At 41.5% G+C, this 1,153,433-nt stretch overlaps 2 protein-coding genes and 1 long non-coding RNA gene across 10 annotated transcripts; 1 reads left to right on the top strand and 2 right to left on the bottom strand.

The window, feature by feature from the left end:
• Window positions 1–311,945: 311,945 nt before the first annotated feature.
• sgcg (sarcoglycan, gamma) lies at window positions 311,946–908,053 on the top strand. 6 transcript variants are annotated; one of them, XM_073043720.1, is made up of 9 exons: window positions 311,946–312,091; window positions 416,319–416,417; window positions 622,044–622,238; window positions 720,837–720,938; window positions 746,315–746,402; window positions 778,941–779,060; window positions 855,758–855,830; window positions 902,968–903,091; window positions 907,083–908,053. In XM_073043720.1, exons 3-9 carry the CDS (start codon window positions 622,047–622,049, stop codon window positions 907,254–907,256), a joined length of 873 nt encoding a protein of 290 aa, XP_072899821.1. In that variant the 5' UTR covers window positions 311,946–312,091; window positions 416,319–416,417; window positions 622,044–622,046; the 3' UTR covers window positions 907,257–908,053. The 6 variants fall into 6 exon arrangements, with proteins under 6 accessions (XP_072899821.1, XP_072899817.1, XP_072899816.1 ...); XM_073043716.1 differs by having other exon boundaries at window positions 311,947–312,091; window positions 622,047–622,238; XM_073043715.1 differs by lacking the exons at window positions 311,946–312,091; window positions 416,319–416,417 and adding an exon at window positions 467,903–468,037 and having other exon boundaries at window positions 622,047–622,238.
• LOC140726838 (uncharacterized) lies at window positions 752,801–786,649 on the bottom strand. Its single transcript, XR_012098737.1, has 3 exons — window positions 786,606–786,649; window positions 781,517–781,641; window positions 752,801–752,893 (listed from the first exon to the last, which is right to left on the bottom strand). It is a non-coding gene; the product is annotated as an uncharacterized lncRNA (long non-coding RNA).
• A 51,255-nt stretch (window positions 908,054–959,308) lies between the features above and the next one.
• On the bottom strand, window positions 959,309–1,081,174 carry sacs (sacsin molecular chaperone). Of its 3 annotated transcripts, none has more exons than XM_073043722.1 (11): window positions 1,080,956–1,081,174; window positions 1,052,103–1,052,461; window positions 1,028,652–1,028,802; window positions 1,023,879–1,023,969; window positions 1,022,822–1,022,907; window positions 1,022,434–1,022,545; window positions 1,018,267–1,018,413; window positions 1,013,329–1,014,811; window positions 1,010,493–1,010,584; window positions 992,169–992,195; window positions 959,309–974,619 (listed from the first exon to the last, which is right to left on the bottom strand). In XM_073043722.1, exons 2-11 carry the CDS (start codon window positions 1,052,123–1,052,125, stop codon window positions 963,056–963,058), a joined length of 13,776 nt encoding a protein of 4,591 aa, XP_072899823.1. In that variant the 5' UTR covers window positions 1,052,126–1,052,461; window positions 1,080,956–1,081,174; the 3' UTR covers window positions 959,309–963,055. The 3 variants fall into 3 exon arrangements, with proteins under 3 accessions (XP_072899823.1, XP_072899824.1, XP_072899825.1); XM_073043723.1 differs by lacking the exon at window positions 1,080,956–1,081,174 and adding an exon at window positions 1,080,568–1,080,609; XM_073043724.1 differs by lacking the exon at window positions 992,169–992,195.
• Between the last annotated feature and the right edge of the window lie 72,259 nt (window positions 1,081,175–1,153,433).

Here is a 1,153,433-nt window from a genome sequence, read left to right on the forward strand (position 1 = left end):
ATAGATCTAAATCTACTTCGTAACACCCCCTTAAGATGGATTCTATATGTTTCACCTCTTATTTCTCTAAAGTCCAAAGAATGTAGATCTACTTCTGCAACACACAAAATTCTGGAGGAACTGTGTTGCTCAAGATTTCCAATATCTGCTGAACCTTTAGCATTTCAAATCTATCTTTAGCCTCTCATAAAGGATAATGCTTTTATCCCAGGATTCAGCCTAGTAAATCTGCTCTGGACTGCCTCCAATGGTGGTATGTCCTTGCTTAAGTAACAGGACCAAAACTGCATAGTGTACTCCTGTTGTAGCCATTTGAACTCTCTATACATTTGTAAAAATAATTGTTAAAAATGGTCCATTTTTTTCCTCTTGTATAATCTCATACCTTCCCACATTAAATTACATTTGACAAATGTTCACCTGCTCAATCTGTTCTCTGTTGCAAATATCTTTATCACATGCTCTCCCACCTATGCTCATGTCATCGGCAAATCTTGAAGTCTGCCCCTTGTCCTGAGTCATTAACATAACGAGCAAGTAATTGAGGGCCAAGAATGATCCTTGAATATCTGTATTAGTTATATACTTTAAGTTTATGTATTCTTATTCTCAGTCTTCTAATCAGTCTTCAATCCATTCTTACATACTTTCCTCAAAACCACAAGCTCTTACCTTGTGCCCTAGTCTATTATGTGACACCTTGCCACAAGCTTACTGAAAATCCAAATACATACATTTTCAGGTGTCTATCAATTTTGCTTGTTACTGTATACTCTCAAACAAATCATTGATTCAAAAACATAAGTTAGAGTCCCACTGGTAGGTTGAGAACTTAAATCCAATGTTACAATGACCTCCTGGATCTACTGTTTCCTCACTTTAGTCTTCTGAAGCTCTCTACCCATTGACATTTTGCTATTTGGTCCTCACAATCTTCACTTTGCTTTTCTAACATTCTCTTTGGGCCATGTTTTCCTTCATTGAGCTTTTCCAAGTCCCTCTTCTAATCTTCTTCTCATCTCAATCACCTCCTCGTGACAACTACCATCTCCCAGAAACCAAACCACCTTCTTTCCAGACTGCTCCTGCCATGCCACTCTACCCAATCATCTTTCATGCTCACTCTGATCTTTTCTCCAGCAGCGATCTTCTCCCATCTCCCACAACTTCTTGCAATCATTTGATTGTCTTCCTGCAGGTAACTCCTTCCCAATTGCTTATAACACATTCTGTCTTCTCTTCCAAACCTTGATGCTTTACTTCATGTCACATCTGCCTGTTACAAATTTCTCTTTCTTACACTGGTTTTCTGCTCACTTCTGACCTTTTCACCAGTTCTCTGCCACCACTCACTCCCTCTTCACCACAGCTGAAGTTGCAATAGCACAGCCTACTGTGTAGTTCATGTAGGAATATGCTGTAAATCCTGCATTAAGCTGAGTGTTTCAACCTGAAATGTTGACAATTCCTTGCCTCCATCCCTCATAGATACTGCTGTGTCTACTGAGTTTCAACAGAAGATTATTTGTTGCTCCAGATTCCAGCATCTGAAGACTCTTGTGTCTAAAAGTTCAAAGTAAATTTATTATCAAAGTACATATATGTGACCATATACAACCCTGAGATTCATTTTCTAGCAGGCATACTCAATAAATCTATAGAATAATAACCATAATAGAATCAATGAAAGACTGCTCAACTTGGGCATTCAACCAGAGTGCATAAGAACTGTGCAAATACAAAAAGAAAGAAGTAGTAATAATAATAATAAATAAATAAGCAATAAATATCAAGAACTTGAGATGAAGAGTCCTTGAATGAGAGTCCATAGTTGTGGGAATATTTCAATGATGGGGCAAGTGAAGTTATCCAAGAGCCTGATGGTTGCAGTGTAGAAACTGTTCCTGAACCCACAAGTGTGAGACATAAGGTTCTGGTACCTTCTTCCTGATGGCAACAGCAAGAAGAGAGCATGACCTGGGTGGTGAGATCCCTGATGATGGATGCTGCTTTTTTGCCGCAGAGTTTCATGTAGATGTGCCCAATGGTGGGAAGGGCTTCACCTGTGATGAACTGGGCTGAACCCATTTTTTTCTTGTTCTAGGACATTGGTGTTTCCATACCAGGCTGTGATGCAGCCAGCCATTATACCCTACACTACATATCTATAGAGTCAAAGTTTTAGATGTCATGCCGAATCTTCGCAAACTCCTAAGTAGTTGAGGTGCTGCCGTGTTTTATTTGTAATTGGACTTATGTGCTGGGCCCAGGAGAAGTCCTCCAAAATAATAACACCTTTCCACCTCTGATCATCTAATGAGTACTGGCTCATGGACCTCTGGTTTCCTTCTCCTGAGAGCCAATAATCAGGTCCTTGGTCTTGCTGATATTGAGTAAGAGGTTGTTATCGTGGCACCACTCAGCCAGATTTTCAGTCTCCCTCCTGTATGTGGATTCATCAGCACCTTTGATTCAGCCTATGACAGTGGTGTTGTCAGCAAACTTGAACATGAAATTGGAGCTATGCTTAGCCACACAGTCGTAAGTGTCAATTAGGAGTTAATGGAAATAATACAGAATTAATATGTTCAACTCCATAAGACCAAACTAAATTTCTTTACTTTGAATAAGGATGACATTTGGACAAAATTAAAATGAAAATTTGCCTCTTGGCTATTAGCCAGATTTAATCTCCTTTGGAAACCATTGCTGCCCAGAAATATACATTCAATTACGTCTTAAGCAGTGACCTTTTCCAGCTTGCCAAAATTGTAGCAATATTTGGCCAGTGAATGGGAAATCTTTAGCATAAATTAGGATCAAAGCAATCTTAAATCATCGGTTCCAGGATCACTGCAACTTAATTAATCTTCCGAATATGACTTCCTTTAAAATGGATGAAAAGATCCTTTAAATGACTCCCTCAAAAAAGATTTCACTGTGGTAAGAGAAAATTGAGAAACTGGGTATTCTGGACCTGAATATTAAAATACAGTAAAGAGTAGGATTTTAGAATTAAGAAACCATTGTTTAGAAATGTGTCCACAGTTAGCAAATAAGCAATGAATTTCAGGCACAGGGTATATTGCATCAACAAAACCACATCATGTACTTTCACTACCCAGGGAAAATCATGTTAATCAAATTTCTCTGTGTTCAATACTGATCCTCAGCAATGCTCCCCTGTGCACTCCCTCTCTATCTGAAGATATATCATTTGCCATTTGTTCATTTTAACTTCTTTAGCTTTAGTTAATGAGGAGTTTTCAAAATACCATAAGATACATAGGAACAGAATTAGGCCTTTGTTGGAACCTTAATTTACTTCACAGTCCTTTTCCAATGAATGAAAAACTCTTGTTAATCCCTCTGTTCCCTTAAGAGTGGCAAATTAAGAAGAAACAGACACTGTGGTATCTAGAACTTCCAGGAATTCAAAGCACATTTTGTCGCTTAATCTATTTAGACCCAAATGCAGATTTCTCAACATAAAAGACATGGTTGTGGGGCTATATCCCACAATCCTCCAGCTGGGGAAACTGATTATTTGAAGATATATCATTTACCATTTGTTCATTTTAACTTCTTTAGCTTTAGTTAATGAGGAGTTTTCAAAAGACCATAAGATATATAGGAGCAGAATTAGGCTATTTAGCCCATCGAATCTGGTCCGCCATTTCATCATGGCTGATCCAATTTGCCTCTCAGCTCCAATCTAACTGCATTACTTCATGCCCTGACCAATCAAAAATCTATCAGCCTAGGCCTTTAATATACATAAAGAATTGGCCTCCACGCTGCCTGTGGCAAAGAATTCCACAGATTCACCACTCTCTGGCTAAAGAAATTCCTCCTCATCTCAATTCTAAATAGACTTTCTTCTATAGTCGGCCCTTCTTATCTGCGAGAGATTGGCTCCGGGACCTCTCGCAGATACCAAAAAATGTGGATGCTCAAGTCCCTTATTTAACCTGTTTCAGTGTGGTGGACTTTAGGACCCAACAGAACCCCGGACCTTATTTAACCTAGCCTAGAGCGGTGGTCTTTAGGACCCGGTGGAGCTCTGAATCCACAGTGTTTCTGTTCACAAAAATAATCACGATCACGATTAAAAACAAAGTGGAAATAATAAAGCGATTGGAAAGAGGTGAAATGCCATCGATCATTGGAAAAGCGTTAGGCTACAGTCGGTCAACGATCGGAACAATTTTAAAGGATAAAGTGAGAAAGGCTCTGCCCCGATGAAAGCTACAATTATTACTAAGAAACGCAGTGGTTTAATTATTGAAATACATACGTTTCTTAAGTGCTTTATATGCATAGAAAGGTAAAATATACAGTATTGTTTGACTAACTGACGCTAAATAATACTGGATGTACCTGTTCCATCTTACTGAGAAAGAGAACTTCCACTTTTTTCTGATCCTGATCCATGGTGACCTATGCACATCCTCCCGTATGCTTTAAATCATCTCTATGTTACTTATAATACCTAATACAATGTAAATGCTATGTAAATAGTTGTCATACTGCGTTGTTTAGGGAATAGTGACAAGAAAAAAGTCTGGACATGCTTGAACAGCAAGTGCTGGAGGAGGACTTCCAGGTTTTCTCGATTCGCGGTTGGTTGAATTCGCGCATGCGGAACTCGCAGATGAGGATGGCCGACTGTATTCTGAGACTGTGCCCTCTGACCTTAGACTCTCCCACCATAGGAAACATCCTCTTCACATCCACTCTATCAAAGCCTTTCACCATTCGATAGGTTTCAATCAGGTTCCCTCTCATTTTTCTGAATTTTAGTGAATATAGGCCAAGAGCCATCAAACTCTCTTCATACGACAAGCCACTCAATCCTGGAATCATTTTAGTGAACTTCATTTGAACCCTCTCCAGTTTCAGCACATCCTTTCTAAGATAAGGGGCCAAAAACTGCTCATAATATTCCACATGAGCATTACATCCTTGTTTTTATATTCTACTCCTCTTGAAATGAATGCTAACATCACATTTTCCTTCTTCACCACAGGCTTAACCGGCAAATTAACCTTCAGGGAATCCTGCACAAGGACTCCAACTTACTTTGCACCTCAGTTTTTTGTATTTTCTCTCCATGTGGAACAGTCAACCCTTTTATTTCTTCCACCAAAGTACATGACAAGACACTTTCTGACACTGTATTCCATTTGCCGTTTCCTATTCTGTCTAGCCTCTCTACAAAGCCATCAATTCTATCATCCAAATCATTGCCATATAAAGTAAGAAGAACCTGTCCCAACTCAGACCGCTGTAAAACACCACTAGTCATCAGCAGCCTACCAGAAAAGGCTCCATTTATTCCCACTCTTTCTCTCCTGCCAATTGGCCACTGCTTTATCCATGCTAGAATCTTTCCTGTAATACCATGGGCTCATTGCTTTTAAGCAGCCTCATGTGTGACATCTTGTCAAAAGCCTTCTGAAAATCCAAGTGCACAACATCAACTGATTCTCCTTTGTTTATCCTGCTTGTTATTTCTTCAAAGAATTCCAACAGATTTGCCAGGCAAGATTTCCCCTTGAGGAACTAATGCTGACTATGGCCTATTTTATCATGTGTCTCTAAGTACCCTGAGACCTCATCCTTAATAATCGACTGGAACATCTTCCCAGCCACTGAGGTCAGACTAAATGGCCTATAGTTTTCTTTCTTCTGCCTCTCTCCTTTCTTGAAGAATGGAGTGACATTTGAAATTTTCCAGTCTTATGGAACCATTCCAGAATCTAGTGATATGTGAAAGATCATTACTAATGTCTTCACAATCGTTACAGCCATCTCTTTCAGAATCCTGGGGTGTACACCATCTATATGACCACATGTCTACCTTCAGACCTTCCAGTTTCCCAAAAGCCTTCTCTTTAAAAATGGTAACTTCACGTACTTCATGACCCCTGACACCTGGAACTTCCACCATACTACTAGTGCCTTCCACAGAGAAGACTGATGCAAACTACTTATTCAGTTTGTCCGCCATTTCATTGTTCCCCATTACAACCTCTCCAGCATTGTTTTCCAGTGATCCAATACCTACTTTCGCAATTTTACACTTTATGTATCTGATAAAACTTTTGGCATCCTCTTTAATATTATTGGCTAGCTTACTTTTGTATTCCTTCTTTACCATCTTAATGAGTGTTTTAGTAGCCTTTTGGTGGTTTTTAAAAGCTTCCCAGTTGTCTAACTTCCCACTATTTTTTGCTCTATTATATGCCATATCCTTGGCTTTTATGTTGCCTTTGACTTCTCTTGTTAGCCATGATTGTGTCATCTTTTCTTTAGAATACTCTTTCCTCTTTGGGATGTATATATCCTGTGCCTTCTGAATCAGTTCCAGAAATTCCAGCCTTTGCTGCCTGCCATCATCCCTACCAGTGTTCTTTTCCAATCAATTCTGGCTAACTCCTCTCTTAGGCCTCTGTAATTCCCTTAACTCCACTGTAATACTGATACATACATCTGACTTTAGCCTCTCCTTCTTAAATTTCTGGGTGAATTTAATCATATTATGATCATTTGCCCTCAGGGTTCGTTTACCTTAAACTCTCTAATCAATTCCGATTCATTGCACAATGCCCAGTCATGAATAGCTGATCTCCTAGTAGGCGCAACCATGAGCTGCTGTAAAAAGCCATCTTGTAGGCACTCTAGAAACTCCCCCTCCAACCTGATTTTCCCAATCTATTGAAATCTCCAATGACTATTATAATATTGTAGCATTGCACTTTTGGCATGCATTATCTAGCTACCGTTGTAATTTGTTGGGCACATACTTACTGCTGTTTGGGGGTCTATACAGGGTCTTTTTACCCTTGAAGTTCTGTAGCTCTATCTACAATGATTCAACATGTTCCGAGCCTATGCCACTTCTTTCTAATGATTTGATTTCATTTTTTTACCAATAGAGCAACATCACCTCCTCTGTCTCCCTGCATGTCCTTTCAATACAATGTCTCCTTGGATATAAAGCTCCTAGCTATAATCTTCTTTCAGCCATAATTCCATACCTACAACATCACGCCTGCCAATCTGTAACTGTGCTGCAACTTCATCTACCTCATTCCATATACTGTGTGCATTCAAATACAACATCTTCAGTCCTGTATTTACCCTTTTGATTTTGTTCACCTTTTACATTGCAACTCATCCTGTTGACTGCAATTTTGTCCTACCAACAGTTCTCCTCACTACACATTGCCTGTTTGTAAACTAGCTACCTCATCTTCAACACTATTATCAGTCTTTCCTATGGTACTTCTTGCATTGAAATATATGCACACCATGCTCAACCTATTGATTCCTAACTTTATTGGAGGTCTTTCCAACATCTGCCTCTACAACCTCTCCACTAACTGTTCTGGCACTCTGGTTCTCAACCCCCTGCAAAACCCACTGTGAAGCATTAACAAACCTACCCGCTAGGATATTAGTACACCTCCAGTTCAAGTGCAAACTGTCCCTTCTCTGCAGGTTCCACCTTTCCTGGAGGGAGCCCAATGATCCAAAAATCTTATGCCTTCCCTCCTACACAAACTCCTTAGCTACGTGTTAAACTGTATACTCTTCCTAGTTCTGGCCTCACTAACCTGTGACATAGTATGGGTAGCAATCCTGAGATCACAACCCTGGAGATCCTGCCTTTTAGCTTAGTACCTAACTCCCTGAACTACCTATGCAGAAACTCATCTCTCATCATCCTACCCATGTCATTGGCTCCTATATGGACCACGACTTCTGGCTGTTCACCCTCCCACTTAAGAATGTTGGGAACTTACTCCAAGAAATCTTGAACCCTGGCACCTGGGAGGCAATGTACCATCCAAGAATCTCTTTCTCATCCACAGAACCTCCTGAATTCTCCCCATTCCCTTCTGAATCCCAGAGGAAGACTCAGTGCCAGAGACCCGAACACTGTTACTTCCCTCTGTTAGGTCATTGCCCCCGCCAGTATCCAAAGTGATATATCTGTTGTTGAGGGGAACAGCCACAAGGATACTTTGCACTGGCTCTTTAACCCTTTTCCCTTCCTGACTGTCACCGATTTTCCTGTATCCTGCACCTTGGGTGTAACTAACTCTCTATATGTCCTATCAATCAACCCTTCAGCCTCTCGAGTTCATCCAGTTCTAACTCCAACTCCGTAATATGGATTGTTGAAAGCTTCAGCTAGATGCACTTCCCACAGTTGTAGTCGTCAGGATCACTGGAGGTCTCTCTTCTTTCCCACATCCCGCAAGAGGAGCATTCCTGGCATCTCTACTATCCTAGCTGAGCAGATATAAATAAGGGAAGGAACAAGAATGAGTTTTTCTTTTCTTTTGCTTTCTCTGACTGAAGCCTCTCTTCCTTGAAGTCTTGAAGAGCTAAAGCATCAAGATCACCACTCTGACTCTCTCTGCTCAGATGAAAGACACTGCAATGATGGTCGCTGTGGTTGCCCTGCCTTTCTTTAATTTCCTCTTGCTAATTAATCCCAAGTGCTGATTGGCTGCTTGACAAAGTTCTCTTTCGCTGCAGTGACTCACTGTTGCGTTTTGTACTCGGGCAGTGGACCTGATTGAAGTGCCCTCCTCTCAAAACTTCCAATGCCCAGATTGGCCACCGGTCAAAGTTCTGCTTTCATATTTCTTATTTATTCTCTTTTCTTCATGGAGAGCTCTCAATGACTCCAATTGCTCATTTATTCTTTTACCAGTCAATCTGCATATCTAATCCAGCTGAGTTGGGACCCCTTCCAACTCCCTGAATCTAGTCTCCTTCCAGTTGAATAAACGTAACTTCATGTTCTCTTGTCCTTTCTACAAATCTCTAAATCCAATGAAACTGTGACCACTCCCACTCTCGAGAGTAAACCATTACTCTCCCACTGAAAAATTCTCCACAGTTTATTCCTGAATCCTGGATTGGATCCAGCACAGCTGATTTCCTCATTCAGCTGCACACATACTGAATGGAAACATTCTTTTTCATTTATTTTTATTTATTTAGAGATCCAGCAGGGGTTAATTGGTCATGACCATGTGAGCTACTAACACATACATCTTTGGAAAGTGGGAAGAAATGTAGGGAAAGTGGGAAAAGTGGGAAGATCATGCGGGGGACATAAAGACTCCTTACTAACAGTGGCAGAATTGAGCCTGGGTCCCTGTCATTGTAATAGCTGCTTTACCATGAAGCCCCTGTCTTCTATACATGTTTCATGAACTCCTCTCCCTCCTAACACTTACATTGTTCCTATCCATATCCTTATCAATGTAACTAAAATTTTCCACTATCATTATTTCATGTTTGAGATGGTTTGACTCTTTGTCTCCTTCCCACCATATGGAGGCCAACAGTAAGTACGCAGGCAGCTGCCAACGCCATTGACAATAGTTACTAGAACTTTATAAAACTAACTATGGAAATGCTTCTGTTGAATTTGCTGGACTCCACACTTCCTGACAAGCTCTGAGGAATCCAGGAACATCTGTCGAATAAGAATGAAAAATGAAATCATTTAAATAAGATGGAGCTGATGTAATCTTCCTCTTATTTTCTAATTTATCTAAATGATTAGGTAGTTCTTAGAGTGGGAGGATAAGCGCAGGTGTAACAAATCACAGAACCAATTTTCTAACCTATTCTGCTAGACTGAAGAATCTAGAACTTTGTGAGTATAGCCCAGAAAAATACGTTCCTCTGAATCAACAAATTCTACATTCCTCTTTAAAATGAAATGCATTGTTAAAGGTCAGCTTTCAGTGCACAACAGACTGACATTGATTTGTCAAGATCCTGCCACTGCAAAACTCAAAAGGATAAGATGCCCAGGGTGTTGTGAGCAACTGAACAAGTCTTACATAAAAGGGTAAGATGCCCAGGGTGTGGTGAGCTACTGGACAGGTCTAATACAAATGGATAAGATGCCCAGAGTGTTGTTAGTTATTGGACAGGTCTTAGACAAATGCTGGTAACACACACAGAATGCTGGAGGAGCTCAGCAGGCCAGGCAGCATCTATGGAAAAAACTATAGTTGACGTGTCAGGCCAAGAATGTTTGGCCTCTTGTTGAATCCATAATGCACCTCAAAAGAAATCAGATAAATCAAAGTCTGGATTGTTTGAGGTAAAATGGTAGAGTTGAAAGGCCAAAGAATGCGAGTAGATTGAAAATGAATTATGTTATGCATAAAAAGTGATACACAAAGTGATTGCTAGGTAGTGTTAAAAAATGATCGTGACTCTAAAGGGCAGTGAGTGAGAGGAACTGTGATTACTTGTAGATTTTCAAAACACAATATTTCACTGTTCATCTTCCATGTCAGAAGAAAATGCCAAAGTCAATGAAGAGTTGAAACCAAAGCTGAACTAAGACAAGAGGAAATAGTATTGTTTGTATTGATGTCATGCAGGGTGCAAGATAAATCTTCACATTGGTTCTAACAGCTGCGTGATTATTTAGTTATGTACAGAAACAATTTTGCTGGAGAACTATTTCGAATTTGAAAACTAGAGGAGTCACTGCATTCCAGAGCAGTAAAACTCACTTAACAAGGCCCTAAGACATAGGAGCAGAATTAGGCCATTTGACCCATCGAGTCTGCTCTGCCATTCAGTCATGGCTGATCTATTATGCCTCTCAAAACCATTGTCCTGTTTCCCTCCGACGGAGAATTAAATATAATGTATTGTAGGGTTAGTGTGAATGGGTAGTTCATGGTCAGTGTGGGCTGTTGGTCTGTTTCTCTGCTGTTTTGCTCTATGATCCAATAACTCGATCTTCCAGAGGAGATTAATGCCAGAAGTCAGTAGTTGTCTCTAAATCCTTGCCCCTGACCAATGCCCATGTTGCATCACCAGCCCTAGGCTTCAACCACTCCTATTAGTTAGTGGAGATAGTAACTGATCTCCAAGCTGCCAATGATCCAGCTTGAAAGATGCCTGCTGTCTCTGCCAGTTAAAGCCAGCAGTCAGTTGCTTCCCTGCTGCAGCTGCTGGAATAGGACCAGTACAGACAGATGCCCACAGAAACCTGCCATAGGACAATGAGTTCAGAGCAAAAGCTTTCTCAGCAGACAGCAGTGATAGGAAGCCACCTTCTGATTCCATTTATAACTTTTATGTTTATTTTGTGGCTGCTTTAATTTTGCCCTAATGACCTAGCAACGGAGGCAACAGAAGGAAGATGCGATCCTATGTGTGGTTACTTGGTCACCGGAATCACACTCACATGTCAGCAGGCTGGGAAGAAATATGGTCACCAGGTTCTTCCTTCTGCATTTTGCTGCTCTTACAGTCTTAAAGTCAGACAGCAAGGAAACAAGAACTGTGAGGCATGACTTCCTACAGACAGAGCCACTCTGACTATCCCGAATCAGACCGTCTCTTCAAATGTCGGTAGTCCTGTCCTTCAGCATCCCCTCTAGCCGTTGATCCAACACTGATGTCAGACTCACCGGCCTATAGCTCCTGGCATGTTTTTAACACCCTTTTTAAATAATGGTACTACATTAGCCACTCTCCAGTCTTCCAGAAGCTTCTTTCAGTCTTCATTCTATTCCAGCTCTTCTGTAGCCTTCCGCATAGCAAGTTTATAGGGCATTCAGCACTGTGAATCATGAAATACTCTCTGCCCTGTCCAGGATACACTTTTAGAATGGTCCAGGTAACTTTAAGTGTTGATTTAGCATGTCTCTGGACTGTTGGCTTATGCCTTATGTGGCAGCGTGGGTTCTATCATGTGCACACAGGTCCCAGAGTCATCAGTCATGTTGTGAGTGGATTACTCCTGTGTGCCTATAGCTACTCTTCAGTTTGCTGAGGTAGTTGAAACAGAGTTTCTCCAGAGGATGGTGAAGATACTGAGCAGCACCCATCTAAAAGGTCACAAGGGGTATCCTTAATAAATTCTCAGTTGTACCTGTACAAGGAAAGATTTTACAGCAACTTGGCGACTGTAGGGATGACTTGCAGTGGACTGAAATGCTTGAGCATGTAGATATTAAGAAAGAGGATGTGCTGGAGCTTTCGGAAAGCGTCAAGTTGGACAAGTCACCGAGACCAGACGAGATGTACCCCAGGCAAACGTGGGAGGCGAGGGAAGAGATGGATGAGCCTCTGGCAATTATCTTTGCAGGATCAATGAGGACAGGCAAGGTTCCAAAGGATTGGAGTGTTGCGGATGTTGTTCCATTATTCAAGAAAGGGAGTAGAGATAGCTCAGGAAATCATAGACCAGTGAGTCTTTCTTCAGTGGTTGGTAAGATGATGGAGAAGATCTTGAGAGGCAGGATTTATGAACGTTTGGTGAGATATAATATGATTAGGAATAGTCAGCATGACTTTGTGAAAGGGAGGTCATGCCTTACGAGCCTGATTGAATTTTTTGAGGATGTGACTAAACACATTGATGAAGGTAGAGCAGTAGATGTAGTGTATAAGGATTTCAGCAAGGCATTTGACAGAGTACCCCATGCAAGGTTTATTGAGAAAGGAAGGAGGCATGGGATCCAAAGGGACATTGCTTTGTGGATCCAGAACTGGCTTGTCCACAGAAGGCAAAGAGTGGTTGTAGACACGTCATATTTTGCATGGAGGTCGGTCACCAGTGGTGTGCCTCAGGGATCTGTTCTGGGACCCCCTCTCTTCGTGATTTTTATAAATGACCTGGATGAGGAAGTGGAGGGATGGGTTAGTAAATTTGCTAATGACACAAAGGTTGGGGGTGTTGTGGATAGTGTAGATGGCTGTCAGAGGTTATAGCTAGACATTGATAGGATGCAAAACTGGGCTGAGAAGTGGCAGATGGAGTTCAACCAGATAAGTGTGAGGTGGTTCATTTTGGTAGGTCAAATATGATGGCAGAATATAGTATTAATGGTAAGACTCTTGGCAGAGTGGAAGATCAGAGGGATCTTGGGGTCCGAGTCCATAGGACACTCAAAGCTGCTGCACAGGTTGACTCTGTGATTAAGAAAGCATATGGTGCATTGGCCTTCATCAATCATGGGATTGAGTTTAGGAGCTGAGAGGTAACGTTGCAGCTATATACGACCCTGGTCAGACCCCACTTGGAGTATTGTGCTCACTACAGGAAGGATGCGGAAACCATAGAAAGGGTGCAGATGAGATTTACAAGGATATTGTTTGGATTGGGAAACATGTCTTATGAGAATAGGTTGAGTGAACTCGGCCTTTTCTCCTTGGAGCAACAGAGGATGAGAGGTGACCTGATAGAGGTGTAGAAGATGATGAGAGGCATTGATCGTGTGGATTGACAAAGACTTTTTCCCAGGGCTGAAATGGTTAGCACGAGAGGGCACAATTTTAAGGTGCTTGGAAGGGGCTGCTGGCGACAGTGGTGGAGGAGAATTCGATAGGGTCTTTTATGAGACTCTTGGACAGGTACATGGAGCTCACAAAAATAGAGAACTATGGGTAACCCTAGGTAATTTCTAAGGTAGGGACATGTTCGACACAGCTTTGTGGGCTGAAGAACCTGTATTGTGCTGTAGGTTTTCTATGTTTCTATGTTAACTCCAAAACTGCTGTTAAATCAGTGTTGCTTGCTGACTGACATCATAATATATACACCCAGTTGCCACTCTATTAAATACTTCCTGTACCTAATAGAGTGGCCACTGAGTGTATATTCATGGTCTTCTGCTGCTGTAGTCCAGCCACTTCAATGTTTGACATGTCCATTCAGAGAAGCTCTTCTGCACACTATTTTGTAATGTATATTTCTTTGAATTACCGTCACCTTCCTGTCAGCTTGAACCATGTTCCTCTGACCTCCCTCATAACAAAGCATTTTCACTCACTTAACTGCCGCTCGCTGGATTTTTTATTTTGTTTATTTTTTCACTATTCTTTGTAAACTCTAGAGACTGTTGTGTATGAAAATCCTAGGAGATCAGTAGAATTTGAAACACTCAGTCTGGCACCAACAATCATTCCATGGACAAAGTCACCTGGATCACATTTTCCCCCAGTCTAATGTTTGGCCTGAGTTGTTGCCACATGATTAGCTGAACAAGCGAGGTATACAGGTGTATCTAATAATGCACTCTTAGTCTTTTTTTGTGGGCCAGTGTCCTCACTAATATTTCTGTTCTTCATGATTTTTGGGTCTTTTTCTTTTAAGATCTATAATAACATCCAAAACCTAGGCACTAGCTTCCCAACTTTGGCCCCATAATTTAAATAGAATACTGCAATGTTAGAGCAAGCTCAGGATATGACAGATCCTAGTTTTGGCCTCCATCACCAAGCATCTGAATTACACTACATTTCAGTGAAGCAAATAGGTGTTAATTTGACTCAGGCCCCTCAGGGGAATTGGGTTTAATCAGAGAAGCGTTAGCTGGAGTGTGTGTGCTACAAGCTTCAGATTTGTTCTTACAAATATTGTCATTAATTGTACAGGTTACACATTTTCTGGATATATCATGTAGAAAATAAGCTTCAAGCACATTTTAAATGAATATTTTTTAAATTAACAAGTGATATTGTCTACCAAAAACAATGATGCATAAACAATAATTTCAACTCTTCTGCTGTAATAGTTACCAATAGATCATGCCATACACAAAGATTAGATTTGAATAATACTAGCAAAGAGTGGAAGCAGAAATTGACTTTTAATCAATTTCCCTAAAACATATGCCAAATACAGTTACAGTACTTTGTTAAAATTCAATTAATGGACCACTTGGTGAAAGGTACATTCAATCTCTGCTATTTCGTCTTGTCCATTGCTAATGTTGTGATACTCTTGAACTTGGAATAGATCACAAAGAACAACAAAGTTCAGAAGTTCAAAGTAGATATATTATCAAAGTATGTATACGTCAACAAATATTACCTTGAGATTCATTTTCTTGCAGGTGTTTACAGTAAAATAAGCAAATGCAATAAAATGTAAGCAAAACTATACATAACAAAGACTGACAAGCATCCATTGTGGTAGAAAGAGGCACCATGAAATGCAGTCAGCGGCACCTCATGAACACCCAGCTAGATGAGAACTGGGTGATCAGAGGGGAGTTACAAGTCCAGACAGGATGGATGGATGGATGGATGGATGGAGGGAGAGGGAGAGGGAGAGGGAGAGGGAGAGGGAGAGGGAGAGGGAGAGGGAGAGGGAGAGAGAGAGAGAGAGAGAGAGAGGGAGAGAGAGAGAGGGAGAGGGAGAGGGAGAGAGAGAGAGAGAGGGAGAGGGAGAGGGAGAGAGAGAGAGAGAGAGAGAGAGGGAGAGAGAGAGAGGGAGAGGGAGAGGGAGAGGGAGAGAGAGAGAGAGGGAGAGAGAGAGGGAGAGGGAGAGAGAGAGAGAGAGAGAGAGAGAGAGAGAGAGAGAGAGGAATCGCTTCCTCAACATATCTGAACACAGGTTCTGCAAGAAAGTCAGTATATTAGAATTTTATTTATGATGAGGACAGTCTGCATGCATGTGGAAATCAAATTGTCCTTAGGAAACCCAGAAATATTCAGTTGAATCTAGTACTTCCACACTATTCACCTGCTGTCGATCCACAATGATGGCAGATGATTTTGCACATTACATCCAAGAGCTCTGTTCTCAGTATATACTCCCCATTTTCTCTCACCTCTTCACACAAACTGATTAACTGTTCAACACAAGTAGTACTCATAAGTATATTGTTGTGAGGAGCCCGAACTTGAGGCCCAAAAGTAGTTAAAAGGAAACATGACAACTAAATGTATGCTGTAGTTTCCGTCCCAACAGCTGGACTGATCTTGAGGTCCCCTTTTAATGTGCAACACCAGGATCTCCAGAATGGTGGCAGCACTGTACAGCAGAAAGGGTTGGAATTTCAGGATAAGTTAGATATCAAGATCAAGGACACTGCTGGCCAGCATACAAATAACATCCTTGGTATTTGTGAGGTTCATTCGTTCTTCAATTTTGTTCACCTCTCTGTTGGTTAGGTTCCAAACTATAAAAATGGCAAGTCCAGGAAAAAGTGCTGATAAATGATAGTTAGATAATTCTATCAAGAGTTAAACCACACGTACACTTATGCAATTACAAATCCAGCCAGTCTTCTTCCTAGGATTCATTTGATTCAATCTCTGTGGTTTCAAGTCAGGGCCAGAGGTTCCCATCTGTACTCTAACTGCTGGGCAGGCTTCTAATGGATACGTCCTGGCTTTTAGAATTCACGAAAACCCCAGCATAAACTGTATCACCTATATCTCTGCATTCAAGCATTGGAACATAATAACGTCTAAATAATTTGATCCAAACACTTTCCAAAGATTTGTTTCACCACAACCTCTCTCACAATTCTCCCGTACTTCTGTGATGCTGGCAGATGTGCAAAGTTCAGAGGGTACTGAGCCCTGCGATGCAGACACCGATTACCTGCGGTAAGCTGTGATTTGTGAACCAGAAAGTGAATACCAATATTCGAAAAGAATGAGCTTCTCATGGTAGGCACAAGTCCAAAGATAATGTATCCTAAGAATAAGTAACCTCCTTCAGAGAGGAGACACGATGTTGGCACACGTTCCAGGTGATGGATTAAGGCCCAATGACAAACAGTATTAAACGCATTACTCAGAATTAGCAAGGTGAACCTGTCTGAGATTATCAGGAAGAACATAATTACTGTTCACATGAGTGAGTGTCTCATGCAATTTGGTTGGATGACTTTGAATTTTGTCACCAAGTGAGGCCAATGTTTACCATTCTGATGTCAGGCACTGCAGACAGCCAGTTCATCCATCTCCACTGTGGATGTTAACCGCTTGTTGCCTAGAAGGGCCAAATCTGGCTCCCCATCTCTCTGGTGCTTATTGCTTCCTCAAGAGAAAGAGACAAATGAATGTGAGTAATAGGAAAAGGGAGGAGGAAATGGCATTTTTTACTATTGACTATACGTATGAGGTTGCACAATAACGAGGGTGAGTCTAGGCAGTGGGGCTGTTTTGGTAAGTGCACTAGCAAAAGTGAATTAGTCCAGCTTTAGGCAGACCTGGAGTGAGGATTGATAACATGTAGTTAATTAAGAGTGTGAATATCCCACAGACGTACTGTATGCAAATATGGAGATGGTATCGCAGCCATGTGGCAGTTAGAAGGAGACGTCCATATTAACAGCTAGGTTTTCCATAGGTTGCCGAGTCTTCACCTGTTTTCTGGGGAAGACCTTACTATGGCTTCACCAGGAACCAAAATGAATGCTGGCAACAAGGACAGGATCTTGCAGGGTGCAGACTCCATGAAGTACAACAGCCTGATAGAAACTTTATGGACATATACAGTATATTGGGTGAACTGGAATCCTCACGAAAGGAAACCTCCCAAGGTGGACCATAGTTCAGGAGATTAGAACCCTGAGCGTGTGAAGTAGAGAACAAAGAAAATGACATGGCTGGCCCAAACGAGGCAAGTTGGCAATTGTGGAAGTCTGATAAAAGATAAGAAGCATTCAGCTGCTGTTTGGAGTGAATATCAATGATTTCCATATTAACAATGTTCTAGAACATACTGCTGGAAGCTGACACTTTCTAGAGATACAACATTTAATTATACCGTGCACTTCAGAACATTCTAGTCTTCCTTCTATGGCTATGCTTAATGGCATAGAAAGAGAGACAGCACTTGAGATCGGATACTGGCTCCATCCTGGAGGCAACACGCAGTCCTAGGATGGCTGTTAACTTTATTGAACTGAGGGACCCTTCACTACTTCATCAAACATGCAAGGCAGATCTTCTCCAAGTTCAAGTTCAAGTTAAGTTTAATTATCATTAAACCAAACATGATTACAGCTGAATGAAACAGCATTTCTCTGGGGGTAAGGTGCAAAACATACGCAGCACAATACAGCACGAGGCATGCACGGCACATTCAAGATAGCAAGCAAACATGCAGTCACACACAAAAAATTTATATATCTCCCAAGTCCCTGAGTAACATGTCCCGCAAATTGATGGTGCGTGGGTGCCATCGGCAAAAAAAAAGTTTTGTGCTGTCCACAGACAAAAGCACGCATGCAATTCAACTTGTCCTTCTTCCAATCAAACACTAGAGGGCAGCAAGGATGCGGGGGAGGCCAGCCCCCAACCAAGCATGGCTGTTCACATTTGAAGGGAGTTGTTGACCTTTAATAAAAGGTTTGCATTTCTTGTTTTGGTTTAATTAATATTAATGCTCACTTAAGTGGAATGTTTTATATTGAAATTAATATTAGTTTTTTCATTTTAAAAACGCATTTGAATGAATTTCCACTGTTTGTAAATGTCTGAGAGGAAGAGAGCCACCAGAATGAACTGTCAGAAAGCCATCAGGAGGAGCCTCCATCTGTGCTACCTGAAGCCTAAATTTTGGCCCACACTGCTTCATGGAATGGTCTTGTAAGCAAGCCCTTAAGATTGTTTGGTACAGTCAGTGCAACAACAAGGGCCTCTCCAGAAGTAAATGCAAAGCCCGGGCTAGTTCCAGGACAATCCAGCCCAACATTACAAAAAACAACAAGTGAAAGCACCAGTGTGCAAAATATTGCTATTTGGGAACTTTTGTAGGCTTCTCCTCTTCTGGGAAACACTTGAATATCAACTCAAGTTGTTAACTTGCCAGTATCTTGCAGTGCAATAGATGTCCTGTTGAGCGTGGTTATTAAAACACTGTGGAATAATTTTAATTTAGCACCATCAGAAACTCTTGAGAGTGATAAATCTGGCACAGTCAGACGAAGGACAAAAATGATCTGCGATTATTCCATTCAACTAAACAATCTGGCATGGCACTATAATTTTGGGGTACTCCTTGACTAAGTGCAGAGGAACTGATTTGTGTGCTGACTGGGCAGACAAAGCGAAACAGACAGGACCTCAGCTTTACAGGGCATATAAAATTGTTGTTTTCATGGAAAATGGCATTAAGAGGCAAGAAACAATTAAGTATGCAAATAGTTTGTAAGCCTGAAGTAACAGTGACACCTTCTTCATCAGTCCAAAGTCACCACAACCATTTAACTTATCTGTCTCAATTTAGGGCACCTCATGATAAATATATGATGGTGTTGGATTCCAATGTGTCTGATCCAAAGTTCTATTGGAAGACAAGAAAGAAGCATAAAACTTGTTGCTTCATTATAATTTTATTAAGCACTATTAGAACAAACAGAATTGGAAACAGACAGTAGCAGGAGCCTATGAACAAAGAAGAAAGGAAAGGAAAAGAATAAAGTTCAAAGTAAATTTAGTATCAAAGTACATATACGACACCATATACAACCCTGACATTTGTTTCCTCATTGATATTCACAGTAAATGCAAGAAACACGATATCCATAATGCGTTGGACCTTATCCACCACTTTTTCTAGGATTTTCCATTCAAGGGCATTTGTGTTTCCATACAAGGCTGTAATGCAACCAGTCAATATACTCTCCATCACACATCTATAGATATCTGTCAAAATTTCAGATGACATGCCAAATCTTTGCAAACTATATGCCCAGTGAGTAGAAGCTCAGAGTCAACGAACACTATTCATATGACAAGCCTTTCAATCCTGGAATCATTTTTGTGAACCTCCTTTGAACCATCTCCAATGTCAGCACATGCTTTCTTAGATAAGGGACCAAAAACCATTACAATATTCCAAGTAAGGCCTCATCAGTGCCTCACAAATCCTCAAGTTACACCCTTGCTTTTATAAACAAGAGAAAATCTGCAATACACACAAAATGCTGGATAAACTCAGTAGACTAGGCAGAATCTATGGAAAAAAGTACAGTCAATATTTTGGGCCGAGTTTTTGAGTGTACTTGTTGACATGCCAAGTCTCTTCAAACTCCTAGTAAAGTATAGCCGCTGTCTTGCTTTCTTTATAACTACATTGATATGTTGGGACCAGGTTAGATCCTTAGAGATCTTGACACCCAGGAACTTGAAACTGCTCAATCTCTCCACTTCTGATCCCTCTATGAGGATTGGAATGTGCTCCTTTGTCTTACCCTTCCTGAAATCCACAATCAGATCTTTCATCTTACTGACATTGAGTGCCAGGTTGTTGCTGCAGCACCACTCCACTAGTTGGCATATCTCACTCCTGTCTCCATCTGAGATTCTACCAACAATGGTTGTATCATCAGCAAATATATAGATGGTATTTGAGCTTTGCCTAGCCACACAGTCATGTGTATATAGAGAGTAGAGCAATGGGCTAAGCACACACCCCTGTGGCGCCGACTCTCTGGGTGTGGAGCACAGAAAAAGCGATGCAACAGGCTTTTAACATTGTAAATCAGTGAATTGTTTGTTATGTCTCCCCTCTCTCTGTGAAATGGTAACATCTCTTTTTCTCTTGTTAGGGAGAGAGAGCCTGTGGTATGTTGAATTAACAGGTGAACGAGCAGCTTTTGGGGTACTGCGAGTCTGTGTCTTTATTGACACTTTGCTGCACGCTTGAGTGCTCGGTGGAGGGTGTTGATGTTTTTTGTTGATGGGGGGAGGGGGCCAGCAGCTTTGCTGATGCTTGTGTGTAGGAGGGGGAGTTGGGGGGCTTTGGGGTTTAAACTGTTATTCATTCTTTGGGGCACTCTGTTTTTGTGTGCAGGAGGGGGAGTTGGGGGGCTTCTGGGTTTAAACTGTTATTCATTCTTTGGGGCACTCTGTTTTTGTGTGCAGGAGGGGGAGTTGGGGGGCTTCTGGGTTTAAACTGTTATTCATTCTTTGGGGCACTCTGTTTTTGTGTGCAGGAGGGGGAGTTGGGGGGCTTTGGGGTTTAAACTGTTATTCATTCTTTGGGGCACTCTGTTTTTGTGTGCAGGAGGGGGAGTTGGGGGGCTTTGGGGTTTAAACTGTTATTCATTCTTTGGGGCACTCTGTTTTTGTGTGTAGGAGGGGGAGTTGGGGGGCTTCGGGGTTTTAACTGTAATTCATTCTTTGGGGCACTCTGTTTTTGTGTGCAGGAGGGGGAGTTGGGGGGGCTTCGGGGTTTTAACTGTAATTCATTCTTTGGGGCACTCTGTTTTTGTGTGCAGGAGGGGGAGTTGGGGGGCTTCTGGGTTTAAACTGTTATTCATTCTTTGGGGCACTCTGTTTTTGTGTGCAGGAGGGGGAGTTGGGGGGCTTTGGGGTTTAAACTGTTATTCATTCTTTGGGGCACTCTGTTTTTGTGTGCAGGAGGGGGAGTTGGGGGGGCTTCGGGGTTTTAACTGTAATTCATTCTTTGGGGCACTCTGTTTTTGTGTGCAGGAGGGGGAGTTGGGGGGCCTTGGGGTTTAAACTGTTATTCATTCTTTGGGGCACTCTGTTTTTGTGTGTAGGAGGGGAGTTGGGGGGGCTTCGGGGTTTTAACTGTAATTCATTCTTTGGGGCACTCTGTTTTTGTGTGCAGGAGGGGGAGTTGGGGGGCTTCTGGGTTTAAACTGTTATTCATTCTTTGGGGCACTCTGTTTTTGTGTGCAGGAGGGGGAGTTGGGGGGCTTCTGGGTTTAAACTGTTATTCATTCTTTGGGGCACTCTGTTTTTGTGTGCAGGAGGGGGAGTTGGGGGGCTTTGGGGTTTAAACTGTTATTCATTCTTTGGGGCACTCTGTTTTTGTGTGCAGGAGGGGGAGTTGGGGGGCCTTGGGGTTTTAACTGTAATTCATTCTTTGGGGCACTCTGTTTTTGTGTGTAGGAGGGGAGTTGGGGGGCTTTGGGGTTTAAACTGTTATTCATTCTTTGGGGCACTCTGTTTTTGTGTGTAGGAGGGGGAGTTGGGGGGGCTTTGGGGTTTAAACTGTTATTCATTCTTTGGGGCACTCTGTTTTTGTGTGTAGGAGGGGGAGTTGGGGGGGCTTTGGGGTTTAAACTGTTATTCATTCTTTGGGGCACTCTGTTTTTGTGTGTAGGAGGGGAGTTGGGGGGCTTTGGGGTTTAAACTGTTATTCATTCTTTGGGGCACTCTGTTTTTGTGTGTAGGAGGGGGAGTTGGGGGGGCTTTGGGGTTTAAACTGTTATTCATTCTTTGGGGCACTCTGTTTTTGTGTGTAGGAGGGGAGTTGGGGGGCTTTGGGGTTTAAACTGTTATTCATTCTTTGGGGCACTCTGTTTTTGTGTGTAGGAGGGGGAGTTGGGGGGGCTTTGGGGTTTAAACTGTTATTCATTCTTTGGGGCACTCTGTTTTTGTGTGTAGGAGGGGGAGTTGGGGCCACTTCTGGGTTTTAACTGTAATTCATTCTTTGGGGCACTCTGTTTTTGTGTGTAGGAGGGGGAGTTGGGGGGCTTTGGGGTTTAAACTGTTATTCATTCTTTGGGGCACTCTGTTTTTGTGTGTAGGAGGGGGAGTTGGGGGGGCTTTGGGGTTTAAACTGTTATTCATTCTTTGGGGCACTCTGTTTTTGTGTGTAGGAGGGGGAGTTGGGGGGGCTTTGGGGTTTAAACTGTTATTCATTCTTTGGGGCACTCTGTTTTTGTGTGTAGGAGGGGGAGTTGGGGGGGCTTTGGGGTTTAAACTGTTATTCATTCTTTGGGGCACTCTGTTTTTGTGTGTAGGAGGGGGAGTTGGGGCCACTTCTGGGTTTTAACTGTAATTCATTCTTTGGGGCACTCTGTTTTTGTGGATGTCTGTGAAGAAAAAAAAATCAAGATGTATATTGCATCCATTTCTCTGACATTAAATGCACCTATTGAAGCCTAATTTTCCTAATTTCCATACTTATTGAAATCCCCCATGACTATTGTATTATTGCCCTTTTGACATGCATTTTCTATTTCCCATTGTAATTTATAGACCACATCTTTACTACTGTTGGGCATCTGTACATAACTCCCATAAGGGTCTTCCTACCCTTGAAGTTCCTTAGCTCTATCCACAGCAATTCAACATCTTCTGATCCTATGTCATTTCTTTCTAATGATTTGATTTCATTTTTTACCGACAGAGCAATGCCACCCCCTCTGCCTGTCTGCCTGTCCTTTGGATACAATGTGTATCCTTAAGCTCCCAGCTATAATCTTTTTTCAGCTACGATTTAGTGGTGCCCACGCCACACATGCCAAATATGTAACTGTGCTACAAGTTCATTTAACTTTATTCCGTATACTGTGCCCATTCAGAAATAACACATTCAGTGCTGTATTCACCCTTTTTGATTTTGTCTGCCTTTTACATTGCAACTCATCCTGTTGACTGTAATTTTGCCCTGTTATCAGTCTCACTACACAATGCCTCTGTTTGTAAACCAACTACCTTATCCTCAGCTCTATCATTCCTGTTCCCAACCCCACCTCCCCCCCCCCTGCCAAATTAGTTTATACCCTCCCAAAAAGCTCTAGCAAACATGCCCACAAGAATATTGGTCCCCCATGGGTTCAGGTGTGAACCTATGCCTTTTGTACAGATCGTGCCTTCCAAAGATCAAAGTTCAACGTAAAATTTATTATCAGAGTACATACACAACACCACATATAACCCTGAGATTCTTTTTCTGTAGGCACAGTTAGCAAATCTATAGATTGGTAACTGTAAACAGATCAATGGACAACAAACTGCAAATGCAAATATAAATAAATAGCAATAAATAATGAGCGTAAAATGACAAGAATGAGTTCTTAAAGTGAGACCATCAGTTGTGGGACCATCAGAATTAGAATGAATGTAGTTATCCCCTTTTGTTCAAAAGCCTGATGGTTGAGGGTAGTAACTGTCCTTGAATCTGGTGGTGTGAGTCCTAAGGTACTTGTATCTTCTATCTGATGGCAACAGTGAGAAAAGAGCATGGTCTGGGTGGTGAGGATCTTTGATAATGGATGCTGTTCTTCTACAGCAACATTACATATCAATGTGCTCCATGGTGGGACAGTTTTACCCGTGATGTACTGGGTCGAATCCACTATCTTTTGTTGCATTTTTTGCTCACAGGTATTGGCGCTCCCATACCAGGCCATAATGCAGCCAGTCAGCACACTTTCCACTACAGATCTATAGAGGTTTGCCAAGAAGAGATGCCAATGAACCATAAATCCAAACCCCTGTCCCTTGCATCAGTTCCTCAGCCACACATTCATCTTCCAAATCATCCTATTCTTACCCTCATTGGCACATGGCACAGGCAGCAATCCAGAGAGTTCCTGTTTTTCATTTTCTAACCAGCTCCCTAAAATCTCTCTTCAGGACCTCCTTACCTTCCTACCTATATTATTGGTGCCAATATGTTCCACAATTTCTGGCTGCTCACCCTCCCCCTTTAGAATCCCATGGACACATCTGAGACATCCCTGAACCTGGCACCTGGCAGGCAACATCCCATATGTGTCTCCATCGTGCCCACAGAGTCCCATCTCTGTTCCTCTGACTATGGAATCTCCTATCAACACTGTAGTCCTCTTCACCTCTCTTCTGAGCCACAGCACCAGACTCAGTGCCAATGTGTCTCCTCCTGGTAGGTCATTCCCCTCAACAGTATCCAAAGTGGTACACTTATTATTGAAGGGAACAGCCATGGGGTACTTTGCACTGGCTGCCCATTTCCTTTCCTTCTCCTGACAGTCACCGTGTGAGCCAAAGGTCATCGAGCTGCAGCTCCAGTTGCTTAACACGGTCTCCGAGGAGCTGCAGCTCGGTGCACCTGCTGGCACATGTGGTTACCTGGGAGCTTGGAGGATTCCTAGAATTCCCACATCTCGCACACAGAACACAGCAATGCCCCTGGAGCCGTTCTCACTGCACTAACCGTGCCCTAACAGACCAGGAATGAATAAGGAAGAGCAAAAGAAGAAAAAATGAAACTTACCAGATTTTTACTTCGCCTAAGCCCGACGAGCCAAAACCACTTCAACACCGGCCCACTTACAACATTGGCCACTCCATCAATAGCCGCTCTGCTTGTGTCTGCCTTATTTTTATTTGCCCTCTCTAATGAATCCCGCTCAGTGATTAGTCACTGATTAACACTGAAAAACTGCCGCAAGGCACGGCCTGTTTAATCTTCAGTATGAACGTAATTGAAAAGGTAACTCTCTTCCAAGTGATGCACGTAGGCTGAAAGATCGATGACAGTGGACTGAAGCTGCTCGAGGAGATAGTGATGACCATACTCAATGCCTATAGGGCCAGAGAATGTTACAGAATTCATATCCTTTCTGGGTATCCTGCCATAATCATTCCACGTTTCTAACTTCATGAAACTCCTGTTCCTTTTCCGAAGGATTCACTATTGTAAACTCATTTGAACTGTTAATTGCTTCATCATTATTAGCTAGATCATTTTTATTTGCAATATATTCTGGTCATGTTTTCCATCTCATTGCTCAATTCACCACTAAGTTCATACTTCTCCACTGGTTCTGAAGGAACAATCAGAAGAGTGAGTGGCAATTGCACAAGGAGCCTCAACAGTGATTCTGGTTTGCTATGGTAATAAAAGTTAACACTTACATGTGTTATCCAGATCAGTAGTGTTGGGACAGCCAACACTTAGTTTATGACACAGGTCACAAACAGCCATTTATTACTTTGCCATTTCTTGCATGCTGACAAAGTTTGTAATAGATTACAAGTAAATTTAAAATGAGGCATGACAATTATCCTTGGGGTCTTGCAATTTTAACAACAACACTTACAATAGATCACAGATTATAAGAAATGTAGAAAACCTACAGCACAATATAGGCCCTTCGGCCCACAAGGCGATGTTGAACATGTCCTTGCCTTAGAAATTACCTAGGGTCTATTTTTCTGAGCTCCATGTACCTATCCAGGAGTTTTTTAAAAGAACCTATCGTATTCGCCTCCACCACCGTCACCGGCAGACCACTCACCACTCTCCATAAAAAATTTACCCCTGACATCTCCTCTGTACCTACTTCCAAGCCCCTTCAAACTGTGCCCTCTTGTGTTAGCCATTTCAACCTTGAGAAAAAGCCTCTGACTATCCACACAATCAATGCCTCTCATCATATTATACACCTCTATCAGGTCGTCTCTCATCCTCGGTCGCTCCAAGGAGAAAAGGCCAAGTTCACTCAACCTATTCTCATAAGGCATGCTCCTCAACCCAGGAAAGATCCTTGTAAATCTCCTCTGCACACTTTCTATGGTTTCCACGTCCTTCCTGTAGTGAGGCGACCAGAACTGAGCACAGTACTCCAAGTGGGGTCTGACCAGGGTCCTATATAGCTACAGCATTACCTTTTGGCTCTTGAACTCAATTCCGCGATTGATGAAGGCCAATGTGCCGTATGCCTTCTTAACTACAGAGTCAACCTGCACAGTAGCTTTAAGTGTCCTATGGACTCAGACCCCAAGATCCCTCTAATCCTCCATACTGCCAAGAGTTGTACCATTAATTCTGTCATCATATTTGACCTACCAAAATGAACTACCTCACACTATTGCTGGCTATCCGCCAACGAAAGTCAACCAACCCGACTAAGGTGCATTCAGGATGCAAAGCTAGACCATTCAGAACATTTATTAACTGAAGGCACATCTGTCAAAGCAAAAAGCCACAACAGATACCTTCTCAAGGTTCCACCACAAAGGCAAAAGAAGTTTTGAAGACTAGGATATTATACCAAAGGGGATCAATGAAACTTTCTGATCACAGCTGTGGCAACTGAAGGGCCACTTAAGCAGATAACATTTTAAGTCACTGGCAAAATATACCCTGACAAGCTGAAATGTCCTGTGCAGGTTTGAATGACGATATTAAAATGTTTTATTGAATAAAACATGAATTTCTCTCTGAACGAGGAATGTAACCTGTGGGAACACCACAGAGTCATCTCCAAGATACCAGAGCTGCATACCCAATAACATATGAAAATAATGGTCAGTGGCTTTGTTTGCTGGCCTGAGGTGGGCAGAGCCATTGGAGATGCAGTAAAAATGTCAGGATCTAAATATACAGGTTCATACATAGAAGTGGCCTGCCAGGCAGTTTCAAATATTTATTTGGTTTTTGTGAGAAGGCAACAGATATCTTTCTAGTGCTAGTGAGCAGGCACTCAGAAGTAACTGGAAGTGTAACACACTGCATTTGGCACCAACACCTCCAGAACCAGTCATGAATGATGGATAATGGACCATAGGTTCAGAATAAGGTAGGTAAATTTAATACTTCTCATTCACTTTGTCCACTCAGTTGATGGAAATATTTGTGCTTAGACGAGAAGGAAAATGTACTTTGAGTAGGCAACAGTGATAGAGTATTTAGTCCTTCTGGCCTGGTGTTTAACTTAGATGATATATGGGAGAAGTTAAAAACTGTTTGGATTAATAAACTGCTTTGAAGAAGATATTTGGATTGAACTTTTTAGCAAGAAGAGATGAATTGTTCAGAAAGATCCAGTGATCACGAGATTGACTCCTAGGACATAACTTAGTGGTGAATAGAGCAATGAGAAGGAAAATGTGACCAGACAATTGCAAATAAAAATGATCTAGCTAACAATGATGAGGCAAATAACAGCTCAATGGAGCTTATAACAGTGAATCCTTTGGAAAGCCAGAGCTTCACAAAGCCACACCTCCTAACAGCAGTCAGGAGATCCCATGATGCAGTTGGACATGTACATCTGATAAATGCACATATGCAAAGAGGAGAGAAGAGAGTATATAAAAATGGTAATAGTGATACTGTCAATTGGGCTTCACTGATTGCAGTTAAGGAGACATTGAATAGGCTGTCAAATTTAAACTACCTAGATCTTTTTCATTTTCTAGAGTGCACCTTCTTGTAGTTTTACCAGAACTAGACATAGTTGAATGTGTCACTGCATGTTGTCTACTGAAGTTATTTTAATTGAGCAATGGTACAATCAAATACCTCATTAACTGTAAGATTAAAATGTCCAGCATTGTGTTATCAAAACTGTGGATGACAATTTGTTTCTAATTTAATTTGGGAGCTCACACTTTCATACCACAACATAGAGAGCAAGCTTAGTAACAAGCCCACAGCTGATACAAGTTATGAGCTGGTGATACCATTCCATTTTGCAATGCTGATTTTGATGCCAGTGAACTGAGTTGCAATGATCCACATACTAATGTGTGAAGCATGCACTGGGAACCCTCAATCCAGATGCAGGAACAACCTACCTCCACTACTACTTGTGCTATTTAAAGGTTTTTAGTGACTTGCAGTTTAGTTGAAGAGCACTGTGCTGATATTTTGTATGAGTAAGGTGACAATACAAATTCTATTCATTGAGGGCTAGGATTAAGGTTACCTCTCAAATTCAGCCATACCAGTTTTCCAGCAGGCTGCTTTATTTATAGCCATTCCCTTTAAGCATGGAGCAAGAGGATAAGGAATTCGGGGAAGGGTAGTCTGCCAGCAAGAGGAGGGGAACGAGGGCCCCGATAAGGAGGGTGTAATAGGAGGGTGCTTTTATGGAGCAGTTGTGCTTTGTGAACCTGAGCGAGGAACAATGGTTGTGAAGGCTCCACGTCACTGATGAGTGATCTGGAGCTGCAGTCACATATCCATGGATGGGGCACTGCCTGCACTGTGAATATCAGATGTGACACTTGCTTTATTCATTTCAGGGACTCTCCAGGCAGAGTTAGGGGCATCAGTAACATAGCACAGACTGGTGTTCGCCTCATTAATGAATGCCTGCATTTTGGAAGTAGGAATGGATTCATCTGGTTATAATCATACACAGAATTGGTTTCCATGGTGAGGCACTGAGATAATACATAAAGTATCTGGTTCTGGATGGATGCTGAAATCAGTACAAGGAGTGGGAGCATGAAGAAAGCTGCTTCCAGTACAAGGTCAGACGTTAATGATGCATCAGCTGAGACAAGAATCTGGAGAGGATTGTGTCTGCCTCTGACTCAAGTTTTAAACAAATAGGACAGTATCCACCTTAAAGTATAGGAAAGACAGCCGAGGGGAAAAAGGGCAGGAAAAGAGAGAAATAAAAGTGTAAATACAGCTAAAATAAGGAAACAAAGGAACAGAATGACAGTCAGGTAATAAAATAGGGACAGCAAAAGCTTCAACAATATCCAGTGATGACATATTCTCCAAATTTATTATGAATATTTTTCAAAGTGCAAAATTATATTTTACTAAATATTAACAAACTTGAGACCATAAAACTTTGTTTGCCTGTTAATTTTATATGCATTGTACATCACAGCACCTTTTAACAATTTATTTTTTCCCAGTAAAAGGTAATGAGGCACTAATGGAATAATTTTAGGTTTTTCATTTTCCTTGCATAACATTAGACAAACAGCCCAAACTCTCTTTTGGGAAGGGAAAGGTTGATCTTTTCATGAAAAGCCTGACAGAATGATTGATAATATTCCTTTCTTCATCTCCAGTCCCTTCACACAGTTTTACAACAACTTTCGTAATTGCATTTTACCTAATACCTCATTAAAATAATTACTTTGTCTGGCTGCATATTAATGACTTTAATCTGTGCACTATTCTTTAAATCATAAACTTTGCAGATTGTCATTTTGTTGTAGCTGACCATAGTAATTCTGCTTGTGGCCATGTGTTCCATGTCTTTGTGTTGACAGATATTGCTCAGAACTCATAGGCCGGTCTTATTAAGATTCCATATCAAGCACGGACCGCTGTTGAGCAGCGAGCAGACTAAAAGGTCTCCCAGGTTACCACTTCAGCTTGTAAGATGCTATTTTGGGTATAGATGAAGATTTCAGAATCAGGTTTATTATTACTGGTGTGTCATGAAATTTGTTAACTTAGCAGCAGCGGTTCAATGCAATACATGATACGGAAAAAGAAGGCAAAAAATATATAATAAAATAATAATAATTAATTAAGTGAATCAATTACAGTATACGTATATTGAAGGGTGTATGGGGTGTCAGGGAGGGAGGCGTAGTACCTCTGGTGGGGGAACATGTCGCGTCCTTTTCGGGTGGTTTGTCCACCTTTGGTCCCCACCTGGCACTCAGCTCTCACCTGTGGCTCCCCGTGGCTGTTTGCACGCGACAGCAGCCACACCCCAGGCAACGGCTTCGACAAGCCGGCTAAGCCAGGTGAGGATAGCCAATGGGTCTCAAACCCTCGGTGAGATAGGGAGTTGTCTATCCCGGCATGTGAAGACAGACTCTGGCGGATTGAGCTGATGAGACCAATGGAAGGTCCAACGGTCAAGAAGGCGGTCTCTGCAAGTGTCGTGGAATGCATAGAGGACGACTAGACACAGAAGACATCCTGGTCATCCACTGCGTCTAGTCCCATCTCCAGCCGTCTTGACTCTTGTCTTGCCACTGGATTCAGGTGGGAATTGGGAAGAGAGAGTGAGGCTGACGCTGCGTAAATCTCCCTCACTTAAATCCAAATCAAGCGCTTGTCTTGACACCATCATCATCTAATGGTGTCGAGGTCTTCATCAACGACGATGCATACACCGTATACGTATATTGAATAGATTAAAAATTGTGCAAAATACAGAATATATATTAAAAAAGTGAGGTAGTGTTCATGGGTTCAATGTCCATTTAGGAATCAGATGGCAGAGGGGAAGAAGCTGTTCTTGAATTGCTGAGTGTGTACCTTTCGGCTTCTCTACCTTCTATCTGATGGTAACAGTGAGAAAAGGGCATGCCCTGAGTGCTGGAGGTCCTTAATGATGGCCACTGCCTTTCTGAAACAACGCTCCCTGAAGATTCCCTGGGTACTTTGTAGGCTAGTACCCAAGATGGAGCCGACTAAATTTACAACCCTCTGCAGCTTCTTTCGGTCCTGTGGAGTAGCCCTTCCTACCAGACTGTGATGCAGCCTGTCAGAATGCTCTCCATGGTACATCTATAGAAGCGTTCAAGTGTATTTGTTGATGTACCAAATCTCTTCAAGTTCCTAATGAGGTAACTTAAATTGAACAAATATCAGAAAAAATGTATAAAAATTGCATTGGCAGTAGCCAAAAAGGCTATTGCAGTTACTTGGAAATCAGATTCATACTTAACTATGGACTGTTGGAATAATGAAATTTTTAGCTGCATTCCACTTGAAAAAAAATACTTATAATTTAAGAAATGAATATGACATATTTCTGAAAATTTGGCATCCTTATTTACAAAAGATAGGATTAAATATATAGGCCCTTTGAAGATAAAGTTATTAGCCATTTGGGGAAAGAAATAAATATATATATTAAAGTAATTTTGAATTCCATGGAGCATGTGGGGATCTCCTGATATCCAGGCAATCTTTCTTTCTTTCTTCTTTCTTTTTCTCTTTTTTTCCCTTTTTTTTCAGATGGGGATGTTAAGGGGGGAAGGGTTAAGGGGAGGGGGGAGGGCTGATATTATATTCTATTATTCTATGTAATTATCTTAAACATTGAATAAAAAATATATTAAAAAAAAAGTTCCTAATGAGGTATAGTCACTGGCTTGCCTTCTTTATAACTGCATTGATATGTTGGGACCAGGTTAGGTCCTCAGAGATCTTGACACACTGGAACTTGAAACTGCTCACTCTCTCCACTTCAGATCCCTCTATGAGGATTGGTATGTGTTCCTTCGTCTTACCCTTCCTGAAGTCCACAATCAGCTCTTTCATCTTAGTTGTTGCTGCGGCACCACTCCATTAGTTGGCATATCTTGCTCCTGTACACCTTCTCGTCTCCATTTGAGATTCTACCAACAATGGTTGTATTATGAGCAAATTCATAGATGGTATTTGAGCTATGCCTAGCCACATAGTCATGGGTATAGAGAGAGTAGAGCAGTGGGCTAAGCACACACCCCTGAGGCCTTCCAAAAGATCCATTTCTTAAAATTCTAATTAAATTTAATATCAAAGTACAAATATATCAACATATACAACTCTAAAATTCATTTCCTTGTGGGTAGTCACAATAAATCCAGGAAACACAACAGAATCAATGAAAGACCGCACCCAACAGGACAGACAAACAATCAATGAGTAAAAACAACAAACTGTACAAATAAAAATAATTTTAAAAAAGCAATAAATATTGAGAACATTAGATTAAGGGTCCTTGAAAGTGAGTTTATAGGTTGAGGGAACAGTTCAGTGATTAGGAAACTAAAGGTGAGTGGAGTTGTCCCCTCTGATTCACATTCCTGATATTTGAGGGGTAATAAGTGTTGCTGAACCTGGTGGTGAGGGACCCAAGACTCCTGAACCTCCTTCCCAATGGCAGCAATGAGAAGGGAGCATGGTCTGGGTGGTGGGACACCTTGATGACAGGCGCTTCTTTCTGATTGCAGCACTCCTTCTACATGTTCTCAGTGGTGGGGGGGGGGGGAGCTTTGCCTGTGATGGACTGGACTGTATCCATCTGCTTTTTGTAGGTTTTTCTGTTCCTGAGCATTGGTGTTTCCATACCAGGCCGTGATGCAACCAGTCAGGATACTCTCCACAGTGCATCTAGAGAAGCTTGTCGACATTTTAGATGACTCGCCAAAACTGCGCAAACTTCTGAGAAAGCAGAAGTGCTGTCCTACCTTCGTTCCGATGGCACTTATGCACTGGTTTCAGCACAGATTCTCTGAAATGATAACGCCAAGGAGTTTAAAGTTAATGAGCCACTCCACCTCTGATTCCCTCATGAGGACTGGCTCATGGACCTCTGGTTTCCTCCTCCTGCTGCCAATAAACATCTCTTTGTTTTTCCTGACACTGAGTGCGAGGTTGTTGATGTGGCATCATTTAGCCAGATTTTCCATTTCCCCGCAACATATTCTGATTCATCATCACCTTTGACCTGACCAATAACAGTGCTGTTGTCAGCAAATTTAAACATGGCATTGCTGAGTAGATCAGGGTGCTGAGCCCATAGCCTGTGGTGCACCTGTGATGATGGTGCTTGTGGAGGAGATGTTAAGCAGCTACTGTAAATAGCTTATAATATAGGTGGATCTCAGGAGAATCAGGATGGCGTTCTTAGACATTGAGGGAATAGGTTACAAGAAAATAAGTGAAGGCAATGGAATTGAGAGGAATGCTCTGAGAGGTACATATAGGAAGTTTGGAAAGGGTAAGTTAGATTGAGGATGCAATGGTAGTAACGATCTAATTAACTAGCAGAACAGGCTGGAGACACTGGATTTGGTTTTCCTCAGAAGATAATGCTACAAATGAGTGCAAGTTATGCTACAGCTATACTTCGCCATGCTTAGACCACAGATGAGGTACTGTAGAGAAAGCTTTACATATTATGATTTGATAGGTTTTAAAGGTACGTTTAATGTCAGAGAAATATATACAATGTTCATCCTGAAATTCTTTTTTCTTTGCAACCATCCACAAGAACAGATGAGTGCCCCAAAGAATGAATGAGAGTTAAATATTAAAATCCCAAAGCTCCCCACCATGTGTAAGCAGAAGCAAAGCAACGGTTCTCCCTCCCCACCAGCAGAAAACAATATTGCCCCCCCCACCAAGCACTCAAGCTTGCAGCAAAGCATCAATAAAGACGCAGACTTGCAGTACCCCAAAGGCTACTCATTCTCATTCACCCGGAAATTCGACATAACACAGGCTCTCTCTCCCTAATAAGGGAAAAAGAGGTGTCTCCGTTTCACAGCAAGAGGGGAGACATAACAAACAACGCGCTGATTTATGATGTTAAAAGTCCATTGCATTGCTTTTTCCGAGCTCTGTGCCCAAAGAACTTGGGTTTCTGGGCATACAGCCAGCAGCCAGCTCACTGCTTTTGAACTTCGGTTTCCCACAGATTCCCTACAGAGGCACCGACCTCGAGTCCACCATAGAAGTTTCCATATAACATATTGCAACAGAGAAAAGCTACTTCCTCTGATTGGATTGTTGGGGAAAAGAGAACCAGACTTTGCAGAAATGAAGTTAGGAAGCATTTTTACACAGGAGGAGAAGCAGAAATTTTAAACTTGCTCTGTAACTGCAAGGCTACCCTTCAAGATTAACCCTGGTAGCAGCAGAAACAGAGGATTAGATGAAAGATGCACAGGAATTCACAGCATCACATTCTAGGCTGGGAAAACAAAAGAGACTTCACTTAACCCAAAAATAGTTGAACCTTTGGCCCTATGAATTTGCTTTGGCATTTACAAGTCTCTATTTACTAAGGTCGTTCTAAGATCCAGGTTAAATGCAGAAATGTGACCTTGAGGTAAAAGATCATATATGGTTTTGTTGAATGAAAGAGTGGGCACAAGAGCCTAAATAGCCTAATTTCTGTTCATTTTCTTATGTTATTTATGTTTTTACCATGTCTAATCTGCACCTTAATTTATCCTTCACTCACACCCCTGATTTCACTGGTTTCCAAAATCCATCTTTAAATGAAGATTCAATCATTAAACTCACATGTCATGAATCAATATAGGGAGCATTTCGTACACTTCTTCTAATGTAGGAACATTTGCTAGAAATTGAGAAGCCACCTTCTTTTGGTGCACTATGTTCTGATTATTGTGCTAACTCAAACTTTGCTTAAAAATAGTGAAATTGAACAAAAAGTATATTAAAATCAGCACTTTATTGATTGTGCACAAAGAGTAATGTGCCAGAACAGGACAGTATACTCCTGTCAGAAAGTACAGTGGAGCTCAAAGGAGCTATATCTTTGCTGTGGTGACCATTGGGAAGTGGGCCAGAGCTTAAAGAGCTCTCACTAGTGATGCACTATCAATAACTCCAAAAGACTGGAAGTAGAGTAAATACTGAAAGGCTTTTATTAGCAGTAAAACAGAGCACATCCATGCTGGATGATGGTGGGAGGAACAGAGACACAATCACCTTTATCCAGGGGTCTGTGGGAGGAGCCACAGGAGCAGTTAACAGAGGGGCATGTCCAGACAGATATACATGGTTTATCACACCTATGTCAGGCAGAAACTGCTGATGTGGAGATAAGATATGGACTTGGCTCTCTCTTGTGTTTATTGGCACCCCTGGGTGATAGTCTGACCTGGTAAACTGCATGCAGTGCCCCATGATACTGTGATATCTACAGGCAGATCAGATTCGATTTGATTAAGAGTCTGCAGTCAGTGGCAGAAGCTCCACTGAATCATTTTCCATAACTATCACTGCAGGATAATGAGGCTGGGTGATGCTATGTACAAGATATCAAGAAAATATTAATATTTATCTTATAATTAGCATCTTATTTTCAAAGCTGGCACCACAAGCTCCCAAATTTTTCTTCAAGTGATTGAAAGCTCCAAAAACTCCACTATCTGGGAACAATTGGAAGAAATGAGAGGGTTGCAACTTGTGACCTAGTTGGGTACATGACTAATGCTGGGTCCACAACAGCAATGCTGAGCTGAAAGACAAGACCCCATTTCTTTATGGGTGTGGTTTCCACCTGGAAGTGATCACTTGCTGGGTACAAGGTGCTGCACATCAGACCTATGATATTCTGATCTCCCAGTGTACCAATTAAACAGGCCCTTTATTGAGAGCTTGGATTTTCCTGATATTTGAGTTCTCAAATGGCCTCTGCCCCAGTGATTCGTCCAAGAGGACATAGCAAGAAACCTCCGAGAAATTCCAGGAAAAAATGGGACAGCTGGTTTAGTCTGAGGCTGAGGACAGTAGTGGAGACTTATTGATGGATTGCAATTACTGCAACAGAAAAACTGGAGAGATGAGGGAAGTGAAAATATAATCTGGCCTTCAATTTTTTTCCTATAATCTCCTATTCCTACTAAGCAATAAACAGGACTGAGCATTGGTTATAATCATTGCAAATTAAATGTACAGGTATTATTCTAACAAGTCACACACTCAAATATTTTTGCTGTGTTTTCCATTATGGAGGAATATTTGTATTTTAGTACTCAATTCCAAACTAGGAAACATACAAAATGACTGATAATTTATATCAATTTAGCAGAGGATGGGAAAATGTTATGCATGATATATTGATAATAAAATTATCTACAATGACTTCTGAAGCATTCACAATTAATAGAACTGTAAGCAACAGTATGAAGTTACACTGAGGTAGCAAACACATGAAAGGAGTGTATTAGAACCTTCAATATCATTTTTAGTGTTCTGCTTTTGACACATGTGCATTGCTGGCAAGAGTAGCATTTATTTCCCATCCTTAAAAGGTCTCATGGTAATATTCCATTCTATCACTTCTCACCAATGTACTGTCATTAAAAAATGAGAGCCTCTTTCTATAATCAGAAATATGGGCTCTGTAAAAGATAGTCCTAAGGCTAAAATAGAAAACAATATTCATTGCCTGCTCCAATAGGGCAAAGCTAAAGTGCTCTTAGTTTCAAAACTGGTAAAATTTGATTAAGATGCTCTGAATGATAAAACATGATGTCACCTCTGTTTGTTGATGATACAAATTTGAGAGCAAAAGCAAATTGTGCAAAGGAAGTGGAGAGTCTGTACAGAGGTATAGATAGGTTAAATGAATGGGCAGGTTTTGAACTGATGTAGTACAACAATGCTAACTGCAAAGTCATCCTCTTTGGAAAGAAAAATAGATTAGATTATTAGTTAAATTGTGAAAGAATGCAGCATGCTGTTGTGCAGAGGGGCTTGGGAGTGCCAGAGGTTGGCATATAGGTGCCACCAGGTTTTCAAGAAGGTAAATCAAATGTTGGCCTTCATTGGTAGAAGGACTGGATTTAAGAACAGGAGGGTTATGCTGTAACTGCACGGGGTACTGGTGAGGCTGCACCTGAAGTACTGTGTGCACTGCTGGTCTTCTTACTTGAGGAAAGACAAACCGGCTTTGGAGGTGGTGCAGAGCAGGCTTACCAGACTAATGCCAGAGGTGAAGGGGTTAGCCTATCAGGAGAGATTGAGTTGCTTGGGAACATGCTAGCTGGAATTCAGAAGAATGAAGGCGATCTTATAGAAACACAAAATTATGAAAGGGATACATAGGAGATCCAGAAAAAGGCAGAATGGTTCAGTGGAAAAATTTGCTAAGAACGGTTATGGTCATGGAAAGACAGTGATTGCCTTTGTCACATGGCATGGCACATAATGAACAGATGAAAGAACATAAGAGATAGATAAAACAGAGGTAGGAAATCTGTTTTCACTGATAAGTAAGGTAGAACTAGGGAACATAACCTCATGATTCAGGGTAATAGATTTAAGATGGAGATGAGGAGAAGCTGCTTTTCCCATAGGGTAGTCAGTCTGTGGAATTACCTGTCAGGGAATCATTAGAGGCTACCTCATTAAATATATTTAAGATGCAATTAGATTTCTGCAAAGCAGAATCATTAAGGGGAAAAGGAAGGTAGATGGAGGTCAGTGCACAGTCAGATAAGACATGATCTCATTGAATGGCAGAGCAGATTTGACATATTCCTGCTCGTGTTTCTTATGTTTTTTGTTCTCTGTTATCAGAACTAGTCACTTCACATATAAATTAATGTAATGTGAACTGCAGCCCCCTAAAACATTTGAACCAACCACAAATAAAACAAACATTCTAACTGCATGGATTCTTGAAGTCCTTTTGGCTTTTAGCTTTTGCTGAAACAGCCATGGTACTAGGAGACCCTTCAGTATTATAATTGTTCTTTGATCCAAACAACTAAGAGCCTTCCCAAATGTCCAATGTTACTGCTTCAAATATCGTAGCACTTTAAAATGCTCCACTTTGATTTTTCAGCTTTATCACTAATTGTTCTCACTGAAATCGAGGGTAGATCAAGCTCTCTCTTGATAGCAGCCATTCAGACTCTAGCATCAAGACTTTATGAATTCTAAATTAATTTCTCAAGGAACTGCTTTCCTTGTTTTCTTCTGCTCTCTAGATTCATTACCATCACATCTTGACCATTATTGACTTAAACTGAAGGATTAAATGGCTAAATTACAATAGGAAGCTATTCATCACTTGTTACACATGACATCAAAATGGCATAACATGATTTGCTTGTGTTAGAGTCATAGAGAAGTACAGCACAGGAACAGGACCTTCAGCCCATCTAGTCCATAATGAAACCATTCAAACTGCTTACTCCCAATGATCTGCACCGGGACCATAGCCCTCCATATCCCTACCATCCACGTACTGTATCCCTCCAAACTTCTCTTAAATGTTGAAATCAGGCTCACATTAACCACTTGTGCTGGCAGCTCATTCCACACTCTCACCACCCTCTGAGTGAAGATGCTTCCCCTCATGTTCCCCTTACACTTCTCACCTTTCACCCTTACCCCATGATCTCTATTTCTAGTCTCACCAAACCTCAGTGGGAAAAGTCTGCTTGTATTTACCTATCTATACCCCTCATAATTTTGTATACCTCTATCAAAGGAGCTGGTTGTGGACTACAGGAGGAATGGAGATGGGCTAACCCCTATTGACATCAATGGATCTGGGGTTGAGAGGGTGAACAGCTTTAAGTTCCTTGGCATACACATCACCGAGGATCTCATGTGGTCTGTACACACCAGCTGTGTGGTGAAAAAAAACACAGCAGCACCTCTTTCACTTCCCCCAAATCCTAAGAACTTTCTACAGGGTGCAATTGAGAGCATCCTGACTGGCTGCATCACTGCCTGGTATGGGAACTGTGCTTCCCTCAATCGCAGGACTCTGCAGAGGGTGGTGCAGACAGCCCAGCGCATCTGTAGATGTGAACTTTCCACTATTTAAGACATTTATAAAGACAAGTGTGTAAAAAGGGCCCGAAGGATCATTGGGGACCTGAGTCACCCCAACCACAAACTGTTCCAGCTGCTACCATCCGGGAAATGGTACCACAGCATAAAAGCCAGGACCAACAGTCTCCGGAGCAACTTCTTCCACTGGGCCATCAGACTGATTGATTCATGCTGATACAATAGTATTTCCATTTTATATTGACTGTCCTGTTGTGCATACTATTTATTTGCACATTGCACATTTAGACAGAGACATAACGTAAAGATGTTTACTCCTCGTGTATATGAAGGATATACGGTAAGTAATAAAGTCAATTTAATTCAATTCAAATCTCCTCTCAATTGTCTATGTTCTAAAGAATACAGTCTTAATTTATTCAGTCTTTCCTTATAACTCAGGTCCTCCAGACCAGACAACATCTTTGTAAATTTTCTCTGCACTCTTTCAACCTTGTTTATATCTTTCATATAGGTAGCTGGCCAAAACTGCACACAATACCCCAAAATAGGCGTCACCAACATCTTATACAATTTCAACATAACCTCCCATCTCTTATATTTAATACTTTGATTTATGAAGGCCAATATGACAAAAGCTTTCTTTACAACCCTACCTACCTGTGATGCCACTTTCAATGAGTTATAGGCCTGTATTCCCAGATCCCTTTGTCCTGCCACACTCCTCAGTGCCCTACAGTTCACTGTGTGAGACTTACCCTGCTTGGTCCTACTGAGGTGCAAAACCTTGCACTTGTCGATCTTAAATTCCATCTGCCATATTTCAGCCTATTTTCCAGCTGATGCCAATCCCTCTGCAAGTCATGATAGCCTTTCTCACTGTACACTACACCCCCAGTCTTGGTGTCACCCACAATTTGCTGATCTGGATAACCACATTATCATCCAGATCGTTGATATAGATGACAAACAACAAAGGACCCAGCATCAATCCAGTCAGAGAGGCAACCATTCTCTTGCTTTTCCCACAAAGCTAGTGTCTAATCCAAAGCTAATGGCTAATCCTGAATGCTGAGTAACTGAACCCTCTTGATCAGCCTCCTATGTGGGACCTTGTCAAATGCCTTACAAATGCCTATGTAGACAACATCCACTGCCTTGCTTTCATTCACTTTCCTCAAAAAACTCTATAAGATTGATTAGACATGACCTATCACGCATGAAGCCACGCCAACTATCCTTAATCAATCTATGCCTATCCAAATATTTACATATCCAGTCCCTTAGAATACCATCCAATAATCTTCCTACAACTGGTATCAGACTCACAGGCCTATAATTTCATGGTTTATATTTAAAGACTTTCTTAAACAGCAGAACAACATTGGCTATCTTCCAATCCTCTGGAATCTCTCCTGTCAATAAGGATGTTTTAATTATCTCTGCGAGGGCCCCGACAATTTCTGCACTTGCTGCCCAAAGGGTCCGAGGGAACACCTTGTCAGGCCCTGGGGATTTATCCATCCTGATTTGCCTCCAGATACCTCCTCTGTAAATTGTAAAGGGTTCATGAAGCTGATGCTGTTTTGCCTCACTTCTATAGACTCTGTATCCATTTCCTGAGTAAATACAGACACAAACAATGCTTTTAAGATCTGTTCCATCTGTTTTGGCTCCACACATAGATTACCTTTCTGATCTTCCAGAGAACCAATTTTGTCCCTTGCAATTCTTTTGCTATTAACATACTCTATCTGTAGAACCCTTTCGGATTCTCTTTCACCTTGATTGCTAAGACAGATTTATGCCTTATTTTAGCTTTCCTGCATTCTTTTTAAGTGTTTTTGTGCATTTCTTGTACTCCATAAGCACCCCATTTGCTCCTACTGTACTTACCAACACCTACTATGAACCTCCATTTTTCTCCTTAACCAGGGTTTCAATATCTCTTAAAAATCAAGGTTCCCTACACTTATTATCTTTACCTTTTATTCTGACAGGCACATACAAGCTTTATACTCTTCGAAATGTACTTTTAAAGGCCTCCCACTTTCAAAGGGCACCTTTGCCAGAAAATAGCCAATCCACACTAGTGAGATCATTTCTGATACCATCAAAGTTGGTCTTTCTCCAATTTAGAATTCCTGCAGACCAAACCTATCTTTTTGCATATTTGCTTTGAAACTAATGGCACTGTAGTCATTAGATGCAAAATGTTCTCTTACACAAACTTCTGTCACCTGCCCTGTCTCATTCCCCAATATCAGATCCAGTATTGCACATTCTCTCATTGGGACTGATGAAGGAAACTTTCATTTGACAAACTCGATCCCATCTAGTTTGAAACACTTGAGCATATAGATATTATGAAAGAGGTTGTGCTGGAGCTTTTGAAAAGCATTAAGTTAGATAAGTCACTGGGACCAGATGAGATATATACCAGGCTACTGTGGGAAGTGAGGGAGAAGATTGCTGAGCCTGTTGTGATGATCTTTGCATTATCAATAGGGACAGGAGAAGTATCGGAGGATCGGAGGGTTGCAAATTTTGTTCCCTTGTTCAAGAAAGAACATAGAGATATCCCAGGAGATTATAGACCAGTGAGTCTGACTTCAGTGCAGGGCAAGTTGTTGGAGAAGATCCTGAGAGGCAGGATTTCTGAGCATTTGGACAGACATAGTCTGATTAGGGATAGTCAGCATGGCTTTGTCAAGGGCAGGTTGTGCCTTACGAGCCTGATTGAATTCTTCGAGGATGTAACAAAACACATTGATGATGTGTCACTGCTCATGTAGAGCAGTGGATGTAGTGTATATGGATTTCAGTAAGGCATTTGATAAGGTTCCCATGCAAGGCTCCTTTGAAAGTAAGGAGGCATGGGATCCAAGGAGACCTTGCTTTGTGGATCCAGAATTGGCTTCTCCACAGAAGGCAAAGGATGGTTGTAGATGGTTCGTATTCTGCATGGAGGACGGTGACCAGTGGTGTTCTGCAGGGATCTGTTCTGGGACTTCTCCTCATGTGATTTTTATAAATGACCTGGATGAGGAAGTAGAAGGGTGGGTTAGTAAGTTTGCTGATGACACAAAGGTTGGGGGTGTTGTAGATAGTCTGGAGGGTTGTCAAAGGTTACAGTGGGACATCAATAGCATGCAAAACTGGGCTGAGAGGTGGCTGATGGACATCAACCCAGATAAGAGTGAAGTGGTTCATTTTGGTAGGTTTAATTTGAAGATAGAATATAATATAAATGGTAAGACTCTTGGCATTGTGAAGGATCTGAGAGATCTTGGGGTCCGTGTCAGTAGGACACTCAAAGCTGCTACACAAGTTGACAGTGTTGTTAAGAAGGAGTATAGTATGTTGGCATTCATCAACCAGGGGATTGAGTTCAAGAGCCATGAGGTAATGTTACAGCTATACAAGACCTTGGTCAGACTCCACTTGGAGTACTGTGTTCAGTTCTGGTCACCTCACAACAAGAAGGATGTGGATATTATAGAGAGAGTGCAGAGGAGATTTACAAGGATGTTGCCTGGATTGGAGGGTGTACCTTTTGAGAATAGGTTGAGTGTATTTGACCATTTCTCCTTGGAGCGAAGGAATGAAGGAGGATGAGAGGTGTCCTGGTAGAGGTGTATAAGATGATGAGAGGCATTGATCATGTGGATAGTCAGAGGATTTTTCCCAGGGCTGAAATTGCTAACACGAGGGGAATTAGTTTTAAGGTGCTTGGAAATAGGTATTGAGGGGATACCAGGGTTAAGTTTTTCACACGGCGAGTGGTGAGTGCATGGAATGCACTGCTGGTGGTGGCGGTGGAAGCGGATACAAAAGGGTCTTTTAAGAGCCCCGTTGATACGTACATTGAGCTTAGGAAAATAGAGGGCTATGTGTTGGAGAAATTCTAGGCAGTTTCTAGAGTAGGTTATATTGTAGGCAAAACATTGTAGGCCAAAGGGCCTGTAATGTGCTGTAAATTTCTATGTTCTATGTAGTCCTTTTACAGTATAGGATTCCCAGTCAATATGTGGAAAATTAAAATCACTTACTATAATAACTTTATGTTTCTTGCAATAGTCTACAATCTCTTTACATATTTGTCTCTCTAAATCCCTGGGACTGTCAGGTGGTCTGTAATATGGCGCCATTAATGTGGTCATGCCTTTATTATTTCTCCGCTCCACTCATAATGCCTCTCTTGTTGAGTTCTTCAATCTGTCGTGACTGAGCACCACCATGACATTTTCCCTGACTAGTAATGCTACCCCTCCTCCTTTAATCACTCCCACTCTGTCACGTCTAAAACAACAGAAACCTGGAATAGTAAGCTGCCATTCCTACCCTTCCTGCAACCCAAGTCTCACTAATGGCTACAATTTCATAATTCCACGTGTTGATCCATGCTCTGAGCTCATCTAATGATTCTTCATGATATCTATGCCCATCTCGACACCTGTGTGACACAAAATGCACGTGAATTTCTCTGTGGCCTGTTGACAAATGACATAATAGTAAATATTGTGGCATTCAAGTAAATAAATGTGTTAACTGACTCTTTCCTGGCAAAGTGAATATATACTCCAGGCATGTGTGCAAGTCATAAGCTTTCTGACAGTTACGCAGCTTTTCCAAGGAAAATTCTGGGTCTTTCAATTCCTTATTCTCACTTGATCACTCCCTACCTTTTCCTGAAGATCTTTTAAACTGAAGACATTTGAAATGAATCTTTAGTCACCTGCACTAATTGTGCAATATAGCAGATTCTCTGCACTGTGGAGACTGGCTACCTGACCCACTACCCAAGTACAAAAGGACCAGGCCATATACAAAAAGACCATATACTGGGCCAAGTACCAAAAGTCCATGCCTGAAGAAGGTTCTCAGCCCGAAACATTGACTGTTCACTCTTTTCCATAGATGCTGCCTGACTTGCTGAGTCCCTCCAGCAATTTTTGTATGTTGCCCCGGGCCAGATATGATAGGCTTCAATCAAGTCAGCGTACTTGCTGATAAAATTTTTGGTTCAGAGGTGGGTACTGTGCCAGCCTGGATGATTTGCTTAAAGTGATTGCATGTGCTCTGCTTTTGATTGACAGCAGCATACGTATGTATGTGCAGCCTCGCAAGTTTTTATTTCAGTAGTTTTGTGTATGCATCAACGTGGGCTGAATCCAGAAGACATACCCAGGCTGGACAAAGTTTGAATTGGTATCATTGGGTTTAATGTAACATTTGTGTTGACTTCCAATGCACCTTATATAGCTTGTGAACTTCAGCCCCATTGCTACCATTGGAAATTGCTTTTTTAAATAAATTACAACATGCTTTATTGTGCATTTAATACAAATGATAAATATTTGATAACTATTTGTTTAATATATCTAGATCTTTATTCTTAATTACACATCTCTGCAAAGGATGCAATTTTGCTGATCTCTTTTACACACACAGAATCTTTTACAATCTGGCTTAATGTCTTATATTAGTTAGTCTCAGTGAAGGTGTATACATCAGGATGCTCTTCATTGACCATAGCTCAACATCCCTCGGAATTAATCAATGAGCTCCAAGACCTAGGATACGACACCTCCTTGTGCAATTGGATTCTTGACTTCCTTACTTGCAGACTCCAGTCAGTTCAGATTGACAACAAGATCTCCATCAGCACAAGTGCACCACAAGGCTGTGTGCTTAGGCCCCCCCCCCTTCTCACTGTAAGGCTAAGTACAGCTCCGTGGCATATTTAAAATTGCCAATGATATTACTGTTGTTGGTTGAACCAAAGGTGGTGACAAATCAACTTAAAGCGGGGGGGGGGGGGTGGAAATTGAAAATCTGGAAATAACAACTTCTAACACAATGTCAGCAAAACCAAAGAGCAGATCATTGACTATCGGAGGTCCATGAGCCAGCCGTCATTAGGCAGTCAGGGGTGGAGAAGGTCAGAAACTTTAGATTCCTTGGCAATATAATTTCAGAGGATCTTCTTTGTATTTGCCATTACAAAGAAGGCACAGCAGCACCCCTACTTGCTTAGAAGTTTGCACAGATTTAGCATGTCATCTAAAACTTTGACAAACTTTTATGGATGCACATTGGAGAGTATAGTCAGTTGTTGCATCATGGTCTGGAATGGAAGCACGATTACCCAGGAATGGAAAAGCCTACCAAAAGTAATGGATAGAGCTCAGCCCATCACAGGAAAAGCCCTCCCCTCCACTGAGCACATCTACAAGGAGCAGTGCCACAAGAAAACAGCATCCATCATCAAGGATCCCTCACCATCCCGGCCGTGCTTTCTGCTCACTTCAGGAAGGAGGTACAGGAGCTTTAGGTCCCACATCACCAGGTTCAGGAACAGCTGGAACAATTAATACTCTTCAGCCTTCAGGCTCCTGATATAATGTGGATAAATACACTCACCTCAACACTGATCTGATTCCACAACCCATGGACCCACTTTCAAGGACTCTACAACATGTTCTTGGTATTGTGCATTTATTTTTATATATTATTATTGCTTTTTATGTATTTGCACAATTACCTTTTTTGCAATTTGGTTGTTTGTCAGTCTTTGCGAGTAGGTTTTCATTAATCCTATTGTATTTCTTTGTTCTGCTATGAATGCCTGCAAGAAAATGAATCCCAGGGTAGTATGTGGCGACATCTACATATGCGCCACTGCTAATATGCGTTACAGTGAACAAGCGTTCACTGCTAATGTAATGGTTTTTTGTAATGTTCACTGCTGAAGTAATGGTTTCTCTGCAGCAGCAATGTTTGGGTTATGACTGGAGATAACAGGACTGTGGATGCATGTTAGCCAATCAGGATTTTGTTGCCGTCTTGTGAATCTGGAAGCAGTTGATTTCGCGGGCTTTTGCCAGAGGGAAAGAAAGAGAGAGAGATGTAGAGAGAAGACGTGAATGGAGAGATTTGGTAGACTGCCGGACAGAGCGGACTCAGAGGGTTCGAAGGGCAGCGACAATTGGAGGAGGTTGATGGGGACTGACCAGCCTATGAGTGAGCCCCAACTTTGTGCACAGACTGTTTCATAAGATTTGGACCTTTTTTTATTTTGTTTCTCTACTAACCATATAATCAAAGTAAGAGTTATAAAACTTAATCGTTTAATCACATATTGTGTATTGTTTGTTATTTCGGGGTACTGATTTGTAACAGGGGACACATCGTGCAGCATCCACCCAAACAAAATTTCTTAAGTTTGGCCAGGCAGGGGGTTTTCACCCCCTCACTTAAGCCACTAGGTGAAGTCGGTGTTGCACATAATTCGATAATAAATTTACTTCGAACTTTGAACTTTGACAAAGAGATTCACTGTTTTTAAAATCAATGCTGAAAATCAGAAATAAAGATAAATTTCTAGAATATTCCAAATCTGCATGATATAAAGCAGCTTTATAAAATAGGATCAGCACATTCAGTTCAGTTCAGAGTGCAACAATGTGTTTAACAAAGTGTAACAATGTGATTTTGTGTGTAACAATGCTGTAAAGTTCAATTTCAGAAGGTAACAATCCTCACAGAGGGAGCAACATTGGAAATCATGATACACAGATTATGATTTCCACCTATTAAAATTGTAACAGGCCGATTCAATACCAAATGGTACTGCAGTTTCTTGAGATGTTAGTTTCAGGCAAGTATGTAGAGACGCACAAAAAAGCTGGATGAACTTAGCAGGTCGGGCAGCATCTGTTGAAAGAAGCAGTCAACGTTTCGGGTCGAGACCCTTTGTCAGGACTAAAGAAGGAGGGGGCAGGGGCCCTATAAAGAAGGTGGGGGGAGGGTGGAAAACCAATCAGAAGAAAGATCAAGGGGTGGGGGAGGGGAAGCAGGGAGGGGATAGGCAGGAGAGGTGAAGAAGGAATCTAAGGGGAAAGCACTATGGGTAGTAGAAGAAGGCAGAGTCATGAGAGGTGATAGGCAGCTAGAAGAGGAGGCAGAGTGAAGGTGGGATGGGGGAAGGGAGAGGGAGGGAATTACCGGAAGTTGAAGAATTCGATGTTCATACCAAGGGGCTGGAGACTACCCATATGGTATATGAGATGTTGTTCCTCCATCCGAAGTTTGGCCTCATCATGGCAGTAGAGGAGGCCATGTATGGACATCGGGAATGTGAAGCAGAGTTGAAGTGGGTGGCAACGGGGAGATCCTGTCTGTTGTTGCGGACAGAGCGGAGGTGCTCGACGAAGCGGTCCCCCAATCTGTGTCGGGTCTTGCTGATGTAGAGGAGGCCGCACCAGGAGCACTGGATGAAATAGATTACCCCAACAGACTCACAAATGGAGTTTTACCTGCTGAGTTCATCCAGCTTTTTTGTACATCTTGATTTGACCACAGCATCTGCAGTGTACTTTGTGTTTAAGTATGTAGAGATGTAGTTACTTTGAAGTAAAGTGGAATACAAAGATTTGGAAGTGCATATTTTGTTTTAGTAGATTGTGCTCATGGTATGCACAGATGAAAGGTACCTCAAATCATAACATCCCTAAACTGGTCCAATAGTTTCACTTCTTTCCTGTCATTGAATGCCTAGTCACCTCCTTCCATGCAGAGAGACTGATGCATATAGCATACAGAAATAGTGTAATTAGTTGTCCTCATATAGTTTAAAGATATGACTAATATGTTATTGTAATAGCCCTGGGAACTAATAATGTTCAAAAGAATTATTGACATCAGGTACAAGAGCTTGGTTAATTCTCATTTTATCAAAAACTCATTAAATACGAAAAAAGTAGGAAGATTATATAACCAACAAACATTCCACACATGCCTTCTGAATGTGAATTACTAGATAATTTATGTAATAATATATGAATAGAAGATTCTCAGCAGATTTTTTTATAATTCAGCCTGTATTACTTTAACTTTTGTTCGTGTTACATTACCTGTGAGATTACTTTAATATGACAAAATACAATTCTACACACCCTCCTTTGCAAATTAAATCTCCAGTCAGCAATGTTTATTACAAAGATAACAATGTCAGAATAGGTCACACCTTGAGTATGTAAGATTATCTTGTGATTATATGTTAAATTAAATAGAATGAGGCAACAAGAGAGTTCATCAGTGATAATGTCATGAGTGATGGATGAGTGGAGGAATGCATTTCACACCACAACCTTTTCCCATGATTTCCTGCTACAAAGTGGAACCCTTGCACATGCAAATGTGGCACAGCCAACAGAGCTCACAAGGCATGTCTCCAGTAACCAGGGTTCAGAGCTATATGTGTGGAGTTTGCACACTCTCCCCATGACAATGTAGACTTCCCTCAACTGCTCAGGGTTCTATCAAATACTAAAAAGGCTATAGGTTGGTAGGTTGTGTATGTGACTGGCAAGAGTGGGGTGGAGTCAATAAGAACGTGCTGAGGCTAGATGACCAGGATTGCTTTGTGAGCCAGCATAGCTTTGAAGGACCTAGCATCTTCACCATAAGAAAATATGGAAGAACTTATTCAAGCATGCAACTACATATCTGTTTGCATACAAGACTGAAACCTTTCCCAACCACAGCCAATTCAAATTCAATCTGCCAACTTATGATTTTACTTTCGTATCTTACCTGATCTTGGCCACAAGCAGAAGTCTCAAATATGCTATTCATGATCTATAAAAATCTGACTTAGATAAAGTCCTTAGCTGGACCAATATGGCACTGCACAACCAAACACACATCCAAATATTTTATTAGAATATTCATCCATGCCATCCCAGCGCCAACACATACCCAAATTCAAAATTCAAAGTTCAAAGTGCATTTATTATCAAAGTAAGTATACGATATACAACCCTGAGATTCACCTTCTCCAGACAGCCATGAAATGAAGAAACACCTTGGAACCTGTTCATAGAAAAACATCAACCCTCCCCCACCACATGCAAAATAAAAACTGTGCCAACAGCACCAAGAATATCAAGACCCCACACGCAAAAATCAAATCACGCAAACAGCAACAAGAACATCACCCCCCCTCCACACACAAAAAAACAAACAGATCGTGCATATAGCAACAAGAAAGAACAAGCGTAAATATAGAATATAAAAACACAAAATTAAATGAGTCCAATTGAACTACAGTCCAATCCACAAACCACAGGCCCAGAACTTTGTTACCATCCTCCCACCGCATTGAGGGAGAGAGAGACCTTTCCCACGCACGGCCCTTCCGTTGGGAGCAGCGAGCAAGGAGGAGAAAGAGAGACCAACACGCATAGTCATCTTCCTCCAGCAGCAGCGAGCAAAAGGCTGGTAGGCAACGCTGGATGCTACTGTTAGATTCCATCGAGCTCAGATCGGCCAGCAGGTTCTGGCGGGAACAAGATTTCAGACAGGCAGTGTTACTCTTGCAAAGGGTGGAACAACAGGGGGCTCTCTACATTAGAAACTCAAGTTGGTGGTGTTAGCAGGGTGAAAAACTGTCCAAGTTAAATTATGAAAGCCACTTTCTCTCAGTATCTACACAGATACATTATTCAGATGCAGGAAGCTGTGAGATTGCTTGGGAGTTGCAGACTAGTGAAGAAACATGTTTTGTACTTTATTATACAGGATTTTTCTCACTAACAAGGGCCAGATTTAGAATCATGGGACTCAGAAACAAGTCCTGTGCTGACGTCAAACATTCCTTTATCTTCATTCCACTTAATTACTCCAGAATTCCCATCAATTCCCTCCAGATGCTTCTGCTAACTCTCATTTGCAGTGGCCAATTAACCTACTGACCCATATGTCCTTGGGACATGGAAGAAAACTGGAGTATTCTGAGGAAATCCACACATGCACGGGGAGAACGTGCAAACTCCACCAACATCATTTGAAGTCAGGATTGGATTGGGGTGGCTGGAGGTGAGGCAGCAGCTTTACTGATTGTACCATCATGTGCCCCAGTGGCTTGTTGTTCAAACTGACAGTATGAGATTGCAGGGAAACTGCTGAAACACTCCAAGAAGAATCTGACAAGATCCTGGCAGCAGGCAGTGGCTTTTCCCTCTAAGAAAGGGCAGGGCTTCTGCATTTGTATGAGGTCCTGCACCTCCCTGCAGTTATGTGGAGGTATCCATTCAGAACTGCTGGAAGTTCCCAAGAAAACTTGGGACTTTAAATTTCTTGTTCTCGGTTTACTACTGATCCTCTCACATTTCTTGTGACAGGTTGCGGTGAACTATCATGGATTAGAAAGTGGGGGGAGAAATTGGTCTAATGCTGACTGGTTGCATGTTTGGGAAGGTGCAGTACTGAGTTACAGCAGGTGTGTAGATAAAGTAAGGGGTCCTGCTCTGGGGTAAGACTGTCCCATCCCACATCCTTCCAATCATGACTGTGGGACTGTACTTAATATTTCAGTAATATTCATTATGGGTAATATGTAAAAGTATGTGAATGGTATACGTCATTCATACATCATATTTGAGCACCTCACTAAAGAAAAATTAAGTGAACAAACATCCCCCGGCTCCTGTGTTTTTTCTTTCAATTAGTTTCTGGAGCTACAAAACAAAACAGTGATGACAAAATAGTTTTAAAACTGAGATGACTACCTACCTGATGAAGTGCAGGCACGTTCTTTTTCCTTCAGAAGAGAGAGAGAGAGAGACGGTCAAGTTAATAATAAGACAGAAAATGGATGAAATTCATGGGTTCATAAACAGTGACACTGGTTGATAATAATAATCAATAATAAATATTTAAAAATGCAACTAAGTGGGACACATATAAAGAGCACACTGAGTAAATGTACTGCAAAAAAAGGGAAAAAGATATAAGGTCAAGTTGCAGTTTCAAAAGGAGCATTAATATGCACATTGTTGATGAAAAATTTGATAATGATGAGAGTGACACCGGACTGAATAGTCTTGAGATTTATAATGTGAAAACTAAAAAGACAAAAGCACCAAAGCTTAAACTGGAAGCAAACATCAAATTAATTAAAGTAAAATTGGACACTGACTTGGCTTTTCCGTCATTTCACAAAGTGAGTTTCAATGGCATTTCAAAGATGTTGAACTGAAGCCTGCAGATATCCAACGAAGAACTTCTACTGGAGAAAAGATAACTCCTGTGGGAATAACATTCATAACAGTGAAATATATCAACCAACAAGCCATATTGGGCTTGTATGTGGAAAACCGGAGGGCCAGCATTGTGGAACCGTGATTGGCTGAGAGAACTACAATTTGATTGGAGTTCCATCCATCATTTGCATGCCACATCCCCTGCAACAGAGACAACTGAAAGTGAATTAAGAAAAGCACTGGATGTTGCCACAGAGGAAGTACCAGAGGATTGGAGGATAGCTAGTGATGATCAACTGTTTAAACATAAACCAGGAAATTACAGGTCTGTGAGTCTGACATCAGCTGTGGGAATGTTATTGGATGATTTTCTAAGGGACCGAATATTTAAGTACTTTGATAAACATGAACTGATTAAGGATAATCAGCATTGCTCCATGTGTGGTAGGTCATGTATAATCATTCTTCCAGAGTTTTTCAAAGAAGTTACCAGGAAAAGGGATAAAGACAAGACAGTGGATGGTGTCTACACGGACATTGGTAAGGCACGTGACAAGGTCCTGCATGGGAGGTTGGTCAAGAAGGTTCAGCCACTTAGCATTCACAATGAGCTGATAAATTGGATTGGACATTGGCTTTGTGAAAAGCCAGAGAGTGGTAGTAGAAGGTTGCCTCTCTGACTGGAGGCCCATGACTAGTGGAGTGCCCCAGGGGCTGTTGTTGGGGTCTGTGTTCTTTGTTGTTTGTCAGCTATATCAATGAACTGAATGATTGGACGATGACTGAACACTGGACAACAAATTTTTTCAGAAGTGTTGCTTCCTCAGAATTTTTTTGTTTATGATAGACTGCTTGAAGATGAACACAAATATAATTTCAGACTACTTGTATCATGTAGGAATTTGGAGAAACAACAAATTAACTTTTATTGATTATAATGTGTTTAATTGCATAATGGTGCTGGTGCTTTGCAATAGTTCAAATAAGTTAAAAATATTTTGTTAATGATTTTCATTTGTACTCAGTGTCTGAGGCTTCTTGCTTAAGTGTCCAACAATAATTCGTCAGCATTGATGGATTCCAGTTGCCCTGGTATCTTTTCTCCATGACTGCAATGTCCTGGTGAAACCTTTCACCATGCTCATCACTAACAGCACCAAGATTTGCAAAGAATAAGTCTAAATGGGAATGCAGAAAATGAATCTTTATTGACATGTTGCATTTCATGATTTTATATGCTTGAAGCATGCTTTCAACTAGCTGCATGTAGTTTGCTGCTCTGTAGATGCCGAGAAAAATTTCAACAACTTCCTTGAATGCCTTCCATGTGATTTTCTCCAGTCACACTAGAAATTCTTCAAATTGCCTGTCATTGATGACCTGTTTGATTTGTGGAGCAACAAAAATGCTTTCCTTAATCTTGGCATCAGTTATTCTGGGAAACATCTGTCTCAAATATCAAAATCCTTCATAGAATTTTTTGTGCCTGGTGATAGCAAATTCCATCCTTACAGTCCTGAAGCCAATAATTATTACTAAAACTTGTCCTGCCATGCAGCAGCCGTGCTGCCTAAGCATGCACAAGCATGCCTGGACAAGATAGGAAACTTTACAGCTTACATTGTAGGCAACATTTTAATTGACTTGAATTATGAATTGAAATAATAAACATAAGTTTATTAAAAATGGTGCATGATAGGAATATTTTATGGGTGATTTTCATGATCAGTAGCCCAAAATTCATAAGATACACCTAAAGGTATTCAGGAAGCAAAATCTTTGTTGTCCAGTGTAATGTGGTTAACTGGATCATTAAACTTGCAGATGAGACAAAAACTAGGGTGTAGTGGACAGTGAGGATGGCTTTAATGGTTTGCAGAGGGACCTGCCTCAGCTGGAAAAATGCGCTGAAAATAATGGCAGATAGGGACAAGTATGAAGTTTTGTAATTTGGTCGGACCAGTCAGAGTAGGTCTTATACAATGAGCAGTAGAACAGTGAGGTGTGCAGTAGAACAAAGGGATCTGGAAATACAGGTCCATAATTAATAGGAAGTGGCATCACAGATAGATAGGATCGTAAAGATAGCTTTTGGCACATTGTCCTTCATAAATCGGTGTATTGAGTATAGGAGTACAGCACTACCAAACAGGGATAATGAGAATTACGGGGTTACGGGGTGGGGGTGGAGTATAAATTACTTGTGGCAGACCTGCTCTGTCACAACTAATTATGGAAATGCTTGTGGATGGTCCTGTTTACACTTGGAAAAGAATGTACATGAAAAACTTACAAAAGAGGACATTCCTCTTGACGTATTTTTCCTAATGCGAATCAAAAGTCTCTCTGTTACAGCAGAGTTGATCCAAAGGAAACCAGAAAAGACCCCACCCCACCTCAGGTCCACATGGCAACCCAAAATGTTTGGAATGTTCAGCAGAAATTCCAGTTCCCTCATTTTTACCAGTGACAGTTTGACTTGACAAGTTTTGCCTTGCGTGGGGATTGAGAGTTGTTGTAGCTTCTGTGCTGAGAGCTAAAGTGTTGGGAAACCTACATGCAGGCATGGGCAGAATGAAAGCATTGGCTTGATGCTTTGATGGCCTGGGATAGATGTGCAGTTCGAGCAGCTTGCCACGTACTGCTCGGGACACCAACGTGCCCGGAAGAAAGGTGTTCAGAGGTGTCAGAACAACTTCCTGCAGTCCCAGAGTCAATTCCTACAACCACCACAGAGAAAACCCCAGAACACAAGATTGTTTCACAGCCATAAGTCGCACCTGCCAAGCAGAGTGACCTGCCCCAGAGAGAGAAATCCTCCACAGAGAGAGAAAGAGTGATAAAATATAACAATCAATATGGAATGTCACACACACACACACACACACACACACACACACACACACATTTCAAATTGATTTGTCGTTTATAGCTAAGCAGGGAGGAGTGTTGTGTATTTTATATTTCATTAATATTTGAGTAATATTGTAAATATACTGCTTGATTAAGCATTCTTTGCCTATTTACATAATCCATTATGGGTTATATGGAAGAAGTTTGTGAATGGCATATGTCATGTCGCTGCCACATCGTAATGTGAGCTCCTCACTAAAGAAAAACTAGGTGGACGAAACATCTCCTATTCTTGTGCTTTTCCTTCAATTAGCTTCTGGAGCTCAAAACATAACAATTATCCCTCCCATACCCAGGTCCTCTCCCCTGCAATTAACCAGGTCAGCTATCACCCTGTTCTGCAAAATGCTGCTGAGTTGAAAAGTTTCTCTTTTCACAGATATAACCTGACTTGCTGAGTTTTTCCAGCATTTTCTGTTTTTTTTTGTTTTAGATATCCAGTATTTACAGTTTTATTTTGATTTTCACCGGCCTCAGATTGAATCGTTTCCCTTTGCACTGGCCAACTTAGTAGCACCGAAAGCAATAGGCCACAACCATCACTGAATTTTCAAATGACAAGCCCTTAATCGAAATAGTAGTTGTCAGATCATGTACTGACAGCTAATACACTTCTGGTTACTCAGGCATTTGCCTACTCAGAGATCCTCTTAAATTGTACTTCTTCAAAGTAACCAATAGTGTAAATTCCTGATTGAGCTGAAAATGCTAACAGTATTTCTAACCCATGGCAACTAATACCTTCAGGCATTTCTCTAAGGTGGTATGAGTCATGATAGAAAGTTCCTTGTAAAATTTCCAAAGTGACAGAATTTAACCAGGAAACCTTCACAAATATGCTCTATTTAAGGAAAAATTAATTTTCTTATTGGATTTCCTGGATTTCAGCGGTTACTCTGAGAATGACAGCTGGAATTGGTGGGCACATCAGATATGATACTTAATCCAGAGAGATGTGGAATAAGTTAAAATATTTAAGGGGAATTTGTAAAGAAACTTCTACACCCAAAGGGTGGTGAAAGGGCAGTGTGCCAGTGGAATGATGAAGATTCAACTGTAACATTTGAATAGGTACGTGGATGACAGGGGTATGGAGGACAAAAACCAGTTGCAGGGTGATGGGACTAGGCAGATAACAAGTCAGCACAGACTGGATGGAGTTGAGTGGTAGCGCTCTATGCCTCTTAAGTATATTAAATTTTAGGCTTTACAAATAATGAAATAGTGTTAAGGCAAAAGAATTATGCTGATTCTTTAGAGGTCAGCTCAGATATTGTAGAGGTTGCTTGACACCCTACTTTAAAACTTATCTCATCTTTGAGGGGAACAGCAGAACAACAGGAAGTAACTTATTAAGTAACTTATAGGCCCGTTCCGCTATTAAGTAAGGCCTGAGTGATTATTATTTCCATTCACTGTCATTGCCCCTGATCCTACGTATCTTTGGTTAACAATACTCTTTCTATATCCAATGCAACATTTGAAATTGTCTAGTGTTAGTTACCATTTCCAGAACAGAAGTATTTTCTAATTTCACTTCTAATTGTCTGGGCTCTATCTTTTGAGCTATTACACAAACCCTGGTCCAGTAGTTTCCACCTGCCCATGAATTGCACTTAGATTCTTCAAAAAGTTAAGTCACCCTTAATCTCCAAGTTTCTGATAAACAATGTTAGAGAAATCTTTAATTATCTTTAGTGTACATCTGTCATTGTAAAATCCTGGTAGCAGATAACATTCCAAGGCAAATTCTCACTGTTGGGATCTGTAAATTTCAGGAAGCAGAGGAGTTTAAATACAGTATCTGTTGCCATTTGAAAATGCTGAAGAGATGGGAGTGGTGGACAAAAGAGCAAAGGGAAGGAAATCATAAACACAAGAGATTCTAGAGGGATCATCTGTAACCCTATCTGTCAAACCCATCACATAGACTCTTTTGGCCTCCTTATTTCCTCCTTAAGACTATTCTTACACTTTTTTAGATGCTTGTTTAGGGATTCATTTGTAACAATCTGCCAGAAGCGATGTACACTTTCTTCTGCTGGAGTTCAGTATCTCTCACCAGACAAGATTCCTTGAACTTGGTAAGTCTACTCTTCACTTAACAGAATGTGCTGCCCTGGATTCTTGATATGACCATTTTAAAAGCCTCCCACTTGCTGACTCTTGCTTTGTTTTAAATGGAGTTACCCAATTGACACAGCTAGATCCTGTCTAATGCCCACAGGATTGCCCTGCTCCAGTTCCAGACTTCAACCTGTGGATTTGCTCTATATTTTCCCCATAATTACTTAAAAATTCTGAACACTGGACCCAAGTACTCCCCCAAATGCCACTTTTGTTTGCTCTACCTCACTCCCTAAGAGGAAGTCCAGTATTGCTCTTTTCCAATTAGGTTCTTCTATCTATTGCACAAAGAAACTACCGTGGACATAGCACACAAATTCTGCTCCATCCTGTTTTTTTGAACTCTGGGTGGATCAGTCAGTACCAATAAAATTAAAATCTCCCACTAGCTCTGTTTCCCTATTCTCACAACTACATGCAATTTCTCAACACATCTGCTCCTGAAAATCACAATGACTATTTGTGGGAGTTGGGGAAGTCAACCTCCAAGTACCCCTTCTTGATTCTAAGTTGCTGTCTATCTTCTCACTATCATCTCCTTTTACTATTGCCCTTTCTGACTGCTCTCTTCCCTTTTGAGCCTCAGAGCCAGTCATAGTGCCAAAGAGCTAAATACTGCTGCCAGCCCCTGAAAGAGCATCTCCCTCATCAGTATCCAAAGAGGTATCGGGAGTAGCCTTTGGGGGAGTACTGCATTGACAGCCTACTCTGGGTGGTCACCCATCTATCCGAAGCCTATATCTTTGGTACTATCATCTCTTTGAAATTCTCAACTATGAAGTCCTCAAATTCCTAGATGGTCTAGAGTAGCTCCAGATCTAGTTCCAGTTCTGTGAGGACATGTACCTGGGTTAACTTCCCAAAAAGGTAGGTTGAAGGGTGACTTCCTCCTTCCTGGAAATTAACAGTTGTTATCCCGAAATTGAAACTTGGTAAGGATCAATCAAATCATTTCAGTTGTAGACCTATCTGGATAACTTCACATATATGTATGATAATGGAAGAAATGGTTATAGTCAGGCTTTCTTATTTTGTGGAAAGTAATGGAAAATTGGCTGTATACCAATCTGGATTTCATAAAGGGAGAATTAAAGTTCAAGCTCAAGCGTTGATATTATGTTGTGGTACTATTAAATCATCCACATTTTCACCATTATTGGTAGAAATGGTGAATTACCTTTATATTGACGCAAGTTACAGTTAGCAATGGTTTATTGTTAACAAAAGCCTTCAATCAAAGTTTGATTGTATATTAGTGCTTAAGCAATACATGCAAGCCAGATATTATGGCTTCGTCATATCTATACAGACAGTTCAAAAGCTCCAGTAACAGGTCATTCAGTTATTTCTGTTTGTGTTCCAAACTTTCAAGTGATGTTCTGGATAACATCTCAGGATGTTGGATCTAGGATTGTGCCCTTTTCTTGTGGGTCCCTGCCCATGTAGGGGTTGAAGGAAACAAGGTGTCAGACCTTCTAGCCAAGCAATCACTACAAATTAAAGACGTACAGTTAATGTTCGGGTGCCTTTGCACAAAGGGAGGTGAAAGCCATAATTAAAATGTTTATTTGATCACTGTGGCAACAAAGTTGTGATAAGAAAAAGAAAGGACTGCATTTATATAAAATTCAGGGGATGGTAGGAGCTCATTTGGGAGATGGGTATAACAGGAGGGAAGAAGTTATACTTACACATTGGACATACTAGATTAAATAATTCCTTGTTCAGAACTAATATTGATGATAAGGAGATTTGTAGGAAGTGCACTTGTCATGAAATGGCGCAGCATGTATGTTTGAATGCAGATCCTATAAGGTGCAAAGGAAACTTCTATTTGCTAAATTGAGATCTTTAGGACAGACAATTTAACATGGAAAGTTTATTAGGATATTACTACCATTGTAATGTATATAAGTGCATATTTGACTTTCTGAAAACCATGAGACCTCTCGATATTACTTGAATTCTGTTGGAGGGGAGTTAAAGAGTCTGTACTTCCTATCTCCTTGCTCTGCACTCCAGCTTAGCAGGTGGTGCTAATGCACATTACCTTGATCTGCCACCCACCATTAAAGAAGAACAAGAAGCTCCAAGTCTTGGACCCCTGTAAGTGAAACTTAGTCTTCTGGCATTTATCCACAGGATTACTTACATTATTGTAACCTCTTCAGGAATGGAGTTAGATTTAAGGAATGCTGCTCTGTCAGATAGCCTGTCTTTGGCAAGAAGGCTCCAGTTGCCCCTTCAGCTGGATACAATTCCATAATTCTATTTAACATATTATTGCTTTGTTGTTTCATTGCCCAATATTCCTAGTCAGTACTTTTCCCTTAACTAAGAGAATTCTGACATTTTTTCTCATTTTCTTTTTTTTTTAGGATCTTGCTGTGTATAGATTGGGCTATATTTTTATTGTTTGCAAATCATTAATGACTGAGCTTAAAAAATAATGTTATGGGAAATGATAAAGTGCTGCTGCACTCAATATTACTCTTGTCTTACTTACTGTATGTAATGGAACATCAATAAACCTCATTCAAGTAGATTTCCTCCATTATAAACTTAATGGTGAATGAATAAGACTATTTGCTATTAAAAATCCATCTTGGAAATTCTCAACATCATAGGTTTCTATCTTTGGCATGTGGTAACCGCATGTGAAAATATTGGCTGAGGTATTCCCCTGGAATTAACAAAATGAAACCAGTGTAATTCCAACACATTGCACTGAAGATCCACATTACTAAAACTCTTCTTGCCCATGTTAACTCTAAGAGCAATGCTGGAAGTAACAAAGGGTGGTTGGGTGGTAGGGAGAAGTTGCTGTGAAGAATACCATGGTAAAAGGAGTAAAGGGAGGATAGAGGGATCTGTCTGTTGCACAGTATATCTGAAAATATGAAAACAAAACTCAAATGCTAATTAAGCGCAAGGTGACAAACCCATATAGTTCACTATATAATCAATTGAACCTGAGTTGGAGTAAGAAACTGGAAATCAAACTAAAACGGAATAATACTGGAGGTGCCCGGCAGTTTCAGGGAGAAGATAACAAGGTTAGCTTGATTTGGTCGAGGACCCTTCAATAAAAATGGGAACATGAGGAGACAAGCATATTTTAAGTTGCAGAGGAGATGTGTGGAGAGATAACAGTTACTTTAAAACCCGCAACTGGAAGAGAGAAATAAATGGTGGAGGTATAGTCACATCCATAACTGAAAAAACTGTTTCATTGAAATTGTTCAACTAGGTATTATGCTCTGAGAGTTATTAAATACCTAGTGGGAAGATAAGATGTTGTTCTTCAATTTTTATGCTGTGCATCACTGGACCAACAGAATAGGCCAAAGACAGAGGTCACACTGAGAATAGGATAGATAATTAAAGTTACAGGTGACTGGAAACTTCATGAACTGACGTGTTCTGAACAACAGTCATCCAAGCTGCATTTTCTTTCTCCAGTGTAGACAAAGCTGTAGTATGTGTACTACATGCGGTCCACAAAATTAAAAGAAATGCAAATGAATTGCAGTTTTATCTTTATTGATTTGCTTTCTGAACAGTGGAAAGGAAAAATTATCAAGGCAGATGTAACAGTTGTCACAGTTGCCTGAGAACTTACCATTAGAGGCAGAGGCTGGTAGACTTAAAAAGTGGACCAGAGAGTCACAGAGGAAATTAATCCTCTTTTTAGTGGAAAAACACTATTGGAGAAAGCAGAAAATATGAAGGACAATCAATGAATGTGGAGGCTGGTGAAGTGGAAAGTAAGGACACGTGGAGGCCTATCATTGTCCTGACCTGGAAAGAGTGAAGGTGGGAACAGCTTATTCTGGTGGTAGTAACACAACAAGAATCATTATGGAGTTTAACAATTTTAGGGAAAAAAAATTGTTCCCAGGATGTGGTAACACATTTGTATGAATTTGTTATGTGTCAATTTGATTCTGTATCATTTTGTTCTTCAAGGAATGCCTACTCTGAAGAAATTTAAATCTTCTCTTTGACATGAGTTCAGTGAGACCCTCCGTCACTGCTTCCCCCTCTGTGATCTCTGCTGCCCTCAAACTCTTTGAAATGTACTCATCCAGACTCACTACCACAGCCACATATCCTCTCTGGGAACTTGTTGTTGCCACCATTCCTCTCCAGCCCTCTACCTTCCCATCTACCTGGTTTCACCTATCACCTTCTAGCTAGCCTTCTTCCCCTCCCCCACTTTTTTATTCTGTCATCTTCGTCCTTCCTTTCCAGTCCAAGGTCTCAGCCCAAAATGTCAATTGCTTGTTAATAGCAACACACACAAAATGCTGGAGGAACTCAGTGGGCCAGGCAGCTTCTACAGAAAAGAGTTAACGGTCAACCTTTCAGGCCAAGACCTTTCATTAGGCCTGGGCTGTAGGTTCTGAGCTATTTGTTCATTTCCATAGATGCTGCCAGACCTGCTGAGTTCCTCCAGCATTGTGTGTGTGTTATTTTGTTCTGATTTCTACTTTTTGAGTAAATGTTATCTTGGCAACTTTACCCTTCACCCCATCACAGACATTCATCTGTTCTCTTCCCTTTTGCATCTGCTACTTGTCTTCTCATGTTTCCAGTTCTGATGAAGGGTCTTTGACCTGAGGATGATTCTGTTTCTCTCTTCATTGATGCTCTCTGACCTGTTGAGCACTCTCAGCATTCTCTATTTTAGACTAACCTCGTTACTTGCTAAAGTTATGAAACAATCATCAGTGTTAGATTTATCAGGCATTTGGAGAATTGTAGACTAATTGAGGAAAACTAACACAAACTTATTAAAGGCAAGTTCCCAAACTGGGGTCCACAGACCCCTTGCTTAATGGTATTGGTCCGTAGCATAAAAACGATTGGGGAACTCTGATCTAAATGAAAGTCTTCTTTCTTTATTGAATTAACATATAACAGTTAGGGCAATGCCACTTGATTGGTAAAATCTACCAAATAATAATATTCTTTTGATCAAATCATTCACTACTAGAGTTGTCTGTACTTATATTTAACAAAATATTTGTGTTTTTTGCAAGTGGAAAATGGTGATGAGAAATTACAAACTATCTTTCTTTGCTTATTTAATAGAAATGTTGTCTACAAAGGTACAGGTGGTATATACAAGGCAAGATTCTGATCATCGTGTAGAACTATACAATGTTTCTGAATCAGCTCCATTTTGTCTAATGCTATAACAGATCACTATAATACTGACCACAGTAAATAATGCACAGGACCACCAATGCAGATGCAGATGGCCATATCAAATGCAAGATTTTGCTGCTCTGAACTTGGCTATTCTGTACAGTAATTCTTAAAAGCTATGCGTAGCTAGAGTACATAATGGAATCCAACAGCCAGTTTGTACTATATTTTATTTATCTACCTCTAGCAGGTAATTTACATGTATCACAGTAAAAGAGACAGCAGAAGCCAGAACCTTGAGCAACAAACAATCAGCTCAATGAACTCATAAGCTCAAGAAGAATACTGTGGAATGGGAGTGGGGGTAAAGGAATTGTTAATGCTTTAGGCTTGAAAGCTGCTTCGGGACGGAGAGTGGAGAGGAGAGTTGGCCAGTATTAAGAGGAAATGGTGCGGGGTGTAGCAAGAAAGGAGCCTGTGCTGATTGGTAGACTGCAGAGGAGTGAAAGGTGATGGACAGGTTGCATCAAGTAGAAGGAAGGGGAGGATTGTAGGTGAAGCTGGTATTGGTGGTAGGTGAATGATAGGTAGAGAGAGACAAAAACTCCTAATTGTACTGCATGTACAGTAATCCAGTCTGCAAGTGTTATCATAGATTCGAGACCTTTCTGACAAGTTACAAACTAGGCTACTGGAGAAGCCACCTGTGTTGATAATTGTTCTGCCGTTTGATTTATCAAAATAAAGGACAGGAAGCACATTACATACTGGAAAAGTGTTCTCACTTTTGAGTTGAGAGGAAATTTTATACATGTGCTCACAATTATTATCAGTCACATGGGGTAAATAAAGGGAATCTGTTCTCACTCATGAAAGGGTTGAGAACCACTGAATAATGACTTATGTCTAGTCATGAGGTGAAAGGCTCCTTTTGCTGGTATATACAAGACAAGATTTTGATCATCGTGTAGAACTAATCTTCCCCAAAATAGACTTTCCTTAATTCATGACATGAAAGAGAACTGGCCAAGAGATGGCTGCTAGTTGGTATCATGGCTTTCCACCCGACATCGAGTTGTGGACTCTCCTAAAGTAGCTCATACCAAAAGGTAGCATCTCACCAACATGATAAGTGACAGGGTGGGGAGAGAAAGGATAAGTGACAGGGTGGGGAGAGATAAAGGTCAAGTGACAGGGTGGGGAGAGATAAAGGACAAGTGACAGGATGGGGAGACAAACTGTATAACTAATGTTAACATTTTGAGGAATTTACTCAAGAGATATCAGGAATAAACAGTTGCTGAATCATTTCTTGGGAATTTCTGTAAATCAAGTAGAATATCTGGGTCAGAAAACTTTGGTTGGCAATCCTCTTTGGAATAACTGACCTACTTAAATTGTGCTGATGCTAACATTGTAATATTTGCAATTATATTTTGCATAATTCAGCAACAAGAATAATTACTTCATAAAGAATGGAAAGATTTCCAGTGCACAATTGATTTAGACACACCAGGGTATAGGACAGAGTTAATGGCCTTTCACAGAACTGGAAAGAAGTTACAGATTACACAGGTGGTCACCAATAATCCCCCCTCTCCAACCTTTCGCCTTCAGTACTTCCTATTTTGTTTCTCTGAATGTCAAGATTTGCAGTATTTAATTTAATTGCTCTGTGTGATAGTGAATATTAACCAGACAAACATAGCAATCATTTATCACCAGCAGGTTCCACAAACAGCTTTGAAAAAAATGATTGTCTGTTTCACACAACACACACAAAATGCTGGTGGAACGCAGCAGCCCAGGCAGCATCTATAGGAAGAAGTACAGTTGATATTTCGAGCCGAGACCCTTCTTAGTCCTAACTTAGTCTTGACGAAGGGTCTCGGCCCGAAACATCGACTGTACTTCTTCCTATAGATGCTGCCTGGCCTGCTGCGTTCCACCAGCATTTTGTGTGTGTTGTGTGAATTTCCAGCACCTGCAGATTTCCTCGTGCTTGCGTCTGTTTCACACAATAATTTTTATTGTTTGGGACACTGGGACAAAGTATTACTCTTTAAATTACAGCCTGGAATTTTTAGCACAGACCTATTAGCCTTCATTGTAACATTTCACCTACACTCCAGTGGAACACTCTTTCAGTGCTGAGCTTGAGAGAGAGAGACTAAACTCAGAGCCACCTTTAAAACAACAAGTTGATGACTTAGATATGATACTGTTACCAGCAGAGCTAAACTAATAATCCATCAATCTAATAAGATGCTAGGTTTTATTTCAAAATTTCTTTGTCATTATAGATTGAAATGAGATTCCTCACACTGCTGTTTTATTGATGAAGTTATCTTGTAGTTCAGCATTTTGTGGGAATACATGATGCACGGAAGTCAAAAATCTGCAGATACTGGAAATCTGAAATAAAAACAGGAAACAGGTCAGGTAATGCCTGTGAAATGAAACTAAGTTAATGCTTCTGATTTAATATTACTAACATCTCAGGATCTAAATGAATCTATTTAAGTGTTTCTCTGTTGCAACCTTGTTGATAATGCCTAAGCCCATATTTGGTTTTCATACACTCACTTAATAAATTGTATTTACATATCAATTCACACCCCTGAGTGGACGGTTTAGAAGCCATGTGTATGTGAGGTATGTTTTCCAGATCAAATCAGTGCAGGGTAATAACCATATAACCATATAACAATTACAGCACGGAAACAGGCCATCTCGGCCCTTCTAGTCCGTGCCGAACGCTTACTCTCACCTAGTCCCACTTACCTGCACTCAGCCCATAACCCTCCATTAATAATAATAATGGAGTAATACTTCTCTAAAATGATTGATAAAGCTTATATATACACACGTTGACTATTTAAAGACATATTAAAAATCTAAACAGGCCTAAAAAGTACAACAGATCCTAACCAAGTATCCAGGTATAGTACATCCAGTTCTTGAAAAAGAATTCAGTAGTTGTTAGAAAACATTATGGACATTATCCTTTTAATATTTTACCTATCTGTTCATAGAAAGTAGAACTGTGTTTTTTAAATAGTGGGTTTCCAACACCATATTTTAAATGAAGCTGGATCTGTAATGGTAAATTTGCCAACTGTTGACATTCTTCAGTTAAGTGCATTGAATTCAGTCAAAAGGTTTTATTTTAAATAAATTATGACTCATCACAGAATTTGCTACACAAACAATACTGTATACATTTTTGTCTATATTATTATCGTAGTTATTTTTCATGTATACTGTATGAATAAATTGGACAAAAAGATGATGACTGATTAGTGAGTTTGCATACAGTACAAAAATCAGAAGAGTTGTGGATAGTGAGGGAAGCTGTCAAAGGATTCAGCGGGATATGGACCACTTGGAAATATGGGCAGAGAATACAGGATGGCATGGTAGCATAGTGGTTAACACAATGCTTTACTGTACAGATGTCCCAGGTTCAATACCCACCCCTGCCTGTTCTCCTCATGACAGTATGGGTTTCTTCCAAAGGACTCTGGTTTCCTTCCGCAGTCCAAAGCATACTGCATGGTAGGTTAACTGGTCGTTGTAAATTGTCCTGTGAAGAGGCTAGGATTGCTGGGTGGTGCAGCCCGAAGGGCCTGTTCCACGTTGTATATCAATAAATAAATTCGTAAAATGACAGATGAGGTTGAATCTGGACAAGTGTAAGGTCAAATGAAAGAGGAAAGTACCCAGTAAACAAAAGGATCCCTCACTATATTGATGTACAGAGGGTTCTTGGAGGGCTGGGGGAGTTGCTGAAGTCCATAGCTCAAACACACTTGCCTTACCTACCACCATTGTTTGTGGTGTATGAAAGTCAGGAAGTCATATTGCAGCTGTATAAAACTTTGGTTAAGAGTATTATGTGCAGGAGATTTATGAGGCTATCTCTTTCACACAGAGAGTGTTAGGTGCCTCTCTCGTTTACCTGTGTACAGTCTATTCTCTGTCTGTCCATGTATCCGGAGAGAGTAGAAAAATTACAAAAGGATATTGCTGGGACTGGTGAGCTACAGAGACAAGGAGAGTTTGGATAGGCTGGGACTGTCTTCCAGACAACAAGAGCCTGAGTGGTGACCTTACAGATGTTTGTAAAATCATGAGGAGTTAGATAGGGTAGTTACAATCTTTCTGCTCGGTTGGGAGAGTCTAAAACTACTGGGCATAGGTTTAAAGTGAGAGGGGAGGGGGATCTGAGTGGAAGAGTTTTCACACAGTGGTTGGTGGGTACATGGAACAAGCAACCGGAGGTGGTGACAGAGGCTGGTACATTTACATCTATTTGAGTAGACAAGTTTCAGAGGGATATGGCCAAACACAGGCAAATAGGATGAGTTTAGACACACATCCTTCTTGTCATAGACAAGTTGAAGGACCTATTCCTGCACTGTGTAACTCTACGATGCTATGAATTTCCAGGCCACAGAATCATGGAATTCAGGGAATAGAAGAGGCTGTTTGATTCATCTTTCTAATCCCTCCTCAGAAATAAATATCTTGAGTACTAGCAATATTGTCAAAAAGTGTCTCTGACACACTAACGGAGTTAGGTGGCTAGGCTATGAAGATATTGGGTCTTCACATATTTAAAAAAAGTCCAAGCTTACTATGGCGGCAGACTGTGCAGAGATAATAGGAACTAAGAGAGAGCTTGACTTTAACTGCAAGCTTACTTCTCTAAACCACAGTGATCTAGTTATCAACAAAATTTATAGGTCACTGCAGAAGTAGCGAGCATGATTCCACCAAACCCGGATTTGTTTCCAGCATCTTTGAAAGTGTTAAACATCAGAACCCATACACCAACTTTTCATAAAACTGGTAAGTCCAGATTTCTCCCAATCAAAACTGTTTTGATGTGACAAAACATGAAATGGAATGGCATTTCCTCATGGACTAAAAGGATGAAAATTGTTGAGTCAAAGCAGGTCACTTATTGTAGATCAGTGATTTGCTTTATATAGTGCTAGCATGACCTCCCAGTTCTTCTTTTCTATCCCAATCCTCGGTCAATAATGATAAGTATCACATACGCCTTCATATTCATCTTATCTATCTGATGTAAATTCCAAGATCCCAGTGTTACCAGAAATGTCTCAGTAGCTTGCCATTAATGAGTAGAGCCTAGCCTCTTTGACAACCCCAAATGTATTAGTTCACAACACTCAGCAACGAGTGAGGCTGATAATATCATCATTCAGCCTGAAACTTTCTTTATCAAACACCAAGTTTAGGCTGCATGGCAAGTTAATCTTTTCATCTTTTTTAAAACAATGGTTTTACATTAACATTTCTACATTGTCTGAAGTTCCAGGAAAACCATATAAATAAAGAAGGAGTTAAAATATATTTGTCTTAGTGCACCACTTTAAATACCAGTTTCATGATTAACAAGTGCCTAACAATTAAGTTAAGCGATACTGAGTGAAGTCCTTAATCCTTCTAAAGAGATGTTGTCTTGATGGAAATAATGATCAAAATCATTGTATAGATCTCTGGAGTTTTCTGGAGCCATAGCTAATTATAGGTAGATGTAGTCTCTGAGAACATTAGATATACAGGTGTTTAGATATGAGACAAAATATTCTTACACATTGTTTTGTTACCTGGAAATCACTGTAAAACTATCTGAAGCCAAGGCAACAATATTTTTAGCAAGGTGCCTTACATATTTTCATGAAGCTTGTTCAATCCAGACCCATTGAAGATGGCTATGAATAAACTACAGAGACTAAGTAACAAAACAAATTAGCTTTTAAAGGCTAATCTGTGTTAAAGGGTGTGGAATAGTTGCAGAAATCAACAGACTGGCTCCATCCTTGCATGGTCAGTGAATTCATCTTTGGATTGCTAAAAGGGAGACTGTCTCTTTAAACAACTTTTATAAATCGCCTGGCAGGAGATGACTTTCGGTACGTAAAATTATACAGTATTTAAGGATTTGATTCAGCACAGTTTTCCTACATCATCTCCCCTCTTCCTTTCACATTGGAACAAACAATTCAGTTAGATCTCAGCTGATTTTCATCTAACTATCCATTCACATTTAGCTGTAATCCAATTCAATTCAAATGTTTCTTTCTGACTTGTTTCAGCTGCCTTTACAGGCTGTGATTTCTAGATCATAACACATGCTAAGTAAAAATATCTCTCCACAAACCTCCCCTTCTGGTTCTTTTGCTAATTAGCCTTAAAATGCAGTATCTAGTTGACCCAGAGACAGATAAAGAAAAGTTAATTAGCCTTTAAAAATCTGCCACAGTAAATCTGTTCAACAACACAGTAATAGAAGCAGATCAGCAAATTTTGCAGCCCATTAACAATTACCCACAATCCTGTTGGGCCTGAATGACAAAGTGCTCCCTCATAGATTAAGATGCATTTCCCAACTGTCATTTCAAACCACAGCAGGTGTACTTTGGGAAAATAGCATCACTCAGACAATAAATCAGACTATTTTGCCACCTGATGTACATTCCTTTATGTAGACACAGAGTAAAGAACTGCAATCTTAATCATTTAGAGCCTTTTTGATTTTGTTCTTTTTTTTGAAGACTAGATAAAGTGCAAGTTATTGTTATTAAGAGGAGGTGTGTCAGCATGGAAAAGAGGCAACTTTTCCAAGCTGATACACCTGTGTTTTTTCCACATTATTAACTAAGGATTTAGTTATTGTTTTGTCTAGTGGAGAACAAAGCATTTTCCAAAGGCTTAAAACTGCTGCAGTTGTGACTTGAAGTGAGCGTTCATTGTGGAGGAGGAAGGGTGAGGACAGGAGTTGTAGAGAGGCCTTTCTTGCTCCCAGATCCTCCAGAGTCCGGTGTGAGAATTATAAGCAGGAGTAGGAAATGGTGTAAGAACAAGCTACTGTAAACAACTGAAAATAAGTGTACCGACCTGGCGATGCTATGGTAGGGGGCAGATAGTTTGGTGTATTATGAAAGGGCCAATAAGATTTCCCTAATGGAACTACATACCCAGCTCCTTTCAGATTCTGAGGTGCAAGTGAATCGTGAAATTTTGGATCAAAATATTGGTGTAAGTATCACATCGTCAGATCCTTACATTTTGAATCTCAGTGAGCCCCCTGTATCAGGTGAAAATATTTCTGTGGCTATTGTCTGCATTTTAAAGTTGATGAGTGCTTTTAGTATTCTTGTTCTCTCTGTTCTTGTCAAACAGAGCCATTCTCAGTGAAGTCCAAAGTCAAACAAGGCTGACAACAACTTAGTCCAGTCTTATTTTTGTGTCATTCAACAAACATCGTCTTCAGCAAAATCCCCCCAAGGACAGGAGGTAACCTTTACAACTAATGGGAAGCTGTTCAACTTCTGATGACTACATGTCAAAACTAAGTTACTCAAATCTCTGTAGTCAAGCTAGAGAGTGCAGAGACAGTTGGTGCTTGTGCTCCAAATCATCACTGACACTTTCAATGAAGCACACAAGGAGATGGTTGTTATAGTCAATATCCACAAGACAAAGCTCTTTTAACAATCTTCCCCTGTTGCATCACACTGCCCTCTGGTAAACATCGACAGTTTCCCATATCCCAAACACCACCTCTTTGTAAAAGCAGCTATAAATAATGAAATCCACTTCAGTTTTTAAAGTGGAGAAGTGCTTGGTCAGTTGAGAAATGAGGAGATCGAGATGCTGGTGAAAGATGGTGGCATTTTCCAGGAAGCCTGAAAACTTTTAAATATACTGCTTCTGAATTATTCTCACTGTAATCTGCTACCTGTAATATCTCTTTAAATAACATTTCTGAGCTGTCTTAATGAGCTAGTGATTTCACAATTTTCTAAAAGACTAAAAGAACAGAGTTAAGGAGGAATTTTTCTTTTAGCCAGTGAGTAGAAAATCTACGGAATGCTCTGCCAGAGATTGTGTTGGAGGCTAAGTCCATGTGTATACTTAAGGCAGAAGCTGATCGTTTCCTGCTCTGTCAGGACATCAAAGGATATGGCGAGAAGGCAAGTGTATGGGGTTGAGTGGGATCTGGGATCGGCCGTGATGGAATGACAGAGCTGAATCGATGGGCTGAATGGCCTAATTCTGCTCCTATGTCATATGATCTTACGGTCCAGCACATATGTGCCATTCTAAAGAAAGCATGGCAGTGCTTCTACTTTTTGTAGTTTGTGAAGATTTGACATGTCATCTAAAACTTTGACAAACTTCAATACATGTGTGGTGGAGACTATACTTCCTGCGTATTTAATAATTCAATAATATTTGAATAATATTGTAAATATATTGTTTGATTAAGCATTCTTTGTTGCCTACAAAGGTCATTATGGATTATATGTAAAAGTAAGTGAACGACATACATCATAATGTCACCACGTCATATGTGCATGCCTCACTAAAACATAAAACAAAACTAAAGTAGGCAAGCATTATTTCTCAGCTCGTGTTTTTTGTTCAATGAGTTTTATGTTTTGGGGTAACAAAACATAACAATGGCAAAGGGGATGGGAGTTAAAATGAACTCGAGACAACTACCTACCAGTTGCAGTGCAATGAGACGTACAAACTTTTTTAAAAAGTTCAGTAAGACGTTCATTTTTTTAAAAAACAAAATCACAGCATGTGCTTCTTCAGGAAGGGACCGGGACGTTCAAGTTAACAATGGTCACACCTGTAATGCTCAAGGATTCTACAATTGTGCTGAGAAAATCAAGCAGTGTTGAATGTCCCAAGGCCAAAGGCCATGTCACGGTTGTAGCCCCTTTTAAGATTTGTCAATTACATAAACAGGTTACTACCAAACCTGACTATTGTGCTGCACCCCTGGAACTCATTACTACAGATCGGGAAGAAATGGCAATGGACAAAGCGATGCCTTTCCAAAAGGGAAATGAAATGGTGACGTCAGACACTGTGATTATGATCCAGTGAAGCCCACCTGTGATGCCTTGCCATATGATGTATGTGCAGTCATGTCACATGTTCTGAGAGATGGAAATGAAAGCCCCATAGCATTTGCATCATGTTTTGTTACTGCTGCAAGTTAACACCCAATGGATTGACAGAGGTGCCTTGAATCTTGTTTGGGGTGTAAAGCATTTCACCCAATATTTGTACTTGGGAGAAAGTTTATCCTCATTACTGATCATTAGCCACTAATGCCAAAGATTTCAAAATTCAAAGTACATTTATTATCAAAGCATGTATGCAGTTTACAACCCTGAGATTCATTTTCCCTCAGGCAGCCATGAAACAAGGAAAACAATGGAATTAATTCCAAGAAAAAAATCAAGCCCCCAGTGGTCAAAAAAGAGTGAAAAACACAGAATATAAAACACCAACCCAGAAAGTAATCGAAAGAGTCCAGCCATATTCAGTTCGGCTCAGATCAGTTCAGTTTAGCCCTGTGCCATTCATTATCTGCAGGTTGCTACAAAATAGCAACAGAAAAAGGAGCGCCCTGAAAATACATCATAACGTGAACTACAGAGTCAAATCCACAAGCCGCATTGATTAAACCTCGCCCAAGATCCAGGGCTCTGGCACTGTCCTCCAACAGCATCATGTGAGAGGGAGAGAGAGCCTGTTTGTACGCTGGTACCTTCCTCTGGGAGCAGTAAGCAAAAGGGAGAGAGAGACCAGACAAATGAAGGTGGATGGGGCTCCACAATGCACAGAAGTGTTTTCCATCAACAGCAGCAGCACAAAGGCAGGGATGGGCTCTGTTGCTTGGAGACAATTACAAGACTGAATTCAAGAGGATGAGTAATCACGGAAATGCTAATGGTTGTCTTGTTTACCCTTGGAAAATGAGATACCTGAAAAATATACAGAAGAGGACAGTCCGCCTGATGTATTCTCACTTATGGAAATTGAAAGAGTTCCTAGAATGGCAGAGATGATTCAAAGGGAAACCTGAAAAGACCCCACACTATCTTGGTCTACATGGTAACCTAAAATGGCTGGAATGTGCAGCAGAAATGCCAGTTCCCCCATTTTACCAGCACTGGAATGGACATCCTTGAAAGGGGTTGCTTTACGTGGAGATTGAGAGTTATTGTACCATCCAAGCTAAGCGCTAAGGTGTTGGAAGAGCTCCATGCTGATCTTCTAGGCATGGTCAAAATGAAAGCTTTGGCTCAAAGCTTTGTTTGGTGGCCTGGGATAGATCAGCAGATCAAGCAGCTTGATATGTATTGATTTGGATGCTGACACGTCGTACAGAAGATGCCAAGAGCACCGCCTCTCCATCCCTGAGAATGGCCTGCATTGCCCGGGCAGAGGATTCATGTGGATTTTGCTGGACCATTCAAAGTGGCCAGACAGGTTCCCAATAGCCTCCACTGTATTCTGAAGCAATATTCAGAATGATATTGAAAGACTTAAGGTCATGGATTGGAAGCTCATGGAAGCCCTACATAGGTAGCAGAAGGAATGAACACCTCATAAAATATTCACCCACCACCCCACTGGCCACCGCAGCCTCACACACTGTTGATGTGTTGAGAAGCCCTCATCTCAAGGACTGGTGTTCCAGAACATTTAGTGACAATGGACCACAGTTTGTTGTGGAACAGATTCACATTCCTGAAAATGAATGGAATAAGACATATTAAATCTGCACCATACCAGCCAGCTACATATGGCTTGGAGGAAAGGTCTGTGCAGAGTTTAAAGAACACACCGTGAGCAACGACAGCAGAACACACTACGCTGACATTCTCAGAATCTCACTGATTTCCTCCTTGCGTATCTCGATGCAATGCGCTCCATAACCAGCAACTCACCAGCTATGCTGTCCCCGGGTTGTCCCTTGGCCTCACACTTGGATCTCCTCAAACCCAATCTCAGAAGGTGTATGCAAGACAAATAGATAGGACAAACTGATGGTTCCTCAAGCGGGGAGGTTAGATGTTTCACTCCTGGACAAAGAGTCCTGGCGAGGATCTACGGGGTGATCAAAAGTGGGTACTTGGAAAGATTAAGGACAGAATTGGACCACTCTCCTACACAGTGGAGACTGCACCTGATGGCATCTGGAGACAACACATCGCTCAGTTAAGGAGAGCAGAGTCAATTGAAAGTCAAAAAAGGTGGCTACTGCTGTTAGAGCAGAGCCACTTCCTTCAGTACCAGAGTCAACTCCTACACCCTCCACAGAGGGGGCCCCAGAATCTGAGACTGTTTCACAGCTACAAGTCTCACCTGCCAGGCAGAGTGACTCCCCCTTGACAGGAGAGACATTATCCACGAGAGTAAGAAATCCTTCACAGCAATTAAATCTTTAGGCCAGAATGGGACAATTTGAAATTTACTATGCTTGCATCTCACTAGTAGATGTATTATATAGTATATTGTGTGTGTACAGTATATGTGTGTATGTAACAACAATATTGATTAGTTGCATCATGGCCTGGTATGGAAACACCAATGTGCTTGAATGGAAAAGCCTACAAAAAGTTATGGATATGGCCCAGTCCATTACAGGTAGAGCCCTCCTCACTACTGAGCACATTTAGTACATGGAGCATAGTTGCGGGAAAGCAGCATCCATCATCAAGGACCCCCACCATCCAGGCCATGCTCTCTTCTCACTGCCACCATTAGGAAGGAGGTACAGGAACCTTGGGCCCCATACCACCAGGTACCAGAAAAGTTATTACCCCTCAACATCAAGCTCTTGAACCAAAGGAGGTAACTTCACTCCACTTGCCCCATCACTGAACAGTTCCCACAACTATGGACTCACTTCCATGGACTCTTCAGTTCTGATTTTGATATTTATTTCTTTATTTTTATTTCTTTTATTGTGAATATCCACAAGAATATGCCTCTCAGCATTGTATATGTATGTATTGTACATATGCACACACACATATGTTCATGTATGTACTTTGACAATAAATTCAACATGAACTTTGAAAACGGTACTTGAAAATTAAGGCAGCATCCTCTCCCAAGCCAACATCATCCAGTTCAAAGGCCCCAGTCAGTTATATTGAATGGCCACACATTAATATGTCGGACACCAGATTCCCTCGTGTTGTGAAATGAGATTACCAGGCAGTCAGAGAAAAGAATTAAGGACATGCTCAGAACCTTCAGGAAAAAAAGCAAAATCCTTACTGATTCTTCGGAAACTCTGGCCCATGACAATTTAAAATGGGGAAGCAATATTCAGAATGGTTTTGAAAAACTTAAGGTCATGAATTGGGATCGAGTGACTTTGATGTGTGCAATTTGACGAATGCTGGTGTGTGCATGTGAAAAGTAATCTACAGTCTGAGAAGCTTATTGAGATGTTTCATCTTAATTTTTAAGGTGGATTATTGAATGCATTGAAGATGCTATCAGACTGGAAATTAGTTCACATAACCTGACTAAATTAGCAATAACATAATTGGAAGGAATATCACCAGGTGGAAAAATCAATTATCTCACTAAATGCATCCCTGGTCACATTACCATTAAAATTATAAGAAGCTATTAACTTCCTGTATCATCTTTATGCTGGTTATTGATGAAATTGTTGCACTCTTTATCATTCACAATGTTTATCATGTTTCCTATGAAGGAAAATGCAGTTAACATGGACCCCCTGAGGAACAACAGCTTACAGCTGAGATGTGTAAGGTATCAATCTCTTTTTTTTTGGAAATGTATTTTTTTTATTGAAGTTCATCATCAAATAAACATTTCCATAAGATGTATTTCAGACATTGTACATAGATATCATATAATCATATAAATCTCCACAAAGTATTTATCTGAGGTATACACTTATAGAAAAGAGTGGAGAGAAAAAACAAGCAAAAAGAAAAAACTATGTATAAGTAGGGAGTGAACTTTTTTACAACATATTCATTGATTTGTGAGAATAAAATCAAGCCTATGAGGCATTATCTAGTTAAACCATTTTCCCAGTATGAATCAAATTGTTCCAGCTTATGATTAACAGATGCTGTTATCTTCTCCATTTTGTAAATGTCCATTGTAATTTCCATCCATGTATTTAAAGTTGGGCTCTCCTGTGATAACCATTTCCTAGTAAGAGTCTTTTTACCAGCCACCAACAGTATATTCATTCAATATTTATCTCTTTTCAACCATTCTTGAGGTATATATCCAAAATATATGGTCTTACTCTCTAAGGGTATTTCTCATTTAAAGATGTCTTGTAGGGCATTGTGTATCCCCCTCCAATAGTCTTTGATAACAGGGCAGTCCCAAAAAATATGATAGTGATTTGCATTTTGATTTCCACAATTTCTCCAGCCAGCAGGGAGTTTACTATCATAATGGGATTTCTGAGAAGGTGTAATAAAATATCTTATCAGGTTTTTACATCCAAACTCCCTCCATTTCTGTGAACTGGTACATTTCCATTGATATCTCCATATTATTGTCCATTCTTCCTCAGATATAATTATCCCTCCTTCCTTCTCCCATTTTGTTTTAATGTATGAAGTCGAATGTGTTTTAAGATTTGACAACCCCTTATACATGCTTGAAATGATTCTACAACCGTTATGTGAATTATATGCTTTTCTAAATAGCTCTATCAAGCATGTACTTGCCTTGGTTACATTTTTAAGTGTCTTATTAACATATTGTCACATCTGTAAATACAGTTAAACATCTTGTTTTTCTAGTAAGTGTTTCTCTTTAAGCATTTCAAAACTGAACAGTGTTCCTTCTTTCATTATGTTGCAAAGAACTGTTATTCCTTTAGCTGTCCAGTCCTTAAATCTAGCATCCAATTTATTTGGTGTAAAATCCGAGTCATATGCACACCATTTAAGAATTGCAATATCTCCCTCTAGCTTATATTCTTTTATAGTAGTTTTCCATATTTTAAGAGTCAATTTCACCCATGGGTTATCAATAGCATTTATATACCTTTGCAGGTTGTTGTCAGCCAAAATTGCTTGTATGGGGACAGGAAGTACCCGCTCCTCAATGGTTTTCCATTGAGTGTCATATGATGGGTTGCACCAAAATATCACAGCTCTCAACTGTACTGCAAAATAATAATCTCTAAGAGAAGGTAGGCCCCATCCCCACTTTTCCTTTGCTAATTGCAAAGTTTTGAGAGGAAACTCTAGGCCTTTTACCCTACCAAATATACCTTGATAACATCTTGTTCCATTCATTGAATTGATTTTGATTAATCTCTATTGGTAGGGTCTGAAAGAGATATAACAGTCTGGGCAGTATATTCATTTTAATAGACTCAATCCTTGAACTGAGACTGAAAAAATGAATCAGGCTCCATCTTGCCACATTTCCTTAATTTTGTTATATAAAGGCTAATAATTACATTCTGATAATTTTGCCAACTCGTTTGGCATAATGATGCCCAAATATTTGAAAGACTCTGTTTGCCAAGGATATCTACTTTCAGTTTCTCTTGGTGGGCTATAGTAATATGAAAGTGATTGGGTTTTATCTATGTTGATCTTGTATCCTGATAATTGACCATATTGTTCAAAGGATTGCATCAGTTTAGGTAAAGAATATGTTGGTTGCCCTAGACAGATCAAAATGTCATCTGCGTAACAAGCCAATTTATGCTCTGTCCCTTTAATAGTAATTCCCCTGATATCTTCATTTTGTCTGATGTATTGAGCTAATGGTTTCAAGTATAATGTGAAGAGTAGCGGTGACCATGCACAACCCTGTCTCGTGCCCCTTTCTAGGGTAAGACTATTTGATAAATATCCATTGATTTTAATCCTAACAGTGGGGTTGTCATATAGTGCCTGTATAGTTTTAATAATTGTGTCTTGGAAACCAAATCTATATAAAACTCTGTAAAGAAAATTCCAATTAACTGAATCAAATGCCTTTTTGGCGTCCACGCTTATCACTATTGCTTCGATTTTATTTTTTTGTATATGATCCATAATGTAAAGTGTCCTTTGTATATTGTCTTGTGTTTGGCATTGTCGTATAAAACCTGTCTGATCGTTATGTATCAGTATGGGTAGAAACTCCTTTAATTGTTTGGCCATGATGGAGGTAAATAATCTATAATCTACATTAAGAATGGATATTGGTCTAAATGACCCGCATTCCATTTTATCCTTGCCTTCTTTCGGTTATAGCTGAGATTATCGCTTCCTTCCAGCTGGGTGGTATTTGTGCCTTTTTTAGAGCCCAGTTCAATGTAGGGAATAAAACAGGAATTAACTCATTTTTAAATTCTTTGTACCTCTCTGCCGTATACCCATCTGATCCTGGTGACTTGCTTAATTTAAGCCTACTAATTGCAGCTTTTAATTCAACTTCAGTTATGTCAGCAGGCATCATTCTATTTTGTTCTTCACTTAAAGTGGGTAACTCTAGAGAATTCAAGAAGGTGTCAATTTGGGTTATGCTTCCCCCTGGAACTTTGGAATATAGAGTTTTGTAAAACACTTCAAAAGCTTCTTGAATTTCACTTGGCTTATTTTTTATCATTTTCGTTCTTGGGTCCTTAATTCTATGAATTGTATTTTCTGCTATCTTTTTATTCAGATTCCATGCCAGTATTTTCATAGACTTTGATCCACTTTCATAATGACGCTGTTTCAGAAACGTTAAATTTTTCTTGATTTCTTGTGTAGCCAAACTTTCATTCCTAATTAAAAACATTTCCCCAATGTATCCTGTGCCAAATTCAATTTGTGTTTTTTCTCTAGTTCCTTCAGCTTATTTTGTAATTCCTCTAATGTTTTATTCCTTTTTTTTCTTATATGAAGATATCGTTATAATTTTCCCTCTTAAGACAGCCTTCAGAGTATCCCATAAAATGGGAGGTGAAACCTCTCCATTATCATTAAATTCTAAGTTGAGACCAATTTCTGTTTTAATTTGTTCCTTAAAGTACGGGTCATTGAGTAGACTTGAATTTAGTTTCCAAATAGTATTCTTTGGTTGTAGGTCAAAATCAATGGATAAATATATAGGTGCATGGTCACTTACATCTATTGTGCCAATTCCACAGATGTTTATTTTGTCTTTGTCTTTTCTAAATGTTATGAAATAGTCTATTCTTGAATATACAGAATGGGGCACAGAATAATGAGTGTAATCCCTTCTGTCAGGGAAAAGGTCCCTCCATATATCAATTAAACCAACGTCCTCAAAAAGTGTATTATCTTTCTTATGTAAGGATTTTGTTTCATGGGTTTTTCTATTTGAAGAGTATAAGTTTGGTTGTAATTGTAAATTTAAGTCTCCCCCCACATATCAGGAGACCTTCTGTTTCTGCTACCATAATATCAGTAATTTTCTGAAAGAAACCAATATCATTTCCCAGGGGTGCATATATATTCAATAGAGTAACTGGATTTTCATCTATATTCCCCCTTACCAGAATGTATCTGCCCTCTTTATCTCCCATTTCGAATACTTTTTCAAAATTTAGCTTACTTGAGATAAGAATAGCAACTCCTCTCCTATGTCCTGATTTATATGACGAGAAAAACAAATTAATGACGCCCATTCTCTTTAGTTTTCTATGCTCATTATCACTTAAATGAGTTTCCTGTAAATATACTACATGGGCTTGTTCTTTTTTTCATTTTGGATAAAATTCTATTACGTTTGATTGGATTTAATAGCCCATTGACATTAAAAGAAATGAATTTTACTTTGTCCTTAACCATCTGTATTTATCTGTCAATGTATCATTGAAATTAGCAGAATAAAATTTAATCGATCTACTTCCTGAACAAATAAGAACCAAGAAACACAAATAATAATAAAAATGGCAACAAATGTGTGATTCCAAGGCTGAGGTCTCTGGTAGATGACTGCATTGAGCTGGAGGAAATGTCTAGCTGTGGGGGATAACCCCTCCTACTTGCGAGTTGAGGGCCCCCATTGCAGTATTCATAAAAGTCAGTGAACAAATCCATTACACAGAAAAGATATCCCTGTGTCCTCCTCCTATCTATCTATATATATATATATATATACACACACACACATATATGCACGCACACCCACACACACACACACACACATATATGCACACATATATATATTCTCATTTTGGTGGGGAAAAAGGAATAAGTGAGCAAATAAAGAATAACAACTAGGTAATATAAAATCCACATTATAATAAGTATTTCTCGAGATAGGTATATCACCATCTACTTTTGCTTCCGTTTAGCTTCTCAACATTTTTAAAGTTAGCCAAACCTTATGGCTCTTCTGGAGGGGGTGAGGGCTGTCTTTGGAAAACTCCCGGTCTCTTCTTGATATACTTCTCTCGGCCTCCCATCTCCTGCCTTCTCGATTCTCGCACTATTTCCCAAGCGGAGCAGGATAATTCCTCTGCTGGGCTTTCCCTCGGTTTGATCATGCTGACAGGCAACCCTCTGGCCTTCATGTCTGTAGTCGCCTCTTCCACTGTCTGATACAGTTGGATCCCATCTTGATAAAACACTCGAAGTTTAGCAGGGTACAGAGTTTGAAATCTAATCATTTCTTGCTTTAGTATTTGCTTGACTTCAGAGTATTCTTTACATTTCTGCAGGACTGCGGGGGGTAATCTTGGTCGAAATATATTAATTTATCACCTAAAAACACCCTCTTCTTACCCCAGGCCCTTTGTAGAATCTCCGCCTTGGTACTGTATCGAAGGAATTTAATTATTATTGAGCGTGGCTTATCTGCTCTATCTCGGGTAGCCTTTGGGACGAGCGTATGATGCGCTCTCTCAATTTCCAGCTCCATAGTCGAGGGAAGCTCCAGCACATCCCACAGAAACGTTCCGACAAACTCTGTCATAGACAAGCCCTCCACTCCTTTGGGAACGTTGTATATTCTGATATTTTTCCGCCGTGATCTTCCCTCCAGGTCAAGCAGTTTACCTTCTTGTTGATTTAATATTTTTATCGTCTTATTTTGTACCCGTTCCATGTTTTGAACGTGATCTTCCACCTTCTCAATTTGAGTCTCTGCCACCGCTGTTTTTTGATTGACGTTGGCGAGCTCTGACTTAATATCATGTAGCTGCTGTTTTATATCTTCCTGGAACTCTCGTATCTCTTTCAAAATTGTGATCATATTTGCCGCTTTGCCTGAATGAGGCCCAGCGTCTGCCTCGCTTGCACGCGGTCGGGTAGGAGAGACGCTCGCTGCATTCCTCACGGCCGCAGGCTCCGCAGTGTCGCTTTTTTTATTTCCATTCTTTTTTCCCATTCTTGCCCCTCTTTTCAGTTCAAACATTTTCGAAAAATACTATATTTGATGGGTTAACGGGGCTTAATATGCATTTTTCCGGAGAAGCTAGTGACTTTAGCTGCCATTCTCGACAATGACGTCACTGGAACCTCATAAGGTATCAATCTCAATGTTCCTTCTCAGCTGAAGAGCCATTATTCTTACAGCTAGTGGTAATAGCAAAACAAATGCATTTTTAGCAGTAACACAAACATTAACTTATATCAATAGTCTCTGCAGGATCTGGTGTAGCTGTATAGTGATTGAAAGTCATTGACATTTTTTCACTTGGGCATTTACTTGATTAAGGGGTTGTTTCTTCTTTCTTGGCTAAATATTCTTTCAGGGAATAGGAAAAAAAATGGCCACCACCAGCAAAACTACCATCATAATCCTCTGAACTAGGATTCCTCCAGAACAAGTTGATGGATTTTCAGATAACATTGAGGAAATGTTCAACAATGAAAATGCATTGAAGTTATTATTTAATGGGTGATGGTGATGAAATAGACATTTGATTTATGGGAAGGAAGGTGAACCAATGTTTGAAGTTATAAGAATCAGACCTAAAGGCAGCCCCCTGGAATTGATGATGACCTGCTTTCACCATCATCTTGAGGGTTTTGAACTGGCTACTGAGGCCTTTATTGGATTCATCAGCTCTTGCACAAGCAAAGTTAGACTTTTTTAAAATAATGGTTAGGTGTCAGCAATGGTGCTATGGGCAATGCTGAACACTACAATTCAAGATGGATATAAGGACCTGAGAAATGATTGGGAAGAGATTCACCATGATGTTTTCAGAAATAAGTGACTTGACAAGTGATTGGCAAAGTCAGGGATGCTCTTCTTGGAGCTGAGATCAGAAGACAGTCAAGCGAAACCATGAGAGGTTTCAATCGAGTACAGAGACAAAAATCTACAACATTTGGCAAGTGAATCAAGAACAGACACTAATGACTGACCCATACCTAATAAAGTGGCCACTGAGTGTTTGTTCATCGTCTTCTGCTGCTGTAGCCCATCCACCTCAAGGTTCAATGTATTGTGCATTCAGAGATGCTCTTCCACACACCGCAAGTTACAACAGCTTGGCCCAGTCAGCCTATTCTCCTCTGAGCTCTCTCATTATCAAGGTGCTTTTGCTCAGAGAACTGCCGCTCACAGGAAGTTTTTTGGTTTTTGCAAAATTCTCTGTAAACTCTAGAGACTGTTGTGTGTGAAAATCCCAGGAGATCAGTGGTTTCTGAGATACTCAAGCCACCCGGTGTGGCACCAACAATCATTCCAGTCAAAGTCACTTAGATCAGATTTCTTCCCCCGTTCTATTACTTGGTCTGAACAACAGCTGAACCTCTTGTCCACGTCTGATACTCTTATGTGTTGAGTTGCTGCTGCCTTATGATTGGCTGGTTAGATAGTTGCATTAAAGAGCAGGTATACCTAATAAAGTGGCCACAGAGTGTGACTAAGGAAAGGTGAGGGGACATACCTTTCTTCTGGAAAAGGTGCTGGAAGTTGATCCCATAAATAGCTTGAGTTGCAAGCTGCACAGGAGCATGAGGAACAAACAAATTTAAGAAAGCATTAGGGATTGTGGTGCACATTCAGAAATGTGGTGCAGGTCCAGTCAGCCAAGTGACATCATTAGATACTGAAGATATTACCAAATGCGTTTCTGGTGTGGAGTAACTAGATTGTTAGAGAATCTTGACAATTTATTTCTGCACCACAAAGTCAGAAATGATTTAATTGGTTACTTTAAGTGTTGATTATGAAACAACGGTAGCTGAGTACAAAACAATATGAGCCAAGCAATGTACCTGTGAATACGTTTGAGGAAATTTTAAATGAAGTTACCATCATTTAGAATTTTGTGCATGTCTTGCTAGTTTCAATGAAACCATAAAATAAAGAGCTGGATTGTTAACTACATAGTTAAGAAATGACAGATGGATTTTAGCTTGAAGTGTATGGTTAAAAAGGAAATATGATACTATTTAACCGTTTCATAAAATTATGATGCTTGTATTAAAATTTTTTGAAGAAACTTGGGTACATTACGTAGCATTATGCAGACTTTCCTGAGGAGCCCCAAACTTCCGAGAGATCATCATCAATGACTTGTCGACCAGAGATCAATGGCAGAGCACCCATTCTCAGCAGTTTCCACTTTGCAAGCTGAACCTGCCCCAAGGAGCACCAGGTGTTCAACATTTTTAAATAGCTGAGTAAATTAAAGTGTAATTGTTTTATTTTAAAATGTTTTATTATTATTAAGTACATATCTTAAATATTTTTAACAATTAAAAGTGGATTCATCAGTGAGCAGTGTTGCAGTTCTGGGATGTTTTTCAGGTTTCGATTAGTTAATTCCTTTCCAAAATTATAAAAGTATATCATTATTATTGCATTATCCTGGGAAAATCTAAGGATTAATTTCATTACAGCAGACATTCAGCAAGAGCATGACTATTTAAAATAATGGCAAAATACCAGTTGTCCTTACAACAATTTAACAAGAATAATTGATCATTGGCCAATACATCATTAATTCACCACAAATATCCCAAAGAAACAAAATGAGCGGGTTCCTATCATTAAAGAGATGCTGGTATAATGTGATAAAATTAAAAAAAAATACAGCAAGCAAAACTGATTGTGAAATCCATCATTCCTTCAGCTTTCACCCTTGTGCTTATACCCACGGGGGTTTTGTTATTGATTTTACAGAATTTATTTCCCAGTTTTGCAATCATTTGAAATTAATCAGCCAATCACTCGAACTGCCCTATTCATACTGGTCTAAGGAACACTGAAAAGATCTAAAAATATCAAACATCTGTCAAATTAAAATAAATAGGCTTTACAATATATGAAATAGATCCTGCTAGCATATAATGGGAGGCTGAAAATTGGGTACACGTTGCTGGTACGTTTCTGCTTGTTTTGTATCCGATAAGATCTTACAGCCCATCTTTTAGGCTACTTTAAAGTGCTGTCACACATTTTGAGTCAGTGTTAATGAATTTAAATGACTTTTCATACAGTTTGCCATCTGTTCAGGAAAATATCACATTGTGGACCCATTTGCAACAGGTGAAACATTTCTAAAGGGCCAAAGTCTATTTGATTTTTTTTAAAAAAGATCTATTAATTCAGAGGATGATTTTTAGAGATTTTGTTTTTGTTTTCTTTAGTTCCCCCTGTGCTCTTTTTGTAATAATAGATGGAACAAAAATAATTCTACACAAAATATTAAACTACAGAAGCACTGGGAGGGAGGGCTGATATAATTGCATCAGTTTTAAGGGTTTAACAGGAAAGTCTCTTTTGGTTCTTCAATACCTGAAAAGGGATGAAATTGCTATTTATATAGAACTGTACAGCACAGAAACAAGTTCTTTAGCCCAACTCTCTCCTTTGAGCATGGTAACTACTTATTATTAATCCCACTTGCCTGCATTAAGTCCACGTCCCTTTACTTCCTATCAGATTATTCACCCAAATACCTTTAAAATATTGTAAATGCGTCTATCTCTACCACTTCCCTCTGGTTAATCATTACTGATAACTACTACACTCTTTTGCAAAAAAAAAACATTGCTCCTGAGATCTGCTTTGAATTTCTCCTCTCTCCTCTTAAAGCTATGTCCTTTAGTTTTAGACTCATCTGTCCTGGGGAAAACACTCAGACTATCTATATCTTTCATTAACCTCTAAAGTCACCCATCTGTCTCCGAAACTCCAGTGAGAACAAACCAGCCTCTCCAAATCTCTCCTTGTAATTAAAGCAGTCCACACCAGGCAGCTTCCTGAGAGATCGCTTTTGCATTTTCTAATGCTGGCACATCCTTCCAGCAGTAGGGCAGCCAGCGCTGTACATAATAAAAAGTGCTTTGTACAGCTGCAACATTTTGTCTTAACTCACATTTTTTAGTACTTCAGCATATGAATACCAAATGCAAAATACCTTCCTCACTACCCTATCCATTTATCTCACCACATTTCATGAACAAATAATTCAGAACTCGAATCAGGTTTATTATCATTGACATATGTCATTAATTTGATGTTTTGCAGGACTAGTACAATGTGAGAGATGAAAAATACTGTAAGTCACAAAAATAATTGGTGCAAAAGAGGTAGTGTTTCTAAGTTCTTGCACCATTCAGAAATCCTATTGTACATGTACTGTCAGTATTTGACATCTTAAAATGCATCAAATTACAGCTGGATTAATTTCCATCTGCCACCATGTGGTGAACTACATATACCTGTCTGGACATGCCTCCGATTTCGCGCTTGCTGCTACCCTCAATCAGGCAGGCAGGCCAGTAGCATTCTTTTCTCATACCCTTCAAGGCTTCTTTTCCTATTACGCCCAATGGGTCCCCCATTACGCAGACAAGGCCCGCCCCCTGGTCAAGTCTACCACTTTTCCCTTCTCTGCCGAGGCCTGTGCGGCCTTCAGCTGCATAAAAGGGGACATTGCCAAAGCAATGATGCATGCGGTGGATGAGACCATTCCCTTCCAAGTAGAGAGTGACACCTCCAGTTAGGCCGGAACCCGCACAACCACCGTCTCCGGTGCAATCACCACCGGCACCTGTGCAATCACAGCCGGTGCTACGTAGATCGCAGCGACAGATTCGACCACCTGATAGACTTAACCTGTAAGTATACTTGTAAGAAACTTCGCCCCATGGGGACTCTCTTTTAAAACAAAGGGGGGGGGGGTGAATGTGGTGAACTACATATACCTGTCTGGACACGCCCCCTGCTGACTGCTCCTGTGGCCCCTCCCACTGACTGTGGCTCCTCCCACAGACCCCGGTATAAAGGCGATTGAGGCCTGAGCCCGGCCCTCAGTCTCCAGGATGTAGTATGGTGGTCAACTACTGCTTGTTCTTTCTTCCAGTCAATAAAAGCTGATATCTCGCCTTCACATCTCAGAGAGAGTTATTGATGGTGCATCACACCACTCAACCCAACTTTCCAGTTGATCTCAAAACTTATCAGTAAATGTCCTGGGCCTCAATACCCCCTTATGCAACTGGATCCTGGATTTCCTCACTTGCAGTCAGTTTGGATTGGCAAAAACATCTCCTCCACAATCTCCATCAGTTCCAGAGCATTGCAGGTATGTGTGCTTAGCCCCCTGTTCTACCCACTTCACACCTATGACTGTGTGGCTAAGTACAGTTCCAATACAGGAGGGAGTTTGAAAACTTGGCTGAGTGGTGTAATGACAACAACCTTTCACTCAATGTCAATAAGACCAAGGAACTGATTGTAGACTTCAGGAGAAAGAAACTAGGGGTCCATGAGCCAGTAATCATCAGAGGATCAGAGGGGGAGAGGGTCAGTAACTTTAAATTCCCGGGTGTGACCATCTCAGCGGACCTGGACCCATCATATAAATATAATTGCAAAGAAACCACGACAGCACCTCTACTTCTTCAGGAGTCTGCGGAGATTTGGCATGTCATCGAAAACCTTGGCAAACTTCCACAGATGTGTGGTGGGAAGTGTGCTGACTGGCTGCATTACAGTCATTATGCAAACATGCCTTTGAGTGGAAAATCTACCAAAGGTAGTGGATTCAGCCCAGTACATCACAGGTAAAACCCTCCTGGCCATTGAGCACATGTACCTGAAACACTGCCGTAGAAAAGCAGCATCCATCATCAAAGATCCTCATCACCCAGGCCATGCTCTTTTCTCGCTGCTGCTATCAGGTGGAAGATAGAAGTACCTCAGAACTCGCACCAGCAAGTTCAAGAACAGTTACTATCCCTCAACCATCAGGCTCTTGAACAAAAGGGGATAGCTAAACTTATTGTAGTTCAGATGGTCTCACTTTAAGGACTCTTTATCTTCTTATTTCATGCTCGATATTTATTGCTATTTATTTATATCTTTGTGATTGTGCAGTTTGTTGATCCTGTTTACAGCTACTGTTCTGTAGGTTTTCTAAGTATGTCTGCAGGGAAAAGAATCTCAGGGTTGTATGTGATGACACACGTGTACTCTGATAATAAATTTTATTTTGAACTTTGATCTACATCATTCTGTATCCTTAGGCAACCTTCTTCACTATCTATAACTCCACCAATTTTAATTTCATTAGCAAACTTACTTAATAGGCTACCTACATTCTTATTCGAGTTATTTGTGTATGCCAAACAACAAAGGTCCTAGCAGTGAATCCTATGATTACAAACCTCCAATACCACTAACCTTTGCTTCCTATCACCAAAACAATTTTGGATCTAGTTTGCCAATACATCTTGGATCTTATTTTCTTTAATTTTCTGGATTAAAGTTTAAAAGTCTACATATACTATGTCTATCATCATGCCTTCATCAATTCTCCTAGTTTTGATCTCTGTGTGAGCTGGTTGTTTGCAAATTGTTTGCTGTGTTTCCTACATGATATCAGTGACAACAAATGAAATGTACTTTGACAGTTGGAAGACATAACTTTGGTCACCTGAGAACAACATCAATATAAATGAAAACTAGATCCTTTTGAAAAAACAGTAAAGACTTTAGCAGCCAGATTTTTTTCTGGATATCGTTGAAGTCTTCTCAACTGCTTCATCCAATTAACCATATGGTACACTGTTGTACTCTAGTTATGTATTTCAAGAGAATAGTCAAGTGTTAATTCATGTTTCAACACTCAGTAGATCTACAATTACTTTAGCAAAACCTCTTATTAAATAGTTTCAAATGAGTGGATTTATTGTCTGTAGAAATATTACATCATGTTGACACTGCCCGAATTTATCCCAGCTTCTTTCATTGGAATGGAAGCCAGCTATTTTTCATCCATATGTGACATACTTTAAAGATAACAGATTCCCTATGTTATGAGTTGAGTGAAACACTCTCATCCATCTGTCCAGTTATTGCCATCTGCAGTCACTGAAGGATCTATCTTCAGCCTCCAGGTTCTCAACTGCACACTGCCTGTCGATGACATCATCAGAAAGCATGTCTGATGCTACAGGCACCCAATCTATCAACATCATCTCCCTCAACCCTTCACCATCTATGGTTCTACTGCCAGCAAGCATATTTCCAATATTTAGACTTTAAATATGTATGAACTTGAATGTCAGTGGATCATTGCAGTAAATTTGACCTTCTAATTAAAACAAATAAGACAGCATTTATAGTATTATTAATTTCCAGTTGTTTCTGTAATTGATCAATCAGACAAATTGTAATTACCCTTCTGCTTACTTATGAAATAAGGGATAATATTGCTCAATCCAAAATGTCATGTTTGTCTGTAGTGACTTGTTAACTAAAATTAAAATTTATAAGCTAAAGATCTTGGACGAATGTATAAGAAGATGAAACATTTATCACAGACAAGACACAGGCAACTTAAATAGTGTATTGTTGTTAGGATGCATCTCTACACACCAAGTGATTTCAATGTTGGGAACAGTCTTCATTCGTGACGCAATGGAAACAAAAGCTTTGGAAGCCTTTGAAGATCAGTGGGACAATGGGAATCGCATTGAAATGGATTGAATATTGAAAGACCAAGATAGAGTGGACATGGGGAGGATGTTTCCTAACGTGGGGGAGTCCAACACCAGAAGGCACAGCCTCAGAATACATCAGCATCCCTTTAGAACAGAGATGGAGGAATTTCTTCAGCCAGAGAGCAGGTGAGTCTGTGGAATTCATTGCCACAGATGGCTGTGGAGGCCAAGTGCTGCATTTATATATATTTAAGGCACAGGTTGATAGGTTTTTGATTGGTAAGTGTGTCAAAGATTACAGGGAGAAGCAGGAGAATGTAGTTGAGAGGGATAATAAACCAGCATGCTAGAATGGTGGAGCAGACTTGATGGGCTGAATGGCCTAATTCTGCTCCTGTGTCTTGTGGTTTTATGGACATTACGATGGAGAAACATTAGGAGATGCTTGATAGTCTGAATGACTATTCTCGTCAACTGCACTTCATCCTTCTAATTATATGGGTCCAATTATGTTTTGTGCTACAGATTTAGTTTTAAATTCACTGCATGTTTCTGCACAAGCAATAGAACACTCATATTACTCATTTACTTGTGATTTTGTTTCAGATCATCCTTATTATTGACTATATTTGTTCACTTAGCATGATAAAATGCTGATGTTCAACAGATTATTTATTACTTGCTGTATTTTTTCATTCAGAAGTGATAATTTGCTGTACAATCATTTTCTTGTTTATGTGCTGCAGCATGGAAATCCCATTTATCTCCATTCAGTCAACTTCTGCATGTATAGTAATGACACTGAGCACCACGGCATCTTGCAAGTTTCATAAGGGCTTTCATTGAGATCCATCAGGGAAATGCTCTCTAAAGCTCCTGAAATGTATTTAAAATGGATGGAATTCAATTTAAGTGGTGTCAATGAAAGAGAACTGAATGATAAAATGTGATAGAAACCATCACCCTAGGCTCTCAGCCAACAAAGACAATGTTCTCCAATAAGGGACATGAGGTAATTAAGCCATTATGGACCTAAAATAACCCTGGAAAGGACTGTGTCTTTAAACAAGACATCTTACTGCAATAGAAATGTTGGTATAGAATGCTTAGTTAGCATAATGGGTATTGCAAAAACTGAGAAGATATCAGACTGTAATGGATTAAAATGTAGTGGCATAGGAAGTTTGTGGTTCCCTATACTTCACAAGTGCAAGGTTCTCTGAAAGTAGCATCTTTGGCAGCCAGAAGGGAGCAGAAGGGTGTTGGACTTCATCAGTAAGGGGCACTGGGTATAAAAATTGAAAATTTCTGTTGCAGTCGTACAAGATGTTGGTGAGATTGCACTTGGAATATTGTGTCCAGTTTCGGTCACCCTGCGATAGAGAAGATGCCATTAAGCTGAAAAGAGTGGAAAGGAGATTTACAAAGATGTTGCTGGGTACTAAGTTGTGGTGGGAGTAGCAATTGAGTACTAAGCTGTGGTGGGAGTAGCAGTAGAGTACTAAGCTGTGGTGGGAGTAGCAATAGAGTACTAAGCTGTGGTGGTAGTAGCAATAAAGTACTAAGCTGTGGTGGTAGTAGCAATTGAGTACTAAGCTGTGGTGGGAGTAGCAATAGAGTACTGAGCTGTGATGGTAGTAGCAACAGAGTACTAAGCTGTGGTGGGAGTATCAATAGAGTACTAAGTTGTGGTGGGAGTAGCAATCAAGTACTACGCTGTGGTGGGAGTAGCCGTAGAGTACTAAGCTGTGGTGGGAGTAGCAATCGAGTACTAAGCTGCAGTGTGGGATAGGAGAGGCACCAGAATGCTGGGTAGTGTAGTTAGAAATATGAATCAGAGAACTGAGCTGTGTGCAGATGTGGGGGGTGGGGGTATGTATGTAGCAGTGGAACACTAATCAGTGCCATGGTTGGAAGGTGGACGATGTAATAGAGCGCAGTATGGTGTTAGTGGGGATAGGTATTGGAGTATTGCGCTCTGCAAGGGAGGAGATGGATCAAAGTACTACTGTAGTGGAGAGGGATCAGGGCCACTGTGCTAGACCAAAGATCAGGCTGATAATTTGACAGGTGGGGTTTGGACTGAAATGCAGATAAAGGACTCTGGTTGGGGTTTTGCCGTATGGCAGAATGTGGAGTGGTGTAATCAGAACAGTGGCTAGAGAGATGATGGATCAAAACTGATGATGACTGGTCAGTGCAGGATTGCCCCAAAGCAATATGACAATTAATCGGTACAGGTTCCCGTCTAACAGCAGCATGGGAGGACAAGTTGTCATAATGATATTCATTGTTGGTCGGTGAGCTCAAATCAAAATGGCCCAAGCCTCTGTGATGGACCAAACTGTGTGCTACACAGGGAATCTTGATAAAGAATGGTGTGCTGACTATCCAGAATGATCCAAAATGACCAAGAATTGGTTGTTACCTAGTTTTATTCAGGATAAATCATTTTCAATCATGTATCATTGGGGAAATAAAGAATTATCCAATTAAATGCCTATTCATTTGTTGTTCTGCACTTAAAACAATGCATAGAGAATAGCAGTGTTGCACCCCTTTCATATGGGATGCAAATCTCAAAGTCAGTCTCAAGCATTGCGGGCATCTTAACGAGCATTCAGGGAATGGAGAATGCTGTCCTACCAATGTAATTGTTACTTCTAATGGATCAGTAATGTCTCCAAGAACTCTACATATTTTAGGAATGATAAATAGAAAAAAATTGAGATGTTTTATACATAAGCCACAGTGATTACAGAATTAGGAGTTCCTCTCTTAAATTAAGATAGACTGTTCTGCATCCAACAGAGGCTGGTGAATGTTGAGATATCTTAATAGTTGTCCATCAATTTGCAAAGCTACATTATCTTTGAGAAGCCATCAGTTGCAGGAAACTGAAAGTTGTGTCTCTTAATTATAAAAGCGTCTGGGATCAGCTAATTTGGAACAAAGTCAAGAAAAATTGCTAAAGGGGGCATAGGGCCTTGGATTTAGTAGCACTTGTGAAGCGATTGGTCAATATACCATTAAATTGACATCAATGATGGGGCTTCACATCACCACTCTGAAACTGTCAGCAATTTTGGGGTTTTATTCACGATCATTATGCTGTAAAATTGAATTGCAATTTGGAGATGTTTTTTTTTGTAACCACCATTACTATGTGGAATTGGCAGCAGTTTAAGGATTTCTGTCCTTCCAATGTTTAATATTGAACCGTCTGAATTTTCCGCTGTTAGCCCAGGCACTTTCACCAGCTGCATTGTGCATGGACTCCTCCATTGCAATGAAGCAAAATGCTCAGAAATAGCAAGAATTTAAACTTGTTTCCATATAATCCCACCACAAGATCTTCCTTGAAATTCTGACACTTTAATACATAAGGTGTAAGAGAGATTTTAATAATACACTTGTCCACAATTACCTCTTGGCAAATTATAGGTTTTGGAAGGACTTATTTTATGTATGTGTACTGTAATTCTTTTACAAGAATGTTGTAAAATATAAAAAAAATATAAAAATTGTATTGTTTTCTGGTGCAGCGTGGTAGAGTAGTGGTTAGCATAATGTTATTACAGTGCCAGTGAACTGGGTTCAATTCCTGTAACTCTCTGTATGGAGATTATGCGTCACAGGGAGAACCTACATGCTTTCTCTGGGTGTTCCAGTTTCCTCCCACGTTCCAAAGACACACGGGTTACCAGGTTAATTGGTCACATGGTTGTAATTGGGTTAGGGTCAGGGGTTAAAATGCAGGGGCTCAGAATCAGAATCAGGTTTAATATCACTGGCGTATGTTGTGAAATTTGTTGCTATGTAGTAGCGGTACATTGCAATACATGATTATAAAAACTGTAAATTACTGAAAGGAGTATATATATATATTAAAAAGTTAAATTATAGAAGTACTGTAGTACAAAAAGAGGAAAAAAACTAGTGAAGTAGTGTTCATGGGTTCAATGTCCATTCAGAAATCGGATGGCAAAGGGGAAGAAGCTGTTCCTGAATCACTGATCAACCAGATGATCTACCTTGCTCCTATATGCCTTCTTGACACCATCTGAAATTCTGCCAACAATAGTTGTGTTGTCAGCAAATTTATCGATGGCATTTGGGCTCTGCCTAGCCACATTGTCATGGGAGTGGAGAGAGTGCAGTCAGCTAAGCACACTTCCTGAGGTGTGCCAGTGAGGAGGAGATGTTATTTCAGAGTCGCACGAACTGTGGTCTTCCAGTGAGGATCTAGTTGCAGTGGGAGGTATAGAGGCCCAAGTTTTGGAGCTTTTTGATCGGAGCTGTAGGAATGATTGTGTTAAATGCTGAGCTGTAGTCAATAAACAGCAGTCTGTCACAAGTGTCAGTATTGTCCAGATGATCCAAGGCCTCGTTGAGAGCCAATGAGACCGCATCTGCTGTAGACCTATTGTGGCGATGGGCAAATAGCAGTGGGTCCAGGTCCGTGCTGAGGCAGGAATTGATTCTAACCATGACCAACTTCTCAAAGTGTTTCATCACCATAGTCTTTAAGGCAGTTTACCCTGCTCTTCTTGGGCACTGGTACAATTGCTGCCCTTTTGAAGCAGGTGGTAAGTTCCAACAATAGCACTGAGACATTGAAAATGTTTTGAACACATTTGCCAGTTGGTTGGCACAGGTCTTCTGAGCCCTACCAGGTACATTATCGGGGCCTGTTGCCTTGCAAGGTGCATCTTCTTGAACGGCACTCTGAGACAGAGACCACAGGGTTACCATATGCTGCAGGAATCCTCATAGCTGTGGTTTTATTCTCCCTTTCAAAGCACGCTTGAAGGCATTGATTGCACCTGGGAGTGAAACTTCACTGCCATTCATGGTGTTGGGTTTCACTTTGTAGGAATTGATGGCCCGCAAACCTTGCAGAGCTGACCTGCATCCAATCCTGCCTCTAACCTCAATTGAAATTGTTCTTTTGCTCTTTAGATAGCCCTCTGTAAGTTGTACCTGGCCTTCTTGTATAGCCTTGAATCACGAGACTTGAATGCCACAAATATTGCCCTCAGTAGTCTATGAATCCTGGTCCATCCATGGCTTTTGGTTTGGGTATGTACAGTAAGCTCTCACAGGCATACACTCATTCACACAGATATAATTAAGTCAGTGAAAGATGTGGCATATTCATTCAGACTCAAAGATGAATGGCAGAGTACAGTTAAGTCCACCAACTCAAAGCAGTCCTGTAGGTGCTCCTCCACCCCTCTTGAGCATACCTTCTTGGTCCTTACTAATGGTGCTGCAGTCTTCAGTCTTTGACTATACTTAGGGAGTGGAAGTACAGTGGATGATCTGACTTTCCAAGGTGTAAGCATAGGATGTCACAGTAAGTGTTCTTGATGGTGGTATAACAGTGGCCCAGTGTGTTGGCTCCTCTGGTTTCACAAGTGATATGTTGGTGATAATTGCATTGAGACTTTTTCAAACTGGCCTGGTTAAAACTCTCCAAAATGATGGGGAAGGCATCAGGATGTGCTGTTTCACCCTGTTGACTACGTCGATTGGTTAGTCTAGAGTTTGTTTCACATGGGCCTGAAGTGGAATGTACACCGCTACCAAGATGATGGCTGAAAACTCCTGCCGCAGATAAAATGGCAACACTTGATTACAAGATGTTCCACATCAGGTGAGCAGGACTGGGACAGAAGCTCCACATTTGTGCACCACAAGGAGTTAATCACAAAGCATACTCCACCTCCTCTACCCTTGAAAGACTCAGCAGTCCTATCTCGGTGGTGAATCATGAAGCCAGTGTGTTGTATCATTGCGTGCAGAATGGCAGGGGGTAGCCAAGTCTCTATGAAACAAAGAACACAACAATCCCTGTAGTCTCTCTAGTACAGCAATCTTGCTCTGAGATTTTATTTTCCAGAGTCTGTACACTTGCCAGCAGAATAGTCAGTAGTGGAATTCAGAACCCTCTTCTCTTTAAGCAAACTTTTAGTTCAGCATGTCCCTTCTGCTGTCTTAAGGGGGAACCACACTTGCAACCAGAGACTGGGCCATTCAAGATTTGTTCACCTTGAGTAGTGACAGATTTTTTTTAAACATCTTAAAACAATGTTGTTTACTGTATTGTCCATGGCTGTAGCTGTGGATTTTAGCTGTAGCAGTTTAAATTGGGAATATTTGAAGCTGCTTGCTCAAGTCGTCTTCTTAATAGTGCCACTGGAAGAATCCTACATACGTAAATATTTCTAAATATATAAATAAATAACTTTTTCAGTTTCTGTTTTATGTCTGTGTTTTAATCTTCATTTAGTATATCTGTAAAAGAGAAATTAAACTGAATCCTTTTACAGCGTTGGTGAAAATGCTTTGATGTGATTGGCTGCTCAGTTAGCTTGAAGACACTGCAGCTTTTAGGAACCAGTGATCTCTTAGAACTGAAGCCTGACAGTAGCCAGGTAGATATCACAAAAAGGACAGTTCTCTCCGCAGGGACTGCCAGTGCTTAAAGAAATTGCTTCAACGTAATCTGAAATCAATGTTCTTTTTCACAAACTGCAAATACTGAGTGACGATCCAAAGAGGTAATGACGGTGACCCAGTGAAGGAAATTGATTGATTGAAGCATGCCATTCATAAGGAACTGGATGTATCTCTGCCACATGTTGAAACTGTAAGCTATATAATAAAGGTTCTAATTCTGCTAATTTGCCTTTACTTTGCAATTGTAGTCATCTTGACTTCTGATCTCATATACAGTATAATTACCACTTATCATTCATTATGTTGATTTACACAGATATAACCAAGTAACCTCACCTACTCAATAACTTTTTCCTTTAACAATTTATGATACAAATTTCTCATAAACCTTGACATACAATTTGTGATTTTTTTCAGGAATAAGTTTTTGTTAGTACATGAACTGATCTCTATGTTTTGATAATTTGGCAAAAAAAAGTTAATTCACTTTCTTCATAGCTTGTATCGCCTAATTGAAGGTTATTAAAATGATTTAGTTTCAAGACAAACTGGTAAGTGTAAAGACAGTTTACCGATTATTGCCACTCTTAAAAGCAGGTTGTAAAATTCTGGTTTTCTTCTTTAAGGATTAACCCTTACATGATGTTCGGGTCAATTTTGACCTTTTTTGACCTTTGACCGTGGTGAAAACTCCCTAAACGCCGTTTTTTTTCCAGTCAAAAGTTTATGACTTTTCCTAAAGTGACCCAAAAAGTGCAAAAATGAAAAGACTTTTAAAAATTAAACTTTTGTACAGGTGCTACAATTTTTGCAACACTGAAGCTGTTCTGGGTCAGATTTTACCCGTAACTGATTGCAAGCCAGAGAAATATGGGATAAAGGAATGGGCAGCCTGTGACGCGCATTCCAGTTATGCTTGGAATGTGCAAGTGTATACTGGGAAGCCAGCTGTGGGAAAGCAAGGCATGCGCGTCATGTTGGACATGACAGAAGGGCTGAAAGGACACAACGTGACCTGTGACAGTCTCAGGAGCTTGGTCAGGAGCTCCTGAAGAAGAAAATCACAATGATGGGCACTGTGAGGCGGAACAAGTTGGCGCTTTCACCTACTCTGACTCTGAAAGAAGGGGAGAAACGTCTTGTCTTCTAAGTTTGCTTTCACCCATGACACCACAGTTGTGTCGTATACGGCAAAGAGGAACAAGGAGGAACGTATATGGCAAAGGATGTGATCCTCATGAGCACTTTACACAAGGCTGCAGAGGTCAGCGATCAAGGGGACAGAAAACCAGCCATCATCCTGGACTACAATGCCAACGGGGGGGCTGACAACCTTGACAAAGTCACAGGCACATACAGCTGCAAGAGGAGAACAGCCTCTCACTATATTTCATAACATCATTGACATTTCCACATACAATGCCTTTGTCATCTGGAGTGACCTGAGCCCTACCTGGAGGGCAAGCAAGAGGAACTGGAGGAGGTTCTTTTTACTGGAGCTTGGAAAGGCCCTTGTAACTCCTTTTATGCAAAGGCGAGAAAATCTCCCCCGCGCAGCATTCTCAGCAGCAGTGGTATGGGCAGTGCAGCAATCTGAACCTGGCCCTGCTCAACAAGTCCCACAAGAGGCCAAAACAGGGGGACAAAAGAGAAGGAGATGCATCTTCTGCCCTGCAAAAAAGGACTGCAAAACATCGACTACTTGCAGCAAAAGTGATAGACTCATATGCAAGGGCCACACACGCAAGGTTTCCCACCACTGTTTTGAATGCAAAGACTAGTTTGTTTAGTTTGTTGGTTAAATGTTATTTAATGGTGAATTAATAGTTAATAGTTATAATTAGATAGTAGTTAGTAGGATTTTTTTTATGATGTAGCAGTGAAGACAGTGTTTGCTGGTTGTAATGGTTACAAATGGTTATATAATAATACAGTAGTAGTCTCTCGAAGTCCGAGGAAGACGAATGTGTTGCGCAGTCAACGTCTGTGGGCATGCATATGACTTCTGAGGCCGAAGTCCGAAGCGCAGATACGGTTGCAGATGGACCAAGGAGCACTGCCTGTTGGGGCAGGAGCGGACTTCTTCCTGTGCCTTTCTTGACTCGCCTTGAGGCGTTGCATGCACCAGTTGGCTTGGAAGTTGTTTGCTGCCTTGGAGCATAGATTGCGCCACTTGGACCGATCAGCAGCAGTGTGTTCGAGATCGCTGGGCTGGAGTTTGGCCCACTTAAGGTTTGACTTGAGGTTGTCCTTGTATCTCTTCCTTGGGCGACCTTGGGCACGGTTGCCCTGCTCCAGTTCTCCGTAGAACAACTGACGCGGCATTCTGGACTCATCCATGCGGATCACACGGCCGGTCCATCTGTGCTGAGCCTTCAAAACCTTGGCTTCAATGCTTGTGGAATTGGCTCTGTCCAGGACTGTCGGGTTGGAGATACAGTCTTGCCAGCGGATTTGCATGATTGATCATGCATGATGATCGACTGCCCACTATATAATAATAGTTATATAATAAACCCCACAGTTCCAGAATGTTCTTACCATTTTCAGTTTCAATAAAATATATTTAATTTCTTTATGGCTATTTTGACGTGGTAAATAGATCAGAGGCTCAAAATTTAGTATAGACACTTGTTATAGGGGGACTCTTGGGCCAGGGTCAAAATTGACCCTGACCATACTGGGAAGGTATAAAATCTGAATAGTATGTAACAGTTAATAGTATAGATTTAAGGAACTGTCTACTTCCTTCACAGATAACACTGGACAACAAAGATTTTTCTTCCTGAATACCTTTAGATGTATCTTATGAATTTTGGGCTACTGATCATGAAAATCACCATGAAATTTCCCTATCACACACCAGTTTTTGAAATCACTTATGTTTATTATTTCAATTCATAATTCAAGTCAATTAAAATGTTGTCTACAATGTAAGCTGGAAAGTTTCCTATCTTGTCCAGGCATGCTTGGGCATGCTTAGTCGGTGTGGCTGCTGCATGGCAGGACAGGTTTTAGTAATAATTATTGGCTTCAGGACTGTGAGGATGGAATTTGCTATCACCAGGTACAAAAATTCTATGAAGGATTTTGATATTTGAGACAGATGCTTCCAAGAATAACTGATGCCAAGATTAAGGAAAGCATTTTTGTTGGTCCGCAAATCAAACAGGTCATCAATGCCAGGCAATTTGAAGAATTTCTAGTGTGGCCAGAGAAAATCACATGGAAGGTATTCAAGGAAGTTGTTGAAATTTTTCTCAGCATCTACAGAGCAGCAAACTACATACAGCTGGTTGAAAGCATGCTTCAAGCATATAAAACCATGAAATGCAAAAGTAAAGATTCATTTTCTGCATTCACATTTAGACTTCTTCCTTGCAAATCTTGGTGCTGTTAGTGACGAGCACGATGAAAGGTTTCACCAGGACATTGCGGTCATGGAGAAAAGATTCCAGGGCAACTGGAATCCATCAATGCTGGCGAATTATTGTTGGACATTTAAGTGAGAAGCCTCAGACACTGAGTACAAAAGAAAATCATTAACGAAATATTTTTAACTTAGTTGAACTATTGCAAAGCATCAGCACAATTATGCAATTAAACACATAATATTCGATAAAAGTTAATGTTTTGTTTCTCCAAAATCCAACATGATACAAGTAGTCTGAAATTATATTTCTGTTCAACTACAAGCAGTCTATCATAAACAAAAAAAAACTTCTGAGGAAGCAACATTTTTGAAAAAAATTGTTGTCCAGTGAAATTGGCTTGATATTCTAGAGGTAACTACGAGTAATTGGTTTGTTATTAACATGCACTCAGATACACTGAAAAAATGAATTTTGCATGTCATCCTTAAAGTCATATCAAAACAGTTACTTTGAGGAAGTACAAAGAGAAAAGCAATAATAGAATGCAAAATATACTGTTACTGTTCCAGAGAGAGTACAAAGTGGCATGTAATCAAACATACAGTTCCCATCACAGAGAAAGTGCAGTGCATTGATCAAATATACAGTTCACATCACAGAGAAAGTACAGTGCATTAATCAAATATACAGTTCCCATCACAGAGAAAGTGCAGTGTATGTAATCAAATATACAGTTCCCATCACAGAGAAAGTGCAGTGCATTAATCAAATGCACAGTTCCCGTTACAGAGAAACTGTGGTGCCTTAAACAAATATATTGTTTCTGTCAAAGAGAAAGTACGATGATTTAATCAAATATACAGCTCCCGTTACAGAGAATGAGTGTCTGTAATCAAATATACAGTTCCCATCACAGAGAAAGTACGGTGCATTAATAAAATATACAGTTCCTGTCACAGAGAAAGTGCAGTGCATTAATCTAAATACAGTTCCCATCACAGAGAAAGAACTGTGCATTAATCAAATATAAATTTTCCTTCACAGAGAAAGCACAGTTCATTAATCAAATATACAGTTCCTGTCACAGAGAAAGTGCAGTGCATGTAATCAAATATACAGTTCCCATTACACAGAAAGTGCGGTGCTTTAATCATATATAGAGTTCCCGTCTCAGAGAAAGTACAGTGCATTAATCAAATATACAGTTCGTGTCACAGAGAAACTGCAGTGCATTATTCAAATATACAGTTCACATCACATAGAGAGTATGGTGCGTTAATCAAATGTACAGTTCCCATCACATAGAAAGTATGGTGAATTAATCAAATGTACAGTTCTCATCACATAGAAAGTATGGTGGATTAATCAAATATACAGTTCCCGTTACAGAGAGTGAGTGTCTGTAATCAAATATACAGTTCCCATCTCATAGAAAGTGCAGTGTATGTAATCAAATATACAGTTCCCTTCACAGAGAAAGGGTGGTGAAATAATCAAATATACAGCTCCAGTCACAGAGTAAGTGCAGTGCATTAATCAAATATACAGTTCCTGTCACAGAGAAAGTATGGTGATTTAATCAAATACCGGTATACAGTTCCTGTCACAGAGAAAGTGCAGTGCATGTAATCAAATATACAGTTCCCATCACAGAGAAAGTACAGTGCATTAATCAAATATACAGTTCCCATCACATAGAAAGTATGGTGCGTTAGTCAAATATACAGTTCCCATTACAGAGAAAGTGAGTGTATGTAATCAAATATACAGTTCACATAACACAGAAAGTGCAGTGCTTTAATCAAATATACAGTTCCCGTCTCAGAGAAAGTACAGTGCATTAATCAAATATACAGTTCCCATCACAGCGAAAGTACAGTGCATTAATCAAATATACAGTTCCTGTCACAGAGAAACTGCAGTGCATTATTCAAATGTACAGTTCCCATCACATAGAAAGTATGGTGGATTAATCAAATATACAGTTCCCGTTACAGAGAGTAGGTGTCTGTAATCAAATATACAGTTCCTGTCACGGAGAAAGTGTAGTGCATTAATCTAAATACAGTTCCCAGCACATAGAAAGTGCAGTGTATGTAATCAAATATACAGTTCCCAACACAGAGAAGGTACAGTGTATTAATCCAATATACAGTTCCTGTCACAGAGAAAGTAAAGTGCATGTAATCAAATATACAGTTCCCATCACAGAAAAAGAGCAGTGTATCTAATCCAATATACAGTTTCTGTCACAGAGAAAGTAAAGTGCATTAATTAAATATACAGTTCCCATCACATTGAAAGTGCAGTGTATGTGATCAAATATACAGTTCCTGTCACAGAGAAAGTGCAGTACATGTAATCAAATATACAGTTCCCATCACAGGAAAAGTACAGTGCATTAATTAAATATACCGTTCCCATCACAGACGAAGTATGGTGAATTAATCAAATATACTGTTCCCATCTCGGAGGAAGTAATGTGCATTAATCAAATATACAATTCCAGTCACACAGAAAGTAGAGTGCATTAATCAAGTATGTAGTTCCCGTCATAGAGAAAGTACAGTGATTTAATCAAATATAAAGTTCCTATCACAGAGCAAGTGCAGTGCATTAATGAAATATACAGTTCCCATCACAGAGAAGGTATAGTGAATTCATCAAATATACAGTTCCCATCACAGTGAGAGTATAGTGCATTAAGCAAATGTACAGTTCCCATCACAGAGAAAGTACAGTGATTTAATCAAATATACAGTTCCGATCACTGAGTAAGTGAGTGTATGTATTCAAATATACAGTTCCCGTCACAGAGAAAGTGCAGTGAATGTAATCAAAAATACAGATCCTGTCACACAGCAAGTACAGTGCATTAATCAAATAGACAGCTACCTTCACAGACAAAGAACAGTCCATTATTCAAATAAACTGTTCCCATCACACAGAAAGTACTGTGCATTAATCAAATATACAATTCCCATCACACAGAAAGTACAGTGCAATAAAGAAGTATGCAGTTCCCGTCAGAGAGAAAGTATAGGGATTTAATCAAATACACAGTTCCTATGACAGAGTGAGTGTCTGTATGCAAATTACAGTTGCCGTCACAGAGAAAATGCAGTGTATGTAATCAAATATACAGATCCTGTCCAGAGCAAGTACAGAGTATTAATCAAAATTACAGTTACCTTCACAGAAAAAGTACAGTGCATTAATCAAACATACAGTTCCGTTCACAGAGAAAGTACAGTGCATTAACCAGATGTACAGTTCCCATCACAGAGAACGGACAGTGTATTAATCAAATATACAGTTTCCGTCAGAGAGAAAGTGCAGTGCATGTAATCAAATATACAGTTCCCATCACAGAGAAAGTGCAGTGCATTAAGCAAATATACAGTTCCCATCACAGAAAAAGAGCAGTGTATCTAATCCAATATACAGTTTCTGTCACAGAGAAAGTAAAGTGCATTAATTAAATATACAGTTCCCATCACATTGAATGTGCAGTGCATTAATTAAATATATAGTTCCCATCACAAGAAAGTGCCGTGCACTTAATCAAATATACAGTTCCTGTCAGAAAGTGCGGTGAATTATTCAAATATACAGTTCCCATCACAGATAAAGTACAGTGCATTAACCAAATGTACAGTTCCCATCACAGAGAAAGGACAGTGCATTAATCAAATATACAGTTCCCATCACAGTGAAAGTACAGGGCATGTAATCAAATATACAGTTCCCATCACAGAAAACATAAAGTGCGTTAATCAAATATACAGTTCCCGTTACAGAGAGTGAGTGTCTGTAATCAAATATACAGTTCCCATTACTGAGAAAGTACAGAGAATTAATAAAATATACAGTTCCTGTCGCAGAGAAAGTGCAGTGCATTAATCTAAATACAGTTTTCAACACATAGAAAGTGCAGTGTATGTAATCAAATATACAGTTCCCTTCACAGAGAAAGGGTGGTGAAATAATCAAATATACAGTTCCAGTCACAGAGAAAGTGCAGTGCATTAATCAAATATACAGTTCCCATCACAGAAAAAGTGTAGTGTATGTAATCAAATATAGAGTTCCTGTCACAGAGAAAGAAAAGTGCATTAATTAAATATACAGTTCCCATCACATTGTAAGTGCGGTGCATTAATTAAATATACCTTTCCCATCACAGATGAAGTACTGTGCATTAATCAAATATACAATTCCCATCACACAGAAAGTACAGTGCATTAATCAAGTATGCAGTTCCCGTCACAGAGAAAGTATAGTGATTTAATCAAATATACAGTTCCTATGACAGAGTGAGTGTCTGTATTCAAATATACAGTTGCTGTCACAGAGAAAATGCAGTGTATGTAATCAAATATACAGATCCTGTCACAGGGCAAGTACACAGCATTAATCAAAATTACAGTTACCTTCACAGATAAAGTACATTGCATTAATCAAATATACAGTTCCGTTCACAGAGAAAGGACAGTGCATTAATCAAATACACAGTTCCAGTCACAGAGAAAGTACAGTGCATGTAGCCAACTATACAGTTCCCATCACAGAGAAAGTACAGTGCGTTAATGACATATACAGTTCCTGTTGCAGAGAAAGTGATTGTATGTAATCAAATATACAGCACCCATCACAGAGAAAGTGCAGTGTATTAATCAAATATACAGTTCCCTTTACAGAGAAAGTAAAGTGCATTAATCAAATATACTGTTCCCATCACCTAGAAAGTACTGTGCATTAATCAAATATACAATTCCCGTCACAAAGAAAGTAGAGTGCATTGATCAAATATACAGTCCCCATCACAGAGAAAATACAAAGTGCATATTTTCTACTATACATTTCCCATCACAGAGGAAGTACCATGCATTAACCAAATGTACAGTTCCTATCACAGAGATCGGACTGTGCATTAAACAAATATTCAGTTCCAATCTCAGACAAAGTACAGTGCATGTAATGTAATATACAGTTCCTATCACACAGAAAGCACAGTGCGTTAATGAAATGTACAGTTCCCGTCACAGAGAAAGCACAGTGCATTAATCAGATATACTGTTCCCATCACAGAGAAAGTACAGTGCATTGATCAAGTATGCAGTTCCCGTCACAGAGAAAGTATAGTGATTTAATCAAATATACAGTTCCTATGACAGAGTGAGTGTCTGTATTCAAATATACAGTTGCCGTCACAGAGAAAATGCAGTGTATGTAATCAAATATACAGATCCTGTCACAGGGCAAGTACAGAGCATTAATCAAAATTACAGTTACCTTCACAGATAAAGTACAGTGCATTAATCAAATATACAGTTCCGTTCACTGAGAAAGGACAGTGCATTAATCAAATACACAGTTCCCGTCACAGAGAAAGTACAGTGCATGTAATCAAATATACAGTTCCCATCACAGTGAAAGTATAGTGCATTAACCAAATGTATAGTTCCCATCACAGGCAAAAAACAGTCCATTAATCACATATACTGTTCCCATCACGGAGAACGTACTGTGCATTAACGAATATACAATTCCCATCACACAGAAAGTACAGTGCATTAATCAAGTATGCAGTTCCCGTCACAGAGAATGTATAGTGATTTAATCAAATATACAGTTCCTATGACAGAGTAAGTGAGTGTCTGTATTCAAATATACAATTCCTGTCACAGAGAAAGTACAGTGCATTAATCAAATAAACAGTTCCCATCACAGAGTAAGTACAGTGTGTTAATCAAATATACAGTTCCCGTTGCAGAAAAAGTGATTGTATGTAATCAAATATACAGTTCATGTCACAGAGAAAGTACAGTACATTAATCAAATATACAGTTCCGATCACAGAGAAAGTATAGTGCATTAACCAAATTTACAGTTCCCATCACAGAGAACGGACAGTGCATTAATCAAATATACAGTTCCCGTCACAGAGAAAGTACAGTACATTAATCAAATGTACAGTTCCCATCACAGTGAAAGTATAGTGCATTAACCAAATGTATAGTTCCCATCACAGACAAAGAACAGTCCATTAATCACATATACTGTTCCCATCACGGAGAAAGTACTGTGCATTAATCGAATATACAATTCCCATCATACAGAAAGTACAGTGCAATAATGAAGTATGCAGTTCCCGTCAGAGTGAAAGTACAGTGATTTAATCAAATATACAGTTCCTATGACAAAGTAAGTGTCTGTATGCAAATTACAGTTGCCGTCACAGAGAAAATGCAGTGTATGTAATCAAATATACAGATCCTGTCACAGAGAAAGTACAGTGCATTAACCAAATGTACAGTTCCCATCACAGAGAACGGACAGTGCGTTAATCAAATATACAGTTCCCGTTGCAGAGAAAGTGATTGTATGTAATCAAATATACAGTTCATGTCACAGAGAAAGTACAGAGCATTAATCAAAATTACAGTTACCTTCACAGAAAAAGTACAGTGCATTAATCAAATATACAGTTCCGTTCACAGAGAAAGTACAGTGCATTAACCAGATGTACAGTTGCCATCACATAGAACGGACAGTGCATTAATCAAATATACAGTTCCCGTCAGAGAGAAAATACAGTGCATGTAATCAACTATACAGTTCCCATCACAGAGAAAGTACAGTGCGTTAATCAAATATATAGTTCCCATTACATAGAAAGTATAGTGCATTAACCAAATGTATAGTTCCCATCACAGACAAAGAACAGTCCATTAATCACATATACTGTTCCCATCACGGAGAAAGTACTGTGCATTAATCAAATATACAACTCCCATCACACAGAAAGTACTGTTCATTAATCATGTATGCCGGTCCCATCACAGAGAAAGTATAGTGATTTAATCAAATATACAGTTCCCATCACAGAGAATGTATAGTGCATTAACCAAATGTACAGTTCCCATCACGGAGAAAGTACAGTGCATTAATCAAGTATGCAGGTCCCATTACAGAGAAAGTACAGTGATTTATTCAAATATACAGTTCCTATGACAGAGTAAGTGAGTTTATGTAGTCAAATATACAGTTCCTGTCACAGAGAAAGTGCAGTACATTAATCAAAAACACATTTCCCGTCACAGCGAAAGTGAGTGTATGTAATCAAATATACAGTTCATGTCACAGAGAAAGTACATTGCATTAATCAAATATACAGTTCCCATCACAGAGAAAGTACAGTGATTTAATCAAATATACAGTTCCTATCACTGATTAAGTGAGTGTATGTATTCAAATATACAGTTCCCGTCACAGTGAAAGTGCAGTGTATATAATCAAAAATACAGATCCTGTCACACAGCAAGTACAGTGCATTAATCAAATATACAGCTGCCTTCTCAGACAAAGAACAGTGCATTAATCAAATATACTGTTCCCATCACACCGTAAGTGTGGTGTGTTAGTCAAATATGGAGTTCCCATCACAGAGAAAGTACGGTGCTTTTATTGTTACGTACCCTGTAGCTGGGTGTCAGACCAGCTGACATAGAAGTATCCGTTGGAGTCTGGTGGTGCTATATTTAAAGGTGTTGATTAGTAAAAATAAGCAAAATCATATCAATAATGCAAAAGTACATATAACACAAGTTTGCAGTAATAAACCTAAAAGTGTAGGAATAATAATAATAATCAATAATAAACAAGCTCTATCGATGTCTCGGGTTAAATTAATTGTCATAGAATATAAAGTTCAGTTCAGTTCATGATTGCTGATGTAGTTATGCTTGCTGAGTTGTAATCGTTGGAGAGAGAGAGGGAGGGACAGAGAGAAAGAGAGAGAGAGAGAGAGAGAGAGAGAGAGAGAGAGAGAGAGAGAGAGAGAGAGAGAGAGAGGAGAGAGAGAGAGAGGAGAGAGAGAGAGAGAGAGAGGAGAGAGAGAGAGAGAGGAGAGAGAGAGAGAGAGAGAGAGAGAGAGAGAGAGAGAGAGAGATGTAACAGAGACAGCAGCCAAACCTTCCTTTGCTTTCTTAATCCGTCATATTATTTTGGTCATTCAGTTATGACCCCTCTGGTCTTCAGCTAGACTGTTCTTCTGTGGTGGACTCGTCACTCTGGCATGAGTGGACACACACACAAGTCCCCACCGGCCCTGCTGTAACACTGTGAGCTTTACTGACCGATCACCTGGTTCAGTGTCCAAAGCCCCCTCCTTTCTTGTGGGTTCCAACACTCAATCAGTGTCCACTGGCGTGTCTGAAGTGTGTCTCTCCAGACCTGTCTTTTTATCCCTACTAATGGGATTTCGGCTATCCATCAATTCTGAATGACTTTATCCATCAAATCAGGCCACTCCTGCAGTCCACTGAGGAATGTTTATGAGCAATCTATTGTCCTTGCAGCGAAACAGTAAATAATTCAAAAAGGAGTCACAATACAGTTAATCAGCAATTTCCCCCCTCTCTCTTATCTGTCGCAGATGTTCTTGCCTGTCTTTCATCTCTCTTTCTCATGGTCAGCATAGCAACAGTAATAGTTCGTGTTTCTCGGGGGGAGGATGGTTAACTCTTCACCCCATTGTCCATCAGGTTCATTCATCACTCATAACACCCCCATCCTTCTGGGAATTTTCACCAGGGGGAAAATTAACTAATAAAGCACATGACTGAATTACAGTGTTTAACAAAATACAGAAGTTGTCTTAACTACAAGAATAGTACAGATACACGTTCAAATTAACATCTAGATAAGCACTCAGCAATTACGTTGTCTCTTCCCTTTACATGTTGTATTTTAATATCAAATTCCTGTAACAACAGCCTCCAATTTAATAACCGCCTACTTTTATTTTTCATGCTACTAAAGGGGTTGTGTTCTTAACTTAGGTGTCTATTACAAAGTGTGGACCAATACATGTGTGATTATAATATAGTACATTACAAAAATTTGTGCAAATACTAATTTCTATTTTACTTTTAAACTTAACATTCAATCTTCCATGATGTTGTCTTTCACATGCTTTGTCAAATTCCCTCAAAACCAGATCCTGTTATTCAAAGTGGCATTTGGTCAACCTTTGTCCCTTTTCCACTTAACTCTCACGTGGTTAGCATGCTCACCAGTGTGGAATAGGCCTTCACAGACTTCTTTCACAGGAGCTATCTTATCACCAATGTTTTCCAAACTAAGCCCATTTGCTGAACTTCCACACAATTCGTTAATTTTAAGGAAGTCATTAATTTTATCTTCAGGATCTTTCATTCTATTTGTTTTCAGTTTAACAGCGGCAGATGATCCCTCTTGGTCAAAACAACATTTCAAGTTCTGCCTCTCCAAATCACATACTTGAATAACATCAGCAAGTTGTTTATCTTTAAATTTCCAAACAAACTGTAATTGATTCACAGGCAACTTGTTCACAAGCCATTGTTCAGTTAACGGTCCCTTCCCTTTTGCCAATCCTTCTAAAATCAATTCAGACTTTAAATTTTCTTTATTCATTTTAGGAACAACACCTTTCCCTTCTCCTTCAATAATATTCACATCACCAGCTTTCATCTTATCATTAACTTTTAACACACCTTCTAACACAAACAACTGAGAATTCACACTTTCCACTGATACCAAGGTTAACTCTTTCTTCACTGAACCAAGTCCATCTGACCCAAAAGAACAGCATTCCTTTTCAACTAAATCAGATACCTCAGACTTTTCCTGAGTTTCAATACTAGGTTCAGTACCCTGTGCATCCACACCCTTCACACCCTGAACACACTCAAACAAGACATCTACCTCTTCCAGGCTTTCAAAACCAGTCCCCTTTTCAAATTCTAAGTTCCCCTGATCCTCCCAGTTACTCTCTGGGCAACTCCCATCCGGAGTAAACTCAACCCTGCGGGTTAAAACAACCTCGTCTGCTAACCCAGCAGACTCCCTCAAGGTAGCGGCATCCTTTTCATCTAGGACAGCCCTTACATCATTATTGGGAACACATTTAAATTCTTCAACTGCAAACTGCTCTGTCAAGCCAGACAGATCATCCGTGTCCAACCCTGGACTTTCTAACTGCCATATCTGTTTCTCATCTTTACTCTGTGCCTCTATAAATTCCCTCCTGGCTAAGGGTGGATCTACCTCCTCTCCTTTACTCTCCTTAGATCCACTATCCTTTTCCTTCTCACCTGGTAACCCCTTTTCATACAAGGTCGGCAAAAATGTCTCCGCTAAATTAACACTGGACATTTAAACTGGCTCCTGTCGCAGCCGCCTTTCCAGACAAGCTGCGAGTTAATGCGCATGCGGAATAAATCATGGAATCTATGGGCGGGTCTTCAGCACTTACAGACTTACTTGTCAGTTTCACTGCTGAACACACGTCACCACCTGCCAGATCATTACCAAGTAGGACGTCCACGCCGTCCATCGGTAGTTTCGACCGCACCCCTACTTCGACTGGTCCAGATACCAGGTCACATTTCAGAAATATCCTGTGCAAAGGTACAGCCTCTGTCCCTTTTCCGATACCTCTTAACACAACCTCCCCAGTCTCAGTCTCAGGACCAAAGTCTATACACCTTCCTTAAAATCAATGACAGACCAGCCCCAGTATCTCTCCAGATCCGCACTGGAACTGGGGTTTCTCCATTCTTCACAGACACCGTCCCTTCCGAGGTAAACTTCTCACGCCCCTCTTGTGCTCTATCTACCTTTGCCTTCCTCATCGATCTGCTGACCGACTCAATGCAACCAGTCGGGATTGCTGTTTTCCCTTTTCCTGTCTCCTTCTTCGGAGCAAAGCACTTAGATGCTATATGGCCAGCTTTCCCACAATTATAACAGGTGAAGCTAGGAACCTTCCTGCCAGCCTGTTTTTCCTCCTCCTTACCTTTTCCACTAGCTCCCAGCTTATTCTCTGCCTTAGCCGGTGAGCTTTCTCTGCCGTCCCTACTGCCTCTCTGGTAGCTCTTGTTTGAGGAAAACTTTGACTTGTGGGTTAAAGCATACTCGTCTGCTAACTTGGCAGTCGCAGACAGAGTTTCTGTCTCCTTCTCATCCAAGTACGTCTTCATACTCTCAGGGATACAACTTTTAAATTGCTCCATCAGTATTAACTGTAACAGGTTCTCATAATCTTCATCAACCCCTTTTGAGGCGCACCAACGCTCACAATATATTTACATCTCATGGGCAAACTCTAAATACGTGTGGTTCCACGGCTTTCTCAAGTTCCGGAACTTCTGCCGGTATGCCTCTGGCACCAACTTGTAACTCCTCAGTACAGAACTTTTTACTTCCTCATAATCCTTAGACTCATCCATAGACAATGCCGAATACGCTTGTTGAGCCTTCCCCCTAAGTACGCTCTGTAACAGAACAGCCTATTTTCTCTCAGGCCAGTTCTGATTCACAGCCACTTTCTCAAAATGGAGGAAGAACTTATCGACATCAATCTCCTCGAATGGAGGTACCAACTGGATCTCCTGACCAATCTTGAACCCCTCAGTTGGGTCAGCCGCCCGGTCTCTTCCCTGCTGTACCTTTAACTTCTCTATTTCCAGCGCATGCTGCCTCTCTTTCTCCCTTTCCTCCATCTGCCTTTCAGCCTCCTCTTTCCTCCTTTCAGCCTCCCTTTCAGCCTTCCTCTCTTCCTCCTCTCTCCTCCTTTCAGCTTCCTCCCTTCGCCTCTCAGCATACTCTCTTCGCCCTGCAGCTTCTCTCTCTGCTTCCAGTTGCCTTATCTGAAGTTCATGCTGCCTCTTCTTCTCCTTCTCAAACAACCTTAATTTTTCTATCTCTAACTGAACCTCCCCTCGGCTGTTTTCCTCTCAGGGAACAGGTCCAATACGTCTGGTGTGAACACACCATTGGATACATAATGCATAGCTATTTCTCTCTGTATGTCCACCTTTCTCGTCGACGATTTCACCTCTGGGAGATCTAATCGTTTCGCAACATTCACCAATTCAGCCTTCCTGGCAACCTCTAGTGCTCCCGCAGTCGGGACTTTTAAAAATTTGACAATGTCCATCTCTGCTGGTTTCCCGTCTGGTTAATCTCACAACCAGATCAGATAAGGGACTTTTATCCCGATTCACTGGCCCCCTAATTTGGTAATCAAATCTCGAGACGAGACCCCAATTTGTTACATACCCCGTAACTGGGTGTCAGACCAGCAGAGATAGAAGTATCCGTTGGAGTCTGGTGGTACTATATTTAAAGGTGTTTGTTACTAAAAATAAGCAAAACCATATCAATAATGCAAATATACATATAACACAAGTTAGCAGTAATAAACCTAAAAGTGTAGGAATAATAATAATGATCAATAATAAACAAGTTCTATCGATGTCTAGGGGTAAATAAATTGTCATAGCATATAAAGTTCAGTTCAGTTCATGAGTGTTGAGGTAGTTATGCTTGTTGAGTTGTAATCGTTGGAGAGAGAGAGAGAGAGTGAGCGAGATGTAACAGCTACAGCAGCCTTTGCTTTCTTAATCCATCGTATTGTTGTGGTCATTCAGTTATGACCCCTCTGGTCTTCAGCCAGACCGTTCTTCTGTATTGGATTCGTCACTCTGGCATGAGTGGACACGCACACAAGTCCCCACCGGCCCTGCTGTAACACTGTGAGCTTTACTGACCGATCACCAGGTTTTATATCCAAAGCCCCCACCTTTCTTGTGGGTTCCAACACTCAAATCAGTGTCCACTGGCGTGTCTGAAGGGTGTCTCTCCAGACCTGTATTTTTATCCCTACTAACGGGGTTTCGGCTATCCATCAATTCTGAATGGCTGTGTCCATCAGATCAGGTCACTGCTGCAGTCCACTGAGGAATATTTATGAGCAAACTATTGTCCTTGCAGCGAAACAGTAAATAATTCAACAAGGAGTCACAATAAAGTTAATCAGCAATTTCCCTCTCTCTCTTATCTGTCGCAGATGTTCTTGCCTGTTTTTCGTCTCTCTTTCTCATGGTCAACATAGCAACAGTAATAGTACGTGTTTCTCGGGGGGGGGGGATGGTTAACTCTTTACCCCACTGTCCATCAGGTCTGTTCATCATTCATAACATAATTAAATATACAGTTTCTGTCACAGAAAAAGTGAGTGTATGTAATCAAATAAACAGTTCCCGTCACAGTGAAAGTGAGTGAAAGTAATCAAATATGCAATTCCCATCACAGAGAAAGCAAAGTGCATGAATCAAATATACAGTTCCCATCTTAGAGAAAGTACTGTGCATTAATCAAATATACAGATCCCATCACAGAGATAGTACAGTGCATTAATCAAATATACTGTTCCTGTCACAGAGAAATTACAGTGCATTAATCAAATATACAGTTCATGTCACAGAGAAAGGACAGTGCATTAATCAAATATACAGTTCATGTCACAGAGAAAGGACAGTGCATTAATCAAATATCAAGTTCCAATCACAGAGGAAGTGCAATGTATGTAATCAAATATACACTTGCTGTCACAGAGAAATTAAAGTGCATTTATCAAAATCACGGTTCCCATCACAGAGAAAGTGAAGTGCATTAATCAAATATACAGTTCCCATCACAGGGAAAGTACAGAGCGTTAATCAAATATACAGTTCCAGTCACAGACAAAGTCTGATGCATTAATCTAATATATAGTTCCGATCACATAGAAAGTGTGGCGCATTAATCAAATACGCATTTCATATCACCGAGAAAGTACAGTGCATTAATCAAATATGCAATTCCCATCACAGAGAAAGTCCAGTGTATGTAATCAAATATACAGTTACCTTCACAGAGAAAGTACAGTGCATTAATCAAATATACAGTTCATGTCACAGAGAAAGTATAGTGAATTCATCAAATATACAGTTCCGTCACAGTGAAAGTACGGTGCTTTACGCAAATGTACCATTCCTATCACAGAGAAAGTGAACGTATGTAATCAGATATACAGTTCCCATCACAGAGAAAGTGCAGTGCATTAATCAAAGACACAGTTCCCGTCACAGCGAAAGTGAGTGTATGTAATCAAATATACAGTTCATGTCACAGAGAAAGTACAGTGCATTCATGAAATATATAGTTCATGTCACAGAGAAAGTATAGTGAATTCATCAAATATACAGTTCCCATCACAGTGAGAGTATAGTGCATTAACCAAATGTACAGTTCCAATCACAAAGAAAGTACAGTGATTTAATCAAATATACAGTTCCTATCACTGAGTAAGTGAGTGTGTGTATTCAAGTATACAGTTCCCGTCACAGAGAAAGGGCAGTGAATGTAATCAAAAATACAGATCCTGTCACACAGCAAGTACAGTGCATTAATCAAACATACAGTTCCCATTACAGAGAAAGTAAAGTGTATTAATCAAATATACTGTTCCCATCACCTAGAAAGTACTATGCATTAAACAAATATACAATTCCCGTCAAACAGAAAGTATAGTGATTTAATCAAATATACAGTTCCTATGACAGAGTAAGTGAGTGTCTGTATTCAATTGTACAGTTGCCGTCAGAGAGAAAATGCAGTGTATGTAATCAAATATACAGATCCCGTCACAGAGCAAGTACAGAGCATTAATAAAAATTACAGTTACCTTCACAGAGAAAGTAGAGTGCATTAGTCAAATATACAGTTCCCATCACAGAGAAAGTACAGTGCATTAACCAAATGTACAGTTCCCATCACAGAGAATGGACAGTGCATTAATCAAATATACAGTTCCCGTCACAGAGAAAGTACAGTGCATGTAATCAAATTTACAGTTCCCATAACAGAGAAAGTACGGCGCATTAATCAAATATACTGTTCCCATCACCTAGAAAGTACTGTGCATTAATCAAATATACAGTTCCTGTCACAGAGAAATTGCACTGCATTAATCAAAAGTACAGTTGCCATCACATAGAAAATACAAAATGCATATATTCTAATACACAGTTCCCATCATATAGAAAGTACAGAGCATTAATCAAGTATACCATTCACATTACATAGAAAGTACAGTGCGTTAATCAAATATACAGTTCCCATCACAGAGAAAGTATAGTGCATTAACCAAATGTACAGTTCCCATTACGGAGAAAGTACAGTGCATTAATCAAGTATGCAGATCCCGTTACAGAGAAAGTACAGTGATTTAATCAAATATACAGTTCCTATGACAGAGTAAGTGAGTTTATGTAGTCAAATATACAGTTCCCATCACAGAGAAAGTGCAGGGTATGTCATCAAATATACAGTTCCCACACAGAGGAAATACAAAGTGCATATATTCTAATATACAGTTCCCATCACATAGAAAGTACAGTGCATTAATCAAATATACCGTTCCCATCACAGTGAGAGTATAGTGCATTAACCAAATGTACAGTTCCCATCACAGAGAAGGTACAGTGATTTAATCAAATATACAGTTCCTATCACTGAGTAAGTGAGTGTATGTATTTAAATATACAGTTCCCGTCACAGAGAAAGTGCAGTGCATGTAATCAAAAATACAGATCCTGTCACACAGCAAGTACAGTGCATTAATCAAATAGACAGCTACGTTCACAGACAAAGAACAGTCCATTATTCAAATATACTGTTCCCATCACGCAGAAAGTACTGTGCATTAATCAAATATACAATTCCCATCACACAGAATGTACAGTGCAATAAAGAAGTATGCAGTTCCCGTCAGAGAGAAAGTACAGTGATTTAATCAAATATACAGTTCCTATGACAGAGTGAGTGTCTGTATGCAAATTGCAGTTGCCGTCACAGAGAAAATGTTGTGTATGTAATCAAATATACAGATCCTGTCACAGAGCAAGTACAGAGCATTAATCAAAATTACAGTTACCTTCACAGAGAAAATACAGTGCATTAATCAAATATACAGTTCCGTTCACAGAGAAAGTATAGTGCATTAACCAGATGTACAGTTCTCATCACAGAGAACGGACAGCGCATTAATCAAATATACAGTTCCCGTCACAGAGAAAGTACAGTGCATGAAATCAACTATACAGTTCCCATCACAGAGAAAGTACAGTGCGTTAATAAAATATACAGTTCCCGTTGCAGAGAAAGTGATTGTATGTAATCAAATATACAGTTCATGTCACAGAGAAAGTACAGTGCATTAATCAAATATACAGTTCCTGTCACAGAGAAAGTATAGTGAATTCATCAAATATACAGTTCCCATCACAAAGAAAATACAAAGTGCATAGATTCTAATATACAGTTCCCATCACAGAGAAAGTACAGTGCATTAATCAAATATACAGTTCCTATCACAGAGAGAGTATAGTGCATTAACCAAATGTACAGTTCCCATCACGGAGAAAGTACTGTGCATTAATCAAATATACAATTCCCGTCACACAGAAAGTACAGTGCATTAATCAAGTATGCAGGTCCCATTACAGATAAAGTACAGTGATTTAATCAAATATACAGTTCCTATGACAGAGTAAGTAAGTTTATATAGTCAAATATACAGGTCCCGTCACAGAAAAAGTGCAGGGTATGTAATCAAATATACAGTTCCCATCACAAAGAAAATACAAAGTGCATATATTCTAATATACAGTTCCCATCACAGAGAAAGTACAGTGCATTAATCAAATATACAGTTCCTGTCACGGAGAAAGTATAGTGAATTCATCAAATATACAGTTCCCATCACAGTGAGAGTATAGTGCATTAACCAAACATACAGTTCCCATCACAGAGAAAGTACAGTGCATGTAATCAAATTTACAGTTCCCATAACAGAGAAAGTACGGCGCATTAATCAAATATACTGTTCCCATCACCTAGAAAGTACTGTGCATTAATCAAATATACAGTTCCTGTCACAGAGAAATTGCACTGCATTAATCAAAAGTACAGTTGCCATCACATAGAAAATACAAAATGCATATATTCTAATACACAGTTCCCATCATATAGAAAGTACAGAGCATTAATCAAGTATACCATTCACATCACATAGAAAGTACAGTGCGTTAATCAAATATACAGTTCCCATCACAGAGAAAGTATAGTGCATTAACCAAATGTACAGTTCCCATTACGGAGAAAGTACAGTGCATTAATCAAGTATGCAGATCCCGTTACAGAGAAAGTACAGTGATTTAATCAAATATACAGTTCCTATGACAGAGTAAGTGAGTTTATGTAGTCAAATATACAGTTCCCATCACAGAGAAAGTGCAGGGTATGTCATCAAATATACAGTTCCCACACAGAGGAAATACAAAGTACATATATTCTAATATACAGTTCCCATCACATAGAAAGTACAGTGCATTAATCAAATATACCGTTCCCATCACAGTGAGAGTATAGTGCATTAACCAAATGTACAGTTCCCATCACAGAGAAGGTACAGTGATTTAATCAAATATACAGTTCCTATCACTGAGTAAGTGAGTGTATGTATTTAAATATACAGTTCCCGTCACAGAGAAAGTGCAGTGCATGTAATCAAAAATACAGATCCTGTCACACAGCAAGTACAGTGCATTAATCAAATAGACAGCTACGTTCACAGACAAAGAACAGTCCATTATTCAAATATAATGTTCCCATCACGCAGAAAGTACTGTGCATTAATCAAATATACAATTCCCATCACACAGAATGTACAGTGAAATAATGAAGTATGCAGTTCCCGTCAGAGAGAAAGTACAGTGATTTAATCAAATATACAGTTCCTATGACAGAGTGAGTGTCTGTATGCAAATTGCAGTTGCCGTCACAGAGAAAATGTTGTGTATGTAATCAAATATACAGATCCTGTCACAGAGCAAGTACAGAGCATTAATCAAAATTACAGTTACCTTCACAGAGAAAATACAGTGCATTAATCAAATATACAGTTCCGTTCACAGAGAAAGTACAATGCATTAACCAGATGTACAGTTCTCATCACAGAGAACGGACAGCGCATTAATCAAATATACAGTTCCCATCACAGAGAAAGTACAGTGCATGAAATCAACTATACAGTTCCCATCACAGAGAAAGTACAGTGCGTTAATAAAATATACAGTTCCCGTTGCAGAGAAAGTGATTGTATGTAATCAAATATACAGTTCATGTCACAGAGAAAGTACAGTGCATTAATCAAATATACAGTTCCTGTCACAGAGAAAGTATAGTGAATTCATCAAATATACAGTTCCCATCACAAAGAAAATACAAAGTGCATAGATTCTAATATACAGTTCCCATCACAGAGAAAGTACAGTGCATTAATCAAATATACAGTTCCTATCACAGAGAGAGTATAGTGCATTAACCAAATGTACAGTTCCCATCACGGAGAAAGTACTGTGCATTAATCAAATATACAATTCCCGTCACACAGAAAGTACAGTGCATTAATCAAGTATGCAGGTCCCATTACAGATAAAGTACAGTGATTTAATCAAATATACAGTTCCTATGACAGAGTAAGTAAGTTTATATAGTCAAATATACAGGTCCCGTCACAGAAAAAGTGCAGGGTATGTAATCAAATATACAGTTCCCATCACAAAGAAAATACAAAGTGCATATATTCTAATATACAGTTCCCATCACAGAGAAAGTACAGTGCATTAATCAAATATACAGTTCCTGTCACGGAGAAAGTATAGTGAATTCATCAAATATACAGTTCCCATCACAGTGAGAGTATAGTGCATTAACCAAACATACAGTTCCCATCACAGAGAAAGTACAGTGATTCAATCAAATATACAGTTTCCATCACATAGAAAGTACGGTGCATTCATCAAATATACCATTCCCATCACAGTGAAAGTGCAGTGCATTAATCAAATATACAGTTCCCAACTTGGAGAAAGTACTGTGCATTAATCAAATATACAGTTCCCATCAAAGTGAGAGTACAGTGCATTAACCAAATGTACAGTTCCCATCACAGAGAAAGTACAGTGATTTAATCAAATATACAGATCCGATCACTGAGTAAGTGAGTGTATGTATTCAAATATACAGTTCGGGCCACAGAGAAAGTGCAGTGAATGTAATCAAAAATACAGATCCTGTCACACAGCAAGGACAGTGCATTAATCAAATAGACAGTTACGTTCACAGACAAAGAACAGTCCATTAATCAAATATACTGTTCCCATCACGCAGAAAGTTCTGTGCATTAATCAAATATACAATTCCCATCATACAGAATGTACAGTGAAATAATGAAGTATGCAGTTCCCGTCAGAGAGAAAGTACAGTGATTTAATCAAATATACAGTTCCTATGACAGAGTGAGTGTCTGTATTCAAATATACAGTTGCCGTCACAGAGAAAATGCAGCGTATGTAATCAAATATACAGATCCTGTCACAGAGCAAGTACAGAGCATTAATCAAAATTACATTTAACTTCACAGAGAAAGTACAGTGCATTAACCAAATGTACAGTTCACGTCACATAGAAAGTGCAGTGCATTAATCAAATATACAGTTCCCATCACAGAGAAAATTCAAAGTGCATATTATCTAATATACAGTTCCCATCACATGAAAGTACAGTGCATTAATCAAATATACAGTTCTCATCACAGTGAAAGTGCAGTGCATTAATCAAATATATAGTTCCCATCCCAGAGAAATTGCAGTGCATTATCCAAATGTACAGTTCCTATCACAGAGAATGGACAGTGCATTTATTAAATATATAGTTCCCATCTCAGTGAAAGTACTGTGCATGTAATCAAATATACAGCTACCATCACATAGAAAGTACAGTGCATTAATCTAATATACATTTCCCATCACAGTGAAAGTGCAATGCATTAATCAAATATACAGTTCCCATCACATAGAAAGTGCAGTGCATTAATCAAATATACAGTTTCCATCACATAGAAAATACAAAGCGCATATATTCTAATATACAGTTCCCAACACATAGAAAGTGCGGTGCATTAATAAAATATAGCATTCCCATCACAGAGAACGGACAGTGCATTAATCAAATATACAGTTCCCGTTACAGAGAACGTAGAGTGTATGTAATCAGATATACAGATCCCATCACAGAGAAAGTACTGTGTGTTAATCAAATATACAGTTCCCGTCACAGAGAAAATAGAGTGCATTAGTCAAATATACAGTTCCCATCACAGACAAAGTACAGTGCATTAACCAAATGTACAGTTCCTATCACAGAGAACAGACAGTGCATTAAACAAATATACAGTTCCCATCTCAGAGAAAGTACAGCTGCATATAATCAAATATACAGTTCCCATCACAAAGAAAGTACAGTGCATTAATCAGATATCCTGTTCCCATCTCAGAGAAAGTACTGTGCATTCATCAAATATACAATTCCCATCACACAGAAAGTACAGTGCATTAATCAAATATACAGTTCCCATCACATGGAAAGTGCAGTGCATTAATCAAGTATACCGTTCCCATCACATTGAAAGTGCGGTACATTAATCAAATATAGCGTTCCCATCACAGAGAACGGACAGTGCATTAATCAAATATACAGTTCCCGTTACAGAGAAAGTAGAGTGCATGTAATCAAGTATACAGTTCCCATCACAGAGAAAGTGTGGTGCATTAATCAAATACACAGTTCCCATCACAGAGAAAGTGCAGTGCATGTAATCAAATATACAGTTCCCATCTTAGAGAGAATACAAAGTGCATATTTTCTAATAAACAGTTCCCATCACAGAGAAACTGTGGTGCATTATTCAAATATACAGTTCCCATCACAAAGAGAGTACAGTGCACTAATCAGATATACTGTTCCCATCACGGAGAAAAGTTCTGTGCATTAATCAAATATACAATTCCCGTCACACAGAAAGTAGAATGCATTAATCAAATATACAGTTCCCATCACAGAGAAAGCACAGTGCATTAATCAGATATACTGTTCCCATCACGGACAGAGTACTGTGCATTAGTCAAATATACATTTCCCGTCACACAGAAAATGGAGTGCATTAATCAAATATACAGTTACTGTCACTGAGAAAGTGCAGTACATTCATCAAATATACAGTTCCCATCAAATAGCAAGTGCAGTGCATTAACCAAATGTACAGTTCACGTCACATAGAAAGTGCAGTGCATTAATCAAATATACAGTTCCCATCACAGAGAAAATTCAAAGTGCATATTATCTAATATACAGTTCCCATCACATGAAAGTACAGTGCATTAATCAAATATACCTTTCCCATCACAGTGAAAGTGCAGTGCATTAATCAAATATACAGTTCATGTCACAGAGAAAGTACAGTGTGTTAATCAAATATACAGTTCCTATCACAGAGAGAGTATAGTGCATTAACCAAATGTACAGTTCCCATCACGGAGAAAGTGCTGTGCATTAATCAAATATACAATTCCCGTCACACAGAAAGTACAGTGCATTAATCAAGTATGCAGGTCCCGTTACAGAGAAAGTACAGTGATTTAATCAAATATACAGTTTCTATGACAGAGTAAGTAAGTTTATGTGGTCAAATATACAGGTCCCGTCACAAAGAAAATACAAAGTGCATAGATTCTAATATACAGTTCCCATCACAGAGAAAGTACAGTGCATTAATCAAATATACAGTTCCTGTCACAGAGAAAGTATAGTGAATTCATCAAATATACAGTTCCCATCACAAAGAAAATACAAAGTGCATATATTCAAATATACAGTTCCCATCACAGAGAAAGTGCAGTGCATTAATCAAATATACAGTTCCTGTCACAGAGAAAGTATAGTGAATTCATCAAATATACAGTTGCCATCACAGTGAGAGTACAGTGCATTAACCAAACATACAGTTCCCATCACAGAGAAAGTACAGTGCGTTAATCAAATATACAGTTCCTATCACAGAGAGAGTATAGTGCATTAACCAAATGTACAGTTCCCATCACAGAGAAAGTACTGTGCATTAATCAAATATACAATTCCCGTCACACAGAAAGTACAGTGCATTAATCAAGTATGCAGGTCCCGTTACAGATAAAGTACAGTGATTTAATCAAATATACAGTTCCTATGACAGAGTAAGTAAGTTTATATAGTCAAATATACAGGTCCCGTCACAGAAAAAGTGCAGGGTATGTAATCAAATATACAGTTCCCATCACAAAGAAAATACAAAGTGCATATATTCTAATATACAGTTCCCATCACAGAGAAAGTACAGTGCATTAATCAAATATACAGTTCCTGTCACAGAGAAAGTATACTGAATTCATCAAATATACGGTTCCCATCACAGTGAGAGTATAGTGCATTAACCAAACATACAGTTCCCATCACAGAGAAAGTACAGTGATTCAATCAAATATACAGTTTCCATCACATAGAAAGTACGGTGCATTCATCAAATATACCATTCCCATCACAGTGAAAGTGCAGTGCATTAATCAAATATACAGTTCCCAACTTGGAGAAAGTACTGTGCATTAATCAAATATACAGTTCCCATCAAAGTGAGAGTATAGTGCATTAACCAAATGTACAGTTCCCATCACAGAGAAAGTACAGTGATTTAATCAAATATACAGTTCCCATCAAAGTGAGAGTATAGTGCATTAACCAAATGTACAGTTCCCATCACAGAGAAAGTACAGTGATTTAATCAAATATACAGATCCGATCACTGAGTAAGTGAGTGTATGTATTCAAATATACAGTTCGGGCCACAGAGAAAGTGCAGTGAATGTAATCAAAAATACAGATCCTGTCACACAGCAAGGACAGTGCATTAATCAAATAGACAGTTACGTTCACAGACAAAGAACAGTCCATTAATCAAATATACTGTTCCCATCACGCAGAAAGTTCTGTGCATTAATCAAATATACAATTCCCATCATACAGAATGTACAGTGAAATAATGAAGTATGCAGTTCCCGTCAGAGAGAAAGTACAGTGATTTAATCAAATATACAGTTCCTATGACAGAGTGAGTGTCTGTATTCAAATATACAGTTGCCGTCACAGAGAAAATGCAGCGTATGTAATCAAATATACAGATCCTGTCACAGAGCAAGTACAGAGCATTAATCAAAATTACAGTTACCTTCACAGAGAAAGTACAGTGCATTAACCAAATGTACAGTTCACGTCACATAGAAAGTGCAGTGCATTAATCAAATATACAGTTCCCATCACAGAGAAAATTCAAAGTGCATATTATCTAATATACAGTTCCCATCACATGAAAGTACAGTGCATTAATCAAATATACAGTTCTCATCACAGTGAAAGTGCAGTGCATTAATCAAATATATAGTTCCCATCCCAGAGAAATTGCAGTGCATTATCCAAATGTACAGTTCCTATCACAGAGAATGGACAATGCATTTATTAAATATATAGTTCCCATCTCAGTGAAAGTACTGTGCATGTAATCAAATATACAGCTACCATCACATAGAAAGTACAGTGCATTAATCTAATATACATTTCCCATCACAGTGAAAGTGCAATGCATTAATCAAATATACAGTTCCCATCACATAGAAAGTGCAGTGCATTAATCAAATATACAGTTTCCATCACATAGAAAATACAAAGCGCATATATTCTAATATACAGTTCCCATCACATAGAAAGTGTGGTGCATTAATAAAATATAGCATTCCCATCACAGAGAACGGACAGTGCATTAATCAAATATACAGTTCCCGTTACAGAGAAAGTAGAGTGCATGTAATCAGATATACAGATCCCATCACAGAGAAAGTACTGTGTGTTAATCAAATATACAGTTCCCGTCACAGAGAAAGTAGAGTGCATTAGTCAAATATACAGTTCCTATCACAGAGAAAGTACAGTGCATTAACCAAATGTACAGTTCCTATCACAGAGAACGGACAGTGCATTAAACAAATATACAGTTCCCATCTCAGAGAAAGTACAGCAGCATATAATCAAATATACAGTTCCCATCACAAAGAAAGTACAGTGCATTAATCAGATATCCTGTTCCCATCTCAGAGAAAGTACTGTGCATTCATCAAATATACAATTCCCGTCACACAGAAAGTACAGTGCATTAATCAAATATACAGTTCCCATCACATGGAAAGTGCAGTGCATTAATCAAGTATACCGTTCCCATCACATAGAAAGTGCGGTACATTAATCAAATATAGCGTTCCCATCACAGAGAACGGACAGTGCATTAATCAAATATACAGTTCCCGTTACAGAGAAAGTAGAGTGCATGTAATCAAGTATACAGTTCCCATCACAGAGAAAGTGTGGTGCATTAATCAAATACACAGTTCCCATCACAGAGAAAGTGCAGTGCATGTAATCAAATATACAGTTCCCATCTTAGAGAGAATACAAAGTGCATATATTCTAATAAACAGTTCCCATCACAGAGAAACTGTGGTGCATTATTCAAATATACAGTTCCCATCACAGAGAGAGTACAGTGCACTAATCAGATATACTGTTCCCATCACGGAGAAAGTTCTGTGCATTAATCAAATATACAATTCCCGTCACACAGAAAGTAGAATGCATTAATCAAATATACAGTTCCCATCACAGAGAAAGCACAGTGCATTAATCAGATATACTGTTCCCATCACGGAGAAAGTACTGTGCATTAGTCAAATATACATTTCCCATCAAATAGCAAGTGCAGTGCATTAACCAAATGTACAGTTCACGTCACATAGAAAGTGCAGTGCATTAATCAAATATACAGTTCCCATCACAGAGAAAATTCAAAGTGCATATTATCTAATATACAGTTCCCATCACATGAAAGTACAGTGCATTAATCAAATATACCTTTCCCATCACAGTGAAAGTGCAGTGCATTAATCAAATATACAGTTCATGTCACAGAGAAAGTACAGTGTGTTAATCAAATATACAGTTCCTATCACAGAGAGAGTATAGTGCATTAACCAAATGTACAGTTCCCATCACGGAGAAAGTGCTGTGCATTAATCAAATATACAATTCCCGTCACACAGAAAGTACAGTGCATTAATCAAGTATGCAGGTCCCGTTACAGAGAAAGTACAGTGATTTAATCAAATATACAGTTTCTATGACAGAGTAAGTAAGTTTATGTGGTCAAATATACAGGTCCCGTCACAAAGAAAATACAAAGTGCATAGATTCTAATATACAGTTCCCATCACAGAGAAAGTACAGTGCATTAATCAAATATACAGTTCCTGTCACAGAGAAAGTATAGTGAATTCATCAAATATACAGTTCCCATCACAAAGAAAATACAAAGTGCATATATTCAAATATACAGTTCCCATCACAGAGAAAGTACAGTGCATTAATCAAATATACAGTTCCTGTCACAGAGAAAGTATAGTGAATTCATCAAATATACAGTTGCCATCACAGTGAGAGTACAGTGCATTAACCAAACATACAGTTCCCATCACAGAGAAAGTACAGTGCGTTAATCAAATATACAGTTCCTATCACAGAGAGAGTATAGTGCATTAACCAAATGTACAGTTCCCATCACAGAGAAAGTACTGTGCATTAATCAAATATACAATTCCCGTCACACAGAAAGTACAGTGCATTAATCAAGTATGCAGGTCCCGTTACAGATAAAGTACAGTGATTTAATCAAATATACAGTTCCTATGACAGAGTAAGTAAGTTTATATAGTCAAATATACAGGTCCCGTCACAGAAAAAGTGCAGGGTATGTAATCAAATATACAGTTCCCATCACAAAGAAAATACAAAGTGCATATATTCTAATATACAGTTCCCATCACAGAGAAAGTACAGTGCATTAATCAAATATACAGTTCCTGTCACAGAGAAAGTATACTGAATTCATCAAATATACGGTTCCCATCACAGTGAGAGTATAGTGCATTAACCAAACATACAGTTCCCATCACAGAGAAAGTACAGTGATTCAATCAAATATACAGTTTCCATCACATAGAAAGTACGGTGCATTCATCAAATATACCATTCCCATCACAGTGAAAGTGCAGTGCATTAATCAAATATACAGTTCCCAACTTGGAGAAAGTACTGTGCATTAATCAAATATACAGTTCCCATCAAAGTGAGAGTATAGTGCATTAACCAAATGTACAGTTCCCATCACAGAGAAAGTACAGTGATTTAATCAAATATACAGATCCGATCACTGAGTAAGTGAGTGTATGTATTCAAATTTACAGTTCGGGCCACAGAGAAAGTGCAGTGAATGTAATCAAAAATACAGATCCTGTCACACAGCAAGGACAGTGCATTAATCAAATAGACAGTTACGTTCACAGACAAAGAACAGTCCATTAATCAAATATACTGTTCCCATCACGCAGAAAGTTCTGTGCATTAATCAAATATACAATTCCCATCATACAGAATGTACAGTGAAATAATGAAGTATGCAGTTCCCGTCAGAGAGAAAGTACAGTGATTTAATCAAATATACAGTTCCTATGACAGAGTGAGTGTCTGTATTCAAATATACAGTTGCCGTCACAGAGAAAATGCAGCGTATGTAATCAAATATACAGATCCTGTCACAGAGCAAGTACAGAGCATTAATCAAAATTACAGTTACCTTCACAGAGAAAGTACAGTGCATTAACCAAATGTACAGTTCACGTCACATAGAAAGTGCAGTGCATTAATCAAATATACAGTTCCCATCACAGAGAAAATTCAAAGTGCATATTATCTAATATACAGTTCCCATCACATGAAAGTACAGTGCATTAATCAAATATACAGTTCTCATCACAGTGAAAGTGCAGTGCATTAATCAAATATATAGTTCCCATCCCAGAGAAATTGCAGTGCATTATCCAAATGTACAGTTCCTATCACAGAGAATGGACAATGCATTTATTAAATATATAGTTCCCATCTCAGTGAAAGTACTGTGCATGTAATCAAATATACAGCTACCATCACATAGAAAGTACAGTGCATTAATCTAATATACATTTCCCATCACAGTGAAAGTGCAATGCATTAATCAAATATACAGTTCCCATCACATAGAAAGTGCAGTGCATTAATCAAATATACAGTTTCCATCACATAGAAAATACAAAGCGCATATATTCTAATATACAGTTCCCATCACATAGAAAGTGTGGTGCATTAATAAAATATAGCATTCCCATCACAGAGAACGGACAGTGCATTAATCAAATATACAGTTCCCGTTACAGAGAAAGTAGAGTGCATGTAATCAGATATACAGATCCCATCACAGAGAAAGTACTGTGTGTTAATCAAATATACAGTTCCCGTCACAGAGAAAGTAGAGTGCATTAGTCAAATATACAGTTCCTATCACAGAGAAAGTACAGTGCATTAACCAAATGTACAGTTCCTATCACAGAGAACGGACAGTGCATTAAACAAATATACAGTTCCCATCTCAGAGAAAGTACAGCAGCATATAATCAAATATACAGTTCCCATCACAAAGAAAGTACAGTGCATTAATCAGATATCCTGTTCCCATCTCAGAGAAAGTACTGTGCATTCATCAAATATACAATTCCCGTCACACAGAAAGTACAGTGCATTAATCAAATATACAGTTCCCATCACATGGAAAGTGCAGTGCATTAATCAAGTATACCGTTCCCATCACATAGAAAGTGCGGTACATTAATCAAATATAGCGTTCCCATCACAGAGAACGGACAGTGCATTAATCAAATATACAGTTCCCGTTACAGAGAAAGTAGAGTGCATGTAATCAAGTATACAGTTCCCATCACAGAGAAAGTGTGGTGCATTAATCAAATACACAGTTCCCATCACAGAGAAAGTGCAGTGCATGTAATCAAATATACAGTTCCCATCTTAGAGAGAATACAAAGTGCATATATTCTAATAAACAGTTCCCATCACAGAGAAACTGTGGTGCATTATTCAAATATACAGTTCCCATCACAGAGAGAGTACAGTGCACTAATCAGATATACTGTTCCCATCACGGAGAAAGTTCTGTGCATTAATCAAATATACAATTCCCGTCACACAGAAAGTAGAATGCATTAATCAAATATACAGTTCCCATCACAGAGAAAGCACAGTGCATTAATCAGATATACTGTTCCCATCACGGAGAAAGTACTGTGCATTAGTCAAATATACATTTCCCGTCACACAGAAAATGGAGTGCATTAATCAAATATACAGTTACTGTCACTGAGAAAGTGCAGTACATTCATCAAATATACAGTTCCCATCAAATAGCAAGTGCAGTGCATTAACCAAATGTACAGTTCACGTCACATAGAAAGTGCAGTGCATTAATCAAATATACAGTTCCCATCACAGAGAAAATTCAAAGTGCATATTATCTAATATACAGTTCCCATCACATGAAAGTACAGTGCATTAATCAAATATACCTTTCCCATCACAGTGAAAGTGCAGTGCATTAATCAAATATACAGTTCATGTCACAGAGAAAGTACAGTGTGTTAATCAAATATACAGTTCCTATCACAGAGAGAGTATAGTGCATTAACCAAATGTACAGTTCCCATCACGGAGAAAGTGCTGTGCATTAATCAAATATACAATTCCCGTCACACAGAAAGTACAGTGCATTAATCAAGTATGCAGGTCCCGTTACAGAGAAAGTACAGTGATTTAATCAAATATACAGTTTCTATGACAGAGTAAGTAAGTTTATGTGGTCAAATATACAGGTCCCGTCACAAAGAAAATACAAAGTGCATAGATTCTAATATACAGTTCCCATCACAGAGAAAGTACAGTGCATTAATCAAATATACAGTTCCTGTCACAGAGAAAGTATAGTGAATTCATCAAATATACAGTTCCCATCACAAAGAAAATACAAAGTGCATATATTCAAATATACAGTTCCCATCACAGAGAAACTACAGTGCATTAATCAAATATACAGTTCCTGTCACAGAGAAAGTATAGTGAATTCATCAAATATACAGTTGCCATCACAGTGAGAGTACAGTGCATTAACCAAATGTACAGTTCCCATCACGGAGAAAGTACAGTGCGTTAATCAAATATACAGTTCCTATCACAGAGAGAGTATAGTGCATTAACCAAATGTACAGTTCCCATCACAGAGAAAGTACTGTGCATTAATCAAATATACAATTCCCGTCACACAGAAAGTACAGTGCATTAATCAAATATACAGTTCCCGTTACAGAGAAAGTAGAGTGCATGTAATCAAGTATACAGTTCCCATCACAGAGAAAGTGTGGTGCATTAATCAAATACACAGTTCCCATCACAGAGAAAGTGCAGTGCATGTAATCAAATATACAGTTCCCATCTTAGAGAGAATACAAAGTGCATATATTCTAATAAACAGTTCCCATCACAGAGAAACTGTGGTGCATTATTCAAATATACAGTTCCCATCACACAGAGAGTACAGTGCACTAATCAGATATACAGTTCCCATCACGGAGAAAGTACTGTGCATTAATCAAATATCTTGTTCCCATCACAGAGAAAGTACTGTGCATTAATCAAATATACAGTTCCCATCACATGGAAAGTGCAGTGCATTAATCAAGTATACCGTTCCCATCACATAGAAAGTGCGATACATTAATCAAATATAGCGTTCCCATCACAGAGAACGGACAGTGCATTAATCAAATATACAGTTCCCGTTACAGAGAAAGTAGCGTGCATGTAATCAAGTATACAGTTCCCATCACAGAGAAAGTACTGTGTGTTGAACAAATATACAGTTCCCGTTGCAGAGAAAGTGAGCGTATGTAATGAAATATACAGTTCCCATCACAGAGAAAGTGCGGTGCATTAATCAAATAAACAGTTCCCATCACAGAGAAAGTGCAGTGCATGTAATCAAATATACAGTTCCCATCTTAGAGAGAATACAAAGTGCATATATTCTAATAAACAGTTCCCATCACAGAGAAACTGTGGTGCATTATTCAAATATACAGTTCCCATCACAGACAGAGTACAGTGCACTAATCAGATATACTGTTCCCATCACGGAGAAAGTTCTGTGCATTAATCAAATATACAATTCCCGTCACACAGAAAGTAGAATGCATTAATCAAATATACAGTTCCCATCACAGAGAAAGCACAGTGCATTAATCAGATATACTGTTCCCATCACGGACAAAGTACTGTGCATTAGTCAAATATACATTTCCCGTCACACAGAAAATGGAGTGCATTAATCAAATATACAGTTACTGTCACTGAGAAAGTGCAGTACATTCATCAAATATACAGTTCCCATCAAATAGCAAGTGCAGTGCATTAACCAAATGTACAGTTCACGTCACATAGAAAGTGCAGTGCATTAATCAAATATACAGTTCCCATCACAGAGAAAATTCAAAGTGCATATTATCTAATATACAGTTCCCATCACATGAAAGTACAGTGCATTAATCAAATATACAGTTCTCATCACAGTCAAATTGCAGTGCATTATCCAAATGTACAGTTCCTATCACAGAGAATGGACAGTGCATTTATTAAATATATAGTTCCCATCTCAGTGAAAGTACAGTGCATGTAATCAAATATACAGCTACCATCACATAGAAAGTACAGTGCATTAATCTACATTTCCCATCACAGTGAAAGTGCAATGCATTAATCAAATATACAGTTCCCATCACATAGAAAGTGCAGTGCATTAATCAAATATACAGTTTCCATCACATAGAAAATACAAAGCGCATATATTCTAATATACAGATCCCATCACATAGAAAGTGCGGTGCATTAATAAAATATAGCATTCCCATCACAGAGAACGGACAGTGCATTAATCAAATATACAGTTCCCGTTACAGAGAAAGTAGAGTGCATGTAATCAGATATACAGATCCCATCACAGAGGAAGTACTGTGTGTTAATCAAATATACAGTTCCCGTGCAGAGAAAGTGAGCGTATTTAATGAAATATACAGTTCCCATCACAGAGAAACTGCGGTGCATCAATCAAATATACAGCTCCCATCACAGAGAAAGTGCAGTGCATTAATCAAATATAGAGTTCCTATCTCTGAGAAAGTAAGGTGCATTAATCAAATATACTGTTCCCATCACCTAGAAAGTACTGTGCATTAATCAAATATACAATTCCCGTCACACAGAAAGTAGAGTGCATTGATCAAATATACAGTCCCCATCACAGAGAAAATACAAAGTGCATATTTTCTACTATACAGTTCCCATCACAGAGGAAGTACAGTGCATTAACCAAATGTACAGTTCCCATCACAGAGAAAATACAAAGTGCATATTTTCTACTATACAGTTCCCATCACAGAGGAAGTACAGTGCATTAACCAAATGTTCAGTTCCCATACAGAGAAAGTACAGTGCGTTAATCAAAGATTCAGTTCCCGTTACAGAGAAATTGAGTGTATGTAATGAAATATACAGTTCCTGTCACAGAGAAAATACAGTGCATTAATCAAATGTACAGTTCCCATCACAGAGAAAGTACAGTGCGTTAATCAAATATACAGTTCCTGTCACAGAGAAAGTATAGTGAATTCATCAAATATACAGTTCCTATCACAGAGAGAGTATAGTGCATTAACCAAATGTACAGTTCCCATCACGGAGAAAGTGCTGTGCATTAATCAAATATACAATTCCCGTCACACAGAAAGTACAGTGCATTAATCAAGTATGCAGGTCCCGTTACAGAGAAAGTACAGTGATTTAATCAAATATACAGTTTCTATGACAGAGTAAGTAAGTTTATGTGGTCAAATATACAGGTCCCGTCACAAAGAAAGTAGAGTGCATGTAATCAAGTATACAGTTCCCATCACAGAGAAAGTGTGGTGCATTAATCAAATACACAGTTCCCATCACAGAGAAAGTGCAGTGCATGTAATCAAATATACAGTTCCCATCTTAGAGAGAATACAAAGTGCATATATTCTAATAAACAGTTCCCATCACAGAGAAACTGTGGTGCATTATTCAAATATACAGTTCCCATCACACAGAGAGTACAGTGCACTAATCAGATATACAGTTCCCATCACGGAGAAAGTACTGTGCATTCATCAAATATACAATTCCCATCACACAGAAAGTACAGTGCATTAATCAAATATACAGTTCCCATCACATGGAAAGTGCAGTGCATTAATCAAGTATACCGTTCCCATCACATAGAAAGTGCGATACATTAATCAAATATAGCGTTCCCATCACAGAGAACGGACAGTGCATTAATCAAATATACAGTTCCCGTTACAGAGAAAGTAGAGTGCATGTAATCAAGTATACAGTTCCCATCACAGAGAAAGTACTGTGTGTTGAACAAATATACAGTTCCCGTTGCAGAGAAAGTGAGCGTATGTAATGAAATATACAGTTCCCATCACAGAGAAAGTGCGGTGCATTAATCAAATAAACAGTTCCCATCACAGAGAAAGTGCAGTGCATGTAATCAAATATACAGTTCCCATCTTAGAGAGAATACAAAGTGCATATATTCTAAAAAACAGTTCCCATCACAGAGAAACTGTGGTGCATTATTCAAATATACAGTTCCCATCACAGACAGAGTACAGTGCACTAATCAGATATACTGTTCCCATCACGGAGAAAGTTCTGTGCATTAATCAAATATACAATTCCCGTCACACAGAAAGTAGAATGCATTAATCAAATATACAGTTCCCATCACAGAGAAAGCACAGTGCATTAATCAGATATACTGTTCCCATCACGGACAAAGTACTGTGCATTAGTCAAATATACATTTCCCGTCACACAGAAAATGGAGTGCATTAATCAAATATACAGTTACTGTCACTGAGAAAGTGCAGTACATTCATCAAATATACAGTTCCCATCAAATAGCAAGTGCAGTGCATTAACCAAATGTACAGTTCACGTCACAAAGAAAGTGCAGTGCATTAATCAAATATACAGTTCCCATCACAGAGAAAATTCAAAGTGCATATTATCTAATATACAGTTCCCATCACATGAAAGTACAGTGCATTAATCAAATATACAGTTCTCATCACAGTCAAATTGCAGTGCATTATCCAAATGTACAGTTCCTATCACAGAGAATGGACAGTGCATTTATTAAATATATAGTTCCCATCTCAGTGAAAGTACAGTGCATGTAATCAAATATACAGCTACCATCACATAGAAAGTACAGTGCATTAATCTACATTTCCCATCACAGTGAAAGTGCAATGCATTAATCAAATATACAGTTCCCATCACATAGAAAGTGCAGTGCATTAATCAAATATACAGTTTCCATCACATAGAAAATACAAAGCGCATATATTCTAATATACAGATCCCATCACATAGAAAGTGCGGTGCATTAATAAAATATAGCATTCCCATCACAGAGAACGGACAGTGCATTAATCAAATATACAGTTCCCGTTACAGAGAAAGTAGAGTGCATGTAATCAGATATACAGATCCCATCACAGAGGAAGTACTGTGTGTTAATCAAATATACAGTTCCCGTGCAGAGAAAGTGAGCGTATTTAATGAAATATACAGTTCCCATCACAGAGAAACTGCGGTGCATCAATCAAATATACAGCTCCCATCACAGAGAAAGTGCAGTGCATTAATCAAATATAGAGTTCCTATCTCTGAGAAAGTAAGGTGCATTAATCAAATATACTGTTCCCATCACCTAGAAAGTACTGTGCATTAATCAAATATACAATTCCCGTCACACAGAAAGTAGAGTGCATTGATCAAATATACAGTCCCCATCACAGAGAAAGCACAGTGCATTAATCAGATATACTGTTCCCATCACGGACAGAGTACTGTGCATTAGTCAAATATACATTTCCCGTCACACAGAAAATGGAGTGCATTAATCAAATATACAGTTACTGTCACTGAGAAAGTGCAGTACATTCATCAAATATACAGTTCCCATCAAATAGCAAGTGCAGTGCATTAACCAAATGTACAGTTCACGTCACATAGAAAGTGCAGTGCATTAATCAAATATACAGTTCCCATCACAGAGAAAATTCAAAGTGCATATTATCTAATATACAGTTCCCATCACATGAAAGTACAGTGCATTAATCAAATATACCTTTCCCATCACAGTGAAAGTGCAGTGCATTAATCAAATATACAGTTCATGTCACAGAGAAAGTACAGTGTGTTAATCAAATATACAGTTCCTATCACAGAGAGAGTATAGTGCATTAACCAAATGTACAGTTCCCATCACGGAGAAAGTGCTGTGCATTAATCAAATATACAATTCCCGTCACACAGAAAGTACAGTGCATTAATCAAGTATGCAGGTCCCGTTACAGAGAAAGTACAGTGATTTAATCAAATATACAGTTTCTATGACAGAGTAAGTAAGTTTATGTGGTCAAATATACAGGTCCCGTCACAAAGAAAATACAAAGTGCATAGATTCTAATATACAGTTCCCATCACAGAGAAAGTACAGTGCATTAATCAAATATACAGTTCCTGTCACAGAGAAAGTATAGTGAATTCATCAAATATACAGTTCCCATCACAAAGAAAATACAAAGTGCATATATTCAAATATACAGTTCCCATCACAGAGAAACTACAGTGCATTAATCAAATATACAGTTCCTGTCACAGAGAAAGTATAGTGAATTCATCAAATATACAGTTGCCATCACAGTGAGAGTACAGTGCATTAACCAAATGTACAGTTCCCATCACGGAGAAAGTACAGTGCGTTAATCAAATATACAGTTCCTATCACAGAGAGAGTATAGTGCATTAACCAAATGTACAGTTCCCATCACAGAGAAAGTACTGTGCATTAATCAAATATACAATTCCCGTCACACAGAAAGTACAGTGCATTAATCAAATATACAGTTCCCGTTACAGAGAAAGTAGAGTGCATGTAATCAAGTATACAGTTCCCATCACAGAGAAAGTGTGGTGCATTAATCAAATACACAGTTCCCATCACAGAGAAAGTGCAGTGCATGTAATCAAATATACAGTTCCCATCTTAGAGAGAATACAAAGTGCATATATTCTAATAAACAGTTCCCATCACAGAGAAACTGTGGTGCATTATTCAAATATACAGTTCCCATCACACAGAGAGTACAGTGCACTAATCAGATATACAGTTCCCATCACGGAGAAAGTACTGTGCATTAATCAAATATCTTGTTCCCATCACAGAGAAAGTACTGTGCATTAATCAAATATACAGTTCCCATCACATGGAAAGTGCAGTGCATTAATCAAGTATACCGTTCCCATCACATAGAAAGTGCGATACATTAATCAAATATAGCGTTCCCATCACAGAGAACGGACAGTGCATTAATCAAATATACAGTTCCCGTTACAGAGAAAGTAGCGTGCATGTAATCAAGTATACAGTTCCCATCACAGAGAAAGTACTGTGTGTTGAACAAATATACAGTTCCCGTTGCAGAGAAAGTGAGCGTATGTAATGAAATATACAGTTCCCATCACAGAGAAAGTGCGGTGCATTAATCAAATAAACAGTTCCCATCACAGAGAAAGTGCAGTGCATGTAATCAAATATACAGTTCCCATCTTAGAGAGAATACAAAGTGCATATATTCTAATAAACAGTTCCCATCACAGAGAAACTGTGGTGCATTATTCAAATATACAGTTCCCATCACAGACAGAGTACAGTGCACTAATCAGATATACTGTTCCCATCACGGAGAAAGTTCTGTGCATTAATCAAATATACAATTCCCGTCACACAGAAAGTAGAATGCATTAATCAAATATACAGTTCCCATCACAGAGAAAGCACAGTGCATTAATCAGATATACTGTTCCCATCACGGACAAAGTACTGTGCATTAGTCAAATATACATTTCCCGTCACACAGAAAATGGAGTGCATTAATCAAATATACAGTTACTGTCACTGAGAAAGTGCAGTACATTCATCAAATATACAGTTCCCATCAAATAGCAAGTGCAGTGCATTAACCAAATGTACAGTTCACGTCACATAGAAAGTGCAGTGCATTAATCAAATATACAGTTCCCATCACAGAGAAAATTCAAAGTGCATATTATCTAATATACAGTTCCCATCACATGAAAGTACAGTGCATTAATCAAATATACAGTTCTCATCACAGTCAAATTGCAGTGCATTATCCAAATGTACAGTTCCTATCACAGAGAATGGACAGTGCATTTATTAAATATATAGTTCCCATCTCAGTGAAAGTACAGTGCATGTAATCAAATATACAGCTACCATCACATAGAAAGTACAGTGCATTAATCTACATTTCCCATCACAGTGAAAGTGCAATGCATTAATCAAATATACAGTTCCCATCACATAGAAAGTGCAGTGCATTAATCAAATATACAGTTTCCATCACATAGAAAATACAAAGCGCATATATTCTAATATACAGATCCCATCACATAGAAAGTGCGGTGCATTAATAAAATATAGCATTCCCATCACAGAGAACGGACAGTGCATTAATCAAATATACAGTTCCCGTTACAGAGAAAGTAGAGTGCATGTAATCAGATATACAGATCCCATCACAGAGGAAGTACTGTGTGTTAATCAAATATACAGTTCCCGTGCAGAGAAAGTGAGCGTATTTAATGAAATATACAGTTCCCATCACAGAGAAACTGCGGTGCATCAATCAAATATACAGCTCCCATCACAGAGAAAGTGCAGTGCATTAATCAAATATAGAGTTCCTATCTCTGAGAAAGTAAGGTGCATTAATCAAATATACTGTTCCCATCACCTAGAAAGTACTGTGCATTAATCAAATATACAATTCCCGTCACACAGAAAGTAGAGTGCATTGATCAAATATACAGTCCCCATCACAGAGAAAATACAAAGTGCATATTTTCTACTATACAGTTCCCATCACAGAGGAAGTACAGTGCATTAACCAAATGTACAGTTCCCATCACAGAGAAAATACAAAGTGCATATTTTCTACTATACAGTTCCCATCACAGAGGAAGTACAGTGCATTAACCAAATGTTCAGTTCCCATACAGAGAAAGTACAGTGCGTTAATCAAAGATTCAGTTCCCGTTACAGAGAAATTGAGTGTATGTAATGAAATATACAGTTCCTGTCACAGAGAAAATACAGTGCATTAATCAAATGTACAGTTCCCATCACAGAGAAAGTACAGTGCGTTAATCAAATATACAGTTCCTGTCACAGAGAAAGTATAGTGAATTCATCAAATATACAGTTCCTATCACAGAGAGAGTATAGTGCATTAACCAAATGTACAGTTCCCATCACGGAGAAAGTGCTGTGCATTAATCAAATATACAATTCCCGTCACACAGAAAGTACAGTGCATTAATCAAGTATGCAGGTCCCGTTACAGAGAAAGTACAGTGATTTAATCAAATATACAGTTTCTATGACAGAGTAAGTAAGTTTATGTGGTCAAATATACAGGTCCCGTCACAAAGAAAGTAGAGTGCATGTAATCAAGTATACAGTTCCCATCACAGAGAAAGTGTGGTGCATTAATCAAATACACAGTTCCCATCACAGAGAAAGTGCAGTGCATGTAATCAAATATACAGTTCCCATCTTAGAGAGAATACAAAGTGCATATATTCTAATAAACAGTTCCCATCACAGAGAAACTGTGGTGCATTATTCAAATATACAGTTCCCATCACACAGAGAGTACAGTGCACTAATCAGATATACAGTTCCCATCACGGAGAAAGTACTGTGCATTCATCAAATATACAATTCCCATCACACAGAAAGTACAGTGCATTAATCAAATATACAGTTCCCATCACATGGAAAGTGCAGTGCATTAATCAAGTATACCGTTCCCATCACATAGAAAGTGCGATACATTAATCAAATATAGCGTTCCCATCACAGAGAACGGACAGTGCATTAATCAAATATACAGTTCCCGTTACAGAGAAAGTAGAGTGCATGTAATCAAGTATACAGTTCCCATCACAGAGAAAGTACTGTGTGTTGAACAAATATACAGTTCCCGTTGCAGAGAAAGTGAGCGTATGTAATGAAATATACAGTTCCCATCACAGAGAAAGTGCGGTGCATTAATCAAATAAACAGTTCCCATCACAGAGAAAGTGCAGTGCATGTAATCAAATATACAGTTCCCATCTTAGAGAGAATACAAAGTGCATATATTCTAAAAAACAGTTCCCATCACAGAGAAACTGTGGTGCATTATTCAAATATACAGTTCCCATCACAGACAGAGTACAGTGCACTAATCAGATATACTGTTCCCATCACGGAGAAAGTTCTGTGCATTAATCAAATATACAATTCCCGTCACACAGAAAGTAGAATGCATTAATCAAATATACAGTTCCCATCACAGAGAAAGCACAGTGCATTAATCAGATATACTGTTCCCATCACGGACAAAGTACTGTGCATTAGTCAAATATACATTTCCCGTCACACAGAAAATGGAGTGCATTAATCAAATATACAGTTACTGTCACTGAGAAAGTGCAGTACATTCATCAAATATACAGTTCCCATCAAATAGCAAGTGCAGTGCATTAACCAAATGTACAGTTCACGTCACAAAGAAAGTGCAGTGCATTAATCAAATATACAGTTCCCATCACAGAGAAAATTCAAAGTGCATATTATCTAATATACAGTTCCCATCACATGAAAGTACAGTGCATTAATCAAATATACAGTTCTCATCACAGTCAAATTGCAGTGCATTATCCAAATGTACAGTTCCTATCACAGAGAATGGACAGTGCATTTATTAAATATATAGTTCCCATCTCAGTGAAAGTACAGTGCATGTAATCAAATATACAGCTACCATCACATAGAAAGTACAGTGCATTAATCTACATTTCCCATCACAGTGAAAGTGCAATGCATTAATCAAATATACAGTTCCCATCACATAGAAAGTGCAGTGCATTAATCAAATATACAGTTTCCATCACATAGAAAATACAAAGCGCATATATTCTAATATACAGATCCCATCACATAGAAAGTGCGGTGCATTAATAAAATATAGCATTCCCATCACAGAGAACGGACAGTGCATTAATCAAATATACAGTTCCCGTTACAGAGAAAGTAGAGTGCATGTAATCAGATATACAGATCCCATCACAGAGGAAGTACTGTGTGTTAATCAAATATACAGTTCCCGTGCAGAGAAAGTGAGCGTATTTAATGAAATATACAGTTCCCATCACAGAGAAACTGCGGTGCATCAATCAAATATACAGCTCCCATCACAGAGAAAGTGCAGTGCATTAATCAAATATAGAGTTCCTATCTCTGAGAAAGTAAGGTGCATTAATCAAATATACTGTTCCCATCACCTAGAAAGTACTGTGCATTAATCAAATATACAATTCCCGTCACACAGAAAGTAGAGTGCATTGATCAAATATACAGTCCCCATCACAGAGAAAGCACAGTGCATTAATCAGATATACTGTTCCCATCACGGACAGAGTACTGTGCATTAGTCAAATATACATTTCCCGTCACACAGAAAATGGAGTGCATTAATCAAATATACAGTTACTGTCACTGAGAAAGTGCAGTACATTCATCAAATATACAGTTCCCATCAAATAGCAAGTGCAGTGCATTAACCAAATGTACAGTTCACGTCACATAGAAAGTGCAGTGCATTAATCAAATATACAGTTCCCATCACAGAGAAAATTCAAAGTGCATATTATCTAATATACAGTTCCCATCACATGAAAGTACAGTGCATTAATCAAATATACCTTTCCCATCACAGTGAAAGTGCAGTGCATTAATCAAATATACAGTTCCCATCTCAGAGAAAGGACAGTGCATGTAATAAAATATACAGTTCTCATCACACAGAAAGCACAGTGCATTAATGAAATATACAGTTCCCGTTACAGAGAAAGTACAGTGCATTAATCAAATATACAGTTCCCGTCACAGAGAAGGTACAGTACGTTAATCAAATATACACTTCCCATCCCAGGGAAATTGCAGTGCCTTAACCAAATGTACAGTTCCTTTAACAGAGAACGGACAGTGCATTAATCAAATATACAGCCCACGTCACCGACAAAGTGTGTGTATGTAATCAAATATACAGTTCATGTCACAGAAAAACAACAGTGCATTAATCAAATATACAGTTCCCATCACAGGGAAAGTACAGTGCATTAATCAAATATACAGTTCCTATCACAGAGATTGGACAGTGCATTAAACAAATATATAGTTTCCATCTCAGAGTAAGGACAGTGCATGTAATAAAATATACAGTTCCCATCACACAGAAAGCACAGTGCGTTAATGAAATATACAGTTCCCGTTACAGAGAAAGTGAATGTATGTAATGAAATATACAGTTCCCGTCACAGCTAAAGTACACTGCATTAATCAGATATACTGTTCCTACCATGGAGAAAGTACTGTGGATTAATCAAATATACAATTCCCGTCACACAGAAAGTAGAGTGCATTAATCAAATATACAGTTACTGTCACTGATAAAGTACAGTGCATTAATCAAATATACATTTCCCATCACAGGGTAAGTGAGTGTATGTAATCAAATATACATTTCATGTCAGTGAGAGAGTAAAGTGCATGTATCAAATATTCAGTTCCAGTCAGAGAGAAGGTACAGTACATTAATCAAATATACAGTTCCCATCCCAGAGAAATTGCAGTGCCTTAACAAAATGTACAGTTCCTTTAACAGAGAACGGACAGTGCATTAATCAAATATACAGTCCACTTCACCGAGAAAGTGAGTGTATGTAATCAAATATACAGTTCATGTCACAGAGAAAGTACAGTGCATTAATCAAATATACAGTTCCCGTCACAGAGAAAGTACAGTGCATTAATCAAATATACAGTTCCTATCACAGAGATTGGACAGTGCATTAAACAAATATACAGTTCCCATCTCAGAGAAAGGACAGTGCATGTAATAAAATATAGAGTTCCCATCACACAGAAAGCACAGTGCGTTAATGAAATATACAGTTCCCGTTACAGAGAAAGTGAGTGTATGTAATGAAATATACAGTTCATGTCACAGAGAAAGTACAGTGCATTAATCAAATATACAGTTCCCGTCACAGAGAAAGTACAGTGCATTAATCAAATATACAGTTCCCGTCACAGAGAAACTACAGTGCATTAATCAAATATACAGTTCCTATCACAGAGACTGGACAGTGCATTAAACAAATATACAATTCCCGTCACACAGAAAGTAGAGTGCATTAATCAAATATACATTTCCCGTCACAGGGTAAGTGAGTGTATGTAATCAAATATACATTTCATGTCAGTGAGAGAGTACAGTGCATTTATCAGATATTCATTTCCCGTCAGAGAGAAGGTACAGTACATTAATCAAATATACACTTCCCATCACAGAGAAATTGCAGTGCCTTAACAAAATGTACAGTTCCTTTAACAGAGAACGGACAGTGCATTAATCAAATATACAGTCCACTTCACCGAGAAAGTGAGTGTATGTAATCAAATATACAGTTCATGTCACAGAGAAAGTACAGTGCATTAATCAAATATACAGTTCCCGTCACAGAGAAAGTACAGTGCATTAATCAAATATACAGTTCCTATCACAGAGATTGGACAATGCATTAAACAAATATACAGTTCCCATCTCAGAGAAAGGACAGTGCATGTAATAAAATATAGAGTTCCCATCACACAGAAAGCACAGTGCGTTAATGAAATATACAGTTCCCGTTACAGAGAAAGTGAGTGTATGTAATGAAATATACAGTTCATGTCACAGAGAAAGTACAGTGCATTAATCAAATATACAGTTCCCGTCACAGAGAAAGTACAGTGCATTAATCAAATATACAGTTCCCGTCACAGAGAAACTACAGTGCATTAATCAAATATACAGTTCCTATCACAGAGACTGGACAGTGCATTAAACAAATATACAATTCCCGTCACACAGAAAGTAGAGTGCATTAATCAAATATACATTTCCCGTCACAGGGTAAGTGAGTGTATGTAATCAAATATACATTTCATGTCAGTGAGAGAGTACAGTGCATTTATCAGATATTCATTTCCCGTCAGAGAGAAGGTACAGTACATTAATCAAATATACACTTCCCATCACAGAGAAATTGCAGTGCCTTAACAAAATGTACAGTTCCTTTAACAGAGAACGGACAGTGCATTAATCAAATATACAGTCCACTTCACCGAGAAAGTGAGTGTATGTAATCAAATATACAGTTCATGTCACAGAGAAAGTACAGTGCATTAATCAAATATACAGTTCCCGTCACAGAGAAAGTACAGTGCATTAATCAAATATACAGTTCCCATCCCAGAGAAATTGCAGTGCCTTAACAAAATGTACAGTTCCTTTAACAGAGAACGGACAGTGCATTAATCAAATATACAGTCCACTTCACCGAGAAAGTGAGTGTATGTAATCAAATATACAGTTCATGTCACAGAGAAAGTACAGTGCATTAATCAAATATACAGTCCACTTCACCGAGAAAGTGAGTGTATGTAATCAAATATACAGTTCATGTCACAGAGAAAGTACAGTGCATTAATCAAATATACAGTTCCCGTCACAGAGAAAGTACAGTGCATTAATCAAATATACAGTTCCTATCACAGAGATTGGACAGTGCATTAAACAAATATACAGTTCCCATCTCAGAGAAAGGACAGTGCATGTAATAAAATATAGAGTTCCCATCACACAGAAAGCACAGTGCGTTAATGAAATATACAGTTCCCGTTACAGAGAAAGTGAGTGTATGTAATGAAATATACAGTTCATGTCACAGAGAAAGTACAGTGCATTAATCAAATATACAGTTCCCGTCACAGAGAAAGTACAGTGCATTAATCAAATATACAGTTCCCGTCACAGAGAAACTACAGTGCATTAATCAAATATACAGTTCCTATCACAGAGACTGGACAGTGCATTAAACAAATATACAATTCCCGTCACACAGAAAGTAGAGTGCATTAATCAAATATACATTTCCCGTCACAGGGTAAGTGAGTGTATGTAATCAAATATACATTTCATGTCAGTGAGAGAGTACAGTGCATTTATCAGATATTCATTTCCCGTCAGAGAGAAGGTACAGTACATTAATCAAATATACACTTCCCATCACAGAGAAATTGCAGTGCCTTAACAAAATGTACAGTTCCTTTAACAGAGAACGGACAGTGCATTAATCAAATATACAGTCCACTTCACCGAGAAAGTGAGTGTATGTAATCAAATATACAGTTCATGTCACAGAGAAAGTACAGTGCATTAATCAAATATACAGTTCCCGTCACAGAGAAAGTACAGTGCATTAATCAAATATACAGTTCCTATCACAGAGATTGGACAATGCATTAAACAAATATACAGTTCCCATCTCAGAGAAAGGACAGTGCATGTAATAAAATATAGAGTTCCCATCACACAGAAAGCACAGTGCGTTAATGAAATATACAGTTCCCGTTACAGAGAAAGTGAGTGTATGTAATGAAATATACAGTTCATGTCACAGAGAAAGTACAGTGCATTAATCAAATATACAGTTCCCGTCACAGAGAAAGTACAGTGCATTAATCAAATATACAGTTCCCGTCACAGAGAAACTACAGTGCATTAATCAAATATACAGTTCCTATCACAGAGACTGGACAGTGCATTAAACAAATATACAATTCCCGTCACACAGAAAGTAGAGTGCATTAATCAAATATACATTTCCCGTCACAGGGTAAGTGAGTGTATGTAATCAAATATACATTTCATGTCAGTGAGAGAGTACAGTGCATTTATCAGATATTCATTTCCCGTCAGAGAGAAGGTACAGTACATTAATCAAATATACACTTCCCATCACAGAGAAATTGCAGTGCCTTAACAAAATGTACAGTTCCTTTAACAGAGAACGGACAGTGCATTAATCAAATATACAGTCCACTTCACCGAGAAAGTGAGTGTATGTAATCAAATATACAGTTCATGTCACAGAGAAAGTACAGTGCATTAATCAAATATACAGTTCCCGTCACAGAGAAAGTACAGTGCATTAATCAAATATACAGTTCCTATCACAGAGATTGGACAGTGCATTAAACAAATATACAGTTCCCATCTCAGAGAAAGGACAGTGCATGTAATAAAATATAGAGTTCCCATCACACAGAAAGCACAGTGCGTTAATGAAATATACAGTTCCCGTTACAGAGAAAGTGAGTGTATGTAATGAAATATACAGTTCCTGTCACAGAGAAAGTACACTGCATTAATCAGATATACTGTTCCTACCACGGAGAAAGTACTGTGCATTAAACAAATATACATTTCCTGTCACAGGGTAAGTGAGTGTATGTAATCAAATATACAGTTCATGTCAGAGAGAGAGTACAGTGCATTAATCAAATATTCAGTTCCCGTGTAAGAGAAAGTACAGTACATTAATCAAATATACACTTCCTATCCGATAGAAATTGCAGTGCATTAACCAAATGTACAGTTCCTTTAACAGAGAATGGACAGTGCATTAATCAAATATACAGTTCCCGTCACAGAGAAAGTGCAGTGCTTTAATCAAATATACAGTTCCAATCACAGATAAGTACAGCGCATTCAACAAATATACAGTTCCTGTCACAGAGGAAGTACAGTGCCTTTATCAAATATACAGTTCCCATCTCAGTGAAAGTGCGGTGCAATAATCAAATATACAGTTCTCATCACAGGGAAAGTACAGTCCATTTACCAAATATACAGTTCCCGTCACAGTGAAAGTACAGTGTGTTAATCAAATATACTGTTCCTGTCACAGAGAAAGTAGAGTGCATTAATCAAATATACAGTTCTGTTCACAGAGAAAGTTTAGTGCATTAATGATGTATACAGTTCCCATCACAGAGAAAGTGCAGTGAATTAAACAAATATACAGTTCCAGTCAAAGTGAGAGTGAGTGTATTTAATCAAATATGCGGTTCCCATCACAGAGAAAGTACAGTAGTTTAATCAAATATACAGGTTCTGTCACAGAGCAAGTGAGTGCTTGTAATGAAATATACACTTACCATCCCAGAGAAATTGCAGTACATTAACCAAATGTACAGTTCCTTTAACAGAGAACGGACAGTGCATAAATCAAATATACAGTCTTCGTCACCGAGAAAGTGAGTGTATGTAATCAAATATACAGTTCATGTCACAGAGAAACTACAGTGCATTAATCAAATATACAGTTCCTATCACAGAGATTGGACAGTGCATTAAACAAATATACAGTTCCCATCTCAGAGAAAGGACAGTGCATGTAATAAAATATACAGTTCCCATCACACAGAAACCACAGTGCGTTAATGAAATATACAGTTCCCGTTACAGAGAAAGTGAGTGTATATAATGAAATATACAGTTCCCGTCACAACTAAAGTACACTGCATTAATCAGATATACTGTTCCTACCACGGAGAAAGTACTGTGCATTAATCAAATATACAATTCCTGTCACACAGAAAGTAGAGAGCATTAATCAAATATACAGTTACTGTCACTGATAAAGTACAGTGCATTAATCAAATATACATTTCCCGTCACAGGGTAAGTGAGTGTATGTAATCAAATATACAGTTCATATCAGAGAGAGAGTACAGTGCATTAATCAAATATTCAGTTCCCGTGTAAGAGAAAGTACAGTACATTAATCAAATATACACTTCCTATCCGATAGAAATTGCAGTGCATTAACCAAATGTACAGTTCCTTTAACAGAGAATGGACAGTGCATTAATCAAATATACAGTTCCCGTCACAGAGAAAGTGCAGTGCTTTAATCAAATATACAGTTCCCATCACAGATAAGTACAGCGCATTCAACAAATATACAGTTCCTGTCACAGAGGAAGTACAGTGCCTTTATCAAATATACAGTTCCCATCACAGAAAAAGTGTGGTGCATTAATTAAATATACAGTTCCCGTCTCAGTGAAAGTGCGGTGCAATAATCAAATATACAGTTCCCATCACAGGGAAAGTACAGTCCATTTATCAAATATACAGTTCCCGTCTCAGTGAAAGTACAGTGTGTTAATCAAATATACTGTTCCTGTCACAGAGAAAGTAGAGTGCATTAATCAAATATACAGTTCTGTTCACAGAGAAAGTTTAGTGCATTAATGATGTATACAGTTCCCATCACAGAGAAAGTGCAGTGAATTAAACAAATATACAGTTCCAGTCAAAGTGAGAGTGAGTGTATTTAATCAAATATGCAGTTCCCATCACAGAGAAAGTACAGTAGTTTAATCAAATATACAGGTTCTGTCACAGAGCAAGTGAGTGCTTGTAATGAAATATACACTTACCATCCCAGAGAAATTGCAGTACATTAACCAAATGTACAGTTCCTTTAACAGAGAACGGACAGTGCATAAATCAAATATACAGTCTTCGTCACCAAGAAAGTGAGTGTATGTAATCAAATATACAGTTCATGTCACAGAGAAACTACAGTGCATTAATCAAATATACAGTTCCTATCACAGAGATTGGACAGTGCATTAAACAAATATACAGTTCCCATCTCAGAGAAAGGACAGTGCATGTAATAAAATATACAGTTCCCATCACACAGAAACCACAGTGCGTTAATGAAATATACAGTTCCCGTTACAGAGAAAGTGAGTATATATAATGAAATATACAGTTCCCGTCACAGCTAAAGTACACTGCATTAATCAGATATACTGTTCCTACCACGGAGAAAGTACTGTGCATTAATCAAATATACAATTCCTGTCACACAGAAAGTAGAGAGCATTAATCAAATATACAGTTACTGTCACTGATAAAGTACAGTGCATTAATCAAATATACATTTCCCGTCACAGGGTAAGTGAGTGTATGTAATCAAATATACAGTTCATATCAGAGAGAGAGTACAGTGCATTAATCAAATATTCAGTTCCCGTGTAAGAGAAAGTACAGTACATTAATCAAATATACACTTCCTATCCGATAGAAATTGCAGTGCATTAACCAAATGTACAGTTCCTTTAACAGAGAATGGACAGTGCATTAATCAAATATACAGTTCCCGTCACAGAGAAAGTGCAGTGCTTTAATCAAATATACAGTTCCCATCACAGATAAGTACAGCGCATTCAACAAATATACAGTTCCTGTCACAGAGGAAGTACAGTGCCTTTATCAAATATACAGTTCCCATCACAGAAAAAGTGTGGTGCATTAATTAAATATACAGTTCCCATCTCAGTGAAAGTGCGGTGCAATAATCAAATATACAGTTCTCATCACAGGGAAAGTACAGTCCATTTACCAAATATACAGTTCCCGTCACAGTGAAAGTACAGTGTGTTAATCAAATATACTGTTCCTGTCACAGAGAAAGTAGAGTGCATTAATCAAATATACAGTTCTGTTCACAGAGAAGGTTTAGTGCATTAATGATGTATACAGTTCCCATCACAGAGAAAGTGCGGTGAATTAAACAAATATACAGTTCCAGTCAAAGTGAGAGTGAGTGTATTTAATCAAATATGCAGTTCCCATCACAGAGAAAGTACAGTGGTTTAATCAAATATACAGGTTCTGTCACAGAGCAAGTGAGTGCTTGTAATGAAATATACACTTACCATCCCAGAGAAATTGCAGTACATTAACCAAATGTACAGTTCCTTTAACAGAGAACGGACAGTGCATAAATCAAATATACAGTCTTCGTCACCAAGAAAGTGAGTGTATGTAATCAAATATACAGTTCATGTCACAGAGAAACTACAGTGCATTAATCAAATATACAGTTCCTATCACAGAGATTGGACAGTGCATTAAACAAATATACAGTTCCCATCTCAGAGAAAGGACAGTGCATGTAATAAAATATACAGTTCCCATCACACAGAAACCACAGTGCGTTAATGAAATATACAGTTCCCGTTACAGAGAAAGTGAGTGTATATAATGAAATATACAGTTCCCGTCACAGCTAAAGTACACTGCATTAATCAGATATACTGTTCCTACCACGGAGAAAGTACTGTGCATTAATCAAATATACAATTCCTGTCACACAGAAAGTAGAGAGCATTAATCAAATATACAGTTACTGTCACTGATAAAGTACAGTGCATTAATCAAATATACATTTCCCGTCACAGGGTAAGTGAGTGTATGTAATCAAATATACAGTTCATATCAGAGAGAGAGTACAGTGCATTAATCAAATATTCAGTTCCCGTGTAAGAGAAAGTACAGTACATTAATCAAATATACACTTCCTATCCGATAGAAATTGCAGTGCATTAACCAAATGTACAGTTCCTTTAACAGAGAATGGACAGTGCATTAATCAAATATACAGTTCCCGTCACAGAGAAAGTGCAGTGCTTTAATCAAATATACAGTTCCCATCACAGATAAGTACAGCGCATTCAACAAATATACAGTTCCTGTCACAGAGGAAGTACAGTGCCTTTATCAAATATACAGTTCCCATCACAGAAAAAGTGTGGTGCATTAATTAAATATACAGTTCCCGTCTCAGTGAAAGTGCGGTGCAATAATCAAATATACAGTTCTCATCACAGGGAAAGTACGGTCCATTTATCAAATATACAGTTCCCGTCACAGTGAAAGTACAGTGTGTTAATCAAATATACAGTTCTGTTCACAGAGAAGGTTTAGTGCATTAATGATGTGTACAGTTCCCATCACAGAGAAAGTGCGGTGAATTAAACAAATATACAGTTCCAGTCAAAGTGAGAGTGAGTGTATTTAATCAAATATGCAGTTCCCATCACAGAGAAAGTACAGTGGTTTAATCAAATATACAGTTCCCATCACAGAAAAAGTGTGGTGCATTAATTAAATATACAGTTCCCGTCTCAGTGAAAGTGCGGTGCAATAATCAAATATACAGTTCCCATCACAGGGAAAGTACAGTCCATTTATCAAATATACAGTTCCCGTCACAGTGAAAGTACAGTGTGTTAATCAAATATACTGTTCCTGTCACAGAGAAAGTAGAGTGCATTAATCAAATATACAGTTCTGTTCACAGAGAAAGTTTAGTGCATTAATGATGTATACAGTTCCCATCACAGAGAAAGTGCAGTGAATTAAACAAATATACAGTTCCAGTCAAAGTGAGAGTGAGTGTATTTAATCAAACATGCAGTTCCCATCACAGAGAAAGTACAGTGGTTTAATCAAATATACAGGTTCTGTCACAGAGCAAGTGAGTGCTTGTAATGAAATATACACTTACCATCCCAGAGAAATTGCAGTACATTAACCAAATGTACAGTTCCTTTAACAGAGAACGGACAGTGCATAAATCAAATATACAGTCTTCATCACCGAGAAAGTGAGTGTATGTAATCAAATATACAGTTCATGTCACAGAGAATCTACAGTGCATTAATCAAATATACAGTTCCTATCACAGAGATTGGACAGTGCATTAAACAAATATACAGTTTCCATCTCAGAGTAAGGACAGTGCATGTAATAAAATATACAGTTCCCATCACACAGAAACCACAGTGCGTTAATGAAATATACAGTTCCCGTTACAGAGAAAGTGAGTGTATATAATGAAATATACAGTTCCCGTCACAGCTAAAGTACACTGCATTAATCAGATATACCGTTCCTACCACGGAGAAAGTACTGTGCATTAATCAAATATACAATTCCCATCACACAGAAAGTAGAGTGCATTAATCAAATATACATTTCCCGTCACAGGGTAAGTGAGTGTATGTAATCAAATATACATTTCATGTCAGTGAGAGAGTACAGTGCATTTATCAGATATTCAGTTCCCGTCAGAGAGAAGGTACAGCACATTAATCAAATATACACTTCCCATCCCAGAGAAATTGCAGTGCCTTAACAAAATGTACAGTTCCTTTAACAGAGAACGGACAGTGCATTAATCAAATATACAGTCCACTTCACCGAGAAAGTGAGTGTATGTAATCAAATATACAGTTCATGTCACAGAGAAAGTACAGTGCATTAATCAAATATACAGTTCCCGTCACAGAGAAAGTGCAGTGCTTTAATCAAATATACAGTTCCCATCACAGAAAAGTACAGCGCATTAAACAAATATACAGTTCCTGTCACAGATTAAGTACAGTGCCTTTATCAAATATACAGTTCCCATCACAGAAAAAGAGTGGTGCATTAATCAAATATACAGTTCCCATCAGAGAGAAAGTGCGGTGCATTAATTAAATATACAGTTCCCGTCACAGGGTAAGTGAGTGTATGTAATCAAATATACATTTCATGTCAGTGAGAGAGTAAAGTGCATGTATCAAATATTCAGTTCCAGTCAGAGAGAAGGTACAGTACATTAATCAAATATACAGTTCCCATCCCAGAGAAATTGCAGTGCCTTAATCAAATGTACAGTTCCTTTAACAGAGAACGGACAGTGCATTAATCAAATATACAGTCCACATCACCGGGAAAGTGAGTGTATGTAATCAAATATACAATTCATGTCACAGTGAAAGTACAGTGCGTTACACAAATATACTGTTCCTGTCACAGAGAAAGTAGAGTGCATTAATCAAATATACAGTTCCCATCACAGAGAAAGTGTCGTGAATTAAACAAATATACAGTTCCAGTCAAAGTGAGTGAGTGTATTTAATCAAATATGCAGTTCCCATCACAGATAAAGTACAGTGGTTTAGTCAAATATACAGGTTCTGTCTCAGAGCAAGTGAGTGCTTGTAATGAAATATACAGTTCCCATCACAGAGAAATTGCAGTGCATTAATCAAATGTACAGTTCCCATCCCAGAGAAAGTACAGTGCATTAATCAAATATACAGTTGCCATCACAGAGACTGGACAGTGCATTAAACAAATATACAATTCCCGTCACACAGAAAGTAGAGTGCATTAATCAAATATACATTTCCCGTCACAGGGTAAGTGAGTGTATGTAATCAAATATACATTTTATGTCAGTGAGAGAGTACAGTGCATTTATCAGATATTCAGTTCCCGTCAGAGAGAAGGTACAGTACATTAATCAAATATACACTTCCCATCCCAGATAAATTGCAGTGCCTTAACAAAATGTACAGTTCCTTTAACAGAGAACGGACAGTGCATTAATCAAATATACAGTCCACTTCACCGAGAAAGTGAGTGTATGTAATCAAATATTCAGTTCATGTCACAGAGAAAGGGCAGTGCTTTAATGAAATATACAATTCCCGTCACAGAGAAAGTACAGTGCATTAATCAAATATACAGTTCCTATCACAGAGATTGGACAGTGCATTAAACAAATATACAGTTCCCATCACACAGAAAGCACAGTGCATTAATGAAATATACAGTTTCCGTTACAGAGAAAGTGAGTGTATGTAATGAAATATACAGTTCCCGTCACAGAGAAAGTACACTGCATTAATCAGATATACAGTTCCCATCACAGGGTAAGTGAGTGTATATAATCAAATATACATTTCATGTCAGTGAGAGAGTACAGTGCATTTATCAGATATTCAGTTCCCGTCAGAGAGAAGGTACAGTACATTAATCAAATATACACTTCCCATCCCAGATAAATTGCAGTGCCTTAACAAAATGTACAGTTCCTTTAACAGAGAACGGACAGTGCATTAATCAAATATACAGTCCACTTCACCGAGAAAGTGAGTGTATGTAATCAAATATTCAGTTCATGTCACAGAGAAAGGGCAGTGCTTTAATGAAATATACAATTCCCGTCACAGAGAAAGTACAGTGCATTAATCAAATATACAGTTCCTATCACAGAGATTGGACAGTGCATTAAACAAATATACAGTTCCCATCACACAGAAAGCACAGTGCATTAATGAAATATACAGTTTCCGTTACAGAGAAAGTGAGTGTATGTAATGAAATATACAGTTCCCGTCACAGAGAAAGTACACTGCATTAATCAGATATACAGTTCCCATCACAGGGTAAGTGAGTGTATATAATCAAATATACATTTCATGTCAGTGAGAGAGTACAGTGCATTTATCAGATATTCAGTTCCCGTCAGAGAGAAGGTACAGTACATTAATCAAATATACACTTCCCATCCCAGATAAATTGCAGTGCCTTAACAAAATGTACAGTTCCTTTAACAGAGAACGGACAGTGCATTAATCAAATATACAGTCCACTTCACCGAGAAAGTGAGTGTATGTAATCAAATATTCAGTTCATGTCACAGAGAAAGGGCAGTGCTTTAATGAAATATACAATTCCCGTCACAGAGAAAGTACAGTGCATTAATCAAATATACAGTTCCTATCACAGAGATTGGACAGTGCATTAAACAAATATACAGTTCCCATCACACAGAAAGCACAGTGCATTAATGAAATATACAGTTTCCGTTACAGAGAAAGTGAGTGTATGTAATGAAATATACAGTTCCCGTCACAGAGAAAGTACACTGCATTAATCAGATATACAGTTCCCATCACAGGGTAAGTGAGTGTATATAATCAAATATACATTTCATGTCAGTGAGAGAGTAAAGTGCATTTGTCAAATATTCAGTTCCCGTCAGAGAGAAAGTACAGTACATTAATCAAATATACAGTTCCCATCCCAGAGAAATTGCAGTGCCTTAACCAAATGTACAGTTCCTTTAACAGAGAACGGACAGTGCATTAATCAAATATACAGTCCACGTCACCGGGAAAGTGAGTGTATGTAATCAAATATATAGTTCATGTCACAGAGAAAGTGCAGTGCTTTAATCAAATATACATTTCCCCTTCACAGGGAAAGTGAGTGTATGTGATCAAATATACAGTTCATGTCAGAGAGAGAGTACAGTGCATTAATCAAATATTCAGTTCCCGTGTAAGAGAAAGTACAGTACATTAATCAAATATACACTTCCCATCCCAGAAAAATTGCAGTGCATTAAACAAATGTACAGTTCCTTTAACAGAGAACAGACAGTGCATTAATCAAATATACAGTCATTGTCACCGAGAAAGTGAGTGTATGTAATCAAATATACAGTTCATGTCACAGAAAAACTACAGTGCATTAATCAAATATACAGTTCCCATCACAGGGAAAGTACAGTGCATTAATCAAATATACAGTTCCTATCACAGAGATTGGACAGTGCATTAAACAAATATACAGTTCCCATCTCAGAGAAAGGACAGTGCATCTAATAAAATATACAGTTCCCATCAGACAGAAAGCACAGTGCGTTAATGAAATATAAAGTTCCCGTCACAGAGAAAGTACCCTGCATTAATCAGATATACTGTTCCTAACACGGAGAAAGTACTGTGCATTAGTCAAATATACATTTCCCGTCACAGGGTAAGTGAGTGTATGTAATCAAATATACATTTCATGTCAGTGAGAGAGTAAAGTGCATTTATCAAATATTCAGTTCCCATCAGAGAGAAAGTACAGTACATTAATCAAATATACAGTTCCCATCCCAGAGAAATTGCAGTGCCTTAACCAAATGTACAGTTCCTTTAACAGAGAACGGACAGTGCATTAATCAAATATACAGGTCACATCACAGAGAAAGTGTGGTGCATTAATCAAATATACAGTTCCCATCAGAGAAAGTGTGGTGCATTAATTAAATATACAGTTCCCGTCTCAGTGAAAGTGCGGTGCAATAATCAAATATACAGTTCCCATCACTGGGAAAGTACAGTCCATTTACGGAATATACATTTCCCGTCACAGTGAAAGTACAGTGAATTAATCAAATATACAGTTCTGGTCACAGAGAAAGTTTAGTGCATTAATGATTTATACAGTTCCCATCACAGTGAAAGTGCGGTGAATTAAACAAATATACAGTTCCAGTCAAAGTGAGAGTGAGTGTATTTAATCAAATATGCAGTTCCCAGCACAGAGAAATTACTGTGGTTTAATCAAATATACAGATTCTGTCACAGAGCAAGTGAGTGCTTGTAATGAAATATACAGTTCCCATCACAGAGGAAGTAAACTGCATTAATCAAATATACATTTCCCGTCACAGGGAAAGTGAGTGTATATAATCAAATATACAGTTCATGTCAGAGAGAGAGTCCAGTACATTAATCAAATATTCAGTTCCCGTGTAAGAGAAAGTACAGTACATTAATCAAATATACACTTCCCATCCCAGAGAAATTGCAGTACATTAACCAAATGTACAGTTCCTTTAACAGAGAACGGACAGTGCATTAATCAAATATACAGTCCACGTCACCGAGAAAGTGAGTGTATGTAATCAAATATACAGTTCATGTTGCAGAGAATCTACAGTGCATTAATCAAATATACAGTTCCCGTCACAGAGAAAGTACAGTGCATTAATCAAATATACAGTACCCTTCACAGAGAAAGTACAGTGCATTAATCAAATATACAGTTCCTATCACAGAGATTGGACAGTGCATTAAACAAATATACAGTTCCCATCTCAGAGAAAGGACAGTGCATGTAATAAAATATAGAGTTCCCATGACACAGAAAGCACAGTGCGTTAATGAATTATACAGTTCCCATTACAGAGAAAGTGAGTGTATGTAATGAAATATACAGTTCCCATCACAGAGAAAGTACACTGCATTAATCAGATATAGTGTTCCTACCACGGAGAAAGTACTGTGAATTAATCAAATATACAATTCCCATCACACAGAAAGTAGAGTGCATTAATCAAATATACAGTTACTGTCACTGATAAAGTACAGTGCATTAATCAAATATACATTTCCCGTCACAGGGTAAGTGAGTGTATGTAATCAAATATACATTTCGTGTCAGTGAGAAAGTACAGTGCATTTATCAGATATTCAGTTCCCATCAGAGAGAAAGTACAGTACATTAATAAAATATACACTTCCCATCCCAGAGAAATTGCAGTGCCTTAACCAAATGTACAGTTCCTTTAACAGAGAACGGACAGTGCATTAATCAAATATACAGTCCACGTCACCGAGAAAGTGAGTGTATGTAATCAAATATAAAGTTCATGTCACAGAGAAAGTACAGTGCATTAATCAAATATACAGTTCCCGTCACAGAGAAAGTGCAGTGCTTTAATGAAATATACAATTCCCGTCACTGAGAAAGTACATTGCATTAATCAAATATACAGTTCCTATTACAGAGATTGGAGAGTGCATTAAACAAATATACAGTTCCCATCTCAGAGCAAAGACAGTGCATGTAATAAAATATACAGTTCCCATCACACAGAAAGCACAGTGCATTAATGAAATATACAGTTCCCGTCACAGAGAAAGTACACTGCATTAATCAGATATATTGTTCCTACCACAGAGAAAGTACTGTGCATTAATCAAATATACAATTCCCGTCACACAGAAAGTAGAGTGCATGAATCAAATATACAGTTACTGTCACTGATAAAGTATAGTGCATTAATCAAATATACATTTCCCGTCACAGGGTAAGTGAGTGTGTGTAATCAAATATACATTTCATGTCAGTGAGAGAGTAAAGTGCATTTATCAAATATTCAGTTCCCGTCAGAGAGAAAGTACAGTACATTAATCAAATATACATTTCCTATCCCGGAGAAATTGCAGTGCCTTAACCAAATGTACAGTCCCTTTAACAGAGAACGGACAGTGCATTAATCAAATATACAGTCCATGTCACCGGGAAAGTGAGTGTATGTAATCAAATATACAGTTCATGTCACAGAGAAAGTGCAGTGCTTTAATCAAATATACATTTCCCCTTCACAGGGAAAGTGAGTGTATGTGATCAAATATACAGTTCATGTCAGAGAGAGAGTACAGTGCATTAATCAAATATTCAGTTCCCGTGTAAGAGAAAGTACAGTACATTAATCAAATATACACTTCCTATCCCGGAGAAATTGCAGTGCCTTTACCAAATGTACAGTTCCTTTAACAGAGAACGGACAGTGCATTAATCAGATATACCGTCCACGTCACCGGGAAAGTGAGTGTATGTAATCAAATATACAGTTCATGTCACAGAGTAAGTACACTGCATTAATCAAATATACAGTTCCTGTCACAGAGAAAGTGCAGTGCTTTAATCAAATATACATTTCCCGTCACAGGGAAAGTGAGTGTATGTAATCAAATATACAGTTCATGTCAGAGAGAGAGAGTACAGTGCATTAATCAAATATTCAGTTCCCGTGTAAGAGAAAGTATAGTACATTAATCAAATATACACTTCCTATCCGATAGAAATTGCAGTGCATTAACCAAATGTACAGTTCCTTTAACAGAGAACGGACAGTGCATTAATCAAATATACAGTCTTCGTTACCGAGAAAGTGAGTGTATGTAATCAAATACACAGTTCATGTCACAGAGAAACTACTGTGCATTAATCAAATATACAGTTTCCGTCACAGAGAAACTACAGTGCATTAATCAAATATACAGTTCCCATCTCAGAGAAAGGACAATGCATGTAATAAAATATACAGTTCCCATCACTCAGAAAGCACAGTGCGTTAATGAAATATACAGTTCCCATCACAGAGGAAGTACACTGCATTAATCAAATATACATTTCCCGTCACAGGGAAAGTGAGTGTATGTAATCAAATATACAGTTCATGTCAGAGAGACAGTACAGTGCATTAACCAAATATTCAGTTCCCATGTAAGAGAAAGTACAGTACATCAATCAAATATACACTTCCCATCCCAGAGAAATTGCAGTGCATTAACCAAATGTACAGTTCCTTTAACAGAGAACGGACAGTGCATTGATCAAATATACAGTCTTCGTCACCGAGAAAGTGAGTGTATGTAATCAAATATACAGTTCTTGTCACAGAGAAAGTGTGGTGCATTAATCAAATATACAGTTCCCGTCACAGAGTAAGTACAGTGCATTAATCAAATATACAGTTCCCGTCACAGAGAAAGTACAGTGTATTAATCAAATATGCAGTTCCTATCACAGAGATTGGACAGTGCATTAAACAAATATACAGTTCCCATCACAGAGAAAGCACAGTGCGTTAATGAAATATACAGTTCCCGTTACAGAGAAAGTGAGTGTATGTAATGAAATATACAGTTCCCATCACAGAGAAAGTACACTGCATTAATCAGATATACTGTTCCGACCATGGAGAAAGTACTGTGCATTAATCAAATATACAATTCCTGTCACACAGAAAGTAGAGTGCATTAATCAAATATACATTTCCCGTCACAGGGTAAGTGAGTGTATGTAATCAAGTATACATTTCATGTCAGTGAGAGAGTACCGTGCATTTATCAGATATTCAGTTCCAGTCAGAGAGAAGGTACAGTAGATTAATCAAATATACAGTTCCCATCCCAGAGAAATTGCAGTGCCTTAACCAAATGTACAGTTCCTTTAACAGAGAACGGACAGTGCATTAATCAAATATACAGTCCACGTCACCGAGAAAGTGAGTGTATGTAATCAAATATAAAGTTCATGTCACAGAGAAAGTACAGTGCATTAATCAAATGTACAGTTCCCGTCACAGAGAAAGTGCAGTGCTTTAATGAAATATACAATTCCCGTCACTGAGAAAGTACATTGCATTAATCAAATATACAGTTCCTATTACAGAGATTGGAGAGTGCATTAAACAAATATACAGTTCCCATCTCAGAGCAAAGACAGTGCATGTAATAAAATATACAGTTCCCATCACACAGAAAGCACAGTGCATTAATGAAATATACAGTTCCCGTCACAGAGAAAGTACACTGCATTAATCAGATATATTGTTCCTACCACAGAGAAAGTACTGTGCATTAATCAAATATACAATTCCCGTCACACAGAAAGTAGAGTGCATGAATCAAATATACAGTTACTGTCACTGATAAAGTATAGTGCATTAATCAAATATACATTTCCCGTCACAGGGTAAGTGAGTGTGTGTAATCAAATATACATTTCATGTCAGTGAGAGAGTAAAGTGCATTTATCAAATATTCAGTTCCCGTCAGAGAGAAAGTACAGTACATTAATCAAATATACAGTTCCTATCCCGGAGAAATTGCAGTGCCTTAACCAAATGTACAGTCCCTTTAACAGAGAACGGACAGTGCATTAATCAAATATACAGTCCATGTCACCGGGAAAGTGAGTGTATGTAATCAAATATACAGTTCTTGTCACAGAGAAAGTGTGGTGCATTAATCAAATATACAGTTCCCGTCACAGAGTAAGTACAGTGCATTAATCAAATATACAGTTCCCGTCACAGAGAAAGTACAGTGTATTAATCAAATATGCAGTTCCTATCACAGAGATTGGACAGTGCATTAAACAAATATACAGTTCCCATCACAGAGAAAGCACAGTGCGTTAATGAAATATACAGTTCCCGTTACAGAGAAAGTGAGTGTATGTAATGAAATATACAGTTCCCATCACAGAGAAAGTACACTGCATTAATCAGATATACTGTTCCGACCATGGAGAAAGTACTGTGCATTAATCAAATATACAATTCCTGTCACACAGAAAGTAGAGTGCATTAATCAAATATACATTTCCCGTCACAGGGTAAGTGAGTGTATGTAATCAAGTATACATTTCATGTCAGTGAGAGAGTACCGTGCATTTATCAGATATTCAGTTCCAGTCAGAGAGAAGGTACAGTAGATTAATCAAATATACAGTTCCCATCCCAGAGAAATTGCAGTGCCTTAACCAAATGTACAGTTCCTTTAACAGAGAACGGACAGTGCATTAATCAAATATACAGTCCACGTCACCGAGAAAGTGAGTGTATGTAATCAAATATAAAGTTCATGTCACAGAGAAAGTACAGTGCATTAATCAAATATACAGTTCCCGTCACAGAGAAAGTGCAGTGCTTTAATGAAATATACAATTCCCGTCACTGAGAAAGTACATTGCATTAATCAAATATACAGTTCCTATTACAGAGATTGGAGAGTGCATTAAACAATTATACAGTTCCCATCTCAGAGCAAAGACAGTGCATGTAATAAAATATACAGTTCCCATCACACAGAAAGCACAGTGCATTAATGAAATATACAGTTCCCGTCACAGAGAAAGTACACTGCATTAATCAGATATATTGTTCCTACCACAGAGAAAGTACTGTGCATTAATCAAATATACAATTCCCGTCACACAGAAAGTAGAGTGCATGAATCAAATATACAGTTACTGTCACTGATAAAGTATAGTGCATTAATCAAATATACATTTCCCGTCACAGGGTAAGTGAGTGTGTGTAATCAAATATACATTTCATGTCAGTGAGAGAGTAAAGTGCATTTATCAAATATTCAGTTCCCGTCAGAGAGAAAGTACAGTACATTAATCAAATATACAGTTCCTATCCCGGAGAAATTGCAGTGCCTTAACCAAATGTACAGTCCCTTTAACAGAGAACGGACAGTGCATTAATCAAATATACAGTCCATGTCACCGGGAAAGTGAGTGTATGTAATCAAATATACAGTTCATGTCACAGAGAAAGTGCAGTGCTTTAATCAAATATACATTTCCCCTTCACAGGGAAAGTGAGTGTATGTGATCAAATATACAGTTCATGTCAGAGAGAGAGTACAGTGCATTAATCAAATATTCAGTTCCCGTGTAAGAGAAAGTACAGTACATTAATCAAATATACACTTCCTATCCCGGAGAAATTGCAGTGCCTTTACCAAATGTACAGTTCCTTTAACAGAGAACGGACAGTGCATTAATCAGATATACCGTCCACGTCACCGGGAAAGTGAGTGTATGTAATCAAATATACAGTTCATGTCACAGAGTAAGTACACTGCATTAATCAAATATACAGTTCCTGTCACAGAGAAAGTGCAGTGCTTTAATCAAATATACATTTCCCGTCACAGGGAAAGTGAGTGTATGTAATCAAATATACAGTTCATGTCAGAGAGAGAGAGTACAGTGCATTAATCAAATATTCAGTTCCCGTGTAAGAGAAAGTATAGTACATTAATCAAATATACACTTCCTATCCGATAGAAATTGCAGTGCATTAACCAAATGTACAGTTCCTTTAACAGAGAACGGACAGTGCATTAATCAAATATACAGTCTTCGTTACCGAGAAAGTGAGTGTATGTAATCAAATACACAGTTCATGTCACAGAGAAACTACTGTGCATTAATCAAATATACAGTTTCCGTCACAGAGAAACTACAGTGCATTAATCAAATATACAGTTCCCATCTCAGAGAAAGGACAATGCATGTAATAAAATATACAGTTCCCATCACTCAGAAAGCACAGTGCGTTAATGAAATATACAGTTCCCATCACAGAGGAAGTACACTGCATTAATCAAATATACATTTCCCGTCACAGGGAAAGTGAGTGTATGTAATCAAATATACAGTTCATGTCAGAGAGACAGTACAGTGCATTAACCAAATATTCAGTTCCCATGTAAGAGAAAGTACAGTACATCAATCAAATATACACTTCCCATCCCAGAGAAATTGCAGTGCATTAACCAAATGTACAGTTCCTTTAACAGAGAACGGACAGTGCATTGATCAAATATACAGTCTTCGTCACCGAGAAAGTGAGTGTATGTAATCAAATATACAGTTCTTGTCACAGAGAAAGTGTGGTGCATTAATCAAATATACAGTTCCCGTCACAGAGTAAGTACAGTGCATTAATCAAATATACAGTTCCCGTCACAGAGAAAGTACAGTGTATTAATCAAATATGCAGTTCCTATCACAGAGATTGGACAGTGCATTAAACAAATATACAGTTCCCATCACAGAGAAAGCACAGTGCGTTAATGAAATATACAGTTCCCGTTACAGAGAAAGTGAGTGTATGTAATGAAATATACAGTTCCCATCACAGAGAAAGTACACTGCATTAATCAGATATACTGTTCCGACCATGGAGAAAGTACTGTGCATTAATCAAATATACAATTCCTGTCACACAGAAAGTAGAGTGCATTAATCAAATATACATTTCCCGTCACAGGGTAAGTGAGTGTATGTAATCAAGTATACATTTCATGTCAGTGAGAGAGTACCGTGCATTTATCAGATATTCAGTTCCAGTCAGAGAGAAGGTACAGTAGATTAATCAAATATACAGTTCCCATCCCAGAGAAATTGCAGTGCCTTAACCAAATGTACAGTTCCTTTAACAGAGAACGGACAGTGCATTAATCAAATATACAGTCCACGTCACTGGGAAAGTGAGTGTATGTAATCAAATATACAGTTCATGTCACAGAGAAAGTGCAGTGCTTTAATCAAATATACAGTTCCTATCACAGAGAAAGTACAGCGCATTAATCAAATATACAGTTCCGTCATAGAGAAAGTACAGTGCATGCAATCAAATATACAGTTCCCATCACACAGAAGGCACAGTGCGTTAATGAAATATACAGTTCCCGTTACAGAGCAAGTGAGTGTATGTAGTGAAATATACAGTTCCCATCACAGAGAAAGTGTGGTGCATTTATCAAATATTCAGTTCCCTCCACGGAGAAAGTACTGTGCATTAACCAAATATACAGTTCCCGTCACACAGAAAGTACAGTGCATTAATCAAATATACAGTTACTGTCACATGGAAAGTGCAGTGCATTAATCAAATATAGCATTCCCATCACAGAGAACGGACAGTGCATTAATCAAATATACAGTTCCCGTTACAGAGAAAGTAGAGTGCATGTAATCAAGTATACAGTTCCTATCACAGAGAAAGTGAGCATATGTAATGAAATATACAGTTCCCATCACAGAGAAAGTGCGGTGCCTTAACCAAATGTACAGTTCCTTTAACAGAGAACGGACAGTGCATTCATCAAATATACTGTCCCCGTCACCAGGATAGTGAGTGTATGTAATCAAATATACAGTTGATGTCACAGAGAAACTACAGTGCATTAATCAAATATACAGTTCCCATCACAGAGAAATTTCAGTGCATTAAGCAAATGTACAGTTCCTTTAACAGAGTACGGACTGTGCATTAATCAAATATACAGTCCCCGTCACAGAGAAAGTGAGTGTATGTAATCAAATATACAGTTCATGTCACAGAGAAAATACAGTGATTTAATCAAATATACAGTTCCTATGACAGTAAGTGAGTGTACGTATTCAAATATACAGTTCCTGTCACAGAGGAAGTACAGTGCCTTTATCAAATATACAGTTCCCATCACAGAGTAAGTGTGGTGCATTAATCAAATATACTGTTCCCATCACAGGGAAAGTACAGTCCATTTACCAAATATACAGTTCCCGTCACAGTGAAAGTACAGTGCGTTAATCAAATATACTGTTCCTGTCACAGAGAAAGTAGAGTGCATTAATCAAATATACAGTTCTGGTCACAGAGAAAGTTTAGTGCATTAATGATGTATACAGTTCCCATCACAGAGAAAGTGCGGTGAATTAATCAAATATACAGTTCCAGTCAAAGTGAGAGTGAGTGTATTTAATCAAATATGCATTTCCCATCACAGAGAAAGTACAGTGGTTTAATCAAATATACAGGTTCTGTCACAGAACAAGTGAGTGCTTGTAATGAAATATACAGTTCCCATCACAGAGGAAGTAAACTGCATTAATCAAATATACATTTCCCGTCACAGGGAAAGTGAGTGTATGTAATCAAATATACAGTTCATGTCAGAGAGATAGTACAGTGCATTAATCAAATATTCAGTTCCCGTGTAAGAGAAAGTACAGTACATTAATCAAATATACACTTCCCATGCCAGAGAAATTGCAGTGCATTAACCAAATGTACAGTTCCTTTAACAGAGAACTGACAGTGCATTAATCAAATATACAGTCTTCGTCACCGAGAAAGTGAGTGTATGTAATCAAATATACGGTTCATGTCACAGAGAAACTACAGTGCATTAATCAAATGTACAGTTCCCATCACAGAGAACGGACAGTGCATTAATCAAATATACAGTTCCCGTCACAGAGAAACTACAGTGCATTAATCAAATATACAGTTCCCGTCACAGAGAAAGTACAGTGCATTAACCAAATGTACAGTTCCCATCACAGAGAGCGGACAGTTCATTAATCAAATGTACAGTTCCCATCACAGAGAACTGACAGTGCATTAATCAAATATACAGTTCCCATCACAGAGAACGGACAGTGCATTAATCAAATATACAGTTCCCATCACAGAGAAAGTACAGTGCATTAATCAGATATACTGTTCCCATCACAGAGAAAGTACAGTGCATGTAATCAAATATACAGTTCCCATCACAGAGAAAGTACAGTGCATGTAATCAAATATACAGTTCCCATCACAGAGAAAGTACAGTGCATTAATCAGATATACAGTTCCCATCACAGAGAAAGTACAGTGCATGTAATCAAATATACAGTTCCCATCACAGAGAAAGTACAGTGCATTAATCAAATATACAGTTCCCATCACAGAGAAAGTACAGTGCATGTAATCAAATATACAGTTCCCATCACAGAGAAAGTACTGTGCATTAATCAAATATACAGTTCCCATCTCAGCGAAAGGACAGTGCATGTAATCAAATATACAGTTCCCATCTCAGAGAAAGGACAGTGCATGTAATCAAATATATAGAGTTCCCATCACATGGAAAGCACAGTGCGTTAATGAAATATACAGTTCCCATTACAGAGAAAGCGAGTGTATGTAATGAAATATACAGTTCCCATCACAGAGAAAGTGTGGTGCATTAATCAAATATACAGTTTCCATCACAGAGAATGTACAGTGCATTAATCATATATACTTTTCCTGTCACAGGGAAAGTGCAGTGCATTTAATCAAATATACAGTTCCTGTCACATAGAAAGTGCAGTGCTTGTAATCAAATATACCTTTCCCTTCACAGAGGAACTGCAGTGCATTAATCAAATATACAGTTCCCATCACAGAGAAAGGACAGTGCATTAATCAAATATACAGTTCTCGTCATGGAGAAAATTCAGTGCATTAATCATATATACAGTTCCCATCACAGAGAAAGTACAGTGCATTAATCAATTATACTGTTCCCATCACAGAGAAAGTGCGGTGCATTAATCAAATATATAGTTTCCATCGCAGAGAAAGTGCAGTGTGCATAGTCAGTGAGGAGCAAGGTCTGTGACAGGATAAACTGAATGATCAAGAGTTCTTCTTTATCTCAGGAGAGATTTGTTTAAGTCATTTACATTGCTGGGATTGAAGCTGTCCGTGAGCCTTTGCTTTGTGTTTTCAAGCTTTTTGAAGCCAGTGGTGAAGAGGGATGGACCGTTTAGGGGTGATATTTGATTATGTTAGTTTTCTGGTGCACCAGGAAGTGTTGGCAGTCACAGAAGTGGAGGCTGTTTTCTGTGATTCGCTATGCTGCATCCACAATTTTCTTTAATTTCTTGTATTGTTGGGCTGAGCAGTTGCCATACCATGAAGTGATACATCCAGATAGGATGCTTCATATGGTGCATCTAGAAAAATGAGTGAAGATCAATGGGTCCATGCTGAATTTGCTTAGCCTTCTGAGTAAGTAGCGGTGCCATGGAGTTTTCTTCATCATAGTGTCTATGTGGCTGTACCAGGACAAGCTCGTAGTGATACTTACACCTAAGACCGTGAAGCACTCAACCAGTTTCATCTCAGCATTGTATCAATGATACAGGGCTGTATACATCACACTGCTTCCAGAATGTGATGACCTGCTTATTTGTTTTGCTGACATTTGTTGACTTGATACTGTACCACTTGGCTATGTCCTTCCTGTACTTAGCCCCATCATTGTTTGAAAATCTGGCCTACTATGCAATTATGGTGCCCAGAGTCCGGCATGGTTGAAAACTATCCAGAGATGCTCTCTCCCCAAGGACCGAGATGGCTTTGCTGCAGCCCCTCGATGCGCACAAGCTGGGGGACTGCCTTGACAAAAAACTAGAAGTGTGAAGAGAAAAGCACCTGCCATCCAAAACGACAACAGCATCTAAAACTGATAGATGGAACTAGAGCACAGTAAAGCAGGGGAGGGTGCAGCCTTGTGGGGCACCAGTGTTGTGTATCATAAAGGAGCTGTTGCTGCTTATACTTACTGCAGTCCATTGGTCAGAAAGTCAGCGTCCAGTTGCAGAGGGAGGTACTGAGCCCCGGATCTCAGAGTTTGGAGCTAGCTTGTTTGGAAGTATGGTACTGGGACAAAGCTATGGTCAATAAATCAGAGTCTTACGTTATCCAGGTGCTCCTCAATGAGTGTAGGACCACAGAGACAGTGTTTGTAGACAAATTTCAGCAGAAGATAAATTACAGTATACTGACATTGTTTGGGTTACTGAAATCAATGTGTGTCATAACCAAACCCTCGAAGCACTTTGTGACGGTAAATATCAGAGCCACAGGGCAGCAACCCTTTGAGACATATTAACATACTTCCCTTTGGCAACAGAATAAAGCAATTTCTCTTGTGCATAAGGCCAAATATCACTACAGATAGCAAAGCTTGAAAAGTAAAATTATTATGAGCAATATCATAAAATTTCCACTTTGATCCTAACATAGATGTGGGTTAGCTGCACATCATAGTCTCCAAATCTGCTCTTAGTAAGTATCCAAATACCTTTTAAAGATAGGAATTGCATTGATATGTTTATTGCCATCTGTTCAATCGGCAATAGAACTATGTAATTTAATAGTTAAATGTAATGGAGTAGGTGGCCTCTTAATTCAGTGATGTTTTGAGAAAAAATATTTAGTCAGCAAAATTTTTCAAACATGAGCCTCTTTCATCTGCAAAGCACTATATTTTATCTTCAGTCTACAACCTAAATATAGTGTTGTGCCAGTGTGAGCATAAACATGAAATGGGAATTTACAACTTAAGTACATGCTTGAGACTGTCCATTCATGTAATAAAGTTAAAAGTGGATGCATTGAGTAGTAAATAACTCCTTTTATGAGCTCATTAAAATAGGATCTTTAAAACTTCATCCAATCAAAACTGGTAATATAATTTGCATTATATGAAGGAGAAAAATGAAATTTCCTCCAGCATAAATGTACAGTATATAGGATTCAGATAATGATGGACATTTCCAGAAATAAATGTATATTAAAAGGTCACTTATAAGAAGAGGGGAGCATTTGTGACCAATATGATTTCTTAAGGTCACATGCCTTACATTAACTATCTCTGAATTGGTGAATGGTCAGGCAAAAGACACTATGACATTAGAACAGGGATCCAGATGATAGTTCTGAAAATGCCTCGGCATGTGTGTGTGAAGCTGGGGACTGCTAGGAGGATATGGAAACAGTCTATAGCACAGGAAGCCATTCCAATGGGGGCAACAACAAAAAAGTTATTAGTCAGCAGTTGGCAATGCAGTCATTAGTCAGCAGTTGGCAATACAGTCATTAGTCAGCAGTTGGCAGTACAGTCATTAGTCAGCAGTTGACAGTACAGTCATTAGTCAGCAGTTGGCGGTACAGTCATTAGTCAGCAGTTGGCAATGCAGTCATTAGTCAGCAGTTGACAGTACAGTCATTAGTCAGCAGTTGGCAGTACAGTCATTAGTCTGCAATTGGCAATGCAGTTGTTAGTCAGCAGTTGACAGTACAGTCGTTACTCAGCAGTTGGTAGTATAGTCATTAGTCAGCAGTTGGCAGTACAGTCGTTAGTCAGCAGATGACAGTACAGTCGTTAGTCAGCAGTTGGCAATACAGTCATTAGTCAGCAGTTGGCAATGCAGTCATTAGTCAGCAGTTGACAATGCAGTCATTAGTCAGCAGTTGGCAATGCAGTCATTAGTCAGCAGTTGACAATGCAGTCATTAGTCAGCAGTTGAAAATGCAGTCATTAGTCAGCAATTGGCAATGAGGTCATTAGTCAGCAGTTGGCAGTACAGTCATTAGTCAGCAGTTGGCGATACAGTCATTAGTCAGCAGTTGGCAATGCAGTCATTAGTCAGCAGTTGGCAATGCAGTTGTTAGTCAGCAGTTGACAATACAGTCATTAGTCAGCAGTTGAGAGAACAGTCATTAGTCAGCAGTTGGCAATACAGTCATTAGTCAGCAGTTGGCAATGCAGTCATTAGTCAGCAGTTGACAGTACAGTCATTAGTCAGCAGTTGGCAGTACAGTCATTAGTCAGCAGTTGACAGTACAGTTGCTAGTCAGCAGTTGGCGATACAGTCATTAGTCTGCTATTGGCAATGCAGTTGTTAGTCAGCAGTTGACAGTACAGTCGTTAGTCAGCAGTTGGTAGTATAGTCATTAGTCAGCAATTGGCAATGAGGTCAATAGTCAGCAGTTGGCAGCACAGTCATTAGACAGCAGATGGCGATACAGTCATTAGTCAGCAGATGGCAATGCAGTCATTAGTCAGCAGTTGACAATGCCGTCATTAGTCAGCAGTTGACAGTACAGTCATTAGTCAGCAGTTGGCGGTACAGTCATTAGTCAGAAGTTGGCAATACAGTCATTAGTCAGCAGTTGGCAATGCAGTCATTAGTCAGCAGTTGAAAATGCAGTCATTAGTCAGCAATTGGCAATGAGGTCAATAGTCAGCAGTTGGCAGCACAGTCATTAGTCAGCAGTTGGCGATACAGTCATTAGTCAGCAGATGGCAATGCAGTCATTAGTCAGCAGTTGACAATGCAGTCATTAGTCAGCAGTTGACAGTACAGTCATTAGTCAGCAGTTGGCGGTACAGTCATTAGTCAGAAGTTGGCAATACAGTCATTAGTCAGCAGTTGGCAATGCAGTCATTAGTCAGCAGTTGACAGTACAGTCATTAGTCAGCAGTTGGCAGTACAGTCATTAGTCTGCAATTGGCAATGCAGTTGTTAGTCAGCAGTTGACAGTACAGTCGTTACTCAGCAGTTGGTAGTATAGTCATTAGTCAGCAGTTGGCAGTACAGTCGTTAGTCAGCAGATGACAGTACAGTCGTTAGTCAGCAGTTGGCAATGCAGTTCTTAGTCAGCAGTTGGCAGTGCCATCATTAGTCAGCAGTTGGCAGTACAGTCATTAGTCAGCAGTTGGCAATACAGTCATTAGTCAGCAGTTGGCAATGCAGTCATTAGTCAGCAGTTGACAATGCAGTCATTAGTCAGCAGTTGGCAATGCAGTCATTAGTCAGCAGTTGACAATGCAGTCATTAGTCAGCAGTTGAAAATGCAGTCATTAGTCAGCAATTGGCAATGAGGTCATTAGTCAGCAGTTGGCAGTACAGTCATTAGTCAGCAGTTGGCGATACAGTCATTAGTCAGCAGTTGGCAATGCAGTCATTAGTCAGCAGTTGGCAATGCAGTTGTTAGTCAGCAGTTGACAATACAGTCATTAGTCAGCAGTTGAGAGAACAGTCATTAGTCAGCAGTTGGCAATACAGTCATTAGTCAGCAGTTGGCAATGCAGTCATTAGTCAGCAGTTGACAGTACAGTCATTAGTCAGCAGTTGGCAGTACAGTCATTAGTCAGCAGTTGACAGTACAGTTGCTAGTCAGCAGTTGGCGATACAGTCATTAGTCTGCTATTGGCAATGCAGTTGTTAGTCAGCAGTTGACAGTACAGTCGTTAGTCAGCAGTTGGTAGTATAGTCATTAGTCAGCAATTGGCAATGAGGTCAATAGTCAGCAGTTGGCAGCACAGTCATTAGACAGCAGTTGGCGATACAGTCATTAGTCAGCAGATGGCAATGCAGTCATTAGTCAGCAGTTGACAATGCCGTCATTAGTCAGCAGTTGACAGTACAGTCATTAGTCAGCAGTTGGCGGTACAGTCATTAGTCAGAAGTTGGCAATACAGTCATTAGTCAGCAGTTGGCAATGCAGTCATTAGTCAGCAGTTGAAAATGCAGTCATTAGTCAGCAATTGGCAATGAGGTCAATAGTCAGCAGTTGGCAGCACAGTCATTAGTCAGCAGTTGGCGATACAGTCATTAGTCAGCAGATGGCAATGCAGTCATTAGTCAGCAGTTGACAATGCAGTCATTAGTCAGCAGTTGACAGTACAGTCATTAGTCAGCAGTTGGCGGTACAGTCATTAGTCAGAAGTTGGCAATACAGTCATTAGTCAGCAGTTGGCAATGCAGTCATTACTCAGCAGTTGACAGTACAGTCATTAGTCAGCAGTTGGCAGTACAGTCATTAGTCAGCAGTTGACAGTACAGTTGCTAGTCAGCAGTTGGCAATGCAGTCATTAGTCAGCAGTTGGCAATACAGTCATTAGTCAGCAGTTGGCAGTACAGTCATTAGTCAGCAGTTGGCAATGCAGTCATTAGTCAGCAGTTGACAATGCAGTCATTAGTCAGCAATTGGCAATGCAGTCATTAGTCAGCAGTTGGCAATACAGTAATTAGTCAGCAGTTGGCAATACAGTCATTAGCCAGCAGCTGGCAATACAGTCATTAGTCAGCAGTTGACAGTACAGTCATTAGTCAGCAGTTGGCAATGCAGTCATTAGTCAGCAGCTAACAATACAGTCATTAGTCAGCAGTTGGCAATGCAGTCATTAGTCAGCAGTTGGCAATACAGTCATTAGCCAGCAGCTGGCAATACAGTCATTAGTCAGCAGTTGGCAGTACAGTCATTAGTCAACAGTTGGCAATGCAGTCATTAGTCAGCAGCTAACAATACAGTCATTAGTCAGCAGTTGGCAATGCAGTCATTAGTCAGCAGTTGACTGTACAGTCATTAGTCAGCAGATGGCAATACAGTCATTAGTCAGCAGTTGACAGTACAGTCATTAGTCAGCAGTTGGCAATGCAGTCATTATTCAGCAGTTGGCAGTACAGTCATTAGTCAGCAGTTGGCAATGCAGTCATTAGTCAGCAGTTGGCAGTACAGTCATTAGTCAGCAGTTGGCGATACAATCATTAGTCAGCAGTTGGCAATGCAGTCATTAGTCAGCAGTTGGCGATACAGTCATTAGTCAGCAGTTGGCAATGCAGTCATTAGTCAGCAGTTGAAAATGCTGTCATTAGTCAGGAGTTGGCAATGCAGTCATTAGTCAGCAGTTGAAAATGCAGTCATTAGTCAGCAATTGGCAATGAGGTCATTAGTCAGCAGTTGGCAGTACAGTCATTAGTCAGCAGTTGACAATACAGTCATTAGTCAGGAGTTGGTAATGCAGTCATTAGTCAGCAGTTGAAAATGCAGTCATTAGTCAGCAATTGGCAATGAGGTCATTAGTCAGCAGTTGGCAGTACAGTCATTAGTCAGCAGTTGGCGATACAGTCATTAGTCAGCAGTTGACTGTACAGTCATTAGTCAGCAGATGGCAATACAGTCATTAGTCAGCAGTTGACAGTACAGTCATTAGTCAGCAGTTGGTGGTTCAGTCATTAGTCAGCAGTTGACAGTACAGTCATTAGTCAGCAGTTGGCAGGACAGTCATTAGTCTGCAATTGGCAATGCAGTTGTTAGTCAGCAGTTGACAGTACAGTCGTTACTCAGCAGTTGGTAGTATAGTCATTAGTCAGCAGTTGACAGTACAGTCGTTAGTCAGCAGATGACAGTAGAGTCGTTAGTCAGCAGTTGGCAGGACAGTCATTAGTCTGCAATTGGCAATGCAGTTGTTAGTCAGCAGTTGACAGTACAGTCGTTACTCAGCAGGTGGTAGTATAGTCATTAGTCAGCAGTTGGCAGTACAGTCGTTAGTCAGCAGATGACAGTACAGTCGTTAGTCAGCAGTTGGCAATGCAGTTCTTAGTCAGCAGTTGGCAGTGCCATCATTAGTCAGCAGTTGGCAGTACAGTCATTAGTCAGCAGTTGACAGTACAGTCATTAGTCAGCAGTTGGCGGTACAGTCATTAGTCAGCAGTTGGCAATACAGTCATTAGTCAGCAGTTGGCGATACAGTCATTAGTCAGCAGTTGACTGTACAGTCATTAGTCAGCAGATGGCAATACAGTCATTAGTCAGCAGTTGACAGTACAGTCATTAGTCAGCAGTTGGTGGTACAGTCATTAGTCAGCAGTTGACAGTACAGTCATTAGTCAGCAGTTGGCAGGACAGTCATTAGTCTGCAATTGGCAATGCAGTTGTTAGTCAGCAGTTGACAGTACAGTCGTTACTCAGCAGTTGGTAGTATAGTCATTAGTCAGCAGTTGACAGTACAGTCGTTAGTCAGCAGATGACAGTAGAGTCGTTAGTCAGCAGTTGGCAGGACAGTCATTAGTCTGCAATTGGCAATGCAGTTGTTAGTCAGCAGTTGACAGTACAGTCGTTACTCAGCAGGTGGTAGTATAGTCATTAGTCAGCAGTTGGCAGTACAGTCGTTAGTCAGCAGATGACAGTACAGTCGTTAGTCAGCAGTTGGCAATGCAGTTCTTAGTCAGCAGTTGGCAGTGCCATCATTAGTCAGCAGTTGGCAGTACAGTCATTAGTCAGCAGTTGACAGTACAGTCATTAGTCAGCAGTTGGCGGTACAGTCATTAGTCAGCAGTTGGCAATACAGTCATTAGTCAGCAGTTGGCAATGCAGTCATTAGTCAGCAGTTGACAATGCAGTCATTAGTCAGCAGTTGGCAATGCAGTCATTAGTCAGCAGTTGACAATGCAGTCATTAGTCAGGAGTTGGCAATGCAGTCATTAGTCAGCAGTTGAAAATGCAGTCATTAGTCAGCAATTGGCAATGAGGTCATTAGTCAGCAGTTGGCGATACAGTCATTAGTCAGCAGTTGGCAATGCAGTCATTAGTCAGCAGTTGGCAATGCAGTCGTTACTCAGCAGTTGGTAGTATAGTCATTAGTCAGCAGTTGGCAGTACAGTCGTTAGTCAGCAGATGACAGTACAGTCGTTAGTCAGCAGTTGGCGATACAGTCATTAGTCAGCAGTTGAAAATGCAGTCATTAGTCAGCAATTGGCAATGAGGTCATTAGTCAGCAGTTGGCAGTACAGTCATTAGTCAGCAGTTGGCGATACAGTCATTAGTCAGCAGTTGGCAATGCAGTCATTAGTCAGCAGTTGGCAATGCAGTTGTTAGTCAGCAGTTGACAATACAGTCATTAGTCAGCAGTTGAGAGAACAGTCATTAGTCAGCAGTTGGCGGTACAGTCATTAGTCAGCAGTTGGCAATACAGTCATTAGTCAGCAGTTGGCAATGCAGTCATTAGTCAGCAGTTGACAGTACAGTCATTAGTCAGCAGTTGGCAGTACAGTCATTAGTCAGCAGTTGACAGTACAGTTGCTAGTCAGCAGTTGGCGATACAGTCATTAGTCTGCTATTGGCAATGCAGTTGTTAGTCAGCAGTTGACAGTACAGTCGTTAGTCAGCAGTTGGTAGTATAGTCATTAGTCAGCAATTGGCAATGAGGTCAATAGTCAGCAGTTGGCAGCACAGTCATTAGACAGCAGTTGGCGATACAGTCATTAGTCAGCAGATGGCAATGCAGTCATTAGTCAGCAGTTGACAATGCCGTCATTAGTCAGCAGTTGACAGTACAGTCATTAGTCAGCAGTTGGCGGTACAGTCATTAGTCAGAAGTTGGCAATACAGTCATTAGTCAGCAGTTGGCAATGCAGTCATTAGTCAGCAGTTGAAAATGCAGTCATTAGTCAGCAATTGGCAATGAGGTCAATAGTCAGCAGTTGGCAGCACAGTCATTAGACAGCAGTTGGCGATACAGTCATTAGTCAGCAGATGGCAATGCAGTCATTAGTCAGCAGTTGACAATGCAGTCATTAGTCAGCAGTTGACAGTACAGTCATTAGTCAGCAGTTGGCGGTACAGTCATTAGTCAGAAGTTGGCAATACAGTCATTAGTCAGCAGTTGGCAATGCAGTCATTACACAGCAGTTGACAGTACAGTCATTAGTCAGCAGTTGGCAGTACAGTCATTAGTCAGCAGTTGACAGTACAGTCATTAGTCAGCAGTTGGCAATGCAGTCATTAGTCAGCAGCTAACAATACAGTCATTAGTCAGCAGTTGGCAATGCAGTCATTAGTCAGCAGTTGGCAATACAGTCATTAGCCAGCAGCTGGCAATACAGTCATTAGTCAGCAGTTGGCAGTACAGTCATTAGTCAACAGTTGGCAATGCAGTCATTAGTCAGCAGCTAACAATACAGTCATTAGTCAGCAGTTGGCAATGCAGTCATTAGTCAGCAGTTGGCAATACAGTCATTAGTCAGCAGTTGACTGTACAGTCATTAGTCAGCAGATGGCAATACAGTCATTAGTCAGCAGTTGACAGTACAGTGATTAGTCAGCAGTTGGCAATGCAGTAATTATTCAGCAGTTGGCAGTACAGTCATTAGTCAGCAGTTGGCAATGCAGTCATTAGTCAGCAGTTGGCAGTACAGTCATTAGTCAGCAGTTGGCGATACAGTCATTAGTCAGCAGTTGGCAATGCAGTCATTAGTCAGCAGTTGGCGATACAGTAATTAGTCAGCAGTTGGCAATGCAGTCATTAGTCAGCAGTTGAAAATGCTGTCATTAGTCAGGAGTTGGCAATGCAGTCATTAGTCAGCAGTTGAAAATGCAGTCATTAGTCAGCAATTGGCAATGAGGTCATTAGTCAGCAGTTGGCAGTACAGTCATTAGTCAGCAGTTGACAATACAGTCATTAGTCAGGAGTTGTTAATGCAGTCATTAGTCAGCAGTTGAAAATGCAGTCATTAGTCAGCAATTGGCAATGAGGTCATTAGTCAGCAGTTGGCAGTACAGTCATTAGTCAGCAGTTGGCGATACAGTCATTAGTCAGCAGTTGACTGTACAGTCATTAGTCAGCAGATGGCAATACAGTCATTAGTCAGCAGTTGACAGTACAGTCATTAGTCAGCAGTTGGTGGTACAGTCATTAGTCAGCAGTTGACAGTACAGTCATTAGTCAGCAGTTGGCAGGACAGTCATTAGTCTGCAATTGGCAATGCAGTTGTTAGTCAGCAGTTGACAGTACAGTCGTTACTCAGCAGTTGGTAGTATAGTCATTAGTCTGCAGTTGACAGTACAGTCGTTAGTCAGCAGATGACAGTAGAGTCGTTAGTCAGCAGTTGGCAGGACAGTCATTAGTCTGCAATTGGCAATGCAGTTGTTAGTCAGCAGTTGACAGTACAGTCGTTACTCAGCAGTTGGTAGTATAGTCATTAGTCAGCAGTTGGCAGTACAGTCGTTAGTCAGCAGTTGGCAATGCAGTTCTTAGTCAGCAGTTGGCAGTGCCATCATTAGTCAGCAGTTGGCAGTACAGTCATTAGTCAGCAGTTGACAGTACAGTCATTAGTCAGCAGTTGGCGGTACAGTCATTAGTCAGCAGTTGGCAATACAGTCATTAGTCAGCAGTTGGCAATGCAGTCATTAGTCAGCAGTTGACAATGCAGTCATTAGTCAGCAGTTGGCAATGCAGTCATTAGTCAGCAGTTGACAATGCAGTCATTAGTCAGGAGTTGGCAATGCAGTCATTAGTCAGCAGTTGAAAATGCAGTCATTAGTCAGCAATTGGCAATGAGGTCATTAGTCAGCAGTTGGCGATACAGTCATTAGTCAGCAGTTGGCAATGCAGTCATTAGTCAGCAGTTGGCAATGCAGTCGTTACTCAGCAGTTGGTAGTATAGTCATTAGTCAGCAGTTGGCAGTACAGTCGTTAGTCAGCAGATGACAGTACAGTCGTTAGTCAGCAGTTGGCAATGCAGTTCTTAGTCAGCAGTTGGCAGTGCCATCATTAGTCAGCAGTTGGCAGTACAGTCATTAGTCAGCAGTTGGCGGTACAGTCATTAGTCAGCAGTTGGCAATACAGTCATTAGTCAGCAGTTGGCAATGCAGTCATTAGTCAGCAGTTGACAATGCAGTCATTATTCAGCAGTTGGCAATGCAGTCATTAGTCAGCAATTGGCAATGAGGTCATTAGTCAGCAGTTGGCAGTACAGTCATTAGTCAGCAGTTGGCGATACAGTCGTTAGTCAGCAGATGACAGTAGAGTCGTTAGTCAGCAGTTGGCAGGACAGTCATTAGTCTGCAATTGGCAATGCAGTTGTTAGTCAGCAGTTGACAGTACAGTCGTTACTCAGCAGTTGGTAGTATAGTCATTAGTCAGCAGTTGGCAGTACAGTCGTTAGTCAGCAGATGACAGTACAGTCGTTAGTCAGCAGTTGGCAATGCAGTTCTTAGTCAGCAGTTGGCAGTGCCATCATTAGTCAGCAGTTGGCAGTACAGTCATTAGTCAGCAGTTGACAGTACAGTCATTAGTCAGCAGTTGGCGGTACAGTCATTAGTCAGCAGTTGGCAATACAGTCATTAGTCAGCAGTTGGCAATGCAGTCATTAGTCAGCAGTTGACAATGCAGTCATTAGTCAGCAGTTGGCAATGCAGTCATTAGTCAGCAGTTGACAATGCAGTCATTAGTCAGGAGTTGGCAATGCAGTCATTAGTCAGCAGTTGAAAATGCAGTCATTAGTCAGCAATTGGCAATGAGGTCATTAGTCAGCAGTTGGCGATACAGTCATTAGTCAGCAGTTGGCAATGCAGTCATTAGTCAGCAGTTGGCAATGCAGTCGTTACTCAGCAGTTGGTAGTATAGTCATTAGTCAGCAGTTGGCAGTACAGTCGTTAGTCAGCAGATGACAGTACAGTCGTTAGTCAGCAGTTGGCAATGCAGTTCTTAGTCAGCAGTTGGCAGTGCCATCATTAGTCAGCAGTTGGCAGTACAGTCATTAGTCAGCAGTTGGCGGTACAGTCATTAGTCAGCAGTTGGCAATACAGTCATTAGTCAGCAGTTGGCAATGCAGTCATTAGTCAGCAGTTGACAATGCAGTCATTAGTCAGCAGTTGGCAATGCAGTCATTAGTCAGCAGTTGACAATGCAGTCATTAGTCAGCAGTTGAAAATGCAGTCATTAGTCAGCAATTGGCAATGAGGTCATTAGTCAGCAGTTGGCTGTACAGTCATTAGTCAGCAGTTGGCGATACAGTCATTAGTCAGCAGTTGGCAATGCAGTCATTAGTCAGCAGTTGGCAATGCAGTTGTTAGTCAGCAGTTGACAATACAGTCATTAGTCAGCAGTTGAGAGAACAGTCATTAGTCAGCAGTTGGCGGTACAGTCATTAGTCAGCAGTTGGCAATACAGTCATTAGTCAGCAGTTGGCAATGCAGTCATTAGTCAGCAGTTGACAGTACAGTCATTAGTCAGCAGTTGGCAGTACAGTCATTAGTCAGCAGTTGACAGTACAGTTGCTAGTCAGCAGTTGGCGATACAGTCGTTAGTCTGCTATTGGCAATGCAGTTGTTAGTCAGCAGTTGACAGTACAGTCGTTAGTCAGCAGTTGGTAGTATAGTCATTAGTCAGCAATTGGCAATGAGGTCAATAGTCAGCAGTTGGCAGCACAGTCATTAGACAGCAGTTGGCGATACAGTCATTAGTCAGCAGATGGCAATGCAGTCATTAGTCAGCAGTTGACAATGCCGTCATTAGTCAGCAGTTGACAGTACAGTCATTAGTCAGCAGTTGGTGGTACAGTCATTAGTCAGAAGTTGGCAATACAGTCATTAGTCAGCAGTTGGCAATGCAGTCATTAGTCAGCAATTGGCAATGAGGTCAATAGTCAGCAGTTGGCAGCACAGTCATTAGACAGCAGTTGGCGATACAGTCATTAGTCAGCAGATGGCAATGCAGTCATTAGTCAGCAGTTGACAATGCAGTCATTAGTCAGCAGTTGACAGTACAGTCATTAGTCAGCAGTTGGCGGTACAGTCATTAGTCAGAAGTTGGCAATACAGTCATTAGTCAGCAGTTGGCAATGCAGTCATTACTCAGCAGTTGACAGTACAGTCATTAGTCAGCAGTTGGCAGTACAGTCATTAGTCAGCAGTTGACAGTACAGTTGCTAGTCAGCAGTTGGCAATGCAGTCATTAGTCAGCAGTTGGCAATACAGTCATTAGTCAGCAGTTGGCAGTACAGTCATTAGTCAGCAGTTGGCAATGCAGTCATTAGTCAGCAGTTGACAATGCAGTCATTAGTCAGCAATTGGCAATGCAGTCATTAGTCAGCAGTTGGCAATACAGTAATTAGTCAGCAGTTGGCAATACAGTCATTAGCCAGCAGCTGGCAATACAGTCATTAGTCAGCAGTTGACAGTACAGTCATTAGTCAGCAGTTGGCAATGCAGTCATTAGTCAGCAGCTAACAATACAGTCATTAGTCAGCAGTTGGCAATGCAGTCATTAGTCAGCAGTTGGCAATACAGTCATTAGCCAGCAGCTGGCAATACAGTCATTAGTCAGCAGTTGGCAGTACAGTCATTAGTCAACAGTTGGCAATGCAGTCATTAGTCAGCAGCTAACAATACAGTCATTAGTCAGCAGTTGGCAATGCTGTCATTAGTCAGCAGTTGGCAATACAGTCATTAGTCAGCAGTTGACTCTACAGTCATTAGTCAGCAGATGGCAATACAGTCATTAGTCAGCAGTTGACAGTACAGTCATTAGTCAGCAGTTGGCAATGCAGTCATTATTCAGCAGTTGGCAGTACAGTCATTAGTCAGCAGTTGGCAATGCAGTCATTAGTCAGCAGTTGGCAGTACAGTCATTAGTCAGCAGTTGGCGATACAGTCATTAGTCAGCAGTTGGCAATGCAGTCATTAGTCAGCAGTTGGCGATACAGTCATTAGTCAGCAGTTGGCAATGCAGTCATTAGTCAGCAGTTGAAAATGCTGTCATTAGTCAGGAGTTGGCAATGCAGTCATTAGTCAGCAGTTGAAAATGCAGTCATTAGTCAGCAATTGGCAATGAGGTCATTAGTCAGCAGTTGGCAGTACAGTCATTAGTCAGCAGTTGACAATACAGTCATTAGTCAGGAGTTGGTAATGCAGTCATTAGACAGCAGTTGAAAATGCAGTCATTAGTCAGCAATTGGCAATGAGGTCATTAGTCAGCAGTTGGCAGTACAGTCATTAGTCAGCAGTTGGCGATACAGTCATTAGTCAGCAGTTGACTGTACAGTCATTAGTCAGCAGTTGGTGGTACAGTCATTAGTCAGCAGTTGACAGTACAGTCATTAGTCAGCAGTTGGCAGGACAGTCATTAGTCTGCAATTGGCAATGCAGTTGTTAGTCAGCAGTTGACAGTACAGTCGTTACTCAGCAGTTGGTAGTATAGTCATTAGTCAGCAGTTGACAGTACAGTCGTTAGTCAGCAGATGACAGTAGAGTCGTTAGTCAGCAGTTGGCAGGACAGTCATTAGTCTGCAATTGGCAATGCAGTTGTTAGTCAGCAGTTGAAAATGCAGTCATTAGTCAGCAATTGGCAATGAGGTCATTAGTCAGCAGTTGGCAGTACAGTCATTAGTCAGCAGTTGGCGATACAGTCATTAGTCAGCAGTTGGCAATGCAGTCATTAGTCAGCAGTTGGCAATGCAGTTGTTAGTCAGCAGTTGACAATACAGTCATTAGTCAGCAGTTGAGAGAACAGTCATTAGTCAGCAGTTGGCGGTACAGTCATTAGTCAGCAGTTGGCAATACAGTCATTAGTCAGCAGTTGGCAATGCAGTCATTAGTCAGCAGTTGACAGTACAGTCATTAGTCAGCAGTTGGCAGTACAGTCATTAGTCAGCAGTTGACAGTACAGTTGCTAGTCAGCAGTTGGCGATACAGTCATTAGTCTGCTATTGGCAATGCAGTTGTTAGTCAGCAGTTGACAGTACAGTCGTTAGTCAGCAGTTGGTAGTATAGTCATTAGTCAGCAATTGGCAATGAGGTCAATAGTCAGCAGTTGGCAGCACAGTCATTAGACAGCAGTTGGCGATAGAGTCATTAGTCAGCAGATGGCAATGCAGTCATTAGTCAGCAGTTGACAATGCCGTCATTAGTCAGCAGTTGACAGTACAGTCATTAGTCAGCAGTTGGTGGTACAGTCATTAGTCAGAAGTTGGCAATACAGTCATTAGTCAGCAGTTGGCAATGCAGTCATTATTCAGCAATTGGCAATGAGGTCAATAGTCAGCAGTTGGCAGCACAGTCATTAGACAGCAGTTGGCGATACAGTCATTAGTCAGCAGATGGCAATGCAGTCATTAGTCAGCAGTTGACAATGCAGTCATTAGTCAGCAGTTGACAGTACAGTCATTAGTCAGCAGTTGGCGGTACAGTCATTAGTCAGAAGTTGGCAATACAGTCATTAGTCAGCAGTTGGCAATGCAGTCATTACTCAGCAGTTGACAGTACAGTCATTAGTCAGCAGTTGGCAGTACAGTCATTAGTCAGCAGTTGACAGTACAGTTGCTAGTCAGCAGTTGGCAATGCAGTCATTAGTCAGCAGTTGGCAGTACAGTCATTAGTCAGCAGTTGGCAATGCAGTCATTAGTCAGCAGTTGACAATGCAGTCATTAGTCAGCAATTGGCAATGCAGTCATTAGTCAGCAGTTGGCAATACAGTAATTAGTCAGCAGTTGGCAATACAGTCATTAGCCAGCAGCTGGCAATACAGTCATTAGTCAGCAGTTGACAGTACAGTCATTAGTCAGCAGTTGGCAATGCAGTCATTAGTCAGCAGCTAACAATACAGTCATTAGTCAGCAGTTGGCAATGCAGTCATTAGTCAGCAGTTGGCAATACAGTCATTAGCCAGCAGCTGGCAATACAGTCATTAGTCAGCAGTTGGCAGTACAGTCATTAGTCAGCAGTTGGCAATGCAGTCATTAGTCAGCAGCTAACAATACAGTCATTAGTCAGCAGTTGGCAATGCAGTCATTAGTCAGCAGTTGGCAATACAGTCATTAGTCAGCAGTTGACTGTACAGTCATTAGTCAGCAGATGGCAATACAGTCATTAGTCAGCAGTTGACAGTACAGTCATTAGTCAGCAGTTGGCAATGCAGTCATTATTCAGCAGTTGGCAGTACAGTCATTAGTCAGCAGTTGGCAATGCAGTCATTAGTCAGCAGTTGGCAGTACAGTCATTAGTCAGCAGTTGGCGATACAGTCATTAGTCAGCAGTTGGCAATGCAGTCATTAGTCAGCAGTTGGCGATACAGTCATTAGTCAGCAGTTGGCAATGCAGTCATTAGTCAGCAGTTGAAAATGCTGTCATTAGTCAGGAGTTGGCAATGCAGTCATTAGTCAGCAGTTGAAAATGCAGTCATTAGTCAGCAATTGGCAATGAGGTCATTAGTCAGCAGTTGGCAGTACAGTCATTAGTCAGCAGTTGACAATACAGTCATTAGTCAGGAGTTGGAAATGCAGTCATTAGACAGCAGTTGAAAATGCAGTCATTAGTCAGCAATTGGCAATGAGGTCATTAGTCAGCAGTTGGCAGTACAGTCATTAGTCAGCAGTTGGCGATACAGTCATTAGTCAGCAGTTGACTGTACAGTCATTAGTCAGCAGATGGCAATACAGTCATTAGTCAGCAGTTGACAGTACAGTCATTAGTCAGCAGTTGGTGGTACAGTCATTAGTCAGCAGTTGACAGTACAGTCATTAGTCAGCAGTTGGCAGGACAGTCATTAGTCTGCAATTGGCAATGCAGTTGTTAGTCAGCAGTTGACAGTACAGTCGTTACTCAGCAGTTGGTAGTATAGTCATTAGTCAGCAGTTGACAGTACAGTCGTTAGTCAGCAGATGACAGTAGAGTCGTTAGTCAGCAGTTGGCAGGACAGTCATTAGTCTGCAATTGGCAATGCAGTTGTTAGTCAGCAGTTGACAGTACAGTCGTTACTCAGCAGTTGGTAGTATAGTCATTAGTCAGCAGTTGGCAGTACAGTCGTTAGTCAGCAGATGACAGTACAGTCGTTAGTCAGCAGTTGGCAATGCAGTTCTTAGTCAGCAGTTGGCAGTGCCATCATTAGTCAGCAGTTGGCAGTACAGTCATTAGTCAGCAGTTGACAGTACAGTCATTAGTCAGCAGTTGGTGGTACAGTCATTAGTCAGCAGTTGGCAATACAGTCATTAGTCAGCAGTTGGCAATGCAGTCATTAGTCAGCAGTTGACAATGCAGTCATTAGTCAGCAGTTGGCAATGCAGTCATTAGTCAGCAGTTGACAATGCAGTCATTAGTCAGGAGTTGGCAATGCAGTCATTAGTCAGCAGTTGAAAATGCAGTCATTAGTCAGCAATTGGCAATGAGGTCATTAGTCAGCAGTTGGCGATACAGTCATTAGTCAGCAGTTGGCAATGCAGTCATTAGTCAGCAGTTGGCAATGCAGTTGTTAGTCAGCAGTTGACAATACAGTCATTAGTCAGCAGTTGACAGTACAGTCATTAGTCAGCAGTTGGCGGTACAGTCATTAGTCAGCAGTTGGCAATACAGTCATTAGTCAGCAGTTGGCAATGCCGTCATTAGTCAGCAGTTGACAGTACAGTCATTAGTCAGCAGTTGGCAGTACAGTCATTAGTCAGCAGTTGACAGTACAGTTGCTAGTCAGCAGTTGGCGATACAGTCGTTAGTCAGCAGTTGGCAATGCAGTCATTAGTCAGCAGTTGAAAATGCAGTCATTAGTCAGCAATTGGCAATGAGGTCAATAGTCAGCAGTTGGCAGCACAGTCATTAGACAGCAGTTGGCGATACAGTCATTAGTCAGCAGATGGCAATGCAGTCTTTAGTCAGCAGTTGACAATGCAGTCATTAGTCAGCAGTTGACAGTACATTCATTAGTCAGCAGTTGGCGGTACAGTCATTAGTCAGAAGTTGGCAATACAGTCATTAGTCAGCAGTTGGCAATGCAGTCATTAGTCAGCAGTTGACAGTACAGTCATTAGTCAGCAGTTGGCAGTACAGTCGTTAGTCAGCAGTTGACAGTACAGTCGTTAGTCAGCAGTTGGCAATGCAGTTCTGAGTCAGCAGTTGGCAGTACCATCATTAGTCAGCAGTTGGCAGTACAGTCATTAGTCAGCAGTTGACAGTACAGTCATTAGTCAGCAGTTGGCGGTACAGTCATTAGTCAGCAGTTGGCAATACAGCCATTAATCAGCAGTTGGCAATGCAGTCATTAGTCAGCAGTTGAAAATGCAGTCATTAGTCAGCAATTGGCAATGAGGTCAATAGTCAGCAGTTGGCAGTACAGTCATTAGTCAGCAGTTGACAATACAGTCATTAGTCAGCAGTTGACAGTACAGTCATTAGTCAGCAGTTGACAGTACAGTTGTTAGTCAGCAGTTGGCAGCACAGTCATTAGTCAGCAGTTGGCAGTACAGTCGTTAGTCAGCAGTTGGCAATGCAGTTGTTAGTCAGCAGTTGGCAGTACAGTCGTTAGTCTGCAGTTGTCAATGCAGTCATTAGTCAGCCGTTGACAGTACAGTCATTAGTCAGCAGTTGGCAGCACAGTCATTAGTCAGCAGTTGACAGTACAGTTGTTAGTCAGCAGTTGGCGATACAGTCATTAGTCTGCAATTGGCAATGCAGTCGTTAGTCAGCAGTTGACAGTACAGTCGTTAGACTGCAGTTGGCAGTACAGTCATTTATCTGCAGTTGACAATACAGTCGTTAGTCAGCAGTTGACAGTACATTTGTTAGTCAGCAGTTGGTAGTACAGTCGTTAGTCAGCAGTTGGCAATGCAGTTGTTAGTCAGCAGTTGGCAGTACAGTTGTTAGTCAGCAGTTGGCAATGCAGTTGTTAGTCTGCAGTTGGCAATACAGTCATTAGTCAGCAGTTGGCAATACAGTCATTAGTCAGCAGTTGGCAGTACAGTCATTAGTCAGCAGTTGACAGTACAGTCGTAAGTCAGCAGTTGGCAGTACAGTCATTAGTCAGCAGTTGGCAATGCAGTCATTAGTCAGCAGTTGACAGTACAGTCATTAGTCAGCAGTTGGCAGTACAGTCGTTAGTCAGCAGTTGACAGTACAGTCGTTAGTCAGCAGTTGGCAATGCAGTTCTGAGTCAGCAGTTGGCAGTACCATCATTAGTCAGCAGTTGGCAGTACAGTCATTAGTCAGCAGTTGACAGTACAGTCATTAGTCAGCAGTTGGCAATGCAGTCATTAGTCAGCAGTTGAAAATGCAGTCATTAGTCAGCAATTGGCAATGAGGTCAATAGTCAGCAGTTGGCAGTACAGTCATTAGTCAGCAGTTGACAATACAGTCATTAGTCAGCAGTTGACAGTACAGTCATTAGTCAGCAGTTGACAGTACAGTTGTTAGTCAGCAGTTGGCAGCACAGTCATTAGTCAGCAGTTGGCAGTACAGTCGTTAGTCAGCAGTTGGCAATGCAGTTGTTAGTCAGCAGTTGGCAGTACAGTCGTTAGTCTGCAGTTGTCAATGCAGTCATTAGTCAGCCGTTGACAGTACAGTCATTAGTCAGCAGTTGGCAGCACAGTCATTAGTCAGCAGTTGACAGTACAGTTGTTAGTCAGCAGTTGGCGATACAGTCATTAGTCTGCAATTGGCAATGCAGTCGTTAGTCAGCAGTTGACAGTACAGTCGTTAGACTGCAGTTGGCAGTACAGTCATTTATCTGCAGTTGACAATACAGTCGTTAGTCAGCAGTTGACAGTAGATTTGTTAGTCAGCAGTTGGTAGTACAGTCGTTAGTCAGCAGTTGGCAATGCAGTTGTTAGTCAGCAGTTGGCAGTACAGTTGTTAGTCAGCAGTTGGCAATGCAGTTGTTAGTCTGCAGTTGGCAATACAGTCATTAGTCAGCAGTTGGCAATACAGTCATTAGTCAGCAGTTGGCAGTACAGTCATTAGTCAGCAGTTGACAGTACAGTCGTAAGTCAGCAGTTGGCAGTACAGTCGTTAGTCCGCAGTTGGCAATGCAGTTGTTAGTCAGCAGCTGGCAGTACCATCATTAGTCAGCAGTTGGCAGTACAGTCGTTAGTCAGCAGTTGGCAGTACAGTCGTTACTCAGCAGTTGACAATACAGTCGTTAGTCAGCAGTTGACAGTAGAGTCGTTAGTCAGCATTTGGCAGTACAGTCGTTAGTCAGCAGTTGGCAATGCAGTTGTTAGTCAGCAGTTGGCAGTACAGTCGTTAGTCAGCAGTTGGCAGTACAGTCATTAGTCAGCTGTTGGCAATGCAGTCATTAGTCAGCAGTTGACAATACAGTCATTAGTCAGCAGTTGAAAATGCAGTCATTAGTCAGCAGTTGACAATGCAGTCATTAGTCAGGAGTTGGCAATGCAGTCATTAGTCAGCAGTTGAAAATGCAGTCATTAGTCAGCAATTGGCAATGAGGTCATTAGTCAGCAGTTGGCGATACAGTCATTAGTCAGCAGTTGGCAATGCAGTCATTAGTCAGCAGTTGGCAATGCAGTTGTTAGTCAGCAGTTGACAATACAGTCATTAGTCAGCAGTTGACAGTACAGTCATTAGTCAGCAGTTGGCGGTACAGTCATTAGTCAGCAGTTGGCAATACAGTCATTAGTCAGCAGTTGGCAATGCCGTCATTAGTCAGCAGTTGACAGTACAGTCATTAGTCAGCAGTTGGCAGTACAGTCATTAGTCAGCAGTTGACAGTACAGTTGCTAGTCAGCAGTTGGCGATACAGTCGTTAGTCAGCAGTTGGCAATGCAGTCATTAGTCAGCAGTTGAAAATGCAGTCATTAGTCAGCAATTGGCAATGAGGTCAATAGTCAGCAGTTGGCAGCACAGTCATTAGACAGCAGTTGGCGATACAGTCATTAGTCAGCAGATGGCAATGCAGTCTTTAGTCAGCAGTTGACAATGCAGTCATTAGTCAGCAGTTGACAGTACATTCATTAGTCAGCAGTTGGCGGTACAGTCATTAGTCAGAAGTTGGCAATACAGTCATTAGTCAGCAGTTGGCAATGCAGTCATTAGTCAGCAGTTGACAGTACAGTCATTAGTCAGCAGTTGGCAGTACAGTCGTTAGTCAGCAGTTGACAGTACAGTCGTTAGTCAGCAGTTGGCAATGCAGTTCTGAGTCAGCAGTTGGCAGTACCATCATTAGTCAGCAGTTGGCAGTACAGTCATTAGTCAGCAGTTGACAGTACAGTCATTAGTCAGCAGTTGGCGGTACAGTCATTAGTCAGCAGTTGGCAATACAGCCATTAATCAGCAGTTGGCAATGCAGTCATTAGTCAGCAGTTGAAAATGCAGTCATTAGTCAGCAATTGGCAATGAGGTCAATAGTCAGCAGTTGGCAGTACAGTCATTAGTCAGCAGTTGACAATACAGTCATTAGTCAGCAGTTGACAGTACAGTCATTAGTCAGCAGTTGACAGTACAGTTGTTAGTCAGCAGTTGGCAGCACAGTCATTAGTCAGCAGTTGGCAGTACAGTCGTTAGTCAGCAGTTGGCAATGCAGTCATTAGTCTGCAATTGGCAATGCAGTCGTTAGTCAGCAGTTGACAGTACAGTCGTTAGACTGCAGTTGGCAGTACAGTCATTTATCTGCAGTTGACAATACAGTTGTTAGTCAGCAGTTGGCAGCACAGTCATTAGTCAGCAGTTGGCAGTACAGTCGTTAGTCAGCAGTTGGCAATGCAGTTGTTAGTCAGCAGTTGGCAGTACAGTCGTTAGTCTGCAGTTGTCAATGCAGTCATTAGTCAGCCGTTGACAGTACAGTCATTAGTCAGCAGTTGGCAGCACAGTCATTAGTCAGCAGTTGACAGTACAGTTGTTAGTCAGCAGTTGGCGATACAGTCATTAGTCTGCAATTGGCAATGCAGTCGTTAGTCAGCAGTTGACAGTACAGTCGTTAGACTGCAGTTGGCAGTACAGTCATTTATCTGCAGTTGACAATACAGTCGTTAGTCAGCAGTTGACAGTAGATTTGTTAGTCAGCAGTTGGTAGTACAGTTGTTAGTCTGCAGTTGGCAATACAGTCATTAGTCAGCAGTTGGCAATACAGTCATTAGTCAGCAGTTGGCAGTACAGTCATTAGTCAGCAGTTGACAGTACAGTCGTAAGTCAGCAGTTGGCAGTACAGTCATTAGTCAGCAGTTGGCAATGCAGTCATTAGTCAGCAGTTGACAGTACAGTCATTAGTCAGCAGTTGGCAGTACAGTCGTTAGTCAGCAGTTGACAGTACAGTCGTTAGTCAGCAGTTGGCAATGCAGTTCTGAGTCAGCAGTTGGCAGTACCATCATTAGTCAGCAGTTGGCAGTACAGTCATTAGTCAGCAGTTGACAGTACAGTCATTAGTCAGCAGTTGGCAATGCAGTCATTAGTCAGCAGTTGAAAATGCAGTCATTAGTCAGCAATTGGCAATGAGGTCAATAGTCAGCAGTTGGCAGTACAGTCATTAGTCAGCAGTTGACAATACAGTCATTAGTCAGCAGTTGACAGTACAGTCATTAGTCAGCAGTTGACAGTACAGTTGTTAGTCAGCAGTTGGCAGCACAGTCATTAGTCAGCAGTTGGCAGTACAGTCGTTAGTCAGCAGTTGGCAATGCAGTTGTTAGTCAGCAGTTGGCAGTACAGTCGTTAGTCTGCAGTTGTCAATGCAGTCATTAGTCAGCCGTTGACAGTACAGTCATTAGTCAGCAGTTGGCAGCACAGTCATTAGTCAGCAGTTGACAGTACAGTTGTTAGTCAGCAGTTGGCGATACAGTCATTAGTCTGCAATTGGCAATGCAGTCGTTAGTCAGCAGTTGACAGTACAGTCGTTAGACTGCAGTTGGCAGTACAGTCATTTATCTGCAGTTGACAATACAGTCGTTAGTCAGCAGTTGACAGTAGATTTGTTAGTCAGCAGTTGGTAGTACAGTCGTTAGTCAGCAGTTGGCAATGCAGTTGTTAGTCAGCAGTTGGCAGTACAGTTGTTAGTCAGCAGTTGGCAATGCAGTTGTTAGTCTGCAGTTGGCAATACAGTCATTAGTCAGCAGTTGGCAATACAGTCATTAGTCAGCAGTTGGCAGTACAGTCATTAGTCAGCAGTTGACAGTACAGTCGTAAGTCAGCAGTTGGCAGTACAGTCGTTAGTCCGCAGTTGGCAATGCAGTTGTTAGTCAGCAGCTGGCAGTACCATCATTAGTCAGCAGTTGGCAGTACAGTCGTTAGTCAGCAGTTGGCAGTACAGTCGTTACTCAGCAGTTGACAATACAGTCGTTAGTCAGCAGTTGACAGTAGAGTCGTTAGTCAGCATTTGGCAGTACAGTCGTTAGTCAGCAGTTGGCAATGCAGTTGTTAGTCAGCAGTTGGCAGTACAGTCGTTAGTCAGCAGTTGGCAGTACAGTCATTAGTCAGCTGTTGGCAATGCAGTCATTAGTCAGCAGTTGACAATACAGTCATTAGTCAGCAGTTGAAAATGCAGTCATTAGTCAGCAATTGGCTATGCAGTCATTAGTCAGCAGTTGGCAGTACAGTCATTAGTCAGCAGTTGGCAATGCAGTCATTAGTCAGCAGTTGACAATACAGTCATTAGTCAGCAGTTGGCAGTACAGTCATTAGTCAGCAGTTGGCAATGCAGTCATTACTCAGCTGTTGAAGGTACAGTCATTAGTCAGCAGTTGGCAGTACAGTCATTAGTCAGCAGTTGACAGTACAGTTGTTAGTCAGCAGTTGGTGATACAGTCATTAGTCTGCAATTGGCAATGCAGTCATTCGTCAGCAGTTGACAGTACAGTCGTTAGTCAGCAGTTTGTAGTATAGTCATTAGTCAGCAGTTGGCAGTACAGTCGTTAGTCAGCAGTTGGCAATGCAGTTGTTAGTCAGCAGTTGGCAGTACCATCATTAGTCAGCAGTTGGCAGTACAGTCGTTAGTCAGCAGTTGACAGTACAGTCATTAGTCAGTAGTTGGCGGTACAGTTATTAGTCAGCAGTTGGCAATACAGTCATTAGTCAGCAGTTGGCAATGCAGTCATTAGTCAGCAGTTGACAGTACAGTCATTAGTCAGCAGTTGGCGGTACAGTCATTAGTCAGCAGTTGACAGTACAGTTGTTAGTCAGCGGTTGGTGATACAGTCATTAGTCTGCAATTGGCAATGCAGTCGTTAGACAGCAGTTGACAATGCAGTCATTAGTCAGCAGTTGGCAGTACAGTCATTAGTCAGCAGTTGGCAATGCAGTCATTATTCAGCAGTTGACAATGTCGTCATTAGTCAGCAGTTGACTGTACAGTCTTTAGTCAGCAGTTGGCAATGCAGTCATTAGTCAGCAGTTGGCAATACAGTCATTAGTCAGCAGTTGACAATGCCGTCATTAGTCAGCAGTTGAGAATACTGTCGTTAGTCAGAAGTTGGCTGTACAGTCATTAGTCATCAGTTGGCAATGCCGTCATTAGTCAGCAGTTGACAATACAGTCATTAGTCAGCAGTTGACAGTACAGTCATTAGTCAGCAGTTGGCAGTACAGTCATTAGTCAGCAGTTGACAGTACAGTTGCTAGTCAGCAGTTGGCGATACAGTCATTAGTCTGCTATTGGCAATGCAGTTGTTAGTCAGCAGTTGACAGTACAGTCGTTAGTCAGCAGTTGAAAATGCAGTCATTAGTCAGCAATTGGCAATGAGGTCAATAGTCAGCAGTTGGCAGCACAGTCATTAGACAGCAGTTGGCGATACAGTCATTAGTCAGCAGATGGCAATGCAGTCATTAGTCAGCAGTTGACAATGCAGTCATTAGTCAGCAGTTGACAGTACAGTCATTAGTCAGCAGTTGGCGGTACAGTCATTAGTCAGAAGTTGGCAATACAGTCATTAGTCAGCAGTTGGCAATGCAGTCATTAGTCAGCAGTTGACAGTACAGTCATTAGTCAGCAGTTGGCAGTACAGTCGTTAGTCAGCAGTTGACAGTACAGTCGTTAGTCAGCAGGTGGCAATGCAGTTCTGAGTCAGCAGTTGGCAGTACCATCATTAGTCAGCCGTTGGCAGTACAGTCATTAGTCAGCAGTTGACAGTACAGTCATTAGTCAGCAGTTGGCGGTACAGTCATTAGTCAGCAGTTGACAGTACAGTCGTAAGTCAGCAGTTGGCAGTACAGTCGTTAGTCCGCAGTTGGCAATGCAGTTGTTAGTCAGCAGCTGGCAGTACCATCATTAGTCAGCAGTTGGCAGTACAGTCGTTAGTCAGCAGTTGGCAGTACAGTCGTTACTCAGCAGTTGACAATACAGTCGTTAGTCAGCAGTTGACAGTAGAGTCGTTAGTCAGCATTTGGCAGTACAGTCGTTAGTCAGCAGTTGGCAATGCATTTGTTAGTCAGCAGTTGGCAGTACAGTCGTTAGTCAGCAGTTGGCAGTACAGTCATTAGTCAGCTGTTGGCAATGCAGTCATTAGTCAGCAGTTGACAATACAGTCATTAGTCAGCAGTTGAAAATGCAGTCATTAGTCAGCAATTGGCTATGCAGTCATTAGTCAGCAGTTGGCAGTACAGTCATTAGTCAGCAGTTGGCAATGCAGTCATTAGTCAGCAGTTGACAATACAGTCATTAGTCAGCAGTTGGCAGTACAGTCATTAGTCAGCAGTTGGCAATGCAGTCATTACTCAGCTGTTGAAGGTACAGTCATTAGTCAGCAGTTGGCAGTACAGTCATTAGTCAGCAGTTGACAGTACAGTTGTTAGTCAGCAGTTGGTGATACAGTCATTAGTCTGCAATTGGCAATGCAGTCATTCGTCAGCAGTTGACAGTACAGTCGTTAGTCAGCAGTTTGTAGTATAGTCATTAGTCAGCAGTTGGCAGTACAGTCGTTAGTCAGCAGTTGGCAATGCAGTTGTTAGTCAGCAGTTGGCAGTACCATCATTAGTCAGCAGTTGGCAGTACAGTCGTTAGTCAGCAGTTGACAGTACAGTCATTAGTCAGTAGTTGGCGGTACAGTTATTAGTCAGCAGTTGGCAATACAGTCATTAGTCAGCAGTTGGCAATGCAGTCATTAGTCAGCAGTTGACAGTACAGTCATTAGTCAGCAGTTGGCGGTACAGTCATTAGTCAGCAGTTGACAGTACAGTTGTTAGTCAGCGGTTGGTGATACAGTCATTAGTCTGCAATTGGCAATGCAGTCGTTAGACAGCAGTTGACAATGCAGTCATTAGTCAGCAGTTGGCAGTACAGTCATTAGTCAGCAGTTGGCAATGCAGTCATTATTCAGCAGTTGACAATGTCGTCATTAGTCAGCAGTTGACTGTACAGACTTTAGTCAGCAGTTGGCAATGCAGTCATTAGTCAGCAGTTGGCAATACAGTCATTAGTCAGCAGTTGACAATGCCGTCATTAGTCAGCAGTTGAGAATACTGTCGTTAGTCAGAAGTTGGCTGTACAGTCATTAGTCATCAGTTGGCAATGCCGTCATTAGTCAGCAGTTGACAATACAGTCATTAGTCAGCAGTTGACAGTACAGTCATTAGTCAGCAGTTGGCAGTACAGTCATTAGTCAGCAGTTGACAGTACAGTTGCTAGTCAGCAGTTGGCGATACAGTCATTAGTCTGCTATTGGCAATGCAGTTGTTAGTCAGCAGTTGACAGTACAGTCGTTAGTCAGCAGTTGAAAATGCAGTCATTAGTCAGCAATTGGCAATGAGGTCAATAGTCAGCAGTTGGCAGCACAGTCATTAGACAGCAGTTGGCGATACAGTCATTAGTCAGCAGATGGCAATGCAGTCATTAGTCAGCAGTTGACAATGCAGTCATTAGTCAGCAGTTGACAGTACAGTCATTAGTCAGCAGTTGGCGGTACAGTCATTAGTCAGAAGTTGGCAATACAGTCATTAGTCAGCAGTTGGCAATGCAGTCATTAGTCAGCAGTTGACAGTACAGTCATTAGTCAGCAGTTGGCAGTACAGTCGTTAGTCAGCAGTTGACAGTACAGTCGTTAGTCAGCAGGTGGCAATGCAGTTCTGAGTCAGCAGTTGGCAGTACCATCATTAGTCAGCCGTTGGCAGTACAGTCATTAGTCAGCAGTTGACAGTACAGTCATTAGTCAGCAGTTGGCGGTACAGTCATTAGTCAGCAGTTGGCAATACAGCCATTAGTCAGCAGTTGGCAATGCAGTCATTAGTCAGCAGTTGAAAATGCAGTCATTAGTCAGCAATTGGCAATGAGGTCATTAGTCAGCAGTTGGCAGTACAGTCATTAGTCAGCAGTTGGCGATACAGTCAGTAGTCAGCAGTTGGCAATGCAGTCATTAGTCAGCAGTTGACAATACAGTCATTAGTCAGCAGTTGACAGTACAGTCATTAGTCCGCAGTTGGCAGCACAGTCATTAGTCAGCAGTTGACAGTACAGTTGTTAGTCAGCAGTTGGCGATACAGTCATTAGTCTGCAATTGGCAATGCAGTCGTTAGTCAGCAATTGACAGTACAGTCGTTAGACTGCAGTTGGCAGTACAGTCATTAATCTGCAGTTGACAATACAGTCGTTAGTCAGCTTTTGACAGTAGATTTGTTAGGCAGCAGTTGGTAGTACAGTCATTAGTCAGCAGTTGGCAATGCAGTTGTTAGTCAGCAGTTGGCAGTACAGTCGTTAGTCAGCAGTTGGCAATGCAGTTGTTAGTCAGCAGTTGGCAATACAGTCATTAGTCAGCAGTTGGCAATGCAGTCATTAGTCAGCAGTTGACAGTACAGTCATTAGTAAGCAGTTGGCAGCACAGTCATTAGTCAGCAGTTGACAGTACAGTTGTAAGTCAGCAGATGGCGATACAGTCATTAGTCTGCAATTGGCAATGCAGTCGTTAGTCAGCAGTTGACAGTACAGTTGTTAGTCAGCAGTTGGCAGTACAGTCATTAGTCAGCAGTTGACAGTACAGTCGTAAGTCAGCAGTTGGCAGTACAGTCGTTAGTCCGCAGTTGGCAATGCAGTTGTTAGTCAGCAGCTGGCCGTACCATCATTAGTCAGCAGTTGGCAGTACAGTCGTTAGTCAGCAGTTGGCAGTACAGTCGTTACTCAGCAGTTGACAATACAGTCGTTAGTCAGCAGTTGACAGTAGAGTCGTTAGTCAGCAGTTGGCAGTACAGTCGTTAGTCAGCAGTTGGCAATGCAGTTGTTATTCAGCAGTTGGCAGTACAGTTGTTAGTCAGCAGTTGGCAGTACAGTCATTAGTCAGCTGTTGGCAATGCAGTCATTAGTCAGCAGTTGACAATACAGTCATTAGTCAGCAGTTGAAAATGCAGTCATTAGTCAGCAATTGGCTATGCAGTCATTAGTCAGCAGTTGGCAGTACAGTCATTAGTCAGCATTTGGCAATGCAGTCATTAGTCAGCAGTTGACAATGCAGTCATTAGTCAGCAGTTGGCAGTACAGTCATTAGTCAGCAGTTGGCAATGCTGTCATTACTCAGCTGTTGAAGGTACAGTCATTAGTCAGCAGTTGGCAGTACAGTCATTAGTCAGCAGTTGACAGTACAGTTGTTAGTCAGCAGTTGTCGATACAGTCATTAGTCTGCAATTGGCAATGCAGTCATTCGTCAGCAGTTGACAGTACAGTCATTAGTCAGCAGTTTGTAGTATAGTCATTAGTCAGCAGTTGGCAGTACAGTCATTAGTCAGCAGTTGGCAGTACAGTCATTAGTCAGCAGTTGACAGTACAGTCGTAAGTCAGCAGTTGGCAGTACAGTCGTTAGTCCGCAGTTGGCAATGCAGTTGTTAGTCAGCAGCTGGCAGTACCATCATTAGTCAGCAGTTGGCAGTACAGTCGTTAGTCAGCAGTTGGCAGTACAGTCGTTACTCAGCAGTTGACAATACAGTCGTTAGTCAGCAGTTGACAGTAGAGTCGTTAGTCAGCAGTTGGCAGTACAGTCGTTAGTCAGCAGTTGGCAATGCAGTTGTTAGTCAGCAGTTGGCAGTACAGTCGTTAGTCAGCAGTTGGCAGTACAGTCATTAGTCAGCTGTTGGCAATGCAGTCATTAGTCAGCAGTTGACAATACAGTCATTAGTCAGCAGTTGAAAATGCAGTCATTAGTCAGCAATTGGCTATGCAGTCATTAGTCAGCAGTTGGCAGTACAGTCATTAGTCAGCAGTTGGCAATGCAGTCATTAGTCAGCAGTTGACAATACAGTCATTAGTCAGCAGTTGGCAGTACAGTCATTAGTCAGCAGTTGGCAATGCAGTCATTACTCAGCTGTTGAAGGTACAGTCATTAGTCAGCAGTTGGCAGTACAGTCATTAGTCAGCAGTTGACAGTACAGTTGTTAGTCAGCAGTTGGTGATACAGTCATTAGTCTGCAATTGGCAATGCAGTCATTCGTCAGCAGTTGACAGTACAGTCGTTAGTCAGCAGTTTGTAGTATAGTCATTAGTCAGCAGTTGGCAGTACAGTCGTTAGTCAGCAGTTGGCAATGCAGTTGTTAGTCAGCAGTTGGCAGTACCATCATTAGTCAGCAGTTGGCAGTACAGTCGTTAGTCAGCAGTTGACAGTACAGTCATTAGTCAGTAGTTGGCGGTACAGTTATTAGTCAGCAGTTGGCAATACAGTCATTAGTCAGCAGTTGGCAATGCAGTCATTAGTCAGCAGTTGACAGTACAGTCATTAGTCAGCAGTTGGCGGTACAGTCATTAGTCAGCAGTTGACAGTACAGTTGTTAGTCAGCGGTTGGTGATACAGTCATTAGTCTGCAATTGGCAATGCAGTCGTTAGACAGCAGTTGACAATGCAGTCATTAGTCAGCAGTTGGCAGTACAGTCATTAGTCAGCAGTTGGCAATGCAGTCATTATTCAGCAGTTGACAATGTCGTCATTAGTCAGCAGTTGACTGTACAGTCTTTAGTCAGCAGTTGGCAATGCAGTCATTAGTCAGCAGTTGGCAATACAGTCATTAGTCAGCAGTTGACAATGCCGTCATTAGTCAGCAGTTGAGAATACTGTCGTTAGTCAGAAGTTGGCTGTACAGTCATTAGTCATCAGTTGGCAATGCCGTCATTAGTCAGCAGTTGACAATACAGTCATTAGTCAGCAATTGGCAATGAGGTCAATAGTCAGCAGTTGGCAGCACAGTCATTAGACAGCAGTTGGCGATACAGTCATTAGTCAGCAGATGGCAATGCAGTCATTAGTCAGCAGTTGACAATGCAGTCATTAGTCAGCAGTTGACAGTACAGTCATTAGTCAGCAGTTGGCGGTACAGTCATTAGTCAGAAGTTGGCAATACAGTCATTAGTCAGCAGTTGGCAATGCAGTCATTAGTCAGCAGTTGACAGTACAGTCATTAGTCAGCAGTTGGCAGTACAGTCGTTAGTCAGCAGTTGACAGTACAGTCGTTAGTCAGCAGGTGGCAATGCAGTTCTGAGTCAGCAGTTGGCAGTACCATCATTAGTCAGCAGTTGGCAGTACAGTCATTAGTCAGCAGTTGACAGTACAGTCATTAGTCAGCAGTTGGCGGTACAGTCATTAGTCAGCAGTTGGCAATACAGCCATTAGTCAGCAGTTGGCAATGCAGTCATTAGTCAGCAGTTGAAAATGCAGTCATTAGTCAGCAATTGGCAATGAGGTCATTAGTCAGCAGTTGGCAGTACAGTCATTAGTCAGCAGTTGGCGATACAGTCAGTAGTCAGCAGTTGGCAATGCAGTCATTAGTCAGCAGTTGACAATACAGTCATTAGTCAGCAGTTGACAGTACAGTCATTAGTCCGCAGTTGACAGTACAGTTGTTAGTCAGCAGTTGGCAGCACAGTCATTAGTCAGCAGTTGGCAGTACAGTCGTTAGTCAGCAGTTGGCAATGCAGTTGTTAGTCAGCAGTTGGCAGTACAGTCGTTAGTCAGCAGTTGGCAATGCAGTTGTTAGTCAGCAGTTGGCAATACAGTCATTAGTCTGCAGTTGGCAATGCAGTCATTAGTCAGCCATTGACAGTACAGTCATTAGTCAGCAGTTGGCAGCACAGTCATTAGTCAGCAGTTGACAGTACAGTTGTTAGTCAGCAGTTGGCGATACAGTCATTAGTCTGCAATTGGCAATGCAGTCGTTAGTCAGCAATTGACAGTACAGTCGTTAGACTGCAGTTGGCAGTACAGTCATTAATCTGCAGTTGACAATACAGTCGTTAGTCAGCAGTTGACAGTAGATTTGTTAGTCAGCAGTTGGTAGTACAGTCATTAGTCAGCAGTTGGCAATGCAGTTGTTAGTCAGCAGTTGGCAGTACAGTCGTTAGTCAGCAGTTGGCAATGCAGTTGTTAGTCAGCAGTTGGCAATACAGTCATTAGTCAGCAGTTGGCAATGCAGTCATTAGTCAGCAGTTGACAGTACAGTCATTAGTAAGCAGTTGGCAGCACAGTCATTAGTCAGCAGTTGACAGTACAGTTGTAAGTCAGCAGATGGCGATACAGTCATTAGTCTGCAATTGGCAATGCAGTCGTTAGTCAGCAGTTGACAGTACAGTTGTTAGTCAGCAGTTGGCAGTACAGTCATTAGTCAGCAGTTGACAGTACAGTCGTAAGTCAGCAGTTGGCAGTACAGTCGTTAGTCCGCAGTTGGCAATGCAGTTGTTAGTCAGCAGCTGGCCGTACCATCATTAGTCAGCAGTTGGCAGTACAGTCGTTAGTCAGCAGTTGGCAGTACAGTCGTTACTCAGCAGTTGACAATACAGTCGTTAGTCAGCAGTTGACAGTAGAGTCGTTAGTCAGCAGTTGGCAGTACAGTCGTTAGTCAGCAGTTGGCAATGCAGTTGTTATTCAGCAGTTGGCAGTACAGTTGTTAGTCAGCAGTTGGCAGTACAGTCATTAGTCAGCTGTTGGCAATGCAGTCATTAGTCAGCAGTTGACAATACAGTCATTAGTCAGCAGTTGAAAATGCAGTCATTAGTCAGCAATTGGCTATGCAGTCATTAGTCAGCAGTTGGCAGTACAGTCATTAGTCAGCATTTGGCAATGCAGTCATTAGTCAGCAGTTGACAATGCAGTCATTAGTCAGCAGTTGGCAGTACAGTCATTAGTCAGCAGTTGGCAATGCAGTCATTACTCAGCTGTTGAAGGTACAGTCATTAGTCAGCAGTTGGCAGTACAGTCATTAGTCAGCAGTTGACAGTACAGTTGTTAGTCAGCAGTTTGTAGTATAGTCATTAGTCAGCAGTTGGCAGTACAGTCGTTAGTCAGCAGTTGGCAATGCAGTTGTTAGTCAGCAGTTGGCAGTACCATCATTAGTCAGCAGTTGGCAGTACAGTCGTTAGTCAGCAGTTGACAGTACAGTCATTAGTCAGTAGTTGGCGGTACAGTCATTAGTCAGCAGTTGGCAATACAGTCATTAGTCAGCAGTTGGCAATGCAGTCATTAGTCAGCAGTTGACAGTACAGTCATTAGTCAGCAGTTGGCGGTACAGTCATTAGTCAGCAGTTGACAGTACAGTTGTTAGTCAGCGGTTGGTGATACAGTCATTAGTCTGCAATTGGCAATGCAGTCGTTAGTCAGCAGTTGACAGTAGATTTGTTAGTCAGCAGTTGGTAGTACAGTCATTAGTCAGCAGTTGGCAATGCAGTTGTTAGTCAGCAGTTGGCAGTACAGTCGTTAGTCAGCAGTTGGCAATGCAGTTGTTAGTCAGCAGTTGGCAATACAGTCATTAGTCAGCAGTTGGCAATGCAGTCATTAGTCAGCAGTTGACAGTACAGTCATTAGTAAGCAGTTGGCAGCACAGTCATTAGTCAGCAGTTGACAGTACAGTTGTAAGTCAGCAGATGGCGATACAGTCATTAGTCTGCAATTGGCAATGCAGTCGTTAGTCAGCAGTTGACAGTACAGTTGTTAGTCAGCAGTTGGCAGTACAGTCATTAGTCAGCAGTTGACAGTACAGTCGTAAGTCAGCAGTTGGCAGTACAGTCGTTAGTCCGCAGTTGGCAATGCAGTTGTTAGTCAGCAGCTGGCCGTACCATCATTAGTCAGCAGTTGGCAGTACAGTCGTTAGTCAGCAGTTGGCAGTACAGTCGTTACTCAGCAGTTGACAATACAGTCGTTAGTCAGCAGTTGACAGTAGAGTCGTTAGTCAGCAGTTGGCAGTACAGTCGTTAGTCAGCAGTTGGCAATGCAGTTGTTATTCAGCAGTTGGCAGTACAGTTGTTAGTCAGCAGTTGGCAGTACAGTCATTAGTCAGCTGTTGGCAATGCAGTCATTAGTCAGCAGTTGACAATACAGTCATTAGTCAGCAGTTGAAAATGCAGTCATTAGTCAGCAATTGGCTATGCAGTCATTAGTCAGCAGTTGGCAGTACAGTCATTAGTCAGCATTTGGCAATGCAGTCATTAGTCAGCATTTGGCAATGCAGTCATTAGTCAGCAGTTGACAATGCAGTCATTAGTCAGCAGTTGGCAGTACAGTCATTAGTCAGCAGTTGGCAATGCAGTCATTACTCAGCTGTTGAAGGTACAGTCATTAGTCAGCAGTTGGCAGTACAGTCATTAGTCAGCAGTTGACAGTACAGTTGTTAGTCAGCAGTTGTCGATACAGTCATTAGTCTGCAATTGGCAATGCAGTCATTCGTCAGCAGTTGACAGTACAGTCATTAGTCAGCAGTTTGTAGTATAGTCATTAGTCAGCAGTTGGCAGTACAGTCATTAGTCAGCAGTTGGCAGTACAGTCATTAGTCAGCAGTTGACAGTACAGTCGTAAGTCAGCAGTTGGCAGTACAGTCGTTAGTCCGCAGTTGGCAATGCAGTTGTTAGTCAGCAGCTGGCAGTACCATCATTAGTCAGCAGTTGGCAGTACAGTCGTTAGTCAGCAGTTGGCAGTACAGTCGTTACTCAGCAGTTGACAATACAGTCGTTAGTCAGCAGTTGACAGTAGAGTCGTTAGTCAGCAGTTGGCAGTACAGTCGTTAGTCAGCAGTTGGCAATGCAGTTGTTAGTCAGCAGTTGGCAGTACAGTCGTTAGTCAGCAGTTGGCAGTACAGTCATTAGTCAGCTGTTGGCAATGCAGTCATTAGTCAGCAGTTGACAATACAGTCATTAGTCAGCAGTTGAAAATGCAGTCATTAGTCAGCAATTGGCTATGCAGTCATTAGTCAGCAGTTGGCAGTACAGTCATTAGTCAGCAGTTGGCAATGCAGTCATTAGTCAGCAGTTGACAATACAGTCATTAGTCAGCAGTTGGCAGTACAGTCATTAGTCAGCAGTTGGCAATGCAGTCATTACTCAGCTGTTGAAGGTACAGTCATTAGTCAGCAGTTGGCAGTACAGTCATTAGTCAGCAGTTGACAGTACAGTTGTTAGTCAGCAGTTGGTGATACAGTCATTAGTCTGCAATTGGCAATGCAGTCATTCGTCAGCAGTTGACAGTACAGTCGTTAGTCAGCAGTTTGTAGTATAGTCATTAGTCAGCAGTTGGCAGTACAGTCGTTAGTCAGCAGTTGGCAATGCAGTTGTTAGTCAGCAGTTGGCAGTACCATCATTAGTCAGCAGTTGGCAGTACAGTCGTTAGTCAGCAGTTGACAGTACAGTCATTAGTCAGTAGTTGGCGGTACAGTTATTAGTCAGCAGTTGGCAATACAGTCATTAGTCAGCAGTTGGCAATGCAGTCATTAGTCAGCAGTTGACAGTACAGTCATTAGTCAGCAGTTGGCGGTACAGTCATTAGTCAGCAGTTGACAGTACAGTTGTTAGTCAGCGGTTGGTGATACAGTCATTAGTCTGCAATTGGCAATGCAGTCGTTAGACAGCAGTTGACAATGCAGTCATTAGTCAGCAGTTGGCAGTACAGTCATTAGTCAGCAGTTGGCAATGCAGTCATTATTCAGCAGTTGACAATGTCGTCATTAGTCAGCAGTTGACTGTACAGTCTTTAGTCAGCAGTTGGCAATGCAGTCATTAGTCAGCAGTTGGCAATACAGTCATTAGTCAGCAGTTGACAATGCCGTCATTAGTCAGCAGTTGAGAATACTGTCGTTAGTCAGAAGTTGGCTGTACAGTCATTAGTCATCAGTTGGCAATGCCGTCATTAGTCAGCAGTTGACAATACAGTCATTAGTCAGCAATTGGCAATGAGGTCAATAGTCAGCAGTTGGCAGCACAGTCATTAGACAGCAGTTGGCGATACAGTCATTAGTCAGCAGATGGCAATGCAGTCATTAGTCAGCAGTTGACAATGCAGTCATTAGTCAGCAGTTGACAGTACAGTCATTAGTCAGCAGTTGGCGGTACAGTCATTAGTCAGAAGTTGGCAATACAGTCATTAGTCAGCAGTTGGCAATGCAGTCATTAGTCAGCAGTTGACAGTACAGTCATTAGTCAGCAGTTGGCAGTACAGTCGTTAGTCAGCAGTTGACAGTACAGTCGTTAGTCAGCAGGTGGCAATGCAGTTCTGAGTCAGCAGTTGGCAGTACCATCATTAGTCAGCAGTTGGCAGTACAGTCATTTGTCAGCAGTTGACAGTACAGTCATTAGTCAGCAGTTGGCGGTACAGTCATTAGTCAGCAGTTGGCAATACAGCCATTAGTCAGCAGTTGGCAATGCAGTCATTAGTCAGCAGTTGAAAATGCAGTCATTAGTCAGCAATTGGCAATGAGGTCATTAGTCAGCAGTTGGCAGTACAGTCATTAGTCAGCAGTTGGCGATACAGTCAGTAGTCAGCAGTTGGCAATGCAGTCATTAGTCAGCAGTTGACAATACAGTCATTAGTCAGCAGTTGACAGTACAGTCATTAGTCCGCAGTTGACAGTACAGTTGTTAGTCAGCAGTTGGCAGCACAGTCATTAGTCAGCAGTTGGCAGTACAGTCGTTAGTCAGCAGTTGGCAATGCAGTTGTTAGTCAGCAGTTGGCAGTACAGTCGTTAGTCAGCAGTTGGCAATGCAGTTGTTAGTCAGCAGTTGGCAATACAGTCATTAGTCTGCAGTTGGCAATGCAGTCATTAGTCAGCCATTGACAGTACAGTCATTAGTCAGCAGTTGGCAGCACAGTCATTAGTCAGCAGTTGACAGTACAGTTGTTAGTCAGCAGTTGGCGATACAGTCATTAGTCTGCAATTGGCAATGCAGTCGTTAGTCAGCAATTGACAGTACAGTCGTTAGACTGCAGTTGGCAGTACAGTCATTAATCTGCAGTTGACAATACAGTCGTTAGTCAGCAGTTGACAGTAGATTTGTTAGTCAGCAGTTGGTAGTACAGTCATTAGTCAGCAGTTGGCAATGCAGTTGTTAGTCAGCAGTTGGCAGTACAGTCGTTAGTCAGCAGTTGGCAATGCAGTTGTTAGTCAGCAGTTGGCAATACAGTCATTAGTCAGCAGTTGGCAATGCAGTCATTAGTCAGCAGTTGACAGTACAGTCATTAGTAAGCAGTTGGCAGCACAGTCATTAGTCAGCAGTTGACAGTACAGTTGTAAGTCAGCAGATGGCGATACAGTCATTAGTCTGCAATTGGCAATGCAGTCGTTAGTCAGCAGTTGACAGTACAGTTGTTAGTCAGCAGTTGGCAGTACAGTCATTAGTCAGCAGTTGACAGTACAGTCGTAAGTCAGCAGTTGGCAGTACAGTCGTTAGTCCGCAGTTGGCAATGCAGTTGTTAGTCAGCAGCTGGCCGTACCATCATTAGTCAGCAGTTGGCAGTACAGTCGTTAGTCAGCAGTTGGCAGTACAGTCGTTACTCAGCAGTTGACAATACAGTCGTTAGTCAGCAGTTGACAGTAGAGTCGTTAGTCAGCAGTTGGCAGTACAGTCGTTAGTCAGCAGTTGGCAATGCAGTTGTTATTCAGCAGTTGGCAGTACAGTTGTTAGTCAGCAGTTGGCAGTACAGTCATTAGTCAGCTGTTGGCAATGCAGTCATTAGTCAGCAGTTGACAATACAGTCATTAGTCAGCAGTTGAAAATGCAGTCATTAGTCAGCAATTGGCTATGCAGTCATTAGTCAGCAGTTGGCAGTACAGTCATTAGTCAGCATTTGGCAATGCAGTCATTAGTCAGCAGTTGACAATACAGTCATTAGTCAGCAGTTGGCAGTACAGTCATTAGTCAGCAGTTGGCAATGCAGTCATTACTCAGCTGTTGAAGGTACAGTCATTAGTCAGCAGTTGGCAGTACAGTCATTAGTCAGCAGTTGACAGTACAGTTGTTAGTCAGCAGTTGTCGATACAGTCATTAGTCTGCAATTGGCAATGCAGTCATTCGTCAGCAGTTGACAGTACAGTCATTAGTCAGCAGTTTGTAGTATAGTCATTAGTCAGCAGTTGGCAGTACAGTCGTTAGTCCGCAGTTGGCAATGCAGTTGTTAGTCAGCAGCTGGCAGTACCATCATTAGTCAGCAGTTGGCAGTACAGTCGTTAGTCAGCAGTTGGCAGTACAGTCGTTACTCAGCAGTTGACAATACAGTCGTTAGTCAGCAGTTGACAGTAGAGTCGTTAGTCAGCAGTTGGCAGTACAGTCGTTAGTCAGCAGTTGGCAATGCAGTTGTTAGTCAGCAGTTGGCAGTACAGTCGTTAGTCAGCAGTTGGCAGTACAGTCATTAGTCAGCTGTTGGCAATGCAGTCATTAGTCAGCAGTTGACAATACAGTCATTAGTCAGCAGTTGAAAATGCAGTCATTAGTCAGCAATTGGCTATGCAGTCATTAGTCAGCAGTTGGCAGTACAGTCATTAGTCAGCAGTTGGCAATGCAGTCATTAGTCAGCAGTTGACAATACAGTCATTAGTCAGCAGTTGGCAGTACAGTCATTAGTCAGCAGTTGGCAATGCAGTCATTACTCAGCTGTTGAAGGTACAGTCATTAGTCAGCAGTTGGCAGTACAGTCATTAGTCAGCAGTTGACAGTACAGTTGTTAGTCAGCAGTTGGTGATACAGTCATTAGTCTGCAATTGGCAATGCAGTCATTCGTCAGCAGTTGACAGTACAGTCGTTAGTCAGCAGTTTGTAGTATAGTCATTAGTCAGCAGTTGGCAGTACAGTCGTTAGTCAGCAGTTGGCAATGCAGTTGTTAGTCAGCAGTTGGCAGTACCATCATTAGTCAGCAGTTGGCAGTACAGTCGTTAGTCAGCAGTTGACAGTACAGTCATTAGTCAGTAGTTGGCGGTACAGTTATTAGTCAGCAGTTGGCAATACAGTCATTAGTCAGCAGTTGGCAATGCAGTCATTAGTCAGCAGTTGACAGTACAGTCATTAGTCAGCAGTTGGCGGTACAGTCATTAGTCAGCAGTTGACAGTACAGTTGTTAGTCAGCGGTTGGTGATACAGTCATTAGTCTGCAATTGGCAATGCAGTCGTTAGACAGCAGTTGACAATGCAGTCATTAGTCAGCAGTTGGCAGTACAGTCATTAGTCAGCAGTTGGCAATGCAGTCATTATTCAGCAGTTGACAATGTCGTCATTAGTCAGCAGTTGACTGTACAGTCTTTAGTCAGCAGTTGGCAATGCAGTCATTAGTCAGCAGTTGGCAATACAGTCATTAGTCAGCAGTTGACAATGCCGTCATTAGTCAGCAGTTGAGAATACTGTCGTTAGTCAGAAGTTGGCTGTACAGTCATTAGTCATCAGTTGGCAATGCCGTCATTAGTCAGCAGTTGACAATACAGTCATTAGTCAGCAATTGGCAATGAGGTCAATAGTCAGCAGTTGGCAGCACAGTCATTAGACAGCAGTTGGCGATACAGTCATTAGTCAGCAGATGGCAATGCAGTCATTAGTCAGCAGTTGACAATGCAGTCATTAGTCAGCAGTTGACAGTACAGTCATTAGTCAGCAGTTGGCGGTACAGTCATTAGTCAGAAGTTGGCAATACAGTCATTAGTCAGCAGTTGGCAATGCAGTCATTAGTCAGCAGTTGACAGTACAGTCATTAGTCAGCAGTTGGCAGTACAGTCGTTAGTCAGCAGTTGACAGTACAGTCGTTAGTCAGCAGGTGGCAATGCAGTTCTGAGTCAGCAGTTGGCAGTACCATCATTAGTCAGCAGTTGGCAGTACAGTCATTTGTCAGCAGTTGACAGTACAGTCATTAGTCAGCAGTTGGCGGTACAGTCATTAGTCAGCAGTTGGCAATACAGCCATTAGTCAGCAGTTGGCAATGCAGTCATTAGTCAGCAGTTGAAAATGCAGTCATTAGTCAGCAATTGGCAATGAGGTCATTAGTCAGCAGTTGGCAGTACAGTCATTAGTCAGCAGTTGGCGATACAGTCAGTAGTCAGCAGTTGGCAATGCAGTCATTAGTCAGCAGTTGACAATACAGTCATTAGTCAGCAGTTGACAGTACAGTCATTAGTCCGCAGTTGACAGTACAGTTGTTAGTCAGCAGTTGGCAGCACAGTCATTAGTCAGCAGTTGGCAGTACAGTCGTTAGTCAGCAGTTGGCAATGCAGTTGTTAGTCAGCAGTTGGCAGTACAGTCGTTAGTCAGCAGTTGGCAATGCAGTTGTTAGTCAGCAGTTGGCAATACAGTCATTAGTCTGCAGTTGGCAATGCAGTCATTAGTCAGCCATTGACAGTACAGTCATTAGTCAGCAGTTGGCAGCACAGTCATTAGTCAGCAGTTGACAGTACAGTTGTTAGTCAGCAGTTGGCGATACAGTCATTAGTCTGCAATTGGCAATGCAGTCGTTAGTCAGCAATTGACAGTACAGTCGTTAGACTGCAGTTGGCAGTACAGTCATTAATCTGCAGTTGACAATACAGTCGTTAGTCAGCAGTTGACAGTAGATTTGTTAGTCAGCAGTTGGTAGTACAGTCATTAGTCAGCAGTTGGCAATGCAGTTGTTAGTCAGCAGTTGGCAGTACAGTCGTTAGTCAGCAGTTGGCAATGCAGTTGTTAGTCAGCAGTTGGCAATACAGTCATTAGTCAGCAGTTGGCAATGCAGTCATTAGTCAGCAGTTGACAGTACAGTCATTAGTAAGCAGTTGGCAGCACAGTCATTAGTCAGCAGTTGACAGTACAGTTGTAAGTCAGCAGATGGCGATACAGTCATTAGTCTGCAATTGGCAATGCAGTCGTTAGTCAGCAGTTGACAGTACAGTTGTTAGTCAGCAGTTGGCAGTACAGTCATTAGTCAGCAGTTGACAGTACAGTCGTAAGTCAGCAGTTGGCAGTACAGTCGTTAGTCCGCAGTTGGCAATGCAGTTGTTAGTCAGCAGCTGGCCGTACCATCATTAGTCAGCAGTTGGCAGTACAGTCGTTAGTCAGCAGTTGGCAGTACAGTCGTTACTCAGCAGTTGACAATACAGTCGTTAGTCAGCAGTTGACAGTAGAGTCGTTAGTCAGCAGTTGGCAGTACAGTCGTTAGTCAGCAGTTGGCAATGCAGTTGTTATTCAGCAGTTGGCAGTACAGTTGTTAGTCAGCAGTTGGCAGTACAGTCATTAGTCAGCTGTTGGCAATGCAGTCATTAGTCAGCAGTTGACAATACAGTCATTAGTCAGCAGTTGAAAATGCAGTCATTAGTCAGCAATTGGCTATGCAGTCATTAGTCAGCAGTTGGCAGTACAGTCATTAGTCAGCATTTGGCAATGCAGTCATTAGTCAGCAGTTGACAATACAGTCATTAGTCAGCAGTTGGCAGTACAGTCATTAGTCAGCAGTTGGCAATGCAGTCATTACTCAGCTGTTGAAGGTACAGTCATTAGTCAGCAGTTGGCAGTACAGTCATTAGTCAGCAGTTGACAGTACAGTTGTTAGTCAGCAGTTGTCGATACAGTCATTAGTCTGCAATTGGCAATGCAGTCATTCGTCAGCAGTTGACAGTACAGTCATTAGTCAGCAGTTTGTAGTATAGTCATTAGTCAGCAGTTGGCAGTACAGTCGTTAGTCAGCAGTTGGCAATGCAGTTGTTAGTCAGCAGTTGGCAGTACCATCATTAGTCAGCAGTTGGCAGTACAGTCGTTAGTCAGCAGTTGACAGTACAGTCATTAGTCAGTAGTTGGCGGTACAGTCATTAGTCAGCAGTTGGCAATACAGTCATTAGTCAGCAGTTGGCAATGCAGTCATTAGTCAACAGTTGACAGTACAGTCATTAGTCAGCAGTTGGCGGTACAGTCATTAGTCAGCAGTTGACAGTACAGTTGTTAGTCAGCGGTTGGTGATACAGTCATTAGTCTGCAATTGGCAATGCAGTCGTTAGTCAGCAGTTGACAATGCAGTCATTAGTCAGCAGTTGGCAGTACAGTCATTAGTCAGCAGTTGACAATGTCGTCATTAGTCAGCAGTTGACTGTACAGTCTTTAGTCAGCAGTTGGCAATGCAGTCATTAGTCAGCAGTTGGCAATACAGTCATTAGTCAGCAGTTGACAATGCCGTCATTAGGCAGCAGTTGAGAATACTGTCGTTAGTCAGCAGTTGGCTGTACAGTCATTAGTCATCAGTTGGCAATGCCGTCATTAGTCAGCAGTTGACAATATAGTCATTAGTCAGCAGTTGACAGTACAGTCATTAGTCAGCAGTTGACAGTACAGTTGTTAGTCAGCAGTTGGCAGCACAGTCATTAGTCAGCAGTTGGCAGTACAGTCGTTAGTCAGCAGTTGGCAATGCAGTTGTTAGTCAGCAGTTGGCAGTACAGTCGTTAGTCAGCAGTTGGCAATGCAGTTGTTAGTCAGCAGTTGGCAATACAGTCATTAGTCTGCAGTTGGCAATGCAGTCATTAGTCAGCAGTTGACAGTACAGTCGTTAGACTGCAGTTGGCAGTACAGTCATTAATCTGCAGTTGACAATACAGTCGTTAGTCAGCAGTTGACAGTAGATTTGTTAGTCAGCAGTTGGTAGTACAGTCGTTAGTCAGCAGTTGGCAATGCAGTTGTTAGTCAGCAGTTGGCAGTACAGTCATTAGTCAGCAGTTGAAAATGCAGTCATTAGTCAGCAATTGGCTATGCAGTCATTAGTCAGCAGTTGGCAGTACAGTCATTAGTCAGCAGTTGGCAATGCAGTCATTAGTCAGCAGTTGACAATACAGTCATTAGTCAGCAGTTGGCAGTACAGTCATTAGTCAGCAGTTGGCAATGCAGTCATTACTCAGCTGTTGAAGGTACAGTCATTAGTCAGCAGTTGGCAGTACAGTCATTAGTCAGCAGTTGACAGTACAGTTGTTAGTCAGCAGTTGGCGATACAGTCATTAGTCTGCAATTGGCAATGCAGTCATTCGTCAGCAGTTGACAGTACAGTCGTTAGTCAGCAGTTGGCAATGCAGTTGTTAGTCAGCAGTTGGCAGTACAGTCGTTAGTCAGCAGTTGGCAGTACAGTCATTAGTCAGCTGTTGGCAATGCAGTCATTAGTCAGCAGTTGACAATACAGTCATTAGTCAGCAGTTGAAAATGCAGTCATTAGTCAGCAATTGGCTATGCAGTCATTAGTCAGCAGTTGGCAGTACAGTCATTAGTCAGCAGTTGGCAATGCAGTCATTAGTTAGCAGTTGACAATACAGTCATTAGTTAGCAGTTGGCAGTACAGTCATTAGTCAGCAGTTGGCAATGCAGTCATTACTCAGCTGTTGAAGGTACAGTCATTAGTCAGCAGTTGGCAGTACAGTCATTAGTCAGCAGTTGACAGTACAGTTGTTAGTCAGCAGTTGGCGATACAGTCATTAGTCTGCAATTGGCAATGCAGTCATTCGTCAGCAGTTGACAGTACAGTTGTTAGTCAGCAGTTGGCAGCACAGTCATTAGTCAGCAGTTGGCAGTACAGTCGTTAGTCAGCAGTTGGCAATGCAGTTGTTAGTCAGCAGTTGGCAGTACAGTCGTTAGTCAGCAGTTGGCAATGCAGTTGTTAGTCAGCAGTTGGCAATACAGTCATTAGTCTGCAGTTGGCAATGCAGTCATTAGTCAGCCATTGACAGTACAGTCATTAGTCAGCAGTTGGCAGCACAGTCATTAGTCAGCAGTTGACAGTACAGTTGTTAGTCAGCAGTTGGCGATGCAGTCATTAGTCTGCAATTGGCAATGCAGTCGTTAGTCAGCAACTGACAGTACAGTCGTTAGACTGCAGTTGGCAGTACAGTCATTAATCTGCAGTTGACAATACAGTCGTTACTCAGCAGTTGACAGTAGATTTGTTAGTCAGCAGTTGGCAGTACAGTCGTTAGTCAGCAGTTGGCAATGCAGTTGTTAGTCAGCTGTTGGCAATACAGTCATTAGTCAGCATTTGGCAATGCAGTCATTCGTCAGCAGTTGACAGTACAGTCATTAGTAAGCAGTTGGCAGCACAGTCATTAGTCAGCAGTTGACAGTACAGTTGTAAGTCAGCAGATGGCGATACAGTCATTAGTCTGCAATTGGCAATGCAGTCGTTAGTCAGCAGTTGACAGTACAGTTGTTAGTCAGCAGTTGGCAGTACAGTCATTAGTCAGCAGTTGACAGTACAGTCGTAAGTCAGCAGTTGGCAGTACAGTCGTTAGTCCGCAGTTGGCAATGCAGTTGTTAGTCAGCAGCTGGCAGTACCATCATTAGTCAGCAGTTGGCAGTACAGTCGTTAGTCAGCAGCTGGCAGTACCATCATTAGTCAGCAGTTGGCAGTACAGTCGTTAGTCAGCAGTTGACAGTAGAGTCGTTAGTCAGCAGTTGGCAGTACAGTCGTTAGTCAGCAGTTGGCAATGCAGTTGTTATTCAGCAGTTGGCAGTACAGTCGTTAGTCAGCAGTTGGCAGTACAGTCATTAGTCAGCTGTTGGCAATGCAGTCATTAGTCAGCAGTTGACAATACAGTCATTAGTCAGCAGTTGAAAATGCAGTCATTAGTCAGCAATTGGCTATGCAGTCATTAGTCAGCAGTTGGCAGTACAGTCATTAGTCAGCATTTGGCAATGCAGTCATTAGTCAGCAGTTGACAATACAGTCATTAGTCAGCAGTTGGCAGTACAGTCATTAGTCAGCAGTTGGCAATGCAGTCATTACTCAGCTGTTGAAGGTACAGTCATTACTCAGCAGTTGGCAGTACAGTCATTAGTCAGCAGTTGACAGTACAGTTGTTAGTCAGCAGTTGTCGATACAGTCATTAGTCTGCAATTGGCAATGCAGTCATTCGTCAGTAGTTGACAGTACAGTCATTAGTCAGCAGTTTGTAGTATAGTCATTAGTCAGCAGTTGGGAGTACAGTCGTTAGTCAGCAGTTGGCAGTACAGTCATTAGTCAGCAGTTGGCAATGCAGTCATTAGTCAGCAGTTGACAATACAGTCATTAGTCAGCAGTTGGCAGTACAGTCATTAGTCAGCAGTTGGCAATGCAGTCATTACTCAGCTGTTGAAGGTACAGTCATTAGTCAGCAGTTGGCAGTACAGTCATTAGTCAGCAGTTGACAGTACAGTTGTTAGTCAGCAGTTGGCGATACAGTCATTAGTCTGCAATTGGCAATGCAGTCATTCGTCAGCAGTTGACAGTACAGTCGTTAGTCAGCAGTTGGCAATGCAGTTGTTAGTCAGCAGTTGGCAGTACAGTCGTTAGTCAGCAGTTGGCAGTACAGTCATTAGTCAGCTGTTGGCAATGCAGTCATTAGTCAGCAGTTGACAATACAGTCATTAGTCAGCAGTTGAAAATGCAGTCATTAGTCAGCAATTGGCTATGCAGTCATTAGTCAGCAGTTGGCAGTACAGTCATTAGTCAGCAGTTGGCAATGCAGTCATTAGTCAGCAGTTGACAATACAGTCATTAGTCAGCAGTACAGTCGTTAGTCAGCAGTTGGCAATGCAGTTGTTAGTCAGCAGTTGGCAGTACCATCATTAGTCAGCAGTTGGCAGTACAGTCGTTAGTCAGCAGTTGACAGTACAGTCATTAGTCAGTAGTTGGCGGTACAGTCATTAGTCAGCAGTTGGCAATACAGTCATTAGTCAGCAGTTGGCAATGCAGTCATTAGTCAGCAGTTGACAGTACAGTCATTAGTCAGCAGTTGGCGGTACAGTCATTAGTCAGCAGTTGACAGTACAGTTGTTAGTCAGCGGTTGGTGATACAGTCATTAGTCTGCAATTGGCAATGCAGTCGTTAGTCAGCAGTTGACAATGCAGTCATTAGTCAGCAGTTGGCAGTACAGTCATTAGTCAGCAGTTGACAATGTCGTCATTAGTCAGCAGTTGACTGTACAGTCTTTAGTCAGCAGTTGGCAATGCAGTCATTAGTCAGCAGTTGGCAATACAGTCATTAGTCAGCAGTTGACAATGCCGTCATTAGTCAGCAGTTGAGAATACTGTCGTTAGTCAGCAGTTGGCTGTACAGTCATTAGTCATCAGTTGGCAATGCCGTCATTAGTCAGCAGTTGACAATACAGTCATTAGTCAGCAGTTGACAGTACAGTCATTAGTCAGCAGTTGACAGTACAGTTGTTAGTCAGCAGTTGGCAGCACAGTCATTAGTCAGCAGTTGGCAGTACAGTCGTTAGTCAGCAGTTGGCAATGCAGTTGTTAGTCAGCAGTTGGCAGTACAGTCGTTAGTCAGCAGTTGGCAATGCAGTTGTTAGTCAGCAGTTGGCAATACAGTCATTAGTCTGCAGTTGGCAATGCAGTCATTAGTCAGCAGTTGACAGTACAGTCGTTAGACTGCAGTTGGCAGTACAGTCATTAATCTGCAGTTGACAATACAGTCGTTAGTCAGCAGTTGACAGTAGATTTGTTAGTCAGCAGTTGGTAGTACAGTCGTTAGTCCGCAGTTGGCAATGCAGTTGTTAGTCAGCAGTTGGCAGTACAGTCGTTAGTCAGCAGTTGGCAATGCAGTTGTTAGTCAGCAGTTGGCAATACAGTCATTAGTCAGCAGTTGGCAATGCAGTCATTAGTCAGCAGTTGACAGTACAGTCATTAGTAAGCAGTTGGCAGCACAGTCATTAGTCAGCAGTTGACAGTACAGTTGTAAGTCAGCAGATGGCGATACAGTCATTAGTCTGCAATTGGCAATGCAGTCGTTAGTCAGCAGTTGACAGTACAGTCGTTAGTCAGCAGTTGGCAGTACAGTCATTAGTCAGCAGTTGACAGTACAGTCGTAAGTCAGCAGTTGGCAGTACAGTCATTAGTCCGCAGTTGGCAATGCAGTTGTTAGTCAGCAGCTGGCAGTACCATCATTAGTTAGCAGTTGGCAGTACAGTCGTTAGTCAGCAGTTGGCAGTACAGTCATTACTCAGCAGTTGACAATACAGTCGTTAGTCAGCAGTTGACAGTAGAGTCGTTAGTCAGCAGTTGGCAGTACAGTCGTTAGTCAGCAGTTGGCAATGCAGTTGTTAGTCAGCAGTTGGCAGTACAGTCGTTAGTCAGCAGTTGGCAGTACAGTCATTAGTCAGCTGTTGGCAATGCAGTCATTAGTCAGCAGTTGACAATACAGTCATTAGTCAGCAGTTGAAAATGCAGTCATTAGTCAGCAATTGGCTATGCAGTCATTAGTCAGCAGTTGGCAGTACAGTCATTAGTCAGCAGTTGGCAATGCAGTCATTAGTCCGCAGTTGACAATACAGTCATTAGTCAGCAGTTGGCAGTACAGTCATTAGTCAGCAGTTGGCAATGCAGTCATTACTCAGCTGTTGAAGGTACAGTCATTAGTCAGCAGTTGGCAGTACAGTCATTAGTCAGCAGTTGACAGTACAGTTGTTAGTCAGCAGTTGGCGATACAGTCATTAGTCTGCAATTGGCAATGCAGTCATTCGTCAGCAGTTGACAGTACAGTCGTTAGTCAGCAGTTGGCAATGCAGTTGTTAGTCAGCAGTTGGCAGTACAGTCGTTAGTCAGCAGTTGGCAGTACAGTCATTAGTCAGCTGTTGGCAATGCAGTCATTAGTCAGCAGTTGACAATACAGTCATTAGTCAGCAGTTGAAAATGCAGTCATTAGTCAGCAATTGGCTATGCATTCATTAGTCAGCAGTTGGCAGTACAGTCATTAATCAGCAGTTGGCAATGCAGTCATTAGTCAGCAGTTGACAATACAGTCATTAGTCAGCAGTTGGCAGTACAGTCATTAGTCAGCAGTTGGCAATGCAGTCATTACTCAGCTGTTGAAGGTACAGTCATTAGTCAGCAGTTGGCAGTACAGTCATTAGTCAGCAGTTGACAGTACAGTTGTTAGTCAGCAGTTGGCGATACAGTCATTAGTCTGCAATTGGCAATGCAGTCATTCGTCAGCAGTTGACAGTACAGTCGTTAGTCAGCAGTTTGTAGTATAGTCATTAGTCAGCAGTTGGCAGTACAGTCGTTAGTCAGCAGTTGGCAATGCAGTTGTTAGTCAGCAGTTGGCAGTACCATCATTAGTCAGCAGTTGGCAGTACAGTCGTTAGTCAGCAGTTGACAGTACAGTCATTAGTCAGTAGTTGGCGGTACAGTCATTAGTCAGCAGTTGGCAATACAGTCATTTGTCAGCAGTTGGCAATGCAGTCATTAGTCAGCAGTTGACAGTACAGTCATTAGTCAGCAGTTGGCGGTACAGTCATTAGTCAGCAGTTGACAGTACAGTTGTTAGTCAGCGGTTGGTGATACAGTCATTAGTCTGCAATTGGCAATGCAGTCGTTAGTCAGCAGTTGACAATGCAGTCGTTAGTCAGCAGTTGGCAATGCAGTCATTAGTCAGCAGTTGACAATGTCGTCATTAGTCAGCAGTTGACTGTACAGTCTTTAGTCAGCAGTTGGCAATGCAGTCATTAGTCAGCAGTTGGCAATACAGTCATTAGTCAGCAGTTGACAATGCCGTCATTAGGCAGCAGTTGAGAATACTGTCGTTAGTCAGCAGTTGGCTGTACAGTCATTAGTCATCAGTTGGCAATGCCGTCATTAGTCAGCAGTTGACAATATAGTCATTAGTCAGCAGTTGACAGTACAGTCATTAGTCAGCAGTTGACAGTACAGTTGTTAGTCAGCAGTTGGCAGCACAGTCATTAGTCAGCAGTTGGCAGTACAGTCGTTAGTCAGCAGTTGGCAATGCAGTTGTTAGTCAGCAGTTGGCAGTACAGTCGTTAGTCAGCAGTTGGCAATGCAGTTGTTAGTCAGCAGTTGGCAATACAGTCATTAGTCTGCAGTTGGCAATGCAGTCATTAGTCAGCAGTTGACAGTACAGTCGTTAGACTGCAGTTGGCAGTACAGTCATTAATCTGCAGTTGACAATACAGTCGTTAGTCAGCAGTTGACAGTAGATTTGTTAGTCAGCAGTTGGTAGTACAGTCGTTAGTCAGCAGTTGGCAATGCAGTTGTTAGTCAGCAGTTGGCAGTACAGTCATTAGTCAGCAGTTGAAAATGCAGTCATTAGTCAGCAATTGGCTATGCAGTCATTAGTCAGCAGTTGGCAGTACAGTCATTAGTCAGCAGTTGGCAATGCAGTCATTAGTCAGCAGTTGACAATACAGTCATTAGTCAGCAGTTGGCAGTACAGTCATTAGTCAGCAGTTGGCAATGCAGTCATTACTCAGCTGTTGAAGGTACAGTCATTAGTCAGCAGTTGGCAGTACAGTCATTAGTCAGCAGTTGACAGTACAGTTGTTAGTCAGCAGTTGGCGATACAGTCATTAGTCTGCAATTGGCAATGCAGTCATTCGTCAGCAGTTGACAGTACAGTCGTTAGTCAGCAGTTGGCAATGCAGTTGTTAGTCAGCAGTTGGCAGTACAGTCGTTAGTCAGCAGTTGGCAGTACAGTCATTAGTCAGCTGTTGGCAATGCAGTCATTAGTCAGCAGTTGACAATACAGTCATTAGTCAGCAGTTGAAAATGCAGTCATTAGTCAGCAATTGGCTATGCAGTCATTAGTCAGCAGTTGGCAGTACAGTCATTAGTCAGCAGTTGGCAATGCAGTCATTAGTTAGCAGTTGACAATACAGTCATTAGTTAGCAGTTGGCAGTACAGTCATTAGTCAGCAGTTGGCAATGCAGTCATTACTCAGCTGTTGAAGGTACAGTCATTAGTCAGCAGTTGGCAGTACAGTCATTAGTCAGCAGTTGACAGTACAGTTGTTAGTCAGCAGTTGGCGATACAGTCATTAGTCTGCAATTGGCAATGCAGTCATTCGTCAGCAGTTGACAGTACAGTTGTTAGTCAGCAGTTGGCAGCACAGTCATTAGTCAGCAGTTGGCAGTACAGTCGTTAGTCAGCAGTTGGCAATGCAGTTGTTAGTCAGCAGTTGGCAGTACAGTCGTTAGTCAGCAGTTGGCAATGCAGTTGTTAGTCAGCAGTTGGCAATACAGTCATTAGTCTGCAGTTGGCAATGCAGTCATTAGTCAGCCATTGACAGTACAGTCATTAGTCAGCAGTTGGCAGCACAGTCATTAGTCAGCAGTTGACAGTACAGTTGTTAGTCAGCAGTTGGCGATGCAGTCATTAGTCTGCAATTGGCAATGCAGTCGTTAGTCAGCAACTGACAGTACAGTCGTTAGACTGCAGTTGGCAGTACAGTCATTAATCTGCAGTTGACAATACAGTCGTTACTCAGCAGTTGACAGTAGATTTGTTAGTCAGCAGTTGGCAGTACAGTCGTTAGTCAGCAGTTGGCAATGCAGTTGTTAGTCAGCTGTTGGCAATACAGTCATTCGTCAGCAGTTGACAGTACAGTTGTTAGTCAGCAGTTGGCGATACAGTCATTAGTCTGCAATTGGCAATGCAGTCATTCGTCAGCAGTTGACAGTACAGTTGTTAGTCAGCAGTTGGCAGCACAGTCATTAGTCAGCAGTTGGCAGTACAGTCGTTAGTCAGCAGTTGGCAATGCAGTTGTTAGTCAGCAGTTGGCAGTACAGTCGTTAGTCAGCAGTTGGCAATGCAGTTGTTAGTCAGCAGTTGGCAATACAGTCATTAGTCTGCAGTTGGCAATGCAGTCATTAGTCAGCCATTGACAGTACAGTCATTAGTCAGCAGTTGGCAGCACAGTCATTAGTCAGCAGTTGACAGTACAGTTGTTAGTCAGCAGTTGGCGATGCAGTCATTAGTCTGCAATTGGCAATGCAGTCGTTAGTCAGCAACTGACAGTACAGTCGTTAGACTGCAGTTGGCAGTACAGTCATTAATCTGCAGTTGACAATACAGTCGTTACTCAGCAGTTGACAGTAGATTTGTTAGTCAGCAGTTGGCAGTACAGTCGTTAGTCAGCAGTTGGCAATGCAGTTGTTAGTCAGCTGTTGGCAATACAGTCATTAGTCAGCATTTGGCAATGCAGTCATTCGTCAGCAGTTGACAGTACAGTCATTAGTAAGCAGTTGGCAGCACAGTCATTAGTCAGCAGTTGACAGTACAGTTGTAAGTCAGCAGATGGCGATACAGTCATTAGTCTGCAATTGGCAATGCAGTCGTTAGTCAGCAGTTGACAGTACAGTTGTTAGTCAGCAGTTGGCAGTACAGTCATTAGTCAGCAGTTGACAGTACAGTCGTAAGTCAGCAGTTGGCAGTACAGTCGTTAGTCCGCAGTTGGCAATGCAGTTGTTAGTCAGCAGCTGGCAGTACCATCATTAGTCAGCAGTTGGCAGTACAGTCGTTAGTCAGCAGCTGGCAGTACCATCATTAGTCAGCAGTTGGCAGTACAGTCGTTAGTCAGCAGTTGACAGTAGAGTCGTTAGTCAGCAGTTGGCAGTACAGTCGTTAGTCAGCAGTTGGCAATGCAGTTGTTATTCAGCAGTTGGCAGTACAGTCGTTAGTCAGCTGTTGGCAGTACAGTCATTAGTCAGCTGTTGGCAATGCAGTCATTAGTCAGCAGTTGACAACACAGTCATTAGTCAGCAGTTGAAAATGCAGTCATTAGTCAGCAATTGGCTATGCAGTCATTAGTCAGCAGTTGGCAGTACAGTCATTAGTCAGCATTTGGCAATGCAGTCATTAGTCAGCAGTTGACAATACAGTCATTAGTCAGCAGTTGGCAGTACAGTCATTAGTCAGCAGTTGGCAATGCAGTCATTACTCAGCTGTTGAAGGTATAGTCATTACTCAGCAGTTGGCAGTACAGTCATTAGTCAGCAGTTGACAGTACAGTTGTTAGTCAGCAGTTGTCGATACAGTCATTAGTCTGCAATTGGCAATGCAGTCATTCGTCAGTAGTTGACAGTACAGTCATTAGTCAGCAGTTTGTAGTATAGTCATTAGTCAGCAGTTGGGAGTACAGTCGTTAGTCAGCAGTTGGCAGTACAGTCATTAGTCAGCAGTTGGCAATGCAGTCATTAGTCAGCAGTTGACAATACAGTCATTAGTCAGCAGTTGGCAGTACAGTCATTAGTCAGCAGTTGGCAATGCAGTCATTACTCAGCTGTTGAAGGTACAGTCATTAGTCAGCAGTTGGCAGTACAGTCATTAGTCAGCAGTTGACAGTACAGTTGTTAGTCAGCAGTTGGCGATACAGTCATTAGTCTGCAATTGGCAATGCAGTCATTCGTCAGCAGTTGACAGTACAGTCGTTAGTCAGCAGTTGACAGTACAGTCATTAGTCAGCTGTTGGCAATGCAGTCATTAGTCAGCAGTTGACAATACAGTCATTAGTCAGCAGTTGAAAATGCAGTCATTAGTCAGCAATTGGCTATGCAGTCATTAGTCAGCAGTTGGCAGTACAGTCATTAGTCAGCAGTTGGCAATGCAGTCATTAGTCAGCAGTTGACAATACAGTCATTAGTCAGCAGTACAGTCGTTAGTCAGCAGTTGGCAATGCAGTTGTTAGTCAGCAGTTGGCAGTACCATCATTAGTCAGCAGTTGGCAGTACAGTCGTTAGTCAGCAGTTGACAGTACAGTCATTAGTCAGTAGTTGGCGGTACAGTCATTAGTCAGCAGTTGGCAATACAGTCATTAGTCAGCAGTTGGCAATGCAGTCATTAGTCAGCAGTTGACAGTACAGTCATTAGTCAGCAGTTGGCGGTACAGTCATTAGTCAGCAGTTGACAGTACAGTTGTTAGTCAGCGGTTGGTGATACAGTCATTAGTCTGCAATTGGCAATGCAGTCGTTAGTCAGCAGTTGACAATGCAGTCATTAGTCAGCAGTTGGCAGTACAGTCATTAGTCAGCAGTTGACAATGTCGTCATTAGTCAGCAGTTGACTGTACAGTCTTTAGTCAGCAGTTGGCAATGCAGTCATTAGTCAGCAGTTGGCAATACAGTCATTAGTCAGCAGTTGACAATGCCGTCATTAGTCAGCAGTTGAGAATACTGTCGTTAGTCAGCAGTTGGCTGTACAGTCATTAGTCATCAGTTGGCAATGCCGTCATTAGTCAGCAGTTGACAATACAGTCATTAGTCAGCAGTTGACAGTACAGTCATTAGTCAGCAGTTGACAGTACAGTTGTTAGTCAGCAGTTGGCAGCACAGTCATTAGTCAGCAGTTGGCAGTACAGTCGTTAGTCAGCAGTTGGCAATGCAGTTGTTAGTCAGCAGTTGGCAGTACAGTCGTTAGTCAGCAGTTGGCAATGCAGTTGTTAGTCAGCAGTTGGCAATACAGTCATTAGTCTGCAGTTGGCAATGCAGTCATTAGTCAGCAGTTGACAGTACAGTCGTTAGACTGCAGTTGGCAGTACAGTCATTAATCTGCAGTTGACAATACAGTCGTTAGTCAGCAGTTGACAGTAGATTTGTTAGTCAGCAGTTGGTAGTACAGTCGTTAGTCCGCAGTTGGCAATGCAGTTGTTAGTCAGCAGTTGGCAGTACAGTCGTTAGTCAGCAGTTGGCAATGCAGTTGTTAGTCAGCAGTTGGCAATACAGTCATTAGTCAGCAGTTGGCAATGCAGTCATTAGTCAGCAGTTGACAGTACAGTCATTAGTAAGCAGTTGGCAGCACAGTCATTAGTCAGCAGTTGACAGTACAGTTGTAAGTCAGCAGATGGCGATACAGTCATTAGTCTGCAATTGGCAATGCAGTCGTTAGTCAGCAGTTGACAGTACAGTCGTTAGTCAGCAGTTGGCAGTACAGTCATTAGTCAGCAGTTGACAGTACAGTCGTAAGTCAGCAGTTGGCAGTACAGTCATTAGTCCGCAGTTGGCAATGCAGTTGTTAGTCAGCAGCTGGCAGTACCATCATTAGTTAGCAGTTGGCAGTACAGTCGTTAGTCAGCAGTTGGCAGTACAGTCATTACTCAGCAGTTGACAATACAGTCGTTAGTCAGCAGTTGACAGTAGAGTCGTTAGTCAGCAGTTGGCAGTACAGTCGTTAGTCAGCAGTTGGCAATGCAGTTGTTAGTCAGCAGTTGGCAGTACAGTCGTTAGTCAGCAGTTGGCAGTACAGTCATTAGTCAGCTGTTGGCAATGCAGTCATTAGTCAGCAGTTGACAATACAGTCATTAGTCAGCAGTTGAAAATGCAGTCATTAGTCAGCAATTGGCTATGCAGTCATTAGTCAGCAGTTGGCAGTACAGTCATTAGTCAGCAGTTGGCAATGCAGTCATTAGTCCGCAGTTGACAATACAGTCATTAGTCAGCAGTTGGCAGTACAGTCATTAGTCAGCAGTTGGCAATGCAGTCATTACTCAGCTGTTGAAGGTACAGTCATTAGTCAGCAGTTGGCAGTACAGTCATTAGTCAGCAGTTGACAGTACAGTTGTTAGTCAGCAGTTGGCGATACAGTCATTAGTCTGCAATTGGCAATGCAGTCATTCGTCAGCAGTTGACAGTACAGTCGTTAGTCAGCAGTTGGCAATGCAGTTGTTAGTCAGCAGTTGGCAGTACAGTCGTTAGTCAGCAGTTGGCAGTACAGTCATTAGTCAGCTGTTGGCAATGCAGTCATTAGTCAGCAGTTGACAATACAGTCATTAGTCAGCAGTTGAAAATGCAGTCATTAGTCAGCAATTGGCTATGCATTCATTAGTCAGCAGTTGGCAGTACAGTCATTAGTAAGCAGTTGGCAGCACAGTCATTAGTCAGCAGTTGACAGTACAGTTGTAAGTCAGCAGATGGCGATACAGTCATTAGTCTGCAATTGGCAATGCAGTCGTTAGTCAGCAGTTGACAGTACAGTTGTTAGTCAGCAGTTGGCAGTACAGTCATTAGTCAGCAGTTGACAGTACAGTCGTAAGTCAGCAGTTGGCAGTACAGTCGTTAGTCCGCAGTTGGCAATGCAGTTGTTAGTCAGCAGCTGGCAGTACCATCATTAGTCAGCAGTTGGCAGTACAGTCGTTAGTCAGCAGCTGGCAGTACCATCATTAGTCAGCAGTTGGCAGTACAGTCGTTAGTCAGCAGTTGACAGTAGAGTCGTTAGTCAGCAGTTGGCAGTACAGTCGTTAGTCAGCAGTTGGCAATGCAGTTGTTATTCAGCAGTTGGCAGTACAGTCGTTAGTCAGCTGTTGGCAGTACAGTCATTAGTCAGCTGTTGGCAATGCAGTCATTAGTCAGCAGTTGACAACACAGTCATTAGTCAGCAGTTGAAAATGCAGTCATTAGTCAGCAATTGGCTATGCAGTCATTAGTCAGCAGTTGGCAGTACAGTCATTAGTCAGCATTTGGCAATGCAGTCATTAGTCAGCAGTTGACAATACAGTCATTAGTCAGCAGTTGGCAGTACAGTCATTAGTCAGCAGTTGGCAATGCAGTCATTACTCAGCTGTTGAAGGTATAGTCATTACTCAGCAGTTGGCAGTACAGTCATTAGTCAGCAGTTGACAGTACAGTTGTTAGTCAGCAGTTGTCGATACAGTCATTAGTCTGCAATTGGCAATGCAGTCATTCGTCAGTAGTTGACAGTACAGTCATTAGTCAGCAGTTTGTAGTATAGTCATTAGTCAGCAGTTGGGAGTACAGTCGTTAGTCAGCAGTTGGCAGTACAGTCATTAGTCAGCAGTTGGCAATGCAGTCATTAGTCAGCAGTTGACAATACAGTCATTAGTCAGCAGTTGGCAGTACAGTCATTAGTCAGCAGTTGGCAATGCAGTCATTACTCAGCTGTTGAAGGTACAGTCATTAGTCAGCAGTTGGCAGTACAGTCATTAGTCAGCAGTTGACAGTACAGTTGTTAGTCAGCAGTTGGCGATACAGTCATTAGTCTGCAATTGGCAATGCAGTCATTCGTCAGCAGTTGACAGTACAGTCGTTAGTCAGCAGTTGACAGTACAGTCATTAGTCAGCTGTTGGCAATGCAGTCATTAGTCAGCAGTTGACAATACAGTCATTAGTCAGCAGTTGAAAATGCAGTCATTAGTCAGCAATTGGCTATGCAGTCATTAGTCAGCAGTTGGCAGTACAGTCATTAGTCAGCAGTTGGCAATGCAGTCATTAGTCAGCAGTTGACAATACAGTCATTAGTCAGCAGTACAGTCGTTAGTCAGCAGTTGGCAATGCAGTTGTTAGTCAGCAGTTGGCAGTACCATCATTAGTCAGCAGTTGGCAGTACAGTCGTTAGTCAGCAGTTGACAGTACAGTCATTAGTCAGTAGTTGGCGGTACAGTCATTAGTCAGCAGTTGGCAATACAGTCATTAGTCAGCAGTTGGCAATGCAGTCATTAGTCAGCAGTTGACAGTACAGTCATTAGTCAGCAGTTGGCGGTACAGTCATTAGTCAGCAGTTGACAGTACAGTTGTTAGTCAGCGGTTGGTGATACAGTCATTAGTCTGCAATTGGCAATGCAGTCGTTAGTCAGCAGTTGACAATGCAGTCATTAGTCAGCAGTTGGCAGTACAGTCATTAGTCAGCAGTTGACAATGTCGTCATTAGTCAGCAGTTGACTGTACAGTCTTTAGTCAGCAGTTGGCAATGCAGTCATTAGTCAGCAGTTGGCAATACAGTCATTAGTCAGCAGTTGACAATGCCGTCATTAGTCAGCAGTTGAGAATACTGTCGTTAGTCAGCAGTTGGCTGTACAGTCATTAGTCATCAGTTGGCAATGCCGTCATTAGTCAGCAGTTGACAATACAGTCATTAGTCAGCAGTTGACAGTACAGTCATTAGTCAGCAGTTGACAGTACAGTTGTTAGTCAGCAGTTGGCAGCACAGTCATTAGTCAGCAGTTGGCAGTACAGTCGTTAGTCAGCAGTTGGCAATGCAGTTGTTAGTCAGCAGTTGGCAGTACAGTCGTTAGTCAGCAGTTGGCAATGCAGTTGTTAGTCAGCAGTTGGCAATACAGTCATTAGTCTGCAGTTGGCAATGCAGTCATTAGTCAGCAGTTGACAGTACAGTCGTTAGACTGCAGTTGGCAGTACAGTCATTAATCTGCAGTTGACAATACAGTCGTTAGTCAGCAGTTGACAGTAGATTTGTTAGTCAGCAGTTGGTAGTACAGTCGTTAGTCCGCAGTTGGCAATGCAGTTGTTAGTCAGCAGTTGGCAGTACAGTCGTTAGTCAGCAGTTGGCAATGCAGTTGTTAGTCAGCAGTTGGCAATACAGTCATTAGTCAGCAGTTGGCAATGCAGTCATTAGTCAGCAGTTGACAGTACAGTCATTAGTAAGCAGTTGGCAGCACAGTCATTAGTCAGCAGTTGACAGTACAGTTGTAAGTCAGCAGATGGCGATACAGTCATTAGTCTGCAATTGGCAATGCAGTCGTTAGTCAGCAGTTGACAGTACAGTCGTTAGTCAGCAGTTGGCAGTACAGTCATTAGTCAGCAGTTGACAGTACAGTCGTAAGTCAGCAGTTGGCAGTACAGTCATTAGTCCGCAGTTGGCAATGCAGTTGTTAGTCAGCAGCTGGCAGTACCATCATTAGTTAGCAGTTGGCAGTACAGTCGTTAGTCAGCAGTTGGCAGTACAGTCATTACTCAGCAGTTGACAATACAGTCGTTAGTCAGCAGTTGACAGTAGAGTCGTTAGTCAGCAGTTGGCAGTACAGTCGTTAGTCAGCAGTTGGCAATGCAGTTGTTAGTCAGCAGTTGGCAGTACAGTCGTTAGTCAGCAGTTGGCAGTACAGTCATTAGTCAGCTGTTGGCAATGCAGTCATTAGTCAGCAGTTGACAATACAGTCATTAGTCAGCAGTTGAAAATGCAGTCATTAGTCAGCAATTGGCTATGCAGTCATTAGTCAGCAGTTGGCAGTACAGTCATTAGTCAGCAGTTGGCAATGCAGTCATTAGTCCGCAGTTGACAATACAGTCATTAGTCAGCAGTTGGCAGTACAGTCATTAGTCAGCAGTTGGCAATGCAGTCATTACTCAGCTGTTGAAGGTACAGTCATTAGTCAGCAGTTGGCAGTACAGTCATTAGTCAGCAGTTGACAGTACAGTTGTTAGTCAGCAGTTGGCGATACAGTCATTAGTCTGCAATTGGCAATGCAGTCATTCGTCAGCAGTTGACAGTACAGTCGTTAGTCAGCAGTTGGCAATGCAGTTGTTAGTCAGCAGTTGGCAGTACAGTCGTTAGTCAGCAGTTGGCAGTACAGTCATTAGTCAGCTGTTGGCAATGCAGTCATTAGTCAGCAGTTGACAATACAGTCATTAGTCAGCAGTTGAAAATGCAGTCATTAGTCAGCAATTGGCTATGCATTCATTAGTCAGCAGTTGGCAGTACAGTCATTAATCAGCAGTTGGCAATGCAGTCATTAGTCAGCAGTTGACAATACAGTCATTAGTCAGCAGTTGGCAGTACAGTCATTAGTCAGCAGTTGGCAATGCAGTCATTACTCAGCTGTTGAAGGTACAGTCATTAGTCAGCAGTTGGCAGTACAGTCATTAGTCAGCAGTTGACAGTACAGTTGTTAGTCAGCAGTTGGCGATACAGTCATTAGTCTGCAATTGGCAATGCAGTCATTCGTCAGCAGTTGACAGTACAGTCGTTAGTCAGCAGTTTGTAGTATAGTCATTAGTCAGCAGTTGGCAGTACAGTCGTTAGTCAGCAGTTGGCAATGCAGTTGTTAGTCAGCAGTTGGCAGTACCATCATTAGTCAGCAGTTGGCAGTACAGTCGTTAGTCAGCAGTTGACAGTACAGTCATTAGTCAGTAGTTGGCGGTACAGTCATTAGTCAGCAGTTGGCAATACAGTCATTTGTCAGCAGTTGGCAATGCAGTCATTAGTCAGCAGTTGACAGTACAGTCATTAGTCAGCAGTTGGCGGTACAGTCATTAGTCAGCAGTTGACAGTACAGTTGTTAGTCAGCGGTTGGTGATACAGTCATTAGTCTGCAATTGGCAATGCAGTCGTTAGTCAGCAGTTGACAATGCAGTCGTTAGTCAGCAGTTGGCAATGCAGTCATTAGTCAGCAGTTGACAATGTCGTCATTAGTCAGCAGTTGACAATGTCGTCATTAGTCAGCAGTTGACTGTACAGTCATTAGTCAGCAGTTGGCAGTACAGTCGTTAGTCAGCAGTTGACAGTACAGTCATTAGTCAGTAGTTGGCGGTACAGTCATTAGTCAGCAGTTGGCAATACAGTCATTAGTCAGCAGTTGGCAATGTAGTCATTAGTCAGCAGTTGACAGTACAGTCATTAGTCAGCAGTTGGCGGTACAGTCATTAGTCAGCAGTTGACAGTACAGTTGTTAGTCAGCGGTTGGTGATACAGTCATTAGTCTGCAATTGGCAATGCAGTCGTTAGTCAGCAGTTGACAATGCAGTCATTAGTCAGCAGTTGGCAGTACAGTCATTAGTCAGCAGTTGACAATGTCGTCATTAGTCAGCAGTTGACTGTACAGTCTTTAGTCAGCAGTTGGCAATGCAGTCATTAGTCAGCAGTTGGCAATACAGTCATTAGTCAGCAGTTGACAATGCTGTCATTAGTCAGCAGTTGAGAATACTGTCGTTAGTCAGCAGTTGGCTGTACAGTCATTAGTCATCAGTTGGCAATGCCGTCATTAGTCAGCAGTTGAAAATATAGTCATTAGTCAGCAGTTGACAGTACAGTCATTAGTCAGCAGTTGACAGTACAGTTGTTAGTCAGCAGTTGGCAGCACAGTCATTAGTCAGCAGTTGGCAGTACAGTCGTTAGTCAGCAGTTGGCAATGCAGTTGTTAGTCAGCAGTTGGCACTACAGTCGTTAGTCAGCAGTTGGCAATGCAGTTGTTAGTCAGCAGTTGGCAATACAGTCATTAGTCTGCAGTTGGCAATATAGTCATTAGTCAGCAGTTGACAGTACAGTCGTTAGACTGCAGTTGGCAGTACAGTCATTAATCTGCAGTTGACAATACAGTCGTTAGTCAGCAGTTGACAGTAGATTTGTTAGTCAGCAGTTGGTAGTACAGTCGTTAGTCAGCAGTTGGCAATGCAGTTGTTAGTCAGCAGTTGGCAGTACAGTCGTTAGTCAGCAGTTGGCAATGCAGTTGTTACTCAGCAGTTGGCAATACAGTCATTAGTCAGCAGTTGGCAATGCAGTCATTAGTCAGCAGTTGACAGTACAGTCATTAGTAAGCAGTTGGCAGCACAGTCATTAGTCAGCAGTTGACAGTACAGTTGTAAGTCAGCAGATGGCGATACAGTCATTAGTCTGCAATTGGCAATGCAGTCGTTAGTCAGCAGTTGACAGTACAGTCGTTAGTCAGCAGTTGGCAGTACAGTCATTAGTCAGCAGTTGACAGTACAGTCGTAAGTCAGCAGTTGGCAGTACAGTCATTAGTCCGCAGTTGGCAATGCAGTTGTTAGTCAGCAGCTGGCAGTACCATCATTAGTCAGCAGTTGGCAGTACAGTCGTTAGTCAGCAGTTGGCAGTACAGTCGTTACTCAGCAGTTGACAATACAGTCGTTAGTCAGCAGTTGACAGTAGAGTCGTTAGTCAGCAGTTGGCAGTACAGTCGTTAGTCAGCAGTTGGCAATGCAGTTGTTAGTCAGCAGTTGGCAGTACAGTCGTTAGTCAGCAGTTGGCAGTACAGTCATTAGTCAGCTGTTGGCAATGCAGTCATTAGTCAGCAGTTGACAATACAGTCATTAGTCAGCAGTTGAAAATGCAGTCATTAGTCAGCAATTGGCTATGCAGTCATTAGTCAGCAGTTGGCAGTACAGTCATTAGTCAGCAGTTGGCAATGCAGTCATTAGTCAGCAGTTGAGAGTACAGTTGTTAGTCAGCAGTTGTCGATACAGTCATTAGTCTGCAATTGGCAATGCAGTCATTCGTCAGCAGTTGACAGTACAGTCATTAGTCAGCAGTTTGTAGTATAGTCATTAGTCAGCAGTTGGCAGTACAGTCGTTAGTCAGCAGTTGGCAATGCAGTTGTTAGTCAGCAGTTGGCAGTACCATCATTAGTCAGCAGTTGGCAGTACAGTCGTTAGTCAGCAGTTGACAGTACAGTCATTAGTCAGTAGTTGGCGGTACAGTCATTAGTCAGCAGTTGGCAATACAGTCATTAGTCAGCAGTTGGCAATGCAGTCATTAGTCAGCAGTTGGCAATACAGTCATTAGTCAGCAGTTGACAGTACAGTTGTTAGTCAGCGGTTGGTGATACAGTCATTAGTCTGCAATTGGCAATGCAGTCGTTAGTCAGCAGTTGACAATGCAGTCATTAGTCAGCAGTTGGCAGTACAGTCATTAGTCAGCAGTTGACAATGTCGTCATTAGTCAGCAGTTGACTGTACAGTCTTTAGTCAGCAGTTGGCAATGCAGTCATTAGTCAGCAGTTGGCAATACAGTCATTAGTCAGCAGTTGACAATGCCGTCATTAGGCAGCAGTTGAGAATACTGTCGTTAGTCAGCAGTTGGCTGTACAGTCATTAGCAATCAGTTGGCAATGCCGTCATTAGTCAGCAGTTGACAATATAGTCATTAGTCAGCAGTTGACAGTACAGTCATTAGTCAGCAGTTGACAGTACAGTTGTTAGTCAGCAGTTGGCAGCACAGTCATTAGTCAGCAGTTGGCAGTACAGTCGTTAGTCAGCAGTTGGCAATGCAGTTGTTAGTCAGCAGTTGGCAGTACAGTCGTTAGTCAGCAGTTGGCAATGCAGTTGTTAGTCAGCAGTTGGCAATACAGTCATTAGTCTGCAGTTGGCAATGCAGTCATTAGTCAACAGTTGACAGTACAGTCGTTAGACTGCAGTTGGCAGTACAGTCATTAATCTGCAGTTGACAATACAGTCGTTAGTCAGCAGTTGACAGTAGATTTGTTAGTCAGCAGTTGGTAGTACAGTCGTTAGTCAGCAGTTGGCAATGCAGTTGTTAGTCAGCAGTTGGCAGTACAGTCATTAGTCAGCAGTTGAAAATGCAGTCATTAGTCAGCAATTGGCTATGCAGTCATTAGTCAGCAGTTGGCAGTACAGTCATTAGTCAGCAGTTGGCAATGCAGTCATTAGTCAGCAGTTGACAATACAGTCATTAGTCAGCAGTTGGCAGTACAGTCATTAGTCAGCAGTTGGCAACGCAGTCATTACTCAGCTGTTGAAGGTACAGTCATTAGTCAGCAGTTGGCAGTACAGTCATTAGTCAGCAGTTGACAGTACAGTTGTTAGTCAGCAGTTGGCGATACAGTCATTAGTCTGCAATTGGCAATGCAGTCATTCGTCAGCAGTTGACAGTACAGTCGTTAGTCAGCAGTTGGCAATGCAGTTGTTAGTCAGCAGTTGGCAGTACAGTCGTTAGTCAGCAGTTGGCAGTACAGTCATTAGTCAGCTGTTGGCAATGCAGTCATTAGTCAGCAGTTGACAATACAGTCATTAGTCAGCAGTTGAAAATGCAGTCATTAGTCAGCAATTGGCTATGCAGTCATTAGTCAGCAGTTGGCAGTACAGTCATTAGTCAGCAGTTGGCAGTACAGTCATTAGTCAGCAGTTGGCAATGCAGTCATTACTCAGCTGTTGAAGGTACAGTCATTAGTCAGCAGTTGGCAGTACAGTCATTAGCCAGCAGTTGACAGTACAGTTGTTAGTCAGCAGTTGGCGATACAGTCATTAGTCTGCAATTGGCAATGCAGTCATTCGTCAGCAGTTGACAGTACAGTTGTTAGTCAGCAGTTGGCAGCACAGTCATTAGTCAGCAGTTGGCAGTACAGTCGTTAGTCAGCAGTTGGCAATGCAGTTGTTAGTCAGCAGTTGGCAGTACAGTCGTTAGTCAGCAGTTGGCAATGCAGTTGTTAGTCAGCAGTTGGCAATACAGTCATTAGTCTGCAGTTGGCAATGCAGTCATTAGTCAGCCATTGACAGTACAGTCATTAGTCAGCAGTTGGCAGCACAGTCATTAGTCAGCAGTTGACACTACAGTTGTTAGTCAGCAGTTGGCGATGCAGTCATTAGTCTGCAATTGGCAATGCAGTCGTTAGTCAGCAACTGACAGTACAGTCGTTAGACTGCAGTTGGCAGTACAGTCATTAATCTGCAGTTGACAATACAGTCGTTACTCAGCAGTTGACAGTAGATTTGTTAGTCAGCAGTTGGCAGTACAGTCGTTAGTCAGCAGTTGGCAATGCAGTTGTTAGTCAGCTGTTGGCAATACAGTCATTAGTCAGCATTTGGCAATGCAGTCATTAGTCAGCAGTTGACAGTACAGTCATTAGTAAGCAGTTGGCAGCACAGTCATTAGTCAGCAGTTGACAGTACAGTTGTAAGTCAGCAGATGGCGATACAGTCATTAGTCAGCAGTTGACAGTACAGTTGTTAGTCAGCAGTTGGCAGTACAGTCATTAGTCAGCAGTTGACAGTACAGTCGTAAGTCAGCAGTTGGCAGTACAGTCGTTAGTCCGCAGTTGGCAATGCAGTTGTTAGTCAGCAGCTGGCAGTACCATCATTAGTCAGCAGTTGGCAGTACAGTCGTTAGTCAGCAGCTGGCAGTACCATCATTAGTCAGCAGTTGGCAGTACAGTCGTTAGTCAGCAGTTGACAGTAGAGTCGTTAGTCAGCAGTTGGCAGTACAGTCGTTAGTCAGCAGTTGGCAATGCAGTTGTTATTCAGCAGTTGGCAGTACAGTCGTTAGTCAGCAGTTGGCAGTACAGTCATTAGTCAGCTGTTGGCAATGCAGTCATTAGTCAGCAGTTGACAATACAGTCATTAGTCAGCAGTTGAAAATGCAGTCATTAGTCAGCAATTGGCTATGCAGTCATTAGTCAGCAGTTGGCAGTACAGTCATTAGTCAGCATTTGGCAATGCAGTCATTAGTCAGCAGTTGACAATACAGTCATTAGTCAGCAGTTGGCAGTACAGTCATTAGTCAGCAGTTGGCAATGCAGTCATTACTCAGCTGTTGAAGGTACAGTCATTACTCAGCAGTTGGCAGTACAGTCATTAGTCAGCAGTTGACAGTACAGTTGTTAGTCAGCAGTTGTCGATACAGTCATTAGTCTGCAATTGGCAATGCAGTCATTCGTCAGTAGTTGACAGTACAGTCATTAGTCAGCAGTTTGTAGTATAGTCATTAGTCAGCAGTTGGGAGTACAGTCGTTAGTCAGCAGTTGGCAGTACAGTCATTAGTCAGCAGTTGGCAATGCAGTCATTAGTCAGCAGTTGACAATACTGTCATTAGTCAGCAGTTGGCAGTACAGTCATTAGTCAGCAGTTGGCAATGCAGTCATTACTCAGCTGTTGAAGGTACAGTCATTAGTCAGCAGTTGGCAGTACAGTCATTAGTCAGCAGTTGACAGTACAGTTGTTAGTCAGCAGTTGGCGATACAGTCATTAGTCTGCAATTGGCAATGCAGTCATTCGTCAGCAGTTGACAGTACAGTCGTTAGTCAGCAGTTGGCAATGCAGTTGTTAGTCAGCAGTTGGCAGTACAGTCGTTAGTCAGCAGTTGGCAGTACAGTCATTAGTCAGCTGTTGGCAATGCAGTCATTAGTCAGCAGTTGACAATACAGTCATTAGTCAGCAGTTGAAAATGCAGTCATTAGTCAGCAATTGGCTATGCAGTCATTAGTCAGCAGTTGGCAGTACAGTCATTAGTCAGCAGTTGGCAATGCAGTCATTAGTCAGCAGTTGACAATACAGTCATTAGTCAGCAGTTGGCAGTACAGTCGTTAGTCAGCAGTTGGCAATGCAGTTGTTAGTCAGCAGTTGGCAGTACCATCATTAGTCAGCAGTTGGCAGTACAGTCGTTAGTCAGCAGTTGACAGTACAGTCATTAGTCAGTAGTTGGCGGTACAGTCATTAGTCAGCAGTTGGCAATACAGTCATTAGTCAGCAGTTGGCAATGCAGTCATTAGTCAGCAGTTGACAGTACAGTCATTAGTCAGCAGTTGGCGGTACAGTCATTAGTCAGCAGTTGACAGTACAGTTGTTAGTCAGCGGTTGGTGATACAGTCATTAGTCTGCAATTGGCAATGCAGTCGTTAGTCAGCAGTTGACAATGCAGTCATTAGTCAGCAGTTGGCAGTACAGTCATTAGTCAGCAGTTGACTGTACAGTCTTTAGTCAGCAGTTGGCAATGCAGTCATTAGTCAGCAGTTGGCAATACAGTCATTAGTCAGCAGTTGACAATGCCGTCATTAGTCAGCAGTTGAGAATACTGTCGTTAGTCAGCAGTTGGCTGTACAGTCATTAGTCATCAGTTGGCAATGCCGTCATTAGTCAGCAGTTGACAATACAGTCATTAGTCAGCAGTTGACAGTACAGTCATTAGTCAGCAGTTGACAGTACAGTTGTTAGTCAGCAGTTGGCAGCACAGTCATTAGTCAGCAGTTGGCAGTACAGTCGTTAGTCAGCAGTTGGCAATGCAGTTGTTAGTCAGCAGTTGGCAGTACAGTCGTTAGTCAGCAGTTGGCAATGCAGTTGTTAGTCAGCAGTTGGCAATACAGTCATTAGTCTGCAGTTGGCAATGCAGTCATTAGTCAGCAGTTGACAGTACAGTCGTTAGACTGCAGTTGGCAGTACAGTCATTAATCTGCAGTTGACAATACAGTCGTTAGTCAGCAGTTGACAGTAGATTTGTTAGTCAGCAGTTGGTAGTACAGTCGTTAGTCCGCAGTTGGCAATGCAGTTGTTAGTCAGCAGTTGGCAGTACAGTCGTTAGTCAGCAGTTGGCAATGCAGTTGTTAGTCAGCAGTTGGCAATACAGTCATTAGTCAGCAGTTGGCAATGCAGTCATTAGTCAGCAGTTGACAGTACAGTCATTAGTAAGCAGTTGGCAGCACAGTCATTTGTCAGCAGTTGACAGTACAGTTGTAAGTCAGCAGATGGCGATACAGTCATTAGTCTGCAATTGGCAATGCAGTCGTTAGTCAGCAGTTGACAGTACAGTCGTTAGTCAGCAGTTGGCAGTACAGTCATTAGTCAGCAGTAGACAGTACAGTCGTAAGTCAGCAGTTGGCAGTACAGTCATTAGTCCGCAGTTGGCAATGCAGTTGTTAGTCAGCAGCTGGCAGTACCATCATTTGTCAGCAGTTGGCAGTACAGTCGTTAGTCAGCAGTTGGCAGTACAGTCATTACTCAGCAGTTGACAATACAGTCGTTAGTCAGCAGTTGACAGTAGAGTCGTTAGTCAGCAGTTGGCAGTACAGTCGTTAGTCAGCAGTTGGCAATGCAGTTGTTAGTCAGCAGTTGGCAGTACAGTCGTTAGTCAGCAGTTGGCAGTACAGTCATTAGTCAGCTGTTGGCAATGCAGTCATTAGTCAGCAGTTGACAATACAGTCATTAGTCAGCAGTTGAAAATGCAGTCATTAGTCAGCAATTGGCTATGCAGTCATTAGTCAGCAGTTGGCAGTACAGTCATTAGTCAGCAGTTGGCAATGCAGTCATTAGTCAGCAGTTGACAATACAGTCATTAGTCAGCAGTTGGCAGTACAGTCATTAGTCAGCAGTTGGCAATGCAGTCATTACTCAGCTGTTGAAGGTACAGTCATTAGTCAGCAGTTGGCAGTACAGTCATTAGTCAGCAGTTGACAGTACAGTTGTTAGTCAGCAGTTGGCGATACAGTCATTAGTCTGCAATTGGCAATGCAGTCATTCGTCAGCAGTTGACAGTACAGTCGTTAGTCAGCAGTTGGCAATGCAGTTGTTAGTCAGCAGTTGGCAGTACAGTCGTTAGTCAGCAGTTGGCAGTACAGTCATTAGTCAGCTGTTGGCAATGCAGTCATTAGTCAGCAGTTGACAATACAGTCATTAGTCAGCAGTTGAAAATGCAGTCATTAGTCAGCAATTGGCTATGCATTCATTAGTCAGCAGTTGGCAGTACAGTCATTAATCAGCAGTTGGCAATGCAGTCATTAGTCAGCAGTTGACAATACAGTCATTAGTCAGCAGTTGGCAGTACAGTCATTAGTCAGCAGTTGGCAATGCAGTCATTACTCAGCTGTTGAAGGTACAGTCATTAGTCAGCAGTTGGCAGTACAGTCATTAGTCAGCAGTTGACAGTACAGTTGTTAGTCAGCAGTTGGCGATACAGTCATTAGTCTGCAATTGGCAATGCAGTCATTCGTCAGCAGTTGACAGTACAGTCGTTAGTCAGCAGTTTGTAGTATAGTCATTAGTCAGCAGTTGGCAGTACAGTCGTTAGTCAGCAGTTGGCAATGCAGTTGTTAGTCAGCAGTTGGCAGTACCATCATTAGTCAGCAGTTGGCAGTACAGTCGTTAGTCAGCAGTTGACAGTACAGTCATTAGTCAGTAGTTGGCGGTACAGTCATTAGTCAGCAGTTGGCAATACAGTCATTAGTCAGCAGTTGGCAATGCAGTCATTAGTCAGCAGTTGACAGTACAGTCATTAGTCAGCAGTTGGCGGTACAGTCATTAGTCAGCAGTTGACAGTACAGTTGTTAGTCAGCGGTTGGTGATACAGTCATTAGTCTGCAATTGGCAATGCAGTCGTTAGTCAGCAGTTGACAATGCAGTCGTTAGTCAGCAGTTGGCAATGCAGTCATTAGTCAGCAGTTGACAATGTCGTCATTAGTCAGCAGTTGACAATGTCGTCATTAGTCAGCAGTTGACTGTACAGTCATTAGTCAGCAGTTGGCAGTACAGTCGTTAGTCAGCAGTTGACAGTACAGTCATTTGTCAGTAGTTGGCGGTACAGTCATTAGTCAGCAGTTGGCAATACAGTCATTAGTCAGCAGTTGGCAATGCAGTCATTAGTCAGCAGTTGACAGTACAGTCATTAGTCAGCAGTTGGCGGTACAGTCATTAGTCAGCAGTTGACAGTACAGTTGTTAGTCAGCGGTTGGTGATACAGTCATTAGTCTGCAATTGGCAATGCAGTCGTTAGTCAGCAGTTGACAATGCAGTCATTAGTCAGCAGTTGGCAGTACAGTCATTAGTCAGCAGTTGACAATGTCGTCATTAGTCAGCAGTTGACTGTACAGTCTTTAGTCAGCAGTTGGCAATGCAGTCATTAGTCAGCAGTTGGCAATACAGTCATTAGTCAGCAGTTGACAATGCTGTCATTAGTCAGCAGTTGAGAATACTGTCGTTAGTCAGCAGTTGGCTGTACAGTCATTAGTCATCAGTTGGCAATGCCGTCATTAGTCAGCAGTTGACAATATAGTCATTAGTCAGCAGTTGACAGTACAGTCATTAGTCAGCAGTTGACAGTACAGTTGTTAGTCAGCAGTTGGCAGCACAGTCATTAGTCAGCAGTTGGCAGTACAGTCGTTAGTCAGCAGTTGGCAATGCAGTTGTTAGTCAGCAGTTGGCAGTACAGTCTTTAGTCAGCAGTTGGCAATGCAGTTGTTAGTCAGCAGTTGGCAATACAGTCATTAGTCTGCAGTTGGCAATGGAGTCATTAGTCAGCAGTTGACAGTACAGTCGTTAGACTGCAGTTGGCAGTACAGTCATTAATCTGCAGTTGACAATACAGTCGTTAGTCAGCAGTTGACAGTAGATTTGTTAGTCAGCAGTTGGTAGTACAGTCGTTAGTCAGCAGTTGGCAATGCAGTTGTTAGTCAGCAGTTGGCAGTACAGTCGTTAGTCAGCAGTTGGCAATGCAGTTGTTACTCAGCAGTTGGCAATACAGTCATTAGTCAGCAGTTGGCAATGCAGTCATTAGTCAGCAGTTGACAGTACAGTCATTAGTAAGCAGTTGGCAGCACAGTCATTAGTCAGCAGTTGACAGTACAGTTGTAAGTCAGCAGATGGCGATACAGTCATTAGTCTGCAATTGGCAATGCAGTCGTTAGTCAGCAGTTGACAGTACAGTCGTTAGTCAGCAGTTGGCAGTACAGTCATTAGTCAGCAGTTGACAGTACAGTCGTAAGTCAGCAGTTGGCAGTACAGTCATTAGTCCGCAGTTGGCAATGCAGTTGTTAGTCAGCAGCTGGCAGTACCATCATTAGTCAGCAGTTGGCAGTACAGTCGTTAGTCAGCAGTTGGCAGTACAGTCGTTACTCAGCAGTTGACAATACAGTCGTTAGTCAGCAGTTGACAGTAGAGTCGTTAGTCAGCAGTTGGCAGTACAGTCGTTAGTCAGCAGTTGGCAATGCAGTTGTTAGTCAGCAGTTGCCAGTACAGTCGTTAGTCAGCAGTTGGCAGTACAGTCATTAGTCAGCTGTTGGCAATGCAGTCATTAGTCAGCAGTTGACAATACAGTCATTAGTCAGCAGTTGAAAATGCAGTCATTAGTCAGCAATTGGCTATGCAGTCATTAGTCAGCAGTTGGCAGTACAGTCATTAGTCAGCAGTTGGCAATGCAGTCATTAGTCAGCAGTTGACAATACAGTCATTAGTCAGCAGTTGGCAGTACAGTCATTAGTCAGCAGTTGGCAATGCAGTCATTACTCAGCTGTTGAAGGTACAGTCATTAGTCAGCAGTTGGCAGTACAGTCATTAGTCAGCAGTTGACAGTACAGTTGTTAGTCAGCAGTTGGCGATACAGTCATTAGTCTGCAATTGGCAATGCAGTCATTCGTCAGCAGTTGACAGTACAGTCGTTAGTCAGCAGTTGGCAATGCAGTTGTTAGTCAGCAGTTGGCAGTACAGTCGTTAGTCAGCAGTTGGCAGTACAGTCATTAGTCAGCTGTTGGCAATGCAGTCATTAGTCAGCAGTTGACAATACAGTCATTAGTCAGCAGTTGAAAATGCAGTCATTAGTCAGCAATTGGCTATGCAGTCATTAGTCAGCAGTTGGCAGTACAGTCATTAGTCAGCAGTTGGCAATGCAGTCATTAGTCAGCAGTTGACAATACAGTCATTAGTCAGCAGTTGGCAGTACAGTCATTAGTCAGCAGTTGGCAATGCAGTCATTACTCAGCTGTTGAAGGTACAGTCATTAGTCAGCAGTTGGCAGTACAGTCATTAGTCAGCAGTTGACAGTACAGTTGTTAGTCAGCAGTTGGCGATACAGTCATTAGTCTGCAATTGGCAATGCAGTCATTCGTCAGCAGTTGACAGTACAGTCGTTAGTCAGCAGTTTGTAGTATAGTCATTAGTCAGCAGTTGGCAGTACAGTCGTTAGTCAGCAGTTGGCAATGCAGTTGTTAGTCAGCAGTTGGCAGTACCTTCATTAGCCAGCAGTTGGCAGTACAGTCGTTAGTCAGCAGTTGACAGTACAGTCATTAGTCAGTAGTTGGCTGTACAGTCATTAGTCATCAGTTGGCAATGCCGTCATTAGTCAGCAGTTGACAATATAGTCATTAGTCAGCAGTTGACAGTACAGTCATTAGTCAGCAGTTGACAGTATAGTTGTTAGTCAGCAGTTGGCAGCACAGTCATTAGTCAGCAGTTGGCAGTACAGTCGTTAGTCAGCAGTTGGCAATGCAGTTGTTAGTCAGCAGTTGGCAGTACAGTCGTTAGTCAGCAGTTGGCAATGCAGTTGTTAGTCAGCAGTTGGCAATACAGTCATTAGTCTGCAGTTGGCAATGCAGTCATTAGTCAGCAGTTGACAGTACAGTCGTTAGACTGCAGTTGGCAGTACAGTCATTAATCTGCAGTTGACAATACAGTCGTTAGTCAGCAGTTGACAGTATATTTGTTAGTCAGCAGTTGGTAGTACAGTCGTTAGTCAGCAGTTGGCAATGCAGTTGTTAGTCAGCAGTTGGCAGTACAGTCGTTAGTCAGCAGTTGGCAATGCAGTTGTTAGTCAGCAGTTGGCAATACAGTCATTAGTCAGCAGTTGGCAATGCAGTCATTAGTCAGCAGTTGACAGTACAGTCATTAGTAAGCAGTTGGCAGCACAGTCATTAGTCAGCAGTTGACAGTACAGTTGTAAGTCAGCAGATGGCGATACAGTCATTAGTCTGCAATTGGCAATGCAGTCGTTAGTCAGCAGTTGACAGTACAGTCGTTAGTCAGCAGTTGGCAGTACAGTCATTAGTCAGCAGTTGACAGTACAGTCGTAAGTCAGCAGTTGGCAGTACAGTCATTAGTCCGCAGTTGGCAATGCAGTTGTTAGTCAGCAGCTGGCAGTACCATCATTAGTCAGCAGTTGGCAGTACAGTCGTTAGTCAGCAGTTGGCAGTACAGTCGTTACTCAGCAGTTGACAATACAGTCGTTAGTCAGCAGTTGACAGTAGAGTCGTTAGTCAGCAGTTGGCAGTACAGTCGTTAGTCAGCAGTTGGCAGTACAGTCGTTAGTCAGCAGTTGGCAATGCAGTTGTTAGTCAGCAGTTGGCAGTACAGTCGTTAGTCAGCAGTTGGCAGTACAGTCATTAGTCAGCTGTTGGCAATGCAGTCATTAGTCAGCAGTTGACAATACAGTCATTAGTCAGCAGTTGAAAATGCAGTCATTAGTCAACAATTGGCTATGCAGTCATTAGTCAGCAGTTGGCAGTACAGTCATTAGTCAGCAGTTGGCAATGCAGTCATTAGTCAGCAGTTGACAATACAGTCATTAGTCAGCAGTTGGCAGTACAGTCATTAGTCAGCAGTTGGCAATGCAGTCATTTCTCAGCTGTTGAAGGTACAGTCATTAGTCAGCAGTTGGCAGTACAGTCATTAGTCAGCAGTTGACAGTACAGTTGTTAGTCAGCAGTTGGCGATACAGTCATTAGTCTGCAATTGGCAATGCAGTCATTCGTCAGCAGTTGACAGTACAGTCGTTAGTCAGCAGTTGGCAATGCAGTTGTTAGTCAGCAGTTGACAATACAGTCATTAGTCAGCAGTTGAAAATGCAGTCATTAGTCAGCAATTGGCTATGCAGTCATTAGTCAGCAGTTGGCAGTACAGTCATTAGTCAGCAGTTGGCAATGCAGTCATTAGTCAGCAGTTGACAATACAGTCATTAGTCAGCAGTTGGCAGTACAGTCATTAGTCAGCAGTTGGCAATGCAGTCATTACTCAGCTGTTGAAGGTACAGTCATTAGTCAGCAGTTGGCAGTACAGTCATTAGTCAGCAGTTGACAGTACAGTTGTTAGTCAGCAGTTGGCGATACAGTCATTAGTCTGCAATTGGCAATGCAGTCATTCGTCAGCAGTTGACAGTACAGCCGTTAGTCAGCAGTTTGTAGTATAGTCATTAGTCAGCAGTTGGCAGTACAGTCGTTAGTCAGCAGTTGGCAATGCAGTTGTTAGTCAGCAGTTGGCAGTACCATCATTAGTCAGCAGTTGGCAGTACAGTCGTTAGTCAGCAGTTGACAGTACAGTCATTAGTCAGTAGTTGGCGGTACAGTTATTAGTCAGCAGTTGGCAATACAGTCATTAGTCAGCAGTTGGCAATGCAGTCATTAGTCAGCAGTTGACAGTACAGTCATTAGTCAGCAGTTGGCGGTACAGTCATTAGTCAGCAGTTGACAGTACAGTTGTTAGTCAGCGGTTGGTGATACAGTCATTAGTCTGCAATTGGCAATGCAGTCGTTAGTCAGCAGTTGACAATGCAGTCATTAGTCAGCAGTTGGCAGTACAGTCATTAGTCAGCAGTTGGCAATGCAGTCATTAGTCAGCAGTTGACAATGTCGTCATTAGTCAGCAGTTGACTGTACAGTCTTTAGTCAGCAGTTGGCAATGCAGTCATTAGTCAGCAGTTGGCAATACAGTCATTAGTCAGCAGTGGACAATGCCGTCATTAGTCAGCAGTTGAGAATACTGTCGTTAGTCAGCAGTTGGCTGTACAGTCATTAGTCATCAGTTGGCAATGCCGTCATTAGTCAGCAGTTGACAATACAGTCATTAGTCAGCAGTTGACAGTACAGTCATTAGTCAGCAGTTGACAGTACAGTTGTTAGTCAGCAGTTGGCAGCACAGTCATTAGTCAGCAGTTGGCAGTAGATTCGTTAGTCAGCAGTTGGCAATGCAGTTGTTAGTCAGCAGTTGGCAGTACAGTCGTTAGTCAGCAGTTGGCAATGCAGTTGTTAGTCAGCAGTTGGCAATAGAGTCATTAGTCTGCAGTTGGCAATGCAGTCATTAGTCAGCAGTTGACAGTACAGTCGTTAGACTGCAGTTGGCAGTACAGTCATTAATCTGCAGTTGACAATGTCGTCATTAGTCAGCAGTTGACTGTACAGTCATTAGTCAGCAGTTGGCAGTACAGTCGTTAGTCAGCAGTTGACAGTACAGTCATTAGTCAGTAGTTGGCGGTACAGTCATTAGTCAGCAGTTGGCAATACAGTCATTAGTCAGCAGTTGGCAATGCAGTCATTAGTCAGCAGTTGACAGTACAGTCATTAGTCAGCAGTTGGCGGTACAGTCATTAGTCAGCAGTTGACAGTACAGTTGTTAGTCAGCGGTTGGTGATACAGTCATTAGTCTGCAATTGGCAATACAGTCGTTAGTCAGCAGTTGACAATGCAGTCATTAGTCAGCAGTTGGCAGTACAGTCATTAGTCAGCAGTTGACAATGTCGTCATTAGTCAGCAGTTGACTGTACAGTCTTTAGTCAGCAGTTGGCAATGCAGTCATTAGTCAGCAGTTGGCAATACAGTCATTAGTCAGCAGTTGACAATGCTGTCATTAGTCAGCAGTTGAGAATACTGTCGTTAGTCAGCAGTTGGCTGTACAGTCATTAGTCATCAGTTGGCAATGCCGTCATTAGTCAGCAGTTGACAATATAGTCATTAGTCAGCAGTTGACAGTACAGTCATTAGTCAGCAGTTGACAGTACAGTTGTTAGTCAGCAGTTGGCAGCACAGTCATTAGTCAGCAGTTGGCAGTACAGTCGTTAGTCAGCAGTTGGCAATGCAGTTGTTAGTCAGCAGTTGGCAATACAGTCATTAGTCTGCAGTTGGCAATGGAGTCATTAGTCAGCAGTTGACAGTACAGTCGTTAGACTGCAGTTGGCAGTACAGTCATTAATCTGCAGTTGACAATACAGTCGTTAGTCAGCAGTTGACAGTAGATTTGTTAGTCAGCAGTTGGTAGTACAGTCGTTAGTCAGCAGTTGGCAATGCAGTTGTTAGTCAGCAGTTGGCAGTACAGTCGTTAGTCAGCAGTTGGCAATGCAGTTGTTACTCAGCAGTTGGCAATACAGTCATTAGTCAGCAGTTGGCAATGCAGTCATTAGTCAGCAGTTGACAGTACAGTCATTAGTAAGCAGTTGGCAGCACAGTCATTAGTCAGCAGTTGACAGTACAGTTGTAAGTCAGCAGATGGCGATACAGTCATTAGTCTGCAATTGGCAATGCAGTCGTTAGTCAGCAGTTGACAGTACAGTCTTTAGTCAGCAGTTGGCAGTACAGTCATTAGTCAGCAGTTGACAGTACAGTCGTAAGTCAGCAGTTGGCAGTACAGTCATTAGTCCGCAGTTGGCAATGCAGTTGTTAGTCAGCAGCTGGCAGTACCATCATTAGTCAGCAGTTGGCAGTACAGTCGTTAGTCAGCAGTTGGCAGTACAGTCGTTACTCAGCAGTTGACAATACAGTCGTTAGTCAGCAGTTGACAGTAGAGTCGTTAGTCAGCAGTTGGCAGTACAGTCGTTAGTCAGCAGTTGGCAATGCAGTTGTTAGTCAGCAGTTGGCAGTACAGTCGTTAGTCAGCAGTTGGCAGTACAGTCATTAGTCAGCTGTTGGCAATGCAGTCATTAGTCAGCAGTTGACAATACAGTCATTAGTCAGCAGTTGAAAATGCAGTCATTAGTCAGCAATTGGCTATGCAGTCATTAGTCCGCAGTTGGCAGTACAGTCATTAGTCAGCAGTTGGCAATGCAGTCATTAGTCAGCAGTTGACAATACAGTCATTAGTCAGCAGTTGGCAGTACAGTCATTAGTCAGCAGTTGGCAATGCAGTCATTACTCAGCTGTTGAAGGTACAGTCATTAGTCAGCAGTTGGCAGTACAGTCATTAGTCAGCAGTTGACAGTACAGTTGTTAGTCAGCAGTTGGCGATACAGTCATTAGTCTGCAATTGGCAATGCAGTCATTCGTCAGCAGTTGACAGTACAGTCGTTAGTCAGCAGTTGGCAATGCAGTTGTTAGTCAGCAGTTGGCAGTACAGTCGTTAGTCAGCAGTTGGCAGTACAGTCATTAGTCAGCTGTTGGCAATGCAGTCATTAGTCAGCAGTTGACAATACAGTCATTAGTCAGCAGTTGAAAATGCAGTCATTAGTCAGCAATTGGCTATGCAGTCATTAGTCAGCAGTTGGCAGTACAGTCATTAGTCAGCAGTTGGCAATGCAGTCATTAGTCAGCAGTTGACAATACAGTCATTAGTCAGCAGTTGGCAGTACAGTCATTAGTCAGCAGTTGGCAATGCAGTCATTACTCAGCTGTTGAAGGTACAGTCATTAGTCAGCAGTTGGCAGTACAGTCATTAGTCAGCAGTTGACAGTACAGTTGTTAGTCAGCAGTTGGCGATACAGTCATTAGTCTGCAATTGGCAATGCAGTCGTTCGTCAGCAGTTGACAGTACAGTCGTTAGTCAGCAGTTTGTAGTATAGTCATTAGTCAGCAGTTTGCAGTACAGTCGTTAGTCAGCAGTTGGCAATGCAGTTGTTAGTCAGCAGTTGGCAGTACCATCATTAGCCAGCAGTTGGCAGTACAGTCGTTAGTCAGCAGTTGACAGTACAGTCATTAGTCAGTAGTTGGCTGTACAGTCATTAGTCATCAGTTGGCAATGCCGTCATTAGTCAGCAGTTGACAATATAGTCATTAGTCAGCAGTTGACAGTACAGTCATTAGTCAGCAGTTGACAGTACAGTTGTTAGTCAGCAGTTGGCAGCACAGTCATTAGTCAGCAGTTGGCAGTACAGTCGTTAGTCAGCAGTTGGCAATGCAGTTGTTAGTCAGCAGTTGGCAGTACAGTCGTTAGTCAGCAGTTGGCAATGCAGTTGTTAGTCAGCAGTTGGCAATACAGTCATTAGTCTGCAGTTGGCAATGCAGTCATTAGTCAGCAGTTGACAGTACAGTCGTTAGACTGCAGTTGGCAGTACAGTCATTAATCTGCAGTTGACAATACAGTCGTTAGTCAGCAGTTGACAGTAGATTTGTTAGTCAGCAGTTGGTAGTACAGTCGTTAGTCAGCAGTTGGCAATGCAGTTGTTAGTCAGCAGTTGGCAGTACAGTCGTTAGTCAGCAGTTGGCAATGCAGTTGTTAGTCAGCAGTTGGCAATACAGTCATTAGTCAGCAGTTGGCAATGCAGTCATTAGTCAGCAGTTGACAGTACAGTCATTAGTAAGCAGTTGGCAGCACAGTCATTAGTCAGCAGTTGACAGTACAGTTGTAAGTCAGCAGATGGCGATACAGTCATTAGTCTGCAATTGGCAATGCAGTCGTTAGTCAGCAGTTGACAGTACAGTCGTTAGTCAGCAGTTGGCAGTACAGTCAATAGTCAGCAGTTGACAGTACAGTCGTAAGTCAGCAGTTGGCAGTACAGTCATTAGTCCGCAGTTGGCAATGCAGTTGTTAGTCAGCAGCTGGCAGTACCATCATTAGTCAGCAGTTGGCAGTACAGTCGTTAGTCAGCAGTTGGCAGTACAGTCGTTACTCAGCAGTTGACAATACAGTCGTTAGTCAGCAGTTGACAGTAGAGTCGTTAGTCAGCAGTTGGCAGTACAGTCGTTAGTCAGCAGTTGGCAATGCAGTTGTTAGTCAGCAGTTGGCAGTACAGTCGTTAGTCAGCAGTTGGCAGTACAGTCATTAGTCAGCTGTTGGCAATGCAGTCATTAGTCAGCAGTTGACAATACAGTCATTAGTCAGCAGTTGAAAATGCAGTCATTAGTCAGCAATTGGCTATGCAGTCATTAGTCAGCAGTTGGCAGTACAGTCATTAGTCAGCAGTTGGCAATGCAGTCATTAGTCAGCAGTTGACAATACAGTCATTAGTCAGCAGTTGGCAGTACAGTCATTAGTCAGCAGTTGGCAATGCAGTCATTTCTCAGCTGTTGAAGGTACAGTCATTAGTCAGCAGTTGGCAGTACAGTCATTAGTCAGCAGTTGACAGTACAGTTGTTAGTCAGCAGTTGGCGATACAGTCATTAGTCTGCAATTGGCAATGCAGTCATTCGTCAGCAGTTGACAGTACAGTCGTTAGTCAGCAGTTGGCAATGCAGTTGTTAGTCAGCAGTTGACAATACAGTCATTAGTCAGCAGTTGAAAATGCAGTCATTAGTCAGCAATTGGCTATGCAGTCATTAGTCAGCAGTTGGCAGTACAGTCATTAGTCAGCAGTTGGCAATGCAGTCATTAGTCAGCAGTTGACAATACAGTCATTAGTCAGCAGTTGGCAGTACAGTCATTAGTCAGCAGTTGGCAATGCAGTCATTACTCAGCTGTTGAAGGTACAGTCATTAGTCAGCAGTTGGCAGTACAGTCATTAGTCAGCAGTTGACAGTACAGTTGTTAGTCAGCAGTTGGCGATACAGTCATTAGTCTGCAATTGGCAATGCAGTCATTCGTCAGCAGTTGACAGTACAGCCGTTAGTCAGCAGTTTGTAGTATAGTCATTAGTCAGCAGTTGGCAGTACAGTCGTTAGTCAGCAGTTGGCAATGCAGTTGTTAGTCAGCAGTTGGCAGTACCATCATTAGTCAGCAGTTGGCAGTACAGTCGTTAGTCAGCAGTTGACAGTACAGTCATTAGTCAGTAGTTGGCGGTACAGTTATTAGTCAGCAGTTGGCAATACAGTCATTAGTCAGCAGTTGGCAATGCAGTCATTAGTCAGCAGTTGACAGTACAGTCATTAGTCAGCAGTTGGCGGTACAGTCATTAGTCAGCAGTTGACAGTACAGTTGTTAGTCAGCGGTTGGTGATACAGTCATTAGTCTGCAATTGGCAATGCAGTCGTTAGTCAGCAGTTGACAATGCAGTCATTAGTCAGCAGTTGGCAGTACAGTCATTAGTCAGCAGTTGGCAATGCAGTCATTAGTCAGCAGTTGACAATGTCGTCATTAGTCAGCAGTTGACTGTACAGTCTTTAGTCAGCAGTTGGCAATGCAGTCATTAGTCAGCAGTTGGCAATACAGTCATTAGTCAGCAGTTGACAATGCCGTCATTAGTCAGCAGTTGAGAATACTGTCGTTAGTCAGCAGTTGGCTGTACAGTCATTAGTCATCAGTTGGCAATGCCGTCATTAGTCAGCAGTTGACAATACAGTCATTAGTCAGCAGTTGACAGTACAGTCATTAGTCAGCAGTTGACAGTACAGTTTTTAGTCAGCAGTTGGCAGCACAGTCATTAGTCAGCAGTTGGCAGTACAGTCGTTAGTCAGCAGTTGGCAATGCAGTTGTTAGTCAGCAGTTGGCAGTACAGTCGTTAGTCAGCAGTTGGCAATGCAGTTGTTAGTCAGCAGTTGGCAATACAGTCATTAGTCTGCAGTTGGCAATGCAGTCATTAGTCAGCAGTTGACAGTACAGTCGTTAGACTGCGGTTGGCAGTACAGTCATTAATCTGCAGTTGACAATACAGTCGTTAGTCAGCAGTTGACAGTAGATTTGTTAGTCAGCAGTTGGTAGTACAGTCGTTAGTCAGCAGTTGGCAATGCAGTTGTTAGTCAGCAGTTGGCAGTACAGTCGTTAGTCAGCAGTTGGCAATGCAGTTGTTAGTCAGCAGTTGGCAATACAGTCATTAGTCAGCAGTTGGCAATGCAGTCATTAGTCAGCAGTTGACAGTACAGTCATTAGTAAGCAGTTGGCAGCACAGTCATTAGTCAGCAGTTGACAGTACAGTTGTAAGTCAGCAGATGGCGATACAGTCATTAGTCTGCAATTGGCAATGCAGTCGTTAGTCAGCAGTTGACAGTACAGTCGTTAGTCAGCAGTTGGCAGTACAGTCATTAGTCAGCAGTTGACAGTACAGTCGTAAGTCAGCAGTTGGCAGTACAGTCATTAGTCCGCAGTTGGCAATGCAGTTGTTAGTCAGCAGCTGGCAGTACCATCATTAGTCAGCAGTTGGCAGTACAGTCGTTAGTCAGCAGTTGGCAGTACAGTCGTTACTCAGCAGTTGACAATACAGTCGTTAGTCAGCAGTTGACAGTAGAGTCGTTAGTCAGCAGTTGGCAGTACAGTCGTTAGTCAGCAGTTGGCAATGCAGTTGTTAGTCAGCAGTTGGCAGTACCATCATTAGTCAGCAGTTGGCAGTACAGTCGTTAGTCAGCAGTTGACAGTACAGTCATTAGTCAGTAGTTGGCGGTACAGTTATTAGTCAGCAGTTGGCAATACAGTCATTAGTCAGCAGTTGGCAATGCAGTCATTATTCAGCAGTTGACAGTACAGTCATTAGTCAGCAGTTGGCGGTACAGTCATTAGTCAGCAGTTGACAGTACAGTTGTTAGTCAGCGGTTGGTGATACAGTCATTAGTCTGCAATTGGCAATGCAGTCGTTAGTCAGCAGTTGACAATGCAGTCATTAGTCAGCAGTTGGCAGTACAGTCATTAGTCAGCAGTTGGCAATGCAGTCATTAGTCCGCAGTTGACAATGTCGTCATTAGTCAGCAGTTGACTGTACAGTCTTTAGTCAGCAGTTGGCAATGCAGTCATTAGTCAGCAGTTGGCAATACAGTCATTAGTCAGCAGTTGACAATGCCGTCATTAGTCAGCAGTTGAGAATACTGTCGTTAGTCAGCAGTTGGCTGTACAGTCATTAGTCATCAGTTGGCAATGCCGTCATTAGTCAGCAGTTGACAATACAGTCATTAGTCAGCAGTTGACAGTACAGTCATTAGTCAGCAGTTGACAGTACAGTTGTTAGTCAGCAGTTGGCAGCACAGTCATTAGTCAGCAGTTGGCAGTACAGTCGTTAGTCAGCAGTTGGCAATGCAGTTGTTAGTCAGCAGTTGTCAGTACAGTCGTTAGTCAGCAGTTGGCAATGCAGTTGTTAGTCAGCAGTTGGCAATACAGTCATTAGTCTGCAGTTGGCAATGCAGTCATTAGTCAGCAGTTGACAGTACAGTCGTTAGACTGCAGTTGGCAGTACAGTCATTAATCTGCAGTTGACAATACAGTCGTTAGTCAGCAGTTGACAGTAGATTTGTTAGTCAGCAGTTGGTAGTACAGTCGTTAGTCAGCAGTTGGCAATGCAGTTGTTAGTCAGCAGTTGGCAGTACAGTCGTTAGTCAGCAGTTGGCAATGCAGTTGTTAGTCAGCAGTTGGCAATACAGTCATTAGTCAGCAGTTGGCAATGCAGTCATTAGTCAGCAGTTGACAGTACAGTCATTAGTAAGCAGTTGGCAGCACAGTCATTAGTCAGCAGTTGACAGTACAGTTGTAAGTCAGCAGATGGCGATACAGTCATTAGTCTGCAATTGGCAATGCAGTCGTTAGTCAGCAGTTGACAGTACAGTCGTTAGTCAGCAGTTGGCAGTACAGTCATTAGTCAGCAGTTGACAGTACAGTCGTAAGTCAGCAGTTGGCAGTACAGTCATTAGTCCGCAGTTGGCAATGCAGTTGTTAGTCAGCAGCTGGCAGTACCATCATTAGTCAGCAGTTGGCAGTACAGTCGTTAGTCAGCAGTTGGCAGTACAGTCGATACTCAGCAGTTGACAATACAGTCGTTAGTCAGCAGTTGACAGTAGAGTCGTTAGTCAGCAGTTGGCAGTACAGTCGTTAGTCAGCAGTTGGCAATGCAGTTGTTAGTCAGCAGTTGGCAGTACCATCATTAGTCAGCAGTTGGCAGTACAGTCGTTAGTCAGCAGTTGACAGTACAGTCATTAGTCAGTAGTTGGCGGTACAGTTATTAGTCAGCAGTTGGCAATACAGTCATTAGTCAGCAGTTGGCAATGCAGTCATTAGTCAGCAGTTGACAGTACAGTCATTAGTCAGCAGTTGGCGGTACAGTCATTAGTCAGCAGTTGACAGTACAGTTGTTAGTCAGCGGTTGGTGATACAGTCATTAGTCTGCATTTGGCAATGCAGTCGTTAGTCAGCAGTTGACAATGCAGTCATTAGTCAGCAGTTGGCAGTACAGTCATTAGTCAGCAGTTGGCAATGCAGTCATTAGTCAGCAGTTGACAATGTCGTCATTAGTCAGCAGTTGACTGTACAGTCTTTAGTCAGCAGTTGGCAATGCAGTCATTAGTCAGCAGTTGGCAATACAGTCATTAGTCAGCAGTTGACAATGCCGTCATTAGTCAGCAGTTGAGAATACTGTCGTTAGTCAGCAGTTGGCTGTACAGTCATTAGTCATCAGTTGGCAATGCCGTCGTTAGTCAGCAGTTGACAATACAGTCATTAGTCAGCAGTTGACAGTACAGTCATTAGTCAGCAGTTGACAGTACAGTTGTTAGTCAGCAGTTGGCAGCACAGTCATTAGTCAGCAGTTGGCAGTACAGTCGTTAGTCAGCAGTTGGCAATGCAGTTGTTAGTCAGCAGTTGGCAGTACAGTCGTTAGTCAGCAGTTGGCAATGCAGTTGTTAGTCAGCAGTTGGCAATACAGTCATTAGTCTGCAGTTGGCAATGCAGTCATTAGTCAGCAGTTGACAGTACAGTCGTTAGACTGCAGTTGGCAGTACAGTCATTAATCTGCAGTTGACAATACAGTCGTTAGTCAGCAGTTGACAGTAGATTTGTTAGTCAGCAGTTGGTAGTACAGTCGTTAGTCAGCAGTTGGCAATGCAGTTGTTAGTCAGCAGTTGGCAGTACAGTCGTTAGTCAGCAGTTGGCAATGCAGTTGTTAGTCAGCAGTTGGCAATACAGTCATTAGTCAGCAGTTGGCAGTACAGTCATTAGTCAGTAGTTGGCGGTACAGTTATTAGTCAGCAGTTGGCAATACAGTCATTAGTCAGCAGTTGGCAATGCAGTCATTAGTCAGCAGTTGACAGTACAGTCATTAGTCATCAGTTGGCGGTACAGTCATTAGTCAGCAGTTGACAGTACAGTTGTTAGTCAGCGGTTGGTGATACAGTCATTAGTCTGCAATTGGCAATGCAGTCGTTAGTCAGCAGTTGACAATGCAGTCATTAGTCAGCAGTTGGCAGTACAGTCATTAGTCAGCAGTTGGCAATGCAGTCATTAGTCAGCAGTTGACAATATCGTCATTAGTCAGCAGTTGGCAGTACAGTCGTTAGTCAGCAGTTGACAGTACAGTCATTAGTCAGTAGTTGGCGGTACAGTCATTAGTCAGCATTTGGCAATACAGTCATTAGTCAGCAGTTGGCAATGCAGTCATTAGTCAGCAGTTGACAGTACAGTCATTAGTCAGCAGTTGGCGGTACAGTCATTAGTCAGCAGTTGACAGTACAGTTGTTAGTCAGCGGTTGGTGATACAGTCATTAGTCTGCAATTGGCAATGCAGTCGTTAGTCAGCAGTTGACAATGCAGTCATTAGTCAGCAGTTGGCAGTACAGTCATTAGTCAGCAGTTGGCAATGCAGTCATTAGTCAGCAGTTGACAATGTCGTCATTAGTCAGCAGTTGACTGTACAGTCTTTAGTCAGCAATTGGCAATGCAGTCATTAGTCAGCAGTTGGCAATACAGTCATTAGTCAGCAGTTGACAATGCCGTCATTAGTCAGCAGTTGAGAATACTGTCGTTAGTCAGCAGTTGGCTGTACAGTCATTAGTCATCAGTTGGCAATGCCGTCATTAGTCAGCAGTTGACAGTGCAGTCATTAGTCAGCAGTTGACAGTACAGTCTTTAGTCAGCAGTTGGCAATGCAGTCATTAGTCAGCAGTTGGCAATGCAGTCATTAGTCAGCAGTTATCAGTACAGTCGTTACTCAGCAGTTGGCAATGCAGTTGTTAGTCAGCAGTTGGCAGTACCATCATTAGTCAGCAGTTGGCAGTACAGTCGTTAGTCAGCAGTTGGCAGTACAGTCGTTAGTCAGCAGTTGACAATACAGTCATTAGTCAGCAGTTGGCAGTATAGTCGTTAGTCAGCAGTTGGCAATGCAGTCGGTAGTCAGCAGTTGGCAATGCCGTCTTTAGTCAGCAGTTGACAGTACAGTCATTAGTCAGCAGTTGGCTGTACAGTCATTAGTCAGCAGTTGACAATGCAGTCATTATTCAGCAGTTGGCAGTACAGTCATTGGTCAGCAGTTGGCAATGCAGTCATTAGTCAGCAGTTGACAATGTCGTCATTAGTCAGCAGTTGACAGTACAGTCTTTAGTCAGCAGTTGGCAATGCAGTCATTAGTCAGCAGTTGGCAATACAGTCATTAGTCAGCAGTTGACAGTGCAGTCATTAGTCAGCAGTTGACAGTACAGTCTTTAGTCAGCAGTTGGCAATGCAGTCATTAGTCAGCAGTTGGCAATACAGTCATTAGTCAGCAGTTGACAATGCCGTCATTAGTCAGCAGTTGACAATACAGTTGTTAGTCAGCAGTTGTCTGTACACTCATTAGTCAGCAGTTGGCAGTACAGTCATTAATCAGCAGCTGGCAATGAAGTCATTAGTCAGCAGTTGACAGTACAGTCATTAGTTAGCAGTTGACAGTACAGTCGTTAGTCAGCAGTTGACAATACAGTCGTTACTCAGCAGTTGGTAATGTAGTCGTTAGTCAGCAGTTGACAGAGCACACAGCCTGGGATTGGGAGAGGGTACTAGTGCTGATCATGAGAGAGCTTGAGAAGTTACTCCCAACTCAGTCTCTTTCCATCAAGAGGTCCAAGATCCGGTTACAGAGAGGGGTGTTGAGTCCTAACTAGGGCTGTTTTCACACCAGTTTCTGAGGGATGATCATGTTAAACACCAAGCAGATGTCAACTAACTACATTCTGGCGTATACAGCATTGTTTCCTAGGTGAGACAGGACAGAGTGGAGGGCCAAGTCTACAGCATTATCAGTGGAATAGTTTGAGTGGTTGGCAAACTGGAAAGGGGCCATTGTAGCTGGAAGGGAGGATTTCATGTGATCCAATGTCAGCCACCTAATGCACTTCATGACTGTTGAGGTCAGTGCCACTGTGCGGATACTGTTAAAGCCAGTTACCATCGCTCTTTCAAGCACTGGAATGATAATGGTTACCTTGAAGCCTGCAGGGACAATGTTTTGTTTCGGAGAGATATTAAAGATGTCTGTTAAGACCCCTGTTAGCTGGGCCACACCCGACCAGTTATGCAGTCCAGCCTCGCAGCTTTACATGGGCTTATCCTGACCAGGATCCTCCTGACATCGGCTGCAACCAGAGAGTGCCTGTTCCTCAATGTCACATCGTTCAGTTAGTCAAATTGTGCATAGAAGGCATTCAGCCTATAAGGACGTGAGGCATTGCTGTTGTTGATGTGCAGGGTGAACTTGTAATCTGTTATGATTTGTATACCTTGCCACATCTACCACGTGTCTCCGGTATCACAAAGGTGTCCATGAATTTTCTGTAAGTACTCTCCTCTTGCCTTCCTGATGGCATGTGTAGAATTTAGCTCTTGCTGCCTTAGAGTCATTTGATCCCTTGATCTGGAAGCAGCTTCCCAATCCTCGAGCAGTGCAGGAACCTCTGCAGTCAACCATGGTATCTGCTTTGTCATAGCTAAGGTTGAAGATGGGGCTTTAAACTAACTAGGATGGGAGGACAGCTCCAAGACAGAAGGGAGGAAATAAAATTGGATCCTGAACTTCTTGGCAGCATTTCCATGCAGCATTTGTACAAAAAAGTAGTCAACGTTTCGGGCCGAAATATTGACTGTACTTTTTTCCATCGATGCTGCCTGGCCTGCTGAGTTCCTGCAGCATTTTGTGTGTTGTTCAGATTTCCAGCATCTCCAGATTTTATCTTGTGTGACAGTCAGTTTATGTTGGCAGCAACATCTGTAGCTCCATCATGCTTAGCACTGGTGCCTGGGGTATGATTGTACCACTAGATCCAGTTCAAAGTGAATCATCAAGTTCACTGATGACACAACAGAGGTTGGCCTCATCGATGGGGATGAGATGGTGTACAAAGAGAAAGTTCAGCAACTGGTAGAATGGTGTAACAACAACAACTTGAGACTCAAAGTGGACAAGATGGAAGAGATAATTGTGAATTTTAGGAAGGGACAGGGTGCACACTTTAGTTAAATATTTGCAGCTGTGTACTATATATATTTATTGTCTGTTTTGTCCTGCCACTTTGGGCACTCAGTGTGATTAAGTGTCTATAACTGAGTTTTGCTTGAAGAGTATTTGAATGTTTAGTGTCATAATCTTGTAATTTAGGGTGTTTAAGTAAGTACTTGTTTGACTTAGATGCTCGATTGAGTGTTTCATTGTTTACCTTGTAAATTAATAGTTAATGTGTTTATTACAATCAGTATCTTCGGTCTATTTAATAAATTGGCGAATTTGCTTTCCTGTAACAGTTGGGTCTCTGTACCTCCCTCTGCAACTGGATCCTTGACATCCTCACCAATAAACCACAGTCACTTTGGATCAGAAATAATATCTCCTTTCTGACAATCAATACTGGCCGTCCTCAAGGGTGCTCTACTCTCTCTACACCCATGATTGTGTGGCTAGGCACAGCTCAAAGGCCTTTTATAAATTTGTCACTGACAGAAGTTCAGATGGTGATGAGGGGGCATACAGGAGCTTGTTGAGTTGTGTCACAACAAAAACCATGCATTCAATGTCAATGAGACCAGGGAATTGATTGTGGACTTCAGGAAGGGGAGGTCGACGGAACACACACCAGTCATCGTCGAGGGATCAGTAGTAGAAAGGTTAAGCAGTGTCAAATTTCTGTGTGTCAACATCTCTGAAGATCTATCCTGGACCAAAGTATTGATACAATTACAAAGAAGGCATGACAGCAGGCATATTTCATTAGGAGTTTGAGGAGACTTGATATGTCACCAAAGACATCTGCAAATTTCTTCATTCTAATTACCTTTAGGTATGGAGAGGTCAGGGAAAGCTGCAGAAAATTCTAAACTCATCATAGGTCCTGAAGAAGAATCTCAGCCTGAAAGCTCGACTGTTTGTCCATTTCCATGGATATTGCGTGACCTGCTGAGTTCCTTCAGCATTTTGTGTGTTTTACTTTGGATTTCCAGCATTTGCAGAATTTCCTGTGTTTATAGGGACTAGCCTCCCCAGCGTCAAGAACACTTTAAAAAAGGTGATGCTTCAAAAAGGCAGCATCCATCATTAAGGTCCTTCATCACCCAGGACTTGCCCTCTTCTACATTAAGGAGGAGGTACAGGAGACTGAAGACACACATTAATGTTTCAGGAACAATTTCTTCCCCTCTGCCATCAGATTTCTGAATGGACAATGAACCCATGTACACTACCTCACTATTTTTTGCATTTTATCTCTTTTGTGGTACTATTTATTTTATTTTTATATATATTTCCTTTAGAAATTATAGTATTTAGTATTATTGTGTATTGCAATGTATTGCCACAAACAAAACAATTTCACAATGAGTGCCAGTGATATTAAATCTGATTCTGAGGTAAGGGATAACATCAAGTTGAAAAGTAGAACATACAAAGTGACAAGGGCTAATAGCGGATCAGAGGACTAGGAAGGCTTTAGGATCCAGCAGCAGTGAGAAAAGGGGGCATTTTGAGAGAAAACTTACAGATAGTATAAAAATAAACAGTAAAAGTTTCTATAAGTATATAAGGAGGAAGAGAGTGGCCAAGGTAAATGTGGGGGCTCTAGAGAACAAGGCTGGTGAAATAATAACAAAGGTTGTTATTGCTGATGTTACATTACCAATATCCCTGACACAGCAGACAGGCTAATTTTAACTAATAGGATAGAAAGTACAAAGGAATGCAGAGTCGGAGAAACTCATGGGCTGAAAGCAGATAAGTAACCAGAACTGAATTTACTGGATATTAGGTCTTTAAAAGGGAATGATTGTGGATCCATTGGTTATAAGAACATAAGAAATAGGAGCAGGAGTAGGCCATCTGGCCCGTTGAGCCTGCTCCACCATTCAATAAGACCGTGGCTGTTCTGGCCATGGACTCATCTCCACCTACCTGCCTTTTCCCCGTAACCCTTAATTTCCCTGCTATGCAAAATTCTATCCAACCTTGTCTTGAATATATTTACAGAGGTAGCCTCTGCTGCTTCATTGAGCAGAGAATTCTACAGATTCACCATTCTTTGGGAAAAGCTGTTCTTCCTTATCTTTGTCCTAAATTTACTCCCCAAAATCTTGAGCTATGTCCCCTAGTTCAAGTCTCACCTACTAGTGGAAACAACTTTCCTGCCTCTATCTTATCTATCCCTTTCATAATTTGATATGTTTCTATAAGGTTTCCTTTCATCTTTCTGAATTCCAGTGAGTACAGTCCCAGGTGAATCTGTCTCTTCTCATAGTCTAACCCCCTCATCTCTGGAATCAACCTGGTGAACCTCCTCTGCATTGCCTCCAAAGCCAGTATATCCTTCAAGTAAGGAGACTAAAACTGCACGCAGTACTCCAGATAAGGCCTCACCAGTACCCTGGTACAGTTGCAGCACAATCTCCCTTCTCTTAAAATCAATCTCTCAAGCAATGAAGACCAAAATTCCATTTGCCTTCTTGATAGCCTGCTGCACCTGCAATTCAACCGTTTGCAATTCATGCACAAGCACTCCCAAGTCCTTCTGCACAGCAGCATGCTGCAGTCTTTTACCATTTAAGTAATAATCTGCTCTTTCACTTTTCCTTCCAAAGTGGATGACCTTACATTTACCAACATTGTACTTCATCTGCCAAACCCTTACCCACTCACTTAACCTATCTATATCCCTCTGCAGACTCTCTGTATCCCCTGTACAATTTGCTTTTCCACCCATTGGTTTTAATAACGTGCCATACTCCAGTACGGAACCAGAAGATTAGAAGTCAAAGTGATGCATACAAAATGCTGGAAAACCTCAGTAGGTCAGGCAGCATCTATGGAAAGGAATAAAGAATTGATATTTTGGGCCAAGACTCTTCATCATGACTGGAAAGGAAGAGGGAAGAAGCCAAAATAAGAAGCTGGGGGAAGAGGAAGGATTACAAGTTAGAAGGTTATAGAATAGGGGAGGGGGGGGTTTGAAAGGAGAAGCAGAGAGGTAATCGGTGGAACAGATAAAGGGCTGAAGAATAAGGGATCTGATTAGAGAGGGGAGTGGACCATGGGAGAAGGGACACCAGGGAGAGGTGAGGAGAAGAGAAAAGGTAAGAGGGGAGCCAGAGTGGAAAATGGAAGAAGGGGGAGGGGAAAAATGACCAGATGTTAGAAAAATCGATGTTTAAGGAAAGGAGGCCATAGACTGACATGTCAGAACAGCGATTGGAATTAAAATGGTTAGCCACTGGCAATCCTGCTTTTTTTTTCAGATAGAGGGAAGGTGCCCAACAAGGTGGTCTCCCAATCTACGTCAGGTCTCACCAATGTCGAGGAGGCTTCACTGGGAGCACCAGATACAGTGGACCATTTCTGCTAGACAGAGGAGGGTGGTCGTGGAGCGGCACCCATTGGGTCTGTTGTTCAGAAAGAAGCGGACAGCTTTAAGGGGGATGATGGGGTATCCACTTTCCTTTTCTCCCATGGAGGATAGAAGTGAAGTTCAGTTAATGACTCCCTTATTTTAAAAAAAGAAGAAAAGCAAATGGCAGGGAACTTAAGGTCAGTTGTTTAGCAGCTTTTATCAACAAGATGCTGGAGTCAGTAATCAAAGAGGAAGTGCTTAATCACTCGAGAAAGCTGAATATAGTTGGGCATTTTATGAAAGGCAAATCATGTTTGACAATTTGCTCAAATTCTTTGAGGATGTAATAGGGAGAGTTGATGAAGGGAAACCTATGGATACTTTGGATTAACAAAATGCAGGTTGGAAAGAAGGAATAATTTAACAGACCAAAGAGATTATGATGCAGAGTTCAAAAAAAGGTGAAAATAGAATTAAGCAAGTAATACATCTATAAGAGCTTTAATTAACAATGGAGGAGTCACCAATTGATATCAATGAAGCAATTGTTATGGTTCTGAAGTAGACTCAGTGCTCAATTCGGAGGTCTGCAGCTTTCCCACAGGGGCATAAGGCTGAGAGCCTTCAATCATCCCCAGGGGCATCAGCAGATTCTATTTTACATGGTGACCCGATACATGTACCTCCATCCTCCTCAGAGTCAGCCACAACTCCTTCACGTCTTGTCATGATCAAATGCCCAAGCTATCCCCATCCACTAAATTACTCTCTGTTGCTCATCACCTGTTTCTGGTTCCACACTTGATCCCCTGGATTCCATGGCCCATTGTTCTTTCAGATTCCTCCTTCTTCAACCCTTTACCTCTTTCACCCATCACCTTCCAGCGTCTCACTTCAAATCCTCCCACCTACTCACCATGCCAGCTGTACTCCTCCACTTCTTTCTCTGCCTTCTGCTTCTGCTCCCTTCTTTTCCGGTCATAATGAAGGGTGCTAGACTGCAACATCAACTGATTAATTCCCTCCATTGGTGGTGGTGTTGTAGGTAATGTTAAAACTTACAACAGGACATTGATAGGATATGGAGCTGGGCAGAGAAATGGCAAATGGAGTTCAATGCGGACAAGAGTGAAGTAATCCCCTTTGGAAGGTCAAGCTTGAAGGAAGAGCACAGGTTAATGGCAGGATTCTTAGATGTGTGTAGGAACAGAGGGATCTTCGGGTCCACGTATGTTGATAGGGTGGTTAAGGAGGTGTATGGTGTTTTGGCCTTCAATAGCTGGGGGATTGTGTTCAAGAGACCTGAAGTAATGTCGCAGCTCTATAAGATACTGTAGTATTGTGTTCTGGACACCTCATTATAGGAAGGCTTTGACCTACCAAAATAAACCACCTCACACTGCATCTGCCACTTCTCAGCCCAGTTTTGCATCCTATCAATGTCCCGCTGTAACCTCTGACAGCCCTCCACACTATCCACATCGTCAACCTTTGTGTCATCAGCAAATTTACTAACCCATCCCTCCACTTCCTCATCCAGGTCATTTATAAAAATCATGAAGAGTAGGGGTCCCAGAACAGATCCCTGAGGCACAATATTGGTCACCGACCTCCATGCAGAATATGACCCATCTACAGCCACTCTTTGCCTTCGTCGGGCAATCCAGTTCTGGGTCCACAATACAATGTCCCCTTGGATCCCATGCCTCCTTACTTTCTCAATATGTCTTGCATGGGGTTCCTTGTCAATGGATGCCTTGGTGAAATCCATATACACTACATCTACTACTCTAACTTCATCAATGTGTTTAGACACATCCTCAAAAAATTCAATCAGGCTCGTAAGGCACGACCTGCCTTTGATAAAGCCATGCTGACTATTCCTAATCATATTTTGCCTCTCCAAATGTTCATTAGTCCTGCTGCTCTGGACCTTCTCCATCAACTTACCAACCACTGAAGTAAGACTCACTGGTCTATAATTTCCTGGGCTATCTCTACTCCCTTTCTGGAATAAGGGAACAACATCCGCATCCCTCCAATCCTCCAGAACCTCTCCCATCCCCATTGATAATGTAAAGATCATCACCGGGGGTCAGCAATCTCCTTCCTCGCTTCCCACAGTAGCCTGGGGTACATCTTGTCCGGTCCCAGACACTTATCCAAAAGCTCCAGCACATCCTCCTTCTTAATATCTATATGTTCAAGCTTTTCAGTCTGCTGCAAGTCATCACTACAATCACCAAGATCCTTTTCCGTAGTGAATACTGAAGCAAAGTATTCATTAAGTACCTCTGCCATCTCCTCCAGTTCCATACACACTTTTCCACTGTCATACTTGATTGGTCCTATTCTCTCACATCTTATCCTCTTGCTTTTCACATACTTGTAGAATGCCTTGGGGTTTCCCCTAATCCTGTCTGCAAAGGCCTTCTCATGGCCCCTGCTGGCTCTCCTAATTTCTTTCTTAAGCTCCTTCCTGCTAGCCTTATAATCTTCTAGATCTCTATCACTTAGCTAGTTTTTTGAACCTTTCGTAAGCTCTTCTTTTCTTCTTGACTAGATTTACAGCAGCCTTTGTACATCACAGTACATGGATGGGAGGAGTATGGAGGGTCAAGGTCTGGGTGGAGACCAATGGGAATAGACAGTTTAAATGCTTTGATACAGGCTAGAGGGGCCGAATGGCCTGTCTCTGTTCTGTGTTTTTCTAAGATTCTTTGACTCTATAATCAAATCCAGAAGCTAGTTCTTAACAAAACTTATGACATTGAGGAATTTGACCATTAGCATCAACATATGAATGTGAAGTTTGGTTAACAACATTGAAGTTGCCCCATGGGATGAGTTATATTTCCATTTTATATGAAGATTTTATATTTATGTAATGGCAGCAGCTGTTGATGCAGAAGGTAACTGTCAATCTTCTTCATGGCATTAATGACTGAGAGTAATCACACTAGAAATAAAAGATTTGTTAATGCATTACAACAGAACTAAATTGTAATTCATTATTGCAAAAAACACTTTGATACAAATTCCAAAAGAAATTCATTGGTACTGAATCAGTAAGGCAGCATAGTAGAGTAGTGGTTAGTGTAACACTATTACAGCACTAGTGACCCAGCTTCAAATCCGCCTCTGTCTTCAAGGGGTTTGTATGTTCTGTCTGTGATTGTGTAGATTTCCTCCTATGTTCCATAGGTGTACGGGTTGGCAGGTTATTTCATCACATAGGTGTAATTGCATGGACTGTTTGGGCTAGAGGGCATGTTACTGTGCTGTATCACAAAATAAAACTTGAAAAAATAACAACTCTTGAAAATTGAAATAAGGTTGAAGCATACCTGGTTAGAATTTGGATAGCATAGCACCACATTTTTATACACAATACAAAGCAATTCTATGAAAAATAAAGTTACTGATAATCATAAACTCATCACAGTGATCACAATATCATTGATTTCCATTCCTGGGTTCTGTTTGTGTTTGGCGTGCTCGTGCGCAGGTGATCCCAGAAATGCACAATTGGATTCAATGGTTTGTAATGGATATGATATCTAGATGGCACTTCAGTAATTTTCATACATTTCTCCTCACACAGAAGGTCTTAACAAAATTTATGAATCTTGCTTTAATGCATCTTACACCATTTACCTCGGTACCGTCTTTCCCCAGCAAGCTGCAGCCCTGTCACTGCGCACCTTACTCGAACAGTTCACTTAAGCAATTGACTTTGGCTTTCCATTGAGTACCTGCGTACCTGTCCATGCTCAGTTTCTGAAGGTGCCACCTTCAGTTCCTCCATGCTAATAAATCAATATAATAGGTGCAGATCTTCTTCACCCTCTCCCTCAGACTTTCTCCTTGGGTGCTCCAGCCCCAGACTTAGCTGATTCCCTACATGTATTCTGCAATGGTGGATGGAAGAAAGGAAATTCTTTTCTTGAATAAGGCCAATTCAGTGGCATTACGTGCATAGAGAAAGTGCTTCCAGCCCACAGCAACATTCACAGTGCATTTGCAGGTGAAGTCTAAAATCTAGGCCTTTGGAAATGATGTGCACTGTATCATGGAAAGGGACAAGATTACATCTATCATTCCTGTAAGAATTTATGGGAAGGGAAAAATATAAGGATGATCTTGTAGCACCATTTTCAATGCCTCAAAATCCTTGGTGTCAAAGAAAATTTTGATGTGTGTCAATGTTGCAGATTCATTGTGTACAATAAGATCCCATGATCAGTATTTCATTAATGATCTGTTATCTGCTTTCAGTGAAGTGGTTTGGGAGATTATTGTTAAGCAGGACACCAAGTTTACATCAAGTCATTTATATCTGCCTGAAAGGTCAGAGAATGAGCTAAGTATCTCCCCTCGATAATATCTCCTCCAATAGAGCAGTACTCCATCAGTTCTGCACTGGAGTATGTGCATAGACTTGTGTACTCTGTTATTTCGGTTGGGACTTGAACCCGTAATATCATGACACAAGAAGTGTGTGTGTGTGTGTGTGTGTGTGTGTGTGTGTGTGTGTGTGTGTGTGTGTGTGTGTGTGTGTGTGTGTGTGTGTGTGTGTGTGTGTGTGTGTGTGTGTGTGTGTGTGTGTGTGTGTGTGTGTGTACTAAACAGCTAAGAATCATGTTTGTGATTTAATTGATCATAAAATATAACTCCTTAACTACATAGCAACCATTTCCTCCTCAGTCCTGTGAATCATTTATTTATGTTATCTTTGAGCTGGCATACGAGCTGGAATTCAAAGATACAGAAAAATTTAGGTAAAAGAATACCAAATGAATAGATTCTGAATTTGATTTATGAGTTTGACAGAATGTGATAATTTATAAGGATAACTAGCTATAATACAAACAACTTTCTATATTTGATTAAACAATACAAGCTTTTAAAATCTGATTGTATTCAATACAGTTCTATCAACAAACACTCAGTACTTTGAGAAATTTTTAGTTATCTCATTAATAAATTAGATTTAATTTGTACAATGTATTAAAATTACGTATCTATAAGACCTCAGCTTATTGGTGGAATTTTCCTATGTACTATGTGCTACAAAATTGCAAAAATGCTTAAGACAAAGTACACTGCAGATGCTGTGGTCAAAGCAACACGTACAAACAAGTTGGAGGAACTCAGCAGGTCGGGCAGCATCCATGGAAAACAGCAGTCAACGTTTCGGGCTGAGACCCTTCGTCAGGACAAATGCTTTATAGATTGCAAAAATGCTTTATAGATGTTTTACACATAGCATCTAAAAAGGGATATTTTCCTGGTACTTTCAAACCATGATTTATTTTTTAATGTCCATTTAGTTGGAGCAAAGGTTAATCTTTCCATGTTGTTTTAATATTAAAACATCTCCCTGTTGAATGATATTTGGAGCTGCACTAGTCTAATGCTGAATGAGAAACTTGATGAAAATGATAGGTGTGTATGTCAACAGGGATTTATTGGGAGCACACTTTTTCCCAGTCTTCCAGCAGAGGTGAAAATTAAAGTGAACCCATTTTGTATATGAAGTGTTAACTGCAGTATAACTGTTCCGCACATGCCACAGGGTTTCCAGCAACTTAGCAACTTGTCTCAGCGTGTGCACACTGAAGGAATGTTGAAAACCGAAATATCTAAGGAATATTCTGACCCCTGCTAGAAAATGATAACTAGGAAAGTCTCTAATTTGTCCTGCATGCATGATTGTCTAAGAAATAAATGCACTGCAGTTTCAGAGGTTTGTAGAAAGCAGGAGGTAGGAAGGAATTCCACTGTCTGAAATCCCATGGGTGCCCTGCAATGCATACACCTCACTGGACTTCATAACCTTAAACAGGAGGGACAACTGATTATCACATGGCAGGTGAGCGGATGCCACTGCAGAAATTCCAATTCAACCGTAAGAGTCAGAAACTACAGTAGTGAGAGGAGAAGTGTTAGCATGGCCTTAACCATCCCCAAACCCCCACTCCAGTTCTCCCACAAACCCCTGTCCCTAGAGACCATCCCATTGCAAATGAAAGGATGACCTCGCTAGATTTTCAATTCCTGCACTGCTGTTAAAATTCCAACTGTTGCCTTTATTTACCATTAAGAAATGAGCCCATGATGTCAAATGTGAAAATGTTATTGGTTTATTATATGAAATCAATACATTCATTTCTTAACTACCCCAGGAGCATATCAAAGCATCAGTCATGGGACAGTTTTACGACTTGCTGTAATCTATATTACTGTGATTTGATTGTAAATACTGTTTTAGTGGAACTGGTTATTTATATTTTTTAAGTTAATATTAATTGGATAAGACCAAAGTGTTTTGCATTCTAAACTATAAATTTAGCCTGCACTACCATAAATAATTCATCAACAAATGCTGCAAAAAATATCAACATGATCAAGAGCAAATTCTAACAACAGTCTGCATATGTTGCATCAAAGGAATTTCACATCATTGACTAAACTGTCATCTCTCCATAAGGCTTAGTCTTGGATATCTTTCATTAACACATAGAAATCATTGGTTTAATAACATTTCTTTTTGGAATGATTTTCCTTTCTTTATTTTGTCTGTGTTTGAGTTCAAATAAATATCTTAAATAGCCATTTTCTGGAAGCGTTGGTATTTTATTGTCACATGTACCAAAATACAGTGAAAGGCTTGTCGTGCAGACTGTGTATACTGATCCAATCATTACACAGAGCATTCAGCTAGAATAAGGTAAAACACTAACAATATAGGATAAAATTTAAGAACTACTGAAAAGGTGTAGTAGAAGTAAATGAGTGCAAGTGCAAGATCATAAGGAGGTTGATTATGTGGCCAGAAGTCCATCTTATCATAAAAGAGGTCCATTCAAGAGTCTGATGACTGTGGGATAGAAGATGACCTTGAGCTTGGTGTGAATGCTTTCAGGCTTTTGTAAACTTTTGCCTGATCGGAGAGGGGAGAATAGAGAATGCCTGGGGTAGGTGGAGCCTTTGGATATGCTGACTGTTTTACTAAGGCTGGTTCCTGTGACATGCTGAGTTCTGTCCACAGTTTACTGCACTCACTTGCAGAGCATTTGCCAAACCAACCAGACAAAATGGTGCATCAATTAAAAACTGGAAAGTGTTGTTTTGCAATTTCAAAACATTAATCTATTTCAAAGGAATGCAGATCTAATTTTGTGTTACTTTAAATGAGGTGCAAGCATTACACGTGGTAGACTGATATTGTGAGCAATTCACGTATTTTTTACATATAAAGAGCATGTGCTGGAGCTTTTGGAAAGCATCAAGTTGGATAAGTCATCGGGACCAGATGAGATATACTCCAAGCTACTGTGGGAGGTGAGGGAGGAGATTGTTGAGCCTCTGGCGATGATCTTTGCACCATCAATAGAGACAGGAGAGGTTCCAGAGGATTGGAGGGTTGCGGATGTTGTTCCCTTATTCAAGAAAGGGAGTAGAGATAGCCTAGGAAATTACAGACCAGTGAGTTTTGCTTCAATGGTTGGTAAGTTGATGGAGAAGATCCTGAGAGGCAGGATTTATAAACATTTGGAGAGGCATAATATGATTAGGAGTAGTCAGCATGGGTTTGTCAAAAGCAGGTCGTGCCTTACGAGCCTGATTGAATTTTTTGAGGATGGGACTAAACACATTGATGAAGGTAGAACAATAAATGTAGTGCATATGGATTTCATCAAGGTATTTGATAAGGTACCCCATGCAAGGCTTATTGAGAAAGTAAGGAGGCATTGGATCCAAGGGGACCCTGCTTTGTGGATCAAGAAATGGCTTGCTCACAGAAGGCAAAGAGTGGTTATAGATGGGTCATATTCTGCATAGAGGTCGGTGACCAGTGGTTTGCCTCAGGGATCTGTTCATGGACCTCCCCCCCTCTTCGTAATTTTTATAAATGACCTGGGTGAGGAAGTGAAAAGATGAGTAAATTTGTTGATGACATAAAGTTTGGGGATGTTGTAGATAGTGTGGAGGGCTGTCACAGTGGGACATCAATAGGATGCAAAACTCAGCTGAAAAACGGCAGATGGAGTTCAACCCAGATAAGTGTGAAGTGGTTCATTTTGGTAGGTCAAATATGATGGCAGAATATAGTATTAATGGTAAGACTCTTGGCAGTGTAGAGGATCAGAGGGATCTTGGGATCTGAGTCCATAGGACACTCAAAGCTGCTGCACAGGTTGACTCTGTGATTAAGAAGGCATATGGTGCATTGGCCTTCATCATTTGTGGGATTGAGTTTAAGAGCCAAGAGGTAATGTTGCAGCTATATACGACTCTGATCAGACCCTACTTGGAATACTGTGCTTAGTTCTGGTCACCTCACTACAAGAAGGATGTGGAAACTATAGAAAGGGTGCAGAGGAGATTTACAAGGACGTTGCCTGGATTGGGGAGCATGCCTTATGAGAATAGGTTGAGTGAACTTGGCCTTTTCTCCTTGGAGTGATGGAGGATGAGTGGCAACGTGATAGAAGTGTATAAGATGATGAGAGGCATTGATCGTGTGGATAGTCAGAAGCTTTTTCTCAGGACTTAAATGGCTAACCTGAGAGGGCACCGTTTTAAGGTACATGGAAGTAGGTACAGATCAGATTTCAGGGGTAAGTTTTTTATTCAGAGAGAGTTGAGTGCGTGGAACGGGCTGCCAGCAACAGTGGTGGTGGAGATGGATACAACAGGGAATTTTAAGAGACTCCTGGATAGGTACATGGAGCTTAGAAGGCTATGGGTAACCCTAGGTAATTTCTAAAGTAAGTACATATTCAGCACAGCATTATGGGTTGAAGGGCCTGTATTGTGCTGTAGGTTTTCCATGTTTTTATGTTTTAACCTGTAATAAATTATTTAAATGAAAAAAATGCTTAAACATTTTACACACACACACGCATACACACGATTACTCAGATTTTACTGAAATTTTAAATACAGAACAGGAAGTGTCAATTGGAACATGCTGAATTCTTTAGCCTCCTAAGTTGCTGGATGAAGTTGACAATGAGGCAAGATTTAAAGGCATTATACCTTTTCTGTATCTAGGGCATAGGCTTCATCGTATTCTGTAGTTATAGGCAGTTTTTCAAGCAACTGAACCCCAGACAAAGCAGGTGTTGTTTCACTTAACTGCAAAGCAATGCTTAGTGCCTATCTCAGGCACCGATTCCCAGTTAGGTGGAGCATTCTGATCCTACATCTTATGGTCTTATGGTTTTAAGGCAGCGGCAAACCATTTCTGTATAAAAATTTGACAAGATCAATCATGGTCATGGAAAGAGATAAGAGTTCTCTTCATTTCCCCTCTTATCTCAGGTTCAGGTTTATCACTTAGTTCAGGTGAAGTGTCTCAACCCAGAACATCAACTGTCCGCTTTCCTCCACAGACCCACAGAGTTCCTCCAGCATCTTGTTGTTAGTTACCTGAGGCTTTGTAGGTTTTCTCCAGATGCTTGGGTTTTCTCCTGCAAGCAAACAATACGTGTAGTGTGATACAGAAATGACTTAGAATAGTATAATATTACACATTTTACTTGGTTTATTAATCCTTTGTGATATGTGCAATAATGTTAAATCACTGATGTGGTGATGGTTAATATGTTAACACACCTAATTAAAGCCAGTGTGCTATAGTAATTGATGATATGCCTGGAAGTTGTTTTGATTATGTCTACAAGGAAATTTTCCACCTTGGACTGGGATGGTGAGTGGTGACATTCTTACCAGGCAAGTTCTTTTTATGCTTGCTGTTGCTAGGAGTCCAAAACAGCAGGAGAAATACAAGAATGATGTTTCTGGGGCGGTGGGTTTGTTTCAATTAATTGGGTTTTCCTTTTGAACTGTGGTCATGTCATCAGTGGCATTAAGGGCAATTTATGACCCTACATTTGTTGTCACTCGGGATTTCTACTGTGATTGTGGTTTATTTAATTTGTTACTAATTGCTTAATAAAACAATTTTGTCAAGCGTATTGATTAGATCAGAATCTTACTGTGGTAAGCCAGCATTTTGTAACTATGCGCTGGTTGTTAGAAGCAATTTACAAAAGTTAATTAACCTAATTTAAGTGGGTGATGTTAACACACATGAAGGCTGCCTGACCTGCTGAGTTCCTCCAGCACTTTGTGTGTGTTCTTTAAGATATCCAGCTTCTGCAGAATCTCTTGTGTTTAGTGCTGTTAATGGGCTAATGTGAAAGAAAATAAGTAGTTCCTTAAGATTGTTATAGCTGGGGTGTAAGCTCCCACCACCTATTAACAGTTTATAACCTCAGACAATCAAGTATATCTCCTGGCCTTCACATGTGGCTTAGATTCTAAGGCTGTCAGAACAGTTTCTACCAACAGAAGAAGGGAAAAGGGCAGGTTATTGGTGTCTTAAAACTAGTCACTTTGGGCAGATAGAGCTTGTCAGCCATGGATGGCAGTTCATCTAGGAGAAGGCAAAGTCTGATCTCAAATCTCCACTGCCATGTACTATACCCACTCATGGGGAAGGCTTGGGAGGAAATGCTGAGGAAAATTCTGGAGGTGGAGCCCCTAAGGCAGTGGTTCCCAACCTCTGGGCCATGAAGTATGCGGGGTGCAGCGGTAGCCAGAACGTACCCAGCACATCTTTAAGAAAAAAGCCGAAATAAACAAGCTAATTAATTAGGTGCCGCCCGGCACCTAAATGTCAGCTCAGATCAGAGGCGATTACCAATTTCACTTGCTCTACGCAATCGGCAATCGCCTCTGATCTGGGCCAGCTTGTTTATTTTGGCTTTTTTCATAAAGATGTGCTGGGTGCGTTCCGCCTACCGCTGCACCCCTGCATGTTTCGCGGCCCAGAGGTTGGGGACCACTGCCCTAAGGCAGTCCTACATTGAGTACAATGCTGACAGCAACTCCTGTGATGCTGCTGGTGCCAAACCATATTTTTCCATTAAAATTGACTAGCTAGAAAAATGTTAAACATAAACTGCTGAAAAAAATGAATGTTGCAGATCTGAATTAAAATCAAAATTTGCTTTATCAGACAACATCCAAGGGGAAAGAAATTAACTTCTCTGATTAATGAAGTTTATCTGTACTGCAAGAAGTTTGACATATTGACTTGAAAGTTGAAAAGTTGGGTGAATTAGTGGCTGCGTAGCTCAGACCCACAAATGTTAAATTCAGGCACCAAGTTTAAGGCATCATGTCTTACCAAACAGGCCTTGCACTTCCAGCCTGTGCAAACTCATGAGGAAATTGGGGTCATGTACGGGTGAAAACTGTGTGGCAAGGGTGAACAGAATGGATGGGGCCTCCACTGGTGGATCAGGACTCAGGAAATCAGGTAGGTTCGTCAGAAAGAGTGGGAGACACAGCCAGCCACTGAGGATTGCTGGGTAGTAGGAGACTGAGGATTGCTGGGAGACAGAGGTGAATAGGTGGGGATTAGAACAGGTGGGATGAGGGTTTGGGTGCCAGGAATCAGTAGGAGGATGTCGCTGGCTTGACATCTATGAGATCGGGCTGAGTATTGTCAATAGGTGACAATATATGGATGTACAGATGATTTATGGCAGTAAGTAGGAAAAATTACACAATAACCTTGAGAAGGATAAGGTGGGTGGTGAACTGTGGTTGGGTAGCAGATCACTGCAGGAAAAGATGACCAAAATTCCTAAATTGGGGAGAGAGTGGGCGCCTAGGAAGAACAAAATGTCTACTGTTGTGTATTTAATAACTCAGCAATATTTGAGTAATATTATAAATAAATTGTTTGATTAAGCATTCTTTGCTGTTTGCATAATACTTAACAGTTTATATGTACAAGTATGTAAATTGCCAATGTTATGATGCTAGCTCATGATACGTACACGCCTCACTTAAAGTAAAAAGGAAGTACACGACTTATCTCCCCAATCTCTTGTTTTCCTTTCAATTAGTTTAATACTTTGGAGATAAAAAACATAGCAATGGCAATGAGGTATTTTTAAAATGTACCCAAGACCATTGCTTTCTTGTGGAAGTGCCGCATGACGTTCGAGTAAAATAAAAAGAAGTTAAAGTTTCAAAGTGCATTTATTATTAAAGAATGTATAAATTATATAACCTTGAAATGTATTTGCTTACAGGCAGTCACAAAGCCAGGAACCCGAGAGAGTCCAATTTAAAAAATAAGACCAACCCCCACCTCCTCACCGTGCCCACAGAGAAAGAGAAAATAAAAACACAAATCAAATCATGTAAACAGTAGAAGTGAGCAACAAGAACAGCAAACGGAACCAAATTGAGTCCTTAGATCCAAATCCCCGGAGCAGCTCAGAGTAGGCCCAAAGCCATGGTGTTCTGTTCATTGGATTAGCAGGGAAAATCACAGCAAATTTCACAGACACGAAGTACAGCAATTGGAGGGCAGTCTCACAGCCTTAGCTTCACAGAGAGAGAATTCCCCCAGACTATCTGGGCTGGCATTTAAATAGTCCAGACCTCGCACTAGGACCCAGGCCCTGCTGCTGGCGAATTGCTAGAGGCATAGATTTCATTGCTGAGAAAGCCATTCCTAACCTCCCCAAATTGGCTCTGTGCCCAGAGCAATCCAACCTCATCCAACTTTCGACACCCTACCTTTCCAGTCTATATGAGTAGCGTTTAGATTGTCCAAACAGCAGATTGTACCTCACATTAGGACCCGGCCTTGCCGGGGTAGGTCACTTTGGGCCTTGAAAATTATGCCCATCGATTCGCTTCGGACCTGGATTTCACTGCCGAAGAAGCTGTTCTTGACCTCTCCAGTATGGCTCGGCACTTAGAGCAATCCACCCTCGTACCCAGGTTAATCAGATGGGCATTGGAACTCCATAGACCCATGGAATACTACAACACAGACAACAGGCCATTTGACCCTTCTAGCCTGTACCAAAACTTTATTCCGCTAGTCCCATTGACCTGCACCCAGTCCATAACCCTCCAGACCTCTCCCATCCATGTATCTATCCAATTTATTCCTAAAACCTATGAGTGAGCTTGCATTTACCACATCAGATGGCAGGTCATTCCACACTCCCACCACTCTCTGAGTTCCCCCTAATGTTCCCCCAAACTTTTCCCCTTTCACCCTCAAGCCATGTCCTCTCGTATTTATCTCTCCTAATCTAAGTGGAAAGAGCCTGCTGGCATTTACTCTGTCTATATCCCTCATAATTTTATAAACCTCTATCAAATCCCCCCTCATTCTTCTACGCTCCAAGAAATAAAGGTCTAACCTGTCCTTTCCCTGTAACTCAACTTCTGAAGGCCCGGCAACATCCTAGTAAATCTTCTCTGCACTCTTTCAATCTTACTGATATCCTTCCTATAGTAAGGTGACCAGAACTGCACACAATTCTCCAAATTTGGCCTCACCAATGTCTAATGCAACCTCACCATAACATCCCAACTCCTATACTGAATACTTTGATTTATGAATGCCAGGATGCCAAAGCCTTTTCACAACCCTGTCTACCTGTGATGCCACTTTCAGAGAATTATGTATCTGAAGACCCAGATCCCTTTGTTCCTCCGCACTCCGCAGTGCCCTACCATTTATTGTGTATGTCCTACCTTGATTTGTCCTTCCAAAATGCAACACTTCACACTTGACTGCATTAAATTTCATCTGCCATTTCCTGGCCCATTTTTCCAGTTGGTCCATATCCCTCTGCAAGCTTGAACGTCTTCCTCGCTGTCCACAACGCCTCCAATCTTAGTGTCATCAGCAAACTTGCTGATCCAATTTACCACATTATCATCTAGATCATTGATATAGACAGCAAACAACAATGGTCCCAGCACAGATCCCTGAGCAACACCACTAGTTACAGGCCTCCAGTCTGAGAAGCAATCATTCACTATGTTACGTATTCAGGCAACAATAAATATATGTGAGTTAGGCAAGGGTTTTTATAACAAATAACACGTTTATTAAACACTGAAAACAAACCCCCCAAAAGTAAACAAACACTAACATAACCGGAAAACAGCTGCTGTGCGGCAGCTTAACAGTTCTTAAAGCGATGTTGCAATAACAGTTGTTTAAAGCGATATTGCCAAAAGTTCAAAATGCTCAGTCCATTTAAAAGGAGAGACTTTTTAAGACGATTTAAATTCTCTTCCACGTCGTTTTCCTTCGATCCTCGACGTCGAACTCTTCCCACGAAGAATTTTATGAAATGTAACAGCTTAAAGGCACTGACCTTTCCTTCCACACTGTCATCAATCTCCTGCTATCCCAGCAGAGATTAACACGAGAACAGTCAACGAAATCCTTCCGAATGAGTATCACACAAGGTCGAACCCAATCCACCATCGAAATTCGATTCTCCTCGATCTTTAACTTCCGAACTCTTATCTTCACTCTCCACTAATTCTTAACTAGCAGTATTGTAAAGAAACTGCTGGCAATGACCTCTTAAACTTTAAGCATTAGATAACTTCAGCTTTCAACTAAACTGCGTCATCACATTAAATCACGTAGTGGCATGAAGTCAGCTTGGCAAATCCAGCCACGAACTGCCCCTCCCGACAGTGAGGGGTCCTCCTCTTATACCCTGTAAAAAAAACCTGTCACATGACCTCTACTGGTGGGAAAATGACGTCACTCCACCATCACAAGACCATTACCTCAAGTCCAGTATAGCTTCAACCCCAGTCACGTGACAAGGGTACCACTGTCACGTGTCACGGGTACGTAACAACTACTACTCTCTGTCTACTCCCACACAGCCAATTTCAAATCCAGTTTACATCTTCTCCATGGATACCTAGTCTGAACCTTCTGAACTAACCTCCCATGTGGGACCTTGTCAAATGCCTTACTAAAGTCCATGTATACAACATCCACAGCCTTTCCTTCATCTACTTTCTTGGTAACCTCCTCGAAAAACTCTACAAGATTCGTTAAACACAATCTACCATGCACAAAGCCAAGCTGATTATCTTTAATCAGCCTTTGGCCGTTCAAACACTTGTATATCCGATCTTTCAGAACAGCTTCCAATAACTTATCTACTACTGATGTCAGGCTCATCGGCCTGTAATTACCTGGTTTACTTTTGGAGCCTTTTTTAAACAACAGAACAACATGAGCTACCCTCCAATCCTCCGGCACCGCACCTGTGGCTGAGGACACTTTAACTATTTCTGCCAAGGCCCCTGAAATTTCTACACTCGTCTCTCTCAAGGTCTGAGGAAATATCATGTCAGACCTGGGGGATTTATCTACCTTTATTCACTGTAAGGCAGCAAGCACCTCCTCCTCTTTAATCTCTATATGCTCCATGACACTACTGCTTGTTTCCCTTCCTTCCGTATATGCTATGCCAGTTTCCTGAGTAAATACCGATGCAAAAACACTGTTTAAGATCTCTCACATCTCATGAGGCTCCACACATAGACGACCACTCTGATCTTCTAGGGGACCAATTTTGTCCCTTACTATCATTTTACTCTCAATATACTTGTAGAAACTCTTTGGGTTTACCTTCAGATTATCTGCCAAAGCAACCTCATGTCTTCGTTTTGCCTTCCTGATTCCCTTCTTTAATATTTCCTTACATTTTCTATACTCTTCAAGTACCTCATTTGTTCCTTGTTGCCGATACCTGCTATACACCTCTCTCTTTTTCCTAACCAGATTGCCAATATCCCTTGAAAACCAAGGTTCCCTATGCCTGTTAACTTTGCCTTTAATCATGGCAGGAACATGCAAACACTGCACTCTCAAAATTTTGCCTTTGAAAGCCTTCCACTTACTGAACACATCCTTGTCAGAAATCCACTCTTCCTAGATCCTTTCTCATTTCCGCAAAATTGGCTCTTCTCCAATTTAGATTGTCTAATCGTGTCACCTACGATTGCTATTATTATTTCTACCATTGTTATCTGAGTCTTCAATGCTGGTTAGAACTCCTCTGTTCTGTCTTCTCTCCAAATTGTTCACTTCAACCAGCAAGGCTTCAACTCCAAGTGCATCCATTTTGCAGCACACCAGCAGGGCATATCTCACAAATTTTTTTTGCCTTCACTCACCTCTTTATTGTTTGCAGTGATAGTTTACCACAATTTACTTTAACAAAAGTGTTATTAACAATACTTTTAATTGAATTCCTTTGCTTTTGAACTACCAGTTAGCTGTTGCACATCTTTGGTAACGCCGTCTTAAACTGAAAGTGCAGCACGAGCTCTTCTAATGGGAAGACACAATCAATTTTTTTTTAAAGGCAAAACATAGAAGAATTCTTGTGTTCATAAACAGTGAGTACCAGAAGATAATAATCATAAAAGATGAGCAGAAATGGCTGGCTACATCATTTGATTACACTACAGATAACTGGATTTTTTATAGTAAACAGATTGAGCAATATTTTGAAGCAAATGGAAGTTAATTTTGCTGAGCTCTTTGGATTTAAAGGTATTCAGTTTGGTTAGAACTGCTTCAGTCAAACTAGCTGAAATTAGCTTTGCTGATATGATAAAACCATTAGAATCAAAACCATTGTTGAGTGCAGAATGCTGTAAATTTCATAAGCAGATCCAAAAGGTAGGGGAGTCCATTTCAGCGTATGTGGCTGAATTGAAGAAATTATCTGAGCATTGACAATTCAATGATAGGTATAATAAAGTACTGAGAGATTGTTTTGTTTGTGGAATCTTAGAAGAAAATATTCAAAAATGACTCCTAACTGAATCACAACTTACATTTAAAAGAGCAGTTGAAATCGCTGTATCAATGGAAACAGCAAACAGAGACGCAATTGAGATGCAGTCAGGAATGAAAGTGAGTGTGAACAAAATTGAAGAGTCTAAACAGAAACTGGCTTGGCTGACCAAATTGTGTTGTTGTTGTGGATGGGCCTAACACACACCAGACCAATGCAGGTTTAAAGGTAAAGTTTGCAGAAATGCAACAAATTAGGACACATATGAAGAGCACGCTGGGCAGACAAAAATAGATGGACTGCACAGAAGAGATAAAAATAAAAAAATCTAATTGCAGAGTCAATTTCACCCATGGGTTATCAATAGTATTTATGTACCTTTGCAGGTTGTTATCAGTCAAAATTGCTTGTATGGGGACAGGAAGTACCCGTTCCTCAATGTTTTTCCATTGAGTGTCATATGATGGGTTGCACCAACATATCACAGCTCTCAACTGTGCTGCAAAATAATAATCTCTAAGAGAAGGTAGGCCCCATCCCCCCCTTTTCCTTTGCTAATTGCAAAGTTTTGAGACAAACTCTAGGCCTTTTACCCTGCCAAATATACCTTGATAACATCTTGTTCCATTCATTGAATTGATTTTGATTAATCTCTATTGGTAGGGTCTGAAAGAGATATAACAGTCTGGGCAGTATATTCATTTTAATAGACTCAATCCTTGAACTGAGACTGAAAAAAGGTATCAGGTTCCATATTGCCATAATACTACTATAAAAGAATATAATCTAGAGGGAGATATTACAATTCTTAAATGGTGTGCATATGACTCGGATTTTACACCAAATAAATTGGATGCTAGATTTAAGGACCGGAAACAGTTCTTTGCAACATAATGAAAGAAGGAACACTGTTCAGTTTTGAAATGCATAAAGAGAAGCACTTATTAGAAAAACAAGATTTTTATCGGTATTTACAGATGCGACAATATGTTAATAAAACACTTTAAAATGTAACCAAGGCAAGTAAATGCTTGATAGAGCTATTTAGAAAAGCATATAATTCAGATAATGGTAGTAGAATCATTTCAAGCATGTATAAGGGGTTGTCAAATCTTAAAACACATTCGACTTCATACATTAAAACAAAATGGGAGAAGGAAGGAGGGATAATTATATCTGAGGAAGTATGGACAATAATATGGAGGTATCAATGGAAGTGTACCAGTTCACAGAAATGGAGGGAGTTTGGATGGAAAAACTTGCTAAGATATTTTATTATACCCTCTCAGAAATCCCATTATGATAGTAACCTCCCTGTTTGCTGGAGAAATTGTGGAAATCAAAATGCAAATCATTATCATATGTTTTGGGACTGCCCTGTTACCAAAAACTATTGGAGGGGAATACACAATGCCCTACAAGACATCTTTAAATGTGAAATACCCTTAGAGAGTAAGACCATATATTTTGGGTATATACCTCAAGAATGGTTGAAAAGAGATAAATATTTAATGAATATGCTTTTGGTGGCTGGTAAAAAGACTCTTACTAGGAAAAGATTATCACAGGAGAGCCCAATTTTAAATACATGGATGGAAATTATTATGGACATTTACAAAATGGAGAAGATAACAGCATCTGTTAATCATAAGCTGGAACAATTTGATTCATACTGGGGAAAAATGGTTTAACTACATAATGCCTCATAGGCCTGATTTTATACTCACAGATCAATGAATATGTTGTAAAAAAAAAAGATCACTCCCTACTTGTACATAGTTTTTTCCTTCTGCTTGTTTTTTCTTTCCGCTCTTTTCTATAAGTGTATACCTCAGGTAAATACTTTGTGGAGATTTGTGATATATATGATTATGATATATATGTACAATGTCTGAAATACATCTTATGGAAATGTTTGTTTGATGATGAACTTCAATAAAAAATAAGTTACAAAAAAGTATGATAAAAATCTAATTGCAGTTTCAAAAAGAGCATTAATCTGCATGTTGTTAATGAAAAATCTGATAATGAGAGTGACACAGGATTGTGTAGCCTTGAGATTTACAATTTGAAAACTAACAGGAGACAAGCAATATGGCTTACACCAGAAGTGGACTGCAAATTAATTAAAATGAATTGGACCCTGGCTCAGCTGTTGTGTATTTAATATTTCAGTAATATTTGAGTAATATTGTAAATATATTGTTTAATTAAGCATTCTTTGTGGTTTACATGATACATTGCAGGTTATATGTAAAAGAATGCAAATTATATACATCATGATGCTACCATATGACTTGTGCGCAAGACCACTTAAAGCAAAAATAAAATACACAACTTATCTTCCAATTCTCTGCTTTTTCTTTCAATTAGTTTAATGTTTTGGAGTTACAAAACGTAACATCTAGAACTTGTCTGAATGACTGAACAGAGAATTTCACAGGCTTTATACAACTTTAATCACCAGAAATCGGGACCAAGTTTGCATTGTATGCTACAGGTCATGCCTACAAGTTCCATAGACCCAGCAAGAAAATTACACACATTGTGGAGATTAGAGTATACCTGTGATTTTTCATTGAAGTTAAATTGAGCATGCATCGTGCACAAGTTGATGGCAATCCAGGTAAAAGACCATGGTGTGAAGATACATCGACAGAACGAGTAGAGTTATTTTTTAAGTTATAGCTGGAATCACCAACACAAGTGACAGCATTTCACTTTCAAACTGTTTGATGAAAGCTCTCTCAGTATCACCTACAATTGCTGTTATTATTTCCACCATTGTTATCTGAGCCTTCAATGCTGTTTAAAAACCTACTATCTCATTATTCACATCGTTTAAAATAATGATCATGTCATTCTCCCCCAGATACAGAGGCTGTTTACCAGGTTCTCCTGTGCAGTTTTTAAATTGCTTTCTAACTATAATTTCTGATCTGAATTTTCATATTTTTAACATCAGATATGTTCTCCTTTTGCTTTCACAGTGTCTGCTTTTAATGTGAACCCAGCTGTGTAATGATGATAAATAGCTGAATGTTTGAATTCACTGCCAGGCCTGATTCTAATAAGCAAAATCCTTATTGCTGCAGGACCACGAGGAGAACGTATAAACTTCTTACAGATGGCTCTGGGTACTCCGTCTCCCCCACAGTCCAAAGACATACTGGTTAGTAGGTTGATTGGTCATTGTAAATAACCTTGATATTCGGCTAGCGTTAAATAGATGGGTTGCTGGGTGGTGTAGCTTGTTAGGCCAGGAGGGTCTGTACCACACTGTATCCCTAAAATAAATATAAATAATAAAAATAAACAAGCCCTTCATCCACTATGTCTGTGCCAATCTAAACTAATGTCCTGTGTGCACAAGATCCCTATCCCTCTATTACCTAGCTGTTCATGTGGCTATCTAAATGCCTCTTAAATTCTTCTATGACATCTGGCTGTATACTCAGGCATTTAAATGTAACTTGACACGTAAATTTCCTTTAAACTTTCCTACTCTCACCTTACATCTGTGCCCTCTACTATATGACATTTCCTTCCTGGAGGAAAAAGACTCTATCTATATCAATCATGATTTTATACACTTCTATCTGGTCATACCTCTGATACTCCTGTGAAAACAACCTAAATCTGCCCAAGCTCTCCTTGTAGTTATTGCTCTCTAATCCAGGTGGCATCCAGGTGAACCGCTTTTGCACCCTGCAAAACCTCAACATTTGCAATTCAAAATGAACACTGAATGATCCATTGAATGTGGAAGCTGATGGGGTTCTGTCCCTTTGAAAAGGGAGTGAGAGTGGAGGTTGTGGGAAAGGATGAAATGTTATCAAAGGTAGAAGTAAACTATGGCTCAGGAAGAAGGAGCTACCTGTACAGAAAGTCTTGGTGCAAATACAAATGAGATGGAGGAACTATGAGAACGGTGTAGAAACCTTGTAAGAGATAGGATGAGATGCAAAACAGTTGAGATGGCTGGGGGAGCTTGATAGGCCAATGATGGATCTTAGTACCCAATCTATATCCCGAATTCTGCTACTTCAGACAAATAGATTTGTCTGTATCAAATGTCCATCTATAATGTTGGCTCAGTGCGTTCCAACCAGAACCCCCCTCCCAAACTTTTTACTTTTCTCTTATTTCCTTTCTGTGAGCGGAGGACATACCTGGGCATGTTCTCCTGCCCTTTCTTAGTTTATTCTGACTTTCTTTAGTCCATGTCTTCTCTCTCTTACTGCTCCCATCCACTCAATGACCAGATAACATTTTTATACTTTACAAACCCCACTGCTACCCTATTGAAAACATTCCTTCCCACACCCTCCCTACAGCTTTACAAACTTTTGTTTCCTTCCTAATTCTGATCAGGGGTCCTTGACCTTAAACTGAACTGTTTACTTTCCCACATATTTGGCCTAACTTGCTGAAAATTTCCAGCATTTTCTGATTTTTATTTTTTTATTTCCAGGGTCTGTGATGTTTTTTTTTCACCTACTTGAGGGGCTTTGTGTGGATAGTACTAAACTATTCAACTAGTTCAGTCTTCAAACACTAAGCAACTTATGAGATTGCATCAGCAAAGCTCTGTACATTCAGCTGAAAATACAATGGCCTCTTCAAGGCTTTTCACAATGTCTTTAAGTATATCATAATTGCAGTTTATCAAATGGAATGTGTCAGTGTTACAAAATTAGAGATGCTTCTGCTTGTGGATTTACGGTTAAGTGAAGTATGGAAGTTGTGCAGTAAGAACAGAACATAATAATTACTAAAATATATTGTTTTGGTGTACTTGTTCTGTAAGTGGCAATTTAACAGAAAGAAGCTGCCAAAAGTACAATGAAAAAAGAATAAAAATAGAAAATGCAGTCACTCTCAAATTAAGTAACCTTTTTTTCAATTCCGGATCATAGATCTATGACCTTTCTCCAGAGTCAAGGTGTAGATATGGGAACTTGCATGGACCCAAGATATATACGTCTTTTTGTGGGATACATGGATTTTTTTTTTTGCAGCAATACATAGAGGTACCGACTAGAGAAGGGGCAGTGTTGGATCTTCTGTTGGGGAAGGAACTAGGTCAGGTGACGGGCATATGTGTTGGGGAGCACTTCGGGTCCAATGATCTCAATACCATTAGTTTCAATATAATTATGGAGAAGGATAGGACTGGACCCAGGGTTGAGATTTTTGATTGGAGAAAGGCTAACTTTAAGGAGAAGAGAAGTGACTTAGAAGGAGTGGATTGGGACAATTTGTTTTATGGGAAGGATGTAATAGAGAAATGGAGGTCATTTAAAGGTGAAATTTTGAGGGTACAGAATCTTTATGTTCCTGTTAGGTTGAAAGGAAAGGTTAAAAGTTTGAGAGCGCCATGGACTTTCCAGAGATATTGGAAACTTGGTTCAGAAAAAGAGGGAGATCTATAATAAATATAGGCAGCATGGAGTAAATGAGGGGCTTGAGGAATATAAACAATGTAAAAAGAATCTTAAGAAAGAAATTAGAAAAGCTAAAAGAAGATACGAGGTTGCTTTGGCAAGTAAGGTGAAAATAAATCCGAAGGGTTTCTACAGTTATATTAAAAGCAAAAGGATAGTGAGGGATAAAATTGGTCCCTTAGAGAATCAGAGTGGGCATCTATGTGTGGAGCCGAAAGAGATGGGGGAGATTTTGAATAATTTCTTTTCACTAAGGAGAAGGATATAGAATTGTATAAGGTAAGGGAAACAAGTAGGGTGGTTATGGAAACTATGACAATTAAAGAGGAGGATGTACTGGCGCTTTTAAGGAATATAAAAGTGGATAAATCTCCAGGTCCTGACAGGATATTCCCTAGGACCTTGAGGGAAGTTGGTGTAGAAATAGCAGGGACTCTGACAGAAATATTTCAACTGTCATTAGAAACGGGGATGGTGCCGGAGGATTGGCGTATTGCTCATGTGGTTCCATTGTTTAAAAAGGGTTCTAACAGTAAACCTAGCAATTATAGGCCTGTCAGTTTGACGTCAGTGGTGGGTAAATTAATGGAAAGTATTCTTAGAGATGCTATATATAATTATCTGGATAGACAGGATCTGATTAGGAACAGTCAACATGGATTTGTGCATGCAAGGTCATGTTTGACAAATCTTATTGAATTTTTTGAAGAGGTTACGAGGAAAGTTGACGAGGGTAAAGTAGTGGATGTTGTCCATATGGAATTCAGTAAGGCCTTTGACAAGGTTCCGCACGGAAGGTTAGTTAGGAAGGTTCAATCGTTAGGTATTAATATTGAAGTAGTAAAATGGATTCAACAGTGGCTAGATGGAAGATGTCAGAGAGTAGTGGTGGATAACTGTTTGTCAGGTTGGAGGCCGGTGACTAGTGGTGTGCCTCAGGGATCTGTACTGGGTCCAATGTTGTTTGTCATATACATTAATAATCTAGATGATGGGGTGGTAAATTGGATTAGTAAGCATGCAGATGATACTAAGGTAGGTGGCGTTGTGGATAATGAAGTAGGTTTTCAAAGCTTGCAGAGAGATTTAGGCTAGAAGAGTGGGCTGAACGATGGCAGATGGAGTTTAATACTGATAAGTGTGAGGTGCTACATTTTGGTAGGAATAATCCAAATAGGACTTACATGGTAAATGGTAGGGCATTGAAGAATGCAGTAGAACAGAGTGATCTAGGAATAATGGTGCATAGTTCCCTGAAGGTGGAATCTCATGTGGATAGGGTGGTGAAGAAAGCTTTTGGTATTCTGGCCTTTATAAATCAGAGCATTGAGTATAGGAGTTGGGATGTAATGTTAAAATTGTACAAGGCATTGGTAAGGCCAAATTTAGAGTATTGTGTACAGTTCTGGTCACCGAATTCTCGGAAAGATGTCAACAAAATAGAGAGAGTACAGAGAAGATTTACTAGAATGTTACCTGGGTTTCAGCACCTAAGTTACAGGGAAAGGTTGAACAAGTTAGGTCTTTATTCTTTGGAGCGTAGAAGGTTGAGGGGGGACTTGATAGAGGTATTTAAAATAATGATAGATCGAGTTGACATGGATAGGCTTTTTCCAGTGAGAGTAGGGGAGATTCAAACAAGAGGACATGATTTGAGAGTTAGGGGGCAAAAGTTTAAGGGTAACACAAGAGGGAATTTCTTTACTCAGAGAGTGGTAGCTGTGTGGAACGAGCTTCCAGTAGAAGTGGTAGAGGCAGGTTTGATATTATCATTTAAAGTAAATTTGGATAGGTATATGGACAGGAAAGGAATGGAGGGTTATGGGCTGAGTGCAGGTCAGTGGGACTAGGTGAGAGTAAGCGTTCGGCACGGAGTAGAAGGGCTGAGATGGCCTGTTTCCATGCTGTAATTATTATATGGTTATATGGTTATAGATTTTGCTTTGCTGGGGGTGGGGGGTGCTTCTTATCTTTTTGTCTGGTACACAAACAACTTCATTTGTGCTGCTTCATTACTTTTGCAATCACTTTCACCCTTTTCTCACTTTCATATAGTTCATCTCCAACTCTTTATTAAGCTCTCCATTTGACTGATGACCCAACCCAAAGGCACACTCAGCCAACATGACTGACCACACCAGTCCTGCCCTTCGTAGGGACTCTACTCTAAATCCCAGTTCTTCCATCTTTCTCATATTTGATCCTTTGATGACATTCTGTAGAAACTTGCCCCTGAAATGCCTTGCTCCTGCCTGAAACCCTGCTTTCCCTCCTTCAAAATGAACAGATACTGACTGCTCTGCACTTACTTCCCAGGCATCATCTCTACCTCTCCTCTGGTTTAGACTATGGATAGAATTTCCGGGTTCTCACCTTCAACCACACCAGCATCTATGCTCAATGGATCACCCTCTGCAAGTTCAGCCAGCTCCAACAAGGCTGTACCACAGATGTATCCCTTTTAGAAACAACCCTTTCCAATGCCTTCATTTGCGCCAATTCTCTTTGGTGATTCATATCAAACAAATTTAAAATAAGTTAGCATGATACAAACCAGAGATTTAATTATATTTATCAATGCAAAAACCAATGGAAAAATTTCTCTTGACTTATATAAATTACTGAATAAGAAAATATTTGTCCAGAGAGTGTGGAATGAGTTATTAATGCACCTCTAACCCAACTTCTTAGTATTCCTCTAATTCACCTGCCCCCCCCCCCCCACAATAGAAAACATAATAGGCCGGTTGTTCTAGACTCTCTTTTTCTGCCAGACCAACTCTTTTAGCAAGACTTTCTGATCGGATGCCCAAAATAGTGTTCTACCCCCCCATCCAATGCCCATCAAATCTGTTGTCTGCTTCTATACTCCTTTGGGTCTCCGTTTTGCTGGGATCTGTCTCAAACTGGCTCTAACCAGTCCGGCTTGCATAAGGGACAGAACAATTAGATGGTGGGGTGATGCTGCCGTTGAAACACCCAGGCCCGTCACGCTCCTTCTGCCGAGATAACTGATCCAGATCTCCCCTCTGCTCCACTGTTGCCACAGCAATAAGCCTCTGGATTTGGGGAAGCAACCATGCAGACAGCACTGATGGATTGACCGCACCATAACCGGTCAGTCAGGAACAGAAGGCCACTCAGCCCCTTGACTATGCTCCTCCAATCCACATCATGGGAGCTCCGTCACCCCAATAGTGAATTACTGTCCATCTCCAGTAAACTCTTACCACATTGCCCTGACAAGAATCTAATTGCTTCAAAATCTCCACTGTCTTTTGAAGAGGAGTTTTGTCTTAGGCCTCGTATGCATGATCTGAGGCATATCTAGACATTGCAAATCAGAGAGGTGGTCCCTGCAAGTCTCTCACAGGTGAGTGTGGGTAGGCAGAAACACAAACAGTAATTGTAGGCCAAGTCGCTGGACCACGAAGAACATAAAGTAGGAGCAGGGCAGACTTTTCGGTCTCTCTGCCATCAATATGACCTTCACTGATTTACCCCAGGCCTCATCTCTTCTGCACTAGTTCTCCAGAACCCTCAACTCTCTAACCTTTGAAAAGGTTATGTGCTTCTCCTTTAAAACACCAATGATTGATAAGAGGTGACTTGACAGAGGTGTACAAGATGATAAGAGGAATAGGTCAACTATACAGCTAGATACTTTTCCCCTGGGCAAAAATGGTTAATACAAGGGGGCATAATTTTAAGGTGATTGCAGGAAAGTATAACCAAAGTGTCAGAGGTAGGTTTTTATACAGAATGGTGGGTGCATGCAACACACTGCTAGGGGAGGCAGATACATTAGGGGCATTTAAGAGACTCTTCCATAAACACATGAATGAAAGAAAATAGAGGACTATGGAGGAAGGAATGATGAAACTTAAGAGTGGATTAAAAGGTCGGCATAACTTAATGAGCCAATGGCCTGTACTATACTGTAATGTCCTATGCTCTAATTTAGCCTCTGGAACTGCTGGAGTGAAGAATTCCAGAGAGTCAATCTTTAACCTTCTTCCAGAAGAAGCTGATTTGTATCTGTTTTGAATGAACATTTCTTATCTTGTAACTACAGTATGTTCCCTTGTTTCATATTTTCCCATTACTGAAAACATCTCAACACTTAAACTCTTCTCAGGATCGTGATAGTTTCAATAAGATGACCCCTCATTGTTTTACACTGCCAAGAATATTGATCTAATTTCTTTCACCACTTGTGATATGTCCACCCTCTTCTATCAGAAATTCATTGAATTATTCTCTTTTGGGTTGCTTTTCTTAAGTAAGATAGCAAAACTCTGCACAGTACTCCAGGTATAGACTCACCAATAGCCCATACATCTGTGGTAATCTTTCATTATTTTTATTTTCCAAGATTTGCCCCTTTATTTCCATTGGGCAGGGGGTTGGGAGAGATGTAAACCATATTTATTAAGTAGGTAAGGTATCTCAACACAGATTCACATTTGCCAAAGAATGTCTTTCTGTTCTAACTGTAAGCTTTCTCCAAGAAGTCTTAATGAAACTGTCCTGGTGGCACAGAGGTACAGTATTTTAAATTTGCAATATTTCCTAGCAGGATATTAACCATGCCATTGAAGAATAGCCCAAGGTTATGTTAGGATTACAATCTGTCTTTGCAAAGATAAGTATCATGATAGCAAATGCAATATGCTTGTTGAATCACATATTCATCTGTTAGGAAGTATTCTGAAGTTATGTGAAAATAGCAGATATTAATTCACAAAACAAACAGTTATCAGTTCTCAATGTAAATTGCCAGCAGTAATGATTCAGAAGTTAAAAAGACAGGTTGCAAACAAGCAGCATTGTTTACTACAGAGCTCTGGCAACTGACTGCTCAAGAGATATGAAGCGACATGAGATATTATCATCTGCAATGGCCAAATGTAAGACAACGGGGTTATGTTAATTGGCCTGCATCAAGCCAAGCAACATTCTGTAAGTTATTTGCACCATTGTGACTGAATTCAAGCTGGCAGATCAGACTGATGTTGTCACTTATCATATCAAATATGGCCACAGGTATAGCTGATCAATCAATAGTTGGGACATTTGAGTACTCAGTCACCCCGTTAACATTAATTTTGGGTGTCTGAGATCTCTGACCCCAGAAGCTTTTAGACCATCAGTGTGAATTAATTTGCCTCATCAAAGGTGTTTGAAGATTCAGAGGTGTCTGCCAATGTAGATATATAATTCAAAGGAAGTATTGTCAACCCAAAATATTGAAGTAAACAATGTCATTGTAACTATTGAAATTGTATTGAATCACCTATTTTTGGTATTATTTTTGATCTTTAGGGTATAAAAATGTGATGTACTTATCACAGGTTGTTTAAAACCAACAAACACCAACAGCCTATATGTCCTGGCGGGTATCGCTCCCCCGATATAAGAAGAACGGTAGCCAGCAAGAAAGAATGACTCCGTCAAACATCAGACGAGAGGCATCCTCTACATGGTCATACACCTACACCCAGCCGCCTAAAGTGAAGGAAGAGCTTCATGAACAGTGTTGTTCCATTACAATCAACCCCATCTGAAGCCCGTATCGCCTTGTGGAAAGACCGGCTCGCCAGTCTCAAACAACCCCCAACGAGGGAAATTCTACCGGATGAAAGCCTTCCCCCAGGAGCTAATTGCAACTGGGCAACCTGGAAGTGCTTAACAGACTGAGGACTGGTATAGGTCATTCAAAGGTGTCACTAAGCAAATGGGGATATACAGCCGGCCCGTCAACTTGTGAATGTGGAAATGAGCCACAGACTTTGCAACATCTTCTGCAATGCCCATCGCTAGAGGAACCCTGTGTTGTTGCAGATCTTGCTGAATTCTAAAACAAGCCATAAAAATGTGTCCAGTTCTGGCCGGGCCATGTATAGACTGTCTGTGGACATGATAAGAAGACTTTGAGTTTGGGAGACTCGACTGAGAGAGCCTCCAGGAGAATGCCTGCTCGGCGCGATGAATAAAGACCTTTATATCACTGGCTTCAGTGTCTCCCTGGTGATTTGGATCACAGTCACAATATGACCCCCGCATGATGGCCATTTTGTATTCATCACTAAGTTTAAATTACACTTATAAGAGTATGAACCTTTAAGAGAACTCTTGTATTTTCCAGTGCCTTGCAAAAGATATTTCATGCAAATTTTATGGCATATTACATTGTAGAAGCAGCTGGATAAACTACCGATATCATTGTCAATGCATGGTGCTTCAACAGCAGATACAAGGTTTGTGGTAAAAGAACAATTCCAGTCTGAAGGGGATAACACCATGGAGTCCAATGTCTGAACAGACTGGAGTATACTGTAGGTGGTATGGTGAACTGGCCCAGGATGAGTAAATCATGCCTAACATCAGGATTCAGTCAGGCCTGCGAGATGCAATGCTACTCTTTCCCCAGCCTCTCCTGATCTTGGATCAACTTACCTCCTCCTCCTCCTCTTCCAGCCCTGTCAATAGTTCTACCTATTCGTGATTGCAGCAAACCCATTTTCAAGTCAGCCAACGATACCCCCACACAAGCAATAACTTTTCACCAGAATAAATAAGACAAAAGACAGCAAATTCTTAATCAGGGAATCTTAGAACTAACATGATCCCATTAAATGGTCCTGATGGAGAAACTTTGCTGAATGGTAACATCGATTGTTGATTCGATTCAATACAAAGCTGTCATCCCCATCCAATCTCATAGCATTTTTGAAAATCCCAATTTGTTCTAGTTCACATCCTGGTTGCTTATAGTAAAAAACACAATGTAGTGGGAAAGAGAATATCCAGGATGTACAACTTGGGCATGTTGCTGTCCATCTGGATGATCGGACAACTACTTTATGCCTATAAAACAGATAAGATGAAAATCATCCTGTCTGGTTCCATCACAGCTTAGTATGGTGACTACTCTGCACCTAGCCACAAGAAGCTGCGGAAAATTGTAGACACAGCTCAGCACATCATGGAAACCAGCCTCCCCTCCATGGACTCTGTCTATAATTCTTGCTGCCTCAGTAAAGCAGGCAGCCTAAAAAAGACCCCACCCTTCCCAGACGTTCTCTTTTCTCCCCTCTTCCGTCGGGTAGGAGATAAAGAGTTCCGGAAGTATGTACAGCCAGGCTCAAGAACAGCTTCTACCCGACTATAAAAAGAATTTAAATGGTTCCCTACAATGATAATGTAGCATCCGTGCCCCCAATTTACCCCCATTTGCCAAGGGTGGACTGCAGTTGCCCTGCCAATAGTGCAATACTTCAGTGTAAGTATGGTGTAATGCCCCCCCCCCGTACACGCTCGCAACACAAATTCAGACAATGCACCAAAGGCGAGTAAATAATTGCAACTTTATAGTTATTTCTTAGTGATGGGTTAGTAGAAGCAGATAACCTAAAAGCACCAAATCAGTAAGTTTATCAGCTTGTGCACATAATATTTTAATACGTTGGAGCCTCCGGTTCTATCCGCAACGACCTTCCGAGCCTTTGGCCACCGTCTGCACCGCTGACTTCCAGTATCCACTGCCCTGGAACCGCTGTCCACTCCTCACATGTCCGTCCTCCTTGCTCGCCTCCCGAAAAAGACTGCAAACTCCCGCTTAGCACACGGATACGAGATAGCTTAACAATTCTCCATTGGTTAGTTCGCCCCTTATCTGTAGTTATAACCCAAACATTCCAGATACAGAAACCCATTACCGCATTAAGTAACATTAGAGAGAAGCCATTTCATTATAACAATACAGAGAAGACATTTTGTTAGCCTGAACAGTTAGCACCACAGTTAATGGTACTGAAAGCCCTACAATAAAATGGGATTATGATCTCACAATCTACCTTGATACTGATTTTTCTCTGTAATATAACACTTTATTCTGTCAACATACACAAAATGCTTGTGGAAATCAGCAGGTCAAAGAGCATCTATGGGAAAGAGTGCAGTTGTCATTTTGGGCTGAGACCCTTCAGGAGGACTTTACTCTGTTACTGTTTCACCCTGTACTTCCTCAGTGCACTATGATTGGTATGAACAATATGCAAGACAGGCTTTTCACTGTACCTTGATACGTGTGAAAATAATAAACCATCACCACTACAGACACCCAGTTCCTCCAGCTTCTCCAGTACCATCACTTAGTGCTGGTCAAGGACTCTCTGCATTATAAATACCCTAGGTGGATTTGTTGGAGCTGGAACTTTGCAAGATTATTCTGCAGTATACTATGGAGTGAGGTACATTTTTGCAAGCCATTGTTCTAGTCTTCTTCCTCCTATATACCGTAATGAACGAGAAGGGTAACAAGTACTACAAAGTGATTTGATGCAAAATATTTAGTAATCTTCTGCAGCAGAATTAATTACCTTAAGTTTCTCTTCAGTAAATACGCCTTGGTGTTCATGAATGAATTACCATATAGGATGTATAAGCAGGCAGGTAATATTTAAAGTAAATCCTGTTCTTGACTTTAGTGTAAACCTGGTGGTTAAATAACAGCTTGTGTAGCAACCTACAGAGGATGGATTTAAATTTCACCACTCTAGGCTTTGTAATTAAACTGCAAATGTTCATTAATATGTAGATTGGCACCAGAGCTTAGTTGTAGGAGCTACTTAATGGCTGTAACAATCCAGGCGAACTTCAGTCTGATACTGTATGTTGGCTTTCCAGTGGTGTTAGAACAGAAAATGCTGCCCTGTCATCTCAATCAAATGACAGCAAGATATTTTGATAACATCAGAAGGACGTAGACACTCTCAGTATTGTGTCCCTTTTGGCAACATTCTAAGGGGTGGATTCAAGACCTACTCCTCAGATTGGGTACAAAATTTGCTGTTTCTGTATCAAATCAAACTTTAATCATAAAATATATAAGAAACACAAAAAAGTGCATGGATTTCTTTACATTCGTAGTCTCATTCACTTTAAATATTGATAGGGTAATTGGTTCTATATATTCGTAGTGCATACTCTGTACACAGAGTACCATTGACACCTATCTTGGCCCCCTTCGGGAAATCCAAACTTCAGATATTTGAAAGGTGTTTACACAAGGCTTAGCTTCTGAATGTCCAGTGGACTGCAATGGAGGGTTGATAGGCCTCTGCAGTATTTTTCTCTCTCTTTTGGTTGGAACATTAACCTTAGGACCTGTATATTTTTTGAGGTGGATACAAATAATAAGCAGTCAACATTTCGGGACGAGACCCTTCATCAGGCCCGAAACGTTGACTGCTCATTTCAACGGATGCTGCCCAACCTGCTGAGTTCATCCAGCTTTTGTACATGTTGATTTGACCACAGCATCGCAGTGTACTTTGTCTTAAGCATTTTTGCAATTTTGTTGCATGTAGTACATAGGAAAATTCCACCAAAAAGCTGAGGTCTTATAGATATGTAATTTTAATACATTGTACAAATTAAATCTAGTTTACAGTTAGGATGAGTAAGTTATGAGCATATTATGTTGGCAATGAAAGTGTAGCGACTCTTGCAGGCTGACCTGCAAAATGCTCACTGATTTTATTTTACACAAACAACATTTCACTGTCTGTTCTGATGAATATGTGACAAATAAAGCTAATCATCAATTATCATAGGCACGTCACTGTTTATAAAATGATTCAGAATATTATATGACAAGAAAAGGCACAATATAAAATTATATTTTTCTAGAAGGCCAGAAACCATTATATTGATATGACTTTTCAAACTTCGGCACAATTGGTTTGATAAGAGCTCTGATTTTGTATTTCAATAATTAAATAAAAAACGTCTCATTTTTACTCTCTACTGTACCAGCAGTTATGGTCGAAATGACAATAAAAGTGACTTGACTTGACTTGATTTGACTAAAATCTCTGAAAGAGCCAGTGCTACCATAAATACGGAACTGACCACCAGACTAACAGAACTGACTAACTGCAGGGGTTAGGTGTAATGATTTGCTTAAAATAAGAGAGCTGTTGAGAGAGGGGATTGAATCTCTTGTTTGATTAACAATGGCAAGGAAAACAAAACAAAGGCTTACCAGCGTCTTTACATTGCTCATGTTTCAGCTAAGTTATTGTCTTCAGCCCCAAGCACCAAGATTTAAGAAGTAAAGGAGGCAGAAAAATACTAGAATTATAGCAATGTGACATATTACAGATATATGCAGAAGCTGGACAAGCTAAGGATAATTTGGAAAAGAAGTTCAAAATCAGAATGGTTCTGATAAAAATAGAGAAATTGTTTCCATTGTTGAAAGGTCAGTACCCAGATGAATAAATTTCAAGTGATTGGCAAAAAGGACCAGAGTTGTTATGAGAATTCATTCGTTTCCCCAGAGTTCTGGGGTGAACATGTGAAAGGGTGGTAGAAACTGATTCATTTGTAACTTTCAGAAGAGATCTGCATTAGCCCTTGGAAAAAGAATGAGATAAGTTGCAGTGCCTATAAAAACTGTTCAATCCCCCTCTAGGAAGATTTCATATTTTATTGTTTCACAACATTGAATCACATTGGATTTAATTTGCCTTTTTTGAAACTGATCAACAGAAAAAGACTCTTTCATGTCAAGTAAAAACAGATCTCTACAAAGTGAACTAAATTAATTACAAATATAAAACACAAAATAATTGATTGCATAAGTATTCACTCCCTCCCCTTTAATATGACACACCAAATCATCACTGGTACAGCCAATTGGTTTTAGAAGTCACATAATTAGTTAAATGGAGATCTGTTTTTGAAGACGTGTGTGTGCAGTCAAGCTGTTTCAATTGATTGTAGTAAAAATACACCCATATCTGGAAGGTCCAACTGCTAGTGAGTCAGTAACCTGGCAAAAACCACACCATGAAGACAAAACAACACTCCAAGTAACTCCACGAAAAGGTTATTGAAAAGCACAAGTCAGGAGATGGATACAAGTAAATTTCCAAGACACTGAATATCACTTGGAGTACAGTTTATTTAATCATGAAGAAATGGAAACAATACGACACAGATGTAAATCTGCCTAGAGCAGGCCATCCTCAAAAACTGTGCAAGAAGGGGACTAGTGTGGGAGGCCACCAAGAGAACTATGACAAATCTGAAGTAGTTACAAGCTTCTGTGGCTGAGATGAGAGAGTCTGCACAGACAACTGTTGCCTTGGTGCTTCCCCAGTTGCAACTTTATGGGAGAGTGGCAAAGAGAAAGCCACTGTTGAAAAGAACTCACATGAAATCTCGGGTAGAGATTGTCAGAAGGCATATGGGAGACTCTGAAGTCAGCTGGAAGAAGGTACTGTGCTCTCATGAAACCAGAGTTGAGCTTTTTGGTGATCTGACTAAATGCTGTGTTCATAAGCCAAACACTGCACATCATCAAAAACACACCATCCCTATCGTGAAGCATGGTGGTGACTGCATTGTGAGCCTTTTGGCCATCAGACTAAACGCTATGTTTATAAGCCAAACACTGCACATCTTCAAAAACACACCATCCCTATCGTGAAGCATGGTGGTGACTGCATTGTGAGCCTTTTGGCCATCAGACTAAACGCTATGTTTATAAGCCAAACACTGCACATCTTCAAAAACACACCATCCCTATCCTGAAGCATGGTGGTGACTGCATCGTGCTGTGGGGATGCTTCGCCGCAGCAAGCCCTGGAAAGCTTGTGAAGGTAGAGGGTAAAATGAATGCAGCAAAATACAGGGAAATCCTGGAGGAAAACCTGATGCAGTCTGCAAGAGATCTGTGACTTGGTAAGAGATTTGTTTTCCAGCAAGATAATAACCCCAAGCATAAAGTCAAAGCTACACAGGAATGGCTTAAAAACAAGAGAGTTAATGTCCTGGAGTGGCCAAGTCAGAGTCCAGACCTCAATCCAATTGAGAATTTGTGGCTGGATTGAAAAGGGCTGTTCACTCATCATCCCCATGCAATCTGACAGAGCATGAGAAGTTTTGTAAAGAAGAATGGGGAAAAGTTGCAGTGTCTAGATGTGCAAAGCTGATAGAGACTTATCCACACAGATTCAAGGCTGTAATTGCTGCCAAAGGTGCATCTTCTAAATACTAACTTTAAAGGGGTGAATACTTATGCAATCAATTATCTTGTGTTTTATATTTGTAATTAATTTAGATCTGTTTTTTGACATGAAAGACATGTTTTTTGACATGTTCTTTGACATGAAAGAGTCTGTTGATCTGTGTCAAATAAGCCAAATTAAGTCCACCCTGATTCAATGTTATAAAATAATAAAATATGAAAACTTAAAGGAGGGGGTGGGTGAATACTATTTATAGGCACTGTATATAGCTTCACTAATGGCTAAGCTAGGTCCAATGACTACCTCCTATGATATAGATTATCATGAAGTAGTAGAGGCTAGTGTATAATATAAATTTCTACTTTATATAATATTTTTGTATTAAGTCATTACAGCTAAGCATTAGTGGTCCCAAGGTAACTGGGTAACATAGAACAAAACAGTACAGGCCCTTTGGCTTATGATATTTTGCTGATCTTTTAACCTACTCTAAGATCTCTATAACTTTCTAGGTCTTTAGGTCTCCACGATATACTTCTGATAACTTCCTTTGAAGTAGAATTTTCTTGATACATTTTCCATTACTTGACACATATCAAACATGTACAGCTAATTAAATCCATCAGAACAACTGATGATGCATTGTGATTAAACGATGCAGTTTGATCTTTATGAACAAGACCAGCAATTCAGTGTTTGATGTTTAAATTAGAAAAATGCAAATCAAAAATTATGTTTTAAACTGTGTTTATGTCAAGGATTTGCAAAGCAGCTCCTGTTATATGAGATTGTTGACTAGAGACAACACGAGATAAAATGGAAGTGGTTGAGTACTGAGCGTGGTTTTTAAACAGGGTTCTGTGCACCTCAGGGGCACTACTCAATCTCTTTACTCTCTTTCGTTTATCAGTGCTGAAATGCAGCTGTTGAAAATGACCAGAGGATGGAGGGACTCTGCACATCCTATTTTCCCTATCTAATCTCCACATTTTGTGGCAGCATGGTAGTGTAGCAGTTAGTGTAACACTTCACAGCAACAGTAACCAGGGTTCAATTCTGCCACGCTTTGTAAGGAGTTTGTAATCTCCTCCAGGTGCTCTGGCTTCTTCCCATGTTCCAAAGATGCAAGTGTTAGCGTTAATTGGTCAGATGCATGTAATTAGGTAGCATGAGCTCGTAGGGTTGAAGCTCGTAGCCTGTTGCCGTGCCCAAATAAATTTCAGGAAGAATAGACCAACATTGAAGCAATACACCAATTTAATTCCTTGAATGATAGTATTGATTGTATGATTGACAGAAATGGAAATCTGGAGCAAAAAAAAACTGAGAGAAAGCAGTGGGTCAAGCAGTCTCTGTGGAAGCAAAGTGCGGGCTTGATGTTTCAGGTTGAGACCCTGCATGAGTTAAGCTGGGTGACCCTATATGCTAGAGTTTAGAAGAGGTGAGAACATCAAAATATTCAAGATTCTGAGGATGGATGCTCACGTCATGTAGGCAGTGCAGTAAAGGATCACAAACTAATTCCTGGGAGGACAGAGTCATGGAAATTGTCAGGCTCAGATGGAGTCCCTGGCCTTGTCTTTAGGTTCTGTGCAGGTTAGTATTTGCAAATACTTTTAACCTCTCCCTACTCCATTCTATAACCCCCACCTGTTTTTAAAAGATCCCTTGTTAAAGTATCTTAATGATTACCATCCAGTGGCACTGACATCCATAATCATAAAGTGCACACATCCACTCCAGCCTGCCAGACCACCTCAAGCTATTGCAATTCGCCTATCCCCGAAACAAGTCCATGACAGATGACAGCTCCCTGGCCCTGCACTGATCTCCGGGGCATCTGGTTAACAATGTCAGTTTTCCATTTATTAATTCCAACTCTGCCATCAATACCATGATTCCAAACAAACTCATCTCCAACTAGACCCAGCACTTCCCTTTTCAACTGGACCTTTGTCTTCCTGACTAACAGACCACAATTAGTAAAGACAGACAACAACACCTCCTCAATAATGGTGTCATAAAAGACTGTATCTTCAGCCTCCTTCTTTATTCCCTATTTACTCATAACTCACTGCAGGGTGAGATACTGCTCTAACTCCATCTATAAGTTCACAGATCAGATTCAGATTCAGATTCAAATTCAGTTTATTGTCATTTAGAAACCACAAATGCAATGCAGTTAAAAAATGAGACAACGTTCCTCCAGAATGATATCACAAAAGCATATGACAGAACAGACTACACCAGAAAATCCACATAACATTTGGCAATCCCCAATCCAGAGTCCGGAGAGGCTGCTGTGTATTAATATCATGCTACCGTCTTAGCGCGTTCCCCAGAAAGGAGCTCCAAATCCACCAGACCAAACAAGACCAAAAACTAAAGCTACAAGACCTGCACAAAACCACATTGTTACAACATAGAGTTACAACAGTGCAAACAATAGCATAATTAATAAAAAAACAGACCATGGGCACAGTAAAAATAGTCCAAAGATGTTAAAGGACTATAAGTTCAAAAGAAATCACCACACAGTTTCCACAAGTCCCCAGGGTCCCGACAGACTTGCCATCCCACGCCGGTGACAGAAGGGAATACTCCCGCTATGGACTTCCATGGCATCGTCCGACTCAGCCTCGCAGACGCAGCACACAATGAAAGCTCCACCAAAACCAGCCTCGCAGACACAGCACACACCGAAAGCGACCTGACCGCAGCGGACTCCGAGTCCGTCGAACCTCCGAGCCGACGACCATCCCCTCCGGCACAGCTTCTCCGAGCACCATCCTCCCCATTGGGACCAGATCTCAAATAATGATGAGGCATAGTACAGCAAGGACACAGAGGGCCTAGTGGCATGGTGTCATGACAATATTCTTTCCGTTAATGTCATCAAAATAAAAGATCTGGTCATTATGTTCAGGAAGAAGGGAGAAGCACCTACTCCTCTCTATGTGTCAATCGTGCTGAGCTGAAGATAGTTGAGAACTTTAAGCTACTAGGTGTGAACATCCTGGTCCAAACATTTGAATGCCGTGGCTACAGAAGAGCATCACTGCCACTACTTCCTGAGTAGGCTAAGGAAATTCAGCAGGTTCTCATTGACCCTCACCCATTTTAATAGATCAAAAACAACCTATCTGGGTGCCTCATAGCTTGGTGTGGCAATTGTTTGAGCATTGAGTTGCACGGTGAAACACAAAACATAATGCTGAGGGACTGATCGCTTCTGGGTCAATAATGAATGTAAATACTGTGTGTATTAAAAACACTATAGTGAAGCCACAGAATATCTGTTCCCTCCACTTCTTTGTCCCTGACAGGAGAGTAAGAGATATTGATGGTTCTTCTTAGAGAGCATCAGTGTCAAAATGTTGCAAGCATTTACAGATCTACCAAATATAGAGTCAATTGTATAAAAATTTATTGCTGAGATTACTCATACTGACAAAGTGGTCTGTACCCTGCGCAAAAATAGTAGGAATGGCTGCAACAAGTGGCAGATTTCAGCATGGACTTCCTTAAAGAAGCTCCTCGGCACATAAGATCATATAAGAGCTCTTTTCCTGCATCTCCTCTTCCCTCTTTCAGGTCGTTCCTGTATTTGGTTGTGTATTTTAAAGATGGAACATTAGCTGAACTATTGAGTTCTCTAAAGGCTGTGCAGATGTTGAATCATTAGGTATCAATTTATGGCTAGTGTTTGATGCCAACACTACATTACAGACCCAAAGTAATTCCAATGCAGGGTAGTTTCGGCCACCACGAAACGCTGCAATAAAACTGCTACCACACTGAGAAGCCCACTTCATTGACCCCGCAATAATGAAAGAAGAGTGATATGTGTGCAGGTTCAACCATGACTTCCAGTGAATTTTTTCCATTCTCAATATAGGTGACAGAAACCAGTTTTGAAATATGCATGGACCATTATGAGTGACAAAATGGGGCAGTATTAAAAATGGCAGGAATGGCCGCAAAAAGGAGCAGATTTCAGCAAGGACTTCCTAAAGGAAGCAGCTTGCCACTGTCATGGTCCGGTTCATGAAATCCGCCTTCCGGTTCACGGTCCGGTCCGTGGACTCTGGACTCCGGGTCTTCTGGCTGTCCATTGTTTCAGTTGGGCTTAATCACAGACACCTGATTCTCATATTGGGCTGGAATATAAGTGGCCCTGGGGTTTGAGTGTGGTTGCTGGTTTGCCTTGTTGGTATCCTGTCCTTGCCTCTGTGGAGTAAGTCAGGCTGGCCTTGCTGTTATCCTATGGTGGGATCTGTCCCTTCCTGTCCTTGCCTATGTTGGGTAAGTCAGGCTGTCTTTTCTTTTACTCTAAGGCTGGACTTTTCCCTTCCTTCCCTCTGAAGCCTGGCCTGAAGCCCTGCTGGCAACCTTGCCTGTATTGATGTCTAGTTCAGCTGCTGGAGTGAGACTGGAGCCTTGCCTTGCCATGCCATGCCAACAGAAGGAACTATCTATAGTTGAGCTTGGAACTGTCTCTTTGTGTCCCTGTGTTTAGTGTCTGTGTATGAGTCCTGGCCTTGTGTCCTGTCCCCAAGGAGGGGTCCAGACTCTGTGTAAAGCCCTGGCCCTATGTCCTGCTCCCAAGGAGGGATCCCTGTTCTGTGTCCTGTGTTCCAGTCCAGGGCTCTGAGGAGGTTCCAGTCTGTGTCCAAGTCCAAGTTGTAGCCTAAGCCCTGAGTCCTGGTCTCATCCAGGGCTAGTGCCTGTGTCCAGCTATGCCTCTCCCTGCTTCTGTTTTGCTCTCCTTTGACCTAGGCTCTGTGTTCCTGCTCTCCCTTGATCAAGGCCAAGTCTGAGCTTCATATCCTTGTCCAGCCCTGGAGTCCCACATCGTGCCCCCACGTCCAGTCCTGTAGCCTTGCCACGTCCAGTTGTCACCTGGATCCGGAGACTGAGCCTGAGTCAAGACCTAGGTTCCGAGTCTCTGGCTCGGAGTCCTTGTCCAGGTTCCTAGATCCTCATCCAGGTCCCACTTTCCTACTCTAGTCCTAGCCCATGCCCTGTCTCCTGTCTTGTCCAGGGCCTGTGTCTTGAACAGTGTTGTTTCTTCCCCATTTCCCTTGCTTTCTTGATACACCTAGTCCTCCCCCTAGTACTTCAGTGTCTGTGTCTTGCATTTGGGTCTGTTCCCAATGCCCACCTTATGACAGCCACATAAAATCAGGTAAGTGCACAAATGGTTACATTTAATTTGTCTGTATGCTCCTTATATACAGTGCAGGTTAATCTAGAAAGTACAGTAAAAAAGAAATGTATTCAATTTAATTGTTTTTGAAGTACAGCACTGAAGGATGAAGAATAACGGGCATTTGTGTATTGTTCTAAAGTCAATGCAAGAGAATCAAGGTAAGTGCCAACAGCAACAGTATCACTTAATATTCATTGGTTTACTCATTTCCAATCTGATTTTCACCTTTTACTGGAGTCAGCATGAGCTTAACTATCTGTTGTTATAGAAAACTCATTAATCTCACTCTTCAGACATTTAAAATGAATAACAATGTTTACACTATCTGCTGAGGATGTCTTCCATGTATGCTTTAGATGGATTAAGCCTGTTTTTATGAACATATTCAATGAAAGTCATTTGTTGAATATTTTTCTGTCCACCAAAAATGAACAACTGATAAAACATTTTGAAGTATCTGCCATTGGGTTTACTTGTATTTTGAATTCTAGGGTTTTAAATATAATAAACTATTATTGTTAATCAAGCTATAGAGAGAACTTCATTGCTCTGCACTGTTTCCATTAAACGATACCAACTGTGACATTCATCATTCAGAATTGTCCCATAACACAGTTCACTATTCCAAGATGTTACTTTGTATAACGGTAGCTAAAATGGCTAAGCCCAGAAAATGGGCTCAAAGATTACAATATGAGATTAGCCCCGGTTAATAATGTTGGCAGTATGCCAACATTATTCTGTCCGACTCACAAAGAATATAGAACAGTATAGTACAATACAGGCCCTTCAGCCCACAAAGTTGTGCCAACCTTAGAATTAGATTTAATCTACTTCAAGTTCAATCTTCCTACATAGCCATCCAACTTGCTTTCATCCATATGTCTATCTGGCATCTCTTAAATGTTGCTAATGTATCTGCCTCAACTACCACTCCAGCAGTGTGTTTCATGTACTTACCACACTCTGTATATAAAAAATCTGCCCCTGACATTCCCCCATACTTCCCTCCAATCACCTTAAAATTCTTTCTCTTATTAGCTATTGCTTTCTAGGGAGAAAAGCCTGCCTGGCCACACTTTAATCATATTATACACCTCTCATCCTCCTTCGCTCCAAAGAGGAAGAAACTAGCGAGCTCAACCTTTCCTCATTATACCCTTCTTCAGGCATCATCCTAGTAAATCTGCCCTTCTTCCACGTCCTCTCACGAGGCAACCAGAACTGAACAGTGGTCTAACCAGAGTTTTATGGAGCTGCACATTGCCTCAGTTCTTGTTCCCTGACTAATGAAAGCCACCATACCTTTTGTCTTAAGCACCAATCAACCTGCACAGAAACTTCAAGGGATCAGTGGGCATGCACCCCAAGATTCCTCTGTCCCTCCACACTGTTAAGAATCCTTTGTACTGTCTTCAAGTTTGATTGTTCAAAGAGTATCATTTCACACTACTCTGGATTGAATTCCATCTACCATTCCACAGACCAGCACTGCACCTATCAATGTCCCATTGTAACCTATGACAATTTTCTACATTATCCACAAAACTACCAACCTCTGTCATACGCAAACCACCTAGCCCACCCTTCTAATTCATCCAAATCATTTATAAAAATCACAAAGAGCAGGGGTCTCAGAACTGACTCCTGCTGAACACCACCAGTCACCGACCTCCCAGCAGAACACACTGTTTACTACCACCCTCCACCTTCTCTGGGCAAGCCAATTCTGAATCCATACCGCCAAGTTTCCCTGGATCCTGTGCCTCCTGACTTCTTGAAGGAGCCTACCATGGTTTGAACCCTGTCAAACACTTTACTAAAATCCATACATACCACATCCACCATGCAACCCTCATTAATTGGTTTTGTCACTTCCTGGAAAAAGTCAATCAGGCTCATGACACGTGGCCTGCCATCACAAAGCCATGCTTACCATCCATATTCAGACCATGCTTCTTCAAATGCTCATAAATTCTGTCTCTAAGATTCCTCTCCAATAGTTTTCCCACCACTAATATAAGTCTCACTGATCTATAATTCCCAGGATTATCCCTTTCTTGATCAAAGGAATAACTTGTGTCATCTCCAAACATCAGGTACTATTCCATAGGACAGTGAGAATGCAAAGATCATCACAGCAGTCTCTTCCCTTGCTTCCCTTAAAAACCTGGGGAATATCCCATTCGGCACCAGGACTTATCTGAATGTTTTTCAAAAGTTCCAGCAGGTTTTCTTTCTCAGTATTGTCATGTTCCAGCAACTTCACCTGTTCTATGCTTGCTTCACATTCATCACTGGTGAATACTGAAATAAAGCATTCATTAAGGGCATCCCCTAGTTCCGTCAGCTCCAGCCACATTTCCTCTTTTTCCCCTAATCAGTCCGACCCTCACTCTAGTCATCCTTTGTTCTTCACATTATGTGTAGAATGCTTTGGGATTTTCCTTAATCTGACTTGGCAAGGTCTTCTCATGACCCCTTCTAGTTTTCCTAACAGACTGTTTCTAACTTCTATCCTCACGGAGTCAGTAAACAAATCTTCCTTTCTGCAGCTGTGATGCCACACCTGATTAGCAATGCCGCTCCCCTACTCCATCCCTGGCCACCTCGGAACATACAGCAGCCATTTGTACCCTATGAGAGCCAAGCCTCTCTAATTGCCACAGCATTGCAGTTCCATGTTCTAATCCACATTCGAAGTTCATCACTCTTGTTCCTGATACTTGCATTAAAGTAACTGATTACAATTATTCCCTATCCATCCCCAGTCTCTTTGCACATTACATCTACCTTCACACCAACTGCTCCATCCTGTAACCTATCCCCCAGCCAAACCAGTTTAAACCCTCCCAACAGCACCAGCAAATCTACCCACTGGTCCCTGTCGCGTTCTGGTATAACCTATCCCTTTTGGATAGGATCGTACCTTCCCCAGAACAGATCCCAAAGATCCATAAATCTGAAACCATGCCCCCTGCACCAATTCTTCAGCCATATCAACCTATTCTTGCCCTCAGTGACGCAGAGCACAGGCACCAATCCCAAGATTACTATTTATTGGTTTAGTGATAGTGTGGAGTAGGCCTTTCTGGCCCTTTGAGCCATTCCACCCCCAGTAACCCCACAATCCCAATTAACCCTAACCTAATCATGGGACCATTTATAATGACCAATTAACTTATCCAGTACATCTTTGGATTGTGGGCTGAAACTGGAACACCCGGGTAAAATCCATGCATTCCATGGGAAGAACATGCAGAGACTCCTTACAGGACAGCGCTGGAATTGAACTCCAAGTTCCAGAATGTAACAGAATCCCGCTGACCAATAAGCTACTGTGGACACCCTTGAGGTCTTGCTTTTTTAAGCTTCATTCTTATCCCCTTTATTTGCTCTTCAGAACATTTATCCACTGTCCTAGCTATGCCAATTGTACTAATATGCACCGTGAGTACCGGCTGCTCATCCTCTCCACTAACAATGTCTACTGCTCTTGTCTTCACCCCTCACCCCTTCCTTCCGAGCCACAGAGACAGACTCAAAGCCAGCAACCTGGCCACTGTGCCTTTCCCACATACATGAGTCCTGCATCTAGCTGGCACTAACGAATTGCTGGGTAAATCAACCTGTGGCCAATGTGTAGTAATCTGTACAGATTGGCTGTTCTGTTCTATCTGAAGATAATTGCACTTCTTAAATAGTGGGTGCAATGTGATGGCAGTATCATTCAGTCAGGAATTCAGCAAGTTGAGTTTAAGGAGTTGGGTTGTTTTAAAACAACGGAGAATTCTGTAATCATTGAGTCAGGCATTTAATGGGGTTGGAGTCATTTGGCAGTGGTTGTATGGGTTCATCTTGTGGGGTTTGCTGTGGCGGCAGTCTGAAGACTCGGAGATAAGCAATTTGACAATGGTTAGGTAGGTAATAGCCCGCGAGATGCTCCTCCTGGGTTAGCACACTATAGTGGCTACTGGCTCTGCCAGTGTCTTTAACACCAGGTCCAGAGGAAAAGGACACAAGTCTTGAACTGAAGGGCTGAATCCACATTATACCTGCCCATTAAGGTTCAGTCCATTTGTGTAATGTTATTGTTTTCATAGGAATAGTCACAAACCTGGAAAATAGTATAAATTAAGGTAATTGCAATTACTGATTCTTTTTTAAATTAATTTACAAGGAAAACTTGTATTGATTATTTACTTTAATTTTTAATATACAGCTTTCTCACAGTTCCGATGACCTAGGTTTAATCCTGACCTCACCCGCTGCCTCTGTAATATTTGCAAATACTTCCCGTGATTGTCTGCATTCCCCCAATTACTCTAGTTTCCACCTCCGTCACAACACAGGCCAAGTCAAACAAAATCCGGCTAAGACTAACCTTAATGTTATCACAGTCAGGAGTTGGGACTAGTTTGGTTATAAATGTTGGATTTTTCCTGGTGACAGTTGTTTTATCACATTTGCCCTGCCAACACTTTTGGATGGGCAATGATATCACTTAATGTGTGTTTTACATGAAAATTGTATTATATGTGTGGAAGTGTTCAGTTGGATGTCTAAAATGAAGCCAAACAATCTGAAAGAGTCATTACTGTTTTTCATCCTGGGAAAACCTCCACATGAAATCGGACCAAGTAATCAGATTTCTCAGCTCTTGCACTACGCTGAAGTTTAAGTCGGTAGCATCTCCCTGAACCTCTGGTGGATGTAGCATTCTAATGAAAGCCCTTTTCCTTCCTCCGGCTGTTACTTTGCTCCCTACGTCTGCTGTTTATCTTTCTCGTCAAATCCCTTCACCTTCAAAGTGCACTGCAGTACCACAAGCCAGCATTGCAGGGAAATTTATTCAAGCGACTCCACTTCCAGCCTTCTGTACTCCATTATCATGCTCCGCATCTAATTTCATTTCTAATCTGACCTACTACTAATATAATCTTGCTGCTAAGTCTGGCAGGACCTCCATGTGTTCAGCATTTGCAAGATGATCCCATTGCTGACTCCTGAAGGCAGGATCCACCTGCTCCCTCTCTATAAATAACAGTCATGCATTCAAATGACAGCTTCCCTCATACCCGTCACTAAGAATTTACAAAATTATACATAGTATTTGGCAGCAAGGCTGCTTTACTGTAATCTTTTCCTTTGCTGCAATTAGAAAACAGGATCCTTAGAATTTGTCAAATGAGGCAAATAACAGCAATCCCACAGACGAATTCTGCACCAGCTCTTTGTTGTAGCAGTCTTGGTAGTTCAGCTCTTCGGACCAAAACTTTCTAAGTTTCTAAAAAAAAGTACACAACAATTCATTTGCTGAGTGAATGGGACAAACACAAAGCCTAGGAAAATAAATGGTACTGTGATGCTTCATTGGAGTGCGGTCCTATCAAACAAAACTTAATATATTAATGTTAATCTTAACACAGCAAACATTGCAAATTATTTTCTGCTTAAGGAAAAATATGAGACATTACACCAAAAATGGGGAGTTTCTACTACCAACCTAGGCCTTTCAATATAGAAACCTTTCAAATACTCAAAGGCCTAGATAAAGTGGACTTGAAAATAATGTTTCCTATAGTGAGGGAGTTTGGGACCTGAGGGCACAGCCTCAGGATACAAGGATATCCCTTTAGAACAGAAAGGAGGAGGAATTTCTTTAGCTAGTGGATAGAGAATCTGTGAAATTCTTTGCCGTGGATGGCTGTGGAGGCTGAATCATTGGGTGTATTTAAATTGGAGGTTGATGGGTTTTTAATTAGTAAAGGCATCAAAAGTTACAAGGAGAAGGCAGAAGAATTGGCTTGAGGGATAGTAAATCAGTCATGATGGAATGGTGGAGCAGCCTCGATGGGCCAAATGGCCTAATTCTGCTTCTATGTTTTATGGTCACATTTCTGCTCAAGAATAAACCATTTATGGGCAAATCCTTGCACATCTTGGAAGAGATACAGCTGCATTATTTAGCAGTATTTGAGTAAAATATATCTTGTACATTATTTTTAAATTTAAGGTCCTATTAATTGAATAATGCCTTGCTGTGCTACAGTTCTGGACTTCCAGCCATGGTGGGAGATTATGTCATCTGCATAATACTGTTGTCAGCAGCCAAATTCAGCTAACAAGGGATTAAGATAAAAGTTTGTATTTGTGGTACTGAGGGGAGAAGGGTATGTTTTAAAATTAATAAGTTTGTGGAATAAAATTTCTTGCTGCTCCAGCTTTTTAGAAACGTGTTCAATACCTCACATGAGCTTGTGTTCACTACATTGAAATTGCTCCCTGCAGTTTGAAAGTTCTTAATCAGAACTATATTTTTGGTTAAATTGGTCTATTAGTTATCCTCCAGAGTAGAGAAGTCAGAGATCAGGTTGTGCTTTCTATCTCATTGAAGCAATGGAGGAAAACATGCAGCTTGAAGGTGAGTTGAGAATACCTGTTCAAGGAATACTGAGAGTTCTCAGTGATTCTGAGGTAAAGCAGATCTGTCTCAAATAAATGCATAATAAAGGCACGTAGCATATTAACAAAAGTAATATAATATGCTTTGTTACTTTCTATAATGCAGGTAAACTTGCCAATACAATTTAGAATTAATTGAGATTTACATGAACACACTTAATTTTGTTGATGAAAATTATTAATTCCTAATTTTCAATAAAAATTGGGATATATAGATACACACAAAATTGTTAAAGATCTTCATTGTTATGTCTACCATCACTGGCCTAGACATTGATAGTAAGACTTCTTAGATTCAAATGTTCAGAGACAGTAGATTAAGGGCAAAACCCTTAACAGTGTTGATAAGTTGAGTGATCTTGGGGTCCAGGTTCGTAGCTCTCTGAAGTAGCTACAAAGGTTAAGAAGGCATGAAGCATGCCTGCCTTTATTAGTGGAGGCATTGAGTTCAGAAGTCAGGAAGTTATGTGGCAGTTTTATAAAACTCTAGTTAGGCTGTATCTGCAGTATTGCATACAGTTCTGGTTGCCCTAAAAGAATATTGAAGGTTTGGAGAGGGTGCAGAGAGGTTTACTAAGGTGCAGCCTGGATTAGAGGGCATGTGCTACAATGAGAAGCTGGGCAACCTAAGGTTGCTTTCTCTAGAGCAGCAGAAGCTGAGGCAAGATCTGATCAAGGTTTAAGATTGTGAAAGGCATGGATAGAGTAGACAGCCACCATCTTTTTCCCAGAGTTGAAATGTCTAATACCAGAGGGCATGCACTTAAAGTAAGAGGGGTAAGTTCAAAGGAGATGTGAGAAACAAGTTATTTTATACAGTGAGCGATGGGTACCTGGAATGTGCTGCCCAGGGTGGTGGTAGAGCAGATATAGTAGGGATTTTTAAGAGGTGTTTAGATAAGCACATGAATGTGAAGAAAATGGAAGGATATAGACATTGTGTAGGCAGAAGAGATTACTAATTGGTTTGACACAACATAGTGGGCTGAATGGCCTGTTCCTCTGCTATGCTGTTCTATCCCTCAGAGTTGAGGACCATTTGCTTTATCTCCATTTCATGGATTCTGAAGCAGATGAAGAGCCCTATATGTTATGTGCAGCCTCTCCCACAGGCAGGGGAGGTGATGGTTGATGGGTGGTGTTAAATTGTTTCTGCATTTTACACATGACCTCCATGTTCTCTTGTTCCGGACACTGAGGTGATCTACACCTTTCTAAATGTTCCCCTCTAGTTTAACCAGTCAACACCAGGGACTTCCATCAGTCAGTAAAGATGTTATACTATTTAAGGAGACTTTAAGAATATCCTTGAAATACTTTTTCTGGCCTGCCATTAATATTTTGATGTAACTGTGTTTGTAATAGATTTCATGCTTTGAGAATTTTTTCTGCACTTGTGGAAAATAAGGTGAATTGACATAGAATGTTACAGGACACACTGTTAATTCTGAACTCAAAACAGGATCAGATCTAGAATTTCTAACTGACATGCTTTTACATAATATTTCAAATAACTTAACTACATATGGTATCTCCATGATATGTATTCAAATTTTGTATGGTTTTATTATAATAGATATCTTTAATGGCATTCATAAGCTTCCAGCTGCAGAATTTCTTAAGAGGAGTAATATTTAAAATTACTTCCTTAAGAATGCATTATAGAGAACGTAACAGCAATTAACTGTCATTATTATTGAAGAAATATAATAAGCCATAAATCTGCTCAGTCATGAAGTGTGAAATTTGTTATTGTCAATTCTGCAAGCATTTCAAAAGCTTTTTGCTTAAAAGGTTTGTTTTACAAATATGAATTTGAGAAATTGCAATTTAAAGTGCTCAATGATGCATTATCCTATGACACTAGTAATTATTCTTTTAACAATAAACGTCAAGTGTATATATGAATTTAGTCTCCAGAGTACTTTTAAATCAAGAATTAAGTCAATAAGCCACCCATCTGAATAAAGTCATAGATGTACTCGCCTCAAATATTCTGTTAAACATGACTTTCTGTTTACCCCTTGCATTTCTTACAGAGAATTATCACTTTATTGAGAATGTCTTAAGTTAACTCTTATTTGCTTTGAATCTTTGGCATTCATTCTGAGATATGGGGTCTAAAATTCTGTACTGTTCTATGAGTAATGGTTGGGTGCTTCCTGTAGAGAAATACAAAATTTAGGGAATAACCCATGTCCCAATTATGCATTTCTCAAACAAATGCCAAATTAAGAGGATGGTGTTAAGGAAGAGGCACACGATGGCTCTGATTCCTCTATCCCAAGTAACAAATGCAGTGAATTTAAAAGAGAATGAGGGTAAGTATGAATATTTCAACCAGAATTGCACCTATCTCAAGTAAAGGTTACAGATACATTATCTGTCTGGTACATTGATTTGGAAAGGAACCTCACTGGCTTTATAATTCCACAAACTCTACCTGAAACAATCACTTTGACTGGAACAATTGATAACATTTTGACTTAGATTTTCCATTAGGAAGGGATTTTTCAGCTGCCTTTTATTTAGTTTTGGAGAAAAAAATCTATATATTAGTCACAAGGGCTTTCTGTGGAGCTTAGTCGAGGATTACATGGAAGTAGGACAAGGAAGAAAAAATGGCTATAGAGGAAGCTGAAGAATCAAATTAAAGATTAGTCTTTTACAAGAGCCACAGCTACTACTATTGCCTCAGGGTAACATCCAAACAAATCTTCAGCAGAGGATATAAAAGCAATTTCTGGAACCTGATTTTATATACTCCCTCAAAACATTGTATAGAAGAGACTTAATTTGGAAAAATGAACTTGCTATCATTAATGGTTTTTACATTGTGGACAACTGATTTTTAAAACTACATTTGGCACCCTTCTTGCTTTGATCTTGATGGCATTCAAAAACCAGTGATTTCACGGATGCTTAGCGTCACTGGTCTCTTTGGAACAGTATGTTGAGTCACGGAGGTCTCTACAGCAGATTGTGATAGTCGCAGCGGCCATTCCAGCTCCATTCAACAGTGAAATTTCTTGTCCTGTTCATCTTTTCTATGAGCAGAAAGCACCGCTGAACATAGAGGACACTAAAATCTGAGTCTACCTCACTAGTGTACAGAATAACAAAGGTTACTAACTAACATGAAGAGTGGGCCCTTGCTCTACTCTGCAGTCTACTACAGCTACTCCGGTAAGCTGTGCCATTGATTGTGGAAATGTGGTAAGTGCATCACTATTCAATCAAAACCTAAAGTGGATCCCTACAGGCCCACACTTTCAAATCTTCTACTCATTAATGTTTGATTGCCAGAGAATAAGCTGGATTACCTGCGCCTGCATCTGAATCAACGAGAAGTGAGGGACTGGTGGACACTTGCTCTGACGGAAACATGGCTCTAGGACACCATTCCAGACTCAGCCATCCAGCTAGATGGTCTAATTTCCTTTCAGGCAAAATAAAATGCTGCACCTTCTGGCAAGGCCTGCAGAGGAGCTCTGAGCGTCTACATCAATATGAACTGGTGTGTGAATGCCTCGGCAATAAAGGCCTGCGGCTCACTGCAGATAGTAGTTTGAATAGTGAAATGTAAGCCATTCTACTTGCTGAAGGAATTTACTGGCATTGTGATCATTGCTGTTTACACTTACACCCCGCCACCTGTGCTAGCAGGATCTCTACAGCACCATCTGCAAACTCAAAGCCATTCACCCAATGGCACCTTCATTGTTATTGATGACTTCAATCAGGCCAACTTAAAAACCATTCTACCAGCATGAAAACTTTGCAACTAGAGGAGAGAATACGCTGGACCTGGTTTATACCAACATTCATGGAGCCTACAAGGCTGCCCCCTTCCCCACTTTGGATACTCAAACCAGCTCAGAGATCAGGACCTGGCCAGAAGATGCCAGCTCAGCATGCCGGATTGCAACTAAAGCACGGACTGGAGCATATTCAGGGAGGCAGCTGCTTATGATCATCACGTCAACACTGAGGAATATGTGAGATCGGTGACAGGCTACATAGGAAAAGTGCATTGAGGACGTTATTGTGATTAAACACAACACTGTCAGTACAAAGCAGAAACCGTGGCTGACTGCACAGGTTTGTATACTGCTTAGGGATCGGGACGTGGCCTTCATATCGGGGGACAGACTGACTCTAAAGTCAGCACGAGCAGCGCTCTCCCGTGCCGCGCAGAAGGGAAAGCAAAAGTACGCACAGAACATTGTCAGACACCTTTGTGGCACCAGAGAGACGCAGCGCATCTGGCAAGCTATACCAACTATTATCTGATTACAAGTCCGCCCTGTGTGTCAATGACAGGGATGTCTCCCTTCCTGATAGGCTGAATGCCTTCCATACATGATTTGACACATTGAATGATGTGATGTCGAGGAAAGCACCCTCTCCCTCTGAGGAACAGGCACCCTGTCTGGCCACAGCCAAGGTGAGCAAGATCCTAGCCAGGGTAAACCCATGCAAAGCTGTGGAGTCGAATGATATACCTGGTCAAGTGTTGAGGGACTGTGGCCTAGGTAACAGATCTTAATGGACATCTTTATTATCTATCTGAAATACAGTAGTCCATTGTCTCTGCAGGCTTTAAGGCAGCCACTATCATCCTGGTGCCCAAGAGAGCAATGGTAACTACACTAAACGATTACCAGCCAGTGGCACTGACTTCAACAATTATTAAGTGCTTTGAGCGGCTTGTAATAAAATATAAAATCCCATCTTCTGGCTACAGTAGATCCTTTGCAGTTTGCCTTCCGCTCAAACTGGTCCACTGATGGTGCCACAGCCTTGGACGTCCGCTCAGTCCTGTCCCTTCTAGAAAATGATGCCTCATGCCAAGATGTTGTTCATCAACTTCTGCTTGGTGTTGAACACAATCTTCCCTCAGAGACTGGTGGGTAAACTGTCCTCACTGGGACTCAGCACACTCCTCTGTAACTGGGACTTGGACTTCTTGATGGAAAGTCCCCAGTCAGTCTGAGTTGGCAGCAACATCGCAAGCTCCATCATGCTGAGCACCAGTGCCTCCACACCCCCTTCGCCCCAGAGCTGTGTGCCCAGCCCACTGCTGTTCTCACTGCTAACTCTCAACTGCACTGGCAGGTTCAGCTCAAATTCAGCTGATGTATGAGTTCATCAAATTGGCTGATGATCGTTGTTGGCCTCATCGGCAACAATGACAGTCAGTACACTGAGAGGAGGTAGTGAGACTTGTCAAACGCTGTGAGGATGACAACCCGAGTCTCAGCGTCTCACGACAAAAGAGATGATTGTGGATTTTGGGGAGGTGCAGGTCAATCACTCCTTTGCACATCAATGGATCTGCCATGCTGCTGTGGAGAGAGTGAAGAGCACAAAGTTCCTTGGTGCGCACATAACAAGCAATCTAACCTGGTCCCACAACATCTAACTAGTCAAGAAAGCAGTGGTGTCTAAACTTCCTGAGGAGATTGAGGCATGCAAGGCTCCCCTCCCTGATTCTAGCACCTCTCTACAGGACACTCATCAAGAGTGTCCTGCCTGGTGGCGCCATTGTGTGGTACAGAATCTGCAAGACATCAGACCACAAATCTTAGAGGACAGTAATGACACCTGAAAGGATTGTCGGGGTCTTCCTCTCCTCCTCCCCTACCCCCACCCCCATTTGTGACATTGCAGAAAAGGGCCCAAAGTATTGATGAAGATCTCTACTACAAATCACACAATCTCTTTGGCCCACTACCATAAGGAAGGAACTACAGGAGAATCAGGACTAGGGCTGCCAGACGGGGTAACTGCTTCTGCCCTCAGACTGTAAGACTAATGAATACCCTGCCATCACCGAGGTCTCATCACTACAACAGCGAGCTGTTTAATGTTTATTGTATTGTTTACCTATGCTGCACACTACATGCATTTTGAATTTATCAACTTGTTTATGGTAATATTTTGGTTTCTGTGCTGTTATATTTTTGTGGATGCACTGTCAGATTACAATGAACTTGAAGTTGAACTAGTTCTGGTTACAACAGCAAGCTAGTCTGTTTCTCTATTGTGACAGCTAAAGTAGCTTGAATCGGAAAGTTGGTTGAAACTTTTACATGAGCTGCTATCATTAGAGGATATAGTTATAAAACTGAGTACAGCTACGTCACTCCATTTGGGCCACTAATTAGAAAGGACAGATGTGATGGAATTAATCGTGTAGTCAGAGCTGGCACTTAAGTCTTGAAGGTAGTTGCTTTATTTTTGCCATTGAAAAGGAGTTGCGTATTCACATGGGATATACTGGCTCAGCACTAGGCTGCACTATCTTTGCCAGGTGTTCTCTAATATTTGTATAATACCCTTTGGGGCAACACTGCTGATGTAGCTCACTCCATTTCACTGACTGAGTAGATAAGGCATCAATTTGTGGCAGTTAGGTGTTTTGAGTAGTGGCCAATCGGTGATCAGGATTGATTAGCAGAAACAAATTAAGATGGGGCAGAGGCAAGTGGAGCACCCTTTATTGGGGCAGTCATTGTTGAAGTGAACAGTGTTAAAGTGCAGATTTTGAGGCTTTAGTTCTTTGAGGTTTGACTGAGAGAAAGCGAAAAGCTGCAGGTAGATTCCCCCCAAGTTTATTCGTTATTTTCCTTCCTTTGTATTTGCACAGGTAGAACAGCAAGGATGTTAGTCGAGCGCTCCTCTTGTGGGATGTGGAAAGGCAGGGAGACCTCTGGTGTCTCACGCAGCTACAAGTGCAAGTAGTGCATTCAGCTGCAGCTTCTAACAATCCACGTTAAGGAGTTGGAGCTGGAACTGGATGAACTCTGGATTATTCAGGAGGCTGAGACAGTGACAGATAGGACACAGAGGTAGTTACACCCAAGGAGCAGGACACAGGAGACTGGGTGACAGTCAGGAGGCTGAAAGGTGTTAAATAGCTAGTGCAGAGTAACCCTGTGGGCACCCTCCTCAACAGGTATACCACTTTGGATACAGCTTGGGGGGAGAGGGGTAATGACCTAGCAGAAGAAAGTCAGTGGTCAGGTCTCTGAGTCAGAGGAAAGGTGAGCGAAGAGGTGAGCTGTGGTGATAGGGGATTCACTAGGAGAACAGAACAGAGGCTCTGTGGATGTGAACGAGATTCCTAATGGCACATTGCCTCTTGGGCGCCAGGGTCTGGGACATCTCTGATCGACCGCTTGGTACCCTTAAGTGACAGGGTGATCGGCCACAGGTTGTGGCCCCAGAAGGTAGGAGGAGTGATGAGGTACGAAGTCAGTTCAGGGAGTTTGGTGCCAAGTTAAAGGGTAGGTCCTCAAAGGTTGTGATCTTAGGATTGCTATCTGTGCTACATGCTAGTCAGGTCAAAAATGGGAAAGATCATACAGTTTAGTGCGTGGCTCAAGTGTTGGTGTAAGTTTTTGGATGGTGTCAGATTTTTGGATCATTGGTCTCTTCTAGGGAAGATGGGACATGTACAAAAGAGTCAGTTTCCACCTGAACTGGAGGGGCACTAATATCCAATAGGAAGGTTTGCTAGTGCTGCACCAAAGGGTTTTGAGTAGAGTTGCAAGGGGATGGGAACCATAGTGCCAGATCAGATGGTAGAGAGGTAGTGGAGAGAGATGTTGGTAAGACCACGGTAGAGAGGTAGTGGAGAGAGATGTTGGTAAGACCACAGAAAAGATGGGAATCAAAACGCTGAGCATGGTGCATCTAATATTCCTGAACTGTGTGTATTTCATTGTAAGAAGTATTTTTGGAAAGGCAGATGAGCTCAGGGCACAGATCAACACATGGAATTATGGTACTGTAGCCATTAGTGAGACTCAGCTGCAGAGGACCAGGACTGACAGCTCAGAATTCTGGGGTTCCATTGTTTTAGATATGACAGAGCGTGAGAGATTAAAGATGGAGTTACTAGGTTGGGAAAATGTCGTGCTTAGACAGGACAGACTGGAAAACTCATTTAGTGAGGCTTTATGGGTGGAACTGAGGAATAAGGAAGGTATGGCCATGTTAATAGGGCTAGATTATAGGCCACTCAACTGTCCGCAGGATTTAGAGGAACAAATTTGTAGAGCGATCACAGATTGTTGCAAGAAATATAATGTTATGATAAACAAGAGAAAATCTGCAGATGCTGGAAATCCAAGCAACACACAAAATGCTGGAGGAACTCAGCAGGCCAGGCAGCATCTATGGAAAAGAGTACAGTTGATGTTTCAAGCCAAGACCCTTCAGCAAGTCTTTAACATAGATGCTGCCTGGCCTGCTGAGTTCCTCCAGCATTTTCTGAGGTTGTTATAATAGAAGATTTTAATTGGGACTCCCATATGGTAAAAAGACTAGATGGGATAGTGTTTCTCAAGTATGTTCAGGAAAGTTCCAGCACATAGAAGTCCCAGTGAGAGAGGGTGCAATACTTGATCTGCTCTTGGGGAATGAGACAGGGCAGGTGACAAAGGTTTGTGCTGCAGGACGCTTTGCATCCAGTGATCAGAATGCCATTAGTTTCAAAGCAAATATGGAGAAGTCTAGGTCTGGTCCGCTGGTTGAGATTTGAAATTGGAGAAAGGCCAGTTTTGATGGTATAAGAAATAATCTGGCAAGTGTCAATTGGGACAGGGTGTTTTCTGGCAAAGGTGTACTTGGTAAGTGGGAGGCCTTCAAAAGTGAAATTTTGAGGGTACAAAGCTTGAATGTGCCTGTCAGTATAAACAGGAAAGATAACAGGCTTAGGGAATCTGGTTAAGGAAATAAAGGAGGTGCATAGCAGCTAGAGGCAGGTAGAAGCAAGTGAGGTGCTTATGGAGTACAAGAAATCTAACAACACTTAAGAAATAAATCAGGAGGAATAAAAGAAGGTATGAGGTTGCACTGGCAGACAAGGTGAAGGAGAATCCTAAGGGATTGTACAGATATGTTAAGAGCAAAAGGATTGTAAGGGACAAATTTGGTCCTCTGGAAGATCAGAATGGTAATTTATGCATGAAGTCAAGAGATGGGGGAGATCTTAAACAGATTTTTTGTATTGGCATTTACTCAGGAGATGGACACAGTCTACAGAAGTAAGGCACAGCAGCAGTGAGGTTATAGATTCTCTAAAGATTAGAGTTTGCTGTCTTGAGGCAAATCAGGGTGGATAAATCCCCAGGGCCTGAACAAGGTGTTCCCTGGGACCCTCTGGGAGGTAAGTACATAAATTACAGGGACCCTAGCAGAGATACTTAAATCATGCTAAAATGACAGATGAAGTACAGAGGATTGGAGGATGGCTAATGTTGTTCTGCTGTTTAAGAAAAGCTCTAAAAATAAACCAAGAAATTGCAGGCCGATAAGCCTTTCATCAGTAGTGGAAAAGTTAATGGAATGTCTTCTAAGGGACCAGATATGAATATTTGGATAGGCATGGACTGATTAGGGATAGTCAGCATGGCTTCATGCGTGGTTGGTCATGTCTAACCAACTTTGCATTGATGAAGGCAAGGCAGTAGATGTTGTCTACATGAACATGGATTTTAGCAAGGCATTTAATAAGGTCTTGCATGGGAGGTTGGTCAAAAAATCATTTGGTGTTCAAGATTGGATTAGACATTGGCTTTGGGGGAGAAGCCAGAGAGTGACAGTGAATGGTTGCCTCTCTGACAGGAGGCCTGTGACTAGTAGAGTACCGTGGGGATTGCTGTTAAATCTGTTGTTTGTCATTGATAACAATGATCTGAATAATTTGGTCAACTGGATCAGCAAATTCGTAGATGACATTAAGATTAGGAGTATAGTTGACAGCAAGGAAGACTATCAGAACTTGCAGCAGAACCTGGACCAGTTGGTAAAATGAGCTGAATAACGGCAGATGGAATTTAATGCAGACAAATGCAAGACATTGTACTTCTGTTGGACCAACCAGAGTAAATCTTACATGGTGAATGGTAGGGCACTTACTGTATGAGTGCAGTAGAGCTGAAGGATCTGGGAACAGAGGTCCATAATTTATTGAAAGTTATGGCACAGGTAGATAGGTGTCTAAAGAAAGCTTTTGGCACATTGGCATTCATAAATCAAAGTGCTGAGTACAGGAGATGGAATGTTGTGTTGAAGTTGTATAAGATGTTAGTAAGGTCAAACTTAGAGTATTGTGGGTAGTTTTTGGAGACCTACCTACAAAAAAGATGTAAACAAGGTTGAAAGAGTACAGAAAATTTACAAGGATGTTGCTGGGTCTGGAGAACCTGATATACAAGGAAAGACTGAATAACTCAGGAGTTTATTCCTAGGAACATAGAAGATGAGAGCAGATTGGATAGAGGTATAGAACATTGAGGGGTATTAATAGGGTAAATGCAATTAGGCTTTCTCCACTGAAGTCTGGGAAGATTAAAAGTTAGAGGTCTTGGGTTAAGGGTGAAAGGTGAGAAGTTTACAGGGAACATATGGAGAAACTTCACTCAGAGGATCATGGGAATGTGGAACGAGCTGTCAGTGCAAGTGATACATGTGAGTTCAATTTCAGCTTTTAAGAAAAGTTTGAATTTGTACACGGATGGTAGGGGGATGGAGGGTAATGGCTCGGGTGCAGATCGATGGGAGTAGATGGTTTAAATGATTCTGCATGAACTAGATTGGCTGAAGGCCCTGTTTCTGTGCTGTACTTTTGTATGACTGATTGAGAGGCTTCTGCTGAGCCATACTCCTGTGGTATTAGATTTTACTTTTATCTGCCTTTTGTGCTGCATACTATTTGCGGTTCACCTGGTGACACATCTCTAATGCTACACTTTATTCTCAAATATGAGAATTTGCAGATGATGGAAGGGTCTCGACTGGAAACATCGACTGTTTATTCTTTTCCATTGATGCTGCCTGGCCTGCTGAGTTCCTTCAGCACTTAGTGTCGTTACAGTTTATTCTTCTCATTCCTTTCCAGCTCAGCGTCATGGTGCTTTCAATTAAATGACCTAGAGGAAACAAGTTGAAGAAATGGTACAATATTAATTGGCTATTATGAACATCTCACGTCCACTTGTATCATTTGCTGTTCATGTGCTTTTAAACCATTACACAGACAAGCTGCAAATGATGCAAATCAACCATCTGCTGCTGCCCCTCCGGTCTGAACGTCCCACACAGTTAGTTGCATAGCTTTCCTACATTTCATCTTGGTTGAGGTTCTGTTGATAGAACATTACAGAAAGGGTGGAAGCCACCAATCATGATTCAAACAGATTAGACAAGTGTTTTGAGGGATGGCTCCACCGTGACTTCTTTCAACAATCTGATACATATTTTTTCCTTAAGGAACAGGACGCTATTAAAGGAAAATAAGGAAAGTTTGGGAGACTTGCATGCACAGTGCATTGCCAGGAAATGTGTATTTTAGTTATCAAGTTGTACAGGATAGGAAGGGGACAATCTGCATGTTCCTCATGCATAAAGAAAATGTAAGGTAATGAAAATGATCATTAACCAAAACTGAAAATTTAGCAAAAGGAATGAAGCATTGCACAAACAATAGCTTTTAAAGTTTGTAAGAATAGTATATGTGAAGATAGAACATTTAATTTGTAGTTAAGTTCAAAAATCATATAATTTCTGTTATTAAAGTTGAAAAGTATATTCAGATACAGTCAGTTCCATTCAGCCTCTTGTATTGAATGCAATACATTATTGAATGAAGACTCGTGCATTATCATAAAATGTACTAATCCAGTTGATATTTTACTGATAACACATTGATTATTTGAATAAAGGCCATAGAAATTGATTTGATGTCCCAATATGTTTTTTATTTCAGCTCCTCTCTATATTAGCTTGTATATCTGCTTTATCACATTTTCAATACAGAAAAGAGACAAAAGCTACTAATTTATTATATAATTTGAAACACTGCTGAAATGTCAATATTGTTGTAAAATATAAAATAGTAAATAAACATTTACAGCTATCAGTCCATTTGCTCAGTCCCTATGCACCTTCATCCCCCACCAGAGTAGCCTCAAAGTTCTCCGTTTCTTTCTGGACGCCAGACCCAACCAGTTCTCCTCCAACACCACTCTTCTCCATGTGGTGGAACTGATCCTCCCTCTCAATAATTTCTCTTTTGGCTCCTCCCACTTCATTCCAACAAAAGCTGTAGCCATGGGCACTTGCATGGGTACCAGTTGTGCCTGCCCTTTTGTTGGCTACATGGAACAGTCTATGTTCCGAGCCTACCTAGGATCACTCCCCAACTTTTCCTATGCCACATTGATGACTGCATTGGTGCTTCTTCCTGCACCCATGTGGAGCTTGTCGACTTCATCTACTTTGCTTCCAACTTCCACCCCGCCCTCAAATTTACCTGGTCCATTTCTGACACCTCCCTCTCCCTTCTCAATCTTTCTGTTTCTATCTCTGGAGACAGCTTACCTATACATATCTTTTATAAACCCACTGATTCTCACAGCGACCTGGACTATATCTGTTTCTGCCCTGCTACTTGTAAAAACACCATCCCCTACTCTCAATTCTGTCTCTGCCGCACCTGCTCTCAGGATGAGGCTTTTCATTCTGGAACAAAGGAGATATCCTCCTAAAAGAAAACGGCTTCTCTTCCACTATCAATGGCACTCTAGCCCACATTTCTTCAATTTCCTGCACGTCTGCCCGCACCCTATCCTCCCGCCACCCCACCAGGGATAGGGTTCCTCTTGCCCTCGCCTACCACCACCAGCCTCCGTGTCCGGCACACAATTCTCTAATTTCTGCCATCTCCAACAGGATCCCACCATCAAGCACATCTTTCCCTCTCCCCCCCCCCCCCCCACGTTTCACTTTCCACAGGGATCATTTGCTGTGCGAATCCCTTGTCCATTCGTCCCTCCCCACTGATCTCCCTCCTGGCGCTTATTCTTGCAAGTGGAACAAGTGCTATACCTGCCCTACACCACTCAGGGCCCCAAACAGTCCTTCCAGGTGAGGTGACACTTCACCTGTGAGTCTGTTGGGGTCATCTACTCTATCCGGTGCTACTGGTGTGGCTCCCTGGATATCGGTGAGACCCAACATAGATTGGGAGACTGCTTCACTGAGCACGTAAGCTCCGTCTGCCAGAAAAGGCGGGATATCCCGGTGGACACCCACTTCAATTCTACTATCCATTCCCATTCCGACATGCCAGTCCATGGCTTCCTCCACTGCTGCAATGAGCCACTCTCAGGTTTTGCCCCTCCAACCTTGCATTCCATCTGGGTAGCTTCCAACCTGATGGCATAAACATTGATTTCTTGAAATTCCAGTAATTGCCCCCCCCCCCCATTCCCTATTTCCATTTCCCTCTCACTTTATCTCTTTACCTGTCCATCACCTCCCTCTGGTGCTCTTCCCCCTTCTCTTTCTTCAATGGCCTTCTGTTCTCACCTGTCAGATTCCCCCTTCTCCAGCCCTGTATCTCTTTCACCAATCAACTTCCCAGCTCTTTACTTCATCACTCCGCCTCTCCCGGTTTCACCGATCACCTTGTGGTTCTCCCACCCCTCCCCCACATTCTCACTTTGACTTCTCATCTTCTCTGTCCAGTCCTGAGGAAAAGGAGTATAAGTTAGCAGCTGCAGCTCAGTGAGGGGGAGGGTGTGTTGGTGGGGAAGTGGGGGGGGGGGGAGGGTTGGGCAATAAAGTGAGGAGCTGGGAGGCGATAGGTGGAAAAAGTAAAGGGTTACATAATATGGAATCTTCAAGGAGAGTGGACCACAGGAGAAAGGGAAGGAGGAGGGACACAAGAAGGTGGTGGCAGATAGGTGAAGAGAAGGGGTAAGAAAGGAGCCAGAATGGGTAGAGAGGGGAAAATTATCTGAAGTTAGAAAAATTGATGGGCATAGTGTCAGGTGAGACTCCCCAGATGTAAGATGAGGTGTTTCTCCTCAGACCTGCGAGTGGCCTCATGTTTGGGGTCCTGAATGGTGATGAGGGAGGTGCTGAAGGGGTAAGGTGTAGCACTTGTTCTGCTTGCAGAAATGAATGCTAGGAGGGAAATGAGTGGGGAGGGACAAATTGATAAGAAAGTCATGGACACAGCAATCCTTGTGGAAGATGAAGAGTTTATTTATGTAGGGATACAGCACAGAACAGGCCCTTCAAGCCCAATGAGCTGCACCACCCAGCAGCCTACCTATTTTACCATAGCCTAATCACAGGACAATTTACAACGACCAATTAATCAGCTAACTGCTATGTCTTTGGACTGTGAGAGGAAACCAGAGCACACAGAGGAGACCCACATGGATCACGGGGAGAATGTAAAACTCCTTACAGAAGCTGCTGGTTTTGAACTCAATTCCAAAATGCCCTGAGCTGTAATAGCATCATGCTAAGGACTACGCTATGCTATCGTGCAGGCAGGGAAACGTGTTTTGAGGTAGGATCCCATTGAAGATGGTGGAAGTTACAGAGAATGATGTGCTGGATACGGAGGCTTGTGGGGTGGTAGGCAAGGACGAGCAAGGAGCTCAATGCCTGTTATGGCGGTGGGAAGATGGGGTGAGGGCTGATGTCTGGGAAATGGCGGAGATGCAGATTTTCCACCTATCACCTTTCAGTTTTTCAATTCCTATCCACCACCACCCACCATCTTTCCCCTCATCTGGCTTCACCTATCACATGCTAGCTTATATTCCTCCTCCATCCCCCCACTTCTTCTGGATTTTTCCCTCTTCCTTTCCAGTACTGATGAAAGGTCGTAGCCCAAAACATTGGCTATTTATTCCTTTCCATAAATGCTGCCTGAACAGCCAAGTTCCTCCAGCAATGTGCGTGTGGTCTACTCACTGCTCTCTTGCTGTCCCACCACCATTTTGACACCATTGTTTTCCTACTGATACTGCCTGTTAATTCAGTTGGTAAGTGTCACAAGGAAAAGAAAATCAATGCCCTCTGGCATCACTAAGACATCTAGAGGGCCTCCTACTGGAGGCATTCTTTTCCAATCTGATTAGAACACTTCTCTTGAATCTTTGGGTCACTGTTCCTTGGTTTATTTCAAACTTCATTCAAGTGAAACCCTCCCAAAACCCATTATGGTGACTCATCTGACAGATGTCAGGCAACATCCAGATGCATTATCTTTGCAGGCCACTAACTTCCAAGTTGTCTGTGTAGGCAGGCAGCTGGACAGCAAATTTGATAACAGGCAAAAGCTTTGCCAGGGATAAAGACTTCCTCTCCAGTCCTGCAAAAAATTCTTGCAAAATTTCCATGTGTCAGGTCAAATCCCTCCGACAGAGGCACAAGGTGAGTTTTTGACAAAATGTATGACTGCATAAAACAAAAAGCATGAAACGTTAGCTTTGTAATCAAAGTTGAGTGATGTCTGTAAATTGTAGTGATTAATGTAATAATTATCAGAGGGATCAATTGATTATAGTAATGAATTATTAGCTGTTACTATTTAGTAAACAAGTTACCCCCCCCCCCCCCCCCCCGGAGACAGCTAAATGATGTGGTCAGTGACAGTTACTCATAAACCAGTTAGACAGTTAGGATAAGACTATCTATCTGTGAAATCTACTTCTGAAGATATACAAGAGGAATTCCCAAAAGTATCCTTACTAAAGAGAGAAGAACCAATTGTTGCCTTTATACTGTATAGTTTAAGAATTTGTAATGTATCAATGAGGTCTGCCTGTACACTCGAATGTCCTGTGTTCACCTGAAATGAGGAAGGAAGAATGATACACAATCATGTGGCTGGAAAGGACCATTCTAATGAGCATCAGTCAACCACTGTACAGAGACACATGAATCAAGCCACGGATTGACTGAGGTTAGCCCATCAGCTTCCCCATACACAGCCAATGGCAGCAGAGCAGGATAAAGCAATTTTACAGAGTGGCAGAATTACCAAGGCCTTAGAGATCATTGCTTATACCTGTACACTTCTTACTTAATCAACAGAAAAGGATTCCACTTTATCAAGTCCATCAAGTTTGTCACTGGCAACACTGCATCATGCAAGGCTAAGCTTACCTTCAGTTCATTGCCTCCATTTTAATGCAGTCTATGATACGAACAATCTTTCACAATTTTACAGATGCTGATATGGCACAGGAAGCATTTTATTCCTTGAAGAATCAGAAACAAACTATTCAAGAACTTATTGAGTGAATTCCAAAATCTTTAAAAGATTTTCAGATTAATCACTACAGTTATAGAGAAATCACTTAACTTCAAAGCCAACATTTCACGCAGAGACAGATTATAGATTAAGAAAATGGGTTAAATTATAGCCAACAACTTTCAATGAATTTTAAATCTAACGTAGATGAAAATATTTCCTAAATAGAAAAAAAACTGGAAGCACTGAGCTGAAATATGAGGATCTACATGTGTAAATCTTTAAAAATGTTTGAAACAAGCAGAAAAATAACAAAAAAAAGTCTCCTAGATTGTGGTTCGTATAACTAGAAGAATAGAGTGCAAGCTAGTTTTTCCTCAGCTGTATGAAGGTTTGCTTAGACTGGAGCTGGGCTCTGTGAATAGTCAGATTGGTTTATTTATCATCTGTACATCAAAACATACAGAGAAATGTGTCACTTGCATTAACAACCAATGCAACCTAACAATGTGCTGGGGGACAGATTTAAGTGCCAACATAACATGCCTCTGCCATGCTCGGCAGAACAACAGCAGCAAAACAAGCCCCTATCCTCCCTCCCACCTTTCACACACACAGACAGTCCTCAAACCCCAGGAGAGGCCTCTGGGCCTCCAGCAGACTCGCAGACAATGAGCCTCCGACCCCAGACCCAGGGCTTCGGCCCTTCGGCTTTAACTTCCGGGCTTCCAATCGACCTTCGATATCAACCCTGATAACGGGACCCTGAACTCCAAGCCTCAAACTCCAGACTCGCCAATGATGGAACCCCAACTCCAACTCTGAATTTTGTCTCAAATTTAGAGAGCTACACGGAGTGACTGGATATCATTGTGCATCAAATTAAGTTGAACAAATTGGGTAAATAAAGAAAAAAGAAACTGCAGTATTGTAGACCAGCTCAGCACATCACTGAAACCAGCCTCCCCCCAGGACCCTGTCTATACTTCTCGCTGCCTCAGTAATACTGCCAGCATAATCAAAGTCCCCATCTACCTCATTCTCTCTTCTTCCCTCTGCCAAAAAGCAGAAGATACTTAAGGCACAAACCTCCAAGCTCAAGGACAGCTCTATCCCACTGTTACCATGCTCATGAACAAACCTCTTGTGGGGTAAGGCAAACTCTTGACCTCACAATCTACCTCATTCAGATCTTGCACTTTAATTTTTACCTGACTGCAGTTTCTCTGTATTGCAAGCCCAGCTTTTCACTGTGACAATAATAAACTCATACCTATACCAATAAACCAGTAACATTACCGCTGCCCAGTGAACCTAGTATTGGGAGGTATTATCTAACCTATTAGACAAAGGCTTTTCAGAAGAGAAATTGGGAAGCATTCAGAGTGATAGAAGCCGCTACTCACAGAGACATTAGAACTGGCAGAGGCTAGATCCGGGATCAGAGAGTTGTTGAGGCAAAGTGACTGCCGACGTTCCAGGTTGAAACCCTGCATTAGGATTGAAAATGAGGCATAGAGGACGAGGTAGATTGTACAAAGTGGAGATAAACTATTGGGAGAAGTGGTGAATAAGTTGTACATACTTGAGATCCAAACAGGGAGGCCTGAATCGGGAGACTACCTCACTCCCCACCACCACCCGGGTCCTTCTGCCCCTCCTCTCCACACTCACTTGGCAGCTATCAAACCCTGCCTCAGTCCGCCTCTCACCTCTCCTTGGTGTACTGGCTATCTTGTGGCTGTGCTTTCCACTCGCGTGGGTTGCTTCCACAGACTTCCCGACTTACTGCAGTAGTTCGTTTCGTTTTTGCTGGCGGCACCTTTCTTCACTCCTGTGGATTGATGTAAGGACATTTGATGCAACATTGATAGACTTTGTATAACCAAAGTTATTACAGGAAAGTCGCGGTAGATGAAGATAAGTTACAGATCAATCAAGATCCAAATAAATGAGCTGCTACATTGCCGATTCCTGTTCCCGTGTTGTGACATGTGAATTGCATAACTGTGAACAGAAAATTATTAATACTGATCTGACCAACGTTGTAAAACATATTGTGAAAATATGTTAGCAATATGCTTATATATGTTCAAAATAACGTGTTTCAAAAGTAGAATTTAAAAGCAAATTAGGCGCAATGATTTTAACGCCTTTCACTTTGGAGGGCGTTCCTTTGGTTGCATGCATATATCTCACGTCCTTCACCGGCTTTCGTTCAGATGCAACTGCAAAAACCGGGGGAAAAAACACATCAAGCCCGGCTCTCGGGCAACAGCATCCACTCGACCAGCGCCGGTAAGTCCAGAGAACCCGAGATTAACTGTCCATGTGATTACGGTGGAGACGGAGATGAACTACAAAGCCCAGGCTGCAGAGCGAGCGCAGGCGCGGAAAAGCCAGGAGCGGGGATCCTTTCCCCAATGAGGTATTGTACCGGCTAGATCATATGGTGTTCTACCAAGAATATGATTCAATGCTTCGCCCTAGAGAAAACGAATGAGAGCTTGTTGCCGCTGTATGACATACACTGGATTTTCAAGGCTTTATTCCCACTAAAAAAAACTATTGAAATTTTCTGGTGCCACGTGTAGAAGAATTCTATTGTAAAAAATTGAGAGCTGATTGGCAGATGCAATTTGACAAGGATGTATGAATATTGCGGAGTATAAATCTTGGCACGGATCGACAGAAATGAGCATATTTGCCGCTAGGTAGGCCGGGTGTTACCATGTAAAAAGGCGTGGTGTGAAAATGGAAATGAACTTGTCAAAATTTGTTACTGTCTAACACTGTTGCGGAGCGCCCCGTTCTCTCTAGTTTATTCCGAAATAACTAAGGGTTTCCATTCACGCAGGTAACTAGTGGCTTCAGGTAAGGTTATACATTGTCTAGTATGCTGCGTTGTCATTAACTACAATTGTTATTTATGAGCATTTATTAACTAATAGACAGCCACATCTGTTATCCGCCGTGTTTTAAACTCTCAGAAAACCTCAGAAGTATTCTATTAGCCTCTCTGTCCAATGCAGTTAGATTAACGTAAGATCGAAGAAGTGAATGTGGCGTGTAGTAACGCTGAATTAGAATCAGGACCGTCCATTGATAATTTTCCAATAGTATTTTAAAAACTTAAAATAGACTGGTCAAAATGACTTTCCAAAGCTATTCCCGAGTTTGCTTACATCAACCTAATCGCGCCCGAACCGCAGAGAAGCAGGCGCCGTCATTTACCATGATTTATAGCTATCAATGACTTTTAAAAGGAAAGGTTTTCTTTGATGATGGTACAGTGCTGCGCTTTTTTTTGCCAGTTTTCAAGCAGAGAAAGATTAAGTGGCTGAGTGATAATTGGCGGTGCTGAAGGGAGCGCCGTATGGAGGCTGTAATGTGGTTTTGTTATCTCTGTGCATTTCTAATGCCTAACAGTATTTGGCGATCGGTACATTCACTGTGAAACGTATCGCAAAACTGTTAGGAAAAGAAACCAGGAAACTCCAAACAGAATGGCCGCACCCGCGGAAGTATTGTATACTGTCAAAACCTGACGTTGCCCATGGATTGTTCTATGTGTTAAGCAGCTCCTGTCCTGATATTTCTTATGCTCAGACATTACAATTCTCACAGACAAAAAGTTAAGAAACGATCTGTTTTATGGTACAGTTGGTGACACGATCAATGTAGGGTCAATGTGTTTTAGTCTGGGAATTTGAAACCGTGCGCATAAATGTTATGTACATAGTTTATGTCCCAATTCTAGTTCGCATCAAAATGTATTTAACACGCGTAATTTTGTTAAAATAGCAAAACGTGTTTTAGTGGAAATCAACCACTTGCCGTCCAGTTACTCATCGTAAATATGCCTGCTTCAAGTTTTTGCGTGGCTGGGTTAGTTAACATAACTTCGAGTTAGTGTTGCTTGTTGGTTGTTGCGGGAGCAATCCTGGCACCCAGGAGTACAAAAGCCCGCAATGAAGCTCTAGATTTCTTGGTAACCTTGTCTAAGGCGAAAAGTATAATAAAATCAGTCTGCCTCTCGATTAGACGTCATTCCATTGATGTATTTGAACATTTCGTGTGCTTTTAGAGAAAATTCGATTACAACGAAACCGAGGGGTGGTTTTTAAAAATCTGTATCAGCCATGAAACGATCGGCTTTCCTGTTCCACAGTAAAGCTGTAACTTGCATTCCGTAGTAGCGCCGCTCTGAGTTTAAACCGTATGCCAGACTCCCTCACATTCAGCTTCGACCATTAAATGAAATTATCGCCTTTAGGAGTAATGCTTTCCCGGGCGACAGTGACAATCTAGTGAGGCTTTCTTAGTGCTGAAAAAATCAATGTGAAACGGCTTGTTGCAACTGGAGAGCCGGAGGATTTCCGATGAATGTTTTCGGCAGCTTGGCAGAGACGTGTGGTGGCCCCGGCGTGCCCGCGGCTGGCCCCCTCCCCCGTCGATATTGTACATCGATTATGTGGTATTTTACTCTGAGCGGCCGAAGACTTCTCTTTCTCACACTTGTTCACGTAACCCGCCTGCAACCATGTATAATGGAACGCTCCTTCCTGTGTGCTCTGTGGTGTCAGAGTACTTGCTTCAAAAATTTCATCTTGTGGGTTTGCAGTGGGAAGGGAATACCCAAACAAAAAGATATTCACTGGAGTGTTTTTTTTTCTGGACATGAGAACGTGTGTCGGGACTGATTACTTTCTGTTCTACGGGGTTATAACCAACCTTTATAGCGGTGGGTCACTCTGGTACCTCCAAGTCCGCTCGCTGTTTTATGGACAAAACACATTGTTTCGAAAAAAGACTTAGTTTAGGCTTAATGTAACTTTAGGTCACCAGGAATCTGCAGCATTCTTCAATTAATACCACCGGTGCTTCAACAATGTATTTTTCAATACTGAATGTAAACCTACATATCATACCTACCTTCTGAGGTGAGCGCTAAAGAATCGTTGAAATAAATAACGATGCTGTATTTGGCCGAAGTTCTGAGATGAGCCCAAAGTGGAAGCGGCAGACTGGGTTATAGGTACCAGGGAAGATGTTTTCCTTCCGCTATTTACTCAGGGCTGTGTGCTCTGAATGCACGGGCTGGAAGTTTTCACAGTGTTGAATGCTCCTTCTACCCTGTGAGCGTCTTGGGCCCGGAGACGATGCATCTTTTAAAGGAAGTTTTGAGCATTACCTGGAATAGTTTCCGAGTGGTGATCACTTTCTCTAACAGAGTTCACTGTAGAATATCTGCTTCAGGAGTCCAGTGTTGGATGTATGCGTGAAATTACAGTATTTTTCTCATTAAAAAAAATAAAGATTAGTTTTATTTGTCGCATGTACCTAGAAACATACAGTGAAATGCGTCGTTTGAGGCAACCACCAACACAGTCTGCGGATGTGCTGGGGACTTCCTGCGAGCGGCGCCATACTTCAGGCGCCGACATAGCATGCCTACAAATTACTAACCCTAACTCGTATGTCGGTGGAATGTGGGAGGAAACCAGAGGAGGAGAATGTACAAAGTCCTTACAGGAACTGACCGCTGGCTTTGCACTAACCGCTACACTATAGTGTGCAGTAGGAATTGTGACCTGGACTGCTGGGAGGCGACTGAGAATACCACCCCAGAACAGCAGCTGGAAAACATGTACACGAAGTCTTCCTGTTGCCAGGATAAGCCTTCTCTCTCTAACTCTGTTGTGACTGTGAACAAAGTCATCGGAGAGACACTGAAGCTGGCGGATATAGAAATCTTTATTCAGCAGAACAAGCAGCAGACACTCTTTCAAGAAGATGCCTGCCTGTCCCAATATCCCATGGCATTTTTATATGCTAAAGATCAAAAGTAACAGTAGGACAATTCTATAGTTACTGTTACAAGAGAGAAGGTGCTCAAAAAGCTGAAATACCTAAAGGTCCATAAGTCACCAGGACCAGAAGAACTGCAACCTAGAGTTCTGAAAGAGCTGGTGTTAGAGATGGTGGTGGCATTAGAAATGATCTTTCAAATATCATTGGACTCTTCCATGATGCCAGAGGACTGGGAAATTGCTAATGTTACACTACTCTTTAAGAAAGGAGGAAGGCAGTGAAAAGGAATTTATAGACCAGTTAGCCTGACCTCAGTGTTTGGGAAGATGTTAGAGTCAATTGTTAAGGATGAGGTGATGGAGCACTTGGTGACACAGGACAAGATAGTACAAAGTCAGCATGGTTTCCTTCAGGGAAAATCCTGCCTGACGAACCTGTTAGAATTCTGCGAGGAGATTACAAGTAGGATAGATAAAGGTGATGCAGTGAATGTTGTATATTTGGACTTTCAAAAGGGCCTTTGACAATGTGCCACATGTAAGCTGCTTACCAGGTTAAGAGCCCATGGTATTACAGGGAAGTTACTAACACGGTTAGAGCATCGGATGATTGTTAGGAGACAGTGAGTGAGAATAAAAGGATCCTTTTCTGGTTGGTTGCAAGTGGCTAGTGGTGTTCCACAGGGGTCGGTGTTAGGACCACTTTTTATGCTGTATATAAATGATTTAGATGATGGAATAGATGGCTTTGTTGCCAAGTTTACAGATGATACAAAGATTGATGGAGGGGCAGGTAGTGTTGAGGGAACGGGTAAGATGCAGAAAGACTTAGACAGATTGGGAGAATGGACAAGAAAGTAGCAAATGAAATACAATGCTGGAAAATGCATGGTCATACACTTTGATAGTAGAAATAAATGTGCAGACTATTTTCTAAATGGGGAGAAAATCCCAGAATCTGAGATGCAGAGGGACTTGGGAGTCCTTGTGCAGAACACCCTGAAGGTTAACTTGCAGGTTGAGTCAGTGGTGAGGAAGACAAATGTCATGTTAGAATTCATTTCAAGAGGTCTAGATTACATGAGCAAGGAAGTGATGCTGAGGCTTTATAAGGCACTGGTGAGGCTTCACATTGAGTATTATGAACAGTTTTGGGCTGCTCATCTTAGAAAAGACAGGCTGGAATTGGAGAAGGTCCAGAGGAGGTTCACAAGGATGATCCAGGAATGAAAGGGTTATCTTTTGAGGAACACTTGATGGCTCTGGGTCTGTACTTGCTGGAATTCAGGAGGATGAGGGGGGATCTCATTGAAACCTTTCGAATGTTGAAAGGCCTAGACAGAGTAGATGTGGAAAGAATGTTTCCCATAGTGGGAGAGTCTATGATAAGAGGGCACAGTATCAGGATGGAGGGACACCCTTTCAAAACAGGGATTAAAGAATTTTTTTTAGCCAAAGAATGGTGAATTTGTGGAATTTGTTGCCACATGCAGCTGTGGTGGCCCGGTCATTGGGTGTACTTTAGGCAGAGATTAATAGGTTCTTGATTGTTCATGGCATCAAAGGTTACAGGGAGAAGGCTGGAAACTGGGGCTGAGGAGGATGAAAAAAGGATCAGCCACGATTGAATGGTAGAGCAGACTCAATGGGCCAGGTGGCCTAATTCTGCTCTTATCTCTTATAGTCTTATGCTTCTTCTAAATTGCATATAATTTTGAAACACCTCTAACGCTCCAGACTCACAAAATAAATGTTAATCCCCATCATCTCCCTAGCTGCATTCATGCACATGCAAACATCTCAGGTGATCAACCCCAGCCTGCAGTTCCAGGAAGACCATTGTTCAGAGCTGCACTTTAAATTCAATCTACAATCCACATTCCAGCCGGAAGACTGGCTGCCGCTGAAATTTAATATTTGCTACAAACCCTAACTCCAGAATATGCCCTCACAACCCAGCCATTCCTTATTCAATCACAACAAGAAGCCATTTCATTTCTTCTAGTTTTAATCACTTGTTGCTGCTTGTGGAGCAAAATAAACCTGGTAATAACTGGAAACTAGTTTGTTTTCTCGCTAACTTCCATAATGCGTCACACCAGAGGTACTTTCTTGCTCATTGCTATTTATTTCTTGTTTAGGAAACGTTGGCTCTCCCGTTGAGCACTAACACTATACAAAGCACCCTCATGTATCAGTGCAGGCCTCAGACCAAGTCAGTACTTCATTCACACCTGTTCTTGCTGTAGATCAAGCTGGTTCGCAATACAATGGGAAAGACCGGAGTCAGGAGGAGGCCAACCTCCACCACTCAATGAGGAGGCCGTAGTGATAATTGGATTAAGAGAAATGTCAAAGATGGCAATGCTCAATATTTTCACATTTCCCTTCTTTATCCAGCCATGAGATAGCCTGTTGCTTAGTGTTCGTATTCATTAGGTGCTGTGTGACCTTCATGTTATGTTCTGTGCCTTTTCTTCTCTTTGGCCAGGTTAATCCAGTGACCTGGGTCCCATTGAACAAGAGGTGCAGGGGAACCACTGTTAAGGAGATGCACCATCATTTATTCCGTTAGTCCTAAAACCAGCAGAGGGATCGATATCCGCTGTAGTGACAGGGTTGAGTGTGAGGCTGGGACTGTTGGTGGTGTCAATGGTAAGTGAGAGGAGTCTGCATGGGGTCAGGCATTCAGTAGGAGCTGACAATAGTGGAAAGAAAAGGCTAGTAAGTGAATACCAAATGACAAGGCCAGATATTATATTGTGCTAAACAAGACAGAGATGCTGCAATCTTAAAATAAAGATCCTTCAAGTATTCAGCAATTACCTGAGGCATTAGATTGTTAGACCATGAGCTTTTTATTATCTCAGAGAGTATGGAGAAGTCTACTTTCATACTGTAAGGGTTTATGGTACACGACATCAAAACTGTAATCAGTCATAAAATTGTGTGGTTTATTTTATGAATACTGATTTATCCTGGAGCCTGCAGCTTCCAGACAAATATCTTTGATCGAATCTGAAAAGTGATGTGATTGAGTCTCAAAGCTGCATGATCTCTATCATCTCTAAAAGGCTGGCGTTCACAATAATAGGAACTTCAGTCACAGCATTGATCTCCACTAGTCTGCTCTTCAAAAGATCAGTGGTGGTGACCATAACATGACAGTGTTGCAATGAGAGGCTCTATTTCGCAGTTATCATCCTTTTGTTTTCCTGGGTTGGTCTGTGTATAGAGAAAAGGATGTGAAGAAGTTCAAGTGATATTGTCAAATTGAGTGAATGGGCAAGAACTTGGCTAATATTGAAAAGCGCAATTATCCAATGTAGTCACAGATCAAAACAGTATTTTTAAAATAAGAATTGAGGTAATTTTGTTCAAAGAGATCTAGCTATCCTTGTACACAATTCACCATGCAGGTGTAGAAAGCAATTAAGTTGGTTTTCATTACAAGAGGATTTGAAGACAGGGATATAGATGTTCTCTGTAATTATAAAGGGCCTTAACAAAACCACAACTGGAACATTACTTTAGTCTCCTTACTTAAATAAAAGGATATTTTTACCATAAGGGAGTTACAGTGAAATTTCACCTGATCAGTTCCAGAAATGATGGGTTTGCAATACGTGGAAAGATTATGAAAGCTGGGCATGTATTATCAAGAATTTAGAAGAAGGAAGGCGATCTTATTGAAACAAATATTTTTTTTTGCAGATCTCAACAGGCAGAATGCAGGGAGTATGTTTCTCAAGGCTGGGGAGCTAGAAAGAGATATCTCAAAATAAGGGGTAAGGCATCTTGGACTGAGATGAGGTGAAAATTCTTTATCAAGAGGGTGCAAATCTTTGAAATTCTCTACCCCAATGAGGTGTGGAGCTTCAGTCGTCAAACACATTCAACCAGGGATCAATAGATAGGGAATCAAACAGTATGGGGATACTGTCGGAAAATGGACCAGCCCTGATTCCCAGCTAATTTTCCCTCTAACATGTTCTCGCAGCTCTCTATCAATCCCAATACCTTTCCACATATTTGTACAGCAGCCAACTAACCTACCAACCTATGTGACTTTGAAAGGTGGGGAGAGATGTGAGAATCCAGTGGAAACTTGTGCAGTGGCAGGAAGAGCATGCAAACTCACACAGTCGACACTAGAGGACAGATTGAAGCCAGTCATTTGTCCCCTTACTCCATTAGTCTCTGTCTCCTTGAGGTCTCTGTACATATTACTCTTGTACACATTCCCTCCAAGGGAAGCAAAAGTGCTCTAATTGTGAGATGGAACCTCTTTCATTGCTTTACTAGCAGCATCAATATGATGCCCTTGTGTTCTTATCCAATATCTGATGCAATCTCAGAAAGCTTGCTGGCCAGTGTGGTTTGGTGGCAGTCAGAGGAGTGTTGTGTGTAACTAGGCTTCAAGTTTTCAGCTACAAGCAACTCAAGAATGTTCATCTGGTATTCCATTTTCAATAATAAGGCTTGATAATGAGCATTTTTGTAGTAGATTTTGTCAAAAGGACAGGCAGGAAGGCAAAGGAGTAGTGTTGGTTTATAGGGAAAAAATGAAATCAAATCATTTGAAAGAAGTGACATAGAGTTGGAAGGGATTGAATCATTGTGGATAGAGCTAAGGGACTGCAAGGGTAAAAGGGCCCTGACGGGAGTTATTATACAGACCCTCAAACAGTGGTAAGGATGACAGAAAATGCACGCTAAAAGAACAATGTTACAATAGTCATTGGGGATTTCAATATGCAGAAATGCAGGTAGATTGGGAATATCAGGTTGGTGCAGGATTCCAAGAGGGGGATGTTCTAGAGTGCCTTTGAGATAGCTTTTTAGAGTAGCTCATAGTTGAGCCCTCTAGATGATCAGCTATGCCAGATTAGGGGTTAAGCAATGAACCAGAATTGATTAGGGTTCTTTAAGGTAAAATAACCCTTAGGGGTAAGTGACCATAAGATGATCAAATTCACCCTGAAATTTCAGAGGGAGAAGCTAAAGGCAGATGTTTCAGTATTACAGTGGAGTAAAGGGAATTACATTGGCTGGAGAGGAGAGTTCTCCAGAAGTATTCTAAAGGCAAGAGGAAACAACCATGGCAAACAAGAGAAATCAAAGCCAACATAAAAGCTAGAGAAGGCATATAATAGAGCTAAAATTAGTGGGAAGTTAGAGGATCAAATACCAACAGAAGGCAACTAAAAAGTCATTAAGAAGGTAAAGATGGAAAATGAAAGTAAACTAGCCAAAAATATTAAAGAGGATAAAAAGTTTCTTCAGATACTGAATCTTCAGATTCAGAAAGGTTGAACAAGTTAGGTCTTTATTCTTTGGAGCGTAGAAGGTTGATGGGGGGACTTGACAGAGGTATTTAAAATTATGAGGGGGATAGATAGAGTTGACATGGATAGGCTTTTTCCATTGAGAGTAGGGGAGATTCAAACAAGAGAACATGAGTTGAGAGTTAGGGGGCAAAAGTTTAGGGGTAACACGAGGGGGAACTTCTTTACTCAGAGAGTGGTAGCTGTGTGGAATGAGGCAGGTTCGATATTGTCATTTAAAGTAAAATTGGATAGGTATATGTACAGGAAAGGAATGGAGGGTTATGGGCTGAGTGCAGGTCAGTGGGATTAGGTGAGAGTAAGCGTTCGGCACGGACTAGAAGGGCCAAGACGGCCTGTTTCCATGTTGTAATTGTTATATGGTTATACATAAAGTGTAAAAGAGAGGCAAGAGTGGATATTTGCTGGAAAACGATGCTGGAGAGGTAGTACTGGGGGATAAGGAAATGGCAGATGAACAGAATAAGTATTTTGCATCAGTTTTCACCATGGAAGACACCAGCAGAATGGTGGAAGTTCCAGGTGTCAGGGGTCATAAACTGTGTGAAGTTACCATTACTAGGGAGAAGCTTCTTGGGAAACTGAAAGGTCTGAAGAGAGTTAAGTCACCTGGATCAGATGGTGCACACCCCAGGGTTCTGAAGGAGGTGGCTGAAGAAATTGTAGAGGCATTAGTAATGATCTTTCAAGAATCACTACTTTCTGGAATGGTTCCAGAATACTGGAAAATTGTAAATGTCACTGCACTCCTCAAGAAGGGGGAGAAAGGCAGAAGAAAGGAAATTATCAACCAGTTTGTCTGACTTCAGTGGTTCGGAAGATTTTGGAGTTGATTAACAATGAGGTCTCAGGGTACTTGGAAGCACATGATAAAATGGGCCGTAGTCAGCATAGTTTCCTCAACGGAAAATCTTGCCTGACAAGTCTGTTTGAATTCATTGAAGAAATAACAAGCAGAATAGACAGAGGAGAATTGATTGATGTTGTGTACTTCAATTTTCAGAAGGCCTTTGACAAAGTGCTACACATGAGGCTACTTGACAAACTACAAGCCCATGGAAGTACAGGAAAGATTCTAGCATGGATAAGGCAGTGGCTAATTGGCAGGAAGCAAAGAGTGGGAATAAAGGGAGCCTTTTCTAGTTGGCTGCCGGTGACTAGTGGTGTTCCACAGTGGTCTCTGTTGGGACCAATTCTTTTTACGTTATATGTTGCAAAGTTTGTAGATGAAACAAAGATAGGTGGAGGGACAGGTGGTTTTGAGGAGGCTACAGAAGGACTTAGACAGATTAGGAGAATGGACAAATAAGTGGCAGATGGAATACAGTGTCAGGAAGTGTGTGGTCATGCACTTTGGGAGAAGAAATGAAAGGGTTCACCATTTTCTATGTGGAGAGAAAATACAAAAGTCTGAGGAAAATACAAAGGGATTTGGGAGTCCTCGTGCAAGATTCCCTAAAGGTTCATTTGCAAGTTGAGCCTGCAGTGAGGAAGGCAAATTCGATATTAGCATTCATTTCAAGGGGACTAAAATATAAAAGCAAGAATGTAATGTTGAGAGTTTATTAAGCACTTGTGAGGCCTCACTTGGAGTATTATGAGAACTTTTGGGCCCCTTATCTTAGAAAGTATGTGCTAAAACTGGAGAGGGTTCAAAGGAGGTTGACGAAAATGATTCCAGGATTGAATGGCTTGTCATATGAAAAGCTTTTGATGGCTCTGGGCCAGTTTTCACTAGAAATCAGAAGAACGATTGGTGCCTAACTGAAACCTATTGAATGATGAACGGCCTTTATAGAGTGGATGGGGAGGGGATGTTTCCTATGGTGGGAGAGTCCAAGTCCAGAGGACAGAGCCTCTGGAGGAAGGGAGTCCTTTTAGAACAGAGATGAAGAAGAATTTCTTTAGTGAATTTCTGTGGAACTCTTTGCCACAGGCAGCTGTGGAGGTCAAGTCTTTATGTGTACTCAAGGCAGAGGTTGATAGATTCTTGATTGTTCAGGGCATGAAGAGATACAGTGAGAAAGCAGGAGATTGGGGCTGAGAGGGAAAATGGATCAGCTGTGATGAAATGACTTGGTGGGCCAAATGGCCTAAATCTGCTCCTATACCTTATAGTTTTATGGCCTTATAAATTGAGAACTAATATAGAGAAGGCATTGGGGATTGGCACTGAAAGATTACTGTTATTTTGTCTTTTGTTCGCACAGTCTCTACCTGGGAAGTTCAAACATGTCCTCCTTTCCTATCCTCCATCTTTTTATTCTGGCATCGGCTCCCTTCCTTTTCAGACCTGCTTCATGTACAAGTATGATTTGGAGTTTCTGATTGCCCGTCACTCTAATTTTACACCTCATTTCAGTTCCCACTCCCATCTGTGTTTGGGTAACTGGACACTCCCAACCCAGCTCAATGGATGCCTGAGGAATTGCACCTCTTCCTTTCAAGAGGTTTTACAGCATCTTTGACTCACAGGGTACAACAATCTCAGAATCCCATTTAGATCTTCTGAAGACACATCACTTGTTCTTTGTTGTCCCTGTGAACACCCTCTTTGTCTTGGTCTACAGTTCTCTTTTATAATTTAATCTCTCCTGCTATCCCATATCCTAACATTTTCTTTTATTCTTTCCTTTGCTTTTCTGCATCTATTTTGTTAAAATCTGTTCATTTTCTTCGGATCTCCCTTGTGGCTGAAGCGAACGTGTTTCCACTGCAGGTTTGTTTAGTTCTGAGCCGAGCCGTGGTACAGTGGAGCTTGATGGGTCAAATGGCTGGGTTAATTGGCTTGTCATTGTGCTCCTTCTGCTGATTGTGTTTGGCTCCCAACTACACAGCAGGTCTCAAAGTGCTTCTCTTATAATCACTCCAACCTCAGTCATCAAGTTACACTTAAAACCTCTTACATAGTGACTATTTCTCAGTTCTTAAAAAGATTATTGCTCTGAAACATTTGATTCTCTCAACAGCAGCCTAACTTGTCAAGTGTATTCAGATTTCTGTTTTATTTTAGATTTTCAGTATCTGCAGTACGTTTTTTGCTTTTCTTTTATTTCATAAAGGTTTTCCAGCTGTTTTATATTTTTGATTTCCTAGGTTATTAAATAAGGCCATTTCACAGTAATACTGGCAACTTTCTGTGCTAAAAGTATGGTGAAATAGAAAAAAATGCACCATAAAGCACAAGTTAAATTAACAAATTAACAAAAAATCTTTCTAGGTAGATGTTTACTATTTGACTGTTGTAATTGTATGTAAATATTGTTGGAATAGTGCTTTCCAAGTAATCATGACTACTTGTGGCAGGTAAGTGTAGAACTGAGCATTTGATAAAATGCATTATATGATATTTTGGTCACAGTGCCAAACTGACATACATTCGAGACTCTGATTTACATTTCATGTGGTCATTTAGCTGCCTCTGGCTATATTCTGATCGAAAGGTCAGCAAAAGGAATGAGTGGTAGTTTTACATTCTGAATTCACAGTACTACCTTTTACACAAAGCCATGCCTGAAAATATTGACAGTAATGTAGATAAATCAGATATTGTAATATGGAGAACTGGGATTAGAGAAACCCTTGTTGCAAAAGCCATTACTAGTCCAAATACAATGTGCAAAGTAGATTACTTCATTGTAGAAATTTATGTTACTTCCTCAAACAAAATTTCAGTGGTGACATTTCAAATGTTTTGATTGGTGACCTTAAGATTGGCTTAGAGCAATAGTAACATTGGTATGTCTCCATGACAAAATGGAAAGTGTGTATATCAAAATGAAAATAGTTCTCGTACTATAAGGATAGTTTAATTCCAGCTTTAATAGACTGAGTCTTCTGTCCATCTGAGTTTCTGGGGAGGGTTATTGTAATAAGTTCCACACAACGCTACTGGAGAATCTGGAACATGGAAGTTAGAACTACCAGGAAAAAAGAAATCATAAAAAATATTAGGATATTTAAAAATTATAACCCAATGCACACTATGGATTACACAGCCAACTCTTTGTGGCTGTTAATAAACTCAATGAAAATAGGTTTGAAATTTCAAGCCATCTCCCAGTTGACCTGCAGCAAAAAGTAGTTTCAAACTTCACACTAATTGGTACTGATTCAGCAGTCTTCTTCAAAGAAAACACACAGATGGAAAGTAGGAGAAATGTTACCTTTGTGTCAGGCTTCAATTATTTTTGGACCTTGCTATATTTGGCCTCTAATTGCCCATTAAGATCATCACAGAAAGTTAAATCCTGCCATTGAAATGAATATAACCTTTTTAATGACTGCAAAACAAAATAGCAAGACAACTTACATTTCTTTATTGTTGTGCTAGTGCAGTTTAGTGCAATTAATGAAATGATATGCATCAAAAGTGCAGAGTTCAAATTACATTTATAATCAGTATGTATACTATATACAACCTTGAGATTTGTCTCCTAACAGGCAGCCACAAAGCAAAGAAACCCAATGGGAACGATTGAAAAATCAAACACCCACTGTGCAGAAAAAAATCAAATTGTGCAAGCAGTAAGAGTAAGCAAATAACTTTCAGAAATGAAGTTCACAAAAGTGAGTCCACAGACACGAAGCTAGCAGCCGATGCGGTAGCCTGTTAGTAGAGATGAGTAAACCTCACAGAGTGAATTGAACTGGCTCGTTCGATGCCTTTGGTCCTGAGACTCTGTCTTTTCCAATTCAGCCCAGCACTTAAATCGATCAAACCTCAGACCTTTCCTCGCTCTTGGGCCTGGGCTTCACCATGACTCTATATTGCCTCCATTCATCTCATCTTGGTTCTGGTATATTGCATGGCCTCCAAGGCCACTCTAGTGATGGCCAAACATTGGCTCCTTCTCAGTTCTGCTGCCTAGACCTGGCCTGTACCCAGCACGCCACAGCTACCCTGCACATTGCAAAAATGCCAGGTCGTACAGGAGTTCTGAAAGATCAATTCTGAAAGGGCAGATACAGGCAATTGATTGCAGCGATCATTTCCAGAAAAAGCGTAATCATTAAAATGTTTAGTTTTTTTAAGCTTTGTATGTCACAAGCAAATAGTTGCTGAGCTTTACCAGTGGTATCTAAAATTGGAAGTTTAACTGGAAAATTGGAGGGAGAGAGAGAGAGAGAGATTGATTGATTGATTGAATGATTGGAGAGAGACTAGTCAACTGATGAGGAAACCAGAAGTAGTGTTCTGAATTGAGGAATCCACAGTACTCCCGTTTGCATAAATACTGATGCCTCAGAGTTATACAGGGGACTTGGAATCTTTTGTTTTCATTTCAAATTTATAGTGGAATTTCATTTATGCTTGATTCATTGGTCCAGATCTCTAGCTGCAGGGCTAGCAACGTAACCATGATATTATTGTACGATATTTTTTATTTAAAGTAATGAATTGCAATCTAATCCAGAGAGGGGGGACCCCACTGTAGGTTATAATCTGCTCATTGTTGATGTGAGTCAATAAGAAGGCCCTAACTCACTTTCCTGGTAGCTCAAAATCCACTGACTAGAATACTTATTTGATTGTTAGCTGATGTAATCTTATCATTTCTTCACATCTCTTTGTTTTGTCAACACACAAGGTTATTAGGGACCATGACAAACAGCTTCAGGGGCCTGTCTGTGCAAGTCACTATTATATAGATAAAGATGGTATAATGCTGACAGTTCTCTAATTTTCTTCATAGCATCAAGTTTCAGATGCAAAATTGCTTTCTGCAACAATCCTTATCCATATAAGCTGTCAACCAACATATTTAAATGAAATTCTATTAGAAACACAGGAATGAAGGGTAAAAAAAAAGTCTATTGCAGTATTCCTCTTGTCTTTTTGCAACTAAAGGAAATCTAGTAGCTAAGAGATTTTGATATATTCACAGTTAATTCTAGCCACAGGGTTAAATATACCAGCCAAATTGGATTAATGTGATTGAGGCCGTTCTGATCTGAAATTCTGAATGTACATATAAACAGTATAAACTGATTGAAAATTATCTATACATTTTTGTCAGTATTGGATGTAGGAATGGAATATAAGGTATGATGATAGAACAGCAATTAAGATACTGAGAAATGGAAGACAGGACTAAAGGTCCAGTGATCTGAGTTCAAATTGCACCATGGTAGGTGTAGGAGGCAAGACTGATCATGGGGAAGGTTTATTCCCGTTGGTACATTTGTAGTTTGTACTGTGCTCTCTGTTCTGCGCTGTACCAAAGTCTTTCGTTGGCTGTGGAAGGTACACACCACCTCACATTCTGTCCACTCAGCTATTTTAACAGCATCTCCTTTCCCTGTCTTGGAAGGGTCTACAATTGTGATTTTGACTTCATCAGCTACTTTGGAATCCACAAAACCAGTGACATAAATCAGTTTTGACCCCTGAGCAACTGACTAAAAAGCAAAGTCCAAAAACCTAGACTGATTTGTTCAAACCTCACTTGAGCTCACTTGAGCAATTAAAATTACTAATTAATTATTGCTACCAGTAATGATAAATATGATTCTCCTGGGTGATAAAACTACATCTGGATCATCAGTGTCCTTTAGTAAAGGAACCTTATAATGTTGATTCCAGACCCACAGTGTCATGGTTGATGTTTAAGTCGTTTAGCAGGACACAGATTTGTAAAACAAAAATAGGGGGCACAAAAGTTAGTGCCTTGTAAGAATGGAAGAAATTTTGTTTTAATTTGGGTCCCAGCTCCCATAGAGAGTATCCTGGGCATTTCAGATGTTTGCCTGATGGCAATTTACTATACAAAGCACAAAATAAAGTCTTTGGACAAATGTAAATCAAACAAACACCTGGCATTTTGTGATCAGCTCTGACAAAAAATAACTCCATCTAAATAATTGCAATGAAGATTGATATTAATGCTTCCAATTAGCCTTCACTCTAGATACATGCTGGATGCCCAGTAATAAATATTAAATCAATTTCCTGGTAATTGTATCTGATCTACATTTGGGGAAAGTGTGTGGCAAATGAGGCTGAGAAGCTAGTAGAAAACTGAGAGTCCTATAAATTATGTCCGCAATTAACATCAGTGTCAACTGCACGAGGGTGATTCTTCAATTAGGAGCACTTTTGACTACTTAAAATTCTGAAAAAATGAAATTTCTTAAACCTCTTTTGTTTATGTTATAACCTTTATTTTAAGCTCTGGAATGAAGTCCAGATCTTGGTGTTAATCAACCTTTAAGAGAACTTTTATATTTTAAGGCACTTTTGCAGAGTTTTCACAGATGTGTCATTACGATCACACCATCAAAATACTGAATTTAATTTAAAATGAAATGGCAAATATTTCAAAGTCAATCCTGCAAATGAAAACCATGCCCTTTAATAAATTTACTTTAATATACATTAACGCTGTTTGCTCTCACCTTTTCCCCACCTCTTCATGGTGTGTGGTAGACCTGTCAGAATGCTTAGGTGAAGCCTCAGGAAGAGAGTATATTTTGTTCTTGTCGCTGGCCTACTGGAAAATCTGGTGGGGTACTACTGTCTGCTGTAAAACTTTGTACTGCTTGTCTTTCTTATCAGCAGCCCTTCTGTTTCTTTGATTAACTCTCCACTGTTGTCCCTTCAGTCTCTGTTCGCACTTTGGTAATTGTGAGATGATCTTGTTTTCCTGTCTCCCTTTTTTTGTGTCTCACTTTCTCCTTCAAGTGCTGACTTTCAGGTGGTGCTGATATTTCACTGGGTCTTTAAACGTGTCTCTGTATTTTTTTGCTTGGTTTGCTGACAACTTTACCACCAGGTGTGAGATGGCAATGACACTTCGCACTTAAAGAAAATGTCGGCGAAGTCTCACACTTACTAACTCGACTGGATAGCTAGCTTGTAAAAGTAATTTAAATATACAGAAATAAAGTGAAGTTATATACTTCTCAGTTAAAACACTCAAATAGTAACTCATTTGGTAATGACACATAATAAACATACTGTCAGATCAAGAGGTTTAAATCTTTAAATTACTCACTTTTCAGGACCTCAAGATGTCAGTCTTTTGCCATGACATCCAAATGCTCTCCTGTCACATCTCATTTCCAAGCCAACTACATAAGCAGTTGTTTGAAAAATAAACTTGATTGGTCTCTAAAACATGTTCTGTGTTGTTAATAACAGAAGAGTTGGGGACGGTGGTTCTTTGTCATAAAATATGTACAAATTGTATAAAAAATAACTTACATGAATTTGACATGTGTTTTAAAGGTTCTTGTGAGAAAATACAAACTAAAAGTTTGATGAATTTAATACTTATTATTAAGTTATTTTGAAGACAAATTTATAGAATCTGGGTAGGGGACAAGCCCAAAATAGTGAAATTCAGGCACATTCGAGTGTTTAACTCATTTGAAAATTAAGAATTAATATTTATGAAGCATACTGAAAGAAGTTTAGAGTTACTATTACCTAATTTTTAAAACTAGAGTACTTGTTTTTGTAAAAACTATTTTTTTCTTGAAAATCTATCCCAGGGACAGAAAAGTTACCTTAATTAAAGAATCAGCCACCAATTTACTGAGTGTGGGTCTACCCAGTGATACCAGAAAATTCTCTTGTTTATTAACTGAATCTCTCTCATCTACTGAGGAAGTTCATCTGCCTCATTCCACAGCCAGTTCTGCAGTGTTAGAAAGAACAGCATCAAAGAAATCTGGTCTCTGTTGAATAATTACTGATATTTAGTTTTTGGGCAATTAATCTTAAATATCAAATTCAGATGATTCAGTGGTCAGCTATTTATTGTCAAAGCACATCAATTATCTTGGGGAGTATCTAATGGGCAATGCACAAGATACTTTAAATACTAACATAGATAAGATTTCAAAATCCCCAAAAAACCAGTGTAATTTATTCAGACCAACTAACGTGTCTCATGAGGTTCCTCTGACAACGCCCTTGTTGACTGGGCTGTAGTTGCTGCTAATTTCAAGTCTCTCAGTCACATAGCTCTGAGGAAAGGTTTGTGTGTTTCATGTGAGTTCTGACATTTTTTATTCAGCAACCTTGTATTTATATTTTGATTATAGTCCCCATGTGTATGTGTAGTGCTTGGTCCAGTCAGATCAGTCATGATCTTACTGAGTGGTGGAATAGGCTCCCACAGCCAAGTGGCATTCATTGGCACTTGTATGTTCATATATTGGTATGCTCATTTGCTGTACGTTTTAGTTTTGTTCTTCAGCTGCAGATGTGTTCATCTTACTCATTTCCCCAGTAAAGTGTGAGACGGAGATATGTCATAAGATTTTGCTGCACCAGTGAGATTGAGTAGCCCATTGTCACAACATAGAAGGAGGAATATCTTCATTCTGTTAAACATTTCCAGTGACAATCATGTGCAAGACTGATACCTAGAGTTCCAGGTATACTGAATTCCAAAGCATTGGCAAATGTATCTTTGTGTTCAACTAGTGCCTGTCCAGGAGGTGAAAATGGAGGCTAAGATGTTGATGTAGCATTCCCTTTTAGTGACTTGACCTCAGAAGTTTAATGGTTTTCTGGCTTCAGTAAGTTTGGTCTTTTATCTTGATGAGATATGGCGTGATGGTGGAGCTCATCTTGCACTGTTAGAAAACATACAGTTGCACAAAGTGGTTATGGCTCCAATCGTTAGTTGAAAGCAGGCAACATTTTAAGGATTCCAAGCTTTCTCAGTAGGGTTTCATTTGAGAGTTAGAAGCGTGACACTAGATACTTATACCAACATGCAAGATATCCCTAATATACAGTATTTGATGGTACTCTGTTACAACGTTTTAGTGTTCTTCTGTTTTATTATCAATTTAGAAATTCACATCTGTCATCAGGTAAGTTATTAGTGGCTGATTGGTGTTTTTCAGTACCAGTTTTATAAAAGAAAAAGGAACGACTCAATATTTTAGCACCGGGTTCCCCACGAACATTCGATGTGGGAAACAGGTTCAGAGGCGGCGCCCATCTGACCGCGCTCCAGGCCAGTAGCAACGGCACTTCTTGCCGGCCGCACAAAGCTGCCAGTTACCCGAGGCCAAACAGTGATCGCTGACATACTTGGATAATGACCTCGCGTGTATTCAAGTTCAACAGTGGGTGTGACAGGAGATGAGGAAAGGAGCAGCTGACTCGTATCGTTTCCTCGCGGCCCGATGGTTGGGGACCACTGAAGTACACTGTAGTGCATGGCGGGGGAGCTACACGCATGCGCACTGGGCAGAAAGAACGGAACTAAAACCCCACAACCCGGAAACAATCTCTCAACAGTATTTGTGTATTTGTTTTTCTTTTTTTTTTCGGGATCTACTGGGAAAGTCTCGAAGATCGACCAGTCGATCGCGATCGACGGGCTGGCGACCACTAACATAAAATATCAGTCAGCACACAATGTACGATTTACAGATTACACTTTATAAGTCTTACTGGAACTATGTAATTAATATAAAAGGAAATATAATTGCACAGTATAAAATACATATATACATGTATACATAAAATACAATATAAAAGGAAAGAAGAAGGCGCCAAACTTACCAGAGTTCAACAAATTCGTGCACAACCATTGGAGTTCAATGAACAGAGTCTTCTTTCCACCTTTCAATCTCCTCCGACGTCCTCGACCCGCCGCCTGGGACCAACCACAATGGTCGACCAGAGCGCGATCAGCACGTCCTTCCTCTTCGGTTCTCATCCCGAAAAGCCCGCGCACTGACTCAGGTTCCCACACATACAGATAGAATAACATAGCTTCCATTGGTTAGCTCCTCCTTTATGTATAATTATAACCCAAACATTTCGGCTAAACAGAGCATTACTTCTTCAGTTAACATACAGACAAGCCATTTCATTATAACACTACAGAGAAGCCATTTTATATATGCAGTTAACTTTACAGTTAATAATCTGAGAACCCTACACAGGCAGGATAGACAAAGGAGAGTAGGTGGATGTTGCTTACTTGGATTTTCAGAAAGCATTTGACAAGGTGCCACACATGAAGCTCCTTAACAAGATAAGAGCCCATGGTATTACAGGAAAGATACTAACACGGATAGAAGATTCGCTGACAGGCAGGAGGCAAAGAGTGAGAATAAAGGGGCCCTTTTCTGGTTGGCTACTGGTGACTAGTAGTGTTCCACAGGGTAGTGTTGAGGCCCCTTTTCATGTTATATATCAATGATTTGGATGATGGAATTGATGGCATTGTGGCCAAATTTACAGACGATACAAAGATAGGAGGTGGGGCAGGTAGTGTTGAGGGAGCAGGGAGTCTGCAGGAGGACTTAGACTCATTGGAAAAATGGGCAAAGAAGTGGCAGATGAAATATAGTGTAAGGAGGTGTATGGTGGAAGGAATAAAGGCATAACATTCTAACTGCTGAGAAAATTCAAAAATCTGAAGTGCAAAGGTACTTGGGAGGCCTTATGCAGGATTCCCTAAAGGACAGCTTGCAGGTTGAGTCAGTGGTAAGGAAGGTAAATGCAATGTTAACATTCATTTCAAGAAGACTGGAAAATAAAATCAATGATGTAATGTTGAGCAAACACGAGGAAATCTGTAGATGCTGGAAATTCAAACAACACACACAAAATGCTGGTGGAGCACAGCAGGCCAGGCAGCATCTATAGGGAGAAGCAATGTCGACGTTTCAGGCCAAGACCCTTCATCAGGACTAACTGAAAGGAAAGATAGTAAGAGATTTGAAAGTAGTGGGGGGAAGGGAAAATGCGAAATGATAGGAGAAGACCAGAGGGGGTGGGATGAAGCTAAGAGCTGGAAAGGTGATTGGCGAAAGTGATACAGAGCTGGAGAAGGGAAAGGATCATGGTACGGGAGGCCTCGGGAGCAAGAAAGGGGGAGAGGGGGAGCACCAGAGGGAGATGGAGAACAGGCAGAGTGATGGGCAGAGAGTGAGAAAAAAAACAAACAACTAAATACGTCAGGGATGGGGTAAGAAGGGGAGGAGGGGCATTAACGGAAGTTAGAGAAGTCAATGTTTCTATCATTTTGCATTTCCCCCTTCCCCCACTACTTTCAAATCTCTTACTATCTTTCCTTTCAGTTAGTCCTGACGAAGGGTCTTGGCCTGAAACGTCGACATTGCTTCTCCTTATAGGTGCTGTCTGGCCTGCTGTGTTTCACCAGCATTTTGTGTGTGTTGATGTAATGTTGAGGCTTTATAAGGCATTGGTTAGACCGTGCTTGGTGTATTCTGAACAGTTTTAGGGCCCTCGTCTGAGAAAAGATGTGCTTGCATTCGAGAGAGTTCAGAGAAAGGTCATGAGAATGATTCTGGCAATGAAAGGGTTAACATATGGGAAGCATTTTATGCTTCTGGGCTTGTACTCCCTGGAGATAAGAAGAATGAGGGGGGGAAATCACATTGAAACCTATCAAATATTGAAAGGCCCAGATAGAGTGGATGTGGAGAGGATGTTTCCTGTGTTGGGGGAGTCAAGGACTAGAGGTCACAGCCTCAGAATAGATGGATATCCATTTAGAACAGAGAAGAGGAGAAATTTCTTTAGCCAGAGTATAGCGAAACTTTAAAATTTATTGGCATGGGTGGCTGTGGAAGCCAAGTCATTGAGTATATTTAAAGCAGAGGTTGATAGGTTCTTGATCAGTCTGGGCGTCAAAGGTTACAGGGAGAAGACATAAGCATGGGATTGAGAGGGATAATAAATTAACCATGATGGAATGGTGGAACTGACTCAATAGCCAAATAGCCTAAATCTGCTCCCAGTCTTATGGTCTTATGGACTAGGTTTAGAGTCAGGATTGACATAATTGTTATTAGTTGTTGGTCAATTTACAATGATACAATATGCAAGTCTACATTGCATCCACAAGCATAGAGAAATGAAGGAATAGGGGATGATTGGCCTGGAGCTTATTTGAAAACATTTCTATTACAAATCCTAATGTCAACATTTATAATGGAATCTGGCTATGTAAATGTCTGCACTGGGAAAAGAGTGTAATTACAGCATGTCAAGTTTACATTGGCAGATTCCATTATTGAAGTAGACATTGGAATTTTTAATGCAAAACTGTGACAGGAATTGTACACAGAAATGTAAGATTTTAATATATTATGTATTTGCATTTTTATGTATAAAATCTTATTGAAGGATACAAGTCAGTAGTTATTGTGGTATCAACAGGAAATATCCACAAAGAATAAAGTATATTTAATCACATTTAAGTAGTTCCAGACGTCAAACTTCACCTCCTCAGTTTTAATAAACTGTGGAAAGTGATAAATGGCAGCGGTTATTTAAAAAGGGAGCTTCAAGAGCATTTGACCATTGTATGTGGCCTATCAGTGGCTATAACCGGAGCACCAATTGTCAATTAGATAGCAGGAAAGGCTCAGGCATAAAAAGGAGACACTGCCTAGCAAAGCAGTCATCAACAGAGTGATCTGAGGCAGAGTGTTAGGGCTTTGGCTCATTCGGGCTTCGGCAATAACGGGTCGAGGCCAGGTAGGTCATCTGTGAAGAATAGAAACAGGAAGTATGTCTGTGAGGCTGGTGTTCTGTACTGGGTGTCAGATATAGGATGTCTGGGAGACTCCCAGCCTCCCGGGCGGCCACATCTACACCAGGTGCATCAAGCTGCAGCTCCTTAGGAACTGGGGATACAGCTCGATGACCTTCGTCTGGTAAGAGAAAGTGAGGAGCTAAAAGCAAGTAGTCACACTGGGGCCTTGGGAGATGGGTAGCAGTCAGGAGAGAGAAGGGCAAGAGTCAGATACTAGAGAGTACCCCTTTGGCTATACCCCTTAACAGGCCACAGTGGTTTTGCCTTTGGCTCGGAGTCTGGCCCTATAGTTCAGAAGGGCAGGGAAAGGAAGAAGGCAGCAGTGATAGGGGACTCTGTGGTTAGGGGGTTAGAAAGGCGATTCTGTGGATGCAGGAAAGAAACATGGATGGTAGTTAGCCTCCCAGGTGCCAGGGTCCAGGAAGTTTCTAATCACGTCCACGATATCCTGAAGTGGGAAGGTGATCAGTCACAGGTCATGGTACATATTGGTACCAACAACATAGGTAGGAAAAGGGAGGAGATCCTGAAAGCAGATGACAGGGAGTTAGGAAGGAAGTTGAGAAGCAGGACCTCAAAGGTAGTAATCTTGGGATTACTGCCTGTGCCACAGTGAGTGAGGTGGAGAATAAATGCATGGCTGAAGGATTGGAGCGGGGGCAGGGATTCAGATTTCTGGATCATTGAAACCTCTTTTGGGGCAGGTGTGACCTGTACAAAAAGGACGGGTTGTGCTTGAATCAGAGGGTGACCAATATCCTGGCAGGGGGGTTTGCTAAGGCTATAGGAGAGAGTTTAAACTAGAGTTGCTGAGGGGTATGAACCGAACGGAAGAGATGGAGGAAGGAGTGGTTGGCTCACAAATAGAGAAAGTTTGGAGACAGTGTGAGAGGGAGGATAGGCAGGTGATAGAGAAGGGATATGCTCAGATTGATGGTTAGAGATGTGTCTATTTTAATGCAAGAAGCATCATGAATAAAACAGATGAGTTTAGAGCATGGATCAGTACTTGGAACTATGACGTTGCGGCCATTAGAAAGATTTGGATGGCTCAGGGGCATGAATGGTTACTTAGAGTGCCAGGCTTTAGAAGAGGTGGTGGCGTGGCACTGTTGATCAGAGATAGTGTCATGGCTGCAGAAGAGGAGAAGGTAATGGAGGGATTGTCTACGGAGTCTCTGTGGATGGAGGTTAGAAATAGGAAGGGGTCAATAACTCTACTGGGTGTTTTTTTATAGACCACCCAATAGTAACAGATAGAGAGGAGCAGATAGGGAGACAGATTCTAGAAAGGTGTAATAATAACAGGGTTGTTGTGGTAGGAGATTTTAATTTCCCAAATATTGATTGGCATCTCCCTAGAGTGAGGGGTTTAGATGGGGTAGAGTTTGTTAGGTGTGTTCAGGAAGGTTTCCTGACATGATATGTAGATAAATCTACAAGAGGAGAGGCTATACTTGCTCTGATATTGGGAAATAAACCTGGTCAGGTGTCAGGTCTCTCAGTGGGAGAGTATTTTGGAGATAGTGATCACAATTCTATCTCCTTTACCATAGCTTTGGAGAGAGATAGGAACAGACAAGTTAGGAAAGCATTTATTTGGAATAAGGGGAAATATTAAAGCTATCAGTTAGGAACTTGGAAGCATAAATTGGGAACAGATGTTCTCAGGGAAATGTATGGCAGAAATGTGGCAAATGTTCAAGGGATATTTGCGTGGTGTTCTGCATAGGTACATTCCAAAGGATGGTAGGGTACAGGAACCATGGTGTACAAAGGCTGTTAAAAATCTAGTCAAGAAGAAAAGAAAAGCTTACGAAAGGTTCATAAAACTAGGTAATGATAGAGATCTAGAAGATTATAAGGCTAGCAGGAAGGAGCTTAAGAATGAAATTAGGAGAGCCAGAAGGGGCCATGAGAAAGCCTTGGTGAGCAGGATTAAAGAAAACCCCAAGGCATTCTACAAATATGTGAAGAGCAAAAGGATAAGACGTGAGATAATAGGACCAATCAAGTGTGACAGTGTTTATGGAACCAGAGGAGATAGCAGAGCTACTTAATGAACATTTTGCTTCAGTATTCACAATGGAAAAGGATCTTGGTGATTGTCAGGATGACTTACAGCGGATTGAAAACTTTGAGCATATAGACATTAAGAAAGAGGATGTGCTGGAGCTTGTGGAAAGCATCAAGTTGGATAAGTCTTCAGGACCGGATGAGATGTACCCCAGTCTACTGTGGGAGGCGAGGGAGGAGATTGTTGAGACTCTGGTGATGATCTTTGCATCATCATTGGGGATGGGAGAGGTTCCGGAGGACTGGAAATGTTGTTGTTTTTTTAAGAAAGGGAGTAGAGATAACCCAGGAAATTATAGACCAGTGAGTCTTAATTCAGTGGTTGGTAAGTTGATGGAGAAGGTCCGGAGCAGCAGGACTAATGAACATTTGGAGAGGCAAAATATGATTAGGAATAGTCAGCATGGCTTTGTCAAAGGCAGGTTGTGCCTTACGAGCCTGATTGAATTTTTTGAGAATGTGACAAAACACATTGAAGGTAGAGCAGTAGATGTAGTGTATGTGAATTTCAGCAAGGCACTTGATAAGGTACCCCATGCAAGACTTATTGAGAAAGGAGACATGGGATCCGTGGTGACCTTGCTTTCTGGATCCAAAAATGGCCTGCCCACAGAAGGCAAAGAAAGAGTGGTTGTAGATGGGTCATATTCTGCATGGATGTTGGTGACCTGTGGAATTCCTCAGGGATCTGTTCTGGGACTCCTTCGTGATTTTTATAAATGACCTGGATGAGAAAGTGGAGGGATGGGTTAGTAAATTTGCTGATGACACAAAGGTTGGGGGTGTTGTGGATAGTGTGGAGGGCTGTCAGAGGTTACAGTGGGACATCGATAGGATGCAAAACTGGGCTGAGAAGTGGCAAATGGGGTTCAACCCAGATAAGTGTGAGGTGGTTCATTTATGAGGTAGGTCAATGATGATGGCAGAATATAGTATTAATGGTAAGACTCTTGGCCGTGTGGAGGATCAGAGGGCTCTTGGGATCCAAGTCCGTAGGACACTCAAAGCTGCTGCGCAGGTTGACTCTGTGGTTAAGAAAGCATACAGTACATTGGCCTTCATCAATCGTGGGATTGAGTTCAAGAGCCGAGAGGTAATGTTACAGTTATATAGAACCCTGGTCAGACCCCACTTGGAGTACTGTGCTCAGTTCTGGTCACCTCACTACAGGTAAGACGTGGAAACTATAGAAAGGGTGCAGAGGAGATTTACAAGGATGTTGCCTGGATTGGGGAGCATGTCTTATGAGAATAGGTTGAGTGAACTCCGCCTTTTCTCCTTGGAGTGACGGAGGATTAGGGGTGACCTGATAGAGGTGTATAAGATGATGAGAGGCATTGATTGTGTTGATAGTCACAGGCTTTTTCCCAGGGCTGAAATGGCAAACACGAGAGGGCACAGTTTTAAGGTGCTTGGAAGTAGGTACAGAGGAGATGTCAGGGGTCAGTGTTTTACGCAGAGAGTGGTGAGTGCCGGCAACGGTGGTGGAGGCAGATGTGATAGGGTCTTTTAAGAGACTCCTGGATAGGTACATGGAGCTTAGAAGGCAATGGGTAACCCTAGGTAATTTCTAAAGAAAGTACATGTTCCGCACAGCATTGTGGGCTGAAGGGCCTGTATTGTGCTGTAGGCTTTCTATGTTTCTAAATCGTTCACAGATAATATGAAAAGAGGTGATTTCAACATTGACCCCTGTGGAACACGTCTACTCACCAGCAGTCAACCAGAAAAGGCCCCCTTTATTTCTCCTGTTTGCCTTCTGCCTGTCAGCCAATCTTTAATCCATGCTAATATCTTTCCCATAATGCCATGAGTTCTTATCTTGTCAACCAGCTGCATGTACACCACCTTGTTGAAGACATTCTAAAAATGCAAGTGAACAACATCCACTGACTCTCCTTTGTCTATCCTGCCTGTTATTTTCCAAAAGAATTCCAACAGATTAAAAGCAAGAGGGTAGTGAGGGATAAAATTGGTCCCTTAGAGAATCAGGGTGGTCAGCTATGTGTGGAGCCGAGGGAGATGGGAGAGATTTTGAACGATTTCTTCTCTTCGGTATTCACTAAGGAGAAGGATATTGAATGGTGTAAGGTGTGGGAAACAAGTAAGGAAGTTATGGAACCTATGACAATTAAAGAGGTGGAAGTACTGGCGCTTTTAAGAAATTTAAAAGTGGATAAATCTCCGGGTCCTGACCGGATATTCCCCAGGACCTTGAGGGAAGTTTGTGTAGAGATAGCAGGAGCTCTGACGGAGATCTTTCAGATGTCATTAGAAACAGGGATTGTGCCGGAGGATTGGCGTATTGCTCATGTGGTTCCATTGTTTAAAAAGGGTTCTAGAAGTAAGCCTGGCAATTATAGACCTGTCAGTTTGACATCAGTGGTGGGTAAATTAATGGAAAGTATTCTTAGAGATAGTATTTATAATTATCTGGATAGACAGGATCTGATTAGGAGTAGCCAGCATGGATTTGTGCGTGGAAGGTCATGTTTGACAAACCTTATTGAATTTTTTGAAGTAGTTACGAGGAATGTTGACGAGGGTAAGGCAGTGGATGTAGTCTATATGGACTTCAGCAAGGCCTTTGACAAAGTTCCACATGGAAGGTTAGTTAAGAAGGTTCAGTCGTTAGGTATTAATGCTGGAGTAATAAAATGGATTCAACAGTGGCTAGATGGGAGATGCCAGAGAGTAGTGGTGGATAATTGTTTATCGGGATGGAGGCCGGTGACTAGCGGGGTGCCTCAGGGATCTGTTTTGGGCCCAATGTTGTTTGTAATATATATAAATGATCTGGATGATGGGGTGGTAAATTGGATTAGTAAGTATGCTGATGATACTAAGGTAGGAGGTGTTGTGGATAATGAGGTGGGTTTTCAAAGCTTGCAGGGAGATTTATGCCGGTTAGAAGAATGGGCTGAACGTTGGCAGATGGAGTTTAATGCTGAGAAGTGTGAGGTTCTACATTTTGGCAGGAATAATCCAAATAGAACATACAGGGTAAATGGTAGGGCATTGAGGAATGCAGTGGAACAGAGAGATCTAGGAATAACAGTGCATAGTTCCCTGAAGGTGGAGTCTCATGTAGATAGGGTGGTGAAGAAGGCTTTTGGAACGCTGGCCTTTATAAATCAGAGCATTGAGTACAGAAGTTGGGATGTAATGTTAAAATTGTACAAGGCATTGGTAAGGCCAAATTTGGAATATTGTGTACAGTTCTGGTCACCGAATTATAGGAAAGATATCAATAAATTAGAGAGAGTGCAGAGACGATTTACTAGGATGTTACCAGGGTTTCAGCACTTAAGTTACAGAGAAAGGTTGAACAAGTTAGGTCTCTATTCATTGGAGCGTAGAAGGTTGAGGGGGGATTTGATCGAGGTATTTAAAATGTTGAGAGGGATAGATAGAGTTGACGTGAATAGGCTGTTTCCATTGAGAGTAGGGGAGATTCAAACGAGAGGACATGATTTGAGAGTTAGGGGGCAAAAGTTTAAGGGAAACACGAGGGGGTATTTCTTTACTCAGAGAGTGATAGCTGTGTGGAATGAGCTTCCTGTAGAAGTAGTAGAGGCCAGTTCAGTTGTGTCATTTAAGGTAAAATTGGATAGGTATATGGATAGGAAAGGAGTGGAGGGTTATGGGCTGAGTGCGGGTAGGTGGGACTAGGTGAGATTAAGAGTTCGGCACGGACTAGGAGGGCCGGAATGGCCTGTTTCCGTGCTGTGATTGTTATATGGTTTGTTATATGGTTATTTGTCAGGCAAGGTTTCCCCTTGAGAAAACCATGCTGACTTTGGCCTATTTTATCACGTGCCTCCAAGTATCCTGAAAGCTCATTCTCAATAATGGTGTCCAACATCTTGCAAACCACTGGCCTATAATTTCCTGTCTTTCGCTTCTTTTCCTTCTTAAAGAATGGAGTGACATTTGCAATTTTCTGCTCCTTAGAAACCATTTCGGAATCACGTGAATCTTGAACAATCATTACTAATAACTCCATAATTTTTCTTGCTTCTTCTTTCAGAACTCTGAGGTGTAGTCCATTTGGTCCAGGTGATTTATCTACCTTCAAAACTTTCAGCTTCCCAAGCACCTTAGTAATAGAAACTACACTCATTTCTGCCCCCTCACCAGCACAATGCCAGAATTTTGACACACTCCAATTTCTGGCTTTCTGCTGGTGTCTTCCACCGTGAAGACTGATGGAACATACTTATTGAGTTTGCATGCTATTCCTTTGTGCCCCATTACTACCATGCAGCAATCTGTTTTCTTTCTGGGACAGATAATAATTCACCTTTGATACAATTAATAGTATCAAAAGGATTCAGCTTTGTTAACTTAAAATTATTTGATGAATTCCATTTTATTGAGGGTATCCATAGCGATCTCTGACTTTTTCTATAATCTGCATTGATATGTTGCAGTTTAGATAGCCTTATTCTAGACAAATGCTGAATCATACATTTTTCAATAAATCATTTGTCGTATGGCTTGATTCCAATACAATGTCAGATAATTGAATTTATTCAGGATAGATAACAGGATGAGGCCAACTTACTCACTTTAAATATTCTGCAAAGACCAATGTACTGAGAGTTTACTAGGACAGTTGTTTTAATTGTTGTTCATTTATAAGTTTGGATCTGACTTATACCATAAGACCATAAGATATAGGAACAGAAGTAGGCCATTCGACCCATAGAGTCTGCTCTGTCATTCAATCATGGGCTGAACCAATTCCCATCCCCGCTCCGCCACCTTCTCCCCATATGTATCCTTTGATGCCCTGGCTAATCAAGAACCTTATATGCACCCAATGACTTGGCTTCCACAGCCGCTCATGGCAACAAATTCCACAGATTTACCACCCTCTGACTAAAGTAATTTCTCCACATCTCAGTTCTAAAAGAGCGTCCTTCAATCCTGAAGTTGAGCCCTCTTGTCCTAGAATCTCCTACCATGGGAAATAAATTTGCCATATCTAATCTGTTCAGGCCTTTTAACATTCTGAATGTTTCTATGAGATTCCCCCCCCCCCCCCACCCCATTCTCCTGAACCCCAGGGAATACAGCCCAAGAGCTGCCAGACGTTCCTCATATGGTAACCCTTTCATTCCTGGAATCCTCTCCAATATCAGTATATCCTTTCTAAAATAAGGAGCCCAAAACTGCACACAGTACTCCAAGTGTGGTCTCACAAGTGCCTTATACAGCTGCAACATCACATCCCTGCTCTTATATTCTATACCTCTAGAAATGAATGCCAACATTGCATTTGCCTTCTTCAACTCAACCTGGAGGTTAACCTTTAGGGTATCCTGCACCATGAAGGGTCTCGGCCCGAAACGTTGGCTACTCTTTTCTCACGGATGCTGCCCGACTTGCTGAGTTCTTCCAGCTTTGTGTACCATACGTATTCTCTAAATAATATTCTGCCCGCTTATTTCTTCCACCAAAGTGCATGACCATACACCTTCCAACATTGTATTTCATTTACCACTTCTTTGCCTATTCCCCTAGACCATCTAAGTTTCTCTGCAGACTGCTTGTTTCCTCAACACTATTCGCTCCTCCACCTATCTTTTTATCATCAGCAAATTTAGCCACAAATCCATTAATCCCATAGTCCAAATCATTGACATATATTGTAAAAAGCAGCGGTCCCAACACCGACCCCAGAGGAACTCCACTGGTAACTGATAGCCAGCCAGAATAGGATCCCTTTATTCCCACACTCTGTTTTCTGCCAATCAGTCAAAGCTCCACCTATGCTAGTAACTCCCCTGTAATTCCATGGGTTCTTATCTTGCTAAGCAGCCTCATGTACAGCACTTTGTCAAAGGCCTTCTGAAAATCCAGGTACACCACATCAACTGCATCTCCTTCGTCTATCCTGCTTGTAATTTCCTCAAAGAATTGCAGTAGGTTTGTCAGACAGGATTTTCCTTTCAGGAAACCTTGCTGGCTTTGGCCTATCTTGTCACGTGCCTCCAGGTACTCCTTGATCTCATCTCTAACAATCGATTCCAACAACTTCCCAACCGCTGATGTCAGGCTAACAGGTCTATAGTTTCCTTTCTGCTGCTTCCCACCCTTCTTAAATAGCAGAGTAACATTTGCAATTTTCCAGTCATCCAGTACAATGCCAGAATCTATCAGTTCTTGAAAGATCATCGTTAATGCCTCCGCAATCTCTCCAGCTACTTCCTTCAGAACCCGAGTATGCATTCCATCAGGTCCAGGAGATTTATCCACCCTCAGACCATTAAGCTTTCTGAGCACCTTCTCAGTTGTAATTTTCACTGCACAAACTTCACTTCCCTGACTCTCTTGAATGTCCGGTATGCTGCAGACATCTTCCACTGTGAAGACTAATGCAAAATACGCATTCAGTTCCTCTGCCATCTCTGCATCTCTCATTACAATATCTCCAGTATCATTTTGTATTGGTCCTATCCTTGACTGTCTTTTTCCTTTATATACTTCAAAATGCTTTTAGTATCTTCTTTGATATTAGTCGCCAGCTTCCTCTCATAATTCATCTTTTCCTTCCTAATGACCTTCTGAGTTTAATTCTGTACGTTTTTAAAAGATCCCCAATCCTCCCACTAGCTCTGGCTTCCTTGTATGCCCTCTCTTTTGCTTTTACGTTGGCTCTAACTTCACTTGTCAGCCACGGTAGTGTCCTTCTTCCCTTTGAAAATTTTGTCTTATTTGGAATATATCTGTCTTGTAGTTCTCTCATTTTTTGCAGAAATTCCAGCCATTGCTGCTCTGCTGTCCTTCCTGCAAATGTTCCTTTCCAGTCAACTTTGCCCAGTTCCCATCTCATACCATAGTAGTTTCTTTTATTCCACTGAAATACCGACACATTGGATTTTATTTTTTCCATCTCAAATCTCACTGTGATCTCGATCATATTGTGATCACTGTTCCCTAAGGCTTCCTTAACCTTAAGCTCTCTTATCACCTCCAGATCATTGCACAACTCCCAGTCCAGCACAGCCGATCCCCTCAAGGGTTCAATAACAAGCTGTCCTAAAAAGCCATCACTTAGACATTCTACAAATTCTCTCTCTTGAGGTCAAGTACTGACCTGGTTTTTCAATCCACTTTCATGTCAAAGTCCCCAATGATTATCATGAAATTTCCTTTCTGTCATGCCTTTTCTATCTCCTGCTGTAATTTGTAATCCATATCCCGGCTGCTGTTTGGAGGGCTGTTTACAATTGCCATTAGGGTCCTTTTACCCTTGCCATTTCATAACTCAACCCATAGGGACTCTACACCTTCCAATTCTGTGTCATCTCTTTCCAATGATTTAATATTATTTCTTATACACAGGGTCACACCACCCCCTCTGCCTACTAACCTATCTTTCCGATACACCGTATATCCTTTGACGTTCAGCTCCCTATGGCAGCCATCCTTGAGCCAAGTTTCAGTGATGGCCACAACATCGTATTTGACAATCTATAGCTGAATTTCAAGATCATCCATTTGATTCCTTATGCTGCGTGCATTCAAATACACTTTCAGTCCAGTATTTGTTGCTTTCTGTTTCAACTGCACCATGCCTCTATTGCCCTGTAGCTCATGCCACTGGCTGTGATTAAGCCTCATCTCCTGCTGTTTTTTCTATAATCCCTGTTGCACTCTATCTTTGATTTATTTCTGCTTTCCCCTTCCTCAGCCCTATCACTCCGGTTCCCACTCCCTTGCCAAATTAGTTTAAACCCTCCCTAACAGCTCTATTAAATGTGCCCGCTAGGATATTGGACTCCTTTGGGTTACACCTAATAAGAGCATTGACAAAGGTTTTTGAGGTATCTTGGTGAAATCTTCCATAGCTGAGAGCCGTCAGATAGGGGTATTTGACTAACAACATTAATTTCACTTAGAAGTCTAAAACCAGCATAGTAATTCCCACGCTCCAATAACAGGATAATGCAAATGCTCACTGGCAGCATTTTGCTGCGTATAAAGCATGCAATTATCTTTTAAAGTTTACGTTGCTTTGAGAACCATTTTTACTGGGAGTGCATTCAGATGAGAGATGTAAATCTTGCAATTGGTCTAAAATGCTCTTATTACTTATTGTGTCCAGAGTGTGGTGACCCAGTGCAAACTGGTCTCTGCAGATCTGCTCATCACTGCGCATATAGTCATCGGTACTGAATACTTTTCATGTAACTTAATGCTAATTAACTTATCTTCTGGTCTTGTGGCTCGAAAGTGGTATTTATTCTCTGTTTATTCCTCAAGACTTGCTCTTCATAAACCATCAGATGAGAGGCAGGAGGAAAACCATCAGATGAAAGGGAGGGAAAACCATCAGACGAAAGGCAGGAAGAAAACCATCAGATGAAAGGGAGGAGGAAAACCATCAGATGAAAGGGAGGGAAAACCATCAGATGAAAGGCAGGAAGAAAACCATCAGATGAAAGGGAGGAGGAAAACCATCAGATGAAAGGGAAGGAAAACCGTCAGATGAAAGGGAGGGAAAACCGTCAGATGAAAGGGAGGGAAACCATCAGAAGAAAGGGAGGAAGAAAACCATCAGATGAAAGGGAGGGAAAACCATCAGACGAAAGGGAGGAGGAAACCATCAGACAAAAGGGAAGGAAAACCATCAGATGAAAGGGAGGGAAAACCATCAGATGAAAGGGAGGAGGAAAACCATCAGATGAAAGGGAGGGAAAACTATCAGATGAAAGGGAGGAGGAGAACCATCAGACGAAAGGGAGGGACAACCATCAGACAAAAGGGAAGGAAAACCGTCAGATGAAAAGGAAGGAAAACCGTCAAATGAAAGGGAGGGAAACCATCAGAAGAAAGGGAGGAAGAAAACCATCAGATGAAAGGGGGGAAAACCATCAGACGAAAGGGAGGAGGAAAACCATCAGACAAAAGGGAAGGAAAACCATCAGATGAAAGGGAGGGAAAACCATCAGATGAAAGGGAGGAGGAAAACCATCAGACGAAAGGGAGGGACAACCATCAGACAAAAGGTAAGGAAAACCATCAGATGAAAGGGAGGGAAAACCATCAGATGAAAGGGAGGAGGAAAACCATCAGATGAAAGGGAGGGAAAACCATCAGACGAAAGGGAGGGACAACCATCAGACAAAAGGGAGGGAAAACCATCAGATGAAAGGGAGTGGAAATAATCTTTTGCAATTGAAGGATGTAAGTGCCATCAGACTATGGATACAGCTGAATGCCAACAGTGAAAATGTTTCCATATCAGAATGTGTTCATTTAGGACATTCAAAAACAAGCTCTACTTACTAAAGAGAGGGAAAATAAGTTTTGGCAGTTGGCTGAGCATCATCTTCTTACTTCACTGGAAATGGCAAAGATTTTAAAAGACTTAAAACTATCTGAATGATTCTGGTACATTGAAAAACAAAGAGATTTGTGTGGACTGTGTGGACTCTTCATTAGGTTCAGTAAGTACTTACTACAGTGCCCACTGAGTGTATGCTCATGATCTTCTGCTGCTGTGGCCCATCCACGTCAAGGTTAGATGTGTTAGACTGCTGTAATGCATGGTTATTGAGTTAAGTCACATTCCTGTCATTTTGAACTAGTTTGGTGATCCTCCTTCGGCCTCTCTCATTAATAAGACACTTTTGCTCTCAGAACCGCCACTCACTGCATGTTTTTTGTTTTTCACACCATTCTTTGTAAACTCTGGAGACTGTTGTGCATGAAAATCTCAGGAGATCAGTAGTTTCTAAAATACTCTAACCACCCAGTCTGGCACCAACAATCATCACATGGTCAAAGTCAGATTCTGTGACCACTTACCTGTTATGCTAATTCATGCACACCAGCTGCTGATTAAATGAATTAAACTAGTTCAAAGGGAGATAAAGACATAGCCAGAAGGAGCAACCTCAGTATTGCAGGACTGTTTTGAAAACATGGACTGAAAGATGTTCGTAGAGGTGGCTGCTTACGACCATCAAATTACCATTGATGAATGTCGGTGGTTGGGATTTGGTTTTGATACCGCTGCTTTTTACAATGTACAAACTGTATGTCAATGATTTGGACTATGGGATTAATAGATTTGTGGCTAAATTTTACAATTATACAAAGATAGGTGCAGGGGCGGATGGTGTTGAGGAAACAGGGAGCCTGTAGAAAGACTTAGGTAGTTTAGGGGAATGGGCAAAGAAGTGGCAAATGAAATATAATGTTGGAAAGTGTATGGTCATGCACTTTGGTGGAAGAAATAAATGGGCAAACAATTATTTAGATGGAGAGGGAATTCAAAATTCAGAGATGTAAAAGGACTTGGGAGTCCTTGTGCAGGATACCCTAAAGGTTGAGTTGGTGGTAAAGAAGGCAAATGTGATGTTGGCATTCATTTCTAGAGGTATAGAATATAAGAGAAGGGATGTGATGTTGAGGGTCTATAAGGCATTTGTGAGACTACACTTGGAGTATTGTGTGCAGTTTGGGCTCCTTATTTTAGAAAGGATATACTGACTTTGGAGAGGGTTCAGAGAAGATTCATGACAATGATTCCAGGAATGAAAAGGTTACCATATGAGGAACATCTGGCAGCTCTTGGGCTGTATTCCTTGGAGTTCAGGAGAATTGAGGGTGGGGGGAATCTCATAAAAACTTTCCAAATGTCAGAAGTCCTGAACAGATTAGTTATGGCAAAGTTATTTCCCATGGTAGGGGAGTCTAGGACAAGAGGGCATGACGGACGTCCAGTTAGACCAGAGATGCAGAGAAATTACTTTAGTCAGAGGGTGGTAAGTCTGTGGAATTTGTTGCCACGAGCAGCTGTGGAGGCCATGTCATTGGGTGTATTTATGGGAGAGATACGTAACCCTCGGGCTCGCCCAGCTCGCATTTGTCTAGGGGAATCAGCCTTCGGCCCCACCAAACTGAGTAATCACAGTGGTGTGGATGCTGTGTAATGTACCCCCAGTTACAAACCCACAACGCAAAATATCAGACAGTACACCATATGCAATTAAATGATAGACTTTATGAATCTTAATCTGAATATAGGGTTAGTGATGAAAATAAGCAAAACAAAAAAAAGAGTCAAAGTCAAAGTCCCCGTTGGAGCTCACTCAGTAGTCATTATTCCACCATTGATCTCCTCCGAACGTCGTCGACCTTCGGACCTTCAGATCCCAGGCCACTCTGTCCGGGGGTCTACCAGCTCTCTCCACACGCATCCTCCTTCTTCATCTCAACTGGATGAAAAGACTGCGAAAAACCCAGCTCTCAGACACACAAAAAAGAGCAACATCTCTCCCATTGGACAGCCACTGAATTCCAAAGTCCTGTTATCTCTAGTCATAATCCAAACATTGCCTCTACAGAAGCCATTACCTTAACAGTGGAACATTATATAGAAGCTATTACATTAGCCTTAGCAGTGAAACCTTACAGTGTGTTACAGGTAGATAGGTTCTTGATTAGCCAGGACATCAAAGGGCATGGGGTGAAGGCAGGGGAGTGGGGATGACTGGAATAATTGGATCAGCCCATGACTGAATGCCGAAGCAGACTTGATGGGCCGAATGGCCTACTACTACTCCTATATCTTATGGTCTTATGAATATGCAAGATCTGTGACTGGCTACTCGGAGAAGTGCACTGAGGATGTCACCATTGTTAAGCACATACCTGTGAGGGCGGAACAGAAGCCATGGTTGACAGCAGAGGTCTGGACATGGCAGAGGGGTGAGGATACTGCCTTTAGAACAGGGGATAAGACTGGTTAGCAAGGGCTGCACTTTCCTTCACCTTCAGGAAGGCAAAATGGGATTATTCACAGAGAAAATACTGTATGGTCTTTTCTGTGATACCAGAGATACAGGGCACATGTGGCAGGACTCTCAGACTGCAGCAGACAACAAGTCCACCCTGTGGGTCAATTACAGAGCCGCTTCTCTTCCTGATAGGCTGAAGGTCTTTTACATTCAGTTTGATGCATGGAATAAAGTGCTGGTGATGAAGGCCCACTTTCCCATAGGGAGCAGGCACTCTGTCTAGCTGATTGGCCTCATCGACAACAATGAGACAGTGCATAGAGAACTGGTAGAATGGTGTGAGCACAACAACTTGCATCTCCATATGGACAAGATCAAAGAGAAGATTTGACCACTCCTCCCTGCACGTACATGGCTCCTCCATGGAGAGAGTTAGGAGCATCATGTTTCTGGGAGAGCACATAACAGATGATCTCACCTGGTCCCTGAACACCTTCTCTTTGGTGAGGAAAGCATAGCAGTGCCTTCACTTCCTGAAGCGAATGAGGCTCCCTACCCCTATTCTCACCAATTTTTAGAGGAGCATCTTCAGGAGTGACCTGACCAGCTGTATCACAGTCTGGAACAGGAATTGCCAGGCACCGGACCACAAGACCCAACAAAGATTACGAGGACTGCTGAGAGAATCATCAAGATCTTTCTTCCACCCATCGGAGACATTAATCAGGAGAGCTGTGTGTGCAGGGCCCATAGCATTGCCAGTGACCCCTCCCATCCATCCAGCGATCTCTGTGACCCCTTCCCCCCCCCCCAACAGGCAGGAGGCACCCAAGCATTAGGACAAGACCTGTTAGATTGAGAAACGGCTTCTTCCCCAAGGTCGTAAGACTACTGAACTTCCTGCCACCACCCAGGTCTCAACACACATGAATACATCAGAAATTAGCACATACTGGTATTTTTTAACTTGTGTCATAAATGGCATCAATTTACTGGTGGTAGTATTACTTTGTGTTATATGGGTGAGTTGCAGTATACGTACTGTGTTGTACACCTTGGTCCAGAGGAACAGCATTCTGTTTGGTGGTGTACATGTGTACAGTTGAATGACCACAGATTGAACTTGAACTTGAAATTAGATTACATTTCTACCCCAGTCTGATGTTTGCTCTGAACATCAACTGAACCTCTTGACCATGCTGTTATGCATTGAGTTGCTGCCACGTGATTGGCTGATAAGATATTTACATTGACAGATAGTGGTACTTATATACCTAATAAAGGGGCCACTGAGTGTAAATGCAGTATACAAGGAACTCAGTAAAAACTAAAACATTTGCACACTTTAAAATGTACTGCTTAAATATTGTAAGCATGTTTAAACATTTTAAGTAAACACTATAAATGTTCCATTAGCGGTCTTAAAGCATACTTAGAAAAATAAAGAGAAACTATATTTCTAATTTAAGAACATTTCTAAATGTCAAGCAATCTACCCAATTCATTCCGCAGGGAAAAATCCTGATGGGTCTGCTCTTAACTTGTGCACAATTCTTCAGTGCGTATGAGGTGTATTTACGGGGTAATTCCAAAAAAGATGAGTCTCGCTGATTTTTCAACACAAGATAGGGCCAACATTGCTCAATAAGAATTCTCTCACCTTTGAAAATCCACACTGCGAATATAATTGCAGACGATACCATGGTAGTGGGTTGTATCTCAAATTGCAATGAATCGGCAAAAGTGAGGGAGATAGAGAGCATAGTAAGATGATGTCATGACAGCAACATTCCTCTCAATGTCAGCAAAACCAAAGAGCCTGTCACTGACCTCAGGAAGAAAGGGTGAGGGCAGAGCAATTGCTCCTGTCTACATCAATGGGTGCTGAGGCTGAGAGAGCTGAGAGCTTCAAGTTCCTATGAGTGAACATCACTGATAGTTTGTTTTGGTCCAACTACATAGACATCATGGCCAAGTAATTTTAGCAATGCCTCTACTTCCTCAGGAGGCTAAAACAAAATTGGCATGTCTCCTCGACCCTTACCAATTTTTATTGAAACGCCATGAAATGCATACCGTCTGGATGCATAGCAGTTTGGAAGGGCAACTGTTCTACCTGTGACCATAAGAAACTGCAAAGTTGTGAATACAGCTCACCCTCCCCTTCATGGACTCTGTCTATACTTCTCACTGCACCAGTAAAGCAGCTAGCATAATCAAATGCTCCTCCAACCCTGGACGTGCTCCCTTTCTCCCTCTTCCATTGGGCAGAAGATACAAAAGCCTGAAAGCATGTACCACCAGGCTCAAGGACAGTTTCCACCCCATTGATACAAGAGTACTGAATACTTTCCTACTATGATAAGTTGGACTCTTGACCTCACAATCTACCTCATTATGATTTTGCATCTTGTTGCTTACCTGTGCTGCACTTTCTCTGTAGCTGTTACACTTTATTCTGCACTATTATTCTATTAACTTTGTATTGTGTTGTGTTGGCGTGTGGCCAAGTGGTTAAGGTGTTGGTCTAGTGATCTGAAGCTGAGGCAGCGTGTTGTATCCTTGAGCAAGGCAATTAACCACACATTGCTCTGCGACGACACTGGTGCCAAGCTGTATCGGCCCTTGCCCTTCCCTTGGAAAACATTGGTGGTGTGGAGAGGGGAGTCTTGCAGCATGGGCAACTGCCAGTTTCCCATACAACCCTGCCCAGGCTTGCGCCCTGGAAAACATTCCAAGGCGCAAATCCATGGTCTCTCGAGATTAACGGATGCCTATATTGTATTACCTTGTTCTATCTCAGTGCAGTATGTGATGATCTAATCTGTATGAACAGTACGAAAGACAAGTGTTTCACTATATCTTGGTACATGTGACAATAATAAACCAATTCCAGTTCCAATTCCAAAATTAGAAGACATCAAAGGAGTGATGTTTACCAATTATGTGCCAGGAAAACTTTCTGAATCAGTCTACCTTGTTTTACACCATACCCCACTACTACTCTAATAATGTAAAACCTGTTGGGTGTAAAAAACTGACAAATTCATTCTCCCCTTTCCTGCCAGGTATATTAATTTAAAATAGCATTTATATGCTATTGTTATTTCTGAACAGGAAACCAGCAGAGTTTTATATTGACTGGTAGAAAGCCAGCAGCTTTTTGCAGAGCATACAGCAAGATGCTCTGGATTTCCATGACCATGGGGTGCAGCACTGAGTCAGGAATGCTCTGGATATCAGATGAATAAACTTTTGCTCTGCCACTAGACTCACCATTCAGTCCAGGGGAAACCATAGGCACCTTAACTTTATACCAGCCGTAAATGGCGTTTAGCATGACCCATTCAGTCGACTGGGGTCATCAACCTTCATTGAGAAGGTGATTAGATATGTATTTTGTTTATTTTGCATTATCTCTGTTAACATTGATACTTTAATTCATGAAAAACATCAAATATTGTTCTTCTAACAAATCTTTCATAAATTTGATCTTTTCAGTTACCTATTTTTTTCAATAGGTTTGAATTACCTCTGATCATAAACCATATTTGGAAACAGTGGGAGAAGCTTCCTGACACAGTATGTCAGAAAACTTCACAATCAATGACATTTGTCATGAATATTTTTCATTTATGGCAGCAATAGAGTGCCGGATAGCTGGTGATCTGTGGGTGAGGCTTTGGTTCCTGTCAACTGTGACCTGCACACTGTGTTTTGTGGAAAAGCGGTGGTAGTGGTACTGAGAGTGATTTGGGACCATTCTGCATGCATAAAATGAGTGCAGTTATGAGGAAAGCGCATACAGCAGAAGAGAGACATGCATTGGATGTAGTAGTAGCCTGCCCATTGTCACCTCCACATTCGTTATATGAACTCTGTAACGAGAGAGTGTGACTACACGAAACAAAAATGTTGCACTCAGCATTATGATTGTTACGTACCATAAAAACAATTATATAGGTCACATTTTCCTGGGAGATTTTGGCTTACAGTTCTGACAATATGATTTATTTCTTCATTTTGTGAACTGCTTTGTGTACGTATCAATATGCTGCGAGTTGTCAGTTGCATGGTGGATTTAGTATGCATTAAAAACTTTAATAACTTTTAAGGTAACAGTTTATAAATTCACATCCTTTACATGAAATTTCATACCTAGACAACAAGAACCAGCACATTGAGCAGGTCATACAGGTCATACACTTTCTGAGCATCTACATTTTAGTGGTCAAACTCTCAGGATGTGTTTCTTTGTGGCTAACTCACAAATATATACATTCAGAATCAGGTTTATTATCACTGTCTTATATGATGTCAGATTTGTTGTTTGATGGCAGAAGTACAGTGCAAAGGCATAAATTAAAATAAATTACAAAATAATTAGTGTAAAGAGAAAGGACAAATGAAGTAGTGTTCATGGGGTCACAGACCATTCAGAAATTTGATGATGGAGGGGAAGAAGCCACACCCGTATCATTGTGTGTGGATCGTCAGGCTCCTGGAGCTCTTCCCAGATGGTTGTAATGAGCTGGACATATCCCAGAGAACGAGGGTCCTTAAAGATACATGCCAGCACCTCTAAAAAATTTCCTCAATGGTGGGAATGCTTATGCCCATGATGGAACTGCCTTGTTTACAACCCTTTGGTGCCTCTTGCGAACCTGCACTTTGGAGGCTCCATATCGGGTTGTGATGTAACCACCATACATCTATAGAATTCTCTCCACCATACATCTATGGAAATTTGCAAGAATCTTTAGTGACCTACCAAATCTCCTCAAACTCCTAATGAAGTAGAGAAACTGTTGTGTCTTCTTCATGATTGAATCAATGTGTCAGGCCAAGGACAAATCTTCAGAGATGTTCGAATTGAGGAACTTCAAGCTGCTTACACTTTCTACTGCTGGCCCCACAATGAGGATTGGCGTATGTTCTTCTGACTTCCACGATCTGTTCCTTGGCTTTCTGATGTGAATGTGAGGTTGTTGCTGTGACACCACTCAACCAGCCAATCTGTCTGACTCCTATGAACCACTTTGTTGCCACCTGAAATTTTACAAACAAAGTAGTATCATCTGCAAATTAATTGATGGTGTTTGAGCTGTAACTCTGCCATTGACGGTCCCAAGCCTGGCTGTGAAAGGAGGAGAGTTGGGCATGGTGCTAGCAACCCCATCCAATTAAAAACCCAGTGCTACAGAAACACCATCAGAAGCTCCAAAGACATCATCCTTGAGAGAGGAAGGTTACATCCTTCATCGCCTTTTCCTTTTGCAATGGCCTTCTGTAGGTTATACCTGGACTTCTTGTAAGGCTCTGGATTGCCAGCCTTGAACACTGAAGATCTAACATTCAACAGACTTGTGGACCTACTAGTTCATCCAGAGCTTCTGGTTTGCGAAGACTTGGTATGTTCTCAAGGGCACATACTCATCCATGCAGATCTTGATTAAGTCAGTGTCAGCAATGGTCTGTTCATTCAGATCTAACGATTAACCAATTCAAAGCAATCCTAAAAGCACTCTTCTACTTCCTTTGACCATACCTTCATAGTTTCATCACTGGTACTGTGGTCCTCAGTCTCTGCCTATACGTTGGAATTTGAGGTCCAGCCAGGTGATCAGATTTGCCAAATTGCTTGCAAAGGATGGCATGATCAGCGCTCCTTACGGTGGATTAAAGTGATCAAGATTTGTGGCTCCTCTGGTTCCACTGGTAACACATTAGGGGTAGTTGGTCAGAGCCCTCTTCAAGCTGGCCTGGTTGAAGACCCCCATGATGATCGGGAAGGCATCAAGGTATGCTGTTTGGTGACTGTAGGTCATAGTGCTCAGCTGCTTCAGTGCCAGCTTGATGTTTGCCAGAGATGGAATGTACACCGTTACCAGAGTGATGATGAACTCCCTCAGCAGATAAAATGGATGACATGTGACTACTAGATGCTTCAAGTCAGGGGAACAGGATTGAGATAGAATTGCCACTTCTGTGTACCATCCCCTGAGAGTATCACAAAGCAAATGCCACCACCCAATGCCAACGTCCAGCCCATACTGTGAATGGTGAAGTCTGCAGGCTGGAGTGCTCTGTCTAGAGTGCTGGGGGTGAAACATGTCTCTCTGAGGCAGAGTACACAATAGTTCCTGATGTTCCTCTGCCACTGCAAACTAGCTGTGAGGTCTTCAGTTTTATTTTCTACATTTCTCTGAATGAATTGAGAACTAATAATCATTTTTCAATACTTGAGACCTGTGACCTTGTGATGCTATGACATCACGATTGCCCATGACGGGAATGAGAAATATGGAACCTGCTGAATGGGTTAATGATTTATTTCACCTTGCGCTCATGGTCACATTTTAACCCAATTTCCTTTCCCTGTTTTCTAATACAATTGGGTATCAAGTTAGAGTTCTGATTCCATGCTTATACTCCAAATTTAGATTTGCAGCAGAACCAAAGCTGCATTACTGCAGTGCTGAAAATGGACATGTAAGTATACACAAAGTCTATCAATTTTGCCACATTACAAACATTATTCCTGGTTATCCAAAGATAATCCAGTTTCATTCCAAATCTAATTTGTGCTTCTCAATACCTTGGATTTCATTATTGTTTTTTTCTGCCAAAATTACTTAGTTAATGGAAAATGATGATTGTACTCAGTTTGTATAGATGAGACACACATTGATTTTAGTTTTGTGGTGTACAGATTATGAGGAACCTCTTAGTATTACTGAAACTCAGTTCATATTCTGATAAAATCAGAGATTATACAATTAATAGATAATATTCAACAATTTGAAGTGTTACGAACCCCGTAACTGGGTCACTTACCAGCAAAGAGAGAGAGGTCCGCTGAAGTCTGATGGCACTATTTTTAAACGTTTTTATTTATGAAGGGGCACAAAAGTAAGGTTAATACAAACATTCAGATAATATACGTCGTCAATACTCAATCTAAAGCGCGGGTATAGTAATAATCAACATTAAGAAGTAGCTCTATCGTTTGTCTAGGGGTAAAACTATTGTCCGATGGAAATATCAAAGTCTCTGAAGTTCATGCAGGCTTTTAGCCTTTCGGGGACCGCTGGGGTCTCACGTGTTGGAGAGAGAAAAATAAACTTGCCAGCCTTTCGGACTCAACTCGTTGAATCGGGAACGTGGGTTCCCCGTTGTCAGTTCGAAGTCCTTTTCAGGGTTATCAGCCACTCGTTCCCCAAGCTGGGGGAACCAAATCACACGTGGCTCCCGAACAGCTTCCCGTCCTCACGGGAGCGATGAGCGATGGTCTCCTTCTGGTGCGTCGCTGGGGAACTGCCTCCTGCTGTCCCCTTTTATCGTGACTGGCAGATTTGTAGATGTCAATCAAGGTAGGGTGATACAATCCCCACCCCACATTGCCCGAGGGTGTCCATGTCCCTGAGAGCTGGCACGTAGTAACGAGTCGCAATTCACACAGGTGTCTCTAAGAACAATGGTCAAATCCGTTGCATTGTCTCTCATTTCCTGGGTCCAAGACCCGTATTAATAGCGATCTTGCGATTCTCAGGAAGGAGGGGGCTGGTCCCGCACCCTTCGGCCCCTCAGAGCTGTGGTACATTCATAACAGAAGAAACCCAAGCCCTAATACAGGCGACTCTTTCTGATTCCCCATGCACATTTATGATATTTGCATTTCAATGTCATTTGAAAATGATATCCAGCAAGGAATGGTTTTGACCATTTTTGCTACATTTAGGCTGGGGTAACAATGAATCTCAGAGACTGAGCAGTGCATTCTGAAAAGTTGTTGTATCAGAACTTCATTGGTTCTTGAAACTGACCATGTTATAAATTAGAAAACAATTCAGACTCCTGTACACCCTAACCTCATTATGTGCGGGGGATATGTTCTTCATAGTCAACGCATAAAGTGAAATTGCATAATGTGAATAATTATTTAAATGGAGAAAATAGGGATGCGTTCCAGAGGGCTTCCTAAATATGTTTTATCTGTAATTTATTCACATTTTCATACCAATATGACACAAAAACAGTACCACAATGCAACATTCGTATTATATTTCATCAATTTAAGGTAATAATTGAATAGAAAGTTAACATACTAGGGTGTACAGTATTCACCAACAGTAGCAGGTGTGTTCGCTCCGGGAGATGAGTGGTTGTGGTGTCAGGCAGCTTTACATGGATAAGGTGGATGGTTGTGGTTGTCAGGATCATATCAAGCATAGCAATGGGTGAAGGAAGACTCACAGAACTCTTAGAACTGCCGGCACCGGGTTGAAGAAAGTGGTGAGGGTTGTTTGCTTGGCAGTATTTTGTTTTCCAGCATAAATTTGCTTGTAGGGAAGAAGGGTTGATGGCAGGGATCAACTGAAATGCTGATTCAGTTCTAAGCTTGGGTCATCGCCATTTGTGCCAAGTGTTCCGGCTTCCACCATTCCCTCACCGTTGGCAACCTCCTGGGATTTTCAAAATCGTCTGTTGCTTGTAGCATCTGAGAGATAGCTCACCGTAGAAAAAAATATGCCTTGAATGTGGATCACACCTTGGTTGAGTGGTTGAATCAGCGATGCTGTGTTAGGCGGCAGGAAATGCACTGTTATGTTAGGATGGGCTGGCGCATTGTCAAGCAACAAAAGAACTTTAAAGGCACGATTCTGTTCCCGGCAGTAGCGTCCCAGAGCTATGTTACCTTCACCTGCTGCCACCCTGTTTATAATTTCTGACTTTTTTTCAAGTGTCAAAGTGGTTCTCTGCCACTCGGCTGATGGCCCAGGACACGACATCGGATACTTAGAAGGCATAGTTAAATATTTCAAGCACAAAATCACTGCACCGTAGGTAAAACCAACAAAAGTTTAAGAGTGCAAGATTGCGCATCCACACCTTGCCAAAACCAATGTGAGACTGGCGGAAGTGAGGCGTGCACACGTGACTTGTATTGGCGGGAAAGCTGTGCTCCTTGTATAACTGTGAGTTTTGGACACATATAAGGGTACCTTGGTAGAAATAGGTTCCTCGCATAACCGTGAATCCGCAGTCTGAAGACGCATATAACGAGGATAGTGTGTACCTCCTTCTTAATGGCAACAATGAGAAGAGGGCATGGCCTGGGTCATGGGGTCCTTAATGGTGCATGTTGCCCTTTTGATGTATCGCCTTTTGAAGGAGAATGACTACATATTATAAGTGGTTCTACAAAGCCTTCGAGGTCACTTCTGTACTGCTCACAGACTGACTGGCTTGACCCTTTGTGCCGTTAATTGGTTTGTAACAACCATTGTATTACTATGTCTGAATTCTAACGGGCTAGCGTTACTGATAGACTGTTGTTAAACACTATCTTATTTCAAACTGAGCAATTAGGTTTTAAGTATTATTATTAATGCGAATAAAAGGATGACATAAGGCAATAGTGCACACTAATCTTGGCCAAGAAGGAGAGAAAGAAAAATCTTTTTCGATAAGAATTAGAGATGGAAAAGAACAAAAAACACTGGACTGAAGGGGTTTGTAGGTCCCCTCATGACAACACAACAGTTGTGATGAGAATTAACCAAGAAGTGAGAAGTGTTTATGATGCAGTGTCCTTGAGGGGCTTTATGGATACTGCATCCTCATCTTCATTCAGAGAGGATAAATCAGTTTGGAAAAGTAGCTTGAAGGATGAGTTCATGAAGAGTATTTGACAATATCCATGAATGATACATCATGAAACCAACCAGAGAACAGTCTACACTAGATCTTATCTTGCATAATGATACACGGTTAATTAGTAAACCATCATAAAGAATGACATGGAAAGAAGAATGGAATAGTGCATAGATCCCACAAAGACAGTGACAGGCGAAATGATGAGAATAAAGAAATGCCTGAAATATTGAACAAATTTTTTATATCTATCTTCACTGCAGAAGGAATGATAAATGCAGCCAAAATAGGGAGATCTCCTTTTTAATGCGAAGGAGGCACTTAAAACCATCAATATCTCTGAAGACAAAGCACTAATAAAATAAAGAGGACTATAAACTCCCTTGTACAATCTGATTTTGAAAGAGATGGCTGCAGAGATAGTTGATTCATTAGAGATGAGCTTCCAAAGTTCCCCAGATTCTGGAAAAGATTATCCTCTTGTCAGGTTAGAAGACAGCAAAATCCAACCCTGCCATTCAAGTCAGAAGAGAAAGAAAAAAAAATTGGAATTGTAATCTGTCAGACTGACATTTAACATCAGCAAAATGCTGGAACTCATTATTAAGAACATGGTAACAGAACTTTTCATCAATCATTACATAATTAGACAGACTCAAAAAACATTTTTAAGGGAAAATTGAGGATGCAAACAGCAATATAGATAAAGGAAACTTATGGAAGTTTCATATTAAATTTCCTTGAAATTGTTTCTGACCGGATTATATTTGTACCAAGGTTATGTTGGAAATTTTATGTTTATTCTCCAGTAATACAGGAAACCACTTAAAAATCAGTGGAGACACTCTTCAGACTAACGTGGACATTTACTGTAAGTGTTTTTGAATTTCAGAATTCTATTTGTATTTATATATTCAGCAGCATAATATCAGTATAATCTTCAGTAAAATTAAGCAGCCTAGATCCAGATCAGAATACAGGTTTGTATCATGTCTATTGTTGTATCATCAGACAGGGTCTGATAAGTCTGCTATGTCCGGGCTGCACAATGCAGGGCTCACTCAGAGCTGCTTGAGGCAAATATTTTTAAGAACTTTGTGAGGATTGTGCTGGTCAGCTCTCAAGTGTCTCCACACTTCCAGCGCCAACATAGCGTGCCGGAAAATTACTAACCATACATCCTGGGAATGTTGGAGCAAATCAGAGCACCCGGAGAAAACCCATGTGGTCACAGGGGGAATGTATAACTTTCTTACACACAATGGCAGGAATTGAGCCCCAAACAGTGATTACTAGTGCTGTAAAGCAATGAGCTAACTACTATGTTAGCAAGCCACTCTACATACCTGACGTGAATTACATATTCAGACGTAATGTGTTAGAACCACAGATTTTGGGAATACAGTATATAACCACACCAAAACTTCACGTTAGGTGCAAAGTTAGTCAAGCTAAACAAACTGTGCTCTTCATCTTCATCATGACCAGACTTCCTAAATCAGTAGTTGTCAATAGGATCTATGGCACCACATCGAGGGGCTACTTAGGGGCAAATTTGGGGGCAGTTTATACAGATGGGCATCACCTTGCCTTAGACTTGGCTGCACTTGGCCCTGGATTGGCACCATTAGGACCAGGGTGGGAGGCCATGTTTTACAGAAGGAACGAGTCAGTGCGACTACTTTCCTTGTATGCAGACGAAAAGACGTTTCCCTTAATCTGAGGTTTATGTGATTATTGGACTGTACTTTATACAGGTTTCTTTTAGATTCAGTGTTTTCTTTCTTGTGGATGATTTCTTTCTTGTGGTGGGTGATCTGTTAATCTTTTGTGTGTAGTGGGGGGGGTTAGAGGCTTTGGTGCTACTGTTGCTGTTCCTTTGGTGCTTGAGAGTGCTGGGGATTGTTATGTCTAGAGGGTCGTTGATTGTTATTGTAGCTGTGTTTAGCCGTGTGTGAGGGGTGGGGTGAATCTTGGGGTCTGCAAGTTTTGTTTCTTTTTTGTGCCAGTTGAGGGGAGGGAGTTGATGTCTTTTCTTTCATCAACACTGATGGTCTTTCTGTATTTAATGGCTATCTGGAGTAGACATGCATACTTTGACAATAAAATGAACCTTTGAGCCCATATGTGAAAATAACCATGTAGTCATGGATATTACGCTGCTGAATGTACAGGGGTAAAGGACTGGGAGATGCATATATGCCTGGGTTGAGAAAAAATGAATATATTAAAGTGGTAAAGATGGAGAAATTTATAACAATGTTGGCGGAGGGGGGATGTTGGATGGATCTAAACATAAATAACTTTAAAAACAGTGAGTTAGTGGGTTGGAATTTGATTTAGGTTCACCTATGTATATAAGAATCAGGTTTATTATTACTGGCATATGCTGTGAAATGCTTTGCCTTATGGTGCAATAAACTGTAAGTTATAACAAGAAGTATATTAAAATAATTAATTGTGCAAAAAGAAAGCAAAATAGTGAGGTAGTGTTCATGTCCTGTTCAGAAATCTGATAGCAAAGGAGAAGAAGTGGTTCCTAAAACATTGCGTGTGCATCTTCAGGCTCCTGTACCTCCACCATGATGGTAATAATGCGAAGAGGGCATGTCCTGAATTGTGAGGGATTCTAATGATGGATGCTGCCTACTAGAAGCATTGCCTCCGATGATGACCTCAATAGTGGGGAGGCTAGTGCCCATGATGAAGCTGGCTGAGTCTACAGCCTTTTTAGATCCTGTGCATTGGAGCCTCCATATCAGGTGGTGATACTACTGCTCAGTACTTCCATGGTACATCTGTATAAATCTGCTAGGGTCATTGGTGATGCAGCAAACCACTTCAACCTCCTAATGAAGTATAACTGCTTGCCTGTCATCTTTGTGGGTCCTGAGTAGATCCTCTGAGATACTGGCTCCGTGGAACTTGAAGCTGATCACCATCTCCACTGCTGTCTCCTTAATGACGACTGATGTGTGTTCTCCTGACTTCCTATGGACAGTGATGACTTTGAGTGTTTGAGCTGTATCAAATATGATACAGCTTTGGAATTTCAAAACTGTAGATAAAGAATTGATGAGGGTTTCAACAGAAGCCACGCTGAGAGTGCCATGGATAAGTGCAGTGCCACTGAGGCGGAAGTATGATGGTAGTTGTCCATTGTGTCCAAAGATGGCAGGAAACCTGTATGCAAGAGTTTCTAAAGTGGAAAAGTCAATGCACTGGGGCAGTTCCCTCCTGACCTCGGAAGCCTGGGTCCAGTGATATAAACAAGCATCACAACTGAGGTCTTCCTTGATTGCAGTCAATGACCATGACTTCTTCTGTGCTTTGTCAAGCCCTTTGCTCTCCATGGAGCATTGAAGAACAGCCTTCAAGGCTGTTGGATCTCACTGTAGATCTCATCCACCTCGAGGTGAAGTATACAGCCTTTGTAATTCAGAGTAAATGGGGTCAAGTGTTCTGCTTGATGTGATAAAACTTCTAAGTGCTTGTAATAGAATTTTAAAACCTGTGATAAAATCAGTCTCATTTTTCAAGCTTTCCTAGTTCAATAAATAAACCAGCAATTTTTGCTTCAATCCCTAAGGACCCAAGCATCATAAATTATATTGAAAAAAGTGCAATGCTGATACACAAAGAAAAAATCTATGAGAATTTACAACATTTTGGTGAGGATTTGTTCAAAATAGTAATCATCAAAATTGATTTTTTGAATTTTCCTGTAACAGTTTAGAAGGAAAGGCATTTTATATTCAGTGTTGTAATACAGATCTTCTCAGGAATTTATACACTTCTCTAAGTGTTTATGTAGATTAAAATATTTAATGACAATGTTTGAATATTGAGATACATCTTACTGAAGTATCCCCTCAGCTTTGACTCAATAGTTAAGCTCAGTAATGTATGGACTGATAACATGTTAAATGCTATTTTGTAGTTTAAATTAGTTTATTATAAGCAGTAAAGGAAGAACAATGTCAATGATCCATAGAATTGAATTGTTTATATTTTCATATGAACACTAGATCAAAGCACATATAACAAAATTGTTGAACTGTACCAAAGAAGCTTTCTTGATGCTATGAGTAGCAGCAGGGGGTGTACATTGAAGGACAGTTCTTGACAATTTTGTACAAGAATAATGGCATGTGGCCACTTGTATTATCCCCTTCTTGATATTCACTGGGCTCAATTTCAAGTGTGATATTTCGCAGGTAGGCTAATCAGATTTCTCCCCTTTATTTAAACAAACAAATTCAATAGGCTAAATAAAAATATAAATGACTTTCTGTAAATCTATTTATCTTAAGTTTCATTTGTCAGTCTTAACACATGCCCTACATTCCTTAATCAGTACACTAATTTCTAAATTGAACATCTTTTAAATCTAGAGCTTTTACAAGTGAAAGCAAGCATTGAAGGAACTATAGATCTGGATTTATTCTATTTTGGGAGTAAATTATTTGTCATTTTGATAAAGCCACCTGCGTAGTCACCTAGGATGCAAATCTGACAGAGGCATTAGGTTCCTAATATTTGGTAGTGAAAATCTTTTTTCTTCATTTTCTCCTACTTTTCTATCCTCATCCTTCCAACCAATACTTCTCCTTTGCCCACTTGCCACCCTCCTCCTTAACACCCAATACTCTCAAGCAGCCACACCATTATCTCACCACATATACACCTATCTTTCTCCCTCTCAACAACACCTCTTCACACATTGCATTTCCATTTGCCCCTCTTGCTCACTGTTTGCCATTCATCACAATCCAGCATCCCTCTTTCTAAACTCTCTTCTATTACCTCCCTCTGACCCACCAATTATCCCCTCCTCTACAATCTAGCCCTCTCCTCATCACCTCTCCCCTTTCCTGCTATCTCTCACTTCATAGAGATTCATTTAGGATAATTTTGCATCCACTAATCAGGAGTTGCCTTGAGCTGCAAAGTCTGGCGTTGTACCAATATTTTCACAAGATTAAGTAGAAATGATAGTTGTGATTGAAGTGAAATAAGAATGATAAATTGTTTTAAAAATTGTAAATTTTGATATCTGATTTTTTGTGGAAGTATATGTTGGGCAGATGTTTATTTACATCCAAGGAGTGTATATTCATGAAACTAAATTATTCACTGAGTGTGTCCATCTGGACATTTTCTTGAAGACATGGCTTGTTCAATTACCTGTGTTTTGTAATGAACCAAAATAACGGAGGAAAATTATGACACACTATCATGTTGATGGTGTTAAATTGCTTCTGGTAAAAGATTATTGTAGTTCACACAATCTTGATCATTTGCTGTCATTTCCGACTGGCCAGAAGAAATCAAGGTGATGTGGACTTGTGGGGTTCATATTAATTTCAAAGTTTGACTGACTGCAATGGCATCTTTTTGGAATGTTCAGCTGTTATTTACTGCAATAAATTTCTCTAGCTATCTATCTGCTTAACTCAGTAAATGATTATAACCAAAATCAGTGCGTATATTATCTGTTTTTTTGGAAGAAATGATCAAAGTGAATTTTGAATCAACTGTCGCATAAAAGCATCCAGAAAAATTCCAAGAGAGACTTCGTAGTTTTACATGCCAGTGTGAGTGATGGTGTTCTGAGTTAGGCAGGAGGTCCGACGTCCTCCAGTTTCTCAATAGCATTTTGGAGGTGTGTTGTTGGAGAGAGTGTCATGTTGACCAGCTCGTGCTCCAGGAGCAGCTGGTCACTCAGCTGCATTGGAAGCCAGTACTGTGACAATGCTAACAAACAACAAATGAGAATTTCTCAGTCTCACCAAAATAATGCGGCTCCCCATTGATCCTGGGAGATCGTTGGTGACCTGCTTATACCTCCTACAGTAATTTCTATTAGATTGTTTGTGCTCACCCAAATAATTTAAAATACAAAGAAAGTGTAAGGTTCCTGTTACCTTACGACTTCTTGCATTATATTTCATTAATACTGAGTTATGCCAAAATGAGCAAATTTAATTTCTCCTTACCCACTTACATATGGTTAGCTGGAGATCTGCCATAAATATCCAGTTCTAAATTAAACTATTATAGTAATTTAATTTTGATATTATTTTCTACAATGTAATAATAAAAATATTTTAACATTTATAATGATTATAGGTTTTTAGAATTTGACCATAATAATTACACAATATAGTTGATTTAAAGGGACACTGACAAATGATATAAATAAAAATTATGCTTTTCACTGCCAGGTTAACTGTTATGATACATAATTAAAATGAGTTGATCATTATTATTCAGTTCCAGCAGCTGTGAATCAATCACTTCGTCTGAAAATGGTTTTGCCATTCCATTTTCAGCTACATATTTAGATATATAGTCATAATTGAGCAATCTATACAAATCTGCAAAGAGCTACACAGTAGTAGTGTAGTAGGGCAGCGTATCACTTTACAGCATCAATTTTCTTCAGTTGGGTTCAGTCCCCACTGCAGCCTGCAAGGAGCTTCTAAGTTCTCCTCGTGACTGCGTGAGTTTCCTCCATGTTTGCTGGTTTACTCCCACATTGGAAAGACTTACAAAGTGTGTCATGGACCTACTAAGTTGGCACCGGAAGTGTGGCAACACTTCCCAATATTTGCTGATTTGATTTGATGTAAATAGTGCATTTTACTACGTGTTTTGATATTTGGATGTACACACGACAAGTAAAGCTTTATACTTATAAAGCCACTAATGTGCAAAATCTAAGGTAGTGCCGAAGTGCTGGTGATCTCTCACGTGTTTCCAAGCTAGATGATCTCACCAGCAGGGATCAACGGCAGCAGCAATTCTGGTGTAATAGGTGAAAACGAGTCTCTAAGGATATTTCAACTCACTTCATTAAACAACTTCCAAAGAAACCCAACCTTCCACCAAAGCATCCCTAATAATTCCCAGCTCTCTCTATCCCTGAGATAGAAACTGGCAGGTAAATGTTAAAGCCCTTGACATAATGCTGGCCAGACATCATGGTGTTTGGTTCTTGGTGCTTTTCATGATATCCTGCTGTAGTTACAATGGGAATATGCGAGGGATCTAACCTGGTCCCTACATATTGATGCTGTAATAATGAAGGCAAGACAGCGGCTATACTTCATTAGGAGTTTGAAGCGAATTGGTATGTCAACAAATATACTCAAAAACTTCTATAGATGTACTGTGGAGAGCATTCTGACAGGCTGCATCACTGTCTGGTATGGGGAGGGGGGGGGGTACTGCACAGGGCTGAAAGAAGCTGCAGGGAGTTGTAAATTTAGTCAGCTCCATCATAGGTACTAGCCTGCAAAGTACCCAGGACATCTTCAAGAAGCGATGTCTCAGAAAGGCAGCGTCCATTATTAAGGACTTCCAGCACCCAGGGCATGCCCTTTTCTCACTGTTACCCTCAGGTAGGAGGTACAGAAGCCTGAAGGTACACACTCAGCGATTCAGGAACAGCTTCTTCCCCTCTGCCATCTGATTCCTAAATTGGTATTGAATCCTTGGACACTACCTCACTTTTTTAATATATGTTATTTCTGTTTTTTGCATGATTTTTAATCGATTCAATATACATATACTGTAATTTACTTATTATTACTATTTTATTTTGTGTTTATTATTTTATTCTTCCATCTATATTATGTATTTCACTGAACTGCTGCTGCTAAGCTAACAAATTTCATGTCACTTGCCAGTGATAATAAACCGGATTCTGTTTCTGGGTGGGGAGGTCACAAATAATCAAGTCCCATAGTTGGTCGGCTATGATGAACAATAATAAAATATTTTGACCAGACAGGTATCTGAATAGCAATATCCAGATTCAGATTTCTTTTGTTTAATAACCTTTACAGTAGTTCGAATCTTTCTAACTAAAATTGTTATGTGACAGCAAACATGGGGGAATGTTTGTCTTACCTCTGTTCTTTCTGACTGAGCTGATTAAAAAGAACATCAACATTCTCTCTCTCGGTTCATATCAGAGTGGTGTGAGTAAGCTAACAGACACCCAGACAAATTGATCATCATGATGAATTCTCTTTCTTTGCTGAGAATTTGCAGAGGATTGTCTGTTTTTCTGCTGTACTCCAAGCGGAAGACAGATGGAACAACATCACCACCTTTCACTCCCACCCACTGCCCCACCACACTACACTCAGAAAAATTCTCTTCCATTTCGAGTTTTCCACCACCTTTACAGGGAGAGAGAGGATAAATTTGATGTAACAGTTTACTTTGCTAGGAGTTCTCACCAGTCTGTGTTTTATTGTGATCTGGAATATTTCTGAAATTGATTTGCTAAGAAAAGCAAAGCCTACTAATTATAGCTTGAAGGGAAATGGGCCAGACCAGAGGAGTCCAAACCAATAAAATAACCTGAACTAGGCTGAGTGAAGGAATAATCAGAGGATCAACTGTTATAAATGAGCATGACAGGAGGAGTTTTCTGTGAGAAAACTCCCTTTTCTCACAACATCAGGCATTATCAGGCAATTTCAGTTGATGGTTCATGAAAAAGGGCTTTGACCAGAGGCCAACTGAACATCGGAAATTTTGAGAGGGGACTTCAATCAGGTCCACTGCCTGAGGATAAAAAGCAGCAGTGGGTTGCAGCAGCGAATCTGAACATCGGAAGCTCAGAGAGGAGGGGTCTTCAATCAGGCCCACTACTCAAGAATAAGAGGCAGTAGCGGGTCGGTACAGTAAAAAGGAGCTTTCACTAGTGACCATTTGGCTGTTGGGATAGATTAGTAAGAGAAAATTAAAGGAAGACGGGCAAGCACAGATTCTGTCATCTGAGTGGACATAGTCAGAGTGGTGATCTCAAAGCTTTAACTATTCAAGGCTTCATCGAAGAGAGGCTTCAGTCAGAGAAAGCAAAGGAAAGAAAAGCTCAAGGTTTTTTCCTTCTCTTCTTTATATCAGCTCAGCTAGGACAGTAGAAATGTCAGGTAGGATAGTAAAATGCTCCTCTTGTGGGATGTGGGAAGGCAGAGAGACCTGCAGTGTCCCTGACAACTAAAACTATGAGAAGTGCATCCAGCTGCAGCTTCTAACAGACCACATTAAGGAGTTGGAATTGGAAATGGATGAATTGTGGATCATTTGGAAGACTGAAAGGGTGAAGGTAGTTCGTATACAGAGGTAATTACACCCAAGGTGTAGGACACAGGAAACGGTGAGAGTCAGGAAAGGGAAGGGTTAAGGAGCCAATGCAGAGTTCCCCTGGGCCATCCCCCTCAACAACAGGTATATCACTTTGGGTACTGTTGGAAAGGATATTCTAACAGAGGAAAGTCATAGTAGTCGGGTTTGTGGCACTGTCTGCATCTGTGACTCAGAAGGGAAGGCAGGAGAAGAGGCACATTGTGGTGACGGGGGATTTCTTAGATAGGGAAATGAACAGGAGGTTCTGTGGGTGAGAACGAGATTCCTGGATGGTATGTTGCCTCCCGGGTGCCAAGGTCTAGAATATCTCGGACTGAGTCCTTAGCGTTCTTAAATGAGAGGGTGAACAGGCAGAGGCTGTGGTTCATGTAGGTACCAATGACATGGGTTGGATGAGTGACAAGGTTCTGCATAGAGAGTTCAGGGAGTTAGGTGCTAAGTTAAAGGGCAGGATCTCCAGGGCTGTGATCTCAGGTTTGTCTCCAATGCCACATGCTAGTGAAGGTAGAACTAGGAAGATTATACAGTTTAATATGTGGCTAAGGAGTTGAAATAGGAGGGAGGGCATAAGATTTTTGGGCTCTCTTCCAGGGAAGTGGAGCCTGTACAGAAGGATCGGTTTGCGCCTGAACAGGAGGGGGTCTAATATCCTAGCGGGAAGGTTTGTTAATGCTGCGCAGTGGGGTTTAAACTAGAGTTGCAGAGGGATGGGAACCAGAGTGCCAAAACAGTTAGTGGTGAGGTTGTGGAGACAGATGTTGGTAAGACCTCAGACAAAGCTAGGAATCAAAAGGTTGAGCATGGTGCAATTTGTGTCCTGAGTTACATATATTTCAATGCAAGAAGTATCGTAGGAAAGACGGATAATAGTGCTGAAGATGAGATAGCTGGCTTACAAACAGAGGTAATGTGTAGTGAGGAGAGGCTGTTGATAGGGGAAAATTGCAGTCGATGGGGTGAGTGGCAACATAAAAGGCAGACAAGATCAAAAATTGAAAAGGGTAGATACAGGACTGAAGGTGTTAGATTTGAATGCGGGCAGTATACGGAATAAGGTATAACAACTTGCAGCACAGTTGAAGATTTTCAGGTATGATGTAGGCACATTGGAGTCACGGGTGAAAGATTATAGCTGGGAGGTTATTGTATCAAAATGATAGGCAGGAAGGCAGAGGGGGTGATGTTGCTCTGTTGGTAGCAAAAAAAAATAGAACACTAGAAAGAGGTGACATAGGGTCAGAAGATGTTGAATGATTGTGGATAGAACTAAGCAACTGCAAGGGTAAAAATACCCTAATGGGAGTTATATACAGACCCCAAAACAGTAGTAAGGATATGGCCTACAAATTAAAACAAGAGATAGAAAATGCATACCAAAAGGGCAATGTAATAATGTCATGTGGGACTTCAATATTCAGGTAGATTGGGAAAATCAGGTTGCAACTGGATACCAGAAGGTTAAAGTTCTAGAATGCCTATGAGATGGCTTTTTAGAGCAGCTCATGGTTAAAGGTTCTTTAGATACATAAAATGTAAAAGAGAGGCAAGAGTGGATATCGGACCCTGGAAAATGATGCTGGAGAAGTAATAATGGATATTGAAATGGTGGAGTATTTTGCATCAGTCTTCGCTGTGGAAGACACTAGCAGTATGGTGGAAGTTCCAGGTGTCATGGGTCATGAAATGTGTGAGGTTACCATTACCAGAGAGAAGGATCTTGGGAAACTGAAAGGCCTGAAAGTAGATAAGTCATCTGGACCAGAGTTCAATCCAGAGTTCTGAAAGGGGTGGCTGAAGAGATTGTAGGGGCATTAGTAATGAACTTTCAAGAATAGCTAGATTCCTGAATGGTTCCAGAAGATTGGAAAATTGCAAATGTCACTCCACTCTTCAAGAAGGGAGAGGCAGAAGAAAGTAAACAATAGGCCAGTTAGTCTGACCTCAGTGGTTGGGAGGAAGTTGGAGTAGATTACTAAGGATGAGGTTTCAGGGTACTTGGAGGCACATGATAAATTAGGTCATAGTCAGCATGGTTTCCTCAAGGGGAAATCTTGACTGACAAATCTGTTGGAATTATTTAAAGAAATAACAAGCAGGATAGACAAAGGAGAATCGGTTGATGTTGTGTACTTGGATTTTCAGAAGGCCTTTGACAAGGTGCCACACATGAGGCTACTTAACAAGCTATGAGCCCATGGTATTACAGGAAAGATTCTAGCTGGGATAAAGCAGTGGCTGATTGGCAGGGGACAAAGAGAGGGAATAAAGGGAATCTTTTCTGGCTGGCTGCCGGTGTCTAGTGGTGGTCCTTAGCGGTCTGTGTTTTGGATCAATTCTTTTTACATTATATATCAATGATTTGGATGATGGATTTGATGGCTTTGTTGCAAAGTTTGCAGACGATATAAAAGTAGGTGGAGGGGCAGGTACTTTAGAGGAAGTTGAGAGGCTACAGAAGGACTTAAACAGATTTGGAGAATGAGCAAAGGAATGGCAGATCGAATATAGCGTCAGAAAGTCTATGGTAATGCACTGTGGTAGAAGAAAGGAAAGGGTTGACTATTTTCTAAATGAAGAGAAATTATGAAAATCTGAGGTGCAAGGGAACTTGGGAGTGCTTGTGCAGGATTCCCTGAAGGTTAATTTGCAGGTCGAGTCTGTGGTGAGGACGGCAAATGCGATGTTAGCATTAGAATATAAAAGCAATGATGTAATGTTAAAATTCTATAAAGTACTGGTGAGGCCTCACTTGAAATTATGTGAGTAGGTTTGGGCCCCGTATCTTAGAAAGGATGTGCTGAAACTGGAGAAGGTTCAAAGGAGGCTTACGGAAATGATTCCAGGATTGAGTGGCTTATTATATGAAGAGTGTTTGATGGTTCTGTAATATGTAAAGTAAAGCTAATGGGACTTGATGTTTCAATTGCTATGATAAAGTCGGCACTCTCGATGTTGGCAGTGGGCTTGGACAGGTGACAAGGAGGGTAGGTACCTCATCGGGGTCATCAGGTGGGCACCCTCCTTCTTTGACATTTCGTTGATAAGCCCATGACGTCTCCAGAGGGCTCAACGATGCTACCTGGCGTCCCAGATACTCCCCCCCCCCCCCCAGTTCCATACCTTCTTGTCTTCATCTTGCAGCCCAGTTGTTGTCTTTCCTTTTAATCCAAATCCAATTACTGCTTTCTTCTGCTGCATTTGACAAGGACTCGATTGCTTGTTGGAGTGAATAACCCCTCACCCCCATCTTCAATAGACTGGTCATAGATGTAGCCATGAATCCCCTGCATCCCACTTCTCCAGGGAAAATCTTGGTCTTCCAGCTGTTCTGAGCAGCTTCAGTTGCCAGTTCAGAGTACCTGGTCTTTTTCCTCTCATAAGCTTCTTCAACACCATCTTCTCATGGTGCTGTCAATTCCACAACATATGCCACAGGACCATGTCTGGCTGGAGTGTTGTAGCCACAATGTCTGGGGGAAACACAAGCTTTTTTTCCAAGTCCACGTCCATTTTCAAATCCCGAGCAACCTGCAGAATGCTTACTTCTTTTGATGTAATATGGTGCTCTGGAGATTGGCCTGCTGGTACAAATCATGTGATGTGAACATCTCTTGCCGATGTTTGTGGGAGAACATTTGTGGTGATTCACCTCTAATTGATGCCAGCTGTCTGAGAACTTGGTTATGCCGCCAAGTATGCCGCCCCTGGCTGAGGCTCATGGTGCGTCCTGTTAAAATGTGCCTAAGTGATCCAGGTGTTTGACAAAGAGAGCAAGTGGGGTCTTCTCCCCACCTCTGGTTCAGGTTCTGGGGTGTGGGTAGGACGTCATAAGTGGCTCTGATGATAAAACTTAGCCGAGATCCCTCTATCTCCCAGATGTCACCCCAGCTGAGTTTGCTCTTTTCCAGGCTCTCCCAATTAGTCCATGGGCCTTGCTTGACCATTGAGACAGCCCGTGTGTCACTCTGCCTCCTCCTGTCTTCTCACCTCCTCCACTATGAGCCGTCTCTTCTGCACTGATGTTGCCTTATGCCATGGAGGAGCCTTTGGGATGAGCCCAAGCCCAGCTCTCCTAAGTTGGACTTGGCCAACCACATCCCTGAAGCGAAGAGCAGATTTAGCACTCTGAACGGCTTCAGATGGGGTCCACTTCCTCCCCGTTACCACACGGGGGGGCCGCTGTTCGAATAACAGTATCTTCAGATTCAGTGAGGGTAATGACCAACCTTGCTTTTGTGCATTTGAATTCTTCCACAAGACTTGCAATTGGTAATTGTAATTTGCCGTTCCCATACAGTCCAACAGGACTTAAGCATCGTGGAAGTCCAAGCCACTGTTTCACATGTGTACTGATCACTCTTTCGAGCTTTTCCACCTTGTTGATGAGGATTTCATACACTGTTAAAGGCCACATGAGTCTTGGGAGTATGCCGAACTGGAACAGCTTGAGTTTTCCTGGCAGCAAGGTCTTGTTGATGTGAGCTATGTATGTGATGGTTTCCTTTTAGAGTTGTTTAAACTGCTCGGTGTCCTTGAGCTTAGCATCATACCATTGACCCAAGCTCTTCACTGGCATTTCTGACACAGTTGGGACAGGTGTTCCATTAAAATGAAATCTTTGATCCGTGACTTGCCCTTTGACAATGGAGATGCTCCTGCACTTGCTGGGCTTGATCTTCATCCTCGTCCATGTAATGTTTCAATGAAGTTTTTCCAGAAGTCTCTTGGTGCAGGGGACAGTTGTCGTCAGTATTGTTATATCGTTCATATAGGCTCGTATCGGTAGTAACTGTTGACCAAACTGTAGCCGTTTTCCTCCTGCAACCCATTTTGAGGCTCTGATAATGAGCTCCATTGCTATAGTGAAGGCCAATGGGGAGATGGTGCACCCCATCATGATGCCTACTTCCAGTGGTTGCCAAGCTGTGGTGAAGTCTGATGTTGTGAGACAAACTCGCAGATCCTGGAAGTAGTGTTTTACCAGATTTGTTATTGTTTCAGGCACCTGAAAGAATTCAAAAGCAGTCCACAGCAGGGAATGAGGAACTGATCCATAGGCGTTGGCCAGGTCGAGGAACAAGACATGCAGATCCTTTCCTTTCCTTTCTGGATTTGATGCCATATGACGCTGGTATGTTCAAGGCATCCCGAGAAGCCTGCTACACCAGCCTTTTGGATTGACGTATCAATGAAATGGTTTTGTTTCAGATACTTTGTAAGTCTTTGTGCCAACACGCTGAAAAAGATTTTGCCTTCTGTGCTCAGGTTTATTTGGTAAAATGGTTTGATGGTGGACAAATTATTTTCTTTTGGGATCAGAACTCCCCCCACTCTTCTCTAGGCTTTGGGGATCACTTGCTTTTCCCACGTAACACTCATGTTTCTCCAGAGAAATTTCAGATCATCCGGGGCGTTCTTGTAGACACAATACGGAACACTGTTAGGGCCTGGCGCTAATGCCGGTCTTGCCTTCTTCACTGCCTCTTCCACGTCACTCATCTTTGGAGGGCTGATGTTAAATTGATGTTGTGAGGTGAGATTGGTGGAATGTGTGCTGGGATAAGTATCGGTTCATCTTTTAGCTCTTCAGTGTGGCTGGTTCTGAGATGTCTTTCAACTTCTTCTTCTGATATTTTCAAGGATCCACTTTTCTCTTCTGTGAAAATGCCTTTCACATATTTAAAGGGGTCTTTGTAGAAGTCTGTTCTTGCTTTTTCCTTCTTTTTGCGTCATTTCCTTAAATTCTCTGCTGTGCGCAGCTTCAAGATCCTCTGTTTTAGGTCCTCTTGAAGGTGGTTGATGCCCTCCTTTCCTTCTGCTGTTGCTTTTTTCCACGACTTCCTCAGGACTCTTCTTTCTTTAACAAGTCGTTGGATTTCCTGGAGACGATGGGATTTGGGGGGAGGAGGCATATCTTTCCTGCTGACTTGTTCCTTCACTCCAAACTCCTCTTTTCCATAGCTGTAAATCAGATCGCCCATCTTCTCCCACTTCCTTTCTGCTGATCCCTTGATGCCACTTAAGATCAGGCTCACGTCTGCATTGATGATTTCCCACTCCTTGCTGTTAGACTTTGGCCATTTCACCAGCGGCTTACGTCCTTGCATGTTCTCCACTTCACCATGTGCCTGGACATGTGCTGGACTGCTGCTTGTGCCTGAAACTGCTTCCACATCCCGTAGGGTGCTGATACTCTGCCGTCTGTGGGTTTCTTCCTGGGCTGAGTTTCATCCGACTGATTTGACCTTCCTCTTAACAGCATCTGGTCAATGCGGGGCCCTAGGTTGGAGATTTTCAAGCATTTCTTCCATCCTTGATAAATTTTAAGACCACGAGTTGATGTTACTTTAGTCCAGCCACACCTACAGGTCTGAAGAACATGTCTAGCTGTTGGTTTCTCAGGAGTATTGCCACTTACTTGATTCATTGTCGTGTCCATGCCAAAATTCGTTACCAGGAGGTCAGTCAGAGAGTCTTCTTGCACCCCCGCTCTCACAGACTCTGGGGGTATACTTCCCTTTAAACTTTCCGTAGCCAAGTGAGGGTGGCTCTTGTGCCCTGACAAGGTGACGGAGCCTGCTGTTATGCGTAGCTAGCCCATAACAGCCCCGTTGGGGTCTATTTCTTCCTGTCAGTTGTCTCTCCAGCTGTCACATGGTCTTTCCCTTGTCGTCAGCTGCACTTTCACAGCAGTTACTGGTTTTCTCCCAGAAGATCAGTAAAGCTAATAGGACTTGATGTTTCAATCTCTGTGATAAGTCGGCACTCTCAGTGTTGGCAGTGGGCTTGGAGAGGTGACAAGGAGGGTAGGTACCTCATCGGGGTCATCAGGTGGGCACCCTCCTTCTTTGACATTTCGTTGATAAGCCCACGACGTCTCCAGAGGGCTCAAAGATGCTACCTGGTGTCCCAGATACACCCACCTCTGGGCCTGTATTCACTAGTTTTCAGAAGAATGAGTGGTGATCTCATTGAAACACATTAATTTGGTGAAAGGCCTTGATAGAGTGGATGCGGAGAGGATGTTTCCTTTGGTGGAAGATTCTCAGACCAGAGGACACAGCCTCAGAATAGAGAGGGGTCCTCTTAGAATGGAAATGAGGAGGAATTTCTTTAGCCAGAGAGTGGTGAATCTGTGGAATTCTTTGCCACAGGCAGATGTGGAGACCAAGTCTTATGTATATTTAAGGCAGAGGTTGATAGGTTTTTGATGGGTCAGGGTATGAAGAGATTTGGGGAGAAGGCAGGAGATTGGGGCTGAGAGGAAAATTAGATCAGCCATGATGAAATGGTGGAACAAACTTGATGGGCCAGCTGGCCTGTTTCTGCTCCTACACCTTATGGTCTTATGATGGTTACGCGGTTGTGATGCCCACCTCATGATCCCTGTATGCATGCTCAGTGCCAGAGGGTGGCACTCTCTGAAGCTGGTGTTCAGCTGAATTTGCAGGCGTCTGTTCACTTTATTGGCCAGGTTTCAGGTCTCCATACAAGCAAATATTCTAGCATATTTCTCACAAGTGCTGTTTAAGTGAGCTCTCTTCAAAATCATTTCAGTGAGTAGAATATCACTGGCATCATTAGGCTATTTGATTGTGGCCCTGTGTGAAGTTTGTTTCTAAGTATTGCTGATGAGTTTTTAACAAAAATATTAAATACAGACAGATTTTCTTATAGCAACTAAAAAACATGCCCTTGATTATGAATATGACTCGTATTACATTATTAGGTTTCAGGTGAAGGAAATACAGCTGAGATTTGTTGCATTAGTGATAGAATAGCAGTAATTAACCTTCATCCTATTTATCATTTCTTGAATGCTTGCTGTGTAGACTACCCTATTCTTAAAATTAATAATTTACTTTTCTGTTCAATATGAGAAGAGCTTTGTGACTCTCATAGCGTGCAGTACTGAGAAGGGCAGTGACCTCAGTTCCCATTTTAATCCTAATGAGACTTTGAGCCATTGATCGGGGCATGCATTGCTGTCGTGTAATCCACAATCTTCGCTTTTCCCTCTAGAATAAACACTTAACGGTATTTTTGACTTCAAATGAAATTGTGTTGAGAATCACATTGCCCACTCATTTTCTTAGTTAACCAATGGACTAGTAAGGCATTGAGATATCCGAAGGTGGTCACTCAGTGAATCCCCACTTGGTCAGCAGAAGGTCTCATGGAAATAAAGTCAGTAGGACCAATTTGTCTCCTCGCTGACACTCAACACAGGTGCACCTCAGGGGTGTGTGCTTAGCCCACAGATCTACTCTCTCTACACCCACGATGGTATGGCTAGGCACAGCTCAAATGCATTCTATAAATTTGCTGATGGGCACTATTGTCGACAGAATTTCAGATGGTGATGAGAAGGCGTACAGGAGTGAGTTAGATCAACGGGTTTAGTTGTGTCAGAGGAACACTATCCAGTCCTCATTGAGGGGTCAACGGTGGAAAGGGTGAACAGTTTCACATTCCTGGGTGTCAACATCTCTGAAGATCAACAGTATCCTGGACACAGCATGTCGATGTAATTACAAAGGAGGCATGACAGTAGCTATATTACCTTAGGAATTTGAGGAGATTTGGTATGTCACCAAAGAGCTTTGTGACTCTCATAGCGTGCAGTACCATGGAGATGTACCATGGAGAGCATTCTAACTGGTTACATCACTGTCCGGTGTGGAGGGGCCACTGCACAGGATCAGAAAAAGCTGTAGAAGGTTGCAAACTTAGCAAACTCCATCATGGGCACTAACACTGGCCTTCCCAGCACAGAGGACATCTTCAAAATGTGATACCTCAAATAGAAAGCATCCATCATTAAGGACCCCTGTCACCCATAACATGCCCTCTTCTCATTGCTGCCATCGAGGAGGAGATACAGGAAGCTGAAGCCATATACTCAACTTTTTTGGAACAGCTTCTTCCCCTCCACCATCAGATTTCTGAATGGATAATGAACCTATGTACTCTATGTCTCTACTTTATTGCTTTCTTTTTGCACTATTAATTTAATTTAATATATATGGATATAATTTTAATATTATAGTATGTACATACATAATATACAGTATGTATATCCTATTGTATTTTATAGATTTTTATTATTACATATCGCACTGTACTGCTGCCACACAACAACAAATGTCACAACATATGCCAGTGATATTAAAGCTGATTCCGATTCTGACTCAGTTATTTATTAAATACATTGCTTAGCAGTTTATCAATGAAAATGAAGCATGGGAAGTTACCCACAGCTCAGAGTGTCACACTTTAAAAACGGGAGAAGAAATGTCATTAATAGGTAGGGATCTGAATAAGTGGGGTTTGTAGTTAAAATGTAACTAAAAACAAACATTTTCAGGAAAAAACCATTGTCAACTTACAAACATTACTTCACAGTGAGTTATTTATTGATCTTCACATATGCAAAGCAATTAGATGACTATTGATGATTAGAGCATATACATTTCAATTTTGTTAAATTCACTATTAATGATTTTGTTATTCATACGTGAATTCAGTAATGATTTGAGAGTATTAGAACAGTCTGACTTTGGCTCAGCAGGCTTGGGCAAGCATCGGTGGAGGTTCTAAGTAAGTTTCTAGTAAGTTTTTTTTTCTCTGTTAGTACATAGCTGGTGCGCTGAGAAAGGGTGCCGAGTTGGTGGTTATGATCCTTGTATGAGATGTGGTAACCTCCAGATTCCCTGATTAATACATCTGCACAAAATGCATCAAGCTGCAGCTCCTGAGAGACTGTATTATGGAACTGGAGCACTGGAGCTGCAGCTTAATGATCTTCTGCTGATACGGAATTCTGAGGAGGTGATAGATAGGAGCTGCAGGAAGCAGATTCCTGGGTGACTGTCAGGAGAGGAAATGCGAATAGGCATCCTGTACTGAATACATCAGTGGTCGTTCCCCTCAGTAATAAGTATATCACTTTCAGTACTGTTGGCGGGGGGTGGGGGGCCACAACCTACCATGGAGAAGCCACAGCGAGCAGGTCTCTCATACTGAGTCTGTCTCTGTGGCTCAGAAGGGAAGTGGGGAGAAGAGGAGTGCAGTAGTAATAGAGGATTCCATAGTTAGGGGATTAGATATGGGAATCTGGGGATGTAATAAAGACACCCAGATGATTTTTGCCTCCCAAGTGCCAGGGTCAGAGACATTTTAGATTGAGTCCACAGTATTCCAAAGGGGGAGGGTGAACAGCCAGAAGTTGTGGTACATATTGATATTATTGACATAGGTAGGAAAAGGAAGGAAGTCCTGAAGAAAGAATATTGGGAGTTAGGCAGAAAGCTGAAAAGCAGGAACTCCAGGGTAGTAATCTATACACTGCTGCCTGTGCTACATGCCAATGAAGGTAAGAATAGGATGATCTGGCAGTTTATGTGGCTGAGGAATTGGCACAAGAAGAAGAGTTTCAGATCTCTGGATCATTGGGATCTCTTCTGGGGAAGGAACGACCTATACAAAAAAGAAAGGGCTACACCTGAACCTGGGTGGGACCAATATCCTTCTGGGCAGATTTTTTAGAGCTGTTGGGGAGGGTTTAAACTAATTTGGCAGGGGGATGGGAATGGGAGAGATAGGGGAGAGGATGGTGCAGTTGGAGTACAAATAGATGCAGTGTGTAGATGATAGGACAAAATTGCAGTCAGCAAGATGAGTTGAAGTGTAGCGTGAGAGCAAAATCAAAAGGTTGTGATGAATACAAGTCTGAAGGTGCTATATTTGAATGCACACAGTATATGGAAAAAGGAAGGTAGTCTTGTAGCACAGTTAGTGATTGGCAGGTATGAGGCTGTGGGCATCACTGAGTTGTGGCTGAAATAGCATAGTTGGGAGCTTAACATCCAAGGAATTGTGCATAGCGTAGAAGACTGGCAAAGAATGCAGTGCAATATCGATCAGTTGCAGAAATAGCAGATAGATTTTCATTTTCATTTTCATTTTTAGAATCTTTTTACTAATACATAATCTTCTACAACTATAGAATAATAAAAAAATCAACAAATTAATATGTATACAATTAATAGCTGAAGAAGAAAAAAACTAATCATAATATATATCAAAATTAGGAAAAAAAATTATACATAGAAAAAAGAAGAAAAAAAAAGAACCCCATCTAACTGAGAAAAAAAAACCCCATTAACTGCAAAACAACCCCATTAGGAATCAACCCCTGGAAGCAATACATTTAACCATCATCTAAATATATAGAAAATAAAATTCATCAACCGCCAATTCACTTTTTTTTTTAAAAAGATAATAAAATTGGAAGGAAACCATATAGAATAATTCAAATTAAATGGTAATATTTGGCAAAAGAACCCCATCTTCTCTCAAAATCAAATCGAGGTTCAAAAGTTCTACTTCTAATTTTTTTCCAAACTGAGACATAACATTACTTGATAAAACCATTCAATCAATGTAGGGGAAGAAATATCTTTCCATTTTAATAAAATAGCCCTTCTTGCCAACAATGTAACAAATGCAATTACATGTTGATCTGAAGATGAAATACCCTGAATATGATGTGGAACTATTCCAAATAGAACAGTTAATCTATTAGGTTGTTTTCAAAGCTTTAGAGATTGTAGAAAATAAAGATTTCCAGAACAGTTTTAATGAAGAACAAGACCAGAACATAAGTGATAAAGCAGATAGATTTTAACCCGGATAAATGTGAGGTGTTGCGCCTTGGTAGGGCAAATGCAAGGAGACTGAAAAACTGTTATGGAAATCTTAACAGTTATGACAGGAAATCTTATGGAAATCTTAAATCTTAACAGACCCTTAACAGTGTTGCTGAGCAGAGAGATCTTGGGGTCCAAGTTCATTGCTCTGTGAAAATGGCTACATGGGTCAATAGGGTGGTTAAGAGGGCTTATGGAATGCTTGCTTTTATTAGTTGAAGCACTGAGTTCAAAAGTCAAGAGGTTATGTTGCAACTTTATAGAATTCTGGTTAGGGACATTTGGAGTATTGCATACAGTTCTGTTTATCCCGATATAAGAAGGGTGTTGAGGTTTTGGAGACGGTGCAGAGAAGGTTTACCAGGATGCTGGAGTGTACATATTCTTTGATCCACAGCATCTGCAGTTTTATTTTTGTGTACCAGGATGCTGCCTGATTAAAAGGGTATGTGCTATTATGAAAGACTAGACAAACTTGGGTTGTTTTCTTTGGCGTGGTGGAGGCTGAATAAGATCTAATAGAGGTTTATAAGATTATGAGAGGCATAGATAGAGTAGACAGGAAGTATCTGTTTCCCGGAGTAGAAATATCTAATACCAAACAGCATGCATTGAAGGGGAAAGGATGAAGGTTCAAAGGGGATTATTTCACTCAGAGACTGGTGGATGCCTGGAATGTGTTGCCTGGTATGATTGTAGATACAAATGCATTAAGGGCTTTTAAAAAACATTTAGAAAGGCACATGAATATGTGGAAGATGGAGGGATAGGGATGTTGTAAAAGTAGGAGGTATTAGTTTTTAGGTTTTTTTACATTTACTTTTGTAGCTGTTTTAGCACAGTGTTAGGGGCTGAAGGGCCTGTTCCTGTATTGAATTAAATTGACTCTATTAATTACATCCTCGTATACATGACAGGTAAAAATCTTTCTGTTACATCTCTGTTCAAATGAGCAATGTGCAATTTATAATAAATATTATGTACAACAGGATAGTCAATATAACATAGAAATACAGTTGCGTCAGCATGAATTAAACATTTGGTGGAAGAAGCTGTTCCGGAGCCTGTTGGTCCTGGCTTTTATGCTGTGGTGCCGCTTCCCAACTGGTAGCAGCTGGAACAGTTTGTGGTTGGGGTGACTCGGGTCCTCAGTGATCCTTTGGACCCTTTTTGTATACCTGTCTTTGTAAATGTCTTGAATAGTGGGAAGTTCACATCGACAGATGCACTGGGCATCCGCATCACTCTCTGCAGAGTCCTGCGATTGAGGGAAGTACAGTTCCCATACCAGGTAGTGATGCAGCCATTCAGGATGCTCTCAATTGCACCCTGTAGAAAGTTCTGAGAATCTGGGGGGCCGTACCAAACTTCTTCAACCATCTGAGGTGAAAGAGGCACCGTTGTGCCTTTTTCACCACACAGCCAGCATGTACAGACCACGTGAGATCCTCAGTGATGTTTATGCCGAGGAACTTAAAGCTGTTCATCCTCTCAACCCCAGATGCACTGAGGTCTTAGCCTGTCTCCATTCCTTCTGTAGTCCACAACCAGCTCCTTTGTTTTTGGACATTGAGGGAGAGATTGTTTTCTTGACACCACTGTGTCAGGGTGATGACTTCTTCTCTGTATGCTGCCTCATTATTATTTGTGATTAGGCCAATCAGTGTAGTATCATCAGCAAATTTAATTATAAGATTGGAGTTGTTGGTGGCAGCACAATCACGGGAATACAGAGAGTAAAGGAGGGGCTTAGTACACAGCCTTGTGTTGAGGGTCAGAGGGGCGGAGGTAAGGAAGCCCACTCTTACCACCTGCCAGGATCTGACAGGAAGTCCAGGATCCAGCTGAACACGGCAGGGTGAAGGCTGAGGTCTCTGAGCTTCTGGTTGAGCCTGGATGGAATTATGGTGTTGAATGCTGAACTGTAGTCCAAGAACAACATTCTGACATGAGCATCCTTCTTCTCCAGATGTGTAAGGACGGTGTATAGAGCTGTGGCTACTGCATCATCTGTCGACCAGTTGTGTCGGTAGATGAATTATAGGGGGTCCAGTGTAGCTGGCAGCGTACTGCAGATGACCAGCCTCTGAAAGCATTTGCTTATTATTGAGGTGAGTGCGACAGGATGCCAGTTGTTCAGTCACATTACCTTGGTCATTTTGGGTACAGGGACACCGGTAGATGTTTTGAAGCAGGAGGGCATTCTCCACTGGGAGAGGGAGAGATTGAAAATGTCTGTAAACACACCTGCCAGTTGTGCCGTGCACATCCTGAGTACCTGCCCTGGGATGCCATCCGGTCCCACGGCCTTGCGACTGTCCACCCATTGGAAACACCTGCGCACTTTGGCCTCATGATGACCAAGCTGCCGGTCACATCATCTGCAGGTCTCCTCAGGGATTCAGTATTGGTGACATTGAATCGAGCATAAAAAAGATGTAGTTTGTCTGGGAGAGAGGCATCGATTTTGGAAACTCCACTGCGTTTAGCTTTGAAGTCTGCGATGGTGTGCAGATCTTGCCATAAGCTGTGTGTGTTGTTGGTGGAAAGCTGAGTCTGAATCTTCTCTCTGTATTGTTGTTTCGCTGCCTCGGTGACTTTGCACAGATTGTGGCTGCATTTCTTGAACTCTTGTTGATTACCGGCAATGTAAGCTCTGTCTCGTGCGGTAAGTGCTGCTCGCAGGGAACTGTTGATCTGAGGTTTCTGGTTTGGAAAGACACCGACTGATTTCTGGGGGACAACATCCTCGATGCACTTCCGAATGAAATTTGTGACCCCTCCCGTGAACTCGGAGACATCCTCGTCATTCCAGTCGATGCCATGAAAGCAGTCCTGCAGATTGGTCGGACCAACAGTGGACGGTTTAAACTATAGCCACCACTTGTTTCAGCTTCTGCCTGTACTTCGGCACCAGAAGAATGGAGGAGTGATCTGATTTACCAAATGGAAGGTGGAGGAAAGCTTTGTAAGTATTGCTGAAGGGAGCATAGCGGTGGTCGAGTATGCTATCTCCCCATGTGCTCACCTGGATGTGTTGGCAAAACATCAGAGAGACTTTAATCAGCGACACTCTATTAAAGTCACCGGCAATGATGAAGGCAGCCTCTGGGTGTGCAGTCTCCAGGAAGCTGATGGTCTTGTACAGTTCCTTGAGAGCCTGCGGTGGAATATACACAGCTGTGATAATAACAACTGTAAACTCCATCAGCAGCCAGAAGGGCCGACACAGCAGCACCAGAGAGAACCCAACGGGTTTGATGGCATGATCCGGTATCAGCCAGGTCTCCACGAAGCACAAAACATTGCATTCCTTTGTTTCTCGCAGGTAGAACATTCTGGCTCTCACTTCACACAGCTTATTGTCCAGGGACTGAACATTAGCCAGTATGCAAGGGAGCGGCAGCTGATTAACACGCCGTCTCAACCGCACTAGGATGCCACTTCTGAGGTAGCGGTGGTGTAATAGGTGAATCTCCCATTGATCGCGCAAGCAGGGGATCCTAGTGTAGAAAAGGCGATACTGTACTGTTTTATGTTCTATAATATACCTTGTTTTGAAAGTACGAGCAGGTAGGCAGAAGGGGTCGGGTGGCTCTGTTGATAAAGGATGAAATCAAATCCTTAGAAAGAGGTGACATAGGATCAGAAGATATGGAATCCTTGTGGGTAGAGTTAAGAAACTGCAATAATAAAAAGATCCTGATGGGAGTTTTATACAGCAGCCACAATATGTACTACAAATTACAATGGGATATAGAAAAAGCATGTAAAATTGTCAGTGTTATGATAGTTATGGGGGATTTCAATATGCAGGTAGTTTGGGAAAATCAGGTTGGTACTGGATTCCAAGGGAGGGAACTAGTTAAATGCATATGCGATGGCTTTTTACAGCAGCTTGTGGTTGAACCCACTGGGGAAAGGAAATTCTGGACTGGGTGCTGACTAAGGAGCTCAAGGTAATGAAACCCTGAGGAAGCAGTGATCATACTATGATAGAATTCACCCTGAGGGGAATGAATCCATATTCCAGTGAAGTAAAACGAACTACAGAGGCCTGGGAGAGGAGCTGGCCGAAGCTGATTGGAAAGGTGCACCAGCAGGGATGACAGCAGAGCGACCATCACTGGAGTTTCTGGGGACAATTCTGAAGGCATAGGATAAATACATCTCAAAGATGAAGAAGTATTCTAAAGTGGTTCACAAAGGAAGTCAAAGACAGCATGAAAGGAAAGGAGAAGGCAGACAATATAGCAAAAATTGGTGGTAGATTAGAAGAGGGGAAGCATAAAAACCAACAGAAGGCAACTAAAAAACCTACAAGGAGAGAGAAGATGAAATATGAAGATAAGCTAGCCAACAATATAATGGAGGGTCCAAAAAGTTTTTAAAAAATATATAAAGAGTAAAAAAGAGGCAAGAGTTGTTGTTGTTCGTCCTTCGGAGTCGAAGACGACCACGACTTCTGTCAGGTGGAGAGTTTGTGACTGTGGGTCCGGAGGTGACTGGTGAGGCCAATCCGGGGCCCTGAAAGCTCGCCCACATGTGGGACACATGAGGGTAGGTGCTGCAGTGGAAGTGGAGATAGCTCGAGCCTTGCACGCGGCGCGTTTCCTCTGAGCCTCTGCGGTGCATCTGATTTCTGCTGCATACGCTCCATTAGTGGTCCTGCTCCACTAGGTTGGGCGGTCCAGAGCAAGCGATTCCCAGCTACTGGGATTGATGTTGAGGTCTTTGAGTGACACTTTGAGACAGTCTTTGAAATGTTTCTTCTGCCCTCCAACTGAGCGCTTGCCCTGGCTCAGCTCTCCATACAGCAGCTGTTTTGGTAGTCGACTGTCAGACATCCTGACGACATGGCCAGCCCATCTGGCTTGGGCTTTCTGTAGGAGGGTGTAGACGCTGTGGGTGCTAGCCCGCTCCAGGACCTCCGTGTCTGGGACTTTGTCCTGCCATTGTACGTGGAGAAGGCTGCGGAGGCAGCTCAAGTGGAAGTGGTTGAGCTGTTTAGCGTGTCTGCTGTAGACAGTCCAGGTCTCACTGGCATAGAGGAGGGTGGTGAGAACCACTGCTCGGTAGACCTTCAGCTTGGTGGTAAAGCTGAGTCCTCTCCGCTCCCATACATTCTCATGGAGTCTCCCAAAGGCAGCACTGTCTTTGGCAATTCTGTTGCTGATCTCTGCATCTATGTTCACCGCTAGTGATAGAATACTGCCCAGATAAGTAAAGCTATCGACTGCCAGTAGCTTCTGCCCCTTTACTGTGATGTGTGGTTCCTGGTAGGGCTTTCCGGGTGCGGGCTGGTACATAACTTCGGTCTTTTTGGTGCTGATTGTTAGTCCAAAATTGTCACAGGCTCGTGAGAAGCAGTCCATTTCTTGCTGCATCTTCTGCTCTGTGCTGGCGTTGAGGGCGCAATCATCAGTGAATAAGAGGTCTCTGATGACGGTCTCTTTTACCTTTGTAACAGTCTGTAGTCGCCAGAGGTTGAATAGCCCACCACCAGTCCTGTATCTGACGTGTATACCATCCTGACAATCGCAGAAGGCATCATTCAGCATAGCAGAGAAGACCATGCTAAAGAGTGTAGGGGCGAGAACGCATCCTTGCTTCACACCGTTCGTCACTGGGAAGGTTTCTGACTCGTCACTATCATCCAAAACTTTCACCATCATGCCATCGTGGAACTGCCGAACAATCGTGATGAACCTGCTAGGGCAGCCAAACTTCTCCATTATCTTCCATAAGCCATCTCTGCTGACCGTATCAAATGCCTTGGTCAGATCGATGAAGGTCAGAAAGAGGTCGCTGTGCTGCTCTTGACATTTTTCCTGGAGTTGGCGTGCAGCAAATATCATGTCGACAGTTCCACGCTCTGCACGGAAGCCACACTGGCTTTCTGGGAGGAGACCTTGCTCAAGGTGTTGGAGAAGGCGATTAAGCAGGACACGAGCCAAGATCTTCCCAGCTATGGACAGGAGGGAAATGCCTCAGTGATTGTTACAAGACTGGCAGTTGCCTTTCCTCTTGTAGATGTGGACTATGCTGGCATCTTTCAACTGTTGCGGGACCTTTCCTTCATTCCACATAGACTGGAAGAGCTCAGTCAGCTTCTGCATCATGAATGGGCCTCCTGCTTTGTAGACTTCAGCAGGGATTGCATCTGATCCTGGTGCTTTGCTACAAGAGAGTTGCCTGATGGCTTTTCTGACTTCTTCTTCTGTGGGGAGGTTGTCAAGGTCCAGGTTGATCTCCACCTGAGGTAGGCGAGCAGTGGCCTCATTATTGATTTCGGCAGGGCGGTTGAGGACCTGGTTGAAGTGTTCAGCCCATCTCTCCAAAATCTGCTTTTCCTCTGTCAGCAGCCGAGTCCCATCTGCACTGAGGAGGGGGGAGGAGCCAGAGGACTGAGGTCCATACATAGCCTTCAAAGCGTCATAGAAACGCTTGGTGTCGTGACTGTCTGCGTAGCCCTGGATCTCATCGGCCTTATTGCTGAACCAGACATCCTGCATCTCTCGGAGTTTCTTCTGCACTTTCTGTCTTGCACTGGCGAAAGCATCTATCTTTGCTTGTGATGTGGGATCGTTCTGATGCGCTCTGAACAGTTGGTGTTTCTCTGACAACAGTGCCTATATCTCCTCGTCGTTCTCATCAAACCAGTCTTGATGTCTACGTATTGCTGGTCTGAGGTGTTCGAGAGCGGTAGAGTAGACCGCATCTCTGAAAGCCGTCCACTGCTCTTCAATGCTGGTGTGGTCATCCTGGGGTGTGTCAAGCAGCCTGCTATCTAGGTCTTCACAAAATTCTTCTGCAACTACGCTGCTCTTCAGCTTGGAGACATTGAGCCTCTTTGCAGTCTTCTGACCTTGGGGTCTTCTCACAGGCAGGATGCGAAGTTTAAACTTGGACACTATGAGCCGATGATCCGTCCAGCAGTCGGCACCACACATGGCCTTTGTCACTCTCATGTCTTGCCAGTCCCTCTTTCTGGTGATGACATAGTCGATCAGATGCCAGTGCCTGGAGCGTGGATGCATCCAAGATGTCTTGTTACGGGCAGGGAGGCAGAATAGGGTATTGGTGATGACAAGGTCATGCGTAGCGCATGTCTTAAGGAGCAGCAGGCCATTGCTGTTACACTTGCCAATACCATGTCTTCCAAGAATCCCTTCCCAGGTGTGGTAATCTGTCCCCACTCTAGCGTTAAAGTCCCCGAGGACAATAAGCTTCTCTGACTGTGGAACTGCTGCTATGAGGGTGTCAAGTTCTTCATAGAACTTATCTTTGATGTCATCTGGGTTGGTCATTGTTGGGGCATATGCACTGAATAGCATTGCACTCCTCTTATTGCCAAGTGGGAGCTGAAGCATCATCAGGCAATTGTTGATGCCCTCTGGAAGCTTGGCAAGTTCACGAGCGAGGTGGGATCGGATGGCAAATCCAACGCCAGCCTCTCGTCGTTCAGTGCTGCTGCGACCGCTCCAGAAGAAGGTGTGCCCACCACCACATTCTGTAAGCTGGCCCTTGTGTGCTAGGCGTGTTTCGCTGAGTGCTGCAATGTCCACATTATAGCGGGTTAGTTCTTTGGCGACTGGTGCTGTTCTTCTTTCTGGTCTGACAGCCTTGGTGATGTCAAGCAGAGTTCGCACGTTCCACGTGCTAAGGTTGAGCACCTTCACTTTCATCTTCTTTGTAGTTCGACCACTGAGTGGGATCCCCGCCAGCCGCGGTGTGCTGGCCAGGGTAAGATGAAGCAGGCTAGGTTTGAGGCACCTTTTCTAGTCCCTTCCTCCATGGAGGTGAGCAGAGCGATTCCTAAAGAGGACTGCTCAGACACCCAGGGGCTGCCGAGCTCCACTGCTGCTTCATTCCAGCGGAGAACGACCCAATGCTCTGGGCCGCCTGTGTGCAGGTTTGTGACTACAGCTTCCAGTGTATCCACACCTGCTGCTTCGCCACTCGCCCATCGCCACAGGACTTGAAGTTTTTTAGCGGAATGGGTTTGGAGTCGTGACTTGCGCTTGACTTGGATTAAAGTGAGGGAGAGTTGCACAAATCGTCAGCCTCACTCTCTTGTCCCGACCTATCTGTATCCAGTTGCAAGACGGAGTCGAGACGGCTGGAGATAAGTCGGGATGCAGTGGATGGCCAACAGTGTCCTACGTGTCTCACTGTGCCCTGATTGCACTCCACAACGCTTTGCTGGGTCTGCCTTTCTACTCGTTGGACCGCCAAGTGGTGGTCTCCTCCGCGTAGTCCGCCGAATTCAGTCTTCGCATGTGTAGATAGACAAGCCCTAACTCACCGAGGGTTTGAGGCCCATCGGCTACCCTCACCAGGTTTTGCCGGCCAGTCGAAGCCGTTGCCCGGGGTGTGGCCGCTGTTGCATGCAAACAGCTACGAGGAACCACTGGTGAGAACTGAGTGTCAGGTGAGGACCAATGCGGACGATCAACTCAGAAGAGTACGACGTGTTCCCCATCAGAGGTACTACCTCTCCCTGACACTCCATACAGGCAAGAGTGGATATTGGGTAACTGACGTTAGGGAGTTAGTAAAGAGGGACAAAGAAATGGAGAAGGAAATTAATAAATTTTTTACATCAGTCTTCCCTAAGAAGAGATAAGCAGTATGCCAGAAATTCGGAAGTGTCAGGGGGCATAAGTGAGTGCTGTTGCTGTTACTAAGGAGAAGGTGCTTGGGAGGGTGAAAGCTCTGAAGGTTGATAAGTCACCTGGACTCGAGAGACTACACCCCAGGGTTCTGAAAGAGGTAGTTGAAGAGCTTGTGGAGGTATTAGTAATGATCTTTAAATAATCACTAGATTCTGGCATGGTTACGGAGAACTGGAAAATTGAAAATGTCTTTCCACTCTTTACGAAGGGAGGGAGGCAAAAAAATGGAAATTATCAGCCAGTTAGTGGTTAGGAAGATATTGGAGACCATTATTAAGGATGAAGTTTTGGGATACTTGGAGGCATATGATAAAATAGGCCAGAATCTTCATGGTTTCCTTAAAGGGAAATCTCGCCTGGCAAATCTGCTGGAATTCTTTGAAAAAATAATAGACAAGATAGGCTGGAAAGATACTAGCATGGATAGAAGATTCATTGACTGGCAGGAGGTAAAGAATGGGAATAGAGGTGACTTTTTCTGGTTGACTGCCAATGACTAGTGATTTTCTGCAGGGGTCAAGTGTTGGGACTACTTCTTTTCAGGTTACATGTGAAAGATTTGGATGACGGAATGTTGGCTTTGTGGCCAAGTTTGCAGATGATATGAAGGTAGGTGGAGGGACAAGAAGTGTTAAGGAAGCAGGAAGGCTGCAGAAGGACTTAGACATTTTGGGAGAATGGGCAAAGAAGTGGCAGATGGAATAGTGTAAGTGTATGGTCATGCACTTTGATAGAAGGAATAAAGATGTAAACCTAAATTCTATAAGTGCAAAGGGACTCGTGAGTCTCTGTGCAAGATTCCCTAAAGGCTAACTATGAGGCTGAGTCAGTGATAAGGAAGACAATTGCAATGTTGGCATTCATTTCAAGAGGACTAGAATATAAGATCAAGGATGTGATGCTGAGGCTTTATAAGGCATTGGTCAGACCCCACGTGGAGTATTGTGAGCAGTTTTGGCCCCTTCTCTAAGAACAGATATGCTGGCTCTGGAGAGGGTCCAGAAGATGTTCATGAGAATTATTAAGGGAATGAAAGGATTAGCATATGAGGAGTGTTTAATGGCTATGTGCCTGTACTCTCTGGAGTTTAAAAGAATGAGGAGCATTCTTTTGAAACCTATCGAATATTGAAAGGTCTGATGGAGTGGATGTAACATGGATGTTTCCTATAGTGGATGAGTCTAGGACCAGAAGTCACAGCCTCAGATTAGAGGGACATCCATTTATAACAGTGATGAGGAGGAATTTCTTTAGCTAGAGCATAATGAATCTATGGAATTCATTGTCACAGGCAGCTGTAGAAGCCAAGTCATTGGGAATATTTAAAGTGGAGGTTGATAGGTTCTTGATTAGACAAGGCATTAAAGGTTACAGGGAGAGGGCAGGAGAATGGGGTTCAAAGGGATAATAAATCAGCCATGATGGAATGACAGAGCAGAATTGTGGAGCCGAATTCTGCTCCTATGTCTTATGGTGTTATGACTGATGAAGACAATGACTACATTATGTCAGGCTCGAAGATGGAAACATTTTGATTGGAAGTTTTAAGAAGACAAAGCCACAGCTGAGTAACATATCCATAAGGTTTTCAGTCCCCTGTGGCAACTTCTCAAATCTCCTGCCAACTTCTGGGTAAAATCATTAGAGGTGATAAAAGTTTATTAAAGAAAGAAATGACAGCCTTTCTAAAAATAAAACTGGGTAAAATTAATATTGCCTGTTGAACCATTTAATGTATGCAGGAGCTTATTGAACCTTTGATTCACTAGTCCTGATCGTTGTATCGAGGAATTATTAATTTTCAAAGCTCTGTTGTCAGAATCTGCAGAGTGTCACACATAAGGCTGCTATAGCAGTGAAAAGTTGTATACAACAGTGCCTTGTGTTCATCTAACTACAGGAGAAACTGATGAATTTAGCCACATTTTAAGTCCCCCAACTGAGCTCTTATGACATTGCTCAATTTACTAGGAATATTTGTTGTCTTACAAAAGCAGCATCTTACTCTGTAATTTAGTATGTATTATACAATTATAAAAGATCTCCGATTGCATTATAGCAAAAATATGAAAGAAAGGCCCCTATCCTGTAATTGCTTTTCTCCCACTCCATTTTTGCCTGCACTGCTTTTCATTATTCCACTCCATCTCTGAACACTCACAGTACTCTTTTATTGTATGACCTCAAAGTTCTGTGATAACAGTAGGAAGCAGGACTTGCAGGAAACCTGTCTCCCAGATTTAATAATCTGAGGAAATCAAGCAGGAATATGTCATTCAACCCATGAGTCTGCTCTATTCAGTAAGAATGCAGCTGTTTCCCCATTATTTAATGATTTCCGATGGCAGCATGATGCTTTATGATTTTCAGAGTGACAATCACTTTATGTATATTCCTAAAAGATTTTTATGCATCATATTTGCATATCTGCTTTCTTTTTTTCTCTCTTCCTGTTCCTCTCGTTTTACACTCTGTAATACATATTTTGCACTAAAACAGGGCTTCTTTATAAACGTACAATTTTTAATATTACCTTTAGTAAAGAACAGGGCATGTGATAAAATACCAGTGCAGATCTTGGGGGCTCTCAGACAGACCCTGCCAAATTCAATGGGATTTGGTACCTGCTTTGGGATGCTGGCTTATATTAAAATCAGCATGTAAAAATCTCTTTATGTCTGAGGTGTCGGCAATTTGAATACTTAAATCTGACTTCCTCAGAAACACAAATTACACATAAAGCATTATAGGCTTCTTACTATTATTGTAAGTTTAGGAATTCTAAGTAGAAGTAGAAAATGCAGGAAAGATTCATTAATCAAACAAGTGAAGATTGGAAAAGAGTTAATATTTTAGATTGTGGCTCCCTATTTGAGTCAGTAGTTAATACAGATGACACTTCTGAGGAGAATTGAATATAACTATAAAGCAAATGCAGACATTTATCTAGGTCTTAAGTAAAAAATAAATTTCTGAAACTATTCAATAGTTGAAACAGCATTTGTGAATAGACACACTGAATTAACCAGCCTGTTTTCTTTCACATTTATCAAAGTTTAGGCAGAAGACAGGACACCTATCCACACCTGGGAGGTAGAATAAACATTTAAAAACAACAAGATTAGTTCTTTCCTTATCCTCTAGTTTAACCTGGTCTGCCCATATTTCCTGGGCTGGCAAAGCCCAGGTAATAAAAGGTGACAAGAAATGTTCTGCAAAAAAAGTTCAGTCATTTTATTGCATTATTTGTGGACAGATATCAGATTTGATTTCCATCAGAATCTACCATCGTCTTGTACCATCAATACACAACCCTTCAATTGCAGATACCTTACCTGCTTTTGGAGACTGACTCCACTGAGATTAGGGGTGGAACTACCATCAGAATCTAACCAACTTTACTCCCTAATACATGTAATCAGAGCCGGTCTCACCACTCAGTCTTTCCGTTAGATCGCACTCTTATCTAACTCTCTAAAAAGGGCCCACACACCCATATCATCACTTTCTATTACGTACTCCCACAGGTTAGACAGCATTCCACCCACACCACAACACACGCCCTGATTCCAAAGATATGATGCTGAGGCTTTCTAAGGCACTCGTGAGGCCTCATCTTGAGTATTGTGAGCAGTTTTGGGCCCCTCATCTTAGAAAAGATGTACTGGGATTGGAGAGGGCCCAGAGGAGGTTCACAAAGATGATTCCAGGAATGAAAGGGTTATCACATGAGGAATGTTCCTTACTTTGTTCCCCATAACCCTTAATTCTCCTACTGTGCAAAAAGCTGTCCAACCTTATCTTGAATATACTTACTGAGGTAGCTTCCACTGCTTCATTGGGCAGAGAATTCCACAGATCCACCACACTTTGGGAAAAGAAGTTCTTCCTCATCTCTGTCTTAAATTTACTCTCCAGGAGCTTGAGGATATGTCTCCTAGTTCTAGTCTCACCTACAAGTGGATACAACTATTCTGCCTCTATCTCACCTATCCCTTTCATAATTTTATATGTTTCCATAAGATCCCTTCTATCACCACGTCTAACAGAGTACTCCATTTACCACCATCCTCTGTGTAAAAGAAATACCTCTGGCATCCCTCTATATTTCCCTTCAACCACTTTAAAATGATACCCAGTGGGGGACAACTTTGAGAAGGATGCTTCGCATTCAGTTAATTAAGTTGAAGGTTTTAAAAAACCAACAGAGAATCCTGTACAGGGGTTAATGCTGCTCTCTGTATTTTCCATTCCTATTTCTTTGGTCATGCTTACTCTGCAGAAGTGATGGGCAGAATTTGTATTGTGGCTCTGAGAAGAACTCATCAATAAATAATGCCTGCTATAAAGAAAGAGATCTTTATATTGTACTTGCTCTGTATGTTCAGCTCACTTCAAATTTCTACATCAGCAAAGCAGCTTGCAATGTACTGAATCAATCCTCTCACCTTTTGTTACCACATCTCGTAATCCCCTGATTTCTAATAACAATGAAGCTACAGCTCCAACTTGGCACCAGATAAAAGCAAAGAATTGCCTTCACTTGCATAGTTGTTGCACACTTTCTAATCTATTCAATGTAGTTCTTCCACTTCTCATGAGCACGTTACTTTTCTTATACTTCTGGTTCATGTGGGCTGGGCTAAGGGCCTTGACAGAGTAGATGTTTGAGATCTTCAAACACTGCAAGTCTGCCGCAGTATTCAAACTGAGTCAGTGGCATAAATATTGTAAGCAATCGTTTGAATGATTAGCACAGTAATTAAACCACCCTACTGTTATAATCTAGTTAGTACTCCGCTTGCTGCCTCTTTCTGTATGACTTGAAACATCCTGTAGCAATGTTTAATCTCAGTCCCTGGGACTTGTTCTCCTCAAGCTTTGAATACTAAAATAAAAAATTCACAGATGAAGCTGGGAGCCCTTCCTGCTTTAGATTCCCCTGAGACTCCTGCTCTTTCTGACTGTCTTCCAATTATAGATTTTTCACCTAAAACTCTATGTTTAACTCTGATTAGCTGCAACATGTTAGGCGTTGAGCCAACACCACAGCAGACTTCCCAACTTCCCAGGTGCAGTGAACTTGTGAAGAGGGGTTGACTTCTTCTAAGGGTTGTGACAGGTACAGATAGATCTTCTGAAAGAAAATCTTGAGGTTAATTGTAGATTTCAGTGAATTAGAGGTTGTTTCGCCCTGTCACCAATCTTCCAGCTAGAGGAATATATAGCCCGGCTATTTTTAAACTACTGACCTTTCGTTCTTATTGATGGATTAGCAGCTCAACCTATTCTCTCTATCCTCATTCCCAGATGTAGTTCAATGGCATGGCTGATGATGAACTCTGAAGGTGAGGAGAGTGACATCTGCTGAACTTGCCCGAGGAGATAGCATGTGGACAATGACAGCAATATGTTTGAAATTGTTTACATGGATTTTAGCAAGGCCTTTGCTGAGCTCTCACAAAGGAAGCCGGTGAAAAAAGTAAAAGCCCACGGAATCAAAGGGAGAGTTTGCAAGTTAGACACAAAATTAGGTCAGTGGCAATCAGCAGCGATAATGTTTGGCAGATGATTTTGCAATTCAGCGGCTCCACCTAATGACATTCCACAGGGCCCAGGACACGGTCTCTTGCTTTTTTTCAGTAAATCTCATACTTCCCCGTTTCCTTATAAATTAGCAAGAGACTGTTTGGCATGTCAAGTTCATTCCAGCTCTCAGAGCAATCCTGTTACCCCACTATTTGTCCCTTTAAACAAATCTCTCCGTGTCCCTATCAGTTCCACAAGAGGGCCATTTCAGCTATTAGCCTGCTTTCTTTGAGATGTGGAAGGAAACTGGAGCACTGGCAGGAACGCCATTGGGGTCACAGAGAGAATGTGCCAACTTTACACACACAGCACAAGTGAGCAACAGATACATTAGTTACAACACAGTAAATGCAGGGTGTAAACCAGTGACGTTCTAAATGACAGCTGAAGGTAAAAGGAATTCCATCTGGAGAAATGTACATTAATGCGTTCCTGGAGGGGAAACAAGACAAGTGAATATACCATGAATAGAAGACTGAAGGGTAATTAGTTGGTGGAATTCATAACAACTGACATTGAGTTGAGGTTCACTTTAAGAGGCTGATCTACATGATGACGTATTATGTAAAGTTCTGTTACCACGCTCTTTGTGTTCAGTGTTTGGAGTACAATAAGTGAGTTGTTACAATTTTTCCTAAACATACAATGCTTCTGTCATTTTATTTGCGAAAACGTACTTTGGTGACCCCGATGCTCTTGCACAATTCCAGAGTTATTACACAATAACAGAGTTATTAAATGCTGGCCAATGCAGTTGATTTAAAACTGCCAGAGTTTTGGGAGCAAAATGCCGTCACTTGGTTTGTACAAGCCGAGACCCAATACACGCTGCAAGAAATCACCGCTGACAACACCAAGTTTTTCTATGTGGTAGGGTTGCTCAGCAACTCCATGGCTGTGGAAGTGGTGTGTCTGATAGAACACCTGACTAGACATGATGAATACTGATCGACGAAAACTCACCTTTTACCGACTTTTGGACGATTAAAGTCTGAGTGCGCCAAACAGTCGTTCTCCTTGCTTGCCTTGCTTTATTCTTAAAGAACTCTTCATGCAGCAAGTGCCTAATCAAGTTTGCATAGTTCTCGCTAATGCACCCATAAAGGATTATAGCTAATGGTCTATACTCAGCCAGACAGAGGTGCATCAATTCCTCCTCCTTTTCCTGTCTCAATAAGCCTCGTCAGCAAGGTCCCAAAACATAAGGATGCCCACGAATGTGAAATAGATGATACCTGGCCTGTGTTTTTAACCATGCTCACTTTGGTACAAATGCTAGGAACTGCCAACTGCCTTGCAATTTTGATGCTTCCTGTGTGACACGACGGGTGCCACTCTGCTTCAGTAGGAGATATTACACTTGGGACTTTATCCTGGCTAAAGTAGCCAGACCTCTCCTCCATACAGATTTCCTGTGTGCCCCAGGATTGTTAATCGATCTTAAGAACCACCGGCTTGTGAATGTCAAAGATTTGAGATTGTTACCTTCCTCCCCCAGTAAGCTCCCCACAATGACTCTGTTAAGAACATTCACCACCGCATGTGAGTTTACTTAACTGCTGGGTGAATTCCCAACCCTCACCAATCCCACATTCTCCACTACAGTGGCAAAACATGGGGTTGAGCACTACATTTCATCAACAGTCCTGCCAGTCCATGCCTATGTGCGTAGACTGGACTCAGAGAAGCTGGCAACTGCAAAGGCTGAGTTTGTCAACATGGAAAGACCTGACATTGTACGCCAGTTAAATAACCCCTGGGTTTCACCCCTCCATATGGTCCCTAAGTCCGATGGTGGTTTCTGTCCATGCGGTGATTACCAACTGACTTAACAAATTCATTACTCAGTCCCACACATCCAAGACTTTACTACACATTTAGCCAGAAAGTTGTTTTTTCCCCAAAGTTGATCTAATTAAGGACTACCATCAAGTGTCTGTGTGCTTGGAGAACCTTCGCAAAACAGCTGTGATAACCCTGTTTGGCATCTTTGAGTTTCTGCACATGGCGTTTGGGCTGAAAAACGCAGCGCAGCCTTTCCCATGGCTGATGGACTCTGTATTAAAAGACAAACTTGCTTTTTGTTTACCTGGATGACATACTTGTTACCAGCGCATCCAAATCTGAACACGTAACTGCACACTTTTCAAGTGCTTAAGCCAGCATGGGTTGATTATTAACCCTGCCAGTTTGCGTTGTCAACCATTGATTTTCTCAGCCATTGCATCTCCACTGAAGGTTGAAATCCCCTCCCATCAAAGGTAGCCACTATTATGGATTTCTCACCACCCCACACTATTAAAAAACTACAGGAGCTTTTAGATGTGGTGAATTTCTATCACAGCTCCATTCACCAAGTTTCTGAACTTATACTTCCCTTGGAAAGTACGCTTAAAGCAATACCCTTAACCACATGCCTGACTGGTCAGTGAACACAATCAGAAAATTTTATGATACCAAATAAGCTTTTTCCAATGTAACCCTACTGGCGCACTTGCTCCCCAACACACCTATAGCCATTACTACTGACATCTCAGACTGTGCTCTGGTTGGAGGCTTGTGGTAGCCCCTCGCCTTCTTCAGCTGCCCATTCCATCCTCCCAAAAGGAAGTACAGCACATTTGACTGTGTGCTTATCAGTTTCTATCTGGCTCTTCACCATTTTTGTTTCCTCCCAGAAATTTCACTGCATTTGTTGACCATGTGATGGCCAAAGTATCAGACCCTTAGTCCGCACTGGCCTACACATCAGATAAACATTACAACATTTCAAGGGGAAAAGTAATGGCATGGCTGATTGCCTCTCATGGCCAGCTGTTGAGGTCATACACATAAGGGTTAACTGCCGGCATGGCAGCCAACCAAGCTACTGACCCAGAGGTCTAAGCTGACTGAACAGCAGTCACAGGCCTGCAGTTGGCTGACATTAAGTTCGGGAAAGCTGGGGTTTCTCTCCTGCACAATGTCTCAACCAGTTGCCCTTGCCCATTTTTGCACGTAAACTGGAAGTGGACTGTTTTTGACTCCGTGCATGACCTCTTGCATCTGGGCCAGAAGGCCTCACAAAAACTGGTTGTACTACAGTTTGTGTGGCACAGCCTTAGCAAGGAAGGACGTGTTTGAACTGCAGCCTGTGCGGAGTGCCAGTGAGCAAAATTTAATCGTCATGCTCAGGCACCATTGGCACCTTTTGAGGTCACTAACCGACGGTCTGACCATGTCAATATGGACCTTGTTAATCCTCTTCCCACCTCCTACAGTTTCACGAACCTCCAAACCATGGTATACCATATGAATGGGTGGCCAGAGGTCATTCCTCCACCATTAACAATGGCTGCAGACATGATTTGTGTGTTCATCAGCAGCTGGGCTGCTGAGTTTTAGCATGGTCATCTTCGGTGGGTCCTGCTCAGACTTAGAACAGCTCCGAAAGAGAACAGGCATCTGTCCATGGTTGAGTTGGCATATGGGCACGCGACAGTGAGAATAGGAACAGAATGAGGTGGAGGATAAATGCGTGGCTGAGAGATTGGAGCAGCGGGCAGGGATTCAGATTTCTAGATCATTGGGACCGCTTTTGGGGCAGGTGTGACCTGTACAAAAAGGACAGGTTGCACTTGAATCGCAGGGGGACCAATATCCTGGCGGGGAGGTTTGCTGAGGCTACTGGGGAGATTTTAAACTAGAATTGTTGGGTGGTGGGAACCAAACTGAAGAGACTGGGGAAGAGGAGGTTGGCTCTCAAATAGAGAAAGCTTGTAGACAGTGCGAGAGGGAGGATAGGCAGGTGATAGATAAGGGATGCACTCAGACCGAAGGTTTGAGACGTGTCTATTTTAACACAAGGAGTATTGTGAACAAAGCGGATGAGCTTAGAGCATGGATCAGTACTTGGAAATACGATGTGGTGCCCATTCCAGAGACTTGGGTGGCTCAGGGACACAAATGATTATTTCAAATGCTGGGTTTTATATGTTTCAGATAAGACAGGGAGGGAGGCAAAAGAGGTGGGGGCGTGGCATTGTTGATCAAAGATAGTGTCTTGGCTGCAGAAAAAGTGGACGCCATGGAGGGATTGTCTACGGAGTCTCTGTGGGTGGAGGTTTGGAACAGGAAGGGGTCAATAACTTTACTGGGTGTTTTTTATAGGCCGCCCAATGGTAACAGGGATATCGAGGAGCAGATAGGGAAACATATCCTGGAGAGGTGTAATAATAGGAATTGTCGTGATGGGACATTTTACTTTCCCAAATATCAATTGGCATCTCCTAGAGCGAAGGGTTTAGATGGGGTGGAGTTTGTTAGGTGTGTTCAGGAAGGTCTCTTGACACAATATGTAGATAAGCCTACAAGACGAGTGGCTGTACTTGATCTGGTATTGCGAAATGAACCTGGTCAGGTGACAGATCTATCAGTGGGAGAGCATTTTGGAGATAGTGATCATAATTCTGTCTCCTTTACAATAGCGTTGGAGAGAGAAGGAACAGACAAGTTAGAAAAGTGTTTAATTGGAGTAAGGGGAGTTATGTGGCTATCAGGCAGGAAATTGGAAGCTTAAATTAGAAACTGATGTTCTCAGGGAAAAGTACAGAAGAAATGTGGCAAATGTTCAGGGAATATTTGTGTGGAGTTTTGCATAGGTACGTTCCAATGAGACAGGGAAGTTATGATAGGGTACAGGAACCGTGGTGTACAAAGGCTGTAATAAATCTAGTCAAGAAGAAAAGAAAAGCTTACAAAAGTTCCAGAGAGCTAGGCAATGTTAGAGATCTAGAAGATTATAAGTCTAATAGGAAGGAGCTTAAGAAGGAAATTAGGAGAGCCAGAAGGGGCCATGAGAAGGCCTTGGTGGGCAGGATTAAGGAAAACCCCAAGGGATTCTACAAGTATGTGAAGAGCAAGAGGATAAGACGTGAAAGAATAGGACCTATCAGTATGACAGTGGGAAAATGTGTATGGAACCCGAGCAACTAACAGAGGTACTTAATGAATAGTTTACTTCGGTATTCACTATGGAAAAAGATCTTGGTGATTGTGGTGATGACTTGCAACAGACTGAAAAGCTTGAGCATGTAGATATTAAGAAAGAGGATGTGCTGGAGCTTTTGGAAAGCATCAAGTTGGATAAGTCACCGAGACCTGATGAGATGTACCCCAGGCTACTGTGGGAAGTGAGGGAAGAAATTTCTGAGCCTCTGGCCATGATCTTTGCATCATCAATGGGGACGAGAGAGGTTCCGGAAGATTGGAGGGTTGCAGATGTTGTTCCTTTATTCAAGAAAGGGAGAAGAGATAACCATTGAAATTATAGACCCGTGAGTCTTACCTCAGTGGTTGGTAAGTTGATGGAGAAGATCCTGAGAAGCAGGATTTATGAACATTTGGAGAGGCATAATATGATTAGGAATAGTCAGTGTGGCTTTGTCAAGAGCAGGTCATGCCTTATGAGCCTAATTGAATTTTTTGAGGATGTGACTAAACACATTGATGAAGGAAGAGCAGTAGATGTAGTGTACATGGATTTCAGCAAGGCATTTGATAAGGTACCCATTGCCAGGCTTATTGAGAAAGTAAGGAGGCATGTGATCCAAGGGGACAATGTTTGTGGATCCAGAACTGGCTTGCCCACAGAGTCAAAGAGTGGTTGTAGATGGGTCATATTCTGCATGGAAGTCAGTCAGCAGTGGAGTGCCTCAGGGATCTGTTCTGGGACCTTTAATCTTCGTGATTTTAATAAATGATGAGGATGTGGAGGGATGGATTAGTAAGTTTGCTGCTGACACAAAGGTTGGAGGTGTTGTGGATAGTGTGGAGGGCTGTCAGAGGTTACAGAGGAACATTGGTAGGATGCAAAACTGGGCTGAGGAGTGGCAGATGGAGTTCAACCCAGATAAGTGTGAAGTGGTTCATTTTGGTAGGTCAAATATGATGGCAGAATATAGTATTAATGGTAAGACTCTTGGCAGTGTGGAAGATCAGAGGGATCTTGGGGTCGAGTCCATAGGACACTCAAAGCAGCTTCACAGGTTGACTCTGTGGTTAAGAAGGCGTACAGTGTATTGGCTATCATCAATCGTGGAATTGAATTTAGGAGCAGAGAGGTAATGTTGCAGCTATATAGGACCCTGGTCAGACCCCACTTGGAGTACTGTACTCATTTCTGGTCTCCTCACTATAGGAAGGATGTGGAAGTCATAGAAAGGGTGCAGAGGAGATTTACAAGGATGTTACCTGGATTGGGGAGCATGCCTTATGAGAATAGGTTGAGTGAACTCAGCCTTTTCTCCTTGGAGTGACAGAGGATGAGAGGTGACCTGATAGAAGTGTATAAGATGATGAGAGGCATTGATCATGTGGATAGTCAGAGGCTTTTCCCCAGGGCTGAAATGGTTGCCTCAAGAGGACACAGGTTTAAGGTGCTGGGGAGTAGGTACAGAGGAGACATCAGGGTTAAGTTTTTAACTCAGAGAGTGGTGAGTGTGTGGAATGGGCTGCTGGCAACGGTGGTGGAGGTGGATACAGTAGGGTATTTTAAGAGACTTTTAGATAGGTACATGGAGCTTAGAAAAATAGAGGGCTATGGGTTAGCCCAGTAATTTCTAAGGTAGGGACATGTTTGGCATAACTGTGGGCTGAAAGGCCTGTATTGTGCTGTATGTTTTATGTGTTTCTATTACGAGAGCCAGGTAATTTTATTCCTATTGCCATAACTGTCTGGTCGGCCTCTCAACAGTGTTCCATCCTCCTCAGTCAATTCAATTCCTTTGCATTTGTTCCTACCTCCCATTGTGGAGTACAGCACTCTTGGGTTTCTGTTGACTTTCATTGTGCCATGTTTATTTTTGTCCACGATGATACACACCAACATCCCCTTAATCCCCCTTATGATGGCCCGTTCCATGTTTTGGAATAGAGAGAAATAACTTTGATCATAGATAAAAGAGGTAAACCTCAATGTATTCCGTTAAACCACCTTAAACTGGCCCACCAAGATTTGAAGGATTCTGCTACCATGCCCCTGCCATCATGACATAACCGTAACAGTGTCAACATACCTCTGGACGAGCCAGAAGCAGCTGCTGTTCCTCAACCAATGGAACATAGAACTCAAGCCAGGCAACGCTCTTCCAAGCTCTGGACAGGCTCCCAAGGCCAGTTTTAGTGAATTCTAGTAGCGACCCTGTGCGGGGTAATGTAATTGGTGGAAACATACATAATTCACAAGCACCAACATTGAGTTGAGGTTCACTTTAAGAGGCTGGTCTGATGTGATGTTGCAATTACATGAAGTTCTGTTACTGCGCCTGTTGTGTTCAGTGTTTGGAGTGCAATAAATGAGTTGTTACAGTTTTTCTTGAACATAAAACACTTCTGCTGTTTTATTAGCGTAAACCTACAAGGCTACTGAGTGATGTGAAGGAACAAAGAGACATTCAAACAAATATCCACAGAATCCTAAAGGTAGCAGGATTTGCCAACAAAGTAGTTTAAAAAAAGCTTTGTGAATGATTTACTTTATTGGGGAAGGCAGGGAATGTAAGAGCAGGGAACTTTAGTACGCCACCATCAGTTAGACCACCGGTTAATCCAGGCAACATCCTGCTGAATCTCTGCTGCATCTTCTCCAAACTCTCTACATCCTTCCTGTAATGTGATGACCAGAACTGTGCATAATGCTGCAAACGTGGCCTAAATGAAGCTGCAACATGATGTCTTGATTATACTCAACGCCCTGACAGGCAAAAGCAAGTGTGCCGTAAAGATTCTGTCCTACTCAGAGAGCAAGAACCCTCTCTACATGTGGCCCTAGGGATCCTGCCAGTTACTGTATTGTTTTGTCTTACATGTAATTCCAAAATGTAGGGCCTCACACTTAACTTTTGCCATTTCTCTGCTCATATTTTCAATAGATCTAGATCCTGCTCAATCTTTAGAAAAACTTTCCACCTACCTACAAAGAGATCCCAGCACCAGTCCTTGGTGGAACACAACAGACCACAGACTTTCAGTCAGAATAACAGCCCTCCACCACTACCCTCTGTCTTCTATTGCCAATTAAATTTTGAGTCAATTTTGAACTTCTCAATGCATGCCTTAATCTCCTGGATCAGCCTCCCATGTGAGAAGATCCAAACTTTGTGAATCTTCTCCAGTAACTAACATACCACTGATGTAAGCCTCACTGACCTAGAATTTCCTGTTTTATTTCTGCTGTCAGTTCCTAAAAAGAAGAACAGCATTGGCTATTGTCTCATCTTCTAGAACCTCACGTGGCTAAAAAGGACACAAAGATCTCTGTCTAGGCTGCCACAAATGCCCTCTCTTCCTCTCTCAGTAACCTGGGATGGATTCTCTCAGGCCCTGGGGAACTTGTCATCTTTATGTTCTTCAAGAGCCCAATAACTCCTTCTTCATGATATCGACAATATTTTTGAAGATCACTACATTTCTCTCCTGAATGGTCAAATCAATATTTTAAGACGTTGGCACTGGTTCTGGATGAAACTTCATCCTTGTGTCTTCTCTGTCAAGAAACATTAAAACTTTTAGCTTTTTCAGTAGTATTCTTCTAAAGTCTAGAGTATATGAGTGCAATTTATTTAACTTCTCCTGGATCAATCTCCCCATGACATGTTAATATATTGCAAACCAATTTCAAGTGTATCCTTCCTTGGCATTTATGTTGCTTCTCCGGTGGTTTGAAAACACGGAACATAGAACATAGAGATTTGCAGCACATCACAGGCCCTTCGGCCCACAATGTTGTGCCGACTATGTAACCTACTCTAGAAACTGCCTAGAATTTCTATAGCATATAGCCCTCTATTTTTCTAAGCTCCATGTACCTATCTAAGAGGTTCTTAAAAGACCCTATTGTATCCACATCCACCGCCGCCGGCAGTGCATTCCGCGCATCCACCACTCTCTGTGTGAAAAACTTACTCCTGACATCTCATGACTATGACCCTCATGTTAGCCATTTCAGTCCTGGGAAAGAGCTTCTGGCTATCCACATGATCAATGCCCCTTATCATCTTAGTCAAGTCAAGTCAAGTCAACTTTTATTGTCATTTCGACCATAACTGCTGGTACAGTGCATAGTAAAAATGAGACGACGTTTTTCAGGACCGTGGTTTACATGACACAGTACAAAAAACTAGATTGAACTACGTAATAAAAAAACACAGAGAAAGCTATACTAGACTACAGACCTACACTGGACTGCATAAAGTGCACAAAAACAGCGCAAGCGTTACAATAAATAATAAACAGGACAGTAGGGCAAGGTGTCAGTCCAGGCTTCGGGTATTGAGGAGTCTGATAGCTTGGGGGAAGAAACTGTTACATAGTCTGGTCGTGAGAGCCCGAATGCTTCGGAGCCTTTTCCCAGATGGCAGGAGGGAGAAGAGATTGTATGAGGGGTGCATGGGGTCCTTCATAATGCTGTTTCCTTTGCAGATGCAGCGTGTGGTGTAAATGTCCGTGATGGCGGGAAGAGAGACCCCGATGATTTTCTCAGCTGACCTCACTATCCGCTGCAGGGTCTTGCGATCCGAGATGGTGCAATTTCCGAACTAGGCAGTGATGCAGCTGCTCAGGATGCTCTCAATATAACCCCTGTAGAATGTGATGAGGATGGGGGGTGGAAGATGGACTTTCCTCAGCCTTCGCAAAAAGTAGAGACGCTGCTGGGCTTTCTTTGTTATGGAGCTGGTGTTGAGGGACCAGGTGAGATTCTCCGTCAGGTGAACACCAAAAAATTTGGTGCTCTTTACAATCTCTACCGAGGAGCCGTCGATGTTCAGCGGGGAGTGGTCGCTCCATGCTCTCCTGAAGTCAACAACCATCTCTTTTGTTTTGTTCACATTAAGAGACAGGTTGTTGGCTCTGCACCAGTCCGTTAGCCGCTACACCTCCTCTCTGTATGCTGATTCATCGTTCTTGCTGCTGAGACCCACCACGGTCGTGTCATCGGCGAACTTGATGATATGGTTCGAGCTGTGTGTTGCAGCACAGTCGTGGGTCAGCAGAGTGAACAGCAGTGGACTGAGCACGCAACCCTGGGGAGCCCCCGTGCTCAGTGTGATGGTGTTGGAGATGCTGCTCCTGATCCAGACTGACTGAGATCTCCCAGTCAGGAAGTCTAGGATCCAGATGCAGAGGGAGGTGTTCAGGCCCAGGAGGCTCAGCTTTCCAATCAGTTTCTGAGGGATGATTGTGTTGAATGCTGAACTAAAGTCTATGAACAGCATCTGAACGTATGTGTCTTTTTTGTCCAGGTGGGTTAGAGCCAGGTGGAGGGTGATGGCAATGGCGTCGTCTGTTGAGTGGTTGGGACAGTACGCAAACTGCAGGGGATCCAGTGAGGGGGGCAGGGTCTTGATATGCCTCATGACGAGCCTCTGGAAACACTTCATGATGATGGATGTAAGTGCAACCATTTAGTAGTCATTTAGTCATTTAGGCAGGACACTGAAGACTTCTTCGGCACAGGGACGATGGTCTTGAAGCACGTTGGAATGGTGGCACTGCTCAGGGAGGTGTTGAAGATGTCAGTGAGAACATCTGCTAGCTGGTCTGCACATCCTCGGAGCACTCTACCAGGAATGTTGTCTGGTCCAGCAGCCTTCCGTGGGTTGACCCTGCACAGGGTTCTTCTCACGTCGGCCACGGAGAGACACAGCACCTGGTCATTCGTAGGAGGGGTGGACTTCCTCGCCGCCACGTCATTTTCCACCTCAAACCGGGCGTAGAAGTTATTCAGCGTATTTGGGAGGGAGGCATCACCTGCACAGTCAGGTGATGTCCTGTAGTTGGTGATGTCCTGAATGCCCTTCCACATGTGCCGCATGTCGCCGCTGTCCTGGAAGTAACTGTGGATTCACTGGACGTGTGCATGCTTTGCCCCTCTGATGGCTCGGGACAGTTTGGCCCTTGCTGTTGTTAAAGCTGCCTTGTTGCCTGCTCTGAAGGCAGAGTCGCGGGACCTCTGCGGTCATCCATGGCTTCTGGTTGGCACGTATAGTGATGGCCTTGGACAGAGTAACATCATCAATGCACTTGCTGATGTAGCTGGTCACTGATGCCGTGTACTCCTCTAAGTTGGTAGAGTCGCCATCGGTTGCAGCCTCCCTGAACATGTGCCAGTCAGTGTGCTCAAAGCAGTCTTGAAGAGCAGAGATGGCTCCTGCTGGCCAGGTTTTCACCTGCTTCTGAACTGGTCTGGAGCACCTGACCGAGCGGTCTGTATGCTGGGATTAGCGTAACAGAGATGTGGTCTGAGTATCCGAGGTGGGGGCAGGGCTCTGCCCGGTACGCGTCAGGAATGTTTGTGTGAACCAGGTCCAATGCGTTCTCCCCCCTCGTTGCAAAGTCCACATACTGATGGAATTTGGGGAGCACTGACTTAAGGTTTGCGTGGTTAAAATCACCGGCGACAATAAACAGACCATCAGGGTGTGTGTTCTGCAGTTTGCTAATAGCCCCGTACAGTTCACAGAGTGCCTCCTTAGCGTTAGCGCTGGGAGGAATGTAGACACCGAATATAAGGACAGAGGTGAATTCCCGTGGCAAATAAAATGGTCTGCATCGAACTGCCACAAACTCCACTAACGATGACCAGTGTCTGGAAACCAGCACAGAGTTCTTACACCATTCCGTGTCGATATAAACACAGACACCGCCACAGCGGACCTTACTGGAGACGGCTGCATCTCTGTCCGAACGAAACAAAGACAGCCCGTCTAGCTGAACAGCAGCGTCCGAAATCCCATCAGTGAGCCATGTCTCTGTGAAGACAAACGCGGAGCAATCTCTGTACTCCCACCGAGTATTACGTTGGAGTTGGATGTAGTCCATTTTATTGTCCAGGGAGTGGACATTGGAGAGCAGAATGGATGGAGAGCCGGCCGGCTAGGGTTTGCTTTTAGCCTGGCACGGACCCCTGCCCGTTTACCTCGCTTCTGCTTCCTCGCACATCGCTTTCAACATCTCCATCTACGGCTCCCAGCATCGGGCGAGTCCGAGGAATGTAGGCCCATTCCCCTCAGCAAGCCAACGTCGCGTAATTCAGCCAGCAGATCTTTGTGAAGGTTTGTTTTTGGGCGATCTCTGTATTGTAGTAGTACCTGGCGATGGTAGATAGCCGCTCTGTTTCCATGTGCCCTAATCGAAAATAGTGTGCAAACTTAAAATAGAAAAATTAAATTGAAGTAACACCAGGTCTGAAAGGCCGCTGCTGACATGCCGTGCTGCCTCATGAGCCCCTTATACACCTCTATCAGGTCACCTCTCATCCTCCGTCTCTCCAAGGAGAAAAGGCCAAGTTCACTCAACCTATTCTCATAAGGTAGGTATGTCCTCCAATCCAGGCAACATCCTCATAAATCTCCTCTGCACTCTATCTATGGTATCCACCAAAGGGTAGGAATGTGAAAATAACTCCTTGGAAATTTGAAGCTTACTGAGTGGACAATGCTGGTAAAAGAGTGTGAGATCACATTATTTGAATGACCCATACCCACAGTGCAGGCTGCAGACAGGCTCGTCCACTCATTTTCACCATTTGAATTGAAAACAGAAAATACTGGAAACATTCTGCAGGAGATGAAGGGGCTTCAACCTAAAACATTGCACTGTCTCTTTCCATAGATGCTCAGTAACCTTGCTGAGTGTTTCCTGCATATTTCTGTTTTCCTTTCATATTTCTAGAATCTGTATATTTTTTGCAAATGTTCAATTCACGGTGTGAATGTCCACCCAGCACTAACATGGCTATCTCAGTACATCATTCTATAGGATCTAATTGTATTATTTTATTTTAAAAAGTGCAGAATAATTGGTGTATTTTTTCCCTGAGATCTTCGTAACACTTAAAAATAACTCAATGGTTTTGTAGTTACTGTTAAAAAATCAGGTTACTTTTTATTACAATTGGAACTCTTGACTGAAGTTGCCACTGGCTCTTTCCAGGCTGGGTCAAGGACTGGGGATTCTCAATGACATTTTACCAGTTTCTTTATACTCACACAATAAATAACTCATTGGTAGAACAAGAGGTTAATATTCATCTTACTCAATCTTAGCAAAGAGCAACAGCCTGAGCAAGTACATGGATTCACAAGAACAGCACGTTGCAATCACAATGTCCCATTTGAATTCAGAGATGTATTCCATCAGCAAAGACCTGACCTGCCTGAATATCTAGGTCTACTTTTCTGTGGCATCATATTGCCTGATTTCCAAGGAGCCACATAGATCTTGTGTAGCACCAGTACCACTCTGCTGTGCTGAATTTAAGCCAGGAAGCCAAACCAAAGGCCTCTGGGAGCCAAAAGTTATCCACGGATATCTGGCTGTTGATTTCGGAGTACATCTGTGCCAAAGAAGCCAACATGTATACAGTGAAACTCGTGCTGGCTGTGATAGTCTCAAAGGTCAGAGTACTGACATCCTCAGACAACGCCTCCATTGCCTGGACTGCTCTGTTGGAGCCTCTCAACAATGAGAATAATGTAGGTTTATTCCTTGCCAGCAGTGGGGCAGAAGGGAGAGGAAAGGAAGAGAGGTGAGAGCAGACAGAGCCTGACTATTGCTGGGCAATCTGATAACAACCTGTCATACCATGCTGTCAAAAGGCACAATTCCAATTTCCTACTCCACAGCAATTTCTATCGTATCTTCCTTCTCTTGATAAGCTTCATGAGACTGTTGGACCACAATATCAAGCTAAAAGCAAACTTCCAGGAAGCATTCCCAATCAGAGCAGCAACAGTCTGACCTTGCATGCTAACAGTTTGAGCTTTTAGTGCATGTTTCCATTGGCTTGGTGTTGCTGGCTTCTGTTATACATCACATAGTTCAAGAAGAGAAGGTTAGTGAATGCAATGTAGTGTTGTGGTTGAATACATGGCAGTGTGTGAAAGCTGCAAAAGATGATTTTGTGGCTCGGAGACCTGAGGTGGTGGATGTACGTTGATTAGATCCCAGAAGAACACACACAAAATGCTGAAGGAGGAGATGAATCTTCACCTATCACCTGTCAGCTTGTTCTCCTTACCCTCCCCATACCTTCTTATTCTGGCTTCTTTGCCCTTCCTTTCCAGCCCTGATAAAGAGTCTTGGCCCGAAACATTGACTGTTTACCCCCTTCCACACTTGCTGCCTGGCCTGATGAGGTCCTCCAGCCTTTTGTGTGTGTTAGTCTAGATTTCCAGCATCTGCAGAAGCTCTTGTGTTTTGATTAGATCTCAGTCCTGATTATTAGAGACTGTCAGTAAGCAACTGACAGATTTGTGTGAGGCAGTAGATGGAGCAGATGAAATATGGCATATGAGTATACCTACATAGACCTTGACCATGCAGGTTACCACATTGAACTGTTGTTGCACTCGGGCAGGTCAATGGGGTTGCCCTCCTAACACTGAATTCTGCACGGTCTCCTTTCATTGCCACTTTATTGTTCTTCTAGAGAGTTACCTAGGACTCCACAAGTTGACCATGTTCTTCATCTACTTCTTGCACTGTTTTCAGTTTTGTCCTGTTAAAATTACGGTGTCCTTCCAGTTCGTGGCTGTCTTTCATGGAAGAAAATCTGCCATCTTTAACTAGCCTAGCCTCTATGCAACTTCACACCTACCTATGTGGATGGCTTCTCTGAATTCAGAACCTGTACTCTGAATCAGCCAATGATAACACAGTTCAAGAGGAAATTAAGTATGCACAATAAATATGCTGGTTTTAACAGTGATGTCTATTTCAAAGATCTATTCATGTCTTGTGCTTCAAATGTTCAGTAAATTATAGCCTGAGTTTGTCTTTAGTCATTTATTGTATATTAAACAGTTTGCCATTTTTAATGGGAAAGAGCCTCAATGCAGTAAAAGTTGTTCGAACAGAATTTGTTACAGTGCTGAAAGCATAATTTGAGCCTGGGACTCAACACAATTTATGAGTGCCATCCATGATGGATATCTTTTGTGTCCAAGGGCAGACGTTCTCCAGTCTTTGTCACACTGGTTAATTTTCCTGCAGTAAAATCAAGAACATTTTGTCTCACATCCATCCAGCGAATTATGTGCCATCCCAAGCAGAATGTTAGCTTATGGCATAAAGCAGCTGAAGAATATGTTCATGTTATGATGATGTAAAGGCCTTTTCCCTTCAGTTATTTGTTGTGTCAGTTGTGACAATTAGTTTAAAAAGTTACCTCATGATTAAAACAAAATCAGGTTCCCTTATGAGCTTGGGTACAGATTGAGTGAAGGGGTGAATTTATGAGCAAAATTATATGGAGTAGACTAGAGTGTAGAATATTAAGAGGTGAGTGAAATGAAATGGTTAAAATTGCCCAAGGGTTTGTTGAGTAACTATTTCCTCCATTGGGAAGTGCAGGACGAGGAAGTATGAATTATCAAGATGCATTTCTTTGCATCTGCAGCAGTGTATATCTGGAATACCCTTCAAAAGTCATTGGTGCTGGGCCTTTGACTTCCAGCTGCTACATCACTGCATCTTTACATCAGTTTTGAGTAATTAGCTGGCTGGTGGGACTAAGGGAAGTCTTGAAGTTAAAAACAGCCTTTGAGTCGATGGTAAAACATGATTTCAGTCCTTGCCCTATCCTCTTGCCTGCAAGCTGCAGCGTAGGAACATTGTAAAACACAAAGAACGTCGGCCACAGTAACAGCACATGTTTAGTTTCAGAGCACTGCCCAATGCATTAAACATTTTAATAACAAGAAATAGAATCCACCTAAAAAGAATAATTTAAAAGAGTGATATTGAAATTGCTCTCAAGAAGATTAATTTACAGAACACGTTCTTATGGAATTCCTTTTTCTTCTATTTTAAGGGAAGCATTAAATTATTTAAATTAAAAGATTAATGCTTCAATTAATATAGATTGGAAATGTAGCTACATGTGTCTGTACACAGGACTCTGTCATCAGCAGTAAATTCCAATTTTACAAAAGATCTTAAAGTCTGCTAAGGATTCAGTGCACTCCTGCCCCTCCATTTATTATTCTCCGTGTGTCTTGGCAAAAATAATCCAAAATCAAAACAAAACAATTGCTTCTTGCCTGCGGTCGTACAGACTATCAAACTTGCTTGACTTGCCCACTGCTTCAGTGATTGCTCCAAAAGTTGAACCCTTTATTTGATCCTTTATCAGCAATTAGCAAACATACAATTACGCATTATTGAGTGTTATCTCAGCAGTCGGCAAAAGATATGACCTTCGCTGGGCCCAAGCTAAAAAGTGCAACAAAATTTTAAAAATACCTCAAGACCATAAGATATAGAGGAGAATTAGGCCACTTGGTCCATTGAGTTTGCTCCACCATTTCATCATGGCTGATCCAATTTTCCTCTCTGCCCCAATCTCCTGCCTTCTCCCTGTATCCCTTCTGATCAAGAATCTATCAACCTCTGCTTTAAATATACATAAAAACTTGACCTCCAGAGTTGGCTGTGGCATAGAACTCCACAGATTCCCACTCTCTGGTGAAAGAAATTCCTCTTCAACTCCATTCTAAAAGGGCACCCTTCTATTCTGAGAAATAGAATAGGGAATACATAACTTATTCCCTTTGCTTTCACCACGTCCCCACTCATGTGACTAGTTATAATAGACATAGAAAACGGTGTATTGCGTGGCCAGGTGGTTAAGGCGTTGGACTAGTGATCTGAAGGTCGAGCCCCAGCCAAGGCAATATGTTGTGTCCACAATGTGTTGAGTCCACTTTACAACATATTGCTCCAGTCCACTCAGCTGAAAATGGGTACTGGTAAAATGCTGGGGGTTGACCTCATGATAGACTGGCATCTGGGGGGGGTGGGAGTCTCGTACTCTCACGGAAACCGGCATAAGCACTGGCCTGATAAGCCTATAAGGCTTTAACTTTAACAGACTTTAACTTTAACTTAGAAAATGCACAACACAGAATTCAAAGCAGATAAAGAATGGCCCCTATGTTCGAGCCTCCTAATTATATTTTTACCAGTTAAACCTATATGTTACTAAGACACAGGAGACATGAGATCTCAACCTTTACATAAATGTCCTCTTTTAAGCTACGTCGACACTAGACCGGATAAATCTGTAACTCAAGCCTTTTCTCTTCGTTTTGACCCTCTGTCCACACTGAAACGGTGTTTTCCTCCCCCGAAAACGGAGCTTTTCTAAAACACTCTCCAGAGTGTGTAAATTTGAAAACGCCGCTTGGGCAAGAGTAGTGTGGATGGTGTAACCAGAGATTTCTAGAAATGCTGTCATGATGTGCTGGAACAGATGGTGGCATTTCATTGTTTTCTTGAATGCAACCCTCCCCCCAACAACCGAACAATTTCAGAACAGATGGCAATGAGACTGAAGCCAGAGGAGTTAGAAATGTACTCACCAAATACTTTGACCCATAACTTACTGAATAAATAAGTATACTCACTTTGCCCTGTTTTCTGTCCTTGCTTGTTTGAAGGTGGTTTACCTATTTATGCAAGTATTTCTCTGACAATAGATGTGTAACAGCCTAATGTAACATTGTATGGAAATACAAGATAACACTGATGCAGACATGTTTTATACATTTAACAAGATGCTTTATTAATGCAACGGAGTTAGTTAGTTTTTCAATGTTCGTCATCAGCTGGGTCATACTATCCGTGAACTCCCTGTCAATTGCCTCCATATGCTCCAGTATTTGTTTTTTTTAGTTTTAGTCCTCCTGCATGAGAGCCAACAGCTGTCCATCATTTGGCAATTTCCTTTTAAGTTTTTCTAGTCTGCAACTGCACAAACGCACGCCAAGCCTTTCACAGTGACATTCGACCCCAAACATGTCGCTTGTTTTCTGTAGTGTGTCCCGCGTATGCCCAGTAGGAGGAGATTCACCCAAATACCCACTTTAATGTGGACAGAGGTATTTTCAAAAATGCCTGGTGTGTGGACGCCTATTGTTTTTACGTGAAACCGGCGTTTTCAAAATTATCTGGTCTAGTGTGGACGCTATCTATCCTGGATTGTGATCTTTTCCTGCCAAACCAGGTGGTCCCTCTTGATTGAGTTCAGAAAAATCTGTTTTGAATCTCTGCTGCCAAGCGCAAATCTGAAGTCCCATTAACTGTCAGCTCTGGCCAAGGCTACATCCACACTAGACCGGATAATATTGAAAACGCCAGTTTTGCGTAAAAACGATAGGCGTCCACGCTATGCATTTTTGAAAATACCTCTATCCACACTGAAACGGAGATTTTGGCGTATCTTGTCCTCCTGCGCATGCGCAGGACACATCTACTGAAAACAAGCGACATGTTTGGTGTCAAATCTCACCGTAAAAGTGCACATTTGTATAGTTACAGACTAGAAAAACTTAAAATGACGGACAGCTGTTGGCTCTCACTCAGGAGAACTTAAAACTAAAAAAAAACAAATACTGGAGCATACGGAGGCAACCGACAGGGAGATCATGGACAGATTAACCCGGCTGAAGACGAATATTGAAAAACTGACTAACTCTGTTGCATTAATAAAGCACCTTGTTAAATGTATAAAACATGTCTGCATCAGTGTTATCTTGTATTTCCATACAATGTTACATTAGGCTGTTACACATCTACTATCAGAACGATATTTGCATAAATAGGAAAACCACCTTCATAGGAGCAAGGACAGAAAACAGGGCAAAGTGAGTACAGTATACTTATTTATTCAGTAAGTTATGGGTCAAAGCATTTGGTGAGTACATTTCTAACTCTTCTGGCTTCAGTCTCTTTGCCATCTGTTCTGAAATTGTTAGGTTGAGTTCAAGAAAACAATGAAATAGCGTGCTGCCGTCTGACAGCATTTTAAAAAGTCTTTGGTTATCCCATCCACACTGATCTGCCCAAGCAGCGTTTTCAAAAATACCCACCCTGGAAAGCGTTTCTGAAAAGCGCCAGTTTTGAGGTATGAAAACACTGTTTTAGTGTGGACGGAGGGTAAAAACGAAGAGAAAAAGCTTTGGTTACAGATTTATCCGGCGTAGTGTGGATGTAGCCCAAGTGTAGTCTCTTCCATCAGCATGGTCTCCTTTCAATGGTCCATTAGCAGTCCATCCTAGCATTGCTCTGATTAAATAAAGACCATCATCTGTGTATCACTTGCAATGGTTTCAATGCCTCAGGCACCTTCATCCCTATCAACAGCTCAATTTCTGGTGAATGAATGTTTTTTCAGGTGAGACCATTCCTGAAGATCCCTCTGATGAGGAGTGTTTCCTTTGTGAGCAGCCAAATGTTCCTGTGTATAAATGTTTGGCAGTTCACAATAGTTTTCACTATTCAGGTTGGCTACTCCAATCCTGAAACAGCATAGCTCTGTACAACCTTCTTTTTCCTGTCAGGTTGAGCACATTCATGAGGCTCACTGGAAGAACACTGCTGTACTTCCTTGAAATACACACAACGTGCTGGAGGAACTCAACAGGCCAGGCAGCATCTATCGAAATGTGTAGTCGATGTTCCAGGCTGAGACCCACCTGATGAAGGGTCTTGGCCAGAAACGTTGGCTGTGCTCTTTTCCACTGATGCTGCCTGGCCTGCTGAGTTCCTCCAGCACTTTGTGTGAGTTGCTTGGATCTCCAGCATCTGCAGATTTTCTCTTGTTTGTGATTGTACTTCCTTGATGTAGGAAAGCATCAGTAACCACTGTCTTGTTACTCTTCTTAGATTTCACCTGAACTGGAATTATAGGAAGTTTACAATCATGTTCACCAGTTCCCATAAGACCATTAGATGCCAGAGCTGCTGATCTTGGTTCATTCATGGCTTGTCTCGAATCTGCACCCTATTCATAAATTCTGGGCTCAGTTTCCGCTTCACTTTGCACAGTAGCCACAGTAATGGCAAATTTACTTCCTTTAGCTTGAGAACAAATTTGTGATTCAGTCAAGTTCACATCTTTACTTCCTGTCGGTGATGTATGCTTTCCAAAACATTGGGTGTATAGCAATCTCTACTTGTTTTTTAATAAAATCAACAATATCATTGAAAGTAATTTTATGGTTACGCCCTTTCCTGCAGTTCATACACCACTGATCTCCATTCTTTTCTAAGTTCATCAGGCAATTTATTTATGACAATCTTTATTTTAGCAGGCATGTCCAACTCACACATGTCCTGCAAGTCTTCTATCGCATTGCAACAACTTCTAAGAAAAAGACTATAGTCTGAAGAGCTTTCAAGTCTTCCAACTTAATATACCACCAAGAAAGAGCCTTTTCTATGTAGGCTGCAGCAATTCTGTGCTCATCACCAAAATGGTCCAGTGTTAAAGCTTGGGCCATAGATTTCCTTGCTCCAGGCTGGCCTGCTGGCAACTAAACAAGCTTTTTAGAGTAACCTCCAGTGAACTGTTTAAGGAAATAGAGATGGTCATCAGAACTATCAGTCTTGCCTTCAATGCTAGTCTTGAAAGCCCTCATTAATGAATAATACTGCTATGGATCACTATCAAAGATTTGAATCTTTCTTTTAGACAGAGATGCAATGCATTGTTGTTGCATCACTAAGCTTGTTATTTCCTTTCATATCCTTATAGCCTCCAGCGCAGTATTTAGACCTTTATCACCTGAACCATACCATAAATCAATGTCCTCAGAAGCTCCTTATGCTCTCGGCATGTGTTCAGAGTGCCTCCTTAATACAGGCTGAGAGTTGACACCCTGAATTACCCCTTGGGGTTCAAAGTTGTGGATCATAGACTGCTTCATCTTGAGCCCGTAGCTCCTGGTGGAGTTGTCAGAACGCCGTGATGACAAGCTTTGCACCAGTCTGTTCCATCTGTCGCGGTTGTGTGCCAGAGCCTGGGTCACTGCAAATGTTTTCCCTGTCCATTCATTAATGTTGTCCGTCCATCTTTTCCTCTGTCCGCCTCTCCTTTTCCCCTCCACAGTTCCTTGTAGAATGGTCTTTGCAAGGCCACTGGATCTTGTTACGTGGCCATACCATCTCAGCTTTCTTTTCTTCACCGTTGTGAGGAGGTCTTCATAGGGGCCAATGTGGAGCTGGATGGTCCTGCAGATCTGCTCGTTTGTGATGTGGTCCAAGTATGAGATGCCAGAGGTGTTGCGATAGCATCTCATTTCCAATGCCTGTATCTTCCTCTGTAGAGATCTGATTCTCAAATGTATCCACATTGACATTGAGTATGCTGGATTTTCTCAGTTCCATGTCAACACTGGAACTCTCACCAGAGCACCACCCTGATTTAGCATGCTTAGCATCCACAGCACTTGCAGCCCTTAGCACTGTAACTCTGGCCATCTTGGCTGCAATTTCTTCCTGCAATTTAACCTGTTCCATTTTTCTTCAAAGTTGCTCTTCAACCTGGCTTCTACGAAAATGTTCCACCTGTTTTTCCAGTATGTGTTTATCCCTCAATATCTGTTGTCTTACATAAGACTCAGCTAAATTAGCCTCCATTCTAATACATATGGATGTGGTATCAGATGCATGGGATGTTTGCTAGTGACTACAGAACGTGCTGCATGTCTGTTAGACACACTGTTCTCTGCACACACATCATTCTGTGACTCATCACCTTTATACGTAGTCCCAGACTGTTTTTTGACTTTGTGAATATTTTCATTTACCTCAGGGAACTGATCTTCAACATCTCATGTTTATGTTAATCTCTTAGATTAGGGTTCAAGGTCACTGCTTCCAGCTGAACTCATTTTGTCTTCCAAATGCATAAATCAGATGAAACAGTGGCAGTTTCAATTCAGCTTTTCAACAATGGAAGCAAATCAATTCTTCAGACTTTCAACAGAATCAAGAGTCTAACACTTTAGCAAACACCACAAGACAGCTTTTCAGTCCAACCCAGTTGGACATGGCAACAATGACCATTCAAAACTGTGTTTCAAACCCAAACACACTGCGTGAATCAACAAAAGGTCATTACTTGACACAACCTGCTCCAGGCTGCGGTGCTTCTAATTTCTCAGACGCATCTGAATGCTGATACTCGTTTAGTATAACTGTCAAAAAACTTGCTAACAAAATGTAGCAGCAAAGCTAATCTAAAATCAAAACAAAATAATTGCCACTTGCCTGCGACCACGCAGACAGTTATACTTTGCTTGACATACCCACAACTTCGATGATTGCTCCAAAAGTCAAACCCTTTATTGAAATCCTTTATTAGCAATTAGCAAGCATACAATTAAGTATTATTGATACGACCTCCGCTGGTCCCAAGCTACAAATTGCAATGAAGTAACCAAGAATAAGTAACTTACTCCCTTTGCTTTGCCACAACCCAATTCATGTGACTAGTTATCATAATAAACATAGTAAAAGGTTCAAAGGTTCATTTTATTATCGAAGTATGTATGCAGAATAAACTCCAAGATTTGTCTCCTCTAGATAGTCATAACATACAGAAAACTATAGAGTAGTTGAAAGATATCAATTCCCCCATGCACGAAAAGAAAATGAAACAAAAACTTGCAAACCCAACCCCCCCAACCCCTCCCTCACACAAAAGCTAACAGACCATCCAAACCCCCAGTCTGCTCATCAGCAACAAGAAAGAATGGGCGAGAACATGACAAAAGCAGAACTGAAAGAGGCCAATACTACAGTAAACATGAAACACAGAATGCAAAGCAAATAGAGATCAGCTACATGACTTCTACTCCGTGTATATAACTTTCATTGTGCTGCTTATTTCAGAGCAAAATCCACACTGCTTGCTTGCTTCAGATTTTATTGAGATTAAATGTACATTATTAACATTAGTTTTGAAAGGGACACCACATTCTACCTTAGTAATTGTATTTTATCATCCTGAGAAAATTTTGTCATTTAAAAAAAACGTAATTAATTAGAGTCTTGCATTTTCTTCCTAAGCCAACATATGTTAATTGAGCTTTCATTGGCAATTGTGATTAGTTTTTACAAAGTCCAAGGAATATGATTTTGGAAAATGTTGCATCGGATTATTATGTATTAATTATTTATGCTGACCTTAACAGACAACTAATGACTATTTACTCTAGTAACAGAGACACCTAGCTAAGCTACTCTTTACTTTACAATTAGGTTTTCAGCAATATCCATAATCATAATTGGGAAATATTTATTTGTGTTATAATTTATGATGATTCTTTTGTCTATATTGTGCCTTGTCATCATCCATATTAAAGTAAATTGATCACATTGTTGTCTTTAGGAGTACAATAAATATTTACACAATTTCTATAAATGTTTGTAGAAAAAGCCAGAAAAAGGATTATTCTACATTTTTTTAAAAAAGAAAATGATGCAGAATGTTAGTTATTGGCAAATTTACTATGACTGCCATAGGATAAATATCATTTAGATTCATTCCCTGGGCTTAATTTGCCTTTAAGTTGATCAGAGAAACTTTAACAGTGTTGAAATATTGGAGCATTCAACTCTGACAAGGATCTCTCAAACATTTCTTCTGAGGGAAAAAAAGGAAGACATCAGAAACATTCATCAGATCAGTTTGTATTAGAGGTTACCTATCCTTGGACCCTATCCTTTCTTTCAAATCTTGGCAGGCTGACATTATAGCAAAATAATATAATGAATTTTATAATTTAAAAATGATCTGAAACATAGCCATTATGCAAGATGTTATGATCTTACTGAATGGAAATGCTTCTCCTGTACTATGCCTTGTGCACTGTTTATTCACTGCTAAAACTTTGCTTGTTTTAACAACATTCTTCACTCTTTATTACAGATCCTGAATTCCAAGGAGCAATTACACATCTGTTTATTAAAGAAAAGCAAGAAAATGCTCACCACGTTGAAGGATTCATTCTGAAGAAGAAAAAAGAATGTGAGTTGTGCCATCTTCTCATCACTTTAAAGCTTTTCAAGCTCTGCTGTGTGACCTGCAGTGTCGATAATTTATTTAAATTTATTAGAGTTCTAGTTTCTACTCTAAAAGGTAAAGGAAATATCAAATTAAGGAAGATAGTTGTTTTATGTCTCTTACATGTGGCCTCTACTCAACCAGAGCTGGAATATGGTTTCCTGATGGTGGAGAGTCTACTTTTGTTTATCTTTGAGCACTGACCCATCCAGTCACCATGGGATATTCATTTGTAGAGTGAATGTGGTAAATGCTGGGAGCATTCAGCAGTGCAAACAGCATCCTTCGAGTTAATGTTTCAGGTTTGACTTAATCAGAATAGGGAATAATTGGACATAAAACTAGTTCAATGCTGGAACAAATTGGGGAGAGGGGTTGGTGGAAGAAAATAATGGCCTTACAACAAAATTACTCAAGGTAAAAAAACCATTGATAGCAATTTTTGCACTGATGTAAATGCAGAATACTTAAAATCATTGAAGGTGTGATTATTGGAAGTTTGAAATAACATTGCTGAAGAAGCCTGTCTGAAATGTTTAATTAGGAAGACTGTGATGCACTCGTCAGAAAGTGAGGTCTGTTTCTTAAGTTTAAGTTGGATCAATGCAGATGAAAAACCAAGGTCAGGGAGATCAGAGTGAATGGGATAGAGATTTAAAGAGAGAGGCAACAAAAATGTTGGATCACTCATGCCGACTAAACAACAGTGTATTGCAAAGCTGTCATCCAATATGTGTTCCTCAACATAGAAAAAACATTTATAAACATTAAACCCAGTGTACTAAATTTACCAGAGTGCAAGTAAATCATTTCACTTTCTGGATTTTGATTTGCGGAACTAAAGTTAAATACTTTATGGAAGAACATATGTCAAACAGTCACAAGGTGCTATTCAATAAAAGGCCACACTAGACAAAGAAATCAAATTTAATTTGCTTGATTCCTGAACTGATAAATAAAAATTTGCAGTTCTTATGCAAGTTAAAGCTTGCATTATTGTATAGATAGCAATTGCTAACAGTAATCTCAAATTCCACTACTGTTTCTCACAGCATTATGGAGCACTGAACCATCATTTTAATGGTGGAAAGAAATCCTCTTTGTAAGCAGCTCATGCAACTACATTTTATTCTCAACTGTCAGAAGGGGAGGCCAACTTTGGGCTGTACTGACATTTACTTGCAACTAATGCATCCAATTATTGGTCCCTTTTCTTTTATCTTGTCACTCCACCACTTAAATCCTTGTCTCCTCATCCCGGCAAAGACAGCTGATGGGTTGAAATGCCTTTCAGTGATGTCCAGAAACATCCTCCTGATGACATTCCCTTTGAACAGTTTTAAATTTCACTGATGCGCTTTTCTTTTCCTGTCATGGGTATAATTCTGTGATCCACCTATGTTTTGATATGTGGAATAATATGGAAATTAGATGAGTGCAGAAAACTGAAATAGGTTTACCTTTGAGATCTGGATAGACCTTCAAGCGTTCCAACCAAATCCTCATCATTTTGCAGCCAAAAATGATATTTGCTCCTCCTAAGTTTAATGTTAATGGGGAAACTACATTTCAGTGATGTTGGACTTCTTGTCCTATAGTTTAAAATAGGAACATAGAAAACCTACAGCACAATACAGGCCCTTCGTATCCGCCTCCACCACCATTGCTGGCAGCCCATTCCACGCACTCACCACTCTCTGAGTGAAAAAACGTACCCCTGACGTCTCCTCTGTACCTACTCCCCAACACCTTAAACCTGTGTCCTCTTGTGGCAACCATTTCAGCCCTGGGAAAAAGCCTCTGACTATCCACACGATCAATGCATCTCATCATCTTCTACACCTCTATCAGGTCACCTCTCATGCTCCGTTGCTCCAAGGAGAAAAGGCCAAGTTCACTCAACCTATTCTCATAAGGCATGCTCCCCAATCAAAGCCACGTCCTTGTAAATCTCCTCTGCACCCTTTCTATGGCTTCCACATCCTTCCTGTAGTGAGGTGACCAGAACTGAGCACAGTACTCCAAGTGGGGTCTGACCATGGTCCTATATAGCTGCAACATTACCTCTCTGCTCCTAAATTCAATTCCACAATTGATGAAGGCCAATACACCATATGCCTTCTTAACCAGAAAATTAACCTGTGCAGCTGCTTTGAGCGTCCTATGGACTTGGACCTGAAGATCCCTCTGATCCTCCACACTGCGAAGAGCCTTACCATTAATACTGTATTCTGCCATCATATTTGACCTACCAAAATGCACCACATCAGTGGCAGTTTGAACTCCATCTGCCACTTAGCCCTATTTTGCATCCTATCAATGTCCGTCTGTAACCTCTGACAGCCCACCATGCTAACCACAACACCTCCAACCTTTGTGTCATCTGCAAACTTACTAACCCATCCCTCCACTTCCTCATCCAGGTCATTTATAAAAATCATGAAGAGTAAGGGTCCCAGAGCAGATCCCTGAGGCACTCCACCGGTGAGCGACTTCCATGGAGAAACATGCAAAAATGCTGGATAGTTTTTAAATCAGAAATATTAAAACCTCACATGTTCTTGAAATTCAATAAATGTGTTTTTTGTTGAAAATACAAAAGATGAACAGTTTCATATAATTTCTACAAGCAATAATTGATGTTCAAAAGTGACATGGCAATAGAGTGAACAATACTATTAAAACAGATTACTTATCACTCTTGGATTAGGTATTACAAAGTTGATGTCTCGAGTTGTCTTTATGAATTCTAGAAAAGCAGGATTGCATGATAAATCTAATGCTCTGAGTGTTATATCCTAGAAATCCCTTCAGATTTATTAATAATTACATTTACAGTGCAATCAAAAGGTAAGCACATGTCATGTTTTTCTTTAACATGGCTTTGTTTGTATCTTGATGAAATAATAAGGTAAGATATAGATGAAGAGTACTGTTGACCCACTGACGCATCCATCCACTTTTCTTTTAATGGTCCCCTATGTGCTCCCTTAAGCAACAAAACCTTGGCTGACATTTCAGTTTCACATTGACAAAGTCCCATTCTCAGATCTGCCGTCTTTCAGGTTTTTATTAAACAGGGACCACAACTTACCTCTCAGGTAGGTTTAAAAGATCCATGTCTGTTTCTTAATGAAAAAAAAAAACAGCATGAAATTTATCCCAGTGTCCTAGCCAATATTTATCGTTTCATCAACATCACGAAGAACAGATTATCTGGTCATTAGCACATTACTGCTTGTGGGAGTTTACAGTGGGTGAAGTGGCTGCCTCGATTCTTACACCACCACTGTAATTGCAACCCATACGGTATTTTTCACTATTGGAACATTGCATCTGATATGCTAATATAGAATTCAACAAATTACTACATTTAACAATTAGGTAATAATGGTTTTCAGAACTGCAACATTAGATCTAACCATTCTTCTTTAGCATATTAATAACATTGTTTCATCTGTGTAATTACACAGCTATATTTTAGTTACTGTGTAGTTAAATTCTCGTTACACATGTTTATGGCTTCTGAAAGGCTTATAAAAGCTCATTTGATGAAGCTTTGTCAAAATAAAACATGGTTAATTTATTACACGATTGGCTGACTTTCTGATATTTTGAATCTTTAATAATAATGTTAAATGTTTCAGTTTTACCTGATAACAGTCTAGCTAAATGAAAACATTAATGGGCTTTAAAGCTGTTGAAATTTCCAACAAGTGCAAGCTGCATAATGCACACTGAAGATCCAAATCATACTCCTGAGCTAGATGAAGCTAGAAAAATTAATCAGCGGATTGGTCTTGTCATTAAAAAAAAAAGCAACATGAACTCTTGTTTCAATCGTCACTACCACTTTTAAAATCAATTTTGAGTCTTCCATGCTCAGTCAAAGGGCGGACCATTTCCTGACCAGTAAAATAGGAAAGCCACTGAATGCCACATTTTTGATGAGGCTGCTTCATACATGCAAGAAAAAAACGTACTAAGTTTTTAAAAAATGTCATTTAAAGTTACTGTATTGTAAGGGATGCCTGGCAAATTGGCTGTTGCACTCAACATCAATGGGGAAATGTTTCTTTCTATATTTGAACAAATTCTCTCTAATGCAACAGCTTTTCTGATTGTCTTCTATCAGCTGTCTTGGCAAAGGCAGAGTCAATGATAAATGACTGAAAATTAGAATTAAGGAGTAGAACTGATTTGCTGTTGGTCTTGGTTTATTATTGTCACATGTACCAAGACACAGTGAAATGCTTGTATTACGGACTGTTAATACAGATTAAATTTTTATACAGTGCATTCAGATAGAACAAGGTAAACAATAATAATGTTAAAGAGTAAAAAGCTACCAAACAAGTGCAGTACAGATAAATGAGAAAGTAAAGAATCATAATGAGGTAGACTGTGAGGCCAATAGTCCATCTTGTTGTACATGAAGTCCTTTCAAGAGGCTGATAGCAGGAGGGATAAATGCTCTCTGTGTACCTGGTGGTCCGTGCTTTCAGGCTTTTGTATCTTCTGCCTGATAGGAGAGGGGAGAACAAAGAATGTCAGAGATGGGTGGGGTCTCTGATTAATGGGCAATTCAAACACCCTTAAGACAGTTAACTGAAGACAAGAACCTAAAAGATCACTGATGACAGTGAGCTCTGTTTATTCCTAAATATTATGAAAATATGGTATATTTAATTTGGGGTAGCCTAATTTTCATTGCAATAAGAGATTCATCACACACATGACCACTTAATAATATCTCCTCCTGGATGTCCATCAGCACAGATGCATGGGAGTCTGTAAAGGGAATCAAGGTTATGTATTTAGATTCTGTTTGACTCTCTATACACTCGTGACTGTGTGGCTAAGCACAGCTCCAATCACAATTACAAATTTACCAACATTATCACTATGGTTGGATGACTCATAGGCGGTCACAAGACAGTGTACAGAGCAAGATTAGACACCGGGTAGAGTGATGCTGCAACATCAGTAAAACTAAAGAACTGATTATTGACTTCACAAAGAGGAGGGATGGTCTTTCCACTACTTTTTTTCTGTAATTTGCACTACTTATTTTAACTCAGCTATTTATTAGACATATATATGCTCACTGTAATTCAGTTTCTTTTCTCTATATTTATTTATCACGTATTCCATTATACTGCTGCTTTAATGTTAACAAATTTCATGACAAATGCTGGTGATATTAAATCTGATTCTGATTCTGAATTAAAAGTCGTACCCAGTTTTCAGCCAAAGTAGCATTTGAGAAGATGAGGGATGGAGTGTGCACCAGATACATTCAATATTATCAGCATGCAAATGGACAGCATTAATTTCTAAGCATATTTAGCAGACTGACTACCCAATAGCATTCAGAAGCTAACACCCCTGAGATTCCCAGATATTGGATTTGTTGTTAAACTGCAGCGTGGAGGTGTATTTTAACACTGAGTGGCATGGCAGTCTCTGAGGTTTTCTGTTATCTCTCTGATGGACAATGACATGGAAAGAATTACAATAGTTTCTCAGCGTGCAGGGAAAAATTCCCACCAGGCTTTGGAGCCTGTTGACTGATAACACTCTCTGAGACGTGAAGGCGAGATATCGGCTGTTATTGACTGGAAGAAAGAACAAGCAGTAGTTGACCACCATACTACATCCTGGAGACTGAGGGCCGGGCTCAGGCCTCAATCGCCTTTATACTGGGGTCTGTGGGAGAAGCCATGGTCAGTGGGAGGGGCCACAAGAGCAGTCAGCAGGGGGCGTGTCCAGACAGGTATATGTAGTTCACCACACTGAGTGAGTCTGTGTCTGAAGCACCATTCTCAAGGACCTGAGATCAATGTTTTTCAGTGATCTCGCAAGACCTGTAAAGGTGAGTACAGATCTTATATTTAGATCTCTTATTAATACCTAACTATAATGTTTTCAGCCTTCCCCTTAAATCCTTCTCCCTCACACCGCAATCTTCTAAGTATATCTTTTTTCATTCTTTAGATTACAAATTGACAATGTTATCTTCTCGTATTCTAATGCTTGTAACACCAGAACTCTTCTCTGAACTTTCCATTGCATCCTGGTTCCTTCATTCCTCTCCAGCTGTCAAGAGTTTAACTGCATGCAGAACACTACAAACCTGCATTTCCCTTTCAACAGCCAGTTACTAACTCTTTATCTTCATTTCTGCAAAATTAAACAGTCATTGGGGGGGGGGGGGAAGGGGAGAGAAATATGGTGGAGTTTTGGGGGTGAAGACTGAGAAGCCAATGTTTTCCAGAGGGCAGTGCATCATATATTCTATAAGGACCAGCAGAGATAATGGTACCCTATGTGTGTTAGAGTGTGCTGAAAAATGCATTCAGTGAAACAGCCAATACAAGTGAGTACAAACACTGCTGGCTGCTTCACTATACAGTATACACAAAGTGAGTTCATCTGTAGCTCCAGTTTGAGAGATGATATAACCATTGAAAAGAACCTCATTCTGAATCGGTTCCACAACCTATGGACTCACTTTCAAGGACTCTACAACTCATGTTCTCAATGTTTATTGCTTATTTAGCTATTATTATTATTTTGTTTTCTTTTAAAAAAAAAACAAAGAGATTTTGATAATAAATGTACTAACTGCAAATGAATTGCTCTCTAGGAAAGATTTAACGCAACATAGAAATCATTGAGAGTTGTGAGATCTTGACATGATCTGTAATTTTACTTGTGAAGTTGAACTATTTAAATTTAAGTATTATACTCTTAAAGATACATTAAATCATTACTTTAAAAAAGAGTAAATTCTGACTTGAAAATCCCTCTCATTGACTCTGAATTTTAACCACACAAACCTAGCTTTAATTAAATTTGGGAACATAGAGTAACCACTATTGAGACTTTGTATGACTGATATTAATAAGAACCGTGAACTTGACATAGTTTCTGTTCAGACCTTCAGACTTCCGAGACTGGTGGAAAGTAAATTGGTTTATTTTAACAGATGAGGGAGCAAGCTAATACATTCTTCAGTTTCAAATGTTTAAAGAACAGCTGAATATTTTGTGATTTCTGAGTTGGAATGAGGAGATGTAGCAAAGGGGGTGAATAGGGGAGAAATACCCAGAATACTAAAGAGGAGGTACTTGCTTGTCTTGAAGTACATTAGGGTGGATAAGTCCTCAGGACCAGATAAGGTGATCATTGTGGGAGGCTAGTGATAAAATCACATGGGCCCTGGCAGAGGTATTTAAAACATCCTTAGTTACGGGAGAGGAGCCAGAGGACTGGAGGATAGCTAATGTTGTTCTGTTGGTCAAGAAAGGCACTAGGAATAAGCCCGAAGATTATAAACTGTTGAACCTGATGTCTGTAGTGGGTAAATTATTGGAAGGTATTCCAAAGGACAGGATGTATAAGCATTTAGATAGATATGGTCTGATTAGGAATAGCTGACAAGGCTTTTGTGTGTGGTAGGCTGTGTCAAACCAATCTAGTTGAGTTTATCGAGGAGTTTACCAGCAATGTTGATGAAGGAAAAACCAGAGGTCCTTAAGCCAGTCTCCATCCAAGGATTAGCGATGGAGAGGGTCAGTAATTATAAATTCCTCATTGTTATTATTTCAGAGGATCTGTCCTGGGTCCAGCACGTAGGTTCCGTTACAAAGAAGACACGTGTCTCTACTTTCTTAGAAACTTGCGAGGAGTTGGCATGTCATCTAAAACTTTCACAAACATCTATTGATGCACATTGGAGAGTGTAGTCACTGGTTGCATCATGGCCTGGGATAAACATACCGATACCCTTGAAATGAAAAGCCTACAAAAAGTAATGGATGCAACCCAGTCCACCACAGGGAAAGCCCTCCTCAGCACTGAGCATATCTACAAAGAGTAAGTGAGGGAGGGAGTGAGGCCTTCACTGGTCACAGTTGACCATGGATATTGCATCACAGATACGCAAGCCTAAGTAGTATGATATGGAGAGCAAGCTGTTGCCCACGTGCCAAGCTCACCCTCTCCACACATCTGTTGAGCCCAAAGGAACGGCAGAGACCGATACAGTTTGATTCCAGGAGTTGCTGGTCAGCATTGGTTTCAACATAGGATTGCCTTAGGAACCCCAGCACTGGATTTTACCCTTGGGGTTGACTCCCGAAGTCTTCCCCATGAGTGAGTATAAACACACGGCAATGGGGGTTTGAGATCAGAGTTTTCCCTCTCCTGGATGAGCGGCTAGCCATTGCTGATGAGCCCCATCTGCCCGAAGCTACTGGTTTTAAGGTGCCAGTAACCCGCCTTTGCCCCATCTCCTGTCAGTACAAATTGTTCCACCAGGCTTATCAGCTACACCACACATGAAGGCCAGGTTGTCAGAGGCTATTTGAGATGCACACCATTGGAAGCATTTAATAGGTAGTGGGAGCTTGTCCCCATTACCACCCCTGGCTATAACAACTTTAAGGAAAGAGGCCTGTTGTAGGAAAGCCACATCCATCATCAAGGAACTCCACCATCCAGACCAGGCTCTCTTCTCACTGCTGTCATCAAGGAGATATAGAAGCTTTAGGTCCAACATTACCAGGTTCAGGAACAATTGTTACCACTCAACCATCAGGCTCCTGAACTAGAGTGGATAGCTTCACTCACACCAGCATTGAGTTGGTTTCACAACCTTTTGACTCACTTTCAAGGATGCTACAACTTACGTTCTCAATATTTATTGCTTATTTATTTATTATTACAATTTTGTTTTCTTTTCTATTTTTGTATTTCCACAGTTTGTTGTCTTTTGCACATTGGTCGTTTGTCTTTGTTATGTCCAGCTTTTCATTGATTCTATTGTGTTTCGTAGTAGTGAATGCCACAAGAAAAGGAATCTAAAGGTTGTATCTGATGACAAATATGTACTTTGATAATAAATTTACTTTGAACTTTGTACTTTAGCCTCCTGTTCAGACACACAAGCTATGGAACCACTTGCTTCCAGCTTATGCATCATAATGTTGGTGGCGTTTCTTCTAACTACTGACTTACTCACTGGAATTAAATGATAGAATAAACAATCTGTTGTCATTAGAGCTTTATGAATTATAAATACTGAACCAATGGTCTTTTATATTTGTGGGCTGTGGTGTTATGGGCAAAGTTTGCATTTATTACCACCCAATGCTGCCTTGAGAAGACAGTAATGGGTATTGTAATGATGTAATGAACATGCCTCTCCAGTGCCGCTAGGGAAGGAGCTCATGCTTTTATCAATGACAGTTTAAAACTTCTTAGGTTTATTGTAAGAACTGTTTAAGCTCATGCTTGATTCTTTACAATAATTCTACATCTGTACTAATTTATGATGTTTACTGTATATGGTTGCATTGCTAATTAAAAACTTATTAATAATGTTTCCCATATTCCACAATTAGCAGGGATTAGCTAAACAATTCCAGCCTATGGAAGTGTCAAGCCATTTTCAACATAGTGGGGAGTAATTATTTGAAACAATTTTACTTACGGCAGTTATTCACTTCATAATTTCTAAAAAGCTTTGCACTTTTTATGGAGAGCAGACATTTCTTTTTTTCAGTGTTCCTCATACATGTGATACAGCTTGTTCATGGCATACCTGAGTAATCAGATGTGCCCAGAATACTTTCCTCTTTGTTAGCAGTAAGTAGGTGTAGCTGCAAACCCAGTATATATTGACTATCCAAATTGTCCTTGGGATGTGATGAGCTTCTTTCTGAAAGCACCAGAGACCTTCTGATGAAAGCATTGTTGGATAGGGATTTAGACCAGCAGTAATGAAGGAAATTTAGTATATTTCCAGCTCATGATATTGTGCAACTTCGAGAGGAACCTACAGGTGATGGTGCTTTCATGTGCTTGCTGCCCTTTTGCCCTTTTTGGCACCTGACGTTACAGATTTGGAAGGTACTGTTTAAGTAGATCTGATGAATAATTGATTCACATGACAGCCAAGATACTGTTAGTGTAGAGAATAAATGTGTAGATGATGAGTGAGATATCATTGAATCAGTGTCCTTTGTCCTGGATGGTGTCAGTTTTCTTGAATGTCATAGGAATTGCATTCTTTCTAGCATGTAGAATTTTTAAAAAATCTACACTAATCATCCATTATAGTTGGTAGAAAATCTCTGGGGTGAGGTTGAAACATTCAAGCTATTTTTATAATCACAATATACAACCAATTAAATATCTGATCTGTGGGAAGTTGATGGTGGAGGATTTGGTTATGGTAATGCCATCGGCTATTAAGAACAGATGACTGGACAAATGAGTTGGTTATTTCCTGGTACCTATGTGGGACATGAATCACAAGCCATTTTTCACCATAGGCCGCAATAATAATTCATCAATAGACACCCTAAATCCATCCTGTTATTGGAGGAAGGTCATTGATATTCTCCTGAGCTGCTTGTAGCTGTGTTTGGTGATGGTACTAGAATGGATCACTCACCTTGCTGGTTGAAGAAGGTTACAAAGGCAGCTTTGGAACTCACACACAAGGGTGTTCAATTGTTGAGGGCAGGATTGATCTCAGAGTTTCCTCCTGTCGTTATTTTTTAAATTGTCTATCATTATTCATGGCTCGATGTGGATGAGATTTACAAGATTACTTTGTAGAGTTCATTGTTAATAACAAATTGAAGTTACTTCAATGAAAATTGTGTTTTTGACAATAAAACATGAGAAGGTCAAATCGGCTTTGCATTTGATGGTGTGAGTACTTTAAATAGAAACATCCGTGGAGGAATCAGCAGCTAACTGGAAGACTTTTCTGAAGTTGTTTTGCTTCTTAGAAAAACAATTTGCAAAACAATAATCTTTTGGAACTTTAAGACGGACCAATGAACTGATGCCTTCAGGGATTCAAAAAGCACTTGCATCAATATGTCTTAATTAGATAGCTACACTGTGGTTATTGGTTTCTACTCACTTACTGGCAATTGTTGATTAGTTTGTTCTTGCTGATTGCCCATGCATAGTTTCTAAGGTTTTGTCTGCTATAAATTCTAATGCTTTACAACAGCCCTATTAAACTTGTCAAGGTCCATTGCTGAACCCTATTAAACTTCAATCTGGGTCTTGGCTTTTCACCAGATTTGCTGCATCTGTATTCCATCTGCAATTTCAGAATTTAAGATGCAGTTTTACTTTTCTTCGCCTCCCTCTAAAACTCAGTGACTCTCTGTGTGCCTGACTGCGAATTCCATTCCCTTTGCTAATAGCTCAGAGTCCCTCCTTGGAAATTATGAGTAATTGAGCTGGTCGGTTCATAAGCTTGATTCATATCATGTTCTAAGTTGAGTTTCAGACCTCAATGCTGGGTCATCACTAAAGATAGCTATTTCTACCTCTGGAACATCTCCCTATCTTGGCTTATTTAACCCTGAATTCCTTAGGCATGAGTTTTTCACTCTGAATTTGACTTTCTGAAATCAATTTCTATTCATACTTTCATTCTAGTCCCTGTAATCTAGAGATCATCCACAATTCCACTGCCCATGATCTAAGTCCCATTTATCATCATCAAATGACTACTGATCCATACTGGCATGAGCAATATTTAAATGTTACAATTATCATGCCTATTTTTGAATATCCATGATTTCCCTGCTGTCTTGTTCTGTAATCCCATTGAATGCTACTCCTCATTAAGATAGCTGTGTTCCTCAGTCACGGCCTCTCGATCACTATGAATACTGAGCACCCTAAACATTGCTTTACTGCAGGAAATAGCTCCAGGACACTTTCCTTTCTGTTTTTCTTTCCTCCTCTATGTTGCTAAAGAGCTACTCCTTTGATCAAATTTTTAGTTTCTGCATTTATGTATAAATGAACTTGATAGCATTTATTTTGTTGGATCTTGCACCTCTCGGGTACTTTGGGGTGCTGTGCCATGTTAAAGGTTTCTCATAAATGGCAGTCGCGATTGCTGATGATTCTTTCAGCTTCAGTAACTGTCAACCTCACCAGAGTGGTCATTCTTTATGAGGCATGCTTTAGGACATGCTGTTAAACCATAAAGGCTACCAGCAACAAATAAAAATCAATGTCAACTTTAAATGTTCAAGTGTGGGGAAGTAGTGATTTTGGAATTCAAAGATTTGTTGATAGTGTTTGACAAAAGGTTATATTTAAAACGGTAGCTAGGAAATAGTTTATGCGTTGTTCTTATCTATGTGATGAGATTGCTCAGTCAGCGGTGAAAGTGTGCTACCTGATTAGAGACCACGCAATTGTCAATGACAATTGAATTACTGGCATACGTATCTGCTGTGTGCAAAATAGGCACTCAGGCTTGGACCTTCAACTGGATGCATTGCATAAAAACGTGATCTTTGGATTACCTTGTTTTTACAAATGCCATCGTTTTGAAATTGCTACTTGAGTAGGAAGGTGGGAAAAGGATGTGTAGAAGACAGGATTCGTGCCATCTCTTCTGCATGACATTTTTTCTCACGTTTCGGAAGGCCATCAACCTGCAGCATAGGAGAATCCAGTGCAATTAAAGGTAAATTTACCCTTCAGCCTCTGGACGCTGAGGTTCAGTAATAAGTGGGGTGACCCAGCTGTAGGTGACATGCAAGAGTTTACAGAGCAAGTTCTCTGTAAGGTATAGAATAGTGAATTAAACCAGCAGAAGAACGATGAATTTGGAACAAGCTCCATGATGGAATGGTGGAAGATGAGGGAACACATTACAATAACATTTTCTGTTCATCAGGCACTTCTCTGTTCTTGCAAGAGGACATCTGGATGACTTGCAGTTTCCATTTATCCCAACACACATGAAATGTAAACTGTAGTTTACACACCACCAGCGGACAATTATAAGCAAGACTCACGAAATTGCACGATGCTGTCTAAAACTAAAACACGGCCCATCCCGAGGCATTTCAAATGACTTTAACCAGACCTGTTTGAAGAAAACCTTGCCCAATTAGCACCTACACGTAACCTGTTGTACCAGACACTCCAACAGACTAGACTATTGCTACTCTACGATAAGGAATGCCTAGCATTCCTTCCCGAGACTACATTTTGGCAACTTGGATCATTTGACTGACAACCAGAAGGTGGTAGCAGAAGTCTAAGGAACATTAACAGGATTGCCTTCAGTCAGTAGATTGGACTTTGTTCAAGAACTTGTCTGAGGACTTATATAGAACATCGAATAGTCCAGCACAGTACAGGCCCTTCGGCCTACAATGTTATGCCAGCCCTTAAACCCTGCCTCCCATATATCCCCCCACCTTATATTCCTCCATATACCTGTCTAGTCATCTCTTAAATTTGAATGACTACAGCAGGGTCATTGCAGATATTATTAAAACAGAGGTGGATCAGTGTGTCCCTACAAAATCATTCAGGTTTTTCTCCAATCAGAAGCCCTGGATGAATGGGGCAGACAGGCGATTCTGTGGGGCAGACAGACGGTTCTGTGGACGCAGGAAAGAAACACAGATGGTAGTTTGCCTCCTAGGTGCCAGGGTCTGGGATGTTTCTGATCACATCCATGATATCCTGAAGTGGGAAGGTGAACAGCCAGAGGTCGTGGTACATATCGGTACCAATGACATAGGTAGGAAAAGGGAGGAGGTCCTGAAAACAGACGACAGGGAGTTAGGAAAGAAGCTGAGAAGCAGGACCTCAAAGGTAGTAATCTCAGGATTTCTGCCTGTGCCACGTGACAGTGAGTATAGGAATAGAATGAGGTGGAGGATAAATAGGTGGCTGAGGGATTGGAGCAGGGGGCAGAGATTCAGATTTCTGGATCATTGGGATCTCTTTTGGGGCAGTTGGGACCTGTACAAAAAGGACGGATTGCACTTGAATCTGAGGGGGACCCAATATCCTGGCAGGATATCGGGGAGAGTTTAAACTAGAATTGCTGGGGGTGTGGGAACTGAACTGAAGAGACAGAGGAAGGGGCGGTTGGCTCACAAATACAGAAATCTTGTAAGTGGTGAGAGGGAGGATAGGCAGGTGAAAAAGAAGGAATGTACTCAGATTGATGGTTTGAGATGTGTCTATTTTAATACAAGGAGTGTTTTGAACAAAGTAGAATGGCTTAGAGCGTGGATCAGTGAGCTATGACGTTGGGGCTATTACAGAGATTTGGATGGCTCAGGGGCAGGAATGGCTACTTCAAGTGCCAAGTTTTAGATGTTTCGGAAAGGTCAGGGAGTGAGGTAAAAGAGGTGGGGGCGTGGCACTGCTGATCAGAGATAGTGTCACGGCTGCAGAAAAGGAGGAAGTCATGGAGGGATTGTCTACTGAGTCTCTGAGGGTGGAAGTTAGAAACAGGAATGGGTCAATAACTCTACTGGGTGTTTTTTATAGACCTCCCAATAGTAACAGGGACATCGAGGAGCAGATATCGACAGTTCCTTGGTAGAGATCATTAAGAGAACCAAATTTCTTGGTGTTCACCTGACGAAGGATTTCACCTGGTCCCTCAACACCAGCTCCATAGCAAAGAAAGCCCAGCAGCATCTCTACTTTCTGCGAAAGCTGAGGAAAGTCCATCTCCCACCCCCCATCCTCATCACATTCTACAGGAGTTGTGTTGAGAGCATCCTGAGCAGCTGCATCACTGCCTGGTTTGGAAAATGCACCATCTCGGATCGCAAGACCCTGCAGTGGATAGTGAGGTCAGCTGAGAAGATCACTGGGGTCTCTCTTCCCGCCATTACAGACATTTACACTACACACTGAGTCAGCAAAGCAAACAGCATTATGAAGGACCCCACGCACCCCTCATACAAACTCTTCTCCCTCCTGCCATCTGGGAAAAGGCACCGAAGCATTCGGGCTCTCACGACCAGACTATGTAACAGTTTTTTCTCCAAGCCATCATATAACCATATAACAATTACATCACGGAAACAGGCCACCTCGGCCCTTCTAGTCCATGCCGAACGCTTACTCTCACCTAGTCCCACCGACCCGCACTCAACCCATAACCCTCCATTCCTTTCCTGTCCATATACCTATCCAATTTTTTTTTTTAATGACAATATCAAACCTGCCTCTACCACTTCTACTGGAAGTTCATTCCACACAGCTACCACTCTCTGAGTAAACAAGTTCCCCCTTGTGTTACCCCTAAATTTTTGCCCTCTAACTCTCAACTCATGTCCTCTTGTTTGAATCTCCCCTACTCTCAATGGAAAAAGCCTATCCACATCAACTTTATCTATCCCCCAAGGATTCAGTTGCACAAGGAGGTATTCTGCCCTAGGACGTGGAGTTTAATAATTAGTTTGAGGAGGTGATAGTATTCAATGCTGAACTGTAGTCAATGAAAAGCATCCCAATGTATGCATCTTCGCTGTCCACATCTTCCAGGGTTGGGTGAAGAGCCAATAGAATGGCATCTGTTGTTGAACTGTTGTGATTGTAGGCAAATTGGAGTTGATCTAAGTTACTTCTCAAGCAGGAGTTGACATGTTTCATCACCAACCTCTCAAAGCACTTCATCACAGTTGATACAAGTGCTACTAGACATTGAGGCAGGTTACTGTGTGTTCTAAAGGGAGGATGAGGCAATTTGGTTGACAAAGGAAGTCAAAGACAGCATAAAAGCCAAAGTGCGGGCATTTAGCCTAGGCAAACTGTTCATAGTATGGTCCTTCACAGTATGGTCCAGGTCAATTTTGACCCAGCCCAAGAATCTCCTCATAACAAGTGCTTATACCAAATTTTGAACCACATATCTATTTAGAATATATAAATAGCCTATCTGACATTAATAGATGGGTGATTACTCCTTAATTAATGTTTCAGAGATCTAAAATCCATTTCAATAGCTACTGGTCAAATTTGACCCGAACAGTATGTAAGGGTTAAAGTAGCAAAAATTAATGGGAAGTCAGAGGATTGGGAAGCAGTTAAAAACCAACAGAAGACAACTAAAAAGCAAAGAGAGAAAAGATGAAATATGGAGGTAAGCAAGCCGATAATATAGAAGATACCAACATCTTTTTCCAGATGTATGGAGTAAAAGTGAGGTGAGGTTGGATATCGGACCTCTGGAAAGTGATACTGGAGAGGCAGTAAGGGGACAAAGAAATGGTGGACAAACTGAATAAGTGTTTTGCATCAGTTTTTACTGTTGAAGACAGCAGCATGCTGGAAGTTCAAGAGTGTCAGGGGGCAGGAGTGAGTGCTTTGCTATTACTAAGGAAAAGATGCTTGGGAATCTGAAAGGTCCGAAGGTAGATGAGTCACCTGGACCGGACGGAGTGCACCCCAGGGTTTTGACAGAGGTATCTGTGGTGAACTATGTATACCTGCCTGGACACGCCCCCCCTGCTGACTGCTCCTGTGGCTCCTCCCACAGACCCCGGTATAAAGGCGATTGGAGGCACTGCTCCTCCCTCAGTCTCCAAGATGTTGTGGTCTCTTTTGCTGCTAATAAAAGCCTATCGTTCGCCACCCGTCTCCGAGAGTTATTGATGGTGCATCAGTATCTTTCAAGAATTAATAGATTCTGGCGTGGTTGTGAAGGGCTGGAACATTGCAAATGTCACTCCATTCTTTAAGACAGGGAGGCAGAAGAAAGGACGGTATAGGTCAGTAAGCTCGATGCTTTGGACTTGGGTGATAGCTTGAATTGGGCATTTTCTAAGGCAGCTTCTTGACCTTAAGGCTTGTTCAGATATCCTGACTTGTTGCATCACAGCCTGCTATGGAGAGACTAATTCCCAGGGATGGAAAAAACTACAAAAAAGTGCTGGATTCACCTCAGTTCATCACAGTCAAATCCTTCCCCACCATGGAGCACAACAAGAAGAAAGCAGCATCCATCATCAAAGACCTCATCAGCCAAGTCTTGCTCTCGTCCCACTACTACCATCGGGCAGGAGGTATGGAAGCCTTAGGTTCCGCACCACAGCTTTTACCATACAATCCTGAACTGGTATGGAAACATCACTCACAACTCTGAACTAATTCTATGACCCTCAGACTCACTTTCAAGGACTTTTTACAACCCATCTCCTCAGTATGTTTTTTTTCATCAGATTTACACAATTTGCTGTCTTTTGTACATTGCCTGTCTGTTTTTTGTAAATTCTTTTGTATTTCTTTATTTTCTTTTAAATGCCTGCAAGAAAATGAATATCAGGGTAGTGTATGGTAACATATATATACTTTGATAATAAATTTACCTCGAATGTTGAACTAGTCTTATTATGCATTCACTTTTCAATTCATGTATTTTCCAGCCCCCTGCTCCACTGTGCTATTGTTTATTTATGGTATGTTATTTATACCAGCTCTGCTTGAAGATGTGCCTTGGAGCCAATATTCTGATGTACATTTCTGTGGGAGAAGTCCAAGTACCAGAGGTGCTCATGAACGCAGAGTCTCAGCAACCCCTGCAGCATTAATTTCTTTTATGGAAAATCCCAGTGGCATCCCAACAGAAGTCCACTGATCAAAGTATTGAGAGGGTGTCTCAGCTGAAACATGAAGCATGGGGCGGACAGATGAGGAAATGGAAAAACCTGATGTGTCGATCACCAGCAAGAGAAAATCTGCAGATGCTGGAAATCCAAGCTACACACACAAAATCCTGGAGGAACTCAGCAGGCCAGGCATCTATGGAGAAGTGTATAGTCAATGCTTCGGGCTGAAACGTCAACTGTACTCTTTTCCATAGATGCTGCCTGGCCTGCTGAGTTCCTCCAGCATTTTGTGTGTGTTGAGTTGAACATCAGTTTACCTCTTTCCTCATCTACAGCACCAATAGAATTAGACCTCAGTGGGACTACATTTAAAACAGGATGCTATGTTAAAAGCATTATTTTCTTGCTGTTCCTTAAGAGTAGTTTTGACACATTGCAAATTATAATGAGAACTATGGAAAAGTCAAACATCTATCAGAGGCATCTGCAAAGTGTGTGCCTCTCCTACATTGTGAACAAATGTTATACCTTGTGATAGGCTTCCAGAGGGTGGATTGCACAAGTGAGGAATGTTACATTGAATTGTTTGATGTGTCTGAGCAATGTGAGTTGACAGATATTGTATTTCTTCCCCATGGTATATTGAAAAGAGCCTGAATATAAAAGCTCCTGTGTGCTCAGCCTCAGATATATTAAATTATTCCACTTCTACAGGTCTCTTAAACAGAGACATCTAATTCTGAAGTTATGTCCTCCCTGCCCCATTCTGCTTTCCGCGGGGATGGCTCCCTCTGTGATTCTCCTGTCAATTCGTCCTTCCCCAATAATCTCCCTCCCAATCTTATCCCTGCAAGCGGCTCAAATGCTACAACTCCCCATACACCTCCTCCCTCCTCTTGTACCAAGATGATGCCACCCTCAGGGTGGAGGAGCAAAACTTCATATTCCATTTGGGTAGCCTCCAATCTGATTACATGAATATTGATTTCTCCTTCTGGTAACTTTTTTTCCAGCTCCCCTTCTTCTATTCTGCACTCTAACCTTTTACCTCTTCTCACCCGCTTATCACTACCCTTTGGGTCCTTTCCTCCTTCCCTTTTTCCTGTGGTCAACTCTCTCTCCTATCAGATTCATTCTTCTTCAGCCCTTGACTTTTCCCACCCACCTGGCTTCAACTCTCACCTTCCAACTAGCCTCCTTCCCTTCTCCCACCTTTGTATCCTGATGTCTTCCTCCTTCCTTCTCAGTCCTGATGAAGGGTCTCGGCCCAAAACGTCGACTGCTTAATCATTTCCTTACATGCTGTCTGGCCTGCTGAGTTCCTCCAGCATTTTGTGTGGGTTGCTTTGGATTTCCAGCATCTCCAGACACTCTTGTGTTTATATCCTCTGTTTCTAGGTTTTTCCTCAAAGGGAAACATCCTGTCATCATCTACTTTTGCAATCCCTGTCAGAGTGTTATATATCAATAAGATTGTCTCTTGTTCTTCTGCTATCATGCACACAGTCCTAATTCGTTCAACATTTTCTCAGGAGTGAATCCTTTAACCCCAGAAATCAAACTAGTGAGCCATTCTTGAACTACCTCTTAAGTATAATATTGCTCATTGCCTAGTAAGACAAAACTGCACACAGAAGATACCTGAAGCTCACTTGGAAATGCAGTTGAGGCCTGTTGGGTGAGCCCCAGTCAGAGAATCTCTACAAGTCCACTGGGGAAGTGGGGGCTCAGGCTCTGCAATCCAGGATCGGCAAATCCACGAGTTCTCTGGAGGCTGGAGGTGTCTTGTCCTGGGGTTAGAGACTGCGCGTGTGTGTGGATGGGTGGATGGGCTAGTTCCGCTATTATTGCTTTGTTCTCAAATTTCAAAGTTCAAAATTAATTTTATTATCAAAGTACATATACAGGCCATCAAATAATTCCCTGAGATGTATTTTCTTGAAGTCATTCAGAGTAGCACAAAGAAGACCAATAGAATCAATGAAAAACTACACACAAAGACAGACAGATTGTGCAAGTACGAAAAGAAACAAACTGAGAACATGAATTGAAAGTGAGTCCAAAGGGTGAGCTCAGTAACGAACTTAGTATTGTGGTGAGTGAAGGTGATCGCACTGGTGCAGGGGCAGTTATTACCCTTCAACAGTTGAAGGGTAATAACTGTTCCTGAACCTGGTGGTGTTGGAACTAAGGCTTCACATGGTAGCAGAGAGAAGAAAGCATGGCTTGGATGGTGATGGATGCTGCTTTCTTGTGGCAGCGCTGGAGCATAGTAGATTAGTGAGAATGGCTCCAGGGCAATGCTCTTTGTAGATGTGCTCACTGGTGGGGGAATGGTTTTTCCTGCGATAAGCACCAGTTTTCTCTGAGTTGGACAATCCATGTCAGGGCTGTGTGAAAAGAGTTATCTTTTATTCAGGAGGGTGACCAAGGTTTCAAAGGCAGAGTTTTGCTGCAGTGTCTCTCTCTCTCCCTCTCCCTCTCCCTCTCCCTCTCCCTCTCCCTCTCCCTCCCTCCCTCCTCCTCCTCCTCCTTCCCCCCCCTCCTTATTTGTTCATTCCTCCTCTGTTAGGGCATAGTGGTTTAGTGGGAATGGCTCCAGGGGTAGTGTTTTGTACTCTGTGTGAACATGAGGAGTCTGGGAGAGCTTCAGACCTCCTGATAAACATTTGCACCAGCTGCACCGAGTTGCAGTACCTGAGAGAATGTATTAAGGAACTGGAGCTGCAGCTCGATGGCATTCGATTCTTCCAGGAGAATGAGGAGGTGATAGATAGAAGCTACAGGGAGGTGGTCATCCCTAAGTTGCAGGAGACGGGTAACCAGGTGACTGTCAAGAGAAGGAGGGGAAATGCACAGCCAGTGCAGAGTCCACCTGTGGCTGTTCCCTTCAATCATAAGTATACAACTTTAGATACTACTGAGGGGGATGACTTAACAAGGAGGGAGCCACCGTCACCGGGTCTCTGACACTGAGTCTGGTGCTGTGGCTCAGAAGAGCAGAGAGGTGAAGAGGACTGATGTGCTGAAAGGAGATTCGTTAGAGGAACAGAGACGAGGTTGTATGGGTGCGATAGAGACATCTGGATGGTATTTTGCCTCCCTGGTGCCAGGATCAGGGATGTCCTTGGCATTCTCAAGGACGAGGGTGAGCAGCTGGAAGCTTTGGTGCATATTGGCACCAATGACGTAGGTAGACCATGTGAGGGGGTCTTGAGAAATAGCCTGATAGCCTGGTGGAAGAAGCTGTTCCGGAGCCTGTTGGTCCTGGCTTTTATGCTACGGTACCATTTCCCGGATGGTAGCAGTGAGACTCCTAGCAAGGAGATGCTGATGTTAGGGCAAAATTACAGTCAACAGGATGAGTTGTAACATGAAAGGTAGACCAAATTGAAAAGGGTGAATACAGGACTGAAGGTGCTATATTTGATTGTGCGCAGTATACAGAATAAGGTAGATGAACTTCTAGCACAGTTACAGATCGGCATGTATGATGTTGTATGCATCATTGAATTATGGCTGAAAAAGATTATAGCTGGGTGCTTAATGTCCAAGGATACATTGTGTATCAAAAGGACAGGCAGGAAGGCAGAGGGGTTGGCATTGCTCTGTTGGTAAAACATTAAATCAAATCATTAGAAAGAAGTGACATAGGGTCGGAAGGTGTTGAATCATTCTAGATAGAGCTAAGGAACTGTAAGGTTAAAAAGACCCCGACGGGATTTATATGCAGATCTCATTACAGTAGTAAGGATGGGGTCTGCCAAATTACAATGAGAGAGAGAAAATGCATGCCAAAAGGGCAATGTTACAATAGTCATGGGGGATTTCAATATGTAAATAGATTGGGAAAATCAGGTTGGTGCAGGATTCCAAGAGGGGGAATTTCTAGAGTGCCTATGAAATGGCTTATTAGAGAAGCTCATGGTTGAACCCACAAGAGGATCAGCTATTCTGGATTGTGTGTTGTGCGATGAAGTGGAATTGATTGGAGAACATAAGGTATAAGAATCCTTAGGGGAAAGTGATCATAATATGATCGAATTAGCCCTGAATTTTGAGAAGGAGAAGCTAAAGTCAGATATATTAATATTACAGTGGAGTAAAGGGAATTACAGAGGCTTGAGAGAGGAGTTTGCCAGAACTGATTGGAAAAGAACACTGGCAGGGATGATGGCAAAGCAGCAATGGCTGGAATCTCTGGAAGCAATACAGAAGGCACAGGATGTATACATCCCAAAGAGGAAGAAGTATTCACAACCAAGAGAAGTTAAAGCCAACAAAAAAGCTAAAGATAAGGCATATAATGGAGCAAAAATTAGTGGGAAGTTAGAGGATTGTGAAGGTTTCAAATACCAACAGAAGGCAACTAAAAAGTCATTAAGAAGGTAAAGATGGAATAAGAAAGTAAGCTAGCCAATCAATAATATTAAAGAGGATACCAATGTTTCTGCAGATACATTAAGTGTAAAATAGAGGCGAGAGTGGATATTGGACCACTGAAAATGATGCTGGAGAGATAGTAATGCGGACAAAAAAATGGCAAATGAATTGAAGAGTATTTTGCATCAGTCTTCACTGTGGAAGACAGTAACAGAATGGTGGAAGTTCCAGGTATCAGGGGTCATGAAATGTGTGAAGTTGCCATTACTAGGGAGTAGGTTCTTGAGAAACTGAAAGGTTTGAAGGTAGATAAGTCACCTGGACCAGATGGTGTACACCTCAGAGTTCTGAAAGAGGTGGCTGAAGAGATTGTGGAGACATTAGTAATGATCTTTAAAGAGTCACTAGATTCTGGAATGGTTCTGGAAGATGTGAAAATTGCAAATTTCACTTCACTCTTCAAGAAGGGAGAGAGGCAGAAGAAAGAAAAATTATGTGTCAGATAACCTGACCGCATTGGTTGGGAAGATGTTGGAGTCAATTGTTAAGGATGTGGTTTCAGGGTACTTGGAGGCACATGATAAAATAGGCCAAGTCAGCATGATCCTTCAAGAGAAAACCTTGCTTGACAAACCCATTGGAATTCTTTGAAGAAATAACAAGCAGGATAGACAAAGGAGAATCGGTTGATGTTGTGTACTTGGATTTTCAGAAGGCCTTTGACAAGGTGCCACACATGTGGCTGTTTAACAAGCAACAAGCCCACGGTATTACAGGAAAGATACTAGCATGGATAAAGCAGTAGCTGACTGGCAGGAGGCAAAGACTGGGATAAAGAGAGCCTTTTTTGGTTGGCTGCCAGTGACTAGTGGTGTTCCACAGGAGTCTATGTTGGGGCCTATCTTTTCACGTTATATGTTAATGATTTGGATGATGGAATTGATAGCTTTGTTGTAAAGTTTGCAGACGATACGAAGATAGGTGGAGGGCCAGGTAGTTTGAGGAAGTAGAGAGGCTACAGAAAGATATAGCCAGATTAGGAGAACAGGCAAAGAAGTGGCAAATGGAATATAGTGTCGAGAATTATGTGGTCATGCACTTTGGTGGAAGAAATGAAAGGGTTGACTATTTTCTAAATGGAAAGAAAATACCAAAATCTAAGGCACAAGGGGACTTGGGAGTGCTTGTGCAGGATTCCCTAAAGGTTAATTTGCAGGTTGAGTCTGTGGTGAGGAAGGCAAATGTGATGTTAGCATTCACTTCAAGAGGACTAGAATATAAAAGCAAAGGTGTAATGCTGAGACTTAATAAAGCACTGGTGAGGTCTTTCTTGGAGTATTGTGAGCAGTTTTGGGCCCTTTATCTTAGAAAGGTTGAGCTGAAACTTGAGAGGGTTCAAAGGAGGTTCACGAAAATGATTCCAGGTTTGAACAGCTTGTCATATGATGAGCGTGTGATGGTTCTGGGCCTTTATTCACTGGAATTATGAAGAATGAGGGGTGATGTAATTGAAACCTATTGAATGGTGAAAGGCCTTAATGGAGTGGATGTGGAGACGATGTTTCCTATGGTAGGAGAGCCTAAGGCCAGAGGACGCAGCCTCAGAATAGAAGGGTGACCTTTTAGAACAGCAATGAAGAAGAATTTCTTTAGCCAGACAGTGGTGAATTTGTGGAATCCTTTGACTCAAGCAGCTGTGGAGGCCAAGTTTTTATGTATATTTGAAGCAGAGGTTGATAGATCCTTGATTGATCAGGGCATGAAGGGATATGGGTAGAAGGCAGGAGATTGGGGCTGAGAGGAAAATTGGATCAGCCATGATGAAATGGCAGAGATAATTCAGTGGCCTAATTCTGCTCCTATGTCTTATGGTCTTATATAAACTGGGCTGTATCCACCACTTTTTGGAGGTGACACTGTTGTTTCTATGTCAGATCATGATGCATCTATAGATGTTTGTCAGAGTTTTAGTTGTGACTTTTAAGAAAGTAGAGACCCTGCCTTGCTTTCTTTGAAGTGGAATTTACATGCTGATTCCAGAACAGAACCTCTGATATGATAACACCCACCAGCTCACAGACCCCCAGCTTCTTCCTCCTGTAGTTCATGATTAGCGTTTTGGTTTTGCTAATGTTGGGTGAGAAGTTGTTGTTGTAGCACCACTCAGCCAGATTTTCAATCTCCCTCCTGTATGCGACCCGTCAACACATTTGATTTGGCCAACAACAGTGGCGTCGTCGGCAAACTCGAATACGGGGTTGGAGCTGTACTTAGCCTCGCAGTCGTAAGCGTAAAGCAAGTAGAGCCAGTTCTGTTTTGTTGTTGCCTGTGTTGCCCTGCCAAGCATTGCGGGCATTGCGGGCATTGCTGCCAGAATGTGTGTTGGCACTTGCGGGCTGCCCACAGCACAGCCTTGGGTCTGTTGATTGTTAACACAAATGACACATTTCACTGTGTATCTTGATGTACATCTGATAAATGATTCTGAATCTGAAGCAGTACTACAGGTGTGGTCTCACCAATGTTGAGTTTCGATGTAGCAAGATTCCTTTAGTTTCATACTGCATCCATTTGCCTTCCTTAAATATTTGTTATGCTGCTTCTGTGTGAGAGAAACAGATCTCTTTGAAAACAGCTTTCAGTCCTCTCCCTTGAAACAATATTGTTTTTTTTCTATTCTATTCTTTTTACAAATATGGATAACCACCCATATACCCTCAACATTGGGAAAGCACAGAGATTCTGTATCAGAATCTCAAAGCTCATCAACCTGTATAAGGTAGTGAAAGTGGAAGATTGTGTAATTTTATTGACAAAAAATATTATCATTTTTTATCATTTAATATATTTTCCGTTAAATATGCTTGTGAGTATACTGGGGTTGTTGAAACGGGTTTGCGGTTATGGAAAAAGAAACTACCCTTCATGGTGCAGAGGTACTTGGTACTAAGGTGATAATTCCAGGATTTGCTGCAAGGCTTCATCTGAAATGGTTGTGATGCTGCTTGCTTTGCCATTGAGTTACCTGTTGATGAGTGCGTCAGCAGCCAATTACTGGAACAAGCACTCGCTGTTCGCTTTGGTGCACGCTGTGAACTCCATAAGGTGTCGGAGCAGTTTCCAGTGGGTCTGAAGTTGCTGAGTCAAATCCTTTGATACTTCCAGAAGGCACTAATACAGCAAGGTAGTTCAGTGTAGTCCTAGTTGTACTGTGATCAAGCAAAGGTCATGGGCTGCACTCAGGTGCTTCAGTTTTAGCCAGCACGAGAGGAAAAATGTGCTGCACACTGTGTGATGCCATTTGATGCCCAATGCACACTGTGCTTTATTAAATTGCACTTGAAAGCATCTGAGCTTTGCATCAGATAATCTAGCAGCAGAAGCAGGTCACTTGGCCCCAGGGGTCTACTCCACCGTGCAGTAAGATCATGGCAAATCTGACTGTAACCTTAGCTCCACATTCCTGTTGACCTCCAGTAACCTTTCAGCCCCTCTACAAAAAATATTTAACCCTGCTTTAGAAATGCCTGATCATTTAGGAAGAAAGATCCAAAGACTCCTGAAGGCCTGAGAGAGAGAGAGAAATTAAAAATTGGCACATCTCTATCTGAAAGGGTACTTACTTCCTTACTCTGGAAGGGTGAGTGCTGGCTTGAGATTCTCCCACAGAGGTAAACATTTTCACCACATCTACTTCATCTAGGTGATTAATAGTCTTAACTGTTTTAAAGAACTCGTCTTATTCTTCTCAATCCTGGCAAACGTAAGTCTTACCTCGCCTCCTCTCCACCCTCTACAGGACACAATGGGGGCAGTCAGGTCCTTGGCACTCTAACGCTCAGCAGGAAAGAGCACGGAGTGCAGAGGAGCAGCAAATCATTACACACGCGCAGTGGAGAGTATGTGAGGCTTAGGAAGCTAAAAATCAAACAGTGCCCTTTAAGGTTATAGAGAAGCCAGAAAAATACTCAAGAAGGGGAGTTAAGAAAGCCAGGAGGAGCCAGAAAAAGTTCTTGGGAAATAAAATTAAAAAATAATATCTATACAAACATCAAGAGCAAGAGGATAACTAGGAGCAGTAGGACCACTCAAGGATAAAGAAGGGAACATGTGCTTGGAGGGGAAGGATGTATGTGAGATCCTAAATTAGTACTCTGCGTCAGTATTTACCAAGGAGAAGGATGTGAGGGATAGAGATATCAGTGTGGAATGTGCAAATTTAGAAGGGCATTTCAAGATAAAGGAAGTAGTGTGGGGTCACTTAAAGAACATTAAGGGGGTTATATTCGCAGGTCCTGATGGGATATGTCCCAGGTTATTGAGAGAGGCAGGAGGTGAGATTGCTGGAGCCTTGGCTAATATCTTTATGTCCTCCGTACCCGTAGGTAAGGTTCCAGAGGACTGGAGAGTAGCTAACATTGTTCTATTCTTCAAGAAGGGGAATAGGAATAATCCTGGAAACTGTAGACCAGTGAGAATGATTAGAACATTGGCGGATTGGTAGGAGGAAGCAAGTGGGAATAAAAGGATCCTTTTCTAGTTGGCTGCCAGTGACTAGTGGTGTTCCGCAGGGGTTGATGTTGGGACCACTTCTTTTTATGCTGTATATAAATGATTTAGATGATGGTATAGATGGCTTTGTTGTCAAGTTTGCAGATGATATGAAGATTGGTGGAGGGGCAGGTAGTGTTGAGGAAACGGGTAGGATGCAGAAGGACTTAGACAGATTAGGAGAATGGGCAAGAAAGTGACAAATGAAATACAATGTTGGAAAATGCATGGTCATGCACTTTGATAGTATAAGTAACTGTGCAGACTATTTTCCAAACTGGGAGAAAATCCAGGAATCTGAGATGCAGAGGGATTTGGGAGTCCTTATGCAGAACACCCTGAAGGTTAACTTGTAGGTTGAGTTGGTGGTGAGGAAGGCAAATACCATGTTAGCATTCATTTCAAGAGGTCTAGAATACAAGAGCAAGGTTGTGATGCTGAGGCTTTATAAGGCACTAGTGAGGCCTCACCTTGAGTATTGTGAATAGTTTTGGGCCCCTCATCTGAGAAAAGATGTGCTGGCATTGGAGAGGGTCCAGAGGAGGTTCACAAGGATGATGCCAGGAATGAAAAGGTTATCATATGAGGAACGTTTGATGGCTCTGGGTCTGTACTCGCTGGAATTCAGAAGGATGAGGGGAGATCTCATTGAAACCTTTTGAATGTTGAAAGGCCTAGACAGAGTAGATATGGAAAGGATGTTTCCCATGGTTGGAGAGTCTAGGACAAGAAGGCACAGCTTCAGGACATAGGGGTGACCTTTCAAAACAGATGCAGAGAAATTACTTTAGCGAAAGGGTGATGAATTTGTGGAAATTGTTGCCACATGTAGCTGTGGAGGCCAGGTTGTTGGGTGTATTTAAGGCAGAGATTGATAAGTTTTTGATTGGACCTGACATCAAAGGTTATCGGGTGAAGGCCGGGATCTGGGGTTGGGAGGAGATAGAAAAAAAGGATCAGCCATGATTGAATGGTGCAGCAGACACAATAGGCCAGATGGCCTAATTCTGCTCCTATCTCTTATGGTCTTATGGTCTTTTGGAGACTCATGCCAGTGCTAGTAAGGACATTCCTGGGGAGGACTCATGGGGTAATTTTAATGAGCCATCAGAAAACCATGCCCATAATAGGGACAGTCATCATGACTTCATGTAGTGAAAGTCTGACTAACTTGATTGAGTTGTTCTGAGGACGCAATGAAGGTGACTGATGAACATGGAACTGTAGAAGTCGTCTACATCGATTCTAGTCAGGTGCTTGACAAGGTATGTCATAGGAGGCTCATCCAGAAGATCCGGAAGGCCTGTCAGTAAAATGACAGTGTGCTCAGACACAGTGGCCTCTCAGGGGTCAACCAGATATCATTTATCTTTTTTAAACATCTTTTATACGATTGCAAAACAATACTGGACTTCAAGAGCTTCGTGTACTGCAGGTCTACCCCTTCAGTGAGCAGCTCATTGGTGGAGAAGCTGGACTTGGTGTGAACCGTGTTGCTGCCTGCTGCAGGAAGACATCAAAGGCGTCAGAGTTGGAGCGCGAAGACGGCATGCTGCGTAATGGCAGTTGATGGTCTCGGACATTTCCCTTGAGATCGCACGACCCTGTTGGACATTGATAATATAAAATGCTGAAGGCCCGTTTCCCTTGTTTGGTGGTGCACAGATGGCAGGGGAGCTGTGTGACCTCATTTGTATCGAGAACTAGGCCTCAAGTCTGCTGCTGCAGTCCAGGAGAGGAGATGGCAGAGGTGGTATAATCGTGGTGTCCATGCTCAGTAGGGCTTGGCCTCTTCCATTGCTGCTGCCCTCTAGTGTTCAATTGGTGGCATGACAGACTGGATTGCGTGCCTGTGTTTGTTTGTGATCTGCCAGAAACTGCACCGTGATTTTGCGGGACATGTCTCTCAGGGACATAGGCTATTTTTTTTTTTTTGCATGACTGTATGTGTGCTCACTATCTTGATTGTGCTGTGTGCCTTGTGCTGTGTATGTTTTCCACCCTGGCACCAGAGGAATGCTGTTTCGTTCGGCTGTATTTGTGTATGGTTGAATGACAATTAAATTTGAATTTGAAGATTAAGAAGCATAGGCTCCATGGTGAGTTGGCTGTTTGGATTCAGAATTAGCATGCCCACAGGAGGAACGGAGTAGTGGTTGATGGAACTTACCTGGCTGGAGGTCAGTGACTAGTGGTGGTCTGCTGGCATCCATGCTGGGACCTCTGAAGCTCGTGATAAATAAATAAACTACCTGGATGAAAATGTAGATAGGTGCTGTTTAGTAATTTTGCAGAAGATACAAAGATTGTTGGTGTTTAGATAGTTTTGTAGAGTGGCGAAGGATACAATGGGATCCAGTAGATCAAATTGCAAATACAATGGGTTCCGGTTAATAGGGCCATCGGTTAATTGGGGCAGCCATTTATTTAGGGCAACTTTTAAAGAACAAGAACTAATCAAGAAAATAACCAGGCTCCCTTTATTGATTTGGGACACCATGCCACTTAATTGGGACAGGAGAGTTGCTGAACAGTTTCTAACAGTCGCGTGCACTTGTGTGGCTGTTATACACTTCACTGTGATTAGAGTGAGCAGTTTTTAGATAGCAAGTTGCGTGTGTTTATGTTCAAAAGTCAGTGATTTTTGTCACAGATAGTTGGTGAGAAATAAGCAGAAAGACTTCAGATCTGCTGTGCTCACCATGGTTTCAAGCATTCAGGTGGGGAGATGTCAGAAAAGGCTGGGAATGAAAATGAAATGATTTTGCTACGTCAGAAAGGTAGGAATTACAAAGAATTTGAAGTTATTGATAATCATCTTGAATGTTACAATGAAATTGAAGGTTTGGAGGATGCAATCACTGAAAGCATTGTATGAATGCAGTCTGCTATCTGCACGAGATGTCTGCGCTGATTTTGTTCATTTACAGTCAATAAAAAGAATATGGCAGTGTGCACTGAATAAATTCCTCCGTGGCTAAATATTAGAAACTAATACACAGTTTTATAGTACTGTAGTAGTATTGGTAGTGTTCTAATTTGCTCTGTATTTCATTTAAATACATAATTAGTTACTCAGTTTGCCTTTTTTATACCTTTCTAACTGTTTCCATGAATCATCAACTAATTGGCGCAGCCACTTATTTGGGTACAAAATGTACTGGTCAGAATGTGTCCCAATTAAACAGAATCCACTGAATGGACGGAGAAATGGCAAACGAAATTTAACCCAGCCAAATGTGAAGTGTTGCAGCTTTGAAGATGAAATGTAAGGAGGCAGTCTATTGTTAATAGCAGGGCCCTTATCAGTGTTAAAATACACAGGGAACATGAAGTCCAAAGTCCACAGCTCACTGAAAGTGGCGACACAGGTTGATAGGGTGGTAAAGAAGGCATATGGTATTCTTGCTTTTATTAGTCAAGGAAATGAGTTCAAGAGACAGGAAGCTATGTCACAGCTTTGTCAAATTCTAATTAGGTCAGATATGCGGTATTGCATTCAGTTCTGCTCACCCCATGACAGGAAGAATCTCAAGACGTTGGAGAGAGGGTGCCGAAGAGGTTTACTGGGATGCTGTGTGGATTAGAGGGCACGGGCTATAAGGAGAGCCCGGGCAAACTTGGGTTCTTTTCTCTGGAGCAGCAGAGTTGAGGAGATACAGTATATTATTGACGTTTATAAGATTGAGGGGCGTAGATAGCGTAGACCGCCAGCATCTTCTTTGGGGTTGAAATGTTCAATACCAGATGGCATGCATTTAAGGTGAGAAGAGATAAGTTGAAAGGAGATGTGCAGGGCAAATTTTTATTTTATGCAGTCACATGGGTGGTGGTGCAGACAAATGCATTAGGGTTGTTCAAGGGGCTCCTGCATAGGGACATGAATGTGCAGGAAATTGATATTGTGTAGGCAGAAGGGAGTAGCTTGGCTGGACATTGGATTAGTTCAGTAATTATGGGCTGAAGGGCCTATTCCTGCACTGTACTGTTCTCTGTTCTACGCTGTTTGTTGAGTTCACCTTTACCTCGCATTAAGTTCAATTTGCCAGATCATTACCCATACAGTTAATATCTGTATCGTTGTTAAGCTTCTCTAGCCCTTGATGAAAGTTGATTATTTACTGTACACTGTGCATTGCACCAATTTTCTCAAGGGCCTGATTTTACCTGGAAATGATGTGTAGCATGATCTACTCTGGGTAAAAACTCATTAATGAACAACTTGCCTTTGAACAGCAGACACTAATGCATCAAATTTCTAGACTAAACTTACTGTATTACGCATACTTTTATAATGGAAAATGGCCACAAATTCTAGCAGTCAGTTTCTAGAGGTGACAAAAAAGATGGAACTTTGTTTTATATAGTTTCTATGTCACAAGTAAAAGATTTATCAAAGGCATCATTCAAAATGCAATCAAAATTCTAGGAGCTTTTCTAGAGTGATGTTCTGCAGAGATAGCCATGAAGATTCAGTGAAGGGGATAAATTTCAATGGCGATGCTTTCAACACATATAGCAGGTAATATGCAAGGCACGGTGAATAATGATTGAGTAATTCATTTTACCAGTTTACACACAGGCTTCTAGCATTGATATTGTTATCTTGGACAACTGCATGCACAATTAGATCTTTTTTACACTTGTTGCAAACTTTCGACTGGTAGCTTGACCTGCAAAGTGGCTGCAACACTTGATCCTTTATGTAACTCAGCATAACAAGCCCCAGAGTAAATTCCAATTAGGACACATCTGTCCTAAAGATGTCAAAGTGCATCTTTCAGTTCAACTACATCAATAATTAAAACACAAGTGATATTTTACTGGGATATAATTCGTAACAGCAAATGTAAAGCTGGCCCTTTTATAATTAGAGGCTATTGAACAATTTTTACCCATTTTGAAGCAAACTTGTTAATAGGGCTGCAATACACTAGAAAGGCTAATTAGATATTCAAAAGACACAATGACTATAGGTTGATATTTGCACACCTAATTTCAAATTAGAGTGCAGAAGTGGTGGCATTGTTGTGTCGCATTTAATGCATCGCCTTATCGCGGTTCAATTCTTGCCATTGCCTGTGAGGTCTTTGGACATTGTTCCTCTGACCTCACGAGTTTCCTCTGGGAGCTCCAGTTTCTTCCCATATTATAAAGACACATGATTCGATTTAGTGATTTGTGGCCAAATCTAGGATCAGAGGGCACAGCTCTCTCTCACTTAGTGAGAGAAGCGTGGTGATGTTTGCAGGCTGCCCAGCACAATCCTTACTGATTTGATTTGATGCAAGTCATGCATTTCACTGTGCAATTGTTTCATGAATCTGAATGTCATTAGCTGACTTCCATTCCCTACTTTTGTTTGAATTTCTACTGTTAAACTGAAAGGTAATTTTGTAGCATTGTACTGCTTCACCCGCGTTTTTCCCATTAGTGTTAATGTTTTATGTTGAGGTGTCAAGAGCAACATGCTGCATCTAATTATGGTCTATGATATTCTAACAACAAGCACCTTCTCCGACTTTCTCATTCTTCTTAATTCTTGCACTCAATTCACATATTTATAAATCCTAAAACTGAAGGTCACTCATCAGGTATTCTGCATCATGTGAAACAAAAAAATGTATGCACCACAGAGACGTAGATAGTGTGAAGGTACATAGTCTTTATACCAGTGTTGGGGAATCACAGAACATGTGACATGGTGGAGGCAGGTGCATTAACACCATGAAAAGACATTTGGACAAGACATGGGTTGTAAAGGTTTGGAGAGATATGGGCCAAACATGCCAGAAATGGGACTAGCTTAGACAGACATTTTGGTGGGCACGGACCAGTTGGGCAGCAGATACTGAGGACAAAGACCAGTGATACGCGTGGTCAAGGCCCAAGGTTGATGGGCTCTAAGACAAAGACTAGTGAGTCCCTGGGTTGGAGATCTGTGGTGGTCGAGGCCTGGAGTTCGAAATCCAATATTCAGTGATTTCTGGAGTCAGAACCAGAAATTGAAGCCCTAAGGTCGAAGACGGAACTTGACAGTTCGGAGGTCAAGGCCATAATACCATAAAACAGAGGTTCAGAATTACGCCACTCAGCCCATCAAGTTTGCTCTGCCATTCCAGCATGGCTGATTTATTATCCCTCTCAACACTATTCTCCTGCCTTCTCCCCATGACTTTTGATGCCCTGACTATTCAAGAACCGCTTAATCTCCATTTTAAATCTACTCAATAACTTGGCCTCCACAGCCATTCATGGCAATGAGTTCCACAGATTCACCACCCTTTTGTGAAAGAAATTCCTCTTCATCTCTGTTCTAAGTGGATCCCCCTCTATTTTGAGGCTGTGCCCTCTGATCCTAGACTCCCCAACTATAGGAAACATCCTCTCCACATCCACTCTAACCAGGCCTTTAAATATTCAACAGGTTTCAATGAAATCTTCCCTCATTCTTTTAAACACCAGTGAGTATTGTCTCAGACCATCAAAAACTCCTCATATATTAACCCTTTAATTCCTGGAATCATTCTCGTCCTCTTCTGGACCATTTCCAATGCCAACACGTTTTCTTAGATAGTGGGCCCAAAACTGATCACAGTGCTAAGATGTTTCATCAGATCACTGACTTCTGGAGATTATGCTGGTGATAGCTCAGATGGTGCACCTCATCAAATCACTCCCAGCATCTTCTACATTTCTAACTTTAACTGCTCATATGATTCGTTCAGAATTTGTTACTACTTTTATAGTGGAATGACCCCAAAAGCTAACACATGCACCATAATTATACCTCATTTGATACTAAAATCATAGGTTCAAAGAACCATACCACACAAAAACAATTCCTTTGGTCCTTGTCCCTGCTGCCCATTGTACGTACCTACACTAATCCCATTTAGCTGGATTAGGATCATGGCCTTCTAAGCCTTGGTGATTCAGTTAGTTGTTTAGATATTTCTTAAATGTTTTGAGCATATCTGGCTCCACTGCCTCTTCAGATAGTGTATCCAAGACTCCAGCCACTGTGTGAAAAAGACTTCCCCTTCTAAACCTCCCACCTCTCACCCTATACCCTATCTATCCCCCTTATATACCTCAACATATTCTACTAACGCCCCCCCCCCCTACTGTTTCCTCAATTCCAGGGAAAACAACCACAAACTGTAAGAATTATAATGCTCCAATACAGGCAATGTCCCAGTGAATCTCCTCTTTACCCTCTCAAGAAGAATCACTTCTTTCAAATAGAACAGTAACTAGAACTGTGCACGATAGTTCAAATGTAACGTAACAAATGTTTTATGTGTTAACATTGCATCTCCATTCTTGTATTCTTGTATGAAGGCAAGTATCCTAAATACCTTCTTCATCACCTCATGCACTTCTGTTTCCAGATTTAGCAATCTATGATCTTACAGTGTAGTCCAAGGTCCTTCTGGTTATCTACACTTCCTAGGGCTCTATCATTGTCTGCCTTCCCACAATGTATCATGTCATATTTGACAGGATTAACTTTTATTTGCAATTGTTCTGCTCAACATTTCAGCTCTTCTACACTCAGTGGCCACCTGCTTGTTAATGCAAACATCCAATTAGCCAATCATGTGGCAGCAACTCAATGCATAAAAGCTTGTAGACATAGACAAGAGGTTCAATTGCTTTTCAGACCAAACATCAGGATGGTGAAGAAATACGATCTAAGTGATTTTGACCATGGAATGATTACTGGTGCTAGATGGGGTGGTTTGAGTATATCAGAAACCGCTGATCTGGGATTTTCATGCACGATAGTCTCCGGGAGTGGCAGTTCTGTGGGCGAAAATGCTTTGTTAATGAGAAAGGTCAGAGGAGAATGGCCAGACTGGTTTAAGCTAACAGGAAGGTGACAGTAACACAAATAATCACACATTATACCAGTGGCGTGCAGAAGAGCATCTCTGAATGCACAGTACGAGGGTGATTGATAAGTTAATGGCCCAAGGTAGAAGGAGTCAATTTTAGAAAACCTACCACATTTATTTTTCAACACAGTCCCCTCCTACATGTACACACTTAGTCCAGCGGTCGTGGAGCATATGGATCCCTTCTTTGTAGAAGTGGTCCACAGCAGGGGTGATTGATAAATTCGTGGCCTAAGGTAGAAGGTGATGAGTTAGTAACTTCAAACTTTCTGCATTATCACTCAAAGAGTTGAACTGCACGTGCATGTAATGAGAGCATCTTGTTCCTCCAGGTGGTCAACAGCAGGGGTGATTGTTAAGTTTGTGGCCTAAGGTGGAAGGAGATGAGTTATATAGCTCTCGTTAAATGCACGTGTAGTTCAACTCTTTGAGTGAAAATGCAGAAAGTTTGAAGTTAGTAACTCATCTCCTTCTACCTTAGGACATGAATTTATCAATCACCCCTGCTCTGGACCACTTCTGGAGGTCTAAGACGCTGACTTCTACAAAGAAGGGATCTGTATGTTCCACGACCGCTGGACTAAGTGTGTAAATGTGCTAGGTTTTCTAAAATCGATTCCTTCTACCTTAGGCCACGAACTTATCAATCACTGCTCGTACTTTGCACCTTGAAGTGGATGGGCTACAGTAGTAGAAAAGCACAAACATACATTCAGTGAATACTTTATTAGATACCTCCTGTACATTACACTGTAGTCTTAAACAACATTCCTTACTATCTACAACACAACCTTCTGCCTTTGAATTGTTGATTTCAACATCCCCTATTAAATTCATTAGAGAGATTGAATTACTGAATACCTATTGGAATATTTAATTTCCAACTCAATAGGTTTCAATAGGTACATTTAATGTCAGAAAAATACATTCTGAAATTCTTTTTTTCCCAAAATTCAAGGAATTTGCAACCAAAAAGTCTTGTTAACATTTTATAGGCAAGGGGATTTAACTAATTGTTGTTTATTGCCCCGCCATAGCATGTTTTGGCCATTATCTGAATGGAAAATCTCAGAAACATTTTTCGAGAGATTCAAGTCTTTCACTGTTGTGATTAATAGGAAATACAGGGAATTATGGGGTAATATGTAAAGGATATATTGAAAAAAACAAAAAAAGACAGCCATAATTGTGAACATTTCAGATTGGAAGCCAACCTACTGAGACGGGCAATGATTAATGAAAATAGTCCATCTAGCATCAGTAATGCAGACTTTGAGGTAGCTGAGGCCAATAGCAATTACTGATGTTTAATGCAGAGATGATACTGATGACTTATTGGGAAGTAATTGATGAAAAATGGACACATGTGTGGAAGAGAGAATGTGTGAGGGTTGTTGTTCAGAAAATAAATGCTTGGATCAAAAATTATTTCATTTAAAGGAAACCTGACAAAAATTGAGGGAAACAATCTGTGAAGCATGTGGTTTTGCTGTACCAGATTCAGCGGCAGGAGAAGAGATGATGGGTCAGACATTGGTTAGGCCTCTTTGTACATTAATGTGTAAGTTAGCTGCATTATTGTTATTGAGGGCTCTGCTTTGAGAAGTGAGACTGATTACAAATATTCACGCTTTACATTATGAGTAGAGGTTACAGAACTTGGCTTACACACACAAAATGCTGGAGGAGCTCAGCAAGCCAGCCAGAATCAATGGAAGGCGAGACTGAGTGAGCACATGGTTGAAGATCTGGAGAGTAATGGAGATCACCAAGGGGGAGCAGAGACAGGGGGCCTCACTATCGAAGAGAGAAGACATACCTCAAATACACTTCGCAGTGAAGCAGCAAATCAGCGACACAAAAGATTCTGCAGATTCTGGAATTGTTGAGAAACATACAAAAAATGATTTAGGAACTCAGCAGGCCAGACAGCATCTATAGCGGGTGAGCCTGGGTGAGCACTTGGTCAAAAAGGCAGAGAGCTTGGAAATTAGAAGAGGTTCAAGTTTATGTCAATCAAATATCCAGATTATAAGGGAAAATTAACAACATTGACTTAAGGAAATAGTTCACCCTAGTTAAAAATACAGAATTATGAAACAAAAACTAAAAGTAAGAAGTAAGAAGATGAAGTTTCCAGCAACAATGCAACTAAAAGATAACATAAATTTAGAAATGTTACCAGTGAAAATCAGTGAGGCATTCAATATAAATGAGTTCAGGAGACAAATCACAATTTTAGATGAAGAATACATCCAAGGATATTTGAAGAAAATAGAATGGTGGAGTGAAGCTGATTTGTGACAACTGCTTCCCACTGCAGCCTTGCAGATCGTTAGTCAAAAATATGGTGCTCACTTTCTTCACTCAATGGGTCTATGTCAATATTTATTCTCCACACAGACTCCTGCTCACTCCCATGCTGTTCTGTATCTCCCTACTCTCCTTGTTTACCGCGGTAGAACATTCTGCTTCAGTGTGATTCCATTCATTCACACAGAAAGACTTAGATGGATCTAGTAGTTTATTGAAGAAGTGGAATTTTGTTGTCTTCATTTAGCTTCCATGAAGGAGTGAATATACTTTGGGAAGGGTTATTTTTGAACAGAGTACAGGAAATAAACAAAAGCTTTGAAAATGGCCATAGGTTTAAAGAATTGTGATATTTCAAGGCCTCAAAGACTTTCTGTTCACCTAACAGCTAACTTTCCCACCTAGTTTTGTAAGGTTGAATATAATACACTTCATGCCTTCTCTAAATTGTTCCTATAAACTGTAAATAGATAAAAACTCTTCACAGATTCTTGCAACATCCCATTGCATAAAGCATATAAATAAGTTTATTCTTAGTCATGTCATATAGTCAGACTTCTGTATGATCCAATATGTTACTCCCAACTTTTGAGCACTTTCTTTTCTATGACTCTTTCTCAAATGCCTTTGAGTATGAGTCTCACTATCAATCTTGCATTACATCCTCTGAAAAAAAATTGTGAAGCATAGTTCCCAAGATCTGTTGACATTGCATTGTCAAATAATCTTTTTCTAAATTTCACACTACCACGGCCTGAGCAATACTACAAATTTCACACCTGTTTATTTCAGGCTGGCTGTCATATATTTCCCTTTTTACTTTATAGTTCCTTCCTACTTCCCTTGCCACCTTCCTATCCACTAGGAATTTTCCAAAATCTGGAGTATGACAGGATCTCTAGTAATGTGTCCACAAACTCCGAATGCATAACAGTAGGATGTATGTCATCTGCAGTGTGCTAGGTGATTCATTGGGTTTTTTTCCCCATTGCCAAGACAACCCTGAGTGGGATCCACTGTTGGCATTCATCAGCTGCCTTTCCCATTGCTGAACTTAGCATCCTCCATAACTGGAAGGGCAATCCCACGAGCTCAGCTAGTCCCAAAGATGAGCAGCAAGGCCCTGAAGAGCCATTAGTTATCCATCTAAGTCAAAGGGTGGCCCAGTAGCATAGCAGTGCCCAGTTGCAATCCTGCCACAGTCCATAAAGCACTTGTACTTCCTCCCCATGACTCCAGGTACTCCGGTTTCCTCTCTCATTCCAAACAATGTATGTTTGGGGTTAGTGAGTTGTGGCGTAACCATGGAGATACTTGCGGCCTGCTTCCAGCATATATTCAGATTGTGTTGGCCATTGCCAATAAAAGGTGACACATTTCACTGTATCTTTCAATGTTTTGATGTATTTGTGACAAATAAAACTAACCTTTAATCTTCTCAACTCTGTTCCTCTCTCTGGTGGAATTTGCTTGACCTGTTGAGTATTTCCCGCATTGCCTTTTCCCTTCTGAATCTCCTACTCCACTCTCTATGCACATTTCCATCAACACTATTAGAAAGAGCCAGCCACTTGTGCTACCATAGCAACGATTGGACTATATCAATCAGTAACTATCCTCTAACTAATGAACAAGCTCTTTAAGTAACGTGGCTGCTGAGATTTTTTCAGTTGTGCAAGGTTAAGAAAGGGCATTAGCTGGGGTGTGGAGTTCCATAATGGCAGTATTGCCATCAATCAGTAATCTCTGCTAATTGGTCAAAGCTTGGCCTGTTCTGCTTACATCTGGTTGTCATTGGCTGCTGTAGTACTTCAGCCTCGTCAATAGGGCACCTTTCGTAATTCATCCCTCAAATCTGTACCTGCACCATGGATGCCATTTCTGAAGTTTAATAAAACTAACAGTTCTGATTTTTGATTGTACGAGCATTTCAAAAGAACCACAGAAAGGTGAATGTTTCATGTAGCTGGAAATGTGCTGTATTAACCCAACGATTGGGACATAGGGAATCTTATTACCAAAGGACCTGTAAATCACTCCTGCACTTCAGAATATGACAAGAAAGGCTCCAACGCCTAAATAATGACTTCAGTTTGCTGCTGCAAAGTATAACTGTAATTATGCTTTTTAATTGGTATGTCAAAAGAATAATTTGTTCTTTAGCTACCAGTTAATCAAAGTAAAAGCTGACTTCTTATTTGATACAGTATCTAATGACAGCGAGAGAGAAAAAATCCTGGTCTGTGATAAAAGCCTGAAGTAACATAGAAAATATAATTTACTATACATGACATGGGGCAACGGTTTGTCAGGCAAGATGTTAAATTTTATTAAATTGTTAGGCTAGGAACTGGGTTTTTAGCTCATATGCACAAAACTGATCTCTCAGATATCCATTGATGTGATATAAATGTACTGAAGTATGATATGGAAAAATATCAACCTTTGGCGAGCAGAACCCCACTGTCCAGATGCAGAACAGTCAAGTTAATCAATACAAACCCAGCAATAGATAAACAAATTGACACCCAGAGACCAATTGTGTACCAGCTGTAAAGTGTGCAGACAAACAGCAGGATACATGCTAAATTATGATGAACAGCAGCAATAACAACTTGCAATTATATAGTGTTAGGCAAAAAACAATCACAGCAGATAAACAAATATCAAGCTGTTAAGAGGGGAATTGGGAGGAACAACCAAACTCAATGAATGGATGGACTTTAGAGAGAAGGAAAATAGAGAGGAGCCAAGAAAGAAACAAAAATCTCAATAGAAAGAGACCAAGGCACTTGAATATTTGAGCAGGGAAGCAGGCTTAAAGGTGAAGAGCTTTAACAAACAAGTAGAGCCTGTTGGTAGCATTGAAGCTGGATGGATCTAGTAGAATGAGGGCCTTTGCAGAAACTCAAAGGTCATGCTTACATTTGGAACTTTGTTGGACAAGAAATCTGTGTTTGCTTGAAAATGGGAGTGGCAACTACATGGGAGATCATAAGTAGTTATACTATGGGAAGCTGGAGCTCTTAGAAGATGAGCTCTAGAAAGCTCGTATGCACACAGAGCAACAACAAATGGATCTTCATTGATCTCTGTTTGATTGTGTCTTGGAATCTATCAATAGCATTGCAAAGTAATAAATATTCAGTAAGCATTTATTTATGACATATTCATGTTCAAAAATTGTTAATATGTCATTTGATCTTTGCATCTCAATGCCTGTAGGATTAACTTTTTCCTTTAGACTGAGTGGGCCCTTCCTTGTAAAGACAATCCAATGTATCTCAGTCCTTGTTCTTCCCTCAAATCGTGGCAAAAAATTCCCTTTCAAGAGTTTTCCAATTTTTTTTTTAATTCTGTTGCTGTCACCTGTTTAGATCGTGCCTTCCACAGGATAACAACTTTTTAGATAAGAAAATGTCAAGATTCTTTTTCTATTGGAAATGTTTTCTCCTTATTAACTCTAATAAAATCCTTAATGATTTTTGATATTTAGTTTTATCCTTATTTATTCCAAAGAAAACAAGACCAGTTTCCACATAACCGATGAGGCCCATTCCTGGTACTATTTAAGGATTTTATGTTGGCTTTCTAAGGCCTTGTTGAAACCTAGTGCTCAGAGCAGAGTTTACAGACCCAGGTTTTTCTGAGTGAAGCCCATAGCCCACACTTGCTGCTTTGTCCTCCACTGTCCAAAACGCACCAGGTCAGATCTGAGGGCCCATTTTGTTGTCCAGCTTTGCCATCTGCTAATGTCAAATGTATTTTTAAAAAATCAAAATTATGAGAATTAACTAAACAATTGAAATATTTTAAGACTTAATGAAAAAATTAAAAATACAAAAAACAAATACTTAGAAAAATTTATTTACAGTACTTCCTTTTTCCAAAGCCCTACAAAATAGTTAAATCTGGAGAGGGCTGACAACAGATATCTCAACATAAGTGCTAGATCCTGCTTCACTGTTAGACTCCACATGTTGTCTATGTGTGGTGCACACCAGCAGCACTCATCCAGCACCTTCATGACCTTTTGCAGTCAAGAGTGGGTACTGAACTTGGTGGTACCTACAAGGATGATCTGTCTGTGTGGAACCACTGGCACTTACCAGCAAAATATAGACCATTGTTTTACTTGGCTCCTAAGCAGTGAAATTTCAATGCTCAGTGTGATTTCTGGTGGTCAAATTTATGAAGCCAAAGATCTTGCATGTCTTTTCAACCACTCTAACTATTTTTGACATGTGTGCCCATCCTCCACATCCCCTTTAACCTAGTACAGTACCATTTAGTCCAAAGGTGTTAAAGTGCATCTGCCCATTAAACAAGTATGTCTATCTTCCTGAAGTCTTCATCACTGTTCACTACATTATTGTGTTTTGTGTCATCCAAAAGTAAAGAAATTATTATTGTAAACACAAATCCAGGCTGATAGTTTCTATTAAAAAGAGCAGGGTTCAAAATATCAAGGGGATAACACTATAACACTAATACAGGGTCTTGTCCCACAACGTTGACCACTTCATCCAACACAGATACTGCTCAGCCCACACTGTTCTTACAGCAGCTTATTTTTCTTTTGCTCCAGATTCAAGCATCTGCAGTCTCTTGCGTTTCCAACGGCACTGTACAACTTGATTCAATCTCGATAAACAGTTTTTTATCCTGTTCTCTGCACCAGTGTTCTATCCACTCAGCAGCTCCTACTTTATCCCATGAGGTTCAGTTTTGTTAACACATCTGTTACTTTGTACTTCGTCTGGCGCCTTCTTCAAGAGAATACACACAACGATAACGTCATCACCCTCTCTGTTACATTATCAAATAATGCAATCAAGTTAATTAACAACATTTAAATTTAATAAATCTACTACTTCTTAGTAATAATTAATTTTTGTTTCTAAATGCTATCTCCTTTTGACATTTGAATTATTGGTCTGTGACTAGTGGTTAAACCTTCTCTACACATTTAAACACAGATACAATATTTTAAATTCTCCAAGTCTCTGCTGTTCTGTCGAAGGATTTCGGGAAAATTATGCCGAGCCACTGTTGCATCAGGTCGCATCTCATCGGACTGGGTAACTTCTACTTTTATGTATCAGGAACATCTTCAAAGGGCAATGCCTCAAAAAGCCAACACCCATCCTCTAGGACGTGCTCTCTTCTTCTTATTACTGTTGTTATTATCAGAGAGGAGGTACAGGAGCCTGAAGACACACACTCTATGTTTCAGGAACAGCTTCTTCCCTTGCACCATCAGATTTCTCAATGGGCAACGAGCCAGTGAATACTACATCACTATTTTTGCTCTATTTTTATTTAACTTAATTTAAGTTTTTTTTTCCATATCTATTTTCTTATGGTATTTTATAGTATTTTTAATGCATTGCACTGCACAGCTGCCACAAGACAAGAAATTTCATGACATTTGTCAGTGATATTAAATCTGATTCTGATTCTGAAGTGCTGCCAGCTTATTTTCATCCTGGTCAAGACTGCTGCATCCCCAGCATTTCCTGCCACTGCTTTACCCTTTCTTCACGCACCAAAAGAATGTGTTTTGTCAGTGTGATCAGGACCACTGAAAGTTCATGAGCATCTTTGACATTCACGAATATTCAGTAACATTTGGGAAAGTTTAAAAACCAAAAAAAAGTTAATGAATTTTAAGTTTAAGAACAAAAAGTTTATATTTACATAATATAAGGCAATGCTAAATACCAATTAAAATCTGAAATTCTCACAAATAATAATTTTACAAATTTCGGCCTGAAATGTCGACTGTACTCGAATATAGATGTTACCTGGCCTCGTTCAGAATTTTGTGTGTGTTGCTCGGATTTCCAGCATCTGTAGATTTTCTCCTCATTATACTAAGGCTTTGTTTTCTCTAGAGATGTCAAAAAGCCCAGGGTGCATTTCAGAGAGGAGATGCACTGCATTACAGGGCAATAGAATGCAAATCAATCTAATTGGCCTGCAAATACTTCAGCACCTGTGCCCCATTCTATCTCTGGCCCCAACTGCAGGAAATTTCCTATTATCAATGTAGCGAACCCCCTTCTCCTTGAATATTGCATACAATATGCCCAACCATGTAGCAAGAAACCTGTCCTACCCGTACAGCAAAGTAATTACTATAGCAAGCACTGTCCGCTCAGCATCGAAAGGGAAGAGGCTTGCTGCACCTACAAGATTTGATACTCTGGTGAGAGGAGACTTGATACTAGAAGCCTAAAATGAAAACAAAAAGTGCTGGAGATGCTCAGCAGATCAGGCATCATCCATAGAGAGAGAAAGAGAATTAAGGATGTAGGTCTGACAGAGAAGTCTTTAACCTGAAAACGTAAATGTATTTCTCTTCCCACAGATGCTTTGGTGCTTGGTGAGGTGGATAATTTGCTACAATGGACAGCTTGAGAGCAAGAGGTCTGCTATAATGGTGGGACAGATGCTTTGCTGTCTTGGTTGGTAGCATTTTGCTCAGCTTGTGGACCAGAGGTTTGTTACATAGACAGGCTGCTTGTTCACTTCATTGGTGGCAAGACATTTGCTACGCTGGTCAAGAGATCTTTGGATCCATTGATTGGGTAGAAGGTGTGTTATTTGGCAGGCTGGATATTTGTACTTTGGAAGGTAGGAGGGTTGCTAAGTTCGTGAGATGAGAGTTGATGGTGTGTACAATTTGTGAACTGGAGAGCAGGAATTTTGCTAGCTAAATTTAGCTAGCAAAACATCTAGCTAAACATCAATGTAAGTAGACACAGTAAAGAAGATGTACAGCATGTTTGCCTTCATCACTTGGGCTGTCAGGTATAAAAGTCAGGAAATTCTATGAGACTTCAGTCAGTCCACATTTGAAGTAATGTGGGTAGTGCTGTTTGCCATTTCACAGGAAGGGTGCTGTTCTTTTAAAGATGTTCACCAGGATGATCCCAGGGTGAAGGTGTATTAGCTGTAAGAATGGGGTATGTGTGTGTGATGTCCTGCCAGGAGTGGTGGTGGAGGCAGATGCATTAGGGGCACTTAAGAAACTCTTAGGAAGCCAAGGTTTTGAAGGCTCAGCTCAGATGGACCGGCCATGTGATCCACATGGATGAGTCCTGAATGCCACGCCAGTTGTTCTACGGAGAACTGGAGCAGGGCAACCGTGCCCAAGGTCGCCCAAGGAAGAGATACAAGGACAACCTCAAGTCAAACCTTAAGTGGGCCAAACTCCAGCCCAGCGATCTCGAACACACTGCTGCTGATCGGTCCAAGTGGCGCAATCTATGCTCCAAGGCAGCAAACAACTTCCAAGCCAACAGGTGCATGCAACGCCTCAAGGCGAGTCAAGAAAGACACAGGGAGGCGACTGCTCCTGCCCCAACAGGCAGTGCTCCTTGCCCCATCTGCAACCGTATCTGCGCTTCGGACTTCGGCCTCAGAAGTCATATGCGTGCCCACAGACGTTGACTGCGCAACACATTCGTCTTCCTCGGACTTCGAGAGACTACTACCAGGTAGGCACATGGAAGAGAGAAAAATGTGGGGTCATGTAGGAGGGAAGGGTTAGATTGATCTTAGAGTAGGTTAAAATGTTGGCACAACATCGTGGGGCCCAAAGTCCTGTACTGTGCTGTAATGTTTTATATTATAAGATGGACAGACTTGGCTTGTTTTCACTGGAATGTTGGAGGCTGAGGTGTGACCTTACAGAAGTCTACATAATTATGAGAGGCATGAGCTGGGCAGGTAAGTCAGCATGTTGTTCTCAAGGTGGAAATATCAAATAGCAGAGGGCATTAGCTTTAAGATAAAAAAGTAAACGTTTAAAGGAGATAAAGTAGGCAAGTATTTTTACACAAAGTCTGGTAGTTGCACATAATGCACTTCAGGAGAAGTGATGGAAGCAGATACAATAACAACTTTTAAGAGGCATTTAGACAGGCATAAGAACAGATGTGGAATTACGGGATATATTGGCATCATGGCCAACACGGACAGCATGGTAAAAGGGCATGTTCCTGTACAGTATTGCTCTATGGACTCTGGATGTCTGCTGTGTTGATGGACCACTGGTTTGCTGCAATAGGGAGTTTGGTACAAAAAATGATGCTATTGTATTGGCATGGCAGGTAGCCAGTTGCAATGTTGGGTGTTGTTTGCTGCTACAGCAGTAAGAACGTTTGCTGCCGTGGTGAGCCAGAAGATTTAGAGCAAGGGTTCCCAATGTGGGGTCCATGGACCCCTTGCTTAACAGTATTGCTCCATGTCATAAAAAAAGGTTGGGAACCCCCGATCTAAATTTTAGAGCATTGCTGGGGCATGTGTCCTGCTACTTTACCTGAGCAGAAACTTTGTTCCTTTGTCAGACAGGAGGTCTGCTTCATTGGTGCAAGAAGATTGCTATCTTGGTGGTCAGGATCTTTGCTACATTGCCAACAAGTGCCTTCCCACAACGGGAGGGAGAAGATTTGGAGCATTGGCAGCATATTAAGGTATTTTCCTTCCTTTGGGGTTGGAAGTTCACTACAACATGGCAGCCCTAGTCTCACTCTATCAAAGATATTCCCTTTGTCTTATCACTCTCTTCCCACCCTCTTTGCAAATTAAAGTTAACTTGCATTTTGAAGAAGGGTCTTCAAACTACATGTCTCTCTCACCACCGATGCCAGCTGACCTGCTGAGCATTTCTAGTATTTTTACAAATGAAAGGCTGCTTGATACATTGAGGGATGGAGGTGGAGGAGTGAGTTGGGATAGGAAAGTTGTTTGGACAGCAGGAATTTTGGAAACACTGGTGGCCCGAGCTTTGCTACAGTGAAGTGTTTTTTGCTCCCTTGGCAACAAAAACTTTGCTACATTAATGGGCAGATGTTTTGCTGGGTTGTCAGGACAGGGGTTTTGCTATATTGGTAGGTAGAATGCTTTCTACACTAGTGGGGCACAACATTATTTTGTCTGCTAATGAAGGACACTGAACATCTGGATGCTGCCTGACCTGCTGAACTTCAGGTCAAGACCCTTCATCTGGGATGAAGGCAGGAGGTTAGTTTTCTCCAGATGAAGACAGGAAGTTCACTGCAATGTCCAGGTTTTCGGCAGGAATTTTGTTACGCAGGAGAGTGGAGGGATTTTACCTCAGTAAGATCTTAACTTTGCTACGTTGGTGGGCAGGAGAATTGTTACATTGGAACTACATGGATTTTGCTGCATTGGGGACAGGAATGTTGCTGCATTAACTGGAGGAGATTTACTGCACTGGTGGCAGGAGTGATGCACCATCAATAACTCACTCTGAGACGTAAGAAGCGAGATATCGGCTTTTATTGACTGGAAGAATGAACAACACTACATCCTGGAGAATGAGGCCGGGCTCAGGCCTCAATCGCCTTTATATAGGGGTCTGTGGGAGGAGCCACAGGAGCAGTCAGCAGGGGTCTGTGGGAGGAGCCACAGGAGCAGTCAGCAGGGGGTCTGTGGGAGGAGCCACAGGAGCAGTCAGCAGGGGTATGTGGGAGGAGCCACAGTCACCTTTATACAGGGGTCTGTGGGAGGAGCCACAGGAGCAATCAGCAGGGGTCTGTGGGAGGAGCCACAGGAGCAGTCAGCAGGGGTCTGTGGGAGGAGCCACAGGAGCAGTCAGCAGGGGTCTGTGGGAGGAGCCACAGGAGCAGTCAGCAGGGGTCTGTGGGAGGAGCCACAGGAGCAGTCAGCAGGGGTCTGTGGGAGGAGCCACAGGAGCAGTCAGCAGGGGTCTGTGGGAGGAGCCACAGGAGCAGTCAGCAGGGTCTGTGGGAGGAGCCACAGGAGCAGTCAGCAGGGGTCTGTGGGAGGAGCCACAGGAGCAGTCAGCAGGGGTCTGTGGGAGGAGCCACAGGAGCAGTCAGCGGGGGTCTGTGGGAGGAGTCAGCAGGGGTCTGTGGGAGGAGCCACAGGAGCAGTCAGCAGGGGTCTGTGGGAGGAGCCACAGGAGCAGTCAGCAGGGGTCTGTGGGAGGAGCCACAGGAGCAGTCAGCAGGGGTCTGTGGGAGGAGCCACAGGAGCAGTCAGCAGGGGTCTGTGGGAGGGGCCACAGGAGCAGTCAGCAGGGGTCTGTGGGAGGAGCCACAGGAGCAGTCAGCAGGGGTCTGTGGGAGGAGCCACAGGAGCAGTCAGCAGGGGTCTGTGGGAGGAGCCACAGGAGCAGTCAGCAGGGGTCTGTGGGAGGAGCCACAGGAGCAGTCAGCAGGGGTCTGTGGGAGGGGCCACAGGAGCAGTCAGCAGGGGTCTGTGGGAGGAGCCACAGGAGCAGTCAGCAGGGGTCTGTGGGAGGAGCCACAGGAGCAGTCAGCAGGGGTCTGTGGGAGGAGCCACAGGAGCAGTCAGCAGGGGTCTGTGGGAGGAGCCACAGGAGCAGTCAGCAGGGGTCTGTGGGAGGGGCCACAGGAGCAGTCAGCAGGGGTCTGTGGGAGGAGCCACAGGAGCAGTCAGCAGGGGGTCTGTGGGAGGAGCCACAGGAGCAGTCAGCAGGGGTCTGTGGGAGGAGCCACAGGAGCAGTCAGTGGGGGGTCTGTGGGAGGGGCCACAGGAGCAGTCAGCAGGGGTCTGTGGGAGGAGCCACAGGAGCAGTCAGCAGGGTCTGTGGGAGGAGCCACAGGAGCAGTCAGCAGGGGTCTGTGGGCGGAGCCACAGGAGCAGTCAGTGGGGACAGTGGGAGGAGCCACAGGAGCAGTCAGCAGGGGGTCTGTGGGAGGAGCCACAGGAGCAGTCAGCAGGGTCTGTGGGAGGAGCCACAGGAGCAATCAGCAGGGGTCTGTGGGAGGAGCCACAGGAGCAGTCAGCAGGGGGTCTGTGGGAGGAGCCACAGGAGCTGTCAGACAGGGGGTCTGTGGGAGGAGCCACAGGAACAGTCAGCAGGGGGTCTGTGGGAGGAGCCACAGGAGCAGTCTGCAGGGGGTCTGTGGGAGGAGCCACAGGAACAGTCAGCAGGGGTCTGTGGGAGGAGCCACAGGAACAGTCTGCAGGGGGTCTGTGGGAGGAGCCACAGGAACAGTCAGCAGGGGGTCTGTGGGAGGAGCCACAGGAGCAGTCAGCGGGGGTCTGTGGGAGGAGCCACAGGAGCAGTCAGCAGGGGTCTGTGGGAGGAGCCACAGGAGCAGTCAGCAGGGGTCTGTGGGAGGAGCCACAGGAACAGTCAGCAGGGGTCTGTGGGAGGAGCCACAGTCACCTTTATACAGGGGTCTGTGGGAGGAGCCACAGGAGCAGTCAGCAGGGGTCTGTGGGAGGAGCCACAGGAACAGTCAGCGGGGGTCTGTGGGAGGAGCCACAGGAGCAGTCAGCAGGGGTCTGTGGGAGGAGCCACAGGAGCAGTCAGCAGGGGTCTGTGGGAGGAGTCAGCAGGGGTCTGTGGGAGGAGCCACAGGAGCAGTCAGCAGGGGTCTGTGGGAGGAGCCACAGGAGCAGTCAGCAGGGGTATGTGGGAGGAGCCACAGGAGCAGTCAGCAGGGGTCTGTGGGAGGAGCCACAGGAGCAGTCAGCAGGGGTCTGTGGGAGGAGCCACAGGAGCAGTCAGCAGGGGTCTGTGGGAGGAGCCACAGGAGCAGTCCAGACAGGTATATGTAGTTCACCACAAGGAGGTTTGTTACCTTAGTGGAGCAAAAAACGGACTTTATTGATGGGGCATATATTTGCTGCGTGGATAGTCAGAAGGTTTGCTGCCTGGGGGTAGGGGATTTACTGCCTCTCTTGTCCAGGCTTACTGCTCTGCTGGTGAAGTAGGTTTTCCTGCATTGGCAATAGGAGATTTAGTAGATTGGTGGGCAGGAGTTTTCCTACATGACTGAAGCAGGAGGTTTGTAACTGATAGGATGTAGTTTGCTACATTGCTTAGTCATGTGGTTTGTTGCATTGGCATGAGTTCTCATCACCTCATTATAGGAAGGATGTAGAAGCTTTAGAGAGGTTGCAGAGGGGATTTGCCAGCATACTGTCCAGATTGGAGAGCACATTTTATGAGGATAGGATGAGTGAGCTAGAACTTTTCTCAGAGGAAAGGAGAATGAGAGGTGACTTGATAAAAGTGTATAAGATGATAAGAGACTTATATGAAGTAAATAACCAGAGACTTTCTACTTGGGCAGAAATGGCTAATACAAAGGGGCATAATTTTAAGTTGATTGGTGGAAGGTATAGCAGGGAAGTCAGAGGTAAGTATTTTATACAGGGGTTGGTGGGTTAATGGAATGTGCTGCCAGGGGTGATGGTAGAGGCAGATACTTTAGGGGCATTTAAGAAACTCTTAGGTAGGCACATTGGTGATAGGTTCTATGTTAGTGTGTTGTTGAGTAGGATGTTTACTACATTATGGATGATTGATTTGCTTCATTGATGTTTGTTGGATTGGGGTTCAACAGGTTTATGCACTGAAAGGCGGGGTTGCCATATCAGAGGCACAAGAACTTTGCCACCTGCTTTGATGGAGCAGAAGGTGTACAGATTTGGTATGTTGAGAGAGGACTGTGTCGGCCAGGTGAGGTGATGGTAGTGAAGGTGAATTCATTGATGAGGAATTGAAGCTCTGGATCAGAAGAATCAGAATCAAATTCAATATCACCGGCATATGTTGTGAAATTTGTTGTTTTGCAACAGTAATACTTTGCAGTACATAATTTAAAAATCTATAAATGACAATAATTGTCTCTCTCTGTCTCTCTCACACACACACACAGAGTCTATACAGTGTAATTAAATAAGTCGTGCAGAAAGAGAGGGAAATGGGTTTATCATCCATTCAGAAATCTGATGGTGGAGGGGAAGAAACTTGTGCATTTTCTATACCTCCTCCTTGATAGTAATAATGAGAAGAGGGCATGTCCTGGGTGATGTGTGTCCTTAATGATGGATGCTGCCTTTTGAGGCATCGGCCGCTCAAGGAGGCTCTTGCCCATGATGGAGTCGGCTGAGTTTACACTTTTTCTGGTCCTGTGCAGTTGTTCTCCATACCTGATGGTCGTGCAACCAGTTGGAATGCTCTCCGCGGTTCATCTGTAAAAATCTGTGAGTGTCTTTGGTGACTTACTGATCCTCCTCAAGCTCCTAATGAAATAGAACTGCGATGTTACTGCATCAATATGTTGGTTCCAGGATAGATCCTCAAAGATGTTGACACCCAGGAACTTGAAACTGCTCACCCTTTCCACTTCTGATCTCTCAACGAGAACTGGTGTGTACTTCCTCAACTTCCCCTTCCTGAAGTCCACAATCAATTCCACGGTTTTACTGTTGTTGAGTGCAAGGTTGCTGCTGTGACACCACTCAACCAGCTGATCCATCTCACTCCTGTACGCCTTCTTGTCACCATCTGAAATTCTGCCAACAATAGTTGTACTGGATGGGATACATGATGCAGTTACTTTTTAAGTTCCCAGCCGCAATAGTTGGGTTTGGCACTCATTCCAATGGAGCTGAAAGAGTTTTCAGTGAGAAGGACCATCCAAAGGCACCAGTGAAGCCAAACTCACACTCTGGAAAACGTTTAAATCCCAGGAATTGCTGATTTACAAACCTGAAGCTATGGCTTATCATGAGGAAGGGGGTTTCATTTCTGACTCATTTACTGTTCTCTGGTCCTGGACATAGGGTGTGATGGCTGTGTGATTATAAGGCCAAGGACAGAAACCTCTCACCTAGTGGAGAGGAGAGTCCGATTCTAGTATTAAACCAATCCATGACTGCTGGGGGCTTTGTAAGTGGTATCTGGGGGAGGGATTATTGTTACTGTAGGGGTTGAGGGTTGTAGGAGCTCGGCCTATAGATGGTTTGGTAAAATTATTGTGCTTGCTTCCATGCAGCTGACAGGTTTCTGAAGATACAAAAACCTGACATGGCCACTATTAAATCTACAAAGTAGACTAATGATGTTACAAGCCTCATTAACATATCCAAATCTACAGTATGACCCCTTGTCCTTCTCTGATAAAGCTAATACTGGAGGCAAGTGGATAACACAAAATGCTGCAGAAACTCAGCAAGTCAGGCAGCATCTATGGAGGGGAATAAACAGTTAACATTTCAGGCCAAGCCCTTTTATCAGGATCCCCCATCTGCAGAACCTCTTGTGTTTGGGCAACTTGGTAGCAGCCTTCAAAATTTTTAAAGTTATACCTGCTGATCTGATATCAGCTTTCTTTTTTATTGGATGCTAATTTTCTCCCTGAAGCTTCGTGGAATGTTCTGTGAAATAATTGTCTCCTTCTCAAATTATTACATTTCCTAAAATTCTAAGATTTTCATTTTTAACTTTTATTCAAAAGACCCCTTTCAATCCACGTCTTCTTCATCATAAGAACATCTGATTGCAAGGTTGGAATTTGGGGCAGAAAAATGAATGTGTTGAAAGTTGATATTCAAAAAGATATGCTTAAGAATTCTCCTGCTTGAATTTAACAATAAAGTATTTGTTCCCTCTATCAGTCTCTGTGTGACCTTGCTGTAAGGTAAATGGAAAACCGTTATTATCAATTCTCACCGTTTAATAGCTCTCTGATTTCATCCAGGATATCCTTGTGACAGGCTGCAGCTCAAGAAAAGGGGAGACTTAGTACAAGCTCAAAACTTCCTCTTATGCTTGTTAAGCTATTTTTTCAAATGATGTTTGTACCATTGTGCTATGGACTAGCCCAGTCCACAGAAGTTCTATTGTGTATTTTTTCCCCAAAGAACTTGGATATAAATTGAAAACCATTTGCCAAGTATTTATTATAATCAACTCTGGGGGAATTGAAAACGACCAGTTCATCATTTTTCAAATAGTAGTAAATATTTTGAATGCAGACAGAGCAGTAGAAAGGAATCCCAAGCAGCGAATTTATAAAAGGCAACGAGTGCCTAGTACCACATGATTAGTTTGAACCATGACAGACCTAAATTTATGACCTGCAGCTGTTGGATGTCTGATTTGAGTCTCAGTGTTGAGCAGTAGTGTGAAGCACAGCAGTCCAGGGAGACCTCAACAGAAAGGCAAGCAACGGCACGAGATACTAGGGTAGGAAACAGCGCAACTTGGTGGTTTGTATTTATTGTATCTGAAACTGTACTTTTAATGGAATGTTATTCTTTATTAGCAAGAGGAACACTTCCTGTTCCCAAACGAAACAGTGATTGGTACTTCTTGCTATTTTTTGACCAGTTTCTGATTTGATAAGTAGGGTTGATTGTTACTCTTGATTTGATACAGACAAGCTTTGTACAGTTATTTCACTAAATAGATAAAACCATGCAAGGTGTCGGGGCCAGCTGAGGACTGGAAATGTTGGCATGAAAATCCTTTGACTTAGTAGACCTGCGTCCTAGTTTATGTACTGAGCTACTGGATACTAAAGTCACAGGTGACATCTTTCAGCCTGCATCTGTAGTGGATAATTTGCAATGAGTGGAATGTTAGAAAAGCTGGTCAAATATAATGCAGGGTTAATGCTGGCAGATGACAGTGGTGAAATCCTCTAGTTTTGACTGGCAGCTTTGCAGAAATACAACCCACCCTCCCCCCCCCCCCCAAACTTTTTGCCACCACAAATATTTTTCTGCCTTTGACTTTCTATCTGAATAACAAGAGAAAAGAGCAATTTAACAACTTCAAGCATGTGGATGTAGAAGTTTTGGAACGTCTGCACGTATTTGTTTAAGCGATGTGTGAATCACATGGTGCAGCAAACCATGTGAGGTTGGGTGCGGCCCCAGCAGCAGCTTGCTTCCACAGTTACAAACTGACTCATGTTGGAATCAGACAGCAAAGGGGAAGGCAAGTTTGCAAATTAACTGACCCTTACAAACTGAGTAAACATAAACATTCAAAGACTTCAGGATATCTTAATCCTATTCTTTAGAGAAATATCCAACAATCTTTCAATCTGACCTATTCCTGAAGTATTTTTCCCATGTTTCTGAGGGCAGCCTCTTCATTGTTTAATTGTTCTCAAGTTGTTCTGGCCTGCCTCTTATTAATTCATATGGTTGAAATTAGTGGCTTGAATATTGGAACAGCTTGGACAGAACTAGAATATATCTGCAGAAAAGTAAAAATTGGTCTGTCTTTTGAAATTTTGCACAGTATGAGTGTGCCATTTGCTCAAAAATTAGGAAATGTAAGTTCTGAGGGCAGAATGTCCTCATTTGATGAAACAAACTTTGTTGCAATTTTATAGCATCAGTTCTGCCAGGTCAGAATATGAAGCCTGGCTCACCATCAGAGAGCATTTTTATTCTAATTCTTTGCCAGATCTGCAATATGCTTTGACCATTTAAGTACTATGTGTGAATTCCAATGTTGGTTAATAATCAGCTGGAGCCAATCCAAGCAGCAGTGCACACTGTCTTATTTAGATAAAACCTACTGTAAGGTGCTGCATTGAAAATCATCTTCCTAGACTCTGTATCCTAACTTTACAGTTGCATTTAATATTAACTTGGAGTTCAGTACAAAGGGTATTTTCAGAATAGATGTAAATGAATTCTTATCTTTTAATGGATGCATAGTTTGAAACTTCAAGTAAAAATCTTGGGTTTACTAAACAGTTTGAAATATGGGAAGCACTGCTGGGTTGGGGTGATAAATCTGGCACAAGGATTTCCACAATTCCCCTATGCATTCTGCCCATTATTCCTCCCAAACTTCATCATATTCATTTTCTCCAAGAGACCCATCAGTCTGTTTATCATTATCATTTTACTAAGGGTGAGCAGTTTCAAGTTTCTGGGTGTCAACATTTCAGAAAGTCTATCTTGGGCCCAAGATATTGATGCAATTACAAAGGAGGCACGACAGTGTCTATATTTCATTAGGAGTTTGAGGAGACGGTATGTACCGTGGAGAACACACTAACTGGTTGCATCTCCGTCTGGTACAGAGAGTCCACAGCACAGAGCCAATAAAGCTGCAGAAAGCTGTAAGCTCAGCCTCCCAGCCATGAAGGTATTTTCAAAATTTGATACCTGAAAAAAGCGGCATACATTTTTAAGGACTCCCATCACCCAGGATATATCCTCTTCTCATTGTTACAATCAAGGAGGAGGTGCAGAAGCCTGAAGACACACCCTCAACATTTTAGGAATAGATTCATCCCCTCCGCCATCAGAGTGTTCCGAATGGACAATAAACCCACATACACTACCACATTATATACTTTTATTTTTGCTTTCTTTTTCCCACTACTTATTATTATATATTTTTATTGTAATTTATAGCTTTTTGTTATGTACTGCTGCCACAAAACAACAGATTTCACAACATATGCCAGTGATATTAAACCTGATTCTGTTGCCCACAGCTCACTCACCCTAACAGTATGTCTTTGGAATGTGGGAGGTAACTCCTTGCAGACAGCGGTGGGAATTGATACCCTATCTTATAGCTGACACTGTAATTCAAAGGTTCAAAGTACATTTATTATCGAAGTATGCAATATACAACCCTGGGATTCATCCTCCCACAGACAGCCACAAAGCAAAGAAAACCATGGAACGCATTCTAAAGGGAACACCAGGACCCCAAAGCGGAAAAAAGAACAAATCACACAAACACAAACAAAATGAGTGTAAAACACAGAATATTAAATATCAAACCACAAAGTCAATGAAGCAGTCCAGCAATGTGTAGTTTCAGCTCTGTTCAGTTCAATCTAGCACTGCGTTATTCGTTGACTGCCCCGATCAAAATTACACAATGTAGCAACAAAAAAAGGAATGACCAGAAACCAGAAACACATCATAACATGAACTAGAGTCCGATCCACTAAGCACATCAATTAAACCTTGTCCAAGACCCTCGACTCTGGCACCATCCTCCGACAACAGTGAGTGAGAGGGAGAGAGAGGCTGATCAAACGCAGGCTCATTCCACTTAGAACAGCAAGCAAAGGCGAGAGAGACACTAGTCACTCGCAGGAAAATGGTAGTGACAGCCGCTCGCCGTCCTCTCTCGTTCTCGTTGATTTCAATCTTCCTCGACGCTTTAATTGGTAATTATCAGCAAGATGTGGAGTCGATCATGGACTCGTGCCCAATTTCCAGGCTTCTTGGCCTCCAGGCCATGCACTTCGCTCGAAACCTCACCGAAATCCCTCAGAGACTCCAAAGCACCAACTCACTCGATTGGCCTGAAAACACACTATCAAACTGTAGATCACAAGCTCCAATAGTAGGTGAATTATGTTTGAAAAAGGAGGTAAAAGAGTTTATTTCGTGATATGTCTGAAGAATAAAGGGTCTAGTGCTTTCCTGACATATATGACAAATAGACTGTTCTTGGGCTTCCAACCAGGTACAGGTATCAATTATAACTGACATTTCAATAACTATCTCTGCCATCTTTTGTCATTGAAATGTCAGTTATTGATACCTGTACCTGGCTGGAAGCCCAAGAAGACTTTATTTGTCTGAAGGATGTTGCCGTTGGTTACATTGTTCACTGATGCCATCTCCTTTCATATATGCTAATGTTACACTAACTGACCTTATATAACTTAACAATTTAAAAGATTTTGTTTCAATATCATTAAATAATCTGATTTATTCCATTTCCTTTCCCATTTACCACTCCGTTTAATTGTACCCTTGCCCTAAAATTGAGTTTATCTCACTACCATTCCCATGACATTCATTGATGTATTTTTCACAACAGACTATCAAAATTAACCATGTCAAACATACTAAAAGTAACTTTAATAATTGTAGCTGAGAATCATTCCTTCCCATCTGCCCCATACTGTGGGTATGCCTTTCTGTGAGATTCATGAGATTGCAATGTCTTGCTCCTTTCTTACCTGCCCTAATGAAGCCTTGCAGTGGCAATCGATCCTGCATTGCATATCAATTTCTCATATACATTTATGTTTCAGCTATATTTCGTTGCATTTGGAAGCTGCCATCTTAACTGATCTCATCATGGTGAGAAAGAAATATAGAGGCAGTGTTTGCACGTGTCACACGATTGTAACTAAAGTAAATATTTTACATGTAATTGTACAAAAGGTCTGAGATCTCTAAGTTAAACTTGCATAATGCATTGCTTTCCTAAATGTTAGAAAATCACTCTTATATCTTGTGACAAAACCAGAGTGGGACGAAGCACCATTTTGACTCAGTCTTTTTTAGTTAATGCATTTCTCGGCTTGTATCATTTACAGTGCCACTTTATATCTTGAGAATTATTCTCAAGCCCCATCCAAAGTGCTAACCAAACCATCAGTCTTATTCTTCTGTTTAGTTCTTCGCACACTTGCTGTCGGTATTCATGATACATTATTGATCTTTCTGAATCAGAGGCTTTTTCATGTGGAGGTGAATAATGTACTCCATGTTTGTATTTTTCCCCAATGATATTGTTCAAGATTTTATAAATACTGGATTTTTACTTCATGAATAAAACATGTAACTTAGAGCATTTCAAACTCATGTCTGACATATTGTTCTGTGAAGAGGAGGATGGGATAATTCATCCTATATAGTAAGAGTTATGTTTAAGTAGCACTTTATCACATCAAAGCATTTCAAAGTGTTTCACACACTGAATCGCTTCATATATGTATTTATTTATTTAGAGATCTTGAGCAGAACTGGCCCTTCAAGCCCAATGAGCCACACCAACCAGCAACCATCTATTTAACTCTAGCCTAATCATAGAACAATTTACAATGACCAATTAACCTACTAACTGGTATGTGTTTGGACTGTGGGAGGAAACTGGAGCACTGTCATAGTGCTATAACTTACATTGACAAAAATGGCAACAAGTCTCTGCGAGCAAAGCTCAACAACCCGCTCGTGACTTTTGTTATTTCTTGAGGAAGGCATTGGAGATTCAGATGGATTGATTGATTGATTTACTACGTGTATATTCAAACACATGGTGAAATGTGTTGTTCACTTTAAAAACTACACAATCTGCTAGGGGTAACCCGTAAGTGTTGACACATTCAGGCACGCACATGTTACGTTTGTTTTTGATTAAAAAAAACAGATTTTGCATGTGATTAAATGCTACCACATTTATGAACAGGAGATTCTGAATAAGATGGCTTCCAGCTCCACAATTTAGCGGGCTTTCCGCCAGTTCACCAATGTCACTTCCAATTCCAGATGAACCACTTGCATTGCAGACTGGGAACTGAAGTTCTTCATTATGTACACACATAATAACACATATTCATCTTTAAAGCAAGCAAACACAATATTAAGTCCTCATAAACCTGCAAGAAACAATAATCTTTTCCAACACAGATATTTACATTAATGTCAAAAGTAATGAGCAAATATAGTCCCTTATTCATTCAGCTACTCTCAGTCCATCTATTAATGATACCTTTTTGGATTGCTGTTTGTTTTCACAAATGCTTTGCTCTCACTTATTCTGTTAATACCAAAGTCCTTTTGAGAACTTTGATCTACATGTTCAATTTTTTTCACATCCTTCTGGCAAAATCCTTTCTGTTCATCTCTGTTCTTGTTCTTGCTGTGTGACCATAATTCAGTCCATGAGCCTCATAATGGAGCCCTGGACATCCTCCATGTGATCAGTGAGTCTTTGCACAAGTTACAACTGATTCTATCTCAATTCACAGAACTCCTTCTGTTGGCTGCGTATTACAGATAGCAACTCCTCCTGTTGTTTGTGTTGAACTATTTCTATTCTTCTGATCTTGGATCTTGCATGATCTTCCTATCTTTCTTTGTATTTTTCCTCTTCAACTTCGGTGAGGATTGTGGAGATATTTTTGATTTCCAGTCTTTAACTGGAAGTTGATGAAGGACATATTTTGAACCAAAGTTGCATGATGCAGAAGCAAAACTGGCGACTTCATCATGATCACTCTATTCCACACTGGCATCCTGACTGCCATGCTGGTGTAGCTGGTATGGATGTCTATGGAAGGTAGAGTTCTTGTGCTTCTCTTGCATTACCTCTCATGGATGCTGTTGTGGGTTTCTTGAATTACATTGGGAAAGCATCCAAGCCCCTCAAAGAAACCTGTGTACTCTTTACTGAGTGTTTCTGGTCCCCTTTTGTCTGTGAAGCCACTACAAAGCCTCTTTTCAGCAGGTTGAGCCTTTGCATGCAGTTGGACCTAACATTGGTTGTACTCAGTTTTCTCCAATCAGTAGCTCTGCCTTTAGGTGCTGCCCTTTGCTTGAAGGTCATTACATAGTCTCCATTAACTGGAACATTCTCTCCAGTGTAGCCAGTCACTTTTAACTTCACCTGATGAACCTTGCTCTTTACTTTGAGAGTCGTGCAGTCATTCATAGACAACAGATTTACCTGGGCTCTGTTGTCAAGCTTAAATGGAATTTCTGTCTCACCCACAATCACTGGAACGACCCATTCTCTTTTACCAGCACCAACAGTCTGTAGAGAATCTACAAAAATATCCTCCATTACCACAGCAACCATGTGGACATTTCTCTTGGTAGCCCCAGCTTTGCAGCACTTTGCGAAATGATTCTTCTTCTCACAATTATTGCAGGTCTTTCCATAAGCAGGGTACATCTTTGGAATTGCCTGCCTTCACACCTACTACATTTGCAGTTGAGCCTCTGCTGTTGCTTTGGGAAACACCTTGTGCACTGCCCCTCTGTTTTCACAGAACACTGTTGTTTCTGCTCTGTGCAGCTCCCTAGCTTGTGCTTGTATGGTCTGCACTGTCCTGCGCCTATTCAGAGCATTTTCTAGCGTCAGATCTTTTTCACAAAGCAATCTTTCTCTGAACCCATGATCTGGGATTCCACAAACTATTTTGTCTCTGACTAGTGAGTCTCTCAAATCTCCAAGCTCACAGGACTTCCCCAGTGTGTGAAACTCAGCTAAGTATTGATCGAAGCTGGCACCTTGTTTCTGGTCACAGGAGAAGAAATTATATCTCCCAAACGTGACATCTTTACTTGCGACAAAATACTCCTCAAATTTTGTCATCAAAGTGTCCAATGGCAAAGCTGTCTCATCAATTTGCAAGCTATTGTAGATGTCCGAAGCATGTAGAAAGATAGGCACTTCCAATTTTACCTCCACCCTACTGGCTCTGCTCTCCACTAAGTACATATTGAATCGCTGTTTGAAGTGTTTCCAATTATCGGATAGATTGCTAATAAACTGTATAGCTGCAGGAGGATTTAGGTTATCCTTTGAGGGAATTTTTAGGATCTCACCTCAGTTTCTTGGTGAACTTCGAAACAACGTGCTCATCAGCAACAGCTTCTTTCCACCAGCACCTAGTGTGCCTTTCTTAGTCATTCGTGGTATTCAGTTATGCTGTGGCGAGCATTCAGATGACAGATGAGGAAGCTCATTGAACTCAACAACCGTTTTATTGTGCTAAACACAAAACAGACCAGGCACCATGACCCGGAGAGTGAACCCAACCAGTCTCATACAGACTGACCACCAAACACCCTGTTTACAGTTAGGGTAACCCACAAATACACAAACAAATAAGTGTATAACCCAAGCTAAAATGTAGCAGTAAATAAACTGGAACTTCCCACTATAATCCCACAAAAGCATTTTAACACAGGAACAATAAACAGTACTGGTCATTAAAAATGCAGAGGCGGGCTGTCGACCATGCCCCCCAGAGCGTCATAATACTTCAAATTTAGACCTCATGCCAACTTCTGACACCATGTTATGTTTGTTCTTGATAAAAGACAAACTTTGCGTGAGTTTATACTTTAACACATTTATTAACAGGAGATTCTAGATATGATTGCTTCTAGCTCCAGACTTTAGCCCACACTCTACCAGTTCACCAACATCACTTCCAGTTCCAGGTGAATTGCCCGCATTGCACACTGGGAACTGAGCTCTTTATTATGTACACACATAATAACACACCACATAGCATGCCCACAATGTTCCACAGAACACAAATTGGGCAAAAATAGTAACTTTTTGCAATATTTCAAATTATGCCTCAACATCTTTAGATTTCCTGAAGCGATGCTGTTATCCTGTCTTTAACTCCTTTGAAATGTCATGAGGTAAAACCCAACTCCTTAGTGTCCAACAATGCCGACAGTTTGCATTGTGTACGATCGGTCTACCAGTTTCTACAGTGGGACTTTATCACCTTGCTGCCAGGTTAGTGTCTCTGCTGCTGTTTGGGAGGACAAGATGGGGTGATGTACTCAGTAGAAGGGAACCATTCAGAAGTCCTCTTTATTCAGGATGTTAGGAGTATGATTATTACCTGAACATCCCAGTGGGGAGTATGGTTAAAATATTTACTCGAGTAAAGTCATTAAAAGAGGATTCTGCTGTATGCTACAGTGGCTGCCGAGCAGACCCAGGACCACTCTTCTAATAGCAGTAAGGTTCTTGTGGCCTTCCAGTGAAGGTGACCACAGGTATTATGACAGGACAATGAAGAACCACTGATACAGACGTTAGCCTCATGTCTCTGACTGTCATTTGGGAGAATTTTGATTCTTAAAGCCAAGTAATGTCAGATTTAATTCTTAGAGGTTTAATGTCCGGAATTACCCACACATCAGGACCGTATGAAGGTGCTTTCCTGCGCAGGAAATGAAATAAAAAAGCAGCTTAGGTGCAGAAAGTGATGTTCATACGAAACAAACTGCGCCTCTAGAGGACACAACGGTAAGTAATCAATAAAATAGAACATGTAGGCCAGTCAAAGGAAGTGGGCTGAAATTTAGTGTAACGTTTGAATCTAATAGGGAAAATCTCTGTGTGGTTTGCCTTTCCTCTTCATGGATGTCAATTCTTTAGTTGTACATATCCACATTTGCTCAAATGACATCAAACTGGCTTTTACTGAGTGCCCACTTTGTTTTCTCAAACGTGTTACTCGCACATGCCAGAACGGTGCCGGCCTGACGCTATAGCTGTTGTGGACTGACTCCTTATTAGCGATCCACAATTTCACTTTGGAAGGTATTGGGTGATCTTGGCTGGTTGCAGGGTTTATGATGCTGAGATGACAGTGACATCAGACCACCCCATGGTATATATTCTGACCCCATATAAGCACCAGCCCTCGCTTGATTCATAGAACTCAACAAAGCTCGCAATCCTTGTGTGTTTGTGACACACTTGAGTCACTGTATGACCAGATGTGGGGAACTGAGCCTTACATATCCAGATAATATGAGAAATAAGTCAACAGTATTTCTTTCATCCCAAAGAGGAACCTTAAAGTTCTCTGAGGCTGCACATAAAGCTGGCTATCAGGCAGGAACCACACCTTACTTTTAAATATCCATCCTAAATTGCTGGTATTAATAAAGGAGTTATGCAGCACTTGCAAGTTGTTAATTGAGATTTTATGAAGCTTAACTTCCTTGCAGGAGGCTTTAATTCAGACATTCAAATATTTACTATGTAAATCCAGTCCAAATTCTGATCTAGAGCTGAAATATACAGCAATACTGCTCTGAAGTTTAATTACTGGCCATAAAACTTGACTGCTTACTGCCTACAATGTGATTTGCTACCTATTTGGAATGCAGAGTACACTGCAAATCTGTACAGTGTTCTGATGGTTGCACTGTTGGGGAGAGTATGACTCACTCTGAATGAAAGCCAATGGTGAAACCAGATCATAACACTAACCACCGTGTAACACTGATTTGATGCCAGTACTGGCAAATTGGATATCATGAAATCCCACTAATGGAACTTAGCAATAGGGAAAACTTTCCCTCCTACTGCATAATTTAGAAGGATCATCGATACTTAGCCATTCCTGTGCTGCAGGGCTCTCTGAATATATGACTTACCCTTATCTGTGTAATGATTCACGGTGTGTGGGTGGGGTATACTACTGCGTTGCATTAAAGTTTGTGAAGAGAGTGAAAGGAAAGAACTCACTGCAAACTATGGTGAAGTTCTCAAATGCCAGATATGGGGCATCTGGTTATCTCTCTGCCACAGTCAAGGCATTACTGAGCGAAAGTGGAAAGGTCAGTGGAGTAAACAGAGAGCAGGAGTTTCAGTCCAACTGGTGTATTGTGGTGCAATTATTCCATCAGCATCACACGGAGAAGCAATAAGCAAGGAAACTTTTCTTAAATTTCAAAAATATGCTTTATTCACAGTAAAAAAAAGTACATAAGAAAGGAAGCAACAGTGCAAAAGCCTTTACATTCCTGGTCAGTACGTCTAAAGATGGAAGAAAACACTAACTTAGCACCATTGCCCCAAATCACCCCTTTCACTCTATCAGAAAAGAAACATACTGCACGTACAGAACAGTCACTGTGAGCCTATGGTTGCCATCAACTGTTGTGGTTCTAGCTCACCCCAGGGTATCTAAGGTATATCTTTTGCTATTTATCTGCATATATGTATCTGTATATCTGCAAGATTTTTCAGAATCCAGTGTCTCAAAAGGTCCCCAAACCTTCCACTCCTAGAAGGTGACCTTCTCTGCATCCCCATGTGTCGAAAGGCAGGCAGCACGAGCGTGGCGTTTCCTGATCGCAGGCCTCGCAGTGGCACAGGGAGACATTGCTTGAACATTCTGAGAGCTGTAAGGATCACCAGAGCCAGATCTAAAACAGACAGTTGTGAGGAAAATCAGATCAAATATTAGCTTCCTGTGTCAGATGTACAATGAAATGCAGTAAATCAGATCAGTGAGAATTCTGCCTAGCTTCAGGCGCCAACATAGCATGTCCACGAGTCACTAACCTTAACTGTTTGTCTTTGGAATGTGGGAGGAAACTCACACGGTCACAGGGAAAAAATACAGACTCCTACAGACAGCAGTGGGTATCGAACCCCGATCCTACAATTGGTGCATAGTGTAGTGGTTAGTGCAAACACTTAACTGCTACGCACAGTGCTGCCCAGATTGTAAATATGCTCCACAATAAGAGCATCACATTTAAATTCCAAAGCATACCAGAGCCAGAAGAGCTGGTAATTGAACAATGATGTTTCTGCCTCGCATCCAGAAAGTAGCTGGAGGCGAATGGGCAGGCTAGGAGATAAGATGGGAGAGGGAAAAGGGGATGGGTAATGGTGAAGGTTAGGGGGTGTGGGGCCATTATCTAAAATTCAAAAAATCAATGTTCATGCCATCAGGTTGGAGGTTACCCAGACGGAATACAAGGTGTTATTCTTCCAACCTGACCGTAGCCTCATCTCGACAGTAGAGGAGGCCATTGACAGACATATGGGAATGGGAAGTGAAATTAAAATGGGTGACCATTGGGAGATGCCGCTTTTTCTGGCGGACTGAGCGTAAGTGCTTGGCGAAGCCGTCTCCCAATTTACGTAACTTCCCATTCTGGTATGTCAATCCATGTCAGCCTCTACTGTTGTGATGAGGGCACACTCAGGTTGGAGGAATGGCACCTTATACTCTGTTTGGGTAGCCTCCAACGTGATGGCATGAACATCGATTTCTCAAACTTCTGGTAATGGCTCCATCCCCCACCTCCTTCACCATTCCCCATCCCCTTTTCCCTCTCTCACCTTATCTCCCTGTCTCCACATCGTCACCCTCTGATGCTCCTCTCCCCTTTTCTTACTCCATGGCCTTCTGTCCTCTGCTATCAGACTCGCCCTTCTCCGGCCCTGTATCTCGTTCACCAATCAACTTCCCAGCTTTTTACTTCATCCGTCCCCCTCCCGGTTTCACCTATCACCTTGGCTTTCTCCCTCCCCTCCTGCACCCTTTAACTGTACCCCTCATCTTTTTTTCTCCAGTCCTGCTGAAGGGTCTTGGCCCAAAACATCAACTGTATCCTTTTCTACAGATGCTGCCTGGCCTGTTGAGTTCCTCCAGCATTTTGTGTGCATTGTTTGGATTTCCAGCATCTGCAGATTTTCTCTTGTTTGTTCTGCCTGTTGCATTTGCCTTATCTGGGCCACCACACCAAAGCAGAAGAGTGGAGTATAGTCTCTGGAGTGCAGGAGGTAACCCATGTACAGGAGTTCAACAGGCATTGATCAAAGTAATGCTTCCTCAGCAACCTGATCCAAATGCCTTGGTGCTGTGCAGCCCAAACATCGTACAGTTATGGTGATAGAACAGGAGTAAAAAAGAGGAAGGCAATGTTGGGAACCCCTCCCAACAGATCTGTACAACCAGTAACTACAATTCCCAGTTCCCAATCCAGAACGGACTTCACCTTGCTGGCCACAAAATTGGGACTTCAGTTGAAGTGGGGATTGTGAGACATGGGATGAAGGGGTTGCATTAAGGAAGACTGAATATGAAGACTTTCCGATCTCTGTCCTGAATTAGAGATCTATGCATATCAATACATTCTCCACTTCTAGGCTGGTAAAATGTTTCAGCCATAGGAGTCCCTCACCCACTTTTTTTAACCTTGTCCTGGAGGAAACAAAATATGTTAATGTTGTGCTTGAGTAAGGCAGTCAGCATGGTTGGTTAAGGATAGCTTTACTTGTCACATGTATATCTAAGCATGTGGTGAAATGTATTATTTTTATCCAATCAAATCAGCAAGGATTGTGCTGAGCCACGCTTCCGGTGCCAACCGCACATGCCCACAACTTCCTCAACCGTATAGAAACTTAGAGAACCTACAGCACAATACAGGCCCTTCAGCCCACAAAGCTGTGCTGAACATGTCCCTACCTTAGAACTACCTAGGCTTATCCATAGCCCTCTATTTTTCTAAGCTCCATGTACCTATCCAGGAGTCTCTTAAAAGACTCTATTGTTTCTGCCTCCACCACTGCTGCCGGCAGCCCATTCCACGCACTCACCACTCTCTGAGTAAAAAACTTACCCCTGATATCTCCTCTGTACCTTCTTCCAAGCACCTTAAAACTGTGTCCTCTCATGTTAGCCATTTCAGCCCTGGGAAAAAGCCTCTGACTATCCACACAATCAATGCCTCTCATCACCTCATACACCTCTGTCAGGTCACCTCTCATCCTCCGTCACTCCAAGGAGAAAAGGCCAAGTTCACTCAACCTATTCCCATAAGGCATGCTCCCCAATCCAGGCAACCTCCTTGTAAATCTCCTCTGCACCCTTTCTATGGTTTCCATGTCCTTCCTGTAGTGAGGCGACCAGAACTGAGCACAGTATGTTTTTGGAATATGGGAGGAAACCGGAGCACTTGGAGGAAACCCACACAGTCACAGGGAGGACGTACAAATTCCTTAGAGGAAGCAGCAGGAATCAAACCCTAATCCTTCAAGTGGTGCTGTAATAGCCTTATGCTGCCTGTTCTGCTACCATGCTGCACATTGTAGTGTTGTGGTTATAGGTGGCAAAACCTGCAATACAAGCCTGTGAGTATTTATAACTGTGTAAGGACATAGTAGGAAATCCAGCAACAGAAACAAGCTGCAACAGTAGCATAGTGGTTAGTGTGACAATATTACCTCTCAAGGCATCAGAGGTCAGAGTTCAATTCCGGTGCCATCTGTAAGGAGTTTGTATGTTCTCCTTGTGACCACATGGGTTTCCTCTAGGTGCTCCGGCAAAAAAGGCTTAGGTGTTACTACGTTAATCGGTCATTGTAAGTTGTCCTGTGATTAGGCAAGTGTAAAACAGGTGGGTTGCTGGGTTGTGTGGCTCATTAGGCCGGCAGAACCTGTTCTGCACTGTATCTCCAAATAAATAAGCAAATGATGGCCAGTGTCAAGCAAGGCTCCATCATTGCCAGCGTCACTGCACTTTTCTCTGTCTTTCTTGCCACTCTGTTGCATCTCACCTCATGGGACTGGAGCTAACCTTCAGAACGAATGGGAAACTATTTGATCTACGGTGACTTCACTCTTGAAGAAAGGTCACCTAAGCGTCAGCAGTATGCAGACGGCATTTAACTGTGCTTAGTGGAATGAGCTCCTTGACATTGTTAACTCATTCACTGAAGAGTACTAAAAAATGTCCCGTCCATTCTATATCCACAATACCGACTAACTCCAGCTGCGTCACATTGCCCTTCAACAACAGGGGTTCAAACTGGTCAAAGGTAAAGTAAATTTATTATCAAAGTACTCTCAGTGGCTACTTTATTAGGTACACTGTACACCTGCTCGGTAAAGTAAATATCATCAGTCAATCATGTGGCAGCAACTCATTACATAAAAGCATGCCAACATGGTCAGGATGTTCAGACCAAGCATCAGAATGGGAAGAAATGTGCTTTGAGTGGATTTGACTGTGGGATGATTGTTGGTGCCAGACAAGGTGGTTTGAGTACTGAAGAAAGTGCAGACTTTCATGCACTACAGTCCAGAAGTTTACAGAGAGCGGTTTTAAAAAAAATGAAATAACATTCAGAGAGCAGAAGTTCTGTGGGCAGAAACATCTTGAGAGTGGTCAGAGGAAAATGGCCAGACTGGTTCGAGCTGACAAGAATCAATAGTACCTCAAATAACCATGTTACAACAGTAGTGTGCAGCAGAGCATCTTTCAACTTGGAGGTGGATGGGCTACAGCAGCAACCACCAGGAACATACACTCAGTAGCCACTTTATTAGGTACAGAAGATATCAAAGAAAGTGGCCACTGAACTTACTACCTTGAGATTCTTTTTCTTTAAGGCATTTACAGGAAAATAAAGAAGTACAAAACAATGTTTGAAAAACTATACAAACCATAAACAAAGTCTAACAAGCAACCACGTGCAAAGGAAAACAAATAGTGTAAATAAATAATACTGAGAACACGAGTTGTATAGTACTTGAAAGTGAGTCTGTAGGTTGTGAAATAAATTTAGAGTTGAGGTGAGTGAAGTATTCATGCTGGTTCAGGAGCCTGATGGTTGAGGTTTCACAGTGAGAATACTGGAAAATATGGACAACTTCCCATTAATTCCAGCTCCAATTCTTGGCAAAAGCAGGTATCAATGTTGAACAACACACACAAAATGCTGGTGGAACGCAGCAAGCCAGGCAGCATCTATAAGGAGAAGCACTGTCGATGTTTCGGGCCGAGACCCTTCGTCAATGTTGGAATTGGCCACAGCCTTCAATGGGACAGTAAAGCTTTCAGTTGACTGAGGGGAAAGATATTTAAGATCAAGACCTCAGGTCCAGAGCAAAATATCCTCTACCAAGCAACAGTGATCCCTGAAGATGGAAGAGACTGCAATTGTCGGGATCTAGAGCAAAACAAAATGCTTCAAGAACTTAGCAGGTAAAGCAGGAGGTGCAATTCAACATTTTAGTTTGAGACTGGAGCAGGCCTGACTGAGAGGGAACATGGAAGACTGTGAATATACAGTAGTGTATGGGGGAGGGTTAGATAGAAGCTGTTGGGTAATCGGTGGAACGAGGTAAGGAGGAATGATGAACAGATTGAAGATGGGATGGGAGAGGGGAACAGAGGGAGAAGAGAATGAGGTGGACAGACAGATATGTGAGTGTGGGTGAGACCACCAGGAGATGTGACCTAACTGAAACTGCAAAAAATCGGTATTGGTACTGTTGGATTGCACTACATAAGCAGAAAATGAAATATTGTTCCAATTTGCTTTTGGCCGTTCCATAGCATGGTGAAAGCCAAGGGCAGTTAGTTTGTTGTGTGATTGGGAATAAAAAGTTAAAATGGCAGGCAACTGAAAAATTGAGAAGGATGTTGTGGACAGAATACACACACTCCTCAAAATTATTGCCTAGCCTGCATTTAGTTTCACTAATGTGGAAGACAATCCATCCCGAGTACCAAATGCAGTAGAACAGGTTGGAAGAAAGGCACGTGAACCTCTGCCTCACCTAAAGGGGCTGTCTAGTTCTTGGATGGTGGTAAAAGGGGGACATGAAGGTAAGGTAGTACATATCCTTTAGCTCCAATACTGTGGTAGCACAGAAGTGTAGTGGTTAATGTTGCCACACCAGATGTAAGATCACACTTCAGTTCCCACCACTGTCTATGAGGAGTTTATGCTTCTCCCTGTGACCACATGGGTTTCTGATGAGTGTTCTGCTTTCCTCCCAGATTCCAAAGCAGTAAGGGTTAGAGTTAGCGAGTTGTGGACATGCTTTGTTGGCACTGGAAGCGTGGATGCCCAGCACACTGCTCACTGATTTGAATTGATGCAGAACTGTGCACTTAACTAATTTAACTATATGTTTCAATGTCCATGTGAAAAATAAAGCTAATATTTATCTTTTTTCTATTATCCCCTTTGGTTGCAGGAGAAAATGCCAGGTGATGGGAGGGGCTGGGTGGAGAACGATAAGTGGACTAAGAGGTACCGAACAGAACAGAATCTGTGGGAAAGCTGGAAGGGCTGGAGAGGGTAAGGTGTAACTGGTAGTGGGATCCTGCTGGAGCCAATGGAAAATGCAGAGTTTGGTGTGTTGGATGTGGAGGCTGGTAGGGTGAAAGGTGAAGACCAAGGGAATTCCAGCTCTGTTCTCTTTGGGGAGGGGAGTGTGTAGTCAGGGCAGACGTACAGGTAATGAAGGAAATTAGGACTCTGTCAACTATGGCAGAGGGGAAGCTGCACATTCACAAGGAGGAGGATATTTCAGAAGCATTGCAGATTGGATGTGGCAGAAATGGGGAAATTGCAGTGAGGGATATCATCCCTACAGGAGGCAAGGTGGGAAGAGGCTGGGTAAGGTGTCCGTGTGAATCAATGAGTTTATACAGGATGTCACTGGTAAGCTGGTGGCAAAGATGATGAAGTTGACGAATTCTGCACAAGTATAGGAGGCAGCAATGATGTAATCATCAATATAGTGGAGAAAGAGCTGGCACGGTGCCAGAATCTTAGAGATCCCAGTTATCCTATATGCTTTTGAGAGCCAGACTACCTACAGCTTGTATCTAAAGCACTGGAAGAGTACCAACAACACTGTCTGAAAGTGCAGAAGGAACATTTGCAACGGTATTGAGATCTTCAAGGCAATGTATTGGCGTGAAATTTGTTAACTTGGCAGCAGCAGTTCAATGCAATACATAATCTAGCAAAGGGAAAAATAAATAAAATAATAATAATGAACAAACAAGTAAATCCATTACAGTATACGTATATTGAATAGATTTTTTAAAAATGTGCAAAAACAGAAATACTGTATATTAAATAAAAGAGAGGTAGTGTCCAAAGATTCAATGTCCATCCAGGAATCGGATGGCAGAGGGGAAGAAGCTGTTCCTGAAACACTGAGTGTGTGCCTTCAGGCTTCTGTACTTACTACCTGATGGTAACAGTGAGAAAAGGACATGCCCTGGGTGCTAGAGGTCCTTAATAATGGATGCTGCCTTTCTGAGACACCGCTCCCTGAAGGTGTCCTGGATACTTTGTAGGCTAGTGCCCAAGATGGAGCTGACTAGATTTACAACCTTCTGCAGCTTCTTTCTGTCCTGTACAGTAGCCCCTCCACACCAGACAGTGATGCAACTTGTCAGAATGCTCTCCACTGTACAACTAAAGAAGTTTTGAGTATATTTGTTGACATGTCAAATCTCTTCAAACTCTTAACGAAGTATAGCCACTGTCTTGCCTTCTTTATGACTACATCAATGTGCTGGGACCAGGTTAGATCCTCAGAGGTCTTGACACAGGAACTTGAAACTGCTCACTCTCTCCACTTCTGATCCCTCTATGAGGATTGGTATGTGTTCCTTCATCTTACCCTTCCTGAAATCCACAACCAGCTCTTTCGTCTTACTGACGTTGAGTGTCAGGTTGTTGCTGTGGCACCACTTTACTAGTTGGCATATCTCACTCTTGTATGCTCTCTCATCACCACCTGAGATTCTACCAACAATGGTTGTATCATCAGCAAATTTGTAGATGGTACTTGAGCTATGCCCAGCCACACAGTCATGTGTATATAGAGAGTAGAGCAATGGGCTAAGCACACACCCCTGAGGTGCACCAGTGTTGATCATCGGCAAGGAGGAGATGTTATCACCGATCCTCACAGATTGTGGTCTTCCGGTTAGGAAGTCGAGGATCCAATTGCAGAGGGAGATACAGAGGCCCAGGTTCTGCAACTTCTCAATCAGGATTGTGGGAATGATGGTATTAAATGCTGAGCTATAGTTGAGAACAGCATCCTGACATAGGTGTTTGTGTTGACCAGGTGGTCTAAAGCCATGTGGAGAGCCATTGAGATTTCAACTGCCAATGACCTATTGTGGAAATAGGCAAATTGCAGTGGGTCCAGGTCCTTGCTGAGGCAGGAGTTCAGTCTAGTCATGACCAACCTCTCAAAGCATTTCATCACTGTGGATGTGAGTGCTATTGGGTGATAGTCATTAAGGCAGCCCACATTATTCTTCTTGGGCACTGGTAAAATCGTTGCCTTTTTGAAGCAAATGAGAATTTCCGCCCATAGCAGTGTGAGGTTGAAAACCTCCTTGAATACTCCACTAGTTGGTTAGCACAGGTTTTCAGAGCCTTACCAGATAGTCCACCTGGACCTCCCTCCTTGTGAAGGTTCACTCTCTTTAAAGACAGCCTAACATCGGCCTCTGAGACAGAGATCACAGGGTCATCAGGTGCAGCAGGGATCTTCACAGCTGTAGTTATGTTCTCCCTTTCAAAGCGGGCATAGAAGGCGTTGAGTTCATCTGGTAGTGAAGCACTGCTGCCATTCATAATATTGGGTTTCACTTTGTAGGAATCCATACCAATCCCAACTTCCACTGCACAGTTTCTGGATTCTCTGTGACCCTGTCCACCTGTGTGAGGCTACTGAACTTGTTACAGCATGGCATTCCTTCTTGCACTCGCCTTCACACAAGCAGCTCTCATCAGTGGTAGTTGGTATGTTCCTTCATGTGTTCTCAGGATGCTGGTATCATTGGTTGCCAAACACTAATTGCTCCGGGACTGAAAGGTTTGTTCATTAAGGACCAATGCCATTGCTGTGATTGTGATGTCACACATAGACCAAGTGAGAATAAGAATCTGGTGGTACGTGTACACAGTCGCCTTTATTCCAAATTCAATTAATTGAATTGGTGGCAACTGAACTGATTTGGCTCCTAAGAGTATTTTCACATCTCTGGATTCTTGTCCAGTAATTAAAGCTCTGTGCTACTCCAATCTTATTGAATGAGTGCTAGCCCTGCAGAGTGAACCGATTATTCGGGTGGTTAATGCCACAGGGTGCCAAAATCTTAACAAGCAAGGGCAACAAATTTGATGACTGCATGTGCCAGCTCATACAGGCATGGATTAATCACGTGTTGTGAACCCAGCAGACATTTTATCCAGTTTAGCTCCCTTGCACCACCCAACCCCACTCCATCACCTTCCAGTGTTCACTTTTCTGAAGGATATTCTGATTTCTGATTTGAGATATATAACACCACCAGTTAATGGAGATTTACTTCAATGCTGGGGAGAAAGCGGCAATTTGGATGCTGAAGCAACATGAGCCTGTGCTGAGTCATTTCTACCTTCTCCTGCTGTGCTGACACTCTGAAAATTCCAGCAACAAAAACATTCTGAAATTAATAAAAAGAAATTAGTTTTTAAAAGACATTTCATTTCCCTATCTTGAATAAAAATGAGTATCAAATGAGTATTTAAAGAAACTATATTCTCAGCTGTGGACCTGGACTATGCCATGAATATTTATCACCTGGAGAATTTGAAAATTAATTTGACATACTGACTCTGACCATTCCAGTCCAGAGGAGTAGACACAGGATGTCACATGTATGTGCTCTACATTGTCACAAGTTAAGGAGAAGTCAATCTGGTTGAACTAGATGGAATCCATGAGCAGCATGACAAAAGGAGCGGTGAATACATTTTTCTTCATCAAGAGCCGTCCTCAGACACGGAGCAAAAATCACATCCTGTTTTCTGCTTTTCTCACTTCTCACACAAATAGTAATTTTCCAATTCCATTTTCATGAATTAATACCATATTGTCCATTAATGGATAATGAAAACAGATGCAAGCTAGACTTCCATCATAACTAACCAACACAGAAAGACCGTAGGTGGAAGGGTATTGATCCAGGCACAATAGACTGTAATTTTAAACACTAAAGCATTTGCAGATGCTGAAAACACAGAGAAGCATACATAACATTTTGGAGGCACGCAGTAGGTCAGACAGCATCCACAGTGGGTAAACAATCAATGTTTCGAGCTGAGACCCTTCATCAGGACTCAAGTCTGCAATTTTATATGTTCTAGACCAGTCTAATACAGAAATCATTACCCAGTAGTTGGTCAGCATTTTGATGTATCTGCCATTGTCAATGGAACAAGATTGCTCTTAATTCCATGAACCATCTTTGGTTGTGAATGAAACATTAAAATACTTACATTAATCATTAACATTTTCGTACAAAGCAGTACAGCTCAAGGGTTTAATTCTCACGCTAGCTTTAAATTTGGACCCTGCTACCAGTATTGTCTTAACGTATTGATTCCTAATTTACTCTGACATTGGAAGTATGGCTGTTCTGAAGCAAATAACAAAGTTTTAACTCATAAAATTTGAGAAAAAACGTTCACTGTGACAAGCCAAAGGAGTGTGCTATGTGAAAAACTTACAATGCACTGCAGAAAGAAACATAAATTTATTTATAGAACTCAAGCAAAGCACTTGGACAGTACCCATGGATGAAAATGAAAATGTTACTGTATTCAGAGAATACTGGAGTGAAGTAAGATATCTCTATCATGAATCCAGTATCCATAAAAAGTTTGTTATAGGCACTACATAGTGTAAATTTATCCATCCCAATAATAAGTTTAGACAATTTTTATTCTCCAGTTTTATAAAAAAATTTTACTTGTAAATCATTAAAAGGCTCTTCAGAATAAAATCCTGGACATGAAAATAACTATACACACTGAGGCCGAAACCTCACGTGCTGCTGAAGCATGCATGAAAACTGAGATCTGCTCAGTGCTATCTCTGATGATGACCTCATCAAGAACTGTAGGATCAGGAGATCCAAAGCAAATATCCCAAAGTCAGAAATCTTGACAAGATACTAATCTGGGAATAGAGATGGCCAAGTTTTTTTCCAAAATGTAGACATGTGTTTTGTTTGTGGTGGAGTGATCTTTAATTTGACACATTATTTTCCAGCTGAATTTGCCCCACATTTGTATTAACCATGAGCCTTCCTACACTAAAATGGTATAAAGGTTGTATTATGAATTTGGGGATTGACTGTTTAAGTTTTCATCTGGGCAAAAATCCTGCATTTGCTGCCCTTTATAGATCTGTCATGTGTTTCTTTTGGCAACGGATTACCTGTTTTGCAAGAGGCTTCTGGGAATTCCTATTGCATTACAAAGACTTGGACATTGGCCCTTCTTTAGAAAAATACTTATGATATTCTCAGGCCAGGGGAGGTGAAGATTTTTATTCCTACCATTATTTTGTACATGGGATGCATCTTCAAATCTAATTCAGAGAGTTCAAAGTTAAAAATAAATTTATTATTGAAGTACATATATGTCAACATATGCAACCCTGAGATTCGTTTTCTTGTAGACATCCACAGTAAATACGAAGTAACATGACAAAATCAATAAAAGAAACTGCACACAGCAAGGATGGACAAACAACCAATGTTCAAAAGACAACAAATAATGCAAATACAAAAATGAAAAATAGATAAATAATGAATATTGAGAAAATGAATTATAGAGTCCTTGAAAGTGAGTCCATAGGTTGTGGAATCAGTTCAGTGTTGGAGTGAGTGAAGTTATCAACTCTGGATCAAGAGCCTAATGTTTCAAGGATGCTAACTATTCCTATGTGACCTAAGGCTCCTCTACCTCCTTCTTGTTGGCAGCAATAAAACAGTATGGCCTATTTGGTGGGGGTCCTTGATGATGGATGCTGCTTTCCTGCGAAAAAGTGGAGATGTTCTCAGTAGCAGGGTGGGCTTTACCTGTAATATAAGACCATAAGACATGGGAGCAGAATTAGGCCATCTGACCTATTGAGTCTGCTCCACCATTCAATAATGGCTGATCCTTTTTTTCTATCTCCTCCTCAACCCCAGTTCCCGGCCTTCTCCCCGTAACCTTTGATGTCAGGTCCAATCAAAAACTTATCAATCTCTACCTTAAATACACCCAACGACCTGGCCTCCACAGCTGCATGTGGCAACAAATTCCACAAATTCACCACCCTTTGGCTAAAGAGATTTCTCTGCATCTCTGTTTTGAAAGGGCACCCCTCTATCCTGGGGCTATGCCCCCTCGTCCTAGACTCTCCCACCATGGGAAATATCCTTTCCACATCTAATCTACTCTGTCTAGGCCTATCAACATTGGAAAGGTTTCGATGAGATCCCCCCTCATCCTTCTGAATTCCAGAGAGTACAGACCCAGAGCCATCAAACATTCCTCGTATGATAACACTTTCATTCCTAGAATCATCCTTGTGAACCTCCTCTCAGCCCTCTCCAATGCCAGCACATCTTTTCTAAGATGAGAGACACAAAACTGTTCACAATACTCAAGGTGAGGCCTCACCAGTGCCTTATAAAGCCTCAGCATCACATCCTTGCTCTTGTGTTCTAGACCACTTGAAATGAATGGTAACATGGCATTTGCCTTCCTCACCAATGACTCAACCTGCAAGTTAACCTTCAGGGTGTTCTGCACAAGGACTCCCAAGTCCCTCTGCATCTCAGATTCCTGGACTTTCTCCCTGTTTAGAAAATAGTCCACACATTTATTTCTACCACCGAAGTGCATGACCATGCATTTTCCAACATTGTATTTCATTTGCCATTTTCTTGCCCATTCTCCTAATCTGTCCATCCTTCTGCATCCTATCTGTTTCCTCAACACTACCTGTCCTTCCACCAATCTTCGTATCATCTGCAAACTCGGCAACAAAGCCATCTATTCCATCATCTAATTCATTTATATACAGCATAAAAAGAAGTGATCCCAACACTGACCCTTGCAGAACACCACTAGTCACTGGCAGCCAACCAGAAAAGGATCCTTTTATCTCCACTCACTGTGCCCTACCAATCAGCCAATGCTATAACCTTGTAATGGACTGGCTGTATCCACTACTTTTTGTCCAGTTTTCCATTCAATGGTATTGGTGTTTCTGCACCAAGGCATGATACAACCAGTCAGTGTACTCCCCATTGCACATTTACAGAAGTTTTTCAAAGTTGTAGATGACATGATGAATCTTTGCAGACTTCCAAGAAGGTAGAGGAGCTGCTATGCCTTTTTGTAATGGCACGTGCTGGGTACAGTACATATCCTCTGAAGTGATAATGCCGAGGAATTTAAAGTTGCTGACCCTCTCCATGTTTGATACCCTGAAGAAGACTGGCTCATTCCCCATCCTGTTTTGCTGACATTGAGTGAGAGGTTGTTGTTGTGGCACCGTTCAGTCAGATTTTCAATCTCGCTCCTATATCCTGCTTCATCACCACACCACCATTGATCAAGCTAACAAGAGTGGTGTCGTCAGAAAACTTTAATATGGCATCGGAGCTGTACTTAGCTTCAGAGTGATAATGAAAAAGTGAGTAGAGCAGGGGGCTTTGTGGTGCACTTGTGAGGGTGGTGATTGTGGAGGAGATATTGCTATTCTGAACTGACTAGGGTCGGCAAGTGAGAAAATCGAAGAACCCTTCATCGGGCCTCGGCCTGAAACATCGACTGTACTTCTTCCTATAGATGCTGCCTGGCCTGTTGCGTTCCACCAGCATTTTGTGTGTGTTGCTTGAATTTTCAGCATCTGTAGATTTCCTCATGGCTGCTACATTAATGTTTACTTTGACTTAATGAAGGGGTATATTTTTAAAAAATAGTGCGGTCCTCTTTTTAACCAGCTTCAGTTTTGCTTTCAAGTGACGGTGCAAACCCCTGTTTTGGCATGATTCTCAAGGTAACGGTGCTTTCATAATTAAATTTCACATAGAATTGCCACTTTGTCATCAATTTTATAATAATCAATTCCATAATAAGACTTTATGTTTTCAGTTTGCCATGACTGAATGAGGAACAGGGACAGGCAGAACACAATGTCTGCATTGCTTTGGATAATACCCAAGCACATTCATCAATATGGAAAACAACTAGCTTTCAACAATTTGTTTTTCTTAGATAAATGTACCATTATAGAGAGAAAGGGAAGACAAAATGGATGGTGAACTGACAAAGGAGATATCAGGTAGGGTGACTAAATGCTTATTCAAGTGCAAATAAGTGATCAGCGTTAGCACAGCTTTCTTGTTACACATATTTTCAATAATTTTAGTGCAAAAATATGCATTGCAGTCAAATTTCCCAAAACATTTCCTCATTACACATGAATCTGGAGTTTGCCTATGCCAGATGGTAAGTGTAGCTCTGAATTCAAAATGAGGTTAATATTTTCACTTCTATGGTATGATCTGCAACATACTGTTATATAACCATACAACCATATAACAATTACAGCACGGAAACAGGCCATCTCGGCCCTTCTAGTCCATCCCGCACGCTTACTCTCGCCCAGTCTCACTGACCCGCACTCAGCCCATAACCCTCCATTCCTTTCCTGTCCATATACCTATCCAATTTTACATTAAATGACAATACCGAACCTGCCTCTACCAATTCTACTGGAAGCTCGTTCCACACAGCTACCATTCTCTGAGTACAGAAATACCCCCTCGTGTTACCCTTAAACTTTTGCCCCCTAACTCTCAAATCATGTCCTCTTGCTTGAATCTCCCCTACTCTCAATGGAAAAAGCCTATCCACGTCAACTCTATCTATCCCACTCATAAGTTTCCAATATCTCTTGAAAACCATGGCTCTCTCAAACTTTTAACCTTTCCTTTCAACCTAACAGAAACATAAGGATTCTATACCCTCAAAATTTCACCTTTAGTTGACCACCATTTCTCTGTTACATACTTCCATTAAACAAGTTGTCCCAGTCCACTCCTTCTAAATCCTTTTGCATCTCCTCAAAGTTAGCCTAGCTCAATCAAAAATCTCAACCCTGGGTCCAGTCCTATCCTTCTCCATAATTATATTGAAACTAATGGCATTGTGATCACTGGACCCAAAGTGCTCCCCAATATGAACCTCCGTCACCTGACCTATCTCATTCTCTAACAGGAGATCCAACACTGCCCCTTCTCCAGTTGATACCTCTATGTATTTGCAAAAAACTATCCTGCACACATTTTACAAACTCCAAACCATCCATCCCTTTTACAGTATAGAAACATAGAAACATAGAAAATAGGTGCAGGAGTAGGCATTCGGCCCTTCGAGCCTGCACCACCATTCAGTATGATCATGGCTGATCATCCAACTCAGAACCCTGTACCTGCTTTCTCTCCATACCCCCTGATCCCTTCAGCCACAAGGGCCATATCTAACTTCCTCTTAAATATAGCCAATGAACCGGCCTCAACTGTTTCCTGTGGCAGAGAATTCCACAGATTCACCACTCTCTGTGTGAAGAAGTTTTTCCTCATCTCAGTCCTAAAAGGCTTCCCCTTTATCCTTAAACTGTGACCCCTCATTCTGGACTTCCCCAACATCGGAAACAATCTTCCTGCATCTAGCCTGTCCAATCCCTTTAGAATTTTATACGTTTCAATAAGATCCCCCCTCAATCTTCTAAATTCCAGTGAGTATAAGCCTAGACGATCCAGTCTTTCTTCATATGAAAGTCCTGCCATCCCAGGAATCAATCTGGTGAACCTTCTCTGTACTCCCTCTATGACAAGAATGTCTTTCCTCAGATTAGGGGACCAAAACTGCGCACAATATTCTAGGTGCGGTCTCACCAAGGCCTTGTACAACTGCAGTAGAACCTCCCTGCTCCTATACTCAAATCCTTTTGCTATGAATGCCAACATACCATTTGCCTTTTTCACTGCCTGCTGTATCTGCATGCCCACCTTCAATGACTGGTGTACAATGACACCCAGGTCTCGTTGCATCTCCCCTTTTCCTAATCGCCCACCATTCAGATAATAATCTGTTTTCCTGTTCTTGCAACCAAAGTGGATAACCTCACATTTATCCACATTAAATTGCATCTGCCATGAATTTGCCCACTCACCTAACCTATCTAAGTCACCCTGCATCCTCTTAGCATCCTCCTCACAGCTAACACTGCCGTCCAGCTTCGTGTCATCCGCAAACTTGGAGATGCTGCATTTAATTCCCTCGTCTAAATCATTAATATATATTGTAAACAACTGGGGTCCCAGCACTGAGCCTTGCGGTACCCCACTAGTCACTGCCTGCCATTCTGAAAAGGTCCCGTTTGCTCCCACTCTTTGCTTCCTGTCTGCCAACCAATTCTCTATCCACATCAATACCATACCCCCAATACCGTGTGCTTTAAGTTTGCACACTAATCTCCTGTGTGGGACCTTGTCAAAAGCCTTTGAAAATCTAAATATACCACATCCACTGGCTCTCCCCTATCCACTCTACTAGTTACATCTTCAAAAAATTCTATAAGGTTCGTCAGACATGATTTTCCTTTCACAAATCCATGCTGACTTTGTCCGATGATTTCACCTCTTTCCAAATGTGCTGTTATCACATCTTTGATAACCGACTCTAGCATTTTCCCCACCACCGATGTCAGACTAACCGGTCTATAATTCCCCGGTTTCTCTCTCCCTCCTTTTTTTAAAAAGTGGGGTTACATTAGCCACCCTCCAATCCTCAGGAACTAATCCAGAATCTAAGGAGTTTTGAAAAATTATCACTAATGCATCCACTATTTCTTGGGCTATTTCCTTAAGCACTCTGGGACCATCTGGCCCTGGGGATTTATCTGCCTTTAATCCCTTCAATTTACCTAACACCACTTCCCTACTAACATGTATTTCCCTCAGTTCCTCCATCTCACTAGACCCTTGGTCCCTTACTATTTCCGGAAGATTATTTATGTCCTTCTTAGTGAAGACAGAACCAAAGTAGTTATTCAATTGGTCTGCCATGTCTTTGTTCCCTATGATCGATTCATCTGTTTCTGACTGTAAAGGACCTACATTTGTCTTGACCAATCTTTTTCTTTTCACGTATCTATAAAAACTTTTACAGTCAGTTTTTATGTTCCCTGCCAGCTTTCTCTCATAATCTTTTTTCCCTTTCCTAATTAAGCCCTTTGTCCTCCTCTGCTGGTCTCTGAATTTCTCCCAGTCCTCAGGTGTGCCGCTTTTTTTTGCTAATTTATATGTTTCTTCTTTGGACTTGATACTATCTCTAATTTCCCTTGTCAGCCACGGGTGCACTACCTTCCCTGGTTTATTCTTTTGGGCTTCCAAAAGGGCTTCCCAGTCTATACGTGGAAAATTAAAATCTCCCACCATCATAACCCTGTGCTTACTACAAATATCTGCTATCTCCTTGCAAATTTGCTCCTTCAATTCTCGCTCCCCATTAGGTGGTCTATAATACACCCCTATAAGTGTTACTACACCTTTCCCATTTCTCAATTCCACACAAATAGTCTCACTAGATGAGCCCTCTAATCCATCCTGCCAGAGCACTGCTGTAATATTTTCTCTGACAAGCAACGCAACACCTCCGCCTCTTGTCCCTCCGATTCTATCACACCTGAAGCAACGAAATCCAGGAATATTTAGTTGCCAATCACACCCCTCCTGCAACCATGTTTCACTAATAGCTACAACATCAGATTTTCAGGTATCAATCCATGCTCTAAGCTCATCCACCTTTCTTACAATGCTCCTAGCATTAAAATAAATTCATTTAAGAAATTCTCCACCTCTTCCTCTCTGTTTGTCTCTAACAGTACAAAGAACTTTACTGTCTTCTTTTTCTTCCTTCTCCCATACATCTGTTCCTACACTCTGGTTCCCCTCCACCCTCATATCTAGTTTAAATCCACTGGAGCCTCTCTAGCAAACCTACCTGCAAGAATACTTGTCCCCCTCCAGTTCAGATGTAAACCGTCCCACCTGAACAGGTCCCATCTTCCCTGGAAATCTGCCCAATTATCTATAAATCTGAAGCCCTCCCTCCTGCACCATGTCTTCAGCCACATGTTGATCTGCTCTATCTTACTATTTCTAAACCCACCTGCACGTGGCACTGGTAGCAATCCTGAGATTGCTATCCTGGAGGTCCTGTCCTTTAACTTGGCACCTAGCTCCCTAAACTCATCTTTCAGGACCTCCTCACTCTTCCTACCCACATCATTGGTCCCTACATGGACCACGACATCCGGCTGCTCACCCTCCCTCTTGAAAATACTGAGAACTCGATCCGAAATACCGCGGACCCTGGCACTAGGGAGGCAACAGATCATCCGGGATTCTCGATCTCTTCCACAGAACCTCCTATCTGCCCCCCAACAATCAAATCCCCTATCACTACTGCTCTCCTCTTTTCCCTCCTTCCCTTCTGAGGCCAGAGACTCAACCACTGCAACTTGTCCCTGCTAGGTCACCCCCATCAACAGTATCCAAAACGATATACTTATTGTTGATTGGAATGGCCACGGGGAGCTCTGCTCTTCCTGTCTATTCCCCTTCCCTCTCCTGACAGTCACCCAACTACTTGTCTCCTGACTCCTAGGGGTGACTATCTCCCTGAAAACTCCTGTCTATTTCTGCCTCTGCCTCCTGAATGATCCGAAGTTCATCCAGCTCCAGCTCCAGTTCCCTCAACACGGTTTGTCAGGAGCTGTAGCTGGATGCACCTTTTGCGGATGTAGTCATCAGGGACAATAGTGCTCGCCCTGACTTCCCACATCCTGCATACGGAGCACTCAACTGCCCTAAATGCTGCCTCCATTACCTACTCCTAATCTAATTAGATTAATTAAAGGAGTTTACCCGGCCTTACCTCACCTGGAGTGAAGCTCGTACTCAGCCTCTGCTCGCTATTTAAATTCTCCCACTGCCTCACAGGCCGACTTTCACGCGCTTGCGCAGTTGTGCCCCGTTCAAACCTCGCCTCTGCCTGTTCCCTCTGAAGCCTGATTGAGCCAAAGCCGACCCACACTGCCTCAGTCCACTCTGATGATGGCCACTGTATATGGCGGTCTTCCTTTTTAGCCTTTTGGCGCGCTACGTCATGCGCTTGTGCAGTCTAGCCTCTTTGCCGCGATCAGTTGAAAAAAACAGCTTCTCTCCGAGCTTCTTTTACCTCTTCCCTCTCCGCCTCTTGCTGCGATTTAATATGTTGTTATATGTTGTAGGCCATACTATACAGTTGAAAAGCATATATTTGTACTGAAATATGACATGATTCTTTAGTTCTGAAGCATGCTTAGTTGTGAAAAGTGCAAGTAATAGCTAATTTATATGCATTGAACCATTGAAATTCCTCAACAATTACAATTCAGTCATAATATAATGATGGATAGCAACCAATATATGTGTAATTCCTGGGTTAAGATTTCTACTGCTATGCTGTAGGTATTTCATTTTAGCAGTTTTTTTACAAAAGCAGTGTGTCCTGCTGGTAGAATATTTTGGTTTTGGCGAAAGATAAGATGCCATGTTGTTCTTCTTAGGAATGCTGTGTCTGCCAATCAGGATGGAGGGATTGGGAGAAAGTTCAAGAGGGTGCGGGCCGAAGAGAGTTTTGTGATGGACAGTAGTCCAGTTTAAGGTCTTTTTGGTGGGACAAAAGGGAAGAAGCTGCAGGATGCCATTGAGAGGAGAGTCCCAATGCATTGTGCAGATGAATAGTTCTAAGGAGGAAGGGCCAATACTCTTGAGTTTGTTCAAGGTAGACTTTGAGGAATGTTCAAAATGTGGCAGGTGGTTTCACACAGACTGTGGGTCCAGCATGTGAGTAAAAGGTGACTCCAGTATGAGCTCCAATGTTCTGTTCACATGGGACTGGGTTAACTTGTTGATGACATGATGAATCTTTGCAAAGGGGCGCGCCCTTTTCTTTAATTTTCTTTTTCCTATTAACTGTTTGATAAAGCAGAACTTGGTAAATATACTTTCTTTGTAATTTTACACAGTGTATGATCTGTTATTTCTTGCTGACCGACAATTGTGTATGAGCAGTATCTTTACAGCATTCTCTCAAATTGAGTTTTCTTGAATCGGAACATCAGAGGTTCCTGTTTGGTGCAACCCCACATTGTACCCATTGTAGATACATACTGTTTTTGAAAGGGGGCCTCCTCACTGCTGAGCACGTGGCTGTTACCAGAGTTAGTTGATGAACCAAGCTTGCCTACGAGTCTGGTGAGAGGGTTACATATGTTCAAGAAGTTTAGTTGTTCAGACCAAACATCAGAATGGGTAAGAACTGTGATCAAAGTGATTTTGATGGATGAATGTTTGTTGATGGCAGATTGGGTGGTTTGAGTATCTCAGAAACTGCTGACCTGTGATTTTCATACACAACAGTCACTAGAGTTTTCAGAAAATAGTGCAAAAACAAAAAATAATGTCTGCAGTCTTGAGAGAGGTTACTGAAGAGATAGCAGATGCATTGGTCTTGATTCTGGCATGGTCCTAAAAGACTGGAAGGTTGCAAATGTAACTCCACTCTTTAAGAAGGGAAGAAGGCTCCAGAAAGGAAATTATAGGCAAATTAGTCCAACCTCAGTGGTTGGGAAAGTGTCAGAGTCTATTATTAAAGATGAGGTTTTGGGGTACTTGGAGACTAATGATAAAATAATTCAAAGTCAGCATGGTTTCTGTAAAAGGAAACCTTGCCTGACAAATCGTTAGAGTTCTTTGAGGAAGTAACAAGCAGGGTGGACAAAGGAGAGGCAGTGGATGTCACTTACTTGGATTTTCAGAAGGCATTTGACAAGGTGGCATACATGGCATACAAGATAAAATCCTATGGCATTACAGAAAAGATTCTAGCATGGATAGAGGAATGGCTGACAGGCAGGAGGCAGTGATTTGGAATAAAACTCTAAGGTAAGATCATGTTCGGCATAGTTTTGTGGGCCGAAGGGCCTGTATTGCGCTGTATGTTTTCTATGTTTCTAAAACGGGCCTTTTCTTGTTGGCTACCAGTGACTAGTGGTGTTCCTCAGGTATCAGTATCGGGACTGCGACTTTTCAAATTGTTTGTCAATGATTTAAACAGTGGAATTGATGGCTTTGTAGCAAAGTTTGTGGATGATACGAAGATAGGTGGAGGGGTAGGTAGTGCTGAGGAAGCAATGCAATTGCAGCAGGACTTAGACAAATTGGAGGAATGGGCAAAAAAGTGGCAGATGGACTTCAGGGTTGAGAAATGTATGATAATGCATTTTGGTAAAAGGAACAATAGTGCGGACTATTATTTAAATGGGGAGAAGGTTCAAACATCAGAGGTGTAGGGAGACTTAGAATTCCTCATGCAAGACTCCCAGAAGGTTAATTTACAGGTTGAGTCTGTGGTAAAGAAGGCAAATGCAATGTTGGCATTTATTTCAAGGGGAATAGAATATAAAAGAAAGGAGATAATGCTGAGCCTTTGTAAGACACTAGGCAGGCTGCACTTGGAGTATTGTCAATAGCTTTGGGCCCCATATCTCAGAAAGGATGTTTTGTCATTGGAGAGAGTCCAGAGGAGGTTCACAGAGATGATTCCAGGAATGAAGGGGTTAACATATGAGGAGTGTTTGGCAGTTTTAGGCCTGTACTTAAACTGGAATTTAGAAGAATGTGGGAGAATCTCATTGAAACCTACCAAATGTTGAAAGGAATAAACAGGGTGGAAAGAGGAGAGGATGTTTCCTGTGTTGGGGGTATCCAGAACTAGGGGGCACAGCCTCAAATTTGAGGGGTGACCTTTTAGAACAGAGGTAAGGAGGATTTTTTTTTTTAGCCAGAGAGTGGTGAATCTGTGGAATGCTGTGCCACAGACTGGGTGGAGGCCAAGTCCATGGGTATATTTAAGGTGGAAGTTGATCGTTTTCTGATCAGGCAGGGCATCAAAGGATACGGTGAGAAGGCAGGTGTATGAGTTTGAATGGGATCTGAGATCAGCCATGATGGAGTGGTGGAGCAGACTCAATAGGCTGAATGGCCTACTTCTGCTCCTATCTCTTATGGTCTTGATCAGATTAGTGTTTAATCCCCCACATTCTTATTGGTTCTGTGACAAAAAGCTCAATTCTTCCTAATACCCTTTTAAAATAAATCGTTTGTTGTAATTACGTTAAGTGTCCACTTTATTATGTACTTTCTGGAACAAATAAAGTTGTCACTGAGTGTATATCCGTGGTCTTCTGCTGCTGTAGCCCATCCACTACAAAGTTCAATGTGTTGTACATTCTGAGATGCTCTTCTGCACACCACTGTTGTAACGTGTAGTTATTTGAGTTACTGTCACTTTCCTGTCAGCATGAAACAGCCTGGCCACTCTCCTCCAATCTCCCTCATTAACAAGGTGTTTTCACCCACAGAGCTGCCACTTACTGAATTTGGGATATTATGTTGAAGTTGTATAAGACGTTGGCAAGGCCATATTTGGAGTATCACGTGCAGTTCTGGATGCCTACCTACAGGAAAGATATCAAAGAGTACAGCGGAAATTTACAAGGATATTGTCAGGACATGAGCACCTGAGTGATAGGGAATGGTTGGATAGGTTAGGACTTTAATTCCCCTGAGTGTAGGGGAATGAGGGGAAATTTGATAAAGGTATACAGAATAATGAGAGGTATAGATAGGATAATGCAAGCAGGCTTTTTCCACTGCGGTTAGGTTAAGGGTGAAAGGTGAAATATTTAAGGGCAACCTGAGAGTGAACTTCTTCACTCAGAGGGTGGTGCGTGTGTGGAACAAGTTGCCAGAGGAAGTGATGGACATGGGTTCGATTGCAACATTTAGGAGAATTTTGGATAGGTACATGGTACGTAGGGCTGTGTCCATGTGCGTATCAATGGCACTGGGCAGGATAACAGTTTGGCATGGGGTGAAGTGGCTCTTCCTTGGCTGTACCACTCTAAGTGTCGATGACTCAATGCCTTTAATCATCTAGATCTGAGTATTTCAGCTGTCTCTTGGCTTGTCTCCCATCTTCCATTCGGCCTAAAGAAGCTCACCAAAGTTTATTCTAACTTGCACAAGTGCCATACACACTGCCCCCATGCTTACTCCTGTAAATGTGTTTCTACTTTAATATTTTAAGTTGATTTTCTAATATGTTTGTGTTCTGATAATCTCCTCATCCAGCGTAAAACCAACCAACTTCCCTACCATCCACCGCTACGGCCTCCTAGTCTTCCCCAGTTTCCTTCATTCCACTATCTTAACCATGTTTTCGGCTGTCTAGGTGTCATTGCCTGCAATTCCTTCCATTGATGTCTCTGTACTCTTCCCTCTCTTCTCTAGACAATCATTAATGTCATTTTTAACAAGAGTTTGATCTGATAAAACATATCATATGACATTATTTCAAGTTTTATTCACAATATTCATATAGAAAACTTCAAGATGTTATAATGCATTGTACTCAGTTTGTATCACACTGAATTACTTTCTCCCCCTAATCATTACACGAGTCCAAGCATAATCATGAAAAGATTTGCTGGAATCACCTTAACTAACAACTTTTAATCCTTAAGGTGGAAGAAATTTACCATTGCAGTCAGTAATTGCCAAACCATAAACACTCTGCACAGTAGGTTAATTCCAAGATAACCACAGAGGCTTTATGACCTATTTTAGTACATCCTTTAATTGCCCTCAAATTGCACAGCACAGCCACATTAAATCTGCAATGCCCTTGACCTCAGGTGCAAAATCACAACAGCATCAGCTTGGGCTCAGTCCTCATGTTGGCCCCCGTCTTAGTGATAGAATGGAGGGATGGGGAAGTCCCCTGTTTTTGTGCTGACATAGTAAAAATGCACAGGGATTTCATCTGGAAGGTGTTACCTTCTCCATGGAAACAGCTCTAAAACCGATTATACATTGATATCAACAAAAGGACTTTGTGAAATTTAGGTACTCTTAAATATACGGGCATTTTTTTTTCCTTAGCAAATGCTGCGAAGTGGCTGATCAAATACATAATTATTCTCATCTCAAGAGGAATGCAGATTTGAATCCACTATGCACGGAGGCTGATTACCTTCATTCTGTATATTGCTTATCCCTTTTAATGCTTGAAAGATGTGCTGAGCAACGGTGGACGTAATGTTGTGTCGGGCAAATGTAAATAACTCCCTACAGATGCCTCACCGAAGAAGAGTTGTTAAGCTCTTTCCATATTGATGGAATGCAGTTCAACCTAATGAAACTGAATGTGAAGGTACACCTCAAGTGAAAGTAAAAAGGAATCAGTGTAGCATTATAGGGAAAAAGACTGAAGCCAATTGGTCACCTTCAGAAAATCACTGAAATCACAACATTTCAATTGCTCAGCATTGATCTTTCTTTTAACTTAAGTTTGTTTTTAAAATGGTTGCAAACAAAGCAAAAAATATGTTAGGATCACCGTGTTAAGATACAGAGGTGTATGTTAATATTTCTTCCATCTAAAGCTAGAACACAACCCACTTCTCATATTTTCCCATGACACAGGAGAAAAACATTGACAGGGTTTGTATCTATGAATGCACTCAAAGCATTCCTATATCTACACTAATCCTAATTTACAATAGCCAATTAATTAATTGCAACATCTTGCACTGAAGAAATATTAGCATAGCTCCCTGCATTTTAGCACTGAGGTTTGTCCCTAAAGATATTTATTTTTCTTTATTTGAAAGCTCATCGAAGTTCTATTCTGCCACTATCTGTAAGGAATTTGTACGTTCCCTCCATGACTGTGTGGGTTTCTGGTTTCTCCCAAGTTCCAAAGATATCCAGGTTAGTTGGTTGGTGGGTCATACTGGTGTAATTGAGTAGCATGGTTTGTTAGACTGGAAGGGCTTTTACTATGCTCTATCTCTAAATAAATAAGGATAAGTGTATAACAATAAAAATGCTGTGATTTCAGTGATTTTGTTCTGAAGGAGACCTGTGTAATATGATACTGACTCCTTCTGATTTCAGTTAAAGTGTGCATTTCCGGTCTGTCATAATAGATTAAACCTAAATGGAATTCTTCTAGGTGTGGTGTTTTAGATTGCTAGGATGCCACATGTGTCTATGGCAACTTGCCTATAAAGAGATGCCAGACAGTTTGGATCTGTATTTTTTGGGGTTTAGAATTTGAAGAACCTGTTAGGATCCATCCAAAATTTGAAGGGGGCTTGACACTGAGATTTTTTACTCATGGGAGTGTCAGAAACAAAGGAATATAGCAACAAAATAAGGAGCTGGTCACTAAAAACTGGAGAGCATGGAAATTTTTCCTCTCAGAGGAAAGCGAATATCAGGAATTCTCTGTCCTCCAGGCTGGAGGAAACTAACTCAATGGATATACAGTACTTAGGCTGCAGGCAGAAACATGTGGAAGTGTGAACAGGCACAAAAGGGAGGCTGAGGACAACAGAGACCGGCCGGGATCATAGTGATTGACAGGATAGGTTAAAGGTGCCTGGTGGCCACTCCTGCTGCTGTTTCTTTGTGTTCTTGTAATACCTCACACGCTCAAAATAACCCTCAAAGCCTCTAATTTCCATATTTCCATAGGGTTTTTTCCCCAAATTCTCAAGTCTGCTATTGGAATTTGATGCTTCAACATAAACTCCACTTATCTATCTAGGCGGGTTGTTCTCCAGATCACATAGCTCACTTGAGCAGCTCAGTGCTTACTGTTAGTGACAGAACAGCACTTTCTTCCTGTGCGGCAGCTCTGTTTCCCAGCTATAATTGATATTGTTTAAAATTGCATTTTGGTAGGAACACAAATCAAGTGGTAGCAGATTAACTTGTTACTATGTATTCCATCAGCTTTTCAGCTCACGATATATATATCTACAAGAGGTTTGGAGTAGATTTATTATCAAAGTACGGTACTGTATATATATGTCACCATTTACAACTCTGAGATTCATTTTCTTGTGGGCAATCACAGTAAATACAAGAAACATAATCGAATCAATGAAAGACGGCACCCAACAGGATGGATTGCAACCAATATACACAAGTAAATAAATAAATAAACAATAAAAATCAAGAACATAAGATGAAGTGTCCTTGAATATGAGTCCATAAGCTGTGGGAACAGTTCAGTGATGAGGCGAATGAAGTTGAGTGAAGTTATCCCCTCTGGTTGAAGAGCCAGCTGGTTGAGAGGTTCCCGAACCTGGTGGTGTGGGTCCTGAGGCTCCTGTACCATCTTCCCGACGGTAGCAGTGAGAACAGAACATGGCCTCGGTGGTGGAGTTCTTGATAATGAATGCTGCTTTCCTGCGATAGCACTCAGTATAAATGCGCTCAGTGCTGGGGAGGGCTTTACCCGTGACAGACTGGGCCATATCCGCTATGTTTTGCTGGCTTTTCCATACAAAGGCATTGGTGTTTCCATCCCAGTCTGTGATGAAACCAGTCAATATAATCATGAATAATATCATAGGGATGATATTGTGGTGCTGTGGGGAAGGGGGTGTGGTCGACAGCCCACCCCAGCATCCCATGACCAGCACTATTATTGTGCTTGTGTAAAAATGCTTTTGTGGGATTCCTGGGGGATGTTCAAATTCATTTATTATTACATTTCAGCTTGGACTATACAGTTGTTCGCATGTGTGTATGTGGGTCACCCTGACTGTAACTGGGGTGTGTAATAATATCCTCCCCCATCTGCATGTGACTGAGGGGCTTCTCTCTCTGGATCATAGCACCCGGTCTGTTTTTGTGTTTATCGCAATAAAAACAGCTGTTGAGTCAACCGAGCTTTTCTTGTCTGTCATCATGGACCAAATGCTCAGCACAATATTATTCATGAGGGACAATAAGAGAATCCTGTTCATAGAAAAAGAAATCTAATGTAAAATCACCCTGAAATAACCACTGTCTGATCAAATTTAGCAGTATGCCTCTTTAGCACTTGCCTGATACTGAAGCTCACTATATTCCTGTATGAAATTTAGAACTATGCTGTAACTGAGCCCTCCAGTAAATGCCATGTTGACAAACTTGGGCAATCTGTGATTGTGGATTATTAATGGACTGTTTCTCTAAGCAAACGTACCTACCATTTCCTAGTAAGGACTCTCTGGAATCAAAGCTCCCTAGTAGGATACAATTTTCTAAAATTAGTCCAAGTTCTATGTATAAACCACCATGAGAGGCGTTAAATCTGTCCATTCAAGAGAAGTGAATAGTGCCCTTGGGAGTTTTTTTACATCAAAAAGGGGAGATTTCCCTGGAGGTCTGGCCTGTACCAGTCCTGCAAACAACCTCAAAAAAAGAATTCCCTCTTGTGTGTGGCACATAACTATGTATGTCTGTATTTGCATTTACTACAAACAACTTTAAAAGTTATGCCATTAGCTATAAAATTCTTACAGATAGATTGTCAGGAAACACACAGTATAAATGTGAATCTTTCTTTTCTTTTTAATTATTTTGGAGTTAAGTGCACTGGCAATGCCAAGGTAATTGTTGTGGGGAGGGTGGTGTGGTAAAGCAGGGTTCGTATTCCTCCTAACCATGACATAACTTAAGAAATTAGATTCCATGTTCAAAGGTATAATCCATTGCACTGTTTAAGATCATTTGTGGATTAAGCAGAAAGTCAGACTGAGCAGAACGTAAAACTGGAGCACAAGGCTGAAGAAAGTGTGATAATGAACAGCACTCTTAATTTATCTGACCTGCCTTAAATAGAAACATGTTCAATGTACTTATCCATTATAACTGCCAAGTGTGAGTTCCTGTTGAGAATGGTCGTCCTTCGTCTTCAACCTAACAATACCATCCGAGGAACATTAGATCAATCCTGCAGAAAAGAAATGTTGATTTCAAATAGATTAATAACAATTTTAGGTATTTAAAATTGATGCAGGCTATTGCCAACAGAATTAAGCTGCAGGCATCATTAGCCGACCTTAAATTGTGAGCAGATATTTTGTTTTTCCCCCCAAATTACCAGCACTGGCGATAAGATACTTTGTCCTGCAGTGACAGATCCTTATCTGTGTTTTCAATGTATCAAATAATGACCTTTTGTTGCAAAAGATTCACAGTTGTAAATGTATGAACTACCATTACTCCATATGCTGACTAATCAGTTTGAAAGCCAGGTAATATTTCCAATCTGGCTATTGCTCTAATATTGAAATTTAGTTCCAGAAGTAGGAGTTTAACAAAGAGAGCCAATGAAATACAGAAAGTAGAAGTAACAAAAATAGATGAAAGAGTATAAAAAGTTCAAGAATAGGCAGATAGGAAAGCAGGACGAGCAGGTGGGCAGCACATTTGTTTTGCATGGAGTTCATATCAAAATTACACCACTATTTCTATTTCTGAGTATCATTAATGTGAACTAATTCATGGCAATATTCATGTCAATGCAGCCACGATAATGCAGATCCTTGGATCATTACAGTCAGAAGGGCTAACATGGCTCACAACAAGAAGCCAGCAGAGCAATTTCCATTCTTTACAAGGAGATGCTTTAATAACTTACACACATAGAACACTACAGCACCAAAAACAGGCCATTCAGCCCTTCTAGTCTGTGCCAAAACTTTATTCCGCTAGTCCCATTGACCTGCACGTAATCCATAACCCTCCAGACCTCTCCCAATCATGTATCTATCCAAACTTAAGAGTGAGCCCGCATTTACCACGTCAGATGGCAGCTCATTCCATACTCCCACCACTCTCTGAGTGAAGAAGCTCCCCCTAATGTTCCCCCTAGTCTAAACCTTTCCCCTTTCACCCTAAAGCCATGTCTTCTCGTAATTATCTCTCCTAATCTAAGTGGAAAGAGCCTACTCAGATTTACTTTGTTTATACCCCTCATAATTTTGTAAACCTCTAGCAAATCCCCCCTCATTCTTCTACGCTTCAGGGAATAAAGTCCTAACCTGTTCAATCTTTCCCTGTAACTCAACTCCTGAAGACCTGGCAACATCCTAGTAAATCTTCTCTGCACTCTTTCAATCTTACTGATATCCTTCCTATAGTTAGGTGGCCAGAAATGCACACAATATTCCAAATTTGACCTCACCAATGTCTTATACAACCTCACCGTAACATTCCAACTCCTATACTCCGTACTTTGATTTACGAATGCCAGGGTGCCAAAAGCCTTCTTTACGACCCTGTCTACCTGTTACGCCACTTTCAGGGAATTATGTATCTGAACTCCCAGATCCCTTTGTTCCTCCACACTCCTCAGTGCCCTACCATTTACTGTGTATGTCCTACCTTAATTTGTCCTTCCAAAATGCAACACCTCACACTTGTCTGCATTAAATTCCATTTGGCATTTTCTAGCCAATTTTTCCATTTGGTCCCGATCCCTCTGCAAGCTTTGAAAGCCTTCCTCGCTGTCCACAATGCTTCCTAGTGTCATCAGCAAACTTGCTGATCCAATTTTCCACATTATCATCTAGATCATTGATATAGACAACAAACAACAATGGTCCCAGCACAGCTCATAATGATAATGACATCATAATGAAAAGTGGCATTCTTTTCCTTATCACTCTTGCTTCAATAGACTGATTAAGAAGTTAACTTTCAGAAACACCTGTGGAGTATTAAGATAGTATCTACTTTATAATGATCAAAACCAATGAACAGAAAGCCCCTTTTGCTTGTTAGGCTTAAGCAGGGTCCAGCCAAACCTGCAATGTCAAATCCCTCAAGGTCGCTGCACAGGTTGATAGGATAATTAAGAAGACCTATGAGATGCTAGGCTTCATTAATAGGGGGATTGAGTTCAAGAGTAGAGAGGTCATGTTGCAATTCTACAAATCTCTGGTGAGACCACACTAAGAGTATTGTGTTCAGTTCTGGTCACCTCGTTTGTAGGAAGGATGTGGAAGCTATGGAGTGGGTGCAGAGATTTACCAGGATGTTGCCTGGCTTGGAAAACAATTCTTATGAGGCAAGGTTAGTAGAGCTGGGACTTTTCTCTTTGGAGTGTAGGAGGATGAGAGGGGACTTGATAGAGGTCTACAAGATTATGAGAGGCACAGATAGGGTGGATAACCAGTACCTGTTTCCCAGGGCATGAATAGCAAACATCAGAGGACATATGTACAAAGTTAAGGGAGGGAAGTTTAGGGGAGACATCAGGGGTAAGTTTTTTATGCAGGGTTGTGGGTGCCTGGAATGACTTGCCAGGGATGGTGGTGGATGTTAAAACCTTAGGGGTTTTTAAGAGCCTCTTGGACAGGCACATAGATGAAAGAAAAATAGAGGGTTATGTGGTAGTGTGGGTTTAGTACTTTGTAAGGAATATATGGGTTGGCACAACATTGAGGGCTGAAGGGCCTGTACTGTGCTGTAGCTGTCCAGTGTCTAGTGATTGATACTCTTTTACAAAGGTGCAACATTCTGGTTTTATTGTCTGTCGTATAAACATATTTGTTTAGCTTCAATGTCACATGAAATGGTTGACAGAAAAATAAATTGTTCTGATTTTTTGGAAGGAGGAATTGGAATTAAGACTTTCAAAATCAACTACAATTGATATTGTGGTTAATTTCTCATTATGTTAGTTACAGTTTCTTTAATATTGTTAGTACCTTCCATTGCAACAGAAACGCAGCAGGTTTTGATCATTTATCCAAAGATGATCATATATTTTCCCAGAGACTGCTTGTGAAAATTGCATCATGCTCTCTTCTACAGAAATACTATAGGACACTATAATAATGTCAAAGCTAATTTTAATATTTTATAATTTTCATCAATATGTAAAATAATAGTGCAGCTAATAAAGGCAAGCTAGTAGCGTGATGAGTTAAAACTTGTTCAAAAATTCTTAACATTATCTAGTTTAACACTATATTTAGTGAAAGATGGCGGGGACCATACACCTTTTAGTCATCGAACCTGCTCTGCCATTCAATATGATCATGGTTGATCATCCTAGTTCAATTCCCCATACCTTCTTCATCCCCATACTCCTGGATCTATTTAGCTCCAATGATGTTGTCTAACTCCTTCCTGAATATATTTAATGATTAGCTTCAATGCATTTCTGTAGCAGAGAATTTGGCAGGTTCACCACTCTCAGGGTGAAGAAATTTCTCTTTCTACATACATTTCTCCTTATCTGCAACTGCCAGTCTTGGATTTTCTCACTATCAGAAATGTTCTTCCTGTACCTAATATATACATTTCAAATGAATCCCGTCTCATTCTTCCAAACTTCTGTGAATATAACTCTAATGGATCCAATCTCACCTCTTGTATCACCCATTTTGTCGTTGTTAAAATACACAAAGATGTGTATTTTGTCAAATACACATGTATTTGAGCATGTGCCAACAAACTCATCTTTGACTTTAGCTAACATCCCAAGAATCAGTCTGATGAGCCTTTTCACAGACCGATTCCTCCAAATCCTCCTGTAATTTCTCCACTATCTATCCTTCCTCAGATAAGGAGAGCAACATTTCTCATAATACTCAATTTATGCTCGAAGGCCTTGGACAATAGCAATACAACATCTATACGCCATTATGTGAATCCTCTTAACATGAAATTCAACTATTATAAATTCAACATTTATAATGCGCTGGAACACATGAGCACCAAGACCTTGTTGCATTCCCCTTTTCCCTTTTTATAACCATTCAAGTAATAATGGTTTTCCTCAATCTTTTTTCCTACCACTTTCCACATTAATACTGCATCTGTCTTGTATTTGCACGTCCTCCTCGACCTGTGGAAAGCTCCCCTGCATCCTCCCCATAGCTTGCATTCTATCATAGCTTTGTTTCATTGGCAGTCTTGGATACATTATATTTAATTCCCTCATCTTAATATTTGCTATTTTAAGAATCCTTAGTAACAGCAAAAACAAACAAAAATAAACAATATGTAATTTCCAGATTAAATTATATATGCTCTATTTGCAGTTGTTGTTAAGCCTATTATGAAAGTTACTTTCATGTGTAGGAAAGAAACGTAATTGAGGTAAAGCTATTGCATGTTGAATTTTGTTCATTAATTATCAATCTTTTTTTGTCAATCATTTCCTAATTCATTGTTATAGATGTTGGTTTAAACTACCTGCATTAATCCGTGAAAATTATCACATTCAGACAAGCCAGTGTATAAAACATGGCCTGATTGTATGGGTCAGAAAATTATAATCCATTGTGAGGCCACTGGAAGTTAGTGAGTATAGTACATTGGAAGGGGAGATCTGATGAAGTGAGGCATCTATCATTTGTGGTAGATGTTGGGCCAAGGTGATGGGTGGGAGGATACAGCACATTCTTTAAGTGAATAGAGCCCACTGACGTTCTTCCATGAAGATTTCCAATGATTTGAACATTCCAGCCTGAAGAAAATATAACAACTTCCTGCATGGAGTGCAATAAAAGGACAATGAACTAGCATTTGAAAAATTCATCTCAAAATATATAGATTTGTTTTATGTTTGTATGTTCCATAGGGATCTTCATGGTAGTGAATTTCATTGGCTATACAAGGTAAGAAGTCATATTTCCAAATGTCCTGTGCATATCGTGATGTTGTGTTTGGATGTAAATCCCAGGTACCCACACAAGCAAAAAGTATGAATATAGCAGAGGAGATTTTTTTTTTCATCCTTATCAACAAGGAGGGAAATAGGATCAAGGCTGGAGTCTCCATTGGTTGAGTTGGTTTCCTGAACTGTTGTTGAGAGATTGTCAGGACAGATGATCAGACTCTCCACTCCAGCCATTGTTGAGACCACTTGAGATTAAGCAAGACTTTTTGCTCTAAATTGTGGGCCAAATCTTAGACAATGGTGAGTCAGAGTACAAGGAGATAAAGAGCCCGAATGGCATGATGTCAAGCCAAAACCTTTCCCTCAATATCAACAAACCAAAAGAGCTGATCATTGCCTTCAGGTTGGGGGTGATATACACTGCTGTTTATGTCAACAGTGTTGAATCCAAGGGGGTTGAGACCCTCGGCCTGAAATGTCGACTGTACTCTTTTCTATATATGCTGCCTGGCCTGCTGAGTTCCTCCAGCATTTTGTGTGTGTTGCTCGGATTTCCAGCATCTGCAGATTTTCTCTTCTTTCTTCTATTAAATCCTGATTTGCAATGGCTACATTTTAAGGTCTTTTACACTGGTTTTCATTTCCAGTTTTCTGAATTATAAAATGTAAGTTAACTTAGGAAATGGCGGTAAGAAAATTACCATTTACCAGAAGCATTGAATAAAAATTGCATGAATGTTTGTTAAATAATATACTCCTGCGGAAAAATGTTAAGGGTTCTGTTAATTTTAAAGTGAAAAGCATTGTCATGTACTTAACACTTAGTAATTAACACTCAACAATGCTTGGTTAATTTCAGGTTATTTAAAAAATCTTTTTGTTACATCAGTCAGTCAAGCAGTATTTGTGATCGTACAGTCAAGTGTGAAAGCACAATAAGGTCACAGCCTGTATTTACTGTGCTAATTTGAGTGCTTACTGCAGATCACAGGAATTGTTCTATCTATGGAGCTTCTTAAATTACCTATGGGTTAATACTAGGTCATGTGTGTGTTCATCTTCATAACTCAAATCTAGTTTAGTGTAATCAAGCACAGAGCTCCAAAACAGAAGTGATAAGGAAAAGAATAAAGGTATATGTGAGTGTTGGAGTGTGAAAGTTTTATTAATGGACTGTCGTAACATGGACAGAATTGCATTTGTGTCCTGCTTGATAAGCCCAGTAATTGTATTTACATCAGGAGATTAATCTCACTCTCCTTTATGAGCAATGTCCATGCAGTTCCAAAATTACAACCAGCCCTGCTAATGAAGGGCATAAATCTTTCCATCATTCAGCATCTTTTTAAAAAATTCTGTCAAACTATATTTTGAAGGGAGTGGACATATTCATATATTGAACAGTCTGAAAATCATTTCTGGGCAAACAAATTATGTTTATCTTGATTGTTCACTTAATTTTCTGCTGGACTAACATTCACAGTAATAATATCCAATCATGGTACAGGACCATGGGATATCTGAAAGGCATTCCACCTCCTGATTATTCCTTCTGGTGTTTCAAATGATTTGAAGCACAGGAAAGAACTTCATTGCAAAATAAAAGGAACAAATACTTTATTCTAAGAATACTGTAAGTACAAAAATAGTTATAAGATCTGTACAAGTTATATTTTGATTCTTATAATATTTGTTGTATCAGTACAGAAAATAAATTTAACTGATGTCACAAGGTTGAAAAGTCTGAAAGGAAAGCCAGTATTTTTACTGTAAGGTACTGTTTCAGAGACTGCCTGATTCAAGGGTGCTTGGGTTATATTTCATCAGTAACTTTGGTCTCTTAAATGAAGTAACTCTTAAGGATGTGATTTTGATAAGCTCAGAATCAGGTTTAATATCTCTGGAATATGTCATGAAATTTGATGTTTTGCACCAGTAGCATATTGCAATACATAATAATAAAAATATATAAATTATAATAAGTATATATAAAAAGAAAATCATATTAAATAAGTAGTGCAAAAAGAGAAGAAGTTGAAAAATACTGAGGTAGTGTTCATGGGTTCCATTCAGAAATCTGTTGGTGGTGGGGCAGGGGGGAATGAAGCTCCTCCTGAAACATAGAGAATGCCTTCAGGCAGGACCACCTCCTTGATAGTAGCAATGAGAAGAGGGCATTCCTGGGTGATGGTGATTCTAAATGATGAATGATGACTTTTTGAGGCATCGTGTTTTGAACGTGTCCTGGATACTGCGGAAGCTAGTACCTATCGTGGAGCTGGCAGAGTTTACAACTTTCTGCGGCTTTTTCCAATCCTGTGCATTGGCCCCTCCTTACCAGATGGTGATGCATCCATTTGGAATGCTCTCCGTGGTACATCTGTAGAAATTTGAGAGTGTCGATGGTTACATACAAAGTTTCCTCAGACTCTTAAAGAAATATAACCACTGTTGTGCCTTTTTGCAATTGCATCAATGTGTTGGGCCAGGATAGATCCTCACAGATATTGACACCTAGGAACTTGCAACTGCTTACCCTTTCCGTTTCTGATCCCTCATTGAGGACCGGTGTGTGTTCCCTCAACTTTCCCTTCCTGAAGTCAACAGTCAATTGCTTGGCCTTACTTGTGTTGAGTACAAGGCTGCTGCTGTGAGACCACTCAACCAGCTGATCTATCTCACTCCTGTAAGCCTCCTTGTCACCATCTGAAGTTCTGCCAACAATAGTTGTCATCAGCAAATATAGATAGCATTTGAGCTGCACCTAGCCACACAATCGTGGGTGTAGAGAGAGTAGAGCAGTTGGATGAGCACGTATCCTTGAGCTGCGCCTGTGTTGATTGTCAGCAAGGAGGAGATGTTATTTACAATCTGCATTGACTGTGGTCTCCCGGTGAGGAAGTCAGGGATCAGTTGCAGAGGGAGGTACAGAGGCCCAGGTTTTGAAGCTTATTGATTAGAACTGAGGGTATGAGCCGAGCTGTAGTCAATAAACAGCAGCCTGATATAGGTATTACTCTTGTCCAGATAATCCAAGGCCGAGTGGAGAGCCAGTGAGATTGCATTGCTGTAGACCTATTATAGTCATAGGCAATTGCAGTGGGCATAGATCCTTGTTTTCAGCCATGACCAACCTCTCAGAGCACTTCATCACAGCAGATGTCTATTCTGTTCTACAACTCTCTCTAGAGCCCTACCATTTACTGTATCATTTCCTACTTTGTTGAACTGACCAAAATTTAAAATTGCACACTTGTCAGAGTAAAATTCCATCTGCTATTCCTTGGCCTATTTCCCCATTTCATCTAGATCCTGCTGTGATCATAGATGACCTCTTCCATGTCCATTGCATGACCAACTTTGGTGTCATCTGCAAATCTAATGATCGTGTTAACGATGTAGTCATTGAAATTGTTAATATAGATGGCAGACAAAAGGGGACCATGTATTAATTCCAGTGGCACACCACTGTACACAGGCCTCCAATTTGGAAAGGAGTTCTTCACTAGTACCCTCTGCTTCCTTCTACCAAGACAATTTTGCAACCATTTAGATCCCAGGTGATCTAATCTTTCAGACTAACCTTCCATATGGGACCTTGTCAAAGACCTTCATCAGTCTTCTTTGTTTCCTCTTCAAAATAACTCAGTCAAATTTGTGAGTCATTTTCCCATCACTGATTGTAGACTCACTTTAATTCATATGTGATTATCATAACTGCTGGTAGACAAAGTAATAGAATTTGTGAACCATTTACTGTTGAAAATGTTAAGACGCTGGATAATATGTAGGCTTGGTTGCATTAAGATCACATCACTGTTGCCTGCACCATACAATTGATAGCAGAAGGGGAGTACTTGATGAAGTATCATATTGCTGGGATGGCAAGGTGTATGTAAGGGAGCACATAGAACATACTACAGTCTAGTAACAGGCCCTGTATCCCACCTTGTCTATGCCAACCATCATGCCAATCTAAACTAACCCTCTTCTGCCTACACATGGTCCATGCCCTCTATTCCCTGCTTGTTTAATTCACATGCAAAATGCTGGAGGAGCTCATCAGGTCAAATAGCATCTATGGAGAGGAATACTGTTTCTGGCTTCTTTCCCCTTCCTTTCCAGTCCCAATGAAGGATATTGGCCTGAAACATCCACTGATCTTTCCTTTCATAGATGCTGCCTGACCTGCTGAGTTCTCCCAGCATCTGCAGAATCTGTTGTGTTTTTGTTCAAATCATTGTTGATTCTGCTTTTACCACCTTCCCTGGCACATAGAGTAACAGAGTCACAAAACACAGCAGCCCAGAAATAGGCCTCTCAGCCGATAAATCCATGTTGAACTGCCAATCTGCCTAGTCCCATTGATCTGCACCTGGCCCATTGTCCTCCATAACCCTCCCATCCATGTACCTATCCAAATTTTTCTTAAATGTTGAAGTTGAACTCTCATCCACCACTTGAGCTAGCAACTCCTTCACACTCTCACCACCCTCTGAGTGAAGAAGTTCCCCTTCATGTTCTCCTTAAACTTTCACCTTTCACCCTTAACCCATGACCTCTAGTTTTAGACTCACTCAACCTCAGTGGAAAAAGCCTGCTTACATTTGTCCTATCCATACACTCATAATTCGTATACCTCCATCAAATCTCCCCTCATTCCCACCCTCCAGGGAATAAAGTCCTAACCTATTCAAACATTTCCATGTAATTCAGGTCCTCAAGTCATAGCAACACCCTTGTAAATTTTCCCTGCACTCTTATGACATCTTTCCTATAGTTAGGGGATCAAAACTGCACACTACTCCAAATTAGGCCTCACCAACTTAGATCTTTTGGAACTTCAATATAATATCCCAACTAACACACACAAAATGCTGGTGGAACACAGCAGGCCAGGCAGTATCTATAGGGAGAAGCACTGTCGACGTTTCGGGCCGAGACCCTTCGTCAGGACATCCCAACTACTGTCATCAATACCACCACTCTAGCTTCTCCTGCAAAGCCAATATCTAATTTATTTACTATCTTATCTTGAATGCCAAGCGACGGAACCTTCTTCACCAAACTCCCCTCCAGAGCCTTGTCAAAGGCCTTGCAAAAAAACATGTACTGCCTTGCCTTTATCAACTTTCCTGCAAATTTCCTCAAAAAGCTCAATAGGTTTGGTTAGACGAGACCTACTATGCACAAATCTATATTGACTATCCCTAATAAATCCCCATCTATCCAAATATTTATATATCTTGTCCATTAGAATATTTTCCAATAATTTACCCATTACTGATGTTAGGCCTGTTGGCCAATAATTTCCTGGCTTTTTTTCAGAGCCTTTCTTAAATAGTAGATCAACATTAGTTATCCGCCTGTCCTCCGGTACCTTACCTGTCAGTAAGGATGATTTAAGTATCTCTGCTAGGACCCATGCCATTGCTGCACTAGCCTCTCACAAGATCCAAGGGAACACCTTGTCAGGTTCTGGGGATTTATCTACCCTAAATTGCATAATGCAGAAAGCACCTCCTCACAGCTACTTTGCCTCACTTCTATAGATTCTGTGTCCATCTCCCAAGTAAATACAGATGGAAAAACACCCACTTCAGATCTCCCTCAACTTTTTCAGTTCCATGTACAGATGGCACTTGGAACTTCCAGAAGACCAATTTTGTCCCTTGCAATCATTTTTCTCTCTATAAATCTGTCAAAGCTCTTGGGATTCTCCTTAACCTTGTCTGCTAGAGCAACCTCATGACTTCTGTTAGCCCTTCTGATTTCCTTCTTCATTGTTCTGTTGTATTTCTTATACTCCTCAAGTATGCCTTGCCTACTCTTGCTAAAAACTTTTAAAACTGTTAGATTTTATAGGAAGAAGAGATTATAGAAGTAAAGGGTGATGGGTTGTCTAAATTCAGATTCATTGTAGATTACATATGATCTTCAATCCATGGGTAGTCAAGTCCCTGTAAGCCAGCACCCTCCACTCAACCCTGTCTTGTCAGTCTGAAGCTATGGTTCCTCTGAGGTGAATCTGTGAGCACTAGAGTAGTGTTAGATCAGTCTTCTGGCCAATTGGATATTCGGTATGAGTGTTGATTGTTAGAGGTTACTGTTAATTGATGGACATGTGATAGGTAGCGAAGTGTGCAAGTAAAGTTTGGATGTGCTTCCTTATCTTGACTACACGTGTCTTTCCAAATGCTGCCAATTAGCATGATGCATACTCCTCAACTCTATATCTCCCTGAAGTTCAGGTATGGCATTTCCAAAGTAAAAGACAATCAAGTGAAATATGATGGGGCTAAAGTATTAGAGTAAAAGGAGGAGACCACTGAGGCCTGAATTCAGTCAGTCTTTGCACCTTGCAATATTGACATTGAAGTCTTGAAAGGTTATGGAAAATATAGAACTGTGAGTGTATGCTGCTCCACTTTTAAAGAACAGAAAATGGCATCAAAACATTTTTATATACATTGTGTGCATATCAGTAAGAAATATTTACTGAAAAAATTTTAAATTATTTGATTTAAGAACAAGTCAGTAAGTGTGCAAAGCATCATGTTTTGCTTATAAGCACTTCTGCACTGCAATGTAAAAGAGGTTCTTCCATAATTGGCACGTGTATTGACAGTAGTAATTCAGAAGGTGATCACCAGATATTGGTGTTCACCAAAGTGTCTGCTTCAAATCCCTTTTATTTTGATGGAGTGAAAAATAGTTCCACTTTCCCACCTTTCGGCAGCCCTTCACTACTACATTCCATTCATAAATCAAAATAAGCTATTGTTTTCCTCACCTGATAGTTTGTGACTTCTTGGAGGCTGAATATCAGAGATAAAGAAATAATTGAAAAAAGAAACGTTAAATATTTTAAGGAGCAAAGCATCATTTAGAAACAAAAATAAAATCATGGACCTGGAGTTGTAATTGGTTTATTATTATCATGTGACCTGAAATGAAGTAAGAAACTTAGTTTTGCAAGCCAGCCATACAGAACATAAGTATATAATGGATTGCAGAAATATACTGTTATAGTTATGGTTGTAGAGTTCCAGAGGTCTGAAGATCAAACCTGTGATCAACGATTCATAGGGTTGATACCTAGCTGCCAACAAAGTCCAGAGGGCAAACCAGAAGGTCGAAGTTCAAAGCACACTGCGACTGGAGGTAGAAGCCTGAAAGTCAAAAACCTGAAGCAGAGGTCTGAATGAGTCATGAAGTCATGGGTTACTGGGGTCCAAGGTCCATGTGAATCCAGAAGTCAAGGCCCAAAAGTCAAAGCTATGATTGGCAAGCCCTAGGGTAAAGTCTGAAGTTGGAAGCCCATCATCTGAGGGTCTGGAGACGAATTGGAGGCCTGGAGGCAGCCTATCCTGGCTCTGGAGACCTGTTTGTATCACTGTGTGTATGTGAGAGGTTGGGTGCATGAGAAAGGGGGCTTGTTTCACTGTTGTTGACTTGTTTTGTTCTGCTGAACATTGTGGGCATACTACGTTGGTGTCAGAATGTGTGGCAACACTTGCAGGCTGCCTCGGTCACATTCTTGGGTTGTGTAGGTTGTTAATGCAAACAATGTATTTCACTGTATGTTTCGGTGTACATGTGATCAACAGTTCTGAATCTGAGAGAGCAGGTAGACAAAATCTGAAAGTGCAGGTAGACAATACCGTTCAAGGACCGTGGCAAATTAGATTTTGAGGTCAAGAGTTCATCTTTAACGTACTAAAAGTCCGATTAAGAGTTTTACAGCAATGCAATAGAAACCATCCTTGAGCCTGTCGTGCAGATTTTTAAGCTTGGATATTTTCAAGATCTGCTTTCTTGGCCATAGTGTCTATGCAGTTGGACAAGGACAAACGATTGTTCATGCTTACACCTAGGAACTGTAGAAATCTGCGAGATTCTTTGGTGACATACCAAGTCTCCTCAAACTCTTCATGAAATGTAGCTGCTGTTGTGCCTTCTTTGCAATTGCATCAATATGTTGGAATTTGAAACTGCTCACCCTTTCCATTGCTGATTCCTTGATTCTCACTTCCTGAAGACAATCAATTATTTTCTCTTTCTGACGTTGAGCTCACGGTTGTTGTTGTGACACCACTCAACCAGCAGATATGTCTTGCTCCTATCCACCTCCTTGCCACCATCTGAAACTCTGCCAACAATAGTTGTGTCATTGGCAAATTTACACATAGCATTTGTGCTGTGCCCGGCCACACAGTTGTGGATACAGAAAGAATAGAGCAGTGGCCCAAGCACGCATTCTTGAGGTGTGCCAGTGCTAAATGTCAGCACTTCCGATCCACACTGACTATGGTCTCCTGGTGAGAAGTCAGGGATCCAGTCGCAGAGAGAAGTTGAGAGGCCCAGGTTTGGAGTTTGTAGATTATTACACCCTCTCAGAAATCCCATTATGATAGTAACCTCCCTGTTTGCTGGAGAAATTGTGGAAATCAAAATGCAAATCATTATCATATTTTTTTGGGACTGCCCTGTTATCAAAAACTATTGGAGGGGGATACACAATGCCCTACAAGACATCTTTGAATGTGAAATATCCTTAGAAAGTAAGACCATATAGTTTGGATATATACCTCAAGAATGGTTGAAAAGAGATAAATATTGAATGAATATACTGTTGGTGGCTGGTAAAAAGACTCTTACTAGGAAATGGTTATCACAGAAGAGCCCAACTTTAAATACATGGATAGAAATTACAATGGACATTTACAAAATGGAGAAGATAACAGCATCTGTTAATCATAAGCTGGAACAATTTGATTTGTACTGGGAAAAATGGTTTAACTACATAGTGCCTCATAGGCCTGATTTTATTCTCACAAATCAATGAATATGTTGTAAAAAAAAGATTACTCCCTACTTGTACATAGTTCTTTCCTTTTGCTTGTTTTTTTTCTTTCCACTCTTTTCTACAAGTGTATACCTCAGATAAATACTTTGTGGAGATTTGTGATATATATGATTATATGATATATATGTACAATATCTGAAATACATCTTATGGAAAGGTTTCTTTGATGATGAACTTCAATTAAAAAAATTACAAAAAAAAAACAACTGAGGGTCTCATTGTGTTGAATACTGAGCTGTAGTCAATTAATAGCAGCCTAACACAGGTATTGCTATTGTCCAGGCGATCGAAGGACTCGTTGAGAGCCAGTGAGATTGAATCTGTGGTAGACCTATTGCGGCACTGGGTAAATTGCAGCGGGTCCAGGTACTTGCTCAGGCAGGAATTGATTCTGGCAATGACCTGGCAAAGATTAAGTTCGGTGTTGCTGGTGCAGCGTGTAAGGTCGGAAAGGCCTACTCCACACTGTAATTCAGTAAAATAAAATTAAACAAATGTTGTTAGGTTTCACGTTGTAGGAAGTCATGGCCTACAAACCCAGCCAGATTGGACATGGATCCAATTCTGTCTCTAACCTCAATTGGAATTGATTTTTCACTCAAAATAGCCTTCTGTAAGTTGTAGCTAGATTTCTTGTATAGTTCTGGATCATCTGTTTTGAATAACAGAGATCCAGCCCTCAACAGGCTACAAAACACTTGGTTCATCCTTGGCTTTTGGTTTGGGTTTATTTGATATGTTCTTGCAGGCACACACTCATTCATACGAGTCTTGATGAAGTCAGTGACAATTGTGGTATATTCATTCAGATTCAAAGATGAATACCTGAATATTGTCTGGTCCACTGACTCAAAGCAGTCCTGTAAGCACTTCTCGGCCTTCCTTGAACACATATTCTATTAAAAAGCGGTAAGATTGACATCAGGATAGTGGACGGAATAGAAAACCACATCACTTCAGATAATTACAGATCAGCAATCCCAAAGTGATGGTTCAGTGCACCATGAAGTGTAAGAGACAATGTCGAGGATGGGGAAGCCCAGGAGCTTCATATTGAACTATAGATATTTTGTTCATGTTCTTTGGTAATAAGATCTTGTGAACTAGGAGAAGCTAAAATGTTTTTTAGTTTCTCCTAGCTCATAAGATCTTATCACTAAAGAATATGGACAAAGCATATCCTGGCATCAGTTGACCTTCAGGGTCTTGCTCCGTGAAGTCCTACTCCTGTTCGATGTGAAATCATCAGATCATTAGGTAGTTTACTGTGCATTGCTAGATCGCATGGAATCCAGCGAGAACTGGCTAGTTAGACACACAATTGGCTTGAAAGTAGTCATCAGAAAGCGATGGTGTAAGGTTGTTTCTCAAGCTGCAGGCCTGTGCCTTGGGGTTGAGAGCTGTGCCCATTGCTGTGTGTCATATATCAATGATTTGGATAAAAATGTACAAGGCAAAGTTCGTAATTTTGTAGTTGATATAGTGGACAATGAAGAAGTTTATCAAAAAATTACAGGGGGGTCTTGGTCAGCTGACTAAGGAGTACCAAATGGAATTTAATTTGGATGTGTGAAAGTGTTGCATTTTGTGGACATAGGCTACTGTATTACCTACAATGCACACTGTCTACTGTTCAGTGTTTTACATTGGCTGTGAAATGTTCTGTGGTATCTTCAGGACAGGAAATATGTCATTTATTCTGCTGCCTTTCTTGTATTCATTCTGATGTGGACATGCAGATATGTGATGAGGCAGCCTAGCTGGCTGCTTATGTTGATGGCTTTGCTAAAGTTAAGAACAGTGGTACTAATCCTTTGAACAAACAGACAAAATACACAATGTGAGAACTTCATACTTTGAATAGATATTTCTTGCATCAAGAGCTGACATGGGTTGAACTCCAATATTCATGTTTTCACAATAAGTTATAAATTGCAGAGATTGCCTGCAATAAACAGTCCTCGTGTTTCATTGGTATTTGCTTTAGTTTCAACTGAGTTGTTTTGGCAAGAGGGAGGTAGGCAAGATAGAACAATGTTAGTTGTATGTTTCCATCTTCTGAACGGTTCCCTGAGATTAACAGCCTAACTTGCCAAATGATATCTACAGCTCACATTAACTCATGCAGAAATGTATGCAGATTTTGTTAAGGTGATGTTAACACAATTTCATCAATGCAATTCTCGTTTTTCTTTAGAAATGTTTGCAACAGAAAACTGTGTGGCTTCTATGGTCCTCTGCTTGATATGCCCAACAAAATGCTTCTAAATTTGGGATTGTCTGCCTGGTTGGCAAAGGCCATTCGACTGCTAGATTGGAATGGGTTGTGCCTATTTTACAGATAAAACTACTCAGTGCTCTACATATGAAGAGAGCTATAAGGCAGGGATTGTTGCCTTTGTTGATATACTTCCTAAACAGTTTGGAGCTGAGAAGGTCTTACCTGATAGATTCCTTCTGCTGTTGCATTTTAAGTATAAGATAAGCAGATGAATCCGTATTAACAAATCCAGATAAAGTATGTGAGAGGTGGATTCAGTATATAGAGCAGCTTTTTGAGATAATAGAGGGGAACCCCCAAATATTAAACACCCTAATTCTGGCCCACCTATTACCAAAGAAGAAATAACTAAAGCAATGAAAAGCATGAAACATGGTAAAGCCACTGGACCTGATGGAATTTCAGTGGAAATGATACAAGCCCTGGAAGATCTGGGCATAGATATTCGTTTTGAACTGGCATATATGACTCTGGTGTATTACCTGATGATCTCTTGAAATCAGTATTTATAACTCTGCCAAAAATTCCTGAAACTATTGACTGTGAAAGTTATAGAACAATCAGTCTTATGAGTCACATAATAAAGATTTTGTTGAGAATTGTTCTGAGTGAAATTAAAACCAAGTTAAGGACAGAAACTTCTAAACTGCAATATGGGTTTATTGAGGATAGAGGAACTAGGAATGCAATTTTCTTACTACGAATGTTTTGAGAAAGGGCAATTGAATATCAAGATAATGTCTTTTTATGTTTTATTGATTTCACTAAAGCATTCGACAAAGTGCAACATGAAAAGTTATTTCAACTTCTCGCTAAACTGAAATTGACAGAAGGGACCAACAACTCCTTCAAAATTTATATTAGAACTGAAAGGCAGCTGTAAAAATTGATGATAATATAAACAGTTGGACTAAAATTCAAAGAGGAGTTAGACAGGGATGCGTTGCCTCACCAGAATTATTTAATATCTATAGTGAAATGATTCTCAGAGAAATAGAAGACCTAGATGGGATAAAAATTGGAGGTGGTAACATCAACAATATAAGATATGCAGACGATACCACCCTAATAGCAAGTACTGCAGAAGACCTACAAATCCTCCTAGACAAAGTAGTACAAGCAAGTGCAGATTTCAGTCTAACCATCAGCTATAAAAACCAAATGTATGGTAATATCAAAATAGCAGGATACTCCCAACTACCAATTGTACATCAGTAACCAAGAGACTGAACAAAAGACCAGCTTTAATTACCTTGGTAGCTTTATATCACAAGATGCTAGAAGTAAAGTAGAAATAAAAAGAATTGCCATTGCCAAAACTAACTTCCAAAAAATGAAACCCATTTTTACCAACAGACACATTTCTATGACAACAAGGCTTGGGCTACTAAAATGCTACATCTGGTCAATTTTGCTGTATGCTTCTGAAACATGGACTATAACACCAGAACTCCAAAGAAACTTAGAAGCAACAGAAATGTGGTTTCTTAGAAGAATGCTGAAAATATCATGTAGAGATTGGGTAACTAATGAGACTGTACTCCAATGTGCCCATACAAAAAGATCTTTAATGAAAACATGAAATGAGAGTAAACTTAAAATTCTGGGCCACGTCATCAGAAAGGGAGAAATAGAATGCCTTACATTGCAAGGCCGTATACCTGGGAAACACAGAAGAGGAAGGCAAAGAAGAAAAAATATGGACACTATGAAAGAACTAACAGATCTACGTGTGCGAGATATCATTGACCCTGCATCGGATCGTTCAATGTGGAAAGCCATGATCGCCCAAGCATGTAACGTGCAAGGCAGATGAAAAAGAAGAGCCTGGTGCAAGCAGAGGCAACAGAACTGACTTCACTGCTTCAGAGACAGGGTGAGCCACACTGAATCACTTCATTTCTCCTTCAGGTTGCTGTCATAGTGGGGTGTGTCAGGAATGGACAGGAGGAGGAGTATAGGAAACTGATACAGGACTTTGTGATATGGTGCAACTCAAACTACTTGCGTCTCAATATCACCAAGACCAAGGAGATGGTGGTGGACTTTAGGAGATCTAGGCCCCATATGGAGCCAGTGATCATTAATGGAGAACGTGTGGAGCAGGTTAAGACCTACAAGTATCTGGGAGTACAGTTAGACGAGAAGCTTGACTGGACTGCCAACACAGATGCCTTGTGCAGGAAGGCACAGAGTCGAATGTACTTCCTAAGAAGGTTGGCGTCATTCAATGTCTGTAGTGAGGTGCTGAAGATGTTCTATAGGTCAATTGTGGAGAGCGCCCTCTTCTTTGTGGTGGCGTGTTGGGGAGGAAGCATTAAGAAGAGGGACGCCTCACGTCTTAATAAGCTGGTAAGGAAGGCGGGCTCTGTCGTGGGCAAAGTACTGGAGAGTTTGACATCGGTAGCTGAGCGAAGGGCGCTGAGTAGGCTACGGTCAATTATGGATAACTCTGAACATCCTCTACATAGCACCATCCAGAGACAGAGAAGCAGTTTCAGTGACAGGTTACTATCGATGCAATGCTCCTCAGACAGGATGAAGAGGTCAATACTCCCCAATGCCATTAGGCTTTACAATTCTACCGCCAGGACTTAAGAACTTTTTAAAAGCTATTATTAATGCTTTTTGAGATGGTGATTTAGATGCATATCATATTTTTTTACTGAGTTAAGTATTGTATGTAATTAGTTTTGCTACAACAAGTGTATGGGACATTGGAAAAAAAGTTGAATTTCCCCATGGGGATGAATAAAGTATCTATCTATCTATCTATCAAGAGCTCCAAATCAGAATCAGATTTATTATCAGAGATATATGGTATGAAATTTGTTGCTTTAAGACAGCAAAGACATGCAAATCTATAAATTGTAAAAATCAATAAATAATACAAAAAATGAGTAACGAGGTAGAATTCATAGGTTTATTGTCCATTCAGAAATCTGATGGCAGAGGGGAAAAAGCTGTTCTGCGGAATGCTTTTGGAATGACTTTAAATAAATGGATTCAACTATGAGGTCTTCTGGAGCTCCAGGATCCTGGCAATGCCCATGATGCAGACTCTTGAGTGGAGAATCTCCATGTCTCACGTGTATGTGTGTGAAAGAGAGCTTTTTCTATTTGGATTATTTGGATGAAATTATGGCGACATTTCATGCTGCTTCAGCTTCATTGATTTTTCTGTCAAAACTATAGACAGCTCCTAACTCTTATTTGGAAAAAAATGTTACAGTAGTCCCAGTGTACTTGGGAAACATTGCCTTACTTTTGGCAAGACAGTTATATGATCCCATAACAAGGTGGAATAAATCTACCCTATCTTTCAAAGAGGCATTCATTCCAAATTACCCATATTGTACTACATATTATTTTCCCTTAGCACAGATCAGTACATTTGACAATGCTCTTGTAGAAAGATGTAATTTCAATGTAATGTACTATTAAGAAATACCGTTTTAATGTCTATTAAACCAGGTTAATGGATCACACCTCAATTTAGACATCATATCTCATACCCCATTCTTAAAAATAACTTGGCAGAAACGGTTTTTATTAATAGAGAAACTGTCAATGTTTAGGCATCTGGGCTTTGAATTTAAATAAAGATGTGAAACAGTATTCCTATAAAGAATTCTCTCATTCCCATGTCCATTCTGTCTGAAGTAGGTTGAAGTCAAATTTTCTGTTAATCTTATTTGCATATTCCTCTACATAAAATTTGTAAAAAATCAGGAGGAAAATTGGAGCCCACATTTGTTCTTAATTTATCATTCAACCGCTATCTGCCAAAATATTCTGTGATGTTTTGAAGTTAAGTTTGATTATGACACATATGAAGCTTTATTAAAAGCTATCCACAGGATCTGAAAATTATAACAAAGTGTCATTTTGATACCCTGTAACAAGGCCAGTACTGGACCTCAAAAAAGAGAATTTGTAGAATGTCTAAAGGAAGGCTTTTTAGAACAGCTTGTTGTTGAGCCCATTAGGGGATCGGCTGTGCTGGATTGGGTGTTGTGCAATGATCCAGAGGTGATAAGAGAGCTTAAGGTTAAGGAACCCTTAGGGAACAGTAATCACAATATGATTGAGTTCACATTGATATTTGAGAGGGGAAAAAATAAAATCCAGTGTGGAATAGAGGAAGTTACAATGGCATGAAAGGGGAACAGGCTGAAGTTGACTGGAAAGGAACATTTGCAGGAAAGACAGCAGAACAGCAATGGCTGAAGTTTCTGTGAAAAATGAGGGAAGTGCAAGACATATATATTCTAAATAAGAAGACATGTTCAAAGGGAAGAAGGACACTACCGTGGCTGACAAGTGAAGTCAGAGCCAAAGTAAAAGCAAAAGAGAGGGCATACAAGGAAGCCAGAGCTAGTGGGAAAATAGAGGATTGGGAAGCTTTTCAAAAACTTGCAGAAGGAAACTAAGAAGGTCATTAAGAAGGTAAAGATGAATTATGAAAAGAAGCTGGTGACTAATATCAAAGAAGATATCAAAAGCTTTTTGAAGTAAATAATGGGTAAAAGAGAGTCGAGGGTAGATATAGGACCAATACAAAATGATACTGGAGATATTGTAATGAGAGATGAAGAGATGGCAGAGGAACTGAATGCATATATTGCATCAGTCTTCACAGTGGAAGATGTCTGCAGTATACTGGACATTCAAGAGTGTCAGGGAAGTGAAGTTTGTGCAGTGAAAATTACGACTGAGAAGGTGCTCACGGGGCTTAATGGTCTGAGGGTGGATAAATCTCCTGGACCCAATGGAATGCACACTCGGATGCTGAAGGAAGTAGATGGAAAGATTGTGGAGGCATTAACGATGATCCTTCAAGAATCGATAGATTCTAGCATTGTGCCAGATGAATGGAAAATTGCAAATGTTACTCCGCTATTTAAGAAGGGTGTGAGGCAGCAGAAAGGAAACTATAGACCTGTTAGCCTGACATCAGTGGTTGGAAAGTTGTTGGAATCGATTGTTAGGGATGAGATCACAGAGTACCTGGAGGCACATGACAAGATAAGCCAAAGCCAGCATGGTTTCCTGAAAGGAAAATCCTGTCTGACAAACCTGCAATTCTTTGAGGAAATTACAAACATGGTAGACAAAGGAGATGCAGTAGATGTGGTGTACTTGGATTTTCAGAGGCCTTTGACAAGGTGCGGTACATGAGGCTGCTTAGCAAGATAAGAGCCCATGTAATTACAGGGAAGTTACTAGCATGGGTGGAGCATTGGCTGGTCAGCAGAAAACAGAGTGGGAATAAACGGATCCTATTCTGTTACCATTGGAGCTGTACAGGGTCGGTGTTGGGACCACTGCTTTTTACGATGTATGTCAATGATTTGGACTATGGTATTAATGAATTTGTGGCTAAATTTTCCAATGATATAAAGATAGGTGGAGGAAACAGAGGGCCTGCAGAAAGACTTAGATAGTTTAGGGGAATGGGCAAAGAAGTGGCAAATGAAATACAATGTTGGAAACTGTATGGTCATGCACTTTGGTGGGAGAAATAAACTGGCAGTCTATTATTTAGATGGGGAGAGAATTCAAAATGCACAGATGCAAAGTGACTTGGAAGTCCTTGTGTAAGATACCCTAAAGGTTAACCTTCAGGTTGAGTTGGTTGTGAAGAAGGCGAATGCAATGTTGGCATTTATTTCTAGAGGTATAGAATATAAGAGCAGGGATATGATGTTGAGGCTCTATAAGGCATTTATGAGACCACACTTGGAGTATTGTGTGCAGTTTTGGGCTCCTTAGTTTAGAAATGGTATACTGACATTGGAGAGGATTCAGAGAAGATACACAAGAATGATTCCAGGAATGAAAGGTTTACCATATGAGGAGCGTCTGGCGGCTCTTGGGCTGTATTCTTGGAGATCAGGAAAATGAGGGGGAATCTCATAAACATTCTGAAGTTAAAAAGCCTGAGCAGATTAGATATATCAAAGTTATTTCCCGTGGTAGGGAATTCTAGGTCAAGAGGGCATGACTTCAGGATTGAAGGACGTCCATTTAGAACTGAGATGTGGAGAAATTAATTTAGTCAGAGGGTGGTAAATCTGTGGAATTTGTTGCCATAAGTGGCTGTGGAGGCCAAGTCATTGGACAGAGATAAATAGGTTCTTGATTAGCCAGGGCATTAAAGGGTATGGGGTGAAGGCAGGGGAGTGGGGATAACTGGAAGAATTTTGGATCAGCCCATGATTGAATGGTGGAGCAGACCCAATGGGCCAAATGGCCTACTTCTGTTCCTATGTCTTATGGTATCTGTAAAGATTCTATTTTGAAACACAAAGTTGTAACAAATTTAAATGAAACATTAGAAAAAAATTATTTTATTTCCTACTTGCTTAAAATTCTGATTAAGTTTGCATTTGTTAAAAACCTGAGTAATTGCAGGACATTTTAGGCATACTACTTTAGCTTGGGGCAGGACGGTTATAACAAGCTGAGATATAGTTGAGAATTGACAAAAGACTGGGAAAATTGAGATGTATTGTCTTAGTGTGAATGTGTCTATGTGTGCATCTGAAAATGTCATGCAGCAAACCTCTGCAGGCTTTTTGTGCATGCACTGGCTATAAGGTGGCACAGTTGGAATTAGAAGAAAGCATATTTAATCCAGATTTGTTTTGTTTTGCTTGTCTATCTGAAATGTGGATATGAAGAAACTAATCATTCTTATGATTCTCTGAATGAAATTAATGAACTTAACATGCAGATGAGAAAATCTCATAAAAGCTGATATTTGCATAGGATGATAGCTGGAATTTAACTATCTTAAAGCAAACTAATTTAACAGATTACTATCTAATGCGTGTTGTTCATTTGGACCATTACATTGTAAGCCATCTAACTTTTGATGCCATATTTAGCTCAAAAGCTTTGCCTTTATTTACTGTAAGTCGAAGTCTAATATATTTAACTCATTGATGTCATAGTGAGATGAACAATACCACTCTGCTGTACTTTCCTGGGTAGAGATTAATCTTTTTTGTATTTTTCTATACTTGAATCAATCAATTCTCTTAATAAATGTTGACTTTTTGACTTCCATCAGGAAAATTAATGAAGGTATTCAATATGTTATGTGAATAGTAAAGTGACAGATTACAGACCCTAATCCCTTCCCTTACTTCACAGTGGCAATAGATAGATAGATACTTTATTCATCCCCATGGGGAAATTCAACTTTTTTTCCAATGTCCCATACACTAGCACTCCCAAGGCCACAGTTGCTGTACCTTAACGTTGCTGAAGGACTTCTGTCCCTTGTGACCATTTGGTTCGGGTCTCAGTCCTGAATTCACCTGTTATTCTGATTCACATTCCAAATTGGCGTAGCACAGGAAGTATCCTTAAAGGATTCTGCATTCTTAAGGGCGAGTTTACTAGCCTGCAAATTAACATGCGTCATTTAACATTAACATGGGCCTCTAGGAAGATTCCATCTCTGGTATCTGATACTGTTCCATACAGCTTTAACCATAGGACTAGAAGACATAGGGGCAGAACTAGGGCATTCGGTCTTTTGTGTCTGCTCTGCTATTCCATCATGGCTGATTTATTATTGCTCTAAACCCCATTCTCCTCCCTTCTCTCTATAACCTTTGACACCCTGGCGAATCGACAGCCTATCAACATCTGCTTTAAATACACCCAATGTCTTGGACTCCATAGCCATCTGTGGCAATGAATTTCACAGACTCACCACCCTTCTCAGAGGAAGGGAAGGAAATTCCTCCCCTTCTCTGTTCTAAATAGATGTCTCTCTCTTGTGAGGCTGTGCCCTCTGTCTTCCCTTGTCAGCCACCTTATGACATCTTCTCTTTAGAATATTTCTTCATCTTTGCACTGTATACTTCTTCCTATCCCACTGACTGCAATTCTGCCCTATTATCTGCCTGTCTTTCCTCACAGTCTCACTATACACTGCATCTTGTATCCCATTTGCCCCATTCTCAGCCTTATTACTTCAGTTCCCATCCCCCTGCTAAATTAGTTTAAACCTTCCCCAGTAACTCTAAACTGCCTGCAAGAATATTAATCCCCCAGGAGTTCAGGTGTAACCCGTCCTTTTTGTACAGGTCATACCTTCCCAAGGAGAGATCCCAATGATCCAGAAATCTGAAACTCTTCCCTCTGCACCAATTCCTCAGCCATAGATTCATCTGCCAAATCATCCTATTCTTACCCTCACGGGTGAATAGCACAAACAGCAATCCAGAGATTACCACCCTGGAGGTCCTGCTTTTCAGCTTCTACCTAACTCTCTCTAATCTCTCTTCAGGACTGCCCCTCTTTTCCTACCTATATCATTGGTACCAAGATGTACAACTTATGGCTATTCACCCTTCCCCTTAGACAGAGTCTCTCAGGAGCTGCAACCAGATACATGTGGTTATTAAGGAGATGGACGTCTCCTAGAGTTCCCACATCTCACAATAAAACTTACCACTAACCCTGGATCTCTACTCACTGGATTAGTTATGTACCAATTGACGAAGAAAGAAGAAAAGAACTTACTAGAAACTTACTTGAGCCAAAGCCTGACCACTCTAACACTGGCCCATTTATTTAATGGCTGCTCCGTTTATACTTCACTTCTTTTTATTGGCCATTGAGGAGCACCTCGCAGATTGTTATGGTTGCAGCTCACAAAACATTCCCAATGGTAATGAGTTCTTTGCACTGCCTCAGCCAAGCAAGTGACTGTTGATAGTGATTGCTGCCCGACAAAAAGTCCTGGAAGGACCTGAGCTCTTTTTAAACCTTGTGTCAGCTCAGCCAAATAAGCAAGTGCTCTCAAATGATTGCAGCCTGTGGTGAACTACATATACCCTCTGCTGACTGCTCCTGTGGCTCCTCCCACAGACCCCTGTATAAAGGCGGTTGGAGGCACTGCTCCTCCCTCAGTCTCCAGGATGTTGTGTGGTGGTCTCTTGCAGCTAATAAAAGCCTATCATTCACCTCTCGTCTACGAGAGTTATTGATGGTGCATCGCAGCCCACTTGCTTGTATTGAAGAGTTATGTGAAACCTATTGGAAAGACTCACACCTCCAATGAAATTTCTCCCTTCATAAATGTTCTTAATAATGTGGGCATTGTTCCCCAGAGTACCAGGGCATTGTTTGTTCAGATATTCAATTACCACAGAGTCTGTCGAGGAGGACTAACTTGCTTTTCTGAAGCAACAGTTAAAACAAAAACTGGCACTTAGATATTTCTGCAAATAATGCTGTAAGCTATGGACACAATTTTGGAATAAAGCAGAGTGTCAGCCAATGAAGAATGGAGTTTGAGAGGAGATTTTATACAGAATGTTTTAAAAAAAAAGATGTGGAGCAAAGACTCAGTGGTTTAGGGAGGTTATTCCAGAGACTCTGATCTGGAAAACAGATATCAGGATAGAAAGAAGGGCACTGTGGTGGGGATTGTATCCTAAACTGTTTTTCATGAACCATTATTTGCAATGGCATTAGCATGATCAGATTTACATTCAAGTGCTTCCTGTCAGTAGCAAATTTAAGGAGTATGTTGCTGCGTCCCCATTAACCTGTCCTTGACTGGGAACCTCACAGGTCATTCTTCACTGATTCCTTCTAAAACAAATTAATTTTATTAATATTTCCTTAAGTGAAGCAATTTCAAATACCATATTTCATTCAAAATCTGATTAATTACATCTTAGACTTCACTAAATCATTCCTGATATACTGAACATAAGTCATTCAAGAACACAGGTTCATTGTGATAAATTACTCGAAAATCTGGTAGTTTGCAAATGGTTTGCCATTTATGTAAGTGAAAAAATGTATATTTTATCAATCCTTTTTACTAATAATTTTTGAGTCCTATTTTGCAAAGCTTAGATATTTTACATATTTATATATTTCTCCAGCTCTTATTAATTTGTCCCTTCAGATGTTCAGATTCTTTTCTGTTAAGCGTGTGTTTTTTGTCTGCTTTCTCTTAGTGTATCAATGCTTTAGATTTTCTACTTTACTTCCTTTACCCCTGGTCATTTGAAAGTTTAACCAAACGACTAGAATCTTCAGTTCAGCTTGTCTTCTTATTTCTCTCATCCTCTTGCTTGCTCTGTCTCCATGTCTTGTGGAATCTTCAGATAAACTGGTCTAAGTATCCCCTTGTCTTCACTTGCTTGGGCATTCAATCTAAAAGTGAGGTGCCTGAAGGTGGATTGGTTTTAGTAGAATTGAAAACAACATATGCAAAATGCTGGAGGAACTCAGCAGCCAGGCAGCATCTTTGGAAAAGAGTGAACAGTCTACATTTTGGGCCAAGACCCTTAATCAGGACTGCAAAGAAAGAGCAGAAGTCAGAGTAAGAAGGTGGGGAAAGGGGAGGAAGAAGTACAAGGTTGTAGGTGATAGGTGAAGCTGTGAGAGGGGGAGGGGTTGAAGTAAGGAGCTGGGAAGTTGATTGGAAAGAGATAAAGGGCTGGAGAAGGGGGAATCTGATAGGAGGGGATAGAAGACCAGGGAAGAAAGGGAAGGAGGAGGAGCACCAGAGGGAGGTGATGGGCAAGAAAGGAGATAAAGTGAAAGAGGTAAATAGGAATGGGGAAAATCCCCATTCCACTAGGAAGGAGAGTGTGGAGCAGCCATTACCAGAAGTTCCAGAAATTGATGTTCATGCTATCAGGTTGGAAGCAACTCAGACAGAATAAAAGGTGTTGCTCTTTCAGCCCGAGTATGGTCTCATCACAGCAGTAGAGGAGACCATGGGCTGACGTGTCAGAATAAGAATGGGAAGTAGAATTGAAACAGGGGGGCTACCTGGAGATCCCACATTTTCTGGTAGACAGACCGTAGGTGCTCAATGAAGTGGTACCTCAATCTACATCAGGGCTCACCAGTATACAGGAGGCCACACTTGGAGCACCAGATATAGTAGATGATTCCAACAGACTCATGGTTAAGTGTTGCCTCACCTGGAAGAACTGTTTGGGGCCCTGATTGGTGGGGAGGAAGAAAGTGTAGGGGCAGATGTGGTACTTGTTCCACTTGGAAGAAGGGAGATCAATGGGGATGGATGAGTGGACAAGGGAGTCGTGTGAGAAGTGATCTCTGTAAAAAGCAGAAAGTGGGGCTAGGGAAAGATGTGCTTGGTGGTGGGATCCCATTGCAGATGGCGGAAGTTTTGGAGAATTATGTGTTGGACATGGAGGCTGGTGGGGTGGTAGGTGAGGACAAGTGGAACCCTATCCTGGTGTGGCAGCAAGAGAATGGGATGAGGCCAGATGTGCGCAAAATGGAAGAGATGTGGGTGAGGGCAACATTGATGGTGAAGGAAGGACATTTTAGTAGTCCCGGAATGAAAAGCCTGATCCTGAGAGCAGATGCAGGAACTGAGAGAAAGATGGCAATTTTACAAGTGATGGGGTGGGAAGAGGTATAATCTAGGTAGCTGTGAGAATCAGTGAGTTTATAAAAGATATCAGCAGATAGACTATCTCTAGAAATATTCCACTGTGAAAATGAGACAATTGGGTTCCATAGTAAAAATGAATTGGGACTTGGGGAAGCAGAAGGGAAAAATTAGAGTAAGGTGCTGTCTGTAAGTTCAGTGCTCATTAATGAGAATATATTCAGATAATTAAATTGTATTCAGACAATTTAAGTCTTGTGTACTGTTAGCACGTGAGATTCTTTATTTTTCTTGCAATTTAAAAATTATAGCTCTGGGATTACTATTAAATGGTGTTGTGTAAATATGAGCTATTTGGCAGTTGTATGTAATATCACGTGTCCATGATATTACCTTGCCTGGGTGTGGGTCACAAATGGCAGCTACAGCTCAGGCAGATGAGTCCCTTATGAATATGAGTCCCTTGAGGACTATGAAAGCACAATCTAAAAGAGGCCCAACTCTTGGAGTCAGATTTCTCTCCAGAAGAAGATGGCGCTGGCAAACAAGGCAACCACCAGACAGTTCATGAATCTACTTCCTTTACTTCATGTTTTCCTTTCAAATGTGGTTCTGCTACTGTTGCAGCCTGTGATCTGCATTTTGGCAGTGTGTTTTTGGGCTGATTATAAGCAGTCTGGTGCTTTGCTGTCTCCGAGCAGCTTTGGTGAGGTTTTGAGCGAAGTGCATGGCCTGGAGGCCAAGAAGCCTGGAAATGGGGCACGAGCCCATGATCAACTCCATTTCTCGCCCATTAAAGCATCGAGAAAGATTGCACCATCTACCTGAGTGTGGCCTGTCTCTCTTGCTCCTCCTTGCCTACTGCTCCCGGAGAAAGGTGCTAGCGTATAAACGATTTCTCTCTCCTCCTTGCTCGGTGCTGCTAGAGGATGGTGCCAGAGTCTTGGGTCTTGGACAAGGTTAAATAGATGCAATTTGTGGATTGGACTCTATAGTTCATGTTATGATGTCTCTCTGGTTTCTGGTTGTTCCTTTTTTTGTTGCTCTTTTGTGCGATTTTGATCGGGGTGGACTGGCTCTGCAGCCTGAAGATTGCGAACAACACAGCACTGAGTTGGGTGGACCTGATCTGGACAGAAGATGCCTGGAATCTTTTGATGACTTTGGTGGTTGGGTGTTTATATTCTGTGTTTTTCACTTTTTTTCCCCCATTTGAGTGACTTGTTTTTTTGAACATGAGGCGTTTAATGTTTTTCTTTGAATGGATTCCATGGTGTTTCTTTGTTTCATGATTCACTGTAGAAAGATGAATCTCAGGGTTGTATACTATGTACATACTTTGATATTAAATATACTTTAACTTTGATTTTTGACTCATTTGGTTGCAGCCCAAACCCCTCCCAACAGTCAGTCACAATCCCTGCCAACCCTCAATATTATCCTACCCCCCCCCCCCACAGAATGATGCCACAAATTGCATCTCACCCCTGTCACTTCTGCATTCCTTGACCCAGACCCTTGCATCCTTAGCACACCTAGCACAATAGGTGGAGGAAAATTCTTTGTGCACTTTAAGCTGATAACGGCTGCTTAATTTTGTGTAACATGTTTCAGGAGGAAGCAGTTCCTGATGGCCTGCAGCGTTCCATGCATTTAATGTTGCTTTTCAGGTACCAAAGGTATTGGATAAAAAATATATTCCATTTGGAACAACTGAAGATCTTGCGGATCATCAGTCATGGTTACATTTTTAAGTATTTGACAAGATGTTCAATAATATTTAAAGAACGAGCATTGACTAACAAACTATGCTTTGTGTATATTGTACTGATTCATATTGAGACAATTGTTTCTAATAACATTAGTAATAAGATTCAGTTTTGCCTATGTTTAAAATGACAGGAGGAATAAGGCAGCGTTGAATAAGTGTGCTGCATGGGGTGGAACCTCTATGAAAGAGTGGATGGTGTAATAGGGTAGTATATCAGAACCTCTTAAAGTGCCTCATTCTGTTGATACTCGCTGAGCCAAAGACCATTTTGGACTTATAGCTTCAGTAGTACAGAATGCGTCAGGCATCACCTTGCATTCCTTCACAACATATGCCTGTGCAGAGTAGCAAAAGAAAAATGGGTTAAGAATCAGAGGTTGAGGTTGATGAATTTTGATGCAAAGGGGTGCTGGAATGAGAATTAGTTGCTGTCATTGGCGGTGGTTAAGAGGGCCAGTGTGTTGTAGAGACACTGAGTTGAGGGCCATTACTGGTCATTGAAGAGGGAGGGTTGGTCACTGAGTCAGGGAACAATAACACTGGACAACAAAAAATATGCTTCCTGAATACTTCTGTGTGTATCTTAGGGACTTTGGGTTGCTGATCATGAAAATCACCATGGAATTTACCTATTACACATCATTTTTTTAAAATCGCCTATATTTGTTATTTACATTCATAACTTAAGTCAGTATAACTGATGCCAAGATTAAGGAAGGCATTTTTGTTGGTCCACAAATCAAACAGGTCATCAATCTTAGGCAATTCGATGACCTTATAGTGAGACTGGAGAAAATCACATGGAAGGCATTCGAGGATATTGTTGAGTATTTTCTTGGCAACTACAGAGCATAAAACTATGTGCAGCTGGTTGACAACATGCTTCAAGAATATAAAACCATGAAATGCAACATGTCACTAAAGATTCGTTTTCTGCATTCTCATTTAAACTCTTCCCCGCAAGTCTTGGTGCTTTCAGTGACGAGTATAATGAAAGGTTTCACCAGGACATTGAGGTCATGAAGAAACAATATTGGCAACTGGAATCCATTAATGCTGGCTGATTATTGTTGGCACTTAAGGGAGAAGCTTCAGACAAGGAGTACAAATGAAAATCATCAACAAAGCATTTTTAGCTTTGTTAAACTATTGCAAAGCATCAGCACCATTATGCAATTAAACACATTATATTCAATAAAAGTTAATTTCTTCTCTCTCCAAGTTCCTACGTAATAGATAGGTAGAAATAAACAGATAGAGGGTGACATGTTGGGTGTAACACAGGCAAATGAAAACTTAAACTTCATGAAGGATCAGTTAGAGACCAGCATTCCAGGTAAATTATAAAAGCTAAAAGGTAGAGCTTTTCATGGCAAGCATGGGACTATATCTTAAAAGCAGTCATGACAAAACCGTATCTAAACAGTTCCAGAGGGAAGGGGTAGATGTGGAGATGAAATTATAACACATGAAAATCAAAGTCTTTGGAGAACTAAACTGCAGATCCACCCAAGTAGAAAAAAAAATGAGTGGGTTAAAATGGAAGTGAGCTAATTTTATACATTTGGCAAGCATCCTCGTCCACTTGTGACACTCATCCAAAATGGTCCATCATGTGCCAAGATGAAACAAAAATATAAGCCTGGGCAATTTTTGAGCTAAAGAAATTGACCTTTACAGGAGCTTTTGAAAGTACTTTGCACCATTCTTTTTTTGTCAACATGAGATAGCTACAAATCTGTCAAACACAAATTTGACTTTCAATGCACTGCAGTACTTTTGGTTCAGTGATATGAGTTTAAAGCAGCAGAGGCTGCACTCAAACTGAATTTTAATTCCAATATACTGTAAATTGTTTTGGAATATATATATGCTCAGCAGACCAATTTCACTGACAAAAAGCAACTCTTTTATGAACTAATTTAGAGAATCTTTTTACTCCTTTATAATTTGTGAAATGTTTAAACATTTTGTGTCTTTTAATGTAAAGGCTGTTGGATAAATATTAGTGAATGACTAATTCTTACCCACAGCTGATAGCAAATAATACCAATCTATACCACATATTTCCTGGAAATCTAGTAGTGAATATGTCAATGTTCACCACATTGTATATACTTGTAAAAAGAAAGACCTTGGGCTAAATCTTCCAGGTAAGTTAATGCCACGTATACCACGTACACCAATGGTACTGTGCAAATTGACCAGCAAGTTCAATTCATGAGAGAATATGCTATTATTTGTGAGTTGTAAAAATCCATTAGTTAATTTATATTCACACAAATGTTTCTTGGCCTCAGCTATCCCATTGTTCATTAAACGTATTGCAGAATGTTAGAGCTCCTAATTAACAACAGAGATATCCACTTAATGTCTCAATTGTTAATGCAATGCCAATCAATCTCTCCGGCACAGAAAAGGGATAAGAAACCCCTGGGTCTCATTTTCTCTCTTGCAATCTAACCTTTCTTTTCCTCTACTCTTTTATTCTCTTCATTTGACTGAAGTTTCCATCAGTCCTTTATTTTTGTTCTTAATCTTTAAATCTCATTGGTTAAAGAGACATATCATTCAAGCAGTTGTTCTCGAAGGTGTCACAATAACTGTTAGCTCTTACTGTACCAGTAACAACCCACACTTCCAATAATTTATGATGCCAGTCATATCTGAGTTAAAGGATGCAGGAAAGTCTGTCTAATCACAGATTCTGTTTAATTGTTGATTAATACAGAATTAGATCCTTTGAAAGATCATTTAAATCATCTCACTCTCATGCTCTTCTGCCTTGGCAAAATTTTTCCCTTTAAGCAGTTATCCAGTTGAAAGTTTTTATTGAATTTCCTTTTAGAAAATGCATTTCAGAGGCTAACAAATATGTTAAATGGAAACATTTTCCTTCTCATCATTTTTTGCCAATTAAATCTGCTCCATTTTATTGATCATTCCATTAAAGGATGGAAACACTTTCTCCTTATTTACTCTCTGAAGCTCTTTATTTTTTTGAATACCAGTATAAAATCTCCCTGCAGTGTTCTTTACTCTGAGGACAACAATATGATTTTCTTCACCTTTACTAGAAAGTGCTTAAGGCTTCATGATCTTTGGAACCCTGACTTAGCCACAATAGGTCACAATTCTTCACATGGTGACCAATATTTATATTGTGGAAGACTTAATATTATTGCTTCAGTTTTATTATTTCCAGTTTCTCTTTTTATAAAATCAAGAATTCCAAATTTTCTTAAAGCATATTCTCAGTTTGTCCATTCATCTCCAAAGATATATGCACATATAGTGCATCCTCGTTAATCACTATTCCTGTTATCCACTTCAAATCTATACAGTTTGGTTTATCATCCTTCTACACATCTTCTTGCAAAAGGAATTCATTTATACCTAATGTTTAAACAGAGGGTATAAGCAACACAAATATTTTTGCCCATAGGCAAAATAGTAACAATACTGGGATTCTAGAAAAGAAGAAATAGCATAGATATTCCACTGCTCAGGCAGCACGTGTGTAGAAACAGCTAATGCTTCAAGTCCATGACTTTGTGCCCACCTTCACTTGGCTTAGTGGTGGTGACAGGCTTTCTTTATCTACTGCATTCCTCAAGATGAATACACTTTTATAATCATTTTGCTGTGGAATTTCCAGGACTTAAGCCCATTACAAACTGGGAACAATCCTGTTTCCTCATCAGAATGGTGAGTGACACACATTCTCTACATTAGATTAGATTTCCCTATGTCTCCATTTTTTAAGTAGTGTCTGTATTCTACTGTGGCCTTTTCTATGTTTTCTGAACCCTTCAGACTCTGACATTATGCCAGAGTCCAGTTATTAATATTTGTCAAGAAGAGTGATGATGCCTGCTCTGACTTTCTGGAGGATTTCAATGCACAATTATCTCCAGTCTGAAAAGCCATTGTTTATGGATGTGGAGAAGATGTTTCCTGTGTTGGGGGAGTCTAGGACCAGAGAGCACAGTCTCAGAATAGTGGGATGTCAATTTAGAACAGAGATGAGGAGGAATTTCTTACAGAGGGTGGTGAAGCTGTGGAAATCATTGCTGTGGAGGCCAGGTCATTGGGTGTACTTAAGGTAGAGATTGAAAGGTTCTTGATTAGTCAGGGTGTTAAAGGTTATGGGGAAAAGGCAGGACAATGAGGTTGAGAGGGAATGGATCAGCCATGATGAAATGGCGGAGTTGACTCGATGGACCAAATGGCCTAATCCTGCTCCTCTTGTCTTTTTGTTGCTCCAGCCTTGACCAACTGAGAATCATGTGTCCAGCATGGTATCTTTCTCTTTGTCTTCTGTTTCTCTAAATTCTATCGGTTCAGCATCAACCACACAACCTCCCTCCACAAAAGTTGACCCATTATGCTTTGATTCTCTGTATTTTATTAATTGCCCTGTAAATCCTACAATGTTGTTGAGTTATATTTATTTCATCTTTAAAGAAGAAAAGTGCTCAGAATTCATGGAAGTTAGCTGGAGTTAGTTGACAAACATCATCATTATGACTAATTTTTCTGACTGAACAGAATTTCACAGAACTGAAGTAATTTCATTATAAATTTCCCTCTAGCTATGGGTACGTACAGGTAAGCATTTCTCAATATCACTTGACAGGTAGTGATAACCCTGATATTAATCACACATTTGGGGAGCTGGAAGATAAACGCCAAGATAAACTTGTTCTACAATAATTGATGCTATGATAATATTGAATTAATAATACATAAAGTAGCAGCATAAATAATACTTGCATTTGCTGAGCATGTGGCGTCTCACATTCTGACAGGCGGTACTGATGCTATGGCCATAAAGTATAGTAGTCTAAATAACTTTGTATAGGCTGCTGTATAACTGCAATATATGTGAAACTACTTACTGGTTTTTAAAAAAAGCTGACCATCCAATTGATCATTCAATTGGCCTTTTGTTATGGTAATTTCAAAGCGAAAAGGCCAGTGAATGCATTCAGCAGTTGGGCCAGAAGGCATAGAAGAGCCAGCATTGTAACTCAGCATGTTTTAGCCACAGAGACTGGAACAGTTACCAGTCTGTAGGGTGGCACAGTGGTAACAGTTAGTGTAACACAATTGCAGCACCAGCTGTGAGATCATGCAGCTCCGTAAGGAATTTATGTGTTCTCCCCATGACCGCGTGCGTTTCCTCCAGGTTCTCTGGTTTCCTCCCACGTTCCATAGATGTACAATCAGGGTTATGGAGTTGTAGGCATGCTATGTTCATGCTGGAATTGTGACAACACTTATGGGCTGCCCAGCGTAATTCTTGCTGATTTGACTTGACACAAGTGATGTATTTCTCTGTATATTTTGATGCTAATCATAAATTTTATTTTATAATATAAACCAAAATTCCCTAAATGGCAGTAATCATGCTATGACACCACTTTGGAGTATGATTTTAATACAAAGTATGGTTTCACAAATGCCCTGTGCAGCTGGAGCAAGGTATCCATATTTTTATACTCTTATCTCCCATATATTAAAGGGTGTTTTTAAAATACTTGCTCTAACGTACTGTATCTCATGTGCAGGGAGACAGAGATCTTTGTGTAGCTTTGCATTCCATGGTCTCTCACCATTTCTACAATATTCTCCTTCTCCATTTTCCCTACCAGTGTATATAACCTCACACTTCTCCATAATGTAATTAATCTGCCAGACTTCTACCCACTCAATTTTCTTATCAGAATTGTAATGATACACTTCACAATTTGCTTTCCCACCTATATTTACATTAGCAGCAAATAGGACTCAAATTCACTGATCCTCCTGCTTCCTGTCTACTTTCTTATTAAACAAGAAAGTATGTTTGCGCTTTTCCCAATCCACTGCAGCAACAGGCCATGACCATGAGAGAGTCTAACTACCTGCTCTTGAAGTTGTCAAGTCTCCCACTTTCAACATCCTGAGAGTCACTTTGACCAGAATCAAAAATACTGTGACTACAAAAGCAGGTTAGAGGCTGCGACCTCAACAGTGTGTGACTCACATTCGAATATCCATTACAGGTCAAAGTATGATGATATGGCTCCAACTACATTTCAGATGAACAGGGCCATCCTAGAACATATCAACCCACTTAAAAACAGACCATCAACCATCAGAAGCATTTCCAATATATACTGACTGCAGTTGTTTTCCATCTATTAATGTGTCTACTAGGAATAATAAGGGCAAAAAGTAACTAGGGGAAAAGTAGGGCTAGAAGAGGAAATCAGTGTCTGGACACAAAACTACAGAGGAGGTCATGAATGAAAATTTTTCATTGGCATTCATGAAGGGAAGACACTGTAGCTGGAGATCTCGGTGAAGTGGTTGGTGAAAGTCTAGTTTCCTTAAATAAAGAGGCAGTGCATGGCTTAAAAGTGGTTAAATCCTTAAGTAAGGATAGGATTTATTCCAGGGAAGAGTGGTGTTATAAGAGCAACCTTGCACTCAACATCAGTAAGACCAAGGAAGTGATCGTGGACTTCAGGAAAGGAACATCAAAGCAATCAAAAAGCTTCATAACCTGAGCCTTCGTTCTTCCCTCTGCAACTGGATCCTCGACTTCCTCACCAGAAGACTATGGTCTGTGCAGATTGGAAATGGCATCTTCACCTCGTTGGCAATCAACATTGTTGCACCTGAAGGATGTGTGCTTAACCCACTGTTCTACTCTTTCTATACCATGACTGTGTGGATAGGCACAGCTCAAATGCCATCTATAAGTTGCTGATGACACAACTATTGATGGCAGAATTTCAGATGGTGACGAGAAGGTGTACAGGAGTGAGATATATCAGATAGTTGAGTGGTGTTGCAGCAACAACCTGGCACTCAGCATTGGTAAGAGCAAAGAACTACCTGTGGGCTTCAGAAAGGGCAAGACAAGGGAATACATGCCAATCCTCATATAGGAATCAGAAGTGGAAAGAGTAAGCAATTTCAAGTTTCCAGGTGTCAACATCTCTGAGGATCTAAACTGGGCCCAACATCTCGATGCAGTTGCAAAGAAGGCATGACAGTGGCTATATTTCATTGGAGTTTGAGAAGATTTGATATGTCACCAAAGATACTTGTAAATTTCTACCAATATACCATGGAGAGCATTTATTTATTTATTTATTAAATTTTAGAAAATTACAAAGAATAAATGTGATGATAAAATAGTGAGAAAAATAATATTAACCCTCCCCCCTCTCCTTAACCCTCCCCCCCCCCCCTAACCCTTATCTAAAGAAAGAAAAAAAAGGAGAGAAAGATTGCCTGGATATCGGAGGATCCCCACATGCTCCATGGAGTTAAAAATAATTTTAATATTTATTTTTACTTTCCCCAATTACTTTATAATTTTATCTTCAAAGGACCTATGTATTTAATCCTATCTTTTGTAAGTATGGGAGCCAAATTTTCAAAAATATATCATATTCATTTCTTAAATTGTATGTAATTTTTTCAAGTGGAATACAACTATGTATTTCATTATTCCAACAATCCATAGTTAAATATAAATCAGATTTCCGAGTAACTGCGATAACTTTTTTGGCTACTGCCAATGCAATTTTTATAAATTTTTTCTGATACTTATTCAATTTAAGTTTTGGTATTGTCCCTTCAATGTCTCCTAATAAAAATAATACTGGACTATGTGGGAGTTGTACTCCAGTAATTTGTTCCAATAAAAGTCTTAACCAAAACTGGATCTAAACAAAAATTAAAATCTCCACCTATTAATATTTTATCATGTGCATCAGCCAAATTCAAAAAAACTTCTTGTATGAATTTTGCATCATTTTCATTTGGTGCATAAATATTCATAAAAGTCCATAATTCTGAAAAAATTTGACAATGTTTAATCACATATCTCCCCACAGAATCAATTATTACATTTTGTATTTTAATTGGTAAAGATTTATTAACCAAAATTGCAACTCCTCTCGATTTTGAATTAAATGAAGCCGCAATGACATTTCCAACCCAATCCCTCTTTAATTTCTTATGTTCTGTTTCTGTTAAATGTGTTTCTTGTAAAAAAAGCTATATCTCCTTTCATTTTCTTAATATATGTTAAAACTCTTTTTCTTTTCACAGGTCCATTAATTCCATTAACATTAAAACTTAAAAAATTAAGTAAATTAATCATTCATAATACCTTGGGAACTCTTTAAAATTCTCCATGTTGCTATGAGTTTCTCCCCAACCATCCAGGCAAAAAAGAAGAAAAATAGAAGAAAGATAACTAATATATAAGAAAAAAAAACAAAGTACCCCCCCACTAATGTTGCGAATAAAAAGAACACAACATTACCCCCCCCCCCATTTTACGGGTCATGGCAATCGCCATGATTGTACACGTGAAACTGGCAGCCATCGATCAGGAGCTCCTCCAGCTCCCCCGCAAAAAAAAAGAAAATATATTAGTGAAGAAAAAGAAAGAAAATAATTAATGTCTCTACTCCCAATTAATACTCCTCAACTTTTTTTTAATATAAATGTCCGTCAAGTCCAACCTTGTTTCAGTCTTCATCATTAGTCCATTTCATTTCTATAATTCTTTACTTCTCTTCGTGGACATCAGGTAATTCTTGTACAAATTTCTCCGCTTCTTTCTTCGTTATCCAGGAAAATTATCAATTTTGCTGGGTAGCTCAATAACAATTTATAGCCCTTTTCCCATAAAGATTTTTTCACTGGATTAAATTCCTTCTGCCTCTTCAGAAGATCATAACTTATGTCTGGATGAAAAAAAACTCTTTTCCCTTCTATTATCAATGGCCCATTTCTCTTTTTAGCACCTTGAGTAGCTGCCTTCAAGATCATTTCTTTATCTTGGTACCTTAAGCATTTTATCAAAATTGATCTTGGATTTTGATCTTGTTGAGGTTTTGGTCTTAAAGCTCTGTGTGCTCTTTCAATTTCAATTACTTGGCTTCCTTCTTTCATTTCCAAAATTTTCGGAAACCATTCTTAAAAAAATTTTATTGGATTTTCTCCCTCTGTACCTTCCATAAGACCAACAATTTTGATATTATTTCGTCTACTAGATTTTTCAAGCGCATCTATTTTTTCCAACATCCGTTTTCTTTCTATTGTCCAGGCAAGATTATTGTCTTCTATCTTATCTATTCTTTCAGTGTTTTCTTCCACTTTTACTTCCATCTCTTTAACTTTATTATCCATCTTCTTTTGTTTTTCCACCACATCATCAAGTGCATTCTGTAACAACCCACACAGATAGGCCTCCAGTCCTAAGACAGCCGACCTCCAGGCCTTCAGTCCTTGACCCCAGACTCTCAGATTCACAGACATCAGGTCTCCAGCCTCCAGTCCTTGTCCCAGACTCACAGACTCGACTTTCATGCCTCTACCTTCTGACTCACCAAATTCAGTCTTTGACTGTGACCTTTCTACCTCTGGACTGACCGAGCTCAGGACACGGACCTTCAGCTTTGCCTTCCAGATTTCACCCACCTCTGGGATTGACTCCAGAACTCGACAGTCATGGGTTTGACCTTTTGGTTCTTGACCTCAGTGCTCACTGATCATGGATTGGACATTCAGGCCTTCTCGACTCCCGTAGACCCCCATCCACAGTAAGCTAGGGGGATCACAGGTCCTTGTGACTCTTGCTGTACGGACTTCTGACTTGATCACTGGTCTCCGTAACTCCTGCCGACTCGACCTTCAGAGGTCTCTGAGCTTCAACTGCAGAGTACTTTGAGTCTGGACTTATGAACTCACATGGATCGCATCCAGTCCTTAAATATTAACCTGACTCCTAACATCCCATGTTGTCTGCAAATCCATCCCTATGACCTAAAACGATTCTTACAACTCAATCTAAGTCACACCATCAACAGACGTCACAGGTCTTGACCTGAACTCTGGCTCCTTTTCCTGACTTCATACACTGCCCTGACCTCTAGCTCACCCTCATTCCTGATATCTAACTCCCCGTATTGTCCCCATCACTATGAACCTAAAAACAATAGCTAAGTCTGAACCACATCGGTAGACATCATAGCATGGTGCCATCTTGTCTAGAACTTACAAAACGGATTTTCTTTAAGAGGATATGATTTGGATTCTTACCACTAGTCACAGGCCTCCAGTGCATAAAACAACCTTCCACCGTCACTCCCTGCTTCCTACCCTCAAGTCAATCATCTGTATCCACTTAGCCAGCTCTCTCTGGATACCATTGTCAAAGACCTTGCTGAAAATAGACAAGGTCCAACATCCTGAATTCATCAATCCCCTTGGATACCGTCTCAAAAAATTCTAACAGGGGCTTGTCTACCTGCACATCTCAGGGATGAAATTTATGTAGCACAGTGTGAACTATAGAATCACATCTTTACCTTCAGCTTGTTGGCCTATGTCCCAAGCCTTAATCTTATTTTGCATTATATGCCAACTCTTCACCTGCTGACATATTTTCAGTAAAGTATTCTCTGCTTCAATGATTTTTCAAGTCATTTTAACATCCAAGTCAAATCAAGGTATAGATATGGTACAAAGTGCTAATCAAAATCTACCTGGAATAAAATAACTGCATTCTTGAGTTTTCAAAAAGATTGTGCCTGAAAGCAGTGAGAAGATTGCAGCAAAGATGGCTTGGGTTATCAAGGCTGTGAAATTATTAGGATACCTTAAGAAAAAATTGACTTGTTATGCTTGAAAATGGAAAATACACTCTCTAATACTGGAAGTGTCCCTACACATCCCAGTGAAATGCCTGTATCAGGCTAGTGACACATATCATTTGATATCACCACAAGAACCAATTGTAAACATGGTGCTTTAACACACCAGCTATTTTGGGCAGCTTGCAATGCTTGGAAGTGATCATTTTGCTTTTTCAGGCATCCCCACTGATTTCAACCACACCCGCCTCCATGGTCTGTGGAGACAGAAATAAAAGATCTGCCCACTTCAGCTCAGATTGTACAGTCCTTCAACTGATTAATTGCTTGCTCATTGCAGACTATGTGGTCTCCAGCATCCTCATGTAAGCCAAGCAGAAGCCAATTTACAGTGACACAAACTCCCATAAAGAATGGCTAGAGTGAACTCTCTTTCAGTTCAACATTAAATATAGAATCTGCCAGAACCACTTGTGTCTGTCTAACAGCTAAACTCAAACCTATTTAGAGACTGCAACTGTTTGACATGAACTCATTTTTAAGAAGTGTGAGAGCAGAGGAAACACAGGCGATTTCTTGCTTGTTGGAGAGATTTCATCCATGTATTCTATGTAGTAATGTGAGCATAAGTTAAAAGATTTTTTATTCAAGTAACATGTACTCCCTTTGAAATGTAGTATTTCCACATGTCTTGCCACAGGGGCAAAAAGTCAAGAAAAACAAAATTAAATTAACTGTGGATGGCACAGGAACATATTCAACAGTAGCTGTACAGTGTCAGAGGGAGGTATTATCACAATAAATTGTTAGAATCTTCATTTATGCTGCCTATGTGTATCATGAGCAAATTGCGCTGGTGCCTTCAAACTGCATGGGAACTGTACAAAATTAATTAACTTGAAGTTATCAAAATTATGATAAATCTATAAATCTGAACCACGTTAAGGTTGGCTGATTTTAGGCCCTAATGAATTTAGGACTATGGACTTCATTTTAATAAGAAACAGAGCCAGGTATTTTACAGGATAACAGACACAAAATGCTAGTTAGAAGAGTGGGCCGAACGATGGCAGATGGAGTTCAATGCTGATAAGTGTGAGGTGCTATATTTTGGTAGGAATAATCCAAATAGGACATACATGGTAAATGGTAGGGCATTGAAGAATGCAGTAGAACAGAGTGATCTAGGAATAATGGTGCATAGTTCCCTGAAGGTGGAATCTCATGTGGATAGGGTGGTGAAGAAAGCTTTTGATATGTTGGCCTTTATAAATCAGAGCATTGAGTATAGGAGTTGGGATGTAATGTTAAAATTGTACAAGGCATTGGTAAGGCCGAATTTGAAGTATTGTGTACAGTTCTGGTCACCGAAATTTAGGAAAAATGTCAACAAAATAGAGAGAGTACAGAGAAGATTTACTAGAATGTTACCTGGGTTTCAGCACCTAAGTTACAGGGAAAGGTTAAACAAGTTAGGTCTTTATTCTTTGGAGCATAGAAGTTTGAGGGGGGACTTGAGAGAGGTATTTAAAATAATGAGGGGGATAGATAGAGTTGACGTGAATAGGCTTTTTCCATTGAGAGTAGGGGAGATTCAAACAAGAGGACATGAGTTGAGAGTTAGGGGGGAAAAGTTTAAGGGTAACATGAGGGGGAATTTCTTTACTCAGAGAGTGGTAGCTGTGTGGAACGAGCTTCCAGTAGAAGTGGTAGAGGCAGGTTCGGTATTGTCATTTAAAGTAAAATTGGATAGGTATATGGACAGGAAAGGAATGGAGGGTTATGGGCTGAGTGCAGGTCAGTGGGACTAGGTGAGAGTAAGCGTTCAGCACGGACTAGAAGGGCCGAGATGGCCTGTTTCCGTGCTGTAATTGCTATATAGTTATATGGTTAATGCTGAAGGAACTCAGCAGGTCAGGAAGCACCTATGGAAAGGAATAAACAGCCGACATTTCGGACCGAGACCCTTCTTCAGGACACATGCTGATGAACTGTCTCAGCATTTTCTGTCTGTCACTCTGGATTTCCAGCATCAGCAGAATCCCTTGTGTCCAGGCTCTGCTGTAATGTTGGGTGCTGGGTTCAGATCTTCAAAGTGGGGTAGGCATTTGGGAGGTAGAACAAAGAATAAATTACTGGCTGAACACAACTCCTTCCTCCAATCCCCTCCAAACCTCTTACCCTCTACCTTAAACCTATGCCTCCTCATTACAGACAACTCTGCTAAATGTAAGAGTTCCCTATTATCTACCTTATCTACCTCTCAGATAGTGTTGTATACCTCTATCAACCTCTTACCCCTCAAAGCAAACACGGCCTTCCTATCTGGCCTCTCATTGAAGGAAAAATCCATCCTAGACGTTCTGAATCCTTCTTGGATTTGGCTGTGAAAAGAGTTAATTAGCAAGTATGGCTAGGCTCGAAGGGTGAAAATAATCTCCCTTTCTACATATCCATCAGTGGCATTCTTTTCCTAGTGCAAAAACAAGCATTTTATCATTTTATCAGGTATTTTGTGAATGAACTCAGTGATACTTTGTACCTGAAGATTACAAATGGAACACCTGGAGCAGGACCCCAGTTTGATGGCAGCTGCTGCTCCTTTTACATAGCTATGCTCCGGCCATCAGCCAGGCAGCAGAGGCTTTCCTATGCCCCATCGATGTACAGCTGCTGCCTGCATAAATGCTCAAGTGAGGGAAGACGGGCAAAAGTTGACAATCTCCTTGGTTATCTTGATAAAATTATGCAAGTTTTATACCGAGAATAATGTTATTTATATACCTGTTGACATTTTCTGTCATCCTGTATGTTTTAAAACATTTAGAACATTTTTTGCTTAATATCAAAGCATCTGAAGTTTCTGCAAAGTTCACAGTAAATTTATTATCAAAATGCGTAGTATATACCACCATGTACAACCCAGAGATTCATTTTCTTGCAAGTATTTTTAGTAAAAACAAAGAAACAAAACAGAATCAATGAAAAACTGCACACAAGATGGACAAACGATTGGTGTGCAAAAGACAATAGACTATGCAAATACAAGGAAAGGCAAATATATAGTAAAAAGAATAAATAAATCAGCAAAAATTATCAAGAATATGAGACGAAGAGTCCTTAAAATTGCCTCCATAGGTTGTGGGAACAGTTCGATGCTGGCAGTGAGTGAAATTATCCCCTCGTGTTCAAGAGCCTGATGTTTGAGGTGCAATAACTGTTCCTGAACCTGGTGGTGTGGGCCTTGAGGCTCCTGTACCTCCTCCCTAAAGGCATCAGCAAGAAGAGAGCACGGCCTACATAGTTGGAATCCTTGATGATGGATGCTGTTTTCCTGTGACAGCGCTCTTTGTGGATGTACCCAGTGGGGAGGAGGCTTTTACCCATGATGGACTGGACTGTATCCATTACTTTTTGTAGACTTTTTTGTTCAAGGGCACTGGTGTTTCCATACTAGGCTGTGTTGTAACCTGACAGTATACTCTCCACTGCACATCTATACCCAGAACAAATCCCCTGAAATGAAAACACTGGGGAATTTCAAGTTGGTGACCCTCTCCACCTCTTGATCCCCCAAAGTGGACAGGCTCATGGATCTCCGGTTTTCTCCTCCTGAAGTCGATAATCAGCTCCTTGTTTTTGCTTCATTCAGTGAAAGGTTGTTTCTGTCGTACCACTTAGCTAAATTTTCAGTCTCCTTCCTCTATGCTGATAATCACCACCTTCGATTCGGCCAACAACGGTGATGTAACCAGCAAACTTAAATATGGCATGGGAGCTGTGCTTAGTCTCAGTCATAGGAATAAAGTGAGTAGAGCTGAGGACTAAGCACACGGCTTTGTGGTGCACCTGTGCTGATGGTGATTGTGGAGGAGATGTTGCTAATCCAAATTGACTGGAAGTGAGGAAATTAAGGATCTAATTGCACAAGGAGGTATTGAGGCTTAGGTCCTGGAGCTTTTTAATTAGTTTTGTGTGGATGATAGTATTGAATCCAGAGCTGTAGTCAATGAAGAGCATCCTGATGTATGCATCCTTGCTGTCTAGATGTTCCAGGGTTGAGTGAAGAGCCAATAAAATGGCATCTGCTATTGACCTGTTGTGATGGTAGGCAAACTGGAATGGATCCAAGTCTCTTGTCAGACAGGAGTTGATATGTTTCATCACCAGCCTCTCAAGGCACTTCATCACAGTGGATGTAACGGCTACTGGAATATAGTCATTGAGGCAGGTTACCCAGTTCTTCTTAAGCAACCATCTAACTGAAGCCAGCTTGAAGCAGTGTATACCTCAGACTGGCCATGCGAGAGGTTAAAGATCTCAGTGAACACTTCAGCCGGTTGATCAGCACAGGTGTTTAGTACTCGGCCAGGTACCCCATCTGGGCAAGGTGCTTTCCATAGATTCACTCGCTCAAAGGATGCTCTCCCGTCAGCCTCAGAGACTGAAATCATAGGAGCTGTGGGAGTTCATGAAGATGTCTCCATGTTCAGTTGGTCAAAGTGAGCATAAAAGGCAGTGAGCTCAACTGGGAGTGAAACCTTGTTCTCACCTAATTTGCTTGGTTTTATGTTGCAAGAGGTGATAGCATTCAAACCCTGCCACAGCTGCTGAGCATCCTTCTGTAATCCAGTTTGGACTGGAATTGCCGCTTTGCATAGGACACATTTTTCCGAAGGTCGTATCTGGATCTTATGTAATTTACTTGGTCACCGGGCCTGAATGCCACAGCAGGTTGTGGACCTCTTCCAACTCACAGACCTCCATTGATACCCCTGCCCCCCCTTACCCCCATCCCTATCTATTATTTCAGTCTGGTTCTCTTTCTCTCTCTTTTTTTCCCCCCTCACTATAATCTCCCCCCAGCCCTACCTTTCTTTCTCTTTTATTTCCCATAATTCTCCACCTTCCCCCTAGCCCATTTCCCTCCAACCTATCACTTCCTAGCTCTCTACTTTGTCCCTCCCCCAACTTCTTATTCCCCCCTTGACCATCCCATGTTACTTCACTCCTGATAAAGGGTTTCGGCCCAAAACGTCGTCACTATCTCCTCCCATAGATGCTGTCTGGCCTGCTGAGTTCTGCCAGCATTTTGTGTTTTTATTTATTTCCAGCATCTGCAGATTCACTTGTGTTGCCTAGGCATTCCTAATTGTAGTATAACAGATGCTGAGTGTGTTGATTTCGCTTGTGCTGCAGGTGATATCTTGTTGATAATTGGGCAAAGATTTCTTCAAACAATCCTGACTGAGTCCCCAGCAATGATTTGAAAGGTGTTGCGTAAGCTGTTTCTTGTTCTATTATTGCTGCACTCAATATCTTAAAAGCCTGCTTAACATTGGCCTTGGGTATGTAAACTGTGGTCAGGATCACACAGGAGAAGTCTCTTGGTACATAGAATGGGGAACTCTTAATCATTTGATGCTCCGCTTTGGGGAACCAAGAGTGGAACAAAACTGCTATGTCTCAGTACAATGAAGAGTTTATCATGAAACACTTTTGCCACCTTTGAAACAGCAGTCTGGTCCATCCGCTGTAATAAGAAGAAAAAGAATTTCAGGATGTATATTGTATACATTTCTCTGACATTAAATGTACCTTTGAAACCTACTGAAAAAAGACCTTGGGTGTTACAGACATATCTGGCTTGCCCAGAGTGAGCCATGTCTCCGTGAAGCAGAGAGCATAGCAATCCCTCATTTCCATCTGATACAGCAATCTTGCTGTTAGGTCTCAATCTTGTTCTCCAGTGTCTGTACATTTGATAACAAAGTTCAAAGTAAATTTTACATTCGAAGTTAATATGTCAACAACCCTGACTTCATTTTCTTGTAAGCATACTCAACAAATGTATAGAATAATAATTATAATAGAATCAATGAAAGACTGGCCAGCTAGGACATTCAACCAGAGTGCAGAGGACAACAAACTGTACAAATACAAAAAGAAGAAACAATATTAATAAATAAATATCAAGAACACAAGATGAAGAGTCCTTGAAAGTGAGTCCGTTGGTTGTGGGAACATTTCAACTTTGAGGCAAGTGAAGTTGAGTGAAGTTATCCCCTTTGGTTCAAGGGCCTGTTGGTTGAGGGGCAGTAACTGTTCCTAAGCCTGATGATGTGAGTCCTGAGGCTTTTGTACCTTCACTCTGGTGGCAGCAGTGAAAAGAGTGCATGTCTTGTGTGGTGGAGATCCCTAATGATGGATGCTCCTTTCCTGCAAAAGTGTTGCATGTAGGTGTGCTCAGTGGCTGAGAGGGTTTACCCATGATGGACTTGGCCATATCCACTACTTTTTTTGTAGGATTTTCCATTGCCACACCAGGCTGTGATGCAGCCAGTCTATATACTCTCTACTACACATCTATAGATGTTCATCACACTTTTAGATGTCATGAGTATCTCTGCAAGCGGCTAAGGAAGTAGAGGTGTTGCCATAATGCATGGTCAGATGCTGAGTGGAGGAAGTTTGATTTCCAAAGTTAATATCCAACAGGATTGAAGCAAAATATGGTCATATTTTGCCATATTCAACAAATTAAAATCTGAGATGATTTACACTAGTATTTTCTCTATACAACCCACTCATGTTCTGACTCAGGTATTTATGGCAGGGGTCCCCAACCTTTTTTGCACCGCGGACCGGTTTAATATTGATAATATTCTTGCTTTGTGGCCCGGTACCGGTCCAATCTTGGCAAGTTGCTGCAGTGCATTTTGTAGATGGTGCACACTATACTCGTAATATGCGGATGGTGGAGGGAATAAAGATTTTGGTTAATGGACTAAGTAGTAGTCAAGCCAACTAATTTACTGTGGATGCTATTGAACTTCTTGAATATTGTTGGCACTGCCTTCATCCCGGTGTCATCGCTCTTCTGTCTTGTGCCTTACTGGTTGCATTTGGTTGAAATTTGCCAGCTTTGGAAACACTGAAAGCATTCAATTGCTTCAGCCATTGATTGTATACTAGAATAGCATACACAAAATGCTGGAAGAACCCAAAAGGTCAGGCAGCATCTATGAAAAGGAATAAAGAGTCAATGTTCCAGCCCACGCCCTTTATCAGGCTTCATTGAGTCTTTTTGTTCACTTTCAGATTGATGATGAGCTTCTGTGACACGTCAGGTTGTGACCATGTTGAGTGAAGTTGACATCACACCACACTTATCTGGTGCAGTTATCCCATGACAATTTAATCTCATCCATCTGTTATGAACTTCAGTCAGTTTTGAATCAAAACTTATCAACTGATAGGTTGTTTAAAGGGAACTTATGTGAATTTCAGGACAGTTTAAAGTTGTTGACTGTAAGTGAATACTAGGGATGATAAACTGGTCCAAGAGAATATGCTATGTGCTAAGAGATGCTTCCAGCTTTATTAAGGGTTGAGAAGAGGTGTAATTGGAAAGCTATAAACTGTATGAAGAATGACTTCATCTCCTTCACTATTAATGGAATGTTTAATAAATGCATGCCTTGACACTGCTTAAGAGCAATCTTAAAAGCAGCTGCTTTCAGATAATTTGAATAGGTTATATTTGGTTCCCAATGAAAGCCAGCATGAAAGAGTGGATTCAAGTGCTGGAGAAGAGGAGGCAGGTCAAAATCCAATGGGAAATGATGCCCAGGATTCCTGGTTATTTTTACTAGCTTCTTTGGTACCATATCGGATTGGTTATCTGTAAGCCCAAGATGAATATGAGTATCAAATGCAGCTAAACATGATTAAGATGAAATTGGGATGTGAATAAGGCAATGAACTGTTGAATTTCAGTCTGGCCTTCAGCTGTCAGAACGAAGCTGAACTAGTATACAGCAGGACAGGGTAGAAGGAGATACATTCAGGACACTTAAGAGAATCTTAGGTACATGGATGAGAGAAAATGGAGGCTATGTGGGAGGAAAAGGTTAGGTTGATCTTAAAGCACGTTAAAAGGTTGGCACAACATTGTGCGCTGAAGGGCCTGTACTACGTTGTAATGTTTAGGAAGAAGGAACAATTGCAGGGAGGGATCAGATCAGAGACAGTGCTCTCCACGTACCACTTGTGAAAGGTTAAGTTACATGGGATTGACAGTGAGGTCAGGGCGTCGGGGCCCCTGCGAGGGACAGGCTGGTTCAGCTCACTGCTCTGCGACATTTACTCGGCTGTGCACTGAACTGAGACTCTGTGACTTCGTGCCTGTGAACGGATTAGGGGACTTCCATTCAGAATGCTACTTGCTTGTTTTTCTCATTTGCATGATACTTTTTTCTGCATATTGGGAGTATGGTGGTCTTTCTTAAAGTGGGTTCTATTGGATTTCTCTGCTTTGTGGCTGCAATGTAAGGAGACAAATCTGAAGACTGTATCATGTATACATAACTGATAATAAATGCAATTTGAACTTTGAGTTTTGAGTTGGCCAGTTGATTGCTTCTGTCACAGTATAGGGACGATAATAATGGAGGTGTGCTTTTCTGATTGAAGGTCTGTGACCAGTGGTGTTCTGCAAGGATCAGTCCTAGGACCTCTGTTTATAATAACTACAAATGATTTTTATAAAGTCGTCGGTGGTCTGATGAGTAAATTGGCAGAGAACACAAAAATCGAACAGAGGTACGTGGTCCATGTACAGCCATATGGGATTACTTCAAGGGATCATGATTAGCACAGAGCTGTGAGCTGACTGATCTGTTCCTGTGCTGTACTGTTATGTATTTTATGTGGTAGAAACAGCGCTCATTGGTTTGAAATTGTGGTGTTGAACATAAGCAGAACAAATACCTGACGGTAAGACCAAAAAAAACTCTGGAAATACTCAGCAAGTTAGGTTGCATCTGTGGGCAGGGAAACAGAGTTAATGCCTCAGGTTGAAGGCCCTTCATCTGAACTCAGAGAGACCAAATTTGCGTTGTAAGTTGCAGGATAGGTGGGGAGGCTGACGTCGCTGAATCTTGACTCTGGAAAATTGTTGTTTCAAGGAACTGCAACTCCGGCATCTTCACAAAGATGCCTGGGTTCTGCTTAGGTTGTTCTCATGAATTTGCTTAGACGAAGGTTGTAAATCAGTGAGTGCAGCCAAATTTATTGATCGACATGCATAGCTGCAAGAACTAACACTGATCATTCTTCCCTAAACTGGAAGTGAGCATCTTTGTACTGATGTGTACTTTGATGTCACTGGCCCAGCGTTGTAGGTGGCTGTGTAATGAGCCATAAAACAACCATTCCGATTCCTGTAATATGCTTGTATTATCATTTCAGATGTTTTACACCTGACAATTTGAAGAAAACTGCAATGCCTTGAAAATTATCAACTGAATTTTAAGAAGGATTTTAAAAACACTTTCGTGCCCTGATCAGACAATGGTGCATATTTGTGGAATCTGAAATGAAAAGGAAACAAGTGCCTGGCTGCATTAAGAAGGTGTTGTGGAGTGAGATTAAGTAAGAATTTCATACTGACTCCATTGAGAGTCAGAAGCAGGCTGAATAAATCATAAGAAATTGCCACAAAACCCAATTTCTCACCTTGTGTTTCTTCGACATCAGTTGTAATTTTGTATGTACTGTAATATATGACCTTGGTAGAAGTTTTTAAAGTGTCCACAGTTTTTACCTGCCAGATAAGACCATTACAGTCTGATCTCTCATTATGGAGAAGCTTAGCTTGAATTATACACCTACATTTTCAAATAGTGAATGAAAGTAGGACTTGTTTAACACTTCCATTTCATTAAGTAACCTTATCTGTGCGGTGCTTGATATGTGTAATGTTACCAGTCAGATTACTGCACCATATTTAGTGCAGTATATTACAATTAATTTCAAACAGCTATAATCAGTTTACATTATTTTACAATGGTGAAAGTAATTCCTGTGTATATGTATCAAATAAAACCCAATCTACAACTGACCTTAATGAATTTTGAACACAATAAGTAATTGACTTGGTGCTTTTCCAAACCAAGCGTTTGTTTTATTGTGCACTTAGTAAGGACGTGTACCTAAATGCAAAAAAACAGCCTATAAATTACTTTTGAACGAAGGCCCAATGCTGCAAAAGTCATTTGTTCCATAAATTACGATGAATAATGCTATAAGTGAATTTTGTGACAAGCCTTTGAAGCCACCTTGAGGGAAAGAGAAACAGAGCTGAAGTGTTTAACAAAGTTGCTTTCACTTACTCATTTGTAAGTCAACACCTGCCTGAATGGTGCACGCATCTCAGAGTTGCCATTGATCGGATGGTGGTGGAAAGCTCCCGATTAATGATTTTTGACATGCATTATCCTTTCAATTTTAGTGTATCTGGACTGTAAAACTGTAGTGTATAACTGATTAATATTTTGTTATCCTATAGAACACAGAACACTATAGCATAGTAAAAGGTCCTTCAGCCCAACACGTTGTGCTAACCTATATAAACCCTTCCCTCCTACACAGCCCACAGCCTTCTATTTTGCCTAAATCCATGTACCTATCTTAGATCCATTTAAATGTCCCAGTTGTATCGATCTCTACCACCACCAACAGCAGTGCATTCCAGGCATCTGCCATGCTCTGTGTTAATTAAAAAAAAATGCCTCCAGCCTGTCCCCTACATTTTTAAACTTTCCTCAACTCACCTTAAATTCATGCCCTGTGATATTGGCCACTGCTGCCCTGCTGGCTGTCCACTCTATCTCTACCTCTCATAAACCCATACACCTCTATCAAGTCGCTCTCATCCTCCATCATTCCAAAGAGAAAATCTCCAGCTTTTCTCATAAGACTTCTGATCCAAGCAACATCCTGGTAAATCTCCAGTGAACCCTCTCCAAAGCTGCACATCATTCCTATAATTAAGTGAGCAGAAATGAACATTGTTCTGCAAGTATTGCCTCACGAGAGTTTTATGGAATTGCAACATGAGCTCACAGCTCTTGAAATCAATTCCCCTACTAATGAAGGCCAGCACACCATACACCTTCTTAACCTCCCTATCGACGTGTGCAACTTTGAGGGATCTTGATTCCAAAACCCCCTGTTCCTACATATTGGCAAGAATCCTGCCATTGACCTTGTATTCCACCTCCAAGTTCGATCTTTCAGAGTATCATTTCATACTTTTCCAGACTGAACTCCATCTGCCATTGTTGTGCCCAACTCTGCATCCTATCTGTTGGCTACAACATCCATCATTACTATCTACAATACCAGCAACATTTGCGTCACTTGAAAGCTTACTAAATCACCCCTTCACTTCCTCATCCAAGTCATCTATGAAAGCCGCAAAGAGCAGAGGCCTGTAAACAGATCCCTGTGGAACACCACTCGTCACTGACCTCCAGGCAAAATGCTCTCCATCTGCTACCCCCCTCTGCCTTCCGTAGGCAAGCCAATTCGGAATCCATACAGCCAATCTGATCAGGCAGAAAGCAGGACAAAAAAAGTCAAAGATTTTACTCTCAATGGAACTTCAAGTTCTTAATGATGTGTTTGTGATCAGAGGTTTTATGAAAATGCTTGTAGTATATGCTGTTTATGTCCAATGAGTTCTTTGTTCATTCACAGACAGCTTGGAGATCAGTACAATAAATGTACATAGGTGCTTACAAATATTGGAAACTTGGAGGGGAAGTTATCTCTAAAATAAATGCTGGTGATTCTGTGCTCTTAAGGTTAAATTCTCGGTCACTGATGTTTTCTAGCTGAATTTAGCAAAGCTCGATCAAAATGTCCTTGCTTGATTCACTAGTCAGGTCATGGTATCTATTGCTCCAGAAGTTTTGTGATAGTAAGAGCATAAGACCTAGAAGCAGAGTTAGGCCATTTAACCCATCAAGCCTGCTCTGCCATTCCAACATGTCTGATTTATTATCCCTCTCAACCCCATACCCCTGTTTTACCCATAACCTTTGACACCTTTACTAAACAGGAACCTATCAAACTAGTCTAAGTATACCCAATGGCTTGGCCTGTGGCAGAGAATTCCACAGATTCAGCACCCTCTGGCTAAAGAAATTTTTCCTCATCTCTGTTCTAAATGGACATCCTTCAATTCAACTACACTCCCCCAATACAGGAAACATTCTCTCCACATCCACTGTATTCTGAGCTTTAAATGATCATTAGGTTTCAATGAAATTCCCCCTCCCCCTCAATTCAATTCAATTCTTCTACACTCCCATGAGTACAGACCCAGAGCTCCTCATATGTCAGCACTTTCATTCCTGGGATCATTCTCGTGAACCTCCTCTGGACCCTCTCCAGTGCTAACACATCCCTTCTTAAATAACGGGCCCAAAACTGCTGACAATACTCTAAGTGTGGTCTGATTAAAGCCTTATAAAGTCTCAACTTTACAATTTTGCTTTTGTATTCTAGTTCTCTCAAAATGAATGGCTTGCTTACCATCAACTCAACCTACAAGATAGCCTTTAGAGAATTCAGAACGAGGACTCCCAAGTCTGACAGTCCTGTCAGTCTCATTGCACAATGCACCAACTGGTTTTTTTTTCTCAGACCTGTCACTCCAGTTCCCATTCCGCTGAAAAATTAGTTTAAACCCTCCCCAACATCTCTAGCAAACCTGCACATAAGAATATTGATTCCCCTCCCCCCACCCTCAGGTTCACGTTTAATTTGTCCTATTTGTACAGGTCATACCTTCAGCACAAGAGATCCCAATGATCCAGAAATCTGAAACCCTGCCACAGCCACCAATTCCTCATCGACACATTCATCTGCCAAATCATCCTATTCTTACCCTCACTGGCACATGGCACAGGCAGCAATCCAGAGATTGCTACCCTGCAAGTCCTGCTTCTCAGCTCTCTGCCTGACTCCTGACAGTAACCGGCAAAAAAAAAGAAATTCAGGATGTATATTGTATACATTTCTCTGACATTAACTGTACCTTTGAAACCTTTGAAACTCTATCTAATCCCTCTTCAGAACCCCCTTCTTTTTCCTACCTATGTCATTGGTACCAATAAGCACCGTGACCTCTGGCTGTTCACCTCCTCCTTTAGAATGCTGTGGACACAATCCAAGACATCCCCCACCCTGACACATGTTGCCTTCCATACCATTTGGGTGTCCCTTTCACATGCATAGAATCAGCATTGTGCTCTTCTAATAATGGAGTTCCCTATCATTATGGCATTCCTCTTCTCCCCAGTTCCCTCCTGAACCACAGGGACAGACTCAGACATGGTTGCTGCTGCTTCTCCATGGTAGGTCATCCTCCCTACAGTATCCAAAACAGTATACTTATTTTTTGAAGGAAATGGCCACAGGCTCAAACAGAGATTTGGACACAAACATGAGCATTTAAAATTCCGTTATTAGTCAAATTAAGCCAAAATATTTTCCGTCAGATTTTGATCAAAATAATGTCATTAGACCATTAAGAATGGTGAAGTTCTTTATTGTTTTAAAGTGGGAGTTAAAACTATTTTTTAATCTTGAGATTTAATTAAAATTTAATTGTATTTTTATTGCAATTAATTATTTAGCAATCTTACTAAAACCATATTGACTTGGTACTATTCTTCCTGCCAGGAATATATCAGATTTTCTTCCTGTTATCCAAACTGTGGCACAAAGTCACCAAGTTCTTGCTTTCAGTAGACTTTCCTGATCTTTGATCTTGCAGCATCAGGCATCTAATATCCATTTATTTATTCCTCTGGTGATGGTTGGAATTACGTAAATCATTAGTGCATGCCTCAATGTTGATTTATTTGATTAGGAGTTGATTCCACATTGTATAAATATTGAGAAAGAGAGCTCTCCAAGTACCAATTACTCTCCAATCAGGCACCAGTACACAGTACTACTTGGAAATATGTATAACTACCATTATGATCCTGTTTTATGGATGTTGTAATAGGTAATATTGATGTAAGTAAGTTCATGATGATTATTTAGAAAGAACTTGTCATCAAATTGCAAATTTTATCTTGTTGATCAAGAAGCAAAGTTGGATCAAGGCTTCTGAATTTCGATTCTATATTCTATATCTTTTATTATTATCACACTAAATGTTGTATGTTCCAGTTTAAAATGTTTAAAATATAGTACTTAATTACTTGAAATAAATACCGCCATTTTGCAATACAGTATTGCAATTTTGAGAAGAATTTTACAATTTTTTACCATGGCGTTAGTTTCAAGCAAAGGGGGAGGGGGAATTTCATTGAAACCTAATGATCATTTAAAGCTCAGAATACAGTGGATGTGGAGAGAATGTTTCCTGTATTGGGGGAGTGTAGGTTGAATTTTCAAGCATATTAAAAATTCAGGTACAGAGGTAGGCAACTAAACATTGTGGAACAGTGGTGCTACCTCATGATGCTAGTGACCCTGGTTCCATCCCTACTTCCAATGCTGTCTGCATGGAATTTGCACGTTCTCACTGTGACCTTATGTTTCCACCTGGCACTCTAGCTTTCTCTGAAATTCTAAATACGTGCAGGTCAGTGGGTTAATTATAGTTAGCCGGTAAAATATTCTGAAGATGTGGTGTACTAGTACCATAAACCCCACTCACTTCAGCATCTGCCAGTGGGGCTGCAAAGAGCTTTCACGCCCAGGCTCGAACTGCCCACCCCAGTGCTCCTCATATCGAGGTCAGCTGGGGAAAATAAGTTAGAAAATAGTGGGGAATTGGTTTGCTGTATGGACCAGTGTGGACTTAATAGACCAAACTGCCTTTCTACTCTTATGAGAATATGAATCTAATATAGCAAACTCCTCTGGCCTGATACCCCCTAAAGGAAAACCAGGTAAGCATATGGAGGCAAAGCAAATAAAAGGATATATTCGGTGATAAGGCAAGAGTTAACATTCAAGAGGAACATTAACATGGCATGGATTAGTTTGGCTGAATGGCTTTTTATGTGTTATACACCACGATATACATGTGTATTGCTTTCAATGGGCCATGACCAAATAGAAAAGAAAATACTGCAGAGCTACAATAGGATGCTCAAAGCAGCTGAGGAGAATATTTAAGCTAACCAATCTGTTTATTTTGCTCTGGAGCTTATTCTCCCATTCTGCATGTATTTAACTGCTATTCCATATTTGTAAAGTGACGAGATTCTGTTGTCACCATTTATACACTAACAGTCTGCTGGATCAGGTTAAGTGCTCAGAGTGATTCCTTTGCTTTGAATTTAGTGATCTGCTTTCAATGTAAATGTTGTATATGAACGCACATAATCAGAAACAATAGTAGACCAGTGAGATTTGCATCAGTGGTGGGAAAACTGATAGAGGTGATTCTTGGAGACAGGATTTTCAGGCATTTGGAGAAGTATTGTCTGATCAGCAGGTCTTTGTGAGTGGCAGGTCGTAAACACAAACCTGATTGAATTCTTTGAGTAAATGACAAAATTAAAACAAGTTAATGCTGTTAGAATGGTAGATGTGGTCTATATGGATTTTGACAAGGTTCCCCATCGTAGGCTTATTCAGAAAGTCTGGAGGCATGTGATCCTGGGAAACTTCAAAAGGTTCAAATGTTCAAAACATATTTATTATCAAAGCATGTATAAATTACACAACCTTGAGATTCATCTGCTTACTGGCAGCCACAAAACAAGAAACCAAAAAGACCCAGTTAAGACCATAAGATAGAGGAGCAGAAATAGGCCATTTGGCCCATCTAGTCTGCTCCGCCATTTCATCATGGTTGATCCAATTTTCCACGCAGCCCCAATTTCCTGCATTCTCCCCGTATCCCTTCATACCCTGACCAATCAAGAATCTATCAACCTCTGCCTTAAATATACTGTACATAAAGGCTTAGCCTCCAAAGCTGGCAAAGAATTCCACAGATTCATCACTCTCTGGCTAAAGAAATTCTTCCTCATTTCCATTCTAAAAGAACACCCCTCTATTCCGAGGCTGCGTCCTCTGGTCTTGGACTCTCCCAATATAGGAAATATCCTATCCAAATCCACTCTATCAAGACCTTTCACCATTCATTAAGTTTCAATGAGGTCACCCCTCATTCTTCTGAATTCCAGTGAATGCAAGCCCAGAGCATCAAGTGCTCTTCATATGACAAGTCATTCAATCCTGGAATCATTTTCATGAACCTCCTTTGAACCCCAGTCAGTTTCAGCAAATCCTTTTTAAGATAAGGGGTCCAGACCTGCTCTCATAATACTCCAAGTAAGTCCTCACCAATGCTTCATAAAGTTTTAACATTACATTCTTGCTTTTATATTCTAGTCCTCTTGAAATGAATGCTAACATTGCATTTGCCTTCTTCACCACAGACTCAACCTGTAAATTAATCTTTCGGGAATCCTTCATAAGGACTCTCAAGTCCCTTTGCACCTTAGTTATTTGTATTTTCTCAGCACTTTCATTTCTTCCACAAAAGTGCATGACCATACACTTCCCAACAATGTATTCCATCTGCCATTTCTTTGTCCATTTCTCCTCATCTGTCTGTCCTTCTGTAGCTTCTCTACTTCCTCAAAACTACCTACCCCTTCACCTATCTTCATATCGTCCGCAAAATTTGCAACAAAGCCATCAATTCCATCATTCAAATCATTGACATATAATGTAAAAAGAAATGGTCCCAACACAGACCCTTGTGGAACGTCACTAATCGTCATCAGCCAACCACAGAAGGCTCCCTTTATTCCCACTCTGCTTCATGCCAATCAGCCATAGTTTCATCCATGCTAGAACCTTCCCTGTAATACCATAGCTAGAGCAGCCTCATGTGTGGCACCTTGTCAAGGGCCATCTGAAGAGTCAAGTACACAACATCAACCGATTCTCCTTTGTCTATCCTGTGCAATCTCCTGGTTTCCATGGCTTCTTAAGTCTAGGGAAGACTACCTCTGGCCCTGCCAAACTCTTGAGATTGGGGTGTGCTCAATCCCACCCTATCCCCCGGATGTTGGGTAGTTTGCTACCCTGTTACAAATTAGTGCCACAAAATAACAGACAACACACTGCATGCAGTTAAAGAAATTATATTTATGAATTTTAACTTAACTAATGGGTTAGCAAAGAATAACAAAAAGAAAAGGGCCCATTGTAATTAAACAGTCAAATGTCCACAAGTTGGAGCTCATCTGGAACTTTTCTGTCACTCACGCGCTGGACCCTCGGTCAAAGTGAAAACACACACCACATTCTGAACATCGCTCATAATCCATCTCGAACAAACTGGTCTCCCACCGATCGTATGCTATGACCGGTTCTCCGCAGTGTCTTCTCTCTCCATCTCCTGCCAAACACAAGCCCAAGACCAACTTTATTGTTCCTCACCAAGAAAAATCTCCGGTAATTGGATGGCACACGTTCCACATCAGAGCTGCTAAATGAAATACCTACAGCATAACAGTAAAGATATGAACAAGGCATTACACCCACTTGTTATTTCTTCAAAGAATTCCCTTGAGGAAACCATGCTGACTATTGCCTATTTTGTCATGTGCCTTCAAGTACCCAGAGACCACCGTCCAATAAGCATAGAGAGAGGAAAAAATAGCAACTCATACAAACAATAGCATTCAGAACCAAAATGAGTCCATAAACCCGAAGCCCTGAGCAGCCCGACTAGGCCCAAAGCCATCACACAGCGGGGCAAATTGCCACAAAGTTCGCAGTTACTAAGCCAGAGCACGACATAGCCTCAGCCTCAGCACAGAGTAAACGTCCCGACACCCTGCCTTTTCAGTCCATCTGGACAAGTGCTTCAATTATCCAAACTCTGGGTCATCCCCGCTCTCAGTCCTGGGCACCGCCATTGTGATATGCTATGGGCTGCTTCCAGCCCACACTCAACGTTTCCAAATTGGCCCGACACTTTGATGGATCCAACTTTGTTCCTGGTTTAAGTAGATAGGCTCCAAAACAACACTATATCAACTATTCTTCACTCATCTTGCTCCAACTCCATCTCCAACTTAAACGCTGACTCCACCTCTGACTCCAACTTCTCCTCAAACACACCCTGACTTCACTCTGACTCCGCCTCACACCCTCAGATCAGCCTCGTCTCTGCTCACCTCCTTATTGTTTACAGTGCTCGTTTACCACAATTTTTCACATAAAAAGTGTTATTATTAGAGCATTTAGTTGTATTTCTTGCTTTGAGAACTGCCAGTAAGCTGTCGTCCACCTTCAGTATAGCCATGTTAAAACAGAAGGCTGTGTTGATTCAGAATTGGTTTGACCACAGAAGGCCGAGGATGCTAGTAGATGGAATGTATTCTGCATGGAGATCAGTGACCAGTGGAATCAGATCTGGAACCCCTGCTCTTTGTGATTTTTATAAATTACTTGGATGAGGAAGTGGAAGGGTGGTCTAATAATTTGCAGATGAGATGAAAGTACGTGTCATCAATGTCCTGTTATAAACAATGACAATCTCCTACACTATGCTTAGTTATGCATGGAATTTGCACGTTCTCACTGTGACCACATTTTCACTTTGTACTCTGACTTTCTCTGAATTCATAAGTATGTGTAGGATGGTAGGGTAATTAGATCCTCAAGTACTATTTCACAGCTAATAAACTTAGTGTTCAGCACATCTCTTTTTAGTGACTGGATGGCACTTTTCACTTCTGTTTGACTGCCATGGAGATAAGCTCTACCGTGCACAGAAAGAGCACTTGCACACCTTCCTATAGCACCTGAAGTCTCATCCAGCGTGTTAGGAGCGGGAGCTGACAGGAACTAGACTTCCACAAGTGTTTCCTTTTTTTGATCCTTCGCCCATTATGCCTGAGGCTAGTGTAGAAGATTGTCGTAGGTTACAATGGGAGGTTGACAGGATGCAGAGCTGGGCTGAGAAGTGACAGGTGGAGTTCAATCTGGAAAAGTGTACAGTGATACACATTGGAAGGTCGAACTCAAAGACCGAGTACAGGGTTAATGGTAGAATTCTTGGCAGTGTGGAAGAACAAAGGGATCTTGGAGTCCACATCCATACATCCCTCAAAGTCCCTACATAATAAGGCTATGTTATGGTATGTTGGCCTTCATTAGTTGGAGGAATTGAGTCCAACAGCCAGAGGTAATGTTGCACCTCTATAAAACTCTGGTGAAACCACACTCGTGGTGTTATGTTTAGTTCTGGCCCTCTCCTTATAGGAAGCTTTAAAGAGAATGCAGATGAGATTTACCACAATGCTTCCTGGATAAGAGAGCACGTCGTGAGGAAAGTTTTGAGTGAGCTAGGGCTTTTTTTCTTCTTTTTGGGACAAAGAAGGAGGAGAAGTGACTTGATAGAAGTATATGAGATGATAGAAGGCATAGAGTGGACAGCAAGAGATTTTCTCCCAGGACAGAGGTAGCTGGTACAAGGGCATAATTTTAAGGTGACTGAAAGAAAGTATAGGGGGAATTTTAGCAGTACATCTTTAACAGAAAAACAATCCGATCTGTCAAACACAAGATACTGGAAATACGTATTGAGCTGATCAATATTTTAAGATGAGCTTATTACAAATTTGAAAGGAAGATTACATCTAAACCATTGATTTTCCAAATTTTAATTGATGAAGTGTACAGTTAAGCCATGATTGTTTCAGGTTTTCAGTTCTCTTGAATTTTCTTTCTTTAAAAATGATAATTTTGAATGTGCTGCTACCTGGAGGTGAATGCAATTGACACATTTGAAAGGGCACTATCTAAAGATCATTAGAGAGTAAGGATATGATTATAGACAAAGATAAGGAGGCTTGTGTGGAACATGAACACTAACATAGGCCATTTGGACCAATTGATCCTGTTGTCAATTATTCTCACAGATAGTGAGTGAATTCAAATTCAATAATAATTATCACTATTGAGGAAAAAACTACTAGTAAGGAGAATTTACAGTATGTTTGATAAAAACATACTTTTCCATTTTACCGATTAGTCTGTTTAGTTTTGTATAGAACCACAGAACATTACAGCACAGAAACAGGCTTTTTGGTCCTTCTTGGCTGTGCCGAACCATTTTTCTGCCTAGTCCCACTGACCTGCACCTGGGCCATATCCCTCCATACACCTCTCATCCATTACATTTATATAGTATTACATTTATTTATATATATATATATAGATATATCATAGTTATACTATATAATATACTATATTATTATATAGTATTACATTTGAACTATTAATGTTAAAAACATAGGCACATTCATAAAATAGGATTGTAAAGACAACTATTGGCATTTTAGCCTTCATAAATCAAAGTACTGAACAAGGGAGTTGGGATGTTATGTTGAAGTTGTAAAAGATTTTGGTGAGGCCTAATTTGGAGTATTGTGTGCAGTTCTGGTCACCTACCTACAGGAAAGATATTAATAAGATTAAAAGACGACAGAGAAAATTTATAAGGATGTGGCTGGGACTTGAGGACCTGAGTTGTAGGGAAACGTTTGAACAGGGTAGGACTTTATTCCCTAGAGCACAGGAGAATGAGGGGAGATTTGATAGAGGTATACAGAATTATGAGGGGTATAGATAAGGTAAATGTAAGCAGGCTTTTTTCCACTGACGTTGGGTGAAACTAGAACTAGAAGTCATGGGTTAGAGATGAAAGCTGAAATGTTTGAAAGGAACATGAGGGGGAACGTCTTCACTCGGAGGGTGATGAGACTGTGAAATAATCCGCCAGTGGATGCGGGTTTAATTACAACATTTAAGAGAAATTTGGATGGGTACATGGATGGGAGGAGTATGGAGGGCTGTTATCTGGGTGCAGGTTTATTGGACTAGGCAGGTTAATAGTTTGCACAGACTAGATGGGTCAAAGGGCCTGGCCCTGTGCTGTAATGTTCTATGGCTTTAAGAAAAGATATAACTTGTTTTGATGTGCAGTACCCTTCATGCTGCGGTTATGGTACAAGATTAGCAATTGTGGTTCTGAACCATTGATCCAGAGACACAAATTGAAATCTTACCCAAAGAATTTAAACTGGAGTAATGCAACATATCTGGATTTTGTTTGAAAAAAAACTTACCTCAATAACTTTACTATAAAACTACCAGATTGTTGTAAAAAAAAAATTCATCTGGTTCATTGATCTCCTTCATGAAAAGAATTATGCTATCCTTAAACCATCTGGACTAAATGTAACTCTAGTTTCACTAATGCATTGACTCTCAATAGTCTCATCAGCTCATATGCACTTAGGGATGTAACATAAATGCTGACATTCAATAAATTTAAGATAGGTCATACATCATAAAAGAAATTTTTTATTTCAAAAAAAGTCAACCCCCTACCAACTACCAAAGAAAAAAGCTGATGAATGATAATGGATAAATTAGAAAAGAAAACATATTCGCTTAAGAAGAGAAGATAAAAATATACATAAAAGTCTGTGCACTGTTAAACTTTATAAATTGGAAAAGTAATTTAGGAAAGGTCCCCAGATATCATAAAAAGATTGTTTCGAATTTAAGACTGAGCAGCGAATCTTTTCTAAATTTAAATAAGACATGATATCACGTAGCCATTGAAGATGTGTAGGAGGAGTAGACTCCTTCCATTTAAGCAAGATTGCTGTCCTTGCTAAAAGAGAGGTAAAAACTAAAACCTGTAGGTTAGAAGTATTTAAAGTTATATCTTCATCTGCAATAATACCAAACAAGGCAGTAAGGGGATTTGGGTCAAATTGGACCCTAAAAAGTTGTGAGAAGGTATAGAATATTTCCTGCCAAAACCTTTCAATTTTAGGGCAAAACCGAAACATATGAATTAAAGAGGCATCAGCAGAGTTGCATTTATTACAAAGTGGAGAAACGTTCAGATAAAAACTGGACAACTTCTATTTAGAAATGTAAGCTCTATGAACCACTTTAAATTGTAGAAGAGAATGACGAGCACAGAAAGATGATTTATTAACCCGTTTAAGAATTTTATTCCATCCATCATCAGAAATCTGACAATTTAGGTCATCCTCCCAAGCTTTTTTTATTTTATCTAAAAAGTCTTGTCTAGAATCAATCAACAAGTTAAAGATACCAGTAATAGAACCATTAACAAAAGGTTTTAAATTTAAAAGATCGTCCAGTAAATTTTTATCAGGACCTATAGGAAAAGTAGTTAATTGGAAACGTGAGAAATCTCTAATTTGAAGGTATCTGTAAAAATCTGTTTTTGGGAGTGCAAATTTAGTTGACAATTGGTCAAATGAAGCAAGAGATCCTGAGATAAACAGGTCCCAAAAACACTTAATAGCTAGTTCATCCCAATCCTTAAAGACTTTATCAGTCATGGAAGGGATAAAAAAAATAATTAAGGAGAATGGGAGATGATAATGAAAAATTCGCTAAACCAAAACATTTCCTAAATTGAGACCAAATCCTTAAAGTTTGTTTAACAATTATGTTATCTGTTATTTTATTTGCTGAAAAAGAAGAATATGATCCAAGAAGATAGACAACAGAGGAATTTTTTACAGAATTAACTTCTAAGGAGACCCAAGATGGGCAATCTTTACGATAAATATAATAAGTCCAGAAGGTAATATTCCTTACATTGGCAGCCCAATAGTAAAACCTAAAATTGGGTAGGGCTAATCCACCCATCTCTTTATTTCTTTGTAGTTAAACTTTACTTAAATGAGCTTGCTTATTATTCCAAATATAAGATGTTAAAATTGAATCTAAAGAATCAAAGTAGGTCTTAGGAATAAAAATAGGTAATGCCTGAAAAAGATATAAAAATTTAGGGGGAATCTTCATTTTAATTGAATTAATTTGGCCAATTAGGGATAAAGAAAGAGGAGACCATTTAGAAAGTGTCTTTTTCCACATAATTCAATAAGGGGTTTAAGTTTTCTTTAAATAAATTTTTGAAGTTTTTAGTAATTGTTACACCTAGATATGTAAATTGACTTGTAACAACTTTGAACGGAAATTTGGCATTTGATGACATTTGGTCATTTAAAGGAAATAGCTCACTTTTATGTACGTTCAGCTTGTATCCTGAAAAAGAACTAAACTGGGAAATTAAAGAAAGAACCGAAGGTAAAAAAGTTTCAGTGTTAGAGATAAAAAGTAAAGTATCATCAGCGTATAATGAAATTTTATGAGTCATACCTTCCCTTAGTATACCAGAAATGTCCTTAGATTCTCGAAATGCTATTGCTAACGGTTCTATAGCTAAAGCAAAAAGTAAAGGACTAAGAGGGCAACCTTGTCTAGTTCCCTGCTGTAATTTAAAGGGCTTTGAAATTTGAGAGTTAGTAATAACCTGAGCAGTAGGAGACAAGTAAATTAATTTAACCCAATGAATAAAATTAGGCCCAAAATTAAACTTTTCTAAGGTCTTAAAAAGATAATTCCACTCAATCCTATCGAAGGCTTTTTCTGCATCTAAGGATGATATGCACTCTGATATTTTTTTGGATGGTGAACATATCACATTCAATAACCAACGTATATTAAAATGTGAGTAACGATTTTTAATAAATCCTGTCTGGTCATGTGATATAATAGATGGTAAAATATTTTCAAGTCTTCGAGCTAAGATTTTGGATAAGATTTTTGCATCAACATTTAATAAAGAGATCGGTCTGTATGAAGAACATTCAGCTGGATTTTAATTTTTTTTAAGAATAAGTGAAATAAAAGCTTCATAGAAAGATTAAGGGAGTTTACCTGATTTAAAGGACTCTGATAAAACAGAGGATAAATAAGGTGTAAGTAACGTAGTGTAAGTTTTATAAAACTCCCCAGGAAAGCCATCAGGTCCTGGGGTCTTACCAGAATGTAAAGCACGTATAGCCTCAGCAACTTCTTCATTGGAAATAGGCTGATCTAACTGTGTTAGGCTATCAGCAGACAATGTAGGAATGTTGATATTACTGAAAAAAGCATTCATATAGGTATCGTCTAAAGAAGAGTCAGACTGATACAACTTAAGGTAAAAGTCTTTAAATACGTTGTTAATTTCAGAATGGTCGGATATCTTAGTACCACTATCTTTTTAAATTTCTGTGATTTGACAATTAACTGTAAAAGATTTTAAGCGATTGGCTAATAAACTACCTGTTCTATCCCCTTGAATGTAAAATTGAGTTTTATCTCTCAACAGCTGTCGTTCAATTGGGTAAGTCAGCAGAAGATTATACTTGGATTGGATTTCAATACGCTTATTATATATACTTGGATCTGGAGATAGGGCATACTTTCGATCAAGATCTTTTAATATTGCTGCTAGGTCAGACCTTTCTTTATCAGCTTTTTTCTTTATATAGGTAGAGTAAGAGATAATTTTTCCACGAATATATGCTTTAAAAGTATCCCAAACTATAGTACCAGCAGCATCTCCTTTAAAATTTTCTTTAAAGAAAAAAGTAATATGATTTTCCAAAAACTTTAGAAAATTTTTATCAGATAACAATGATAAGTTAAAACGCCAACTTCTATTTGGTACAGAGTAAACTGGTAATCTTAAAGCCAGAAGCACAGGTGCATGATCAGACAGAGCAATCTCCTTATAATCACAGGATCGAACCAGTGGAAGCAAGTTTCTATCTATAAAAAAGTAGTCAATCCGAGAGTACATATGATGAACCTGAGAGAAATATGAATATTCCTTTTCTTGGGGGTGTAAAAAACGCCACATGTCGAGAATACCACATTGAAATAGAAAAGATTTAAGAAGTAGGACTGATTTATTAGTGGCAGGGGTTTTACTTGAAGAGCGATCTAATATAGGGTCAAGCCAAAAATTAAAATCTCCACCCATCACTAAGGAATACCGATTCAAATCAGGCAGAAAAGAGAAAAGACGTTCAAAGAACAAGGAGTCATCTGTATTTGGAGCGTATACATTCACAAATACGATTAGTTTATTCTCAAGACTACCCGAAACAATAACAAAGCACCCATTTGTATCAGAAATTACATTATGTTGAATAAAGGATACAATCTGATCAAACAGGATAGAGACGCCTCTCGATCTAGATTGAGAGGGTGAGTGAAAATGTATACCCTTCCATCCTTTGGAAAAGCATGAAATATCATCTTTACGAATATAGGTTTCTTGGAGAAAGATTATACGAGTTTTAAATTTCCTGATATAAGAGAAAATCTTATTTCGTTTAACAGGGTTATTTAGACCTTTCACATTAAAACTGAGTATATTAATAAAAGAATCCATCAAGTATCCTTTAGTAATGTATAAATGGTAATCACAGACATGTAGATAGCGAATAAATAAAACAGTAAAAACCTCCAATCAGCTTTCTGGAAGAATCCATTTCCGCCCTCCCCCCCCCCCCCCCAAGAGAGAAATCAGCCAAGGGAGGCTGAAGACTAATTCTAACATTCCCAACCCAAAACTCAGGTGGCTCCAAAAAAATATATATGTATAGCTGAGCTGAATAAACAATTGTAAATATATGTATACAAAAACAAAATATCAAAGTAAATAAGTTCGCTATTTATGAGAAAAAACCATGGGAAAATATAAGTATTAATCTCGGTAAAAAGGAAAGACAAATAAGGAAAATCAGTAAGTAAAACAACATATACTTATGGGTACAAAGAAAAGTAGTAAAGAAACAAATAGAAAATAATTAGAAAGGGAAGCTGTTTAGATAACTTCCTACATGACTAATTTAAGGCATTCAAGGGAGAGAAAAAAACAAAATGACAAAATGTAAAATAATGAAAAAACCAAAAACCAGCAATAGAATATTGTATACTATTGAAAAACAGTAAAAGACCAAAAAGTGTATAAATAATCAAAAGATAGGAAAAATCTGAATGAATTTAAAGTAAAGCAAAACACCCTATAATTTCATTCCTCAGTTATTACTACATGTATACCCTACATAATTACTTTCAGTCAAATTACTAAAAGGAAGGTAAAAATAAAAATAACACTGAGAGAATATAACATTTTGTTTAAAAAGAGCTGTGAAAAAGTAACATTAGAGGACACATATAAGGCGGAAAACAACAAAGGAGAAAATGGATGCAGTCTGCCTGCATATTTTGCATAGTTTGAAAGATAACAAGGCACCAGCTACTTAATCAAACAAATGGTTAAAACTTTGTAAAACCAAGAAACCTTGTTATCAACAAAGCGCCAATTACTTGATTGAACACCTGAAATTAAAACATTTAGCATAAAGCAACTCAAGGTTAAATTTAAGCATGGAGACAATGTAAAAATTTCTTAGCTTCTTCGGGCTTCGTAAACCAGGAAACCTTATTATCAGAAGTAGTAACCTTGAGTTTACACGGATCTCTGAGAGAAAGGCAACAGCTAAGCTTAAAAAGATCAGACATGATCTCCTTAAAAGCCTGTCTAGTTCTTAAAACTTCCGGTGGATAGTCTTGAACAATCCGAAACTGTTGATCACAAAATTCTAATATGTGTTTCTTCCTTGATTCATGAAGGATCTGTTCTTTAATCTGATAGTCATAAAAGCGAATGATAATAGAGCGAGGTTTGGCAGGATCCCAATTAGGCGGTGTAACTTGGTGAACACGCTCAAATTTTGGTAGTTCCGATAATATATCAGGGAATAAATCTTTCAACATTTGAGCACAAAACTCGATAGGTTGGTTACCCTCCAGTTTTTCAGGAAGCCCAAGAATTCTGATATTGCACCTTTGGTTCCTGGTCTCCAAATCTGACAGTTTCTTCAGTAATGCATCGTATTTTTTAAGTTGTTCCTTAGAAATTTTCTTGAAACCTTCGATATCCTTCTGCAACACCGGCAGAGATTCTTCGTGTAGCTTAATACGAATTTCAAGGTCATTCACAGTCTGCTGTATACTTCCAAGTTTCCGATTAAGCGTTTTCAGTTCAGATTTAACCAGGTCAAAGGAATTCTGTAACAAGTCAAACTTAGATTCCAAGTCATCCAGTTTATCTAGTTTTTCGAGTCTCTCTGACATTTGTTAAGACATTTCAGCCAAAGTCTCTAAAGTAACATCTTTTCTAGAGTGTTTTCTACTCATGGTGCTCTCACCGAGATAGGTTTAAACAGCAAAGTAAGCGAATAATTTCAGAGCACATAGCTACTGCAACCTACACCATTACAGCCACTGGAAGAACATTCAATAAATAAATAACCAGAAAAAGCATTTCTCCATCTTCTCAAATCAAATTACATTAAGATGGTAGCGTGATATTAATACGCAGCAGCCTCTCCAGACTCTGGATTGGGGATTGCCAAACGTTATGTGGATTTTCTGGTGTAGTCTGTTTTGTCATGTGCTTTTGTGATATCATTCTGGAGGAACGTTGTCTCATTTTTTAACTGCATTGCATTTGTGGTTTCTAAATGACAATAAACTGAATCTGAATCTGAAAATACTAGTACCATTCCTTGGTAGATGTGGTTAAGATTCAGGAACATGTGGATCAGAGGTACGTAATCATTCACTAGTTTTTGACAGACCAACATTGCTCTTAGTATTCAACTGGTATTGAACTGAAGGCATTTTGACTCAATGAGTCATAGAACACTACAGCAGCGGAACAGGCCCTGCAGCCCATCAAGTCTAGGCCAAACCATTAATCTGCCTGGTCCCATCAATCTACACCCAGATCATAGCCCTCCGTACCCCTCCCATCCATGTACTTATCCAAATTTATTTTAAGTATTGAAATTGAACCTGCATCCACCACTTGTGCTGGCTGCTCGTTCCACACTTGTCACCACCCACTGAGTGAAGAAATTCCCTTTCATAATCCCCTTAAATATTTCACCTTTCACCTTAAACCCATGACTACTAGTTGTAGTTTCACCCAACCTGAGTGGAAAAAGTCTGCTTGCTTGTACACTATCTAAAACCCCTATAATTTTGGATACCTCTATCAAATCTCTCCTCAGTCTTCTATGTTCTATGGAATAAATTCAAAACTTATTCACCCTTTCCCTATAATGCAGGTTGTGAAGCTCTGGCAACACCCTTGTAAATTTTGCATAATTTAAATACTGGTTATTGCAACTGATGAGGAGATTGGAATTCTGTGTAACCAGCCTCTTGCACCTTCTGCTTACACAGAATTTTTGAAAATGTGCCATTTGGGACTTCTTGGGTCTCATTCATAAACTTCCGCACCCTTTTTCAACCTACTGATTCTTTTGCTCTTCCTCAGGTAACCTTGCAACAGGTCAAGCAATGTTGGCTTCTCATCCTAGGGAGTTGATGACGGTTACGTTCCTTATTCTGATAAATGCCTACTACTGTACTGTGACCTTCCCTCCGACAGCCCCTTCAGAGTTAGGATGGAGAGCTCCTCTCTCACTCAGCCTCTGCAAGACCACCCCACCCCACTTATTTCATTACAATTCACACACTGAGCAGAGGGATTCTAAAACTAGAAAGTATGCATTTAAGGTGGGGCTAAGAGTTTTAGAGGGGATCAGAGAAAAAACTTTCACTATTTGGGTGCTTGAGGTCTTGACTTCACTGCTCCTGTGCATGGTGGAAGCTGATACACTCACAACATGAATTGAATCAAAATTACTTTATCACAGTACTTACATCCTTCATATACATGAGGAGTAAAAATCTTTGTTACGTCTCCATCTAAATGTACAATGTGCAATTTATAGTAAGTTGTAATAAATAGTATGTACAACAGGACAGACAATATAACATAGAAATACAATTGTATCAGCATGAATTAATCAGTCTGATGGCCTGGTGCAAGAAGCTGTTCCAAAGTCTGTTGGTCCTGGCTTCTATGCCGCGGTACCCTTTCCTGGATGTTGCTGACTGTAAGCATGAGGCCTGAGGGCCGGTTGCCAGAATTAAGGTTATCTCTTCTAGTCTAGTGAGGTGCTCGAAGTGTTTAATGGGGGGATCAAGAATCAAAATGGGACAACAAGGAAGGTTCTGGTCAAGCTAGTAATCTGCTTTCCTGTTCTTGCCACCAAAGTGGATAACGACACATTTATCCACATTAACCTGCATCTGCCATGCATCTGCCCACTCACCTAACCTGTCCAAGTCACCCTGCATTCTCCGAACATCTTCCTCATATTTCGCACTGCCACCCAGCTTTGTGTCATCTGCAAATTTGCTAATGTTACTTTTAATCCCTTCATCTAAATCATTAATGTATATTGTAAATAGCTGCAGTCCCAGCACAGAGCCTTGTGGTACCCCACTAGTCACTGCCTGCCATTCTGAAAAGGACCCGTTAATCCCTACTCTTTGTTTCCTGCCTGCCAACCAATTTTCTATCCAAGTTAGTACCCTACTCCCAATACCATGTGCTCTAATTTTGCCCACTAATCTCCTATGTAGGACCTTATCAAAGGCTTTCTGGAAGTCCAGGTACACTGCATCCACTAGCTCTCCCTTGTCCATTTTCATAGTTACATCCTCAAAAAATTTCAGAAGATTAGTCAAGCATGATTTCCCCTTCAGAAATCCATGCTGACTCGGACCGATCCTGTTACTGATATCTAAATGTGCCGCTATTTCATCTTTTATAATTGACTCCAGCATCTTCCCCAGCATCTCCTCTGCACCCTTTCTAAAGCTTCTACATTCTTCCTATAATGAGGGAGCCGGAACTATGTGCACCATTCCTAATGCAGTCTAAGCAGGGTAGTATAACCTCACAGCTCTTAAACACAATCCCCTGACTGATGAAACCCAACAGGCCATTCACCTTAACAATCCCATCAACTTGTGCAGCAACCTTGAGGGAACTATGGACCCCAGATCCCTTTGTGCTAAGAATCCTGCCATTAACCCTGTATTCTGTCTTCAAGTTCAACCTCCCAAAGGGAATTACTTCACACTTCCCAGTGTTGAGCTCTATCTGCTACTTCTCAGCTCAGCTCTGCATCCTGTCAATGTCCTGTTGTAACCTATGACAACCACCTACGCTATCCACAACTGCACCAACCTTCGAGTCATTTGCAAACTTATTAAAACACCCTTCCACTTCTTCATCCAAGCCATTTTTAAAAAATCACAAAGAGCAGGGGTCCTAGAACAGACCCTAGTATAACACCACTGGTCGCGGACCTCCAGTCAGATTAAAGTCTGTCTGCTACCACCCTCTGCCTTCTGTGGGCAAATCAATTCTGAGTCCACACGACCAGGTTTCCCTAAATCCCATGCCTTTACAACAAATATATATCCTTTTACTCCTTTAAGGCAGTGACCCAGCCATGCCTAATAAAAGGGAAGTTTAAAAGAATATTAGATCAAAAGAAAGATTTATACTATTGCTGAAAAGAGCAGTAAGCCTGGGGATTGGGATATCTTCAGAATTCAGCAAAGGAGTTGCAAGTCATCAATTAGAAAAGAGAAGGTGGAATTTGACGGTAACCTGGCAGGAAACATGAAAACAGTCTGCAAAATGGAAAAAGATTAGCAAAAAATAATGAGCGCCCCTTACAAACAGAGACAGGAGAAATATGTTTGGATAGAAGTATATGGCATAAAAATTAAATGCATATTTTTTCTCTGACTTCTGATGCAGAAACCTTCTCAGAAAAGATGTAGAAGAAGACAAGACCAGGCAGGGTTCTGAAAGAAATCAGCACTTTAAAAAAAAAAATTGGTGTAGTTAATGGGATTGATTTCATGAATTGCAGCCAACAGCTTTTCACCCTAATATTTAAAGAAGGTGGGCAAGAGAAAACAGAAGACTGTTGGGCTGGTATCACTAGTTAGGAAGCTGTCCATGTGGTAATATTTGAATTTTCATGAGAACTGTGATAAATGTCACACAAGACTTCATTAAACAAAACTAGAGTGATGTTCTGGCATGGATGAAAGATTCATTAATGGAGCAGGAAAACAACAGCTCAGTTTTGAAGTTGGAAAGACTTGTGTGGTTCTGCATAGATCTTCCATAGTTTATGCAAATGATATGGTCGAGGGAACCAAGCGTAATTAATCCAAGTTTGCTGCTGAGGTAAGGCACAAAGGGCCGTAGATGCTGGAATGTGTGGCAAAGAAATTGCTGGAGGTTCAGGCAGCTTCTGTGGAGGCAAAAGGCTAGTCAAAAATTTGGGTCAAGGCCCTCTAATGCAACCAAGATGCAGAAGAGTGATAACTAGTATAAAGATGTGAGAGGGAAGGCTGAGATCGGGACTGCCAGGCAAAAGGTGGAACCAGATGAGGAGGGAGCTGATGGGCAGATAGAACCAAGAGGAAGAGGAGACACTGACTGATTGTGGGGTGAGACAGAAGGATAAGAGAAGAAGGGATAAATGAGGGATATGAGCCAGGTGATTTGTTAGGAAGGTGGAGGTAGAGACGGGCAGGAAATTGGTAGGAAGCGACAGGTTTGGAATCTGATAAGTAAGGAAGGCAGAACAGATAAGGGAGGGATGAGGGCAGATGAAACCAGTGGGGGAGGGGATAGAGAAGCAGAAGATGTGTGTGGGTGACAGGCAGATGGAACAAGGTTAATGGATAATAATGTGACAGATGGAATACAATATTGGAAAAATATAAGGTAATCTATTTTGGTGGAAGTATATAGTGAGACTTTGAAAAATGTTGTTACTCAGGGAGAACTGGTGGTCCTCCATACTGGAATCACTGAATGCTAACGTGCAGGCACAACATGTCGATTTCTAGCAAGGTGGCTTGGTTGTAGTGCCCTCTCTGCAAATACTCTGCAGGTATTTGTTTAAATATATTTTTGTGGTTATAAGATCCTGGCAGACATTGCTAATACAAAACACCACAAGTCCAGTTTATTGGCGAGACCGATGGCAGGGGAACTATGTGGCCTCAATTGTTGAGTGGACCGTGCCCTCGTGCGGCAGTGTCACCCAGGGGAGGAGACACCAGAGGCAGTGTGGAAGGGAACACATATATGGGAGGTGCACTGGAAGTGGTGCTGGGTTGGAGGCCAGCCCCTGCAGCCCATTCTTCTGTTGATGCTGCCCTCCAGTGTTTGCTCCCTGGAAGACAAGCTGGATTGTCTCCATCTGCAGCCGCCCCAGCTCGAAATGAAGGACTGCTGCGTGCTTCTTCTTGCAGAAACATGGCTCCAGGACCACATCCCACACAAGGATTTGTGCTATTGTTAGTGATTGTATGTGCTGTGTGACTGAGATTTGCAACTTGGCCACAAAGAGACGCTGTTTCATTTAGATGTATACATGTGTATGGTTGAAAGACGATTAACTTGAACTTGAACTTGAACGTGAACTTTAACAGGCAATTAGGAAGGCAAAAGATATTATGGTCTTTTTTTGTAAGAGGATTTGAATACATGAATAAGGATGTTCATGCAATTACGTAGAGCGCTGGTGATACCACACCTGGAATAGTGTGTATAGGTCGGCTCTCCCTATTCAAGATATAGCGAAATAGGCATTAAAAGTTCACCAGATTGATTCCTGGAATAAGGAAGCATTTTTGTTGTATGACAAGAGATTAAGCAAACTGGGTCTTTAGAAGTAAGAAAGCTTAATCTTATGGAAACATACAAAATTTATACAAAGCTTGACAGGATAAAAACCCAGGATCAGGAATCATATTCTCTAAAAAAAAAAGGATCATTAGGTGATTGAATATCGGAGAATCAAAAGGTACAGAATTAGTACCAGAAAATGATACTGAGTTGACCAAACATCACCTTATTCAATGCCAGAACAAGAATGAAGGACTGAATGACCTACACCTTATTTAATGTTCTTGCACTTGGGAACAGAAACCTGCCTTCCTTTCCCAGACTGATCTTCAGTCAGGCCTCATTGTGTGCCAGTGTGGCTGATTTTTAAAGTGACCTTGGAAACCATTAAGTTGTATCAAACCACAGGTAGAGACTCTATTTAAAGGCCCACCCACCTGCTTCTTAAAAGAACTAAGGATGACAATGAATATCAGCTTCATCACATTGCCATAATTTATTACCTCTGGGGTGGCACAGCAGCATAGAGATAGGCACGCTCCTTTACAGTACCAGCGACCCAGGTTCAATTCCCACCGCTGTCTGTACGTTCTCGCCATGACCATGTGGGTTTCCTCCAGTTGCTCCAGTTTCCTCCCACTCTCCAAAGACACACCGGTTGGTAAGTTAATTGGTCATTGTAAATTGCCCCATGAGTAGGCTATGGGTTAAATCCGGCCGGCACAGCTCAAAGGGCTGGAGGGGCCTACTCCACACTACCTCAATAAATAAATAAATATATACATAAAAATGAAATTACTTGAAAATGTCTTCGGATAAAAATTTTGTTATTTCAGATTTCTGTTTTATTTAACTCATTTTCTCATCTATTTATATTGAGTTGCCAAAAGCTGTTGGAGATGCAATTAAATCCCTTGATGTAGAACAGACCCAAAAGGAAGCCAAGTTTCCATAAGTATCCTGCTTATCAATGTCTGCGTGACCATATTGCAAAAGTTTAAGTCGGATTCTGATGTCTGGTAACCTAGAATTCCTAATGTCTGTCTGTGCCAAAAGCTAAATTTTGTGCTATTTATATAAGACACTGATATCCACATCAAACATCATTTCATCTCGGATTACATGGAGCAGCAAGTTACAGTGCTGCATAACTTTATTCCTCATTGTAAGTTCCTGTGTCCTACTGCAGCCTGACATTTGACATGAACCTAATGCAGAACTCTAATAGGCTAGACAGTTGTATCTCAGACAAATGTGAAAGGTTACCTATGAATCGTGAGTGACAATGTGGCCAAGTTCAACTTTTTCCTGGCAATGTGAAGTCTGTGGGATCATGCATGAGAAATACAGTATCAATCTGAAGTGAAGATTTACAGAACAAGGTTGACATGTGAAAAACTGCTGACAAAACTGTCTACTTAATCGACCAATAAGCTCAGATAGGAGAGAAGGAGTAAACAGACAGTGGGACATGTACAATCAGAATCAGTTTATAACCACTGACATATGTTGTGAAAATTGTTCTTAAGTTGCATCAGTACAGCGCAAGACTAAGTTGCTATAAATTACAAAATAAATTGTGCAAAGGATGAATAAAAAGGTGGGGTTCATTGGTTCATGATCTTTTTGGAAATCTGAGGGCCAGAGAAGATTGTTAAGATGGCTCAAAGCTGCAATGTTAATTAAGGTTGTGCCTCAGACTTAGTTGCTTTTTAGGTTCTTGGGGTGGTTTTAGAGACAGCAAACGTTAGGGATTATGTTCGGGTTTAGGGAGAGAGATGTTGTTGAGTGCTGTTGAGTTATGAGTTGATCCTATGGATAGTGTAGTTGTCCCTGTGGATTTTGTAGCAAAATACGGAAGTAGATTGCCAGGTCTTTTTTCCGTGCAAAAGCCGTTACTGCCCAAGTTGGGACCTGGCTGGATTCAAACTCAGGACTATCAGGTCACAACACGACCTGCCAGCCCAGGGACAAAGTTAAGTGGCAGTAAATGAAGGGTTGGGGGCAGGAGCTGGTGGTCAGAGTCTAGGTTAGAGTGTACTGTGGTCAAAGGCTAGCGATTGCTTAGAGTTGGATCAGCAGGCACTGAGGATGAAGAGCAGAGAACCCTGTGGTGAAAGACCGTGGTTGGCGTGGGCCAAAGATAAGGTCTAGTGATGCCCAGGTTGACAATCCCTCAGGTAGGCAAGTCCCAGGGTTAGAGGCCCATGAGAGCAGGTTGGCAAATCCTGGGGTTGGAGGTCCTTGCAAGTAAAGAGGTTGACACCTGGAGTTTAATGTCCCATGATTGGAGAGACCTGGGATCAATACCGGACATCGAAGCCCAAAGTTTGAAGCCTCTGGGTTGGCATGTCGGAGGCTCAATGTCTGCAGGTTTGGGCTGGGGTCTGGGGTCAGAGGCCCCCAGATGTCCTAGCCTGAGGATGGGTGTGAGTGTGGGAAAGGGATTTGCCTAGCTGATGTTACCTTGTTTGTTGCTGTTCTTATTGTTGCTTGTGTTGCTCTGCTGAACACTGGGGGCATGCTGCATTGGTACAGAATGTGTGGCAACAGTCTCAGGCTGCCCACCACCCAAACACATCCTTGGGTTGTGATTGCATTTACCCATATGTATTTCAATGTATGTGCGAGAAAGAAATGAACCTGGATCTGAAGCTGTTCATAAGATGTTGTGTGTTGTTTACAGGCTTCTGTGATTTCCCCCTAATGATAGTAACATGAAAAGGGCAATTCCTGGATAGTGAGGTCTTTACTGCTGGATGCCCATTCCTGAGGCAGGGTGGACTGTGCTGTGATGGAGCTGGCTGAGTCTATAGCCTTCTGCTGCTGGTTGTGATCCTGTGCTTTCATACCAGGCAGCAATGCAACCAGTCAAAATGCTCTCCAACATACATCTGTAGAAATTTACAAAAGTCTTTGGTGGCATACCAAATGCCTCAAATTTCTAATGAAGTATAGCATTCTTCATGATTGCACTAGTGTGTTGGTTCTGAGTTGCTGACTTCGAGGAACCTGAAGCTACTCGCCCTTTCCACTGCAGTCTCATTGGAATGGTGAAAAGAAGGCGAAAAGCAAAAATGTACCGTGGTGGAGTCCACTTGAAGGTGGCTAAAATGACCAAGGATGATCCATGCAATGCGGAGGCTGATGGAGTGGAAAATGATGAACAGAGAACTCTTTTCTCAATCTATCTGGAAGGAGAGGTGCTGAGAGCAGAGATACCGAAAGTAGAAGTGATGCTTCCAAGAACATCTGTGGTAGTGGGGAAGCCATGTTAAGGAAGATCATTCAAAGGTATTTGTGTGGGAAATGTTGTCATCAGAGCATATACAGTAGGGACAGGGGAGCTAGGGCAATGGAATGGAGGCAAAGTGAGAAGAAATAGTGTTGAGGTAGCTGTAGAAGTCTGTGAGCTGTGGGATATTTGTTATTAACCTTTCCCCCATTTACAGTAACAGAAACATCCTGAAAGGGAAGGATGTAAAGGTAGAATGGATGGAAATTGGTAGCAAAACTTTTGATACTTTCCATTTCTGTGTACTTGATTCTGCAGCTGCTCCTGCACCATGATACAGGCTGCAACCAGAAGCATCTGAGGAAGAGAATGATAAACAGTAATGTTCCTGGCAATGATACAGCATTTCTCTTCCTTGCCTGACCTCACTGGCTGATTTCACATTCATAGATAATCAAGCATTGCATTTCTGATGAGGTATGAACCCTGTCTTCCTATTTTGAAGATTGCAACAAAGAAGCAAAAATAAGTTTTTTTTAAAAAAAAAGTAAGTTCATATTTTACAAATAACTCGCCAATGACTGGCTTCTTTAAACAGAACTTGCAGTCCTTTAGTGTCTGCTCTGAGGCTACTGAGATCTGCAGATAGAGTTACCAACTGGAAGACTTAACTCATATCAACCAACCTGCATCACGTTGCCATTCTTTGTCATCATCATCTGAGCTATTTAACTGTTGCTGGATAGAGAATCTGAATTTTCTATATTGAGGCTTGGGCAATGGTATGCTCTTCCTTCATGCCATGCGAGGTCAAGGGGAATTCCAGTGCCCTGATGACTATGCCCACAGAAGGAATGTCAAGCTGCAATTCTTGGTAGATCATCTAGGTTAGTCAGAGTTGCAAATAGACTCTCTCTAGAGCACTCAGGATATAGTGAATATAGTAGACAGTGCCTTTAGAGAACTGATCATCCCATGGGTACAGAAAGAAAAGAGATGTTTGACCATCAGGAAAGACAGTCAGATAGCATTGGAGTCATTCACCTCACTAGCACATATACCAGATGGGGTACTATTGGGAATCAAGGTTTGTGGCACCATGGACAAAGGGAGTGGGGATAAGACGAGGAGTGTGCCCATGATGGGGAAATACTGTCACAAGGGCGTCAGTTAGACATTTCTGTGCCCACAAAATAGACTCCAGATTTGCATGTTATCTCTCTGGCATTGCCTTCTATAGTTGGCAGGAAAGATTCACCTCACTTTTTTGAAGAAGAATGAAGGAGCTTTTCAAATATCTTTATTTTTAATTTTTGGAGATACAGCATGGTAAAAAAGGCCCTTCTGGCTCATGAGCCCAAGCCACTCAATTACACCCAATTAACCAACTCATACATCTGTTTTTGGAAGTGGGAGGGAAGTGAAGTACCAGGAGGATATCCACGCAGTCACGGAGGGAATGTACAGTGCAAAAGTCTTGGCCACATATATATATATATATATATATATATAGCTTGGGTGCCTAAGACTTTTGCACAGCACTGCATGTGTCAGCGTGAGGCGGAGAGCGATTCTGTACATCTGGCAGGAGCAAAAGATGTTGGGAATGGTGAGGGTGGAATGTTGTAGGAATGGGGGAGTAGGAAGGAGTACAAAGGGCGGGGTGGGGGGTTCAGGTTTATGGATCATTACGGGATGTGTTCCTGGCGCTTCCCACTCACTACCCTCTCCCTACCCCTTTTCCCAAGCATAATTCCGCTCTGTCTGTCCCCTTCCCACTCTCAGTCCACAGAAGAGACCCATATCAGAACCAGGTTTATCATCACTCAGATTGTATATCGTAATTTTTTTTTTTGCAGCAGTAGTACAGTGCCAGACGTAAAATTAGTACAGTACTGTGCAAAAGACCTCAGCGCACTAGCTAGATATATGTACCTGTGTATTGTATATTCCCTCTACAGACAGCGGCGAGAATTGAACCTAGGTCACTGGTGCTGTAACAGCGCTTATGCTAACCACCACGCTGCTGTGCCACCAAATATTTATTGCCAATCTGATTCATGTTGCTGCTTGTGGGAGTGTGTTGTGTGCAAATTATCTGATGCACTCCCCATAATTTCACAGTGATTACACTTCACATTAGTTTATTGACTTTAAAGCACTGGAAATATAGAAAAAGACATGAATGATGATCTTTAAATGCAAGTCTTTCACATTTTTTTGAGAAATCTGAATTAAATGCTGGCTATATAATATTTATAACTTAACAATTAGAGATAACAAGGTCCACAATGTGATTTATTAACTTGCATAATTCAGCAGAAGTTTGGCTCATGAATTTGCTTGCAAAGGTAGTTTTTTATGGAATATAAGTGGTGTGCTGCAAATTTGAAATATAACAAGAAACCTGCTCCATCCAGGCCATTCTCTGTTCTCAATGTTACCACCGAGGGACAGGACTAAAGAAGGTACAGAACGCTAAGGTCCCACACCAACAGGCTCAGGACCCTTGGGTCCCACACCAACAGGCTCAGGTCCCTTGGGTCCCACACCAGCAGGGTCACGACCCTTGGTCCCACACCAGCAGGGTCACGTCCCATGGGTCCCACACCAACAGGCTCAGGTCCCTTGGGTCCCACACCAGCAGGGTCAGGACCCTTGGGTCCCACACCAGCAGGGTCATGTCCCATGGGTCCCACACCACCAGGTTCAGGAACAGTTATTATTCTTCAACTATCAGGCTCTTGAACCAGCGTGTCTAAGTTCACTCCCCTTAACACTGAACTGATCATTATAGAACCTATGCACTCACTTTAAAGGATTCAACAACTCATGGTCTCAGTATTTATTTTCTTACTTACCCTTTCTTTGTATTTGCACAATCTTCTTTTGCACCTTGTTGTTTGTCAGTCTTTGTGTGTAGCTGTTAATTGATTCTATTGTATTCCTTTGTTCTACTGTGAATACCTGCAATAAAATAAATCTCAGGGTGGTAGATGGTGACATACGCAGACTTTGATAATAAATTTACTTTGAAATTTGAACTTTTAAATTATAACTATGCCTTTCTTGTGCTCTGCGTGGGGGGCTTTGTTGAAATATGAAATCCAAATAACACAATTTTCTCAAGTAACAGGATAAAGCCACAACTGGCAGAACAATGGTGAAATTTATGTTTTGTTTGAGCAATCGGAATCACTGAAGCAAATTCATATTTATAGCTCTCTACACAATGGACTCCTTCAACACATCTGGTGTCCCCATGGGACAAGGCAAACCTTTCTCCAAATCAATGTGCAAATACAGACAACAATTTGAGCTGTGGGCCGGTGTTCTCTATTTGCAGTGAAGTTGTTAGCGTGGACAGAAAGAATACATTACTGGTTTTGCTACAGTGACTGAACAGAAAACCTTTCTCTTCCCATGGTGCACCCACTCATCACTTAGCAACCAGCTATGGAACAATACAATCAGAAGATATGACCTGTCTGTGCTGTCAGTTATCAGCATATTGCATAAGGAACAGGGGAAAAAAACATTCTCAAACTAATGGAGGATTAATAGCAGAAGTTTTTTTTAAATATTTTGTTGCAAATTGTAAAAGGAAATATTTCTAACTATAACCCATCCTGTCATTTTCTGAAGTGCGTGTGTGTGTGTGCACCACAATGTGAGCCTAGACTCAATCTGTGCCATATATGATAAGACCCTTTAGCATCTTTTAAAAGCTTATCTAACCCCCAAGAACATTTTGGGTGCTGGGGGTCTCAGTAAATTGGAGACACATTGTAATTTTCATAATTAAAATATGCATCAATAATGTAAGCAAAAGTTACAGAATCATAGAGCGATACAACATGGATACTGGCCGTTCAGCCCAAAGGGTCAATGCCAGCCATGTTGTCCATCTAGCTAGTCCCCACGACTGATGTCAGGCTAACCTGGCTTGTCCCTCCTACCCTTTTTAAACAATGGAACAACATTAGCTATCTTATCATCTTCGGGAGCAAATATCTCTGCAAGAGCCTCTTTAATTTCTTCTCCAACCTCCCACTAAGTGTGAGAATCTATTCAGTCAGGCCCTGGGGATCTACCCACCTTAATGTGCTGTAAGTCTGCAACTGTATCCTTGCTGGTAATACGAATGTCCTCCAAAACAACTCCACTTGCTTCCTTTAGCTCTTGAGCAACAGCAATTTCCTCCTCAGTAAACACCAAGGAGATTTTGGCAATTTCAGTGACTTTATTCATTTCAATAGAGGGAAAGAGTTATTGGTGCTAATTAGCAATATTTTGAATTATTGAGCAAATTCTCACTTGCTATTCTTGTTGGTTCTTTGTACTTAGATGCATGTGCACTAATTGCCTGTTGTTTAACCCAACATTATTGGAAGTAACCATTCTAATAAAGATTGGATGGAAGTATTAAGATAATGGGATATCCAACAAAAAGAAAAGTACATTAAAAAGAAAAAGAAAATGTCATTCAAAAATTATTTGCATGTGCTGCGCACATCCAAAGATGTATCTGTCCATCCACCCAAAATAATAAAATGAAAGATGAATCATTCTTAGACTTCAAGTAATTATCTCCAACACTTTGTTTTTATTTCATAGTTACATTTGTTTAATGCTTTAGAATAATGCAGTGACACCAGGAGAAGTTATGAGATGTTTCATACTGAATGATTCAACAAGATAGAAATGTGAGTACTGTATTTTGTTAACTAGAGAAGGCAAGAATTGACCAGTGGTTATGCCAGCAGTCTGATCAATTCCTCATCCGTCCTCCTTTCCAGAACAGAAATGTAGAAAGCTTGATTTGAAGTTTCAGGAAAGACAGGGTGGTGTAGTGTTACTCTATTTATTCTGACTTGAACTCTCCTGGGAGAGGAAAAACAGCCCAGAATTGGTAAATGATATTCTGTGTACCAACCAGATTAGGCCCAGCTACAATTCACTCCCATTATATTGCTGAGCCTGAACCACACCCTAATGAATTGGTGACATCTTCAGGGAGAAAATGAGAGCAGAAACATAACAATGGAAAAGCTTAAAAAACACCATTTTTAAACAATTGTCCATTTTTCCAATTCTTCCTGCTAGTCCAATTGACCACATTCACCTTCATTCATATAAGAGGAATGTGATTGTGCAGGAGGATTGGCTGAAATATGGAATGCACTATCCGAGGCATTGTATAGGCAGAGACAACAGTATTTTTAATAGGTAGAGTGGATTGTGGTTAATTGGGCTATCAGTTAATAGGGGCTGCTGCTATTTAGGACAAATCTCAAAGAATAAAAACTGATCGAGAAAATCACCAGAATTTGCTTTATTTTTGTAGGTACTCTGCCACTTGCTTGGGACAGGAGACTGTTTCCAAACAGTTTATAACTAGCATCAGTCATGTGCACGTGTGTGGTTGTTAGACACTAGATGGTCTTTAGGACAAACAGTTTTTAAATTGCTTGTGCTTGTTTTCAAAAAAACTGTGATTTTTTTTGCCACTGATAGTTGGCAAGAAATAAGCAGTAAGACAATTCAGAACTTGTTTGCTCACTGTGGTTTCAAGCACTCAGGCTTGGAGATGCCAGAAATGGCTGCAAGTGAAAATGAAACTATTCCATTACTTCAACAAGTTAGGAACTATGAAGAATTTGCAGGTATTATCAATAATCTTAAATATTACAATGAAAATGCCGATTTAGGGAATGCAACCATAAATAGCATTGTATGAGGACCGTCCATTATCTTCACTAGGTGTCTGTGCTGATTTTGTTCATTTATAGTCAATCAAAAGAACATGGGTGAATTCCTATTAGGAACAGTTTTATAGTATTATAGTAGTATTGATAGTGTTCTAATTTTTTCTCTATTTCAAATAAACACATAATTTATTACACAGTTAAGTAGTAATCTGTTTTTTATACCTTATTAACTATTCACATGAAACTAATTGGGGCAGCTGCTTAATTGGGCCAATATGTATAGGCCCCAGTTAGCCGAAATCCACAGTATTTAAAATAAATACCCAGGTTATGGATGAAGTGTTGGAAAGTAGGATTAATATTATAGATCATTTCTGACCTGAGTGGACACGCTGGACTGAAGAGCCTATTTCCATAATTATAACTGTAACAATCAATGACTCCTGCTTCTTGAATCTATTTCCTGGATTTGACCAGACTGCAGTTTTTGCTCATCTGAAAGGACTGAACTCTGATGTTTCGCTGGGCTGAAAGTTCAGAAGCAACTGTGAAAGTAAAATGAATGACATACAGTTTCAACTTCTTCACCTTTTCCTGCCTCTGCCAAATACTCTTCCACTCCTTTCTTAGCTTGCCGTCATCATTTTGGGCATTTTACTTTTTTTTAAACTTTTGTTGATCCTGAAGGGGTCCATGTTTTCTTTTCTTATGTGGGTAATGCTAGCTTGTGCTTGTACTAACCGTTCCATGGGGTTGATGTTTACTATGCTCACAAACTGTTTTTCCAAAATTGCAACCTCAGATCTTGTCCTAGATTTTAGGCGCAATTTAGTTTAATGTTGGGGCCTTGCCAGATGCAGAAGGATGAAAACCCATCTGGTTCACCTTTTGCTCTCCTGCTATTCATGTGATAGGCATGTGGTTGACTGATTGCCAGCAATCTGTCTTTGTCAATTAATTTACAAAAGAGTGTGGGATGTAGATGTTGTGCTTTCGTGTCATTCATTAATGGTTGCCAGGGATACTGTTCTGTAGAGGTAGAGTAATCTGATTTGTTGCAGGTATCTACAGAACTTTATTGGACAACAACACAAAGGAAAATAGCAGTTCTTGAGCAGCTCAAATTGAAATAGTTTTTACCTGGTCCATTAATCAATCCCAGCTGAGCTAATGCCAGAAATGTACAACAGAACTCTTAATTGGAGAAAGAAGCATTAACCATGAGATCTCAAGTGCTAGGAGTTGTCCTTCGATTGTTGGAATTTGGCTGTGAACAAGGTAGGACAGCAGAAACCTGATTGGATGAGGACTAACCAATCAGGAGGAATGGATGATGTGGGGTATATATGCCACCAGACTAGACGTGCCCAGACATCATCCCTGATGAAGCTGGCAGAGTCTGTCATTGAAACATCAGTTCAAATCAATACCTATACCCATCTGGAAGCCCGAGATGTGTTTATTCATCATCTATGCCAGGAAAGAACTACCGGTAGATACTTTTTTTTGTTCTCCTGAGTTATAGCTAGCTTAAACAATGGCTTTGATAAAGATTGAGAGCACTTTTCATGCCATCACGTGAGCTGGTATAAAATGCTGCAGGGTCATGAGGAGATAGTGGTAAAAGAGAGAAAAAGCAAACAAACGAGATTGCTTGATAATATTGTTGAATTTTTGAAAGTTAAACTTCTGATATTTCTGGATATTATTCTTCAGTGGTTAAATAACAGATATATAATGAGGAGCCTTAGAGTTTAATCTCTGAATTCAGTGTGTTGGCCCATTATTTATGTCTGATTACCCAGTTCCTAGTGTATGCTGTGTCTATGATGTGTGCACATCTGGATATTGTTGTGTATCCAATGTTCTTTGATACAGCACTGCACATTTGCCAATAATTTTGTATCAGCTCTTCCCATTAGATAACTAACTCAAAAAAATTACAATAGTTTTGGTTACACATTATAATTAGTATACATTATTTCTAATTTGTGTAATGTGCATTGCAGATATTGCTTTTACATCTATTTCATGCAAATAGGATCAAAATAATACAAAGCATTGCGTAACTCGTAGTAATTGTGACTGTGTTTGTTGGAAGGGGAGAGAGCAAACCCTTTGACTGTATTGGCAAAGGAGACAGACAACACACAAAATGCTGAAGGAACTCAGCAGGTCAGGCAGCATCTATGGAAATGAATAAACAGTTGACATTTTGGACCAAGACCCTTCATCACGACTGGAAGGGAAGCCTGAGAAGGTGGGGGGAGCGGAAGTAGTACAAGCTAGAAAGTGATAGGTGAAGTCAGGTGGATGGGGGAGGAAGAAAGAAGCTGGAAGATTAGTGAGAAGGGACAAATGGACAAGGGAATCATGGAGGGAATCTGTTGGGATCATCGACTGCATCTGATGCTGCTGATGCTTCCTCTGGGATTCCCTTGTCCATTCGTACCTCCCCACTAAAGACACTCCTGACATTTATCCCTGCAATCAAAAGAAGTACTACACTTGCCCGTTCATCTCCTCCCTCACCTCCATTCAAGGCCTCAAGCAGTCCTTCCAGGTGAGGCAACATTTCACCTCTGAATCTGTTGGGGTCATCATTGTATCTGGGGCTCCTGATGCAGCCTCCGCTGCATTGGTGAGACCCAACATAACAAAGATCGGGAGACCACTTTTTTCAGCACCTTCACTCCATCCGCAAAAGGCAGAATTTCCCAGTGGCCAATTATTTTAATTCCAATCTCCATTCCCATTCTGCCAAGTTAGTCCATGGCCTCCTCTACTTCCATGATGAGGCCACTCTCAGGTTGGAGGAGCAATGCCTCATATTTCGTCTGGGTAGACACTAACCTGTAGCATAAACATCGATTTTTTTTTTCTAACTTCTGGTAACTTTTCCCTCTCCTCCTTCATTCTTCTTCCTTTCTCCACTGTGGCTCTCCTCTAAACTCTCCTCTTCTCCTCACCTCTTATTACCTCCCTCTGGTGCCCTTCCTCCTTCCCTTTCTCTCATGGTCTTTTCTTGTCTCCTACAGATTCCTTCTTCTCCAGCCCTTTACCTTTTCCACTTATCACCTCCCTGCTTCTTTCTTCCTCCTCCACCCACATGGCTTCACCTATCACCTTCTAGCTTGTACTCCTTCTCCTCCTCCCACCATCTCATTCTGGCATCTTTCCTCTTCCTTTCCAATCTTCATGAAGGGTCTCAGCCGGAAACAGTGACTGTTTCCATAGATGCTGCCTTACCTGCTAAGTTCCTCCAGCATTTTGCATGTGTTGCTCTGGTGTTCCAGCATCTCCAGAACCTCTCGTGTTAAGAAAACAGGCACAGGGTTTGCCAATTGATGATTACTGCAAAAGAGATCAACTGCTCTGACAGCTTCGAGGTCTGTGCATACCCTTTTCCAAGGTATAATCATCACAATTGTTCTGGGTTTTGATGCAATAGTATCCTGCCAGGTTTGCTTGGAGGACGTCTGCTGGAATAGGCAGGTTTGTATTTTCGTCAGTACTCAGGCTAGAATGATGTGGCAAAGGGAATAATGAAAACAGATGTGATAATAACAATCCAATGGAAATTGGATATATGCTTGAAAGAAAATCGAACCCATGGATTGAATAATCTGCACAAATAACCCTAACATCTGTTGAGATGTTTGTTTAAATGTTTTGAACTTAATTTTTTGATTTCATTATTGCAAATCTAGGTCCACATTACCTTTCTAGACAGTGAGAAATGGTTGTACATAGCCACGGGGAATGTAGCCAGCATTCTGATGGTCAACTAACACACAAGTTGAGAGATTCTTCAATGAATTCAGCTATGAACTATGCCACAGATAACAAAAGTTAAAGGATATATATTTGGTCTTAAATGTGGGCAATGCAAGAAAGGCACCTATAAACTAACCTTTGTGATGGCAATCATAAAACATAGAATCTGAGTCATATAGATTGGACTGAGCAGCAAACACAAATTCTCTGAGGGCTATTACTGAACTTGTATGATGACTTTTGCTATTTTTATAGCCTTCATAGTTTTTTTTCTTTCTGGTACAACCTCACAAGGTAACAGATCAAATTAATTTAATTTTACAACTCTCAATAGCTATTTATTTTGTCCTGTATCGGAAGGCTGTGTACAGACCTTAAGTTTGGCTATCAGGCAACTTTGGTTGATCACTGCATCTGCAGTGCAGATCAAAGGGAACATAAATTTTTCAACATGGGCATTTTTTTTTTACAGACAGAAATACACATTCCTTCCCTGCAGCCTGCCAAGTTACTTTGAACATATGTTCCAGTCTTAGATAAGAGAATACAATTCAGCCAGCTCTTTAAAATGAGGGAAAAAGAGACCCGTCAACACATCCTAACACAGTCTGGACCAAGTCACAACCTGCAAGCATTTATATTCCTTTTTAGTAAGCTGTGAAGCAATACTTAAGATTGATAATTTATGCTGTTTCCATTTGATTGTTATGTTAAAGTTTGTGGGTCTGAAGTTTGTTTGATATGGATGTTATTAACCAGCTACTGTTTTGCAAAGTGACAAGAGTATTGGGTCAGAGAGCTGATCAAGGAGGCAAGATTGAGTTGGGGAAGCAGATAATCAAAGAGCAGTTACAGATTTGTTTGACATATTTTAAGTGAGATTTAATCTCTGTTGGCTACATTCATCCAAAATGTCACTTGTCAGCAGAGATTGGCAGTATTTCCATCAAGCATGTCCTCTCTCGGGATGGCAAGCTTCATGTGCCACCCCACCAGCACACTTGCTCTTGCCTGTTAGGCAGCTAGCCCAAGCTGTTGCCATTCAGTGAGGTGGTGAAGACTCCACTTCCAATGGGCAAGTGGTGAGTTGCAGATTGAGAGTTGTACTACATGGTTTAAGTATTGGTCTGGGAAAATACACAGAAATTCAGCATGGCATTTCCTCTTGGCTGTCACTGTGTCAAGGGCCTGGTCCTTCCAGTTAACAAGTGTAGCTGCAGCCCAGGGCAGTCCCATGCAACTCCCTGGAACAGAGGAGTGCTATCAACAGTGGTCCTCCAAAACGCTCTTATGATTAGGGTTGTAAGGGACCCCTTAATGCCCTCCAGGATGTTGCCTTATTCGGTCAGCCTTCTACCCTTCCTCCCTTCTATGCTGAACTCCTGGAGGCAAGATTCCATTTATGTAATACCTCACTTGACCTACTGTAAGCTAAGGGAACATAAATTTAATTTGTAATTTACTTTTATAACTCTTGAAACTCTACTAAATATTGTACGAGAAAACCAAATTAATACTTTCAGCCAACTATTCTTACAAACCATGCCAACTAACCTACATCAGTCAGGATGCTATTAAAGAGCATGTGGAGTGTGGGTGGGGGCTTTCCTCATACTGCTATGTATGTTAATGCATGCACGGGAGCTTTGCAGTCCAATTTGGCGGTGCTGGCATCAATTACCAATGTCACTAACTGCCCAGACCTCATGCTTCTAGGATCTAAAAGTAATATATTAGCTGTTGGACTGACTCATTCCCCGAACAGCATGATTTAGCGCTAAAAATGCACTCTTCTCATGGTGTATGAAGTTGGAAGTAAATCAGAGCCTGTCACATCAAAAGAGCAACAAGCACTTACTCAACATTACAGCCTATGTTTGTACTAGTAGAAAGGAGAAATAAAGGACACCCTCATGCATTGTAATCGTTTATACATTACATTGGTATCCTCTGGTCCCAATGCAATAACAACTGAAAATAATGAAAAACCACTGAAGGAGGTTTAAAAAGAAAATAATTGAAGTAGCATAAAATAGTTGGGAAGAAGAAAAGTGTAAATCATCAAGATGCCATTTTAGAGTCTGTCCTGGTTATACTGAGTTAGGAAACTTCTCAGCTAGCATTTGTGAGATGAATTCATAACATGCCATGTTGGACAAGCATTCATCAATCTCTGTGGTGTGGTACATTCTAACACTAATGGCATCAATCAGTGGTTGAAAGCTTTGTCTTAATATCAGTATTGTACTGCAGTCACGCAAAAGATCATTGCCTTCTGAGGAAGTCGCTGATGTTCAGAACAAGGCCACCCAAAGGTGTGAAATGTGTTAGTGAAGCATATAAGTGTTAATGAATGTTCACCCTTTCTCACCAACACTTACAACTCATCTCTGCCCTCAAATTAGAAAGTAATTACATTGCAGTTCTTATTATAACCTATTCTTACAGCACATCTTTCTGAAGTAGCAGCTTATAAAATTAACACTGTTGTTCCATTGTTAATCCCTTGAACTGTGGTATGAATGTTTTCAAAATTTTCTTTGAAGATTGTAAATATTACAAATGAATAAATCTCACTTTCAGAATTTCTTTTGCATCTCTCTGGGAGAAAAAGTTCCAGAAGACTTAGAACTATTTTAAGATGTGTTTTGAGCAAAAAAAAATGTGTAAGTGGCTTTTGAAAGGCAAAATTGGAAATAAAGTTTTAAAAAATTTCAGAAATGGATGCAAAGTAGGAACTTTAGCATCAAGTGTTGGAAGGGACAGGAGTTTATACAATGCACTATTTATTTATTTCACCAATGAGGAATTTCATTTATTCTCAATCTGCAATTTATTAGATTTCATGGATGAATTATCAAATATCAATCACTTGACAACTTTTAACCTGATGGAAAATGAAGAAAAAACATAATATACGATCCACACAGAGAATTAAGGAATCATTTTCTCCCTTGGAATTAACTGTGTCGACAATCAGAACTATGTTTACTTGATGTTTAATATATTTTTTAAAAGCTGCATTTTGTTAAAGTGTGTGGTCCTTTCCCTGAGGTTAAGCCACTTGGTTTAATTTTGGTTTTACTCTGAAACTGCTGGTCATCATTGCAATGAACAAGTCTGCTCCTAGGTTCATGTTCTTCCTAATCACTCATGTCATAATTTTTGTTTGTTTATTCTTGGGGCATGATGTATCCAAAGCCAACATTTCTTAGTCATTCACAAAATTCTGGTGGCCCGAAACGTTGACAGTTCTTCTCCCTATAGATGCTGCCTGGCCTGTTGCGTTCCACCAGCATTTTGAGTGTGTTGCTTGAATTTCCAGCATCTGCAGATTTCCTCGTGTTTGCATTTCTTAGTCATTGCTATTTGCTCTGAAAACGTTTGATACAAATCAAGAAGGTTAAGAATTAACCATCTTGGTAGGCAATTGCATATGGATATTAGCCAAAGTGGGGTAAGTTAGCTTCCTTCATTAAAGGACATCAGTGGGCCATTGTTTTTGGGATAGCTTGATGACTTCATGGTCACCTTGAAGTATGATAACTTTATTTATTTCCCGACGTTTAAATTGAATCCCGATATTGCCTCTTAACACAATGAACATGGTATTGAAGAGCAACTGCCTATGTGGGAGTTATTAGGAATGGTTTCCAGTGGGACAAGACCAGCATCTGGCCTGAATGCTTCATTATTTTCAAATGAGAGAAGAGTCAAATAAATATCAGAGAATGCCTCCCAAATTGGGGCTCCCTAATGTTCACTGCAGACACCAAAGGCACATTGATAAACAGCCCATGAAAAAAGCAATTGAAAATCCATGTGGTCCCTTGAGCATGCTTTACTCCTCAGCAAGATGCTGGTCGTTCTGATCTTGGCTCTAGTCGACTTTCATCCTCATTCCCCATAGCCATTGACTCCACAATAAACCAAAAATCTGATACTTTCTGATATTAAGCATAATTCAACCTTTAACATGCCCTGGGGAAGAATGAGGTCAAAGGTTTTAAAACAGGCAGCAGAAAGAGTAGAAGGAAGAAAGAGCTGGGACCTGGAACTTGCGACTTGAAAGGCTGGTAGAGACTGAAGCTTTCTTCACATTTAAACAGTACTTGGACTGCACTTGAAGAGCCATGTCCTTATGGGCTTCTCATCTAATGCTGGAAGGCAGAAGTGGATAAAGTAGCTCTTTTTTGATTAGCACATATATTTGAATGACCTTTTGTGTCATAAATTTTCAATGATTTAATGATTTTTAAAAATTCCAAGAATTCTCAACCTTCTGAGAAAAGAAGTTTCTCCTCCACTTTGTCTTAATTTCCATCCTTGATTGTGTAACTATAGATTCCCCTAGTTCATTAAGGTTGTTATAACCAGGGTGGTAGTGAAGATATTCCATCTCTTGCTGTTAAATGTTCCCAAAGACGTATGTCTCATAGTCTCTGACAAACAAGTCAGCCTGAACGTATAACACTAGCTACTAACTCTGTGGAACCATTTCTACTAACAGGGCAAGGGCCAAAAGTGCATTACTAGTGCCTTAAAACCAGTTGCTTTGGGCAGATCAGGTTCGTCAATCATGGTTGGCATGGAAGGAAAACTCTGATCTGAAACCTCCCCTGCCTTTTGGCTATACTCAGTCATAAAGAAGGCTTCAGGAGTGAACACCAAGGAAGAATCTGGAGCTGGAATCCCTAAGGCAGTCCAACAGAGCTAACTGGGAACTCCTGCGCTGCTGTTGGTGTCAAACTGTATTGGTCTCTGCTGTTCCTCTGGATTCATCAGCTGCGTGTTGAGGGGGGCCTGTAGCTTGCTCTCCATATCATACTGCCCTGGTTTGTGTATCATGTAGACAGCTGGGTCAAAATATCCAATGGAGGGCCTCATAGATTTCCCCGGAAGATGTGAACCATCGTCTCAGCTTCACTCCTATCAATTCCTCATGTTTATTTCTGAACTCCAATAGGTACAGGAGAGGGGGGGGGGGGGGGGCGGTAGAAGCTGCAGGTTGATGGAACAACTAAAGGGCTGAAGAAGAAAGAACCTAGTAGGAGAGGATACCGGACCATGGAATAAAAAGATAAGGGGAACCAGAAAGAGGGGATTGGTAGGTAAGGAGAAGAGAAAGGGTGAGAGGATAACCAGAATAAGGAATGAAAAAAGGGGCAGGAGGGAATAATTACCAGAATTTAGATCATGCTCTCAGGTTGAAAGCTACCCAAATGGAATATGAAGTGTTCCTCCTCCAACCTGAGTTTGCCTTCATTGTGGTAGTAGAGGGAGCCATGGACAGATGTGTTCGTATAAGAATGGAAAGGTGAATTATAATGGGTAGCCATCAAGAGATCTTGCATTGTGAAGGTGCCTGACAAAGTGAATCCCCAATCTGCATCGGGTCTCATCAACGCAGAGGAGGTCACACTAGGAGCACTGCATACAGTGGACTACCCCGACTGACACGCAGGTGAAATGTCGCATCTCCTGGAAGGACTGTTTGAGGCCCTGAATAGTGGTGAAGGAGGAGTGCAGGGGCAGGTGTAGCACTCATCTTGGCCGTAGAGATGAGTGTCAGGAGGGAGATCAGTGGAGATGGACGAATAGACAATGGAAATGGAGAAGTGTGGTTGGGAGGGGAGTGAAAGATGTGCCTGTGGCAGGATCCTATTAGAGATGGTGGAAATTACAAAGAATGTGCTGGATACTGTGGGTTGTGGTGTGGTGGGTAAGGACAAGGAGAACCCTATCCCTCTTCTGATGGCAAGAGGATAGGGTGAGGCCAGATATGCATGAAATGAAGGAGAAACGGGTGAGGGCAGCATTGATGTTGTTGGAAGAGAAACCTTATTTTTTGAAAAAAGGAGATATTTCAGATTCTCTAGAATCCTGAGAACAGATGGGGTGAGGATAGCGAAATTGAGAGAGAAAAACAGCATTTTTACAGGTGACCAGTTAGGAAGAGTTATAATCAGGATAACTGAGAGTCAGAAGGCTTGTAAAATGTGACAGTGGATAGTCTGTCTCCAGAGATGGAGAATGAGAGATTAAGAAAGGGGAGAGAGCTATCAGAGATAAACCAAGTAAATTTAGGGACAGGGCGGAGGTTGGAGGCAAATTTGATGGAATTGATGAGCTCAGTATGGGTGCAGGAAACAGCCCCAATGCAGATATCAATGTAGCGGAGAAAGAGTTGGGAGGTGTTATCAAAGTAGGCTTGGAACATGGACTGTTCCATGTAGCGGATGAAAAGGCAGGCCTTGCAGGAGCCCATGCAACTGCCTGTGGCTACACCTTTGATTCAGAAAAAATGGGAGGAACCAAAAGAGAAATTGTTGAGGGTGAGAACCAGCTCTGCCAGATGGAGAAGGGTGATGGTGGAGGGGAATAAGTTACAGTAGGTCTGTTGTCCAGAAAGAAGTAAAGAGATTTAAGGGGATCTATGTATCAATGCCATCTTTGTACCTGTCTAAGCTTCACTTAAACATTGATATTGAGCTTGCATGCACCACTTGGACTGGCAGTTCATTTCACACTCTCATGACCCTCTGAGCAAAGAAGCTTCCCCTCTTATTCCTCATAAGCATTTCACCTTTCACCCTTTACCCATGAACTCTAGTTGTAGCCCACCCAACCTCAGTGGAAAAAGCTTGCTTGCATTTACTTCATCTATATTCCTCATAATCTTGTATATCTCTATCAAATCTTCCTTCATTCTTCTAAATTCCAAGGAATAAAGTTCTAATCTATTCAATCTTTCCTTTTAACTCAGGTTCACCAGTCCCAGCAACATCCTTGTAAATTTTCTTTGCATTCTTTCAATCTTCATTACATTTTTCCTGTACTAGGTGATCAAAACTACATATAATACTCAAACACAAAGTGCACTCCAGATGCTGTGGTCAAATCAAGACGTACAAAAAAGCTGGATGAACTCAGCAGGTCGGGCAGCATCCATTGAAAGAGGCAGTCAATGTTTCGGGTCGAAACTCTTCGATCAATACTCAAAACTAGGCCTCAGCAACATCTTATACAACTTCAACATAACATCCCATCTCCTGTTCTCAGTACAGTACTTTGATTTATGAAGGCCAGTGTGTCCAAAGCCTTCTTTATGACCCTGCCTACCTGTGCCACCACGTTCTATAAATTATGGACCTGTATTCTCAAATCCCTTTGTCCTACCACACTCCCCAGTGCCCTACCGTTCACTGTGTAAGACCTACCCTGGTTGGTCCTATCAAAGTACAACATTATGCATTTGTCTGCATTAAATTCCATCTACTGTTTTTCAGCTGATGCAAATCCCACTGCAAGCCACAATAGCCTTCCTCTCTGTCCGACTACACCCCCAACCTTGGTATCATTCACAAACTTGCTGAACCAGTTAACCTCAGTATCATCCAGATCGTTAATATAAATGTCAAATAACAATGGACCCAACACCAATCCCTGAGTCATTCCACTAGTCACAGGCCTCCAGTGAGAGAGGCAACCATATACTACCACTAACAAGAGAAAATCTGCAGATGTGTATTGTATCTATTATCACTCTCTGGCTTCTCCCACAAAGCCAATGCCTAATCCAATTTACTTCCTCATCTTGAATGTCAAGTAACTGAACCCTTTCTGACCAGCCTCCCATGCAGGACCTTGTCTGATGCACCATCAATAACTCACTCTGAGACGTAAAAGTGAGGTATCGGCTTTTATTGACTGGAAGAAGGAACAAGCAGTGAGTGACCACCATACTACATCCTGGAGACTGAGAGGCCGGGCTCAGACCTCCATCACCTTTATACAGGGGTCTGTAGGAGGAGCCACAGGAGCAGTCATCAGGGGGCGTGTCCAGACAGGTATATGTAGTTCACCACATTGTCAAACGCCTGGATTTCAGCAAAGCTGTCAAAGTTAACACTGGAGATTTAGGGAGCTAGCTCTCTGTCTTTTCCTGCACAAGCATATGCTATAGCAACAATGAATCTCCATTTCCAGAGATGAAGGCTCCCTTTTAGCTAACTTTTTGGTGTTAATTCCTTTCAGAATCATCCCTCTGGTGATAACCTAAGAAGGTGAATAGTGAAATTAACACTGGCATTTTGCTGAAGAGATGGCCCGGATTGAAATGGGGTGTGAGTGGATCAGGCTTGTCACAGTGCATCACACATAATAATTTGAACAAACTTCCAACAGGAATCAAGTTTAACCCATCTGTTTGTGCACTGTAAACAAACTAAGAGATAGACTCAGTAAAAAAAAATCTGATGATGAAAATTCTGGCTCAGTTGTATTTCAGCCTGCCATAAAATGGCTGAAAGGGAATTTTGAAATTTGAAGCTTTTGCTTTGGGATTAATAACTTTGAACTGAACTGTTCAAATTGAATTGAACTGAATTGAACTGTTGCTGCCATAACCTGTGCTAAAATTTATTTTTATTGTATTTGTCTCAACAATTTTGACTTAATGAGTGAGCTGAATTTTTGAGTAATTAAACTATTGTTATGATACGCTGTGAAGCTGACATCCATGTAGCAGCTTAGTGGAGGAAGAATTTTCTTTCCCTTGTGATTACCTTTTAACATTATGCCGGTCTTAAGGCTTTGTGCAGAGAGTCATCATATTAATAATGTCTGTGATGGCACAACGTTCTGACTGATCTGAAGAATTGCAGCTGAATAATCTTGTCCCTGTGCATCCATCTATGGACAGCATTCTGTGGGTCAGCATTCTGGCAACAGGAGGTAAAAGTCATGGTGTGACAAATTGTCACTTTCAAAATAGCAGAAAAACATATTGACAGAAAAAGCCATTTAATACATCAGTGCAGAAATTGCTTTAAATGGATAGCTTTCAAGGTGTATGTAGTTGCATCCAAACTTGTCAATGATGGATAAGTAAGAAACAATAGAGCCTGAGATTAACGGGAAACAGAAAAAGTATGAGAATTTATTCTGGTTCAGTCCTTTCAGACTAGCGATAAGTCAACACTTTGGTCAGTAGTGATTGTAATTAAAACATCTGAAGAAGTTAATCTGCCCTATTTTTAAACCAATTTCACTCATTATTTAATGCTAATGGGTTTTTTTTCTCTCAGGACTACAAGGTTATATAAAGTAGTATTAGTTGGGGCTGAACTTGATCTTTTGGATAGGACTATTTCTAGAAAAAAAAATCATCAGTTTACATTGGGAGAGAAACAGTCACAATTATCTTCGGTTAATATATTTGGGGTTTCTCAGTTCTGAACTTCCAAGCTGAGGTCCCCAGGGCCGTAACAATTGGTTTCACTGTATAATGCTGCACTGTTTTCAGACTGGAACTCTTGATTTGTTGTGATTGCCAGGACAACAGACATTGTAACATCTCAGTGACTCCTCAAGTTCATAATAGTCAGAGTCAGATATCCCTAGCAGGAAGTTGTGACTAAGGCCTCTAAGGTGTAAGCTGTGGAAGCTTGCAATGTAGGCAAATATCTGACCCTGCTTTCCCTACTAAAGGGAAATAAGATTATGTGCCTTCTTGAGTGTGAAGTAAGTGAGACCTCCCAAATGTAATAGTGAGCAGCGAACATGAGATATGGCAGAGATTAACAGCAGCTGGGAACAACTCTGAAATGGCTTGATTTCCATAGGCAAAGCCATCCAGGTAGATTTCAGTGAAAACAATGAATTCAATTTGAGTGTTGGCTCATTAAATAGTATGGCTTCAGGAGAAACAGAGTCATTAAAAGTTGGCTGTTCTTTGGGTAAATAAAATCTCTAATTTTGCAGTCCAGTGAAGTTGTGAATCTCACTACAGATTAATTGTGTGCTTTAGTTTATTGTTGGTGTCATTTAGGTGTTGCAATATGCCAAAGTTGATGGAATTTACTTATAACAGCTCATTACACTTGCTGGTGATTAAGGCAGCTATGAAGGTCCTCTATCTCTGTCTGCCCAAAACCAGTTATGGGCTGGCTCTTACCAGTGTTCAGGGCTTTCTTCTTCATGCCAATAGCTTACTCTTGAGTTTCACTACTGTCAGCCATGCAAATTCTTGGTGGAGATTCAGGAATACTGTCACACGCAGATGGAGAAGGATTCTTCATTGCTGTTTCCGTTTGACCATTCAGGGTTGTTAGCCCTAAACTGAACCACCAAACTTGCAGGACTGGTGGACCACTCTTAGCTTGGCCTCTGCTCCTTGACCTGTTTGCCCTGAACTGGATAGCCCTATCAAGAGCTAAAACATAAAGCCCTGACTTCAGCCAGCACACTTTCTGGGTCATTGAGACACACAAGCCTCCAAACCCCATAGCAAGGTTGTGGTCCTCTTTGAGGAAAATGAATGTAAGAGAATGTGAAAAGCACATCCATAAATGAGGAAGCAAATTTCCTAATGGATGCAAAAGCATCCAGAAATGTGTGAAAAAAAATCATTCCATTTTATGTTGAATATTCTGGTTCAAATGGTTTTGTTTCTGTTTATTATCAGAGAAATTATACAGTATACGACCTGAAATACTTAGTCTTCACAGACATCCACGAAAAACAGAAGAACCCCAAAAGAATGAACAACAGAAAAATGTTGAACCCCAAAGCCCCCTCTCCCCCCTCCCCTGCGTAACTGTGTGAATGAATTTCAAGCCACTGCCTTAGATGAATTTCAAAACCTGATCCCCCTCAATTCTTTAGGTCAGCTAACTTGAACAGCTTCAAAAAACCGGTCCCTTCTCTCAAAAGATTTTTCTATTAAAATATCAACATACAAAGTGGCAATGGTGTTGTTCTTAATTGGGCAGAAGATATCATTTCCAACATGTCAACATATGACACTTCTCTCTTGTGATGGCCTGGGAGAGTGAATTGCATTGTCTGAAATGATTTCTGTTATACTGTATATCTTTAGCTTTGCAATGACTTTTGACAAGGACTGGAGGTTGTTCAGATCCAGTTCAATTCAAAGATGTTTCTATTACTTTCTTAGTTATAGATTACAGCATGGCAATGAACCTTTCCACCCCAATGGGCCTGCACTGCCAGATTACATTCATGTGACAGATTAATCAACTGACCCATACATCTTCGGAATGTGGGAGGAAATCAAAGCTCCCAGAGGAAACTCACACAGTTACATAAGAAATAGGAGCAGGAGTCGGCCATCTGGCCTGTCGCGCCTGCTCCACCATTCAATAAGTTCATGGCTGATCTGGCTATGGACTCATCTCCACCTACCTGCCTTTTCCACATAACCCTTAATTCCCCTACTGTGCAAAACTCTGTCCTACCTTGTCTTAAATATATTTATTGAGGTAGCCTCCACTGCTTCATTGGGCAGAGAATTCCACAGATTCACCAGTCTCTGGGAAAAGCAGTTCCTCCTCATCTCTGTCCTAAATCTACTCCCCCGAATCTTGAGGCTATTTTTCTTAATTCTAATCTCACTTACCAGTGGAAACAACTTTCCTGCTTCTATCTTATCTGTTCCTTTCATAATTTTATATGTTTCTATAAGATCTCCTCTCATTCTTCTGAATTCTAGCGAGTCCAGTCTGAGGCAACTTAATCTCTCCTCATAGTCTAACCCCTTCATCTCTGGAATCAACCTGGTGAACCTCCTCTGCATTGCCTCCAAAGCCAGTATATCCTTCCTCAAATAGGGAGACCAGAACTACAAACTCCTTACAGACAGTGTGGGAATTGAACTGGAGTCTCTGGCACTGGAATAGGGTTGTGCTAATCACTACACTTACCGGCTGGTGTGTAGTGGCATCCTCACTGGACTTCGAGGCGAGTGTTCCCAGGTTTGGATCCAGCCAGCTCATTGCATGCTTCCCATCTGTGCTGGGTTTAGCATCGAGCTAGAAACTTGGCCTCATAAAAAACAGAAAATGTTAAAGAAACTACAAGGTCACTGCCCAATGCTCCTCGAATGCGTGGAGTATAACAGTCCCGTGCTGCCCCAGTTATCTGCAATGCATGTTAAAATTAGTTGTAAAGCACTACCCAAGTCAGCAAAGGACTTGGCTCAGCTCTTTTTTTGATTTTTCAAACTTTTAAACATACTCGAATACAGTACATAAAAGCTGGAACTTTTTGCCTTTTAGAAGTAAAGTCCTTGGACTTTGGAGCATTGTTATTAGAATGTGACAGCAAATAATAATGAGTTCTTGATGAAAAAATTCCATATGTTTGCTCAGTATAAGAATAGAGGGTCCCTAATCCAATCATTCTATGGAGCAACGATATTACCAATGTAGAAGCCTTCTGTCCTGTCCTCCTACCAATAAGATTTAATTTCTGAAATTGAAAGCATAAATTTCCCACAAATTATTTATGTAACTGTATGTTAAGAATAATAAAAATCTTTTCTGATTGAATTCCTGTAATAAAAGGTGAAGGGAAGTATTTCACTCAACCCCACACAAAAACTTTAATATCTTTGTGAGATACATTTTGCTCATGATCACCTATGAATTACCATGATTTATAGGACACCCAGATTAAATATTTTGATGAATGTTATTGCCTGTGTCATCCTTGCTCTTTAGCTATGCGGTTCTTGAAAAAACAAAGCTATATGCATTCAGTGGCTACTTTTTAGGTACCTCCTGTGCTTAATAAAGTGGCCACCGAGTATATGTAGTGGTCTTCTGCAACTGTTGCCCATGCACTGCAAGGTTCAATGTTTTGTGCAGTCAGTGATGCTCTTTTGCACACCACTATTGTAAAGCATGTTTATTTGAGTTACTTTCACCTTCCTGTCAGCTTGAACCATTCTCCTCTGACCTCTCTCATTAACGAGGTTCTTTTGCCCACTGGATGTTTTGGTTTTTCACACCATTCTCTGTAAGACTATTCTGCATGAAAATTCCAATGAAATCAACAGCTTCTGAGATAGTCAGACCACTCTGTCTGGCATCAACAATCATTCCATGGTTAAAATAACATAGATCATATTTCTTCCCTATTCTGATATTGGGTCTACACAGGAATTAGATATATTGACCATGTCTGCAAGCGTTTATGCATTGAGTTGCTTCCACGTGATTGGCTGATTAGATATTTGCATTAGTGAGGAGGTGTACCTAATAAAGTGGCCACTAAGTGTATTTTGTTTCATTAAATTTGAAGCTTATCCTGCTTTCTGAGATTTGAAAGCTGGCATATCTAAGTCAGTTGATGCTGCTTGTTAAGAGAAGAGCCCAATTCTCCGTGTCTGTTCACCAGATTGAGGGTGAAGCAATCTCTGTTCAGTGGCTCATCTGGTCTCCATGGTGACTATACTCACCTTGACTTGTTGCCCAGATGGAAAGGTCAGTAGCACATTTCTGCCATTGGTCAGCGGGCATGCTGGACTTACCTGAGATCTTGCTTTGTCATGTTGTGGTCTCAGAACTTTGTACTGTCATTTGTGATCCAATTGTAGAGTCATTCTCCGGCAGGTGATATTTTATTGTGTAGGTTTTATATCTCAGCCAGCAAGGCCTATGCATGTCCAGTAGAGATTACAATCTGGTTCTCTCAAAGATCCCTTGGTGAGCCATTTGTCATATATGACTGCAAGGACTTTTCTAATGCACCAAAATCGGAAGCTGGACAAATTCTGCTTTCACATCTTTAATGAAGGGATTTGAGTACACAGCACTGATGGTCAGACAACTTGGTGCCTAAGGTTAGCAATGTTGTTTCAGATGCATGAACTAAGATAGTGAAAAATGACAGAGGCTTTGCCTTTCTTCTATAGTCCAGTCGCCTCCTATGAGATTCCTTCATCTTCAGCCCTTTACCTCTTCCACCTATCTCCCCCAGCTCTTACTTCATCCACCCACCCACCTTTCCCCTCACCTAATCATACTTCTTACCTGCCAGCTTGTACTACTTCTCCTTCTTCATCCTTCGTATTCTAATTTCTGCCCCTTCTGTTCAGTCCTGATGAGAGATCTCAGCCCAAAACATCGACTATTTGTTCCCTCCATAGATGCTGCCTATCTTGCTGAGCTGCTCCAGCAATTTTTGTGTGTTTCCTTTCTCTTTCAGGTTGCCTGCATCTTGACTAAGTGAGTCAAGAACAGAATTGAGCTTGTTCAGTGTTCTTTATTGGGTAGAATATCTGCTACCTGTGACATGACAATTGCTTTCTTGGTGTTGACAATCATGGTACTTGATGCGGGCATAAGAGACGATATTCATTATCACCTGCAATTCTACTGACAAGTTCGAGCTGAATGCAACATCATCTGTGGAGTGCAGATCACAAACTGTCAGCATGATGGCTTTTTCTTTTGCTCTGAAGTCGTCTGACGTTGGGTCTCTGTGTTCATACTTGATTAAATCCAGATAAATATATTATGGCTAAATGAAACTCAGGTTCAAAAATCACGAGATCCACTGGGGTAAAATTAATGTGTAAGAAATATAATGTAATTTCATGGATAGTGTTAGATGTTAATAATACATCTCTCCTCACTATCTCATCATGTCCATCACCTTCTTCTACAGGAACAACAGATTTACCTCTTCATCCCAAAAACATTATTTGCTTCAATGCCTGACTCATAGGTCATCATTGTAATCATTATTATTTTCCAACTCATTATTCAAATATATCAATTAAAGTGAAAGTAGTTCAAAGATAAACTATTTAATTGGCCCATACAAATTAAGCACATTTTTTCTATCTTGTAACAGTGATGAGGTTGATTCAGACAAACAGCCATCCCAATTGAACGCCAATTGTTTTATTAAATGAGCAATTATGATGTTATTAACACCTGACTGATACTCAATTAGTTCAATAGGTTACTTCCAATTATTCCTAGTTTTTTTCAGAATATTTTAAAACAGTAAAACTCATTTGAAGATAAGGTTTACGAATGCAGCCTCTTAAAGAAAATCCCTAGTTGTGATTCCTTTGCACTCCTAAGTGATCAGCCTTTTTGTATGAGCCTCTTTATATCTGGCGTGTTTATCTGGTTTGATTTGCTGCATGTAATCATGCTGCACCACAATGATAACAAGATTTGTAAAGTCTCACTGAATACATTCATTGCGAACCAAGTACAGATGGCTTTTAAAAATAAAATCATGAAGTCTGTAAATGAATAAAATTATTCTGGAAAGAGGATTAAGGGAACTATGAATGTGGAGATCCCTAGTGGCAGGGGAATATGCTTCCATGCTGTATTAAAAAGCAGTAAGAAATGATAAGCTTAGATTATATCAAGAATTACTTAAAATGTTATATAAATACGTAAAGAGCAGACATTCTTCCATTCCTTTGGCAATCAATACCACCAGAGAGGGGAGACGAGAGGTGTGGTAGTGACTAAGGCTTCCATAGTTAAAGGAATAGACAGGAGATTCTGTGGATGTGAAAGAGACTCCTGGATGGTACATTGCCTCCCAGGTGTCAGAGTCAGGGATGTGTCAGAATGCGTCCACAGTATTCTAAAAGGAAGAGTGAGCAGCTGGAAGCTGTGGAACGTATTGGTACCAAAGATGTACTGTAGGTAGGAAGGTGGAGCAGATGTAGAAGAGAGAATATAGGGAGTTAGATAGAAAGCTGAAAAGCAGGATTTCCAAGGTAATAACCTCTGGTTTTCTTCCTGTGCCATGCACCAGTGAAGGTAAGAATTGGATGAATTAGCAGATTAATGCATGGCTTAAGTATTGTTCAGCTGGCAAGGTTTCAGATTTCTGGATCTTTGGGATCTCTTCTGCAGAAGGTCTGATCTGTATAAAACGTATAGATTACACCTGAACCTGATGGAGTCGAATATTCTTGTAGAAAGGTTTGTTAGAGCTGTTGGGAGGATTTAAACTAATTTGGTAGTCAGATGAGAACCAGTGATAAGGTTGATGGTGGGACAGTTGGTATACAACTAGTTGCAGCGTGTAGTGATGCTGTGAGGAAGGACAGGCAGATGATAGGACAAAATTGCAGTCAGTGTGGGATTAGTTAAAGTGCAACATGGGAAGAAAATCAAAAAGGGTGATGATTACAGGTTGAAGGTGTTATATTTGAATGCACACTGTATATGGAGTAAGGGAAATGATCTTGTGCAGTCAGAGAATGGCAGGAATAGCATTGTGGGCATCACTGAGTTGTGGCTGGAAGAAGATGATAATTGGGAGCTTAATATCCAAGGATACACATCATATTGAAAGAACAGGCAGATAGGCTGAGGGGGTGAGGTGGCTCACTTAGTAAAAAATGAATTCAAATCCTTAGAAAGAAGTGGCATAGAATCAGAAGATATAGAATCTTTGTGGGTAGAGTTAAGAAACTGCAGGGGTAAAAAGATCCTGGTGGAGGCCCCTGAACAGTATCCAGGATGTGGGATATAAATTACAACAGGAGATAGAAAAAGCATGTACACAGTGCAATATTTCAATAGTCATTAGGGATTTCAATATGCAGGTAGATTGGAAAAATCCCACAAAATGGAATTAGTAGAATGCCTACGAGATGGCTTTTTAGAGCAGCTTGTGGTTGAGCCCACTAGGGGAAAGGCTATTATTTATTGGGTGTTGTGTATTGAGTCATATTTGATTGGGAGGCAATGATCATAATATGATAGAATTCACCCTGCAATTTGAGATGAAAAGCTAAAGTCCAATGTATCAGTATTACTGTTGAGTAAAAGGAATTATTGAGGAATGACACCAAAGCCTACATCAGTTCAACTGTCACAAAATAAAATGAAATATGAAGGTAAGCTAGACAATAATATCAAAGATCAAAGTTTTCAGATTTATAAAGAATTAAAAAGAGGTGAGAGTAGATATTGGACCATGGGGAAATGATGCTGGAGTGGAAGTAATGGAGGACAAAGAAATGGTGGACAAACTTAATAAGTAGTTTGCATCAGTCTTCCCTGTGGAAAATCGAGAGTGGCAGGCAGCAGAAGAGATTGTAGAATCTATTACTAAGGAGAATGTGCTTGGGAAGCTGAAGGTCTGAAGGTAGATAGATCAACTGGACCAGAAGGACTACACCCCAGGATTTTGAAAGAGGGAGCTGAAGAAATTGAGGAGGCATTTAGTAATGGTCCTTGAATCACTAGTTCTGGAACAGTACAGGAGGACTGGCATATTACAAATGTCACTCCACTCTTTAAGAAGGTGGTTCACTCAGACATTATTCATTGAAACTTTAAGGGCCGTTGACAATCTCTCCCGGGATTTGGTGTGTGTGTAATCTATTTTTATTCTTGTATAACTTTACCTACAGAGTTCTGCAACTAATTCTAACTTGTTTTGGAGGTTCGAAGTCTTTAGTGAAGGCCTCCCTGTTTGTCGGTTCACAGTTCAACTGCTGATTTATTTTTCCTTTGTTTTAAATATTTATTTATTTTATCTTTTTCTTTTCTTCACCCCTTTTTTCTAATCTCTGAATTTTTTTCTCCCTTCTCTGTAAATGGTTGATAAACACTCGTCTTGAATTTATAACTTTCCCCTTCCTCTTTTTTTTCTTTTTCCTTCTTACCTTTTTTTTCCCTTTCTCTTACTTTATTCTTCTATAATATTTCGCGGGTAGGTTAGTTTAGGTTTTCTTCTGATTTTCTCTGTATTAAGTTGTATATTTCTGCAGACGGTGTTCTAATCTGTAGTTATGTTTTCTAGTGCATAAACTAGTTATTATTTGCTATAATGTTTATACGGAAATGTTGTTAATGACACAGATCTGGAAGTTGTATTTGGGTTAATTTTTTTGGTAGAGCTAGCTACTTGTTTTGGTAGCCGTCTAGTTTTGGGTTGTGCGGATGGGGTGGATTTTCCAGTTCCAACATCTCTTTATTGCTTAGGACATCTTTTTATATTTTGACCTTACAAATCTATGTTTACATCTCTGCTCCCAGACTGCTATTGTACTGCTTGGCTTTTTATATGCCTGCTGCCTTTTATGCATTAGTAATTGATAATGGCTAGTGCATTTAAATTTGTGAGCTGGAATGTAAAGGGACTGAACCACCCTGTTAAAAGGAGGAAGGTATTCTCACATATCAAACAACTCAAAGCTGACATTGCTTTCCTTCAAGAAACTCATATTCGTTGTTTTGATAACTCCCGGCTTCTGTCAAAGTGGGCGGGTCAGCATTTTCATTCATCCTTTGCCGCTAAAGCTAGGGGAGTTTCCATTCTTATTAATTCAAATATTCCTTTTGAACTCCATAATAAAATATCTGATACAAATGGCTGTTTTATTATTGTTTCTGGTAAACTATATAACACTAAAGTTGCACTAGCAAACCTGTATGCCCCCAACTTTGATGATGTTAACTTTTTTGAACGGTTTTTTTCCTCACTACCAGACTTAAACTCATACTCTCTTATATTGGGTGGTGATTTCAACTGTTGGTTGGATCCTAAACTGGACCGATCGTCCTCTGTTACCAGATCACCTACTAAATCTGCCTTAGCTATTCAATCGGTTCTTAATTCGGATCTAAAGATCCATAAGGTCTGGGGACCTTTTATCGAGTACTTTCATAACCTTCCTCTTGACTAGGGTTTTTTTTTCTTCTTTTTTCTTTTCGGTCCCTTGCTTTCAGCTCCCTTTTTTTTTCTGGTAGTAGGCATTATTATCCTCTGTTGCTAAGTGTATTCACAGTCTGGGAGTTTGACTGTCCGGACTTATACTCTTTATACTGTGTGGTGGTTGGTCTGGAGTTGTTGTTGTTTTTTTCTTGTGTTGTGGGGCTTGGGGAGGACGCTAAGCTCACTTGTCTTTAATTTAGGTGCTTTTTTTGTTAAATTCTCTTCCTTTGTAGCATATTGTTATTGTATGCTTAATCTCGCACTGTATTAATGCTCCTCATTGGGATTTGGGGTTTTTAATTTTGTAAAATGTTTTGAAAAACTAATAAAAAAAATAAAAAAAAAGAAGGTGGGAAGGTAGAAGGGAAATTATAGACCCAATAGACTGAGTTCAGTGGTTGGGAAGTTGTTAGAATCCATTAGCAAGGACGTGGTTTCAGGGTATTTGGAGGCACATGATAAAATAGAACACAGTCTGCATGGCCTCCTTGAAGGACAACCTTGCCTGACAAATCTATTGGAATTCTTTGAGGAATTAACAAGCAGGATAAAAAAGGAGAGTCAGTGGATGCAGTATACTGTACATGGATTTTCAGAAGGTTTTTGTCAAGGTGCTTCACATGAGGTTGCTTAACAAGTAACAGGAAAGATACTAGCATGGATAGAAGATTGGCTGACTGGCAGAAGGCAAAGGGTGGGAATGCAGAGGGCCGTTTCTGGTTGGCTTCCAGTGACTAGTGGTGTTCTACAGTCGTCAGTGTTGGGACTGCTTCTTTTCAATGATTTGGATGCTGGAATTGATGGCCTGTTACCAAGTTTTATGAATGATATGAAGATAAACGGAGTGTAGATAGTGTTGAGGAAGCAGGGAATTTGCAGAAGTACTTAGACAGATTGGGAGACTAGACAAAAAAGTGGCAGATACACAATAGTATAGGAAATGTATGGTCATGCACTTTGGCAGAGGGAATAAAGTCATAGACTATTTTCTAAGTGAGGAGAAAATTCAAAAATGAGAGGACCTGGGAGTCCTTGTGCTAGATTCCCTAAAGGTTAACTTGCAGATTGAGTTTTTGCTAAGGAAGACAAATGCAATGTTAGCATTCGTTTCAAGAGGACTAGAATATAAGTGCAAGGATGCAATGCTGAGGGTGTATAATGCATTGGTCAGATTGCACTTGGAGTACTGTGAGCAGTTTTGGGCTCCTTATCTAAGAAAAGATGTGCTGGCCTTGGAGGGGGCTCAGAGGAGGCTCACAGGAGTTATTTCAGGAATGGAGGGGTTTATGTATGAGGAACATTTGATGGCTCTGGGCCTGTAATTGCTGGAGTTTAGAAGAATGAGGGGGGAATATCCTTGAAACCTATCAATTGTTGAAAGGCCTAGATAGAGTGGATGTACAGAAGTTGAGAAAATATTTCTTATAGGGATGAACCTCAAAATAGAGGCACATCCTTTTAGAACAGAGATGAGGAACACTTCCTCTAGCCAGAAGGTAGTAAATCTGTGGAAGTCATTGTCACGGATGGCTGTGGAGGCCAAATCACTGGGTACATTTAAAATGGAGGTTGATAGGTTCTTCATTGGACAGGGCGTCAAAGGTTATGGGGAGAAGACAGGCGAATGAGGTTGAGAGGGATAATGAATCAGCCATGTGGAGCAGACCCGATGGGTTGAATGGCTGCATTTTGCTCCAATGCCTTATGCTCTTATGGTCTCCTGGAAAACCTTATAGAATTTCTCATCGATAGCTAAGGTAGGTATCCTTGAAAAAAGTTTGGAAATTCCAGCATTGTAATTAGAATATCAATGGCACTATATTGTCTTAAAGTTGCAGGAGATCATTATGGTCCAGCAGGAGAGTTAGATATGGCAAATGAAGAATGGAGCCAATGTAATCTAATTTGCTTACATATTACTGAATAGTCGGTTGTGTATCTGTATAAGGATGTCAATAATAAAAGTGGAAACAAGGCTGCAATCAATTGTCTTTTTTCCCGACTTTTCATGAGTAAGCTAGAAAATCAGACTTTAGAAACACAAAGTGCTCTTTTGAGTGACCTTTCCATATAAGATCATAATCTGAGACTTTTTGTAGTTCTTAGCGTGTCAAAGGGTAGCACAGTAGCGTAGTGGTTAGTAAATTACTTCACAGTGCCAGTGATCACCAATTGGGTTTCAATTCCCACCGTTCACTGTAAGGAGTTTGTACTTTCTTCCCAAAACAGCATAGATTTCCTCCAGGTGCTTCGGAGTCTTCCACGTTCCAAAGATGTACAGTTAGGGTTAGTGAATTGTAACTTTTACAATTGCAAGGACATTAGGAATTTAAACTATTGCAGGTCTACTCCATCAGTGAGTTGCTCGTTTGCGGAGAAATTGAAAGGGCTGGACTTGGTGTGGTTCGTGCTCCTGTCAACGTCAAAGAGGCATCTGAGGAGTTGGTGCGCGAATGCGACATGCAGTCTAACAGCAAGTGATTGTCTTAGTTACTTTGCTTGTGATCGAAGATCCTGTTGGACATTGTTAACGTGGAATGCTGGAAGTCCGATTCACTGGTTTATTGGTGAACAACAGGGGTGGGTGGACAGCAGGAGAGCCGTGTGGTTGTATGAGGACTAGGCCGCAAGCCACAGTGTTGCCTGTTTCCAGCGGCCCAGCAGAGAGCCACTGGAGCCAGTGCACTCTACCAGAGGTGGGATGGTGAAGTGTTCAAGCTAGCGTCAGTGCCGCCCCCAGTGTTGGCCCAGTGGAAGACGAGCTGTATTGTGTTTGACTGCTCACTGTTGCATCATTCATGGTCTCAGGGTCTTGGACTATATATTTTTTCTGTGACTGTATTTTGCTGATATCTTATATGTGCTAGATGTGTGAAGCGTGGGACTGTTGGTACTCGGTTTCACACCTTGGCCCCAGAGTTACGCTGTCTCATTTGGCTGTATTCATAGGTATTCACATAAGGTTGAATGACAATTAAACCTGACAATTAAATCTGTTTTTCCAGAATATGCATCAATATCACAATCTTAAACAATAAAGGATAGCCAGTTAGCCAAACCGCACCACCAAGAATAGTGTAGAAATGTAGCAATATAAAACCATAAATAATTAAATAATAATAAGTTAATCATGCCAAGTGGAAATTAGTCCAGGACCAGCCTATTGGCTCAGGGTGTCTGACACTCCGAGGGAGAAGTTGTAAAGTTTGATGGCCGCAGGCAGGAATGACTTCCTATGATGCTCAGAGTTACATCTCAGTGGAATGAGTCACTGGCTGAATGTACTCCTGTGCCTAACCAGTACGTTGTGGAGTGGATGGGAGACATTGTCCAAGATGGCATGCAACTTGGACAGCATCCTCTTTTCAGACACCACCATCAGAGAGTCCAGTTCCACCCCCACAACATCACTGGCCTTACGAATGAGTTTGTTGGTTCTGATGGTGTCTGCTACCCTCAGCCTGCTGCCCCAGCACACAACAGCAAACATGATAGCACTGGCCACCACAGACTCTTAGAACATCCTCAGCATCGTCCGGCAGATGTTCAAGGACCTCAGTCTCCTCAGGAAATAGAGACGGCTCTGATTCTTCTTGTAGACAGCCTCAGTGTTCTTTGAACAGTCCAGTTTATTGTCAATTCGTATCCCCAGGTATTTGTAATCCTCCACCATGTCCACACTGACCCCTTGGATGGAAACAGGGGTCACCGGTGCCTTAGCCCTCCTCAGGTCCACCACCAGCTCCTTAGTCTTTTTCACATTAAGCTGCAGATGATTCTGCTCACACCATGTGATGAAGTTTCCCACAGTAGCCCTGTACTCAGCCTCATCTCCCTTGCTGATGCATCCAACTATGGCAGAGTCATCAGAAAACTTCTGAAGATGACAAGACTCTGTGCAGTAGTTGAAGTCCGAGGTGTAGATGGTGAAGAGAAAGGGAGACAGGACAGTCCCCTGTGGAGCCCCAGTGCTGCTGACCATTCTGTCTGACACACAGTGTTGCAAGCGCACGTACTGTGGTCTGCCAGTCAGGTAATCAATAATCCATGACAACAGGGAAGCATCCACCTGCATCACTGTCAGCTTCTCACCCAGCAGAGCAGGGCGGATGATGTTGAACGAACTGGAGAAGTCAAAAAACATGACCCTCACAGTGCTCGCCGGCTTGTCCAGGTGGGCGTAGACACGGTTCAGTAGGTAGATGATGGCATCCTCAACTCCTAGTCGGGGCTGATAGGCGAACTGGAGGGGGTCTAAGTGTGGCCTAACCATAGGCCGGAGCTGCTCTATAACAAGTCTGTCCAGGGACTTCATGATGTGGGAGGTCAATGCCACCAGTCTGTAGTCATTGGAGCCACTGGGGCGCGGTGTCTTCGGTACAGGGACGAGGCAGGACGTCTTCCACAGCATAAGAACCCTCTGGAGACTCAGGGTCAGGTTGAAGATATGGTGAAGTACTCCATATAGCTGGGGAGCACAGGCTTTGAGCACCCTGGGGCTGACACCATCCGGGCCTGCAGCCTTGCTTGGGTGGAGACATTTCAGCCGTCTTCTCGCCTGTTCAGCTGTGAAGCCCACCATGGTGGTTTCAGGTGAGGGTTAATAAAAATGCTTCATTAAATGAGAGAGAAAAGAGGGAAAAGAGGGCAGAGGGGAGAGAGGGGGGAGGGGAGGGGAGAGAGAATGAATCCCAATGGAATTGTTACAATCAAAAGCTCAGAGTTTTTCATAGCTGAGTATTTATTATTTACATTTGTCTGAAAGATAAAGATAAGCTGAAGTTTCTTCATAACTAGGACAACCATTTTGGGCTGCATACACAGCAGAGGGCAATACAAGTGGAGAGAATTGTCATGGACATCAGATGTTCCTGATTTTGTTTTACTTCCAGAAAAGAAAACACACTGACCTTCAAGCTCAGTGTTCCAGTCAATGCTCTCATCAAGAAAAACTTTATGACGAAAGCAGGGACATTGTGTTACAACTTTATCAAACAACGCTTAGGCCACAGCTGGAGCATTATGTTAGTACTCGTCACCACGTATTGTATAGGGAGGATGTGTTTGTACTGGAGGGCGTAGGACAAATTTACCAGGATGCTACCTGGATTGGAGACATCAGATGTCAGGAGAGACTGGGTATTCTGATTTGTTTTCCCTGGAACGGAGAGAGTGAGAAGTGATCTAATAAAGGCACACAAAAGATAGATAAGATTGGTAGTAAAAGTCTTTATCTCAAGGCAGGATTGTTTGAAACAAAAGGATATTGGTATAAGGTGAGAAGTAGGAAGAATAGAGAGCAATTGAGAGGGAATAATTTCACAAAGAGTGGTGGCAATTTGGAAAGTTCTGTCTGAGGAGGTGGTAGGGGCAGAAACTAGACAAATATTTAAAGTTGCCAAGGTATAGAAGATGACAACCAAGGGCAGGCAGACAGGATTAACTCAGATAAATTCAGTGGTTAGTGAGGTCATGGTAGGCAAAGGGATCATTTTCTGTGCAATGAAATTATGCAAATTATTGTGCAGACTGACAGTCACCAAGTCTTAGAGAAATACAGCATGGAGGAAGGCCCTATCTGTGATGAGAGGCCTAGGCAAGGATGGTAAGGACGCAAGTATTTAAAACTAGAATCGAGACACGATTTCAAGACTGAGATGAGAACAGGGTTCTTGACTAAATGCTAGACAGGATCCTGGTGAGACCAGACGAGAATCCAAATGAGACAGAAACCCGAAGCGCAATCACAGACTGAACCAAAGTTGAGCTGGCGACTGAGTTCAGGCTCTCTTTAAAAATCCAAACCTTGGCACTAAAATGTGGCCATCAATTAGCAGAGTGGGCCAGAATCTTTAAAGGGACTGTGCCAGCTATCCATACTTAGGAGAATCAGGGCATCTAAACCCTAGAGGCTAGCGGGGTGGAGTGCATACCGTAACACAATGATCCACACAGACCTAAGTGCCTTCAGTCCCATTTGCTCATATTTGACCCAGAAACCTTTAAATTTCATTCTTTTACCCAACTTTACTATTTCCTCCACATACCCATCACAGCCTGTGTGAAAAACTTCCCTCTCAGGTCCCCTTTGAATCTTTCCCCTCTCACCTTAAACCTATCCCATCTACTTTCAGAATTCATTAACCCTGGAAAATAATGAAGATTATCCATAATATCACATTGTGATCATTCAAACTATGCCCCTCATAATTTTATAAACCTCTGTAATGTCACATATTAGTCTCCTTCACTCCAGGGAAAACAATCCCGGCCAAACCCATCTCATCTTATTGCTCAAGCCCTCCAGTCCTGGCACAATCCTGGCGAATCCTTTCACCACTCTCTCTAGCTTATTGACATCTTTCCTATAGTATGGCCACCATCTGCATACAATATTCCAGGTACACTCTCACCAATGCCAGCCCTAATAAGAAGTCCCAACTCAATGCCCCATCCAATGATTGCAAGCGCGGCTGTCTTATCTATCTGTGTTTTCCAATCCCAGGTAGCTATTATTAACCCAGGGCATTGGTTTTGTTACAGCCCAGATATAAATCAATTGTGATGAGGCATCCCACTACCACACGCTCTTTTAGAAAGTGGACTCCTGAAGCTGAACAGGCCCTGAGAGACTGCTTCGGTACTACTAACTGGGATGTACTGCAAGGGGGGCTCTGTGGGGGCGTTGGGGAGGTCACTGAAAGCAGAACGGACTATATTAACTTTTGTGTGGATGCCGTTGTTCCTGTTAGAACTGTTCGCTGCTATCCCAATAATAAGCCCTGGATCACTAGTCACATCAAAGGCCTCCTAAACCAGAAGAAGAGGGCCTTTAAAGATGGTGATCGATTGGAGCTTAAAAGAGTTCAGAAGGAACTCAGAGTACAGATAAGGGGGGCAAAGGAGCAGTATAGGAGGAAGCTAGAACAAAAGCTGCAGAAAAAAAGCATGAAGGAGGTGTGGGATGGGATGAAGATCATCACCAGATGCGGTGCAAAGCGGGGGGCAAACATAAGTGGAGATGTGGAGAAAGCGAACCAGCTGAATAACTTCTTCAATAGGTTCGATAGCACAATCTCATCCTCACCGCAGAACTCCACACCAGGCTTGTCTTTCTACTCGTCCTCCCTCTTACTTCCCTCACAGGAAAATAGCCACTCACAGGAGACCTTGCCCACGCCCGGGATTACGGCTGCACAGGTGAAAGGTCAACTGAGGAAGATCTGTACCAGCAAGGCGGCTGGACCGGATGGAGTATCCCCACGATTATTGAGGGCCTGTGCGACTGAGCTGGGAGAACCCCTACAGCGCATCTTCAACATGAGCCTGGAGCAGAGAAGAGTACCCAGACAGTGGAAAACGTCCTGTATTGTCCCGGTACCGAAGAAACCACAACCAAAGGAGTTGAATGACTTCAGACCTGTTGCCTTGACGTCGCACGTGATGAAGACCATGGAGCGGCTGATAATACAGAATCTGAGGACACAAACCAGGCACGCCCGGGATCCTCTTCAGTTTGCGTATCAGGAGAAGGTGGGAGTGGAGGATGCTATCACGTATTTGCTGCACAAATCCCTCTCTCACCTGGATGGGGTCAGTGGTGCTGTGAGGATTACATTCCTGGACTTCTCTAGTGCCTTTAACACCATCCAGCCCAGGATCTTAAGGCACAAACTAACAGAGATGTGAGTAGACTCTCACATGGTGGCTTGGATAGTGGACTACTTGACAGATAGACCTCAGTATGTGCAGTTGGGAGACTGTAGGTCTGACACGGTGGTCAGCAGCACAGGAGCGCCGCAGGGGACCGTGCTCTCTCCGGTCCTGTTCACCCTGTACACATCAGACTTCCAATATAACTCGGAGTCCTGCCATGTGCAGAAGTTCGCTGATGACACGGCCATAATGGGGTGTGTCAGGAATGGACAGGAGGAAGAGTATAGGAAACTGATACAGGACTTTGTGATATGGTGCAACTCAAACTACCTGCGTCTCAATATCACCAAGACCAAGGAGATGGTGGTGAACTTTAGGAGATCTAGGCCTCATATGGAGCCAGTGATCATTAATGGAGAATGTGTGGAGCAGGTTAAGAGCTACAAGTATCTGGGAGTACAGTTAGACGAGAAGCTAGACTGGACTGCCAACACAGATGCCTTGTGCAGGAAGGCACAGAGTCGACTGTACTTCCTTAGAAGGTTGGCGTCATTCAATGTTTGTAGTGAGATGCTGAAGATGTTCTATAGGTCAGTTGTGGAGAGCGCCCTCTTCTTTGTGGTGGCGTGTTGGGGAGGCAGCATTAAGAAGAGGGATGCATCACGTCTTAATAAGCTGGTAAGGAAGGCGGGCTCTATCGTGGGCACAGAACTGGAGAGTATGACATCGGTAGCAGAGCGAAGGGCGCTGAGTAGGCTACGGTCAATCATGGAAAACCCTGAACATCCTCTGCATAGCACCATCCAGAGACAGAGAAGCAGCTTCAGCGGCAGGTTGCTATCGATGCAATGCTCCTCAGACAGGATGAAGAGATCATTACTCCCCAATGCCATTCGGCTTTACAATTCAACTGCCAGGGGTAAGATATGTTAAAGTGCCGGGGTTAGGACTGAGCTTAAGTTACCATTCAATGTATTTTAGTAAACTATTTAAGAACTTTTTAAAAGCTATTTATTAATGCTTTTTGAGAGGGTGATTTTAGATGCATATCATATTATACTGATTTAAGTATTGTATGTAATTAGTTTTGCTGCAATAAGTGTATGGGACATTGGAAAAAATGTTGAATTTCCCCATGGGGATGAATAAAGTATCTATCTATCTATCTATTTGTATGCTTAAGTCTCTTTTTTCCTAAAGCACCCCCTTTCATTCACTGAGTATGTCTCACCCTGGTTTAACTTCTAAAAGCACGTCACTTTCCTCTTCTCTGAGTTAAATTCCATCTGTCATTCACTGGCCCACTTTCACAGATGAGTTAGATCCTGTTGTAACATCAGACAACCGTCTTCATTGTCCTCTACACCACCAAGTTTACTGTCATCTGACAACTTCCTAATCATAAAATATATGACAAACAATAGTAGAGCCAGCTGTGGCACACCACTGGTCACAAGTCTCTAATCTAAAAAAGTATTCCTCCAATATAACCCTGTTTTCTTCCTCCTTGCCAGTTCTGAATTCAGTTAGCTTGCTCATCCTGGATCCCATTTGATCTAACTTTCCAGACACTGTCCAGCATGCTGGACTTTGTCAAAGGTCTTGCTAAAATCTATGTAGGCAATGTCAATTGTCCTGCCCTCATTAATCCCCTTGATTACATCTTCAAAAAACTCAGTCAAACTTGTGAAACACTATTCCCTATGTACCATGCCATGCTGGCTATCTATAATCAAGTCTTTGCCTTTCCAAATGTATATAGATCCTGTCTCTCAGGATCTCCTTCAGAAACTCGCTTACCACTGATGTTAGGCTCATTGATCTGTAGTTCCCTGGCTTGTCCTTGGAGACCTTCTTCAATAAAGGCATAACGTTAGCCACTGTCCAGCCTTTTGACAACTCACTCTTGGCTAAGATGATACAAATATCTCTGCTGGTATCTGTGCAACTTCTTTCCTTGCATCCAACAAAATCCCCAGTCCTGGGGATTAATCCACATTTATGAACTTTATGAGCACTGGAACCTCGTCTTTTGTAAGGCCAATACATCTCAGGAGATTACTGTTTTATTTCCTGGATTCCCTAGCTTCCATGACCTCCTTCACAGTAAACACAGATGACAATATTCATTTAACACCTCACTCATTTCCTGTGGCTCCACACATTGATGTCCACACTGATCCTTAAGAGATCCATTCTCTTTCTCGTTACCTCTTAACCCTTAAAATGCTTGTAGAACCTCTTAGGATTCTCCTTTCTGCTCTGAATGGTCAACACCTGCTCCTAATTCATAGGTTCTTTTTTTTTTGTTTTGTAGTTGTGATTTTGCTTTTACTGCAGATATGCAACCAATATCTGAATTCAATTAGGTATGAAGAAAATACTTCCGACAGGTCCAGTCTCAGTTTTATTTTAGAAAAGGACAAAAAGAAAACTAAAGTTGAGCCAAATTTTCACCTCACAATGAAATGGATAAGGGATTTGGCTGAGGTTCAAACAGGTCTATTTGCTTACCTTTACTCACAGTGCAGAGGAAAAGAATGCATCAACCAATTTGTACCAGATCCTTCTGTGGATTTGACTCTTTTGTTATTTAATTACTGAACATCTAATTAACATGAGCAAATGGGAAACAGAACAATTAAATCAGTAGGTTGTTGCTTTGTTGGAACCTTATCATCTGCTCCACAAACAAGCAATGAAACCGGAAAATACACATAAAAATTGTAATCTGATTCATACTTTTCATTTTATTTAGGGACACACCACAGTTTCAGGCACTTCTGACACCTTGAATGTGCACTGCCCGATTACACCTACGTGACTAATTAACCTATTAACAGGTACATCTTTACAATGAGGAAGGAAACTGGAGCACCAGATGGAAACCCATGTCGTCACAGGCAGAACATACAATCTCCTTACAGACAGCGGTGGGAATTGAATGCAGGTTGTGGGTGCTGTAATAGTGTTAATTTGGAGGAGATGCATTTGGGTTTGGACTGAGAATCTCGAGTCCATGTGTCAGAAAAACAAAGAGGACAAGCACAGAAGTCAGGTGCAAGGCACCACCTCTCGAAGTACACATCGGCCCAGTGACCTCCTGTGGCTACCTCCTGCTACTCCTGTGGCGACCTCCTGCTACTCCTGTGGCGACCTCCTGCTACTCCTGTGGCTACCTCCTGCTACACCGGCCCAGCGACCTCCTGCTACTCCTGTGGCTACCTCCTGCTACACCGGCCCAGCGACCTCCTGCTACTCCTGTGGCTACCTCCTGCTACTCCTGTGCCGACCTCCTGCTACTCCTGTGGCTACCTCCTGCTACTCCTGTGGCGACCTCCTGCTACTCCTGTGGCTACCTCCTGCTACTCCTGTGGCTACCTCCTGCTACTCCTGTGGCTACCTCCTGCTACACCGGCCCAGCGACCTCCTGCTACTCCTGTGGCTACCTCCTGCTACACCGGCCCAGCGACCTCCTGCTACTCCTGTGGCGACCTCCTGCTACTCCTGTGGCTACCTCCTGCTACACCGGCCCAGCGACCTCCTGCTACTCCTGTGGCGACCTCCTGCTACTCCTGTGGCTACCTCCTGCTACTCCTGTGGCGACCTCCTGCTACTCCTGTGGCTACCTCCTGCTACTCCTGTGGCGACCTCCTGCTACTCCTGTGGCTACCTCCTGCTACTCCTGTGGCTACCTCCTGCTACACCGGCCCAGCGACCTCCTGCTACTCCTGTGGCTACCTCCTGCTACTCCTGTGGCTACCTCCTGCTACACCGGCCCAGCGACCTCCTGCTACTCCTGTGGCGACCTCCTGCTACTCCTGTGGTGACCTCCTGCTACTCCTGTGGCTACCTCCTGCTACACCGGCCCAGCTACCTCCTGCTACTCCTGTGGCGACCTCCTGCTACTCCTGTGGCTACCTCCTGCTACACCGGCCCAGCGACCTCCTGCTACTCCTGTGGCTACCTCCTGCTACTCCTGTGGCTACCTCCTGCTACTCCTGTGGCTACCTCCTGCTACTCCTGTGGCAGAGTGTGAAAGTCACACAATGGCCTCATCAGCCACTGTGGAACACACAGCAGTAGAGTGGAGCTGACTCTTCCTCAGCCGCAAGGGGCTGCTTCGAAGAGATAAGATAATTCTGCTCTGTACTATAAATGATGGGAATCACAATTTCCCTGCAGGCTTCGTATTGTTCCCACTTAGAGATGTATAATGGAAGATGTAGAATGAACCACTTGTTACTCATTTTCCTCAATTTCCTTTGATTCTTCCCTTGAAGAAGATTAGCAAACGTGAAATCTTGTTTATGTGTTCTAATTGTGGTCTTTCTTGTTAAAAATGTACATAATTTCTGTTTAATTTGTTTATCTTGTGAATGCTGCTTATCTGATGCCAGTGTTGCTGCTGTAAGAAAGTTTCTCATTGCCCCTGTGCTTGCACGTACATGTTGAAAACGACAATACATTTGATTTTGACTTTTATCTGGAGTCTCATTAACATCAATTCTACTTATTTGAAACTGAAGTCTTTGGAGAAAAAGGGAAAAATTTGCAATGAGACTGCAATTATGGAGAAGTGTGAGAAAGAGCAAATCTTGATGGTGTAGAATCAGTTGCTTTACTAGCTAAGAGTTCTGCCATAACAAACGTTGGAGCTGCAAAGAGGGAAACAGAGGAATTAACTGAGGAGAGACAACACATGCTTGATAGACAAAATATGACAATTAAGTTATTTAACAAATTGGAATAATTCAGTTGCAAGGATGATGAAATATAATCAGGCTTGTCAAATCAGATGGCTGAGCATAGTAAACCATTATTTCCCTGTGGAGAGCCAGAGCTATAAAGAGAGCTCACTCAGAACTCTGCTTTCATTCAATTAAGTTCTCGGGCAGCAAATCTTGTGAAAGTAGCAGAGTGGGGAATAAAAATTGCTGCTTTGTGGATGGGAGATCCACTGACATTCATCTGGCCTGTGTGCCATTCCAGAATCTCCCAGCTTCATGACACTTGATTAGTTTCTGCATCGGAAAGCTTTAAAACAGATGTTGCTTGTCGTTGGTGTTCATAAACAGACTGTGTCAATAAAATTGTAATTTTCATTCCTAGCTCGAAGTATTTATTAATGGTGTGCCCTGAGAATACTTTGATGAATTATGCTCTTTTCTTTTTGATGGTCACCTGTGATTGATTTCTCCTCTGGAAGAATTTAGTTTAAAATCTCTTAAAGCTGATGGATCTGTCTGCTTTAACCTTTTTTAACAGATCAGAACTTGGATATACAACATTTTGAATCTTGCAGATAACCCCATGTAGATATTTAGCAGGGTTTGTTGAGAATTAACTCCTTTTGTTTGATTATGGCACGTCGCTAATTTACCTTTTCTCCCCCTCCCAGCAGATGGTACGGGAACAATACCTGACAACACAAGGCAATAGCCTACAAAGGCCAGAGAACCAATATGTCTACAAGATTGGGATCTATGGCTGGAGGAAGCGCTGCCTTTATTTATTTGTGCTGCTGCTTCTCGTTATCCTGGTGGTGAATTTTGCATTAACGATCTGGATTCTCAAAGTGATGTGGTTTTCCACAGTAAGTGCCATCAGTTGATTTTTTTAACATGCATTTTGAAATGTACTTTGTGGTGTAGATATTTGGAGAGGTTTAATCTTCTTCTGTTTACATTGTATTTCACTCCACCTTTCTCATACATCTAAATCTTCTTGTCTTTTATTTATTGCCTTGTACTTTATAATTTTTCTGCCTTCTGTTCAGCTTGATTGTAGCTGATGGCTTCCCATTTTCACAACTGATTAGATGAATAAATTGTCTGCTTGATGTACAAGGATGACTGCAAATGTCAGATGTTCAGAATTGTAAGCACCTTCTCCATGACTACTGCTACTTACTGCTGCTTTAAACTCATCAGCTTTGTATTTATCCATCCCCCTAGTGCATTTCTTCAAAAACATATGCAGTGTGTATGATATATAGAACACAGGCTATAATAATAAAAATGATCAGGGGTTAAGGAGATTAATATTGAATGCTAGGGTTAGATCTGCATTGTAATAATTGGTGTCATGTTAAAAAAAACATTCACAAGATTTTCAGGATAGTTTCTATATGTGGAATAATAAATAATAAATTACTTACAGTCTTGTTATTCCAACTGTCCTGTGCTTTAACATTGCCAAGATTTTTGGCCCAAACAGATGCTGATTAAAGATTAGCTTTGTGTGTCACTTGTACAATGAAACATACAGTGAGATGCATCATTTCCATCAATGACCAGCACACTCCGAGGATATGCTGGGGTCAGCCTCCTCGTGTCATCTTGCTCCTGGCGCCAACATCGCATGCCCACAATTTACCGTACGTCTTTGGAATGTGGGAGGCAACTGGAGCATCAGAGGAAATCTACGCAGCCATGGGGGGAACTTACATACTCCTTAGAGACAACGATGGGAATTGAACCCCAATCGCGGATCGCTGGCACTGTAAACCGTTGTGCTAACCTCCTATGCTTGTGATGACAAGACTCAACTATTGACTCCTTTCGATAAGCGTTTCTGTTTGAAATATTAGATTCAAAGGAATGTAATTCTTTGAGGACAGTGTCTCAACCATGTGGAGTTGTGATAATTGTCCTCAGTGCTGCAGCAGTCCTCTAGAAAATGATACCTACTTGATCATCGTTGTTTTCTATGCAGAACTAAAATAAACAAGTTTAGTAACTAGAGAGAAAACAATAAACCAACTAAAATAGCTTCATATAAGTTTGGAAGGAAATCAGAGGTGTGGCTTGAATCCCTGTCATCCAACACTTTAGAATGAATATTTCTACAACTCAATTCACTGCAGTTTTTATGTTCTCTCTTTTGACCTGATATAAACATGTTCATTATGTCATGCAATTACAAGTGTATGGATTTGTAACATGGTCTTTTGTAGCCTTGTGCTGTTTATATTTTTCCATTTATGACCTCTATTGGTACCAATGTTGTGCCCAGTTAAATAAATTGAGTCTGAAAGGGATGTGTTTTTTCTTTGAATACTATTACGTACCATTCCCCTCATCTCTGTCAGCCCCTCAGTACTAAACAAGAATCAAAACCGGGGCTTCTGTGCCTCCTTCTGCAACTGGATCCTTGACTTCCCCATTGGGAGACCACTGTCAGTGTATGTCAGCAATACATAATATCTCCTCCTCACTGATAATCAACACAGGCACACCTCAAGTATACAAACCTAGTTCACTGCTCTACTCTCTCTGTACAGCTCCATTTATAAATCCATCAATGACAACACTGTTGTTGGCAGAATCTCAGGAGGCAACATGGAGTAAATAGATCAGCTGGTTGAGTGGTGTCACTACAGCGACCTTGCATTCAATGTCAGTGAGACCAAGGAATAGATCATGGACTTCAGGAAGGAGAAGAAGGAATAACATGCACCAATCATCGTTGAGGGGTCAGCAGTAGAAAGGGTGAGCAGCTTCATGTTTCTGGGCATCAACATCTCAGGGGATCTATCTTGGGCCCAACTTATTGATGCAATCATGAAAAGGCATGGCGCTGGTTATGCGTCATTCGGAGTGTGAGGAGATCTGGTACGTCACCAACGATTCCAGCAAATTTCTACCAATGTGCCATTCTGATTGGTTGCATCAACATGTGGTACAGAGGCACAATGTGCAGGATGAAAAGAGACTGCAGAGGGTTATAAACTCCACCGGCTCCATCATGGGCACAAGGTTCTCCACCATCGAGGATGTCTTCAAAAGGTGGTGCCACAAGAAGACAGCACCCATCATTAGGGACCCTCACCATTGAGGACATGTCCACTTCTCATTACTAGCATCAGAGAAGAGGTACAGGATCCTGAAGATGCACGTAAACGTTTAAGGAACAGCGTCTTCCCCTCCCCCCACATTCAGATTTCTGAACCGATTTTAAAAACTATCTCGCTATTGTTCTTTTGCACAATTTATTTATTTGAATATTTTATTGTAATGTAGTAATTTTCTTTATTTATTGCACTGTACTGTTGCCAGAAAACAGCAAATTTCACAACATATGCCAGTGATAATAAACCTGATTCCAATTCTGATATGATCTTAGTGCAGTCTAGCCAAAGTTTTATACAAACTTTTATATGATTTTCTGACTCTTCTACTCTGTGCCCATAGCAATGAAGGCAGTTATATCGTGAAACTAAAAGACCATAATACATGGGAGCAGAATTAGGCCATCTGGCCAATTGAGTCTTCTCTGCCATTCCATCTTGGCCGATTTATTATCCCTCTCAAACCCATCCTCCTGTCCTTTGCCCGTAACCATTGATGACCTGATTAATTAAGAACCTATCAATCTCCACCTCAAATATACCCAATAACTAGGCCTGCACAGCTGTCTGTCACAATGGAATCCACAGATTCACCACCTACTGCTCAGAAATTTTTCCCCATCTCTGTCCCTCTATTCTGAGGTTGTGCCTCTGGCACTAGACTCCCCAACTATAGAAAATATCCTCTCCACATCCACTATATCTAGACCTTTCAATATTTGATAGGTTTCAGTGAAATGGCTCCATCATTCTTCTAAACTCCAGTGGGTACAGGCCAAAGCTAGCAAATGCTCCTCATATGTTAACCATTTTGTTCCTGAAATCATTCTCGTTAACCTCCTCTGGACTGACTCCAATGCCAGCACATGTTTCCTTAGATAAGATGCCCAAAACTACTCTGAATACTCCAAGTGTGGTCTGACCAATGCCTTATAAATCCTCATTATTACATCCTTGCTTTAGCATTCTAGTCCTCTCAAAATGAATGCAAACATTACATTTGTCTTCCTTACCACCAACTCAACTTGCAAGTTAACCCTTAGGGAATCCTGCATGAGGGATCCCAAGACCCTTTTCACCTCTGATTTTTGAATTTTTTCCCCATTTAGAAAACCAACTACACCTCCTTCTACCAAAGTGTATGACCATGCAATTCTCTACATTATATTCCATCTGCCACTTCTTTGCCTATTCTCCCAATCTGTCTAAGTCCTTGTGAAAATACCTTGCACAACTACCTGCCTCTTTACTAAACTTTGTATCGTCCGCAAACTTGACTGCAAAACCGTTAGTTCCTGCATCCAAATCATTGATATATAATGTGAAAAGATGCGGTCACCAACACCAACCCCTGCTACACATCTCTGGTCATCAGCAGCCAACCATAAAAGGCCCCTTTCCTCTGCCTCTTTGCCTCCTCCCAGTCAGCCAATGTTCTACCCATGCTCATATCTTTGCTGTAATACCATTGCCTTTTATCATGTTAAGTAGTCTCACGGGTAGCCTTCTGAAAATCCAAATAAGCAACATCCATTGAGTCTCCTTTGTCCTTTGTCTATCCTGCCTGTTATTTCGTGAAAGAATTCCAACAAATTTGGCAGGCAAGATTTTCCTGTAAGGAAACCATGCTGACTTTGGTCTAGCTTGTCATGTGTTCTGAGTGCATCGAAACCTCAACCTTAGTAATAGACTCCAGCATCTTTTCAACCACTGATGGCAAGCTAACTGGTCTATAATTTCCTTTCTTCTACCTCCCTTCCTTCTTAAAGAGTGGAGTGATATTTGTAATTTTCCAGTCCACTGGAACCATTCCAGAACCTTGTGATCCTTGAAAGATCATTACGAATGCCTCCATAATCCCTTCAGCCACCTCCTTTAGAACCCTGGGGTGAGGTCCATCTGATCCAGATGATTGACCTAACTTCAGACCTTACAGCTTCCAAAGCATCCGTATTCAAATTTACTGATGACACCACTGTCGCTGGCTGAATCAAAAACAGTGACGAATCAACATATGCATGGGAGATTGAAAACCTGGTGAGTGGAGCCACAACAACAACCTTTTACTTAAAGTCAACAAGACCAAGCAACTGATTATTGACCAGGATTAGGAAATTGGAGATCCATGGGCCAGTCCTTATCGGGGGGTCATAACTGGAGAGAGCCATCAACCTTTATTTCCTTGGTGGTTATCATTTCAGAGGTTGTGTCCTGGGCCCAGCACGTGGTACAATTATGAAGAAAGCACAGCAGCACCTTTACTTCCTTAGAAGTTTGCAAAGATTCAGCATGACATCTAAAACTTTAACAAACTTCTATAGATATGTGGTGGAGAATATATTGACTGGCTGCACCACAGCCTGGTGTGGAAACACCAATACACTTGAACAGAAATAATTACAAAAAGTATTGTACTGTATATGGCCCAGTCCATCACGGTAAAGCCCTCCTCAAAACTAAGCACATCCACACGGAGCGTTGTCGCAGGAAAGCTGCATCTATAATTAGGGACCCCCACCCCCCAGGTCATGCTCTCTTCTCACTGTTGCTACCAGGAGGAAGGTACAGTAGCCTCAGGTCTCACACCACCCAGTTCAGGAACAGTTATTATGCTGTTCAACCAGAGGGCATAACTTCACTCAGCTTTACTTGTCCCATCACTGAACTGCTCCACAGCCAATGGACTCACTTTCAAGGACTCATCATTTCACTTTTTCAATATTTATTGCTAGTTTACTATTATTATTGTTTTTACTTTCTTTTGTATTTGCACAATTTGTTGTCTTTTGAACACTGGTTGTCCACCCTGTCAGTGCAGTCTTTCATCGACTCTGTTATGGTTATTAGTTTTATTAAGTACGCTTGCAGAAAATGAATCTCAGGGCTGTACTGTATATGGTGTTATTTCTGTACTTTGATAATAAATTTAGTTTGAACTTTGACCTTCTGCTTAGAAATAGTAATTATTCTCATTCTGACCCCTGACTCTCTCCATTTCTGGCATTCTGCTCATACCTTCTACAGTAAAGACTGACACAAAATACTTATTAAGTTTGTCCACCATTTCTTTGTCCCCATTACAACCCCTCTAGCATTGTTTTCCAGCGATCCAATATCCAGTCTTGTCTATCTTTTATACTATATATCTGAAAATATTTTTTGTATCTCTATTATATTATTGGTTAAGTTACTTTCATATTTCATCTTTTCTCTCTTTATGGCTTTTTAGTTACTTTTTTTGGGCTTTAAAAGCTTCCCATGAATTTTTACTATATTATTTGCCCTCTTCTTCTGCTTTTCTGCTGTCTTTGACTTCCTTTGTCAGCCATGATTGCCTCACCCTCCCTTTAGAATGCTTCTTCATCTTTGGGATATATCTTCCCTGTGCCTTCTGAATTGCTTCCAGGAACTCCAGACATTTCTGTTCTGCTGTCATCCTTGTTTGTGTCCCCTTTCAATCAATTTTGCCAGCTCCTCTCATGCCTTTATGCCACTGTAATCCTGATACATCCAGTGTGAGCTCCTTTTTCTCAAGCTGCAGACTGTATTCTATCATATTATCATCAATATATCCCAAGGGTTTCTTTACTTTAAGCTCCCTAATCAAATCTGGGTCATTACATAACATCCAAGCCAGAATTGCCATTCTCCAAGTGGGCTAAACCACAAGCTGCCCTAAAAAGCCATCTTGTAGGGATCCTACAAATTCCTTCTCTTGGGATCCAGCACCAACCTGATTTTCTCCATCTACCTCCATATTGAAATCCCCTATAGCTATCACAAAATTGTCCTTTTTACATGCTTTTTCTAGATCTCATTGTAATTTGAAGGCCACATCCTGGCCACTGTTTGGAGGTTTGTATATATCTCCCATCAGGCTCTTTTTACCCTTACAGTTTCTTAACTCTACCCTTAAGGGGAAACTTTTTTTTTTACCATTTTATCTACTTATGTTTCCACTTTCAAGGAGGTATGGACTTGAAGATCCTTCTAGACATCAATGAAGTTAAGGGTCCTGCCATTAACTGTATACTTACATTTGTTCTCCCAAGTGCAACACCTCAAACTTGCTCCATCTGTTATTTTTCCTCCCGGTTCTACTGTATCCTTTGATGACCTTCTTCACTCTCTGCAACTTCACCAAATTTTTGTATCATCTACAAACTTACTGACCAACCTATCCACATTTTTGGATAGTCATATATCATAAACAATGGAAGTTCCAACACTGATTTGTGTGTGAAATTTCTCTGTCAGTAATCCAACACCACTTCAACACGTAATGCCTTAATTGTCAGCAAGCGTATTGAATATAGATTATATTTTGTTCCTTGTTAGTGGGAGTAGTGATGCCTGGAAAGCAGTTGGGAGTCTGAAAGTTCAGTTGCTTGCAGTTGCTTAATTAGGCCTTGAGCCATGAAAGTGTGTGAAATATTTGCCAAGATACTAGATTGCTTTAATTGAAGCAAGATTTGTGTTAAGATGCATCTTCCAGAAAACACATAGGAGTCCAGGCAGAGTACCAAGAATAGAAGCCACTGCATACAATCCCAGCATGCCACCTTTAACTGATTAATACTCACTTGAATTCCCAGAAATCTAAGGCTTGTTTTACATTATCTCTTCATGTGGAACTGGGGAACAAATAAACCATATTATTGCAGAATACCAAAGTTCTCATAATCATCCACTATAATGTGAATAGATGAGCTTTGGAAACCAGTGGGGAGCATCCCACAGAAATGGTTTATGTAACTTTGTGGTGAAAATTGGGGGAATGCATAAAAATTAATGGCAAGTATCTAGTGAGTAGTAAATCCAAGTACTTTTAACAAGTATTTTGGGAATTACTGCTTCATTGTGCTGAATATAGTTTGAAAGCTGACTTTAAGTTGAATCCATACAATTACCGCTCTTATGTGCCAACTCTTCCCTTGACCTGATGTGAAATTTCAGTATAGTTATTTATTTAACAAGTCTGTGTGTGTTAATATATTTATATATATGTATGTGTAATATGTATTTTAAATATAATGTTTTATATATATATAAAACAAATCATGAAGGCTTGCTAAGCTATTTCACAGTTGGTAGCAATGATCTTGCCCACTTGATTTCTCTTTAGCCTGTGGTGAGATTTACTCAGTCTTCTGATACCCCAATGCATTTATTAATATTCATTTTCTGGGTCTGTCAACTGGTAAATATAAATATAAACCACCTTTTTTGATCATTTTGAAAGAAATGTCAGTTGCTAGAGGAGAAAAAAATCCATTCCCATCAAGCAAATAGGGAATATTTACTAGTTGAAACCTACAGTAGATCTGACCATAGCTGAGTAAAGCATTGGTTCACAGTCTCAGAGTTTCCCTCCACATGAGCTACCTACTGTACTCTATTAACTCTCCTGATTACTCCCAAGTATTTTATTACTGCCACATATATATTACCCATGTTCCCATTTTAAGCTTGTTTCTCCTTTTCCTTCAAGGTTTGTAAAGAGGGACACTTTGATTATCTGACTCAGATGATTTCTTTATACTTATTTCTGTCATGGCAACACTGTCTGATGTCACCTGTGACTCCCCTGTGGCTTTGAACGCTGGAGATTGGTTCAGTAAAACCAGTGGGTGGAGGGCATCTCTACTTCAGAAGAGTAAGTCAGTTTGTAGAAGGGCATTGTGGAGCTGGGTGAGGAGAAATTATTCAAGGGTTTGAATGAGTTTGAGGGGAAAGTGGAAGAGAATATAGAGGGGACAGTGGTGTGGATGGCAAGAATGTTAGGCAAGAACAAGCAGGGCAAACAATTCTCCTTATGTTGAAGACAGGAGTGTACTGTGAAGAATGGCTTCTCACTAATAAATTATTTTGGAATGCTGTTTTTTCAACATCTGTTATCACGGTGATGTTACATGGTTTTCTACAATTCTCTGAAGTACATTCTGGATCTCAGCTATCACAGATCTCAGTAGGCTTGGCTACAGGCAGGATCTTGGTAATTAGTCAATTCTTGAAATCTTAATAGATTTTTTTTACCCTTAAAATCCAGTAATATTAAAATTGGAACAATTTTGTAATGTAATTTTGCAGAATATTGTAGATATCTGGCAAGTTGCTCATTAATTTTCAGATTAGCAATAAAGAAACAACTCCATTGCCAGTGAGTCCGGTACTATCCCAGTAAATCTGAACTGCACCTGTTTCTCAGGGCCGGTCACATTGTCTTTTCCAGGTGGAGAGGGCATCATATAACCGTATAACCATATAACAATTACAGCACAGAAACAGGCCATTTTGGCCCTTCTAGCCTGTGCCGAACACTTACTTTCACCTAGTCCCATGGACCTGCACTCAGCCCATAACCCTCCATTCCTTTCCTGTCCATATACCTATCCAATTTTATTTTAAATGACAATATCGAACCTGCCTCTACCACTTCTACTGGAAGCTCGTTCCACACAGCTACCACTCTCTGAGTAAAGAAGTTTCCCCTCGTGTCACTCCTAAACTTTTGCCCCCTAACTCTCAACTCATGTCCTCTTGTTTGAATCTCCCCTACTCTCAATGCAAAAAGCCTATCCATGTCAACTCTATCTATCCCCCTCATAATTTTAAATACCTCTATCAAGTCCCCCCTCAACCTTCTATGCTCCAAAGAATAAAGACCTAACTTGTTCAACCTTTCTCTGTAACTTAGGTGCTGAAACCCAGGTAAAATTCTAGTAAATCTTCTCTGTACTCTCTCTATTTTGTTGACATCTTTCCTATAATTCGGTGATCAGAACTGTACACAATACTTCAAATTTGGCCTTACCAATGCCTTGTTCAATTTTAACATTACATCCCAACTCCTATACTCAATGCACTGATTTATAAAGGCCAGCATACCAAAGGCTTTCTTCACCACCCTATCCACATGAGATTCCACCTTCAGGGAACTATACACCATTATTCCTAGATCACTCTGTTCTACTGCATTCTTCAATGCCCTACCATTTACCATGTATGTCCTATTTTGATTAGTCCTACCAAAATGTAGCACCTCACACTTATCAACATTAAACTCCATCTGCCATCTTTCAGCCCACTCTTCTAACTGGCCTAAATCTCTCTGCAAGCTTTGAAAACCTACTTCATTATCCACAATGCCACCTATCTTAGTATTATCTGCATACTTACTAATCCAATTTACCACCCCATCATCCAGATCATTAATGTATATGACAAACAACATTGGACCCAGTACAGATCCCTGAGGCACACCACTAGTCACCAGTCTCCAACCTGACAAACAGTTATCTACCACTACTCTCTGGCATCTCCCATCCAGCCACTGTTGAATCCATTTTACTACTTCAATATTAATACCTAACAATTGAACCTTCCTAACTAACCTTCCATGTGGAACCTTGTCAAAGGCCTTACTGAAGTCCATATAGACAACATCCACTGCTTTACCCTAGTCAACTTTCCTCATAACCTCTTCAAAAAATTCAATAAGATTTGTCAACCATGACCTTCCACACACAAATCCATGTTGACTGTTCCTAATCAGAACCTGTCTATCGAGATAATTACATATACCATCTCTAAGAATACTTTCCATTAATTTACCCACCACTGACGGCAAACTGACAGGACTATAATTGCTAGGTTTACTCTTAGAACCCTTTTTAAACAATAGAACAACATGAGTAATACACCAATCCTCCAGCACCATCCCCGTTTCTAATGACATTTGAAATATTTCTGTCAGAGCCCCTGCTATTTCTACACTAACTTCCTTCAAGGTCCTAGGGAATATCCTGTTATGACCCAGAGACTTATCCACTTTTATATTCTTTAAAAGTGCCAGGATTTCCTCTTCTTTAATCATCATATTTTTCATAACTTCCCTACTTGTTTCCCTTACCTTACACAATTCAATATCCTTCTCCGTAGTGAAAAAAAGAAAATGTTCAAAATCTCCTCCATCTCTTTCGGCTCCACACATAGCTGTCCACTCTGATTCTCTAAGGGACCAGTTTTATCCCTCACTATCCTTTTGCTATTAATATAACTGTAGAAACCCTTTGGACTTATTTTCACCTTACTTGCCAAAGGAACCATGTATCTTCTTTCAGCTTTTCTAATTTCTTTCTTAAGATTCTTCTTACATTCTTTATATTCCTCGAGCACCTCATTTACTCCATGCGGCCTATATTTCTTGTAGATATATCTCTTTTTCCAAACCAAGTTTCCAATATCCCTTGAAAACCATGGCTCTCTCAAACTTTTAACCTTTCCTTTCAACCTAAATATAAAGATTCTGTACTCTCAAAATTTCACCTTTAAATGACCTCCATTTCTCTATTACATCCTTCCCATAAAACAAATTGTCCCAATCCACTCCTTCTAAATCCTTTCACATCTCCTCAAAGTTAGCCTTTCTCCAATCAAAAATCTCATCCCTGGGTCCAGTCCTATCCTTCTCCATAATTATATTGAAACTAATGGCATTGTGATCACTGGACCCGAAGTGCTCCCCAACACATACCTCCATCATCTGACCTATCTCATTCCCTAACAGGAGATCCAACACTTCCCCTTCTCGAGTTGATACCTCTATGTATTGCTGCAAAAAACTATCCTGCATACATTTTACAAACTCCAAACCATCCAGCTCTTTTACAGAATGGTCTTCCCAGACAATGTGTGGAAAATTAAAATCTCCCACAATCACAACCCTGTGCTTACTACAAATATCTGCTATCTCCTTACAAATTTGCTCCTCCAATTCTCGCTCCCCATTAGGTGGTCTATAATACACCCCTATAAGTGTTACTACACCTTTCCCATTACTCAATTCCACCCAAATTGCCTCCCTAGATGAGCCCTCTAATCTATCCTGCCAGAGCACCGCTATAATATTTTCTCTGACAAGCAACGCAACACCTCCGCCTCTTGTCCCTCCGATTCTATCACACCTGAAGCAAAGAAATCCAGGAATATTTAGTTGCCAATCACACCCCTCCTGCAACCATGTTTCACTAATAGCTACAACATCATATTTCCAGGTATCAATCCATGCTCTAAGCTTATCCACCTTCCTTACAATGCTCTGAGCATTAAAATAAATTAATTCAAGAAATTCTCCACCTCTTACTCTCTGTTTATCACTAACGGTGCAAATAACTTTACTATCTTCTTTTTCTTCCTTCTCCCATACATCTGTTCCTACACTCTAGTTCCCCTCCTCCCTTGTATCTAGTTTAAATCCACTGGAGCCTCTCAATAAACCTACTTGCAAGAATATTTGTCCCCCTCTAGTTCAGATGTAAGCCATCCTACCGGAACAGGTCCCACCTTCCCTGGATCACTGCCCAATTATCTATAAATCTAAATCCCTCCCTCCTGCACCATGTCTTCAGCCACGTGTTGATCTGCGCTATCTTACTATTTCTAAACCCGCCTGCACGACATCCGGCTGCTCACCCTCCCTCTTGAGAATACTGAGAACTCAATCCGAAGTATCGTGGACCCTGGCACCAGGGAGGCAACAGACCATCCAGGATTCTCGATCCCTTCCACAGAACCTCCTATCTGTCCCCCTAACTATCGAATCCTCTATCACTACTGCTCTCCTCTTTTCCCTCCTTCCTTTCTGAGCTGAGGGTCCAGTCTCGGTGCCAGAGACGCAACCACTACAAATTGTCCTTGGTAGGTCATCCCCATCAACATTATCCAAAATTATATACTTATTATTGATGGGAATGGCCACAGGGGTGCTCTGCTCATTCTGTCTATTCCTCTTCCCTTTCCTGACAGTCATCCAGCTACCTGTCTCCTGACTCCTAGGGGTGACTATCTCCCTGTAACTCCTGTCTATTTCTGCCTCTGCCTCCCGAATGATCCAAAGTTCATCCAGCTCCAGCTCCAGTTCCCTAACTCGGTTTGTCAGGAGCTGCAGCTGGATGCACCTTTGCAATTGTGCTTGCCCTGACTTCCCACATACTGTAAACGGAGCACTCGACTGCCCTAACTGCTGCCTCCATTACCTATTTCTAATCTAATTCGATCAATTAAAGGAGCTTACCCAGCCTTACCTGAATGGGGGCAAGCTCGTCCTCAGCCTCTGCTCGCCGAAGCCTCTCGAGCCAAAGCCTTCCTACTCTGTCTCCCTCTACTACGTCGCCCACTCCGTTAATCTACTCGCTTTTTAAATTCTCCCACCTGCCTCACGGGCCGACTTTCACACGCTTGCGCAGTCGTGCCCCATTCAAACTGCCGAAGAAATGAATTACACTCGAAAGAGCAGTGAGTTATGACTGGTCTTAGACTTGTCTCTGTCAAGGAGTCTGGAATAATTCGTAAATGTTTCTATGTTCAAACTTACCTCAATCATTTAAATAAATAAAACAGTAAGGTATTTATAATTTTAAAAAAGTTAAACATTAAAATATTTAGACATTAATGATGGGTGGGCATGAAGTGATGGCCCAAGTGCTAAGTGCTTCATGCTTCACTTTCCTTTGCTGAGTTCAGTGGGGGGAGTGGAGCTGGCAACTGAAATAGCCCAATGTTGGACACATTGCTGTTTCTGCCTCCATGCAAAACTAAGATTAATTTCATTACCATTTTTGTAGCAAAGAACAATAGGTATTATACTGATTAATGTCCTATGTATCTGCCCGTTCAGCCATTCAACTCATCTACAGGTCCATTCAAGATCTGGAATTGCACAGAATGGGAACAAGCCCTTTGTTCCACTGTCTACACCAAGCATCAGGGCACCTGACCACATCAATACTACACTAATCCCTTTTTATTCTCTCCACATTCACTTAACTCCTTTAAGATTCAGCCACTTACTGACAAAGAAAAGGTGATTTAGAATGACCATCATGCCTGTGGGATAACCAGAGGACCCTGGGGAATCTCACCTGGTCCCTCAACACCAGCTCCATAGCAAAGAAAACCCAGCAGCGTCTCTACTTTCTGTGAAGGCTGAGGAAAGTCCATCTGCCACCCCCATCCTCACCACATTCTACAGGGGTTGTATTGAGAGCATCCTGAGCAGCTGCATCACTGCCTGGTTCGGAAATTGCACCATCTCGGATTGCAAGACCCTGCAGTGGTTGGTGAAGTCAGCTAAGAAGATCATCGGGGTCTCTCTTCCCACCATTACAGACATTTGCGCTACATGCTGCATCCGTAAAGCAAACAGCATTATGAAGGACCCCATGCACCGCTCTTACAACCAAACTTTGTAACAGTTTCTTCCCCCAAGCCATCAGACTCCTCAATACCCAGAGTCTGGACTAACACCAATTTACTGCCCTCTACTGTGCCTATTGTCTTGTTTATTATTTATTGTAATGTCTGCACTGTTTTGTGCACTTTATGCAGTCCTGGGTGGGTCTGTAGTCCAGTGTAGTTTTTGTGTTGTTTTACATAGTTCAGTGTAGTTTTAGTATTGTTTTATGTAGCACCATGGTCCTGGAAAACATTGTCTCGTTTTTACTGCATACTGTACCAGCAGTTATGGTCGAGATGACAATAAAAAGTGACTTGAACTTGACTTGAAGCAGTCTCAGAAGGAACATGCAAACAGCGTAGAGAGCACTGAAGGTCAGAATCGACGCTGGTTTGCTGGGACTGTGTGACAGCAGCTCTTTTCACTGTACCACCCCTAGAACTGGTCTTTAAAATATGTTCACACTCAGTGAGAGGTGTGCAAAAACTTGACTGCTTTGTAGTTGTGTTTGAATTATAAGTAGTGTCAAGGCTGAGCAACGTTCCGTGAAATGTTGGTCGCCTGTCTTCTCCATTCTTGATGAAGTTGCTCACTGGCTTTGTGGCCTCTTCTCATTTCCCTGGGGCAAAACACACCTGCAGTACCCCTTCCCCCAGTCCAAACTACTGACGTGTGCCTGGTTCTCACATCACAGAACCTCTGCACCATATGAAGAAACAATATTTCCATGGTGTTTGGAGTGTTAAATTGAAAGGTGCTGTCTCTTCCCCTTTACTCTTTTAACATTCACCCTGGAAAAGCCAGCTCTTAATCTCAACCTTATACCCACTTGTACTGTACCAATCCGCAGAAGAAATGGTTTCTCTCTTCAGTTATCATTGTCTTTAATCAATCAAATTTCCATTATTTAGCTGGAAGCAAGAAAAAAAACATTGAAGTTTAGGTCATGGACAACTTTGCACGTGATCCAGTAGTGAGTGGTAATGGACCAAATTGTTTAGGTCATCAGCAATATGGAAGGGGAACACATCGAAGTGAATGCCATGCGTAACCCTTGAAATTCAACTGTATTGTATTGCCTTTTTTTGCATTATGTACTTCAAAACCATTTTTTTCCCCAGAGCGAGAGATTTTGGTGACAATTTTTGAGTCCCTTTGCATCAAGTTACTAACTCAATAGACAATACTCTTATTTCCCAATTCATTTTGATACTTCAGTGATTAATCCTACCCTTAATGGTCTTTTGGCAGAAGAGAGAAACAACTTCTTCATTCAGATCAGTCAGGTCTCAATACCCCTTGAACATGAAATGATGAGAAATTTTTGTTGAGATATATTCTTCAAATCAGGAGGTCAATTAGCACTGGAGAGTGGTTGATGATTGGCACAGGCTTGAAGGACTGCGGAGTCTGTTTTCATATTGTATCTCCCCATATGTTGCTGCCACATTCCAGATAATGAAAAATAATGGAATAATGACACCACAATTCAATAAAAATGAGAAAAATGAAACCAGAAATTTAGTAATTCAAAATCTTCATCCTTTATCGGGTGTTCTGCATAACAACTGAAATATAAATGATTGCAGCCTCAGAATAAGAACGTGAAGTCTAAGGGGCTGATTATTAGTAACTTGTCATTACTGACTGAGTATAAAAGATGGGAAGTCATGCTGCAGCTGCATAACATTTAGTTAGGTCTTGTTGCAAATATTGTCTGCATTTCTGATCATCACATTATAGGAAGGTTGTGGAGGCTTTGGAATGGGTGTAGATGAGGTACACTGCGATGTCATGTAGATTAGAGAATATTAGCTATAGAAAGAGGTGGGACAAACCTGGTTTGTTTTCTCTCAGGCCTCAAAAACTGAGGACCAACCTGCTAGAAGTATGTAAAAATAATGAGAAACAAAGATAGTGTAGATAGAGCAAACACGAGGAAATCTGCAGATGCTGGAAATTCAAACAACAACACACACAAAATGCTGCTGGAACACAGCAGGCCAGGCAGCATCTATAAGGAGAAGCACTGTCAACGATTTGGGCCGAGACCCTTTGTCAGGACGAAGGTCGACAGTGCTTCTCCTTATGGATGCTGCCTGGCCTGCTGTGTTCCACCAGCATTTTGTGTGTGTTAGTGTAGATAGAGACTCTTTCCTGGAGTAGAAATATCAAATACTAGAGGGCATAACTTTTATTTATTTATTAATTGAGATATAGCACAGAATAAGACCAGAAGACCATAAGATATCGGAGAAGAATTAGGTCATTTGGCCCATCGAGTCTGCTGCGCCATTTTATCATAGCTGATCCTACTTTCCACTCAGCCCCAATCTCCTGCCTTCTCCCTGCATCCTTTCCTGCCCTGACCAATCAAGAATCTATCAACCTCTGCCTTATACATGCAAAAAGATTTGGCCTCCACAGCTGCCTGTGGCAAAGAATTCCACAGGTTCACCATCTTCTAGCTCAAGAAATTCCTCCTCATCTCAGTTCTAAAAGGACACCCCTCTATTCCAAGGCTGCGTCCTTTGGTGTTAGACTCTCCCACCATAGGAAACATTTTCTCCACATCCACTCTATCAAGGCCTTTCACTACTCAATAGGTTTCAATGAGGCCACTTCTTATTCTTCTGAATTCTAGTGAATACAGGTCCAAAGCCAACAGACATTCTTCATATGACAAGCTATTCAAACCTGGAATCATTTTTGTGAAAATCCTTTGAACCTTCTCCAGTTTCAGCACATCCTTGCCAAGATAAGGGGCCCCAAAGTGCTCATAATACATCAAACGAGGGCTCACCAGTGCTGTATAAAGTCTCGACATTACATCCTTGCTTTTATATTCTAGTCTTCTTGAAATGAATGCTAATATTGCATTTGCCTTCCTTACCACAGACCTAACCTGCAAATAAACCTTTAGCGAATCCTGCACAGAGACTCCCCAGTGCCTTTGAATCTCAGATTTTTGTATTTTCTCTCCATTTAGAAAATAGTCAGCCCTTTCATTTTTTCTACCAAAGTCTTCTAATTGTGTCCACGGACAGTTTATACATGGCCCAGCCAGAAATGGACATATTTTTGTGCCTTGTTGTTGAATTCAGCAAGATCTGCAACAGTACAGGGTTCCTCCAGCGATGGGCATTGCAGGAGATGTAGCATGGTTTGTGGCTCAGTTCCACATTCACAAGTTGTTGGGCTGGTTGTATATTCCCATTTGCATAGTGACACCTTTGAACGACCTACACCAGCCCAGTTGCAATTAGCTCCTGGGGGAAGGCTTTCATCCGGCGGAATTACCATCGTTGGAGGTTGTTTGAGACTGGCAAAGTGCATGACCGTACACTTCCTGAGTCTGTATTCTATCTGCCATTTCTTTGCCTATTCTCCTAATCTGTCAAAGTCCTCCTCTAGCCTCTCTACTTCCTCAAAACTACCTGTCCCTCCACCTATCTTCATATTGTCGGCAAACCTTCTGACAAAGCCATCAATTCCATCATCCAAATCATTGAAATTTGATGTAAAAAGAATTGGTCCCAACACATACCTCTGTGGAACGCCACTATTCACTACTAGCCAACCGGAAAAGGATCCCTTTGTTCCCATTCTTTGACTCCTGCCAATCAACCATTGCTTTTCCAAGCTAGAATCTTTTCTGTAATACCTTGGCTCATAGTTTGTTAAGCATCCTCACATCTGGTACCTTGTCAAAGGCTTTCTGAAAATCCAAGTACACAACATCAACCGATTCTGCTTTGTCGATCCTGCTTGTTATTTCTTCAAAGAATTTTCCCTGATATATCTGTTGACTATTTTATCATCTGCCCCCAAGTACAATGAGACCTCATCCATAATAATCGACTCCAAGATCTTCCCAACTACTGAGATCAGACTAACTTGCCTTAGTTGCCTTTCTCCTGCCTCTCTCTTCTTGAAGAGTGGAGTGACATTTGCAATTTTCCAGTCTCCTGAAACCATCTCAGAATCTAGTCATTCTTGGAAGATCATTGCTAATGCCTCCACCACCTCTTCAGCCACCTCTTTCAGAACCTTAGGGTGTACACCATCTGGTTCAGGTGACTTATCTATCTTCAGACCTTTCAGTTTCCCAAGAACCTTCTCTCTAGTAATGGTAACTTCACACATTTCATGACACGTGGAACTTCCACCATACTGTTAGTGTCTTTCACAGTGAAGACTGATGCAAGATACTTATTCAGTTCCTCCACCATTTCGTTGACCATTACTACCTCTCCAGCATTATTTTCCAGAGGTCCGATAACCACTCTTGCCTCTCTTTTACATTTTATGTATCTAAAGAAACTTTTGCATTTCCAGCATCTGCAGATTTTCTCTTGTTTGTGATTGGAAACTTTTATATTCCATCTTTACCTTCTTAATAACTTTTTAGTTGCCTACTGTTGGTTTTTAAAAGCTTCCCAGTCCTCTGACTTGGCACTAATTTTTGCTCTATTATATGCCCTCTCTTTGGCTTTTATGTTGTCTTTGACTTCTCTTGTTAACCATGATTGTGTCATCTTTTATTTAGAATACTTCTTCCTCTTCGGGATGTATATATCCTGTGCCTTCTGAATCAGTTCCAGAAATTCCAGCCTTTGCTGCCTGCCAGTGTTCTTTTCCCATCAATTCTGGCCAACTCCTCTCTCATTCCTCTGTAATTCCCTTTACTCCACTGTAATACTGATACACCTGACTTTAATCGTGGTTTCCCTTCTGCCGTCATCAATGATGACCTCACCCACATATCCTCCATTTCCCGCACTTCAGCCCTCACCCCATCCTCCTGTCACCACAACAGGGACCGTGTCCCCCTTGTCCTCACCTATCACCCCACCAGCCTCCGGATCCAGCATATTATCCTCCGCAACTTCTGCCACCTTCAACAGGACCCCACCACTAAGGACATCTTTCCCTCTCTACCCCCTCTGCTTTTCGCAGGGATCGTTCCCTCCGCGACTGCCTGGTCCAGACGTCCCTTCCCACAGATCTCCCACCTGGGACTTATCCCTGCAAGCGTAAGTGCTACACCTGTCCCTACACCTCCTCTCTTACCACCATTCAGGGCCCCAAACAGTCCTTCCAGGTGAGGCAACACTTCACTTGTGAGTCTGTTGGGGTAATCTATTGCATCTGGTGCTCCCGGTGCGGCCTCCTCTACATCGGCGAGATCCGACGCAGATTGGTGGACCGCTTCGTTGAGCACCTCTGCTCCGTCCGCCACAACAGACAGGATCTCCTGGTTGCAACTCACTTCAACTCTCCCTCACATTCCCATTCGGATATGTCCATGCATGGCCTCCTCTACTGCCATGATGAGGCCAAGCTTCGGTTGGAGGAACAACATCTCATATACCGTTTGGGTAGTCTCCAGCCCCTTGGTATGAACATCGAATTCTCCAACTTCTGGTAATTCCCTCCCTCTCCCTTCCCCATCCCACCTCTACTCTGTCTCTTCTTTTAGCTGCCTATCACCTCTCGACTCTGCCTTCTTCTACTACCCATAATGCTTTCCCCTTAGATTCCTTCTTCACCTCTCCTGCCTATCCCCTCCTACCTTTCCTCCCCCACCCCTTGATCTTTCCTCTGATTGGTTTTCCACCCTCTCCCCACCTTCGTTATAGAGCCACTGCCTCCTCCTTCTTTAGTCCTGACGAAGGATTTCAACCCGAAACGTTGACTGCTTCTTTGAACGGATGCTGCCTGACCTGCTGAGTTCATCCAGCTTTTTTGTACGTCTTGACCCAATTCAGAATAGCTGATCCCCTGGTGGTCTCAAACACAAGCTGCTCTAGATGGCAGTCTAGAAATTCCCCTCCTGTAATCATGCTCCAATCTGATTTTCCCAATCTACCTGCATATTGAAGTCCCCCATGACTATTGAGACATTACCATTTTGGCATGCATTTTCTAAATATATCCTGTTGTAATTTTTTTAAGCAACATCCTTACTACTGTTTGGGAGTCTGTATATAACTCCCATCAGGGCCTTTCTACCGTTGCAGTTGCTTAGCATGATCCACAACGATTCAACACCGCTTTCCAATGGTTTGATTTCGTTTTTTACCAACAGTGCTATGCTGCCACCTCTGCCTCCCTACCTGTCCTTTCAGTACAATGTGTATGCTTGGACATAAAGCTCCCAGCTATAATCTCTCCCACTGTACAGCATTAACGAACCTTTCTGCTAGGATATTAGTCCCCCTCCAGTTCAGGAGCAAACCATCCCTTCTTTACAGGTCTCCCCTTTCCTGGAAGAGAGCCCAATGATCCTAAAATCTTGTGTCCTCCCTCCTACGCCAACTCCTTAGCAACGTATTAAACTGTATAATCTTCCTAGTTCTGGCCTCACTAGCAAGTGGCATGGGCAGCAGTCCTGAGATCATAACCCTGGAGGTCCTACTTAGCTCCTAACTCCCTGGGCTCCCTATACAGAACCTCGTCACTCATCCTACCAATATCATTGATACCTACATGGACCACAACTTCTGGCTGTTCACCCTCCCACTTAAGAATGCTGAGGACTCAATCGGAGATATCCCAGACCTTGTCACCCGTGAGGCAACGTACCATCTGGGAGTCTCATTCTTGCCCACAGAACCTCCTGTACGTTCATCTAACTAATAAATTCACTATCACCCTCCCCCTCCTCCATCTGAGTCACAGAGATGGACTCAGTGCCACTATGACTTTCCTCTGTTAGGTCATTCCCCCCCCCCCCCCCCCCCGACCCCGAGAGTATCCAAAGTAATATAAGTGATATACCTGTTGTTGAGGGGGAATTGCCACAGGACGTACTCTGCAGTGGCTCCTTAACCCTTTAATCACTTTCCCTTTCCTGCACCTACCTCTCTATACGTATTATCTATCACCCCTTCAGCCTCCTGAATGATCCACAGTTCATCCAGTTCCAGCTCCAACTCTTTTAACGCAGTTTGTTAGAAGCTGCAGCCGCATGCACTTCTCATAGTTGTAGTGGTCAGAGACACTGGAGGTCTCCCTGTCTTCCACATCCCGCAAGAGGAGCGTTTCACTATCCTGCCTTTCATCTCGACCTAATTGAGTGGATATAAAGAAGAGAAGGGGAAAACGAGCTTTTCTTCTAACAAAGGAGCCTTCTTTGTTGAGCTAAAGCCTTAAGATCACCACCCTTCTGACCCTTTGAGCAATGTTGCCCCCAATTTAACCCTCTCTCACTCATCGGACAATTGATCAATTAACCATCCGGTACGTCTTCAGATTGTGGGAGGAAACCCATGGGGAGAGCATACAAACTCCTTACAGGCAGCAGTGGGAATTGAATCTGTGTCCCTGGTACTGTAAACCTCTGTGCTAACCACTACACTACCATGATTTATGAGGCAGGTTTGTTCCATGGAGAATAGTAAATGCCTGGAATGTGCTGCCAGAGGAAGTGGTGGAAGCAGGTATAATAGGAACATTCAGGAGCATTTTTGACAGGCAGATGAAAAGGCTGGGGATGAAGTGTTATAGACCAGATGGGATTAGTTTAGATTGGCATCATGGTTGGGCATAGCTCTGGGCTGAAAGGCCTGTTCCTGTGCTATACTGCTCTACGATCTTAATTCAATATATACCGAAGAATTTGAAGCAGCTTCTGCTCATTGTCACTTCCCTCATTATTCCCTGGTGGTACAGTGATGTTACTTGGCAGGAAATGACAAAAGCTAATGAAAGCAGCAGTCATAGCCAAGTACAATAATTACCATTGCTGGCTGCTAGGTACGTGAGTCATGACTAAAGAAAGAATGGCTGGAGTCGCTTAGCACTTTAGTGCAAGGGTGTTTATTCGAATCGTCAAAAACCAAACTTATAAAAATTAGTGAAAATAGTGAAAAGAAAAATGTCAATATTTTTCAAAATGATATCTACCAGAAAACACAAGAATAGTTCCACAATTTGACTTGTCCAGTGTGAACACCTGGCAGCCCCTATCTCTCTCATGCTGAGGACGAAAAGTTCCTTTTTCCAAAGGTACTGGGACATACCATCTTTAATTACCAACAAAGGTAACTTAAGACTACACATGAATTAGATTATGATGCACTCCACAACGTAGTTACAATCGTATTACAAAATAAACAGAAGTATCTATCGTAAATACAACATGCAAACAACATATAGTCTTTTCCAATACTGAGAAAATGGAATATTCCACTGTGTATGGTGGGACAGGCACCATAAAGCCAACTCGAGTACATCAGCTCGAGTACTATGGATGTCTTATGTCCTGCCGAAGGGTTTAGGCCCAAATCGTCAACTGTACTTTTTTCCATAGATGCTGCCTGGCCTGCTGAGTTCCTCTAGAATTTTGTGGGTCTTGCTCGGATTTCCAGCATCTGCAGATTTTCTCTTGTTTGTGACGCCTCATGTCTGCTGGGAAACAGCAGGACACTCAACTCAATCGCACACTTGCATTCAAGTACAAATAAAGAATGAAATCAAACTAACCCTTGGTGTCTGATTACAAATACAAACAGCAATGCAGAGGAAAGACCAATGGGTCAACTATGAGAGTATACAAGGGAAGACATTACAGTGTGTACACGCACTGCAACAACAGCAGAATGACAAAGCAATGTTTGTGTGTGAGCGTGTGTAAGGAGTGCATTTACCGAGTGTCCTCCACTAAAAGATATTGGAGAGTGGAAGTGTTAGTGAGCACTAAACTTTAGAATTCAGTCCAGAAACCAGTGAGACATAAATTGGCATGTGGTTAGAGTGGGTAGGGCTCTGACAATTACTGTACTGAATTTATTGAAGAATATTGTCTGAGGTATTCCAGCCTCCAGAGACCTGTTCTTTGATTACCACTAGTTCATTTGTTGTGATGCACAGCCCCAGAATTGTGAGATTCTTCTCAGAAATATTGATCAGTTTTTAGTACGCGAAGATCAAAGAGATCATATTCCACAGCTACCACCAATTAAAATTCCAAAATGTGTAGGTGTTACGGAATAACACAGGTTAGGCGCTGTCCTCGTTTCTTGCAGTTTCAGATCTTGTGCATCAGCTTTTGGCAACAGCGGTGAGTTACTTAATAGAAGTTCTTTCGAGTGTTTAGACACAATCAAATGTTCCCTTTTTAGAAATTTTTAATTCTTGGTGCTATGCCTTAGAAAAGTTGTGGTGGTCTTTGGAGAGGGTGCATTTCAGGTTAACCACAGAATACTAGACTTTAAGAGTTAAATTATGAGGACAGATGAGGTAAATATGGATGTATTTCCTGAAACTTAGGGATAAATTAATCCAGGTTTTTGATAGATGGAAATGATTTCTCCTGGTTGTAGAATCTATACGATAACAACATGGCCTAGGAAAGACTGCTGAATCTTTTACAAGTGAAGGTAGGAACAATTAGAGTGTAGAGTAGTGGTCACCAACCTTTTAAGTCCAAGATCCCCTACCTCGGCCTTAGTGAAAGGCAAGATCGACCCCAGATCGATTAGTTACACGCAGGCGCACCGGGGCAGAAAAGACCAGAAGTAAAATCCCGCAACCCGGAAGTAGAAATAATGTGTAAACACCAGGGGTACCCACCTTTTTATGCACCACGGACCGGTTTAATATTGACAATATTCTTGCAGATCGGCTGACGGGGGAGGGGGGGTGTTAAACACAACGGGAATACAGTGATACTCGAAGCAGGTTCCTTACGTCCGGTCTATTCCGCAATTTAGTTTTCGCGGCTCTTGGCACTTAGCTTTTGTCCTGCTTGCTCACGTTCTTTCCACTGAAAAACTCAGTGGGTTTGTCTTTAAGTGCAGGGTGCTTGACTCGGGGTATCGAAGCAGCTTTGAGGGCTTCACTGCCTCATTAGACAGCCTCCGGACCCGAACTCCAGCCTCCCGCCGCCAGCCGCCAGCCACCTTGGCCAGGTGCGGCTGGTCGTGGGTGGGGTGAGAGGACAAGGCCAGGGCCGGAGGGCCCCGTGCCGGGTCTGCGGCGGTCGCAGTCCGGAGAGAGCAAGTGACCAAGCGAGGAGTGCCACAGGGTACACCCCCGCTCCCCCTTTGTACGATCTATCGGCCGACAAAAGTTTGTTTCAGTAGATCGCAGCGCAGTAGCTGCTCTGATACTTAATGAACCTTGATCCTGAATTAGGTCATCTGCAAATATTTTAGCACCAGATTCCCCACAAACATTCGGTGTGGTAAACAGGTTCAGAGGCGGTGGCCATCTGTCTGTGCTCCAGGCCAGTAACATCGGCACTTCCCGCCGGCCACACGAGGCCAACCAGTGATCCCTGGCGCGAGGGTATCACCGCGTTTAGGCGACTGATGACCTCACGTGGGTTCAAGTTCAACAGTAGGCGTGTCAGGGAATGAGTGAAGGTGCAGCTGACTCGTATTGTTTCCTCACGGCCCAGTGGTTGGGGACCACTGAATTACACTGTGTAATGCCAGGGAGCTACACACATGCACACTGGGCAGAAAGAACGGAATTAAAACCCTGCAACCCGGAAACAATCTCTCAACAGTATTTGTGTTTTTTTTTTAATTTTTCGGGATCTACTAGGAAAGTCTCAAAGATCGACCAGTCGATCGCGATTGATGGATTGATTGGCGACCACTAGTGTAGAGACATAGAGTCATAGACGCTGTAGTACAGAAATAGATCCTTTAGTCCTTGCTGAACCATTATCCTGCCTAGTCCTATCAACCCACACGTGAACCATAGCTTTCCATACTCCTCCCATGAATGCACTTATCCAAACTTAGATGCTGCAATCAAACTTCTCTTATGTATTCAATGCAAACAATGCTTGAGATGTGACAATTGATGCTAGTTTTAAATCTGAGACTGATAATCTATGTTCAGCAAAAATATTGGGGAAATGGTGAGAAGACTGGTTTGTGGAGTTGGGTCAAAGATCAAATGTATCTTATGGAAAGGCAGAGTAGAAATGAGGCACTTCAATGGCTTGCTTACATTATTAGGTTGCCATTTTCCATTGTTCTGCCTGAAATAAATAGTCAACACACTCAGACTTTTCCTTTAATTCAATTCCAGTAGGTGAGTGCTGCTGGTATGCATGGCATTTATTGCCCATTGCTCTTTACCCTGTTTAAAAAGGTCTGCTTCCTAATCCAGAGAGATTCGAGTGATGAAGATGTGTCCATTGTGTGGTTAGATGGATAGTTGCTGGAATTCAATCAGGTAATAGCGGAGCAAGAATTATGCTCTATTTAGGGAGTTCCGCGATTAGCAGAGAACTTTGGGGGTGGTGACACTCATACTGCCCTTGACCTTCTATGTGAGGGAAATCATAGGTTTAGCAGATACAACCAACAAAGACTCAGCTATTTGCTAAGTCTTTACAGTTAACCGTAATGCCGAGTGTTGATGGATGGATGGATGTTTAGGCCAAGCCAGCAGCTTTGTCCTCGATATCCCTGAGCTCTTTAGCATGTTACTGCAGCTGCGTTCACCTTGGCATGTTGTAAGTTTACCACCGAGCATCAGGGTCACCTCACTGTATTTCAAAATAGATGCATGACAGCTACTGGCAAATATGCACAGAGTGAGATTCACTTGAGATTTTTGAATAGGATAAAACCAAACAGGCAACATACAAAGTATTTTATCAAATATCCGTGCTGAAAAAAGACAATAAGGTGTATACAGAGATAGCACTTTCAATGGAAACACATGACGAAGAGCTGCAGGGTTTGAGAAAGACTGACCAGTCGAAGTTGAAAGGCTATTGTTCCGATCTGCAGAAAGCATGCAGCGACACTCCCAGAGGAATGGTGTTGGTACCCGATATTTTTGATGCACATAAATGATTCAGACATGACTATACTGGACATCACTGTAAAGCTTTGTAGATAATATTCAACTCAGAAATGTAGTGGCAGAAAGAACAACATTAGAATTCAGGAGTAAGCTGAGTGACAGACTTATGACAGATACAATTTAATATAGTGAATAGAGATGAAGTGTTGTCTGGTGGGAAGAATAAAAGGCAGTAGAAATAAATTGCCCAATCTGAAAAAGGGTGTATAAACATAGGGATCTATGTGCATGAATCATTGTAAGTACAAGACAAATTGAGAAGGCTGATTCAATGGAATGAGTTTCAGAGGCAGAGTTTAATACATGCTACTGTATAATTAGTCCATGAGCCAGGACCCCAAACTTGAACCACTGGTACCATCTGGGGGAATAATTCTTCTAGTGATTTTTGGCAAGCCTCAGTGCTGGAGCTATCAAGTGTTACTACATAACAGCTGAGCACCACAGTGCATTCCTGGGACAGTTAAGGGAGATGGTGCAAGGCAACAAATCAGAGCTTCGTCACGCGGAGCTACAGCGGCCAAGATCCCAGAAAGATGAGGAAGCAGCTTCAGCAGTGGTTAGCCATTTGCAGAGAAGCGGGACCTCATTAGCATCTCTACGACAAAGGCAGCCCTCAAGGACATTGCCTCCGACCTGATGAAGGCAAATGAGATTGGTGAGCAATGCTTTGCAACCTTCAAGGATGAGAGACTAGAGGAAGACCCACCAGCAAAGAAATTCCATGACCCAATGAAAAACAACAAGCTGAAAACATTCAGTGATATGTGTAAGAAGAGAGAAGTGAAATCAAATGGGAGGGCGATCATCTTGAAAGCAGACAGGTATTTGTTTGGACGCATCATAGTGATGGCACAAGAGCGCAGTCTATATATGGAGGATATCCTTTCTCATCCCCTTGGACCATTGCCCTGGGCCCTGTCCACACCAGAAGGATTGCTGAGAAAGCCAAATAAAGCTACTTTAGCCACAACCTTGCAGAAAAATGTAGCAGTAGAAGAGCAACTCCCAGGAAACTCTGCTACAGTGGTTGATGGAATGAACTTGGCCCAAAGAGTGAAAGGTGATGAAGTTACTTTCAGAGATGTTGCCACAACAATTCTGGGTACAGCTCTGAGGGAAGGCAGTCAGAGTAGCAGAATAGATGTTGTGTTCGACACATACAAGGAGAACTCTATCAAGAATAGTGAAAGATCTCTACGGGGTGAAGAGACTGGTCATGAGTTGCAAGGTATCACAGGCACACAGATGGTGAGGTAGTGGAGGAGCTTCCTGACCAAAGTCAGTAACAAAAATGGTCTCATTAGCTCCATAGTCCATGAATGGAGGAAGGCTGAGTACAGAGCAAAGCTACAGGAGAAGATTCTGTATGCACTTGTGAATGGCAAATGTTACAGAATCACATCTCAAGACAGTGAGGAGGTGTCAGCTCTTCAGTGTCAACAAGAAGCAGATGGCCGCCTACTTCTCCATGCTGCCCATGCCACAAGAGAGGGATACCAGTCTCTAGCGATCTGCTCAGAAGACACAGATGTCTTTATCATGTCTTTAGCATTTTGTGACAAGATTGAGGCCCCATTGTTCCAGAAGTGTGGCACTAGAACCCGTACAAGGCCTGTAGACATCAGGAAGGTTGCTGCCACTGTTGGCATAGAGGTTTGTAGGGCTCTCATCCGGTTGCATGCATATACAGGATGCGACACTAAGTGCTTTTGCAGGTAAAGGGAAGACAAGTGCCCTAAAACTTCTGACCAGCAACAGGGAAACTCAAGACACATTCTTAGAGTTGGGTCAGGAATGGGACCTCTCCCTAGAACTGATGGACAAGCTGGAGGCATTTTACATGTCTCCTGTATGCCCCAAAAGCATCGACCACCAAGGTCAATGAGCTCAGGTATCACATTTCTGTGCCAAAAAAGGTGAAATCGAAAGTCAACAACTCCCACCATGCAAGGACTGCTTAACAAGACATACACAGCAAGCCAGCTACCAGGCTGCTATATGGGGAAGATGTTTGGAGAAGGACCCACAAGTGCCAAGCCCTGTTGGCAGAGGATGGAAGATGGAGAGAGAAGAGGAAGCTGAACAGTTGGTGGTGCACCGGATGGAAGGCCAGCCAGCACCCGATGCCGTCCTGGATCTACTGGCCAGTAATTGTCCAAAAAAATGTTCACTCCCAAGATGTATGTGTGTTGCAAATGGCCTCAGGTGTACTGACATGTGTAGACTGGCACACTGTGAGAACCAGGCATCCACCTCAGAGAGTGTGGAAAGTTCAGATGAAGATGTGGAAGACTTGGAAAATTATTATGATTATTAATAGGTTATGAAAGTATGGAAAACAAAGTATGAAAAGCAGCCTTTGATTAAATATATTCATTTTACAACCAAATGGGGCCTAGGTTATGGCTGTGCGGAACTCCACATTTGAATTATTGTACTGTAATTCTATATGCTATGACAAAAGCTTAAGATGGTTTTGATTTGATACAACAATAAGGAAAATATCATGACATTGATAAAACTCCAGAAATCTCTCCAAATTAGGTTTTTTACCTTTTGGAGGGTGGGGTAACATTTTCTGCTGTACTGATGTTAATATGGAATATATACAAAAAGTGATCACTTATTTGAATTCCTGAATAAATTCTCTACAAATCCATGTGATTATATGTGTCCTAGGGTTTTTATTGACCTTTCCAAAATAAACAACAGACAAATATTTTTCTAAAAATGAAATGATTCACTCTACTGAAATTGGGCTCTGTACTGCGAGTGCCTCCAATGACATAGTTTTCAATGTAAAATTTTATACCAACATTTGATGAAATGTGCTTGAACTCAGCTATCACTGTGACAAATTTCAATGTTGAAGGATCACTGATGACAAAATACCACTATGCTGAATATATATGTTGTACCTTTTATTGGCCACTTTTCAGAAATGCTTATTTTAGGGTAGTGTTATAAAATGCATGATAGCACACATACAGCTACCACTGGTGCAATGCTAGCACATATTTTCTAACTCTAGAGATGTATACCTTTTCAAAAATCACTATGAGCATTATTCCCCTCAGATGGTACCGACCAACCCTACTGGCTCACGGATTAAGTGACTTCAGCATTGCTAACTGGAGTTGAAGTTTTAGGCTTCAGAGCACAAAAGTAAGGATGTTATGCTAACTATTATAAAACAATGTTTCGGCCAGTCCATGACAGCACTCTTCAGGATGATCTTGAGGCAAGAGAGAAAGAGCACACAGATTTACCAGAATAGTATCAGGGATGGAAACCTTCAGATACATTGGCTGAAAATACCTGAGGTGGTTTTCTTTAGAGCAGAAAAGGCCAAGTTTGATGAAGGCAATGTTCAAAATCTTGGATGGCCTAAATAAAATAAAACTTTGATACCTGAAGTCCCAATAACTTGCCCTTGCACAAGTTCGCACCTTTGACCAATGTTACATTCTGCAAACAGCTAAAGAAGCAACTTTTACTTCTCTTCTTCTCGTTAATACATTTCTTCCCCTGAACTGCAATTGATTACAGCCTGTATTTTCCATTTGGTTGATGATTTTTCAACCAACTGAGCAATCTGGCAAATACATTGAGGTGGAGAGCATTGTGTGCAGCCATTGTTTCTTAATGGCGGAACACGGTCACATGGTCAGTTCCATTAATCCTCACTATTTAAAGCGTTGAGCAAGGTTGAAATTTATGACCAGAGCGGAAGACAAGCCGATATTCAAAAGCGTCTGCCTGCGTTTGACTGGCCTGCCACTTGTGCTGCCAGAGGAAGATGCAGGTTCGATCGCCTTGGCAGCGGAAGACGAGGAGATGTTGTGGTGAACTACATATACCTGTCTGGACACGCCCCCTGATGACTGCTCCTGTGGCTCCTCCCACAGACCCCTGTATAAAGGTGATGGAGGTCTGAGCCCGGCCTCTCAGTCTCCAGGATGTAGTATGGTGGTCACTCACTGCTCGTTCCTTCTTCCAGTCAATAAAAGCCGATACCTCGCTTTTACGTCTCAGAGTGAGTTATTGATGGTGCATCAGATGTCCCGCAGCATCAGCCTGCATTTGACTGGTGTACATTTCGCTGTTGCCAGAGCAAGGTGCAGGTTTGATCGCCTCGGCAGCGTGGCTCATGGCTGTGGGACTCTTTATTGGAGGACTTTGCAGTTTGATCTTTAATGTCCTCGTCGCTGAGTGTGCTTCGTGGTTGTGGGCTCATTTTTGGAGGACACTGCAGTTCACATTCCATGTGTTTCTGGTTACTTTTTTGTGCTATTTGCATGATTTGACTGAGGCACTCAGCGCGGAACTGATTCTGCAGCTGAAGCCAACAGTCACTGTCACAGTGCTAAACTGAACTGACTCAGTGGCTGTGGCTCCTGGAACGTTTTGGGGATTCTGCAGTTTGATGCTTAATATTCTGTATGTTATTTGCTTGTTTTTTCACTGTTTGTGTAATCTGTTCTTTTGAGTATTTGATTTTTTTTTCTTTAAATGGTGTTTTTGACTGCCTGAAGGATGATAAATCTCAGGGTTGTATACTGTACACTTTGGTAATAAATGCACTTTGAAACTCTAACCACCGCTATCACCTCACCAATCTATTTCCACATTTCCTGCAATTAAAGATTCCATGTGAAGGCCTTGGCCTTCTTGGCTTGCTTCGTATTTCATATTCTCTCTGGTGATGTCCAGTCTTTCAGGCATTGCTACAATGCTCTGAAATACCTCCAAAGGCCCAAAACTAACATCTTTATCACTGTCTTCAAACCCTTTGTAAATACCATTCACTTTCATAAGAGTTTTTAAATCCCAGTCATTATGATTACTAGTTTATTTTATTGTTCTGGAGCAGCTACGGTGGGTTCTTCCTCCAGATATGTATTTTGAAACGGAAAATTCCATATTATAGTTCCTTTGTCATCTTCAAGTAGTTGCAGAGTTCATTCCAGGAAATAAATTACATTTAGTATAGTCACTTTTATCCTGAAGATAAGCATAGAACGAATTAATACAAACGAAAGTCCAACAATAGGCAAGTCGTTTTATTAATGTGTTTCCTGACACTAAGCAAGCTGGCATCTTTTACGTAGATTTTAGCGTGTGGAGAGAGTCTCATTGCAAAGGTTGTTTTTCTGAAAGAGCAACAACTCCCTTGGACTGCACGGTCACGTCATCCGGAGTTGTTAATCAGAGAGAAGAGTGCTATTCTTGAAAGAAATTAATATTTTAGTGCTGTTATAATCAAAGACCCAATTAAGATCATTAGCTCGACACATACCTGAGATTTTTCTGTTGAGCCTGGTTGAGCTATTCATATAACTAATTTGGCAAGGAAGTATTGGAGTTACTAGTCCTTATTTTTCTGGGATATCCTGGGCTCCTCATAAAGATTAATCCAATGCTGTTTCAAGGCTGAAAGTGGAGAGGACCAACATGACATTGCATGCATATTTTGCAGCCACAAGAGACTGGAGATGCTGGGTCTGATGCAGGGTCTCGACCTGAAACCCTTCTCCACAGATGTAGCCTGATCTGCTGAGTTCCCTCAGTAGTTTACCTTTTTTTGTGCACTGTATGTTTTGCATTTTGCTTTAATTGTGACATCGTCAGGATGGAAAGGGTGGATCAACCAAGGTTTTACGTTTACATGCAGAAATATGGTGATGTCATGATGCGGCAGTATTGAAACCATTCCACCGTGCATGCAAGGCCTTGCAGCAGGAAGAAATTAAAAAAAGGTGAAAACTGGAAAGCAAGTCAGAATTCTGTTCTTTTGATAGATAAGCTGTGAGAAGTCATTGGGATCAGTACATTCTATAAATTTCTGACTCCTGAATCAAGCAAACATGGCAACCAGCAATATGAACATTGCTAATAGTCTAACAGAAAGGTGCAACAATGACAGGGTTTACCACTTGACTGAAATTCCAGACTCAACATTAGTCAAGTCAATTTGAAACTCTCCTCATGGTGAGCTGCTCATCTCATCCAGTAGAAGACGCATACGGTATGTTGGATGCTTTCTCTGTCGTACCATTGATGTGCACCTCTCCAAACATATCAAGACAGCTAAAAGATAACTTCAACAAGTTTACTATCATCCCGTATTCACATTCCCTCTCAAGACAGTGGTGATATATCTTCAGATGACATTTAACATTCCAAACTCAGACCTGAGTGTTTGTTCTGTAGCATTCCAAGTATCGACAGGATGTGAGTCTTGTTTCTAAGATCCATCTTCATCTTACATCTCTCAATTCAATCAGCCTGATCCCAGACATTTTCCTAACGTTATAACCCAGTATTCTAGATGAATAGTGACTCGGCCTCTATTATCTCACAGCATACACCTCTTTTTTTTTAAGCCTTAGCACAGTTAATCAGAATTGCTGTGCCCCTATTATCTCATTGCAACTTTGGTGTTTGGTCATCTGAGGATCTAATCAATGATTATTGGGAACCGAATAGGTACCTTCTGTTAAGAAAATATTCAGCTAGCTTGGTTATTAAATTGCTAATTATCCAATTGATTAAATGTGAATCATTCAAAATGCTGTTAACCACTGATAAATGAGAAATCTACCAAAACATAAGTTTTGATGAAGCAGTTGATTTTATGAGAATAACGAGCACATCACTTGCATAAGTCTTCACGTTGTGCACTGCCAGAATTTATTACTTCTCCCATCTTTTACAGCTGGAGGAAGGACTCCTATCTTTGCTATCACAACTATATAGCAGTTTCAATTAAAGACTTTCAACATATTTTTATTTTTTATTTTTATTCATTGTATTTAGAGATATAGTATGGAATAGGCCCTTCTGGCCCTTTGAGTCATGCCACCCAGAAACCCCTGATTTAACCCCAGCCTAATCACAGGACAATTCACAATAACCAATTAACTTACTAACCAGTATACCATTAGGCTGTGGGAGGAAACTGGAGCACCCGGTGAAAACCCACACATTCCACAGGGAGGACATACAAACCCCTTCCAGATGATGTCAGAATTGAACTCTGAACTCCGACACCTGAGCACCGTGCTAACTACTGCACTACTCTTTGGCGTGTTGCTTTGGAGAAATAAAAAGAGTGGTGATGGGACCTCAAGCTTGCCTTGTAGTTTGACAAACAAGTAATTAGTCTCCTCTGACAGCCAGCATTCATGGTGCTGAAACACTCACGTTCGATGTCATTCAGCCAGGCTCCATGAATGGCAGCCTGTCTAATTATTAGTCACCAGAGGACTAGCAGCAGTAAGAACAGCTCTCTGTTTAATGCTACAACAGTGATAGCCTTAGCCAGAAGTACAAGGTGATTGAGAACAGAAGATCATAAGAGCAGGAATAGGCCATCTGGCCCCACCGACCTGTCCTTTTATTCAAAATGATCGGGACTGATCTACCCCACTCTTTAAAGAAAACACATTTTGAAAAGCGAATGATGATAGTTAATTGAAATAACTGGCATGGGAAAGTGGAAAAAAACACAAATTAACTGAGTAGAAGCAAGCTTGCAGAGTGAATTGCAAAGATGTTTCTTAACCATATTTTCCAAAGCAGTAGGTAAAAGTATTTGCCTGAAAGTTGGACACATCAGCACTGGGGTTTTTACATGACAATCCAAGGCAAAAAAGAGATGTTTAGTGCATCTTTTAACACAATAATGGAGTTCCCATCAGACATGGCACTTCAGCACAGCCACTTATTATCCATTGTCACTGGCACTCAGAACATCATCGTTATGTGCGATGCTCTTCTCTGTCTCACAAAAAGAACTGGAACAATAACATGTAACCTTCGTACTTAACTTACAATGTAGCTGCAACCCCACAGCAAGTCCCCAGCAATACCCAGGTGGTTTTTCTATCAGAATTTTCACTGGTTCCTTGATCTTTTCGATCAACCAGTTAGGCGCAGCACTATGTGCAATACGCATTTAAGTGTGCCAGAAAGTGCTCATCTCCAATTACAAGATCAGTATATCAATGACACCTTTATTGTTCAATCTTTGTAAGTTATATATCACTTCTGGCATGTTTTATTTAAATCATATTTTGGTTCAATAATTTTGTCTTTTGGAACAACAAGCCAATTAAGTCATATGATGCTTTGGCCTTTTGGGAACTATTAAAAACTTCTTTTCATGTCCCATTCTTCCTGCGAGTAATAGGCAAAGTCCTACAGATTATTAGTATCTTAGAATAAAGTTTTGAATAATTTTCAGCATATAAAAATCATGCTTCAAATTGCCATAAAAGCATGTGTGTTAACAGAAAACGAAGAAATCCATGCTTCATTTCCACCTTCTATGATCTGTAATTTTATTTTTGTATATTTAAATTCAACATCTTGCATACATTTTCATTTACATATAAGAGATTGCTGAATTTTCATTGACATATCACATCTCCTACTGGCCTGTCAAAACAGAGCATGATTTCAATATGCGAAGGGGGCACTAGATCATTTACAGAATCAGGCAATGCAATCTGAAACTATTCCTTTTAAACTGAGATTTTTACTGAGGGAATAAGAGATTTAGTAATATGCATTGTTGTCAAAGGAATCGAGGGGAAAAAAAAGGTTGCTGAAAAGTGTTGGTCATAATTCTTAAAAATCAAGTAAACATACATTCAATATCAGTTACATGCTACCCTACGATGGTAATAAATTGAACTGTACAATGGACAAGAGAAGAAGATGTGATTGTATTATTAAGTTTTAGATCTGTGGGGGTGGGGAGTTCTATGCAGCACAGTCACTCTGTGGACTGAGAGATGAGGGGCTGGTGAGGCAAGTTTTATTGCTTTACCTACATCCCATGCATATTTTATTAAAACAAAAGGAAAATTCCAAGCATTACAGCTTTGACAGAAAGTTGGAATATCTAAACTAGAAATTCCTTTCACATTTTAGTAAAAATGCCAAATTATTCTTTTCAAATCTTTTTATTATTATTATTATTATTATTATTATTATTATTATTATTCAAAATACACAGGTACATCAAAGTAACAACACTTACAATGCCTCAAAAAAATTATCTTAAAGATTGAAAATTTTTGTGAATTAAAAAAAACCCTACTAAGCAAGAAAAGTGAGAGAAAAAAAGAACCCATTGAGGGCACAACCCCGGAGCCATGCGTCATATATAAAATAAACATAAACATAAAAATAAACATCAAACCACCAACAAGAAGAAAAAATATATCAAAACAGAATTTACACTTAGATCGTGGAGGATATCTATCAGTTAACTGAAATGGTAGTAACTAGCAAATGAGCCCCATCTCTTCTCAAACTCAAATAAAGGTTCAAAGGTTCGACTTCTAATTTTCTCCAAACTGAGACACAGCATCACTTGAGAGAACCATTGTGACAAAGTAGGAGCTGATATATCCTTCCATTTCAACAAGATGGCCCTCCTAGCTATCAATGTAACAAATGCAATAACATGTTGGTCAGACAGAGAAATACCATGAATATTTTGAGGAATTATTCCAAAAAGCACAGTCAATTTATTAGGTTGTAAATTGATTCTAAGTGCTTTAGAAATTGTCGAAAAGACTGACTTCCAGAACGGTTTTAATATAGGACATGACCAGAGCATATGTGTCAGTGTAGCTATCTCAGTTTTACATCTATCACAATACTTGTCAGCATTGGGAAATATTTTAGAAAGTCTCTCTTTTGTCCAATGGTAACAATGTACAATTTTAAATTGAATCAGTGAATGACTAGCACAGACCGAGGAAGAGTTAACCAACTTCAGAATCCACGTCCAATCCTCCCATATAAAAGTCAAATTGAGTTCTTTCTCCCAATCATGTTTAATCTTAAGTAAAGGATGCTTATCCCATTGTAATAATAAATTATAAATTCTTCCAATAGAACCTTTCATCAAAGGGTTCATATTCATAATAGTATCCAACAAGTCAGCCTCCAATATATAAGGAAAATTACTTAAATATTTTTGTAAAAAATGTCTAACTTGAAGATATTGTAAAAAATGTGAATATGAAAGAGAATATTTATCAACTAATTGTTCAAAAGACATCAATCTGCCTTCTTTAAATAAGTCCAAAAAAGACTTAATACCTTTATTTTTCCAAAGTAAAAAAATTGAATCACTCCAGGAAGGTTTAAAAAAGTAATTATGATAAATTGTAATACAAAGTTAAAATTTTTTAAGATTAAAAAATTGCAGAACTGGAGCCAAATTTGTAAAGGGTGCTTAACCACAGGATATAAATTTAAATTAGCAACTTTAGCTAATTGTATAGGTGGTGCAACTCGTAATAACAAAGTTAAATAAAACTGTTTCACAGCTCTCAGTTCCAAGGCTACCCAGATTGGCCGGTCATTCCTATCACCCCAATATAACCAAAAGGACATATATCGCAAATTAACAGCCCAATAATACATTCTTAGATTAGGCAAAGTGAGACCTCCGTCCTTTTTCAACTTTTGTAAATAATTTTTACTGATCCTTGGTCTTTTATTACCCCAAATAAAAGGTAGAATAATAGAGTCAATCCAATCAAAAAACTTCTTAGTCAAAAAAAATAGGAATATTCTGAAATAAATATAAAAATTTCGGTAAAATTATCATTTTAACTATATTAACATGACCAACAAGTGAAAATGTAAGGGGGCTCCATCTACTAAATGAGTACTTCATAGAGTCCACTAAAGGAGGAAAATTAGCTTTATAAAGATCCTTATATTTTTTTGTAATTCCGACATCTAAATATCTAAAAGAATCCGTAACTTTGAAAGGAATATTATAATATCTAAACTAGAAATTCCTTTCACATTTTAGTAAAAATGCCAAATTATTCTTTTCAAATCTTTTTATTATTATTATTATTATTATTATTATTATTATTATTATTATTCAAAATACACAGGTACATCAAAGTAACAACACTTACAATGCCTCAAAAAAATTATCTTAAAGATTGAAAATTTTTGTGAATTAAAAAAAACCCTACTAAGCAAGAAAAGTGAGAGAAAAAAAGAACCCATTGAGGGCACAACCCCGGAGCCATGCGTCATATATAAAATAAACATAAACATAAAAATAAACATCAAACCACCAACAAGAAGAAAAAATATATCAAAACAGAATTTACACTTAGATCGTGGAGGATATCTATCAGTTAACTGAAATGGTAGTAACTAGCAAATGAGCCCCATCTCTTCTCAAACTCAAATAAAGGTTCAAAGGTTCGACTTCTAATTTTCTCCAAACTGAGACACAGCATCACTTGAGAGAACCATTGTGACAAAGTAGGAGCTGATATATCCTTCCATTTCAACAAGATGGCCCTCCTAGCTATCAATGTAACAAATGCAATAACATGTTGGTCAGACAGAGAAATACCATGAATATTTTGAGGAATTATTCCAAAAAGCACAGTCAATTTATTAGGTTGTAAATTGATTCTAAGTGCTTTAGAAATTGTCGAAAAGACTGACTTCCAGAACGGTTTTAATATAGGACATGACCAGAGCATATGTGTCAGTGTAGCTATCTCAGTTTTACATCTATCACAATACTTGTCAGCATTGGGAAATATTTTAGAAAGTCTCTCTTTTGTCCAATGGTAACAATGTACAATTTTAAATTGAATCAGTGAATGACTAGCACAGACCGAGGAAGAGTTAACCAACTTCAGAATCCACGTCCAATCCTCCCATATAAAAGTCAAATTGAGTTCTTTCTCCCAATCATGTTTAATCTTAAGTAAAGGATGCTTATCCCATTGTAATAATAAATTATAAATTCTTCCAATAGAACCTTTCATCAAAGGGTTCATATTCATAATAGTATCCAACAAGTCAGCCTCCAATATATAAGGAAAATTACTTAAATATTTTTGTAAAAAATGTCTAACTTGAAGATATTGTAAAAAATGTGAATATGAAAGAGAATATTTATCAACTAATTGTTCAAAAGACATCAATCTGCCTTCTTTAAATAAGTCCAAAAAAGACTTAATACCTTTATTTTTCCAAAGTAAAAAAATTGAATCACTCCAGGAAGGTTTAAAAAAGTAATTATGATAAATTGTAATACAAAGTTAAAATTTTTTAAGATTAAAAAATTGCAGAACTGGAGCCAAATTTGTAAAGGGTGCTTAACCACAGGATATAAATTTAAATTAGCAACTTTAGCTAATTGTATAGGTGGTGCAACTCGTAATAACAAAGTTAAATAAAACTGTTTCACAGCTCTCAGTTCCAAGGCTACCCAGATTGGCCGGTCATTCCTATCACCCCAATATAACCAAAAGGACATATATCGCAAATTAACAGCCCAATAATACATTCTTAGATTAGGCAAAGTGAGACCTCCGTCCTTTTTCAACTTTTGTAAATAATTTTTACTGATCCTTGGTCTTTTATTACCCCAAATAAAAGGTAGAATAATAGAGTCAATCCAATCAAAAAACTTCTTAGTCAAAAAAAATAGGAATATTCTGAAATAAATATAAAAATTTCGGTAAAATTATCATTTTAACTATATTAACATGACCAACAAGTGAAAATGTAAGGGGGCTCCATCTACTAAATGAGTACTTCATAGAGTCCACTAAAGGAGGAAAATTAGCTTTATAAAGATCCTTATATTTTTTTGTAATTCCGACATCTAAATATCTAAAAGAATCCGTAACTTTGAAAGGAATATTATCATATATAGAGACAAATTCATTTAAAGGAAGTAATTCACTTCTACTAAAATTTATTTTATATCCTGAAAAATCTCCAAATTTGTCAAATAATTTTAGCAAAGCAGGAATAGATTCTTCAGGCTTAGATATATATACCAATAAATCATCAGCATAAAGAGAAATCTTATGCATGGTCCCATTCATTAAAATCCCATGAATATTTCTAACTTCACGATGAGCAAGAGGTTCTAATATTAAGTTAAATAACAAAAGGACTTAATGGACAACCTTGTCTTGCCCCCCATGATAGCTGAAAAAGGGGAGACCTACAGTTATTGGTGACAACCGTAGCAACAGGAGCTTTATATATCATTTTAATCCAAATCTTAAAAATCAAGTAAACATACATTCAATATCAGTTACATGCTTCCCTACGATGGTAATAAATTGAACTGTACAATGGACAAGAGAAGAAGATGTGATTGTATTATTAAGTTGTAGATCTGTGGGGGTGGGGGGGTTCTATACAGCACAGTCACTCTGTGGACTGAGAGATGAGGGGCTGGCGAGGCAAGTTTTATTGCTTTACCTACATCCCATGCATATTTTATTAAAGCAAAAGGAAAATACCAAGCATTACAGCTTTGACAGAAAGTTGGAATATCTAAACTAGAAATTCCTTTCACATTTTAGTAAAAATACCAAATTATTGGCAGGATGATCTGAGTCATCTCTCTGTTCCAATGAGTAATCCTTTGTATTCCAGTTCAGTCCCATAAACCTGAACTATGACTTAAACTAGTCTTGGTGCAATTTCAGAATTAGCTTTCAATGGAAGTGAAAGTCAGAAGCTTTCTATAACGGGCAGCTGATTCACAACACTGTATATGCACACAGACAACAGTTTCAGAATCTAGGCAGATTAATAGTTCAGCTCAGACTAGATAGGCCAAAGGACCGGTTTCTGTGCTCTAGTGTTCTACGACCCTGTTTATAAATGGAATAAGTTTACGCAAAATTGGAAAATGCCAATGATGATCAACGATAACCCAGATTTTAAACACAATGAAGCTAAGCAGTATTCTTTTCTAGTTTTCTGAAAAGATTAAATTTTTATTTGTTGTTCAGCATTTCCTCACCTGACCTTGTTGGAAACAATTGTACGGCTGAATAAAAGGATTTTTTTTCTCCATACAGAAACCCCTGTCTTATTGAAAGGCTTTGCTTTGTGGAGGAACTAAACAGAAAGCCAGACATCTATTTTAGTAGCACTAAGCACTTGTGCCTAAGAATCCCATCATGAACAGTTTCTAAATCAGTTGAAATGTAAATGCTAAAAATAAATGGTTCTGGTGAGCGCAGTTGGTGTTGTGGGGAGTGGGAGGGGGAAACAACCATTTTGCTCAATAACTCAGAGTTGGAAAATTCGGAAACACACAAACCGAGGCAGCATTCCTGCATAGATATATGCTGCTAATTACTTTGACTTTACTTGTATCACCATAGTGCAGTATTTGAGAGAAGTCTGGGGGCAGGTTTTGGAGTGATTGTAGTTGCTGAAGGGGAAAGTTGAATAGGGGATAGGGCAGAGGGCTGTGGGAGACAGAGGCTAACAATGAGAGCAGCGCTGGGAGTGGGAGCAGTGGTCTGCTGCGTTCATGTCAGTGAGTGCTGGTAGGGTTTTCAGCAGGCTGTCTTCAGTAGGACTATCTGGGCCCGTGAGGCAAGTAGAAGAGCTGGATCAAAGAGGATGGTGGGTGGGTAAGTCTAGGAGTCCAGTGGAGAGGTCAGGTGGGATCTACGAGACTGGTGGGAGGATCGAATCAGGAGGATTCTCAGCAGGTTGGTTGATACTGGTGACGGGGTCGAATCATGGAGGTAACCAGAAGAGAGTTTGAGTCGGGTCAAGATGATTGGCAGAGGAGATGAGTCCAGTTGGGTGACAGGCAACTTTTTTTATGATATACTTATTGTAATTTTTTTATTTTTATGTACTGCAATGTACTGCTGCCGCAAAACAACAAATTTGATGACAGAGGCTGGTTGTTTCTGATTCTGGTGGAGGATTCAGGTTGGGTCGAGTTTAGGTAACTGGCAGAGGGGTTGAGTTGGAGAGACAGGTGAAGGGATCTAGTCGAGAGGATTCAGGTCAAGTTGGGATGAGTGGTGTAAAAATGTAGGCATCCTTCCTCTCAGTCTTTTCAAGTACATTACCACAATGTATTCGAGGCTTTAACAAAACCCCGTCCTATAATGAGTACAAGACAATACTGAGGCATGTGGACACCTCCAGTACTAATACTGGAAATGAAAATGCACACAAGTTCTGCCTCATGTTATATGCAGATGTAGCCCTATTTATATAACCCAGAATCAAAAGAGTGAAACCATTAATAGCAGGTAATCACTACTGTCCCAATCTAGTAACATGCAAGATAACTCCTCAAAGGAAATGCATTGCAAAATTTAACCATTACAATTCAGTTGTCAATTCTGTATCATTTGAGTAATGAATACTTGAAGAATGAATTGGGTGAAATTGTTATGGGAAACAGAGAAATGGCAGAAGAATTTAATAAGTACTTTAGATCTGTCTTCACTAAGGAAGACACAAGCAATCTCCCAGATGTATGGATGGGCCAAGGACATAGGGTAACAGAGGAAATGAAACAGATTGACATTAGGAAGGAAACAGTGATGAGTAGACTGATGGGACTGAAGGCTGACAAATCCCCAGGTCCAGATGGTCTGCATCCTAGGGTACTAAAGGAGGTGGCCCTGGAAATTGCGGATGCATTGGTAATCATTTTCCAATGTTCCTTAGATTCAGGATCAGTTCCTGAGCATTGGAGAATGGCTAATGTTATCCCAATTTTTAAGAAAGGAGGGAGGTAGAAAACAGAGAACTATCGACCTGTCAGCCTGATATCAGTGGTGGGGAAGATGCTAGAGTCCATTATTAAAGATGAAATAGTGGCATATCTAGATAGCAGTGATAGGATTGGGCCGAGCCAGCATGGATTTACCAAGGGTAAATCATGCTTGACTAATCTATTGGAGTTTTTCGAGGATGTAACCAGGAAGTTAGACAAGGGAGATCCAGTGGATGTAGTGTACCTCGATTTTCAGAAAGCATTTGATAAGGTCCCACATAGGAGATTGGTGGGTAAAATCAAAGCTCATGGCATTGGGGGGAAGACATTGACATGGATAGAAAACTGGTTGGCAGATAGAAAGCAAAGGGTAGCAGTGAATGGGTGTTTGTCGAAATGGCAGGTGGTGACTAGTGGGGTGCCACAGGGCTCGGTATTGGGACCACAGCTGTTTACAATTTACATCAACGATTTAGATGAAGGCATTGAGAATAACATCAGCAAATTTGCTGATGATACTAAGCTGGGTGGCAGTGTGACATGTGATGAGGATGTTAGGAGAATTCAGGGTGACTTGGATAGGCTGGGTGAGTGGGCAGATACTTGGCAGATGACGTTTAATGTGGATAAGTGTGAGGTTATCCACTTTGGGAGTAAGAACAGGAAGGCAGATTATTATCTGAACGGTGTAAAGTTAGGTAAGGGAGAAATACAAAGAGATCTAGGAGTCCTTGTTCATCAGTCACTCAAGGTGAATGAGCAAGTGCAGCAGGCAGTGAAGAAGGCTAATAAAATGTTGGCCCTTATTACAAAGGGAATTGAGTACAAGAGCAAGGAAATCCTCTTGCATTTGTACAGAGCCCTGGTGAGACCACACCTGGAGTATTGTGTACAGTTTTGGTCTCCAGGGTTAAGGAAGGACATCCTGGCTGTAGAGGAAGTGCAGCGTAGATTCACAAGGTTAATTCCTGAGATGTCCAGACTGTCTTACGCAGAGAGGTTAGAGAGACTGGGCTTGTACACGCTGGAATTAAGGAGATTGAGAGGGGATCTGATTGAAACATATAAGATTATTAAGGGATTGGACAAGATAGAGGCAGGAAATATGTTCCAGATGCTGGGAGAGTCCAGTACCAGAGGGCATGGTTTGAGAATAAGGGGTAGGTCATTTAGGACAGAGTTAAGGAAAAACTTCTTCTCCCAGAGAGTTGTGGGGGTGTGGAATGCACTGCCTCAGAAGGCAGTGGAGGCCAATTCTCTGGATGCTTTCAAGAAGGAGCTAGATAGGTATCTTATGGATAGGGGAATCAAGGGATAAGGGGACAAGGCAGGAACTGGGTATTGATAGTAGATGATCAGCCATGATCTCAAAATGGCGGTGCAGGCTCAAAGGGCCGAATGGTCTACTTCTGCACCTATTGTCTATTGTCTATTGAGTATTGATAATTTCACACTAAATTAATGTTATTGCTCCTGGCATAATAATATATAAAAAAATACACAAAACGTTTTGTGATACTTGTAATATAAATATACATAAGCAATAGATTATTTTACCACAGTCAAAACATTCACTGTTTAAGTAAAATTCTCACAGTTGTTTATGATCAGGCTGTCATTAACTTTCACACTTGTTCCTTTGCCAGGACTGTGAAAATAACTGATTCATTACTAACAAAAAAATTCAGAAACTTTGATTGAGCCATCTCTGCCAAGCAGAAGGCAAGTACACTTAGCCATGGAGAGGAATTATTGTCAGTGTTCTGATTATTACCTGTGATGAAGTAGTGGCAACAGGAATGTGTTGCCTCATTCAGTGGATTCGATGATCTGGCTTTTTAATACATATAGGACAATAGAAAGTAATGGCTGATTGTAACTATTCTAAATGGAGCCCTTTCACAATGCTCATTGTTCAAGTTCAACTGGGTTTCTTCTGGTTGAAATGGCACTAGCGAACAATGATTCCTCAGGCAATATCTTCCAGATAGTCAATTATTTCCCCTTTTTTAGGGCTTTTACTTGTCTTTTTATCTTAGTTATGTTTTGGAAATGATTGGAGCCTGTGACTTACAGTGTAGCGTTCAATCAAGTGCTCTAGCGCTCTGCTGATCAAAGAAAATTCCAGAAGACGACCGCAAGCACGAGTTGTCTTCAGCAGGAGAGTAGAGATGAGGTGCAGGGCCACGCTCGACTCCATTTCTCACCAATCAAAATGTCGAGAAGCATTGAAACATGGAGGTAAATGTGGAGGAGGCCGGGTTGGTGGTTGTACTTCACAGGTTGAGCTGGAGGTCAAGAGGCCACGTCAGGCTGCAGGTCAGGAGGTTGCGTCAGGCCAGAGTTTGGGAATGCTGCGGGATGGCGGATGAAGGCCACAGGCCGGTGGTCACTTCCCCTGGAAAGACTGAGTTCGAGCTGTCACTCTCCTCAATACTGACAGAGAATGTTTTTGAAATTCCAAGACATATGTGATTATTGGTGTGGACTGTAGTTAATATTACCACTTCAGGTTTTTTGTGTTTTCTTACTTGTTGCCACTTGGCAAGTGGGTGATATATTACTTTTTTTGGGCAAGGGAGGGGTTGAGATTTGGGGTCTGATTTTCTTGTTGGTGTGAGCGATCTGTAGATTTTTGAGTGGAAGATTTAGTGGTTTGATATTACTGTTGCTGGTCTTTTTTGTATGGGATGGGCTTAGGGGTTCGAGGTTTGATGTGTTAGTGTTAGCTGCCATGTCTGGGTGGGTGATCTGTTAGTTTTCGTGTGAGGGAGGGGTTGGGGGGGCTTGGGGTTTGCGAGTTTTGTTTCTTTTTCGTGCGGTGGGAGGGGTTGATGTCTTTTCTTTCAATAACATCCATGTATTTCGTGGCTATCTGGAGAAGATGTATCTCCGAGTTGTATTGTGCATACATACTTTGATAATAAAATGAACTTCGACTGTTTGAAAAGGAGGTTAAGAATATGGAGGATAAAGAAAGGGAAGGAGTCTGAACCATCACAGATGCCATCAATATATTGCCATTATCCTCAATTTCCAAAGAGAGTTTCACTCTTTGTCTGTTTATGATTATTCATATTGACTAAAATAACTGATTTGGATCAATAGGATTTTAGCCAATTCCCCACAATATCGATCTCCCTTTGCAGCTGCCTTTTTCCTTCTGCCTTTCTGCCTCCTAGAAAGGAAACTCTAAGCTGCTGAGCAGGCCATCCCTCTTCCCTCGCTCTACCTGTTGCAGCATCACGACTTCACACAGCATTAAGCAGGGTACGTTGGTAGCTTAATCATAGCCACATACTTGATGCTTCAAATAAGCATCTCATGTTTCCACTCTACAACTCACAGTTTTGAGCAAACTCTTTATTTTTCATGGGCAAATTTGCCATATAGTATCTAAAAGACCCCCCCCCCCCACCCCCAGGTACAATGAAGATGATTTTCCACATCTGTTTCAGCAGTTTCCTTGATGGGGCAGTAAGGGAAAGTGTTTAACAACAATTGAATCGAACCAATTTCTACTGTATCTGGGATTTTAAAATCCGTTTTGTTGGTTTCCCTGTGGCCTTTGAAGCCTTACCTAGTTAGGTTGCTCTACTTGTACGGACTCTGGGATATTCTGGAAATGAAGGGGTTAACATATGAGGAGTGTTTGACAGCTTTGGGCCTGTACTCAATGGAACTTAGAAGAATGTGGGGGGAGTGGATCTCATTGAATTCTATCGAATGTTGAAAGGACTTGATAGAGTGGATGTGGAGAGGGTGTTTTCTGTGGTGGGGTATCTACAATTAGAGGGCACAGCCTCAAAATTGAGGGGCGACCTTTTAGAACAGAGGTAAGGAAGATTTTTTTTTGGACATAGAGTAGTAAATCTGTGGAATGCTCTGCCGCAGGCTATGGTGGAGGCCCAGTCCGTGCATATATTTAAGGCAGAAGTTGATCATTTCCTGTTTGGTCAGGGCATCCAAGAATATGGTGAGAAGGCAGGTTGAGCCATGATGAAATGGTGGAGCAGATTCAAAGGACTGAATGGCCTAATTCTGCTCCTATGTTTTAAGGTCTTATGGTTTTATGGATTCTTGCAGCTCAGAGTTTTTTAAATTCCCTTTGTGACTGCATTTTGTATAATAGTATGAGGCTTATTCACAACGGGGTGAGATTGAGATAAGAGAGGATTTGCCTGGGCCAGAATGATTGGTGTTATAATTTATGCACTCTGAAGCAGCTCTTGAACTCGAGCTGTTTATATTATTTTAAACCAGAACATGCTTTTAATTCCGTCTCCGTAGTATTGGCAGGAAAATCTGAGTTGATTCTCAATGTTCTTATTGCTCTCCATGTTTATGTCGGCCACCTGATGCCTCTGGTGTGCTGGTGGCAATCATTTTGGAGCAAAACAATGAAGCTTTCATTAAAGCAGCAAAGAGAAAGCCAATGGTTCAAAGACGTGCACTATTTATTAAATGCACCCAAAATGCAACCAGTTACATATAAATCCCTCAATGTGTGTGGTTCAGTGGTTAGTGCCTAGAAAAATAGATTGATTAGCCATCCACATAAATCTTTCTGTGATATTTCACACAAAATATTGTCATCTTTTATTTGCCAACAAAATATCAGAGGCAGTATATCAAATTCTTTGTCTGAAAATCACCTGGGCTTATTCTGATGGTGTAAGAGATACCATACAGTCCTTTATTTTCCAAGCACCCCTTATGCCCCAGGGTGTTAAAATGATTCACTGATTAAAGGTCCTTCTGGTCGTTAATTTTTAGGCCCCAATATTATGGCCCCCAGTGTCTTCTTGGGCAGTAATTCACAATTTGGCTTGGGTAAAGCATTATAAATTCATCTTAAATTATGTTTTCTTCCAACATTTAAACCTATGAGATAATCAGTTGAGATTTCAGCTTTTTTTCCTTCTCTGAACATTATTGTCCTTCTGGACAAGATGGCACCGAGCTGCAATGTCCATTGATGTCATAACTCAGACATAGTGGTTTTATACATTTTTAGGGATAGTTTTGGGGACAGTGCAGGAAGTTAGGAGTCAACTTAAGGTTTAGGGACAGGGATTAGACAGAGTTTAGGGTCAGGGGCCAGAGCTGTCGGATGGTACTGTGGTCAAAGACCAGCGTTCCCCATAGTAGGATGTTGGGTCGAGTTGACTCCACCCACCAGGTCAGTGTATCTGTCAGGGCAGTGAGTCCCAAGATCCGAGGTCTGTGAGGGCCTGTGACCAACCCCTACCAACCCCCCTCCCCCCGCCCCCCACCAGTTTGCTAAGGCCCAGAAGTTCGAGGCTGGGTGTTCAAAGTCCTGGGGTTGATATCACAGGTTGAAGCCCGAAGGTTGACAAATGAAGTTGGTGAGTCAAGAAGTCGAGGTCCAATGATCAAAGACCTTGGGTCAGTGTGTCTGGAAGTCAGACGTTCCAATTTTGAGCTAGGGGTTGACAGATGTTGGAGCCCAGAGGAGGCCTGTCTGTTGTTTTAGTGCTGCTGCTGTTATTGTTATGGTTGCTTGGGTTGCTCTGCAGAACATTCTAAGCATGCTATGTTTGTGCTGTAATGTGTGGTGATGCCTACGGGCTGCCCCCAGCACATCCTTAGGTTGAGTTGATTGTTAACACAAACAACACATTTCACGGTATGTTTTCATGTATGTGTGATAAATAAATGAATCTGAATTTGAATATTGCTGTATTTTCAAATGCAGAAGTGGCTGTATCACAGACTTGCTGAATCCCTCCAGCACTTTGTCTGTGCTGAAACCGTGTCATTTACACTTTAGGAAGTCAAATGACAATTTGGCTGGAATATGTGCAGCACAGCTCTAACAGACATTCTGATTTTAGATTGCTTTGGTCTTTACTGGAGTTTCCTCACATCACAAGGAGGAATGATACCTGCCCTGGAGATGTAATTCTAATCAATTCTGTACATAATATTGCCTGCCAACTTGATTAGAGTTTGAGAATTGTTCATTTGCAGAAGTTACTATTTTAAAAGATGTCAAATCACAGCTTATTTATAGGGAATCAACAAAGATAAACTAACCTGAGGCTTGCAGATTTGCTTCTTTATCTTCAGTAGATTTAGTTTAGAACTTTTTATGGCATTAAATCACAGGTTTTGACATTGATTTAACCATGTGACCAACGAGAATGTACCTCATTATTCACCTATTGCCATTTTATATCATACAATCAATCAGCTGCCTTACAAATGGTTATGGGATATTTTTAATGAAAATCAGAGGTTCAATTACTTGTATATTTCTAATTGAACATAGCAATGTATCAACCTTCATGAATTGTGACAATAGCAAAGTTGGCAGTTATTTTGTGTTTTATATTTTTGATCAGTTGTGCCTAGGATTCACATCAAAAGTATGATCACCATGTACCAACAATGTGTTCTAAATCAATCCACTTTATTACCATTTATTACCATAACACATGAATAATAGTGAAACCTGCTGACTCCCTTGTTTAGAAATATAGATACCAACCAGAACACTGCCTTGAAATCAGGAATTGGAAGTTGAGGGAACACACACCAGTCCTCATTGACAGATCAGCAGTGGAAAGTTGAGCAGTTTCAGGTTCCTGAGTGTCAGCATCTCTGAAGATCTACCCTGGGACCACAATCACAAAGAAGCCACAGCTGCAGCTTTATTCCATTGGGAGTTTGAGGAGTCTTGGTATTTTTCCAAAGACTCTCGCAAATTTCTACAGATGGAGAGCATTCTAATTGGTTCCATCATCATCTGTTACGAAGGGGCCACTGCACAGGATCAGAAAAAGCTGAAGAAAATTGAGAACTCAGCCAGCTCCATTATGGGCAGTAGCCTCCGCATCATCAAGGATATCCTCAAAGGGCAAAGCCTCAAAAAGGTGGCATCCATCAATAAGGACCCCCATCACTTAAGAGAAGCCCTTTTCTCATTGCTACCATCAAGGAGGAGATACAGGAGCCTAAAGACGTACACTCAACATTTTATTAACATCTTCCCCCCAGCCATTAAATTTCTGACTGGACAGTGAACCCATGAACACTACCTCACTATTTTTTCCTCTCTTTTTGTACTACTTATTTAATTTAATTGACAATCATCTTAAATGTTACAATGAAAATGAAGATTTGGAGGATGCATTCGCTAAAGCATTGTATGAAATCAGGACATTATCTGCACAAAGTGTCTGCGCTGATTTTCTTCACTTACAATCAAAAGAACACAGTAGATAAATTCTTATGCTAACAAGTATTAGAAACTAATACCTACTATAGAGGTATTGGTAGTGTTCTAATTTGTTCTGTATTCCTTTTAAATGCATGAATTTTAATGCAGTTAAATAGTAGTTAGACTTTCTTATTCCTTTTAACTATTTCCATGAAGCTTTGGCTAGGTGGTACAGCTGCTTAATTGGACCGAAACGTAATGGTCCCAATGTGTTCAAGTCAACTGGAGACCTCTGTACATACTTACTGTTACTTATATGTAACACGCTGTAATGTTCCACTGCTGAGGTAATAGTTTCTCCATAGCAGCAATGTTTGGGTTATGACCACAGATAACGGGACTTTGGAATGCAGAGGCTATCCAATGGAAAAATGTTGTTCTTTCTTGTGTGTCTGAGAGCCATGTTTTTCACAGTCTTTCGCCGGGGAGCGATGGAGAGAGTCGGATGACCACTGGATGGAGTGGACTGAAGAGCAAGGGTCCGAGGACCGGCTACACTTGGAGGTCAATGGGAACAAATGAACGAACAGCGAGCTCCAACGATGCGCAATAGACTGTTTCATGAGAATAGGCCATTTTCTTTTTTTGTTTCTTTACTAACCATATAGTAAAATTAAGAATGATAAAAGATCAATCTTTTAATTGCAAATGTACTGTCAGATATTCTGCGGTGTGGATTTGTAACTGGGCAAGACATCACGCAGCATCCACGCGAATGAGATTTCCCAGTTTGGCAGAGCCAGAAGTTGTTTTCCCCTAGACAAACACATGCTGGCCGAGCCTGAGGGTTACATCTAGTTTTTTTTTAATCATTATTATGCATTCTAATGTATTGCTGCCAGTGATATTAAACCTGTTTCTGAAGTCACCTGGACTAGATGGACTACACCCCAGAGTTCTGAATGAGGTAGCTGAAGAGATTGTGGAGGAATTGGTAATAAGCTTTCAAAAATCACTACATGTTAGAATGGTTCCGGAGGACTGGAAAATTGCACATGTCGCTCCATTCTTTAAGAAAGAAGGGAGGCAGAAAGAAAAAAAAATTATTGACCAGTTAGCCTGACTGGTTGGGAAGATGTTGGAGTCCATTGTTAAGGATGAGGTTTTGGGGTACTTAGAGGCAAAGTCAGCATGGGAAATTTTGCTGACAAACCTGTTGGAATTCTTTGAGAAAATAATAGGCAAGATAGACAAAGGAGAGTCAGTGGATGTTGCTTACTTGGATTTTCAAGTGCCGCACATGGGGCTACTTAACAAGATAAGAGCCCATGGTATTACAGGAAAGATACTAGTATGGATAGAAGACTGGCCAACTGGCAGAGGGCAAAGAGTGGGAATAAAGGGTTGGTTGCGGACGACTAGTGGTGTTCCTCAAGGGTCAGTGTTGGGACTGCTTCTCTTCATGTTATATGTCAATGACTTGGATGATGGAGTTGATGGCTTGTGCCAAGCTTGCAGATAATACAAAGATAGGTGGAGGGGCAGGTAGTGTTGAGGAAGCAGGGAGTCTGCAGATGGGCTTGGACAGATTGGGAGAATGGACAAAGAAGTGACAGATGGTACTGTGCGCTTTGGTAGAAGGAATAAAGGCATGGACTAATTTGCAAATGGGGAGAAAATTCAAAAGTTAAAGTTTCAAAGGGATTTGGGAGTCCGTGTGTAGGATTCCCTAAAGGTTAACTTGCAGGCTGAGTTGGTGGTAAGGAAGGCAATATTAGCATTCATTTTGAAAGGACTGGAATATAAAAGCAAGGATGTGATGCCGAAGCTATATAAGGCATTAGTCAGACTGCACTTGGAGTAAAGTGCCAGCTTTTAGGCCCTTATTTAAGAAAAGATCAGCTGGCATTGAAGGGGGTCCGGAAGAGGTTAATGAGGATTATTCCTTAAAATGAAAGGGTTAATGTATGAGGTGCATTTGATGGCTCTGGTCTTGTACTTTCTGGAGTTTAAAGGAATGGGGGAGGGGGGAATCTCACTGAAATCTATCAAACATTGAAAGGCCTGGGTAGAGTGGATTTGGAGAGGATGTTTCCCATAGTGGGGGAGTCTAAGACCAGAGGGCACATCCTTAGAATACAGGGATGTCACTTAGAACACAGATAAGGAAGAATTTCTTTAGCTAGAGGGTGATGAATCTTTGGAAGTCATTGTCACAGGTAGCTGTGGAGGCCAAGTCATAGTGTGTATTTAAGGCGGAGTTTGAAAGGTTTTTGATTAATCAGGGCACTAAAAGTTACAGGGAGCAGACAGGGGAATGTGGTTGAGAGGGATAATGAATAGCCATGATGGAATAATGGATCAGACTCGAACGACCAAGTAGCCTCATTGTGATCCTGTGTCTTGTGGTGTTGTGCTCTCATTGCTAATAGGAAGCCTAATATGTCAGCTTTGGCTCAGTGTAGTACTTCTACACCTTAAGTAAGTTGACTATGAGTTCAGACCTCACCCTGCAGCTGTTTTATCCCATACTTGCAGCAGGTTTAGTCAGCATTGCCCTCTGCCACCGTGCAGAACTCCATGAGGATTACACTAGACAAAACAGGTGGCAAAGTGAAAGATCTGCTTACACTAAATCTGTAGCGGGATATTGGGCATTCTTAGAGGAACCTGGGTAAATCCTGCCATTTAAATTTGCCAATGGCGCCATAGTTCGCAGAATATCAGATGGTGACAAGAAATCATACAAGAGTGAGTGAGATAGATAAGCTCGTTTAAGTGGTGTTGTACTAACAACCTCTCACTTAACATCAGCAGGACCAAGCAATTGATGTGGACTTTGGGAGGGAAAGTTGTGGGAACACCAGTCCTTGTGGGTGGGGAAGGGGGAAGGAAGTGAGTCAAAGGTGGAAAGGGTGAGCAGTTTCAAGTTCAATATCTCCAAGTATCTACAGGTATCTTGGGCCCAACATGTTTAAACCATCATGACAAAAAAAAAGGATCAGCCATGACTGAATAGTGGAGCAGACTCATGTGGGCCTAATTCTGCTCCTATGTCTTATGACAGTGACTCTAGTTTATTAGGAGTTTGAGAAGATTTGGTATGTCACCAAAGATTTCTGAGAAGTTCTTCAGATGTACTATGGAGAACGTTCTGACTAGTTGCATCACAGCCGTGTATGGAGACTCCGATGCACAGGATCACAAGAGGCTGCTGAGACTCATCCAGGTCTATTTCAGGAGTCCCCAACATCAAGGATATCTTCAAGAGGTAGTGACTCAAGAAGACAGCATCCATTATTAACTTCTCTCACTACAGGACAAGTTCTTTTCTCATTACCACTGTCATGAAGGAGATATGAAAGCCTGAAGACTCACACTCAGTGTTTTAGGAACAGCTTCTTCCTTTCTCTATCCGATTTCTGAATTGTCCATGAACATCACCTCATTATTCATCATTTGCACTATCTTTTTTTGTAACATTATCATTTTTATTACAATTTTTATGTTTTACTGGGTGCTGGTGCCACAACACAATGAATTTCACGACATATGTCAGTGATAATAAATTTGATTCTGATAAACCTAATCTGATTCAATGGTGATGGGGTTGGGTCAGATGATTCAACCTAATTTATCTACTAGGAAAATATTGAGCACTCATTATTGTCCAAAGTCTGCATTGCTACCAAAAGTGGTCCAAGGAACCAAGAATATACTTCAAAATAAACTTGTACTTGCAAAACTAACTCATGTTTACAATAAATATTGTCTTTTTAAATAAAGAGAATAGTGTACTTCTCATTTCACTCATAGGTGAGTTAATAGAATATTTCATATGGCCATTAGGCATTTTTTAGGTAAAATAGATAAAGAAAATTGGGTAAGGTGAACTGTTACAACAGGCTGTCTTCCCATAAACTTACTGGAGTCAAAGTTTGCGATCACTGTGTGATTCTGCTCTCCCTTGCGTTCTGTGTTCTTTTCAGGTGAATCTTAATGTCTCGGCATTAAAAAATGAGACTTTGTGCTAACTTTACCTTCAAGCTATTGCTGGTTAGCTAAGGCACATTTAAATATGGGGTAAAGCTCCTTTTGCACTCTGGTGGCAATGTACCACCGTAGTCGAGGCAAAGGAACTTGAGAATTCCAAAGAAACATTACAGGAACACACTTAAAACTTCTCTGATGAAATATAACCATACCAAACATCACCAAAGTAGGGACTCTTTGTACAGTAGCTCTATACTTGTTATGATTGGCTATTTATTTATTTATTTAGAGACAGTGAGTAGAACAGGTCCTTCAGACCCACCAAGCCAAACTGCCCAGCAGCTCATCTCACCAATTTAACTCTGATCTATCACAGGACAATTTACAATGACCAGTTGACCTGCTAATAGGTACGCCTTTGGATTGTGAGAGCAAACCCAAGAGCACAGGGGAAGATGCCGGGCTTGAACTCCAAACTCTGACACCCTCAGCTGTAATCATGTCACACTAACCACTATGCTACCCTAGTGCCCAATGCTGCTTGTAATTTTTTCTTTTTCCACGTCATTCACTTACAGCCAACAAAGCAAAATGCTTAATCGCATTAATCAGGATTGGCCTTTAACCCAGATCTCAGGAATGTCATTATCTGAAGCAAGAAAACTTCCAATTTCTCTATTTAGATACTCTCATAGGATTATTATTGCAAGTACATTGCCACAACAGGATATTAGGAAATGCTGTACTGGAATTCAGATATATATATCTATATATATATAGTCAGTGTCTTTAGTAAGATTCTATAACCTTTTAGAAAACCTCTTCTTGCTCCTCTGTGCATTTCTATCCCTCTTTAAGATGATTCTTAAAATCAACACTTTTGACCAGGAATTTGGATATCTGTCTTAATTTCTCCTTATGTGACTCAGCATTAATCTTTGCTGTGTTACTGCATGGTGTCATATCTGCCCTGTACATTAAGTATGACAAGAAAGTTGCTGTATGGAATGGAGAGGCAAGTGGTGGAAAACAACAATATATTCTTGATCAGTTTCTTTGATTCAATGTAAGTTTAGTTGAATTTAGAGTAAACTGATTGGAAATCGTACAATGAGGAGTTGAGCTAAAAGCAAATTCTTGCATAGCAACAGTAAAGTTACTGAAACTTCAACAAAAAAATGTACATGGTTATCACAACTTAGAAGGAAAAGAAATTTAAAAAGTTAATTAACTCAGTTTGGTAGCAACCATTTTATATAATAATATATTGCCAAAGCATAAATGCAGAGAAGTTCATCCCTGATAGTTAGTATTAACCCACTAATTGATAATGACATACAGAATGCCACTCCCAGCTGACAATATATTGTATGCCACCTCTCAATGGGATGCTAACTTCTAATTGGTGATGCATTGTGTGACACCTCATAATTATGACCAGAGAGGTGTTGAAAAATGTTTACACCGTTGTTGCCCAAACTTTTCTTCTTAGGTTATTTTCAAGTTAGATCACAGACGGAAATTATAAGAACATAACATAAGAACATAAAACATTGCCGATATCATTCTGTGATTGATACCCACGTTCAGATTTCCTAGCAGTGTTATCCTCAGTGTTCTTAAATATGGCAGATTTACCTAATCTATCTTTCACAAGCATTAATCTCAGGAAATAACAATTGAAGGGAACAAAATATGACCAATGTTTCAATGATCTACTGTATACTTGCTTTGTTTTCTTTCCATATTTGTATTATGACACCCACTTGTCGCTAATGTATAAAGCGGGACAATTGCAATATGTGGAAATCCAAGAGATTATTTGCAACTTTATCTGCCACAATGAATGATAGTGATGTAAAACATTCTAACAAAATTTATATAATGGAGCGTACCCTGTTTCACACCTTACCAAAGTAAGCTATTGGGCCAAATCATGTTTCATTGTAGGTGGTCATTTTGTTGGGACCTGGTGCCCTTCTGATCACCATTGATTAGCTAATTTTGCTGTCTTGCTCCAACCTGGATTCAACTAAGAAGCCAGTGGTAGCCCCAAAACACTCTGAGCTGAGGGACTGTCTGCAACCACTCCAGCCTTGGCTGGTACAAACTCCATTTGTTTCATTGTAAAGATAAGTTTAGTTCAATTGTTTTTAATTTTTCTGTATTCATTGGATAAATATATTTGAATTAATTAGTAGCAGTGCAAAGCATTTTAACCAAGTGTGTGTGTTTTAATCTATAATTTAATTATTTGTTTACTATTTTAATTCCTTTTGACCAAGGGGTCCAACATTTAGGGGCACAATGAGGACAGACCTTGGATTAGTACAAAGGCTGGGTGCTGATAACGAGCCAATCTGGCTTGGTGTAGTTATCGGAAATCTGACTAAAACCTATATATTGCTGGAAATGCTCAGCACTTAAAAGCATAATTTCTGGAGTGAAAATAAGAGTGCCAGAAACATTAAAGAACTTTTCATTTTTAATCCAATTCAGAATCAGAAAAAGAGTGAAGGGTGGGAAGAACAAAGGATGGTCTGTGGCCAATTGGACGGCAGGAGAGATTACTTGACCAAATGTATGCTGCACAGCACTCCCCCCCCCCCCCCACAATCCCTACAGACTCCACCACCCCCTACAGTCCCTGCAGTCACCCCAACCGCCTCCCCCCACAATCCCTACTGTCACCCCCAGCCCCCACAATCCCTACAGTTACATTGTGGACTGTAGGTAGATCAATCCCCTATCTGCATTTAGTCTCCTCCAAGTAGCGCAAACTACATCATGGTCAGCAAAAGCAGCACATTACTGTACAAATAAACTTCAATTGCCCCTGAAAGGATTGCTTGATTCTCTGGAGATATGAAGGGAGAGGGCAAGAATTGCTCCTCTTCTGCCTGCATGGAGCAATTCCGTAGGTTCTATCATTGCTGCCTACTCAGACTATGATGGTGATAGACCTACAGACAAAAATTCCATTCTAGTACTTCTTAATTAATTGTGGTACAGCAAAGTATCAAAAGTCATACCACACACTGCACCATAATCCTTAAATGAAAGCAGAAACTGTTAATAATACTCAACAGCTCCGGCAACAGAGTTAGCATTTCAGATTGAAGTCTCCTTTTCCTCAGAAAATGTCTAACCTACTGAGTGTTTCCAGTATTTCAGATATACAGCATTTGTATTGTTTTGATTTTCCCAGAGTACTGAAAGATACACCGTGCACAGGAAGGTGCCATATTAAGGCAATAGAGTCAGTCTGTTGGGATTTGAAGAGAATGGACCAAGATATCACAGATAGAACAATCCCCTTGGAAGTTAGACAGATGAGAAGAAAAGAAATGCTGGGTGGGTCGCATCAAGCACAAGATCAGAGACCAAATGAACGTGGATGGTGTGATGATGGGGAAGCACCAAGAGACTAAAGAAATGGAGACAGTTGAGAAGCTGGTGATGAGTGAATTCAATACAAAACTGCTGGTGTGAAAGGTAGAATTGTCAGAACTGTGGAAGTAAGGTGCAACGAGAAAGTAATGAACCTCAAAAAGCTGACAGTGGATTTTGGTGAAACGCCCATCCCCAGAAGGACCTTAGTAAGTAAGGGAGAAGGGAGGCTAAGTAAGTTCAGAAGAATTAAAAACTATTCATATGGAGGTGATCTTGAAGCAAATTTGATGAATTTTCCAGTTCTTGGTGAAAGCATTATCAGTGTTCAGGACTAAGAGCTGAGTGTGGACCCCAAAAGAACTGTCTTACCCTGAACATTGCAAACATATGTGTGGCCACTACTTGCTTGGCACAAGTGAACTTTTACTAATCAAAAATCTGATGTGTCAACTAACCACATATAGCTTGTCCCTAATATATGGGACATGCACATCTTTCATCTACGGACAGTATAGATAACCTGAAACTTTTCCATTTAAAAATTGAAAGAACAAAGTTGTTATGGAAGCAAGGATTTTATTTTGTATGTGTTACTATAGATCGGTACATTATTATTGTCCTTTGTAGGAAGCTTCTCTCCTTGTATTCCCGGAAGTCAGTCAAGATAACATGTGGATTTGATCAAGGATAATGCCTTTGGCTGCACCTTTCCCATCAAAACAGCACAGCTTAGTATTTGTTCTTTGAGTGTTCTGTTTATTTGGTTGCTCACTGAACCATCCAATATCACAGTGGAGTGAATTCTATGACATCTGGTCGACACAGAATGAATCATGGAACATCAATTGATTTCTAATATTTTTATTTTATTGAAACATCAGTGCAAATTATGATTGAAATAAAAATACGATCAATATTGAAGTGCGAGACGCAATAAACAAGAAAGTAAGGCAGCAATGATGGAGGGGAATAAGCAGTCAATGTTTGGACCGAGACCCTCGAACCTCTTTTTAGCCTTTTGTCAGTTTCTGTTATGAGTGAACTTCTATCAATGTTTGACCTGAGATTCCACTGTCGTCTATAATAGTTAGTGTTGCACTTATGTAAGCTATAGATAATAAAACAGGTAGCTTTATCAACTAAGGCTGCACAGGAAATTGTGTAGAGGATCTGATTTCTTGTTGATCGAGTTATATCAATTTGTTACGAACTATAATGTTTTAGAAATGAACCAGCAGCAATAGACTACATATGGAGTCTGATTTTGATGTTGAAACCACTATCTTTATTAGTAAAAACACAAAATGCTGGCAGAACTCAGCAGGCCAGACAGCATCTATGGGAGGAGGTAGTGACGATGTTTTGGGTCGAAACCCTTTATCAGGAGTGAATACTACCTCCTCCCATAGATGCTGTCTGGCCTGCTGAGTTCTGCCAGCATTTTGTGTTTTTATTAATTTCCAGCATCTGCAGATTCACTTGTGTTATCTTTATTAGCAACTACTTATAATATAGTAACTTAAACCAAGATGAACCAAAATTAACAGTGTTAGGTGTATATATATATGTATAAATAAAACTCCGAAGTTATACTGAGCTTGGGGGGGTGGGGGGAACAAGGCTTAAAGTCTTGAGATGGTAAAGTTGGAAAGATCAGTAATCTACGAAATAAATGATGGAAGAGAGGTATTTGTAATCCAGGTTGTAACGAAGAGAAAAGGTAAGTACGAGATATTCCACAGGTTCCACGCTAGAAATGAGATAACAATCGTCATAGATCTTGTCTGCCATATTATTCCAAATCCACATACGAATTATCACCAAAAGTGGCCTGTCACAGGGATATCATCTTCAAGTGGTTACCACAGAACATACCCAGGCAAGGGGTAACACATAAGTGGTCTCCACAGGATATCCCAAAAAATCCACTCCTATGGATTATACGAGGTGACAGCCATACATTCGATGTGCACTGGATCGATAATCAACCCACCCTTGCGGGCATAGGAGAGTTCAAGACCCCATCAGCGACAAGCTGAAGCTACTGGCTTTCCCAGTCTCTTTCAGTCTCTGAGAGAGAGAGAGAGAGACAGAGAAGCAGTTTCAGTGACAGGTTACTATCGATGCAATGCTCCTCAGACAGGATGAAGAGGTCAATACTCCCCAATGCCATTAGGCTTTACAATTCTACCTCCAGGACTTAAGAACTTTTTAAAAGCTATTAATGCTTTTTGAGACGGTGATTTAGATGCATATCATATTTTTTTACTGAGTTAAGTATTGTATGTAATTAGTTTTGCTACAGCAAGTGTATGGGACATTGGAAAAAAAGTTGAATTTCCCCATGGGGATGAATAAAGTATCTATCTATCTATCTATCTATCTTTAAGTTCACAGCAGCCTGTGACTGACGTCATAGTCCCGGCTCACTTAGGCACTCTTAAAGCAACCTTCCACAGTAAATGCAAACTGTGGGTTCGTAACAAATACCTTACAAGGGAAATAAATGCTGCAAACACTGATATGAATCAGGCAAAGACAACTGTTGCATGACTACAGAGATACCTTCTGCAATTTGAGCAACACACACAAAATGCTGGAGGAATTCAGCAGGCTAGGCAGCATCTATGCAAAAAAGTATAGTCACTGTTTCGGGTCAAAACCCTTCAGTAGGACTGAAGAAAAATTTGAAAGGTGGGGGAAGGGGAGAGAGAAATGCCAGGCAGTAGGTGAAACTTGGAGGGGGAGGGATGAAGCAAAGAGATGGGAAGTTGACTGGTGAAAGAGACAGAAGGCCATGGAAGAAAGAAGAAAGGAGGGGGAGGGGGAGGAGTACCAGAGGGAGGCGATGGGTGGGCAAGGAGATAACATGAGAGAGGGAAAAGGGGATGGGAAATGGTGAAGGGGGAGGTGGAGGCATTACTGGAAGTTTGAGAAATCGATGTTCATGTTATCAAGTTGGAGGCTACCCAAATGGAGTTGTTGTTCTTCCAACCTAGTGTGACCTTATCCCAACAGTGGAGGAGGTCATGTTCTTCTGCTTGCTCTGGACACCTCGCCCCGATCTTCTGCCTGCTCTGGACCTTTTCATTGCCAGCTGCTGACGGGACATTAACCGTCTAGACTTTAACACTCCCCTCTCCTACTCCAACCTTACTCCTTCTGAATGCTCAACTCTCCACTCCCTCCGCACTAATCCTAATCTCACCATCAAACCCGCAGGTAAGGCAGGTGCTGTAGTAGTCTGGGAAATTGACCTCTACCTTGCTGAGGCCTAGCGCCAACTCTCAGACACCTCCTTTTACTTACCCTCAAACAGGGTCCCACTAAGAAACACCAGACCATTGTGTCCCACACCATCACCAACCTTATTGATTCTGGGGATCTCCCATCCATTGCCACCAATTTCATAGTTCCTGCACCCCACACCTCCTGGTTCTACCTCCTACCCAAAATCCACAATCCCACTTGTCCAGGTAGACCCATTGTTTCAGCTTATTCCTGCCCCACTGAACGCATATCTGCAAACCTCGACTCTGTTTCATCCCCCGGTTCATTCCTTTCCCACCTACGTCCGTGACATCTCACACACTCCTGATCTTTTCAAGGATTTCAGATTCCCTGGCCCCCATCATCTTATTTTCACTATGGATGTCCGGTCCCTATACACCTCCATCCCCCACCAGGAAGACCTCAAAGCTCTCCGTTTCTTTCTGGACACCAGACCCAACCAGTTCCCCTCCACCACCACTCTCCTCTGTCTAGCAGAACTTGCCCTGTAGACATCAATGGATCTGGGGTTGAGAGAGAGTTTTAAGTTCCTCAGCATGAACATCACCAATGATCTCACGTGGTCTGAACATACTGGCTCTTTCTCCTCAGACAGTTGTTTGTTATAGCCCACCCCCCCCCCCCCCCCAGATTCTAAGAACTTTCTATAGGGGCATGATTGAGAGACTGGATGCATCTCTGCCTGGTATGGGAACTGTACTTCCCTCAATCGCAGGAGTCTGCAGAGAGTGGTGCAGACAGCCCAGCACATCTGTAGATGTGAACTTCCCATGATTCAGGACATTTACAAATTCAGGTGTGTAAAAAGGGCCCGAGGGATCATTGGGGACTCGAATCAACACAATCACAAACTGTTTCAGCTGCTATCATCTGGGAAACGGTACCACAGCATAAAAGCCAACAGGATCCGGGACAGCTTCTTCCACCAGGCCATCAGACTGATTAATTCATGCTGACGCAACTGTATTTCTATGTTATATTGACTATCCTGTTGAACATAACATTTATTATAAATTACTATAGTTGAACAGAGATAACGCAAAGATTTTTACTCTTCATGTATTTGAGGGCTGTGAGTAACAAAGTCAATTCAATTCAATTCCTCACTCTAATTTCTCCTTTGGGTCCTCCCACTTCCTTCAACCAAAAGGGGTAGCCATGGGCACTTGCATGGGTCCCAGCCATGCCTGCCTATTTGTGGGCTATATGGAACAGTCTATGTTACAAACCTACACTGGTGACCGTCCCACACTTCTCCTTCGCTACATCGATGACTGCATTGGTGCTGCTTCCTGCTCTCGTGCTGAACTCATCGATTTCATCCACTTTGCCTCCAGCTTCCACTCAGCCCTCAAATTCACCTGGTCTATTTCCGACACTACCCTTCCCTTTCTTGATCTCACTGTTTCTATCTCCAGAGAAAGCTTATCTACCAATGTCTATTACAAACCCATGGACTCTCACAGCTATCTGGACTTAAACTCATCCCACCTTTCTCTCAGTTCCTCCGTCTCCAACGTATTTGCTGTCAGGATGAGGCTTTTTATTCTAGAATGAAGAAGATGTCCTCCTTTTTCAAAGAAAGAGGTTTCCCTTCCCCCACCATCAACACTGCCCTCAACTGCATCTCTTCCATTTCATGCACATCTGCTCTCACCCCATCCTCCCACCATGCTACCATCCCACCAGCCTGTGTCCAGCACATAAATCTCTAAAACTGCCGTCACCTCCAACTGGATCCCACTACCAAACACATCTTTCCCTCCCCCGCCCCCCAACTTTCTGCTTCCCTACGCAACTCCCTTGTCCATCCGTCCCTCCGTCCCTCCCCACTAATCACCCTCCTGGCACTTATCCTTGCAAACAGAACAAGTGTTTCACTTGCCCCTACACCTCCTCCCTCACTGCCAGTTAAGGCGCCAAACAGTCCTTCCAGGTGAGGCGCCACTTCACCTGTGAGTCTGTTGGGGTTATATACAGTGTTCAGTGCTCCCGGTGTGGCCTCTTGTAAGTCGGTGAGACCTGACGTAGATTGGGGGATGGCTTCACCGAGCATCTACACTACATCCATCAGAATAATCTGGATCTCCCAATGGCCCCCCATTTTAATTCCACATACCATTCCCATTCCGATATGTCCGTCCATGACCTCCTCCACTGCCGGGATAAGGCCACACTTAGGTTGGAGGAACAACACCTTGTATTCTGTTTGGGTAGCCTCCTACCTGATGGCATAAATATCTATTTCTCAAGCTTCCAGTAATGCCTCCACCTCTCCCCTTCACCATTTCCCATCCCCCTGTCCCTTTCTCATGTTATCTCCTTGCCCGCCCATCGCCTCCCTCTGGTACTCCTCCCCCTCCCCCTCCCCTTTCTTCTTTCTTCAATGGCCTTCTGTCTCTTTCACCAATCAACTTCCTAGCTCTTTGCTTCATCCCTCCCCCTCCAAGTTTCACCTATCATCTGACCGTTCTCTCTCCTCTCCCCCTCACCTTTCAGATCTACTCCTCAGCTCTTTTTCTCCAGTCCTACCAAAGGGTTTCGGCCTGAAACACCATCTCTACTTTTTTTCTGTAGATGCTACCTGGCCTGTTGAGTTCCTCCAGCATTTTGTGTGTGTTGCTCAGATTTCCAGCATCTACAGACTTCCTCTTCTCTGCAATTTGAAACTGTTTTAAGCTGCAATATCAGTTCTATAGCACTACATGATGATGCTACCTGGTAATATTAAACCATCTGTTCAATTCCAACTCTGCTGGCCTTCACAATGAATGGAATTTGTGACAATAAACACTCGGTAGTAAAGTTCAATGTGGAATCTGATAAACCGTAATATTGAACAATCATAACTTGAAAAGACCAAAGTGCTGAATCAAATAAAATAGTACTTCAAAAATCAGCAGTACAGTACCTATGCTAAGCCATACAGAGAAGACGAAAGTCTCTTCTGTAGCAAATCAGCTGGACTTCAGCAAGCTCACGTGGCATTGTCTGAAAAGGAGAAGGCAGACCTCTTTGGTGCTGAATCAACTGAGCCCAAGTCAATGCAGTAATAGAAATGCTGCAGCCACCTTGCTGAGGAGCAGTTTGGGAGCGTTCTGAACGTCACTGAAGATTTCTCACCGCGATATGCCACATCTTCCAGCCATAAATGCAAATACAAAATAAGAGGCAGACCATATTATGAGTGGTCATTAAGATTATTGTAGCCATCAACTTCTATTTCTTAAGCCTGTCCAAGATTGGAATGGAAATATTACCATTATGTCACAGTTAGGTAGATATCAGTCTCTCTTTATAGAGAGCAACTAGTAAAGCAAACATACTGTACTGGGAAGCTTACAAGACTCCACATGGTGCTGGTGCCATTGATTAAACCCACATCTCAGCTGTATGCCTGCAATATTGCATATCTCTCACTTTGCCTTTGTTCCTGATTCAATGAAAAGTGTGAGACTTTGATAAGAGGCACAACTAAGACTGAAGCACAGACTAGGTCTGCTTGATGTTGCTTTTGTTAAAACCTCATAACTGGACTGATTTGTGCTCAAATGTTGGCTACGGCAGTAATGCTACAAAATTTGCAACAACTTGAGCATGGTGGACATATAAATGTAATCAAGCCAAGTTCTATCCATCACTCAATCATCAGTGCAATGGATGGCACTATTTGATGTGAAGAATTCTCGCCATAACCCACACCCCAAGAACTGTCTCAGTTCTGCCATGATTGAAATATGACAAAGGAGTTGAATTCCTGAGGTAAGGAGGGAGGGACAGAAAGGCACAATTTAAATGATTCTGGGGTAAAATATTGACATGGAATGAGAACTGGTTGTCTGCCAAAAAGCAAAGGGAGGGAAAGAACAGTTTATTATCAGATTGGCATTGAGTGTTTCTGCAGGGAGAAGTTTTTGGCCCCTCAAGTTTTCACAGTCCAAACCAATGATGTAGCCGAGGGAGGCCAGATTTCAAGTTTCCAAAAGTTCGCTGATGACATAAAACCGTGGAACTTTAAATACAGAAGATGTAGTGAGGGCCAAAGGAGATATAGATAAGGGGAGTGGGTGGGTGCGAACAAAACAAATGGATTATAACTTTGAAAAATGTGAGGTCATTTCATAATAACAGAAAAGTGAATTACTTGTCAAATTATGAGAGATTTGGTAGTGTTGATGCTCAGTGCAATTAAGGTGTGTTTGTTTATGAGTTTGTAAAGGTCAACATACAGGTTCAACAAAAGAGAGCAAGTGGCAAGTTCGACTTTATTACACAATTTCTGTACGAGAGAAGAACATCTTATGCTATTGTATTAAGACCAAGCTTAGCACATTGTATACATAAGAAAGGATATGCTTACTTTGAAAGTGAGAGCAGCAAAAAAATCATTAGAGTGTTTCCAGACATTGGTGGGGTGGGGAGTGGCAATGGTTTGTCATATGAGAAGACTTAAATAGATTGTATTGCTTATTTCCTAAATTTTAGAAGAATGAAATAAGACCACATAAAATATGTAAAGTACTTTAAGGGTTTACAAAGCAGGACACCTAGATGCAGGGAGAGTTATCCAGAACCAGTAATTACAGAACAAAGTTAAGGTCATTTAAAACTTCAGCCTACCCACCCCACCGCTACCATTCCCAATATTATAGCACTTCACCATGGTGAAGTGTGCAACACAGTACAAGAGGTACAACACCTCTCCTTTCGATTCTTCATTTACCTCCATCCAGGGATCCACCTATCCTTCCAGCTGAAGCAGCAGTTCAGTCTACTGCATTTGGTGTTCACAATGCAACCTCGTGCCCCTTTCCAAACCCACGAAGGCAGGCTGGGGTTAGGATTCTGTGTGTCAGACCACCCTATCCTACACCCATCCCCACTCCACTCTCTCCTGTTAGAGCCACATCAGTGGGTTTGTGGGCATGAAACTTGTTAAACCACAGAGCATGACCTATAATCTAACTAGCTGAAACAAGAATATTTAATTCAGTTCAAAAATACACCCAAACATATCAATTCGATATCAATAAATTAGAGAGAGTGCAGAGACGATTTACTAGGATGTTACCTGGGTTTCAGCACTTAAGTTACAGAGAAAGGTTGAACAAGTTAGGTCTCTATTCATTGGAGCGTAGAAGGTTGAGGGGGGATTTGATCGAGGTATTTAAAATTTTGAGAGGGATAGATAGAGTTGACGTGAATAGGCTGTTTCCATTGAGAGTAGGGGAGATTCAAACGAGAGGACATGATTTGAGAGTTAGGGGGCAAAAGTTTAAGGGAAACACGAGGGGGTATTTCTTTACTCAGAGAGTGATAGCTGTGTGGAATGAGCTTCCTGTAGAAGTAGTAGAGGCCAGTTCAGTTGTGTCATTTAAGGTAAAATTGGATAGGTAAATGGACAGGAAAGGAGTGGAGGGTTATGGGCTGAGTGCGGGTAGGTGGGACTAGGTGAGATTAAGAGTTCGGCATGGACTAGGAGGGCCGGAATGGCCTGTTTCCGTGCTGTGATTGTTATATGGTTATATGGTTATATCTGTATTACCAGCAAATCTTGGTAGGTCTGGCAACTGAAAGGGTTGCTGTACTCACTGTGAGTACTTTGTTACGCCAGCATCTGCAAAGTAAATAACAAAATGACTTTACTTTCTTCCTCTATTGTTATTCCAAAGTCTTTTCTTCATCCTACTGAGATGAACAAATTATTTTTTGATTACCTCTGTTCTGCCTGATATTGTGTTGTTTATGCCAATTATTCATTCCGTCTTGTCCTTCCTTCCATAATTTTGACCTTCTCTGGAAGTACTTTTTCCCTCATTGTGCAGAAATAATGTAATTTCAGCTTTGATTTAGCCAGGCTTCTGTTTACCCAACAGTGCAGTCCAGCGTCTGCAGTGCCCGGTAATTGTGGAATGATTAGATTTCTGTTTGCATTTCGGGCTTCTCTGCTAAATTAGCATTGTTCCATTTGGCTGCATTGCTTCATTCGCAAATATTTCTGTTATTCCATCTCCTTCTCCTCGAATCTATTCCAATATTAAAGGCATTCAGATTTAAGAAGTTATAAAGAAGCTGTTTAGAATTCAATTGCATTTTCCAAATATTCAGATATTCTATTTTAGCTACGTTTCATATTTTGAAAGTCATATTGGTAAAATATTCCCACTTTTCATCTGCTGCTTTGCACTGATCAAGGGAATCTTTTTAGCAAAAACTGAATAATGTTGAACAAATGGATGTTTTGACTCTTAATTCTTATCACAATTAAGAACAGTCTTTCATAAAGGATATTGAGGTTTTAGATGTTTCAGAAAGGACAGGGAGGGAGGCAAAAGAGATGGGGGTGGGACTGCTGATCAGAGATAGTGTCACGGCTGCAGAAAAGGAGGAAGTCATGGAGGGATTGTCTACTGAGTCTCTGTGGGTGGAAGTTAGAAACAGGAAGGGGTCAATAACTCTACTGGGTGCTTTTTATAGACCACCCATTAGTAACAGGGATATCGAGGAGCAGATAGGGAGACAGATTCTGGAACGGTGTAATAATAACAGGGATGTTGTGGTGGGTGATTTTAATTTCCCAAATATTGATTGGCATCTCCCCAGAGCAAGGGGTTTTGATGGGGTGGAGTTTGTTAGGTGTGTTCAGGAAGGTTTCCTGTCACAATATGTAGATAAGCCTACAAGACGAGAGGCTGTACTTGATCTGGTATTGGGAAATGAACCTGGTCAGGTGTTAGATCTCTCAGTGGGAGAGCATTTTGGAGATAGTGATTACAATTCTATCTCCTTTATCATAGCATTGGAGAGAGATAGGAACAGACAAGTTAGGAAAGCATTTAATTGGAGTAAGGGGAAATATGAAGCTGTCAGGCAAGAACTTGGAAGCATAAATTGGGAACAGATGTTCTCAGGGAAATGTACAGCAAAAATGTGGCAAATGTTCAGGGGATATTTGCGTGGAGCTCTGCATAGGTATGTTCCAATGAGACAGGGAAAGGATGGTAGGATACAGGAACTGTGGTGTACAAAGTCTGTTGAAAATCCAGTCCAGAAGAAAAGCAAAGTTTACAAAAGGTTCAAAAAACAAGGTAATGATAGAGATCTAGAAGATTATAAGGCTAGCAGGAAGGAGCTTAAGAATGAAATTAGGAGAGCCAGAAGGGGCCATGAGAAGGCCTTGGTGAGCAGGATTAAAGAAAACCCCAAGGCATTCTACAAGTATATGTAGAGCAAGAGGATAAGAAATGAGAGAATAGGACCAATCAAGTATGACAGTGGAAAAGTTGTGTATGGAACCAGAGGAGATAGCAGAGATACTTAATTAATACTTTGCTTCAGTATTCACTATGGAAAAGAATCTTGGTGATAGCAGGGATGACTTACAAGAGGATTGAAAAGCATGAGCATATAGACATCAAGAAAGAGAATGTGCTGGAACTTTTGGAAAGCATCAAGTTGGATAAGTCTCCAGGACCGGATGAGGTGTACCCCAGGTTACTCTGGGAGGCGAGGGAGGAGATTGCTGAGCCTTTAACAATGATCTTTGCTCATCAGTGGGGGCTGGAGAGCATCCGGAGGATTGGAGGGTTGCAGATGTTGTTCCCTTATTCATGAAAGGGAGTAGAGATAGCCCAGGAAATTATAGACCAGTGAGTCTTATTTCAGTGATTGGTAAGTTGATGGAAAAGATCCTGAGAGGCAGGATTTATGAACATTTGGAGAGGCATAATATGATTAGGAATAGTCAGCATGGCTTTGTCAAAGGCAGATCGTGCCTTACAGCCTGATTGAATTTTTTGAGGAGGTGACTAAACACATTGATGAAGGTAGAGCAGTAGATGTAGCGTATATGGATTTCAGCAAGGCATTTGATATGGTACCCCATGCAAGGCTTATTGAAAAGGTAAGGAGGCATAGGATCCAAGGAGACCTTGCTTTGGGATCCAGAATGGCTTGCTCATAGAAAGCAAAAAGTGATTGTAGACGGGTCATATTCTACATGGAGGTCGGTGACCAGTGGTGCGCCTCATGGATCTGTTCTGGGACCCCTTCTCTTTGTGATTTTTATAAATGACCTGGATGAGGAAATGGAAGGATGGGTTATTAAATTTGCTGATGACACAAAGGTTGGGGGTGTTGTGGATAGTGGGGAGGGCTGTCAGAGGTTACAGCAGGACATTGATAGGATGCAAAACTGGGCTGAGAAGTGGCAGATGGAGTTCAACCCAGATAAGTGTGAGGTGGTTCACTTTGGTAGGTCAAATATGATGGTAGAATATAGTATTAAAGGTAAGACTCTTGGCAGCGTGGAGGATCAGAGGGATCTTGGGGTCTGAGTCCATAGGGCACTCAAAGCTGCTAAGCAGGTTGACTCTGTGGTTAAGAAGGCGTACGGTGCATTGGCCTTCATCAACTGTGGGATTGAGTTTAGGAGTCGAAGGTAACGTTGCAGCTATACAGGACCCTGGTCAGGCTCCACTTGGAGTACTGTGCTCAGTTCTGGTCACCTCACTACAGGAAGGATGTGGAAACCATAGAAAGGGTGCAGAGGAGATTTACAAGGATGATGCCTGGTTTGGGGAGCATGTCTTTTGAGAATAGGCTGAGTGAACTTGGCCTTTTCTCCTTGGAGTGGCAGAGGATAAGAAGTGACCCAATAGAGGTGTATAAGATGATAAGAGGCATTGATCGTGTGGATCGTCAGAGGCTTTTTACCAGGGTTGAAATGGCAAACATGAGAGGGCACAGTTTTAAGGTGCTTGGAAGTAGGGGACGTTAGGGGTAATTTTTTTTACATAGAGAATGGTGAATGCGTGGAATGGGCTGCCAGCAACTGTGGTGGAGGCGGATACAACAGGATCTTTAAGAGACTCTTGGATAGGTACATGGAGCTCAGAAAAATAGAGGGCTATGGGTAACTCTAGGTAATTTCTAAAGTAAGTACATGTTCAGCACAGCATTGTGGGCCAAAGGGCCTGTATTGTGCTCTAGGTTTTCTATGTTTCTATGAGAATTTTTCACATAAAACATCAAAAAAAGCACCTTTTGTTTGCAGCATCTTTAATCCACAATACATCCAGATGATACTGGGCTAGAAAATTCAAGATCATAAAGGGATTTAAATATAAGGATAATATAAACCAGATGTCAATGAGCAAGTCCTCATTGGAGAAACAGAGGTGGAGAGGGTCAGCAACTTTAATTCCTCAATATAATCATTTCAGAGGATCGGTTCTGGGCCCAGTACGTACATACAGTATGTGCAATTACAAAGAAAACATGACAGCACCTGTAGTTCCTTAGAAGTTTGTGAAAAATCGGCATGGCATCTAAAACTTTGAGAAACTTCTATAGATGTGTGGTGGAGAGATTATTGATTGGTCGCATCAAGGCCTGGTATGCTCTTGAACAGAAAATCCTACAATAAGTAATGGATGTAGCCCAGTCCGTCGTGAGTAATGCGCTTGCCACCAGTGAGCACATCTACATGGAGCACTGCTCTAGGAAAGCAGCATTCATCATCAAGGGCCTCCTCAACCAGGCCACTGCTGCCATCAGGAAGAAGTTAGAGGAGCTGCAAGACCCACACCAGCAGGATAAGGAACAGGAACATTTATTATCCCTCAACTATCAGGCAACCAAAGAGGATAACTTCACTCAACTTCACTTGCCATATCACTGAACTGTTCCCATAACCAATAGTCTCACTTTCAAGGGCACTTCTTCTCATGTTCTAGATATCATTGCTTGTTTATTTATTGTTATTATTTTTCTCATTTGTTTGTTGTCTTTGGTAGATTGTTCGCCCTGTTGGGTGGAGTCTTTCATTGATTCTCAAAAGATTTCGAAGGTAAATTTAATGGCAGAGAAATGTATATAATATACATCCTAAAATCCTTTTTCTTCACAACCATCCACGAAAACAGAGGAGTGCCGCCAAAGAATGAATCACAGTTAAATGTTAGAACCCCAATGCCCCCCCCACACACATAAGTAGCAGCAATGCAATGATCCCCACCCCACCAGCAAAATAAAGTATCGGCACCCCCCACCGAGCACTCAAGCATGCAGCAAAACATCAATAAAGACACAGACTTGCAGTACCTCAAAGACTACTCGTTCACCCGGTAATTCAACATACCACAGGCTCTCTCTCTCCCTAATAAGGGAGAAAGAGGTGTCTCCGTTTCACAGCGAGAGGGGAGACATAACAAACAACTCACTGACTTACGATGATAAAAGTCCGTTGCATCTCTTTTTCCAGGCTCTGTGCCCAAAGATTCTATTGTATTTCTTGGATTAACTGCAAATGCTCACAAGAAAGTAAATCTCAAAGTTGTATATGGTGACATACATGTACTTTGAGAATGAGTTTAATTTGAACATTTAACTTTGGTTTAATATTTCTTTCAGTGAGGTAAGCAGAGGACACAGTAGGACTTCAGTGGAACAGGAATGAAATTAAAGCAAGGGTATATTTATACAAGGTTTTTCATCTCCCTTTCAGAAAGTGCCAACAAAATACTTTTGAAGTGGAATCTCTGGTGTAATGTAGAGGTGGAAATTAGCAGCATTTGAACAATGACCAGATAATGGGTTTCAGAGCTGTTTGATGAGGGATAAATATAGGCCAGAACATGGGATAACTCACCTTTTCTGCTTCAGCTGCCTTTGGCAATTTCACATGCCCACTGTAATGCAGCCATCAGCGATCAAACCTTCTTAAGGTCAAAGTCACCAATTTTACAATTATTTTAGGACTCCTTCAACTGGATGTTATGACTAATCACAGGACCCTTTTAGCACACCTTGTCAAGTTACAGCCTCGGTAAGAGATGAGATTCATGGCTTTGCTCAGTAACCTTGGCACTTTGCTTGGGATTGAAGGCCAGAAATGTTGATGATGTGAAAGCTATAACACATTGAAACAAGTGAGCAGTCACAAAGGCTTCAGGTCTTGGCAGAGGACCAGCATAAATATACGGGTATAAAGTTGGGAGAATGGCTGGCTGAATCTATTTGGTATGTAAAAGTTAAAATTGAAATGAAATGATTTGCTTTTAATATCTTGCTGACTTTTTTGTTTGCTACTCTAGTTGGCCTTGAGTTTATTTACCTATTTATTGAGATATAGCATGGAATAGGCCATTCCGCCCCTTTGAGCTGCAATTCATCTGATTTAACCCTTGCCTAATCGTGGGACAATTTACAATGACTAATTTACATAGCAACCAGTATGTCTTGGATTGTGGGAGGAAACCAGAGAACCTGGAGGAAATCCACGCGGTCACAGGGAAAACGTAAAAACTCTGTACGGACAGTGGTGGGAATTGTGTTACAATGTTAAAATGTGACATTTTCAATTATTTTTAAAATTATACTAAAAGTATTTTTTTTATTAAATTACCAGTTTCAAGTCACACTGCAAACATTTTTAGAAAGTTAATTTCTCATTTTTAAATGAAAATGAATGATTTGATGTTATTAAGATTATATGAACTTTTACCTTTAAGTCAGAAGATGAAACTTTTTACATTGCAAACAAAAATAATCAAAAGCTCCAATGAACATGATAGTCCCTGAGCTGCTGTGACTTTGGATATGTTATGTCAAGAATGGCATGATACCGGGCGTAAAATTAGAGATTAAATAAGTCTTCAGAGTTGTGCTTGATTCATCATGGCTGGAACCAGGAGAAAGTTTGCAAAGCCTTTGTTGTTATAATGAATTCATTGAAAAGACCATATTTTAGGCGGATGATGGAATAATGGTTCTGATGGGATGAATAATCTTTCTCTCATTCAAAGCTTGCTTATCTTCTTAAGATGTTCACACTAGAACTGATGCTCCGAGAAAGAAACACCAAAAAGGAGCAGGCTCTTGGCTTGTATGCATGCTTAACTTTGACACATTTTGAATTAGAGTAAATCTGATGGTTAGAGATATTGCCTGAGCAAAATCAGTAAGCTTTCAAAGATATTTAATGGCTTTCGTGGCTCTGCTGAATATAAATAAAGAAATAATGACGGTCTGTGCAATCTCAGAGAGGCTGTGAGAGGAAGTGACACTTGGGAAGTTCTCTAATGGACTGAGTTGTTTCACATTAGTTTTCTGTGTAAAATAATGTGATTTTTTTTGAAAATAAGGGCTGACAGAAAATGGCAGTAGTATATTACACCTTTAACTTACTGAGCTTCTTTAACTAATGGTATTATCATGTAGTGAAGTGTGAATGGGGAAAAAAATCTAAATGGAAAAGAGCAGAGCATGTAAAATAAATGAGAACTCTGCTGGCACTGTGTAATGCTCAGCCTTTGGATAAATTTTAACAGAAATATAGATTCACTCAGTTTGGATATGTTACACATGTACTGCGTAAAGCCCTAATGCCTCCTCCAATCTGTGAAATTGGGCAAAGTTACATGAAAGGCAGTCCTGTGGGTTTGTTTACAGACCTGTAGGCTGTAACAGGAACCGATCGGCTCCTTCTGGGAGGTGAACACAACGCTCAGTGCCACACTGAGCACTGGGAAGTAGGTCAGCACTCTTCCCACTGGCAGCCACAATGGAGTGACTCAAGCAGCTGCCCTAAGGGAGGACCAGCACAAGGGGAGGGTAGCATCGTGCTCTCCTTTGTACCATGGATGGTGGTCGCTCATTGTTTTTTTTATGCGTAGTGGGGGTGGGTTGCTGTTCTTTGTTGTTGTAGTTGTTTAATTTTCTCTGTGTGGGGATTAGGGGTTTAATGTTCTTGCTGTTTGCACAATTTGTCTATGTGGGGGAGGGGTTTTGTCATTTGTGTGATTTTTTTTGTGCGGGGGTTTGATGTTTTTCTCTGAATGACTTCTGTGGTTTTCTTTGTTCCGTAGCTATCTGGAAAGATGAAACTCAGAGTTGTATACAATAAATGAAACTTTGAACCTTTGAATCATGAGGCATGACTATGGAGTTTTTTTTCTAGTCTTATAGTTTTTTACATTTTGTGTTTTTTGCCCTGTCCTTCTCAGTCTTTGTGTGGGGAACGGGATTTGGTCCTGTTCGGTTTCTGTTGGTGTCAGGGAACCAGTGATGATGGCATGCAGCTTAGAACTGGCTTAGCCACAGAAGCTGTAATCAGTGAAAGGAGCTCCACTGAATGATTTTCCTTTCTACCGAACATTGAATACTGATACTGATGTTGGCAAGACTCCACCATTACAGTACACAGCCTTAATTGCCATCTCATTTCTGATCCGTGTGCAATGTGTTCCCATTTTTAAAAGAATGAATAATGAAGGTGGTAGATAGGTTTCAGAAGCCACAGTTTCCAGTAGCAATGGGCAAACATCACTGAACTGCTAACACCAAAGGTTCATTTTTTATCAGAGTATCACTCTGGAATTCTTCTCCACATAGCCACAAAACCAAGAAAGAAAAGAATGGCAACGTGACCATCAGCCCCCAAATCCCCCTCCCCCACACAAAAAAACGAGAAAAATCTGGTGAAAAACACGGAATATAAAACACTAAGACTGGGAAAAAGTCCATAGTCGTCCATATCCAGGCCCAAAATGCAGAAAACCTGGGTAACATTCTCCGGGCAGAGCGGCAGGCTCTCCCTTCTCTGGCAGCACAGCAATCCCACCATCGAACCAAAGGTTGGTGCTCACCTTCTGCATTCGCCTCTCGATTTCTATTGTATTTCTATTTCTCGATTTCTATTGTGGAATGTCTCCCAGACACCTTACTCACAGAAAGGAGACCATCGAGCTTTCATTAAACACACAGGCACGGAGAAAGTGGGCATAGGAATTTTCAGCCTTCTCCAAATCATGGCTACCCACAGTCTGCATGTTGCTCAAGAATTCTAGCATCTGCAGAACCTCTTGGGTTTATGATTGCACTTGCATCCTTACGGAATCCTCCTTGTCAATTTACTGCCAGGAGACTTTGGCTGTGATCCTGGCTGGTTTCTGAGGCCAAAGAAGTTGCCTCCTGAACACAATGTTCTTCATCAATCTGTTCTGGTTCTTCTGAAACCCAAAATCACTTATCAGCCATCTCTCGCAGGGCCCTTTCATTCATTAGCTGTAAGAGCATTGCTTGTATCACAGGATGTTCCTTTAAGAACTTTCTGGAAGTATTGCAATGGCTGCATTATATTGTAGCATCTGGAGGATTGCAACAACATACCAGAGAAGCATCCTGGCTGAGTTTCACAAGGTCAGCCTGACAATAGAGTGCAACTGAGTCTTTCGATCTTTGTGACTTTCACAAATTATGTTAGGATGATCACAATGCACTTTTAACATGAAAAACTAAATTCAGTTTCTAGGCCTGCAAGTCTCAACCCCTCCTGGCTCTGAGTATTGAAGATAAACATAGAATATGGAACATTATAATCACAGTACAGGCTCTTTGGCCCAAAACGTTGTGCTGTCCTTTTAACCTAACCTACGATCAACTTATCCCTTCCTTCCTACATAGCCCTCTATTTTCCTTTCATCCATGCGCCTATCCAAGAGTTTCTTAAATGCCACTAATGTATCTGCCTCGAACACAACCTCTTCAATTTGAATTATGCAAATTCAATCTTAAAAACTAATAACAATTGATACATTTTTAATGTGAATCATTTTGCAGACATTGCTGCTGCCATCAGAAACCAATTGTGTAAACTTTAAAGTGTCTATTTGTCCATTTATTCATTTGCAGTAATCATATTTGGGGAAAAATCTATAGTTCTATCTATAGAAATAAAGATCTGGATTAAAATTAGGGGACTATCATTTCAAACTGATAAAGTAGGCTATATGACATTTAATAAAGGGGAAGGTGGAATAGCCAATTTTATAGGAAGGACTTCATTTGGTTGCACCTACACAATAGTCTTACGATGTGGGAAGCTCTATCGCATTTGACAGTTCTGGGCCTGTACTCACTGGAGTTTAAAAAGGATGAGGGGGCATCACATTGAAACCTACCAATTATTGAAATGTCAGGATAGAGTGGAAGTGGAGAGGTTGTTTCCAATAGTGGAAGAGTCAAAGTCCAGAGAGCACAGACTCAGAGTAGAAGAACATCCTTTACAACAGAGATGAGAAGGAATTCTTTTAGCCAGAAGGTGGTGAATCTGTGGAATTCATTGCCTCAGATGGCTGTGGATGTCGATAGGCTTTTGGTTAGTAAGGGTGGCAAAGGCTATGGGGAGAAGGCAGGCCTGAGAGGGAAAATAAGTTTGCCGTGATGAAATGGAGGAGCAGATTCAAAGTGACAAATGACGTAATTCTGCCCCATGTTCCAACAGAGGAGATAGATCCATCTTTAGGCTGATATAGGATCATACAGCACAGAAACAGACACTTCAGCCCAACTTATCTGTGCTGACCAAGATGTTCATTTACACTAGTACTACTTAACCATGCTTGACCCATATCCCTGTAAACCTTTCCTATCCATGTACTTGTCCAAATGTCTTTTGTGTTCTAGTAAGCACTATTTACCGTTTGCAAATAAATTAAAGTTTTGATTTTCTCAAGCACGACCAGCAATAATTGAAGCTGCTGAAATAAGAAGCAATACCCATATTGATCCATGGCCTGTCCCCTGGTGCTACTTGTGAGTGAACTTAGCCAACAGGAAGATTTTAGCCTGCACTAATCAGCATATTATCAGAAAACAGAGTGTCCACTGATAGTGAGAAGTGAATTTTGTGTAAACTGTGATCCATGCTGAATAACCAGGATTTTGTTCTGCAATCATTCAGCATGTGAACCAAGATTGCATTATTGTCGGTTGCAATTTTCCTGACCAGATCATGGAGGGGTGAGGGGAGCACAATGCTTCCACTAATAGATGCGGTCTCACCTCACAATGCCAATGACCTGCTTTCTAACCTGACCTCTAATGCTGTCAGTGTATAGTCTGCACATTCTCCATTTCATCACATGGGTCTCTTCTGGGCGCTCTTGTTTCTTACCGTACCCTAAAGGCATCTGGGTCAGTAGATTAATGAGCCACTGTAAGCCTTATGTCAGTGAGTGGCAGGATATGGTGGTGGGGTTGGGGAGTGGAGGTTCATTTACGATAGTTGACAAAGCTAGAGCTTTTCTCTCTGGATTGGCAGAGGATGGGAGGTGACTTGACAGAGTTGTATAAGATCATGAGAGGAATAGATAGAGTGGACAACCAGAACCTTTTCCCAGGGTGGCAGTGGCCAATACCAGAGGACATTCAACTAAGTTGAGTGGAGTAAAGTTTAGGGGAGATATCATACTCGAGGCAGTTTTTTTTCTCATAGAGAGTGGTGGGTTCCTGGAACAGACTGCCAGGGTGGTGGTAGAGGCTGATACAATAGGGACATCTAAGATAATCCTAGGCACATAGATGTGTAAAAAAAATTGAGCATTATGGCTGTGTAGGAGGAAGGGTTAGATTGATTGTATAGGTCGGCACAACATAATGGACATATACTGTGCCGTACTATTCCATGTTCTGGACCAATATTTGATGATTGTCTCATTTAAGCATTGTGTGACTCTATAACTACCTGCTTCTCTCTTTCAAATTGTTCCCACGTGTAGCCTATCTTTGAGGATCCTTCCTCTCCCATGAATGAGATCTTTGGAGCTTCTGTTGCTGTTTCTGTAGCTCTGGCTTTTTACAAGATGGGGTTGCTAGCCCCCTGCCCAACCTTCCTCCTTTCACAACTGGGCTTGGTGGAAGTCCTGCCCTCCTCACTTTTTGCTTATGACTGTGAGGCTATGTACAGCTCCAATGCTGTGTTTACTGTAAGTTCGCTGATGACACTAAGGTTGCTGGTCAAACCAAGGGTAATGACAAGTCAGCATAAAGGAGGGAGATTGAAAATTTGGTTGAATGGTTCTATGACAACAATTTCTCACTCAACAGCAGCAAAACCAAAGCGCTGATTATTGTCTACAACAGGAGGAAGAAACCAGGGGTTCATGCGCTAGTCCTCATTAGGGGATCGAAGGTGGAGAATGTCAGTAACTTAAAATTCTTTGACGTTTTCACATCAGAGGACCTGTCCTGGGATCAGCGTGTAAGTGCCATTTCAAAGAAGGCACAGTGGCACCTCTACTTTCTTAGAAGTTTCTGCAGATTTTGGCATGTCTTCTAAAACTTTGACAAACTTCTATAGATGCTTAGGACCATAAGACACAGGAGCATTATTTGGTCACTTGGTCCATCGAGTCTGCTCTGTCATCCATAAAGGAGAGTATCTCTACTTGTTGCATCTCAGCCTGGTATGGAAACACCATTGCCCAAGAATGGAAAAGCTATGACAAAGTGATGGACACAAGCTAGTTCTTCACAGGAAAACCCATCCCCACCATTGACTACATCTGCAAGGAACTGCATCCATCATCAGGAAATTCCACCATCCAGGCAATGCTCTCTTCTCGCTCCTGCCATCAGGAAGGAGGTGCAGAAATCTCAAGTCCCACACCACCAGTTTCAGAAACAGTTATTACCTTCCAACCATCAGGCTCCTGAACCAGTGTAGATACCTTAACTCACCTCAACACTGAAATAATTCAACAACCTATGGACTCACTTACAAAGTCAACACATCAACATAACCTACCGGTCGACCGCGACGCTTTGCAATTCGCCTACCGGAACAACAGGTCAACGGCAGATCCCATCTCTCTGGCACTATATTCCCCCTTAGAACACCTGGAGAATAAAGACACATATGTAAGGCTCCTTTTCATTGACTACAGCTCTGCCTTTAATACCATCATTCCAAATAAACTGATTCCTAAGCTCCAGAACCTGGGTCTTAGCACTCAGATCTGCAGCTGGATCTTCAACTTCCTCACAGACAGGACCCAGGCTGTAAAAATAGGGGACAAGCTCACCTCTACAGTCACTCTGAGCACCGGTGCCCCACAAGGCTGTGTACTCAGCCCCCTGCTGTACTTACTGTACACCCATGATTGTGTAGCCAAGTTTCCATCAAACTCAATGTATAAGTTTGCTGATGACACGACAATTGTAGGCCGTATCTTGGGTAACGATGAGTCTGAGTACAGAGAGGAAATTAAGGACCTGGTGGCATGGTGCGAAGACAATTACCTATCCTTCAACGTCAGCAAGACGAAGGAATTGGTTGTTGACTTCAGAAGGAGTAGCGGACCGCACAACCCCATCTACATCGGTGGTGCGCAGGTGGAACAGGTCAAAAGCTTTAAGTTCCTCAGGGTGAATAGCACAAATGACCTGACTTGGTCTAACCAAGCAGAGTCCACTGCCAAGAAGGCCCACCAGTGCCTTTCCTTCCTGAGAAAGCTGAAGAAATTTGGCCTGTCCCCTAAAACCCTCACTAATTTTTATAGGTGCACCATAGAAAGCATTCTTCTAGGGTGCATCACAACCTGGTATGGAAGTTGTCCTGTCCAAGACTGGAAGAAACTGCAGAAGATCGTGAACATAGCCCATCGCACAAACCAATCTTCCATCCTTAGACTCACTTTACACCGCATGCCAGGATAATCAAGGACACAACCCACCCAGCCAACACACTTTTTATCCCTCTTCCCTCCGGGAGAAGTTTCAGGAGCTTGAAGATTCGTACGGCCAGATTTGGGAACAGCTTCTTTCCAACTGTGATAGGACTGCTTTTTTGTTTTTCTTTTTACAATATTTTTATTCAGAAGAAAAAACAAGATTTACAGAGTGCAACACATAGATACATCTCAACATAAATTGTGTACATTCATATATTGTAATAAATCTGATCAAAATGTTATAGCATATCACATAAAGGTATACCACTCTGTAATCAAAAATTTAAAGATAGGTCATACATCATAAAAGAAATTTTTTATATAAAAAAAGTCAACCCCCTACCAACTACCAAAGAAAAAAGCTGATGGATGATAATGGATAATTAGAAAAAAAGACATATTCGCTTAAGAAGAGAAGATAAAAATATACATAAAAGTCTGTGCACTGTTAAACTTTATAAATTGGAAAAGTAATTTAGGAAAGGTCCCCAAATATCATAAAAAGATTGTTTCGAATTTAAGACTGAGCAGCGGATCTACTCTAAATTTAAATAAGACATAATATCACATAGCCATTGAAGATGTGTAGGAGGGGTAGACTCCTTCCATTTAAGCAAGATTGCTCTCCTTGCTAAAAGAGAGGTCAAAACTAAAACCTGTAGGTTAGGAGTATTTAAAGTTATATCTTCATTTGCAATAATACCAAACAAGGCAGTAAGGGGATCTGGGTCAAATTGGACCCTAAAAAGTTGTGAGAAGGTATGGAATACTTCCCGCCAAAACTTTTCAATTTTAGGGCAAAACCGAAACATATGAATTAAAGAGGCATCAGCAGAGTTGCATTTATTACAAAGTGGAGAAACATCGGATAAAAACTGGACAGCTTCTGTTTAGAAATGTAAGCTCTATGAACCACTTTAAATTGTAGAAGAGAATGACGAGCACAGAAAGATGATTTATTAACCCGTTTAAGAATTTTATTCCATCTTTCATCAGAAATCTGACAATTTAGGTCATCCTCCCAAGCTTTTTTTATTTTATCTAAAAAATCTTGTCTAGAATCAATCAACAAGTTATAGATACCGGTAATAGAACCATTAACAAAAGGTTTTAAATTTAAAAGATCATCCAGTAAATTTTTATCAGGACCTATAGGAAAAGCAGTTAATTGGGAACATAAGAAATCTCTAATTTGAAGGTATCTATAAAAATGTGTTTTTGGCAGTGCAAATTTAGTTGACAATTGGTCAAATGAAGCAAAAGATCCTGAGATAAACAGGTCCCAAAAACACTTAATACCTAGTTCATCCCAATCCTTAAAGGCTTTGTCAGTCATGGAAGGGATAAAAATATAATTAAGGAGAATGGGAGATGATAATGAAAAATTCGCTAAACCAAAAAATTTTCTAAATTGAGACCAGATCCTTAAACTTTGCTTAACAAACTGCTTAACAGACTGCTGAATGGATCCTGACCCAGATCTAGGCCGTACCTTCCAAATATCCGGACCTGACTTGCACTACCTTACTTCCCCTTTTCTATTTTCTAATTATGATTTATAATTTAAATTTTTACTATATATACTTCAATTTGTACTTCAGGGAGCGCAAAGCGCAGAATCAAATATCGCTGTGATGATACGCCCTAGTATCATTTGTTTGGTAACAATAAAAGTAAAGTCTCCACAACTCATGTTGTCAGTATTATCTGTCTATTGATCTGTCCATCTACCTATCGATTTATTTATTTTTTCTCAGTTCAAGTTTGTAAACCTGAGATATGGGTATAGCCAAGCACAGTCATTTCTCCATTGCTAGGAACTTTCAGACCATTCTAGGTATATTTAGCATAGTAGATTTCTGGATATTTACATAAATATTGCTGTGTAAGCCTAATTGTTTCATTCTATTGTGTAGTGGCTTTAGGATGATACCAGTTGTAGATATTACTCTTGGGACAATAGTCATGTTCCATAGTCCTTCAATTTCCTCTTTTAATTCTGCATATTTCTGGTGTTTTTCACTTACTGATCTCTATATGTTGTGTGTGTTTGGAGTGGCTATACTGTATCTATAAAGTTGTTCTTGCTTATTTATCCCGTAATATTATATCTGGATGGTTATTAAAGATCTGTAATAATGGATCAGTAGAATCAGTATAAAACTGGACCCAGCACTGATCTCTGTGACAGACTGCTGGTTATAGTACTCCATTCTGAAGGCAGTGCTCCATCACCATGCTCTGGCTCCTATCACCAAGCCAATTTTGCGTCGGATTTCCTAACTCACCTGAATCCCATGCATTCTAACTTTCCAGACCACCCTACCATGTAGGACTTCGTCGATGTCCGCATAAGTAAAGTCCATCACCCTCCCCTCATCAATTCTCTTGGTTACTTCTTAAAAAAAATCAATCATATCCATGAAACACCATTTCCCTGGTCTTGAGTTTGGTCTTCCAGAGGGAGATTGCATTCTGTCCTGCTGTACAATATCATTACTGACCTGTGACTTGATTTCCTCTATCACCTTTTGCCTTAATCTATTCCTTAGAACCTTTGGTTAACAAAAATCTATCAATCTCTAATTTTAATTAACAATTGATCCAGTGTTAGTTGTAATGTGTGTAAGGGACTTCTGTGTAGAAGTGCTTCCTAACTACCTAACTAAACTTCATAGAACTAAAGCATAACTTATGACACTGCGTGCTGCAGCCTGTTTTATATAAAGGCCAGCATTTCATTCACCATTTTGATCTCTTTCTGTAGTTCCCTGTGGCAATTTAATTCCTAGCACTCTTATCTGCCCTAGAACAGAATGTACACACACACCCATCTTTGTGAATTTGTGGAGCTATGAAAACTTTTTGTGGGTATCCCCTTGACATGAAGTATGTTCATGTTCTACTCATTTTGTCTTGGTTAACCAATGGCTGATAAACCAGATGTTTAAGGGTGCCTTCTATGTTCCTCACACAATATCACTTAACTTTCTCCATCACTTCACTTTTTTTTGTGTTCGATAGCTGCATTTGCCTCACTAAGAACATATCTAAGATAGCCACAGGCTACATCATTTTAGTGTGTGGCAGGACAGCCAAGGCCCTACACTTTGAGGCTGACAGTTGAGTCGTCAGGGAATCTATAGATGGTGTTTGAGCTGTGCCCACCCACACAGTCGTGAATGTAGAGGGAGTGATGCACCTGCGTTAATAATCAGTGAGCAAGAGGTATTATTTCCCATCCGCACTGACTGCGATTTCCCAATGAAGAAGTCGTGAATCCAATTGCAGAGGGGGGTACAGAGAGCCAGGTTTTGAAATTTGTTAATTAGTACTGGGGAGGTGGTTGCATTGAATGCTGTGCTGTAATCAATAAACACCAGACTGACATGCTGGGTGGTCCAAGGCTGAGTGGAGAGCCAGTGAAAGTGCATTCACTCTAGACCTATTGTGGTGGTAGGCGAATTGCAGTGGGTTCAGGCCCTTGCTTAGGCAGAAGTTAATTCTAGCCATGATCAACCTCTCAACATACTTCAACGCAATAGTTATGAGGGCAACTGAGCGTGTCATTGATACAGCTCACCCTGTGTTCCACTATTGCCAAAAGACAAATTTGCCCTCAGCATATATAATAGAAATCATCAAGACGGTTTAGTTAACTGTTCTCGTTCTACACCTTCACAGAATAGTAAACCAACAGAAGGTTGCTGCTAAGCAGAATGGAAGCTATGGTGTAAGACATATATAGTGGCCTTCCTGTGGTATGTTGTTCCTTCTGGATATTCTGTGATCCACGGAAACATACTGCATTTTATATTGGGTATCAAAGTTAGAAATGGAGGCCCGTACTCTGGCATCTATCGTTTTACGCTGGAGGAGTTTATCTGAGTGGAAGCCCAGTGACACTATGGTCTGGATTATCATCACCATTGCTACAGACCAGCTGTTGTAACTTTTCCAGAACTTGAGCAGAAATCCCTTTTCTTTCTATCGTGCTTCCAGTGAACTTTTACCCAAAGTGTGGCAGGGACCACAACTGTTAGTTCTGGGTCAACTACTGGGAAAGCTATAAAATGGACTGAGTCTCCAAAGGTAAAGCAAAAGGATGAAGGATCAACTTTATTCCATATGTATTAGGAATTTGCTGTGCTGTGTTGGCACGACAAGCAATTAAAAAAAAACAAAATATATAAAGAATTAAGTGAAAATGAATGTTAAGAGTGCGATATGCAATAAATTGTACATAAATGCACATGTAACAGCATGTATTTACAACGTAAACAGCATTATAAAAAGTGGTTTAAAGTATATGAAGAGAAAGATGACAGCTTATGATGTAGACGGAACATGTAGGAGGTACTCAGCAGGTCATGCAGAATCTGTGGAGAGTGAAAGAGGTTTAGCACATCAGGTCAATGCTGTTCAATCTATGCTGCCTGACCTGCTACGTACCACCAGATTTTTCTATTTTTATTCTATATTTCCAGTGACCGTAATTTTCGGGTTCTGACATTTGCCAGAATGTGGTCAGCTGAAAAAATGAAAACTTAAGTCTCTTCAGATAAAATTAATTTTACTTCTTACAATGGAATATTGTAAAAATATATTGATTAACTATTAATAATGTAATGATTATTGATAATATATTGATGATCAATATATTGACACATTAAAGCATATTGATATATGCTCTGCCATATACTGTATACTTGTATGAAGAAATTTTGATGAACACATTATTTAACTAACCTAAACTACACTTTGTAAATGACAAAGAAAACAAAGGTCTTGCTGCGTCTCACTCATTCTCACTGGAACATTTTATTTATTTTTTGGCATGAGGAAAGAGCAAGAAATCAATCATCTCCTGTTCAGTGAAATGTTTTGAAGAGGAACAATGAATCACTGATACTTGCATGAATGATTTCATATTGGTGTGCTGTTAATATATGTGATTGTGACAATTGCCTTTGCCAATGTACCAGTATTCCCAAGTAGTAAATTACAATATAAATATAAATGATGGTTGTTTTTGGAGCTGCATTTGGCTTTAGAAATTATTATACCTGTCTGAATATAGCATTAATAAACAATTCAGTTAACGTTTAATTGAAAAGCAAGTAGTCAAGTAAACATTAGTTCAGTGTAAATCAATATGGATGCTATAATTGACTATCAGAGTGCTGTAAAATGTTTGGCATACTCAATTTTAATTGTAAATCCCATATACATTTATATAGTGCCTCTGTCTCACTGGTGCCATGAACATTTCAGACTCATTGAGTTCCATGGTGAGCTTTGAGTTGTTTCTTTTAAACTGTGAAGGCATATTGATTTGTTCTTCCATAAGAACAGTAGAGTATAAAATCTACATACAGCAAGAAATACTCCAGATGTCAGTTGGCAATAGAAACAGAGACAGGCTAAAAGCTCAGTTGATGTGGAGCTTGGCAGCTGTGTTGGATTTTAAGATTTACTTACTTCTGTTACGCTGTACTAATAAGTCCAGGCATTAGATGAGGAAAATAAACATTAGTGCCCACTTTGAACACACGTTTATAAAGAAATCTTTGCATGATTTAAAGTGTTGAATCAAACTAGCATGAAATTAAATTAGCCACATTTTGGTTCTCCCTGAACCTGGGTTTCACTTCTCCATTGCATCTTGTTACAAGGGTTACACATTAGGAATAACGATCGGTTAGGCACAGAGAAAATCTGTATATGCTGAGTACTTCTACTTGCTCAGTCCACAAGGATGCTAATTTACCCAACTGAATACCTGTGTACACACCTACTGTTCCCTAACCCTCCATGACCACTCAAAGAATAGAAAAGTAATGCCTAGGAAAAAGTCTATTCTTCCAGGTGTTCCGCATGGTCCTGATGTGATCTCTGTATGTCCAACATGGGGTTCTTCACATCCATAATGGTCCATCTCCAGACAGTTGTTGCTGCTTGAGCTCCCAAAATCCTCTGTTTTTATACTCTTTCTCAACAGGTCAATCTATGATGCTTCAATTTCATTGGCTCAAGGTCATGTGACTGACCTGTGTCAGATTCCCATTGGGTGTAGACCAGGGCTACAAGCTGTATTGTGTTATGGCCTTCGCTATCAACCATGTGCCTTCGGTGATTTCTTTTGTTCTATTCAACTCTGAGTGGTTCAAGCCAGTTAAACCTGGTCATCACGACCCTAGACTGAGATAACAAGATTACTTTTGCAAACCTGCCATTTTGCACACTAGCCATTGTTAACCTACCAATTTCCATAGCTACCTTTACTATCCCTCTTCCCACCATGTCTCCTGTAAAAGTACTATTCCTTTTCCTCAGTTCCTTCATCTCCACTGCATCTGTTCCCAGGATGAGGCTTTCCATTTGAGGGCAAGCCCTCATCTTCAAAGAACAGGGTTTCCCTTCCTCCACCATTGATGCTGCCTTCACCCGCATCTCCTTCATTTTCTGAATACCCATGCTCACTCCTTTTTCCCACTGCCTTAACAGTAACAGAGTTCCTCTTGTCCTTACCAACCACTCCAAGAGAACACATCATTCTCTGAGACTGCCATAATGTGAATCTGTTGGGGTTGCCTATTGTATGCGGTGCTACTGATGCAGCCTTTTCTATGTTGCTGAGACCTGTCATAAATTATGGGACTAATTTGTCGAGCATGTCTGCTCTGTCCACCAAAAGTGGAACTTCCCAGTGGCCAAACATTTTAATTCAAATTCCCATTCCCATTCCAACATGTTGGTCCATGGTCTCCTCTTGATCCACAATGTCCACCCTCAGGGTGGAGGAACAACATCTTATATTCCATCTGGGTAGCCTCCATCCTAATGGCATGAGTATCGATTTCTCCTCCAGGTAAAAAAAAAACATTCCTCACCACCCCCTTCTCCTCTATTCCCCACTCTGGACTCTTATCTCTTCTCACCTGCCTGTCACCTTCCCCTGGGTCCCTTCCTCCTTTGGTCCACTCTCCTCACCTATGAGATTCATTCCTCTCCACCCTTTTATCTATCCTACCCATCTGGCTTCACCTATCACCTTCTTGCTATCCTCCTTCCCCTCCCCCAGCTTTTTATTCTGCCATCTTTCCCCGGTCCTGAAGAAGAGCGCCAGCCTGGAACATCAGCTATTTATTCATCTCCATCAACGCTGTCTGACCTGCAGAGTTCCTCCAGCATTTTGTGTGCGTCATTTAACACAATAAATAGCTTCTTATCTGAGAATGGTCTCATGCTTAACAGATCATGGCAGAAACACCTTGTGTCACGTTCAATAGCTCTAATTAAGTTATCCCAGAGCAATGATCAGTTCATCAAACAGTTCACAAAATGGTGACTGCAAGGGCAGTCTCACAAAATGGCCACCTTCATTCTTGTCCATTGATTGTAACTCTTTCTGGCCAACAATCTCCTGCATGCAATAGCATCAACATATGCTGTGCTCATTAATTACTTACCAACACGTTGAATCAGAAATCCCAACTATCCTCAATAAAGCAAGCAGCAATTTGTATTGGAAATAATGAATTTTGTGTGATTTGGGGCATTGTTATTCTGCTTTATAAATTTGCCCCCAGCACACCTGAGTCAATTTAACATTTAACAGTCTCATCACTGACAACACTGAGCACAGATCAAAGTATCTGTGCACTCATGCCTGCAACTCACAGATACCTCGAAGCATAGACCTACTGCTGCCAATGCACTGAACAGGATGATTAGCCACTTCACCTATGATGTTCCCTGGACTCATTTACTCTTGTCTCCTAATACCCTTGTTTTGTTCTCTGATGTTCTTCACTACCCCCGATTCTACCATAATGTTCCGTCATCTTCATGGAAGTCCTTTAATAGAGTTGTCTCACTTCCCATGAGTCTGCACACGAGTGATTGAACTGTAAAATAGGTTGAGTCATGATGTTTCTTAAAGAGAAGAAACCATGAATACAAGTTCTTAATGCAAAGATATCCCTATTTCACCATATTATTTGGTGACCCTGATTTGGGATTGGGTGCATGCCGAAAATTTGTTCTGAGCACTTTATGAAGGAGAGATACATTTTACTACCATCAACGTTTGTTTCAGCACGCACTATGGTTCTACCAACTGATCATTTATGAGGCAATGTTGCCTTTCCTTGCTATGCATGTTTATTGAATTTTTGCATCTTCTTATGAGAGTTCAGATATACCGGCAAAACTTATGTCAAAGTATTTCTAATGATTTTTTAATCTAATGTGTTTCAACAACTATTTAAATATTAATTGGATTTTGTACAGTATAATTGAATATTTTTATTCAAAGCAAGTGTATAAGTATTTTTGTTGAAAGCATGAGATCATTAGTTAATAAAGCCCCATGCGTTAACTGAATAACAAACAATATTATAAAAAGTTCATCTATTTGAAACCCTGAACCAACAGCTGCTGAATAAAAGTTGACCATTTCCAGATCACTATTCAGGTTTAAGCAGTGAACACAAAGCAAGGTACATGGCCAATCTATTGTCCGCTGTGGTCTATAACTAGTTGGCAGGGTATTCAAGATCAGCTACAAATCAATTGTTGATTTCTTTAATACCTTGTCAATGACCAATTTTCAGTTGTCAGCTTTAGTTGCCATATACATTTACATGTACTGTATTTGGAATTTGATGTGTTGTGTTGGTCTGGGCATGACATGCAATAAGAAGGCAGCGTTCAACAATTATAAACACAAGAGATTATGCAGATGCTGAAAATCCAAGAGCAACACACACAAAATGCTGGAGGAACAAGATGATGTCAGGCAGCATCTATGGAGAGGATAAACAGTCAACGTTTTGGGCCGAGACTCTGCATCAGGACTGGAAAGGAAAAGGGAAGATGCCAGAATAAAAAAGTGTGGGGAGGGGAAGGAGTACAATCTAGAGGGTGATAGGTGAAGCCAGGTGGGTGGGGAGGAGTGATGTTGTAAGAAGCTCAGGTGGAAAAGGTAAAGGGCTGGAGAAGAAGGAAGCTGATATGAGAGGAGAGGGAGGAAACAGGCAAATGAAAAGAGGTAAGAAGCAGACCAGAGAAGGGAAATGAAGAAGAGGAATGGAGGAAGGGGATAAAATTGCCAATTGTTGAACTTATTGCTCATGCCATCAGGTTGGAACTTTCAGCAATTATAAAGAATAAAGAATTATATAAAAATTAAAGTTGGAAGTTGGATGGCTATGGAATAATATGTGCATAAATACATAAATACCAGCATGTATTTACAATATAAATAGCATTGGAATAACATTGCAATAACAGCATTATTGTGTAATGCATTATATGGCATACTGTGTCTTTAATCTAAGAGTCAGCACTGTCCAGCCAGACAATCTGCAGGCCACAAAAAATAATTTTGGCTGAATCTGCCTTGCATGATTTTGCGCAATTGAGATATATGTTATTTTTATTTCAATATCATTTGCCAGCTTCAGTAATTTAAGCAAGTTAAGGGTCCGGAGCAAATAAAAACACACTTGTTTTACACATTGTCAACTTACCAACATCCACAGTGACTAATATATGGATTTGTATGGTTGATGAATGCATGTACAGCATCTAACGCCAGTGCAAATTATGCAAGTTCATTTGTTGTACAGAAATGACATAAAGGATGTTAGCGGAATCGCAAACATGAGAAAATCTGCAGAAGCTGGAAATCCAAAGCAACACACAAAATGCTGGAGGTACTCAACAGGCATCTATGGAAAAGAGAAAATAGGCGGCATTTTGGGCTGAGACCCTTCATCAGGACTCCAACTATTCATTCTTTTCCATAGATGTTGCCCGGCCTGCTGAGTTCCTTCAGCATTTTGTGTGTGCTGTAAAGGATATTAATATTTCCAATTTGCTATGTGTGGCTGATGATTATTGGAGAACACTATAATAAATATATACCGTAATAATAATTTGCAACAAATAAGGAAAGACATTATTTAGTACTAAAATTCACTGGAGTATGAATGTATCAGCTGCTATTTGACTTTTGGAGGTTTTTCAGCTGGACGGAACAGTTTCAGGTAAATGCTTTTGTGGTCTTGCTGACAACATGCGAAGTTTTGATGATTGTCATCACTCACACTACATAGATAACAACTGCAACGTTACATGAAGAATTTTTATTGCCATTAGTCTGAATATCCGGCAGAAGTTGGGGCTGTGGGGATGACGGGAACTAAGTTGACAGGAGGGTGGGAACTGGAGAGACGGGACTCAAGAAAGGACGGATGGTAAAAGAGTAAAGATAGCGTGCAGTCAGACTGTCAGGAAGGGCAGGCAGGTGAGGGGACAGTTGCAGCCAACAGGCTGAGTATCAAATCATTAGGGATGCAGAATCAGAAAGGATAGTAAATATGGTACTCAAGGTGTTGTATCTAAATGCACATAGTATAAGAAATAAGGCGGATGATCTTGTTGCAATATAACAGATTGTCAGGTATGAAGTGGCTATCACTGAATCGTGGCTGAAGGATGGTTGTAGTTGGGAACCTAATGTCTAAGGTTACACGTTATATTGGAGGGATAGGAAGGTAGGTAGAGGGGGTGGTGTGGCTCTACTGGTTAAGAATGACATCAAATCAGAAGAAAGATGTGGCATAGGATCGGAAGATTTGAATCCTTGTGGGTTGAGTTAAGAAACTGCAAGGGTAAAAGGACATTAGTGGCAGTTATAGACAGGCCTCCCAACAGTGGCTGGGAGGTGTACCACAGGTTACAGGAAATAGAAAAGGCAGTTTGAGTGTGACCACCAAGGGATTGATGATGCTCTGAATTTTGAACGGTCCCAGGTAGCGAGGGGTGAGTTTCTTGGGTTCATTCTTGAGGGAGATGTCTTTTGAAGAGGGCCAAACCTTCTGCCCAGGCCAATAATTGGGTGTAGGAATTTGATGGCGTTCGGCAGTCTTCCGGTTGCAGTCGGCTGAGCGGAGCAGGGCCACGCGTGCACCCTTCCAGATCGTGTGACACCGGCGGAGATGGGCCTGAACTGAAGGCACAGCAATGTTGTCTTCATGTGCAGGAAACAGAAGGGGTTGGTAACTGAGGGAGCATTCGGGGGGAGGGATTCCGGTGGCGGTGCTGACCAGGGAGTTGTGGGTATACTCTACCCAAGCGAGATGGGTGCTCCAGGATGAGGGGTTGTTGGCGGTTATGCAGCGCAGTGCTGCTTCCAAATCCTGGTTTTCTCATTCTGTTTGGCCATTAGTCTGCGGATGGAAGCCGGAAGGCAGGGTCACTGAGACTCCAAAGGCTTGACAAAAGGATCTCCAGACTTGAGAGATGAATTGGGGAACCCGGTCGGAAATAATGTCAGAGGGAACTCCATGAAGGCGGAAGATGTGATGGACAAGGAGGTCGGCTGTTTCACGGGCTGTAGGGAGTTTGGGAAGGGCTACGAAGTGCATGGCTTTGGAGAAGCGGTCCACCACGGTGAGTACAGCAGTGTTCCCATGTGAAGGGAGTAGTCCAGTAATGAAATCCAGTGCAATGTGAGACCAAGGGTGACTAGAAACAGGTAGGGGACGAAGCAGTCCAGCAGGTGGTTGATGGGAAGCTTTTCCGCGGGCACAAACAGAACAGGCAGAGACAAAGGAACAAGTGTCAGCATCCATGGAGGGCCATCAGAAATGTCTCTTCAGAAGGATAGAGTTCGATCGATTCTGGGATGGCAGGCAAAGCGAGAAGTGTGCCCCCACTGGAGAACCTGAGACCGAACAGAATCAGGCATGCAGAGGCGATTGGCGGGGGGTCCATTGCCTGGGTCAGGTTGAGTCCGTTGGGCCTCTTTGACTATGGATTCAATCTCCCAGGTGAGAACAGCCACCACACAGGCTGGTGGAAGGACAGTCTCGGGGTTGGGAAGGCCCTCCTCAGCAACGTATTGACAGGAGAGAGCATCGGGCTTCCTGTTCTTGGACCCCAAGCAATAGGTGAGTGTGAATCTAAAACGGCCAAAAAATAATGCCCAAGGGGCTTGGCGGGAATTCAGGCGTTTTGGCGGTTTGGATGTATGTGAGGTTCCTGTGGTCCTTCCAGACAATGAATGGATGTTCCACTCCCTCCAGCCAGTGCCTCCACTCCTCCAAAGCGAGTTTGATGGCCAGTAACTCCCGGTTCCCTACGTCGTAGTTCCGCTCGGCGGGGGATGGCCGGCGAGAAAAGAAGCGCAGAGATGGAGCTTTTGGTCTGGGCCGGAGTGTTGGGAGAGGACCGCTCCCACCCCAGAGTCGGAGGCGTCGACTTCCACAATGAATTGGTGAGAGGGGTCAGGCTGGACCAGGATGGGAGCGGAGGTGAAACACCTCTTCAGCTCCGAGAAGGCGGAGTCCGCTCCGGGGGTCCAGTGGAAGGGGTCGCAGGAGAGGTGAGTCAAGTAAGAGGCGCTGCCACCCCGCTGTAATCCCTGATGAAGCAACAGTAGAAGTTTGCGAAACCCAGAAATCGCTGGAGTTGCTTGAGTGTCGTGGGTTTTGGCCACTCTGCCACCGCCCGGATCTTTTCGGGATCCGCCCTCACTTGCCCGCTCTCAATGATGTACCCCAGGAAAATGACAGAACGGGCATGGAACTCGCAGTTCTCTGCCTTAACGATTAGCTTGTTCGCTAAAAGCCTCTGATGAACCTGACAGACATGGTGGGTGTGTTCCTGAAGACTGCGGGAGAAGAATAAGATGTCGTCCAAATAAACGAAAATGAAATGGTTAATAAAGTCCCTAAGGACTGGGTTTCACAGGTAAATCTCGGAACTCTAGTAGAACTTAGAAAACTGATCTTGACACAAAGAGACTGAGTTTCACAGATAAATCTCGGTGCCGTCATCAAAGGGAATTAGGAGAAAATGGGGAATTAATGGTCAGGACCATGACAGAATATGTTCAATGGTGTTCCTTTGTTTCGCTGATATCTGTGGGAAGAAGAATTGTTGGGATGTATACTGTATAGATACTTTTATAAAAAATGTACTTTGAAACTTTGATTACTCTTAGCATGAAAGTATATAGCAGAGATCTAAGGCTACGTCCACACTACACTGGATAAATCCGTAACCGAAGCTTTTTCTCTTCGTTTTTACCCTCCGTCCACACTAAAATAGCATTTTCATCCACCAAAACCGGAGCTTTTCAGAAGCGCTCTCCAAAGTGGGTATTTTTGAAAACGCCGGATTGGCCGGATCAGCCAGATCAGTGTGGACGGGGTAACCGGAGACTTCTGAAAATGCTATCAAGATGGCAGCACGCCATTTCATTGTTTTCTTGAACGCAACCTAACAATTTCAGAAACTGACGCCAGAAGAGTTAGAAATGTACTCACCACATACTTTGATCCATAACTTACTGAATAAATAAATATACTCACTTTGCTGTTTTCTGTCCTTGCTCGTATGAAGGTGGTTTACCTATTTATGCAAGTACTTCTCTGACAATAGATGTGTAACAGCCTAATGTAACATTGTATGGAAATACAAGATAACACTGATGCAGATGTGTTTATACATTTAACAAGGTGCTTTATTAATGTGACAGAGTTAGTCAGTTTTTCAATGTTCGTCATCAGCCGGGTCATACTCTCCGTGAACTCCCTGTCGATTGCCTCTGTACACTCCTGTATTTGTTTTTTTTTTAGTTTTAAGTTCTCCTGCACGAGAGCCAACAGCTGTTCGTCATTTTTAATTTTTCTAGTCTGTAACTACACAAACGCGCACTTTTACGGTGAGATTCGACACCAGACATGTCGTTTGTTTTTGGTAGATGTGTCCTGCGCATGCGCAGTAGGAGGAGATTCGCTGAAATCTCTGTTTCAATGTGGATAGAGATATTTTTAAAAGCATAGTGTGGACACCTATCATTTTCACGCGAAACCAGCGTTTTCAAAATTATCCGGTCTAGTGTGGGTGTAGCCTAAGAGATGTGACTCCAGCTCAGGATGGGTCAGAACAGGGAGCTAATGATTTCGACTGGAAGGGTAGAGGGAAAACAAAGAGAAGTGTTTAGAGAGTTTGCATGTACATAAAGGATTGAAAATCAGAATAAGATTTATTATCACTGACATGTGGTGATAATTGTTGTTTAGCAACAGCAGAACAATGCAAAAGAAAAAAATACTCTAAGTTACAAGAAGTAAATAAATAGTTCAAAATAGGGATAGCAAAGTAGTATTCATGGATCATTCAGAAATCTGATGGTGAAGGGGAAGAAGCTGTTCCTAAAATATTGAGTGAGGGACTTCAGGCTCTTGTACAACGTCCTCGACAGCAGTAATGTACAACCTCCTCGAAAGCAGCAATGTACATCCTCCTCAACAGCAGTAATGTACATCCTCCTCGACAGCAGCAATGTACATCCTCCTCGACAGCAGTAATGTACGTCCTCCTCGACAGCAACAATGTACATCCTCCTCGACAGCAACAATGTACGTCCTCCTCGACAGCAACAATGTACGTCCTCCTCGACAGCAGCAATGTACGTCCTCCTCGACAGCAACAATGTACATCCTCCTCAACAGCAGCAATGAGAAGAGGGAATATCCGGGTTTGTGAGGTCATTAATGATGGATGCCACCTCTTAAGGCATCAAGATGCCCTCAATGGCAGGGAGGGTTGTGTCTGTGATGGAGCTGGCTGAGTCCACAATCTTCTGAAGCCTTTTCCGATCCTGTGGACCGGAGGCTCCACACATGAGTTGTGCCGTGCTGCGTTGATTGAGGAGTGTGCAGTTTACTCAGGTTTGGGTTGAGATGGTTACACTTGTAGCTGTGGTCAGGTTTTATTTTTATTCTAAAGGTAATCATCACAGTGTAGGAGGGAGAGCATCGAGAAAGCAAACCAGGAATAAGATGGCTTTTTAAAACATCAGGTGACTAGAAGCACAGAATCATACTGTAGATTAAAAGGAGGTCTGAAAGGTCTGGCTGCTCTTGGGCTGAATCCCCTGGAGTTCAGGAGACTGAGGGGGGATCTCATAGAAACATTCCGAATGTTAAAAGGCCTGAACAGATTAGATATGGCAAAGTTATTTCCCATGGTAGGGAATTCTAGGACAAGAGGGCACGACTTCAGGATTGAAGGATGTCCATTTAGAACTGAGATGCGGAGAAATTACTTTAGTCAGAGGCTGGAAACTCTGTGGAATTTGTTGCCACAAGCAGCTGTGGAGGCCAAGTCATTGGGTGTATTTAAGGCAGAAATAGATAGGTTCTTGATTAACCTGGGCATCAAAGGGTATGGGGTGAATGCAGGGGAGTGGGAATGACTGGAAGAATTGGATTAGCCCATGATTGAATGATGGGGCAGCCTCGATGGACCAAATGGCCTACTTCTGCTCCTATATCTGATGGTCTTATGGGTGCTGGTCAATAGGCTTGTACTGGATACTGGTCACTAACCCATCCTATGAAATGGAGACTTAAAAAAATGAAACACAGAAGAGATGGAGGCAGATGATGTGAAAGACTTGAAACTAGAAGTAAAGTTGATAATGTTTTCAGTTTTGAAGCGAAAGTAAACTGAGTGGAATAAAGAGGATTTATATATCCCACTAAAAGTTAGACATGGCTATCATCTATTTGGGTTGCTACAGCCAAACCTTTTATTTCAGAGGAGTGAACAGATTCTGAGAAATGTTGCTCACTGTTAAGGCATGTTCAGTGGTGAAGGTCCATAGGGAGTGGATGGGGCTGTTCTTGACTCTATTCATTAAGGTAGAAGATGGCCTTAAGGCAGATCTAGTGTTGGACAGTGTGGAGAGATTGGATATATTCATAACAGAAATGGATTGGTTAAGATACATAGTAAATAGTAGTGCATTGAGGAATGCAGTAGAATAGAGTGATCTAGGAATATTGGTGCATAGTTCCCTGAAGGTGGAATTTCATGTGGATAGGGCGGTGAAGAAAGCCTTTGGTATGCTGGCCTTTATAAATCAGAGCATTGAATATAGGAGTTGGGATGTAATGTTAAAATTGTACAAGGCATTGGTAAGGCCGAATTTGGAGTATTGTGTACAGTTCTGGTCACCGAATTATAGTAAAGATGTCAACAAAATAGAGAGAGTACAGAGAAGATTTACTAGAATGTTACCTGCGTTTCAACACCTAAGTTACAGGGAATGGCTGAACAAGTTAGGTCTTTATTCTTTGGAGCATAGAAGGTTGAGGGGGGACTTGATAGAGGTATTTAAAATAATGGGGGATAGATCGAGTTGACGTGGATAGGCTTTTTCCATTGAGAGTAGGGGAGATTCAAACAAGAGGACATGAGTTGAGAGTTAGGGGGCAAAATTTTAAGGGTAACTCGAGGGGGTATTTCTTTACTCAGAGAGTGGTAGCTGTGTGGAATGAGCTTCCAGTAGAAGTGGTAGAGGCAGGTTCAATATTGTCATTTAAAGTAAAATTGGTTAGGTATATGGACAGGAAAGGAATGGAGGGTTATGGACTGAGTGCGAGCCAGTGGGACTAGGTGAGAATAAGCATCGGCACAGACTAGAAGGGCCGAGATGGGCTGCTTCCATGCTGTAATTGTTATATGGTTATATAAGATCAGGAAATTGTAAACTGTTAAAATGCTAGAGGCCATCAAAAGAGTTGCAGACAGAGGTGAGAAGAAAATGAAATAGTTGACAAAAGATCAGGATCAATCCACGGGGAAAGAAACATCCAAAATGCTGGTTCCACCAACTTCATCCCGCTTGTGTATCTTTGAGATGAGATGAAAGGGGGCTACCATGGTTTGTAGACTATCAAAGCAAATTTATCAGGGGAGATAAGGTCAGTAAAATTCTAGGAAATGAATCTGGATTATTTATAGCCTTGGGTCAATTGTTAGGTTTGTTTGTTAACAAATAACAAGTTATAAGATCAGAGGAAGAGTAGTTGGAGTATCTATGTGAAGAAAAATTGAGATGACATGAACCATTGACCATGAAAAAAATTTAGAAGGTGAACAATTGGAAATGCCTACATGAAAGGCTGGGTGTGCTACACTGAAGCAAGACAAAAAGGATTCACATTTGCAGTGTTCTCTCTTATAAAACAGTGCAGGTCCTTCAGCCAATGATGTGCTGACACTTTAACCTACTCCAAGATCAATCTAACCCTTCCACACAGCCCTCCATTTTTCTCTTATCCGTGTGCCTCTTAGCTAATTGTCAGCTGTCTGTTAATAGTTAAAATAAATCATGGTCGGAGCTATTTTGTGAACAACATAGAATGCAAACTATAGTTAACGAAGGGAGAACAATTTACCATGATCTTTTAATGTATTCTGCTTTGGGCCATGTCAAGTTTAATGATATAATTTGCATACTTACTAATCTCAACCAAATCCATTCCATGTTGCTCTCAATTAGTTGAGTTCATGGTTCACACTTCTCACATTTAGTGCAAAAACGTGTTCAAATAGTTAAAATATCCTAGAAACCACAAAGAAATCCACATAGATATCCAATCCTGTGCACCATATTTCTGATTTTTTGTGTTTAGTATCTTTGGAGAGCATCTCCTTGCAGACTTCAGTGTAGTCTTGTTCAGAATAGATGAATTGATCTAACCCTTCCATAAATAGAAGGCTCCACTGTTTTGAGATTGATGGCATGTTTTGGGAGGACAAAGACTCGTGTTCCAGAAAGAAGTTGAAATGTCATTGTATTCTCTTGCACCAACATATTGGCTAAGATAGATCTAGTGGGTTTTCCTTTCCATAATGTAGCTTGTTTGCCAACAGATACTTTTCATTCAGCTGCTGATGAACCAGATCCTCCCTCTGTTCAGTCCATTGTCATGAAATGTCTTCTTCACTGTGTATTGATCATGGAATTTTTTTTTCAATCTACATCACTCATACTTTTTCCCCTGTACAGGTATTTCTTCTTCACCATTGTTATTGTCCACAGAATTTGCAACATATATCAAAGTTGATTTGTGTTGCTGTTGTATTTTTGAGCTGCACCACATCAGATTCCTATATTTGGGCAGGTTTTGGATCGCTCTGAGGCCTTGGATGTTTGCATGCATATTCTGTCTCATGTTGTAGATGGTCCAGATGTCAGGACTTCAGAACTATAATTATCTGCTTACAACCTTGGCTCTGTTAAGAAAGTAGCAAAGGGTTCTCCCTGCTGCTAGGTGCATGGAAAAAAATCAGTGACTGTCAGCGTTTCATTTCTGGGTCAATTGCAATATATTTCTAATGCAACTCTAGGATCTCATTTGACAGCTTAATAGAGTGGTAGAATTCTCTTTCCTGGTGATCCAGTAAGATACTGTCATTTTTTAACTCCAGTGTGCTCTGGTATATCTGCAACAGCCAGCTTAACATGAAATGTAAACTTGCTCTTCCACTGCCTCCATTCTCTATAAATGTGATACCTTCCTGGAACTCCAGCAGCCCACGTATCTTTATTTTGTTCCTCCATGCATGATCTCAGCTGAATTACACAGCTCGCTGTCTCTCTATATGTCGACATGTTATCTCAATCATGCCCCTTGCTCAATACAGAAATTTCAGAGTTTTGTTGTCCAGCACTTCTGATAGTATGACTCTTTATCTCTCTGAAATTAATCTGTAATTCAAATTTATACGGGTACTTTCTTAGTGTCACGGCAACATTTTTGCCTGCGGCTTTCTCCTCAGTCACAGACTCTGAACAAGTTTGTGAACTAAACACTGTTGCCACAACATGGAGAGCAAATATTCACACAATACGATGCATAAAAAGGTACTGCCTTAAAACAGAATTGTTTCCAACCGACATTGGTTATGAGAGAGTTGTGTAATGAAGAATAAAATTCTAAGTGTCTACAATCACTGGGTTTTAGATTTCAGAGGTAAACTCACTGAAACATATAAATTCTGAAAGAGCATCAAAGGTTAAATCCTTTGAGGGCATAGTTGTTCTTTAACTAAAACTAATTAAAAGAAAAACAGGGAAGCCAGCACTGTGAACCCAAGCGAGACACGCAGATATGACATGGTGGCGTAATGACGTATGCCATTTATGTACTTGACATATAACCCACAATGCATTATGTAAACAACAAAGAATGCTTAACCAAACAATATATTTACAATACTACTCAAATATTACTGAAATATTAAATACACAACACTCCTCCCTGCTTAGCTATAAACTTATATTCTCTCTCTCTCTCCCCCTCTCTCCCTCTCTCTCCCTCTCTCTTTCTCTCTCCTTCTTCCCCCCCCCCCCTACCCTATATATATATGAAATACTCTAGAGGATATCTGATGCAATCTCCACCTCCACTGTGTAGAAGAGTGGCCCAGTTCTGTCCTTAATCTTTCCGAGGACCCACATTTGATCATCTCTGTAGTCCCTCACCAGGACCACTTGTCCAGGAGTGGAACATCAAACATCCTTGTTTGAGGGGCCTTCAATTTGTCTCAGCTGTTTGTCCTGCAGACTCCTTCTGAGATTGGGCTTGAGGATATCCAAGCACGAATACAAGGGACTACCCAGGAACAGCAGAACTGGGGTGTTTCTGATGGTGAAGTGTGCTTCATTGTGATATGCAAGAAGAAAGTTAGCAAGCTTCTGATTTGGTGTCAGTGTAGTGTGCTCTGCTGACATTGCTTGCATTGCGTTCTTTAGACTCTGGACAAAACTTTTTTCCAATCCATTTTTAGCTGGTTGGGTGTGGTGTAAGTGTAATATGTCTTATTCCATTCATCTTCAGGAATGACTGAAACTGCACCACAACAAACTGCATTCCATTGTCACTGACTAAGTGTTCTGGAACATCAATCCTTGAGAAGAGGCTGCACAACATATCACCAATGTGCAAGGCAGTATTGGGAACACTTCCAGCCACTTTGTAGTTGTATCCACTACTAACAACAAATTTGTGTTCATGAATGGTCCTGCAAACTCTACATGAATCATCTTCTAGGGTAATGCAGGCCATTCTCAGGGATGGAGAGGTGGTTCTCTTGGCATCTTCTGTAAGACGTGTTAGCATCCAAGACAATGCATGGCAAGCTGCTCGATCCGCTGATCTATCCCAGGCCACCAGACAAAGCTTTGAGCCAACACCTTTCATCTTGACCACGCTCAGATTATCAGAATGTACCTCCTCTAACACTTCAGCTCTCAGCTTGAATGGCACAGCAGCTCACAATCCCCACATGTTAACTTCCTTCAAGGGCAAGTACATCCCAGTCCTGGTGAAAATAGGGTAACTGGAGTTTCTGCTGCACTTTCCAGCCACTTTGGGTGGCTACGTAGACCTGAGACAGTGTGGGGTCTTTTCTGGTTTCCCTTTGGATTATCTGTGCCATAATAGGGGGATTTTTGATTTGCATTAGGGAGAAAAAGTCAAGAGGAGTATCCTCTTTTGTAAATATTTTAGGTGTTTCCTTTTCTAAGAATAAACAAGACAATCCATCAGCAATTCCATGATTAGTTTTCCTCTTGAATTGGTCCTGTTGTTGTGTCCTCCAAGAAACAGCATTTCCATCTCTGTATCCATGCTGCTGCTGTTAGTGGAACACCCTTCTGTGGACTGAAAATGGACACTAGTGGTTGATGATCAGTAACAAGGGCAAACTCTTACCCATACAAGTACTGATTGAAATTTTTAACACCCCAAACCAGCTTCAAGGCCATGTTTCAATCTGCGAGTAACTTTCCTCGCAATGGCCATTCACTTCCATCATTCATAACACGGGACATGACTACACTTATCCCATCCTCATCACCACTCTTATGTTTTGTGACTCCAAAACATAAAACCCAATTGCAAGGAAAACAAGGAAGCCAGGAATGTGAGTCCAACTTCATTCTTACTTTAAGCAAAGCGCACACGTATGACGTGGAAGCGTAATGATGTTTACCATTTACGTACTTTTACATATAACTCACAATGCATTATGTAAACAACAGAGTATGCTTAATCAAACAATATATTTACAATATTACTGAAATATTAAATACACAACAGGCTGGAGAGTCTAAAACGAAGATGCATGATCTGGGGATTAAAGGGAAACCATTTCTAAAGACCCACAGCTATTTCATCCATTTTAAGATGTGCAACTGAAATGATTGGCAAGTTTTGCTCGTTGATTCCTCTGAAATTCCATTGAGGATTGTTAATATTCTGATATAACTTGCCAAAGAAATGACTGCACAATTCAGTGTACAGACAGTCATGACACTACCTGACGTTAACTGTTTAGAATTTATGATGCTTGCTCCTGCTACATCCCAGATACAGTGTTGAAATTCGCAGCATGCTCTAGTTATTTGATTTCTATTTTCTTTTTTTTTTAGGATGGAATGGGACACCTGAGAGTTACTGAAAATGGGATTCGATTGGAGGGAGAGTCAGAGTTTCTTTTCCCATTGTACGCCAAAGAAATTCGCTCCAGAACGGTATGTAATGAGTACCGAACCCATTCAGAATTTCATTGAAGGCAGAATATTTAACTTTATGAGTTATTATTAAGGGAGGTGAATGTAAACTGTCAAGCATTTTAATAACTAATAAATAACATGAGTTGTTTATTTCAGAACTCAACAACAAAAACTTACTTTGCTGTTGGAATTAACTTAAAGAAATAATACTTTCCTTTTAAAGGTGCCTAAGCATAGAGTCCACCTAGGGAATTTCTGCTATGCAGTTAGCATAGCCAATATTCTAAATGGGGTTTTAATGGAGAATGCACTGAGACTGGGGTGAGCTGTAAGGTGCTCCATGAAGTACAATAATATTTTTATAATCTTCCAAATTACAGTTGATAATCTTAACATGCAAATAGTCAACCATCTCATGGTAAATTCTCCTTTCTGTTCATTTACTTGGTGTGTTAAATGTTTTACTCCATGCTGAAAATTGTGGAGTGAGGAACAGATGTTGGCCATTCTGACCTTTGAGCTAGTTCTGCCATTCAAGAGAATGGCTGATTTGCAGTTTCCTTTATTTCTATAACCCGACTTGCACTTAACTGAGAAAAATTTATTAATCTCACATTACAAATGTCCAATTACCCTTACCTCAACAGAGTTTGCAAGGGAGTCACAACTGCATAATATAAGTATTTATTCAGCAATACGGGAAACAATAATTTCTCTTCTGGACTGGTAAACTTCAAAGAGACTACAGAATACAGTCATGACCCAAAGCTAAAAAACACAATAACTTGTTTACATATGACTTCAGACTAAAAGTGTAGTTGACTGCTAACTCTCCACCAGAATGACCCTTGTGTCAATGAGGCTGGGGCGTTCAGTACAACAGTAAATGCTGACCCAGCCAGCATGTCCATTTCTGTGAGCAAATAAATAGAAACAGTATTCAGGGAGACGATTAAATAACTTTTGCACATGGAACACTGAGGTAGATTCATACCCATTGATCATGCTTAGTCACAATGTTGGTGGTTAAGGGTTAACACACATCCTCCTCTTCTCATCAGAGTCCAAAGTTCAAAGTAAATTTTATTATTAAAGTACATGTATGCCACCATATACAACCCTGAGATTCATGTTCTTGTGGGCATACTCAGTAACCACAAGAGGATTCGTGAAAGACCCTACCAACTTGGGCTTTCAACCAGTGTGCAAAAGACAACAAACTTCACAAGTACAAAAAGAAGAAATAATAATAATGAATAAATAAAGCAATAAATATTGAGAACATGAGATGAAGAGTCCTTGAAGGTGAGTCCTTTGGTTGTGGAAACATTTCAGTGATGGCATAGTGAAGTTAAATGAAGTTATCCCCTTTGGTTCAAGAGTCTGATGGTTGAGGGGTAGTAACTGTTCCTGAACCTGGTAGGGTGGGTCCAGAGGCTCTTGAACCTTCTTTCTGGTGGTAACAGTGAGAACAGAGCATGTCCTGGGTGGTGGGGGACCCTGATGATTGATGCTACTTTGCTACAACAGTGTTTCACGTAGATGTGCTCAATGGTGGGGGGGGGGGGGGTGGCTGGGGGGGCTTTACCAGTGATGGACTTGGCCATAGCCATTATTTTTTGTAGGATTTTTCATTCAAGGGCATTGTGTTATCCTACCAGGCTGTGTTGTAGCCAGTCAAAGTACTCTCTGACAGGCCCAGAGTTCAGCTTTTACGACATTTTTGCTTCAATCTTTCCATTGATGGATTGAGATCAATTTCACAACTCATTAATACAGGATCTGAACTCATTGGGCTGAATTTTAATATGTAAGTGTTTTTGTCCTTCCCTTCTTTATATCTGTTCAGCTAGGACAGTACAGATACCAGGAAGGATAGTGAAATGCTCCTCTTGCGGGATGTGGGAAGGCAGGGAGACCTCCAGTGTCCCTGACAATGACAACTGTAAGAAGTGCATCCAGCTACAGCTTCTAATAATCTGTGTTAAGGAGTGAGAGCTGGAACTAGATGAACTGCGGATCATTCAAGAAGCTGAAGGGGTGATAGATAGGATATATGGAGAGGTAGTTACACCCAAGGTGCAGGACACAGGAAACTAGGTGACAGTCAGGAAGGGGAAAGGGGTTACAGAGCCAGTGCAGAGTACCCCTATGACCATCCCCCTCAACAACAGATATATCACTTTGGATACATTTGGGTGAGTGGCGGAGGGGTTAACCTAGCAGAGGAAAGTCACAGTGGCCTTGTCTCTGCCATTGAGTCTGGCTCTACGACTCAGAAGGGAAGGGGAAAGAAGAGGCACATAGTGGGGATAGGAGATTCGTTAGTTTGAGGAATGGACAGGAGGTTCTGTGAGTGAGAATAAGAATCACAGATGGTATGTTGCCTCCCAGGGTCTGGGACATCTCCAATCGAGTCTTCAGCATTCTTAAGAGGGAGCATAAACAGTTAGTGGTCATGATCCATGTAGGTACCAATGACATGGGTACGATGAGTGAGGAGGTTCTTCATTGGGAGTTCAGGAAGGCAGGTACTAAGCTAAAGGCTAGAATCTCCAGGGTTGTGATCTCAGGATTGCTACCTGTGCCACCTGCTAGTAAGGCTAGAACATTGATGTTTATACAGTTTAACATGTGGCTAAGGAGTTGGTATAGGAGGGAGGGCATAAGATTTTTAGATCATTGGCCTCTCTTCCAGGGAAGGTAGGACCTGTACAGAAGGGATAGTTTGCCCCTGAACTGGAGAGGCACTAATATCCTAGCAGGGAGGTTTGTTAATGCTACACAGTGGGGTTTAAACTAGAGTTGCAAGGGGATGGGAACCAGAGTGCCAGAACAGTTAGTGGAGAGGTTGCGGAGCCAGATGTTGGTAAGACCTCAAACAAAGTCAGGAATCAATAGGTTGAGCATGGTGTGACTAATGTCCTGAGCTGCATATATTTCAATGCAAAACGTATCATAAGAAAGGCAAATGAGCTCAGGGCATGGATCAGCACATGGAATTATGATATTTTACAGTAGTGAGACTTAATGTAGAAGGGACAGGACTGGTAGTTCAATATTCTGGAGTTCCATTGTTTGGAGATGACAGAGTGGGAGGAATTAAAGGAGAGGGTTGGTGTTACTAGTCGGGGAAGTGTCGCGGCAGTGCTCAGTCAGGACAGAATGGAGAATCCGACTAGAGAGGCATTATGGGTGGAACTGAGAAATAAGAAAGGTATGACCACATTAATGGGGCTATATTACAGACCGCGCAAAAGTCCCAGGGTATTTGAGGAACTAATCTGTAAAGAGATCATAGACTGTTGCAAGAAACATAAGGCTGTTATAGTAGTTGGTTTTGACTTTCCACATATTGGTTGGGATTCCCATACTGTAAAAAGACTAGATGGGATAGAGTTTGTCAAATGTGCTCAGGAAAGTGCCCTTCATCAGCATGTAGCAGTCCCAACAACAAAGCATGCTATGTTGGAACTGCCATTAGGGAATGAGGCAGGGCAGGTGACAGAAGTCTGTGTAGGGAAACACTTCGCTTTCAGTGATAACAATGCCATTAGTTTCAAAGTAAATATGCAAAAAAATATGTCTGGTCTGGGGGTTTTGTTTCTAAGTTGTAGAAAGGCCAATTTTAATGGAATCAGAAATAATCTGGAAAGAGTGGATTGGAACAGGCTGTTTTCTGGCAAAGGTATACTTGGAAAGTGGGAGGCCTTCAAAAATAAAATTTTCATAGTACAAAGCTTATATGTGCTTGTCAGAATAAAAAGTAAGATAACAAGTGTAGGAAACCTTGGTTTTCCAGAGATATTGAGGCACTAAGAGAAATAAAAGGAGATGTATAGCAGGTACAGGCAGGTAGGAACAATTAAGGTGCTTATGGAGTACAAGAAATGCAATAGGACACTTAAGAAAGAAATCAAGAGGGGTAAAAGAAGGCATAAAGTTGCCCTAACAGACGAGGTGAAGGAAAATCCTAAGAGATTCTACAAATATGTTAATAGCAAAAGGATTGCAGGGGACAAAATTGGTTCTCTGGAAGACTAGAATGGCAATCCATGTGTGGAGCCAAAACAGACAGAGGGTGATCTAAATGCATTCTTTGTATCTTGTGAGTAATGGACACAGAGTCTATAGAAGTGAGGCAAAGTGGCATCAGCATGGACCCTGTACAAATGACAGAGGAGGAGGTATTTGCTACCCTGAGGCAAATCAGGGTGGATAATTCCCAGGGCCTGGCAGGGTGTTCCCTCAGACCCTGTGGGAAATTACTGGGGCCCTGGCAGAGATATTTAAAACATCCTTAGCGACAGGGGAGGTACCAGAGGATTAGAGGGTAGCCAATGTTGTTCCACTGTTTTAAAAAAAGACTCTAAACAAAACCCAGAAAATTCCAGCCTAATGAGCCTGGCATCAGTAGTGGGAAAGGTATTGGATGGTATTCTAAGGGACCAGATATCTAAGTATTTGGATAGACATGGACAGATTAAGGATAGTCAGCATGGTTTTGTAGGTGGTAGGTTGTGTCTAATCAATCTTATAGAGTGTTTTGAGGAAGTTATCTGGAAAATGGATGAAGGCAAGGTGGTAGATGTTATTTGCATGAACTTTAGTAAGGCATTTGACAAGGCATTGGAGGCTCGTCAAGAAGGTTCAGTCACTTAGCACTCAGGATAAGGTAGTAAATTGGATTGGACATTGGCTTTGTGGGCAAAGCCGAAGAGTGGTGGTAGAGGGTTGCCTCTCTGACTGGAGGCCTATGACTAATGGTGTGCTGCAGTGATCGGTGCTGGGTCCTTTGTTGTTTGACATCTACTGCATATCAATAATCTGGATGATAATGTGGTTAACTGGATCAGAAAATTTGTGGATGACGCCAGGATTGGGAGTGTAGTGAACAGTGAGGAAGGCTATCATGGCTTGCAGAGGGATCTGCATCAGCTGGAAACATAGGGTGAAAAATGGCAGATAGAATTTAATGCAGGCAAGTGCAGGCTTTTGTACTTCGATAGAACCAACCAGGGTAGGTCTTACACAGTAAATGGAAAAGCACTGAGGAGTGTGGTAGAACAAAGGGTTTTGAGAACAGGTACATAATTCATTGAAAGTGGTATCACAGGTAGATGGGGATGTAAAGAAAGCTTTTGGCACATTGGCCTTCATAAATTGATGTACTGAGTACAGGAGATGAGATGTTATGTTGAAGTTGTATAAGATGTTGGTGAGGCCTAATCTGATGTGTTGTATACAATTTTCATCACCTACCTATAGGAAAGATATAAGCAAGGTCAAAAGAGTACAGAGAAAATTTACAAGGATGTTGCCAGGTCTGGAGGACCTGAGTTATAAGGAAAGATTGAATAGGTTAGGACTGTATTCTTTATAACATGGAAGATTGAGAGGAGATTTAATAGAGGCATACAAAATTATGAGGGATATTGATAAGGGTAAATGCAAGTACGCTTTTCTACTGAGGTTGGATGGGACTACAATGAGAGGTCATGGGTAAAGGGTGAAAGGTGGGAAGCTTAAGGGGAATATATTCATTCAGAGGGTCATGAAATTGTGGAATGAACTGCCAACACAGGTGGTGTATGCGAGCTCGATTCAATGTTTAAGAGAAGTTTGGATAGGTACATGGATAGTAGGGATATGGAGGGCTATGTTCCCGGTGCAGGTCCATAGGAGTAGGCATTTTAAATGTTTTCGACATGGACTAAATAGGCTGAAGGACGTGTTCTGTGGTGTACTTCCTGATGACTCTAAGAGCTAATGCATATCCTTCTCTTCCCTTTAGAGTTGAGCTTTTACAACATATTTGGTTTACTTTTGCTTCAGTGTTGCCATTGAGTATTATGAGTTAAATTTCATAACTCCTTAATACAGCCTCTGAACTCATGGGGCTGAATTTTAGTATGTAAGTTGAACAAAAGTCTGAAAGTCTTTGCCATGCATTTGCCTGAGATTTCTTACCCATCTATTGTACTAGTGTATTCTTTCCAGATTTCCTAGCGAGTTAGTTTGAGCTGGGGGCAATGCTGCATCTATGATTCAGTTCCATTTCTGCCGTTTAAAGGGGCAATACAAATGTGATGTTTGTTGGACTCTGGGGACAACTGCACTACCAGGGTAGTAGAGAAGAATCAAAAGTGAGAAGGCTACCCTACGCACCTTAAGCACTCTCTGCTTAATTTCATTTTTAAGCTGTCAGACTCTGAAGGGACTCAAAACAAAAACTCTCTACTGGTGAGAGAAACAAGACTAAGAATGGAGTCCCTACAGAGAAAGAAGACATGCTATCCTTATATCAAATATAGCACTGCAAATAGTTCAACAGATTAGAAAAGGTAGGCGCAATGACACATCCACATCCACATTCCTCTGAAGTGCATGATACTTCACCATCCCTAGCTCTCAACCTGACCGGTTGTGATCCTGCGCACCACTCTCTCACCAGCTCCTTTTGCAAGTACCCCCAACTTTCTCCGTACATATTGGTTACCTTCACAGCACCATTGAACTTCAATCTCTTCATGCCATACTTTCCTTGATGGTCAGCATTAACAAATGATCTCTCTCCATCATAGCTGACCTTCAGTGTCAGTGCACCATTACACTCAATTCCTTAATTTTTCAAGTTTTTATCTATATCCACCTTAAACGTATCTAGTGTCTAACTAAACAGATCTGGCATCCACAATTTTCAGGTGAGTAAGTCCTACCCTGCCAGGTAACCCTTAGGAGCTTGAGCAATACACAAGATGCTGGAGGATCTCTGTTGTTCAGGCAGCAGCTGTAGAGGGAGATCGAGGGTCGATGGTTCAGCTCTGCATCCCAAGAAGTAGAATCAGAATCAGATTTATTTTCACTGACATATGATGTGAAATATGTTACAGTGCAAATACACAAAAATCTATAAATTCCAAAAATAAATAATTAATGTAAAGTGAAAGGATTTATGAGGTGATGTCCATATGTTCATGGACTGTAGCCTCAGGAATCTTCTTTGGACGGCCTCCAGTGCCACCTGATACAATATTTCATTCGGTGAGTTGACAAACTAGACGGTAGTCCAAGTGTGTCCTAACCAGTACCCTGTATAACTGCAACAAACACTCTCTATTTTCCAATCCCTTCGTTATAACGGCTAACATGTTGTTTGCCTTCTTCACTGATTGTTGGGCCTGCCAGCTAAATTTTTGTGATTCATGCACTAAAACACCTAGATCCGTCTGAGCTTCACTCATTTGCAGTTTCTCTCTATTATAATAACCTCCAATTGAATAAGAATTAAAATGAGCCAAGTCCACCTTCAACGACCTGAAACACTATACTTCTGTACCATTAAATTAGCAATAACTTGCCGAAATCTGTGAGGCTTTAAAGGAAGAATCATGGACAGATACTGTTGTTTTAGTTTCAACAAGGAAACTGGATTGGCATTTCAATTATTAGCTGTGCCACGGTGGGCTGCTGACCTGTCAGGCTCAAGGCTAGACTTTGCCGCAGATACAATTGGCTTAGAATATTTCTCTGCAGCAATTGGAACTGCCTTTATTTTACATAGAAATCCATCATAAGTTTGATTGAGAAATGTTTTCACTGGGATTACATTTACCATGAATAAAAAGCCACAGATACAAAAGAGATATTTTGGTTCTCAATACTTCTGAATCAGAATAAGAGAATCAGATTTAATATCACCGACATATGTGGTGAAATTTGTTAACCTTACAGCAGCAGTACAATGCAATACATGATAAATAAACATAGAGAAAACAACTGAGTTACATTAAGCACATTCAGAACATTTGATGGCTCTGGGTTTGTACTCGCTGGAATTTCAAAGGATGAGGGGGGATTTCATTGAAACCTTTTGAATGTTGAAAGACCTAAACATGGTAGATGTGGAAAGAATGTTTCCCATGGTGGGGGAGTCTAGGATAAGAGGGCACACCCACAGGATAGAGGGGCATCCCTTTAAAGCAGAGAATTGGAGAAATTTCTTCAGCCGGAGGGTGGTGAATTTATGGAATTTGTTGCCACAGGCAGCTGTAGAGGCTAGGTCATTGGGTGTATTTAAGGCAGAGATTGATAGGTTCTTGATTGGACAAGGCCTCAAAGGTTACGGGGAGAAGGCCGGGAGTGGGGCTGAGGGGAGGAAAAAAGATCAGCCATAATTGAATGACAGTGCAGACTCGATGGGCCAAATGGCCGAATTCCGCTCCTATGTCTTATGGTCCTATAGTCTATATATATATGTCTTGTGAATAACATGAGGTAGTGTTAATGGCTTCAAGGTCCATGATGGCAGAGGGAAAGAAGCTGTTCCTGAATGGCTGTGTGTGTGCCTTTGGGTTTCTGACCCTCATTCCGATGGTAACAGTGAGAAGAAGCCATGTCCTGGGTAGTGCGGATCCTTAATGATGGACTTTGCCTTCCTAAGGTACCACTCCTTAAAGACGTCTTGGATACTAAGGATGCTGGTAACCATGATAGAGCTGACTAATTTTACAAGTTTCTGCAACTTATTTTGATCTTGTGCAGTAGTGCCTCCCCCCCTCCGTACCAGACAGTGATGCAACCAGTCAGAATACTCTCACAGTACATCTGTAGAAGTTTTCATGTGTTTTAGTTGACAAAACAAATCTCCTCAAACTCCTGATGAAATACAGCCACCGTCTTGCCTCCTTTATAGCTACATTGATATGTTGGGTTCAGGTTAGGTCCTCAGAGATACTGACACCCAGGAACTTAAAATTGCTTTTTTTCTTTCTTTCTTTCTCTCTCTCTCTCTCTCCCCCTCTCTCTCTCTCTCTCTCTTCCCCCCCCCTCTCTCTCTCTCTCTCTCTCCCCTCTCCCCCCCCTCTCCCTCTCTCCTTTTGATCCCTCTGTGAGGATTGACCTGTGTTCCCTCGTCTTACCCTTCCTGAAGTCCACAATCAGCTCTTTGATCTTACTGACTTTGAGTGCCAGGTTGTTGCTGCAACGTCACTCAACTAACTTGGTATATCTCGCTGCTATATGCCCTCTCATCACCCATCTGAAATTTTGCCAACATTGGTTGTATCATCAGCAAATTTATAGATACCCTTTGAGCTATACCTAGCCACACAGTCATGGGTGTAGAGAGAGTAGATTAGTGGGCTTAGGACACACCTCAGTGGAGCACCAGTGTTAATTGACAGCAAGGTGGAGATGTTATCTCCAGTCCACACATTTTGTGGTCTTCCGGTTAGGAAGATGAGAATCCAGTTGCAGAGGGAGGTTCAGAGGCCCAGGTTCTGCAGCTTTTCGATCAGGACTGTAGGAGTGATGGTGTTTAATGCTGAGCTATAGTCAATAAACAGCATCCTGACATAGGGATTTGCATTGTGTAGGTGATCCAAGGCTCCATGGAGAGCCACTGAGATCACTTGTCCTGTAGACCTATTGCAGTGGTTCCAGGTTCTTCCTGAGACAGGAGTTGATTCTAGTCATGGCCAACCTCTCAAAATGTTTATTGATGTGAGTGCTACTGGACAATAGTCATTGGGGCAACTCACCCTACTCTTCTTGGGCACTGGTATAATTGTTGCTTTTTTGAAGTAGGTGGGAACTTCTGACTGTATCAGTAAGAGATTAAAAATGTCTTTGAATACTCCTGGCAGTTTGTTGGCGTAGCTTTGCAGGGCCTTACCATGTACTCCATCGGGCCCTGTCACTTGGCAAGGGTTCACCTTCTTGAAAGACAGCATGATATCAGCCTCTGAGACAGAAATCACAGGGTCATCAGATGCTGCAGGGATCCTCACAGCTGTGGTTTTATTCTCCCTGTGAGGATAAAAGTCATTGAGCTCGTCTGGAGATGAAGCATCACTACCATTCATGATGTTGGGCTTTGCTCTGTAGGAAGTAATGGCCTGCAAACCCTGCCAGAGTTGGCGTGCATCCAATGTCGCCTCCAACCTTGCTTGGAAGTGTTTCTTTGCTCTTGAAGTAAGCCATACTTGATTTTCTTATACAGACTTTGATTTTCCAGACTTAAATGCCACAAACCTAGCCCTCAACAGACTACAAACCTCCTAGTTCATCCATGGCTTTTGACTTCTGCTTTTTCTCCTTTATTCCAAACACAATAGATTTTAAATGGAGTGCACGTTTTAGTGGCCCATTCCCAATGGTCATTAATTTAAGGACTCACTGCAGCTACTTAGCAGAAATACGTATTTCAAAACAGAGGGAACCTCATGAATATATACATCTCGGGAAGCACTGAATGAGAAGGATCATGACCAGACTAATGAAATTACTTTGACTTTTCTGTCAGATCAAATCATTCCAAAAGCTTTTGGGAGAGGGAGAGTTCAGCAAGATAAGTAGAAATCTCAGAAACCAAGCCTTGAAATGTTTCTCTGTCTGCCTGAAACTTACCTGGAAGATGATGTAGACAAACAAATTACCTTCTAAATCCAGGCAACTTAATGTCTAAAAGTGATTTTCCAGTTACAAGTCCAATCAAAATGCATATTAAACCTGGAAAGCCAATCCCAAATCTGATAGGACCCAACTACATTTGGTAAACTAGTTTATTATCTGAGGTACAATGAAAAGCTTAGTTCTGTATATGGTCCATACGGATCATTTCATCACATGCAGTAGTACAACCGAGTTCAGAATTAGTTAGATATATACTCTGACAATAATCAAATCAAATTCAAGTTTAATTATCATTCAACCATACATGAATACAGCCAGTGTTCCGTTGGGGCCAAGGTGCAAAACATACAGAGCACATTCAAAATAGCAAGCAAAAAACATAGTTATGCCAAAAAATATATATACAGCATGTCCCTGAGCAACATGTCCTGCAATTAGATGGTGCAGTTCCCAGCAGAGCGCAACGAACATACACACACAATCCAGCCTGTCATTCCACGATCAAACACTGGAGGGCAGCACTGATGGGAGTGGCCAGCCCCCAACCAAGCATGGACACCACAATACACTACCTCCTGCGTCTCCTCTCCTGGACAGTAGCAGTAGGCAAGCTCACGGCTTGAGGCCTAGTCATCGCTACAAATGAGGCCATGCAGCTGCCCTGTCGTCTGTCATGTCACCAATCAAGGGAAACAGGCCTGCAGCATCTTACATTATCAATGTCCAACAGGTCTTGCAATCACCAGAGAAACGTGCAAGGCAATCAGCCACACTGGCTTCGTGCAACCATTCTGCTGCCTACGATGCCCTCCTGTAGCAGGCAGCAACATGGTCTACACCCAGTCCAGCTCCTCCAACATCCAATCCAGCTACTCCGGTCAATGAGCCTCTCACTGATGAGGTAGACATGCAGTACCCGGTGCGCCTGGAGTCCAGCATTGTTTTGCGATCGTAAGAAAGACATTTAACAAAGAAAGAAACTCCTCTGGTTGGATCCCAAGAGGCCGCTGCATTGGTAGATTTAGTCTTGTTAGGTTGGGTGAAGCTTTGTTTTGCTGCATGTGTCCTCTGTTGCATCAGAATTAGGTTTCATATCATCAGCATGTGCCATGGAATTTGTTAACTTTGCGGCAGCAGTACGATGCAGTACATCATAATAGAGAAATAACTGAATTACAGTAAATGTATATATTAAATAGTCAAATTTATTAAGTAGTGCAAAAATGGAAATTAAAAAGTAGTAAGGTAGTGTTCATGGGTTCAGTGTTCATTCAGAAATCAGGTGACAGAGGGGAAGAAGCTGATCCTCAATCACTGAGTGTGTGGCTTCACACTTCTGTACCTCCTTCCTGATGATAGCAATGAGAACAAGGTAATGTTACAACTATATAGGACCCTGGTCAGACCCCACTGGGATTACTGTGCTCAGTTTTATTACTGTGCTTTCTCCCAGGGCTGAAATGGTTGCCACAAGAGGACACAGGTTTAAGATGCTGGGGAGTAGGTACAGAGGAGATATCAGGGGTAAGTTTTTTACTCAGAGAGTGGTGAGTACGTGGAATGGGCTGCTGGCAAAGGTGGTGGAGGCAGATACGATAGGGTCTTTTAAGGGACTTTTAGATAGGTACATGGAGCTTAGTAAAATAGAGGGCTATGGGTAAGCCTAATAATTTCTAAGGTAGGGACATGTTCGGCACCACTTTGTGGGCCGAAGGGCCTGTATTGTGCTGTAGGTTTTCTATGTTTCTATGTAAGGAATGACCAGGGTGATTGGGGTCCTTAATGGTGAGGCCTTCTTGAAGATGTCCTGGATACTCTAGAGGCTAGTACCCATGATGGAGCTAACTGATTGTACATCTCTCTGCAGTTTACCTTGATGCCATGCAACAGCACCCCGTGTCCCCCCCCCCCCCCCACCAGACGGTGTTGCAGCCAGTTAGAATGCTCTTCATGGTACATCTGCAGAAGTTTGCGAGTTGTTTTGGTGACATAATAAATCTCTTCAAAAGTTGTTGATCCTTATTGATCTGTTTCATTCTCAAACACACCAATATCATTTCTATATATGCAGTGAATATTTGCTAAAGTATGGATAAAGTTACAATTAAACAATTTGGCCCTGGTCAGGTTGGCTTTTAACTCTAAACCAAAGTAACCCTCTACTCCAATCTTCCCAATGCAGATCAGCAATAAAAATCCAAGTTGTCCATTTCCAAATCAAGGTGGTTGAGACCCCTATCCCCACCCTTTACCATTCCAATCAAATGCCAGCCCTCACTTCCAGATCTACAGCTGACTAGTGGCTTTCCTTCACTTCCCACTCTGCAGTGCACTAACATGCACACACTAGCCAGGGTGGGACTTCTTTCCCTTTTCAACCTCATTTATGGGAGTTCTTCCACTGTCTACATACAGTTCAACTGTCAAAGGCTTGTTCTATGCTTTCATATTTTCCTCTTTATGGAGTTCTTTTCCCATTGTCGTAACGGTAAGTCTGTGAATGTTATGAGAAAAGGCTTACCGAGCTCACTGTCAGCAGCTCTCTGGCAGTTTTCCACCAATGCATCATTCCTGAGCATTGCTGAAATATGCCAGAACATTATGATTAGCTCAGAGCCTAGAATCCAGATAACTGTGTGTTCGCTGTCGATGGCTGGGTGGAGCTGTGAGTTCCCTGAGCCTTTTCTACTTGAAAGTAAGAACAGTTGAATAGATGGGGTGTGGGTTACAGAAAGCTGGAACGGTGAAACCTTACTCTGGCACGGGCAGACGCCCCGAAATAAACCTGTGAATGCCAGCATGCAAATGCTCTCTCTCCAACAATCAGCAGATTGATTCACTGCTTTGAAATAAATCAACAAGATAAGGGTGGCAGACTTTCAAACAAACTAATGCAATTGTAAGCTTGCGCTCACAGCTCCTGTTCGTATTTTGGAGTTATATCAATTCAGGTGAAATCCAGTCTTCGGTTCTTAATGGACATTGAAAATTGCAAGCAGTAAATTGAAGTTAAAAGCACACCCTTGCACAATGGTGGCCATGAATCACGATTGTATATGCAACAGCCAAACATTAAGACAATGAGGTTGTGTTAATTGGCCTGCATCAAACCAGGCTCTGTCATTCATGGCTAAGCTATTTGCATCGTTGTGACTGATTTCAAGCTGGCAGACCACACTGTCATGCAGCATATCAAACATGGTCACAAGTATAGTTGAAATCAATAGCTAATCTATTGCGTACTCTGGCTTCTGGCTTCTGGATCTCTATTAGCAGGCGTTTTTAGAATATCTGTGTCAATGGGGGTGTTTGAGCATTCAGAAGCGTCTCCCACTGTAAAAATGTAATTCAAAGGAAGCTTGTCAACTCATAATATTGAAGTACTGTAAATTAGGTAATTGTAACTATTGAGATTGTATTGAATCGCCTGCTGTTACCTCTGATCTTAAAGGTATAAAAATGTGGCGTGCAATGCTTTTGGGTTTGTGATCCTCTACCATGAGTGTCTCTACAAGAACATCTGTTTGTCATGATAAATAAGACTTTAATGCCTACAACTTCTCCAGTTTCTCCAGTGACTTGCTTTCTGTTATAAAAGCTGAAATCGTTACCCTTCACAGACATCCATGAAATAGAGAGAAAGATGCCAAATCTCCCTCACCATCCCACACACGTCCCAGCAAAGCATCAACCCTCCCCCCACTTGTGCCAGCAGAAAGCATCAGCCCCCCTATCATCCACCAAGCAACAGCAAGCTCCAGTGACCATGATTTATAGACCATCAAAAACTACTATCCATCCTAACACCTCTATATCTCAAAAGTCCCTCTCTCGCTAACAAGGGAGAGAGAGATATCACTCTTGCCACAGCGAGAGGGCAGATCAACAGGTCACTGTTTCAATGTTTCAGAGTGTAATGTCACTTATTTCGAGTTCCCCTGACTCGAGAATCAGCAAATTCTCTCTCACCATCGAGTGAGAGAGACTGCGATCGCTCGAGTGCAGAATTCTCCAACAGCTGCGCCCTTTGTCTCAATGTTCCGATCTCCCACGATGCTTCAGTTGGTGATATCAGCGAGGAATCGGGTCGTCCACTGGTCTGCAGAAAAATCAGTCAAGAGAACAGGAGATTTAAGCAGATTCACAGATGAATTCGAAGAAATTCGCCCAGGTTCACAAAAACCTCTGGTTCCCTGGGTTAATGGTAGAATCTGGGAGTGAGCTGATGGGAATATACAGAGAATCAAAAAGGACTTAGTTCAGGTTTAGAGTAAATGTGTATTTGATGGTCAGCACAGGTTTGATGGGCTGAATGGCCTGTTTCAGTTTAGTATGACTCTAGGGGGATTTTGCTCATCATTACTGCCCATGGTGCCAGAATGAGGATTAGCTTGTTTCTGCAATTCACCCAATGAACAGATTTGCTCAGTAAGTGAAACCCAAAAATCAGTTCTGAGGCCCTGCCATTACAATCCTTAGGTCGAAGTGTTAAAAGGCATCACATAATTAAATATATTCCTTCACAACCTAGGGCAACCCTGGAAGAAGGTTATGGTCTAGAAAAAAGTTTTGTAATTATTTTAAAAAGCTGCATATCTTAGAGCTTAAGTATCCATTGGGAAATTTCTTTGTTTCTCTCCACATTTTGCAGTGGGTTTTTCATTTACCCTGGCAATTTTCTTCCAACATAAACACTCCTGGAAAGTCATCAGATGTGATGTATCATTCACGTTGTCTGCAAAGAAGATTTTTCGACCTTCCCAGTTAGAAAAATTATATTTATTTATGGAACAATCAGCCTTTACTAACCTGTTTCCCTTGAAACGGTGTTTGTAAAAGGTCAAACTGCATTCTTTGTCTACTGACATCTGTGACCTTCTATAACCTCAGTAGAACCTATTATATATGTGTTAATTGCTTTGCCCATGGAAGTCGGGGTCACAGTCAATCTTAATTTCCTGGTTTCAGGGTCATTCTGGGTTGCTTCTGTTGGCTTTTGCAACATCCTTGTACAAGGCCTTGGTGAGACCGCACCTAGAATATTGTGTGCAGTTTTGGTCCCCTAATCTGAGGAAAGACATTCTTGCCATAGAGGGGGTACAGAGAAGGTTCACCAGATTGATTCCTGGGACTTTCATATGAAGAAAGACTGGATCAACTAGGCTTATACTCACTGGAATTTAGAAGATTGAGGGGGGATCTTATTGAAACGTATAAAATTCTAAAGGGATTGGACAGGCTAGATGCAGGAAGATTGTTTCCGAAGTTGGGGAAGTCCAGAACGAGGGGTCACAGTTTAAGGATAAAGGAGAAGCCTTTTAGGACCGACATGAGGAAAAACTTCTTCACACAGAGAGTAGTGAATCTGTGGAATTCTCTGCCACAGGAAACAGTTGAGGCCGGTTCATTGGCTATATTTAAGAGGAAGTTAGATATGGCCCTTGGGGCTAAAGGGATCAGGGGGTATGGAGAGAAAGCAGGTACAGGGTTCTGAGTTGGATGATCAGCCATGATCATACTGAATGGCGGTGCAGGCTCGAAGGGCCAAATGGCCTACTCCTGCACCTATTTTCTATGTTTCTATGTCCTACAATATGCTGCTCACTGTTGCATTCAGGAGTCCACCCAAACTTCGTACTGAAGGAGAACAAACTGATTTTCCTTCAGCCCACTAAAGAAGGCAGACCAGGCTCCCCCAGAATAAAATCTTCAGACACTGCACTCAAGTATTTAACAAAACCTCCCTGGAAACTTGCTGCCAGCAGTGCTTGCTGTAGCTGTGTTAGCACTCCCCAAGCAGGACAGACATAATTTCTGCAGGCACTGTTCTTTACCACCCTGTCTAGATACTCTCTGACCTTCTTGGAAAGCTTTCATCTCTCTGTGTCCCTTCATTGAAGCACCTATTCTTTCAATGCCTGTAGATAAGGAGTGTAGCTTGCGCGGTTGTATGTTCCTTTAGGTGGTCATGGCCCCTTTGCTATGTGCTAAGACTCTGCAGTGCATCTACTAGGATTCCTGTGCTGAAATTAAAATGTCCATTTCTGATCAGCATTACATGGAAAAAACTAGCAACAGACCTAAACCTCACAACTAAAGTTTTCTGTGACTTAAAACAGAATGTTTGAGAGTGACTCACCATGCTGCCTCAGTTTTATAAGTATGTAGTTGAGCAACTTCTGAGATGATTCCTGCACAGAAGAAGCTTTGCTGTTTTTCTCACTCATGTCAGGTTATGAGAAAAAGTATTGAAAGTAATCATTTTTAGCATTAAAACATCAACAAAGGTGAACCATTTTCATTTCAATTTTTCGTGTGTTTTCTCCACCACCATGTCTAAATTTACAATTTTTTTGCTGGTACCATGAGCCTGCTATTTTTGTACAGTAAAGTACAAAGCACAATGACCTACAATTGTGTGCATTTTCTGTCCTATATGTTATTTCTCCTAGCATTTTTGGAACAGTCACTGATTTTGAGGTACCAGGTAGGGGTTTTCCAGTAGGTTTTGAAACTCATTTTGAAAATAGAGTTCAACTTATTTGTAAAAAGGGGAAGGATCTGCAACATGTGAATATGGGCTTCCTTACATTAATGTTAATATCAGAGTAAAGGGATATGTTAAGAAGGCATGTTAGGTACACATGCAACTGCTACAGGAGAATGTGCTTGGCCACAATTTTAACCCTCAAATTGTTTACAAGTTCAAAGTTCAAAGTAAATTTACCAAAGAAAGTACACATATAACACCAGGACTATCCTGAGATTTATTTTCTTGCAGGCATTCACAGTAGAACGAAGAAATAAAATAGAATCAATAAAAGTCTACGCACAAAGACTGACAAGCAAACGATATGCAAAAGTCAAGCTGTGTAAATAGACATAAATAAAAATAAATGAATGGATAGATAAATAAATAAATAATGCTGAGAATGAATTGTAGAGTCCTTCACAGTGAGTTCATGGTTTGTGGGAACAGTTCGGGAGTCTGATCATGGTGAGGATCAAGTACACAAACATAGAATATAGGAGGTTTAACCTTGGAATTCCGAATGCCAGAAAATGTTCCCCATGTGTCCTGTCCCTGATTCCCTATGTTGTCGTCTGGACAGACTGTCCATTGATGTTTTGGCCAAGTGGATACAGCCCAGTAGATTTGGGAAGCTTGGTTAGAAACAGAATTCAAAGTAAATTTCTTTGTGCAATTCTGTTTCTGCTCCAAGGTGTCAATAGGTGAGGATCAGTGAAGAGCCAACATTATACCTGAACAATGCCAAATCCACTGAGCAGAGCACAAAATCTGAGCATCCTGAAATCCAGTTTGAGCCTAGGAATGAAAAGTTAAGTTGTAGCTCCATCTGTTCCTTAGCTGCTTTTACCCTGTGTGATGGGATACGATGTTGTAAGCAACGACCACGCCAACAGAGACGCCACCAGTACTTGGTATATGTTTCCAGGCCATGGCATTATAACTTCAGTAACTCCAATACATTCAGTAGCAAGTACACAGTCAGCAGAACTGTAATAAATAATATTGCTGAAACATATTCTTTGTGTGAAGTTAATGATAATTTTTAAACTCACTGGAATTGAATAATATACCTGGAGTTCCATTGTTACAATCATAAATAATCACTTATTTCAAGATACAGCATGGTAACCCTTCCAGCCCCACAAGCTTTTGCCTCCCAAGTACACCCATGTGACCAATTAACCTACTAATTCATATATCTTTGAAATGTAGGAAGAAACCGGAGTATCCGGGGGAAATCTGGGGAGAATGAACAAACTCCTTACAGGCAGTGGTGAGGATCGAACCACAATCCTCCATCTGCCACTGTCATAGTGTTACGCTAATTGCTACACTACCATGCGCCCCAAATATGATATGTAGTTGTTAGAAAATGAAGGTGTGTATTCAAGTTGCTCAACAGCATGGCCCTCAATTGGGTGTTCCTGTACATTGAATGTACTTTGGATGTGTCTTTTTTTAAATCTTGCCCTTGCATACTCTTAACTTCAATATAGATGCTTTCCTGTACAGTGATACCAAAAAAAAGAGAAAATAGATGTGTGCGTCTGGTCTTCACACCAAAGTCAACTGGCCATGAAATGCTTTTAATATATTCATGAAACAATTAAAATCCATTTTGTATTCAGAGATTTGCAATTATAATTAGAGAATAATGGACCTCTTGGGTGATTTACATTGATAGATTAACTGTCAGTTTGGAAAGGTTGCTACTTAATTGTAGACCACTTCCCTAGTAAATCAGTTCCAATTTAAACTCTAATTTTCAAACATGGCATTTAATCCATTAATGCGCACTGCATAGGTCATTCATTCCAAACATCTGTTAATACTAGTAGATCATGCCTTCTTTGTAATTGCATCAATGTGTTGGGCCCAGGATAGATCTTCAGAAATGTTGACACACAGGAAATTGAAACTCCTCACCCCTACCACTGCTGACCCATCAATAAGGCTGTGGTGATAGGTAAATTGCAGTGGGTCCAAGTTCTTGCTCAGGCAGGAGTTGATTCTGGCATGACCATCCTCTCAAAGCACTTCATCACCGTAGATGTGAGTACAAATGGGTGTTACTCATGGAGGGAGCTCACCCTTCTCGGGTACTGCTATGATTGTCACCCTTTTGAAACCTCTGACTACAGCAGTGAGAGATTGAGGATGTCCTTGAGCACTCTCGCCAGTTGGTTGGCGCATGGTTATGGTGGCCTACCAGGTACGCCATCAGGGCCTAACTCCTTGCAATGAAATACGTTCTGACGTTGGACTTCAAGATAGAGATTACAGAGTCACCAGATGTGGCTGGGATTTACACAGGTGTAGTTCTATTCTCCCTTTAAAAGCGTGCATAAAATACATTGATCTCATCCGGGAGTGAAGCATCACAGCCATTTATGATGTTATGTTTTGTCTTAGCAAAGAGTTTTGATGGGATTTGAGGAATAATGTATTCACCCAGATGATGGTTCCGATCTGGAACACATACACTGAGAAGGTGGGAGAGGCCACCACAGGCAAAACCTCCCCAGCACTGAGCACATCTACAAAGAACTCTGACAAAAAAAGCAGCATTCATCATCAAGGACCCCTAGCATCAGGCCATGTTCTCTTCTCGCTGCTGCCGTCAGGAAAGAGGTACAGAGACTTAGGACCTTCACCACCAGGTTCAGGAACAGTTATCACCCTTAAACCATCATCAGTCTCCTGAACCAGTGTAGAATACTTCATGCACCTCAACTCTGAGCTGGTTCCACAACCAATAGACTCACTTTCAAGGTCTCATCAACTCATGTTCTCAGTATTATTTAAATATTTATTTGCAGCTTGCCTTCTTTTGCACATAGGTTGTTTATCTGTCTTTGTGTATAGATTTTCATTGATTCTGTTGTATTTCTCTGTTCAATTGTGAATGCCTACAAGAAAATGAATTTTAATTTACTTTGAACTTTGAATCATCAAGGCATAAGAAGATACAGACTGACTGTTGGTAAGTAGGATTAGTATAGATACGCCGGGTGGAGATACGTCTCTACCAAAGGAAATGTAAGGCATTCCCTTCCTCCGCTAGCCCGCAGGTAACCCCTGGGCAAGATGTAGCACCTGCTTAGCCCCACAATCAGGGTCACGTGAAGCCATGGAGCAGATGGAGGATAGTCATATGAGCAGATAGTGCATATCACAAGTCCTGGTTTTGCGACCACTGGTGCCAGGTAGACAATCTCTGAAGTGTATTGATAATAGCGGGGTCACCCGTCTTATAAAGACACAACCCAGAAAAAGGCAAGGATTACCACTTCTGTAGAAAAATTTGCCAAGAACAATCATGGTCATGAGACCACGATCACCTATATCATTCAACATGGCACATAATGATGATGATGGTGATGATGACAGATAAAGCACTTAGCAATTAACATAAACATGGTGGGCCAAAGGGCCTGTTTCAGTGCTGTTTGACTGACTCTGTCACAGAAGAAATTAGCAGGCAAAGAGAGGAAAAAAGTTCAGGAATGGGTTCAAAACTTCCTTGAAGAAATGCAACATTCTGCTGACTCCAAGAAATACAGATTTGGGCAAGGAAAAGGCAGATTAAATTTAATCGGCACACGTATTGAACTTTGGAAGGTCAAATGAAAAAGGAAAGTATATAGTTATTGGCAGGATCTGTAACAGTACTGATGTATGGCGGGATCTTGGGGTCCGAGTCCACAGTTTCCTGAAAGCAGGGAGGGTGGGAAAGAAGGTGTTTGGCACATTTACTTTCTCTGCTCTGGGCATTGAGTACAAGGTTAGAAAAGTCACTTAGCAGCTTTATAAAACGTTGGCAATACTTAGAGTATTGTGTCACTCCATCGCAGGAAAAAGGTGAAAGGTTTGGAAGGGCTACAGAAATGTTTACTAGGATGCTGCCTGGATTAGAGGGATAAGCTGTAAAGAGAGTTTGGGGGAAAAAACTTGGGTTGTTTTCTGTGGTTTGTGGGAGGGTCAGGGGAGACCTGTTACTTCCTGTACCCATTGAGTGCATGTTCATGTTATTCTGCTTCTGTGGTCTATCCACTTCAACCTTTGACATGTTGTGCATTCAGAGATGATATTTTGCACACCACTGCTGTAACAAGTCATTATTTGAGTATTGTCATCTCCCTGTCAGCTTGAACCAATCTTTCTGTTCTCTTCTGACCTCTCTCATTAACAAGACATTTTTGCCCACAGAACTGCCATTCATGTTTTTTTTTGCACCATTCTCTGTAAACTCTTTGAGACTCTTGTTCATGAAATTTGCAGAAAATCAGCAGTTTCTGAGATACTCAAACAACTTCATCTGGCACCAACAACCATTCCACAGTCAAAGTCACATAGATCACATTTCTTCCCTGTTCGGATGTTTGATCTGAGCAATAACTGAACCTCTTGACCATGTCTGCCTGCTTTTATGCATTGTTGTTGCAACATGATTGGCTAATTAGATATTTGCATTAATAGGCAGGTGTACAGTTGTACCTAATAAAGTGGTCACTGAGTGTATTAACTTTGTGAGAGGCATAAATAGGGTAGAAAATCAGGATCTTTTTCTCAGGGCAGAAAAGTCAAACACTGGAGAACATATATTTAAGGTGCAGCGGAGAACATTTAAAGGAGATGTGTGGGGCAAGTTTTTTTTTACACAGCAAGTAGTAGGCACCTGGAATGGGCTACCGGGGGTAGTGGTGGAATAGTGTGTTTAGGAAGCTTTTAGATCGACTCATGAATGGAGGGGTATGGAACATGTGGAAGTAGAAAGGATTTTACTTAAATTTGTCACACACATCGCAGACTGGCATTGTTTTATGTCCTACTTTCTGTGTTCTGTGCTCTATGAATTCAGTCAATGACTATTCAAATGAAGAAAGAGCATTTTTAATTCTTTCAAGGGACACAGGCTTCACAGGCTGAGCCAGAATTTAATTGCCCATCCCGAATTGCCCTTGGGAAGGTGTTAGTGAGATTCCTTCTTGATCAGCTGCAGGCCTTGAGCGGTGGTTCTGTTAGGGAACATAACCATAATTGTGATCTAGTGGCAGTGTAGGAACAGCGATTTATTCAAGACGGCACTGAAAACCTTACAGCCGTGCATCATAAACACACAAGATCTCTATGTAAGCAGGAGGAGTGTATTACCTCACAAATTACCTCCAGTCCTTTCCTGTCAGCTACCTTTTGGGTCTATCAGTGGAAGAGTTTGTGTTGCCACATAGGCCTCGTTAGCCATCTTAGAAACCAAAAAGAACAGAGAGATAGCAAGATGTTCTTGATTCCTAGGAACTGCTTAAGAAGCAAACTTCCTCAAAGTGGGATTTCACAGTGAGAATACTCAAGCTTCTACCAGAAGATTGATTCCTCTACATTCAGAATATGATTAGCTTGTACCAAATCATAGTTGAGCATTCAATATCTGACAGTGGATGGTTCACCATGACGGACTGATCTAATCCTTTTGTTATGCTGCAATTTGTCATCAAATTCAATCTGCTGAGGATGTTGAATGGGGAGAGGACACTGATGTCCGTTCACTTCCAGTGAATTTGAAAGGTAAAGTGAACCAATATAAATGTTTAACTAAACATTCAGCATGAAGATCAGAGTTTAATGTACCGGTAATAATATCTCTATCCAGGTCTATTGTAACACCAAAAGCCACCTAAGTATCTTGGGATGTAGAGATATGGATGACAGATGTCTGACGTGCAGCATCTGCTATTTGGGCATTTTGGGATCTTGCCATTCATGTTCACAGATATAGCAGGAAGCATGCCTTTTGGATACACTCCAAACTGCTGAAAGTACACAGGGTAACACACACAAAGTGCTGGAGAAACTCAGCGAGTCACGCTCTGTGGTGAGGAATAGACAGTAAAAGTTTTAGGCCTGAAATGTTGATTGTTTGTTCCTCTCCATAGATGCTGCCTGACTTGCTGAGTCCTCCAGAACCTAGTGTGTGTTACTCTGGGTTTTCAGCATAAAATCACTTATGTTTAAGTACATGGGTAGGTAGATTTGGATGCCAACAAGAGTACATCACCAACTTTAAACAGAACACTGCCAAATAAAACTTTAATTTTGTATCTTACTTCACATGTGCAACATTTTTGCAGGATTCAGTGTTTATTAGCAGAAAGGACTGAACTGTATGCGTTAGTTAAAGGACTCATCAGTATCTGCAGGTTGACTGCTGATTTATTCACCATGTTGGCTGCAGTTTGGAGTTTACAAACCATGTTCCAGTCTGTGAATGGGTTATGTTTACCTCAAGACTTCAGAAGAGCTCTGTTGCTTCCAGAGCTTTGTGGTTTATTTAGCATCTCCCTAAAAGAGTATCATAATGAGGGAATAGAGAGCAAGTAGGGAAAGATGAGAGAGAGGAGACGAGTGGTTCAAGGAGCATAAACAACAAAATTCTGCAGGCAATATTTCTTCTATGGGCATCTCAACAAAAGAGATGCTTCTGGAGTCAGCTATTCCTTAAGGAAGTTTCAACCAAGCCATGCCAAATGATGCAGCTACAGCAGTCACTTGGGTATAGGATGGTGCCTGTCTGTCAGAAAGATGGTGGGGGATGAAGAAACATACTGTAAGTGGCTCCATTGCATTGTAATAAGAGATATTGATTTGACAGTACAATGAGTATAGAGAAGAATGTGAAATGATTGCATTGTATTTCTTGATTTTTTTAAAAATAAAGTATGTTTTTGAAATAAAAAAGGATGTTATAGATGATACTAAACTCCAGAGAACTCTAGTAGATGATCCTCACCTCTTGTCTGATTCAGAGAATGCTTGTATTCAACCTGAACATTTACATGAGCGTTTAAAGAGTCCATGTCTGTCAAAGCCTATTGTTTGTCTTCTCTGAATCATATCCAATAGCTGGGGATCATCCTTTAGTGGCCAAGTGTTCTCTGTTGCTGTTAAAGAGGTACTAGGGAATCTTTGGCTGTTCTTTAATAAAAGATCAGTCTGCCTTCCAAAGACCTCATCTGTCAACTTCAGGCAAGGTACTTTAAATTCTGTTGCTATGGATGTTGGTTTACAGATGCCTGAGATTGAATCTGAGTACAGATAACAATGGTTTGAGATACTGAGGATTATTAAAAAAACATACTCATTTTACAAGTCTTTTAATTCAGAGTGCAGACAGTTATATAGATTCCAGATGTCTTAGATCTGCGGCTGTGGTGCAATTATTCTGTTTTTCATCACTCCACAGAGGAGGAGTAGTAGGATTAAAAATTCTCAGCACTAACTCTGTCCACATTGTTTTCGCTTAATCCCTCTAATTACCACTCCTACCCACAAACTCCCAGCACTGTGAGGTTTGTATCCCTGCCAGCTTAGGTTTTCTGAATTCGGATTTCCTTATAGTCTCTTCAAGTTGACTACTAATGGCTTCAAGTTGACTACTAATGGCTTCAAGTTTCTTCCTCCGGTGTTGATATTGGTCTTTTAAACAGCAGCAGGCTTTACCTCTCCCTGCTGCTCCAAACCAATGGTTCATTCACAGATTTCTCTCACACTTCTTCCACTTGCTGGCACCAACAAAACCAAACTGTGGAATTTATGGACTCAAATATCTTGCGTGCAAAGTTGATGCTTTACTCTGGATATGAAAATGGTTCCAAGTAAAATTACCTCAAGTTCCTTGAGTATTCTGATTAGTCAGGCTCAAAATGTCATGCATTATGAAGCTTGTTACTTGGGAACTCACTAAATTTCTACCTTAGGGGATGTAAAAGATGACATATACTATTTTATTTTATTATGAAGTATTGCCTATGATTTCTATGAATAGTTAGTTCTGGTCTCTCTCATTGTCTGTTTCACTGTTCTTATTGATATTCTTTAAATAAATATTAGCAACTTACAAAAAAAAATAAAACCATTAAAACTAGGAATGGGACTGACAACTTCACTGCAATAGCACAGCTTGGTTCCACTGCATGCACCTTAGAGAATAATGTCCACATCTGTGGACTATGCAAACTCCTCCTTTTTAAAATATTTTCTTCCTGGGGGATGGATGCCTAAAACAGCTGCTTGAAACGTTCATGCATGAAAAGCCAGGACACAACTGTGGTGAACTCATGGGACTTGGATCCTCTTTCTCAAATCAGTGGGGTGATGAAAAGATAAGGAAAAGAAATGGAACAATTGAATTCAAACTTTAAAGAATTGAGAAAGTTGTGAATGAATAGAAGTGTATTGAGAATTTTCCCCAGTTCCAGTAAAATATTATTGATCTGAAAATTTAACAATGCTTCTTGCTCTATGAAGGTTGAGTATTTCCGCATTTTCTGTTTTTGGTTTTCATTATTACTTGGGGTTTTCTTCAAAAAAAAGTGTTTTATACGTGGCAATTCTTATTTATGGTCCAGATTTTCCAAATGTAAATATACTTTGCTTCAACTCCCTGCAGGATTCCCCCTTGCTTGTGGATTCTTCTCAGAATGTGACTGTTAATGCTCGAAACTCCAATGGGCATGTGACTGGCAGATTAACAGTGGGTGAGTGCTGCTGTAATGATTTTCTTCTCAATCTGCTATAGAGAATGCTTATTGAAATTGTACAGGACACAATAGGCTTGTCACTTAATGTCATAATATTTGATGTGTCATACAATAAGCAAATATTTATCTAGGATAAGCATTGATAATGCTACCCTGCTAGAATAGAGATTTACTCATCAAAGGCAGAATTAAACTGTATTTTAGGGTTTGATTAAGGATGGTTTTTTGCTGCTTTTATACTGGATCAGGAGCAATTCACACTCCCGGGTAGCTTACAATATAAAAAAATTTGGTTTGAATGTCACCTGAGTTATCAGTGACATTGGCCCAGATTTTACAGAGTGGGGTCTTCTCTCCATACTCAGTCTGAGTATTTCCATTAGTATCATTGTCCTTGCCTTTCTTTACCTCAGTCCACCTACCACTGAATTTCTCCTTTATACATCTATTGCCCTTGGATCTGACTAGTTTTAATGCTGCTAGATTTTCTCCCAGCCTCTGGTGGGTCAACTCATCGAACACTGTGCACTCATTTCCTTTGCTATTACAAATCCCATTACTCCACAAATTCCATTCATAACAATTTATGCTGGATCCCCATTGACTAGTGCCTCAAGTTTAACATAATTGACTTTGTCCTTCAAGATTTTCACGCCTTTGCCTCACATTGCTCCAGGCAGACATCTCATAGAAACATAGAAAACATACAGCACAATACAGGCCCTTCGGCCCACAAAGTTGTGCCGAACATGTCTCTACCTTAGAAATTACAAGGCTTACCCATAGCCCTCTATTTTTCATTCTAAACCCTGCATTTCTCTGGCCTAAATTTTATCTTAATGTTCCCCATCATTGGATACCCACACCTTGCTTGCTGAAACTCCCCTTTTCAAAGTCTTATATCCCCATCTTCAAACCTTTGGTAAAGCCAAATTACTTCTATCCCAAATTTGTAAATGTGCTTGTAATGTTCTTCCTCTTACGATTTCATCCTCTGCCTGTGAAGCAGTTTGGGATATTTTCCTTCATTAAAAGCATTGTATAAAGGTAGAGCATGATGACTTTGGGAAACTTTTTTTAAAACTGAAATATAGATATACCACTTCTTGAAGAATTTTAATATTTTGATGGTATCGGAGAAGGATGGCACAAAACATAATGGAGGATTTTAGAAAGTGTCTTCAAAAGGCAGTGATATCTCCATGTTGGGAAAAGAATGGTGAGGGCTCTCAGCAAGTAAGCAAACAGTGAGAATTGGACAAATTCTTTATCCAGAGGTTCTTAAAGCAATTAATGATGTCACATAGTATAAAGATGCAGTCATCAGTTCTGATATTATGCTGGCACACAGATCATTGACAAAGCAGCAGGTGATGGTTAGATGCTGCCCTGACTAACTTCTGTAGCATTGTTCTGGGCGACATTGATTGTGTGAGCAATGGCTCCAACTTGTGGAGTATATTCTTCTTATTGACCAAAGCTCCTTGATGGTATGGTATATCACTTGTTGCCTTGTTGTTGAGGATATTTACTATACCCCAAATCGGTATTTCAGATCTTTGGTATGTTAGGATTTAGGCTGTAATTGGACCTGGAGCTGAGTGATCATGGGGAAAGCTAAACAAGATGTCAAAGGGCAAGTTATTCATGTTCTTGACATTGGATTTCCAAAGTTGACAGAAGTGAAAAGTTGCAGAGGTAATTAGCAGTGTGGATATTTCTTTTCTCGTGGACAGAAAAATTTCCACATTGTCTGTCAGTACTATAACTTTATGGGAACAGTTTGCCTACAAGCTTGCCTATTCTGAAACAGGTTTTAAGTTTCACTTTTTGGTCCAGTAGTCTTTGTTATATCCAGTGTCCTCAGGGTTTCTTGGTATCACACAGCACAAGCTGAATTGGGTACAGACTAATTATCAGCCAGAAAGCAAGGTGAATCATCCATGTGGCACTTCTTACTGAACGTAATTGCAAATGGTTTCTCACAACAGTTGAGGATTTTAACTTTTTTGGAGTCTCATCCCATTTGTTATTTATTTGAGTGTTGTTACGTATCCCATAACTGGATCACTTACCAGCAAAGATAGAGAGGTCTGTTGAAGTCTGATGGCACTATTTTGTAGAAGTTTTTATTTATAAAGGGGCACAAAAATAAGGTTAATACAAACATTCAGATAACATACGTCGTCAATACTCAATCTAAAGCGCAGGTATAGTAATAATCAATAAGAAATAAGCTCTATCGTTGTCCAGGGGTAATATATATTGTCCGATGTATATATAAAAGTCTCTCGAGGTCACTGCAGTTCCACCAGCTGCCGTCTTTTGGGTGTCGCGGTGGTGCACTTTGTTGGAGAGAAAGAGAGATAGGTATAGAATGGAACAGTTACCCGGCGGGTTTTCCAACCTTTATGAGTTCAATCCATCGGAGTCTCGTTGGGGGGTGGCCGTTCACTTGTGGCCTCTCCTGTAGTTAAAGCCGTTCTTCCGTGGTGAGGTCACCAATCCCAGGCAAGGAAAAGACGCACACGAACCCCACCACCGGCTGTCGCTATTAAACGCTGTCACAGGATTTCTGGCGTGTCTTCTGGTGCGTCTGAGGGGCCGTCTTTACAACCCCTCTTTTATCTGAACTCACGGGGTCTCAGATGTCAATCAGGTTGGGATGATGCAATCTCTCTCCGTCTCTCCACCCACGTTGCCCTGAGGATATACACGTAGTACAGTTCCCAATTCACAAAGGTGTCTCCAAGAGACAATGACCACAGTCGCCAGCTTTTGCCTCACCGTGAAACGAGGGACACCGCACGTATCTTTCTCTTCTCTTGGGTCCTTGACCCCCCCTTCACTAGGGCTCTTGCGATTCTCACAAAGGAGGGGGCTGGGATCATAACAGTGTTAATATACATAACTAATTGTGTCAGCACTCCAGAGGTCTGATCTGATCCATTAATTGTGGAACCATTTGCTTCTGCCCATTCCATGCTGCTGTTTTGTCAGGTTGGCATCTCATTTGTAGGGAAGTCTGAGGCTGATCCTGGCATGCCCTTCTCACCCATTGAATCAAAGCACTGGCTCCTGTCTTGATGGAGTGGTGATACGTTGGAAGCTGAAATGAAAGATTGTGATGTTAACATTGTTGCTGCTGCCGAGGGCCCACAGTACCAGTCTCAAGATGCCAGATCTGTTCAATCTCCTGCGATTATTTTCCCATATAGGGCGTATTTGAAATGAAGATAATATTTTATTTCCACAGGATAGGCTGGTAAAGATGAAAGTCAAGTAGGTCATGTTCTTGTGCTGATTTGTTTGTCGACTGCCACAGGCCTAGTCTTCCTGCAATCTCTCTCAGGATACAACCAGCGTGACCAATGATGATGCTACCAAGTTGTTTGCTGCAAATCCCCCCAACTCTGAGTATATTCTGTGCTCTTACCACTTCCATTGCGTCTTCAATGAGAAGTATTGATTCATCACTGAAGGATGATATTAGGTGGAAATCAGGAGAATGTCCTCTTTCTCAGGCTTGACCTGATGCCATGAAACTCCATAGAGTTAGTTTTATGGACCCCTAATGCCTTGTGTCTGTTTACCATTGTACCATCACCCGTCCTGTGTCAATCCTGCTAATGGATCAGGATGGCTTTGGAGTTGTGATAGAGAAGTTTGCAATTTTGTCATCAAGGGGTGATTCTCTTGCTGTGACTCGCAGGCTGTAGCTCGACTGGTCAATGAAATAATTCTCCCTTTTTAAAAACCAGTCTATTCATGACAATAGCAGTACTTGTAAAATCTTTTCACTTTTGTCATGACTATTGTGTTAATTTGGGTATGTGCAACAGAGAAAATTATAGTTATATTTCAAATAATAAAAAGATATATTTATCTTGTCTCCGAGACGGTTTTCACTTTAAATGTATATTGTAAATGCTGGTCACTTGTCTTGGCTGCAGGAATACGTGTTAGTTTCTGAAATGATGAAGGACATTGCACTGGAGTTGCTGACATCCTAGTTGACTAGGTTAAGAGATGCCCTTGAACTCTCCAAATGACCACTGTGCTTGTGCTTGTTTCTGAAGCCTGTTTATCATAAAAATCAACTAAAAGGTTGTGCCTCTTCTTCAAGGAGTGGAAGAAGGAGGCGGGGAGGGGACCAGGGATGTTGTGGTTGGATTCCATGTCATCAACAACCCTGGGGCAGGGGCTTCGGATTTCTATCCAGCTCAGGAGTTATCTTCAAGTCATTTTAGATAAAAACAGTCACCATATCAGTGATTGTACTTAAAGGTCTCACTTAATGTTGCTTGTTCATTCAGAGGAGCATTGGAGTTATTTTCTATATTCTGAGTAGCTACAGTTAAGTAAATAAAAGTGTAAACAAATTGGTCATTCCCATTTGTCATTCATTTATCTCTTCATTGTTCAATGAAGTTATAAACTGTCAAGTAGTTTATAAGCCAGGCCAGCTTTGACATAATGTTATTGCTTTTGCTTTTCCAAAGGCAAGGTGAAGTAGCTAGGCAACCTCGTTCTCGGGATAAATGATTTCTGTTTAACCCGTAGTTGTGCTTCCACCTATATACTAGGCAAGGAAAGACCCATTTAGTGGTCTCACTTACGAGAAGTAATCGATTAGAAAAATGGCAAAAATACCCACCTGGAGCCATATGGCTCAAGAGACATCTAGGTACATTTTTGAAAAAAAAGAAATTTAAAAATTTGTTGAGAATGCATCTGGTGAATGATATAATGTGTATTTCCCAAAATGGCTATTTCTCATTGGCAGAGATATAAATCTGAAGCTGAATTGCGAACATAAGGACGAACCAGAGTTAAATGTAACTGCAGCCTATCAGGGTTAATGCAATGTTGCTTACTCAGTATGCCATGTTATTTCAATAGATTTATTTATAGTGAGGGTACAGTTTGTCTTTTGGTTGATTACTAGGTGTTAATGTATTTAATGCCCCTTGTCCTTGAAGAGGAAGCATTTTAGTTATTTTTGATATTAATTTTATTTATTTATTTAATGAGATACAGTGTGAAGTAGGTCCTTCTGACTCTTCGAGCCACACTACCCTCTGTACAAACCTAGCCTAATCACAGACAATTTACAATGACATTTAACCTGCCAACCGGTACATCCTTAGACTGTTGGAGGAAACGAGGACCCGGAGGAAATCCTCACGGTCATGGGGAGAACGTACAAACTCCTTACAAACAACGGCAGGAAGTGAACCCAGGTTACTGCCAGTAAAGCATTGTGCTAACTGCCAAGCCTCCATGCTGCATGAGCTGTTACGGTCAAGAACATAAAGATGTACACAAATTAATTGTTGCTGCTCATCACTTATTTCTTCACCCGTCAAAGAAATTGTAAAACTGTTTAGCACAGGTTGAGCGTTCCTTATCCGAAATTCCAAAATCCCAAAACCTCTGAAATCCAATATTTTTAAGGTGTTGACAGGACGTCACAAATGGAAAATTCCACAAGGTGCTGGGAAGGTTCCCAGGCGATGTGCAGTTCTCTGCACACCATAAGCAGCTTGAGAAGTGACCTCACGTATGTAATGAATAGAAGTTAATGCAAAAATATTTTAAAAGTACTGCATAATGCGAAAAATTAGGATCTCAATCATGTATTGAAAGAGTGGATTCATCAGCGACAGGGTGAGTAGTTGGTGCTTAACGGTATGCTGATCATGAAACAAGCCAAGATCTATCGTGACAAACTGAAAATTGAAGGCAATCGTGAATATTCAGCAGGCAGGTTACAGAAACTTTAGAAAAGATTTGTAGTGATAAAGCAATCTGCTGATCATGAAATGGCAGAGAAATGCATTCATGAGCTTGCCAAGGTCACTGCTGTTGAAAATCTAACACACTGAAAGACTGGATCAGTACATATGTGTGATGAGCCAACGACTGCTTACCGGTAGCACATAAATTCAGAGCCAGGAACAATGGTGATGCCTAACAGCCACTGACTGTCCACTTGGGCAGCCATGGTATGGTTAGCTTACCTTTCTGATGGTTCAATGTGCACACTGTTTCATGCACAAAATGATTCAAAATATTATGTAAAACTACCTTTAAGGAATATGTATAAACTGTATATGTAATGTAAATGGTTTTCTTGTGTAGACTTGGGTCCCATCACCAAGATATGTGTCTTATTAATGCAAGTATTCCAAAATTCAAAAAATTCTAAAATCCAAAACACCTCCCAAGCAAAACTCAAGCATTTCAGATAAGGGGTGTGATGCACCATCAATAACTCACTCTGAGACGTAAAAGCGAGGTATCGGCTTTTATTGACTGGAAGAAGGAACAAACAGTGAATGACCACCATACTACATCCTGGAGACAGAGAGCCCGGGCTCAGACCTCCATCACCTTTATACAGGGGTCTGTGGGAGGAGCCACAGGAGCAGTCATCAGGGGGCGTGTCCAGACAGGTATATGTAGTTCACCACAGGGTGCTCAACCTGTAATGGAAATGGAGATGTAGAAGTTTATTAGCAAGAACCCAGAGTGTTTTAACAAAGTTCATAAAAACACAATTTCATTTCCCTATACACAAAACATTCTTCACTGTCCTTTTACAGGCTGGAAAACACATATCTCACAAGCTCTCAATTAGCAATTTAAAATGGACCTGGCACCTGATTCAGGATATATTTCCTCAACCACACAGAAAAAGATGAATTGTAATCAGAGGCTCACCATTTTTGAAGCAGTACAGCCCCATCTATCCAGACAGCATTAACATAGTTCCCTAAGCCACCACTGACAACCTTTTGCCCAATCTACATTGATTCCATTGTTTTGGTTGAAAACTGAGACTTTTGATGAAATTAAATCATTTTAAACCTAATGTCAAATCCTATCATCATTCTTTCCCACAACTTCGTTAAATGCCTCTTCATTGAACAAAACGTTATCTAAAATTGTCATTGTCAATGGAAAATTCTGTTGTCAGTTTCTCAACAAACTGATAAGCAGTCTATCCTCTACATTGTTGGTGCGTGTTTGATTTGCCAAATCCCTATATAGATTAAGGTCTAGCATGATTACTTCTTTCAGATGTGTTTCTGATTTCCTCATGTCTTACATCAAAACTATTACTTGGAGACTTATTAACATCTCCAATGTTTTCTAGTCCTTTCTGCTTCCTACTCCATCTAGACAGATTCTAATGCAATGCCATGATCTGTCAATCAATATCCTTTCTAATGTTACACTAATGTCACCCCTTATTAATAACCCAGCTCCTTTTTTATTTTATCTGTTCTTCCTAAATGTTGAACCCTATGCAATATTTAATTTTCAGCTTTGGTCACTCCACTCCACTTTTCTGTGATGCAATTAGATCAGTTTCATTCACCACTATTTCTGTGCTTTGCTTACTAATCTTGTTCTAGATACCATTGAATTTGACCCTTGAGCGTTTTTCCCCATTTTGATCCTATTTGTTTAAATACTTATAACATTTTGAACTCCTCTTTCACTCTGTTTTTGTTCAAAGTTCTAGGTAAATTTATTATCAATGTACACACAGTATATGCCACCATATACAACCCTGAGATTCGGTTTCTTGCGGGCTTACTCAGTAAATCCAAGAAACACGATAGAATCAATGAAAGACCGCACCAGTAGGATGAACAAACAGCCAACGTGCAAAAGACAACAAACTGAGTTAATACAAAAGAGGAAAGTAATAATAATAAATAAATAAGCAATAAAGATGGAGAACGAGATGAAGAATTCCTAAAAGTGAGCCCATAGGTTGTAGGAAGAGTTCAGTGACAGGGCAAGTGACTTTGAGTGAAGTTCTGCTCTTTGGTTCAAGGGCCTAATGGTGGAGGGATAGTAACTACTCTTGAACCTGGTGGTGTGGGTCCTGAGGCTCCTGTACCTTCTTCCTGATGACAACAATGAGAAGAGAGTATGGCCCGGGTGGTGGGGATCCTTAATGATGGATGCTGCTCTATGTAGGTGCGCTCAATGGTGGGGAGGGCTTTACCCATGATAGACTGGGGTGACTCCATGACTCTTTGTAGGATTCAAGGACATTGGTCTTGCCATATCAGGCCGTGATGCAACCGATACTACTCTCCACCACGTTATCTATAGAAGTTTGTCAAACTTCTAGATGTCATGCCGTATTTTGCAAACTTCTAAGGAAGTAGAGGCATTGCCGTGCTCTCTTCATAATTGCGCTTACATACTGGGCCCAGGACAGGTCCCCAATTGTCACAGCTCACTGTCGAGCTCTTTTAAGCTCTTTCAAAATTCACCAACAACCCGCTCCCTCCCTGGCTGCCCACCTCCACCACAACATGGCTGGGGTATCAGCTGTGAAGAAGAATACCGAACTTTTCCAACTATTCTACATATGAAGCAAATAGCTAAATCGCACTGACATATCAACCACATTCGATGCCCTTCATCACTATCCTTTACCTGGAAAAATCCATTCATAACCAACTTACACTAACTTACTCCCCTGCTAGTCCCAACTTCATAACTCATGTCATGTCTGTAGGCTGCTATGAGTTGATGTTGAGTAAGGGCAAATAATGAAGAGATTCAGGGTTATTATCACTGACATATCTCATGAAATGTGTTGTTTTGCAACAGCAGTTCAGTGCAATACATAAAATATGCTTTATAATAAGAAATACATGTTGAAAAATAAATGAGCAGTGCAAAAAGAGAGCAAACATAGTGAAGTAGTGTCCGTACGTTCATTGTCCATTCAGGAATCTGATGGTGGAGAAGAAGCTGTTTCTGAAACATTGAGTCCATATCTTCAGCCTGCTGTAGCTCTTTGCTGATGGTAGTAATGAGAAGAGAGTTTGTCCTGGGTGGTGGAGGGAGCTACCAACGAAGCAATCATTGTTGAATATATGACAGCACTTACTGACCAAGCATATATCAAAATGTATCAAAAGTCATGCCACATAGTACACGTAATTTTTAAAAATGCAGTTGCACTTGAATTCACTACCCCAAGCACTTGGTTGAACTGCCACTGCTCTCTTCTCATTGCCCTTAGATATGGCAAACCTTGGTTATAAATAATGAATATTCACCACTGTACACTTCTATGTTATAAATTGAATTCTGGCACTTTTATGAAGTATGATAATTAGAATTCTAATTGTAAAAGCATCGATAGATGTCATCTAAATTTAGGAGAAGATACATCAGTGATTGGAGGGTTTACAATGCTTCTGTAAGCTAAAGGTCAGTTAGCAAGATCATGAGTCTCCTCTTTTTAATACTTTATCTCGACTGTTCTTCAACCCTCTTGCTTATCTTTTCACCTCTTACTGAACATAACTTCCATTGTTGCTCGAAACAGAATAATGTATTTCACAATTTATTAGTTGCCTTAAATTGGAAATCAGATGAGTAAAGATTTTGTCATGGGAGTTATTCAGGTGGATAAAGTAAATCATTATTTATGGCTGGAATCGTGGCTGTTCCAGAGGAAATAATGAGGCTGGGAGTTAATCAAGGGATTCTGATACAATTAACAAAAAGGATAAAGTCTGGGTCTCTTACAGATTCAATCTGAGATCCAAGAGTAAAAAAAATTAACTCGGTCCCTGCCAGTTTTATATTGCATCAAGCCACACAGCTGGAATTTCAGAGAGCTTTGTATCATAGAACATTAAACGTAAAACATAGAGCATAGAATATTGCAGCACAAGAATTGGCCCTTTGGCCCATAATGCCTAGATCCTAGTTCAAAATAATCCTGTCTGCCTGTACATGATTCATACCATCTCCATTCCCTGCCAGATTCTCAGGAGCATTCATGTTGGTGTGCAGGTCCATAGCACCCTGAAAGTGGCAGCACAAGTGGATAGCGTGGTAACAAAGGCATAAGTCATACTTCCCTTCATCATTTGGGGTGCTGAGTATAAAAATGTGGAGGTCAGGGGCATTTCCACATTTGCAGTTTATCTGTAGTTCTGGAAAGTGTGCAAACGAGGATCAACAGGAGTTTGCCTGGAGGAGAGAGAATTAGCTAAAAAGGGAGATTGGAGAAACTTGGACTGTTTTCACTGAAACATCAGAGACTGATAGAAGCATATAAAATTATAGGAGGCATGGCTAGGGCAAATAGTCAGAATCTTTTTCCAGAGGGGAAATGTCAAATAGTAGAGGGTATATCTCTGAGAGGAGAGGAGGAAAGTTTGAAGTGATTTAAAGGTAAGTTTTTTTTTACACAGTTCAAATTTCAAAATAAATTTAAAGCACAAATTAGAAGTTCAAAGTACATATATGTCACCATATACTACCCTGAGATTCATTTTCTTGTGGGTATTCACAGTAGAATAAAGAAATACAATAGAATCAATGAAGAACTACAACCAATGACTGACAAACAATGAATGTACAAAAGACAAACTGCATATATGAAAAATACACATAAATAAATAAACAAACAAACAAACAAACAAATAATAAATAAATAGACAACATGAGTTGCAGAGTCCTTGAAAGTGAGTCCGTAGGTTGTGGAATCAGTTCCACAGCCTATAAATCAAGTTATCTTCGCTGGTTCAGGAGCCTGGTGGTTGAAGGGTAATAACTGTTCCTGAATTTAGTAATGTAGGAGCGAAGGTTCCTGTAACTCCTTCCTGATGGCAGCAGAGAGAAGAGAACATGACCTGGATGGCGGACGATAGATACTGTGTTCTTGAGGCAACATTCCTTGTAGATGTACTCAATGGTGCAGAGCACTATTCCTGTGATGGACTGGGCTGTACCCACCACCTTTTGTAGGGTTATCCACATAGAGGGGTAGATGTCTGGAACACTCTACAAGGGAAATGGTGGAACCAGATGCAATAGCATTTAGACAGGCAGGTAAACAGGCATGAAGTGAAGAGACACAGACAGATGAGACTAAGTCAGATGGCATTATTTTGGCCAAGTGGCCTGTGCTTTGGGGTTCCATGTTCAGTGCTAACAGGTACCAAATTGTTTGTGGCTTATTTTGAAACTGGGAAATCTGATTGATTCTCATGCATAAAATAAATCAAAAAGATGATGTTGTGCTATTGCATCAGACTGATCCCACCTGAAGTATTGAGTTCATCTGCTCCAAACACATCCATTGGGCATGTCAGAGGCATTAGAATTGTTAAATAACAGTTGCACTTTTTGGAGCAATCTTTTGTGAAATTGCTTTGTCTATCAAAGCAGAAGCTCATCCTGAAGTCAGTACATTAAAATCAGCAATAAATCTATGGGGGTTCCATTCAATGAATTCAAGCCTTGCAATATGTTTGATTTAGGAAAGGAGGCAATGCAGGAGGAAGGAGGAGCAGTTCAGTAAGGTGTGATGAGTAGGGTCCAGTGATGGAGGGGTATGTTCCCAGTGGCCCACTGCGAAAGCTCCTTTCCTACTACAACATGAAGCAGACTGCCAGAGAACTGAAGCACTTGCCACAGACGCATTTGGAGCTGGAGCCCAGGCGAGACTCCTCAGGTTCATTCTGGGCTATGTCACTGACGTCTTCCAGCTTGTTGTGTGCTGTTGTATCCTGGGCCTCTTTGCATCAGAGTGACCAACAATAGAAAATACAACATGTATATTTGAAAAAGGAGAGTCATTAAAAATCAATAATCATGATAATGGCCTGAATCATACTGGAGATGGCCTAGCACTCAAGTACCTCATTTCCCCACAGTGGTCTTCCGGACCATGAGGCTCCCAATGTCAGTGAGATAGATTAGTTGATTGAGTAGTAACGCAGCAGCATCTTCACATTCAGCATCAGCTAGACCAAGGAATTAACTGTAGATTTCCAGAAGTTGAAGTTGGGAGAACACACACACTGTTCCTCACTTAGGGAATAGTGGTAGAGAGGGTGAGCAGCCTCAAGTTCCTGGGTATCAATATCTTGGAGGATCTATATTGGCCCAATACGTTGATGGCATCATGAAGAAGGCAGCCCGTGGCTCTACTTCATTAGGTGTTTGAGGAGATTGGAATGTCATGGAAGACTTGTGCAAATTTCTACAGATGGACAGTGGAGACCATTCTGACTGGCTGCAACGCTGCCTGCTATGGAGGCTCCAATGTGCAGGAACCTGGATAGGGACTGTGGAGGGTTATGGACTCAGCCAGCTTCATTTTAGTACGATCCTGCCTACCACTGAGAACATCTTTAAGAAGGCAACATCCATTCTCACGGAACCCTCACCATTGCATTCATGCCTTCTTCTCATTACCACCATCAGGAAGGAGGTACAGGAGCCTGAATAGCCACATTATATATGGAGCTTAGAAAAATAGAGGGCTATGCACAAGGGAAATTCTAGGTGGTGTCTAGAGTAGGTTACATGGTCGGCATGATATAGTGGGCCGAAGGGCCTGTAATGTGCTGTCGATTTCTATGTTCATTGTTCCATGTTCTATATTATACATTTTAGGAACTGTTTCTTCTCCTCCACCATCACATTTCTGAATGGTCAATGAAGAACATAACCGCATTATTTCTCTTGTGCACTGTTTGTTTATTTTTGTAACTTACATAATTTCTTACATCTTGTACTGTACTGTTGCCACAAAACAATGAATCTTGCAGCATATGTCCGTGATAACAGACCTGATTCTGATACTGGTTTTGACTAGCCCCTTGTCCCTGGGCTGCTCTGATGGTTGTATGACAGTTGGTGCAGTCAAAGATCTTTTCAACCGCCTCTCAGTATCTTTGATGGTCAGGGATAATTAATTAAAGTTAAAAGTTGCTTATCTGCTTACAAAATAAATTAGTTAAATGTATTGAGTACTCCTGTTATTTGCAATAGTGAAATAAAGACAAAAAAAGCCAAGTATGCAATATTCACTTAACTTAGTTATGACCCCATTCAGTGGAAGGATATTGCTTAAGATGCCAGCCATGACTGGCATACAGTGGAGCAGCCCTGTGTGAGGTGTATTTGGCTGCTGAGTTCAGCACAACACTGGTCGATCCACTCGTGCAGTGAGTATTCCGACGGGCTCAGTATTTCCTAACTACAAATATTAAGGCTGTGCTAACATGCAAAAAGAATAATGTCAATAGTCCTGTTACAAACCTCCAGCCTAAGCTAAGTACAATCATGCCCATTGTAAAGGAAAATAAGGAAAACAGCAGTTATGTTTGTTAATTAGTTTTTTTATCAATAAGTTTATCATATCTGGTTGATAATGGCCCGGTGCACTGGTGGTGACCACAAAAAGAAGCTGCCGAGAATTATGGACGAAGAGCTGTCCATGATGTCAGACCCCTGAAATCCAGACTCCACCAATGACGGGGCCCAAAACTCCAGGCTTCAAACTTCGGACTCGCCAGCTTGCACATATGGATCTCTGATCCCAGGACCCACCAAGTTGCAGGGACTCGCTGACCTATGGGAGATACCAAAACCTCATTTGTGCTGGTCTTTGTCACAGTGCTCAATGGCCTGACGTCCATCCCCGGATGTCTTCCCTGCACATCCACATTGCTGCCCTTCAAATGCGGTGTGTGGTTGAATGCCCTTGATTCCACCCTGACCACTAACTCCCTCACACCCCTGCTCTAAACCCTAACCTGACCTCTAACTCTAAATTCTGCCCCCAAAACCATTGTTATGAACCTAAAATCCAATTACGTTTAAGCCACAACCTCAACAACAATTGCATCTTGGCAGTGAGCAGCTGTGGGTAATAAAGTATTTTCCTTCCTTCCAATCCATTTGGAGAATTTTTCAAAGCTGCCTTTGGCGGTATTTATCCAGTGCTTCGAAAAGCTTTACATCAGCCTGTTTCTCCTCAGAGTGCCCTGCCTCCTGTACAACATAGTCTAATTCTTCTACAGTGCTCCAAAAGGTGCATTGCTTGCAGAAAGATGTAAATTGTTGTCTGCTTGATGCAGAAATTGTGTAAGTCATGCAAAAATCATTCATACTAGGAAGATTAGCCAAAGATAATCGTTAATTGTAATATACCATGCAAAGAACATATTTAATTGCTTAGAGCTGAAGTAAAATGGCAAGAGTACAAGAGCAATTTCTATACTACAAACCCATCTAAAGTTGTTTAACTAGTAATGATCAATGATATCGACCAACATCACATTTGGTCATTTCAATTTTCAAAAACTGTTTTCTGCTGACCTGTCCTGAAAAGCACCTCAATGTGAATGCTATATCTTTCCTCCCACTAAATATCTTCCCACTCAGCGTTTCCTATTTTACTGGAAATGCATTAAAATAAACTTCTGTTGTTACTGGGCCAATATTCACAACCAAACTTAGTATGTTAATTAAAAATGTAGTATGCCAAATGAAATGCAAATGAAGCGTCCCACAAAAGTGTACAAGCGTGCAGCACTGTTTTTGCAGAGAAACCCTGAGCATGTTTTCACAAAGTTGAGCTAACTAATAACATTGTAGTTGTCTCAAAGTATTCATTAAAAGATTCATCTCTAAAAATAGAAAAAAGTTCAAATTTCAAAGTAAATCTTATTATTAGAGTATAAATATACGTCACCACATACAACCCTGAGATTCTTTGTTCTGCGGGCATACTCAGCAAATCTATAGATACTAACTATAACAGGATCAATGGAAGATCAAGTAGAGCTTAGAAGTCAACAAACTGCAAATGCGAATATAAATAATTAGCAATAAATAATGAGAGCATGAAATAACAAGATAAAGAGTCCTTAAGATGAGACCATTGGTTGTGGAAACATTTCAATACATGAGTGTAGTTATCCCCTTTTGTTCAAAAGCTTGATGGTTCTGTGATAAAGATGGAAGTGCCCATTTATTCTTGGTAAACATAAATATTCAGAGAGTTAATTACTTGAGCAGCTTTAATTATTTTCTGGTTAGGTTTTAAAACTAATCCTGACAATGAGCAGGAGAATCTTGAAATCCTTTGAACAATGGTATTTTCTTTGATTCTTTTAATGTAATGAAATTTAAAATGACAATAATGCAAAAACTGCACATTTTTGGTGTTTCATAGGAGCTTTGACACATTTTGTTAAAGTAACTTCTTTACTTCTGAAATTCCAAACATTTAAATTATTGATGTTGAGTGCTGAATCTGAGACGCTTAATGCAGATCAGGCAGGTAAATTTGGCTTCTGGCCATAACTAACGACGTTTGGCCATTCTCACAACCCCATCCCTTTCTCAATATAGTGCTGGCTGCTGGATTTTTTTCTCAAGTACTGATTGCATTACATTATCCAATAGGCTGCATTGATGTGTTTAAACATACTGTACGCTTGTGTCAGTTTGAATAAGTGCATAAGTGACTCTGTGGAGATAGACTCCATTCTTTAAACTGTGAGTATGACTGCCTTGAACATTGCCAAACCCTCGTTTCTACAGCCTCGTACTTTCTGTTTCTTCCATTATCATGGAAGATATATGCCACATGAGGCCGTTCGGTGCATCATGTTTTGGTCTGTCACAACAGCTAACCAAACTCATCCCATCTCTGAGCATCAGATTTGTAGTTCTCCAATGTATGGATACTCAGGTGCACATTCAACCCTATTTAAATATGATGAGCATTTCAGCTTTGACTGCCCTAACAGTTTTGGAGTTCCAGAGCCCCCACCACCCTCTCAGTGAAAAAAGTATTTCCCTCACCTCCCTTTCAATCCTTCTATCAATTATCTTAATCCTTTATCCCCTGGGTTTTGGTCCCTCAGTTAACAGAAGTAACTTCTTCCTGTATACCTAGCTGCTTCTTGTTTTTGTCCACCTCAAAGAAGTCTCCCCTTTAGCCTTATTTTTCACATGTACATCAAAACATACAGTGGAATATGTCATTTCTGTCAAATCCAATCAGCGAGAATTGTACTGGGCAGCCCACAAGTGTTGCCACATTTCCAGTGCCAACATAGCAAGCAATCCTAACCTTTGTTCATAGCTTCTGTTGTTAGCCATCTTGTTCTGCAAGCAAAGAAAGGAGGTTTCCATTGGTGAGAAGACAACTTGTATATAACCTTGCTTGATCTTCGCTAAACATTACTATCACCATGATTACAACATGTCCTATTGAAATTTTCTACTTTTATTTGTGGATTTCTAGCATCTGTAGATTTCTTGATTTTTTAATGTGCAGGAACATGATTTATGTTAAATCTGGATTAAAACAAAATATAATGGATACACTCAGATTAGATCAGAAGAAGAAAATAAGCAAATAGTTTCCCCATGGTATTATAAAGATCCAAAGGAATGAGGTAGAAACCAATCTCTCTTTGTCAGTTAGAAAATGCCAGATGGAGGATTATGGACAGAATTGGTTCATAAAAACATAAGAAATAGGAGCAGAAGTCGGCCATCTAGCCCGTCAAGTCTACTCCACTATTCACTAAGATCATGGCTGATCTGGCTGTGGACTCAGCTCCACCTACATTGAAGACCACTGTTTGATCATCACTATCTCTTTACTAACTATCAGGACTTCACCTTCCACCACATCCATAATATTTCTCTTTAGCATTTTGGACATGTTCTCCACCATGAAGAGTGACACAAAATAGTCATTCAAAGCCTCAGCCATTTCCACATTACCCAGACTTAATCCCCCTTTCCCAATTTCCTCAGGACCTACATTTACTTCGGCCACTCTTTTCCACTTCATATAAATATAAAAACTTTTACTATCTTTTTTATATTTTATGCTAGGTACTTTAATATCATTGGACAACAATTTTTTAAAGCGTTGCTTGTTCAGAATTTTTTTTTGCTTATGATAGGCTGCTTGAAGCTGAACAGAAGTATAATTTCAAACTACTTGTATTACATATGAATTTGGAGAAACAAAAAATTAACTTTTATTGAATAAAATGTGTTCAATTGCATAACAATGTTGATGCTTTGCAATAGCTCAACTGAGCTAAAAATGTTTTGTTGATGATTTTCATTTGTAGTCAGTGTCTAAAGCTTCTTGCTTAAGTATCTAACAATAATCAGCCAGCATTGATGGATTCCAGTTGTCCCAATGCTGTGTCTCCATGACTGCAATGTCCTGGTGAAACCTTTCACCATGCTCGTCACTAACAGCACCAAGTTTTGCTGGGAAGAAGTCTAAATGGGAATGCAGAAAATGAATCTTCGGTGACATGTTGCACTTCATAGTTTTGTATGCTTGAAGCAGGTTGTCAACCAGCTGCATGTAGTTTGGTGCTCTGTAGTTGCCAAGAAAATTTTCAACAACACCCTTGAATGCCTTCAATGCAGTTTTCTCCAGCACCACTGGAAGTTCTTCGAATTGCCTGTCATTAATGACCGGTTTGATTTGTGGACCAACAAAAATGTCTTCCTTAATCTTAGCATCAGTTACTCTGGGAAATATCTGTCTCAAATGTCAAAATCCTTTCTAAAACTTGTACTGCCATGCAACATCCACCTTGCCTAAGTATGCCCAGGCATGCCTGGACAAGATAGAAAACTTTTCAGCTTGTATTGTAGGCAACATTTGAATTGACTGAATTATGAATTGAAATAACAAATATAGGCAATTTTGAAAAAATTGGTGCATGGTAGGGAAATTTCATGGTGATTTTTATGATCAGCAACCGAAAGTCCTTAAGATACACCTAAAGGTATTCAGGAAGCAAAATCTATGTTGTCCAGTGTAATCCATCTTCCCTTTCCATATTCCTTGCTTAATGGTTCTTTGTTGCTGGTTGAAGTTTTACCAGTCTTGGTAACTTTGCATTAGCTTTTGGTTTGATACTTTCTTTTCAAAGTTCAAGTAAATTTATTATCAACACACATAAATGTTACCATATATAACACTAGGATTCATTTTCTGGCAGGCATACACAGTTATTCCAAGAAACATAACAGAATCAATGGAAGACTGCACCCAACAGGCTGCTCTAGCACCCAATGAGCAAAAGACAACAAACTTCAAATACAAAGGAGAAAATAATAATAATGATGATAAATTAAGTTATCCCCTCTGGTTCAAGAGCATTTTATTTTCTTCCAAAGCTAGCTCTCTCCACTCTTATTGCCTTTGCTTTTAACTGGAATATACTTTTGTTGAGCGCTGTGAAAAATTGCTTTGGAAGTTTTCCACTGTTCCTCAACTGTCCCACTGTATAGCCTGTGTTCCTAATCTAAGATAGCAAGGTCCTCCCTCATCCTGTTGTAGTCTTCATTTTTTAGGCATAATACACTGATTTTAGATTGAAATTTTGCACCCTCTATTTGTGTGAGAAATTCAATCATACTGTGATCACTCTTTTCAAGAGGATCCCTAACTATGAATTTATTAATTTTACCTGTCTCATTGCATAGGACGGGATCAATTATAGCATTTTAATTTGTGGATTTACTAACATGTTGTTTAAGAAAGCTATCACAGATGCATTCTGTTAAATCCTCTTCAAGCTGCCTCGACCAACTTGATTTGCCGAATTTATATGCAAGTCAAAGTCTCCCAAGACAACTGCCATTCCATTCTTACGTGTGTCACCTATTTCTTGGTTTATTGCTTGTGCCCCTGTAATGTCATTATCTGATGACCTTGTTATGAACCCCGTAACTGGGTCACTTACCAGCAAAAATAGAGAGGTCCGTTGAAGCCTGATGATACGATTTTTAACAGTATTTATTAGTAAAAATACACAAAAATAATATCAATGCAAACATACAGATAATATACGTCGTCAATACTAAATCTAAAAGTGCGGGTATAATAATAATCAATAAGAAATAGCTCTATCATTGTCTAGGGGATAATGTATTGTCCGATGGAAATATAAAAGTCACTCAGTTCATTCAGGCTGCAGGCTTTTGGGGACCGCTGTATTTCAATGGTTGGAGAGAGAGAGAGATTTTGAGAAACTTGCCGGCTTTTTCTTTTATGATTTCGATCCGTCAGGAGTCCCGTTGGTGTGGCCGTTCACTTGTGGCCTCTCCTTTAGCTAAAGCCGTTCTTCCGTGGTGAGGCCGCCAATCCCAGGCAAGGGAAGGGCGCACACGAGCCCCCCACCGGCTGTCGCTATTAAACGCTGTCACGGGATTTCTAGCGTTTCTCCTGGTGCGTCTGAAGGGGTTGTTCCCCAGACCCTCTTTTATCCTTACTCACGGGGTCTCAGATGTCAGTCAGGTTGGGATGATGCAATCCCTCAACCAGCCCACTCTGGTCATCCCCTGAGGGGCTTCAATGAATAGTACAGTACTCAATACACAATTCCGTCTCCAAGAGACAATAGCCGTTATCAGGGGTTTTTTTTTCGCTGAGGCCAGGACACATTCCAAACCTTGTGGATTCCCTCTCATTTCCTGGGTCCCAGACCTGAATTAATAGCGATCTTGCGATTCTCAAAAAGGAGGGGGCGACTCTGTACCCTTCGGCCCCTCAGAGTTGTGGCACATTCGTAACAACCTAAAGACAAGTCCCACCTGTGATTCTTTTGTCCCTTTATTATTCCTAACCTCTTCCCAGAATACATCAACATTCTGTTTCTTATATCATCTCTCACTCTCACTGATCTCATCCTTAGTTAAGAGCGCTGTCCACCTCTCATACCTTCCTGTCTTCTATATTACCTGATGTCCTTGGATACTTAGTTCCCAATCAGCTTCACCTTGCAACCACATTTCTGTAATGTCTTTTGAATCATATCCCTCTGTACTGTTTTGTACCACAAGTTTGCTGACCTTGTTTTGAATATCACGGACATTTCAGTTAAGGTGCCCTTATATTCATTGTCCTTTTAGAACCTTTGTGTCCTTTGCATTTGACTTTTCTCTAATACACTCTTACTTTTTTTTTGCTGTTCTAACCTTTGATGTGATCCCTGCACTGCTTCCATCTGTCTTTCCACCTAGATTTCCAACTGCCTGCCATCTCTCTGCCCCAACAGCACTAGCAAACAATCGTCCTGGGACATTAGTTCTGGTCCAGCCCAGGTGTAGACAATCCAGTTTGTGCTGGTCCCACATCCCCCAGAACTGGTTCGAATGCCTCAGGACTCTGAAACTCTCGCTCTTGCACTACAGTTCAACCCACATACCCTAACTCTACTGCTATGCCTACTCTGACTGGCACATGGCCAGGAGAGGGGCATTGTCCATCAAACCATCTTCTTTAAAATCAGAACCATACTTTCTGCTGAGGGAGGAGATATGTGTATAGATGCCAAATAAACCACATAATTAGTCACTAGTTAACTCCCTTTGCCTGTTATTACTACTTATAGGCAAAATTACGCAGCTCCTTTGAAAAGCTCAGTTTTGCACAAGATGGAAGTTAATTTATGCACTGACACTCTATGTGTCAGGATCTGTTTAACTGATTCAAACATCTCCTCCCTCAGCAGAAAGTATGGTTCTGATTTTAGAGATAATTTTTTCCTAAAAGTAGTAAAAACACAGGCCTAGGGAGTTAGCTAGTGACTAATTATGTGGTTTATTCAGCATCTATATACAGAGAAGATTGTTTGTTTTCACAATTTTCATATGCACTTTATTTATAGGTTATTTCAAAACATTAAATTTCCATTTGTGAACACATTTCCATTGAATAAAATATTCTAAGTACTTCATCGCCAATAATTGAACTTTTGTGTAAGTGATTTCAATGAAATGGAGCACATAGTTCAAATGAACTTATTTAAAATTCCATCAGTGCAAATATAAGCACAGCACATATTTGATGGCCTACTTTATAGTTTATATATTAATTTTTTTCACTGTGAAAATTATTTAATTTTACAATACGCAGTTACTCAGATATTCCATTGTACAGCTTGGTTTTTATCAACACAATGCAGATGACAATAAATTTTTCCCAGAGGGGAACATGTTTGTTATGGTCTTTGCATCAGATTGTGCCATTCCAGAAATGAATCATATGTACTTGAATCAGCCATCTTCCTTGTTCAGTGTACATATAATGAAGTCATTTGCTGTGCATCAGAAAGGCAAGTGTGGACATTAGACCTTTGGAAAATGATGTTGAAGAAGTAGTAATAAAGGAAAAAGGAATGGCGGATAAACTAAATAAGTATTTTGTGTTGTCATTGCTGTGGAAGACACAAGCAGTATGCCAGAAATTCAAGGGTGTCAGGGGGCAGAAGTGAGTGTAGTCACCATTACTAAGGAGAAGGTGCTTGGGAAACTGAAAGGTCTGAAAGTAGATAATTCACCTAGACCAGATGGACTATATCCCAGAATTCTGAAAGGGATAGCCGAAGAGACTGTGGAGGCATTAATAGTGATCTTTCAAAATTCACTAGGCTCTGGAATTCTTCCTCAGGACTAAAAAAATCGCAAATGTCACTCCACTCTTTATGACGGGAAGAAAGCAAGAGATAGGAAACTATAGGCCGGATGGCCTGACTTTAGTAGTTGGTAAGAGTTTAGAGTACAATATTAAGAATGAAATTACTTGAAAGCACATGATAAAATAGGCCAAAATCAGCAGGTTTCATAGAACTGTACTGCCTAGAATAGGCCCTTTAGCCCACAAGGTTGTGCCAACCAATTAAGTTATTAATCAAATGGTTAACCGAACTAATCTTTTCTGCCTATAAAATGTCCATATCCTTCCAGTGTACTCACATTCATGTGCCGATCTAAACATCTCTCAAAAGTCCCTCTACCACCACACCAGGCAGGTATCCACCACTGTCTTTTTAAAATAAACTTGCCTCTCACATCTCCTTTGAACTTATCCCTCACTTTAAATGCATGCCTTCTGGTAGTGGACATTTCAGCTCTGTCTGTCTACTCTATCTAGGCCTGTCGTAATTTTATAAACCTCTATCAGATCTCCAGACAGCCTCTGACGCTCCAGAGAAAACAACCCAAGTTTGTCCAACATCTCGTTGTAGCACATGAGATGTCTCTAATCCAGACAGCATCCTGGTAAACCCCTTCTACATCCTTTCCAAGGCCTAGGCATCCTTCCTATAACGGGGTAGACAGAACTGTACGCAATACTCCAGATGCAGCCTAACTAGAGTTTTATAAAGCTGTAACATATAAAGCTGCCCATGACTTTTGAACTCAATGCCTCAACTAGTAAAGGCAAGCATGTCATACACCTTCCTAACCACTCGAACAGCCTGTGTAGCCACTTTCAAGAAGCTATGAACCTGGGCCCAAAGATCCCTCTTCTCATCAACACTGTAAGCATCTCCCAAGAGGGACCTCGTCAAACCCCTTACTGAAATCCCTGTTGGCAACACCTACAGCTCTACCTTCATCAATCACATTGTCACCTCCTCAAAAAACTCAAACAAGTTCATAAGACACAACTTGCCCCGCACAGAGCTGTGCTGGCTCTTCCAAATTGGGCCATGGTTTTCCAAAATCCCATAAACTCTATCCCTAATAATTCTCTCCAGGAACTTTCCTACCACTGACATGAGACCCACCAGGTTCCCTTTCTGAGCAATGGAATAACATTAGCTACTCACCAGTCCTCTGGGACCTCGCCTATGGCTAGAGAGAACACAAAGATATTGGTCAACATCACAGCAATCACTTCTATTGCCTCTCTCAATAACCTGAAGTCTTATCCACCTTAATGCTCTTTAAGAGATCCAACACTGCCTCCTCCTTTACATTGAAATGCCCGAACAAATGAATATTCTGGGCAATGATCTCCCTATCCTCCACTTCCTTCTCCTTGGTAAATACTGACACAAAATATTCATTAAGGACCTCACCCACATCCGCAGCATTCAAGCAAATGTTCTCCCCTTTATCCCTGAGAGGTCCTGCTCTCTTCCAAGTTATCCTCTTGCTCTAGATGTTTGTATAGAATGCCTTAGGGTTCTCTTTAACCCAACTTGCCAAGGACTTTTCATGACCCCTCCTACTTCCTAATAAGGCTTTCCTAATTCGCTTCTTGAGTGACCCCAGCCCCCCAGTAGTGTCCACAGGAATATACGTGTTGCTGAGGAGAATGGCCACAGGGCCACGTGGCTGTCTGACTGTTTACTTCCCTTACCTCACCTGGTGGTCACCATGAAGCTTACACTCTGGGTGTGACAACCTCCATAAAACTTCCACCTGTGACATTTTCAGCCTCCTGGATGGACCTAAGTCCATCCAGCTCCAGCTCAGTTCCTTGACTTTGTCAATCAGGAGCTGAAGTTGGGTTTATTTCCCACAGATGTGGTTGTCATGGAGACTTCTCAGTACTCTGTAATCCCACAGCTTAGAGAAGCAGTATTCCACTGCCTTAACTACTATCCTGCCCACCTCTTCTAACCTAGCTGATACCTTTGGCTCTAACTTCTTAAGTTATGTTCTACAATTAAATAAATGATTCCAAGTGACTCAGCACCCTTAGCCTCTGCCTGTTCTCGCCAAAGCCTCATGCTCTAACCCTGATCTTCTCTCACAAAAGCCACTCCCACAATGACTGCTCCACCTAAACCAAATTTGCTTTTGTTGGTCCTTGCTAAATTACTAATAACCCACATAATCTCCCACTCTGCAGGCAACTCCTAACAGGTCCCACACACAAAATGCTGGAGGAACTCAGCAGGCCAGGCAGCATCTATGGGAAAAAAGTACAGTTGACATTTCGGGCAAAGACACTTTGGTAGAACTGGAGAAAAAAAGATGAGGAGTAGTTTTAAAAGATGGGGGTGGGGGGAAGAGAAACACAAAGTGATAGGTGAAACCAGGTGGGGGGAGGGATGAAGTAAAAAGCTGGGAGGTTGATTGGTGAAAGAGATACTCACATTCTTGACAGGCCCCGCTAGCTTATTTGCGTAAAGTCCACAAATAACTTTCTCCAACTCTATTCGCAATCTCTCACTCCACAAACAGGTCCTGTCAGGCCCTGCTCACTTTTTAAAACTAGCATGTAAAGTCCATAAGGGGATTCTTGCTTGGCAAATTTTTTTGGGATTATTTCAGGAAGTAACAAGCAGCATAGACAAAGAAGATTCAGTGGATGTGTTTTATATGGGTTTTCAGAAGGCCTTTGACAAAGTGAGGCATCAGATGCTGCTAAACAAGATAGGACCTCATGATGTTACAGGAAAGGTATTAGCATGGACAGAAGATTGGCTGACTGGCAGAAGGCAAAGTGGGAATAAAGGGGGCCTTTTCTGGCTGGCTGCTGGTTGCTAGTAGTGTTCCACAGGGATTGGTGTTGGTCCATTAATTTTCATGTTGTTTGTTAATGATCTGGATGATGGAATTGATGGCTTGTACCCATGTCTTCAGATGAATACAAAGATAGTTGGAAGGGAAGGTAGTTCTCAGGAAGGAGGGAGTCTGCATTAAGCCTTGGACAGGTTGGAAGGATGGGAAAAGAAGTGGTAGATGAAAAGCAGTACTGGGAACTGTATGGTCATACACTTTTTTAAAGTGGGGAGAGAATTCAGAAATTGGAGATGCAAAGGACTTGGGAGTTTTAGTGCAAAATTCCCTGAAGGTCAATTTGCAGGTTATATCAATAGTGAGGAAGGCAAATGCAATGTTGGCATTCATTTCATGAGGGCTGGAATATAAAATCAAGGAAGTAATGGTGAGACTTTATAAGGCATTGGTCAGACCAAACTTGGATTATTATGAGCAGTTTTGGATTCCATATCTAAGGAAGTGTCCACTGACATTGGAGAGGGTCCAGAAGAGGTTTATGAGAATGATCCTGGAGATGAAACAATTAAAGTACTTGATGGAGCTCCTTGTACTTTAACATGTACTCACTGGGGTTTAGAAGGATGAGGGGGAATCTTATTGAAACCCTCTGAATATTGATAGGCCTGGATATAGTGGACATGGAGAAGATGGTTCCAGTAGTGGAGGGATCTAGGACCAGTGATGCAGAGGAATTGCTTTAGCCAGTTGGTAGTGAATCTGTGGAATTCATTGCCATGGAGGATTGTGGAGCCCCTCAATGGGTATACTTAAAGTGGAAGCAGTTAGGTTCTCGATTACTATGGGTATCCAAGATTATGGGAAGAAGGCAGGAAAATGGTGTTGGTAAGGAATGGTAGATCAGCCATGGTGGAATTCCAGAACAGACTCGATGGGCTGAATGATTGAATTTTGCTCCGATGTCTTATGGTCTTATGGATTAAGGCAATGCACTGTTGGGGTATTGGTCTACAGGACTGGACCCTGCACAGGGAACCCATCTCAAGTTAGTCCCTTTTAATGTATTTATTTGCCTGCTCTCCTTTATGTTTCCCACCTCTACACCAGTCCCAGCTCCTGGAAAACTCATGACAATCATCCAAACCCATCAATGACCTTAACATTTAAGCTTTCCCACCCCACATCTACACACTGTGGCTCTTCTATCCAAACCAGGGTCCACCGGCATGGAAAGTCTTGCATTACATCTTTCTTCTTTGAAGAAGTACAATGTTCCCACTGGCTCCTAGGAATCTGGTTTATGACTGCTCAAAGTAAAGAAAGGCCGTCCAGAGTGGTTCTGAGGAGCTCCCAGTCTGTACTGGGACAACGCAGAGGTCTTACAAAATCAATGAGAACAGCATAAGACATCGCAGACTATCCATCTATACAGTAAACCTTTGTGCACAGTCTTCAAAAGCTATGTATTCTATTATTTGCTTCAGGCAAATCTGATCGAAAAACAATAATTCTGTTTACCTGAGCTCCAGATTTCTATTTATTTTGTTAATTAGCTCCACTCAAAGGACCTGGTAGTTCAATGGTGTGATAGCAAGTACTTGTGAAATACAGGAATAGGAATTGTATTATCTGCCCAATGGGAATTGTTGAAAGAGAGAACGACCAGGGTGGGAGAAGCTCTAAATTACATTGGCTGTTTTTCCCAAACAGAGATGGAATCTAAGAAGGGGAGAGTATTTTTCATGATGGATTGAGCTGCATTCACAACTCTCTGCAAGTTCTTGTGGTCTTTGATAGAGTAGTAATTATACCAAGTTGTGACATATTTGGACAGAATGCTTTCTGTGGTGCATCTGTAAAATCTAACAAGGGTTTGAATTTCCTTACCCCTTGAGGAAGTAGAGGCATTGGCGTACTGTCCACATGACTGGACCTATTTTGCAATGCAAGAAGACTTACCATCCTTTAAGTTTAAGAAGTTGATTTATAGCTTCAGATACAATTTAAAAAGCATCTATACAAGCACTTGAGTCATCAAGGCTATGAGCCAATTACTAGTAAATGCTATTAGTATGGATAGGCAGCATATGCTGGGTTGGCTGAAGGGCTTTTTCTGTATTGTATTTCTATGACTCAATACCATACCAAAGCTGGTCTATACTGACATCTTATAACCTGATGCAACCTGATTCTAAAAGGGTTTTTGGCTAACGATCATAACAAAACAAAAGAGAGTTTGGTGTAATTTTACAATGGCTTTACTTAAATGACTAAATGCATGGAGAGGTGCAGAGGAGATTCACCAGGATGTTGTCTGGGATGGAATGTTTCCCTATTGAAGTGCCATTAGATAAACTCTACTTTTTATGTAACAGAGGAGGCTGAGGGGGGGACCTGACTGAGGTGTACAACAGTAGGAATGGCTTAGAGAGGACAAGCAGTTGAAGTTTTTCCCAATTACAATTTCCCAGTGGTGCCTAAAATTAAAGGCTATACTAGTGGTCACCAACCTTTTTAAGCTCAAGATCCCCTACCTCAGCCTTAGTGAAAGGCAAGATCGACTCCAAATCGATTAGTTACACGCATGCGCACCGGGCAGAAAAGACCGGAAGTAAAACCCCGCAACCCGGAAGTAGAAATAATGTATGACCACCGGGGGTCACCACACATTTTTTTGCACCGCGGACCGGTTTAATATTGACGATATTCTTGAAGACCGGCTGACGGGGGGGGGTAGGGGGTGCGGCGTTAAACACGACAGGAATACAGCGATACTCGAAGCAGGTTCCTTATGTCCAGTCTATTCCGCAATTTAGTTTTCGTGGCTCTCAGCTGCTGTCCTGCTTGCTCACATTTTTTTCCACTGAAAAAACTCAGTGGGTTTGTCTTTAAGGGCAGGGTGCTTGGACTCAGGGTACCGAAGCAGCTTTGAGGGCTTCATTGCCACATTAGACAGCCTCCAGGCCCTAACTTCAGCCTCCCGCCTGTCCGCCGCCAGACGCCTTGGCCAGATGCGGCTGTCCCCATACCGGGACCACGGCGGTCGCAGTCTGGAGAGATTGACCGACCGAGCGAGGAGTGCGACAGGGCGCGTTCCTGCCCCCCTTGTAGGATCTATCGGCAGACAAAAGTTTGTTTCAGTAGATCGCAGCGAGGTAGCTGCCCTGCTGCTTCTGAAACCCTGAGCCCGAATTAGGTCGTCTGCAAATATTTTAGCACTGGGTTCCCCACGAACATTCAGTGTGGTAAACAGGTTTAGAGGTGGTGCCCATCTGTCCGTGCTCCAGGACGGCAGCAACGGCATTTTCCGCCGGCCAGTTACCCAAAGCCAACCAGTGATCCCTGACGCACTTGGGTAATGACCTCGCGTGCATTCAAGTTCAACAGTGAGCGTGACAGGGACTGAGGAAACTAGCAGCTGACTCATATCGTTTCCTCGTGGCCTGGTGGCTGGGGACCAGTGAATTACACTGTGTAGTGCGGGGGAGCTACACACGTGCGCACTGGGCAGAAAGAACAGAACTAAAACCCCACAACCCGGAAACAATCTCTCAACAGTATTTGTGTATTTAGTTTTCTTTTTTTTTCGGGATCTACTAGGAAAGTCTCAAAGATCGACTAGTCAATCGTGATCGAGGGTTGGCGACCACTAGGTTATAGGTTTATGGTAAAGTGAGAAGGGGTTTAGAGGCGATTTAATGAAGAATTTTTGACTGAGGTAGTGGTTGGAATCTAGAATACACTCCTAAGTGGATCCTGGAGCAGGCCAACTCACAACGTTTAAGAAATATCTAGACAAGCGTTTAAATTGTTAAGATACGGAAAACTCAGACTGAGTGTTTGTAAATGGGATTAAAGTAGATGGTTAATTGGAGGTCAACATGGAAATGGTAGGCCAAAAGGCCTGTTTCTGTGCTGGATAACTTCAGGCTGTCCCCTACATAACCTTTCAAATGTCAGTCACAGAATCCTAACTTCTCATTTACTTGCTTCTAACCCTTGACCTGACTCCCTTTCCTAACTATGATCCTAACTTGTCCCAGCCTCATTCCTGGCTCTGACTGTTGGGTTTTGCAATGGCACAGCTTCATGCTGTGTAAGTTTGGCTCACCTATGCCTGACACCTTGAGCACAATATTTGATATTTTTTTTATTGTTTTTTTGGTGTGTTTTGGGGTTTATGGGGATGTTTTGGGGTCAGGTTAGGGTTCTGGGTAAAGGGACGCAGGGAAATTAATGGACAGGCTGGAGGCTTAAGTCTTGACTCCACAATCGGATAACAACGAAGGACGTGGGACATCAGTGGACCGGGCCAGGATATCTGGCCAACAGGCCAATGTGGACGGAGACAGATGGCTCCTGTAGGGTCAGCAAATTGTCAAGGGGCTGTGGAATAGGGGCTCCATGCTGGCAGGAGGAACTTCCACTTCCATTGTACATTGCCTGCTCCGTAATATTATCAACCGTGAATATGAGAATGAGTTTAGTAAATCAGCTGACTTTAAAACCAAAGGTGACTTTGCAGGAATGCACTACGTCACCATCGCTGCATTCTGATTAATGGGGTGCTCTGTAAAGTGCCGTTATTTATTCAGAGATTCATGCCTTTCAACAAACTCCTACTGCTCAATTACACAATGTGACTAATTAACACACTAACCAATTCTTTGGTCTGTGGGAGGGAACTGGAGCATCCGGAGGAAACACACATGGTCACAGGAGAATGTGCAAACTCCTTACAGTCAGCAGCAGAACTGGACTGAGCTCACTGGCAATGTAATAGCATTATGTCATTGCTACACTAAAGTGCCATTCCATAAATCCTTTATAAAAGAATTCGAAAGAAAAATGAAATGACATTGGGTTGAGTGAATGAGAATAATGTCCAATAAAAGCCACATCTATCCAAACATGAGAGCTTACTGTGAACAGCCCACAGCTTTATTTCAGCCGGTTCATTTTCATTTTACTGTCTCTTAGGAAATCAGGCATGCAACAATTATTCAGAACCACATGAACTGATATGGAAGGACATGTCACATGGGATCTAGGGTGGCGAGCCAGTCGGATACAGAATTGACTTGGTGTAAGTAGACAGAGGGTGGTAGTGAAGGATTTAATTTCTTTTTTCTTTTTTACGTTCTACATTTAATGTGGATAAATGTGAGGTTATCCACTTTGGTTGCAAGAACAGGAAAACAGATTATTATCTGAATGGTGGCCGATTAGGAAAAGGGGAGGTGCAACGAGACCTGGGTGTCATTGTACACCAGTCATTGAAGGGGGGCATGCAGGTACAGCAGGCGGTGAAAAAGGCAAATGGTATGTTGGCATTCATAGCAAAAGGATTTGAGTACAGGAGCAGGGAGGTTCTACTGCAGTTGTACAAGGCCTTGGTGAGACCGCACCTAGAATATTGTGTGCAGTTTTGGTCCCCTAATCTGAGGAAAGACATTCTTGCCATAGAGGGAGTACAAAGAAGGTTCACCAGATTGATTCCTGGGATGGCAGGACTTTCATATGAAGAAAGACTGGATCGACTAGGCTTATACTCACTGGAATTTAGAAGATTGAGGGGGGATCTTATTGAAACGTATAAAATTCTAAAGGGATTGGACAGGCTAGATGCAGGAAGATTGTTTCCGATGTTGGGGAAGTCCAGAACGACGGGTCACAGTTTAAGGATAAAGGAGAAGCCTTTTAGGACCGAGATGAGGAAAAACTTCTTCACACATAGAGTGGTGAATCTGTGGAATTCTCTGCCACAGGAAACAGTTGAGGCCGGTTCATTGGCTATATTTAAGAGGAAGTTAGATATGGCGTTTGTGGCTAAAGGGATCAGGGGGTATGGAGAGAAAGCAGGTACAGGGTTTTGAGTTGGATGATCAGCCATGATCATACTGAATGGCAGTGCAGGCTCGAAGGGCCGAATGGCCTACTCCTACACCTATTTTCTATGTTTCTATGTTTCTATTTTTACATTTGGTGGGCCAAAGGGATTGGTCCTGAGTACATTGTTGTTCCTTGTCCATGTTAACAATTTGAGAACGTAGGTGGCATGATTAGAAAGTTTGCAGATGACACCAACATTGATGGTGTGATGGACAGCAGAATCTAGATCAACTAGGAAAATGGGCCAAGGAATGACAGATGGAATTTAACTCAGACAAGTGCAAGGTGATGCATTTTGGAAAGTTAAACTAGGGCAGGACATACAGAGTGAAAGATTGAGCCTGGGGGAGAGTTGAACAACAGGGAGACCCTGAGGACAAGTATACAACTCCCTGAAAGTGGCAACACAAGTAGATAAGGTAGAGGAGAGGGTGTATCACTCATTTGACTCGATCAGAGTTGAGTGTAATGTTTCAGCTGTGTAGGATGTTGGTGAGATTGTTGGGAAAGATGAACATTGTGTGCAGCACCTGACAGAAATATTACAGGAAGGATGTGATTAAGCTAGAGAGGTGCAGAAAAGATTCACATGGATGGTGTAGGGCTTGAGTAAACTGGGACTGCTTTTTTTCCCCAGAGTGAAAGGCGCTCAGAGTTGACCTGCTTGAGGTTTATAAAATCATGAGGGCTGTAGGTACGTTCTTTTGTCACAGTCTTTTTCCCACAGTAGGCAATTCTAAAGGTAGAATGCATATTCAAATGAGAGGAAAAAGATATAAAGTGGGTCCTGAGGGGCAGGTTTTTCACAGAGATGGTGATAGCCATATCTAATTAGATAGATAGATAGATAGTTTATTCATCCCCATGGGGAAATTCAACATTTTTTCCAATGTCCCATACACTTATTGTAGCAAAACTAATTACATACAATACTTAACTCAGTAAAAATATGATATGCATCTAAAATCACCCTCTCAAAAAGCATTAATAATAGCTTTTAAAAAGTTCTTAAGTAGTTTACTTAAATACATTGAGTCCTAACCCCGGCACTTTAACATATCTTACTCCTGGCGGTTGAATTGTAAAGCCGAATGGCATTGGGGAGTATTGATCTCTTCATCCTGTCTGAATATATAAAAGGTACTGGAACAGGTACATGGACAGGAAGGATCTCGAAGGATATAGGCCAAATGCAAGCAAATAGGGCTCCTACAGGAAGATGCCTTGGACAATTGGGGCCGAAGGAGTTGTTTCCATAACTTTATGCAGACTGATCAGTTGTACCCAGTGGTCAGACCATCCTATCTAACAACTATAAATTCATTAATGGGATGAAGAGAATGCAGTGTTGTCTTCTGCCCTTTCTTCATGTACCAAATACTTTATAGAGGGGATGAGATGTCTACCTTTCCTCTCTACTACTGTTGTTGCTAAAACAGCCTGGGGGACTTTTACTGGGTTTTCTGGGTGTCCAATATCATGGTATATGTGTGGGCCGTCATCAGTCAGGGCTGACCATGGATGGTGTGTCCTAGCTGTCTAGCTACACAAGCCTGGGCAGTACGATATGGAGAGCAAGCTGTTGCCCATGTAGCAAGCTCCCCCTCTCCACACATCTGATGAACACAAAGGAATGGCAGAGACCGATGCAGTTTGGCACCAGCAACATCGTAGGAGTTGACAGTCAGCATTGAACTCAACCTAGGCCTGCCTTAGGGACTCCAGCTCCAAATTTTTCCCTCAGGGTTTACTCCCAAAGCCTCCTCCATGAGTGAATAAAGCTACAACACAGCAGAGGTTTGAGATCAGAGTTTTCCTTCTCCTAGATGAGAAGATGACCTTGCCAACCATGGTCAATGAGCCCCAAAATCAATGTGAAGATTAAGAAAGTCAAGCCCACGTCTCACCGTCCTTAATTTATATGTCAGACTGACAGGCACACTCACTAAATAAAAACCAGACACCATGCCTCTCAGAGTTGATTATTAACAAACAGCTGAAGTGACTACAAGAAATAGTAGCTGAGGTTCTATATTTATGAGAAACTGGAGCTGTAAAAGCTGTTGTAAATTGCACACAATACTGCCACTTGAAAAAGATTTAATATTTTGATAAGACTTCTTGTAGGCCTTATCTCTATGTTTGCTGAGGATCATTGTGTCACTGTTTCTCAAATTCCATCCAACATTCTTTGACATTTGGTGAAGTAAATGTATTTTTGACTGAATAAAACAGCTTTTCAAACCTTTATTCCGAAGAATTCTTTCCTGCTCACTTGCGAAGTTTGTACTGTTCTATCCATTTGCTTCAAATATCTTAGATACAAGAAATGAACAAATACATTTCAAATATCCCTGCCTTAATGATTATTGTTAAAGTTGTCATTGTTTGGAGTTTGTTTCAAGATACATAAATAACATTGCTGAAGCCTTCACACAAGATTATTTGACATTGACTTTTTTCTTGTCCTTTAGGAATCTTCGTGAGTCACGTATTTCTTTGATTTTGATATTGTTTATCTTTTGGCTCAAGGACCCAGCACACTACAAGCCCATGGAAAACATTTTGAAGTTCACTCCAATACAGGCAGAATGCTGTTCTCTGCAGCAGAGGAAGAGGTGGTAGTCGGAGCTGATAGACTTCGAGTCACAGGTACTGAATATTTCCTGTCTACTCATAACAAGATGAGGTAATAGTTATGAATCTTATACATAAAATAATGAATTCTTTACACCATGAAGCAGGCATACTAAACCATGCCCATAGAGTGGGGAAGTCTACATTTGATAGCTAACATACTTTATACAACATCAGGTAAAGCCTCATGATTGTGTTGCCATGCCTGATCTATATCGTTGCTTGGTAGGATAAAGAATGGTCATTAAATTAAGAACTGAAGATGGTTGTATATTCTATCTAACTAAGTAGACCTATTAAAAAGGGATACCATTTCATCTTCCCTGTGGGCCTTTAATAAAACCCATTGAAGTCACTACATTCAATGAGTTAAGCTTAATAATATTAACAGCCGAACTCAGGTCAAAAGAAACATCAGTAATATTGGAGAACGACTGCCACAGTTCTTCGGATATGCACTAAACTATCTGGCTAGTGTGTTGCTAAATCATAAGGTTAAAGTCATGGCAAGCTATTTCTCCAAAGTAGTTGATGAAGTAGTGTTTGTGCAACATTTCATTGCAAATCAGTGTGAGCGTGATTCTGTACAACTGGTTACTATATAAAATAACTCCTCTGTCTCGTTTGAGGTGGCCCAGTAAGATTCTAAATTCAAAATACACGCTGCAGGAAAAGTTTATGAATAAAAGATGCATTCAAAATATGTAAGTTAATGTCCTTTTATTAAATATTACTCCCTCTATTATTTGTGATAAGATTAGTATAGTCTGTGTTTGGCTTTGTATTCGTGGAGCTCTGTCAAATGCCATCTATCAATAAAAAGACCTTTCCATTGTTAATTTGAAAACCTGACTGACATACCTTTAGATGCTGTGAACGGAAGCAGATAGATGTGCATTTTCACAAAAGATTTTTGCATTATCAGATTAACAAAGAGCACTGGCCTGGCTCTGAACATGGTCAGAGTATGAAAGTGAGTTAGGCAGCTTGGAAGTGTTGCTGCTCCCAGACTGTATTTATATCATATTCCCATTCACCATCATTTTAACCACAATCTCAGCTTGAGATGAGGGCCCATAAAGGTCTTAACAGAGGCCTTCAAATAACTGTTTTGTGGTTAGACGTATCGAGAGCATCCTGAGCAGCTGCATCACTGCCTGGTTCGAGAATTGCACCATCTCAGATCGCAAGACCCTGCAGTGAATAGTGAGATCAGCTGAGAAGATCATCGGAGTCTCTCTTCCCACCATTACAGACATTTATACCACACGCTGCACCCGCAAAGCTAACAGTATTGTGAAAGACCCCAACAACCCCTCACACAAACTCTTCTCCCTCCTGCCATCTGGGAAAAGGCACCAAAGCATTTGGGCTCTCACGACCAGACTGTGCAACAGTTTCTTCCCCCAAGCCATCAGCCTCCTCAATACTCAGAGTCCAGACTGACGTCTACATCATTTATTATTATATTGTAATTTGTCCTCTACTGTGCCTATTGTCTTGTTTATATTATTATTGTACTGGCCTGCACTGTTTTGTGCACTTTATGTAGTCCTGTGCAGGTAGGTAGTCTAGTGCAGTTTTTTATGTTGTTTTATGTAGTCTAGTGTAGCCTTGTGCTGTCTAGTGTAGTTTTGTGTCTCACATAGCACCAGGGTCCTGGAGGAATGTTCTTTCATATTTATTGTGTACTGTAGCAGCAGTTTATGGTCAAAATGACAATAAACTTGACTTGACTTGACTAGAGCCTTACTTAATTAAAAGTCATGGGCTTTGGCCAACATCAACTGTTGGGACTGAGGTTCCTCAGACCTTCTTCTAGCTTACTTACAACTCCAACTAGATGTCACTTGGGCTTTAAAATGTTAAGCTGTGATCTTTGAGACCTGACTAAAATTATGGAGGTTCATTTTATTGCTTGATAGAGTCCTGTGTCATATAATTAAGTATCAATCTTGTCTTCATGTATTTGGCACAGACTTTATAGGGCAAAATACGTTTTATTGTGATATACTCTTCTATGTTCTATTTTCATTGTTCTCTGTAAATGGGACTAGCTCAGGAAATCACTTGGTCAGCATAGAAGGGTTGGGCTGTATAATTCTATGGGCATAGAGCATTCTATTTCCTAATATTCAAATAAACCCAAATAAATTTACATGAACTACTGTCCATACTATTCAATGAACATAAAATTTGAACATTAGTTCATAAACCAACAGAATAAATGCATATTTTATGTACTTTGTGCTGAAGTAGATATTTCAATTGATGAACAGTTTTCCTGGGTTATTTGGTGTCCTTCACTACTGCTTTCACTCCTGACTATTTACAAAACTATGTTGCATTATTCAATCTCCAAAAACTGCTCTTACTTCAAACAGTAAATCCCTGTTACATTCTATGATCATCAGTGAATCTTTTATTTACAAACTACTCATGGCTCCTCCACATTAGCAACACCTTCTCACCTGGAAATGCTTTGTGTTCAAAGCTGAATCAGCATGGATGATTCACATCTCGTAAAGCAAATTCCTTAACGAAGAACTCTGAATAATTCATCAGTGTTATATCCTTCTCGCCACTTTTTGGAGATCTGAAGGAAACATTATAATTAGAGGTTGTTGTTCTGAATGAATATCCATAGTTGGTTCAAGCCAAAGCTTTTGATCAAAATATATGGTTCATGACAGGATCAAAAATGGACAATGTTTAAAACAAAGTTGTTTTAAATGAATTACTAAATTCACTACCAGCAACCCAAACATCACACCCCATTACTATGGATAACCTGAAACATTTTCTCCTGACAAATTTTGGTTTTCAGATTATGTATTACACATTGATGTAATGACTTTTCCATTCCAGCTTTGGGCTTAAATTGACATATAATACACATAATTATAAATTACTCATTTCAGGGAAGCAGACCCCATTTAAAAGTTAAATACAAAATATCATCTGCTAATTTAACTTAATGTTTTGTAATGGAGAAATGAACGTGGTATTGAGGCAATATGCAAAGGCTCAGCATTTATTTCAGCTTCAGTGGTCTGAGAATGAAGTAAAAATTAAATTCATTACCTCCTGGTTGAATTCACTCACTCCACATGCAGCCAAAGTTACATTTTTTCACCATTTTCAACCTTCTTCATTAATGTGGGAAACATAAAATTACAAAGAAAGATTTGAAATCCCCAGGACTACCATTAAAAAGGTTCCCCGTGTATAGAAGTTTTCGCAAGGAATTAGGAACCGTATAAAGCAGAGACGGACTATTTTGGTGGATTAGTCCATGCCAACAATTCTCATTTGCTGAGCCTTCTTCCATATTTACTAATCTAACCTATTGCTATAATCCTCTAATCCTTCTCTCCTTATATAGTTAATCCATCTATAACATTTATACTATTTCCTCACACATGAATTACACTCTTATCACTCTTTGGATTAGAAAGATTCTTCTGAATTTCCTATTTGTTTCTTTGGTGACTATCTTACTGATCACTAGTTTAGATCCTTCTCACAAGCAAAAACATTCTCTCTAGCTATTCATGCAAAACCATGCAAGATGTAAAAGAACTCTTGAAGGTCACATGCTTATTCTGTTCATCCTTTCCTCTTTGTGTACGAGCACCACGGTAGTGCAGCCATTAGAGCAACACTATTACAGTTCCCAACGCCACAGTTCGGAGTTCAATTCCCACATCCCCTGTACAATCCTCCTGTGTGCGTGTGAGTTTTCTCCACGTGCTCAGGTTTCCTCCCATAGTCCAAAGACATACTGCTTAATAGGTTAGTTGATCTTTTTAAATTGTCCTGTGATTATGCCAGGAGTTAAACCAGTGGGTTGCTGTGCAACACAGCTCGATGGGCAGGAAGGGCCTTTTGCACTGTATCTCTAAATAAATAAACAAACAAACAAACAAATAAATAAATAGAAAGGTAGATAGATAAATAAATGTATGCATATATGTATATGTGTAAATATGTAAATAAATGTGTAATTCCTTCCAGCCTTCATCTTCCTAGTCTAAACTGATCTCTAACCTAATCCTTAGCTAAAATAATCTCTAACCTGCAGAAAATACCTCAAATAACCACTGAAGCAATTTTGTACTATGTACAGATCTTTACACGGGCATGAAGCAGAACAAGGAGTCTTTACTGCCAAGCACCCGGAATGCTTTGCCTGCTTCCCATTATTCCTCCTATCCAGATCAATAATCCCCCTCTATTTATAATAGTGGATAAGATTTGTTATGATCCATCAAAAGGTCAATCATTGAATTTATTCGAAACTGAAGTCAAAAGATTCCTGGATACCAAGGAATCAAATGATATGGGGGAAATGGCTCAGATAGAAAATTATTGAAGTTCTTGCTGAATGGTGGAGAAGATCTGAAATGCTAAGTGGGCTACTCCTGCTGTTACTTCTTATAGAAACATAGAAAACCTACAGCACAATACAGGCCCTTCGGCCCACAAAGCTGTGCCGAACACATCTTTACCTTAGAAAGTACCTAGGGTTACCCATAGGCCTCTACTTTTCTGAGCTCCATGTACCTGTCCAGGAGTCTCTTATTGGAGTATTGTGAGTAGTTTTGGGCCCTTTATCAAAGAAAGGATGTGCTGGCACTGGAGAGGGTCCAAAGGAAGTTCAGAAGAATGATCTCGGCAATGAAAAGGTTAATTGATAAGGAACATTTTATGGCTCTGGGCCTGAACTCACTGGAGTTTCGAAGAGTAATGGACACAATCTCATTGAACCTTATTGAATATTGAAAGATCTATATAGAGTGGATGTGGAGAGGATGTTTCCCATAATGTGAGAGTCTAGGACTAGAGGGTACAGCCTCAGATTAAAAGGATGTTCCTTTAGAACAGAAATGAGGGTGAATTTCTTTAGCCAGAAGATGGTGAATCTGTGGAATACATTGCCACAGACAGCTGTGGAGGCCAAGTCATTGGGCCAAAGTGGAGGTTAATAGGTTCTTTATTAGACAGGGTTTCAAAGGTTATGGGGGGAAGGGGGAGAATGGGTTTGAGAGAGATAATAAGTCGGCCATGATGGAATGGCAGAACAGACTCAATGGGAAGAATGGCTTAATTCTGCTTCTCTAACTTACGGCCTTATGGTCTTCATACTAGATTACAAAATCACAATTTGCCATTTGAGTGCTAGATATTAAGATTTTTCAGCACCAGTTCTTGGGATTCTCTCTGCCTCTTGTTAAACATCAGAGATGCTTCACCATACGTGACAACTGAGGGAGAAACTTTCTCAGATATTGGGCAAATGCCAACTGATGTTGGACTCCTGCCATATCTGTTCAGGCAAGCATCTCTGAAAGTGATTTAATTTTGGCTCAATCTACACAAAGTCCTTAGCCTGTAGCTATACGAGCAAAATCTTGCCTCTTAAATTTCACTTCATGTTTATTTAACACTTCCCCACACTCATTGCATGTAGATAAGAAAAGTACAAATACTGTGATGGGATTATGCTGCAGAATCCCCTGGACCACCACCCCACCCCTCCCCAAACCATAGGTACTGGAACATTCAAGAAGAGATATGCAGGCAGATTAAGGAAAGGTGTAATAGCAACAAGGTTGTTGTAGTGGGTGACTTTAACTTACCTAGTATCGACTGGGACCTCCTTAGTGCAAAAGGTTTAGACAAGGCGGACGGAATGTGTTAGCTGCAAACCAGAGGCTTTCTTATATCAATATGTAGATAGTCCAACAAGAGGAGGGGCTGTACTGGACTTGGTGTTGGGTAATGAGCGTGGCCAGGTGATCAATGCTTCAGTGGGAGAACCGTGACATCAAGGATATAGTCTTAAAAAAACATTAAGGTAGATTAGTTCCCAGGGCTTGATGGGATATGCCCAGGTTATTGAGAGCGGCACGAGATGAGATTGCTAAACCCTTGACCGGTATCCTGATATCCTCACTAGCCACAGTCCCCGAGGTCTGGCAAATAGTTAATGTTGTTCTGTAATTCAAGAAGGGAAAGTGAGGAAAAATGCCATTTGATGCCATTGGTGGTGAATTTGTTGAGAATTGCCCATACTGTTTTATCCACAAAATATCAGCTATCAAGGCAGAGGAACTTTTCACAAATAATTAAAGGAAAACAGTTCCACAAACACAAGAAAATCTGCAGATGCTGGAAATCCAAGGCAGAGCACGCAAAATGCTGGAGGAGCTCTGTAGGTTAGGCAGCATTTTATGGAAATGAATAAACACCATCCTGATGAAGGGTCTCAGCCCAAAACATCAACGGTGTTGCCTGCCCTGCTGAGTTCCTCCAGTATTTTGGGTGTTTTTCCAAAGGAAAACTGTTGTTGGTCCTGGTTTTATAATATATATTTTTTTAAGATATTCCTTCAATTTTTCACCCTTCCTGTTTCCTCCCAGATGATTGACCTAGAAACCCATATGATATTTGTCAGCTCTATAAAGACAGTCTCCTCCCCCACCCTTCCTTAACAAAGGCCAAGGGTATCCATGCTCACACCCATAAACACTCCATGGAAACTGGCTTCCAATCATTTAACATTTATCACTTGACTCAGGGAGATGGGGTTGTCACATTATCATCAAGCTTGATATCACCCATAGTCCAACACGGCTTTCAGCCCAGAGGAGCTCCTAATGTCCATACAATCGGCAAGGTAACAGTGAAGCTCACAGCTAGAATTACACCCTGAGCCAATAGTCATGCCTGTACTACAAAAGACAACAACAGTAACCATTATAAGCAACGATTTAATTAATTCCACTTTTGCATGTTTAAAATGTTTTATCGCTTCTTTGTATAAATGAAGTGGAATTACATTGCATTGGTCCTGTGCCTATTTGAAATGGCAGGTAGTTGGCTGACTGAGTGCAAAACACTCATCATCCAAGCAATAAGCACAGATTTCAACTGTAACAAAAAAATATTGTCCCCAGTTTCTCATCAGTCGCTGTGGCAAGCCACTGATATGCAGGTGAATCTTTTCCACTGCTTTTCCATGCAGAAAGATCGCACTGTCTTGTTGCATATTTTAACAAAAGCAGAATGTACTTCTTACGTCTGCAACTGCCACACCGCAGTATGATTCCTCGAGATTTCATTAGTCTTTGCTTGCGGCTTTTTTTCTCTGTCACCCCTGGTGATTTTCTTGGTTTTACAAACTGCATCTCATTCTGTCTTGTTGGTTTTAATTCAAACCTCCTGCTGCATGACAAATCTTTTCCTTTCTCTCTAAGGTCAGGCAGGTTTCTCAGAACCATCTCTTGTGCCCCTTTGAGTCTGCAGTAACAGCATAAGTCTGCCCCTGTGTATTTTTCCAGTGCATTTGCATGAAATTCAAAACTATTGGCAAGTTTTCACAATGCTCTTCTGCATTGATCACTAGTATCTTCCCTTCTTCTATTAAATTTATACCTTCTGAAGGGATTTTTCTCTACAGTTGTCAAGATCCGTAACATTGCCTCAATATTAATCAGGTGCTCTTTCCCCTCTATCTCAGTCCATCTAAGTAAAATAAACTTCAACTGCTTTTACCTCTATTATGGTGAGAAATGTCACCGTAATGTGTTCCATCTTCTCCTCCGCTTCCACGAGTGCAATGTCATTCTGCTAAGCTAACTCGAATATCTTCCATTTCTCTGCAACATAACTATTATGCTTTTCATGAGCATGTAGTAATAATAGACCATTTCCCAAAACCATTGTGATCACTTTTACACGCTATGACCAGCTCCGAAATTCGGCAAATCCAAATGAGGTTTATTTTAAACAAATATTTCCATCCATCTCCACATGTATTGATTTTATTATGAGCACAGCTGGGACTTTTTGCAAATGAGAAATCAAATTTTCTTCCAAGTAAAATAAAGCAATTGCTTTAAAGAAAGGGGAGAAGGAATGTTACAGTCTGCTTTAATTGTTCTGCTTTCACAGAAACAGCTAAGAATGTAAATAAACAAGCCTAGATGACACTGATGAGTGAGGGAGAACAAAAGGATCTGGGCATACAGATCCATAATTCCTTGCAAGTGGCTTCACAGGTGGATAGGGTCATGAAGAGAGCCTTTGGCACATTGGCCCATAAATCAAAGTATTGAGTATAAGAATAGGAATGCTATGTTGAAGTTGTAGAAGACATTGGTGAGGCTTAATCGTGTATATTTTTGGTCACCTACCTATAGGAAAAATATCAATAAGCTGGAAAGAGTTCAGAGAAAGTTTATAATAATGTTGTTGGGACTTGAGGACCTGAGTTTAGTGAAAGGTTGAATAGCTTAGGACTTTATTCTCTCAAGCATAAGAGAATGAGGGGAGATCTTAAAGGGGCACACAAAATTATAAAGGGTAAGAGTAGGGTAAATACATGCAAGTGTTTTCCCCTGAGGTTGGATGAAACTAGAACTGGAGGTCATAGGATTATGAAAGATGAAATTCTTACAGAACACACCCAGCCACGCCAGCTTCCAGACTAGAGATTCCAATTCTCCAGAGTATGGCCAGCTTACGTGGTACCTTTAAAAATTCTGGCTAACTCCACTAACTAGTGCCACGATTTAGATATTTAAAGAGCACCTGAACTCAGGTTTGGTGCTCAAGCATCAGCTCAGTCTAGGTTTAGTCTGTGATTGCGTTTAGGATTTCTGTCTCACTTAGATTTTCATCTAGTCTTGTCAGGTTCTCATCTGCCATTTAGTCAAGAATCCTGTTCTCTTCTCTGTCTCAACATTGTGTCTCGATTCTAGTCTCCAGCACTAGGCCTGTCATCACAGAAACGTTTAAGGGGAATCTCAAAGTTCAAAGTAAATTTATTATCAAAGTAGATATATATCACAATATACGATCCTGAGATTCATTTTTTGAGGGAATTCACAGTAAACACAAACAAACACAACAGAATCAATAAAAAAACTACACACAAAGACAGCCAAACAACCAATATGCAAAAGTCAACAAATTCTACAAATGCAAAAAAGAAAACAAAATAATAATACATAAGTAAGTAATAAACAGTGTTGATTACAGGAGTTGTCGAGCCCTGGAAACTGAGTCCATAACTTGTAGAATCAGCTCAGTGTTGGGTGAATGAAGTTATCCACTCTGGTTTAGGAGCCTGTTGGTTGAGGGGTAATAATTTTTCCTGAACCTGGTGGTGTTGAACCTAAGACTCCTGTGCCTCCTTCCTGATGGCAGTGGCAAGAAGAGAGCATGGCCTGGATGGTGAGCGTCCATGACGATGGACGCTGCTTTCCTGTGACAGTGGATGTGCTCAGTGGTGGGGAGGGTTTTAGCTGTGCTGGACTGGGCTGTATCCACTATGTTTTGTAGGCTTTTACATTCAAGGGCGTTAGTGTTTCCATACCAGGCTGTGATGCAATCAGTCAACATATTCTCCACCGTACAGCTATAGAAGTTTGTCAAAGTTTTAGATATCATGCTGAATCTTCACAGACTGCTAAGAAAGTAGAAGCTCTGCCGTGCTTTCTTTGTAATGTCACTTACGTGCTGGACCCAGAAAAGATCTTTTAATTTAATGTTACTGACTCTCTCCACCTCTGGACTGGCTCATGCACCTCCCATTCCCTCCTGCTCCAATCAATAAACAGCGCTTTGGTTTTTCTGACATCAAGTGCAAGGTTTTTGTCGCATCATTCAGCCAGATTTTCAATCTCCTTCCTATCTGCCAATTTGTCACCACCTTTTAGCCAGCAACAGTGGTGTTGTTAGCAAACTTAAAGATGGCACTGGAGCTGTGCTTAAACTGACAGTCAATAAGTTTAAAGCGAGTAGAGCAGGGAGCGAATCTGAGAGGAAACTACTGCACTCAGAGAGTGGTGAGAATGTGGAACGGGTTGCCGGCAGAAGTGGTAGATGTGGGTTCAGTGCAACATTGAAGAGTTTAGACGAGTACATGGAAAGGTATATGGAGGGTTATGGTCTGGGTGTGGGGAGATGGGTCTAGGCAGAAGAACCGGTTGGCACAGAGAACATGGACTGAAGAGCCTGTTTCTGCACTGTAGTGCTCCATGATTCTATGTCCAAAGTGAAAATCAAAAATCTTCAGATGCTGTCTATCTGAATTAAAAATAGAAAGTGCTGGAACATTCAGCAGGACAGGCAGAATTGATGAAAAGAGGAAGTTGACAATTCAGTTTGCTGATGAAGGTTCTTTGACATGTTCCCTTTCCACGCAGCTGCCTTACCTGCTGAGTGTCTCACGCATCCTCTGTTTTAATCGCCATGTTACCTCTCTGATGACTGAAACGGTGTTAATTGAGAATGTGCAGCTCAGAATTACGTTGCCAGGGTTGAAGGAAGCGGTTTTGAAGTGGAAAGAGAAAGGCAGGTTAGCTCCAGAAAGCTGAGCAGTTCAGGGCAGCCCAGGATCGAATCAGGAGCTCTGGGGCTGGCAATGCTGTTTGCAGACAGGCCTACTCCACGCAGCCAACCCCTCATGCAGAAAAGGCAGTACGTGTCAACAGTGCGCGGTATAATTGCTGGCATGGCTTCTGAAGATCTGTTTTGTGAAAGCTTTTGTTTCATAATAAATTAGAACGAACATGGCAGCCTTCCCCTAACCTGCACACCTGCTAACCTGCAAACAGATCCTCCCAAACCCAGGGCAGCACAGGGCTTGTCATTACCATAGAAGTCTGAACAAATGCTTTGACATTAGACCTCCAAGTTATTTTCATTCCTAATAAGGCACAAGGCTTTGGATTTCAGTTGATCCAGTGACATTAAATACTTGACTAATTGTCTTCAATTTTTACTACCAATACGCTTCCAACACCATCCATTATCTTCAAACCATTCCACTGTTTTGGAAAGTTACATGTCAGAAAGCAAAACTAAATATACAGCCATTATAAACCATTTTATCGAATTACTTTAAAGTGGATGTTGTAAGGATGGGAACTGATTATTTCACTCTTGGATTGTGTATCCGGGGACTGTTGAAAATAATCAAGGAATCATAAGCTGCTATCAATAGAGGCGTGAGGCATAGAGGGGGTGTTGGGGGCGGGGGGTTACAGATCAGTTGTTTGCCAAATACCACAATCTATCACTGATGTGACAGGTGGAAATTAGCAGCTAACTTTACGCTTAGGAGGATGGTCAGGTTAAGTAGATATTTCCCGAATATTATGTCATTGATTGAGATGGCATATTGGTTCCTCTAACAGAGCTGCCACACAGTTGCAACAACCCAGTCCTGTGCTGTCTGTGCAGGGTTTATACAATCTCCCTGTGACCATATGGGTTTCCTCTGGGTGCGCCAGCTTCCTCCCATATCCCAGCGACGTCCAGGCTGATAGGTTAATCGATCACCATAAATTGTCTTGAGTGTGGAAGTGACTGTTAGAGTCTGGGAGGAATTGATGATGATGTGGGGAAAATCAAATGGGATTATTGTAGGATTATCATAAATGGGTAGTTGATGAGCGATATACACACAGTGAGCCAAAGAGCCTATTTAAATGCTGCCTGACCCTGAATTTCATACAGCACCGTGGTAGGATTGGGGAGAGGCCTGATGAATGGAATTTGGCAGCAGATTCCTTATATCACCTAGTCAGTGAAGAAGGAAGAGCCCAGATGATGCCTGATCAGACCTGCATAGGCCTCCCAGTCTAACCCTCATTCCCATAGTGATCCCCACAGACTGGGCCATGCTGAAAGTGTCTGGTCCAAGGTTCATTCACAAGGCAGAACAGGATGATGAGGCAAAGAGACATCAGTCAGCAGACTCCAAGATCCACCCACAAAGTGTCAGGACAGTCTTTAACACTCAGCATTTAAAAATAGTATTTTGAATCGACGAAACAATCAGTGTAGTTAAAGTATATTGCATTTCTTTAAAATTAATTAAAATAAATGAAAGGTTGAATATTAGAAAAGGCAGCACAGATCTTGAAGTGTATTTATCTTTGAGGAGGAGTTCGGAGATGCAGTTTGAACATCAGCTAAGCTGCCATAGAACTGAGAGACCAGACCACATACAGGGTGCATATGACAACCCCCTCCCCACTGCCCGATCAGTACAATCCAGGATTGCTGCTACACCCTGTCGAGTGCATCGGAGTCTCACCAACCCCAGATTTTAACCCCAGTCCCCTCTCTGCTGATCGCAGCTCCAAACTCATCACTCATCACATCAATGACTACCCTCCCCACCTTTCCCATCGAGGTTCCAGACCATTCGCTCACCTGCCCTCTCACCACCATTACCCACGATCAAGTTTATTTATCTAACTGCACTGCACTTCCTCTGCAAATGCACACTCTGTCCTCTATTCTATTTTCTATCTGCTGCCCCGATATGATGCAGTATGTGTGAGATGACCAGTATGAATGGAACACAAGACACTGTATCTTAGTGTGGGGGGTTATAATGATCCTATTTATTTTCCAAGACTGCTGGGTTTTTTTTGCCTGGTGCATAGTGCCCAGACAAGAATAGGAATGGTAAAGTGCCAGGCACCAACTTGCCAAAGTTTCTTCACCTCATCCAGTACCTTTCCTATCTGAGAAGGGTGCGAGCAGCACGTCAGCATTTGCACCTCTCCAAGTATACAGGTTTCCCCCGCTATTCAAAGGTAGAGCATTCCTATCAAAATGTTCATAAGACGGAATGTCGTAAAGTGAAGAAGCAATTACCATTTATTTAGCAAACACGAGGAAATCTGCAGATGCTGGAAATTCAAACAACAACACACACAAAATGCTGGTGGAACACAGCAGGCCAGGCAGCATCTATGGGGAGAAGTGTTGTCGACGTTTCGGACCGAGACCCTTCGTCAGGACTAACCGAAAGGAAAGATAGTAAGAGATTTGAAAGTAGGAGGGGGAGGGGGAAATGCAAAATGATAGGAGAAGACCGGAGGGGGTGGGATGAAGCTAAGAGCTGGAAAGGTGATTGGCGAAAGTGATACAGAGCTGGAGAAGGGAAAGGATCATGGAGAACTCCTCCGTCTAGCGGAATTAGTTCTTACTCTCAATAATTTCTCCTTTGGCTCCTCCCACTTCCTCCAAACCAAGGGTGTAGCCATGGGGACCCGTATGGGTCCCAGTTATGCCTGCCTTTTTGTTGGCTTTGTGGCACAGTCCATGTTCCAAGTCTATACTGGTATCCATCCCCCTCTTTTCCTTTGCTACATCGACGACTGCATTGGCGCTGCCTCCTGCACACATGCTGAGCTCGTTGACTTCATTAACTTTGCCTCCAACTTTCACCCTGCCGTCAAATTTACCTGGTCCATTTCCGACACCTCCCTCCCCTTTCTTGATCTTTCTGTCTCCATCTCTGGAGACGGCCTATCTACTGATATCTACTATAAGCCTACAGACTCTCACAGCTACCTGAACTATTCCTCTTCCCACCCTGTCCCTTGCAGAAAGGCTATCCCCTGCTCACAATTCCTCTGTCTCCACCGCATCTGCTCTCGGGATGAGGCTTTTCATTCCAGGACGAAGGAGATGTCTTCCTTTTTTAAACAAAAGGGCTTCCCTTCGTCCACCATCAACTCTGCTCTCAAACACATCTCTCCCATTTCCCGCACATCTGCCCTTACTCTATCCACCCGCCACCCCACTCGGGATAGGGTTCCCCTTGTCCTTACCTACCACCCCACCAGCCTCCAGGTCCAACGTATAATTCTCCGTAACTTCCGCCACCTCCAACAGGATCCCACTACCAAGCACATTTTTCCCTCCCCCCCCCTTTCTGCTTTCTGCAGGGATCGCTCCGTACGCAACTCCCTTGTCCACTCGTCCCCTCCATCCCTTCCCACCGATCTCCCTCCTGGCACTTATCCTTGTAAATGGAACAAGTGCTACACCTGCCCTTACACTTCCTCCCTCACCACCATTCAGGGCCCCAGACAGTCCTTCCAGGTGAGGCGACACTTCACCTGTGAGTCGGCTGGTGTGGTATACTGCGTCTGGTGCTCCCGGTGTGGCCTTTTATATATTGGTGAGACCCAACGCAGACTGGGAGACCGTTTCGCTGAACACCTATGCTCGGTCCACCAGAAAAAGCAGGATCTCCCAGTGGCCACACATTTTAATTCCACGTCCCATTCCCATTCTGATATGTCTATCCATGGCCTCCTCTACTGTCAAAATGAATCCAAACTCAGGTTGGAGGAACAACACCTTATATACCAGCTGGGTAGCCTCCAACCTGATGGCATGAACATTGACTTCTCTAACTTCTGTTAATGCCCCTCCTCCCCTTCTTACCCCATCCCTGACATATTTAGTTGTTTGCCTGTTCTCCATCTCCCTCTGGTGCTCCCCCCACCCCTTTCTTTCTCCTGAGGCCTCCCGTCCCATGATCCTTTCCCTTCTCCAGCTCAGTATCATTTTTGCCAATCAACTTTCCAGCTCTTAGCTTCATCCCACCCCCTCCGGTCTTCTCCTATCATTTCGCATTTCCCCCTCCCCCCACTACTTTCAAATCTCTTACTATCTTTCCTTTCGGTTAGTCCTGACGAAGGGTCTCGGCCCGAAACGTCGACAGTGCTTCTCCCTATAGATGCTGCCTGGCCTGCTGTGTTCCACCAGCATTTTGTGTGTGTTGTTGTTACCATTTATTTATATGGGAAAAATTTGTGAGTGTTCGCAGACCCAAAAAATAACCTACCAAATCATGGCAAATAACACATAAAACCTAAAATAACAGTAACATATAGTAAAGTAGGAATGATCTGATAAAGATACAGCCTATATAATGTAGGAATAATCTTCTACAGTTATTGCAGCACTGTCCACCACAGTGAAAATCTCACGCAAACGCTCTCAGCAGCACTCGCGGCAAAAACGCATGGTGCAAGCGCTCCCGGCATTAATTAGCGGCACAAAGCGCTCCCGGCAGAAGCACTCTTTCCAGTAACCTTTAAGCTATGAAGCTACCGAATAACACATAAAAATACACAGCCTATATAAAGTAGAAATAATGTACGCCCAGTGTAGTTTCACTTACCGGAATCGGGAAGACAGTGAGCACACTGATGATGGTGTGTTAGGCTGCGTCGTTGGGAGGTTGGGGTGGTGGGAGACTGGGGTGTCATCCCATTGTCATCTGTTTCCGTCAGGGCAGGCAGGTCACCTTCTTCTATGTCTGCCTGCCTCAATGTCAAAGGTCAAGTTTCATCATCTGCTGTGGCTGATGTGGAAGGCTTGAAAGACGACAGTATGCTTGACTGCTTAGCCTCACGCATTTTTCTATCATACAGTTCTTTGTAAGCACTCAAACCATCCTGCAAGTATGCCCTAAACCTACGTACCCTTTCAAAATTAAAGTCATACTTTTCTGCAATCATTGCAGTGTTGTCAATCCCAGCGAAAATCTCACACAATTGCGTCCCGTTCAGTTCCTGGACGACTTCACTTTTGGGTCATTCGCTACTGCGTTCGGCTTTAATTGTTATCCTTTCCTCTTCATCAGCTCTTCATCTGTCAGTTCTTGGTCATGGGATGCCAAAACCTCTTCAACATCATCATCGTCAACTTCCACACACCCAGCCTCCTTAGCCAAACTCACTATGACCTTACTTCATTCACCACGATTGAAACGCTTTATTATGTCTAGTTTTATGCTAAGTGTAACACCCTTACGTGCTCTTTTAGGCTTTTCCAATACCTTAGAACTCATCTTGCTAACGGATGCACAAAACAAATCGACATAAAGCACAGATGCTCACAGGCAGGTGTTTAAGCAATTCCGGCTAGAATGCAGTTCCGGGGGAGGAGCTCAGCAGCTCGGCGCACGCTGCCTTTTCTCGTAACAGTGAAAGCACCTTCTGTTAACGAAAACAGGTAACTAATGTAGGTCTTTCGTAACAGCGAGTTGACGTAAAGCGAACGTTCGGAAAGCGGAGGACACCTGTATCCTTCTTCTTCTAAAAGAGTCTCTTAGAGTTGACTATGATTTGCTTCCACTTCAGTTCTATGGAATGAAGACAAAAATTTTTACACCAAGGACAGAATCTCCAATAAGGGGCTTCAAAATGCTCTTCCCTTTAATTGTGGAATAGATCAGGTGGCAAAGGAGCAGAATTGGACCATTTGGCCCATCGAGTCTGCTCCACCATTTCATAATGGCTGATACAATTTTCCTCTCAGCCCCAGTCTCCTGACTTGGCCTCCACAGCTGCCTGTGGCAAAGAATTTCACAGATTCACCACTCACTGGCTAAAAAAATTCCTCCTCGTCTCCGTTCTAAAAAGACACCCCTCTGTTCTGAGACTGTCCTCTGGTCTTAGATTCTCTCACCATTGGAAACATCCTCTCCACATCCACTCTATCAAGAATGTCTCACCATCCTTGATAACTTCTTTCTATTGCTGAATGTGGATTGCTTAACAGCTTTGAGATGATCTCATAGTAGTACATGCGTGTGTTGCTGCTTACGTTCTATGGCCAAGTCAATGGTGGTGGTGGAGCAGATGAGGTGGTGGTTGATTCAGCAGACATTAATAGGTGATGCAAACTCCCTTTCAACTTTCGGTCTCTCACTTAGACGTTGGTATAAGCCAGCAGCGCCAGTGCCAGATCAGGAGTGAAGGGCTTTGTACCTGTCTCCTTGCTGAAACTGGTTATGACCAGTTCAGGCTCTAGTTATTTTGATGAGCAATAGGACTCAATTGAAGTTAGTGTTCTCCACTTCCTCTTTGCCACTTGCACTTTTCTAGAGGTTTGCTGACTTTATGTTCCTGTCCATGAAGGGTCACTGTCTCCCTCTGGGATACGGACCAAGCTTTTAGTAAGTTCTAGAAATCCGCTCTTACAGCATCGGAAGATTCCAGAATTAGTGTATGCATAGACAACGGAGATAGCTTATTGGCTCTGTGTTAGAAGTGGAACTGTCATGAAACATTATTTTATTCCATAGGGAGAGTTGCTGAGACACCTAATTGCCATGTTCTTCACAGCAAAACCCATCCCTTCATGTTATAGGGCATTCCTCTTCAGATAAGCCCATTCAGTGGAGGTATACACACCACCTCGTTCAGTGAGCTGGCCGATTCATGCCTATCAAGTCGCACTATTGTAGTATTTTCTAGGTTGCACAAAGCTTTCGTTAGTCCTGGGTTTAGTGTGGATGGGCAATGGGATTACTATAGATGGACACAAAGGGCAGAATGAATGTGATGGGCTGAGGGCCCTGTTTCTGTACACTATGAACCTATGGATGCTCTAAGTGCTGGACCAATGTATCCAATATCACATGAATGTACTCACTGCCAGGGTGTCAAAAAAAAAATTAAAGGCAGCCATTAAATGCCAACAATGCCCATCTCCCAGAAGAAAATAGAAATTAAACCCATAGTCGGATGACTGCACTTAGATTTCTAGAATCTAAGACATTCTCAATGTGAATTCAGTTCTATCAAGGCATCACCTATTAATGTATGCTGAATCAACCCCACCTGGAGTATTGTGTGCAGTTTTAGTCCCCTAATCTGAGGAAAGACATTCTTGCCATAGAGGGAGTACAAAGAAGGTTCACCAGATTGATTCCTGGGATGGCAGGACTTTCATATGAAGAAAGACTGGATCGACTAGGCTTATACTCACTGGAATTTAGAAGATTGAGGGGGGATCTTATTGAAACGTATAAAATTCTAAAGGGATTGGACAGGCTAGATGCAGGAAGATTGTTTCCGATGTTGGGGAAGTCCAGAACGAGGGGTCACAGTTTAAGGATAAAGGGGAAGCCTTTTAGGGCCGAGATGAGGAAAAACTTCTTCACACATAGAGTGGTGAATCTGTGGAATTCTCTGCCACAGGAAACAGTTGAGGCCGGCTCATTGGTTATATTTAAGAGGAAGTTAGATATGGCGTTTGTGGCTAAAGGGATCAGGGGGTATGGAGAGAAAGCAGGTACAGGGTTCTGAGTTGGATGATCAGCCATGATCATACTGAATGGCGGTGCAGGCTCGAAGGGCCGAATGGCCTACTCCTGCACCTATTTTCTATGTTTCTATCAGGAAAAAGAAAAGAAAAAGCTGTAAAGAAAATTGCATGGTAACTTAAAGCATAGAATGAAGTTTGGCTTTTAAACGTATGACTATTAAAAAAGAACATGAAATTGCAAGTGTTTGAATGGATTCTTTATTTATGTCATCAGGGCCACTTCTGGGCAGGAGCCAGTGAGAGTTTGAGGTGACTGATTTTGAGGCCTGTGTAGGATGCCTGATGTGCAATGGTTGATGAAGTGCAACAGGAGAGCACTCCAGTTCCCTGCCTGTGCTGGCCACCCAGTTCATTCAGATCTCAGAAAAATAAATCCTCAGAGCCGAACCTCATCAACTGCTGAGCAGGAGGATCCAGTTTTGAATTTAATTCCCTTGTAATCTTCAAAAAATATTGCATTATATAATCAGGCCATTCAATAGGCCTGTGATATCTCTTTTAAACAGCTATCCAAATTAGTCCCACTTTATTCCATAGTCCTGCAAATTCATTCATTTTAAGTGCTTACTCAGTTCTTTTTAGAAAGTTACTGTTAAATTTATTCCATCATCTCTTCAGGCAGTCTATTCTAAACCATAATTCGCTATGCAAAAAAATCAATTTCTTCTTTTACTATTATCTTAAAAATATAATTAATATTTATGAAAGCTGTAAATATAAAGCAGTTTACTGAGGATCAAAGAATGTATATTTATCTAGCACTTTCAAATAACCTCCAGACAACCCTAAATCCATTACTACCAATTAAGGGTTCTGAAGTGCGGTTTTTGTTGTAAGACGGGATAGAAATGTGATTGTGACATAAGAGGCTAAGAGTTGCATACCAATCAGTTTAGCAGGAATAAGGAATATGCTCAGAAGAGTTTACTGAGGGAAAAAAAGGATTCAAGACAATTTGGCTTTCAAAACTGAATGCAAAGGAGCGAAAGGTAGAGGTGTGGCCAAACAGACATACTTTCTTGGCTTCACAATGCCAGTCCTTCCAATCTTTGGTCCCATTGACCATAATAGATCTGAGTGCATCACATCTTGTAAAATCAATTTTTACCAGGTTTGGCCACCCTCCTCATCCCCGCACTTCCAATTCTATTTCGGCGACTAGAATTAATTATTTGTTCAGCGGAGCATTAACAATTACCAGGGGAGAAGCACAGAAAGGTCCTGTTCAGCATTATCCCATGACCGAGCTCCTGTTACTCAGCCGAGATTTAGGTGAACCAACAGAGGGACGGCAGCTGTTCTTTGATAATGAGTCTTTGATTACTACCTCAGACTAATGATTAGCTAAGTCATTAAATAAACATCTTTAAATGTCCCCTAATACTGAAAAGCTAAAATTTAAAATAAATTTGTCTTCAAAATATAACAAAATGTTCAAATTAAGCTGCTTCACTCTTGCTGAGAGAGAACGGCATGCTTTTCTGGTAGTTCCGTTTTCTAGTCTCTTGTAACATAAGAATATTGGAGTGAGATTTTCGGTGAAATTGGAAACATAAAAAGATTTAATAATTAATAGAAAATTAGTAGATTAAAATTAGCAATGCAAAACAGAATGCAATAAATGGTCGGAAATTGCTTAGACAGTGTTAATGCCTCCTTCCATATTATTGAGTCCTGCTCTTTTTGCTTTATATTTGTTAAGCTCAGGGAAGTTAGATAATAGAGTCCAGCTCTAACTGGTTCTCAAAGGTGCTATTCATCCTTAAAAGTGGTGGTCATCCATTTGCTGAAAAATATCATATCTATGAATCATCTACATGTCCAATGCTGAAGAGTTGCCTTTGAAATACAAGCAGTTTGCTTGTACGTTCTCCCCATGACTACGTGGGTTTCTGCCAGGTGCTTCGCTTGCCTCCCACAGTCCAAAGACACACTGGTTAGTGGATTAAACGGTCATTGTAAAGTATCCTGTGACTACATTAATGTTAAACAGGTGGGTTGCTGGGTGCTGCAGCTCATTGAGCTCGGTGGGCCTGTTCCGCACTGTATATCCAAATAAATAAATGCATTCAGTCACTCATTCATTCATTAAAAGGTGTCAGCAGGATTCCCACTGAAACCTTTGGAATGGCTGCATAACTTGCCCGGACATTATAAATGCTGTACAACTGCCTTAAGGTGTCATAATCCTCCAGTAGGAACGTCTTTTCCTGTTGAATTAGAAGGAGTATAAAGACGGGAATCAACTGTTATTGATACTTACTGATGTGTGTCCACAGAAGGCTGGGGAATGGAGAAATTCATTTTATATGCTGCCCTTATGGCTGTTCACTAATTACACCCTGCATCTTCTACTTCATATGTTTATCCATTCTAGCCTCGGCAATAAACTATAACTGATGACCTTAAGAATATCTGAATGCAGACCTAATTATTTACTTACACGTGCGGTGGGTGGGATTGAGGAATTGTGAGTTATTTTAGCTCCTTCTCTTTACACCAAGTTTTTTATGCTGTTAAATGAGGAGGCACTCTGGCTATCCTCTAAACAACTTAGGCAGCACTGATAAAAGCCACCAGAGGATTCATGTTCATGACACGATGGAAAAAGCAGAAGAAGCAGAAATTCTGAAAAGACTGCTGAAGATTCCAGAGTTGGAAGCTGAAAGGTGTTTCGCAGATGGCACAAATACCAACTGCTTAAATGTGTCAGCATGCGAATGCTACACTGAACAAAATGAGTAGCTTCCAAATTCAGCTTACCTTGAAGAAACAAGTGAAGTCTATAAATCAGTCGAGCAGCTATTAACTGGGTAAACAGAGGTCAAATGGCAGACAAATATTGAGAGTCAGTATTGATCTTATTTGAATAATTAACCCATGGAAATTAGACCTGTCTTTGTCAATAGTGTAGCTTAATTTAATCTAATGGACAATCCACACTGACTTCAAATCAGACTGGTCTCCAATTTTTATAAGTCTGGAGGTGTAGAACAATTGCATTATATTATCAGAACACAATATTTTGCCTAATAACTTAGCAACAAAAACAATTTTGTTTTCAAGTTTAATTATTATTTTCTATATTTTCTGAAAGCAAGATGGTTTGATTAAATAAGGTATGAAGAGCTTTGCAACTTGAAAACTATAAAACTTCAAACAATATACCATAAAAACATTGGTGTGTCCACTTTCTCAGCCTCAGATTACAAATCTTCACAAAATACTAAATGAGTTGTTTTTCATAGAAAATCAACAAATAACCTAAAATATGTTTTACTTTAAATTATTGTTAAATTTAAATTTTGAATGGGGCTGTCATGCATTAAATCGCCTATCCTTCGATTTGCCACTGTAGTTATAGTTAATCTACATAATTCTGAAAATCAAACGTTATCATCCAATCATCATCGATCACTTTTCTTCTTAAATTTATTTGTGTTGTTGTTACTAGCCCTCTGTCTTCACCAAGTTTCTCAATAAAACCATAATAGTTTAGTTTCACCTCATATTTCTGGGTTGTAAAAGCATAGAAACATAGAAAATAGATGCAAGAGTAAGCCATTTGGAAACTTTGAAATGTTTCAAATATTCTCTTTTTAATGGAACATGCAGTGCAAGACTGAAGAACAAAATAAATCAGATTAGTATTCTTCCTCAGAAACATTATCTGTGATATGGCTCTGGGCATCTGGTGTATGATACAAGTGTTACTGACTGAATAAGTCATGAATGGTGTGATACAATCCTTGGGAAAAAGAATATTTATAATTTACCGAGCCTAGCAATGTATACCATCAATGTACACCATTTTCTTTCACTACTTGGGGTTGATTAGTATCTTGCATGGGAATTACGATTAGACCATAAGACCATAAGACTAAGGAGCAGAATTAGGCCATTTAGCCCATCGAATCTGCTCTGCCATTCTATCATGGCTGATCCTGGATCCCACTCAACCGCATTCACCTGCCTTCTCGCCATATCCTTTGATGCCCAGACCGATCAGTAAACGACCAACTTCCACCTTAAATATACCCATGGACTTGGCCTCCACCCAGTCTGTGGCAGAGCATTCCACCGATTTACTACTCTCTGCATAAAAATTTCCTCCTTACTTCTGTTCTAAAAGGTTGCCACTCAGTTTTGAGGCTGTGCCCTCTAGTTCTGGATACCCCCACCATAGGAAACATTCTCTCCACATCCACCCTATCTAATCCTTTCAACATTCAGTAGGTTTCAATGAGATCGCCCCGCATTCTTCTAAATTCCAGTGAGTGCAGGCCCAAAGCCGCCAAACACTCCTCTTATGTTAACTCCTTCATTACTGGAATCATCCTCATGAACCTTCTCTGGACTCTCTCCAATGAAAACACATCCTTTCTGAGATATGGGGCCCAAAACAGCTGATAATACTCCAAGTGCGGCCTGACTAGTGTCTTATAAAACCTCAGCATTATTCAGTGTAGTGCAGTCAGCGTATCAACTACCTGCTGACTAATTGCTATCAACATGTCTGCTTGCAGCCAGTGCATCCAAGTTGTTCATCAGCTGCAACTTCAGCAAGAGTCTCAATAGGATTACTTGAGGCTAGCGTGCACCGTTTAAAGGGAAGGTTCTCTGCAGTTGCAGGAAATGATGAGGTGACAAGCAACTTTTATGTTAATTCTTCTTATGCAGCTACATCTGCAAAGACCCTGCCCTCCACAATTCTTTTCCTAAATCTTTCCTTTCCTCTTTTTCGTTGTATCCTCTCGCGAGGTGCTGAGTGAAATGGAGCTCTTTGACTATATGCTCTGTATCAAACTCCATTTGACAAACTCTCTGCCAAACACCTCAGAATATTTGTCTACAGAATCAGAATCAGGTTTAAATCAATGGCATATCATGAAAACTGTAGTTCACGCTAAGTATATTTGAGTAAATACACTTTATTTTTGATTTTGCTGTGGATAATGGGTTGCCATGGGAAAGAGAGTATGCCAAGGTTTCTGGATGCTGCTGTGGAGCTCTTGCTTGAAGGGTTAGACAGAGGAGACACATTCTGGTCACTTAAGGCAGACACAGGTCATATAGTTGTGCCAACATGATGGACGAGATTAATGCCAGTGTAACTCCAACAGCGTGGAAGTAGGGCAGGAGGAAGGTTAATGATGTCAGACAAATGGTCAAGGTCTATGAATTCCATAACCTTACCCTCTTTATTATTAACACAACTACTGCTTAATTCAGCAGTCTTCACTCATCCTGCCAATAATCTATATCACCCTGCCCTTCTTCTCAACATTGATGGTGTCTCACTCTCACGTTTGTCACTGTGACTCACACTGTCATATTTCCCTCTCTTTCTGAGGGTGACAACATCTTACAAAATATGATATAATGTATATTCGAGCTTCAGGTGCAGAAGGAACCTGAAAGCAGTGAATCTCTGGGTAGGGAGCCAGAAGAGGTGCAGAGGCAGGTTACTGGCTTTCAGATTGTACATAATTTCAATGGGCCAGCTTACAAAGAAGGATGAGTTCCCTCAAATGGAATGGAAAAGTAGTGGATACAGCCCAGTCCGTCACGGGTAAAGCTCTCCCCACCACTGAGCACATCTACGTGGAGCGCTGTCACAGGAAAGCAGCATCCATCATCAAGGGCCCCCACTACCCAGGACACGCTCTCTTCTCGCAGCTGCCGTCAGGATCCTCAGGACCCACACCACCAGGCTGACAGTTATTACCCATTAACCATCAGGCTCTTGAACCAGAGGAGATAACTTCACTCGCCCCATCACTGGACTGTGTCCTCAACCTATAGACTCACTTTCAAGGACTCTTCGTCTCATGTTTTCAATATTGTTTGTTGATTTATTTATCTATTTAATTACCTATCTACCTATCCCAGCTCAAGCTGGTAAAACCTGAAATACGGGCATAGTCAAGCACACTCATTCATTTGCCAATTGCTAGGAACTTCCAGACTATCCTAGTAGTGTTCAGTATTGTGGCTTTCTGAAGATCTACATAAATATTACTGTGCAGCCCTAATTGTTTAATGCTATTGTGCAGTGACTCTGCGATGATACCAGTCGGAGATATTACCATTAGACAATGTATCCTTCGTTCATGTTCCAAACTCTTTTCAATTTCCTCTCTTCATTCAGCATATTTCTAGTGTTTTCACTTACTGATTTCTGTAAGTTACTGTGTATATTGGAATGGCTATATCTATTTAAAAAGCTGTTCTCGCTTGTCTACCCTGTATTATTACTTCCGGACGGTTACTATGGATTGGCCTGCCTGTAATAATTGATCGGTCATGATTATTATTATTACTATTATTATTATTTCCTTTGGTTTTGCTTTTGTATTTGCAGCTCTCTGCCTTTTACACACTGGTTGCTTGTCCTGTTGGGTGCAGTTGTTCACTGATTCTATTGTCTTTCTTGGATTTACTTGTGTAAGCCCACATGAAAATGGATCTCAGTGTTATATATGGTGACAAATATGTACTTTGATAATATATTTACTTTGAACTTTGAAGTGGGAAAACTTGCTTTCAGAATGAAAGAACATGGATAATTCGGATAACAGTTTGGAATAGGACATGGTACAGAACTTGGAGCCGACTGTCTCCTGCATGACACCTGCGTAATGAATGATAATACAGAGGCCTCTGTTTTTATTGCGGTGCAAACAGCATTCATCAGGGAATGGGATCTCCACTGGAAGCTTAGAGCAGTGTCATGAAATCTCAGCTTCACCTATGGGGGTTAAGGGTTACAGGCAGAAAGCTAGCGAATGGGTTTGAATGGCGGAGCAGACTTGCTGAACTGAATGGCCTAATTCTGTACTGACACCTTACGGTCCTACGGTCTATAGGAGTCCAGGTGTCTGTAGTTGTGACTCAGAACCTAAACTTCCAGTTCACTGCAGTTTTCCAGCATGGCAAATTCCATTGGAAATTTAGCAAAGGATTTAGTACAGAGCTCAGAACCCCCTTTTGTCATCATGGCTGTGACCTACATTACACCTGTGTACTGATTATTAGATCCTGCCCTCTTCAGATATTGCTGTTTGATGAAGCCTCTTCTCCAATCTCATCCTCTTCTTCCTGCCTTTCCTATCCTGCTCTGGTCTCTGTTGTTCCCTGTGGAAGGAATGAATCCACCAATCCATGCATATCAAGGAGCAACCAGTCTGTGCACTGTGCAACCAGTTTGGGGCTACAAACTGACTACATCAGTTCCTGCTGTATATCTCCCCACTGCAGAAAGTTAATCAACTCAAAGAAGAACTAATAAATATAAAAGTGAACAATAGCTGGAGAGCTAAACCAACAAGTGGCTAAGTGCTCATAAAGGGTCATTCAAACTATTTACTCATCAATATAAGGTTCAGAGAGGACAAAGAAAGAATATGTAGTTCTAAAATGGCAGATGCCACAAAATTAGAATTGCATGCTAATTAATTTGCTGGCTCCATATACTTCCAGGAGAAAGTAAGACCAAGTACATTGGCCCCTAAACCAGATTGTCATCTGCTGCCCTTTGGGTCAATTGAGTTTCTTCCAGGTGCCTGAGTGAATTCCCACCTTCCAGAGATATACAGATTAGGATGACTGGGCATGCTATGTTGGTGCTGGAATTGTGATAGCGCTTGTAGCACAATCCTTGTAAATTTGATTTGACACAAGCAATGTGTTTCACTGAATGCTTCAATGTAAATGTGACAAATACAGCAAATCTTTAAATATGATCAATGCCTTTCCAGAACCCTGAGGTGGCCAACAAACCAGCAGTGCTGAGCCTGGTTCTCCTTAATTGATTTAATTATAACAATTATGATAAAAAATAGAAAATGAGAACAAAATCTTCAAATTAAATTCATGCTCAATTCTATTTATAACCAAAGAATAAGTACAAATGATCTTTCCCCATTTCAATAAATACTATTGTGATAAGCTAGAAATGCTTATAATAATATTGAAGCTGGAAGGTTGAATCACTGAATCTGACATTAAGATTTTGAATTAATGTACACAGTAATAAAATTACCGAGGCTTCCCAAGTTAACAACTGTAAATCTACCAATGTTAATTGAGCTCGGTTCCCTCACTCTGTTAAATTCAATTACTTTTCCAAAGAGTGAAGGGCTGTTTTAAGCACAGAAGATCATTCTCCTCCGTAGAGAAAACAGGTACGTTCCTAGTAACAGGCGATACTTGTAGTCGGCCCCGAACATTTATAGAAGCATGGCAACACTTGCAGGCTGTACGGCACATTGTAAACGTGCTTTCTTCGAGCAGAAATTGCAGTACACCTATGCATGCAGCGGGAAAGAGTGCTAACAAAGTAGATTGAATTGAAACTAAATAACTACTTTGCTTTGTGCATGTTTTAAGGAATTAAAATCTAAAGGAATGTAATTGTTCTTTCAAGTGCCCTTAGTTGAACGAATGAACCTATCAGAAATTAATGCCGATAGTTCTTTTGAGCATGCTTATACTTTTTGTGATCTGGCTATGATGATGCTCATTGTTAGGATCTATAGAAAGAAAGGAATTCACAATTCAATCTGGTGAATTCAAAAGGGTGGAAGTTTTAAAGCTCTAAGAGCTATGTATTTAAAGCTAAGCAGTTGCTCACCAAGAAATTGGGTTGTACAGTTGTACTCAATGAAAACTAAAAGGTACAGCCAACCCCTGTGTTATGGCCATTTGGATTACAAAAAAATTTCCTTTACTGAATCACTGCCCACAACTTTGAGATGCAGAATAAAATTCACGCTCATAGATTTTATGCGGGGATGAAGGGAAATAAATGGTGCAGCACAGTAGTGTAGTGGTTAGTGCAACACTACTACGGGGCCAGAGACCTGGGTTAATTTCCTGCCGCTGTCTGTAAGGAGTGTGTACTTCTCCCATAAGTGTCTGGGTTTCCTCCAGATGCTCCAGTTTCCTCCCACACTCCAAAGACATATGGATTAGAGGTTAATTGGTAGGTTAATTAGTAGAGATGATTTGCAGACACTGGAAATCAAAGTAATACACACAAGATGCTGAAAGGACTCAGCAGTCCAGGCAGTATTGTTACGTACCTGCAGCAATAGATCACAATTTGAGTCAGGTTTTAATGTTAAAACCACTATACTCAAGAATATAGAAAATTAAATGAAATAAACATAAGTTAACAATGTTATGTGTGTGTGGCTCCCAAACTGTCAAGCTTAGGAACAGTTCTTAAAGTCTTAAAATGGCAAACTAGAAAGGTCCAGTAATCCACAGAATAAATGAGGGGAGAAACTTATAAATCCACGTTATTGTGTAGCGAGGAGGATCACGAAGTATTCCACAGGTTCCTCGCTGGGAAAACTAAGTTACAGTCGCCGAAGATCTTACCCATCGAGTCATCCCGAAATCCACGTAGAAATATCACAAAGGTGACAGTCACGGAATATTTCTAGCACAAGTGGTTGCCACATAACATACCCAAAGCCATGTAAGGGTTAACAAAAGTGACTGCCACAGGATACTCCAATAAAATCCACGTATGGATTATACAAAGTGACAGTCACATATGCAATGTGCACTGTGTACCATTAATCAACCCAGTCCCTTGGGCATGGGAATGTATCAAACTTCACCCATTACTGTAGCAATCCGGAGACTTAACTCACTCTCTCTCTCTCTCTCTCTCTCTCTCTCTCTCTCGCCGCTCTCTCTCTCTCTCTCTCTCTCTCTCTCTCTCGTGTTCTCTCTCTCTCTCTCTCTCGCTCTCTCTCACTCTCTCTCTCTCTCTCTCGCTCTCTCTCTCTCTCTCTCTCTCGCTCTCTCTCTCTCTCGCTCTCTCTCTCTCTCCCTCTCCCTCTCGCTCTCTCTCTCTCTCGCTCTCTCTCTCTCTCTCTCTCGCTCTCTCTCTCTCTCTCTCTCTCTCGCTCTCTCTCTCTCTCGCTCTCTCTCTCCCTCTCTCTCTCCCCCTCCCCCTCCTTCCCCCCCCCCCCCCGAAAGTCCCAGCAGTCTGTCACAGCTTGTTGTACTGATGTCACAGTCCTGCCTCATCCAGGCGTTTTAAAGTGACACCCACAGTGAACGAAACAGTGGTCACGTAACAGTATCTATGAAAAAGAGGAAGCAGTCGACGTTTTGGGCCGAGACATTTCTTCAGGACTAGTGAAGGTGGCCAGATGAGTGTGTCTGAGTGGAATGGGCTTGTTGGGCCTGTTATCATGCTGTATTTAAATCAACATAATTTTGTTTTGAGCTTACATTTCTTGATGATTGTGTTACAGAAAATTATGATAGGATCCATCAACTAGGATGCCAAGCCCTGCACAATCCCCCACCCCACCTTCCCCTTAACATAGAGTCTCCAGTAATTGAACTGGAACAGGGACTTCATAAAAATTGCATTGTCCATAATTTCTCATTTTGAGATGATTTTTTCCTCTGTATCTCTAAAGCCCTAATGCACAGAGAATCCCCAGCAGGGTTACGCTGTATCTTGGTGATGATCCTGTACTGTAAGTTCCAGCCCATACAGTCCATAGCTTCTGTGTGATATTGTGGTGAACTACATGTACCTGTCTGGACACGCCCCCCGCTGACTGCTCCTGTGGCTCCTCTCACTGACTCCGGTATAAAGGCGATTGAGGCCTGAGCCCTGCCCTCAGTCTCCAGGATGTAGCATGGTGGTCAATTGATGGTGCATCAGATATAAAGGCAGCCTGTAAGAGCAGGTTCATGGCTGGCACTTGGAATTCCTTTGTGTAATGTTACTCATGTGTCCCACCCCCGCCTTTGAGATGTGTACGTGCCTTCTTCCCTTTGAGCTCCCAGCACTGCACACACCACCCCACCATCAGACATTAACCAACTAACCCTGCCCTAGTCCTTGATCTCCCCCTCCTTCCAAGGTGCATGTAAAAAAGCGTCCCGAGCAGTTGTCGAAAGAGTCTCTGTGGCAGGTTCCTGAGCACAGCGTTCACTGAGCTGATGTCAAACTGCCTCAAGGTTCTCTGGGGGTGCTGACTAATTTCTAGGCACAGTCATTTTTTATTTGATCATCCGTGTTCTGTTTTTTAGTGCATCTGGAGAGGAAGCCAAATGTTCACATTGTGCTATGACTAATATATTCTGGGTGGCAATGCATCATGCTGCTCTCAAATCCACCAAATTTGCCTGCAGAAATAACATATAAATCTGGATCTTATCATCAAACAATTTGACATTCCTAAAGAAATGACAAAGAACGGCCTGGCAAATGATGACAGAAAGCAGCTCATTGGCTCAAGATTATTGGACGCCGTCCAAGCTGTGATAAATATCTGAATAAAAGAGAACCAAATCATCTTAGAACTAACAATATGTCCTGATTTGACAACAAATCTATTTAAAATTCAGAAACCCAGTCAGATTATGTAGACCTGACCTTCGAGTAAAAGCACTGTTCTTGCAAGGATCAAGCTACAACAGTGAAGGAGGCTGCATTTTTACTGTATCACTGACTACGTCTGTGAGGAATAAGTTTTGTTTTCTGAACTGTATGAAGGGCTGAATCATATCAACCCCATTTCTGGAATTTAAATATGCATAATGACATAGATTCACTCGACGGAAATAGAATGAATGGAAGCGTGCTTTATTAGTTTGATTAGGTTGCTATTCCTCTTAACAACTGTTTGTTGTCGAAACTGAGAATCTGAAGCTGCAACATATCGCCGTATGTCAATCCAGAATAAAAACAAAACAGGCTGCAAATACACAGCAGGTCAGGTAGCCTCTTTGCAGAGAGAAATAATGTTAGTGCTTTAGGTTGATAAGCAGAAAATATTTATTAATCAAAGAAAATCTCCAACTATTGTTGTGTCAGGTCTAATTTCCTCAGCAGCTATGCAAGTCAGTTTAGGCTCTCCAACACAATCTTCTCCTTCTTAGAAATCTACTTACCTGCTGAACCCTCAGATCATATGATGTGAAATAGTAATGAAATATTCACTATAATAATGCAGTAAATGGTTCAGTGGGACTTCAAGTGACCCTGGAAGAGTTAGGAGATGTGACTGAAGGCATGGCTAAGCGAGGAGAGGGCAGGGGGGAATTGCAGAGAATCTGTTTGAAATATCTAAAGCGTCTGCCACAAAAGATGAAGTAAAAGGAGAGAAAAGTGAATGAGAGCCAAAGTCAGAGGAAGGCGGACCTGGCAGGAAGGTAATCCTGATCCGTGTAGCAAGAATCCTGAAATTAGCAGGGGAATTTAGAGGGTAAGCTAGGCTTTGGAAGAACTTATATTTGGAGCTTTAGTTATTGGGTTGAGGAAAACATTATGCAAAATGAAAATTGGGAACCATCAAAGCTAAGATTCGATGTCTAGCAGAAGTGAAATTCCAGAAATATTTAATTAAAATAACAGATATTGGAAAACAATCAACAGGCTTGACTGCTACTGTGGAGATAGAAGCACAGTTAATGTTCTTTGGTCTCTCATGGAATACTGCCTGTGCTGCTCGGTACTAAAGAAAAATCAGAAAGGTACAGGAAATAAGAGAATTTCTGGAGAAAGTTCAATAACCTATACCTATAGTATTAACTTGGTTTCTTCCTTCCTGCCTGTTAAGTATTTCTTTCATTTCTGATCTACTAATTCTTCTCAGACACTTTGTGCTTTTATTTCTGAGTACTGTAATTGTTTAAGGGGTCTGTGTAGTGGGTATGTTTTTGGTTTGAAGAAGGCAGTGGTGTGCAGATGGAAATTCACTCTAATCTCTTGTTTTTTATTAGTCCACTCCAGATTATTTTTATGGGAGTCAACAAAATCAGCTTGAGGCTTGCCAATGTTCAGACATATTGGCACATCCATGCGCAGAAGTCTAATAGGTAATTTGATAACTTAGCACCTGCATTAGAGCCAAACATAGTGCAAGAAGCAGCATATATGGGTGGACTGAGGCCTTCCCATTATTTCATATGTCAGAACATTATTTCCATTTTTCATTTCCAATCTTTTTTCATTGATTACCAAATAAAGAATATACAAATTGGAAGAGGAGTTTAACAAGTAGATAATATAAAAGACATATAAACAGCAATAGTAAAAACAAAAAGTATATAATATCAAAATCAATAAGTAAAATATTATGCTGTTATATATACAATAGTCAAAAAAACTACAATTCCTCATAACAATCATAAAAAAAAATTGGAAATTTTATTGATAAGGAAAAAAAAACCACTAATAACTAAACTAAAGCAAAAAAAAAAGGAAAAAAGGAAAGAAAAAGAAAGATTGGGCAGTCCAATTGAGGATAAAATTAGAAAAAAAAGAGAGAGAAAAAAAACACACCCTTCCAGTCATCTCCGAACCTTCATGGATAAGGATTTTCCCCAAAGAGAATAAAGAAAAATAAATAAATAAAAATAAATTAAATCATGTGAAAATATTGAATAAAGGGTCACCAGACTTGTTCAAAATTAAAGGATGTATCAAATGTCCGGCTTCTAATTTTCTCCAAGCTTAGACATGACATAATGGAGGAGAGCCAATAGAAAACAGTAGGTGGGTTAGATTCTTTTCAATGTAGCAAAATAGTTATAAAAATGGTTATTCTACCGAAATTTTTTTATATATATTTCAAGCAGTTGTTCCAAAAACATTTTTTGATAAAATAGATTCTCTGATTTTATCTTATGTTTGGAATAATAAAAGCTCTAGAGTGAATAAACTTTTATTGCAAAAATCAAAAAAAGATGGAGGACTGGCTTTACCAAACTTTAGATTTTATTATTGGGCAATTAATATCCGTTATATTACTTTTTGGATTTATGAGATAGACGACCAAGATCGCCCTTCATGGTTACAGTTGGAGGGAAATTCAGTAATGGGGTTTTCGTTAGCTTCTTTTTTAGGAGCTCCTCTTCCGTTTTCGCTCTCCAGAATAGGTAGACAAACTCTTAACCCTATCGTTAAACATACCTTAAAAATTTGGTTTCAATTTTGTAGATTTTTTAAATTAAATGATTTTTTACTTTTTAGTAATATTTATTCTAATTTCTTTTTTAAACCATCAACTTTGGATAAGGCTTTTTTAGCATGGAAAATCAAGGGAATAAAATCTTTCTTAGACTTGTTTTTACAAGACTGTTTAATGTCTTTTTCACAGTTAATGGATAAATATGATATCTCTAATACACATTTTTTCAGGTATTTACAGGTTAGGAATTTTTTACGGGATTTGTTACTGAATTACCCCTTGGCCTGCTCTTCAAATTTGGCTTATGTTATTTTTCAATTTAAACCTTTTCAAAAACTATTAATAGCTATCATTTATAAACAGTTAATGAATGCTCGCATGTCGCCTAATGAAGGGGTTCAACGTACCTGGGAAGTAGAACTTCAACATTCACTTTCAGATAATCAATGGAGTAAAATTTATTATTTAGTCAACAATTCGTCTATCTGTGCACGCCATATCTTAATTCAGTTTAAGATAGTACATAGGGCCCCCGTATGTCCAAAGATAAATTGGCACATATTTTTCTGAATATAAGCCCTATTTGTGACAGATGTAATGCAGAAATGGCTACTCTAACTCATATGTTTTGGTCATGTGTAAGTTTAAATCATTTTTGGAGGGATGTGTTTGGAATATTATCTAAAGTTATAGATATGGATGTTCAACCTAATCCACTTACAGCAATTTTTGGGATTATTCCAGAGGAAGCAAGCAAAGTGTCTGCTTCCGCCCAACATGTGATCGCTTTTTCAACTTTACTGGCTCGGAGAGCTATTTTGCTACATTGGAAAGAACATTATTTCCTGCTCTAACAAAGCGGCATTTCCTGTTGTGCCCCACAAAGTATCTCCCGTGGTAATTTTCACTAGACAATAAAGAACTATTTACATGGTTAGAAGGTAAATATACAAAAAAAAAATTCTGGAAAGCAAATAAAGACAATAATAAAGTTAACATTAAACAAAGAATACCAAGAAGAAGAATGAGAAAAGGTGTATTAAAAATTAAAACAAGCAATAAAATATTGAACAATCATTTCAGAAGAAGAAATATTGCTAAAAGCAAGGTGGGGCAAAATTGTTGTGATGTTAGTGATGATAACTTTAGGAAGCACTTAATAAATCATAATATTAATTGCCGAAGAAAATATGGAAAGTGAATTTTGAAGTCAGTGAGAACACGATGAGTGATGCCCATTACATATACCAATGACTTGGATATAGCTGATATTAAAACAGATGATTTGGCTAATTCTCTGATGACTGCAGAAGTGCAGATAAGATGGGGAGATTGGCCAAAAGGCATGGAAATATAACATGATGTATTATGATTAAAATAATCTTCAGCAATTGGAATTTGAGCCAATGCTGTGGAGTGGGGGGGGGGCGAGGAATTCAAATTATTGAAGGGTTGACGTCATGAAGTTGAAAGACAATATAATAAGCTCACAGAAATCAGTTTTACAATATATTGTATAGAATATAAACACTAAAATATTACAAGGATTTATATTAATCCTCACAAAACCATTTATAATATCCTGTTCAATATCAATCTCAGTATGTATTAAGGGAGGTTTAATCCTTTGCAGATTTAATAGGATGCTGCTTAGTATACGAAAATCAAAATACAATGAGACAATATTGGTCTTTATGTATTTATTATCTATTTATTGATTGATTCAAACCGTGCCACCCTGCAACCCCAGATCACAGAACAGTTAATAATGACCAATTAACCTACCAACCAGTACTTCTTTGGACTGTGGGATGAAACCGGAGCACCTAGAGGAAACCCATGAGGTTACGGGGAGAACATACAAACTCCTTACAGGCAGTGGTGGGAATTGAGCCCGGGTTGCTGCTACTGTAAAGCATTGTGCTAACCACTGCACTACTGTGCACCACACAGTTTGAAATTGCAAAGATGGTATTGGAAATTCTGGAGCTGGAAACCAGATATTCTGAATGATGAGGTCAGAAACAATAAGTATATATCAAGTTCAAGTTTAATTGTCTTTCAACCATACATACACCGTATTTATTTATACAGCTAAATGAAACAATGTTCCTCCTGGGCTGAGGTGCATACAGTCACACACAGCACACAACACATATAGTTACGATAGCACATACGGTCACAAAATATTATTAGTACAAATCCCTGAGTGGCATGGCCTAAAGATTGATGGTGAATGGGATGTGGTCCTGGAGACTAAATCAAAATGATTATACAAGACTACAAGCTTAATGAAGAGAATTGGGTTTGAGGACAGGATGAGTTTCTTTGGGGAGTTGTAAAGTTAATATACAGACAGACAGACATACTTTATTGATCCTGAGGGAAATTGGGTTTCGTTACAGCCGCACCGGCCAAGAATAGTGAAGAAATATAGCAATATAAAACCATAAATAATTAAATAATAATAAGTTAATCATGCCAAGTGGAAATAAGTCCAGGACCAGCCTATTGGCTCAGGGTGTGTGACACTCCAAGGGAGGAGTTGTAAAGTTTGATGGCCACAGGTAGGAATGACTTCCTATGACACTTAGTGTTACATCTCGGTGGAATGAGTCTCTGGCTGAATGTACTCCTGTGCCTAACCAGTACATTATGAAGTGGATGGGAGACATTGTCCAAGATGGCATGCAACTTGGACAGCATCCTCTTTTCAGACACCACCGTCAGAGAGTCCAGTTCCACCCCCACAACATCACTGACCTTACGAATGAGTTTGTTGATTCTGTTGGTGTCTGCTACCCTCAGCCTGCTGCCCCAGCACACAACAGCAAACATGATAGCACTGGCCACCACAGCCTCGTAGAACATCCTCAGCATCGTCCGGCAGGACAGTCTCCTCAGGAAATAGAGACGGCTCTGACCCTTCTTGTAGACAGCCTCAGTGTTCTTTGACCAGTCCAGTTTTATACTTGTATAGGTTTTATAGTTGTGGAGTGATAAAATTGAACAACGTAGAAACCAGACCTTCGGACCCCCACATCCAAGTTGATCTTTTTGGCCATTTGCATTAATCTCACCTGCCCACATTAGGTCTGTATCACTCTATGTCTTGCCTTTTCAAGTGCCTTTCTAAATGTTGCTAAAAAATAGTGATTGTATCTAACTCCACTCTTTCACCTCTTATGGCACCAGGTTCCAGGTATCAGACACTCTCTATGTTAATGAAAACTTTTCTCTCTAGCTTCTAAGTTCAAGGTTCTAAGTAAATTTATTATCAAAGTATGTATTGTATATGTTACCAAATACTACCCTGAGATGCATTTTCTTGCAGGCATTCACAGTAGAACAAAGAAGTAGAATAGAATCAAGAAAAACTACAGACAAAAACTGACAAATTGTGCAAATACAGAAAGAAACAAGTAATAATACACAATAAATAAATAAGCAAAACTGTGAACATGATTTGCAGAGTTCTTGAAAGTGAGTCCAAAGTTTGTGTTCTGTGATCAGTTCAGTGTTGTGGTAAGTGAGCCTGATAGGTGAAGGGTAATAACTGTTCCTGAACCTGGTAATGTGGGCCTACTTCCTAAACCACCTTCCTGATGAGAAGAGAGCACGGCCTGGATGGTGGGGATCCTTGATGATGGATGCTGCTTTCTTGTGGCAGCGCTCTTTGTAGATGTGATCAATAGCAGAGAGGGCTTTTCCTGTGACGAACTGGGCTGACTCCACCACTTTTTGTAGGTTTTTCCGTTGTTGGACACTTGTGTTTCCATACCAGACCTATGAGGATACTCTCCACAGCACATCGATAGAAGCTCGTCAGAGTTTTAGAATCTCTGCAAACTTTTCAGAAAGTAGAGGAGTCACCATGCTTTCTTTGAAATGGCATTTATGTTGGTGACAGGACAGATCCTTTGACATCAGGAATTTAAAGTTACGGAACCTCTCCACCTCCAATCCCATAATGAGCACTGGCTCATGGAAGAACAATTTCTTTCTCCTGTAGTCAATAATCAACTCCTTGGTTTGGCTAATGTTGAGTGAGGGGTTGTTGCTGTGGCACTAGATTTTCAGTCTCTCTCCTGTACGCCACCTTTGGTCTGGCCATCAACAGTGGTATCAGCAAACTGGAATGTGGCATTAGAACTGTACTTTGCCTCACAATCATAAATATAAAGTAAGTAGAGCAGATGGCTACACACGCAGCCAAGTGGTGCACCCATGCTGATGGTGATTGTGGAGGAGGTATTGTTGGGGAGACTCTATCCAGCCTCATCACTCACATTACAAAACGGTAGTAGGAGGGGCTGTCCCAATGTACCACCTCAGTTTCAACATGAAATCAGTTTTCAGCTTTGAGGAACTAATTCTAAAAGGAAAGCTGACGTATACCCATTGTAATATGTCAAACTTGAGTCCACACCAAGTTTCAAGCACCCTGAGTAGCTACAACACACCTTTGAACTTCAATGCCCTCCGGTAGGTTGACTTTCAGGTGTCATAGCTATAAGCATCTGCTGTGGAGCCTCTGAAACCTCTTAGCCAGGAGCGCAACTATCTCAGGATTTGCGGCTTCAATGCCATTTTTCATGCATGGGGATACTCCATGGGACAGGACTATTCAAGGAGTTTGCCAGTCACAAAGCCTTTGGCGTCCATCCTCTGACATCACAGACTTTGTGCCTGGCACAAGTGCTTCTTGGAGGAACAAACACCTCTGAAGTTTCCAGTCAACATTCTCAATACTCAGCAGAAGGGTATTTCATTTGAAGTGAAATACATCCTTTATTGTCCACTGCACCTCAAGCTCCTTAATTTAGTTCAGATAACATTTGGAATAATACTTGATCATCTTCTTATAATTCATCCTGCTGCCTCATGCAGCTTGTTCTCAGAGGTAAATCTTGTAACATGTTATCATTTTCTTCATCAGCATCACTGGCAAGACCACTATATATTGCCTGTCTTTAATCAAACTTGAAAAGAATGTCTTCTTAACCTGTTTCAGAGGACATTTAAAACTCAGTCACATCAGTATGGGCCTGGAGCTATTAAAGGCCAGACTAGGTCAGAACAATGAATTTCCGGACAATCCAACATTTCCACATGTCTAATTAAAACTGCTCTACCTTCTCTTCCAGAGTCATTAATTAATTAACTGAATTTTAATTCCATAGCTGCTATGACGGGATTTGAACTCATGTTCTCAGGATCATTTTATCTTGGTCTCTGGTAGCACTGCATTACTGCACCTGATGTATTTGGTTAATATTACATAAGGGTGTCAGGGTATAAGCTCTTGATGAGGGTGTGCCGTTATGCCCGAAGTGCAGAGGGAGTGACACTGAAACAGATGTACAGTTCACTGGATTTTAATAAGAACTGTGCAGAATTAAAGGGGAAAAAATAAACATTAGGCCAATACGGTTGTTAACTAAACCTCTCAAACCAAAAGCTAACGTGGCTCAGGAGCAGTAGCTTAATACTAAATCAATATCAGTCCTTCATAGTGTCGATCTAAATGGTAGTCTTCTTTCCTGGAACAGGACAAAGGTAAGCAGAGAGCATTGATGTCACTGTGCTTTGGTCACGACTCAACAAGACTGAAATGAGAGGAAGGCAGTTTAGTACAGCAACAACAAAACACTAATTAGCTGGAACGTGCATACTCCTGAGCACGATTGCCAGTCCCGTTCACCAGCCTGCCTGTAAAGGCACCCAGACCCCACGGCAGAGTTCATGCTTTTGACAGTTGTCAAGAGATAAAAAGTACATATAATTTCCGAACCATATGTGTCACTTTATTGTTTATTTAATCAAAAGATTCAAAGTACATTTATTATCAACGCATGTATGCAGTATACAACCCTGAGATCCATCTTTCCACAGACAGTCACAAAACAAAAAAACTCCATGGAACGCATTCAAAGAAAACATCAAACATCCAATGTACAAAAAGAGAACAAATCGTGCAAACAGCAAAAGACGAACGAAAAACACAGAACATAAAACATCAAACCCCAAAGTCATTGACATCCTCTAGGAATGCTCAGTTTAGTTCAATTCAGTCCTGTGCCATTCGCTGACTGCAGGCAGAAAATATGTGGTTAAAAAATCTCTTTTTTTTATGGTTTCATTACACTATCAACAACTTGCTCTGAATCCCAGCACTTCTGCCCTGGTGATATGCAGCAATGTTTCATTGCCCTGTGAATGTTGTTATTAAAGAGTTGCACTATTCAACCTATTTGTATGTGGCTTTATCATCTTTGATGCACACAATTGTCACTGACCTCAAACACTTTCGTCTTGACATGAACTTGATGAAAAGAGGGTAAATTCACTTTACAGCGTCTCATGAATTCCATTTCATTCCAGCTAAGAGCAATGAATTAATACTGCTGCATTGAAATTAATAATGTCATTATGCTCCTATTCTGTGTTTACTCCGAAAAACTGATCTATTTAAATTTCATTTAAAATGTTACTTTGAAACAAACCTTCATTTTCAGAGAGATCCAAATAGTACTTGAAATCAATGAGGTTCATTTGAGCTTTAAAATATTTGTTTAAAATTATTTACAGATTGATATTAACATTAAACCTATCTGTATTTAGTATCAGAGACCTCACTATTTCATCCTCACTCATTCTTTTCTGCAGACCGTGCAGTTTCACTAACCCTGTGTAATGGATACACCAGAAGCTCATAAAACTGTCAAATGTTTGATAGTAACGTGATTCCCTGCAGCTGACGGAAACGACTTCACATGTAGAGACATCATTTTTTTGATCCACTTAAATATTTTGACAGTTAACTCTATAGGCAGTGGACTCCCTTCGACACAATATTATGATCATAAACCAATAGACAGTGGTCTATTATCTCTCCTATGAGATTTCTATAGGACCTTTTTTTTGTACTCATTTGCAGGAACTGTAAAAGAAAATCATGGTATTTTGTGGCAGAAATATATATGGCAAACAGTAAGCTTCATAGCTAAAGGGTAAATGATAATGTATGCATGGTTAAACACAGAAACCGTGCAATGTTGTCCAGGTTTCCTGCTCTTCCAATAGCTGCCAACTGCTGGCATTTTCTAGCCATTGTTACATGGAAAAGCATTCAGAATTTCATTTTCATGTGATAGACACCTACTGAACTCACCAAGACTTCTGCATTCCGATCTAAGTGAAATGAAGAAATAATAATCAGGTAGTCTCACTGGCATTGAAAAGTAACATCTAAATCATACTCTGCATAATCCTTTCAGATTTTTATTACTACTGGAGATGCTTTAAGAGGGTCTACTTGCTCCATCTCCTATCATTCTGTATTGTGTTCCTGCTTTGCCCTTTATTTTCTGTAGAGCATTTTACACCAAAGGCAGTCTGTTCTCCCTGGTTCTGACACCTGGCATCTCAATAAAAAGACTTCAACCTGATTGGTTAACCTGAGCTTTTAAACTAATTTAGCAGGGGGTGGGAACCAGACTGATAGGGCTGAAGTTGGTACAGTAGGTGTACAAGTAGATACCGGGTGTAGTGAGACTGTGAGGAAGGACAAGCAGATGATAGGGCAAAATTGTAATCAATGGAATGACTTTAAGTGCAACATGGGGGCAAAATTGAAAGGGGTGATGAATACAGGACTGAAGTTATTATATTTGAATGCGCTGAGTATACGGAATAGGTAGATAATCTTGCAGTGCGGTTAGAAATAGGGAGATATGATGTTGTGGGCATCATAAGTCGTGGCTGAAAGAAGATCATAGTAGTGGGCTTAACATCCAAGGATACACATTGCATTGAGAGGACAGGCAGCTGGGCGGAGGAGGTACAATAACTCTATTGGTAAAAAAAATGGAATCAAATCCTTAGGAAGAGGTGGCATAAGATCAGAAGATGTAGAATCTTTGTGAGTAAAGTTAAAGAAGGTCAAGGTGGAAGTTATATACAGGCCTCTGAACAGTAGCTAGGATTTAGGATATAAATTATAATGGGAGATAGAAAAGGCAGATAAAAAGGACAATGTTATGATAGTCATGGGGGATTTCAATATGTAGGTAGAGTGGGAAAATCAGCCTGGTGCTGGATCCTACGAGAGGGAATTTGTGGAATGCCTATGAGATGGCTTTTTAGAGCAGTTTGTGGTTAAGCCCACTAGGGGAAAGGCAATTCTGAATTGGGTGTTGTGTAATGAATCAGATTTGATTAGGGAGCCTTAGGAGACAGTGATGATAATATGATAGAATTCAGCATGCAGTTTGAGAAGAAGAAGATAGAGTCAGATGTATCAGTATTACAGTGGAGTAAAGGGAATTACAGAGGCGTGAGAGAGGAGCTAGCCAAAGTTGATTGAAAGGGTCTGAATACAATAATCTCAGCTCCATGCCAAAGGACGCCTAGAGAGGCTGAAATTATTTGGCTAATTTATATATTTTTTAGTTCTCTCAACTAAAATCATTGAGCTAAACTTAGTCTTCCTGTACTATCAATTTCAGGAACTGATCATTCACACTGACCACTTCAACAAATTAGCATCTCACAAGCATCTCACACATCTCACGAACTGCATGGTCACTTCCTGAAATACCTTAACCATGCAGCCTATCAATATTATACACGGCATGATGTGCCTTTTAAGTATAATTTAACACTAACCTAAACACAGGTTGATAACATTTATCACCCCTATAATGGTAGTAAATACTAGTATGTAAATAAGCTCTGCACATTTGTGGGTGACACCAAGATCAGAGGCCATAGTAGACAGCAAGGAAGGCTATCAAAGCTTGCAGTGGGATCTGGACCAGCTGGAAAAATGGGCTGAAAAAATGGTTGATGGAATTTAATGCAGACAAGTGGGAGATCTTACACTTTGGGAGGACAAACCAGGGTAGTACTTACACAGTGAGTGGCCGGGTACTGAGGGGTGCGGTAGAACAGAGGGATCTGGGAATACAGATTCATAATTCCTTGGAAGAATCTTCACAAGTAGATAGGGTCATAAAGAGAGCTTTTGGCACTGTGGTCTTCAAAGTATTGGAGTTGGGATGTAATGTGGAAGTTGTAGAAGATAATGAGGCTTAATTTGGAATATTGGGTGCAGATCTGATCACCTATCTACAGGGAAAATATCAATAAGATTGAAAGAGTACACATGACTGAGGCTACTTAGAAACTGTTCGGCATACTCTCCTGTCCCAATTAAGTGGCATATAAATAAACGAAGAATATCTTGGCTATTTTCTCAATTAGTTTTTGTTCATCAAGAGTTGTCCTGAATAAACAACTGCCCTATTAACTGATGGCCCTATTATTCATAATCCATTGTACATAAGATAACTTAAATACATAGATTGATTGTATATACATAAATTGACACTAGGTACAGTAGTGACTGTACATAAGGTGACTCTGAAAGAAAATGATAGAATAGTGGTGATGGGGTAGGTTAGTGGGTGGAGGTATTGATCAACTTTACTGCTTGAGGAAAGTAACTGTTTTTGAGTCTGGTGGTCCTGATGTGGATGCTACGTAGCCTCCTCCCTGATGAGAGTGAGACAAACAGTCCATGAGCAGGGTGAGTGGGATCCTTCATGATATTGCTGGCTTTTTTTTCTGGCATCTTTCTGTATATGTGTCCTTTTTGGTGGCTGGGCTGGTACCAGTGATGCGTTGAATAGTCTTGACTAAAATGAGGTTTCTCTTGGCTACTCTGAGAGTTGTTCTGTCTCCAGACTTGGAGGTGGCGTCCCGGAGCACACTCCTGTGTTCAGCCAGGGCTTCAGGTTGGGCCATGAAATGGCCATTCTTAAGGTATCGACACCATCTACACACTTACAGATGCAACCGGTGACTGATGAAGCATATTCCTCTAGGTCTGTGCCTTCACCATTTGTGGCAGCCTCCTCGAATATATGCCAGTTAGTCCATTCCAAACAGTCCAAAAGCATAAAATTGTCTCATTTGGCCATGCAGTGACTAGGCCATACATTATTTTCCAAGACAATAAGAAGTGTGGACAGAGTCAGTGGAGGGGAGGCTGATTTTCATGATGGACTGAGCTGTGTCCACAATTCTCTGCCATTTCTTGTGCTCTTGGACAGAGCAATTGCCATGCCAAGCTATGATGCATCCAGTCAGGATATTTGATATGGTACATCTATAAAAGTCGGAGGGGCATCAGAGACGTCAAATTTCCTCAGCCTTCTGAAGAAGCAGAGCCACTTCTCGGCTACAGTGCCTATGTTGGGTACCAGGACCAATGATGTTTACACCTTGGGTCTTGAAGTTCTCAACATCAGTATCTCAGCACCATTGATACATGCATACCTACATTAAGGGAGATTTCTTGCATAGGTTTATAGAATTGTAAGGAAGTACAGAATGCACATAGTCTTTTTCTCAGGAAAGGGGAACTAAAAAAGAGAGGGCAGGTGGGAGATGAAAGAATGAAAAAGGACCCAAGGGGTAAATTCTTCACACAGAGGATGGTGCATGTATAAAACGAGCTGCCAGAGAAAGCAGTTGAGGCAGATACAATAACAACATTTAAAAGACATTTAGATAAGTGCACAGATAGTAGGAGGTTGGAGGGATATGGGCCAAAGATGGGTAAATGGGAATAGCTTGCTGGGCACCATGGGCAGCACAGACAAATTAGGCCAAAGGCCTGTTTCCCTGTTGCACTACTCTACGAGTCTATAAACCTTGGTTATTTTAGTGTCTGGGAAAATCAATCCAAGAGTTAAAAACATAAGAGAGTGGGATTAATACAAATGTGGATGTTTTTCCATAAGTGATCATTAATGTTAAATCAATCATTGTTTTGCAATATCATTACTTAAAGAAGCTTGTGAATAGGCGGAAAAACAAATGGTAGAATGGTGTTTGTTTTGCAGGTAAGAAAGAAAAGGGAAATATGTTGGTCTCCTAGGGAAAAGTGCAGCTGTAAGAGCAGAGGCAAAGTGGGGAGAGGTAAATGAAACCTGCATACAAATAGAGGCAAAGCAGATGGTAAAGGGGAACCAGAAAAGAGAAAGAACGATAGGGGCAGGAAATAACTGAATGAAGTAGGTTTTAGACATAAATAATTCTCTTATTGTAGGAATGTGGCAACAAGGTCTAATGAGAAGTATGCTGGCAGATAATTTGCTGCTGATCGGGAACAGTTCCTCTTTAGGTGAATAACTACTACACCTTCTGCTTCATTGGGATCCAGCTCAGAATGAAGTCTAGTACATCTGTAATCAATTCCATTTATTATTAATTTTTATTAAGGATTTGCTGCTGCAAGGGTCAGTTGCAATCAAATTTTATTAATCATATAATTCATTCCTTCTACATTTTGTTAATTGTTTCATCCAACTGCTTTATCAGCTAAAAGTTAAAATTCACATTTCTACTCTGTAAATAAAATTAAATACTTTTAACTTGAATGGAGTTTCTCCATATTCTGCTGCCAACTTCTATATTAAAATGTGAGTGAAAGAAAGCTGATATTACTTATTAGGAGGATCTGCTTCAAGTTAATAAGCTTACTGCAAAGGAAAATTCATATTTATATAACTTCAGGTCATTGGAAAGCACATTAATGGCAGTGAGAGACTTCTGAACACAATAGATTCTGCAGAAATCCAGAGCAACACTGGAGGATTCAACAGATCAGGCAGTGTCTATGGAAATGAATAAACAAGACTGGTGAAGTGTCTCGGCCCAAAACACCGACTGTTTATTCATTTCCATAGATGCTGCCTGACTTGCTGAGTTCCTCCAGCATTTTGTGTGAAGTACTTCTGAAGTGTATTTACTGTCACAACCAATTGTTGCACAGAAAAATCCTGCAAACACCAATGAAATAACTAAATAATGTTTTTCTGTGATATTGAGGCATAAATCATAGCTCAGGCCCCTCTTTTGAGGTAAAAGTCTTTTGAGCCCCTCAAAGACTTGAGGTATTTCACAGTTGCCTAAAAAGAGAAATGGAGACCTCAGGTTAATATTGGAGACTAAAGAAGCCACCTCACTCATTCAGTTTATAACAAAATGTCAGATTAGTATCTGGAGTGGGATCTAGACTCATGGTTTCTACCTTGAGGCAAGAATTTTACAAACGAACATGGCTGTCAGTAAATTATAGAACTAAGAATTAATAGAGACACAACTTGTGCTGCTGGGGGTGAGATATTCCTGGCTAGATTCACATCATATCTAATTCTTAGTTTCCAATTATATGAAAACAAAATGTTTTAAAACAGTAAAGATGTTCTCATGGTAAGAACTTCACTCTTTGCCATTTTTGCCTTACAGTAACAACAGTAAAAAGAATGTGCTTTTTAAAAACATTATCCTCCTCATAAGCCACTCTTCTCTGGACAGTTAAGCAGTTTTCCCTCTTCATTATGGTTAAATAATTTTCATTAATTGAAATGTTGTCAACTGGAGTTCATTTTAAGAAGGGATATTTCATTAAACATGAGCAATATTAATTATGAAAAACATTAATACATGTACTGAATGTTAATAAGAGTTTCAGTCTAACAATAGGCCCTCTGTTGATTGGAATCAATATTGGATGTTGCGTTCTAGCCGTATACACAAGCCAGTACTCACATCAGGGCAATACAATATGGAGAGCAAGCTGTTGCCCATACAGCAGGCTCCCCTGCTCCACACAGCTGATAAATCCAAAGGAATGGCAGAGACCGATACAGTTTGGCACCAGCAGCATCGCAGTAGTTGCCTGTCAGCATCGAACTCAACGAAGGACTGCCTTAGGAACTCCCAACTCCAGATTTTTCCTCAGGGTTTACTCATGAAGTCTTCCCCATGAGTGAGTATAGCCACAAGGCAGCAGAGGTTTGAAATCAGAGTTTACCTTCTCCTAGGTGAACTGCCAACCACAGCCGTTGAGCCTCATCTGGTTTTCAGGTGCCAGTAACCTGCCTTTGCCTCTTCTCCTGCCTGTAGAAATGGTTCTTTTGGGCTTTGTAACTAAGCCACACCTGAAGGCCAGGAGCTGGACTTGGTTGTCAGGGGCTATTTGAGACGCATGCCATTGGAAGCATTTAATAGGTAGTGGGAGCTTGTCCCCATTACCACCCCCCACTGCCCCCCCAATAGCTATGATAACCTTAAGGACCCACTCAGTCAGTTCATTGCAGTAATAAATTAACATAAGTCTAACTTATTTGGATAGGTACAACCCAGAACCCAAAGTTGCATCCAAAATTTGAACATTCTGTTTGTTGCAAATGAAAAAAAGAATCTAATTAAAAGAAGCTCACGTTTGAAGAAGACATAATTTAGTATGAAAAAACAGGACCCAAGCAAAGTGTCGGACTCTTACCTTCTGCAAGAGTCTGCAGATGTTGGAATCCGGAGCAACAAACAATCTGCTGAAGGACTCAGTGGGTCGAGCAGCATCTGGTGTGGGGGTGAGGGAATGTTTTCTATTGAAATCCTTCATCGGAATTGTCAACAATTCCTTCCCCGCTCCCCCCCCCCTGCCCCCCACTCACAGATACTGCTCACCCCACTGAGATCCTCCAGGTCTGTCATCTCACCATACAGTTCTTTTCCTGACATTTTAAAATTAAAACTTTAAGATGTTCAGCCACCATTGAAATGTGTTAGGTGCACATGCTCAAATCCTGCAACTGAAAATAAAATCTTATCAATTTTTAATGTGACTTACACTTGCTGTAAAAGTGAATTTAAAATGAAATTGCTGTGGAGGTTTCAGTAAATCTTCAGAACCATTTCAGATAATCAAACAAAACTGGAGGAAAGAGGCTGTTCGGTAGCAGTGACTTGGTCCGAAACATTGACTATCCCTTTCCCTAATGCATATGTTACAATCTCCCATCACTTACCCAAAGAAATCTGCAGCAGCTTGGACTTCTGACAAAAGGCCACTGTGTATGTTCATTTTCTCTCCTACACACTAACCACTGCATTTCTCAGTGAGGAAGGGGGTAACAGGTGCTGCCTGATCCACAGAGTTCCTCCTGGGTTTGTTTCTGAGCCAGATTTCAGCATTGGCCTGTGGAAATAGTGTCTCCAGGAAAAGGTCTTGATTTCTGTTCTTGTAAAATAAAAATAGGCTGTAATTTAAGTTAGCCTTGGAGCAAGAAAACTGATATGTGATTCTCTGTAGATTGACATTGCAAAATGGCTCAAAATCATCTTTGCTCTAAACAGAAATTGAAATTTCCACAACTGCTGTGGACAACTGAGCTTTTCACTTCCAAGCTGAAAACTGAAGATTGTCTTACCTCTTTGATATCTTTATAACAAGTGGATTTTTTGTTCAGGATTGAGCTCTCAACCACCAAATTAGCTGTTTGGTTGCTTTCTTTCCACTTCTTAACCTTTAGACTTGGTTAGTCATCAGTAATGTTCAACTATTGAACCATATTGTCCTGCCAGTTAAATCACACTGAAAGTTCTGTTAAACAGGTCATTTGTATCTGGGCCAGGTTTCCTGGGACTCCACTGGCTCGTCCCCGCAAAAGCCGAGATCCAAACATTCCTCTGGAAAGTGGCAGCTTCTTCTTCTCTGTCCCTTTGTTCAACCGTCAGAAATCTGGCCGCGTGGGATTCCTTGACCAAATGAGTGACAGCTTTCACATCGGTGGGATAATGGTGAGGATAGAGACAATATCTCCTTTATGAGGTGCTCACCTCATCCACTGTTTAAATGGTAAATCGGAAGAGAATATAATACAAGGATGTGTGATCCGTAAAGGAGGACAAAGTGCAAGTACATCTACATCCTCAATCATTTCTGTGGCATTGCTGGCCGTGCAGTCAGTAGTGGCTTCTCATTAATTAGCATCAGCCCAATGAGCTAATGGAAATGGGCTTCTCCCCCACTACTTTACCTCTAAACAGGGAGGCATGGTAGTGTAGTGGTTAGTGTAATACCTTACTGTGTTAGTGACCCGGGTTCAATACTGCCACTGTCTTTAAGGAGTTTATACGTTCTCCCCATGACTGCATGGGTTTCCTCCAGGTGCTCCAGTGTCCCCCCACATTCCCAAGACGTATGAGTTGGGAAGTTAATTGGTCACATGGATGTAATTGGACAGCGTGGGCTCGTTGGGCTGGAAGGGCCAGTTACTGTGCTACATCGCTAAATAAACAATACCACTGCTGGCAATGGTGATGAGCCTCCTTCTCGTGCGAGTGAGAGACGTGTTTGTGAGGGCTTTGCACTTTTCCTGTTTTACCTACTTTGGTTGAATAACACATGGCAGAGAGTAAGAAATAGAAGCAGGAGTCAGCCATCATCGCTTTCTGCCTGCTCTACCTTCTAGTAAGATCACGGCTGATATCCTCAGAGGCATTCTTGCAATGACCCTATTTGCTTTGATTCCACTTTTGTTGCTGTGAGAAGCTGTGGGAAGTGTTTGAGAGTGCAAGGGACCATGTCATTTTTAGGCAGGAGTCCTAACTGCTGCATAGTTTCTTTGGTATGTGATGAGGGATCATACATATTGCAGTTACTGGCAATGTTCCCTCTAATTTGTAATGACCGGTGTGCGCAAAAATCTTGTGATGTGCAATTTCATGCCCAGTGACAACAACACATGCGCACTGAATAATTTCTTCAATAAAAACAGCATAAGTAAGCCAGTTCTAAAATCTGAAGACAAATCATCACAAACTCCACGTTGTCAACACCGTCCACGTGAGAAACCGGAAAAGGAAATGTGTGTACGATGGTGAAATATACATAACATGCCAACAAAGGCAAAGGGTGACAACCTTTTGTACGCAGTTTAAATTCCTTTGTGCACTTGTAGCAAAGGAGTGTGTGTGTGTGTGTGTGTGTGTGTGTGTGTGTGTGTGTGTGTGTGTGTGTGTGTGTGTGTGTGTGTGTGTGTGTGTGTGTGTGTGTACAGGGAAAATTGATTACTGTAGAGTAACTAGAGAATAGAGTCCTATAGCATGTTCATCATTTGCATTAACAACTAACACTCACAAGGATGTGCAGGGGGCAGCCCGCAAGTGTCGCCACTCATTCTGGCACCAACCTAGCATACCCACAATGCTCGGCAGAACAATGTAGAACCCAGCAAGCAACAAAACAACAACAGCAGAACAAGCCCTGTTCCTCCCTCCCTCTCTCCCACCCACATTGCAACAACTGTGTCCCTATGAGCCAAAATAGAATGTCATTCCGTTATCTGATTGTGAATCTTCACTATTCAAAGCACAACTTTTGTACGATGATAAATGTTACAAGGATGTGAAATGCTGTGCTCAGACAATAATGATGTTCAAGATTAGATTAGACTGTAATTGAAGACAGGCAGTTTAATTCCTGGATGAGATTAGTGGCCAAGTCCTTCAGTCAAGCGAGTTATTGCTGTTCGGTTCTGTGTTATTACATTTAATGCTCAAGTATTTTGCAGTTTTAAAGTTTTTCTTTCTTCAGTGTCTAAGAGCTCTCATTGAGATTTGAGACTCTCAAAAGAGACAAGATGGAAGTGTGGAACAGGTTTTATTTGCAGCTTCTCTGAACTCTGCTTTTCAAGCTTTCTTTTTTATGTGTAAACTTATGTAAACTAATTTTAACAGCTGAGTTACTGTCAGTATTAATAAATTGTAATTTCACATCGCTACCTCTGAGATGCTTCTGCAAATGATCAGTCACTCAGGGAAGTCTTTGAATTACTGAGACTGTCCATCAAGTACTGAAGACATCAGTTAAGAAAGTGGGAGCTCACAGAATGATAGCCAATTAAAAGTTTATGCTTTAACCTCATCTCAATATCAAGTATGCATGATATTGCTTATCAGACGATCACTATACATCTGGTTTGAAACCGTTGTCTGCTGAGTGGGAAGAACTCTCACTGCCTTTCAAGCATTCAAGTTAATTAAGGACCTGTGAATAAGCACTGAGGCAATAGATTTGCACCCATACTTAGAGAACTTATGTCTATGACATAAGACCGTAAGATAAAGGAGCAGAATTAGGCCATTTGGCCCATTGACTCTGCTCTGCCATTTCATCATGGCTGATCCAATTTTCTGCTCAGCCTCAATCTCCTGCCTTCTCCCTGTATCCCTTCATGCCCTGACCAATCAAGAATCTATCAACCTTTGCCTTATATATGCAAAAAGACTTGGCCTCCACAGACATTCATGGCAAACAATTCCACAGATTCACCACTCTCTGGCTAAAGAAATTCCTCCTCATCTCCGTTCTAAAAGGACACCCTTCTATTCCGAGACTGTGTCCTCTAGTTCTAGACTCTCCCACCATAGGAAACATCGTCTCCACATCCACTCTATGCCTTTCACCATTCAATAGGTTTCAATAAGGTTACCCCTCATTCTTCTGAAATCTAGTGAATACAGGCCCAGAGCCATCAAAAGCTCTTCATATGACAAGCTATTCAATTCTGGAATCATTTTTGTGAGCCTCCTTTGAACCCTCTCCAGTTTCAGCACATTCTTTCTAAGAGAAGGAGCCCAAAGCTGCTCACAATACACCAAGTGAGGCCTCACCAGTGCTTTATAAAGTTTCAACATTACATCCTTGCTTTTATATTCTAGTCCTCTTGAAACGAATGCTAACATCGCATTTGCCTTCCTCACCACAGACTCAACCTGCAAGTTAACCTTCAGGGAATCCTGCACATGGACTCCCAAGTCCCTTTGCACTTCAGTTTTTAGTATTTTCTCTTTTTAGAAAATAGTCAACCCTTTCATTCCTTCTACTGAAGTGCATGGCTATACACTTCCTGACACTCTATTCCATCTGCCATTTCTTTGCCAATTCTCATAATCTGTCACAGTCCTACTGTAGCCTCTCTACTTCCTCAAAACTACCTGCACCTCCACCTATCTTCATATCATCTGCGAACTTTGCAACAAAGTCATCAACACCGTCATCCAGATCAATGACATATAATGTAAAAAGAATCGGTCTCCACACAGACTCCTGTAGAAAACCACGAATCACCAGCAGCCAATCAGAAAAGGTTCCCTTTATTCCCACTCTTTGCCTCCTGCCAATCAGCCACTGCGTTATCCATGCTAGAATCTTTCCTGTAATACCACAGGCTCATAGCTTCTAAGCAGCCTCATGTGTGGCACCTTGTCAGAGGCCTTCGGAATATCCAAGAACACAACATCAACCAATTCTCCTTTGTCGGTGAGCAACACACACAAAATGCTGGAGGAACTCAGCAGGCCAGGCAGCATCTATGGAAAAAAGCACGGTCGACATTTTGGGCCGAAACCCTTTGGCAGGACTGGGGAGAAAAAGCTGAGGAGTAGATGTGAAAGGTGGGGGGAGGGGAGAGAGAAGCACTGGGCGATAGGTGAAACTTGGAGGGGGAGGTTGATTGGTGAAAGAGACAGAAGGCCATGGAAGAAAGAGGAAAGGGGGGTGTGGGGAGGAGCACTAGAGGGAGGCGATGGGCAGGCAAGGAGATAACATAAGAGAGGGACAAGGGGATGGGAAATGGTAAGGGTGGGGGGGAGGCATGACTGTAACTTTGAGAAATCGATGTTCATGACATCAGGTTGCAGGCTACCCAAACACAATATAAGGTGTTGTTCCTCCAACCTAAGTGCGGCCTCATCCCAACAGTGGAGGAGGCCATGGATGGACATATCGGAATGTGAATGGGAAGTGGAATTAAAATGGGTGGTTACTAGGAGATCCCACTTGTTCTGGCAGACGGAGCGAAGATGCTCGGAGAAGTGGTTTCACAATCTACATCACGTTTTCCTGATATACAGGAGGCCACATCGAGAGCTACAATATATGATCCCCACAGACTCACAGGTGAAGTATCGCCTCACCTGGAAGGACTGTTTGGGACCTTGATTGGTAGTGAGGGAGGAGGTGTAGAGGCAGGTGTAGCACTTGTTCTGTTTGCGAGGATAAGTGCCAGGAGGGAGGTCAGTGTGGAGGGACGAATGAGCAAGGGAGTTGCATAGGGAGTGATCTCTGTGGAAAGCAGAAAATGGGGGGGGAGGGAAAGTCGTGTTTGGCGGTGGGATTCAGTTGGAGGTGGCAGAAGTTTTAGAGAATTATACGCTGGACATGGAAGCTGGTGGGTTGGTAGGTGAGGACAAGAGGAACCCTATCCCTGGTAGTGGGGTAGGAGAATGGGGTAAGAGCAGACATGCGTGAAATAGAAGAGATGCATTTGAGGGCAGCATCTGTACTCCCCTCTCCCCACCTTTCTAATCTAGTCCTCAGCCTCTTTTCTCCAGGGCTTGGGCCCGAAACGTCAACTATACTTTTTTCCATTGATGCTACCTGGTCTGTTGAGTTCCTCCAGCATTTTGTGTGTGTTGCTCAGATTTCCAGCATCTGCAGATTTTCTCTTATGTGTACTGCTTGTTATTTCTTCAAAGAATTCCAACAGATTTGTCAGGCAAGGTTTTCCTTTGCAGAAGCCATGCTGAACATGACCTATTTTTATCAGGTGCTTCCAAGTACCCTGAGACCTCATCCTTGATAATCAACTCCAACACCTTCCCAACCACTGCGGTCAGATTAATTGGCCTATAGCTTCCTTTCTTCTGCCTCTCTCCTTTTTTGAAGAGTGGAGTGACATTTGCAATTTTTGTGTCTTCTGGACCATTCCAGAATCTAGTGATTCTTGAAAGATCATTACTAATGCCTCCACAATCCCTTCAGCCTCCTCTTTCAGAACTCTGGGGTGTACACCATCTGATCCAGGTGACTTAACTCTCTTCAGACCTTTCAGTTTCCCATGAGCCTTCTCTCTAGTTATAGTATCTTCACACACTTCATGACCACTGACATTTCAAATTTCAACCATACTGCTAGTGTCTTCCACAGTGAGGACTGATGCAAAATACTTAGTCAGTTCATCTGCCATTTCCTTGTCCCACGTACTACCTCTCCAGCATCATTTTTCAGTGGTCCAAAATCCACTCTCACTTTATGTAACATGCTGAATGACTTCATAAGTTCAATCTGCATATATTGGTACTAGGGTTACACTATATAATATTACAACTGCAAAACTGAAACTGCTGTCTTCTAAATAAAGTCCCTCATACTTCATTGGAGAGGTAGGGTGGATTGTGACATCCTGATAAAAGTACCAACAAAAGTCCACCTTAGCTAGTCAGAATTTAATTTTTCGCTCTTTTTTGGACAATGAATTCAAGCACATGTTTTGAAATATTAGCAAGTCTTGCTGTATGCAGTTTGGCTGGGGCGTGGTGGCATGGAGCCCTCCTTGGAAGGAGATCCAGCTGTGGTCAGCCTTAACGTTTGTAAGGGATCATCTATAATCGTCATCCAACAAAAAATGCAGTAAGACTCCATTAATTCTCTGTCCAATGATGATTCAGTATCTGGCTTCCCACACTTCTTTGAAACCCACTGGGGCCCTGGTTATAATTCCCCTTTCATCTTAACCAGATTCACTGCAAAAATGCTATATTTTAAAAAGTGTGTTGTGGTATTGATGCACCATCAATAACTCTCGGAAATGGGAGGCGAACGATAGGCTTTTATTAGCAGCAAGAGACCATGATTAGCAGCAAGAGACCACCACACAACATCCTGGAGACTGAGGGAGGAGCAGTGCCTCCAATCGCCACAGGAGCAGTCAGCAGAGGGGCATGTCCAGACAGGTATATGTAGTTTACCACAGGTATTAATAGATCTAGTCATTTCAACAATCAGCCAGACCAGAGCTACCGAAAACCCAAACATGATGGATTATCAGAGCTTTAGTGTGATTGGCTCTCTTCGGGATCTCTGTTTTGGGTAGTATATCCAAGATGACTTCAATGGGTCCATGCTAAGTACCATCAGGGTTCCATTCCTGAGAATTGTTCATAACCTGACCTGTTTTCAAGCTGGGAATGTGGCTGCCCAGCAATATATTTTAATGACAACATTGGCCAGCAAAGCTAATTAGTAGTTAAACACAACTATTCAGATTTCTCTTCAAGATGCAATGATATTGCCACAAACCAAATTCCCAGCTGGTAAAGGATGCCTGCAGCCCCACAGCAGCTGGTAAAGCCACAGTCTCCCAAAATGTATGTTAACGTTTACTCGCTGTCCATTAGTCAGACGTTTGTAAGCTGGAGACAACCTGTACCAGGTATTTGCTGGGCCTCACTGATGGTCTCAGGTTATTCCAGGTTATTCTGGATACAGATTCCCAGGACTAGCTAATGCATTTGACATATGAAGTGTTAGAAATTTCTCTAAGTGGAATAATGAAAGTTGATTTGAATAATTTTCCTAGCAATTAAAGTCAATTATCTTCATAAAAAAATAAGTTAATCTAATAATTTTCTATCAGGCACATCATTGAAACAAAGCAGCAGGCCATTAGCTGAAATCTCTACATGTCCATAATTGTAGAATGATTTATTTCCTTGGAATTTGTTTAATTGAATCTAAATTGTGTATTTATGAGGGTTTCCTATCTGCAGAAGCATGAATTAAGATCTTCATTATTACTCTTTTATTCAAGATCCTTCTGCAGTTTATTTTCTGATTCTATTCCTATCAATTGAAGTTATGTCTTCTTGAATTTTCATTGGCAACAGACATAATCTCCCACAACTTCTCTGAACAGGACTGACTCAGGAACAAGATCCAAATCCTAGTCCTCTCTGTATAGCAACAGTATAACTAAATGGATGAGTGTAGGGAGTGTTGGCAGTATACATCAGTGCTTCAGCAAGAGCCTGTACTTCATGACAACAGTGATTTACAGCTATTGCAGTGGTCAAAAGGAGTGGATCTCAGGACAATCAGAGACTTGAAATCTATACTTCATCATTGAAAGTAATAGACTGGATGCAGGCAGGAGCCCTCACTGTGAGTGCTATTTCTTATTGGAAAGTTGAATTCATGTTTAAAATCATTACTGAAGAATGATGGAGCTGAGCCTCATGCTGAGAGGACAAACCCAAGTTAGTCAACAAGGGAAATTCTTAATGGTTTGAATGATATTTACCTAAACCTGAATATTGTAATGGTTTAGTTTAAGATCTAAATCTAATTTCCCAGCAATAGCCCTGAAAGAGATATACCTGAATAATATTCCGAGGTTACATGATCAATTTCATGGTAGTCTGAGGGCTTTTTTCAATTTGAAAATGAAACAGAACACTAAAAGAAATACATATAATTCAGAGGAAAAGTGAAATTGCTTATAAAATAATTGAGGGGCTAGTTAGACGACAATAAAAAAACATGCATGATTAAGCTGCATTATTTAACCTGGGGTAGATTGCATCTTATATTCCAGCTTCCCATCTCACTATAATGAGGGGAGCTTTCTCAGGTTGCCAGGTGAGAAGTCACTTGCACCAAGTGAAGCCACCTTCCACCGACAGAAGCTAAGACACTTTGGGAAGGCTCATTGATTCCAAGTGCTGCTGGGAGATATTCCATATATTTGGAAAGCTTGGGACAAGTTTGCTGGCTCATTCTCTTTGTTGGATTAATGATATTCAGACACTTTGTGTAGTTTAAAAAAAATTAACCTGTCTGCAGAAATGTCCTCTTATCAATGTCCTCTGGCTTGTTCATCTTTCTCCTTGTCCTGGACAAGCACCGTATCTGCGTGATGGTAAAAATGAATTGAACATTGCCATTATTATCATCGCAGTGTTACCACCATAATTCTCGGTGTTTGTAATCAGCAGAGATGGCGGGAATAGATTTGCAGTGACATGATAGAGATTGATGCAAGATGTAATTAGCTAGTCCAAAATTAATTCTGAAGGAAACTAAAGACCAATCAGGTTAACTTTACAAATGTCATGTGCGAGGGAATATTCCTCATGAAAATTGAATTTTACTGCAATTTCAGATACAAAACCCAGTATTAATTGATAACTCATACATCATAATCATCTATCAGTTTACACCATCATCAACATGCCTGAAGCAGTTTTTGAAAATGTCTTTAAATAATTCTTCTCTTTCTTCAGAAAAGTCTTTTCGGTTCATAATTCATGAACGAAAGAGCAATAGAAAATAGACAACGGTTCACACATTAAATCTCCTTGTTCTAATTTATTTGTCTGTTTATTCACCAAAAGTGAATTCCTTGACCAGTTGCTAATCTATCGATTCTTGCTTACAATTAAGAGTTACACTGCTAAGAAGTTTTACTAAAATCAATTACAGTCGGCCCTCCTGATCCGCGGGTTCTGCATGCGTGGATTCAACCAACCGCGGATCGGGAAAACCCGGAAGTTCTCTCTCCAGCACTCGTTGTTTGAGCATGTACAGACTATTTTTTCTTGTTATTATTCCCTAAACAGTACAGTATAACAACTATTTACATAGCATTTACATTGTATTGGGTATTATAAGTAATATATAATATGTAATTTTTGGTATTCGCGGGGGGTCCTGGAACCAATCCTCCGAGGATAAGGAGGGCCAACTGTATATGTTTAATAACCGATGTATAGTGCTGTGCAAAAGTCTCAGGCACACATATATATAGCTGTTGCTAGGGTGTCACAGACTCTTGCACAGTACTGTACTAGATTACTGTATTGCAGTGTAAAAACAAATCATGACATTTGTGAGTGATGATAAACCTGACTGAAGGCTGACTGAGGGAAGTCATGGTTAGGAAAAGGGGAAGGGAGAGGGAAAGGAGTGGGAAGCACCAGAGAGACATTCTGTAATGATCAATAAACCAATTGTTTAGAATCAAATGACCTTGCCTGGTGTCTCAGGGCAAGGCCAGGTATGTCTGCACCCATGCTGCCTCCCCCTGTCCTGGCACTCCTTCTCTGTCACCCTTGCTCTGGTGCTCCACCCTCACTAGTCCCAACATCCTTTGCTCCCACCAGATTAAGAAACTCGCTCTCCACTCCACGTTGACAAATACAGTCAAGTGCAAAAGTCTTAGCCACCCTAGCTATATACAGTATATATGCCTGAGACTTTTGCACTGTGCTGTACATGTATGCAGCTTCATTTTCTTTTTTGTAAGAAACCCTGCATATGGTGTTTAATTGGGATAAAAATATTTTTCTCCAGACATCTGTTATCAGTGAATGATATTATAAGTTTGACTGAGTCAGAAATGGAGGCGCTTTCTCTAGATGTGGACAGCTATCCTTTGACACTGAATTTGATACAATTTCAATCAAGAAGCAGATTTCTCTCAACCAAAAAAATTAATTCAATTCTGTCTTATCTGTTTTATGCCTCAGAAGTATCACTGTAGATCTTAATCATACAATTTTCAACATATCAATGCTGTTTTGAAGATGGTCTGATATGCAGTGTATTACTCTAATCCAGTCAATTATAGGTTAATATCTTCAGTTCAATCAAGCCTGCAGCAGTTAGTCACCGAAGTAACAGATTAATAATAATACCTGTTTTAATTATGTCTTAATTTCCATGAAGTTCAAGTTTGCTGAATGATGAACAAGATAACTTGCATTCATTTAATTGCAGATGCTGAATTTTATCCAAGAAGCTTTTAAGTACTCTGTGATAGTGACTCAGGAATAGAATTAAAGAGCAAAGAGAACAACAGGGGCTGATCCACTTGTGAAAACAATGTTTTTGCTGCATGCATCAAGGTATTTTCAGGTGATTAAGAACTTTTAGAAGATTTGGAAAGCTGCACAAATACTTGAGCGGAAGCTGTTCATTTGTCCTGCAACAAAATTAATGGAAACATCAAACAAAAGGGTAGACACAAGAGACTCTGCAGATGCTGGAACATGAAGCAACACACACAAAACACTGGAGGAACTCAGCAGGGCACGCAGCATCGGTGGAGGAAATGAACTGTCATGGTTACGAACTGCGACCCCTCAACAGGACTGGAAAGGAAAGGGGCCTGTGTACATGGAGAAGAAATCAAGCAATCTGAAGAGAATTTAAACGATGAAATAACTTCAAAGTATGTGTTTCCACGTAATAAGGTGAAGAAATAGAATCAGAAGTAGGTCATACAGACCCTCATTCCTACTCCTCCTTTGTTAATAAGATCATCTTTTACATTGGCTCCAATTTCCTGTGCCAGTCATATCCCTGTTTCCCTTATAACTGAAAATCCACTGATCTCTGTCTTGAAAATGCCCAGCAACTGAGCACAATGAGGTAGAGAATTCTATAGGTTCATTGCTCAGTGGGTTACATTATTTATTCTTATTTACAGTTTGACTGTGACCCATGATTCTGAGCACTCCAAATGAATTCAGATTGAACTTGCAAGTACCACTTCAATGCAAATAAGATATAAGATCATTTGTAGATTTTGTTTGAAATGCTCTGATCAAAATACAGTTTCTGACATAAAATATGTTTCCCTCTTTGATGTTGTAAATTCATTTGGATAGAAATAGGTTTCCAAGGAAGTATGTTGGTTTGCCTAATACCTCCACTGCTCCAGGCAGGATCTTTATACTTCTCATCCTGAGCACTATTCCCATTACAGCAACATGTTTTATGCAGGGATTGCTGCATTACATCGCCTGCAGAATACATTTCTTGCAACCAGTAATGTCTGCTACATTAATGTCACTTGTTCCAATGTCACCTTAATGTGTGTCCCATTGGGCACGGCTCTAAATCTGCAGAGATGGCTGCCTGGAAGTTCAGATGCATCTCTCAACGTGTCCTCATCTTCGGGCCCCTGTGGGATATGTTAGAGCACTGAACTTGCTGGTCTACAAAATAACAGAATTACATACTTCTCCGAAGCCTCACTCTCCCCTCCCTGCCCTCAAACACCATAATCTGCATCATAAGTCACTAATCCCCAGGTTAATGCCAGTCTCCTGTTATCCAACCCCACCATCTTCAGGTTCTCATCCACCCCATTCTCTGACAAAAGGAACTCTGTCTGGGTATACAAAGACAGAGCTCCACCTGAGCAAACTTACTGGGTATAAATATACAACACACACACACACACACACACACACACACACACACACACACACACACACACACACACACACACACACACACTCACACTCACACTCACACTCACACTCACACTCACACAGACACACACACACACACACACACACACACACACACACACACACACACACACACACACACACACACACACACACACACACACACACACACACACACACACACACACACACCCCCCCCCCCCCCCCCATTTGTCCGTGTTCAAAAAGCAGTGATTTTGGTCACCGGTAGTTGGCAAGAAAAAAGCAGGAAGACAATTTAAAATTGCTTTTCTCACTGTGCAAACTTTGTTTCAGGCTTGGAGATGCCAGAAACGACTTAGGGTGAAAATGAAACGATTTCACTACTTCAAGAAGTTAGTTAGGAACTACGAAGAATTTGGAAGTATTGACATTCATCTTGAATGATACTATGAAAATGAAAATTTAAAGGATGCAATTGTCAAAAGCGTTGTATGAAGGCAGTCCATTATTTGCACTAGGTGTCTGCACTGATTTTGCTCATTTACAGTCAGTCAAGAGAATACAATTGAGTGTTGTTTGTCCATTGAATCCGACAGTGACAGTAAAACCTGTGCAGGAGAGTTTTTAAAGTGGAAAAGTTATTGCACAGGGACAGTTTCACTCTGTTGATCAGGGAAATCCAGTTCCGTGGTATGAGTAGTCGTCACAAACTGGGGTGTTCCTTGGTAGACAACCACGGCTTCTTCTGAGCCTTATCCTGCCCTTCACTCTCCACTGCCTTCTTGGTCTTTGGATCCCACTGTTGATCTCATCTGCCCAGTCATTTGTAGTTTCATTTTCCTCTCTATTATCACATATAGCATTGTTCTGCTGCCGCAAAGTTAACAAATTTCACGACATATGCCGGTGATTCTGATTCCGATTATCTCTGTATGTTTGTACTCTTCCTCTGCTTTAGCCCTTCCACTTCAAGTTTCGATGTTACGTGCATTCAGAACAGCTCTCCTGCACAATGGCCACTTTTATGCATGATTATTTGAGCTACTGCTGCCTTCCTGTCAGCTTGTACTGGCCTGGCATTCTTCTCTGACCTCTCCTTAACAAAACGTTTTTGTACACTGAAATGCAGTTCACTGAATGTTTCTTATTTGTTTGCACAATTCTCTGTAAACTCTAGAGAGTGTTGTACATGAAAATCTCCAGGAGATACCAGATCCCAGTTGCTGAGACACTCCGTCTGGCAGCAGCGAACATCCCATGGTCAAAGTCAACTAGATCAGATTTCTTCCCAATTCTGATGTTTGTTCTGAACAACAACTGAACCTCTTGACCATGTCTGCATGCTTTTATGCACTGAGCTCCTACCACATGGTTGGATGATTAGATATTTTCATTAATGAGCAGATGTATCTAATAAAGTGGCCACTGAGTGAACTATGTCATCAGCAAAGTTATTTCATAATGTTCTTCTGTCCTAACTGTAGTTCAGTATCCTTTCCTGTTACAGTATTTCTCTTAAAAACACAGTAACCATTAAATGAATAATAAGAGTCAATTTCATCTTGATGAAAAACAAGATTGTGGTGTGATGGTGTACTTGCCATTTGCCCAGTTGATTTATGTACTTTCCCTATCACCAAGGACAAGTTCATACCTTGCATTTGAACTAGCCAAAGTGTCTACATGAGGTTTGCATAAACAGTGACTGTTTTAGAGCGCCATCTGCAGGCAGAGGATTGCATTATTTGATCTTCTTAAGTTTCTGGCATGATTTTTAGAGAAGTGTAATGATATTTAAAAATAATCTGACCAAATATGGAATATTCACCACCTGTACATTCACACAAATTAATGATTTTATGAATTTAAAGTTCACAATATCATAATTTTCTGTATGATTTAGGATAAATATGAATGTTTAATATAATTATTTATTCTATATTAAAAATGTTGTAAGGGCTATCATCTTAGTCTAAATGGAGTTAGATGTTGCAAGACTTGCAGCAAAGATGAATTTCTTATGTAAATTCGTGAGAAATGGATATATGGTAAAAAAAAATGTAACACGCAAATGCAAATTAAAATAAGCTGTAACTGGAGGAAGTTTGAAGTAAACTAGAAAGTGTTTGAATTAGTACTGTCGTGGAGTGTATATAGTATGAAGACAAGCCCCAAGTCCAACTCATCCACTAGCACAGCATTTTTAACACGGATAAAGCGTATAAAATCCCTACATTCACTGTTAAAGCATTTTCTGTATTTGAAATATTTCTAACCATACATTCTCTATAACACTTAGGAAAAAAAGTGGTTAAAGTTAATTGGACTTAGCAAATCAATTCAGCTTTTCTTCATGATTTTACCTAGTAGGCCTTATTGGGAATGTTCCAAGTGTTCAACATTGAATTTATCACAAGTTTTGCTTACAGGTGTTATCACAATGTATTTTATTACTTATGAACTGCAATTGTTTAATCTTCCAGATGAGACAGTGGCTCAAGTATTAATAATTTATTTACTGTTCAAAATCAGAATGTGCATTCTTCCAACATTGTGAAATGCCTCCGCTGAGTGGTAATGGGCATGGGCAGGGCAAGATTAAAAGCAGTACCAAAATGCCCTGCTAGAAATGTTTCATTCAAAGTAGTTGATGCACCATCAATAACTCACTCTGAGACGTAAGAAGCGAGGTATCGGCTTTTATTGACTGGAAGAATGAACAACACTACATCCTGGAGAATGAGGCCGGGCATCAGGCCTCAATCGCCTTTATACAGGGGTCTGTGGGAGGAGCCACAGAAGCAGTCCAGACAGGTATATGTAGTTCACCACAGTAGTGGAAAGTAAGAAAATGAGAAAAGCTTAGTAAGGGTCATATGCCACTGAATTCCATGCCATGCCCAGGCTATTCTTCAGGAAATCTGATCACTTGGCTGTCTTTCTCCTGCCTGTATACAGGCAGAGGCTAAAGAGCAAAGCTCCAGAGATCAGGGCAGTGGAAAGGTGGTCACAGAAGGCAGAGGAGCAGCTATAGGATTGCTTCAAGTCGGTGGACTGGGATCTGTTCGAGGACTCATCCTTGCATCAGAGTGAAAACACCATGGTTGTTACAGACTTTATAAAAACAGTCACAGATGAGTGTGTCCCCACAAAATTATTCGGTCTTCCCCAGACAGAAGCTCCAGATGAACCAGGTGATCTGCAATCTGCTGTGGACCTGATCAGAGTCATTCGGGTCTAGCAACCAATCTGGGTACGATCTCCAGAAAGCCACCTCATGACAAAGTGGAAATTCCTGACTAAACGAAGGATACTCGACAGCTGTGGCAGGGCTTGAAGGTATTACCTCTTACAAAGTGAAACCAAGCAACTCTGATGACCACAGGGTTTCATTTCCAGATAAGCCCAATGCCCTCTATTCTCCATTTGACTGTCAAAACATGGAGGAGCCTCCACAAACTCCCACAGCCACTGATGACCCTGTGGTTTCAGTCTATGAGGTCAATGTGAGAGCATCCTTCACGAGGGTGAACTTATGGAAAGCACCCGGCCCAGATAGGGTACCTGGCCGAGTACCAAAGACCAGCGCTGATCAACTGGCTGGAGTTTTCACCGATACCTTTAACCTCTTGTGAGGTACCCAGTGCTTCAAGCACATTTCAGTTGTACTGGTGCCAAAGAAGAACATGGTAACCTGCCTCAATGACTATTGTCCAGTAGCCCTTACATCCACAGTGATGAAACGTTTTGAGAAGTTAGTGATGAAACATATCAATTCCTGCCTGAGAAGCACCTTGGCTCCACTCCAGTTTGCCTACCAGCACAACAGGTCCACTAGATGCCATTTCATTCGCCCTTCACTCAACCCTGAAGTATCTGGACTGCAAAGGTACATACAGCATGATGCTCTTTATAACCTTCAGCTCAGCATTCAATGTTATCATCCTCTCTAAACTAATCAATAAGCTCCAAGATCTTGGCCTTAATACCTCCCTGTGCAATTGGATCCTCAATTTCCTCACTTGCAGACCCCAGTCAGTTTGGATTGACAACATCTTCTCCACAATCTCCATCAACACAGGGGCACCCCAAGGCTTTGCACCTAGCCTCCTGCCCAACTCACTTTACACTTATGACTGTGGCTGGGTGCAGCTCCAATGCCATATTCAAGCTTACCGACAACATCACTGCCTATGGAGGAATCAAAGATGGTGACAAATCAACATTTTTGGGGGAGTTTGAAATCTGGCTGAGTGGTGTCACAACAATAGCCTCTCCCTCAATATCCAGCAAACCATGGAGTTGATTATTGACTTCAGGAGGAGGAAAGCAGAAGTCCATGTGCCTCTCCTCATTGGGGGATCAAAAGTGGAGAGACTCAGCAACTTTAAATACCTCAGTATCATCATTTCGGAGGATCTATCCTGGGCCCAGCACGTGAGTGTAATTACAAAGAAAGCGCTGCAGTGCCTTTACCTCCTTAGAAATTTGCGAAGATTGAGTACGACATCTAAAACCTCTGTAGATGTGTGGAGGAGAGTATATTGACTGTTTGCCTCACACCAGTGCCCTTGAATGGAAAATCCTACAGCCCAGTCCATCATGGGTAAAGCTCTGCCCTTCACTGAGTACATCCACACAGAGCGTTGTTGCCAGAAAGCAGCATCCACCATCAGGGACCCCCATCCCCAAATAACCTCCCACCACACAGGTCATGCTCTCTTCTAGCTGCTGCCAAGAAGGTACAGAAGCTTCAGGACTCACCACCAGGTTCAGGAATAATTATTACCCCTCAACCATCAGGTTCTTGGACCAGCGGAAGTAACTTCATTCAACTGCACTTGCCCCATCACTGAAATGTTCCCACAACCTACAGACTTACTTTCAAGGACTCTTCATCTCACATTCTTGATATTTATTGCCTATTTATTTATCATTGTTATTTTTGTTTTATCTTTTGAATTTTCACAGTTTGTTTTCTTTTGTACATTGGTTGGTTGTTCACCCTGTAAGGTACGGTCTTTCATTGATTCTATTGAGGTTCTTGGATTTACTGAGTATGCCCGCAAGAAATCGAAACATAGTGACATACATGTACTTTAATAATAAATTTACTTTGAATTTACAGCCTTTGGGATGAGAGGTATGGATACTTTCATAAACATTCTCCATTCTATATGTGGACCTGCCTGTAGGGTAAAAGAGACAAGGATACACACAAAAAAATGTCAGAATGTGCTGATCCTAAGAGCAAGTAACTTTAAGTTAATGCCTTTGTAATATATCAAAGCACTATCTTGAGAAAATCCTACTTTTCACCGTGTATGTTTTGCTCTTTATCAAAAGCCCCTTGAAAATCGATAAAAATCTTCACTGTGAAGTGGAAATTAGTTAACAAATTATTTTGCTGAATGTTTAAACGTCTGGATGACTTTTCTCATTCAAGCTGTTCATATGTGAATTCGGCTGTATGCACAGTTAAGTCAACTATAGCATAATTATATGGTTGTATGATTCATAATACTTTGTAGTTACCAAACATTAATTATTTTACAATCGAATGGAAGGAGGTGCTCCACTGTTTTCATTACCAGTCGATGTGGTCCAAGTCCCATGATTTTTTTCAAAGGATTTAACAGAAGTTTCTTGATATTTCTTTCATGGTCTTAAGTACTGAACTCAACATTGATTTGCATATATTGTTGATTAAAATCTTTCAGAAAGAATTTGTTTAATCTTCAGTGCCCCAAAATATCAGAAAAATGTATTTTTTTCTGTAAAAGAAAGCCATGTTCCATGATTCTCATTGAAAGCTGATCACTGAAGTGTTAATCCAGAATAAATCTGGAAATAACTCATTGCTTGGCATTCGCATGATTGGTTTTTTGAAAACAGGTAATGAAATTCAGAAGTACTTTTTCAAACTTGAATAAATAAGGAATACTTAAAATTTGGACATGCGGGTATAGGATTTGCACCTGTTCGTGAGCAGCGTACACTGACTGCACGGAGGGAAGAGCATCAGTGAACAGCTGGCAGGATTGCCAATAGTAGAAAGTTTTAACCATTCCACCAAGTCCACTGCATTACCTAGGAAACTAACGAAGCTGGCCTATAACCTGTGCAGTGACAGCATAGCTGGAACCAATAGCAAGTTTAGCTGCTCCAGGTAGCTTCACATTCCCTTACTGAGTACTAGATATTGCACCGTGGATTTTACATTAAGGCAACCCTACTTTTACAATGAGTTAATACCAAATGTGCCCTTAAGCTTGCCTGTAAGGTTCTACTGCTTTGAAGCTCAACCAATTCCCATTCAACAGCAAATGTTTCTAATTTCCAGCATTTTCAGTTTTTCAATTTTCAACATGCAAGTCAGGTATCACAGAGTGAAGATGACTGATTTACATTGGAAATGAATATGTAAATAAGTCTGTGCCCAATCACTCTGCCTGTTGTATGGAAAAAATAATTGGTTGTTACATTCAATAACATAACTACATAACTATGAAGCTTCACTAATATTTGCATACATTCATTTTCACTATTGCACAGTAAGAGATTAATACATGATTTGAATTCAGCTTTATTCATCTATTTTCTCAGTTATTTAATCTTTCATTTGCAAAGTTCAATCTTGGTGTAAAAAGAGCAGTAATAAAATTGGAAGTGGTATAATGGGAACTTGACTGCCATTCAGTGATGAACTGTTAGACCATAAGATATAGGAGCACAAATAGGCCATTCAGCCCATCGAGTCAGCTCCACCATTCAATCCAATTCTTCCAGTCATCCCCACTCTTTCTGCCTTCACCCCATAACCTTTGATACCCTGGCTAATTGAGAACCTATCTATCTCTGTTCTAGGGTCACAGGCTCTGAAATTGCAGGGAAGAATTCCTGGGCTCTTGATGTAACGTTGGCTGCTTTCTATTGGCTCTCAGTCACCTTATCTTTAATCCTTTATTCGACTTTCTACTTACATACAACTTATCCAACAGCAGGAAGGAAGGGTTGAAAGTGAGTGTTGTAAGTATCACTTTGTAGAGTAGGAAAGATTGTATTCCTCATACAGTGCAGCTCCCTAACAATGTGGAAAGAAATATATAGAGTTTCTTGGAAGAGGGAATATTCACTTTGCAATAGTGCATAGAAAACTGGTAATTTTTGCAGTCATTTCTTCACCTCTCTAAAGTTCTTGATTTCTTTATGACATAGCAGAAGACCATGCGGCTATTAAGTCTATACCAACTCTCAGAGCATTACTACTTACGACAAGGCCCCTCTACTTACCAAGGGAGTTTGCTGCTCTTTACATCCCCTCCCCCCCCCCCCCCCCCCCGTGCTGGTGATGCAGGAGCTCAAAGCCACTCACCCCAATGGCTTCTTCTTTGTTGTTGCTGACTTCAATCATGCCAACTTAAAAACAGTCCTGCCTAAGTTCTACCAACAATTTAACTTTGCAACCAGAGGAGAAAAAACATTAAAACTGGTTCATACCAATGGTCATAGAGCCTACACAGCTCCCCTCACGCCTCCCACCTCCCGCCCTCACCTCAGATACTCAGACCACATATCCATTTTGCTAATCCCTACATATAAACTGCCGGTTTAAGCAAGTCAAACCAATTTTCAGGGAGATCAAGACCTGGCCAGGAGATGCCACCTCAGCACAGCAGGACTGTTTCAAAAGCACGGACTGGAGCATACTCAGGGAGGCGGCTGCCTGAAATCATCGCATCAACATTGAGGAAAATGAGGATCAGTGACTGGCTACAGAGGAAGTGCATTATGGATGTTACTGTGATTAAACAATACACTACCAAGACAAACCAGAAACCATGGCTGACTGCAGAGGCTCGTGCACTGCTTAGGGATCGGGATGCTGCCTTCAGGCCAGAGAAATGGGGTGGCTCCAAGGTCAGCAAGAGCTTGCTCTCCTGTGCTGTCAGGAAGGCAAAGCGAGAGTACTCACAGAAAATTCACAGACACTTCTGACACCAGGGATGTGCGGCGCATGTGGCAAGGTATATTAATCATAACGGATTACAAGTCCAGGCTATGCATCAACAACAGCAAGGCCCCCCTTCCCGATAGGCTGCATGCCTACCATGCACGATTTGATGCAATGAATATGGGATATTGAGCAAAGCCCCGTCTGGCCTTGAGGAACAGGGCCCCTGTCTGGCCACAGCTGAGATGAAGAGGATCCTAGCCAGGGTAAACCACACAAGGCTGCAGAACTGGACAACATACCTCGTCAGGTGCTGATGGACTGTGCGGCCCAGCCAACAATGGTCTTAACAGACATCTTTAATATCGCTTTGAAACAGTACACTGTCCCTGCGGGCTTTAAGGCTGCCACCATCATTCCAGTGCTCAAGAGAGCAACAGTAATTGGCATAAATGATTACCTTCCAGTGCCACTAACTTCAGCAATCATTAAGTGCTTTGAGCGGCTGGTAATGGATCATATAAAATCCCATCTACCAGCTGCATTGGATCCTCTTCAGTTTGCCTTCCACCCAAACCGGTCCGCTGATGCTCGCAAACCCTCAGCACTCCACTCTGTCTTGTCCCACCTAGAAACTTATGCCTCATATGCCAGGAAGTTGTTCATTGACTTCAGTTCGTCTTTTAACACAACCAACCTTCAGAGGCTGGTGGGTCAACTGTTCTTGTTGGGACTCAAACACCTGTCTGAAAATGGATCTCGGACATCTTGATGGAAAGACACCAGTCAGTCTGAGTTGGCAGCAACTTCTCAAGCTCCATCACATCGAGCACTGATGCCCCCCCCCCCCCCAAGGCTATCTGCTCAGTCCACTGCTGACTGATGACTGTACAGCCAGATCCAACTCAAGCCATACCATCAAATTCACCGATGATACCGCAGTGATTGGCCTCATCAGCAACAATGATGAGTCAGCATACAGAGAGGAGGTACAGTGGCTGGTCAAATGGTGTGAGAACCTGAGTTTCAACATGGACAAGACAAAAGAGATGATTGTGGGCTTCAGGAAGGCACAGCTCAACCAGTCTCCATTGCACATCAATGGCTCTACCATAGAGAGAGTGAAGAGCACAAAGTTCCTTGTTATGCACATAACGGACAATCTAACCTGGTCCCACAGCACCTCCTCGTTAACCAAGAAGGTACAGCAGCGTCTACACTTTCTGAGGGGATTGAGGCATGCAAGGCTCCCCACCCCTATTCTAGCAGCTTTCTGCAAGAGTATCATCGAGAGTGTCCTGTGTGACAGTATCATTGTGTTGTATGGAAGCTGCAAGGCATCAGACCGCAAAACCCTACAGAAGACGGTAAAAACTCCTGAGAGGATCACTGGGGTCTCCCTCCCCACTGTTTGTGACATTTACCGGGAACATTGCAGACAAAGGCCCTGAAGCATTGTTGAGGATCCCTACCAATCTCTTTGACCCACTACCATCAGGAAGGAGGTACAGGAGCATCAGGACTAGGACTACTAGAATGGGTAACAGCTTCTTCCCCCAGATGGTGAGACTATTGAATACCCTGCCACCAATGTTCCCTCCAATTTTTAGTAGTCAGTGTACGCAAAAATCTTATGTTGTGCAAATTTTTTTCCTGTGACAAAAGTATGTGCGCACTGAATACACACATGGCACAGTTAATGTAGGTTTACAAAATATTTGACATAAAACTGCACAGAATAACAACAAAATATCATACGTATTTAAGTCACTGTATTTTTTTTTCTCCTGTCTTTGGCATTTATCCATTCTTTGTAACCTCTATCTAGACTAATAGAACTTCCATCCAATTGATAGCTTTTGATTCTCATTAAAATATCCAAATGACATTCACCTAAACGGTTTCTCAGCTTGTTTTTGAGTTGATTCATTAGGCTAAAACCTCGTTGACGGTCCACACTAGACGCAAGAAAGGTTCCCTCAATGTCCATCAACTGTGCAAGGTCACAAAACTGTTCATTTTGAAGTACAAATGCCACCATTTGAGCAAAGTTTGAAATCAGTTTGGATTTAATTTTTCCTTGCACGGAAAATTTGAAATCATTAAACTGTAACTATTACAGTATTTTCACCTAGAAAATCATGATATTTTAGACATAAGGCATTAACTTGTCCATCGCCAAATGTGAAGTCACAATCTGCAATTGTGGAGAAATCAAAAGCTGACCATTCTTGTACCTCATCTTCAGGAAACCTTTCTTCCAAATGAACACAAAGACTATTTATAAAAGTCAACAGCGAACTTGTTTTTACTGTGATGTTTTCTTCACAAAGTTGGCTTAGCAAAACTTTAACTTTGTCACTCCATGAAACATTGTTTCCCAGATACTTTTACCCAGGAGTGAAATGGCTGCCACAAGAGGACACAGGTTTAATGTGCTGGGGAGTAGGTACAGAGGAGATGTCAGGGGTAAGTTTTTTATGCAGAGAGTGGTGAGTGCGTGGAATGGGCTGCCAGCAACGGTGGTGGAGGCGGATACGATAGGGTCTTTTAAGAGGCTTTTAGATAGGTGCATGGAGCTTAGTAAAATAGAGGGCTGTAGGGAAGCCTGGTAATTTCTGAGGTAGGGACATGTTTGGTACAACTTTGTGGGCCAAAGGGCCTGTATTGTGCTGTAGGCTTTCTATGTTTCTATATACTGCTTTCTTGTTAATTTTGCCTCGTGCAAAATGAAGTGAATCAATCAATGTCAGGCCACTCATTTGCAGAATCTTGCACAGTGCAGCCAGCTCATCAAAGACATCACTAAAAACTGTAAAACTACTTCAAAGTGATATTCATCAAAGACATAACTTAAAACCTGCTAAGTTCTTTTGCGCTTCACGCCCGTTGCTTCTTTCAAATTCGACATAGTGAATCAATATCTTTTTCAATAAAAACTTAGTAAGCTATCTACAGGATTTGAAACAGATCTTTGTAAACTTTACGATACGAACACTGTCCGCCAAAGATGGCTGCCGCCGTGATGCAGCTGCACAAACCAGAACAGGAAAGGTGAGGTGACGTAAATTAGTGACGTGCATTGTGGTACTTGAAAAACTGACTAACTAGTTAACAGAACCATTTAGCTAAAAGATTATTTTCAATAAATATAATTATTAATTACTACATTATTTTAGGTAACTAACCTTTTGTGCGCACATTAATTTCCTTTGTGCGCTGGTTGACAAACGTATGTGCGCGCACATACGCGCACAGCTTAGAGGGAACATAGCCTGCCACCACCAAGGAAAGTTACTAGGAAAGTGAGCTGTTACTGTTTACCTGTAGGGCACACTGCATACATTTTGAATGATATTTTGTTAATTTATTTGTGGTAATATTTTGTTTTATGTGCTGTGTGTGATATATGTTTCAATGTTTCATGGGTCCACAGTGGTCTGAACGGATATTGTTTTGGTTGGTGTATATATAAATATATACACCAACCGAACGAGCTTCCAGTAGAAGTGGTAGAGGCAGGTTCGGTATTGTCATTTTAAAAAAAATTGGATAGGTATATGGACAGGAAAGGAATGGAGGATTATGGGCTGAGTGCAGGTCGGTGGGACTAGGTGAGAGTAAGCGTTCGGCACGGACTAGAAGGGCCAAGATGGCCTGTTTCCGTGCTGTAATTGTTATATGGTTATATGTAATACATATGCACACCTATGTTTATTGTCACCAGACTGTACAATATGTACATATGTACAATCTGGTGACAAACTTGAACTTGAACATTATCCAATTAATACTTTGTAACATATTCCCTCTCTGATAATAGACAATAGACAGTAGGTGCAGGAGTAGGTCATTCGGCCCTTCTAGCCAGCACCGCCATTCACTGTGATCATCGCTGATCATACACAATCAGTACCCCATTCCTGCCCTCTCCCCATATCCCTTGACCCCGCTATCTATGAGCTCTATCTAACTCTCTCTTGAATGCATCCAGAGATGTCTATTAACTGCCCACTAAATCTCCTATCTTGACTATCTTGATCCCCTCCCAGCCACACAAGAGGCAATTTAGGCAAGAGGATTGCTTCTTGAACACATTGGAGTGGATATGCCTTCTACTGAGTGACTTCCTCACACTCCTAACTGCAGTGTTGCTTTGCTGAACCTCTGCTCATTGTGCTGAGTATGAAGATGAATGGCCCTTCTGACGCCTGTATGTCATTAGCTCCTGATGTGCCATCTCTTCACACTTCTGTAGTCTAAACTTTAAGAATGCCAAGTATTTCAAAACTTCAAAGCAATGGCTGCTCATTAACTGCAGTCATCTAACAGTGACGAATTGTTTACCTAATGCCGCTAGGTGATCGATGAGGTGGTACACCTGGGGTTCATCTTGCTCCAGAACATGTTATGTTGAATGAGGTTAACACCTGAGGTTGCAGTTTGGCAGCACAGGCATCATGTTTGCATTACATCCTTATAGATGTACGTTTAATCTACATAATGCCAATAGAAATCAGCAATAGCCTCACATGCACCAAAGCCTTTCCTAATATGTGTTGATGCATCTTTCATTATGAATATCTATGTGTGCACGTGGGAGCATAATGGAATCCATAGCACTCAGACAATGAGTGATCATGTTTTGATGCCTCAGTGGGAGAAAACACTTCCCTAGGTATTCTATGTTTGTGAGAAAAGAAACAACTTTTGTACAGGCTCTAATTGCTACTTGGGTAATAAGAAGGAATATTGACACTGTTCTGTCATGTTATTTAACGAACCATGTACCGTTTGTAGTTACTCTCCAGACCTTTGCTATAATATGGAAAACAAATATGAGTTAAAGACGGGGTGAGATTGGTGGCTTGAGACTAGAGCTATGGAATCTCAGGAGTAGAGTCAGATTAATTCAGCAATGAGTACAGCTTCATTGCAAAAACTTACAGCTAATTAGTTAGCAGTTTAAGTAATACTGCAAATAGTATTTGGGAAATTCCAAAACTGTATCTTTTTTTGCAGCAAAATATGTCAATATATGGTATATAAATTCTTTCTCAGATCTTGCTGCATGCTTTTATGATAATGCAGAGTGCTCAACAGAAATTGAATTATTAGCATACTACAAATTTTATTGGGTGATGGACTACTCTCCTCACTTGTGAAACAAAGTCTATAGTGAATTGATGAAGAATAAAATGTGGAATTAAGCAAAAGTAAAGAAGAAATAGAGAATACACATCAGAGAGATATAGTAATCAGAGGCAAATGTGGCTCAGGTATTGTCTCTGTTTCTGTAGGCTGGTCTACCATTGGTTTAATTGTCCATTAAATATCTGAAACCTGTGGCAATAATTCTGGAGAAATGCACGTGATGCTACCGATATCAGCTATTAGAAAGGGGAAGGAGAGGGCAACGCCAGTCACTGCAGCTGGATTGTCCATCCAATATGTCTTTGAGATCTTTTTAGTATTTACGCTTATAGATGTTGTTATTTGAGAACTTACTTCACTGAAACTTTGTGTAAGCACCATGAAGGATTGTTTCTGATCATATTCATACGTATTGATTTTGTGCAAAGTCTAAATGACTTTCTTTGGGACTGAAAGCTACTGTTTGCAGGTGATGGATTGAAGCAGTGATGAAGAATTAGCAATAATAACAGTTTGTTTTCTCCTAGAGTTAAATGAAACAGAAGACAAATCAGTGGATTGTGCCAGTCCCATCTCTTTGAAAGTACAATCTAATTAGTCCCATTCCCCATTTTCTTTCATGAACAGTACCTGAATTATGAAGCCAGGGGTCACTTTATTGTCTTATTTAAAAAACTCAGCATGATAAATTTATTTCCAGCACTCCCTCTCTGAACAGGAGACGTCTCATTTGTTACATCCGCTTTTAGTATCTATACTGAGCACAAAGGAATCTTAAATTTACATAGTCAAAAGTTCCCCTCCCTTTACTATATCATAGTGAAATCTTAAAGGAATTCTGGATTTCTCAATCCCTATGCAAGGTCTTGTTTTGCACAGTCGAACATCCCTTTGTCTTCAGAGATGCTGCCTGACCTGCTGAGTTCCTCCAGTTATATGCTTCCATTCCAGATTCCAACATCTGCAATCTATTGTTTTGAGTCAATGTTGATCCTCCTGATGCCATATGGTTTTGGTGATGGTAAGGACAAGGAATATGAACCAGTGTTGATTGGATTCTTTCCTGTTGTTGATGGCCTGTATGTACGGCATGAATATCTCTTTGCTAAATGTTACCTTAACATAGACAGCTTTATTATCAACCCATTTCAGATCTTAAGGAGGCAAGAAAATTATTGTTGAAGCAGCTGAAAATGGTTGGGGGTAGATATGGGAGGTGAAAACAGACCTAGAAGTCCTCGTTCAGAATTCCATTAAGGTTAACTTACAGACTGAGTCAGTAGTAAAGAAGGCAAATGCAAAGTTAGCATTCATTTCAAGAGGACTGGAACATAAAGACAAGGATATACTATTGAGGCTTTATAAGGACTTGATCTGACCATAATTTTGAGCTCAGTACCTGAAGAAGGGTGTGCTGGTGCTGGAAAAGGTAAGAAGAAATACACAAAAATGATCACTAGAATGAAAGGTGTAACATATAAGGAGCATTTGACGTCCCACATTCCTGTACTCAGTGGAGTTCGAAAGGATGAGGGGGCTGTTGTTGAAACATGGTGGATACTGAAAGACCTGGAAAGAGTGGATGAGGAGAGGGTGTTTCTATCCGTATGTTGGAATCTGAGATCTGAGGACACAACTTCAGAATATAGAGACATCCCTATAGAACTGAGATGAGGAGGAATTTCTTCAGCCAGTGAGTAGTGAGTCTATGGAATTCTTTGCCATTCTTTGAGGGCTGTGCAGGCCAAGTCATTAGATGTATTTAAGCCAGGCATTGATAGGCTCTTGGCTGTTAAAAGGAGTTGGGGTTATGGGGGAAGGCGGGATAATGGGGTTGAAAAAAGCATATGATTGAATGGTGGAACAAACTCAGCTTAATGGCTTAATTCTGCTTCAATATGTTCTTATGATATGGGCCTGGGAAACACCTGCAGTATATTACATTGGAAAACGTTCAGAAGCCTCTTCATTGCGTCATTAACAGGCCAAGTTTGATACAAAGTGACTTAAGGAGTTATTCAAACAAACAGCTTTAGATAAAGATAAAGGCTTTAAGGAAGGAGAAAAGGGCTTGAAGATTTATCAAATAAATCCTGATGCCTCAAGGAGGGTTCAGCTGACATGATGAAGAAAAGAAAACTAGGGATACACAGGAGCCAGAACTTTCCAACAGCAGATCACAAAGATAGCGAGGGGTAACGATGATGATGAAGATGAGCTAGAAGTTAAAAAGATGACAGATGCAGGAAATCTGAAATAAAAGCTGAAAATGCTGCAAAAACAAAATGGGTCAGGCATTATCTATGGAGAGAGAAGCAAAGTTAATATTTCAGATTGATGAAGGTTCTGATGGTCTTTGACATCTGTGTCCATATTTTGATAGCAGCAATAAAAAAACATTGCCAACAAAAATCAAATAAAGTGCTAAAATTGAACAAAATTGCTGAAACCTCAAAATGCCAGTAACCTGAAGTCTACTTATGATTTTCATGCAGGACGAAACAGAGGGTTACCACTTTTAACACACCAGCAAATCAGAATTGATTTGTCTCGGTGCCCATTTAAAATACCAGGCAATTGTAATGAAGGGCCCACTCTCAACAAGAAAATCAGGAATCTTAGCTGTGTTCATTTGCATTTCTTTGCCACATATTTAAACACTTGAGCCCACAGCAGCTGCTGCTTCTTGGCCAAAGTTATGCCTCATTCCTTCTGTGACTCTTCCTCTCCAGTTTTCTTTCAGCCTGACAGTTACATTCCCAGTTACGTGCCTCCAAGCAAACCTTTTCTCGTGCCAACTTGTTACTTACCAGTGCCCCACTTCTTAGACATTTGCTCTGCTTCGTCCTTTCCCTATGACGGGCGGTGTGTTTCAAATTACCAGCCTTTTTATGCCGTATCTCAGCACTTCATAAACATGCTTTTTACTCATTCTTATATATCTATTATCTAAGACGTTAAACCTAAACCATAAGAATCAATAAAAACATGCTGTAGCACTGGAATTTTATTTGACGTTAAACATTCAGAAACATTTCAATCATATATATTTATCACAGTCACATACTTGGCAACATTGCTCCCCTCCGAGCCGTCTCTCCATACTGTCAATCTATGTGAGTTAGCAGAGCTGAGGCCTCATTGCTTCAGTGATCCGGGTTCAATCCTGTCTGCATGGAGTACACATTCTCCCTGTTACCACGTTGTTTTCCCCAGCTGCTCTGGTTTAGAGTTATGGAACAGGCCCTTCCGCCCATCTACCAACCATCAACCACTCGTTTATACTAATCCTGTGTTAATTGCATCAGTCTGGCTGAAAGGATCAGAAGTCCTATTTCCATGTTTCCTGATCTCTACAAAACCAGATGGGATTGTGAACAAAGCATTCAGGATTCAAGGGTTTGTATGCAAATTGAATGAGTAGGCATGAGCATTCAGGTGCAATCCCATGTGGTAAAAAGTGAAATCATCCACTTTTTGGTATGCAAAACAGAAAGTAAAACACATTTAAATGGTGACATATTGGGAATGTTCCTCCCACCCATTCCCACTGAGCTGGCTGTCGAACTCTGGGACTTAAGCTGCAATGGCCTCAACAGTAATTAGAGTTTTGGACAGCCCTGACAATCTGCGATGGGAGGCTGGATCCACCTGTAGTGATTCTGATTCCATAATCAGATTGTATCTGGTTTAGAGTAACAGAGATCCAGCATTAGCACGTGGAGTCGGACACTAAAACGGAGATCAGCATGCTGACACCCTTAGCTCGTTCCAGCTGAACAATATTTTTGCAGAAGCCCAGGGCAAAGCCGAGAAGTGTCGGAGGGTCATCATTTTCCCTCAGGGCAGCCAGTCGCAGCCAGCTTGATTGGTTCATTATCGGGGCAATACAATATACTGATGTGGTCTCTCTTCCCTCATTTCTGTGGTCATTATTCTTTCTAATTTATCTCGAGGGCTCGGATTCCAAATCCAATCCAAGTTCATTAGTGCAGATGGTATCACATTAATACTGTCAATAGTATCCAGGAAGGCAGTCCAGAAAATACAGCTAAATAAAATATAAGTTGGCTGATCTGTGAAAGACAAACTTTAATGTGACAAATGTACACAGGAATGCAAAATAAAAGAGATGTGCGCTCCATGAATTAATTGGAGGATTGCAGAATGAAATTAATTGTGATCAAAAAGTTTTAGTAAACCCATCACTCAGAATGCAGCAAGAAAACTAACAAAAACATGCTGAGTTACACAAAGCAGCAGAACACAAGTTATAATCGAGCTGTACCACTTCAGATTTGCCACATCCCGAGCTCTGTGCACAGCGCTCATTGCCATGAAACTGGTTTAACAGGCAAAGAATCACAAAGCTGAGCCTTGGTAATGCATGCGGAATCATGTGTGAGGCATAGTGTTTTAGCACGTAAGGCAGGTACCTGCAATAACTTACCTACTCCCAAACGTTAGAGGTTCTGTAGGCGCTGAAAATTCAGAGCAACACACAAAGTGCTGCAGGAACTCAGCAAGTTATGCAGCATCTATGGAGGGAATAAGCAGTCGCCAATTCGTGCCAAGAACCTTCATCAGCACCGCTCCATAGATGCTGACTGATCTGCTGAGTTCCTCCAGCATTTTGTTCACATTCTCTGTTCCCACAGGTTAGACTAAGAGGTGTTCCATACTCAGCATCCCCATGCCATTTACATAGTGATCAGTAGGGAACTGTTTGCAGCATTTTAATCTGGAATGCTACTTTAAAGGCAGGATATAATTTCAAACTAATGTACATCAGAATCGGAATCAGAACCGGGTTTAATAGAAACACTACATTGTGAAATTTGGTGATTCTGCAGCAGCAGTACATTACAATACATAATAATGGAGGAAAAAACTAAAAGACTGTGATTACAGTAAATATATATACACACACACACACACTAAATAGTTAATTTAAGTAAGTAGTGTAAAATTAGAAATAAAAAAAGTAGTGAAGTAGTGTTCATGGATTCAATATCCATTCAGAAATCAGATGGCAGAGGGGAAGAAGCTGTTCTGAATCATTGAGTGTGGGTCTTCATGCTTCTGTACCTCCCTCCCGATGGTAGCAATGAGAACAAGGCATGACCTGGATGTTGGGGGTCCTAATGATGAGGATGTCCTGGATACTACGGAGAGTAATGCTCATGATGGAGCTGACTAAATTTGCAACTCTCTGCAGCTTGCTTCGATCCTGTGCAGTGGAGCCCCCCCCCCCCCCCCCCCATACCAGAGGTGATGCAGCCAGTTCGAATGCTCTCCACGGTTCATCTGTAGACTCTAGAACTGCTATTCTTCTTCACTTAAAGTGTGGCCACTCACTTTCAAGTGTTTCTGGGTAGGGTGATGGAAGCAAAAGCATTGAAGCAACTGATTGTGAGAAGTGCAATGTTGTGCAGGTTGGGAGAAATTAAATGAATAATATGGTTTTCTACATGGGTTAGTATTTCGTAATTGTGTTATCTTAAATCAGGATTTCAAGAAACTAGAGCATTTATTGTATTCTTAGAATTACTTTTATTGTTTGTATTAAACAGTGGTTTCTGGCTTTCTTTCTTGGGTTCAAACAGGTCCCATATTAGCAGTATATCGAAGTCAGATTAAATCAATTCTTCCTGTAGCTTGAAGACACGGCTTGAAATTGGCCCTGTTCATTTAAACCAGAGTTCCTGTTGTGTCAGCTGAGTGAACAGCTTTTATTTTAATCTTTCATTCTTTTTCAGGGCCGGAAGGTGCTCTCTTTGAACACTCCGTGGAGACGCCAGTCGTCAGGGCTGAACCTTTCAAGCAGCTTAGGTAAGAAACAAACACCAGAATAACAATGGTAAATTTGTTTTGCCCAAGGACCTAAATATTAACTTAGTCAAAGCTCTGTGTAAAGTTGCAACAGATGTACAATAACAGCATAAAAGTGGGTTCTGAAGATTGTAAATTTAGTTACCAAAGCAACTTCTTTCAAGTGTTAAAACTGACCAGATCAATTGAATTTTAGAGGAGATTATTTTTTACTACATTACTTTTGAACTGAGATTTATTCAAACTACTGCAATTGAATCCTTCAATTTTATTCACAATTGCAGTGTACAGAATTTTAAAATTCTGATAAGCAATTTTAAGAAGGTTCTGTTATAAAATACTTCTATTTCCAGCACAAAGGAAAATAACAAAAAACCTGTCAAAATGCATCAACTGGTCAGGTGCACCTAATATAATTCTGGCGAAAATGGCCTCAAGTTTCACTGCAAAAAGTGATCTCCTGAACAATTTTCCAAATCTATTCCTATAACCATCATGTGCGATTCAATCTGTATCCTATTCTGTGGGAGTGAAAGTTAATCATAAACTCATGTAAGAATCTCAAATGTGGCAGTGAAAATGTTTTTCTGCGAATGTTGTGAATTGTCTGTCTCATTGTGCATCTTTATAAGTGAAATTAAATTTCCTTCCCTTTCTGTGGGATCAGCAGAAGCTTTTCAATCAGATTATAACTGTTTTCTTGTGAGCTTTCTTAGTAACAGCAAATATTGTTTACAACTGGGATGGAGTATAATAAAGGATGGGAAACCCATGATTTGATGGAAGTGGTAATAACAAATACTGCACAACCCAGAGTTGTAAAGGACTGCAATAGAAATGTGAAGTTATTACATGTTTGTAGAGCTGCCATAGTGGATTTGATATGAGTGTTTCAAAGGTATTTTTATCTTTTGATAAAGTGGTATAGTCGGCAGCAACTGGTAAGCCTTGTGTCAGTAAATAATTATACAGACCTGCTTCTAACCTCAATGTAAAAGCAATGGCCACACTCAAGAGGGTCCACTCAGACCCCAGTCTTTAGGAAGAAATACAATATTCTTAAAAATGAATTTTCTATCCAAGGGTAACATGACATTATTATCTCTTTCCACATAAACTTAATTAAAAGAAACATTATATTACTTCATTAAGACCATAAGATCATTAGACACAGGGGCCAAATTAGGCCCTTTGGCCTTTCGAGTCTGTTCTGCCATTCTATTATGGCTGATTTATTATCCCTCTCAGCCCTATCCTCCAGTCTTCTCCCCATAACCTTAGATGTCCTTACTAATCTAGAACCTATCAACCAATGCTTTAAATATATTCAATAACTTTGCCTCCCCACCTTGTGTGGAAATGAATTCCATAGTTTTGACACTGATGCACCATCAATAACTCTCGGAGACGTGAGGCGAGATATAGCAGGGGGGGCGTGTCCAGACAGGTATATGTAGTTCACCACAGACACCCTCTAGCTAAAGAAATTCTTCCTCAAGAATACAAGGGACGTCCTTTCTCTTGGCCTTCCAATATTCTGCAAGTTCCAATAAGATCTCCTCTCATTCTTCTAAATTCCAGCAAATATAAGCCCAGAGCCATCAAACAATCCTCATATGTTAACCCTTTCATTCCCAGGATCATTCTCATGCACCTCCTGTGGACCCTATCCAATGCTAGCACATCCTTTCGCAGCTCAGACACCCAAAACTGCTCACAATCCTTCAAATACAGTCTGGCCAATGCCTTGAAAAGCCTCAGTTTATAAGATATTTGGACATGAATATATTGTATAGTGATTTCCAAGGTGAATATACACTTTATTAGGTACCTCCTGTACCTAATAAAGTAGCCTCTGAATATATGTTCATGGTCATATTATGCTGTAGACCATCCACTTCAAGATTCAATATGTTGTGCATTCAGAAAAGCTTGTCTCCACACTTGATTCCTTGAGATAATGTTGCTTTCCTGTCAGCTTGAACAAGTCTGGCCATTCTCCTCTGACCTCTCTCATGAACAAGGTGTTTTTCCCCACAGAACTGCTACTGGCTTGTTTTGAACCGTAAACTCTAGAGAATTGTGTGTGTGGCTTGAATTTCCAGCATCTGCAGATTTCCTCGTGTAAACTCTAGAGAATTGTGTGTGTGGCTTGAATTTCCAGCATCTGCAGATTTCCTCGTGTAAACTCTAGAGAATTGTGTGTGTGGCTTGAATTTCCAGCATCTGCAGATTTCCTCGTGTAAACTCTAGAGAATTGTGTGTGTGGCTTGAATTTCCAGCATCTGCAGATTTCCTCGTGTAAACTCTAGAGAATTGTGTGTGTGGCTTGAATTTCCAGCATCTGCAGATTTCCTCGTGTAAACTCTAGAGAATTGTGTGTGTGGCTTGAATTTCCAGCATCTGCAGATTTCCTCATGTAAACTCTAGAGAATTGTGTGTGTGGCTTGAATTTCCAGCATCTGCAGATTTCCTCGTGTAAACTCTAGAGAATTGTGTGTGTGGCTTGAATTTCCAGCATCTGCAGATTTCCTCGTGTAAACTCTAGAGAATGTTGTGCATGAAAATCCCAGGAGATCAGTAGTTTCAGAGATACTCAAATCACCCCGTCTGGCACCAAGAAATCATCCCATGGTCAAAGTCACTTAGATCACATTTCTTCCCCATTCTAATGTTTGGTCTGAAGAACACCTGAACCTCTTGACCATGTCTGCATGCTTTTATTGAGTTTCTGCCACAGGATTGGCTGATTAGGTATTTGCATTAATAAGCAGGTGTACACGTGGAACTAATAAAGAGGCCACTGAGTGTGTTACGTAGTGATTTCCGAATGCAAGACTAGTGGCAGTTGTATCAACAGAACGATTGGATTACTCAGTCCCTTTTGGAATCACCAATAGTAGATGGCACTTTGAGTGCTTTAAAGAATGGCAGGTTTCATGTACTGCTTTACAAGCATGCAATGCTATAATTATAGACCATTCTGAAGAAATAATTTCAAATAGAAGTGTTCCATGTGAAACTGCTTGCTCGATCATGTGGCTTTCTTGTCTGTCTCTACACTTCAATGGCATCAAACTGCATTTCATAGCTTTCTCTTCATTCATTTTTCCTCTGGTCATTGTAGCAAATATGTAGGTGATGATCTCAGAGTACCTCTGAAAGAGGTTGAGGGATGTATGATGAAGTGCGTGTGGTTGGTGATATTCTTATCATTGAATGAGTTATTGTTGTGTGGTTATTAAAAAACTAATATAGTTTTGGTTTGTATGATTTTCTTCAGTACAAACAGGATAGATGACTTCCTTAAACATTCACATAAATCTCTCCACTTCACTGTTAGTATATGGCCAGAGAGGGGTGATTTTTCCCCAGTTTGCTGCATACTTCCTTATGTCCTCACTATGGGCTCATTATTCTGAATTCCTCCAGCATTTTGTGTGTGTTGCTTGGATTTCCAGCATCTGCAGGTTTTCCTCTTGTTTGTTATAGATACAAACTATAACAGTGAACATTAATGGAGAATGTGGAGCAGGTTAAGACCTACAAGTATCTGGGAGTACAGTTAGACGAGAAGCTAGACTGGACTGCCAACACAGATGCCTTGTGCAGGAAGGCACAGAGTCGACTGTACTTCCTAAGAAGGTTGGCGTCATTCAATGTCTGTAGTGAGATGCTGAAGATGTTCTATAGGTCAGTTGTGGAGAGCGCCCTCTTCTTTGTGGTGGCGTGTTGGGGAGGAAGCATTAAGAAGAGGGACGCCTCACGTCTTAATAAGCTGGTAAGGAAGGCGGGCTCTGTCGTGGGCAAAGTACTCGAGAGTTTAACATCGGTAGCTGAGCGAAGGGCGCTGAGTAGGCTACGGTCAATTATGGATAACTCTGAACATCCTCTACATAGCACCATCCAGAGACAGAGAAGCAGTTTCAGCGACAGGTTACTATCGATGCAATGCTCCTCAGACAGGATGAAGAGGTCAATACTCCCCAATGCCATTAGGCTTTACAATTCTACCGCAAGGACAGAACTTTTTAAAAGCTATTATTAATGCTTTTTGAGATAGTGATTTAGATGCATATCATATTTTTTTTACTGAGTTAAGTATTGTATGTAATTAGTTTTGCTACAACAAGTGTATGGGACATTGGAAAAAAAGTTGAATTTCCCCATGGGGATGAATAAAGTATCTATCTATCTATCTATCTATCTATCTATCTAAACTCTTTAATCCATCCTCAAAACAAAGGGATGTGATCAAGCTTTGTGTAACTTTCACAGAATCAGAACTGACATTTTCCTCAGAAGGGAATCTGTGATGCCAACATCACCGGCACGTGCAGTTTCCATGATTGGCATTCTAGCTGTTTGTTGATTTTGTATTCAACCAAGTAACCTGTTACTTAGACAATTGCACCTACTTTGCTTTCAGTAAGATTGTGGCTTTGAACTCAGAGTCACTACCCCACATTCATGACTCCATTGATCCAATAATCTGTGTTCAGTTCTGTTCGCCTCATTATAAGAAGGATGTGGAAGCATTAGAAGAGCTGCAGAGGAACTTTACCAGGATGCTGCCTGGATCGGAGAATGTGTATTACGAGAAAAGGTTGAGCAAGCTAGGGCTTTTCTCTCTGTCTAGAGGCCACTTGATAGAGGTGTATAAGATTTATAGAGTGGACATCAGTGGCTTTTTCCCAGGGTGGTAATGGCCAATAGCAGAGGATATTCCTTTAAGGAGAGTGGAAGAAAGTTTAGTGGAGGTATCAGAGGTCAGGTTTTTTACACAGAGAATGGTATGTGCATGGAACACACTGCCAGTGGCGATGGTAGAGGCTGATACCTTATGGACATTTAAAAGACTCTTAGGCTCAAGGACGAATAAAAAATGGAGATATTACAAGGATGACTCTTTAGTAATAAGGGTCAGAGAGGCACAGAAAGGATCTGTGACTACTGACAAGTGCCTTTATTGTCTAAACAAACAAGCGTGTGAATTCATACTGTAAGTACCTGTGTGCACATCCACTTGGTTTCCCTGATCTCCTGAATAGTCAAAGAATAGAAAAGGTAATACCAAGGCAAAGGAGTTTATGCTGGCTGGGTGTTTCTCACAGTCCCAATCAACTCTCCGTATATTCCACATAGGGCCACTCACATATGTATCTGTGATGGTTTATCTCCAGTGTTGTTACTATTTTGCATTTGAAATCTTTGCTTTTGTATTCATTCCTCACCAGTTCAAATGTTGCATTGCAGTGTCACTGGTCATGACTCATCTGACAGACCTGTAACACCTTCTTATTGGCCAGCGTCCATTTATTGCCCTTTTTCCGCAAGTGGCAACTGGTAATTTTATGCCTCTTTGTTCTAAAACAGTTATCAAACTAGTAACCAGCTTGAGTCACTCAGGCAGACACAGGCTCCACCATTCACAAAACCTGCATATTATATCTAACCAAAGAACACGTAACAAATAACTTCTTATGTGGAAATTATCTCTAGTCCAGCAGATTATCTTGAGCATCATTGTGTCAACTTTAAAACACTGACTCAGCCAAGCAACACTAGTTCACAAAATGGAGGATGCAGAGAAACTTCACAAAATGGCATCCTCCATTCCTTCGACCTTGATGCTCTATCAATAACTCTAGGAGACTGGAAGTAGAGTAAATAATGATAGGCTTTTATTAACAGCGAAAACGGAGCATGACCATGTTGGATGACTGTGGGAGTGGCAGAGCCCCAATCACCTTTATACCGGGGTCTGTGGGAGGAGCCACAGGAGCAGTCAGCAGAGGGGCATGTCCAGACAGGTATACATGGTTTACCACAGACCACATGGCAAGAGCAAAGACAATTGGTCTGTCTGTTTCCACTGTCTGTGATTTGTAGACTGTAGTTCTTTCTGGCCAACAGAGGACTGTCGGTTATGTAGGGTGGAAAGGTTCAATGGATTGTGAAGTAAATCAAAAGGTCGGCACATCATCGTGGATCGAAGGGCCTGTACTGTACTATACTCTTCTACATTCTATGCTTTTCTTTGAGATCATCAAGCATAATCTCTCTTATGGGTACAACTGTAACTTCCTTGGGCACTTCATGTAAATCTCCCAGTGTGTGTGCAATATCACAAGAGAATTCAGTTTCTAGAATTTATTCCCATTTATGTAATGGAATTGCTGACATATAAGAGCTCTTATTGTTTTGTTGCATCTTTGATTTAAGTCAATGCCATCTTTTTCCGCACAGTGTTCATGCTCACTTAACTGGTAAAATGCCCGTGACCTTTCTTTGCGATCAATGGTCAACTAGCATTCTATGTATGCTCCTTACAATGTGAACAGCTCATACTGTGTGAAAACTGAGCAGATTGTCACTGCCAGATGCAACTACATAGACTGTCATTGCCGTAGAAGTCTGTGGAGGCCAAATCCTCGAGTATATTTAAAGCGGAGGTTGATAGGTTCTTGATTAGTAACAGCATCAAAAGTTATGGGGAGAAGACAGGAGAATGGGATTGAGAGAGATAATAAATCAATCATGATGGAATGGCAGAGCAGATTCCATGGGCCAAATGGTCTAATTCTGCTCCTATGTCTTATGGTATTGTGAATGCACTTGGATTTGAATACCATTGGCAATGCAAGTGTCCTCAGCACTGCCTCAGATTTAATATTAGTGATGGAAAACATCCTGGCATTTCTTCACCGAGTCAGAGGAGGACCACAGTGATCATTATTAACTTCTTCCTTCTTGCATTGTGGCTGAACATAACAGCCTCACATCCCACATTCCTCTATGGGACTAGAAATACAATAACATCTGCACCATTTTTATGGGTCTGCAACCTTTAGTTGTAAGTTACAATGTTTCACAGGTAACATGTAGTTCTTAAGAACATAGTGCAAAGGAGTACACTTCACTTACATTGTCCATGGATGCATATCTAGTGACTCATCAAACTTGAGGAGACAAAGATTGATCTGATTATAGAAATCAGGTGATATGTGTAGGAAGTGGTTTTTGAGGTAAAAGCATCTCATTGAGGGATGGAGGAGGCACCAGTACCCTGTTGCCCTACTCCTGCCTCTGCAGGTGCTTACATAGGTTGTGCAGATGTCTCACAGCCCCAGTGATATGAGTTCAGTCCTGACCTCTGGTGCTATCTGTATGAAGCATGAACTTCCTCTCCATGGGTTGCTAGCCCACTCCTCTCCCACCCTGGTGACTCAGTTTTCCTTCCGCAGACCAGATACATGCTGCAAAACTAATTGCCCACTGTAAATGACTCCTGGCAAGAGAATGAGGGAGTGTTATGTGCAATTGAGAGAGAATAAATATGTGAGGCAATGGGATTGATGGGAGTGTGTTACTATTGACTTAAATGTGTAACTTTGACCTTGATTGACTTGTGCAGATTCAGATTAATTTCATTAAGTGTGGAAAATTATTGCCTCTTCAGAAACTGCAGGATTAAGTGACAACTCACTCACAGACTCACCTATAAGAAATCCTCCTAAGTCAGCTAGCCAAGGTTCATGTTGGGTGGTGCTCACACAGAATATCTTTAAACTTTAGTGGGGTACAGCAAGGCTCGGTGCTGGGACCGCAGCTATTTACAATATACGTTAATGATTTAGATGAAGGGATTAAAAGTAACATTAGCAAATTTGCAGATGATACAAAGCTGGGTGACAGTGTGAAATATGAGGAGGATGTTAGGAGAATGCAGGGTGACTTGGACAGGTTGGGTGAGTGGGCAGATGCATGGCAGACACAGTTTAATGTGGATAAATGTGAGGTTATCCACTTTGGTGGCAAGAACAGGAAGGCAGATTACTATGTGAATGGTGTCAAGTTAGGAAAAGGGGAAGTACAACAAGATCTAGGTGTTCTTGTTCATCAGTCACTGAAAGTAAGCACGCAAGTACAGCAGGCAGTGAAGAAAGCTAATGGCATGTTGGCCTTCATAACAAGGGGAGTTGAGTTTAGGAGCAAAGAGGTCCTTCTGCAGTTGTACAGGGCCCTGGTGAGACCCCACCTGGAGTATTGTGTTCAGTTTTGGTCTCCAAATTTGAGGAAGGACATTCTTGCTATTGAAGGAGTGCAGCGTAGGTTCACGAGGTTAATTCCCGGGATGGCAGGACTGTCATATGGTGAAAGATTGGAATGACTGGGCTTGTATACACTGGAATTTAGAAGGATGAGAGGGGATCTGATTGAAACATATAAGATTATTAAGGGATTGGACACGCTAGAGGCAGGAAACATATTCCCGATGTTGGGGGAGTCCAAAACCAGAGGCCACAGTTTAAGAATAAGGGGTAGGCCATTTAGAACAGAGATGCCGAAAAACTTTTTCACCCAGAGAGTGGTGGATCTATGGAATGCTCTGTCTCAGAAGGCAGTGGAGGCCAATTCTCTGGATGCTTTCAAGAAAGAATTAGATAGAGCTCTTAAAGATAGCGGAGTCAAGGGATATGGGGAGAAGGCAGGAACGGGGTACTGATTGTGTATGATCAGCCATGATCACAGTGAATGGCGGTGCTGGCTAGAAGGACCGAATGGCCTACTCCTGCACCTATTGTCTATTGTCTATAAACTGGCAAGAATCGTATGCCTGGGTTCTTCATCCTGTCTTCATTATCGGTGTAAACGTGGCACTTGGAGCTCAGAATAATTGCACAGACTCACTACTGAGTATGGAGTAAAAACAAGAACTCTCTCTTTTTTTACCATACCTGACTTCCTGCGTAGTCTCATAACCATGCACAATCCTTGCAGTGCTAGTAAAAACCTCATGCAACATCACCACAGCATCCAAAAGCAAATTCGACACTTTGAAATTTACTAGAATGGCAACAAAACATTAGTGTTACTGTAGTGATACTCCAGTTTGTAATTGTTTTGATCAGGTGGACTGACAGTACTTACAGAGGTTGTTCTATCACCGGGGCAGGAAACTTGCTGTAACGGGCTGGGCTGGTCAGTTCCAAAAGTCCCAAAGCAATGAGAGTGTCCAGGAGATGTGGGAATAAACATACAAGCACAGCAAAGTAACTTAGGCCTAATTCATTATCACAAATAAACCACACAAAATATTACATAGTAAGTTACAAAGATTTCAGGGCTCCTGATCCGTAGTCTCCATTTGATCGTCGCTGCTGTCAGGGGAGCTCTGAATTCTGACTCAAGATATCACCCTGGCTTTGTCTTAGGCACCAATGATCATGATTTCTGGGTCTAGGTGAAATTCCAAGAACCCAGCGAAGGGTGCCTCAATAAATGGGGATTCATCCACAAGCATAGCAAGGCGCACAGAAACAGGCAAACTATCTGGTCTTTTGCACTCATGCCACTGGTGCCTTGAGGCTGAGAAAGAATCCAGCCACTATTCGCAAACATTTAACAAACCTACGGTGTTTAACTTGTCCAGACACCGTACATGCCGCGAGCTGACAAAGAGGTGAAGTATCTCTTGGACTTGTTCAGACTTTCATCTAATATTTTTACAATATTTAATATATCTCCACACACTTGCCCAGCCACTTTCCAGATAACCATGAAGATAAATGGACTAATTATGACCTCAGCTAAAGAAGCAATGAACAATCCCTGTCATAAGCAACGGCATGCTGGCAAAGATTGAGGATTTGAGAACACTTTACAGGATTACAAGCTGTATTTGCTAACAAGTCTTTCCAGTCACTCCCTGAATAACAGAAGCAAAGACTCTCAAAACAGTAATGGGAAACTGGAGTTCTCAACAGCAAAATCCCAACACACACCAAATAATATTGCAGTCAGCAGAAGTGATGACTTGTTGCAGAATAAACTGAGGCAGTGTTTGAAATCAGATCAAACACTGATTTCTAACCCAAATCCCAGAAGAAGAAACTTATATAAAATTGCATTGAAACTGAAATCTTAGGCTGAGCTACTGAAAATAGGAAACAGACATTGCAAGGTACTAAAATTGCCAAGGAATGGCAAGCACAGAGTCAAATGGAAGACCTGTTGCAAAAATTTCTGATATCAATTAATATTGTGGACCATGGGTGACAAATTTTCAAAACAGTGTTGTGTTGGTTTTTTTGTCACCCACTACTGGACTGCACAAATATTGCAAACCCTTTGCTAATTTCTAATTTTCACGTTGCCTGTGAAAGTAGAAAACAAATCCAGGAGCTTTTAGTCATCCAAACACAAACAAGAGAAAATCTGCAGATGCTGGAAATCCGAGCAACACACACAAAATGCTGGTGGAACTCAGCAGGCCAGGCAGCATCTACGGAAAAGAATACAGTTGATGTTTCAGGCCAAAACTGTTCGCCAATCTTGCCGAAGGGTTTCAGCCCGAAACATCAACTATACTCTTTTCCGTAGATGCCGCCTGGCCTGCTGAGATCCTCCAGCATTTTGTGTGTGTTGCCAGGAGCTCGTAGAGAATGATTGATCTCTATTGTACAACTTTGCAGGACAGCACATTAAAATGGTGTTTCTGCCAACACAACTTTAATATTGTTCCTGACACAATGGACCGGACAAGCATGATAATGAAAATGTAGTAACTTGATTGAAGGCTTAGATTCTATCATGGGCGCTGGCAAAAGTGACTATTTTAACCAGGGTAACACACACAAAATACTGGAGAGACTCAGCAGGTCAGACAGCATCTACGGAAAAAAATAAAGAATTGACATTTCTGGCTGAGTCTCTTCATCAGGACTGGAAAAGGAAGAGGGAAGAAGCCAGAATGAGAAGTGGGGTAGGGGAAGGAGTACAAGCTGGCAGGTGATAGGTGAAGCCAGGTAATAGGGAGGGTCGGTGGGTGGGGGAGTGGGGTTGAATTGAGAAGCTGGGCAGTGATAGATGGAAAAGGTAAAGGACTGAAGGAAGAATCTGATAGGAGAGCAGAGTGTTTTAAACAGGAGATGCTACATATGTCAGTGACCCACTGTGAAAAGAAAAGCTCCTCTTTGATCCATCACAAGAATAATTGTGGCATCTGCTTGTGCAGTGGCCATTTTATATATCAAGCCTTAAGTGTTGATTAAGATATACAGTAGACTGGACCTTGTAGTCAGCATAGTGTTTGTTGACAGCTGTCCACAGAACTGGCACAAGCTGGCACAACTGGCACAAGCGGTTGGATGGAATTGACTAGCAAAGAATACTGAGAAGTGGCACCTTCTTGTTGCTGCACATACTGTTTTACTGCCAAAATGCTGTCAACAACGTGGCATGAAACATACCAGCTCCAGAGTGATGAGGATGTGTGCACACCATGTACCTACTGAAAGTTTGGAGAGAAGGTACATCTTGATATTAATTAGCATGAAGTGCTGATTTAAATTCAGGATGCACCACACACAAATTTACCTTCAGACTAGCTTATATGATGTCCATATCTTAATTGCTGTATTTGCACGATATGGGGTTGTGGTGAGTCTGTATCCCCAATGGCACCTTCCTCTTGCTGCACAAGCAACTACATTAAAGTTCTCAAGTCTTCCAAATAACAATTGGACAAGTGTGAACTTACCGCGAGGGACAGTGATGAAGTGAAAGGTCCATACTCATCTCAGCTGCAGCTTATCATGGAGGGGGATGCAGCTGAAGAGGATGTAGAGCATGAGAAAGAGAATTACCTGTGGAGAAGATATTGTCTTTATTGTCACTGTTCACCACAACCAAAGCAACAACATTGGCATCCTTCATCACAAAGACAAGACCTTTCATCAGGTCTGTTCTGATGAAGGGCCTTGGCCCAAAACATCGACTGTCTCTTCCCCTCCATAGATGCTGCCTGGCCTGCTGAGTTCCTCCAGCATTTTGTGTGTTGCTCTGGCATCCTTATAATAGCTTGCGGTATCCACTATCCATCATTGCTGGTTTCTCCGGGAATCACTGCAAGAGAGAGGGAGGTGCGTTACTGAGTGTAATATGAACTGCTTGGTTGTGGGGGTGAATTATCAGGCAGCATCAGCAATTGTGAGATGTGGCGGTGACCCTTCAGCTGTGCTGACTCATTCCAGGAGTGGTGGAGCACCTGCACATTAGGATTGACTTTTGTCTAATCGACTCAATGTTACGACTGATGGAATGTTTCGGTCAGTGATGCAATCATTAAGATACAGCAATCGAAGGTGAATTTACTGACTTAAGCATTAACATGAGGTCATTGATAATCTCAGAGGAAGACAGGAAGCAGAAAACTATAGGAAGGCCAGGTACCTTAATAAAGTGTTAGGAAAAGCTCAGAAGCTGTTATCAAAGATCAAATAGCAGGATGCTTAGAAAGAATCAAGGAAATTAAACAATTTCAACGTGATTTTGCTAAAGGGAAAGGGTGTTCAATTTAATTCCTGCAAATTATAAACCAGGAAGTAAAAACTGGAAATGTAAATTTAATTATAATTGAACTGCAAGAAATGAAGTAAGGAGTGAAAGATTCAGATGTGCAAGGTAAAGAGATAAAAGAGACAGAGATGGTAATTTTTTATTCAAAATTTCCATTAACAATTTTCTTCTTGGGGAATACAACTCCAGACATTAATTTTTTTATGGCTGTAGAGCTGGCTCAGCAATAGTTACTACTTATCACATTATTAAAAATGCAATTACATTTGGATGCACCATCTCATAGTGATGTTTTTAATGTAGAGTGAATGGGAAATCATGGCAAGTTTATGCAGTTACCTTTGTCTTGATGCTAAGAGAACTGATGAGGGTTGTAAAAGAGCATCACCTTCATGTGTGTCATCTGGCACTATGCTCATACAGATATAACAAATGCAGAGATTGTCTGATCAAAGAACAGACGTGTACTCTACCTGATCTCATATGTTTGGTACCTTAAGGAGTCACTTGGCATTCAATTAAAAGTATGAGCCACAATGGCAATATATACTTACAACGCCACTGCACCTTTAAACATTCCTTTTACTATTACAGTGAATTCCGGTTCATTGGGCTATTAGTTCATCAGGGCAGCTGGTTCTTTGGGACAACTTCTAAAGAACAAAAACTAATCAAGAAAATTGCTGGGATTCCATTCGTTTATTTGGGACACTATGCCACTTAATTGGGACAGAAGACTGCTGCCGATCAGGTTCTAACTAGCACTTATGTGGCCATTATATACTACACTGTGCTGAAAGCAAATAATTTTTTAATAGAGTCAGATGTGTGTGTTCGTGCTCAAAAAGCTGTAATTTTTGTCACTGATAGTTGGTGAGAAATAAGCAGGAACACAATTCTGAACTGATTTGATCACTGCACTTTCACACATTCAAGCTTGGAGACGCCACACATGGCGAGAGTGAAAATGAAAGGATTTCACTGCTTCAACAAGAACTACGAGGAATTTGAAGGTATCGACAATCATCTTGAATGTTACAATGAAAATGAAGATTTGGAGGACGTATTCATCAATAGCATTGTATGAAGGCAGTCCAATGCCTCCACTAGGTGTCTGCGCTGATTTTGTTCCTTACAAACTCTGGATGAATTCATCCGTGGATAACTATTCAGAATGAATACATAGTTTTATAGCACTGTATTACTATTGGTAGTGTTCTAATTTATTCTATATTTCATTTAAATACATAATATTTTACATGGTTTGTCTTTTGATACCATTTTTAACTACATATATCCATGAAACATTGGCTAATTAGCACAGCCTTTAAATTGAGGCAAAATGTACTGATCCTGATGTGTCCCAATTAGCCAGAATCCACTATTTTTTTTGCCTTGGGCATAAATGGCAAGAGCCAAAGGCAATAATGCATCATAATACACCATAATTAAACACACTTGCCTAAACTGACTGCTTTTGTATAAAAATATTAGTGATAGTTACATGACATAATGTCAGTCTTCTCAATATTCATTGTGCATTGATGTGGGACCTAGTTAAAAAATGACAAATAGGTTCAAGGATTATGAACTAAAGTGATTTCTATTGAACTCCAGTGTAATTGGGGAAATTGAAAAATACTAATTAAATTGCAAATAATTTGTTACTTAAAAGGGTCACATGCACTAATTAAAATGCAAATTTATGTTGCACAAGTATAATAAGAATTAGCAAGGAATATGTGAACATTTTGGAAAGAGTCCAACCCATGAAAACTAATAATATACAGTACTGTGCAAAAGTCTTTCTCTCTCTCTCTCTCTCTCTCACACACACACACACACACACACACACACACACACACACACACACACACACACACACACACACACACACACACACACACACACACACACGTGTGTGTGTGTGTGTATCTGTAAGTCTGTAAATCCGGTGGGAGCAAAGGATGTTGGGAATGGTGAGGGTGGAGTGCAACAGGAGGGGTGTGAGACAGGTGGCAGAGGAGCTTCAGAGATGGAGGTTGGCGAGGGTTCAGACAAAATCAGGTCTTAAACACCTGCCAGGGTCATTTGATTCCAAACAACTGGTTTATTGATCATTACAGAATCAATCTCTGGTGCTTCCCACTCCATCCCCTCCCCTTCCCCCTTTTCCCAACTGTGATTCCCTCTCCCTGCCCCCTTCCCACTCTCAGTCCATAGTAGAAACCCATACCAGAATCAGGTTTATCATCACTCACGTATGTTACGAAATTAGTTTTTTTTATTGTGAGAGCAGTACAGTGCAGCACATAAAATTTCTACAGTACTATGCAATGGTTTTAGGCTCCCTAGCTACAGTATATAAATGTGCCCAAGACTTTTGCTCATTGCTGTACTTCTTACTTTTGGATCTCACTCAATATTATTGAGTGTTAAATATAATGACTAAGTGCTGCTTGCTGTAAATCTTCTGTTACTTGAGCAACATTCCTACTCCACACAGATGGGCAAATGGAGGAATTGGTTGTTTATCTGTGCATAACAAATTTCTCTATTAAAAATATTAAAAGATCTAGTCATCAGTCATCAGAAGGGAGCTGTATTTTTATGATATATATATACATTTGCCAGCACAAAGTCTTCTGCATCATTCACTGGAAACACTTTGCATACTCCTTTTGATCGTTTTTATCCTGAGCTGCTGAAGGCAACTTGGCATTGCTGAATTCCTGACTTCAGGACAATATCAGAGAGGGAACATGTTTCTATAGGACCATGGGAGAATGTAAACCCGGTGATACTTTTTGGTTAATTTTATACTGCACAAGTATCCCAAGGTTTGATCATGAAAGTTAAATATTTCTACTAGTGTAATTACCAGTACAAACTTATGCCACTTAAAAATAACCATTTTATTGTCTTTTGTTTATGGCATGCTATCAACTTAACTAGGTCAGACTTGGAACTGCATTCAGTCACCTTAGAATTAAAGGCAAATGTAATATATTTGGACTTGCACTTTATAACTGAGCACGGCAGGGTAACTGCTCAGTGTAAACACTTATAACAGTCTGGGGGCTCTTAAACTGTTACATTCCTTCCAAAGTCGGTGTTCCAGTAAGTCTAAAATAGAATCAGCCATTGCAGGGAATGTCTGCAACAGGATAAAGATCAAGGTTGTTCAAGTGACACCTTTGCTTTGTAAGAGGGATCTGTCTAGAGGAAGATGAATTATAAGCAGTAATATGGCCTGAACTGTGAGGTGCAAAGGGCCTCAACTACTGAAAGGCTGAAGTAAAAGAGAATGCTGGAAATACTCAGCAGATCGACAGCAGCTGTGTGTGTGTATATATATATATATATATATATATATATATATATAGGGAGAGAGAGAGTACGGTGGAAGCTCCAAGTGTCAGGGGTCATGAAGTGTGTGAAGTTATCTTTACTAGAGAGAAGGTTCTTGGGAAACTGAAAGGTCTGAAAGTAGATAAGTCACCTGGACCAGATAGTGTACACTCCAGAGTTCTGAAAGAGGTGGCTGAAGAGATTTAGGAGGCATTGGTAATGATCTTTCAAGAATCACTAAATTCTGGAATGGTTCCGGAAGACTGGAAAATTGCAAAATGTCACTCCACTCTTCAAGAAGGGAGACAGGTAGTAAAAAGGAAGCTATAGGCGAGTTAGTCAGACCTCAGTGGTTGGGAAGATGTTGGAGTCAATTATTAAGGATGAGGTCTCAGGGTACTTGGAGGCAGATGATAAAATAGGTCATAGTCACCATGGTTTCCTTAAGGGAAAATCGTGCCTGACAAATCTATTGGAATTCTTTGAGGAAATAACAAGCAAGATAGACAAAGGTGAAACAGTTGATAAAAACACAAAATGCTGGCAGAACTCAGCAGGCCAGACAGCATCTATGGGAGGAGGTAGTGATGACATTTCTCTTTCTCTCTCTTTTTCCCCCTTCACTATAATCTCCCCCCAGCCCTACCTTTCTTTCTCTTTTATTTCCCATAATTCTCCATCTTCCCCCTAGCCCATTTCCCTCCAACCTATCACTTCCTAGCTCTCTACTTTATCCCTCCCCCCACTTCTTATCCCCCCTTGACCATCCCATGTTACTTCACTCCTGATGCAGGGTTTCGGCCCGAAACGTCGTCACTACCTCCTCCCATAGATGCTGTCTGGCCTGCTGAGTTCTGCCAGCATTTTGTGTTTTTATTTATTTCCAGCATCTGCAGATTCACTCGTGTTGCCTTTGAATCAGTTGATGTTGTGTACTTGGATATTCAGAAGGCCTTTGACAAGGTGTCACACATGAAGCTGCTTAACAAGTTAAGAGCCCATCGTATTATAGAAAAGATTTCAGCATAGATAAAGCAGTGGCTGATTGGCAGGAGGCAAAGAGTGGGAGTAAAGGGTGTATTTTCCGGTTGGCTGACGGTGACTAGTGGTGTTCCTCAGGGGTCTGTTTTGGGACCGATTCTTTTAGCATTATATGTCAGTGATTTGGACGATGGAATAGATGGCTTTTGTTGCAAAATTTTCAGACAATATGAAGATAGGTGAAAGGACAAGTAGTTTTGAGAAAGTAGAGAAGCTACAGAAGGACTTAGACATATTAGGAGAATGAGCAAATAAGTGGCAGATGGAATACCGTGTCTGGAAATGTATGGTTATGCACTTTGGTAGAAGAAATTTAAATGCTGACTATTTTCTAAATGGAGAGAAAATACAAAAAAAAACTGAGATGCAAAGGGACTTGGGAGACTTTATGTAGGATTCCCCAAAGGTTAATTTGCAGGTTGAGGAAGGCAAATGCAATGTTAGCATTCATTTCAAAAGGACTAGAATATAAAAGCAAGGATGTAATGTTGAGACTTTATAAAGCGCTGGTGAGGTCTCACTTGGAGTATTGTGAGCAATTTTGGACCCCTTTTCTTAGAAAGGATGTGCTGAAACTGGAGAGGGTTCAAAGGGGGTTCATGAAAATGATTCTATATTGAATGGCTTGTCATATGAAGAGTGTTTCATGGTTCTTGGTGTGGATTCACTAGATGTAGAAGAACTGGGGGGTGACCTCATTGCAGTCTAACGAATGGTGAAAGGCCTTGATAGAGTAGATGTGGAGAGTCTAAGACCAGAGGACACAGCCTCAGAACAGAGGGGTGTCCTTTTAGAACAGAGATGAGGAGGAATTTCTTTAGCCAGAGAGTGTTGAATCTGTGAAACTCTTTGCCATAGGCAGCTGTGGAGGCCAAGTCTTTATTTATATTTAAGGCAGAGGTTGATAGATTCTTGATTGGTCAGGGTTTGAAGGGATAAGGAGAGAAGGCAGGAGACTGGGGCTGAGAGGAATACTGAGTCAGCCGTGATGAAATGGTGGAGCAGACTCGATTGGCCAAATGGCCTAATTCTGATCCTATTTCTTACGGTCTTGTGGTTTTATAATATTATAATTATATATTACCAAAAATTGTAATACACAAAGGGAATGTGCAGGATTATAGTCTGGTGCTATAAAGTTATGCACCACATTTGATCTATAGTCTTTAGTTTTTAGCTAAATGGTGCCAACTATGCTCCATTTAGTAACACATACCTTTATATGAGGAGATTGTGGATTCACTCAGGAAGCTTGAGTGCACATTTGTGATGGCTTTGAGGTTGTGATGGCAAGGCTAGACATCCAACAAGAAGATTAGAATGATCAGGACACCAAAAAAATATATACAATTTTGACCAAATAATTACCTGTATAACAGTAATCTTCACAACTTCACTATTGCATTGACATCTACACTAACAAACTCCAAATATAAATTATGCTGAATGTAATCACAAACAGCAAAAAAGGGTTCTACAGTAACTTCCTGTTAAACAAGTGCAAGCACATATAAAGTTTGAATCAGGTCTTTATCTATAATAGCAGCTGTATTAAACATGCATTGCTTTACATCACATTTTATTTTGAATTATTAAAAAATCATCAATCACATTTCTAGGTCACTGCGGCTTGTATTAATTTGCAACGTGGTTACTTTGTCTTCTGTAATACAAAATGGAAATTAGCAGCTTTGCTGACAACAGCACATCCCTTCGCAATGAGTTTAACCCTATCTATGCATGGTTTGAACAGAATGGGGATGGTATGACACTCTCCACCCCCAACAGCCTCCAATCACCCAAACTCAGAGTCGCTATTAGAAGTGTAAGATCGGTCTCTTGGAGAGTGAACACATGAAGAGCCTCTAGCCCAGATGAATTCTCTGCCATTTCTTCAGATTCTGTGCTGATCAGCTGTTGGAGGTACTTGCAGACATGTTGAACTCCCCCCCCCCGTGCTGAAGTTCGAAGTTCAAACCCGCTTTAAGATCACTATCATTTTCATACCAAAGAAAAATTAGGTTAATGTGAATAGTTGACTGTCATTCGGAGGCCCTGGCATCCACCATCATAAGACAACAGGACCATAAGACACAGGAGCAGGATTAGGCCATTCAGTCCATCGAGTTTGCTCCGCCAGTCCATCATGGCTGATCCCGGATCCCACTCAGGCCCATGCAGCTGCCTTCTCTCCAAATCCTTTGATGCCCTGATCAATTAGGAAACTACCTACTTCTGCTTTAAATATACCCATAAACTTGGCCTCCAGCACAGTCTGTGGCAGAGCAGATTCACTACTCTCTGACTAACAAAAAACTCCTCCTTACCTCTGGCCACCCCTCAATTTTGAAGTTGTGCCCTCAAGTTCTGGATACCCCTATTTGAGCATGAAGTGCTGTGAGACACAGGTCAAGGAATGCATTGACTCCAGCTTCCCAAGCAGCCCCAACCCACTGAACTTCACCTACAACTGAAAACAGGTCCACAACAAACGGCATCTCCCTGGTCCTGCACTCATCACTGAAGCACTTGGACAAAAAGCAGTTATGTCAGACTACTATATCAGAGAGTGATGCCATCAATATGTGATTCCAAGCAAGTTCATTTCCAAGCTCCTAATCCTGGGATTCAACATCCCCTTTTGTCAATGGGTCCTTCATTTCCTGATCAGCAGACCACAATCAGTCAGGCTGGGTAGCAACACCTCTGCCACAATTTGCCTCAGCACATGTGCCCCACAAGTCTACATCCTGGGCCTCTACTTTACATGGCTGCATGGACAGATTCTGGTCTAACTCCATCTACAAGCTCACAGATGACACCAGCATACTGGGCCAAATCACAATTAACAATGAAAGAGAGAGAGAGTCTGGCAACATAGTGTGTCATGACAACAACCTCAATGTTAGCAAAACAAAAGAGCTGGTCATTAACTTCAGAAGAGGTGTACATGCTTCTGTTTACCTCAGTGATGCTGAGGTTGAGAGAGTGAGTGAACGTCGGCAACAGCTTGTCCTGGTCCAACCATGTGGACATTGTGGGCATGAAAGCTCACAATCACTTTCTGCTTCCTCAGGAGGCTAAAGAAGTTCAGCATGCTCCTGTCAACCCACCAATTTTTATAGATGCACTTCAGAAAGCATATGATCTGGAAGCAGATCATTGGAGACAGCCCGGAGAAGGTTCACGAGGATGATTCCAGGAACGAAGGGGTTAACATATAAGGAGCATTTGTCAGCTTTGGGCCTGTACTCACTGGAATTTAGAAGAATGCGGGTGGGATCTCATTGAAACTACCGAATGTTGAAAGAACTACATAGGGTGGACATGGAGAGGATGTTTCCTACAGCCTCAGAACTGGGGGGGGGGGGGGGGCAGCCCTTTAGAACAGAGGTAAGGCGGAATATTTTTAGCTAGAGAATAGTAAATCTGTGGAATTCGCTCCCACAGGCTGAGGTGGAGGCCAAGTCCATGTGTATATTTAATACGGAAGTTGATCGTTTCCTGATCAGTCAGGGTGTCAAAGGATATGGCAAGAAGGCAGGTGTATGGGGTTGAGTGGGATCCGGGATCAGCCATGATGGAATGGTGGAGCAGACTAAATGGGCTGAATGGCCTAATTCTGCTCCTATATCTTATGGGCTAAGCATCACAGCCTTCCCTCCGTGAATTCTGTCTACACTTCTGCATTTAGAATAACCAAATACCCCACCCACCACAGACACTCTCTCTTTGCTCCCCCTCCATCAGGCAGAAGATGTAAAAAAGCCTGAAAACCACCAGGCTCAAAGACAGCTTCTATCCTGCTGTTGTAAGAGTATTGAACAGTTCCCTTTAATGATAGGATGGACTCTTGACATCACGATCTACCTCGCCATAGCTTTGCTGTCTGCTGGCAATGCACTTTTTTTGTATTTGTAAAATTCCATTCTGCATTCTGCCATTACTTTTTCCTTTATACTGTCTGATGTACTGATGTGATGAAATAATCTTCATGGATGGCATACAAAACAAAGTCTTTCACTGAACTTCAGTACATGTGACAACAATAAACCAATTTACCTACCTACTCATCTTTCCCTTAACCTGGTTTCACCTATCACCTGCCAGCTTTCATTCCTTCCCTTCCCACCACCTTCTTATTCTGGTTTCCACCCCTTTCCTCTCCAGTCTTGTTGAAGTCCTCAGCTCAAAATGTCAACAATTTATTTCTCTCCGTAGATGCTGCCTGATCTGCTGAGTTCCTCAAGCATCTTGTGTGTGTTATTTTGTATTTCCAGCATCTGCACAATCTCTTGTGTAACCAGTCCACCAACTTACAATATAACAGTAGAAACCCTTCTAGTATACTTATTTGGGATTCCTGAGGTCATGAAAAGTGCTATGTAAATACAAGATTTTCTCTTTTTTAGTTGAACCTAACCAGACAAAGTGGTTAGGATACCATGATCAGTTTCAACATTCCCGAGTTTATGAAGGGTAAAACAGGCGGAAAGAGTGAGTGCCATTCATTATGCAATAAAAGGTTCTGAAAACATATGTCTAGTTGACAAATGAGAATGTAATAGTGTTTATGATCCCTTCTCTGTGTGAAGATTGGACCAAGAGCTCAGTGGGCAGTGAGACTCGTACTCCATCCAACCAAAGACAAGACCATCTGGAGAATGGAGGAGATAAATAGAAAATAAAACAATACTTCTGAAAATTGTAAACCCAGTTTTCTCACACTGTCCTATCCATTAATTTATTAATTTAAGTAGCCCATTAAGCCATGAGGTTTTACTGGTAGTCTTTAATGCTAAGTGAAATATGTGAGCTGATGTAAAATGCAGTGTTTGAAATTTCATTACTACTGAAATGAGTAACTCCCATCATTAAATGATGCATAGAATATAGTAGAATTGCTCATACGGAAAAAAATGGAAATGGAAATAGAAGGCAAAACATGAGTATTCTTTAAAATTTTATGAGCAATTCTATTAAATCAAATCAAACAGACTGATTAATTACAAAAAGACCAGTTTGAACAATGAACCTGGAGGGCAGCACTGAGTGTACACTGGAGAGCAGCACCGAGCAATCGCTGGAGAGCAGCACCGAGCAAAACACTGGAGAGCAGCACCGAGCAAACACTGGAGAGCAGCACTGAGCAACACTGGAGAGCAGCACCGAGCAAACGCTGGAGGGCAGCACCAAGCAAACTCTGGAGGGTAGCACCGAGCAAACGCAGGAGAGCAGCACCGAGCAAAACACTGGAGAGCAGCACCGAGCAAACACTGGAGAGCAGCACCGAGCAAACGCTGGAGGGTAGCACCGAGCAAACGCAGGAGAGCACCACCGAGCAAACACTGGAGAGCAGCACCGAGCAAACGCTGGAGGGCAGCACCGAGCAAACGCTGGAGGGCAGCACCGAGCAAACGCTGGAGGGTAGCACCGAGCAAACGCTGGAGAGCAGCACCGAACAAACACTGGAGAGCAGCACCGAGCAAACGCTGGAGGGTAGCACCGAGCAAACGCTGGAGGGTAGCACCGAGCAAACGCTGGAGAGCAGCACCGAGCAAACGCTGGAGAGCAGCACCGAGCAAACACTGGAGAGCAGCACCGAGCAAACACTGGAGGGTAGCACCCAGCAAACGCTGGAGGGTAGCACCGAGCAAACGCAGGAGAGCAGCACCAAGCAAACGCTGGAGAGCAGCACCGAGCAAACACTGGAGAGCAGCACCGATCAAACGCTGGAGAGCAGCACCGAGCAAATGCTGGAGAGCAGCACCGAGCAAACGCTGGAGGGTAGCACCGAGCAAACGCTGGAGGGTAGCACCGAGCAAACGCTGGAGGGTAGCACCGAGCAAAACACTGGAGTGCAGCACCGAGCAAAACACTGGAGTGCAGCACTGAGCAAACACTGGAGTGCAGCACCGAGCAAACGCTGGAGAGCAGCACCGAGCAAACACTGGAGGGTAGCCCCGAACAAACACTGCAGAGCAGCACCGAGCAAACGCAGGAGAGCACCACCGAGCAAACACTGGAGAGCAGCACCAAGCAAACGCTGGAGAGCAGCACCAAGCAAAACACTGGAGAGCAGCACCGAGCAAACACTGGAGAGCAGCACTGAGCAACACTGGAGAGCAGCACCGAGCAAACACTGGAGAGCAGCACTGAGCAACACTGGAGAGCAGCACCGAGCAAATGCTGGAGGGCAGCACCGAGCAAACACTGGAGAGCAGCACCGAGCAAACACTGGAGGGTAGCACCGAGCAAATGCAGGAGAGCAGCACCGAGCAAAACACTGGAGAGCAGCACCGAGCAAACACTGGAGAGCAGCACTGAGCAACACTGGAGAGCAGCACCGAGCAAACGCTGGAGGGCAGCACCGAGCAAACACTGGAGAGCAGCACCGAGCAAACACTGGAGGGTAGCACCGAGCAAACGCAGGAGAGCAGCACCGAGCAAAACACTGGAGAGCAGCACCGAGCAAACACTGGAGAGCAGCACTGAGCAAACGCTGGAGGGTAGCACCGAGCAAACGCAGGAGAGCACCACCGAGCAAACACTGGAGAGCAGCACCGAGCAAACGCTGGAGAGCAGCACCGAGCAAACACTGGAGAGCAGCACCGAGCAAACGCTGGAGGGTAGCACCGAGCAAACGCAGGAGAGCAGCACCGAGCAAACGCTGGAGAGCAGCACTGAGCAAACATTGGAGAGCAGCACTGAGCAAACGCTGGAGAGCAGCACCGAGCAATCGCTGGAGCACAACACTGACAGAGGGTGCCAGCCCCCACCCCAGCACAGATTCCAGCATGCCCAGCAGAGGACCCTACCCGCCCCCATACTGCCTTGCTTCTCCTCCCCTGGGTGATACTGCCTAGTCCTCACCACAACCAAGGCAATACAGCTCCCCCACTATCAGTCTCACAAATGAACCAGTGGAACCGGACCTGCAGTATTCTCCATTACCAATGTCCAACAGGGTCTTGCAATCCCAATAAAAATGTCCAAGCCAATCACTCACTCTATTTGATGGATAATGCACCATTTAGGCATAACTATAAACAAGAATTCCAAGTAACAACACAATAAGTCCAGCTCCATTTCTCTCGAGTAATTTGCTGATAGGATAGCCCCGCAGTTCTTGATGTTTTTAGTATCCTGCAGTGAAATGCAATCATAAAAAAGATGTACAAGAAGAACAAATGTACCTTTAATTGGACCTTGAGTGACCGCTGCATCCGAGCTGACCACCATCTCACCAGAATTCTGGAGAGAATCATTGGTGCAAGAGAAAATCTCAGAATTCAGAGATTCACTATGAGTGAAGGGCCTTGATGGGACACTAAAATCTATAACTTTGACTTGGTCATTAAGCTGTATTAGATTTCTGCATGTTGGCTGAACTAGAATCCTGCATTTCGATTCCAGTTAATTGGGCCATTGGTTAATTGGGGCAGCCACTTATTTTGGGTGTGAAAATGAAATGATTTCACTTCCTCAACTAGTTAGAAACTACAAGGAAGTTGAAGGTTACAATGAAACAATGAAAATTAAGATTTGGACGATCAATAGTCAACAGCATTATATGAAGGAAATCATTATCTGTACGAGGTGTCTGTTCTGATTTTGTTCATTTACAGTAAGAAGAGCACAACATGGATGAATTCTTCCATTGATAACTATTAGGAACTAATACAGTTTTATAGTACTTCAGAAGTATGGGTACTGTTCTAATTTGTTCTGTATATCATTTAAATACATGATGTGTTACTCAGTTTCTGTTTTTTATTCCTTTTTAAATACAGTCGGCCTTCCGGATCTGCGGGGGTTTGCTTCCGGGATACCCACAGATACCCAATTCTGCGGATGCTCAAGTTCAGTATATAAAATGGTGTAGTAGTTGCATATAACCTACATACATCCTCCCATATAATTTAAATAATCTCTAGATTACTTATAATACCTAATACAATGTAAATGCTATGTAAATAGTTGTTATACTGTATTGTTTAGGAAATAATGGCAAGGAAAAAAGTCTGTACATGCTCAAACAATGAGTGCTGGAGAGAGAACTTCTGGGTTTTTTTTCCGATCCCAATCCGCGGTTGTTTGAATCCGTGGATGCGGAACTCACGGATACGGAGGGCCGACTGTATTTCTATGTAACTTCGGCTAATTAGAGCAGTCACTTAATTGGGTCAAAATGTCTTGGTCCCAATGTGTCCCGATTAAATGAACTCCACTGTATACCTGAGACTCATTTTGATTGTATTAGAGGGTGACTTTTAAAACAATATTAGCTGCATATTTTAAACAAAAATTAAATTAATGAAAAACCTTTTTTCGATCATCAAGTATTTGATTTAGTGACACTACATATATTTGGCATGAAAAATAATGTGCTGCTTTGTAATGGTGGTGAAATCAGATTGAAAATGCAATTTTCAAAATATATTGCATCTTCAAATGTAAATATAATTATGCCGCTAGTGAGACCTTGTTGCACAATTATCTCCAAATGTCTTGAAGCTAAAGATATTTCAGAAGGTATTCATTAATTTTCATTTTCAGCTTTTATTTTATTCAAATGAAAGCCTTACTGGGATGGAGCTGCCAGAATTGTAAGTGCTCTCTGTGGGTGATAACACTTTTGAATTACTTATCAATCAAACCTCATTTGAATAATGACGCTGATTGGTGCCAAGGTGCTCTTGACTGTTGATTGAGCATAGCTGGGGGATATTCTAAAAAGAAATTTGAAACAAACTTAGAAGTGTTATATTGTAGAATAAAAGTCTGCTGACAATATTGGTTTAAATTATCTGCTATCCAACTTAGTATTGATTGGTTAAAGTAAAAGGCAGGTGCACCACTTACATCTCAATGTGACTTGTGTGGTCATTACATTTTAATTTTAGCTCTGATTTTATGTGCTGTATGTGTGTGTTTTTAATGGGAAGACAAAAGAAATTATATGAACTGTCTCTCGATAAGATTTTTAAAAATGCCCAAACATGAAGACAATTATGTTATGATTTGCCATTTAATCACCAATCACGTAGAATATTTTAATCTGAGACATCGTCCTGAACTCCCAGCAACATCATACTGGGAGGTTACAGATAAATAGAGCTTAAGAACATAAGAAAATAAATCTATAAGCTTACAAAAGCCTAATTTAGAAAACTATTTCTATGGCAAACGTACATGAACTATTTGTAACAAATTTTCGCCAAGCGTTTGGTGGGTAGTAGTTGGCTTGGTCCATGTTATAAGAAGCCTGTCTCTGGGTGTTTTGGGGATCCTGTTTTGATCCATTTATATCATATATGTCAAACTCAAGGCCTGCGGGCCAAATCCGGCCCGCGGTGGAATTATCTTTGGCCCGCGAGATAATATCTAATTACTATTAAAGCTGGCCCCAGTAATCGAAGCGCCTATGGTGTATGATATGGCTAATGCTGAGTTTATTCAGGTACCAGGTTTTCAGGGTTTTTAGTGTTTATTCGGTTTCCCTGGTTTATTTTCTGAATATCATTAATGAATAAATTTTTTTTCTATTAGAGCTGGCCCGCCGGTATATTGCAGGCACCACTAATACTACAAATCCCACAATGCACTGCCAGTGCATTGCTCGCGCTTGCCTTACTCTCTCATCAGCATCCTTATGGCGCTAGTCACGTGTGGTCAACTTTCAGCTATCCCTCACCCCAAAAATGGCTGAACGAAAGGTGGACTTTGAAAACAGGAGTTTTCAAGGCAGGTGGGAGGCAGAGTATATGTTCACAGATATAAAGGGCAAACCTGTTTGTCTTGTGTGCGGAGACGGTGTGGCTGTAATTAAAGAATATAATGTAAGACAACACTATGAAACGAAACACCACGACAAATACAAGCATCTGGACAAGAAACAGAAGCTCCAGAAGGTAGAAGAGTTGAAAAGAAGTCTGGCGTCACAGCAGGCTATGTTCACAAAAGCCAAAACACAAAGTGAGGCTGCTGTAAAGGCTAGTTTTATTGTGGCAGCAGAGATCGCTAAATCAGCCCGGCCCTTTACCGAGGGAAAATTTGTTAAAAACTGCATGATGAAAGTTTGCGACGTCGTGTGCCCAGATAAAAGGCAAGCATTTTCAAATGTGAGCCTGAGCAGAAACACCGTTGCTGACCGTGTACGTGAGCTTGCCACCAATCTACAACAACAGCTGGTGGGGAAGGGAAGAGATTTCATCGCATATTCCCTTGCTGTGGATGAGAGCAGGGACACTTCTGATACTGCCCGATTGTCAATTTTCATTCGTGGAGTGGACTCAAGTCTGTGTGTAACAGAGGAACTTTTGGGATTAAGATCAATGCATGGCACAACTACTGGAAAAGATCTCTTTGAAGAGGTATCCAGATGTGTAAATATAATGAGGCTGCCTTGGGATAAACTTGTGGGACTGATGACAGATGGAGCGCCCGCGATGTGCGGTCAAAAGAGTGGATTGGTGGGCAGGATCCGGGAGAAGATGCGGGAGGAAAACGGTGCAGGTGAGCTGACAGCTTATCACTGCATCATACACCAGGAATCGTTGTGTGGCAAAGCCTTGAAAATGGAACATATAATGAGCACCATAACATGAGCAGTTAACTTCATAAGAGCCAAAGGTTTGAATCACCGCGAGTTCAAGTCGTTTCTGGAGGAGTTGGGTTCAGAATATAATGATTTGCCCTATCACACAGAGGTGCGATGGTTAAGCCAAGGAAAAGTGCTGAAAAGATGTTTCGAGTTGCGTGAGGAGATCTGTCAGTTCATGGAAAGCAAAGGGAAAGACACAACAGAGCTCCGGGATAAAAAGTTGCTTTGTGAAATGGCGTTTCTGTGTGACATCACGAGCCATCTCAATGCGCTCAACCTGCAGCTTCAGGGGCGGGGTCATGTGAACACAGACATGTACGCTGCAGTGAGGGCTTTTAAAACCAAGCTGCGCCTGTGGGAGACACAGATGCAGCAAGAAAACTTGAGCCATTTTCCGTGTTGCCAAACTATGAAAGAGCAGGTTTCTACCGCAGTGTTCCCACGTGCAAAGTTTGCTGAAAAACTTAGCATACTTGGTGCCGACTTCACATGGCGATTTGCCAACTTTGAAGCCCAAAAAAGCAGGTTTGAACTGCTCAGTAATCCATTTGCAGCTGACATGGAAAGCGCACCAACCAACATACAAATGGAGCTGATTGAACTCCAATGTAGTGACACACTCAAGGCAAAGTATGACTCGGTGGGCGCTGCACAGTTTCTACGTTTCATTCCCGACACAATGCCCCAGCTGCGTACCCAAGCTGCTCAAATGCTCTCTATGTTTGGCAGCACATATCTGTGTGAACAACTGTTCTCTTTGATGAAGATAAACAAAACATCACACAGGAGTCATCTTTCTGATGAACACCTTCACTCAATTCTGAGGATTTCCTCAGCTCAGAGCCTGACTCCAAACATTGATGAACTTGCATCCAAGATGAGATGCCAAGTATCTGGCTTAGACTAGTGTGAATCACAGAGTGTTGGCCTGTGGAAAAATGTTTTCATTAGAAATTACTCCGGAAAAGCTGCAGATAAAGCCATAAGAAATAAATGCAACTGATTTTTTATTTATTTAATGTTCAATGTTGTTTTTGTAGGCAATACCCTAAGCTTTGTTAGTTCCAGGTTAATATGTGTAATAAATTCATTTCAATAAGTTTTGCAATAAACGCTGAACCAGTCCGGCCCTCGACTTGTACCGATTTTTTTAATTTTGGCCCACTGTGTATTTGAGTTTGACACCCCTGATTTATATGATCCATTTATCCACTTATGTTAAGGATTCAAAGTACATTTATTATCAAAGTATGTATGCAATATACAACCCAGGGGATATTCTTCCCCACAGACAGCTAGAAAACAAAGAAAAACCATCAAAGAAAAACATCAATACCCCTCCTCCCACATGCAAAAAAACCAAATTGATCAAATGGCAACAAAAGAAGAGCAAGAAACACAGAATATAAAACACACAATCAAAAGGCATATTTCAGTTCAGCTCAGTGTCATTATCTGCAGGCCTCCCCGATTTAAAATCACAACAGAAAAAACAGGCAATCAGAAAACTAGAAACACATCATAACATGAATTAGAGACCATGATCTGCAAACCATGTCAATTAAACTTTGCTCTGGCAGCATCCTCATCCCCCAACAGCACCAAGGGAGGGAGAGTGATCATTCGAACGCAAGGATCTTCCCTTGGGAGCACCAAGCGAGAGAGAGAGAGATAGAGAGCATCACACGTAGACACCTTCCTCTGGCAACAGCGAGCGAGAGGCTGGTAGATGGTGCTAAACACCTGCCTCAATGATTTCAATCTTGCTCTGTGCGTCAGTTGGCGAGATCAGTGAGAAATTGAGTCAATCATTCATTGTCGTGCCATCTCCAGGCTTCCTGACCTCCGTGCCACAACCTTTGCTCACAACCTCATGGAGACAGCTCAAAAACACATCGCCAGAACGTGGACCGCAGGCGCTGAACAGTAGGTCACAGGCTCCAACAGTAGCAAGCATAAAGGAGTAGCTTCATAAACCATCTTGAAGATGTTGCCCTTGATAGCATTGTTCACTGGCACCATCTCCTGACTGTTTTATGTCAGGTTTGGCCAGAGACTGCATTTATGATGCAACCAAGCACTGCCAAAATTAGTTGTCAAAGTACTTCTGGGATTCCCAGGGAGTAACAGCGCTCAGTGACTGGTGATTTAACTGCTAAATTTTAGTGCAGCCAGGATATAAAAATGATGACTACCTCTTCAGCACTTGAACAGGTATTTTGCTAATTCGGACCACTGACTGTGTGCAGGAATCTCCCACTGCATCTAACCACTCAGCAAAAAGGAATGGGGTTTCCAGGGCAGAGGACTACTACACCCAATTGTCAATCCTCTAAGTTCAATCACGTTTGACAGAGCATTCCAAAGACTTTGCTGGAAGGCAGAAGTAAGTGGACACTAATTTCTCACGCCCACCTCAATACTGCCATGAAATAGGTGAATAAGTAACACAAGGTCCTCATCCTGTGCTTTCATCAACTTCAGTCTAAGTGCCTTGAATCAAGTATCTTGCCTCTGAGACAGAACACTTTAGATCAATGCTCATTCCCAGCATCTGAGCACAAATATCTAGGATAACACTTCCGTCAGTAGTAGTAATGCAATCACTCGAGTCAAGTATGATGCACTCCCGAGGGGTTATACCCTTCATGGAGAATGCCTAATGTGGGGAGGCTGATGCATGGGCTGCCACCACCCAGTTCTTGACAGATTGGAGCCAGGGACCAGTGATACGCAATGCAAGACGACTGGGGACCCTTTACTGCTGCATCTTTCCTCCACATTCACTTCCACCACTCTGCCAGTTCCACCGTTGAGGTCTTGGTTGAATTGCTCTTTGTCAGGAACCTCTCCCTTGACCTTACTGCCATGGGTGACCCTACCAGGAGCTAAGCTCCAAATCTCAGGAACTCACAAGCCTCTCCACCACGACAAGGTGATGATCCTCGGAGAATTGCTGCCCCAACCGAGTCTTGGATAACTGGTACCGGTTTTCAGGTTAGATTTTTAATCAATCGTCCTTCTGCTCTTTCAACTGATCTGAAAGGACTCCATTGTATTATTTTGAAGGCAGGTGATTTATCCCCGATGTCCTGGCAGATATTTATCCTTCAGTTGATATTACTCAAAAAGAATCACTTGATTTTTATTGCTTTGCTCTTTCTGGAAGGTTTCTTAATGCAAATCAGCATTTACTACATTATGAGGATGACTACACTTCAAAAAGTACTCACAGAGCTGTGAAATTCCTTGGGACTGTCCTCAGTTTATTAAAGGCAGATTATAGCTTCAAGTTTTTTCTTTCTCTGATGTAGTCTTCTTGCTTGTAAAATGTCCAGCCCATCAATCACGCTGCTGTGTGGAGAGAAACACCATCTAACCAATTAGTTTCTGACTGGAAAAACCTGTTTCCCAACCACACCACACTTCTGATGGCCACCCCCCATGGATATCGCCTCCACGTTGAAATCGGGCAGATTGTCAGGGTTAATTAAGTCTCCAGGAGCTGGTTTTGCACACTGCACTGGAGCTCATGCAAGGAGCTGAAGGCAATTTGCCTCCTTATTGTCTGTACAGAAACAAATCCCTTTTACAGCATCCCAGCAGAAGGAGCTGCACACCAGTACGTAAGTGAAATCTGTGGCAGTGATGACTAAGATGACATACTAATTATGATGAAAAACTTGGGAAGAAAATTAGCATGGGTTTTACGACGCTTCTAGGGTGTGACTGTCCTTCATTGAAAGACATAACAGAGTACTGTCAGTTCAGCAGGCAAGCACTGAATAAATCGTGTAATGATCTGCAAACTGAAGCAATATTGTCGTCATTAGTAACTGAAGTACAGGTTACCCAAACATTAACCACTCAGCTGTTCATCACTTCCTGCAATACTGGATGTTGTTTACTTAGTGTCTAGTCCAGCACTCTACATACAAATGGTAGAACTGAGTTCTCTGTCTGAAATACCCGTAGATCTCACATTTATGTTAAAACAAGTTAAAACAAAATACACCACATAACCTCATGAGAAATCATTATTTAATGGATTTTGTTTTCATCTGTTTGAAAGAGTAGTTACCAAAGGGCTGATTCTTTATGCAGAATAAGAACTGATCACTTTTTTCATTGTTGTTCAGAATCAAACCCAGGTTTATTATCACTGACGTACTGTATACTGTGATATTTATTGTTTTGTGACAGCAGCGCATTGGCAGAGGGGAAGAAACTTTTCCTAAAACATTGAGCGTGCATTGGCAGAAAGCAGCCAAGGTGTCCCTTGTCAGAGTGTGAGGGTGGTCTCTGAGAACCTGCTCTTTGGAAGGAGGGTAATGCAGAAAAAAATCCTACCTTCTCCTCAGAGGAAAAGTCAATGATGTTCTTGCTCCTTGATGATGGAGTTTGGGTAGCTTTTGTAAAGCAGCAAACTGTTAGGAGGGCTTGAGAGCAGCAGTCTGGAATAACCATGAGGCCGGGAAACTGAGACTGACTGCGACCTTGAGCCCTGCTGAAAAAGCTGAATGAGGGTGTCGACGAGGTTGCAGGTGCTCACTGTTCTCAGTCAAAGCAGAGAGTGTAGTTTCAGTCTTGGCTCTTTGAACATCACAGTTTCGGAGAAAAATACGGCTGCAGAATTTGGTGACCTTGTCAGTAAATAAGAACTGAGATTCTTCATATCAGTGAAGTTGATAAAGTGCCTGGGGCAAATTTTGGGTGTTGCACCCTTGTTAATGTATTTTTGGGGAGTTTTACACCAGGATAAAGGTGCTAGGGCAGATGAAAATCCTGGAAGCAAGCTAGGAATCACAGTTTCCATGTGGTGCTATGACAGCCTGGAATGTAGAGAATATTGCTCAGCTTTGGGTGAAGTTCCGCTTACCACAGTATGCCACTGTTTTAACAGTACAAAAGAGTTTCTAAGTCCCAAGGCGACCACAGAGATCTTGATTGACACATTGGCTGCAGGAGTAATTGAAATAAAGACGTTGCAGTGACAATGTACATGGATACTGTTGTGCAGTTTCCATCTCTTTGAACAATGATAAAGAACAGTTAGATATGTGTATAAACCTTGCAGGACATGTATTCGCTCAATTGCCATGAATCTTGAAAACTGGAAAAACTATTTATTTCCCACAGCCTCTTGGGGATCACTTTGCAGACAGGGTTTGCCAAGCTAAATGAGTCTCTGTTTGTTGGGAAATGACCCTGAATCCCCCCACGGTCACCTGCATACAAGTAGACGCACCGACCATGGTCAAACAGAAAACGCTGGAAACACTCAAAAGGTCAGACAGCATCCATGGGAAGAGGAATGAATTAACTTTTCGGATCAAAAAAATGGCGTTCTGAGTGCTTCCAGAATTTTCTGTTCTTGGTTCAGCAGTTTATTTTTATATTTGCTGAAAGTGAGATGTTTAATACTTTAACCTGACGGTCCATTGTTTCTCCCTGCTACTCCCCCCCTGCACTCTTGCCCACATACCTCAAATCCATTTAATCCCCCTTGGTCAGTCCCTTTCCACTTACATACACAATGTTTAACATGCTCTTGATCTCTTCAACAACTTTTAGTTCCTTGCTGTGATTGCCTCATTTTCACTGTGGATGTCCAGACCCTAAACACTTCTATCCCCCATCAGGAAGGGCCTAAAGCTCTCCACATCTTTTCTTGACCACAGACCCAACCACCTTCCCTCCACCTCCACCTTCCTCCATTTGGCAAAACTGGTCCTCACACTCGACAATTTCTCTTTCAGCTCCTCATACTTTCTCTAAACCCAAGGTGTAGCCGTGGCTGCCTGCATGGGCTCCAGTTATATCTGCCTTTTGGTTAGCTACATGGAACAGTCCATGTTCCAAGTCCTCACTGGACTCTTTCTGCGCAATAATGATGACCACATTGGTGCTACTTCATGCCTAGCTCAACAATTTCATCAAATTTGACTTCATCTTCCACCCTGCCCTTAAATTCACTTGGTCTACTTCTGATACGTCTCAATCTCTCCATCTTCATCTCTGGGGACAAACTGTCTACCAATACCTGTTATAAACCTACTGACTATTACTGCCATCTTGACAATATTTCTTTCCACCCTGTCACCTCTAAAAATGTCATCCCCTTTTCTCAGTTCCTCCATTGTCCACCACACTGTGTCCAGGCTGAGGTTCTCCTTTCCTGATAATCAGAAATTCCTCCTTCTTCAAAGAGCTGGGTTTCCCTTTCTTCACCATTCATACTGCCCTCACCCACATCTCCTCTATTTCCCAGACATCTGCTATCACCCCATCTTCCTGCCACCTTAACAGGGCTAGAATAGTCCTTACCAATGAGCCTCCATATCTGTACAGCGTCCTCCGCAACTTCCGCCATCTTCAACACAATCCTTCACATCCTAGATGTACAAACACATCTTTACCTCCCCACTCTCCGCAGGAATCAGTCTCACCACGATTCCCTTGGCCATTCGACGGAAGAAGTGCAACATCTGTCCACTCACCTCCTTACTCACGTCCATTCAAGGCTCCAAACAGTCCTTACCGATGAGACAAAACTTCACCTGAAAGTTGTTCAAGGTCATCTACAGTAGTCAGTGCTCCGGATAAGGCCTCATCTAGATCAGTGAGACCTGATGTAGATTGAGTGACTGGCTTGTGGAGCAATTTTACTCTATCTAAAACAAGCTGAATTTCCTAGTGGCCAGCCATTTTAATTCCAATCCACATTCCCATTCCAACATGTCAGTCCATGGCCTCCTCTACCGCCACAATGAGGCCATTCTCAGGCTGAAGGAACAACATCTTATATTCTGTCTGGTTATCCTCCAACTTGATGGCATGAACATCGATTACTCTAACTTCCAGTAATCTTTCCCCCTCCTCCTTCCTCCTTCTTCCATTCCCCACTCGGGTTGCCTTCTTACCTCCTCACTTCTCCTCACCTGCCCATCACCTCCCTCTGGTGCCCCTCTTTCTCTCCTTTCTTCCATGGCCCACTGTCCTATCAAATTTCTTCTTCAATCTTTACCTCTTCCACCTCTCACTTTCCAGCTTCTCACTTCATACCCTGTTCCCACCCACCTCCCCTCCTCCTCACTTGACTTCACCTATCACTTTGTAGAACTTGTACTACTTCCCTTCCCCCCCCCCACCCCCCTCCCTCAATCCACCACCTTCTTATTTTGGATTCTTCTATCTTCTGAAATGTCGACTCCATAGATACTGCACGACCTGCTGAGTTCCAGCAGTTTGTATGTTTTACTCTGGATTTCCAGCATTTTCAGAATCGCTTACATTTATGTTTAATACTTGACTGGTTGTAGGTGGGGAGGGGCTGCGATATTCACTCTCTCACTCAAAAATTTCACTCTTTTAAAAACAATAGAGAAACTTTCTCAGAGATAGTCTAGAGGTCAAATTTGTTGCGCTGAATGATTTTCTCATTAGCAGAAGAACCAGTAGTGTTAAAGTCCTGCCAGGCTGTATTAGAAGCTTCGGAAAGCTACAGGCATGAGGGAAGCGATGCTGCTTTCTCGTCACACTGGCTCTGCTGCCATGCTGTGCGGCAACAGCCTCATCAGGAATCCTATGGTGATGGCTGCTGGCTACAAAGTCACAAGACCACAGAAGTTAACTGTGTAAAATTTAAAGGTTTACTCACATGATAATCTGACATCCAGTCTGACTTTTAAAACACAGATAACACTTTGTGACTGGTTAGTGTACACCTAGTCACCGGCTGTATTCAGATAGTTTTTGGTTAATCAAGCAGACAATTTCAATAAAACACATTTCTCCTCCAAGCAGCTCAGGGATTCCTCAGCCGCGACTCCTAAAATCGAAGGGGGGACCTATGAGGCACTTTCAGCTCATACTGAATACTAAGCTTGTGAGATAATGTTTTCAACTCTGATTTAGCAGAGAGTAAATCTTCAGTTGAAACTTCAGACACTTTTGTGTCTGCCAAAAACAGTTCCAAGGTGTGAAATTGCTCGAACAGTGATAAAATATCTGCTGTCTTTGAATTCTAACGAACACCACAATGGCCAAAATAAAAGTAAGAAGGAATGGAAGTGGTTAATAGAGTGATGTCCATCTCACTACATAGAATGTGCAACATTCAAACATCAAAGGGAACAATTCTCCTCTCATCTCAGTCTTGATTGGCTGATCCCTTATTTTGAGCGTGTGATATCAGGGAAACATCATCCCTTCAGTTATTCTGTAAGAATTACATGCACCTCAATAAGATAATTTCTCAATCTCCTCAATACCACAGGGTATATGCCTACACTGCTTAATCTCTCCTCACCTTCTGCCCACTTATGCCAGGAGTCAAGCTGCTCACACATCCTCAGTTGCAAGTACTGTATATCTTTCCAAAGGTAGGGTGACTAACCTTCAGTGAAGAGGAACATCACTCTTCACTCATCACCCTAATGAGGCAATCTCCATGCCTCAGGATTGTTTTGAACAGACTAACTGGCAGACACCACAAATGGAGAAGGCTGTCATCAACTACATCAGTAAGTGTGTAGATGACTTTAATACCTAAAGAAGGGTCAACTCGTGGCCCAACCAGATGCCCTGCCTAATCGCAAAGGTCCACTCCCTAATAAAAACATGGGACACTGCCTTCAGGTCTAGAGACAAAACAGCTCTTAGAGCAGACAGGAGAAAACTTCATCTTGGGCATCAAAAGGGAAAAGATCTCCTACACACAAAAATTTCAGGAGCACCAGCCCAATAATTATCATGAACCCTGGCATATGTGGCTGGGCATCAAGAGCATTACTGACTATGCAAGTAAAAGCAGTGTTGACTATACCAGTGATGCCTCCCTCCCTGACACTCCAAACATCTTCTATACACGCTTCAAAGCATGCGAACACCACACCAGCCACAACAGCTACTCCCCCCAGGTGAGCAGCCACCTGTAACAGCTGTGGATGTGAGAAGGACTCTGCAGAGAGTCAATCCTCATAAGGCAGCTGGGCCAGACAACATCCCAGCCCAAGTACTCAGGGATTGTTCAGACCGGTTCACTGACTTCTTCAGGGACATCTTCAACACTTCACTCACACAGGCTTCTGCCCCACATGTTCAGATCAGCCATCCTCATCCCTGTACTAAAGAACCCAAGACATTCCGAATCCAATGACTACCTGCCCTGTGACATTGACAACAGCCATCATGAAGTGCATTGAACAGCTGCTAATGGCACACACCAGAAACGGCATTCCTTGCAGACATTCAGCAATATGCTTTCTGACAGATGTCATGTACCTGGCCCTGACACACCTGGAAAACAAGGACACTTACATCACAATGCTGTTTCTGGATTTCACTTCAGCATTCAACACTATTGACCCTCAAGCCTTGGTGAGCAAACTCCTACTCATCATTCTAAACACACCACTCTGCAACTGGGCGTTGGACTTCCTAACCATTCCTCCGATAGTCAGGATGCACAACTGCTTCTCCCTCCTCATCATTCTCAACATGGGTGCCCCCCAGGGCTGTGTGCTGAATCCACTCCCGTACTCTGCTCACATGTGACTGCACGGCCAAACACTCGAGTGATCGCATTGTCAAGTTTGCAGACGACACGACAGTGGGGCTCATCACCAACGATGAGACGACCCAAGAAGAGGAGTTGGAAGAGCTCGAGGCCTGATGTCAGGCAAACAACCTCTTCCTTAATGTCAACAAGACGACAGAGATGGTTATCAACTTCAGGAGAACTGAAGTTCTCCTCATCCCCTCATCTCCTCATCCCCTCCCTCCCTTACATCTGCGGCACAGCAGTGAAAGCTGCAAGCAATTTCAATTTCAAAGAAGTATACATCTCACGCTATCTCTCATGGTTCCAGAGGACATTCTATACCATCAGGAAAACTCTCCAACTCCTCTACTTTCCAAGGAGGCTGAAGAGAGCTGGACTATGCACATCTATACTCGCATCATTCTACAGATGTGCAGTAGAGAGCACCCTAACAAGCTACATCACTGCTTGGTACAGACATTAAACTGCAGTGAACAGGGAGGGTTTACAACGGGTAGTCAAAACTGCCCAATGCATCACTGGCACCAGCCACCCACCATCTAGGATGTATATTCAGAAAAAGGCCAGTAACATCATGAACAATTCCACCAACCCTGCTCATGGACTGTTTGTCCCACTCTCATCAGGGAGGAGGCTACATAGCATCCACGCTAGGACCACCAGACTAAAAAAGTTACTTCCCCAAGCAGTAAGGCTAATCAACACTTCCACCTCTCCATTAACCCACCCTTCCACATCCCCAACCACCACTACTTTAACATTTCCTGTCAACCACCTTATATACAGCCACTCCTATGCCTAGTCTCTTTATGAACATACAATTACCCTATGTATATAAGCTATCTTGTGTATTTATAGTCATTGTTTAATTATTGTGATCTTTACCTTATTGTGTCTTTTGTGCTACATCAAATCCAGAATAACAATTATTTTGTTCTCCAGTATATTTGTGTACTGGAAATGACCTTAAACAATCTTAAATGCCTCATTTCTCAAGTAATGCTGGAAGGCAAATAAGTGGAGATGCAGGTGAAGATGGCTGAGTCTATAGCGCCATCCTGAGGAACACAGGAGCAATGAACTGAGATCCCTGGCTTCAAAACCAGAGCCATCTTTCTTTGGCTGAGTTAATCCTCCAGCCAGGGTAGAATCGCCCCTCCTTTTCATCCCCCCATCCCTAGACTCCTGTTGGCTAAGGCTCCTTAGTATCTGCATTTAGCAATTTCTAACACCTGGAATCAGCCTGACCCTCCCTGGGTGGTCAAAACTATTTGAGAGTCAGGGTGCAGCACAACCCAGGATTCTTACAAAATATTCATTAAAACTGAATTAACGTCACAAATAAAATCATAATAAATACACACACTACAGATGATATGGCATAGCCATTAGACCTCTGTATCTTCTTGTCTTGCTGTGGGGGGAGGAATGTGTGTTCAAATGACCCCAAGGATGCAGAGTGCCTGGAGCTTACAATATCAGCAGCCTACCTACAGCCAGTAAATTTGAGTGGGGGGGGGGTGGAATGTGAGAAATGATTTAAAATGTCCTCAGTGGCAGAGCAGGTGGAGAAAGACTGTGAGGGCTGCACTGGGGGAGTGGCCCCGGATGTCCTGGTCCACCATACTGTTAAACCCACCCACTGACTGCCAAAATGAGGTCAATCTGAGTCACCACACTGATCATGACGCGTGCAGGCTTCTGTTTGATACAGGAGCCCCATGACAATGGAGCTCTCAGGATAGAGACAGGTCTCTGAAACCAAGGGGGTTTAGTCAAAATTCTGCACACAGGCAGCGTACAAATGCCAGTCTCCAGGGAACTGTGTTGGAACAGGGGTACCCCTTTGCCACAGCAGGCCTCATCTCACCTCAGTCAGGGAGGGGGCTACACTGCATAAGATGCCGCAACTGTTGACTGCCCCATCTCTCCTGGATGGGAAACCAGTGTGATCAACATTACTAAAGCCAATTGATGAAAGACCTGGACTATAGTACCTGGAATGTGAGAAAACTATTGACAAAGCAAAGAACAGCCCAGAAAGAAGAATTGCCATCTTGGTCCCATTGGCGAACCACAACGTTGATATCAGTGCAGTCACAACGTAATGATATTTGGTACCAATGGGTGGCTTGCACAAGTCCTGGAATAATTTGATTACTCCCAAGTTTGAATCTTTTCAAATTGGATTTTTTTTCTATTCATGAACTACCGGTAAGTGCATTATATCACTTTAAATTGATTAGTGTAGAAAAGAATCATCCTAATCCAAGTCATATCTGCTGCCAGTAATTTATCCACACTTTTATTCATTTTGTGATTAAAAGAAATTAAATGTACTTACAAGCTTCAATAGCAAATTTATTTCAGTGTTAGCTAATAATTATGCTATCATGTCTTTTCTAGCATTAATCTGTAGGCCCAACCTTCTTTCTCTCCCGCTAGGAATTGCCACTTCATTCACTGTGTCCTCAGATTGTGTGATCTGAATGCAATCACACCAGCCATCCGCATCGCAGTCAGCAGTCTGGTCTCAACTTCCACACAGCACCCTTTGCTTTGAGGAGGTCCTGCTTCTCAGAAGTCCCCATTAGCACTTGAAACCCTTGAAAGCAAGATAACCCCCTGTTGACGCGAAAAAATAAAATTCTAATCACCCATAAATAGATAAAAATATTAAAGCAAAATTAAATAACTAAAAATGTCACTTAGATTCCCAGTTTTCTCCTAATCTTGTTTCCTCTAATCCCCATGGAATTCAGCTCCAACCCAGTGCAGGATCAAAGACTCAATTTCTCAGTGCCAGGGAATCTCAACAAGACTGCATGTCATTTTGTATTAGATTCAGGCTATTAAAGCTGAAGAGAATGTACTCCAGCCAGCTATACAGGAGCACAAAGATAATTTTTATTGGTTTGGGGGAAAAAGTAGAAGATAATCTGTTACGCTGCATCAACATGTTTTCCCACTGGATCATCCTGATCCGATCCAAGCAGCTGGGTTTCTTCCAGATGCTTGTTATCTGCCATGACCTGCCTATGGTCCCCCAGAGACGAGATGAGGAGGCTCGATCCCCAAGGTAGTTCTGACCTTCCACTGGACCAAACAAACTCTGCCTGTTGGTTGGAAGATGCTGGAACCTGGAGCACCATGTAATCTTTTGGAGGGAGGGGAGAGAGAGTTAAGCAGTATCTGTAGGGGAAGAAATAGTTGATGTTTTCAGTCAGGACCCTGCAGCAGGACTGAGAGTGGAGACGGAATATGGCCGCCATAATGAGGAAAAGAGGAGGGGCATGAGGGAGAGGCCAGCAGATGATTGGTGGACTGAGGAAGGGGTGAGGGATGATGAGCAGATGGAGCCAAGTGCAGGAGAGCCCTTCATCACCCTAGTGTTTCCCAAGGCCTGCAGTTTGTACTCTACAAAGCAGGGAGCGCCATGTATCTCTGAATTGGTAGCTGTGGGCATGCTATGTTGGTGTCGGAAGCTTGGTGATAGATGTTGATTTAAGCCTACAGTATGTTCAATGCTTCAATGTCATTATCATCATCATCATCATCATGCGCCATACTCTGCCAGAGACAAATAAAGCTTATCTTTATATTTACGCAAATTCCTTTCACTGTTACCTGGAAAATCATCATTGATTCTCCGCTCAGTTCCTTGTAAACCGACTTCGTAAAACCCAGAATAATATGACTGATAATGAGGGTGACTGAGGCAACAAAATTCAGTCCTGATATGGGTCCATAACATTGAAATGTTATTATTGGCAAATAACATTCACTGTGAATCTGTCCAGATATAAAATACTAACTTACATATGCGACTTGATTTGATCAAGCTAATTGGCTGAGCAACTGTCATGGGATTTACAGTGAATTTTTCCACAGTAACCAGGCTTTCTTTTATTACCTTCAGTATGAAGGCAAAAATTAGTTTCATAACTGTTTATCTGGGAGTTTATCTCATGTGGATTGTGCGTGGCTAGAACTTATGTAAGACTTTTTTAATCTTTTAAATATTTAATAAGGTTTTTTACTCATTGCCCATATTGATAGTACCAAAATAAAAATTGGATTGTTCTGTTGAACATTGTTTTTTGCTTCTGAAACCAAGACTGCTTGAAGATGGAGAGATTCTCAAGTCAATTAAAACTACATCAGGGTATTTGAAAATACTGTTTGAAGAGCAATAAATACTTCATAAATAGTAATGATCTGAACCCTTCAAAACTTTAAAGACGCCACCACACAAAAAGACCCATTACAATTGTTGTGCTTGCACCTGTGTTGGCTCTTGTTTGGAAGCTATCAGTTCTTCTGTGAAGCATTTGAGGAAATCTTAAAGTTTATAAAATACTTAGTACAACTCTTTCGTTTTTATTTCTTAATCCCATTGATCTGGTGTTTTCCTTTCTACCTTTTATATTTGATTATAAATGCATCTACAATTATTAATAATCAGGGCCTGTACTTAGAGAATCCCTTTTATGACGTCCCAAGGTGTTTTAAAGTTTGGTGAAGCAGCCAATTTACACACAAGAAACTCCTTCAAAACAATGATGTAAGAATGACCTGCAACCTGATTTAGTGATTTATCTATTTATTTGTTGTATTTTGTTTAGAGATACATTGTGGGATAGGCCCTTCTGGCCCTTCTGACCCAACAATACAAACCCTAACCCAATCAGGAACAATTTGCAATGACCAATTAATCTGACCGGCTCACCTTTGGGCTGTGGGAGGAAACCATAGCACCTGGGGTATTCCAGGGAACACGTACAGAGACTCCTTACAGAGGATGCTGGGATTGAACTTTGAACTCTGGTGCTCCAAGCTGGAACAGTGTCATGCTAAACCTATGCTACCATAGCTCCCATGATAATGACTGAAGATTATTACTCAAGATATCTTGAGATGTCCCTCACCCCCTGTAATTCCATTAAATTGGGTAAAGGGTATTATTACATCCACTTGAGGGGGTAATTCAAGAGTCTGATGTAATGATGAATCCAAAGTTATTCTCAATTTTGTGTTTAGTCCCCTGTAGTGAGCCATAATTGACATTTGCATACAGATATATAGAATGTTTGCATACCTGATGTCTTTGCCTAGCTCAATGTCATTTTCATGATTAATCCAGTGACCTTATAAACAAACAACAAATATTTTTGCTGCGTTTTTTATATCTGCTCTCCTACCTTTGATTGATGGGTCATAGGTATTCTTCACAAAGCTTTTATCAGCAGAATCTGAAAGGAAACATTATGTGGAGAATGTCTAACAGTAAAGGGAACCTATCGAAAGCTGATGATGCACGCACGGTGTACAGAGTTTGTTATCCATTGCTGTCATGTGAGCCCAGTTATTAAGACCTATCATTCATTTGAGAAAAAAACATCCTTGCCCCTGGTGATGCGAACAAGTGCAGAGAGACAGAGGGGTGTAAAATGAGGGTAGAAGCAAAAAGTAGTAAGGTGAAAAGTAAAAGTGGCAGGCAGGCAAATCCAGGGCAAAAAGCAAAAAGAGCCACTTTTCAACATAATTGTATAAGGGCTAAGCGTGTTGTAAAAACAAGCCTGAAGGCTTTGTGTGTCAATGCAAGGAGCATTCGTAACAAGGTGGATGAATTGAATGTGCAGATAGTTATTAATGAATATGATATAGTTGGGATCACAGAGACATGGCTCCAGGGTGACCAAGGATGGGAGCTCAACATCCAGGGATATTCAATTTTCAGGAGAGATAGACAGGAAAGAAAAGGAGGTGGGGTAGCATTGCTGGTTAGAGAGGAGATTAACGCAATAGAAAGGAAGGACATTAGCCTGGAGGATGTGGAATCGAAACGGGTAGAGCTGCATAACACTAAGGGGCAGAAAACACTGGTGGGAGTTGTGTACAGGCCACCTAACAGTAGTAGTGAGGTTGGGGATGGCATTAAACAGGAAATTAGAAATGCGTGCAATAAAGGAACAGTAGTTATAATGGGTGACTTCAATCTACATATAGATTGGGTGAACTAAATTGGTAAGGGTGCTGAGGAAGAGGATTTCTTGGAATGTATGCAGGATGGTTTTCTGAACCAACATGTCAAGGAACCAACTAGAGAGCAGGCCATTCTAGATTGGGTATTGAGCAATGAGGAAGGGTTAGTTAGCAATCTTGTCATGCGAGGCCCCTTGGGTAAGAGTGACCATAATATGGTGGAATTCTTCATTAAGATGGAGAGTGACATAGTTAATTCAGAAACAAAGGTTCTGAACTTAAAGAAGGGTAACTTTGAAGGTATGAGATGTGAATTAGCTAAGATAGACTGGCAAATGATACTTAAAGGGTTGACGGTGGATATGCAATGGCAAGCATTTAAAGATCGCATGGATGAACTACAACAATTATTCATCCCAGTTTGGCAAAAGAATAAACCAGGGAAGGTAGTGCACCCGTGGCTGACAAGGGAAATTAGGGATAGTATCAAGTCCAAAGAAGAAACATATAAATTAGCAAAAAAAAGTGGCACACCTGAGGACTGGGAGAAATTCGGAGAAAAAATTATGAGAGGAAGCTGGCAGGGAACATAAAAACTGACTAAAAGCTTTTATAGATATGTGAAAAGAAAAAGATTGGTCAAGACAAATGTAGGTCCTTTACAGTCAGAAACAGGTGAATTGATCATAGGGAACAAAGACATGGCAGACCAATTGAATAACTACTTTGGTTCTGTCTTCACTAAGGAGGACATAAATAATCTTCCGGAAATAGTAAGGGACCGAGGGTCTAGTGAGATGGAGGAACTGAGGGAAATACATGTTAATAGGGAAGTGGTGTTAGGTAAATTGAAGGGATTAAAGGCAGATAAATCCCCAGGGCCAGATGGTCTGCATCCCAGAGTGCTTAAGGAAGTAGCCCAAGAAATAGTGGATGCATTAGTGATAATTTTTCAAAACTCCTTAGATTCTGGATTAGTTCCTGAGGATTGGAGGGTGGCTAATGTAACCCCACTTTTTAAAAAAGGAGGGAAAGAGAAACCGGGGAATTATAGACCAGTTAGTCTGACATCGGTGGTGGGGAAAATGCTAGAGTCGGTTATCAAAGATGTGATAACAGCACATTTGGAAAGAGGTGAAATCATCAGACAAAGTCAGCATGGATTTGTGAAAGGAAAATCATGTCTGACGAATCTTAAAGAATTTTTTGAAGATGTAACTAGTAGAGTGGATAGGGGAGAGCCAGTGGATGTGGTATATTTAGATTTTCAAAGGCTTTTGACAAGGTCCCACACAGGAGATTAGTGTGCAAATTTAAAGCACATGATATTGGGGGTATGGTATTGATGTGGATAGAGAATTGGTTGGCAGACAGGAAGCAAAGAGTGGGAGTAAACGGGACCTTTTCAGAATGGCAGGCAGTGACTAGTGGGGTACCGCAAGGCCCAGTTGTTTACAATATATATTAATGATTTAGACGAGGGAATTAAATGCAGCATCTCCAAGTTTGTGGATGACACGAAGCTGGGCGGCGGTGTTAGCTGTAAGGAGGATGCAAAGAGGATGCAGGGTATCTTGGATAGGTTAGGTGAGTGGGCAAATTCATGGCAGATGCAATTTAATGTGGATAAGTGTGAGGTTATCCACTTTGGTTGCAAGAACAGGAAAACAGATTATTATCTGAATGGTGGCCGATTAGGAAAAGGGGAGATGCAATGAGACCTGGGTGTCATTGTACACCAGTCATTGAAGGTGGGCATGCAGGTACAGCAGGCGGTGAAAAAGGCAAATGGTATGTTGGCATTCATAGCAAAAGGATTTGAGTACAGGAGCAGGGAGGTTCTACTGCAGTTGTACAAGGCCTTGGTGAGACCGCACCTAGAATATTGTGTGCAGTTTTGGTCCCCTAGTCTGAGGAAAGACATTCTTGCCATAGAGGGAGTACAGAGAAGGTTCACCAGATTGATTCCTGGGATGGCAGGACTTTCATATGAAGAAAGACTGGATCGACTAGGCTTATACTCACTGGAATTTAGAAGATTAAGGGGGGATCTTATTGAAACATATAAAATTCTAAAGGGATTGGACAGGCTAGATGCAGGAAGATTGGTTCCGATGTTGGGGAAGTCCAGAACGAGGGGTCACAGTTTAAGGATAAAGGGGAAGCCTTTTAGGACCGAGATGAGGAAAAACTTCTTCACACAGAGAGTGGTGAATCTGTGGAATTCTCTGCCACAGGAAACAGTTGAGGCCGGTTCATTGGCTATATTTAAGAGGAAGTTAGATATGGCATTTGTGGCTAAAGGGATCAGGGGGTATGGAGAGAAAGCAGGTACAGGATTCTGAGTTGGATGATCAGCCATGATCATACTGAATGGCGGTGCAGGTTCAAAGGGCTGAATGGCCTACTCCTGTACCTATTTTCTATGTTTCTATGGTGTGCAGTTGTGAGTAATATTTCTGTTGAAAGTATGTGAAGTACATTAGTAGTATGAAATGTTGTGTCATAACATCTGACAAAGGGTCTTTAACCCGACACCTTAACTCTCTTTCTCTTTCTGCAGATGCTGCCTGTCTTGCTGAGTGTTCCACCATTTTCTGCTTTTATAATTCTTCCGGATACTTGTCTTGTTCCAATTCAAACTTCTTGATCACCTCCAACTACAATCACACCATTGGCAGCCATGCCTTCAGCTGCCAAAGCCCTGGGTTCAGGAATTAACACTTCTGCCTCTCAACATCTTTCTTAAAAAGAGGTTGAGAATGTAATGGAATTATAAAACCAGAAAATGCCTGATATACTCAGAAAGCTAAGCAGCATCTGTGGAAAAAGAAACAGAATTAACATGTCAGGTCAGAGATTCTTCCTCAGATATTGTGACAGAATATTTTACTAAATTTCATCATAAGATTACTTACTCCACAACCATCAAAGGAGAATCTCGCTCATAATTACATGCCCAGAGAAAAGGTTTTGTTCTAATTAATTTGAATGCAAGCTCTTAATAATTGGGAGCTATGATAGCAATGGATAAAACATGCATCAAAATCTTTTTAACACACACAAAATGCTGAGGGAACTCAGTGGGCCAGGCAGCATCTATGGAAAAGAGTACGGTCAACATTTCAGGCTGAAACCCTTCAACAGGCCTGGGGGAGAAAAGCTGAGGAGTCCAGGTTAGAGGGTGGGGGGAGGGGTGGGAGAAACACAAGGTGAAAGGTGTAACTGAGAGGGAGGAGGAAAGAAGTAAAAAGTTGGGAAGTTGATTGGTGAAAGGGACACAGGGCTGGAGAAGGGGGAATCTCATAGGAGAGGACAGAAGGCCATGGAAGAAAGAAGGGGAAGGAGCACCAGAGGGAGGCAATGGGCAGGCAAGGAGATAAGGTGAGAAGAAAAGGGATGGGGAATAGAGAAGGGGCGTCATTACCGGAAGTTCGTGAAATCGATGTTCATGCCATCAGATTGGAGGCTACCCAGAAGGAATATAAGTTGTTGCTCCTCCAACCTGACCCCAGCACGACAGTAGAGGAGACCGTGGATGGACATGTCAAAATGAGAATGAGAAGTAGAATTAAAATGGGTGGCCACTGGGAGATCCTGCTTTTTCTGACAGATGGAGCACGGGTGCTCAGTGAAGTGGTCTCCCAAACGATGTTGGGTCTCACTGATATAAAAGAGACCTTACCGGAGTGCCAAACACAGCATATGACCCCAATAGACTCACAGGTGAAGTGTCGCCCCACCTGAAAGGACTGTTTGGGGCCCTAAATAGTAGTGAGGGAGGAGGTGTAGGGGCAGGTGTAGTACATGTTCCACTTGCAAGGATAGGTGCCAGGAGGGAGATCAGTGGGGAAGGATGAACAGACAAGGGAGTCACGTATGGAGTGATCCCTGTGGAAAGCAGAAATGGTGGGGGAGGGAAAGATGAGCTTGCTGGTGGGATCCCATTGGAGATGGCAGAAGTTACAGAGAATTATGTGCTGGAAAATCTTTTGAGAGGTTACCTTTACTGGTATTCTCTATGTATTATGCAAATTGCCCTTATATTTGCCTTTTTGCAAATCATGCATAATAATCTTTGGGTTGTTTTCCTTGCAATAAGTGTGCAACATAAATGCAAGCTGTGGCAAAATACAATAATTGTGTATAATAAAGAATATTGTTTATAGATCAGAACAAGATTTGTGTCACCTACAGTCCTCTAAATGTGACCTTCTTGCCCTTAGGCTGGAATCTCCAACTCGCTGTTTGAGCATGGATGCACCAAAAGGTGTTCAGATCAAAGCACGAGCTGGAAACATTGAAGCCTCTTCTCAGAGGGACATCATTTTTCACACCAGTGAAGGAATGGTGAGTACAGTTCAAATCCACAAGGACCACCTTATTCCTGTCCTTCAAACTGGTTCCAGCATTGTATTGCAAATCCAGATTAAGAAACAATTCAGTTGCATGTATTATTTTAAAGAGAAGATCAAGCATTTTTTTCTTTTACTTTTTAAAAATTATGTTTAATTCTGCACAAACCAAAGCTGTCTCATACTATGTTCCCCTTAATTGATGTATCAAGCCGTACTTTGTTTACTTGATCTCTGTCAGGAAAGATACTTGTGATAATGCCACTTGCTAAGGATCTCTGTATTATGTTGAACCTCTCTTCAATTTCATTACTGTGGACAGCAGAGGGTTGTGTTCAGTCCACCGCCAAAACTAGAGCACATGCCTGGAGTTCAACGAGTCATAATGCCCAATGTCAAATTTAACTTTGACATGACTCCTTTGATATTGTGATGGTAATTAATAATGAATAACACATCAAAAGCAACAAGAAGAAAAGATAACGAATCACCGTACATTGCCACCACGATTTGGTTTGGTGTAATTCCTGCTGCTGAAGAGCCCAGGATATTCAGATTACTTTCTTTTTGCACCAGCTACCTCATTCCTGGTAAGCTACCAGTCCACATCGTTGATGATAATCACTTCCCCAGACAAGACTGAAGCCCAAATGGTAGAGAGCAACCTGAAAGAGCAGATGACTTTTCCACTAGACTGCCTTAGGGAGCAGTAGTTCCTGGGCACTGCAGTCAGAATAAGCTTGTTTCCAGAGTAACATAAACAAAATGACAGTTTATTTCCCTCTGACTGACTGAGTTCCTCCAGCATTTTGTGTGTAATGCTCAGGATTTCCAGCATCTGCAGAATCTCTTGTGTTTATGATTTGTTGCTCACAGAGCTCCTGTCATGAGAGACCCATTTCTGACAGTGAATCTCGGATAGTTGCCCAGTTCGGGCATTGCTGCAGGAGCACACTGGAAGGACCTTTACTCAATGATCAGTAACAGCTACAGCACTTCTACAGCAAAGGCCCCAAACTCAGCCTTTGCTTCCTCTGCCTACAGCCAAGCTGAAGCCAAATTGCAGAGGGCTTTCTCCTCATTCAGTCATGATGCTGCTGGGCAGTTATTTCTCCCAGATGATCCTGAGAACATGGCAATTAGGAGCAGGACTGGGCCATCTAGCCCTTTGAATTGATCCACTATTTCATCAAGGTCATGGCTGGTCTCCCACTGCGCCACCGTCCAGCACTATTCTCATATTCCTTGATTCCCTTCATACTCAGAAAGCTCAATTTCTGTTCTGAAAAAACTCCACTGAGACTCCCCAATCCTACAGGTTAGAGAATTCTAAAGATTCACCTGTCACTGAGTGAATAAGACCCTTCCCTTTTCAGTCCAAGATAACGAGACTGCAGCCCCCTGGTTCTAGATTGCTCTGATGGGGAAATCCTCCCCTCTACATGCAGCCTGCCAAGCCTGGTAAGAATTTTGTAAGCTTCAGTAAGATCACTTTTATTCTTCAAAATTGGGAGTGGTCTGCTCAATCTTCCCTCATAACATAAATCAATCCAATCCAGAATCAGTTTCGTTGATATTGACTTTAGGACACATATGTTCTTTAGGTAACAAGACCAGAATTGTATTGAATATTGTAGTCACAGTCTTATTTAATTGAAGTAGGGCCTCTTTACTACAGTACTTAAATCCTCTCTCTAATGCATGATGTGTCGCTCTTCTAAGTGCTTGCTGCTCAGCAAATTACTTTTCAGTGACTTATGTACAAGGATACCCAGGCTTTTAAACATTGAAAGTGTACCTGCGCCTGTCACTTCCTGTGGCTGCTAGTCCCATATATTCACAACCCTCTGTGTGAAAAACTTGCCCCTCAGTTACCCTCGATATGGAGCATGAATAGTTGGGTTACCAATGCTAATCCTAGTACATCATATGAAATACCCCATCTTAGGCATGTGTTTTGTGTTTGTATCTGTGGAGATAGGTCAAAATCATTTCTTTATTTCTCTACCATTTTCTTTTCCCCCATTATAAGTTCTTCCATCTGTATTGGTAAGGCCCCATTATTTGATATTTTCCTTTTCACAAATCCATAAAATTATTTTTATATTTCTAGTCAAATATACCTTTATTCTACCTTAGCATTACACTATCAATTACTTAGTCTTCCTTTGCTAAGTTATGAATTGGTCAACCTTTATGGTTCTTGGTTCTTCATTTGCTGTCTTCTGCAATCTTACCTGCCAGTCCCTGTTGGATTGATTTCCTTGTTGTGTTTTCCTGCCTTCTGTCATCAGCAAGGGCTGCAGAGGGAGTCTGTGCTGCTGCAGAAGTCTTAATTTCTGTTGCAATCTGCTGGGACTGAGAACTTGCTCAGCATGGGAAAACACAGAGAATCATCTGAGACACCGGCATTGTCCAGACTGCTGTCTCTGCACTGCAGTGCACAATTACAGACCGTGCTGGAGGTCAGATGCAGGCAGCTTTAGTTTCCCTCCTGGATTCAGTGGTGAATGCACAAGCTACTGAGCAAAGTGGTCAGACTCACTCCATGAGCTCTGCCCCAACACATCATCACTTATTTAAATGGGGTTGCTGATCTTCAGAAAAAAAGTATTTAACTGAGTAGCTTCTTTTTCGCTGTATATTTATATTTTTGTTAGTGTTAATTTTTTAAAATTTATTAACTTAAATCAGGACTTGCTTTTCCCCTGTGAAAGGCAGTTAGAAAGTGCAGGTGTGGGGTCTCTGGGTACACTGTCCACAGTCGCGGGCACTTGCAGGCCAGCACGCCACCCTCAGGAGCTGTGTGAAGGGAGAATGTCCATGTAGCTGCCACGAAGGGACAGCAAATCCCTTAAACCCAGTCCAGCCCCTTGTTCAATGTGCTTCTGTCCCAAATAAGTGATGTAAGCAGAGTGACGGCCTTTCCTTCCGAGGTACAAGTGATTGGTCACTGGAGGCACCGTGGATTCATTGGGCATGAGGGACTCAGTCAGGCAGTAAAATATCAGCAGTCTGTCCTGTGGCTGGGGGAATCTGATAAAATCACTGGCTACAGAATGAATTTATTTGTAATGTTTAGTATGTGTCAACACCGAGGTTTTCAGTTAAAGTGCCCAGAAACAACCTGGCAAGACACCTCAGCATGAAGGTCAGAGGTGAAAGAAGATTCACACTGCTGGTGTGTGCAGGAGATGGGCAGCTGGAACTCGTGCCGATGGTGGTGTCAGTGAATAGGTCTGTAAATTGTAACCACTTCCTCTGAATCTAGTGCTGCCCAGAGATCTTCAATCCACAACTTCCAACGGCAGCAGCGGAGTCTTCCATGCCTTTGAAGCGTCTCAACAAACGGCCACCGTCTCCTCTCTGTCCAAACATAATCCCCGAAATGAAATCCTTCCATGTGAGAAAGGGTGAGTCAATGGAAGTCCCACCCAATGGATGATGGTAATGGTCTGCATCTACCCAGAAAACATTCACAGTCCACAACTGTAACAGCAGGTGAATCATCTTATCCTATTAAACTTGTCCCCACGTTCAAGGTGGTGTGACCTGTATTGATATAATTAGGCCCTGGGTAAATGAATCAGTAATGGTGGAATACAGGATATAGGCTTGCTGTTTCATGAACTTAACTTTTCTTTATAATCTGGAAGAAAGTTGCAGAACATTAAACTGGGCAGAGATCTGGTATCCTCGATCCTATACCACCTGAATACCCAACCACCCAAAACTGGACAGGACATGGAGATTATTCGCAACTTCCTTGTCTGTACCCTGATGTGAAGAGGAAGAAAGTGTCAAATTATATCGATATCACCATTGAGGATTTTTCAGGCATTGTAGCAGATCCAAGAAAACTACACTGGCTAAAAACAATTGAATGAGTTTCAAATTTACGAGTTGTATTATTTGTATAAAAAAGTGTTGCAATAGATAATGCAGTGAAACAATTAAATAACCTTGTTGTTTGCATTCATTAACAGTTGGTGCTAGATGCCGAGACAGTGAAACTACCCAAGTTGCCCCATGGCTCACCGGGTGGACCTGGAAGCTCTCAGGGACTATACGAGGTCTGTGTCTGTCCAGATGGAAAGCTCTACCTGTCCGTCGCAGGCATCGGGTCCACCTGCCAGGATTACAGTCGGGTCTGCCAGTGAGCGTCTTGGTTTCTTCACAAATGAGATCTTGGCACGTCACCCAGAGCTTTTGAAAACCTGAATATTTTCTCAATAAGTGCAGTCGCAATTATCAGTGATCAGTTATCAGCATCAGAAAGAAAGTGGTAAAAAAAAGTTCCTTCCATGAACATGTCTCATGATCTGAGCTATTAAACTGAACCCCAGACTACCCCAGAAGTATAGAAAAAATATCTATTTACAAATGGACAAAAAGAGCACAATTCAGAACATTCTTGTCAAAATAGTGGAAGCAAAAAATGACTTGAGCTCGATTGCCATTGCTGTGCAGACAACATTGTTAACGGCCCCACATAACGGATTGAAATGAGATTTACTATCAATGGTTCTTCAGCTCCTATATCAAAACCTTTTTATAGGAAAGATTATGGTCTCTGAATTACAGATCAATATTTTCTATCAGCGCATCAGTCTGACGTCTACATCTTCCAACTCCTTCTTCTGCCGAGCTGTGAGGTTCATTTTTTAATGATAAAAGTACATTGTATGTAATTAAATTTTGATACACTTAACAGCAGGGACTTGGTTGATTTTAACCTGTGTCTGCTAGATCTCTATGCAATAATTCTTTTTCCTTTTTCTGCAATAACACTTGAACCACAAGAGCTGTGCTTTTTGTACAAAACTACAATGTGGAATAAAGTATCCAAAGTTTTACCATCTGTATGTGAACCACAGTATTAAAACTGCAGTACCCTTTCTTAGTCTTTTTATAAAGCTATGTTGAAATGTATAAAAATAAAATTACACCAACCCTATCTGCGTGTGCACGATTATTTTCTCCCGATTAGTGTACATTTAGCTGGAGGGTCATTAAGCATGCTTTAGCCAAATGGTCAAAGAATTAGGGAGGCAAAGAAGGGAATTTTCTTTTTGTTCAAGTTGTCATGATGTGGGATTCACTTCTTTAAACTTGTGACTTGTCATTCTAGTCTGACCCAATCTGTGGGGGCAAAGCCTGCATGGATTCACCCAGCCTATATCCCTCATAGTCTTATATACCTCTATAAGATCTCCCCTCATCCCCTTGCACTCCAGGGAGTAAGTTACAAACTTCTTAACTTTCCCTGTGGTTCTGGTCATCAAACCCCAGGACATATTTATACATTTTCACTTCACTCTTTCTAGCATCTTTCCTGTAGGTAAGTGACCATAACTGCACACGTTACTACAAATTAGATGTCTTTAACGTCTTATACAACTTCAACGAAACATCCCAACTTCTGTACTCAAAGCTCTGACTTGTGAAGGCAAATATGCCAAAAGCTCTCTTTCAAACCCTATCTATCTGTGATACCAGGAAGTTAAGGGTGTAACAAGCTATTGTTTATATCATTAGAACGTAAAATATAGGAGCAGAATTTGGCCGCCTGTCCATTAAGACTGCCCTACCATTCAACATGATCGTGGCTAACCATCCCAAGTCTTACCTCCCTGTCTGTGCCACTTCTCCATTGCCCTCAATTCCCTGATTTTGGGGGAAAAAAATCTATTTCCTCTTTAAGACCCCCTCTAATGATTTAGTCTCCACAACACTTCAGCATTTCAGCATGGAGAATTCCAGGAATTCACCACCCTCTGTGGGAAGTGGTACATACAACATTTTAGGAAGTTTCTTTCTCTCAGCCACCAAATTTCTGAATGGTCCATGAACCCAAGAACACTACCTCACTATTCTTCTTTTGCACTATTTATTTATTTTATTTCTTACTATCAATTATTGTAACATTTTATGTATTATACTACTGCTGCCACAAAACAATAAAATTCACAACATATATCGGTGATATTAAACCTGCTTCTTCTCCTTGTGCAAACAACTCAATATCATTAACTTTCATGGATGTGCTTTCAATTGCTCGCTCGCCAAATCAAGTGAACACTGTAGCCAACACCATCAACTTTAAAGCCTGCAAAAGTTGTAATAGAACAAAACATATTTTACATACATAATACAATACAGCATGGGACACAAGTACCCTTAATTAGAAATATTGATCAGCAAAATGTTGGGAATAAATGAAGCTCTACAAATAATGTAGAGAACAGAGTGACTAAACAAAACTGACATGCAATTTCTTTAAAATATCAGCCATGGACCGTCCCAAGCATGGCTATGAAGGGAGAAGGCTTGAGTAGGGGTCTAGCAACACCATCCTGTAAAAACCCAGTGCTACAGGAATGCTAAGAAAGTCCAAAGAGCTCACCCGTGGAAGAGGAAGGATACATCGAGAAGATGGCCTACACCTCGAGATGGTGTTTAAGATTGGCCCAGGACGGAAGACTCTAGTGAGGTATCATTGACAGCCTATGCCCCAGTAGGTGTGATGAACTTTGTTATGTAAATAGTAGTGGCAAACTAGAAGGTATTCAGGTCAGCATTCACTACAACACTTTTCCACAACAGAAACTTAAAAACTTCAGGGCAGTGCTAATACAAGTTCCCCAAATTCTTCCTTACACATACATAAAGAGTAATCCTCCAGTTGTTTTAAGTATTCTACCCACACAGACCCGATGATACTAAGGGATAAAGCTGCTTTTAATTCAAAGGAACACACACAAAATACTGGAGGAACTCAGCAGGTAAGACAGCATCGATGGAGAAAAAGTCAATGTTTTGAGTCAAGACCCTTCAGCAGGACTGGGAAGAATGTGGGAAGAAGCCGGAAAGATGTTCGGCTCAAGGTTTGTTTAGATACTTTCTGAAAATACTCCATTATTTCTGTTTCAGCTTTCAATTCTGTTCAGAAAAAAACTGATTACAATTTTGAAAGTGTTTGATCTAAATTTGGAGCACAACTATAAGTAAATGATGAACTGGGCAATCCAGCTGATGCACAGGATCACTTAATGGAGGAAGTACAGCCCTGCCTTGAAATAAAAACAGAATATGCAGGAAATACCCAACAGTTCAGGCAGCATCAGTGAATAACCTCTTGGGTCAATTACCTTTCATCACAACTGAATAGGTGAGAAGGTAACTTTGTTTTAAGTTGCAGAGAGGAGTGGGGGGTAGAGAGAAGAAAGGTAGTGTATGCAATGGGTTGGAGATTCTCCAGATGACAGAAATTATGTTGGTGATATATGATTATTAATCATAATGTTATATCTTAGAGGAGAGAGGGAGACAATTATGAAACAAAATGTAGAACACAGGAAATGTCAGGTAAAGCTGGGACTTACGTTTATCACATTGAGATGAACAGTGCTGGCTGCGGCCAGTTATTCTGAAGGGTATTGCCAGTGTTTAATCATTATACATCTGGATAGTCTTGATTAAACAAAAATTGTACTATGCCAATATATTATTCAGGGCTTCAGATTTAGATTTATTCAGATTCATATTTGTTTGTCACATGCACATTAAAACACATGTACAGTGAAATACGTCACTTGAGTTAATAATGTGCTGGGGGCAGCCCACAAATGTCACCACACAGCAGAACAGCACAAGCAGCAGCAGAAACAATAACCACAATAAAGCAAGAAAACAACGACAAAACAAGCCCATTTCTCTCTCTCTCTCTCCCACACACACACACACACACACACACACACACACACACACACACACACACACACACACACACACACACACACACACACACACACACACACACACACACACACACACACACACACACACACACACACACACACACACCCCTCTCAGCCCAAGACAGGCCACATCCAGGCCTCCAGTTGCAGTTTCAGACTTCGCCAACCTGTGTTCACTGACCTCCAATCCTGGTGACCAGTCTCCAGGTGACTGGTCATCAGTCTGGTGACTTCTTCCATCCTCTACCCCCCGCACTCACAGACTTCGTTCTTCAACCTTCAGGCTTCTACTTCCAAACTTTAATCTTCAGCTTAGCCCTGCAGACTTTGCCCATGTCTGGCTATCGACTCCAGGATTCACCAATCACAGGTTTGAATTTTGGGCCTTGACATCAAGGCTCACACAAACCTCTGACCCCTGTTAGCCTTGGGGGGGGTCACTCGCCCTCATGACTCCCACCATACAGACATTCATCAATGCACATCAACTCACAACCTCCTACAGATGCAGATGCATGGTAGAGAGCATCCTAACAAGCTGCATCACCTCATGGTGCGGAACTGCACTATGGAGGATAGGTAGGCTCTATGTTAATGTAGTCAAAACAGCTCGACACATCACACCAGTACCAGCCTACCCAACATCAAGGACATATATACAGAAAGGTGTCAGAAAAGGTCAGCAATATCATGAAGGATCTTACACACCCTTCCCATGGAGTGTTTATCCCACTCCCACCAAGGAGGAGGCTATGTAGCATCCACGGCAGGACCACCAGACTCAAAAACAGTCCCAAGCAATAAAGCTGGTCAACACCTCCACCACTAACCCACCACCACTACTTCATCATTTCCTGTCAGAGTCCCCTTGTGTACACGCACTCCTGTACCTAGCATCGCTTTATGAGCATACAATCAATCTATGTATATCAGCTACTTATTTATATTTGTTGTGTTTTTGATAATATTATTTTCTTTATCTTATTGAGTTTGAATTGTGCTGCATCGGATCTGGAGTAACAATTGTTGCTTTCTCCTTTACATTTGTGTACCGGAAATGACATTAAATAACCTTGAATCTTGAATCCAACCGAGAATATGAGACTTGTCGATTTGGGGATCTCTAGTCTCCTCAGTGCCTGCCGATTCAACCTCTAGAATCACTGACCTTCGACCGGAGAGCCCTCCAACTTGGATTCCAAACACAGGCTCCTTTTCAGACTTTATTAACCGTCCCTGACTCTACTTCTTCCTCATTCCTTCCCAAAACCCGAACCTGTCCCCTAACTCCCTGCACTGTTTCCAAAACCATCTCTATGAACCTAATAAACAACTATGTCTGAGTCACAACATTGATAAACATCTTCACTGGACAATTTCAAAGTTCAAAGTATGTATACGTTATACAACCTTGGGATTTGTCTCCTAACAGGCAGCCACAAAGCAAAGAAAGCCAAAATAACCCATATTTTAAAAAAAGATTGTCAAACACCCAATGTGCAGAAAATAATAACCACAAGCAAGTAGCATTCTGAACTAAGGTCCATAAGGAGAAACCTATAGTCCAACAGTTCAGTAATATCACTGCACAATCCAAGATCCATTAATCTTCCTCAATAAACCAACAACATGACCAACCTAAGCTGCTTACCACATTCGCCCTGAAGACCAGGCGTACTGGTTGGCAACAACTTCTCTCACAAGGAATATTCATAAATCATCATGTTATCTGAGATATATGTGTCAGCACCTGTGTATCTGAAAATAATATTATTGAATTGGTGGATACAAACCTTCTGTAGTGGAATAACCTCTAAACCACACTGTCCAGTCATCCCATTAATTCCAAGCCAGCTATCGTGAAGAGCAAACAAGTTAATACCAAATTTTTTATACACATTCAAAAACATCCTATCTGGATGCATCACAGTTTGGTGTTACAAGATTGTAAAAGTATAGCAGAGTTGTAGGCAAAGCTCATTCTGTCATGAAAATCCGTCTGCCCTTCTCTGACTCTGTCTGCAATTCCTGCTGCCTTGCAAAACCTGCCAACGAAATTGAAAAACCCTCCCACTCAGGTCGTTTTCTGCCCACTTCCTCAGCCAGAAAATTTCAAAGCTCGAAAACCTGCTCCACCAGACTCAATAAACATGAGATGATAATGTAATGTTGAGACTTTATAAAGCACTGTGAGGCCTCACTTGGTGTATTGTGAGCAGTTTTGGACCCCTTTTCTTAGAAAGTATGTGCTGAAACTGGAGAGGGTTCAAAGGAGGTTCACAAAAATGATTCCATGATTGAAAGCTTGTCATATAAAGAGCAGTTGATAGCTCTGGGCCTGTATTCTCTGGAATTTGGAAGAATGAAGGGTGACCTCATTAAAACCTATCGAATAGTGAAAGGCCTTGATAAGAGTGCATGTGAAGAGGATATTTCCTATGATGGGAAACACTAAGACCAGAGGACACAGATTCAGAATAGAGGAGTGTCCTTTTAGAATAAAGATGAGGAGTAACTGCGTTAGCCTGAGAGTGGTGAATCTGTGGAACTCTTTGCCATAGGCCAAGTCATTATGTATATTTAAGAGGTTGATAGATTCTTTATTGGTCAGAGTGTGTAGGAATACAAGCAGAAGGCAGGAGGTTGGGGCTGAGAGGAAAATTGGTCAGTGAAATGGTGGAGCAGGCTCGATGGGCCAAATGGCCTCATTCTGCCCCTATAACTTATGGTCTTATGGTCTAAAATCTGCAGATGCTGGAAATCCAAATAGACTAGACTCAAGGTCAGTTTCTATTCCTCTGTTATGAAACTCTTGATTGGACTCCTTACAATAAAGATGAACACTTGATCTCTCAGTCTGTCATATCATGATCCTTGCACCTAATTTGTCTCCTTTCTCCGCAGCTTTGACTGTGACACTATACTCCGCCATCTGCTGTTGCACTTCCCTTCGTACTACGAGGATGCACTTACGTTTGGAATGATCTGTATGGAAGGCATGTAAGATGGTGAGGTTCTTCGGTTTTTCACCGCATCTATTTCCACTATTCAAATTTAATTTGTCAAATTTGATTCAATAATTTCTTACATGCCATTCTTTCAATCTATTGGGCCATTGTGTACCCTTATCATAGCTGTCGTTTGTATTTTATTGCTTCAATCATCTGTGATAAACAGAAATAAAGATTAACTTGTCTTGCGGGAAATAGCCATTGCGAAAAAACATACAAGAGAAATTTTAAATCTTACACATATTTTTCAAATGGGATCATGAAGAAACTAATGTCCCTGCTACTTTGAGAGATATATTAAACAATCCAATTAAGTGTTCTAAAAACCCTGTCAAATTAAGTTAATCTATCGAATTAATTCATTGTAATTTCTACAGAATGTGCTATTAAACATTTTAACAAATTGTGCTATAATAATAAAATTTATTCCAAAATACTCCACATGATGCAAACTGATAGCATAATGCTGATTTTCAGAGAAGACTCATTGCTCTGGGATTTTTATTATTTAACTTCAGTGTACCCTTTCTGTAACATGTTTCACATCAGTTGCAGCTGGAATCTAAAGCTGTATGTCCTATCAAACTGGAACAAAACTAACCCATATCCCTCATATCTGACTGCAAATAGACAGCCAATCCCAATTCTCCAAATAGCAGAACACTCTGGCATGACAGCAGGGCAACTACAACAGCTGCTTGGATACTGATAGTCACTTGACAAATTAATCTAAAGCTTCCAAACAAAAATATGCGATCAACTATCTCTTACTGTTGTTAAAAGGTAAGATGCTTAAAAATGTAACCAAGGCAAGTACATGCTTGATAGAGCTATTTAGAAAAACATATAATTCAGATAATGGTAGTAGAATCATTTCAAGCATGTATAAGGGGTTGTCAAATCTTAAAACACATTCGACTTCATATATTAAAACAAAATGGGAGGAGGACAGAGGGATAATTATATCTGAGGAAGAATGGACAATAATATGGAGGTATCAATGGAAGTGTACCAGTTCACAGAAATGGAGGGAGTTTGGATGGAAAAACTTGATAAGATATTTTATTATACCCTCTCAGAAATCCCATTATGATAGTAACCTCCCTGTTTGCTGGAGAAATTGTGGAAATCAAAATGCAAATCATTATCATATTTTTTGGTACTGCCCTGTCATCAAAAACTATTGGAGGGGGATACACAATGCCCTACAAGACATCTTTAAATGTAAAATACCCTTAGAGAGTAAGACCATATATTTTGGATATATGCCTCAAGAATGGTTGACAATAGATAAATATTTAATGAATATACTGTCGGTGGCTGGTAAAAAAGACTCTTACTAGGAAATGGTTATCACAGGAGAGCCCAACTTTAAATACATGGATGGAAATTACAATGGACATTTACAAAATGGAGACGATAACAGCATCTGTTAATCATAAGCTGGAACAATTTGATTCATATTGGGGAAAATGGTTTAACTACATAATGCCTCATAGGCCTGATTTTATTCTCACAAATCAATGAATCTGTTGTAAAAAAAGATTCCTCCCTACTTGTACATAGTTCTTTCCTTTTGCTTGTTTTCTCTTTCCACTCTTTTCTATAAGTGTATACCTCAGATAAATACTTTGTGGAGATTTGTGATATATATGATTATATGATATATATGTACAATGTCTGAAATACATCTTATGGAAATGTTTGTTTGATGAACTTCAATAAAAAATAAATTACCAAAAAAAAGAACTCTGGATAATTTTCTATGTATTATTCCACTATGCAGAAACTATCTGGGTTTCCATAAGGAAGTCCTTACAGCAGTGTAATTTATATTTTCAGTTAGGGATATTCAACTTAGATTTTTTGGAAGGGCATGTAATATTCAACTTTATGCAATAATAAAGAGTTGTAAAATACCATATTCAAATCTGGAAGGTTTTATCTTCTCTGTTTCAAAATATGGGATTAGACAAGAATAAGAGGAAAACCCCAATGAAACAAAAATTAAGGAAATATTATTGTTAAACACAACTTTATTGTTGATAACAAAGATTAATTCAGAAAAAAATACTCACAGCTGTGATCAACTGCATAGCAGTTTCCATGGTACTAAGTCTTACATCACCAATCTCCACAGTAAGAATTGGAGCCCCAGGTGCTATAGCATTCTGTTCAGGATCATCTGGACAGAAACCTGCAGCTATCCTAGTTACATGTGTCCCATGGGCTCCATCGAGAAAAAACAGCAACAATAGAGATACAGCAGCTGCCAATGGTGCATTGAATCAATTGCAATAGCTTGCTAGAAAATTTAAAACATGATAAGTTTCTCCCTATTATTTTATTGTTTGGAAGTTGTAAGGGGGACATGCACACACGCTCCCCACACACACACACAATTTGTAGGCTATCTAAAAACATTTGGAATGAGCGGCTAAAATATGCTGAATAAAACATGCTAAATTATAGAATAAAGCAGAGAAGATTTTATACAAATGGACATAAAACACTGCAAATCAGAACGAAAAATGGGGCACATGTATGCCTCGAATGGTAATAAAATAATTATTGATACTGTTGGAAGGCACATGGTGACCTTACCAGGTAAAATCAGTAAATAATCCTAATAGAATTGTTTGGGTGCTGGAGATCTAAACATCTCAGGAAAATTAACAAATTCCACACTGTAATGGTAAGAATGGACCAATCAGATATGTTGAACCTACGAGAGAACTCCATCTGCATTTCTAAAGTCAATAATTGGTGGATGAGTTTAATCAGAATTTAATATCCTTTCAAATTGCAGGGAAATTTCTAAACCAAGTCACAAAGTATGAAGGAGATTTATCATTGCTATGGTATCTCTCTCTATTAGTGAAATGACTATTTGATACCACAGTAAATACCACAGTATTTACCCCATTTGCAAATCCTCCCATTATGGTAACAGAGCTTGGGCAAGTCCCAATAACATTAGGTCTCACCTTCACCTGTTACAGTACAGAGGGTGTTGCTATCATTTTAAATATTGTCCAAGTAGTTGAGCATCTCAGATAACTCTATGTTGCACATTCCTAGGCTTCACTATAGTTTCTCAATACAGTCAGCTACTGAGATACCTATATTCACATACACAACTCTGTAAAAATATAATCAGAAAGAAATATTTGAAATTAACAACAACAAATTTTTAAAAATCTAAATCCTAATAATAATTCCTTTATTTGCTCTGTTACTACAATGCTGCATGGAGATGCTTAAAACATCGATGCAATATCATCCAACCATAAAAATTAACAGCAACAGCAATATCACAAAGATTATTTAACAGCTTAAAATGTTCTTAATATCTGAAACACCTTAATGATACCGTATACATTTCTAATACAGCAATTTTAAATTAAGAGTTTCTTCATTAGTTGCCTCCATGTCTCACCATCGTGTTAGTCCAGATAGTCAGAAGGACACAGATCACTGTATTTTTTTCCATAGAGTTCAGTACTTCAATTTGAGTGTGGAGTTCTTCATGCTCCATCTTTTCTGCCTTCCTGAAAAGATGACAATCATTTTCAACTTGCTTTAGTTCACCAACATTTTGAAATGCAATTGAGCAATTAAATAGCTTAGAAAGCAGTTTGAGTGTCCTTGGAATTTTTTTAAGCAAGTGACATAAATGACAAAGCAATTGAATGTACTGTAGTCAGCTTCAAAATAAGTTTCACAATTAAATATGGTTTCCTGCCACAACCACTCAAGTCCTGGTCACTTGTCCATGTTTTCCACATTACACAAAAGAGTTCAGAGCTCTGCCCTCTGTGCCTTCTCTTTGTCACCCAGTATCTTCCTTCAGGTTTATCATGGCAACCGAATTGCACAACAGTTTCAGCATGAGGCTGCTAACCAGACTATTAACTGGATATTACCTATATGATGGGCAGTGTATAATCATACAGCAGATATGGTACATTTAATATGGAATCTGCAACCTGCTGCATTAATCTTCATTGCTGTCAATAATCTTCAGCAGGGTAGGATTTATTCCACCTAATGTTCCCCAGCTAGAAAGAACAAAATGTACTCAGCTCTTAGAACTGAATGCTTCATTGATCTCATTTGCACAGTAAATTGACGTCGAGCCATAAGCAGGTTGTTCCACCAGCTTCACGCTGGAAGTGACATAATTAATTTGACTGGTTCAGTTATCTTCTCAAATTATTGGTGGTACCTACTGATGCACTAACTCACTCTGAGACGTAAGAAGCGAGATATATGTAGTTCACCACACCTACTGAGAAATCTGTCTGCTTCAGTGAGGATGTCCTCTTTGAGACAGCGGTCAGGTCTCTGGCACTGAGTCTGTCTCTGTGGCTCAGGGGAAGGGGCAGGAGAGGAGTGCAGTGGTGATAAGGGATTCCATAATTAGATGAGCAGAAAGCAGATTGTGTGGACGTGAAAGATGATATGTTGTCTCCCAGGTGCCAGGGTCAGGGATATCTTGGGTCAGGTCTCCAGCATTCTAAATGGTGAGGTTGAACAGCCAGAAGTTGTGGTCAACATTGGTACCAACAACATAGGTAGGAAAAGGGAGCAGGTACTGAAGAGAGAATATGGGGGAGTTAGGCAAAAAGCTGAAAAGCAGGACTTCCAGGATAGTAATCTCTGGATTGCTGCCTGTGCTATGCACAGTGAGGGTAAGAATAGGATGATTTGGGAGATGAACGTGTTGCTGAAGAATTGATGCAAGGGGCAGGTTTCAAATTTCTGGATCATTGGGATCTCTCTGGAAAGGCATGACCCGTACAAAAGGGATGAGTTACACATGAACCCGGGGGTGGGGGGGGGGGGGGGAACCAATATCCTTGCAGCCATATTTGCAGGAGTTGTTGAGAAGGGTTTAAACTCATCTAGTAGAGTGATGTGTAACCCAGGTTAATTAAACCCAGAGTTGTAACGTTAGAAAGTTCTACCTGTGGAGGGATGAAAACGAGGTCTACCAATTAAAAAAAGAATTTGAAAAAAACGCTATGTGAAGTAGGGGCGGGTTGAACACAGGGCGGACAAGTAGAGAAATGCAACAACAATTAGAAGCTAAAAATAGGAACTGTTAAAGAGTGGAATTAGTAGTGAGTATCTCTACCCTACTGACTTGAAAACCTGAGGGTGAAACCCCCAGAGGAGAGACAATAGTGATAAAAGATTTATTGAAGCTACAGCTATAATATGCAACAGCTGTAACGAGACAACATCAGCAGAGACCAGTGTCCAAAATCCCTTTCGTGGAGTCGGGAATTAATTCTGCAAAATCATACCAAGGCATCTGGTCAAGTTTTGTACAAACTTGTGAATTGACTTTCTGTGGATGATAAACTACTTCATTCCAACGAATCCAAGAAACACGATGGTGAGCCAGCCGGCATGGAAACGAAATGTGTAATGATGCAGAGGATTTAATACGGTTGGATGTATACATTTATTTTCATTCGAAGAATCCGAATTTGATTTTCTGCAAGAACTGATTATTTTTACAAAGACTTTGATGAGTTACTGAATGAGATTTACTTTCTTTAAGAGTTGTGATGTTGGAGAATTGCCGTGAAAGGAGTTAAACTGTATATATATAATTTTCGAATTTGAATTTAAACTTGTAGATATACTGCCTGTGGTAACTTCTACTTTACAAAAAGACCACTCGACAACTTGATGGCCAAAAGAGCATCTTTATTTGGGACGGCGAATGATATTTACAATACAGAGGCTTCCAGGTACCCCGTGCGGCATGGGTGGAGGAACTACCGGTATATACAATGCATACTGGGAGTAAAAAGAGCGGAAGTAAAGACCCCGCCAACCCCGGATCCCACTTCTTGCTACCTACAGCTCCCCGATTAGTAATAACTTACTTTTAATAATCTCACATTACAACACTTCTCCCCCTTTAAAATCCAACATTCCCCAAACATAGAAGAACTGGGAAATAAAGACAATGGTATCATTAGCAACAGGTTACCAATACAAAAACACCTTAAAAAATCATGGCAAATTCAACATTCAATCTAACAACAAAGGAAACTATCCAGTCAAAGATTCAGTCTGTCAGGAGGTTTGTGAGGGCACTGCGATCTACGCACTACCCCCGGTGACCCAGCAGGCACCGCTGGTGAGGATGCTTTGGGTGGATCTAGTGTTGGGGACACGAGAGGGGTCCTCCGCCAGTGTCTCTCCCTCTCGTAAAGTCACTGGTGGACATGCTTTCCTGGTATGCATGAAGTGGTCATTGCTCCTTAACTGTTTTGGACTACTGAGCTTCTTTGAAATTGGTGGCAAGCTATTCTCAGCATTCTTGGGATAAACGGCATCTGCAGGTTTGCCACCTGGCTTGGAACACACTGAAGAAGGAACTTTGGTTTTTGAACCATCGTCACAACCGTGGCTCAGAATAGACCCAATTGCAAATTTTTCATAGAGTTCCTTGTTATAACTTGGAACTATCTGGAGTTCAACAGCAGGAAGTCACAATGTGTTTCAGAAAACCTCTTGTGCTTGAACAAAAGTCTTGTCTGTTAAATCACGGTCATTGATTTTGATGATACATTCATTCTCCTGGAGCAGGTTCTCTTTTCTTGAACGGCTGTTCTCTTCAATACCGTGAATACTCAGGCCAAGGAATCTTCCACTCAGTGTAGAGTTAAAAGGCACCACATGGATTCCCAGGGGGCCACCGCCTCCAGAAAATTCTACTTTCTTTGTCCAATCACTTAGAGTGCTTTCTGAATGCTTGTCTGGTGGTCCTTGGGGCTCTGTTCTTACATCGTCTGCGGGTGCCCCGTTTGCTACTGTTACAATTGGCTTCACATGTAGGTTCCTGTTAGTGGGATCATCAGGCTGAGATGCACTTTGCTGTAACTGGGCAGGAGGTACAAGAGCTGGGTCACTGCTTCGCCGTACAAGAAGTGGCGTGCTGGCTTTCAGTGCTGAGGGGGTAACGTCAATTGCTCCTGTAATAGGCTGAAGAGCCGCAAGCTGTGCTGCGAGCTCACTCTCAAATGTGTCCGGATTATGTCTGTCACTCACATTGCCATCGGCGACTTCATCTGCACGCTGCACCTCTTGCTCTTCCATCCTGTGTGCATATTTAAATTCATGCCAGTTGAGCCAAATTTTGCATAGCCGATCACGGATCAGAAGACTGGGCCCACTGCCCTTAGCTATCACCAGCCTGGCTTCAGCCTTCTGGCCCCCAGCCAAAATATCCACATATAACACCCCTAAATGAGGTATGGGCTGCCCCATATAGGTCCTGAGTTGGAGCTTAGATGGTCTGATGGGAGGCAGGTTGGATCCCCGTGTCCTCCTGTAGGTCTCTTCACTAATGACCGATGCAGTAGCCTCTGAATCAATCTCGAACTTAATGTCCTTTCCCTTGACAGTGACTGTGGCATAATATGGTTCAGGTGGTCCCTCATCCGTTTCCACCCCAAACATGTTGTAGGCACATTCTGCCTCTTCGTCTGCTTCTCCTAGGTGGTGTGTGGCTGCCTGAGTCTGTTGAGCTTTCCCCTGCCCAGGCTTAACCTTACCCTTTATGCTCCTGCACTTTTTAACGAAATGTCCCTTCTTGCTACAAGCATGGCAGACAGAATCTTTGAATTTACAAACATTTGTATAGTGCGTTCCACAACATAGAAAACATTCCATCCGCTTTGCCCGTTTACCAGTCTCCCTCCTGACTTGGAGCACTGCCGATGACTGCGACCCCAAATATCTTTTCTGTATATCCTTGGCATTATCAGCAGCCAACTCCATGCCTTGAGCAATCTCTAGGGCTGTCTTGAAAGTCAACAGTGGGCTTTCCCCCAACAAGCAGCGTTGTACAGCGTCATTATTAATGCCACATACTAATCTATCACGGAGCATATCATCCAACACCGCTCCAAAATCGCAATGCTCCAACAGCTGCCGAAGCTCGGCCACAAAATTGCCCAAAGACTGACCTGGCTTCCGGACTTGAACCGCTGAACTATCACCAAAGGCTTCGGATTGTGGTGGTTCCCCACGAGCTTGACCAGTTCGTCGTATGGAATTTCTCCTGGTTTCCGCGTTGTAGCTAAGTTCCATATCAGCTTGTATGTCTTTACCCCACACACACTCAGGAGAATAGAGCACTTCCTAGCCTCCTCAGTAATTCCATTAGCACAGAAAAAGTGGCCCAACCTTTCCTCATACTCCGGCCACTTCTCGATTTGCTCGTCGAACACACCGACCGTTCTGAACGCAGCCATCCGAACCCGAGGTTCCTCACCTGCTCACAGCTCCTGATCGAAAACAGGACCAACCCATCCACAAAACCAGTTTACCTCATCGCCAAAAATATGTGGTAACTTCTACTTTACAAAAAGACCACTCGACAACTTGATGGCCAAAAGAGCATCTTTATCAGGGACAGCAAACAATATTTACAATACAGAGGCTTCCAGGTACCTCGTGTGGCATGGGTGGAGGAACTATATACAATGCATACTGGGAGTAAAAAGAGCGGAAGTAAAGACCCCGCCTCTTGCTACCAACAGTTTTCCCGACTAGTATTAACTTACTTTAATAATCTCACATTACAGCACTACCTGGAACTGAAACTGAAGTTATCTATAATTTTGAGAATAAGAATTATATTTGGTTTTCTAACTAACTAGGGCAGAAGTAAAAAGGAGAGTTTAGTCTGTAAACTTTTAAATAGGAAATATCACTGATTCTAATTAAAAATGAATTTTTGTTGTGGTTTGATATCTAAGATTTGGAACCTAAACAGAATGGTTGAATTTTGAATTGTTCTTACTCATGTAAATATTTTGTACATAATATTTCTTTCTTATAAATGTGGTTTCTATATACTGCCTCCTTCCGATACCTAGAATTTTCTGATGGCCTATTAGCACCTAGTGTAATTTGATTTTCTCAAGGAGTGTGGCAACTAGTCACACACGATAAGATTAGTGTTACAGATGGGATTCAGAGTAACAAGTCTGAGGATGGGGAGTTAGTTTACAACTAGATGCAGTGTGTAGTGAGACTAAAGAAGGACAAGCAGATGATAAGGCAAAATTACAGTTTAAGATGTCGATGGAACAGTGATGACTTGCAGGCAGCAAAAACAACTATTAATCATTTTATTATCATCTCATATTTTCTCAAAAACAATCACTGTAGTCAATAGCCTGTAACTTCCCTTTCGGAGTCAATCTTTTGAACTGCCTGCACAACCTGGCATTTTTGCAGTGTGAACTGAGGTCTCCTAGGTGCAGGACGGTTGCGATGTGCCATGAATGGGTTTGAATCAAGGCAGTGGGCCCAGGCCCGAGAGCGAGGAACAAACCCAATTTAAACAGCGGGCTGAATTGGGGAGGTCGGATATGGGCCGAATCAAGGCGGTGGGTCCCAGGCCCGAGAGCGCATCAAAGCAGCAGGGCCTGGGTCTGAGTGTGAGGACTGACCTGTTTGACCAATTTAAGTGCAGGGTCAGATTGAAGAGGTCAGGGTGTCAGAGTTGGAGGTGAGATTGGGGCTGGTGTTCAGCTTGCTGTTTGGTGAGGTTTACTCATCTCTGCGCTGAAATGAGGCCTGCAACGAGCAAGTTCCTGGATTGGCTGTGGACTGACTTTCATAAACTTCAGTTCTGAATATGATTTGCTTTTTTTTACTGATTGAACAGTTTTGTTTTTTCTCTGCACTTTGGGTGTTCGGTGGTTTTCTTGTTTTTTATGGGTTCTATTGGGTTTCTTTGTTTTGTGGTTGCCTGTAAGGTGACAAATCTCTAAGTTGTATATAGTATACATACGAGGGGTGATTGATAAGTTCATGGCCTATGGTAGAAGGAGTCAATTTTAGAAAGCCTAGCACATTTACTTTTCAACATAGTCCCCTCCTACACATACACATTTAGTCCAGCAGTCGTGGAGCATACGGATCCCTTCTTTGTCTAAGTGGTCCACAGCAGGGTTGATTGATAAGTTCATCAAGCCTAAGGTAGAAGGAGATGAGTTATACAGCTTTCATTACATGCATGTGCAGTTCAATTCTTTTCTTTTCAATAATTCAAGTTTATTTTCATAGGCATACTGTACATCTATAGAGTATAAGTGCAAGGAAAATTAGCTTTTGGAGCGCCAGAACAATGCATTGTAATTATAACAAACATAAGTTAACATAAATTATGCTTGGCAACACAATAAAAACAAAAAAAAAATAAGGACATTTGCGCAAATTGTAGGAAATACAGGTTTATCAGTATTTGTGTGTAGTTTTTCATTGATTCTGTTGTATTTCTTTGTTCTACTGTGGATGCCTGCAAGAAAATGAATCTCAGGGTAGTATATGCTGACATATACTTTTGTTTTATTAAACTTTTTTTATTGTGTTTTCAAGTAATTACAAAATAAAAGTGTATGAAAAAGAAAATGTATATTACCCATCCCCCTCCCCTTAACCCCTCCCCCCTAACATCCCTATAGAAAAAAAAGAAGAAAGAAAGAAAGAAAAAAAAAGAAAGAATGCCTGGATATTGGAAGATCCCCACATGCTCCATGGAGTTCGTAATAACTTTAACATATATATTTATTTCTTTCCCCAAGTAACCAATTATTTCATCTTCGGAGCACCTATATATTTAATCCTATCTTTTGTAAGTAAGGGCGCCAAATTTTCAAAAATGTTTCATATTTATCTCTTAATTTATAAGTAATTTTTTCAACTGGAATACAGCCATAAATTTCTTTCTTCCAATGATCTATACTTAAATATGTATCCCATTTCCAAGTAACTGCAATAGCCTTTTTGGCTACTGCCAATGCAATTTTTATAAATTCTTTCTGATATTTATTCAATTTGGATATCGGTTTTATCCCTTCAATATCACCTAGTAAAAGTAATATTGGATTATGTGGAAGTTGTATTCCAATAATTTGTTCCAATAAAACTTTTAAATTTGTCCAAAAAGGTTGAATTTTAGAACAAGTCCAAGTAGAATGTAAAAAAGTACCAATTTCTTGGTTACATCGGAAACACTGATCAGATAAATTTGGCTTTAATTTATTTATTGTTTGTGGTGTAATATATAATTGATGTAAAAAATTGTATTGCACTAATCTTAATCGGACATTTATTGTATTTGTCATACTCTCAAGACATAGTCTTGACCAATTTTTTTCTTCAATTTTAATATTCAAGTCACTTTCCCATTTTTGTCTTGACTTATGGACTCCTTGCTTAATTGCCTGTTTTTGAATCAAATTATACATACAAGAGATAAATTTTTTAATCTTTCCTTTTTGAATTAAAGTTTCTATTTCATTAGATTTCGGCAATAACATTGTTTGACCTAATTTTTCTCTTAAATAAGCCCTTAGTTGAAAGTAACAAAAAAGAGTGTTGTTTGATACTTTATATTTATTCTTTAATTGATCGAATGACATTAATATATCTCCTTCAAAACAATCTCCTATATATCTAATCCCTTTTTGAAACCAATTATATAAAAGTTGATTATCCATTGTAAAAGGAATAAGTCTATTTTGAATTAAAGATCTCTTTGCTAATAAAGATTTCTTTGTCTCATCGTCAACATTTATCTTATTCCATAAGACAATGCAGTTCAATTCTTTGAGTGAAATGCAGAAAGTTTGAAGATAATAACTCATCTCCTTCTATCTTCGGCCACAAACTTATCAATCACCCCATGCTGTGGACCACTTCTGGAGGTCCAAGACGCCGACTTCTACAAAGAAGGGATCCGTATGCTCTACGACCGAATGTGCTAGGTTTTTGTAGTACTTAGATAATAAATTTACTTTGAATTTTAGACTTTGAGAATTTCATTCATTGGTGTGAGTTAAGATGTAACAGGAGGCCAAAATCAAAAAGGATGATGATTACAGGACTGAAGGTGTTATATTTGAATACATGCCATATATGGAATAAAGTAGATGATCCTGTAGCACAGTTAGAGATTGACAAGTATGAAGTGGGTATTTCTGAGTCATGGCTGAAAGAAGAATGTAGTTGGGAGCTTAACATCCAAGGATACACATTATATGGAAAGGACAGGCATGTGGGGAGAGGGAGTGGGGTGTCTCTGTTGGTAAAAAAAATAAATCAAGTCCTTAGAAAGAGGTCACATAGGATTGGAAGATGTAGAATCCTTGTGGGTAAAGTTAAGAAACTGCAAGGGTGAAGAGATCCTGATGGGAGTTATATACAGCCCTCCAAACAGTAGACATGATGCGGGCTACAAATTATAACGGGATATAGAAAAGGCATGTAAATAGGGCAATGTTGCAATACTGTGATTAGTGAGAAAGTAGAGGATTGGGAAGCTTTTAAAAATCAACAGAAAGCAACTAAAAAAATCCATAAGGAGAGTAAAGATGAAATATGAAGGTAAGTTAGCCAATAATATAAAAGAGGGTACAGAAGCTTTTTCAGATATATAAAGAATAAGAGACCCTAAGGTTGTCATAGCCAGGGGAGGTAATGGGGATAAGCTCCCACTACCTATTAAATGCTCGCAATGGCCTGCATTTCAAATATCCTCTGACAACCCAGTCCAGCTACTGCCCTTCATGTATGGCTTAGCTCTGGAGCCCAGCTGACAGGAGAACAGACCAAGATGGATACTGGCACCTTAAAACCAGCTGCTTCAGACAGACGGAGTTTACCAGCCGTGGTTGGCAGATCATCTAGGAGAAGGAAGAAACTCTGATCTCAAACTCACACATGGGGAAGGCTTCGGGAGTAAATCCTGAGGAAATATCCAGAACGCTGGTGTCCCTACATTGAGTTCAACATTGACTGACAACTCCTGTGAAACCACGAGTGCCATACAGTATCGGTCTCTGCCTTTCCCTTTGCATACTTCAGCTGTGTGGAGAGAGGGAGCTTGCTGCATGGGCAACAGCTTGTTCTCCATATTGGACTGCCCTGGCTTAGGTACTGGCTTGCGTATGACGTAGACATATTATTCACAGTCGAAACCTCACTCAAAAGAGAAGCGAGAGTAGATATCGGACCGCTGGAAAATAATGCTGGAGGGGTGGTAATGGGGGACAAAGAAATGGTGGACGAACTGAATAAGTATTTTGTGCCAGTCTTCACTGCAAAATCACTAGCAGAATACCAAAAATGTGAGAGCGTTCGGGGGCAGAAGTGAGTGCCGTTGCTATTACAAAGGAGAAGGTGCTCGTGAAGCTGAAGGTTCTGAAGGTAGATAAGTCACTTGGACCAGATGGCTTCATCCCAGGGTTCTGAAAGAGGAGGCTGAAGGGATTGTGGAGGCATTAGTAATGATCTTTCAAGAATCAATGGACTCTGGGATGGTTATTGAAGACTGGGGAATTGCAAATTTTACCCAACTCTTTACAAACAGTAGGAGGTAGAAGAAAGGAAATTATGGGCCAATTAACCTGACTTCAGTGGCTGGAAAGATATTGGAGCCCATTACTAAGAATGAGGTTTTTGGTTACTTGGAGGCATATGATAAAATAGGCTAATGTCAGCGTGGTTTCCTTAAGGGAAACTCTTATATGTCAAATCTGTTGAAATTCTTTGAGGAAGTAACAGGCAGGACAGACAAAGGAGAGTCAGTGGATGCTGCTTATTTGGATTTTCAGAAGGCCTGTGACAAGGTACTGCATGTGGGGTTGCTTAACAAGACAAGAGCCCGTGGTATTACAGGAAAGGTACTGGCATGAATATAAGATTGGCTGACTGGCAGGAGCAACAAGTGGGAATAAAAGGGGTTTATTCTGGTTGGCTGCCGGTGACTAGGCGTGCCACAGGGATCGGTGTTGGGACAACTTCTTTTCATGTTACATGTCAATAATTTGGATGAAGGAATTGAAGGCCTTGTGGCCAAGTTTGCAGACAATACAAATATAAGTGGAGGGGCAGGTAGTGTTGAGGAGCCGGGGGTTTCTGCAGCTTGAGGGAATGGGCAAAGTGCAGATGGAATATCATATAGGGAAGTGTATAGTTATGCACTTTGATAAAAAGGAATAAAGGCCTAGACTATTTTCTAAATGGGGAGAAAATTCAAAATCCAGAAGTGCAAGGAGACCTGGGAGCCCTTGTGCAGGATTCCCTGATGGTTAACTCACAGGTTGAGTTGGTGGTAAGTAAGGCAAATGCAATGTTAGCATTCATTTCAAGAGGACTAGAATACAAAAGCAAGGATATAATGCTTATATAAGGCATTGGTCAGACCACACGGAGTATTGTGAACAGTTTTGGACCCCTTATCTAAGAAAAGATGGGCTGGTATACAAGAGGGTCCATGGGATGTTCATAAGAATGACACCAGGAAGAAAAGGGTTGACATATGAAGGGCGTTTGATGGCTCTGGGCCTCTACTCCCTGGAGTTTAGAAGGATGAGGGCAGGATCTGATTGAAACCTATCAAAAACTGAAAGGCCTAGATAGAGCAGATGTGGAGAGGATGTTTCCTATAGTGAGGGAGTCTAGGACCAGAGGACACAGATAGAGCAGATGTGGAGAGGATGTTTCCTATAGTGAGGGAGTCTAGGACCAGAGGACACAGATAGAGCAGATGTGGAGAGGATGTTTCCTATGGTGAGGGAGTCTAGGACCAGAGGACACAGATAGAGCGGATGTGGAGAGGATGTTTCCTATGGTGAGGGAGTCTAGGACCAGAGGACACAGATAGAGCAGATGTGGAGAGGATGTTTCCTATGGTGAGGGAGTCTAGGACCAGAGGACACAGATAGAGCGGATGTGGAGAGGATGTTTCCTATGGTGAGGGAGTCTAGGACCAGAGGACACAGATAGAGCAGATGTGGAGAGGATGTTTCCTATGGTGAGGGAGTCTAGGACCAGAGGACACAGATAGAGCGGATGTGGAGAGGATGTTTCCTATGGTGAGGGAGTCTAGGACCAGAGGACACAGCCATTTAGAGGGACATCCATTTAGAACAGAGACGAGCAAAAAAATTTTAGCCAGAGGGTGTTGAATCTGTGTCTGAGATGGCTGTGCAGGCCAGGACAATGGTTATCTTTAAAGTGGAAGTTGATAGGTTCTTGATTAATCAGGGTGTCAAAAATTATGGAGAAATGCAGGAGAATGGGATTGAGAAGAACAATAAATCAGTTATGTTGGCATGCCAGAGCGGACTTAATCGGCTGAATGGCCAAATTCTGTTCCCATGTCTTATGGAAACATAATCACTTCACACTGTTCTTTGCTACGTATCAGGTAGAAGAGTTGTTCCCTAAAGACCATGCTTGATTTGGGATTCCTACAATGAGGTCACTCTCCCCATCTCCACCAACCAGTTATTCTGCTCTGGTTGCCTTTGCTAGTGTTTCAGCTCTACTGCACTCTACCAGAAAGTATTTACTTATGCTTATACAGATGGAAGCAACTGCTTTATGGAGAAACTTGAAATCTAGTTCAACAGCACATTGTACACAATGTCCTGTAACAAACTGAAATAACTCTGGATTGTCACTACAATCAATACAAAAACTAATTGGCAACAAAAAAATTCCAAAAGGATGGTAATTAAAAAATACATAATTCATGTATGAGTATAGTTCAGCTGTGTTGACTGAGGACTGGGGACAGCTCATCTTGGGCTCAACTTGTGTTCAGTAATGCAAGGTTAAAACAGAGTATCAGCTAGAATAATGAACGCTATTGTAGACAGAATAAAGTCACAGGGTTCACTTTCAGAGCAAACCTTCTGTTTATTGAAATATGACATCAATAGGAGAGTCACTCATTCTCAAGTGAATGTTCTCCAGTCCAAAGTTTTCATCATTCTTATATTATTTCTTGTCTAATTTTTCCTCTATATCTCTTCCCTTCATGCACTTTATACAGAGAGTGAGGTAAACCTTTTTCAGAGTCAGTCTTCAGTACCAATGTGCATATTAGCTGTGTGTAGTTCTTCCTTTACCTGATATGTACAATGAAAAACTTGCATCCTGGATTTTCACAAAGCCGTTGGTTGGCTCGTACCTAGGCATGAGGTCACAGTGGTTCAATGTAACCTACAATTTGTAGCTTGGATCATTTGAGCCTGTTACAATCTGTCACTGCCTGGTGCCAACCCTTTATCTCTCTATTACATGCTCATTTCCCACTATCTCTCTGCTGCTCTACAGAGCCAGGAATTCACTATTCTCTCATAGAAATCAACGATTCCCTACTATCCCCATTATTGGCTTAGTCAACAATCACAATGTCTACTAATTTACACTCCTTCCAGCTGATCAGGCCCCTGGGAGGGTCTCAGCTCATGAGGCCAATTCTCCCTCTATTTACGCAACATCCGGGATAGTTTCCATGGTTTAGAGTACTATGCCCCATGCTTATATTCCCAAACTTGTGAAATTGGTTTAGGACAAAGGTCTTACTCTGCAGCTGATGAGGGATTTTGTAGCATTATTCCGATGATTTATTCCCCTTGGGAACCCGGACAAACCTGATCTACCTGGTGGCTGTGGTGGAACCTCAAAGATGACAGTCAGGTTGGCTGTCATTACTCCTTTGTTTAAGCTGTCGAGTTGTTGTCCATTTACCTCCTTGAGGCCCAGTTAATCATTACAAACCACCTTATACTTGGAAAAGTAGCTATTCAGAATACATGGAGCATACACATTCCTGATGCGTTCCCTAGTCTGTCTATAATATTATTTATCATTTCCTCATAAGGTTTCAGAATCCCGATCTCCTTCCAGAGTGCAGGTGCTGCCTTTTCTCCTGTCCTGTTCATCTCAGTCAGATCTTGGTAACTTTGTGCTGTCAGTTGCCAGGTGACAGGAAAAATGTGATTTCACTGAAGAAGGCATAGGAAATATACAGGAAAATGCCAGAAATGGAGAAGTCTGGCTTCAAGGACAAGGCGAAGAAAAAGAATTTATTGCATACATTTCTCTGCCATTGAATGTACCTATTCAAACATACTGGATAGGCTGCAATAGTCTTCTTTGAAACAGAGGCAATTAGGGTTTGAACTAATTGACGAGTACAAAGTTTTGAATGGCCTAAATCAGATGTCATTGCCTCTTTAAGGACTCAGGTGCTGCTTACAATTCTAACTGACCAAACCCTTCCTTCTCATACAGCAGCAGCCAGACACAGATACTGTGCTCATCTTTCACTGCATAATTTCTCAAAAAAATCTCAGCTCAGAAGCACTGAATCCAGTTAAACAGGTCAACAATAAAACAGATAACCACATGGTCTGAGGCACCAACAGTTCTGTAAACTTGTGATATTCAGATTTTCTTCTGCACATGTCTGTGACTGCCAAGAAGAGCGCTAGAGCATTTTGCAGCTGAAGAGAAGAAAAGGAATTTGTTCAGGTAAGGGTCTTGAAATTTACAGATCCTCAGTGCCTGAAGAAGTTTTACTTTATGGTGTACATCATCTAACACTTAAAAGCTTTTCACAGAAAATTGCAAGCAAAGGAAATCGCAGTTCTTTATATTTCAGAACAGGTACTATCATGTAAGTGCAAGGTGTGGGATTTTCATAGTTCAATATAACTTTATTATTAAGGTATCTATTTGTTGGTATATATTTCCCTGAGATTCATCTTTTTGCAGGCAGTCTCAGTAGATACAAAGGAATACGATAGAATCAATGAAAAACTGCACTCACAGACGGACCTACAATCAATGTGCAAAAGAAGACAAAATAAAAATAAATTAATACTGAGAACATGAACTGTAGAGTCATTGAAAGTGAATCCATAGGTTGTGGAATTAGTTCAGAGTTGAGGTGAGTGAAGTTATCTACAACAGTTGGAGGGTAACTGTTCCTAAACCTGATGATGTGGTACCAAAGGGACTTGTCCCTCCTACCTGATAACAGCGACAAGAAGAAAGCACGGCCTGGATGGTGAGAGTCTTTGAAGATGGATGCTGCTTCCTTGAGGAAGTGCTCCTTGCAGGTGTGCTCAGTGGTGGGGAGAGCTTTACTCATGATGAATCCACTACTTTTTGTAGACTTTTCCATGGTGCAACCAGTCAGGATACTCTCTACTGTGCATCTATAGAAGGGCATCGTCACCTGTGCTGATGGAGATTGTGCAGGAGATGTTGCTGCCAATCTGAACTGACAGGAGTCTGCAAGTGAGCAATTGAAGATCCGGTTGCACAAGGAGCTATCAAGGCCTAGGTCTTGGAGCTTATTGATTAGATCTGAGGGGATGATAGTGTTAAATGCAGAGCTGTAGTAAATGAAGGGCAACCTAATGTATGCATCTTCATTTCCAGATATTCCAGGGCTGAATGAAGGCCAATGAAATGGCATCTGCTTAGACCTGTTGTGATGGTAAGCAAACTGGAGTGGATCCAAATCACTCCTCAGGCAGGAGCTGATACGTTTCATGACCAGTCTCTTAAAGCTCTTCATCACAGTGGATGTAAGTGCTCCTGGACAATAGTTGTCGGGGTAGGTTACCATGATCGTCTTGGGCGTCAGTATTATTGAGGCCTACCTGAAGCAGGTGGGTACCTCAAACTGCTGAAGGGAAAGGTTAAAGGTGTCAGAAAACACTGCAGCCAGTTAATCATTACATATCTTCAGTATCTTGGCCATGTACAAAGTCTGGAATAGATGGATTCATCCTCCTAAGGGATGCACTCACATCAGTCTCAGAGACTGAGATCACAGGAGCATTGGAGACTGTGGGAGATCGTGAAGGAGCCTCCATTTTCAGGCGGTCAAAGCAATGATTAAAGGCTTCTGGGACTGAAACCTTGTTGGCACATATGTTGCTTGGTTTGCTTTATTGGAGGTGATAGCATTCAAGTCCTGCCACAGCTGTCAAGCATCCTTCAGTGATTCAGGTTTGGTCCTGAAATGCCAATTTGCATGTGAGTTGGCTTTCTGGAGGTCACAGCTGGCGCAAATTGAAAATCTCCCTATTATGCAGCGATGATTCAAAGGGAAACCACACTGTCTCAGATCTACAGAGCCACCCAGAATGACTGGATTGTACAGCAGAAACCCCAGCTCCCCCATTTTTACCTCTCTGGGATGTACTTGTGCTTGATGGAGGTTGCTTTATGAGGGGATTGAGAATTGTTACACCATTCAAGCTGAGAGCTAAAATGTTAGAGCAACTTGCCAGTTTTCTAGGCGTGGTCAAAATGAAAGTGTTGGCTTGAAGCTTTGTCTGGTGGCCTGGGATAGATCAGCAGATCGAGCAACTTGCCATGCATTGTCTTGGATGCTAACACGTCTTACAGAAGATGCCAAGAGCACCACCTCTCCATCCCTGAGAATGGCCTGCATTGCCCGGGCAGAGGATTCATGTGGATCTTGCCAGACCATTCACAGGCACAAATTTCTTGGTTGTTGTGGATGCAGCTTCAAGGTAGCCAGATGTGCTCCCAACAGTTGATGTGGTGAGAAACCTCGCCTCAAGGACTGGTGTTCCAGAACACGTGGTCAGTAACAATGGACCACAGTTGGTGCAGCACAGTTTCAATTATTCCTGGAAATGAGCAGAATAAGACATATTCCATCTGAAAATAGCTTGGCGGAAAGATGTGGCCGGAGATTTGTATCCACAGCATCATAAATTAGATAGCACAGGAGAAATTGAGGGGTAAGCTCATTGAGGTGTTTAAAATTCTGAAGCAATGGAATATTAATTTTAAACAGGCTACCTATTTAACATGAATGTGTGACTAAAATAAGATTAAAGCCATTGGTTCAAAGATGATTTAAACAGCAGCTGATCCTCCACCCTAACCTCCTCTCTTTGTTTGCCTACACTTCCTCTGCTTCATCTTCCTGGTCAGTCCTGACTCAGCAACATCCCGATTTTCTCTCATCTGTGTTGCTCTCTCCGCTGACCTTGCCAACCCTCCCCTTCATTTCTATTGTGTTTATTCCACTGAGAATTATCAGGAAAACATAGCCTTCTCACAATAAAGGTTCAACATTTTCCTTACCGCTTGAGCTGAACTATCTAGCTTCTGTTTTGACCCGAATGGATTAGAATGCAGTAAACATAATTGGAACTCTCCTGCTATGAAGCATGAAGCTGCAATTTCTCTTATGTAATCCTTTAGGTCCATTCTGGAGTCTATGGCTTCTGGAGGTTTGTAATTGTCTCATCAGCATTTATCATTTATATTCTCTAGGAACTTTTGAAACTCTGCCCCATATAATCAGGTCCAGGTGGGCTAAAGTTCACTCAAATTTTCAAAGTACATTTATTATCACAGTACGTACACAGTACAACCCTGAGATTCATCCTCCCACGGGCAGCCAACAACAAAGAAACACCATGGAACCCATTTAAAAAAGCATCAAACACCCGATGTGCGAAAAAAAAGAACAAATGATGCAAACAGCAAAAAGCAAGCCAATAACACACCGAGCATTAAACAGCAAACCACAGAGTTCCCAAAATGATCCAGGAGTGACAGTCTCTGTGTCAATGAATGCAGGCCACAGCCACAGGGACAGCTCCGAGCCCAAGCACCTCGAGCAACTCGCACAAATAGCAAAAAGGAGTAACTAGAAACACATGGAATGTGAACTGTGGCGTCCTGGAGCACAATCAGCACTGAGGACATTCAACATCAAACTGGAGAATTCCCCCAAAGAGTCACTCAGCCACGAGCCGTGATCCAACCTTGCAGTGTGGGGCCCAAGACTCCTGCTCTTTGCAGTAGTGAGAAGTAGGCCGGTCAAACGTAGGCAAATGGCGCTGAACACCTTCTTGCCTTCCGCTGACACCTCATCGACTTCAATCTTGCTCGACGAGGAGTAATAGAGCATTCCACGGGTTCCCATTCTGCCTTTTAGAAATGATGGCCGCACACTCCGTTCTCAACCTCGCCTAATTCCCCAGGAAATAGCAAAAGCGCCAGATCTCCCAGTTGGAAATGGAAATTACAAGCTGCAATAGATCAAAGTTCAGGGAAGAAGCCTATTTAAAAGAAGAAGACATTAATAGACATTATGAAAGAGAATGTGCTAGAGCTTTTGAAAGGTATTAAGTTAGATGAGTCACAGAGACTGGACAAGATATACCCCACAGGTCAGGCAGCATCCGTGGAAACGAGCAGTCAACGTTTCCACGGATGCTGCCTGACTTGCTGAGTTCCTCCAGTGTGTTTGCACGTGTTGATATGACCACAGCATCTGCAGTGTACTTTGTGGTTAAGATATACCCCAGACTACCGTGGAAAGTGCTAAGCCTCTGGTGATCATCTTTGCATCATCAATAGGGACGGGAAAAGTACCAGAGGATTGGAAGGTTGTAGAGTTAACATAGGAAATTATAGACCAGTAACTCTTACTTCAGTGGTGGGCAAGTTGTTGGAGAAGATCCTGAGAGGTAGGATTAATGAGCATTTGGAGAGACATAATCTGATTCGGGATAGTCAGCATGGCTTTGTCAAAGGCAGGTCATTCCTTACAAACCTGACTGAAATGTTTGAGGATGTAACAAAACACATTGATGAAGATAGAGCAGTGGATGTAGTGTATATGGATTTCTGCAAGGCATTTGATAAGGTTTCCCATGCAAGGCTCATTCAGAAAGTAATGAGGCATGGGATCCGAGGAGACCTTATTTTGTGGATATAGAATTGGCTTGTCCACAGAAGGCAAAGGTTGGTTATGGATAGTTTGTATTCTGCATGGAGGGCAGTGACCAGTGGTGTTCCACAGGGATCTGTTCTGGGAACACTCCTCTTTGTGATTTTTATAAATGACCTGGATAAGGAAGTAGAAGGGTAGATTAGAAATTTTGCTGATGATACAGAAGCTGGGCATGTTGTGGATAGTCAGAGATTACAGTGGGACATCGATAGGATGCAGAACTGGGTTGAGAAGTGGCAGATGGAGTTCAATGCAGATAAGTGCGAAGGGGTTCATTTCAGTAGGTCAAATTTGAAGACAGTATAAAATATTAATGGCAAGAACCTTGGCAGTGTGAAGAATCAGCAAGATCTTGGGGTTCATGTCCACTCAAAACTAATGCGCAGGTTGACAGTGTTGTTAAGAAGGCATACGGTGTATTGGACTTCATCAACCATGGGACTGAGTTCAAGAGCCGTGAAGTAATGTCACAGCTATATAAGACCTTGGTCAGACCCCACTTGGAGTACTGTGTTCAGTTCTGGTCACCTCACTACAGGAAGGTTGTGGACACTATAGAGAGAAGGCAGAAGAGATTTACAAGGATGGTGCCTAGATTGGAGAGAATGCCTTATGAGAATAGGTTGAATGTACTTGGCCTTTTCTCCTTGGTGCGATGGAGGATGAAAGGTGACCTGATAGAAGTGTATAAGATGACGAGGGGCATTAATCGTGTGAATAGGCAGAGGCTTTTTCCCAGGGCTGTAATGGCTAACATGAAGGGGCATAATTTTAAGGTGCTTGGAAATAGGTATAAGGGGGATGTCAGAGGTAAGTTTTTCACAGAGAGAGTGGTGGGTGCGTGGAATGCATTGCCAGCAAGGGTGATAGAGGTGGATACAATAGGGTCTTTTAAGGACTCTTGGATAGGTACATGGAGCTTAGAAAAATAGAAGGCTATGCGCTAGGGAAATTCTAGGCAGCTTCTAGAGTAGGTTACATGGTCGGCACATCATTGTGGGCCGAAGGGCCTGTAATGTGCTGTAGGTTTGCTGTGTTCTATGTTCTAAGAAATGGTTTCATGAGCTGTCTGCAGGATGTCGCTGTTGGTTGTGTTGATCGCTGGTGCCATGTTGACTACAAGCCCCAGAGATATTTACTGTACAGATTCTTCCAGTTCGGAAAAGAACATCAATGTTACTATTCTTTTGTAATCAGCTAATGTCCCCATTGACCCTTCATTTCCACAGGCTTCTATTTCGCTGTTTGCCTTGGAGACCTCTATTATGCACACAGAGCATCCTGAGGCAGGATAGGGAACACCACAGTATTGGTACAAAGTGCTCTAAATCACATTCACTGGAATGATAGGCAAACCAACTCAGTGTCCTCTCAAGGGTTAAAACCCTAGCTTATCCAATCCTTCCTCACAGCTGTAATTTTTCAGGCAATATCCTCATAAATAGCCCCTTTAGACTATCATCTGTGCAGTATCATCTTTCCTGTAAAACGGTAAAACTACATACAGTCCTCAGCTGCATGAGTACTAAGCATGGAATAAAATTCAAACATAATTTCCCTGCTTCTCACCTATGTCTCAACAAATAAATGAAGGAATTACTTCAATTACTTTATCTTTTACCATACTTGAAAAGGCTTTCAGCTACTTTATTAACAGGGCTCTCAAACATATACTGCATTAAAATAACTGCAATGTTGAAAATTTTAAATAAAAATAAAAATGATCAGAAATACTCAGGAGGTCAGACAGCATCTGTGGAAAGTGAAGCAGAGTTAACAGTTCAAGTTTCAAATCCTGTGTCTGAAACATTAAATCTACGTCTCTTTTCAGTATTCAGTGTGGACTACTTTCTCCATCACTCCATCTCACCCTTCCATCTCCAATAGCCACTTCCCTCTCACTACATTTTTCCATGCCATGGTAGGAGATGCCACATGTGCTTATTTTCCTTTTCATTTTCCATTGACCCAAACTCCTCTCTGGTGAGGCAGTCATTCACCCCAGTACCGTCCAATTTTATGTACGGCAGTCAGGGCACAGCATGTGGTCTCTCGGTTTTACTCAAGTCTAATGTAAGCCCAAGGAGCAAAACCTCATCGTTCTGGTTGGCGACCTAAGGCCCTTGAGGCTCAATAATTTGAGAATGCTAACCATTTCCGTTTGGATGTAGCATAAAGATATAATATTATTAGTATTATTTTGGGGGTGGGGGATGCTTCATCGCATACCTTCACTCCATCCACAACAAGTGGCCAACCATATTAATTCCAATTCCCATTCCCATTCTGAGATGTTGGTCCATGGCCTCCTCTACTGCCATGATGAGGCCACTATCAGGGTGGAGAAACAACACTTCATATTCCATCTTCCAATCGACTTCTCTGACAGACTTGTCATCACTTGGACCTGCAGACAACATGTGTTCTTTGCACCCTACATCCTAACTCAAAACCCACATTTTTTTTTCAGATTTCCAGTTCTGATTGGAGGCTATTGACCTGGATCGTTAAATCCATTTTTCCTTCCATGAGTGTTCCTAATAGACAATCTCTGACTTTTTGGCCAGATTTTAATCCAAGTGGTGCAAGTTTGTTAACGCCAAGGAGAAGATGCTGCTCATCTGCTGACACTCACTTGGTCACACCGTGATCCATCTGCATTCAGGGGCGTCACCGTCCACCTCCTACTTTGGTGAAGGTACCGCATTGGACGTACAAAGGGCATGGCGAGGAAGCAAGCCGTGTTCAGAGAGGTCGCAATGCCCAAGTCGGTGGTCTAGAGGAGTGGTAGATATTAAATCACAGATCACATTGTGGAATTGAAGTTTGGGCAATGGCTAGACAATCCTCTATATGCCAGGAGTAGCTATCTCCTTCTGCAGTCCAAATAAGCTCGAACAGGGCCAAGATCATGGTCCACACAGCAGCTGCACTCGAGAAGAATCCTGTTATGTCTTCTCACTCCAGAAACTAATATAAAAAAAGCACAGGAGCCGACAATACTCATGTACTTGGTTCTTTTCTTTAGATTGGCACTCACATATGACATGGTCGCCTAATGACATATGCTATTCACCTTCTTCTCATATATAACTCATAATGAATTATGTAACAAACAAAAATACTTAATCAAACCATATATTTACAATATTACTCAAATATTATGGAGATATTAACTACACAACACACCTTCCTACTTAGCTATAAACTCCAACAAATATGTAACATTTTGCTCCAAAGTCATCATATATAGCATTGTAAATTTTATATTATAAAACATTTTATTTTTTTATATTATAAAAATGTCATACTGTTCATTTGGAGCAATACCTGTACATCTTGACTTTAAAAGAGAGACACTTGGTATGCTAGATGGGACCCTATTTTGTTTAAATATTGAATGCAGATGTTAGGTAAAGAGAAAAAAAAGTGTGCCATACACATTCTTCCCATTGATATGTAACCAGTGATCTGAAAAAGGGAATGTTTAACAGTTGTCCTCCCTGCATTTTAAACATCTTGCATCTGTAATGAGTGTCAAAAAACATATCATGTGTTGTCCACACAATTATTTCCCTCTGGGCAATGTAATAATCTCTGAATTTACAAAGCACAACGGTTTTGTCAGCACCATTTCATATGAGGCAGATCACTGTTCAAGTTGAAATGAGCTCCTTGCTTTAGCTTAAGGTTCCTAAAGGTTCAATTAGATGCTGTTCAAAGTTTTGCCCTGTTGTCCAATGGAATCTATTCTATGTCTGTGTATGGGTATATTTGTGAGATGTGTGATATAGGAAGAAGTATTTGTAGACTTGAAATGTAATCCAAGCCAGATTTTGATGTACCTTCCTTCTGTGTCATCACAAATAAGAAATAGTGACATTTAAGTTGGTGAATGGGGAAATAATAAGAACTGGAAAGGGGAGTAGAGGGAGTTAAGAGAGAAATACTAGAAGAAAGAGGAAGGTTACGTAAGCAAAGGCATTGATGGTTTTATATTGGAGAAGGTGGGAAGGATCATTTCGGAGCTCCTCTTCTTCCCCAAAAAGTGTTGATTATCATTGCTATTGAGGGTTTGAGGTTTCATTTCAATGTAGTTTCCATTTTTCTGAGAAGGGTTGATATTTCATTTCACAGTTCAAAATACGAATATACTGAACACTGGGAAACTTATTTCCCTTCTAAGTGCAAAGAAAAATCTGAGGTAGTAATGCAGATTAAACCTAGCTGTCAAGGAACTAAGTACTGAAGTAGCTGAATTATGAGTTATGATATTTGGAGGCTGACTGACATATGGAAAGCACATAGCATATTTGTTTTAGGGGATATGGGGACTTTTCCGATACAAGTGCATTTACCTTCCACCTGATTCAAGAGTTTCATGATGTTGTTTGTGTCACTAAGAGACAGTTCTAGTATATTACTACATAATTGCTTTTGGTAAAATTAAAGCAAAATAATTAATATGGCGTTATATTACAACTACAAGAGGTAATTTCTCAGCTAATATTTTTGACAACACTGCTCACATTCTGATGTTATTGAAATCAGCGATTGAAACTGACATTTTTACAACTGTTTCTGCCTGTAGACATAACTGCAGTAAAATCCTTTAGTGCATATTGAAGTGAATGTAATAACTTTGTGATTTTAATATTTAACTAGATATACACTGCAATGGAATGTGTGAATCGCATGCATATGCCATGTCATCTTTCTACGGAAATGATATTGTTCCTTAAATTTCATGGGCAATTACTGTTGCTGAATTGCAAGTTCATTGTTAATTTGCTTGGATAAACACAAAGTACTTGTTTATTTTTAGTGCTCTTTTGATGAAGAGCTCTTCTACAAAAGCAAACACAATACTTATTACAAAGAGAAAATCTGCAGATGCAACACACACAGAATGCTGGAGGAACTTAGCAGGCCAGGCAGTATCTATGGATAAAAGTACAGTCAACGTCTTTTATTGCTCAAAGAAGTAAGTGTCCACTTCTAAAAGAAATGGAAAAAAATGAGTTTCAGTTTCTTGTAAAGTACTGTCCAAAAGTCTTAGGCGCGTGCACGCACACACACATTGATGCACCATCAATAACTCACTCTGAGACGTAAGAAGCGAGATATCGGCTTTTATTGACTGGAAGAATGAACAACACTACATCCTGGAGAATGAGGCCGGGCACAGGCCTCAATCGCCTTTATACAGGGGTCTGTGGGAGGAGCCACAGGAGCAGTCAGCAGGGGTCTGTGGGAGGAGCCACAGGAGCAGTTCAGACAGGTATATGTAGTTCACCACACACACATACACATCTCTAAGGAGCATAAGACTTTTGCACAGTACTGTATATTATGTCTTTCCAGTTACCAAATAACACTTAATACTGGGCTAATACAAAGCTAAATACTCTAATTTCTGTTTCCCTACCACCTTCTTATTTGAACCAATATATATTCCTGTGCAGAAGTCTTAGGCACACTACCTATATACTATACATGTGCCTACTACTTTTGCACAGTACTGTATGCATGCTCAAATCAGGCATCCCACTACAACCACATTTAGAATAGATTTTGGTGGCTTTCATCAAACACTTCTAGGCTATAATGCAGCTTCACTGGGTAGTAGTGTAGGTTTTCACAAATAAAAACAGCAGAGGCATTTTATGGTTAAGGAAAGCCATAACAACTCATTTATTGTACTCCGAACACTGAATACAAAGCATGGTAAAAGTACTTTATGTAATTATGGCATCACGTCAGATCAGGTTTTTAAAGTGAACCCCAGATCAATGCTAGTGGCTGTGAATTATGTACGCTTCCACCAATTACATTACACTACAGCAGGGCCCAGCGCTTCCTTCTGCTGCATGCTGTGAAATTACCTTCTAGCTTTCCTCCTTGCCCTACCCCTTCCATTCCAGTCCTATGAAGGGTCTCAGCTCAAAATGTCGACTGTCTACTCCTTTCCATAGACACTCCCTGATCTGCTGAGTTCCTCCAGCATTTTGTGTGTGTTGTTGTGAAATTAGAATAATGTTTAAGCAGCACATGGTAGTTCTTTTGAGTAACATGAATTACTGACACAGGAGTCCGTGGATTTACTCTCCTTAGAGTTCTACAAGGCTTCTAACAAAGAGCCACATCAAAGTTGATCTAATGGCATGGATAGGTGCTTGGCTGACGACCAGGGAACAGACATAAGTGTATCCTTTCCTGGTCATCAAGATGTACTAAGTGCTGTGCTGTAGAGTGAATCCAAGTGTCTCATCTTTCATAAACATAAAAGATCCTGCGTTTGCTGGAAATGTCCAGCAACACATACAACATGCTGGAGGAACTCAGCTAGTCAGCTGGCATCTATGGAGGGCAATAAACAGCCACCTATGGTCGATTATTTCAATTTGACTTCCTAGTCCCATAGCGGCATGTCTATCTATGGCTTCCTCTTCTGCCACGATGAGGCTCAACCCAGGTTGGAGGAGCATCACTGCATATTCTGTTTGAGTAGCTCCAACCTGCTGCTATGGTCATGGATTTCTCTAATTCCACACCTACTACTCCTGTTTCTCTTTTTCCACGGCCCTCAGCTCTTCCCTTCTCCTCAGCTGCCCACCACCTTCCACTGGCTCACTTCTCCTTCCCTTTATATTATGATCCACTGTCCTCGCCTATTAGATTCTCTCTTCAACCCTTTACCTCTTCCACCTAATACCACATACTACAGGGGTTGTATTGAGAGCATCCTGAGCAGCTGCATCACTGCCTGGTTCGGAAATTGCACCATCTCGGATCGCAAGACCCTGCAGCAGATAGTGAGGTCAGCTGAGAAGATTATCGGGGTCTCTCGTCCCGCCATTACAGACATTTACTCCACAAGCTGCATCCGCAAAGAAAGCAGCATTAGGAAGGACCCCATGCACCCCTCATACAAACTCTTCTCCCTCCTACCATCTGGGAAAAGGCACCGAAGCATTCGGGCTCTCACAACCAGACTATGTAACAGTTTCTTGCTCCAAGCTATCAGACTCCTCAATACCCAGAGTCTGGACTGACACCAACCTACTGCCTTCTACTGTGCCTATTATCTTGTTTATTATTTATTATAATGACTGCACTGTTTTGTGCACTTTATGCAGCCTGGGTAGGTCTGTAGTCTAGTGTAGTTTTTGTATTGTTTCATGTAACACCATGGTCCTGAAAAACTTTGTCTCATTTTTACTGTGTACTGTACCAGCAGTTATGGTCAAAATGACAAAAAAAATGACTTGACTTGACTTGACCTCAAGCTTCTTATGTCATCCCCTCCTCCTCCCCTCACCTATCACCTGCCAGCTTATTGTCCTGCTTCTTGTTCTGGTTTTTGCCCCGTTCCTTTCCAGTCCTGATGAAGCATCTGGGCCAAAACCTTGCTTGCGTAACCCCCGCACCGAGCACGTTTGCAAACTTGGCTCATTAGCCGTCTTTGCTAACAGCCACGGGACTCAGCGGTGAGGAGACCACCTTTCATAAACAATATACGTCTAGGGTCAGGATGACTTGGGGTTCAACCAAATAGGAATATTGTGATGTTCTGATTAAAGAAACCTCAATTTGAGCAAATGCTGTGTGAATACTACCCACACACAGTAATCAGTCGCAAGAAATAACAAATAGTACCCTGCAAAAAATTATAAAGAAAGTGTATTTACAAATTTCAGCTTTAGCAAAGAGTTAGTAGGAAAAAGAAAAGGGGGAGAAAAGCCCATCACGGTTAGACCAGCCCAGATGTGCACATGAAATTGGAGCTCATCCTGAAGTTGTATTTTTACTCATGAACTGGAACCACGGTCTGCATGAAAGTACATGCCACATTCTGAGTTTCGCTTGAAATACATCTCAAGCAAACAGGCTCTCTCTCTCAGGGGTATTGACGGTTCCCCCTTGGAGCCATTCATCTGCACAAAGCCCTTTGTGCAACAGGGACACTCCTCCTCCCGACATCCTCAGCCATCTTCCCTCCGGTCCTTTATGCAGCTCCTGCCTAAAACGATCCCAGACTACTGTCCATCACAAATCTCTTTCTGTCCCACTCTGTAGAACTTCCTCCTGATTCCACCATCCTAATTGGCTAACACAACATTCCTAAGTTGAGCTGCAGGGCTTCTCACCTTTAACCGAAGCCAAAACATTCTACCAGCAGGGCACACTGCTTCTGCAGAAACTGCTAAAATGAACTATCTACAGCATAATGGTAGAAATCTTAACCAGGGCATTACACTTGTTTATTCTCCTTTGCAGATGCTACATGACTTGCTAAGTTCCTCACGATTTTGTGTGTGCATTTCAAAGGTAGGGTAGTGGTTAGCACAATGATTTACAGTACAGTATAGGCGAGGGGGGTTCAATTCCCACCACTACCTGTAAGGAGCTTGTACATTCTCCCTGAAACCATGTAGGTTTCCTCCAAGTGCTCCAGTTTCCTCCCTCAGTCCAAAGACGTACAGGTCATTGTAAATTGTCCCATGATTAGGCTAGGGTTAAATTGGAGGGATTGTTGGGCAGTGCGGCTAGAAGGGCTGAGAGGGCTTATTCTCGGTAAGTAAATAAATAAACTTTCCACAGTGACACAACTAAGTTGGATGAAGGGGCCAAAAATGTCAGTGCTAAATGTGCTGATGACATGAAGATTGCTAAGAAGGTAAGTTGTTGACGTGTGGGATGAAGAAGCTACAAATTAGTTAGAGAAAGTTAAAGTGAGTGGGTAAAGCATTAAGCAAAAGGTTCTGCTGAGGAAAATTGGGAAACTTCTTCACACTCATTGGTAAAACAGCGTATTATCAAGGATGGTTGAATTTTTATAGCTGTGTTCAGGCCGTAGCTGTGTTTGTTCAGCAGGGCTCAGAGTGAACCTGAGCTATTGTTATTCATCTGTATATGCACCTGATGCTGCCCACTCGTTTAGGGTCCCTGTCTGTTTCCATCGTGCCCTGGCAGATTGGAATAAATGTATCTTTTCAGGAATATTTTTCCCTGTCAGTGTGTGCAGCTTACCATTGTAAATATGCTGTAGGCATTCAATTACTCAGTTTTCACATTGAAGAGCTGATGGCTGAGCACTCGCCTGTCACGTTGCGCTAACCTGTCCAGTTTCATATCACAGCAGCTGGGTAGCCTTTTCAGAAATCAGCTTCATGGAAACAAAATAGTGAAAAGATACAACAGCATTAAAAGTGAATCTTTTGTTAGAGCTACATGATATTCTGACCTAAATATCTATCTATCCACCAACACTGGAATGTCTGGGCAGCTTGCCAATTCAGATGACGTGTAGTGACACAGAACAGGCACTATTCAGTTCACCCACCATAAGATTACTATAATTTCTTTCCCAGTTAGTGAATGAAGATCTGGAAATATTTTACAGAGGTGAAATGGTAACAGCCAGCTCACTTGTAAACTTGTACTTTTAAAATGTATGCTTAAGGGAAAGATTTGACTGTGTCAGTTTCTTCTAGATGTACTGAATGTATTGGGAAGTAGTTTAGAATGAGTTATTGTGTGTTGATTCTATGTTTCATCCAAACAGAAAACAACATCCTGCAAATCAAGTCTTTTCAATATAAAACCTGAAAAGCCCAAAGGAGCTCCGAATGAAAACAAAGACTTAAGTGAAGGCTCCTTCGAGAAATCTTTTCCTGATCATCTGGGTTGTGAATGTTGCAAGAAAACATCCACTCATTAATTCAGTACAGTCACATCTGAAAAATTAATCTACAGGAACTCCAGACCAATTTCCTGTAACACTTCTGAATATAGTGCTTTAAAAGGTGGGGAAAAGGTCTGTCTAGCGTCATCAACCCCAGACAAACTCCCTTAGAGTGGATTTGTTCAACAGGTACACTTCAACTGGAACAAAAAGAAATCAGATACATCAAGAGATGGCACCATGTGGAAAGAATCTTGATATCATAGGCATGATACTGAGAAGTATTTGGTGTCTGAGTCGAAGAATAAATTCCCTCTCCCTGATACCTACCACTCAGATGAAAAATATACAGAGGTGAAAATTACAAATTTTCACTCTGGAATATGCTCCACTGACACACAAATATGTTAATAAAAATTTGAGTTACTTCAGCCCAGTGACAAGGTTCAATCACATTTACAATTGATTGATTTAAAGTTGGAAATTTTCAAAAAAAAGTCAGGAAAGAACGGAGGCTGAATCTATTCTGAAAGAAAATGATATTGCAAATGGGAATAATAGATTTTTCAATTAACCAAAGCTGAACATATGAACGCTGGAGAACTGCAAACAAAAATGGACAATAAACGATATTCATCAGCTCTGTTTACTAGACCATGCACCACTGGCATAAATGTGTCTTCAGAGATTATACAGAAGAGTATGAATGAACCGGAAATGTAAATCGCTGAGGAACAGGTCCAAATGCTATCTCCTGTCCAAGGATCAGTTAGCAGTATTCACAACCTTTTCCAAAAACTTTCAACTAGTTTTAAATCTTCCGACACAAGGAGTCAGAGTCAAACTCCACAGAGTGTACCATTTATTAAAGAAGAAGCTGTTAAGTGCTTATGATGAATTTAAAGAATAGAATAACTTTGCATCTCTGGGAATATCCAAATAACTCGGCAGAGTCAGCAGGAGTGATTACTCCACAAGCAGCATTCTTAACTATATGAGCATACTATCAATTACAGCCTGTTGCTATGGCATTAGATATTTAATATTTTAATATTTAACTTGATATATGCTGCAATAGAATGTGTGAATTGTGTACATACACCATTGGTTCATCCCTCCCCTCCAAGTTTCACCTGGCGATTCTTTCTCCCCTCCCCCACCCTTCAAATCTACTCCTCAGCTTTTACTCAGACCTGTCGAAGGGTTTTGGCCTGAAATGTCGGCTGTACTTTTTTTCCATAGGTGCTGCCTGGCCTGCTGACTTTTGTGTGCAGATTTTCTCTTGTTTCCTACGATATTTCTTGCATTGAAATATACGCAGCTCAGGACACTAGTCACTCCATGCTCAACCTTTTGATTCCTAACTTGGTGTGAGGTCTTACCAACATCTGCCTCCACAACCTCTCCACTGGCATTCTGGTTCCCATCCCCCTGCAACATTAATTTAAACCCTACTGTGCAGCATTAACAAACCTTCTGCCGGGATATTAGTACCCCTCTAGTTCATGTGCAAGCTGTCCCTTCTGTACAGGTCCCACCTTCCCTGGAGGGAGCCCAATGATCCAAAACTCTTATGCTCTCCCTTCTACACAAACTCCTTAGCCACATATCAAACTGTATAATCTTCTTAGTTTTAGCCTCACTAGCATGTGGCAAGGGTGGCAGTCCTGAGATTACAATCCTGAAGATTCTGACATTTAACCTAGTGCCTAACTCCCTGAACTCCCGATGCAGAACCTTGTCACTAGTCCTATGCACATCATCTACATGGACCACAACCTCTGCCTGTTCATTCTCCCACTTAAGAATGCTGAGGATTCAATTCCCGGACCCTGGCACCCAGGAGGCCAGGAATCTCATTCTCGACCACAGAACCTCCAGTCCATTCCCCTAACTAGCGAATACCCTATCATTACACCATGCCTCTTGTCCCACCTTCCCTTCTGAGTCACAGTCAGACTCAGCTCCGGAGACCCGACCACTGCCACATTCCTGTTCGATGAACCCCTCCCTCCAACAGTATCCAAAGTGATATACCTGTTGTTGAGGGGGATGGCCACAGGAGTACTCTGCACTGGCCCCTTAACCCATTTCCCTTTCCTGCCTGTCACCCAGTTTCCTGTTTACTGCACCCTGGGTGTAACTTCCTCTCTTTATGTTCTATCTACCACCCCTTCAGCCTCCTGAATGATCCGGAGTTCATCCAGTTCTAGCTCCAACTCATTAATGTGGGTTGTTAGAAGCTGCAGCTGGATGCACTTCTCACAGTTGTAGTCGTCAAGGACACTGGAGGTCTCCCTGCCTTCCCACATCCCACAAGAGATCCATTCATTTATCCTGCCTGACATCTCTACTGTCGTAGCTGAGCAGGTATAAAGAAGGGAAGGAAAGAGAAAACTTAACCTAGAGCTTTTATATTTGCTTTCTCTGACTGAAGCTTCTCTTGCTGAAGTCCATGTAAAGCTAAAGCTTACTATCACCACTCTGACTCTGTCCACTCAGATGATAGAGATGTATATAGATACAGATGACAATCAACAATGGACCCAGCACCGATCTCTGTGCCACTCCACTAGACACAGGCCTCCCATCAGAGAAACAACCATTTACTTCCACTCTCCGGCTTCTCCCACAAATCCAATGTCTAATAAAATACACTAACTCATCGTGAATGCTGACCGACTGAACCTTCTTGACCAGCCTCCCTTGTGGGACCTGTCAAATGCCCTGCTGAAGTCCATGTAGACAGCATCCATTGCATTGCATTCATCAACTTTCCTGGTAACTGCCTCAAAAAGGTCTATATAGGATTGGTTAGACATGATCTACCACACCCAAAGCCACGCTGACTATGCTCAATCAGTCCACGGTCCTTAGAGACCGTGTCAGGGCACTGGAGCTGCTGCTCGATGACCTTCGGCTTGTGAGGGAAAGTGAGGCAGTGATAGACAGGAGCTACAGGGAGGTAGTCAGCCCAAAGTTACAGGAGATAGATAGATGGGTAACTGTCAGGAGAGAGAAAGGGGAATGTCAGATAGTGGAGAGCACACCTGTGGCCATCCCCCTCAACAATAAGTACACTATTTTGAGTACTGTTGGTGGGGGGGGGGGGAAACAAAAGCAGCCTCGCCTCTGGCACTGAGTCTGGCCCTGTGGCTCAGAAGGGTAAGGAACTGATGGCAGCAGTGATAGTCGACTCTATAGTCAGGGGGTAAGATAGGCGACTCTGTGTTTGCATCCCAGGTGACAGGGTCCAAGCGATCTTCTAATCTATGTTGGGTCTTGCCAGTACACAGGAGGCCACACTGGGTGCAATGGACACAGTATGTGACCACAACAGACTCACAGGTGAATTTTTGCCTCTTCTGAAAGGACTATCCCAATCCGCACTTGCCGAATACTTCTGATACCATCAAAATTGGCCTTTCTCCAATTTAGAACTTCAACCCACAGACCAGAGCTGTCTTTTTGCATATTTACTTAGAAGCTAATGGAACTGTAGTCACTGGATGCAAACTGTTCCCCTACACAAACTTCTCTCACCTGCCCTGTCTCATTCCCTAAAGCTGGTCAAGTATCGCACACTTTCTCAATGGGACTCCTATGTACTGATTAAGGAAACTTTCCTGAACACATTTGACAAACTTTATTCCGTCTCGTCCATTTACAATACGGAAGTCCCAGTCAATACAGTATGTGGAAAGTTAAAATCTCGAATCACAACCTTATGTTTCTTGCAAGAGCCTGCTATATATGAGGAAATGTCCTTTGTGGCAAAGAAAAGTAGGGAACATCTTCACGCTGTATGGAATCTCATTGGAAAGCAGTGTAATGGCAAGGATTGTTGAAATTGTATAGCTGTATACAGGCTGTAGCTGTATTTACTCAGCAGAGCTCAGAGGTAAATTTGAGCTGTAGTTACCAATCTATACATGCATCTGATGCTGCTCGTTTACAGCATGTCCTGGCAGATTGGAATAAATGTATCTTTTCAGGAATATTTTTTCCCTGTCAGTGTGTGCAGCTTACCATTGTAAATATGCTGTAGGCATTCAATTACTCAGTTTTCACATTGAAGAGCTGATGGCTGAGCACTCGCCTGTCGCGTTGCGCTAACCTGTCCGGTTTCATATCACAGCAGCTGGGTAGCCTTTTCAGAAATCAGCTTCATGGAAACAAAGAAAAATGTAATTTTAGAATTAGGGTCAGTGAAAAGATACACCAGTATTATAAATGAAACTTACTTACATATGTTAGAGCTACATGATATCACGACCCAAATATCCATCTATCCGCCAACACTGGAATGTCTGGGCAGTTTGCCAATTCAGATGAAGTCTGGCATGAGCATCATTTCAGTGACACAGAGTAGGCACTGTTCAGTTCACCCATCACAAGACTACCATGATCACTTTTCCAGAATGAAGATCTGAAAATGTTACAGAAGTGAAATAGTAATAGCCTGATAATTTGTACATTTGCTCTTTTAAAATGTGTGCTTAGGCAAAGAATTAACCATGGCATTCATTTTTTAAATACTGTGTTGAAAAGTGGTACAAAGTTATTTTGTGTATTGATTCTATGGTTCAAACAAACAGAAATCAACATCATGCAAATCCAAGCCTTTGTCAACAAAAAGCCTAAAAAAGCTGAAGGAGCTCTGAGAGAAAGCAAAGCAGTAAGTGAAGGTTCCTTCAATGAAGATTTTCCCTGATCATCTGGGTTGTGAAAGTTGTAAGAAAACAACCTCTCATTAATTCAGCAGAGTCACATCTGAAACATTAGTCTACAATAACTCTACAAATTCCAAATATTGTGCTTTAAAAGTTGGGGAATGGGCTGTCTAGCCTTATTAGACACCAAACACCCTGAAAAGCAGATTTGCTTCATAAGAACACTTTAGTTGGAACAAACACACCTGAACAACTTTCTTCAGAAGAAATATGAGCAACAACTACAAGTGTTGAATAGAAAAGTTCTGATGAATAGTGTATTGACGCTAGTAAATATTTGGACAAGGAAATTGGGCGCATCAAGATGTAGCACCACATGGAAAGAAACCCATTTTGGTGACCACAATACTGAGAGCTATTTGGTGTTTGAGTTAAAGAATCAATTTCCTCTCCCTGATGCCTACAAGTCAGATGAAAAATACAAATTTTCACTCGCATCCAGTTGTTCAGGAAGTTGCTCCATGAACACAAGAAAAAATAACAACAAAACAACTCCAGACCAGAGAAAATGTTCAGTCAGTTTTTCTATTTTTGCTGAAAAGTTGAGAAACACCAAAAAAAAATCAGGGAAGAACTGATAAAGATTGGCAAAGAGATAAAATGATTTGTCAACCAATTCTATCAGCTGATCCAGCACTATGTAAGAAACAGAGCACTTGAACTGAATGTTACTCTAATGGCATTAGATGTTGAAAACTCTCAGACAGACATACTTTATTGATCTCGAGGGAAATTGGGTTTTGTTACAGCCGCACCACCAAGAATAGTGAAGAAATATAGCAACAATAAAACCATAAATAATTAAATAATAATAAGTTAATCATGCCAAGTGGAAATAAGTCCAGGACCAGCCTATTGGCTCAGGGTGTCTGACACTCCGAGGGAGGAGTTGTAAAGTTTGATGGCCACAGGTAGGAATGACTTCCTATGACACTCAGTGTTACATCTCGGTGGAATGAGTCTCTGGCTGAATGTACTCCTGTGCCTAACCAGTACATTATGGAGTGGATGGGAGTCATTGTCCAAGATGGCATGCAACTTGGACAGCATCCTCTTTTCAGACACCACCGTCAGAGAGTCCAGTTCCACCTCCCACAACATCACTGGCCTTACAAATGAGTTTGTTGATTCTGTTGGTGTCTGCTACCCTCAGCCTGCTACCCCAGCACACAACAGCAAACATGATAGCACTGGCCACCATAGACTCTTAGAACATCCTCAGCATCGTCTGGCAGATGTTAAAATACCTCAGTCTCCTCAGGAAATAGAGACGGCTCTGACCCTTCTTGTAGACAGTCTCAGTGTTCTTTGACCAATCCAGTTTATTGTCCATTTGTATCCCCAGGTATTTGTAATCCTCCACCATATCCACACTGACCCCTTGGATGGAAACAGGGGTCACCGGTGCCTTAGCCCTCCTCAGGTCCACCACCAGCTCCTTAGTCTTTTTCACATTAAGCTGCAGATGATTCTGCTCACACCATGTGACAAAGTTTCCCACCGTAGCCCTGTACTCAGCCTCATCTCCCTTGCTGATCATCCAACTATGGCAGAGTCATCAGAAAACTTCTGAAGATGGCAAGACTCTGTGTTGTAGTTGAAGTCCGAGGTGTAGATGGTGAAGAGAAAGGGAGACAGGACAGTCCCCTGTGGAGCCGCAGTGTTGCTGACCACTCTGTCTGACACACAGTGTTGCAAGTGCACGTACTGTGGTCTGCCAGTCAGGTAATCAATAATCCATGACACCAGGGAAGCATCCACCTGCATCACTGTCAGCTTCTCACCCAGCAGAGCAGGGCGGATGGTGTTGAACGCACTGGATTAGTCAAAAAACATGACCCTCACAGTGCTCGCCGGCTTGTCCAGGTGGGCGTAGACATGGTTCAGCAGGTAGACGATGGCATCCTCAACTCCTAGTCGGGGCTGATAGGTGAACTGGAAGGGGTCTAAGTGTGGCCTAACCATAGGCCGGAGCTGCTCTAGAACAAGTCTGTCCAGGGACTTCATGATGTGGGAGGTCAATGCCACCGGTCTGTAGTCATTGGAGCCACTGGGGTGCGGCGTCTTCGGTACAGGAACGAGGCAGGACGTCTTCCACGGCATAGGAACCCTCTGGAGACTCAGGGTCAGGTTGAAGACATGGTGAAGTACTCCACATAGCTGGGGGAGCACACAGCTCCAGTATCATAATCAAGTAGCTCAGGTTGAAGTGAAACCAGTAACTAAAGCAACTGAAGGAAAAGGGAAAAACTATGAAGCCATAAAAATAATAGATTATCCCAAAGTCAATAAACACCATAATTGAATATCAAGAATCTCAAGGTTCAAGGTTCAAAATAAGTTTATTATCAAAGTAAATATACGTCAATATATACAACCCTGAGATTCATTTTCTTTCAGGCATACTCAATAAATCCATACTAGAATAACAACCATAAAAGAATCAATGAAAGACCACATCAATTTTGTTCAACTGTTGTGCAAAAGACAACTGTGCAAATACAAAAACAAAGAAATAATAATAATAAATAAATATCAAGAACATGAGATGAAGAGTCCTTGAAAGTGTGTCCAAAGTTTGTGGGAAAAGATCAGTGATTCGGCAAGTGAATAACCATTCCTAATGTGCTTCATTGACAGCAAGTTTCACACACACGTTATTAAAACAGAGGCTGAATCTGTTCTGCTAGAAAATGATATTGCAAATGGAAATATTGAGATTTTTCAAATAATCAAACTAAAAATATGCAACAACTGAACACTGCAGAACAGCAAAATGAACAATAAAAATATTCGTCAGCTTTGTTTACTAGACCATACAGCACTGGCATAATAAATACGCCTACAAAGATGATTCAGGGTAGTGTGAATGAACCAGAAATGTATTTTGCTGAGAAACAGGTCCAAATTCCACCTCACGTACAGGGATCGGTTAGCATTGTTCATCCCCCATGCTTTATCACTTCTGGCACAATGAGTTGGGGGCAAATGCCACAGAATATACCATTTATTTATGAGGAACCTGTTAGCTGCTTAGAAAATAATTTAAAGAACAAACTAATTTTGCATTTCTGAGAAAATCCAAATAACTTGGCAGGATCAGCAAGAATGATTACTCCGTAAGCAGTGTTCTTAACTATGCCAAAGGATGCTCAAATAGAGCCCATTGGTATGGAGTTGGATTATGAAAAAAATGAGAAACTGTCTTGAATGCAGTATCAGAGAGAGTAAACTCCTGTGCAGCCAGCATTCATCCTCAAATGTTGAGAGACCAACAGAGGTGCTCAATTCACCATCACTTAAATGGATTCCTTCTCAGTGAATTGAAACTGTTATCCCCAATAACTTGCCATTCATAACTGTAGAACAGGGTTTCCCAGCCCAGGGTCTACAGACCACATGCTTAATGGTATTAGACCATGGCATAAAAGAGGGTTGAGAATTCTTACAGTAAAACATGAAAAAAAATACTGAATATGTGAAGAGAAAAATCACAAGCAATATATTAGATGTTGAGTGCTCTTTAGATAATATTGTTCACACACCATGGCAGTCTCATCTAAAGTCACAGTGTCATGCATATTCTGTTATTGTTCCATCTGAATTGAAGTGAGCAGCACTGTGATGGTGCTACAGAGCGGCTACTTCAAGCTCATCTGCGGAAACAACTTAATTTCTACATTTAATGTCTCTTTTTTTCCTTTTTGAAGGTGGGTGGGGTTCTGATGAAGACCCTTTCCTTCAGTTGCACTCAAACTTCAGTCTATTATGGCAATAGTTCCTGTTCCATACATATATACATTTCTAAATTTCCACAATACACATTTCTGGTTCATTCACACTATCCTGAATCAACCTTGTAGGCATATTTATGCCAGTGGTATATGGTCTAGTAAACGGAGCTGACAAATAGGAACATAAGAAGATGTTGGAGTTCAATATGAAGAAGAAGCTAATCAATCATAAATCTGTCCAAAATGCTGTTGACAAGTATTTAATTAATTTTATGGAATCTTATGAAATTTTATGGAATTTTACAGAATAAGGTAGATGAACTTGCAGCACAGTTGCAGATGGCAGGCATGATGCTGTACGTATCACAGACTCATGGCTGAAAGACTATAGCTGGGAGCTCAATGCCCAAGGATACACATTGTATTGAAAGGACAGGCAGGAAAGCAGAGGGGGAGGCGTTGCTCCATTGGTAAAAAATGTAATCAAATCATTAGAAAGAGGTGACATAGGGGTTGGAAGGCATTTCCTGATCAGTCAAGGCAACAAAGGATATGGCAAGAAGGCAGGTGTATGGGGGTGAGTGGGATCCAGATTCAGCCATGATGGAATAGCAAAGCAGACTCGATGAGCTGAATGGCCTAATTCTGCTCCTATATCATGGTCTTGTGGTCTTATTGTGGATAGAGCTAAGGAACTGCAAGGGTAAAAAGACCCTGATGGGAGTTGTATACAGACCTCCAAACAGTTGTAAGGATGTGGCCTACAAATTACAACCAGAGACAGAAAATGCCTGCAAAAAGGGCAATGTTACAATAGTCATGGGGGACTTCAATATACAGGTAGATTGGGAAAATCAAGGTGGTGCTGGATTCCAGGAGGGGGAATTTCTAGAGTGTCTACAAGATGGGTTTTTACAGCAACTCGTGGTTGAGCCTACTAGGGAATTGGCTATTCTGGATTGGATGTTGTGCAATGAACTAGAATTGATTAGAGAGCTTAAGGTAAAAGTACCTTCGGGGAAAGTGATTATAATATGACCAAATTCACTGTGGAAAACACTAGGGATATGGTGGAAGTTCTAGGTGTCAGGGGGCATTGTAAGGTCTGAAGATAGATTACTCACCTGGACCAGAATGTATATACCCTAGAGTTCTGAAAGAGGTGGCTGAAGAGATTGCGGAGGCATTAGTTTCAAGAATCACTAGATTTTGGAATGGTTCCAGAATACTGGAAAATTTTAAATGTCATTCCACTCTTTAAAAATGGAGAGAGGCAGAAGAAAGGAAACTATAAGCCAGTTAGTCTGACTTTAGTGGTTGGGAAGAAATTAGAGTTGATTATTAAGGATGAGGTCTCAGGATACTTGGAGGCACATGATAAAATGGGCCGTAGTCAGCATGGTTTCATCAAGGGAAAATCTTGCCTGACAAATCTGATGGAATTTTTTGAAGAAATAAAAAGCAGGATAGAGAATCTGTTGGCATTGTGAACTTGGAGCTTTAGAAAGCCTTTGATAAGGTGTCACACATGAAGCTGCTCAACAAGCTACAAGTCCATGGTATTACAGGAAAGATTCTAGCATGGAAAAACCAGTGGCTGATTGGCAGGAGGCTAAGAGTGGGTTGGCTGCCAGTGACTAGTAGTGTTTCACAGAAGTCTGTGTTGGGTCTAATATCAATGACTTGGACGACGGATTTGATGGGCTTGTTGCATAGTTTGCAGACAATATGAAGATATGTGGAGGGGCAGGTAGTTTTGAAAACATAGGCTAAAGAAAGACTTAGACAGATTTGGAGAATGGGCAAAGAAATGGTAGATGGAATACAGTGTTGGGAAGTGTATGGTCATGCACTTTGGTAGAAGAAATGAAAGGGTAGGCTACTTTCTAAATGGAGAGAAAATACAAAAATCTAAGGCACAAAGGCACTTGGGAGTTCTTGTGCAGATTTCCCTAAAGGTTAACTTGCAGGTTGAGTTTGTGGTGAGGAAGGCAAATGCAATGTTGGCATTCATTTCAAAAGGGCTAGAATATAAAAACAAGGATGTAATGTTGAGACTTTATAAAGCACTGGTGAGGTCTCACTTGGAGTATTGTCAGCAGTTTTGGCCTTATCTTAGAAAGGATGTGCTGAAACTGGAGAGGGTTCAAAAGAGGTTCAGGAAAATGATTCCAAGATTGAATGGCTTGTCCTATGAAGAGCCTCAGATGGCTCTGGGCCTACATTCACTAGAATCCAGAAGAATGAGTGGTGGCCTCATTGAAACCTAATGAGTACTGAAAGGTCTTGATAGAATGGATGTGGAGAGGATGGTTCCTATAGTGGGAGAGTCTTAGACCATAGAACACAGCGTCATTTTAGAACAGAGATGAGGAGGAATTTCTTTAGCCAGAGTGTGGTGAATCTGTGGAATTCTTTGCCATAAGTAACTGTGGAAGTAAAGTCTTTACGTATTTTTAAGGTAGAGGTTGCTAGATTATTGATTGGTCAAGACATGAAGGGATATGGCGAGAAGGCAGGAGATTGGGGCTGAGAGGAAAATTCGATCAGCCATAAGGAATTGGTGGAGCAGGTTCGGTGTGCCAAATGGCCTATTTCTACTCCTATATCTTATGGTCCTATGTTCTTATTCAATTAGAGCTGTCACTGCACCCTCAGAGATCAGAAAAGGAGGAAATATATTAACTAGCAACTTGCATTGTTACAAAAGGACAATACATAATGGGACAAGCACTGAACTGGACAAAATATTTAAAGATAATACAAAGATGTGTTTAATTAATCAATATTGTGATATAAAACTGAACCATTTGCACTGAATCAATTGTATCTGCCTGAAACAAAATGAGTATTATCAAAGCTTCTCACAGCTGGTGAACATCTTTAAGAAAACAAGGCCAAAGTATATCCCAGTTACTGAACAGATTCCAATGGATCACTTGGAAATGAACTTGAAGATAAGCATATTACTCACCTTTTGGATTTCAGAGTTTGTATGAGGAATCAATAGAAATTATGATTCTCAAAGCTCCACCTATCCTTTCAGAAGTCAAAGCAATGAGATCCCAAATAGAGGCTGTATCAATTGAAACAGGTTTTTTTCTTGACAGTGATGTGAGAGGTAAATTAGAATGGCACATAGTTCAAAAGGAACATCAGAGCAATTGTGCCTGATCATTTTATTGTCAGAATTCAATTGAAACATTCATTCCACCTGCTTCAAAGCTAGTTCCACCACGATTAAAACAATGAGTCAATTTCCTTGTATGCACTCAATGTTGAAAAAAAAATAGAATTTAATATAAAGTCCATCAATCAAATAAGGAGACTTCCAAACTTTGTTAAATCATATTCCAGAAATTTTACGGGTTCACCTCCACCAGCAAATATTGTAGAATCCTCAGAAGCTATGACAAGTAAGGAGAACAATAACATTGATATCAGTCTTGTGAAGCCTAAAATCCAGAGAAAATGTTGGCCTCTGTGCAACATAAAAAAAGGAAAATCAAAGGCAAAACAGTAGGGTATTTATTTCTGTTTACCTCAAGGAAAAATATCAAGATAAACCGGATATTTATTTGAAGAAACATTGTCTAGAAGTTCGGATGAACACTCTGCCAGAAATGTTGATGGAGTTCTGCAATATCACCTATCTACCAATATCAAAGAGACATTTCCACAGCTTAGTGTAAGAAGAAATGGATTCAAAAAGACATGACCATTCTATCTACTTTTTTTTGAACAATATATTGTTGATAAATTGCAGCTTAATTTAAAACACAGATTAATCACCTCTTGGGATCTGCAACTTTGTATGATGAATCTTTGGGAACGTTAATTTGTTCAGGACTACTTGTATCTCAACAGTCAATGCAAGTGGAGCTCAAGTAGAGCCTTTACATTCGGAAATTAATTATCCACAGAAATACCTATGCAGCATAAAATACATTTTTCAAATCTATTGCATCAAGTGATGAAGCCAAAATTAATGCATATACTTTTCACTAAACAGGATGTTGTGGATCATTTAAAATTGTTGGATTAGTCTAAATTGTTATTTTTCTTGTTTAACTTTATTTATGCTTGTTTTTATATAATCACTTGTTCCTGTGTAATTAATGTCTCCCTTATAGTCGATTGAGTTATTGTTATTTTCTTGTTGTAAACACCTAATAAACTGCTATACCATAAGCTTTTTTTTTATCTCATTCTTGATTTCCAAAGAGCCTTCTGGATCACAATATCTTCAGATCCAACAAAATTGCCTACTTTGTCTCTCACTGTGACAGGAACATGCTGGTCCAGAATTTCAAACAACTGCTGTTTACAAGATCCCAACATGACATTGGTGGATTTATCTCCAAATAGCCTCTCCCAATCTGCTCACCCCAGTTCCTGCCTAATCCAGTTGTAATTGGGTTTCCTCCAGTTTATCTGGAGTTATCTTAATAACCATTGTTTCTAAAAGGTTCAGCTTCTAAAACTTCGCTTCCCAGCCAGGTTCATTTCTCAGTATAAGGTCTAGCACAACCCTTTCCTAGTTAGACTGTCTACATACTGCTTGAAGAAATCCTCCTGGCTGCATCTAACAAATTCTGTCTTGCCCAAGCCCTTTCCATTGAGGGCCACTCCTTCCCTTACCTTACCCTCAAAACTAGCCATGTGATCACACTGACTTCTGCCATCTCCTCTATGCTCGTGCAGTGACTTCAGCTGGCAGATAGAGGCAATGACCAACTGCTCTATGAGGGGGCAAGAAGAGCACCTAATACCACCAGTTCACTTCAGCTGGTATTAGTGCTCACAAGTTTGAGTTAGTTTGCATGCTGTAATACAATAAATTGCATTCGGCATTGGTTGAGCACTGCCATCATGATAAAAAGCCAAAAGCAGAGACACTTCTTGCATATGCTGCTACATTGGCCATAATCCATCAAAGTAGTGAACACAGCACTTAGGATGTTATGTTGAAGTTCCATACGATGTTGGTGAGGCCGAATTTGAAATGTGCTGTGCAGTTCTCACCATCTACCTACAGGAAAGATATTAAAATGATTTTAAGAGCACAGCAAAAATTTCCAAGGATGTTGCCAGTACTTGAGGACTCGAGTTATAGAGAAAGTTCCCCTCCCACCTCGATATTCTCTCCTTTGCCCTCTTCCATCAGGCAGAAGATACAAAAGCCTGAAAGTATGTACCACCAGGCTCAAGGACAGCTTCTATCTCACTGTTATCGGACTCCTGAATGGACCTCTTGTAGAATTAGACAGATCCTTGGACTCACAATCTTACATGTGATGTCCTTGTACTTTATCATTTACCTGCACTGCACTTCTTCAGTAGCTTTTACACTTTATTCTGCATTGCTAATGTTTTACTTACTCTAGCTCAATGTCTAGTGTAATGGTTTGATCTGTATAAACAGTATACAAGACAACCTTTTCACTGCATCTTGGTACATGTGGCATTAATAAACCAAAGCAACACACACAAAAATGCCGGAGGAACTCAGCAGGTCAGGCAGCATCTATAGAAATGGATAAACAGTCGACATTGCCGGCTGAGACCCTTCATCAGGAATGAACCAATAATACAACAATACCATATCTACAACTATTGTAACAACTACAGTAATGATGACACATGTATACCGAAGTTGCTTTATTGTAGTTGTGATACTTGGTACATCAGCTGACAGAGCTACACTGCTCCAAATTCATGAGCAGTACTATAATCACTCCTCAAAAATACATTTATCGCAGCAGTCTATGCCCAGATTACCTGCTGCTAGTAAATGTCACACCATAGTCTTGCAGTAACAGTTCTGTCAAATATATACACAACAGCAAAATCAATTAAGACAGTATGTACAACACGTGATCATATTCCAAAATGGCACTGAAGTTGCTGATGTGTATCAAAGAACCATTGACAGTTAACTAGCTACACAGTCCTCTGTTTCAAAATTTTGAGTACTGAACACATATTTCTGCATTAAGTCACGATGAATTAATTAATATAGCTGAGATGGCAACATTGTACAGCTCTAACACAAGCATATAAAATTAAGTAAAGTACAAGAAAATAATTATAATGCTGAAAGCCTCGTCTTCAAATAGTGTAGAAAAATTGCATGGGTATTACAAGCGTTCTCATAAACTAGTGAACTGCTGCTGTTATGGAATATTGTGCTTGGTCAGAGATAAGTGTCCAAATATGCCTCAGTTGTATAAGGAAAATAGAGTTTTTAAAAACATAAGTATTTCCTCAAAGGGAATGTAACAATAGGATTAAATCAGTAAGAAAATTCTGCATGAAACAAAAACACAAGAGATTCTGCAGATGCTGGAAATCCAGAGTAACAGACACTTGATGAAAGAACCCAGCAGGTCAGGCAACATCTATGGAGAGGAGAAAACAGCCTATGTTTCGGGCCAAGACCCTTCATCATTCTCAGCCCAAAGCTTCAGCTCTTTATTCCTCTCCATTGATGCTCCCTGACTTGTTGAGTTCCTTCAGCATTTTGTATGCTTTGCATGAAAGAACATAGCATATATGCAGCTCCAAAAGAAGCAGCGAATCAAAATTAGGTGAATGATATCATGGCAGATGCAATTTAATGTGGATATTCATGGCAGATGCAATTTAATGTGGATAAATGTGAGGTTATCCACTTTGGTTGCAAGAACAGGAAAACAGATTATTATCTGAACGGTGGCCGATTAGGAAAAGGGGAGATGCAACGAGACCTGGGTGTCATTGTACACCAGTCATTGAAGGTGGGCATGCAGGTACAGCAGGCGGTGAAAAAGGCAAATGGTATGTTGGCATTCATAGCAAAAGGATTTGAGTACAGGAGCAGGGAGGTTCTACTGCAGTTGTACAAGGCCTTGGTGAGACCGCACCTAGAGTATTGTGTGCAGTTTTGGTCCCCTAATCTGAGGAAAGACATTCTTGCCATAGAGGGAGTACAGAGAAGGTTCACCAGATTGATTCCTGGGATGGCAGGACTTTCATATGAAGAAAGACTGGATCGACTAGGCTTATACTCACTGGAATTTAGAAGATTGAGGGGGGAATCTTATTGAAACGTATAAAATTCTAAAGGGATTGGACAGGCTAGATGCAGGAAGATTGTTTCCAATGTTGGGGAAGTCCAGAACAAGGGGTCACAGTTTAAGGATAAAGGGGAAGCCTTTTAGGACCGAGATGAGGAAAAACTTCTTCACACAGAGAGTGGTGAATCTGTCACAGGAAACAGTTGTGGCCGGTTCATTGGCTATATTTAAGAGGAAGTTAGATATGGCCCTTGTGGCTAAAGGGATCAGGGGATATGGAGAGAAAGCAGGTACAGGGTTCTGAGTTGGATGATCAGCCATGATTATACTGAATGGCGGTGCAGGCTCGAAAGGCCAAATGGCCTACTCCTGCACCTATTTTCTACGTTTCTATGTATATGTCTATTACTTTGACTTCGCTGGGAAAAAAGTGATCTCAAGAAGAAGCTACCTTTATCAAAGAAAAAAAATACAAGTGACCTTTTTTTGCAGAAATGCTGAACAGTACTCAATATTAGTGAAAAGAAACTCCAATTATTGTTTTCAGCTTTCCCCCTTTAAGAAATATATTTAAATCAATGAATCAGGGTGCCAAATAAAATTCCTAATTACTGATTTGTATAGAAAGCTAAAAAGCAGAAACCTGTTATTACATTCAGTATGAACACATTGAAAACAACCAAGTTATCCCATCTCTTCTAGAAAAATGAGAAACATTAAATAAAATACAGGAAATGCATTAAAAATACAAGTGTTCTGCAGATCAGCATCTCTGCCATCTGTTCACTAGAATACAATAATACAAAATCAAAACCAAAAATACATTAAACACACATATTATCTGCACAATGAATAGCAGAAACTGACTGAAAATGTCATGCAAAGTAGTCAAAAATACATCAGTCCATTACACCTCATTGTTGATTCAGTGAACAATGATTTTTGTTATTGTCAGAAAGTACTCAAATATCTTAAACAAAAATATTGCACAATAATGTATATATAAAATGATTTTTTGTTTTATTATACAATTAAATAGAACCTTCAGGTTTCAAACCTGTGATAGTTTGCAAACATTTCATTTATTCTGTAAAACTATGGTGTGATATATATATATATATATTTATATATATATTTGTAGTCCAATGTTTAGACCCAGTCTGTGTTTTGTGAATGCTCATCGAATGTGTCAAGATTTCAACTGTGTAGGATGTGTATTTCAAGATTTCTACTGTATATATACTTGGCAAAAGATATTTACTTAATAACAGCCATTGGTACTTCAATTGCAAGCATTGAGAAAAAAAAATTAAATCTTAACCCCCTCCTTTCCCCACAAAGGAGATAGGTTATATAACTTCTTGGATTCATCTAGTGCAAGTTACTATAATCTGTTGCATGTACTTAAGGCATTAAAATTATGGAAAGTAAGTCTGCCCATATTTCTATCGGAACAGTAGCTCAATTCCAGCAGCTATATAAAGTTCAGCTTTACCCTGGTCTGCACTGCTCCAGCTGATGAAGATGCATGAAGAGATCACAGGGTTTCAGCACTGAGACACAAAAAGGCTTACTTTGATCATGCTTAGCCAATGCATTGAGACAAATTTAATGTCAAATTTGGAGTTAAAGTGGGACTACCATCTTTTATGAAAAACCTCTCTCTCAAAGCAAAACCGTTACTTGAAAGGAATGCCTTCAAATCATATTGGTGTGTATATACAGGTTTCCATATTATCCAAAAAGTGCAAAGGAAACTTTGAAGGGGTTTAATCACTAAAGTGTTTATGAGTGTGAGCAGTTGCCAATGGCAGGATAATAATCAAATTGATAAATGGACTGAATATGAAATGACTTCATACAAAAAATTATTCAGTATATTACGTATGGCTTCAGGGTGAACATGTTGGTCTTAATGAAAGTTTTGAATATTATGCGGTGCTTTGAACTAATTATGACACTCATTTGGAGGATAGCTTGCTGGACAACTAATTAATTTTAATTCTTTACAAAGAATTCTTTGCATATTCTTGAAGCATTTTATATATAGAGCTTGTAGATGGCAAACTGGTTATGATCTGGTGCCTAAGTAAAAGTGTTTTTGGCCATTTAGAAAGGACAATTGGCTCAGAATCATTGCAACATGTGTTGTGCTATGTTTTCAGTTTTAATTCATGAAACAAAGTTAATTTAACAAGACTACATGAACATTTCATGAGAGCTAAGTTATCCTTGATTCATCCTAGATGATAAAATGCTTCTGTTTGTGTTAAAGTTATTTGAACTGTTGTCTTGATTAATGCCTATGTGTTTCCTAACCTTACTAATTGTAACCTTACAGTTTTTGTTGAATGAAGTTTTCAAGTTTTATGATGATCCGTGCAGTGCATTCCATCACTCTCATTGCAACATCCGTAGTGAATTTATCGTTTGGAATTAGAGGAAAGGGGAGGAGATCTGGATACCGGGTTCTCAATCCATCCACACCATATGCTTCCAGGGTATTTACATCTGCTGCAAGTCCTGCCAGACTTTGGCTGTACTCTTCCACTTTATGTGCAAGCGCAGCGGGTTTGACATCTTTGTCAGACTTTCCCTTAACTGCATATTCAGCTGATATCAAAGCAAGCTTTGCTGCCAAGTAGCACTTGAAACATACCCACTCATTAGCATTTTTGTGCAGGTCATTTCTAGCTGCAGAGAAGTTTGCTCGGGCTTGCCTGAGCCATCTTCGTGCCTCAATGGGGTTGCCCACAGTTTTGAAGGTTGGGGGCACAAAAAACCGCGAAGAATGAGACGAACCTGAAGCTGAAGCAAATCTGGCTTTAAAATGCTGCCTGTCAGATTTATGGCTGGTTGCTTCCTGATTCCAGGATGTGTAAAATCTCTGAAATGAAAACTTTTCTGATTGGAAGCGAGCAGATGAAGAAGAGTAGGTTCTTCTTGAAGCTCGGTCAGTACTGAAATCAGAACCTCCTATCCCTTGCTTTTCTAGCCTATTGATTTCATTCTGTACATGCTTGAAGACTTCAGTTGCTATTTCCAGATTATCTGCGTTTTTATCAGGATGCCACTTGAGGTATAACCGTCGTATTATCTTTTTCCTTTCTGGCTCAGGAAGTCTCCAAGCCTGCTCCAGTACCAAGGTGACCTCTCGGAGAATTTCAGGCAGGGCATGTAGCTTAATCTTCTTTGGAGACTGGTGCTTTGAAGTTGATGCTCGATGGCTTTCCCTTCCAGGAAAATGGGGAGGAATCGGCCTGAGGCCTGGAGAAAGGCATTCCGTGGGGCTTGTAGGAGTGGTGGGTGTACTGTCTCTCCCTTGGGAACTTTCATCGGGTCTTGAAAACTTGTACAGATCTAGAGAACTTACAATTTTGTACTCACTGTAGCCGATGTCAATCTGAAAATACTTCCCCAAAAAGCTGGAATGGTCAGCTCCTTCACGTTCTACTTCTTGAACAATGATGGCATAAGTGTACGTTGGCTGGTATGATCCATATATATCACCACCTTCAGCATCGACAAGGTACCCAACATATTCGCCTGGGTAGAATACATTCAAGGGATCCATGAGGAGTAAGTAATGGATTTCAGCTGGTATAGGTGTGCCTGGTAAAGGCAGTTCAAGTTTTGAACGTCCAGTAGTAGAATCATACTTCACACCTAAGTTGTCCAGCTTTTCATTGATTCTGTAGATGTCATTGCAGCCAAGCATGGCTATTAGATAGGAAGTATCCAAAATCAAGTTGTCAGTGGCGGTTTTAAGGGTCATTGCCAGGGCCAAAAGGAAATTAATGTCCTTGCCCTCTGCATGTTGGATATACAAGTGTATCACTGCATTTCCATATCTCTTCAGGAATGCCAACGTTTCACTTTTACTATGAGGGATGATACTACACCCTTTTATTCGAAGGCTTGTCTGCAGTTTCTCAAAGCAGGAAACTTTTAGACCTTCACGCAAGGCCTTGCAAAGTCGACTGGCTTTTTCTTCATTTGCCAAATAGGCATTGTCATTTTCATGCTTCATAATCCGGATAAGGCCTGTGATGAACTGTTCCGAGGAAAGCAGCAACTGAAGACGACCCTGTAGTGAACAAAGTGCCCCAAACTGACATATTTTAGGTGTTTCTTCATCCAAGATCTCTTCCAAGATTCCACTGAGTAACCTTGGCCTAAGTTTTGAAGGGAGCAGCATGATTAACTTTGTATGAAATGAATGGTCTTTTCCCAAATAACACTGGCTGAGATCCACTAGCATTAGCATTCCCACATTCCCCTGCATTCGACTTTTATAATGTGGTGCATCATCAAAAACCAACGTGTTTGACTTTGTTAATCTCCCATCATGACTTGGGAGGTAAAGACCTATCTCACGAAGACTTTCAAAGTCAATTCTGACCTTTACCGGCTCATTTTGAAGACTCTTAAAAAGTCCGGACACAGCCCTTTTCACAGTTCGCATTTCATTTGGTTCCAGTTGCTTCCCTTCTGATATTTTAAATATACGCCCTAGTACCTCGACGTACTGCTTTGTCGAAGTGCTATCTTCTGTGCCCAGAAGTTTAAACAACTGGTGGAAGCTGCCAAGTTCCAAAGGCAGTTTGTACAGGTAAGGTTTAAAATCAGACTCATTTTCAAGATTTATGACAACCTCTTCAGGTTTAAGTAGCTTCCGGCCGTCTTCGACCATAACAAAGGCAACACCCCGGAGATGGGAGCGGAAATCTTTCTTTTCTGCATTCAGAAATTCATAAGTACTCTGCAACACTTTGACTCTTGTTTTAATCATATCATCTTCTGGAGATGGAATGTTGCAGATGTTTTTGCAGTTACTAATGACTTTGTCTGGTGGGGGATCCAGACTAACATTTAACATTGCTAGAAGTTCCTCTACCTGCTGCTGTTTATCAAGTTTGCTATCTTTCTGCTCCTTAATACTCAAAGGTGTTGCCTTTTCTGGAAGAACTGGGCATGATGTCCACAATAATTGCATAACGTCAGCCTGCTTGAATTTGGGATTGACTTGAGCTCCACTGAAACATATTAAAGAGAGAGTCCCATTTAGTTCCTTATACTGAGGATGAAGTTTCAGGAGTTCTGCTGCAGCGCGTTCTGGGTAGATGAATGGAATCAATGAAAGATCTTTAAGAAAGGTTCCAGTAAACAGATCAGTCCTCTCTTGAAATATATGATTTAACAGAACGTCAACTTTGTTCTGTATTGTTTCTCTGGACCAATTCTCTGCCTGAGCTCGAACTCCAATGTCCTTAGCAAACTGCAGCAGTTGTTGCTGGGAGACGGTGTAATTCAGTCCAATGTTCCGAAAGAACGTTATCCATGACGTGAGGAATGCAGCACGGTTTTTGGGCTTTTCAACTTGTTCCAGTCGTCGAAAAAAGTCTTGAGAAATGAAAGCATTCTCTGGCAACATTGCTTTAAAAACGTTTTCTGTCCTGTCATAGAAACACTTCGTGGGCTTTAGGCGATTGAATGAATCAGGTATGATGGCAAGGCCTTCAAGTTTATCAAACAATTGCTGTCTGATTGGTGTACCTTCGTCCAGGTTGGAAAGCTTCTTCTTCAGATGCACCAAGTGCTCTATCTTAGCCACAGTAGTCAGATTATCAAACTTTGGCAGCAAGTGCTTCAAATACACCTCAAGATCATCCACGGAAACACAGTTGAGGAAACTATACAAGTCCTTCAATTGAGGATTGTCTGCAAGAAATGCAAAGTTAGAAGACAGTGTCCATCTTTCAATTTCAGCTAGAGGAATGTTTTTTCTTAGAACAAAGCAAGACCCATATTTTAAGATGCTGATATAGGTGCCATTTATGGCCTTGTAACAAGGCAATGATTTCAGAATCTTACCATCTTCCTGAGCTGTCAGTTGATTCAAGTTGGAATTGAAATACATCAGAAGCACATCAAAGTCATTGTCATTCAGATTATTTGTCCTTAGTGTTGATGTTCGGTTCATATAATCGAGAGCCTTCAGAATGCTAGTTGAACTCTCAACATTTGCCAAGTGTAAAACCAACTGTGAGACTAATATGTTCTCTTTAGAGCAAGTTTTATTCAATGCAAATTGAATACAGCCAGCTTTCATCAGCGTACTGAAAACCTTTTCATTTTGGCCAGTTGGGAAGATTGAAACATTCATTAAACTAAGTGGTACTAGAACATCACATTCTGGTACCAGCATTTTGTTGCTGGAAATAGTAAATTTTATACCAGGCAACAAAGCCCAATCTTTCAATATCTCAACAATCATTTCAAATGTTGGCCCAATCTCGGCTTCACCTTCCTTCACAGAAATTGCATCACTGATGAAATGCCAGAAGCTTTTCAACCACGATTCGCTTACAAAACTTTCTTTCCATTTCACAACATATCTCGTTCTGTAATCTCTGGGAAGCACAAATGAGAGCAGCTCGGCAAAGCTGCTTATATCAAAAGCTTTTGCAACACCGCAGTTGAGCAAGATATTATTGTACTTCATATAAAGTGTGTTCATGAATAGCTCTTTACGGGATGGGATCAACTCATGGTAGGTTGTCAGAAACTTTGGACGCTTAGCATCAAAAGCCTGCACAACATTGTCCAGAGTAATGAGAAGAGGAAGCCCTTCCACCCTAATCTCATTCTCTTCGGAATCTTTGAAGCAGTAGTCAACCAGAAGTTTCAAATTGTGAAAGAGCTTTAGTGCGGTCTGATGTAGTCGACAGGGCAACTTTCCAAGGTGGCAGCTTGAATCTGGAGACGTAAACGTGTGCAAGAACTCTCGGACATCAGCAGGTGTTACATAGTGGACTGGAATCCCAGCTTCCTGAAAACAGAGGTAAATGTTGGAAGTCTCATCTGAGCTGTACACCAAGTTGAATCCTATATCAAGTAATAAATTTCTGAGCCTGTAAACGTTTTCAGCAATCGTCTTTCGCACTGCAATGTTGTATTCCGTACTTTTCATGTGCTGCAGCTCATCCTGAAGCAAATTATCAAAGAATGACCGGTTTCTATTAGCTGTGGATGTATTCACCCAGCTAATAAAAATTGCAGGGTGCAGTTCTCCACTGTCTGCATTTGGTATCCTGACTACTGGAAGAAGACGCTTGAGATCGTCATGAAGACAACAATATACGGATCTCACAAGGCAATGCCAATCTGGCTGTATGTCCTGCTTGTTGGTTGCAAAGAATGTCAGAAATTTTTTTAAAGAATCCTTCATAACATGAATGGGTGTGTTTTGCAAGACCGTTATTGTTGGGTCAGAACCAAGAAAGTAACGCTTCCGTACCTGTACCAGTAGTTCCACGTAGGCAGGAGCGATTAACGTAGTCATGAGGTTATTGTTCCAGTCACTGCGTACCCCAACTCCATTGTCATCCCGCCATAAATTCCTCCTTGCTGAATCCAAAGCAAAGTGTCCATTTACGTGGACAGGTAAACCTGTTTCTAGTGACAAAGGCAGAAAGCAGAAAGCTCTGTGAGGCTTTTTGTAATTATGACTAATACAGGCAGCAACCCCTCCTCGAGGGAAAAGCGTGATGTCTTCATTTTTATGAGCTGAAATAACAGACTTTGAAACTTTCTCCATGTTTGAGAAACCTGATCTGTTGCAGACCAGCCATGTTGTAAGGTTGCCTTCAGAATCTTCAATGTCCATAGCATAAGTAATCTGTTGAACTGGTATCTGGCTGAGCTGTTTCCTTTTATTTACACTATCAAGCACAGAGGCATGGAATTGCTTCCGTTTCAGCCTGTCGGCATCTGTGATTTTGGCTTTCACTGAGTACAGAACATTCAGTTCCCCGGTTGTCTTTTCAATATCACAAATGGAAATCTTCTCCATGTGATTTAAAAACATTAGGAGCTCAGCTCCATCGCTACGCAATTTGTCCAAAAGATTTTGGACCATCTGATCTGACACTGGGACTTGACAGATTTCAGATATTTTGGCCATCTCCGCATTTCGTATCGGAAACCTAAACATTGTAGCATTTTCCAGTTTGAAGAGGTTACCTAAAAACGGACTCAATACATCATGAAACTGATTTCTGAAGTCTGAATCCAAATCTCTGAACATCCTTCCAGGGCTGACATTGGTAGATCCGGGAGCATACTTAGCATGGGGATCAAAAATACAGAGGACATCGTTGTCAGAAATAAATGCTGGGCAGTCTGTTATGTGATACACAGAATTAAATCCAATGCCATATTGCCCAGTCTTGCCAGGATTTCCTTCCTTTGTTCCTCTTCCCAGGTTCTGGATCCCTCTAATATCATCTTCTGTGAAGGGCTGGTTGTTGTATACGCAAACTGCAGGACCTTGAAGGGGTGCCCACTTCTCATCAAAGATTCGATCTCCTGGATGGTCCCTGGGATCAAATATAAAGTAGACTTCTGTGGCTTTTGCATCATCTGCATTTTGAAGTAACTCCTTTAGCATTTCTTTCTCAGAAGGATATGCATTGAGAATGCTTTTAATCCTACTGGTCAGTTTCTCTTTCTGTCCAAATTCACTGCCAAGGGTACTGAAACAAATATTGGAAGCATAGCGTTCTAGAGCTTTATGACGCTTTGGTAATGCCCCTAGCTTAACAGCCACCTCTCTTGGAATATCAGGATGACAATATTTCACACTCTTATCGCTCACTCTAATCCAAGGACAATCATTGTAGCACAAAGATTTAGCTGGAACAAGAAATCCATCACCATCTGGTAACAAAAGGGTTCCATATTTTCGTTTGCAGTAATCTCGATTTTTCTCCCTAATGAGACCCCAGACTCCTTCACTAATGATTCTTCGGCAAAGCTGAAAATTATTTTCACTTAGTGATTCAGGATCACATTCAGTTTTTAAGATCTGAAGGACTGATGCAAAGTCTTCAACTGTGAATGAGGTTTGAACTCCCAGCTTTTCAAAGAACTCACGGAAATTGTTCCTATATTTGTTCGGGAGCTGGTAAAGGTAGGGAGTTGCATCAAAGTTCAAGTGGAAGGCAACCTTTACTGACTCAACGTAAGTGTTCTCAACCAGAACAAAGGCAAAATTTTCAAGTTCCTCATTGATCTGCACTTTTGCACCTTCATTCTTCATCATGGCTTCATGAAGATATTTGTAACATGCATTTGTTATATTCTCTTGGCATAGAGTAATCCCATCAAAGCCAGTGGCTACTTTCTTCAGCTGCTCTAACACTACAAGAATAGGTGGCTTCTTTAACAACCCCAAAAAATCTTTAACACTTGATGACAGGGTACCACAGCCTTTACTGGGAGGATTTTCATTTAGAATCGGGTGCAGAAGACAAACTATATCCTGGTACTCAAGTGCATACACCTCTTTAGCTGAAAATAGAGTTTCAGGTTGAAAATCATTTCCTTTCCAATGTAATGAGAAACCTGGGGGCTTTTTAAGGAAAGGAAGGAAAGGTACGGACTGAAATTTCACAGCAAAGTCTTTAGCTCTGTGGTCCCGATACTTTAATTTCTCATCAATTATACTGAGTATGATGCTGCTCCGGAGGCAGGCTGCTGCATGATCACTTTCATTTAGTGCTGCCACAGACATCGCTCGTTCCAGTATATCTTCCCAGGATATGTCATCCTTGATCATGCCAAGTTGTACAAGCTTTACTAGACGGACTGGGTTCAGGTAGTCTTGTGTAGTTCCACAAGGGAATCTCCCATCACTAATGTCATAGAGCTTAGCAACTCGACCCTCAGGATGAATGAGTCTTGAAGGAACAGATAACAGTTGCTGTTCCCCTGACGATGGAATACAACAGGTTGTGCGCAGCAGCCCAGAAAGCTCCAACACCTTTTCATCGAGAACGTAAAGCATCAATGGATCACGAAGCTCCTCCTCTATCTCTTCAATATATGGGAAAAATGCCTCTGTAAAAAACTGCTTCTCAGAAAATGTATTTTCCAGTAATATATTCTTACAGCCTGCTTCTTCAAAGCCAGCTCTAACCCAAGGTGGAAGTTCCACGGCACACAGCGGCTGAGGCTCAGCCTTTTTGAGGAACTGCAAGAGAATCCTAAAAGCCAAAGGCCCAACGACTGGTCTACGAAGCAAAGTATCATCCAAGAACCTTATGCTTTTGATGGAAACCCAGGAAGTTCCATCTGAGAAGACCTCTGTCAGCTTGTTTCCTCTCCCTTTGGCTATGTCTTCATAAAGACCTTGCCACACCACAGCAAAGTCATCGTGAACCAAGGTAATATCAGGCCATAGTGTGTAATAGTTGTAATCAACGAGCTCTGCATTAACAGCCATGTCCCGCAACACAGCAAGTGCTTCCAAATATGCCTGAACTATCACATGCCTCATGAAGATGGTGTTCCACCTGCCTTTTGTATCTGTTTTCCAGATTTCTTTCCGATTGGAGGAAACTGCAAAGCAGCCATTGATATGCACTGGTAATCCTGTTTTGATTCTCAAAGGCAGATAACAGAACACTTCCCCGTAAGCACTACCATTTGTCTTGATGCTCCATTTTTTGTCTTCTGTTTCAGATAGCAGAACACCAACAGCACCGCAAGGGACAAGTCCCAATCTCCGTCCACTTTCCTGCAGTGAAAACATCAGTGCTTCTCCAGTATCCATGCATGAACATATTAGCCACGTTGTGGATTCAGTCATTTTTTCAGGGGGTTCTTCTTCACTTCCCTTCCTGCTGTGCGCTACCTTTGCTGAGACATCCAAGAAATCTCCATCGTCTGGAAGTCTGAACAGAGGTGACTGAAGATCAACTATCCTTCGGAATACCTGAAGATATTCATCCACCACTATTTGCACTATGCAGGCACACCGAGGCGCTTCAGAAGGAAGCTGTCTTGTACTGGCAAGTGTTTTCATCAACTTTGCTGCTTCCTTTAAAATGTTCATGGGTGTGGTCACAGCTTTTGATGAACATAAGATTTTCTTGATTGCAATAAGAGTTTGTGCCAAGCTAGGATCAGATTCTTCTGATTTTAAGTATTTTAAGAACATGGTGTTGACATTCTGAGAGAAGAGAATCAGCCTATGGCCACACAGACTGAACTCATCCACAAGAGAATAAATATCAGTGATATTATAGGAAACGTTGCTAATTTCACTGACTAATGCCTCCTCTTCCACTCTGAAGGGAAGTCTGAAAAGAGTTCCCATATAGCAAAAGGGTCTTTCCTTGTCCACTGGCAAATCGCAACCAAAGACATTAACAAATGGCTTGAACTGATTGGGGAACTTTCTTAATCTCTTCTGATGTTTGTTCCAATTGATTTTTATCCCAGGATGTGTTTTATCACGAATATGCTTTCCCAAATGACTAATATTGGGATCAAACATTATCATAAATTCACGGCTCAAAATTATAGGGATATCTGTGATGTGGTAAACAGAGTTAAAACCAAGTCCAAACTTGCCAACTTTGTCAACCTCAGTCCTCTTCAGGGATCCACCAAGCCTGGTTATGTTTACAAAGTCAGCGTCACTGAAGTCAGAGTTGTTGAATGACCAGAGAGCAGGCCCATGACACAGCGCCATGCCTGGGTCCAGGAGGTTTTCCCGGATATCCGAGTTTCTCCGCATGTCAATCAGGAAGCTACACTCAGTTCCCTCAGCATCGTCGGCATTTTGTAAGAGCTCTTTGAAGATATCTGCAACTGACGGATATTCATCTAGAATGTTTCTGATTCGCACAGTGAGGGGCTCTCTTTGTCCAGATTGCTCAAAGCCCAAATTCTCTGGGTTAATGAGCCTCGTACTAAGGCAGGGCACTTGCAATGCCTCAGCCATTTTCATAGGAATGTCCTCATGCACCAAATTAATGGGTTCTAATGAATCATCAAGCAAGTCACTGAGATCATCTACTTTGATGTCGCAGTAGCTACAGTTCTTAATGGGCTCCATTACCAGTTTGCTGGGATCTTTACTGTACTGAATAGGTATTGAAGTATCAACATTAACCGTGATTTGATTGATGTACAGCCACCTTAAGATGTTCAGTACCAGAAGTAAGTTTTGCTTACTTTCTTGCTCACTAATTTCACCATCACTTTTCTGTTTGATAATCTTAATAATATTGAAGATGTGCTCGGTTGTTATTTCTTCCAGTGCACCAAAGAACGTAAACAGTTTGCGATATTTTGCCATTGTTTTTGGTAGGATATATAGGTAAGGCTCCAGATCAAGTTCTTCTATGGGTTTTGTAGCTACCTGTCCGGGTACAGTAAAGACCTTTCCTGTCCAAACCCAGGGAAAGGTCAACGATCTGAACCCTTCTTTATCCTTCTGCAGATGTCCTTGCATAAAGTCATAAATGTCAAGCAAGAAATGCTGAAACTGGTACCATTCATCATTATTGAAATCCTTGGAATTGTGCCAATCCACAACATTCTTCAAGTGCCCTAAAACCCGGTCCAAGCTGGGTTGCGTGGAAAACCCTAGCAATTTTCTAACTGCAGCAGAGATGTTCTCCACAAGAGGCATGGCAGAGCCAACTAATACTGCATCAGATATATCCCGCATTTCACAAGCCTTGTGGAAAGTTAATACATCCCCTTTCCAAGCAAGGGACTGTGGGTAATTCAGAGGACGTTTCTTACAAACTGGAACCCACTTTATTTTTTGTAATGTTGCCTTTGCTTCAGAAGAAAGCAGTAAAGTCTTTTGTCTGTGAAGAATTGTTAGTAATGTCTTGGCTTTCCTGATAACCAGATCCTGCTCAAATTTGCTACTGCCCTGCAGTACTTCAATTCTTTTGGCCACTTGGATGACTTCTTTTTCAGTTAGCTGATCTTCATTCTTCAAACCTATTTGTCTCAGAGCATGTAAAATATCTGGAGTTGAGGTATAGCTCTCTGGTGGAAACAGTGTTTTCTCATCAGCATAAAACAAATTCTGCAATGTTTCTACTTTGGGGTCAAACAACTCTTTAGCTGACAGTAATCTTCCCTGAGAAGTAGAAATAAATTTCAAAGATTTCAGCCATTCTATAAACAAAGCATTTTCATCTTTAAGAAAAGCTAAATTAATGAGAATCCAAGTTACAATATTTGTTACATCCTTACTAGAATAAAAGCCTTTTTCAATGTCCTGCAGTATAATTTTTAGGCAGTCCGTACTTTTTAGTTGTTCAGCTTTCAGCAAGGTAACTAGCCGAATGGATGCTTCATCAGTGCAATGTATTACAGGAATGGACATCCGTATATCTGGCGGAAGCTTTGCAGTATGATGCAAGACTTTACTTCCTTTCAATGCAATAAAACTTTGGCTACTTTTCTCAGAGGATGGTTCAATTTTGTTAAAGATAATTAGTTCCTGAAGAATTTTCTTGTCTCGCTCATTAACTTCTGGCAAACTAGCTAAGAAACACCTAAGTGCAATTTTGTGTGTTGGGGGCAACAACATGACCTGACTGGTAATCTTTTGTGGCAGTGCGTTATCCAGGACCTGCAACAAGGTGCTCGGCAGAGGAGAATGGATGTACTTTTTCATAAGGGGGTGCTGCAAACAGGGGTCTAGCTCTTTAATGGCAACTCCACCAAGCTTTTCAATGACGTCGGCTAGAAACTCGGGGAGCTGCGTTTCATTTTCAGATTCCAAGATTATGGGAGAAGGAGATCGGAGGCGTAAAAGCTTGACCGTGGTCTGGGATTCATCCAAAGGCATCTTAGGGATCAGTGGTAACTCCTCAAACAGGGTCAGGTCTTCAGGGAAGTTATGATACAGATATCTCCATACTGTTGTCAGCCAAGACATCGGGGGGTGCTTTCTCTCTGGGCTTCCTGGTGACCACTGAACCGTCATCTCTCTGCCAGGCCAGCAGGCATTCATCATTTCTTTAATAAGACGTGCAGAACGTTCGGGAGTCAGCAACTGCAGTTGCGTACAGAGTCGACCTGAGTATTAATAGCAGTAAAGAGAGAAAATTAAAAAAAAAGAATGATCCAGCTGAAAAATTTGTGCTAGCTTTACAACTGCAAAAAACTAGCCTAACACGATCAGTTTTACAGTGCAAAAATGGGTGGAAAAAGTCGCTATTGGGACTCCCAAGCACAGTGCATTTATGAGCACTTACTGTTTCAGAGTATCTAGAGTCCCTGCGTAAAGAAATGCTGCCCTCAGACTGGGAGGATTGCTGCCCGCTTCCATTGTTTTAAAGAGCTGTCATTCCTCCATTGGTTCAACATTCTCTTAACCCATTTGTATTGGCAGCTGACTGATTTGCATCTAAACTAGATGGCCCATATAATCAGAATTCCATTATGTTAATTATTCTGTTAACACGCCAGATTCTTTCTCTTTTAATTCTCAGTTGAAACTCCAGAGCCACAGTTTCTCATTCTGACGTACACAACAAATGGTCCAATTTTGACTAGACTAGATTTATGACTTCATCCAGTACATAACTTTGGATATGAATTCTTGGTATTCAGCCTTGTTAAAAAGTTAAAAATATTTGCCCCAGTTCATTAATGTCACTTTCACCAGTGCCCCTTTGAAGTTTTCTCTCTTATTCTACCTGAAGTGAGTGACTGTGGTTTGTTTCAGCAGAGAATGCAACAGATCACTGAACATGAGGCAAATCCCTCCACTGTGAAATCTGCAATATTGTTTGACTTCATCAATCTTCCCTTCGCATTATAAGTGTTCGGGTTTCTTTAAACCCCATCCTTGATCTCAAGATGCATATGATTGTATGACCTCATTCCCTCTCTTTCCAATACCAGTGGAGATCTAGAACATGACTGCAATATTTGGAAGGACTTTGTGTAACCTTTAGTTTTAAACAAATAAATATAAGTGTAAGTTATGACCCCCCCCCAAAAAAAATATTAGTTTGGAAGCACATTAATTCAATTCCGAATGAGAGCTTTTTCAGATGCAGAAATTCCAAAATAATCTGCAAGACAATGTGCAGAAGTTGCGGTAGTACCTTGTCCAAGTACCAGCAATGGGAAGCATCTAACCTCTGCCCTGACCTCTCTGGACCAACAGAAAAAGGACCAGGAGTTCACTGAGCAGCAATCAGCTTTCATGAATTTAAAGCTTGTGATTCCATGGCAAATTTAGACAGAGCCACAGTGCACAATTGTACTCATTATATTGCATTGGTAATTGATAACACTTTGCAGGGCCAGAATATAGTAACAATTCCCCTTTAAAGAAAACATGCTCTGTAATAGTATTGTGGGTAATGAATCTAATTAGGTCATGATATATTAATACCCAAGTTCTGTGAACAGTGACAAGGTACAGCTTTCTAGAAATTAAATTGCTATTGCATTAGGTAACATCTCAAAAGGCACTTCAGAAAGGAAAGCATCCTCAGTTGACTGTTCAGATGAAATGCACAGCGCAAGAAATAAAACCTGCCTCGGGCAAGTTCTGGCAGCAGACTGGCATTCTCTGAAAGCTGGGTGGTATAGTGCTCACATTGCAATGCAGGTGGGAGGGTCATAAATAGAAAATAGCTCACCACTCAGGGGACAAAACAAAATATGTTGTGCACTTCATTCTCAGAAAGCGCATTCCTCATTGGTTTGCTAATTTGGTAACCACTGGCCTGTGTAAGCACAGTGCCTCTTCAACCAACTACTTCAATAGCTAATATCTCTCAACCAGGCCCAGTATTGAATAATTAATCCCAGTCGCATATTTGGTGGCGATAAAAACAAAGCACGGTTTCTCACACTAACGCTGAGTTAGTAACCTGATGAGCACCTGCAATTCCCAGCTGGCTGCTAACTCCATGTTATCATTTTAGTCACTGTTATATTTCGGCAAACACCAGTAACTGTTATTAGCTTGAAGTCAGCAACAGAAAATAAAAGCATTGATAGCATTTGTGGCTCTACCAGAAAGTGTGCCACTAAGAGATTGCAGTGTGGATCAGAAGACATCATTATCATGTCTGGTTCCAATATCTTCCTCTATTAAATAGCCTGCCAGCGATCACCAGCAGCACTCATTCACAAAGAACAGCAAGGAACTTAAGGGCACCTGGCATATTACACACTTCAATTTATTGAAAGGGGGAGAGGGAGGGGGAGGGGGAGTGAGGGAGAGGGAGAGACTGTGTGTGCGTGTGCGTGTGCGTGTGCGTGTGCGCGCGCGCGCGTGTGTGTGTGTGTGTGTTGCTCAGGATTTCCAGCATCTGCAGAATTTCTTGTGTTTGTGTTTTTGATTTTTGCTGTTATTTTTATATTGAAATTACATCTACTGTAAACTTCACTGATTTACTGATTAGTTTTTCAACAATATTCTGTTATATAGGTCAATTACAAAATTTCAAACCGGAACAACAAAAAAATTGAAGTTTTCTAGTAAGCTAAAGGCATCATTGCAAGACTGCAGATAATCCAAATATTTAGCTCCAACCAGAACAAACAACTGATTTCCCCACACACATATACAAACACGGAAAAATATCACCTTGATGACAGATTGCTTTATCCAAAGTGCAACAATACGTTTGAAGTGAAAACAGCAAGTGCAATCTAAAAATGTCGACAAATAACTGAATCAACTGTAGTATTCCAAATATTAATAATTTCTGGTAGGACCACAATCAACATGAATATATAGAATTTTAGTTTTACCACAAACCATAAAAACAGAAGTCACAAACAGAGAACAAAACACCTCAAGGCCTTTTAGAATGGAGTCCTTATAGTTCAATGGAAAATTCCACTCCAGATTTGATAACAGATTTGACCTGGGCCAACTTATCTCAACATAATTAACACTGACTCACTGGCTGAATGGCTTCTTCTATGCTGCAACAATTACATGACTATTGTATGTAAGGGTACTTATTGAAGTTCTGATCATTTCAGAGTCTTCATTGCCACAGAACGGAAGGAAGGAGCAAAAGCCCATTTGTTTGATCCCCATCCACAAGAACAATTCCAAAACAGGGTGACATTTCTCCAAGGAGGTGTGGGTGTGACGGGTTAGAGAATAAAACTTCCTTATCATAACTTTGTGTAAACTTACTAAGGTACTCTGAAGTTTCAAACCATTTTAGAACTTAGAACATAGAATAGTACAGCACATTACAGGCCCTTTGACCCACAATGTTGTGCCGACCTTCAAACCCTGCCTCCCATATAACCCCCCACCTTAAATTCCTCCATACACCTGTCTAGTAGTCTCTTAAACTTCACTAGTGTATCTGACTCCACCACTGACTCAGGCAGTGCATTCCACGCACCAACCACTCTCTGAGTGAAAAACCTTCTTCTAATATCCCCCTTGAAATTCCCTCCCCTTACCTTAAAGCCATGTCCTCTTATACTGAGCAGTGGTGGCCTGGGGAAAAAGTGCTGGCTGTCCACTCTGTCTATTCCTCTTAATATCTTGTACACCTCTATCATGTCTCCTCTCATCCTCCTTCGCTCCAAAGAGTAAAGCCCTAGCTCCCTTAATCTCTGATCATAATCCATACTCTCTAAACCAGGCAGCATCCTGGTAAATCTCCTCTGTACCCTTTCCAATGCTTCCACATCCTTCCTATAGTGAGGAGACCAGAACTGGACACAGTACTCTAAGTGTGGCCCAACTAGAGTTTTATACAGCTGCATCATTACATCGCGACTCTTAAACTCTATCCCTCAACTTATGAAAGCTAACACCCCATAAGCTTTCTTAACTACCTTATCTACCTGTGAGGCAACTTTCAGGGATCTGTGGACACGTACCCCCAGATCCCTCTGCTCCTCCACACTACCAAGTATCCTGCCATTTACTTTGTACTCTGCCTTGGAGTTTGTCCTTCCAAAGTGTACCACCTCACACTTCTCTTGGTTGAACTCCATCTGCCACTTCTCAGCCCACTTTTGCATCTTATCAATGTCTCTCTGCAATCTTCGACAATCCTCTACACTATCTACGACACCACCAACCTTTATGTCATCTGCAAACTTGCCAACCCACCCTTCTACCCCCACATCCAGGTCGTTAATAAAAATCACAAAAAGTAGAGGTCCCATAACAGATCCTTGTGGGACACCACTAGTCACAGCCCTCCAATCTGAATGTACTCCCTCCACTATGACCCTCTGCCTTCTGCAGGCAAGCCAATTCTGAATCCACCTGGCCAAACTTCCCTGGATCCCATGCCTTCCGACTTTCTGAATAAGCCTACCATGTGGAACCTTGTCAAATGCCTTACTAAAATCCATGTAGATCACATCCACTGCACTACCCTCATCTATATGCCTGGTCACCTCCTCAAAGAACTCTATCAGGCTTGTTAGGCACGATCTGCCCTTCACAAAGCCATGCTGACTGTCCCTGATCAGACCATGATTCTCTAAATGCCCATAGATCCTATCTCGAAGAATCTTTTCCAACAGCTTTCCCACCACAGATGTAAGGCTCACTGGTCTATAATTACCTGGACTATCCCTACTACCTTTTTTGAACAAGGGGACAACATTCGCCTCCCTCCAATCCTCCGGTACCATTCCCATGGACAACGAGGACATAAAGATCCTAGCCAGAGGTTCAGCAATCTCTTCCCTTGCCTCGTGGAGCAGCCGGGGAATATTCCGTCAGGCCCCGGGGACTTATCCGTCCTAATGTATTTTAACAACTCCAACACCTACTCTCCTTTAATATTAACATGCTCCAGAACATCAACCTCACTCATATTGTCCTCACCGTCATCAAGTTCCCTCTCAGTGGTGAATACCGGAGAAGTATTCACTGAGGACCTCGCTCACTTCCACAGCCTCCAGGCACATCTCCCCACTTTTATCTCTAATTGGTCCTACTTTCACTCCTGTCATCCTTTTGTTCTTCACATAATTGAAGAATGCCTTGGGGTTTTCCTTTACCCTACTCGCCAAGGCCTTCTCATGCCCCCTTCTTGCTCTTCTCAGCCCCTTCTTAAGCTCCTTTCTTGCTACCCTATATTCCTCAATAGACCCATCTGATCCTTGTTTCCTAAACCTCGTGTATTCTGCCTTCTTCCACCTGACTAGATTTTCCACTTCACTTGTCACCCATGGTTCCTTCACCCTACCATTCTTTATCTTCCTCACCGGGCCAAATTTATCCCTAACATCCTGCAAGATATCCTTAAACATCGACCACATGTCCATAGTACATTTCCCTGCAAAAACATCATCGCAATTCACACCCGCAAGTTCTAGCCTTATAGCCTCATAATTTGCCCTTTCCCAATTAAAAATTTTCCTGTCCTCTCTGGTTCTATCCTTTTCCATGATAATGCTAAAGGTCAGGGAGCGATGATCACTGTCCCCCAGATGTTCACCCACTGACAGATCTGTGACCTGACCCGGTTGGTTACCTAATACTAGATCTAGTATGGCATTCCCCCTAGTCGGCCTGTCAACATACTGTGACAGGAATCCATCCTGGACACACTTAACAAACTCTGCCCCATCTAAACCTTTGGAACTAATCAAGTGCCAATCAATATTAGGGAAGTTAAAGTCACCCATGATAACAACCCTGTTATTTTTGCACCTTTCCAAAATCTGCCTCCCAATCTGCTCCTCGGTACCTCTGCTGCTACCGGGGGGCCTATAGAATACCCCCAGTAGAGTAACTGCTCCCTTCCTGTTCCTGACTTCCACCCATACTGACTCAAAAGAGGATCCTGCTACATTACCCACCCTTTCTGTAGCTGTAAAGGTATCCCTGACCAGTAATACAACCTCTCCTCCCCTTTCCCCCCCTCTCTATCCCTTTTAAAGCACTGAAATCCAGGAATATTGAGAATCCATTCCTGCCCTGGTGCCAGCCAAGTCTCTGTAATGGCCACTACATCATAATTCCTAGTATGTATCCAAGCTCTCAGTTCATCACCTTTGTTCCTGATGCTTCCTGCATTGAAGTACACACACTTTAGTCCTTCTACCTTACTACCTTTACACCCTTTATTCTGCTTCTCTTTCCTCAAAGCCTCTCTATATTTTAGATATGGCTTTACTCCATGCACTGCTCTATTGCTCCGGGTCCCATCCCCCTTGCAAATTAGTTTAAACCCTCCCAAACCATGCTAGCAAACCTACCTGCAAGGATATTGCTCCCCCTCGAGTTCAGGTGCAACCCATCCAATCTGTACAGGTCCCACCTTCCCCAGAAGAGATCCCAATGGTCCAAAAATCTAAAATCCTGCCCTCTGCACCAACTCCTCAGCCACGCATTCAACTGCCATCTCCTCCAATTCTTACCATCACTATCACGTAGCACTGGCAGCAATCCTGAGAATGCCACCCATGAGGTCCTGTTCTTCAGCCTTCTGCCTAGTTCCCAAAACTCACACTTCAAGACCTCATCCCTCTTCCTGCCTATGTCGTTTGTCCCAACATGTATCACGACTTCTGGTTGCTTTCCCTCTTGTACCAGGATGTTATGCACCCGGTCAGAGACATCCTGGACCTTGGCACCCGGGAGGCAACAAACCATATGGGTTTCCTTCTCACGTCCACAAAATCTCCTGTCTGCTCCCCTGACTATAGAGTCACCAATGACGACAGCTCTCCTCTTCTCCGTCCCATCCTTCTGCACCACAGGGTCAGACTCAGGTCCAGAGGCCCTGCCACCGTGGCTCACACCTGGTCGGTCATCCTCACCAACAGCATCCAGGACGGTAAACTTATTATTCAGGGGAATGGCTACAGGGGTGCTCTACACTACCTGTCTACTCTCCTTCGCTTTCCCCCCTTGGACTGTCACCCAGCGACCTGCTTCCGGCAGCCTAGGTGTGACTACCTCCCTGTAGCTCTCATCTATGACTGCCTCATTCTCCCTTATGAGTCGAAGGTCATCCAGCTGCTGCTCCAGGTTCCTCACACGGTCTCCCAGATCGCCCAGCCGCATGCACTTCTGGCAGATGTGACTCTGCGGGAGAAGGGAGCTCCCCCAAGACTGCGACATCTCACAGGAAGCCTCAGGAGGCATTGTAAAGACTAACTGGGAACAAACTCGTCCTCTGCCTCTTCTCGTCAAAGCCTCAAATCTCCACTCCTTCACTGGCCGCTTTCCACAGGCCGCTCCGCTTGAGGTAACCCTCTATTTATTTGTTTGAGCTTTTCAAACTGCTTGGTCACCTGACCTTGATTGCCCAATCAGCTGCTTTCTGCTGAGTCTGAGCTATTCAAATCTTGATTGTCTAATCAACGGCTTTCTGCTGAGTTATTCAAATCTTGATTGTCTAATCAACGGCTTTCTGCTGAGTTATTCAAATCTTGATTGACTTGATTGCACAGTCCAACTGCCAAAACTGCCAGAATCTCTCAAGTCAAAGCCTCAAATCTCCACTCCTTCACTGGCCCGCCCACTCACTCACTGGCCGCTTTCCACAGGCCGCTCCACTTGAGGTAACCCTCTATTTATTTGTTTGAGCTTTTCAAACTGCTTGGTCACCTGACCTCGATTGCCCAATCAGCTGCTTTCTGCTGAGTCTGAGCTATTCAAATCTTGATTGACTTGATTGCACAGTCCAACTGGCAAAACTGCCAGAATCTCTCGAGTCAAAGCCTCAAATCTCCACTCCTTCACTGGCCCACTCACTCACTGGCCACTTAATTTTGTAGGAAAGCTGTTTAAATTTTGCTTGTGTCAGCTTGAAATCTTGCAACTCACATGTAACTCTCCTCTGGAAGCCACATATTAAAAAAACATCTTCAAGTCTAGTGACGTCAGCCTGTGCATCAAGAGCCCTCCTTTTATTCTCTTCAGATTGAGCTGCCAGAGGAACTGGTCAAGGCAGGTACAAACATAATTCTGCTTTAAAAAGACAGTTGGAGAGTTACATGGATATGACAAGACTTAGACGATTATGGCCAAACGCTAGCAACATCAGCCACATTTGATTGACATGGATGCACATCTTAGTTAGCATGCACCAGATGGGCTGAAAGGAGCTATTTCTCTACTGTTAATACCCTATAGTTCTACAGACAGCAGTAGAGGGCACCAGTAAGCACTTGTAGAGTGAAGCACTTCAAACTCTGGCTTCACTTAAGAGAACTGGTGATATGTGGACACAAAATGAACATCTTAATGGAGTTCACTTCTAGTCAACTTCCATGAAGTATGAGTGTGTAGATGACAGATTTTCTTCTGGTTCCTCAAAGCAAAAATGCTTCAGGGTTATCTGTCGGACATATACCCAAATAACTTTAAAACTAAATACCTTCAGTAGATAGCTTTAGTATTACTAAAAGACCTCAGCACTGACTGCCCAAGGCCAGAAAACATAAGTAAAGTATTTTGACTGCTTTAGTACATGCAGTTAAACTAACTGAAAGCGCAGAAGACAACTGGGTAAAATATTAGAGAGCTCACCACATGCAATTTTTTTTAAAAAAATAACATCCAAATCCATTCCACTGCAAGATAAAAGTCATGGATGGTCAATATTTCAGATAGAGTCTCTGGATCAGGATTTATACAGAATCTCCAGCTGAAATGTTTTGTCTCCATGGATGCTGCTAGACCTGCTGAGCTCCTCCAGCAATTTTTGCTCTAGACTATGTCCCCAAGATTAATCTTCATTCATCTTGCTTCACTTTGTAATAAAACTAAATCTTTTTTTAAACTCTCAATGGTAAAATATTACAGTACTTTGGAATTCAGGTTGTGTGGAACCCATGTGTATTGTTTTGGTGCTGTGTTCTTCCCTTCATGTTTTGGTCGCATGTAAAACATATCATGAGATCAATAACATGGAATTGCCTACCAAAAGCATTGTTAGGAACAATTCTGCAGTTTATAAAAATAAACCCCATCACTTTAAATGTTAGCTTTATTTGTCAGATGTACATTGAAACATACATTACAGCAATATGCAGCATTGTGCTTCAACGACCAACACATTGCAAGGATTGTGCTGGCTGCAACCCACAAGTTTCACCATGCCTCGGGCACCAATATAGCACGCACACTATTTCGTAACCCTAACCAAACATCTTTGGAATGTGGGAGGAAACCTGAGTACCCGGAGGGAACGCACATGGTCACAGGGAGAACATACAAACTCCTTACAGATAGCAGTGAGAACTGAACCTCAATTGGTGACTGCCGTCACTATAAACCATTGCATTCACCGCTATGCCCCTGTGGCCTAATTCAACAAGGACTGGAAAATAACTGTGACTCTGGTCGCATTAGCCACATTAGAATTTAAATAAAGTTGAAAGTAAATGTTATTATCAAATGTCACCATAAACCACCATGAGATTCAGTTTCTTGTGAGCATACTCAAGAAATCTATGAAATCATAACTATAACAGAATCAATGAAATACTGTCCAACTAAGGTGTTCAACAAGAGTGCAGAAGATAACAAACTGTGCAAATAATAATAAATAAATAAACAAATAAGCAATAAATATTGAGAACATGAGATGAAGAGTCCTTGAAAGTGAGACTATTAGTTGTGGGGACATTTCAATGATGGGGCAAGTGAAGTTGAACAAAGTTATCCCCTTTGGTTCAAGGGCCTGAAGGTTGAAGGGTAGTAACTGTTCCTGAAGGCTCTGCAAATTATTGCAGTATTGAATCAAGATTCGAAGTTATTTGTCACATGTACATCAAAACATAATGAAATGCAGTGCTTGCATTAACAACCAACACACCCAAGAGAGGGTGCTGGGAGCAGCCCACAAGTGTTGCCATACATTCCAGTGCCAACATAGTTTGCCCACAATGCTTGGCAGAACACAACATAAAAACAAGGTTCCTCCCTTCCACCCATGCACATACACAATCCTTTAACCTCAGTTCAGACCTGCAGCCTCCAGCAGACACAGACTCGGGCGTGCAGAGACCGTACTCAGAGGCCGAAGGGTCTCAGCCCGAAATGTTGACTGCTCGTTTCAACGGATGCTGCCTGACCTGCTGAGTTCTGCCAGCTTGTTTGTATGTGTTGATTTGACCACAGCATCTGCAGTGTGTTTCCTCATGTGTGTGTGCCTTGTAAGTGGAAAAGGCTTTCAGGGAGTCAAAATATAAGACTGGTGGAATACTCTGGTTCCAGGAGTGGGGAAGAAAATGAGACAGCTAAATACAAACCTTAGACATGCGGCTGCAACAGACAAGATACTACTTTCTGTAACCACATAATGCAGAAAAAGCTTTATGAGTACACCTGAAAATTTCTTAACAATCCCACAGAACTGACTGTGTACAACGACCTGTGGGGGGAAAACAACTGGCTATTTCTTGTTAACTGTTGCTTCTTTACCTATCTGTAAAATTACTCTAGTGAAAAGGAGGTCATACACAAAAATTACATTATAACCGTTTCAATGACCACTATTATAAATAATCCCAACTAGCAAAAGATTGGATCATTAAAACTGACTTGATATTCCCTCCAATTTTCCCTCTGTTGATTTTGTTCCTAAACATATGGTCATGTACTAAGTGGTAACTAGCAAGAAATATTTTATGGTTTAATGCAAATCCCAGTTTATGTGTTCCGATCTTACAAACCTATGCTCTCAGGCTGTATCTTGTTCATTTAGTGGGCAGAAAACAGCTCATCTTATAAAAGAATGAACTCTTGTGCTCTAGGGATTGGTGTGATTTATTACAGAAACAATTTGCTTCCATCCAAATAACCGTGTTGTAAGTGATAAGCATGGCATTGTTTAGTTGGATTACTTTTACTGTTTACTAAATTACTGTTAATTACTTTTACTGTTTTGCAGCTAACTTTTTTGAGCAGAAGCCAATCAGAGATCTGAATTCTGAGAAAACGTGGCTCACTCAGGTTCGCTGATTGAGTAGAAAAGACATCGACTCACGGCAGTTTGGTGTTTTGAGCAGTGGCCAGTCAGTGTTTGGGATTGGTTGGGAAGAACAAATTAAAATAAGGCAGGGGCAAGCAAAGCAGCCAACGTTGTAGTGCACAAAGGTAGAGTGGGGATTCTGAGGCCTTAACTCTTCAAGGCCTCAGCAAGGAAGTGGCTTGAGTGAGAGGAGAAAAAGCTGCAGGTAGATTTCTTTTCTCCCCAAATTTATTCAGTGTTTTTTCCTTCTTTATATTTGCATGGCTAGGACACTAGGGATGACACGCAGAATAGTACAACGCTCCTCTTGTGGGATATAGGAATTATGATATTGTATGATATTGTAGCCATTAGTGAGAGAGATTTGGTTGCAGGAGGGGCAGGACTGGCAGCTCAATATTCCAGAGTTCCGTTCTTTTAGACGTGACAGAACAGAAGGGATTAAAGGATTAAAGGAGGAGGGATGGCATTACTAGTCAGAGAAAATTTCACAGCAGTGCTCAGTCAGGACAGACCGGAGAACTTGTCTAGTGAGGCGTTATGGGTGGAACTAAGGAATAAGAAAGGTATGACCACTTTAATGGAGCTATATTCAAGACCACCCAACAGTCCAAGGGATTTAAAGGAATAAATTTGTACACAGATCACAGACTTTTGCAAAGAAATATAAGGTTGTTATAGTAGGTGATTTTAACTTCCACTTATTGACTGAGACCCCATACTGTAAAAGGACTAGATGAGAAAGAGTTTGTCAAGTGTGTTCAGGAAAGTTTCCTTAATCAGTATGTAGAAGTCCCAATGAGAGAGTGTGTGATACTGGATCTGTTATTAGGGAATAAGACAGGGCAAGGTAACAGAAATTTATGTAGGGGAATACTTTGCATCTAATGATCCTAATACCATTAGCTTCAAAGCAAATATGCAGAGATATAGGTCTGGTCTGCGGGTTAAGGTTCTAAATTGGAGTAAGGCCAATTTTGATGGTATCAGAAAGGATGTGGTAAGTCTGGTTTGAGACAGGCTGCTTTCTGGTAAAGATGTACTTGGTAAGAGAGAGGCCTTTAAAAGAGAAATTTTGAGAGTACAAGGCTTGTATGTGCCTGTCAGAATAAAATGTAAAGATAATAGGTGTAAGGAACCTTGGCTTTTTGAGAGATATTGAGGCCCTGGTTAAGAAAAAGGAGGGACATCGCAGGTATATGCAGGTAGGAGCAAATGAGGTAATTGATTATAAAAACTGCAAGAGAACACTCAAAAAAATCAGGAGGGCTAAAAGAAGGCATGAGGTTGCTCTAGCAGACAAGGTGGAAGAGAATCCTAAGGACTTCTGCAGATACGTTAAGAGCAAGAACAAAATTGGTCCTCCAGAAAATCAGAATGGTAATCCATGCGTGGAGCCAAAAGAGATAGGGGAGATCTTAAATCATTTTTTTTCATCTGCATTTCATCAGGAAATGGGCACAGCATCTATATGTGAGGTCATGGAACCCAAACAGATCACAGAGGAGGTGGTGCTTGCTGTTTTGATGCCAATTGGGCGACAAAGTGTTCCCTCAGACCCTGTGGGAGGCAAGTGGGGAAATTGCCAGGGCCCTGGCAGAGATATTTAAATTGTCTTAGCAACAGGTGAGATATCAGAGGATTGGAGAATAGTCAATGTTGTCCTGCTGTTTAAGAAAGACTCTAAAAGTAACCAGGAAATTATAGGCTGGTGAGCTTGACATCAGTAGTGGGGAAAGTTATTGGAAGGTATTCTCAGGGATCTGATATGAGTACTTGGACAGACATGGACTGAATAGGGAGAGTCAGCACGGCTTTGTGCGTGTAGGCAATGCCTAACCAATCTTATGAGGAAATTACCAGGAAACTTGATGAAGTCAAGCAAATTACAAACAAGAGAAAAATCTGCAGATGCTGGAAATCTGAGCAACACACACAAAATGCTGGAGGAACTCAGCAGATCAGGCAGAATCAAAGGAAAAAGGTACAGTCGACGTTTTGGGTCCTGCCAAAGGGTTTTGGCCCAAAACATTGACTGTACTCTTTTCCGTAGATGCTACCTGGCCTGCTGAGTTCCTCCAGCATTTTGTGCATGTTGATGAAGGCAAGGCAATGTTGTTGTCCACGTGGACTGTAGCAATGCATCTGACAAGGTCCTGCATAGAACGTTGGTAAAGGAAGTTCAGTCGCTCAGCATTCAGGGATGAAGTACTAAATTAGATTAGACATTGGCTTTGTGGGAGAAGCCAGAGAATGGTAGTAGAGGGTTGCCTCTCTGACTGGAAGCCAGTGACTAGGGGAGTGCTGAAGAGATCGGTGCTGGGTCCATTGTTGTTTGTCATCCATATCAGCGATCTGGAAGATAATGTGGTTAACTAGATCACCAAATTTGCAGATGACACCAAGATTGGGGGTACAGTGGACAGCACGGAAGACTATCATGACCTGAAGCGGGTTCTGGACCAGGTGGAAAACTGGGACTGAAAAATGGCAGATGGAACTAGTTGCAGTCAAGTGTGAGTTGTTGTACTTCAGTAGGACCAAGCAGGGTAGGTCTTACATGGTGAACAGTAGGGAACTGAGAAGTATGGTAGAACAAAGGGATCAGGAATACAGTTCCATAATTCATTGAAAGTGGCATCACAGGTCGATAGGCTCGTAAGAAAGCTTTTGGCACGTTGGCCTTCATAAATCAAAATACTGAATATAGGAGATAGGATGTTAGTTTGAAGTTGTACAAGACACTGGTGTGGCATAATTTGGAGTATTGTGTGCAGTTTTGGTTACCTACTGACCGGAAAAGATATATATGTTTGAAAGAGTACAGAGAAAATTTACAAGGATGTTGCTGGGTTTGGAGGATCTGAGTTATATGAAAAGATGAATAGGTTAGGACTTTATTCTTGAAATGTAAAAGACTGAGGGGAGATTTGATTGAGGTATACAAAATTATGAGGGGTATAGACAGGGTAAATGCAAGCAGATGTTTTCCACTGAGGTTGAGTGGGACAACAACTACAGGTTATGGGTTAAGGATGAAATGTGAAAAGATTAAGGGGGACATGAGGAGAAACTTCTTCACTCAGAAGGCCGTGAGTGTGGAACAAGCTGCCAGCACAGGTGGTGCATGCAAGCTTGATTTCAATGCTTAAGGGAAGTTAGTACAGATACATGTTTGTAGGGGTACGGAGGGGGGTGCAGGTCAACGTGAGTAGGCAGTAAATGGTTTGGAATGGACTGAAGGGCCTGGTTCTATGCTGTACTTTTCTATGACTCTGTAAAAACACAGCAACAATTTACTTGTAATGGCTTTCAGACAAGTCTCAATTGCTGTTGCCAATAGGCCCTTCACCTATCAGAACTACAAACCCATTGAGTTCAAAGCAATGTCACAATCTGTATGATCCCCACCAAGTTACAACTTACCAGGATATAAAAACATATTGTGATTTCATCATTGTTGTTAGGCTGATATTGAGCTGATCAACCAACGGTACTATGGGAATATGTTCAACACAAGGACTATGGCAGCTCAAAAAATCATAACAAGAGTATTAAACTCTAAGATGAGCCCATTTTGCGTTTCATCGCAGAAAACTACCTTGCTACATTCCATTTAATCACCAGCAGTAAATATGTACTTGAGCAGCAACTCCCCAGTTGTAGTCAGCTCCACTCACTCAGATTCATAGACTTCACTGTTTTATCCTCAGTACATCTCATAATGCTTTAAAATTCCCTTGTAAATCTATGTAAACACAATTTTAAGGATTTATATACCTAGCCAGTAAGGGGAGAAAATACTTATGCAATTTACCTTCAATAGCTGAATAACAATCTTAAGAGTTTTATTGATAAATCACAATAATTATTTTCCCCATTTTTGTACATGAATAGAAGACTTAATGTGGCAGGGAATGCAAGTCAGAATTATTGTCAATCAAAAAAAAACACACATATTCAAAAATACTGCTCTTCTTAAAATAAAATCCTGAATCTAATCACCATCTAGATTCCCGTCCAACTAGCAATTAGCAATTTGATTTCTCTCCCCAGTCCTTCTGCTTGGAAGATCCTAAGTTCTCCTGTTGAGTTGTAAAGTTATAGTCATATGGGTAGGAAATAGGCCCTTCAGTCCACTGAGTCTGTACCAACCATCAAGAAAAATACCCATGGTTCTTTGCAGTAGCATCATCAAATAAAATGGAGGGCCAAAGGAGGAGATAATGGGTGCAACCAGCAGCTTTTGTCCTTAAGGTCAGTTTTAAGGAGTAGTATGCTGGAATAGAACAAAATTCTAGACCACAAGGCAGAGATGGTCAAGACAGTAACAGTGACAGGAAAAATGGAAGAAACAGATGAAAGGGAATCAACATTCCATTCAGAAAAGTGCAGTACGCATCTCCAAGGTAAAGAGAACACTGGAATGCAAGGACAATAATGTTTCAACTCCACTAATGGAAAACTAAGAGCAACTGCACCAGTTAGGTGTGAAAGGAAACCAAGGCTTGCTGTGAAACAAGGAGTTCTACATAGGTCAAATTTAATAAAATTGTTTGTGAGCCACACAGGAACAATGGGTGGCACACAGTTTGCAGGAGTGAATCCAAGAAACTTGGAAAATAGCATGAGATAGATGGGATCAAGGTTAATAAAGGCAAGAGACTTGAGGAAGGGTAGGTTTCCCTTTTAGGAAAAAAGATGACAAGCAGCTGAAAAAAATGGTCACAATATCATCAACAAGGATGCTTGTTAGAGCATATTATGTTAATGATTCAATTATATTACTTTATCAAATACAAATGCAAGATACAGATGAACAGTTGTCCAAATTCTACTTATTTAAAAAAAATCCCCTTTCTAAAAAGCTCTCACTTATTTCATTTATTCCCTCAAGATAAGTACCCATACTCTGAATGTGGTTAGTCTCAGTTAATAATCTCAAGCACAGAGTATCCATCCCTGCTAATTTATTAACTTTGAGCTAGTAAGCTACTCTACAACATGCAGATTTTATGGAAGTCGATGTTTATTCATAGCACTTGCAAAGATGGATGCACATTGACCATGCAACATATAATTGCAGGAAACAATCCTTCTGTATTCTAATCAATCCTCAATTTCATCCTCAATTTGCATCTTTAATTGATCATGTATCTCATTCCCACTGCATGATACAACAGCATTCAAATTTGAAAAAGACAGAGACACACGCATTATTATATCTAAAATGATTGAATAATCTGGTAATCTACTTATTCCAATCATACATAAATTTTAATATTCAAGGATCACAACCTCGGTTAGCCAAGACCCTAGCTGAAGTCTATTTACAGGACATCAATCCTGAGCAACATTTCAAATTTGCATTTTTCTTGGCTATAGTATCAGATGGAAACCATTGTTTTTTAAATAATATTTTTATAAGATTTGTACTTTTTAAGAAATGTATTTTTCGCAAAAGCAGTATAGTAGCTAAACTAATGGTTTATTACTTTCTCATTTTTCATTGGCTAAGTATTAGCACATTACCCACATGATGTAATTGTTTTAATTATATGGCCTATTAATTAATTCATTCCTATCTAAAGAATTTATTTCATTTTGTCTATAAAAGCGATAGATTTTACAAAAGCTCTAACTTTTTTCTTTATTCCTTTGTCTTACTCCCCTTAGCATTAATTTCCCTCTCAGCATCATTTCTCAGCTCTTTATTTAGTTTTCTTAGTACTTGTATGTTTGATTATACTCTGAAATAAAATGAATTCTTGTAATTAAAACTGCTTGCCATTTTTGATTCCAGAAGAACCCCCAAGGATCATAAACAGAGATCCAACATAACCCTCAAAAATTTCAAAGTGTAAAGTTCAAAATAAACTTATTATCAAAGTATGTATATGTCACCATATACCACCTTGAGATTCACTTTCTTGCAGATATTCACTGGTCTGCAAAATTACAAGAACCTGCAACGTTCGTGATCATTAAGGAGTACACAATTTTTTAAAAAGCCAATTTGACATTTTGTAACAATTTACAATAGGCCTCAATTTTTAGGCAACTAACTTATATCATGACTAGAAGCATAATATAGGTACATAATTTAAAGAAAATATCATTTACTTTAAGTCATCAAGGGCATAGTGTATCTCATTCTGGACAGGGTTCTACCTTCTGCAGCCTGCATTGCTTCAGAGCTAATTATTATATTAACTTTAAGCATTTACAAACAGATTAAAGCAAGCAATCTTAGCAATCCATTCTGTACCACCAGGTATATCCAAACTCTGAGTCAACATTCTGATTTCTAGTGATTCTGGCCTTCAATGCTATTTTAGTCAAAAGTTGGACACCGCTTCAGCAAAGCATGCCATCTCCTAAAAATAATTTCCTAACTTACATCATATAAACAGCAATGGGATTTATCTTGGAACTTTTGTTTCTGGCCTTAAAAGGCTTTCAAGAACATTCCTCATCTCGCCAACCTACACAAGGCAAGGCATCAGTAAATTTTCTGATATAATTAGTTTCTTAAATGGTCTCTTTAATATTTGTGTAGCAGAATCACAGGAGGAAACACACAACAGAAGGAAACATGCAAGTCATTTTACTTCACTCTCCAAGGGGAACATGCACAGATGTCAGACCCCAACACACTTCAGTCTTTCATACCTGGACATCCCAAAAGATGCTGCTGAACTGCAATTTAAAAATCAGACAGAATTATTACATTTAGTAAATGACCCTGAACAATTGTAGATAATGGAACTTTATAAGAAATTACATGACTATGTAGCTTCTAAACAGGCTTTGAAAGAATACAAAATGTACCTATTTATACAGTTGTACTTCCCATTGACATTTAATAGAATTATTTATCACTGGGGAGTTGAATCTACATGATTTGGATTAAATTAATTGACAAGGTCAGTCAGCTATTAGTATAAGCCTCCTGGCTGGACAATATAGACTGGAAATGTTCATGAAATTTTGGCTGAAAAACAATAAAATGAAAACTCAAATAAATAAAATACATATTTCCCATGACATAGCTTGCCTACACATTTAGTAGAACACAACGCACACAGTAGTTGCATTTGGTTAACATTTCTATTGTGCTATTGTTCTCTTGCAGGTTTGACAAGATTCAGTAGATGGGCAGTGGAGGGTATAAGTGGTCGCATCATGGCCTGGGACGGACAGTAATGCCCAGGATCAGACAGGTCTACAGCCTAGTCCATCTCAGGCAAAGCCTTCCCTCCCATTGAACGTATCTACAAGGAACACTACCATAAGAAAGCAGCATCCGTCAAAGACCCCAACATCTAGGCTACGCTCTCTTCTCACTACAGGACCTTTGGGTCCCACACACCAGGTTCATGAACGGTTATCACCCTATAACCATCATAACTCCTGAGCCAGCATGGATACCTCACTTACTCAAACCCTGTACTGATTCTACGGCAAACACAATCCTTCCAGGACACATTACAACTCGTGTTCTCAGAATTATTCTTTGTATTTGCACTGTTTACATCTTTAGCACATTGATTATTTGTCCATCTTTGTTTATGTATAATTTTTTCTTGTTAATTCTATTTTATTTCTTCATTTTTCCTGTAAATACCTGTAAGAAAATGAACCTTAAGATAATATATGGTAACATACATATTTTGGTAATAAATTTACTTAGAGTATTTGTTTGTGTCCTATTCATTTAGCAACAAAAAGGAGATTTTCATCATCAAAAGCTTTAAAATATTTTTAAAAGCCTAAAAGTGGATTTCACTACAACCTAATCAAAAGAGATTCAGGAAAAAAAAGGATTTGCACTCACACAGAGTCATCCATGTCCTCAGGATGTCCCAATGTGTTTCAAATCCAAGAGTTACTTCTGAAGTTAGTCACAGTGGTTATGAAGGAAACTTACACTTAGTGGCCACTTTATTAGGTACAGCTGCGCACTTGCTCAATAATGCAAATATCTAATCTGCCTATCACGGCAGCAACAAAATGCATGAAAGCACGCAGGCATCATCAACAGGTACAGTGCAGACCAAATATTAGAATGGGGAAGAAATGTGATCTCAGTGACTTAGACCGTACAATGATTGTTGGTGCCAGACTGGCTGGCTTGAGTATCTCAGAAACTATTGATCTCCTGGGGTTTCCAAACACTGCCGTCTCTAGAGCTTACAGTGAATAGTGCAAAAAACAAAAAAAAACCCAGTAAGCAGCAGTTCTGTGGGCAAAAACGCCTTGTTAATCAGAGAAGTCAGCAGAGAATGGGCAGACTTGTTCAAGCATGTTTTCAACAGTAGTGCGCAGAAAAGCACCTCTGAACACACAACATGTCGAACTTCGAAGTGGATGGGCTACAGCAGCAAAAGAGCACAAACAGGAGGTACCTAATAAAGTGGCCACTGAGCGTAGCTTCCAATTGGGCAAATCTAACTGCATTGATCCTGTCATCAGGATCACAATTAGTTCAATATCCCTGCCATTTGTCGAGAAATTCGTTGTCATGTGGCAGCAGTACATTGCAATACATAATCATTTTTAAAACTATGAATTACAATAAGGATACAAAAATAAGTCAAATGTGTAAAAGGAAAGCAAAATGAAAAAAATGTGGGTAGTGGTAGGTGGTCACAAACCGATATTCTCAGATTTAAGAAATCAAACAAAACTGCAGGAATGTATAAATTATAAGCGTAAAGAAATTTAAGTGAAGAAAGACCACAATCAATCACTCGCGACGCTACATGATGTCTTCTCCAATCAAGAGACAGCGCATTCCAACGCATTTCAAATTATAGTCGGAGACTTCAACCAAGCCTGTTTGAGAAAACCCAGCCCACTTACCACCATCATACAACCTGTAGCACCAGAGGTCCCAATATATAGACCACTGCTATAGTAAGACAAGGAGTGAAAAGGGTAATGGCCCAAAACTGTGACTCTTTACCCTTTTCTGCAGATGCCGCTGAGTTCCACCAGTATTTTGTGTGTGTTGCTCGGATTTCCAGCATCTGCAGATTTTCTCATCTTTAAGATAAGGAATGCCTACTATTCCTTGCCCAGACAATGTTTTAGTAATCCTGACCTCTTGGCTGTCCTCCTCTATACATGCAGAGCCTAAACAGCAAGGCTCCGAAGATTAGGATAACAAAGAGGTGGTTGAGGGAGGCAGAGCAGCAATTACAGAATTGTTTTAAGTCAGTGGACTGGGCTGTGTTCAAGCACTCATCCTGAGATCTGAACAAATACACCATGATTGTAGTGGACTTCATTAAAGCAGCAGCAGATGAGTTACTCATTGAACCACTAAGTTATTCAGACTTCCCCAATCAAAAGCCCTGGATGAACCACGAGATCCAAAACCTTCTGAGGACCAGGTCAGAAGCATTCGAGTCTGGAGAGCAAGAAAGCTACAAGAGATGCTGGTCTGATCTCCGGAAGGCTATCTCACGGACCAAATGGAAATTCCAGACCAAACTTGAATTAATGAAGGATGCTCGACAGCTGTGGCAGGGTTTGAATGCTACTACCTCCTACAAGGTTAAATCAAGCGACATGGGAGACAGCACGGTTTCACTTCCAGATGAACTCAATGCCTTCTATGCTTGCATTGATTGTCAGAACATGGCAAAACCATCGTGAACCCCCACAGTCGCCATTGATCCCACAATTTGAGTCCATGAAGCTGTCGTGCAGGTTACCTTCAGGAGGGTGAATCCACGGAAAGCATCCAGACTGGACCGGGTACCTGGCCACGTACTAAAGACCTGTGCTGACCAACTGGCTGGTGTGTTCATAGAGATCTTTAACCCCTCACTTCGGCAGTGTGGGGTACCCATCTGCTTCAAGCAGGCTTCTATTATACCGGTGCCCAAGAAGAGCTGGTAACCTGCCTCAATGACTATCGCCCAGCTGACACTTACATCCACAGTGATGAATAGTTTTGAGAGGCTGGTAATTAAACTTATCAGCTTCTGCCTGTGAGGCGACTTGGACCTGCTCCAATTTGCCTACTGGAGCAACAGACTCACAGCATATGCCATCTTATTGGCATTTCACTTAATCCTGGAACAATCAGAACGCAAAGATGTGTACATCAGGATGCACTTTATCGATTACAGCTCAGCATTCAATATCATCATCCCCTCAAAACTAAACAATAACCTCCAAGACCTTGGCCTCAATACCTCCTTGTATAACTGGACCCCGATTTCCTCACTTGCAGACCCCAGTTAGTTTGGATTGGCAACAACATCTCCTCCACAATCTCCATCAACACAAGTGCACCATACAGCTGTGTGCTTAGGTTCCTGCTCTGCATATTTTACACCTATGACTAAAATACAGCTCCAATGCCATATTCAAGTCTGCTGATGACACCACTTTTGTGGGCTGAATCAAATATGGTGATAAATCAGCATGCAGGAGGGAGATTGAAAATTTGACTGACTGGTATCATAGCAGCAACCTCTCACTCAACATTAGCAAGACCAAGGAACTGATTATAGAGTTCAGGAGAGAGAAACCAAGGTCCACGAAACAGTCCGTGTCAGAGGATCAGATGTGGAGAGGGTAAGCAACCTTAAATTCCTGGGTGTTTCTACTTCAGAGGACCTGTCTTGAACCCAACATGCAAGTGCAATTGCAAAGAAAGCACAGTAGCAACTCTACTAGCTTAGGAGTCTGCAGAGATTCAGCATGACATCTAAAACTTTCACAAGCTTCTGTAGACGTGTAGTGGAGAGTATAGTGACTGGCTGCATCACGGTCTGGTATGGAAATGTTCAATGTCTTTGAACAAAAAGTCCTACCAAAGGTAGTGGATTCAGCCCAAAACATCACAGGTAAAACCCTTCCAACCACTGAGCACATCTATATGAAACACTGTCATAGGAAAGCAGCATCTATCATCAGAGATCCCCACAACCCAGATCATGCTCTTTTCTCACTGCTGCCACCAGGTAAACGTAAAGGTACAAAGCAACAGGACTTGCACCACCAGGTTCAAGAACAATTACTACCCCTCAACTATCAGGCTTGTGAATAAAGGGGATCATTAAATTCACTTATCCCATCATTGAAATGTTCCTACAACCAATAATCTCAGCATCTCATGTTCTTGCATTTATTGATATTTATTTACATTTGCAGTTGCACAATTTGTTGTGTTTTGCACTCTGGTTGATCTTTTATTAATCCTGTAATAGTTACTATACTATAGATTTGCTGAGTACACCCACAAGAAAATGAATCTTGGTTGTATATTGTGACATATATGTACTTTGATAATAAAATTTACTTTGAACTTTGAAAAAGCATTACAAATAATTAAGAATGTACATAATTAAAAAGCGCACTTTCAAATAAAGGAAAATACACAAATATTGATCAATTTAATAAACAAAAGTATTCAGCTCCACACAGAAAGCAATGGCTATTATTTAATTCCTACAGATTTATCTGAATGTCCATTTAATCTAACATCGGATTTTAAGGAGAACCTAAACAAACTATGAATATAGTATTCTCCTAAAGTGTATGATTTGGAGCTGAATTCATCACTCTAAAAATGAAATAGGCATGGGGATGGTGATGCATGATTAACCCATAGCCATTGATTCCAATACAGGTCACTTAGCAATTTTTATGTTGCCCAATAATCTGCACTGCTGCTACTTGTCAGTGTAATTGCACCGTTGATTGACTCCAATCCTCAGCAGAGGATCAATGTAATGAGAGGTTTAAAATCAGTGTTTAAAATCTGTCTGCACCTCTGAAAACTGGTGCAAACAGCAAAGAAACTAGTCAAAGATGTGGTCTACAAATTACAATGGGCTTGCTGCGGTGTTATCAGCTTCTCAACATCAGGCTGAATGTCACTCAGAATGAGTCTCAGATCCCCACGTTCAGTAATTTGCGTGCTGTTTCACTGCTTTGAAAGAAGTTGGGTGACTACGCTGAAACTGTGCTCCACTAAATATTTTGGAAAGGCCATCTCGATAATTTTCCAGAGTGCAGGAGAGCATTCAGAGCTTTCTTTCTGTCTTGATATGATTTTTTGAACCTTGGCTTCAATACAAAATCATTTTGCAGTGATATCAGCTATTCCTCCATCCTTCCTGTTAATTCCTCATTATATGTGTTCAGGAATAGATCTGATATCCATTCTGGAGTGTGGATCGAGAGAAGATCCTGAAATCTCTCCGACTTGTCTTTATGCAGCTCTCCAGGTGGGCAGCACAGTACACTTGAAGATCAGCATCTGGTATTTTTTCTTTCTCTTCCAACTCAGAGAGGCTCAGAATTTGGAAAAGATCACAACAGCCGATATTGCACTTATATAGGGTTAATATGGACAGAAAATTTGGAGATGACTAATTTGACTTCTATAAAACTCACACCACTTCCTTGCAATTAAAGATTGATTTAATTAAACATTGTGAATAATTCTGACAAATAAGCCTAACATTCTTAAGTTGATTACTGAATGAAGCATTCAAGTCTTCAAAGAATTTTATCAACTCCTCAGAGGTATTTCAGGCAGTTTCTTTTTGAGAGACTTCTGTGTGAAACAGCAAGCTTTCAGATTGCCTATCACTCTCAGTATAAAGCTCTCAGTATAAAGTATGGCAAACATCGAGAATTGAGAGATAAAAACACAAAATGCTGGCAGAACTCAGCAGGCTAGACAGCATCTATGGGAGGAGGTAGTAACGACGTTTCGGGCCGAAACCCTTCATCAGGAGTGAAGTAACATGGGATGGTCGAGGGGGGAATAAAAAGTGGGGGGAGGGATAAAGTAGAGAGCTAGGAAGTGATAGGTTGGAGGGAAATGGGCTAGGGGGAAGGTGGAGAATTATGGGAAATAAAAGAGAAAGAAAGGTAGGGCTGGGGGGAGATTACAGTGAGGGGGGAAAAAAGAGAAAGAGAACCTGACTGAAATAATAGATAGGGATGGGGGTAAGGGTGGGGGGCAGGGGTATCAATGGAGGTCTGTGAGTTAGATGTTCATGCCGGCAGGTAGGAGGCTACCCAGGTGGGAGATAAGGTATTGCTCCATTGACCTGCGTGTGGCCTCATCTTGACGGTAGAGGAGGCCATGGACAGACATGTCGGAGTGGGAGTGGTCTGTGGACGGTAGAGGAGGCTATGGAACACTGGAAGAGGCTTCGCAGTAGTGAATTCAAAGGCAACACGAGTGAATCTGCAGATGCTGGAAATAAATAAAAACACAAAATGCTGGCAGAACTCAGCAGGCCAGACAGCATCTATGGGAGGAGGTAGTGACGACGTTTCAGGACGTTAAGATGAGGCCACGCGCAGGTCGATGGAGCAATACCTTATCTCCCGCCTGGGTAGCCTCCTATCTGCCGCAATGAACATCCAACTCACAGACCTCCGTTGATACCCCTGCCCCCCCCCCCCTTACCCCCATCCCTATCTATTATTTCAGTCTGGTTCTCTTTCTCTCTCTTTTCCCCTCCTCACTATAATCTCCCCCCAGCCCTACCTTTCTTTCTCTTTTATTTCCCATAATTCTTCACCTTCCCCCTAGCCCATTTCCCTCCAGCCTATCACTTCCCAGCTCTCTACTTAATCCCTCCCCCCACCTCTTATCCCCCCTCGACCATCCCATGTTACTTCACTCCTGATGAAGGGTTTCGGCCCAAGACGTCGTCACTACCTCCTCCCATAGATGCTGTCTGGCCTGCTGAGCTCTGCCAGCATTCTGTGTTTTTATTTATTTCCAGCATCTGCAGATTCACTCATGTTGCCATCGAGAATTGAGAGTATGGGATTTGATTTTATTTACTGCTGTGGTAACAGTATTTAATGATTTGTGCAGCCGATCACTTGGGTTCTTTTTTTGCAACAAAATGCCGTCTGTGAATTGTACAGTGTAAGTATGTTAGGTACAGTTTTATTTCAAGACAGTAATAACCTCACGGTGGCATCCTGTCATTGACAATGACCATCTGTTGCACAAGCAAGACTGTTGGTGTGTGGAATGTCCTCCCTGAAAAATTGCTCAGCAACCTGAAATATTGACTCCCCCTTCATATCTGTTTCCAGTTCTCTTGCAAATAACAGCTCTTAAACCATGTTTTTATCTTTAATGACGCAAACATAACCAAGGAGCAAAGATTTGTTGCTGGGCAAAGATGACTCCTCCAACTGCAGAGTTGCAGAGAATTCTGTTGTCCTAAGTATGTTGTACAAAGCACCTTCCGCATTCTCAAATATTTCATCTATTCGTCTTTGATCAGAGTAGTCACTGAGCGGAACTGCTTTAATTATTTTGTCTGGTGACTTATGCAAAACCATTCTCAGAACCTCCATTACTGCTGGCAGAATCAGTTTTTCTCCAATTGTAAAGGGCTTTCCAGATTTAGCAATAAGCAATGAAATGTATGAAGCAAGCAAACCATCTCTGTTTTGTTGTGAAGTGTTGGCAAAAAAAAAATGTTTCTAAGTGTTTTCCATTTCAGTAAGTTTTCACGACGTGACTGAAAATAAGCCAAGTTCTTGCCTGCATTATCAGAGTGTATTCTGTTCAAATGTTGAAGAGACTGGACAGATTCACTGCCTCATCTGAAAAACTTCATATGATGGATACATCAGCTGCTGTTGGTTGGTTGGTGCTGATATAAATTCATATTTCAGATACTCCATTCTATACTGTTATCACTTCTTTTTTGTTTGGTCTACTTATAGCGTTTTAGTTATGGATTAACAACCACGGTCAATCGCCTATTGTTTACATCCAACCTCGAGCACTGTGATAAATAAAGGGGAAAGTTATGATGTCATCATAGCTCAGGCAAAACTGGACTCTCTGCCTAAAGGTACATAGGTGGAAAGTAATATCTTGGTTGGCCCTAGGCTAGAGAAATTTGAAAAGGCAGATTCTGATCTTTGAACGCCATACCCCAATTCACAGGAATTACATCACCACATGTTTAGAGTATGGAAATCATACTAGTTAACACTGTACTACAGTAGTGAATGGCAATAATGCGTGGTTGGTCCTGGAAATAACATGATTTCTTTAGTCCAGATTTGTCAAGATATGCTAAATATACAGTGTCATTGCTTTTCAACAACTTTGAGCAAAGTCTAAGTGAACGGTGGGTTAGTAGGAGAAGAGGTGATTACGTGATCATTGTAATCAATTATGAGGCACTGAGGATCACATGCTTATAATGAGTAATTCATTTCATAAATTAAGCCTGGAATCCCTCAGCTGCCCCCTTTGCCACCCAGCACTCATCCCACCTCCCCACTTACCTTTATTGCCCTTTTAGAAACTGCCACCACCCCCAGGGGGCAATTTCACTCACTTTGGAAACCACTGATCTAAAACAATTGGGACTCATGCTTAAAATCCAGATAGATAGATATATCCCTCTCCTTCTCGAACTCCCTCAGAATAAATTCAAGCAACTTTTGCATCTCCTCAAAAAGAGCAGAAGTAGCCACAACTAGAGAAATTTTCATTAAGGGGTCACTCACTATTAGATAGCTATTGCAATTAAAGATTTAGACATTTCCATCCAGTAAACCTGATACTGAGCACTGCAAACGTTAGAGATAATAGCAGATGTAACAGGCCAACTGGAGACAACTAGGAGCAACCCAAGTGAAGAGCAATACACACTTTGTGCAGGAGGAGCTCAGCCCCGAAATGTCAGCTGGTTGTTCTCACTCATAGGTGCTGCTTGACCTGCTGAGCTCCCCCAGCGCGTTGTGTATATTGCTCTAGATTTCCAGCATCTGCAGTACCTTTTGTCTCTATATCCAAATGAAATTAAGTGATCATCATTCAACCCATGTGTCATTTAGTCAGGTTTTGCATCATCTTTATTTGTTTGTCAAAATTTGGTTTGGCTCTATGCAATCGTTAGTATTTGAGCTGACTTCATCAGATGCAATATCTTGAAACCAGACAGATTTTGTCATGCCTCAAAGATTATCAAATTAGAGATAGAGTGCACTGCAAAGTATTAGGCAATTTCAAAATTCTGTTATGAATTAGAATAGATTCTGCTCAGTCTTTGCTAGCAGAGATCTAACAGTTCACTTCAATGCCCTTATAAAACAACTAGTTGGGACCAAACATCTGCAGGTGCTCTCTGCAGCACCCAACGCAGAATTTGTGTCCCCCCACAGTAGTCTACTGGACCCTGTTGCTCATCACCCTGAGCTGAAGGTGATCTCAAGCAGCAGCTCCCGATTCCCATGGTTCCTATTCCCAATACCTCTCATAATGCCACACAAACTTCAATGCACCAGATACCCTCAAGTCCCTGTACACCTTGTCCTCACATCTCCCACAACTTGTCCAAGCTGCAGAGCTAGAAATCCATAAACAAAAGAATACTGCTCTAAACATGCATAGGGGCCAAAATCACCACCAGTTCAACTGATTTTTCAGCAAGGAATAACTTTTGGATATTGAGTTTACAATCAATCAATTTTCAAATTCTTTCTGCTTTGTAATGCAATTCCTTAAAAATTATTTACATTTTTCAAAATGACAAACATGCCACATTACTTCCTTTTGGTTTAGTTTTCACTTACAGTACTGTGCAAAAGTCTTAGTTACATATATATAGCTTGGATGCCCGATTCTTTTACATGGTACTGTATTTGTCAATGTGGAGTGGAGAGCAAGTTTGGAAATCTGGCAGGAGCAAATTTCAACCAATTGGTTTATTGATCATTATAGACTGTCTCTCTGGTGCTTCCCACACCCTCCCCTTTCACTTCCCCTTTTCCCAACCGTAATTCCCCTCTCCCAGCCTCCTTCCCAGTCTCAGTCCACAATAGAGACCCACATCAGAATCAGCTTTATCATCACTCACATACATCCTGAAATTTGTTTATTTTTGTGGCAGCAGTACAGTGCAACACATAAAATTACAACAGTACTGTGCAAAAGTCTTAGGCACCCTGGCTATATACATGCAACTAAGACTTTTGCACAGTACTGAACTTCACTGAAGAAAATAAGAAACAACTAAAGAGCAGTCTACTACAGAAATGGACGGTTGTGTCAAGATAAATTTTAAATTTTACTTTTAAAATCTATGTTAAAATAAGCTATTACATTAAGTACAAAATAGTAGACCAGCTTATTTCAAAACCTGAGGTTTGAAATGGCAGATGCCCTATCCATTAGCACTATATTATAACACTATTCAGAAAATCTGAGACTAAAATACAGTATTTAATACCCTGATTTTTGTCAGAGGCAGAAACATCTTCATAAAGCTCCATTAACCCATTGAAAATCATCAAGTATAAATAAGAGTCAATGGGCTCTTCAACCCACTGTGTGTGTGCATTTACTATCAAGCACCTGTTGCCATTGATCCTACTCTAGCCCATTTTATTCTCCCCATGTTACCATCAACTCCCTCTCCCCCCTCCCCCAAGCTTAGTACTCACCTGCACACTATGGGGCATTTACAGTAGCTAATTGATCCACCAACCCATCCAACGTTTGGAATATGGGCTGAAATCAGAGCACCCAGAAAAAAACCCACACAGTCATGGGGGAGCTATCAAACTCTACAAAAACAGAAATGGATGTCAGGATTGAACCCAGGTCAGGTCACAGAAGTTCTGAAGCAACAGATCTACTAGCTGAGCCACTGTGTATTCCACAAATAATCCTCCTGGGGAAATAATCATTTCAGCTTTTGGCTAGAATTTGATTTATTCTGTGAGGCATTTGCAGATCTGCCATTTTCTTGTTAAATTGAAAATGTACAATCATTAATGGTAATCATAAAAAGGCTTACTGGTGTTAGAGATTATAGTTTAAGCATATTTTCATTGGTAAAATGCTTATATATCAAGTGTAGGATGCACAAGAGCAGTCTACAAATACTGCACCCAGGGAAGTTAGAGCAAATGTCAAATCTCTGGTCAATGTGGCAATAATGCTGAATACTACTATTGCTGCTTGACATGAGGAATGCATGCCCACATTGTACCAGCTGCTTACATTACAGAAATTAAACTGTTAACACATTGTTTGATTTAATAAATCTATTATTTTGCTTTCTTGAGAGAAAGAAAATTATATATGTATTATTCTCAAACATAATTTCCACCACAGATTACTTACTGAATAGCCCCATTGTTATGCAGTATGTCTAACCATGATTATCTCACAGATATATTAGCAAAAATAAAACCTTGAGTATATGACGAACTGCAGAAAGACAAGCAGGTGCATTATTGGAAGAATGCCAAATACACTGATTAAGCAGAGGTACAGAATGACCTTTAACTGTAGCTGTACTAGGGCATAAAGGAGTGACGATGCTATCTGTTTTTTTTGGAAGCTCTTGTGCGGTGATGGTCTCACCTTTCAGCAAGTAAAATAAATGTGCTTATGATTGACCCACTCAGAGTTAATTGTTGTTTGTTCTAAGACTAAAACATAGTGAGAAGGTGCTCAACAACCCCTAACTTTGGACTCCACTACCCTAAGGAAAAGACCGTTACCATCCACTTACCTATGCTTCTAATATTTTTAAACATTTCTATAAGATCATCCTTCATTTGCCTATATTCTAAGGAATAAAGACCTTGTCTGGCCAACCTCTCCCAGTAACTCAGGCCGTCTAGTCCTGGCAACATCCTTGTAAATATTTCTGTCTCAATCCAGTTTAACTACGTCCTTCCCACAACAGGGTGACCAAAACTATACACATTACTCCAAGTGCAACCTCACTAACACCTTATATAACTGCAACATAATGAATCAACTCCTACACTCAATGCCCTGACTGAGGCCAGCCTGAATACCTTTTACACCACCTTGCCTACCTGTGAGGTAGTTTTCAAAGAACTCTGCTAAGTCCCTCTATTCATTATATTCCCTAGGATGCTATCACAGCACAAGTCCTGTCTTTCAAAAATGCATCACTTCACTCTTCACTGAATTCCATTTGCCACTTGTTGGCTAACTTCCTTACCTGATCAAGATCCACTTGTAATCTACGATGACCTTCTTCACTGTCACCAACGCCTCCCAATTTGATGTAATCTGCAAACATGCTGATCCAGCTTTGTGCACTTGCATCCAAATTATTTACATAAATAACAAGGGCCCCAACATCACACGATTAGTCACCGGTCTCCATTCAAAGAAACCACCCTCTGCTTCCTATCTCCAAACTAGTTTTCAATCGCCTAGCTAGCTCTCCTTAGTTTGCATGGGACTCAACCTTCCAGACCATTCTGCCATGCAAGACCTTGTTGAAGGCCTTGGTTGTTCCGTTTGTACAATGGTTGCTTGTTGCTTGTCAGTCTTTGTTCATGTATAGTTATTCATAAATTCTATTGCATTTCTTTATTTTCCCATCAATGCCTGCAAGAAAACTCATCTCAAGGTGGTGTACAGTGACTTCTATATACACTGATAATAAACCTACTCTGACTTGAAGTCCAAATAGACAACATCCACAACCCTACCCTCATCTATGCTTATGATAACTTCTTCAAAAAACTCAAAGGTACATCAAGCACCACTTCCTGTGCACAAAGCTATGCTGATTCCTCCTAATAAGACTGTCTATTACTACTGTCTACAACATTCCAGTTTCTCCACCAAGACACCATGCCACTTTACTATGGCACTTGTTCTTGCACTTTACTGCACATCACTTTATTTACTACACACAGCCTGAGACATGCTGGCCTAGACTATCGGACAATAAAAGATTAGCGCCAAAAAAACCAACTCCATTCAGTACATTCATTCTATTCATTCCAATTTCAGAGATGGGTACAATGCACTGACTATACTACGTGCTGGGGCAGAACTTCCAAGCATGTATAGTTTAACATTACACATGATATATGCAGGTCTTCAGGCCTCAATCACCAGCTACTTTCTTGGTTATCATCTAAACCTGTAAAGATCCACTATCATACTCTCAATAAAATAACCTTGCAGTTTTTTTCCATCAAAGTTAGCGTTCCAACTCATCACAAAGGAGACTAACAATTATATGAGCAACACATGCAGAATGCTGGAGGAACTCAGCAGGCCAGACAGCATCTATGGGGAAAAGTACGGTCGACAATACAGGGCGAAACCCTTCATCAGGACTGGGAAAAAAAGATGAGAAGACAGAGTAAGAAGGCGAGGGGAGAGGACGAAGAAATAGAAGGTAGCGGGTGATAGGTCAAACCAGGAGATGGGAGGGATGAAGTAAAGAGCTGGGAAGTTGATTGATGAAAGAGATAAAGGGTTGGAGAAGGGGGAATCTGACTGGAGAGGACAGAAGGCTAAGGAAGAAAGGGAAGGGGAGGAGCATCAGAGGAAGAGGACGGGCAAGTAAAGAGATAAGGTGAGACAGCAAGATGGGAAATGGTGAGGGAGAGTGGGTGAAGGGGGTACCATTACCAGAAACTCGAGAAATCATGCAATCTGGTTGGGGGTTACCCAGACGGGATATAAAGTGTTGCTCCTCCAACCTGTGTGTGGCCTCGTTATGACAGTAGAGGAGGCCATGGAATGATATATCAGAATAAGAAAGGGAAGTGGAATTAAAATGGGTGGCCCCTGGGAGATCCCACTTTTCTTTGGCTGAGTGTAGGTGCTCGGCAAAGTGGTCTCCCAATCTACGTCGGATCTCAACAATATACAGGAGGCCACACCGGAGCACCAGATACAATAGATGACCCCAGACTCGCAGGTGGAGCTCCTCGCCTGGAAGAACTGTTTGGGACCCTAAGTGGTAGTGAGGGAGGAGGTATAGGGGCAGGTGTAGCAGTTGATCCGCTTGCAAGGTTAAGTACCAGGAGGGCGATCAGTGGGGAGGAACAAATGGACAAGAGAGTCACGTACGGAGTGACCCCTGCGCAAAGCGGAAAGCGGGTGGGGGGGGAGGGAGGAAAAGATATGCTGATCTGGTGGGATCCTGTTGGAGATGGTGGAAGTTGTGGAGAATTATATGCTGGGTGTGGAGGATGATGAGTTGGTAGATAAGGACGAGAGGAATCCTATCCCTGGTGGGGTGGCTGGAGGATGGGGTAAGGGCAGATGCGCACAAAATGGAAGACATGCAGTTGAGGGGAGCGTTGACGATGGGGGAAGGGAAGCGTCTTTCTTTGAAGGAGGAGGACACCTCCTTAATTCTGTTTTTTTTAATTATATAAATTATTTGAATATTATTCACAGATTTAAAGATCAGCTTTATTTCTCACATGTAAATCAAATTGCATCATTTTACATCAAATCAATGTGTTAACAGCACATGAGTGTTGCTACGTTTCCAATACCAACTTAGCGTACCCACAACTCACTAACACTAATCATATGCCTTTGGACTGTGGGAGGAATCCAGAACACCCGGAGGAACCCCATGAGGTCAATGGAAGAACGTACAAACTCCTTACAGACAGTGGCAGGAATGCAACCCCAATTTTACAGTTGGCATTGTAAAGCATTTCGCTAACCACCACGCTACTGCAAGCTCAAAATGTCAATACAGAAAAACTATAAAATACAAGCGAAATGATTAGGATATACTCTCACATTAAATGGACTGAGAGAGACTATTCTGCCAGACGAATGGATTTCATAATTTAATCCCTTTGCCTAAATGGACCTTTTAACTGAACAGAACTCTAGAAGCAGACAATGGTATAATGAATACGCAATGTCTGTTTAGTAGTGTCTGTTTAGTATCAATGGAAATGAGATTTTGTCTGAGCATTTTGCTTTATGTTATTCACATAAACAAATGCACTTAAACCTTCAAGTGGTTACTTACTGTATGTTTATTGTTGTCATTTTCAGTGCACTAACATGAAACATAGGGAAGATTAATATTTTTTCAAAGGTGCTGCCAAACCTCATGCTAGAATCTTGTAGATGAGTTAGTTTTATGAGACACCCATGCAGAAATCCAATAGCTGCAGTATTACACTCAGTGCCTGTACAATAATCACTAATATCAGTACAGTCACTTCCAATTTCGACACTCCCGTCATAATTTTGGGCCTGAAATTTCCAGGGTGGGGAAGGGAATGTTGGAACAGCACAAGGTATAGAATCTGGTTCTATGCTTCACAACCTCGAATTCAATCTCCACTCCCAACAGTCTCCCCATAGGCACAAGTCATGCCCCATTCTCCCAACTCCTCACTCTTCATCTGGAGTCTGAACTGTAAAATTATGATGCCCTTTATGAAACTTCTAGGGCATCCAAAGCCAAAGTGTAGTTCAGTGACACAGGTAGATGCAAATCAGACCATCTTCCAGAAGCAGAGTCTGTTACGTACAAACATCTGACCCTTTTCTAAAACTGTCTCAGATATGCATGCAATGTATATATTGGCACCCATGCCAGATTGAAATTTTTCACTCCTATTGTGGCAGATCTCCCAGAAATTCGAGAAATGCAAGCGCACCAAACATTCCGCGTTAACTCCTCCCACTCTGGCACATGAGACATGACTGGACCATGACTGGATGTCCAAGCTCTATTGATAAAACTCTTCAGCTCTTGGTAACAAGTTAATTCAAAATCTGGTCCTGCAAATGTGTTTGTTATTTATAAATAACACTGAACGTAAAAAAAGCTCAAGAAACTATGTGTCAGGAACCAATCAGAAGTTTGTGCAACACACATTCTGCTGCAGGAACTCAGCAGATCACATAGTATCTGTGGGAGAGAAGGAATTATCAAAATTATGGGTGTAATCCCTCCATCACGACAGGTTTCAACCTGAAATGTCAACAGCTCCTTTCTTCCCGCAGATGCTGCTCAACCTGCTGAGTTCCCTAGCAGATCATTTATTGTTCTAGATTCCAGCATCTGCAATCTCTTGTGTCTCCAATAAGAACTTTGATCCTGCCATCTGAAGCTAAAAGCACTTCTTTAAACACAGCAGCCAGTAAACACATCTTACCCTCCTACCCACCCTCCATTTTCTGCAGGGATCACCCTTTACATCTCTCTTGGCCACTTGCCTCTCCCTGCTGATCTCCCTCCAGCCACCTATTCCTGCAAGCAGGACAAGTGCTACACTTGCCCCTTCAGCTCCATAGTGGGCTCCAAAGAGGCCTTCTGGGTGAGGCGACACTTCACTTATGAGTCTGTCAGGATCATCTACTGTACCCGTTGCTCCAGGTGCAGCCCGCTCTACATCAGTTGGACCCAATGTAGATTGAAGAACCACTTTGTCAAGCTCCTTCTCTCTGCCCACCACAGAACGTGGGTTTTCCCAGTGGCCAACCATTTTAATTCTACTTCCCATTCCCTTTTCAACATGCTGGACCACGGCTTCCTCTACTGTCGTGATGAGGCCACTCTCAGGTTGGAGGAACCTCCTATTCCGTCTGGTAAGCCTCCAACTTGATGACATGAACATCTACTTCTCTACTTTCTTACCCCTTCTCACCTGCCCATCACCTCCCTGTGCTCCCTCTTCTACTTCCCTTTCTCCCACAGTCCACTCTCCTCTCCTATCAGATTTCTTCTTCTTCAGCCATTCTAGCATTACTCCTCCCCCACCCACCCACATTCCCCCTCACCTTGTTTCACCTATCACCTGCCGGGTGATGTTCTTTCCCCTCTCCACACCTTCTTATTCTGGCTTCATCCCTCTTCCTTTCCGGTCCTGAGGAAGGGTCTCAGTCCAAAACATTGACTATTTATTCCTTTCCCTGGAGGCTGCTTGACCTGCTGAGTTCCTCCAGCATTATGCATGTGTTGTTTTTGAAACAGAGACAAGGCATTTGTTTGACTACAGAGCACTGAGGTGGAATTGTTTACAACAACAGCCAGCAGGGAACAGCCAGGTCTATTCAGTAATTTACCTGGCATTTCACTGAGATTTGGAAAATACTACTTGATTCACCAAAAGTAACCAATTAAAGACTTGGTCAAAGAGGTTAATCTAAAAAATCTTTTTAAAGTTGGAAAGATAAATAGGGAGTGGATAGGGAAGGGAAAATTCCAAAGCTTTAATCCTTTAATCCCTGACAGCTGAAGGCACAACTGCCAAAAGGTGGAACATACAAGTTTGCTGTAATCAAGAGACCAGAATTTGAGGAGCACAGCTGTACGACTAATGGATGTTTCAGAGAGAAGAGGAGACAAAGTCATAGAGAGATTTGAAAATAAGGCTGAGTATTTTTTTAAATGTCATTGCAAACAAGGAACCTATGTACATCACCAAGTCAGGTCATTGGGTCTCTCGTCTCCTCTCCCAAAGAGATCAATGGTGCCTAAGGAGACTTACTTGCTGTAACTGTCCTGCACCTTATGCTCTTAAAGAGCTGCACCTGCATTAATAAGTTGTGGCAAAGCTTACTAATGAATGTTGTAGCTACTCAATTTTGTCAGAATATTAGATATTCCAAAAAAACTGGGTTAACCAGAGAAAATGCCCTGTGAAAAAACACATTCAGGATGAGTTTAAAACAAAGTTCTTGTTACCTATTGATTCTGGGCCAAAGTCTGTAAGTGCAGTAAGTGCCAGGATTCAATACTCGAGACCTCTGATGTTGCTACAGCCAAAGTTGGCAACAGGTGCAGGAAGGTGATTTTGGTACCGGAAGAGAAATGACACCTAGGAAATCCCAGTATACCAGGACACCTATCAGTACAGCAAGTTAGCTTTATACCTCTGGATGGTACAATAATTATATTATCTAAATTCATTCCTTTCAAGCTATGTCTGTCAAGAGTCTCATTGGGAGTGTACTGGAGAGTTTGGCTTTCCAATGCTTTTAGGGACCGAATTTGTGAACTGTTCAGCCTGCAAGATTCTTCCCAGAACGGAGGAACCATTTCACGAAACCACATAACTTTCCTAGTGAGTCTCAATTGCCATATTAGTGCCTTTCCCCAACAGTATGAAACCTACCCCCAAATGCTACAGGAAAGTGGACTGAAACACAGGTGTGCAGTAAAATGTATTCCAAAAGATGTGCCTTACCACGGCTTTCCGCAGCTTCCCTCAGGGCAGACAGGAGAAATGGCTTCAAATCTTCAGCTAGAAATCTCCCTTCCAGTCCGGGAAAAAGTGATCTATTAAGGAAGGGGAAAAGAAATCAAAGGTCATCTCTGCATTTTAGGAAATTGTTCTTGCAGATTCTGCTGGTGACTGATTAACTACATGCTTCAAAAACAGTCAGATGATGTACAGACTCAACAGTTAGTCATAGGGAATAAAGTCAAGGAGGCTGGAATTACTCAATTTTCCATTGTGGATTCCTCCAATCACATAAAGTACAGAACAAAATATTAGAACCACACAGGATTTGGTCAACGCATGGCCTCTGCTGAGCTAGGCGAGCACGATCTTCACATTTCTTTACAAGGGGCTTAATGGAAATCCCCTACTGATGCGTACTAGTCCACCTGGTATGGAGCACAAAGGCCATTAAAATGTTTCTCTGTTTCTGTCACACAAGAGCAGCGTGAACCTTCTCAGGAACAGAGATATATCACCAGGAAATATGGTGATGTATTCTCTGAGCACGGAGATACCACGATTATAGTCCCCAGTGCACCCAAGATCCACGGTAGCTTAACAGCAAAGGGTTGCTGCCTGTCAGCAGCTGGCCATTCTCCACGGACAGAAGGGAGCTGTACTGTCTGACTGCTTTCCTGCAGGGGCAGAGGATCATCCACTAGTCTACTGCTCTCTTCACTCACTCCTTGACATTCTGTGGCATCAGTAAGGGACCTACACTACTCTTTGTTAACTGTTCAAGCTGCATTTCTGTATGAAGGGAGTTGCTCGGTAACCAAGTGAGTAAGTTACTCAGCAGAAAGTTGAAGCTGCTATAGTCAGGCAGTAATACTCCTGCAGCCTTCGTCGTCCTCTTGTTCCCACCGATCTTTAGATTTTGCTACCTTACTCTGAGGCTCATGCTCCCGTACTTCTTCGCCTGCCACTGGCTGCTGCCTACTCTTTGCAAAGCTGTGCCGCACACAGCAAGTTACAGTAGGGGAATCACACCTGTTGGCTATTTACTCCAGGGGGTGCTTTCAGTTTACTGGAGACAATGGAAACTTGATGAGACCAATGCACTCTCCACTAATATCCCACGACTTTCAGGTTGAGATCCATCATCAGAACTAGAGTTGTCGGAGTCCTGATGAAGGGACTTGGCCCAAAACAGCTGCAGGTTCTAGAGGTTCCCTGGAATTGCATCATGTTCAGAGGTCCTGACATTCCATATTGAACAGACAACAGAACACAATCCCTGCGGCACTCCCAAGGCACTTATGGAATAAGGAGCTCAGTAGCTAAAAGTTGCAATGAGCACTTCCTGTTAGTTTTGATACTCTCTGTGTTTTTGGAGCTGTTTGAACATTCACTGAATTCTGAGGTTGCCTAGTCACACTTCCTCATGTCAAAAGGGTGTACCTCTAAACTACAAATAAAACAGAAATCACGATACCTTGGGCTCCTAAATCTCCTCAGACTGTTCCACAAACTATCACCCCATGGCCTTCAACCATTAGGTTCTTGAACCAAAAGGCAAATCTCTAATCTCTACAGTTTAGCAACACCGTGACCAATCTGATCATTTTACACTAAAATGGACTTTGTTTATTGTTCTAATTGTGTTTTTTCTTGTAAACAGTGTGTATAATTTATAGATATTTTATGCTTTTCTTGTAAATGCTGCTTGTATGATGCTATGAGCGTATGATACTGCTAAAAGTAAGTTTTTCATGGATCTGTACACACATGCATTTGTCCGTATGACAATAAATTCAACTTTGATGGAGATTTGAGCACCAACTTATGTCAGCATTGCTCGAAATTTGCATTGCAACGTATTTCAATGCACGGCTCATGAGGAAAAAAATGTTATTTTGTGTGCCGTATGGGATTTATGTACGTACTGTGTTTTGTACTTCAGTCTCAGAGGAATTTTATTTCATTTAGCAGCATATATGCGTACGGTTGAATTACAATAAACTCGAACTTCAGTATCAAGTGCACTAATGTCTAACCTAATTTCATGATAGCTGTTTTCACCTATTAATGCTTGTTAATGCAATTTACACTCACAAGGCACTCACAAATTCCTACAGAGGTGCCATAGAGAGCATTCTAACTGGCTGCATCACCGTGTGGTACTGGTGGGGTTGGGGGGGGGGGGTGGGGGGGGAGGTACTGTACAGGATCGAAATAAACTTCAGCAAGTCATGAACTCAGTCAACTCCATCATGGGCACTAGCCTGTCCAGCATCCAGGACATCTTCCAAGCAGTGATGCCCCAAAAAGGCAGAGTCCATCATGAAGGACCCATCACCTTCTCTCCTCTCATTGTTACCATCAGGAAGGAGGTACAGAAGCCTGAAGCCACACACTCAAGAACAGCTTCTTCCCCTCTGCCAACAGATTTACAAATGGACACTGAACTCATGAATACTACCTCACTACTTCTTTTTCTCTTTTTGCACTACCTATTTAAGTTTTTAAATATATATACGTACTTCTTACTACAGTCCACAGATTTTATTATGTATTGCAATGTACTCCGACCACATTACAACAAATTTCACGACATATGCCAGTGATATTAAACCTGGTTCAGATAGTCCTGATGAAAGCAAAGTTTCAGCTAATTTTTTGACCACAGATCTCCTCCATTCTAGACATCCAGTTGTTTATTCCCCTGACCATTCAGTTCTCTATCACTCCCAAATCAGATCTCAATGACGCTGGTGAGCAGTAATCCTGTAGCTCCAACCTCTCCATTCCCCTGCACACCCCAAACACAGATCCATTTAACGTCATGAAATCTTACCGAGGATGATCTTCTGTGGTGATATAAATAGCATCCTTGTCTGTTGCAGAGGAGTCAAAACATTTGAAGCTTCCATTCTGTAGAGGAAGTAGTTCCAATCCAATCAATTCCCCAAAGTTGCGATCACTCAGTATGTACTCCAGAAGTTGAAGTTTCTCCTCCACGCTGCCTCGGTGTCGAAATTTCCTAATCATCTGCCGTACCAGAGTGGGACTGACTTTCTTTAGGCCCCTTGAGTCGGAACTGAAGGCCTGCACGGCGCTGGAGACATTCGTAGGTACTTGAGCTATCTGCACTCCCACCTTAGTGAGGAAGCTGAGCACCGTCTCTGTGCAGTCACTGCTGGTGTCCATTTCACAGAAATAAACCGAGTCCACTTTCACCCAGCGGTTATTTATTGAATAGATAACAGGATGCTGAATCAGCTCCTTAAAGAGAGGCTCTAAGATTGGTTTCCAGTGTACACGAATTTTGTTAATATCCGGCCATACTTTGTGAATTGCTTCGGGAGTTAACGGAGAATTTTGATCTTTTCCTGCCTGCATTCGTTTTATAGCTTCTAGGATGAGGGTGGCATACGTTTTTGGAACTACGTTACTAACTAGGAGCTCATTCCATAGTGCAGCTGGGTCTCTCCACTGGTCCACTTCTCTCCACTTAATACTTCTCCTGTTATCCGTCAGTCCAAAGAAACCACTGATGTGCACCGGTAAACCAGTCTTGCTTTCTTCCCCTGGAGGTAAAGGAAGAAAGCAGAACGCTCGTCCTGTGAACTCAGCTGCAGCCCCTTTCAGTTCCTCTCTACCAAGGAGAGGCATGGCAATGCCAATATTGGGAATGTATTTCAAGTCTTCAGCCAAACAGTCTAGTTCATTGCACATTCCTCTGCCGCCAATACTGCTGCAGACAAGCCAGGACATTTCATTTACTTCCTTTGAGGTCACATCTTCTGTCACTATGTCCACATGGTAGGTCACACATGTCACGCTGTGGTTTGGAATATTACTGCAGTACCGATCTGCAGCAGTCCTTAGGATCTTTAAGGAGTTCGGCCGCTCGTGCTTCAGCTCCTTACCCTCAGAGGCATTCACCCTAAAAAGCATTCTCTCTGTCCCATTGGATTCCCTGCAGTACAACGTCACACTCTGCACATTCTTAAGGAAAAGTAAAACGGAGCTGGCGTCAGCTTTGAATGACTCAAACAACTCAAGAACTTTCTCTTTATTGTAAACATTGCTGCTCACATAAGATGGCTTCTTACGGAGAGGGAATCTGAAAATGGTGCCAGGAAAGAAGCCGTCTTTAAAAGTTTCTTTGGTGCTATCAAAAATTCCAATGAATGGTGCAAATTGGTCTGGGTATTCATTAATTTCATCTCGATCGCTTGTTAGATTCCAACTTTGACCTGATTCACAGGATCCAAAAAGTGACTGATGGGGATCCAACATTCCAATCTGAGTCCCGCTAAATACGCAAGGCACATCTGTGTGAAGAAATATATTTTAGTTCACATTAAATATCTATATTTTTGTCCATCTATTACACTACTCTATTCACCAGCAATCATCCACAAAAGAGGTATATTATCAGGTAACCAAGGATTCACACCGGTTAGCAGGTTAATAGGTCATTGTAAACAGTCCCGTGATGAGGCTAGTGTTAAATCAGTCGGGTGCTGGGTGACGCAGCTCAAAGGGCCAGAGGGCCTGTCCCATGCTGTATCTCTAAAATATAAAAAATTCCACCATGATCTGCCTACTGGCTTGAAAAATCTTCAGTCTCCTCACCAGCCTCTAATGATATGGGTGACATCAGAGCTGATGTCCTTGCTAATTTGAATATAATATGCCGGGATGAAAGTAATTAAGTTCTGTTCTCCACCCCCCCCCAACCCCACCACTTCCCATTTTAATGTCCTCACTCTGGTTTCTGCCGATTCAAAGCAAGGCATTTCTTCTGGATTTAAAAAGTCATATGTTACACCATTTCATCAAAACATTTCCTCTTTCTTGCCAGCATCTCCATGTTAAACATCTAACACTTTATTCAGCCAAACTTTGAGAGTTCGTAACATGGATGTGTAGACAAATACTGAGGAGGAAACAATTTTCCTTACTGGTGAATGACGACATCTTAAAACCTACAGTAGCTTTAGCTTGTTTTTCTGTTCCAAATCTGATCCTGCACCAGTACACTCCTCGCGAGGTGCAATTAGCAGCTTAACAGAAAAGAGGGTCTCTTGGATCGGAGTTGGCTTTGGCTTCATGGCAACAGAGTCCTGACAGGATCTACTGTGTGCAGGAGATGTATGAGATCCTATCTCTGGGCATTCCATGAACAGATTACTAAACTTAAGTCTGGATTGTGATATTAACTGCAGAAACCGTGGCCTCATTTCAGATCACACAAACTCTACCACCATTACTGGGCACAGATAAAGTTCAGATCACACAAGCCCTACCACCATTATTGGGCACAGATAAGATTCAGATCACACAAGCCCTACCACCATTATTGGGCACAGATAAGATTCAGATTACATTCAATTTATTTGAACTCAATCTTGAATTTTAGTTTTTGTTTGAAAAGTGGGAGAAATTTTGAAAGGTGCTTGGGCTGATTGAGTTATAAAAATTAGGTTTCATGACTAATATCATCTGCTATCTGTCAACCATCAAGAATAGGCTCTACCAACATTGCTTATGTGTTCCTGAATGAATTTACACACAAATTATTTGGTTGAAATAATAAGGACACAGCAGGCAAATACATTTTAAGGAAATAGCAAAAGTAGGGCTAAACAATGAAAAACAAGAACACGACAAAAAGAGAGCAGAAAGCAGAGTGAAGGAGGAAAACATTAAACATATTGAGTTAAAGGCAACCATTGAGTAGCCTGAATGAGGCAAGCACAACATGAAAATGCAAAGCCCAAACAATGGCTGTCATGGCTATGCGAAGCAACAGGATACAGACAGGTTTGAACTGCAGCAAACAGTACGTCAATGCTACAGCTGGTTAAAATGGATCTTTGTTGCATTATGCAAACATATACACTGACATGCTATGTAGGAAGTTTGTCCCCGGTAGATCATGGATGGCAATTAAAACTTACAAGACTGAGATACATTAATTATTGTTAAGTAAGACTACCAAGGTTTTTGCAAAGGAGGCTAGTAAATGAAGCAGAAGTACAGATCTGCCGTGGTCTACCAGAATGGCAGAAAACGTTAGAAGAGATAAACAATCTTCTCTTCTCATCCTAATTTCTTATTTGAAGAATAGTTGTGTGGATGGGAAGGATTAAGGCTGGGATACACCAAGACATACCAAAGCTGACCATCAATTAATTTATTAATAAAAAGCATGTGTAAAGAAAGTTTTTAAAAATAAGCATGTCAGGGGACACAGCAGTCTAGCAGTTAGCAACAATTTATAGCACCAGCGACCCTGGTTCAATTTTCACATCAATCTCTATGGAGTTTGTAGGTTCTCCCCATGACCGTGTGGGTTTCCACTGGGTGCTCCGGTTTCCTCCCACATTCAAAGAGGTACAAGCTAAGGTTAGTAAGTTGTGGGCATGCTACGTTAGCACCAGTAGCATGGCAACACTTGTGGACTGCCCCTAAGCACATCCTCACACTATGCTGGTTGTTGGTACAAATGAGACATTTCACTGTATACTTTGACGTACATGTGACAAATAAAGCTCATCTTGGATCTTAAATTGTCTTGGGTTTTAAAGGCCATTATGTAAATCCAACAGTCGGATGTAGAATATGAATATGAAAACAATCCTACTATTGAACTTTACAAAGATTCAGCATCATTCGAAATTGAACTTCAATGAAAATGCAGTACATAATGTTTGCTGTTTTAATCCAGGGATCTTTTAGAAAACAGGAATGAGGCACAAAATAAGTTGCTTCATGATAGTTTCATTAAAAGTTGATAGGACAGAGAAAGATTGATCGTAATAGTGATAGTGGTCTACTAGTTGAAGAAGAAAGTAACTAATGATGGTATCTAACATAACTCTTTTTATACTACCAAGATAAGAAAAATTCCTTTCAAATCTATTGATAGGAATAAACCAATTACAAAGCACTTCTTCAATACTGCAGTACAAATTAACCAATGAGAAAGCACTTATTCACGTAATGCAAAACTAAGATGCTTCCAGAGCTTTCCAGAATATTTTGTATAGCCACTAGAGGCAATTTAAACTGTTATATGCATTGTTTAGCAACCCTTAAAATACAACTAGATAATTAGTTGTTAAACTGCAAAGAAAATAACAATTAAAAAGTCTAATCTAAGAATTAAAACAGTTGGCTCCAACATGATTTAAAATTTCACACGTTTAGAATCAATTTGAGTCACACAGGACATGAATGGGATGCCAAGCTGTAGATAGACGACAACAGAGAAGTTCCAAAATGGACAAATTTCATCGTGGCTGATCCAATTTTCCTCTCAGCCCCAACCTCCTGCCTTCTCCCTGTATCCCTTCATGCCCTATCAACCGCTGCTTTAAATCCACTCAATAACTTGGCCTCCACTGCCACCTGTGGCAATGAATTCCACAGATTCACCACTCTCTGTCTAAAGAAATTCCTCCTCATCTCCATTCTAAATGAACATCCCTCTGTTCTGAGACTCTGTCTTCTGGTCTTAGACTCCCCATCATCGGAAACAACCTTCCCACACCTCCATTGTTGGGTTTAAATTTGTAGCACCAGGCTTGAAGAAGCCAGAATTAAATAGTTGTTCTCCTTTCTTAAGTACTGAAGTGTGAAAATGGCAAGTTAGACACAGGTTTCTTGTAAAACATAACTCTACAGGAAAATATTTACAGAAAGTCCATTTACTTACTTTACACAAAGAATCAGGAAACCAAATTAACTCCAAAGGTGGCAAAATGAGCCATTCACTTACCTGTTACATGGTAAACAGAATTGAAACCAATCCCAAAGCGCCCAACTTTCAAGGGATCATCTCTTTTCCTGCTTCTTGCTATTTCCTGAATTCCATGCCAATCCTCAGGGGTAAACACTGCATTATTGTACGAGTACAAAGCTGATCCTGTGGAAATCATAGATGTTTTACTCAAACTCATCTAGACACTCCATTGTTTTTGAAGGGAAAAGCTGTGCATGTTCTGTATGAAACTTTCTCCTACTGATTTTACCGTAACTCTAAAGGTATACCTGCTGTCACCAATCACCTGACCGGGTTCCAATCTTTTTGGTCTGGGGATCATGGACACACATCCAAGTGAATGTTTTTGGAATATTAGCATTTAGATAATACCAACTAAATTATTTTAATAAAAATGTATTTGGAATACAGATCTCAAGAGATTTTTCAAGAGCAGGAAAAATAAGTATCAGTGTCAAGTGTTACGTACCCGTGAGACGTGACAGTGGTACCCTTGTCATGTGACTGAGGTTGAAGTTATACTGGACTTGAGGTAATGGTCTTGTGATGGTGGAGTGATGTCATTTTCCCGCCAGTAGAGGTCATGTGACAGGTTTTTTTTACAGGTTATAAAAGGAAGACCCACCCTGTCAGGGGGGACAGTTCGTGGCTGGATTTGCCAAGCTGACTTCATGTCACTGCGTGATTTAATGTGATGACGCAGTTTAGTTGAAAAATGAAGTTTTATGTAATGCCTAAAGTTTAAAAGGTCATTGCCAGCAGTTTCTTTGCTGGTGGAGAGTGAAGATAAGAATTTGGAAGATAAAGATCGAGGAGAATCGATTTTCGACGGTGGATTGGTTTCGACCTTATTTGATCCTCATTCGGAAGGATTTCGTTAACTGTTCTCGTGTTAATCTCCGCTGGGATAGCGGGAGATTGTGGACAGAGTGTGGAAGAAGAGGTTAGTGCCATTAAACCATTACGTTTCATAAAAATTCGACGTGGGAAGAGTTTGACGCCGGGGAATCGAAGGACAACGACGTGGAAGAGAATTTAAATCGCCTTAAAAAGTCTCTCCTTTTTAAATGGACTGTGAGCTTTTGAACTTTCGGCATACCGCTTTAAAGAACTGTTTTTTTTCAATACCGCTTTAAGAACTGTTTAAACTGCAACGCTGTTAAGAACTGTGAATCTGCCGCACAGCAGCTGTTTTCCGGTTACGCTAGTGTTTGTTTACTTTTGGGGGGTTTGTTTTCAGTGTTTAATAAACGTGTTATTTGTTATAAAAACCCTTGCCTAACTCATATATATTTATTGTTGCCTGAATACGTAACATAAAGAGGAGGATTAATGGCGCCTGATGGTGGCTCCTTTGTTTGCATCTTCAGAAACAGCTCTTATTTCCATCTATAATATCTCTATTTTTTCCCTGTCAGGATTCTTTTGAAGACCCTGACCTGGAGTTACACGCTGACCATGGTTCTTTGCGGGAATGGGACCCGCTCTCGGGGTTTCACCACCGGCCGTTATTCGGCACGCCAAGGACACAGCCTAACAGCTCAGCTCACCTTCAGAGGGCCAAGATCTCGTGGCTCTGGAGATGGGAGCATCGAAGGTCAGTGTCCAGGAAGGAGATCAGTGTGTCGTGGAAGATGGAAGATCTAAGGCTATGTGCCCAGAGACCTGAGATCTTTGGGCACAGAGCTCAGAAAAAGCAACACAACGGACTTTTAACATTGTAAACCAGCAAGTTGTTTGTTATGTCTCCCCTCACACTGTGAAACAGAGACACTTCTTTCTCCGTTATTAGGGAGGGAGAGAGAGAGCCTGTGGTATGTTGAATACTGGGTGAACAAGTAGTCTTTGGGATTCTGCAAGTCCGTGTCTTTGCTGTTGCTTTGCTCACACTTGAACTCTCGGTGCTGGGTGCCAATGCTTTTTTTTGCCGGTGAGGGGAGGGAGGATCATTGCTTGCTGCCACTTATGCGTAGGAGGGAGGGGAGCTGGGGGGGGGGGGGTACTTTAGGATTCTTACATTTAACTGTCATTCATTCTTTGGAGGCACTCCTCTGTTTTCATGGATCGTTGCAAAGAAAAAGCATTTCAGGATGTACATTATAACCATTTCTCTGACATTAAATGTACCTTTGAAACCTTTGAAGGTTTGCACCAACCTTAAAACATCAGGAATGATCTACCCTACATATTGCGAAAAAATATCCATCCTACTTAATACTCTATTGGAGGAAAGCTATTCGCACTTGGTACAAGGAGTGGAAGCTGTCCTTCCAATCAATCAATATTAATTTTATCATTCTTCTTTCAATTACTGCCTATCTCACTTTTCATTGATCTCCATGTCTCACATTTTATGAGCAAGCATTTTCCTATTAATTCCCATCATGACATACTTTCCACTCAATTCTACTTCTGCCCACACAATTCCCAGCTCAGACGGGAGGAATTGACCTCTGTGTACAGTGTGGTGGCATTCATCTTCTTGCAGTGTTGCTGAACTGACATGATTCATCAGCAAAGGTCAGCACGTGGACTGAGCTCCCTAAGCATTGGCAGTCAGAATCAGAATCAGATTTAGGACATTAAATCTGTTGCTTTGCAGCAACCAGACGATGCAAAGACGATAAAAATCTATCATAAGTAAATTGTACAAAAAGAACAGAAATAATGAGGTAGTGTTTATGTGTTCATGGCAAGGATCAGAGTAACTGTACTACAAAATTGGCTGAGGAGAAAAAGGCTTAAAAGCTGGGAAGGTTTAACATACATACACTGCACAAGAATGTTTTTTTTTAATCTGATCCTTACACATTCCTGATGATCTGAAATCCACACTATTTACAGGCTAGTTCACACAATGTAAGTATGTTTCAGAATGATAAAGCAGATGGCACATCAAAGAAGGATACAGTGGAGGAGTAACCAAAAAGCTAAATCACAAGAGGCAGACTAAACAGAGAATCCATTTAGTCACCAAATTATAGAGCAGGGATGCAGTAAACTGGATGAAGCTCAATTTCCAATTCTTAGAATCTGGTTTTATTGCATATGGCATATTAAATGCTCAGCCAGAACACTTTTAAAATTTCATGAGAGTTTCTGCCTGCAGACTCATTTCAGTTTGCAAACTTTAGACCTTAACCACTCAATAAACAAAATTCTCCAATGAGTGTTCTAACTATAGACAATAGACAATAGGTGCAGAAGTAGACCATTCGGCCCTTCCAGCCTGCACCGCCATTCTGAGATCATGGCTGATCATCTACTATCAATACCCGGTTCCTGCCTTATCCCCATATCCCTTGATTCCCCTATCCATAAGATACCTATCTAGCTCCTTCTTGAAAGCATCCAGAGAATTGGCCTCCACTGCCTTCTGAGGCAGTGCATTCCAGACCCCCACAACTCTCTGGGAGAAGTTGTTTTTCCTTAACTCTGTCCTAAATGACCTACCCCTTATTCGCAAACCATGCCCTCTGGTACTGGACTCTCCCAGCATCTGCAACATATTTCCTGCCTCTATCTTGTCCAATCCCTTAATAATCTTATATGTTGCAATCAGATCCCCTCTCAATCTCCGTAATTCCAGCGTATTCCAACTAGTTCCAACTAGTTACCTTAAACTTGGTGTCTGTTCTTTAATCGCTTTTCTCTCCCAAAGTTCCTTTGTATTCAACCTGCCCATGCCTCATGATATTTAAACATCACTATTTCCCCTCTACAAAGAAAGTAATCCCAGCTCAACCAATCTGTCCCCCCAACTAAACTTCTTACACTTCCCTGTATTTCCCTGAATAATTTCCCTGTATTTCCTCTATAACCTTTCCCTTACATCCTTCCTAAAATGCAATGGCTAGGACTATACTCACTCCAAGCTGTTTATAGTTTATACAGCTCCAGCCTCTGCCCTCGATGTCTGTCTTAGTACTTGCAACCAAGTTCCAACTACAATGATACACAATTAGGACCATAACTGCTGAAAGCAGACTTTCTAACAGGAATAACATTTACTTCAAGCCCCAACACCACATCCCTACCTCTTACCAAAACAATTAACTATTATTTATAAAAGCCACTATTCTCCCAATATCATCACAAGCATGATGCTGTAAGTAACTTCAACTCTGACCTGAAGCAATGACTATTTATGTGTAGCTCTCTTACCTTGATATTCCTTCAGCTTATCTGACCAGAGCGAGTTTGTTCCATATTCAGTTTCATCGTACAAGAACTTTACCTCAGTAGCTCCAGCATCTTCAGCGTTTTGTATCAGTTCCTAAAAGCAAAGATGGAGATTGCTTTTTTTCTTTTTAAACAGGCTACCTGGCTACTGAAAATTATGGTATAGGCCCACTGATCCGCAAAAGAATAAGGGGTCTAAATGTTAAAGAGTTTACTCAGAGCATCTTTATCACTCCTCTATTGAATGTCCACTCTCATTCTTAACTTTGCAATCTGTGTATGATATATCGCTCCATGCAAACAACCTGAGTTAGGAAAAAGGAATATGAAAGTTATTGGATACAACAAAACAAGAAAAAAAAACTCTCACCTTAAGAATCTGCCCTCCCTCAGGATACCTTCTCAAAATGTCCTTGAGAAAATCCACAAGAGGTGGTGTTGTTTGACCAAACCTGCCTGGTGAATGAAAAACAAAGAACAGTCTCCATCAGAGAATAACAAGACTAGATTTGGTTAAACTTGGATCCATCCCGTTTTCAAGAGTATTGATTTGTCTCAAAAGAAAATGTATTACTGCAATCTTTTGGCTAGACATACAGTGGGAGAAGGGGCAAACAAAGTTTAAAATGGCTCATTTGCAAAAATATCAAAACCAAACAAACCGATGTAAAAGATACTATTAAAGCTACACAGTCATTACAGGGTACAGATGGCTCCCGTTTTTCGAACGTTCGCTTTATGACAGCTCACTGTTACGAAAGATCTACATTAGCACCTGTTTTTGCTAACCAAATAGGATTTCCGCTTTTACGAGTAAAAAGACGCCAACTTTATACGTGTGTTTACCCTGAGAAAGGCTACCATGACCATGAAACTTCGTGCGGGCAGTTGTGTGCGTATGCGTGTACATGCCGATTTTTTTTCTCCAAATCGATTTTGACTTGCTGTCTTCCCTCTGATAAGTGAAACTACACCATACATACAATATTTCTACTTTATATAGGCTGTATATTTATCATATCATTCCTGCGTTTACTATATGTTCGTGTTATTTTAGGCTTTATGTGTTATTTGGTATGATTTGGCAGGTTATTTTTTGGATCTGGGAATGCTCACAAATTTTTCCCATATAAATGAATGGTAATTGCTTCTTTGCTTTATGACATTTTGGCTTACAAATGGTTTCATAGGAACGCTCTACCTTCGGATAGCGGAGGAAAGCTGTATTACTGAGAGGACTTAATAATATCTTGCCTTTGCAGTGTGATCCTCCACTGCACCCAAGACAAGTTTGAGATTATTACAGATCTTCTGAATTAATTCTGAATGTATCAGTTACTCCACCATCTGAACAGAGTTATTGGCATTAGAATGAGGATGCCAAGTCAATCTTACTGGCACTGAAAACGACATTCCATATCAGTTACCTCCTCCTTTCAGACCTCTTCCTTGCAAAATCAAATTAATCTTGTGCGTCCCAGACTGTAACAAACTCCCAACCTGTATCGAGTCTTCCAACTAGAGGAGAGAACAAGATAAAGTTCCTACAATGTAATGTTTGAATCAAAATCAGGTACATTATATCCTTCTGCACACTCTGATAAACAGAAAAATATAAGAAGTGTCTGAAGGTAATTTTATAATTACATCCATTCAAACTAAAACAGAGGCCATTATATTGAAAAGATACATACTACAATCTAGGTTGCTCCAAATTGGAGAATTAATGTAATTTTACTTAATCTCATAATTTCAGCTAAAATAACTACAGTATTTGGCAGTGAATCATTTTCCCTGTATACTGAACAAATCAATCAAATTTCCACAGAGAGCTGGACCTCAACAATAATTTTCAGAGGGAGGTAAGGTTTGATGAGGAAAGGATTTGAGACAGATGCTGGATATGAAATGGGTTTCAGGATCACTATTTGCATCATCCCAAGAGTGGCAATTTAGTCTGTGCAAATGTGCAATGGGTTTTTGACTGAGTGGGTGTAAGTTCTCTACTAAATTTGAACAATATTGTACACATACAAGAAATAATAACAGGATAAATTTTGAAGTTAATTAAGAAACCTGAATAACATTCCACAAAATCATCAGATGGGAGAAATATAAAAACAAGCAGGCAAAGGAAATTAAGTAGCAACAGATGGATGTTGTCCAGCTTAAAACAAAATAAACTACAAAATATTAACCGATTACTTTGTTAACGTTATAAAGTACTGAGACGGGTCTCTATTTCAAATGCCTGGCATGGAAAAAAAGTGGGAAAACTGCTGAGTATAATTTATTATACTGAAGAGGAGAGGCACCGAAAGTTAGCAGCACCCAACAAACGATGAAGGCATAGAAACAAGAAAATGATGAATCAGACAATAAACATAAATCAAATGGGGGGGCAGTTACTATTTGCGAAATTGTCAATATTATCTCAGTTTGTTCTTGATTACATGGAGTTCTTTCTCACAGTTTGTTCCCTAGCTGAAAGACATTTGATTAATAATGTGAAATGCTCATGAATGCTGACACATAAATTAGCATGGGGTTGGTTTACCCTGCTGGGAACCAAAAAGGTGAAAGAACAGCTATTGTGATGCAGCTTTATACTAATTTGTGATAAACATCAAGAGATAGCATTGGGAGCAAAGTTAAAGGATACAAAGTTAAAGTAGATGATATATAAGAAAGGGAAATTTCACTCTCCAACATTGATATCCTACAATCTATGAACACAATTCACCTGCAGGTATTTCCATAATGATGTATGAAAATTATGCCTTGCCCACATTTATTATTTCATGCCTGGATATTGCATAATATTAATGCATTGCACTCCAGTTGCTGCTCCAGTGCACAGAACTCCCTTGTTACCAGGCACTGCACATTTCTGTGAATGAAAACAGACTACTCTTGTCCCAAGGCTGGGATTGGGGAGTTGGCCTCAGGCTACGTCAGAGATAGGGTTGCAGTAAAAGGCAGAAATGGGATAAGAGAGCTGGCCAATGTTAGCACTGCCAATCCAAGCCAAAGTCGAGTTTATGCACAAGTGCATGCACGCATGGCTTCAAAGAGAAATATACTGTAAGCAGTACCTCCAGCACATAGCATTAGATACACAATATTCACAAGAAAAGCATTAGTAAACATAAATCATACAAAATTAAGACAAGGAAATTATGTAATTAGAATTTTAAAATTGTCCATTTTAGTACAAAGTAGTCATAGTGTTACTATACTGAAGTGGCGATTAATGTTTTGCAGGTTGGTTCAAGAACCGAATGGTTGAAGAGAAGTACTGTTCTTGAACTTGGTAGTGTGAAGTACTGTTCTTGAACTTGGTAGTGTGGGACTTCAGGTTTATATACCTTCTGCCCAATAATCGGTGTGAAAAGAGAGCATGAACTAGATCATGAGAACAGCCTGGGGATTTTTCTACTGACGCTTTATGGGTGGAACTAAGGAATAAGAAAGGAATGACCACATTAATGGGATTATATTGTGTAGACCATCCATTAGTCAGTGGCATTTAGAAGAGGAAATTTGGACAGATATTGCACCCTGTTGCAAGAAACACAAGATTGCATTAGTAGGTGATTTTAACTTTGCACATATTGATTGGGGCTCCTGTACTGTTAAAAGGAGGGGGATGGGATCGAGTTTGTCAAATATGTTCAGGAAAGTTTCTTTAATCAACACAAAGATGTCCCAGCTAGGGGCAGTGTGATATTAGACCTCGTATTTGGGAATGAGACAAGGCAGGTGACAGAAGTTTGTGTAGGGGAACATTTTGCATCCAGTAAAAATTAAAGCCATTCATTTCGAGGTAATTATGGAGAACGATAGGTCTGGTTGTAATGGAGTATAAAAGTTGCATTGTTTGCTGTGTAACCAAAACTATGTAGTCAGCTTTGAACTTGCTATTTGCTAGAGAATGAAATCTTAAGAATGTAGAAGACAATGGTGTGTTAATGAGAGGTAGCTAAGAGATGTAGATTATGTAGTCTGAGTTTGCTATTTGCTATGCATGTATCCAATTCAGTAGGAGAATGAAATCCTAAGAATGTAGAAGACAATGGTGTGTTAATGAGAGGTAGCTAAGAGATGTAGATTAGAACATGATTAAGTCAATAGGTAGAAACAATAGTGGCGGGATGTACTTGTGATACACAACTATAGACCGATTGGATATGCTAATGCAACTAAACCAGGAAATTGCTATAAAAAATGCTATGTACAAGGATCGGTGGGCAATCAGCGACTAGCTCAATGACTGTCTCAGCTTTGATTTGCAAATTAAAGTTTAGTACTTCTTGAAGAATCTTCTGCGTCTCCTGGTCGTTTGTGGGGCACGAGAAACCACGACAGTTGTCGGGTTGAGATTCCAGATTGGAGAAAGGCCAATTTTGATGGTATCAGAAAGATTCTGGCAAGTGTGGATTTGGGACAGTTTGTTTTCAGGCAAAGGTGTGCTTGTTAGGTGGGAGGCCTTCAAAGAGAATTTTTTTTAAGAGTATAGAGTTTATATGATCCTGGCAGAATAAAAGGCAAGGACAACAGGTTTAGGGAACTTTGGTTTTTGAGAAATATTGAGGCCCTGATTAAGAGGAGAAAGAAGGTGCATAGTAGATGTAGGCAAGGAATAAGAGATGAGGTGCTTGAGGAGTACAAGAAATACAAGAGACCACTTCAGAAGGAAATTTGTGGAGGGCTAAAAGAAGGCATGAGACTGTTCTAGTAGATAAGGTGAAGAGAATCCCAAGGGCTGCTTCTGGTTTAAGATGGTGCTGGTGAATCTCAGCGACTCCTGGCTGGTGGCTAATGAAACAAGGGAAACAACTCATTCTTTTTCTGGTAAATGATCATCGCAAACAATAGCCTGTAACTTCCCTTTGGACTTACAGGCAATATGATGCGGCACACCCGAGGCAAGGCAAGTCAGCTGGCTCGTCACCATAAGTGAGGAAGACCCAATGTTTAATTGATTTGGGCACCAGGCCAACTTGGAAAGGTTGGGTACAGGCCAAATCGAGGCGGCGGGGTCCAGGCCCCAGAGTGTACTGAAGCGACCGAACCCGATGTTCAGACAACGATTTAAGCAGCAGGCCAGATTGAAATGGTCAGGGCATAGGGGCCCGAGGCGAGGAACAGGGTGGTTTAGTTCAACTCACTGCTCTGCTCTGCGCTGAACTAAGGGTCTGGGCGCAGACTCACTGTGGGCTTCAGTTCAGAATGTTATTTTCTTGCGTTTATTGTTTGTATGATTTGTTTCTTTTGCGCTCTGCACAATGGGTGTTTGATGGTCTTTTTTGTGGGTTTTTTTTAGGTTTCTTTGTTTCATTGCTGTCTGTTAGAAGATAAATCACACAGTTGTATAATATAGATACTATGACCATAAATGTATTTGAACTTTGAAATATATTAAGAGCAAAAGGATTGCAAGGGACAAAATTAGCCTTCTAGAAGATCAGAATGGTCACCTACACATGGAGCCAAAAGAGATGGTGAGATCTTAAATGAATCTTTCACATCTGTATTTATTCAGCAGAAAGACACAGAGCCAATAGAAGTAAGGCAAAACAGCAGTGAGGTCATGAACTGATTACAAAGGAGGAGGAGTTTGCTAGCTTGAGGCAAATTAGGGTAGATAAATACCCTGGGCCTGACAAGGCATTCCCTCCAACCTTGTGAGAGGATAGAAATTGCAGGAGCCCTAGTAGATATATTTAAAACATCCTTAGCTTTGAGTGAGGTGCCAGAGGATTGGAGGATAGCTGTGGTTCTGTTGTTTAAGAAAGGGTCTAAGAATAAGCCAGAAAATTATAGGCCAGTGAGCCTGACATTAGTAGTGAGGAGGTTGTTGGAAGGTGTTGTAAGGGACTGGATGGATGGATATTTGAATGGTCAGAGACTAGATTAGTGATAGTCAACATGGATTTGTGCATGGCAAGTCAGGTCTAATTAATGCACAATACACAAGCTCGTAAAACAGAGCAACAAATGAGCTCAAAATCATAATGTCAGACTGCCTCTGACTGTAAACCTTTTACTATTGATCCTAACCTTAAAAGGCTCTGTGGAAATTCTTATCCACATGCAGTCATATTTTTGCCAATTTGTACTGAATAAGCTTTTTTTAAAAAAATAAAATTCATTACATTACTGCATCATTACCAAACATAGCTCGAAGCCAAGGTTACCTCTTTCCCATTGTGCAGCAGCCGCTGTTCAGATGCAGGAAAATCCGTTTCCACAAAGATTAACTCCTTGATCTCTTGAACAGATGCAGTCAATGCAACCTCATACACTCTGCTCCCAATGTATTCGTGCAGAACTGTTACACTCGACAGCCTTTGAAAACAAAGCATTGTTTCATGCATTGGCAACAACAAGGTGAGGATAGGGGTGTGGTAGGGAAAGGGACTGCTGCTACTTACAACTAGCTTTGCAAACATAATTGTGGTACGAGATATAATTATGGATGTGGAAAGACTGGAATGAATCTTTCCAAAAGGAGCCATTCCTGCAGAAGTAACTTGTGGTCCTATGCAAGTCCACTGCAAGTCTGAAATTCAATGTAAACAGACTGTTGGAGTCAACAGATCCTTTTGAGGTGGAGAACCTGTAACTATTTTTCAACTTCAATCAATTCAAGTTTAATTGTCATAGAGAAGAACAGCTCAGAAACAGGTCCTTTAGCAAATCTGGTCCATGCCAAAACCTTTTAAACTGCCTACACCCATCAACGATACCCTCCAATTCACTATCATCCACGTACCCCCTATCCAAACTTCTCTTAAACATTGATATCGAGCTTGCATGCACCACTTGTACTGGCAGTTCATTCCACACTCTCACCACTCTCTCAGTGAAGAAGTTTCCCCTCATGCTCTCCTTAAACTTCTCATCTTTTGCCCTTAACCCATGACCTCTGGTTGTAGTCCCACCCAACCTCGGTGGGGAAATCTGCTTGCATTCACCCTATTTATACCCCACATAATTTTGTATATCTCTATCAAATCTCCTCTCAATCTTCTACCTTCTAAGGAATAAAGTCCTAAGCTACTCAATATTTCCTTATAACTCAGGTCCTCCAGACCCAGCAACATCCTTGTAAATTTTCTCTGTACTTTTCAACCTCATTAACATCTTTCCTGTAGGTAGGTGACCGAAACTTCATGTCTGACAGTAGTGAAATTTGAGAGGAAGTTACTGACATGATGAAGGAAGCCCTGAACACCACCAGAGAGGGAGGACCTTCACTGCTGCCCTAAACACCAGCGGCGTAATTCAGAGTATCAGTTGTCCTTTTTATACCTTTTTAACTACTTCCATAAAATTTTGGCTATTTGGGGCAGCCCCTTAATTGGACCAAAATCGTTCAATCGTACATGAAAACTCATGAATAGAGCCAAATGAGACAGTGTTACTACAGGATCAGCGTGTGAAAACACATTACTGACAGTCACATACAAGAACACTTTCAAGGAATTAATGAGTCCTGACGTACCCCAGCCCCCAACAAGACCTGACACCCATTGGTGATACCGTGGCTACAGGCCTAGTCTTTTCTTATATAGGCACATATAGAGTATTAGTAAAAACACAACCAGACAAATATACAGGTCAGACCCCTCAGTCCAACTGAAATCTTCTGTTGACCACAACTGTACTGCGCCGCCCCCAGTAGAATGCAACTCGGATGCCTCTCCCCAGTGGCTGAAAAGCAAGCACCTCTGTAGCTTGAGGCCCGAGTCCAATAAGTGCCGCCAAAAAACAACTGTAGTCAACCACAACAGAGCTTGGTTTCTGCCAACTGAAACCCTGGGAGGCCAGCGCCAACTCCATTCTGGATGCCACGCCACAAGCAACGGCTTCATCTCCTCATTCCAGCAGCTGCAAACAAGCGAGACCATGGCTTCAGGCCTAGTCCTCGATACGACTGAGGCCAGAGAGCTCCCCCTTCCACCACTTCTTTCATCCAATAAAGTGAGCTTGTGGCGTACCGGATTAACAATGTCCAAAGGGGTCTTGCGATCATAAGAAAAGCAACCATGACAGCCACTTGTTATTTGACTGCAAGCTTCCATCGACTCAGTAACAGCACGTTGAGCAGCTCCTTCATTATCTCCACCAGCAAGCAACTCCCTGATGGTATAGACCCGCAGTACTTTAACCTCTTAACATATAGCAGGATCTTGCGATCATTAGAAGTACATTTAAATAGAATGGTAGCACCTTCTGCTGACCCTGTAGAAGCCAGTCACACTGCCATCTAGTTGGGATTCTGCTCCTTCGGTGAAGTACTATAGTGGAGTACTGCAAAAATTGGCTTTTCACATTCCATCTCAATGACTTGGTAGAGAAGACCAAGTGTAATAAACCATGGTTTTCAAATGATACAAAGCTGAGTGACAATGAGAGAAGTGAAGGAAGTACAGATAGGGATCGAGGGGGCACAAATAGGCTAAGTGAATGAGTGAGGACGTGGCAGCTGAAATATAACGGAGACACACAAACAATCCACTTCAGTAGAAAAGGTAGAGAAAAGTACAGTGCATTTTAAAGGGCGGGACTGAAATGTCTTGGTGTTCAAAAAGCCTGGCTGTCCTTGTACACACATCGATGGAGGCCACCAGGCAGGAATAGAAAGCAATCAGAAAGGCAAAGAGTATTTATCGCCTTATTGTAAAAACATCTGAGTAGCAGAATAAAGAAGCTTTATTAGAAATTATATTGGGCCCTGATACAACTGGTTCTGGTTCTGTGTTATTCATGGCAGAGACTGATGGATTTTTGACCGCTAAGGAATCAAGTGATACAGGAAAGGGGTGAAGGGGTAAAAGATTTTACTGAATGCAGATCCAGAAGGCCCACTCCTACTTCTATTTTTGTTCCTCATGAGTGATAAACTCCATCACATTTATCATTACATTTCATCAATATTCTCTTTAGAGAATCCTTTGGCAAAGCCAAGTCTTAAAGGGATTCCCTGCATTACCCAGTCGAAAATCATCTCTCTGAAGGATCTTGATATGAATGGCTTCACTTGCCTCAGCACTGAGCTGCAGACTCACTTTCAGGAACTTTGCAGCTCATGATCACGGTGTTACTTACTCACTTCTTTTATTATTGTTTGCATGATTTGTCCCCTTTTGCACATTGGATATTTGTCAGTCTTTGTTGTGCTTGGGTTTTCATGAATTTTGTTGTATTTTTTTTATTTTTCTGTGACTGCTTGCAAGAAAATAAATATCAGGATTGTTTATGGTATACATACTTTGCTAATAAATTTACTTTGAGCATTTGAACTTTGATCTTCTGCCCAGTCAGAACTCATGACGATCGGGCACCCTATTCCCTTGAATGAATATTTTAATCCTGAAGATATGTAATTGCTTTACTTTAGTTAAGTAGATTTGTAACTTTAGGTGTGTTTTACTTATATAGCACAGTGGAAACTGTTCAGCCCATTAAGCCTATACAATCCCATCAGCTCCATTTTGCCATTTCCTTATTTAAAATTACTCCTGTAAATTCATCTCTGTCAACTCCCCTTTGTATCTGCAAGAACAATCAAAGGGGTAACTTACAGGATCTGACCAACGGAAGGAAGGAAGGAAGCTGGAGCACCTGTCAGAAACTCGCACACTGTCGCAGAGAGGAAGTACAAGCGCAATAGGATCTCTGGTGTTGAGGCAGCAGCACTACCTGCCACATCACCTGGTTGCCCAAACTCAAGCTTAAAGTTTTCATTCATTTGAAAAAAAAAATTGTTTTAAAATTAGGTTAAGATTCTTTGATCACATGTACATCAAAACATACAGTAGAATGTGTCATTTGGGTTAACAAATCCCCCAACACACCCAAGGATGTGCTGGGGGAAGTCCACGGGTGTCACCACACATTCTGGAGCCATTATAGCACAACACACCAGGCAACAAAGCAATAACTGTGCAACGTGTCCTGTTCCTCCCTCCCTAACTCTCATACACAGTCCTCTAACTCCAGGAAAGTCTGCCTTAATCCTCCAGTTTCCACCTTCAACCATTAAGTTCTTGAACCAACTGGCAAACTTCTAATCTCTACAGTTTAGCAATGCTATGATCAATGTGATCCCTACACTAAAATTGACTTTGTTTACTGTTCTAATTGTGTTTTTTCTTGTAAAAACTGTATATAATTATGGATAAGTTATGTTTTTCTTGTGAATACTACTGATTTGATGCTATGAGCTTATCATGCTGTTACAAGTAAGTTTTTCATTGGATCTGTGCACACATGCATTGTCTACACGACAAAAACTCAACTTTGAAGAAGCTTTGAACACCAATTTATGTCAGCATTGCTTGAAATTTCCATTGTAGAGTGACCAACATCGTTCAGTGTAAAGCTCATGAGAAAATATTAATTAACTTTATGTGCTGTATATGATATATGCACTGTGTTTTTGCACCTTGGTCTCAGAGGAATGTTGTTTTGTTTAGCTGTATACATGTGTACTGTTGAATGACGATAAACTTGAACTTGAATATCAGGTGCAATAACGTCTAACCTGATTTCATGATTGCCTTGTTTTCATCTACTAATGATTGTTACTGCAATTTACTCCACGTAAAATTCAGTTGTGGACTATGTAGTACTGCTGAAAGCAAAGTTTCAGCTATTTTTTTGGCCACAGCTTCCAGCAGGCTCATGGATTCGCAGACATTGACCCCTGACTTTCCCCAGAGGACTCGCCGAGATCTTCAGACTCAGGCTCTGGCCATCAGGCCGCGACCTCTGGACCTCCAATCTACCTATGCACTTCGATCCAGACCTCTGATTGACCTTTGTGCTTCCATCTTTGGGATTGACTCAGGACTCGCAGATGATGATGAATGAGGGCCCCGAATGCCAGACTCGCCAACGATCCAATCCAATCTCTGGTCTTGCCAATGACAGGACCCCGAATATCCTCACCGGTCTGCCAGCCCGGCATCTGACCACAGCCATGCCGCTGGCCTTTCAATGCCAAGTGGAAGCTTAGAATCTCACCTGTCCTCTGAATTCCCCCATATCTCTGTCACTAAACCCTAAGCTGATCCCTAAACCATCCTTATGAGCCTAAAATATATTTTTTAAGCTAAGTCTGAGCCAGTTCCTGAGTTACAAAGACATTTAGATATTGTTAATTTCATTTCTGCCAAAAAGTTCTATCTGTACTATGCATGCTAAGTTGCCACCTGTTGCACTGTCCCAAGGCCCAGAGGAGCAACGAGAGGCACCCTCCATGTTTGCTCCTAATTCCTTTTCGATGACCCAGCTGCTGCTGACAAGGCAGCATTGGTGACCCACCTGCCTTTCTCTCAGACTCTGAACATAGCAAGAAAACTACCAGCTTGTGCAACAGAACTCAGCAAGTCCGGCAATATCTATGGAGACAAAAGAACAGTCAATGTCTCGGATGAGACCTATCAAGACCCTTCATCACTACACTTACTAAATTCTAACCATTTCAAATATTTCTTATGAAACTGTTCTGAAACCAGTCATAAAAACCACATGCAGTTATATCCTTGTTGCAAATCAACGTGCAGCAATAATGTTCTACAATGAGTGCATTCATTTAGAGATTTGAAAATTCTAGTCCAGTCAGCTTGTTTGAACAAGCGTCTTTAAATAGTTCAATAGCTCAATGCAAAGGCATTAAATGACATCCAAATTCACACCCGCACATTTCACTGAAGTAGCCTTGCAGAATCACACTTCAAAGATCCACACATGGATAGCATGTGAAGTTGAATCATTATAACAAATAAGAGAACTGATTTACATAGAGACAATTATGGAAAAGTGGAAAAGGGCTTTAGTTTTGAATTGCTGCAACCTGTGTGGTGACTGTTACTTCATGGCGAAGAGGGAGGGATTACAAGATCTTAATCAAGTGACAATGAAATAATAGTACATGGTTTGAAGTAATCCACATTCTTAACCTTCTCAGTGGTAGCAATCACAACATTGGTTCTGCAAAAACATTTCATAATGTAGCTTTCTGTAAACAGTTTGGCACTGTAGTGTAGATAGATAGATAGATAGATAGATAGATACTTTATTCATCCCCATGGGGATGTTAGTATAACACTAAAACAGTGCCAGCGACCCGGGCTCAATTCAGTAAGTTTGTACATGTGTGCTCATCTTCTCCCACTTTGCAAAGATGCATGGCTTAGTAGGTTCCTTGTTCCTTGTAGGGTGTAAATGGACCACCCGGGCTCATGGGCCAGAAGGGCCCATTACTGTGCTGTATCTCTAAATAAGTAAAGAAGACACTTCAACGCCACTCGATGATGATTGCTAATATAGTTATAGATAAAAATGAAAACCAACTGGTCTCCTGTGTCCTGAAAAAAAAGCAGAGACAGAAATACATCACTGTTTCTTCATCGCTGTTGGAGATGCCTATCTCACCAAACTACTAATAAAATGGAGCTCACCACCACCTACCAAGCAATTAGGGACAGGTCATAAATGCCAGTGTTGCCAGCAATTGCTACATTACATGATAATTGTCAGAAAAGGTTACCTACATCAATTCATGTTCTGCTATTCTTAGAACCTACAGTTCATAAGTAGATGGGGAATCTATACAAGTATGTGTGTGTAATATATGGTAAATGGATAAGGTTTAAACTGAGATGGGAAGGGAGGGGGTTTAGAATAGTTATGCTGGTGGAGAGGTACAATCAAATTGAGGAAAAATAGTAAGTTCAGAAGGCACCTAAAATGGGAACTCAAAGCTAACTTGTGTTCATTTAAATACAAAAAAGTATCACTGGTAAAGTAGATGAACTCAGCTTACTTAACATATGGATCCATTATATTGTTGTCAATATCGTTGAATAACAGGCAGGAAGAGCAACTCAGTATGCCAGGGTATAGAATTTTCAGGCAAGGCATAGTGGGGAGTAAACGACGAGATATTGTACTGTCTTACATTGCATTACTTCAATATTAGGGAGAATATTCTAGAACAAGGGTGGCAAACCTTTCTGAGAGTGTGCCCAAATTGGCGGTAATCTTTTAAAAATATTCCCTCACATGCCATTGTAATTTTGAGCAGGGATTATCCTTGATTAATGAATTAATAACAATAATGGGCTTATTTTAAGAAAAAAAGGATCAGTCTTGTTGCTTATTTACATGTATTTATTGGCTGAGTAAATTGAATTAATTTATTTAAATCTTACATCCATCCCACAACATGAAGGAGTAAAAATCTTTGTGTTATGACTTTGTTGCAATGCACAGACATGTGAATTTGTAAGTCTAACTGCTTGTAGAAAGAAGCTGTCCTGTAGCCCGTTGGTCCTGGATTTAATGCTGCGGTATCGTTTGCCAGATGAAAGCAGCTGAAACAGTTTATGGTTGTGATGACTGGTGTCCCCAAAGATCTTCCAGGCCTTCTTTACGCACCTGCTGCTGTAACGTCCTCAATGGAGGTAAGTTCACATCCAAATGCACTGGGCTGTCCGTGCCGCTCTCTGCAGTGCCCAGTGGTTAAGGTTGGTGCAGTTTCCATACCAGGGGTCATGCAGCCAGTCAGGATGCTCTCAATGGTGCCGCTGTAGAAGGCTTTGAGGATTTGGGGGCTCATGCCGAACTTCTCCAGTCGCCTGAGGTGGAAGAGACACTTGCTGTGCTTTTTTTGCCACACAAGTACAGTCTGAGATCTTCGGTGATGTGTACATCAAGAAACTATTACTATTTCACTATTAATAAGTGTAATGGATTGATATAAATAAAGCATTTTAGAAAACCTGTTTAAAAATTATTAATATCAATAATGACCTTGTAAAAAGACAATTGAAAAATAGCAGTATTTAAAAAGTATTGATATTGCAACCATTTACAGTCCAAATACTGATGTGTCCAACAGGTCTGCAAGGATTTCAAAACATATCATCCAACGTAATGTGTCCTTGCAATCATCTAGCTGGTGGGAGACATTTCCTGCATGCCAGATACCAACAAAATTTTTGCATGTGCCTTCTTGGGCAGAGTCCTCAACTAAGGTCATATGGGTAAGGATTTGGAACATAAAATGTGTCACTTTACTGGGAGAACGTTGGGACCTCCAACATTCAATAGAAATTAGAGAAGCAAATATGTACAGTTGGCACACATTGCAGATACAATATAAATAAGGTTGTTGTACAGGGATTTCAGTTTTCCAAATATTAACTGGAATGGCTCAAAGGAGAAATTTCTTTTGAAGAGTTCAGGAGAGCTTTGTGATGCAGAGTATAAATAGACCAACAAGGGAGGTGTATTAATGGTCAACGTCTTGTCAAATGCAATAGCTAGTCAAATGGAGGCAGTGTCAGTGGGAGATCTTTTTGGAGACATTAACAGTGGATTCTGGTTAATTCAGAACCAGTACATATTGACCGAATTAAGTAGCTGCCCCAATTAGCCAAAGTTTCATTGAAATAGAATACCATTGAAACGGTATAAATGAAGACATACTACTCTTTTAACTGAGTAACACATTATGTATTTAAATAAAATGCAGAACAAATTAGAGCAATATAAATACTATCTCAGTACTATAAAATTGTGCATTAGTTCCTAATTGTTATTGCTGGAGGAGTTCATCTAGTACACCTGTACTCTGCCACATTCTTTTGATTGACCATAAATGAACAAAATTAGTCCAGACACTAAATCCATTCATATAATGCTATCGACGATTGCATCCTCCAAATCTTCGTTCTCACTGTAGCATCCAGATGATTTGTCGGTTCCTTCAAATTCTTCATAGTTACTAACTTGTTGATGTACTGAAATTGTTTCATTTACACACTCGGCCGTTTCTAGCACCTCCAAGCCTGAATGCTTGAAACTGCAGTCAGCAAAACAGTTCTGATTTATCTTATTGCTTACTTCTTTCCAACTATCAGTGACAAAAATCACTGCTTTTTGAGCACAAGTGCACGCAACTGGCGCTGTTCACTCCAAGCACAGTGTAGTGTCTAATTGCCATACACATTTGATGCTACTTAGGAACTGTACTGCAACAGTCCCCTGCCCCAATTAAGCAGCACAGTGTCCCAAAAAACAAAGGGAATCCTAGCCATTTTCTTGATTTTCTTTTAAAGAATTGTCCCAAATAACAGCTGTCCCAATTAACTAAAATCCACTGATTTTAAAATGGTTATAGACAAGGATATGGCTGCATTGCTAATAAAGGTCTTAAATATGGGAAAGCCTAATTTCATTAACATAAGGGAAGATCTTGCAAAAAAATGGTAAATTGGGAATGTCAATCCGTAAGCAAGTCTGAATGCTTCCCACTGTGCCAATTTAAATGAGAAATAGCAAGAATTCAAGCTTACCATTCCTGTAAGGGTAACAGCCAGAGGTAACAAATATAGGGACCTTTCAATGCAAGGAATATTAAGTGTCGTATAGCGAGAGGAAAGGAAGCATGGCAGGTATAAAGATCTAATGATCAGGAAGGCCTGTCAACAGTATGTAAAGTACAGGAAGGAACTTAAAAAGGAAATAAGAAAGGTCACAAATAAATAATCACTGGCAGACAAGATCAAGAGAAATCTATTCTATAAGTATATTAAGGGCAAAAGAGTAACAAGGGAGAAAGGATGTCCTTTAGGGACAATTGGGTAATCTGTGTGGAGAGCCAGGAAGTCCAGATCAGCTCCTAAGTAAACAGATGAAACAAACTTTGTCATTGGAGAATTCAGTGAAGAGGTAGATGACAGCCTAGTGCAGATCTCTGTAAAAAAAAAAGATATACCCTCTATGGCCACTCCATTAGGTGCAGGGGTACACCCAAGAAAGTGGCTACAGGAGTAAAACCCAGCTGGTCTTCTGCTGGTGTAGCCCATCCACTTCAAGGTTCGACATGTTATGCGCTCAGAGATCCTCTTCTGAACACCACTATTCTAAAACATGCTAATTTGAGTTATTGTTGCCCTATTGTCAGCTTGAACCAATCTGGCAATTCTCCTCTGACCTCGCTCATTTTCGTCCACAGAACTGCCACGCACTGTATGTTTTCCTCTGCACAATTTTCTGTAAACTCCAGAGACTGTTATGTGAAAATCCCAGGAGATCAGCAATTTCTGAGATATTCCAACCACCTCATCTGGCACCACCAATCATTCCACAGTCACTTAGATCATATTTGTTCCACATTCGAATGTTTGGTCTGAACAATAACTGAACCTTTTGATTGCATCCACATGCTTTCATGCATTAAGTTGCTGCCATGTGATTGGCTCATTAGATATTTGCATTAATGAGTAGGTACGCAGGTGTACCTAATAAAGTGGCCACTGAGTGAGTGTAGATGCTTTAGCAGAGTTAAAAGCAGAGTAATAGAATGTAGAAATCTACAGCATACTACAGGCCCTTTGGCCCACAATGTTGTGCTGACCATGTAACCAACTTTTGAAACTGTTTATAATTTCCCTAGTGCATAGCCCTTTATTTTACTAAGCTCCATGTACTCATCTACGAAGGCCTTAAAAGACCCTATTGTATCTACTTCCACCACCACCACCAGCAGTGCATTCCACGCACCCACCACTCTCTGTGTGAAAAACTTAGCCCTGACATCCCCTCAGTACCTATTTCCAAGCACCTTAAAACTATGCCATCTCGTGTTAGCCATTTCAACCCTAGGAAAAAGCCTCGGGTTACCCACACAATCAATGCCCCTCATCATCTTATACACCTCTATCAGGTCACCTCTCATCCTCTGTCGCTCCAAGGAGAAAAGGCCAAGCTAACTCAACCTATTTTCATAAAGTATGCCTTCCAATCCAGGTAACATCCTTGTAAATCTCCTCTGCACTCTCTCTATAGTATCCACATCCTTCCTGTAGTGAGGTAACCAGAACTGAACACAGTACTCCAAGCAGGGTCTGACCAAGGTCTTATATAGCTGTAACATTACCTCATTGCTCTTGAACTCAATCACATGGTTGATAAATGCCATCACACCTTACACCTTCTTAACAACACTGTCAACCTGTGCAGCAGCTTTGAGTGTCCTATTGACACAGACCCCAAGATCTCTCAGATCCTCCACACTGCCAAGAATTTTCCTATTAATATTAGGGATGCAGAATCAGAAAGGGTGGCAAATGTGTTGTATCTAAATGCACATAGTATAAGAAAAAAGGTGGATGATCTTGTTGCAATATTACAGATTGCCAGGCATGATGTTGTGGCTATTACTGAATTGTGGCTGAAGGATGGTTGTAGTCTAGAGCTGAATGTCCTGGTTTACTCATTACATTGGAGGAATAGGAAGGTAGGCAGAGGGGGTGGTGTGGCTCTGCTGGTAAAGAATGGCATCAAATCAGTGGAAAGATGTGACATAGGATCGGAAGATGTTGAATCCTCGTGGGTTGAGTTAAGAAACCGCAAGGGTAAAAGGATGTTCATGTTAGTTATATACACGCCTCCCAACAGTGGCTGGAAAATGGATCACAGGTTACAAGAGGAAATAGAAAAGGTGAGTCTAAAGGGCAATGTTATGGTAGTCATGGGAGATTTTAACATGCAGGTCGACACCACACACCCTGGCCAGTCCCTGTTCGACCCGCTGCCGTCCAGCAAGAGGTTCAGGACACTAAAAGCCAAAACAAATAGACTGAGGAACAGCTTCAACCCCAGAGCTGTGGCCTCCATCACACCACTCCCATAGAACAATGACTGAAACTGTGAGCACACACAAGGACTCAAATACTTGCACTAACGGCACTGTGATATTCTGGCGCTACTGCAACTTATTTTCTGCTATTTATCTATTTACCGGATGCGGTGCAAAGCGGGGGGCGATCATAAGTGGAGATGTGGAGAAAGCGAACCAGCTGAACAACTTCTTCAACAGGTTCGACAACTCAATCTCATCCTCACCACAGAAATCCACACCAGGCTTACTTCCCTCACAGGAAAATAGCCACTCACAGGAGACCTTGCCCACGCCCAGGATTACGGCTGCACAGGTGGAAGGTCAACTGAGGAAGATCTGTACCAGCAAGGCGGCTGGACCGGATGGAGTTTCCCCACGATTACTGAGGGCCTGTGCGACTGAGCTGGGAGAACCACTACAGCGCATCTTCAACATGAGCCTGGAGCAGAGAAGAGTACCCAGACAGTGGAAAACATCCTGTATTGTCCCGGTACCGAAGAAACCACAACCAAAGGAGTTGAATGACTTCAGACCTGTTGCCTTGACGTCGCACGTGATGAAGACAATGGAGCGGCTGATAATACAGAATCTGAGGCCACAAACCAGGCACGCCCAGGATCCTCTTCAGTTTGCGTATAAGGAGAAGGTGGGAGTGGAGGATGCTATCACGTATTTGCTGCACAAATCACTCTCTCACCTAGATGGGGTCAGTTGTGCTGTGAGGATTACATTCCTTGACTTCTCTAGTGCCTTTAACACCATCCAGCCCAAGATCTTAAGGCACAAACTAACGGAGATGGGAGTAGACTCTCACATGGTGGATTGGATAGTGGACTACTTGACAGATAGACCTCAGTATGTGCGGTTGGGAGACTGTAGGTCTGACACGGTGGTAAGCAGCACAGGGGCGCCGCAGGGAACCGTACTCTCTCCGGTCCTGTTCACCCTGTACACATCAGACTTCCAATATAACTCGGAGTCCTGCCATGTGCAGAAGTTCGCTGATGACACGGCCATAGTGGGGTGTGTCAGGAATGGACAGGAGGAGGAGTATAGGAAACTGATACAGGACTTTGTGATATGGTGCAACTCAAACTACCTGCGTCTCAATATCACCAAGACCAAGGAGATGGTGGTGGACTTTAGAAGACCTAGGCCTCATATGGAGCCAGTGATCATTAATGGAGAATGTGTGGAGCAGGTTAAGACCTACAAGTATCTGGGAGTACAGTTAGACGAGAAGCTAGACTGGACTGCCAACACAGATGCCTTGTGCAGGAAGGCACAGAGTCGACTGTACTTCCTAAGAAGGTTGGCGTCATTCAATGTCTGTAGTGAGATGCTGAAGATGTTCTATAGGTCAGTTGTGGAGAGCGCCCTCTTCTTTGTGGTGGCGTGTTGGGGAGGAAGCATTAAGAAGAGGGACGCCTCACGTCTTAATAAGCTGGTAAGAAGGCTGGCTCTGTCGTGGGCAAAGTACTGGAGAGTTTAACATCGGTAGCTGAGCGAAGGGCGCTGAGTAGGCTACGGTCAATTATGGATAACTCTGAACATCCTCTACATAGCACCATCCAGAGGCAGAGAAGCAGTTTCAGCGACAGGTTACTATCGATGCAATGCTCCTCAGACAGGATGAAGAGGTCAATACTCCCCAATGCCATTAGGCTTTACAATTCTACCGCCAGGACTTAAGAACTTTTTAAAAGCTATTATTAATGCTTTTTGAGATAGTGATTTAGATGCATATCATATTTTTTTTTACTGAGTTAAGTATTGTATGTAATTAGTTTTGCTACAACAAGTGTATGGGACATTGGAAAAAAAGTTGAATTTCCCCATGGGGATGAATAAAGTATCTATCTATCTATCTATCATTTAATACTGTTTTTCTATTACTGCCTTGTTTTTATCTACCGTTTTATTTAATTGCCTGAGAGGAAGCCAAACAGAGTTTCATTGTACCTATGTATAATGACAATAAAGATCATTCAATTCAAATTCAGGTTGGTAATGGATCTCAAGAAAGTGAGTTTGTTGAATACCCAAGAGATAGCTTTTTAGAGCAGTTTGTCATTGAGCCTACTAGGGGATCAGATATACTGGATTGGGTGTTATGTAATGAACCAGAGGCGATTAGGGAGCTTAAGGTAAAAGAACCCTTAGGGACCAGTGATCACAATATGATTGTATTCAACTTGAAATTTGATAGGCAGAAAGTAAAGCCTGATGTAGCAGTATTTCAGTGGAGTAAAGGGAATTACAGTGGTATGAGAGAGGAGTTGACCAAAGTAAATTGGAAGGAGCTGCTGGCAGGGATGTCAGCAGAGCGGCAAAGGTGTGAGTTTCTGGGGAAAATGAGGAAGGGACATGTGTATTCCAAAATGGAAGAAATACTCAAATGGTAAAATAGTACAACCGTGGCTGACAAGGGAAGTTAAAGCTATTGTAAAAGCAAAAGAAAGGGCATACAACAAAGCAAAAATTAGTGGGAAGATAGAGGATTGGGAAGTTTTTAAAAACCTTCAGAGAGTAACTAAAAAAAAATCACTAGAAGGGAAAAGATGAAATATGAAAGCAAGCTAGCAAATAATATCAAAGTGGATAGCAGAAGTTTTTTCAAGTATGTTAAAAATAAAAGAGAAATGAGAGTGGATGTAGGACCGCTAGAAAATGAGGCAGAAGAAATAGTAACGGGAGACAAGGAGATGCCTGGTGAACTAAATGAGTATTTTGCACAGTCTTCACTAGCAGTGTGCCTGAATTTGCAGTGTGTGAAGGAAGAGAAGTGGGTGCAGTTACTGTTACAAGAGAGAAGCTGCTCAAAAAGCTGAAAGACCTAGAGGTACATAAGTCACCCGGACCAGAGGGACTGCATCCTAGGGTTCTGAAAGAGGTAGTGTTAGGGATTGTGGTGGCATTATAAATGATCTCTCAAAACTCACTGGACTCTGACATGGTGCCAGAGGACCTGAAAATTGTAAATGTCACTCCACTCTTTAAGAAAGGAGGAATGCAGCAGAAAGGAAATTATAGACCAGTTAGCCTGACTCAGTGGTTAGGAAGATGTTAGAGTCAATTGCTAATGGTGAAGTGACGGAGTACTTGGTGACACAGGACAAGATAATACAAAGTCAGCATGGTTTCCTTCAGGGAAAATCCTGCCTTACAAACCTGTTGGACTTCTTTGAAGAGATTACAAGTAGGATAGATAAAGATGATGCAGTGGATGTTGTATATTTGGACTTTCAAAAGGCCTTTGACAAGGTGCCACACATGAGGCTGCTTACCAAGTTAAGAGCACATGATATTACAGGAAAGTTACTAACATGGTTAGGGCATCAGATGATTGTTAGTAGGCAACGAATGGGAATAAAAGGATCATTTTCTGGTCGGCTGCCAGACACCCTGTGGTGTTCCGCAGGGGTCAGTGTTAGGACCACTTCTTTTTATGTTGTATATAAATGACTTAGATGATGGAATAGATGGCTTTGTTGCCAAGTTTGCAGATGATACAAAGATTGGTGGAGGGGCAGGTAGTGTTGAGGAAACAGTTAGGATGCAGAAGGACTTAGACAGATTAGGAGAATGGGCAAGAAAGTGGCAAATCAAATACAATGTTGGAGAATGCATGGTCGTGCAATTTGGTAGTAGAAATAAATGTGCAAACTAATTTCTAAACAAGAGAATCCAGGAATCTGAGATGCAGAGGAACTTGGGAGTCCTTGTGCAGAACACCCTGAAGGTTAACTTGCAGGTTGAGTCAGTGGTGCAGGAGGCAAATGCCATGTTAGCATTCATTTCAAGAGGTCTAGAACACAAGAGCAAGGATGTGATGCTGAGGCTTTATAAGGCACTGGTGAGGCCTCACCTTGAGTTTTGTGACCAATTTTGTGTCTCTCATCTTAGAAAAGATGTGCTGGCATTGGAGAAGGTCCAGAGGAGGTTCACAAGGATGATTCCAGGAATGAAAGGGTTAGCATACACAGAACATTTGATGGCTCTGGGTCTGTTCTCACTGGAATTCAGAAGGATGAGAGGGGATCTCATTGAAACCTTTCAAATGTTGAAAGACCTGGACAGAGTGACAGAGTAGATGTGGAAAGGATGTTTCCCATGGTGAGAGAGTCTAGGACAAGAGGGCACAGCCTCAAGATAGAGGGGTGCCCTTTCAAAACAGATATGCAGAGAAATTTCTTTAGTCAAAGGGTGGTGAATTTGTGGAATTGGTTGCCACATGCTGCTGTGGAGGCCAGGTCAGGTGTATTTAAGGCAGAGATTGATAAGTTATTGATTGGACAAGGCATCAAAGGTTACGGGGAGAAGGCCAAGAACGTGGGTTGAGGAGGAGATAGAAAAAAAGGATCAGCCATGATTGAATGGCAGAGCAGACTCAATAGGTCAGATGGCCTAATTCTGCTCCTATGTCTTATGGTCTATTATATTCTGTCTTCAAACTTGACCCACTAAAGTGAATGACTTCACACTTATCTGGGTTGAACTCTATCTACCACTTCTCAGCCCAGTTCTGCATTCTATCGATGTACCACTGAAACCTCTTACAACCCTCCAGACTATCCACAACAACCCCAACCTTTGTGTCATTAGCAAACTTAATAACCCACCCTTCTACTTATTCATCCAGGTCATTTATAAAAATCACAAAGAGGAGGAGTCCCAGAAAAGATCCCTGCGGAACACCACTGGTTGCCCACCTCCACGCAGAATACGAACCATCTACAACCACCCTTTGCCTTCTGTTGGCAAGCCAATTCTGGATTCACAAAGCAAAGTGCCCTTGGATCCCATGCCTCCTTACTTTCGAAGGAGCCTTACATGGAGAAGCTTATCAAATGCCTTACTGATATCCATATACACTACATCCACTTCTCTACCTTCAATATGCTTTGTTACATCCTCAAAGAATTCAATCAGGCTCACAAAGCATGATCTGCCCTTGACAAAGGCATGCTGATTATTCCTAATCAGATTATGTCTCTCCAAATGCTCATAAATCCTGCTTCTCAGGATCTTCTCGAACAACTTGCCCACCACCGAAGTCAGACTCACTGGTCTATAATTTCCTGGGTTATCTCTACTCCCTTTCTTGAACAAGGGAACAACATTTGCAACCCTTCAATCCTCCAGTACTTCTCCCGTCACTATTAATGATACAAAGATCATCGCAAGAGGCTCAGCAATCTTCTCTCTGGCTTCCCACAGTAGCCTGGGGTATATCTCAATCAGTCCCAGTGACTTATCCAACCTAATGCTTTTCAAAAGCTCCAGCAAATCCTCTTTCTTAATCTCTATATGCTCAAGCATTTCAGTCTGCTGTAAATCATCCCCACAATTGCCAAGGTCTTTGTCCCTGTGAATACTGAAGCAAAGTATTCATTAAGTACCTTCTCTGATTCCATGCATACATTTCCACTATCACACCTGACTGGTCCTATTCTCAGAACAGCTCATCCTCTAGCTCTTCACATATGTATAGAATACCTTGGGGTTTTCCTTAATCCTGCTCACCAAGGCCTTCTCATGGCCCCTTCTGGCTCTCCTAATTCCATTCTTAAGCTCCTTCCTAGCAGCTTTGTAATTTTCTAGAGCTCTAACAGTACCTAGTTTCTTGAACCTTTTGTAAACTTTTCTTTTCTTCTTAACCAGATTTTCTACGTCCTTTGTGCACCATGGTTCTTTAAACCCCAGCATCCTTTCCATGCCTTAATGGAACATAACTATGCAGAACTCCCTGTAAATGTTCCCTGAACATTTTCCACATTTCTGCCGTGCATTTCCCTGAGAACATTTGTTCCCAAGTTCCTGCCTAATAGCATCATATTTCCCTCTAAAATTAAATGATTTCCCAAATTGTCTGTTCCTATCCCTCTCCAGCACTATGGTGAAGGAGATAGAGTTGTGTTCACTACCTCCAAAATGCTCTCCCACCAAGTGATCTAACACCTGACCAGGTTCATTTCCCAATACCAGATCAAGTACAGGTGGCCCCGTTTTCTGAACGTTCGCTTTACGACACCTTGCTTTTACAAAAGACCTACATTAGTTATGTTTTCGCTAGCTGAAGAGTGTTTTCGCTTTTAAGAAAAAAGCCAGCGTGCGCCCCGAGCAGCCGAGCTCCTCCCCCGGAACTGCATTCTAGCCGCCATTGCTTAAACACGTGTCTGTGAGCATCTGTGCTTTATCTCGATTTATTTTGTGCATCCATTAGCAAGATGAGTTCCAAGATATTGAAAAAGCCTAAGAGAGCTCGTAAGGGTGTTACGCTTAGCGTAAAACTAGACATAATTAAGCGTTTCGATCGTGGTGAAAGAAGTAAGGACATTGTGCATGCGTTGAACAGTTTGAACTATTTATACATAGAGAGAAAGAATCTTGAAAGCTGCCGATGTTACTATAGGTTCCATTTGAAGCAAAGCGATCTCTCTTAGTCAGCATCCAATAATGGATAAAATGGAAAGTCTATTGCTTCAGTGGATTGATGGGTGTACAAAGTGTGGTGTTCCATTAAGTTATCTTATACTTAAGGAGAAATCGTTCAGTCTTTTTAATAAGCTGAAACAGAAAACACTGGCGATGGTGATGAAAGTGTTGTGAAAGTGGAATTTAAAGATAGTCATGGGTGGTTTGATCAGTTTTTGAGGCGACGACAGCTTCATAGCTTAACAGTTGCTGGAGAGAGTGCCTCCGCTGACAGCGCTTCCAGCAAGAGCACTTGCGTGAGATTTTCGCTACGCTTGAGTGCTGCAATGATTGTAGAAAAGTATTTCTACTTTATACAGGCTGTATCGGTTTTACGTGTTATTTGGTATGATTTGGTAGCTTATTTTTTGGGTCTGCGAACAAATTTTTCCCATATAAATTAATGGTAATTGCTTCTTCACTTTACGTCATTCTGGTTTACAAACTGTTTCATAGGATAGCAGGGGAAACCTGTATAGCCTCTCCTCTAGTCGGCTTATCTACATATTGCACCAGGAAACCTTCTTAAACGTAGCTAACAAACTCCACCCTATCTAAACCCCTTGCGCGAAGGAGATGCCAATCAATATTAGGAAAGTTAAAATCTCCCATCACAACAACCCTATTATTATTGCACCGTTCCAGAATCTGCCTCCTTATCTGCTCCTCGATATCCCTGTTACTATTGGGGGGGGGGGGGGGGGAGCCGTCTATAAAAGAACACCCAGAAGAGTTATTGCCTCTTTCCTGTTTCCGACTTCCACCCACTCTGACTCAGTAGACCATCCCTCCATGACTTCCTCCTTTTCTGCAGCCGTGACGCTATCCCTAATTAGCAGTGCCATGCCCCCATCTCTTTTGCCTCCTTCTCTGTAAACTTCTAAAGTCTGGTACACTCTGCAGCCATTCCTACTCCTGAGACATTCAAGTCTCTGTAAGGACAACAAAGTCATAGTTCCTTAGTTCCACATATTGATCCATGCTCTAAGTTCAAACACCTTGTTTATGATACTCCTTGAATTAAAATAGACACATCTCAGACCATCAGTCTGACTGCATCTTTGTTCTAACACAAGGGTCACCAACCTTTTTTGCACCGCGGACTGGTTTAATATTGACAATATTCTTGCAGACCAGCCAACGGGGGGGGGGGGGGGGTGCAGGGGGAGGTGTTAATCACGACCGGAATATAGCTGATAAGTCAACTATAAGTCACTTATAAGTGACTAATACAGGCAGTCCCCTGGTTACGTACGAGTTCCGTTCCTGAGTCCGTTATCCTTTAAAATTGTTCCGATCGCTCACCAACTGTAGCCTAACACTTTTCCAATGACCAATGGCGCTTCACCTCTTTCCAAACGCTTTGTTATTTCCACTTTATTTTCAATCACGATCGCTTCCCATCAATGGAACAGAAACACTGCAGGCGGCGGGTCCCGAATTGCGCCAGCTCCTGAGGTTCACTGGGTCCTAAGGACCATCGCACTGAGACAGGCTAAATGGGACAAGTGGGGGCTGTGCTGGGTTTGGGTATTTGATCATCCACAATATTCCACGTGGGAATTTAAACTGGAGGTGGCAGTGTTTTCTTTACAAGGTCGAGTTGCGAGCTCGACATCAACTCGGCACAGATGGTACGGGAGTCACTGGATCATCATCAACTCGGCACGGAAGCGGTCTGTCACTGGATCGAACCGAACTCGGGAACCTCCATTCTCCAGCCCAGCGCTGATCTCACTGCACCACCAGCCGACCGGAACGGGGGTGGGGGGGGGGGAGCAGGGTCAGGGTGAATCTTACTAAGAAAAATTTAAGCCAAATACAAAGTTAAACACTCAACACAGTGTCAACGGCAACGACTTAAAATGGCGGACGGCGTCGCGATCCGATTTAAAATGGCGGACGGCATTCTCCTTCCTCGGTTCATAAGTATGAGTTGTCCGTAAGTCGGACGTTCGTAATTTGGGGACTACCTGTACACTCGATTTTGTTTCTAAAAGCGTTTATCTAACAAATTTAATATTAAACAAACAGCACATATTTTGCTCGCATGAATATAGTGATGAGTCAATTATAACTCACTTAGAAGTCAATAGCATCATAACATTTTAAGTAACGTTTGAATATTAAACACACAGCGCATATTTTCTTTGTACGATCATATAAAATCATTGCAACACACCAATGAGAGGACAAGATCAGGGCCGGAGTTCCCCGTACCAGGGCCACGGCGGTTGCAGTCCAGAGAGAGCAACTGACCGAATGAGGAGTGCAACAGGGTGCGTGCCCACCCCCCCCCCCCGTAGGTAGGTAGGATATATCAGCCGACAAAAGTTTGGCTCGAGGGATGACTTTAAGTAGATCGCAGTGAGGTAGCTGCTCTGCTACTTACGAAACCCTGAGCCCGAATTAGGTCATCTGCGAATATTTTAGCACCGGGTTCCCCACGAACATTCAGTGTGCTAAACAGGTTTAGAGGCAGTGCCCATCTGTCCGTGCTCCAGGCCAGTAGCAATGGCACTTCTTGCCAGCCGCGCGAGACGGCCAGTTACCCAAGGCTAACCAGTGATCCCTGGCGCTAAGATATCACTGCGTTTAGGCGACGGATGACCTCGCGTGGGTAATGACTTCGCATGCGTAATGACCTCACAGTGGGCATAACAGGGAATGAGGAAAGGTGCAGCTGACTCACATCGTTTCATATTGCCAAATCATATCGTTTCCTCACGGCCTGGTAGCACATGCTTTGCAGCCTGGTACGGTCCGCAGCCCAGTGGTTGGGGACCACTGCTCTAACATCTGCCTATCCTTCCTCACAAACTCCCTACAAGTTGTCTCTACTTGTGCTCCAACCTCCCCACCCTCTGCCTCTTCTCTTTGGTTCCCACCCCCTGTAAATCTAGTTTAAACCTCCCCGCCAGGATATTGGTCCACCTTGGATTCAAGTGCAGTCCATCCTTTTTGTACAGGTCACACCTGCCCCAGGATCAGACAGGAATTATTCAAGGCTGCTATGGAATGCAGCAGAAGAGACTGCAGGTACTTTGGCTGAGATTTTTAAATCTTTACTGAACACAAGTGAGATACAAGATGACCGGAGAATGACAAACATGATCTTGCTTTTCAATAAAAGGCTGCAGGAAAAGACTATAGGTCAATAGTTACCAGGCTAACACTAGTCATAAGTAAGACACTGAAAAATACTCTGTTGGGAGAGGATTAATGATCACTTGGAAAGGTGGGGACTAATCAGAGACAGAAACATTGACAAGGACAAATTCTGACTGACCACATCAGTTGAATTCTTTAGAGGTAACAGACTGTATTGATGAGGCTAGGGGAGTCGATGTGACTTACATGGACTTCAGTAAAAACTTTGATAAAGTCTCACATGGGAGACTGATTCAAAGAGCTGGGCCTATGGGATCCAGGGCAAATTGACTAACTGGATCCATAAATGGGTTTGCAATAGGAGGCAGTGAGTGATGGTAGATGGTTGTTTTTGTGACTGGTGGTGTCACACAAGGATAACACTGGCACCCCGCCCCATTAATGTATGTGAATGAGTTAGATGTGAGCTTGGGCTGCAAGAGCAGTGGGTTAATGGATATACAAATACTTGAGGAGTTGTTGGAAGTGTGGAACATAGCCTTGAGCTGCAGAGGAACAGGAGTACAAGTCCATAGACCTCCGCAGGTTGCAACATAGGTAGATATATATGGTCGGGAAGGCACAAACAATACTGCTTTTATTAGTCAGGGATCTGAATATAGAAGGTTATGCTCTTGTAAATCCTTGGCCAGACACCAGCTTGAGTACTGCACGCATTTCTAGACACCTGCTATAGGAAGGATGTGATAACACTAGAAAGGGTGCAAAGGAGAGTCATCATGATGTTGCCTAGAATAAAGCAATTCATTATGAGGGGAGACAGGCAAAACTAGGTTTGTTCTCCCTAGAGTAGAGGAGGCTATGAGAGGACATGATTGAGGTATATATCCATGAAGGGGATAGAGAGGGTAAACTGCAGGAAACTTACCCCCGTGTCAGAAGCAGATAAGACAAGGCAACACAGATTTAGATTTCAAGGGAATATGGTGGTAGTGGTGGGGGGAGGGGGGGGGGGAGGGAGGGGGAGGGTGTGGCTCTTCCAGAGAGTGGTAGTACCTGGAATACACAGCCTGAGAGCACGGTGAAACTGGGTCACTGAAGGCACTCAAGAAGTGTCTGAGTCAAATTGGCAATGAAGGCTGGGAGACGGGACTAATACACAAGGTGCTTATTGATTGTTGAGACAGGTTGGTCAAATGGCCTGTTTTCATGCTGTACAACGCTACAACCCATGAAAACATTGAACATAGGGATTTACAGCACATTACAGGCCCTTCGGCCCACAATATTGTGCCGTCCATGTAACCTACTCTAGAGACTGCCTAGAATTTCCCTAGTGCATAGCCCTCTATTTTTCTAAGCACCATGTACCTATCTAAGAGGCTCTTAAAAGACCCTATTGAATCCACTTCCACAACTGGCAGAGCACCCACCACTCTCCATGTGAAAAACTTACCCCTGACATCCCCTCGGAATCTATTTCCAAGCACCTTAAAACTATGCCCCCTTGTATTAGCCATTTCAGCCCTGGGAAAAAGCCTCTGACTATCCACATGATCAATGCCTCTCAGCATCTTCTACACCTCTATCAGGTCACCTCAAGGAGAAAAGGCCAAGTACACTCAACCTATTCTCTTCCTTTTCAAAATGGGAGCTTTCTTTCCAAGGTATGTCAGTTTAGTCCTCAGTCAGTACTGGTAGCCCTCCAGTTGCTGTCACAATTCCCCATGCACCACCAAAAATACTAAACCCATGGTCTGGGTTCCCTCACCACTTCATGCTGTTGAAACATTTTTCTTGGATATCTTTCAGCTCCACGTAGGTTATTTGCTTCTCAGGGTGAGATATCTCTGACAAGGGAACAAGCATGAATACAGCCTTCTGTACTCAGTCTTCACAACGTTTTCAATGAAGATCAGTGCAGGGGTAAGGTAGAGCATTTTAACAATACAGTGTTCCCACTCAACACCACTCCAGTTGGCAGCTCTCCACACCCACGTAGTCTCTGAATTTTCACATTCCCGACAGGCATTGATCTGAAACGCTAACTCTGTCAAAAGGGCCTGTTTCTCCGCTGCAAGTCTCCGTTACTGCCTTCCCTTCTCCCCACGTCCTGAGCCGCTGAGCGGTTCCTGAATTGTGATCTTCGGTACCATATTTTTACTTTCACTAAACACAAAACGCCGTGTGGATCGTATACGCAAGCACACCCCCCCCCCACCCCGCCCCTAGAAAACACCAACATCTTCCTCAAACACCCCAACGTATACACTTCCCGCTGCCATTCCCGGAGAAAGCCGGTCATTCTCATTAATGAAACCAGAGCAGAGGTTTGACGTGCGCGCAGTGTCAGTACCTGCCTCCCAGCCGGTTTTCCATTGCTTCCCTCTAGTTTTGCCGCCAGCAGCCTGGACAACTCATGCATTCGATTCGTTGCGACTCGGAAAGGGCCGGCAGATTCAGCCATTCAGAAGTACCGTTATGTACCGAACTTTTCGCTGATCCTGCCTTTTCAAAGTCCCAGAAAAACTCTGCTCGTGCAAACCATTTGCCTTGTCGATTACAATTTGCTCTTTCTCCTTCCTCGCGAAGATATTTTTTCAGCGAAATCACAAGAACTTTGGGGTCGGCTTTCCCGTTTCTCATTTGTTTTAAATGAAACTTATATTTGGGCTTTTACTTCGAAGACTCGTGCCCCGCACTGATCCATCTCCCCTGTAAGAGAATAAAGAGGAAATTATTAGAAGTCAAGGGTCAGTCACTTCCTGCTACAGTTATGGATACAGCACATCTCAATGTGTTACCAATTATAAATTGCTCGGATTCGACTCTGCTGGGGAAATTATTGCTCAGCGCCCGCACTTTGCATGCTGGTACTTGTAGTCTCCCTGGCCGAACCGAAACAATTGTTCCATGGGCCCAATGTTCCACCTTCCGCGTTTAGACTGACAGTTGGCTGTATCCTTTAAATCATGATAGTTCATTATCAGCGGTTTCCAGTGTGGTACTGCGATTTTACTAAACTTTCCTTAAAGAATAAACCTCAGAGTACTGCCTTCATCAGTTTCTTTTGAAAGGGGAATGATTATCAGAGCTTAAAATGAGATATTTCATTTTATAACTTTCTGCTTCAAACTGTCCAAATTACACATTAATGCCACAACATGTCACTTTGTGCATCTTCCACCAGTAAAAATACTCTTCCTGATCCAAACGAATGCTCCGCTAACCATTATCCTTACCTAATATTTTCTTAATTGTATAATATTATTTACTTGCCCCCATAGTTTTCCCCTCTAGGGTCCTGGCAGCAGTGTTTTCAAGACAGATCTTTAATTCCTGGAAGTAGCAGAGAAATCCTGGAAAAAGGTAAAACTCTAGTGGCCTGATAAAATGTTATCGTACGTTGTAGTTTATCCACAAATCAATTATCCGCTCAACCAACTTAAAACTAAAAAAAATAAAATAATTTCATGCTGAATACACAATGCCTAATAAAATTCTTAAATTACAGTATATAATTCATAATCAATGATATACAATGGGGAAAACACTAATATTACCACTGGTGTTGCATTAACTAGTTAAAAATTGCAACCAAGAAATCCACATGCTATTAGCCATTATTGCTAAGTAAGAGTAACTATGTGGTGCAGGGAGGGGGTATCGGGAAGAAAGAAATTTGCATTCAAGCACTGGGGAATCTGTAACTAAAATCACAAAACAGTGCACAGTCACAACTTAGCTGCTTCAAATTTATGGCACTCTAAATGTACTTTAATTTTATGGAGATTACAAAATAAAATGAGCAAATATATCTAAATGGCCAACAAATAACTGTTAAAGATTAGCTTTATTTGTCTCATAAACATCAAAATAATGAAATGTGTCATTTGCGTCAAATCAAATTCAATCAGCATTGGTTGTGCTGGGCAGCCTCGCACACTTACACCATCATCAAAGCAGGCCCATACTGGCAAACCCCAACCCAATGTTTCTGGAATATGGGAGGAATCCACGGCACCCCAACGAAACTCACATAAAAACTTCCTTACAGGCAGCAGCGGGAATTGAACCTCCAATCTTACAGCTGGCGCTGTAAAGCAAGGAGACTAACTACTATATTACCGTGCCACCACTATTAATGGAACGCAGCAGGCCAGGCAGCATCTATAGGAAAAAGTACATTCAACATTTCGGGCCGAGTCCCTTCGTCAGGACTAACTGAAAGAAGAGATAGTAAAAGATTTTAAAGTGGGAGGGGGAGGGGAAGATCCTAAATGATAGGAGAAGTCCGGAGGGGGAGGGGTGAAGCTAAGAGCTGGAAAGTTGATTGGCAAAAGGCATACAGAGCCGGAGAAGGGAAAGGATCATGGGACGGGATGCCTAGGGAGAAAGAAAGAGGGAGGGGAGCACCAGTGGGAGATGGAGAACAGGCAAGGAGTGATTATGAGAGGGACAGAGAGTGAAAAGAGAGAGAGAGAGAAAAGAAGAAAAAAGATGGGGAGGGAATAATTAATAAATAAATAAATAAATAAATAAATAAGGGATGGGGTAAGAAGGGGAGGAAGGGCATTAACAGAAGTTAGAGAAATCAATGTTAATGCCATCAGGTTGGAGGCTACCCAGACGGAATATAAGGTGTTGTTCCTCCAACCTGAGTGTGGCTTCATCTTGACAGTAGAGGAGGCCATGGATAGACATATCAGAATGGGAATGGGATGTAGAATTAAAATGTGTGGCCACTGGGAGATCCTGCTTTCTCTGGCGGACAGAGCGTAGGTGTTCAGCGAAATGGTCTCCCAGTCTGCGTCGGGTCTCACCAATATATAGAAGGCTGCACCAGGAGCGGATATTCCATTTGCACTTTAATAGTCATGCAATCCTAACAGCAAAATCAAGATACGTCGGTCCAAAACATCAGCTGTTTATTCCTCTCCATAAATGCTGCATTTCCTGCTGAGTTCGTCCACCATTTTGTGGGTCTAACTCTAGATTCCCAGCATCTGCAGAATCTTTTGTGCTCAGGATTGAAGTGATTGGGGCCTCTATAGGTGGGGGTGACGGTTGAGGGTGTGGACAGGAGATTCTATATCTCAAAACTGACTCCGAAATGGTATGTTGTCTCCCTGGTGTCATGGTCCAGAATGTCATGGAGCAGCCACAGAACATTCTCGGGGGGGGGGGTGAGCAGCCAGAACATCAACAAAATGGATGAGATCCTGTGCAGCGAAAATTGGGAACTCCCAGAAGGTTTATTTACAGGTTGAGTCTGTGGTAAAGAAGGCAAATGCAATGTTGGCATTTATTTCAAGGGGAATAGAATATAAAAGCAAGGAGATAATGCTGAGGCTTTATAATACACTAGTCAGGCCGCACTTGGAGTACTGTCAACAGTTTTGGGCCCCATATCTCAGAAAGCATGTATTGTCATTGGAGAGAATCCAGACGAGGTTCACAAGGATGATTCCGGGAATGAAGGAGTTAACATATGAGGAGTATTAGACAACTTTGGGCCTGTACTCACTAGAATTTGGAAGAATGCGGGGGATCTCATTGAAACCTGCTGAATGTTGAAAGGAATAGATAGGGTAGATGTGGAGAAGATGTCTCCTCCGGTGGGGTATTCAGAACTCAAGGGCACAGCCTCAAAACTGAGAGGTGAACTTTTAGAACAGGGGTAAGGAGGATTTTTCTTTTTTGTCCAGAGAGTAGTGAATCTGTGGAATGCTCTGCCACAGACTGCGGTGGAGGTCAACTCCATGGGTATGTTTAACGCAGAAGCTGATAGTTTCCTGATCGTTCAGAGCATCAAAGGATATGGTGAGAAGGAAGGCAGGTGTATGGGGTTGAGTGGGATCGGGGATCAGCCATGATGGAATGGTGAAGCAGACTCGATGGGCTGTTATGTCTTGTGAGCTAGGGAAGAGGTTAAAAAGCAAAACCCCAAGGGTGTGTCAAAAGAACATGTGGCTTAAAACTTGTGTGGGTGGGGGGAATCAGGTTTTTGGACCTATGGGTTCTCTTCTGTTGCAGGGGTGATCTGTACAAGAAGGACAAGTTTCATCTGAGCTGGATAGGGACCAATATCCTGGCAAGCACTACGACAATGGGTTTAAATTAAATTAGTGGGTGGGGTGGAATCCTAGGCATGGGGAGGCAAATGAGAGGCTGGAAAGTAATGCAAAAGTCAGTGACATTAAATTGAATAGGCACAACATGCAGGAGAATGGCGAGGAGCAAGGAAAGCCTATTGGATTAAATTGCATTTATTTTAATGCAAACTGTCTGAGAAGTATGGCCAATGAACCTGGGGCTTGGACATTATAGCCATTACGTGTTGCTAGGACATTGTAGATTCTATGGAAACATGACCAAGGGGGGACAATACTGCACCTTAATGTGCTGGTGTACAGGTGCTTTAGGGATAGATGTGGAGGAAAGAGAGGCAAGGAAGTTGCATTTTCAGTTAAGGGGAATGCCACAGCAGAGATCAGAGATAAAATTACTGAAGGATCATCCTGTGAAGTTTTATGGGAGGAGCTGAAAAATACAAGATGACCACATTGTTGGGATTGTACTATAGGACCCCAAATGGTCAGTGGGAATTGGAGGAAAAAATATGCAGGGACTGTGCAGAGCTGTAAGAATAAGCGGTTGTCGTAGTAGGGGATTTTTAACTTTCTTAACATCATCTGGCACTGGTCTACTATTAATGGCTTAGATAGGGTGGAATTTGTTAAGTGCATTCAGGAACGTTTGCTCAGGCAATAGATACTGTACATAGTGCCCTACAAGGTGAGCCTATTCTTGGGTAACAGGGTGGGTCAAGTATCTGTGGTGATATTAGGGGAGATTTCTCAGACCAGTGACCATAGTCCTATTAGTTTTATAATTGAAGCAAGGGAAATTTTAACTGTACAGGACAGCAGCATGCCAAATTTGATTGGAGAAGTTTGTTTTGGCCAAATGGACCACAAGCATGTGGGAGACATTTAAAGGATGAAATAGTGAGAGCACGAGGTCTAATTATTCCTGTTAGAGTGTAGGAGTAGGGAGCCCAGGATGATGAGGGATATATAGGCCAATATCAGAGAAGAGAAAGCTTCCTGAGTCAGTTACAGCAGTTGGGATCAAGCAAATCCCTGGAGGAGTATAAGGGATACAGGAGTGTATTCAAAGAAATCAGGAGAGCAAAATGGGAGCATGAGATAGCTTTAGCAGGGAAGATTAAGGAAAATCCAAAGAGCTTTTATGTATATTAAGGGAAAAGAAATAACTGAGAGAAATTAGGGCCAGTCAAAGACCAAAAGGGTCACCTTCCAAAGAGCTGCAGGAGATGAGCTAAGTCTTTAATGAGTATTTCTCTTGTGTTTTAACCATAGAGAAAGACAAGAAGACTTCAGATCTAGAAAAAGTAAATGTGGAGGTCTTGGGGATAATCTGCATTACTATAGAGATAGTGTTGAACATCTTAAAAGAAATAAAGGTAGACAAATCTCCGGTACCTGACCAGGTATATCCAAGAACACTATGGGAGCACTGGCTGAGTTATCTGCACCATTGTTAGCCACAGGTGAGGTGCCTGTAGACTGGAGGGCAGCAAATATTTGTGTCTTCTTTTTACCAGTGCACAGGATCAGAAAAAGCTACAGAGAGCTATAAACTCAGCTAGGTCCATCATGAGCACTAGCCTCCCCAGCAATGGGGACATCTTTAAAGTGTGATCCTTAAAAAGGCAGAATCCATCATTAAGGACCAGGGTGGCAGGATGGAGATACATCTCTACCAAGGGAGGTGTAAGGCACTCCTTCCCTCTGCTAGCTTGCATGTCTCCCTAGGGCAAAGTGTAGCATCTGCTTAGCCCCACAACTCCATCCCACCCCAGCAATCAAGGACATTTGAAGCCCTGGATGTAGGTGGTGGATGGTTGTATGAGGAGCTGGTGGATATCACATGACCTGGTTACGTGACCATTGATGCCAAGCCAACGTTCTCTGGAGAGTATTGATAATGCTAGGGTCACCCATCTTGTCAAGGCACTGGCCAGAGGAAGGCAATGGCAAATCGCTTCTGTAGAATAATTTACCAAGAACAATCATGGTTATAGAGTACGATGGCTGATGTCATACAACATGGCACATAATGATGATGACCACACAGGACATGCCTTCTTCTTATTACTACCATCAGAGAGGAGGTACAGGAGCACACATGTAATGATTTAGGTACAGTTTCTTCCCCTCCACCATCAGATTTCTGAACAGATCATGAACCCATGAACACTACCTCACTATTTTGCCCTCTTTGTGCACTATTTATTTTTGCACTGTATATTTCTTATTATACCTTCTAGTAATTTTTTATATATTGCACGGTATGCTGCTGCAAAACAATAAATTTCACAACATACTGTATGTCAGTGATAATAAATCTGATTCTGATTCTGCCAATAATTAAGAAGGGCAGCAAAGAAAAACCTGAAAACTATAGCCTAACATCAGTGGTAGGCAAATTACTGGATAAGATATATGTGGAATGACAGAATTAGATTAGGGGCAGTCAGCACAATTTTGTGCATGGGAGAATATGTCTTATGAACTTGATTGAGTTTATGAAGAGGTGACCAAGAAAGTTGACAAGGACAAGGTGGTAGATGTGGTTAACATGGACTTCAATCAAGTCTTTGATAAGCTTCATGGTACACTGCTCCAAAAGACTAGATCACATAGTATCCAGGGAGAGCTGGCTAATTGGATACACAATCGGCTTGATGGTAGACAGCAGATGGAGATGGTGGAAGGTTGTATTTCAGACTGGAGGCCTGACAGTAACAGTGAGCCTCAGTGATTAGAGCTGGGCCTATTGTTGTTTGTCATCTACAAACGTTTGTATATCAACAATTAGAATAAGAATGTTAAAGGCATTGTCAGTAAGATTGCAAATGCCACTAAAATAGGTGGTACAGTGGACAATGAAGAAAATTATCAAAAATTACAAGGAGATCTTCATCAGTTGAGTAAGTGGGCCAAGGAATGTCAAATATGTGCAGTGTATTGCATTTTGGGAAGTCAAATCCAGGCACTGCTTTCACAGTGAATAGTAGAGCCCTTGGGAGTGTTGTAGAACAGGGATTAAGTACACCGCTCACTGGAAGTAGAGCCGCAGGTAGACAAAATGGTGAGGGCAGCTTTTGGCACTTTGGCCTTCATCAGTCAGCACATTGCGTATAATATTCGGGAGGTCATGGTGCAGTTTTACAGGATTCTGGCGAGACCACACTTGGAGTACTCTGTTCAGTATTGGTCGCCCTGCTGTAGGAAAGATGTGATTAAACTGGAAACAGCACAGAAATTATTTACAAGGATGCTGGCTGGACTTGAGGGACTGGGTTATAGAGAGAGACTGGACAGTCCTCAGAGCATAAGGGACTGAGAGGTGATCTTGTAGAGACAGATAAAGCAGCAAAGAGTGAATGGACTCAGTATTTTTCCAGAATATGAAAATCAAGTATTGGAAGACATGGGTTTAACGTGAGAGAGGAAAGATTTAAGAGGAACTTGAGGAGCAACTTCATTGTGTTTTTTTTAAAACATACAAAGGGTGATATCCTTGTGTAATCAACTGCCAGAGGTAGTAGTCAAGATAGGTATGGTATTGTGGCGACCCAATCACTAGCACACTCGAACCGGCTGACAATTAGCCAGAGCCAGAGACAAAGGTAGATAGCCTCAAGGAGTTTCAGTTACGTGCCTCTCGAAGTATTGAGTGGGGGAGACAGGCTTTAAAGCAAGACTGTGTTTTTGAAATAAAGGGATTCTGTGGTTGCAGTTTATCGACTCCGTGTCGTAATTTCAGCGCTGCGCGTAGCACCCCGCTACATTGGTGACCCCGACGGTCCAAACGTTTTTTTGGACCGGAGATGGCAGACGCTGCGTTTGTTAACGCGGTTTCCTTGAAGCTGCCAAGCTTCTGGACGCTACAACCTCACCTATGGTTTCAGCAAGCAGAAGCCCAATTCCATGTTCGGCAAATAACCTCAGAGGACACCCGTTACTACTACGTGGTGAGCTCCCTCGACCAGGACACAGCGGCCCAGGTCGCGGAGTTCGTACAGTCTCCCCTGGCGGACAGCAAGTACACGGCATTCAAAGCCCTGCTCATAGGGACTTTCGGGCTCTCCCGCCGCAAGCGAGCTGCCCGTTTACTGCACCTGGATGGCTTGGGAGACAGGCCTCCATCAGCTTTAATGAATGAGATGTTGTCTCTGGCCGACGGACACACACCCTGCCTCATGTTTGAGCAGGCTTTCCTGGAGCAGCTGCCCGAGGACATACGCCTGCTGCTGTCCGACGCGGATTTCAGCGACTCCTGGAAGGTGGCGGCCCGGGCGGACTTGCTGTGGAACGCCAAGAAGGAGAGTGGGGTGTCCGTCGCACAGATCACCCGGCCATGCTCCCAGCAGCAAACCAGTCCAGGCCCGGCTGCGGAGCCCGCTAAACCCAGAGGCCGGGGTGTGGAGCCCAACGAGCACTGGTGTTTCTACCACCAGCGGTGGGGCGCAGAAGCCCGCCGTTGCCGCCCGCCCTGCCAGTTCCCGGACGCCCTGCCAGTTCCCGGGAAACGCCAGGGCCAGCCGTCGCTGATGGCTACGACGGCTGGCCGTCGGGATAGCCTCCTGTATGTCTGGGACGAACAGTCGGGACGCCGGTTTTTGGTCGACACCGGTGCCGAGATCAGCGTCTTACCTCCGACGAGTTACGACAGCCGGGCCCCCCCCCCCCCCACGGGCCGCGAACGGCAGCACAATAAGGACTTATGGCACCCGTCCGGTGCAGCTACGGTTCGACTCCAGCCAGTTCATGTGGGACTTCACACTGGCCGCCGTAGCCCAACCGCTTCTGGGTGCGGATTTCTTGCGGTCTCACAGCCTACTGGTCGACCTGCCCAGGAAGAGACTGGTTCACGCCGAGACCTTTCAGACATTCCCCCTGGGTGCAGCCCAGTTGCCAGCCCCTCACCTCGGCTCCATCACGCTGTCCGACAACGACTTCACCAGGGTCCTGGCGGATTTCCCATCGGTTCTGGCACCGCAGTTCACGGCAGCCATGCCCAGACACGGTGTACAGCACCACATCCTGACCCAGGAACCACCCCTCCATGCCCTCGGCGGCTTCCCCCGGACAAGCTCCGACTGGCGAAGGAGGAGTTCAAGCGGATGGAAGAATTGGGGATCATTCGGCGGTCCGACAGCCCATGGGCCTCTCCCCTGCACATGGTGCCCAAGGCGACAGGGGGCTGGAGACCGTGCGGCGACTACCGCAGGCTGAACGAGGCTACAACACCGGACTGCTACCCTGTGCCGCACATTCAGGACTTTGCAGCAAACCTGCACGGCGTGCGGATCTTCTCCAAGGTAGACCTCATCCGCGGATACCATCAAATCCCAATGCATCCGGACGACGTCCCCAAAACGGCTCTCATCACCCCGTTCGGCCTTTTTGAGTTCCTCCGCATGCCGTTCGGCCTGAAGAATGCCGCACAGACGTTCCAGCGGTTGATGGACGCGGTGGGACGCGACCTGGACTTCGCATTCATCTATTTGGACGACATCCTCATAGCCAGCAGCAGTCGTCAGAAGCATCTGTCCCACCTCCGACAACTCTATGCCCGGCTGAGTGACTACGGTCTAACAATCAACCTGGCCAAATGCCAGTTCGGGCTCGACACCATTGACTTCCTGGGCCACAGGATTACCACAGACGGGGCAACCCCTCTGCCCGCTAAGGTAGATGCAGTCCGCCATTTCCCCCGACCCACCACGGTCAAAGGCCTCCAGGAATTCGTAGGTATGGTCAATTTCTACCACCGCTTCCTCCCTTCAGCTGCCCGGATCATGCGCCCCCTGTTCGCCTTGCTGTCCGGTCTGGGCAAGGACATTACCTGGGATGAGGTGTCCGCCGCCGCTTTCATTCAAACGAAGGAGGCCTTGGCGAACGCCGCGATGCTAGTGCACCCCAGAATGGACGTCCCTACCGCCCTCACAGTGGCGCATCTAACACGGCAGTCGGTGGGGTACTGGAGCAGCTCATTGCGGGCCGCTGGCAACCCCTGGCGTTTTTCAGCAAACACCTGCGGCCACCCGAGCTCAAATACAGTGCTTTCAACCGGGAACTGTTGGCGCTATACCTGGCAATCCGACATTTCAGGTACTTCTTAGAAGGTAGGCCCTTCACCGCGTTCACGGACCACAAACCGCTTACCTTTACATTCACAAAGGTGTCCGATCCTTGGTCGTCCCGCCAGCAGTGCCATCTGTCCTACATCTCTGAATACACGACGGACGTCCGCCACGTCTCAGGTAAGGACAATGTCGTGGCGGATGCGCTCTCTCGCCCTAACATTCACGCCCTGTCCCAGGGGGTGGACTTTGAGGCGCTGGCTGAGGCACAGCTGGCAGATGAGGAGATCCCGAGTTACAGAACCGCAGTCTCTGGTTTGCAGCTCCAGGACCTCCCCGTAGGCCCAGGTGAGAGGACCCTACTCTGTGATGTCGCCACCGGCCAGCCCCGTCCCGTCGTCCCGGCACCTTGGCGACGACGTGTTTTCGACTCCATTCATAACTTGGCGCACCCTTCCATCCGCACTACCGTCCGGATGGTCTCCAGCAGGTTCGTTTGGCACGGACTCCGCAAGCAGGTCCGTGACTGGGCCAGAACATGCATGCACTGCCAGACGGCCAAGGTAGAGCGGCACACCAAAGCTCCACCGCAGCAGTTCCACCCCACCCACCGGCGTTTCGACCACGTTCATGTGGATATCGTGGACCCCCTGCCAGTGTCGCGCGGGGCGCGGCACCTCCTCACTATCGTGGACAGGTTCACAAGATGGCCAGAGGCGGTCCCACTCACCGACACCACCTCCGAATCTTGCGCCCAGGCGCTGATCGCCACCTGGGTGTCCCGCTTTGGTGTACCGGCCCACATTACCTCTGACAGAGGCGCCCAGTTCACCTCCAGCCTCTGGTCAGCGATGGCCAACCTGTTGGGGACTCAGCTGCACCACACCACTGCCTACCACCCACAGTCAAACGGACTGGTGGAGCGTTTCCACCGTCACCTGAAGTCGGCTCTCATGGCCCGCCTGCGCGGAGCTAACTGGGCGGACGAGCTTCCCTGGGTCCTACTCGGCGTCCGCACGGCGCCCAAAGACGATCTGCACGCTTCGTCGGCCGAGTTGGTGTACGGCGCGCCCCTGGTCGTTCCCGGGGAGTTCATACCAGCCCCAAGGGGGCGAGAGGAAGAACCCGCAGCAGTCCTGGGCAGACTACGCGAGAGACTCGGTGCCCTGGCCCCCATACCCACTTCACAGCATGGGCAGAACCCGACCTGCAGAACTGTAAGTTTGTGTTTGTACGAAGGGGCGGGCATCGGCCACCGCTACAGCGGCTCTACGAGGGGCCGTTTACGATGATCAGAAACAATGGGTCCACATTCGTGCTGGACGTTGGGGGGAGAGAGGAGGTTTTCACGGTGGACCGACTCAAACCAGCCCATGTGGACTTGGCGCAACCGGTCGAGTTTCCGGCACCGCGGCGCAGAGGCCGATCTCCCAAACAGGGCCCGGCCCAGACTGTGGACATTGGGGGGTCTACCGCCGGTTCTGGGGGGGGGGGGGTTATGTGGCGACCCAATCACTAGCACACTCGAACCGGCTGACAATTAGCCAGAGCCAGAGACAAAGGTAGATAGCCTCAAGGAGTTTCAGTTACGTGCCTCTCGAAGTATCGAGTGGGGGAGACAGGCTTTAAAGCAAGACTGTGTTTTTGAAATAAAGGGATTCTGTGGTTGCAGTTTATCGACTCCGTGTCGTAATTTCAGCGCTGCGCGTAGCACCCCGCTACAGTATCAACCTTTAAAAAACTGGAGAGGTACATGGAATTGGAAAGGTTTAGAAGGTTATGAGCCAAACACTGGTAAATGGGACTAGCTTGAATGGAGCATATTGGTCAGGATGGGTTGAAGGGGATGTTTCTATACTGTATACTTCTTACTCTATGTCACTATGCTAGTCCAAGCTTTTAGTAGCAAATAGACACAATTGTTATTGCTAAAAAGTCAATCTGAACACAATCAGGAATCTATGGGCCTTTTTTCACTACTAGATAGCTCAGGCTGCATCTGTAAGATAAGAAACAGAATTAACATTTCAGGTCAAAGATCACTTGTGACAACCAAGAAGGAAACAACCATCATTAGCTGTACTTCCACTGAGATTTCAGGGGTAAAGGAACACCAGCACAAACTTTTGCACTGAGGTTGGGAATCTCCTTGGAGGCATCCCTACTTCAGTATCTCTTGGCAATTTCACACATACACATTCACACTGCCACAGTAGAAAAGAGCTCCAGGAGCCTAGATCTAGAATACCACATGGTATTCTCAGAATATTAGACCACAAGTTAATTATGCCCATCTGCAGTGCGGAAGGAATGGGCTTGATAGCATTCCGCATAATTGACAGTTCTTCAATCTTTCAAAATTGCCTTTGGCCGGCTCAACATATGAAGTTTTTGAATGAGTGGAATTAAGTTTGTATCCTTCTGAACAGACCCTGACCATGAGTTCTGCTTTATGGATAACAAATATCTGCTGTTTATAATTACGAATATCTATATGCTTGATTGTCTAAATTTCTCCAAGGTCCTTGGTTGTCGTAAACACATGACAATCTCCCCAACATTATTCAGTAGTTATTTTGTCGGTAAGCACACAGTATTTCTTCAGTAAATAGAACAGGAAGACCAAAACTTTCTGAAATTAAAACAGAGAATGCTGGAAGTACTCAGCACATCAGATAGCATGGTCCACAACCTACAAAGTTAATGCCATTTCCCCCTCCATAGACACTGCCTGACCTGCTGAAAATTTCCAGAAACTCTGGTTGTATTTCATATTTCTATATGTTTTATGCTTTTGGACTAAAATTTCCCATTCAATCATTGCATAAGAAAGAACACAAGTATCTGCATGTGATATTTCTTTTAACAGAAGAACTCTAATAACTTCATTGGAGAAAACTAGTGAAGCAGTCTTGTGCCATGGGTTAGAAAAACAGAAAAATAGGCAACCATTATTCTCGAGAGACGGTGGATTTGTGCCTTGGAAATACGACCTTCAGATCACTAGACCAAAATCTTAACCACTTGGCCATGTGCCACAGAATAGACTTGAACAACAGAATAACGTTTCAGATGAGTGGTGGTGGACAGAACCATTTTCATTTCTTTTGGCGGCAGAAACAAAAGGAAGTCCTTTATCCCGTCACTCCTGCTCCACTATTCAATTCTTTTACTCAATGCCATCCTCCTATTTTAACCTCTTATCCCTTGTTGTTATTAACATCTACAAATCTATTGATCCCAGAAAGATTTGGGCTAGTTTCATCTTAGATTTGGCCTCCTGGCCTTTACAGAAATATACAGCACAACAGCATGCCATTCATGCCAACTATAAATAGTTTATAATTCAATACATTTTCAGTGCAGTTAGGCGACACACATGCCTGGACTAAACTCAAAGTTGAATGTGTATAATAAGTGGACTTGGAGGTGTTCTTATAGTCCTGTGTGAAATAAACTGAAATTTTCAATCATTCTATACCCTTAATACCCAAGTGCTCAACTGCAATAAAACAGGCAGAAACTTCCATATCCAGATTCTTCAATTTAGATGATTTCCAATTCTACAATTCCCTTAATTTCTTAAATAGCTTTCTCAGGTGACCACTTTACACTTAGGGAACAAACATCTCATCACAGTCCCTACAGCAGAGGTCCCAGCCCCAGACATTTTGTCCATTTTTTAACCTCCCTTCAGAATCTGCCCTCTGTGCAGCAACAGTGGAGAGAGTGGCTGTTTCGCATTGTTGATTGATGCCCAACAAGCAGGCAGCTTTGTCCGAAAGAAGGCAGCCCAAATACTTCTGCAGCTGTTATTAAAGTCATTTACAACACATGAACTTCACGATCTGGACTTACTGATCAAGTAAACATTGCAGGTTTGAGGATAATTGCCATACCTCAGATTCAGCTCCAGTTATTGTGAGCAAGCCAACAGATGGAATCAGGAGTTGACTCAACAGCACAAGGGAAGCAAAAGAATGGACTAAAGCCTGCTGCAAAATTCAGTAATTCCTTGCTGAACATTCATATATCATATTTCCTAGGAATGTTTGAAAGATGTCTGTTGGTGACAGCATAGCTAGAAGCTAGCACAGACACAAGCGGTAGAAATCTGCTTCCACAATTCTTGGATTCGTCACTACAAGGGATTTCCATTTCTCATCAAATGAGGAAGTCACAAAGGTACTCAGCTGCACCCTAACATATACATTACTTTTACTCCCACAAAATGTCCTCTTAAGGCTACACCCATGTTACTCAATTCAGTAATTTACTTTGCAGACCTGGTCTCTCATTCTGTCCATGCACTTCTTATTCCCATTTGCCATTCAACATCACTCTTATTTCTGCAAAATCATCAGTCACAAACGTTTCCATCACATACACTCGCAGGTCATTTACTTCCCTGAAGGGGTCACACAACATAGATCATAATCCTCCTGCCTTCTGCAGAGGTGGTAACCTAGAGACAAGCAAGGCCGTTGAAGACAAGCCACATTGGTCTACAGCAACCTAGTGGCAGAATTCTTGTTTCATCTAGCTGCACTGCTTAGAGCACTCAGTGAAAATTGATCACATGCATCAGGAAGATCTTCAAAACTCTTACACTGATGAACTATTCATGTATTTTTAAACCAGCTACAAGGTTGTTACTGATCTATCTAAGAAAGTTGCTTACTTTGGGCAGCACTCTGGCCAAGCATGTGGACATTCAAATACCCATACCTGGTGATTCTGAAATTACAAGTGAACAAGACCTGATGATGGAGCGTAAACAACAAAGGAAATCTATCTGAGGACCTAGGATGACCCGTGCTTTGGTCAGCTGGCATGAGGAGTTCGACTTCAACAGCCACCAAGATGAATACTTCTGGAATCAAGCAAAGATTGGTGGCGAAGCTGATAAGCATCCAAATAGCCTGGAGTACAAGTGATATAAATCACAACCCTTCAGTTTGTTCATCCAGAGAACAATAGGCCAAGTGTACAGAGCATCAAAGTCATGCATGAGAGACCATGCTCCACCTTCATGGTACCCCAGCCTTGACAGTTGTGCACTCCAGGCATCTGCAGCAAAAAGAACAAACAGTTCATTTCTATTAAAAGACAAGAAAAGAAAAAAATGTGACTCCGATCATTTCATTTCTCACCATACGCTTCCCTCCCTGGTCCACCATGTGTCTAGATAGCCAGATCTAGCACTGTATTACACTTAAAAACATTAATACACAAGAATGAATGCAAGATGCCATTGGCCTGGGATTTCTGCACACAGTAAAAGGCCAGCTGTATACTGAAGGACAATGTTTCTCTAGTTGAACGACACATCTTGAGAAACCAAATGAAGCCATAAGCCTGAGCGTCCGTTCATTCTGATGGGACTCTCTGGTGAAAACACCAATATGATTGAATAAACTAGAAACAATGGGGTCAGTCAATTTCCTGTTGCCTCTGTATTCAGCCATTTGCTGTGGATCAGCACTGGCCTCGTAGGACATTGCAATGCAATTGAGGGCAGTGGATACTTTCGAGGGCAGTGGATACTTTCAAAGCCAGTGGCAAATTATGATTGCCATGCCCAACAGACAGGTCCATTTCTGCCAAATTACCATGGGATCTGTAATCAGTTATGTCATAGTACTTCAGTCAGCAAGGTAGCGTAGTGATTACCATAACGCTTTACAGTGCCAATGGCCCGGATTCAATTCCGCCACTGTCTGTAAAGAGTTTGTATGTCCTCCCTGTGACCGCTTAGGTTCCGCCGATTACTCCGGTTTTCTCCCACTTTCCAAAGATGTACGGGTTAGGATGAGTACGTTGTGAGCATGCTAAGTTGGCATTGGAAGCAGGGAGATACTTGTGGGCTGCGCAGAGAATATTCTCAAACTGTGTTGGTCATTGACACAAATGAGACATTTCACTATAAGTCTCAATGTGCTTGCAACAGATAAAGCTGATCTTTATCTTTTACCTTCCTCTCTGCCTGAGCTTCCTGATACAATCACCTGGAGGCTGCAGTTATACAAGGTACTGTACACAGAGTCTTACTGCTTAACTTTGAAGGTTGGCAGGATCATGGAGTACTGCAACAGTCTGCACCACATCCATCTTCCTGGAAATTCCTTCTGAAAAGGCAAGTAATGGTATGGTGTAAATTTTAAATCATTTATCAAAGATATTGAGAAGAAGAAGCTAAAGTCATATGTATCAGTATTACAGTGGAGTAAGAGACATCAGAGAAGCTTGCAAGAGGAGCTGACCAAAATTCAATGAAAGGGAACACTAGCAGGGATGACGGGAAAACAGCAATGGCTGAAGTTTCTGGGAGATGCAGGATAGATACATGAAAAGAAGAAGAATTATAAAGGCAGGAGGACTCAACCATGACTGACAACAGAAGTCAAAAACAACATAAAGGCAAAAGAGAAGGTATACAATAGAACAAAAATTAGTGGGAAGTTAGAGGATTGGAAAGCTTTTAAAAATGAAAAAAAAGCTACTACAAAAGCCATAATGATGGAAAAGATGAAATATGAAGGTAAGTTAGCCAATAGTATCAAAGAGGATACCAAGCTTTTTTCAAATATATAAAGAGTAAAAGAGAAGCGAGAGTAGATATCGGACCACTGGAAAATTATGCTGGTGAGGTAGCTTTCGGGAATAAGGAAATGGCAGATGCACTGAATAACTATCTTGCATCAGTCTTCACTGTGAAAGACACTATCGTATACCGGATGTTCAAAAGTATCAGTTGCTATTACTATGGAAAAGGAGCTTGGGAAGCTTAAAGGTCTGAAGGTAGTTAAGTCCCTAAGGAAGATGTTGGAGTCGATTACTAATGATGAGGTCCCAGGTACTTGGAGGCACAAAAAGTCAGCATAATTTTCTAAAGGGAAATTTTTGCCTGAAAAAATTCTTGGAATTCTTTGAGGAAATAACAAGCAGGATACACAAGGGAGAATCAGTGGATGTTGTGTACTTGGGTTTTCAGAAGGCATTAGACAAGGTGCCACACATAAGGCTGCTTAGCAAGGTAAGAGCCCATGGTATTACAGGAAAAATACTAACGTGCATAGAGGAATGGCAGATTGAGAATAAAGGGTGCCTTTTCTGATTGGCTGCCAGTGACTAGTGTTGTTCCACAAGGATTGATGTTGGGACCACTTCTTTTTATATTGTATTATGTAGATAGAAGGAGGGGCAGGTAGAGTAGAGGAAGCAGGGAGGCTGCAGAAGGACTTAGACACACTAGGAGAATGGGAAAGAAGTGGCAGATGGAATACAGTGCCAGGAAGTGTATGGTCATGTACTTTGGTAGAAGGAATAAAAGCATAGACTATTTTCTAAATGGGAAGAAAATTTAAAAACCAGAAGTGCAAAGGGATTGGGAGTACTCGTGTAGGATTCCCTAAAGTTTAACTTGCAGGTTGAGTCAGTGTTTGGAAGACAAATGCAATGTTAACATTCATTTTGAGAGGCATAGAATATAAATCAAGGATGTAATGCTGAGGTTTTATAAGGCATTGAGCAGCCTTACTTAGAGTATTGTGAGGCAGTTTTGGACCCCGTATCTAGGAAAGTATGTGTAGACATTGGAAAGGGTTCAGAGGAGGTTCATGAGAATGATTCTGGGAATGAAAAGCTGAACAACACCTTATATTCCAAATGGGTAGCCTCCAATCTGATGGCAGGAACATCGATTTCTCAAACTTCTGGTAATTGACCGCCCCCCCACCATTCCCCACTCCCATTTCTCTCTCTCACCTTATATTCTTACCTGACCATCATCTCTCTGCTGCTCCTCCCCCTTCTCTTTCTTCCATGTCTTCTGTCCTCTCCTATCAGATGCCTTCTTGTCCAGCTCTTTACTTCACCCCTCCCCCTCTCCCAGTTTCACCAATCACCTACTATCTTGTACTTCTTCCTCCCCTTCCCCCACCTTCTTACTCTGACCTCATCTCTTTTCTTCCAGTCATTGACTGTTTACTCTTTTCCATAGATGCCGCCTGGCCTGCTGAGTTCCTCCAGAATTTTGTCCAGCATCTGTAGATTTTCTCTTGCATGTCATGTGAGGAGTGTTTCACTGCTCTGGCCTGTACTTGCTGGAATTTAGAAGAATCAGAGGGAATCTCAATGAAACCCTATTGAATGTTGAAAGATCTAGATTGAGTGGATGTGGAAAGGATGCTTCTTGTAGTGGGAGAGTCTAGACCCAAAGGGCACAACCACAGAATCGAGGACGTCTGTTTAGAACAGAGATGAGGAGAATTTTTTTTTAAATGAGAGGGTGGTGATTCTGTGGAATTCGTTGGCTGTGAAGGTCAGGTCACTGTGTGCATTTAAGGTGGAAGTTGATAGATTCTTGATAAGTCAGGGTGTGAAAGGTTACGGGGAGAAGGCAGAAGGATGGTGTTGAGAGGGAAATGTATCAGCTAATATCAAATGGCGGAGCAGACTCAGTGTACCAAATGGCCTCATTTTGCGCCTATGTCTTATGTAAAGGGGAATGGGGAAGGAACTGAGTTAGGCTCAGGGATCAGCCATGATCTTAATAAATAGCTGAACAATCTCAAGGGGTTCAAAGGCTTCGTTTTGTCATTTAGCTTTTTTTCGGAATCTAAACAAAGTCCTGTGCTACTTTGAGCTGCTTTGGGCACCGGCATGACCACAATATTCCAAGATTTCACACTTCTTACGTATTCGGTTTATGCTTACTTGCATCATACGACATGGGGTTGCAGGCATTTCAAACTCAAGTGGAATATTTATCTCATGCACAAAACCACACTGAATTGTTTGGCTAGAGGCGAAGAGTGGCTTACTTGTGCTGCGAGGTAGACAATTTTACTCTTGCTAAATACATTTATTGTCAGGGAGCTCGTCAACATTCATGTTTATCTTCTCATTGCACAATTAAGACTTTATCATGCATGCTAACAAATCTGACAAATATAAAATACCTCATCCATGTAAAACTCCATAACCTTGAAATTCTGATGGTTTAGTGGTTGGTTTATTTTGTACTACGTGCATGAAGCGCAAAATCAATTGCTAAATGCAATCACCATATCCATTCATGCATGAAACTGTATCAATGGCTTCCATGCACACGTGTCCATCAATGAAGTTATTAGACGCAGTGCTTACATCAACTGAAGTAAAGCTGCATCTACTGAAACATGAACTGAAATTCATGACAAAGGATCTGTATTGATCTTAAAACACGAGAAAGTCTGCAGATGCTGGAAATCCAAAGCAACACACACAAAATGCTGGTATTGATCTTCATCAAGAAAGCTTGTCGGAATGAGAGGATGACTGCCAGCTTAAAATTTAATTAAAGGTATGTTAAGTAACCACCATGGAGTAGGGCCTTTACCAGAACACCAACCTCTGCTGAAATCATGTCACATTAGGCATTGAAGAAGCGGACTATCTATTACTCCACTCCATCCTGTTACTCTGGGATAGCTTCTCCAATTTAGCCTGTTAGTTTTGACAAATGTTCCCACTATGAACTGGTACGTTTTGTAACTCCAAAACATAAAAAACTGATTGAAAGCAAAAGCGTGGAGCCAGGATGTGAGTCTAACTTCATTTTTACTTTAACTGAGGTGTGCACGTATGATGTGTAGTGCTATGACGTAGGCAATTCACTCATTTTTACATATAACCTGTAATGAATTATTTAAATAAAAAAGAATGCTTAATCAAATATATTGTAAACATTACTCAAATACTACTGAAATATTAGATCTACAATATGAACAAAGTTCAAAGCTCAAAGTAAGTTTATTATCAACCTAGGTATATGTCATCATACTAGCTTGAGATTCATTTTCTTGCAGGCATTTACAGGAAAATAAAGAAATACAATAGAGTTTATGAAAAACCATACTAACAAAACCTGACAAACAACCAATGTGCAAAAGAGAATAAATTGTGCAAATAATAAATTAAAAAAGTAAATAAAAACAGTAGATTCTGATTAATTGGACATTGGTTAATCAGGGCAGTGCTTATTTGGGACTACTCTTCCAGAACAAAACTGATCAACTGATCAGCTGGAATTTCCTTCATTTATATAAGACACTATGCCACTTAATTGGGGCAGGAGACTTGTCGAACAGTTTCTAACTAGCAGAGTATATAATAAGACCAGAATAATCAAGAACCTATCAAGTCAAGCTTAAATACACCCAATGGCCTGGCCTCCATAGCTATCCATAGCTAGCTGTGGCAACAAATTCCACAAATTCACCACCCTCTGGCTAAATAAATTGTTATTCAACTCCATTCTAAATTATCATCCCTCTATTCTGAGGCTTTGCCCTCTGGTTCTAGACTCCACCGCTATAGAAAGCATTCTCCCTACACCGACTCTATCTCGGCATTTGAACATTAGTTAAGAATGAGATCTCCCCTCATTCTTCTAAATTCCGGCAAGTACAGGCCCAGAGCCATCAAACGCTACTCATATGATAAACCTTTCATTCCTGTAATCATTCTTGTGAACCTCCTCTGAACCCTCTCTGATGTCAGTGCAAGGGTTATGGTATGGGGAACCCTTGGGCTATATTCCCTGGAGTTCGGGAGAATGAGGGGGGGATCTCATAGAAACATTCAGAATGTTAAAAGGCCTGACCAGATTAGATATGTCAAGGTTATTTCCCATGGTAGGGGAGTCTAGGACAAAAGAGCATGACTTCAGGATTGAAGGACATCCATTTAAAACAGAGACGCAGAGAAATTACTTTAGTCAGAGGGTGGTAAATCTGTGGTATTTGTTACCATGAGCAGCTGTGGAGGCCAAATCATTGGGTGTATTTAAGGCTGAGATAGATAGGTTCTTGATTAGCCAGGGCATCAAGGGGTATGGGGAGAAGGCAAGGGAGTGGGGATGACTGGAAGCATTGGATCATCCCATGATTGAATGGCAGAGCAGACTCGATGGGCCAAATAACCTATTCCTGCTCCTATATTTTCAGGTCTTATGCTTTCTTAGATATGGAGACCAAAACTGCTCACAATATTCCAAGTGAGGCCTCATCCAGTGCCTCATAAAGCCTCAGCACTACATTCTTTGTTTAATGTTTTAGTCCTCTCAAAATGAATGATAATACTTACTTTGCCTTCCTCACATCGACTGAGCCTGCAAGTTAACCTTTAGAGAAACCTGCATGAGGACTCCCAAGTCCGTTTGGACCTGGATCTTTGAATTTTCTCCCCGTTTAGAAAATGGAATAAGCTTTTATTCCTTCTACCAAGATGAATGACAATACATTTCCTGACACTCTACTCCATCTGCCACTTCTTCGCCCATTCTCCTAATCTGTCTAAGTCCCTCTAAACTCTCCCTACTTCCTCAACACTATCGGTTCTCCACCTATCTTCATATCATCCACAAACTTGGCCACAAAGCCATCAATTTCATATCAAAATCATTGATCTATAACGTAAAAAGAATCGGTCCCAACACAGACCCCTGTGGAACACCACTAGTCACCGGCAGCCAATGAGAAAAGGCTTCCTTTATTCCCACAATTTACCCCCTGATAATCAGTCAATGTTATATCCATTCTAGAAATTTCCTATAATATCATAGGCTCTTACCTTGTTAAGCAGATTTGTCAGGCAAGATTTTCACTACAGGAAACCATGTTATTTTATCATGTGCCTCCAAGTACTATGAGACCTCATCTTTAACAATCAACTCCAACATCTTCTGACTCATTGATGTCAGGCTAGCTGGCCTATAATTTCCTTTCTCCTGCCTCTCTCCCTCCTGGAAGAGTGGAGTGACATTTACAACTTACCAGTCCTACGGAACCATGCCAGAATCTATTGATTCTTTTAAGATCATTACTAATGCCTCCACAATCTCTTCAGCTACCTCTTTCAGAACCCTGGGGTGTAGTCCATCTGGTTAAGGTGATTTACCTACCTTCAGACCTTTTCAGCTTCTCAGGCACCTTCACCCTAACAATAGCAGTTACACTCACTTCTTCCCCTACGCTCTCAAACCTCTGGCATACTGCTAATGTCTTCTACAGGGAAAATGGATACAAAATACTTACAGCAAACACGAGGAAATCCGCAGATGCTGGAAAATCAAACAACACACACAAAATGCTGGTGGAACACAGCAGGCCAGGCAGCATCTATAGGGAGAAGGGTCTTGGCCCGAAACATCGACAGTGTTTCTCCCTACAGATGCTGCCTGGCCTGCTGTGTTCCACCAGCATTTTGTGTGTGTTGTACAAAATACTTATTTAGTTTGTCCACCATTTCCTTGTCCCCATTACTACTTCTCCAGCATCATTCAGCAGTTTCATTTTTCAGCAGTCCACTATCTACTCTCATTTACTCTTTACATATCTGAAAACACATTTGATATACTCTTTGATATTATTGGCTAGCTTACCTTGATATTTCATCTTTTCCCCTCTATTGCTTTTTAGTTGCCTTCTGTTGGTTCATAAAAGTTTCCTAACTTCCCACTATTTTTTTTCTCTATTATATACTTTCTCTTTTGCTTTTATGTTGTTGGACTTCCCATGGTTGCATCATCCTGCCTTTAGAATAATCCTTCTTTGTGATGTATCTTTGCTGCACCTTCTGAATTTCTCCCAGAAACTCCAGCCATTGCTGTTCTAACATCATCCCTGCAAGTATCCCTTTCCAATCAACTTTGGCCAGCTTCTCTCGCAAGCCTCTGTAATTCCCTTTACTCCACTGTAATACTAATACATCTGACTTTAGTTTCTCCTTCTCAAATTGCAGGGTGAAATCTATCGTATTATGATCACTGCCTCCTAAGGACTTCTTTACTTTAAACTCCCTAATCAATTTGGTCACACGCACTTGTATGGCTGTAAGACACTACATTGTGCTTAGAGCAAACAGTTTTAAAATAACATCAGTTGCAAGTTTGTGTTCAAAAAGCAGTGATTTTTGCCACTGCTAGTTGGTGAGTAACAAACAGTAAGACAATTCAGAACTGTTTTGCTCACTGCGGTTTCAAGCATTCAAGCTTAGAGGTGCCAGAAACAGCTGGGAGTGAAAATTAAATGATATCACAACTTCAACACGTTAGAAACTATGAAGAGTTTGAAGGTATTGGCAATCATCTTGAATGTTACAATGAAAGTGAAGATTTGGAGGATGTAATTGTCAAAAGTATTGTATGAAAACAGCCTATTATCTACACTAGGTGTCTGCTGATTTTGTTCATTTACAATCAATGAAAAGAACATGGCAGCAATACACAAATATTAATTTCTCTGTTGATAACTATTAGGAACCAGTACACCATTTTATAGTAATGCAGAAATATTGATAGTGTTCTAATTTGCTCTGATTTTTTTTTCAGTTAAATACACTATCTGTCACTTAGTTAACTGGTAGTTTGTTTGTTTTTTACACCTTTTTAAATATTTCCATGAAACTTCAGCCAATTGGTGCAGCTGCTTAATTGGGCCAAAATGTATTGGTCCCAATGTGCCCCAATTAACTGGAATATAGTCCTTAAAAGTGAGTTTATTGGTTGTGGAGTCAGTTTAGTATTGAGGTGAGTGAAATTATCCATGCTGGTTCAGGAGTCTGATGGTTGTATGGTAGTAAGTGTTCCTGAATCTGGTGGTGTGGAAACTAAAGCTCCTGCACATCCTGCCCAATACTAGTAGTGAGAAGAAAGCATGGCCTGGATGATAGGATCCTTGATGATGGATGCTGCTTTCTTATGATAGTGTTCCTTGTAAATGTGCTCAATAATGGGGAGGGCTTTGACTGTGATGGACTGGGCAGTCATTACTACTTTTTGTAGTTTATTCCAATGCTGGGCATTGATGTTTCCATAACCAGGCCATGATGCTACCTGTTAGGATACTCTCCACAGTGCACCTATAGAAGTTTGTCAAAATTTTAGATGATATGCCAAAATTATGCAAACTTCTAAGAAAGTAGAGGCACAGTATTGTGTCTTCTTTGTAATGGCATTTAAGTGCTGGTCCTAGGACAGATCCTTTGATATGGTACCGCCAAGGAATTTAAAGTTACTGACTGTCTCCAGCACTGATACTGGCTCATGGACTTCCAGCTTCTTCCGTCCTTTGCTGATAATCAACTCTTCGGTTTTACTGATGTTGAGTGAGAGGTTGTTGTTGTGGCACCATTCAACCAGATTTATAATTCTCCCCTATTTGCCAATTCATTACCATCTTTGATTAGGCCAACAATTAAGTCAACAAACATAAATATGATATTGGAGTTGTACTTAACTACACAATCACAGCTATAAGGTGAGTACAGCAGTGGACAAAGCACTTAACTTGTGGCGCAACTGTGCTGATGGTGATCGTGGAAGAAATGTTGTTGCCAATCCATACTGATTGGGGTCTGCAAGTGAGAAAGTAGAGGATCCAATTGGACAGGGACGTATCAAAGCCTAGGTCTTGGAGCTCAGTGTTTAGTTTCAAGTGGGTGATAGTGTTGAATGCTGAGCTGTTGTCAATAAAGAAAGTCTAGATGTATGTCGAAATGTTCCAGAGTTGAGTAAAGAGCCAATAAAATGGAAGCTGATTTTGACCTGTTGTGACAATAGGTGAATGGGGGCAGATCCAAGTCACTCATCAGGCAAAAGTTGGTATGTTTCATGTCTAACCTTTCAACACACTTCATAACTGCCTATAAATGGATGGTAAATGGATGGTACCATAAAAAGATGGTAGCGCAATATTAATACGCAGCAGCCTCTCCAGACTCTAGATTGGGGATTGCCAAACGTTATGTGGATTTTCTGGTGTAGTCTATTTTGTCATGTGCTTTGTTGATATCATTCTGGAGGAACGTTGTCTCATTTTTTAACTGCATTGCATTTGGGGTTTTTAAATGACAATAAACTGAATCTGAATCTGAATAACAATGGGTATAAATGCTATTGGATTTTAGTCATTGAGGCAGATTACCTCATTCTTCTTGGGTGCTGGTATGATTGAAGTGTGCCTAGGGCAGGTAGTTACCTCAAACTGCCAAAGTGAAAGGTTGAAAATGTCAGAAAACAATCCAACCATACTGGCATACAAGTGCAGTTGTGCACATAGATGCACAATTACAACCCGACTGCATTTGTGTCTAAGTTCCCAGACAATCTGCTGCATTCACCAAAAACTCAACAATTGCTAAAAGAATTCAGCTCCTGCTTTTTTTTGTGATATTTCTTCCTAATATTTAACCAAGTGTTCATTTTTAGCGAATTAGCAGAGAGAAAAAAAACATACCAGCAAGAATCTCTGCCATTGCTCCAGTTTCTCGTCACCTTTTTTTTAATTAGACTATTTGATTTACATCTCAGCACTAGGTGTTTCAATTAGTTTCATTTATGGGCAGCATACAAAGCAAAATGTTGAACATGACTCATGCCAAGAATTGGAGAAGGTGATTTCAGCAATGGCATAGAGTTGTTCTCAGGAGCTTATCTCAAGTGTACACATAAAACTAAGAATGCAATCCTAACCAGAGTCAGAATGGTTGATTCCTGGTCAGTGGGATTGGGTCAATGGCCAGGATAGAGGAGTTGCTGTAATGATCGAAGACAATATAAAGTATACACTCAAGATGCAAGGCCTTGCCTATCACTCAGCTAGTGATATAAATCGGCATTAGCCAGAAGTGAATGCTGGCACAGAGTCAGCGTCACACAGCACCGAAAAGGGCCCCAAGGCAAGGTTACAACTAATTTCTCTTTCCAGTTGAAAATAGCTTTGATGAGATAAGAACTGTAAGTTTTTCAGGAATACTTACAACCAAAGTATACGTATTTATCTGGAGTACTGCATGACTATCTAAATTAAAGCCACGAAGATTGCAGAGACTCCCTTTACACGTTCAACTGTACATGGATAACGGGCATACAAATGCAGTTGTACACAGACATACAATTGCCCAAACGCGTTTGTGTCTGAGCTCCCAAACGAACTGCTGCATTCGCCAAACAGTTGACAATTACTAAAGGAATTCTGCTCCTGCTTTTTTGTGATATTTCTTCCTAATATTTAACCATGTGTTCATTTTTAACAAATTAGCAGAGAGTGAAAAATATGCCAGTAAAAATCTCTGACATTGTTCAGGTTTCTCTTCACTTGTTTTTTTTATTAGTCATTTTGATTTGCATCTCAGCAATCGGTGTTTCAATTAGTTTCAGTCATGGGCAGCACATAAAGCAAAATGTTGAACATGACTCATGCATTTATTATTGCACAGCATTACATCACTCAAAACAATGAATCCAAGCATCAAGAAGAACTGACTGTTCATTTCAGTCTTGGCTGTTCTTAAAATTTAGACAGTAAGATGTCATTTTCCTGCAACCCACATGAGCACATAGTTTGCGTTTTCCTAGTTTACCTAGTTCCTAGTTTTTAACAGTGAATCAACATCACGACAGATAGCACAAGATTTTGTTATTTATGGAACATTATGTTCTTTGTGTGAACATCACTACAGAGATTTCTGGTTTTATAATTTGCAAGAAATAAAGTAATTAGCAAAATCCAAGGTAACTTCCATTCAAAATTTCTTAGTTCCATTTAATAATATGTATTGATATTTTCAAAGTAAATTTATTAGCAGTGTACATATAAGTCACTATATACAACACTGAGATTCATTTTCCGGCAGAGATGTTCAGTAAATCAAAGAACCATAATAGAATCAATGAAAAACCACACCCAACAGAGGAGACAAACTACCCAACAGCAAAAGCCAATGACTCGTGCAGATACAAAAGAAAAAATAAATAAATAAGCTATAAATATTGACAATATAAGATGAAAAGTCCTTGAAAGTGAGTCCATAGTTTTTGGGGGAAAGATCAGTGATTGGGCAAGTGAATTTATCCCCACTAGTTCAAGAGGGTGATGGTAGGGGGCAGTAACTATTCCTGAACTTGAGTCTTGAGGCTCCTATATCTTATCACCATCACCTGGGTGGTGGGAGTCCCTAATGATGGACACTACTTTCCTGCTATTGTGCTCCAGTATAGATGTGCTGAATGGTGGGGAGGTCTTTATCCATGATGGACTGGGCTATCTCCACTCAAGAGCATTGGTGTTGCTATACCAGGCTTAATGCAGCCAGTAAATGTATTCTCCACCACACATCTATAAAAGTTTGTCAAAGTTTTAGATCCCATGCCGAATCTCCGTAAATTTCTAAGGAAATAGAGGCACTGCCATGCTTTCTTTGTCATTGCACTTGCATGCTGGGTCCAAGACAGGTCCTCTGAAATTATAACACCAAGGAAGTTAAAGTTGTTGACCTTCTTCATCTCTGATTCCTACCCCCCCCCCCCAGACCTCTGCTTTCCTCCTCCTGAAGTCAACACTCAGCTCTTTAGTCTCACTGACATTGAGTGAAAGGTCATTGATGCGGCACCACTCAGCCAGGCTTTCAATCTCTCTCCTATAGTATATGCTGATTCATCACCATCTTTGACTTGGCCAACAATTGCGGTGTTGTCAGCAAACTCAAATATGGCATTAGAGCTGTGCTTAGTTTCACAGACGTAAGGCACAGCGTAAGGCAAGTAGAGCAGGGTGCTGAGCACTCAACCTTGTGGTGCACCTGTGCTGATGGAGATTGTGGAGGAGATGCCGTTGCCAATACGAACTGACTGGGGTCTGCAAGTGAGGAAATCGAGGATCCAGTTGCACAAGGAGGTATTGAGGCCAAGATCTTGAAGCTTATCGATTAGTTTTGAGGGGATGATACTATTTAATGTTATGCTGTAGTCAATAAAGAACATTCTGATATACGCATCTTTGCTGTCCACGTGTTCCAGGGTTGAGTGAAGAGACAATGAAATGGCATCTTCTGTGGACCTGTTCTCAAACAGGAGTTGATGTGTTTCATCACCAACTTCTCAGGACGTTTCATCACTGTGCATGCAAGTGCTACTGGACAGTAGGCATTGAAGCAGGTTACCACTTCTTCTTAGGCTTTGGTACAATTGAAGCTTGCTTGAAGCAGCTGGGTACCTCAGATTGCCCAAGCCAGAGGTGAAAGATATGGATGAACACTCCAGCCAGTTGACCAGCACAGGTCTTTAATACTCCTCCAGGTACCTCACCTGGCCTGGAATCTTTCTGTGGATTCAGCCTCCTGAACGATGCTCTTATGACGGCTTCAGAGACTGAAGAAACGGGGTCCTCGGGGGCATGGGAGTGTTCCTCCATGTTTTGAAGGGCAAAACGAACAAAGAACAAACGAGCTCATCTGGATGCGAGGCCCTGATGTCACCTATGTTGGTTGATTTCATTTAGGTAATCGCATCCAAGCCCTGCCACAGCTGTGGAACATCCTTCATTAATTCACATTTACTCCGATGTTTTCAGATTATTCTGAAAGAAACTGATTTTACTGGTCACATTCAAATTATCAAATAAAAGGCTCGCACTTCAAGGTCTGTCTGATAGATTTGTTTACAACTTTAGAGACAAATCGGGTCTCTGCTTTCAGTAAAGCCAAACTACTTATCATTAAAACAGGAAGGAAATATAAAATTTACGCTTCGTAAAGAGACTGCTAACGTGCCAGCTTCTTAACTGAGTACCATCTATCAGATAATATTTACACCCACGCCTTAAAGACACTGCAGCACCTCGCCGTCAAACCTTTCACCGGGGCTGCTTGCAGTTTGCTGCGCATTACGGCTGTCATCGGAAGCTGGTGTGACCCACCCCCACCGCCACACCCACAGCCGGGGGAACCATCTGGAGGACCCCAAGCAAGAATCCAGTTTGAGGCCGTGCTCGTAAAGCCGCAGAGACTGGAGCTCACGGCAAGGAGACAATAAAAATGCCCCCTCTGAGCACCGACTGGGACCGCAGGGAGTCTATCACATCCACCGCCACTTCATTGTCCAGATTCTTCCCGGTGGATACAGCTATTGTTTTAAACACAAATACCCCTTTGCTCGTGCTGTCCATTCATTCAGCGGACGCTGCTTAAAGACAATAAATACTCACTGTCGGCTCCCCCGATGGTATCTGTAACTGTCTCTTCCTTTAATCGCAGATAATGAAGCGACGGTACAATTCAGATCTGCAGAGCGGGACGACTAGATGTCGGCGCTGTGGCAGCCCTCGGCAGCATGCAGTTAATGTCCCTGTCGGTTCACAATGCGGCAGCCGAAGCTGCACAGACATTCCGGCTGTCCACTGCAGCAACCCTGGCCCCGCGCTCCCCAGCACCGACGTTCCGCACTGCGCAGGCGTTTACCTCCGCTTAAAGGGTCACCGAGCTTTCCATGACAGGCAACACTTCTCCCCAACCAACACAGACAGAAATTGCTGTCGAATGAAAATCGTTGTGCCCGTTATTTTGGGAGCAACGTATTTTTCTTTTAACAAAAATATTCTCTGGTCCTTTAAGTCTATCACGGCACTCGTGAACTCCAGGGAGCAAAATATAGTAGTTCTTACCTGTAAAATGCTCACCTGTCAGCACCTACACATTGTCCCACTGCTATCAGTGTGAGTTCCGAATCAATATTCGAAGCACCGCAGGCAATTTGCACCCTTCACAAACAGCGGTGTAAAAATGGCGTTGGCTGGGAGATAAAGCTTTCCGAGGACACCTTGACTAACTCCAGTGCTCTTCTTCAGAACGGTGCTGTTCGCTCTTCCACGTCCACCTGCGGGGCCCTTGGCTTCACATGCCATCTGACCGGTAGCACCCCGAGCAATTAAACAGTTAGTTGTTACTGCAATGTTAGTTGGTCAACCAAGATGTTTGGGTCCATATTATCCAGTATTGAACTTAAAACATTCCACCTCAGGTCAATTTCAGCCGGGCATTGGAGGAGCTGAGCAACGTAAGCAGTAGCCCTAAATCTGTGTACCTTGATGCTTTCCTTATTATTGTGCAAGGCTTGCTTGAAGAGTCCCTCAACAACTGTCACCAACATATCACCTGTGGAACCAGAGGAGCCAACACACATGAGAGTGCTTATCATCATCAGAATGCTTGCCGTGCCATCTCACACCCACAGTTTGGAAAGTCCGAACACCTGACTGTAGTCCCACAGACTGTATAGGCAGAGACAAAAAAAACTGCAGCACCAGTGGTGAGGATGAAAAAGATCAGGTCAAGGGAGGCGGAGGAGCACTTGAGTTGGTGGACTGGCCAATATTTAGGAATTCATCTTTGGGTCTGAATGAAAAAACCACAGTTGTCATCACTGACTTTATCAAGATCTGTGGGGATGAGTGTATGCCTTCAAGAACATACCAGACAGACACAAACCAAAAGACATGGATGAACCAGGAGATTCATAGTCTACTGAGGGCTAGATCTACGGCATTCAAGACCGGTGATCCGGAACTATTCAAGAAGTACCGCTACAGGAGGCTATTTTAAGAGCGAGAAAACAATTCTGTTTGAGGTTAGAGAGAATTGGATGCACATCAACACTGGCAGGGTTGGCAGACCATTATTTCCTACAAGGCAGAGTGTAACATCATGAATAACTGTGATGCTTCAGTCCCAGATGAGCTCAACACCTTTGAAAGGGAAAATAAAACTACACCTGTGTGAACTCTGGTAAGATGTCATGCCCTGATGGTGCACCTGGTAGAGCTCTGAAAACCTATGCCAACCAACTAGTGGGATTGTTCAAGGACATTTTCACTGCTACAGTTGGAAGTTCCTGTCTGCTTCAAAGGGGCAGCCATCATACCAGTGCCCAAAAAGAGCAGGGTAAGCTACCTTAATGACTTTCACCCAGTGGCACTCACTTCTACTGTGATGACATGCTTTGAAAGGTTGGTCTTAGCTAGAATCAACTCCTGCCTAAGCATGGACCTGAACTCACTGCAACTTGCCTGTGACTACAATAGTTTTACCCACAGGTCTCACTGGCTCTTCACTCAGCCTTGGATCCCTTGGACAATAGTAATACCTACATCAGGCTGCTATTTATTGACTGCAGCTCAGCGTTCAACACAGCCATACCCTCAGTTCTAATCAACAAACTCCAAGACCTGGACCTTTGTATTTCCCTCTGAAACTATATCCTTGACATATCACCAGGAGACCACAGTCAGTGTGGATCAGAAATAACATCTGTTCCTTGCTGACAATCAACACTGGCTCCCCTCAAGGTTGTATGCTTCACTCACTGTTCTACTCTCTCTACGCCCATGATTGTGTGGCTAGGCACAATTCAAACACCATCTATAAATTTGCTGATGACACAACTATTGTTGGTAGAATTTCAGATGATGATGAAGGGATGTAAGGGAGTAAGATGGATCAGCTGGTTGAGTGGTGTTACAGCAACAAACTTGCACTCAATGTCAGTAAGACTGAGGAATTCATTAAGGACTTCAGGAAGGGAAAGTCTAGGGAACTCACACCAGTCCTCTTTGAGGGATCAGAAGTGGAAAGGGTGAGCAGTTTCAAGTTCCTGGGTGTCAATGTCTCTGAAGGTCTGTCCTGGTCCCAACATATTGATGTAATTACAAAGAAGGCATGATAGCAGGTATATTTTATTAGGAGTTTGAGGAGAATTTCTATGTCACCAAAGACACGCATAAATTTCTACAGATGTACTGTGGAGATCATTTTAACAGGTTGTGTCACCAACTGGTATGGAGGGGCTACTGCAGAGGATCAGAAAAAGCAGCAGGAAGTTGTAACCTCAGCCTGCTCCATCATGGCCACTAGCCTCCCCAGCATTCAGAACACCTTCAAAAGGCAGCATCCATCATTAAGGACCTCCATCGCCCAGGACATGCCATCTTCTCATTGCTGCTATCAAGAAGGAGGTACAAAAGCCTGAAGACACACACTCATCATTTTAGAAACAGCTTCTTCCCTTCTGTCATCAGATTTCTGAATGGACAATGAACACTACCTCATTATTTTCCCCTCTCTTTTGCACTACTTATTTAATTTTCTTTTTTGTATATTCTTCTGTTATGAATGAGGAACAACTCTGATGGGCAGAAGGGTACAAAGTCACCCCCTCTTTTGGAGAAATCGCAAATCGCTACTATTTCAAGGCTGCTACCAAGGAAATGAAAGGGACAAAAGGAAATCTGCCAAAGGCCGCTCATGAAAATTAATGAGAGAAGAGACACAGCTCAGTTTGGAATGTCTCCTATTGACAAAAGGGGAGATTTACTGCTATTGTCTTTTGGAGAAGGTTTGTGTACTTGGTACTATTCATTGAAACCCCTCAGAGTGGGCTGGTTTGATGGGTTACATCATCTCAACCAGATTGACACCTGAGACCCCGTGAGTGGGGATAAAAGTAAGGTCTGGGGAACACCCCTCAGACGCACCAGGAGAAATGCTAGTAAGCATCAGAACCCCCACGAGACAGGGTGGGAGACCGGAGGCCGAACGAAGGGTCGGTAACTTTTAACTCACAGTGTTTTGTAGCGAGACTGGTGGGGGCTTGTGTGTGTGTCCACCCTTGCCTGGGTGACGAGTCCACCACGGAAGAACGGTCTAGCTAAAGGACGGAGGGGTCATACGTGAATGGCCACAACAACAACACATCGACGGATCAAGATCATAAAGGAAAGTTGGCAAGTCAATAGCTGTTACTGTTCACACGTTTTCTCTCTCTCTCTCCAACAATTGAAACACCGTGACCAACAACTACCGCAGCCTGCATGAACTGAACTGAACTTTATATTTCCATCTGACAATTCATTATCCCCTAGACAACGATAGAGCTTATTTCTTATTGATTATTATTATACCCGCACTTTTAGGTTTAGTATTGATGACGTATATTATCTGTATATTTGCATTGATATTATTTTTGTGTATTTTTACTAATAAATACTGTTGAAAATAGTATCACCAGACTCCAACGGACACTTCTATCTTTGCTGGTAAGACACCCAGTTACGGGGTTCGTAACACTTCTTACTATAATTTATAATTTTATTATTATGTATTGCAATGTACTGCTGCCACAAAACAGTAAATTTCACAACATTAACCAGTGATATTAAACCTGCTTCTGATTCTGAAATTCGCAATTTTCTAACTCAAGACCAACGGTCTTACAAGATAACATATGACAATGAATTGCGACTTAAATCGAGCTGATCAGTCCGTTCTAATTAACATCAATTCTAATTATTACTGCATGGTTTTCATTGACTAATCTGTAAATATGGTAACTTTTCATGGTATACATTGGATGGGGAAATTGGGCATAATTTGCTTCTGGTTCATGGAAGCTCAACTTTTCTTTCTTTGATAAACTATACGGGTTCACAGGAAGCATCCATTGGCTAAAACTTGTATTTTGTAGAAAGGCTTATAATTAATCAGTTGTAAAAAGCGGGTTTTCTTGCCCTACATTTTGTTTCATCATTACTATGCTTCAGGTATCTGCTCTACTAAATGTAACCATATAACCATATAACAATTACAGCATGGAAACAGGCCATCTCGGCCCTTCTAGTCCATGCCAAATGCTTATTTTCACCTAGTCCCACTGACCCGCACTCAGCCCATAACCCTCCATTCCTTTCCTATCCATATACCTATCCAATTTTACTTTAAATGACAATACCGAACCTGCCTCTACCACTTCTACTGGAAGCTCGTTCCACACAGCTATCACTCTATGAGTAAAGAAATTTCCCTTCATGTTACCCCTAAACTTTTGCCCCCTAACTCTCAACTCATGTCCTCTTGTTTGAACCTCCCCTTCTCTCAATGGAAAAAGCCTATCCACATCAACTCTATCTATCCCCCTCATAATTTTAAATACCTCTATCAAGTCCCTCTTCAACCTTCTACGCTCCAAAGAATAAAAACCTGACTTGTTCAACCTTTCCCTGTAACTTAGGTGCTGAAACCCAGGTAACATTCTAGTAAATCTTCTCTGTACTTCCTCTATTTTGTTGACATCTTTCCTATAATTCGGTGACCAGAACTGTACACAATACTCCAAATTTGACCTCACCAATGCCTTGTACAATTTTAACATTACATCCCAACTCCTATACTCAATGCTCTGATTTATAAAGGCCAGCATACCAAAAGCTTTCTTCACCACCCTATTCACATGAGATTCCACCTTCAGGGAACTATGCACCATTATTCCTAGATCACTCTGTTCTACTGCATTCTTCAATGCCCTACCATTTACCATGTAAGTCCTATTTGGATTATTCCTACCAAAATGTAGCACCTCACACTTATCAGCATTAACCTCCATCTGCTATCGTTCATCCCACTCTTCTAACTGGCCTAAATCTCTCCGCAAGCTTTGAAAACCTACTTCATTATCAACAATGCCACCTACCTTAGTATCATCTGCATACTTACTAATCCAATTTACCACCCCATCATCCAGATCATTAATGTATATGACAAACAACATTGGACCCAGTACAGATCCCTGAGGCACACCAGTAGTCACCAGCCTCCAACCTGACAAACAGTTATCCACCACTACACTCCAGCATCTCCCATCCAGCTACTGTTGAATCCATTTTACTACTTCAATATTAATACCCAACGATTGAACCATCCTAACTAACCTTCCATGCGGAACCATGTCAAAGGCCTTACTGAAGTCCATATAGACAATATCCACTGCTTTACCCTCGTCAACTTTCCTCGTAACCTCTTCAAAAAATTCAATAAGATTTGTCAAACATGACCTTCCACGCACAAATCCATGTTGACTGTTCCTAATCAGACCCTGTCTATCCAGATAATTATATATAGCATCTCTAAGAATACTTTCCATTAATTTACCCACCACTGACGTCAAACTGACAGGCCTATAATTGCTAGGTTTACTCTTAGAACCTTTTATAAACAATGGAACAACATGAGCAATACGCCAATCCTCCGGCACCATCCCTGTTTCTAATGACATTTGAAATATTTCTGTCAGAGCCCCTGCTATTTCTACACTAACTTCCCTCATGGTCCTAGGGAATATCCTGTCAGGACCCGGAGATTTATCCACTTATATATTCTTTAAAAATGACAGTACTTCCTCCTCTTTAATCGTCATACTTTCCATAACTTCCCTACTTGTTTCCCTTACCTTACACAATTCAATATCCTTCTCCTTAGTGAATACCGAAGAAAAGAAATTGTTCAAAATCTCCCCCATCTCTTTTGGCTCCACACATAGCTGTCCACTCTGATTCTCTAAGGGACCAATTTTATCCCTCACTATCCTTTTGCTATTAATATAAATGTAGAAACTCCTTGGATTTATGTTTACCTTACTTGCCAAAGCAAACACATATCTTCTTTTAGCATTTCCAATTTCTTTCTTAAGATTCTACTTACATTCTTTATATTCCTCAAGCACCTCATTTACTACATGCTGCCTATATTTATTGTAGATATCTCTCTTTTTCCTAATCAAGTTTCCAATATCCCTTGAAAACCATGGCTCTCTCAAACTTTTAACCTTTCCTTTCAACCTAAATATAAAGATACTGTACCCTCAAAATTTCACCTTTAAATGACCTCCATTTCTCTATTACATCCTTCTCATAAAACAAGTTGTCCCAATCCATGTTTTCTAAATCCTTTTGCATCTCCTTAAAGTTAGCCTTTCTCCAATCAAAAATCTCAACCCTGGGTCCAATCCTATCCTCCTCCATAATTATATTGAAACTAATGGATTGTGCTCCCCAACACATACCTCCATCACCTGACCTATTTCATTCCCTAACAGAAGATCCAGCACTGCCCCTTCTCTAGTCGATACCTCTATGTATTGCTGCAAAAAACTATCCTGCATACATTTTACAAACTGCAAACCATCCATCCCTTTTACAGTATGGGCTTCCCAGTCTATGTGTGGAAAATTAAAATCTCCCACAATCACAACCTTGTGCTTACTACAAATATTTGCTATCTCCTTGCAAATTTGTTCCTCCAATTCTCGGTCCCCATTTGTTGATCTATAATACACCCCTATAAGTGTTACTACACCTTTCCCATTCCTCAATTCCACCCAAATAGTCTCCCTAGTCGAGCCCTCTAATCTATCCTGCCAGAGCACCGCTGTAATATTTTCTCTGACAAGCAACGCAACACCTCCCTTTCTTGTCCCTCCAATTCTATCACACCTGAAGCAACAAAATCCAGGAATATTTAGTTGCCAATCACATCACTCCTGCAACCATGTTTCACGAATAGCTACAACAAATGTAAACTAACTTCCCAACCTGAGCTCATCTCTCTGCCGCAAAACATAGGAATGTAAGGAATAAAAGTAGGCATAGATCATTCAGTTTCTCATGTCTTTTGGCTCTATCAATAAGATCATTGATCTAACTGAGCACAGCTGATAAGTTAGTTTGATGCCATTTTCCTGCACTTTTCCCATGTCCCTTAATCCCCTTAATATATAAGAATCTCTCACTTTCAGTGACCAAGACTCTACAGCCCTGTTGGATAGAAAATTTCAAACATTCACTATCCTCTAGTTATGAGACAGTGATCCCTGGTTCTAGATAGATAGATAGATAGATATTGATCCCAAAGGAAATTACAGTGTCACAGTAGCATTACACATGCACAGATATACAAATATTAGAAGAAAGACTAAAAAATAAGTTACTTTAAAAATAAGATGCACAAGATTTATAAGTAAAAGGTTACAAGATTTACAAGATTATCAGTTCACACTAAAATGGTAATGCAAGAATTACAGTAATATTATATTATACAGTAATGGGTGTACATACCCATTGTTCAGATAAGAAGTGATGGTAGTATTGCACAGGGTGTCTGCAATAGCAGGGTGTGGTTAACAGATGCCACATGTTTTCTCTGTTTCTGACCAAAGCAACACGGGTGGAGCACAGGGTTGATTTTCCATTTTTCCACAACTGCCTCTGTGTTTGGTTTTGTCAGTTCTGGAAAGAATAATAAATACTTCAGCTTGATTGGGACTTGAATTAGCTATGGTCAATAATGATGAAGTTTGGATTAATGTGTTACCTGTGGTGAGTGCTACATCATTGTATCTACTTTGTCAAATGCAAAAATAAAAGTTCCTGAAAAACTTAGAACTAACTTTAGATTTAGATTTATTGAAGCATACAGTGAGATGTGTCATTTGTGTCATATGCCACACAATTAATCACCTCTGCATTCTCTTAATGCTTGTTATCTGAATGGCTTTGTTCCTATGGCTTGGTCACCATGCTACCATAGTTGCTGCAACATGATAGATGGAGAGATGTTTTGTTGTGAGAGGAGACTGCGAATGGCAGTAACAGGTTTACGATATCCCGAGATGCTCCAGCCCTGGTTAAGAATCACAGCATTTTGGTCAGAGTGGCAACGTTCTGGGTTGGTCGACAGGAAACAGCAAGTACACTGAGTGACAACCTTGGAGAGGACAATTTTTGTCATCCTAAGCATGGGCAAAATGTTTGTGTCCCATAGAAAAACAACCACTTTCCAATTGCAGAATGCTAATAATTGGCAGGACGTCAACTGGGACTGGGCCTCAGTTGCCTCTACTTTTAGCCTCAGTGGCTGACATGCTGCCAATGAACAGAGTGGTTATCTCTATAAGGATGCTGTTGTCATGGAAATGAATAAGCAGAATGAAGTTGAAATAAGTGCATTACATATGCACTGCAATCTTCCAAAATTCTTCCAAACTAGCCTGATCTCTCCCAAGTCTTGCAATCTCTCCATCTGACTCTTCCATTTTCTTATCATAGCCTCTGATCATTCTCTTTTCCTTCCTAGTCAACAACTGATGCTTGGTAGCTTTGATTCCCAAAGCTTACCCATACAATAGTTGTTCACTCTTTCACACAGCAAGCTGCAGCCAAGAAAGTTAGCAGATCCAGGCATTAAATTGGGCAGAACCTTCCTTCAGAATCAGGCTTATTATCACAGACATATTTTGTGTAGTCTTACAACAACTTCCTGATGGAAGTAATGACAAGAGGCATGTCTGGATGGTGATGGCCCTCAGTAATGGATGTCAACTCCTTGAGGCATCACCATTTGAAAATGCCCTCAGTGGTGGGGAGGCTAGTGCCCATGATGGATGTGGCTGAGTCCACAATTCTCTGCAGCCTCTTACAATCCTGAGCATTGGAGGCTCCATACCAGATGACAATGCAATGAGTCAGAATACTCTTCATAGTACGTCTCTAGAAATTTGCTAGTCTTTGGCAACATACCAAATCTGCTCAAGCTCCTAATGAAGTGCAGCTGTGAGCATGCCTTCTTCATGATTGCATCAGTATTTTGGGTGCAGCATAGATTCTCTGAGATGTTCAAAGTTCAAAGTAAATGCATTATCAATGTGCGTATATGTCACCATACACAACCCTGAGATCTATTTTCTTGCAGGCACCATTTTGATGTCCAGAAAATTGAAGCTGCTCACTCTTTCCACTGCTGGCCCCACAATAAGAATGGATGTGTGTTCTCCTGACTCCTCCTCCCTGAAGTTCACTATCAATTCCCTGGTCTTACTGATGTTGAGTGCAAGGTTGGCATTATGATATCACTCAACCAGCTGATCTACTTCAAACCTGCATGCCTCCTCATCAACAATTAAGGTTCTTCCAACAACATTTCTATCATCGGCAATTTAAAGATGCCATTTTTCCTGTGTCTAGCCACATGGTCATAATTGTAGAGAAAATGGAGCGATGGACTAAGCATGCATCCTTGAGCTGTGACTCTGTTGATTCAACTTCTTCAAGGTTTCCTCAATGCAGCTGTCTATCACTCACTCTCCACATCTGCGTTAATAATCTGACTGTAAAATGTAGGATGCTGTTGAAAAATCTAGTGCAGACTTTAGCTATTGATGGTGTGGAGGGTGGATATTGAGTCCTGTGTAAATAATTCAGAATCCCCAATCTTTTCAGATGAAATACTTTCGAGTGGATATCTCTCTTTCCTCATTTTTTTTTCTCCAGAGTGTGATCTGTTTAGCTGTCTTGATAAGGGTGTTAGCATCTCTGTCAGGAACCTGGATTAATTATCAGAGCAAGTTTCATTGTGTTGGCTGACTGCAGCCTGGAATAAAGTTCATGGGCTCTTCCTGTAATTGTTAGCTGTTACAATGGCAGAGCTGTTACAATGGCAGAGCTGTTGCTGGAAGAAGATAGATCTCAGATGGATCTCAGTCACTATGTTGGGGTGTAGGAGTATAAGATATCTTCAGATCTATAAAAATGATTCAAAGTTATAGTTTGAAGTAAATTTCTTATCAAAGTACATATACAGTTACAAGAAAAAGTCCGTGAACCCTTTGCAATTACCTAGTTTTCTGCATTAATTACTCACAAAATGTGGTGTGATCTTCATCTAAGTCACAATAATAGACAAACACAATCTGCCTAAAGTAATAACACACAAAGAACTGTACTTTTCATGCCATTATTGAACACATTGTTTAATCATTCACAGTCCAGGCTGGAAAAATTATGCAAATCCTTGTATTTAATAACTGGTAGAACCTCCTTTAGCAGCAATAACCTCCACCAAATGTTCCTGTAGCTGCTGATCAGACTTGCACAACAAGAAGGAGGAATTTTAGACCATTTCTTCATACAAAACTGTTACAGTTCATCAATATTTCTGGGATAGCTTGCATGAACAGCCCACTTCAGACCATGCCGCAGCATCTCAGTTGGGTTAAGCTCTGGACTCTGGCTTGGCCATCCCAAAACACAAATTTTCCTCTTTTTAAACCACTCGGTTGTTGATTTGCTCTTGTGTTTCAGATCATTGTCTTGTTGCATCTTCCAACTTCTACTAAGTTTCAGGAGACAGACTGCTACCCTGACATTCTCCTGTAAAATGCCTTGAATCAATTTTGAATTTATTGTTCCTTCAACAATTGTGAGGTCTCCAGGTCCTTAGGCAGCAAAGCAACCCAAAACCATGATACTCCTTCCACCGTGCTTCCCAGTTGGGATGACATTTTGGTGTTGGTGTGCAGTGCCCTTTATCCTCCAAACATAACAGTGTGCATTTCTGCCAAGAAGTTCAACTTTTGTCATATCTGTCCACAGAACATTGTCCCAGAAGCATTTTGGAACATCCAGATGGTCTTTAAGGCATGTAGCAGTGTTTTTTATGGAGAGCTGTGGTTTCTTTGTGTGTCTTTTTTATAGGGCAGGGCACTTCTACAAACCACACATCCTATCTCATCTCATTGAGTAGAATGCCTGACTCCAAATAGCTTTTGTTGAAGGCATTACCCCAGAGGTTCACATACTTTTTTTTACCTTAGACTGTAATTGTTTAAATGGCATACTCAGAATTGACGACAAGAAGTACAATTGTTTGTATTATCTGTGAGGCTATGATTCAGCCAGTCAATAGACTCTTCACTACACATTTATAATAGTTTCTCAAAGTTTTTGATGTCATACCAAATCTCTGCAGACTTCTAAGGAAGTAAAGGCACTGTTGTACTTTATTTGCAATTACATTTGTATGATGGGTCCAGGACAGATCCTCTAAGTTAGTAACATTCAGAAATTTGAAGTTACTGATATTCTCCAACTCTGATCCTCCAAGGTCTGGCTCATGGATGTCTGCTTTCCCTCCTCAAGACCACAAGACCATAAGACATAGGAGCAGAATTAGGCCATTCAGCCCATTGAGTCAGGTCTGCCATTCTATCATGGACTTCTGAAAATCAAACTGAATGATGTCCACTGCCTCTCCTTTGTTCACCATGCTTGTTACTTCCTCGAATAGCTCTAACAGATTTATCGGGCAAGACCTTTGAGTTTGCCTAGCACTTTTTCCTTTGTAATAGCAATGGCACTCACTCCTGTTCCCTGACACTCATGGACCCCTGGCACACTGCTAGTGTCGTCCACAGTGAAGACTGAAGAAAACTACCCATTAAGTTCATCTGCCATTACTTTCTCCCCCATTACCACCTCACCAGCATCATTTTCCAGTGCTCCAACATCAACTCTCACCTCCCTTTTAGTCTTTATGTAACTTTTAGTATCCTGCTTTATATTATTGGCTAGTTTGCCCTCATATTTCATCTTTTCTCTTCTTATAGCTTTTTAAAAAAATTTTCCTTTGTTGTATTTTCCCAATCATCCACCTTCCCACTCACTTTTGCTACCTTGTATGCCCTTTCCTTAGCTTTTATGCAGTCCTACCTTCTCATGTCAGCCACAGTTGCCTACACCTGCCATTTAGGAACTTATTCTTCTGTGGGACAAATCTATCCTGCCCAGAAACTTCAGCCTCCTCTGTTCTGCCGTCATTCCTGCTAGTATCACCCTCCAATCCACCTGGGCAAGTTACTGTCTCATACTTCTGTAATTCCCTTCATTCCATTGCAATACTGATTCATGTGACTTATGCTTCTCCATTTTAAACTGCAGTATAAATTCAATCATCTTATGATGATTGCCTCCTAAGGGTTCCTTTACATTAAGCTCCCAAATAAGATCTGGGTTATTACACAACACCCAATCTAAGATAGCCTTTCCCCGAGTAGGCTCAAGCACAAGCTGCTCTAAAAAGCCATCTCATAGGCATGCGACAAATTGCCTCTCTTTCTATCCAACACCAACCCGATTTTCCCAATCCCTTTGAATATTGAAGTCCCCATTACAATTGTGTCATTATGTTTTCATGCCTTTTCCAGCTCCTTTTCAAATCTAAACCCCACATCTTGGCTACTATTTGGAGGCCTATACATGATTCCTATAATAGTCTTTTTTACCCTTGCAATTTCTTAACTCCACTCACAATGATTCAACATTCTCTGACCCTATAGCTCTGTATAGACCCTGTAGCTCCTGTCTATCACTGCCTCACTTTTTTCTAACAAGCCAAAGGTCATCAAGCTGCTGCTTCAGTACCTTAACAAGGTCCCTAAGGAGCTGCATCTTGATGTATCTGGTGCAGATGTGGCCACTGGAGAGGCTGGTAGTCTCCCGGAAATCCCACATCTGACTCCAAGAACAAAAAAACTGGCTCTGCAGACATACCCACTATTCCCTCAAGAGTTAAATAAGAAAAAAAGAAATAAGAAATAAGGAATAAACTTACCAACTTACTTTGCCTCCACCTGTTTTTGCCGAAGCCCTGTTGAACCAAACTCTCGGACCACTCTGACGACAACTACTCCCACAGTGACTGCTCCGTTAGACAGTAATCCTCTTTTATGGAGATTGGGATTCCAAAGCTCTTCGCCAGACTTGTACGCAAATGCTTCTACTGCGTCTGTGCAGCACACCAACTCTCTCCTGAAATCTTCAATCAATTCCTTAGTCATGCTGGCATTGTTGTTATGACACCACTCAACCAAATACAGTCTCCCTCCTGTACGCTGATTCGTGACCACATTTCATATGGCCATCAACAGTGGTATCATCAGCAAACCTGAATATGCTGTTAGACTTGTACTTAGCCACAGATAGCACATAGCCCTGTGATGCACCAGCGCTGATAGAGATTGTGGGGGAGATGTTTTTGCCAATCTGAATAGACTGGAGTATGCAAATGAGGATATCCAGGATCATTTGCGTAAGGAGGTATTAATGCCCAGGTCTTGGAGGTTACTGATTAGTTTTGAGGGGATGATGATATTAAATGTCGAGCTGTCATCGATAAGAAGTATCCTGATGTATTGTATGCATCTTTGCTGTCCAGATGTTCCAGGGTTGAGTGAAGAGCCAATGAGATGGCATCTGCTGTGGACCTGTTGCTCCAGGAGGCAAACTGGAGTGGATCCAAGTCGCCTCTCATACGGGAGCTGATATACTGCAACACCAGCCTTGCAAAACACATCATCACCGTGGATGTAACTCCGACTGGGCGATAGTCTTTGAGGCAGGTAACCACGCTCCTCTTGAGCACCAGAGTTTGCTTGAAGCAGGTGGGTATTACACACCGCCAAAGCAACAGGCTGAAGATATCAACGAACACACCAGCCAGTTGTTCAGCACAGGTGTTCAATACTCAGCCAGGTACTCTGTCCAGATTGGATGCTTTCCTTGGATTCATTCTCTTGAAGGCAGCCTGCACATTATCCCCAGATACCGAGATCAAAGGATCAACAGGGGATGAGGGGGTATGTGATGTTTCCTCCATGTTCTGATGATCAAAGTGAGCATAGAAGGCACTGAGTTCTGGAAACGAAACTCTGCTGTCCTCCACGTCACTTTGTTAAACCTTGTAGGAGGTCATGCCATTCACACCCTGCCACAGCTGTCGAGCATCCCTTGTTGATTACACTCTAGCGTGGAATCTCCACTTTGCCCGTGTGATGGCTTTCCAGAGATCATACCTGCACCTCCTGTAGCTGGGTATACCGGCTGGGTAGCCTCCAACCTGATGGCATGAACATTGACTTCTCTAACTTCCGTTAATGCCCTCCTCCCCTTCTTACCCCATCCCTGACATATTTAGTTGTTTGCCTATTCTCCATCTCCCTCTGGTGTTCCCCCCCACCTTTTCTTTCTCCCGAAGCCTCCCGTCCCATGATCCTTTCCCTTCTCCAGCTCTGTATCACTTTTGCCCATCACCTTTCCAGCTCTTAGCTTCGCCCCAACCCCTCCGGTCTACTCCTATCATTTCGCATTTCCCCCTCCCCCCACTACTTTCAAATCTCTTACTATCTTTCCTTTCGGTTAGTCCTGACGAAGGGTCTTGGCCCGAAACGTCGACAGCGCTTCTCCCTATAGATGCTGCCTGGCCTGCTGTGTTCCACCAGCATTTTGTGTGTTGTTGTTTGAATTTCCAGCATCTGCAGATTTCCTCGTGCTTCCTCTTGTAGCTTTCCTGATTTCCAGATTTGAATGCCTCTGATCTGGTCCTCCCCAAATTTTGAATTTGATGGTTCATCCAGGTCTTCTGATTGAGGAAGTCTCTGAAAAATTTCATGGGGATACACTTATCTACAGCTTTTTTAATAAAGTCTGTTACAACCCTGATGTAGTCATTCAAATCCTCAGATGAGTGCTTGAACACGGCTCAGTATACTGACTCAAAGCTATCCTGTAGTTGATCCTCGGCCGCCCACAATCACCTCTTAGTTGCCTTAATCTCTGGAGCCTTACTTTTTAGGCTCTGTCTGTATGCAGGTAGTAAGAGGACAGCCAAGTGGTCTAAAAGAAGTGTGGTATAGGCGATGAATGATAGGCATTCCTTATCGTAGTGTACCAGTGGTCCAGTGTGTTGGGACCTCTGGTGCTATAGGTTATATGCTGGTGACATTTGGGAAAGGTTTTCTTCCAAACAGGCCTGGTTGAAATCACAGACCTGTGGCGACCCAATTACTAGCACACTCGAACCGGCTGACAATTAGCCAGAGTGCAGGCACAAAGGAAGAAAGCCTGAGGGGGTTTCAGTACATGCCTCTCGAGGTATCTGGTGGGGAAGACAGGCTTTAAAGCAAGACTGTGAAGTTGAAATAAACTTATTCTTTGACTGCAGTTTACCGACTCCGTGTCGTTATTTTAGCGCTGCGTGTAGCACCCAGGAAGTCAATGGTGTCGAGCCCGAACTGGCATTTGGCCAGGTTGATTGTTAGACCGTAGTCACTCAGCCGGGCATAGAGTTGTCGGAGGTGGGACAGATGCTCCTGACGACTGCTGCTGGCTATGAGGATGTCGTCCAAATAGATGAATGCGAAGTCCAGGTCGCGTCCCACCGCGTCCATCAACCGCTGGAACGTCTGTGCGGCATTCTTCAGGCCGAACGGCATGCGGAGGAACTCAAAAAGACCGAACGGGGTGATGAGTGCCGTTTTGGGGACGTCGTCCGGATGCATTGGGATTTGATGGTATCCCCGGACGAGGTCCACCTTGGAGAAGATCCGTGCGCCGTGCAGGTTTGCTGCAAAGTCCTGAATGTGCGGCACAGGGTAGCGGTCCGGTGTTGTAGCCTCGTTCAGCCTGCGGTATTCGCCACACGGTCTCCAGCCCCCTGTCGCTTTGGGCACCATGTGCAGGGGGGAGGCCCATGGGCTGTCGGACCGCCGAATGATCCCCAATTCCTCCATCTTCTTGAACTCCTCCTTCGCCAGGCGGAGCTTGTCCGGGGGAAGCCGCCGAACGCGGGCATGGAGGGGTGGTCCCTGGGTCAGGATGTGGTGCTGTACGCCGTGTCTGGGCATGGCTGCCGCGAACTGCGGTGCCAGAACCGATGGGAAATCCGCCAGGACCCTGGTGAAGTCGTTGTCAGACAGCGTGATGGAGCCGAAGTGAGGGGCTGGCAACTGGGCTGCACCCAGGGAGAACGTCTGAAAGGTCTCGGCGTGAACCAGTCTCTTCCTGGGCAGGTCGACCAGTAGGCTGTGAGCCCGCAAGAAATCCGCACCCAGAAGCGGTTGGGCTACGGCAGCCAGTGTGAAGTCCCACGTAAACTGGCTGGAGTCGAACCGTAGCTGCACCGGACGGGTGCCATAAGTCCTTATTGTGCTGCCGTTCACGGCCCGCAGGGGGGGACCCGGCACCCTGCTGCGGGTGTCGTAACTCGTCGGAGGTAAGACGTTGATCTCGGCACCGGTGTCGACCAAAAACCGGCGTTCCGACTGCTTGTCCCAGACATACAGGAGGCTATCCCGATGGCCAGCCGTCGTAGCCATCAGCGACAGCTGGCCCTGGCGTTTCCCGGGAACTGGCAGGGCGGGCGACAACGGCAGGCTTCTGCGCCCCACCGCTGGTGGTAGAAACACCATTGCTCGTTGGGCTCCACACCCTGCCCTCTGGGGTTAGCGGGCTCTGCGGCCGGGCCTGGACTGGTTTGCTGCTGGGAGCGTGGCCGGGTGATCTGTGAGATGGACGCCCCACTCCCCTTCTTGGCGTTCCACAGCAAGTCCGCCCGGGCTGCCACCTTCCAGGGGTCGCTGAAATCCGCGTCGGACAGCAGCAGGCGTATGTCCTCGGGCAGCTGCTCCAGGAATGCCTGCTCAAACATGAGGCAGGGTGTGTGTCCATCGGCCAGAGACAACATCTCATTCATTAAAGCTGATGGAGGCCTTGGCGAACGCCGCGATGCTAGTGCACCCCAGAATGGATGTCCCTACTGCCCTCACAGTGGACGCATCTAATACGGCAATCGGTGGGGTACTGGAGCAGCTCATCGCGGGCCGCTGGCAACCCCTGGCGTTTTTCAGCAAACACCTGCGGCCACCCGAGCTCAAATACAGTGCTTTCGACCGGGAGCTGTTGGCGCTATACCTGGCAATCCAGCATTTCAGGTACTTCTTAGAAGGTAGGCCCTTCACCGCATTCACGGACCACAAGCCGCTTACCTTTACATTCACAAAGGTGTCCGATCCCTGGTCGTCCCGCCAGCAGTGCCATCTGTCCTACATCTCTGAATACACGACGGACGTCCGCCACGTCTCGGGTAAGGACAATGTCGTGGCGGATGCGCTCTCTCGCCCTAACATTCACGCCCTTTCCCAAGGGGTAGACTTTGAGGCGCTGGCTGAGGCACAGCTGGCGGATGAGGAGATCCCAAGTTACAGAACCGCAGTCTCCGGTTTGCAGCTCCAGGACCTCCCCGTAGGCCCAGGTGAGAGGACCCTACTCTGTGACATCGCCACCGGCCAGCCCCGTCCCGTCGTCCCGGCACCTTGGTGACGACGTGTTTTCGACTCCATTCATAACTTGGCGCACCCCTCCATCAGGACAACCGTCCGGATGGTCTCCAGCAGGTTCGTTTGGCACGGACTCCGCAAGCAAGTCAGTGAATGGGCCAGAACGTGCATGCACTGCCAGACGGCCAAGGTGCAGCGGCACACCAAAGCCCTGCCGCAGCAGTTCCACCCCACCCACCGGCATTTCGACCACATTCATGTGGATATCGTGGGCCCCCTGCCAGTGTCGCGCGGGGCGTGGCACCTCCTGACTATCGTGGACCGGTTCACAAGATGGCCAGAGGCGGTCCCACTCACCGACACCACCTCTGAATCTTGCGCCCGGGCACGGGTGTCCCGCTTTGGTGTACCGGCCCACATTACCTCAGACAGAGGCGCCCAGTTCACCTCCAGCCTGTGGTCAGCGATGGCCAGCCTGTTGGGGACTCAGCTGCACCACACAACTGCCTAACACCCACAGTCGAACGGACTGGTGGAGCGTTTCCACCGTCACCTGAAGTCGGCTCTCATGGCCCGCCTGCGAGGAGCTAACTGGGCGGACGAGCTTCCCTGGGTCCTACTCGGCATCCGCACGGCGCCCAAAGACGATCTGCACGCTTCGTCGGCCGAGTTGGTGTACGGTGCACCCCTGGTCGTTCCCGGGGAGTTCATACCAGCCCCAAGGAGGTGAGAGGAAGAACCCGCAGTAGTCCTGGGCAAGACTACGCGAGAGGCTCGGTGACCTGGCCCCCATACCCACTTCGCAGCATGGGCAGAACCCGACCTGCGTACCCAAAGACCTGCAGAACTGTGTTTGTGTTTGTACGACGGGGCGGGCATCGGCCACCGCTGCAACAGCCCTACGAGGGGCCGTTTATGGTGATCAGAAACGACAGGTCCACGTTCGTGCTGGACGTTGGGGGGAGAGAGGAGGTTTTCACGGTGGACCGACTCAAACCGGCCCATGTGGACTTGGCGCAACCGGTTGAGTTTCCGGCACCAGAGGCCGACCTCCCAAACAGGGTCCGGCCCAGACTGTGGACATTGGGGGGTGTATCGCCGGTTCTGGGGGGGGGGGGGGTTATGTGGCGACCCACTTCCTAGCACACTCGAACCGGCTGACAATTAGCCAGAGTGCAGGCACAAAGGAAGAAAGCCTGAGGGGGTTTCAGTACGTGCCTCTCGAGGTATCTGGTGGGGGAGACAGGCTTTAAAGCAAGACTGTGAAGTTGAAATAAACTTATTCTTTGACTCAGTTTACCGACTCCGTGTCGTTATTTTAGCGCTGCGTGTAGCACACCGCTACAGACCGTAATTTTAAATACATTGGGATGAGCTGTTTCTTGTCTGCAGTGTTGCAAGTGCTAATATAGTCAGCTGCTGGTGGTATGTAAATTGATCACAGAGAAGAATACCCAAGGCAAATAGACTGGTCTGCATTTGATCAATATGTGTTCCAAGTCAGGGGAACATGAGTTTGACGTAATCCCACATTGATACACCATAGAGAATTGACCAAAAAGTACACGTCACCAGCCTTTTCCTTACCGGAGTTCGCGGTTTGATCCATCCTGAAAATCATAAATCCTTCTGGTCTGACTGCTGCATCCGGCGTAGATAGCCAAGTCTCAACGTAGTGTACAATTGAGATCTGCCTCTGATACAGCAGCCTTGCTCTCTGATCATCAGTTTTATTTTCCGTTGACTGCATGTTTGCCAACAAGATGTTGGCTAGAGGAGGCCTCATTCCTCTGCGCTTCAGCCTGGCTTGAATTTCTGCTCTCCCCTCGCACTTCCAGCCATGGCGATGACCCTTACAGGCACTGCACTTGACTGCTTCTCATACTTTCGTTGATCATGAGAGGTAATAATTGTCCCTGAACATGGTGGTGTGAGTCATGAGACTCCTGTACCTTCATCTTGATGGCAGCAGCAAGAAGAGAAAATGACCTGGGAGGTGGGGGTCCCTGATGATGGATGCTGCTTTTCTGCCACAATGCTTCGCGTAGATGTGCTCAGTGGTGGGAGGGCTTTACCTGTGATGGACGGGGCCACATCTACTACTTTTTGTAGGAGTTTCCATTCAAGGCCTGGTTTCCACACCAGGCTGCGATGCAGCCAGTCAATATACTCTCCACCACACATCTGTCGAAGTTTGTCAATGTCTTAGATGTCATGCCAAATCTTCACAGACGTATGGCCGTGTTTTCTTCGTAATTGCATTTATGTGCTGTGCTCAGAACATGACAACACTGAGGGATTTAAAGTTGTTGATCCTCTCCACCTCTGATCATCCCATGAGGACTGGCTCATGGATCTCTAGTTTCCTCCTCCTGAGGTCAATAATCACCTCCTTCATCTTGCTGACATTGAATACAAGGTTGTTGTTGTGGCACCCTCGGCCAGATTTTTAATTTCCTTCCTTTATGATGATTTGTCATCACCTTTGATTCGGCCTGTGACGATGGTGTCATCAGCAGACTTGAAAACAGCATTGGAGCTGTGCTTAACCACACAGTCATAAGTGTAGAGCAAGTAGAGCAGGGGGTGAAACACACAGCCTTGTGGTGCACCTGTGCTGATGGAGATTGTGGAGGAGATGTTATTGCAAATCCAAACTGACTGGGGTCTGCGAGTGAGGAAATCAAGAATCCAATTGCACAAGAGGTATTGAGGGCAAGTTCTTGAAGTTTACCTCAACTCTGTTTCGTCCACCCTGGTTCAGTCCCTTCCCAACTACATCCGTGACACCTCACGCACTCTTGATCTTTTCAAGGATTTCAGGTTCTCTGGCCCCCACCATCTTAATTTTACTATAGATGGCCAGTCCCTATACACCTCCATCCCTCACCAGGATGGAGCTCTCAGAACTCTCCGTTTCTTTCTGGACCATCACCACTCCACCAGCACTTTCCTCCACCTAACAGAACTTGTCCTCACTCTAAATAATTTCTCCTTTTGATCCTCCTACTTCCTTCAAACAAAAGGAGTAGCCATGGGCATTCGCATGGATCCCAGCTATGCCTGCCTATTTGTTGGCTACATGGAACAGTCTACGCTGCAAGCCTACACTGGTGACCATCCCCCTCTTTTCCTACACTACATCGACGACTGCATCGGTGCTGCTTCCTGCACCCATTCTGAACTCGTTGATCTCATCCACTTTGCCTCCAACTTCCACCCGGCCCTCAAACCCACTTGGTCCATTTCCGATACTTCCCTTCTCTTTCTTGATCTCACTGTCTCTATCTCTGGAGACAGCTTATCCACCGATGTCTATTATAAACCAATGGACTCTCATAGCTACCTGGACTATACCTCGTCCCACCCTGCTACTTGTAAAAACGCCACCCCCTTCTCTCAATTCCTCTATCTCTGCCGCATCTGCTCTCAGGATGAGGCTTTTCATTTTAGAATGAAGGGGATATCCTCCTTTTTCAAAGAAAGGGGCTTTCCTTCCTCCACCATCAACTCTGCCCTCAACCACATCTCTTCCATTTCACGCACATCTGCTCTCACCCCATCCTCCCACCATGCTACCAGGGATAGGGTTCCTCTTATCCTCACCTACCACCTCACCAGCCTCTGCATCCAGCACATAATTCTCCAAAACTTCTGCCACCTCCAACGGGATCCCACCACCAAACACATCTTTCTCTCCCCCCTGCCCCCCACTTTCTGCTTTCCTATGCGACTCCATTGACTATTCGTCCCTCCTCACTGATCTCCCTCCTGGCACTTACCCTTGCAAGCAGAACCTGTGCTTCACCTGCCCCTACACCTCCTCCATCACTACTATTCAGGGCCCAAACAGTCCTTCCAGGTGAGGCAACACTTCACCTGTGAGTCTGTTGGGGTTGTATACTGTGTTTGATGCTCCCGGTGTAGCCTCTTGTATATCAGTGAGACCTGACGTAGATTGGGAGACCGCTTCTCCGAGCATCTACGCTCTGTCTGCCAGAACAAGAGGGATTTCCCAGTGGCCACTCGTTTTAATTCCACTTCCCATTCCGATATGTCCATCCAAGGCCTCCTCCACTGTTGTGATGAGGCCACACTTGGGTTGGAGGAACAACACCTTATATTCTGTTTGGATAGCATCCAACCTGATGGCATGAACATTGATTTCTCAAACTTCCAATAATGCCTCCATCCCCCACCTCCTTCACCATTTCCCATCCCCTTGTCCCTCTCTCATGTTATCTCCTTGCCCGCCCATTGCCTCCCTCTGGTGCTCCTCCCCCCGCCTTCATTCTTCCATGGCCTTCTGTCTCTTTCACCATTCAACTTCCTAGCTCTTTACTTCATCCCTCTCCCTCCATTTCATCCATCACCTGGTACATCTCTCTCCCCTCCCCCCCACCTTTCAAATCTACTCAGCCATTTTTCTCAGATCCTGCCAAAGGGTTTCAGCCCGAAATGTCGACTCTAATTTTTTCCATAGATGCTGCCTGGCCTGCTGAGTTCCTCCAGCATCTTATGTGTGTGTTGCTCAGATTTCCAGCATCTGCAGATTTTCTCTTGTTTGTTCTTGAAATTTAATGATATGTTTTGAGGGAATAATAGTATTGAATGCTGAACTGTAGTCGATAAAGGGAAGTCTGATTTGTGCATCTTTGCTGTCCAGATGTTCCAGGGTTGAGTGAAGAGCCAATGAGATGGCATCTGCTGTGGACCTGTTGCGTCAGTAGGCAAATTGGAGTGGCTGTCATGCAGGCTCACTAATGTTAAACAGTGATTTACTGTTGGGTAAATGATACAGTTTTGTAGGTAAGCAATGAGTCTACTGCCAATAGGTTGTAGTCTCTTCAGAAGAAGTCTAGAAAGGAAACACTTCAGTTTCATGCGTTGATGGATATTGAACATCCATACAACCCAACCTAGTTATTGACATCCACCTGAAACTCAGGAGGACAATGAAAGGCATTAATCGTTTGGATAGTCAGAGGCTTTTTCCCAGGATTGAAATGGCTAGCTCGAGAGGGCATAGTTTCAAAGTGCTTGGAAGTAGGTACAGAGGAGATGTCAGGGGTAAGTTTTTTTTGCAGAGAGTGGTAAGTGTGTGGAATGGGCTGCCGGCGATGGTGGTGGAGGTGGAAACAACAGGATCTTTTAAGAGGTTCCTACATAGTACATGGAGCTTAGAAAAATAGAGGGCTATGGTAAGTCTAGGTAGTTCTAAGGTAAGGACCTGTTCGGCACAGCTTTGTGGGACAAAGGGCCTATATTGTGCTGTAGGTTTTCTATGTTCTATGTTCATTTAGTCACCTGAAAAGTTTGAAGAGTCTGGAAATATTTCCACAAGATTCAATATTCATCCTCTGCACCAGGGAAGCCCTCAGCTGGAGTCTGTACTGGATTCAAAGCAGCAGCTCACTGTCTTCTTCGGGAGCACCTCACAGTCCTGCCTTTTGTGCCTAAAGAAAGATCAGAGCACTGTTTAATGGGATTATGGTCCTGAAGCAGAAATTCACATTGCTGAGCTAACTTCTGTGGAAATAAAACAACTGAACATTGTCAGGAGAAAAGCATCAACAGAAGGAACACAGCAATCAAGATCGATCTTGGAGAAGCAGGGACATTCAATAAAAGTCCAGTTTTTGGCAGAGCTACCAATATTCTAAGGGGAAAAAATACACTCATTGGCCACTTTATTAGGTGCACCTGTAGACCTGCTCATTAATGCAAGTATCTAATCAGCCAATCATGTGGCTGCAACTCAACACATAAAAGCATGTAGGTATGGTCAAGAGGATCAGTTGTTGTTCAGACCAGACAGAATGGAGAAATGTGATCTAAGGGACTTTGACTGTGGAATGATTGTTGGTGCCAAAGAGTGGTTTGAATATTTCAGAAACTGCTAATCTCCTGAGAATTTCACATGCAACATTCTTTAGAGTTTACAGAAAATTTTGTGAAAAACAAAGAAGACATCCAGTGAGCAGCAGTTCTGTGGGTGAAAGCACCTTGTTAATGAGAGAGTTCAGAGGAGAATGGCCAGAGTGGTTCAAGCTGACAGGAAGGCAACAGCAACTCAAATAAACACACATTACAACCGTAGCTTGCAAAAGGACATCTCTGAATGCACAACACACTGAACCTTAAAGTGGATGAGTTAAAGCAGCAGAAGGCCACAAGCATAGACTCAGTTCCACTTTATTAAGTACAGAAGGTACATAAAAAAGTGGTCTCTGAGTGTACTTGTTAAAAATGCTGACAGAGAAACAGCTCAGCTGAAATACAGGTAGTCCCTGGGTTATGAACGTCCAACTTACAAACAACTTGTACTTACGAACCGAGGAAGGAGAACACCGTCCGCCATTTTAAGTCGGATCACAACACCATCCGCCATTTTAAATCGTTGCCGTTGACACTGTGTTGAGTGTGTAACTTTGTATTTGGCTTAAATTAAGATTCACCCTGACCCCAGACCCCCGTTCCGGTCGGCTGGTGGCACAGTGAGATCAGCGCAAGGCTAGAGAATGGAGTTTCTCAAGTTCGATCCAGTGACAGACCGCTCCTGTGCCGGGTTGATGTCGATCCAGTGACTCCCGTATCATCCATGCCGGGTTAATGTTGAGTGCACAACTCGACCTCGTAAAAACAAATACTGCCACCTCCAGTTTAAATTCCCACACGGAATATTGTGGAGGATCAAATACCCAAACCCAGCACAGCCCCCACTTGTCACATTTAACCTGCCTCAGTGTGGTGGACTTTCGGACCCGGGGAATTCAGTGCAGTGGTCCTTAGGACCCAGTGGACCTCGGCTGCGGGCAGAGGTTGGACCCGCCGCCCGCAGTGTTTCTGTTCCGTTGATGGGAAGCAATCGCGATTGAAAATAAAGTGGAAATAATAAAGCAATCAGAAAGCGTTGAAACGCCATCTGTCATTAGAAAAGTGTTAGGCTACAGTCGGTCAACGATCGGAACAATTATTTTTTTTTAATTTTTATTAGTTTTTCTATACATTTTACAAATTAAAAACCCCAAATCCCAATGAGGAACATTAATACAGTGCAAAATTAAGCATACAATGACAATATGCTACAAAGGAAGAGAATTTGACAAAAAAGCACCTAAATTGAAGACAAGTAAACTTAGTGTCCTCCCCAAGCCCCACGACACAAAAAAAAAACAACTCCAGACCAACCACAACACAATATAGAGAGTATAAATCAGGACAATCAAACTCCCAGACTGTGAATACACTTAGCAACAGAGGATAATAATGCCTACTACCAGAAAAAAAAGGGAGCTGAAAGCAAGGGACCAAGAAGAAAAAAAAACCCTAGTCAAGAGGAAGGTTATGAAAGTACTCAATAAAAGGTCCCCAGACCTTATGGAACTTTAGATCCGAATTAAGAACTGAATAATGAATTTTTTCGAGGTCCAAGCAGGCCATAATGTCATTAAGCCATTGAGCATGAGTGGGCGGGGCAACATCTCTCCATCTAAGGAGGATCAAGCGTCTAGCCAGGAGAGAGGCAAAGGATAATATTCGGCATTTGGTCGGACTCAGACGTAAATCTGTCTCGCCCCAGAAACCGAACAAAGCAATTAAGGGGTTTGGTTCTAGGTGCTGATTCAGAATACACGATAACGTACTGAAGACATCTTTCCAAAATTTCTCCAAGCTAGGACAGAACCAGTACATATGGATGAGAGAGGCCACGCCCCTCTTGCATTTATCACAGAGCGGACTAATGCCAGGGTAGAATCGAGATAGTTTAGATTTAGACATATGGGCTCTATGAACAATCTTAAACTGTAAAAGGCAATGGCGAGCACAAAGAGAGGTTGAGTTAACCGATTTGAGAATCAAGTCCCAGCTCTCATCGGATAAGGAGGTATTTAAATCCTGCTCCCAGGCCATTTTAATTTTATCCACAGGGGCCCTTTGTAAGGCTGCTAATTTATCTCGAATAATTGATATTAAACCTTTACCTAGTGGATTAACGGAAAGAAATAAGTCCATAGCATTTTTCGCAGGCATTTCAGGAAAGTTAGGAATTGAAGGAGCAATAAAGTGTCTAATTTGGAGATATCTAAAAAAAAATGAGCATTGGGCAGATTGAACTTAACAGAGAGCTGCTGAAAAGAAGCGAAGCGATTATCAATGAAAAGATCTTCAAAATGTCTAATGCCCTTCCTATACCAAACATGCAATGCTGAATCGTACGTAGTAGGTAAAAAAAGGTGATTATGTGCGACAGGGCTGGAAACGGAAAAACCGTGGAAACCATAGCATTTCCTAAACTGAGCCCATATACACAAAGTGTGTCTAACAAGAGGATTAGCTATTAATCTGGACAGCCTACTAGGGAGTGCAGAGCCAAGAAGTGCAGAGATAGATAATTCTTTAGTGGAGCTCAACTCCATTGCCACCCAATTAGGGCACTCGGGTTGGCCGTGGAAGAAAGACCAAAAGGTAGCACAGCGTATATTAGCTGCCCAGTAATATAAACAAAAGTTAGGTAAAGCCATGCCACCCTCTTTTTTAGATTTTTGGAGATGGATTTTATTAATTCTAGAGCGCTTATCCTTCCACAGATATGACAAAATAATAGAGTCTAAGGAATCAAAAAAAGATTTAGGAATAAAAATTGGGATAGATTGAAATAAGTATAAAAATTTGGGGAGAACATACATTTTAACAACATTAATATGACCTACCAAAGACATAGATAGAGGTGACCATTGTACCAGACTCTGTTTTATAGTATATGAAAGATTGGCAAAGTTTTCACGAAAGAGATCTTTAGACTTCCTTGTGACTGTAATTCCAAGATAAGTAAATTGATTATGGACTACTTTAAAAGGGAGATCACGAAATGTTAGTTCTTGTGCTTCTTTATTAATTGGGAAAAGTTCACTCTTATGTAAATTAAGTTTATAGCCAGAGATCTGGCTAAACTGGTCAAGAAGTGAAAACATTAGAGGTAAGGATGTAGACGGATTTGAGAGAAAGAGTAACAAGTCATCAGCATAAAGAGAAACTTTATGCTCAACACCCCCTCTCCAAATCCCGGTCAATTCAGGACAATTTCGAAATGCTATGGCCAAAGGTTCTATAGCCAAATCAAACAGAAAGGGACTTAAGGGGCATCCCTGATGGGTGCCACGTTTGAGATTAAATACCTGGGATTTCTGAAAATTAGTTAAAACAGAAGCAGTAGGACACAGGTATAGCAATTTGATCCAAGAGATGAAACTTTGACCGAGGTCAAATTTTTCTAAGACTGCAAAAAGGTAGTTCCACCCTATACGATCAAATGCTTTTTCTGCATCGAGGGAAATAACACATTCAGGAGTCCCAGTTGGAGGTGAGTATAAGATATTAAATAAACGCCGAATGTTAAAAAAAGGGAGACGGTTTTTAATAAAACCTGATTGGTCATCAGAGATAATGGAGGGAATAACGGTTTCTAATCTATGAGCCAAAACTTTAGCTAAGATCTTTACATCAACATTGAGCAAAGAAATCGGCCTATACGAGGAACACTCTGTTGGGTCTTTGCCCTTTTTTAATAGAAGAATAATAGATGCCTCATTGAAAGAGGGTGGCAATTTGCCGTAATTAAACGAGTCAGATAATACTGAAAGTAACTGAGGAGAAAGAAGTGAAGAGAATGATTTATAAAATTCTACAGGGAACCCATCAGGTCCAGGAGATTTCCCTGAGGACAGTGCAGAAATTGCAAAAGATATTTCTTCTGATGATATAGGCGCATTAAGTTTGGCTTTAAAATCAGATGAAAGTGAAGGAATATTCAGATTCTTTAAAAATTGATCAACAGAGATATTGTCATTCAAAGATTCAGAGGAATAAAGCCGAGAATAAAAATTTTTAAATGCGTCATTAATTTCTAAATGATCCGATGTAAAGTCTCCGTTCTCCTTCCGGATCTTTGTAATATGTTGTTTGGCTTTGGAACGCCTCAGCTGATTGGCTAGAAATTTACCAGACTTATCCCCATGAATGTAAAAGCGACTCTTGCTTTCAAGAAGTTGGCGTTCGACAGGTTGAGTAGACAGAAGATTAAATTTAGTTTGGAGTTCAACGCGCTTCTTGTATAGTTCAGGGTTCTTAGTTTGAGCATATAGTTGATCCAATTCTTTAATCTGGTTAATGAGGTCGATCGGAACAATTTTAAAGGATAAAGTGAGAATAATGGAGCATGCGAAAGGCCCTGCCCCAATGAAAGCTACAATTATTACTAAGCAACACAGTGGTTTAATTATTGGAATACATACGTTTCTTAAGTGTTTTATATGCATAGAAAGGTAACATATGTACTATATACTAAGACAAACGTTTGACTGACGCTAAATAATACTGGATGTACTTGTTCCAATTTACATAAAATCCGACCTAAAGACGGACTCAGGAATGGAACTCGTACATAACCTGGGGACAGCCTGTATTTGTAGCCTATTCAACATTATTCAGAAAATAACCCAATTGAATCCTTATAGTATAAAGAAATTACTGTAAGACCAAACCCAAAGGAAATAACTGAAGATTAGAAAGGACAATTAAGGAGCAAATGAACTTTTAAGTCCTCTACTTTTTTTGAAGTTTCCATGGATTCGGCTTGTCATCTAAAACTTTGACAGACCTCTATAGCAAAGTGGAGAGCACCCTAACTGATTTCATCATGGCCTGGTTTGGAAACATCAATGCCTAGGAACAGAAAAGTCTACCAAAAGTGATGGATACAGCCCAGGTCCATCACAGGCAAAGCCCCTCTCACCACTGAGCTCATCTACAAAGAGTGCTGCCACAAGAAATACCCCCACCATCCAGACCGTGCTCTCATCTCGCTACTACAATTGGGCAAGAATGAGAAGCGTCTTAGGTCCCACGCCACCAGGATCAGGAACAGTTATTACCGTTCAACCAACAGACTCCTGAACCAGCATGGTTAACTTCACTCAGCTCAACTCTGAACCGGTTCCCCAACTATGGACTCACTTTCAAGGATTCTGCAAATTATGTTCTCAAGTTTTTTTTTCCATAAATTGTCTATTGTACATTGGTTGTTTGTCAGTCTTTGTTACTTATAGTTTTTCATAAATTTTATTGTATTTCTTTATTTTCTTGCAAGAAAATGAACCTCAAGGTAGTATATGGTGACATGTTTAAATGAAAATGACTCTCACATGGTGGATTGGATAGTGGACTACTTGACAGATAGGCCTCAGTATGTGCGGTTGGGAGACTGTAGGTCTGACACGGTGGTCAGCAGCACAGGGGCGCCGCAGGGAACCGTACTCTCTCCGGTCCTGTTCACCCTGTACACATCAGACTTCCAATATAACTCGGAGTCCTGCCATGTGCAGAAGTTCGCTGATGACACGGCCATAGTGGGGTGTGTCAGGAATGGACAGGAGGAGGAGTATAGGAAACTGATACAGGACTTTGTGATATGGTGCAACTCAAACTACCTGCGTCTCAATATCACCAAGACCAAGGAGATGGTGGTGGACTTTAGGAGATCTAGGCCTCATATGGAGCCAGTGATCATTAATGGAGAATGTGTGGAGCAGGTTAAGACCTACAAGTATCTGGGAGTACAGTTAGACGAGAAGCTAGACTGGACTGCCAACACAGATGCCTTGTGCAGGAAGGCACAGAGTTGACTGTACTTCCTAAGAAGGTTGGCGTCATTCAATGTCTGTAGTGAGATGCTGAAGATGTTCTATAGGTCAGTTGTGGAGAGCGCCCTCTTCTTTGTGGTGGCGTGTTGGGGAGGAAGCATTAAGAAGAGGGACGCCTCACGTCTTAATAAGCTGGTAAGGAAGGCGGGCTCTGTCGTGGGCAAAGTACTGGAGAGTTTAACATCGGTAGCTGAGCGAAGGGCGCTGAGTAGGCTACGGTCAATTATGGATAACTCTGAACATCCTCTACATAGCACCATCCAGAGACAGAGAAGCAGTTTCAGCGACAGGTTACTATCGATGCAATGCTCCTCAGACAGGATGAAGAGGTCAATACTCCCCAATGCCATTAGGCTTTACAATTCTACCGCCAGGACTTAAGAACTTTTTAAAAGCTATTATTAATGCTTTTTGAGATAGTGATTTAGATGCATATCATATTCTTTACTGAGTTAAGTATTGTATGTAATTAGTTTTGCTACAACAAGTGTATGGGACATTGGAAAAAAGTTGAATTTCCCCATGGGGATGAATAAAGTATCTATCTATCTATCTACTTTCTCCTCTTATTGTTTTCGGGAGATAGTAAACACAATTTTGTATTCAGCCACTAGGTGGCACTTATAGTGCAATGACAGAAGCCTGACTTAAACTACAGAATGGATCAAAATCCTGAGCTGCAAGTAATTTAGACAGAACTTGTCGAAAAATAACAATGAATTTTATGCTACCTGACCTACCGAGTGTTTCTAATATTTCAGATTTCCATGATCTGCCAGTTTTTAATTTTCATTTTACTTTTTATTATAAGCAATAATTTGGAAATATCAGTGGTTACAAGTGTTTCTATTTGGAAAACCTTTTAAATTACATATACACAGCCTTATACCAATAAAGAGCATTTTGTACCTGATAATGTGTAGTTTCATGGCTTCTGTCGGGCCCAGGGGAGGGGACTGCTACAATCCCTTTCAGAACAGCTGGGGGAGGTGCAGCCCCAACATTTGGCTTACTCAAATGCAAACAGTAGTTTCTACCCACTTCCTGTCACAGCAGAATGGCTGATGCCCTTAAACCTCCCCAGGTAGAGCAGTGATGCTCCCCACTCCCTGCCAGTTTCTGACTTGACCTGGGGGTGTCAATTACACCTTCTTGTGTCACCACCACAATCGCAACACCATCTTTCTCACCGCTGTCCGCTGTGAGCTTTCACAACAGAGAGATTCAATGAATGAAAGAACGAGCAGGGTTGACTCAACATCAATGACCCACATTAAGGCATTGCATGATATCACTTTGAAAAAATATTTAAATCTAGGTAGGTCTTAGTGTTAATGGGAAAGGTTGGAAACTTGAGGTGAGTGGGTCTTGATGTAAATGTAAGCTAGCACAAAATATAAAAACAGATCATAAAAGTCTCTATATTTATATAAAACAGAAAAGGGTGGCTAAAATGAACAGCAACACACACAAAGATGCTGGAGGAACTCAGCAGGTGGAGCAGCATCCAAGGAAAAGACTAAACAGCCAATGTTTCAGGCCAAGACCCTTCATCAGGACTGGAGAAAAAAGTCAGAGCAGGAAGCTGGGAGGAGGAGAGGAAGAAGTACAAAGTGGTAGGTGACAGGTGAAACTAGGAGAGGGAGGACGGGGTGAAGTAAGGAGCTGTGAAGTTGATTAATGAAAGAGATAAAGGGCTGGAGAAGGGGGAATCTGACAGGAGAGGACAGAAGGCCATTGAAGAAAGGAAAGGGGTGAAGCACCACAGGGAGGTGATGGGCAGGTAAGGGGATAAGGTCAGAGAGGGAAACGGGAATGGAGAATGGTGAAGGAGAGGGGAGAGGGCAATTACCAGAAGTTCAAGAAATCGATGTTCATGCCATCAGGTTGGAGGCGACCCAGATGGAATATAAGGTGTTGCTCCATCACAGTGCGGTCTCATCACGGCAGTAGAGGAGACCATGGACTGATATGTCGGAATAGGAATGGAAGGTGGAATTAAAATAGATGGCCACTGGGAGATCGTACATTTTCTGGTGGATGGAGCGTAGCTACTCAGTGAAGCCGTCTCCCAATCGATGTCCAGTCTCAGGAGACCACACTGGGAGCACCGGATACAGGAGATGACCCCAACAGACTCACAGGTGAAGTGTCGCCTCACTTGGAAGGACTGTTTAGGGTCCTGAATGGTCGTGAGGGAGGAGGTGTAGGGGCAGGTGAAGCGCTTGTTCCGCTTGTAAGGTGCCCCATGAAAGGCTTATTGAGAAAGTAAGGAGGCATGGGATCCAAGGGGACAGTGCTTTGTGGATTCAGAATTGGCTTGCCCACAGAAGGCAAAGAGTGGTTGTAGATGGGTCATATTCTGCATGGAGGTCGATCAACAGTGGTGTGCCTCAGGGATCTGTTCTGGGACCCCTTCTCTTCATGATTTTTATAAATGACCTGGATGAGGAAGTTAAGGGATGGGTTAGTAAATTTGCTGATGACACAAAGGTTGGGGGTGTTTTGGATAGCGTGGACGGCTGTTAGAGGTTACAGTGGGACATTGATAGGATGCAAAACTGGGTTGAGAGGTGGCAGATGGAGTTTAACCCAGATAAGTGTGAGGTGGTTCATTTTGGTAGGCCAAATAAGATGGCAGAATATAGTATCAATGGTAAGACTCGTGGCAGTGTGGAGGATCAGGGGGATCTTGGGGTCCGAGTCCATAGGACACTCAAAGCTGCTGTGCAGGTTGACTCTGTGGTTAAGAAAGCATATGGTGTATTGGCCTTTATCAATTGTGGAATTGAGTTTAGGAGTCGAGAGGTAATGTTACAGCTATATAGGACCCTGGTCAGACCCCACTTGGAGTACTGTGCTCAGTTCTGATCGCCTCACTACAGGAAGGATGTGGAAACCATAGAAAGAGTGCAGAAGAGATTTAAAAGAATGTTGCCTGGATTGGGGATCATGCTTTATGAGACTAGGTTGAGTGAACTCGATCTTTTCTCCTTGGAGCGACAGATGATGAGAGGTGACCTGATAGAGGTGTGTAAGAGGCATTGATCATCTGGATAGTCAGAGGCTTTTTCCCAGGGCTGAAATGGCTAACACGAGAGGGCACAGTTTTAAGGTGCTTGGAAGCTGGTACAGAGGAGATGTCAGGGTAAGTTTTTATGTAGAAGGTGGTGAGGGCGTGGAATGGGCTGATGGTGACGGTGATGGAGATGGATACGATAGGGTCTTTTAAGAGGCTCCTGGATAGTTACATGCAGCTTAGAAAAATAGAGGGCTATGGGTAACCCTCAGTAATTTCTAAGGTAAGGACATGTTTGGCACAGCATTGTGGACCAAAGGGCCTGTATCGTGCTGTAGATTTTCTATGTTTTCTATTAAGTACCAGGAGGGAGGTCAGTGGGGAGGGACGAGTGGACAAGGGAGTTGCAGAGCAAGCAATCCCTGCAGAAAGCAGAAAGTGGGGAAGAGGGAAATTGTGTTTGGTGGTGGGATGGCAGAAATTACAAAAAATTCTGTTAGACACGGAGGCTAGTAAGGTACTAGGTGAGGACAGGAGAAACCCTACCCCTGGTGTGGCAGCAGAGGATGTGCACTAAATGGAAGAGATGTGAGTGAGGGTAGCAGTGATGGCTGAGGAAGGAAAGCCCCTTTCTTTGAAAGGGAGAAAACATCTCAGTAGCTTCATCCTGTGAGCAGATGCAGCAGAGACGGAGGAACTGAGAGAAGGTCATGCCAACTTTACAAGTGACAGGGTGGGAAGAGGTATAGTTCAGATAGCCGTGAGATTCAATGGGTTTATAAAAGGCATCCGTAGATAAACTATCTTCACAGATGGGGACTGAGAGATCAAGAAAGTGGAGCAAGGTGTTGGAAATGGACCAAGTAAATTTGAGGGCGGGATGGAAGTTGGAAGCAAAGTGTATGGAGTGACTCTCAGCATGGTTGCAGGAAGCAGCACCAATGCAGTCATCAATGTAATGAAGACAGAGTTGGGGAGCGATGCGACTGTAGGCATGCGCTGTTCCACATAGCCGACAAAAACGTAGCCATAGCTGGGACTGCATTGGTGCAGCATTGGTGAAAAATGAAAGGGGATCTTACAGAAACATACAAAATTATTAAGTAATAGATAAGATAGAGTCAGAAAGGTTGTTTCTGCTTGTAGGTGAAACTAGAACTAAAGGACATAGCCTCAAGATTTGGGGAAATAGGTTTAGAAAGGAGATGAAGAGAGGCTGCTTTTCCCAGAGAATAGTGAATCTGTGGAATTCTCTGCTCAGGAAGCAGCAGAGGCTACTCATTAAGTATATTTAAGGCATAGTTAGATAGATTTTTACCTAGCAGGGGAACTAAGGATTATTGGGAAAAGGTAGGTAGGTGGAGCTGAGTCCAAGGCCAGATCAGTTACGATCTTAATGAATAGTGCAAAAGGTTTAATAAGCAATTTGACCCACTCCTGCTTCTATTTCTTATGTTCTTTTGGGAGGTGATGGTGCAGGAGCAGTGGCCTGACACTTCTCAGTGGAGTCCTCGATCAGAGTTTAGAAAAAGGAGGTGTCAGAGAGCTGAGGTCAGTCTGCCAGACTACACCACCCCTGTTTGTGAGTTTGATGGTTGTTTTGGGATTAGTATGGGAAGAGTACAGGGTAGTGCATTCAGAAGGAGGGCCCCATTACCCCTTCTCTTTCTCCTCCCTCACCTTCACGATCTGCCCATCACCTTCACCATCCTCCCTCTGGTTCCCCACGTCCTTCCCTTTATTCCATGGTCTCCTATCTGAGTCCTTCTTCTTTAGCCTTTTGTCTCCCCAACCTTTCACTTCCCAACATTATTCCTTTTTTTTTTATCTTACCCAACTCTTCACCCTCTCAACCGCATTCACCTATCATCTGGCCAGCTCGTGTTCCTCCCCCTCCCCCACTCTTTTATTTTATTCCAGTCCCGATGAAAGGCTTGACCAGAACCATTGACTGATTATTTCCCTCCACTGATGCTGCCGGACCTACTGAGTTCTTCCAGCATTTTGTGTGTTGTTGCAGAACCACAACAGGGCATGGAAGATGTCAATCCAGACATCATCGTCTCCAAGAAATCGTTCTCAATCTTTCTCACTGTAGTGTAGCTCCTCCCTTCCATCACTGGAATGCAGGACAAATGGGAAACAACTCGATCTGTGGTGCCGCATTACAATATGCAGACAATGAATGCTTGCTTATATGCACGTTAAAAGGTCAAGCACCACATCATCATTGACTCCTGAACATATGAAAGAATGGGCCTTACACTAAGCATAAACTAAACAAAGATTCTCTAACAATGAGTCCCTACTGTACAAGCCAGTCAATACAGGTGTTCAAAGATACGCTGGAAAACATACTTACCTTATCTTGAGAGCAAACCTTCAATGAAATAAAGATAGACATTGATGATAAAATTCTGCACATTTTTTGGCCATGCGACTAAAAGATCATTTGGAGATAAGTACCTCAAACCTGGCACAAAGCTTGTGGTCTCCATGAAAGATGTAATTAGAACCTAGAATATAGAACAGTACAGCATAAGAACAGGCCATTCGGCCCACAATATTGTGCCAAACCAGCTAAAAAGCAAAATAAAGGCACCCAAACACTAATCCCTCCTACCTACACCACGTCCATATCCCTCCATCTTCCTTATATCCACGCGCCTATCCAAGCATCTCTTAAAAGCCTCTAATATACAGCAGCAAGAAAAAGTTAGAGAAACTTTTGCACTTACCTGGTTTTCTGCATGAATTACTCATAAAATGTGGTCTGATCTTCACCTAAGTATTATACTGTTACCTTTGGGGTCTTTTTCACCTCCTTCAGCATTGCACGATGTGGCCCTGCTGTGATCTTTGCAGGACACCCACTCTAAGGGAGAGTTGCAAGAGTACTGAATTTCCTCCATTTGTAGACAATTCCTCTTACTTGTTTGTTTCATATGGCAGGCAGTTTTCTCTTCACACCTCTAATCGTTTTTCATCAAGCCACTCCTCCAGCTCATGACGCATCGATGGACCGCGGCAAAGCCGCCTTGGATCTTGGTGAGAGGGCATGTTTGGACCAGGTGGAGGACATCCTGGGCTGAGGTTTGGCAGGTGACCCACCAGCGTAGTGTTTGCGCTGTTTTGCCACGCCAGCTTCTGAGTCTATTTGTGGCTATCCAGTCATTTCTTCTGGTAGCTGTAGTAAAGCCCAGGAGGAGCGAGGTCGTCCATCAGATCTCTGCTAGGGTGTGGTGGGGTGCGTGTTGGTGTGCCAGTCTCAGCGCCATTCAATGTGTTCATCATTGGAGCCTAGGTTTTTCAAGCTGTAGAAAGGTTTTCAGGATTTGAGCTGGAGGAGCATTTGAGTTTAAAAACCAAAATATTGTTGGCATATTTTGGATACGCTTGTAGAATTTTGCTGAAGCTGCTCTTCTATGGATGCCGGGGGTGCTAATCCACTCATTGTTGGGAGCCATTGGACAGTTGTGGATTTTAGGGCCCTTGGGATCATTCCCATAGAAGTATGGAGCTGTGTACTGATGACGTTTGTGTGAGCACTTCTCTCCCAGGTGGGTGCATAATATTTGGCAACTGAGAAACATAGTACTAAGCTAGATGTTTGTAGGACTGACTGGTTAGCACCCCATTTGGTTCCTGCTATCTTCCTGATCATGACTGTTCTGGATGACTATTTCTTTGCAACATTTTGAAGGTGGATCTTGTAGTTTGTTCTAGTGTGACTCCTAAGTACTTTGGGTGTGGATCGTTGGATAGCTATTTGTCATTTAATTTGATATTAAGTTTGTTAGTTTAGTCATTTATCCAGAGAAATAATGAAATTATTGTTTTGTTGATGTTCATAGTTAGGTACCACTTTGAAAAGTAGTTGGAAAGGGAGATCATATCTTGGGTAAGGTTTTTTCCAATGGATTTGACATCATTCAATTGGAAGGCTATGGCACAGTCATCAGCGTATCCAAATATAGCAGATTTGGTTTCAGGAAGGCCACTGAGGTACAAATTGAACAAGGCTGGAGCCAGAACTGACCCTTGGGGAACGCCATTGCAGAATTTAATAATGCAACTAGTGTCACTTCCTAGGTAGGTGAAGAAAGAACAGGTGCCTGTCTTTCTGTGGAGGAGATGTACAATCTTTATACATGAAATGATCTGGGCTAGTTTTAACATTAAGCCTCAGTTCCAAGCAGTGTTGTATGCAATGGATAAATCAATAAAAGTTGCTCTGGTTTCAATAGACAATAGACAATAGGTGCAGAAGTAGACCATTCAGCCCTTCGAGCCTGCACCGCCATTTTGAGATCATGGCTGATCAACTACTATCAGTACCCAGTTCCTGCCTTGTCCCCATATCCCTTGATTCCCCTATCCATAAGATACCTATCTAGCTCCTTCTTGAAAGCATCCAGAGAATTGGCCTCCACTACCTTCCGAGGCAGTGCATTTCAGACCCCCACAACTCTCTGGGAGAAGAAGTTTTTCCTTAACTCTGTCCTAAATGACCTACCCCTTATTCTCAAACCATGCCCTCTGGTACTGGGTTCTCCCAGCATCTGGAACATATTTCCTGCCTCTATATTGTCCAATCCCTTAATAATCTTATATGTTTCAATCAGATCCCCTCTCAATCTCCTTAATTCCAGCGTGTACAAGCCCAGTCTCTCTAACCTCTCTGCATAAGACAGTCCAGACATCCCAGGAATTAACCTCGTGAATCTACGCTGCACTTCCTCTACAGCCAGGATGTCCTTCCTTAACCCTGGAGACCAAAACTGTACACAATACTCCAGGTGTGGTCTCACCAGGGCTCTGTACAAATGCAAGAGGATTTCCTTGCTCTTGTACTCAATTCCCTTGGTAATAAAGGCCAACATTCCATTAGCCTTCTTCACTGCCTGCTGCACTTGCTCATTCACCTTCAATGACTGATGAACAAGGACTCCTAGATCTCTTTGTATTTCTCCCTTACCTAGCTCTACACCGGTCAGATAATAATCTGCCTTCCTGTTCTTACTCCCAAAGTGGATAACCTCACACTTATTCACATTAAACGTCATCTGCCAAGTATCTGCCCACTCACTCAGCCTATCCAAGTCACCCTGAATTCTCCTAACATTCTCATCACATGTCACACTGCCACCCAGCTTAGTATCATCAGCAAATTTACTGATGTTATTTTCAATGCCTTCATCCAAATCGTTGACGTAAATTGTAAACAGCTGTGGTCCCAATACCGAGCCCTGTGGCACCCCACTAGTCACCACCTGCCATTCCAAGAAACATCCATTCACCGCTACCCTTTGCTTTCTATCTGCCAACCAATTTTCTATCCATGTCAATGTCTTCCCCCTGAAGCCCTGAGCTTTGATTTTACCCACCAATCTCCTATGTGGGACCTTATCAAATGCCTTCTGAAAATCAAGGTACACTACATCCACTGGATCTCCCCCGTCTAACTTCCTGGTTACATCCTCGAAAAACTCCAACAGATTAGTCAAGCATGATTTACCCTTGGTAAATCCATGCTGGCTCGGCCCAATCCTATCACTGCTATCTAGATATGCCACTATCTCATCCTTAATAATGGACTCTAGCATCTTCCCCACCACCGATGTCAGGCTGACAGGTCGATAGTTCTCTGTTTTCTCCCTCCCTCCTTTCTTAAAAAGTGGGATAACATTAGCCATTCTCCAATCCTCAGGAACTGATCCTGAATCTAAGGAACATAGGAAAATGAGTACCAATGCATCCGCAATTTCCAGGGCCACCTCCTTTAGTACCCTAGGGTGCAGACCATCTGGACCTGGGGATTTGTCAGCCTTCAGTCCCATCAGTCTTCTCATCACCGTTTCCTTCCTAATGTCAATCTGTTTCATTTCCTCTGTTACCCTATGTCCTTGGCCCATCCATATATCTGGGAGATTGCTTGTGTCTTCCTTAGTGAAAACAGATCTAAAGTACTCATTAAATTCTTCTGCCATTTCTCTGTTTCCCATAACAATTTCACCCAATTCATTCTTCAAGGGCCCAACATTGTTCTTAACTATCTTCTTTCTCTTCACATACCTAAAAAAGCTTTTGCTATCTTCCTTTATATTCCTGGCTAGTTTGCGTTCGTACCTCATTTTTTCTCCCCGTATTGTCTTTTTAGTTAAGTTCTGTTGTTCCTTAAAAACTTCCCAATCATCTGTCCTCCCACTCACCTTATCTCTGTCATACTTCCTTTTTTTTAATGCTATGCAATCTCTGACTTCCTTTGTCAACCACTGTGGCCCCTTTCCCCCCTTTGAATCCTTCCTTCTCTGGGGGATGAACTGATTTTGCACCTTGTGCATTATTCCCAAGAATACCTGCCATTGCTGTTCCACTGTCTTTTCTGCTAGGCTATCCGTCCAGTCAACTTTGGCCAGCTCCTCCCTCATGGCTCCATAGTTTCCCCTGTTCATCTGCAACACTGACTCCTCCGAGCTGCCCTTATCCTTCTCAAATTGCAGATAAAAACTTATCATATTATGATCACTACCTCCTAATGGCTCCTTTACTGCAAGATCGCTTATCAAATCCTGTTCATTACTTAACACTAAATCCAGAATAGTCTTGTCCCTGGTTGGCTCTCGTACAAGCTGTTCCAAGAATGCATCCCGTAGGCACTCTACAAACTCCCTATCCTGTGGTCCAGCACCAACCTGATTCTCCCAGTTCACCTGCATGTTGAAATCCCCTATAACTACTGCAACATTACCTTTGCCACATGCCAATGTTAACTCCCTATTCAACTTGCACCCAATATCCATGCTACTGTTTGGTGGCCTGTAGACAACACCCATTTGGGTCCTTTTGCCCTTACTGTTCCTCAGTTCTATCCACACAGACTCTACTTCTCCTGACCCTATGTGCCCCCTTGCAAAGGACTGAATCTCATTCCTCACCAACAGGGCCACCCCACCCCCTCTGCCCACATTTTTGTCCCTATGATAGCACGTATACCCTTGTACATTCATTTCCCAGGTCTGATCTCCCTGCAGCCATGTCTCCGTTATCCCAACAACATCATAGTTACCCATTCGCACCTGGGCTTCAAGCTCATCCGCCTTATTTCTGACACTTCGTGCATTCAGATATAGAATTTTTAGCCCATTTCTCCTCTCTCTGTTTGAATCGCTGCCTATTGTGCTTAACCCAGCTCCCCGAACTCCCATCGGGCTATACGCCCCTAGAATTTTGTTGTCCTTCCTAAATTTACTTATTCTTTCAACACATTTAACTCCATGTTCCGTCAGACCATCCCTCTGTACATGTGTCCTCCTTATCACTTGTTCTGCCTCACCTTTCTCTACTACACACTTAATATTCCGGAACCGTCTAGTCCCCGCCTGTCCTTTATTCTTCCCCTTGCTATCCTCTCTCACATTCTGGATCCCCGCCCCCTGCAAATTTAGTTTAAACCCCCCCCAAGAAGCACTAGCAAACTTTCTTGCAAGAGTGTTAGTACCGCTCCAGTTCAGGTGTAAACTGAACTGCATGCATCTCTACAATTCTTCTTCTAAGGTCCTCTGAAAGTTGTTTTGATCGAGGCAAATTGCACATAAACAGATCTTTCTTGAGTAGAGCAGGCTCTGTCAGTAACCTGACTTTGTGTGTCTTTTTTCATAAGGCAGGGCACATCTACAACCCACACCTCCGATCCCATCTCATTGATTGGAACACCTGACTCCAAACAGCTTTTGTAGAAGGCAATACCCCAAAAGTTTACATACTTTTTTCAGCCTAGACTGTGATTGTTTAAATGGTGTGCTCAGTATTGACGAAAAGTACAATTGTTTGTGTGTTATTAGCTGAGGCAAATTGTATTTGTCTATTATAACTTCGACAAAGATCAGACCACATTTTATGAGTAATTAATGCAAAAAAAAACAGGTAATTGCAAATGGTTCACAAACTCTTTCTTGTATTTGCCTCTACCACCAAACCAGACAGTGGATTCCAGGCATCCAAGACTCTCTGAGTAAAAAACTTAACCCTCACATCCCTCTTGAACCTATCCCCTCTCACCTTCACTGTCTTGTACTTTTCTACATTCTTGTACATTTCTGAGTCTTGAGTTACCTACAGCAAAAACCTCAAGGCACTGGAGAGATAACATCAACGCTGCCTCTCCAGGTCTGGCAGCTTAAGTGAACCAACATCAGCTCACTCTCACGGGCAAACAAACCTGGGACTGATGCCGTAATTAAACCTAATTGACTGAAATGGATGGGGTAGGTTATCCAACTAACTAACACCAGACTCCCAAAACAGATTTTGCATTCCAGCCTCCGTTACTACGAAAGATTTATGGGTGTACAGAGGAAACATTTCAAACTTGTTTCAAAGTCTTTTGATTGAATATGACATCACTACCCGATTATTAGAATCCCTGGCCCATGACTGTCAAAATGGAGAAAGATGCCATTTAGAGCCTTGCCATCACTGGCACACAAAAGTCCAGTGTAAATGGTGGATGAGAAGCACTACCGTTCAAAATCCCAGCTTCTCATCCAGTCAAGCACCTCCTGTCTTACCTTTGTCAGAGAACACATCATCAATGCAAGAACCTGGTTGGTAAGGAGATGTAACATCTTCTGCTGCTGCATGTTTGTCAGAGCTGTTTATATGACCACACACTGAGATGCCCTATGCTAAGGGTGGTAAAACCTTTTGAGGCCATGTACCTACATTGGCGATCATCTTCTAAAAATTCCCTTGCATACCATGGTAATTTTGAGCAGAAATTATGATTGATTAAAGAATTAAGTACAAAAATTATGGACCTTCTTGAGGAAAAGGATGTCTTATTGCTTATGTATATGTATTCATTAATTTACTATTAATATAAGTATAGCAGATAGACTGAAGTAAATGAAGCATTTTAGAAAAGCTGTTCAAAAATAAGTAATATTAATCTTTTAAAAAGATAATTGAAAAATGACTTCATTTCTCAACTGTGTTGTTACCATGCCTCATATACTGTTCTGTACAACTTAAGAGACATGAACATGAAATGATAAGCTTTGGTACAGATCAAGGAAAGGAAAATTTGCAGTTTACTCAGTGAGACTTATGTTCACATGACAAAGATTGTATCTCTGGGCTGAATCAGGATCAGAACCAGAATCAGGTTTACTATCACTGACATATGTCATGAAATGTATTGTATGTAAGTTACAACAAGAAATATAAAAAAAGAAAATATAGTGAGAAAAGAGATCATATAATGAGGAACTATTCTGAAAGCTGAAGGTGGAGGGGAAGAAACCTCTTCTTAATAGTTGAGTGTGTGCCTTATTTGGTTGTTTTGAGAGCTACACACATAGTACTAGTTTCATCAGTAAGTCTATTCCAACAAACTTAACCAAGTTCATCACTGAAAACAATGCCTCACATGAATATGTTGATGAAAATACTGTTAATAACGCCATTACAAGATTTGTCAGACAGTTAAGAGCTTTAGGAATAGACTTCCAGAGCTTCAGAAACACATTGTCTGGATTTTTCTGTGTTGATCCGGTCACCTAATGATCTCTTTCAATATTTTCTAGTTCAGCTTTAAGTCAACAATTTTCTGCCTCCAAATTGAACTGCTTTTTAAATCAATCAACTGCATTTCAAATTTCCAAGTTATCCAAATCAATCCACTGTAACATTTTCAGATTCAGTTTGTCTAATATGTTCTAACACTGTCTACATAGTTTATGAACTTCACTGTTTCTACAAATGACCTGAATTTTCAATTCAGGGTTGTTGGTTCTCCAACATACTTTGCTGATTGATAAAATCTGCTTCTTTACCAAACAAGCTGGGTGCAGCATCTTTTGTCACGGAAACTATTCTGAAAGGTTAACTTGTCAACCAAACAATTCATTTACTACTGTCTTATATATTTCAATTCTATGGTGTGTTCAGGTAGCATTACCAAGTTAGTCAGTTATTTACATATTTCATCACACCTACAAAATTGAGCAATAATGGCTAGCTTGCTGACAATGTAACATCAGTGCTCTTATCGAGACAAAAGGAAATACAAGAACTAATATCTTTTGATAGTTCTGCTTTTTTCATCATTAACATTCTATCTTTTACTGTTTTTCTGCTCACTAGCAAATCCTTAATGTGCTGAACATTTTTTTTCTGCAAAACCATCAAAAGGAAAAGAACACACTCTAGCCGTGATTTTTTAACATATTCCCAATCACTGAATGGCTTTCCATTTTTGAAACCTCGTAACTAGCAGCAACTAATATGGAATGTTCTGAAACAGATATCATCAAAACATTTGACTGCACGCTTTTGTTGCTGATCTCTCAAGAAACGTGTGTTTTCTTTGTTCATGCTCATTTTTATTGCAAAGCCATTTATGAACAGTTTCATAATGCTGCTTTACAGAGGGAAATCTGCACATCTCTGTTTAGGAACACAAGATAAATAATTCTTTATCATCCTGTTTAATCATGCCAAATCTTTCACTTTATCACTCTTGAAAATCTTTGCTTATTCTCCCTTCATATCAACATTTTTGTTTCTTTGCTATGACCTTCTCTCTCAGGTAACATTCTGAACAAGCTGAAAAATGGTAGTAATTTAAAAATATCTCATTGATAAACTTTAATAACATACTTTTACTAATACAAAGAAAATACATCTAGTCTGACAAAATATTCATGGAGGTGCTATACTACATATAGTATTTACCGTTATTATTACTGAATATCCAGTGTTCACTCACAAATGACAGAAGAAAAACGCAAGCAGAGCAAAACCTGTGGTAACTGGCCCAACCGCTTATTATCGAAATGCTGATGTCTATACCAGGTCTATGAGGATTTCAAAACATATCAGCAACGTCATGTGTTCTTGCAACTGTCTAGCTTGCGCCATGCTGGCAAAAGACATTTCCTGTGAAAACAATTCACTGTTCTGGGGTTGAAAAAAGCATTCACTGCTTCATTTTGCAGTAAAAATGATCATTGTGTATGTATTTTTAATTATGGGTGTGATTTAAATAATCGAGTGACGAAACTGCATGCCACATGCCATCTTGAGCATGTAAAATCCAAAGTGGCCAGACTTGCCCTAATCTATCCATCTCAGATACACCACTGCAGCTTTTGTCAACTCCGTGAGGGGCCTTCCAGCGCCACTTTACTCATTCCTGCTCTCCCGTGCACGTGAGAAGGAATATGCTGCTTACCCTCGGAGTCTTGATATCGATTCTTCTTGGGGCACAAGCTACGTCAACGATGAAGATGGCCATTGGGGACTGCAGTGTTAATCACCCCAAAGTTTAGAACGTGCACTGTAAAGCTTATTCAATCAATTTCCAACCCAACTGTCCTGAAGAGTGTTCCTACATGGAGCTTGCTCCATTTAGGCTAAGCATAGAAGTGGACAGGGTTGAACTCAGGCTCAAAGTCAAAGTCAAAAATCAAAGTACATATAAATGACACCATATTCAAACCTGAGATTAATTTTCTTACAGCCATTTACAGGAAAATAAAAATACAACAGAATTTATGAAAACTATATATAAATAAACACTGATTAAACAACCAATGTACAAAAGAAGACAAATTGTGCAAATTTTTTAAAAAATCCTAAGAACATGAGTTGAAAGTGAATCTGTAAGTTGTGGATCGGTTCAGAGTTGACATAAGTGAAATTATCCACATTGGTTGAGGAGACTGATGGTTGTAAGGTAAAATCTGTTCATGAACCTGGTGGTGTGGAATCTAAAGCTTCTATACCTCCTTCCCGATGGTAGCAGCGAGAAATGAGCATGGCTTAAATGGGAGGGGTATTTAATGATGAGTGATTTTTTTTGTAAATGTGTTCAATGGTTGGGAGGGCTTTGCCTGTGATGGACTAGACTGTGTCCACCACTTTTTGTAGAATTTCCTGGGCATTGGTGTTTCCATATCAGGCCATGATGCAACCAGTTACAATACTCTGTTATGTTTTATAATTTCAAAATATTAAACCAATTCAAAGGATGTTACAGGAGGTGGAAATGTGAGTTTAACTTCATGTTTACTTTAAGTGAGGCAAATAAGTATCACATGGTAGCATCATGATACAAACAATTCATGTATTTTTGCATATAACCATAACGAACTACATAAACAACATAGAATGCTTCATCAGGCAATGTACTTACAAGATTACTCAAATATTACTGAAATATTAAATACACAATATTCCTCCCCGCTTAGCTATAAACTCCAATTCAATATAGAACGCATCTCAACTATGTAGGCAGTATACTATATAATACAACTCCTATATATCGACATCCATAGCATAGTTTTTTTAAATTGTCCCATTCAGGCCTAAAGATTTAATCACTGTGAAGGATTTCTTATTCTTGTGGGTGTGGTGAACTACATATACCTGTCTGGACACGCCCCCCCCCCCCCCCCCGCTGACTGCTCCTGTGGCTCCTCCCACAGACCCCTGTATAAAGGCGATTGGAGGCACTGCTCCTCCCTCAGTCTCCAGGATGTTGTGTGATGGTCTCTTGCTGCTGATAGGGCTCTCTCTTCCAGCTAATAAAAGCCTATCTCTCGCCTCACGTCTCCGTGAGTTATTGATGGTGCATCAATTTTATTAGCTGGAAGTTTAAAACATGGAGAGTATTTTACATCCGGAAAAATTGGACATTGACCCTCAAGCTCCAGAAGCAGCTGTTGCCTTTGAACTCTGGCTTGCATGCTTCCAATCGTACCTGGAAGAGATTCCCATGACTGAGCCTGCTTTCGTGCACAAAATCCTCCTCTCCAAGGTCAGTTCGAGGGTATACTCCCTCATCAGAGACCTGCCGACCTACCAAGGGGCACTGGATGCCCTCAAAAGACAGTACCTGCGGCCGGTGAACACTGTCTATGCAAGACATCGCTTAGCGACGCGGCAGCAGCGGGCCAGAGAGTCGAGCGCTGAGTTTGTCCGGGCCCTACAGACTCTCGTGCGGGCCTGCGACTGCAGGGGACTGACGGCGGAACAGCATGGGGAGCTCCTGGTACGAGACGCCTTCGTTACGGGGATCAGGTCAGTGTACATGCGCCAGCGGCTGCTGGAAAACGCCGATCTTACCTTACGCTCGGCGATCGAGCTGGCCGACATGCTGGAGGCTGCTCTGCACAACACTGACGCTGTCCAGCCGCACAATCTCCCGCCGGCCCCGTGGACGCCGCAGACCCCGCCACCCGGCCAATCGACCTCAGCTGCTGCCACTCGCGAGTCCGTGAACTCCCCGCAACCCTCCGGCAAATTGACCACAGCTGCTGCAAGTCGCAAGTCCACGCAGTGTTACTTCTGCGGACTCAAAAAGCACCCCCGAAAATGCTGCCCGGCCCAAGAAGCTACCTGCTCCAGCTGCGGGAAGAAGGGCCATTTCGCCAAGGTCTGTAAGTCTAAACCACGAGCGGGGTCGAGCAGCGCCGCGTGCGAGGCATGGGGGTCGCCATCTTGGTCGCCGCCATCTTGCCTGCCCGCCTCGTGCGAGGCATGGGGGCGGCCATCTTTGTCGGCGCCACCTCCCCCCGCCTCCAACCCACGGGTGCTTACCGGGCACCAAGACAGCGATTCAACTCTGGCCTCCATGACCCTCAACCAAAGCGCCCCACACCAGCTTGCAAAGTCAATGATGGACATCCTGGTGGAGGGGCACAGGACTAGCTGCCTGTTTGACACGGGCTGGACTGAGAGTTTTATTGACCCGGACATGGTGCAACGCTGTGGACTCGTGACACGGCCGGTAAGCCAGAGGGTCACCTTGGCTTCTGGGTCATATTCCACAGACATCTGGGTGGGTTGTGTAGCGACATTGGTGGTGCAGGGCACAGAATATCGGGACTTTGCGCTTCTGGTCATGCCTCAACTGTGCGCGCCTGTGCTATTGGGGCTGAACTTCCAGAGCCACCTGAAAAGTGTGACAATGGCGTATGACAGGCCCCTCCCACCACTCACTGTCAGGAATCCTCAGTTTTGTGGGACTTCGTCATATACCCCACTACTGACCGCACACACACACCGACCCACACATCCCACCCAGCACCATGCCAACAGCTGCGCTACTGACACCACTTGCAGCCTCTCCACCCTCAAGATCCCTCCCCCACCGCTGTTCGCCAACCTGGCCCCCGACTGTAAACCTGTGGCAACTAAAAGCAGGAGGTACAGCGCGGGGGACAGGGCCTTCATTCAGTCGGAGGTGCTGCGGCTGCTCGGGGAGGGGATCATTGAGCCAAGCACAAGCCCTTGGCGGTCCCAGGTGGTCGTTGTTTGGACTGGGCAGAAAAATAGGATGGTCATGGACTATAGCCAGACCATCAATAGGTTCACGCAGCTTGACGCGAACCCCCTACCCCGCATCGTGGATATGGTCAATCAGATAGCTCAGTACAAAGTGTACTCAACCATAGATCTGAAATCCGCTTACAACCAGCTCCCCATCCACCCGGAGGACCGCCCTTACACCGCCTTCGAGGCGGGCGGCAGGCTCTATCACTTCCTGCACGTCCCCTTCGGTGTCACGAATGGTGTCTCTGTCTTCCAGAGGGAAATGGACCAGATGGTGGACCAGTGCCAACTGAAGGCTACGTTCCCATATCTGAATAACATCACCATCTGCGGTCACGACTGGCCGGATCACAACGCCAACCTCCAATGATTTTTCCAAGTGGCCAAAGCTCTGAACCTCACTTATAACAGGGACAAGTGTGGGTTCGGAACCACCCGGCTCGCTATCCTTGGGTATGTCGTGGAGAACGGGGTCATTGGCCCTGATCCCGACCGTATGCGCCCCCTGTTAGAACTCCCTCTTCCCACCACCCTCAATGCCCTCAGACGGTGCCTGGGCTTCTTTTCCTATTATGCCCAATGGGTCCCCCATTACGCAGACAAGGCCCGCCCCCTGGTCAAGTCCACCGCATTTCCCCTCTCTGCCGAGGCCCGCGCAGCCTTCAGCCGCATTAAAGGGGACATTGCCAAAGCAACGATGCATGCGGTGGACGAGACCATTCCCTTCCAAGTAGAGAGTGACGCCTCCGATTTCTCTTGTACCCTTCAAGGCTCTGAAATTCGGCACTCCGCGGTGGAGAAAGAAGCCCAGGCCATAGTGGAAGCTATTAGGCACTGGAGGCACTATCGCCGGCAAAAGGTTCACCTTGCTGACCGACCAGCACTCAGTTGTGTTCATGTTCAGCAACCAACAGCGGGGCAAAATCAAAAATGATAAAATTTTGCGGTGGAGAATAGAACCCTCCACCTACAACTATGATATCCTGTACCGGCCTGGAAGGCTCAATGAGCCCCCTGATGCCCTATCCCGGGGAGCGTGTGCCAGCGTGCAGCTCGACCAACTATACGCCCTCCATGCAGATCTTTGCCACCCGGGGGTCACCCGATTTTACCATTTTGTGAAAGCCCAGAACCTGCCGTACTCCCTTGAGGACATCAGGACGATGACCAGGGACTCCTAAGTCTGCGCTGGGTGCAAACCGCACTTCTACTGTCCTGAAAAGGCGCAACTTATCAAGGCCACCCGCCCCTTTGAGCGACTGAGTGTTGACTTTAAGGGCCCCCTTCCCTCCACCGACCGCAATGTCTACTTTCTCAACATAATCGACGAGTACTCACGGTTCCCCTTTGCCATACCCTGCCCCGATACCACTGCCACATCCGTCATAAAAGCCCTGCGCCAGCTCTTCACTCTGTTCGGATATCCCTGCTATATCCACAGTGATAGAGGGTCCTCATTTATGAGTGACAAGCTGCGCCAGTACCTGCTGGCTAGGGGCATTGCTACTAGAAGGACCACAAGCTATAATCCCCAGGGGAAATGGACAGGTGGAGAGGGAGAATGCCACAGTGTGGAAGGCCACACTCTTAGCCCTTAGATCAAAGGGACTGCCAGTCTCTTGCTGGCAGGAGGTCCTCCCCGAGGCACTCCACTCCATCCGCTCTCTGTTATGCACGTCCACCAATGCCACCCCTCATGAGCGCCTCTTTTCTTTTCCCAGGAAGTCTGCTACTGGGACCACCCTACCGGCTTGGCTGACGTCCCCAGGGCCAGTGCTGCTCCGGAAACATGTGAGGAGTAATAAATACTCCCCGCTGGTCGAGAGGGTTCACATACTACATGCGAACCCCCAGTATGCCTACATGGTCTTACCTGATGGGCGGGAGGACACGGTCTCCGTCTGCGACCTGGCACCCGCAGGAGCAGCAGACCCCTACCCCAAACACTCCACGGTAACTATGAACCCTGTACCCACTGAGGTGTATACCCACCTGACACCGCGCACACCCAACCCTACACAGACTCCTCACGACACTCCCATACCGGGTGTCTCGCACACGCATGAGGGTTCACTGACGCCTAATGTGCTGACACCCCAAGTCAGGCCGGAACCAGCACAACCACCGTCTCCGGTGCAATCACAGCCGGTGCTACGTAGATCGCAGCGACAGATTCGACCACCTGATAGACTTAACCTGTAAATAAACGTAAGAAACTTCGCCCCATGGGGACTCTCTTTTAAAACAAAGGGGGGGTGAATGTGGTGAACTACATATACCTGTCTGGACACGCCCCCCCCGCTGACTGCTCCTGTGGCTCCTCCCACAGACCCCAATATAAAGGCGGTTGGAGGCACTGCTCCTCCCTCCGTCTCCAGGATGTTGTGTGGTGGTCTCTTGCTGCTAATAAAAGCCTATCGTTCGCCTCCCGTCTCCGAGAGTTATTGATGGTGCATCAGTGGGATAATGTCTTTCCTGTCAGGGGGGATCACTCTGCTTGGCAGATGAGTCTTGTGGCTGTGAAAACAATTTTAGGTTTTAGGGTTGTACGAGATGACTCTGAGACTGCAAGAATTGGTTCTGCCAACACTGGACACCTTTCTTCTCCTTCCTTTTTCTTCTTCTAGTTTTTTCATCTTGTTCTTGGGAAGGTGCATTTAGTTCACTGGAGTATTCTCTTATTAATCCTTCTCTTGCTCCCTTCATGATCTGATCTCTTCTCGGTTTCCTCATCCACAACATCATCTGATGAATCCTCTGTTTTCATATCTCTGTTGACTCCTTTCTTTTTGACCTTCCATTCATCCAGCTGGGCTCTGGTCGTTGCATCTACTTCTACAAGCAGCTTTTTGTCTCCCACTTGAAGTTCATGTAATAACCTGAATGAATTCAGAGTCGATTCCGGTTCTTTATGCTCACAAAAGCCGAATGCTTGCAACTTTCCTGAAGCTCCTTGAACTCTCTTCCAGTTTAAAACCAAGCCACATTTTGCAAGCCTGTTTAACATATCAGAAGCTTTCTCAGGTACGTTGCCGACAAAAACTATTGTAGTCAGACCACTGCTTTCATCAGTTTCATGATTCCTCTGAGCAGCATGATTCTTTCTTTGCCTAATATACTTTCCAACCAGAGGAACAGAGGTTGTCACCAATACCGGTTTGCCCTCTGTTGGGCAACAGTTCATGGTGGCATCATCCCGTACCTTTCTTGATTGGCGTTTAGTTGACACTATTGTAGGGAATGTGGAATGGAAATGGTGAATGGGTCTCCAATCAAGTTGTAGTTGCTTCAGCCATTCACATCCCCACAATGCTGGCCCTCTTTGCATACCGAATTGCTGCATACAAACCCACTGTGGCATGTTGGTTGCTTTATTCCACTGTTACGAATGTCATTCCTACGGGAACGATCTTTTCTCCAGTATCATCTCTCAGTTGGATATGTTCAGGCTGAAGCTTGAAATGCCATTCAAACTCATTTTCTGGAATGGCTGAAACAGCCAAGCCAGTGTATTTTAATTAATTGCAGCTCACTTCTGGTGTAAGCCATGGTGCTTATCCCTTGTTAGTTTTCACATTGTAAATCTCAAGGCTATGCCGTCCTGTGTCACACACACATCAGACTTTTCATCAACAGCATGCAAATTAGTGGTCTTTTTGAAACTGCAACATGACTTTTATCTTTTCACTCCTTGTATAATCTATTTCTGTCCAACATACTTTTTGTATGTATCCTACTTTGTTGCATTTTCTACAGGTTTTGCCTTTAAATCTGCATTGGTCTGGTGTATGTGAGTCCCTGTCACAGAGATAACACAATTTGTTCAGCCAGGCCAGTTTCTGGTTAGACACTGCAATTTTGTTCACATTCACTTTCAATCCTGACTGCAACTCAATTGTGTCACTGTCAGCAGTTTCCATTGAAAAAAGCGATTTCAATTCCTCTTTTAAATATGAACTGTGTTTCGGTTAAGAACCATTTGTTAATGCTTTCTTGTAAGATTCCACTAACTACCGTAGATTTTGCACTACAGAGCGCACCTGATTAAAAGCCGCTGGCTCTAATTTTAGAAAGAAAATCAATTTTGTACTTGTACAAGCCGCACCGGATTTTAGGCCGCAGGTGTCCCACGTTGTAATATGAGATATTTACACAGAAAGATATTACACGTGAGGATTTTTTAACTTTTAATTAAATCCATATGGTAACATAAACAAATACATATTGCAAATGCTTTTTTTCGAACCGTGCCTGTAACGCGGCTACTTTTAAATATACATACGTATCGGTAACACAAATTACGTTGCGTATACTTTTTTACTGAACAGTGCACGAACAACATTCCAATATCTCCTAACGACTGGTAAAAAATATATATACTGCAGCCTACCAGGAAAAGTTATTGATCGCCTTTAACTTAAAAGCAGCGTTCGCTCAGATCTAATGCCGCTCGCCCCCCACCTTCCCGTTTATCGCAAACCGGTATTTCCCACAAGACGCGGCGAAACCAGGTGTGACGTCATAGCATCCCGGGATGTAGTACAGAAAACAAATATAGTTAAAACACTTCTAACTTTAACTAACAAATGAATTACTAAGCGAAAATATTATAAACTAAATAACTGCCATAAAGGCAGCACAATGCTTTTCTTCGAGTGTTTTCCATGTTGATGAGGGTGAGTACAAATGACTGATTTACAATAATTTAATTGTGAAAGTGCGCTTGATTTATCGTACAATTTCATTGGACCTCTGTGAACTACTCATCAATTTTATTGGTCTACTGTTACGAGGCAAAATGTTTTTGGCGGCATGAAAAAAATCATGTATTAGCCACACCGTAGTAAAGGCCGCAGTGTTCAAAGCTGTTCAAAATGTGGGAAAAAAGTAGCGGCTTATAATCCGACATCTACGGTAAATGATCTCTTAGTGCATCAAAAAGCCCATTACCGAACTGACAATACTCAAACAACCTCTTCAATTCAGCCACATATGCTGAAATGACTCCCCTTCCTTTTAATTCCAGTTATGAAACGAAAGTGTTCTGCAATTGTCAATGGTTTTTGTTCTAAATGTTCTTGCATTACTTTCGCAATATCAGTAAAGCTAACTTCTACCGGTTTGGTTGGAGCAGTTAAACTTCAAATCAAACTGCTCTATTTCCCTCTTTAATATCTTTATTTTTCCCTTTCAGGGTTCTTTTGAAAACCCTGACCTGGAGTTACACGTTGACCATGGTTCTTTGCAGGAATGGGACCACTCTCAAGGTTTCATAACTGGCTGTTGTTTGGCATGCCAAGGACTCGGCCTAAGAGTTCGGCTCAGCTTTGGAGGCCTAGGATCTCAGGGCTCCAGAGATGGGCAGATCGACGGTTGGTGTCATGGTAGTTGACCCATGTATTGGGGGAGTCGGAATATCCATGGCTGTGTGCCCAGAGACTCGAGATCTTTGGGCACAGAGCTTGAAAAAAGCGGCATAACGGACTTATAACATTGTAAACCAGCGAGTTGTTTGCTATGTCTCCCCGCTCGCTGTGAAACGGAGACATCTCTTTCTCCCTTACTAGGTAGAGAGAGAGCCTGTGGAATGTCGAAAACCGGGTGAAACACGAAGCCTTTGGGGTAGCTGCAAGTCCGTGTCTTTGCTGTTGCTTTGCTCACACTTGAGTGCTCGGTGGTGGGTGCTGATGCTTTTTTTTTGCTGCTGGGGGGAGGGGAGATTGGTGCTTACGTGTGGGAGGGAGGGGAGCTGGGGGAGACTTTGAGGTTCTAACATTTAACTGTCATTCATTCTTTGGGGGCGCTCCTCTGTTTTCGTGGATGGTTGTGAAGAAAAAGCATTTCAGGATGTATATTGTATCCATTTCTCTGACATTAAATGTACCTTTGAAACCTTTGAAACTGTATGTCTTTAAACCCAATACACTCAGGAAAATTGGTACCTGTTTCTCATTGGCTATTTCATCTGCTTCAAAATACTGTTTAATTAGCTCCGTTTACATGAGCCAGTTACCCATTGTGTATTCAACACATCAATCTTTCCAGTGTAGCCAGCCATTTCTGCTCTTTTTATTTATAATTATTATCACCCAGTACTCATCATTTATGAACCCACAAATTCTTCTGTTTACTGGCTTTTTATTAACTCAACTAATCCTGCACGTGCTGGGCTGCATATTTTACTCGCCGTTCCTCATTGCTCTTTTTTTAGTACCAACATCTCGTTGTGCTTGAACAGGTCGGTAGCTATCTCGGGTTTGTTTTAAAAATACCTCATCACCACTGATGTTTTGTAACTTCAAAATATTAAGCTAATTCAAAAGAAGATATAGGAGTCCAAAATGTGAGTCTAACTCTGTATACTTTAAGCAAGGCGTGCACGTATCATATGGTAGTGTCGTGATCTATGCAATTCACGTATTTTCATATCTAACCATAATGAATTATATAAACAACAAAGAATGCTTAATCAAACAATATATTTACAAGATTACAAATGTTACTGAAGTATTAAATATACAACACTCTCCTACTGTTAGCTTAAGTTTTGATACTCTATGAGTCTTGGTTCCATTAAAAGCCACAGCTCCCTGCCCTGCCACCCTCCCACACAAGCTCACCTGATCAAGGAATTAAATATCTCTCTACCTGTTCTGCAAGGTTTCTTAAATCTGAATAGTTGTGCTTCTTGTTCGAGTTCCCACTCTCACAGAGATAAAATCCTGCAGGGGGCTCCAAACTGAAACAGATGGCAAATTTGGAGAACATTACAAGCTCACAAAAACTCCAGTATTTCTCAGTGAGGTAAATAGTGAATGCCCATCCTTTGTTTCTAGGAGCAAAGTCGGGCAATGATTCCAGAAACTCCTCGGCAATATTCTGTCGAGTTCCTCTGTCACATTGATAAGTGAAAGAAACCCATTAAAACCAAATAAGAAAAAAAAGGAAACAGCAAAAATAGAAAGCTTCTACAGATTAGAATTGAAACAACTTAACTGTTCTTTACACATATATTGATCATATGAAAATCTAGTATGAATATTTGCATCCAGTAATATTAGGCTAGAAATGACCAGAGACCATTTTAGTGTCTGGACACTAATAGCCTATAACAACAAATAAAGTGGTCCTGGTGTTTGACAGAATCACATTAAACAAGATCAAAAATGCAGTGTATTCCAGTGAATCTAGGGTCATCCAAAACAAAACTTCCCAATTGATTAGCATCACTATGAATATTCCCTCCAACACCAGAGCAAAATGACTGCAGTATGTGTCATCTGTAAAACACTTCAGTTACTGAGCATGTTCCAAAATTACCATGTTAGTAGGTGAGTGAGAATATCACTGTCTGTGGATTCTCCTCAAGTCAGCAGTATGCCCAGAAGGTCTGTTCTGATTGTAGAGGGTGGTTCAACATAACCTACTCAAGGACCGTTGGAGATGACAATAATGCTAGTCTTGCCTACATTCCAAAAACTAAACAATAAAAAGCTAAGTATGGATTTAATTGTAATGGCAAGCAAAGTAGTCTTGGATAATTGTAATTGTATTATCCTGATCTTAATGTCAAGGTTTAAGAGAGTACCAATACTGTGGTCCATGTTTGACCTATTGTCTTGTTTATTATTTATTGTAATGCCTGCACTGTTTTGTGCTCTTTATGCATTCCTGGCCAGGTCTGTAGTCTAGTGTAGTTTTTTTTCTCTGTGTTTTTTATGTAGCTCAGTCTAGTTTTTGTACTGTGTCATGTAACACCATGGTCCTGAAAAAACATTGCCTCATTTTTACTATGTACTGTACCAGCAGTTATGGTCAAAATGACAATAAAAGTGACTTGACTTGACTTGACAGTTTACTTAGAAAGGGAAAAATTCATTACATCAAATTTCGGTTATATATTTTAATGTAGTGTCATGACCTCAGCCCCCTCCTTTCTGAGAATCGCAAGAGAGAGAGCCTTACGGTTTGGAATGTGGGCTGGCCGCTCAGCAAGACAAAAGCCTTGGACATAGCCATTGTCTTGGGAGACACCTTTGTGGAATAAGGAATTGGACTACATGCAAACCCTAAGGGCAATGTGAGATGGGTGATGGGGGAAAGATTGCCTCACCCCCACCCTGATTGACATCTACAACCCTGCCAGTCCAGATAAAAGGTGGGCTGCCGAGGCGGGGCCTCAGACGCACCAAGGAGACACACGAAGAAGACACGATAGTGCTTCCCGTCGGAGCGGGAAACCATTCTGAAGGAAGCCACGTGCGTTAGATTCCGGATCGGGAGTCTGTGGCTGGACCCAAAAGGAGAAACCGCTTTAACCAACAGCAGGGATTTGCCTCGCAAGGACGACGGGCAAGTGTTCCTTTTCTCGCTCTCCAACACGTGAAATGTCAGCGGTTCCCGAAACGGGGAAGCCTGCAGACTTTGAGTGACTCTTATACCCAATTGGACTCAGTATCCCCTAGACAACGATAGAGCTTATTTCTGATTGATTATTACTACACCTGTGCTTTAGATTGAGTCGTGACGACGTATATGATCTGAATGTTTTGTATTAACCATACGTTTGTGCCCCTTTATAAATAAAAACGTTTGAAAATAGTAGCACCAGGCTTCAGCGGACCTATCTATCTTTGCTGGTAAGTCACCCGGTTACTGGGGAACGTAACAGTAGCAAAATGTCTTAATGGTCTTTTATCATGTCAGAGCTGGATATAATCACAAAGCTGATGCCAGCCGAGGGGATGTGACTGGGTAATTCCCCAATCAATCAAGCTTTGTGACGACATTGTTGTAAATAACTGAAACTATGCACATAATTTATATATAGAACTCACTTCCACACACTTTACTCTTGAGAACTTCTCCTGCTTTTATTTGAAGCTATAATACATTCTGTTTCCTTGGTTGACTTAGCATATGGACGTTAGACATACAGTAGGCAGCTATCTGTGATTCACTAGCACTAAATCATGGAATGTACCTTGGAGCAGTGAATAGATTCGCTGCCTCACTGTTCCAGTGACCCAGATTCAGTTTTGGTCTGTTGCTGTCTGTGTGGAATTTTCACATCCTCTCTGAAACTACTTGGTTTTCCCCCAGGTTTTCAAGTTTGCTCCCATATCCTATGCATTAGTAGATTATTTGGTCACTCAAGTATGTAGACAAGTGGCAGAATCTGGGAGAGTTGACAGGAATGTGAAGAGGATAAAACATGATTAGCTAAATGGGTCTTGTTGGTCGAAGGGCTTTGTTTCCATGTGCATATTAATCTGGTTAGCATTTCCAGCAAAAGACAGTATGCCCAATTTTATAGTCAGATTTAATTTTTCAATGAGATTAGCATATGGCAGAATGTACAAACCTAATTTTAGTCATCTAGAAAGAACAAAGAAACTGGGATTTTTCTCCACTGAATGGGAAAGTTAAGAGAGATGCCAATTATTGTTTTCTGGAAGGAAATTTCACAGGAACATTCAAAGGGAAATAGATCTGAATCTGAAAAGAAACATTGTGCAGAGCCATTTGGAAAGAAAGGAAGATTAAAAATAACTGGAGAGCCCTTCAAAGATCCAGCACACATATAAAAAGGACTGACTGGCCTTGTATGTGGTTTTGTTTCTGAAGACATTGTGATGTTTTCAAAGCATTGTATTCAAGGTTTTTCAGCAGATATAACCTAATTTCCCAATGTGATGACAGCCTATCTTGGAAATGCACAATGGTACAATAGTTTGTATGCTAATAGATTTCAGAGAAAAGAATGCATATTCTGAAATGATTGAGTAACTAACTCAAGAGTTCCATTTTATGACCAAAATATGTGATTGTCAGTGCAGCAGCCATATAAGAAAGGGAAGGAAGGTAGAATGATTCAGAGTAATCAAGTGATGGTTACAGCCAGGAAACGGTGTATACTATCACATACTGTGATGGTGTTGGGTTTGCTGACCATGAAGTTGTAAACTCAAACAAAGACTTTAAGCCCCTTTGGATATAAATAGCTACAAGTATTCTCAATAAAGGGAGATTATACTGTAACCACCCAACCTTTGAAGATGAGATTACCTCCCTGTTTATTCTCCATAGGTATTTTATCCAAGTGGTAGGTCTCCTCTCCCTACCAAGCTTCCAGCTAACAAAGTATTTTAAAGCACACTTCATTTATTTACAGTAATACAAGATTAAATCCACACAACACTCTTAAAACACATTTAAAACTCACAGAGGATTTCTAACTTAAACATTTCCCAATTACAAACCACTTCTAAAACACAAACCATTTCCAAATCACAAAACACAAAGCATTTCTCAAACATAGAGGATTAAGGATTTCCAAAACACAAGTACAATTCCTATAAACAAAAAAAAACCAAAGATGCAGACAAACAAGTTGTCCATTGCAGAAACAAAAGCTGGAGGAGTAGATTCTAGTTATTCATTGTTTCTTGATGTCCCTTACCCAATTCCTAATAAGCCTGAGCTGCTGTGTACATCTGTACCGTTTCTCCAAGATGAGTGACCTTGCAAGCATGTGACATTTCCTCAGATATCCTTTTAAGCATTTTTTGGAGAAATAGATCTTAGCTAGCTACCATTAATGCTGTGAAGCTAACTTCTGAGTACATAAAATTCTTCCAACTATAAACACATCAGTTATTGATATTCTAAATGATATTATTGATTTTGTTCTGTAGCTACCTTGAACTAAGCAATTTAAGAGTCAGCTTGTCTGTTTGAAACAACCCAAATTAACCAACCCATTGTCTTATATTCTACTCTTGAGCAATAATAAAGCAGGTGCAGTGACTCTTTACAGACCAAGGATCTTGAAAATACTGAGGCTATTTGTAAAGCTGCTTTCCATTTACATTTCAAACACTGAAGACTGACTTCCATTTATAATCATAAATTAAACAAAGCATTTACTGTCATCTTTTTGTGACCTTTCAAACAGCAGCTGCTTTTTAGAAATCAATCTTAGCAAACATGCGATAGAGCAATTATCTATCACCATCCCACCCCCCCCCCCCAGCCCCCACTTCGCAAGATTTCCAACCCAACTTCTTCCTACCAATAATAGCTTTGAGATTGAAACTCCTCTTGGGAACAGACTATCACTTCTCAAATGGTTAGAGTGGGTTACTGGTGGTAGAAAAGTCTCTCTTCACTCTCCTTGATCTGGTGCTCAAAAGCACTCATTGGGTACTTCCTAATGTAGAGGTTCTTTGTGTGATTTTCTCTTTTGTGTATTCACATCCTCGATCTCAGCTGCATACATTTCCCAAATCTCAAAGGAAGGTCTCTGTATCCAGAGATATCGGCCACATGACAGACGCACTGCCACCTGGCTGGTCAGAGGACACACCACATGCCAATCAATATTTGGTCCCTCCCAACTAATCAATGCACACCTAAATTATTGGTCACCTTAATTGGATTATCTCGCCCAGCCCCATGCTCTAAAAGGTGAGACATGTGCCTGGCTCGGTCTCTCTTACAGACCACCTCATTGAAGGTAAGTGCATTGATTTATGTTTGGAAAGGTCTATCGTTTGTCCTGGTAAGGGAGCTGCAGCTATCCAAGGTCAAGGGGGATAGCTGTTGTAATGCTTTTCCCTTGTTCTTTGTATGTGTAACTGTACCCTGTCCCCACACCACTATCTGTGTATTGTAGTTGCTTGTGTTGACCCGACTTCCCCTTGTAAATAAATTCCTTATTATTAAAACTTGTGTGTCCAGGCCTCTACTGTTGAGACTCAAAGAACCAGTTATTTCCATCACAACAGTCTCCAATATAATTTTCCATAAACACTGGACAATGACGCATCAACATCCTTATTATAAATCCATATTAGTCCACCTTTAAAATTTTCTTCCCCACAAACAGTTCTTCCCATTTCCTTGATAGAAACCAAATCACTGTCTCTATTACCATTACTTCATCAGGTCAGCTGGCAATGTCTCTCAATAAGCTGAAGATAGTTCATCTCTTTCATGGGGTGTTTACATTGCTTTTGATGTGATGCACAACTTTACTCAGGTTTTCTGAAATTAAATCTTATAAACAAGTTACTGATAGTGTAATGTTGTCTTGTTTTTCCTAAAGATTTGTAATCTCACATTTTACTCATAAAAATTTATATCTATCAGTTACATGTTTCCACAATGTACTAACATACATAAAAAAGAAACATTTATGAAGGTAGGGAAGAGTACAGTTCTCCTGTTAAGAATTCTGTCTATACCTTTCATTCTAAGCTCCCAGAAAAAAAAGTCACAACATAGGAGTTGGCTATGTCCTCCCATGGGAGTGAACATCCATTGGTATGCTGTAACTTAATATTCTAATACCAGCCATACCATCTGTATGTTTTTTTTCTATTTTCATGACTCTTTAGGGCACACGCATGGGCCCCAGCTGTGCCTGTCTTTTATTTGGCTACATAGAACAGTCCATGTTCCAAGCTTTCCTCAGTAATGCTCCCCAACTCTTCCTCTGCAACATTGATGACTCTATTGGTGCTGCTTCATGCACTCATGCTAAGCTCATCAACTTAATCAGCTTTGCCTCCAACTTCCACCTTGCTCTTAAATCCACGGTCCGTTACTGACACCTTCCTCCCCTTTCTTGATCTCTCTGTCTCCATCTCTCAAGATAAACTGTCGACCAGCTTCTTTTATAAACCTATCGAACCCACATGGTTCTCTTCCCACCCAGTCTCCTGTAAAAATGCTATTCCCTTTTCTCAGTTCCTTCATCTCCATCACATCTGTTCCCAGGATGAGGCTTTCCTTTCCAGGATTTCGGAGATATCCTCCTTCTTCAAAGAACATGGTTTCTCTTCCTCCATCATTGATGTTGTCCACGCCTACATCTCCTCCATTTCCCAGACATCCGCACTCACCCCATCTTCCTGCCGCCTTAACAGAGATAGACTTTCTTTTCTCCTAACCTACCACCGCATGAGTCTCTGCATCCAACACATCATCCTCCACAACTTGCACTATCTCCAAAGAGATTCTACCACCAAACATATCTTTACTTCCCCCTACTCTCTCCACTTTTCACAGGGATTGCTCCCTTCGTAATTCCCTTGTCTATTTGTCCCTTCTGGCACTTACCCTGCAAGTAGCCAAAGTGCTACACCTGCCCGTACACCTCTTCCCTCTCCTCCATTCAGGGCACCAAACAGTCCTTCCAAGTGAAGCAAATCTACTGGGGTCGTCTACTGCATCTGGTGCTCCCAATGTGGCATCCACTACAATAGTGAAACCTATTGTAAGTTGGAGGACTGCTTCGTCGAGCCACCTCTGCTCCATCCACTGAAAGCGGAACATCCTTCTTATGCTGGTGTCTTCCCCCTTCCTTGCCAGTCTTGAAGAAGGGTCTTGGTCCGAAACATCAACTGCTTATTCATTTCCATAGATGTTGCCCGACCTGATGCATTTTGTGTGTATTGCTTTGGATTTCCAGCACCTGCAGATTTTTTTCTGTTGTGTATGTAACTGTTCAGGCGTTCCTCATTTACTTTTTTAAGGATTGGACTTAACTAAGGACTTATGTGTTTTCCCAGAAAACTTTAACTGAGCATGGGCTATCCAGTGTGTTCTGTCAAACCACTGGATTGTATCAACCAAATATACAGACTGCTCTTGTAACAAATATAACACAAGTAGTAGTAGTCCTAGGCTTAGTGGTCCTTCTTGTTGCATTGTAGGAATACCACATACACAATATATGCTTATAGCTCAATAATAATAAAACACATTTATATAGTTCTACCTTGGGACAATATAATGCTTTGTAGACCTAGACCGCTCTAGGACAGGAGTTCCCAACATTTTTTATTCCATGGACCCCTACCATTAACCAAGGGGTCCATGGAACCCAGGTTGGGAACCTCTGCTCTATGATTACACCTCCATTTCTGAAGAAATCACAATTGAATAGGTAAAAAGTTATCAGTAGTATAGCATTCCTCAGGGGTAGCTATCTTTCTCATCCTGCTAGGTTTTACATCACTGTGTAAAATAACACACAAAGGCACGTAAGACAGATGGTTTTAAAGTCAAAGGTGTAAACCATGATGGTATAATGCCATCATTAGCAATGAACAATGCATTTACAAAAAGTACATTATTTAACATTTTTGGAACCATATACAGTATATAGTAGTTACCCATGTTAAAAAGTAAATATGCAACATTCAAATAGGTAAGTAAATAATAATGTTTGTCGACTTGTCTTTCTGTGGGACTGTGTCATTAAACTAATTACTTGCAACAGACACATCCCAACTCCCCCACGAGATGAAGTGGGAAGCATTCATAATTGTACACAATGTTAGTAACCAGGTCTAGGAAAAGGAGAAGGGCAAGGATAACATGATCAGGGAAGTCCCTGTTCTTCACTCTTCCAAGGCTGAGGATGAACCAGAGGAATAGATAAAGAGGCAAGTACAAGGCAGAGTATAGCCAAGCAGCTAGACGAGAGATAATCCATGGAAGTGCAGCTTAGGTATGGGAGTTAACACAGTCTTAAGAGTGGAGATGTTATACAAAAAGCAGAAGTCACCATAGTTCCAACCTTGCAGTCTTCAACATCTCAACAAAAAGAGGAATACAAAATCAATAATTCCAATAGCTAAGGGAATTCTCCATTTGAAAAATACAAAAAAAAATCCATAACCCAAGTTAAAGTAGAGCCAATCCACACAGTAACTGTATAAACTGTGGAAACTAAATGTGCAGTGGCTAGTAGAAAGATCTTAGCTATTGTTTCAGCTAGAGCATTAATCCAGTCTAGAGTTTAGTATGAATCTGCAAACAAAGCTTCTGAAAGAAAAAGGTGCTTTGCTTGTCTCACTGTGTCAGTTCTATTACACATGCAATGTACAGTATAACAAAATATTCCTTTGCTTTGACTGAGTTTCTTCTAGCCATTGTTAATGAATATCAAGTCCTTTTAGAACATCTATTGTTGCATCCATCATAAATCATTCTTTAAAACGGGACTTGCCTTTCTTTCTTGAGACACGCAATATGAATTAAATAATCAAATTACTCCAAGAGTCATATCCTTTATAAACTTTAAAAAGTAAACAGTGTGTTTGAACAATTTCTGTCACTAAAAAGTCCCACCTTCTAAGTGAACAGCTCAGGGCGTTGGAGTTCAAAGAGCGGAGTTCAATTCCAATGTCATCTGTATGTCCTCCCCATGGAATGCATGGGTTTTCTCCAGGTACTCCGATTTCCTCCTACAGACCAGAGGCGTACCAGTTAGTAGGTTAATAAGTCACTGTAAATTGTCCCATGATTAGGTTAAATTAGGAGTTGCTGGGCAGCGAAGCTCTGGGGTAAAAGGGCCTAATCTGCACTATATTTCCAAATAAAATAAAATGAATTAAAACAGAGTAGATTAGTTTTGCCAGGCCTTCCTTACTCTCTTGATTCCTTCACTTCAGCAATTGCAGCTGGAATGGGGTGCTGTACTCCACTGGTGTGTCTGTTTGTTCACACATGGCTTGAAAGCCTTTCCCACTGAAGGAAGATCCCCGATCAGCAGGTACGGCAGGCGCGACTGCCAGACTATGGGACTATGGAGTTTTGAAGTGCTGTGATGATTGCGGCCTCACTTCAAGAAGTCGTGGAAACTAACCACATATATCCTGTACAAAGATCAATTATCACAAGAAATAATTATTATGGTTTTGCTAAGGTGGGTTGCCTTGAGATGCTGGAAGTGGGCATTTGTAATCAATTTGCTGCACCTGCATTGGCGCAGTGGGTGTTGTTTGTCTTACAGGAGGTGGTCATGTAACTGCTCATTTATTATAGGCCAGACATTCTTTACAATTTGCATTCATCAATTCCTCTAGTGCATCATAACTACTGGGGTAAAAACAAAAAGCTTTGTGTTTCTCCATTGACCTCTGTCATATAATGTTGTTGACAAACTGAGCATAGTCTGGTATGAAAGCTCTAACATAACAGCTCTAAGGCTGATTGAAAGGTTTCAATGAACATAGAACATAGAAATCTACAGCACATTACAGGCCTTTCGGCCCACAATGTTGTGCTGACCATGTTACCTACACTAGCAGCTGCCTAGAATTTCCCTAGCGCATAGCACTCTATTTTCCTGAGCTCCATGTACCTAACTAAGAGGCTCTTAAAAGACCCTATTGTATCCATTTCCACCACCACTGCCGGCAGTGCATTCCATGCATCCACCACTCTCTGTGTGAAAAACTTACTCCTGACATCCCCTCGGTACCTATTTCCAAGCACCTTAAAACTATGCCCCCTCATGTTAGCCATTTCAGCGCCGGAAAAAAGCCTCTGGCTATCCACACGATTAATGCCCCTCATCACCTTATACACTTCAATCAGGTCATCTCTCATCCTCCATCACTCCAAGGAGAAAAGGCCAAGTTCACTCAACTATTCACATAAGGTACACCCTTCAATCCAGGCAACAACTTTGTAAATCTCCTCTGCACTCTCTCTGTAGTATCCACATCCTTCCTGTAGTGAGGTGATCAGAACTGAACACAGTACTCCAAGCAGGGTCTGACCAAGGTCTTATATAGCTGTAACATTACCTCATTGCTCTTGAACTCAATCACATGGTTGATGAATGCCAACACACCATACGCCTTCTTAACAGCACTGTCAACTTGCGCAGCAGCTTTGAGTGTCCGGTGGACATGGACCTCAAGATCTCTCAGATCCTCCACAAAGCAAGGTCTCCTTGGATCCCATACCTCCTTACTTTCTGAAGGAGCCTTGCATGGGGAACCTTATGGTCTTTAGATATCCTACTTGAGAAACATTTTGTCTAAATTCAGGGATTAAACCATGTGCCTGATTAGTAATTGTCATACCTATAGTAGGAAATTTACTTATGTACGATAAGGCTGAGGTTTTCTTTAATGGCAGCCTTTGTCTGTCATTTTCAAGAAGTGGGTGTGACCAGAAGCTATTGGCCAGAGCTGTACAAAATGTATACATCTTTATGAGTCAATTCTTGCAGCATTTGTTGTAATAACTTTCAGGTCAAATTTAGCCAACAATACGAGCTTTCGCATATGGAAAGGCCTAAATTTCTCCTGTGTAGTTTTTGTTACATTAATGTTGACCTTCCCCTTCCTTAGATTTAGTTTTCCTTGAGCTGCGGGAGGGGGAGGGAGTGGATGTTTGGGATGGACCCCATCCATTTGTATATTTAGAGGGTGGAGGATAAGTGGACCTGGGGGCATGTGCTCAGTTTCATACTATCTCCATAATACAGATGGGGCCTCTGAATGTTCCCTCTGTCCTGGAAGGAGTATCTTGGTCTAAGACTTTCTTCCTCAAAGAGAAGGGTGGAGCTAAAGGTCATGGCCTATACCTGGTGTCACAACCATCTAGGTTGGGGGTGAATATCTTTTCCTAATTCAAGCGATCTCATGGAAAGTTGTTTGGATTGTTGGTTCCATCTTCTCTGCTGAGGGGCTGATGTAAGAGAATGCCGTGAATACAATCCACCCATGGAACAAACACGAGGAAATGTGCAGATGCTGGAAATCCAAGCGGCACACACAAAGTGCTGGAGGAACTCAACAAGCCAGGCCGAGACCTTTCAGCAGGACTTGCCAAAGGTTTTCGGCCCAAAACGTCGACTGTACTTTTTTCCATCGATGCTGCCTGGCTTGCTGACTTTCTCCAGCATTTTGTGTGTTATCCAAGGAACAAGGTAGGTTTGATAACTTTGTTACTGACCCTGCATTCCCTTTAGAGGGAAAAGGGGAGGACCCTGTGCTGGTGCCTCATTGCCTTTGTGTGGTAAGGATACCACCATGTGGATGTGTAGGATTTCTTCAACAGACTAAAACCATTCATGTATGGGGTGTTAAGGACTATTCTGCACATGGTTAAAGGGATAAAGAGGTAACATTACAGCGATTCCACAAAGGGTTTTGAGGCCTTTACCTTCCCTTTTCAACTTGTATTTTACACCAAAGCTTTAAACAGAAAGTAAATAAAAAATTGATCCTTATTTTGATAATAGCAACCCTTCTAATATCTAAGAGAATGGAAATGCACAATAGAAAAAACAACATACTAGGCTTATATTACCATACTATTGCAGCCACTGGATTCAAAATCCAGCTGATGTCCTGAAAGACCTGTTTTGAGGTTTAGGAATTACTATCTAATTATGTGGTAACAAAAGCTGTGGATAACACACTTGTTGACAAATAGTTTTTTGCTGTCTTATCATTGTTGGCATCAGGGAAGTGACAAATAATTGGAACGGGTAGTAATTTATCTTGATCGATTTCCTATTCTTTCTATGTGACATAACTGGAGTATGATATTTTAATGAACAGCTTTATCTGCAGCATGTACATTGAAACATACAGTGAAATGCGTTGTTAACGTCAAATCAAATCAGCAAGGATTGTGGCTGAGCAGGTCGTCAGTGTCGCCATGCTTCCAGCACCAACATCGTAACAACTCACAACCCTAACCGTATGTCATTTGGAGTGTGGGAGGAAAGAGGAGATTCCAGAGGAAGCCCATGTGGTCGAGGGGAGAACATACAAACTCCTTACTGACAGCGGCAAGAATCAAACCCTGATCTTACAGAGAACAAATTTTTATGTAAAATGACAGAATGTGAATGGTCAGAAATTAACTTTAGAACAAACTGCACAGGGTAGAATTGAAAGGAGATAACACAGCAGCTGCAGTAGCTTTGCCAGAAATGATGGAGGCAGCTGCTGACATTTAGAATCCAGTCTCAGATATACTGCCAATGGGGAACTCTGATGTCCAGATGTTTGGAGTGGAAGAACTTTGTTGATGCATACCAAGTAAGAGTCTCACATTGAGGGATCAAAATCTTCCTCTCCTTCTCTAAAGCAAATTTGCCAAGATAATTTAAAAAAATTAAATCAGTGGCAAAAAACAGACTTCAGACTATTTACAAGCCAGTGACTGAAGCTGATTGCAAACCCTGCTGTTTTCAGAGCCAAGTTCAGAAACTGCATCAGACTAAATATATTTGCATGCATTCTTTATGTTTTAACAATATATAACATACATCTTAGTGTGTGTTTTCCAGAGTTTGTGCCTTTTTCCAGGCAAAATCTCATCCATTGTGAAATTGGGCACCTCCTGGCATAATCCACACGAAAGGGGTATTATTCCCTATAGCATTTCACGTACCAGAATGATCTAATCATAGTGCAAACTATGCATTATTAATTTAATAATCAAAACTGGAACAAGACGTCATGATTTAGGATCTGTGCAATTACAAGTAGTATTGCTATAATGTGATAGTTGCATTCCTAAGAAAGTTAGGAATACAAGCCCAGATTTTAACAAGTTCTCCCAATTGTGATTGCACCATAGCCAATGTAGACTGAGTATTGAAAATGGTGTTCCCCATCCATCAATCACATTATAACCAATTTGTGTTACAGAAATATACATTGGAGAACTGCTAAAAGTCACAAAACTGAAAGTCACAAAAACCACACAAATTAAACTATTACAGTGGAATACTTTACACATTGAAAAGTATCTCCAGTAATTCCTTATCTATGAACCTCTATTGCCTGTCAGCACTGGTACAGAGCAGAGATTTGTGAACTGATAATCACTGGTAACAGATCCCTCTGTCGGGACCTAACGGTGCCAATGACTCCTGGGGCTCAGGACTATCTGTGACCTGAGAGGCAATCAGCCTACGCCAGGGTGGGGATCTGATGCACCATCAATAACTCACGCTGAGACTTAGGAAGTGAGATATCGGCTTTTATTGACTGGAAGAATAAACAGCACTACATCCTGGGGAAAATGAGGGAGAGTAGCAGCCCACAGTCGCCTTTATACAGGGGTCTGTGGGAGGAGCCACAGGAGCAGTCAGCAGGGTCTGTGGGAGGAGCCACAGGAGCAGTCAGACAGGTATATCTAGTTCACCACAGGATCTCACTGGAAAGATTACATTAATAGCACTGACCCGTTTTCTGCTGCACGAGTCAGAAGGTAAACACCTGCTCTGTGAGTAACAGCATGGGTGGAAAGCATCAATTCATCTCTGAATTGTATACATCGCACTGAAACTTTTTTTAAAGCAAGAATGTCCAATCTGGTGTCTCTTTTGGCTGATTTTCATTTTGGTATTAGCTCTGTCCTAACCTTGTATTTAGTAAAAGGGTAAAATCCATTTTCCCAGCACCAGTATTGTGTTCCATTCACTTCAATATTTAAGTGATTTGAAAGATGATGTAAATTCAATTTGAAGCCTGTTGTCCCTTAGGCAGAAAGTTTGGTTTCACTCCCTGTTAAAGTGTTTTGCATTTTACTTACTGTTCTGAAGTGATTGTGACTGTTGGATAGGATGCTGCAGACTGGCCTCAAAATTCTGGTGAAGAGGGACCATCAATTTGAAGAAGGCGGGAAAACCATGAAGAGCATAGCAACATTTCATTTTTATCCCTGCTCAAATGAGACACAAGGGTGTTTTCCCCTGTATTTTCTTTAACACCACTAACCCAGAGACCGATATCAGGGCAATATTCCCTTTAGAACAGGGGTGTCAAACTCATTTTAGGTCACGGGCCGGATTGAGCAAAATGCAGCTTCATGCGGGCCGGATCAGTCGGACACATGCGAATGCAGCTTTCGTTGCCTCCGTTTTTTCAGCCTGCTCTCATGTGTCTCAGTCTCAGCTATAACTACAAAGTGTTTCACTTTACAAATTCCGTTTCTTATGAAGAAGATTGCCGAGCAAGACTGCCGAATAAACACTAAAAACCCTGAAAACCTGGTACCTGAATAAACTCAGCATTAGCCATATCATACGCCATAGGCGCTTCGATTACTGGGGCCAGCTTTAATAGTAATTAGATATTATCTCGTGGGCCAAAGATAATTCCACCGCGGGCCGGATTTGGCCCGCGGGCCTTGAGTTTGACATATATGCTTTAAGGTGTGCATGTGTGTGGTGAACTACATATACCTGTCTGGACACGCCCCCCCCTGCTGACTGCTCCTGTGGCTCCTCCCACAGACCCCTGTATAAAGGTGATTGGAGGCACGGCTCCTCCCTCAGTCTCCAGGATGTTGTGTGGGGATCTCTTGCTGCTGACTGCTCTCTTCCAGCGAATAAAAGCCTATATCTCGCCTCACGTCTCCGAGAGTTATTGATGGTGCATCAATGTGCATGCATCTTTTGCTACTAGCACACAAAGGAATTTAAACTGTGCACAAAAGGTTGTTACCCTCTACTTCATTGGCATGTTAAGTATACTTCACCATCATACACAATCACATTCCCTTTTCCAGTTTCTGATTCACGCAGTGTTAACAATGTGGAGTTTGTGATGATTTGTCTGCAGATTTTAGAACTGGCTTATTTGTACTGTTTTTATTGAAGAAATTATTGATTCACTATGTCGAAATCCAAAAAAGCAAAGGGTGTGAAGTGCAACAGAACTACTAGTTTATTTAAAGCAGAATGGCTTAATGAAACGACAGAAACTGCTACACCAAAAGCTCATCAGGTCAGGAATGTGCAGCTACGAGAAATGTTTATGTCCAGTACAGAAACCGGTGTTACCTGCGTGTATGGTCGCAATGCAGAAGTTGCTGGAGAACTTGCAAGTGGAGTGATACTTGAAAACTTGACTTATTAAAGTGTCATTTAGCAAGCAAATCACATACGGGTGGTGTGCATATGCTCTGGCGAGAAAATCCTTCATTACCCGCTACAGACCTGCTACATCTGTTTGTGAGAGTGCAGAAGAATGAGAGTGAAAACGATCAAAACCCAGAGGAGATCAAAGTTCTTATTGACAGTGTTTTGCTAGCTGCTAAAATGGATACCTCGATATGTAAAATGCAGTGCGCACATGTTGTTGTCACTGGGCAAAAAAATTGCACAGCACAAGATTTTTGCTCACACTGATCGTTACAGATTAGGGGGATCATTGTATCAGGCATTTCCTGCAGGCACGCACATTGCCAAAGTGAGCAAGGAAGGAAATCAGCCCTCATCATTTGATGTAATCGCATTTTCCTTGTCATTCATTTTCCAATGTTGGACAGGATTATCAGAAAAAAAAAGAGCTCAGTGGCCTGGGGTCTCCACATGGCATCTGCCCAGATGTAACTTAATCTAAACAGATAATGCAAACAATAAAGGGATTTTAAAAATAAATGAACTGCACTTATAATTAATTATGCTCGTGTTTCCACTTTAATGGATGAAAAATGACAGCAAAATTTGGAGCAAACATCGCTAGTTCAAAGGAGAAATCCGTAAATTGTTATTAGTGATTCCCTGTTCCTCCATTGTATAAGCTGCTGCAGTTTACATTGAAACAATCAACATACAGTCAGTGAGGTGATGTAAAATTCAGTGCTGACAAGTTCATTCATGCTGTTTATTTCATCCACTTAAGACTGAAAAAGCACTTTACCCAGAGTGTAATGTAGTATGACCATTTCCAGGTCATTTCATGTTGCAGCAGAAATTCAACATGGCAATTCACAATGTAAATCCCATTCACAGACATCAAAACATATGAACAAAGTATGGGAGTCGGTCACCACATTCCAACCACACGCACACGCTAACACACACACACCACCAAACTTGCTCTGCCCTTCAATAAGGTCATGGTTCATGTGATTTTAACCTCCACAATCCTGTTTACCCGCAATAATATTTCATCACCGCACCTCCTTGTTCTATTCATCATTTAGGAAGCGAGCTGTAAGGACTCACTGTGGTGAACTACATATACCTGTCTGGACATGCCCCTCTGCTGACTGCTCCTGTGGCTCCTCCCACAGACCCCTGTATAAAGGCGATTGGAGGCACTGCTCCTTCCTCAGTCTCCAGGATGTTGTGTGATGGTCTCTTGCTGCTGACTGCTCTCTTCCAGCTAATAAAAGGCTATCGTGCACCTCCCGTCTCCGAGAGTTATTGATGGTGCATCAATTTTATTAGCTGCAATTTTAAAACATGGAGACCATTTTACAACCAGACAAATTGGACATTGATCTTCAATCTCCCGAAGCAGCCATTGCTTTTGAACTCTGGCTTGCATTCCAATCATACCTGAAAGAGATTCCCGTGACTGAGCCTGCTATCATGCACAGAGTTCTCCTCTCCAGGGTCAGTCCGCGGGTATACTCCCTAATCAGGGACCTGCCGACCTACCAAGGGGCACTGGACGCCCTCAAAAGACAATACCTGTGGCCGGTGAACACCGTCTACGCAGGACATCGCTTAGCGATGCGGCGGCAGTGGGCCAGAGAGTCGAGTGCTGAGTTTGTCCGGGCCCTACAGACACTCGTGCGGGCCTGCGACTACAGGGGACTGACGGCAGAACAGCATGCAGAGCTCCTGGTACGAGACACCTTCGTTACGGGGATCAGGTCAGTGTACGTGCGCCAGCGGCTGCTGGAAAATGCCGATCTTACCTTACAGTCGGCGATCGAGCTGCCCAACACGCTGGAGGCTGCTCTGCACAACGCTGACGCTGTCCAGCCGCGCGATCTCCCGCCGGTCCCATGGACGCTGCAGACCCTGTCACCCACCGGCGAATCAACCACGGATGCTGCCAGTCGCAAGTCCACACAGTGTTACTTCTGATGACTCGAAAAGCACCCCCGAAAACGCTGCCCGGCCCGAGAAGCTACCTGCTCCAGCTGCGGAAAGAAGGGCCACTTCGCCAAGGCCTGTAAGTCCAAACCACGAGTGAGGTCGAGCAGTGCCTCATGTGAGGCATGGGGGCGGCCATCTTGGTCGCCGCCATCTTGCCTGCCCGCCTCATGCGAGGCATGGGTGCTTACCGGGCACCAAGACGGCGGTTCAACTCTGGCCTCCGTAACCCTCAACCAAAGCGCCCCACACCAGCTTGCAAGGGCAATGATGGACATCCTGGTGGAGGGGCACAGGACTAGCTGCCTGTTTGACACGGGCAGCACTGAGAGTTTTATTCACCCGGACACGGTGCAACGCTGCGGACTCGTGACACAGCCGGTAAGCCAGAGGGTCACCATGGCTTCTGGATCGCATTCCACAGACATCCGTGGGGGGGGGGGGGGGGGTTGTGTAGCGACATTGGCGGTGCAGGGCACAGAATATCAGGACTTTGCGTTACTGGTCATGCCTCAACTGTGTGCCCCTGTGCTATTGGGGCTCGACTTCCAGAGCCACCTGAAAAGTGTGACAATGGCGTATGACGGGCCCCTCCCACCAATCACTGTCAGAAATCCTCAGTTTTGTGGGGTTTCATCATATACCCCGCTACTGACCACACACATACACCAACCCGCACATCCAACCCAGCACCATGCCAACAGCCACGCTACTGACACCACTTGCAGCCTCTCCACCCTCAAGATCCCTCCCCCACCGCTGTTCGCCAACCTGACCCCCGACTGTAAACCTGTGGCAACTAAAATCAGGAGGTACAGCGCAGAGGACAGGGCCTTCATTCAGTCAGAGGTGCAGTGGCTGCTCAGGGAGGGGATCACTGAGCCAAGCACAAGTCCTTGGAGGGCCCAGTTGGTCGTTGTTCGGACAGGGCAGAAAAATAGGATGGTCGTGGACTATAGCCAGACCATCAATAGATTCAAGCAGCTTGACGCGTACCCCCTACCCCGCATCGCAGATATAGTCAATCAGATAGCTCAGTACAAGGTGTACTTGACCATAGACCTGAAATCCGCTTAACATCAGCTCCCCATCCGCCCGGAGGACCTCCCCTACACCGCCTTCGAGGCGGGCGGCAGGCTCTATCACTTCTTGCGCATCCCCTTCGGTGTCACGAATGGTCTCTCTGTCTTCCAGAGGGAAATGGACTGGATGGTGGACCAGTGCCAACTGAAGGCCACGTTCCCATATCTGAATAACATCACCATCTGCGGTCACGACTGGCAGGATCACGACACTAACCTCCAACGATTTTTCCAAGCGGCCAAAGCTCTTAACCTTACCTATAACAAGGACAACTGTGTGTTCGGAACCACCCGACTTGCTCTTCTTGGGTATGTCGTGGAGAACGGGGTCATTGGCCCTGACCCCGACCGTATGCGCCCCCTGTTGGAAGTCCCTCTTCCCACCACCCTCAGAGTCCTCAGACGGTGCCTGGGCTTCTTTTCCTATCACGCCCAATGGGTCCCTCACTACGCAGACAAGGCCCGCCCCCTGGTCAAGTCCATCGCATTTCCCCTCTCAGCCGAGGCCCGCACGGCCTTCAGCCGCATTAAAGGGGACATTGCCAAAGCAACGATGCATGCGGTGGACGAGACCATTCCCTTCCAAGTAGAGAGTGACGCCTCCGACTTCGCGCTGGCTGCTACCCTCAATCAGGCAGGCAGGCCAGTAGCATTCTTCTCTCATACCCTTCAAGGCCCTGAAATTCGGCACTCCGCGGTGGAGAAAGAAGCCCGGGCCATAGTGGAAGCTAGTAGGCACTGGAGGCACTATCTCGCCAGCAAAAGGTTCACCTTGCTGACCGACCAGCGCTCGGTTGCGTTCATGTTCAGCAACCAACAGCAGGGCAAAATCAAAAATGATAAAATTTTGCGGTGGAGAATAGAACTCTCCATCTACAACTATGATATCCTGTACCAGCCTGGAAGGCTCAATGAGCCCCCTGATGCCCTATTCCGGGGAGCGTGTGCCAGCGCGCAGCTCGACCAGCTATATGCCCTCCATGCAGATCTTTGCCACCCGGGGGTCACCCGATTTTACCATTTCATGAAAGCCCGGAACCTGCCTTACTCCCTTGAGGACATCAGGACGATGACCAGGGACTGCCAAGTCTGCACTGAGTGCA

The sequence above is a fragment of the Hemitrygon akajei genome, chromosome 4, assembly GCF_048418815.1.
Source record: "Hemitrygon akajei chromosome 4, sHemAka1.3, whole genome shotgun sequence".
Classification (NCBI taxonomy): Eukaryota; Metazoa; Chordata; class Chondrichthyes; order Myliobatiformes; family Dasyatidae; genus Hemitrygon; species Hemitrygon akajei.

Coding starts and splice junctions, on each gene's coding strand:
- sgcg (XM_073043720.1), top strand. CDS start 622,047: ATGGTACGGGAACAATACCTGACAACACAAGGCAATAGCCTACAAAGG. Junction 746,403..778,940: donor GACTGGCAGATTAACAGTGG/GTGAGTGCTGCT, acceptor TTTTGGCTCAAG/GACCCAGCACACTACAAGCC. Junction 779,061..855,757: donor TGATAGACTTCGAGTCACAG/GTACTGAATATT, acceptor ATTCTTTTTCAG/GGCCGGAAGGTGCTCTCTTT.
- sacs (XM_073043722.1), bottom strand. CDS start 1,052,125: ATGGAAAACCGGCTGGGAGGCAG. Junction 1,022,908..1,023,878: donor AAGAGGTCTGAAAGGAGGAG/GTAACTGATATG, acceptor TTCATTCACCAG/GCAGGTTTGGTCAAACAACA. Junction 992,196..1,010,492: donor GGAAGCTGCGGAAAGCCGTG/GTAAGGCACATC, acceptor TTTAAATTGCAG/TTCAGCAGCATCTTTTGGGA.